The sequence below is a fragment of the Elephas maximus genome, chromosome 8, assembly GCF_024166365.1.
Source record: "Elephas maximus indicus isolate mEleMax1 chromosome 8, mEleMax1 primary haplotype, whole genome shotgun sequence".
NCBI classification, from domain to species: domain Eukaryota; kingdom Metazoa; phylum Chordata; class Mammalia; order Proboscidea; family Elephantidae; genus Elephas; species Elephas maximus.
This window is the reverse complement of record NC_064826.1, coordinates 18,827,601-19,931,522: the sequence shown is the minus strand read 5'-3', so window position 1 is coordinate 19,931,522 and position 1,103,922 is coordinate 18,827,601. Positions and strand designations below refer to the sequence as shown.

General features: G+C 44.8%; 7 protein-coding genes and 1 long non-coding RNA gene across 11 annotated transcripts; 3 read left to right on the top strand and 5 right to left on the bottom strand.

The window, feature by feature from the left end:
- Positions 1–26,421: 26,421 nt before the first annotated feature.
- Positions 26,422–48,487, top strand: CPA5 (carboxypeptidase A5). Its single transcript, XM_049894624.1, has 11 exons — positions 26,422–26,513; positions 27,636–27,717; positions 28,719–28,853; positions 39,468–39,566; positions 40,776–40,877; positions 42,035–42,136; positions 42,512–42,622; positions 43,000–43,090; positions 46,831–47,030; positions 47,650–47,734; positions 48,215–48,487. The coding sequence occupies exons 1-11, from the start codon at positions 26,422–26,424 to the stop codon at positions 48,400–48,402; spliced, it is 1,287 nt and encodes a 428-aa protein (XP_049750581.1). The 3' UTR covers positions 48,403–48,487.
- Positions 48,488–72,950: 24,463 nt separating this feature from the next.
- On the top strand, positions 72,951–80,462 carry CPA1 (carboxypeptidase A1). The gene is made up of 10 exons (XM_049893766.1): positions 72,951–73,026; positions 73,464–73,545; positions 73,929–74,162; positions 74,417–74,518; positions 75,830–75,931; positions 76,124–76,234; positions 76,923–77,013; positions 77,475–77,674; positions 77,993–78,077; positions 80,202–80,462. Exons 1-10 carry the CDS (start codon positions 72,962–72,964, stop codon positions 80,387–80,389), a joined length of 1,260 nt encoding a protein of 419 aa, XP_049749723.1. The 5' UTR covers positions 72,951–72,961; the 3' UTR covers positions 80,390–80,462.
- Positions 80,463–88,279: 7,817 nt separating this feature from the next.
- CEP41 (centrosomal protein 41) lies at positions 88,280–149,675 on the bottom strand. 3 transcript variants are annotated; one of them, XM_049893988.1, is made up of 11 exons: positions 149,576–149,675; positions 135,677–135,740; positions 110,621–110,668; positions 104,584–104,645; positions 103,581–103,650; positions 96,800–96,944; positions 94,383–94,534; positions 93,897–93,964; positions 92,706–92,820; positions 92,031–92,246; positions 88,280–91,191 (listed from the first exon to the last, which is right to left on the bottom strand). In XM_049893988.1, exons 1-11 carry the CDS (start codon positions 149,606–149,608, stop codon positions 91,064–91,066), a joined length of 1,101 nt encoding a protein of 366 aa, XP_049749945.1. In that variant the 5' UTR covers positions 149,609–149,675; the 3' UTR covers positions 88,280–91,063. The 3 variants fall into 3 exon arrangements, with proteins under 3 accessions (XP_049749945.1, XP_049749946.1, XP_049749947.1); XM_049893989.1 differs by lacking the exons at positions 135,677–135,740; positions 149,576–149,675 and adding an exon at positions 134,395–134,472; XM_049893990.1 differs by lacking the exons at positions 103,581–103,650; positions 104,584–104,645.
- Positions 149,676–198,600: 48,925 nt separating this feature from the next.
- MEST (mesoderm specific transcript) lies at positions 198,601–212,528 on the top strand. Of its 2 annotated transcripts, XM_049894311.1 has the most exons (13): positions 198,601–198,874; positions 201,229–201,261; positions 201,681–201,835; positions 204,278–204,357; positions 204,753–204,830; positions 204,952–205,088; positions 205,264–205,322; positions 206,836–206,876; positions 207,394–207,464; positions 207,704–207,805; positions 209,230–209,306; positions 210,259–210,322; positions 211,280–212,528. In XM_049894311.1, the coding sequence occupies exons 1-13, from the start codon at positions 198,849–198,851 to the stop codon at positions 211,395–211,397; spliced, it is 1,041 nt and encodes a 346-aa protein (XP_049750268.1). In that variant the 5' UTR covers positions 198,601–198,848; the 3' UTR covers positions 211,398–212,528. The 2 variants fall into 2 exon arrangements, with proteins under 2 accessions (XP_049750268.1, XP_049750269.1); XM_049894312.1 differs by lacking the exon at positions 201,229–201,261 and having other exon boundaries at positions 198,602–198,874.
- A 188-nt stretch (positions 212,529–212,716) lies between these two features.
- Positions 212,717–785,340, bottom strand: COPG2 (COPI coat complex subunit gamma 2). The gene is made up of 24 exons (XM_049894309.1): positions 785,207–785,340; positions 784,024–784,076; positions 783,386–783,466; positions 780,816–780,887; positions 709,527–709,606; positions 689,652–689,727; positions 684,953–685,045; positions 683,819–683,905; positions 682,123–682,280; positions 655,737–655,870; positions 655,108–655,175; positions 641,770–641,958; positions 637,428–637,523; positions 636,862–637,105; positions 635,587–635,662; positions 634,600–634,703; positions 633,894–634,019; positions 632,730–632,792; positions 632,038–632,177; positions 631,250–631,421; positions 214,899–214,996; positions 214,037–214,175; positions 213,670–213,768; positions 212,717–213,153 (listed from the first exon to the last, which is right to left on the bottom strand). Exons 1-24 carry the CDS (start codon positions 785,280–785,282, stop codon positions 213,023–213,025), a joined length of 2,655 nt encoding a protein of 884 aa, XP_049750266.1. The 5' UTR covers positions 785,283–785,340; the 3' UTR covers positions 212,717–213,022.
- Positions 785,341–785,659: 319 nt separating this feature from the next.
- Positions 785,660–796,022, bottom strand: TSGA13 (testis specific 13). Its single transcript, XM_049894623.1, has 6 exons — positions 795,960–796,022; positions 793,601–793,672; positions 792,341–792,547; positions 789,352–789,488; positions 788,709–788,836; positions 785,660–785,829 (listed from the first exon to the last, which is right to left on the bottom strand). The coding sequence occupies exons 1-6, from the start codon at positions 796,020–796,022 to the stop codon at positions 785,660–785,662; spliced, it is 777 nt and encodes a 258-aa protein (XP_049750580.1).
- Positions 796,023–844,185: 48,163 nt separating this feature from the next.
- KLF14 (KLF transcription factor 14) lies at positions 844,186–845,118 on the bottom strand. Its single transcript, XM_049894622.1, has one exon. The coding sequence runs from the start codon at positions 845,116–845,118 to the stop codon at positions 844,186–844,188; it is 933 nt and encodes a 310-aa protein (XP_049750579.1).
- An 80,775-nt stretch (positions 845,119–925,893) lies between these two features.
- Positions 925,894–1,103,235, bottom strand: LOC126081414 (uncharacterized). The gene is made up of 7 exons (XR_007518389.1): positions 1,087,622–1,103,235; positions 1,086,708–1,086,869; positions 1,018,443–1,038,704; positions 1,013,244–1,013,289; positions 965,030–985,950; positions 928,646–933,006; positions 925,894–928,352 (listed from the first exon to the last, which is right to left on the bottom strand). It is a non-coding gene; the product is annotated as an uncharacterized LOC126081414 (long non-coding RNA).
- Between the last annotated feature and the right edge of the window lie 687 nt (positions 1,103,236–1,103,922).

Sequence of the window (1,103,922 nt, the reverse complement as noted above, 5' to 3'; positions counted from 1 at the left end):
GACGGCACACAAATTAGGATAAAACTAATTTTTATAGAAGAGTATGTGTTAGCTAGAATTATTATTCTCACCGAGGAGTAGAAATTTATTTCTGAGTCAGGTCGTTGGCATTTTCCCTAAGTGTGACCCTTATTTGCTTTAGACTTTTAATGAAACTTAATGACAAAAATCTCAAAAGCTCCCAGAAAAGCGCTATTTGGTTGTTATCCTTTTTAGTATTATTTAGTCATATTTAATATTTTAAAAAATTCCTAGTATTATTTAGTGTTTGAAATATTGGCGTCCTTTCTCTTGGGGCTTTTCTGTATCAAATAGATATCGATGCCCTGGATGAGTATGAAGTACCATCTGCAGCCAATCCTGGGGACACGTGCAGGGCTGGGCAGCATGTCATCTCGTTGTACCTGTGGTTTCCATGAGTTGGGGCCCGACTTGATGGCAGCTAACACCATCGCCGACACAACCATTGCCTGAAATCTTCCCAGGTCCAGCCCGAGACCAAACACCACTGTGCCAAGCCTTTGGTCACCTCTGTTTTTTCCCAGGTCTGGGTAGGCCGTGCTGTAAATCTCTTTGGGGTGAAGTTGAGAGTATGTTCTAGCTTTGGAATTGTCTGTGCGGGCTGCACATCTTTTATGTTATTATATGAAGACCAACTATGTAGGACCATTTTTATCATCAGCAGCAGCCTTATCTTTCTGGAATTCTACCAAATCAGGCAGCTTGGAAATAAATTCCGTTATTTGCACTGAGTCTTAAGTCACAAGGACCAGCTGCGTCTTATATTTGAAGTAAAGCCCCAGGTGTATTGGGGTATCCAGAGAGCACAGGCAGTTTTTTTCTCCTCTAGAATATATGGGTGCTGTGGTGCAGCTAGGCGATTTACTCCCTTAAATTAACGCAGAGTGAATCTCATGTTCTTTTGTATCTCATACAAGGCCAAGCTCAGCAGCTAGTAAATATTTGTTGATTTGATTTGCTGCAGGGCAGCAGTTTAACATTTGAGTAAGCCATACTCCCAACAAGTTAGGGCAGCAGGAAAAGAGTGCTTTTCCCAACAAAAATTATCAGTGGGATTCTGGAAAAGAGTTTGGAATGTATGTCCCTGAGTTCTAAGAGAGAACATAAATTAAACTTTCAGAGATAAGGAAGACTTGATAGTGGTTCGGTTGCTTGCATTTTTGTAATGATTTACAATTTAAAAACACTTTCATAGATATTGGAGAGTTAAATTATTACAACCATCTGGTGATAGGTGCACTTAAATTATACTCATTTAACTGACGAGGAGTCAGAGTGTTAAAGTAACATGGTGGAGTCAGGGAACAGATTCTCAAGTCCAGCCCTACAGACGTGTGGCTGAGAAAGGAAAGAAGGGTGTATCCTTGACTTTTGTTTTGAATCTGAATGCCTTTAAAATGCACATAGTCCCGCCAGTCTCTCTGGTCTCACACCCCAGCATTATCTCCCTGGCCCCTGAAGGCTCTTGCCTTTTCACCTTTGCAGTCATGAGAGGGATTTTAGGGAGGAATGGGTGCCAGCTCTCCCTCCCTGGCTGCCATGGCTGGCTGCTGACTACACAGATAGAGGGCTTCGTGTTGTTCCCGTGGGTCCTCCCACTGTGGGTCTGTGCTCGGGTGGTCATTCAAGGAGAATCTGGGGTAATATTTTAATGATCATGAAACAGCTGGAATGGGTTAAAAACACTTATTTCCATCCACCAAGGACTTGATGCCCTTTCGTGGGGATTGGGCACAACCCACAGAACCATGTACCCCTACCCTTAACTATTGACTTCTCTTACCTTGGATTACAAAAACAGCCATTCTCTCAAAAGGCTAATAGATATTTTCTGTTCGAACATTTAAATGATTTGGCCTGACTTTGGAAAACCATTAACTCAGGTTTTGGACTTAGAAGCCCTTCAAGGGCAAAGATAAGGACGAATTTATTTTTGAATCTTAGCCCCTAATTAGGCATCTAATGGTGCATCACAAAGTTGCATTGAATGAATACCTTCAGATTCAATCTTGACTTCACATCTGATCCAAAGGAGCCCATTGTCTTCTTTCCACTGAGCTAGATGGCTGAGGCAGGCTCCCTTCCTCAGCTCTCAGTTACTTGCCATGGCATTGCTCTTTTCTGATGGAAGTGAGAAACAAGACGTCAGGATAAGCAAAGACCTGCTGTTTCAATCCCAGCAAATCTGTATTAGAAAACTCAGAGAGGCCAGGCCCACTGGGAATGGGAGAAAGACCTGCCTCATCATTGTGAAGTGATATTTCTAAAACACTTCCAGAGGCAGCTGGTGGGTGGACAGGCTTTAACCTGGTTAAGGAGGCACATCAAAGAAAAAGGCATTAGAGATCTCTGCCCACCTCCTTCCCCAGGGCCATCAGTAGGATCTGTATTCAACAGACATGTCTCTGCATGTCCTCTGGGCTACCTGGAACCTGGTAGGAGGTCCAAAAATCTTCAGTTTATTCTAGAAAACAAATGAAGACTCGTGTGGCCAGAAAGCATATTTGCTCAAGCTGAAAAGTGGACCCATTGCTAGGCTGGGGGGAGGCCCATCCATGAGTAGCACCCGCCTTGGAAGTGAGTGTTTCCTTCCCACTTCCTGCCAGAGCCATGGAGAGGTAGAAAGCATGCAGGTGCCAGCTCTGTGGTCTCGGAGGCCGGCGGTATGGTGACCTTTAACAATTAAACCAGGAGATTGGAAGGAAGCAGTCCAGAGATGACTTCCCCTATTCACAATAGAAGGAGAAACAGTAACAAGCTGATCAGTGTTTTTCTGGGTTGCTCATACCTGATGGAGATTTTACTCCAGCAACACCAGGATTTTGCTATTTCTCTGACACTTGGATCTAAATTTGTGGACCCCTCAACTGCTACCATTAATACTTGAGCCGTGTAAGACTCATAGTGATATTGTGCGGGTTGTAATGGCCAGGTATCCTAAGTGTCTGGTTTTCAGCATCCTGAAGTATCGCTCACATTCCTCATGATTGCAACACCCAGGCCTTTTCTGTGGTCCTGGGAAACGGTAGGTGTTTGCTCTCGTTGCGAGAGCCACTCCAGAGCCAGGCTACCTTCTTTCACATGTGATAAATTCCTGTGAAGATATGTAGAAAGTCCATAGGTAGAAACGGGTTATAATGAAAAATCTATTCCCAATGAGCCAAACCTTGCTACTCAAACGTACACATCAGGTAACAACAGGGAGCTGGTCCAAAACAGAATCTCAGGCCCCATTCTGGGCCTATTGACTCAGAGTCTGCATTAAACAAGATTCCCAGTTAACTCACATGCCCAGCAAAGTTCGAGAAGCACTGACCTCAATTAAACCTCACCTTTCCACTTTTTTATCATCTTTTGAGTCCCTGGGTGGTGCAAACAGTTAACTCGTTTGGCTGTTAACCAAAAGGTTGGTGGTTTGAATCCACTCAGAGGTGCCTCAGAAGAGGGACCTGGTGATCTATGTCCCCAAACCATGAAAACCCTGTGGAGCACAGTTCTACGCTGGCACACGGGAGATCGCCAGGAGTCGGGAGAGCCACCTCCGCAGCAACTCCTCAGTCAGTCAGACATCTTTTAGACAGGTGGTCTCCATCAGGCCTACCCATTAAAGTCACCTGGGGGCTTTTCTAAGCTACTGATGCTTGGACTCCGTTTCAGACCAATTAAAACAGAATCTCTGGACGTTGTTTGTTTTTTTTTTAAACTGCCCAGGTGGTGCTAACCAACAGCCAAGGTTGAGAGCTGTTATTTCAAACCACTTTTCAGTTGCCTTTTCCCACTGTTTTCCACATCAGTTGGGAGACAATTCTCCATGAATCTTACTGTTCTGCACAGTCAGATTATTCCAGATTATCTTTTAAATGTTAATAAAAAGGAAATCGAGGCCCAAATTGACAGATTCATCTGAGCCGTAGGAAATTCCGCAAAGGTCACTGACAGTTGTGGAATGTACCCAGGAACAGATAAACAGGAACAAAGGAGACACAGTGGTCATAAAATCATGCAAACCCCTTTTTGTGACAAGCCATCTGTTAACCAAGAATTCGTTTAAAGTTTATCTAATGCAAAGAATTTAACTTTAGGTAAGTCCCTTGCTTCCTGAGAGATAATGCTAAAACTTTAGGATTTCCTGAGCAGTTGAGGTGCCGTTATTGTTTAAAAATCTTAGACCACACCCTAGGATTTGTGCAAATGGTGGGGGGGGGCGGGGGAGGGCGCTGGCCAGGCCACAGTGACTACCTAGTAACCTGATGTCAGCTGATCTCAGAAGGGGAGCATGACTCAGTCAACCAAGTTATTAGCCAATGGGTAATTTTCTACTCTATTTCATCCTTAAAACCTCATTGTAACTAGCTGACGAGGGCCCCTCCTATTCTTTCTTCTGAGCAGGCGAGGTTTCTCTGTGTGCATAGAGATTAACTGCTCAAATAAACCCTATATACTTTCTTTTTTCTTAAATTATTTTCAACACAAAGATGTTAGCACAACAAACAGCCTTGGAAGATAATGTTTCCCTTTGGAGTGAAGGGCAGATTTGTTTACTGTCCAGTACAATGAAGATATAGTCTCCCTCCACAGCAAAGGGCAGGTAGGCTGGCTGCCCATTCCGAAGGACTAAGGATTTCCATAATCTTTCAGCTCTGACACTTGAAGAACTTGGAAACTTATCATGTTTAGCTGAGCAACAAGAAAAAAGTTGAGCAAGTTGGAAATCAGTGACTTCTTTTGGATTCACCAGAGAACTGAGGTCACAAGGGAAACTGCCAACCCGAAATCAGGAGAGACAGGCAAATTGAGTCGCAAACGAGCCTGCTTACCTGCAGTTAAGGCTGCTGGGGCCATAAACACTTAAATAGTAATTTGGATGCCACACGTGCATGGGTTTTACTTCTGGGAACCTCATCAGGTTCTCAGGGTGAAGAGCCAAGAAAAATATCCTGGTGTTTCTGGCAGGGGAGGGGAAATGCAACCATTTTTAAATACTGTCCACAGTGTTCTCCATAACAAAGGCCTACTCTGCTAGGGGGAAAGACTTTACCAGAGCCTTCTCTGACTTGGGGGAAGGGCATTTCCCTGACTCCAGCCATCCTGTCTCAACCTAAGGGGGAAAAAAAAGAAAAAATCTAAGAAGTCATTGTGCAGGTCACGGCCCAGAGACTCACTGAGTGACTGAGATTTCATCCTAAGATTATAGAATGCTTCCCTTCCCTCACACCAACAGGGCTCTGGTATAACAATATAACAATGGTGGATTACAGCTGAAAGAAATGCAAGTTGCAGACTCTCTCCAAAGACGAGTACTTGAAAAAAAAAAAAAAAAAACCCTTGCTGTCGAGTCAATTTTGACTCATAGCAACCCTATAAGACAGAGCGGAACTGACCCATAGGGTTTCCAAGGAGTGCCTGGTGCATTTGAGCTACGGACCTTTGGGTTAGCAGCTGTAGCTCTTAACCGCTACCCTACCAGGGTCTCCAAGGAAGAGTACTTAAGTCCAAAGACAAAAGGGGAAACAAAGACAAGAAAATTGGGACTCAGGAAATTGGCACAAATGCTGACATTGCTGAGAGTAATAAAGTCCTTTGTCTCTGACCCAGGAGTCTTGTGCCTTGTGTCACTATCCATGAAACTGTGGCAGGCTAGCTTGTTAGCTTGCAAGTAGGGGAAAAATCTCAGACCCTTCACAGTTCTTGACATCTTTTATAGGTTTATTCTTTTCATGTCCAAATCAATACCCTGCTACCAGGATTAATCCAATGTGTGTCCAAGTGAGGCTAAAGACTTGCATCCAGCATGTTTGTTTCCATTTGTATCTCAGTTGCATCAAGTGTTACCTCAATTATTTCATCATTGGCACTAGTAATTTCAGTTTTATTTTCCACTTATTTTTACAAAATGGGCAAAATGTACAAACGCTGCTGTTCAGACAAAGTTAAGCAAGAAGCCCAAAACCAAACCCCCTGCCGTTGAATCGGTTCCGACTCATAGCGACCCTATAGGACAGAGTAGAGCTGCCCCACAGAGTTTCCAAGAAGCACCTGGTGGATTTGAACTGCCAACCTCTTGGTTAGCTGCCGTAGCACTTAACCACTACGCCACCAGGGTTTCCAGTTAAGCAAGACGAGGAGCTAAATTGGCAGGCAGCACTCCCATACACACACACTTGCTATCCATCCTCTGTTGCACAAAAGTCTGCCATTATACAGGAGACTGAATTCTGCATACACAGGTATGTTAGTATTTAATTTATGAAAGTTCAAAAAGAGCCTGAAGTCAGCATGGGCCCAGCAGTAGTTAAAAATTTTTTAAACAATTTTTTTTTATTGTGGTGAAAACATACATAATAAAGCATAGTCCATCTCAACTTCTACACGTACAACTCAGTGACACTGATTACATTCTTTAAATTGTGTATCCATTATTGCTATCCATTTCCAAATCATTCCACCACCATTAATATAACCTCAATGCCCCCTAAGCAAAAATGGCCCCCTTTCCCCTCCCTCTCACCCTTGGTAACCACTAATAATCTTTGGTTTCTATATATTTGCTTATTTCATATAAGTGAGATACAGTACTTGCCCTTTCACGGCTTATTTCTCTCAACCATGGTGTTTTCAAGGTTCAACCATGTGGCATGCATCATGACTTCATTTTTCATTATAGCTGAGTAGTACTCTATTGCAGGTATATGTCACATTTTGTTCACCCATTCATCTGTTGATAGACATTTGGGTTGTTCCATGTTTTCGCTATTGTGAAAAATGCTGACTGAACATCGGTTAAGTTATCTAGTGTTGCTATAACAGAAATACCACAAGTGGATGTCTTTAACAAAGAGAAATCTATTCTCTCACAGCTTAGGAGGCTAGAAGTCCGAATTCAGGGTGCCAGCTCCAGGGGAAGGCTTTCTCTCTCTGTTGGCTCTGGGGGATGGTCTTTGTCATCAGTCTTCCCTGGTCAAGAAGCTCCTCAGTGGCAGGGATCCTGGTCCAAAGGACACGCTATTCTCCTGGCTCTTGTTTCTTGGTATAAGGTCCCTTGTCTCTGTTCACTCTTCTCTTTTATATCTCACAAAACATTGATTTAAGACACAACCTAATCTTGTAGATTAGGCCAAAGTTGAAGAAAATTGAAGATTTTTTTACTAACTTCTGCAGTCTGAAACTGATTGAACATGTAATCAGGATCCATTGATAGTTACTGGTGATTGGAATGTGAAAGCTGGAAACAAACAAGAAGGATTGGTAGTTGGAAAATATGGCCTTGTGATAGAAACAATGCCAGAGATCGTATGATAGAATTTTGCAAGATCAACAACTTTTTCCATTGCAAATGCCTTTTTCACCAACATAAATGGCAACTATACATGTGGATCTTGTGAGACAGAATAGACAGGAATCAAATCAACTACATCTGTGGAAACGGTGGAAAAGCTCAATGTCATCAGAATAAAACACAGGTAAACATCTTTCTGGTATACTCTGCTTTCAGCCAGGATCTATCTGATATCAGCTATGATATCCCTGGTTCCACATCCTCTTCTGACTCTGGCTTGAATTTCTGGTGGTTCCCTGTTGATATACTGCTGAAAGCAGAGGATACCAGAAAGATGTTTACTTGTGTTTTATTGACTATGCAGAGGCATTCGACTGTGTGGATCGTAACAAATAATGGATAACGTTGTGAGGAATGGGAAGTTCGGAACACTTAATTGTGCTCATGAGGAATCAAGAGGCAGTTGTTTGGACAGAACAAGGGGATACTGCATGGTTTAAAGTCAGGAAAGGTGTGCGTCAGGGTTGTACCCTTTTACCATACCTATGCAATCTGTATGCTGAGCAAATAATCTGAGAAGCTGGATACTATGAAGAATGGGGCATCAAGACTGGAGAAAAGCTCACTAACAACCTGCGTTATTCAGATAACACAATCTTACTTGCTTAAAGTGAAGAGAACTTGAAATACTGGTGAAGATGAAAGACTACAGCTTTCAGTGTGGATTACACCTCAACATAAAGAACACAAAAATCCTCACAACTGGACCAATAAGCAGCATCATGATAAATGGAGAAAAGATTGAAGTTCTCAAGGATTTCCTTTTACTTGCACCCACAGTCAACACCCATGGAAGCAGCAGTCGAGAAATCAAAAGACGCGTTGTGTTGGGCAAATCTGCTGCAAAAGACCTCTTTAAAGTGTTGGAAAGCAAAGATGTCACCTTGAGGACTAAGGTGTGCCTGACCCAAGCCATGGTGTTTTCAGTGGCCTCACATGTGTGCAAAGCTAGATGATGAATAAGGAAGACAAAGAAGAACTGATGCCTTTTAATTGTGGTGTTGGAGAAAATATTGCATATACCATGGACTCTTAGAAGAATGAACAAATCTGTCTTGGAAGAAGTACAACTACAGTGCCCCTTAGAAGCAAGGATGGCGAGACTTCGTCTCACATACTTTGGACATGTTATCAGGAGGAATCAGTCCCTGGAGAAGGACATCATGCTTGGTGGAGTAGAGGGTCATCGAAAAAGAGGAAGACCCTCAACAAGATGGATTGACACAGTGGCTGCAACAATGGGCTTAAGGAAAACAATGATTGTGAGGATGGCTCAGGACTGGGCAGTGTTTTGTTCTGTTGTACATAGGGTTGCTGTGAGTTGGAACCAGCTTGACAGCACCTAACAACAACATACTGTTGCAGCCACTTTTGAATTATCTTCAGCAACATTTTGCTTGCGTGTGATATTAATGATATTGTTCAATAATTTCCTCATTTGGTTAGATCATCTTTCTTGGGAATAAGCATAAATATAGATCTTTTCCAGTCAATTGGCCAGGTAGCTGTCGTCCAAATTTCTTGGCACAGACAAAGGAATACTTCTAGCACCACATCCATTTGTTGAAACATCTCAGCTGGTATTCTGTGAAATCCTGGAGCCTTGTTTTTCACCAGTGCCTTCAGTGCAGCTTGGACTTCTTCCTTCAGTACCATTGGTTCCTGATCATATGCTACCTCCTGAAATGGTTGAATGTTGACCAATTCTTTTTGTTATTGTGACCCTGTGCATTACTTCCATCTTCTTTTGATGCTTCCTGCATCACTTAATATTTTCCCCATAGAATCCTAATAACGACTCACTGCTTGAATTTTTTCTTCAGTTCTTTCAGCTTGAGAAATACTGAGTGTGTTCTTCCCTTTTGGTTTTTTATCTCCAGGTCTTTCCACATGACATTATAATACTTTACTCGAGCTGCCGTTTGAAATCTTCTGTTCAGCTCTGTTACTTCATCATTTCTTCCATTTGCTTTAGCTACTTGACGTTCAACAGCAAGTTTCAGGGTATCTCCTGACATCCATTTTGGTCTTTTCTTTCTTTCCTGTCTTTTTAATGACCTCTTGGTTTCTTCATGTATGATGTCCTTGGTGTCATTCCACAATTCGTCTAGTCTTTGGTCATTAATGTTCAACGTGTCAAATCTGTTCTTGAGATGGTCTCTAAATTCAGGTGGGATATTCTCAAGGTCATACTTTGGCTCTTGTGGACTTGTTCTAATTTTCTTCAGTTTCAACTTGAACTTGCATATGAGCAATTGGTGGTCTGTTCTGCAGTCGGCACCTGGCCTTGTTCTAACTGATGATATTGAGCTTTTCCATTGTCTCTTTCCACAGATGTAATCGATTTGATTCCTGTGTATTCCATCTGGTGCGGTCCATGTGTATTGTCGCCATTCATGTTGGTGAAAAAAGTATTTGCAATGAAGAAGTCATTGGTCTTGCAAAATTCTATCACGTGATCTCTGGCATCAGTTTTTTATCACCAAGACCATATTTTCTAACTACTAACCCTTCTTCTTTTTTTCTAACTTTCACATTCCAATCACCAGTAATTATCAATGCATCCTGATTGCATGTTCAATGAGTTTCAGACTGCAGAAATTAGTACAAATCTTCAATTTCTTGGCCTTAGTGGTTGGTGAGTAAATTTGAATAATGGTAGTACTAACTGATCTTCCTCGAAGGCATATGGATATTATCCTATCAGTGACAGCGTTGTACTTCAGGATAGATCTTGAAATGTTTTTTTTGACCATGAGTGCAACGCCATTCCTCTTCAAGTTGTCATTTCCAGCATAGTAGACTACATGATTGTCTGATTCAAGATGGCCAATACCAGTCCATTTCAGCTTGCTAATGCCTAGGATATCAATCTTTATGTGTTCCCTTTCATTTTTTATGATTTCCAATTTTCCTAGATTCATACTTTGTACATTCGAGGTTCCGATTACTAATGGATTCTTGCAGCTGTTTCTTCTCATTTTGAGTCATGCTACACCAGCAAATGAAGGTCTCGAAATCTTGACTCCATCCACATCATTAAGGATGACTCTACTTTTTTTTTAATAATTTTTATTGTGCTTTAAGTGAAAGTTTACAAATCAAGTCAGTCTCTCACACAAAAACCCATATACACCTTGCTACACACTCCCAATTACTCTCCCCCTAATGAGGCAGTCTGCTCTCCCCCTCCACTCTCTCTTTTCATGTCCTTTTCGCCAGCTTCTAACCCCCTCCACCCTCTTTTCTCTCCTCCAGGCAGGAGATGCCAACATAGTCTCAAGAAGCTGATCTTCTCTGATCCAAGAAGCTCACTCGTCACCAGCATCCCTCTCCAACCCATTGTCCAGTCCAATCCATGTCTGAAAAGTTGGCTTCGGGAATGGTTCCTGTCCTGGGGCAACAGAAGGTCTGGGGGCCATGACCACTGGGGTCCTTCCCGAAGGATGACTCTACTTTGAGGAGGCAGCTCTTCCCCAGTCATCTTTTGAGTGCCTTCCAACCTGAGGGGCTCATCTTCTGGCATTATATTATATCATACCATGTTCCACTGCTATTCATAAGGTTTTAACTGGCTAATTCTTTTCAGAAGTAGACTGCCAGATCCTTCTTACTAGTCTGTCTCAGTCTGGAAGCTCAGCTGAAACCTGTCCACTGTGGGTGACCCTGCTGATATTTGAATACCAGTGGCATAACTTCCAGCATCACAGCAACACTCAAGCCCCCACAATACAACAAACTGACAGACACGTGGGGGTAAAGTAGAGGGTCAGCAAAAAGAGGAAGACCCTAACGAGAAGGATTGATGCAGTGGCTGCAGCAATGGTTTCAAGCATAACCATGATTTGAGCATGGCACAGGACTGGGCAGTATTTCGTTCTGTTGTATATAGGGTTGCTATGAGTCCGAACCTACTCAAGGGGACCTAACAGCAACAGCAACAATTTTGCAGATTGAATCCTGCCTCATTAACATAACTACTGCCAGTCCCACCTGGTTAACATTACAACACATAGGAAAATCACATCAGATGACAAAATGGTGAACAATCACATAATACTGGGAATCATGGCCTAGCCCAGTTGACACATATTTTGGGTGGACATAATTCAATCCATGACGTTCCACCCTTTGGCCCCCCACAATTCATGTCCTTGCCACATGTAAATCGCATCCACCCCTTCATATCATAGCAAAAGTCTTAAATCAACTTCAAGTGCAAAATCCAAAAATTCCTCTTCATCTGTGAAATCTAGAGTACAAGTTATCTGCTTCCAAAGTACGATGGTGGAACAGGCACAAGTCAGACATTTCCATTGCAGGGAGAAATTGGAGGGCAAGAAGGGATATCAGGCACCAAACAGGGCAGCAGAACAGATTACATTAGCCCTCCAGGCTTGAAAATAATCCTCTGTTCTCTGAGACTATTTACCCAATGTTCCTGCCTGCAGACTCTAGGTGTTGGCCACATTCTCCAAATTGTGAGTAAAGGACCCTAGGCCCTGGGCTTCAGCTCTACCTTCCATGCCCCACCGGAACACCAACTGTGCTCTCTAAAATTTGGGTGGGTCCATTCTTCTAGTCCCTCTGCCTGGCTACTCCACCCTTTGAGACCCCAGAGGTCATGGCCCTATACTTTGAGACTGAGGCAGCTCTGCTTCCTGTGTTGCTTGTCTTTTCATCTTCTGCTTCCCGGTTTCTTGATGTCTCATTGCCTCTGTCCTGCTCACACAGGTGTTCCAAATCTCTTTAGCGCCACCGATAAGTGCCTGGAGGTACCTCACTCCACTAGTAAATTCCACCGAAATGCATTTAGCTTTCTTGCTCTGTGGGTCAGCAAGCCTAGCTCCACCAATAAGTGCTCTTAGGCACCTGCTCCACCAGAAAGCCTCCTTTACAAAGACACTCAGCCCTCTTGCTCTGTGGGTCAGGATAGAGGTTCTTCCTGATTCATATAGCCGCAGGGACTAGAGAACCCAAAATCAGCAGGTCAGAGAGTAGGTTTCTTGCTCATAGGTTGAGAGGATCAAGGGATCCCAAGATCAGCAGGCAAGGTGCTAGCTGAAGTCCCAAGAGCTGGAGGTCGGATGAACAGGAGTCAGCTGTAGGATCCAGAGCAAGCAAAAAAGCCCACAAGCCTTGCCAGAATGGCCAGTTATATTTGATGCAGGCAAGGCAACACCCACGAGGAAACTCTTTCAACTAATTGGCTTCTCACAGCAGATCCCATCATGGAGGTGATCACATTATATCAAATCTCATCACGGAAGTGATCACACACAACTTTAACCATCACATTGATATATAGGTTCCTGTTTGCATTTTTGCCCTAAAATTCTTGGTCCCAAAGGCTTTCCATGGAAGAAGTTGGTTCTGACTCTGTGTGACAAAAAAGAGCAGTAAAGATTCAAAATCTCAATCAGAGAGCAGGTTCCAGAGGCAGAACTGTGTTCATAGCCGTGCTCAATAAATAGGCTTTTTTCAAATTGAATAATACCTTGATTTCAAATACAGCGAAATTCTCCAATATCTATCGACATTGATTTAAATAATTTTTACTTGGGGAAAAAAAAAAAAAAAAACAGATTTTGCAACCCAACACTATTTGAGAGAAGGGGTACTTGTAAAAACAAAGGGATGATGGTGCTAAGCTTCTCAAAATAAATCGGTGCCGTTTCCTTAGACCAGCATTCTTCAATTTTTTTCTTTCTGCACCCCTATAATTAAAACATTTTAGCATGTCATACCCTAGATATGTAATTACATATTTATAAATTCCATACAAATACCATTATGTTCATATTATGTATAAGACACAGCAAACATTGAAATAAAAAAAGGGTGAGATAAAAATGTACAGTAGAAGTTTTAATAGTTTCTCCCTTGACCACCCCCCCCCCATAGAAATGAATGCCCTCTTTGGAGATCATTGGATTTGATTGAAGAATGCTTCTGACTCTTATCTATGATTTACCTTGAACTTGCTATTAGTTTCTAATAGTCTCATAAATGACCTCTGTTTCTTCAACTTAACAGTCCTTTCATGCACAAAAGTTTTTAATTTTGATGAAGTCCAATTTGTCTATTTTGTCATTTGTTGCGTGTTCTTTGGTGTCATATCTAAGAATCCATTGTCAAAAACCAAGTTCTAAAGCGTTACCCTATGTTTTCTTCCGAGAGTTTTATGGTTTTAATCCTTACGTTTAGGTCCTTGATGCCTTTTATGGTAATTTTTGTATTTAGTTTGAGGCAGGGGTCTAGCTTCATTCTTTTGGATGTGAAAATCCAAGCACCGCTTATTAAAGAGGCTGTTCTTTTCCTCATTGAACAAACTTAGCATTCGTGTTGAAAAGCAATTGACTATGAATGTATGGGGTTTTTACATTTTTAAATGTAAAAAGGACTATTACTATTTTTAGTGAGCATAGCTGCTCTATTCTCACTAAAAAGATAATAGTCCTTAGTTGCTCTATGGTATTTCTAAGCTGAAAGAACTCTATGGTATTTCTAAGCTGAAAGAACTGAAGAAAAAATTCAAGCCTCGAGTCCCGATAGTGAAGGGTTCTGTGGGGAAAATATTAAATGACACAGAAAGCATCAAAAGAAGATGGAAGGAATATACAGAATCATTATACCAAAAAGAATTGGTCGACATTCAGTTATTTCAAGAGGTAGCATATGTTCAGGAACTGATGGTACTGAAGGAAGAAGTCCCAGCTACACTGAAGGCATTGATGAAAAACAAAGCTTCAGGAAATGACGGAATATCAACTGAGATGTTTCAACAAATGGATTCAGCGCTGGAAGTGCTCATTTGTCTATGCTAAGAAATTCGGAAGACAGCTACCTGGCCAACCAACTAGAAGAGATCTATATTTATGCCTATTCCCAAGAAAGGTGATCCAACCAAATGCAGAAATTATCAAACAATTATCGTTAATATCACACGCAAGTAAAATTTTGGTGAAGCTCATTTAACAGCAGCTGCAGCAGTATATTGACAGGGAACTGCCAGAATTTCAGGCTGGTTTCAGAAGAGGATGTGGAACCAGGGATATCATTGCTGATGTCAAATGGATCCTGGCTGAAAGCAGAGAATACCAGAAAGATGTTTACTTGTGTTTTATTGACTATGCAAAGCCATTTGACTGTGTGGATCATAACAAATTATGGATAACATTGGAAAGTATGGGAATTCCAGAACACTTAATTGTGCTCATGAGGAACCTGTATGTACATAGATCAAAAGGCAGTTCTTCAAACAGAACAAGGGGATACTGAGTGGTTTAAAGTTATGAAAGGTGTGTGCCAGGGTTGTATCCTTTTATCATACCTATTCAATCTGTATGTTGAGCAAATAATCTGAGAAGCTGGGCTGTAGGAAGAAGAATGGGGCATCAGAATTGGAGGAAAACTCATTAACAACCTGTCTTATACAGATGACACAAGCTTGAAGCACTTACTGATGAAGATCAAAGATCAGCCTTCAGTATGGATTATACCTGAACATAAAACAAAAATCCTCACAACTGGGCCAGTAAGCCACATCATGATAAACAGAAAAGATTGAGGTTGTCAAGGATTTCATTTTACTTGAATCCACTATCAAAACCCATGGAAGCAGGGGTCAAGAAATCAAAAGACGCATTGCATTGGGCAAATCTGCTGCAAAGGACCTCTTTAAAGTGTTGAAAAGCAAAGATGTCACCTCGAAGACTAAGGTGTGCCTGACCCAAGCCATGATATTCTCAATCGCATCATGTGCATGCCAAAGCTGTATGAGGATAAAATGGTACAACCACTTTGGAAATCCATCTGGCGTTATCTTAAACAGTTAGAAATAGAACTACCATACAACCCAGAAATCCCACTCCTCGGAATATACCCTAGAGATACAAGAGTCTTCACACAAACAGATATATGCACACCCATGTTTATTGCAGCTCTGTTTACAATAGCAAAAAGTTGGAAGCAACCAAGGTGTCCATCAACGGATGAATGGGTAAATAAATTGTGGTATATTCACACAATGGAATACTACGCATCGATAAAGAACAGTGACAGATCTCTGAAACATTTCATAACATGGAGGAATCTGGAAGGCATTATGCTGAGCGAAATGAGTCAGTTGCAAAAGGACAAATATTGTATAAGACCACTATTATAAGATCTTGAGAAATAGAAAAAACGGAGAAGAACACATACTTTATGTGGTTACAAAGGGGGGAGGGAGGGAGGGAGGGAGAGGGCTTTTTATTGATCAATCTGTAGATAAGAACTGCTTTGGGTGAAGGGAAAGACAACACTCAATACAAGGAAGGTCAGCCTAATTGGACTGGATTAAAAGCAAAGAGGTTTCCGGGGTAAAATGAAAGCTTCAAAGGTCAGCGGAGCAGGGGCTGGGGTCTGGGGAACTTGGTTTGAGGGGACTTCTAAGTCAATGGGCAAAATAATTCTATTATGAAAACACTCTGCATCCCACTTTGAATTGTGGCGCCTGGGGTCCTAAATGCCAACAAGCGGCCATCTAAGATACATCAATTGGTCTCAACCCACCTGGAGCAAAGGCAAAGGAAGAACACCAAGGTCACACGACAACTAAGAACCCAAGAGACAGAAAGGGCCACATGAACCAGAGACCTACATTATCCTGAGACCAGAAGAACTAGTTGGTGCCCGGGCACAATCAATGTCTGCCCTGTCAGGGAGCACAACAGACAACTCCTGAGGGAGCAGGAGACCAATGGGATACAGACCCCAAATTCTCATGAAAAGACCATACCTAATGGTATGATTGCGACTAGAGGAATCCCAGAGACAATGCTCCCCAGAACTTCTGATGGCACAGGACAGGAACCATCCCCGAAGACAAATCATCAGGCATGAAAAGGACTGGTCAGTGGGGGGGAGAGAGATGCTGGTGAAGAGTGAGCTAATTAAATCAGGTGGACACTGGAGAGTGTGTTGGCAACTCTTGACTGGAGAGGGGATGGGAAGATAGAGAGAGAGGGAAGATGGCAAAATTGGCATGAAACAAGAGACTGTAAGGGCTGACTCAATAGGGGGAGAGCAAGTGGGAGAAGGGAGTAAGATGTATGTAAACCTACATGTGACAGACTGATTGGAATGGTAAATGTTCACTTGAAGCTTAATTAAAAAAAAAAAAAAAAGCTGTATGAGGAGTAAGGAAGACTGCAGAATGGACGCCTTTGAATTGTGGTGTTGGCAAAGAATATTGAATATTCCATGGACTGCCAAAAGAATGAACAAATCTGTCTTGGAAGAAATACAACCAGAATGCTCCTTAGAAGCAAGGATGGCGAGACTACATCTTACGTACTTTGGAAATGTTGTCAGGAGGGATCAGTCCCTGGAGAAGGACACCATGCTTGGTAGAGTACAGGGTCAGCAAAGAAGAGAAAGACCCTCAATGAGATGGATTGACACAGTGGCTGCAACAATGGGCTCAAACATAACAATTGTGAGGATGGCTCAGGACCAGACAGTGTTCTGTTCTGTGGTACATAGGGCCACTATGAGTCGGAACTGACTCGACAGCACCTAACAACAACAACAGTTGCTCTATTTTACCTTGTAGTCCCCAAAACCTAAAATATTTATTCTTTGGCCTTCAACAGAAAAAGTTTGGCAGCCCCTGGAACTAGGTGGTGACTCCCTTAGGCAGGTAAAGTGTCTCATTAGCCTTGCCTTCCCCCGTCAGTCCCCAAGGCAGGGCCTAGGGTGGCACTGGGCACACAGTGGGGGCTTCCTCAACTCTTCACAGGGCTGTAGAGTGGCTGTTACCCCCAGGCGCTGGCTCAGGCTATAGCCGCACCCCATGCCAGTGCCTTCCTTCCTCAAAACAGGAAGCAGCCTCTCAATGGTAGTTGCCAAAGTCCTGCCTTGCTTCGAGCAGACTCTTGGCCTATGATCTTGGGCACTGCACTGTGGTCGTTAGCTGGATCCTAAGTGGCCAGGCCCCCAGCCACAGGGTGCTGAAGAAATATGGGATCGAGGACCAGGATGGTTGTCTCAGTCATCTAGTGCTGCTATAACGGAAATACCACAAGTGGTTGACTTTAAAGCAAAGAGAAATTTATTCTCTCATGGCCTAGGAGGCTAGAAGCCCAAATTCAGGGCACGAGCCCAGAGGAAGTCATTCTGTCTCTGTTGGCTCTGGGGAAAGGTCGTTGTCATCAATCTTCCCCTGGTTTAGGAGCTTCTCAGTGCAGAGACACTGAGTCCAAAGAACATGCTCCCTTCCTGGTTCTTCCTTCTTGGTGGCATGAGGTCCCCTGTCTCTCTGCTTGCTTCTCTCTTTTATATCTCAAAAGAGATTGATTCAAGATACAACTTAATCCTGTAGGTTGAGTCCTGCTTCATTAACATAACTGCCTCTAATCCTGCCTCATTAACATCATAGAGGTAGGATTTATAACACATTGGAAAATCACATCAGATGACAAAATGGTGGACAATCCATAATACTGGGAACCATGGCCTAGCCAAATGGATACACATTTTGGAGGAACATAATTCAATCCATAACAGTGGTTAGCTGGACAAACTTCCTTCCCCTAAGACTGGGTGGAGGCAGGCTGGATGGAGCTGGGGACTCCCTTGGTGGGTGGCTAAACTATCAGGTAAGGGGGCGGGTGTAGTATCTGGGGGGAGGTGACCATGTGGAGGCTGGCCTGAAAGCTGGTCATCAACTGCAGGGCTGGATTGGGAAGGGACTCCAGTCTTAAGGAGAGGAAGCACCAGGATTAGAAGGGCTGCACTTAAGGCTACTACCAGGTGAGGCCTCTGGCTTGTGGGGGATGAGATTGGGCCCCAATACAGGCTGCAGGCCAGGGCAGAAATTTAGGAGCCCTGGGCTGAGGGCTGCAGAGTGAGTGGTTCAGGCAAGGGCAAAGGCCTAGGATGTAGTGATGTCACTAAAGTTGGTGTCACCCAGAGCAGTAGCTCATGGTGTTATTCCCCACCTTTGCGCTAATTATCACAATATTGTAGCTAAAACTCAAAACACCGAACATTTGACAAAATCAGTGACTTTAAAAACCCCGGCAGCAACAAAAACAACAGCGCATGTTTGTAGTGTGTGCAGACAAAACCACACAATTTAAAGTCTCACTGTAATTGGGTAATAATGACAGCACTGACCAGAATGCGTGAGAAGGTTCAAAAAATAAATTAGCACGGAATTTTATTCTCGTAGGTATACTGGTATATATAACCTGGGCTTAGGGAAAAAAATTTTATTATAACTAACTACAAGGATATTTTTATAAAAAGTAGTAAATTTCTGCTGAAATATTGCAGAAAAATTTTATAGACAGTCATTTTGGTGCCACCCTCTCTGACAGTGTCACCCAGTGCAGTCCGTACCCGTCCCCCCGCCCTCGCACGGCCTTAGTGATGCCTCTGCTAGGATTCGAAGGTTTGTTCATCTGAGCTTGGAGGGTTAATTCATATATTTGTTCAACAAAGGTCCTATGGATGAACCTTGAAAACATTACACTAAGTAAAAAAGGCAGACACAAAAGGCCACTTAGTGTATGATTCCATTTATATGAAATAGGCAAATGCATGGAGACAGAAAGTAGAGTAGTGGTTACTAGGGACGGCAGGGAGCGAAAAAGGGAGTGACTGCTAATAAGCATGGGCTTTTTTGTTTTGTTTTTTTTTTTAGGAGGGTAATGGAAAATTGTGGAGTTAGACAGTGGTGATGGTTTTACAGAAGTCCTTGTTGAGCAGTGGGTAAGAGCTCCGCTGCTAACCAAAAGGTCAGCAGTTCGAATCCACCAGCTACTCCTTGGAAATCCTATGGGGCAGTTCTACTCTGTCCTATTGGGTCGCTATGAGTTGGAATCGACTCAATGGCAACGGGTTTGGTTTTGGTGGATGGCTGTAAAACCTAGCGAATATACTAAAAACCACTGAAGTGTCCACTCTGAAGTGGTAAAATTTGTGTTCGGTAAACTGTATCTCAATAAAATATAATTACAAACAACAACAAAAAATTATTGGTGCTGGGTAAATTACAGATAACATTGCGAAGAATGGGAATTCCAGAACATTTAATTGAGCTTGTGAGGAACCTGTACATAGATCAAGAGGCAGTTGTCTGGACAGAACAAGCGGATACTAAGTGGTTTAAAGTCAGGAAAGGTGTGCGTCAGGGTTGTACCCTTTCACCACACTTATTCAGCCTGTATGCTGAGCAAACAATCTGAGAAGCTGGACTATATGAGAAAGAACGGGGCATCAGGATTGGAGGAAGACTCATTAACAACCTGTGTTATGCAGATGACACAACCTTGCTTGCTGAAAGTGAAGAGGACTGGAAGCACTTGCTGATGAAGATCAAAGACCATAGCCTTCAGTATGGTTTGCACCTCAACATAAAGAAAACAAAAATCCTCACAACTGGACCAATGAGCAACATCATGATAAATGGAGAAAAGATTGAAGTTGTCAAGGATTTCATTTGACTTGAATCCACAATCAGCACCCATGGAGGCTGCAGTCAAGAAATCAAAAGACGCATTGCATTGGGTAAATCTGCTGCAAAGGACCTCTTTAAAGTGTTGAAAGCAAAGATGTCACCTTGAAGACTAAGGTGAGCCTGACCCAAGCTGTGGCATTTTCATTTGTATCACATGTATGTGAAAGCTGGACAGTGAATAAGGAAGACCAAAGAAGAGTTGATGCCTTTGAATTGTGGTGTTGGCAAAGAATGTTGTATATGACATGGACTGCCAAAAGAACGAACAAATCTGTCTCGGAAGAAGTACAACCAGAATGCACCTTAGAAGCAAGGATGGAGAGACTACGTCTTACATACTTTGGACATGTTGTCAGAAGGGATCAGTCCCTGGAGAAGGACATCATGCTTGGGAAAGTACAGGGTCAGTGGAAAAGAGGAAGACCCTCAACGAGGTGGATTGACACAGCGGCTGCAACAATGAGCTCAAGCATAGCAACGATTGTAAGGATGTTGCAGGACTGGGCAGTGTTTCCTTCTGTTGTGCATGGGGTCTCTAAGAATCGATGGCACCTAACAACAACAATAACAGTGGCCTGGGCCCTGGGCAGAGTCTTGGGTTGGATAGATGATTATGTCCCAGCCCCTGCCTGCAAGGAGTTTGTTGGGTGCTGGACAGTTTCCTGGAAAGAATTAGAATCTATGGATCTGTGATAGTAGAGAGCTGGATAAGATATAGTGAGCTAGGTGGGAAGGTAGGTCAGTCAGCCTCGGCTTCCCTAGGGGTGGCCCCGTGTGAGGTTTTAAAGGATGCAGTGGGTCTAGAACCCCGAGTCTAGAGGAGCATTAACCCCCCTTTTGGTGGGTCATTGCTTTCTTAGATTTTCAATACTCAGTTTCTTCTGAAAGCAGCTGTTTGGCATATTTCTGGAAAGTGGGATAAGCCTTTTTTTCTTTTTTTTTGCTAATTAAACCACATTTTGAGTGTACTAGGGCGTTGACTATTTTAAGAAACCGTGTGATAAATCCTCTTGTTAACCAAAGAATCCTTCCGTAATGTGAATGACGTCTCTCCTTCTTTTCTGTGTTTTAAAATTGCATTTGATAGGCTTATTTTCCTGAAGCACCTGAAGGCGCTTTGTTGGGGTAGGGTGGAGAGGAAGCGCGTAATTAATTTGAGAATTTTTTTTGCAAAAGTTTTCTTTGGAGTGCCTCAGGCAATCTCTGAAGACCCTCTGGGTGGTCCCCAGCCAGAATGGGGCCTTAATACCGTTAATGGGGAAGGAGCTCAGGGCAAGGATCAGCTTTCCTGCTGCTTCCCCACCTGCTTTGGCTCGTTAATTCCCACACATCTCACCTACCTAGTTCAAAGGCCACTTTTTAAATTTGCCTTTTATTTTTAACCAATTGTATGGCACATTGTTTAAAGAGTGAAATAGTTCTACAAGACTTGTTATAAAAAGCAACAGAGAGCCCTCCTTCTTCTTTGTATATTTTGCTCTCGGCAGCAACCACTTGGGACTTTCTTAGTTCGGGCATTCATCCCCATAAACCTAGATAAGGTACCTGTATTGGTACTTCTCGATTTTTCAGTTTTAAATGTTTCTACGGATTTTCCACGATGAAAAATAAGAATTTAGCTTTCCCATGTTTTCTTTAAAATGTTTTATTGTTAAGTATATCATACTCGGAGTCTGGGTGGTACAAATGGTGAACATGCTTGGCTGCAAACTGAAAGCTTGGAGTTCTAGAAGCACTGTGGAAGAAGCACTTTGGAAGAAAGGCCTGGTGATCGGCTTTTAAAAAATCAGGCACTGAAAACCCTGTGGAGCACAGTTCTACTCTGACACGCGCACAAACTCTAATTACCTGCTTCTTTAAAGTTTTAAAAAGCAAAGATGTTACTTTAAAGACTTAGGTGCACCTGACCCAAGCTATAGTTTCTTCAATCACCTTATATGCATGCAAAAGACAGAAGAAGAAATGATACCTTTGAACTGTGGTGTTGGTGAAGAACATTGAATATACCATGGACTGCCAAAAGAACGAACAAATCTGTCTTGGAAGAAGTACACCCAGAATGCTCCTTAGAAGCAAGAATGGCGAGATTTGTCTCATATACTTTGCACATGTTATCAGGAGAGATCAGTCCCTGGAGAAGGACATCATGCTTGGTAGAGTAGAGGGTCAGTGAAAAAGAGGAATACTCTCAAGGAGATGGATTGACACAGTGGCTACAACAATGGGCTCAAGCATAACAACAATCATGAGGACGGCAAAGGACTGGGCAGTGTTTCATTCTGTTGTACATAGGGCCCCTGTGAATTGCATCCCACTTGACGACACCTAACAACAACAAATAATATGCTGTATTGTCCAGGATTTAAAATCTAGCCTGTCTTCCCCCTTAGACATTATATTAATTATTATTGTTTTATAGAGTCAACATTTCTTTAACTTTAAATACAAATTTTCATCATTTCTTCTTAGACCTTGTATCTGGGATCATTTTCTTTCTGCATGAAGTGTATCTTTAAAATTTTTCCTTTAGTGAAGGTCTGTGCTTTTGTTTGAAAATTCTTTATTTTGCTCTTATTTTTAAAAGAGAGTTTTACCGAGCATAAAATTCTAGGTCGGTTATTATTTTTCTCTCAGCACATTGAAAATATTATCCCACAGTCTTCTGGCTTCCATTTTTTGCAGTTGAAAGGTAATCAATCTATTTGCTGTTCTTTATTAGGTGATTTTTTTTTTTTTTTTTATCTCCAGCTGCTTTGAAGGCTTCTTTTGATGTTCTACAGTTTTATCATGTACTGTTTCAGTATACCAAATGTGTCAAAGTATAGATTTCTTTTGGTTTATTCTGCTTGAGATTCATTTGAATTCCTGTATCTGGGAATTGCTCTCTTTCCACTATTTTCAAAATTTCTCAGTCATTATCTTTTTAAATATTGCCTCTTTTCCGTTCTATTTTCTTCTTCTAAAGCTTTAATTAGGTATGCGTTAGGCCTTCTCATTCTATCCTCCAAGATTCTTACCCGTTCTATTTTCCATTTCATTGTCTCTTATGGCTACAATCTGGATAATTTCTTTGTATCAATTATTTGTTTCTTTATTGCAGTTAATGAACTCTTATCAGATTAGTTTAACCTGCTATTTAATCAACCTGATAAGTTTTAAATTTCAATTTCTACAGTTCATTGACTCTGAAGCAATTTTTTTTTTTTCAGATTTAATACATCTGAAATGAGGGTGCGTCTTACAACCAGAAGCATCTTGCGATCATAATTGGCAGTGTTTTTGATGGTACATAAAATTATGGCACCTCTTATAATCAATGGTGTTTTATAGTCAACAAAACACGGTATTCATTTTCCATTTTTAGTTCTGTTTGATTCTTTTTCAAGCCCAAAATGACTTGAATTTCTCACTTTAGAACTGCTCGTTTGTTTCTTTATACTTGTAAAACATATTATTTAATACTCCATGTCAGATAATTATAATATCTGAAGACTTTGTACGTCTATTTCTGCCGCTTATTGTTTCTGCTGGTTCTCATTATGCGGTGTTTCCTTGTGCCATTTGACTGTAAGCCAATCATTTCCCTTGGAACTTTATCTGTGGAAATCCTCTGAGCCTGGGCTAGAGATGAATTTCTCCAGAGAGCGTTGGTATTTAACTTCTGCGCGGTACCTTGAGAACACTACCAACCTGAGACCACTGTAAATTAAATATCCATTTGAGTTCTTTTTTTTTTTTTTAACTTTACAGATAGTGTTAATTTAGACCAAAAACTCCTGTGGGGACTTACTTGTGGTTATGAATTCTCAGGAGATATTTTTCCCTGCATCACCTAACACCAAAATTGAAATAGTTAAGGTTCCTTCCTGCTTCCTTTTGCACATGGCTTTCTTTGTTTACTTAACACTGAGGTTATATTCCATTAGGATTTCATCTTTAAGCAGGAGTTGCCCAGGAAATTCTCCTCCTTGGATGAGTTCCAGGCTTTATTTCTTGTTCCCTGGGCCCTTCAGGGCTCTCTAGGAGGAAGCTCAAGAGCTCCAAGGTGCAGAGAAATCCCAAGGGGGAAAATTTTTGCTTACCTCTCAGGTATTTTGCTTTTATTTCTCTTTGGGCTCTGTGGATTCTTACTTTCATGCCAACCCAGTGACACATTTAAAAAGTTACTTAAATATTTCATCCAGCATTTTAATTGTTTCACTGAGGCAGGATTGTTTAGGTATCTAACTACTTGTCCACCCACGGGAAATAAAAGTCCTCTAACAAAATTTCTTCAGGGAAGCCCTCCTTGTCCCTTCAGTCCACAGAGTATAGTCTACACGTATCTCTTGTGGTACAGTGTGATTCCCAGTAGCACATACGCCAGCTCCATTTTCACACTTACTTGTATGCTCTTTAAATTGTCTACTTACCCCATTAGAAGTGTGAGGGCCAGATCTGTATTGCTCATTATTTTATTCCCAGACCTTACTTTCTTGACACATAGTAGGTGTTCAATAGACATTTATTGCATAAGTGATTAGATGAATATTTTGAGTGAGAAGCCAGTATCAGGTATCAAGTCAAACATAGCTGTGCGTTTCTACTTCAAACATAGCCACTCGAGGCAGTGCTTTTGGGGTTAATGAATTCCCATAAAACCTTGCTGTCCAGTCCGGTAGCCCTCAGCCACGTGTGGCTATTTCAGTTATTTAACTTAATTAGAATTAAACAAAATTAAAAATTCACATTGTCAGTGGCATTAGCCACATTTCAAGCGGCTGGTGGCTGCCCTATTGGGCAACTCAGACAGAACATTTCCATTATCACAGAAGGTTCTATTGGAAGTGCTGCCATAGAATTCTCAAGAATTCCTGACTGCTCCTCTCTCTTTTGCTCCTGCCTCACTCTTGCCCTTTCTCTCCCTCTCTCTTCCCGCTCCTAAACCAAGTACAGGGATAGTTTTCTCATTCTTAGTGACATTCTTAGTGACATGCTTTTGAACAAGAAGATGCTGGGTACTTTGGGTGACTTAGCACCATCCCTACTTTTTTTCTTTTAAACTCCTGAGCTCCTGTTAACCAGTACATTCTTCTATTCCCATTGCCACTAAAGCTGGATGTTACTTGGGTGGAAAGCATAATTGCTTTCTTTTCTAGATCCTTAAACCTTTTGCTAATGTTACTGCCTGAGAGTCCCCAAAGCCAGGGTTCTAGAAGAGCCTGGCCTGTCTGAGAGCTGAACCATAAAATAATGGAGTAGGGCTGGTGGTGGGGGCAGGGGAGAGAAGGGCATTCTCTCCGTAGGAAAGCTCCCCTCTCTGCACTCAGGCCACTTAATTGGCCTTTCTGGGAAAAAACGGATGGGGAGGGGGGCTTCTGAGAAATGCTGGTGACAGTTAAGTGGCCTTTTGTTGACGTCCTTTGCTGAACCAGGACTTTGTTGGAGTTCATCTTTGCCTCTCCCCCACCTCCTGTGGGCCTTCTGTTAGATTCATAGTCTGCCATTCAGGCATCGTCTTTCACATTACCCCTCCAGTATGACTGCATTGTGTGCTGTCCTTGGCTTCATTCTTTCTATTCCCAGACCATAAATGGGCTGTGTGGGGTTGCAGCAGGACCAAGAAACCAACTCTGCTCTATTGAAGCCACTAAGAACTATAATAATGACAGCAGTGACCTTCATGTCTAGCAGAAAATATGCTTCCTGCCTCAGCATAATGGCGACCACCTGAAGATAGAGAAAAGGGAATCTGTGCTGAATTCCTTCTCACACAATATAGAAATTTCTTTTCCTCTGCTCCCCTCTCCATTCTTTTCTCCTCCTTGTTGCAATCAGCATCCTGACCTAAAATGCAGCTGTGACTAAGAGTTAATGCCTTGGAAATAATAATATATTCCATTTGCGGGCTTGTGCAATTTGCTAAGCCCATTCACCCAAGTTGTCTCATCTAATACCCCCCAAACCCCTGTGAGATAGGGAGGGGAGGTATTATTAACCCCATTTTACTGATGAGTAAACTGAGATTTAGAGAGATTAGGGGAATTACCCCAGATCTTGTAGACAGGAGGTGAGCACCCTGGTTTTCTATCTCTCAGTGCCGTCCGCACCCTTATGTGTAAGGAGGATATGGCCCAGAGAAAGTGCGAGTGGACTGGGAGGGAAAAGGAGAGCCAAAGACAAGACTTGATAGAGGAGAAAGGCCAAGAGCATTTTCCTAGAACCCTGGCAACTCTCACCTTTCTCTGGAGACAGAGGGCTCGATGGTCACAAGAGATGGCCCAGCAAACTTCCAGGAGGAAAGAGGAACAAAGAGTCTTGTCTTCCTCTCCTTCTCCTTCCTCTCCCCTTCTCAAGAGGTTTGCCTAGAGGTGGGGAGGGGCAGCCCTAGCTCTCCCAAGGACCTTGTATGTGGGCCTGTCCCTGGACCCCAGAGAGACCCTAACACCCCCTTTCAGGCCGGGCTGCCGGCCTTTAGGTGCTGCATTGTCCTGAGGCTTGGGCCATGATGCCTGTGCTCGCAGAAGGCTCGTGCCGCTCCTGAGCAGGAAGCACGCAGGGCACCCCCAGAGGAGGGATGGGCCCCAGGCGGCCCCCTATGGACAGGCGGATGCTCCTGGTCTGCAGCTGTATCCTGGCAGCAGCTTTAGGCCAAATGAATTTCACAGGGTGAGTGGCTGCCTCGCTGCGGGAGGGAGGACTGGCGGGTCTCACGGGGAGCTGGTTGTCCTGCTGTGATCCGGTCAAGGCAGAGGGAGTCAGGTCTTCAGTGCCCATCCTGAGCCCACCTCCGACTCCACAACCTCCCACACTGAGGCTCTGCTGTTGTCTTCTCCCTCTGTTCCAGGGTCCTTGGGGAAGCTTCCGGGGCTCCAGGAATCCTTTGAAATCACGTGTGAAATTTTGTGTGCATGTACCTTTTCTGGGGGAAGGGTCCATAGCTTTCCCCCGATTCTTAAAGACGCTGGTTACTCCCCTGTCCCAAAGACTAGGTACCACAAATGGATGTGGCATTTTCTCCCTTTAAATAACAAAAACCAGGTGCTGTTGAGTCGACTCGTATTCATGGCACCCCCATGTGTGTTGGAGTATGTTCCACAGGGTTTTTAATGGCTAAGTTTTCAGAAGTAATTAAGTACTATTAAGTACAGGCCCTCTGAGGAGGTGCTTTCTCAGGTTCCAAAAGATTCCAAGAGGTGGTTTCCATAGAAGAGAAGACAAGACAGAGCTAAGAGAAAGCGTCATCACTTGAGGTCGCAGATCCAAAAGGTTCCAACTTCTGACACCCACTGGGCACAAAGGAGCTCAGCTTCCCTCATAAGGTGGGGCCAGAGCACCTCATCTTCCCTTCAATGTCCTCAAGCTCTTGGGAGAAGGCAGAAGGGTTTAGACAGACCATGGCCTTGGGGACTTGTGTGAAGGGCACTGCTGTCACTGTTGGTCCCCAGACCCTCCAGCGTCTACTCCTCTTTCCTCTTCATTCCTTTTGCTCCTCCACATTCATCTCACACCCTTCTTTCTCTGTCCTGGCTTTAGGCTTGTCAGTAGCATGGATAGGTTTTGCTTAGCTCCCTCAGTGGTCTGCCGTAGGGGCTGGGGAGACACTGGCCCCAGACTGATGGACTTGTGTGCTTCCTATATGCCAGTCCTTCCTGCTCAGGGCTCCTTCCGCCTCCTGGCCACAGGGTTCCCTCAGCCTAAGCTCTTGTCCACTCTGCCTTTCCCAAGCGACACAGCCTTCCAGGAATTCCTTCCTCAGCAGCTTCCTTTGACCTCCCCGTGTCTTTCCAGAGACCAGGTCCTTCGAATTCTGGCCAAAGACGAGGAGCAGCTTTCACTTCTCAGGAAGCTGGAGGGCATGAAGCCCCAGAAGGTGAAGATCCCCAGGGCCTGGGGACATGCCTTCCTACCTCCGCCCCAAACCTGCTCCCCCCACGGCAAACCTGCCCTCCTGATGTCCTCCCAAAGATTACTTACAGCCCTGTGGAAAGATCACATGGGGTCCCTCCTCAGGAGAATGTTGGGAACAGTGGTGCAGAAGGCTGGGCTGTGGTCAGGCTTCGGTCCCTATGCTTTTCCCTTCTGTCTTGGAGGCTGCGCCATCGACGACTGGAATTTCCTCAAGCCACACAGGAGGTGCACGTGTCTGTGGTGGGAAGCCATGGTGCACACTGACTGGACACATCTGTTTCCCAGTTGCACTGGCTTGTTGGCCAACCGGTGTTTTATTTGGGTTTGTCTCTGTCAGCCTGAACACTTGTTTCCACCAAGGACATTTGTCCTTTCCAAGTTTTCACAACAGGAAACATTTTCTTCAACTATTATAATAGAAAGGTTTTGTTTGAGGGCTGTTGAAACGACCAGAGACTTCTGGACAGGGCCCAAAACCTTCACCCCTATTTGTACAAATTTTCTTCTTGACGAGGATTCGTCACCCCTTATGATAATTCCATTTTCCAAATTGAAAAATAGATGTAGCATTAAGATGACATGGGGACCTAGATCAGGCTTCTCCCTCTCCAGGGCCTGGGGACAAGGAAGTCTCCCTCTCTGACCAGGGATCTTACCCATTCTCATGTCCTAGGGGATGTGAGGGCCCAGCTTTAGGAACTGCTCAGGGCTCTCTGGATCCTAGGGATGTTGCAGTGTGTTAGCACAGCTGGGAGACGAAGGGCCTTGAAAGTAGGGAAAGAAACTCAAGGATGTGGGGATTGTTTTTTGGTCTCGATCTTTCTGCTCGGCCTTAGAGTTTCTATATGGAGCTGGGCCCTCTAACTGGGTAAGAGAAGGGGACCCACCTGGCTCTTACGGGGCCTCTAGGATTGTGGTGAGGACATGCAATAAATGCACCCATTTTCTTTTTTTGTGACCAAGGTGGATTTCTGGCGTGGCCCGGCCAGGCCCAGCCTCCCCGTGGACATGAGGGTTCCTTTCTCTGAACTGAAAAACGTCAAGTCGTATCTGGACTCTCACGGCCTCGATTACAGCGTCATGATCAAGGACATCCAGGTAGGGCCTCCTGGTGCTGAGGCCAGCCACTCCCCCTCCACCTTCCTGTCTGGTTTGGGCCCAACATGGAGGAATCTTCCAGGGCTAGTGGGGTGGACATCCCTGTCCTGGAGCTTCATCTGCGTCTGTGCGGGCAGGCCGTGGAAGGAACTCAGAGAACCTCAGACACAGGGCAGAGCTCACAGGTGGTAATGCATTTGTAGCTAATAACAAAGGAGGAGATGGGAGAAATGGGAGAGGAGAAGGAATAAATAATAGTTCAGGCATTTCCTGGCAAAAAAGATGCCTGGTGGTACAGTGGTTAAGCCCTCGGCTGCTAACCAAAAGGTCAGCGGTTCAAACCCACCAATTGCTCCACAGGAGAAGGATGTGGCAGTCTGCTTCTGTAAGAATTTATTAGCCTTAGAAACCCTATGGGGCAGTTCTACTCTGTCCTATGGGGTTGCTATGAGTTGGAGTCTATTCAACAGCAGTGGGTTGGTTTTGGTTTCCTGGCACTGTGGAAATGCAGCTCTCGGTGGCTTCCTTGCTTTCCTGAGTGCTCCCTCCTGTCCCCCTTTGTGCCTCTGCCCTACAGCGCCAGGCAGCGTTCCCCCAGAGGAGCTGGGAGAGTGAACTGAGCCTGGTGTGGGTTCCTCCCCCCGTTCCAGGGCTCTCTTTCCCAGGAGTGGTGACCCCCCCCAACCCAGGACCAGCCTGGGGACAAGTGGCTACAGAGTCCCCTTGCGTAGGACACAGGAAGCTGTCATCCTGGCAGCCCCAGCCTCCTCGCCCCCATGTTACTCCTCTTTCCTGAGCGTCGTTATGTTCTATTTCAATGATTCTGTCTCCGAGGACATGCCTAGAGCCTGTGGAAGATGCTGGTTGCACAGCCTGTTCCCTACAGCAGTCACTGGAACCCCATCCCTGGCTGGGGCCTCCCTCCCTGGGGCCCCACACCCCTCCGTGGACGCTGTTGACAGCTGCGTACCTATGGAGTTGTATCTGCATAGATTCACTCCCAAACATGTTGTGCAGGAGCTAATCTCCTCCAGGGCCCCGACTGTGGGAACACAGAGGCCTCAGAGCTTGTACACTTGACACCACATGCCAAGGGGATCAACGCATTAGATGGCTTTCCTTCCTTTCCCAGGCCAGTGCCACCACCCCCTCGGCAGACACATCTGGTTCCCGCTCAACATGTGGGGCTGGGCTGTTTCTCTAACTCAATCCCCACACTCAGAAATGGGGAAACTCCCACAGACAAGAGAGGCCACCACATCAAAAGCCACAGGACTTCGTTCTCATTTGTAGCCCAGGCCTGCATTTTGAAGTTGGCACTTCCCTACTTCAGCCCCATCTTGGAAATGCACAGCATTTGGCAAACAGATACGATACATCTCTAGGACATTTTCTGTTGATTTCTGGACCTCAGGAATGGCCCCAAAGTCGCCTCCCCAGCCTCCCTTTTGGCTTCTCTGGAGCTGGTGGCCTTCGTTTTCCTCAGCCAGTCTTCCTTGCCTCTCCCCCACCCCCCAAGTCCCTCACTGTGGCCTTGCCCTCCCTTACTCTGTCAAATGCCCTGAGCTCTTGGCCCAAAGCAGCTGGGTAAGATTTTCACCAACCACTTGCTCTGTCTCCATGAGATCAAGCACCAAGCGCACGTTGTCATATTTGAGATCAGATTTTGGCTTAGTGGGAACCTGGCTGGGAGGCTGCTGCATCGAGCTGATTTGTTGGGAAGGATGGGAAAGGCATCCAGGAGGAGGAAGGTTTGAAGGTACTAACAGAGGGAGCTGGGAGCTGGCGTCCGGGCTGACATAGTGGTTACCAGTGTATGTACACAATTTCTGAGACTTCCTAGCACCAGTACCTGCCACAGTGTCACCTGTGTGGTGGGCCCTCAACACATGTCTGCTGGATGGATTCATCTGCCGCCAGGTTCAGGATAGGGGTCCAGAGAAAGGCTTGTGAATACGTGGGTCTTTGCCTTCTGATCTTCTCCCTCACCCCTCAAGGTCAGGATTATGCCCCTAACCCATCTTTAGAGCCCAGCACCTACTCTAGACCTGCCACTTGTTGTTGTTAGTTGCTACAGAGTTGGGTCTGACTCGTGGTGATCCCACAGACAGCAGAATGAAACGCTGCCTGGTCATGAGCCATCTTCATGATTGTTGGTGTGCTCCAGTTCTCTGTGTATTTCGAGTGCCTTCCAACCTAAGGGGCTCACCTTCCAGCATATTGGACAATGTTCTGTTGTGATCCATAGGGTTTTCACTGGCTAATTTTTGGAAGTTGATCTCCAGCCCTTTCTTCCTAATCTGTCTTAGCGTGGAGGCTCCACTGAAATCTGTCCACCATGAGTGATCCTGCTGGTATTTGAAATACCAGTGACTAATTAGCTCCCAGCATTATAGTAACACGCAAGATACCACAGGACCACAAACTGACAGGTAGTGGACTTGCCACTTAGTCAGAGCTGAATAAACATCCCTGAATTAATGGATACGAGAAGCAAAGGAAGGAGAGGAGATGTTTGTCCCCCAGGCCAGGCTGAGCATGACAAACCTGATGGCCAGTTTTCTCGCTGCTCAGGGGCAGAGGAGATTTTTAAGGAAGGGAAGGGCTCCCTCACTGGGATCAGAGGGGGACCTGAGAAAGATGAAATTCCTTACTCCCACGAACAGACACAAGGACACCTACTGTGTACTAGGGATTGGGCCAACAAAACAAAAACCCGTTGCTGTCGAGTCAACTCTGACTCATAGGAACCCTATAGGAGTGAGTTAAATGGCCCCATAGGGTTTCCAAGGCTGTAAATCTTTAGGGAAGCAGAGAGTCACATCTTTCCCCTGCAGAGCTGCTGCGGTTTTGAACAGCGAAGCGCTTCAACACTGCGCCACCAGGGTCCACTTAGGGATTGAGCCAGGTGCTGGAAACACAAAGCTAGCAACCCTGGCCCTGTAATACGGGGTCTCTATCCAGGGCGGTTGGAGTGTTGAGGGGGTGGGGGAGCAGAGGAGCCAATCCGAGATGACAATGGTGAGGCCGGGAGCTGGATGCGGAGCAGGCAGGTTGCTATGGGAGCGGATGCAAGAGGCCCTGTATGTCCATCTGCTTGCTGCTTGCTGCTAGCTTGTTGGAGAAGGCTGTAATTATGGTGCAGCGGGCCAGGGGGGGGCACACCAAGGCCTCATCGGATCACAGGGGGCGTTTTCTGCCCTGCGAAGGGGCTTGGGTTTTACCCTGAGAACCGTGGGGAGCCGTCGAGGGGTTTTGACACGATTAGATTTGCATTTAGGAAAGGTCCCTCTGACGGCTGGTGCGCGGGGTCGTGACAGTGTGGAGGTGGGGACAGGGCCACGCAGAGACTGACAGGCAGAAGGGTGGGGAGGAAATTGCAGTGGGCCAGGCAAGAAATTATCTGATTCCAAGAGAGTGCTATTTGCATTTAATTTTTTTCACCTCCTCGTTCTTTACAGCCCTTCAGTTTGTTCCCCCTCACTCCTCACCCCGGGATGAGTCACCATGGCGAAGCTTCACTTGAGCAATCAGCTCTGTGGATTTTAATGGCTTTTTTCTGATTACAAATTTAATAAATATTCATGCTAGATAATTTGGAAAACAGGGAAAAGCTCAGAGAAGGAAAGAAAAATCACCCATGCTCTGACCATCTAGAGAGAAACACGATTCAGTGTGAATATTGCTCCACCAATTTCCCCCTCGTTACGCGATCTTCCCCAACAGCATACAAATATATGGTTCTTTCCCCCATCTTAAAAAGTCTGCTCTGGAGCCCTTACCCCCCTCCAGCTACCACCCTGTTTCTCTGCTCCCCTGTGTAGCAGAACTCCCGGGAGTACTGAGCTACCCTTGCCACTTCCAGCCCCTCTTCTCCTCCAGTGGAGGTTCTGCCTCCTTTCACCAAAACTGCCCTTGGTAATGTCAAAAATGGCTTCCGCACGGCCACATTCAAAGGACCCATCTTTCTGGTAAGCTACAACCAGCCATTCTCTCCTCCCTGGAACGAAAGCATCTCTTGGCTTGGCTCCCAGGATGTTTCACCCTCCTGGGTTTTCCTACCTCTTTGGCTGCTCCTTTGCATGTTGTCTTTCTGTTTCCTAGCTCATCCTTGGATGTCTCCTCCAAACCTTCAATCAGGATCATGGTGTTAAATACCTTCTATCTCCTGGTGATTAGGCATTGGTGGTTTGGTGGTAGAATTCTCACCTTCCATGTGGAAGACCTAGGTTCAATTCCCAACCAATGTACCTCATGTGCGTGTGGCTACCACTTATCTGTCAGTGGAGGCTTGCATGTTGCTATGATGTTAAACAGGTTTCAGCGAAGCTTCCAGGCTAAGACAGACTTGGGAAGAAAGGCCTGGCAACCTACTTCCAAAAAAATCAACCATTGAAAACCCTGTAGAGCACAGTTCTACTTTGACGCACATGGGGTCACCATGAGTTGGAGTCAACGCCGCGGCAACTGGTATTGGTATGCCTGGATGCTCTTTCTGCAGACGTCTGCATAGCTTAAATTGTACCCTCTTCTCCCTACTCCCATAACTCCATTTTGCCTTCTAATATACCATATAATTGACTAATCTATTGTCTGTCTCCCCCACTAGAGTGTAAGCCCCATGAGGCAGGAGGTTTTGGTGTGTGGGCTGCCATATCTTAGTGCCCAGCACATAGTAGGTGCTCAACAAATACTTGTTTGGCAAGTAGAAGAGTTTTAGAAGTGGAAACGCCATTGCCTGAGGTGGGGGTGGGTACAGCCCAAAAGAGGAGAAGCCGGTAGTTTGGGAGAGTGCTGGAGAAGGCAAGGGAAGGCAGGAGCTGTTGTGGCTGCACCAAGGGGCAGGGACAGAGGAAAGATCAGGCCCCTCTGGCTGGCCTGGCGAGGGGCGGGTGCTGGCTCACTCACCCAAGTGATCATTAATAGGGGGCAGTCTGCCGCCTGAGCACTATGGATGCCATATTCCCCCTGGAACAACAACAACAAAAAAACCAAACCCACTGCCATCGAGTCAATTCCAACCCATAGCAACCCTATAGGACAGAGTAGAGCTGCCCCATAGGGTTTCCAAGGCTGTAATCTTTATGGAAGCAGACTGCCACGTCTTTGTCCCACGGAGAGGCTGGTGGGTTTGAACCTCTGACCTTTCAGTTAGCAGCTGATTGCTTAACCATTGTGCCACCGAGGCTGCATATTCCCTCTGGAGGAACCCAGATCCCCTGGCCATGCCTTGTAATGATTGCTGCATCACAGAGCCCCAGAGTCATGTCAAGATTACTGTTGTCATCCTCACCATCATCATCATCATCATCATCACATCATCATCACTGCCTGCATTTACTATCTGCCTGCAGGGTCTAAGCACTTTACATGTGGGAACCCTGCTAAGCCTCAGAAAGAACCCTTTAAATTAGCATGTGCTAACATGATCCCCATTTTATGATGGGGAAACTGAGGCACAAAGATGTCAGTAATTTGCCTGAGTAAGTGAGAGTCAGGAGTTAATCTAAGACAGTCCTGCTCCAAGACCCCCATTCTTGGCTATTGTTCCATCTGCCTTCGCTGTGGGCATTCTTGTTGCGTGTGTGGTGTTTTAACTTGACCTTTTGGGCAGTGAGACCATGGTTCAGCCTTGACTTGTGTGTGTGGGTGTCCATTCTAACAGCATGGGATCTACATGTAGCTACCCCCATGCAGGCATGGCCTGTAGTGACCACTAGCCAGGTAGTTGCTTCTGTGAAAGTTAGTTCTGGAAAGAGGAGGCCAGGGATGTATCAGCAGAGGTGTCTGCTGTTGTCACAGAGCTGATGCCCCAGCTCTCCATCCATTTCACAGCTGTGGTTGTTCAGCTGCTGAGAGGACCTGCTCCTTCAGGCCTTTCCAGGGTCTTGTGTCCCTCCCTTCCCCCACCCTGGAGTACTCTTCTCCACTTAGCGCCCCATCTGGCCCTTACCCCTGCCATAAATTAATTCACACCCAGATATGACTTTCCTTGTCAGGTTCTGGCTTCCAGGAAGGCAAATGGCTTACTTTGGAGTTTTTTTTCCCCCTGGGAAGCCTGACAGGGCTGTAATTAGGCATTCCGGAGGGAACCAGTGGCAAGGCCGCATTCCTTAGCTCTCCCATCCCCTTCCCTCGGCCCTGTGAAGGGAGCAGGCATCTGTGCAGTTTTCAGGTCTGGAATTGAGGGGGCTGTGAGGGTTGAGCAGTAGTTTGTGCGAGGGCATTACAGCGACTCACACGGCTGTGACGGTGTTTGGGAAGTTGTTTGCAGTTTGGTGCCCACTTCCCATTTGCCTTCAGGCTGTTGTGTGGAACATAGCTTGGCTTCCTGGGGGCCGCCCTCCTGTGAGAGTCCCGGGCTGTGTGGGAAGAACTGGCTCCTCTGGTCCTTGCTCTCCAATTTCTCCTCTCTGTTCTCCACCTTCACCTACCACCTCGGACCCTCCACATAAAACTAACTGCCGTCAAGTTGACTCCGACTCACGGTGACCCCATGTATGTCAGAGTAGAACTGTACTCAGTAGGGTTTTTAAAAAATAATTTTTGTTGTTGAGAATATACACAAGCAGAACATACACCAATTCAGCAGTTTCTACGAGTGCAATTCAGCGACACCAATTACATTTTTAGAGTTGTGCAACCATTCTCACTCTCCTTTTCTGAGTTGTTCCTTCTTCATTAACATAAACTTATTGCCTAAGGTTCCTATCTAATGAGTTGCTGTTACTTTGATCCCGTGTAGATAGATCTTAAAAGAACATAATGCTTAAGGCAGACATTCTTTACTAGTTACGCTCAATTCTTTAAAGAGACGGAAAAACTAATCATTAACTTTATATGAAAAGGGATGGAAAGGGAAGAGGCCTGGATAAGTAAAGCACTATTGAAGAAGAATAAAGTAGGAAGACTCACACTACCTGACCTCAGAACCTACTATACAGTTATGGTAGTCAAAACAGCCTGGTACTGCTACAATGACAGATGCATTGTCCAATAGAAAAGAATTGAGAACCCAGATATAAATCCATCCACCAACGGTCACCTGATCTTTGACAAAGCCCATCAAATGGGGAAAAGACAGTCTTTCTAACAAATGGTGCTGGCAAAACTGGACTTCCATCTGCAAAAAAATGAAACAGGACCCATACCTCACACCATACACAAAAGCTAATTCAAAATGGATCAAATACCTAAATATAAAACCAAAAACTATAAAGATGATAGAAGAAAAAATAGGGTCAATGCTAGAGCCCGAATACAGGGCATTAACAGGATACAAACCATAACTAACAATATACACAAACACCAGAAGATAAGCTAGATAACTGGGATCTTCTAAAAATTAAACACTTACGCTCATCAAAAGTCTTCACCAAAAGAGTAAAAAGACAACCTACAGACCGAGAAAAAATATTTGGCTATGACAAATCCGACAAAGATCTAATCACTAAGCTAAACTACTGTTTGGTTTTAAGAAGACTTCAGGGGGTATTTTCAATTTAAGTTTTAAAGATTATGCTCCATAGGGTTTTCAATGGCTAATTTTTCGGAAGTAGCCCAACAAGCCTTTCTTCCAACATGCCTCTGGGTGAATTTGAATCTCCAGCCTTTGCATTAACAGTCTAAGGTGCTAATCATTTGCAACACCTATCAGTCCCTTGAAGTCTAAGGTGAGCCTGACCCAAGCCATGGTGTTTTCAGTTGCCTCATACGCATGCGAAAGCTGAACAGTGAATAAGAAAGACTGAAGAATCGATGCCTTTTTTGAATTATAGTGTTGGCGAAGAATATCGCTTATAGCGTGGACTGCCAAAAAACAAACAAACAGATCTGTCTTGGGAGAAGTACACCCAGAATGCTCCTTAGAAGCAAGGATGGCGAGACTTCATCTAACATACTTTGGACATGTCATCAGGAGGGATCAGTCCTTGGAGAAGGACATCATGCTTGGTAAAGTAGAGGGTCAGTGAAAAAGAGGAAGACCCTCCATGAGATAGATTGACACAGTGGCTGCAACAATGGGCTCCAGCATAACAATGATTGTGAGGATGGCTCAGGACCGGGCAGTGTTTAGTTCTGTTGTGCATAAGGCCGCTATGAGTCGGAAACAACTCTAGTGCACCTAATAACAACACAGCACCAGTCCCTAGGAAGTTAGATGCCCAGCCTCTTCAACCTCACTGCAGTGGGGCTGTAGCCTGGGACCAGGCCTGCCAACTCCATGTGCACACCCGCCCAGCCTGCTTCAGGCTTGGCAGCTGCTCACCACAGCTGGTAGCACCCAGCTGTCCCACAGTGACGGGCACACATTGGTCATGGTGGACTGTGGAGATTTTGTCTGATTTCCTGGGAAGAAGACAAATTCCTTTTGTTAGAAATCTGGTGGTGCTTGTGCCAGGGTGGTGCTTGTGCCAGCGAGAACCAGGGCTCTGCAGCCATATCCAACTGGATGGATGGACAGGCCTGGCTTTGCCCAAGTATGAATGTCCCCAGCCTAGCCAGCTCAGCTAGAACACACTGCAGTTAGAATGGCCTAGGGCATAGCTGGTGCTCAAAAATAAAAATGAGCCCCAAACATCTATTTCCAGTCCCATTTTTAAGTCTGTGAACTTGAAGGTGGAGAGCAAGCGACTACATCATCAGAAAAGAGCACATCCCTGGTTGTAGCCTCATCTGGAGCAAGTGGGTGGGACCTCTCTTCTGGCTCTGGTATTTGAGGACTCCATGTGCAGCTTCATTTTAGCCATGAGGGCTTTTTTTTTTTCTTTGTATTAATTTTTAAAGCTCTTACTTAATGAAGTAGTATAAGCACACTATGAAAAATGTAAAAATAAAGAAAAAATTTCTAAAAATCTCAATCCTTCTATCCTAACAGGCATTGTTGCATTTTATTTTATTTTTTTTTGGGGGGGGGTGTCATAGTGTCTTTTGTTTCCTGTGCTCAACAGCATTTGCTTTTTCATCATTTTTTAAAGTTTTTTTATTCCAAGAATAGTGTGATGGAGTTTTTAGCTATTGTTAGTATTTGGTACATTTGCTTTCTCTCTCTCTGTGTGCATACCTAGACATGTTGTTGTTAGTTAATTGCCACTGGGCGAGCTCCAATTCACGGTGACCTCGTGTATAACAGAATGAAACATTGCCCTGTCCTGTACCATCCTCCTGATTGTTGGTATATTTGAGTCCATTGTTATGGCTATTGTGCCAATCCATCTCATGGAGGGTTTCCCTCATTTTTGCTGACCTTCTGCTTTACCGAACAGGATGTTCTTTTCTAGTGACTGGTCTTTCCTGAAGATGTGTCCAAAGTAAGCAAGACAAAAACGTAGACATAGATACAGACATAGATATGGTTATTGTTGTTAGCCTTTAGTTTTGATAGCTAGCCTTAAGGAACCCAAGGCTAGGAACTACCCATCGGGGTTCTTATCTCACGTCTGTCACTTGTTAGCTTTGATCTGTCAAATCTCTAAAAGGAACTGTTATCACCTCTCTGATCTGCCAAATCTCTCAAATGGGAAGGGTTCATTCCTGCCCTGTAGTCTGGTCATCTGACCAGATCAAACGAGACAATGAGGATAAAGTACAACTGAAAGGCTCTGGCCAAAAGTAAGACATGGTCAGGACTTACTTGTGACCCAGAGCTGCAAACAAGGGGCAACTTTGGGTTGGGATCCCCACTTTCCCAGCATCCTCTGTGGCGGAGGGGCCCCTCCCCACATTGGGCAGTCAGTGCTGCATCCTGGCTGCCTGGGGCCCTGGGTGCAAGTGTGAAGGTATGAGCTTGAGTGAAGGACGTCTGCCCACCTCACTGTGACCCGAGATGGGAGAAATGAACCAGGACAATGTGGGAGGTCCAAGCAGTGGGCAACTAACCTAGCCCAGCCACAATAGTGTCTTCTCTATGGCCAACGGGAAGTACCATGTGAGGGCTGACTGCCACCTCCTAATTGACCCCCAGGACTGTGTTCAGCTCACCCAGACTTGTGTTTAGGAGGCAGTTAACATGGTGAGTCAAAGACTCTTGGTATGTTGATAATAATTTGGACTGGCTTTGTCCATACCTGGCTTTCCAAATGGCTTGGGTACCAGTTGTCTAGGCTACTTCTTGGGAGTAAAGTCAACGTTGGGGACAAGGAAGCTTTCTGCTCACCCCAGTTTCTGTCAGTGTACATGAGTCAGCTTAGGCCCTGATTCAATGGAGTGTTTATAGAGAACAAAAGCAATGTTAGCAGTAGGCCAAGAGTACCTTTTTCAAAACATTCATATCCATTACTACATTTTATTCTATGAGGATGGGCAAGGCAAGTATTGTTGTCCCAATTTTCAAGCTGAGGAGACTAAAGCCAAGGTCACACATAAGTGGCAGAGGGAGACTTAGAACCCAGCTCTCCAAACTCCTTGCCCTTTGCTCATGTGGGAAATGGCAGCATTGATTCTGCCAAGCAGAAGAATCCCCAGCAATCTGGCAGCTCCTTCTGTTGCAGAGCTCACACTCATGGTGGCTGATTCTCCCATGCTGATCCTGTCTTTGTGTACGGGCAGGGCTCAGAAGAGGCAAGACCTGCCCAGCCTTCCCCTTCTCTTCCAATATGTGCTCCTGTCTCCCAGGTGCTGTTGGATGAGGAGAGAGAAGCCATGGCGAAATCCCGCCGGCTGGAGCGTAGCACCAGTAGCTTCAGTTACTCCTCTTACCACACCCTGGAGGAGGTAGGTCTACCTGGTCAAGCTCTGGGCTCTGTTATCCCTTGGGGTCTCCAGGCTCAGGCAGAAATTAGTGGAGGACTCGGGGGGTCTACAGGAGACAGTGAACTGACACTTGGGGGATCCAGAGCAGGCAGTAGGTAGATATCTGTTAGGTAGCCAGTCAGCCTTAAAGAGTTCCAGAGCCCAGGCTTCACACAGAGAGACTGCAGTTCAAACTATACTCAGAGGGAGGCATGGAAGCAAGGCAGGGCTCAGGACCAGAGTAAGGGGTCTATGGCAGAACGCTCAGGCAGGGACCTGCTACTGGCCAGAACAGGGCAGGCAGGAGGCTGCCTTCAGGCCCACCCCTCTAGCCAAGGATCCAGGGGTCCTGTTCTCTCCATAATCAGCCCGGTGTTAAGTGGCCCCTTGCTGTAGGGGCAGGAAGCCAGGCACATTGGAGAGCCATGTTTGTAGAATAAAACAAAGCTGACTTCACATGGAGAAAATTCATGATCTCCATTACAGCCAGCTGGGGCAGACAGGACTGATTGTGACTTATTTACCAAGGAGAATATGCAAGGTGGGCACAGGGATGGCCACTCCAGAGAGAGATCCAGGCTCAGGCCCTATTTCACACGTAAAGGACATAACAGTACTGATCTTGTTTACTCGGTCATTATCACCATCACTTCACCAGATCTGTCGTAGAGGATCCATTTTCTTTCATATATTTGCAATTCAAAGAATAAGAGAATGAACAAATACAGTCATTATTTATTGATGCCAAAGATAAATAAAAACTTGGGCCCTGCCTTCAAGGGGTTAAAATCGAAAAGGGGCAGTAAGACCAAAAACAGCACTACCAGGTCTCTGAGATCTGTCAGATGGATTGAATGGTCCAAGGGAACCAAGGCAAGAGGAAAAGGTCCAACGAGAAAGTCATACAGGCAGACCTGGGGATTGGAGTGGATTCAGGTTATGCTGTTTGCCCAGCAAAGGCTTAACTCTGCACAGGGGTGAGAAACCTGGACTCCAGGCAGGTCACCACTCATTGTCCTTAGCCTGGAGGGCTTCTCCGGTGTTTCTATTCTTGATCTGAGTTTTTTATGTCCTTGAGGGAGGTGGGAAAGCAATGGGGAGGGAGGGATGGGGGGAGAACATTCTGAGAAGTCCTGGGGCTCACCCCTCTCCCTGTTTAACTGATAGTGTGATAACTTTCACTCCTTTCAGATATATAACTGGATCGATAGTTTTGTAACAGAACATTCAGATATTGTCTCAAAAATCCAGATTGGCCAGAGCTTTGAAAACCGGTCCATTCTTGTCCTGAAGGTAAAAGTGCAGTGTGAACCAGTAGACACTCCCATGAGAACCTCTGGTGTAAGACTGAGCTCATGGGACTAATGGCAGGCTGGGAGTTCTGGGGAGAGGGAGGATTGTGTACACCTGTCCTAAGGTGACCTGTAGACTTTGGGACTGCGGTGTGCAGGGGTCCACCCACCCTCGTAGGTGTGGACAGGTGACCTGGCATGTCCTGGGTCAGGAAGTAGGTGGGAAGGTGGCTAAGGAGAGGGAACTGTAGAGTGGCAGTCATCACCCTGGATGTGCGGTGTGAGTGTGGGTCAATCAAACTTCTTCCTGTCGCCTCGGTTGTTTCACTTGTTAAATGAGAAGAGTGATACTTGCAGGCCTCATTTCCAAGTGACTGAGGTCATCCAGTTCAGGCAGCCTCACAGATAGGCCTGAGTCTATGGGCAGACTGCCCAGCCCTTCCCCAGAACCACAGGGAGCAGACTTTGAGCAAACTCGGCTACTGCAGTGCCCTTGGTCATGAGGACGTAGGACAGGCAAGTGTGGGACCCCATGTACTCACCACCTGAAACCAATTCTCAGCCATGCCCTAAAGAGCACTCTGGAGTATGGCCAGGCTGGCATTTGACACTGGCTTCCAGGAAAGACAGACCCTCTGTCCTCTGGAACGCCCTGGAGATGCTTCCCAATGGCCAAGTGGTCTCACCTAACTTGGGACTTGCATCCCCTGCTCCTGCCTCTATTTCCCCCAGCGGCTGTCCGTCTTCTCTCAAACATCCAAGGCCTGGCTACTCAAAGTGTGGTCCACGGACTGCATCACCTGGGAGCTTGTTAGAGATGCAGAGACTCAGGCCCCTCTCCAGACCTCTTGCATTTAGTAGGACCCCAGGTGACTTGTGTGCACACTAAGTCTGGGATGCATTAGTCTAAGATGCTTTCCAACCTGGGAGATACCGTGCTTCTGGCTGGATCACTTTGCTTTCCAAGAACACCACCATCTCCCCAGGACCCCCACATGTGCAGCTTTGTGGCACACACAGACACCTGCACACACACCCCCTCTCTTGGCAAAGCCCACCTGGCAAATGGAGGCGCCCAGGCAGGGAGGATGTGTCTGGAGCCTTCTTCCAGGGACCGTCTCAGTGACTTACTGTTTGGTGCCCGGTTCTTTTTCCCAGTTTAGCACTGGAGGTTCTCAGCGTCCAGCCATCTGGATCGACACTGGGATTCACTCCCGGGAGTGGATCACCCATGCCACCGGCATCTGGATTGCCAAGAAGGTCAGCAGGGATCTGCGGCCGAGGGGCTGCCGTGATGGGGGCTGGAGCCAGGGTGGAGGGTGGGGCTGTTCAGCCACTTAAGGGCACTTCCACTTGAAAAATGGTACTTGCTGTGTTCAAAGTCTGGTTGCTGTATGCCTTCCTGCCCTTTGGAATACAACCATGTGCTCTGGCCTTTCACCGCCCAGAGCCCATGCATCTCCCTGGCTTTCCTGATGTTGAAAATCTGTCTTCAGTTCTGTATGAAGGATGTCCTTGATGGCTTGGTGACAGCCCTTCCTGCAGCCGCTGGCTGTGCAGCTGTCCTGCTGTATCTTGAAGGAGACAGCAGGACCCCCCATCCCTCATCCTGCACCCACCCCTCCTTTCACGCAGATTGTCACTAAATATGGCAAAGACCCTGTCTTGACAAACATACTGAACGCCATGGACATCTTCATGGAGATTGTCACCAACCCTGATGGGTTTGCTTTTACCCACAGCATGGTGAGGGCACTGAGGGACTCGGGGGCACACTTGGGGGAGGGAGGAAAGGTCCCTGAGGCCAGGTCCTTCAGGGGCTCCCTGCTGAGAACATCCCCAGGGCCAGAAATACAGCTCAGGGGCTGTGGCTTCTTGCCCGCTGACCTCCTTCCTGCTGCCAGGGAAGCCAGTGTGGCAGCCTCAGCTCAGGCTTCTTCCCAGACTCTGACCTGACCTGAAAGTATCTGATCTGCAGCCTTGGCCCAGTCCCCACCTAGGGTTCTCATCCCGTCCTAGTGCTTCCTGCCACACCAGTCCCCTTCATAGGCCAGGATGTCAGGGAGAGGTGCCTTCCTGGGGTGGGCCCAGGTAATGAGGCCTTCTGACCTGGGCTTTCTTAGAACCGCCTGTGGCGGAAGAACAAGTCTACCAGACCTGGCATCTTCTGCATCGGTGTGGATCTCAACAGGAACTGGAAGACGGGTTTTGGAGGTATGGCAACCGCTGACCCCAGGGGCACGGCTGGCAGGGAACTGTTGGTCCTTGGCAGGTTCTCCCACATGGTCAGATTATATTGATTCATAACTTTGGAGGCACAGGGCAGTGCAGTGAGCTAAGATGAGTGAGTAATGGCCAGGGACAGGTCAGCACGTGGCTAGGAGTGGCTGTGGCATGTGGGAAGAGGTCACAGACGTGTAATCAATGTGTGCATATGCTACAAATTCATGCAAAGCCCGTAAGGGAGCCCCCAGCTCTTGAAATGGGGGCTAACTGCAAGGGTCAAACTCTAACTACGGCAGGAAAGGCTTAAAGAGGTGCAAGGCAGCCTTGCTGGCTGATCAATAGCCGACGTTTATGGTACCTCCCAAATGTCCCTAGCCCTTCCTTTTAGGGAGCACGCCACAAGAAAAGGTCTCTGGACTCATTCTTCGAGAACTGGGACCTGCGATTTGCCCTTTGGGAAACCACAGGAATACTTCAAATATAGAAGGAGCCACTTCCTTATCATCAAGGCTGACTTGCCCAGCCTGGTTTATGTTTTTGGCCCAATTACTATGTAACCATGGGCTACTGGGCTGGTGCATATCTGCATGGCTGTGTGATCCCAGGGGGACAGGTGGGGGCACCTTTCTCCTGGGTTTCTTGGTAGTCTTCCTTGGCTGTGTCCCTCACCATGCCAGGGACACTGGGACGAGATGGGGAAGCTGAGTCCTCCAGAAATCTTGGAGTCTGGGACATGGGCCCCAGGAATGCAGCAGTTTGATGGGTGGTATGCTGGGTCTACCCAGGACAGAGGCCCCAGAGCCAGGGGTGGCACAGACACAGCCCTTGGCCCACAAAAGTCAACACTACACTGGGGGATCGGGGTCTGGCTCCACAGGGAACAGTGCCATTGCTGTTGAAAATCAGATCCACAGCCTGGTGGCCAAACCAAGGAGATAGAACATTCTAGATCTGGATGCCCATTACTTTGACTGTCTGGCTTATTTGGATCTGTTCTCATTGGAAAAATAAGATGGCTCTGAACCACCCAGAGCAAGAACTCAACCCACATTGTTGGGGTTAGGTTACCTGAGGGTCTGGGGCTGTATATGTGACAGCTTGGATAAGGCAACATGACCACACAGAAATAGTGTTTCCACCTCCAGATGATGGTACGCTTGCCCTGGGGGGGCTTCCATGTGAACCCCAGAACTGACTAAAGTCAACACCCAGGGACCCCGAGGTAGGCTGCCTAGTAGAAAGACAAATTGACTCGTCAAAGAAAATAACTTTTGTGGTTTCTCCACGGGAAAAAATATCAGTCTAATGTAACTATATATATGAGTGTAATATAAAAAATATATACAAGGAAAAAAAAAAAAACAAACCCAGAGAAAGGATAAAGCTCCCCAAATCCCATTACCCTAAGATTACTGCTTTTAATAATTTACCATCTCCTCCCAAAGATTTCCCCTTGCTCCAAATTACTTTTTAGAAAAGGAAAAATAAATAGCCAATGAATCCATTAGCAGGTACTTGTGAAACAGACAGGCTCGGAGCACCTTGACTGGGAACAGCAGAGAGAGGCAGGCAGCTAATTCCCATTTGGTCGGGGGAAGATTAGTTTATTCTGCTTAGCTCAAACCAGAACTAATGGCCTGAAGTGTTTCTCCATATATGGGCAAAGCCACCTGGCCGTTGGCAAGGGAACCGCTCTCCAAGCGTGGGCTGCAAACGCAGACAAAGCTTTCAGCCTCCCCTCTCAGCTCATCTGCTGTTATTTGTCATTCATCAAGTGTGGCAGGTGCAGAGCTCACCGCAGACACAACAAACAGAGGCGCTGTGAGCTGGGCCCACTCCACCCAGTGGGCCTGCTCCGAAGCCCCTTGTTCCTCGCAGGCACAGCCCCTTCCAACCAGGGTGCCCGCCCGAGGTGGGGACCAGCAGACCAAGAGGGGGTGTGCTCCCCAGTGACAGAGCTGCCTCCGTGCCTGCCCACGGCCAGGAATAGTGTGTGTCTGGGCTGGTGACTCAGGCAGGAAGATTTTGTTTATGGTTTTATTATCACTTTAATTGAATTGCTGTGTGATGAGTAATCTGTACACCATCCCGCCCACCAACGTGCGCCATCACCTGCCCTCTTGGGGAGGACCGGTTTGATGCAGTCCCAGAACATCACCTGAGCCAGTCCCTCAGCCAGCCCGGCAGCTTTTTGGCCAGCTGCTGTCCCTGGAGATGAGTAGGGTGCTTTTGGGTCTTCAGGAGGTTTCTGGAGTTGGGATGATCCCTGGCCTCTGGGCTAGGCTTGGGTTCTGTTGTTTCAAGGAGCAAGAGGAGAAATGGGAATGACTTTTTCCAAATATGCCCCTAACCCACAAATCTTGACCCGTCTTTTTTTCTAGCCCAGCCCAGCCCTCTAGGACATGGCCCTTGGGCAGGGAGAAAAGCGAAAAGGAGGGGAAGAAGAAGAATAGAGATAGGGAGCAAAGAACCTAGGAGGAGATTACAACAAATGAAACTCGTAAATAGAAAAATAGTCCCAACTCAGGGCCCCCAAGAAGAATTTCCAAAGACTCCCGGCATCTGTGGTCCCAGACCAGCCTTGTGCAACTGTAGGGATCGGTTCTCTCTTAGCCTGGTCCCCAAGTCCATTGGAGCTCTTGGAGCCACAGTGGTGGCCAAGCTTGAGCAAACAGCGAGTCAGGGCTCTCAGCTGACAGTGAACCCAAGCCTTGTCCGTGGCAGTTGAGGGTCAGCCCAAGGGGTCCGTGTGCAGTAGGAGAAGCTAGGGTTGGGTTAGGAAGACCTAATTTCCCTTGTATGCAACTTCTGAGGCAGGTCTACCCTTCTAATGGAGCCATGGCCAGAATTTAACCAAAGGAGAAGCTGAGGGAGCTCCAGGCAGGGGCAGGCTGCGGCGTTGCTGAGTCATGGTGTGGCTATACTTCTCTGGTGTATTAGACTAGGGATGCTGCAGTAACAAAAAAACAGTTGTTGCCAAGTCAGTTCCAACTCATGGCAAGCCCATGTGTGTCAGAGTAGAACTGCGCTCTGTAGGATTTTCCATGGCTGGTTTTTCAGAAGTAGATCATCATGCCTTTCTTCCCAGGTGCATCTGGGTGGACTTGAACCTCCAAACTTTTGGTTAGCAGCTGAACATATTAACTATGGGTACCTCCAGGAACTCCTGCAGTAACACTCACCAAAATTGGCTTAACAATAAAAGTTTCTTTTTCCTGCACATTTTTTTTTTAAGCCCAATGCAGGTGGGTGACCCCTTAGCATCTCTGATGGTGACAGAGGGATTCAGGACGCTTCCATCATTTAACTCCTCCATCTAGAGTTTGTTGCATCAAGCCATGCAGACCAAAGAGAATGTAGAGAATGTGCTTGGCTGCTAACTGAAAGGTTGGCAGTTCAAATCCACTCAGAGGCACCTTGGAAGAAAGGCCTGGCAATCTACTTCTGAAAAATTAGCCACTGAAAATCCTATGGAGCACAGTTATATTCTGATGCACATGGAAACTGAGTCCTTGGCAACTGGTTTGGTTTTTCTTAACATCCGCAGGCTGGAAGTGATAAATCATTTCTGCTAACATTCTCATTGGTCAGAACTAGCCACATGGCCTCAAACAAGCTGCAAGGGAGGTTGGGAGATGTAGGGGAACACATGGATATTTTGTGAGCATTAAGCATCTCTGCCGCACCTGGGAACTCTAACTCTTGGGGTGGTTTTATTTTACTTCTAGGAAATGGTTCTAACAAAAACCCCTGCTCAGAGACTTACCACGGACCCTTTCCTCAGTCAGAGCCAGAGGTGGCTGCCATTGTGAAGTTCATCACAGCCCATGGGAAGATCAAGGCCCTCATCTCCATCCACAGCTACTCTCAGATGCTCATGTACCCTTATGGGCACACACTGGAGCCTGTTTCAAATCAAAGGGAGTTGGTGAGATTGGCTGCTCAGCATTTTGGGGAGGGGAAGGGAGGCCCCTCCCCAGGAAAATCTACATCTGGCCCCCTCCCAAAGAGTTTAGGTCACTCTGAAGACAAGGTGTGGACCAATAGACCCCAGGGGGTCCCTAGTGGTGCAGATGGTTAAGTGCTCAACTATTAACTGAAAGGCTGGTGGTTCAAACCCACCCAGAGGCACCTCAGAAGACAGGCCTGGCAATCTGCTTCCAAAAGGTCACAGCCATGAAAGCCCTATGGAGCAGTTCTATTCTGTACACATGGGGTTGCCATGAGTTGGAATCAACTCAACGGCAACTTGTTGGGTAGACCATGATAAATTCAAGAAAAGAAACTTGCTCTGTCAGGAAATCGAGAGTATAGAAAACACAAATGTCCCTGCCAAGTTAATGTAGACTCCAGGGCAGGGCAGAAGGGGGCTCACTGTCTCACGTGTGGTCAAGTTCAAAGTCAGAGATTCTCTGCTCCCATCTTTTGAGAGCTACCTGCAAGTCTGACTTTCAGGACTCCTAAGTGCATGCCTCTCACCAGCTGGTGAGGGAGGGTGGGAGCTGTTTTGGGCCCCACCCTTTGACCTTCTGGGTGTAATTTTGCAGTACTATCTGGCCAGGGAGGCAGTGAAGGCCCTGTATGAGGCCCATGGGGTCGAGTACATCTACGGGAGCATCAGCACCACCCTTTGTGAGTGACCTTTGCCCTGGGGCTGCTCAAACCCCTTGTCCACCAGGGTCAGACAGGTGCAGGCTCTAAGATGCCTACAAACCTGGTGGCTGTGGGGAAACACCAGACACCCAGTTGGGCTGGGCTCAAATGGACTGCCATGCCTGGGTAGCTGGGTGAATGGCGGGGGGCGACCCAGGGAGCTGTTTCTTTGAAGCTTTAGTGCACAGCTCCTAATGCTTGTCTTACGCTAAGTTCCTTGAGGGAAAGGATCCTAAGTCTGATACCCTCAAGGAACTTCTTTCTGCAGGGGTGGCGAATGGGCTGTGTGGGTGGGGTCCAGGTTGGGGAGGGCAGGTGGACCTGGGCCAGGAAGCTTGGTGCGGCCTGAGGTGGGTGAGGGTTTGGTTCCAGAACCCACTGCCCACTCAGGATGCCTCTGTTCCTTGTGGCCATGCCCCATTCTTCTTTTGGGGCATTTCTTGGCCTGCTTGTTTCCAGACGTGGCCAGTGGAATCACCGTTGACTGGGCCTACGACAACGGCATCAAGTACGCCTTCAGCTTTGAGCTCCGGGACACCGGGCGCTATGGCTTCCTGCTGCCGGCCACACAGATCGTCCCTACCGCCCAGGAGACATGGATGGCCATTCGTACCATCATGGAGCACACCCTGAAACACCCCTACTAGGGGCTAGACCCAGGGCACCCCCCGAGGCCTGGGGCTCCTCCTGAAACCCAAGTTATGCATCGCCCTCCCCGTACCCATGCCCGGACCCCCTAGAAAATAAAAACAAGTTTGAACAGGCTTTGCCACCTCTGGGCTGGCTGCCACCACCTCTTGGGCTCTGGATGGGTGGGGGTGTGGGGGCGGCGCAGAGGTCTGCTGCTCTTCCGGGGGGCTGAGGGCTGGGGGTCACTGGCAATGCCAGAGGAAGCATCTGCACTCCCAGGTCTGCCTTCAGGACAGCAACGGGGGTTCCAAGGCCTTTTCTCCTCTTGAGGTGTTCTCGGGGGCCCTGCACAGATAAATGTACCCCGTGGGAGCTACCAATTTGTTATTGTTGTTAGGTGCTGTCGAGTTGGCTCTGACTCACAGCCACCCTAAGTACACCAGAACAAACACGGCCTGGTCCTGCACCACCCTTGCAATCGTTGCTGCGTTTGGGTCCATCCATCTCCTTTGTGTTGTTCCATCTCGTTCAGGGGGCTTCCTCTTTTTCTCTGACCCTGAGAGCTACCAATAGACACACTGTTACTGGGGTATTTACATTGCAGGATGACATTGGAGGGGACAATGCTCAATATGAAGGCATGGCTCTCTGGTGGTAGCATTTCTGGCCCCATGGGGGAGAGGGGGGCACATGTAGGCAGCCTCCATCTCTCCTGCAGCCTTCCCCAGGCTGGGCAGGAAGCAGGGCCCATTGCAGGGGTCCCACTTACCACAGAGCCGAAAGCAGGCAAGTCACTGGTTTGTGACCCTCTCCTTCTGGGTGTCCTCCCAGGCTCTCTTGGTCTTGCAGCCAGTCAGAGTGAAGATGGCAAAGCCTCACCAAACCAAACCCACTGCCGTCGAGTCGATTCTGACTCATAGCAACCCTAAACTGCCCCGTAGAGATTCCAAAGAGCACCTGGTGGATTCGAACTGCCAACCTCTTGGTTAGCAGCCATAGCACTTAACCACTACACCACCAGGGTTTCCACAAAGCCTTACATCTGGGGAGAATAAGGCTTCCTCTTCCTCGTCACAACCATCTCAGCTATTTTTATTGAGCAATTACTCTAGGCCAGGCATGCGCTAAGCAAGTACTTTAAGAGAGGTGGTACGCTGTTGGTTGCTGTAAGTTGGCTCCGACTCATGGTGACCCTAGGTACAACAGAAGGAAACGTCGCCTGGTCCTGCGGCACGCCCATGTTGGCACACTCAAGTCCACTCTTGCGGCCACTGTGTTATTTTGAGTTTTTCCACTCTAAAAGGTTCATCTTTCAGCAGTATATGGGCCAGTGTTCTGTTGCGATCCATAAGGTTAACTTTTTATTTTGTTGTTATGGTTGAGAATATACATAGCAAAACACACCAATTCAGCAGTTTCTACATGTATAGTTCAATGACATTGATTACATTCTTTGACTTGTACAACCATTCTCACCCTTGTTTATAGGGTTTTCATTGGCTAATTTTTGGAAGTAGCTCACAAGGCCTTTCTTTTTTGTCTTAATGTGGAAGCTCCACTGTAACCTGTTCACCGTGGGTGACTGTGTTGGTATTTGAAGTGCTTGTGGCCTACCTTGCAGCATCATAGCAGCACAAGCCACCACTGTATGACAAACTGACAGATGGATGATAGCTGAAATACAGGGGTAATATTTTGAGATGCCTTCCCCCACCACCCCAGCTTCTTTGTACCTATCGCTTTCCCCTGCCATTGGGGAGCAGGGGTAGTGGGCCTATTTGCCCTGTCCTCAGGGAAGGGCAGATGTACACTACGAGCAAGAATTAACTGAGGTGCTGAATGGGTTTGTGTAAGTCTCATGCAGAAGCACTCATCAGAAAGCCAGGCTTTTGTTTACAAGAACCAGGCTTTGTTGAGAGGGAATAGGATCATGGATACCAACCAGTGAGCTTGCCCTTGGAGGGCACAGAGCACAGGGTTTTCCTACAAATCAGAGAGAGGGCAGAAAGCAGGGTGAAGTGAGAACAGAACCCTCCTTCCATCCAACTGGTAAAAGGAGATAGAGGTTGGGCCAGTTAGTGGAAGAGTGGAGTAGCAGTGATCAAACCCAAGTAAGACCTATATTCGATATGGCACCTAAGCAGCTCATCAACCACGGCTGGGGAAGGGGCCTGGCTAGATGATTCGGTGCAGCCACATGGGCTGGGAATGCCTCAGAGGTGCAGCTGTTGAGAGTTCTGAGCAAAGAAACAAGAGGGCAGGCAGGTGAGGAGGCCTAGGGGAGAGGTCAGAAGGCCAAGCCTAGTGACCACAGTGGCACCACAGGCATCAGCTGGGGATGCCAGTGTCAGGACCAGTCATGCTGTGTGGAAGCACCAGGAGAGGAGTCAGCATAATTAGCCCCTGAAGAACCCGATTGTCTTCATGGGAAGAGCCAGCAAAGGAGGAGGACAGGACCCCGGCTTTGGCCAAGCAGAGTGTCCAGTGATGATTTTTTTTCAGATTGAGTTTTTTTTTTTTTTTTTTTAATAAAAATAAACCTCTATGCATTTATTAGGATATCTTACAGGTGCTTTCGTTTGAAATTACATTTTTTAATTTCTTTCATCAGGTATGAACAGGTTTAAAATACCTTTGCTATATTTAGAGTTTTGTTAAATATAGTTTCTATAACTTTATTGGAGGTATTGACAACAGAATTCATTTCATTCTGAAGGAAATTTACATATACATATATACACACACACACACACATATATTATTTAGAAGCTATGATAAAGTGTTTTATTTTTCCCCATTAAAAAACTGCTTAGCTTTGTACAGAAATAGGTTTTTTTTAATAATCAATGTTTCCACTCAGCATAGAAGAGAAAGACTGCTCATCATAAGCCAATACTGGCCTTTTTAGGTACCTATTCCTATTTTTTTTTTTTTTTTATTCCTATAATTTATTTTCATACTCACTGTGCTAGCTCACACAGTAACTATACATTAATCCTGGTACAATATGCTTTCATGAATCCAGATTGACTAGAAGTGATTTTCAAACATGGTCACAGGTAAAAAAAAAAAAAAAAAAGCCAAGCTTCTTAATTTAGAACCTTCTGGAAGGGCGAGGGTTTCAATACACAACCTGATCAGATCAAAACCCTGCTGATTCATATTTTTAAAACAGTAAAATAAGAAGAAACAGATAAATAAGAAGGGTAGCAATTTTTTTTAAGTATCCCAGATAGCACCCAATTCCACATCAGAAGATGTTGAGATTCTTCTTTCCAAAGGCTTAGTACTAATGGAACTCCTCTGTCTTACTTTCTTCTTCTGTTAAAATCGTGCTAATAATAATAGTACCCACTTCCAGTGGAGTGTGGATTAAAAAAGATGATACATATTAAAGGCTTAGCTCTATATTCATTACATAGTAGGTGCTCCATAGTTTAGCTGCTTTATTATTATTATTATTGCAGTCACAGAATGGATTCTCCAATCTGTGGGCTTATTAAAGACCTGTATTATTTATATTTTTATTGGAAAAAACCTACTCACTTAAATTAAAAAATAAAACAAGGTAGATTCCATCTAATTTTTTTGTTTGTGTTTTAGGCTTTTGTTCATAGATGTATGACCATCACAAAAACAAGCACACTTATTTTATTTGCTTTGACCTCCTCACTAATAGATGCTGAATTAATATTAAACAATACTATTTGTAATATAAAAATAACATTTTAGTTAGTGGTGGTTTTAAATACTACCAAAATAAGTATTTTAAGCATTCTATAATAATGTACACTTACTAGAAATTAATATAGCATTTAGAATTCATGAATATGTTAAGGGTAATTCCAGTTACCCAGATCAATGTCTACGATAAGCATTGAGGCGTTGCCAAACATAATCCTAAAGTGTTTGACTCAAACCCTAGCCAACAGACAGGACATCATTTCTTATAATGACACCTTGGTGTAGTCACAGAGTATAAAATGTGGGATATACAAGTCTAGCTAAGCAAAATTATAACTGGGCTTTTCCAGTGTCTAGGCCAGTTCTAAGTGAGGATATCTATAGGCACGGAAGTGTGGAAAGGTCAGGTGGAGACAGGAGAGGAAGAGGAGGACATATCTACTTTCAAAATGCTCTCCTGGTGATTCTGATGTGCAAACTCAAACCCTCAAACTCATTCTTCCTCTGCTCATATAAGAATGATTAGATTGTAAAGAAGTCTAATAATAACACCCCCTTCTCCACCTAGCTTTGAACTAACTGGGAAATACAGCCAACAGGTAAGGCAGATGGGAAACCAAAAATCACCTTTACTATTGATAAAGCTCAAATGATATCTATGAACAAATGGGCTTCGTAATACTGGCCCAAAACTGGAATAGCTAACCGTCCAGCCACTGACAGCACCAGAACAATCTGAGTCTGTCCTCTTTTTTTTTTTCCTGGTTTATTTATTTATTTATTATTTTTTTAATAACTTTTATTAAGCTTCAAGTGAACGTTTACAAATCCAATCAGTCTGTCACATATAAGTTTACATACATCTCACTCCCTACTCCCACTTACTCTCCCCCTCTTGAGTCAGCCCTTTCAGTCTCTCCTTTCTTGACAATTTTGCCTGCTTCCCTCTCTCTCTATCCTCCCATCCCCCCTCCAGACAAGAGTTGCCAACACAATCTCAAGTGTCCACCTGATATAATTAGCTCACTCTTCATCAGCGTCTCTCTCCCACCCGCTGACCAGTCCCTTTCATTTCTGATGAGTTGTCTTCGGGGATGGTTCCTGTCCTGTGTCAACAGAAGGTCTGGGTAGCATGGCCGCCGGGATTCCTCCAGTCTCAGTCAGACCATTAAGTTTGGTCTTTTTATGAGAATTTGGGGTCTCCATCCCACTGATCTCCTGCTCCCTCAGGGGTCCTCTGTTGTGCTCCCTGTGAGGGCAGTCATCGATTGTGGCCGGGCACCAACTAGTTCTTCTGGTCTCAGGATGATGTAGGTCTCTGGTTCATGTGGCCCTTTCTGTCTCTTGGGCTCTTAGTTGTCGTGTGGCCTTGGTGTTCTTCATTTTCCTTTGCTCCAGGTGGGTTGAGACCAATTGATGCATCTTAGATGGCCGCTTGTTAGCATTTAAGACCCCAGACGCCACATTTCAAAGTGGGATGCAGAATGATTTCATAATAGAATTATTTTGCCAATTGACTTAGAAGTCCCCGCAAACCATGTTCCCCAGACCCCCGTGCTTGCTCCGCTGACCTTTGAAGCCTTCATTTTATCCCGGAAACTTCTTTGCTTTTGGTCCAGTCCAACTGAGCTGACCTTCCATGTATTGAGTGTTGTCTTTCCCTTCACCTAAAGCAGTTCTTATCTACTGATTAATCAATAAAAAACCCTCTCCCACCCTCCCTCCCTCCCCCCCTCGTAACCACAAAAGTATGTGTTCTTCTCAGGTTTACTATTTCTCAAGATCTTATAATAGTGGTCTTATACAATATTTGTCCTTTTGCCTCTGACTAATTTCGCTCAGCATAATGCCTTCCAGGTTCCTCCATGTTATGAAATGTTTCAGAGATTCGTCACTGTTCTTTATCGATGCATAGTATTCCATTGTGTGAATATACCACAATTTATTTACCCATTCATCCGTTGATGGACACCTTGGTTGCTTCCAACTTTTTGCTATTGTAAACAGAGCTGCAATAAACATGGGTGTGCATATATCTGTTTGTATGAAGGCTCTTGTATCTCTAGGGTATATTCCTAGGAGTGGGATTTCTGGGTTGTATGGTAGTTCTATTTCTAACTGTTTAAGATAACGCCAGATAGATTTCCAAAGTGGTTGTACCATTTTACATTCCCACCAGCAGTGTATAAGAGTTCGAATCTCTCCGCAGCCTCTCCAACATTTATTATTTTGTGTTTTTTGGATTAATGCCAGCCTTGCTGGAGTGAGATGGAATCTCATCGTAGTTTTAACTTGCATTTCTCTAATGGCTAATGATCGAGAGCATTTTCTCATGTATCTGTTGGCTGCCTGAATATCTTCTTTAGTGAAGTGTGTGTTCATATCCTTTGCCCCCTTCTTGATTGGGTTGTTTGTCTTTTTGTGGTTGAGTTTTGACAGAATCATGTAGATTTTAGAGATCAGGCGCTGGTCGGAGATGTCATAGCTGAAAATTCTTTCCCAATCTGTAGGTGGTCTTTTTACTCTTTTGGTGAAGTCTTTAGATGAGCATAGGTGTTTGATTTTTAGGAGCTCCCAGTTATCGGGTTTCTCTTCATCATTTTTGGTAATGTTTTGTATTCTGTTTATGCCTTGTATTAGGGCTTCTAGGGTTGTCCCAATTTTTTCTTCCATGATCTTTATCGTTTTAGTCTTTATGTTTAGGTCTTTGATCCACTTGGAGTTAGTTTTTGTGCATGGTGTGAGGTATGGGTCCTGTTTCATTTTTTTGCAAATGGATATCCAGTTATGCCAGCACCATTTGTTAAAAAGGCTATCTTTTCCCCAGTTAATTGACACTGGTCCTTTGTCAAATATCAGCTGCTCATACGTGGATGGATCTATGTCTGGGTTCTCAATTCTGTTCCATTGGTCTGTGTGTCTGTTGTTGTACCAATACCAGGCTGTTTGACTACTGTGGCTGTATAATAGGTTCTGAAGTCAGGTAAGGTGAGGCCTCCCACTTTCTTCTTCTTTTTCAGTAATGCTTTGCTTATCCGGGGCTTCTTTCCCTTCCATATGAAATTGGTGATTTGTTTCTCTATCCCCTTAAAATATGACATTGGAATTTGGATCGGAAGTGCGTTAAATGTATAGATGGCTTTTGGTAGAATAGACATTTTTACTATGTTAAGTCTTCCTATCCATGAGCAAGGTATGTTTTTCCACTTAAGTATGTCCTTTTGAATTTCTTGTAGTAGAGCTTTGTAGTTTTCTTTGTATAGGCCTTTTACATCCTTGGTAAGATTTATTCTAAGTATCTTATCTTCTTGGGGGCTACTGTGAATGGTATTGATTTGGTTATTTCCTCTTCGGTGTTCTTTTTGTTGATGTAGAGGAATCCAAGTGATTTTTGTATGTTTATTTTATAACCTGAGACTCTGCCAAACTCTTCTATTAGTTTCAGTAGTTTTCTGGAGGATTCCTTAGGGTTTTCTGTGTATATAATCATGTCATCTGCAAATAGTGATAACTTTACTTCTTCCTTGCCAATCCGGATACCTTTTATTTCTTTGTCTAGCCTAATTGCCCTGGCTAAGACTTCCAACACGATGTTGAATAAGAGCGGTGATAAAGGGCATCCTTGTCTGGTTCCCGTTCTCAAGGGAAATGCTTTCAGGTTCTCTCCATTTAGAGTGATATTGGCTGTTGGCTTTGCATAGATGCCCTTTATTATGTTGAGGAATTTTCCTTCAATTCCTATTTTGGTAAGAGTTTTTATCATGAATGGGTGTTGGACTTTGTCAAATGCCTTTTCTGCATCAATTGATAAGATCATGTGGTTTTTGTCTTTTGTTTTATTTATGTGATGGATTACATTAATGGTTTTTCTGATATTAAACCAGCCTTGCATACCTGGTATAAATCCCATTTGATCAGGGTGAATTATTTTTTTGATGTGTTGTTGGATTCTATTGGCTAGAATTTTGTTGAGGATTTTTGCATCTATGTTCATGAGGGATATAGGTCTATAATTTTCTTTTTTTGTAATGTCTTTACCTGGTTTTGGTATCAGGGAGATGGTGGCTTCATAGAATGAGTTGGGTAGTATTCCGTCATTTTCTATGCTTTGGAATACCTTTAGTAGTAGTGGTGTTAACTCTTCTCTGAAAGTTTGGTAGAACTCTGCAGTGAAGCCGTCCGGGCCAGGGCTTTTTTTTGTTGGGAGTTTTTTGATTACCGTTTCAATCTCTTTTTTTGTTATGGGTCTATTTAGTTGTTCTACTTCTGAATGTGTTAGTTTAGGTAGGTAGTGTTTTTCCAGGAATTCATCCATTTCTTCTATGTTTTCAAATTTGTTAGAGTACAATTTTTCATAATAATCTGAAATGATTCTTTTAATTTCATTTGGTTCTGTTGTGATGTGGTCCTTCTCATTTCTTATTCGGGTTATTTGTTTCCTTTCCTGTATTTCTTTAGTCAGTCTAGCCAATGGTTTATCAATTTTGTTAATTTTTTCAAAGAACCAGCTTTTGGCTTTGTTAATTCTTTCGATTGTTTTTCTGTTCTCTAATTCATTTAGTTCAGCTCTAATTTTTATTATTTGTTTTCTTCTGGTGCCTGATGGATTCTTTTGTTGCTCACTTTCTATTTGTTCAAGTTGTAGGGACAGTTCTCTGATTTTGGCTCTTTCTTCTTTTTGTATGTGTGCATTTATTGATATAAATTGGCCTATGAGCACTGCTTTTGCTGTGTCCCAGAGGTTTTGATAGGAAGTATTTTCATTCTCGTTGCTTTCTATGAATTTCCTTATTCCCTCCTTGATGTCTTCTATAACCCAGTCTTTTTTTAGGAGGGTATTGTTCATTTTCCAAGTATTTGATTTCTTTTCCCTAGTTTTTCTGTTATTGATCTCTAGTTTTATTGCCTTGTGGTCTGAGAAGATGCTTTGTAATATTTCGATGTTTTGGACTCTGCAAAGGTTTGTTTTATGACCTAATATGTGGTCTATTCTAGAGAATGTTCCATGTGCGCTAGAAAAAAAAGTATATTTTGCAGCAGTTGGGTGGAGAGTTCTGTATAAGTCAATGAGGTCAAGTTGGTTGATTGTTGTAATTAGATCTTTCGTGTCTCTGTTGAGCTTCTTACTGGATGTCCTGTCCTTCTCCGAAAGTGGTGTGTTGAAGTCTCCTACTATAATTGTGGAGGTATCTATGTCGCTTTTCAATTCTGTTAAAATTTGATTTATGTATCTTGCAGCCCTGTCATTGGGTGTGTAAATATTTAATATGGTTATGTCTTCCTCATCAATTGTCCCTTTTATGATTATATAGTGTCCTTCTTTATCCTTTGTGGTGGATTTAAGTCTAAAGTCTATTTTGTCAGAAATTAATATTGCTACTCCTCTTCTTTTTTGCTTATTGTTTGCTTGATATACTTTTTTCCATCCTTTGAGTTTTAGTTTGTTTGTGTCTCTAAGTCTAAGGTGTGTCTCTTGTAGGCAGCATATAGATGGATCGTGTTTCTTTATCCAGTGTGTGACTCTCTGTCTCTTTATTGGTGCATTTAGTCCATTTACATTCAGGGTAATTATAGATAAATAAGTTTTTAGTGCTGTCATTTTGATGCCTTTTTATGTGTGTTGTTGACAATTTCATTTTTCCACATACTTTTTTGTGCTGAGGCGTTTTTCTTAGTAAATTGTGAGATCCTCATTTTCATAGTGCTTGACTTTATGTTAGTTGAGTCGTTACGTTTTTCTTGGTTTTTATCTTGAGTTATAGAGTTGTTATACCTTTTTGTGGTTACCTTATTATTTACCCCTATTTTTCTAAGTAAAAACCTAACTTGTATTGTTCTATATCGCCTTGTATCACTCTCCATATGGCAGTTCAATGCCTCCTGTATTTAGTCCCTCTTTTTGATTATTGTGATCTTTTACCTATTGACTTCCATGATTCCCTGTTATGTGTATTTTTTTTTTTAATTAATCTTAATTTGTTTGTTTTTGTGATTTCCCTATTTGAGTTGATATCAGGATGTTCTGTTTTGTGACCTTGTGTTGTGCTGATATCTGATATTATTGGTTCTCTGACCAAACAATATCCTTTAGTATTTCTTGTAGCTTTGGTTTGGTTTTTGCAAATTCTCTAAACTTGTGTTTGTCTGTAAATATCTTAATTTCGCCTTCATATTTCAGAGAGAGTTTTGCTGGATATATGATCCTTGGCTGGCAGTTTTTCTCCTTCAGTGTTCTGTATATGTCGTCCCATTCCCTTCTTGCCTGCATGGTTTCTGCTGAGTAGTCAGAACATATTCTTATTGATTCTCCCTTGAAGGAAACCTTTCTTTTCTCCCTGTCTGCTTTTAAAATTTTCTGTTTATCTTTGGTTTTGGTGAGTTTGATGATAATATGTCTTGGTGTTTTTCTTTTTGTATCAATCTTAAATGGGGTTCGATGAGCATCTTGGATAGCTATCCTTTCGTCTTTCATGATGTCAGGGAAGTTTTCTGTCAGGAGTTCTTCAACTATTTTCTCTGTGTTTTCTGTCCCCCCTCCCTGTTCTGGGACTCCAATCACCCGCAGGTTATCCTTCTTGATAGAGTTCCACATAATTCTTAGGGTTTCTTCATTTTTTTAAATTCTTTTATCTGATTTTTTTTCAGCTATGTTGGTGTTGATTCCCTGGTCCTCCAGATGTCCCAGTCTGCATTCTAATTGCTCGAGTCTGCTCCTCTGACTTCCTAGTGCGTTGTCTAATTCTGTTATTTTATTGTTAATCTTTTGGATTTCTACATGTTGTCTCTCTATGGATTCTTGCAACTTATTAATTTTTCCAGTATGTCCTTGAATAATCTTTTTAAGCTCTTCAACAGTTTTATCAGTGTGTTCCTTGGCTTTTTCTGCAGTTATCCTAATTTCATTTGTGATATCATTAAGCATTCTGTAAATTAGTTTTTTATATTCTGTATCTGATAATTCCAAGATTGTATCTTCATTTGGGAAAGGTTTTGATTCTTTTGTTTGGGGGGTTGGAGAAGCTGTCACGGTCTGCTTCTTTAAGTGGTTTGATATGGATTGTTGTCTCCGAGCCATCACTGGGAAACTAGTTTTTCCAGAAAATCTGCTGCGTCCAGTCCAAATCCCTGTGGGACGGTTCCCCGGCTCGGATGCTGCTCTTTCTGCTCCAAGACCAGTCACTGCCTCCCGGGGACTTCTCCTACCGGCTGAGTCCCACGCCGCCCGTGGAACCGGCTGGTCCCCCTCCCGGGGTTAGTTCAGGGGGGTGGAGCAGGTCTCTGTGCTTGTGCCGTACCTGACTGGTACGCTGGCTCCAGGCTCTGGAAACAATCGCTGCTTCCCCGTATTAGTTCGTTCTCCGTCTCTAAATCTGTGTTTGTTGTTCAGGGTTCGTAGATTGTTATGTATGTGATTGATTCACTTGTTTTTCCGTGTCTTTGTTGTAAGAGGGATCCCAGGTAGCGTCTGCCTAGTCCGCCATCTTGGCTCCGCCCCCCCCTTTTTTTTTTTTAACTGATGTGGTCTCAGCAATAGAATTTCCAAACTAACATTTTCTGCTATTAGCAGAAATAAGAGGTCATGGGCGAAGTTAAAAAAAAAAAAAAAAATAGATAAACAAAGAGAGTTATACCTTTGCACACTGGCATCAGTGATGGTAATTTTTTTTAAATAATTTTTATTGTGCTTTAAGTGAAAGTTTACAAATCAAGTCAGTCTGTCACATATAAGCTTATATACACCTTATTCCATACTCCCACTTACTCTCCCCCTAATGAGTCAGCCCGCTCCCTCCTTCCAGTCTCTCCTTTCATGACGGTTTTGCCAGTTTCTAACCCTCTCTACCCTCCCATCTCCCCTCCAGACAGGAGATGCCAACACAGTCTCAAGTGTCCACCTGATACAAGTAGCTCACTCTTCATCAGCATCTCTCTCCAACCCATTGTCCAGTCCCTTCCACGTCTGATGAGTAGTCTTTGGGAATGGTTCCTGTCCTGGGCCAACAGAAGGTTTGGGGACCATGACCGCCGGGATTCTTCCAGTCTCAGTCAGACCATTAAGTCTGGTCTTTTTATGAGAATTTGGGGTCTGCATCCCACTGATCTCCTGCTCCCTTAGGGGTTCTCTGTTGTGCTCCCTGTCAGGGCAGTCATCTGTTGTGGCCAGGCACCATCTAGTTCTTCTGGTCTCAGGATGATGTAAGTCTCTGGTTCATGTGGCCCTTTCTGTCTCTTGGGCTCATAGTTATCGTGTGACCTGGGTATTCTTCATTCTCCTTTGATCAGTGATGGTAATTTTTATGGTCTCTACACAAATATTGTTATTTCTTCCTCATGGGGAGGGTATTACTGGTGTTAAGCAGCTCATTTTTCAGATAAGGAAGCAAGATTTGGAGAGGTTTTCAAGGCCACACAGAGAGAAGATTGTTCAGGGAGATATGAACTTAAGTTTATCTAACTCTAAAACCTCTATGTCCCCATTTGTCCAAGGGTGGCCCATGAACCACCTGCAGCAGAATCATGTGCGGAGTTGATAACATGAAGGTACTTGAGTCCCATCCCCAGATGGAAGCACAATCTGTGGGAGTGGACCCCCAAAATCTGCATTTTTACCATCTGCTCAAGGAGCTCTGGGCATCCTAAAGGTTGAGATCCACTGAGCCTTACTCTTCTGCCTACAAGAATGAATACTTGGAATTTTCCAGGGAACACTGGGGCTTTCATTTCCTTCCCTCTGCCACTGCTCATTAAGCTAGAGGTGGCTGCCACAGTGAGAGGCCAGCCATCATTGTCCAAAATATTTCCGAGGGGCTGTGCCAGCCCTTGCCTGAAGCTGCTTGGTCTGCAGACCTCAGGGGTTAGCACCACCTGGGAGCTGGTTTGAAATGCAAATTCTCAGGCCATTCCAGACGGATCTACTGAATCGGGATCTCCAGGGGTAGGACTGGGTGATTCTGATGCCAAGTTTGAGACGCACTGGCCTAGAGGCAGCAGTATTTGGACTCTGATAAGCTTTTCGGTAACAGCAAAAATAAAAAAAAACTTTTATGGCACTTGCTATGTGCCAGACACGGCTCCAAGCGCACATAAGTCAACACACTACCTCTTCCCAGCTCAGAGGTAGGTACCATAGACTATCCTTATTTCCAGACGAGGAAGCTCAAGCTCAGAGAGAATGGCAACTAAAGAGCACCCAGCTACTGAGGGACAGAGCTGGACTGGTATTTCTGCCATCTTCCTCCAGAACTGGAACCCATCACCGAAGTCCCTTGGACCAGGAGGAGGAATTTGTTCTCACAGCGAAGTTGGCAAGATCTATATACAGCCAACAGGCAGGCCCACAAAGGCAGAGATGGAACTGCTTTCCAACGAGGTCTTTTTTTTTTTTTTTTAATAGACAGCAAAACATACACCAATTCCGTAATTTCTGCATGTACAAGTGAGTGACATTGATTATATTCTTCAAGTTGTGCAGCCATTCTCACCCTCCTTTTCTGAGTTATTCCTCCCCCATTAACAGAAACTCCCTGCCCCATGTTTCCTATATAATCTTCAAGCTGCTATTGTCAGTTTGATATCATATAGATAGTTCTTAAAAGAGCACAATGCTCATGGCGGACCTCCTTTACTATTTAAACTAAACTTTTTCTACACAGTTAAAAAAGGCTCCAGGTTTTTTTTTATATATATATAAATAATTTTTATTGTGCTTTAAGTGAAAGTTTACAAATCAAGTCAGTCTCTCACATAAAAACTTATATGCACCTTGCTACATACTCCCAATTACTCTCCCCCTAATGAGACAGCCCGCTCTCTCCCTCCATTCTCTCTTTTCATGTCCATTTCGCCAGCTTCTAACTCCCTCCACCCTCTCATCTCCCCTCCAGGCAGGAGATGCCAACATAGTCTCAAGGGTCCACCTGATGCAAGAAGCTCACTCCTCACCAGCATCCCTCTCCAACCCATTGTCCAGCCCAATCCATGTCTGAAGAGTTGGCTTCAGGAATGGTTCCTGTCCTGGACCAACAAAAGGTCTGGGGGCCATGACCACCAGGGTCCTTCCAGTCTCAGTCAGACCATTCAGTCTGGTCTTTTTATGAGAATTTGGGATCTGCATCCCACTGTTCTCCTGCTCCCTCAGGGGTTCTCTGTTGTGGTCCCTGTCAGGGCAGTCATCGGTTGGAGCCGGGCACCATCTAGTTCTTCTGGTCTCAGGATGATGTAGTCTCTGGTTCATGTGGCCCTTTCTGTCTCTTGGGCTCGTAATTACCTTGTGTCCTTGCTGTTCTTCATTCTCCTTTGATCCAGGTGGGCTGAGACCAATTGATGCATCTTAGATGTCTGCTTGCTAGTGTTTAAGACCCCAGACACCAGTCTTCAAAGTGGGATGCAGAATGTTTTCTCAATAGATTTTATTATGCCAATTGACTTAGATGTCTCCTGAAGTCATGGTCCCCAAACCCCTGTCCCTGCTACACTGGCCTTTGAAGCACTCAGTTTATTCAGGAAACTTCTTTGCTTTTGGTTTAGTCCAGTTGTGCTGACCTCTCCAGGGGTTGTTTTTGGTTTAAGGTTTAAAGACTATCTCAGGGCAATAATTTCAGGAGTTCATCCAGACTTAGTGGCTCCAGAAAATCTGGATTCCATGTGTGATGGTTAAAGTTATGTGTCAACTTGGCTAGGCCATTATTCTCAGTAGTTTGGCAGACATTATGTAATCATCCTCCATTTTGTCATCTGATGTGAGCAGCCAACCAGTTGGAAGGACAGTCTCCTTGGGCGTGTGGCCTGCATCCAGTATATGTGTGGATGTTCTGGCAAAACTCTCTCCATCTTTCTAATCTTGTATTCATCTATCTCATCATCCTCTGACTTCTGGTTTTTGTGACTTGAGAAGCCTTCAGCCTGCTGCCCGACCTGTAGATTTTGGATTCACCAGCTCCTGCAATCACATGAGTGAGCAGCCTGCTGCTTGACCTGCAGATTTTGGGTTTGTCAGCCTCCGCAACCACATGAGTCAGGAGAAGCCTTCAGCTTGCCACTTGACCCATGGATTTGGGACTTGCCAGCCTCCACAGCTGCATGCGCCATTGCCTTGAAATAAATCTCTATGTATTTATATACATGCTTCACTGGTTTTTTTCCTCTAGAGAACCCAGCCTAAGACACCATGAGGATTTGAAATTCTGTTCTACGTTTCCCTCCTTTTGATCAGGAGTCTTCTATAGAATCTGTGATCAAAATGTTCGGTAATAGTAGCCAGGCATCATCCAGTTCTTCTGGTCTCGTGGCAAAGGAGGCAGCTTTTCCTAGAGGGAATTAGCCATGCATCCCATTTCCTCTTTCTATTCCTGATTCTCCTTCTTCTGTTGCTTTAGGTTAATAGAGCCCAAGTGTTGCACTTTGGATGGCTGCTTGCAAGCTTTTAGGACCTAGATGGGGTCTTCCTAAAAGGTAACATTCTTCTTAAAATTCTTCAATGACTTCCCCTTGTACTCAAAATAAAATCCCACCTAAGGCACCTCCCAACCCACCTAAGACCTTCTTTGCCTACCTCTCCAATTTGTTTTATAATTCAACCCCCCTTGTTCACCAGCTCCAGCCTCACCAGCTTCCTCTCAGTTTCTTGAACACTACATCTCCTTCTCACCTAGAGGCCTTCTAGTTGTTCCTCCTGTCAGCAACATTTCTTCCTCCCACTCATCCTTCAAATGGCCCACTCCTTTAATTTTCTCTGTAGTCCTTCTAGGAGGAGTCCCTGGGTTAAGTGCTGAACTACTAGCTGAAAAGTTGGTGGTTCAAACCCACCCAGAAGCGCCTCGGAAGACGGGCCTGGCAATCTGCTTCTGAAAGGTCACAGACTTGAAAACCCTATGGGGCAGTTCTACTTTGCACACATGGGGCTGCCATGAGTTAGAATTGACTTCACAGCACCTAACAGCAACGCTAAGTCCTTCTAGGACCACCCGCTGAAAGTAGATCTTCTCCTGGATTCTCCTTCCTTATTTCCTTCATAGCAGTGATAATTTATAATTAACTGGCTACTTGTTGCTGTTCGTTTCCCCGGCTAGTTTGTGAGTTGTAGGAGGGCAAGGACCAAGTCTGGGCTGTTTGCCCTCACTCAGTTCCTGGTGACATCAGGCACACAGTAGGTACTCAATATTTGTTGGAGGAATGTTCTTCCTTCTCAGCCTCAGTACCAATTAAAACCAGGTGTAGCTGGATATAACAGAAACTCACCTTATGGTAGGGGGTGTTTGTTATGTAACAAGAAATTCTGAGGTAGGCCAGTGTAGGGTAACGCTATTCAGCTATATGTATCCCTTCCCTAATGGAATCAGCTTTGGTCTTCCTGAAGCATGCTGGGGATGAAATCAGGTTGGACTCGGGCTAAGGTACAAGGCCGGGAGGGTCATGACTGGGCCAGTGGCCAAGGCCAAAGAATGCCTTAGCAACAAGAAGGAAAACTTCTGGGCCAGGATGTGAAGTCCCTGGGAACACTGACTACCCAAGGGCGTGGAAGAAAAACAATGAGCCTTGGTCCCAACTGGAGTGGTATATAAGCTTGGGTCCCTTGCTAGGTGGTTGTGGAAAACACTCTAGCCGGCCGCCACTGGAGAGCAGCTGCTTGCCCGTGTCGGTAATTTTCCTTGAACGTATGAATCTGGAAAGGGCTATGTGTCAGTTCTTCGGATTATCTGCCAGGACACACAGTGAGGGGCTTCCTTGCTGGGCGACAGCCAGTATAGGGATAGCTCAGTGACTTGATGCGTTGGGAACCCAGACCCCTCTGGCCTGTTCTGTTTTGCCACTCAGGCATCATTTTGACCTCCAGTGACAAGATGGCTGTTCCACCTCTGTCATATAACTGAATTCTAGGCAGGACAGGCAAGGGGCAAATACTGTGAGCCAGCTGAGTGGGCCCCACTTAAAGAGCCTTTCCAGAAGCCCCATCCATTGACTTCAACCTACATCTCATTGGTTGGAACTGTGTCACATGGCCACACCTAGCTGCAAGGGAGGCTATGAAATCGCTTTATAGCTGGCATATTGCTGACCCAACAATAAAGATAAATTTCTGTTGGTAAGGATGAAGGGGAGAATGGATACTGGGAAGGCAGTCAGCAGTTCCTCTGAGGGGGAGGGAGGGTCTAAAGGGGCCTCAGAATCAGTTTCTTTACGCTAGTTCATCAAGTGACTGACTTAATCATGAAGCCAAAGAACTTTCCAGATGAAAGGGCCCTTTAAAAGCCTCTAGTCCAATGCCTCGTTTTCCAGTTAAAAAGACTGAGGGTTTCTGGGTCATGTGAGCTGTGCAAGGCCTCACATGGCCTTAATAGCTGAGAGAAAGCTAAAGCCCCCCAACCCCAGAACTGAGGGGTACCCAGTCAGTCACTTTAGTAAGCCCAGGGAGATGGCTGGGGATTCAAGTTGATCAAATGAAAACTCAGTGAAGAATGTAGAAATGACAAATGGTCTGTGGCCTATATACTTATCACAATAATAATAATAAATAAAGCTGAAGACTTAGATATGCAAGTAATATGCATATGACAGAATAATCTCTTTTTTGTAAAACTGGAAACTTCCCCCCATTTTCTTAGGTATAAAAAGCTCCATAGGAGTTCAGTTGATGTTTTTTTTTTTTTTTTTTTTGCATTCTGCTTGAGTTTGTTTCCCTTCCCCCCGCCAACAAAGTGCTTTTTTTAGGTATATTTTTTTATCCTTTTCACCAGTAAAATTTATGAGCGTTTATTTAAAAGAAAAAAACGTTGGAAAAACCGAAGAGAGAAGTAGTTATACATATGGAAAGCTATAAAGAACCACAGTGAGTGTGTTGCAGTTAGTGCTTTCTTAAAAAAACAAACCAGTGGGTATCGTGGAACGTGAAAGACGTCGGTGTGAGCACAGGGCCGAGGCCAAGGGTCAGGGACCACGTGCTCAACATTTTGGCCCCGGGCTGATGAAACCGCTGGGATCCAGGGAGAACAGCGAGGTGCCATTAACTCCTTTCACCCTCCTCCAAAGACAGACAGGGCCAGAGAGAAAAACAGCTTTACAAAAAAAAAAAAAAAAAACCCCTTAGAAAAACAAGTAGGTCCGGGAGCCACATAGTAAGGGCTGTGAAAGTCCAGCGAGCAGCAAGCCAGTCAGCGCTTCGCAGACTGGTCAGTGGCATCCCACCATGCTGCTGCTGTTCTCCCTCTGTTAATGTCCGAGGACTGAGCCTGGCCACTGCTGCCTCCCGACTGGGGAATGGTCGGTCCTGGTGTGTGCTGAGGCGGGCTCCTTGGAGTGCTCCTGGTAAGAAGACTATCCTGGGGTTTCCTGGGATGTGTTCTTGGGCTCTGCCAACTGTCCCAGTTGCTGTGGGCCCTGGGATGCAGCACTGCACTGCCAGGCTCCTTCGGCCCTGTCCCCAGCATGGCTGATCATGCCTGGAGCTTGGGGACAGGAATGTTCTTCTGGAGGGTCTCCTGAAGGACAGCTCCAGGCCCATTCAGGCTTCCTCCCAGAGTATTTCTGGCAATCTTTGGGAATGGTAACCTGTTCCATGTGGCTTGTCCCTCTCTAGCCACTTGCCCCAGAGTCTGCAGTTGGCTGCTTGCTCCTAACCAGCTTCACCCAGTTCTGTGGCCCCCTCACCCCACCTCTCTCAATCCCCCAAACATAGCTAAGACCAGGGGGTAACAGTTCACAAAATTTTACTGGAGATTTGGGAATACAGGAAGGAAATACAGTGTAGAAAATTAAAACAAGCTGGATGGTGGATGTCATTGCTACCAGAGTTGGTGGCTCGTGTTCCTTCATGGCGTAGCCCCATAGGCCTTCTCCTGCTTGGTCCCCTGCTTGTCCCCATGTTGCTGGGGTCAGCCTGTTCCCCCAGGTGGAGGAGTGCCCTTCCAAGTGCTCCCCAACTCCTCCCTCAGGCTCACCAAGAAGCACCCCGCCCCCCATTTTCCCATTTGCATTGTGGTACATTCCTGCTTGGTTCCTCTCTCTTCCAAATGCTTCCTTTTGGGATTTGGGCTCCGACTTGACATTTCCTAAAGACTCACTAGAATGCTTCTCTCTACAGGTGTCTCTTCCTCCAAGGAAAAATTTTGCCTCCACTTTTGGAGGCAAACACCACTAGCCTCTTTAAATGGACAGGTCTGCAGTGTCAAAGCAAAGCAAGCAAACATGCAGAATCTCCTGGGCACTCAGTACAAAAGCCCACCTGGAAGAGGCTGCTGGCTGGACCTCCTCTCCCAGGCTCAGGGACACCCCAGTCCTGCAGCCTCCCCAGAGTGTGGCCCCTCTCAGCTGACGCTGTCCATCGGGCACCTGGTCCCTCCAGGGCTCTATTCTGATTTCCCCGCAGAGCTTGTGAGCCGCTGCCTGCCCTGGGAGCTGTCGTCACAACTGTGACTTGTTTGGGGGCAAAAAATCCAGATGTCCTAGAATCGTAAAATGTCACAGCTGAATGGACCCAGAGAGCATTCTGTCCAACTCCCCCATTTTATAGACGAGGAACCTGAGGCCCAGAGATGTGATGTGACCTGCCCAAAATCACAGAACAGGTTTGTGACGGTCTGCCTACTCCTTGAAGGCAGTCCCTGTCTCATTTTGCTCTTGTCTGAAGTTAGGGAATATCTTGTATTGCTGTCATGGCTTTTAGTCCCATGTGACAGAAAGCCAACTTGAAAAAGCTCAAGAAAGAAAATGAACTTGTCGGTCCATCCCTAGGAGCTGGGGTAAGAGTAGGGTGACTAGCCTCACTTGAATCACGCAGCCTCAGAGTGGGGAAAGGGTGGCCCCTGAGGGAAAATGGAGGTGCTGTCATCAGAAGGGAGCTCTCGTGGTACAGTGGTTAAGAGTGCGGCTGCTAACCAAAAAGTCGGCAGTTCGAATTCACCAGCTGCTCTTTGGAAACCCTATGGGGCAGTTCAACTCTGTCCTATAGGGTCACTATGAGTCAGAATTGACTCAACGGCAACAGCTATGAGTTATCAGAAGGAGAAGGCTACTGGGCAGGGAAAATGAGAGATGTCCACTACAACTCACCACTTGGTTGCTCGTAATTCTCACAGACTCTCTCCAAACACACAACTGTACTGCTTATGGCCCCAAACACACTTGCCAAGGGAGACAGCTGATGTCTTGTCCAGCTACTGCATCCAGCCATCCTGACTGCCCCCGTTCATGCTCTCTGCCAGGATCTCCCTTGTCCATTGTCCCCCTTCACCCCTAGAATGGACACTGGGGTCTCGTTGTCCTTCTGCCTCTTTAACAACCCATTTTGTAGGTTGGTTTGAGGGTCTCTGAGGATTGTCTTAGAGCCTTTGTTTAGCATGCTTGGGGCTTCTCTGGAGTAAGGCTGCCATGGATGGTTGTCCAGTTAGTGCATTCAGTGTGGCTACTGCAGGCCTCCCCAATATTTGCTTTCAGGTGCTTACGGGTGGCTAGTCCCTGAAGCTAGACCCTAGCCCAGTGGTTTCCTTTGTGTGGAAACAGGTTTTGGAGCTCCTCCCACTCCCCAGCTTTCAGCCTAATGGCCTCCATCTTGGCTCTTGCCAAGGAAGTGATCGCCTGGGGTGGGAAGCTAGAGCAGCAGCACTCTGCCTCAGGTTAACCCATTGCTGTCGAGTCGATTCCCACTCATAGCGGCCCTACAGGACAATGTACAACTGCCCCACAGGGTTTCCAAGGCTGTAAATCTTCACGGAAGCAGACTGCCATATCTTTCTCCCATGGAGTGGCTGGCAGATTTGAACTGCTGACCTTTCAGTTAGCAGCTGAGCGCTTAACCACTGTGCCCCCACCCCAGGTTATCTTCTAGAAAATGGCTCTTTTACAAAGAGGTAATTTTCATCTTCCTGAGGTGCTTTGGAAGGGTCCAGAGGATTAGGCTCAGCATACTTCTGAGGCCCCAATTCCTTTACCACTATGCTTCCTGCCTGGCCCTAATTTCAGCTTGCAACATTGAGTTCATCTGTTCCAACTTTGTGAGAAAATGGATAAACTGACTCTTGGACATCTTAGATTGCTGGCTGGAGGCAGAAAGAAGCTCCCTCAGCGAGGCTGTTTGCCTCCCCCACGCCTCCCCCTTTTCAGCTGGGCTTGTCTTTTCTTGAAGGAATCTTAGAAGGCTCAGGCACTCTCCCCCAATGTGTGTGTTGTGAGCAAAACATATTCAAAATTATAGGACAGCTTGATATTCAGAAATAGAAAAAGAAATGTTGTTTTCATAATGCAAACTAAAGAAAGTAAAGCTTTACAAAATCTTCTTTCCTGGTGGGGGGCAGATTAAAAAAGCTGGAACACTGCAGGGCGTGAGGGCTTGAGGAGGGATACCAGGAATGTGTAGGACACGGCTCCTGATGGAGGAAATTTATGGTCTCATTGAGGAGACAGAAATCACACTCCAGGAACAATGAAGGAGGAACAAACGGAAGTTTGTGTTCCAGCACTAAATAGTGTGATAGACGGCCCTGTCCTTTTCTTTCTGGCACAATCCTGTCTTTAAGATCCAGGACAAATGTCACTTTCTCAGTTTCCCTGAAATGTCGTTTATGTGCCCAGATAGCTGTGTCCATGGCCCTGGTGGCACTTTTCACACCACAGTGTAGAAAACATGTTGTTCAGACCTCCAGCAGCATAAGCATGGCTGACCCACGGACTGGTCACCATGTTTATGACGATACCACGCTTCCCATGGGCTACTCCCAGCTAGTGCTGAAGCATGGCTGTCCTGGGGGATGCAGAGCTCCTCTGACTTGAAGCTTGGGCTTGGAGGTGCCACATTAGCCTAGCTGGAACTTTCTCAGAACTGCGCTGCAGTGTGGGGTTGTCTTGCCCCATCCTGCTTCCTTCCTGTCTTTCTTCACAGGTGTCAGACCTGCACCACGGTTTGAAGGCACTCCTGCCATCTCGTGCTGTCTCACCTTCAGCCTACACAGGCATTTCTTCCCATCAATCCCTGTACATTATGATGGATAGAATTGTGTCCCCCAAAATATGTGTTGGAATCCTAACCCCTATACCTGTGGATGTCATCCTGTTTGGAAATAGAGTTTTCTTTGTTATGTTATTTAGATCATATCCCGGTAGGGTGGGTTCTAAATCTAATCACTTCTGAGTTAGAAAAAGGGCAAACTTTACACAAACAGATGTATGCACACCCATGTTCACTGCAGCACTGTTTACAATAGCAAAAAGATGGAAGCAACCAAGGTGCCCATCAATGGATGAATGGATAAATAAATTATGGTATATTCACACAATGGAATACTACACATCAACAAAGAACAGTGATGAATCTGTGAAACATTTCATAACATGGAGGAATCTGGAAGGCATTATGCTGAGTGAAATTAGTCAGCTGCAAAAGGACAAATATCATATAAGACCATTATTATAAGAACTTGAGAAATAGTTTAAACAGAGAAGAAAATATTCTTTGATGGTTACGAGGGGGGAGGGAGGGAAGAAGTGAGAGGGGTATTCGCTAATTAGATAGTAGATAAGAACTATTTTAGGTGAAGGGAAAGACAGCACACAGTACAGGAGAGGGCAGCACAACTAGACTAAACCAAAAGCAAAGAAGTTTCCTGAATAAACTGAACACTTCAAAGGCCAACATAGCAGAGGTGGGGCTTTGGGGACCACGGTTTTGGGGGACATCTAAGTCAACTGGCATAATAAAATCTATTAAGAAAACATTCTGCATCCCACTTTGAAGAGTGGCGTCTGGGGTCTTAAATACTAGCAAGCCTCCATCTAAGATGCATCAATTGGTCTCAACCCACCTGGATCAAAGGAGAATGAAGAATACCAAGGACACAAGGTAATTACGAGCCCGAGAGACAGAAAGGGGTACATGAACCAGAGACTACATCATCCTGAGACCAGAAGAACTAGATGGTGCCTGGCTACAACCGATGACTGCCCTGACAGGGAACATAGCAGAGAATCCCTGAGAGAGCAGGAGAGCAGTGGGGTGTGGACCCCAAATTCTCATAAAAAGATCAGACTTAATGGTCTGACTGAGACTAGAAGGACCCCGGTGGTCATGGTCCCCAGACCTTCTGTTAGCCCAAGACAGGAAACATTCCCAAGGCCAACTCTTCAGACAGGGATTGGATTAGACAATGGGATAGAAAATGATTCTGGTAAAGAATGAGCTTCTTGGATCAAGTAGACACATGATTACTATGTTGGCACCTCCTGTCTGGAGGGGAGATGAGAGGGCAGAGGGAGTCAGAAGCTGGCCTAATGGACACAGAAAGAGAGAGTGGAGGGAAGGAGTGTGCTGTCTCATTAGGGGGAGAGCAATTAGGAGTATATAGCAAGGTGTATATAAATTTTTGTATGAGAGACTGACTTGATTTGTAAACTTTCACTTAAAGCCCAATAAAAATAAAAAAAGAAAAAGGGCAAAATAGGTTCTAAGGTGTGCACACTTAGGGGGAAATCAGATATCATGTGAGGTCTGTCTATCAGCCAGCAACCAAGGACCGCCTGGGGCTCTCCCAAGGAAGAAATCAACACAGCTGAGACCCTGATGTGGACTTTAGCCTTCAGGACTGTGAGAAAATACATTTCTGTTCTTTAAAGCCACCTACTTGTGGCATTTCTGCTACAGCAGCACCAGAAGACTAAGACAGATGTCTACTCCTGTCTGGGTGACAGCATCTTGGATGACCTAGAGGAACACAAGTTAGCTGATTGCTTCTGTCTTTCCCATGAGACTGTGAGCTCTCACCAATAGGAATGAGTCTGTCTGCAGCATCATCCCCGTGTGGAGCGAAGTTCCTGGCCCAGATGAATGAACAATGGTTGAACTAATGAGCAAACCTGAGTGGAGGGGAGGAGCCTTCACAGAGGTTCAGCATCCGCTGAAGACTGTGGAAACTTGTATAAGAGTTAGACTCAGGAGAGAGTTGTGGGTAAATATCATGGGTGTCTCTGTCCTGCACAGGAGCACTGACCAGATAGTTAGGAGGCAGGGTAGGGAGGCAGAGAGAACAGATAAGAACAAGAAAGCACCGCCTGGCCTGCCGTGGTTGCCCAAGCCCAAGCCCACAGCTCTGACACAGTGCGGCCCCTCGGTGCTGGGAAGCCTGGGGCCCTGTGGATTCCTGTTAGATACCTCTGCAATGAGGTCAGCGTCCAGAGCCACAGCGAATTCCCCTCTGGGAGTTCCGGTTTCTCCTCTATAATGTGCATTCCCAACAGGGGTCTGGTTCCCACCACCACACTTCCCATGCAGATGAAATCTGGTTACAATTCCTGTCAAGGACAACCCTGATCCCGGAGGAGATCTACGGCATAAACAACTGGCCGCCGGCCATGGGAGTGGAAGGAGATCTGAGGAGACACTGGGGGCTCCCACAGCCACTGTGGCCAGGTGGGAGGGGGCTGAGAAGGCCTTTTCAGTGCACAGAGCAGGACCTGTGGTGTGTAGCGCAGGTTCCTGAATGGGGGTAGAGGGCCCAGAAACGAAGGGCTGGCACTCAGGGACATGGAGAAAGGGAATGCCTCGCACGTGGCCTCAGCTAGGGCCCCAGCTGGTGTGGCTGCTTCCTGTCCTGGCCCTTCAGCATTGCCTGGTCAGCAAACAACAGAGCTCAGCTGCAGCCACCAGCCTGGGGCTGTAGGTTACAGGATCACAGCTGGGTAGCCTCATACCCCAGCTTCCCCCCTGGCTAGCTTATCTCCCAGCTGCCCTGTTCCCTGCAGCGTTATCAGGGGCAATGAGAAGGTATCAGAGCTCAAACTTCCACCCCGTGGGACAGGGTGCAGGTGTAAGAAGACCAACAGGCCTTGGGCCCAGAGGTGACTTCAGCTCTGGAGGGTTTAAAAGGCCTGGGACCTTCGCCCAGCCTCAGTCTGACCTCTGCCAGTTGCAGCATGCGGGGGCTGCTTGTGTTAAGTGTGCTGTTGGTGGCGGTCTTTGCCAAAGAGGACTTTGCGGGGTAGGGATGCAGAGAGGAGGGGACACGCGGATAGGAGATGGGAGGACTCAGCCAGCAGGGAGTCTGGGGAGACAAACGGACAGACAGATGTGTAGGAACGCAGCCAGGGAGGTGTGGACAAGCACTACACTGGGGCAGGCTGACCAGATCCCTCCAGGGCAGTGTCCTGAGTCCTGGAGAAATCTGACGCTCTGAGGGGGAAGTTTCAGGAGCCATGGAGGAAGGAGGCCTGGGTTGGCTTTGGAGTGAGAAAGAGAGTCTAAACTGGCATGGGGATGGCAGTGCCCTAGGGGTTCCCCGGAGGAGAGAGAAGAGGTGAGGGACCCCAGGCCGGATACTCAGCTTGGTTTCTAGGTTGCCTGCCCCCCGTCCTCCACAGTGGAGGGTGTGGCTGGGCAGGGGCCGCCCAAAGCTCAGTCCCCACCCGCCCTTCCCAGGCACCAGGTGCTCCGAATCTCTGCAGTCAATGAGGCCCAGGTGCAGAAGGTGAGGGAGCTGGAGGAGCTGGAGCACTTGCAGGTAAAGGAAGTGGAGAAGGCCTCTGAGGCCAGGGGTCCCTCCCAGGCCCCACCTTTCCCTGGAAGGAGACAAGGAGCTGGTCCCCATTAGGGCATGACTTAAACTCCCAGTTCCAGAATCTTGCTGCCCTGGGGCATCTGAGCAAAGTGCCAGGACCTGTTCTGGCACCTCCCTCTCCCTTGCCGTCCCATAGCCCTGCACTCTGCTTCCTGGCCATTTCTCTGACCACACAGGACTCTGTCCCATCCACAAGTGTCCCTTCCCCTCTCTGCCCCTGATGCCATACCCCACCCCGACCCCAGTTATATGGGACGTTCTGGCATCATCCTCTCCGAGCTGGCCCCTCCCCCTGCTCCCCTGTGACAGTGGCCCTGTCTTCACAGCTGGACTTTTGGCGAGGCCCGGCGCAGCCTGCCTCCCCCATTGACGTCCGCGTGCCCTTCCCCAGCCTGCAGTCAGTCAAGGTCTTCCTGGAGAGCCATGGGATCCAGTACTTCGCCATGATCGAGGATGTGCAGTCCCTGCTAGACAATGAGCAGGAGGAGCTGCTTGCCTTCCAGGGCCGGGCACTCTCCACTGACTCCTTTAACTATGCCACCTACCACACCCTGGAGGAGGTGAGGCACCCAGGTCGTGCTCCCAGGCATCAGGCTCCTCCTCACGGCCAGCAGAACCCCGGCAAGAGCAGGGCCGGCAGAACCCCGGCAAGAGCAGGGCCGGCAGAACCCCGGCAAGAGCAGGGCCGGCAGAACCCCGGCAAGAGCAGGTCATGGCACCTCTGCCTCACGGGGCCCACAGCAGGCTGGGATGATGGGGGACATCTGCATCTCCAGAGCCATTAAGGCTGTCTTGCCCCCCTCTCCTGTCTCAGATCTACAACTTCATAGACCTCTTGGTGGCTGAGAACCCACAGCTGGTCAGCAAGATCCAGATTGGCAACTCCTACGAAGGTCGTCCCATTTATGTGCTGAAGGTAACCTGGGAACATGCGAACACCCACCTGTGCACCCACATAAGGGTGTAGGCTCCCATGGGTAAGCCCAAATCATAGAGACACAGCACTGTATGGACTGCTGGTGCAGACATTTGGGAAGGTCTGAATTTCCATGCTGGTCTAGGTGTCTGCACGCACGCACACATGCACACACACACAATGTAAACTTTTAGGCAACCCAGATATTTCCCATCGAGTGTCACATTATGGACGGTATTGTGGGGTTGTCCAGGTAAAATGTTGTATTGGTGACTGTCATAGTAATCCAGTGCTGCTATAACAAAAATACCACAAGTGGGTGGCTTTAACAAATTTATTTTCCCACAGTTTAGGAGGTTAGATGTCTGAGTTCAGGGCACTGGCTCTAGGGGACTGCTTTCTGTCTATGTTGGCTCTGGAGGAAGGTCCTTGTCTCCTTTCAGCTTCTGTTTCTTGGTTCCTTGGAGACCTCATGTGGATTAGCATCTATCTTTCCCCATCTCTGCTTGCTTGCTCTGTTGCTTGCTCAGTCACCTCTTTTTATATCTCAGAAGAGGTTGACTTAAGACACACCCTACACTAATACTGCCTCATTAACATAACAAAGAAAACCCACTCCATTTATGAGTGGGATTATAAACACGAATGGGATCATAAACACAGGCATACCAAAAACCCCCAAATTTGCTGCTGTTGAGTCGATTCCAACTCACTGACCCTATAGGACACGGTAGAACTGCCCCACAGGGTTTCCAAAGCTGTAATTTTTACAGAAGCAGACTGTCACATCTTTCTCCCACGGAGCAGCTGGTGGGTTCAAACCATCGATCTTTTGGTTAGCAGCTGAGCACTTAACCACTGCATCACCAGGGCTCCCTAAAGAAGCATAGGAGTTAGTATTTATAATACATATTTTTGGGGGCCAAAATTCAATCCCTAACAGTGACCTGCCACAGAGAACTCTGTATGGGCAGTGGGGTAGGGTGGGGCCTGAAAGTCAGGTGGAGCTATATTTGTCTCAAGTTAGGCTGAGGGCAGGCAGCCAAGTTCTGCAGGACCTGTCCAGACCCAGCCCCATGTCCCACGTCCCCCCTAGTGATGGTCCCCACCTGTAGTCTCTGCCTGAGATCCACAGAGAGCAAGTGCCCCTGCCTGAGGTTGGGTTCCCTTTGGGGAGGCGAGGCACTGGCTGTGGAGGCAGGACTGATCCCTGTTAGGAAATCACTTAACACCCTCAGTGTCAGAATCTTGCTGCCTTTGGTCATCAGAGCAAAGCCCTTGCTGACCGTTGCCCTGCCTCTTCCCCTCCAGTTCAGCACTGGTGGAAGCAACCGTCCCTCTGTCTGGATCGACACAGGCATCCATTCCCGGGAGTGGGTCACCCAGGCGAGCGGGGTCTGGTTTGCAAAGAAGGTAAGTCTGGAGAGGTGAGGAGTATGCTGGCCTAGGCGGCATTGGTGTTGAAGGCCCACAGAAGCCCTGGCCTCTCCTTTCCCACCCAGAAGCAGTGATCACAGAGAGGGGCCGCAGGGTGGTGTCCATTGCCCTAGCTTGGCAGATACCCCGCCTAGCCCACCCTGATCCTCTGTCCCTCGGACCCCTCAGATCACACAGGACTATGGCCAGGATGAAGCATTCACAGCCTTTCTTAACAACGTGGACATCTTCCTGGAGATCGTCACGAACCCTGATGGTTTTGCCTTCACCCACACCCAGGTGCAGGCCTTTTCCTGTTCTCAGAGTCCCACAAACAACCCACCCCCAATCCCAACTCCCAGAGGTCAAGGGGATGACAAATAGACCTGTCCCCTCGACCAGGGCTTCTCAACCTCCCATCTCTGGCATTTGGGACTGTACAATTCCATGTCGTGGGGGCTATCCTGTGCATTGTAGGATTTTTAGCAGCATCCTGACCTCTACCCACTAGATGACAGTAGCACCCCCAGGTGACAATCAAAAATGTCTTTAGACATTGCCAGATGTCCCTGGGAGAGGGGCAAAATTGTCCCTGGTAGAGAATCACTGTCCTAGACCTTGCCTTCCTGGGACTACTTATATTTTGACAGTAAATATACCACCGTACCATTCAAATTGGGGGGCACTTCATGCCCTTTTCACTTCACTGGGTGGACCCTCTGGCCCAATGCCATCCCACTGTCTTCTCTCCCCTCCTAAGTCTGAGAGCCCCCTCTGGGAATCCTCCTCCCCCACCACCAGTTGACAGTGGTTTCTGATCCCATGCTGTGAGCCTCCAAGCTCCAGATCTGGGCACTTAGCGTTGATTGCGGCCTCCTGTAAGGTGCCTCCTGACCTCTCCTAGCCCACACTGTGCTCTGCAGACCCAAGCCCCAGGCTAGCACAGTGCTGGAAGCGTACCTGACACTCATTATTTTTCCTTCTGCAGAATCGCTTGTGGCGCAAGACTCGATCCCGCACTTCAGGCTCCTTCTGTGTGGGGGTGGACCCCAATAGGAACTGGGATGCTGGTTTCGGGTGTAAGGCCCCATGTGATCTGGGGAGCAGATATGGGACAACCCAGAATAGCTTCTTACCCCAGCCCCTTCCTGGCCCAGCAGTGAGGGTGAGATGTCGGGTCCACCTCTAAGGGCTCTGGGGGATGGAAGCTGCCCTCTGAGAGGCAGTGGTTCCTTGTCTGAAAGCCTAGCTTAGGGTTTTTCTAGCTTAATGTCAACTCCCTCCTCCTCTGCCCCTTCACTGCAAGAACCTTTTGGTTGAGGAGCTGACCCCACCTCTCTGGGCATGGCCATCCACTATGCCCAAGCCCTGCAGAGAGGAAGGCAGGCCCCCAGGTTACAAGAGGCCTCTGGCCTTCTTAATTCAGAGGGGGAGCCCCCCCCACCCCAAATCTCACCCATCCAAACCCCACAGCAGGAACTGGAAACATGGATGTTGCCGTAGGGTGTGGGGAACGCTGACAGCCCTCTCCCTCCCACAGTGGCCGGGGCCAGCAGCAACCCCTGCTCAGAGACCTACCGTGGCAAGTCTGCTAATTCCGAAGTGGAGGTCAAGTCCATCGTGGACTTCGTGAAGGCCCACGGGAACATCAAGGCCTTCATTTCCATCCATAGCTACTCCCAACTGCTCCTCTACCCCTATGGCTACAAGACAGAGCCAGCTCCTGACCAGAGCGAGCTGGTAGGTATTGCCCCGCTGATCGCTGGCACCTACAACACAAGTGCCTAGAGAGTGCAGAGCACCCCTCTTCTCTCCTGTGATTTGGGAAACTGAGGCACAAAGTGGTTGAGTCAACGCTGTCACATTGAAAAGCAAGAGGCTGGGCTAGACTGCCCTTGGAGCAGGGAAGTGCTGGCCAGACACATGCAGGGAGAGAAGGCCCTGTGCTCCCTGCTGGGGCTTGCTGTCTGCAGGGTTCACGCTCTGGGTCCCTCTGCCAGTGACCAGACCCCAGTATCCCTGGTCCTGACAAGTGGCCTTGCTTGGCATTTTCTCCAGGATCATCTGGCCAAGTCTGCGGTGACTGCCCTGACTTCTCTGTATGGGACCGAGTACGAGTATGGCAGCATTATCCAAACCATTTGTAAGTGGCTGTGTGGTCTATCCTGGTGGCCCGGGGAGGAACCTCAGCTGGCTTTGCCTGCCCAAGGGGAGTGTCCCTCCTGGGAGGAAGTAGCCAAGGGTGCCCAGATCTGTGAGTGTGGGCAAGGAAAACGGGACTCTGGCAGTGGCTTAGCAGTTTGGAAGGCTAGGCAGTGGCTCTTCCTGACGTGGGCTCAGCCTTCCTTGGTACTTTCACTCCGACAAATACATGAGTTCTCTGAGAATTCCTCTCCCTTGTTTTGGGATTAAGTCTAGCTTCATGCAAGGATGGAGTGGATAGTTCTGCTGGGATCTGTATACCATCAGGAAATTCCACTTAAAAATACTCCTCCTCTAATGCCCTTCAAAACTCTACGGGGCGGTTCAACTCGACGGCAATGGGTTTGATGCCTTTCAATTAAAGAATGTTGTTAGCTGCCTCAAGTCAATCCCAACTCATGGTGATCCCATATGTGCAGAGCAGAACTGTGCTTTATAGGGTTTTCAAGGCTGTGACCTTTTGGACGCAGATCCCCAGGCCTGCTTCCAGGGTGCCTCTGGATGAGTTCGAATGGCCAATCTTTGGGCCGATCTTTTGGCTAGTAATCCGGCGCTTAACGACTTGTACCACCCAGCCACCGTAATTAAAGAATATACCCTATCATTTCCCAGCTTACTTAGAAATGCAGTGTCCTGGGAGGCGTACTACGTCAGAGTGGAATTAACTCAACAACTGTCTATTGAGCACCTCCTCTGCAGCAGGCCCCGTTTTGCATACTTGGGACAGAGCTGTGCGTGAAATAGCAAAGATCATGAAACTTAACTTTCTAGCCAGGGAGGCTGACGTTATTACAAGGAAGTAAAGGATAGGTTAGGTGATGAGTGCTAGGAGAAAAGAAGAACGAGAGTTGGGTGAGGGGATCAGAAATACAGGGGTGGGGGTGCCGGGCCGGCCGCAGGTAAGGCCTCATTGGTAAGCAAAGTCTGGGTACATGTTGAGGGAATGAGAGTGGGATGGGCTGCCCAGGCAGAGCACCAGCTAGTGCAAAGGCCTTACTGTGTGAGTGGATCGAGTGCTGCGGCAGCAAGGAGCCCAGTTGGTCTGCAGGGAGTGAGGGCAGGGGTCGTGGTAGGAGATGGGGAAGTGGGGGCATATTCTGCAGGCCGTGAGGGGTAGGAGCAAGTATGTCATCTGACAGGAGGCGAGAGGACCGGAAGGTAGAAGTGGGGTTCCAGGGACATGGGGCTGGCTGCACACACCCCTCACATACCTCCTGACCCCAGTGCCCTGGTGTGGTAGGGGTACAGTGCCACCTTACCTCAGGATGGCCTCACTTCTGGGCCCCAGGCCTTCTTTGGAAACAGCTTTCTACACTGAGTCCAAAGATGTTGCTGCATACAATGTTTCAAGTTAAACCCTGGCTCACATCCACCGTCTCTCTCACCTGCCCAATTCAACTGCAAACCTGGGCAGTTTCTGTCTAAAGAAAGAGAAAGGGCTTTTTCTCCCCGTTCTCTCTTCCCCCAGGCCCTGGCAATCATTAATCCACTTTCTGTCTCTATGCATTTGCCTTTTCTAGATATTTCATATAAGTGAGATCATAGAATATCTGTCCTTTTGTGTCTAGCTTCTTTCACTCAGCATAATATTTTCAAGGTTCATCTGTGTCGTAGCATTCGTCAGGACTTCATTTCCCTTTATGGTTGAGTAATATTCCATTGTATGGATAGGCCACATTTTGTATATCCATTCATCTGTTGACAGGCATTTGGGTTGCTCCCACCTTTTGGCTATTGAAGGGGATTTTGCTTTGACTCTGGCCCTTTGCACTTTGCCCTGAAGACCCAAGCCACAGAGGAACAAACCATGGTTTGATTTAGAGGCTTAACTGAAGTGGTGTTGGATGGAGGCAGAAACCTTCTTGCATCCCATAATGAGTAGGAGACCATTGCTGGTCAGCCTTTTTGGACCTCTTGGGCTTAGACCCTTCAGCAGGAGTTTCTTGGGAGGTCAACAGCAGACACCTAGCAGACACGAGCTCCATGGTTTTCAGCATTAACCAGCTCACGTAAATGTTTCCAAAGCGGCTGATTCTTGCTCCTCCTATTCTCGTCCTTGCCCCAGATCAAGCCAGTGGAAGCACTGTTGACTGGACCTATGACCAGGGTATCAAGTACTCCTTCACCTTTGAGCTCCGGGACACTGGGCGCTATGGCTTCCTGCTGCCAGCCTCACAGATCATCCCCACCGCCCAGGAGACCTGGCTGGCGCTTCGGGTCATCATGGATTACACCCAGAGCCACCCATACTGAGCTGATCCTTAATCCGCCTCTCTTCTTCCTCTCTGGCCCCACCCAGGAAACCAAATAAATTCTGAACATTCATGCAACAGAATCTTGGGTTTGCATGTGGGACGCGTGTGGTGTGTCTGCCTTTTCAAGCTGGGGCAGGAGTGACTGAGCTCTTGCAGCCTCGCTGGAAATGTGTGGGTGGTTGGACGAGATGACCCCTAAATTTCCCTGCATTTCAAGGTCCTGTGAAGTTGTATCCAAGTAGTGTGTGTCATAATTAGACCACCCTGAGCACAGCTCCTCAGTGGGGTGATTTGTTCATACCTTAGTAGCAAGTAGCAGCAACAGCTGCTAACCAAATGGCAGGCACCCCGTGGTGGCGAAGAATTCAGCTCGCACAATAGTCTAGCTAGTCGCGTTCATTCACCTATAAAGGCAATATGCTAGAGTATGAAATATAATAAGGCTGGTGGCCACTGCTGTCCAAAAGAGATGTTTCAACTAAGTAAAGCAAATGTCTATAAAAACAAAATATGGTCTCCCACTCCAGAACAAAATTAGAAGAAAACAATTGAGTTTAAGTCATTCACTGAAGATTAAGAACAAATGCCAATCCCAGGACACTATTAATTGTAGTAGATCACGAAGGCTTTGCCTCTAGGGGTGGAAGTCATTGACTTTCCATCTGTCACATCTCTTCCTGCACCTTCTGTACTACCATCTCTGCTGCCTCTCCTGTTTCAACCTACCACCACTCCTTCCCATTCCCAGAATTTCTCAGGTGTAAGGGCCTCCTCTCATCAACGCCCCCCACAGCTCCTAGAATCTGGCTTCCCTCCTTTGGCTTGGTGATACGACACTTGGTGGCTAGTGTCACAGTACGTAGGGAATCCCAACTTTCTGCAACACAGTATTATTCTTTTGTTCCAAATCTCCTAAGCTGTGCCTGTGGGGCAGAGTTATTTCCAAAGGAGTCACAGGGCAAGTGGGTGGGGCGGATTGGTAGCTGCCCAAACAGGGACACTAGGAGTGAGGATGGCCGCCTCTCCCTGTACCAGCCAGGCCAGGTTTCCCGACGTTTTTGGACTGACGCAAGAATCTTGTCTTTCCCACATAAAATGGCCCTCCGGTCAAAATGCTTTATTTTTTAAGGGGCCCTGGGGAATTTCCATCTTGAAGTTTTATTTCAATATTGTTTTTGTTACAAGGCATTTCAAGAAAAAGAATGAGGCAAACCATACATATAACTAGATATGTAAGCTGTGTGAGATAAGATAAGACGGTGTTTTAATCTCTAACTACAGAAGGATGTTCTAAAGATTTAAAACACTCCCTTCAAGTTATTTTTTTGAAAAACATGAAACAAAATCTATGTAACAAGGGATGACAGAATAAATCCAATTTAACGGCTCTGTTTGGGCCAGTAGGGAGCTGATCATCTGATCTTTTGTTTAATAAAGACCGATAAGAGAAAAATATTTAGCAAGACAACATATAATTTTACAAAATTGGATTACCTAGACCTCGGCAGTAGAATTGCTTAATTGAAAATAAACTGTGCTCCCTGATCACAGGGCCCACTCTGTTTGGCATTCAGTCTCTAAAACCATCTACTCTACCTGACAGATGTTGTTGTTGGGTGCTGTTGATTCCAACTCGTAGCGACCCCATGTGATATGGGCAGAACTGCCCCACAGGGTTTTCGTCACTGCAGCAGATCACCAGGTCTTCCTCCCACGGAGTTTCTGGGTGGCTCAAACCGCCAACCTTTCAGTTAGCAGCCAAGAGCTTAATCATTTGTGCCACCAGGGCTCCTTGAGATATAAAAACTCAACCCAGTGCCGTCGAGTCGATTCCGACTCATAGCGACCCTACAGGACAGAGTAGAACTGCCCCATAGAGTTTCCGAGGAGCACCTGGCGGATTCAAACTGCCCACCCTTTGGTTAGCAGCTGTAGCACTTAACCACTACGCCACCACGGTTTCCCCTTGACATAAAGAGGTCCAACAAATATTTGTTGAATGAATACTCTCTACTTTTCCTAATGAATTTATAAGTTTTATAATCTGTATACTGCAGGCTTGCTGGAAATACCCATGCAAGTTATTTTGAACTCCTGGAGATGACGTTCAGAAAATAAGGCTCTGAGCAAGTAACAGTTTTAAGAAAGCTGAAGACAAGGCGTGAAGCACCAGAATGCACATTCTATGAAGGCTGGGATTATGTTGTTTTGTTCAATTAATCCCCACTTCTTGGTCAAATGCTTGGCACGTAGTAGGTATTTATTAAATGATTGCTAAATGGATACATGGAAGTTGTTAATAATTTTATTATTATCTTGACATTTTCAAGTGTGGGAAGGGCTTTCCGTTTTGTTTGCAGTTATATATTTTACATATTTATGGGCAAAAATTTTTAATTTATAAATAAAAACAGAACACTAAAAGACAAACAATAATTTTGGATAATACTGCAACATATATGAAAAAGTATTAGTAACCTTGAGGGGAAAAGAGCTCTTATACATAAACGGGGTTTTAAAAAGGCCTAGTATTTCAAATGGCCTTCAGTATGGATTACACCTCAACATAAAGAACAGAAAAATCCTATAATTAGACCAATAAGCAACATCATGATATACAGAGAAAAGACTGAAGCTGTCAAGGATTTCATTTTACATGAATACACAATCAACGCCCATGAAAGCAGCAGTCTAGAAATCAAAGGGCACATTGTATTGGGCAAGTCTGCTGCAAAAGGCCTCTTTAAAGTGTTAAAAAGCAAAGATGTCACTTTAAGGACTAAGGTGCACCTGATCCAAGCCATGGTGTTTTCAGTCGCCTCATATGCATGCAAAAAAAAAAAAAAAAAATGAAAAGGAAAACTGAAGAATTGATGCCTTTGAATTACGGTGTTGGCAGAGTGTTGAAGATACCATGGACTACCAGAAGAACTAACAAATCTGTCTTGGAAGAAGTACAGCCAGAATGCTCCTTAGAAACGAGGATGGCGAGACTTCATCTCACATGCTTTGGACACGTTATCAGAAGGGACCAGTCCCTGCTTTGTAAAGTAGAGGGTCAGCAAAAAAGAGGAAGACTCTCAATGAGATGGATTGGCATAATGGCTGCAACAGTGCACTCAAGCGTAACCACAATCCTGAGGAGGGCACGGGACTGGGCAGTGTTTTGTTCTGTCGTACGTAGGGTTACTATGAGTCGGAACCAATTCAGTGGTACCTAACAACAACAGTTCAAAAGAAAAACAGGCAATTGCCAAAAGAAGAAACACAGAAAGTCAACAAATGTATGAAAAGTGATTTCATGTGCATTAAAGAAAAACAAATATATCATTTTTCTCCCATCAGACTGGCAAAGAATAAAAAGACTGGTGAGTCGGTGTTATCGAGGGTGTGAATAAATAAACGCTGTCATACACTGCTGGTGGGAACAGAAATTTTCACCACCTTTCTGGAGGGCGATTTGGCAAAATAAATCGTTTTAAACGTATTGCTTCTCTGACCCAGAAAATCCACTTGCAAGATTTTATAGAAATATTTTGACAAGTTCAAAAATACCTATGTACAAGACTGTAATAGTAAAACGGAAAATACCTAAATATCAGTATAAAAACCAAACCAAACCAAATCAAACCCAGTGCAGTCAATTCCGACTCATAGTGACCCTACAGGACAGGGTAGAACTGCCCCATAGTGTTTCCAAGGAGCACATTGTGGATTCGAACTGCCGACCTTTTGGTTAACGGCCATAACTCTTAACTACTACGCCACCAGGGTTTCCGAATATCAGTCTAGAAGTGGTTAAATTATGACACATTCACACAATGGAATATCATGAAGCTATTAAGGTCTGTGTTAACATGAAAAAATGTTCACAATATACTAAGTGAAAGAAGCTGGCTGCATGATGGAAATGTTCTAAAATTGGATTGTGGTGACGCTTACACAACTGTAAATTTACTAAAAGTCACTAAATTGTATGTTTACAACGGGTGAATTCTATGGTACGTGACATACCTCAATACAGCTGTTTAAAAAAAAAAAAAAACTGGCCACAAAATAGTATGCTGAGTATGAATTTCATTTTTGTTTTAAAACACACAAACACACAGCCTAGAAGGATATATCCCCAAATGATAATTATGATTACCTTGGCTAGTGGTAGTTTTTCTCTTTATACTTTCCTGAATTTCTTATAATAAGCCTACATTACTTTTATAATCAGAAAAAACAATAAAGCTATTTCAAACACACCAGATAGCCCATGTGGAAAGTTACTTAAAATCAACTTACTATCAATGTCAGACATCTAAATGGCCATCTTAATTTTTGCCCAGATTCTTTTTTATAACGTGTCTAAACTCATGTATTCTATCATGGCATCGTATCTCACCATCTCCTCCAGAAGAACGCAGTTTGCTTTACCTTCAGAAAAACTAACACTCCAGAGAGAGCTGGAAGCAGCAGCGTTACCGCCAAGGACAGGGGTTACTCTTGTCCCCATCTGGGGGCCCCTCCCCTGTGAGCACGCTGCTATAATTCAGATGAAAACCTCAAGAATCCTTTCCACTCTCATTCGTTTCATAGCCACCTTGGAAACTGACCATGCTATTGCCAACTCTCTGGGGCCTTTAGAAAAATCTTTATTTTTAAAAAAGAACTCCTTTTATTTTTTTTTCCTTAAACCATCCTACATCATTCTCAAAGTGACCTGTGGGCCATCGGTGGTCCATGAGAGCCCTGTGGGTGGTCTCTTGAGTTAACATTCAGATATGCGTGTCTAGCTGTTTGGTGTTGGCCTGAAGTTAAAACTGAAATGTCACTGAATCCAATCCAGATATGACCTCACTGGCAGTGATCCAGTGCAGAGCTGTTTGTCATCGTGGCAATTGTTTTACACGGGCAAGTGGGCCCAGGTGGGCTGGAAGCTGCACAGGGCCTCTTTCTCCAAGGACTACAGAAACAGCACTCAGCGAACATACCATGACCTAGATGCTACTTAGCGGAAGCTGACATGACCAACCATAACATTCAAATTGGCCAGATCAAGAAGGAGCTCTGGAAAAAGCACAGAGCACTCGTCAGATCCGAAAACCTGTCAAAGGGCAACGAATTCTTCCAAAGCTCTCAGGGTCTGCATTGATTTGGCAGCCAAACTGTGAGCATCATTTAACAGCCCCAGGGACTGAGACTGCCAAATGTTTACTGCCAAACTAAAAGGAGAAAATTAAAAGTCTTCTGCTTAGCCACAGTTAAGGGTGTTCAGCTACATTTCTAAAAGACTGTGATGGGATTTGGGCACCACTAACGTGGACTGAAGCACAGAGGTTTGCCTGTTTCCTTCCATGAAACGCGGGCCTGTGGCCACAGCCAATTCACACAATTTATGTTTCAGCATAAATCAGAAACATCACCACAGAGGAAATAAGAGATCAGGCACGAATCATATCAATATGGTTTATTGAATGAATAGGTCAGCCTTTTTTTTCCCTACACTCTAATTAAAAGTTTATAACTCTCATTCCTTAAATTATACCTCATTGGGTGTCCATTAACAAACAGAACGGATCTCAGAAACCCTGGAGCACCTTCAAGACTGGACACTGGACAGAGACAACGGAAATGTGGAAATACATGTTCCCACGAACAGATGTTTCAATCAGTGAGTTTACATCGCCTTTTGTGCTGGCCAAGGAGGAAAGCTTTAAGTGGAATCCCAGGTGCCGAGGAGGGAAGGGGAGCCAACCGCCATGGGAGAGTTACATTTCTGTTCATCAACTGGAGGCATTGCCAAGGTAGAACATGGCTGGGGCCGCCCCAAGTGGGGAGCAAAGGGCAGAGCGGCTGAAAGAGCACGGGCTGCAGCCACAATTCTGCGCTGCACCAGCTCAGCGACTCAGGGCGAGTTACCTCATTTCTACCTGAACCTCAGTTTCCCCACCTAAAACTGGGGGGTGCCTACCTCACAGAATTGAGAGTACGTTGATACATGTAATAAAGCCTCTACAAACACCGCCCAGCACACAATAAAACAAAAACCAAACCCACTGCTGTCAAGTTGATTCCGACTCATAGTGACCTTAAAGGACAGGGTAGAACTGACCCGTAAGGTTTCCAAGGAGGGACTGGTGGGTTTGAACTGCCGACCTTCTGGTCAGCGGCCGTAGCCCACCACAGCTCTTAACCACTGTGCCACCAGGACTCCACACAGTAAACACTGCTCCATAAATGTTCGATAGTATTATTGTCTGGAAAGCTTCAAGATTTGAAACAGAAAAATAATCCAGTCTCAGGTTGCAATGGTGTGCAGCCTGTATCTGTTGAATTCTGAAGGCTACTTCAAGCCTGAGGGCACTGTGAAAATAGGCCTGGTGGACTGTAGACAAGCCAGGCTGCTAACAATGCCCCCACAGCTCTCTGGGTACCTCCTGCAGAGGGTGACCTTAAGCTCTCAGGACTATGAATGCCCCTGCTACAGAAGCAGGGGACAAAAGATAACACGCTTTCCCAACCCCCAGAGAAGCTGGCCAGTGTGAAACGGAGACCACAGTGGGCCTCCCAGGCTGGACTTCAATCTCAGTGAATGAGTAAGAGAGTCCCAGGCTCAACTCACTTCCTCACAGACACTCGCCAAGCGCCACTGTAACAGGGTCGGCAATTTCCACCCCTGGGAGCTCGCAGTGAAAATGATTCCAAATGGGAGACACATTTACATCCTCTAAGAAATGTAGCCCACCAGCCAACAGCATTTAATAAATGGCTTCTGTTGGCCGTGCCCTTTACCAGGTACTGCAGGGCATCACACAGGTGAAGCGAATTTGCTTCTGCATTCGGAACAAAGAGAATCAGCATGGGGAGAGAGGCATAAAGGGATCGTGGGGTGACAAGCAGAGTTTTGTAAAGGCACGTAACACCGTGCACTGTATCTTGTTCTGTTAAAATTCAAGGCTGACAAATTCCCCCCCCCCAGTACATATTTAATGCGATAACTGACCTCTGCACCAATTTAAGGACACCGTAATAACAATTTCAATAATGACTACAATTCCAGAAAAGCATTACTACTCAAATGTATTCTGAATATTGGAAGCACAGCATGTCTTATTTACTGCCTTTGTAGGAAAAATAAATTGGCTTATTAAAAAATTAATTGAACTGGATAGATGCACTCGACATGCCCACATAATCAAACTGATGAATTACAACCCACGTTTCTGATGGTTCTTGGGGAAAAAAAAAATGTATTATGGGAGTTAGATCTTTAAAAGAATTGTGAAAAAAATAAAATAAAATAAACTCATATTAAAGACACTGAGAATATTCTGGAACTGGGGAAAAGAAAGGTTAATGACTGCCTCCAGTGTGGAGTGAGTAGGGAGTCGTGGATGTAAGCCCACATGGACAGAAATTACTTACCCCCTAAGAAAGTCAGATAACGTAAAAGACAGAATCTACAACCAAGATATAACACAACAGAAAAACAACACAAGAAAAATCACCTACGTGTTTCTTCCCAGCCTAGGACTCTGATTTCACTTATATTCCAAGAGGGAACTAGAGAAAAGAAGGTTTTTGTTTTGTTCTGTTTTTTTTGGTGAGTAGCCTAAAATCTTGATAATTTTTGTATAATCTAAGGAGCAGCACGGGAAGAATCCCTGAGCAACTAATGGACGTTATTTGTTCTCTTTTAATCCTGATTTATACCAAGTCCAATACGATTCTGTTGGTTCTGTGCTTTGTTTGTTTTAAACTACAGGTAAAAAGTAAAATCACTTTTAGGCCATTTGAATCATTTTATGCCTTTCAGTAGATTAAATCTGGCATTATGACAGCCCAGAATGTTCTTTTTGATTTTGAATGAGTAATATTCTTCTTCCTCCTTCCCCTCTTCATTCCTTTTTTTTCTCTTTCCCTTCCTCCCTCCCTCCCTTTCCATACATACCCCTTTAAAGCATTTAACTTGTTAGTCAAAACCCTGGCCATCACTGTTGAGCAGGTAGCACTGGAACTGTGCCTCGACAAAGCCCCTTCTATCCAGGGGGGTCACAAGTTCCCAGTCAGGGGCTACTTGTTAACCCCAGAAACACTGACCAGAAAGCCACGGTACAATCTGTTTAAGGTGGCAACGGTCCCTGCCTGAGCAGGAAAAGAACCTCAGGTCTTCTGGCTGGAGAGCAGAGGTCCCTCTCCCTAACTGGCATTATTGCCCGGTCCACTTAGATCCGGATGCATATTCCTTCCTGGGAGTTGCAGCAATAAGAGGTGCGTTCTCAAATCACATCAGGCTCACCTGGCTCCCCCAAATCATCTCAACAGAGAGGAAGAGAGAAATTGGTAGATTTCAGCACATCGAAGGCAAACAACACATTAATTACAGGGTACTTTAATCGTCGACATTCATAACTGCACAAAATATCACTGATCGTTTAAATAATACATGTCAATTAATCTAATGAAGAAACTAGTGAAGTCGAACATTAAAAGCAATACCTCGAGCATGTAGAAAACATCTGCTAGCAACATTTAACACGCAAAGTGCAGAGTCGAAACAGGTCTCTTGTGGAGTGGTTCTTTAAAATCCTTGCCAACACGGCAAAGTACTGCAGAGCAATACACATAAATATCTTCAGCTTGCCCGTTCAGGGGTTAATATGAGGCAGTGCTAACAGGGTTGGCTAAACTGCCTTTCTACACACACACAGTCGTTGCTACCGTCCTGGTGGTGTTTGCAGACGGAACACAGCACAGGGCCAGAGAGGAGCCACCATTTTACTTTCGCACTAGAACTGGGTGGGGAAGTCTAAAGCCCTGACCGGACAACTTTAAAATGGCGTAACCAGAATTTTGTTACAGAGGAAAGTATGTTTTTCTTAAAGACGTGTATGTGTCCAAAATGACTGAAAATCTTGTCTCTGCTGGGGGAAGGCTGAGTGTGGAAACGCTTGCATTTTTCTATCTACACTATAAAGAAAATAAAACGCCAGAGCATTCTGGCATCAGTGAAAGGCTGAACTAAGTTCTCAGGCAATAAATTTATGGGGAAACATGACAGGCTGCTCATTAAAGCTATGTGTACGTTGGCTAAATTCTCGACAAGATTCTTGAATCTTGCGGAAAATTGGGCACGGCTTGACATCTGAACAATGTCCCTGGTTTGTGTGATTTCTAAAGCATCGGAAAATGTTGCACTTTGGAAATCAAGTAGAAGAGAAGAATAAACATATCCTAAAAGAGAACCGGGCTGAATCTGAGTGTTATTTTTCCATATGTCTCTACGAGATCTTTATTGCCTTTATTTCTCTAACAAACACAGCCCTCCTCCCCCCATGTTAGAAATACTGTGCCATGTTTTTTCCCCCGGTGGCGAGAAAATAGTACCATTAAGGCAAATCTTATCCAGCAGCAGTAACCACCTAAGGACAGGCAATTTTCAGTTGGCTTTTCAGAAGTTGGTTGCCATGACAAAGAGCACAATTTACTCCTTAGTCCTTTATCGCAGCTACAGATCACAGACCATAAAAATTAACAAGGCTCTGTTCCTTATGATTTCAGAGCTCCTCATCCTTACCTGCAGTCTTTTGTTCCCCCAATTAAATGAAATGAACGTCAGTCATCCAGCAATTCAATTAACGCTGATTCAAAATTCCGGCCCAAATCAGAATCTATAATCACAACCTCCTAATCATAGCTCAGTCGTGAGAATGAAAAGTAGGCAGAAAATTGCACTAATTACTCAATTAGACTAATACTGTATTTTTAAGCAAGGGTTTAAGGGGTTGTCTGCTCTGACAAAGAGCTGTGGAGCCCTCCTCACCTAGTGTGCCCACAATTGCCCCACTGAGGCTGATGTTTTCAAGTGGGTGCGGTTTCCACAGCTAACAGGGATGAGCCCGAGCTGGGCAACCCCCGGCAGTGAGGGACGCTAAGTGGGTTTAGCCCTGATACAAAGGACTGGCTTCTCCTGGAGGGTCCCTCCTCAACTGTGTTAGGGCAGCTAAGCATATCATCACCTTGACTGGATCCAGGAAAACATGTAGTGAGGTGGAAGGTTCAGGAAGGGTGAGAGTTACTCTACAGAATCTTAAAATCAAGCCATGCTCACAGCCACCGACAAAGCCTTCAGTGTGTGCTGGAAGAGATCTCCTGAGCAAGGGCCCACACCTGGTGTGGGGCCTACGGGCTGCCTAGACCTCAGAATGTCCACAGCGCTGGCACAGCTTCCAAGGTCATTGTCATGAAAGCCTGCTTGGGGAGCCCTTTGTCAAACCAGAGCAATGAGAGAAAAAGAGAGTTGGGAAGAACAAACCAGCAGACGTACATATTTACAAAACAACATCGGGTAGCGACCAGAGACGCTGGACCGTATTAAACCAAATAAAAGCCTAAAAAAATTACACCTTTTTTTTTTTTTCCTACTCGGTTTCAAAGATGTAAATATTCTGTAAACAACAGGGACGGTACTGGAGCCTGGCAGGCCTCTGGGTTTGGTGGTTACTTGCCAAGATCCTTCCCGAGTGGATGTGGGGAGAAGGTGGAGGTGGGGAGACGACGGGGCCTAGCGTACCCGTAGGTCGTGGTCTTTCCTCTGAGCAGTTTCTCAAAATGACCAACCTGGGAAGTGCTCAGGGCTTCCGAAAGGAGGGAAACATTTATTTGACTAAGAGAGACGGAGTCTTTACTTCCAGGGCTTGCCTCGTGGGGGGCCGCTGCCGAGGGAGCGGGTGTTCGGGGGGCCAGCAGGAACCTTGGAGTCTCTTCCACCCCTGGAGTCTCTTGCAGAGGAGTTAGCTTGGTTCAGCCAGCCTGTGGGGGCAAGAAAGCAGGGGGCAGAGCTGCAGGAACGTTCCAGACACCATCTGCCAAGTATACTTTTAAGCTAATGAAGTCTTATTCTACAGCCACTTTCAGGCTAATGATGACTTAGTCCTCATCCTTCAGATCAGCTTGAAGGTGGGGAGGGCAGAGATAGAAGGAAACCCAAAACCAAACCAAGCCCGTTGCCATCAAGTCCATTCTGACTCATGGTGACCCTATGGGACAGAGTAGAATTGCCCCATAGGGTTTCCAAGGAGCAGGTGGTGGATTCCAACTGCTGACCCTTTTGGTTAGCAGTCGAGCTCTTAACCACTGCACCACCAGGGCTCCTGAAGTAACCCAGATAGTTTATTTTTCCTTCTTCGTTATCTCCAACCAGCCTGTCTGTCTTTCCTCCCTTTGTTCCCTGGTGGAGACGATAATGGTAAAGGGAGATTAAAGGAAAGAGAAGAGTCAGGTGGGAAGACAAACCACAAGGGCATTTCACAGTGGCTGACAAGTGCTCAGAAGTAGCAGAGGGAAATGACAACATTTCAAGAAGGAACCGGGGTGCCATGCTTAACTTCTCACCCGTGCCTGAGATACACACTGTATTTGACCGATGAACTCTCTTCTCTATGTCTGTGCTCAATGCCTAAAACTTGCCACTATTGGGGATCGCCTCCACCCCCACAGCACCTACACCCGCCCCCGACACACACGTGCCCCAAGAATCTGAATATATTATAAGAGATCAAACTTTTCATGTGATGTGCTGAGGTGGTGTTCAAAGTCGAAAATCTCAAGCTCCGAAGAAAACATTCTCTCTGAAGGTCACAATATCTTACTAGGATTTTCTGCAGGACCCTGAGCCTCTTCCAGGTAATATTCTATCTTTTTTAAGTCTTCTGGGGTCAATCTCCATTTGTTCTCAGCTGGTAGGGGCGGCACTTTGGGGCTGGATCTTTTCCGGGCAGAACCAGGAGGAAAGGCCTGTTGGCAGGATGCTGGCAGGGAACCAGTGATCAGTCCTTCTGGAAATTTCTGAGCTAACACTTTTAGACCTAGGTGCAGATCATCAGAAAAAGGCACATTAGCATGGTAGGGCCGAGCCAAAATCTGGAAAGAATCCTGACTTTCTTCTAATCTCTGGTCACCAAGTAGAGGTCAACATTACGAGGACCTGACATTTTCTCGACTGCTTCACTATTAAGTAAATTGCACCAGAAAATGTCAGTTGTGTGGGAGTCTGAGAATGCCACAAAATCCTTTTGCTCAAGTCTTTCATGCTAAGGCTTTCTTATGGAACCCGAAAGCGACATCCTTATTTTAGGAATTAAATAATGTGCTGATGGACCTAACGGACGTCTCGCCTGACATCCTGATTCTTTCAGGCTGTGTGGTTTTCTCTCTTTCCAGAACACTAAATGCTGAGCACAAAAAGGAAAAAGGAGGTGGGATCAGAGGATCAGGAGTCCAAACATCTGTCGGTTATGTCCCAAGAAGAATCAAACCCGGCTTACCTCCGGAAAGCATGAAGAGGTTCTCGAAGCCCCGCTCACACATGGTGGTGGCCGCCTGGCTGGCCAGTCTCTCGTCATCATCGTATAGAATGATGATCTTGCCGTGGGCGTTTTTCTAAGGGTCAGATCAGTTAAGGTTCGACAGCACCGAGCTAGTGCTCCTAGACTCTAAGAAACCCCCTAGGAACAATGGCTGAGTTCACGGGACGTCGGATGACCCTGCTCTCCGCCATCATACCAGCAGCTATTGGGTTGCTTCCTATCTTGGAAACCATACACAAGCTGGTATTCTTTTCTTTTTTAAACTAGTATTACTATGGTCCAAGACAGCACTAGTTAAGATGTTTTATACCCTTTAGCTCTTTTATCCTTATAATCTTGGAAAGTACCTATTATAGTTCCCATTTTACAGATGAGGAAATAGAAAAACTCCAACGTCCAGTGTGTCCACTGCAGCCTTATTTATAATAGTTAAAAAAAAAAAAAAGGAACCACCAAAAAATTTAATATAGAGGAATGGTTTAGCAAATTGTAGTAAATCCGAAGATGAGATATTACACGGCTTCAAAAATGCAGTTTACAAAGATGTTGTTGTTAGGTTAGCATGGGGAAATATGAAGTAGAAATATGAAGTAGAAAAAAGCAAGATACTAAATTATATATAAGTATGGTCTCAAGTTCGTTAAGAAAACACACGGAAGGCGGACTGGAACAAAATATACCGAAAATCTAATCGGAGTTGTCCAACTGTGAGGTTATAGGAGATTCCAATTTCCTTTTTTATGTTTTTTAGTATTTAAATTATTTTCTACTTGTGTAATTTTCACGAGCAGGAAAAAAAAATAGAATTTTAAGAAAGAAACAATTTTAAATAAAAGAAAAAAAAAAGATTTACTTTTTAAGTTTTACTCGAGACAGCTTTCTAGGAAGGAAAGTCTTGGGACTAGCTCTCAACAGATCACAGTCTTTAATGGAATGTCCTTTCGCCTAATGCAATATTGGTTTGGAAGTGTCTGCCTTAATAGAGTCAGAATTCTCAGCCACAGCCAAGGATCCAAATTCTGAAATATGTGAAGCTGATTAATATCAAAGGCCCTTCACAGAGTTTTCTTACCAGGAGTATGATTCCTGGTAAGTCTGATTCTCACGGTCCTCACACCACCCAACTCCTTAGAATACAACAAAGGATACATATTCGAGAATATCATTTGAGTAAGGGTTCATTGTTCTTGACAGAGTTGCAATTGGGTAACTGTAAGCTGCAAAGAAAAGAAAAAGCTTAGGAAGTCTGTAGCACCCTTAGTACAACCTGGCCGCAATTTCCAGCTAATTGAAGGTCTAACTAGGAGTTAAAAAGGTCCAAGCAGAACTAAACGAACACATTTTCAAAACCATCAAGCCATAAACCAAACTACTTTTCTGAAACAAAAGGACACTACGAACAAAACAGGCAGCTTACATTACTGTTCTTATCTTTAGCAGGGTACTGTTCCAATCTTTAGCATAGAGCCCCTGAGCCATCCATGAACCTCACCAGCCTCTCTCAGAGCAGGACCATACAACCAACTCTATAGCCCCCATAATGGGTCCAGCTAACACATGGTTTCCTGAACTGTTGGACTCAGGAACAGGCTCTGCTCTTGGGAATGAAACACTAGCCGATCTTCTCTCTCTTACCTCCAACAATGTGGCACTGCTGGTAAGAGTCTCTATCTCGCACATCTAGCAGCAGGAAGGGACAGTCGGGATAAGGTTTGTCTTTGGTGTTGGGCTCTGCTTTCTTCACAAGCCCTTTGTCTACATCCAGCTCCCCAACACCACTGATGACGCTGCGAATAAAAAAGTAGGTCAGCAGAAACCAGTCAGGGGTTGGCAGCTTATAGGTCAAACACATTCCATCAGAGCAGTGAGACAAGTCCTCCGAAGAAAAACGGAAAATGGATATGGTGTCTGAGTTCTGCCTGATTCCTATTCTATCACACTGGGTCCCAAATTCCCCTTTGGGGAATGTGTGTCAGGCCATTAGCATGGCAGAGGGGACAGAAACTGTAGGGGACATGCTGCCTCCAGCAACAAGGGCAGCACTCAGAGAAAGAAAGAGGTGAGCTGTTAATCCAAGGGAACTCTGATGAGTGTAAGGAAGCACAGCAAAAGGAGAGAGACTGAGGTTGATAAAAACCCCATTGCTGTTGAGTCGATTCTGACTCATAGCATACCTATAGGACAGAGTAGAACTGCCTCATAGGGTTTCCTAGGCTATAATCATTAAGAGGAAACCCTGGTGGCATAGTGGTTAAGAGCTATGGCTGCCAACCAAAAGATCGGCAGTTCGAATCCATCAGGTGCTTCTTGGAAACTCTACGGCACAGTTCTACTCTGTCCTATAGGGTTGCTACGGGTGGGAATCAACTTGACGGCAACAGGTTGGTTTGTTTGTTTGTTTTTGGTAATCTTTATGGGAGCAGATCGCCAGGTCTTTCTCCCACAAAGTGGCTGGTGGGTTTGAACCACCAATCTTTTGGTTAGCAGTTGAGTGCTTAACCATTGTACCACCAGGGCTCCTTAATAAAACTGATAAGACAGGAAAAAGGCGTTTACAGGTGCGTTATATGTAATATAAAGGAACAGAAACATTTTAATATATTTCATATACTTATACAATGGTCGTAGAGGGTCAGCGAAAAAGAAGAAGACCCTTAATGAGATGGATTGACACAGTGCCTATAACGATGGGCTCAAACATAGCAACGATTATGAGGATGGAGCAGGACTAGGCAGTGTTTCATTCTGTTGTATGTAGGGTTGCTATGAGTTGGAAGTGGCTTGACAGCACCTAACAACAACAACAACAACAACATACGACCGTCTATCCAATATGGATAGTGAACCTTAATGTTTTCAAAAGTTATCTGTACTCACTTCCATGGTACAAGTTAAGATGCTGAGGCTGGAGAGAATTTTTGATTTGGCGGCACTCATGTACCGAGAGAGGGAGAGCTGGGATTAAGACGTGGGGCTGAAAATCCCTCCAGTTCTGTTTCTAAGGTCATTCAATCACTAACACTGGTCGCCACATTGACATGATACATAAAATGTGGTGAAAACATGAATGAAAGGAATAAGACGACTAGGTGTCATGAACGAAATGCCGCGTAGAAAGGTACCTAAATTAGAATGGGATGATGTTTTCTCTTGTCGGCAAATATTAAGACACATATGCCAAACCACAGACTAACAGGCAGTTCAGTTCCTTCCCCCATCACGGCAAATCAGATTCTGCATTCAAATCTGATAAACACTATAACTATATGCTATACAAGTGCATATTTGGTTGAGCCAAGGGAGAAGCAACTCCCTTTGATATAAAACTGTGTCCTCAGTGGAGGTCTATCCTTTATTGAATGCAACTTTAAAAAAGTTCTTTCACAAAAGTAGCTATAAAAATAACAACAGTGGTATGGATAATAGCAATTCTTTCTCTAGCAGAACCTAGGCTGTGTTTTATCAGTAGAAGGCAAGGGTGGTGCTGAAAATCCACACTGTCTTATAATCCACAGTTACTGTTTGTGAAAAGGTGCTACATCTCAGTTCATGGAATAAGAAGGACCAGCCCGTGTGCAGTGTCGTTGTTACCGCCAACGGCAGAAGCAGCTGGCTGCTTTCGCTCTCCTTTGCACCCACTGTTCAGTATCAGAGTACTATGTATGGCTCTGGAACTATTTTTTTGATTCTAGACAGGGTAGTTGTAGTTATAACAGACAGAAAGGAGAAAAAAAAACACACCCTTTGAATCAGAAGATAGTAGTTGTAAAGCTAAGTCCTAATAGCAAAGTTACGCGTAGGAAGGCTGAGAAGAGTGGAAGTGAGGAGTGAAAATTAATAATCTCCTATTAATATTCTTCCATTAACTACTAAGAATGCTGTGAGGGAACTCAGGGGGTGGCATTCATATAAAGAAAAAGTAGAGAGGCTGGGATTAAAATGGGGGCTTTGCTACTGCTAGTTCTATTTCTGAGGTAACAAAGTCACTGAAATTGTGCTCTAGATTAACACAGAGGTAAAATGCAGTGAAAACACAAATCAGGTTAGAGTACCTCTGAAGCGTTGAGCGACTGGAGTCCCCGGCTCCGGAGTTGTTTATGAACTGGACGGGACTAGGCGATTGCTCACCAGGACTCCCTTTCCCATTGGTCCTGGCAGTGCTTTCCGCGTCAGGGTCTGAAGTCCCAGAATCGTTGTCTAACGTTTGCAAATAAATTAATAATTAAATGTAACCTCAGGACCTTCATTCACTTATCAGGCCATTCCAGGAGTCCCTGGGTGGTACAAATGGTTAAGCGCTCAACTACCAACTGTAAGGTTGGTAGTTCAAACCCACTTAGAGGCGCCTCGGAATAGAGGCCTTAGCAATCTGCTTCCGAAAGATCACAACCTTGAAAACACTACGGAACACAGTTCTACTCCGCATCGTATGGGGTTGCCATGAGTCTCATTCGATGGGAACTGGTTTGGTTTTGGTTATTGGGCATTTTCACTGAAATTAGGTCAAGAGAAAAAAATCCTATCACCATTATAAAACTGTCCTAGACATTCTCAGAAAGTAGTTTGTGAACCCTGGGAATCCTCCTAGACCCGTTCAGGGGGTCTGCAAGGTGAAAGCTATTTTTTGTAGAAATACTATGATGCTATCTGTCTTGTTTACTATGTTAATATTTGCATTGATGATGCAAAAGAAATGGTGGATAAAACTGCTAGCCCCATAGCAAGAATCAGGGCAGTGTCACCAAACTGCATTAGTATGCAATGTATTTTCCCCCATCACCCATGTACTCACAGCAAACAAATATGCTGGTCTCACTAAAACGGTCCCTAATGAAGCAGTAAAAATTAATCATTTATTAAATCTCACCCTCAAGTACACACCTTTTTAATATTTTGTGTGATAAAATGGGGAGCACCACACAGAAAGTGTTTGCTGTAGACCACAGTATCATGGTTGTCTCAGGGAAAAACTAGTGTTGTGAGTTGCAAGCCAAACTGGCCATTTTTTTGTGACCACTGTTTTTACTTGGAAGAAAAACGGACAGAAAAACTATGATTATTTAGACTTAGGTATCTGGCAGACGTTTTCTCAAAAATGAACTGAATGAACCTATCATTTCAAGGAAAACATGGTGGTATTTGCTGCCGGTGATAAAATTTCCAGCAAGAATCAGAAGTTTGGGAAATTGATTTTCCAGTAGGAGAGTGACCGCTTCCCAGTACTTAAAAGGCTTTTCTGATGAGCAAGATGGTGAGATTAATGAATGTGCTTTTTATTAGATAATGAAATCCATCATCATTTGTAAGATCTGCACAACTCAGTGAACCAATGTTTTCTGAATGCATGGTGTTACAAATCATGGAAGGATAAAAGATCCACTCGAAGTACATGGCAGACCAATGGATGTTCATGTAACCGAGAACGGAAAGTTCACTGATATGGTTTCAGATTCCAAATGGCAAGTGACTTTTAAGAAATTAGCAGCTGAGTTTTGGTGTAGTATCAAAGAAAAATATCCACAACTATCTGAAAGAGCTATTAAAATACTCCACCCTTGTCCAACTACAGGTCTGTGTGAGGCCGGGTTTTCTTCATATACTTCAACCAAAACAGCATATTGCAAGAGACTGAATACAGAAGCAAGTAAGAATCCAGCTGTCTCCTATTAAGACAGACATTAAAGAGATTTGCAAAAATGTAAAACAATGGATTTTTCAGAGTAAATTTTATGCTTTGGAAAATACACTGATTTTCCATAAAAATATTTATGTTTGTTAATGGGTTTAATAGTGCTATTTTTAAGTGAAATAGTAAATAAACATCTTTGAGTTCTCAGTTAAAAATTTTAATATAATAGTAAATATTAATAGATACAATCCACACATAAACCAAAGCTCTTTGGGGTCCTCAGTAATTTTTAAGAGTGTGGAGGGATCCTAAGACCAAACAGTTTGAGAACTGATGTTCTAGTCAATACAATGAGAGAAGAAACAGAAGTAAGAGGCCTAGTTATTAAAAGAAGGGTGCCATGGTGGTACAGCGGTTAAGGTGCTCGGCTGACAACTAAAGCGTTGGCAGTTTGAGCCCACTCCATGGGAGAAAGATGTGGCACTCTGCTTCCGTAAAGATCACAGCCTTGGAAACCCTATGGAGCAGTTTTACTCTGTCCTGTAGGGTCGCTACGACCTGGAACTGCCTTGATGGAAATGGGTTTGGTTTTGAACTATTAAAGAGGATATTAAAATTTAATTTGCAGATGTAATGGTAATATAGCTAGAAACCTAAAGAGAACACTGCTTTTAGAATATGGAAAATGAATATAAGGTTAGATAAAAAAAATAAATACTAACAAACTTCCTATATGACAATTAGAAAATAACATGAAGCGAATCTCATTTACAGTGACAACTGTAGATATAAAATACACTCTCCTAGAAACAACGTAATGAGAAATGCAAAGGACCTATAAAACCTGGTAAAGTCCTTTACGTGATTTATAACAACTTTACCTGGGAGCATTAAAGAACACCCAAAGAGGGCAACTGTATTCGCATGTTAATCCTTTTAAATTTAATTTTTAATCCCAATCGAATTAAAAAAAAAAAACCTTAAAGGAATTTTAAAGATGAGAAGAGACAAAAATACATGTGTGTGTGCGTGTGTGTGTAACTATATAAAATTTTTGGAGAATCTGGTTTATCAAAGGATAACATACATGGAAAAGGTGAATGATGTAGAATGATGCAATACAATAGAAAGCATTAAAAAAAAAAAAACCCTGGAGTACAGTACACTACAACATACCGTGCATTTTAAACATGGTATCACAAATCGGTGGGTAAAGGAAAAACTATCCAATGAATGGTATGGGGAAAATTTAATTATCTGGAAAAATCTAATTTAGACAATCACCTCACATCATACACCAAAAGGTATACAGATGGATTAAATGTAGTGAAAATAAAGCAAACCAAGAGGAAAAAAAAAAAAACCACAGGTGAATAATCATCTTATTTTGGATTTTCTGAGTCTAAAGCAATAGAAGAAAATACAACAGTAAAGGCTGATAGATTTTACTACGTAAAAATGCAAACCATATATATACACAGTGAGAGAGAGCAGCCAACACGAAGAAAATTAAAAGGTGAACAACAAATTAGGGAAAATACCTGTAACATATATAAATGAGAAAATCTTAATATACTTAGTTTACAAAGAGTTTTTTTTTTTTTTTTAATGAACTAGCTCTTTAATTAAAAAAGGATCATGTGCACAAGGTAAAAACAGAAACAGGATAAAATTGCTCATATGGCAGGGAAGTCTTCTTCCTACTTCACACCCAAGGCTCTCAGGCCTTTTCCCCCGAGGGAACCACGCTCACACACTGGTATCTCCACCCAGAAATAAAACGACTACATATTTCTGTGTGTATTTTACTTCCTCCCTTTTTTACGTATACAGGAGCGTGGCATTCACACTTTCTTTTGTTTTTTTTTTTTATTTTTACTTAAGAACATAAGTAGCTTAGAAATTATTCCAAATTAGCAAGTAAAGATTTCTCTCATTCCTTTTCGAGGCTGTATTCATTTCCACTGTATGAAAGTGTCATAACTTTACAGGGCTTCCACAAATCAGTAAGAACAAGATGAATATCCCATTACTAAAAAATGGGAAAGGACATGCAGACTACTCAAAAGACAAAAAATGCTGGCACAGTGGTTAAGAGCTACGGCCGTTAACCAAGAAGTGGGGAGTTGGAATCCACCAGCTGCTTCCTGGTAGCCCTATGCGGCAGGTCTACTCTGTCCTATAGGGTCACTATGAGTCGGAATCGACTAGAAGGCAATGGGTCTGGCTTTTGGTTATATGACCAACAAACACACACAACACAAGGCTCAACCTCACTATCAAAGAAATGCAAATAAAAATGGTTGGATAGCATGTTTCATCTATCAAATTCTCAAATATTTACAGAAAAGATCATTGTTCACGGCTGGCTGTAAGAGAGAGGAACAGGTATTCTCACACACTCTTGGTGGAGTATAAACAGGTACAACCATGCTGGAGGGCAGCGTAGAACAAGCAATCAGGCCCTTAAAATGGTTATACCTTTTGACCATCTGCAGCAATTTATCTTCAGGGACTAATCAGAATCAAACAAAAATTGATGTACATACATTGCAGTGTTATTTGATAAATGAGAAAAAACTATAACGCTCAAAAATCAGTGCATCATTGGCTAAATTATTATCTATCCAAAGGACAGACACCACGACAAGGCACGCTTTACAACCATGCTTTTAAAGTCTATTTAACGGCACAGGAAAATAGGCAGGATAAAAATGTTAACTGAAAGAAGCACGATGCAAACTATATTCAAAAGGATGGATTTGATTGGGTTGGGGAATGGACCACATGTTAACAGTAATTATTAGTTATTTTAATTTTCTTTTTCCATATTTTTTGCATTTTTCTAATTTTCTATCGATATACTTTTTAAGCTTTTTTTGTGGTGAAAATAGACATAACAAAACATATGCCAATTCACCAATTTAAACATGCTTTTGAATCAGGAAAAAACAATGATTACAAAAAGAGATGTTTTACTCTTTCAAACATAGCCAGCATGCACACAGAGCCAATCTGTCCGAGCAGCATTCCTGAGTGAGTTATCATTCTGTACAGAGCACTAGAAAGACACTAATATTACTCACACATTATGGCGTCCTACTTTCTAAATGCCCACTTTGCTGCGCACATTTATCTCGGAAGAGAAAATTCCATGTGCCCGTATGTTCCAATGCTGCAATCTGAACAATGAATTAAAGGAGCAAGCGCAGGTGCTTATGCAACCAGGTTAAAGCTAGGAGTGCTTGTACGAGGACTCCATTATCTCTGTTAAACAGAGCCCTCCTCTCTCGCCGGTGAGAGGCATCTGTCAAAGAGAAATTCCCGGCTTTTCAGATTCTCTTTATCCTCTCTGACAAAAACAAGCCCAGGGAAACGACAGGCGAGTTGCACAAACCCACTGTTCAAACGTCCTGAGAAACTTGTCTTGAAATCAGAAGTCAAACTCCTGGCCTACATCGGCCTGGACAAAACACATTTGCTGCCAATAAACAGCCCCGCATTGATTGCTGGGCGCTTCAGGTAAGATAGAGCTTAATTCCGTGTCGTCTTTTCAAGAGAGTACAAGTAAGGGGTTTTATTTTCGACTTGGTATTTAAGAAAGGAAATCTGAAGCCTGCCAGTCTTTCTAGCCTTATCTCCTACCCAATCCCTACTTCTTCCTTAGGCCACAGATGGCCAGGTTGGGTTACAGGATTCCCCAATAGGTTTGAAGCCTTTTCACCTCTGCCCGCAATGGCCACACCTTGTACTCGCACCTGTTTCTACCCGCCTTCAAGGCCCAGCTCAAAAGCACTGTCCTCCAGGAAGCCTACCTCGGCTTTCTAACTAGGACATTCCTTTCCTTCCTCTGGACTCCCAGGGAACCCTGCATCTCCCTGAGGGCATGTTCCAGAATCCCTGAAGGACACAGGACCAGCAGTGGAAGGACACTGGGCTTTGTTACTGGAGACGCTTTGGGTCTGTAGCCAGGCCCAGCCCTTCAGCTGCATCTCCTTTAGCGAGGAATTAACTCTGAAACTTAGGCTTCTCATCTGTAAAGTGCAGACATTAACACCTTCCTTCTGCCGTTTTTGAGATTAAATAAGAAAATCTATGTGCGGTATCTAGCAATGTATTCAACAAATGACAGTTTCCTTCCATACCTCCCTGCTTAAATTCTACCACATTAGAAATTTTGTGTTCCTGTCATCATTCTCCCCATCCAACACACACACACACACAGACTACAAACACCATAAGAACAGAGCTGTGTTTTACTCATCTTTGTAGTCTCATAGCACCGAATACTGTGAACATATGTTGTTGTTGTGTGCCTTCAAATAAATTCCAACTCAGAGCGACCCTACAGGACAGAGTAGAACTGCCCCATAGGGTTTCCTAGGCTGTAATCTTTACAGAAGCAGATTTCCAGGTCTTTTCTCCCACAGAGCCGCTAGTGGGTTTGAACCGCTGACCTTTCAGTGCTGGCCGAGTGCTTAGCCATTGTGCCACAAGAGCTCCTTTGTATACACATAAAATCAAACCAAACCTGTTGCTGTTGAGTCAATTCCAACTCACAGCGACCCTAAAGGATGCAGTAGAGCTGCCCCATCGGGTTTCCAAGGCTATAAATCTTTACAGAAGTAGGCTACCATATCTTTCTCCCATGGAGCAGCTGATGGGTTTGAACTGCCAGCCTTTCCGTTAGCTGCCGAGCACTTAACCACTGTGCGACCTGGGCTCCTCGTATACATATAACCAAAAAACCTGTTACCATCGAGTTGATTACTACTCATAGCGACCCTATAAGACAGGGTAGAACTGCCCCACAGGGTTTCCAAGGAATGGCTGGTGGATTCAAACTGCCAACCTTTTGGTTAGCAGCTGGGCTCTTAATCAATGTGCCACCAGGGCTCCTGTACACATATAAAAAAAATAGAAGGCATTAAAAAATACTTGTTGAAAAAAGTAATTAGTAAATGCAACACGTCTAAAACATTCCAAACTACAAATGCTAGAGCCAAAAAGCCAGATGGCTTTTTCAGAGAATAAGAGCGAACAATTAAAGCGGCAGTGAGCATTTCTCTGAGAGCAACAACTTAATTACAAGTAGGCACATCAAAGTCCCACGTTCTGGCGAACACAACAAATGTGTACTGGTGAATCCTTCAGTCAAATGGCCACTCTATTTTCCCCACACCCTCAATAACCATTCTTATTACCTTCTAGCCTTTGAATCCCCTCAGCTGTCACTTCCAGTGTTTGATCAGACAGGGAAGCAACTTGGATGACCTGATAGAAAAAACAGTGAAATGTGTAGATGTGTGTGTGTGCGTTTAAGCAGAGGCAATTCTGCCTTTTATAAAAGACGAAGAAACATCAAAGATCTCTTGTTTGAAAAAGCTGCCGGTGTCTTTAACTGGAGACTGAATCTTAGGTCCCCTCACACTGCAGATAATCATTTCAAAAGGAAAGATTAATTTAAAAGATTATACAATTAACTTAAAAGTCCAAAAGAACAATTTAGGAGAAGAAGTATGAGTAAGAGTTTAAATCTACATTTGTATGTATTCTGGTCCACGTTTAACATGCTATTTCTTGAAAATGCAATTCTGACCTACAATAATAACACAGAATTACATCAACAATTCTTCATGTAATAAAGAAATAAGTGTAATTATGAATATACTGACGACAGCATTACTTATATCTATACACAGTTTTCCTTTTTAAAGCTCTTTTCATAACTTAGCTCACAAGACCCAGGATCCAAATTGAGTTACACCAATGTAAGGGGCCAGACACCCTTGTCCACAATTTTAAATAAAAAAAAAGGGACCTGCCCAAAGTAACAAAACAGCCCATGGTGGAATGACTTGGAAAGGAGCTCAGTCGTAGGAGGGAGATCATTTGGTTTCCACAGAGAAAAAAGGCCCAACAATGCAGACCCTGAATTCTAGATTCTCAATATTAAATTAACTACACGAGGAAAAATAAAACCGAAGCCATAAATTTGATTAATTAAAAGTAGGATACCCTTTCACTTTACACAAAAGTTTCATACCACCCTTGTGTGAACACACACACCACACATCTTCCCACGGATGAAATACAAGATCAGAAGAAAGGCCCCAGCAAACATCCTCTAGAGTGGAATTCAAAACACTCACATAAAGCAGCACAAATGAGACATTCTCTCCTCCGATGGAAGCTCATTAAACTTACCAGCTGGGCCAAAGTTGTAACTTTCAGTCTCTTGAAAAGCTCATCTTTTTTGTATCTATAATCTGAAAAACAGGACGGGACAAATATTTTTCTAGGCTTATTTTGTTTTCTTAGAGCTAGTAATTAATTAATTCTTTCTAGTCATCAAGTTATATACTATATTTTTCAGGTTATTTATTTGCTTTTACATATACTATCTTGTTTTATCTTCCGGGCAACCTCAGAAGTTAGGTGTGGCAGGTTTTATTATCATACCTTCATTTTTCCCTTTGCTTTGGCCATCAAGAAGCTTAAGGTTGAATTTACAAGCCACCTTTTTGTGTCTAGTGACTTGACCCCTGGCCTTCACTTTATTAGTCTACCATTTTCCTTTTCCTTTGCTGTCTCTACTTTTACCATATTGCATTGTATGCATTTTTGTAAGCTGCCTCGAATACTTTTTCGGAACAAAACAGGGAATACACGCCTGCGTTTTGCAAATGCGAAGAGACCAGAGAAGCTGAGAGGCCCCAGGTCATACTGCTGGCAGGACGTTTATACCAGCACCATTCTGATTCCAGCCTGAAAAGGGCAATACTCTTCCTGAGGTTACATACTATGCTAGAGACGAAGAATAAGAGTATCCCTCCTTCCCTCCCCCCCACCCCACCAGGGTACAAAGCTGGGCACAAAGTTATGATTGATCTCGATAATCTCCTGCTATCGGCTTCTCTCCAACTCCAATAAAAATCAACCTAAAACATCACTATTTATTCAGTGCTACCTTGACTGTGTGGATCATAACAAACTATGGATAACTGCGAAGAATGGGAATTCCAGAACACTTAATTGTGCTCATGAGGAACCTTTACGTAGGTCAAGATGCGGTTGTTCTGTTCGGACAGAACAAGGGGATACTGACTGGTTTAAAGTCAGGAAAGGTGTGCGTCAGGGTTGTATTCTTTCACCATACCTATTTAATCTGTATGCTGAACAAATAATACGAGAAGCTGGACTATATGAAGAAGAATGGGGCATCAGGATTGGAGGAAGACTCATTAACAATCTGAGTTATGCAGATAACACAACCTTGCTTGCTGAAAGTGAAGAGGACTTGAAGCACTTACTAATGAAGATCAAAGACCACAGCCTTCAGTATGGATTACACCTCAACATAAAGAAAACAAAAATCCTCACAACTGGACCAATGAGCAACATCATGATAAACGGAGAATAGACTGAAGTTGCCAAGGATTTCATTTTACTTGGGTCCACAATCAACAGCCATGGAAGCAGCAGTCGAGAAATCAAAAGACGCATTGCATTGGGCAAATCTACTGCAAAGGACCTCTCTTCGAAGTCTTGAAGAGCAAAGATGTTACCCTGAAGACTAAGGTGCGCCTGACCCAAGCCATGGTATTTTCAATCGCCTCATATGCATGTCAAAGCTGGACAATGAATAACGAAGACCGAAGAAGAGTTGACGCCTTTGAATTGTGGTGTTGGCGAAGAATATTGAATATACCATGGGCTGCCAAAAGAACGAACAATCTGTCTTGGAAGAAGTACAGCCAGAATGCTCCTTAGAGGCAAGGGTGGTGACACTGCGTCTTACATACTTTGGATGTGTTGTCAGGAGGGATCAGTCCCTGGAGAAGTACATCATGCTTGGCAGAGTGCAGGGTCAGCGGAAAAGAGGAAGACCCTCAACGAGGTGGATTGACACAGTGGCTGCAACAATGAGCTCAAGCATAACGATTGTAAGGATGGCGCAGGACCAGGCAGTGTTTCATTCTGTTGTGCATGGGGTCGCTATGAGTCGGAACCGACTCGACAGCACCTAACAACAACAATAACCTTTACACGTGAGGGCACCATAAATAGGATGGATTCGAGGCCAACAGGTTTTTACCTTTACAGTTCTGAGACAGAAGGCCAATGGGGGTACTTCTGCACTTGTGTTATAAATCTTCATATCACATTAAACAGGTTTTTGAAATTGAGCCAATCCCACTTTATCTAGTAACTGCCCCACAGCTGCATGTTAGCTGCCTCAGAACTTTCTGAAGATGGCTGCCCACTGAAGAGTCTCCAGCCTGGAACCCCTGCCTACTCTCACCTCTGACTCCTCTTTTCTAAGTTTTCACACTGGCAACCATGACTCATTAAATATTGCCTCATGATTTCAAAATTACTAAAGGTTGGCTAGACAACTGCTATGGCCTTTAGACCACAAATAGCTCATAAACCAAGACTCCTAGCAACAAAGGAAAGGATTAAAGGCATTTAAGATTATTTACCTGGGATTAGTAATCATTTCCCTGAATTTTCTAAAAAAAAAAACAAAAAACACCACAGACCGACTAGTTACTTCGTAGGGTAATGGGAGCTTGGTTTACCAAACACCTGAAGACTCAAAGTCGGGAAATTCTATTACTTTAAAAGCTAGCCTTCTGTAAATATATCAAGACCCTTCTTACAGTGAATTAAAGTTTCTGTGTTCTAAAATGTCTTAGAGCAATTTAGCTAGTAACTGACCATTACTACCAGAAAATTCTTAGAGCCACTTCTTCTGAAAACAACAAGGTAACAAACTTGTATATAAAGGAGCTTCTAAAACACTGGATGCAGTTCCAACTAGACCTAGCAAAGGCTTTAGAAAGAGTAACTAAATAACTATAGTATTCCACCTAACCACATCAACTTGCCCACCCAAAGTTACTGATGCAAGTAAAAGGCAGTAAGTCAGCCTATGAAAACAATCAACAGCTTTCAAGTCCTTTGCACCAGGACATTTATCCATTGATATCCTTCTGGTATGTTTACATAGTTTGAAACACATTGTCTCCAACTCTCTGCCTTCTAAGTACAAATTATACATGTTAAAACCCCCTCTAAGTTAGAGACCACCTTAAACCAGAAACAGGCTTTGCTATTTTCTCGTGATTGCCATTTTTAATATTCTCTGCCCAAGTGCTAGAAACCCCATTGCACATTTAAGCCGGAACCCCACGTACCTGGTTCTGGTTTGGAAGGACAGCCATCATTAGGACTTTCTGACATTATTACTCAGAGATAAACAATCAAACTAAACGTTTTACAGTAAGTTTGAAATTTTATAAAAAGGATGACTTGGAAAGCTGTTAGTCTGTCCTCGCAAAAGCGAACAGAGCTTTAAGAATGGAGCTTCTGCTTCTGTGGCTGCTCCCAAGCTCCGTGGTGAAGACAAATACTCCTCACTTCAGTTACGTTATCAAATTTTGCTTCTCCAGTAAGTCTGGGGTCTAAGTCTATCTCTCTCAAGTTACTGGAAGGACAGAGACCTGACTATCCAGGATGTTTCACGCTCGGTCCAACTAGTGTCATCTAACCACCAGGAACCAAGAATGGGCTTTGTGAGCTGTCAAAAGACACAGAGCATCTATTTTCCCCAGGCAAAGTTCAAAGAATATTCAGATTACAAAGTTTCTCTGGGCTTTCAGAGTTCTGTTGAAACACCTTATTAGCAAAGGGAAGTTGGGCTCACAGTGGAAGACAAATCAAAGGAAGTCACAGAACGAGGCTTGTGATTTCACAGAAAGACATGGCATCTCAGGTAACCCGAGTCAAGGGATGGATCTAGAGTGTCCTGAAAACAAGGCAATATTCTCCTCCCTTTCGACCCAAAAGAACACCTACAACAGAAGATGGGAAAAGAGAGGGAAACATCTTCCAAAATGTAGATCGCAAACTAGAATCTGAAGTAATGATAGTCAGGGACTCAACACAAAGTGTCTGAAACGAGGTGACACGCACCTCCTGTCTGACTAAAAAGGAAGCCACGGCTTCTAAAGAGGGAGATGGAATGAGCATTTCCAAGAACTCTATCCCATAGGTGTTGCTTTGGCGAAAAAAATCTCCACTTAAAGTTTAGATATTAAAGTAACCACGTTGCAATTTTAAGAAACATCTCCAACAGGGTTTTGGCAACATAAGCAGAACAGGACATTTTTATGGGACAAGTTTCTGGTGTGGACGTGTGCGCCCACCTCAGCTACAAAAGGATGGGAGATGTAAGATGACAGACCAAGACAGAAGTGGGCCAGCTGAATGTGCCTGCCTTGAATGATGACCACAATGAAACATAGGTGAGTAAACAAGATTATCTTCACAGTATAAAAATGTAATATATATATTATGTAAGAGTCCCTGGGAGTACATGTTTGTACATAATATAAAATGTATAAGAAGAAAAGTGGGTACTGTGATATTATACATTAAAAAAAGTCTTTAGCATTACTTCTCATAGCTTAAAAATGACCAAAATAACAGATTCGACGTAAAGCTCCTTCTGAATCCACATCTACTGTCAAGGGTTTCCCAACTGGGTAGCGATTCAAAAGGGACAGAAACGTTATCCTTTTAAATTAAAAGGTCTATTGTGTTTAAAAAAAAAAAAAGAAAGTTCTAGCATATTCTACATTTGTAATATTCTCTTGCAAGAAAGTGTCATCAGAGCTGAGTCCTAACTGCTACCAGACGGTGTACCTCTTTTCTACCATTAGCTAAATACTCTCCTAACACCAGGTTCTCCTACTTAAGCTATGAGCAGATCCATCTCAGAAAGAGATGGTCCTCCTCCTTTAATTCTGTTCTCCATGGGGTAGTGTTTACATCCGTTTTGGACACAGAACAATTACGATATTGTGCAAGGGCCATGCACTCAATGACTAGGAGCATATTTTTGCATATGATTAGTCTAAAAAAAGGATGGGCATAAAATATGATTTTTAATTAAAAGAAAATCAGACTGCAGTGAGTTGATAATCCATACCACTTTAAGAATAAGCACTTTCTCATACTTCAAAGTCTTTCATGAATACTCTCTAATTTATACTCAAAGGGATGCTATGAAGATATTAGAACCCTATCTCAGGTATACAGAAAATAAGATTGAGAACCTTGAAAAAGGCCATGAAGACTACAGTGCAATCCGACGAGAAGCTTGTGGTTTGGCTGCTTAGCTAGAGCTCTGTTATGGATTGAATTGTGCCCCTCAAAATATCTGGTAACTTGGCCAGGCCATGATTCCCAGTGTTGTGTGACTGTCCACCATTTTGTCATCTGATATGATTTTCCTGTGTTATAAATCCTAAAATGTTAATGAGGCAGGATTAGAGACAGTCATGTTAATGAGGCAGGACTCAATCTACAAGATTAGGTTGTGTCTTAAATCAATCTCTTTTGAGATAGAAAAGGGAAAAACAAGCAGAGAGACAGGGGGACCTCACACCACCAAGAAACAAGAGCCAGAGAATAGCTCATCCTTTGGACCCGGGGTCCCTGTGCTGAGAAGCTCCTAGACAAGGGGGAATATTGATGACAAGAATGTTACCTCAGAGCTGACAGAGACAGAGAGCCTTCTCCTGCAGATGACACCCTGAATTTTCACCTCTAGCCTCCTAGACTGTGAAAGAATAAATTTCTCTTTGTTAAAGCCATCCACTTGTGGTATTTCTATTCTAGCAGCACTAAATAACTAAGACAGGCTCCATTCCACCGCACCTCACTCTATATTCCAACATTAACATCTATGCGACGTGGGGTAGGTCCCTGGGTGGTGCAAATGGTTTGCATTCGATCAACTACTACCCTAAAGGTTGGCGGTTCAAACTTACCTAGAGGCACTGCAAAAGAAATGCCTGGAGATCTGCTTCTGTAAAGATTACAGCCAAGAAAACCTTCTGGAACAGTTCTACTCTATCACACATAGGGTCGCCATGAGTTTCAATTGACTCAAAGGCAACAAGGTTTTTTTTTTTTCGTGGACAGAATGCAGACCCACAGGCCAGAATCTTAGCAGCTGGTAAGGATGGTACACAGTATTTCCACCTCGTTCTGGGCACCTGCCAGGCTCCTCTATCTCCCATGGCTCCCACCACAGTGTCAGGTAGGTCTCAGGCTCTGCACCTAGTGTGTGTGTTAGCCCCAGAGCATAATTAGAGTTATTAATAAATATCCAACTTACAGAACAGCCACAGAGTTCCATTTTTCCCAAAACATCAATAGTGTTACTCACTTTTTTTTATCTCTTCTAGCTTCTCAGTATATTTAGTCATACTGTTACCTACAAAGAGAATAAGAAACAGATACGGTGATGATGGTCGCACAACCCGATGGACCTGTCGTGGAATTGTACATGCAAAAAATGCTGAAATGACAAATGTTTTTACCATAATTTTTTAAAAAGGTAAACTAAAAACAATATTTATGGGCAAAATATTGCAATATACAAAGGAGAAGAACCAGATTTTTCTTGAGTTATTTATTTCTGATGATTTGACCTTGGTTTCAAACTCTCACCATTAAATCACTTATAGAAAAACTGTTACATAAAAGAATGGTTACAACACAACAGGCACTCAATAAACACTTGAATTCTTTTTTTTTTTTGAAGAGAGAGAATAGGGATTTTTAGATTTGTTTTTAATGGAAGAAAATAAATAACCCTGTGAAAACAGACAAGTATTCCCCAAGCCTTCCTATCTTGTTCTGGGATAGAGATTATGGACATGAAACAAATGGGCCACGTAAACAGTCTCTTGGGTTATACAGCGTCATTGACAGACGAGGAGACAAGGGAAATGTTTTGGTCAAATATATATAAGCTGGGTGCACACCACATAAACATCTAGAAGTTCTAAGAGGTGCAGCTGGTTGTTTTATGTTAATTTATTTATTTATTTTTTCCTTTTGAGTCAAAGTTTCCCTCTCTTTTCATGCCCCTGTAATCTCTTTGTGGGAAACATATGCAATAGAGGAGAAAGAAAGAAAGAAGCAATGTCCTTTGAATGTCCACAATGTGCCTTTGTGGCTACTCAAGGAAGCCTTTCCTCTCCCTTTGTCCTTGTGGGTTCCTGCTCTTTCCTGAACTCGGTCCTTTCCATTCGTGCTGATGCTGATGCTGATGCTGCCGCCTGAACTAGACCACACAGTCTGTAGACTTGTATCCACCGTGGGTTTGACTTCCTGAGAAATTAACAGCAGAGTCCCACCACGTGGAGAGTCCCCAGCCCTCATGCTTTATGGTCTGATTCTACAACACTAGGTTCTGGCCAAGGTGGTTTGGAGAGTTTTCCTACATTAAAACCGGGCCAGGATTATTCTGGTTTCCAAATGAACTGAATTCTAGCTCTCAAGCCAGGGGCTATTATTTTTTACTGGGCATGCTTCAATATGATTCAATTCAACCCAGCAAGCTCTATCTGGCACCTAAGAGGTATATAGGAAAAATAAAAGAAAAACGTTCAAAATTTCTCATTTGTGAAATTGTGCTCATAATTGTTTAAGCCTTGAAAAGATCTAGTCAAATTCAGCCCCAACTTCAGATAAAAGAAATGCTTACAATTCATGGTCTGGACTGATGTGTTCAAGGACTGTTCCGAGCTTTTAGGTCAGAAGCAGAAAAAGAAAATCCTTGCTCAGAAATTTAAAATACATTTTCAAAGAACAGCTTAATTCCTGTTACTATTAAATCTTTACCACGAATACATCATGGAATAAAATTCCACTGAGGTTTTTTTTTTGTTTTTTTAAAATTCCTCTTAAGACTTATGCTCTCTATATCAGGACCCGAAAGAAGGATTCGCTGCAGTCCTAGATCCAGATCATACCATACCCGAAAGCTCAGACATCGATGAAGGCAGCCCAGGCTGCTCCCAAGGCCCAGTATTCTGACACATCAAGTATATATGAGAAGAGACCCAAATATCACTTAAGAACAGGATTAGAACCAAATATGATCTTTTCTAGGTTCTTCAGACTGGAATTGATCCGAGATGTGACCAGATCTCCAGAGAGGAAACCACAAGTTCTTCCTGAACTGGGGCTTGAACTTGCCTGGTCAGTACAATGGGGGAGGAAGACAGGGCAAAGCTGTATGCTGTTCACCTTCCCACAATCCTATTAAAATATTTCCCATGGTAGCTTTTGGTTATATGTTACTGAGTCTCCCACAGCAGCATGTTATAAAATGCTGCAGTTACTTTCTTTTGGCTAGGTAAGCTTTAGGCAGGAGCCCTGGTGGTACAATGGTTAAGCATTTAACTGCTAATCAAAAAGCTGGGAGTTCAAATCCACCCAGCCGCTCCGAAGGAGAAAAGACCTGGTGATCTCCTCCCATGAAGATTATAGTGTAGGAAACCCCATGGGGCAGTTCTACTCTGTCACATGGGTCACTATGAGTCAGAATTGACTCAATGGTACCTAACAACAACAACAATCAGGAAACAAAAAGGATTACTGACTTGACTTGTTCAATGACAAAACAAGTTAGTAACTAAGCCAAGACTAGTATCCCTAACTTCCCAGAAGGCTTCTCTAGTTGTGCTGTCTTAAAAAAATGACTTAACTGTGAGATAAATATGTAGGGAGTATTACTTCCTTAATAGTAGCAAGTGGGAAACATTTTATGCTCTAAATTCCCTAGAGTTTACTACGAATGGAAAACAAGAGCCAACCTTATTATATAGTCTTTATTATTAAAAAATTGCATTTCCAGCTTACAGCAGTTTCTACTAACAAAGTGTTTAAAATCCATTTCTCTATCTGTTACCAACATTTTCAGAGTATTTACAGAGCATTTTATATTGTACTGGATCCCTGGTGGCACAGTGGTTAAGAGCTATGGCTGCTAACCAAAAAGGTGGCAGTTCGAATCCACCAGCTACTCCTTAGAAACCCTGTGTGGGGCAGTTCTACTCTATCCTGTATGGTTGCTATGAGTTGGAATCGACTTGACGGCAACTGGTTTGGCTTTGGTTTTTATATTGTATCAGCAGACTGTCACAACGACCCTGTGAGGTGGGCTGTGTACTTCTACTGGTTTTTTTTCCACGACAGGAGAGGGCAAAGAAACGGTCTTTGGCAAAGTGATACAAATATTTGGCAAAATTAAAAACGAAATCTAAGAGGGCTATGGATGGAAAGCTCTTTCCATTACAGTCATTCCTTCTATCCAAGCAGGGAGTAAGAAGAAAGTAGGAGATTTCTGCATTGTTTCAGAGAGGTGAGACATGACATGGCTGACTAATCAACACGGAAGTTCCTAAAAGCGATTCTAGAAAGCCTGCAAAGTGGCATTTTGTCCCACTTCATATACTGCTTGCATCTTAATTAAGCAGCTTCTATTACTAGATCTCATTTCATCTGAAGAGTTTTAGACCCCTTTTAAAAAGACTAGAAATGAATCAATTTTATAACTCATTTTATAGTTTTATAATCCGTGGCCAGATCTGAAAAATCTCTGCTATCTCAAAAGAGAATTACAAACGTTATTGAGTATCTGACATATGAAGCTTTTATATATTTGGCCAGACGCCTCTATGAAAACCACAAATTCCTCTCTATGGTGCTCATGATATTGAAGATCGATCTTCAGAGAGGGACCTCATACCACCAAGAAAGTAGTACCAGCAGCAGAGTGTGTCCTTTAGACCTGGGGTGCCTGCACTGAGAAGCTCCTAGACCTGAGGAAGATTGAGGACAAGGACCTTCCTCCAGAGCCGACAGAGAGAGAAGGGCTTCCCCTAGAGCTGGAGCCCTGAATTCAGACTTCTAGACTGTGAGAGAATCAACTTCTGTTTGTTGAAGCCATCCATTTGTGGTATCTCTGTTATAGCAACATTAGGTAACTAAGACATACATCTTCGTTTTATACATAAGCAAGATGTCTAAAAGACTATCAGCAAATTAATTTAAAAAAAATTGAAGTGACACACTAGTGCCAGAAAAATTTTCCCAGATAAGCCTTTGATAAAAAATGTCAGCGGCTCCCTAGTGCTTATGGAATAAATTTTAAACTCCTTGCTCTGGCACTGAAGGCCCGACAATTTACTTACGTCTTCAGTCTTGTCTTAATTACTAAGCTTGACAGATTATTAGTCTTTTCAGCTCTCTAACGTGTCACCTTGTCCACGTATTTGTGACATTTCCCTCCTCCCAACTCCTACAGACCTCCGCTTACCACTCACGAGGCATTCAGAGTGTACTGCCTTATTTGTGTGCCAGTTGTATTATCTACCTCGTTATACTGAAAGCCCAAAACCATTTACACACATACACATATCTTTATCCCTTCCACTGCCCAGCACAGGTTGTTGTTGTGTGCCATTAAGTTGATTCTGACTTATAGCAACCCCATGTGACAGCAGAACTGCCCCACAGGGTTTCCTGAACTGTCATTTTTTTACAGGGACAGATTACCAGTCTTTCCTCCCAGAGAGTGGCTGGTGGGTTTGAACCGTTGACCTTTTGGTTAGCAGCCTGCCGAGCTCTTACTCATTGTGCCACCAGGGCTCCTGTCCAGCATCTCAGGTACTCAAAAATATTTGCTAACTGAAACATACTATGAAGATCTACTATTTGACGAATCCTTATTATGGATTCCTTTGTAATGCAAATCAACACGCCCCAATTTGCTTTGAGCTTTCGTATGCTTGATTTTCTTTAAACTATGCATAGCTTGATTTATACACTACTTGTATGATCCATATTTTTTCAGGACTCAAGTAACCTAGAAATGTATAAGATGGTGTTTAGCTTCCACTTTGTCTACAATTTAAGTTGTAACAAAAGATGTAACAGAAGTTTCACAACTAGTATCAAGGGTGAAAAATGACACATCTACACCCACAGTACCACGCAAAGATAAAGCACAATTGATTAACTGAGTGACTCACTTATTAGAGCTCTTCCATTGTTTCCCTATAATTTAATAACATTATTTGTACTAAACCAGTAAGAAAAACAAGTGGTTTGAGTGGCAGTAATCTAAAGTGAGTAGGATTTATAAGGCACGAACTCAGTTGCTAAGAGACAACTCCATGGCTTTATTTTTCTTCAATATTTCCCTCCTCTGCAGAGAAGTGCTTTTGGCTCAGAAGCAGCAGAGAGCATGAAAAGAAGCACAGTGGCTCTTTGTTAATCTCAATAAGTTATATGTGTATATAATGCTCTCTGGCTCACGAAAGGCTCTCACCTACATTTCTTCATTTCATGTAAGGAACGGAATTAAATACCAAAGAAAAATGAACAGAGTAATTGGTCTGGGATGAGTTTGAGTGCATAACATCAAGGCTATTAACAAATATTCAGGAAAAGTAACGACTAAAGAAGAAAAAAGGAAAGGATCAGTTCATATGGAGATAAGAAGAGGAAGGAAATTAAAATAATAATAATAATAAGGCTAGGAAAGACTGAGTGGAGAAAGCCTAAGGAATTGGGACAGAATTAGAAAGTTGATTGAAATGCAAAAATAATGGCAGCAAGGCAAGACTGTGGGGGGCTAAAAAAGGGAGGGCCTGTGGCTGGGAAAGTGTCCCTAATCAGTCTGCAGGGCCTCAGAGCAGGAGCCCAGAGTGGGTGCTTGGGAAATAGTCAAGACGCCTGCGGTGATGCCCGAGCAAAATGCTGTCAGGGGCTTCATCAGGGCAGAATCCACTCATGGCACAGGCTGGCAAGGCTGGGGAGTGAGGAAAAAACTCTCAGGCACCTAGGGAACAAGAGAGATATTTGAAGCTCAAGATAATTCTAAGATTTCCAGCCATGGCTGTACATCAAAGTTTGACTTTATCAGAAAAGTCAAGCCAGAAGTATAGAAATAAAAAAATAATCTTTACCCAGGAAAAAGATACCAGTCTTTGAGGAACTCAATAGGAGGCGATTTTCATGAAGACAGATGATATCATGACATCACGGGAATTCTTGATTTCTTGTGATTAACTCTGAATTGCTCACTGTTTGGTAAGAAAAGATTAAAGACCCATCTATTCAGCCTAGAAAAGCTCATGCATTCCTGTGCTGTCTCCACTCCTCTGACTGCAGAGCTTAAACGCATACCACAGATGGGAGCGCCTTCCGCTCACTGGGGCGGTAAGGTCACTCTTGTGCTTTCTTAACCAGGACTCCTCAGCCCTTTGCACTTCATGGCACACATATAAATGACAAAACGCTCTGGTTTGGGCTGCCCCAGGCCCTGATGACCACCCAGAGGGCTGAAGGGGTCTGTATCTTGGCACATAACGGGTGGGGCTCCTGCTCACCAAGTGGAAGGTTCTCCCCACACACAATAAGGTAAGTCAGAAAAATGCACAGAAAAACAACAGTAAAAAAAAATCTCTCAATTGACTTTAAAATAATTTTCAAATTTGAAACAACAACAAAAATCAAACACCATAATAGGATTTCTCTCCCATACCGACTTTAAAATACTTTGAATTTTAAGCAATATAGAAAGCCTTGGCCCCTGCAACAGCTATTATAAAACTAGCTAGGGGGACTTCGCTTCCAGGAAGATGCGGTAGATGTATTTGCTCTATTCCTTCAGCTAAGAACAATAAAGAGCCTCAACAACCCACAGGATGGGAAAAAAATATTTGCAAATCATATTTCTGAGAAGCATCTAGTGTCCAGATTATATAAAAGAGCCCTTGTAACTCAACAATAAAAAGACAGCCCAATTAAAAAAAAAAAAAAAAAGGCAAATGATTTGAATACACATTTCCAAGAAGATATACAAATGATGATAAACACATGAAAAGGTACACTCAATCAACATCAGTAGTCATCAGGGACATGCAAATTAAAACCACAATGAGACACCACTTCACACCCACTAAGCTGGCTATAATCAAAAAAATGGACAGTAAATATTGGTAAGGACGTGTAGGAAACACAGCCCGCCTACATTGTTGGTGAGAATGCAAAATGGTGCAGCTGCTTTGGAAAACAGTCTGGCAGGTCCTCAAAAAATTAAACGTAGAGTTACCATGTAATTGTTGTTAGGAGCCATGGAGTATATTCTGACTCATCCTGACCCTACAGGGCAGAGTAGAACTGCCCCATGGAGTTTCCAAGGAGCAGCTGGTAGATTCAACTGCCGTTCTTTTGGTTAGCAGCCCAGCTCTCAACCATTGTGCCCCCAGGTCTCCAGAGTTACCCTATGAACCAGCAGTTCTAATCCTAGGTATATACATAAGAGAATTAAAAGCACATTTCGCACTAAAACTTGCCTACAAATGCCCACAGCCACATTATTCCCAACAGCTAAAGAGCAGAAACAACCCAAATATCCATCAAGTGATGAACCGATAAACAAAATGTAGAGTATCTATATAACAGAATATAACTTGGCAATAAAAAGAAATGAAGTACTGATACATGCTACAACATGGATGAACCTCGAAAAGATTACGCTAAGTCAAAGAACTCAGACACAAAAGGCCACATAGTACATGATTCCATTTATATGAAACATCCCGAACGGGCAAATCCATAGATACAGAAAAGTAGATTAGTGGCTGCCAGGTATTGAGAATGGGTCCGGGTTTTCTTTTCGGGGTGATAAAAATGTTCTCGAATTAGATAGTGGTGGTGGTTGCACAGCCTGTGACTATACTAAAAAACCTCTAAACTGTGTTCTTTAAGAGAGCAAATTTTATGGTATATGAATTATGTTTCAATTCTTAAAAGTAACAGACTAATTAGAAAAAAGACTGCAATAAAACAAAACAAAAACCCTGGACGTTATATATATATAAAACAAACATAACAAGGCTCTGATAGGTGGAGAGAAAAAGACAGACCAGCTAGGAATGACTTGATGGTTGAGCTCCCTGGGTTTTCTTTTGGCCTCACATATCCCAGACGTGGAACTGAAAAAGCCAGCAACCTGGAAACATCAACAGATGCAGACAAAAAGATCCCTAGCAAAAGCCTCTTCTCTCTAGCCAAAGGACCAGGAAAGGGGCAGTTTAGTAAAACAGAAAACTTCTAGATTGTAACCACAATACTCTAGCCAAATACCACAGAAAAATATGTGGCCCTACTCCCAACCACGCCAGCAAAAGCCAAGAGGAGAGCCTAGACTTTTACCCTTACCACTGGGATGAGGTGCCCCAACAGAGGTGGTATCAGAGACGGCCAAGTAGGGAACCAGAACTCTGGCTGGTTGGTGACAAGAGCCCCCCACCTGGTGTCAGCGGAGATTTTTTGTGGGGTCAGAACTCCCACCTCAGCACAGCAGTAAGGAGGAACTCCCAATTTAGGTGTCAACAGAGGCCAAATGGGTATCATGGACTTCTACCTCCATCTGGCAGTAATGAGGTGATGTTCCCCCTTCCCCTGCCAAAGCAGTGTCAGAAGGAACCAGCTAAAGCAGGACATTCAAATAAGATCTAGAGTCTCACAGCATAACACAAAAATTGCCCAGGTTTCAACAAAAAATAATTCGTCATATCAAGAACCAGAAGGATTTCAAACTGAATGAAAAAAGACAATCAACAGATAGCAACACCAAGATGACAGAGATGTTAGAATTATCTGACAAAGATTTTAAAGCAGATATAAAAATGCTTTGCTGAGCAATTACAAATACACTGGAAACAAATTAAAAAAATAGCTTTAGTAAAGAAACAGGAGATATAAAGAGGAACTAAATGGAAATTTTAGAACTGAAAAATATAACTGATATAAAAAGCTCAGCGGATGTATTCAATAACAGAATGGAAGGGACAGAGGAAAGAATCAGGGAACTGGAAGATAAAATAATAGTAATTACCCAATCTGAAAAACAGAGAGAAAAAAAGAGTAGGAAAAAAACAAAACAGCCTCGGAGACCTGTGAGACTGAACAAAAGATCTTTATTTGTGCCACCAAAGTCCCAGAAAGAGAGAAGAAAGAAGTGGGGCTGAAAAAAAGTACTCAAAGAATTAATGGTTGCATACTTCCCAAATTTGGCAAGAGACATAAACCAATAAAGAATGAACTCCAGACAGGCTAAACCCAAAGAGATCCACACCAAGACACATCATAATTACACTTCTGAAAACTACAGACAAAACTAAATGATACCTTACCAAAAAGGGAATAAGGGAAACACAGTTTGAATGATAGTGGATTTATCATCACAAATCATGGAGGCCAGGAGGAAGCAGCACAATATTTTTCAAGTACTGAAAGAAAAGAACTGTCAACTCAGAATCCTATAACCAGAGAAAAATAACCTTCAGGAATGAAGAGAAAACGAGACATTCTCAGATGAAGATAGTTTGTTGCCAGCAGATCTACCCTAAAAGAATGGCTAGAGGAAGTTCTCCAATTAGAAAGGAAATGATAAAAGAAAGAACCCTGGAATGTCAGGAAAGGAGAAAGAATATAGTAGGCAAAAATATGGGCAAATTCAATGTTTTCCTTCTCCTCTTGAGTTTTTAAAATAATGTTTGACAGTTGAAGGAAAAATTATAAAGCTGTCCAGTGTGGTTCTAAGTGATGTGGAGGAAATATTTAAGACAATTATATTATTAATGGAAAAGGGTAAAAGGACATGAAAGGAGGTAAAGTTTCTATACTTCACTCAGACTAATGTAAATGATGACACCAGTAGACTATGATAAGTTATGCATATAAAATGCAATACCTAGGGCAATCACCAGAGACACTATACAGAGAGATACACTAAAAAGCACTATAGATAAATCAAAACGGATTCTAAAAAAGAGTTCATGTAACCCACAGAAAGGCAGGAAAAAGAAAAACAAAAAACAGAAAGAGCAAACAAAACAAAAAATAAAATGATAGACTTAAGACCTAACATATCAATAATGATATTAAATGTAAATAGTCTACACACCAATTGAAAGACAGAGATCAGCACACACACACAAAAAACCAAACCTGTTGCTGTCAAGTCAATTCTGACTCACAGTGACCCTACAGGAAAAAGTAGAACTGCCTCAAAGGGTTTCCAAGGAGCAGCTGGTGGATTTGAACTGTCAATCTTTTGGTTAGCAACTGAGCTCTTTACCACTGTGCCACAGGGGATTAAAAACATGACCCAGCTGAATGCCATCTACAAGAACCTCACTTCAAATATAATAGTATCCCCCATATAACAGTATAGGGAGACTGAAAATAACGATATGGAAAAAAGATATATCATGCAAGCATTAATCAAAGGAAAGCAAGTGTAGCTATATTAACATCAGATAAAATTCTGAGCAAAAAAAATTACCGGAGGCAGAAAGGGACATTATATAATGATAAAAGGATCAATTCACCAAGAGGACATAGCAATCCTAAATGCTTTGTGTCTTAGTCATCTAGTGCTGTTATAACAGAAATGCCACAAGTGGATAGTTTTAACTAAGAGAAATTAATTTTCTCACAGTCTAGTAGGCTAGAAGTTTACATTTAGGGCATCAGCTCCAGGGAAAGGCTTTCTCTCTCTGTCGGCTCTAGAGAAAGGCCCTTCTCGTCAGGACTAGGAGCTTCTCCGTGTAGGAACCCTGGGTCTAAAGGATGCGCTCTGTGCCCAGTGCATCTTTCTTGGTGGTATGAAGTCCTCTCTCTCTGTTTGCTTCCCTTTCCTTTTATCTCTCTTGAGAGATAAAAGGTGGTGCAGGCCACACCCCAGGGAAATTCCCCTTACATTGGATCAGGGACATGACCTGCATAAGGGTGTTATAATCCCACCCTAATCCTCTTTAACATAAAATTACAGTCACAAAATGGAGGACAACCATACAATACTGGGAATCATGGCCTAACCAAGTTGACACATATTTCTGGGGGACACAATTCAATCCATGACACTCTGCTATGCACCAAATTCTATGCACTTACATGCACCAAAGAACAGAGCTGTAAAATATGTGAAGCAGAAACTGACAGAACTAGAAGGAAAAATAGACAAATCCATAATTAGAGTCGGAGATTTCATTTCCCTATCAAGAGCTGATACAAAGACTAGACAGAAAATTTAGCAAGGATTTAGAGGAAATCAACACCACCATCAACCAACAGGATCTCATCAATATTTAAAGAACAGTCTACTCAACAAAAATAGAATATACATTCTTTTCAAATGCTCACGGGACATATATCAAGATAGACCATATTCTGGGCAGTGAAATGAACATCAACAAATTTTTTAAAAACTGAAATCATATAGAGTGTGTTCTTCAACCACAACGGAATCAAACTAAAAACCAATAACGAAAAGATAACAGTAAAATCTGCAAACACCTGTATACTAAACACACTTGTAAATAATTCTTAGGTTAAACAGGAAGTCTCAGGGGAAATAAAAAATGCATTGAACTGAATCGAAATGAAAATACAGCACATCAAAATTTGTGGGACACAGCTAAAGTAGTGCTGAAAAAGAAATTTATAGCACTAACTGCATAAATTAAAAATGAGACAAAGCTTCAAATCAATAATCCAAGCTCCCACTTCAAAAAACTAGAATAAGAAAAGCAAAATAAACCCAAAGCAAGCAGAAGAAAGGAAATAATAAAAATAGGAGCAGAAATCGATAAAATTAAAAAGAGAAAAACAGTAGAGAAAATTGATAAAACCAAAAGCTGGTACCCTGAAAAGATCAATAAAATAGGCAAATCTCTAGCAAAAGAGACAAAAAAAAAAAAGAGAGGATACAAATTACCAATATCACAAATGACGTAGGAGATATCACTACAGACCCTGCAGACATCAGAAGCATTATGAGGGAACATCACTAACAACTCTACACACATAAACTTGACATTTTAAATGCAATGGACCAATGTCTCAAAAAACACTAACTACCGAGAGGCGGAGCCAAGATGGCGGAATAGACAGATGCTTCCCGCGAGCCCTCTTTACAACAAAGACCCGAAAAAACAAGTGAAACGAGTATATTTGTGACAAGCTGGGAGCCCTGAGCTTCAAAGGCAAGCTTAGAAAACGAGCTGAGGGGCAGGGGGAGGAAGAGACCATTCAGGAGCGGAGACGAGTTACTGGACCTGAATCGCGGGGAGCCCTCAGGCACCATTCCCGGAACGGGGGCGGTGGGCTGGTACTAGCGTTCAGCCGCAGTTTCCTCAGGGAGAAGCAGCCAGCCACACAGCCCACTCACACCTCTGGAACCTGAGGAGAATGGCGCTCTGGGCAAAAGCTAAGTACTTGCGTATATTTCAGCGTGCACCCTCACCTGCAAACTGGCTTCAGCAACTGAATTCCCTGGGCCTGAGATAGGCACTGTTGAGCAAGCTAGCTCACTCAAGCAACCCATAGGGGTGTACCAAAACAAAACAAAGCAAGCAGCTACAACACACTAAGCAAGCATAAACTAATACAATAACTTATACGTGGCTTGGAGACAACAGTTGGTATCAAGTCACATAAAGAAACAGACCATGATCACCTCAACAGGCTCTCAAAACAAAGAATCCAGGGATCTTCTAGATGAAAGTGCATTCCTGGAATTAACACATGTGGAATACAAAACTTTAATATACAGAACCCTTCAAGACATCAGGAAGGAAATGAGACAATATGCAAAACGAGCCAAGGAACACACAGATAAAGCAATTGAAGAAATTAGAAAGATTATTCAGGAACATAATGAAAAGTTTAATAAGCTGGAAAAATCTATAGATGGGTAGCAATGAGAAATTCAGAAGATTAACAATAAAATTACAGAAGTAGACAACTCAATAGAAAGTCAGAGGAACAGAATTGAGCAAGTAGAAGCTAGAATTTCTAAACTCGAAGATAAATCACTTGGCACTAATATATTTGAAGGAAAATCAGATAAAAGAATTAAAAAAAATGAAGAAGCCTTAAGAATCATGTGGGACTCTATCAAGAGAAAAAACCTACGAGTGATTGGAGTACCAGAACAGGGATGGGTAACAGAAAATACAAAGAGAGAATTGTTGAAGATTTATTGGCAGAAAACTTCCCTAATATCGTGAAAGATGAAAAGATATCTATCCAAGATGCTCATCGAACTCCACATAAGGTAGATGCTAAAAGAAAGTCACCAAGACATATTATAATCAAAATTGCCAAAACCAATGTTAAAGAGAGAATTATAAGAGCAGCGAGGGATAAATGAAAAGTCACCTACAAAGGGGAGCCAATAAGAATAAGCTCAGACTACTCGGCAGAAACCATGGAGGCAAGAAGGCAATGGGATGATATATTTAAAAAATTGAAGGAAAAAAATTGCCTTCCAGGAATCATATATCCAGCAAAACTGTCTCTTAGATATGAAGGTGAAATTAAGACATTTCCAGATAAACACAAGTTTAGGGAATTCGTAAAAACTAAACCAAAACTACAAGAAGTACTAAAGGGAGTTCTTTGGTTAGAAAATCAGTAATATCAGGTATCAACCCAAGACTAGAACACTGGGCAGAGCAACCAGAACTCAACCCAGACAGGGAAATCCAAAAAAAAAAAAAAAAGCAAGATTATTTTTTAAAAAAAAGCTCAAAACAGGCTAATAGCAATGTTATTATATAAAAGAAGACAACGTTAGAATAATGAAGAGGAACTAAGAAATGTAATCATACTCCTTCCATATGGAGAGGAAGATACAGCGATACAAAGGAATAAAAGTTAGGTTTAAATTTAGAAAAATAGGGGTAGATAATAAGGTAACCACAAAGGAGATAAACTATCCTACTCATCAAAATAAAATACAAGACAAAAATAGAGACTCAGCAGAAACAAAATGAACAACAAATATGAGGAAAGGACAATATATAAAGCAAAGCTACTCAGCACTTAAAATTAAGTGGGAAAAAGAAACTGTCAAAAACACACAAAACAAGACAACAAAATGATAGCACTAAATTCATACCTATCCATAATTACCCTGAATGTAAATGGACTAAATGAGCCAATAAAGAGAGAGTGGCAGAATGGATTAAAAAACAAGATCCATCTATATGCTGCCTACAAGAGACACACCTGAGACTTGGAGACAAAAACAAACTAAAACTCAAAGGATGGAAAAAAATATATCAAACAAACAACAATCAAAAAAGAGCAGGAGTGGCAATATTAATTTCTGACAAAATAGACTTTAAAGTTAAATCCATGGGAAAGGATAAGGAAGGACACTATATAATGATTAAAGAGACAATACATCGAGACGATATAACCATATTAAAAATTTATGCACCCAATGACAGGGCTGCAAGATACATAAAACAAACTCTATCAGCACTGAAAAGGGAGCTAGACGAGTGCCACACTAATAGTAGGAGACTTCAACACACCACTTTCGGTGAAGGACAGGACATCCAGAAAGAAGCTCAATAAAGACATGGAAGATGTAAATGCCAAAATTAACCAACTTGACCTCATACACATATATAGAACATTCCACCCAAAAGCAACCAAGTATACTTTCTTTTCTAGTGCACATGGAACATTCTCTAGAATACACCACGTATTAGGTCATCAAGCAAGCCTTAGCAGAATCCAAAACACTGAAATATTACAAAGCATCTTCTCTGACCATAAGGCCATAAAAGTGGAAATCAGTAACAGGAAAAGCAGGGAAAAGACATCAAACACTTGGAAACTGAACAATACCCTGCTCAAAAAAGACTGGATTATAGAAGACATTAAAGATGGAAAAAGAAATTCAGAGAATCCAATGAGAATGAAAACACTTCCTATCAGAACCTTTGGGGCAGAGCAACAGGGGTGCTCAGAACCCAATTTATATCAATAAATGCATACATACAAAAAGAAGAAAGGGCCAAAAATCAAAGAATTATCCCTACAACTTGAACAAATAGAAAGAGAGCAACAAAAGAAACCCACAGGCACCAGAAGAAAACAAATAAAAATTAGAGCTGAACTAAATGAAATAGAAAACAGAAAAACAATTGAAAGAATTAACAAGACCAAAAGCTGGTTTTTGGAAAAACTCAACAAAATTCATAAACCACTGGCCAAACTGACAAAAGAAAAAGAGGAGAGGAAGCAAATAACCCAAATAAGAAATGAGAGGGGCGATATTACAACAGGCCCAACTGAAATTAAAAGAAACATATCAGATTACTATGAAAAATTGTACTCTAACAAATTAGAAAACCTAGAAGAAATGGATGAATTCCTAGAAACACACTACCTACCTAAACTAACACAAACAGAGGGAGAACAACTAAACAGACCCATAACAAAAGAAGAGATTGAAAAGGTAATCAAAAAACTCCCAACAAAAAATAGCCCTGGTCTGGAAGGCTTCACTGCAGAGTTCTACCAAACTTTCAAAGAAGAGTTAACACCACTACTACTAAAGGTATTTCAGAGCATAGAAAAGGACGGAATACTACCAAACTCATTCTATGAAGCCACCATATCCCTGATACCAAAACCAGGTAAAGACACCACAAGAAAAGAAAATTATAAACCTATATCCTTCATGAACGTTGAAGCAAAAATCCTCAACAAAATTCTAGCCAATAGAATTCAACAACATATCAAAAAAATAATTCACCATGACCAAGTGGGATTCATACCAGGGATGCAGGGATGGTTCAACATTAGAAAAACAATTAATGTAATCCACCACATAAATAAAACAAAAGATAAGAATCGTATGATTTTATCAATTGATGCAAAAGGCATTTGACAAAGTTCAACACCCACTCATGATAAAAACTCTCAGCGAAAAAGGAACACAAGGGAAATTCCTCAACATAATAAAGGGCATTTATACAAAGCCAATAGCCAATATCACCGTAAATGGAGAGAGCCTGAAAGCATTCCCATTGAGACTGGGAACCAGACAAGGATGCCCTTTATCACCGCTCTTATTCAACATTGTGCTGGAAGTCCCAGCCAGAGCAATTAGGCTAGATAAGGAAATAAAGGGCATCCAGACTGGCAAGGAAGTAAAAGTATCCCTGTTTGCAGATGACACGATCTTATACACAGAAAACCCTATGGAATCCTCCAAAAAACTACTGAAACTAATAGAAGAGTTCAGCAGAGTATCAGGACACAAGATAAACATACAAAAATCAGTTGAAAGGAGAAACTGGAAGAGCTGACTCATTAGGGGGAGAGAAAGTGGGAGTATGGAGTAAGGTGTATATAAACTTATATGTGACAGACTGACTTGATTTGTAAACGTTCACTTGAAGCTCAATAAAAATTAAAAAAAAAAAAAAAAATCAGTTGGATTCCTCTACACCAACAAAAAGAACATCGAAGAGGAAATCACCAAATCAATGCCATTTACAGTAGCCCCCAGGAAGAAGATAAAATACTTAGGAATAAATCTTACCAAAGATGTAAAAGACTTATACAGAGAAAACTACACTGCACTTCTGCAAGAAACCAAAAGACACTTACATAAGTGGAAAAACATACCTTGCTCATGGATAGGAAGACTTAACATTACAAAAATGTCTATTCTACCAAAAGCGATCTATACATTTAATGCAATTCCGATCCAAATCCGAAGGACATTCTTTAATGAGATGGAGAAACAAATCACCAACTTCATATGGAAGGGAAAGAGGCCCCGGATAAATAAGGCATTACTGAAAAAGAAGAACAAAGTGGGAGGCCTTACTTCACCTGATTTTAGAACCCATTATACCACCACAGTAGTCAAAACAGCCTGGTACTGGTAGAACAACAGATACATAGACCAATGGAACAGAATTGAGAATCCAGACATAAATCCATCCACATATGAGCAGCTGATATTTGACAAAGGCCCCAAAACAGTTAAGTGGGGAAAAGACAGTCTTTTTAACAAATGGTGCTGGCATAACTGGATATACATCTGCAAAAAAATGACACAAGACCCATACCTCACTCCATGCACAAAAACGAGCTCAAAATGGATCAAAGACCTAAATATAAAATCTAAAACGATGAAGATCATGGAAGAAAAAATAGGGACAACGTTAGGAGCCCTAATACATGGCATAAACAGCATACAAAACGTTATTAAGAATGCAGAAGAGAAATTAGATAACTGGGAGCTCCTAAAAATCAAACACTTATGCTCATCCAAAGACTTCACCAAAAGAGTAAAAAGACTACCTACAGACTGGGAAAAAGTTTTTAGCTATGACATTTCCGATCAGCGCCTGATCTCTAAAATCTACATGATACTGCAAAAACTAAACTGCAAAAAGACTAATAACCCAATTAAAAAATGGGCAAAAGATATGAATAGACATTTCACTAAAGAAGACATTCAGGTAGCTAACATATATATGAGGAAATATTCACGTTCATTAGCCATTAGAGAAATGCAGATCAAAACTACAATGAGATTTCATCTCACTCCAACAAGACTGGCATTAATGCAAAAAACACAAAATAATAAATGTTGGAGAGGCTGTGGGAGAGACTGGAACACTTATACACTGCTGGTGGGCATGTCCAATGGTACTACCACTTTGGAAGTCGATTTGGCGCTTCCTTAAAAAGCTAGAAATAGAACTACCATACGATCCAGCAATCCCACTCCTTGGAATATATCCTAGAGAAATAAGAGCCTTTACATGAACAGATACATGCACACCCATGTTTATTGCAGCACTGTTTACAATAGCAAAAAGATGGACGCAACCAAGGTGCCCATCAACGGATGAATGGGTAAATAAATTATGGTGTATTACACAATGGAATACTATGCATTGATAAAGAACAGTGAGGAATCTGTGAAACATTTCATAACTTGGAGGAACCTGGAAGGCATTATGCTCAGTGAAATTAGTCAGTTGCAAAAGGACAAATATTGTATAAGACCACTATTATAAGAACTTGAGAAACAGTTTAAACTGAGAAGAAAACATTCTTTTGTGGTTACGAGAGGGGGGAGGGTGGGAGGGTGGGAGAGGGGTATTCACTAATTAGTTGGTAGATAAGAACTACTTAAGGTGAAGGGAAAGACGGCACACAATACAGGGGAGGTCAGCACAATTGGACTCAACCAGAAGCAAAGAAGTTTCCTGAATAAACTGAATGCTTTGAAGGCCAGTGTAGCAGGGGCAGGGGCTTGGGGACCATGATTTCAGGGGACATCTAAGTCAATTGGCATAATAAAATCTATTAAGAAAACATTCTGCATCCCACTTTGAAGAGTGGCGTCTGGGGTCTTAAACGCTAGCAAGCAGCCATCTGAGGCGCATTAATTGGTCTCAACCTACCTGGATCAAAGCAGAATGAAGAACACCAAGGACGCAAGGTAATTACGAGCCCAAGAGACAGAAAGGGGTACATGAAACAGAGACTACATCATCCTGAGACCAGAAGAACTAGATGGTGCCCGGCTACAACCGATGACTGCCCTGACAGGGAACACAACAGCGAACCCCTGAGGGAGCAGGACAGCAGTGGGATGCAGACCCCAAATTCTCACAAAAAGACCAGACTGAATGGTCTGACTGAGACTGGAAGGACCCTGGTGGTCATGGCTCCCAGACCTTTTGTTGGCCCAGGACAGAAACCATTCCCAAAGCCAACTCTTCAGACATGGATTGGAGTGGACAATGGGTTGGAGAGGGACGCTGGTGAGGAGTGAGCTTCTTGGATCAGGTGGACGCTTGAGACTATGTTGGCATCTCCTGTCTGGAGGGGAGATGAGAGGGTAGAGGGGGTTAGAAGCTGGTGAAATGGACACGAAAAGAGAGAGTGGAGGGAGAGAGCGGGCTCTCTCATTGGGGGAGAGTAACTGGGAGTATGTAGCAAGGTGTATATAAATTTTTATGTTAGAGACTGACTTGTAAACTTTCACTTAAAGCACAAGTATAAAAAAAAAAAAAAAAACAACTACCACAACACACCCAGTATGAAACAGATAATTTGAACAGCCCTGTTGTGGTTGTTGTTGTTAGGCACCATCAAGTCAGTTCCGACTCATGGCGACCCTATGAACAACAGAATGAAACACTGCCCAGTCCTGTGCCATCCTCAAAATCGTTGTTAAGGTTGACCCCATTATTGCAGCCACTGTCTGCCACTGTCTCTTTCAGTGACCCTCTACAAAGCATGATGTCCTTCTCCAGAAACTAATCCCTCCTGAAAACATGTCCAACGTATGTGAGACAAAGTCTTGCCATCCTTGCTTCTAAGGAACATTCTGATTGTACTTCTGAGACAGATTTGTTTGTTCTTTTGGCAATCCGTGTTGTTGTTAGGTGCCGTCGAGTCGGTTCTGACTCACAGCAACCCTATGCACGACAGAACGAAACACTGCCCAGTCCTGCACCATCCTCACGATCATTGTTATGCTTGAGCTCATTGTTGCAGCCACTGTGTCAATCCACCTTGTTGAGGGTCTTCCTCTTTTTCACTGACCCTGTACTTTCCCAAGCATGATGTCCCTCTACAGGGACTGATCTCTCCTGATAACATGTCCAAAGTATGTAAGATGCAGTCTCACCATCCTTGCTTCTAAGGAGCATTCTGGTTGTACTTCTTCCAAGACAGATTTGTTCATTCTTTTAGTAGTCCATGGTATAATGCAAAGGCGTCAGTTCTTCTTGGGTCTTCCTTATTCATTGTCCAGCTTTCACATGCATATGAGGTGACTGAAAATACCATGGCTTGAGTCAGGGGCACCTTAGTTTTCAAGGTAACAACTTTATTTTTCAACACTTTAAAGAGGCCCTTTGCAGCAGATTTGCCCAGTGCAATGCGTACTTTGATTTCTTGACTGCTGCTTCCGTGGGTGTTGATTGTGGATCCAAGTAAAATGAAATCCTTGACAACTTCAATCTATTCTCCGTTTATCATGATGTTGCTCATTGGTCCAGTTGTGAGGATTTTTGTTTTCTTTATGTTGAGGTGCAATCCATACTGAAGGCTGTGGTCTTTGATCTTCATTAGTAAGTGCTTCAAGTCCTTTTCACTTTCAGCCATCAAGCCTGTCTCATCTGCATACATAATGCAAGTTGTTATTGAGTTTTCCTCCAATCCTGATGCCCTGTTCTTCTTCATACAGTCCAGCTTCTTGTATTATTTGCTCAACATACAGATTGAATAGGTATGGTGAAAGGATACAACCCTGACGCACACCTTTTATGACTTTAAACCACTCAGTATGCCCTTGTTCTGTCCGAACAATTGCCTCTTCATCTATGTAAAGGTTCCTCATGAGCACAATTAAGTGTTCTGGAATTCCCATTCTTTGCAATGTTATCCATAATTTATTATGATCCACATAGACGAATGCCTTTGCATAGTCAATGAAACACAGGTAAACATCTTTCTGGTATTCTCTGCTTTCAGCCAGGATCCATCTGACATCAGCAATGACATCCCTGGTTCCACATCCTCTTCTGAAACCAGCCTGAATTTCTGGCAGTTCCCTGTCGATATACTGCTGCAGCCGTTTTTGAATGATCTTCAGCAAAATTTTGCTTGTGTGTGATACTAATGATACTGTTCTATAATTTCGGCATTCGGTTAGATGACCTTTCTTTCAAATAGGCATAAATATGGATCTTTTCCAACTGGTTGGCCAGGTAGCTGTCTTCCAAATTTCTTGGTATAGCCGTATAACTATTAAAAAATTGAATTCAAAATTAAAAACTTTCAAAAAAGAAATTCCGGGCCCAGATGGCTTCACTGAAGAATTCTACCAAACATTTAAAAAAGAATTAACAAGTCTAATCTCTTCCAGAAAACAGAAGGCGAAGAAATACTTCCCAACCCATTATACAACGCAAATATTACCCTGATACTAAAGATAGTGCCAAAAAACAAATCTATAGACCAATATTCCTCATGAATACAGGCACAAAAATCTTTAACAAACTATTTGAAAGTAGAATTCCGCTATATATATACATATATACATATGTGTAAATGTTATAAAGAGAGTTATATACCAAAACCAAACCTGTTGCTGTTGAGTCTATTCCAACTCATAATGACCCTACAGGACACAGCAGAACTGCCCCATAGATTTCCAAATGGCATTTGGTGGATTCAAACCACAACCACTGCACCACCAGGGCTCCAAGAGGAGTTTATTCCAAGGATGTAAACTGGTATGATATTTAAAGATCAATTAATGCAATCTGCCATATTAACAGGCTAAAGAAAAAAAATCACACGAGTATATTAATTGATTTAGAAAAAGCATTTGATAAAATTCAACAGTCATTCATAACAGAAGTGCCCAGGAAAAAAAAGGAATAGAGGGAACCTTCCTCAACCTGACAATAAGTATCTATAAAAAACAACCCTACAGCTAACATTATACTCAATGGTGAAAGACTGAAGCTTTCCCCCTGAGATCAGGAACAAGACAAGGATGCCTGCTCTCACCACTCTTATTCAGCACAGTCTGGAAGTTCTAACCAGTGCAATAAGCAAAAGGGAAATAAAAGGCATACAGATTGGAAAGAAAAATTTAAACTATTCCTATTTGTGGATGACATGATTAGCTACATAGAAAATTCCAAGAAATTCACAAAAAACGGTCCTACCTCATACGTGAGTTTCAAGGTCATCGAGTACAAGATAAACATACAAAAATAAACTGCTTTTTGTAATACATAGCAGATAATACATATAATACTTTCCATTATACCATGGACTACTAAATTTCTATATACTAGCAATGAACATTTGGACACTGAAGTGAAAAATACAACACCATTTATAATGGCTAAAAAAATCAAATACTTAGGTATAAATCTAACAAAACACGTATAGGACTTGTATGCCTAAAATGACACAAATAAATGGAGAGAAGTGCTGTGCTCATGAACTGGACGATTCAACATGGTAAAGATGTCCATTTTCCCCAAGCAGATATACATCCAGGTTTAACGCAACTCCTGTAAACCTGAGCGATATTTTTTTGTAAATGTAAACAAGGCTATTCTAAAATTTATACAGGCAGGAAGGCAAAGGAATTAGAAGAGCTAGAACAATTCTGAAAAAGAAAAATAAAGTGGGCAGAGTCAGTCTACCTGATTTCAAGTACCCAATTTACTACACAGCTACAGTAAGCAAGACTGGTATTGGAGGAGGGATAGACATGCAGATCAATGGAACAGAATAGAGAACCCAGAAACAGACCCACACAAACATGTCCGACTTATTTTTGACAAAGGTGCACAAGTGGTTCAGTGGAGGAAAGACAACCCTTTTAACAAATGATGCTCGAACGATCAGACATCCATAGGCAAAAAAATCAATCTGACCTAAGTCTCAAACCTTATACAGAAATTACCTCAAAACGTATCATGAATTTCAATGTAAAAAGCAAAACTACAAAAGGTCTAGAAAAAAGCATGATAGACAATCTTAGGGATGTAGAGCTAGGCAAAGAGTTCTTAGACTTGACAACAAAACCATTATCTATAGAGGAAAAACTGATAAATTGGACTTCATCAAAACTAAAAACTTTTGCTCTTCAAAAGACCCTGTAAAGAGAGTGGAAAGACAAGCTACAGACTGGGATAAAATATTTGCAAACCACATAACTGAGAAAAGGACTAGCATCTGGAATAAAGAACTCTCAACTCAACAGTAAAAAGGCACACAATCCTGTTTGAACATAGGCAACAGACATGAACAGATACTTTACTGAAGAAGATACGCAGATGGCAAATAAGCACATGAAAGGATGTTCCAACACCATTAGCCACTATGGAAATGCAAATTAAAACTACAATGATATACTACTACACACTTATAAGAATGATTAAAATAAAAAACGGTGACAACATCAAATGCTGGCGAGGGAGTGCATACATTGCTGGTAGGAATATAAGATGGTACAGCAACTCTGGAAAACTATTTGGAGCAGCTTCTTTCAAAAACTACCATGCAACTACCGTATGTCCCAACAATTGTACTCTTGGGCAATTATTCCCGATAAACGAAGACTTACGTTTGCACAAAAATCTGTACATGAATGTGTACAGCACTTGTGTTTGTGATAGCTCAAAACTAGAAATAACCTCGATGTCCCAGCAGGTAAATGGTTAAACCGTGGTACATCCATACCATAGAATACTACTCAGCAATGAAAAGGAACAAACTACTGATAGATGCAACAACCTGGATGAATCTCCGGAGAATTATGCTAGTGGAAAAAAAGCCAATAGAAAAGGATTCCATTTATATAGCATTTGTGATATAACAAATTATAGAAATGGAGAACAGATTAGTGGCTACAAGGGGCGAAAGCGGGGTTAGGCTGGGAAGTGAGGGGGCTATAAAGGGCAACATAGGGATCCTTGTGGTGATAGAAATGTTCTGCATCTTGACAGTAGTGACCAATGTCAATATCCTGGTTGTGACACTGCACTACAGTTTTGTAAGATGTTACAGTTGTAGGCTGGGTGAGAGATACACGGAATCTATTATTTCTTCCAATTGCATATGAATCTACAATTACCTTAAAATAAAAAGTTTAGTTAACAGCAAAAAAAAAATTAGTTTAAAAATCCCAGGCTATAAGAGGATATAGGTATTTGCTATGTATTACAAAAAGCAGATGTAAGTATCTTAACTTCACAAAAACTGAAATTAACTTCAGTTAATTTTGGGTACAAACTAAGGAACTAAAAAGAAGGTGGTTTCCACTCACAAATCCCAGTTCAATTTCCTAGAGGGAAGAAAAAAGAAACAAACCTATGAAGGTATAGACAAAACTGTACATGGGAAATAAACCTCGGTTCTTAAAATATTTGACTTTAAGAAGGTATAAAGGTTCCAAAAGAAATTCATTTCTCCCCACCTGCTGCTGTGGAGTTGACACTGACTCGTGGCAACTCCAGGTGTGTCACAGTAGAACTGTGCTCCACAGGGTTTTCAATGGCTGATTTTTTGGATGTAGATTGCTAGGCCTTTCTCCCTAGGTGCCTCTGGGTGGACTTGAACCAACAACACTTTGGTTAGCAATCAAGTGCATAAACCATTTGTGCCACACTGGGACTCCCATTCCTCTCTAATAGTCTTTAAAGGGATAGCTAGGATCCTCAGAGAAAATATGGCATTTTTAATCCAGGTGCTTACCTCACAGGAGAGCTTATTCTGGAAAGGTGGGTCACAGTTGCAATTCAACGGGGGACAGGTAGAGATGAAGAACTGAAGGTACCGGTGGTAGAAGAAACAGGCTAGGGGGAAAGACAGGGCAGTGTGGCCTGAGACAGACAGTACACTGGACTCAGCACCAGACCACCAGCACTAACGCCCTCGCCCTGCACACAAGTCCTACTTCTAGCTCCTTTGTTGGACTTCAAGTAAATCACATCATTTCTGTGCCGCAATTTCCTCCTCCTCTAAAGCAGAGAGAATATTTTTCACCTACCCATCCGACAGGATGTTTGTGAGGATAAGTGTCTGCACAGCAGGGAAACGTTTGAAAGAAAGGGACCCAGAAGCAGTATCTGCAGATGTGACTCATTTCAAGTGTTTTAAGCCCATTTTATGTGAGGAAATACGTATAATGGAAGATAATGATTCTGAAGGAGACTGGAGAAAACAAAAGACAAAATGAATGAGATTTCAAGAGTCAACACCCCAGTTTTTACTTTCTCAGTTGTCTCATAATGAGGCTACTGAGGGAAAATTCTGTATGGCTAAAGGTTACAGTCCTGCACTCCACTTGAAAAGAACTAAACAAATAAACAGCCAAGACCTCACAAGGCATCATCCACTAGGACCTGGGGAGCTGTCTTTATTACAAGACACTGAAAAATGTTAAGAACATGGAAATAAACAGTAGCGCACTCTTAAATGTCATGGATTGCAGCGCAGATTTAATTTTGTCTGGCATTTGGCTTATGTGTGCCTGCCTGCACTTGAATCAAAGCTCTCTGATTGCAAGAATCACGATTCACATTCATCTTTATACCTGCCATCATCCATAACACTGCACATAGTCGACACTCCGTAAATACCAAATTGAACTAATGTGCGTATGTATCATCTATTCCTGCCAGCTGAAAGAAATATACTGAATGTGTTCCAAAATAGAGGTGGACCTCCTAATATTTATACAGCCGCAGCCGTATAACTTACTGAACAATGTTTCCAATTAAATGTCTTAATTTATATTATTTCTTACCCTTCATCTCCCATCATCTTTGTGGTAAGGAATAATAAGCTAAATTATGTGAATGCAATTTTTTACAAGCTTTCAAAGAAAAGTCCTGAGACCTGAAGGGTATCAGCAAGATACTGAGACACTTTTAGCTGTGACTTATACCAGGTATAATGGGCTACCTTCTGTCAATAATGAGCTCTCAGACTTAAAAAAAAAAAAAAAAGTTCTTTTTTTCTAATCTTTACTCACCAGTGTCCAGTCTTGACTTGACATGTTGATACTTGGGGTTTTGTGGTATCCTTTTTGTCAGATACTAAAAAATAAGAAGATTCACAATGAATTGGGAATGAATTGTATCATATTATTGCAAATACCTGGTTCCTCAGAAGAGAACATCAAACATACAAAAACTGTATCACTTGCCCTTCAAAACATAATTAACCATAGCATGCTCTCTTGGAAGAATTGAAAGATAAATAATTTACACATTAAAAACCTTTTAAAATGACCCACAAAGCATAAAAACAATATAAAGAATTTCAAAGTCTTTTAAAATGTTTGTTGGCCAGTTGTGGATTTCGATAACCAGGAAGAATTTTTAAAAACTGGGGGCGCCTACAGAGAATTATCAACTTTTAATTTTACCAGGTAAAGGCATAAAAAACAAAAACAGAAACAAAATCTCACCACTATCATCTACTATTTTCGTACTAAAAAGTAAGAAAGAAAAATAAATTCCAGAATAAAAAGGCCAGTCCTTTGCATTGAATACACTGCATGCTGTAAAGACTCGGGACATCTTCTCTATTCTTCTCATGGATGTTTAGCCTTGGTCTTCAGATGTATGCTTGGCACCACCGCACTAGTTTATCCTTAGAGGGGGTTGGGAAGCCTTTCTCCATCTATCAATAACCCACTGTCTGTAAGAAAAAGTAACTGTAGCTCCAATTCCAACTCTTTCCCTGGAAGAAGATGAAGACTCTTAAGTGAGAGAAGGAAAATATTCGAAGATTGAAAAGGGGTGCTTTAGGCTTTAGGACAGAGAGAGACAGTATAATGGCAAAAGAAAACAAAAAAGCAAACAAAAAACCAGGGGGCAACATGTGCCTGGTAAATTGAGTCAAATAAAGCTAATACCAGACTTAAGTCTTAGGTTAAGGGACTTCTTTTTTTTCGCACTCTGTCTTTTTATCATTTCTATACTCTTATTCCCTGTTTTTACTTTTGTTTTGTTTTTCCTACTAGTTTCCTAGCAAAGCTCCTTTTGAAAAATTCCAGGCTTGTCTCTGCTGACCCAAGGGGATTTGTCCATACCTAAGCCAAAATAGCTGAGACGTGAGGGTGTCGCTGGAGACCAGGTGTGGTGGCAGCAGGACAAGGAGGGGAGCCAGTGTGGACGGCTGCATTCACAGCGCCTTCCCGCCCCCGATTTTCCCTCACACGGACTAATGAGAAATCCATACGCTGCCCGAGAAAAATGCCTTGTTTCTTCCCCACGTTCCCATTTCTAGTACCCACCACCATGTAAAACAATGTGTGATCTGCTGCAACCGGTAAGCCATAGGTTTTATGAACGGCCATACTTTTTTCTTTAAAACTCTTGCTTTGGGGGGACTGTTCTTGACCTACTGACCAACTGGCTTTGTTTCAATTACATAAACAGGATGGAATGGTGGAAAGTGAAAGAGCTGGGAAAAGAAGCTGTTTCAAGGAGAATTATTCATTCATTCCACAAAGACTTATTGAGCACCAGGCACCCATTCAGCGGACATTTCCAAAGTGCCTACTAGGAGCCAGACACACAGCTGGGGACATAGTGGGACAAAACCCAGGCTGTGCCACCCAGTCCTCACTGACTGCTGGGAAGAAAGACAAGGGAATAAACAGATGCTGCACTGCACGATGAACAAGGAGAGGGAAGTGGGGTGTGCAGCCGGAGCATGTAAGACTGGCACCTGGTGTTGGCTCATGGCGACCCCATGCACAACGGAACAAAACGCTGCCCGGTCCTGCGCCATCCCCACAATTGGCTAGGCTTGGACCATTGGTACCTAATCCATACCGAAAGAGTTAAGGACTGTTTCCTGAGGGGTTACTCTGAGCTGAATTCTGAGGGGTGAGGAAGTTGGTCAAGTGAAAAGAGTGTGGGTGGAAGCTACGGGGCTCCTGGCAGAGGGGAAGGTATGGGCAAAGCCTGGAGACTAGGAGAGCATGGGCAGTTTCAAGAGACCAGAAAGAAACTGTAAGCCTGGAGCAGAAGGCGCAACATGGGGCCAAGGGAGTGAAGACGATGCTGAAGAGGTGGGCAGGGGTAGATCACAAACGGCCTTGTATCCACACTAAGAAAGTTGGATTTTATCCTATCAATCAATGATTCTCAAATAGGGGTGATTTTATCCCTTCCTTGCTCCCAGGGGACATTTGGCAATGTCTGGAGACATTTTTGGCTGTCACAACTAGACCGTTTTTGGCTGTCACAACTACAAGCATTTAGTGGATAGGGGCCAGGGATGCTGCTAAACATCCTAAAATGATAGGCCCCTCGTACCCCAACAAAGAATTAGCTGGTCTAGAATGTCAATAGTGCTGAAGTTGAGAAACCCTGCAACAGACAATGAGGAGTCAATGAAGAAGGCTTAAGGCGGAACGACAGGTTATTTCCATTTTAGACGGACCACTCTGGCAGCAATATGGAGAACTAATAGGATTGTATTGGAGCCCTGGTGGTGCCGTGGTTAAGTGCTCAGCTGCTAACCAAAAGGTCAGCGGTTTGTACCCACCACCCATGGGAGAAAGATGTGGTAGTTTGCTTCTGTAAAGACTACAGCCTTGGAAACCCAATGAGGCAGTTCTACTTTATCCTATAGGGTTGCTATGAGTTGGAATCAACTTGATGAAAACTGTTTTTTGTTTTTAAATAGGATTGCACTCAAGAATGGAAGCAGGAATATCAGTTAGGAGGCTATTGTGGTTAAGGTGATTTATGGTACTAAAGAAGTGGCACAGAGAGGAAGAGAACGAGGCAATTTCAAGAAATCTTTTAAGCCGTAAAGTCAGTATGATTTCAAATTGACTGGTGTAACATGGCGAAGAACCCAGTGCCGTCACGGGGAAGAAGGTGATGCCAATCCAAAGAAAGGGACTCCAGGAAGAAGCATATATTGGAAAACATGGTAAGTTCAATTTTGGACATGCTGAGTATGAGATAGCTGTGGGTTATCCAAAATGGAAGCATTCAGCTGGCTCTTGGGGTCAGGAGATCAGGAGCATGATCTGGGCTAGAAAAAAGCAAGATTGGAGAATTGTCAGCATACAGGCAGTAGGTGAAACCCTGAGAGAGTGTATAGGCTGGAAGAAAACCCCCAGCGTTTAAGGTCAGGTATAGGAGGGGAGCCTGAGGATGAGACTCAAAAGAATGCAAAAGAAAGTAGGTCATCAAATGGGGACCATGGTCTTGGGGAACATCTAGCTCAATTGGTATAACATAGTTTATAAAGAAAATGTTCTACATTCTACTTTGGTGAGTAGCATCTGGGGTCTTAAAAGCCTATGAGCGGCCATCTAAGACACTCTACTAGTCTCACCCCTTCGGGAGCAAGGCAGAACGAAGAAAACTAAAGACACAAGGGAAAGATTAGTCCAAAGGACTAATGGACCACATCCACCATGGCCTCCACCAGACTGAGTTCGGTACAACTAGATAGTACCCAGCTATCACCACTGACTGCTCTGACAGGGATCACAATACAGGGTCCTGGACAGAGCTGGAGAAAAATGTAGAACAAAATTCTAACAAAAAAAGACCAGACTTACTGGCCTGACAGAGACTGGAGAAACCCAGAGAGTATGGCCGCCAGACACACTTTTAGCTCAGTACTGAAGTCATTCCTGAGGCTCACCCTTTATCCAAAGATTAGACAGGCCCATAAAGCAAAACGAGACTAAAGGGGCACACCAGCCCAAGGCCAAGGACTAGAAGGCAGGAGGGAACAGGAAAGCTGGTAATAGGAAACCCAAGGTTGAGAAGGGACAGTGTTGACGTGTTGTAGAGTTGTTAAATAATGTCATAAAACAATATGTACTACCTGTTCATTGAGAAGCTAGTTTGTTCCATAAACCTTCATCTAAAGTACAATAAAAAAAAAAAAAAAAGGACAGGAAAAAAACAAAAGAAAGTGGGTCATGAAAATTAGAGAATTTCAAGAGGAAAGGAGTGGTCAGCAGTGACCAATGCTGCCAACAGTCAAGTTATGACAACAGCAGAAAAGTGAATTTGGATTTAGCAAACCAAGACACTGTTGACACCACTGCTAAAAGTGGTTATAGTGAATCGATGAGCTGAAGCAACAAACAACAGGTTGAGTTTCTGGGGGATGTTTTTCTTTCCATAAGCACATTGCTAAGGGATCAATCTGCTGTTGGTGTTGTTTTGTTTTAAAGAAAGGAGAAACTTGAGTATGTTTATAGACTAGTAGGCAAGATGAAAACGGGGCAGGAGGGTGTAGAAAGGAGGACACGGAAGAGGATGAAGCCCAGGGCCCAGGCGGAAGATACAGCTTTGAATATATATTTAAGATAAAGAGATGAGATAGATGGACATAATGAAGTTCATCATGAGGACACAGGAAGCTGACACAGTTCATGTTTGTGGTATTAGTACAGGCTCTCTGGCAGCAACAAAAAATGTCAAAGAGAGGGCTCAACACTCCAGAGAGAGTCAAAAAATAATGCCTTCCCACTATACCCACTCTATTCCAGTCCTATCTATTTGGCTTTAAAGACCCAGCACAAACATATCTTCTAAGACTTCCCTGAAGACCCCAAAAACCAAAACAACCAAACCCATAGCCGTCAAGTCAATTCTGACTTATAGCAACCCTAGAGAAGAACTGCCCCGTAAGGTTTCCAAGGCTGTAATCTTTACAGAAGCAGACTGTCACATCTTTCTCCCGTGGAGCGGCTGGTGGGTTTAAACCACCAACCTTTTGGTGAAAAGCCAAGCACTTAACCACTGCGCCACCAGGGCTCCTTCTGAAGACCCCAAACCAAACCAAACTCGTTGCTGTAGAGTCGATTCCAACTCATAGTGATCCTATAGGACCCAGTAGAACTGCCCCATAGGCTTTCCAAGGAGCAGCTGGTAGGTTCGAACTGCCAACCTTTTGATTAACAGTTGAGTTCTTAACCACTGTGTCATCAGGGCTCCTTGAAGACCCCAGTCAAATGGAAATCTCTTCTCTGCCTAAGGTGTATTTTTCAAGATGGCCACAATAAGATTTCCCATCCCACTTTCACTGTGATGTTGACATTCCTCCCATTGAAAGTTCCCTCCCATTGAATCTGGGGGTGTCTGTGACAGAAGTGATGCTATATGACTTCTGAGGCTATATCATTGTAGTAGGTTGAAATTTTGTCCCCCCAAAAGATAAGTTGAAATCCTAACTCCCCAGTACCTGTGACTGTGACCTTATTTGGAAATACGATCTTTGGAGATGTAATCAAACTAAGATGAGGTTATAAAGGATTAGTTGTTAAGGACCGTCGAGTCAGTTCTGACTCAAAGCGACCTTATGTACAACAGAATGAAACACTGCCTAGTCCTGTGCCATCCTCGCAATTCATTGTTATGTTTGAGCCCATTGTTGCAGCCACTGTGTCAATCCATCTCCTTGAGGATCTTCCTGTTTTTCAATGCCCCTCCACTTTACCAAGCATGATGTCCTTTGCCAGGGACTGGTCCCTCCTGATAACATGTCCAAAGCATATGAGAAGAAGTCTCGTCATCCTTGCTTCTAATGAGCATTCTGGCTGTACTTCTTTCAAGACAGATTTGTTCGTTCTTTGGGCAGTCCATGGTATATTCAATATTCTTCACCAACACCATAATTCAAAGGCATCAATTCTTCTTCAATCTTCCTTATTCATTGTCCAGCTTTCACATGCATGAGACGACTGTAAACACCACGGGTTGGGTCAGGTGCACCTTAGTCCTAAAGAACCATCATTGCTTTTTAACACTTCAAAGAGATCTTTTGCAGCAGATTTGCCCAATGCAATGTGTCATTTGATTTCCTAACTGCTGCTTCCATGGGCATTGATTATGGATCCAAGCAAAATGAAATCCTTGACAACTTCAGTCTTTTCTCTGTTTATCATGATGTTGCTCATTGGTCCAGTTGTGAGAATTTTTGTTTTCTTTATGTTGAGGTGCAATCCGTGCTGAAGGCTGTGGTCTTTGATCTTCATCAGTAAATGCCTCAAGTCTTCTTCACTTTCAGCAAACAAGGTTGTGTTATCCGCATAATGCAGGTTGTTAAAGAGTCTTCCTCTAATCTTGATGATCCATTCTTCTTTACATAGTCCAGCTTCTCGGATTATTTGGTCACATACAGATTGAATAGGTATGGTGAAAGGATACAACCCTGATGAACACCTTTCTTGATTTTAAACCTCACAGTATCCTCTTGTTCTATTGGAACAACTCCTTCTTGGTCTACGTACAGGTTCGTGAGAACAATTAAGTGTTCTGGAATTCCCATTCTTCACAATGCTATCCATAAATTTATGATCCACGCAGTCGAATGCCTTTGCATAGTCAATAAAACACAAGTAAACATCTTTCTGGTATTCTCCACTTTCAGCCAAGACTCATCTGACATCAGCAATGATATCCTCTGTTCCATGTCCTCTTCTGAATCTGGCTTGAATATCTGGGAGTTGCCTGTCGATGTACTGCTGCAACTGCTTTTGAATAATCTTCAGCAAAATTTTACTTGTGTGTCATATTAATGATATTGTTTGATAATTTTCACACTCTGTTAGTTCACCTTTCTTTGGAATGGGCACAAATATGGATTTCTTCCAGCTGGTTGGCCAGGTAACTCTTCCAAATTTCTTGGCATAGACAAGCACTTCCAGCATTGCATCCATTTGTTGAAACATCTTAATTGGTATTTCGTCAATTTCCGGAGCCTTGTTTTTCACCAATATCTTCAGTGCAGCTTGGACCTACCACCGGTTCTTGATCATATGCTACCTCCTAAAATGGTTGAACATTGACCAATTCTTTTGGTTACAGTGACTCTGTGTATCCCTTCTATCTTCTGTTGATGCTTCCTGCGTCGTTTGGTATTTTCCCCCATAGAATCCCTCAATATTGCAATGCCAGGCTTAAATTTTCTTCTTCTTTCAGGCTGAGAAATGCCAAACGTGTTCTTTCTTTTGGTTTTCTATCTCCAGGTCTTTGCATATTTCATTATAATACTTTGTCTTCTCAAGCCACCCTTTGAAATCTTCTGTTCAGCTCTTTTACTTCATCATTTCTTCTGTTCACTTAAGCTACTCTACATTCAAGAACAACTTTCAGAATCTATTCTGACACCCGTTTTTTTTTTTTTTTTCTTCTTCTTTCCTGTCTTTTTAATGACCTCTTGCTTTCTTTATGTATGATGTCCTTGATGTCATTCCACAAAACCTCTGGTCTTCAGTCATGGTGTTCAATGCATCAAATCTATTCTCGAGATGGTCTCTAAATTCAGGTGGAATCCAGCAACTATGTGTGAGGAGGACCAAGCCACAAGGAAAAGACCAGGAGTAGGTGGTATGGCTGATAGGCCCAGCTGAAGTCCCAGCCAATAGACATCATCGATGGCCAGACATGCAAATGAGGAAACCTTCAAGATAAATTTAGTCTCAGTAACTACCTGTCTACAAAACCATACGAGAGGTCCCCAGGTAGAACCTCTGAGCTTAGCCCAATCAACCTCCAGAACCATGAGAGATAATAAAACCACTATTGTTTTAAGCCACTAAATTTGGGGGTGATTTATTACAAACCAATATATAATTGGAATACCATCCCATCCTTTTTCCTTTTTATCTAAGCTTCTAAAAAAGAAAAAAAAAAAAATCTACACTGGGAATCTGCACCTTACTCCTCAATCTGTTGCAGTATGGCTGCTGCCCCCACCATTCTAACTACAGTTCTTATGGCAGCTAAGGACATCAGAGATCCTCCTAATTGCCAAATATAAGGAACACTTTTCAGTCCATAGCTTACATGACCTTTCTGTACCATCTGACACTGTTTTATATAGCCTCGCTTTTTCAATTTCTACTCTCTTGGTTTCTGTCTCCCTGATTCTCCAATGACACTCAGATCACTCTTCCATCAGCCACTTAAACACTGAGTTCCTCAGGATTCTATCCTCTCCATCTACAGGCTCCCTATGAGCCAAACAAGGAGCCCTGGTGGAGCAACAGTTAAGAGCTCAGGTGCTAACCAAAAGGCTGGAGGTTTGAATCCACCCAGCAGCTGCACGGGAGAAAGATCTGGCAATCTGCTTCTGTAATCTGCAAGGATAACAGCCTAGAAAACCCTATGGGACAGTTCTACTCTGTCACATGGGGTTGCTATGAGTCGGAATCATCTGTACGCCACCTAACAACAACAGTGGACCAAACACTTTGGTTTAATTCCATTTGTACCCATCTGATTTCCAGATAGTGAGTTCTAGCCTTGACTTCTCCACAGTTCAGATAGAAAGTTCATTTTCTCATTTAACATATTTATGGATTTTTTTTTTTTTTTATGGAACAACTATCAGGCAGTGGGACAATGCAGACAATGTCAGGGGATCTCTAAATCCTTTTTCCTACTGTGCCATGGGGTGGTTACCCTTCTCCACCATGGCAGAAACCTAGAGATAGATTCCCTGGAACAGGTTTCTGGACTGGGAGGTCTTCATAGGCAGCAGAAAGGAGGGTATCATTACTGAAAATAAAGGTATTAAGTGAATGATGCAAAATAATGCTGAGACTAGCTCCCAGCCCTTGTTCCTCTATGAATTCAACTATGTTTTTACTCTCGAGAGACTGGGGAAGTTCTCTGGGGAAAATGTTCAGACTGAGAGGAAAGCGTTGGAGGTACAGATAAGGGAAACAGGGCCCCCCAATCACGGTCCAGTGAGATCATCCTATAATGAAGCCCACCATCAGCAAATCCCTCCCAAATATACAAAATCTTAATTATCTTTTTAAGTTTCTCACATGAAGACATAGTGAACAACCGAAAATTAAAAGAAGTTTCAGAACATCACCAATAAAACAAAAAGAAAAGCAGCAATTTGGAGGAAACTGAGACTATTCAGGGAGAAAGGCCATTTTAAAAAACAATCAGAGAAATAAAAACATATGTCCACATAAAAACGTGTACATAAATATGCATATAAGCAGTATTCATAATAGCCAACAACTGGAAACAACCCAAATGTCCACCAACTAATGAATGGATAAATAAAATGTGGTACATCCATACAATGGAATATTATTCACCAATAAAAAGGAATGAAGTACTGACACATAACACAACAAAGATGAACCTTGAAAACATTATGCTGAGTGAAAGGAGCCAGACTCAAAAGACCACATATAATGCATGATTCTGCTGAAATGAACTGTACAGAATAGGCAAGTGTATAGAGATGTAAAGTAGATTAGTGGTTGCCAGGGCTGGGGTGGCTTTGAGGGTGACAGCTAAGGAGTATGGGATTTCCTTCTGGGGTGACGAAAATGTTTAAAAATTGATTGTAGTGATAGTTGCAACCCCATGAATATACTAAAATTCATTGAATTATATACTTTAAATGGGTGATTTGTGGTATACGAATTATTTTCTCAATATTACAAAAACAAAAACCTTTTGCTCTGTAAAAGACACTGTTGAGACAATGTAAAAGACTGGGAGAAAACATTTGCAAAACCACAGATGTGACAAAGGATTCATAATCTAAAATATATAAAGAGCTCTCAAAATTCAACAGTAAAAATACCAAACAGGCCAATTAGAAAACCGGCAGAAGAGGATACACAGACGGCAAATAAACACGTGGAAAGATGTTTAGCATCACGATCTATTAGGGAAATACAAATTAAGGCCATGATGAAATATCACCATGTACCTATTAGAACAACTAAAATAAAAAATATCGAAAATACCAAATGCTGCCAAGGATGTGCCAAAACTGGGTCACTCATCCACTGCAGATGCGATCGAGTTAAGACGAGGCTATACTGGTTGGGGTATGAAATGGTGCAGCCATTCTGGAAAACGGCGCAGCAGATTCTAAGAAAACTAAACACATGCTTACCATACAACCCAGCAATTGCACTCTTGGACATCTATCCCAGAGAAATGAAAATTCACATCTATGCAAAGACCTGTACACAAATGTTCATACTTTTATTGGAACAGCCCCAAAATGTCCTTCAGAGAGTGACTGGTTAAGCAAACTGTAGTATATTCATACCATAGACTACTACTCAGCAATAAAAAGGAATGAACTATTGATACATACAACAACTTGGATGCATCTCAAGGGCATTATACTGAGCGAAAAGAAACAATCTCAAAAGGTCACATACTGTATGAGTTATGCAATATTCTTGAAATGACAAAATTATGCAGATGGAGAACACATTAGTGATTCCCAGGATTGGGGATGGTGAAGAAAGGGAAGTGGGTGTGACTAGAAAGGGTAGCACGGAGATCTTTGTAGTGATGGACCGGTTCTGTATCTTGATTGTAGTGGTGGTTACACACATCTACACTTGTGAAAAAGTAGTATAAAACTATACACACACCTTGTACAAATGGCAATTTTCTGGTTTTGATTTTGCACTATAGTAACATAAAATATAATTATTGGGTGAAGGGTACACAGGACCTCTCTGTACTATTTTTGCAAATTCTAGTGAATCTATAATTATTTCAAAATGCAAATTTTTAAAAAAGACATACAAGTACAAAACACAGCTCTTAAAAAATCAAAAAACATGATAGCAGAAATTAAAAATTCAGTAGAATTGAAAGCTAAAAGTTGAAGATATTTCTCAGAAGACAGAGCAAAAAGACAAAGATGTGGAAAACAGGAGATAAAAGTTGAGGAATTTGGAGGACCAGTCATATAGGTACAATACCAGAATAATGAGTTCAAGAAAGACACCAAACCTACTGCCGTCGAGTCGATCCCGACTCATACTACTGTATAGGACAGAGTAGAACTGCCCCATAGAGTTTCCAAGGAGCGCCAGGCAAATTTGAACTACCAACCTCTTAGTTAGCAGCCGTAGCACTTAACCACTACGCCACCAGGGTTTTTAGGATGGAGAAAATCAACAAGTCAAGAAATTTTTCCAAAATGAAAATACTTGAGTTTCTGGGGCCCACCAAGTGCCTAGCACATGAGTGAAAATGGACCCACAGCAAGGCATATCTTTGTGAAACGTCACACCAATGGAGAGACAGAGATTCTACACGAAGCTTTGGAAAGGTTGTAAGGAAGGCAGTCGCGTGGTCACATTTGCATCGTGGGCAGATGGCTGTAGCCACATTGTGGAGGGTGGATTTGTGGAAACAAATTCTGGAGGAAAGAAAACCAAAGGAACAGGATGGTTTGGACTTCTCCACAGCGACACTGGGTGTGCCATTTTACACTGGATGTTGCTGTGTCAACGAAGTCAACGAAGCAATGTTTTCAATATGCTCATGATTTCCTGCCAAGAATTCTATACTTAGCCAAACTCTAAGGCAAATAAGTGGGTAGAATAAAAACATTTTTATACAAGTCTAACATTTTAGATATATTTATTTCCTATGTACTCCTTCTCAAGAAGTTACTGGAAGTTATGTTCCACCAAAACAAGAAGTGAGCTGGGCATCTTTGTCCAGGGCATAAACTTAGAACCACACAGGGCATCCCTGCTCCTCTCCCCCTACACTCCTAACACCTTCTCTTTCTCTCGTGTTGCAGATCTCAGTGGCACCAGCACCAATGAACAGCCCAAGTCAGAAACCTAAGTCATCCATCGCATTCTCATCTCTCAAATCCAGTCGTCAAGTCTTAATGATTCTGTTGTTGTTGTTAGGTGCCATCGAGTCGATTTTGCCCTATAGCAACCCCATGTGACAGAGTAGAATTGCCCGATAGGGTTTTCTAGTCTGTAATCTTTATGGGAGCAGATCTCCAGGTCTTCTTCTCACAGAACCACTGAGTAGATTTGAACCACTGACCTTAACCAGTGCACTTAACCAATGTGCCACCAGGGCTCCTTTTGATGATTTTACCCCAAAATATTTCTCCTTGATTCAGTCTCTAGTCACAGCCTTAGTTTAGGTCTGTATCATAATAACCACTTAACCAACCTCCCGGTCTCCACAAACCCACCCTCCACAATGTGGCTGCAGACATCAGCCCACAATGCAAATCTGACCGTGACACTCCTTTACTTAAAACCCTTCAAACTTCTCAATTTCTGACCAGCAGACAACATAAACATCTGCCCGTCAAAACTGTCACCCTCCACACTTAACCCCCCTCATGTTTTGTTGTTGTTAGCTACCTCTGAGTTGCCCCCCCGACTCATGGCAAGCCTACGTAAAATGGAATAAAAGCACCCAAGTCCTGTTCCATCCCCATGATCACTTGTGGATCAGACAGTTATGATAGATAGGGTTTTCACTGGCTGACTTTGAGAAGTAGAGTGCCAGGCCTTTCCTCCTAATCTGTTTTAGTCTGGGAGTTCCACTGAAACCTGTTCAGCATCACAGCAATACACAAGCTCCACTAACAAACAGGTGGTGGCTATGCGTGAGATGCATTGGCCAAAAAATTAAACCTTGGTCTCCCACATTGAAGGTGGGAATTCTACCACCCAACCACCAGTCCCCCACCCCACAGAAGACATTACTAATTGATCATGGCACTATCCCCCACAGCCTACACTCAGCCTCACAAACTTTCGACACAGCACTCAAGGCATCACCATGAGATGAAACACAATTTGTAAGTCATGTTCAATATAAAGGCTAAGAACTTTAGTAAGGTACAGAGAAGCTTCTAGACTTTACTAATGCCTTTCTAGACTCATACAGGGAACTGAAGGAACCCTGGTGGTGCAATGACTTCTTAGGCTGCTAACCAAATGTTGGTGGTTCAAACCCACCCAGTAGCTCCCCAAGAGAAAGACCTGGTGATCTGCTCCTGTAAAGATTACAACTTAGGACGCCCTATGTGGCCGTTCAACTCTGTTCTATGGGGTCACTATGTGTCAGAATCTAGCCGATGGCACACAACTCCCCCCCACCCCGCGCCAAAAAACCCTGCCATTGAGTCGATTCTGACTCATAGCAACCCTATAGGACAGAGAACTGCCTCAAAGGGTTTCCAAGGATCGGCTGGCAGATTCCAGGTGCTGACCTTTGTGGTTAGCAGCCTGAGCTCGTAACCACTGCACCACCAGGGACCCTGGCACACAACCCAGGGAACTATTTGGATTTCACCTCTCTCAATGTTTCACACCTCCTTCCCTTTGTTCAGGCTGTTCTCTCTACCTAGGATGCTTCTTCCCTTTGCTTATGGCCTTGCCATTTCCTGCCACCTCCAGGAGCCTTCTCTCACCCCTCAGTTGAGCCTATCTCTTCTCTGTGCTGTCATACCTCTAGCTCCCAATCACATGGTCCTCAAATTCTGTTTACAAGTCTCTCTCACTGGACTAAACTTATTAAAGGGCAGAGGCCTTGTCTTATGCTCTTTGTATTTCCAGAACCTACTGCATGGCAGAAGTTCAATAAAATTTGTTGAGATTAAATTGCCACAAATGCCTATGGGCACAAGGGGTGAAATACAAGAAGGGTAAAAGGCCCTGGAGGGAACTAATTAGCTTACCAATTAGCAAAACTATTTTTAATGTCATATCATGTCTCACTGTCGAATGTCTTGGTCCTACATGCCCACAATCAGAACCATGGCTGCCCTTCATTTTGCTCTACTGTGTTCTGCGCTTCATTTGCATTTCAGTTTTGTGACGGGCACTGCTAGACTGTAAGCTCTCTGAGGGAAGGGCCGGTGTCTTCGAGCTTCGCCCCAAGAGGCGGCAATTCCTGCGCGCGGTACTTGGTGCGGAGTGGACGCCTGCCCCCGAGCCCAGGGCCCCAGCCCTGTCCGGCCGCCCCGCCTCCGCCCGCCTGCCCCCTCCTCACGCCCGGCTTCCCGCCTTCCCGGAAGTCGCCGGCGGCTCTGCCCCCCCCACGTGGCGCCTTTTCCGGTCCGCCCGCCCCCGCCGGCGCTCCGGTCCGGAGCTGGCCCTCACCTCAGGATTGCCAATGTGCCTCCGAACAGACATATTTTCTCCAACCGACCACGCTCGGGGTTCTAGCCTTACCGGCTCCCTCTAACCCTAGCTTCCTACCCCCACCACCTCGCTCAGCCGCCTCCCTAGAACCTCGCCTCCGATTGGCCTGACCTCGCCGGCAGGCCAATGGCGGCCCCGTTTACTATCTGATTGCAGGGTCGAGGAAGAGTGAGCCTCGGCTCAATGGTTGCCTAGGGCAACGCGGGACGCCTGCGGCCCTGGCCTTCTGTGCTCCGGGCCCCGCCCGCAGCCACCACAGCCTTTGCGCGGGAAGAGGGGCGCGGGGAGGGGGAGGGGCGGCTGGCGCCTGCGCGGGGGCGGCTGCGCGTAGCTCGAGCAGGGGGCGGTGGGGGGGATGGGGAGAGCAAAAACTGAACGGTCACAGGTAATACGCAGCGCAGGTACGGCGCAGTGTACCCCTTGCCCCCTTCAAAGCCTTGTAAACCAAACATCTGGGCTACTTCTTCCACAATAGGGACTACGATGTGGGACAGGGTTATTAGCAGGAATGGAAGTGTGTAGCTAATTTTCAGGTTAATATGCAAGTTATGCAAAATAAAAAAATTTTTTTTTTTGCACCTGTAAATACAGCAATTATTGTTGCTTTAAAAGCTTTTAGGCAAGCCAAAGAACGGCAGTTTTAATTGTAAAGCACATACACACCATTCTGTGATTCATCATTCATTTGATAAATTTTAATAAGCACGTTATGAGAAAAGCTGCAGTAGGTTTTGTGGAGGATGGGAGGATGACTAAGACCCAATCCTGTCGTCATGGAAACCATTGTGACTTCTGCCACCAGCCACCACCTGTTCTTATTCCAGATCTGAAAATTAAGTCCTAGCACCTTTACAAAACAATTACGCACACAGTTTGACTTGGCTCCTAAATGTCCCACCAAACCTGTCAAAATTATTATTATTTTTTACATGGGAGGAACAACACAATAACCCTTTGTCCTTTGCTCTAAGTTGTTTTTTCAGGAACGGAAAAAGGTTACCCTGAGCTGTTCATATTCTCTGGCTCTCGTAAATGGTAGCACACATGGGAGCTGCTTCAGGGTCTATGCAGATGACCCATTCAGCATTCTGACCCCACAAGTCTTCCACCTCTCAGACACTTCAGAAACCCACCCTTAAGGCCACACCTTGAATCCAGTTGTCACTCAGAGCTGCTTGACCTCCAGGATCTTGAATTCTGGCCACCACTGTTTCTTGCACTTCGTGCATTCTCTTGTGCCTCCTGATCCTTGTCCTAACTTCCCTAGTGATCCTTAGTCTTTTAACTCACGGAAAATTCCTAGTCTCTCACCCGTCCACCAGAATTTCAATAAGAAAAGGTTTACCAAAAAAAAAAAAAAAGCCCAAACCCATTGCCATGGACTTAATTCAAACTCATAGTGACCCTATAGGACAGAGCAGAGCTGCTCCATAGGGTTTCCAAAGCTGTAATCTTTTCTCCTGTGGAGTGGCTGGTGGGTTTGAACTGACCTTTTGGTTAGCAGTAGAGCACTCAACCATTGCATGACCCCTCAGAAAACTTTTAGGGGATGCAAAAAATTGGAAGGAGAGTGGTGGGGAGGTGATTACTCTAGAAGCTTTTGCACAGCAAACAGAAGCCTGTATAGATACTTATTACTTAGACTGTATGCTTACTTGGTATAGCTTGAGGGTGAGGTGAGGAGATACCATAAGCAGGAGAAAGGAGAGAAGAATAAGTAGGAGAATAAAAAGAAGAGAGGGAGATAATAAGTGACTGAACTAAGAGATGGTAAGAATAGAGGAAAGGAAAGATTTAAAACATTTTGTAGATAAAATTAAGTTATTACATACATGAGAGGGAGTAAGGAATAGGAAGGCATTAAAGATAGCTATAATTTTTCTAACTTGAGGGACTGAATAGATGGATGATAATGCATTAATCTAGTTAAAGCACAATGGAGGTCAAGAAATCAAAAGAATAGTAACAAGAAAACCCAACAGCCCATTCAACATCCATTCTTCAATGTTTGACTCACTTCTTTGTATTGTTGTCTTCCTTTCATTCCAGAAGGTATAGGAATATCAGGTTTGTTGGCCTAAATAGTTACTGTATGCTATGGATTGAATTATGTCCTTTCAAAATATGTGTTGTAAACCCTAACCCCTATACCTGTGGTTAAAATCCCATTTGAGAATGGGATTTCTTATGTTAATGAGGTAGTACTAGTGTAGGGTTGTCTTAAAACAATCTCTTTTGAGATATAAAAGAGCAGATTAAGCAAGCATAGATGAGGGAAGATAGTTGCCCAGCCACATGAAGATCACCAAGGGACCAAGGAACAGAGGCTAAAAAGAAACAAGGACTTTCCTCCAGAGGCAACAGAGGGAGAAAGCCTTCCCTTAGAGCTGGCGCCCTAAACTCGGTCCTTTAGCCTCTTAACAAATTATGGATAACATTGCAAAGAATGAGAATTCCAGAATGCTTAACTGTGCTCATGAGAAACCTATACATAGATCAAGAGGAAGTTGTCCAGACAGAACAAGGGGATACTGCGTGGTTTAAAGGCAGGAAGGGTGTGCGTCAGGGTTGTATCCTTTCACCATACCTGTGCAATCTGTATACTGAGCAAATAATCTGAGAAACAGGACTATATGAAGAAGAACAGGGCATCAGGGTTGGAGCAAAACTCATTAACAACCTGTGTTACGCAGATAACACAACCTTGCTTGCTGAAAGTGAAGAGGACTTGAAGCACTTGCTGATGAAGGTCAAAGACCACAGCCTTCAGTATTGATTGCACCTCAACATAAAGAAAACAAAAATCCTCACAGCTGGACCAATAAGCCACGTATGATAAATGGAGAAAAGACTGAAGTTGTCAAGGATTTCATTTTACTCGGATCCACAATCAACACCCACGGAAGCAGCAGTCAAGAAATCAAAAGATGCTTTGCATTGGATAATCTACTGCAAAGGCCCTCTGTAAAGTGTTGAAAAGCAAAGACGTCACCTTGAAGACTAAGGTGCACCTGACCAAAGCCATGGTATTTTCAATCACATCATATGCTCTTGAAAGCTGGACAATGAATAAGGAAGACCGAAGAAGAATCGATGCCTTTGAATTGTGGTGCTGGAGAAGAATGTTGACTATGCCATGGACTGCCAAAAGGACGAACAACTCTGTCTTGGAAGAAGTACAACCAGAATGCTCCTTAGAAGCAAGGATGACGAGACTGCATCTTACATACTTTGGACATGTTGTCAGGAGGGATCAGTCCCTGGAGAAGGACATCATGCTTGGTAAAGTACAGGGTCAGCGGAAAGAGGAAGACCCTCAACGAGATGGATTGACATAGTGGCTACAACCACAGGCTCAAGCATAACAATGATTGTAAGGATGGCGCAGGACTGGGCAGTGTTTCATTCTGTGGTACATGAGTCAGAACCAACTCAATGGCACCTAACAACAACAACAGCCTCTTAACCTGTGGGAAAATAAATTTCTGTTTGTTAAAGGCACCCACTTGTGGTATTTCTGTTATAGAAGCACTAGATAACTAAGACACTGTGGTTGTCAAATTTGGGCTGCGTATGAAGCGTGTAGAGGGATTGTTAGAAATTGGAGTTCTTGGATCCAATGGTCAGAGATGTCAATTCTGTGTGTCTGGGGTTGGGGTTTAGGAATCTGTAATTTAAATACATACCCCTCTCCTTGATTCCGATACTGTCTAAGGGCAGCACTTTGACAGGCTCTGCTCTAGAAAAACCGTCACCCCTTTCCTTCACGTTTTGCCTTAAGCGAATCCTTTTAACATCATGAATTCCTCTTTAGGATTCCTTTTCGGGCTAGCCATCTCAGAACTGGATCAAAATTAAAGCAAGGTGTTTGTCCCTAATATGAGAAATTAGTAAATGGCACAAAATGATAATTCATGAAAGAAAAATTTGATAAACATATGAAGAAATGTCTAATAAATACAAAATGAAACAGCTAGATCCCATGTTTTGGCTAATAAATGGGCAAATATTTTTTTCTTCCTGTTGTTTCTATTTTTCATAATGCTCAGTGTGCCTAATGATTCAGGAAACACACGTGCTCATACGCTGTTGTTGTTGAATACAAACCGTTTGGAGAGTAAGTTGAGAGTGAGTGTCAAGAAGCCCTCAGATCTTAATTTTTGAAAAATTCTTCCTAAGGAAATAATCAGAGAGATGCACGAAGATTATATCCACAGATGTTTACTGGAATCCTATTTGTAATAAGAAAATATTGAAACATCCTAAGTGATTATGAATAAACAAATGATTAAAATAAATTATGTCAGTCCTATAGAAAGGATATTACAGAACCATTACAGTTTCAAGGAATAATCAAGGCAAGGAAGAACTATTCATGATAGAGTAAATTAAAGGGGCAGGAAACAACTTTGTATACAATATAACCCTGATTTTCAGGGAGAAAAATATAGGAGTCTATTCATATGAAAAACTGGAAAAAAATTTTTTTAATTTAAACTGTCTTTGAATAATGGGAGATGGGTATTTGCTTTATTCTCTATACTTTCGTGTATTTTGCGGATTTTCTTCAATGGATATGAATTAAACTTATACTTTGAAAATTAAAATTTTTCTTCCAGATACAGAAGACCTGATGCCAAATTCAGCCTGAAAACTGTCTGTGGCCTTTGTCTGGGCCGGTTTAGACCGGCGCTAAATTCCCTGTAATTCCTCCATCTGAAGTGCCGCTACTCCCCCGTTCCTTGGCAGTAAAAGACTCTCCAGGCACTTGAGTAAAATCTTTGCAATCAGGGTCGTGATTGCTAAGAGCTTTAAGCTTTGTTTGTAAAAGAAGAAGTTCTGATTCTTCTCTTTAAAAGTTCCTACTTCCACTGATTAATCTTATTTTTCGTGAACTTAGAAGTGCTCTTATGAACTTCCATTTGTTTGAGGTCTTCTTTTTAACTCTGTATGTGTTCAAAAAAGCTTTTAGTTTCTGCAGCGTGGGTGGGAGCCCCGCACAGGTAAGTGTGGCTTGGTTTAAGGAATCTTGTTTTTTAGATACTCATGTTCATGGTCAATCCTTGTCAGACAAGGGTGGCCCTCCTTTGACCTAAAACTTTTCAAACCCTCCACATCCTGAACCCCTTTTCTTGTCCTGCCTTACACCCTCCAATAAGGTCTCAATCCTCTCACCCTGAGGCCTCAAGCCAGTTTCCCGGTCAGAGCCCAACTTCCTATCCTCAGACCTGCCTCACGACGTTGCCTCTCAGATAAGGGCCTTGGCTCCCTTCTTTGGCTGCATTTGCCCTCATTTCTTGAGGTACATATGCTTCCAGATGCTTAAGGAAACAATTTAGCCCAATCCAGCCCAGTCCGAGGTCCTTCTTCTGGCCCCCAGAAATGGAACAGCACCCAGAAGCAGTGAACCCACCGATGGGCAGGCTGCACCTAGTGGTAGAGTCCCTGCATTCAGGTAACAATTTGGTGTCATCCTACCTCCTGGCAGGGGCCTAGCCAGGGAAACAGCACCCAAGGTCAGCCTCTAAATTGCAACCCTCCAGCAATTTCAAGATGAATAGATGTTGATAGCAGTGACATGTCAGCAGAAACGCCTTCCCCCCTCTTGTCTGGCTGTCTCAGTCAGTCGCCTTTCATATTTATGGTGCCTTGGAATGTCATTCCAGGCCTTGTCTGGTGCCCCCTTGGACTTGCGTCTGGGGGCAAGTGTCCTCCCCTGGCGCCTCCCTAAGCCTCTGTCTCCGCGTGGAATGAGGCTGGGGGGAGGAGCCTTTGAGTGGAAACCTGACCCTTGCCCTCTTCTGGCTTAGGCCAGAGGACCCAACCGTTATTGCTCAACCACCCCTGCAATCCCTCCCAGGGAAGAAATACATGCCTCCCAGGGTTTCTTTGGAGCCCTGGTGGCACAGTGGTTAAGAGCTATGGCTGCTAACCAAAGGGCCAGCAGTTTGAACCCACTAGCCACTGCTTGGAAACCCTATGGGGCAGTTCTACTCTGTCCTCTAGGGTCGCTATGAGTTAAAATCCTCGGCAACGGGTTTCAGGGTTTCTTTGGGACCACCACAGGCTACCCTGCTTTTTGGTAAACCTAAGAAATTGGCATCCTGGTTACTTAGCTGAGGGCAAAGTTCTGCAGCCCCTTCTGAGAACCACATGGGACTCCTAGCTGTGGTACAAGGGAGGTATGATGTGCTCTCCCCACCCCCCTACCCCCCACCTCCACCCTGGACCAGAATTCCAAGCTTCCTATATCACCTGTGATGGAGCCTGGAGCAATCAGCTCACACAGGCCACATTGTGGCTTCTGGCTTGGGATTTGCATTGAACAATGCTTTGCCACTTCTGGGTCTCAGAATGGTCTGCCCCAAGAAGATGGAGAAGGAGTCAGTGTTGGGAGGTGCCTGGGTAATTCTGGGCACAGGGGACAGCTGGAGAGTTCAATGCCCCCATGAAAAGGCTGGTAAATGTGGGCCAAGTATGTCAGATGTTCGCATTTCCCCAAATAACCTAGAAACCTAGGTATACCTGTGAATTCTATGGGCCACTAATTCACGACCCCTGCCCTAGACTCTGTAAGTATAACTTCTGCCCTTCATAGGTTTTAAATAGTCAAGATCATGCCCATGCTAAAAATTAAAAAATTACCAACCTTTCTCCTTCTGCTTAGGATGTGGAAAGCTGAGAGGAAACATCATTCCTGGCCTGCCAAAAAGGAAATGTCAGAGTAATTTAGAAAACTCTAAGGTTTCTTGAGTTTTTCAGAGAGCTGAGGTCACAAGGCAACAGAACAACCTGAATTTCAAAAGTGACACAGGATACACAAACAGTGTCACTTTTGGCAGAGCACTGTATGAAAAGGGAGCTACCACAGAAGTGGGCGAGAAGAAATCAGCTAAAATTTTAGTAATGCCTAAAGGTTGAGTGTGGGCTAGTGTATCAGTTTAGGATAACTGGGAGCTCCAGACACAAGGGGAGTTTGCACTGACTTGAGAGGTCTCCTCCATGGACCTCCACTGGGTGCTTAAAAGTAAGATTGGGGATAGGAGAGGAAACCATGGAGACTCCCCCGTAGTGTAGGTTTGCAGGAGGTGATCAGCTGCTGCTGGGGAACATGCACAAAACACCACCTGCATTCTCTGACCCTTCCTTATTAAAGCAAAATGCTCCCAGGGTGGTACAAATGAACGTAAAGGTTGGTGGTTTGAACCCACCCAGTGGCACCTTGGAAGAAAGGCCTAGTGATCCGCTTCTGTAAAGATTATAGCCAAGAAAACCATATTGTCGTGGACTGAATTGTGTCCCCCAAAATATGTGTCAACTTGCCTAGGCCATGATTCCCAGTATTGTGTAATTGTCCACCTTCTCCCAAATCGATAGGGGAGAAGCAGCAAACCTCTTGCCCCCAGGGTCACTGGGGAAGGGGTAGAAGCAAAATCTGTCAGCATCTGGGGGAGGGTAGAAAAATATCCTTCCTCCACCCAGGGACCTGGCAAAAACCCACTGTTTCAAGGGAAAGGGTAGAAGCAAAAGTTGTTTGCTCCTAGGGGAGGGAGGATATGAAAACCTCTTGGGCCCAAGAACCTACACCATTATAAACAGAAGTACACTACCACTAGGAGAGAGGCAGGTAACTCTCTCCTGACCAATGCCCACCAAACACACAAGGCAGAGTGTGGATAACACTGAAAGAGGCGAGGAGAGTAGGAATGCTGAGAAGTTTCCGTCTCGAGGCCCAGGTACACAAACCCTGCCTAAGATTAAGGCTGGACTAGGAGAACCAAGAACCACACCCTGTGCCCAGTACAGCCTAGCAGCAAGTAGCAAGCACAAAAATCTGTTGCTGGGGGGGTGGTAAGACTGGAGAAAAGCCTTGCTCAGTGGTGCAGGTATGCAGGCACTGCAGAAACCTGATGGTAGAGCAGGAATATTGAGAACCCCCCCTGGCAATCCATTCCTCACACTAGGCATACTATTGGGGGAAGAATTTGAAGACTCTGATGCACTGAGGATATTAATAGCAACAACAAAACTCAAACCCTCTCAACTACTAACTAGACTGACTCAGTTCCCACAGTAACAGCCTAACTGAATAAGAGCTGTGCCCATTTCTAGGTATAAATATGATTTATCTCAGTCTCTAGTAGTATCTATACATAATATCCATAAAAATTATAACAACAAAAGAAAGAAGAAAGAAACTTATTGTCAAGGGATAAACTAATCAACAGAACCAGATCTGAGCAATGGGGATTTATCAGGTAGAGACTTTTAAATAACTATGGTTAACATATAAAAAGATCTAGTGGAAAAGGCAGAACACATGCAAGGATATATGGGGGAATTTCAGCAAATAAAACTGTTTTAAAAAGGCAATGTGAGAAGTAAAAAGCAATATTAGAGATGAAGAATTCCTGCAATAGATTCATGAGCTGACTGGGCACTGCTGATGAAAGAATCCACAAATTTGATGTTAGTGCAATAGAAATTATCCAAAATAAAACACAGAGAACGGAACAGAGCACTGAAAAACTATGTGATGCTATCAAGAAGAAGATAGAGAATGGGCAGAAGAAATATATAAAGACATACTGGTCAAGAATTTTACAAAATTAATGAAAGACAACAAGCTGCGGATCCAAGACGCCCAAAGTGGGTAAATACAACCACAGTAAACCAAAGCAAATTAAAAATAAAAAATACCTAGACTCATCACAGTCAAACTGCTGAATACCAAAGATAAAATCTCAAAGGCAGCCAGGGAAAGAAGAAACATTACATACAGAATAATGAAGATAAGATTATGTCAAACCTCATAATAGCTATACAAGACAGAAGACAATGGAGGGATATTTTTCAAGTGCTGAAAGACAGAAAAAAAGTCAGCCTAGAATTCTATATCCAGTTTAAGTGTCCTCTAAAAACATAGACGAAATAGACTTTTTCAGACAAACAAAAACTAAAGGAATTCATTGTCAACAGACCTGTATTACAAGAAATGTTACAGGAAGCCCTTAAGCAGAACGAGCTCCAGGGGAAATGTAGAACTAGCCAAAGAAATGAAGAGCACCAGAAATGGTAAAAATGAGAGTAAATGTAAAAGACATTTCTCCCTTTATTTTTATTCTCTTTAAAAGATAATCGACTACCTAAGGAGCCCTGGTAGCGCAATGGTTAAGTGCTTGACTGTTAACCAAAAGTTCGACAGTTAAGAAGTCACCCAGCAGCTCCGCTGGAGAAAGACCCCACTGGGGGCAGTTCTCCTGTGTCACATGAGGTCTCCATGAGACGAAAATCGGCCTGAAGGCACCTAACAACAACAACAACAACAAGGTAACGAATAGTAACATGTATCATGGGGTTTATAACATATGTACAATTAAATTGAGTGACAGCAAAGGAGCAAGGTTCGCCCTTCAGCCAAAGATTAGATGGGCCCATAAAACAACACAAGACTAAAGGGGAACACCAGCCCAGGGGCAAGGACTAGAAGGCAGGAGGGGACAAAAAAGCTGGTTTAATAGGGAACCCAAGGTCGAGAAGGGGAGAGTTTTGACATGTCATGGAGTTGGTAACCAATGTCACAAAACAATATGTGTACCAATTGTTTAATGAGAAGCTAGTTTGTTCTGTAAACCTTCATCTAAAGTACAATTAAAAAAAAATAGTGCAAAAGATAGGAAGGAAATGGAAGTGGAGACTCTCAGCTCCTTGAAGGCAGGGACACCATATCTCATTCTTTGAATTCCTAGTGCCTGATATGTTGCCTGGCATATGGCAGAAACTTGATAAATATTTGTCAAATGAATGAAATTCTCTGACAGTCCTAATGAAGGCACTCGGGAGACCAAAACATGAGAAGTTTTATAACTGGTCATTTTCATCATTTTTTTCAGCTGTCCAGTGTGTCAGTACATAGAGCACGATGAACTCTCTCTCAAAGTGATATCTAACATCAGCCTTTGATTGTTAAACTAGTGAAATCCACACACAATGGACGTGAATAAATGTCTGCAAATGTCATCCTGAGAAACAGGATGTAGTTGCGCCTGGAAATCTAATCAAGGCATGACGGAATGTGAAAGAAAGCTGTAACCTAATCAATGGCCATAACAGCTGAAGAAAGATTATGTGAGCAGAAGGGGGGTGGTCTGCAGGGAGTGCTGAAAAGTGGAGCCAAAGAACAAACATTTGTCATTTTTGCATCCAGCCCTGACAAGGGAAAGAGTTGTTTTTTGACCATTCGACACAAATATGCCGTCCGCACTATATCCCTATGGATGTCACCGAGCTCATCCAATTCACTCCCTGTGCTCTGATTTCATGCTCACAAACAATCTCTTGATTATAATTTGGCTTTCCACGTAGATTTTCCACCAGGAGAGAATGCGCTGACCAGTCAACAAGAACATCTGGTCTATTTGGCAAACAGCGTTCTCTTTGCATATGAATGCATCGGGTTCTGGTTTATACATCAGTCAGTTTATACACACCAGGGCCTGCAGAAGTGCTTGTTCTCCCAGCTCTCACTAGGACTTCCAGCAATGTCATGTTCCCCTTTGTTTGCACCCTCCATTTAGCATGGGCTGAGGACAAAGTACCATGAGTCTACTACAGCCACTGCAGGCTCAAGCCCACCTTGCTTCTGTCCCAACTCTTCCCTGTGGAAGAAAAGGGCTGTGAACCCATAATTAGCACTGCTATGCAAAGTCTTTCCTTAGGCTTTTCCTTTTCTCAGATATCTGGCTTCCACTCATGATACAATTCTCATCTTCCCATACCATGGTTCTTTGCCTATATGTTTATGCCCTTAGTAATTATTTTCAAAGGTTAGGGGTTAAGGAAAACACTTACAGAGAACATGTTTAGAACTGGATGAGTCTGGTGAAGACTCATCCTGACAAAGGCTTAGGCACAGCTGGAATGGAAGAAGGAGACCAGCCTCCATTTGGTTGAGTTAGTCTTGTTGGAGTGGATGCTTGGACAATTTCTGTAGGGCCTAAGGCCTCAACTAATGATTTAGGTAGTTGTATAGGTGTTCACAGGTGTTCTGGAAACCCTAGTGGCGTAGTGGTTAAGTGCTACGGCTCTAACCAAAGGGTTGGCAGTTCGAATCCGCCAGGTGCTCCTTGGAAACTGTGTGTGTGTTGGGGGGGGGGGGGTTCTACTCTGTCCTGTAGGATTTCTATGAGTTGGAATTGACTCGATAGCACTGGGTTTGGTTTTATAGGTGTTCTGGAGCCCCAGTGGCTCCCAGGTGTTCTGGGGAGAGCTTTGTCCCAATGGGCTGCTATGAGTTCTAGGAAAAGTTTAGGAGCTAAGTTAGCTATGAGGAGATGCCAAAAATGGATCAATGCTGGGCTGAACCGAGGCTTTGAATACATTTCAGGCTACAAGCAAGATCCACAGAAAGCAACGGGAAGGAAGATGGAGTTGGTGAAACCTACTCTCAGGGGGGAAAAAAAATCTGAAAATTTGTAATTAAATGAATGGAATTAATCATCTATCCTCCTTTTCTAATAGGCACTGTATTTTGTAATTCAGGGTCAGCAAATTGTCCAAGTTGATAAAGAAAAGCTCTGACAGAAGAATGCCAGAAAGTAAATGTAAAAGAAATTATACAATAAGAAAAAAAAATATTTTGGAAACCCTAATTAAATCACTGATTCAGGCAAGGAGTTTCAACTGGTTTTTAAAAACCATTAGGTGAATGGCTGTCGGGAAGCTGGATAGCTTTCTAGTGGCAAGGAGGAAAACAAAATGGTACAATGAAGATGTCAAGCTGTCATGAACTTCAGATGCAGGAGTCCTTCTTCCTGTTATTAATGGACAGTCAGCCAGATATGTATCCTCCAACGTGATTCAATGTGGAGTGTGCCATATAACCTATGTTCTAGTCAAATATGGAGGTCCCTGAGTGGTACAAACAGCTAATGAGCTCGGCTGCTAACCAAAAGGTTGGAAGTTTGAGTCTACCCAGAGATGCCTTGGGAGAAAGTCCTGGCTATCTACTTCTGAAAAATCAACAATTGAAAATTCTGCGGAGCAGAGTTCTGCTCTGACACACATGGAATTGCCATGAGTTGGAGCAGGCTGGTTTAGCAAAATACATTTAACTAGAATGTACCATTGAGATACAACTTTTATTTTATCTGAGAACAGAACACGGAGGAACGAGCTGGACAATACTATGAGGAAGCAACTAGACTAATCCAGAGGATAGGATATTTGGCAGGATGACTGGCCTGGCCTCTTCACCAAGTAGCGTCATAGGAAAGGGACTATGCTAGCTTCAAAGAGACTTAAGGGACGTAAAAGCAAGACATAATGTATGGTCCTAGATTGGATGTTGATTTGGGCAAACCAGCTGTAAAGAACATTTTTGAAACAAGGGGGTAGATTTGAATATGGATTGAGTATTAAATTAACTATTTCTCAATCCATATTCAAATTTTTCAAATGCATATTCAAATTTCGATTCAAATTTCACAAATCCAAACTATTTCTCAGTCCATATTCAATTTTCTCAAATTCGTATTCAAATTTCTCCAAAGATATATAAAATGCCCAATAAGCGTGTTTCTACAATACACATACGATGTCTACAACGATGTGACCTTTTATATAAGAAAGAGAAATAAAATCTTAAACTAAAGCCCATGAGGCTTTTAGTTGCCGTCTTAACTGGATTTTGCCTACTCAGAACCAGGGACCACATGCTAGGAACATTCTATTTTTTTTAATTTCCCTGACTGGTTATTTCAGTTATCGCTATCAATTTACCTGTAATGACTAGAAATAGGAGTTTTAACATAAGAAGCCTGTCTGCATTTTTGCGGAAATGGCAAGGAAAGGCAGTGGTGAAGTGTCTGTGACTCTCTAATTAGGTTTGAGAGACAGAACTCTCTGGGATGAAGGGCTAAGTGATAGCGTGAACCATAGGTTCTGATTTTCCTGGGACAACCCTGGTTTATACCTGTCGTTGAAGTATAACAATCAATAGCACCCACTTTTCACTCTCAGAAGTGCCCGAGTTTGGAAGATAAATTATGTGGCCACCCTACTATTGGTACCCGTTTATCAGTGGAGGCTTGTGTGTTGTTATGATGCTGAACAGGTTTCAGCAGAGCTTCCAGACTAAGAAAGAGTAGGAAGAAAGGCCTGGCAATCTACTTACGAAAATCAGTGGAAACCCTATGGATCACAATGATCCCTATCCGCAACGGATCATGGGAATGGCACAGGACTGGGCAGTGTTTTGCTCTGTTGTGCGTGGGGCTGCCATAAGTCAGGGGCTAGCTGGATGGCCGCAAACAACAACAACAAATTGGCAGCAGCAGGAGATGAGGAAGTCAGTATATGCCTCAGGGGCTGCTGCAAAAACAGAAGACATGGGAGCCAGTCTGCTGCCAAGAACAGAGTTGGGATGAGCAGTTGAAAAGCCACAGTCTCTTGGACATCCACCTTGGGTGACTTCTTGGTTTAAGCTGACTCCTCCTGAGTTAGTTACAAGCAATCACTGGAGCCTTTTCTCACCTGCTTTGGCTAGCAGGGCATTCAGGCCCACCTCCAAGCTCTTGCAAACGTTTCCCATTGATCACCATGAGAGCAGCCTCTTAAAAGCCCCTCTCTGGCCTCCTTTGGCCAAGTTATGGCTTGAGTTGTGGGGCTGAGTTCTCTGGTTGAAGGAAATCCTGCTATCGTGGCCTTCCTGGCGTTAGCAGCTCTGATGAAGCTTCTTAGGATGTGCAGGGAAACAGATTCCCTTCGCCTTTGAGGACCTAGGTAAGTGAACAGGTTTGGAGGCAGGGGAGCCGAGTTCTGCTGCTTAGAGATTGGTGAGAATGGCTTCCGGGATTCAGGGCGACTGTTCAATGCAGAATCTGGCTGTGGTGAAGAGCTGTCTTTGGACTTCTCTGGTGTGAGGTGAAGCAGCACTTTTAACCCTTCATGCCCGGCTGTACACATGGCAACCATGACCTTTTTCAGCCTTTGGGGTTTGTAGGGAAGCTGCTGTAACGCTGAGGGTGGTACTGCCACAAGGCAGGGGCCTTTATGACAGTTTGAAACCAAACAAATGGGCGTGTGCTGCAAATGACTGTTTTTATAGGGTATTGTATGAGGTGTCTGAATTTTTGGTAGGAAAAACAGAAAGTTTGAAAAATTTTATTTGGTACACATATGTACCAATAGACCCCGATGGGGACCCTGGGATATAATTAATGGTACTTCATACGTACCACTGAACACTCAGGGTAAGCTTACAGGAGGGGGCAACAAAAAATAATCCATACTACCTACCAAAAAGTCAGACACAATGATTCAGCATGCTTGCATTAATGAAAACACAGGGTGTCAACAAAAAATTTAAAGCAGAAAATAATTGGGTCACGAAAGGGTTAAGCAGCTTCTTAAGATTTTGGAGGAGAGGAACACCCAGAGGGGAATTCTCCTTGTCTGGGGCAAACACCGGGATGTTGCTCACAGAAAATAAAACAACTGAATCCCAGAAGCCGGTGTGGTTACCACAGAAATGAAAACACTTTTCTACCAGGAGTTTTTGAACGAACTAGTCAGGAGGCAAGGATGATGCCGCCCGCCCCCTGAGAGCCTGTTCCGGTGCTCAGGTGCAATGAAGTAGATATGGGCTTAGATGCTGATGATACAAAGCTGTTTCAGAAAAGAGCTGGCGATCGAACCCCTGACGTAACATTAGCGCATCTTGAATTAGATTTAGCTGGAGGGAGACTTATTTAAAAGGTGTTCTCAGAATGCCTGCAGAAGTGTCTGCCTTGTGCGTCATTTTTCTCTTCAGCAAATGTATTGAATTACGTCAACTGATTTTTTTTTTTTTTTAACGTTAAGCCAATCTTCCGTTTCTGAGATAAACCCACTCGGTCATAATGTATTATAATTTTTATATATTGCTGCATCGAATTTATTCAGATTTTGTCTATGTTTATGTACCTGTGTTCCCAAGGGATATTAGCCTGTAGTTTTATTGTAATGTGTTTGGTTTTGGTATCCAGGTGTTACTGACCTCGTAAAATGAACTGGAAAGTGTTCCTCCCCTATATTCTGAAAGAGTTTATGTAAGATTGGTATTATTTCTTCCTTGATAAAAATCACCAGTGAAATCATCTGGTCCTGAAGTTTTCTTTGTGCGTAGATTTTTTTATACTCAAGTTTATTAAGGTATAATTTACATACAATAAAATTCACCCATTTCAAGCATAGAGTGCAATGAATTTTGACAAATATATATAACCGTGTAACCACACTAGCAATCAACTTCACCAGCCTTGAAAGTTCCCCTGGGCACCATTGCAGGCAATACTATTTACCCTGGTCCCAGGCTACCCCTGATCTGCTTTCTGTTACTACAGGTTAGATTTGCATTTATATGGACTCATGTGCTATGGTTCTTCTTGTTCATCATGTATGTAGATTTATCCATGTTGTTGTAGGTATCAGTATGTAGTTCCTTTTTATTGCTGAGTGTGGGTATGCCACAATTTGTGTACCATTCACCTTTAAATTGACATTTGAGCTGTTTTTAGATTTCAGCTATTATGAATTAAGCTGCTATGGACATTCTTGTACAAACCTTTGTGTAGACATTTATTTTTATTTATCATGGGTAAACAGGAATAGAACTGACAAGTGGTATGATAAATGTATGTTTAACTTTATAAGGAATTGCCTGTTTTCTAAAGTGGTTGTACCGTTTTATATTCCCATCCAAAAGAAAAAGAGTTCAATTTTTTCCCATTTCTCCAACATTTAACATTGTCAGTCTTTTAAATTGTAGTCATTCTAATGGGTATATAGAAGTAAATTATTGTGGTTTCAGTTTGCATTTTCCTAATGACTAACAATGTTGTGTATATTTTCATGTGCTTATTGGCTAATTGTGTGTCTTGTGAAGCTCTCTTTAAATGCTTTGCCCATTTTTAAATTGACAGTTTGTTTTCTTATTACTGAGTTTTAAGATTTCTTTATATATCCTGGATACAAGTTCTTTTTCTGATCTATGTGTTATGAGTATTTGCATTTTTATTATTTTGCTATCAATTATTGTAAGTTGCATTTTTCAATAAACTTATTTCACCTAGGTTGTTAAATTTGTGGGTGAAAATTCTTCTTAATATTATTTTATTATCCTTTAAGTCTCTGTAGGATCTGTGGTAGTTACCCTTTTCACTTCTGATACAGCAGATCTGTGTTCTCTTTCTTGATCAGTCTAGGCAGGGATTGGTCAATTTTGTTGATCCTTTCAAAGAAGCACCTTTTGCTTTAATTTTCTCCTTTATGTATCTGTTTTCTAGTTTGTTAATTTCTGCTCTTATTTTTATCCTTTCCTTTTATGTATTCTGGCTTTTTTTTTTTTTATTGTGCTTTAAGTGAAAGTTTAAAATTCAAGTCAGTTTCTCATACAAAAACTTATACATACATTGTTATGTGACCCCATTTGCTCTCCCCGTGGTATAACAGCACACTTCTCCTCTCCATCCTGTATTTCCCGTGTCCATTCGACCAGCTCCTGTCCTCCTCCACTTTCCCATCTCACCTCCAGACAGGAGCTGCCCCCACTTCGTCTCATGTGTCTAGTTGAGCTAAGACTCACACCCCTCGCCAGCATCATTTTATGTCTTATAGTCTAGCCTAATCTTTGTCTGAAAAGTTGTCTTCGAGAATGGTTATAGTTTTGGGCTAACTGAGAGCGCAGGGGCCATGACTTCTGGGGTCCTCCAGTCTCAGTGAGACTTAAGTTTTAATAGAATTTGTGTTCTGCACCCCACATTTCTCCTGCTCCATCAGGTATTCTCTGTTGTGTTCCCTGTCAGAGCAGTCATCTGATGGTAGTCAGGCACCATCTAGCTCTTCTGGTCTCAGGCTGACGGAGTTTCTGGTTTATGTGGCCCTTTCTTTTTCTTGGGCTCATTTTCCTTATGTCTTTGGTGTTCTTCATTCTCCTTTGCTCCACGTGGGTTAAGACCAATTAACGTATTTTAGGTGGCTGTTTGCTAGCTTTTAAGACCCCAGATGCCACTCACCAAAGTGGAATGCAGTCAGTTTTCTTAATACACTTTGTTATGCCAGTTGACTTAGATGTCCCCTGAAACCATGGTCCCCAGGCCCCTGCCCCTGCTATTCTGTCTCTCAAAGTGTTTGGCTGTATTCAGGAAACTTCTTAGCTTTTGGATTAGTTCAGTTGTGCTGACTTCCTCCTGTGCTTATTATGCTCTTCTCTTTTTAGTTTCTTAAGGTAGAAGCTTAGATCATTGATTTCAGATCTTTCTCATTTTCTGTGAGGTATCAGTTTCCCGAGAAGCAATGGTTTAGCTGCATCCTGGAAATTTTAATATATTGTATTTCCATTATCATCCAGTTCAAAACATTTTCTCACTTCTCTTGTGATTTTTTCTTTGATCCATGAGTTATTTATAAGTTTGTTGTTTCATGCGTTTGGGGTTGTGAAGCCCACTAAATCTCGTTGACATACGTAAACCTGTGTTTGTTAACTCCTGCAGCATCCTGATAAAGTTCAGTCTTGCCCACTTCCAAGCCCCCAAGCACATGAGTCATTTTGCTGCCTCTTTGAAATTTCCTGTTGGATGGAACATCCTTCAGATTTTGTGCTGGCAGGACTTTCTCTTAAAACATTGCATATTTGCTATGTACTTTTTCTCTGTTCTGGACTTTCTCTCATGTTCTGGACTTTCTCCCAGAGAGAGCCATGGCCCCACACACACCATGGGATTTCTGCACCTGTGTGAGCAGTACAACTTTATTTGATCATACCAAAGAATTACTGTCATGTTGACATTTGAACATAAACTTTGAGGGTCTCCAGCATGTCACAGTGGAGTTGCTGTAATGGGTTTTATTGAGTTCTAATTTAAGGACTTTCTGGTCAGAGAATACACTATGATTTCCATTCTTTCTTCAATATTTATTGAAACTTGTTTTATGGCTCAACAGATGGTTTATTGTGGTGAATGTACCATGTGAGCTTGAAAAGAATGAGCATTCTGAAGTCATTGGGAGTTGTTGTTGGGTGCCATTAAGCTGATTCTGACTCTTAGTGACCCCATGTGACACAGTAGAACTGCTCCATAGCATTTTCTTGGCTATAATCTTTATGCAAGCAGATCACCAGGTCTTTCTCCCCCAGGGCCACTGGGTGGGTTTGAACGGCCAACCTTTCAGAGTGCTCTACAAATGTCAATTAGTTAATAGTGTTGTTCATGTCCTCTATATTGTAACTAAATTTTTCCATTTGACCTATCAATTACTGAGAAAGTAAAGCCGAAATCTAACTATAATTATGAATTTGTCTATTTCTCTTTAGTTCCATTGGTTTTCTTTTTTCTAATTGTAAATATGTCTATAACAAAACATTTACCATTTCAACATTTTCCGTATGTACAATTCAGTGACATTAATTCTATTTGTTCCATTAGCTTTTGCTTCATGTTTTTGGAGCTTTGCTATTAGGTACATACACATTTAGGTTTGTTATGTCTAGATGAATTTATTTTATCATTATTAAGTGCCCTGTAGAGGGAAGAATCCTAAGATGGTTCACAAGATTTCCTGCACTCTTGGTGTACATGCCCTATAGACCATGATCTCCAGAAGTGTGAATATGACGGATTTTACTCCCAGGATTATATGACATTATTGACCTTAAGGTGGGAACAGATTCATTCTAGCCTCCCTTTCTTGCTTCTCTGTCACTTCATTCTCCAACAGTGAGAAACCTTGGCTCCCACCGTCTACCAACCATGGATTTAATTGTTCAACCCCACAATACATGTAAAGCAATTTCAGAACTGTTATTTTGTACTCTCATGAGAAGCAAATTTACCAACTAAAATACAGTGTTTATGTACAGCTTCTTTTGTCTTTAGTTTTACAGATTCCAGTCATTTAGTCAAATCATAATTCTATTTTCCCTCACCCCCTTAAGTGTGACTATGTCATATATTTATGTTGTGTGTTAGGTGCCATAAAGTTGGATCCAACTTATAGTGATGCTATGTACAACAGAACACTGCCTGGTCCTGCACCATCCTCACAATTGTTGCTATGTTTGAGCCCATTGTTGCAGCCACTGTGTCAATCCATCTTGTTGAGGGTCTGCCTCTTTTTTGCTGACCCTGTACTTTACCAAGCATGATTTCCTTCTCCAGGGACTAGTCCCTCCTGATAACATGCCCAAAGTATGTAAGACAGCTTTTTGCCATCCTTGCTTCTAAGGAGCATTCTCGCTGTTCTTCCAAGACAGGTCGTTCTGGCAGTCCATGATATAGTCAATATTTTTTGCCAACACCCTAATTCAAAGGCATCAATTCTTCTTCACTCTTCCTTATTCATTGTACAGCTTTTGCATGCATATAAGGCAAATGAAAATACCATAGCTTGGGTCAGACACACCTTAGTCCTCAAAGTGACATCTTTGTTTAACATTTTAATGGGGTCTTTTATTTATTTATTTTTTGCAGCAGCAGCTACATTCATAATACAGTCAAATTTTCCCCTAGTAGCACAGTGGTTAAACACCCATCTGATGACCGAAAGGTTGGCAGTTCAAACCTACCAGCCGCTCTGCAGAAGAAAGATGTGGCAGTCTACTTCTGTAAAGATTGTAGCCTTGAAAACTCTATGGGGCAGTTCCACCTTGTCCTACAGGGTCTCTATGAGTTGAAATTGACTTGATGGCAATGGGTTTGGTTTTTGAATTTGTTTGTCATGGTTTACATTCCATCCTGGAACTCCGCAACATCCTGGTTGATCTCTATCTGTAATCACTGTCACGATTACTGTAGTGTTGTAGTAATAGTGAGTTGACTCAACAACTGGTTACTGGTTATAGAACAGTAAGTTTTGAAGTCAGGTAATGTGTTCTTTTTCAGAATTATTTGGCTGTTCTAATTCCTTTGCCTATCCATATGAATTTTAGAACAAGCTTGTCAAAACCTACAAAAAGTTTGACTGGGATTTTCTGAATCTATACATCATATTTGGTAGAACTGACATCTTAACAATATTGAATCTTCAATCCATGAACTTGGTATATCTCTCCATTAATTTAGTTCTTTTATTTCTTTCATCACTGCTTTTTAGTTTTCCACATAGAGATCATGCACATATTTTGTTAGATATATACCTAAGTATGTTTTTGGTAATGCTATTGTAAATGGGAGCCCTGGTGGCACAGTGGTTAAGAGCTGGGCTGTTAACCAAAAGGTTGACAGTTTGAATCTGCCAGCTGCTCCTTGGAAACCCTATGGGGAAGTTCTGCTCCATCCTATAGGGTTGCTATGAGTCGGAATCAACTTGACAGCAATTTTTTTTTAATTTAATTTTATATCCTCATTGTTCATTGCTGGTATAAAAGAATACAACTGACTTTCGTGTCTTACAAAGTTGCTAAACTCACTTATTAGTTCCAGGAGGTTTTTCTTTCTTTCTTTCTTTCTTAAGATCCTGTGGAATTTTCTACATACACAATCATTGTGTGTGTGTGTGGGGGGGGGGGGGGTGGTGTCTACAAATTCAATTTATGTAATAGATACAGGGCTATCAGGCCTATTCTTATCTATTCCTTCTGTAGTGAGGGTTGGTAATTTGTATATTTCAAGGAATTAGTCTATTTTATCCAAGTTTTTGAACTTTTGGGTATAGTTTTTTGTAACATTCCCTTATTATCCTTTTAGTATCTGTGGAATTGCAATGATATCTCTTCTTCTATTCGTAATATCAGCATTTGTGTCTTGGTTAGCCCTGGTAACCTTTGGTTCTTAACAGGGAGGGGGCCCTTTAGGGAGTTCCAGCATTCCCAGAGAATTGTGTAGTATGCGAGCTCAAACACTGGTCGAAGAACAACTGAAGATTTTTTTTTTTTTTTCACTTTAAATGAAAAATTCGTTTCTTGGTATTAGGAAGGCCAGCCCTATTGATCCTACTGGGGCCCCATGTATCCAGATGGATGGGGAATTTATGTTCAAGTTAATTCCTTGACAACCTGAATTACGTTAGTTGCATCAATGGCTGAGACTCACTGAGTCCTATTAGACATGGTCTGGAATGTTTTTGTGATAAGGGAAATATTCTGCTGAGCATCATCCTAGTTGTAAATGTCTACTTCTGGCTACCAATCTTGAACTGTTAGTATCTCCCTACTTCAGACTTAAATTGTGACAGTAATTGAGGCCCTTTGAAGACAGATATACCAGAGAGCACCCTTAACCAGTGTATAATTGAAAACAGAAAATTTTGCAGTGGTTACCTCTGCAAATTCATTCGTTTGACCCTGTAGGATTAATTAATGGTTCAAGGTCCTGGAAATAAGCTTAAGAGCTAGTTCTTAGTGAACATCAATACAAATGATAAAACTTCTACCTATACTGACCAGAGAGAGAAGAGAGAAGACATGAAATATCAGAAATGAGTGAGGGGATATCACTATAGATCCTACAGACGTTAAAAGGGTATTTATCATTTATGCCAACGCCAATAGACTTGATAATGATACAAACTACCAAATCTCACTCAGGAAGAAATAGGTAACCTGAATAGTTCTATATCTATTAAAGAAATTGAATTTTGTAGATTCACCCCCCACCCCAGCCAAAACAACCAAAAATAATCTCTCTAACCCAAGATAGTTTTACTGATAAATTCTACCAAACATTTAAGGGAGAAATAATACCAATTCTAAGCAAACATTTCCAGAAAATGGGAGAGGAAAAAATATCTCCCAAGTCATCTTGTTAAGCCAGCATTACCTAGATAACAGAACCGGACAAAGACATTAAAAGAAAAGAAAACCAGACACCAATATCTTTCATGAGTGTAGACACAAAAAGTCTTAACAAAGTTTTAGCAAATCAAACCCCAATCAAATACATCATCAGTATTTACCTAAGACAAATATGTCCACACAAAGCTTTGCACACGAATTTCATGACAGCTTTATTTATAGTAGCCAGAGATTGGGAGCAATACAAATGCCCATCAACACATAAATAGGTAAACGAATAAATGAATACATACAGAGTTGATGCCACATAGTTGATTCCACATGATGCAATACTACTCAGCAATAAAAGGAACAAATTATCGATACATACAACAGCACGACTGAATCTCAAAATCGCTATGTTGGGTTAAAAAGGCCAATCATGACAGAGTACATACTGGTTTTTTTTTTTTTTTTACTGTATATTTATATAAAATTCTAGAAAAGGCAAACTAACTAGTGACAGAAATTGGATCATGTGATTGCCTAGGATTTGGAGTGGGATGAAGCATAGAAGATGGGGGGAAGAGAAGAAAGATGGATTACCAAAGGAGCACGAGAAAACTTTTAGGGGTGGGTGAATATGTTCATTATCTTGATTATGAAGATTTCAGGGGTATATACATATATCAACATTCATCAAATGATACAGTACTTTAAATATTTGTGGTTTATTGTACATCAGTTTTGTTTCAATAAGGCTGTTAAAAACAAGCCTCTCTCTCTTCACCCCCCACACCCCCAAGGAAGAGGGAGAGAGAGAAAGCACTGAAAACAGGTTTTAGCTGGACTTGGCCTCTGGCTGTCCTCCATCTCTGGCTCGCCCACTCACCTAATCTTCATACTTGGATTTCCTAGTGCCTTCATCTGCCCTCCTTTGGGCTCCTTCCCTATCTTAGCTTTTATTTCCTACTGCTCTATCAGCAACTTATGGGGTTAGGACTTGAAGGGGGGATTGAGTCTTTCCAGCCTTCCCTTAAAAAAAAAATTTAAGCCCCTGCTATTTCCCTAGTTTGCCTTCTGTCATTTCCAAAGCAAGACTGTTTCCAGAGCCACAGTGTTTGTCCCCTCTTTCATCCTGTGTATGGTTGCTACCTCCACAGGCCAGGGTCCTTCTATTGCCTCTGTGCAAAACCAAAAGCTTAGTGTAGCAACAGTTGCAGGGTTGTTTTCAGTGCTTTTGAGTTTTTAGTGGCCAAAACTCCATCTTGGAAAGTGGAAGCATGGAAGTCCCACCTCTGAAGATGGTCCAGGCCCTGATACCCAGGGCTGTGGGCCCCACCTCTTAGGATGGGTGGCAGAAGACCTCTTATCCTTCATGGACAATTTTCTTTCTTTTTCCAGGAATCATTGTAACCAATTCCACAGCCTCCATCTGCTTAACCTTGAGAGCTGAGAGTGCTACACTAATAGCAGGCAGCCCTCCCAGCTCAATTTATGGCTTCACAGCTCTGAAAATTACAGTCATTTACAGTCCCCTCCATTAGTGCCCTGACCTCATTCAGTGATTGTCTGCATGTTTTTTGGTTCCTGATGTCTGAATCTTCCTGTTGCTTTACTCCCCGATCTCTGCAAACTGAAAGTGTTCCTTTCCGATTTCCTGGGGCCCTCTGATCTGTATGGAGCCCTGCTCAATATGAAAATCATGGGGTCCTTTCTGTGCTTGTTTTTTGTGATTGGGTTTATTAATTCCTCTATTCCAAGCCTGTAGTTTTCCAGGCTTAGTTCTCCTATAGGGAGAGAGTATCAGTGATTCTTCCCAAAGTCTTTTTGTTTAAACCAGTCCTGTCTCTCTTCTCTCAGCTGGGTAATTTTCTTTAAAATCTCTACCATCATCAGCCTAACACCTGTGTCAGACCTGAACTGGACTTCTTATGGCTCCCCTTGGATGAATCTTTTTATCCACCTGTCCAGAATGTCCTGGGTTTTAAGGGATCCCTGAAGCCCTGGTGGCACAGTGGTTAAGAGCTATGCCAGCTAACCAAAAAAGTGGGCAGTTCCAACCTACCAGCCACTCCTTGGAAACCCTATGAGCCAGTTCCACTCTGTTCTGTAGGGTCCCTATGAGTTGTACAGCAACGGGTTTGGTTTTGGGTTGCTACCAAGCAACTCTGTGCTCAGTAGCCATCAAAGGCAAGTCGGGGGTGCTTCAGTGGGGTGGTTCTCAAACTTCAAGGAGCGTCAGAATCACTTTGAGAGCTTTGAAACACAGGTTCCTGGGCTCTATCTTCAGACCTCCAAGTTATTTTCCTTTGACCCAGGGCTTCGAACTGAAGAGCTCCAGTTGATTCTTATATATCCCCAGATGATTCTTATATGTACATAACAATGTGGGGCTCTTGTTAAAATGTATATACTGGTTCAGTGTAGCTGAGATTGAAATGCAAATTCTCGGGGGGGTGGGGATCGAGCCAGACCAAACTGGTTGGAATCCTACTTTGACCAAATCCCCAGGAGATGCCAATGCTGCTGGCCAGGGGATTACACATTGAGAACCTCCAATTTAGTCCACTCTTAGCAACTGGCGGAGGCCCTTCCTGATAGATTATTCATTTGCTCCTACTCCTCATTCCCTTATTATTGGCTACTGTGTATGGCTCCACACCTGTCCTTTCTACCCACCCCAGTCTTGGTTTTCCTGGCTCTCTCTTATCTCTAAGCCCTCTGACTTACCTCACTGGCCCTTTCTGTTCCAGGCTATCCAGGTAGGAACCCCTTCTCAACTTCTGGCCTCTCAGGGTTCCAAACTCTACACTAAAGCCCTCAGCCACTTTTCGGGGAGTGTCCAGATCAACTCTTACCAAGTCCGAACCCAGAAACCTCTTGGCCAAGGTTTCCCACGTCATTTCTGCCTCCATCCCTGCCTTATCTTCAAGCTGGCCAATTTATATCTGCAGATTTTGGCTAATAGCCCTGGACTTCCCTCTCTCAAATCTATTACCTCAGGTTGTTATTATGGCCACCAAGGAGGGGGTGCCCTCCATTTATTTTTATTATTATTTCTCTCTGTGCCTTTCCAAGGGCAGAGTTCCGTAGTACTCCCTGGTGCAGAGGTAAGGGTACCCCAGCTTCTGCTTCCTGCCAATTTCCCTCTCTGCCTCTGTTAAATCTCACGAGTATCTCCTGCCAGGTGGTCACTCATTCTGATGTGGGAACCACTAAAATCTGTTCCTTTTATCTTCATTTTTTCACAGCAGTTAAATCTCTGTGTCCCTTTAAGTACATTTCTTTCCTGTATGTCTAGTCTGGTTTCTAAGATTTCAACCATCCTAAGTGGTGCCTTTTTTTCTCTCTCTCTCTTCTCTCCTTTCTACCCTAAGCCCCTGCTATTTTTCTATTTGCCATTTCCAAGCTAAGACTGTTTCCAGGGCAACAGGCCTCTGCTTGCTAGCGAGGCCTCAGCCCCTGCCCCCTCCACTAAGGCCCCTCCACTCAATGTGCAAATTGGATTTCCAGAACCTAACGCTCCAGGTGCAGGCTGATTGTCTTTTTTTCTTTTCTTTTTTGTTCCCCCCCGCCACCCCCCGCTTCTTCTTTCAGCCTTCAGGTCTATAATGATTTAATTTGTTTTCCTCCACCTTAGCCCAAGAAGCTATATTGCAATTTAATGCTCCCATTCCCCTCCAACCTTCTTTGTTCCCTGACCTCTAAAATCACCATGATAATCAAGACTTACTGATTAAAAGTTTCCCGAGGGCCCCCAATCAGGGGAGACGGACACAGCAGTGTCCCTGGACTTCTTGTGGTCAGGCTGCCAATGTTCTGCTGCTGGTCACCAGCTGGTCTTTCCCCTTGACTTTTTTTTTTTTTAATAATTTATTTTCTTTTTGTTGTTGAGAATATGTACAGCAGAACATACAACATTTCAACAATTTCTACACGTACAATTAATTTGGTGAACTTGATTACATTCTTTGAGTTGTGCAACCATTCTCACCCTGCTTTTCTGAGTTGTTCCTCCTCCGTTAACATAAATTCACTGCCCCCTAAGGTTCCTATCTGCCTTCGAGTTGCTGTCATCAATTTGATCCCATATAGATAGGGCTTGAAAGAGCACAATGTCCAAGGCAGACTTAGTTAAGCTAAACTATGGTTTAGTTTTAAGACTTCGGGGGATATTTTTGGTTTAGTGTTTAAAGATTAAACCAGAACTACTTAAGTAGTAGTTTTGGGACCCTTTGACTTTTAATAATGTCCTCCTGGGGTCATTTTCCTGTTGTCCCAGAAGACTGACCTATCTTCTTTTTCAGTCTATTCTGTTCCTCGGAACAATGTGGTCTGTGAAAACGATTTTTATGGCTGGTGATGAAAAAGGAAAATATAAGCCAGGGTTCCATCTCATCATGGTGGCCCAGGGGGTCGCCATGAGCAGGAATCGACTTTGATGGGACAGGTTTGGGGTTTTTTGTTTTCTAGGTAAGGGCAATCATCCCTATTTTGTTCTTTTTACTTGTTTGGTGTTCATTGTCTCTTTTTTTTTTTAATGACCCTTGTTGATCTATATTTTACTAGACCTATGAACTCCAAACCTTGGGATCCATCTCTCTCCTCCACCAATTAATTTTAAAGCTAAAAGCCAGCTGACTAGAGCTCCTTGTTTTGAGATGAACTCCCCCTGACCCCAGGAATGAATCTGCCTCTCCAAGAACTCAGATTCTTCCTCCCAAGAGACGCAAATCAGACCCCGAGCCAGGGCAGGATCCCATACTTCCACATGAGATGTTGCCCAGGAATCCAGCTGCACCTAGGGTTTGCATGAGCAACCCTTAAGTCTCAGCCCCTACCTCAGGTCTGCCAACCCCGCCAGATGTTAGTCCCGTCCTCAAAATCCCAGACCTTCGCATTCTGAATCCTTGCCTAGTTTCCTCTTCTGGCAAAGGGATCTGGACATTGTGAAAACCCCGAGAACATCCCTTATCCCCAGCCCTCATCTCTTAAAGAGGTACCTCTCAAAAGTTTTCCACCAACATTTTTCTAATGGCAGAGGAGGCTGAATTGGCATGAAGGGGAGAATGGAGAGCCAGCGTGAAGGGGTGATTGCAGGCAAGAAATTATTATCTTACTTTAAAAAATAAAAGTCATGCAATTTTTGCATTCTACTTCATAATATGTACCTATTTACATTTATATAAAAGTATTTAAAATTATTCACCATCAAGCAATACCGCCTGGACACTTCAGTCACTATCGCTTGATACCCTGGAGCTCTGAGTGCAGGCAACATGTGGGATGACCCACCAGTGTTCCAGCCATTCCTGCACCCATACATGTCATCTGACTCACCCTCAGCTTGGTGCAGAAATCCTTTATTCATTCCGAGTCAACTTCCTATGCCACTTCCCTCAAGTGGCTACACCAGTCCTCTCAAAGCCCCGCCTGGCCTCTACCTCATTCTAGAAAATACCTTCTGTTGGGTGTTGGATGGCATTTTCCTCAGCTCTTCTCCCACCCATCTCAGAGAATTCGGGTCAAGGAATGCCTCTCTCTCCTTTCAGTTCTGCTGCATTAGAAGAGCACTAAAGGGTATTGCGGATGTCCCTGAGTGGCTCAAATTGTTCCTGCCCTCGTCTGCTAAACAAAAGGTTGGTGGTTCAAGTTCACACAGAGGCATCTGGAAAGAAAGGCCCCGTGATCTACTTCTGAAAAGTCAGCCATTGAAAACCCTGTGGAGCACAGTTCTACGCTGACACATGTGGGTTGCCACAAGTCAGAATTGACTGGACAACTGGTTTTAAGGCTACTTCCTTGCAGTCAGTTATTCTAAAGAATAAACACAAAATAACTTTTTTTGATTACATTGTAGGACATTATAGCAGCCATCTGCTGCTTTTGCCTGCCAAGCTGCCTGTACTCTGATAGCAGAATTGCTTTTTTATTTTCTCTTTTTGGGAAATGCTCTTCAGTGTGGTGTGGATACCACCCTGACTGCCCTGCCCTCCTCAGCTCCTTGGGTGGTGCTGTGATCCAGGCCTGGCCATCAGAGACACAGTGCCAGAGATGGGTGTGTGTCCCAAGTAGACCAGGACTTCAACTAGGCTGTCTTTTCCTCTAGGCTGCTTTGTCATCTCAGGGAGAGCAGCAGCCTGAGAGCAAAGCCAACACAGAGGAAAGAAGAGCCAAGAGATGGGGACAATCTTATTCCCCAAAATTCACTGGAGCACCTGTATTCAGATGTCTGAAGCCACCCCCAGACTATTCAGGCACATGAATGAATAAATTCTTCCTTTTCTTTTTTAAAATGTTATTTTATTTTTCTTGTTGTTGAGAATATACACAGCAAAAACATATACCAATTCAAGTTTCTACATGCACAGTTCAGTGACATTGATTGCATTCTTCAGGTTGTGCAACCATTCTTATCCTCCTTTTCTGAGTTGTTCCTCCCCGATTAACATAAACTCACTGTCCCCTAAGGTTCCTATTTAATCTTTTGAGTTGCTATTGTCAATAAGATCTTAAAAGAACACACTGTTGAAAGCTCACTTTCTTTACTAGTTAAGTTAAACTGTTTGGTTTTAAGAAGGCTTCAGGTGATATTTTTCATTTAAGGTTTAAAGATTATCTTAGGGTAATAGTTTAGGGCTTTCATCTAGCTTCCATTGCTCCAGAAAATCTGGATTCGTGAAAATTTTAAATTCTGTTCTACTATTGCCCCTTTTTGAAAAGGATTCTTCTATAGAATCTTTGATCAAAATGTTTAGCAATAGTAGCCAGGCACCATCCAGTTCTTCTGGTCTCATGGCTTAGAAGGCAGTTGTCCAAGGAGACGATTAGCCACACATTTCCATTTTGTCTCTTCCTCCTTTTCTTCAATAAATCTAAGTTGGGTTTATGCTATTAGCTAATAATAGAGAAGTCTCTTTGTAAAAAAAAAATACACACACACACACATAATAGAAAGTGTTTTATGATCTCTTCCCCATTATTAAGAGTTTAATGTGCATTCTTCCAGATGTTTTGTAAACCTGTACTGAATCTATTATTTTTTATAACTTTTTAAAAATCAGCTTTATTGAGGTATAATGTACATGCAATAAAATTTACTAAATTTAAGTGTACATTGTATATAGTTGTTTCCATCACCACCGCAGTTGTGGTATAGAATATTTCTACAACCCCAGAATGTTCCCTGTGGCATCTTTGCAATTAATTCCCTGCCCACACTCCTGGCCCTGGCCACCATTGATCTGCTTTCTATCTATAGATGCTAGAATCGCATGCGGTTTGGAATTTCACATTAATGGGATCACACAGTTTGTAGTCTTTTGTGTCTGGCTTCTTTCACTTAGCATAATGCTTTGAAGAACCATCCACACTGTTGCATGCATCCGTAGTTTGTTTCTTTTTATTACTGAGTAGCATTCAGTTGAACTGATAATTCCATAATTTATCCATTCCCCAGTTGATCAACATTTGGATTCATTCTAGATTTGGCTGTTATGAATAAAACTGATACGGACATTCATGTTCATTTCTCTTGGATCAGAATTATTGAGTCCTGTGATAAACATGTTTCACTTTATAACAAACAGCCAAACAGTTTATAAGAACCTGTTCTCTCACCAGCCTTGTATGAGAATTTCAGTTGCCCCACATCTGTGTTTGTTTGCCAGCCATGCCCTCCCCTACCCCGTGAGGTATTTTTATAAGCACCTATGCCAGATTTTCTTTTTTTTTTTTTTTTACGTGTTGCTGTAAAAAAAAATTACCATAGCATGTTTACAAAAAATACCTCAGGGAGGGGAAGTGTGTGGTTAACAAACAAATGTAGAAGGTGCGCGTTATTTGTGTGAAAATACAGTAGTAGATCTCGAAATAAGATTGTGGAAGTTCTTTAAATTTTCTTTCCATTTTCAGAATTGTTTTGGCTGTTCTAAGTCTTTTGAATTTCTGCATAAACTTTAAAATCACTTGACATTTACTACAAAAAAAAAGCTTGTTGGGGTTTTTGTTGTGATTGTGTTAATCTATACATAAATTTGGGGAAAATTCATTAATAATAGCAAATCCTGTAATTCTCCATTTATTTAGATCTTCCTTACCTTTTTTTTTTTTAGTAATGTTTTCAGTGTATAGGTCTCGTGGTATTTTATTTAACTTACCCCTAAGCATTTCGTATTTTTGGATGTTATTATCAACGGTGTTTTTTTTAAAAAAAATGCATTTGTTCATTTCTAGCGCATAACATACAATTGTTTTTTGTATGTTAACCTTGTATTCTACGACCTTAGTAAACTCGTGTATTAGTTCCGGTAGCTTTTTTGTAGCTTCTTTAGGGTTCCCAACATAGACAATTTTGTTGTATGTAAAGAGAGACAGTTTGACTTCTTCCTTTCCAATCTTCATGCCTTTCCTTTATCTTTTTTGATTATCCCCCTGGCCCTTAAAGCCTGTCACACTGCTGAAATGAAGTGTGAACGGCAGACATTCTTGCCTTACTCTTTATATTGCGGGGGGTGTTGGGCATCAAGAATGATGTTAGCTGCAGGTTTTGTTTTTTTTTTTAATTGTTACTGTTGTTGTTGAGAATATACATAGCAAAACATACACCAATTCAACAGTTTCGACTTGTACAGTTCAGTGACATTGATTACATTCGAGTTGTGCAACCATTCTCACCCTCCTTTTCTGAGTTTTTCCTCCCCAATTAACAAATACTCACTACCCCCTAAGTTTCCTATTTACCCTTAGAGTTGCTCTTGTCAATTTGATCCCAGATGGATGGATTTGAAAGAACACAATACTCAAGGCAGTTGAGTTATTGTTTGGTTTTCAGAAGACTTCAGGGGAGATTAGCTGTAGGTTTTTCCATAAGTGTCCTTTGTGGGGTCAAGGAAATTCTTTTCAATTCTAGTTTGCTGAGAGTTTTTTTTTAAATCAGGAATGAGGTTTGACAAAAATATTCTCTGAAGTCTTCTTAGAACTAAACAATAGTTTAGCTTAACTAGTAAAGAATGTCTGCCTTGAGCATTGTGCTCTGTTAAGAACTATCTATCTGGGATCAAAGGGACAACAGCAACTCAAAAGATGAGAGCGGAAACTTAAGGGGCAGTGAGTTTCTGTGAATGGGGGAGGAACAACTCAGAAAAACGGGGTGAGAATGGTTGCACAACTCGAAGAATGTAATCCGTGTCACTGAATTGTATATGTAGAAATGGTTGAAGTGGTGTTATGTTTTGCTGTGTATATTCTCAACAAAAATAACAAAATAAAATTAAAATAAAAAAAGAATTGGGTTTGACTTTTGTCAAAGGCTTTTTCTTTATTAGATCATACGGATTTTCTTTTTCAGTCTGTTAGATGCGGTGAATTATATTGACTAGGGTTTTTTTTTTTTTTTTTTTTAAGGTAAAAACAATTTTACGTTCCTGGGATAAATCACTTTTAGTCATGATATGTCATCCATTTTGTCAAAAATCTTATTGAGTTCTGGATCTACGTTCGTGAAGATAGTGGTATGGAATGCCTTTCTGGTAGTTGTCTGGTTTTTGCATCTGAGAAATGCTGGTCTTATGAGTTGAAAAGTGTCCTCTCCTCTTCTATTTTCTAGATGACTTAGTGTAAAAATAGCATTATTTCTTGCAGTGTTTGGAAGTATTCACCAGTGAAGTTACCTAGGCTGTTAGTTTTCTTTGTGGGAAGGTTTTAAATTATGAATCCAATTTATTTGATAGGTACAGTGCTATTCAGTTTATCTATTCTTCTTGAGTGAATTTTGGTAGTTTGTGTTCTTCCAGAAATTTTTCTATTTCAATGACATTGTTGGATTTATTGGCATGGAGTTTTCCATAATATTCCCTTTTATCTTTTTAATACAGGGCTTCAGGCGGTTCAATCTGGCTTGAACCCCAGATGTGAATTTGCATTTCTGCCAGAGATATACTGAATCAGAATCTATGTTTTAACAAGATCTCCAGGTAATTCTTATGTATGATAAATTTTGAGAGCCACTGCTTTACTGGTGGTTCTCAGAATTGGTCCCTAACCAGCAGCATTAACATGGCCTGGGAACTTGTTAGAAATGCAAATTCTCAACAGGGGTTAAAACCAGAACAAATCAGTTCAAAGCCCTGTTTTAACATCTGCGGATTTGCAGCGTCCTCTCCCCTTTTGTTACCGATATTGGATTTTTTTTTTCATTGTGCTGTAAGTGAAAGTTTACAATTCAAGTCAGTTTCTCAAACAAAAACTTATACACACATTGTTACGTGACCCCAGCTGCTCTCCCTACAATATGACAGCACACTCCTTCTATTCACCCTGTATTTCCCCTGCCCATTCAACCAGCTCCCGTCCCCTTCTGCCTTCTCATCTTGCCTCTGGACAGGAGCTGTCCACGTAGTCTCATGTGTCCATTTGAGCTAAGAAGCATACTCTTCACCAGTATCATTTTATGTCTTATAGTCAGTCTAGTCTATGTCTGAAGAGTTGGCTTCGGGAATGGTTTTAGTTTGGGGTTACTAGAGAGTCCAGGGGCCATGACCTTTGGGGTCCCTCCAGTCTCAGTCAGACTTTTAAGTCTGGTCTTTTAATGAGAACTTGAGGTCTGTATTCCACCTTTCTCCTGCTCTATCAGAGATTCTCTGTTGTGTTCCCTGTCAGGGCAGTCATTGGTGGTAGCCAGGTAAAAAAAAAAAAATTTTTTTTTTTTCCCTGGTCTCAGGCTGACGGAGTCTCTGGTTTATGTGGCCCTTTCTTTTTCTTGGGCTCATATTTCCTTGTGTCTTTGGTGTTCTTCATTCTCCTTTGGTCCAGGTGGATTGAGACCAACTGATGAATTTTAGATAGCCTCTTGCTAGCTTTTAAGACCCCAGACACAATATTGGCACTTTTTGTCTTCTCTTCCTTTTTCCTAATTAGTCTACCTGGAGACTTATCAATTTTATTGATCTTTTCAAAGAAATATCTTTTATTTTCATTGATCTTCTCTATTGTTTTTCTTTTTTTTTTTATTGCATCAATTGTGCCCCTTATTATTTTCTTCCTTCTACTTATCTTTTTAGTTTCTTAATGTGGAAGATTATCTTTTTGAGACATTTCTTCTTGTTGAATACAGTTATTTGTTGCTATAAACTTCCCCCTTAGCACAGCTTCAGCTGCATCTCACAAATTTTGATATGCTGTGTTTTCATTTACATCCAGTTCAAAATATTTAGTAATGTCTCTTGTGATTTATAATTTGTCCCATGGATTATTTAGAAATGTGTTGCTTAATACCCAGACATTGGAGATTTCATATATATATATATATATGTTATTGATTTATAATTTAATTTCATTGTGGTCAAAGAACATATATCATGAGTTCAATTGTTTCAAATGTTTTATTTTGTTGTTGTTGAGAATATACACAGCAAAATATACACCAATTCAACCATTTCTACATGTACAATTCAGTGACTTTGCTTATATCCTTCAAATTGTGCAAACATTTTCACTCCTGTTTGCTGAGTTCCTCCCCCATTAACATAAACTCGTTGCCCCATAGGTTTCCTACCTAATCTTTCAAGTTGCTGTTTTCAGTTCATCCCTTATAAAAAATAGATAGTTCTTAAAAGAGCAGAGTGCTCAAGGCAGACATTCTTTACTAGTTAAGCTAAACTGTGGTTTGATTCTAAAAAGACTTCAGGGAATACTGTAAAGTTTCAAGATTATCTCAGGAAAATAGTTTCAGGGGTTTATCCAGCTTCTGTGGCTCCAGAAAGTCTGAGTTCCATGAGAATTTAAAGTTTTATTCTACATTTTTCCTCTTTTAATTAGGATTCTTCTGTAGAATCTTTGACCAAAATGTTCAATAATGGTAGCTGAGCACCATCCGGTTCTTCTGGTCACATGGCAAAGGAGGCAGTTGTTCACAGAGTCAATTAGCCACATACGGTCAGCCCTCCGGATCCATTGGTTCCACATCCACAGATTCAACCAACCTTGAATCAAAAATATCGGGGAGGAAAGAAGTTTCAAAAAGCAAAACTTGAATTTGTCGCATGCTAAGTTCTCTACTGAATCCACACAGGCGAAATGGTGCGTAGGCATCCCCTGCTGTAGCCTCCACACAGGCGAAATGATGTGTAGGCATCCCCTGCTGTAGCCTCCACACAGGCGAAATGATGTGTAGGCATCCCCTGCTGTAGCCTCCCGCTATTTCACAGACCCTCAGTCTCTCTCCAGCACTCATTGTTTGAGCATTTGTTTGCCTCAGGTCTTGTCGTTATTCCCTCAACAATACAGTCCTATATAACAACTCTTTACATAGCATTTACATTGTATTAGATATTATAAGTAATCTAGAGATGATTTAAAGTATACGGGAGGATGTGCACAGTTTATATACAAATACTACGCTATTTTATATGAGGGACTTGAGCACCAGTGGATTTTGGTATCCCAACGGGGGTCCTGGAACCAATCCCCCTCAGATGTTAGGCAAAACTGTATTCCATATCCACCTCTTATTCCTGACTGTCCTTCTTCCTCTTGCTCCAGGCAAATAGAGACTAATTGTGCATTGGATGGCTGCCTACAACGACCATTTTATATTTATTGAGACTGGTTTTTTGGTTCAGAATATGACCTATCTTGGTGACTATTCCACGTGCAGTTGAAAAAGTGTGTTTTACTTTTATTGTGTATAGTTTTCTGTCAATCACAATTAGTTCAAGTTGATTTATAGTGTTGTTCAAATGTTCCATATTCTGATTTTCTGTCTACTTCTTTTTAAATTATCGAGAAAGGAGTGTTAAAACCTCAAATTACAATTATGGATTTGTGTATTTCTCCTTTAAGCTCCAACAGTTTTTGCTTCAGTTATTTTGAAGCTCTATGCATAGACAGGATTGTTATTATTTTTTGATGAATTAATCTTTTTTTCATTCTTTCTTCATGGTAATATTCCTTGGTCTGAAATCTGTTTTTTTTCTCATACTAATATAGGCATTTTAGCTTTTTAAATTAATGTTTTCTTGATATATATTTTTCCTTTTTATTTTTTAATAAGTTTTGTTGTGATATAATTGACGTACCAAGTAATTCACCCTATTTAAAATATAAAAATCAATGGCTTTTAGTTTAATTCACAGAATTGTTCAGCCATCATCACTATCAATTCTACAACATTTTCACCATCTGCAAAAAAAACTGTGTAGCCATTAGCAGTCATTCTCATCTTTCCCGGTCCTGTTTTCCAATGTCTGAAAACCATTGTTCTATATAATATTTTACTTGGTTTTATAGTTGTTTAAAGTGGGGAGGTAGACCCAGTCCCTGTTAGCCCATAAGGACCAGAAGTAGACATTCCTGTATCATTGTTAAAACAAAAACAAAACCACACAATAATTGTTTTGTAACTTGATTCACCCTTATGCTCATATACTTCTGTATATCTTTTTTAAAATTATTTATTTTTATTGTACTTTATGTGAACATTTACAGAGCAAATTAGTTTCTTATTAAATAGCTAATACACAGATTGTTTTGTGACATTGGTTGCCAACCCCAGGATGTGTCAACACTCTCCCTTGTCTACCCCAGATTTTCTGTTTCCATTCGTCCTGTTTTCCTGTCCCTTCCTGGCTTCTTGTATTTGTTTTTGGGCTGGTGCCCCATTAGTGTCATATAGATGATTGAACTACGAAGCACGTTCCTCACGTGTGTTATTACTGGGCCTGTTTAAAAACAAAGACAAAAAACCTTTTGCCCTCAAGTCGATTCCAACTCATAGTGGCCCTATAGGACAAAGTAGAACTACCCCATAGGATTCCAAGGAGTGGCTGGTGAATTTGAACTGCCGACCTTTTGTTTAGCAACCATACAGACCTGTCTAATCTTTAGCTGAAGGGTGAACCTCAGGAGTGACTTCAGTACTGAGTTAAAACGGGGTCTGGCAGTCGTACTCTCAGGGTTTCTCCAGTTTCTGTCAGACCAGCAAGCCTGATTTTTTTTTGGTGAGTTTGAATCTCGTTCTGCATTTTTTCTCCCACTCTGTCCAGGACCCTCTTTTGTGATCTCTGCCTGAGCAGTCAGTGTGTACCAGTATCTTTTTAATGGTCCTTAGAGTTTCAATAAAAATGGTTACTTCCTTTTTCTTTTTCTTTTTTTAACCAAAGCCCGCTCTCTCATGGATTTTAGAGATGAGTTCACAGCAAGAAACCTAAGTGCCTGACACTAGGCTGATTATAGAATTGCCTCTGTCCTTTGCAGGCTAAGGACTCATTACTTGCCAGGCTTGTCTGATGAACTCCTCTCTCTTAGGATGAATTCTGCTCCGGAAGTTTTTTGGACTCCTGTTGCCTATGGACTCCTGGCAGGCTTACTCTCCAGTTTGATAAAAATGAGTAGGAACTTCTGAATCTTAGCTGTGGACATGGATTAGAGTCAAGATGAAACGCTATCACCTCTCTACCGTAGAGAATTAGAATACCGATAGGTGGAATTGAAGTGTTAGCACAATGCTGTGTGGTCAAAGAGAGGCAGCAGCCTGTTCCCTGGAGTGGAGGGCAGAGAGGAGGGTAGGGAACCCTCTAATGGGATTAAACTTTATTCTTCTAAAACACAGATCTGGTCATAACACTCCCTTGTTCAAAAATCTTCAATTTCCTATCACCTGTGGAACGAAGTCTAATTTTAAAAACATGGCTCTCTACGACCTGTTTTTCAGTCTCATGGGCTATACTTTCCTCTGGGCATGCCATTCATGTTCTCACTTCCATTCTTTGCTTCTACTCTTCCTTTAACTTTGAACGTTCTTTCAGACCTTCTTGACATGACAAAATTCTACTCATCCACACAAATGCCTCTTTCTCTAGGCACTCTTTCCCTGAGCTCTCTAGTAGGTCACGAAGACTTCCCTCACTTATTTTTGGTCTGATAATTCCCTCCAAACCAAGAACCAAATCCACTGCCATTGAGTCAATTCCGACTCACAGCAACCCTGTAGGAGCCTTGGTGGTGCAGTGGTTAAAGCGCTCGGCTGCTAACCAGAAGGTTGGTGGTTCCAACCTACCAGCTGCCCCGTGGGAGAAAGATGTGGCAGTCTGCTTCCATAAAGATTTACAGCATTAGACACCCTATGAGGTAGTTTGACCCTGTCCTTTAGGGTCGCTATGAAAATTCCCACAGCATCTGTTATTTGACTGTGGTATGCATCACCCTCCATCAAGTATTTAGCTATGTATGCCTCTGTCTCGTCCACTAGACTATAAGCTCGTTAGAGCCGGTGGCCTCCAACTGAAATGACCATGGATGCTTGTGCAAACTCAATGGATTTTTGTGGAAAGACTTTAACATCTCCGACAGGCATAACGCTGTGGGACAGAGATAGTTGAATCGAGGGTAAGGAAACTGTTTGCCCCCTCACCCCTTTTCTTGAGAAATGAATCAGCCAAGAAGATGAGTAAATCATGGATCTGACTTTACTCATGGCCAAGTCTCCTCAATTTAGTACCATGTTACATTCCTCACTGTTCCAACCACATAACTGAAAGTCTCTGAAATACCAGCCTAAATTCAATGAAGCCTTTTCAAATAAATCATTTCATTCAACGGAAGAATTTCCAGTAGCTGAAACAGTGCACTAGGGAATCCAGGACTTTCATACCAGCCTGTCTTTTAGCTGCTGCCAAAAAACAAGAGAATGTTTCCTTTGGAAGTGTTGCTTGTTCAGATTTTAAGGTAAATCTTTACTCTTGTTTGCAGATGGTCAGATTTCTAACATTTCCAAGTTAACTGTTGAAACCTCTGATCCTACATGGTGGACAACAAGGGCCGGGACAGGACTATCTAGTAGACCTTGGGTCTAGACGTTGGATTTGATTTCCACTGTACCTTTGGCGAAAATCCTGATGGAGTAGCGGTTAAGAGCTATGGCTGCTAACCAAAAGGTTGGCAGTTCAAATCCACCTGGTGCTTCTTGGAAATCCTATGCGGCAGTTCTAGTCTGTCTGATAGGTTTGCTATGAGTCAAAGTCAACTCGATGGCAACAGATTTGGTTTGGGTTTCGGTACCTTTACTGATCGGGCCCTGGTGGTGCGGTGGTTAAGAGCTATGTCTGCAAACCAAAAGGTCAGCAGTTCCAATCGGCAGCCACTTCTTGGAAATCCTATGGGACAGTTCTGCTCTGTCCTATAAGGTCACTATGAGTTGGAATCAACTCAACAGCAACAGGTTTTTCTTTTTTTGGTGCCTTTGGTGCTGATGAATTCTGCTTCCTGTACAGCTGGAATTGCCACAGTGAGGAAACAGAATTAACTCGCAGGCACGGGAGAATGAGACTCTCTGGGAGAACTACGAACAGAGCTGGATTCCCACAGAGTAAAACAGAGCTCTGCCCAGTGGCCCATGGGATAAACCACAGGCTGCAATTTTTCCTGGTGAGGAAAAAAGGAACAGGGAGCCCGGGTATTCTTTTTTTTATTTTGTTGTTGTTGAGAATATACACAGCATAACATATACCAGTTGAACAGTTTCTACATGTGCAATTCAGTGACATTGATTATATTCTTGGCGTTGTGTAACCATTCTCTCCTTCCTTTTCTTAGTTGTTCCTCTCCCATTAACATACACTCCCTGCCCCCTACAGTTCCTATCTTTCTGGTTGCTGTGGTCACTTTGATCCCATATAGGTAGATCTTGAAAGAGCACAATGCTTAACTGGGTATTTTTTGAACTGTGGTAGCCTATCAAGGATTTAAAAAGCAGGTCCAATGTGGGTTTCACAATGCATGCTTGCTGTCACTGACAAGTCTGCTCTTGTTGCTCCTTATCTGGACCAAACTGGTGCCTCTTCTTTTAGGACCCTTATTTTTCTCCAGTCTTCCTTCTCTCTGACCTAGAAAGAGCCCAGTTCCTACCCCAGCCTCCCTTAAGTCAGAAAAGTAATATTTTCTCCTAGTATAGGAATGGGAAGTAAAAACAAAGAGCACCCCTCCAGCTGCACCCCCACCCCATTCCCACTTGCAGGTTGGAGAAGGGCCCATAATAACTGAAGGAGGCAAAGGATGTCAGATAATAGGGAGTCATGGGGGAATGTATGGAAGCCCCTGCCAAAGGCATTGAAATGTAAATTTAAAACAAAGAAGCCAAATAAACAAATGTCCCTGCAGACCAAATTTGTCCCTGAGTTGCAAATTTGTCACATGTGAGTCTTTCTAGTCATTTCTAAAATATGTATGTCAATATCGTAAACATAGATATTTAGATATCTGATAATCTTATTACACAAGTAGGATTATAACATGCTGACTGTTCTAAGCCTCATTTTTTTGCGTATAACATTGGAAAGTTTTACATGTTAGACTACCTCATAACTAGTACTCTATAGAGGGACATTTAGGTTGTTTTCAGGTTTCTTGTTTTTTGAGTTTTCTCAAATAATGCGGTGTTGTTCATCCTTGGACACGTATCTAGGAGTATACATGTAGGATAAATTTGACAGAGTGGAATTGCTGGGTCAATTTTAAGAGCTCTTGCCATACTGCCTTCCAAAAAGTTGTATCTATTTAATGCCTACCAACAGTGTCCCTCTGTTTAATTTTCAACTTCGTTTTTCTTTATGTGTCTTGCGAGTTATTCCATCAGAATAGCTGCCCTTATTTTACTGGCCCAGAGTGAACTATCCACGGAAAGTTTCTTTACTCTGTTTATTGAAGAACTGGAGAAACATAAATACATTTTGCCTACATAAAGTTAATGGTCTGTGGTAAAGAATGTAGACTTTTAAGCAGCCTTCCATGTTGTTTGGCTTGGGAAACACTGGGTTAGTGTGCTAGACACCTGGCAAGGGTTTGGAGGAAAGAGGTGGGCCTTCTCCGGCCGGGCAGCCAAGTTGGACCTCGGCCTCCTCCGCCTACCCCTTTCCTCTTGCTCAGTGCATACATCACCAAGTCTGTGCTCAACAGCTTCTTCTCTGCTGGGAGAGGGAGTGGAGCCTGGGGGATGGTGAATGTGCTTTGGCCTTCTGGAGTCTGATTACCCCAGGTAGACGTCCTGGTAGGGATAGGAAGGAAAGCAACTTCCTTTGAGAACTGGGCCACACCATCATCAGTTCCAGTCATGTCTCCCTCCTCTTCCATATTCTCATGTCATTGTAGTAGAGGCCTTATTCTTTTCCCCTTTGGCCACAGCTCCATCTCTGTGCCAGAGGCAAAGCAAGGCTTAGAACAGTGTAGAAATTGTAAATATTATGGGTTCTAAGAAACAGAGCCTTCAGTAATAAAAGACTTGCCAACAAATAAAATGTTTCTGTAGACCAAAAGTTAGATGGTGTTGCTCTGGTTCTAGGTGGACAGTTGAGGCATCCTAGTGACGCATTGCATTGGGAAAATCTGCAGCAAAAGACCCCTTTAAAGTGTTAAAAAGCAAAGATGTCACTTTACAGACTAAAGGTGCACCTGACCCAAGCCATGGTGTTTTCAATCGCCTCATATGCACGTGAAAGCTATACAAGGAATAAGGAAGACCGAAGAAGAATTGATGCCTTTGAGTTATGGTGTTGGCAAAGAATATTGAATGTACCGTGGACTGACAAAAGAATGAACAAATCTGTCTTGTAAGTACAGACAGAATGCTTCTTACAGGCATACTTTGGACATGTTACCAGGAGGGATCATTGCCTGGAGAAGGATATCATGCTTGGTAAATTAGAGGGTCAGCAAAAGAGGGGAAGACCCTCAATGAGATGGGTTGACACAGTGGCTGCAACAATGGGCTCAAGCATAACAAGGATTGTGAGGATGATGCAGTACTGGGCAGGGTTTTGTTCTGTTGTACATAGGGCTGCTATGAGTCGGAACTGACTTAACGGTACCTAAGAACAACAACAACAGTTACTTGCTAGTTTCTCAGCCATGTGGTCTCTTGGTGCCATCTTGAGTCCCTGCCCCTCTGTACTCTGGCAGACTTTCACCCCTTGGAACTGCTATAGAACTTTGTTCACAGCTGTATATTTCTTTTATCACATTGCTTGTTATCAGCTCATATGAGTAGCTCTACCACTGGATTGAGGGCTACTGGAAGATCTTAATGTCATCAACAACATAACAATAACAGTAATGGCAAATATGGTGGCGTAGTTGTTAAGAGCTACAGCTGCTAACCAAAAGGTCGGCAGTTCGAATCCACCAGGTGCTGCTTGGAAACCTTATGAGGCAGTTCTACTCTGTCCTACAGGGTTGCTATGAGTCGGAATCGACTCAACACCGGTGAGTCCTATATTATAGGCAATCTCTAAGTGCTTTATACTTGTTGACTCATTTAGACCTTACATCACAACCCTCATAATATCTTGGTATCTCCATCTCTGTCCACGTCTTGAACATTCTATGGTGACTCTTTCAATTTAGATTTTTCTTCCCACCCACTTACCCAGAAGGGGTTTTGAAAAAAAACTTAGTCGTTATTGGCTTACAGTTTGTAAATTCCTTAGCAAATGTAATCATAACATCCCTATAACAACAGATTATAGAAAATAACAACAAGATTGTTTTCTCATTAAGCCTGACTTCAAGAGTATTTATTTGGACTTCTTTGCAAAAAGAAGATCAACTCTGGATATTAGTTTAAATTAGAACACTCAATTGTCATCCACAGTGGATAAGAGCTATGGCTGCTAACCAAAAGGTCAGCAGTTCAAATCTACCAGCAGCTACTTGGAAACCCTATGGGGCAGTTCTACTCTGTCCTATTGGTCGTTATGAGTTGTAATTGCTTTTTTTTTGGTTCAGAGTAGAAAAGCTATGTATTTTTCCTTTAAAGAAAAACTTAGCAAGCAGTAATAGTTTTAAAAATTGACTCATAATTTTCAAATATTTTAATTCAAGGCTTTGAACTAATCTGTTCTAGTTCGAACAACCCCTGCTGAGAATTTGCATTTCTACCTCAGACATACTGAATTAAAATTGACATCTTAACAAGATCCTCAAGTGATTCTTATGTATAGCTTCCTGGGAATTTGTTAAAAATTCAAATTCTCAGCAGGGGTTCAAACCGGACCGAACTGACTCACAGTCCTGGTTGAATTCTATAAACCCTTCTAATGAAAGGTTTCCAGTGATCAGACAGATATGGGTTCGAGTTCTAGCTCCACAACTTACCAGCTCTGCAATAAATAACAGCAAACGTTTTAATTTTTTTATGGGCCAGTGGTGTCTGTCCAGGACATAGTATTCCATAAATGTTTGCTATTTTTCACTTTTACGATCATTATTATAAAATGAGGGTTGGCAGAAGGGACACAGAAATGACATGCTGTCCCTGTTTTCAAGGATCAGAGCAATGTGGTAGGAGGGGCACGACAGCTCTGAAAACATCATCACGACACAGTGATGTTGAAGTACGGACAAGGGACAGGGTTAGCACAGAGGAGGGAGTGACTGTTTCTGTGAGAGGGATTCAGGGAAGGTTTATCAGAGGGTGACAACTAAGTTGAGTTTCAAAGAATGAATAGGAATTTTATTTTAGGTAGCCGAAGTGGCAAGAAACCAAACTGAACCCACTGCCATCAAATTGATTCCGACTCATAGTGACCCTATAGGACAGAGTAGAACTGCCCCATAGTGTTTCCAAGGAGCAACGGGTGGGTTTGAACCGCCAGACTTTCGGTTAGCAGCCAAGCTGACTAACCACTGTGCAACCAGGGCTCCTAATAGACAAAGTGGAGAAGGACATATTTGTCAGGGAGGAAGAACACCTGTAAAGACATGAGGAAAGGAAACTGCACAGTGTTTTGGAACCATAATTAGCAATGTTCCCATAGGGGCATGAGGCTTTGGGGGTGGGAGAGGTGGAGTGAAGGGATAGGAGAGCAGATTGTAGAGGATGTCAAGGGCTCATGTTTGAAGTATTTTGCTACCAAGCTAGGAGCTTGACTTCAGCATTGGCAACAGAGTGTCATTAAAGAGTTTTAGGAAGAAAAGAGATGTGATCCGATTTGCATTTCAGAAAGATCACTTTGGCAGGTATGTGAATGATGGATTGGGAAGTGACAATGATGGAGGCCTGGAACCCAATTAGGAGGTCATCCAGGTGAGGAAACCCTGGTGGTGTAGTGGTTAAGAGCTACAGCTGCTAACCAAAAGTTTCACAGTTTAAATCCACTAGGCGCTCCTTGGAAACACTATGGGGCAGTTCCACTCAGCCCTATAGGGTCCCTCTGAGTTGGAATCGACTGGATGGCAGAGGGTTTGGCTTTCTTTAGTCCAGGTGAGGAAACCCTGGTGGCACAGAGGTTAAGAGTTATAGCTGCTAACCAAAAGGTCTGCAGTTCAAATTCACCAGGCACTCCTTGGAAACCCTACGGGGCGGTTCTAATTTGCCCTACAGGGTCGTTATGAGTCGGAATTGACTGACAGCAACAGGTTTGGGTGTGTGTTTTTTTTTTTTTTTATGAAGGAAAAGTGCTTAGGTCTTCTAAAATTTTATTCTCATCCATCCAGTTCCTTAAATGATGTTCAAAGGCAGGATCATAGCCGTCCATTACATGCCCTTTGCAATAGGTGGCGCTGACGCCTGCCAGGGAGAAGGCGGCAGCTCACGCTGGCTCCAGGCAAAGGGCTCACGCAGAGGCAGCAACGCTCTGGCCCAGAGCTGGATGTTCAGTGGCTCGGCTGGTCCCCTCTGGTAACCGGGTTAAGACCAAGAACTTCTGGCCCCGGGAAGCACATGCACAACTGGCTCCCCCAAACATGGAGTCTTGTAGCCCAAGTTTTACCTGAGGAGACCGGCAGGGAGGAGTAGATCCCCCACGCTCCCCCTCCCAGCCCACCCTAAGAGTGGGTTCGGCCATACTTGGGGCAGGTGGCTCCTGTGCGTGGGCCACACCTACCAGCTGACAAAGCTTTGAGAGGTGGCAGCCCAGGCGGGTGTGAGGACACGATGGGGCTGTGGTACTGCCTGGGGCTCTCGGTGGCCGCACGAGGTGTGCCGCGCCCGCTCGAGGGCCACGTGGGTGACGCAGTGCCGCACTTGATCACCATCTCCCGGAACCCCGAGGTGGGACAGAAGCACTGAAGCCCCTACCCCTCCCTTATCACTGTTCGTTCCTTCTGCTCTACCAGGGCATTGGGATGCAATATCTCCGGAGGCCGCTCCTTCCCACCGTGGCCCTGCCGCCGTGGTGGTTAGTGAGTTGGCGTGCACCCCTGTGCGCACGAACGGCGAGGGGCGCGGGGTGGCAGCCAGGGACGAGGGGTGCGACCGCAGTGCAGAGCGTGGAGGTGTTCTGTCCGAGCAGGGGCACCAGCGGGTGCTGTATTCCTGCCCCCGCCCCGGCGCTGTGACCGCTGGGATAGCTCGGTAGCAGTAGGGGCAGAAGACCAGGGCACGCTGGGTGGGGAGGACAGCTGGAGAAGGTGTGAGGCGAGGATTGCAATCGAGAAAAAGTGGAACACCTGTTTGTGGGGTGACTCATCCAGGCTGGGGGGATCCTGTAACATGGAAAGTTGGTGTGGGGGGGGGGGGGGGAAGAGCGCGTTGTGTGCTGTAGCCTTTTCTTCCGCCGGCAACTAGGAAATTTCTGGGGGGCGGGGGATGCAGATCTGAAAGAAAGTAGCTGTTTCCTTCGAGAACTCTAGTAAGCTTCAGACAGGATGGTATGCATGAAACGGTAATTATAAAAATGCAAGATACTGTTAATTAGTCAGAATCCTGCAAACCATTTATCTGGGTGCATGGATAAGATACTCTAGGCACGTGGTACCAGGTATGGGATTATCGGATGTGTGTGGGAATGCACAGGGTGTGTAAAGATACTGTAGGGTGCCCAGTATCACTGTATGGAAGCCATTGTCATTTAGGTTCATCCTATCTGGTGAATGGAAGAGCCAGCTCTTTTGATTCTCTTGTCTGCCATTCATCTTTTGAGCTTTTCAGCCAAGGAATTTTTATTTAAAAGGGCCTGAAGAGGGAGGAAGATGCCAGTCATTTCTGGGATATATTGGTTATACATGGTTGAGAGGGAGGTTGGCATGATCACATTTGTAATTTCTTCCATTTATCTTGCCCTCAGCATGTTGGGCAAAGAGCTCTAGGCTGCCGAGGGAGACTTAGTGGATTTGTTCCTCAGGAAGCGGGATCACCTTGGCCAAGCTCTGAGATCTCTCTGAGCCTTGGTTTCTGTCACATGGGACCACACTTCATAGATCATTCATTCAGCCATGTATCTAGAGCTTGCATGCTGCCACAGGGTTATCCAGCCCTTAGAAACAGGGAACTTATACTGGCCCAAGGTAGCTGAGTTGCCTGGTGCCTCTAAACAGCCCCGACTGTTGAAGAATTCTTTATGTTGAATCGACATCTGTTTCTCTATAATTTGCACTCATCGGAGACATACAGAATGAAATGTCCAATACTGCTTCCACAAATATTTGAGGACTGCTAACACATTTCCTTCCTCCACTGCCTCCACAAGGCTTCTTTTCTTCACACTAAGCCTGCCCAGTTATTTCAGACAGGGAGGCAGTGTAGTGTAGTGGAAAGAACGCTACCTTTGGAGCCAGAGCCCATGCATCCAGCTCTTAGTCCCTCACACACCAGCACTTCATGCTCCGAGCAGCTGTATCTTTCTCTGCAAAATATGAATGAACATACTAATCTAGCTGGGCTATTGTGAGGATGGGGGATAAGTTAGGTAAAGAGCTATGCTCATAGTAAAAACCCATTGCGACTGAGTCAGTTTCGACTCAGTGAACCCATGTGACGGAGTAGAACTGCCCCATAGGGCTTCCTAGGCTGTAATCTTCAGGGAAGCAGAGTGCCATGTCTTTCTGCTGTGGAGTGGCTGGTGGGTTCAACCGCTGACCTTGCAGTTAGCAGGCGAGTGCTTTACCACAGTGCCACCAGGGCTCCTCATGCCCATAGTAGGAGCCTAAAAGTTGAGAGCTCTTGTACCTTCAACCACCTGACATGATTTGCAGTGCAGTTTAGTTTTCTCTGAACAAATTCCTGTTTGTTTGTGTGTCTCTTAGTAGCTGCTTTGCAGAACAGAATAAAATACTTTCTGTGAGGTCTGACTAGTGGAATAGGGTTGGGTTAGCTAATTCTCGTTACTTCTCTAATTATAGTGTACAATGGCTTTGGCTTTTTTGGAGCCATAGCACATTAACTCGCTGAGTTTGTCAACTCAAATGCTACGTCTCTTTCACACGTGCCGCTGTTCAGCCAAGTTTCTCCCATCTGGAACTTTTCGAGTTTATTTGAATTGATAATTATGGCTCTTGAAAGTGGCAGTCCCAATTCTGCCTTATTGTCTCCATAGATACCCTTGTGTTTGTCATATTATGGCTCTCCAGTTGGAGTTAGGAAAAAGTATGATCGTTAGACCCACGGTACCAACCCTGCTGATCTCATATGTATCAGTGAGATGATAAATGCAGAGATTCTCACACTCATTTTTGTACAAATCCGAGGACTTCTCCCGTGGAACTGTGTTGGCAGTGGAATGCGATAGGAATGTGTGACAGGCTGCTGGGTGGAGGAATCGTGCTGCCTGGGCTGTGGATAAAGTGGGTGTCTGTGAATCCAAGACCTCAGGGGGCACCACAAAGAGCCAGGGACAGAACTGGAATTTATGGATGGTTATGCGCTGTCTCTGTGCTCCAAGGGGCCCATCCGCTGTACCAGATTTCTCCCCTGTGGAAGAAGCTCCTTCTGGAAGTCTGCAGGCACAATTAGAAGATTCATTAACTCTTTGGCTCCTGGGGCATTACTGCCAGCATTTTCTCCCTCGGCTTCTGAGAGCAAATTCCCAGCTTTTTAGCCAAGCTGGTCTTTTCTCAGTCTCCTCTGTGGTTTTCTAAGCCCTTGCTTTGCACTGGAGCATCTTCCAGACGGGAATGCTTTCTCTACCGAACCAAATTCTGGGTTCCAGGCCCACCCCGATCCAGTTCCTCCTTCCCCAAGGAAGTTATCCCTGGTCATTCTGCCCAGGAGGGTTCCTCTTGAGCGACAGCCTGAAAATTCCACTGGCCTTCAAGATCCATCCCTGGTCCCTCCACCGCCCCCAGGTTCCCTTGTCCACCCCCCCGTCTCCCCACTTTTTCCACGTGAGTAGACCTGTCCACGGCCTTCAGAATAAGACCGTTTATGCGGCACTCAGTCCATTAAATAGAAAATTGTCTTCACTTTGAATGCTGAAAGCGTGGAATTGTCTGTGGGACTCATAGGTTCCATTGACAATAAATCTGAAAAATACACAATGCAAAGGCTGTTATTATCCTGTTGTTAGAACAGGCAGTTCTCTGTTGAAAATACGGATTTAAATTTTAAGTAATTCAGTTCTTAAAAGTGGTGGCCCTTAGTTAAAATAGGTAATCCTTGACTTGTAAGGGGACTATTTTAAATTTTGTTAAGTAACCAATTAAGGCCATAAAGGGCTTAACTCCATCTGTGGCTTTTTGTTTTCTTCAGGACAAATTCCAAACTCCTTAGGATGTAATCGGTTTTTCTAGCATAATTTTTTGCCCGTCCGCACTCCAGTCCAAAGGACTGGCCATTTTCCCCAAAGGTCGCTGGGTTCTGCGCTCCGGGACTTTGAGAGGCCATCCCCTCTGGCTGGAATGTTCTTTGTCCCTCTGGTAAATGTCTATTCATCATTCAAGACAACCCTTCCCCCTCCCCTTAATTACTTCCTCCCCTGTGTGCCCTCAAATTCTTGTACTTATTCATGCAGGATTTATTAGGGGCCTGCTTTGTGTCCGGCACTGTGGCGGGCTCCGCCATACAAAGGTGGAGAGGACTTGGGCTCAGCCTTTGAGGGCCTTACCCGTTGGGGGAGGAGGCCAGCCTGTCACAAAATGGTGCCAGGAAAAAAGCATCAGTTCTTGTGCTCCCCGTCCCTTCATGGCATGCACCGGGCTCTAGGACAGGGGCCATTTCTCTTTCCTCTTTGTATCCCCGGCTTTGGGCGCTCTGTAGATGCTAAGTGAGCATTGGGGTTAATGGCCCTCTTAATAGGACACCAGGAGAATTCTATCCTGTATTCGGCCACACTGATGGCATGTTTATCTGTGGTGGTTTCTCTAGTGTTCTGGCGGTGGCCTTCATGTCCCCAGCCCACGGTTCGATGCCCCCACAGGCTCAGCCCCGGCCTGGGCCACAGGGTGCTCGCCTGCACTGGAGTCGCAGCCTGCGCGCTGCTGCCGCGGTGGAAGCGAGGCCTGCAGCGCCCTCGTTGGTGGGAGCTGGGCCTGCGCCTCCATGTGGATTTCAGTTTAAAGCCATAAACCAAACACAGGCACGAAGCGATTATACTCCACTTTTCTTTTTAAAGGCGTAGTAGATGCATTTTAAATGATCACAGATTAAAAAAAAAAATCCTTTCCTCTTTCCTGTACCACTTTGGCCCTTGCGTTTTGATTCAACTTAAAATAAAGGAGAGCTTCGGTATAGGGTCGCTCTGAGTCAGAATTGACTTGACGCAGTGGGTTTTTTTTTTGGTTCGGTGTAAATAATTGGGACGATCACCCTCTTTATGGCACCGCGCAGTGCCGCGAGGGCTGTGGCTGGGTGCCTGGCATGCGGCCCACTTTGAGCTGCTGCAAAGAAAAGGTGCGTGGCGCTGAGGCGGCCACACCAGAGTCCCGCCAGAAATCAGACTTTCTCCAAGCTTCGCCCTTGTTGATAGGCAGCGGCCACCCCATGAATTTGCCCCTGTGGGCTGGTGGTAGGGCTAATAGAACTTGTTCCCTAGATGTGGTTGTGTTATGCCTTTGGTCCTTACGGGTTTTTAGATATTTAAGGAAGTGTCGGGCACTCGGGAATAACTGCTTTGGAAACAGGGACTTGCACATTTTGGAACCCCCACAGTGCGCGGGACTAGAGCAGGTGCCACAGCGGTATACCTGAGCCCAGGGTCCCCCTGAGCCCCGGTACCCTGAGCACGGCGCACCTCTGAGTCGGTCTGCACCTTAAGTACAGTGGCAATTCCTCTGGGCAGGGCAGCCTGCAGGTGGTCTAAGCGGCAGGGTGGGGGGAGATTGGATTCTGCTGGGAGGCAACCAGGGGTCTCATGGGTCTATCGTCTTTTTCTCGGCCCTAACTAGCCAGAGGAGCGTTTCTGCCGCAGACCTTGCTGCTCAGGGCTGGGGGGCGGGAGGACGCAGGGCGGACCTGGCCGTGGAGAAGCTGGTGGGCGGGCGGTAGGCGGGCCCGGGGCGGGGCGCCGGTGGGCTCTAAAAGCGGGCGCCCACTCGCTCTGCAGCTGCCGCGGCAACCAGCACCTCACAGTGCAGTAGCGCGGGCAGAGCCTAGGCGCCTCCTCTGCGGCAGTCGCGCCTCGCGCAGTGCCGCAGCGGACATCCATCCGAGTGAGTGGCCGGGCCACCGGGCCCCGGCGCCGCCCTTCCGCGCTGTTGGCCGCCGCAGTGCCCGCCCGGCCGTGTGCCGGCGCCCTTGCAGCCTGGGCCCGGCGCGGGCGGCATGGGCTAAGGGCAGCCATGGTGCGCCGAGATCGCCTGCGCAGGTGGGTGCGTGCCCCTCTGAGGCGCCGGGGGGTGTGGCTGCTTGCGCGGCCACCGGGACCAAGGACCGGCTCGTGGGGGCCATTGTGTCGGGGTGGGCAACCTCGCTGTAGGGGTCCCATGGGGTAGGCGGCAGGCAGGAACTGGGGGCGCATTCCCGTCCGCTGACGGTCTCTGCCTCCTGGGGCAGCCACTCCTGCGCACGTTAGGAGGGTCAGAACTCAGCATTGCCCCACCAGATTTAGGATTTCTAGACCCCGGTATCGCCTAGGCGCGACTTAGAATTTTTAGACCCCCGCGTCGCCCTGATGCGACTTAGGGTTTCTAGACCCCGGGTTCGCCCTGGCGCGACTTAGGGTTTTTAGACCCCGGCGTCGCCGTGGAGCGACTTAGGGTTTCTAGACCCCGGTGTTGCCCGGATGCGATTTAGGATTTTTAGACCCCAATATCGCCCTGGCGCGATTTAGGATTTCTAGACGCCGGTGTGAGTTATCGCGTGGGTGTGATAAGAATTTTCAAAACCTTACCACCAAGGTGTAAGAATTTTTCGGATTTCAGTAACGGGAAGCGCCGGTGAGGATGGCGATGTGACCAAAGTGTCGTAACGTTACCCTGAGTTGCGGTGCGCCGGGAGTTGCGTGGGTGTGCAAAGTAGCTTAGAGCCTCGCAGTAGCGCCCGCTGGGGGGTCGCAGGCTTGGTGGTCTCTGATGAGTGTATTTTTCGCGTTTACAAGGTGAAGCGATCGAGGCTCAGAGAGGTTGATTAATTTCCAGACGGTTTGTTGCAGGGGGTTGCTGAATTTATGCTCTTGACTCTTGGCTCACCAGATCAAGGAGATTTTCGTCCAAATAATGTTTAATCCATTTTGCTTACTGACTGCCAGATTGCGTCTTTGCTAAAAATCCTAAAAATGTCGTTAGGAGCATTTTTACGGATGTAATTAAGACCGCAGACAGCTACCTGCGGGGCTGCTCTTTGCTTGGAGGAGAGAGGGAGGGCGCGGAGGGCAGAGTGGCCCAGCCGAGTGTGCGCGGCTTCCTGGGCTGGTTTCCCCAGCACCAGCCAAGCCTCCTGCGGCTTGTCTCCGAGCCCCTCCCGGCTCTCTGCTGAGTCACTGCAGATCCTCGGCTGCAGGAACGGTGAATGAATGGGATGGGAAGCATAGGGGCCAAGGAGTGGCGAGATGCAAACATACAAACTGCAGTAGAGCAGAGATGTAGCTGAGAAAATGAAATCCTGAACCTAATGCTTTTTGTCATTACGCCTTTCAAAGAACTGGCGTGGGGTGAAATCATGTGCCATGCACTTTGACACGGGCTTTGAAATGTTCTGATCATTTCTAGTATTACCTTGAAAAGTAGGATCAAACTCATTGGGTCTGTTCTATGGACAGATACCTTCGAGAAGAACAAACAGAAAAACCCTAGGGATGCCTAAAAAAATAGGCAGAAGCGCTGTGAATTACAGGTTTATTTATTTAGAGTTAAAAAAAAATACCGTGAGCAGGATTGTCTGTGATGGGTGGGGATTGCCGCCAGATCACAGGTAATGTGGTCAAAGAGTGTGTGTAGAAGGTCACAGAGTGGCATCTGCCAGGGCTTTGACAATTAACTTCTCTTACGTATATCTTTTGTTTCTTGACAACTCTGATTTTAGTTTTGGAGGGTATTGTTTCCATTCTGGCGGTTTTGAGACAACGTCCATCCAACTAATTCTTTCTTTGGTGACCCCCAGGAAGGGCAGGGTTCGTAATTCCTGTTTAGGGCTCCTGCTCATTGTGGATGAGCTGACCGGACCTTTGGAGGCCTGGGCGTGGGTTGATGTGGTATACAGACCAGCATTCTCCTTTCATGTAACCTCCAAGGACAGAGCCAGCCCCTGGGGCTGCATATGAGCTCTGCCTTATTATGTACTTATTTCTGTGTGTGTGTGGGGGGGGGGGGGGTAAATCCTATGAAAAAAATGGGAACTTTTTTTTTTTTTTTTTGCGGGGGGTGGGGGTGGTGATCCTAAGAAATTAAACAAATGGGAACTTCTTCAGGAACCTGCTAAGAAAAGCAGAAGTATAATCTACGGCCCTGACCTCTCAAGAGATTAGAGATTCAGTGTTTTGACAAAGCTGCTTACCTGGGACTGTCCAGTGCAGCCGCCTTGTCACATTTACAGAGCCTTTACCCTGAGGAGTTTCTCAGCACAAATCTAGTACAGTACCAAATGGGGCTGCATTTGGGCCAGGGAGGAGTTGATAGATAGGAAAAATGAGAAGTCCTCTGTTTAAGGACCTGTGATGTTTAGTACATACACATGCACATAAAACATACATTTAATTTTTTTTTTTTTTTAACATTTTACCAGTGGGGGCCAGTGGGGAGAAGAGAGAACCATTAGGTAAGTATGAGGGAAATTATTTTTTCTATGGGCAGCCTTCATAAAAGCCAGTGAAAAGGTACTCAGTGCTAAGTATGTAATTTTTAAATTAGTCTTCTTTTACCTGACACAAAAACTTCTTCAGCGGGCATCGGGGCGCGAGGGGAGAGGCTGAGAGGCTAAAGGGGAGAAGAGGGGGAGAACTACGCATCAAATCATGTATGTTTTTTTCTTAAAATTGGAAGGGTGAGCAAATACGGTGATTGTTGTAGCGGGCAGAGTGGCACTTACGTTGCTCTTAGCAAACTCTGCTTGGTTCAGCCGGAGGGCAAGGTGGTGCTTGCCTGGGTCAGAACTTTCCCACCCTGCTGCGCCAGCGTGGCCTTGTAGAGTGGACAGCATCCCCCGCCTGCTGACCCCAGTCTCTGCTTCTCCCACAGGATGAGGGAGTGGTGGGTCCAGGTGGGGCTGCTGGCTGTGCCCCTGCTGGCAGCCTACCTGCACATCCCGCCCCCTCAGCTTTCCCCTGCTCTTCACTCGTGGAAGTCCTCAGGCAAATTTTTCACCTACAAGGGACTGCACATCTTCTACCAAGGTGAGAACAGAACTGTTGGCACACTATATATATAGGCACGTAGGTCCCAGCTGAGGTGCTTACTTCAAGTTCATTGGTCTCTGTGGCCCATCAGTGATGGAGGGGATCAAGCCCTTTTTCTGTGTAGTGTGCTCGAGGGAATGGGCTGATTCCTCCTGGACTTGGTAACAGGAAAACTCAACGAGAATTACAGGGGGTGGGGGTAGGGGAGGCGGAATTGAGATTCCAATCTCTGTAGACCTTACATTTTATATGATTTTTCTTTGTAATCTATATAGGAGCCCTGGTGGCATAGTGGTTAAGAGCTTGGCTGCTAACCAAAAGGTCGGCAGTTCAAATCTACCATCCACTCCCTGGAAACCATATGGGGCAGTTCTACTCTATCCTGTAGGGTCACTATGGGTCAGAGTCAACTCGATGGCAATGGGTTTGGTTTTTGGTTTTGACTTATATTGATATATACTAGTTTTCTATTTGGAAACCCTGGTGGTGTAGTGGTTAAGTGCTATGGCTGCTAACCAAAAGGTCGGCAATTAGAATCCACTAGGCGTTCCTTGGAAACTATGGGGCAGTTCTACTCTGTCTTAAAGGGTCGCTATGAGTCAGAATTGACCTGATGGCAATGGGTTTGGGCTTTTTTTTTTTTCTATTTAGAGAGCCCCTAGTGGTCACTATGAGTTGGAATTGACTCCAAGGCAAAGAGTTTGGTTTGGTTTTTTAGTATCAGGTAATATATACTACATTCAGAAGCTAAAGCTATCATTGGTTGTCCCCCCCACCCCCGTCAAAAAAAATCCCTGATTTCATTTTATTAAATTGTTTTCCACAGATGACATAACTAAACGTGATTTAAGTTTTATGCTTTTGTATAAATGAATTTGCTGATAATTATTATGATGACTTATCAAGTAGTTGCCACATGCCAGGCGTTGAGTTGTTTCCAACCTTCATTATTTCATTGAATCTTTGCAACAGCGCTTGGAGATAGGTGCCATTAACCTCATTTTATAGGTGAAGAAACTAAAAAAACAGGGACTGGAAAAGACTTCTTTTGGGCGGGGGTCAAGAGCAATAACGGAAAATGTCTGTGATGAACCATTTTTCATTATTGCTCCTGACCTCCTCTCATTTGCTCCCCGCAGCTGCGTGAGTATGTAATTTTTTTTAAAATGTTGGTCGTATAGGTTTTTCAGTGTTTTAAGTAGTTAACATTCAGGGAAATCTTCATGTAGGTAGTTTGTTTTTCCCTTATATTTTCATAGTTATAAATGGAATGAAATTCTTTACATGGATTCTCAAGAATAAGACTCCTAGGTTAAAGTAGATAAACATTTTAATTGCTTCTAACTAAATTATTTTTGAAACCTTATTACCAGATTTTCATGTTGGTGGCAGCATATGATAATTTTAATCCAGTCAGCACAGTATCTTACTGTTTAAATGTTTGGATAATTTAAAAAAGATGCTTAATGATCCTATATTGTCATGTGTATTGAAAAAAAAGTTCATGTCTATATTAATTAACCCTTTTGTAGTTGATAGAATTTGCAATACCTTGAGTGTTATATGTTGATACTGGATTGGGGCTTCTCTGCTGGAAATAAAAATGTTGGACAAACAGCATAAATTAAGGTGCTCACCCGGTTGGGAGAGAATTCCTTATCTTAGAAAATTGTTCTGAAGCCATTAATGATAAAGTACAAAGAGCCTGTAAACATGTTGTGATTGTATACTGTGGTGACGTTTACTTTTAACTTTGAAAAACAATTTGAATATTAATGTTGTTAATAATACAGAATACAGGGAGAGATGGCGGAAGTGAGCTTTTTAAAAAATCTAGATGAAAGCAAATGGCTTCAAGTATGTTTACATAACATGTGCTATTTGCAGATTTTTTACATAGGCAGTCTCTGGATTCCGGATGAGCTCTGGTCCTAAATCTGTCTTTAAGTTGAATTTGTATGTAAATCCGAAGTTAGGTACGGTTGGTATCTAACGTCAGTTAGTATATAGTGTATGTTCTATGTGTAAAAGAATTAAAGAATCACTCCCAGATACATTAAAACGTCTTTAACATAATACAGTAATACTAATAATGTTTTGATGTGCATTACAAAGTAGCGCCCGTTTGTTATTACGAACCAGTTTATGGTTTAATATAATAGGCTTTCCGGGGTTGGCTGGTAACTATGGGTTGTAGGTTGGACATTCGTAACCCAGGGACTGCCTGTATACACATTAAAAGAGAAAACAGAGAATCAAACGCCTGTTCTTACCTAAAGCAATAAACTTGCATTTTAAAAAGAAACCTATCATGTGAATTTCATTAATTTGGTCAGGTTGTTTTTTGTTTTTGGTCCTTTATACCAGATTTATTAATTTTACTGTTTTCCTGGTGATTTTGAGAGGTTCAGCCTAATGAATCCCTCTCCTTCCTCCCAGACTCCATGGGTGTGGTCGGAAGTCCGGAGATAGTTGTGCTCCTCCATGGCTTTCCCACCTCCAGCTACGACTGGTACAAGGTAATCAACTCGTGCTTCTAGGTCCTACTATGTCTTAAAAAAATCCCAAACCAAGTGTTTTGTTGTCAGCAATAGAAGCTCTTGCAAATGTGAACTGCTTAATAAAATGAGATTAAATGTAGAGCTGTTTCTCATTTACTAAGGGAATAAAAACTCTTTGGCAATCTGGAAAGAATCATTGCCAAGTTAAAAATGCTGGCGTTCCTCCATCAATAGAGATTAATTACGAAGAACAAAGCACCTTCCAAGAGGATCATCTGTGGGCCTGTGGAAGTTCCACGGCATTCTTCCTTGTTGAAGGCTGCGAGATAAAGATGATGCTCCTGTCCACCTGCAGGTCGGGGAAGGGGACATGCAGGAGCAGAAAGTTCAGATCCTTCATTTTCTTCTTATAGATTTGGGAAGGTCTGACCCTGAGGTTTCATCGAGTAATTGCCCTTGATTTCTTAGGCTTTGGCTTCAGTGACAAACCGGTAAGCTGCATCTATGTGGGCCCACTGTCGGGTTGGGAGTGGGCGTGGACCAAGGGGGCAGGGCCGGCAACGATCTGCACTCAGGACTTCATCCCGCGTCTCCTGGCTTTCCTCTTCTTAGCGACCACACCACTACTCCATATTTGAGCAGGCCAGCATTGTGGAGGCGCTTCTGCGGCACCTGGGGCTCCAGAACCGTAGGATCAACCTCCTGTCTCATGACTACGGAGACACGGTGGCTCAGGAGCTGCTGTATAGGTCAGTGAAACTCTGGACTTCGTACGACTCACAGGTTGCATTAGCTTGAAATGCTGAGGAAAGAAAACTGTTCCTGGGGTCTTTGTAGCCGTTTCTCTTTTGGGAGGTGGTTTTCTGCCACTGTGCTGGTGTGAGTCCTCTGAGTTACACGTGTCTCTCCCCATCCCATTTCCAGGTACAAGCAAAATCGATCTGGGCGGCTTACCATAAAGAGTCTCTGCCTGTCAAATGGAGGTAATTGCCTGGGCGGTAGGTGGAAAGTGGGGTGTAGCCTAGAAGGGACACCTTTAGATGCCACTCATTAAACCCACTGCTGTCAAGTTGATTCTGACTCATAACTCACTGCCATCGAGTCAATTCTGATTCGTAGTGACCCTGTAGGACAGAGTAGAGCTGCCCTATAGGGCTTCAGAGGCTGTAAATCTTTATGGAAGCAGACTGCCACATCTTTCTCCCTCGGAGTGGCTGATGAGTTTGAACTGCCAACCTTTCGGTTAGCAGATGAGCACTTAACCATTACGCCACCCGGGCTCCTCTTTCGGACTCATAGTGACCTTACATGACAGAGTAGAAATGCCCTGTAGAGTTTCAAGGCTGTAGATTTTTATGAGAGCAGACTGCTACATCTCTCTCCTGCAGAGTGGCTGGTGGGTCCTAACCGCCGATCTTTCGGTTAGCAGCCGACTGCTTAACCATTGAGCCACCAGGGCTCCTTATTTAGATGCCACAGTGACAACTAAATGGTAATCTGATGACATTGCAAACAGAGCAATTAAACAAGGGATCTTCACCTTTTTTGTGCCATGAACTGCTTTGGGCGTCTGGTGCCGTTTATAGACCTTTTCTCAGAATAATGTTCTTAAATATAGAAAATAAAATAGGATCACGAAGGAAATTGATTATTGATGTACGATTAATAAAAAATTTGTTATAGTAATATGTGCTTTTTTTTTTTTTTAAATGCATTACATAGCAAGCTCTGGTGGCGGGGCTATAACGACTATGATAGAGCAGCGAGGAACGTAGATGATGTTTGGTGATACCTGCAACAGCCACGACGGGTTATGAAAATAGTTGAGACGAAGCCGCAGGTGCTTCTAATACTACTGTGGCTTGTTTCCTGAACTCTTCTTACCTGACAGTAATGCCAAATGTCAGCCAGAAATGAATCAGCCCCTGATTAGATTTTCTGGAAGTGTTTCTTTTTCTTTGCGTGCCATCGAGCCTCATTTGTAAATCCATAGATAATGACTCCTGGATACCCTAAGGGTAGATCACCTTCTGCCCGGGAGAGGAGTCTGTCTGTCCCTGTATCAGCAATGCTCATGCCTTTCCCCTGTTGACTCTGAGAGAAACAGGAAAAGGAAAACTCTAGATCTTTTTTAGGACCTATACTTCCTGAAAACCTTCTCTCTGGTTTCCTTTTCACCCCAGATCATTAACACTGTGTGTTCTGAGGCATGGAACGGCATGCTAAGGGGAGCCGAGCCTGGTCATCGGTGTTATGGACGACCATGCAAATTTCTTCCCGCATTTCCCTACCTCTAAAATGAGAACAGAATCCCAGTGTGCTGTAACTCTTAAACACAGTTCCCTGCAAAAGTAATTAGATAACTATACTGTTTTTATTTGTAATTCTCTTTTTGGCAACAAAGGTCCCAGGGTGACACTGAATAGGATAATGGGCTTGAGTCTGACCTAAAGCTGTTGGTAAATAACAAGTCTCTTCTTCTCTTCTTCCCTGCAGGTATTTTTCCTGAGACTCACCGTCCTCTCCTTCTCCAGAAGGTTGGCTCCTCCACTGACTAGATGTTTAGTTTTAAGATTTGTGCAGACGTGAGCAATGCTGCAACCTAAAATCCTTTCCCCCCTTTACATCAGTGAAGTTAGTTTTTTCCTTCTTATGCAAATAAAGCAGGTAGAAATGGCCCCCTACATAAAGCCTATGGCAATTTCTGAGAATAAAAGATCAACAGATATTTGAAGAAGTACAGCTATGTAAAGATTTGTGCAATGAGCATGATATTCAAATAAATTGGAATCCTAGTCTATAACTCGAATAAAACTTAGGGATTTAGGGAGGTATAGAAACGGAATCCTAAAGGGAATCAGGAATAGGTTTGCCTTCCCTAAGAGAAGAATGTGGGTAGGCAAAATAAAAACTAAAACGCCAACAATCAAACCTTTCAGTAGAGGGAGATTTGGCTGAAGCCCCTTTTTAGTTTCCAGTATAAAAGGATTTGTCTTGGTGAGTTGTCTTCTTTTGCTGGACCCTTGATTTTGACTTTGACTTATTTACCTGCAGCTTCTTAAAGATGGAGGCGTGCTGTCACCCATCCTCACACGTTTGATGAACTTCTTTGTATTCTCTCGAGGGTAAGTTGTTGTCGGAGATTGCGCTTATACTTGGCAACAACATAGTGAAAAGCTGCTGCCATTAAAGTTCTGGACCAAATCCCAGGGTTTGATATTTTCAAGCAAAGGCATTGGCCACTTGCCAGGGAAGTAGCAGGAATTATTAATCAGTTAAGGGTTGGACTACATGACCCTCTGATGTTCCAGGCATGTTTGACGTTCTGAGTTCTACTCACACTTATCTTTTTGGACTCTTTCAGTCTCACCCCGGTCTTTGGGCCCTACACTCGGCCCTCTGAGAGTGAGCTGTGGGACATGTGGGCAGGAATACGCAACAATGACGGGAACTTAGTCATTGACAGGTAAGAAATACCCCTTGGCTTTGGTTTTGGTATCGCGTGTGAGACAAATGAAAACAAAGAAAGAAACTGAGAATATAGTGAGCCCTGAGCCTAAGCTGTATGGCACAAAAAGTCTGGATAAACAGCTGTAAACTCTAATGCTACGTCAGTTTGTTACTAACCATTGAGTTTGATAAATCCTCCTTTGGACATTATGCTGGTATTAAATGCTTCAAAATGTTTAATCGTAGTTGTGGAAGGAGCCTAGAGACTCTCTCAAAGCACAAGCCCCTTCCTTTTGTATATCTTTTCTGTAGCAACAGGGACTGGGAAGGAGAGACTTCTCTGTCTTGTACAAAGAGTTTCCATTCCTTGGTTCAAAGACGAGCAGCTTTCACAGAGAGGCAGAGGGATCTAGAGATGGTGATATCCAATGTCTTTGACTGATGGCTTTGTTGGGAATTATGTGTTAGTGGGAGCCATTCCTTCCTCCTCCTTTTGTCCCTGTATGAGATCCCTGAAAATTCATTTTAATATAAACAGTTGGAAAACAAAAATCCCTTTTAAAATTTCACTGTACTCCTTTTCAAGAGAGTCTCTGGGTGGTGCAAATGGCTAAGATGTTCAGCTGCTAACTGAAAGGTTGGTGGTTTGAGTCTACCCAGAGGTACCTTGGAAGAAAGGCCTGGTGATCTACTTCCAAGAAATCAGCCATTGAAAACCTTTTGGAGCACAGTTCTACTTCTAGACACATGGGGTTGCCATGAGTTGGAAATGACTTGACGGCAAGTGCTTTTTTTTTTTCCTGATTTCTCTTTAGAAAGTAAAATACCAACACTAAGAGGTGATATTGGAGGTTCACAAAAATAAGTGTTCTGGAGTTGGCCAGGTAGAGTAATCAGAACACATGAGTTTGAATGCTAAAATGTTACGATATCTTGAATTGTAGAAATGAAGAAACGTGGTTAGATGCAGTACAGAGAATGAAGCTTAAGGTCATAAACTTCTCCACCTAGAATTTCAGAAGTAGAGGTCATTTAGTTCAGGCCTCTCATTTTAAGGATGAGGAAACTGAGGTCGACAGATAAGTGTTACATCTCTGAGTCACAGAGTAAGTTAGTAATTGAGCCAATATCAGAGCTTTAGACCCAGGCATTATTCACATATTGTTCAGACACACTTCAGCCTTCCTGGACCTCATCCTCTGCTTAAGCAGCACACAAAACCATTACTTCTTAACGCTGATGATCACTGCCATAGCCACAGGAAGGTGACCTCCAGATGTTAATAGAAACGGATACATTAAGTGGCAGCTCCCAGGGATGCTAAGTCCTTCTGGCTTAGGAAAACAGATATTGCGGTCTTTGTGGTTCATGCAAGCTTTTGAATCCCTATAACCATAAAGGTTTCTTGCTTCTACTCCTCTTGACTTATTTCTTTTACAGTCTCCTACAGTACATCAATCAGAGGAAGAAGTTTAGAAGACGCTGGGTGGGAGCCCTTGCCTCTGTATCTATTCCCAGTGAGTATTTCTACTCAATCTCCTGATAGGAAAACTATGGGGTCAAAATCATTGCAACTCCTACCACCCCCAATTAGGTTTGTTAGATTTAGCAAATGAGAGTATAGGACACCCAGTTATATTTGAATTTCAGATAAATAACAAATAATTCTTTAGTGTAAGTATGTCCTGTGCAATAACTGGCACATACGTATACCATGGGACATACTTATACTTAAAAAAAATCATTTGTTATTTATTTAAAATACAAATTTAACTGGGTATCCTTTATTTCATCTGACGACATCTGGGACACCAGCGTCGTAGTTGTAAAGTGAGGTGTATAAACACTGCGATACTATTGCGAAGGGCAGCTGGGCTCCCTGTCAGGAGCGGGAGTTAGACTGGCTTCGGTGGTGTGTGTTGTCAACGACTGCCACAGGAAATGCCAAGTCGCTGGGACAGAAGGCGGTTGAGATGTCTGATCAAGAGGCTATAGGTAGTTTCTACTCATTTGTCTCTTTGTTTTTACAGATTTAAAAGAAAAAGGAAATCAGTGTGGTGTCTTGCACATAGTAGCTGGTGCTCAGGAAATTATCGGTTGATTTCAAATCCAAGGGTCAAATATAGCTGAGGAGCTAGAGAGACAGTTAGAGAATAATGGTACCTTGGATTTACAGAAAGAGAATGTTGAAAGTGGAGCTTATTCCTTTTGCTCCAGGGCACGGAAGAGCTGGTGGAAGGACTGAGCGGCTGTATATAGCAAAGAAAGTGCCAACTGGACTAACTGGCTTATTCTCAGCAGTTCCTTGTAGCCTACTTGATAAAAGCAGCTAGGTTTTCTACCATACATTTTTGTATCATTTAAAAAAAAAAAAAAAAAAAGGAAATCTTTTTTGGAGGAGTTCATTTTGGGTGGCTAGGAGAATGGATGTGCTGGCTGTCTGTAATTCATTCTTCTTCTCTTTCCCAGTTCATTTTATCTATGGGCCATTGGATCCCGTAAATCCCTACCCGGAGTTTTTGGAGCTGTACAGGTGAGTCTTCCTCAGAGATCTTTGTTTTGCTAGTAACCTTATCCTGACAGTGGACGAAAGAATGATCTGCTGAGGGCCGCTGCTTTAGCCACCGTCTCCGACCTCACTGGTTGTTCATTCAGGAAACATATCATAAAAGATTGAGTTGGGAAATCTTATTTGCACATAAATGTAAAGATCAAGAAATTCAGTTATACATTCTCTTGACTTATGCAGCCTGTTTCCGCTGTCATGGCTACTACATATACATACCACATACGTATGGGTAAGAAAAAGCTATCACGTAAGCCAAAGAATGAAAGTGGGTGTATTTTAAGAAGTGTTTGCTTTGGTCTGACTGTAAAGCCAACTCATTGGCCTAAGTTTAGCTGACCCCAAGGAGAGGCTGAGAAGAGCTTCCTGTGGAGAGGTGCCTTCTTGTTGGTTGTTACTCTCTCTAGGTACTTACTTGGAAGGTGTCGGAATATGAAATCTTGATTATGTCACACAAGAACATTCCATACCTTCATATGCCCTAGTGGAAACAACCCAGAAGTAAATAGCTTCCATCTGATTTTAAACAAAATACCCTCTTTCATCTCCTGGGGGGTATGGAAGATCCTTTGTTATCTTTACTCTTGGGCAGCGAGTTGCCTTGTGGTCCGTTTGTTTGATACCTCATGCTTCTCTAAGGAGCTGAAAATTATCCTGCTTTGGCATTTGTTGCAAATGTGCTATATTTTCAAGTTGTTGTCTGTTGGTTCCTGAACATTTAAAAACTAGTCTTTATACGTCATAAATGGAATTGGCAGGTCTATCTGCCTAAGACACATTCAAGAGTAGAAGGTGACTAAGCCCTTTGCTGGTTCCTTCCAGTGTGGTATGTCTGCAGTGGCATTTACTGGGGCTTCCCACTGGCTTACATCTCTCCCCTCCCTCCAGCCTCAAGTTCACCTACATGCTGTTCTCTTCCACTAGGAAAACGCTGCCGCGGTCCACAGTGTCGATTCTGGATGACCACATTAGCCACTACCCACAGCTAGAGGATCCCATGGGCTTCTTGAATGCATATATGGGCTTCATCAACTCCTTCTGAGCTGGAAAGAGTAGCTTCCCTGTATTACCTTCCCTAATCCCTATCTGTTGTGTATATTCCACTTAGAAGCGATGCCCAAAAGAGGTCCTGGCCACTAAACACTTTTCTCTCACAAAAGTCCACTTTACTCACATTGGTGAACAGAGTATAGCAAAAAGCCAGCAGACGCTCCGACTAAGGGTTGACCTGACATTCCGTCTCCCCATTCCCTTGACATCTGATCAAGTGTATGGATTTGACTTTGTCTTTTGTGTTATTAGGAAATTCTGATGGGTACAACTATTCCCTGACGCAGTCAGTAGGAGAGGCAGACATTCCTTTTCATGAAAGATTTTTTTAACAGTCTATGAGCTTTTCTGAAATATTTAGAGATGCTGACTTCTGGTCCCGCCCTAATTGGAATCATAAAGAATGAGGAGGGGCCTTACCTCTCCCTGAGCGGCTTTAGGGGCGCGCGCTTTTAGCGTCTCTGAGCCCCACCGCTTCAGCACGACTCTCCCTTAGCATGACTTCGAATTTAGTTTCCTTAGCTGCTTCTAATCACAGACATTTTGTTACGATGGATTTTAGTTTAAATAATATAGCATTCAGCATATGCTTTAAGACTATGATTTATCCACATGTATGTTTTTTATACACATATTTTATAAGGGTACTAAACCAGCAGATACTTACTGTGGTAGAATAGTGAACCTTAGTAAACATGTTTAAATTCTAAATAAATTGAACGAAATCTGAACTAAACCCAAACTATTTTCAGAATTTCCTAAAATCACAAGACATGACTGACTAATAGCATCTGTGCCAGAGATTTACTGTTATTCGCTGGAAAGCCCAATTCTAACAGCATGGAACAGCCCAACTATTCCTGCCTAAGTGCTCCTGAGCCTCAGTGGAGGGGAGGGGATCATGGTGTGTCCCAGTCACCACGCTGAATGTACATTGACTCCTTTGATGATGATTGTTTAACTTCTCATTGGTTGTCCCAGAGAGGCTTTCTCATGTAGCTCAGCAATTCCTGTGCTTTACAGACAGGAAAGTTCCAGAAATTTTTAAGAACAAATTCTGAAATACTTTTGAGCAAATGGTGCTGGATACTTTTTTTTTTTAAGGCACAGTTTCATTGTCTTAGTCAAAACAAGATTAAGTGATTATTTTAAATTCTTTTTTTTTTTTTTATTAGCAGCTTCAATATAACAATGAAAGTGGAATCAGTGTTTATTTTCTATTAATAAAAATGAATTTTGACAAAAGCGGACTCTGGCTTCCCCTCCCCCACCACCCCTCTGAGATAAAAATTTTCAGGAGCTTTCAGAAGCACATTAAATTAAACAATATAATGAAGTCAAGCAGCTGGGGTATAGAACAGTACTTAATTTTCAAGAGCACCCAAAGCTGCACTACCATACCAAAGTTGACCACGTGTAATAAAAAGGGAAAGAAAGAACAAGAAAAAGCCACCATGCACAAGACAGGCATTTGCTTGATCTGCTGGCTTAGGGCTAAACATTGAATTTGCTGCTTCAAAAGCATCAATCTTTACAGGGGTGATTCTGGGAAACTCACGCCACTAGCTTAAGCCTGCTGACAGCGTGTACACCAGCTTCATCGTGCCCAGTAGAAACTTATCCAACAGAAGCCAAGATAACATCTACAGGTGTTCTTTCTTTGCTTCTGACAGTCACCTGCATGGTCACTCCATCTGCTAAGGCCAGCCTGGACCTTACCAGTAAATCATAGCCACCTCTGAACACACCTGAGAGAAAACAGTGAGGAAAAGCAGATTAAGAATGCCAAACAAGCTCTGAGTACTGAAATCTACCATGGTCTGCCTGCATCTCCTTCCTATTATCTTTTAGGTTGCCTTTTCTGGAGATTTGTGTTTATGGTGGGAACTGAATCCTACAAACAAATTCTAAATTTTTATATTCCCATGATACCAGGTGCATAGAAGGTATTCAGTAATACTGATTTGTAGTACGCAATCGGGGCCAGGGGAGGGGGTGGGGGCTGGGTGGCATCGGTATCTGTGGGAGAGATTTAAGTAAGTGTTTTAGGCCAAATAACATCTTAAAGGAATAACCTAAGAATCGTATGCAAATTAATTAAGCTGCTAAAACAGATTACTCATTTTGACTGGGCTTCAAATCCTAACTCATGTAGTGAGATGATGGCACAATAGCAGGACAGGAGATGCCCCCCCGGGCCCCCACATCCCTTCCTATTAAATTTTACAACAAAATGTAGGGGCGGTCTGATGGAAGATTCTTACCTGCCAGGTAGAGGGAATGGGAGTTCTTGTTCTCAGGTACTTTGTCTGACCTCTCACACGGCTGCATGCCCAGAAATGCGATGATGTTGTTGACAGCTTCTGTGTTGAGAAGATTTATGCGACAGCATTAGAAAAGCTCAGAGTAGGGATCTGCCTCCGCTCTAGTGTGTGCTGAGAGCTGGTGGTGTGTGCAGGGAGGCTGCTGGGATAGAAACTGGTCAATTCAATTAGACGATGGAGATAAGTCCTGGTCTATCAAGTGAAATGATTTATGAAGTATTTAAAGAAAAAGGGAGTCCTCCTGGAGTAACAAATACGCTGATTAAGTTTGATACAGGCAATACACTGAGAGCAAAACTGTTCTCACCTTCAAGGGTTTTGGTAGAACTGAGGGCAAAGGTCTCCTCTTTCTCAAAGGTATCTCCCACCTCTTCCCAGGCAGCGGCAAAGCTAGGCTTCAGCACCTTCTGAATGTGGTCAGACACTGTCACTTCAAGGTCTTCCAGCTGGGAGGTAACGAGTAGGGGTCAGTAAACAAGGCCCTTTTAGTAGAGAACAAAGATGGAAGGAACTAGCTGATATGGTTTTATTATTCTGTGTTACATCCTTTGTAGGGGCCTAGGAAAATTCTACTACCAAAATAGTTTAAGTTCTGTAGTCTGGAGAAACCTAACGCTGTAGGCCTCGGCAAAGGAAAGTAAGAAAATAAGGTATCTGGCAAGAGCCACGTTCAGATCAATAGCTGAAGCCCCAAGGTCCAAAGGCGTCACATCACCACACCTAACCTCTGTTCAGGCCATATGGTACCTTTTGAACGTTCACTAACAGGTCGATTTTTTTTTTTTTTTTTTTTTTAACATTTTCCCTCTAGTATGTGATGGCTTTTCAGTCCACAATCTGGCTATCTTAAAGCAGACTAAAAGTTGCTGAGCCAGAAACACACTTTAAATAAAACTGATCTCAATGAAAATTATGCAGATATTTTCATTTCTTAATTATCCCTATTACAAAGAAAAAAGGGGTGAATTTGCTTTTAATTAGTCACAAAGCAGTAAATCTCAACTCTTTAGCATGATGCAGTCCCATTACAGAGGAGGATTAGAACCAGGTCCTCAGCTGTAATCTGTGTGAGAAGGATCCAAATCCCACATGTTCATGTCGAGAGTCCTAGAAAGATGTCTTCTGAAGGCAGGAGTCACTCGGCACGCCCAGGGTCAGGAGCCACTCACCACATACTCGTCGTCATAGCCATCTTCCTCTGGAACGCCAGTGCGAGGGTCACAGTCCCGGACGGTAAACTTCATGGTGCAGCTGAAGGTGCATGCAACTGGCAGAAAGAGATAGGGAGCCTGTGTCACTGCGTATCGCGGACGCACAGGTTCCGTCAGTAGCCCAGGCGGCACCACCTGCCCCTGGCGTTGTGCTCTACATTATCGAGTTAAACAGACACAGGCCCTGTTTTCTGGGTTAGCACTTGCTTAAAAGCAGCACGCAGACTGGTCAAAAAGGCAATTTCACCAAGTACGATTTTCAAATCTTTTCACTACTATGGGTTAGAATGGTATGGGCCAAACTCGGTTTTTGTATTTTTTGTATTGGTATAAAGAAAACAGTAGGGGAGATACTTCTTGGGTTTTCTGCATGCCGGTCAAAAGGACTGGCATTGAAAAATTTGAGAATCGCTGCTCTAGGAGCTGACAGACAAGCAAAAAAACCTGATGGTAAAAAGCACCCTGATCATCAAATTAAATTTAGACTGTGGACTGACAGGGGGTCCACAGATCTCCTGAATGAACTTGTTTTATGTCAAATTTCAACCTACAGTAAGTAGATTAATAATGAGGTTCTAATATAAATAAACTTAGTGTCTTAAAATGGAAAAGCAAGTGAGCAATTGTATGCTTTAAGATGACTGGTAGAAGTAATCAGGAATGAGAATGGGGCATATTTCTAGAAAGTGAAGTCTTCATGAAAGAGACAGCATTTTCTGAAGTGTCTCAAGGAGGGAATTATTTAGCAGGCATGGATGAAGAAAACACATTTAAGTCTAGAAATGGTCTAGAAAAGGCTTGTAGGTACAATAATTACTAGAAATTAAGTTGGAAAATTACTGGGGGATAGCAAGGAGAGGAAAGAATAGACTCGAATGTAAAGACCATGAATGACAAGGTTTGGTAGTGAGATGTTCATCTGCTGAGCCTTGACTTTAAACTCCATCCATCTACCCTTCCATCCATCTACCCAAACATGTAGCAGATGCCGATACATGTTGACACTACTACATGTAAAGGTGTAAGAGAACGTGCCAGACACTTAGATAAAAAGGTGACTGAGACATGACCTCTGTCTCTAAAAGCTGATTGTCTGGGAGTTAAATAAGTGTGCATGTGTGAGATCTGTGGTATTATAACTCAGGGCCATAGGTTCATTAAAGTGTTAACAGAGTGCTGGGTAGGGGGCAGGATCACCCTTGATCAGTTTGGGAAAATCATAAAAAATCTGAAAGGATATAATAGTTTGATTAGATCTCAAAAGATGAGAAAGAGGTGTGCAAACAGAGGAAGGTACAAGAGGCAAGGGAAAGAGGCCAGATAGGCCATGAGGTAGTCCGGCAACAGTAAGAGGTATGCTAATCCATAAGTGCTGAGAAGAGAATTTGTTTAGGAACGACTTGTACAATACCTGGTATTGCAAATGAAGGTGACTAGACAATTTTTAACAGGCTTTGGCAGTCAAGAGATTGTGAAAGGTTAGAGATAAGCTAAATAAGATGATGACTAATTCAAGCCGCTGGTAGGAATCCTATGAAGAGCAGATCTAATACAGACAGCAAGTGGATTCTGTAGAGTATGTCAGAAACAGATGATAGCAGCAGGGTGATCAGGGAGTGCCTTATAGGAAAGAGTATACCTATCAAGACTACAGAATCTATCTCAATGCTGTAAAGGGATTGATGGCTTTCTGCAGGGTGAAGGTAGAATGAAGAAGAAGTTAACACAGACCCAGAATAAGTCAGATGAAGTATTAAAAAAAAAAAAAAAAAATGAAGGGAGAGATACAGAATTATGGTGGGGACAAAGGTCATGATCAAGTAAGAATGAAGAGGCAGGATAGACATTCACTGATAGAAAATTATGTGAATCCCAGATTGGTTCAGATTAAGCAGGGAGGCTACAGGTAAGGAGGAAGAGGAATAAGGAGAGAAAAATCAAGAACAATGGTGGATCATGCACTGGGGCAAACTGGTTGAATTTTATGTAGAAGTAAAGGCAGAAGACACTTACGAAGTAAGTGATACAGAGAAAAGGATTAAGGAAGTAAATAGGAATGATATTAGCAGAGAAAATGTTTCCTGAAACTTTGTGGTAAATTTTTAATTAAATGGTTTGACTGATATGAGAGGTTACAGGAATCTAAGATGAACTCTGATAAAAACCATTGGTAGCAATCTATCGATGTTGTAGCTTAGAGAGAATTACTGACATTGGGTGATGAGAAGAGACTCTTTCCATGGCAAGACAACAATACTGAATCCATTACCATAATATAAAGATGAGAGCTTCATGAAGAAAGCAAGGCAAACAACCAAAGGGAATAGGAATGCATACCCTGAATATCTATCTATACATTAAGTTTCTCAAAAAATGAGGCCTGTCTTGTGAGGACTGACTGAAAAGGGGAGAACTACTGAGAAGGCTTACGTGTAAAGAACACAGAATTAGAGAAAAGATGGCTCCTGGAAGCTCAGTAGAGAGGGACAGGTGAATTGGGCTGGAGTGCTGGATGTGCGGTGTGGCCAAGTGGGGAATTCGGTGGGGAGCTGCCAGGTCTCAACCACTGGAGGGCAGACTGTGACTAAAGAAGAAATGGGGCTATGAGGTAATTCCAGAAAGCTTTATTGAAATAATAACTAAAGAAAAGGATGTGGCCAACAGGGTGAAAGGTTAGAAAGAGGGTGAAAGGGATGGATCAGAATCTTGGGCTAACTGCAGCAGTCTAGGCAGGTCAGAACTGAACTGAAGGAATGCATGCAGTGTAGAGGGGTGGAAATCAAGGAAGACGGAAGCAGGGTGAGCAGTGAGTGCCAAGAAACAAGGCATATACCTACCCGGAGTGTGTTGAATCCATGGGAACTATATACAAATGGCAGGAGACAGGTTGAAGATAAGGTTTTTCTCTAAGGCAGGTACAGGGGGAAAAGGAGGTAAGGCACAGAAAAGCACTATAAATGCTGGCCCTCTATGAGAGGAGTCATTAAGGAATGACAGACATTAAGTCATGATGGAATAAGAAAGAAAAAAGGTTGGAAGCAAAAAGAAATTGGAAGCTAAGAAAAGGGAGTACTATGGTAGAGGACCTACAAGGTAGACCAGGTGGGGAATAAAGATCCAGAATGGAGAATCCTGTGAGAGCTCAAGACAGGCCAAATTGGTCATATTTGGGGTGTACAGGCCATATTGCAATGGGAGGTATTACAGACAGGGTGAGGAACAAGGAGGACTTGAAGAGGAAGCAGCAGTAGACTAGCTCTTGGAGAGGAATTGTTAAAGGACTTGGTTGATCGGAATGATTATAAGGAAGCTAAATTTTTTATCTAATTAAGATGAATGCCAACAAAAAGCTGTTGCTGGCAACTTTACAGATATTAGGGTTGACTTATTAGAGGGCGTGGCTGGGTAGTTTGTCCAGAGAATGAGTTATTGCTACTAGATTGGAAATGGGTGAAGATTGTGAGGGAAGTGCATCTGCAGAGAATTCTGTACCCCTTCCTTCTCCAGAGAGATGGTTAAGTGAAAGGATGACAGATAGTTAAGATACTGTATTGTGTGGTGTGCCATTAAAGTTGCTCTTATGAGTTACCCTGCCATGTAAGCACTGGCCAAAAGCGACAGGCATTTCCTAGGGAGACTTGTATGAAAAGACCACAGAGGAGGAGAGAGGAGAGAAGATGGAAGCTGGAAATTGAAAAAGGAGTGAGGATGTAGGATTTAGGCTTGGGTGCAGAATATAAGGTATGGCTAGGGAAGGGCATTAAAGAGGGCCAGAATGAGGGACAATGGAAAACGGTAGTGTATTCAGTAGAGAGATACAGTTAAGATAGACTGCAACCAAAGAAGGGGAGAGAATGTGAAGAGAAACTGGCTAAATAAAAATTGGTGTTGTGAGGGAATGCTATCGGGAATCTTTGAATGATATTTGAACCAATGAGTGTTATCAGTAGAGTGGAAAGTTAAAGAGTCTAAATGGGAAGGATCTGAGCCCTGGACCAATGGCAGGAATCCTATGAAGGTCTGAATTGAATAGAAGTGCAAATGTATTTAGAAAAGTATGGAAGAAATAGGAAGATGGAAGAAAAGAGTACTGATTCCATGGGAATGATACAAAGCTGAAAAAATAAGACGTTGTGTAGGTAAACTAGAATGAACCCTGGTGGCGTGATGATTAAGGGCTCAGTTGCTAACCAAAAGGTTGGCAGTTCCAACCTACCAGCAGCTCCGTGGGAGAAGAGACCTGGCGATCTGCTCCTGTAAAGATTTCAGCCTAGGAAACCCTATGGAGCAGTTGTCTTCTGCCATATAGGGTTGCTATGAGTCCGAATTGACTCGATGGCAAATATCAAAGGGTAACGTAGGAGTTTCTCTAGGATTAACTGAGGAAAAGAGTGGAAGAACCTGCAGAAGAGATAGGGTCATTTGAAGATTGGCAGGTAGTAATAGGAGTGATATGGCACTATACTTGTACCAAAGATCACGACTGAATAAGAAAGAGGAGAGAGACAAAACTAAGTAAAGGGAGCACTGTACAAAGAGTAGCTAAGAGTAGGTGGAGTGGCACCAGGGCAGATAACAGGAACAGAGACCCAGAATGGAAAATCCTGTAAGATCTGAGAATGGGTCTATTTGGTCAAATGTTGGGTCTTAATGCCAGGCTTTGAAAAGCAGTATATGTAATGGGAGAACACCGGCCTGAAACGTAACAGAAAGCTTTGGTGAGAGTTTTAATTAGAAGGATTAGAGGAGATGGGTTAAGATGAACCCTGATACAACCCAGGGTAGCAATCTTAAAGATACCAGGATAGATCTTTGAGTAATATGTCTGTAGAATGGATGCCTAATATTGGGAGATGAGTGGCTGGAGATCATGTTGGGAACCCAACTCGAGTAAAATCTCATTTGTTATTTCCAGGTACAGGTGGCAGATGAAAGTACTATATATAATTAAGAGGGCACACTGCCAAAGGGAGCTACAAATGAGTATCATTTCAGTGCCACATTAAAGTTACTCTCACAAGTTACTCTGTCACACGAAGATTTCCTGAAAGTTACAGACAGCTACTGGGGATAGAACCTGGTGAGGGAGTGCTATCCAGGACAAGACAGCCCACTGAAAGGAAATATAGATGGTACCTAAAAGAAGACGGGAGGTTAAAGATAAGGTAGCATATTTCTTTAGGGCTAGATAGGTAACAATGAGAAAAGGAATGGGAGAGCCATTAAAGTTGTCCCCAGATGAAAAGGGCTTATTTGAAGAATGGAAAATATTGATTGGAGGGAGAAGGCCCTGTACTTGGGCCAAAAGGCATGGAAGAAGAGAGGGACCGAAGTTATGAGAAGCACTGTATAAATCAGAAGATGATCTGAGTAGGCTGCATGGTAGTAAGACCACATGTACCACAAAGATCCCCAGAATGGGTCTAGTTTTTGAAATGTGTTGGGTATAAGGCCCAGGTACAATGACTAGTACATATAATGGGAGAGAAGAAAAGTTCTGAATAGGAATGAGAGTTAGAAGTGGACTCACTCTTGATGCCTTGGTGGGGAATTTTTAATTAAAGGGCTTGGCTGGGGGGAAAGTTTGGAGCAGTACTTAAAATGTGCTCCATCAGCACTACCTAGGAATTTGTTAGAAGCATAAATTCTTGGGCCCCACCCCAGATCTACTGAAACAGAAACTTGGGGTGAGGCCCAGCAGTTCATGTTGTAACAAGCTACAGTTTGAGAACCACTGTTTTAGATGAAGCAGATTAAAAGTAATTATGATTAAAACAAACAAACAAAAAATTTCGCTAGGAACTTGTCATGTTAGGATTAGCTGAAAATTAGAGGATCAACTGAGGAGACTTGAATGAAAGGATGGAGGTTAAAAAAGGGAAAGGGGACCAAGGAATTAGGGTAGGGTATGAAAAATAGAACTGGTAAAATGGCCAGTGGGTGGTAAGGGCATCAGAGTGCTGGAATGAGGAATCCTGGGAAGTGGGAGAGTAGGAAATTTGGTGGAGTGATTTTATGTTAATCTAGGTCACTATCAAAAAAGAGAGAGGAGAGAATGTGGCTAAATAAGAACTGAGGTTATAAGGGCGATCTGTTAAGGAAGCTTTGTGAAGAGGAAGGGGTAAGAGAGGTGAAAGGGGATGGCTCTAAATGCATCCGTCTGCAGAATCTGAACAGCAAGGGCAGAATATAAGGTGTTTGTCTACCCAGAGGAGACAGCTGAATCCATGGGAATGGTCATTCCTGAGCCAAGGAATGATCTGAATGAAGGAGGGATGTTGAAGATAGAGTTTTTATAAGGCAAAACAAAGAAAAAAAGAGTAGAACAGTGAAGTTAAAATTGCCAAAAGATGAAAAGGTATCACTCACTTAATATTGACAAGAATTGTCACTGATACTGACTGGAGGAATATGGCAGCATATGTGGGCCCAAGGTCATGATGCAGAAGGAAGAAGAGAGGTGAGAAACTAAGGGAAGACTTGTCTAAAGAGTCGAGGATTGGTTTTGCATGAGGAAAGAGAGTAGACATCATGAGGGAAGGAAACTTCAAAAAGAATATACGTCCATCACTGTGAAAGATTAAGATAAACAGAGCAAATCTCCAAAGGGAAACTGGGAAGAATGTCCTATAAGAGAGATGTTAAAGATGTACTCAGAAATTAAGGAAACATATTAGGATTTGCTGAAAGTGGAAGAAGCAACTGAGGATTTGTTCTTGGGTGCCATCGAGTCGATACTGACTCAAGCAACACTATAGGGCAAAGTAGAACTGTCCCATAGGGTTTCTAAGGCAGTAATCTTTACAGGAGCAGATCACTGAGCCTTCAAACTGCTGACCTTTTGGTTAGCAGCCAAGCATTTAACCATTGTGCCACCAGGGCTCCTTAACTGAGGATACTTGTATGAAAAATAGCAAAGAAAGAGGGAGCTGAAGATGAAGTTGGAAGCTAAATAAGGAGAAGGGGATGTATGGATCAGGCCAGGATGCAGAATAAGCAGTGTAGAAAACAACAAATAATGCAAAGGCATTAAAAGGGCCAAGGAGGAACACCAGGAAATGAGGGTTGGACACTTGTCAGAGCTGTGTATTAACAAGGAGAGAGAGAGTGAGGAAAGAATGTGGCAGAGTAATAATAGGGATTCGAGGTTTTGCTGTCCAGGAAGCTTTGCTGGAAAAACATCTGAGGTTATGGGTATGTTGTCAATAGAGTAAGAGATGAGAAAGTCTAAATGGGATGGACCGAAGAGGCAGGCCACTGGCAGGAATCCTATGAAAGTTTAGGTTGAACTACAGTACAAATGAATGCAGTAAAGAGTGCAGGACATGAGGGGAGATGGAGTGGGTTGAGCAGCAAGTGCCTAACACAAGGGGAGTATTTATCCAGAAGACAAAATGGAATCTGTAAGAATGACACATAGGTTGGTGGTTGAAAGATGGAGGGACACAGAAGATAAGGCAGTGCGCTTCTCTAGGGCAAAATAAGGAACAAAGAGGAAATGAATGGAAAAGCAAAGTGAAGATGCCTGCAGTTGTGAAGGGGTCATGTGAAGAACGGCAGAGAAGAGAGAATTTGTTAACTCAGTGAGGAACACTAAATGAATTAAGAAGAGTTAAGAATAGATAGAGTGGCAACAGGTAGGTCAGGTATATAATAATAAAGAAACCCAGAATGGAGAAACCTGTAAGATCTCAGACTGGATCTAGGTGGTCAAATGGATGAGAAGGCTCAATGACAATGAGTGGTGTGTATCTAATAGGAGACTTTCAGGGGCCTGGATAGGAATAGGAATTAGGGAGTAGGCTAGTTCTTGAAACCTTCATTAGAATTTTTTAATTAAAAATTTCGTTAATAGGACATTTTAAGGGAGTTTTATTAAGATGAATTCTCCTAAAAAGGCTTCACTAGTAACCTTAAAAGACGCTAGGACTGACCAGTTGGGGAGCATAGGTGAGTGGTTTGTCTGTGGAGATGATTGTGTATATTTCTTGAGGAGGGGCTAGGAATCACAGGGGAAGTAAATCTCAGGGAAAGAGTACTGTAGCATTGCTATGATAGTGACTGAAGCTGAAATGGATAGTTAATACATAGTAGGGCATGATAGAAGAAGAAGAGAGGGACTTTAATCTTAAGTGATGGGGGCATTGCATGAATTAGAGGGGGGTTCTGAGTAGTCAGAGTGGCAAAAAGGCAGGTAAGGTTTCTGGATTAAAGAGACCCAGGCTGGAGAAATCTGTCAAATCTCAGAGCTGGTCTAACTGGTTAAATGTTTATATTTAGATTGCTTAAGTGTTTACAGTGAGTAGGGTATATAATGAGAGAGAAGCAAAGGCCTAAATATGAACAGGAATCAGAAAGTAGACAAGCTTTTGAAGTCTTGGTGGAAAAAAATTTTAAAGAATATAATTTACATTTAAAAACTCTCAAAGATAGCATTATATATTTATGGATATATAAAAATTTAATGAAATTATAAAAACATGTATGAGGATAAGTATCAAATTCATGTAGCGTTTCTCTCTTGGAAGTGAGAAAAGTAAATAATTCTGGGGATTGGTACCAAGGGACTCTCAACTGTATGTGCAATATTTTATTTCTTTAAAAGAAGAACTGAAGCAAATACAGCATGAAGTTAAGATATGAAGAAGTACAGTAATGGGTATATGAATTGTTTTGGGGAGGGTGGGAATGTTTCTATTAAAAGGCTTGGTTGATATGAAAGGTTAGAGGGAGAAAATTAGGATGAATCTTAAAAAAAAGCCATTGCTAGCAACCTGAAAGACCTGGTTTGACCAGCTAGAGGGTATGGGTGAGCAGTTTATCTGTATTTGGTGGGAAATTGTTGGGTATCATAAATAAGTACACCTCAGGAGAAGAATAGTGTCCATTATATGATGAGAGATGGAAGCTGAAAATATTATAGATGTTTAATATACATGGCAATGTGAATTATCAAAGGAAATCAGGAAGAACTTGCTATAAGTGTGATATTAAAGTTTGCTCAAAATGAAAGTGTCATGTTAGAACTGGCTGTAAGAGAAGCCAGTATGATGAGATTTGTATTAAAAAAAAAAAAAAAGCAAAGAGTAGAGAAAAACTGAGGCTGGAATCTAAATAAGGAAAGGTGATACAGGATTCAGGTTGGGGTGCAGAGCATGTAGTTTTGCCAAAAGTTAAACAAGGAAGGGCATTAAAGAGGGCCAGAAGGAGGAATACTGAGATATTAGAATTGGAAGTTTAGTGAAGAGTTGTATGTTTAGCCAGATATCAGCCAAGGGAGGAAACAGAGAGGTAAGAATGTGGGTAAATAAGAATTGGGGTATGAAGCATTGCTGTCTAGAAAGTTTTGCTGGAAGAATACTTGAAGCAGTGGGTACAGTCAATAGAATGAGGGGTTAGAGAAAGATTAAACGCAACGGACTTAAACTGGGCCAGAGCAGGAGTCTTAGGAAAGTCCAGAATGGATGGAGGGTATAAACAGATTCAGTACAGAGTGTAGAAAATAAGTAAGATGGAAGAGGTTTGAATAGTGAGTGCTGGATACCAAGAGCATACATACCCAGAAGAGATGATTACATCCATGAGGATAATGTAAGCTGAAGGAAACACAGGGAGTCTGCAGCGAAACGAAAGAAATAAAGGAGTAGGGACGCAATGATCTAGTTGCTTGCAGATGGAAAGGGATTATTTGAATAATCACTGATAATGAAGGCAGAAATCACCATTGCTCCATCCTTGGGCCAAAGGTCATGATGGAAGAAAAAGAACACATAGGTGGCAATGAAAGGGGCACTGTATTAACTAGTGAGCCCTTCTGAGTAGGTGGAGTGACGACACAGCAAATCAGGTGTGAATTAAACACAGAATGGGAAAAGGGTCAGGAGTCAGAAGTACTGTGTATAGAACAGAAGAGGATCAGGTTTGCAAAAGACAGGAGCTGGGGTAGGCTGGCTCTTGAAGTTTTAGTGGAAAATTTATGACTGAGGTGACTGGTTGATAGGAAAGGTTAGAAGGAGATGGATGAAGATAACCCTTGATAAGAAGCCATTGGTGGAAACCTTAAAAACAGCGGGATTGGTCTTTTAGAAGGTATGGGTGGGTGCTGCTTCTGTAGAATGAATGACTGTTATTGGTTGGGGAATCATGATGAGGTCAGCCTTAAGGGAGTAATCCCTTATTCAATGATTTATCATAGAGTCAGGGAATTAGGGAAGACCTGCCTATAAGTGTGATGTTAAATGTGTGCTGAGAAGGTAAGGAATCATTAGGAAGAGCTGACAGTGAGAGAAGCAACTGAGAAGACTTGTATGAAGAAGTGGAAGGGAGAAGGGAGAAAGATACTGGATAGAGAAGAGCTGTACAAAGTAGGCTGGGTTTGGAATATGCAAAGTACAAAATGGCAAGTATTACAGAGGCCCAGAATGAGGAATGTAGGTATCACCAGCTATCTACTCACACTATCCAAATCCTTGTTATGTCCATGTGAAAAGTTTTATCCTTGTATCACTGTGTGCTTGGGACACCTGGTACGGTAAATCGTCATTCTTGTGCTAGCAAAAACTTTTAGTTTTCACAAAACTCTGTTTGAGATGGAATATTTTTACTGCGGTCGTATCTCAGCTCTTCTACCAGTAGCCTCACTGCCTATGCTCAAGGTTTTTAATCGTGTTGTACATAACTCCTATCATCTTCCCCACAAAATGAAGGGGACAACTGAAGCAACTCGCCAATGGTAAGTAACCACTTCCAAAAATTTTATTTGTTTACTTCATTTAAAAGTGTATATGTGTAAGTTATTTATCTTGAAAATTTTTCATTGCTCCCTGGAGTGTAAAAGAAAAGGTAATTATAGCCTTATGTTGTAGTATGGTATCATTTTGTACTGCACAAACCTGTCCACTAATGAATGAATTATGTGTTCAATAATTAGGTAACTTCTTTAAAATGTCTGATATTTATAATAGTAAGTTTTTATAATAGTATTTGAGTGATGGTTGAGAAAATCTGTTGGGCTTTCTAAAGGGAGATGGCTGAAGGTTTTTTATCTTCCCCAAATTTAATAACAATGTAAGCTTTTAATACCAAAAACTTAATCAACATACATTAAACGAAGGATAATGAAAATTGCTTGGACTTTTCAAGGAGCTGAGTCAGGAAGGTGTGGAGAAAACTGTGTGGGAAGGCAATTCTTAAAGGAAGATAGAAAGGGAGGAGATAATGTGAAAACAAAAAATTGGACATAAGAGGGATGGTGACCAGGAAAGTACCTTTGCATTAAAAGTACAGTCAATAGAAAGATTACAGTTTCAGTGACAAGAACTTGAAACAAGGAAAGATGAATAGAGAGTCTAAAGCAATTGGGCACATCATATAGGGAAGAAGAAATATAAAAATGGATTGAGATATGAATGTAGAACTAAAAGAGGCACCTAACAGGAAGATACTTGGGAATGCATAGGAATTTTACATAGTATATAGCTGGCTAATAAAGATATTCATCCAGGGCAGAACAGGAGAAACAAGAAAATGAGTGGAAAAGCAACTTTAAATTTACCTTTAAATGGGAAAGATCATGGGAAGAATGACACTGAAAAACAAGATTGGGCAGCATGACTTTGGCAAATATAATGGAATAAGGAAGAAGATAGATGATGGAGGCCAAATAGGAAGAGCCCTGTATGGATTAGACAACAATTCAGAGAAACTAAAGTAAATATAGGAGAAGTCAGCTTCAAAATAAGGAGAATCCAAAGCAATGAGGTCAGCAGAAGGAACACATAAAGAAAGGGATATAGGATTAAAATGGGCCAAAGATATGGATAGAAAAATGAGGGAAGGCAAGATGGAAGGAAGTCAGAAGAGAACTATATACATTAGAGTGGAATATTAGAGAAAGAAAAGTGGAAAAGACAGGTTGAGTTATATGTTTAAACCTGATCCCAAAATGTAGCACAGAAAAAAAGAAAGTTTGGAAATTGGTAAAGAGGGATAGAGTTGAGATGGAGAAAGAGCACAATGAAAAGAAACTGAAAATGCACATCCATATCTAGAACGGACGACTTAATATGTCAGAGAGATGGTACTGAAAAAAATATGGCAGAAGTGGGGAAATGAGGCAGGGACTCTCTTCAAGACAAGAAGAGAATAAGAGGAATAGAATAATAATGGGAAAAAAAAAGTTGCAAACAAGAGTAAAGGGGTCCCTCAGAAAATACATAAATAAGCTAATAAAATCCAGGATGATAATGGTGACAAAATAGAGGAAACTTGCATAATTAGAGTATGGATGGAGACACTAAAAAAAACTAAAGTGTGGTAAGAGGAATGCACGATGGAGCTAGTTAAACGAATGGGTAAAATAAGGACGGCTTAAATGGAAAATTTTGCCACGCTTGTCAGAGTGTGTAAATGTAAAAGGTATGGGATGACAATGCTAGAAGAGAAAAACTGGGTGCAAATAGAAGGGAAATGTAGCTAGGGAATTCAGAGAGTTTGCTTGTAAATACCTGATTTTATAGAAAAAGTGAAAGTTTTCAAACAAGCTTTTGATGAGAAATAGTTTAGAAAAGTGAGAATGGGGGGGTGGAGTAGACAAACAGTGGTGTGACAAACACACTTGAGGAAGGTCATACAGAAAAAGGAAATACGGACAACAACAAATATTTCCAGGACAAGACAGTCAAACTTACCTCAGGGAAAACACCTGGATCTTTGACTAGAATGTGTAAATTGCCACCAAGAAAATGCTAGAGGTATACAATGGGAAAGTGAAGCGTAGCGAGTAAAGGAGGCCAACTATTCACAGCAGTGATTCTTACCGAGGATTGGGGGGGTGAATTTTACCCGACGGGGGCTGCGGGCATGAACCCCTAAGGCAGGCCTATCAAAACATCTGGGGGCTGAGCGGGGTTCCGTTCAAAAACAACCCTGACAGATGAAGCTGATGGGTCACCTTGGGGCTCATGCGTCCTCGGGTGAGAATCACTGGTGGAAGGGGGACAGTGGAGAGCTGGGGAAGATGGGAAGTATGAGTAGATGATGCTTCTGAGTTGGGGAGATGGAAGCATCAAACTCAAGACTGCCAGGGGTGGGAGAGAAGTACGGAGGACGAGGAGGAGTTTGACAGCGAGCAAATGGATGTAGCCCTGAAGGCACTTAAAATGATGACTGTTGGGTTGAGACTCATGGTCAAGGGTAGTGAGGGCAAAGCAAGGTGGTGGTTAGGGGACAGAGAAGGATTGAGAAGTAAGGCTGAGAGAGAAGGGAGTGTAGACTACAGGGCAGACGGGTTGTGTGGATGTTAGGAAACAGCACAGGATGGGGTGTCCATGCTGAAGAAAAGGATAAAAGGGAGGGAAGAGAACATTGGAAGATAGCATTTTAAAAAGAAGAATGCTAAGCAGGGGAAGAAGGAAAGAGGGTTCATCAATTGTACCCAACAAGAGAGTTCTCTGCAGAGCAGGAGGGAAGGCTGAGCGTGGTTGAGTTTGGGTATGGGGTCAACCATCTGGGCAGAAGGCAAAAATGCTCTGGGGAGAGGAAAACCGTAGGAGACAATAACCTCCCTGAGAGCTCTGTCTGAACATTTTGAAATAAGGGGTCTGAAGGCAAAAATGAAAGATTATAGACAGCAAAATTTGTCAGGACCTAAATAAAACCTTAGACTGTGTCCTTAGGTACCTGAGCGTGGACTCATGGACAGAGGGTGCGGACTCAGTAGAGTCATGTTTGAAGCAAGCAGTACTCACTTGGGTTGAGCAGGATGGGGGGCGGGGCTCAAAAGGGAGCAGAAAGCAGAGAAGTCTAATGAATCCAGCCCAAAGATTCACAGGTGATAGCTGAGAAAATGTTACAGAGTTAAGGTTATGAGAGTAATTTGCTGTGCAGTAGAGTGGGAATGCAGGAGAAATGGTAACATTGGCCCCAGGAGCTAGAGGTTAGCTGAGGAGTTTGGAAAACATGGGAGAGTTTAAAGCCAAGAGGCAGTCCAAGGATGAGAAAGAGAAGGAAAAGCAGAGTATGGCGGCCTCAGGTAAGAGAGGAGAGGCTTGTTCAGAGGGTCGAAGAAAGTACTGCACCAGGAGAGACATGGCCAAGAAAGGAGAGAGGGAGTGAAAATGGAGAATAAAGAGCTCTGACCCCAAATGGGGGCAAAGTGGGTGAAAAAGACAAAGGAGGAGAAAGAGTATTACCAGAGTAAGAAGTGTGAAAGAAAGGAGAAGTGGGATGAGGTCAAAGCAGAATGGGATTGTTGAGGGTATGGCATCTTGGAAACGTTGGAGACAAGCCTGGAAATGAAAGGGGAAGCATGTCAAGGGGATTAAAGGCGGAGAAATGGTGAAAGAGAAAATGTTGCCAAAATGGCAGAAGGGAAAAGGTAGGATGGCTAGAGGTGAATTCAGACAGCCAGCGGATTTAGTAAAGCAAGTTGGAGACCAGTAAGCTGGAAATGGTGGGAGCAGTGAGGGTATGTCAACTAGGGTGTGGATATCCGTGAAAAGACTACCGAGTCCATTTACAGGCTTCGAAATTGGTAGGGGGCCTATGGGTGGATGTTTATGATGAAGCTAGTATCACTTGGAGACAAAAGGTGGCTGAAATGCCCAGGAGGATTATGCATCATTTAAGCTGCACCCAGTGTGTACAGAGCCAGCTGCAGGTAGCCAGGCATGACAGGGTGCTGGGTGGGATACAAGTAGTTCAGTGGAAGAACTGATGGAAAAGAAAGAGCACAGAAGGCATGAAAGAAGGGAGAGAATCTTCTGAATTAGCAAGCGTTTCCTAATCATCAAGGGGCCATCAAGAAAGGGAGAAAGTGGAATAGGCTATTCCCAAACTGGAACATCAGCAGATCTCAGGGGGCCACTCAGTGGCATGTATGGTATTAAGGTCTGGTTGTGGGCTATAGGAAGAGGAGACAAGGGAAAAGAAGCCCCAGGCATTCGAAGATTCAGGGCTCTTAAGGGAAAGTGGAACAAAGGGCCATAATGACCTGGGTTGAACAGAGGAAAAGAGAGAATTGCACATGACGATGCAACCTGAACAAAAACTAATAGTAGGTACGCTGAGGGATTCAGGATGGACTCTGTGGACTGAGTCCAGTATCTGGGTAGCAGAGATGTTTGCAAATCGTGGTGTGTGGCTGGAAATCAATGTTGAGGTGACATGTCATAAAGATTACCGAATCTTTGTTTCTGCTGTTCAATGGTGGTTAAAAGGATGGAGGTTTAGTGTTAAGCGGAAAAACTGTAGAACCTACTAGGGCCAGAGGGGAATCCTGGCAAACCCGAAGTGGTGAGAGAAGTACAGTTCACAAAGTTAATGTCCCTAGCAAATTGACACAGGGGGAGCAAGGAAGGTAAAAAGGGAAGTTTGTTATTGATAGTTTTCATGTAGAGGATAGCAGAGGAGGAAAAAGAGAAGAGGATGGAACGTGTTACACAAGAAAGAAGATGCTATTACAATTGGAAGGTGGTGTTTTGAGCAGGGAAGGAAGAACAAGGGGGTAACTGCAGGGTCTCATTTGGGAGAGGGTGGAAAAGTAGGATTGGCAGAGATGTGCCATGATGCACCATCAAGTTGAAATGGAGGCGAGAAGAGGCAGAGGGGGTGAAGTGAGGAAGTGGCCTGTAAAGGACTGTGTGAAAGCACCTGTGTAAACAGAAGAGCAAAGAGGAAAGAAGTACTAGAGTGGGAGAGTCCTAAGGAAAGGGCTCTAAAATGGAAGGTAGAGGGGTCAGAATCAAGGGAACATCAGAAGTTGTGAAAGGTAATGGATTCCAAAAGGGTCCTGGTGGAGCAAGAGGACAGAAAGAGTGAGTGGTGAGTGCAGGTCAAAGAAGGGAGCACAAGCCTAAGGAGGGAAGATAACTGAAGCCATTCAAACGGCAGGCAGTTAGTAGTTTAGAGGCATACGGGCCATATAGGAGAAGCAGGGTGTTAGTCCAGAGCCAAGGGGTCAAACAGAAGACACGTGTCCCTTGATGTAAGGCAGAAAGGGAGACTGAAATAATGAGAAGGTGATGGTGTCGAGAAACAGGAGCGTCACAAACTAAGGAGGAGCTACCGAGGAAGGAGCGAAATTACAGTGCTGTCAAAGTGAGGCAGGCTGGACACCCACAGGGGGAGGAAGGAGATGAGGGAGCATACCAACGGAGGAATGCTTGCAGATCTCAGATATACCCAATTTAAGGAACTCAGGTGTGCAGGCCAGCCAGCAAGGAGCAGGACTGGAAAGGAAAAGAGCAAACATCATGGAAAACAATGGGCAGGAAGGGATGGCTGCTTTTACAGCCTTGACTGGTGTTGAAAGGGTGAAAATTTCAGCCAGGCTCTTTATTACTATGGATCCGGAGGGGAAAGGTGGCTGGCAGGGACAAGGATTGGGACCAGGTTTGAGTGAGAAGGGAGGAGGGACAGGGTAGGAAAAAATCGTGCTGGGGCTGCGGGAAGAGGGGAGAGATGGGCATAACTCCAGGCACTGAGTCAAAATCTTATTTAATTAAGCTTATGAACTGATTACATGTCAAAGGTTAAGGAAGATTAATGCAGGATGAGGGAAGGCTAGGGAGGACTACTGAACCCACGAAGAGGAAAAGGAGCGCAGCTCCGGGAAAGTGGAAAGTCCTTGTCTGGTTGGCAAAATATATAGAGAAACTTGAGGACCAAAGGCGGAAGGCTCTGCAATGCCACCTTGCCATTTACACTCAAAAAAGGCAGGTTCAGGATGGACAATAATAAGTACTGGGTAGCACCAACTGGTGCCAGAGATACTGACAGAATGCCTAAGAGTAATAATGGTTGGGAGGTGGAGATTGAAAGCAACAATTCTTTAATGAAGAGTGTGGTTCAGAACACATGGTGTGTCCACAAGTCAATATGGAAGGGAATAAGGTGATTCCAAAAGGAGATGGGCAGTCTCATAGCAGAGTGGGGAAAATGCTGAGATCTTTGAATGGGACCTGTAAATTGCAACCACAAGAAACAAAGGGTAAGTGAAGCACAGGGAATAAAGGTGGCCCTCCTCCACAGCAGTGATTCTTACCGGGGATGGGGGGTGTGAATTTCACCTGAGGGGGGCTGTGGGCATGGACCCCTAAGGCAGGCCTATCAAAACATCTGGGGGCCGAGCAGGGTTCCGCTCAAAAACAACCCTGACAGATGAAGCTGATGGGCCACCTTGGGGGGTCATGCGTCCTTGGGTGAGAATCACTGGTGGAAGGGGGACAGTGGAGAGCTGGTTGATTCTGAGCTGGGGAGAGATGGAGGCATCAGACTCAAGACAGTCAGGGGTGGGAGTGAAGTACTGAGGGTGAGAAGGAGTTTGACAGCGAGCAAATGGATGTAGCCGTGAAGGCACTTAAAATGATGACTGTTGGGTTGGGACTCATGGTCAAGTGTAGGGAGGGTAAATGAAGGTGGTGGTCAGACGATAGAGAAGGACTGAGAAGTAAGGCTGAGACAGAAGAGAGCTGCAACTACAGGGCAGATGGGTTATATGGATGTTAGGAAACAACACTGGATGGGGCATCCATGCTGAAGGAAGGGGTAAAAGAGAGGGAAGACAACATTGAAAGAGAGGATTTTGAAAAGAGGAGTGTTAGGTAGAGGAAGAAGAAAGAGGGTTGGTCCACTGTACCCAGCCTGAGAGCTCTCTGCAGAGCAGGAAGGAGGGCCGAAAGTGTTTCAGTTTAGTAAGGGGTTAAGCACCTGGGCAGGAGGCAAAAATGCTCTGGGGAAAGGAAAAGGTAGGAGATCCACAGGAAGAACTTCCCTGAGAGCGTTGCCTGAATATTTTGAAAGAAGAGGTCTGACTGCAAAAATGAACGAGTATACACAGTAAAAATTCTAGGGACCTGAATAAAACCAGAGACTATTCACGAGGGACTTGAGCATGGGTTCAGGGGCAGAGCATGTGGTTTCAGCACAGTATGTCTGAAGCAAGGTGTACTGAATTGTGCTGAGCAGCGTATGGGGGGTTCAAGAAGGGATGAGAGAGCAGAGAGTTCTAATGAATCCAGCTCAGCTCAATGATTCAGAGATGGTAGCTGAGAAAATAACACAGGGTTAAGGTTTGAAACTAATTTGTTGTGCGATAGAGCGGGAATGCAGGAGAGATGGTAACATTGCCCCCAGGAGTTAGAGATCAGGTGAAGAGTTTGGAAACATGGGAGAGAGTGTGATAGCTGAGAGCTGGTCCACGGATGAGAAGGAGAAGGAAGAGTAGACGTGGCATATCAGGTAAGAGAGGAAAGACTCATTCAGATGTTCCAGGAATGTACTGCATCAGGAGATGCATTACCAAGAAAGCAGAGAGGGAGTGAAAATGCAGAATCCAAGAACTTTCCCCCCAAAAGGGACAAAGTGAGTAAGAAGGACCAAGGAGGAGAAAGAATATTATGGTGAGTAAGAAGTGTGAAAGTAACGAGAAGTGGGATGAGGTCAAAGTAGAATGGGGTTGTTGAGGATGTGGCACCTTGGAGACGCTGTAGACAAACATGGAAATGAAAGCGGAAGCATGTCAAGGGGATGAAAGTTGGGAGAGATGGTGTAAGAGAAAATGACTGTTCTAAAATGGCAGAAGGGGGAATGCAGGATGGCTAGGGGTGAATTCAGACAGCCAGTAGATTCAGTACAGCAGGCAGGGAACCAAGAAGCTGGAAATAGTGGGAACAGTGAGTGTATATCAACAACGGTGTAGATATCCATCAAAAGACTACTGAATCCATCCACGGGCTATGAAACGGTAGGGAGCCTATGGATGAATATTAGATAAAGCTAGTATCCCTTGAAGACAAAAGCAGGCCAAAAGGCCCAGGAAAGCTGTGTATCCTTTAAGCTGTACCTAGTGCGTATGGAGGCAGATGCAGGTAGTGGGACAAAACAGGGCACTGGGTGGAATGCAAATTCAGTGAGAATAACTGATGGAAAAGAAAGAAGGCATAGAAAAAGGGAGAGAATCTTTTGAATTGGCAAGGATTTCCAATCAGCAAGGGGGGCAGTAAGGAAAGTAAGAAAGTTGAACAGGCTATTCCCAAACTAAGAACACTGGCAGATCTCAGGGGGGCCACTCAATGGCATGTGTGGTATTAAGGTCAGGCTGTGGGCTGTAGAAGTGGAGATAAGGGAGAAGAAGACCCAGGCATTTGAAGAATCAGGGCTCTCACAGGAAGATGGAACAAAGGGCCATAATGACTTGGGTTGAACAGAGGAAAAGGGACAGGGTTGCACATGAAGATGCAACTTGAACGAAAACCACTGGCAAGTAAGCTGAGGGTCTTCAGGATGGACTCTGTGAACTGTGTGCAGTATTTGCGTAGCAAAGATGTTTGCAAATGGTAGAGTGTGGGTGGAAATCAATGTTGACATATGTTGTAAAGATTACTGAATCCATGTTTCTGCTATCAATGCTGGTTAAAAGGATGGAGGTTTAGTGATAGGTAGGAAAACTATAGAGGCTAGCAGGGGCAGAGGGGAATCCTGGCAAAACTGAAGTGGTGGGAGAAGTAGAGTCCACAAAGTTAATATCCTCAGCAAATTGGCACAGAGGTAGCAAGGAAGGTACAGAGAGGGAAGTGTGCTGTTGATAGTTTCCATGCAGAAGATGGTAGGGCATGAAAAAGAGAAGAGGATAGAGCATGGAACACAGGAAATAAGATGGTCTTACAATTGGAAGATGGTGTTTCAGAAGGTAGTGTGGCAAGCAGGGAAAGAGAAGCAAGGGGGTACCACAGGAGAGAATCACTGGTGGAAGGCAGACAGTGGAGAGCTAGGGAAGATAGAAAGTATGACTAGATGATGCTTCTGAGTTGGGGGGATGGAGGCATCCGACTCAAGACTGTCGGGTGGGAGAGAAGTATGGAGGAGTAGGATGAGATTTACAGTGAGTAAATGGGTGTAGCCATGAAGGCACTTAAAACGGTAACTGTTGGGTTGGGACTCCTGGTCAAGGGTAGGGAGGGTAAATACAAAGTGGTGGTTAGGGGAGAGAGAAAGACTGAGAAGTAAGGCTGAGAGAGAAGGGAATGCCGACTACAGGGCAGAGAGGTTATGTGGATGTTAGGAAACAGCACAGGATGGGGTGTACATGCTGAAGGAAGGGGCAAAAGAGGGAGGGAAGAGAACATTGGAACAGAGCATTTTAAAAAGAAGAGTGCTAAGCAGGGGAAGAAGGAAGGAAGGTTCATCCATTGTAAACAACCAGCAAGTTCTCTGCAGAAGAGGAGTGAAGGCTGAGCATGGTTGAGTTGGGGTTTGCAGTCAAGTGTCTGGGCAGAAGGCAGAAATGCTCTGGGGAAGGGGAAAGGTAGCAGACAACAGAAAGAACCTCCCTGAGAGCTCTGTCTGAACATTTTGAAATAAGGGGTCCGATTGCTATAAGTGAGTATTACAGACAGCAAAATTTGTCAGGGCCTGAACAAAACCAGAGACTGTGTCCTTACGGACCTGACCGTGAAGTCACTTGCAGAGGGTGTGGATTCAGTACAGTACATATGAACCAAGAAGTGCTGACTTGGGTTGAGCAGAATGTGGGGGGCTCAAAAGAGAACAGAGAAGTCTAATGAATCCAGCCCAAAGATTCACAGATGGTAGCTGAGAAAATTTTACAGGATTAGGGTTATAAGAGTAATTTGCTGTGAAGTAGAGTGGGAATGTAGGAGAAATGGTAACATTGGCCCCAGAGATTAGGTGAGGGGTTTGGAAAACATGGGAGAGTTTATAGCCAAGAGGTGGTCCGAGGATGAGAAAGAGAAGGAAAGGGAGAGTATGGTGGCCTCAGGTAAGAGAGGAGAGGCTGGTTCAGAGGGGCAAAGAGTGTACTGCACTTGGAGAGACATGGCCAAGAAAGGAGAGAGGGAGTGAAAATGGAGAATCAAGGAACTCTGACTTGAAAGGGGGCCAAAGTGGGTGAAAAAGACAAAGGAGGAGAAAGAGTATTATGGGAGTAAGAAGTGTGAAAGAAAGGAGAAGTGGGATGAGGTCAAAGCAGAATGGGATTGTTTAGGGTATACCACCTAAACAATGTCAAGGGGATGAAAGGTGGAGACACGGTAAAAGAGAAAATGTTGCCGGCAAGGCAGAAGGGAAAAGGTAGGATGGCTAGGGGTGAATTCAGACAGCCAGTGGATTCCGTGCAGCAAGTTGGGGACCAAGAAGCTGGAAATGGTGGGAGCAGTGAGGGTATGTCAACTAGGGTGCAGATATCCATGAAAAGATCACTGAATCCATTCACAGGCTTTGAAATGGTAGGGGACCTATGGGTAGATGTATACGATGAAGCTAGTATCACTTGGAGACAAAAGTTGGCCGAAATGCCCAGGAGATTGTGCACTGTTTTAGCTGTACCCAGTGTGTACAAAGGCAGCTGCAGGTAGCCAGACATGACAGGGTGCTGGGTGGGATGAAAGTAGTTCAGTGGAAGAACTGATGGAAAAGAAAGCACAGAAGGCATGAAAGAAGGGAGAGAATCTTCTGAATTAGCCAGGGTTTCCTAATCAGCAAGGGGCCATCAAAAAAGTGAGAAAGTGGAATAGGCTATTCCCAAACTGGAACATCAGCAGATCTCAGGGGGCCACTCAATGGCATGTATGGTATTAAGGTCTGGTTGTGGGCTGTAGGAAGAGGAGACAAGGGAGAAGAAGGCCCAGGCATGTGAACAATCAGGGCTCTTAAGGGAAAGTGGAACAAAGGGCCATAATGACTTGGGTTGAACAGAGGAAAAGGGATAGGGTTGCACCTGAACATGTAACCTGAATGAAAACCACTGGCAGGTAAGCTAGGGACTTCAGGATGGACTCTGTGGACTGAGTCCAGTATGTGGGTCGCAAAGATGTTTGCAAATGGTAGAGTGTGGGCGGAAATCAATCTTGAGGTGACATGTTGTAAAGGTTACTGAATCTGTGTTTCTGCTCTTCAGTGATGGTTAAAAGGATGGAGGTTCAGTGTTAAGTGGAAAAACTACAGAGGCTACCAGGGACAGAGGGGAATCTTGGTAAAAGTGAAGTGGTGAGAGAAGAACGGTCCACAAAGTTAATGTCCCTAGCAAATTTGCACAGAGGGAGCAAGGAAGGTACAAAGGGAAGTTAGTTGTTGATAGTTTTTACGTAGAGGATAGCAGAAAAGGAAAAAGAGAAGAGGATGGTGCATGGTACAAAAGAAAGAAGATACCCTTACCATTGGAAGATGGTGTTTTGAGAAGGTAGTGTGTTGAGCAGGGAAGGAAGAACACAGGGGTAACCTCAGGGTCTCACTAGGGAGATGGCGGGCAAGTACGATTGGCAGAGTGTGCCATGATGCACCATCAGGTCAAAATGGAAGCAAGAAGAGGAAGAGGGGATGAAGTGAGGAAACAGCCTGTAAAGGATTGTGTGAAAGCATCTGCGTAAATGAAAGAGAGAAGAGGAAAAAGTTCCAGCGTGGGAGAGGCCTAAGGAAAGGGCTCCAAAATGGAAGGCGGAGGTTGGAATCAAGAGAACATCAGAAGTTGTGAAAGTAATGGATTCCAAAAGGATCCTGGCGGAGCAAGAGGACAGAAGGTGTGTCAGCAGTGAGAGCAGGTCAAAGAAGGGAGCACGAGCCTATGGAGGAAAGATGACTGAAGCCATTCAAATGGCAGGCAGTTGGTAGTTTAGAGGCCCATGCACAATACAGGAGAGGCAGGGTGTTAATCCAGAGCCAAGGGGTCAAACAGAAGACACGTGTCACTTGATGAAAGGCAGAAAGGGAGAATGAAATAACGGGAAGGTGATGGCATAGAGAAACAGGAGCGTCAAAAAGGAAAGACAAAGTAAGGAGGCACTGAATTGGTTAAGGGTTAAGGGGGATGAATTCAGGTTGAGGAAAGGCTAGGGAGGACTACTGAACTTACCCAAAAGGAAAAGAAGCGTAGCTTCCAGTAAGATGGAATATCCATGCCTGTTTGGTAAAGTATCTAGAGAAACTTAAGGGCCAAAGAGTGAAGGTTCAGCAGTGCCACCTTATCATTTCCACTCAACAAAGGTAGGTTAAAGAAGGAAAATACTAAGATACAAGTAGGACCAGACTGGGACCAAAGATACTGACAGAAAGGAGACTGGCAGTCTTATATCAGAGTAGAGAAAATGCCTAGATCTCTGAATAAAAAAAAAAAAAAAGATCTCTGAATAGGATCTGTAAATTGCAACCACAAGAAGCAAAGGGAAAGTGAAGCCCAGGGAATAAACGTGGCCCTCCCTACAAAACAGTGATTCTTACAGAGGATAGGTAGACTAGTTTCACCTGAGGGGGGCTGTGAGCACGAACCCCTAAGGCAGGCCTACCAAAACATCTGGGGGCTGAGGGAGGTTCTGTTCAAAAACAACCCTGACAGATAAAGCTGATGGGACACCTTGGGGGTCATACGTGCTCAGGTGAGAATCACTGGTGGAAGAGGGACAGTGGAGAGCTAGGTAAGATGGAAAGGATGAGTAGATGATACTTCCAAGTTGGGGAGATGGAGGCATCGGACTCAAGACTGTCGGGTGGGAGAGAAGTACGGAGGACGAGGACGAGGTTGACAGCGAACAAATGGATGTAGCCATGAAAGCACTTAAAATGGTGATTGTTGGGTTGAGACTCATGGTCAAGGCTAGGGAGGGCAAATGTAAGGTGGTGGTTAGGGGATAGAGAAGGATTGAGAAGTAAGGCTGAGAGAAAAGGGAGTGCTAACTACAGGGCAGACGGGTTGTGTGGATGTTAGGAAACAGCACAGGATGGGGTGTTCATGCTGAAGGAAAGAGCAAAAGGGAGGGAAGAGAACATTGGAGGAGAGCATTTTAAAAAGAGTACTAAGCAGGGGAGGAAGGAAAGAGGGTTCATCCATTGTACCCAACCAGAGAGCTCTCTGCAGAGCAGGAGGAAAGGCTTAGTGTAGGTGAGTTGGGGTATTCGGTCAAGTGTCTGGGCAGAAGGCAAAAATGCTCTGGGGATAGGAAAAAGGTAGAAGACGACAGGAAGAACCTCCCTGAGAGCTCTGTCTGAACATTTTGAAATAAGGGGTCTGAAAGCAAAAATGAAAGATTACAGACAGAACATTTGTCAGGACCTGAATAAAACCTGAGACTGTGTCCTTAGGGACCTGAGCGTGGACTGAAGGGTAGAGGGTGTGGATTCAGTACAGTATGTATGAACCAAGCAGTACTGACCTGGGTTGAGCAGAATGTGGGGGGCTCAAAAGGGAGCAGAGAAGTCTAATGAATCCAGCCCAAAGATTCACAGATGGTAGCTGAGAAAATTTTACAGGGTTAAGGTTATGAGAATAATTTGCTGTGAAGTAGAGTGGGAATGCAGGAGAAATGGTAACACTGGCCCCAGGAGCTAGAGATTAGGTGAGGAGTTTGGAAAACACTGGACAGTTTGTAGCCAAGAGGTGGTCCAAGGATGAGAAAGAGAAGGAAAAGCAGAGTATGGGGGCCTCAGGTAAGAGAGGAGAGGCTTGTTCAGAGGGTCAAAGAAAGTACTGCACCTGGAGAGGCAAGGCCAAGAAACGAGAGAGGGAGTGAAAATGGAGAATCAAAGAACTCTTTGACTCAAAAGGGGGGCAAAGTGGGTGAAAAAGACAAAGGAGGAGAAAGAGTATTACAGGGAGTAAGAAGTGTGAAAGAAAGGAGAAGTGGGATGAGGTCAAAGCAGGATGGGATTGTTGAGGGTTTGGCACCTTGGAAACAGAGACAAGCATGGAAATGAAAGGGGAAGCATATCAAGAGGATGAAAGGTAGAGAGATGGTGAAACAGAAAATGACTGTTGTCAACATGGCAGAAGGGGAAAGATAGGATGGCTAGAGGTGAATTCAGACAGCCAGCGGATTTAGTAAAGCAAGTTGGGGACCAGTAAGCTGGAAATGGTGGGAGCAGTGAGGGTATGTCAACTAGGGTGTAGATACCCATGAAAAGACTACTGAATTCACCCATAGGGTCTGAAATGGAAGGGGGCCTATGGGTGGATGTTTACAATGAAGCTAGTATCACTTGAAGGCAAAAGTTGGCCGAAATGCCCAGGAGGGCTGTGTATCGTTTAAGCTGTACCCAGTGTGCACAGAGGCAGTTGGACGTAGCCAGACATGACTGGGTGCTGGGTGGGATGTAAGTAGTTCAGTGGAAGAATTGATAGAAAAAAAAATAGCATAGAAGGCATGAAAGAAGGTAGAGAATCTTTTGAATTAACAAGGGTGTCCTAATCAGCAAGGGGGCCATCAGGGAAGTGAAAAAGTGGAATAGGCTATTCCCAAACTAGAAACATTGGCTGATCTCAGGGAGGCCCACTCAATGGTATGTGTGGTAATAAGATCAGGCTGTGGGCTGTAGTAGTGGAGACAAGGGATAAGAAAGTCCAGACATTCAAAGAATCAGGGCTCTTAAGGGAATGTGGAACAAAGGGCCATAATGACTTGGGTTGAACAGAGGAAAAGGAACAGGGTTGCACATGAAGATGCAACCTGAATGAAAACTACTGGCATGTAAACTGAGGGATTCAGGATGGACTCTGTGGACTGAGTCCAGTATGTGGGTAGCAAAGATGTTTCCAAATGGTGGGGTTTGGGTAGAAATCAATATTGAGGTGACATGTCATAAAGATTACTGAATCTGTTTTTCTGCTTTTCAATGATGGTTAAAAGGGTACAGGTTTAGTGTTATGCAGAACCTACCAGGGCCAGAGGGGAATCCTGGCAAAACTGGTCTGGTAAAAGAAGTACAGTCCACAAAGTTAATGTCCCTAGCAAATTGGCATAGAGGTATTAAGGAAGGTACAAAGAGAAGTTTGTTGTTGATAGTTTTCACATAGAGGATAGGGGAGCAGGAAAAAGAGAAGTGGATGGAGCATGGTACAGAAGAAAGAAGATGCCTTTACCATTGGCAGATTGTGTTTTGAGAAGACAGTGTGGTGAACAGGGAAGGAAGAGCAAGGGGGTAACTACAGGGTCTCATTAGGGAGAGGGTAGAAAAGTACCACTGACGGAGATGTGCCATGATGCACCATCAAGTTGAAATGGAGGTGAGAAGTGGAAAAGGGGTTAGGCAATGGCCTGTAAAGGACTGTGTGAAAGCACCTGTGGAAATGGAAAAGAGGAAGAAGTACTAATGTGGGAGTGGCCTAAGGAAAGGGCTCTAAAATGGAATGTTGGAATCAAGAGAACATCAGAAGTTGTAAAAGCTAAGGGATTTCCAAAGGATTGTGGCAGAGCAAGAGGATGGAAAGAATTGCAGCAGTGAGATCAGGTCTGGAGGAAAGGATAACTGAATCCATTCAAATGACAGGCAGTTGGTTGTTTAGAGGCATATGGGCCATATAGGAGAGGCAGGGTGTTAGTCCATAGCCAAGGTGCCAATCAGAAGACACCTGTCACTTGAGGAAAGGCAGAAAGGGAGAATGAAATAATGAAGTGATGGTGTAGAGAAACAGGAGTGTCAAAAAGGAAAGAACAAAGGAAGGAGGCGTTCCCAAGGAAGGAGTGCAATTACAGTGCTGTGAAACTGAGGCAGGCTGGAGACCAACAGGGGGAGGAATGAGATGAGGTGGCACACCAACAGAAGAATGCTGGTAGACCTCAGATGTACCCACTTTAAGGAACTTATGATGTGGAGGTCAGCTTGCAAGGAGCAGGATTGGGAAGGAAAAGAGCAAACATGATGGAGAGCAATGGGCAGGAAGGGATGGGTGCTTTTAGAGCCCTGACTAGTGTTGAAAGGGTGAAAATTTCAGCCAGACTCTTTACTACTATGGATCCGGAGGGGACAGGTGACTGGTGGGGACCAGGTTCAGGACCAGGTTTGAGTGGGATGGTAGGGGGGACAGGATAGGAAGTGGGGGCAGATGGGCATAACTCCGGGTATTGAGTCAAAATCTTATTTAATTCAGCTTACGAACCGATTACATGTCAAAGGGTTAAGGAGGATGAATACACGTTGAGGAAAGGCTTGAGAGGACAACTGAATCCACCCAGGAGGGCAAGGAGTGTATCTCTGGTAAAGTGGAAAGTCCATGTCTGGTTGGCAAAATATCTAGAGACTTGAAGGCCAAAGGGGGAATCTTCTGCAGTGTCACCTCGATATTTGCACTCAAAAATGGCAGGTTAAGGAAAGACAAAAATAAACACCAGGTAAGACCAACTGGTGCCAAAGATACTGAGAGAATGCCTAAGAGTGATTATAATTAGGAGGTGGAGATTGAAAGCAACAATTCTTTAATGCAGAGTGTGGTTTAGAGTGCATGGTGTGCCCACGAGTCAATACAGAAGGGAATAAGGTGCTTCCAAAAGGAGACTGGAAGTCTTAGAGTGGGGAAAATGCCAAGATCTTTGAGTAGGATCTGCAAATTGCAATGACAAGAAGCAAAGGGAAAGTGAAGCACAGGGAGTAAAGGTGGCCCTCCCTCCACAGCAGTGATTCTTACTGAGGATGGGGGGTGTGAATTTCACCCGAGGGGGGCTGTGGGCATGAACCCCTAAGGCAGGCCTATCAAAACATCTGGGGGCTGAGTGGGGTTCCGCTCAAAAACAACCCTGACAGATGAAGCTGATGGGCCACCTTGGGGGGTCATGCGTCCTTGGGTGAGAATCACTGGTGGAAGGGGGACAGTGGAGAGCTGGGTAAGATGGACATTATGAGTAGATGATGCTTCCGAGTTGGGGAGGTGGGGGCATCAGAGTCAAGATAGTCAGGGGTGGGAGTGAAGTACCGAGGGCGAGGAGGAGTTTGACAGCGAGCAAATGGATGTAGCTGTGAAGGCAGTTAAAATGATGACTGTCGGGTTGGGACTCATGGTCAAGCGTAGGGAGGGCAATTGAAGGTGGTGGTTAGGGGATAGAGAAGGATTGAGAAGTAGGGCTTAGAGAAAAGGGAGTGGTGACTACAGGGCAGATGGGTTGTATGAATGTTAGGAAACACCACTGGATGGGATGTCCCTGCTGAAGGAGCGGGCAAAAGAGAGGGAAGACAACATTGAAAGAGAGCATTTTGGGGAAAAAAAAAAAGAGTATTAGGCAGGGGTCTATTGTAACCAGCCTGAGAGCTCTCTGCAGGAGGAGGGCCAAGAGTGTTTCAGTTGGGTACAGGGTCAAGCATCTGGGCAAGAGGCAAAAATGCTCTGGGGAAAGGAATAGGTAGGAGAGCGACAAGAAGAACCTCCCTGAGAGCTTTGCCTGAATATTTTGAAAGAAGAGTTCTGATTGCAAAAATGAAAGAGTATACACTGCAAAAATTCTTGGGCCCTGAATAAAACCAGACACTGCATCCTTAGGGACATGAGGATGGGTTCATGGGCAGAGGGTGTGGATTCAGTACAGTCTATCTGAAGTAAGTACAGTCTATCTGAAGTAAGGAGTACTTAATTGGTTTGAGCAGCATATGGGGAGTTCAAGAAGGGAGGAGAGAGCAGACAAGTCGAATGAATCCAGCTCAGTGATTCAGAGACGGTAGCCGAGAAAATATCACAGGGTTAAGGTTTGAAGTAATTTGCTGTGCAACAGAGTGGGAATGTAGGAGAGAAGTAACATTGGCCCCAGGAGCTAAAGATCAGATAGGAGTTTGGAAAACATGGGAGAGTGTGATAGCTGAGAGCTGGTCCATAGATGAGAAGGAGAAGGAAGAGCAGACATGGCATATCAATTAAGAGAGGAGAGGCTTGTTCAGGTGTTCAGAGAATGTACTGCACCATGAGATCCATGAACAAGATACTGGAGGGGGAGTGAAAACGGAGAATCCAGGAACTATCCTCCAAAAATTGGCAAAGTGGTTGAAGAAGACAAAGGAGGAGAAAGAGTATTATGTGAGTAAGAAGTGTCAAAGTAATGAGAAGTGGGATGAGGTAAAAATAGAATGGGGTTGTTGAGGGTGTGGTACCTTGAAGACACTGGAAACAGGCATGGAAATTAAAGTGGAAGCATGTCAAGGGGATGGAAGGTAGAGAGATGGTGAAAGAGATATTGACTGTTGCAGAATGGCAGAAGGGGAAATGTAGGATGGCTAGGGGTGAATTCAGACAGTCAATGGATTCAGTACAGAAGGTTGGGGATTAAGAAGCTGGAAATAGTAGGAGCAGTGAGGGTAGGTCAACCTGGGTGTAGATATCCATGAAAAGACTACTGAATCCATCCACAGGTTTCAAATAGTAGGGGGCCTATGGATGAATAGTTGGATGAAGCTAGTATCCCTTGAAAACAAGAGCAGGCTGAAAAGCCCAAGGCAGCTGTGTATCCTTTAAGCTGTACCTAGTATGTATGGAGGCAGCTGCAGGTAGTGAGATGTGACAGGGTGCTGGGTGGAATGTGAGTTCAGTGGGAAGAGCTGATGAAAAGAAAGAAGGCATGAAAAAAGGGGGAGAATCTTTTTGAATTGGCAAGGGTTTCTGAATCAGCAAGGGGGCCAATAACTAAAGTAAGAAAGTGGAATAGGAACATCAGCAGATCTCAGGGGGTCTACTCAATGGCATGTGTGGAATTAAGGTAAGATTGTAGGCTGTAGCAGTAGAAAAGAGGGAAGAGAATAGATGGCCCAGGCATGCAAAGAGCCCTGGCTGTTAAAGGAAAGTGGGGTAAAGGGCCATAATGACTTGGGTTGAACAGAGGAAAGTGGAGAGGGTTGCACATGAAGATGCAACCTCAATGAAAATCACTGGCAGGGAAGGTGAGGGATTCCCGGATGGTCTCACATGAACTGAGTGCAGTATGTGGATAGCACAGATGTTTGCAAATGGTGGAGTGTGGGGGGGAATCAATGCTGACATGTGTTGTAAAGATTACTGAATCAGTGTTTCTGCTATCAATACTGGTTAAAAGGATGGAAGTTTAGTGTTAGGTGGAAAAACTGTAGAGGCTACCAGGGCCAGAGGGGAATCCTGGAAAAACCGAAGTGGTGTGAGAAGTACAGTCCATAAAGTTAATATCCTCAACAAATTGAAACAGAGGTAGCAAGGAAGGTACAGAGGGAAGTTTGTTGTTGATAGTTTCCATGTAGAGATAGTAAAGCATGCAAAAGAGAAGAGGATGGAGCATGGTACACAGGAAAGAAAATGGTCTTACAATTGCAAGATGGTGTTATGAGAAGGAAGTGTGGTGAACAGGGAAGGAGAAGCAAGGGGGTAGCCGCAGTGGCTTACCAGGGAGAGTGCAGAAAAGTGTGATTAGCAGAGATATGGCATGATGCACCATCAAAGCGAAATGGAAGGGGGATGAAGTGAGAAAATAGTCTGTGAAGGACTGAGTGAAAGCACCTGTGTCAGTGGAAGAGAGAAGAGGAAGAAATATTAGAGCGGGAGAGGCCTTAGGGTTCTGAAAGGGAAGGTAGAGGTTGGAAATGAAGGGAACATCAGGAGCAGTGAAAGGTAATGGATTCCATAATGATCGTGGCAGAGCAAGAGGACAGAAAGTTTGAATGGTGAGAGGAGGTCAAAGAAGGATGCACAGGCCTGTGCAGGAAAGATGACTGAAGCCATTCGAATGGCAGACAGTTGGTAGTTTAGAGGCATACCGGCCATATAGAAGACGCAGGGTATTAGTCCAGAGCCAAGGGGACAAACAGAAGACAAGTGTTACTTGAGGAACGGTGGAAAGAGAAAATGAAAAATGGGAAAGTGATGATGTGGAGAAACAGGAGTGTCACAAAGAAAGAAGGACAAAAGTAATGGAAGACCCAAGGAATGAGTAAAATTATAGTGTTGTTCAAGTGGATCAGGCTGGAGTCTGACTTGGGGAACATGAAGAGCAATAGTGGAATGCTGGCAGGTTTCATATGGTCCCAACTGATGGAACTCAGGGTGTGGAAGCCAGCCTGCAAGGAGCTGGACGGGGAAGAAAATGAGCAAAAAGCGATAGAGAACAATGGGTAGGAAGGAATGACTGCTCTTAGAGCCTTGACTAGTGTTGAAAGGGTGAAAATTGCTGCCAGGCTCTTTACTACTATGTATCTAGCAGGGAAGGGTAGCTGTTGGGGTTCAGGATTGGCACTGGGTTTGAGTGGATTGGATGGGTGCAGAGGGTGGGGAGAAACTGGGTTGGGCCTGTGGGAAGTGGGGAGAGATGGGCATAACTCTAGGCATTGAGATAAAATCTTACTGAATTGAGCTCATGAAGTAAGCTCCATTGGTTAAGGGTTAAGGGGACTGAATCATTAAGGGGGATGAATACAGGTTGAGGAAAGGCTGGGGAGGGCTACTGACCTCACAGAGAAGAAAAGAAACATAGGTTCTGGTAAGGCGGAATGTCCATGTCCAGTTGGCAAAATACCTAGGAAGACTTCAGGGCCAAAGAGGGAAGGCTCAGCGGTACCACCTTGTCATTTACACTCAAAAAGGGCTATTTAAGGAAGGACAATAATAAGCACCAGATAGGACCAGACTGGGGCCAAAGATACTGACAGAATTCCTAAGAGTAATAATGGTTTGTAGCCGGTGGGAGGTTGAAAGCAACAACTTTTTAATGCAGGGTGTGGTTTAGAGTGCATGGTGTGCTCAAGAGTCAATATGGAAGAGAATAAGGCGATTCCAAAAGGAGATTCAGGCAGTCTTATAGCAGAGTGGGGAAAATGCCGAGATCTTTGAGTAGGACCTGTAAATTTCAACCACAAGAAGCAAAGGGAAAGTGAAGCACAGGGAGTACAGGTGGCCTCCCTCCACAGCAGTGATTCTTACCGAGGATGGGGGGTGTGAATTTCACCTGAGGGGGGCTGTGGGCATGAACCCCTAAGGCAGGCCTATCAAAACATCTGGGGGCTGAGCGGGGTTCCGCTCAAAAACAACCCTGACAGATTAAGCTGATAGGCCACCTTGGGGGTCATGTGTCCTTGGGTGAGAATCACTGCTGGAAGGGGGACAGTAGAGAGCTGAGGAGAGCTGGGAAGCATGAGTAGATGACACTTCTGAGTTGGGGAGATGGAGGCATCATACTCAAGACAGTCAGGGGTGGGAGAGCAGTACAGAGGACAAGGACAAATTTGACAGCAAGCAAATGGATGTAGCTGTTAAGGCACTTAAAACAATGACTGTCGGGTTGGGACTCATGGTCAAGAGTAGGGAGGACAGATGCAAGGTGGTGGTTAGGGGACAGAGAAGGACTGAGAAGTAAGGCTGAGAGAGAAGGGAGTGGTGACTACAGAGCAGATGGGTTGTGTGGATGTTTGGAAACAGCATAGGATAGGGTGTGCATGCTGAAGGGAGGGGCGAAAGGAGGGAAGAGAACATTGGAACAGCATTTTAAAAAGAGGAGTGCTAAGCAGGAGAAGAAAGAAAGAAGGTTCATCCATTGTATCCAGCCAGGGAGCTCTCTGCAGAGCAGGAGTGAAGGCTAAGTGTAGTTGAGTTGCGGTATGCGGTCAAGTGTCTGAGCAGAAGGCAAAAATGTTCTGGGGATAGGAAAAAGGTAGGAGACCACAGGAAGAACCTCTCTGAGAGCTCTGTCTAAACATTTTGAAGTAAGGGGTCTGAATGCTAAAATGAAAGATTATAGACAGCAAAATTTCTCAGCACCTGAATAAAACCTGAGAGTGTGTCCTTAGGAACCTGGGCGTGGACTCACGGGCAGAGTGTGTGGATTCAGTATAGGACATGTGATCCAAGCAGTACTGATGTGGGTTGAGCAGAATGTGGGGGCTCAAAAGGGAGCAGAGAAGTCTAATGAATCCAGTCTAATGAACCAGGTTATATGGGCTGTAAAAGTGGAGACAAGGGAGAAGAATGCCTAGGCATTTGAAGAATCAGGGCTCTTAAGGGAAAGTGGAACAAAGGGCTGTAATGACTTGGGTTGAATAGAGGAAAACGGATAAGGTTGCACATGAAGATGCAACCTGAATGAAAACCACTGGCGGGTAAGCTGAGGGACTTCAGGATGGACTCTGCGGACTGAGTCTCGTATGTGGGTAGCAAAGATGTTTGAACATGGTTGAATGTGGGTGGAAATCAATATTGAGGTGACATCTGCTATTCAGTAGTGGTTAAAAAGATGGAGGTTTAGCGTTAGGTGGGAAAACTGTAGAACCTACCAGGGCCAGAGGGGAATCCTGGCAAACCCGAAGTGGTGAGAGAAGTACAGTCCACAAAGTTAATGTCCCTAGGAAACTGGCAAAGAGGGATTACGGAAGGTACAAAGGCAAGTTTGTGGTTGATAGTTTTCATGTAGAGGATATCGGAGCAGGAAGAAGAGAAGAGGGTGGAGCATCGTACACAAGAGAGAAGATGCCCTTACCAGTGGAAGATGGTGTTTTGTGAAGGCAGTGTGGTGAATAGGGAAGGAGGAACAAGGGGGTAACTGCAGGGTCTCACTAGGGAGATGCTGGACAAGTACGATTGGTAGAGATGTGCCATGATGTACCATCAATTTCAAGTGGAGGCGAGAAGAGGAAGAGGGGATGAAGTGAGGAAATGGCCTGTAAAGGACTGTGCGAAAGCACCTGTGGAAATGGAAGAGACAATAGGAAGAAGTATTAGAGTGGAAGTGGCATAAGGAGAGGGCTCTGAAATGGAAGGTCGGAATCAAGCGAACATCAGAAGTTGTGAAAAGTAAGGGATTCCCAAAGGATTGTGGTAGAGCAAGAGGATGGGAAGAGTTTCAGAAGTGAGATCAGGTCTCAAAAGGGAGCATATGCCTATGGAGGAAAGATGATTGAATCCATTCGAATGACAGGCAGTTGGTTGTTTAGAGGCATGTGGGCCATGTAGAAGAGGCAGGGTGTTAGTCCATAGCCAAGGTGCCAATCAGAAGACACGTGTCACTTGAGGAAAGGCAGAAAGGGTGACTGAAATAATGAGGTGATGGTGTAGAGAAACAGGAGTGTCACAAAGGAAAGAAGGACAGAGTAAGGAGGAGCTCCCAAGGAAGGAGTGCAATTACAGTGCTGTCAATGTAAGGCAGGCTGGACACCTACAGGGGGAGGCAGGTGATGAGGGGGCATACCAACAGAGGAATGCTGGTAGACCTCAGATGTACCCACTTTAAGGAACCTATGTTGTGGAGGCCAGCCTGCAAGGAGCAGGACTGGGAAGGAAAAGAGCAAACATGATGGAGAGCAATGGGCAGGTAGGAATGGGTGCTTTTAAAGCCTTGACTAGTGTTGAAAGGGTGAATATTTCTGCCAGGCTCTTTACTACTATGGATCCAGAGGGGACAGGTGACTGGCAGGGACCAGGTTCAGGATCAGGTTTGAATGGGATGGTAGGGGGGACAGGGTAGGAAGATGTCCTGTTGGGGTTGTGGGAAATGGGGACAGATGGGCATAACTCCAGGTATTGAGTCAAAATCTTATTTAATTCAGCTTATGAACTGATTACATGTCAAAGGGTTAAGGAGGATGAATACAGGTTGAGGAAGGGCTTGGGAGTAGAACTGAATCCACCCAGGAGGAAAAGGAGTGTAGCTCTGGTAAAGTGGAAAGTCATGTCTGGTTGGCAAAGTACCTAGAGAGACTTGCGGACCAAAGGGGGAAGGCTGTGCAGTGCCACCTAGCCATTTACACTTAAAAAAGGCAGGTTCAGGAAGGACAATAATAACCACCAGGTAGGACCAACTGGTGCCAAAGATACTGACAGAATGCCTAAGAGTAATAATGGTTGGGAACCAGTGGGAGGTTGAAGGCAGCAATTCTTGAATGCAGAGTGTGGTTCAGAACACACGGTGTGTCCACAAGTCAATATGGAAGGGAATAAGGTGATTCCAAAGGAGACTGGCAGTCTTATATCAGAGTGGAGAAAATGCTAGATCTAGGACCTGTAAAATAGCAATCACAAGAAGCAAAGGGAAAGTGAAGTACAGGGAATAAAGGTGGCCTTCCCTCCACAGCAGTGATTCTTACTGAGGATGGGGGGTATGAATTTCACCTGAGGGGGGCTGTGGGCATGAACCCCTAAGGCAGTCCTATCAATCTGGGGGCTGAGCTCGGTTCCGCAAAAAACAACCCTGACAGATGAAGCTGATGGGCTACCTTCGGGGTCATGTGTCCTCGGGTGAGAATTACTGGTGAAGGAAGACTGTAGAGAGCAGGTGAAGATGGACGGTATGAGTAGATGATGTTTCTGAGTTGGGAGATAGAGGCATCAGACTCAAGACAGTCAGGTGGGAGTGAAGTACCGAGGGTGAGGAGGAGTTTGACAGCGAGCAAATGGATGTAGCCGTGAAGGCACTTAAAATGATGACTGTTGGGTTGGGACTCATGGTCAAGTGCAGGGAGGGCAAATGAAAGTGGTGGTTAGACGATAGAGAAGGACTGAGAAGTAAGGATGAGAAAGAAGAGAGTTGCAAGTACAGGGCAGATGGGTTGTGTGGAAGTTGGGAAACAGCACTGGATGGGGCGTCCATGCTGAAGGAAGGGGTAAAAGAGAGGGAAGAAGTTGAAAGAGAGGATTTTGAAGAGGAGTGTTAGGTAGAGGAAGAAGAAAGAGGGTTGGTCCGTTGTACCCAGCCTGAGAGCTCTCTACAGAGCAGGAGAGGAGGGCCGAAAGTGTTTCAGTTGAGTAAGGGGTTAAGCATCTGGGCAGGAGGTAAAAATGCTCTGGGGAAAGGAAAAGGTAGGAGATCCACAGGAAGAACCTCCCTGAGAGCTTTGCCTGAATATTTTGAAAGAGGTCTGATTGCAAAAATGAAAAAATAGAGCAAAAATTCATGGGATCTGAATAAAACTGCATACTGCGTCCTTAGCGACATGAGCATGGGTTCGTGGGCAAAGCATGTGGATTCAGTACAGTATGTCTGAAGCAAGGAGTACTGAATTGGGTTGAGTAGCATATGGGGGGTTCAAGAAGAGAGGAGAGAGCAGAGAAGTCTAGCGAATCCAGCCCAAAGATTCACAGACGGTAGCTAAGAAGATATCAAAGGGGTAAGGTTTGAGAGTAGTTTGCTGTGCAATAGAGTGGGAATGTAAGAAACACAGTAACATTCGCCCCAGGAGCTTAGAGATCAGGTGAGGAGTTTGAAAAACATGGGAGGATGCGATAGCTGAGAGTTGGTCCACAGATGAGGAGAAAGGAGAGTAGACATAGCATATCAGGTTAGAGAGGAGAGGCTGTTCTTGTGTTCGGGGAATGTACTGCACCAGGAGATGCGTTACCAAGAAAGCAGAGAGGGAGTAAAAATGCAGAATCCAGGAACTTTCCCCCCAAAAGCGGCAAAGTGGTTGAGGAAGATCATGGAGGAGAAAGAGTATTAAGGTGAGTAAGAAGCGTGAAAGTAACGAGAAGTGGGATGAGGTCAAAGTAGAATGGGGTTGTTGAAGGTGTGGCACCTTGGATACGCTGGAGACAAACACGGAAATGAAAGGGGAAGCATGTCAAGGGGATGAAAGTTGGGAGAGATGGCGTAAGAGAAAATGACTGTTGCCAAAATGGCAGAAGTGGGAACGTAGGATGGCTAGGGATGAAATCAGACAGCAGGTTGGGGACCAAGAAGCTGGAAATTGTGGGAGCAGTTGAGGGTATGTCAATAAGGGTGTAGATGTCCTTGAAAAGACTGCTGAATCCATCCATAGGCTTTGAAATGGTAGGGGGCCTATGGATGAATAGTTAGATGAAGCTAGTATCCCTTGAAGACAAAAGGAGCCCAAAATGCCCAGGAGAGCTGTGCTTCCTCTAAGCTGTACCCAGTGTGTACGGAGGCAGCTGCAGGTAGGCAGACATGACGGGCACTGAGTGGGATGGGAGTACAGTGGAAAAACTGATGGAGAAGAAAGAAGGCATGAAAAAAGGGATAGAACCTTTTAAATTGGCAGGGGTTTCTGAATCAGCAAGGCAGCCAATAAGCAAAGTAGGAAAGTGGAATAGGCTATTCTCAAACTAGGAACATTGGCAGATTTCAGGGGTCTGCTTGGTGGCATGTGTGGTATTAAAGTTAGGTTGTACGTATAGCAGTAGAGAAGAGAGAAGGGAGGAGAAGGACCAGGCATGTGAAGAACCATGGCTGTCAAGGGTAAAAGGCCATGATGACTTGGGTTGAACAGAGGAAAAGGAACAAGGTTGCACATGAAGATGCAAGCTGAATGAAAATCACTGGCAGATAAGATGAGGATCTTTGGGATGGACTAACGTGGACTGAGTCCAGTATGTGGGTAGCAAAGATCTTCGCAAATGGTCGAGTGTGGGTGGCAATCAATGTTGACATATTTTTTGTAAAGATTACTGAATCGGTGTTTCTGCTATCAATGCTGGTTAAAAGGATGGAGGTTTAGCAATAGGTGGAAAACTATAGAGGCTATGAGGGCCAGAGGGGATTCCTGGCAAAACTGAAGTGGTGTGAGAAATACAGTCCACAAAGTTAATATCCCTATCAAATTGGTACAGAGGGAGCAAAGAAAGTACAGAGGGAAGTTTGTTGCTAATAGTTTCCATGTAGAGGATAACACAGCATGAAAAAGAGAAGAGGATGGATCATGGTACACAGGAAAGAAGATGGTCTTACAACTGGAAGATGGTGTTTTGAGAAGGCAGTGTGGCGAGCAAGGAAAGAGAAGCAAGGGGGCAACTGCAGGGTCTCACTACAGGGAGTGTGGAAAAGTGCGATTAACAGAGATATGCCACGATGCACCATCAAGGTGAAATGGAAGCAACGGAGGGGAGAAGAAGAAAAGGCAATGAAGTGAGGAAATGGCCTGTAAAGCATTGAGTGGAAGCACCTGTGTAAATGGGAGAAAGAAGAGGAAGAAATATAGAGTGGGAAAGGCCTAAGGAAAGTGTTCCGAAAGGGAAGGTGGAGGTTGGAAACCAAGGGAACGTCAGGAGTTGTGAAAGATAATGGATTCCGTAAGGATTGTGGGAGAGCAAGAGGATGGAAAGAGTTTGAGCGCTGAGAGCAGGTCAAAGAAGGGAGCACACGCCTTTGGAGGAATGATGACCGAAGCCATTCAAATGGCAGGCAGTTGGTAGTTTAGAGGCATATGGGTCATACAGAAGAGCCAAGGGGACAAACAGAAGACACGTGTCACTTAAGGAAAGGTAGAAAGAATGAAAAATGGGAAAGTGATGATGCAGAGAAACAGGAGTGTCACAAAGGAAAGAAGGACAAAGTAATGGAAGTACCCAAGGAATGAGCAAAATTATAGTGCTGTCAGAGTGAGTCAGGGTGGACTCTGACTTGGGGAGCATGGAGAAGAGCAACAGAGGAATGCTGGTAGGTCTCACATGGTCCCAGGTGATAGAACTTAGAGTGTGGAAGCCAGCCTGCAAGGAGCTGGCCAGGGAAAGAAATGAGCAAAACCGGTGGAGAGCAAGGGGTAGGAAGGAATGACTGCTCTTACAGCCTTGACCGGTGTTGAAAGGGTGAAAATTTCTGCCAGGCTCTAACTACTATGTATCTAGTGGGGAAGGGTAGCTGTTGGGGATGAGGATTTGCACCGGGTTTGAGAGGGCTGGATGGGTGGAGACATTGGGAAGAAATTGGGTTGGGCTTGTGGGAAGTGGGGAGAGATGGGCATAACTTCAGGCATTGAGACAAAATCTTACTGAAATAAGCTCATGAAGTGAGCTCAGTTGATTAAGGGTTAAGGGGGTTGAATCATTAAGGGGGATGAATACAGGTTGAGGAAAGGCTGGGGAGGACTACTGAACTCACTGAGAGGAAAAGAAGCATAGCTTCCGGTAAGATGGAATGTCCATATCTGGTTGGCATAATATCTAGAGAGACTTGAGGGCCAAAGAGGGAAGGCTCAGCAGTGCCAGCCTGTAGTTTACACTCAAAAAAGGCAGGTTAAGGAAGAACAATAATAAGCGCCAAGTAGTACCAGACTGGGGCTAAAGATACTGACAGAATGCCTAAGAGTAATAATGGTTTGTAGCTGGTGGGAGGTTGAAAGCAACAACTTTTTAATGCAGAGTGTGGTTTAGAGTGCATGGTGTGCCCACGAGTCAATACAGAAGGGAATAAGGTGCTTCCAAAAGGAGACTGGAAGTCTTAGAGTGGGGAAAATGCCAAGATCTTTGAGTAGGATCTGCAAATTGCAATGACAAGAAGCAAAGGGAAAGTGAAGCACAGGGAGTAAAGGTGGCCCTCCCTCCACAGCAGTGATTCTTACTGAGGATGGGGGGTGTGAATTTCACCCAAGGGGAGGTGTGGGCATGAACCCCTAAGGCAGGCCTATCCAAACATCTGGGGGCTGAGCAGGGTTCCGCTCAAAAACAACCCTGACAGATGAAGCTGATGGGCCACCTTGGGGGTCATGCGTCCTCGGGTGAGATTCACTGGTGGAAGGGGGAGAGTGGAGAGCTTGGGATAGCTGGGAAGCATGAGTAGATGACATTTCTGCACTGGGCAGATGGAGGCATCACACTCAAGACAGTTAGGGGTGTGAGAGAAGTACCGAGGTCAAGGACGAATTTGGCAGTGACCAAATGGATGTAGATGTGAAGTCACCTAAAATCAGGACTGTTGGGACATGGCAAATGGAAGGTGGTGGTTAGGGTGTAGAGAAGGTTTGAGAAGTAAGGCCGAGAGAGAAGGGCGTGGCAACTACAGGGTAGACGGGTTGTGTGGATGTTAGGAACAGCACTGGATGGGGTGTCCATGCTGATGAAAGGGGCAAAAGGAGGAAAGAGAGCATTGAAAGAGAGCATTTTGAAAAGAGGAGTGGTACACAGGGAAGAAGGAAAGAGGGCTGGTCCCTTGTACCCAACCACAGAGCTCTCTGCAGAGCAGAAGAATAAGGCTGACTATGTTTGAGTTGGGTATGGGGTCAATCATCTGGGCAGAAGACAAAAAAGCTCTGAGGAAAGGAAAAAGGTAGCATAATCTCAGGAGGAACCTTCCTGTGGGCTTTGTCTGAACATTTTGAAATGCCTCTGAAAGCAAAAATGAAAGATTATAGTCAACAAAGTTTGTCAGGACCCAAAAAAAAAAACTGGAGACTGTGTCCTCAGGGACATGAGCGTGGATTCATGGGCAGAGCGTGTGGATTCTATACAGTATGTCTGAAGCAAGGAATACTGAGTTGGGTTGAGCAGTGCATGGTGGGGTTCAGGAAGCTGCAGAGAATAGAAGCCTAATGAATCCAGCCCAAAGATTCACAGATGGTAGGTGAGAAAATGTCACAGAGTTAAGGTTTGAGAGTAATCTGCTGTGTGACAGAGTGGGAATGCATGAGATATGGTAACTTTGGCCCCAGCAGTTAAAATCAGGGGAGGAGTTTGGAAAAAATGGGAGGGTGTGATAGTCAAGAGTTGGTCTGCGGATGAGAAGAAGAGCAGACGACGGCACATCTGGAAGAGAGGACAGGCTTGTTCAGATGTCTGAGGAATATACTGTATGAGGCACAGCCAAGAAATTTTAAAGGGGGAGTGAAAATGGAGAATCCAGGAGCTCTCCCCAAAGGGGGCAAAGTGGTTAGGAAAGACAAAGGAGGAAAGAGAGTATTACATAAGTAAGAAGTGTGAAAGAAACAAGAAGCAGAATGAAGTCAAGGCAGAATGGGGTTGTTGAGGGTATGGCACCTTGGAAACATTAGAGACATGCATGGAAATGAAAGGGGAAGCATTTTGAGGGGCTGAAAGTTCAAGGAGATGGCGAAAAAGCAAATGACTGTTGCAGAATGCCAGAAGGGAAAAGGCAGGATGGTTGGGGTGAATTCAGATAGCCAATGGATTCAGTACAGCAGGTTGGGGACCAAGAAGCTGGAAATGGTGAGAGCAGTTGAGGGTACGTCAACAAGGGTGCAGATGTCCATGAAAAGACTACTGAATCCATCCATGGGCTTTGAAATGGTAGAGGGCCTATGGATGAATAGTTAGATGAAGCTAGTATCCTTTGACAAAAGCAGGCCGAAAGGCCCAGGAGGGTTGTGCATCCTTTAAGCTATACCCAGTGTTTTCAGAGACAGTTGCAAGTAGCCAGACATGACAGGATGCTGGGTGGGATGCAAGCTCACTGGGAAGAACTGATGGAAAAGAAAGGACAGAAGGCATGCAAGTGGGGAGAGAATATTTTGAACTGGCATGGGTTTCCGAATCAGCAATGAGGCCCAATAAGGAAGGTGAGAATGTGGAATAAGCTATTCCCAGACTGGGAATATTGGCAGGTCTCAAGGGAGTCACTCGATGGCACGTGTCGTATTAAGGTCAGGTTGTAGGGTGTAGAAGTGGAGAGAGGGAAGGGAGGAGAAGGCCCAGGCATGCAAAGAAGCATGGCTCTTAAGGGAAAGTGGAGCAAAAGGCCATAATTACAGCTTGAACAGAAGAAAAGGGACAAGGTAGCATGTGAAGATGCAACCTGAACAAAAACTATTGGCAGGTAAGCTGAGGGTCTTCAGTATGGACTCATGTGGACGGAGTCCAGTATGTGGATACCAAAGATGCTTGCAAATGGTGGGGTGTGGGTGGAAATCAATGCTGAGGTGACATGTCATAAAGATTACTGAATCTGTTTCTGCTGTTCAATGCTGGCTGAAAGGATGGAGGAGGTTTAGTGTGAGGTAGAGAAATGGCCTACAGGCTCCCAGGGCCAGAAGGAAAATCTGGCAAAACCAGTGTGGTGTGTGAATTACAATCCACAAAGTTAATGTCCCTAGAAAACTGGTACAGAGGGAAGTTTGTTGTTGATAGTTTTCACACAGAGGACAGCAGAGGAGGAAAAAGAGACGAGGATGGGGCATGGTACACAAGAAAGAAGACAGTGTGGTGTGCAGGGAAGAAGCAGCAAGGGGATAACTACAAGGCCTCACTAGGGAGAGGGCAGGAAAGTGCAATTGGCAGAGATGTGGCATGATGCACCATCAAGGCATAATGGAAGCAATGGGAGTGAAAGGAAGAAGGTGATGAAGTGAGGAAAAGGACTGTGTGAAAGCACCTGTGTAAATGGAAGATAGAAGAGGAAGAAGTATTAGAGTGGGAGAAGCTAAAGGAAAGTTTCTGAAATGGAAGGCGAATATTGGAAATCAAGGGAACATCAGGAGTTGTGAAAGGTAATGGATTCCATAAGGATCGTGGCAGAGCAAGACGAAGGAAAGATTTTGAGTGGTGAGAGCAGGTCAAAAAAGGGAGCACATGCCTATGGAGAAAGATAACTGAAGCCATTCAAATGGCAGGCAGTTGGTAGTTTAGAGGCATATGGGCTATATATAATAGGCAGGATGTTAGCCCTGAGCCAAGGTGCCAAACAGAAGACCCTGTCACTTGAGAAAAGACAGAAAGACAGAATGAAATTATGCGAAGGTGATGATGCAGAGAATCAGAAGTTTCACAAAGGAAAGAAGGACAAAGTAATGGGACGCACCCAAGGAAGAAGCCAAATTATAGTGCTGCCCAAAGTGAGGCAGGCTGACCAATGACAGGGCGAGCAAGGAGAAGAGTGAGTGTACCAACGGAGGAATGCTGGTAGATCTCAGATGCCGCCATAGGAAGGAACTTAGGGTGTGGAGCCTAGTCTGCAAGCAGTGGGACAGGGAAGGAAAAGAGCAAATGTGATGGAGAGCAATGGGCAGGAAGGAATGGCTGCTCTTAGAGCCTTGACTGGTGTTCAAAGGCTGAATATTTCTGCCAGGCTCTTTGCTACTACGGATCCAGAGGGTAATGGTGGCTAACGGGGGTCAGTATCAGGACTGGGTTTGAATGGTTGGACGGATGGACAGGGTGGGAAGAAATTGGGTTGGGGCTGTGGAAGATGGGGAGAGATAGGCATAACTTCACGCATTGAGGCAAAATCTTATTGAATTGAGCCCATGAACTGATTACATGTCATGGTTAATGGGATGAATACAGGTTGACGAAAGGCTGGGGAGGACTACTGAATCCACCCAAGAGGAAAAGGAACGTAGCTCTGGTAAAGTGGCAAATCCATTTCTGGTTGGTAAAATAGAGAGACTTGAGGACCAAAGTGGGAAGGCTCTGGAGTACCTTGGACACTCAAAAAAGGCAAGTTAAGGAAGGACGATTATAAGCGCCAAGTAAGATCAGACCAAGGCCAAAGATACTGAGAAAATGCCTAAGAGTAATAATGGTTGGGAGCTGGTAGAGGGTTGAAGGCAACAATTCTTTAATGCAGAATGAGGTTTAGGGCACAAGGTATGCCCACGATTCAGTGTGGAAGGGAATAAAATGATTGTAAAAAGAGACTGGCACTCTTATATCGGAGTGGGGAAAATGCCAAGATCTTTGAGTAGGACCTGTAAATTGCAACCACAAGAAGCAAAGGGAAAGTGAAGCGCAGGGAATAAAGGTGGCCCTCCCTCCACAGCAGTGATTCTTACCGAGGATGGGGGATGTGAATTTCACCCGAGGGGGGCTGTGGGCATGAACCCCTAAGGCAGGCCTATCAAAACATCTGAGGGGTGAGCAGGGTTCTGCTCAAAAACAACCCGACAGATGAAGCTGATAGGCCACCTTGGGGGTCATGAGTCCTCGGGTGAGAATCACTGGTGGAAGGGGGACAGTGGACAGCTGGGGAAATTGGGAAGTATGAGCAGATGATGCTTCTGAGTTGGGGAGATGGAGGCATCAGACTCAAGACAGTCAGGGGTAGGAGTGAAGTACCGAGGACAAGGAGGAGTTTGACAGTGAGCAAATGGATGTAGCCATGAAGGCACCTAAAATGATAACTGTAAGGTTGTGACTCATGGTCAAGTGTAGGAAGGTGGTGTTTAGGGGGTAGAGAAGGATTGAGAAGTAAGGCTGAGAGAGAAGGGAGTGGCAACTACAGGGCAGAAACAGCACTAGATGGGGTGTCCATGCTGAAGGAAGGGGCAAAAGGAAGAGAACACTGGAAGAGAGCATTTTGAAAAGAGGAGTTGGTAAGCAGGGAAGAAGGAAAGAGGTTTGGTCCATTGTACTCAACCAGAGACATCTCTTCAGGGCAGGAGAATAAGGCTGAGTGTGTTTGAGTTGAGTATGGGGTCACGCATCTGGGCAGAAGACAAAAATGCTCTGGGGAAAGGAAAAGGTAGGAGAAACAGGAAGAACCTCCCTGAGGGCTCTGTCTGAAATTTTGAAATAAGTTCCTGAGTGCAAAACTGAAAGATTACAGACAGCAAAAAAAGGTGGGAGAATAACTGGAAATGGTAGGAGCAGTGAGTGCAGGTCAGCAAAAGATTATATATCCGTGAAGAGACTACTGAAACCCACCCTACCTGTGACAGGAAATGGTGGGGACCTACGGATGAATGTTGAGGATGAAGTACCTTTCTAATACAAAAGCAGGACAAAATGCACAAGAGTGCCTGTGAAATGTTTGTAAGTTGCAACCAGTGTGAAAAAAGTCAGTTGGATATGGACACTCACCCAAGGCAATGGGTGGGATGCAAGTTGGGTATGAAGAACTGATGGGAAAAGAAAAAGGACAGCAGGCATGCAACCGAGCAGAGAATCTTTCAATTTGCTGAGGAGTCCAGTGAGGAAAAGGGGAAAGCAAATAAGTAGTTGGGAGCTTCATAAGCAGCTCCCATACTGGGAGCTTCAGCAGATCTCGGGCCTCTTGGCGGCAGGTATGGTATTAAGGTCAGACTGTGAGCTGTAGGAGGAGAGGAGAGAAGAGGGAAGAAGAGTGAAGAGGAGGGGAAGGGAGGAGACTGAAGGGCAAGGAAGGGGAGGAGAGGAGAGAAGGTCCACATGTGTGAAGAAGTAAGGCCCTTATGGGAAAGTGGGGAAAGGGCCATAATGACTATGTTGCTTAGAGGAAAAACAACACGGTTGGACTTGAAGACATAAACTGAATAAACACTATTGGCAGGGAAGCTGAAGGACTTCTGGATGAACTCACGTGGACTGAGTACAGTATGTGCGTAGCAAAGATGCTTGCAGATGGTGGAGAAGTGGGTGCGAATCAATGCAGCAGTGACACGTCACAAAGATTATTTAGATGTGTGCTTCTGCTATTCTATGGTGCCTGAAAGGAAGGAGGTTTAGTGTGTGGTGTAGAGACTGCACAGAGGTGACCGGGGGAAGGAGGGGAAACCCTGCAAAACCAGTGTGGTGTGACAGGTGCAGTCCATGAAGTTAATGACCCTAGCAAATTGGCACAGAGGGAGCCAGGAAGGTATGACGGGAGGTTTGCTGTTGAGGAGGATTGATACAGAGGAGTAGGAAAAAAGGAAGAGAGTGAAAGGTACACAGGGAAGATGCTCTTACAAAGTGAGTTACTGAGTTATTGAAAAGGTGGAGTGGCCTGCGGTGAATGAGGAAAAAGAATGGAAACAGTGTCTCAGTGGGGAGTAGGTGGGAAATGTGATCGGCAGAGATGCACCATAGTGCTATATCAAGGCGAAATGGAAGAAATGGAGGCAAGAAAGGAAGAAGGGGAGAAAGTGAGGACACAGCCAGTAGAGGATTGTGGGAAAGCGTCTGTGTAAATGGAAAGAGAGAAGAGGAAAAAAGCTTAGAGTGATAGAGGGCAAGGGAAAGGGGTCTCAAAGGGGAGTTAGTGGCCAAAATCTGGGAATGTCAGGATTTGAGAAAGGGAAAGGATTGGTAGGGATAGTGGGACCACAAGAGGACAGAAAGTGTTTAAGCAATGAGAGTAGGTCAAAGAAGGGAGTAGAAGCTGTACATAGGAAAGGTGAATGAAGCCATCTAAATGGCAGGTGTTGGTAGCTAGAGAATTCCACATAGGAGAGGCAGGGTGCTATTCCAGGGCCAAGTGGCAAAACAAAAAAAAAAAAAACAATCACTTGAGGAAAGGCAGCAAGCAAGAATGAGATTATCTGAAGACGATGATGCACAGAAATGAGAGGGTCACAGATGAAAGAAAGATAAGGTGATAAGAAGCACTAGGGAATGAACAAAGGTAGAGTGCAGTTGAAGGGAGGCAGGCTAGACACTGACAGAAAGAGGAAGGTTAAGAGGGGATGTCCCAACACAGGAATGCTGGTGGATCTCAGATGTGGCCATTGGAAGGAACTTAGGGTGTGGAGGACAGTCTGCAAAGAGCGGTGTGGGGAAGGAAAAGAGCAAAAGTGGTGCAAAGCAAGGAATGGCTGCTCTTAGAGCCTTATCTTGTCTTGTGGGTAGGATGGGTTGGCAGGGTGTGGGAGGAATTGGGTTGAAGCTGCGGAAAGTGGGGGGAGATGGGCATAACTCTAGGCATTGAGTCAAAATCTTATTTAATTGAACTTGTAGACTGATTATATGTTGAGGGCTAAGGGGGATGAACACAGGTTGAGGAAAGTCTGGGGAAAGCACTGAATTCACCCAAAGAGTAGCTTCTGGTAAGGTGGAAGGTCCATGTCTGGTTGTTAAAATATCTACAGGAACTTAAGGACCAATGGGGAAGGACTAAGGGGGAAGGCTCACTGTCACCTTGTCACAGACCCTCACGGGTTTACGAGGGACAATAATTAGCACCAAGAAGGACCACACTGTGGCCAAAGATATTGACAGAATGCCTAAGAGTAACAACAGTGGAGATGTTGAGGGGATGAAGGCAACAATTCTCTAAAGCAGAGTATGGTTTGGTATACGTGGTATGCTCGCATGTCACTATAGAAGAGATGAGGTGGTTCTAAGAGGAGATTGCCGGGCTTATATCAGAGTGAGTAAAATGCTGAGATCTTTGAGTAAAAAAAGTAGGTATTAATTTAAAGTAAGTAGACATGGGAAAGTGAAGGGGAGGAAGTAAAGGTGGTCCTCCCTCCAGAGCAGTGATTCTTAATGGGGATGGGGGGTGGCAGTGAATTTCACAAAAGGGGTGCTGTGGGCATGGACCCCTAAGGCAGGCCTATCAAAACATCTGGGGGCTGAGTGGGGCTCTGCTCAAAAACATCCCTAATGGATGAAGCTGATGGCCCACCCTGGAGGTCATGCATCCTTGGGTGAGAATCACTGGTGGAAGGGGGCCAGTGGAGAGCTAGGGAAGATGGGAAACATGAGATAACACAGCTGCGTTGGGGGAGATGGAGGCATCAGACTCAAGCAGTCATGGGTAGGAGAGAAATACTGAGGATGAGGTTGACAGTGAGTAAACGGATGTAGCTGAGAAAGCACCTGGAACAATGACTATTGGGTTGGGACTCATGGTCACATGTAGGGAGTACAAATGTAAGGTGCTAGTTTCAGGACAGAGAATGTTGAGGAGTAAAACTGTGAGAAACAAAGGAGGGGCAACTACAGGAAGATCAGCTGTGTGGATGTTAGGAGACAGCATTGAATGGGGTGTCCATGCTTAAGGAAGGGGCAAGTGGGAGGAAAGACAACACGGAAGAGAGCATCTTGAAAAGAGATGAATGCTATGTTGGAGAACAAAGAGTGTGATAAATTGGAGAGAGACACATGTCAGCAGAACAGGTGAGTAAAGCTGAGTGTGTTCGAGTTGGGCCTAGGGTCAAGTGTGTGGGCAGAAGACAAAAATGCTCTGAGGAAAGGGAAAAGGTAAGAGAATCACAGGAAGAACCTCCCTGAGAGATTTGTCCAAAGATTAATAAAGGTCTGAAGGTAAAAATGAAAGATTATAGGCAGCACAATTTATTCAAACCTAGAATGAAACCAAGGTATCGTCTTTAGGGACATGAGCACGGTTTCAAGTGCAGAGTGTGTGGATTCGGTACAGTATGTCTGAGGCAAGGAGGACTGTATTTGGTTGAGCAGTGCACGGGGCATCTAAAAGGAATCACATAGCAGAGAAGAGTACTGAATCCAGCTGAATGATTCACAGATGGTAGCTGAGGCAATGTCTCAGGGTTAAAGTATGAGAATAATCTGCTGTGCAGCAGAGTCAAAAATGCAGGACAAACAGTAACACTGGCCCCAGGAGCTAGATCAGACAGAGTGTGATAGATGAGAGGTGGTCTGAAGGATAAGAACAAGGGAGAACAGACAAAGCTTGTTCAGAGGCTCAGGGAATGTGCCGTGCCAGGGGAAGCATGAGGAAAGGAGTTAAAATGGAAAATCCAGGAACTTTCCCCCCCAAATTAGGCCAAGTGCATGATTAAGAGAATGGTGGGTAAGACGGGTAGGGGAACAAACAAGAAGTTGGTTGAGGCCAAAGCAGAATGAAATTGTTGAGGATGTGACTCCTTGAAAGCATAGGAGATAAGTATGGGAATGAACGAGCACATCAAGGGGATAAAAGTTAGGAGAGATCTTGAATGAAAAAATAATTGATGCCAAAATGGCAGAACAGAAAAGGTAGGATAGCTAGGGGTGAATTCAGACAGCTGATGGGTTCAGTACAGCAGGCTGGGGACAAAGAAGCTGGCAATGGTGGAAGCACTGATGGTCAGTCAAGGAGGGAATAGATATCCATGAAAAAACTACTGAACCCACTGAGTGGCATGGAGGTGGTAGGGGACCTATGGATGGATGATTGAGATGAAGCAAGTATCTCTTGAAGACAAAAGTGGACCAAATGCCCAAGTGTCTGTGCACCCTTCAACCTGCACCCAGTGTGTACCGAGTCAACTGGATGCAGGTAGACATCACAGGTGATGGGTGGGATATGAGTTGGGTGGGAAGAGGAAGAGGACAGGAGGCATTCAAGTGGGGAGAGAATCTTTTGAATTGTTGAGGGGTTCTGACTCAGCAAGGGGGACAAGAAGGAAAAGGAGAAAGCAGAATAACTATTCCCAACTGGGACTGCTGGCAGATCTCAGGGGGCCACTCGATTACATGTGTGATATTCAGGTCATGCTGTGGAACCAGGAAGAGAAGAGAGGCTCAGGCATGTGAAGAAGCAGTGCCCTTAGGGGGAAAGAGGGGGGGAAAGGCCACAATGACTTTGGTTGTACAGAGGAAAAGGGAAAGGACTGAACACGAAGACACAACCCGAATGAAAACCATTGCAAGGCAAGCTGAGGGACTGCTGGAGGAATGCTGGTAGATCTCAGATGTGCCCACTGGAAGGCACTTAAGGTGTGGAAGCCAGCGTTCAAGGAGTGGGACAGCAAAGGAAATGAGCAAAAGCAGTGGAAAGCAATGGGCAGGAAGGAATGGCTGCTCTTAGGGCCTTGACTGGTGTTGAAAGGGTGCAAATTTTGGTCAGGTTCTTTTATTAGTACGGATCTGGCAGGGAAGAGTGGGTGGCAGAGACTGGGGACAGGACTGGGTTTTAGTGGACTAGATGAGTGGGCAGGATGGGGGGTACTGAGTTAGGGCTGTGAGTGTGGGGAATGGGCATAACTTTAGACACAGACAAAATCTTACTTGAGTCTGTGAACTGAATATATGTTGAAGGTTAGGGGAAATGAACCTAGGTTGAGGAAAGGCTGGTGAAGACTACTGAACCTACCCAAAGAAGAAAGAGAAGATAGCTTCTGGTAAGGTGGAAGGCCCATGTCTAATTGGCAAAATGCTTAGAGGGATGTGAAGACCAAAGAGGGAAGGCTCCGCAGGGCACCTTTTTATGGATACTCAAAACAGGCGGGTTAAGGAAGGACAATAATAAGTGCCAAGGGGGACTAGATGGGGACCAGAGATAATGACAGAATGCCTAACAGCAGTAACTGCTGGGGGGCCGGTGAGGAGGACGAAGGGAATAATTCTTCAATGCAAAAGTGTGCTTTGGGATAAATGGTGTGTTCATGAGTCAATATGGAAGGGAATGAGGTGGTTCCAAGAGGGGACTGCCAGGCTTATATTGGAGTGGGTAAAATGGCGAGATATTTCGGATTTTTTGTTGTTGTTGTCGTTAGGTGATGTCCAGATGATTTTCAATTTACAGCAACCCCATGTAACAGAGAACTGCACCATAGGGTTTTCTAGGTTGTAATCTTTATGGGAACAGTTCTCCAAGTCTTTCTTAAGTGGAGCTGATGGGTGGGTCTGAACCACCAACCTTTCTGTTAGCAGCTGAGCGATTAACTGTTGAGCCACCATGGCTCCTTTTGAAATCTTTGAGTAGTATGTGTAAATAGGAACCATTGGAAGCTAGAGTTGTGCTGTGGGAAGGGGAATATGGGAAGTATGAGGAGATGATGAATGCGAATCGGGAGATGGAGGCATAGACTCAAGACTATCAGGGATAGGAGAGAAGTACTAAGGACAAGGCTGACAGCAAGCCGATGGATATAGCTGAGAAGGTAGCTGGAACAATGACTGTTGGGTTGGGACACATGGTCAAGTATAGGGCATGCAAAAACAGGGTACTAGTTCCGGGACAGAGACGTTTGAGGAGTAAGGCTGAGAGAGAAGGGATTGTGTACTACAGGGTAGATGGGTTATGTGGATGTTAGAAGACTGGGTTGGGTGCCCATGCTGAAGAAAGGGGCAAATGGGAGGGAAGATAATATTGGAAGACAGCATCCTGAGATGAATGCTAAGTAGAGGAAGAAGGAAAAAGGGAGGGATGGACCAGAGTATCCAGCCAGAGAGAGCTCTCTGCAGAGCTAATAAGGCTGAGCATGTTTCTGTCAAGTGTATAGATAAAAGACAAAAATGCTACAGGGGAAAAAACAAGTAGGAGGATTACAGGAGGAACTTCCTCGAGAGCTTTGTCTGAAGAATTTAATAAAGGTTGGCATGCAAAAATGAAATATTACAGGGATTGCAATTTGTAGGCACCCAAAAGAAAATCAAGACTGCTTCCTTAGGGTTATGAGCATGGGTTCATGGGCAGAGCATATGGATTCAGTATGTCTGAAGCAAAGAGGACTGTATTTGGTTGAGCAGTGTGTGGGGGGGATCAAGAAGGGATCAAACAGCAGAGAAGACTACTGAATCCAGATGAACAAATCACAGATGGTAGCTAACAGAATGTCATAAGGTTAAGGTATAAGAGTAATTTGCTGTGCAGTAGAGTGGGAATGCAAGAGAAATGGTAACATTGGCCCCAGGAGCTAGACGATCAGGTAAGAAGTTTGGAAATTGTGGGAGAGTATGACATCTGAGAGGCAGTATGAAAGATAAGAACAAGGAGAGCAGACTAGGGAGCTATGGATGGATGACTGAGATAAAGCAAGTATCTCTCTCAAAGACAAAAGAGGGCCAAAAGGCCCAGGAGTGGCCAAGTTGTACCCCATATGTACAGTCAGTTGGAAGTGGGCTGATAACACAAGTGGAATGTGAGTTGGATGGTAAGAGTTGATGAAAAAGAAAGAGGACAGGAGGCATGCAAGAGGGAGAGAATGTTTTGAATTGGTAAGGGGTTCCAGGTGAGAGAGTGGGCCAATGAAGAGGAGAAAGCAGAATATGGTGGTCCCAAACTGAGAATCTCAGGAGATCTAAGGGGGCCCCTTGATGGCATATGTGGTATTAAGGTCATACTGGGGATAGTAGGAGCTAATAAGGGAGGAGAAGACCTAGGCATGGGAAGAAGCAGGACTCTTAAAGGAATGTAGGAGAAAGAACCATAATGACTTGGGTTGAATGAAGGAAAAGGGACAGTTTTGCCCACGAAGATGCAACCTGAATGAAAATCAGGTAGATAAGCTGAGGGACTTCAGGATGGACTCATGTACACTGAGTCTAGTATGCAGTTAGCACAGATGCTTGCAAATGGTGAAGAGGTGAAATTTTGCAGAGTACTGAATCGATGCTTCTGCTATTCAGTGGTGGCTGAGAGGATGGAGGCTTAGCGTGGGTGGAAAGACTGAGCAGAGACAACCAGAAGGGGAGGGGAAATCTCGCAAAACTTGTATGGTGTGAGAGGTGCAGTCCATGGAGTTAATGTCCTTAGCAAAATGGCACACAGGGAGTGAGGAAGACATGGAGGGAGGTTTGTTGTTGAGGTGACCTGATGCAGAGGATAATTGAGGAGTAGGAAAAGAAGAAGAGTAGGAAAAAAAGGGAAGAAGATGAGTCTTACAAACTGAAACTGGGCTTCTGATATGGTAGTGAGGCCAGTAGGGAAGGAGGAAAAAGGGACTCACTGTGGAGTAGGTGGGAAATGTCATTGGCAGAGATTTCCATGGTTCTCCATTCCATCAAGGCGAGAGGAAGCAATGGCAGTGAAGAGAGGAAGAAGGGGGTGGAAGTGGGGGAACAGCAAGTAAAGGATTGTGGGAGAGCACCTGTTTAAGTGGAAAGAGCAAAGAGGAAGAAAGGTTAGAATGGTAGAGATTAAGAGAATTCGGGGCAGGGGGGTCATCTCAAAGGGGAGCAGTGACAGAAATTAAGGTAATGTCAGGACTAGAGAAAGGTAATGGATTCTGTAGGGACCATGGGAGAGCAAAAGGACGTAAAGAGTTTGAGCAGCGAGAGGAAGTCAAAAAAGGGAGTACAAGTTGATGGAGGAAAGATGACTGAAGCCATTCAAATGACAGTAATTTAGAGACATATCGGCCATAAAGAAGAGGCAGGATGTTTTTCCAGGGCAAAGGTGCTAAAAAGAAGAAATGTATCACTTGAGGAAAGGCAACAAGAAAGAATGAAATGACGAGATGATGGTGATGCAGAGAAATGAGAGGGTCACACAGGAAAGACAGACAAGGTGATAGGAAGCACCAGGAAACGAGCCAAGTTAGTGTGGTTGAAGTGAGACAGGCTAGATACCGACAGGGGGAGCAAGGAGAAGAGTGGGTGTACCAATGGGGGAATGCTGGTAGACCTCAGATGTGCCCACTGGAGGGAACTTAGGGTGTGGAGGCCAGCCTGCAAGGAGCGGGACAGGAAAGGAAAAGAGCAACAGCGGCAGAGAGCAGTGGGCAGGAAGGAATGGCTGCTCTTAGAGCCTTGACTGTTGTTGAAAGAGTACAAGTTTCAGCCAGGCTCTTTACTACTATGGATCCGGTGGGGAAGGGTGGGTGGTGGGGACTGGGGTTGGGACAAGGTTTGAGTGGGTTGGATGGGTGGGTGGGGTGGGGAGCAATTGGGTTGGGACTATGGCGGGGGGAGGGAAATGGACATAATTCTAGGCTCTGAGACAAAACCTTATTTAATTGAGATCGTGACTGATTACTCGTTGAGGGTTAAGGCAGCTGAACACAGATTAAAGGCTGAGAAAGACTACTGAGTCTACCCAAAGAAGAAAAAGAAAACGTGGTAAATTTCTGCCAGGCTCTTTAATATTACGGATCCGGTGGGGAAGGGTGGCGGGGGGGAAGGGTGGGTAGGGGGGACTGGGGTTGGGGTGGGGTCTGAGTGGGTTGGATGGGTGGGTAGGGTGGGGAGGAATTGGGTTGGGATTATGGGGGGTGGGGAGGGAAATGGGCATAATTCTAGGCACTGAGACAAAACTTTACTTAACTGAGATCATGACTGATTACTTGTTGAGGGTTAAGGCAGATGAAAACAGGTTAAAGGCTGGCAAAGACAACTGAATCTACCCAAAGAAGAAAAAGAGAGTAGCTTCTGGTAAGGTAGAAAGACTGTGTCTGGTTGGCAAAATATAAGGACGTGAGGATCAAGGGGGGAGGCACTGTAGTGGCACTTGTCATGGACACTCAAAACAGGTAGGTTGACAAAGAACAATAATAAGTGCCAAGAAGGACCAGATGGGAACCAAAGATATTGAGAGAATGCCTAAGAGTAATAAGTGTTGGGGGGCTGTCAACGGAGGCAATAAGGGAAAAATTCTCTAATACAAAGTGTTATTTGGGGCACGTGTTGTGTCAACAGATCAATATGGGGAGGAATGAGGTGGTTCCAAAAGGAGATTGCCGGGCTTATATCTGAATGGGTAAAATGCCAAGATCTTTGTGTAGGGCACAGGGAGTAAAGGAGGCCCTCCCCTCCACAGTAGTTATTGTTAAAGGGCATGGGGGGATAGATTTCACCGAAGGTAGGCAGCGGGCATGGAGTCTAAGTTAGGCCTGTCAAAACAGCTGGGGGGTGAGCAGGGTTCAACTCAAAAATAACCCTAACAGATAAATCTGAAGGGCCACCTTGGGGGTCATGTGTCCTCAGGTAAGATGAGAATCACTGGTGGAAGGGCGACAATGGAGAGATGGAAAGCATGAGTAGATGATACTTCAGAGCAGTGGGAGATGGGGAGGTATCAGACTCAAGATCGTTGGGGCTGAGAGAGAAGTACTGAGGATGAGGCTGACAGTGAGCAAATGGATGTAGCCGTGAAGGCACCAAGAATGATGAATGTTGAGTTGGGACTCATGGTCACATGTAGGTAGTGCATAGCCAAGGTGCTAGTTCCAGGATGGAGAAGGTTTGAGGGGTAAGGCTGAGAGAAGGAGTGGTAACAACAAGGAAGATGGGTTGAGTGATGTTAGGAGAGAACACTAGATGTTGTGTCCATGCTGATGGAAGGAGGAAATGAGAGGGAAGACAACTTTGGAAGACAGCATCTTGAAAAGGGATGAATGCTAAGTAAGGGAAGAGGAAAAAACGGTGGGCCAGACCAGTGTACCTAGCCAGAGAGAGCTGTCTAGAAAGCAGGAGAGTAAGGTTGAGTGGGTCATAGGGTCAAACATGTAGGTAGAAGACAAAAATGCTCTGTGGAAAGGAAAAAGGTAGGGGAATCAACAACAAGAAACTCCCTGTGAGCTTTGTCCGAAGAGTCTGAAATAATAGGTCTGAATGTAAAAATGAAAGATTACAGGCAGTGCAGTTTATCAGAACCCATAATAACAGAGATTGTGTCAGTGGGGACATTAATGTGGGTCCGTGGGCAGAGTGTGTGGATTCAGTACAGTACGCCTGAAGCAATGAGAATTGTATTTGGTTGAGCAGCACAGGGGTGGGTCAATAAGGTAGCACACAGCAGAGAAGTCTACTGAATTCAGCTGAACGATTCACAGATGGTAGCTGAAAGAATGTCACAGGGTTAAGGTATGAGAGTAATTTGCTGTCCAGTAGAGTGCAAATGCATGGTAAGGGTAACACTGGGCCCAGTAGCTACGAGACCACGTGAGAAGTTTGGAAAACATGGAATAAATATGATAGCCGAGAGGTAGTCTGAGGCTGAGAAGAACGAGGAGCAGATAATGGAGCCCAGCATCTACGAGAGGAGAGGCTTGTTCAGAGGTTTGGGGAATGCACTGCACTAGGAAAGGCATGGCCAAGAAATGAGAGAGGGAGTGAAAATAGAGAACCCGTGAACTTTGCCCTCCAAATTGGGTTCAGTGCATGACTAAGACAATGGAGGAGAAAGAGTATTGCTTTATTAAGACAAGTTGGGGAAAAAAGAGGTGGGATGAGGACAAAGCAGGATGGGATTGTTGAAGGTGTGGCATTTTGGAATTGCTGGAGATAGGGAATGAACTGGCATGTCAAGGGAATGAAAGGCTGGAGAGATGGTGACAGAAAAAAATGACTGTCACCAAAATGGTGGAATGGAAAAGGTAGGATGGCTAGGGGTAAATTCAGACAGCCGATGGGCTCAGTACAGCAGGTTGGAGACGAGTAAGCTAGAAATGGTGGGAACAGTGAAGGAAGATCAGGAAGGAAAAGACTACTGAGATGGTAGGGGGCCTCTGGATGGATGTTTCAGATGAAGCATCTGTTGAAGACAAAATTTGGCTGAATCACCTATGAGCAGCCATGTACTGAGTGCATACAGAGTCAGTTGGAGGTAGACAGACATCACAGGATTGCATCCGAGATAGAGGTAAAGAACTGATGGGAAGACAAAGGCAACAGGAGGCATGCAGGAGGGGAAAGAATCTTTTGAAATGGTGAGGGTTCTGTGTCAGAAAGAGGGCCAACGAGGAAAAGGAGGATACAGAATAAACAGCTTTAAAACTGGCAACGTCGGCAGATCTCAGGGGCACATTGGTGGTATGGGCAGTATAAAGGCCAGACTGTGACCTGTAGGAGCAGAGAAGAGAAGAAAAGGGAAAGAAGGTCTAGATGTGTGAAGAAGCAGGGCCCTTAGGTCAAAGTGGGGGAAAGTGTCATAATCACTTGGGTTGAACAGAGGTAAAGGGACAGGTTTGAACATGAAGACCCATCCCAAACAACAACCGCTGGCAGGGTAAACCGAGATGCTTCAGGATGGACTCATGGGAATTAAGCCTAATATGTGGGTTGCAGAGATGCTTGCAAATGGTGGAGCGTGAATGGAAATCAATGTGGAGGTGACATTTTGAAAGATTACTGAATCTGTGCTTCTGCTATTCAATGGTAGTTGAAAAGATGGAGGTTTAACATAAGGTAGAGAGACTGGGCAGAGGCAACTGAGGAAGGAAGAGAAACTTGGCAAAACTGGTGTAGTGTGAGAGGTGCAGTCCACAAAGTTAATATCCCTAGGATACTGGCACTAAGGGAGTGGGAAAGATACAGAAGGAGGTTTGCTGTTGAGAAGTCATCATACAGAGGATAGCAGAGGAGGAAAAAGAGGAGGATGGAGCATGGTACACAAGGTAAAAGATGGTCTTACAATCCGAACATGAGTAACTGAGAAGGTGGTAGAGTTGCCTGCAGGGAAGGAGGAAAAGGGTGGAAATGCACGGGCTCACTGGAGAGTAGGTGGGGAGGTGCAAATGGCAAACGTAAGCCCTGATGCTCCATCAAGGTAAAATGAAAGCAATGGAGGCAAGGAGAGGAAGAAGGAGAGGAAGTGAGGAAATGGACTGTTAAGTATTCTGTGTAAAAGGAAGAGAGAAAAGGAAGAAATACCAAAGCGGGAGAGGCTAAAGGAAAAGGCTCTGAAAGGGGAGATAGTGGTTGGAATTAAGGGAACATCAGGAGTTCCAAAATGTAATGGATTCCATAGGGACTGTGGCAGAGCAAATGGACAGAGAATTTGAGCAGGTCAAAGAAGTGAATACACAAGGAGGAAAGACGACTGAAGCCATTTGAATGGCAGGGAGTTGGTAGTTTAGAAGCATATGGGCCATATAGGAGAGGCATGATATTAGTACGAGGCCAAGGGATCAAAAAGAAGAAATGTGTCACTTGAGGAAAGGCACCAAGAAAGAAATTATGGGATGACGATGCACTACATGGGAGGGTCACATAGGAAAGCAAGACAAGGGGACAGGAAACACCAGGAAATGTGCGAAGTTAAAAGTGCTGCCGAATGAAGCCAGGGTGAACACTGACATGGGGAGCAGGGAGAAGAGGGGGCACCCCAAGGGAGGAATGCTGGTAGGCCTCAGATGTGCCCATTTGAAGGAACTTAGTGTGTGGAGGCCAGCTTGCAAGGGGCAGGATGGGGAAGGAAATGAGCAAAAGCAGTAGAGAGCAAGGGGCAGGAAGAGATGGTGGCTACTAGGGCCTTGACTGATGTTGAAGGGGTACAAGTTTCAGCCAGGCTCTTTACTACTATGGATCTGGCAGGGAATGGTGGGTGGCAGGGACCAGGATGGGGTCTGAGTGGGGTGGGCAGGTGGGCGGTTGGGAGGAATTGTCTTGGGGCTGCGGGTGGAAGATGGGCATAACTCTATGCGTTGAGGTAAAAATCATATTTAATAGAGCTTTTGGGTGTGAGCCGATTACATGTTTAGGGTTAAGACACGTGAACACAAGTTGAGGAAGACTACTGAATTCACCCAGAGAAGAAAAGGAAAGTAGCCTCCGGTAAGGTGAAAGGTCCATGGCTGCTTGGCAAAATATCTATAGGGAAGTCAGGACCAAAGGAGAAGGCACTGCAGTGCCACTATGTCACATAGACTCAAAACACCTGGGTTAATGAACAATAAGCGCTGAGGAGGACCAGACAGGGACCAAAGATATTGACAAAATGCCTACCAGTAATAAAGTTAGGGACCAGTGGGAGGGGAATGAAAAAAACAATCTCTAATTCACAGTGTTGTTTGTCCATTAGTCAATATGGGAGGGAATGAGGTGGTTCCCAGAAGAGATTCCCTGGCTTATATCAGAGTGGGTAAAATGCCAAGATATTTGAGGGCCTTGGTTGGTACATGACTTGTGTAGAAGAACTGATGGGAAGGCAAAGAGGACAGGAGGCATGCAAGAGAAGGAGAGAATCTTCTGAACCGCTGAGGGGTGGCAATTTACACTCAAAGGATGGAGAAGGTTTGAAAAGTAAGATTGAGAGAGAAGGGAGTGGCAACTGACTACAGGGAAGATGGGTTCTGTGGATGTTAGGAGACAGCATTGAACTGGGTGACCATGTGAAGAAAGGGGCAAAGAGGAGGGAAGATAACATTGGAAGAGAACATCTTGAAAAGAGATGAATGCTAATAGGAGAAGGAAAGAGGGTAGATGGACCAGAGTACCCAACCAGAGAGAGTTCTCTGCAGAGCTAAGCATGTGTGAATCAGGTGTGGGGTTAAGTGTGTGGGCTGAAGACAGAGTGCTCTGTGGAAAGCAAAAATGTAGCAGAATCACAGGAAGAACCTTCCTGAGAGCTTTAACAAAGTCTGAAATAATAGGTCTTAATGCAAAAAATGAAAGATTACAGGCATTGAGAATGTTGGGACTTAGAGTAAAACCAGACACTGCATCCATGGGGACATGAGGGTGTGGATTAAGTACATTATGTCTGAAGCAAAAAGGACTGTAATTTGGTTGAGCAGCACATGGGGGGATCAAGAAGGGAGCAGACACCAGACAAGACTATTGAATCCATCTGAACGATTTACAGATGGTAGCTGAAAGAATGTCACAGGGTTAAATTAAGGTATGAGAGTAATTTCCTGTGGGAATGCATGAGAAAGGGTTACATTAGCCTCAGGAGCTAGGAGATCATGTGAGAAGTTTAGAAAACAGGACACAATATGACAGCCAAAAGGGGGTCCAAGGGTGAGAAAGAGAAGGAGCAGCAGACAATGGAGCTCAGTGGCTAAGAGAAGAGAGGCTTGTTACAGAGGTTTGGGGAACATGCTGGCCAGGATAGCCATGGCAAAGAATACAAAGGAGGGAGTTAAAATGGAGAATATAAGAACTTTGCTCTCCAAACTGGGCAAATGTGAGTACAACAATGGAAGAAGAGTATTACATGAATAAGACGTGTGGAACGAACAAGAGGTGGGATGAGGTCAAAGCAGAACAGGGTTGTTCAGGGGGTGGCATCTTGGAAATGTTGGAGACAGCATGGGAATGAATGGTCATGTCAAGGAGATGAAAGGAAGGAGAGATGGCGAAAAAAAAAATGACTTGCCAAAACGGCCAAATGAAAAAAATAAAGCTGGGGTGAATTCAGACAGCTGATGTGTTCAGTACAGCAAGCCGGGGATAAATAAGCTGGAAATGATGGGAAGAGCAAGGGCAGGTCAAGAAGGGAGTATATATATATCCATGAAAATACTGAATCCATCTTATGGTTTAGAGATGGTAGGGGACTTGTGGATGGATGTGTAAGATGAATGAGCATCTCCTGAAGACAAAAATGGGCCAAGGCACTGGACCAACCATGCAATGTTCCACCTACACCCAATATGTACAGTCAGCTGGAGGCTGGCGGAGGGCAGACACCAAAGGGCCTTGGTTGGTATGTGACTTGTGTGGAAGAATTGATGAGAAAGCAAAGAGGACAGGAGGCATGCAAGAGAGTCTTCTGAACTGGTGAGGGGTTCTGGGTAGGCTAGGGGATCAATGAGCAAAAGGAGAAAGCAAAATAAGCAGTTTCCAAATTGGGAATGTTGGTAGATCTCAGGGGCCAAATTGATGGCATTGTGGTATTCAGGTCAGATTGGGGGCTGTAGGAGCAGAGAAGAAAAGGGAAGAAGAAGCCCAGCATGTGAAGGAATGTGAAGGAGTAGCGCCCTTAGGGGAAAGAGGGGAAAAGGGCCATAATGACTTAGATTGAACAGAGGAAAAGGGACAGGGTTGCAGATGAATATGAAACCTGAATAACAGCCATTGGCAGGAAAGCTGAGGGACTTCAGGATGGACTCATGTGGACTGAGTCCACTATGTGAGTAGCAAAGATGCTTGCAGATGGTGGCAAAGTGGGTGGGAATCAATGCAGAGGTGACATGTTGCAAAGATTATTGAAATGTGTGTTTCTGTTATTCTGTGGTGCCTGAAAGGAGGAAGGAGGTTTAGTGTGTGGTATGGAGTCTGCACAGAGGCAGCCAGGGAAGGAGGGGAAACCCTGTGAAACCAGTATGATGTGACATGTGCAGTCCATGAAGTTAATGTCCGTAGCAAATTTAGCATAGAGGAGCGAAGAAGGTACAGGTATGGAGTGAGGTTTGTTGTTGAGTAGTCTTCATGTAGATGATAGTAGAGGAGGAAAAAGAAGAGGTTGGGCTGTGGTACACAAGGAAGAAATAGTCTTACAATCTGAACACGAGTTTTTGAGAGGGTAGTGTCGCTAGCAGGAGAGGAAAAATGGTGGACCTGTAAGGTCCTAGAGGGGAGTAGGTGGGGAAGTGTGAATGGTAGAGATGCACCATGGTGCTGCATCAATGTGAAATGGAAGCAACGGAGGCAAGAAGATAAGAAGGGAAAGAAGTGGGAAGATGGCTTAAAAAGGGTTGTGGGAAAGCATCTTTTTAAATGTAAGAGAGAAAAGGAAGAAAGGTTACGGTGGAAGAGACTAAGGGAAATGGGTCTCAAAGGGGAAGAGGTGAATGTAATCAAGAGGAACATTAGGAGTTGTGAAAAGGAATGGATTCTGTACGGACTGCGAGAGAGCAAGAGGACAGAGAGTTTGAGTGGTGAGAGCAAGTCAAAGAAGGGACCACAAGCCTACGGTGGAAAGATGACTGAAGCCATCCAAATCGCAGGCAGTTAATAGTTTAGAGGCATATGGGCCATATAATAGAGGCAGGGTTTTGTTCAAGGGCCAAGGAGCAAGAAAAAAGGAAAGAAAAAAATGAAATGTGTCACCTGAGAAAAGGCAGCGAGAAAGAATGAATTTACGTGGTGATAAAGCAGAGAAACAAGAGGGTCATATAGGAAAGACAGACAAAGTGATAGGAAGTAATAGGGAATGAATGAAGTTAGAGTGCTGTTGAAAGGAGGCAGACTGGACACCGACAGGGCAAGTAAGGAGAAGAGCAATGGAGCAATACTGGTAGACCTCAGATGTGCCCACTGGAGGGAACTTAGGGTGTGGAGGCCAGGCTGCAAGGAGCAGAATGGGGAAGGAAATGAGCAAAAGTGGTGGAGAGCAATGGGCAGGACGGAATGGCTGCTCTTAGAGCCTTGATTGTGTTAAAAGTGTGCAAATTTCTGCCAGGCTCTTTACTACTGCGGATCTAGTGGGGAAGAGTGGGTGGCAGGGACCACAGTCAGAATGGGGCTTGAGTGGGTTGGACAGATGGGCAGGGAGGAATTGAGTTAGGGTTGTGGAGGTGGCGGGGGAGGGGGGAGGTCATAACTCTAGGCATCGAGACAGACTCTTATTTAATTGAGCCCATGGACTGATTACAGGTTAAGGGGGAAGAACGCAGGTTCAGGGAAGGCTGGAGACTAGTGAATCCACCAAAAGAAGAACAGAGTGGCTTCCAGGAAGGTAGTTAGCAAAATATCTGTAGGGACGTAAGGACCAAAGGGGAAGACACTGCAGTACCACCTTGTCATGGACGCTGAAAACAGGCAGGTAAATGAAGAACAATAGTAAGCTCCGAAACGTTATCAGACTAGGGCCAAAGATATTGAAACAGTGCTTAACAGTAATAAGAGTTAAAAGCCCATGGGGTGGATGAAGGCAACAATTGTCTAATGCAGACCGTGGTTTGGGACACAAGGTATGTCCATGAGGCAGTATGGAAAGGAATAAGGTGGTTCCAAGAAGAGATTCCTGGGCTTATATCAGAGTGGGTAAAATGAGATCTTTGAATAGGACGTGTAAGTAGCCATCACAAGAATGCTACTGGCATGAAATGGGAAAGTGAAGGGCAGGAAGTAAAGGTGGCCCTCCCTCCACAGCAGTGATTCTTACTGAGGATGGGGGGAGTGGATTTCACCCGAGGGGGGCTGTGGGCATGAACCCCTAAGGCAGGCAGGCCTATCAAAACATCTGGAGACTGAGTGGATTCTGCTCAAAAACGACTCTGACATATGAAGCTGATGGGCCACCTTGGGTGGGGGGGGGTCATGCATCCTCAGGTGAGAACCACTGGTAGAAGGGGGACAGTGAAGAGTTGGGGAGAGCTGGGAAGCATGAGTAGATGATGTTTCTGAGTCAGGGGAGATGGAGGCATTAGATTCGAGACGCTCAGAGGTGGGAGAGAAGTGCTGATGACAAGGTTGACAGTGAGCAAATGGATGTAGCTGAGAAGGCACCTGGCACAATGACTGTTGGGTTGAGAGTCATGGTCTAGTGTAGAGAGTGCAAATGCAAGGTACTAATTCTGGGATGGAGAAGGTTTGAGGAAGATTGAATAAGAAGGGAGCAGTAACTAAAGGGAAGATGCGTCTTATGACTGTTAGGCGAGAGTGCTGGATGGGGTGTCCATGCTGAAGGAAGGGCAAACAGGAAGGAAGACAACATTGGAAGACAACATCTTGAAAAGGAAAGAGGGTGGGAAGGACCAGTGTACCAAGCCAGAGAGAGCTCCCTGCGGAGCAGCTGAGTAAGGCTGAGCATGGTTTCACTGGACATGGGGTCAGTGTGCGGGCAGAAGACAAAAATGCCCTGGGGAAAGGAAATAGGTAGGAGAATCACACGAAAGAACCTCCCTGAGAACTCTGTTAAAAGAGCAGGATTAAGGCCTTAATGCAAGAATGAAAGATTACGGGTAGCACAATTTGTTGGCACATGGGCTAAAACTGGAGACTGCATCCTTAGGGTCATGAACGTGGGTTCATAGGCAGAGCGTGTGGATTCAGTACACTATGTCTGAAGCAAAGAGGACTGAATTTGTTTGAGCAGCACATGGAAGAATCAAAAAGGTAGCACATGGCAGAGAAGACTACTGCATCCGTCTTAACGATTCACAGATGGTAGCTGAGAAAATGTCACTGAATGTCACAGGGTTAAGATATGACAGTAATTTGCTGTGCAGTGAAGAAACAGGGAATGCATGAGAAATGGTTTTATCATTGGTCCCAGGATCAGGTGGGGAGTTTGGAAAACATGGGAGAGTATGAAAGCCGAGACGTGGCTATGCCCGGGAAAGCACGGAAAAGAAATGAGGGAGGAAGTGAAAAACAGAGAATCTAGGAACTCTGCCCGAAAAGGGGCAGAGTAGGTGAGAAAGACAAAAAAAGGTAGGATGGATGGGGTGAATTCACACAGCCCATGGGCTCAGTACAGCAGGTTGGGGAAAAAGAAGCTGGAAATGGTAGGAGCAGTGAGGGCAGGTCAAGAAGGGTAAAAATATCCATGAAAAGGCTACTGAATCCATCAATTGGCTTGGAGATGGCAGGTTCCCAATGAATGGATAATAGACATGAAGCAATTATCTCTCAAACAAAAGCATGCCAAAAAGCCCAGGAGCACTTGTGCACAATTAAAGCCGTGCTCAGTGCATACAGAGTCATTTGGAGGTGGGCAGTCATCAGTAGGTTATGGGTGGGAAGAATTGATGGGAAAAGAAAAGAGGACAGGAAGCATGCAATAGGTGAGAGAATCTTTTGAATTGTTAAACGGTTCTTGGTAGTCAAGGAGGCCAGCAAGGAAAAGGGGAAAGCAAAATAAGGTGTTCCCTAACTGGGTACATCAGCACATTTCAGGGGGCAACTTAGTGGCATGTGTGGTATTAATGTTAGACTGGGCTATACGAGTGTAGAAGAAGAGAAGGCCCCGGGCAGGTGAAGAACCAACATTGTTAAGGGAAGGTGGGGGAAACAGGCATAATGACTTCAGTTGAACAGAGGAAAGGGACAGGGTTGTACGTGAAGATGTAACCTGAATGAAAACTGGGAGGGTAAGCTGAGGGACTTCAGGATAGACGCATGTGGACTGAGTCCAGTATCTGGGGAGGAGAGATGCTTGCAAATGGTGGAGGAGTGGGAGGTGACATTCCTCAAAGATTACTGATTGTGTACTTCTGCTATTCAATGGTGGCTGGAGGGATGGACGTTTAGAATGAGGCAGAGAAACTGTGCAGAGGCAACCATGGAAGGAGGGGAAACCCGGTGACACCTGGCAAAACTGGTGTGGTGTGTTAAGTACAGTTCACAAATTTAACGTCCCTAGCACATGGACACACATGGAGTAAGGAAGGTACAGAGGCAAGTTTGTTGTTGGTTAGTTTTCATGTAGAGAATAGCAGAGGAGGAAAAATAGAGGAGGATGGAGCATGGTACACAAGGCAGAGTTAGTCTTCTAATTGAAATATGAGTTTTTGAGAAGATAGTGTGGCCTGAAGAGAAGGAGGAACAAGGGTAGAACCACAGGGTCTCACTGGGGAGCAGGCAGGTGGTAAGACTGGCACAAATGCACCATTGAAGCAACAGAGGCAGGGGAAGGAAGAGTGGGAGGAAGTGGGGGAGCTGCTTGTGCAGGATGGATAGGCTGAGGGAAATGGGTCCCAAACGAGAGCAGTGTCCAGAATCAAGCGGACCTCAGAGCCTGTAAAAACTAATGGATTCCATAGGGACTGTGGAAGAGCAAGAGGAGGGAAAGAGTTTGAGCTGTGAGAGCAGATAAAGGCAGCACACACCTAAGGAGGAAAGATGACTGAAGCCATCCAAATGACAGGCAGTTGGGAATTTAGAGATGAATGGGCTATATAGGAGAGGCAAGGTGTTGTGCCACTGAAAAGGAGCAAAAAAAAAAAAAGTGTCACCTGAGGAAAGGCAGCAAGAAGGAATGAACTTAGAGGAGCATGACGATGATGCAGGGAAATGAGTGGGTCACAGAAAAAAGACAGCCAAGGGGACTGGAGGCACTGGGAAATGAGTGAAGTCAGAGTACAGTCAAAAGGCAGCAGGCTGGACATGGACAGGGGCAGCAAGAAGAGGGGCACCCAAATGAAGGAATGCTGGTATATCTGAGATGTGGCAACTGGACTGAACTTAGGGTGTGGAGGCCAGCCTGGAAGGAGCAGGTGGGGAAGGAAAAGAACAAAAGTGGTGGACAGCAATGGTCAGGAAGGAGGGCTACTCTTAGAGCCTTGACTGGTGTTGAAAGGGTACAAATTTCAGCCAGGCTCTTTACTACTAAGGATCCGGTGGGGAAGGGTGGGTGGTGCGGACTGGGATCAGGACAGGGTTAGAGTGGGTTGGATGGGTGGGTAGGGTGTGGGGGAACTGGTTTGGGACTACGGAGTGTGTGTTGGGGTAGGGGACATGGGCATAACTCTAGGCACTGACACAAAATCTTACTATGGTGCTCATGGATGATTACATGTTTAGGGTTAACTGAGAAGAATGTAAGTTAAAAAAGGGCTGGGAAAACTACTGAATCCGCCCAAAGAAGAAAAGGGGAATAATTTCCGGAAAGGTGGAAGGCCCATATCTAGTTGGCAAAATAGCTACAGGGACATGAGGACAAAAGTGGGAAGGCTCTACAGGGACACCCTGTCACGGACACTCAAAAGAGTGGGTTAACAAAGGACAATAATAAGCACAAAGAAAGAGCAGGTCGGGTTGAAAGATATTGACAAAATGCCTAAGAATGATAATGGTTGGGAAACTGTTGGAGGGGTCGAAAGAAATAACACTCTAATGCAGAGTATGGTTTGGGGCACTTGGTTTGTCCATGGATCAACATGAAGGGAAAGGATACGTTTCCAAGAGGAGACTGCTGGGGCTGTATCGGAGTGTGTAAAATGCCAAGATCTTTCTGTAGGGTGTGTAAACTGCCACCACGAGAATGCTGGAGGTGTGAAATGGGAAAGTCAAGCACAAGGAGTAAAGGAGGCCCTCCCTCCAGAGCAGTGATTCTTAATGGGAATGGAGGCGTGGATTTCACTTGAGGGAGGCTATGGGCATGGACACCAAGGTAGGCCTATCAAAACATCTAGGAGTGAGTTGAGTTCCGCTCAAAAACAACTCTGACAGATGAAGCTGATGGGCCACCCTGGGGGTCATGCGTCCTTGGGTGAGAATCACTGGTGGAAGGGGGAACAATGGAGAGCTGGAGTGAGATGGAAAGCATGAGTAGATGACGTTTCTGAGTCAGGGGAGTGGAGGCATCAGACTCAAGATGGTCAGGGCTAGGAAAGAAGTACTGAGGACAAAGTTGACAGCATACCAATAAATGTAGCTGTGAAGGCACCTAAAATGATGAATATTGGGTTGGGACTCATGATTAAGTGTAGGTAGTACAAAGCTAAGGTGTGGGTTCCAGGATGGAGAAGGACTGAGGGATAAGGCTGAGAGAGGAGGGAGTGGTGATGACAGGGCAGATGTGTTACGTGAATGTTAGGAGACAGCACTAGACAACATGTCGATGTGAAGGAAGGGGCTTAGAGATGGTAGGGGACCTCTAGATGGATATTTAAGATGAACTATCTCTTGATGACAAAAACAGTGCAAAAATACTGAAGCCGTTGTGCGGCGTTCAACTGGATCCAGTGCGAACAGTCAGTTGGATGAGGAAAGACATGGAAAGTTGGATGTGAGTTGGGTGGGAAAAGAAAGAAGACAAGAGGTATACAAGACGGGAGAGAAAATTTTGAATTGGTGAGGGGTTTTGGGCAGGCAAGGGGGCCAAAAAGGAAAAGGAGAAAGCAGAATAAGCAGTTACCAAACTGGGTATGTTGGCAGATCTCAAGAGAGCAAATCAACAGCATGTATGATATTAAGGTCAGACTATGGGTGGCCCCATAGGAATGGTGAAGAGAAGGGAACAGAAGGCCCAGAGTGTAAAGAAGCAGTGCTCTTAGGGGGCAATGAGGGAAACGGCCAGAATGAGTTTGGCTGGACAGAGGAAAGGGGGACAGAATTGCACATAAATATGCAGCCCGAACAACAAGCCTCAGCAGGTAATCTCAGGGACTTCAGGATGGACTCATGTGGACTAAGCATGTGGGTAGCAAAGGTGCTTGCAAATGGGGACGTGTGGGTGTGACTGAATGTAGAGGTGGCAGTTTTCAAAGATTACAGAATCGGTGTGTGTGCTGTTCAGTGGTAGCTGAAGGGATGTAAGTTTAGCTTGAGGCAGACAGACTGATAGGAAAGGAGGGGAAACCCTATAAAACCAGTGTGGAGCGAGAGGCGCAGTCCACGGAGTTAATGTCACTAGGAAATTGGCAAAGCTGTGCAAGGAAGGTATGGATAACCTTTGTTTTTTGAGTGGCTTTCATGAGGAAGATAAAAGAGGAGGAAAGAGAAGAGGATGAAGCATGCTACAGGAGGCAAAAGTCATCTTACAGTTTGAACATGGGATTTTGAGATGGTAGTGAGGCATGCAGGGAAGGAGGAAAAAGGGTGGAAACGCAGGGTATCACCTAGGAGTAGGTGGAGCAGCGCAAATGGCAGAGAGGCTACGTGACAATCCATCAAGGCAAAACGGAAGTAACGGAGGTGAGAAGAAGCAGGAAGAAGTGGGGGAATGGCATGTAAGGATGGTGGTAAAGCATGTGTTTAAATGGGAAGCAAAAACACAAAGAAAGCTCAGAGTGGGAGAGGCTAAAAGAGAGGGATTTTCAAGGGGGAGGCAGTAGCCAGAATCAAGGGTACATCAGTACTTTTGAAAGTGAATGCATTCCCTAGGGATTCTGGGTGAGCCAGAGGAAAGAAAGAAAGCAAGTCAGAGAAGAAGCACACGATAGAGGAAAGATGACTGAAGCCATTCAAATCACAGGAGGTTGGTAGTACAGAGGAATAAGGGCCATGTAGAAGAGGCAGGTGTTGTTCCAGGGCCGAAAAACGAAAAAGAACAAATGTATCACTTGAGGAAAGGCAGCAAGAATAAAATGACAGGATGACGATGACGAAGATGTGGAGAAAGGGGAGGGACACACAGGACAGAGAAGATGATAGGAAGCACCAGGGAATCACCAAACTTAAAGTTGGGTTGGAGAGAGGAAGGCTGAACAGTGACAGAGGAGGAAAGGACAAGAGCAATGTAGGAATGCTGGTAGAACTCTGATGTGCCCACTGGAAGGAACTTAGGGTATGTAGGCCAGCCTGCAAGGAGAGGAACAGGGAGGAAAAGAGCAAAAGGGGTGGAGAGCAACGGGCAGGAAGGAATGGCTGCGCTTAGAGCCTTGACTGGTATTGAAAGAGCGCAAATAATCAGCCAGGCTCTTTACTAGTACACATCTGACGGTGAAGGGTCAGTGGTTGCGGACTGGGGTTGGGACTATGAGGTGCAGGTGCGGGGACACAGGCATAGCTTTAGGTGTTGAGACAGTATCTTCCTAAATTGAGCTGGTGGATGATTACATGTCAATGGTTAAGGGATCAACATAGATTGAGAAAAGGCTGGGGAAGACCACTGAAACCACAAAGAAAAAAAAGTAGAGTAGCTTGCAGTAAGGTGTAAGGTCAGTGTCTGGTTGAGAAAATATGTAAGGGGACGAGAGGACTAATGGGAGAAGCCTCTGCCTGCCCACCTTATTATGGACACTTAAAGCAGGCGGGTTAACGAAGGACAATAATAAACACCGGAAGGACTGGATCGGCGTCAAGGATACTGACGAAAGGCTTAATAATACTAGTGGTTGGCAGACTGAGGAAGGGGTTGAGAGAAATAAACACTCTAATGCAGAGTGTGGTTTGGGGCACTTGGTTTGTCTACGGATCCGTATGAAAGGGAATGAATTGTTTCCGAAAGGAGACTGCGGGGACTCTATCAGAGTGGGTGAAATGCCAAGGTCTTTGTGTAGGGTGTGTAAACTACCAGTACGAGAATGCTAGAGGTATGAAACGGGAAAGTGAAGCACAGGGAGTGAAGAAGGCCCCTCTTTCACAGCAGTGATTCTTAACGGGGATGGGGGGGTGGATTCCACCCGAGGGGGGGGGGCTGTGGGCATGGACCCCAAGGTAGGCCTATCAAAACATCTGGGAGTCAGTGGGGTTCCACTCAAAAACAACTCTGACAGATGAAGCTGATGGGCCACCCTGGGGGTCATGCATCCTCGGGTGAGAATCACTGGTGGAAGCGGGGACAATGGAGAGCTGGGGTGAGAGGGAAAGCATGAGTAGATGATGGTTCTGAGTCAGGGGAGATGGAAGCATCAGACTCAAGGCAGTTGGGGCTAGGAGAAAAGTATCGAGGATGAAGTTGACGGCATAGCAAAGGAAGTAGGCGTGAAGGCACCTAAAGTGATGAGTGTTGAGTTGGGAGTCATGACGAAGGGTGAGTAGTGCAGATCTAAAGTGTGGGTTTCAGGACGGAGCAGGATTAAAGGATAATGTGAGAGAGAAGGGAGCGGCCATGACAGGGTAAATGTGTGTTGTGTGGACGGTAGGAGACAGCACTAGACAGGGTGTCCGTGTGAAAGATGGGGCAGAGGAGGGAAGGCAACACTGGAAGACAGCAACTGAGCAGAGATGAATGCTAAGTAGAAGAAGGAGGAAAGAGGGTGGTATAGACCAGCGTAGCCATCCAGACAGAGCTCACTGCAGAGAAGTAAGGTAAGTTTAAGTGCGCTTGTGTTTGGCGTTGGCTTGGTAGGCGTGGGGTCCAGCACGGTAGCAGAAGACAAGATGCCCTGTGGAAAGCAAGGGGAGAATTACAGGAAGAACCTTCCTGGTCTCTGTCTGAAGACTGTAACATAAAGATTCTTAAGGCAAGAATGAAAGATTACAGGTAACAAAATTTGCTGGGATCTGAAATAAAGGAAGAGATCGGGTACTTGGGACATGAGGAGGGCTTCAGAGGCGGTGCATGTGGATTTAGCACAGTACCTGTATAGCAAGGAGGACTGAATTTGGTTGAACAGCCTGTGGGAAGAAGAAGATGGGAGCACACATCAAGAGACTACTGAATCCAGCTGAATGATTCACAGATGGTAGCTGAGAGAACGTCACAGGGTTGAGGTATGAGAGTAATTTGCTGTGCAGTAGAGTGCGAATCCATGAGAAAGGGTAGCACTGGCCCCAAGAGCTAGAGATCAGGTGAGAAGTTTGGAAAACACGAGAGAATGTGACAGACGACAGGTCGTCCAAGGATGGGGAAGATCAAACGATGGAGCCCAGTGGCTAGGAGGAGAAAGGGTATCGCATGAGTAAGACACATGTGGAAGAAAGGAGAGGTGGGATGAGGCAGAAGCAGAATGAGGTTGTTGAAGCTGCAGCAACTTGGAAATGGCGGAGACACACGTGGGAGGGAACGGGCATTTCAGGGGACGAAAGGTTGGAGAGATCAAGAAAGAAAAAATGACTGTTGCCAGCGTGAGGGAATGAAAATGGTAGATGGATAGGTGTGAATTCAGACAGCGATGGGTTCGGGAAATCAGGCTGGGGGTAAAGGAGCTGGAAATGGTGGGAGCATTGAGGGTAGATCAAGGCGGGGTGTAGGTATCCATTAAAAAAGACTACTGAGTCAATCAGTGGGCTTGGAGACGGTAGGGGACCTGTAGATGGATACTTAAGACGAAGCGAGTATCTCTTGAGGAGAAAGGCTGGCCAAAAACAGTGGGGGAGTTCTGCCAGCGTGAACCGTCATTTGGAGGAGGGCAAATATCGAACGCCGATGGGCCGGATGTGAGTTGGGTGGGAAAATTGGTGGAAAAAGAAAGAAGACAAGAACCCCGGTGGTCACGGCCCCCAGACCTTCTGTTGGCCCAGGCCAGGAGCCATTCCCAAAGGCAGCACTTCAGACAGGGATTGGACTGGACAATGGCATGGAGAGGGATGCTGGTGAGGAGTGAGCTTCTTGGATCAGGTGGACACTTGAGACTACCTTGGCATCTCCTGCCTGGAGGGCAGATGAGAGGGGGTTAGAAGCTGGCGAAATGCACATGAAAAGAGAGAGTGGAGGGAGGGAGGGAGCGGGCTGTCTCATTAGGGGGAGAGCAATTGAGAGTATGTAGCAAGGTGTATACAAGTTTGCGTGGGGGAGACTGACTTGATTCGTAAACTTTCACTTAGAGGGCAACTGGAAAAAAAGGAAAGAAGACGACAGGCATACAAGAGGGGAGAGAAAATTCTGAATTGGTGAAGGGTTTTGCATAGGCAAAGGGGCCGAGAAGGGAAAGGAGAAAGCAGAATGAGCAGTTACCGAACTGGGTATATTGGCAGATCTCAGGGGGGCAGATCAATGGCATGGACCGTATTAAGGTCAGACTGTGGGTGGTGCATAGCAGTGGTGAGGAGAGGGGAAGAGAACACCCGGAGACGGGAAGAAGCAGGCCTCTTGGATAAATTAGGGAAAAGGCCAGAATGAGTTTGGTTGGATAGAGGAAAGGAATAGGATTGCACATGAATACACAGCCTGAACAGAAGGCTTGGCAGGTAGCCTCAGGGACTTCAGGATGGAGTCTTGTGGACTGAGTACAGCATGTGGGTAGCAAAGGTGCTTGCAAATGGGGAGGAGTGGGTATGATTGAACGTAGAGGTGGTGATTTTCAAAGATTACTGAATTGGTATTCAGTGGTGGCTCAAAGGATACGAGTTTAGGATGAGGCAGAGAGAATGAGGAGGGACAACCACAGAAGGAGGGGAAACTGTGCAAAACGGGTATGGGGTGAGAGGTGCAGTCCACGGATTTAATATCACTCACTATCCAGTTGCCACAGAGGGAGACAGGAAGGTTTGGAGAAGGTTCGTTTTTGAGTAGTCTTCACGCAGAAGGTAATAGAGCAGAAAAGAGAAGAGGATGGAGCACGGTACACAAGGCAAAAACGGTGTTAGAAACTGAAAATGGGTGTTTGAGAAGGTAGTGAGGCCTGCAGGGCAAGAGGACAAAGTGTGGAAACACAGGGCGTCACCTAGGAGTAGGTAGAGCCGTTTGAATGGCAGAGAGGCTACATGGCGCTGCATCAGGGCTACATGGAAGTAATGGAGGTGAGAAGAGGACGCAAGAACGAAGCAGCGAATCGGCACGTAAAGATGGTGGGAAAGCGTGTGTTTAAACGGGAGAGGGAAGAAGAAAGCCCCAGGTAGGAGAGGCTAAAGAAGAGTGGTTTCCAAGGGCGGGCAGTAGCCAGAATGGAGGGAGGGTCAGGTCTTGTGAAAGTGAATGCATTCTGTGAGGAACCTGGGGGAGCCAGAGGAAAGAGAGAGTTTCAGTGGTGACCGGAAGCCAGAGAAGGGAGCACACGATGGACGAAAGATGACGGAAGCCATTCAAATCACAGGAGGTTGGCCGTACAGAGGAATACGGGCCATGTAGAAGACGGTGTTGTACTGCGGCCGTAGAGCGGGGCAAGGAAGAAATGCGTCACGTGAGGAAAGGCAGCAAGAAAGAATGAGATGCCGAGAAGGATGAGGATTGCTGATGCAGAGACATGGGAGGGTCACACGGGAAAGACAGAAAAGACGACACGAAGCACCAGGGAATGAGTAAAGTTAGAGTGTGGTCAAAGGGAGCAAGGCTGGACACCAAACGGGGAAGTAAGGAGAAGAGCAATGGAGGAATGCTGGTAGACCTCCGATGTGCCCACTGGAAGGAACTTTGGGTATGGAGGCTAGCCTGCAAGGAGAGGGACAGGGAAGGAAAAGAGCAAAAGGGGTGGAGAGCAACGGGCAGGAAGGAACGGCGGCTCGTAGAGCCTTGACTGGTATTCAAAGAGTGCAAATCGTCAGCCAGGCTCTTTACTACTACACATCTGACGGTGAAGGGTCGGTGGTGGGGACTGGGGTTGGGACGATGAGGTGCAGGTGGGGGGACACAGGCATAGCTTTAGGTGTTGAGACGGTATCTTACTTAATTGAGCTGGTGGACGATTACATGTGGATGGTTCAAGGATCAACATAGATTGAGAAAAGGCTGGGGAAGACCACTGAAACCACAAAGAAAAAAAAGTAGAGTAGCTTGCAGTAAGGTGTAAGGTCAGTGTCTGGTTGAGAAAATATGTAAGGGGACGAGAGGACTAATGGGAGAAGCCTCTGCCTGCCCACCTTATTATGGACACTTAAAGCAGGCGGGTTAACGAAGGACAATAATAAACACCGGAAGGACTGGATCGGCGTCAAGGATACTGACGAAAGGCTTAATAATACTAGTGGTTGGCAGACTGAGGAAGGGGTTGAGAGAAATAAACACTCTAATGCAGAGTGTGGTTTGGGGCACTTGGTTTGTCTACGGATCCGTATGAAAGGGAATGAATTGTTTCCGAAAGGAGACTGCGGGGACTCTATCAGAGTGGGTGAAATGCCAAGGTCTTTGTGTAGGGTGTGTAAACTACCAGTACGAGAATGCTAGAGGTATGAAACGGGAAAGTGAAGCACAGGGAGTGAAGAAGGCCCTTCTTTCACAGCAGTGATTCTTAACGGGGATGGGGGGGTGGATTCCACCCGAGGGGGGGGGGCTGTGGGCATGGACCCCAAGGTAGGCCTATCAAAACATCTGGGAGTCAGTGGGGTTCCACTCAAAAACAACTCTGACAGATGAAGCTGATGCGCCACCCTGGGGGTCATGCATCCTCGGGTGAGAATCACTGGTGGAAGCGGGGACAATGGAGAGCTGGGGTGAGAGGGAAAGCATGAGTAGATGATGGTTCTGAGTCAGGGGAGATGGAAGCATCAGACTCAAGGCAGTTGGGGCTAGGAGAGAAGTATCGAGGATGAAGTTGACGGCATAGCAAAGGAAGTAGGCGTGAAGGCACCTAAAGTGATGAGTGTTGAGTTGGGAGTCATGACGAAGGGTGAGTAGTGCAGATCTAAAGTGTGGGTTTCAGGACGGAGCAGGATTAAAGGATAATGTGAGAGAGAAGGGAGCGGCCATGACAGGGTAAATGTGTGTTGTGTGGACGGTAGGAGACAGCACTAGACAGGGTGTCCGTGTGAAAGATGGGGCAGAGGAGGGAAGGCAACACTGGAAGACAGCAACTGAGCAGAGATGAATGCTAAGTAGAAGAAGGAGGAAAGAGGGTGGTATAGACCAGCGTAGCCATCCAGACAGAGCTCACTGCAGAGAAGTAAGGTAAGTTTAAGTGCGCTTGTGTTTGGCGTTGGCTTGGTAGGCGTGGGGTCCAGCACGGTAGCAGAAGACAAGATGCCCTGTGGAAAGCAAGGGGAGAATTACAGGAAGAACCTTCCTGGTCTCTGTCTGAAGACTGTAACATAAAGATTCTTAAGGCAAGAATGAAAGATTACAGGTAAGAAAATTTGCTGGGATCTGAAATAAAGGAAGAGATCGGGTACTTGGGACATGAGGAGGGCTTCAGAGGCGGTGCATGTGGATTTAGCACAGTACCTGTATAGCAAGGAGGACTGAATTTGGTTGAACAGCCTGTGGGAAGAAGAAGATGGGAGCACACATCAAGAGACTACTGAATCCAGCTGAATGATTCACAGATGGTAGCTGAGAGAACGTCACAGGGTTGAGGTATGAGAGTAATTTGCTGTGCAGTAGAGTGCGAATCCATGAGAAAGGGTAGCACTGGCCCCAAGAGCTAGAGATCAGGTGAGAAGTTTGGAAAACACGAGAGAATGTGACAGACGACAGGTCGTCCAAGGATGGGGAAGATCAAACGATGGAGCCCAGTGGCTAGGAGGAGAAAGGGTATCGCATGAGTAAGACACATGTGGAAGAAAGGAGAGGTGGGATGAGGCAGAAGCAGAATGAGGTTGTTGAAGCTGCAGCAACTTGGAAATGGCGGAGACACACGTGGGAGGGAACGGGCATTTCAGGGGACGAAAGGTTGGAGAGATCAAGAAAGAAAAAATGACTGTTGCCAGCGTGAGGGAATGAAAATGGTAGATGGATAGGTGTGAATTCAGACAGCGATGGGTTCGGGAAATCAGGCTGGGGGTAAAGGAGCTGGAAATGGTGGGAGCATTGAGGGTAGATCAAGGCGGGGTGTAGGTATCCATTAAAAAAGACTACTGAGTCAATCAGTGGGCTTGGAGACGGTAGGGGACCTGTAGATGGATACTTAAGACGAAGCGAGTATCTCTTGAGGAGAAAGGCTGGCCAAAAACAGTGGGGGAGTTCTGCCAGCGTGAACCGTCATTTGGAGGAGGGCAAATATCGAACGCCGATGGGCCAGATGTGAGTTGGGTGGGAAAATTGGTGGAAAAAGAAAGAAGACAAGAACCCCGGTGGTCACGGCCCCCAGACCTTCTGTTGGCCCAGGCCAGGAGCCATTCCCAAAGGCAGCACTTCAGACAGGGATTGGACTGGACAATGGCATGGAGAGGGATGCTGGTGAGGAGTGAGCTTCTTGGATCAGGTGGACACTTGAGACTACCTTGGCATCTCCTGCCTGGAGGGGAGATGAGAGGGGGTTAGAAGCTGGCGAAATGCACATGAAAAGAGAGAGTGGAGGGAGGGAGGGAGCGGGCTGTCTCATTAGGGGGAGAGCAACTGAGAGTATGTAGCAAGGTGTATACAAGTTTGCGTGGGGGAGACTGACTTGATTCGTAAACTTTCACTTAGAGGGCAACTGGAAAAAAAGGAAAGAAGACGACAGGCATACAAGAGGGGAGAGAAAATTCTGAATTGGTGAAGGGTTTTGCATAGGCAAAGGGGCCGAGAAGGGAAAGGAGAAAGCAGAATGAGCAGTTACCGAACTGGGTATATTGGCAGATCTCAGGGGGGCAGATCAATGGCATGGACCGTATTAAGGTCAGACTGTGGGTGGTGCATAGCAGTGGTGAGGAGAGGGGAAGAGAACACCCGGAGACGGGAAGAAGCAGGCCTCTTGGATAAATTAGGGAAAAGGCCAGAATGAGTTTGGTTGGATAGAGGAAAGGAATAGGATTGCACATGAATACACAGCCTGAACAGAAGGCTTGGCAGGTAGCCTCAGGGACTTCAAGATGGAGTCTTGTGGACTGAGTACAGCATGTGGGTAGCAAAGGTGCTTGCAAATGGGGAGGAGTGGGTATGATTGAACGTAGAGGTGGTAATTTTCAAAGATTACTGAATTGGTATTCAGTGGTGGCTGAAAGGATACGAGTTTAGGATGAGGCAGAGAGAATGAGGAGGGACAACCACAGAAGGAGGGGAAACTGTGCAAAACGGGTATGGGGTGAGAGGTGCAGTCCACGGATTTAATATCACTCACTATCCAGTTGCCACAGAGGGAGACAGGAAGGTTTGGAGAAGGTTCGTTTTTGAGTAGTCTTCACGCAGAAGGTAATAGAGCAGAAAAGAGAAGAGGATGGAGCACGGTACACAAGGCAAAAACGGTGTTACAAACTGAAAATGGGTGTTTGAGAAGGTAGTGAGGCCTGCAGGGAAAGAGGACAAAGTGTGGAAACACAGGGCGTCACCTAGGAGTAGGTAGAGCCGTTTGAATGGCAGAGAGGCTACATGGCGCTGCATCAGGGCTACATGGAAGTAATGGAGGTGAGAAGAGGACGCAAGAACGAAGCAGCGAATCGGCACGTAAAGATGGTGGGAAAGCGTGTGTTTAAACGGGAGAGGGAAGAAGAAAGCCCCAGGTAGGAGAGGCTAAAGAAGAGTGGTTTCCAAGGGCGGGCAGTAGCCAGAATGGAGGGAGGGTCAGGTCTTGTGAAAGTGAATGCATTCTGTGAGGAACCTGGGGGAGCCAGAGGAAAGAGAGAGTTTCAGTGGTGACCGGAAGCCAGAGAAGGGAGCACACGATGGACGAAAGATGACGGAAGCCATTCAAATCACAGGAGGTTGGCCGTACAGAGGAATACGGGCCATGTAGAAGACGGTGTTGTACTGCGGCCGTAGAGCGGGGCAAGGAAGAAATGCGTCACGTGAGGAAAGGCAGCAAGAAAGAATGAGATGCCGAGAAGGATGAGGATTGCTGATGCAGAGACATGGGAGGGTCACACGGGAAAGACAGAAAAGACGACACGAAGCACCAGGGAATGAGTAAAGTTAGAGTGTGGTCAAAGGGAGCAAGGCTGGACACCAAACGGGGAAGTAAGGAGAAGAGCAATGGAGGAATGCTGGTAGACCTCCGATGTGCCCACTGGAAGGAACTTTGGGTATGGAGGCTAGCCTGCAAGGAGAGGGACAGGGAAGGAAAAGAGCAAAAGGGGTGGAGAGCAACGGGCAGGAAGGAACGGCGGCTCGTAGAGCCTTGACTGGTATTGAAAGAGTGCAAATCGTCAGCCAGGCTCTTTACTACTACACATCTGACGGTGAAGGGTCTGTGGTGGGGACTGGGGTTGGGACGATGAGGTGCAGGTGGGGGGACACAGGCATAGCTTTAGGTGTTGAGACGGTATCTTACTTAATTGAGCTGGTGGACGATTACATGTGGATGGTTCAAGGATCAACATAGATTGAGAAAAGGCTGGGGAAAACCATTGAATCCACAAAGAAAAAAAAGTAGAGTAGCTTGCAGTAAGGTGTAAGGTCAGTGTCTGGTTGAGAAAATATGTAAGGGGACGAGAGGACTAATGGGAGAAGCCTCTGCCTGCCCACCTTATCATGGACACTTAAAGCAGGCGGGTTAACGAAGGACAATAATAAACACCGGAAGGACTGGATCGGCGTCAAGGATACTGACGAAAGGCTTAATAATACTAGTGGTTGGCAGACTGAGGAAGGGGTTGAGAGAAATAAACACTCTAATGCAGAGTGTGGTTTGGGGCACTTGGTTTGTCTACGGATCCGTATGAAAGGGAATGAATTGTTTCCGAAAGGAGACTGCGGGGACTCTATCAGAGTGGGTGAAATGCCAAGGTCTTTGTGTAGGGTGTGTAAACTACCAGTACGAGAATGCTAGAGGTATGAAACGGGCAAGTGAAGCACAGGGAGTGAAGAAGGCCCTTCTTTCACAGCAGTGATTCTTAACGGGGATGGGGGGGTGGATTCCACCCGAGGGGGGGGGCTGTGGGCATGGACCCCAAGGTAGGCCTATCAAAACATCTGGGAGTCAGTGGGGTTCCACTCAAAAACAACTCTGACAGATGAAGCTGATGGGCCACCCTGGGGGTCATGCATCCTCGGGTGAGAATCACTGGTGGAAGCGGGGACAATGGAGAGCTGGGGTGAGAGGGAAAGCATGAGTAGATGATGGTTCTGAGTCAGGGGAGATGGAAGCATCAGACTCAAGGCAGTTGGGGCTAGGAGAGAAGTATCGAGGATGAAGTTGACGGCATAGCAAAGGAAGTAGGCGTGAAGGCACCTAAAGTGATGAGTGTTGAGTTGGGAGTCATGACGAAGGGTGAGTAGTGCAGATCTAAAGTGTGGGTTTCAGGACGGAGCAGGATTAAAGGATAATGTGAGAGAGAAGGGAGCGGCCATGACAGGGTAAATGTGTGTTGTGTGGACGGTAGGAGACAGCACTAGACAGGGTGTCCGTGTGAAAGATGGGGCAGAGGAGGGAAGGCAACACTGGAAGACAGCAACTGAGCAGAGATGAATGCTAAGTAGAAGAAGGAGGAAAGAGGGTGGTATAGACCAGCGTAGCCATCCAGACAGAGCTCACTGCAGAGAAGTAAGGTAAGTTTAAGTGCGCTTGTGTTTGGCGTTGGCTTGGTAGGCGTGGGGTCCAGCACGGGAGCAGAAGACAAGATGCCCTGTGGAAAGCAAGGGGAGAATTACAGGAAGAACCTTCCTGGTCTCTGTCTGAAGACTGTAACATAAAGATTCTTAAGGCAAGAATGAAAGATTACAGGTAAGAAAATTTGCTGGGATCTGAAATAAAGGAAGAGATCGGGTACTTGGGACATGAGGAGGGCTTCAGAGGCGGTGCATGTGGATTTAGCACAGTACCTGTATAGCAAGGAGGACTGAATTTGGTTGAACAGCCTGTGGGAAGAAGAAGATGGGAGCACACATCAAGAGACTACTGAATCCAGCTGAATGATTCACAGATGGTAGCTGAGAGAACGTCACAGGGTTGAGGTATGAGAGTAATTTGCTGTGCAGTAGAGTGCGAATCCATGAGAAAGGGTAGCACTGGCCCCAAGAGCTAGAGATCAGGTGAGAAGTTTGGAAAACACGAGAGAATGTGACAGACGACAGGTCGTCCAAGGATGGGGAAGATCAAATGATGGAGCCCAGTGGCTAGGAGGAGAAAGGGTATCGCATGAGTAAGACACATGTGGAAGAAAGGAGAGGTGGGATGAGGCAGAAGCAGAATGAGGTTGTTGAAGCTGCAGCAACTTGGAAATGGCGGAGACACACGTGGGAGGGAACGGGCATTTCAGGGGACGAAAGGTTGGAGAGATCAAGAAAGAAAAAATGACTGTTGCCAGCGTGAGGGAATGAAAATGGTAGATGGATAGGTGTGAATTCAGACAGCGATGGGTTCGGGAAATCAGGCTGGGGGTAAAGGAGCTGGAAATGGTGGGAGCATTGAGGGTAGATCAAGGCGGGGTGTAGGTATCCATTAAAAAAGACTACTGAGTCAATCAGTGGGCTTGGAGACGGTAGGGGACCTGTAGATGGATACTTAAGACGAAGCGAGTATCTCTTGAGGAGAAAGGCTGGCCAAAAACAGTGGGGGAGTTCTGCCAGCGTGAACCGTCATTTGGAGGAGGGCAAATATCGAACGCCGATGGGCCGGATGTGAGTTGGGTGGGAAAATTGGTGGAAAAAGAAAGAAGACAAGAACCGCGGTGGTCACGGCCCCCAGACCTTCTGTTGGCCCAGGCCAGGAGCCATTCCCAAAGGCAGCACTTCAGACAGGGATTGGACTGGACAATGGCATGGAGAGGGATGCTGGTGAGGAGTGAGCTTCTTGGATCAGGTGGACACTTGAGACTACCTTGGCATCTCCTGCCTGGAGGGGAGATGAGAGGGGGTTAGAATCTGGCGAAATGCACATGAAAAGAGAGAGTGGAGGGAGGGAGGGAGCGGGCTGTCTCATTAGGGGGAGAGCAATTGAGAGTATGTAGCAAGGTGTATACAAGTTTGCGTGGGGGAGACTGACTTGATTCGTAGACTTTCACTTAGAGGGCAACTGGAAAAAAAGGAAAGAAGACGACAGGCATACAAGAGGGGAGAGAAAATTCTGAATTGGTGAAGGGTTTTGCATAGGCAAAGGGGCCGAGAAGGGAGAGGAGAAAGCAGAATGAGCAGTTACCGAACTGGGTATATTGGCAGATCTCAGGGGGGCAGATCAATGGCATGGACCGTATTAAGGTCAGACTGTGGGTGGTGCATAGCAGTGGTGAGGAGAGGGGAAGAGAACACCCGGAGACGGGAAGAAGCAGGCCTCTTGGATAAATTAGGGAAAAGGCCAGAATGAGTTTGGTTGGATAGAGGAAAGGAATAGGATTGCACATGAATACACAGCCTGAACAGAAGGCTTGGCAGGTAGCCTCAGGGACTTCAGGATGGAGTCTTGTGGACTGAGTACAGCATGTGGGTAGCAAAGGTGCTTGCAAATGGGGAGGAGTGGGTATGATTGAACGTAGAGGTGGTGATTTTCAAAGATTACTGAATTGGTATTCAGTGGTGGCTGAAAGGATACGAGTTTAGGATGAGGCAGAGAGAATGAGGAGGGACAACCACAGAAGGAGGGGAAACTGTGCAAAACGGGTATGGGGTGAGAGGTGCAGTCCACGGATTTAATATCACTCACTATCTAGTTGCCACAGAGGGAGACAGGAAGGTTTGGAGAAGGTTCGTTTTTGAGTAGTCTTCACGCAGAAGGTAATAGAGCAGAAAAGAGAAGAGGATGGAGCACGGTACACAAGGCAAAAACGGTGTTACAAACTGAAAATGGGTGTTTGAGAAGGTAGTGAGGCCTGCAGGGAAAGAGGACAAAGTGTGGAAACACAGGGCGTCACCTAGGAGTAGGTAGAGCCGTTTGAATGGCAGAGAGGCTACATGGCGCTGCATCAGGGCTACATGGAAGTAATGGAGGTGAGAAGAGGACGCAAGAACGAAGCAGCGAATCGGCACGTAAAGATGGTGGGAAAGCGTGTGTTTAAACGGGAGAGGGAAGAAGCAAGCCCCAGGTAGGAGAGGCTAAAGAAGAGTGGTTTCCAAGGGCGGGCAGTAGCCAGAATGGAGGGAGGGTCAGGTCTTGTGAAAGTGAATGCATTCTGTGAGGAACCTGGGGGAGCCAGAGGAAAGAGAGAGTTTCAGTGGTGACCGGAAGCCAGAGAAGGGAGCACACGATGGACGAAAGATGACGGAAGCCATTCAAATCACAGGAGGTTGGCCGTACAGAGGAATACGGGCCATGTAGAAGACGGTGTTGTACTGCGGCCGTAGAGCGGGGCAAGGAAGAAATGCGTCACGTGAGGAAAGGCAGCAAGAAAGAATGAGATGCCGAGAAGGATGAGGATTGCTGATGCAGAGACATGGGAGGGTCACACGGGAAAGACAGAAAAGACGACACGAAGCACCAGGGAATGAGTAAAGTTAGAGTGTGGTCAAAGGGAGCAAGGCTGGACACCAAACGGGGAAGTAAGGAGAAGAGCAATGGAGGAATGCTGGTAGACCTCCGATGTGCCCACTGGAAGGAACTTTGGGTATGGAGGCTAGCCTGCAAGGAGAGGGACAGGGAAGGAAAAGAGCAAAAGGGGTGGAGAGCAACGGGCAGGAAGGAACGGCGGCTCGTAGAGCCTTGACTGGTATTGAAAGAGTGCAAATCGTCAGCCAGGCTCTTTACTACTACACATCTGACGGTGAAGGGTCGGTGGTGGGGACTGGGGTTGGGACGATGAGGTGCAGGTGGGGGGACACAGGCATAGCTTTAGGTGTTGAGACGGTATCTTACTTAATTGAGCTGGTGGACGATTACATGTGGATGGTTCAAGGATCAACATAGATTGAGAAAAGGCTGGGGAAAACCATTGAATCCACAAAGAAAAAAAAGTAGAGTAGCTTGCAGTAAGGTGTAAGGTCAGTGTCTGGTTGAGAAAATATGTAAGGGGACGAGAGGACTAATGGGAGAAGCCTCTGCCTGCCCACCTTATCATGGACACTTAAAGCAGGCGGGTTAACGAAGGACAATAATAAACACCGGAAGGACTGGATCGGCGTCAAGGATACTGACGAAAGGCTTAATAATACTAGTGGTTGGCAGACTGAGGAAGGGGTTGAGAGAAATAAACACTCTAATGCAGAGTGTGGTTTGGGGCACTTGGTTTGTCTACGGATCCGTATGAAAGGGAATGAATTGTTTCCGAAAGGAGACTGCGGGGACTCTATCAGAGTGGGTGAAATGCCAAGGTCTTTGTGTAGGGTGTGTAAACTACCAGTACGAGAATGCTAGAGGTATGAAACGGGCAAGTGAAGCACAGGGAGTGAAGAAGGCCCTTCTTTCACAGCAGTGATTCTTAACGGGGATGGGGGGGTGGATTCCACCCGAGGCGGGGGGCTGTGGGCATGGACCCCAAGGTAGGCCTATCAAAACATCTGGGAGTCAGTGGGGTTCCACTCAAAAACAACTCTGACAGATGAAGCTGATGGGCCACCCTGGGGGTCATGCATCCTCGGGTGAGAATCACTGGTGGAAGCGGGGACAATGGAGAGCTGGGGTGAGAGGGAAAGCATGAGTAGATGATGGTTCTGAGTCAGGGGAGATGGAAGCATCAGACTCAAGGCAGTTGGGGCTAGGAGAGAAGTATCGAGGATGAAGTTGACGGCATAGCAAAGGAAGTAGGCGTGAAGGCACCTAAAGTGATGAGTGTTGAGTTGGGAGTCATGACGAAGGGTGAGTAGTGCAGATCTAAAGTGTGGGTTTCAGGACGGAGCAGGATTAAAGGATAATGTGAGAGAGAAGGGAGCGGCCATGACAGGGTAAATGTGTGTTGTGTGGACGGTAGGAGACAGCACTAGACAGGGTGTCCGTGTGAAAGATGGGGCAGAGGAGGGAAGGCAACACTGGAAGACAGCAACTGAGCAGAGATGAATGCTAAGTAGAAGAAGGAGGAAAGAGGGTGGTATAGACCAGCGTAGCCATCCAGACAGAGCTCACTGCAGAGAAGTAAGGTAAGTTTAAGTGCGCTTGTGTTTGGCGTTGGCTTGGTAGGCGTGGGGTCCAGCACGGGAGCAGAAGACAAGATGCCCTGTGGAAAGCAAGGGGAGAATTACAGGAAGAACCTTCCTGGTCTCTGTCTGAAGACTGTAACATAAAGATTCTTAAGGCAAGAATGAAAGATTACAGGTAAGAAAATTTGCTGGGATCTGAAATAAAGGAAGAGATCGGGTACTTGGGACATGAGGAGGGCTTCAGAGGCGGTGCATGTGGATTTAGCACAGTACCTGTATAGCAAGGAGGACTGAATTTGGTTGAACAGCCTGTGGGAAGAAGAAGATGGGAGCACACATCAAGAGACTACTGAATCCAGCTGAATGATTCACAGATGGTAGCTGAGAGAACGTCACAGGGTTGAGGTATGAGAGTAATTTGCTGTGCAGTAGAGTGCGAATCCATGAGAAAGGGTAGCACTGGCCCCAAGAGCTAGAGATCAGGTGAGAAGTTTGGAAAACACGAGAGAATGTGACAGACGACAGGTCGTCCAAGGATGGGGAAGATCAAATGATGGAGCCCAGTGGCTAGGAGGAGAAAGGGTATCGCATGAGTAAGACACATGTGGAAGAAAGGAGAGGTGGGATGAGGCAGAAGCAGAATGAGGTTGTTGAAGCTGCAGCAACTTGGAAATGGCGGAGACACACGTGGGAGGGAACGGGCATTTCAGGGGACGAAAGGTTGGAGAGATCAAGAAAGAAAAAATGACTGTTGCCAGCGTGAGGGAATGAAAATGGTAGATGGATAGGTGTGAATTCAGACAGCGATGGGTTCGGGAAATCAGGCTGGGGGTAAAGGAGCTGGAAATGGTGGGAGCATTGAGGGTAGATCAAGGCGGGGTGTAGGTATCCATTAAAAAAGACTACTGAGTCAATCAGTGGGCTTGGAGACGGTAGGGGACCTGTAGATGGATACTTAAGACGAAGCGAGTATCTCTTGAGGAGAAAGGCTGGCCAAAAACAGTGGGGGAGTTCTGCCAGCGTGAACCGTCATTTGGAGGAGGGCAAATATCGAACGCCGATGGGCCGGATGTGAGTTGGGTGGGAAAATTGGTGGAAAAAGAAAGAAGACAAGAACCGCGGTGGTCACGGCCCCCAGACCTTCTGTTGGCCCAGGCCAGGAGCCATTCCCAAAGGCAGCACTTCAGACAGGGATTGGACTGGACAATGGCATGGAGAGGGATGCTGGTGAGGAGTGAGCTTCTTGGATCAGGTGGACACTTGAGACTACCTTGGCATCTCCTGCCTGGAGGGGAGATGAGAGGGGGTTAGAATCTGGCGAAATGCACATGAAAAGAGAGAGTGGAGGGAGGGAGGGAGCGGGCTGTCTCATTAGGGGGAGAGCAATTGAGAGTATGTAGCAAGGTGTATACAAGTTTGCGTGGGGGAGACTGACTTGATTCGTAGACTTTCACTTAGAGGGCAACTGGAAAAAAAGGAAAGAAGACGACAGGCATACAAGAGGGGAGAGAAAATTCTGAATTGGTGAAGGGTTTTGCATAGGCAAAGGGGCCGAGAAGGGAGAGGAGAAAGCAGAATGAGCAGTTACCGAACTGGGTATATTGGCAGATCTCAGGGGGGCAGATCAATGGCATGGACCGTATTAAGGTCAGACTGTGGGTGGTGCATAGCAGTGGTGAGGAGAGGGGAAGAGAACACCCGGAGACGGGAAGAAGCAGGCCTCTTGGATAAATTAGGGAAAAGGCCAGAATGAGTTTGGTTGGATAGAGGAAAGGAATAGGATTGCACATGAATACACAGCCTGAACAGAAGGCTTGGCAGGTAGCCTCAGGGACTTCAGGATGGAGTCTTGTGGACTGAGTACAGCATGTGGGTAGCAAAGGTGCTTGCAAATGGGGAGGAGTGGGTATGATTGAACGTAGAGGTGGTGATTTTCAAAGATTACTGAATTGGTATTCAGTGGTGGCTGAAAGGATACGAGTTTAGGATGAGGCAGAGAGAATGAGGAGGGACAACCACAGAAGGAGGGGAAACTGTGCAAAACGGGTATGGGGTGAGAGGTGCAGTCCACGGATTTAATATCACTCACTATCTAGTTGCCACAGAGGGAGACAGGAAGGTTTGGAGAAGGTTCGTTTTTGAGTAGTCTTCACGCAGAAGGTAATAGAGCAGAAAAGAGAAGAGGATGGAGCACGGTACACAAGGCAAAAACGGTGTTACAAACTGAAAATGGGTGTTTGAGAAGGTAGTGAGGCCTGCAGGGAAAGAGGACAAAGTGTGGAAACACAGGGCGTCACCTAGGAGTAGGTAGAGCCGTTTGAATGGCAGAGAGGCTACATGGCGCTGCATCAGGGCTACATGGAAGTAATGGAGGTGAGAAGAGGACGCAAGAACGAAGCAGCGAATCGGCACGTAAAGATGGTGGGAAAGCGTGTGTTTAAACGGGAGAGGGAAGAAGCAAGCCCCAGGTAGGAGAGGCTAAAGAAGAGTGGTTTCCAAGGGCGGGCAGTAGCCAGAATGGAGGGAGGGTCAGGTCTTGTGAAAGTGAATGCATTCTGTGAGGAACCTGGGGGAGCCAGAGGAAAGAGAGAGTTTCAGTGGTGACCGGAAGCCAGAGAAGGGAGCACACGATGGACGAAAGATGACGGAAGCCATTCAAATCACAGGAGGTTGGCCGTACAGAGGAATACGGGCCATGTAGAAGACGGTGTTGTACTGCGGCCGTAGAGCGGGGCAAGGAAGAAATGCGTCACGTGAGGAAAGGCAGCAAGAAAGAATGAGATGCCGAGAAGGATGAGGATTGCTGATGCAGAGACATGGGAGGGTCACACGGGAAAGACAGAAAAGACGACACGAAGCACCAGGGAATGAGTAAAGTTAGAGTGTGGTCAAAGGGAGCAAGGCTGGACACCAAACGGGGAAGTAAGGAGAAGAGCAATGGAGGAATGCTGGTAGACCTCCGATGTGCCCACTGGAAGGAACTTTGGGTATGGAGGCTAGCCTGCAAGGAGAGGGACAGGGAAGGAAAAGAGCAAAAGGGGTGGAGAGCAACGGGCAGGAAGGAACGGCGGCTCGTAGAGCCTTGACTGGTATTGAAAGAGTGCAAATCGTCAGCCAGGCTCTTTACTACTACACATCTGACGGTGAAGGGTCGGTGGTGGGGACTGGGGTTGGGACGATGAGGTGCAGGTGGGGGGACACAGGCATAGCTTTAGGTGTTGAGACGGTATCTTACTTAATTGAGCTGGTGGACGATTACATGTGGATGGTTCAAGGATCAACATAGATTGAGAAAAGGCTGGGGAAAACCATTGAATCCACAAAGAAAAAAAAGTAGAGTAGCTTGCAGTAAGGTGTAAGGTCAGTGTCTGGTTGAGAAAATATGTAAGGGGACGAGAGGACTAATGGGAGAAGCCTCTGCCTGCCCACCTTATCATGGACACTTAAAGCAGGCGGGTTAACGAAGGACAATAATAAACACCGGAAGGACTGGATCGGCGTCAAGGATACTGACGAAAGGCTTAATAATACTAGTGGTTGGCAGACTGAGGAAGGGGTTGAGAGAAATAAACACTCTAATGCAGAGTGTGGTTTGGGGCACTTGGTTTGTCTACGGATCCGTATGAAAGGGAATGAATTGTTTCCGAAAGGAGACTGCGGGGACTCTATCAGAGTGGGTGAAATGCCAAGGTCTTTGTGTAGGGTGTGTAAACTACCAGTACGAGAATGCTAGAGGTATGAAACGGGCAAGTGAAGCACAGGGAGTGAAGAAGGCCCTTCTTTCACAGCAGTGATTCTTAACGGGGATGGGGGGGTGGATTCCACCCGAGGCGGGGGGCTGTGGGCATGGACCCCAAGGTAGGCCTATCAAAACATCTGGGAGTCAGTGGGGTTCCACTCAAAAACAACTCTGACAGATGAAGCTGATGGGCCACCCTGGGGGTCATGCATCCTCGGGTGAGAATCACTGGTGGAAGCGGGGACAATGGAGAGCTGGGGTGAGAGGGAAAGCATGAGTAGATGATGGTTCTGAGTCAGGGGAGATGGAAGCATCAGACTCAAGGCAGTTGGGGCTAGGAGAGAAGTATCGAGGATGAAGTTGACGGCATAGCAAAGGAAGTAGGCGTGAAGGCACCTAAAGTGATGAGTGTTGAGTTGGGAGTCATGACGAAGGGTGAGTAGTGCAGATCTAAAGTGTGGGTTTCAGGACGGAGCAGGATTAAAGGATAATGTGAGAGAGAAGGGAGCGGCCATGACAGGGTAAATGTGTGTTGTGTGGACGGTAGGAGACAGCACTAGACAGGGTGTCCGTGTGAAAGATGGGGCAGAGGAGGGAAGGCAACACTGGAAGACAGCAACTGAGCAGAGATGAATGCTAAGTAGAAGAAGGAGGAAAGAGGGTGGTATAGACCAGCGTAGCCATCCAGACAGAGCTCACTGCAGAGAAGTAAGGTAAGTTTAAGTGCGCTTGTGTTTGGCGTTGGCTTGGTAGGCGTGGGGTCCAGCACGGGAGCAGAAGACAAGATGCCCTGTGGAAAGCAAGGGGAGAATTACAGGAAGAACCTTCCTGGTCTCTGTCTGAAGACTGTAACATAAAGATTCTTAAGGCAAGAATGAAAGATTACAGGTAAGAAAATTTGCTGGGATCTGAAATAAAGGAAGAGATCGGGTACTTGGGACATGAGGAGGGCTTCAGAGGCGGTGCATGTGGATTTAGCACAGTACCTGTATAGCAAGGAGGACTGAATTTGGTTGAACAGCCTGTGGGAAGAAGAAGATGGGAGCACACATCAAGAGACTACTGAATCCAGCTGAATGATTCACAGATGGTAGCTGAGAGAACGTCACAGGGTTGAGGTATGAGAGTAATTTGCTGTGCAGTAGAGTGCGAATCCATGAGAAAGGGTAGCACTGGCCCCAAGAGCTAGAGATCAGGTGAGAAGTTTGGAAAACACGAGAGAATGTGACAGACGACAGGTCGTCCAAGGATGGGGAAGATCAAACGATGGAGCCCAGTGGCTAGGAGGAGAAAGGGTATCGCATGAGTAAGACACATGTGGAAGAAAGGAGAGGTGGGATGAGGCAGAAGCAGAATGAGGTTGTTGAAGCTGCAGCAACTTGGAAATGGCGGAGACACACGTGGGAGGGAACGGGCATTTCAGGGGACGAAAGGTTGGAGAGATCAAGAAAGAAAAAATGACTGTTGCCAGCGTGAGGGAATGAAAATGGTAGATGGATAGGTGTGAATTCAGACAGCGATGGGTTCGGGAAATCAGGCTGGGGGTAAAGGAGCTGGAAATGGTGGGAGCATTGAGGGTAGATCAAGGCGGGGTGTAGGTATCCATTAAAAAAGACTACTGAGTCAATCAGTGGGCTTGGAGACGGTAGGGGACCTGTAGATGGATACTTAAGACGAAGCGAGTATCTCTTGAGGAGAAAGGCTGGCCAAAAACAGTGGGGGAGTTCTGCCAGCGTGAACCGTCATTTGGAGGAGGGCAAATATCGAACGCCGATGGGCCGGATGTGAGTTGGGTGGGAAAATTGATGGAAAAAGAAAGAAGACAAGAACTGCGGTGGTCACGGCCCCCAGACCTTCTGTTGGCCCAGGCCAGGAGCCATTCCCAAAGGCAGCACTTCAGACAGGGATTGGACTGGACAATGGCATGGAGAGGGATGCTGGTGAGGAGTGAGCTTCTTGGATCAGGTGGACACTTGAGACTACCTTGGCATCTCCTGCCTGGAGGGCAGATGAGAGGGGGTTAGAAGCTGGCGAAATGGACATGAAAAGAGAGAGGGGAGGGAGGGAGGGAGCGGGCTGTCTCATTAGGGGGAGAGCAATTGAGAGTATGTAGCAAGGTGTATACAAGTTTGCGTGGCGGAGACTGACTTGATTCGTAAACTTTCACTTAGATGGCAACTGGGAAAAAAGGAAAGAAGACGACAGGCATACAAGAGGGGAGAGAAAATTCTGAATTGGTGAAGGGTTTTGCATAGGCAAAGGGGCCGAGAAGGGAAAGGAGAAAGCAGAATGAGCAGTTACCGAACTGGGTATATTGGCAGATCTCAGGGGGGCAGATCAATGGCATGGACCGTATTAAGGTCAGACTGTGGGTGGTGCATAGCAGTGGTGAGGAGAGGGGAAGAGAACACCCAGAGACGGGAAGAAGCAGGCCTCTTGGATAAATTAGGGAAAAGGCCAGAATGAGTTTGGTTGGATAGAGGAAAGGAATAGGATTGCACATGAATACACAGCCTGAACAGAAGGCTTGGCAGGTAGCCTCAGGGACTTCAGGATGGAGTCTTGTGGACTGAGTACAGCATGTGGGTAGCAAAGGTGCTTGCAAATGGGGAGGAGTGGGTATGATTGAACGTAGAGGTGGTGATTTTCAAAGATTACTGAATTGGTATTCAGTGGTGGCTGAAAGGATACGAGTTTAGGATGAGGCAGAGAGAATGAGGAGGGACAACCACAGAAGGAGGGGAAACTGTGCAAAACGGGTATGGGGTGAGAGGTGCAGTCCACGGATTTAATATCACTCACTATCCAGTTGCCACAGAGGGAGACAGGAAGGTTTGGAGAAGGTTCGTTTTTGAGTAGTCTTCACGCAGAAGGTAATAGAGCAGAAAAGAGAAGAGGATGGAGCACGGTACACAAGGCAAAAACGGTGTTACAAACTGAAAATGGGTGTTTGAGAAGGTAGTGAGGCCTGCAGGGAAAGAGGACAAAGTGTGGAAACACAGGGCGTCACCTAGGAGTAGGTAGAGCCGTTTGAATGGCAGAGAGGCTACATGGTGCTGCATCAGGGCTACATGGAAGTAATGGAGGTGAGAAGAGGACGCAAGAACGAAGCAGCGAATCGGCACGTAAAGATGGTGGGAAAGCGTGTGTTTAAACGGGAGAGGGAAGAAGAAAGCCCCAGGTAGGAGAGGCTAAAGAAGAGTGGTTTCCAAGGGCGGGCAGTAGCCAGAATGGAGGGAGGGTCAGGTCTTGTGAAAGTGAATGCATTCTGTGAGGAACCTGGGGGAGCCAGAGGAAAGAGAGAGTTTCAGTGGTGACCGGAAGCCAGAGAAGGGAGCACACGATGGACGGAAGATGACGGAAGCCATTCAAATCACAGGAGGTTGGCCGTACAGAGGAATACGGGCCATGTAGAAGACGGTGTTGTACTGCGGCCGTAGAGCGGGGAAAGGAAGAAATGCGTCACGTGAGGAAAGGCAGCAAGAAAGAATGAGATGCCGAGAAGGATGAGGATTGCTGATGCAGAGACATGGGAGGGTCACACGGGAAAGACAGAAAAGACGACACGAAGCACCAGGGAATGAGTAAAGTTAGAGTGTGGTCAAAGGGAGCAAGGCTGGACACCAAACGGGGAAGTAAGGAGAAGAGCAACGGAGGAATGCTGGTAGACCTGCGATGTGCCCACTGGAAGGAACTTTGGGTATGGAGGCTAGCCTGCAAGGAGAGGGACAGGGAAGGAAAAGAGCAAAAGGGGTGGAGAGCAACGGGCAGGAAGGAACGGCGGCTCGTAGAGCCTTGACTGGTATTGAAAGAGTGCAAATCGTCAGCCAGGCTCTTTACTACTACACATCTGACGGTGAAGGGTCAGTGGTGGGGACTGGGGTTGGGACGATGAGGTGCAGGTGGGGGGACACAGGCATAGCTTTAGGTGTTGAGACGGTATCTTACTTAATTGAGCTGGTGGACGATTACATGTGGATGGTTCAAGGATCAACATAGATTGAGAAAAGGCTGGGGAAAACCATTGAATCCACAAAGAAAAAAAAGTAGAGTAGCTTGCAGTAAGGTGTAAGGTCAGTGTCTGGTTGAGAAAATATGTAAGGGGACGAGAGGACTAATGGGAGAAGCCTCTGCCTGCCCACCTTATTATGGACACTTAAAGCAGGCGGGTTAACGAAGGACAATAATAAACACCGGAAGGACTGGATCGGCGTCAAGGATACTGACGAAAGGCTTAATAATACTAGTGGTTGGCAGACTGAGGAAGGGGTTGAGAGAAATAAACACTCTAATGCAGAGTGTGGTTTGGGGCACTTGGTTTGTCTACGGATCCGTATGAAAGGGAATGAATTGTTTCCGAAAGGAGACTGCGGGGACTCTATCAGAGTGGGTGAAATGCCAAGGTCTTTGTGTAGGGTGTGTAAACTACCAGTACGAGAATGCTAGAGGTATGAAACGGGCAAGTGAAGCACAGGGAGTGAAGAAGGCCCTTCTTTCACAGCAGTGATTCTTAACGGGGATGGGGGGGTGGATTCCACCCGAGGGGGGGGGCTGTGGGCATGGACCCCAAGGTAGGCCTATCAAAACATCTGGGAGTCAGTGGGGTTCCACTCAAAAACAACTCTGACAGATGAAGCTGATGGGCCACCCTGGGGGTCATGCATCCTCGGGTGAGAATCACTGGTGGAAGCGGGGACAATGGAGAGCTGGGGTGAGAGGGAAAGCATGAGTAGATGATGGTTCTGAGTCAGGGGAGATGGAAGCATCAGACTCAAGGCAGTTGGGGCTAGGAGAGAAGTATCGAGGATGAAGTTGACGGCATAGCAAAGGAAGTAGGCGTGAAGGCACCTAAAGTGATGAGTGTTGAGTTGGGAGTCATGACGAAGGGTGAGTAGTGCAGATCTAAAGTGTGGGTTTCAGGACGGAGCAGGATTAAAGGATAATGTGAGAGAGAAGGGAGCGGCCATGACAGGGTAAATGTGTGTTGTGTGGACGGTAGGAGACAGCACTAGACAGGGTGTCCGTGTGAAAGATGGGGCAGAGGAGGGAAGGCAACACTGGAAGACAGCAACTGAGCAGAGATGAATGCTAAGTAGAAGAAGGAGGAAAGAGGGTGGTATAGACCAGCGTAGCCATCCAGACAGAGCTCACTGCAGAGAAGTAAGGTAAGTTTAAGTGCGCTTGTGTTTGGCGTTGGCTTGGTAGGCGTGGGGTCCAGCACGGTAGCAGAAGACAAGATGCCCTGTGGAAAGCAAGGGGAGAATTACAGGAAGAACCTTCCTGGTCTCTGTCTGAAGACTGTAACATAAAGATTCTTAAGGCAAGAATGAAAGATTACAGGTAAGAAAATTTGCTGGGATCTGAAATAAAGGAAGAGATCGGGTACTTGGGACATGAGGGGGGCTTCAGAGGCGGTGCATGTGGATTTAGCACAGTACCTGTATAGCAAGGAGGACTGAATTTGGTTGAACAGCCTGTGGGAAGAAGAAGATGGGAGCACACATCAAGAGACTACTGAATCCAGCTGAATGATTCACAGATGGTAGCTGAGAGAACGTCACAGGGTTGAGGTATGAGAGTAATTTGCTGTGCAGTAGAGTGCGAATCCATGAGAAAGCGTAGCACTGGCCCCAAGAGCTAGAGATCAGGTGAGAAGTTTGGAAAACACGAGAGAATGTGACAGACGACAGGTCGTCCAAGGATGGGGAAGATCAAACGATGGAGCCCAGTGGCTAGGAGGAGAAAGGGTATCGCATGAGTAAGACACATGTGGAAGAAAGGAGAGGTGGGATGAGGCAGAAGCAGAATGAGGTTGTTGAAGCTGCAGCAACTTGGAAATGGCGGAGACACACGTGGGAGGGAACGGGCATTTCAGGGGACGAAAGGTTGGAGAGATCAAGAAAGAAAAAATGACTGTTGCCAGCGTGAGGGAATGAAAATGGTAGATGGATAGGTGTGAATTCAGACAGCGATGGGTTCGGGAAATCAGGCTGGGGGTAAAGGAGCTGGAAATGGTGGGAGCATTGAGGGTAGATCAAGGCGGGGTGTAGGTATCCATTAAAAAAGACTACTGAGTCAATCAGTGGGCTTGGAGACGGTAGGGGACCTGTAGATGGATACTTAAGACGAAGCGAGTATCTCTTGAGGAGAAAGGCTGGCCAAAAACAGTGGGGGAGTTCTGCCAGCGTGAACCGTCATTTGGAGGAGGGCAAATATCGAACGCCGATGGGCCGGATGTGAGTTGGGTGGGAAAATTGATGGAAAAAGAAAGAAGACAAGAACCGCGGTGGTCACGGCCCCCAGACCTTCTGTTGGCCCAGGCCAGGAGCCATTCCCAAAGGCAGCACTTCAGACAGGGATTGGACAGGACAATGGCATGGAGAGGGATGCTGGTGAGGAGTGAGCTTCTTGGATCAGGTGGACACTTGAGACTACCTTGGCATCTCCTGCCTGGAGGGCAGATGAGAGGGGGTTAGAAGCTGGCGAAATGGACATGAAAAGAGAGAGGGGAGGGAGGGAGGGAGCGGGCTGTCTCATTAGGGGGAGAGCAATTGAGAGTATGTAGCAAGGTGTATACAAGTTTGCGTGGCGGAGACTGACTTGATTCGTAAACTTTCACTTAGATGGCAACTGGGAAAAAAGGAAAGAAGACGACAGGCATACAAGAGGGGAGAGAAAATTCTGAATTGGTGAAGGGTTTTGCATAGGCAAAGGGGCCGAGAAGGGAAAGGAGAAAGCAGAATGAGCAGTTACCGAACTGGGTATATTGGCAGATCTCAGGGGGGCAAATCAATGGCATGGACCGTATTAAGGTCAGACTGTGGGTGGTGCATAGCAGTGGTGAGGAGAGGGGAAGAGAACACCCAGAGACGGGAAGAAGCAGGCCTCTTGGATAAATTAGGGAAAAGGCCAGAATGAGTTTGGTTGGATAGAGGAAAGGAATAGGATTGCACATGAATACACAGCCTGAACAGAAGGCTTGGCAGGTAGCCTCAGGGACTTCAGGATGGAGTCTTGTGGACTGAGTACAGCATGTGGGTAGCAAAGGTGCTTGCAAATGGGGAGGAATGGGTATGATTGAACGTAGAGGTGGTGATTTTCAAAGATTACTGAATTGGTATTCAGTGGTGGCTGAAAGGATACGAGTTTAGGATGAGGCAGAGAGAATGAGGAGGGACAACCACAGAAGGAGGGGAAACTGTGCAAAACGGGTATGGGGTGAGAGGTGCAGTCCACGGATTTAATATCACTCACTATCCAGTTGCCACAGAGGGAGACAGGAAGGTTTGGAGAAGGTTCGTTTTTGAGTAGTCTTCACGCAGAAGGTAATAGAGCAGAAAAGAGAAGAGGATGGAGCACGGTACACAAGGCAAAAACGGTGTTACAAACTGAAAATGGGTGTTTGAGAAGGTAGTGAGGCCTGCAGGGAAAGAGGACAAAGTGTGGAAACACAGGGCGTCACCTAGGAGTAGGTAGAGCCGTTTGAATGGCAGAGAGGCTACATGGCGCTGCATCAGGGCTACATGGAAGTAATGGAGGTGAGAAGAGGACGCAAGAACGAAGCAGCGAATCGGCACGTAAAGATGGTGGGAAAGCGTGTGTTTAAACGGGAGAGGGAAGAAGCAAGCCCCAGGTAGGAGAGGCTAAAGAAGAGTGGTTTCCAAGGGCGGGCAGTAGCCAGAATGGAGGGAGGGTCAGGTCTTGTGAAAGTGAATGCATTCTGTGAGGAACCTGGGGGAGCCAGAGGAAAGAGAGAGTTTCAGTGGTGACCGGAAGCCAGAGAAGGGAGCACACGATGGACGGAAGATGACGGAAGCCATTCAAATCACAGGAGGTTGGCCGTACAGAGGAATACGGGCCATGTAGAAGACGGTGTTGTACTGCGGCCGTAGAGCGGGGAAAGGAAGAAATGCGTCACGTGAGGAAAGGCAGCAAGAAAGAATGAGATGCCGAGAAGGATGAGGATTGCTGATGCAGAGACATGGGAGGGTCACACGGGAAAGACAGAAAAGACGACACGAAGCACCAGGGAATGAGTAAAGTTAGAGTGTGGTCAAAGGGAGCAAGGCTGGACACCAAACGGGGAAGTAAGGAGAAGAGCAATGGAGGAATGCTGGTAGACCTCCGATGTGCCCACTGGAAGGAACTTTGGGTATGGAGGCTAGCCTGCAAGGAGAGGGACAGGGAAGGAAAAGAGCAAAAGGGGTGGAGAGCAACGGGCAGGAAGGAACGGCGGCTCGTAGAGCCTTGACTGGTATTGAAAGAGTGCAAATCGTCAGCCAGGCTCTTTACTACTACACATCTGACGGTGAAGGGTCAGTGGTGGGGACTGGGGTTGGGACGATGAGGTGCAGGTGGGGGGACACAGGCATAGCTTTAGGTGTTGAGACGGTATCTTACTTAATTGAGCTGGTGGACGATTACATGTGGATGGTTCAAGGATCAACATAGATTGAGAAAAGGCTGGGGAAAACCATTGAATCCACAAAGAAAAAAAAGTAGAGTAGCTTGCAGTAAGGTGTAAGGTCAGTGTCTGGTTGAGAAAATATGTAAGGGGACGAGAGGACTAATGGGAGAAGCCTCTGCCTGCCCACCTTATTATGGACACTTAAAGCAGGCGGGTTAACGAAGGACAATAATAAACACCGGAAGGACTGGATCGGCGTCAAGGATACTGACGAAAGGCTTAATAATACTAGTGGTTGGCAGACTGAGGAAGGGGTTGAGAGAAATAAACACTCTAATGCAGAGTGTGGTTTGGGGCACTTGGTTTGTCTACGGATCCGTATGAAAGGGAATGAATTGTTTCCGAAAGGAGACTGCGGGGACTCTATCAGAGTGGGTGAAATGCCAAGGTCTTTGTGTAGGGTGTGTAAACTACCAGTACGAGAATGCTAGAGGTATGAAACGGGAAAGTGAAGCACAGGGAGTGAAGAAGGCCCTTCTTTCACAGCAGTGATTCTTAACGGGGATGGGGGGGTGGATTCCACCCGAGGGGGGGGGGCTGTGGGCATGGACCCCAAGGTAGGCCTATCAAAACATCTGGGAGTCAGTGGGGTTCCACTCAAAAACAACTCTGACAGATGAAGCTGATGGGCCACCCTGGGGGTCATGCATCCTCGGGTGAGAATCACTGGTGGAAGCGGGGACAATGGAGAGCTGGGGTGAGAGGGAAAGCATGAGTAGATGATGGTTCTGAGTCAGGGGAGATGGAAGCATCAGACTCAAGGCAGTTGGGGCTAGGAGAGAAGTATCGAGGATGAAGTTGATGGCATAGCAAAGGAAGTAGGCGTGAAGGCACCTAAAGTGATGAGTGTTGAGTTGGGAGTCATGACGAAGGGTGAGTAGTGCAGATCTAAAGTGTGGGTTTCAGGACGGAGCAGGATTAAAGGATAATGTGAGAGAGAAGGGAGCGGCCATGACAGGGTAAATGTGTGTTGTGTGGACGGTAGGAGACAGCACTAGACAGGGTGTCCGTGTGAAAGATGGGGCAGAGGAGGGAAGGCAACACTGGAAGACAGCAACTGAGCAGAGATGAATGCTAAGTAGAAGAAGGAGGAAAGAGGGTGGTATAGACCAGCGTAGCCATCCAGACAGAGCTCACTGCAGAGAAGTAAGGTAAGTTTAAGTGCGCTTGTGTTTGGCGTTGGCTTGGTAGGCGTGGGGTCCAGCACGGTAGCAGAAGACAAGATGCCCTGTGGAAAGCAAGGGGAGAATTACAGGAAGAACCTTCCTGGTCTCTGTCTGAAGACTGTAACATAAAGATTCTTAAGGCAAGAATGAAAGATTACAGGTAAGAAAATTTGCTGGGATCTGAAATAAAGGAAGAGATCGGGTACTTGGGACATGAGGAGGGCTTCAGAGGCGGTGCATGTGGATTTAGCACAGTACCTGTATAGCAAGGAGGACTGAATTTGGTTGAACAGCCTGTGGGAAGAAGAAGATGGGAGCACACATCAAGAGACTACTGAATCCAGCTGAATGATTCACAGATGGTAGCTGAGAGAACGTCACAGGGTTGAGGTATGAGAGTAATTTGCTGTGCAGTAGAGTGCGAATCCATGAGAAAGGGTAGCACTGGCCCCAAGAGCTAGAGATCAGGTGAGAAGTTTGGAAAACACGAGAGAATGTGACAGACGACAGGTCGTCCAAGGATGGGGAAGATCAAACGATGGAGCCCAGTGGCTAGGAGGAGAAAGGGTATCGCATGAGTAAGACACATGTGGAAGAAAGGAGAGGTGGGATGAGGCAGAAGCAGAATGAGGTTGTTGAAGCTGCAGCAACTTGGAAATGGCGGAGACACACGTGGGAGGGAACGGGCATTTCAGGGGACGAAAGGTTGGAGAGATCAAGAAAGAAAAAATGACTGTTGCCAGCGTGAGGGAATGAAAATGGTAGATGGATAGGTGTGAATTCAGACAGCGATGGGTTCGGGAAATCAGGCTGGGGGTAAAGGAGCTGGAAATGGTGGGAGCATTGAGGGTAGATCAAGGCGGGGTGTAGGTATCCATTAAAAAAGACTACTGAGTCAATCAGTGGGCTTGGAGACGGTAGGGGACCTGTAGATGGATACTTAAGACGAAGCGAGTATCTCTTGAGGAGAAAGGCTGGCCAAAAACAGTGGGGGAGTTCTTCCAGCGTGAACCGTCATTTGGAGGAGGGCAAATATCGAACGCCGATGGGCCGGATGTGAGTTGGGTGGGAAAATTGATGGAAAAAGAAAGAAGACAAGAACCGCGGTGGTCACGGCCCCCAGACCTTCTGTTGGCCCAGGACAGGAGCCATTCCCAAAGGCAGCACTTCAGACAGGGATTGGACTGGACAATGGCATGGAGAGGGATGCTGGTGAGGAGTGAGCTTCTTGGATCAGGTGGACACTTGAGACTACCTTGGCATCTCCTGCCTGGAGGGCAGATGAGAGGGGGTTAGAAGCTGGCGAAATGGACATGAAAAGAGAGAGGGGAGGGAGGGAGGGAGCGGGCTGTCTCATTAGGGGGAGAGCAATTGAGAGTATGTAGCAAGGTGTATACAAGTTTGCGTGGGGGAGACTGACTTGATTCGTAAACTTTCACTTAGAGGGCAACTGGAAAAAAAGGAAAGAAGACGACAGGCATACAAGAGGGGAGAGAAAATTCTGAATTGGTGAAGGGTTTTGCATAGGCAAAGGGGCCGAGAAGGGAAAGGAGAAAGCAGAATGAGCAGTTACCGAACTGGGTATATTGGCAGATCTCAGGGGGGCAGATCAATGGCATGGACCGTATTAAGGTCAGACTGTGGGTGGTGCATAGCAGTGGTGAGGAGAGGGGAAGAGAACACCCGGAGACGGGAAGAAGCAGGCCTCTTGGATAAATTAGGGAAAAGGCCAGAATGAGTTTGGTTGGATAGAGGAAAGGAATAGGATTGCACATGAATACACAGCCTGAACAGAAGGCTTGGCAGGTAGCCTCAGGGACTTCAGGATGGAGTCTTGTGGACTGAGTACAGCATGTGGGTAGCAAAGGTGCTTGCAAATGGGGAGGAGTGGGTATGATTGAACGTAGAGGTGGTGATTTTCAAAGATTACTGAATTGGTATTCAGTGGTGGCTGAAAGGATACGAGTTTAGGATGAGGCAGAGAGAATGAGGAGGGACAACCACAGAAGGAGGGGAAACTGTGCAAAACGGGTATGGGGTGAGAGGTGCAGTCCACGGATTTAATATCACTCACTATCCAGTTGCCACAGAGGGAGACAGGAAGGTTTGGAGAAGGTTCGTTTTTGAGTAGTCTTCACGCAGAAGGTAATAGAGCAGAAAAGAGAAGAGGATGGAGCACGGTACACAAGGCAAAAACGGTGTTACAAACTGAAAATGGGTGTTTGAGAAGGTAGTGAGGCCTGCAGGGAAAGAGGACAAAGTGTGGAAACACAGGGCGTCACCTAGGAGTAGGTAGAGCCGTTTGAATGGCAGAGAGGCTACATGGCGCTGCATCAGGGCTACATGGAAGTAATGGAGGTGAGAAGAGGACGCAAGAACGAAGCAGCGAATCGGCACGTAAAGATGGTGGGAAAGCGTGTGTTTAAACGGGAGAGGGAAGAAGAAAGCCCCAGGTAGGAGAGGCTAAAGAAGAGTGGTTTCCAAGGGCGGGCAGTAGCCAGAATGGAGGGAGGGTCAGGTCTTGTGAAAGTGAATGCATTCTGTGAGGAACCTGGGGGAGCCAGAGGAAAGAGAGAGTTTCAGTGGTGACCGGAAGCCAGAGAAGGGAGCACACGATGGACGGAAGATGACGGAAGCCATTCAAATCACAGGAGGTTGGCCGTACAGAGGAATACGGGCCATGTAGAAGACGGTGTTGTACTGCGGCCGTAGAGCGGGGCAAGGAAGAAATGCGTCACGTGAGGAAAGGCAGCAAGAAAGAATGAGATGCCGAGAAGGATGAGGATTGCTGATGCAGAGACATGGGAGGGTCACACGGGAAAGACAGAAAAGACGACACGAAGCACCAGGGAATGAGTAAAGTTAGAGTGTGGTCAAAGGGAGCAAGGCTGGACACCAAACGGGGAAGTAAGGAGAAGAGCAACGGAGGAATGCTGGTAGACCTGCGATGTGCCCACTGGAAGGAACTTTGGGTATGGAGGCTAGCCTGCAAGGAGAGGGACAGGGAAGGAAAAGAGCAAAAGGGGTGGAGAGCAACGGGCAGGAAGGAACGGCGGCTCGTAGAGCCTTGACTGGTATTGAAAGAGTGCAAATCGTCAGCCAGGCTCTTTACTACTACACATCTGACGGTGAAGGGTCAGTGGTGGGGACTGGGGTTTGGACGATGAGGTGCAGGTGGGGGGACACAGGCATAGCTTTAGGTGTTGAGACGGTATCTTACTTAATTGAGCTGGTGGACGATTACATGTGGATGGTTCAAGGATCAACATAGATTGAGAAAAGGCTGGGGAAAACCATTGAATCCACAAAGAAAAAAAAGTAGAGTAGCTTGCAGTAAGGTGTAAGGTCAGTGTCTGGTTGAGAAAATATGTAAGGGGACGAGAGGACTAATGGGAGAAGCCTCTGCCTGCCCACCTTATTATGGACACTTAAAGCAGGCGGGTTAACGAAGGACAATAATAAACACCGGAAGGACTGGATCGGCGTCAAGGATACTGACGAAAGGCTTAATAATACTAGTGGTTGGCAGAGTGAGGAAGGGGTTGAGAGAAATAAACACTCTAATGCAGAGTGTGGTTTGGGGCACTTGGTTTGTCTACGGATCCGTATGAAAGGGAATGAATTGTTTCCGAAAGGAGACTGCGGGGACTCTATCAGAGTGGGTGAAATGCCAAGGTCTTTGTGTAGGGTGTGTAAACTACCAGTACGAGAATGCTAGAGGTATGAAACGGGCAAGTGAAGCACAGGGAGTGAAGAAGGCCCTTCTTTCACAGCAGTGATTCTTAACGGGGATGGGGGGGTGGATTCCACCCGAGGGGGGGGGCTGTGGGCATGGACCCCAAGGTAGGCCTATCAAAACATCTGGGAGTCAGTGGGGTTCCACTCAAAAACAACTCTGACAGATGAAGCTGATGGGCCACCCTGGGGGTCATGCATCCTCGGGTGAGAATCACTGGTGGAAGCGGGGACAATGGAGAGCTGGGGTGAGAGGGAAAGCATGAGTAGATGATGGTTCTGAGTCAGGGGAGATGGAAGCATCAGACTCAAGGCAGTTGGGGCTAGGAGAGAAGTATCGAGGATGAAGTTGACGGCATAGCAAAGGAAGTAGGCGTGAAGGCACCTAAAGTGATGAGTGTTGAGTTGGGAGTCATGACGAAGGGTGAGTAGTGCAGATCTAAAGTGTGGGTTTCAGGACGGAGCAGGATTAAAGGATAATGTGAGAGAGAAGGGAGCGGCCATGACAGGGTAAATGTGTGTTGTGTGGACGGTAGGAGACAGCACTAGACAGGGTGTCCGTGTGAAAGATGGGGCAGAGGAGGGAAGGCAACACTGGAAGACAGCAACTGAGCAGAGATGAATGCTAAGTAGAAGAAGGAGGAAAGAGGGTGGTATAGACCAGCGTAGCCATCCAGACAGAGCTCACTGCAGAGAAGTAAGGTAAGTTTAAGTGCGCTTGTGTTTGGCGTTGGCTTGGTAGGCGTGGGGTCCAGCACGGTAGCAGAAGACAAGATGCCCTGTGGAAAGCAAGGGGAGAATTACAGGAAGAACCTTCCTGGTCTCTGTCTGAAGACTGTAACATAAAGATTCTTAAGGCAAGAATGAAAGATTACAGGTAAGAAAATTTGCTGGGATCTGAAATAAAGGAAGAGATCGGGTACTTGGGACATGAGGAGGGCTTCAGAGGCGGTGCATGTGGATTTAGCACAGTACCTGTATAGCAAGGAGGACTGAATTTGGTTGAACAGCCTGTGGGAAGAAGAAGATGGGAGCACACATCAAGAGACTACTGAATCCAGCTGAATGATTCACAGATGGTAGCTGAGAGAACGTCACAGGGTTGAGGTATGAGAGTAATTTGCTGTGCAGTAGAGTGCGAATCCATGAGAAAGGGTAGCACTGGCCCCAAGAGCTAGAGATCAGGTGAGAAGTTTGGAAAACACGAGAGAATGTGACAGACGACAGGTCGTCCAAGGATGGGGAAGATCAAACGATGGAGCCCAGTGGCTAGGAGGAGAAAGGGTATCGCATGAGTAAGACACATGTGGAAGAAAGGAGAGGTGGGATGAGGCAGAAGCAGAATGAGGTTGTTGAAGCTGCAGCAACTTGGAAATGGCGGAGACACACGTGGGAGGGAACGGGCATTTCAGGGGACGAAAGGTTGGAGAGATCAAGAAAGAAAAAATGACTGTTGCCAGCGTGAGGGAATGAAAATGGTAGATGGATAGGTGTGAATTCAGACAGCGATGGGTTCGGGAAATCAGGCTGGGGGTAAAGGAGCTGGAAATGGTGGGAGCATTGAGGGTAGATCAAGGCGGGGTGTAGGTATCCATTAAAAAAGACTACTGAGTCAATCAGTGGGCTTGGAGACGGTAGGGGACCTGTAGATGGATACTTAAGACGAAGCGAGTATCTCTTGAGGAGAAAGGCTGGCCAAAAACAGTGGGGGAGTTCTTCCAGCGTGAACCGTCATTTGGAGGAGGGCAAATATCGAACGCCGATGGGCCGGATGTGAGTTGGGTGGGAAAATTGATGGAAAAAGAAAGAAGACAAGAACCGCGGTGGTCACGGCCCCCAGACCTTCTGTTGGCCCAGGCCAGGAGCCATTCCCAAAGGCAGCACTTCAGACAGGGATTGGACTGGACAATGGCATGGAGAGGGATGCTGGTGAGGAGTGAGCTTCTTGGATCAGGTGGACACTTGAGACTACCTTGGCATCTCCTGCCTGGAGGGCAGATGAGAGGGGGTTAGAAGCTGGCGAAATGGACATGAAAAGAGAGAGGGGAGGGAGGGAGGGAGCGGGCTGTCTCATTAGGGGGAGAGCAATTGAGAGTATGTAGCAAGGTGTATACAAGTTTGCGTGGCGGAGACTGACTTGATTCGTAAACTTTCACTTAGAGGGCAACTGGAAAAAAAGGAAAGAAGACGACAGGCATACAAGAGGGGAGAGAAAATTCTGAATTGGTGAAGGGTTTTGCATAGGCAAAGGGGCCGAGAAGGGAAAGGAGAAAGCAGAATGAGCAGTTACCGAACTGGGTATATTGGCAGATCTCAGGGGGGCAGATCAATGGCATGGACCGTATTAAGGTCAGACTGTGGGTGGTGCATAGCAGTGGTGAGGAGAGGGGAAGAGAACACCCGGAGACGGGAAGAAGCAGGCCTCTTGGATAAATTAGGGAAAAGGCCAGAATGAGTTTGGTTGGATAGAGGAAAGGAATAGGATTGCACATGAATACACAGCCTGAACAGAAGGCTTGGCAGGTAGCCTCAGGGACTTCAGGATGGAGTCTTGTGGACTGAGTACAGCATGTGGGTAGCAAAGGTGCTTGCAAATGGGGAGGAGTGGGTATGATTGAACGTAGAGGTGGTGATTTTCAAAGATTACTGAATTGGTATTCAGTGGTGGCTGAAAGGATACGAGTTTAGGATGAGGCAGAGAGAATGAGGAGGGACAACCACAGAAGGAGGGGAAACTGTGCAAAACGGGTATGGGGTGAGAGGTGCAGTCCACGGATTTAATATCACTCACTATCCAGTTGCCACAGAGGGAGACAGGAAGGTTTGGAGAAGGTTCGTTTTTGAGTAGTCTTCACGCAGAAGGTAATAGAGCAGAAAAGAGAAGAGGATGGAGCACGGTACACAAGGCAAAAACGGTGTTACAAACTGAAAATGGGTGTTTGAGAAGGTAGTGAGGCCTGCAGGGAAAGAGGACAAAGTGTGGAAACACAGGGCGTCACCTAGGAGTAGGTAGAGCCGTTTGAATGGCAGAGAGGCTACATGGCGCTGCATCAGGGCTACATGGAAGTAATGGAGGTGAGAAGAGGACGCAAGAACGAAGCAGCGAATCGGCACGTAAAGATGGTGGGAAAGCGTGTGTTTAAACGGGAGAGGGAAGAAGCAAGCCCCAGGTAGGAGAGGCTAAAGAAGAGTGGTTTCCAAGGGTGGGCAGTAGCCAGAATGGAGGGAGGGTCAGGTCTTGTGAAAGTGAATGCATTCTGTGAGGAACCTGGGGGAGCCAGAGGAAAGAGAGAGTTTCAGTGGTGACCGGAAGCCAGAGAAGGGAGCACACGATGGACGGAAGATGACGGAAGCCATTCAAATCACAGGAGGTTGGCCGTACAGAGGAATACGGGCCATGTAGAAGACGGTGTTGTACTGCGGCCGTAGAGCGGGGAAAGGAAGAAATGCGTCACGTGAGGAAAGGCAGCAAGAAAGAATGAGATGCCGAGAAGGATGAGGATTGCTGATGCAGAGACATGGGAGGGTCACACGGGAAAGAGAGAAAAGACGACACGAAGCACCAGGGAATGAGTAAAGTTAGAGTGTGGTCAAAGGGAGCAAGGCTGGACACCAAACGGGGAAGTAAGGAGAAGAGCAACGGAGGAATGCTGGTAGACCTGCGATGTGCCCACTGGAAGGAACTTTGGGTATGGAGGCTAGCCTGCAAGGAGAGGGACAGGGAAGGAAAAGAGCAAAAGGGGTGGAGAGCAACGGGCAGGAAGGAACGGCGGCTCGTAGAGCCTTGACTGGTATTGAAAGAGTGCAAATCGTCAGCCAGGCTCTTTACTACTACACATCTGACGGTGAAGGGTCAGTGGTGGGGACTGGGGTTTGGACGATGAGGTGCAGGTGGGGGGACACAGGCATAGCTTTAGGTGTTGAGACGGTATCTTACTTAATTGAGCTGGTGGACGATTACATGTGGATGGTTCAAGGATCAACATAGATTGAGAAAAGGCTGGGGAAAACCATTGAATCCACAAAGAAAAAAAAGTAGAGTAGCTTGCAGTAAGGTGTAAGGTCAGTGTCTGGTTGAGAAAATATGTAAGGGGACGAGAGGACTAATGGGAGAAGCCTCTGCCTGCCCACCTTATTATGGACACTTAAAGCAGGCGGGTTAACGAAGGACAATAATAAACACCGGAAGGACTGGATCGGCGTCAAGGATACTGACGAAAGGCTTAATAATACTAGTGGTTGGCAGACTGAGGAAGGGGTTGAGAGAAATAAACACTCTAATGCAGAGTGTGGTTTGGGGCACTTGGTTTGTCTACGGATCCGTATGAAAGGGAATGAATTGTTTGCGAAAGGAGACTGCGGGGACTCTATCAGAGTGGGTGAAATGCCAAGGTCTTTGTGTAGGGTGTGTAAACTACCAGTACGAGAATGCTAGAGGTATGAAACGGGAAAGTGAAGCACAGGGAGTGAAGAAGGCCCTTCTTTCACAGCAGTGATTCTTAACGGGGATGGGGGGGTGGATTCCACCCGAGGGGGGGGGCTGTGGGCATGGACCCCAAGGTAGGCCTATCAAAACATCTGGGAGTCAGTGGGGTTCCACTCAAAAACAACTCTGACAGATGAAGCTGATGGGCCACCCTGGGGGTCATGCATCCTCGGGTGAGAATCACTGGTGGAAGCGGGGACAATGGAGAGCTGGGGTGAGAGGGAAAGCATGAGTAGATGATGGTTCTGAGTCAGGGGAGATGGAAGCATCAGACTCAAGGCAGTTGGGGCTAGGAGAGAAGTATCGAGGATGAAGTTGACGGCATAGCAAAGGAAGTAGGCGTGAAGGCACCTAAAGTGATGAGTGTTGAGTTGGGAGTCATGACGAAGGGTGAGTAGTGCAGATCTAAAGTGTGGGTTTCAGGACGGAGCAGGATTAAAGGATAATGTGAGAGAGAAGGGAGCGGCCATGACAGGGTAAATGTGTGTTGTGTGGACGGTAGGAGACAGCACTAGACAGGGTGTCCGTGTGAAAGATGGGGCAGAGGAGGGAAGGCAACACTGGAAGACAGCAACTGAGCAGAGATGAATGCTAAGTAGAAGAAGGAGGAAAGAGGGTGGTATAGACCAGCGTAGCCATCCAGACAGAGCTCACTGCAGAGAAGTAAGGTAAGTTTAAGTGCGCTTGTGTTTGGCGTTGGCTTGGTAGGCGTGGGGTCCAGCACGGTAGCAGAAGACAAGATGCCCCGTGGAAAGCAAGGGGAGAATTACAGGAAGAACCTTCCTGGTCTCTGTCTGAAGACTGTAACATAAAGATTCTTAAGGCAAGAATGAAAGATTACAGGTAAGAAAATTTGCTGGGATCTGAAATAAAGGAAGAGATCGGGTACTTGGGACATGAGGGGGGCTTCAGAGGCGGTGCATGTGGATTTAGCACAGTACCTGTATAGCAAGGAGGACTGAATTTGGTTGAACAGCCTGTGGGAAGAAGAAGATGGGAGCACACATCAAGAGACTACTGAATCCAGCTGAATGATTCACAGATGGTAGCTGAGAGAACGTCACAGGGTTGAGGTATGAGAGTAATTTGCTGTGCAGTAGAGTGCGAATCCATGAGAAAGGGTAGCACTGGCCCCAAGAGCTAGAGATCAGGTGAGAAGTTTGGAAAACACGAGAGAATGTGACAGACGACAGGTCGTCCAAGGATGGGGAAGATCAAACGATGGAGCCCAGTGGCTAGGAGGAGAAAGGGTATCGCATGAGTAAGACACATGTGGAAGAAAGGAGAGGTGGGATGAGGCAGAAGCAGAATGAGGTTGTTGAAGCTGCAGCAACTTGGAAATGGCGGAGACACACGTGGGAGGGAACGGGCATTTCAGGGGACGAAAGGTTGGAGAGATCAAGAAAGAAAAAATGACTGTTGCCAGCGTGAGGGAATGAAAATGGTAGATGGATAGGTGTGAATTCAGACAGCGATGGGTTCGGGAAATCAGGCTGGGGGTAAAGGAGCTGGAAATGGTGGGAGCATTGAGGGTAGATCAAGGCGGGGTGTAGGTATCCATTAAAAAAGACTACTGAGTCAATCAGTGGGCTTGGAGACGGTAGGGGACCTGTAGATGGATACTTAAGACGAAGCGAGTATCTCTTGAGGAGAAAGGCTGGCCAAAAACAGTGGGGGAGTTCTGCCAGCGTGAACCGTCATTTGGAGGAGGGCAAATATCGAACGCCGATGGGCCGGATGTGAGTTGGGTGGGAAAATTGGTGGAAAAAGAAAGAAGACAAGAACCCCGGTGGTCACGGCCCCCAGACCTTCTGTTGGCCCAGGCCAGGAGCCATTCCCAAAGGCAGCACTTCAGACAGGGATTGGACTGGACAATGGCATGGAGAGGGATGCTGGTGAGGAGTGAGCTTCTTGGATCAGGTGGACACTTGAGACTACCTTGGCATCTCCTGCCTGGAGGGCAGATGAGAGGGGGTTAGAAGCTGGCGAAATGGACATGAAAAGAGAGAGGGGAGGGAGGGAGGGAGCGGGCTGTCTCATTAGGGGGAGAGCAATTGAGAGTATGTAGCAAGGTGTATACAAGTTTGCGTGGCGGAGACTGACTTGATTCGTAAACTTTCACTTAGAGGGCAACTGGAAAAAAAGGAAAGAAGACGACAGGCATACAAGAGGGGAGAGAAAATTCTGAATTGGTGAAGGGTTTTGCATAGGCAAAGGGGCCGAGAAGGGAAAGGAGAAAGCAGAATGAGCAGTTACCGAACTGGGTATATTGGCAGATCTCAGGGGGGCAGATCAATGGCATGGACCGTATTAAGGTCAGACTGTGGGTGGTGCATAGCAGTGGTGAGGAGAGGGGAAGAGAACACCCGGAGACGGGAAGAAGCAGGCCTCTTGGATAAATTAGGGAAAAGGCCAGAATGAGTTTGGTTGGATAGAGGAAAGGAATAGGATTGCACATGAATACACAGCCTGAACAGAAGGCTTGGCAGGTAGCCTCAGGGACTTCAGGATGGAGTCTTGTGGACTGAGTACAGCATGTGGGTAGCAAAGGTGCTTGCAAATGGGGAGGAGTGGGTATGATTGAACGTAGAGGTGGTGATTTTCAAAGATTACTGAATTGGTATTCAGTGGTGGCTGAAAGGATACGAGTTTAGGATGAGGCAGAGAGAATGAGGAGGGACAACCACAGAAGGAGGGGAAACTGTGCAAAACGGGTATGGGGTGAGAGGTGCAGTCCACGGATTTAATATCACTCACTATCCAGTTGCCACAGAGGGAGACAGGAAGGTTTGGAGAAGGTTCGTTTTTGAGTAGTCTTCACGCAGAAGGTAATAGAGCAGAAAAGAGAAGAGGATGGAGCACGGTACACAAGGCAAAAACGGTGTTACAAACTGAAAATGGGTGTTTGAGAAGGTAGTGAGGCCTGCAGGGAAAGAGGACAAAGTGTGGAAACACAGGGCGTCACCTAGGAGTAGGTAGAGCCGTTTGAATGGCAGAGAGGCTACATGGCGCTGCATCAGGGCTACATGGAAGTAATGGAGGTGAGAAGAGGACGCAAGAACGAAGCAGCGAATCGGCACGTAAAGATGGTGGGAAAGCGTGTGTTTAAACGGGAGAGGGAAGAAGCAAGCCCCAGGTAGGAGAGGCTAAAGAAGAGTGGTTTCCAAGGGTGGGCAGTAGCCAGAATGGAGGGAGGGTCAGGTCTTGTGAAAGTGAATGCATTCTGTGAGGAACCTGGGGGAGCCAGAGGAAAGAGAGAGTTTCAGTGGTGACCGGAAGCCAGAGAAGGGAGCACACGATGGACGGAAGATGACGGAAGCCATTCAAATCACAGGAGGTTGGCCGTACAGAGGAATACGGGCCATGTAGAAGACGGTGTTGTACTGCGGCCGTAGAGCGGGGAAAGGAAGAAATGCGTCACGTGAGGAAAGGCAGCAAGAAAGAATGAGATGCCGAGAAGGATGAGGATTGCTGATGCAGAGACATGGGAGGGTCACACGGGAAAGACAGAAAAGACGACACGAAGCACCAGGGAATGAGTAAAGTTAGAGTGTGGTCAAAGGGAGCAAGGCTGGACACCAAACGGGGAAGTAAGGAGAAGAGCAACGGAGGAATGCTGGTAGACCTGCGATGTGCCCACTGGAAGGAACTTTGGGTATGGAGGCTAGCCTGCAAGGAGAGGGACAGGGAAGGAAAAGAGCAAAAGGGGTGGAGAGCAACGGGCAGGAAGGAACGGCGGCTCGTAGAGCCTTGACTGGTATTGAAAGAGTGCAAATCGTCAGCCAGGCTCTTTACTACTACACATCTGACGGTGAAGGGTCAGTGGTGGGGACTGGGGTTTGGACGATGAGGTGCAGGTGGGGGGACACAGGCATAGCTTTAGGTGTTGAGACGGTATCTTACTTAATTGAGCTGGTGGACGATTACATGTGGATGGTTCAAGGATCAACATAGATTGAGAAAAGGCTGGGGAAAACCATTGAATCCACAAAGAAAAAAAAGTAGAGTAGCTTGCAGTAAGGTGTAAGGTCAGTGTCTGGTTGAGAAAATATGTAAGGGGACGAGAGGACTAATGGGAGAAGCCTCTGCCTGCCCACCTTATTATGGACACTTAAAGCAGGCGGGTTAACGAAGGACAATAATAAACACCGGAAGGACTGGATCGGCGTCAAGGATACTGACGAAAGGCTTAATAATACTAGTGGTTGGCAGACTGAGGAAGGGGTTGAGAGAAATAAACACTCTAATGCAGAGTGTGGTTTGGGGCACTTGGTTTGTCTACGGATCCGTATGAAAGGGAATGAATTGTTTCCGAAAGGAGACTGCGGGGACTCTATCAGAGTGGGTGAAATGCCAAGGTCTTTGTGTAGGGTGTGTAAACTACCAGTACGAGAATGCTAGAGGTATGAAACGGGCAAGTGAAGCACAGGGAGTGAAGAAGGCCCTTCTTTCACAGCAGTGATTCTTAACGGGGATGGGGGGGTGGATTCCACCCGAGGGGGGGGGCTGTGGGCATGGACCCCAAGGTAGGCCTATCAAAACATCTGGGAGTCAGTGGGGTTCCACTCAAAAACAACTCTGACAGATGAAGCTGATGGGCCACCCTGGGGGTCATGCATCCTCGGGTGAGAATCACTGGTGGAAGCGGGGACAATGGAGAGCTGGGGTGAGAGGGAAAGCATGAGTAGATGATGGTTCTGAGTCAGGGGAGATGGAAGCATCAGACTCAAGGCAGTTGGGGCTAGGAGAGAAGTATCGAGGATGAAGTTGACGGCATAGCAAAGGAAGTAGGCGTGAAGGCACCTAAAGTGATGAGTGTTGAGTTGGGAGTCATGACGAAGGGTGAGTAGTGCAGATCTAAAGTGTGGGTTTCAGGACGGAGCAGGATTAAAGGATAATGTGAGAGAGAAGGGAGCGGCCATGACAGGGTAAATGTGTGTTGTGTGGACGGTAGGAGACAGCACTAGACAGGGTGTCCGTGTGAAAGATGGGGCAGAGGAGGGAAGGCAACACTGGAAGACAGCAACTGAGCAGAGATGAATGCTAAGTAGAAGAAGGAGGAAAGAGGGTGGTATAGACCAGCGTAGCCATCCAGACAGAGCTCACTGCAGAGAAGTAAGGTAAGTTTAAGTGCGCTTGTGTTTGGCGTTGGCTTGGTAGGCGTGGGGTCCAGCACGGTAGCAGAAGACAAGATGCCCTGTGGAAAGCAAGGGGAGAATTACAGGAAGAACCTTCCTGGTCTCTGTCTGAAGACTGTAACATAAAGATTCTTAAGGCAAGAATGAAAGATTACAGGTAAGAAAATTTGCTGGGATCTGAAATAAAGGAAGAGATCGGGTACTTGGGACATGAGGAGGGCTTCAGAGGCGGTGCATGTGGATTTAGCACAGTACCTGTATAGCAAGGAGGACTGAATTTGGTTGAACAGCCTGTGGGAAGAAGAAGATGGGAGCACACATCAAGAGACTACTGAATCCAGCTGAATGATTCACAGATGGTAGCTGAGAGAACGTCACAGGGTTGAGGTATGAGAGTAATTTGCTGTGCAGTAGAGTGCGAATCCATGAGAAAGGGTAGCACTGGCCCCAAGAGCTAGAGATCAGGTGAGAAGTTTGGAAAACACGAGAGAATGTGACAGACGACAGGTCGTCCAAGGATGGGGAAGATCAAACGATGGAGCCCAGTGGCTAGGAGGAGAAAGGGTATCGCATGAGTAAGACACATGTGGAAGAAAGGAGAGGTGGGATGAGGCAGAAGCAGAATGAGGTTGTTGAAGCTGCAGCAACTTGGAAATGGCGGAGACACACGTGGGAGGGAACGGGCATTTCAGGGGACGAAAGGTTGGAGAGATCAAGAAAGAAAAAATGACTGTTGCCAGCGTGAGGGAATGAAAATGGTAGATGGATAGGTGTGAATTCAGACAGCGATGGGTTCGGGAAATCAGGCTGGGGGTAAAGGAGCTGGAAATGGTGGGAGCATTGAGGGTAGATCAAGGCGGGGTGTAGGTATCCATTAAAAAAGACTACTGAGTCAATCAGTGGGCTTGGAGACGGTAGGGGACCTGTAGATGGATACTTAAGACGAAGCGAGTATCTCTTGAGGAGAAAGGCTGGCCAAAAACAGTGGGGGAGTTCTGCCAGCGTGAACCGTCATTTGGAGGAGGGCAAATATCGAACGCCGATGGGCCGGATGTGAGTTGGGTGGGAAAATTGATGGAAAAAGAAAGAAGACAAGAACCGCGGTGGTCACGGCCCCCAGACCTTCTGTTGGCCCAGGCCAGGAGCCATTCCCAAAGGCAGCACTTCAGACAGGGATTGGACTGGACAATGGCATGGAGAGGGATGCTGGTGAGGAGTGAGCTTCTTGGATCAGGTGGACACTTGAGACTACCTTGGCATCTCCTGCCTGGAGGGCAGATGAGAGGGGGTTAGAAGCTGGCGAAATGGACATGAAAAGAGAGAGGGGAGGGAGGGAGGGAGCGGGCTGTCTCATTAGGGGGAGAGCAATTGAGAGTATGTAGCAAGGTGTATACAAGTTTGCGTGGCGGAGACTGACTTGATTCGTAAACTTTCACTTAGAGGGCAACTGGAAAAAAAGGAAAGAAGACGACAGGCATACAAGAGGGGAGAGAAAATTCTGAATTGGTGAAGGGTTTTGCATAGGCAAAGGGGCCGAGAAGGGAAAGGAGAAAGCAGAATGAGCAGTTACCGAACTGGGTATATTGGCAGATCTCAGGGGGGCAGATCAATGGCATGGACCGTATTAAGGTCAGACTGTGGGTGGTGCATAGCAGTGGTGAGGAGAGGGGAAGAGAACACCCGGAGACGGGAAGAAGCAGGCCTCTTGGATAAATTAGGGAAAAGGCCAGAATGAGTTTGGTTGGATAGAGGAAAGGAATAGGATTGCACATGAATACACAGCCTGAACAGAAGGCTTGGCAGGTAGCCTCAGGGACTTCAGGATGGAGTCTTGTGGACTGAGTACAGCATGTGGGTAGCAAAGGTGCTTGCAAATGGGGAGGAGTGGGTATGATTGAACGTAGAGGTGGTGATTTTCAAAGATTACTGAATTGGTATTCAGTGGTGGCTGAAAGGATACGAGTTTAGGATGAGGCAGAGAGAATGAGGAGGGACAACCACAGAAGGAGGGGAAACTGTGCAAAACGGGTATGGGGTGAGAGGTGCAGTCCACGGATTTAATATCACTCACTATCCAGTTGCCACAGAGGGAGACAGGAAGGTTTGGAGAAGGTTCGTTTTTGAGTAGTCTTCACGCAGAAGGTAATAGAGCAGAAAAGAGAAGAGGATGGAGCACGGTACACAAGGCAAAAACGGTGTTACAAACTGAAAATGGGTGTTTGAGAAGGTAGTGAGGCCTGCAGGGAAAGAGGACAAAGTGTGGAAACACAGGGCGTCACCTAGGAGTAGGTAGAGCCGTTTGAATGGCAGAGAGGCTACATGGCGCTGCATCAGGGCTACATGGAAGTAATGGAGGTGAGAAGAGGACGCAAGAACGAAGCAGCGAATCGGCACGTAAAGATGGTGGGAAAGCGTGTGTTTAAACGGGAGAGGGAAGAAGCAAGCCCCAGGTAGGAGAGGCTAAAGAAGAGTGGTTTCCAAGGGTGGGCAGTAGCCAGAATGGAGGGAGGGTCAGGTCTTGTGAAAGTGAATGCATTCTGTGAGGAACCTGGGGGAGCCAGAGGAAAGAGAGAGTTTCAGTGGTGACCGGAAGCCAGAGAAGGGAGCACACGATGGACGGAAGATGACGGAAGCCATTCAAATCACAGGAGGTTGGCCGTACAGAGGAATACGGGCCATGTAGAAGACGGTGTTGTACTGCGGCCGTAGAGCGGGGAAAGGAAGAAATGCGTCACGTGAGGAAAGGCAGCAAGAAAGAATGAGATGCCGAGAAGGATGAGGATTGCTGATGCAGAGACATGGGAGGGTCACACGGGAAAGAGAGAAAAGACGACACGAAGCACCAGGGAATGAGTAAAGTTAGAGTGTGGTCAAAGGGAGCAAGGCTGGACACCAAACGGGGAAGTAAGGAGAAGAGCAACGGAGGAATGCTGGTAGACCTGCGATGTGCCCACTGGAAGGAACTTTGGGTATGGAGGCTAGCCTGCAAGGAGAGGGACAGGGAAGGAAAAGAGCAAAAGGGGTGGAGAGCAACGGGCAGGAAGGAACGGCGGCTCGTAGAGCCTTGACTGGTATTGAAAGAGTGCAAATCGTCAGCCAGGCTCTTTACTACTACACATCTGACGGTGAAGGGTCAGTGGTGGGGACTGGGGTTTGGACGATGAGGTGCAGGTGGGGGGACACAGGCATAGCTTTAGGTGTTGAGACGGTATCTTACTTAATTGAGCTGGTGGACGATTACATGTGGATGGTTCAAGGATCAACATAGATTGAGAAAAGGCTGGGGAAAACCATTGAATCCACAAAGAAAAAAAAGTAGAGTAGCTTGCAGTAAGGTGTAAGGTCAGTGTCTGGTTGAGAAAATATGTAAGGGGACGAGAGGACTAATGGGAGAAGCCTCTGCCTGCCCACCTTATTATGGACACTTAAAGCAGGCGGGTTAACGAAGGACAATAATAAACACCGGAAGGACTGGATCGGCGTCAAGGATACTGACGAAAGGCTTAATAATACTAGTGGTTGGCAGACTGAGGAAGGGGTTGAGAGAAATAAACACTCTAATGCAGAGTGTGGTTTGGGGCACTTGGTTTGTCTACGGATCCGTATGAAAGGGAATGAATTGTTTGCGAAAGGAGACTGCGGGGACTCTATCAGAGTGGGTGAAATGCCAAGGTCTTTGTGTAGGGTGTGTAAACTACCAGTACGAGAATGCTAGAGGTATGAAACGGGAAAGTGAAGCACAGGGAGTGAAGAAGGCCCTTCTTTCACAGCAGTGATTCTTAACGGGGATGGGGGGGTGGATTCCACCCGAGGGGGGGGGCTGTGGGCATGGACCCCAAGGTAGGCCTATCAAAACATCTGGGAGTCAGTGGGGTTCCACTCAAAAACAACTCTGACAGATGAAGCTGATGGGCCACCCTGGGGGTCATGCATCCTCGGGTGAGAATCACTGGTGGAAGCGGGGACAATGGAGAGCTGGGGTGAGAGGGAAAGCATGAGTAGATGATGGTTCTGAGTCAGGGGAGATGGAAGCATCAGACTCAAGGCAGTTGGGGCTAGGAGAGAAGTATCGAGGATGAAGTTGACGGCATAGCAAAGGAAGTAGGCGTGAAGGCACCTAAAGTGATGAGTGTTGAGTTGGGAGTCATGACGAAGGGTGAGTAGTGCAGATCTAAAGTGTGGGTTTCAGGACGGAGCAGGATTAAAGGATAATGTGAGAGAGAAGGGAGCGGCCATGACAGGGTAAATGTGTGTTGTGTGGACGGTAGGAGACAGCACTAGACAGGGTGTCCGTGTGAAAGATGGGGCAGAGGAGGGAAGGCAACACTGGAAGACAGCAACTGAGCAGAGATGAATGCTAAGTAGAAGAAGGAGGAAAGAGGGTGGTATAGACCAGCGTAGCCATCCAGACAGAGCTCACTGCAGAGAAGTAAGGTAAGTTTAAGTGCGCTTGTGTTTGGCGTTGGCTTGGTAGGCGTGGGGTCCAGCACGGTAGCAGAAGACAAGATGCCCCGTGGAAAGCAAGGGGAGAATTACAGGAAGAACCTTCCTGGTCTCTGTCTGAAGACTGTAACATAAAGATTCTTAAGGCAAGAATGAAAGATTACAGGTAAGAAAATTTGCTGGGATCTGAAATAAAGGAAGAGATCGGGTACTTGGGACATGAGGGGGGCTTCAGAGGCGGTGCATGTGGATTTAGCACAGTACCTGTATAGCAAGGAGGACTGAATTTGGTTGAACAGCCTGTGGGAAGAAGAAGATGGGAGCACACATCAAGAGACTACTGAATCCAGCTGAATGATTCACAGATGGTAGCTGAGAGAACGTCACAGGGTTGAGGTATGAGAGTAATTTGCTGTGCAGTAGAGTGCGAATCCATGAGAAAGGGTAGCACTGGCCCCAAGAGCTAGAGATCAGGTGAGAAGTTTGGAAAACACGAGAGAATGTGACAGACGACAGGTCGTCCAAGGATGGGGAAGATCAAACGATGGAGCCCAGTGGCTAGGAGGAGAAAGGGTATCGCATGAGTAAGACACATGTGGAAGAAAGGAGAGGTGGGATGAGGCAGAAGCAGAATGAGGTTGTTGAAGCTGCAGCAACTTGGAAATGGCGGAGACACACGTGGGAGGGAACGGGCATTTCAGGGGACGAAAGGTTGGAGAGATCAAGAAAGAAAAAATGACTGTTGCCAGCGTGAGGGAATGAAAATGGTAGATGGATAGGTGTGAATTCAGACAGCGATGGGTTCGGGAAATCAGGCTGGGGGTAAAGGAGCTGGAAATGGTGGGAGCATTGAGGGTAGATCAAGGCGGGGTGTAGGTATCCATTAAAAAAGACTACTGAGTCAATCAGTGGGCTTGGAGACGGTAGGGGACCTGTAGATGGATACTTAAGACGAAGCGAGTATCTCTTGAGGAGAAAGGCTGGCCAAAAACAGTGGGGGAGTTCTGCCAGCGTGAACCGTCATTTGGAGGAGGGCAAATATCGAACGCCGATGGGCCGGATGTGAGTTGGGTGGGAAAATTGGTGGAAAAAGAAAGAAGACAAGAACCCCGGTGGTCACGGCCCCCAGACCTTCTGTTGGCCCAGGCCAGGAGCCATTCCCAAAGGCAGCACTTCAGACAGGGATTGGACTGGACAATGGCATGGAGAGGGATGCTGGTGAGGAGTGAGCTTCTTGGATCAGGTGGACACTTGAGACTACCTTGGCATCTCCTGCCTGGAGGGCAGATGAGAGGGGGTTAGAAGCTGGCGAAATGGACATGAAAAGAGAGAGGGGAGGGAGGGAGGGAGCGGGCTGTCTCATTAGGGGGAGAGCAATTGAGAGTATGTAGCAAGGTGTATACAAGTTTGCGTGGCGGAGACTGACTTGATTCGTAAACTTTCACTTAGAGGGCAACTGGAAAAAAAGGAAAGAAGACGACAGGCATACAAGAGGGGAGAGAAAATTCTGAATTGGTGAAGGGTTTTGCATAGGCAAAGGGGCCGAGAAGGGAAAGGAGAAAGCAGAATGAGCAGTTACCGAACTGGGTATATTGGCAGATCTCAGGGGGGCAGATCAATGGCATGGACCGTATTAAGGTCAGACTGTGGGTGGTGCATAGCAGTGGTGAGGAGAGGGGAAGAGAACACCCGGAGACGGGAAGAAGCAGGCCTCTTGGATAAATTAGGGAAAAGGCCAGAATGAGTTTGGTTGGATAGAGGAAAGGAATAGGATTGCACATGAATACACAGCCTGAACAGAAGGCTTGGCAGGTAGCCTCAGGGACTTCAGGATGGAGTCTTGTGGACTGAGTACAGCATGTGGGTAGCAAAGGTGCTTGCAAATGGGGAGGAGTGGGTATGATTGAACGTAGAGGTGGTGATTTTCAAAGATTACTGAATTGGTATTCAGTGGTGGCTGAAAGGATACGAGTTTAGGATGAGGCAGAGAGAATGAGGAGGGACAACCACAGAAGGAGGGGAAACTGTGCAAAACGGGTATGGGGTGAGAGGTGCAGTCCACGGATTTAATATCACTCACTATCCAGTTGCCACAGAGGGAGACAGGAAGGTTTGGAGAAGGTTCGTTTTTGAGTAGTCTTCACGCAGAAGGTAATAGAGCAGAAAAGAGAAGAGGATGGAGCACGGTACACAAGGCAAAAACGGTGTTACAAACTGAAAATGGGTGTTTGAGAAGGTAGTGAGGCCTGCAGGGAAAGAGGACAAAGTGTGGAAACACAGGGCGTCACCTAGGAGTAGGTAGAGCCGTTTGAATGGCAGAGAGGCTACATGGCGCTGCATCAGGGCTACATGGAAGTAATGGAGGTGAGAAGAGGACGCAAGAACGAAGCAGCGAATCGGCACGTAAAGATGGTGGGAAAGCGTGTGTTTAAACGGGAGAGGGAAGAAGCAAGCCCCAGGTAGGAGAGGCTAAAGAAGAGTGGTTTCCAAGGGTGGGCAGTAGCCAGAATGGAGGGAGGGTCAGGTCTTGTGAAAGTGAATGCATTCTGTGAGGAACCTGGGGGAGCCAGAGGAAAGAGAGAGTTTCAGTGGTGACCGGAAGCCAGAGAAGGGAGCACACGATGGACGGAAGATGACGGAAGCCATTCAAATCACAGGAGGTTGGCCGTACAGAGGAATACGGGCCATGTAGAAGACGGTGTTGTACTGCGGCCGTAGAGCGGGGAAAGGAAGAAATGCGTCACGTGAGGAAAGGCAGCAAGAAAGAATGAGATGCCGAGAAGGATGAGGATTGCTGATGCAGAGACATGGGAGGGTCACACGGGAAAGACAGAAAAGACGACACGAAGCACCAGGGAATGAGTAAAGTTAGAGTGTGGTCAAAGGGAGCAAGGCTGGACACCAAACGGGGAAGTAAGGAGAAGAGCAACGGAGGAATGCTGGTAGACCTGCGATGTGCCCACTGGAAGGAACTTTGGGTATGGAGGCTAGCCTGCAAGGAGAGGGACAGGGAAGGAAAAGAGCAAAAGGGGTGGAGAGCAACGGGCAGGAAGGAACGGCGGCTCGTAGAGCCTTGACTGGTATTGAAAGAGTGCAAATCGTCAGCCAGGCTCTTTACTACTACACATCTGACGGTGAAGGGTCAGTGGTGGGGACTGGGGTTTGGACGATGAGGTGCAGGTGGGGGGACACAGGCATAGCTTTAGGTGTTGAGACGGTATCTTACTTAATTGAGCTGGTGGACGATTACATGTGGATGGTTCAAGGATCAACATAGATTGAGAAAAGGCTGGGGAAAACCATTGAATCCACAAAGAAAAAAAAGTAGAGTAGCTTGCAGTAAGGTGTAAGGTCAGTGTCTGGTTGAGAAAATATGTAAGGGGACGAGAGGACTAATGGGAGAAGCCTCTGCCTGCCCACCTTATTATGGACACTTAAAGCAGGCGGGTTAACGAAGGACAATAATAAACACCGGAAGGACTGGATCGGCGTCAAGGATACTGACGAAAGGCTTAATAATACTAGTGGTTGGCAGACTGAGGAAGGGGTTGAGAGAAATAAACACTCTAATGCAGAGTGTGGTTTGGGGCACTTGGTTTGTCTACGGATCCGTATGAAAGGGAATGAATTGTTTCCGAAAGGAGACTGCGGGGACTCTATCAGAGTGGGTGAAATGCCAAGGTCTTTGTGTAGGGTGTGTAAACTACCAGTACGAGAATGCTAGAGGTATGAAACGGGCAAGTGAAGCACAGGGAGTGAAGAAGGCCCTTCTTTCACAGCAGTGATTCTTAACGGGGATGGGGGGGTGGATTCCACCCGAGGGGGGGGGCTGTGGGCATGGACCCCAAGGTAGGCCTATCAAAACATCTGGGAGTCAGTGGGGTTCCACTCAAAAACAACTCTGACAGATGAAGCTGATGGGCCACCCTGGGGGTCATGCATCCTCGGGTGAGAATCACTGGTGGAAGCGGGGACAATGGAGAGCTGGGGTGAGAGGGAAAGCATGAGTAGATGATGGTTCTGAGTCAGGGGAGATGGAAGCATCAGACTCAAGGCAGTTGGGGCTAGGAGAGAAGTATCGAGGATGAAGTTGACGGCATAGCAAAGGAAGTAGGCGTGAAGGCACCTAAAGTGATGAGTGTTGAGTTGGGAGTCATGACGAAGGGTGAGTAGTGCAGATCTAAAGTGTGGGTTTCAGGACGGAGCAGGATTAAAGGATAATGTGAGAGAGAAGGGAGCGGCCATGACAGGGTAAATGTGTGTTGTGTGGACGGTAGGAGACAGCACTAGACAGGGTGTCCGTGTGAAAGATGGGGCAGAGGAGGGAAGGCAACACTGGAAGACAGCAACTGAGCAGAGATGAATGCTAAGTAGAAGAAGGAGGAAAGAGGGTGGTATAGACCAGCGTAGCCATCCAGACAGAGCTCACTGCAGAGAAGTAAGGTAAGTTTAAGTGCGCTTGTGTTTGGCGTTGGCTTGGTAGGCGTGGGGTCCAGCACGGTAGCAGAAGACAAGATGCCCTGTGGAAAGCAAGGGGAGAATTACAGGAAGAACCTTCCTGGTCTCTGTCTGAAGACTGTAACATAAAGATTCTTAAGGCAAGAATGAAAGATTACAGGTAACAAAATTTGCTGGGATCTGAAATAAAGGAAGAGATCGGGTACTTGGGACATGAGGAGGGCTTCAGAGGCGGTGCATGTGGATTTAGCACAGTACCTGTATAGCAAGGAGGACTGAATTTGGTTGAACAGCCTGTGGGAAGAAGAAGATGGGAGCACACATCAAGAGACTACTGAATCCAGCTGAATGATTCACAGATGGTAGCTGAGAGAACGTCACAGGGTTGAGGTATGAGAGTAATTTGCTGTGCAGTAGAGTGCGAATCCATGAGAAAGGGTAGCACTGGCCCCAAGAGCTAGAGATCAGGTGAGAAGTTTGGAAAACACGAGAGAATGTGACAGACGACAGGTCGTCCAAGGATGGGGAAGATCAAACGATGGAGCCCAGTGGCTAGGAGGAGAAAGGGTATCGCATGAGTAAGACACATGTGGAAGAAAGGAGAGGTGGGATGAGGCAGAAGCAGAATGAGGTTGTTGAAGCTGCAGCAACTTGGAAATGGCGGAGACACACGTGGGAGGGAACGGGCATTTCAGGGGACGAAAGGTTGGAGAGATCAAGAAAGAAAAAATGACTGTTGCCAGCGTGAGGGAATGAAAATGGTAGATGGATAGGTGTGAATTCAGACAGCGATGGGTTCGGGAAATCAGGCTGGGGGTAAAGGAGCTGGAAATGGTGGGAGCATTGAGGGTAGATCAAGGCGGGGTGTAGGTATCCATTAAAAAAGACTACTGAGTCAATCAGTGGGCTTGGAGACGGTAGGGGACCTGTAGATGGATACTTAAGACGAAGCGAGTATCTCTTGAGGAGAAAGGCTGGCCAAAAACAGTGGGGGAGTTCTGCCAGCGTGAACCGTCATTTGGAGGAGGGCAAATATCGAACGCCGATGGGCCGGATGTGAGTTGGGTGGGAAAATTGGTGGAAAAAGAAAGAAGACAAGAACCCCGGTGGTCACGGCCCCCAGACCTTCTGTTGGCCCAGGCCAGGAGCCATTCCCAAAGGCAGCACTTCAGACAGGGATTGGACTGGACAATGGCATGGAGAGGGATGCTGGTGAGGAGTGAGCTTCTTGGATCAGGTGGACACTTGAGACTACCTTGGCATCTCCTGCCTGGAGGGCAGATGAGAGGGGGTTAGAAGCTGGCGAAATGGACATGAAAAGAGAGAGGGGAGGGAGGGAGGGAGCGGGCTGTCTCATTAGGGGGAGAGCAATTGAGAGTATGTAGCAAGGTGTATACAAGTTTGCGTGGCGGAGACTGACTTGATTCGTAAACTTTCACTTAGAGGGCAACTGGAAAAAAAGGAAAGAAGACGACAGGCATACAAGAGGGGAGAGAAAATTCTGAATTGGTGAAGGGTTTTGCATAGGCAAAGGGGCCGAGAAGGGAAAGGAGAAAGCAGAATGAGCAGTTACCGAACTGGGTATATTGGCAGATCTCAGGGGGGCAGATCAATGGCATGGACCGTATTAAGGTCAGACTGTGGGTGGTGCATAGCAGTGGTGAGGAGAGGGGAAGAGAACACCCGGAGACGGGAAGAAGCAGGCCTCTTGGATAAATTAGGGAAAAGGCCAGAATGAGTTTGGTTGGATAGAGGAAAGGAATAGGATTGCACATGAATACACAGCCTGAACAGAAGGCTTGGCAGGTAGCCTCAGGGACTTCAGGATGGAGTCTTGTGGACTGAGTACAGCATGTGGGTAGCAAAGGTGCTTGCAAATGGGGAGGAGTGGGTATGATTGAACGTAGAGGTGGTGATTTTCAAAGATTACTGAATTGGTATTCAGTGGTGGCTGAAAGGATACGAGTTTAGGATGAGGCAGAGAGAATGAGGAGGGACAACCACAGAAGGAGGGGAAACTGTGCAAAACGGGTATGGGGTGAGAGGTGCAGTCCACGGATTTAATATCACTCACTATCCAGTTGCCACAGAGGGAGACAGGAAGGTTTGGAGAAGGTTCGTTTTTGAGTAGTCTTCACGCAGAAGGTAATAGAGCAGAAAAGAGAAGAGGATGGAGCACGGTACACAAGGCAAAAACGGTGTTAGAAACTGAAAATGGGTGTTTGAGAAGGTAGTGAGGCCTGCAGGGAAAGAGGACAAAGTGTGGAAACACAGGGCGTCACCTAGGAGTAGGTAGAGCCGTTTGAATGGCAGAGAGGCTACATGGCGCTGCATCAGGGCTACATGGAAGTAATGGAGGTGAGAAGAGGACGCAAGAACGAAGCAGCGAATCGGCACGTAAAGATGGTGGGAAAGCGTGTGTTTAAACGGGAGAGGGAAGAAGCAAGCCCCAGGTAGGAGAGGCTAAAGAAGAGTGGTTTCCAAGGGTGGGCAGTAGCCAGAATGGAGGGAGGGTCAGGTCTTGTGAAAGTGAATGCATTCTGTGAGGAACCTGGGGGAGCCAGAGGAAAGAGAGAGTTTCAGTGGTGACCGGAAGCCAGAGAAGGGAGCACACGATGGACGGAAGATGACGGAAGCCATTCAAATCACAGGAGGTTGGCCGTACAGAGGAATACGGGCCATGTAGAAGACGGTGTTGTACTGCGGCCGTAGAGCGGGGAAAGGAAGAAATGCGTCACGTGAGGAAAGGCAGCAAGAAAGAATGAGATGCCGAGAAGGATGAGGATTGCTGATGCAGAGACATGGGAGGGTCACACGGGAAAGACAGAAAAGACGACACGAAGCACCAGGGAATGAGTAAAGTTAGAGTGTGGTCAAAGGGAGCAAGGCTGGACACCAAACGGGGAAGTAAGGAGAAGAGCAACGGAGGAATGCTGGTAGACCTGCGATGTGCCCACTGGAAGGAACTTTGGGTATGGAGGCTAGCCTGCAAGGAGAGGGACAGGGAAGGAAAAGAGCAAAAGGGGTGGAGAGCAACGGGCAGGAAGGAACGGCGGCTCGTAGAGCCTTGACTGGTATTGAAAGAGTGCAAATCGTCAGCCAGGCTCTTTACTACTACACATCTGACGGTGAAGGGTCAGTGGTGGGGACTGGGGTTTGGACGATGAGGTGCAGGTGGGGGGACACAGGCATAGCTTTAGGTGTTGAGACGGTATCTTACTTAATTGAGCTGGTGGACGATTACATGTGGATGGTTCAAGGATCAACATAGATTGAGAAAAGGCTGGGGAAAACCATTGAATCCACAAAGAAAAAAAAGTAGAGTAGCTTGCAGTAAGGTGTAAGGTCAGTGTCTGGTTGAGAAAATATGTAAGGGGACGAGAGGACTAATGGGAGAAGCCTCTGCCTGCCCACCTTATTATGGACACTTAAAGCAGGCGGGTTAACGAAGGACAATAATAAACACCGGAAGGACTGGATCGGCGTCAAGGATACTGACGAAAGGCTTAATAATACTAGTGGTTGGCAGACTGAGGAAGGGGTTGAGAGAAATAAACACTCTAATGCAGAGTGTGGTTTGGGGCACTTGGTTTGTCTACGGATCCGTATGAAAGGGAATGAATTGTTTCCGAAAGGAGACTGCGGGGACTCTATCAGAGTGGGTGAAATGCCAAGGTCTTTGTGTAGGGTGTGTAAACTACCAGTACGAGAATGCTAGAGGTATGAAACGGGCAAGTGAAGCACAGGGAGTGAAGAAGGCCCTTCTTTCACAGCAGTGATTCTTAACGGGGATGGGGGGGTGGATTCCACCCGAGGGGGGGGGCTGTGGGCATGGACCCCAAGGTAGGCCTATCAAAACATCTGGGAGTCAGTGGGGTTCCACTCAAAAACAACTCTGACAGATGAAGCTGATGGGCCACCCTGGGGGTCATGCATCCTCGGGTGAGAATCACTGGTGGAAGCGGGGACAATGGAGAGCTGGGGTGAGAGGGAAAGCATGAGTAGATGATGGTTCTGAGTCAGGGGAGATGGAAGCATCAGACTCAAGGCAGTTGGGGCTAGGAGAGAAGTATCGAGGATGAAGTTGACGGCATAGCAAAGGAAGTAGGCGTGAAGGCACCTAAAGTGATGAGTGTTGAGTTGGGAGTCATGACGAAGGGTGAGTAGTGCAGATCTAAAGTGTGGGTTTCAGGACGGAGCAGGATTAAAGGATAATGTGAGAGAGAAGGGAGCGGCCATGACAGGGTAAATGTGTGTTGTGTGGACGGTAGGAGACAGCACTAGACAGGGTGTCCGTGTGAAAGATGGGGCAGAGGAGGGAAGGCAACACTGGAAGACAGCAACTGAGCAGAGATGAATGCTAAGTAGAAGAAGGAGGAAAGAGGGTGGTATAGACCAGCGTAGCCATCCAGACAGAGCTCACTGCAGAGAAGTAAGGTAAGTTTAAGTGCGCTTGTGTTTGGCGTTGGCTTGGTAGGCGTGGGGTCCAGCACGGTAGCAGAAGACAAGATGCCCTGTGGAAAGCAAGGGGAGAATTACAGGAAGAACCTTCCTGGTCTCTGTCTGAAGACTGTAACATAAAGATTCTTAAGGCAAGAATGAAAGATTACAGGTAAGAAAATTTGCTGGGATCTGAAATAAAGGAAGAGATCGGGTACTTGGGACATGAGGAGGGCTTCAGAGGCGGTGCATGTGGATTTAGCACAGTAGCTGTATAGCAAGGAGGACTGAATTTGGTTGAACAGCCTGTGGGAAGAAGAAGATGGGAGCACACATCAAGAGACTACTGAATCCAGCTGAATGATTCACAGATGGTAGCTGAGAGAACGTCACAGGGTTGAGGTATGAGAGTAATTTGCTGTGCAGTAGAGTGCGAATCCATGAGAAAGGGTAGCACTGGCCCCAAGAGCTAGAGATCAGGTGAGAAGTTTGGAAAACACGAGAGAATGTGACAGACGACAGGTCGTCCAAGGATGGGGAAGATCAAACGATGGAGCCCAGTGGCTAGGAGGAGAAAGGGTATCGCATGAGTAAGACACATGTGGAAGAAAGGAGAGGTGGGATGAGGCAGAAGCAGAATGAGGTTGTTGAAGCTGCAGCAACTTGGAAATGGCGGAGACACACGTGGGAGGGAACGGGCATTTCAGGGGACGAAAGGTTGGAGAGATCAAGAAAGAAAAAATGACTGTTGCCAGCGTGAGGGAATGAAAATGGTAGATGGATAGGTGTGAATTCAGACAGCGATGGGTTCGGGAAATCAGGCTGGGGGTAAAGGAGCTGGAAATGGTGGGAGCATTGAGGGTAGATCAAGGCGGGGTGTAGGTATCCATTAAAAAAGACTACTGAGTCAATCAGTGGGCTTGGAGACGGTAGGGGACCTGTAGATGGATACTTAAGACGAAGCGAGTATCTCTTGAGGAGAAAGGCTGGCCAAAAACAGTGGGGGAGTTCTGCCAGCGTGAACCGTCATTTGGAGGAGGGCAAATATCGAACGCCGATGGGCCGGATGTGAGTTGGGTGGGAAAATTGGTGGAAAAAGAAAGAAGACAAGAACCCCGGTGGTCACGGCCCCCAGACCTTCTGTTGGCCCAGGCCAGGAGCCATTCCCAAAGGCAGCACTTCAGACAGGGATTGGACTGGACAATGGCATGGAGAGGGATGCTGGTGAGGAGTGAGCTTCTTGGATCAGGTGGACACTTGAGACTACCTTGGCATCTCCTGCCTGGAGGGCAGATGAGAGGGGGTTAGAAGCTGGCGAAATGGACATGAAAAGAGAGAGGGGAGGGAGGGAGGGAGCGGGCTGTCTCATTAGGGGGAGAGCAATTGAGAGTATGTAGCAAGGTGTATACAAGTTTGCGTGGCGGAGACTGACTTGATTCGTAAACTTTCACTTAGAGGGCAACTGGAAAAAAAGGAAAGAAGACGACAGGCATACAAGAGGGGAGAGAAAATTCTGAATTGGTGAAGGGTTTTGCATAGGCAAAGGGGCCGAGAAGGGAAAGGAGAAAGCAGAATGAGCAGTTACCGAACTGGGTATATTGGCAGATCTCAGGGGGGCAGATCAATGGCATGGACCGTATTAAGGTCAGACTGTGGGTGGTGCATAGCAGTGGTGAGGAGAGGGGAAGAGAACACCCGGAGACGGGAAGAAGCAGGCCTCTTGGATAAATTAGGGAAAAGGCCAGAATGAGTTTGGTTGGATAGAGGAAAGGAATAGGATTGCACATGAATACACAGCCTGAACAGAAGGCTTGGCAGGTAGCCTCAGGGACTTCAGGATGGAGTCTTGTGGACTGAGTACAGCATGTGGGTAGCAAAGGTGCTTGCAAATGGGGAGGAGTGGGTATGATTGAACGTAGAGGTGGTGATTTTCAAAGATTACTGAATTGGTATTCAGTGGTGGCTGAAAGGATACGAGTTTAGGATGAGGCAGAGAGAATGAGGAGGGACAACCACAGAAGGAGGGGAAACTGTGCAAAACGGGTATGGGGTGAGAGGTGCAGTCCACGGATTTAATATCACTCACTATCCAGTTGCCACAGAGGGAGACAGGAAGGTTTGGAGAAGGTTCGTTTTTGAGTAGTCTTCACGCAGAAGGTAATAGAGCAGAAAAGAGAAGAGGATGGAGCACGGTACACAAGGCAAAAACGGTGTTAGAAACTGAAAATGGGTGTTTGAGAAGGTAGTGAGGCCTGCAGGGAAAGAGGACAAAGTGTGGAAACACAGGGCGTCACCTAGGAGTAGGTAGAGCCGTTTGAATGGCAGAGAGGCTACATGGCGCTGCATCAGGGCTACATGGAAGTAATGGAGGTGAGAAGAGGACGCAAGAACGAAGCAGCGAATCGGCACGTAAAGATGGTGGGAAAGCGTGTGTTTAAACGGGAGAGGGAAGAAGCAAGCCCCAGGTAGGAGAGGCTAAAGAAGAGTGGTTTCCAAGGGTGGGCAGTAGCCAGAATGGAGGGAGGGTCAGGTCTTGTGAAAGTGAATGCATTCTGTGAGGAACCTGGGGGAGCCAGAGGAAAGAGAGAGTTTCAGTGGTGACCGGAAGCCAGAGAAGGGAGCACACGATGGACGGAAGATGACGGAAGCCATTCAAATCACAGGAGGTTGGCCGTACAGAGGAATACGGGCCATGTAGAAGACGGTGTTGTACTGCGGCCGTAGAGCGGGGAAAGGAAGAAATGCGTCACGTGAGGAAAGGCAGCAAGAAAGAATGAGATGCCGAGAAGGATGAGGATTGCTGATGCAGAGACATGGGAGGGTCACACGGGAAAGACAGAAAAGACGACACGAAGCACCAGGGAATGAGTAAAGTTAGAGTGTGGTCAAAGGGAGCAAGGCTGGACACCAAACGGGGAAGTAAGGAGAAGAGCAACGGAGGAATGCTGGTAGACCTGCGATGTGCCCACTGGAAGGAACTTTGGGTATGGAGGCTAGCCTGCAAGGAGAGGGACAGGGAAGGAAAAGAGCAAAAGGGGTGGAGAGCAACGGGCAGGAAGGAACGGCGGCTCGTAGAGCCTTGACTGGTATTGAAAGAGTGCAAATCGTCAGCCAGGCTCTTTACTACTACACATCTGACGGTGAAGGGTCAGTGGTGGGGACTGGGGTTTGGACGATGAGGTGCAGGTGGGGGGACACAGGCATAGCTTTAGGTGTTGAGACGGTATCTTACTTAATTGAGCTGGTGGACGATTACATGTGGATGGTTCAAGGATCAACATAGATTGAGAAAAGGCTGGGGAAAACCATTGAATCCACAAAGAAAAAAAAGTAGAGTAGCTTGCAGTAAGGTGTAAGGTCAGTGTCTGGTTGAGAAAATATGTAAGGGGACGAGAGGACTAATGGGAGAAGCCTCTGCCTGCCCACCTTATTATGGACACTTAAAGCAGGCGGGTTAACGAAGGACAATAATAAACACCGGAAGGACTGGATCGGCGTCAAGGATACTGACGAAAGGCTTAATAATACTAGTGGTTGGCAGAGTGAGGAAGGGGTTGAGAGAAATAAACACTCTAATGCAGAGTGTGGTTTGGGGCACTTGGTTTGTCTACGGATCCGTATGAAAGGGAATGAATTGTTTCCGAAAGGAGACTGCGGGGACTCTATCAGAGTGGGTGAAATGCCAAGGTCTTTGTGTAGGGTGTGTAAACTACCAGTACGAGAATGCTAGAGGTATGAAACGGGCAAGTGAAGCACAGGGAGTGAAGAAGGCCCTTCTTTCACAGCAGTGATTCTTAACGGGGATGGGGGGGTGGATTCCACCCGAGGGGGGGGGCTGTGGGCATGGACCCCAAGGTAGGCCTATCAAAACATCTGGGAGTCAGTGGGGTTCCACTCAAAAACAACTCTGACAGATGAAGCTGATGGGCCACCCTGGGGGTCATGCATCCTCGGGTGAGAATCACTGGTGGAAGCGGGGACAATGGAGAGCTGGGGTGAGAGGGAAAGCATGAGTAGATGATGGTTCTGAGTCAGGGGAGATGGAAGCATCAGACTCAAGGCAGTTGGGGCTAGGAGAGAAGTATCGAGGATGAAGTTGACGGCATAGCAAAGGAAGTAGGCGTGAAGGCACCTAAAGTGATGAGTGTTGAGTTGGGAGTCATGACGAAGGGTGAGTAGTGCAGATCTAAAGTGTGGGTTTCAGGACGGAGCAGGATTAAAGGATAATGTGAGAGAGAAGGGAGCGGCCATGACAGGGTAAATGTGTGTTGTGTGGACGGTAGGAGACAGCACTAGACAGGGTGTCCGTGTGAAAGATGGGGCAGAGGAGGGAAGGCAACACTGGAAGACAGCAACTGAGCAGAGATGAATGCTAAGTAGAAGAAGGAGGAAAGAGGGTGGTATAGACCAGCGTAGCCATCCAGACAGAGCTCACTGCAGAGAAGTAAGGTAAGTTTAAGTGCGCTTGTGTTTGGCGTTGGCTTGGTAGGCGTGGGGTCCAGCACGGTAGCAGAAGACAAGATGCCCTGTGGAAAGCAAGGGGAGAATTACAGGAAGAACCTTCCTGGTCTCTGTCTGAAGACTGTAACATAAAGATTCTTAAGGCAAGAATGAAAGATTACAGGTAAGAAAATTTGCTGGGATCTGAAATAAAGGAAGAGATCGGGTACTTGGGACATGAGGAGGGCTTCAGAGGCGGTGCATGTGGATTTAGCACAGTAGCTGTATAGCAAGGAGGACTGAATTTGGTTGAACAGCCTGTGGGAAGAAGAAGATGGGAGCACACATCAAGAGACTACTGAATCCAGCTGAATGATTCACAGATGGTAGCTGAGAGAACGTCACAGGGTTGAGGTATGAGAGTAATTTGCTGTGCAGTAGAGTGCGAATCCATGAGAAAGGGTAGCACTGGCCCCAAGAGCTAGAGATCAGGTGAGAAGTTTGGAAAACACGAGAGAATGTGACAGACGACAGGTCGTCCAAGGATGGGGAAGATCAAACGATGGAGCCCAGTGGCTAGGAGGAGAAAGGGTATCGCATGAGTAAGACACATGTGGAAGAAAGGAGAGGTGGGATGAGGCAGAAGCAGAATGAGGTTGTTGAAGCTGCAGCAACTTGGAAATGGCGGAGACACACGTGGGAGGGAACGGGCATTTCAGGGGACGAAAGGTTGGAGAGATCAAGAAAGAAAAAATGACTGTTGCCAGCGTGAGGGAATGAAAATGGTAGATGGATAGGTGTGAATTCAGACAGCGATGGGTTCGGGAAATCAGGCTGGGGGTAAAGGAGCTGGAAATGGTGGGAGCATTGAGGGTAGATCAAGGCGGGGTGTAGGTATCCATTAAAAAAGACTACTGAGTCAATCAGTGGGCTTGGAGACGGTAGGGGACCTGTAGATGGATACTTAAGACGAAGCGAGTATCTCTTGAGGAGAAAGGCTGGCCAAAAACAGTGGGGGAGTTCTGCCAGCGTGAACCGTCATTTGGAGGAGGGCAAATATCGAACGCCGATGGGCCGGATGTGAGTTGGGTGGGAAAATTGGTGGAAAAAGAAAGAAGACAAGAACCCCGGTGGTCACGGCCCCCAGACCTTCTGTTGGCCCAGGCCAGGAGCCATTCCCAAAGGCAGCACTTCAGACAGGGATTGGACTGGACAATGGCATGGAGAGGGATGCTGGTGAGGAGTGAGCTTCTTGGATCAGGTGGACACTTGAGACTACCTTGGCATCTCCTGCCTGGAGGGCAGATGAGAGGGGGTTAGAAGCTGGCGAAATGGACATGAAAAGAGAGAGGGGAGGGAGGGAGGGAGCGGGCTGTCTCATTAGGGGGAGAGCAATTGAGAGTATGTAGCAAGGTGTATACAAGTTTGCGTGGCGGAGACTGACTTGATTCGTAAACTTTCACTTAGAGGGCAACTGGAAAAAAAGGAAAGAAGACGACAGGCATACAAGAGGGGAGAGAAAATTCTGAATTGGTGAAGGGTTTTGCATAGGCAAAGGGGCCGAGAAGGGAAAGGAGAAAGCAGAATGAGCAGTTACCGAACTGGGTATATTGGCAGATCTCAGGGGGGCAGATCAATGGCATGGACCGTATTAAGGTCAGACTGTGGGTGGTGCATAGCAGTGGTGAGGAGAGGGGAAGAGAACACCCGGAGACGGGAAGAAGCAGGCCTCTTGGATAAATTAGGGAAAAGGCCAGAATGAGTTTGGTTGGATAGAGGAAAGGAATAGGATTGCACATGAATACACAGCCTGAACAGAAGGCTTGGCAGGTAGCCTCAGGGACTTCAGGATGGAGTCTTGTGGACTGAGTACAGCATGTGGGTAGCAAAGGTGCTTGCAAATGGGGAGGAGTGGGTATGATTGAACGTAGAGGTGGTGATTTTCAAAGATTACTGAATTGGTATTCAGTGGTGGCTGAAAGGATACGAGTTTAGGATGAGGCAGAGAGAATGAGGAGGGACAACCACAGAAGGAGGGGAAACTGTGCAAAACGGGTATGGGGTGAGAGGTGCAGTCCACGGATTTAATATCACTCACTATCCAGTTGCCACAGAGGGAGACAGGAAGGTTTGGAGAAGGTTCGTTTTTGAGTAGTCTTCACGCAGAAGGTAATAGAGCAGAAAAGAGAAGAGGATGGAGCACGGTACACAAGGCAAAAACGGTGTTAGAAACTGAAAATGGGTGTTTGAGAAGGTAGTGAGGCCTGCAGGGAAAGAGGACAAAGTGTGGAAACACAGGGCGTCACCTAGGAGTAGGTAGAGCCGTTTGAATGGCAGAGAGGCTACATGGCGCTGCATCAGGGCTACATGGAAGTAATGGAGGTGAGAAGAGGACGCAAGAACGAAGCAGCGAATCGGCACGTAAAGATGGTGGGAAAGCGTGTGTTTAAACGGGAGAGGGAAGAAGCAAGCCCCAGGTAGGAGAGGCTAAAGAAGAGTGGTTTCCAAGGGTGGGCAGTAGCCAGAATGGAGGGAGGGTCAGGTCTTGTGAAAGTGAATGCATTCTGTGAGGAACCTGGGGGAGCCAGAGGAAAGAGAGAGTTTCAGTGGTGACCGGAAGCCAGAGAAGGGAGCACACGATGGACGGAAGATGACGGAAGCCATTCAAATCACAGGAGGTTGGCCGTACAGAGGAATACGGGCCATGTAGAAGACGGTGTTGTACTGCGGCCGTAGAGCGGGGAAAGGAAGAAATGCGTCACGTGAGGAAAGGCAGCAAGAAAGAATGAGATGCCGAGAAGGATGAGGATTGCTGATGCAGAGACATGGGAGGGTCACACGGGAAAGACAGAAAAGACGACACGAAGCACCAGGGAATGAGTAAAGTTAGAGTGTGGTCAAAGGGAGCAAGGCTGGACACCAAACGGGGAAGTAAGGAGAAGAGCAACGGAGGAATGCTGGTAGACCTGCGATGTGCCCACTGGAAGGAACTTTGGGTATGGAGGCTAGCCTGCAAGGAGAGGGACAGGGAAGGAAAAGAGCAAAAGGGGTGGAGAGCAACGGGCAGGAAGGAACGGCGGCTCGTAGAGCCTTGACTGGTATTGAAAGAGTGCAAATCGTCAGCCAGGCTCTTTACTACTACACATCTGACGGTGAAGGGTCAGTGGTGGGGACTGGGGTTTGGACGATGAGGTGCAGGTGGGGGGACACAGGCATAGCTTTAGGTGTTGAGACGGTATCTTACTTAATTGAGCTGGTGGACGATTACATGTGGATGGTTCAAGGATCAACATAGATTGAGAAAAGGCTGGGGAAAACCATTGAATCCACAAAGAAAAAAAAGTAGAGTAGCTTGCAGTAAGGTGTAAGGTCAGTGTCTGGTTGAGAAAATATGTAAGGGGACGAGAGGACTAATGGGAGAAGCCTCTGCCTGCCCACCTTATTATGGACACTTAAAGCAGGCGGGTTAACGAAGGACAATAATAAACACCGGAAGGACTGGATCGGCGTCAAGGATACTGACGAAAGGCTTAATAATACTAGTGGTTGGCAGACTGAGGAAGGGGTTGAGAGAAATAAACACTCTAATGCAGAGTGTGGTTTGGGGCACTTGGTTTGTCTACGGATCCGTATGAAAGGGAATGAATTGTTTCCGAAAGGAGACTGCGGGGACTCTATCAGAGTGGGTGAAATGCCAAGGTCTTTGTGTAGGGTGTGTAAACTACCAGTACGAGAATGCTAGAGGTATGAAACGGGAAAGTGAAGCACAGGGAGTGAAGAAGGCCCTTCTTTCACAGCAGTGATTCTTAACGGGGATGGGGGGGTGGATTCCACCCGAGGCGGGGGGCTGTGGGCATGGACCCCAAGGTAGGCCTATCAAAACATCTGGGAGTCAGTGGGGTTCCACTCAAAAACAACTCTGACAGATGAAGCTGATGGGCCACCCTGGGGGTCATGCATCCTCGGGTGAGAATCACTGGTGGAAGCGGGGACAATGGAGAGCTGGGGTGAGAGGGAAAGCATGAGTAGATGATGGTTCTGAGTCAGGGGAGATGGAAGCATCAGACTCAAGGCAGTTGGGGCTAGGAGAGAAGTATCGAGGATGAAGTTGACGGCATAGCAAAGGAAGTAGGCGTGAAGGCACCTAAAGTGATGAGTGTTGAGTTGGGAGTCATGACGAAGGGTGAGTAGTGCAGATCTAAAGTGTGGGTTTCAGGACGGAGCAGGATTAAAGGATAATGTGAGAGAGAAGGGAGCGGCCATGACAGGGTAAATGTGTGTTGTGTGGACGGTAGGAGACAGCACTAGACAGGGTGTCCGTGTGAAAGATGGGGCAGAGGAGGGAAGGCAACACTGGAAGACAGCAACTGAGCAGAGATGAATGCTAAGTAGAAGAAGGAGGAAAGAGGGTGGTATAGACCAGCGTAGCCATCCAGACAGAGCTCACTGCAGAGAAGTAAGGTAAGTTTAAGTGCGCTTGTGTTTGGCGTTGGCTTGGTAGGCGTGGGGTCCAGCACGGTAGCAGAAGACAAGATGCCCTGTGGAAAGCAAGGGGAGAATTACAGGAAGAACCTTCCTGGTCTCTGTCTGAAGACTGTAACATAAAGATTCTTAAGGCAAGAATGAAAGATTACAGGTAAGAAAATTTGCTGGGATCTGAAATAAAGGAAGAGATCGGGTACTTGGGACATGAGGAGGGCTTCAGAGGCGGTGCATGTGGATTTAGCACAGTAGCTGTATAGCAAGGAGGACTGAATTTGGTTGAACAGCCTGTGGGAAGAAGAAGATGGGAGCACACATCAAGAGACTACTGAATCCAGCTGAATGATTCACAGATGGTAGCTGAGAGAACGTCACAGGGTTGAGGTATGAGAGTAATTTGCTGTGCAGTAGAGTGCGAATCCATGAGAAAGGGTAGCACTGGCCCCAAGAGCTAGAGATCAGGTGAGAAGTTTGGAAAACACGAGAGAATGTGACAGACGACAGGTCGTCCAAGGATGGGGAAGATCAAACGATGGAGCCCAGTGGCTAGGAGGAGAAAGGGTATCGCATGAGTAAGACACATGTGGAAGAAAGGAGAGGTGGGATGAGGCAGAAGCAGAATGAGGTTGTTGAAGCTGCAGCAACTTGGAAATGGCGGAGACACACGTGGGAGGGAACGGGCATTTCAGGGGACGAAAGGTTGGAGAGATCAAGAAAGAAAAAATGACTGTTGCCAGCGTGAGGGAATGAAAATGGTAGATGGATAGGTGTGAATTCAGACAGCGATGGGTTCGGGAAATCAGGCTGGGGGTAAAGGAGCTGGAAATGGTGGGAGCATTGAGGGTAGATCAAGGCGGGGTGTAGGTATCCATTAAAAAAGACTACTGAGTCAATCAGTGGGCTTGGAGACGGTAGGGGACCTGTAGATGGATACTTAAGACGAAGCGAGTATCTCTTGAGGAGAAAGGCTGGCCAAAAACAGTGGGGGAGTTCTGCCAGCGTGAACCGTCATTTGGAGGAGGGCAAATATCGAACGCCGATGGGCCGGATGTGAGTTGGGTGGGAAAATTGGTGGAAAAAGAAAGAAGACAAGAACCCCGGTGGTCACGGCCCCCAGACCTTCTGTTGGCCCAGGCCAGGAGCCATTCCCAAAGGCAGCACTTCAGACAGGGATTGGACTGGACAATGGCATGGAGAGGGATGCTGGTGAGGAGTGAGCTTCTTGGATCAGGTGGACACTTGAGACTACCTTGGCATCTCCTGCCTGGAGGGCAGATGAGAGGGGGTTAGAAGCTGGCGAAATGGACATGAAAAGAGAGAGGGGAGGGAGGGAGGGAGCGGGCTGTCTCATTAGGGGGAGAGCAATTGAGAGTATGTAGCAAGGTGTATACAAGTTTGCGTGGCGGAGACTGACTTGATTCGTAAACTTTCACTTAGAGGGCAACTGGAAAAAAAGGAAAGAAGACGACAGGCATACAAGAGGGGAGAGAAAATTCTGAATTGGTGAAGGGTTTTGCATAGGCAAAGGGGCCGAGAAGGGAAAGGAGAAAGCAGAATGAGCAGTTACCGAACTGGGTATATTGGCAGATCTCAGGGGGGCAGATCAATGGCATGGACCGTATTAAGGTCAGACTGTGGGTGGTGCATAGCAGTGGTGAGGAGAGGGGAAGAGAACACCCGGAGACGGGAAGAAGCAGGCCTCTTGGATAAATTAGGGAAAAGGCCAGAATGAGTTTGGTTGGATAGAGGAAAGGAATAGGATTGCACATGAATACACAGCCTGAACAGAAGGCTTGGCAGGTAGCCTCAGGGACTTCAGGATGGAGTCTTGTGGACTGAGTACAGCATGTGGGTAGCAAAGGTGCTTGCAAATGGGGAGGAGTGGGTATGATTGAACGTAGAGGTGGTGATTTTCAAAGATTACTGAATTGGTATTCAGTGGTGGCTGAAAGGATACGAGTTTAGGATGAGGCAGAGAGAATGAGGAGGGACAACCACAGAAGGAGGGGAAACTGTGCAAAACGGGTATGGGGTGAGAGGTGCAGTCCACGGATTTAATATCACTCACTATCCAGTTGCCACAGAGGGAGACAGGAAGGTTTGGAGAAGGTTCGTTTTTGAGTAGTCTTCACGCAGAAGGTAATAGAGCAGAAAAGAGAAGAGGATGGAGCACGGTACACAAGGCAAAAACGGTGTTACAAACTGAAAATGGGTGTTTGAGAAGGTAGTGAGGCCTGCAGGGAAAGAGGACAAAGTGTGGAAACACAGGGCGTCACCTAGGAGTAGGTAGAGCCGTTTGAATGGCAGAGAGGCTACATGGCGCTGCATCAGGGCTACATGGAAGTAATGGAGGTGAGAAGAGGACGCAAGAACGAAGCAGCGAATCGGCACGTAAAGATGGTGGGAAAGCGTGTGTTTAAACGGGAGAGGGAAGAAGAAAGCCCCAGGTAGGAGAGGCTAAAGAAGAGTGGTTTCCAAGGGCGGGCAGTAGCCAGAATGGAGGGAGGGTCAGGTCTTGTGAAAGTGAATGCATTCTGTGAGGAACCTGGGGGAGCCAGAGGAAAGAGAGAGTTTCAGTGGTGACCGGAAGCCAGAGAAGGGAGCACACGATGGACGGAAGATGACGGAAGCCATTCAAATCACAGGAGGTTGGCCGTACAGAGGAATACGGGCCATGTAGAAGACGGTGTTGTACTGCGGCCGTAGAGCGGGGAAAGGAAGAAATGCGTCACGTGAGGAAAGGCAGCAAGAAAGAATGAGATGCCGAGAAGGATGAGGATTGCTGATGCAGAGACATGGGAGGGTCACACGGGAAAGACAGAAAAGACGACACGAAGCACCAGGGAATGAGTAAAGTTAGAGTGTGGTCAAAGGGAGCAAGGCTGGACACCAAACGGGGAAGTAAGGAGAAGAGCAACGGAGGAATGCTGGTAGACCTGCGATGTGCCCACTGGAAGGAACTTTGGGTATGGAGGCTAGCCTGCAAGGAGAGGGACAGGGAAGGAAAAGAGCAAAAGGGGTGGAGAGCAACGGGCAGGAAGGAACGGCGGCTCGTAGAGCCTTGACTGGTATTGAAAGAGTGCAAATCGTCAGCCAGGCTCTTTACTACTACACATCTGACGGTGAAGGGTCAGTGGTGGGGACTGGGGTTGGGACGATGAGGTGCAGGTGGGGGGACACAGGCATAGCTTTAGGTGTTGAGACGGTATCTTACTTAATTGAGCTGGTGGACGATTACATGTGGATGGTTCAAGGATCAACATAGATTGAGAAAAGGCTGGGGAAAACCATTGAATCCACAAAGAAAAAAAAGTAGAGTAGCTTGCAGTAAGGTGTAAGGTCAGTGTCTGGTTGAGAAAATATGTAAGGGGACGAGAGGACTAATGGGAGAAGCCTCTGCCTGCCCACCTTATTATGGACACTTAAAGCAGGCGGGTTAACGAAGGACAATAATAAACACCGGAAGGACTGGATCGGCGTCAAGGATACTGACGAAAGGCTTAATAATACTAGTGGTTGGCAGACTGAGGAAGGGGTTGAGAGAAATAAACACTCTAATGCAGAGTGTGGTTTGGGGCACTTGGTTTGTCTACGGATCCGTATGAAAGGGAATGAATTGTTTCCGAAAGGAGACTGCGGGGACTCTATCAGAGTGGGTGAAATGCCAAGGTCTTTGTGTAGGGTGTGTAAACTACCAGTACGAGAATGCTAGAGGTATGAAACGGGCAAGTGAAGCACAGGGAGTGAAGAAGGCCCTTCTTTCACAGCAGTGATTCTTAACGGGGATGGGGGGGTGGATTCCACCCGAGGGGGGGGGGCTGTGGGCATGGACCCCAAGGTAGGCCTATCAAAACATCTGGGAGTCAGTGGGGTTCCACTCAAAAACAACTCTGACAGATGAAGCTGATGGGCCACCCTGGGGGTCATGCATCCTCGGGTGAGAATCACTGGTGGAAGCGGGGACAATGGAGAGCTGGGGTGAGAGGGAAAGCATGAGTAGATGATGGTTCTGAGTCAGGGGAGATGGAAGCATCAGACTCAAGGCAGTTGGGGCTAGGAGAGAAGTATCGAGGATGAAGTTGACGGCATAGCAAAGGAAGTAGGCGTGAAGGCACCTAAAGTGATGAGTGTTGAGTTGGGAGTCATGACGAAGGGTGAGTAGTGCAGATCTAAAGTGTGGGTTTCAGGACGGAGCAGGATTAAAGGATAATGTGAGAGAGAAGGGAGCGGCCATGACAGGGTAAATGTGTGTTGTGTGGACGGTAGGAGACAGCACTAGACAGGGTGTCCGTGTGAAAGATGGGGCAGAGGAGGGAAGGCAACACTGGAAGACAGCAACTGAGCAGAGATGAATGCTAAGTAGAAGAAGGAGGAAAGAGGGTGGTATAGACCAGCGTAGCCATCCAGACAGAGCTCACTGCAGAGAAGTAAGGTAAGTTTAAGTGCGCTTGTGTTTGGCGTTGGCTTGGTAGGCGTGGGGTCCAGCACGGTAGCAGAAGACAAGATGCCCTGTGGAAAGCAAGGGGAGAATTACAGGAAGAACCTTCCTGGTCTCTGTCTGAAGACTGTAACATAAAGATTCTTAAGGCAAGAATGAAAGATTACAGGTAAGAAAATTTGCTGGGATCTGAAATAAAGGAAGAGATCGGGTACTTGGGACATGAGGAGGGCTTCAGAGGCGGTGCATGTGGATTTAGCACAGTAGCTGTATAGCAAGGAGGACTGAATTTGGTTGAACAGCCTGTGGGAAGAAGAAGATGGGAGCACACATCAAGAGACTACTGAATCCAGCTGAATGATTCACAGATGGTAGCTGAGAGAACGTCACAGGGTTGAGGTATGAGAGTAATTTGCTGTGCAGTAGAGTGCGAATCCATGAGAAAGGGTAGCACTGGCCCCAAGAGCTAGAGATCAGGTGAGAAGTTTGGAAAACACGAGAGAATGTGACAGACGACAGGTCGTCCAAGGATGGGGAAGATCAAACGATGGAGCCCAGTGGCTAGGAGGAGAAAGGGTATCGCATGAGTAAGACACATGTGGAAGAAAGGAGAGGTGGGATGAGGCAGAAGCAGAATGAGGTTGTTGAAGCTGCAGCAACTTGGAAATGGCGGAGACACACGTGGGAGGGAACGGGCATTTCAGGGGACGAAAGGTTGGAGAGATCAAGAAAGAAAAAATGACTGTTGCCAGCGTGAGGGAATGAAAATGGTAGATGGATAGGTGTGAATTCAGACAGCGATGGGTTCGGGAAATCAGGCTGGGGGTAAAGGAGCTGGAAATGGTGGGAGCATTGAGGGTAGATCAAGGCGGGGTGTAGGTATCCATTAAAAAAGACTACTGAGTCAATCAGTGGGCTTGGAGACGGTAGGGGACCTGTAGATGGATACTTAAGACGAAGCGAGTATCTCTTGAGGAGAAAGGCTGGCCAAAAACAGTGGGGGAGTTCTTCCAGCGTGAACCGTCATTTCGAGGAGGGCAAATATCGAACGCCGATGGGCCGGATGTGAGTTGGGTGGGAAAATTGATGGAAAAAGAAAGAAGACAAGAACCCCGGTGGTCACGGCCCCCAGACCTTCTGTTGGCCCAGGCCAGGAGCCATTCCCAAAGGCAGCACTTCAGACAGGGATTGGACTGGACAATGGCATGGAGAGGGATGCTGGTGAGGAGTGAGCTTCTTGGATCAGGTGGACACTTGAGACTACCTTGGCATCTCCTGCCTGGAGGGCAGATGAGAGGGGGTTAGAAGCTGGCGAAATGGACATGAAAAGAGAGAGGGGAGGGAGGGAGGGAGCGGGCTGTCTCATTAGGGGGAGAGCAATTGAGAGTATGTAGCAAGGTGTATACAAGTTTGCGTGGCGGAGACTGACTTGATTCGTAAACTTTCACTTAGAGGGCAACTGGAAAAAAAGGAAAGAAGACGACAGGCATACAAGAGGGGAGAGAAAATTCTGAATTGGTGAAGGGTTTTGCATAGGCAAAGGGGCCGAGAAGGGAAAGGAGAAAGCAGAATGAGCAGTTACCGAACTGGGTATATTGGCAGATCTCAGGGGGGCAGATCAATGGCATGGACCGTATTAAGGTCAGACTGTGGGTGGTGCATAGCAGTGGTGAGGAGAGGGGAAGAGAACACCCGGAGACGGGAAGAAGCAGGCCTCTTGGATAAATTAGGGAAAAGGCCAGAATGAGTTTGGTTGGATAGAGGAAAGGAATAGGATTGCACATGAATACACAGCCTGAACAGAAGGCTTGGCAGGTAGCCTCAGGGACTTCAGGATGGAGTCTTGTGGACTGAGTACAGCATGTGGGTAGCAAAGGTGCTTGCAAATGGGGAGGAGTGGGTATGATTGAACGTAGAGGTGGTGATTTTCAAAGATTACTGAATTGGTATTCAGTGGTGGCTGAAAGGATACGAGTTTAGGATGAGGCAGAGAGAATGAGGAGGGACAACCACAGAAGGAGGGGAAACTGTGCAAAACGGGTATGGGGTGAGAGGTGCAGTCCACGGATTTAATATCACTCACTATCCAGTTGCCACAGAGGGAGACAGGAAGGTTTGGAGAAGGTTCGTTTTTGAGTAGTCTTCACGCAGAAGGTAATAGAGCAGAAAAGAGAAGAGGATGGAGCACGGTACACAAGGCAAAAACGGTGTTACAAACTGAAAATGGGTGTTTGAGAAGGTAGTGAGGCCTGCAGGGAAAGAGGACAAAGTGTGGAAACACAGGGCGTCACCTAGGAGTAGGTAGAGCCGTTTGAATGGCAGAGAGGCTACATGGCGCTGCATCAGGGCTACATGGAAGTAATGGAGGTGAGAAGAGGACGCAAGAACGAAGCAGCGAATCGGCACGTAAAGATGGTGGGAAAGCGTGTGTTTAAACGGGAGAGGGAAGAAGCAAGCCCCAGGTAGGAGAGGCTAAAGAAGAGTGGTTTCCAAGGGTGGGCAGTAGCCAGAATGGAGGGAGGGTCAGGTCTTGTGAAAGTGAATGCATTCTGTGAGGAACCTGGGGGAGCCAGAGGAAAGAGAGAGTTTCAGTGGTGACCGGAAGCCAGAGAAGGGAGCACACGATGGACGGAAGATGACGGAAGCCATTCAAATCACAGGAGGTTGGCCGTACAGAGGAATACGGGCCATGTAGAAGACGGTGTTGTACTGCGGCCGTAGAGCGGGGAAAGGAAGAAATGCGTCACGTGAGGAAAGGCAGCAAGAAAGAATGAGATGCCGAGAAGGATGAGGATTGCTGATGCAGAGACATGGGAGGGTCACACGGGAAAGACAGAAAAGACGACACGAAGCACCAGGGAATGAGTAAAGTTAGAGTGTGGTCAAAGGGAGCAAGGCTGGACACCAAACGGGGAAGTAAGGAGAAGAGCAACGGAGGAATGCTGGTAGACCTGCGATGTGCCCACTGGAAGGAACTTTGGGTATGGAGGCTAGCCTGCAAGGAGAGGGACAGGGAAGGAAAAGAGCAAAAGGGGTGGAGGGCAACGGGCAGGAAGGAACGGCGGCTCGTAGAGCCTTGACTGGTATTGAAAGAGTGCAAATCGTCAGCCAGGCTCTTTACTACTACACATCTGACGGTGAAGGGTCAGTGGTGGGGACTGGGGTTTGGACGATGAGGTGCAGGTGGGGGGACACAGGCATAGCTTTAGGTGTTGAGACGGTATCTTACTTAATTGAGCTGGTGGACGATTACATGTGGATGGTTCAAGGATCAACATAGATTGAGAAAAGGCTGGGGAAAACCATTGAATCCACAAAGAAAAAAAAGTAGAGTAGCTTGCAGTAAGGTGTAAGGTCAGTGTCTGGTTGAGAAAATATGTAAGGGGACGAGAGGACTAATGGGAGAAGCCTCTGCCTGCCCACCTTATTATGGACACTTAAAGCAGGCGGGTTAACGAAGGACAATAATAAACACCGGAAGGACTGGATCGGCGTCAAGGATACTGACGAAAGGCTTAATAATACTAGTGGTTGGCAGACTGAGGAAGGGGTTGAGAGAAATAAACACTCTAATGCAGAGTGTGGTTTGGGGCACTTGGTTTGTCTACGGATCCGTATGAAAGGGAATGAATTGTTTCCGAAAGGAGACTGCGGGGACTCTATCAGAGTGGGTGAAATGCCAAGGTCTTTGTGTAGGGTGTGTAAACTACCAGTACGAGAATGCTAGAGGTATGAAACGGGCAAGTGAAGCACAGGGAGTGAAGAAGGCCCTTCTTTCACAGCAGTGATTCTTAACGGGGATGGGGGGGTGGATTCCACCCGAGGGGGGGGGCTGTGGGCATGGACCCCAAGGTAGGCCTATCAAAACATCTGGGAGTCAGTGGGGTTCCACTCAAAAACAACTCTGACAGATGAAGCTGATGGGCCACCCTGGGGGTCATGCATCCTCGGGTGAGAATCACTGGTGGAAGCGGGGACAATGGAGAGCTGGGGTGAGAGGGAAAGCATGAGTAGATGATGGTTCTGAGTCAGGGGAGATGGAAGCATCAGACTCAAGGCAGCTGGGGCTAGGAGAGAAGTATCGAGGATGAAGTTGACGGCATAGCAAAGGAAGTAGGCGTGAAGGCACCTAAAGTGATGAGTGTTGAGTTGGGAGTCATGACGAAGGGTGAGTAGTGCAGATCTAAAGTGTGGGTTTCAGGACGGAGCAGGATTAAAGGATAATGTGAGAGAGAAGGGAGCGGCCATGACAGGGTAAATGTGTGTTGTGTGGACGGTAGGAGACAGCACTAGACAGGGTGTCCGTGTGAAAGATGGGGCAGAGGAGGGAAGGCAACACTGGAAGACAGCAACTGAGCAGAGATGAATGCTAAGTAGAAGAAGGAGGAAAGAGGGTGGTATAGACCAGCGTAGCCATCCAGACAGAGCTCACTGCAGAGAAGTAAGGTAAGTTTAAGTGCGCTTGTGTTTGGCGTTGGCTTGGTAGGCGTGGGGTCCAGCACGGTAGCAGAAGACAAGATGCCCTGTGGAAAGCAAGGGGAGAATTACAGGAAGAACCTTCCTGGTCTCTGTCTGAAGACTGTAACATAAAGATTCTTAAGGCAAGAATGAAAGATTACAGGTAAGAAAATTTGCTGGGATCTGAAATAAAGGAAGAGATCGGGTACTTGGGACATGAGGAGGGCTTCAGAGGCGGTGCATGTGGATTTAGCACAGTAGCTGTATAGCAAGGAGGACTGAATTTGGTTGAACAGCCTGTGGGAAGAAGAAGATGGGAGCACACATCAAGAGACTACTGAATCCAGCTGAATGATTCACAGATGGTAGCTGAGAGAACGTCACAGGGTTGAGGTATGAGAGTAATTTGCTGTGCAGTAGAGTGCGAATCCATGAGAAAGGGTAGCACTGGCCCCAAGAGCTAGAGATCAGGTGAGAAGTTTGGAAAACACGAGAGAATGTGACAGACGACAGGTCGTCCAAGGATGGGGAAGATCAAACGATGGAGCCCAGTGGCTAGGAGGAGAAAGGGTATCGCATGAGTAAGACACATGTGGAAGAAAGGAGAGGTGGGATGAGGCAGAAGCAGAATGAGGTTGTTGAAGCTGCAGCAACTTGGAAATGGCGGAGACACACGTGGGAGGGAACGGGCATTTCAGGGGACGAAAGGTTGGAGAGATCAAGAAAGAAAAAATGACTGTTGCCAGCGTGAGGGAATGAAAATGGTAGATGGATAGGTGTGAATTCAGACAGCGATGGGTTCGGGAAATCAGGCTGGGGGTAAAGGAGCTGGAAATGGTGGGAGCATTGAGGGTAGATCAAGGCGGGGTGTAGGTATCCATTAAAAAAGACTACTGAGTCAATCAGTGGGCTTGGAGACGGTAGGGGACCTGTAGATGGATACTTAAGACGAAGCGAGTATCTCTTGAGGAGAAAGGCTGGCCAAAAACAGTGGGGGAGTTCTTCCAGCGTGAACCGTCATTTCGAGGAGGGCAAATATCGAACGCCGATGGGCCGGATGTGAGTTGGGTGGGAAAATTGATGGAAAAAGAAAGAAGACAAGAACCCCGGTGGTCACGGCCCCCAGACCTTCTGTTGGCCCAGGCCAGGAGCCATTCCCAAAGGCAGCACTTCAGACAGGGATTGGACTGGACAATGGCATGGAGAGGGATGCTGGTGAGGAGTGAGCTTCTTGGATCAGGTGGACACTTGAGACTACCTTGGCATCTCCTGCCTGGAGGGCAGATGAGAGGGGGTTAGAAGCTGGCGAAATGGACATGAAAAGAGAGAGGGGAGGGAGGGAGGGAGCGGGCTGTCTCATTAGGGGGAGAGCAATTGAGAGTATGTAGCAAGGTGTATACAAGTTTGCGTGGCGGAGACTGACTTGATTCGTAAACTTTCACTTAGAGGGCAACTGGAAAAAAAGGAAAGAAGACGACAGGCATACAAGAGGGGAGAGAAAATTCTGAATTGGTGAAGGGTTTTGCATAGGCAAAGGGGCCGAGAAGGGAAAGGAGAAAGCAGAATGAGCAGTTACCGAACTGGGTATATTGGCAGATCTCAGGGGGGCAGATCAATGGCATGGACCGTATTAAGGTCAGACTGTGGGTGGTGCATAGCAGTGGTGAGGAGAGGGGAAGAGAACACCCGGAGACGGGAAGAAGCAGGCCTCTTGGATAAATTAGGGAAAAGGCCAGAATGAGTTTGGTTGGATAGAGGAAAGGAATAGGATTGCACATGAATACACAGCCTGAACAGAAGGCTTGGCAGGTAGCCTCAGGGACTTCAGGATGGAGTCTTGTGGACTGAGTACAGCATGTGGGTAGCAAAGGTGCTTGCAAATGGGGAGGAGTGGGTATGATTGAACGTAGAGGTGGTGATTTTCAAAGATTACTGAATTGGTATTCAGTGGTGGCTGAAAGGATACGAGTTTAGGATGAGGCAGAGAGAATGAGGAGGGACAACCACAGAAGGAGGGGAAACTGTGCAAAACGGGTATGGGGTGAGAGGTGCAGTCCACGGATTTAATATCACTCACTATCCAGTTGCCACAGAGGGAGACAGGAAGGTTTGGAGAAGGTTCGTTTTTGAGTAGTCTTCACGCAGAAGGTAATAGAGCAGAAAAGAGAAGAGGATGGAGCACGGTACACAAGGCAAAAACGGTGTTACAAACTGAAAATGGGTGTTTGAGAAGGTAGTGAGGCCTGCAGGGAAAGAGGACAAAGTGTGGAAACACAGGGCGTCACCTAGGAGTAGGTAGAGCCGTTTGAATGGCAGAGAGGCTACATGGCGCTGCATCAGGGCTACATGGAAGTAATGGAGGTGAGAAGAGGACGCAAGAACGAAGCAGCGAATCGGCACGTAAAGATGGTGGGAAAGCGTGTGTTTAAACGGGAGAGGGAAGAAGCAAGCCCCAGGTAGGAGAGGCTAAAGAAGAGTGGTTTCCAAGGGTGGGCAGTAGCCAGAATGGAGGGAGGGTCAGGTCTTGTGAAAGTGAATGCATTCTGTGAGGAACCTGGGGGAGCCAGAGGAAAGAGAGAGTTTCAGTGGTGACCGGAAGCCAGAGAAGGGAGCACACGATGGACGGAAGATGACGGAAGCCATTCAAATCACAGGAGGTTGGCCGTACAGAGGAATACGGGCCATGTAGAAGACGGTGTTGTACTGCGGCCGTAGAGCGGGGAAAGGAAGAAATGCGTCACGTGAGGAAAGGCAGCAAGAAAGAATGAGATGCCGAGAAGGATGAGGATTGCTGATGCAGAGACATGGGAGGGTCACACGGGAAAGACAGAAAAGACGACACGAAGCACCAGGGAATGAGTAAAGTTAGAGTGTGGTCAAAGGGAGCAAGGCTGGACACCAAACGGGGAAGTAAGGAGAAGAGCAACGGAGGAATGCTGGTAGACCTGCGATGTGCCCACTGGAAGGAACTTTGGGTATGGAGGCTAGCCTGCAAGGAGAGGAACAGGGAAGGAAAAGAGCAAAAGGGGTGGAGGGCAACGGGCAGGAAGGAACGGCGGCTCGTAGAGCCTTGACTGGTATTGAAAGAGTGCAAATCGTCAGCCAGGCTCTTTACTACTACACATCTGACGGTGAAGGGTCAGTGGTGGGGACTGGGGTTTGGACGATGAGGTGCAGGTGGGGGGACACAGGCATAGCTTTAGGTGTTGAGACGGTATCTTACTTAATTGAGCTGGTGGACGATTACATGTGGATGGTTCAAGGATCAACATAGATTGAGAAAAGGCTGGGGAAAACCATTGAATCCACAAAGAAAAAAAAGTAGAGTAGCTTGCAGTAAGGTGTAAGGTCAGTGTCTGGTTGAGAAAATATGTAAGGGGACGAGAGGACTAATGGGAGAAGCCTCTGCCTGCCCACCTTATTATGGACACTTAAAGCAGGCGGGTTAACGAAGGACAATAATAAACACCGGAAGGACTGGATCGGCGTCAAGGATACTGACGAAAGGCTTAATAATACTAGTGGTTGGCAGACTGAGGAAGGGGTTGAGAGAAATAAACACTCTAATGCAGAGTGTGGTTTGGGGCACTTGGTTTGTCTACGGATCCGTATGAAAGGGAATGAATTGTTTCCGAAAGGAGACTGCGGGGACTCTATCAGAGTGGGTGAAATGCCAAGGTCTTTGTGTAGGGTGTGTAAACTACCAGTACGAGAATGCTAGAGGTATGAAACGGGCAAGTGAAGCACAGGGAGTGAAGAAGGCCCTTCTTTCACAGCAGTGATTCTTAACGGGGATGGGGGGGTGGATTCCACCCGAGGGGGGGGGCTGTGGGCATGGACCCCAAGGTAGGCCTATCAAAACATCTGGGAGTCAGTGGGGTTCCACTCAAAAACAACTCTGACAGATGAAGCTGATGGGCCACCCTGGGGGTCATGCATCCTCGGGTGAGAATCACTGGTGGAAGCGGGGACAATGGAGAGCTGGGGTGAGAGGGAAAGCATGAGTAGATGATGGTTCTGAGTCAGGGGAGATGGAAGCATCAGACTCAAGGCAGTTGGGGCTAGGAGAGAAGTATCGAGGATGAAGTTGACGGCATAGCAAAGGAAGTAGGCGTGAAGGCACCTAAAGTGATGAGTGTTGAGTTGGGAGTCATGACGAAGGGTGAGTAGTGCAGATCTAAAGTGTGGGTTTCAGGACGGAGCAGGATTAAAGGATAATGTGAGAGAGAAGGGAGCGGCCATGACAGGGTAAATGTGTGTTGTGTGGACGGTAGGAGACAGCACTAGACAGGGTGTCCGTGTGAAAGATGGGGCAGAGGAGGGAAGGCAACACTGGAAGACAGCAACTGAGCAGAGATGAATGCTAAGTAGAAGAAGGAGGAAAGAGGGTGGTATAGACCAGCGTAGCCATCCAGACAGAGCTCACTGCAGAGAAGTAAGGTAAGTTTAAGTGCGCTTGTGTTTGGCGTTGGCTTGGTAGGCGTGGGGTCCAGCACGGTAGCAGAAGACAAGATGCCCTGTGGAAAGCAAGGGGAGAATTACAGGAAGAACCTTCCTGGTCTCTGTCTGAAGACTGTAACATAAAGATTCTTAAGGCAAGAATGAAAGATTACAGGTAAGAAAATTTGCTGGGATCTGAAATAAAGGAAGAGATCGGGTACTTGGGACATGAGGAGGGCTTCAGAGGCGGTGCATGTGGATTTAGCACAGTACCTGTATAGCAAGGAGGACTGAATTTGGTTGAACAGCCTGTGGGAAGAAGAAGATGGGAGCACACATCAAGAGACTACTGAATCCAGCTGAATGATTCACAGATGGTAGCTGAGAGAACGTCACAGGGTTGAGGTATGAGAGTAATTTGCTGTGCAGTAGAGTGCGAATCCATGAGAAAGGGTAGCACTGGCCCCAAGAGCTAGAGATCAGGTGAGAAGTTTGGAAAACACGAGAGAATGTGACAGACGACAGGTCGTCCAAGGATGGGGAAGATCAAACGATGGAGCCCAGTGGCTAGGAGGAGAAAGGGTATCGCATGAGTAAGACACATGTGGAAGAAAGGAGAGGTGGGATGAGGCAGAAGCAGAATGAGGTTGTTGAAGCTGCAGCAACTTGGAAATGGCGGAGACACCCGTGGGAGGGAACGGGCATTTCAGGGGACGAAAGGTTGGAGAGATCAAGAAAGAAAAAATGACTGTTGCCAGCGTGAGGGAATGAAAATGGTAGATGGATAGGTGTGAATTCAGACAGCGATGGGTTCGGGAAATCAGGCTGGGGGTAAAGGAGCTGGAAATGGTGGGAGCATTGAGGGTAGATCAAGGCGGGGTGTAGGTATCCATTAAAAAAGACTACTGAGTCAATCAGTGGGCTTGGAGACGGTAGGGGACCTGTAGATGGATACTTAAGACGAAGCGAGTATCTCTTGAGGAGAAAGGCTGGCCAAAAACAGTGGGGGAGTTCTTCCAGCGTGAACCGTCATTTCGAGGAGGGCAAATATCGAACGCCGATGGGCCGGATGTGAGTTGGGTGGGAAAATTGATGGAAAAAGAAAGAAGACAAGAACCCCGGTGGTCACGGCCCCCAGACCTTCTGTTGGCCCAGGCCAGGAGCCATTCCCAAAGGCAGCACTTCAGACAGGGATTGGACTGGACAATGGCATGGAGAGGGATGCTGGTGAGGAGTGAGCTTCTTGGATCAGGTGGACACTTGAGACTACCTTGGCATCTCCTGCCTGGAGGGCAGATGAGAGGGGGTTAGAAGCTGGCGAAATGGACATGAAAAGAGAGAGGGGAGGGAGGGAGGGAGCGGGCTGTCTCATTAGGGGGAGAGCAATTGAGAGTATGTAGCAAGGTGTATACAAGTTTGCGTGGGGGAGACTGACTTGATTCGTAAACTTTCACTTAGAGGGCAACTGGAAAAAAAGGAAAGAAGACGACAGGCATACAAGAGGGGAGAGAAAATTCTGAATTGGTGAAGGGTTTTGCATAGGCAAAGGGGCCGAGAAGGGAAAGGAGAAAGCAGAATGAGCAGTTACCGAACTGGGTATATTGGCAGATCTCAGGGGGGCAGATCAATGGCATGGACCGTATTAAGGTCAGACTGTGGGTGGTGCATAGCAGTGGTGAGGAGAGGGGAAGAGAACACCCGGAGACGGGAAGAAGCAGGCCTCTTGGATAAATTAGGGAAAAGGCCAGAATGAGTTTGGTTGGATAGAGGAAAGGAATAGGATTGCACATGAATACACAGCCTGAACAGAAGGCTTGGCAGGTAGCCTCAGGGACTTCAGGATGGAGTCTTGTGGACTGAGTACAGCATGTGGGTAGCAAAGGTGCTTGCAAATGGGGAGGAGTGGGTATGATTGAACGTAGAGGTGGTGATTTTCAAAGATTACTGAATTGGTATTCAGTGGTGGCTGAAAGGATACGAGTTTAGGATGAGGCAGAGAGAATGAGGAGGGACAACCACAGAAGGAGGGGAAACTGTGCAAAACGGGTATGGGGTGAGAGGTGCAGTCCACGGATTTAATATCACTCACTATCCAGTTGCCACAGAGGGAGACAGGAAGGTTTGGAGAAGGTTCGTTTTTGAGTAGTCTTCACGCAGAAGGTAATAGAGCAGAAAAGAGAAGAGGATGGAGCACGGTACACAAGGCAAAAACGGTGTTACAAACTGAAAATGGGTGTTTGAGAAGGTAGTGAGGCCTGCAGGGAAAGAGGACAAAGTGTGGAAACACAGGGCGTCACCTAGGAGTAGGTAGAGCCGTTTGAATGGCAGAGAGGCTACATGGCGCTGCATCAGGGCTACATGGAAGTAATGGAGGTGAGAAGAGGACGCAAGAACGAAGCAGCGAATCGGCACGTAAAGATGGTGGGAAAGCGTGTGTTTAAACGGGAGAGGGAAGAAGCAAGCCCCAGGTAGGAGAGGCTAAAGAAGAGTGGTTTCCAAGGGTGGGCAGTAGCCAGAATGGAGGGAGGGTCAGGTCTTGTGAAAGTGAATGCATTCTGTGAGGAACCTGGGGGAGCCAGAGGAAAGAGAGAGTTTCAGTGGTGACCGGAAGCCAGAGAAGGGAGCACACGATGGACGGAAGATGACGGAAGCCATTCAAATCACAGGAGGTTGGCCGTACAGAGGAATACGGGCCATGTAGAAGACGGTGTTGTACTGCGGCCGTAGAGCGGGGAAAGGAAGAAATGCGTCACGTGAGGAAAGGCAGCAAGAAAGAATGAGATGCCGAGAAGGATGAGGATTGCTGATGCAGAGACATGGGAGGGTCACACGGGAAAGACAGAAAAGACGACACGAAGCACCAGGGAATGAGTAAAGTTAGAGTGTGGTCAAAGGGAGCAAGGCTGGACACCAAACGGGGAAGTAAGGAGAAGAGCAACGGAGGAATGCTGGTAGACCTGCGATGTGCCCACTGGAAGGAACTTTGGGTATGGAGGCTAGCCTGCAAGGAGAGGAACAGGGAAGGAAAAGAGCAAAAGGGGTGGAGGGCAACGGGCAGGAAGGAACGGCGGCTCGTAGAGCCTTGACTGGTATTGAAAGAGTGCAAATCGTCAGCCAGGCTCTTTACTACTACACATCTGACGGTGAAGGGTCAGTGGTGGGGACTGGGGTTTGGACGATGAGGTGCAGGTGGGGGGACACAGGCATAGCTTTAGGTGTTGAGACGGTATCTTACTTAATTGAGCTGGTGGACGATTACATGTGGATGGTTCAAGGATCAACATAGATTGAGAAAAGGCTGGGGAAAACCATTGAATCCACAAAGAAAAAAAAGTAGAGTAGCTTGCAGTAAGGTGTAAGGTCAGTGTCTGGTTGAGAAAATATGTAAGGGGACGAGAGGACTAATGGGAGAAGCCTCTGCCTGCCCACCTTATTATGGACACTTAAAGCAGGCGGGTTAACGAAGGACAATAATAAACACCGGAAGGACTGGATCGGCGTCAAGGATACTGACGAAAGGCTTAATAATACTAGTGGTTGGCAGACTGAGGAAGGGGTTGAGAGAAATAAACACTCTAATGCAGAGTGTGGTTTGGGGCACTTGGTTTGTCTACGGATCCGTATGAAAGGGAATGAATTGTTTCCGAAAGGAGACTGCGGGGACTCTATCAGAGTGGGTGAAATGCCAAGGTCTTTGTGTAGGGTGTGTAAACTACCAGTACGAGAATGCTAGAGGTATGAAACGGGCAAGTGAAGCACAGGGAGTGAAAAAGGCCCTTCTTTCACAGCAGTGATTCTTAACGGGGATGGGGGGGGTGGATTCCACCCGAGGGGGGGGGCTGTGGGCATGGACCCCAAGGTAGGCCTATCAAAACATCTGGGAGTCAGTGGGGTTCCACTCAAAAACAACTCTGACAGATGAAGCTGATGGGCCACCCTGGGGGTCATGCATCCTCGGGTGAGAATCACTGGTGGAAGCGGGGACAATGGAGAGCTGGGGTGAGAGGGAAAGCATGAGTAGATGATGGTTCTGAGTCAGGGGAGATGGAAGCATCAGACTCAAGGCAGTTGGGGCTAGGAGAGAAGTATCGAGGATGAAGTTGACGGCATAGCAAAGGAAGTAGGCGTGAAGGCACCTAAAGTGATGAGTGTTGAGTTGGGAGTCATGACGAAGGGTGAGTAGTGCAGATCTAAAGTGTGGGTTTCAGGACGGAGCAGGATTAAAGGATAATGTGAGAGAGAAGGGAGCGGCCATGACAGGGTAAATGTGTGTTGTGTGGACGGTAGGAGACAGCACTAGACAGGGTGTCCGTGTGAAAGATGGGGCAGAGGAGGGAAGGCAACACTGGAAGACAGCAACTGAGCAGAGATGAATGCTAAGTAGAAGAAGGAGGAAAGAGGGTGGTATAGACCAGCGTAGCCATCCAGACAGAGCTCACTGCAGAGAAGTAAGGTAAGTTTAAGTGCGCTTGTGTTTGGCGTTGGCTTGGTAGGCGTGGGGTCCAGCACGGTAGCAGAAGACAAGATGCCCTGTGGAAAGCAAGGGGAGAATTACAGGAAGAACCTTCCTGGTCTCTGTCTGAAGACTGTAACATAAAGATTCTTAAGGCAAGAATGAAAGATTACAGGTAAGAAAATTTGCTGGGATCTGAAATAAAGGAAGAGATCGGGTACTTGGGACATGAGGAGGGCTTCAGAGGCGGTGCATGTGGATTTAGCACAGTACCTGTATAGCAAGGAGGACTGAATTTGGTTGAACAGCCTGTGGGAAGAAGAAGATGGGAGCACACATCAAGAGACTACTGAATCCAGCTGAATGATTCACAGATGGTAGCTGAGAGAACGTCACAGGGTTGAGGTATGAGAGTAATTTGCTGTGCAGTAGAGTGCGAATCCATGAGAAAGGGTAGCACTGGCCCCAAGAGCTAGAGATCAGGTGAGAAGTTTGGAAAACACGAGAGAATGTGACAGACGACAGGTCGTCCAAGGATGGGGAAGATCAAACGATGGAGCCCAGTGGCTAGGAGGAGAAAGGGTATCGCATGAGTAAGACACATGTGGAAGAAAGGAGAGGTGGGATGAGGCAGAAGCAGAATGAGGTTGTTGAAGCTGCAGCAACTTGGAAATGGCGGAGACACACGTGGGAGGGAACGGGCATTTCAGGGGACGAAAGGTTGGAGAGATCAAGAAAGAAAAAATGACTGTTGCCAGCGTGAGGGAATGAAAATGGTAGATGGATAGGTGTGAATTCAGACAGCGATGGGTTCGGGAAATCAGGCTGGGGGTAAAGGAGCTGGAAATGGTGGGAGCATTGAGGGTAGATCAAGGCGGGGTGTAGGTATCCATTAAAAAAGACTACTGAGTCAATCAGTGGGCTTGGAGACGGTAGGGGACCTGTAGATGGATACTTAAGACGAAGCGAGTATCTCTTGAGGAGAAAGGCTGGCCAAAAACAGTGGGGGAGTTCTTCCAGCGTGAACCGTCATTTCGAGGAGGGCAAATATCGAACGCCGATGGGCCGGATGTGAGTTGGGTGGGAAAATTGATGGAAAAAGAAAGAAGACAAGAACCCCGGTGGTCACGGCCCCCAGACCTTCTGTTGGCCCAGGCCAGGAGCCATTCCCAAAGGCAGCACTTCAGACAGGGATTGGACTGGACAATGGCATGGAGAGGGATGCTGGTGAGGAGTGAGCTTCTTGGATCAGGTGGACACTTGAGACTACCTTGGCATCTCCTGCCTGGAGGGCAGATGAGAGGGGGTTAGAAGCTGGCGAAATGGACATGAAAAGAGAGAGGGGAGGGAGGGAGGGAGCGGGCTGTCTCATTAGGGGGAGAGCAATTGAGAGTATGTAGCAAGGTGTATACAAGTTTGCGTGGCGGAGACTGACTTGATTCGTAAACTTTCACTTAGAGGGCAACTGGAAAAAAAGGAAAGAAGACGACAGGCATACAAGAGGGGAGAGAAAATTCTGAATTGGTGAAGGGTTTTGCATAGGCAAAGGGGCCGAGAAGGGAAAGGAGAAAGCAGAATGAGCAGTTACCGAACTGGGTATATTGGCAGATCTCAGGGGGGCAGATCAATGGCATGGACCGTATTAAGGTCAGACTGTGGGTGGTGCATAGCAGTGGTGAGGAGAGGGGAAGAGAACACCCGGAGACGGGAAGAAGCAGGCCTCTTGGATAAATTAGGGAAAAGGCCAGAATGAGTTTGGTTGGATAGAGGAAAGGAATAGGATTGCACATGAATACACAGCCTGAACAGAAGGCTTGGCAGGTAGCCTCAGGGACTTCAGGATGGAGTCTTGTGGACTGAGTACAGCATGTGGGTAGCAAAGGTGCTTGCAAATGGGGAGGAGTGGGTATGATTGAACGTAGAGGTGGTGATTTTCAAAGATTACTGAATTGGTATTCAGTGGTGGCTGAAAGGATACGAGTTTAGGATGAGGCAGAGAGAATGAGGAGGGACAACCACAGAAGGAGGGGAAACTGTGCAAAACGGGTATGGGGTGAGAGGTGCAGTCCACGGATTTAATATCACTCACTATCCAGTTGCCACAGAGGGAGACAGGAAGGTTTGGAGAAGGTTCGTTTTTGAGTAGTCTTCACGCAGAAGGTAATAGAGCAGAAAAGAGAAGAGGATGGAGCACGGTACACAAGGCAAAAACAGTGTTACAAACTGAAAATGGGTGTTTGAGAAGGTAGTGAGGCCTGCAGGGAAAGAGGACAAAGTGTGGAAACACAGGGCGTCACCTAGGAGTAGGTAGAGCCGTTTGAATGGCAGAGAGGCTACATGGCGCTGCATCAGGGCTACATGGAAGTAATGGAGGTGAGAAGAGGACGCAAGAACGAAGCAGCGAATCGGCACGTAAAGATGGTGGGAAAGCGTGTGTTTAAACGGGAGAGGGAAGAAGCAAGCCCCAGGTAGGAGAGGCTAAAGAAGAGTGGTTTCCAAGGGTGGGCAGTAGCCAGAATGGAGGGAGGGTCAGGTCTTGTGAAAGTGAATGCATTCTGTGAGGAACCTGGGGGAGCCAGAGGAAAGAGAGAGTTTCAGTGGTGACCGGAAGCCAGAGAAGGGAGCACACGATGGACGGAAGATGACGGAAGCCATTCAAATCACAGGAGGTTGGCCGTACAGAGGAATACGGGCCATGTAGAAGACGGTGTTGTACTGCGGCCGTAGAGCGGGGAAAGGAAGAAATGCGTCACGTGAGGAAAGGCAGCAAGAAAGAATGAGATGCCGAGAAGGATGAGGATTGCTGATGCAGAGACATGGGAGGGTCACACGGGAAAGACAGAAAAGACGACACGAAGCACCAGGGAATGAGTAAAGTTAGAGTGTGGTCAAAGGGAGCAAGGCTGGACACCAAACGGGGAAGTAAGGAGAAGAGCAACGGAGGAATGCTGGTAGACCTGCGATGTGCCCACTGGAAGGAACTTTGGGTATGGAGGCTAGCCTGCAAGGAGAGGAACAGGGAAGGAAAAGAGCAAAAGGGGTGGAGGGCAACGGGCAGGAAGGAACGGCGGCTCGTAGAGCCTTGACTGGTATTGAAAGAGTGCAAATCGTCAGCCAGGCTCTTTACTACTACACATCTGACGGTGAAGGGTCAGTGGTGGGGACTGGGGTTTGGACGATGAGGTGCAGGTGGGGGGACACAGGCATAGCTTTAGGTGTTGAGACGGTATCTTACTTAATTGAGCTGGTGGACGATTACATGTGGATGGTTCAAGGATCAACATAGATTGAGAAAAGGCTGGGGAAAACCATTGAATCCACAAAGAAAAAAAAGTAGAGTAGCTTGCAGTAAGGTGTAAGGTCAGTGTCTGGTTGAGAAAATATGTAAGGGGACGAGAGGACTAATGGGAGAAGCCTCTGCCTGCCCACCTTATTATGGACACTTAAAGCAGGCGGGTTAACGAAGGACAATAATAAACACCGGAAGGACTGGATCGGCGTCAAGGATACTGACGAAAGGCTTAATAATACTAGTGGTTGGCAGACTGAGGAAGGGGTTGAGAGAAATAAACACTCTAATGCAGAGTGTGGTTTGGGGCACTTGGTTTGTCTACGGATCCGTATGAAAGGGAATGAATTGTTTCCGAAAGGAGACTGCGGGGACTCTATCAGAGTGGGTGAAATGCCAAGGTCTTTGTGTAGGGTGTGTAAACTACCAGTACGAGAATGCTAGAGGTATGAAACGGGCAAGTGAAGCACAGGGAGTGAAGAAGGCCCTTCTTTCACAGCAGTGATTCTTAACGGGGATGGGGGGGGTGGATTCCCCCGAGGGGGGGGGCTGTGGGCATGGACCCCAAGGTAGGCCTATCAAAACATCTGGGAGTCAGTGGGGTTCCACTCAAAAACAACTCTGACAGATGAAGCTGATGGGCCACCCTGGGGGTCATGCATCCTCGGGTGAGAATCACTGGTGGAAGCGGGGACAATGGAGAGCTGGGGTGAGAGGGAAAGCATGAGTAGATGATGGTTCTGAGTCAGGGGAGATGGAAGCATCAGACTCAAGGCAGTTGGGGCTAGGAGAGAAGTATCGAGGATGAAGTTGACGGCATAGCAAAGGAAGTAGGCGTGAAGGCACCTAAAGTGATGAGTGTTGAGTTGGGAGTCATGACGAAGGGTGAGTAGTGCAGATCTAAAGTGTGGGTTTCAGGACGGAGCAGGATTAAAGGATAATGTGAGAGAGAAGGGAGCGGCCATGACAGGGTAAATGTGTGTTGTGTGGACGGTAGGAGACAGCACTAGACAGGGTGTCCGTGTGAAAGATGGGGCAGAGGAGGGAAGGCAACACTGGAAGACAGCAACTGAGCAGAGATGAATGCTAAGTAGAAGAAGGAGGAAAGAGGGTGGTATAGACCAGCGTAGCCATCCAGACAGAGCTCACTGCAGAGAAGTAAGGTAAGTTTAAGTGCGCTTGTGTTTGGCGTTGGCTTGGTAGGCGTGGGGTCCAGCACGGTAGCAGAAGACAAGATGCCCTGTGGAAAGCAAGGGGAGAATTACAGGAAGAACCTTCCTGGTCTCTGTCTGAAGACTGTAACATAAAGATTCTTAAGGCAAGAATGAAAGATTACAGGTAAGAAAATTTGCTGGGATCTGAAATAAAGGAAGAGATCGGGTACTTGGGACATGAGGAGGGCTTCAGAGGCGGTGCATGTGGATTTAGCACAGTACCTGTATAGCAAGGAGGACTGAATTTGGTTGAACAGCCTGTGGGAAGAAGAAGATGGGAGCACACATCAAGAGACTACTGAATCCAGCTGAATGATTCACAGATGGTAGCTGAGAGAACGTCACAGGGTTGAGGTATGAGAGTAATTTGCTGTGCAGTAGAGTGCGAATCCATGAGAAAGGGTAGCACTGGCCCCAAGAGCTAGAGATCAGGTGAGAAGTTTGGAAAACACGAGAGAATGTGACAGACGACAGGTCGTCCAAGGATGGGGAAGATCAAACGATGGAGCCCAGTGGCTAGGAGGAGAAAGGGTATCGCATGAGTAAGACACATGTGGAAGAAAGGAGAGGTGGGATGAGGCAGAAGCAGAATGAGGTTGTTGAAGCTGCAGCAACTTGGAAATGGCGGAGACACACGTGGGAGGGAACGGGCATTTCAGGGGACGAAAGGTTGGAGAGATCAAGAAAGAAAAAATGACTGTTGCCAGCGTGAGGGAATGAAAATGGTAGATGGATAGGTGTGAATTCAGACAGCGATGGGTTCGGGAAATCAGGCTGGGGGTAAAGGAGCTGGAAATGGTGGGAGCATTGAGGGTAGATCAAGGCGGGGTGTAGGTATCCATTAAAAAAGACTACTGAGTCAATCAGTGGGCTTGGAGACGGTAGGGGACCTGTAGATGGATACTTAAGACGAAGCGAGTATCTCTTGAGGAGAAAGCCTGGCCAAAAACAGTGGGGGAGTTCTTCCAGCGTGAACCGTCATTTGGAGGAGGGCAAATATCGAACGCCGATGGGCCGGATGTGAGTTGGGTGGGAAAATTGATGGAAAAAGAAAGAAGACAAGAACCGCGGTGGTCACGGCCCCCAGACCTTCTGTTGGCCCAGGACAGGAGCCATTCCCAAAGGCAGCACTTCAGACAGGGATTGGACTGGACAATGGCATGGAGAGGGATGCTGGTGAGGAGTGAGCTTCTTGGATCAGGTGGACACTTGAGACTACCTTGGCATCTCCTGCCTGGAGGGCAGATGAGAGGGGGTTAGAAGCTGGCGAAATGGACATGAAAAGAGAGAGGGGAGGGAGGGAGGGAGCGGGCTGTCTCATTAGGGGGAGAGCAATTGAGAGTATGTAGCAAGGTGTATACAAGTTTGCGTGGGGGAGACTGACTTGATTCGTAAACTTTCACTTAGAGGGCAACTGGAAAAAAAGGAAAGAAGACGACAGGCATACAAGAGGGGAGAGAAAATTCTGAATTGGTGAAGGGTTTTGCATAGGCAAAGGGGCCGAGAAGGGAAAGGAGAAAGCAGAATGAGCAGTTACCGAACTGGGTATATTGGCAGATCTCAGGGGGGCAGATCAATGGCATGGACCGTATTAAGGTCAGACTGTGGGTGGTGCATAGCAGTGGTGAGGAGAGGGGAAGAGAACACCCGGAGACGGGAAGAAGCAGGCCTCTTGGATAAATTAGGGAAAAGGCCAGAATGAGTTTGGTTGGATAGAGGAAAGGAATAGGATTGCACATGAATACACAGCCTGAACAGAAGGCTTGGCAGGTAGCCTCAGGGACTTCAGGATGGAGTCTTGTGGACTGAGTACAGCATGTGGGTAGCAAAGGTGCTTGCAAATGGGGAGGAGTGGGTATGATTGAACGTAGAGGTGGTGATTTTCAAAGATTACTGAATTGGTATTCAGTGGTGGCTGAAAGGATACGAGTTTAGGATGAGGCAGAGAGAATGAGGAGGGACAACCACAGAAGGAGGGGAAACTGTGCAAAACGGGTATGGGGTGAGAGGTGCAGTCCACGGATTTAATATCACTCACTATCCAGTTGCCACAGAGGGAGACAGGAAGGTTTGGAGAAGGTTCGTTTTTGAGTAGTCTTCACGCAGAAGGTAATAGAGCAGAAAAGAGAAGAGGATGGAGCACGGTACACAAGGCAAAAACGGTGTTACAAACTGAAAATGGGTGTTTGAGAAGGTAGTGAGGCCTGCAGGGAAAGAGGACAAAGTGTGGAAACACAGGGCGTCACCTAGGAGTAGGTAGAGCCGTTTGAATGGCAGAGAGGCTACATGGCGCTGCATCAGGGCTACATGGAAGTAATGGAGGTGAGAAGAGGACGCAAGAACGAAGCAGCGAATCGGCACGTAAAGATGGTGGGAAAGCGTGTGTTTAAACGGGAGAGGGAAGAAGCAAGCCCCAGGTAGGAGAGGCTAAAGAAGAGTGGTTTCCAAGGGTGGGCAGTAGCCAGAATGGAGGGAGGGTCAGGTCTTGTGAAAGTGAATGCATTCTGTGAGGAACCTGGGGGAGCCAGAGGAAAGAGAGAGTTTCAGTGGTGACCGGAAGCCAGAGAAGGGAGCACACGATGGACGGAAGATGACGGAAGCCATTCAAATCACAGGAGGTTGGCCGTACAGAGGAATACGGGCCATGTAGAAGACGGTGTTGTACTGCGGCCGTAGAGCGGGGAAAGGAAGAAATGCGTCACGTGAGGAAAGGCAGCAAGAAAGAATGAGATGCCGAGAAGGATGAGGATTGCTGATGCAGAGACATGGGAGGGTCACACGGGAAAGACAGAAAAGACGACACGAAGCACCAGGGAATGAGTAAAGTTAGAGTGTGGTCAAAGGGAGCAAGGCTGGACACCAAACGGGGAAGTAAGGAGAAGAGCAACGGAGGAATGCTGGTAGACCTGCGATGTGCCCACTGGAAGGAACTTTGGGTATGGAGGCTAGCCTGCAAGGAGAGGAACAGGGAAGGAAAAGAGCAAAAGGGGTGGAGGGCAACGGGCAGGAAGGAACGGCGGCTCGTAGAGCCTTGACTGGTATTGAAAGAGTGCAAATCGTCAGCCAGGCTCTTTACTACTACACATCTGACGGTGAAGGGTCAGTGGTGGGGACTGGGGTTTGGACGATGAGGTGCAGGTGGGGGGACACAGGCATAGCTTTAGGTGTTGAGACGGTATCTTACTTAATTGAGCTGGTGGACGATTACATGTGGATGGTTCAAGGATCAACATAGATTGAGAAAAGGCTGGGGAAAACCATTGAATCCACAAAGAAAAAAAAGTAGAGTAGCTTGCAGTAAGGTGTAAGGTCAGTGTCTGGTTGAGAAAATATGTAAGGGGACGAGAGGACTAATGGGAGAAGCCTCTGCCTGCCCACCTTATTATGGACACTTAAAGCAGGCGGGTTAACGAAGGACAATAATAAACACCGGAAGGACTGGATCGGCGTCAAGGATACTGACGAAAGGCTTAATAATACTAGTGGTTGGCAGACTGAGGAAGGGGTTGAGAGAAATAAACACTCTAATGCAGAGTGTGGTTTGGGGCACTTGGTTTGTCTACGGATCCGTATGAAAGGGAATGAATTGTTTCCGAAAGGAGACTGCGGGGACTCTATCAGAGTGGGTGAAATGCCAAGGTCTTTGTGTAGGGTGTGTAAACTACCAGTACGAGAATGCTAGAGGTATGAAACGGGCAAGTGAAGCACAGGGAGTGAAGAAGGCCCTTCTTTCACAGCAGTGATTCTTAACGGGGATGGGGGGGGTGGATTCCCCCGAGGGGGGGGGCTGTGGGCATGGACCCCAAGGTAGGCCTATCAAAACATCTGGGAGTCAGTGGGGTTCCACTCAAAAACAACTCTGACAGATGAAGCTGATGGGCCACCCTGGGGGTCATGCATCCTCGGGTGAGAATCACTGGTGGAAGCGGGGACAATGGAGAGCTGGGGTGAGAGGGAAAGCATGAGTAGATGATGGTTCTGAGTCAGGGGAGATGGAAGCATCAGACTCAAGGCAGTTGGGGCTAGGAGAGAAGTATCGAGGATGAAGTTGACGGCATAGCAAAGGAAGTAGGCGTGAAGGCACCTAAAGTGATGAGTGTTGAGTTGGGAGTCATGACGAAGGGTGAGTAGTGCAGATCTAAAGTGTGGGTTTCAGGACGGAGCAGGATTAAAGGATAATGTGAGAGAGAAGGGAGCGGCCATGACAGGGTAAATGTGTGTTGTGTGGACGGTAGGAGACAGCACTAGACAGGGTGTCCGTGTGAAAGATGGGGCAGAGGAGGGAAGGCAACACTGGAAGACAGCAACTGAGCAGAGATGAATGCTAAGTAGAAGAAGGAGGAAAGAGGGTGGTATAGACCAGCGTAGCCATCCAGACAGAGCTCACTGCAGAGAAGTAAGGTAAGTTTAAGTGCGCTTGTGTTTGGCGTTGGCTTGGTAGGCGTGGGGTCCAGCACGGTAGCAGAAGACAAGATGCCCTGTGGAAAGCAAGGGGAGAATTACAGGAAGAACCTTCCTGGTCTCTGTCTGAAGACTGTAACATAAAGATTCTTAAGGCAAGAATGAAAGATTACAGGTAAGAAAATTTGCTGGGATCTGAAATAAAGGAAGAGATCGGGTACTTGGGACATGAGGAGGGCTTCAGAGGCGGTGCATGTGGATTTAGCACAGTACCTGTATAGCAAGGAGGACTGAATTTGGTTGAACAGCCTGTGGGAAGAAGAAGATGGGAGCACACATCAAGAGACTACTGAATCCAGCTGAATGATTCACAGATGGTAGCTGAGAGAACGTCACAGGGTTGAGGTATGAGAGTAATTTGCTGTGCAGTAGAGTGCGAATCCATGAGAAAGGGTAGCACTGGCCCCAAGAGCTAGAGATCAGGTGAGAAGTTTGGAAAACACGAGAGAATGTGACAGACGACAGGTCGTCCAAGGATGGGGAAGATCAAACGATGGAGCCCAGTGGCTAGGAGGAGAAAGGGTATCGCATGAGTAAGACACATGTGGAAGAAAGGAGAGGTGGGATGAGGCAGAAGCAGAATGAGGTTGTTGAAGCTGCAGCAACTTGGAAATGGCGGAGACACACGTGGGAGGGAACGGGCATTTCAGGGGACGAAAGGTTGGAGAGATCAAGAAAGAAAAAATGACTGTTGCCAGCGTGAGGGAATGAAAATGGTAGATGGATAGGTGTGAATTCAGACAGCGATGGGTTCGGGAAATCAGGCTGGGGGTAAAGGAGCTGGAAATGGTGGGAGCATTGAGGGTAGATCAAGGCGGGGTGTAGGTATCCATTAAAAAAGACTACTGAGTCAATCAGTGGGCTTGGAGACGGTAGGGGACCTGTAGATGGATACTTAAGACGAAGCGAGTATCTCTTGAGGAGAAAGCCTGGCCAAAAACAGTGGGGGAGTTCTTCCAGCGTGAACCGTCATTTGGAGGAGGGCAAATATCGAACGCCGATGGGCCGGATGTGAGTTGGGTGGGAAAATTGATGGAAAAAGAAAGAAGACAAGAACCGCGGTGGTCACGGCCCCCAGACCTTCTGTTGGCCCAGGACAGGAGCCATTCCCAAAGGCAGCACTTCAGACAGGGATTGGACTGGACAATGGCATGGAGAGGGATGCTGGTGAGGAGTGAGCTTCTTGGATCAGGTGGACACTTGAGACTACCTTGGCATCTCCTGCCTGGAGGGCAGATGAGAGGGGGTTAGAAGCTGGCGAAATGGACATGAAAAGAGAGAGGGGAGGGAGGGAGGGAGCGGGCTGTCTCATTAGGGGGAGAGCAATTGAGAGTATGTAGCAAGGTGTATACAAGTTTGCGTGGGGGAGACTGACTTGATTCGTAAACTTTCACTTAGAGGGCAACTGGAAAAAAAGGAAAGAAGACGACAGGCATACAAGAGGGGAGAGAAAATTCTGAATTGGTGAAGGGTTTTGCATAGGCAAAGGGGCCGAGAAGGGAAAGGAGAAAGCAGAATGAGCAGTTACCGAACTGGGTATATTGGCAGATCTCAGGGGGGCAGATCAATGGCATGGACCGTATTAAGGTCAGACTGTGGGTGGTGCATAGCAGTGGTGAGGAGAGGGGAAGAGAACACCCGGAGACGGGAAGAAGCAGGCCTCTTGGATAAATTAGGGAAAAGGCCAGAATGAGTTTGGTTGGATAGAGGAAAGGAATAGGATTGCACATGAATACACAGCCTGAACAGAAGGCTTGGCAGGTAGCCTCAGGGACTTCAGGATGGAGTCTTGTGGACTGAGTACAGCATGTGGGTAGCAAAGGTGCTTGCAAATGGGGAGGAGTGGGTATGATTGAACGTAGAGGTGGTGATTTTCAAAGATTACTGAATTGGTATTCAGTGGTGGCTGAAAGGATACGAGTTTAGGATGAGGCAGAGAGAATGAGGAGGGACAACCACAGAAGGAGGGGAAACTGTGCAAAACGGGTATGGGGTGAGAGGTGCAGTCCACGGATTTAATATCACTCACTATCCAGTTGCCACAGAGGGAGACAGGAAGGTTTGGAGAAGGTTCGTTTTTGAGTAGTCTTCACGCAGAAGGTAATAGAGCAGAAAAGAGAAGAGGATGGAGCACGGTACACAAGGCAAAAACGGTGTTACAAACTGAAAATGGGTGTTTGAGAAGGTAGTGAGGCCTGCAGGGAAAGAGGACAAAGTGTGGAAACACAGGGCGTCACCTAGGAGTAGGTAGAGCCGTTTGAATGGCAGAGAGGCTACATGGCGCTGCATCAGGGCTACATGGAAGTAATGGAGGTGAGAAGAGGACGCAAGAACGAAGCAGCGAATCGGCACGTAAAGATGGTGGGAAAGCGTGTGTTTAAACGGGAGAGGGAAGAAGCAAGCCCCAGGTAGGAGAGGCTAAAGAAGAGTGGTTTCCAAGGGTGGGCAGTAGCCAGAATGGAGGGAGGGTCAGGTCTTGTGAAAGTGAATGCATTCTGTGAGGAACCTGGGGGAGCCAGAGGAAAGAGAGAGTTTCAGTGGTGACCGGAAGCCAGAGAAGGGAGCACACGATGGACGGAAGATGACGGAAGCCATTCAAATCACAGGAGGTTGGCCGTACAGAGGAATACGGGCCATGTAGAAGACGGTGTTGTACTGCGGCCGTAGAGCGGGGAAAGGAAGAAATGCGTCACGTGAGGAAAGGCAGCAAGAAAGAATGAGATGCCGAGAAGGATGAGGATTGCTGATGCAGAGACATGGGAGGGTCACACGGGAAAGACAGAAAAGACGACACGAAGCACCAGGGAATGAGTAAAGTTAGAGTGTGGTCAAAGGGAGCAAGGCTGGACACCAAACGGGGAAGTAAGGAGAAGAGCAACGGAGGAATGCTGGTAGACCTGCGATGTGCCCACTGGAAGGAACTTTGGGTATGGAGGCTAGCCTGCAAGGAGAGGGACAGGGAAGGAAAAGAGCAAAAGGGGTGGAGGGCAACGGGCAGGAAGGAACGGCGGCTCGTAGAGCCTTGACTGGTATTGAAAGAGTGCAAATCGTCAGCCAGGCTCTTTACTACTACACATCTGACGGTGAAGGGTCAGTGGTGGGGACTGGGGTTTGGACGATGAGGTGCAGGTGGGGGGACACAGGCATAGCTTTAGGTGTTGAGACGGTATCTTACTTAATTGAGCTGGTGGACGATTACATGTGGATGGTTCAAGGATCAACATAGATTGAGAAAAGGCTGGGGAAAACCATTGAATCCACAAAGAAAAAAAAGTAGAGTAGCTTGCAGTAAGGTGTAAGGTCAGTGTCTGGTTGAGAAAATATGTAAGGGGACGAGAGGACTAATGGGAGAAGCCTCTGCCTGCCCACCTTATTATGGACACTTAAAGCAGGCGGGTTAACGAAGGACAATAATAAACACCGGAAGGACTGGATCGGCGTCAAGGATACTGACGAAAGGCTTAATAATACTAGTGGTTGGCAGACTGAGGAAGGGGTTGAGAGAAATAAACACTCTAATGCAGAGTGTGGTTTGGGGCACTTGGTTTGTCTACGGATCCGTATGAAAGGGAATGAATTGTTTCCGAAAGGAGACTGCGGGGACTCTATCAGAGTGGGTGAAATGCCAAGGTCTTTGTGTAGGGTGTGTAAACTACCAGTACGAGAATGCTAGAGGTATGAAACGGGCAAGTGAAGCACAGGGAGTGAAGAAGGCCCTTCTTTCACAGCAGTGATTCTTAACGGGGATGGGGGGGTGGATTCCACCCGAGGGGGGGGGCTGTGGGCATGGACCCCAAGGTAGGCCTATCAAAACATCTGGGAGTCAGTGGGGTTCCACTCAAAAACAACTCTGACAGATGAAGCTGATGGGCCACCCTGGGGGTCATGCATCCTCGGGTGAGAATCACTGGTGGAAGCGGGGACAATGGAGAGCTGGGGTGAGAGGGAAAGCATGAGTAGATGATGGTTCTGAGTCAGGGGAGATGGAAGCATCAGACTCAAGGCAGTTGGGGCTAGGAGAGAAGTATCGAGGATGAAGTTGACGGCATAGCAAAGGAAGTAGGCGTGAAGGCACCTAAAGTGATGAGTGTTGAGTTGGGAGTCATGACGAAGGGTGAGTAGTGCAGATCTAAAGTGTGGGTTTCAGGACGGAGCAGGATTAAAGGATAATGTGAGAGAGAAGGGAGCGGCCATGACAGGGTAAATGTGTGTTGTGTGGACGGTAGGAGACAGCACTAGACAGGGTGTCCGTGTGAAAGATGGGGCAGAGGAGGGAAGGCAACACTGGAAGACAGCAACTGAGCAGAGATGAATGCTAAGTAGAAGAAGGAGGAAAGAGGGTGGTATAGACCAGCGTAGCCATCCAGACAGAGCTCACTGCAGAGAAGTAAGGTAAGTTTAAGTGCGCTTGTGTTTGGCGTTGGCTTGGTAGGCGTGGGGTCCAGCACGGTAGCAGAAGACAAGATGCCCTGTGGAAAGCAAGGGGAGAATTACAGGAAGAACCTTCCTGGTCTCTGTCTGAAGACTGTAACATAAAGATTCTTAAGGCAAGAATGAAAGATTACAGGTAAGAAAATTTGCTGGGATCTGAAATAAAGGAAGAGATCGGGTACTTGGGACATGAGGAGGGCTTCAGAGGCGGTGCATGTGGATTTAGCACAGTACCTGTATAGCAAGGAGGACTGAATTTGGTTGAACAGCCTGTGGGAAGAAGAAGATGGGAGCACACATCAAGAGACTACTGAATCCAGCTGAATGATTCACAGATGGTAGCTGAGAGAACGTCACAGGGTTGAGGTATGAGAGTAATTTGCTGTGCAGTAGAGTGCGAATCCATGAGAAAGGGTAGCACTGGCCCCAAGAGCTAGAGATCAGGTGAGAAGTTTGGAAAACACGAGAGAATGTGACAGACGACAGGTCGTCCAAGGATGGGGAAGATCAAACGATGGAGCCCAGTGGCTAGGAGGAGAAAGGGTATCGCATGAGTAAGACACATGTGGAAGAAAGGAGAGGTGGGATGAGGCAGAAGCAGAATGAGGTTGTTGAAGCTGCAGCAACTTGGAAATGGCGGAGACACACGTGGGAGGGAACGGGCATTTCAGGGGACGAAAGGTTGGAGAGATCAAGAAAGAAAAAATGACTGTTGCCAGCGTGAGGGAATGAAAATGGTAGATGGATAGGTGTGAATTCAGACAGCGATGGGTTCGGGAAATCAGGCTGGGGGTAAAGGAGCTGGAAATGGTGGGAGCATTGAGGGTAGATCAAGGCGGGGTGTAGGTATCCATTAAAAAAGACTACTGAGTCAATCAGTGGGCTTGGAGACGGTAGGGGACCTGTAGATGGATACTTAAGACGAAGCGAGTATCTCTTGAGGAGAAAGCCTGGCCAAAAACAGTGGGGGAGTTCTTCCAGCGTGAACCGTCATTTGGAGGAGGGCAAATATCGAACGCCGATGGGCCGGATGTGAGTTGGGTGGGAAAATTGATGGAAAAAGAAAGAAGACAAGAACCGCGGTGGTCACGGCCCCCAGACCTTCTGTTGGCCCAGGACAGGAGCCATTCCCAAAGGCAGCACTTCAGACAGGGATTGGACTGGACAATGGCATGGAGAGGGATGCTGGTGAGGAGTGAGCTTCTTGGATCAGGTGGACACTTGAGACTACCTTGGCATCTCCTGCCTGGAGGGCAGATGAGAGGGGGTTAGAAGCTGGCGAAATGGACATGAAAAGAGAGAGGGGAGGGAGGGAGGGAGCGGGCTGTCTCATTAGGGGGAGAGCAATTGAGAGTATGTAGCAAGGTGTATACAAGTTTGCGTGGGGGAGACTGACTTGATTCGTAAACTTTCACTTAGAGGGCAACTGGAAAAAAAGGAAAGAAGACGACAGGCATACAAGAGGGGAGAGAAAATTCTGAATTGGTGAAGGGTTTTGCATAGGCAAAGGGGCCGAGAAGGGAAAGGAGAAAGCAGAATGAGCAGTTACCGAACTGGGTATATTGGCAGATCTCAGGGGGGCAGATCAATGGCATGGACCGTATTAAGGTCAGACTGTGGGTGGTGCATAGCAGTGGTGAGGAGAGGGGAAGAGAACACCCGGAGACGGGAAGAAGCAGGCCTCTTGGATAAATTAGGGAAAAGGCCAGAATGAGTTTGGTTGGATAGAGGAAAGGAATAGGATTGCACATGAATACACAGCCTGAACAGAAGGCTTGGCAGGTAGCCTCAGGGACTTCAGGATGGAGTCTTGTGGACTGAGTACAGCATGTGGGTAGCAAAGGTGCTTGCAAATGGGGAGGAGTGGGTATGATTGAACGTAGAGGTGGTGATTTTCAAAGATTACTGAATTGGTATTCAGTGGTGGCTGAAAGGATACGAGTTTAGGATGAGGCAGAGAGAATGAGGAGGGACAACCACAGAAGGAGGGGAAACTGTGCAAAACGGGTATGGGGTGAGAGGTGCAGTCCACGGATTTAATATCACTCACTATCCAGTTGCCACAGAGGGAGACAGGAAGGTTTGGAGAAGGTTCGTTTTTGAGTAGTCTTCACGCAGAAGGTAATAGAGCAGAAAAGAGAAGAGGATGGAGCACGGTACACAAGGCAAAAACGGTGTTACAAACTGAAAATGGGTGTTTGAGAAGGTAGTGAGGCCTGCAGGGAAAGAGGACAAAGTGTGGAAACACAGGGCGTCACCTAGGAGTAGGTAGAGCCGTTTGAATGGCAGAGAGGCTACATGGCGCTGCATCAGGGCTACATGGAAGTAATGGAGGTGAGAAGAGGACGCAAGAACGAAGCAGCGAATCGGCACGTAAAGATGGTGGGAAAGCGTGTGTTTAAACGGGAGAGGGAAGAAGCAAGCCCCAGGTAGGAGAGGCTAAAGAAGAGTGGTTTCCAAGGGTGGGCAGTAGCCAGAATGGAGGGAGGGTCAGGTCTTGTGAAAGTGAATGCATTCTGTGAGGAACCTGGGGGAGCCAGAGGAAAGAGAGAGTTTCAGTGGTGACCGGAAGCCAGAGAAGGGAGCACACGATGGACGAAAGATGACGGAAGCCATTCAAATCACAGGAGGTTGGCCGTACAGAGGAATACGGGCCATGTAGAAGACGGTGTTGTACTGCGGCCGTAGAGCGGGGAAAGGAAGAAATGCGTCACGTGAGGAAAGGCAGCAAGAAAGAATGAGATGCCGAGAAGGATGAGGATTGCTGATGCAGAGACATGGGAGGGTCACACGGGAAAGACAGAAAAGACGACACGAAGCACCAGGGAATGAGTAAAGTTAGAGTGTGGTCAAAGGGAGCAAGGCTGGACACCAAACGGGGAAGTAAGGAGAAGAGCAACGGAGGAATGCTGGTAGACCTGCGATGTGCCCACTGGAAGGAACTTTGGGTACGGAGGCTAGCCTGCAAGGAGAGGGACAGGGAAGGAAAAGAGCAAAAGGGGTAGAGAGCAACGGGCAGGAAGGAACGGCGGCTCGTAGAGCCTTGACTGGTATTGAAAGAGTGCAAATCGTCAGCCAGGCTCTTTACTACTACACATCTGACGGTGAAGGGTCAGTGGTGGGGACTGGGGTTTGGACGATGAGGTGCAGGTGGGGGGACACAGGCATAGCTTTAGGTGTTGAGACGGTATCTTACTTAATTGAGCTGGTGGACGATTACATGTGGATGGTTCAAGGATCAACATAGATTGAGAAAAGGCTGGGGAAAACCATTGAATCCACAAAGAAAAAAAAGTAGAGTAGCTTGCAGTAAGGTGTAAGGTCAGTGTCTGGTTGAGAAAATATGTAAGGGGACGAGAGGACTAATGGGAGAAGCCTCTGCCTGCCCACCTTATTATGGACACTTAAAGCAGGCGGGTTAACGAAGGACAATAATAAACACCGGAAGGACTGGATCGGCGTCAAGGATACTGACGAAAGGCTTAATAATACTAGTGGTTGGCAGACTGAGGAAGGGGTTGAGAGAAATAAACACTCTAATGCAGAGTGTGGTTTGGGGCACTTGGTTTGTCTACAGATCCGTATGAAAGGGAATGAATTGTTTCCGAAAGGAGACTGCGGGGACTCTATCAGAGTGGGTGAAATGCCAAGGTCTTTGTGTAGGGTGTGTAAACTACCAGTACGAGAATGCTAGAGGTATGAAACGGGCAAGTGAAGCACAGGGAGTGAAGAAGGCCCTTCTTTCACAGCAGTGATTCTTAACGGGGATGGGGGGGTGGATTCCACCCGAGGGGGGGGGGCTGTGGGCATGGACCCCAAGGTAGGCCTATCAAAACATCTGGGAGTCAGTGGGGTTCCACTCAAAAACAACTCTGACAGATGAAGCTGATGGGCCACCCTGGGGGTCATGCATCCTCGGGTGAGAATCACTGGTGGAAGCGGGGACAATGGAGAGCTGGGGTGAGAGGGAAAGCATGAGTAGATGATGGTTCTGAGTCAGGGGAGATGGAAGCATCAGACTCAAGGCAGTTGGGGCTAGGAGAGAAGTATCGAGGATGAAGTTGACGGCATAGCAAAGGAAGTAGGCGTGAAGGCACCTAAAGTGATGAGTGTTGAGTTGGGAGTCATGACGAAGGGTGAGTAGTGCAGATCTAAAGTGTGGGTTTCAGGACGGAGCAGGATTAAAGGATAATGTGAGAGAGAAGGGAGCGGCCATGACAGGGTAAATGTGTGTTGTGTGGACGGTAGGAGACAGCACTAGACAGGGTGTCCGTGTGAAAGATGGGGCAGAGGAGGGAAGGCAACACTGGAAGACAGCAACTGAGCAGAGATGAATGCTAAGTAGAAGAAGGAGGAAAGAGGGTGGTATAGACCAGCGTAGCCATCCAGACAGAGCTCACTGCAGAGAAGTAAGGTAAGTTTAAGTGCGCTTGTGTTTGGCGTTGGCTTGGTAGGCGTGGGGTCCAGCACGGTAGCAGAAGACAAGATGCCCTGTGGAAAGCAAGGGGAGAATTACAGGAAGAACCTTCCTGGTCTCTGTCTGAAGACTGTAACATAAAGATTCTTAAGGCAAGAATGAAAGATTACAGGTAACAAAATTTGCTGGGATCTGAAATACAGGAAGAGATCGGGTACTTGGGACATGAGGAGGGCTTCAGAGGCGGTGCATGTGGATTTAGCACAGTACCTGTATAGCAAGGAGGACTGAATTTGGTTGAACAGCCTGTGGGAAGAAGAAGATGGGAGCACACATCAAGAGACTACTGAATCCAGCTGAATGATTCACAGATGGTAGCTGAGAGAACGTCACAGGGTTGAGGTATGAGAGTAATTTGCTGTGCAGTAGAGTGCGAATCCATGAGAAAGGGTAGCACTGGCCCCAAGAGCTAGAGATCAGGTGAGAAGTTTGGAAAACACGAGAGAATGTGACAGACGACAGGTCGTCCAAGGATGGGGAAGATCAAACGATGGAGCCCAGTGGCTAGGAGGAGAAAGGGTATCGCATGAGTAAGACACATGTGGAAGAAAGGAGAGGTGGGATGAGGCAGAAGCAGAATGAGGTTGTTGAAGCTGCAGCAACTTGGAAATGGCGGAGACACACGTGGGAGGGAACGGGCATTTCAGGGGACGAAAGGTTGGAGAGATCAAGAAAGAAAAAATGACTGTTGCCAGCGTGAGGGAATGAAAATGGTAGATGGATAGGTGTGAATTCAGACAGCGATGGGTTCGGGAAATCAGGCTGGGGGTAAAGGAGCTGGAAATGGTGGGAGCATTGAGGGTAGATCAAGGCGGGGTGTAGGTATCCATTAAAAAAGACTACTGAGTCAATCAGTGGGCTTGGAGACGGTAGGGGACCTGTAGATGGATACTTAAGACGAAGCGAGTATCTCTTGAGGAGAAAGGCTGGCCAAAAACAGTGGGGGAGTTCTTCCAGCGTGAACCGTCATTTGGAGGAGGGCAAATATCGAACGCCGATGGGCCGGATGTGAGTTGGGTGGGAAAATTGATGGAAAAAGAAAGAAGACAAGAACCGCGGTGGTCACGGCCCCCAGACCTTCTGTTGGCCCAGGACAGGAGCCATTCCCAAAGGCAGCACTTCAGACAGGGATTGGACTGGACAATGGCATGGAGAGGGATGCTGGTGAGGAGTGAGCTTCTTGGATCAGGTGGACACTTGAGACTACCTTGGCATCTCCTGCCTGGAGGGCAGATGAGAGGGGGTTAGAAGCTGGCGAAATGGACATGAAAAGAGAGAGGGGAGGGAGGGAGGGAGCGGGCTGTCTCATTAGGGGGAGAGCAATTGAGAGTATGTAGCAAGGTGTATACAAGTTTGCGTGGCGGAGACTGACTTGATTCGTAAACTTTCACTTAGAGGGCAACTGGAAAAAAAGGAAAGAAGACGACAGGCATACAAGAGGGGAGAGAAAATTCTGAATTGGTGAAGGGTTTTGCATAGGCAAAGGGGCCGAGAAGGGAAAGGAGAAAGCAGAATGAGCAGTTACCGAACTGGGTATATTGGCAGATCTCAGGGGGGCAGATCAATGGCATGGACCGTATTAAGGTCAGACTGTGGGTGGTGCATAGCAGTGGTGAGGAGAGGGGAAGAGAACACCCGGAGACGGGAAGAAGCAGGCCTCTTGGATAAATTAGGGAAAAGGCCAGAATGAGTTTGGTTGGATAGAGGAAAGGAATAGGATTGCACATGAATACACAGCCTGAACAGAAGGCTTGGCAGGTAGCCTCAGGGACTTCAGGATGGAGTCTTGTGGACTGAGTACAGCATGTGGGTAGCAAAGGTGCTTGCAAATGGGGAGGAGTGGGTATGATTGAACGTAGAGGTGGTGATTTTCAAAGATTACTGAATTGGTATTCAGTGGTGGCTGAAAGGATACGAGTTTAGGATGAGGCAGAGAGAATGAGGAGGGACAACCACAGAAGGAGGGGAAACTGTGCAAAACGGGTATGGGGTGAGAGGTGCAGTCCACGGATTTAATATCACTCACTATCCAGTTGCCACAGAGGGAGACAGGAAGGTTTGGAGAAGGTTCGTTTTTGAGTAGTCTTCACGCAGAAGGTAATAGAGCAGAAAAGAGAAGAGGATGGAGCACGGTACACAAGGCAAAAACGGTGTTACAAACTGAAAATGGGTGTTTGAGAAGGTAGTGAGGCCTGCAGGGAAAGAGGACAAAGTGTGGAAACACAGGGCGTCACCTAGGAGTAGGTAGAGCCGTTTGAATGGCAGAGAGGCTACATGGCGCTGCATCAGGGCTACATGGAAGTAATGGAGGTGAGAAGAGGACGCAAGAACGAAGCAGCGAATCGGCACGTAAAGATGGTGGGAAAGCGTGTGTTTAAACGGGAGAGGGAAGAAGAAAGCCCCAGGTAGGAGAGGCTAAAGAAGAGTGGTTTCCAAGGGCGGGCAGTAGCCAGAATGGAGGGAGGGTCAGGTCTTGTGAAAGTGAATGCATTCTGTGAGGAACCTGGGGGAGCCAGAGGAAAGAGAGAGTTTCAGTGGTGACCGGAAGCCAGAGAAGGGAGCACACGATGGACGGAAGATGACGGAAGCCATTCAAATCACAGGAGGTTGGCCGTACAGAGGAATACGGGCCATGTAGAAGACGGTGTTGTACTGCGGCCGTAGAGCGGGGCAAGGAAGAAATGCGTCACGTGAGGAAAGGCAGCAAGAAAGAATGAGATGCCGAGAAGGATGAGGATTGCTGATGCAGAGACATGGGAGGGTCACACGGGAAAGACAGAAAAGACGACACGAAGCACCAGGGAATGAGTAAAGTTAGAGTGTGGTCAAAGGGAGCAAGGCTGGACACCAAACGGGGAAGTAAGGAGAAGAGCAACGGAGGAATGCTGGTAGACCTCCGATGTGCCCACTGGAAGGAACTTTGGGTATGGAGGCTAGCCTGCAAGGAGAGGGACAGGGAAGGAAAAGAGCAAAAGGGGTGGAGAGCAACGGGCAGGAAGGAACGGCGGCTCGTAGAGCCTTGACTGGTATTGAAAGAGTGCAAATCGTCAGCCAGGCTCTTTACTACTACACATCTGACGGTGAAGGGTCGGTGGTGGGGACTGGGGTTGGGACGATGAGGTGCAGGTGGGGGGACACAGGCATAGCTTTAGGTGTTGAGACGGTATCTTACTTAATTGAGCTGGTGGACGATTACATGTGGATGGTTCAAGGATCAACATAGATTGAGAAAAGGCTGGGGAAAACCATTGAATCCACAAAGAAAAAAAAGTAGAGTAGCTTGCAGTAAGGTGTAAGGTCAGTGTCTGGTTGAGAAAATATGTAAGGGGACGAGAGGACTAATGGGAGAAGCCTCTGCCTGCCCACCTTATCATGGACACTTAAAGCAGGCGGGTTAACGAAGGACAATAATAAACACCGGAAGGACTGGATCGGCGTCAAGGATACTGACGAAAGGCTTAATAATACTAGTGGTTGGCAGACTGAGGAAGGGGTTGAGAGAAATAAACACTCTAATGCAGAGTGTGGTTTGGGGCACTTGGTTTGTCTACGGATCCGTATGAAAGGGAATGAATTGTTTCCGAAAGGAGACTGCGGGGACTCTATCAGAGTGGGTGAAATGCCAAGGTCTTTGTGTAGGGTGTGTAAACTACCAGTACGAGAATGCTAGAGGTATGAAACGGGCAAGTGAAGCACAGGGAGTGAAGAAGGCCCTTCTTTCACAGCAGTGATTCTTAACGGGGATGGGGGGGTGGATTCCACCCGAGGGGGGGGGCTGTGGGCATGGACCCCAAGGTAGGCCTATCAAAACATCTGGGAGTCAGTGGGGTTCCACTCAAAAACAACTCTGACAGATGAAGCTGATGGGCCACCCTGGGGGTCATGCATCCTCGGGTGAGAATCACTGGTGGAAGCGGGGACAATGGAGAGCTGGGGTGAGAGGGAAAGCATGAGTAGATGATGGTTCTGAGTCAGGGGAGATGGAAGCATCAGACTCAAGGCAGTTGGGGCTAGGAGAGAAGTATCGAGGATGAAGTTGACGGCATAGCAAAGGAAGTAGGCGTGAAGGCACCTAAAGTGATGAGTGTTGAGTTGGGAGTCATGACGAAGGGTGAGTAGTGCAGATCTAAAGTGTGGGTTTCAGGACGGAGCAGGATTAAAGGATAATGTGAGAGAGAAGGGAGCGGCCATGACAGGGTAAATGTGTGTTGTGTGGACGGTAGGAGACAGCACTAGACAGGGTGTCCGTGTGAAAGATGGGGCAGAGGAGGGAAGGCAACACTGGAAGACAGCAACTGAGCAGAGATGAATGCTAAGTAGAAGAAGGAGGAAAGAGGGTGGTATAGACCAGCGTAGCCATCCAGACAGAGCTCACTGCAGAGAAGTAAGGTAAGTTTAAGTGCGCTTGTGTTTGGCGTTGGCTTGGTAGGCGTGGGGTCCAGCACGGTAGCAGAAGACAAGATGCCCTGTGGAAAGCAAGGGGAGAATTACAGGAAGAACCTTCCTGGTCTCTGTCTGAAGACTGTAACATAAAGATTCTTAAGGCAAGAATGAAAGATTACAGGTAACAAAATTTGCTGGGATCTGAAATAAAGGAAGAGATCGGGTACTTGGGACATGAGGAGGGCTTCAGAGGCGGTGCATGTGGATTTAGCACAGTACCTGTATAGCAAGGAGGACTGAATTTGGTTGAACAGCCTGTGGGAAGAAGAAGATGGGAGCACACATCAAGAGACTACTGAATCCAGCTGAATGATTCACAGATGGTAGCTGAGAGAACGTCACAGGGTTGAGGTATGAGAGTAATTTGCTGTGCAGTAGAGTGCGAATCCATGAGAAAGGGTAGCACTGGCCCCAAGAGCTAGAGATCAGGTGAGAAGTTTGGAAAACACGAGAGAATGTGACAGACGACAGGTCGTCCAAGGATGGGGAAGATCAAACGATGGAGCCCAGTGGCTAGGAGGAGAAAGGGTATCGCATGAGTAAGACACATGTGGAAGAAAGGAGAGGTGGGATGAGGCAGAAGCAGAATGAGGTTGTTGAAGCTGCAGCAACTTGGAAATGGCGGAGACACACGTGGGAGGGAACGGGCATTTCAGGGGACGAAAGGTTGGAGAGATCAAGAAAGAAAAAATGACTGTTGCCAGCGTGAGGGAATGAAAATGGTAGATGGATAGGTGTGAATTCAGACAGCGATGGGTTCGGGAAATCAGGCTGGGGGTAAAGGAGCTGGAAATGGTGGGAGCATTGAGGGTAGATCAAGGCGGGGTGTAGGTATCCATTAAAAAAGACTACTGAGTCAATCAGTGGGCTTGGAGACCGTAGGGGACCTGTAGATGGATACTTAAGACGAAGCGAGTATCTCTTGAGGAGAAAGCCTGGCCAAAAACAGTGGGGGAGTTCTTCCAGCGTGAACCGTCATTTGGAGGAGGGCAAATATCGAACGCCGATGGGCCGGATGTGAGTTGGGTGGGAAAATTGATGGAAAAAGAAAGAAGACAAGAACCGCGGTGGTCACGGCCCCCAGACCTTCTGTTGGCCCAGGCCAGGAGCCATTCCCAAAGGCAGCACTTCAGACAGGGATTGGACTGGACAATGGCATGGAGAGGGATGCTGGTGAGGAGTGAGCTTCTTGGATCAGGTGGACACTTGAGACTACCTTGGCATCTCCTGCCTGGAGGGCAGATGAGAGGGGGTTAGAAGCTGGCGAAATGGACATGAAAAGAGAGAGGGGAGGGAGGGAGGGAGCGGGCTGTCTCATTAGGGGGAGAGCAATTGAGAGTATGTAGCAAGGTGTATACAAGTTTGCGTGGCGGAGACTGACTTGATTCGTAAACTTTCACTTAGAGGGCAACTGGAAAAAAAGGAAAGAAGACGACAGGCATACAAGAGGGGAGAGAAAATTCTGAATTGGTGAAGGGTTTTGCATAGGCAAAGGGGCCGAGAAGGGAAAGGAGAAAGCAGAATGAGCAGTTACCGAACTGGGTATATTGGCAGATCTCAGGGGGGCAGATCAATGGCATGGACCGTATTAAGGTCAGACTGTGGGTGGTGCATAGCAGTGGTGAGGAGAGGGGAAGAGAACACCCGGAGACGGGAAGAAGCAGGCCTCTTGGATAAATTAGGGAAAAGGCCAGAATGAGTTTGGTTGGATAGAGGAAAGGAATAGGATTGCACATGAATACACAGCCTGAACAGAAGGCTTGGCAGGTAGCCTCAGGGACTTCAGGATGGAGTCTTGTGGACTGAGTACAGCATGTGGGTAGCAAAGGTGCTTGCAAATGGGGAGGAGTGGGTATGATTGAACGTAGAGGTGGTGATTTTCAAAGATTACTGAATTGGTATTCAGTGGTGGCTGAAAGGATACGAGTTTAGGATGAGGCAGAGAGAATGAGGAGGGACAACCACAGAAGGAGGGGAAACTGTGCAAAACGGGTATGGGGTGAGAGGTGCAGTCCACGGATTTAATATCACTCACTATCCAGTTGCCACAGAGGGAGACAGGAAGGTTTGGAGAAGGTTCGTTTTTGAGTAGTCTTCACGCAGAAGGTAATAGAGCAGAAAAGAGAAGAGGATGGAGCACGGTACACAAGGCAAAAACGGTGTTACAAACTGAAAATGGGTGTTTGAGAAGGTAGTGAGGCCTGCAGGGAAAGAGGACAAAGTGTGGAAACACAGGGCGTCACCTAGGAGTAGGTAGAGCCGTTTGAATGGCAGAGAGGCTACATGGCGCTGCATCAGGGCTACATGGAAGTAATGGAGGTGAGAAGAGGACGCAAGAACGAAGCAGCGAATCGGCACGTAAAGATGGTGGGAAAGCGTGTGTTTAAACGGGAGAGGGAAGAAGCAAGCCCCAGGTAGGAGAGGCTAAAGAAGAGTGGTTTCCAAGGGTGGGCAGTAGCCAGAATGGAGGGAGGGTCAGGTCTTGTGAAAGTGAATGCATTCTGTGAGGAACCTGGGGGAGCCAGAGGAAAGAGAGAGTTTCAGTGGTGACCGGAAGCCAGAGAAGGGAGCACACGATGGACGAAAGATGACGGAAGCCATTCAAATCACAGGAGGTTGGCCGTACAGAGGAATACGGGCCATGTAGAAGACGGTGTTGTACTGCGGCCGTAGAGCGGGGAAAGGAAGAAATGCGTCACGTGAGGAAAGGCAGCAAGAAAGAATGAGATGCCGAGAAGGATGAGGATTGCTGATGCAGAGACATGGGAGGGTCACACGGGAAAGACAGAAAAGACGACACGAAGCACCAGGGAATGAGTAAAGTTAGAGTGTGGTCAAAGGGAGCAAGGCTGGACACCAAACGGGGAAGTAAGGAGAAGAGCAACGGAGGAATGCTGGTAGACCTGCGATGTGCCCACTGGAAGGAACTTTGGGTACGGAGGCTAGCCTGCAAGGAGAGGGACAGGGAAGGAAAAGAGCAAAAGGGGTAGAGAGCAACGGGCAGGAAGGAACGGCGGCTCGTAGAGCCTTGACTGGTATTGAAAGAGTGCAAATCGTCAGCCAGGCTCTTTACTACTACACATCTGACGGTGAAGGGTCAGTGGTGGGGACTGGGGTTTGGACGATGAGGTGCAGGTGGGGGGACACAGGCATAGCTTTAGGTGTTGAGACGGTATCTTACTTAATTGAGCTGGTGGACGATTACATGTGGATGGTTCAAGGATCAACATAGATTGAGAAAAGGCTGGGGAAAACCATTGAATCCACAAAGAAAAAAAAGTAGAGTAGCTTGCAGTAAGGTGTAAGGTCAGTGTCTGGTTGAGAAAATATGTAAGGGGACGAGAGGACTAATGGGAGAAGCCTCTGCCTGCCCACCTTATTATGGACACTTAAAGCAGGCGGGTTAACGAAGGACAATAATAAACACCGGAAGGACTGGATCGGCGTCAAGGATACTGACGAAAGGCTTAATAATACTAGTGGTTGGCAGACTGAGGAAGGGGTTGAGAGAAATAAACACTCTAATGCAGAGTGTGGTTTGGGGCACTTGGTTTGTCTACAGATCCGTATGAAAGGGAATGAATTGTTTCCGAAAGGAGACTGCGGGGACTCTATCAGAGTGGGTGAAATGCCAAGGTCTTTGTGTAGGGTGTGTAAACTACCAGTACGAGAATGCTAGAGGTATGAAACGGGCAAGTGAAGCACAGGGAGTGAAGAAGGCCCTTCTTTCACAGCAGTGATTCTTAACGGGGATGGGGGGGTGGATTCCACCCGAGGGGGGGGGCTGTGGGCATGGACCCCAAGGTAGGCCTATCAAAACATCTGGGAGTCAGTGGGGTTCCACTCAAAAACAACTCTGACAGATGAAGCTGATGGGCCACCCTGGGGGTCATGCATCCTCGGGTGAGAATCACTGGTGGAAGCGGGGACAATGGAGAGCTGGGGTGAGAGGGAAAGCATGAGTAGATGATGGTTCTGAGTCAGGGGAGATGGAAGCATCAGACTCAAGGCAGTTGGGGCTAGGAGAGAAGTATCGAGGATGAAGTTGACGGCATAGCAAAGGAAGTAGGCGTGAAGGCACCTAAAGTGATGAGTGTTGAGTTGGGAGTCATGACGAAGGGTGAGTAGTGCAGATCTAAAGTGTGGGTTTCAGGACGGAGCAGGATTAAAGGATAATGTGAGAGAGAAGGGAGCGGCCATGACAGGGTAAATGTGTGTTGTGTGGACGGTAGGAGACAGCACTAGACAGGGTGTCCGTGTGAAAGATGGGGCAGAGGAGGGAAGGCAACACTGGAAGACAGCAACTGAGCAGAGATGAATGCTAAGTAGAAGAAGGAGGAAAGAGGGTGGTATAGACCAGCGTAGCCATCCAGACAGAGCTCACTGCAGAGAAGTAAGGTAAGTTTAAGTGCGCTTGTGTTTGGCGTTGGCTTGGTAGGCGTGGGGTCCAGCACGGTAGCAGAAGACAAGATGCCCTGTGGAAAGCAAGGGGAGAATTACAGGAAGAACCTTCCTGGTCTCTGTCTGAAGACTGTAACATAAAGATTCTTAAGGCAAGAATGAAAGATTACAGGTAACAAAATTTGCTGGGATCTGAAATACAGGAAGAGATCGGGTACTTGGGACATGAGGAGGGCTTCAGAGGCGGTGCATGTGGATTTAGCACAGTACCTGTATAGCAAGGAGGACTGAATTTGGTTGAACAGCCTGTGGGAAGAAGAAGATGGGAGCACACATCAAGAGACTACTGAATCCAGCTGAATGATTCACAGATGGTAGCTGAGAGAACGTCACAGGGTTGAGGTATGAGAGTAATTTGCTGTGCAGTAGAGTGCGAATCCATGAGAAAGGGTAGCACTGGCCCCAAGAGCTAGAGATCAGGTGAGAAGTTTGGAAAACACGAGAGAATGTGACAGACGACAGGTCGTCCAAGGATGGGGAAGATCAAACGATGGAGCCCAGTGGCTAGGAGGAGAAAGGGTATCGCATGAGTAAGACACATGTGGAAGAAAGGAGAGGTGGGATGAGGCAGAAGCAGAATGAGGTTGTTGAAGCTGCAGCAACTTGGAAATGGCGGAGACACACGTGGGAGGGAACGGGCATTTCAGGGGACGAAAGGTTGGAGAGATCAAGAAAGAAAAAATGACTGTTGCCAGCGTGAGGGAATGAAAATGGTAGATGGATAGGTGTGAATTCAGACAGCGATGGGTTCGGGAAATCAGGCTGGGGGTAAAGGAGCTGGAAATGGTGGGAGCATTGAGGGTAGATCAAGGCGGGGTGTAGGTATCCATTAAAAAAGACTACTGAGTCAATCAGTGGGCTTGGAGACGGTAGGGGACCTGTAGATGGATACTTAAGACGAAGCGAGTATCTCTTGAGGAGAAAGGCTGGCCAAAAACAGTGGGGGAGTTCTTCCAGCGTGAACCGTCATTTGGAGGAGGGCAAATATCGAACGCCGATGGGCCGGATGTGAGTTGGGTGGGAAAATTGATGGAAAAAGAAAGAAGACAAGAACCGCGGTGGTCACGGCCCCCAGACCTTCTGTTGGCCCAGGACAGGAGCCATTCCCAAAGGCAGCACTTCAGACAGGGATTGGACTGGACAATGGCATGGAGAGGGATGCTGGTGAGGAGTGAGCTTCTTGGATCAGGTGGACACTTGAGACTACCTTGGCATCTCCTGCCTGGAGGGCAGATGAGAGGGGGTTAGAAGCTGGCGAAATGGACATGAAAAGAGAGAGGGGAGGGAGGGAGGGAGCGGGCTGTCTCATTAGGGGGAGAGCAATTGAGAGTATGTAGCAAGGTGTATACAAGTTTGCGTGGCGGAGACTGACTTGATTCGTAAACTTTCACTTAGAGGGCAACTGGAAAAAAAGGAAAGAAGACGACAGGCATACAAGAGGGGAGAGAAAATTCTGAATTGGTGAAGGGTTTTGCATAGGCAAAGGGGCCGAGAAGGGAAAGGAGAAAGCAGAATGAGCAGTTACCGAACTGGGTATATTGGCAGATCTCAGGGGGGCAGATCAATGGCATGGACCGTATTAAGGTCAGACTGTGGGTGGTGCATAGCAGTGGTGAGGAGAGGGGAAGAGAACACCCGGAGACGGGAAGAAGCAGGCCTCTTGGATAAATTAGGGAAAAGGCCAGAATGAGTTTGGTTGGATAGAGGAAAGGAATAGGATTGCACATGAATACACAGCCTGAACAGAAGGCTTGGCAGGTAGCCTCAGGGACTTCAGGATGGAGTCTTGTGGACTGAGTACAGCATGTGGGTAGCAAAGGTGCTTGCAAATGGGGAGGAGTGGGTATGATTGAACGTAGAGGTGGTGATTTTCAAAGATTACTGAATTGGTATTCAGTGGTGGCTGAAAGGATACGAGTTTAGGATGAGGCAGAGAGAATGAGGAGGGACAACCACAGAAGGAGGGGAAACTGTGCAAAACGGGTATGGGGTGAGAGGTGCAGTCCACGGATTTAATATCACTCACTATCCAGTTGCCACAGAGGGAGACAGGAAGGTTTGGAGAAGGTTCGTTTTTGAGTAGTCTTCACGCAGAAGGTAATAGAGCAGAAAAGAGAAGAGGATGGAGCACGGTACACAAGGCAAAAACGGTGTTACAAACTGAAAATGGGTGTTTGAGAAGGTAGTGAGGCCTGCAGGGAAAGAGGACAAAGTGTGGAAACACAGGGCGTCACCTAGGAGTAGGTAGAGCCGTTTGAATGGCAGAGAGGCTACATGGCGCTGCATCAGGGCTACATGGAAGTAATGGAGGTGAGAAGAGGACGCAAGAACGAAGCAGCGAATCGGCACGTAAAGATGGTGGGAAAGCGTGTGTTTAAACGGGAGAGGGAAGAAGAAAGCCCCAGGTAGGAGAGGCTAAAGAAGAGTGGTTTCCAAGGGCGGGCAGTAGCCAGAATGGAGGGAGGGTCAGGTCTTGTGAAAGTGAATGCATTCTGTGAGGAACCTGGGGGAGCCAGAGGAAAGAGAGAGTTTCAGTGGTGACCGGAAGCCAGAGAAGGGAGCACACGATGGACGGAAGATGACGGAAGCCATTCAAATCACAGGAGGTTGGCCGTACAGAGGAATACGGGCCATGTAGAAGACGGTGTTGTACTGCGGCCGTAGAGCGGGGAAAGGAAGAAATGCATCACGTGAGGAAAGGCAGCAAGAAAGAATGAGATGCCGAGAAGGATGAGGATTGCTGATGCAGAGACATGGGAGGGTCACACGGGAAAGACAGAAAAGACGACACGAAGCACCAGGGAATGAGTAAAGTTAGAGTGTGGTCAAAGGGAGCAAGGCTGGACACCAAACGGGGAAGTAAGGAGAAGAGCAACGGAGGAATGCTGGTAGACCTCCGATGTGCCCACTGGAAGGAACTTTGGGTATGGAGGCTAGCCTGCAAGGAGAGGGACAGGGAAGGAAAAGAGCAAAAGGGGTGGAGAGCAACGGGCAGGAAGGAACGGCGGCTCGTAGAGCCTTGACTGGTATTGAAAGAGTGCAAATCGTCAGCCAGGCTCTTTACTACTACACATCTGACGGTGAAGGGTCGGTGGTGGGGACTGGGGTTGGGACGATGAGGTGCAGGTGGGGGGACACAGGCATAGCTTTAGGTGTTGAGACGGTATCTTACTTAATTGAGCTGGTGGACGATTACATGTGGATGGTTCAAGGATCAACATAGATTGAGAAAAGGCTGGGGAAAACCATTGAATCCACAAAGAAAAAAAAGTAGAGTAGCTTGCAGTAAGGTGTAAGGTCAGTGTCTGGTTGAGAAAATATGTAAGGGGACGAGAGGACTAATGGGAGAAGCCTCTGCCTGCCCACCTTATCATGGACACTTAAAGCAGGCGGGTTAACGAAGGACAATAATAAACACCGGAAGGACTGGATCGGCGTCAAGGATACTGACGAAAGGCTTAATAATACTAGTGGTTGGCAGACTGAGGAAGGGGTTGAGAGAAATAAACACTCTAATGCAGAGTGTGGTTTGGGGCACTTGGTTTGTCTACGGATCCGTATGAAAGGGAATGAATTGTTTCCGAAAGGAGACTGCGGGGACTCTATCAGAGTGGGTGAAATGCCAAGGTCTTTGTGTAGGGTGTGTAAACTACCAGTACGAGAATGCTAGAGGTATGAAACGGGCAAGTGAAGCACAGGGAGTGAAGAAGGCCCTTCTTTCACAGCAGTGATTCTTAACGGGGATGGGGGGGTGGATTCCACCCGAGGGGGGGGGCTGTGGGCATGGACCCCAAGGTAGGCCTATCAAAACATCTGGGAGTCAGTGGGGTTCCACTCAAAAACAACTCTGACAGATGAAGCTGATGGGCCACCCTGGGGGTCATGCATCCTCGGGTGAGAATCACTGGTGGAAGCGGGGACAATGGAGAGCTGGGGTGAGAGGGAAAGCATGAGTAGATGATGGTTCTGAGTCAGGGGAGATGGAAGCATCAGACTCAAGGCAGTTGGGGCTAGGAGAGAAGTATCGAGGATGAAGTTGACGGCATAGCAAAGGAAGTAGGCGTGAAGGCACCTAAAGTGATGAGTGTTGAGTTGGGAGTCATGACGAAGGGTGAGTAGTGCAGATCTAAAGTGTGGGTTTCAGGACGGAGCAGGATTAAAGGATAATGTGAGAGAGAAGGGAGCGGCCATGACAGGGTAAATGTGTGTTGTGTGGACGGTAGGAGACAGCACTAGACAGGGTGTCCGTGTGAAAGATGGGGCAGAGGAGGGAAGGCAACACTGGAAGACAGCAACTGAGCAGAGATGAATGCTAAGTAGAAGAAGGAGGAAAGAGGGTGGTATAGACCAGCGTAGCCATCCAGACAGAGCTCACTGCAGAGAAGTAAGGTAAGTTTAAGTGCGCTTGTGTTTGGCGTTGGCTTGGTAGGCGTGGGGTCCAGCACGGTAGCAGAAGACAAGATGCCCTGTGGAAAGCAAGGGGAGAATTACAGGAAGAACCTTCCTGGTCTCTGTCTGAAGACTGTAACATAAAGATTCTTAAGGCAAGAATGAAAGATTACAGGTAAGAAAATTTGCTGGGATCTGAAATAAAGGAAGAGATCGGGTACTTGGGACATGAGGAGGGCTTCAGAGGCGGTGCATGTGGATTTAGCACAGTACCTGTATAGCAAGGAGGACTGAATTTGGTTGAACAGCCTGTGGGAAGAAGAAGATGGGAGCACACATCAAGAGACTACTGAATCCAGCTGAATGATTCACAGATGGTAGCTGAGAGAACGTCACAGGGTTGAGGTATGAGAGTAATTTGCTGTGCAGTAGAGTGCGAATCCATGAGAAAGGGTAGCACTGGCCCCAAGAGCTAGAGATCAGGTGAGAAGTTTGGAAAACACGAGAGAATGTGACAGACGACAGGTCGTCCAAGGATGGGGAAGATCAAACGATGGAGCCCAGTGGCTAGGAGGAGAAAGGGTATCGCATGAGTAAGACACATGTGGAAGAAAGGAGAGGTGGGATGAGGCAGAAGCAGAATGAGGTTGTTGAAGCTGCAGCAACTTGGAAATGGCGGAGACACACGTGGGAGGGAACGGGCATTTCAGGGGACGAAAGGTTGGAGAGATCAAGAAAGAAAAAATGACTGTTGCCAGCGTGAGGGAATGAAAATGGTAGATGGATAGGTGTGAATTCAGACAGCGATGGGTTCGGGAAATCAGGCTGGGGGTAAAGGAGCTGGAAATGGTGGGAGCATTGAGGGTAGATCAAGGCGGGGTGTAGGTATCCATTAAAAAAGACTACTGAGTCAATCAGTGGGCTTGGAGACGGTAGGGGACCTGTAGATGGATACTTAAGACGAAGCGAGTATCTCTTGAGGAGAAAGGCTGGCCAAAAACAGTGGGGGAGTTCTTCCAGCGTGAACCGTCATTTGGAGGAGGGCAAATATCGAACGCCGATGGGCCGGATGTGAGTTGGGTGGGAAAATTGATGGAAAAAGAAAGAAGACAAGAACCGCGGTGGTCACGGCCCCCAGACCTTCTGTTGGCCCAGGCCAGGAGCCATTCCCAAAGGCAGCACTTCAGACAGGGATTGGACTGGACAATGGCATGGAGAGGGATGCTGGTGAGGAGTGAGCTTCTTGGATCAGGTGGACACTTGAGACTACCTTGGCATCTCCTGCCTGGAGGGCAGATGAGAGGGGGTTAGAAGCTGGCGAAATGGACATGAAAAGAGAGAGGGGAGGGAGGGAGGGAGCGGGCTGTCTCATTAGGGGGAGAGCAATTGAGAGTATGTAGCAAGGTGTATACAAGTTTGCGTGGCGGAGACTGACTTGATTCGTAAACTTTCACTTAGAGGGCAACTGGAAAAAAAGGAAAGAAGACGACAGGCATACAAGAGGGGAGAGAAAATTCTGAATTGGTGAAGGGTTTTGCATAGGCAAAGGGGCCGAGAAGGGAAAGGAGAAAGCAGAATGAGCAGTTACCGAACTGGGTATATTGGCAGATCTCAGGGGGGCAGATCAATGGCATGGACCGTATTAAGGTCAGACTGTGGGTGGTGCATAGCAGTGGTGAGGAGAGGGGAAGAGAACACCCGGAGACGGGAAGAAGCAGGCCTCTTGGATAAATTAGGGAAAAGGCCAGAATGAGTTTGGTTGGATAGAGGAAAGGAATAGGATTGCACATGAATACACAGCCTGAACAGAAGGCTTGGCAGGTAGCCTCAGGGACTTCAGGATGGAGTCTTGTGGACTGAGTACAGCATGTGGGTAGCAAAGGTGCTTGCAAATGGGGAGGAGTGGGTATGATTGAACGTAGAGGTGGTGATTTTCAAAGATTACTGAATTGGTATTCAGTGGTGGCTGAAAGGATACGAGTTTAGGATGAGGCAGAGAGAATGAGGAGGGACAACCACAGAAGGAGGGGAAACTGTGCAAAACGGGTATGGGGTGAGAGGTGCAGTCCACGGATTTAATATCACTCACTATCCAGTTGCCACAGAGGGAGACAGGAAGGTTTGGAGAAGGTTCGTTTTTGAGTAGTCTTCACGCAGAAGGTAATAGAGCAGAAAAGAGAAGAGGATGGAGCACGGTACACAAGGCAAAAACGGTGTTACAAACTGAAAATGGGTGTTTGAGAAGGTAGTGAGGCCTGCAGGGAAAGAGGACAAAGTGTGGAAACACAGGGCGTCACCTAGGAGTAGGTAGAGCCGTTTGAATGGCAGAGAGGCTACATGGCGCTGCATCAGGGCTACATGGAAGTAATGGAGGTGAGAAGAGGACGCAAGAACGAAGCAGCGAATCGGCACGTAAAGATGGTGGGAAAGCGTGTGTTTAAACGGGAGAGGGAAGAAGAAAGCCCCAGGTAGGAGAGGCTAAAGAAGAGTGGTTTCCAAGGGCGGGCAGTAGCCAGAATGGAGGGAGGGTCAGGTCTTGTGAAAGTGAATGCATTCTGTGAGGAACCTGGGGGAGCCAGAGGAAAGAGAGAGTTTCAGTGGTGACCGGAAGCCAGAGAAGGGAGCACACGATGGACGGAAGATGACGGAAGCCATTCAAATCACAGGAGGTTGGCCGTACAGAGGAATACGGGCCATGTAGAAGACGGTGTTGTACTGCGGCCGTAGAGCGGGGCAAGGAAGAAATGCGTCACGTGAGGAAAGGCAGCAAGAAAGAATGAGATGCCGAGAAGGATGAGGATTGCTGATGCAGAGACATGGGAGGGTCACACGGGAAAGACAGAAAAGACGACACGAAGCACCAGGGAATGAGTAAAGTTAGAGTGTGGTCAAAGGGAGCAAGGCTGGACACCAAACGGGGAAGTAAGGAGAAGAGCAACGGAGGAATGCTGGTAGACCTCCGATGTGCCCACTGGAAGGAACTTTGGGTATGGAGGCTAGCCTGCAAGGAGAGGGACAGGGAAGGAAAAGAGCAAAAGGGGTGGAGAGCAACGGGCAGGAAGGAACGGCGGCTCGTAGAGCCTTGACTGGTATTGAAAGAGTGCAAATCGTCAGCCAGGCTCTTTACTACTACACATCTGACGGTGAAGGGTCGGTGGTGGGGACTGGGGTTGGGACGATGAGGTGCAGGTGGGGGGACACAGGCATAGCTTTAGGTGTTGAGACGGTATCTTACTTAATTGAGCTGGTGGACGATTACATGTGGATGGTTCAAGGATCAACATAGATTGAGAAAAGGCTGGGGAAAACCATTGAATCCACAAAGAAAAAAAAGTAGAGTAGCTTGCAGTAAGGTGTAAGGTCAGTGTCTGGTTGAGAAAATATGTAAGGGGACGAGAGGACTAATGGGAGAAGCCTCTGCCTGCCCACCTTATCATGGACACTTAAAGCAGGCGGGTTAACGAAGGACAATAATAAACACCGGAAGGACTGGATCGGCGTCAAGGATACTGACGAAAGGCTTAATAATACTAGTGGTTGGCAGACTGAGGAAGGGGTTGAGAGAAATAAACACTCTAATGCAGAGTGTGGTTTGGGGCACTTGGTTTGTCTACGGATCCGTATGAAAGGGAATGAATTGTTTCCGAAAGGAGACTGCGGGGACTCTATCAGAGTGGGTGAAATGCCAAGGTCTTTGTGTAGGGTGTGTAAACTACCAGTACGAGAATGCTAGAGGTATGAAACGGGCAAGTGAAGCACAGGGAGTGAAGAAGGCCCTTCTTTCACAGCAGTGATTCTTAACGGGGATGGGGGGGTGGATTCCACCCGAGGGGGGGGGCTGTGGGCATGGACCCCAAGGTAGGCCTATCAAAACATCTGGGAGTCAGTGGGGTTCCACTCAAAAACAACTCTGACAGATGAAGCTGATGGGCCACCCTGGGGGTCATGCATCCTCGGGTGAGAATCACTGGTGGAAGCGGGGACAATGGAGAGCTGGGGTGAGAGGGAAAGCATGAGTAGATGATGGTTCTGAGTCAGGGGAGATGGAAGCATCAGACTCAAGGCAGTTGGGGCTAGGAGAGAAGTATCGAGGATGAAGTTGACGGCATAGCAAAGGAAGTAGGCGTGAAGGCACCTAAAGTGATGAGTGTTGAGTTGGGAGTCATGACGAAGGGTGAGTAGTGCAGATCTAAAGTGTGGGTTTCAGGACGGAGCAGGATTAAAGGATAATGTGAGAGAGAAGGGAGCGGCCATGACAGGGTAAATGTGTGTTGTGTGGACGGTAGGAGACAGCACTAGACAGGGTGTCCGTGTGAAAGATGGGGCAGAGGAGGGAAGGCAACACTGGAAGACAGCAACTGAGCAGAGATGAATGCTAAGTAGAAGAAGGAGGAAAGAGGGTGGTATAGACCAGCGTAGCCATCCAGACAGAGCTCACTGCAGAGAAGTAAGGTAAGTTTAAGTGCGCTTGTGTTTGGCGTTGGCTTGGTAGGCGTGGGGTCCAGCACGGTAGCAGAAGACAAGATGCCCTGTGGAAAGCAAGGGGAGAATTACAGGAAGAACCTTCCTGGTCTCTGTCTGAAGACTGTAACATAAAGATTCTTAAGGCAAGAATGAAAGATTACAGGTAACAAAATTTGCTGGGATCTGAAATAGAGGAGGAGATCGGGTACTTGGGACATGAGGAGGGCTTCAGAGGCGGTGCATGTGGATTTAGCACAGTAGCTGTATAGCAAGGAGGACTGAATTTGGTTGAACAGCCTGTGGGAAGAAGAAGATGGGAGCACACATCAAGAGACTACTGAATCCAGCTGAATGATTCACAGATGGTAGCTGAGAGAACGTCACAGGGTTGAGGTATGAGAGTAATTTGCTGTGCAGTAGAGTGCGAATCCATGAGAAAGGGTAGCACTGGCCCCAAGAGCTAGAGATCAGGTGAGAAGTTTGGAAAACACGAGAGAATGTGACAGACGACAGGTCGTCCAAGGATGGGGAAGATCAAACGATGGAGCCCAGTGGCTAGGAAGAGAAAGGGTATCGCATGAGTAAGACACATGTGGAAGAAAGGAGAGGTGGGATGAGGCAGAAGCAGAATGAGGTTGTTGAAGCTGCAGCAACTTGGAAATGGCGGAGACACACGTGGGAGGGAACGGGCATTTCAGGGGACGAAAGGTTGGAGAGATCAAGAAAGAAAAAATGACTGTTGCCAGCGTGAGGGAATGAAAATGGTAGATGGATAGGTGTGAATTCAGACAGCGATGGGTTCGGGAAATCAGGCTGGGGGTAAAGGAGCTGGAAATGGTGGGAGCATTGAGGGTAGATCAAGGCGGGGTGTAGGTATCCATTAAAAAAGACTACTGAGTCAATCAGTGGGCTTGGAGACGGTAGGGGACCTGTAGATGGATACTTAAGACGAAGCGAGTATCTCTTGAGGAGAAAGGCTGGCCAAAAACAGTGGGGGAGTTCTGCCAGCGTGAACCGTCATTTGGAGGAGGGCAAATATCGAACGCCGATGGGCCGGATGTGAGTTGGGTGGGAAAATTGATGGAAAAAGAAAGAAGACAAGAACCGCGGTGGTCACGGCCCCCAGACCTTCTGTTGGCCCAGGACAGGAGCCATTCCCAAAGGCAGCACTTCAGACAGGGATTGGACTGGACAATGGCATGGAGAGGGATGCTGGTGAGGAGTGAGCTTCTTGGATCAGGTGGACACTTGAGACTACCTTGGCATCTCCTGCCTGGAGGGCAGATGAGAGGGGGTTAGAAGCTGGCGAAATGGACATGAAAAGAGAGAGGGGAGGGAGGGAGGGAGCGGGCTGTCTCATTAGGGGGAGAGCAATTGAGAGTATGTAGCAAGGTGTATACAAGTTTGCGTGGCGGAGACTGACTTGATTCATAAACTTTCACTTAGAGGGCAACTGGAAAAAAAGGAAAGAAGACGACAGGCATACAAGAGGGGAGAGAAAATTCTGAATTGGTGAAGGGTTTTGCATAGGCAAAGGGGCCGAGAAGGGAAAGGAGAAAGCAGAATGAGCAGTTACCGAACTGGGTATATTGGCAGATCTCAGGGGGGCAGATCAATGGCATGGACCGTATTAAGGTCAGACTGTGGGTGGTGCATAGCAGTGGTGAGGAGAGGGGAAGAGAACACCCGGAGACGGGAAGAAGCAGGCCTCTTGGATAAATTAGGGAAAAGGCCAGAATGAGTTTGGTTGGATAGAGGAAAGGAATAGGATTGCACATGAATACACAGCCTGAACAGAAGGCTTGGCAGGTAGCCTCAGGGACTTCAGGATGGAGTCTTGTGGACTGAGTACAGCATGTGGGTAGCAAAGGTGCTTGCAAATGGGGAGGAGTGGGTATGATTGAACGTAGAGGTGGTGATTTTCAAAGATTACTGAATTGGTATTCAGTGGTGGCTGAAAGGATACGAGTTTAGGATGAGGCAGAGAGAATGAGGAGGGACAACCACAGAAGGAGGGGAAACTGTGCAAAACGGGTATGGGGTGAGAGGTGCAGTCCACGGATTTAATATCACTCACTATCCAGTTGCCACAGAGGGAGACAGGAAGGTTTGGAGAAGGTTCGTTTTTGAGTAGTCTTCACGCAGAAGGTAATAGAGCAGAAAAGAGAAGAGGATGGAGCACGGTACACAAGGCAAAAACGGTGTTACAAACTGAAAATGGGTGTTTGAGAAGGTAGTGAGGCCTGCAGGGAAAGAGGACAAAGTGTGGAAACACAGGGCGTCACCTAGGAGTAGGTAGAGCCGTTTGAATGGCAGAGAGGCTACATGGCGCTGCATCAGGGCTACATGGAAGTAATGGAGGTGAGAAGAGGACGCAAGAACGAAGCAGCGAATCGGCACGTAAAGATGGTGGGAAAGCGTGTGTTTAAACGGGAGAGGGAAGAAGAAAGCCCCAGGTAGGAGAGGCTAAAGAAGAGTGGTTTCCAAGGGCGGGCAGTAGCCAGAATGGAGGGAGGGTCAGGTCTTGTGAAAGTGAATGCATTCTGTGAGGAACCTGGGGGAGCCAGAGGAAAGAGAGAGTTTCAGTGGTGACCGGAAGCCAGAGAAGGGAGCACACGATGGACGGAAGATGACGGAAGCCATTCAAATCACAGGAGGTTGGCCGTACAGAGGAATACGGGCCATGTAGAAGACGGTGTTGTACTGCGGCCGTAGAGCGGGGAAAGGAAGAAATGCGTCACGTGAGGAAAGGCAGCAAGAAAGAATGAGATGCCGAGAAGGATGAGGATTGCTGATGCAGAGACATGGGAGGGTCACACGGGAAAGACAGAAAAGACGACACGAAGCACCAGGGAATGAGTAAAGTTAGAGTGTGGTCAAAGGGAGCAAGGCTGGACACCAAACGGGGAAGTAAGGAGAAGAGCAACGGAGGAATGCTGGTAGACCTCCGATGTGCCCACTGGAAGGAACTTTGGGTATGGAGGCTAGCCTGCAAGGAGAGGGACAGGGAAGGAAAAGAGCAAAAGGGGTGGAGAGCAACGGGCAGGAAGGAACGGCGGCTCGTAGAGCCTTGACTGGTATTGAAAGAGTGCAAATCGTCAGCCAGGCTCTTTACTACTACACATCTGACGGTGAAGGGTCGGTGGTGGGGACTGGGGTTGGGACGATGAGGTGCAGGTGGGGGGACACAGGCATAGCTTTAGGTGTTGAGACGGTATCTTACTTAATTGAGCTGGTGGACGATTACATGTGGATGGTTCAAGGATCAACATAGATTGAGAAAAGGCTGGGGAAAACCATTGAATCCACAAAGAAAAAAAAGTAGAGTAGCTTGCAGTAAGGTGTAAGGTCAGTGTCTGGTTGAGAAAATATGTAAGGGGACGAGAGGACTAATGGGAGAAGCCTCTGCCTGCCCACCTTATCATGGACACTTAAAGCAGGCGGGTTAACGAAGGACAATAATAAACACCGGAAGGACTGGATCGGCGTCAAGGATACTGACGAAAGGCTTAATAATACTAGTGGTTGGCAGACTGAGGAAGGGGTTGAGAGAAATAAACACTCTAATGCAGAGTGTGGTTTGGGGCACTTGGTTTGTCTACGGATCCGTATGAAAGGGAATGAATTGTTTCCGAAAGGAGACTGCGGGGACTCTATCAGAGTGGGTGAAATGCCAAGGTCTTTGTGTAGGGTGTGTAAACTACCAGTACGAGAATGCTAGAGGTATGAAACGGGCAAGTGAAGCACAGGGAGTGAAGAAGGCCCTTCTTTCACAGCAGTGATTCTTAACGGGGATGGGGGGGTGGATTCCACCCGAGGGGGGGGGCTGTGGGCATGGACCCCAAGGTAGGCCTATCAAAACATCTGGGAGTCAGTGGGGTTCCACTCAAAAACAACTCTGACAGATGAAGCTGATGGGCCACCCTGGGGGTCATGCATCCTCGGGTGAGAATCACTGGTGGAAGCGGGGACAATGGAGAGCTGGGGTGAGAGGGAAAGCATGAGTAGATGATGGTTCTGAGTCAGGGGAGATGGAAGCATCAGACTCAAGGCAGTTGGGGCTAGGAGAGAAGTATCGAGGATGAAGTTGACGGCATAGCAAAGGAAGTAGGCGTGAAGGCACCTAAAGTGATGAGTGTTGAGTTGGGAGTCATGACGAAGGGTGAGTAGTGCAGATCTAAAGTGTGGGTTTCAGGACGGAGCAGGATTAAAGGATAATGTGAGAGAGAAGGGAGCGGCCATGACAGGGTAAATGTGTGTTGTGTGGACGGTAGGAGACAGCACTAGACAGGGTGTCCGTGTGAAAGATGGGGCAGAGGAGGGAAGGCAACACTGGAAGACAGCAACTGAGCAGAGATGAATGCTAAGTAGAAGAAGGAGGAAAGAGGGTGGTATAGACCAGCGTAGCCATCCAGACAGAGCTCACTGCAGAGAAGTAAGGTAAGTTTAAGTGCGCTTGTGTTTGGCGTTGGCTTGGTAGGCGTGGGGTCCAGCACGGTAGCAGAAGACAAGATGCCCTGTGGAAAGCAAGGGGAGAATTACAGGAAGAACCTTCCTGGTCTCTGTCTGAAGACTGTAACATAAAGATTCTTAAGGCAAGAATGAAAGATTACAGGTAACAAAATTTGCTGGGATCTGAAATAGAGGAGGAGATCGGGTACTTGGGACATGAGGAGGGCTTCAGAGGCGGTGCATGTGGATTTAGCACAGTAGCTGTATAGCAAGGAGGACTGAATTTGGTTGAACAGCCTGTGGGAAGAAGAAGATGGGAGCACACATCAAGAGACTACTGAATCCAGCTGAATGATTCACAGATGGTAGCTGAGAGAACGTCACAGGGTTGAGGTATGAGAGTAATTTGCTGTGCAGTAGAGTGCGAATCCATGAGAAAGGGTAGCACTGGCCCCAAGAGCTAGAGATCAGGTGAGAAGTTTGGAAAACACGAGAGAATGTGACAGACGACAGGTCGTCCAAGGATGGGGAAGATCAAACGATGGAGCCCAGTGGCTAGGAAGAGAAAGGGTATCGCATGAGTAAGACACATGTGGAAGAAAGGAGAGGTGGGATGAGGCAGAAGCAGAATGAGGTTGTTGAAGCTGCAGCAACTTGGAAATGGCGGAGACACACGTGGGAGGGAACGGGCATTTCAGGGGACGAAAGGTTGGAGAGATCAAGAAAGAAAAAATGACTGTTGCCAGCGTGAGGGAATGAAAATGGTAGATGGATAGGTGTGAATTCAGACAGCGATGGGTTCGGGAAATCAGGCTGGGGGTAAAGGAGCTGGAAATGGTGGGAGCATTGAGGGTAGATCAAGGCGGGGTGTAGGTATCCATTAAAAAAGACTACTGAGTCAATCAGTGGGCTTGGAGACGGTAGGGGACCTGTAGATGGATACTTAAGACGAAGCGAGTATCTCTTGAGGAGAAAGGCTGGCCAAAAACAGTGGGGGAGTTCTGCCAGCGTGAACCGTCATTTGGAGGAGGGCAAATATCGAACGCCGATGGGCCGGATGTGAGTTGGGTGGGAAAATTGATGGAAAAAGAAAGAAGACAAGAACCGCGGTGGTCACGGCCCCCAGACCTTCTGTTGGCCCAGGACAGGAGCCATTCCCAAAGGCAGCACTTCAGACAGGGATTGGACTGGACAATGGCATGGAGAGGGATGCTGGTGAGGAGTGAGCTTCTTGGATCAGGTGGACACTTGAGACTACCTTGGCATCTCCTGCCTGGAGGGCAGATGAGAGGGGGTTAGAAGCTGGCGAAATGGACATGAAAAGAGAGAGGGGAGGGAGGGAGGGAGCGGGCTGTCTCATTAGGGGGAGAGCAATTGAGAGTATGTAGCAAGGTGTATACAAGTTTGCGTGGCGGAGACTGACTTGATTCGTAAACTTTCACTTAGAGGGCAACTGGAAAAAAAGGAAAGAAGACGACAGGCATACAAGAGGGGAGAGAAAATTCTGAATTGGTGAAGGGTTTTGCATAGGCAAAGGGGCCGAGAAGGGAAAGGAGAAAGCAGAATGAGCAGTTACCGAACTGGGTATATTGGCAGATCTCAGGGGGGCAGATCAATGGCATGGACCGTATTAAGGTCAGACTGTGGGTGGTGCATAGCAGTGGTGAGGAGAGGGGAAGAGAACACCCGGAGACGGGAAGAAGCAGGCCTCTTGGATAAATTAGGGAAAAGGCCAGAATGAGTTTGGTTGGATAGAGGAAAGGAATAGGATTGCACATGAATACACAGCCTGAACAGAAGGCTTGGCAGGTAGCCTCAGGGACTTCAGGATGGAGTCTTGTGGACTGAGTACAGCATGTGGGTAGCAAAGGTGCTTGCAAATGGGGAGGAGTGGGTATGATTGAACGTAGAGGTGGTGATTTTCAAAGATTACTGAATTGGTATTCAGTGGTGGCTGAAAGGATACGAGTTTAGGATGAGGCAGAGAGAATGAGGAGGGACAACCACAGAAGGAGGGGAAACTGTGCAAAACGGGTATGGGGTGAGAGGTGCAGTCCACGGATTTAATATCACTCACTATCCAGTTGCCACAGAGGGAGACAGGAAGGTTTGGAGAAGGTTCGTTTTTGAGTAGTCTACACGCAGAAGGTAATAGAGCAGAAAAGAGAAGAGGATGGAGCACGGTACACAAGGCAAAAACGGTGTTACAAACTGAAAATGGGTGTTTGAGAAGGTAGTGAGGCCTGCAGGGAAAGAGGACAAAGTGTGGAAACACAGGGCGTCACCTAGGAGTAGGTAGAGCCGTTTGAATGGCAGAGAGGCTACATGGCGCTGCATCAGGGCTACATGGAAGTAATGGAGGTGAGAAGAGGACGCAAGAACGAAGCAGCGAATCGGCACGTAAAGATGGTGGGAAAGCGTGTGTTTAAACGGGAGAGGGAAGAAGAAAGCCCCAGGTAGGAGAGGCTAAAGAAGAGTGGTTTCCAAGGGCGGGCAGTAGCCAGAATGGAGGGAGGGTCAGGTCTTGTGAAAGTGAATGCATTCTGTGAGGAACCTGGGGGAGCCAGAGGAAAGAGAGAGTTTCAGTGGTGACCGGAAGCCAGAGAAGGGAGCACACGATGGACGAAAGATGACGGAAGCCATTCAAATCACAGGAGGTTGGCCGTACAGAGGAATACGGGCCATGTAGAAGACGGTGTTGTACTGCGGCCGTAGAGCGGGGCAAGGAAGAAATGCGTCACGTGAGGAAAGGCAGCAAGAAAGAATGAGATGCCGAGAAGGATGAGGATTGCTGATGCAGAGACATGGGAGGGTCACACGGGAAAGACAGAAAAGACGACACGAAGCACCAGGGAATGAGTAAAGTTAGAGTGTGGTCAAAGGGAGCAAGGCTGGACACCAAACGGGGAAGTAAGGAGAAGAGCAATGGAGGAATGCTGGTAGACCTCCGATGTGCCCACTGGAAGGAACTTTGGGTATGGAGGCTAGCCTGCAAGGAGAGGGACAGGGAAGGAAAAGAGCAAAAGGGGTGGAGAGCAACGGGCAGGAAGGAACGGCGGCTCGTAGAGCCTTGACTGGTATTGAAAGAGTGCAAATCGTCAGCCAGGCTCTTTACTACTACACATCTGACGGTGAAGGGTCTGTGGTGGGGACTGGGGTTGGGACGATGAGGTGCAGGTGGGGGGACACAGGCATAGCTTTAGGTGTTGAGACGGTATCTTACTTAATTGAGCTGGTGGACGATTACATGTGGATGGTTCAAGGATCAACATAGATTGAGAAAAGGCTGGGGAAAACCATTGAATCCACAAAGAAAAAAAAGTAGAGTAGCTTGCAGTAAGGTGTAAGGTCAGTGTCTGGTTGAGAAAATATGTAAGGGGACGAGAGGACTAATGGGAGAAGCCTCTGCCTGCCCACCTTATCATGGACACTTAAAGCAGGCGGGTTAACGAAGGACAATAATAAACACCGGAAGGACTGGATCGGCGTCAAGGATACTGACGAAAGGCTTAATAATACTAGTGGTTGGCAGACTGAGGAAGGGGTTGAGAGAAATAAACACTCTAATGCAGAGTGTGGTTTGGGGCACTTGGTTTGTCTACGGATCCGTATGAAAGGGAATGAATTGTTTCCGAAAGGAGACTGCGGGGACTCTATCAGAGTGGGTGAAATGCCAAGGTCTTTGTGTAGGGTGTGTAAACTACCAGTACGAGAATGCTAGAGGTATGAAACGGGCAAGTGAAGCACAGGGAGTGAAGAAGGCCCTTCTTTCACAGCAGTGATTCTTAACGGGGATGGGGGGGTGGATTCCACCCGAGGGGGGGGGCTGTGGGCATGGACCCCAAGGTAGGCCTATCAAAACATCTGGGAGTCAGTGGGGTTCCACTCAAAAACAACTCTGACAGATGAAGCTGATGGGCCACCCTGGGGGTCATGCATCCTCGGGTGAGAATCACTGGTGGAAGCGGGGACAATGGAGAGCTGGGGTGAGAGGGAAAGCATGAGTAGATGATGGTTCTGAGTCAGGGGAGATGGAAGCATCAGACTCAAGGCAGTTGGGGCTAGGAGAGAAGTATCGAGGATGAAGTTGACGGCATAGCAAAGGAAGTAGGCGTGAAGGCACCTAAAGTGATGAGTGTTGAGTTGGGAGTCATGACGAAGGGTGAGTAGTGCAGATCTAAAGTGTGGGTTTCAGGACGGAGCAGGATTAAAGGATAATGTGAGAGAGAAGGGAGCGGCCATGACAGGGTAAATGTGTGTTGTGTGGACGGTAGGAGACAGCACTAGACAGGGTGTCCGTGTGAAAGATGGGGCAGAGGAGGGAAGGCAACACTGGAAGACAGCAACTGAGCAGAGATGAATGCTAAGTAGAAGAAGGAGGAAAGAGGGTGGTATAGACCAGCGTAGCCATCCAGACAGAGCTCACTGCAGAGAAGTAAGGTAAGTTTAAGTGCGCTTGTGTTTGGCGTTGGCTTGGTAGGCGTGGGGTCCAGCACGGGAGCAGAAGACAAGATGCCCTGTGGAAAGCAAGGGGAGAATTACAGGAAGAACCTTCCTGGTCTCTGTCTGAAGACTGTAACATAAAGATTCTTAAGGCAAGAATGAAAGATTACAGGTAAGAAAATTTGCTGGGATCTGAAATAAAGGAAGAGATCGGGTACTTGGGACATGAGGAGGGCTTCAGAGGCGGTGCATGTGGATTTAGCACAGTACCTGTATAGCAAGGAGGACTGAATTTGGTTGAACAGCCTGTGGGAAGAAGAAGATGGGAGCACACATCAAGAGACTACTGAATCCAGCTGAATGATTCACAGATGGTAGCTGAGAGAACGTCACAGGGTTGAGGTATGAGAGTAATTTGCTGTGCAGTAGAGTGCGAATCCATGAGAAAGGGTAGCACTGGCCCCAAGAGCTAGAGATCAGGTGAGAAGTTTGGAAAACACGAGAGAATGTGACAGACGACAGGTCGTCCAAGGATGGGGAAGATCAAATGATGGAGCCCAGTGGCTAGGAGGAGAAAGGGTATCGCATGAGTAAGACACATGTGGAAGAAAGGAGAGGTGGGATGAGGCAGAAGCAGAATGAGGTTGTTGAAGCTGCAGCAACTTGGAAATGGCGGAGACACACGTGGGAGGGAACGGGCATTTCAGGGGACGAAAGGTTGGAGAGATCAAGAAAGAAAAAATGACTGTTGCCAGCGTGAGGGAATGAAAATGGTAGATGGATAGGTGTGAATTCAGACAGCGATGGGTTCGGGAAATCAGGCTGGGGGTAAAGGAGCTGGAAATGGTGGGAGCATTGAGGGTAGATCAAGGCGGGGTGTAGGTATCCATTAAAAAAGACTACTGAGTCAATCAGTGGGCTTGGAGACGGTAGGGGACCTGTAGATGGATACTTAAGACGAAGCGAGTATCTCTTGAGGAGAAAGGCTGGCCAAAAACAGTGGGGGAGTTCTGCCAGCGTGAACCGTCATTTGGAGGAGGGCAAATATCGAACGCCGATGGGCCGGATGTGAGTTGGGTGGGAAAATTGGTGGAAAAAGAAAGAAGACAAGAACCGCGGTGGTCACGGCCCCCAGACCTTCTGTTGGCCCAGGCCAGGAGCCATTCCCAAAGGCAGCACTTCAGACAGGGATTGGACTGGACAATGGCATGGAGAGGGATGCTGGTGAGGAGTGAGCTTCTTGGATCAGGTGGACACTTGAGACTACCTTGGCATCTCCTGCCTGGAGGGCAGATGAGAGGGGGTTAGAAGCTGGCGAAATGGACATGAAAAGAGAGAGGGGAGGGAGGGAGGGAGCGGGCTGTCTCATTAGGGGGAGAGCAATTGAGAGTATGTAGCAAGGTGTATACAAGTTTGCGTGGCGGAGACTGACTTGATTCGTAAACTTTCACTTAGAGGGCAACTGGAAAAAAAGGAAAGAAGACGACAGGCATACAAGAGGGGAGAGAAAATTCTGAATTGGTGAAGGGTTTTGCATAGGCAAAGGGGCCGAGAAGGGAAAGGAGAAAGCAGAATGAGCAGTTACCGAACTGGGTATATTGGCAGATCTCAGGGGGGCAGATCAATGGCATGGACCGTATTAAGGTCAGACTGTGGGTGGTGCATAGCAGTGGTGAGGAGAGGGGAAGAGAACACCCGGAGACGGGAAGAAGCAGGCCTCTTGGATAAATTAGGGAAAAGGCCAGAATGAGTTTGGTTGGATAGAGGAAAGGAATAGGATTGCACATGAATACACAGCCTGAACAGAAGGCTTGGCAGGTAGCCTCAGGGACTTCAGGATGGAGTCTTGTGGACTGAGTACAGCATGTGGGTAGCAAAGGTGCTTGCAAATGGGGAGGAGTGGGTATGATTGAACGTAGAGGTGGTGATTTTCAAAGATTACTGAATTGGTATTCAGTGGTGGCTGAAAGGATACGAGTTTAGGATGAGGCAGAGAGAATGAGGAGGGACAACCACAGAAGGAGGGGAAACTGTGCAAAACGGGTATGGGGTGAGAGGTGCAGTCCACGGATTTAATATCACTCACTATCCAGTTGCCACAGAGGGAGACAGGAAGGTTTGGAGAAGGTTCGTTTTTGAGTAGTCTTCACGCAGAAGGTAATAGAGCAGAAAAGAGAAGAGGATGGAGCACGGTACACAAGGCAAAAACGGTGTTACAAACTGAAAATGGGTGTTTGAGAAGGTAGTGAGGCCTGCAGGGAAAGAGGACAAAGTGTGGAAACACAGGGCGTCACCTAGGAGTAGGTAGAGCCGTTTGAATGGCAGAGAGGCTACATGGCGCTGCATCAGGGCTACATGGAAGTAATGGAGGTGAGAAGAGGACGCAAGAACGAAGCAGCGAATCGGCACGTAAAGATGGTGGGAAAGCGTGTGTTTAAACGGGAGAGGGAAGAAGAAAGCCCCAGGTAGGAGAGGCTAAAGAAGAGTGGTTTCCAAGGGCGGGCAGTAGCCAGAATGGAGGGAGGGTCAGGTCTTGTGAAAGTGAATGCATTCTGTGAGGAACCTGGGGGAGCCAGAGGAAAGAGAGAGTTTCAGTGGTGACCGGAAGCCAGAGAAGGGAGCACACGATGGACGGAAGATGACGGAAGCCATTCAAATCACAGGAGGTTGGCCGTACAGAGGAATACGGGCCATGTAGAAGACGGTGTTGTACTGCGGCCGTAGAGCGGGGAAAGGAAGAAATGCGTCACGTGAGGAAAGGCAGCAAGAAAGAATGAGATGCCGAGAAGGATGAGGATTGCTGATGCAGAGACATGGGAGGGTCACACGGGAAAGACAGAAAAGACGACACGAAGCACCAGGGAATGAGTAAAGTTAGAGTGTGGTCAAAGGGAGCAAGGCTGGACACCAAACGGGGAAGTAAGGAGAAGAGCAACGGAGGAATGCTGGTAGACCTGCGATGTGCCCACTGGAAGGAACTTTGGGTATGGAGGCTAGCCTGCAAGGAGAGGGACAGGGAAGGAAAAGAGCAAAAGGGGTGGAGAGCAACGGGCAGGAAGGAACGGCGGCTCGTAGAGCCTTGACTGGTATTGAAAGAGTGCAAATCGTCAGCCAGGCTCTTTACTACTACACATCTGACGGTGAAGGGTCGGTGGTGGGGACTGGGGTTGGGACGATGAGGTGCAGGTGGGGGGACACAGGCATAGCTTTAGGTGTTGAGACGGTATCTTACTTAATTGAGCTGGTGGACGATTACATGTGGATGGTTCAAGGATCAACATAGATTGAGAAAAGGCTGGGGAAAACCATTGAATCCACAAAGAAAAAAAAGTAGAGTAGCTTGCAGTAAGGTGTAAGGTCAGTGTCTGGTTGAGAAAATATGTAAGGGGACGAGAGGACTAATGGGAGAAGCCTCTGCCTGCCCACCTTATCATGGACACTTAAAGCAGGCGGGTTAACGAAGGACAATAATAAACACCGGAAGGACTGGATCGGCGTCAAGGATACTGACGAAAGGCTTAATAATACTAGTGGTTGGCAGACTGAGGAAGGGGTTGAGAGAAATAAACACTCTAATGCAGAGTGTGGTTTGGGGCACTTGGTTTGTCTACGGATCCGTATGAAAGGGAATGAATTGTTTCCGAAAGGAGACTGCGGGGACTCTATCAGAGTGGGTGAAATGCCAAGGTCTTTGTGTAGGGTGTGTAAACTACCAGTACGAGAATGCTAGAGGTATGAAACGGGCAAGTGAAGCACAGGGAGTGAAGAAGGCCCTTCTTTCACAGCAGTGATTCTTAACGGGGATGGGGGGGTGGATTCCACCCGAGGCGGGGGGCTGTGGGCATGGACCCCAAGGTAGGCCTATCAAAACATCTGGGAGTCAGTGGGGTTCCACTCAAAAACAACTCTGACAGATGAAGCTGATGGGCCACCCTGGGGGTCATGCATCCTCGGGTGAGAATCACTGGTGGAAGCGGGGACAATGGAGAGCTGGGGTGAGAGGGAAAGCATGAGTAGATGATGGTTCTGAGTCAGGGGAGATGGAAGCATCAGACTCAAGGCAGTTGGGGCTAGGAGAGAAGTATCGAGGATGAAGTTGACGGCATAGCAAAGGAAGTAGGCGTGAAGGCACCTAAAGTGATGAGTGTTGAGTTGGGAGTCATGACGAAGGGTGAGTAGTGCAGATCTAAAGTGTGGGTTTCAGGACGGAGCAGGATTAAAGGATAATGTGAGAGAGAAGGGAGCGGCCATGACAGGGTAAATGTGTGTTGTGTGGACGGTAGGAGACAGCACTAGACAGGGTGTCCGTGTGAAAGATGGGGCAGAGGAGGGAAGGCAACACTGGAAGACAGCAACTGAGCAGAGATGAATGCTAAGTAGAAGAAGGAGGAAAGAGGGTGGTATAGACCAGCGTAGCCATCCAGACAGAGCTCACTGCAGAGAAGTAAGGTAAGTTTAAGTGCGCTTGTGTTTGGCGTTGGCTTGGTAGGCGTGGGGTCCAGCACGGTAGCAGAAGACAAGATGCCCTGTGGAAAGCAAGGGGAGAATTACAGGAAGAACCTTCCTGGTCTCTGTCTGAAGACTGTAACATAAAGATTCTTAAGGCAAGAATGAAAGATTACAGGTAAGAAAATTTGCTGGGATCTGAAATAGAGGAGGAGATCGGGTACTTGGGACATGAGGAGGGCTTCAGAGGCGGTGCATGTGGATTTAGCACAGTAGCTGTATAGCAAGGAGGACTGAATTTGGTTGAACAGCCTGTGGGAAGAAGAAGATGGGAGCACACATCAAGAGACTACTGAATCCAGCTGAATGATTCACAGATGGTAGCTGAGAGAACGTCACAGGGTTGAGGTATGAGAGTAATTTGCTGTGCAGTAGAGTGCGAATCCATGAGAAAGGGTAGCACTGGCCCCAAGAGCTAGAGATCAGGTGAGAAGTTTGGAAAACACGAGAGAATGTGACAGACGACAGGTCGTCCAAGGATGGGGAAGATCAAACGATGGAGCCCAGTGGCTAGGAGGAGAAAGGGTATCGCATGAGTAAGACACATGTGGAAGAAAGGAGAGGTGGGATGAGGCAGAAGCAGAATGAGGTTGTTGAAGCTGCAGCAACTTGGAAATGGCGGAGACACACGTGGGAGGGAACGGGCATTTCAGGGGACGAAAGGTTGGAGAGATCAAGAAAGAAAAAATGACTGTTGCCAGCGTGAGGGAATGAAAATGGTAGATGGATAGGTGTGAATTCAGACAGCGATGGGTTCGGGAAATCAGGCTGGGGGTAAAGGAGCTGGAAATGGTGGGAGCATTGAGGGTAGATCAAGGCGGGGTGTAGGTATCCATTAAAAAAGACTACTGAGTCAATCAGTGGGCTTGGAGACGGTAGGGGACCTGTAGATGGATACTTAAGACGAAGCGAGTATCTCTTGAGGAGAAAGGCTGGCCAAAAACAGTGGGGGAGTTCTGCCAGCGTGAACCGTCATTTGGAGGAGGGCAAATATCGAACGCCGATGGGCCGGATGTGAGTTGGGTGGGAAAATTGATGGAAAAAGAAAGAAGACAAGAACCGCGGTGGTCACGGCCCCCAGACCTTCTGTTGGCCCAGGACAGGAGCCATTCCCAAAGGCAGCACTTCAGACAGGGATTGGACTGGACAATGGCATGGAGAGGGATGCTGGTGAGGAGTGAGCTTCTTGGATCAGGTGGACACTTGAGACTACCTTGGCATCTCCTGCCTGGAGGGCAGATGAGAGGGGGTTAGAAGCTGGCGAAATGGACATGAAAAGAGAGAGGGGAGGGAGGGAGGGAGCGGGCTGTCTCATTAGGGGGAGAGCAATTGAGAGTATGTAGCAAGGTGTATACAAGTTTGCGTGGGGGAGACTGACTTGATTCGTAAACTTTCACTTAGAGGGCAACTGGAAAAAAAGGAAAGAAGACGACAGGCATACAAGAGGGGAGAGAAAATTCTGAATTGGTGAAGGGTTTTGCATAGGCAAAGGGGCCGAGAAGGGAAAGGAGAAAGCAGAATGAGCAGTTACCGAACTGGGTATATTGGCAGATCTCAGGGGGGCAGATCAATGGCATGGACCGTATTAAGGTCAGACTGTGGGTGGTGCATAGCAGTGGTGAGGAGAGGGGAAGAGAACACCCGGAGACGGGAAGAAGCAGGCCTCTTGGATAAATTAGGGAAAAGGCCAGAATGAGTTTGGTTGGATAGAGGAAAGGAATAGGATTGCACATGAATACACAGCCTGAACAGAAGGCTTGGCAGGTAGCCTCAGGGACTTCAGGATGGAGTCTTGTGGACTGAGTACAGCATGTGGGTAGCAAAGGTGCTTGCAAATGGGGAGGAGTGGGTATGATTGAACGTAGAGGTGGTGATTTTCAAAGATTACTGAATTGGTATTCAGTGGTGGCTGAAAGGATACGAGTTTAGGATGAGGCAGAGAGAATGAGGAGCGACAACCACAGAAGGAGGGGAAACTGTGCAAAACGGGTATGGGGTGAGAGGTGCAGTCCACGGATTTAATATCACTCACTATCCAGTTGCCACAGAGGGAGACAGGAAGGTTTGGAGAAGGTTCGTTTTTGAGTAGTCTTCACGCAGAAGGTAATAGAGCAGAAAAGAGAAGAGGATGGAGCACGGTACACAAGGCAAAAACGGTGTTACAAACTGAAAATGGGTGTTTGAGAAGGTAGTGAGGCCTGCAGGGAAAGAGGACAAAGTGTGGAAACACAGGGCGTCACCTAGGAGTAGGTAGAGCCGTTTGAATGGCAGAGAGGCTACATGGCGCTGCATCAGGGCTACATGGAAGTAATGGAGGTGAGAAGAGGACGCAAGAACGAAGCAGCGAATCGGCACGTAAAGATGGTGGGAAAGCGTGTGTTTAAACGGGAGAGGGAAGAAGAAAGCCCCAGGTAGGAGAGGCTAAAGAAGAGTGGTTTCCAAGGGCGGGCAGTAGCCAGAATGGAGGGAGGGTCAGGTCTTGTGAAAGTGAATGCATTCTGTGAGGAACCTGGGGGAGCCAGAGGAAAGAGAGAGTTTCAGTGGTGACCGGAAGCCAGAGAAGGGAGCACACGATGGACGGAAGATGACGGAAGCCATTCAAATCACAGGAGGTTGGCCGTACAGAGGAATACGGGCCATGTAGAAGACGGTGTTGTACTGCGGCCCTAGAGCGGGGCAAGGAAGAAATGCGTCACGTGAGGAAAGGCAGCAAGAAAGAATGAGATGCCGAGAAGGATGAGGATTGCTGATGCAGAGACATGGGAGGGTCACACGGGAAAGACAGAAAAGACGACACGAAGCACCAGGGAATGAGTAAAGTTAGAGTGTGGTCAAAGGGAGCAAGGCTGGACACCAAACGGGGAAGTAAGGAGAAGAGCAACGGAGGAATGCTGGTAGACCTCCGATGTGCCCACTGGAAGGAACTTTGGGTATGGAGGCTAGCCTGCAAGGAGAGGGACAGGGAAGGAAAAGAGCAAAAGGGGTGGAGAGCAACGGGCAGGAAGGAACGGCGGCTCGTAGAGCCTTGACTGGTATTGAAAGAGTGCAAATCGTCAGCCAGGCTCTTTACTACTACACATCTGACGGTGAAGGGTCAGTGGTGGGGACTGGGGTTGGGACGATGAGGTGCAGGTGGGGGGACACAGGCATAGCTTTAGGTGTTGAGACGGTATCTTACTTAATTGAGCTGGTGGACGATTACATGTGGATGGTTCAAGGATCAACATAGATTGAGAAAAGGCTGGGGAAAACCATTGAATCCACAAAGAAAAAAAAGTAGAGTAGCTTGCAGTAAGGTGTAAGGTCAGTGTCTGGTTGAGAAAATATGTAAGGGGACGAGAGGACTAATGGGAGAAGCCTCTGCCTGCCCACCTTATCATGGACACTTAAAGCAGGCGGGTTAACGAAGGACAATAATAAACACCGGAAGGACTGGATCGGCGTCAAGGATACTGACGAAAGGCTTAATAATACTAGTGGTTGGCAGACTGAGGAAGGGGTTGAGAGAAATAAACACTCTAATGCAGAGTGTGGTTTGGGGCACTTGGTTTGTCTACGGATCCGTATGAAAGGGAATGAATTGTTTCCGAAAGGAGACTGCGGGGACTCTATCAGAGTGGGTGAAATGCCAAGGTCTTTGTGTAGGGTGTGTAAACTACCAGTACGAGAATGCTAGAGGTATGAAACGGGCAAGTGAAGCACAGGGAGTGAAGAAGGCCCTTCTTTCACAGCAGTGATTCTTAACGGGGATGGGGGGGTGGATTCCACCCGAGGGGGGGGGCTGTGGGCATGGACCCCAAGGTAGGCCTATCAAAACATCTGGGAGTCAGTGGGGTTCCACTCAAAAACAACTCTGACAGATGAAGCTGATGGGCCACCCTGGGGGTCATGCATCCTCGGGTGAGAATCACTGGTGGAAGCGGGGACAATGGAGAGCTGGGGTGAGAGGGAAAGCATGAGTAGATGATGGTTCTGAGTCAGGGGAGATGGAAGCATCAGACTCAAGGCAGTTGGGGCTAGGAGAGAAGTATCGAGGATGAAGTTGACGGCATAGCAAAGGAAGTAGGCGTGAAGGCACCTAAAGTGATGAGTGTTGAGTTGGGAGTCATGACGAAGGGTGAGTAGTGCAGATCTAAAGTGTGGGTTTCAGGACGGAGCAGGATTAAAGGATAATGTGAGAGAGAAGGGAGCGGCCATGACAGGGTAAATGTGTGTTGTGTGGACGGTAGGAGACAGCACTAGACAGGGTGTCCGTGTGAAAGATGGGGCAGAGGAGGGAAGGCAACACTGGAAGACAGCAACTGAGCAGAGATGAATGCTAAGTAGAAGAAGGAGGAAAGAGGGTGGTATAGACCAGCGTAGCCATCCAGACAGAGCTCACTGCAGAGAAGTAAGGTAAGTTTAAGTGCGCTTGTGTTTGGCGTTGGCTTGGTAGGCGTGGGGTCCAGCACGGTAGCAGAAGACAAGATGCCCTGTGGAAAGCAAGGGGAGAATTACAGGAAGAACCTTCCTGGTCTCTGTCTGAAGACTGTAACATAAAGATTCTTAAGGCAAGAATGAAAGATTACAGGTAACAAAATTTGCTGGGATCTGAAATAAAGGAGGAGATCGGGTACTTGGGACATGAGGAGGGCTTCAGAGGCGGTGCATGTGGATTTAGCACAGTAGCTGTATAGCAAGGAGGACTGAATTTGGTTGAACAGCCTGTGGGAAGAAGAAGATGGGAGCACACATCAAGAGACTACTGAATCCAGCTGAATGATTCACAGATGGTAGCTGAGAGAACGTCACAGGGTTGAGGTATGAGAGTAATTTGCTGTGCAGTAGAGTGCGAATCCATGAGAAAGGGTAGCACTGGCCCCAAGAGCTAGAGATCAGGTGAGAAGTTTGGAAAACACGAGAGAATGTGACAGACGACAGGTCGTCCAAGGATGGGGAAGATCAAACGATGGAGCCCAGTGGCTAGGAAGAGAAAGGGTATCGCATGAGTAAGACACATGTGGAAGAAAGGAGAGGTGGGATGAGGCAGAAGCAGAATGAGGTTGTTGAAGCTGCAGCAACTTGGAAATGGCGGAGACACACGTGGGAGGGAACGGGCATTTCAGGGGACGAAAGGTTGGAGAGATCAAGAAAGAAAAAATGACTGTTGCCAGCATGAGGGAATGAAAATGGTAGATGGATAGGTGTGAATTCAGACAGCGATGGGTTCGGGAAATCAGGCTGGGGGTAAAGGAGCTGGAAATGGTGGGAGCATTGAGGGTAGATCAAGGCGGGGTGTAGGTATCCATTAAAAAAGACTACTGAGTCAATCAGTGGGCTTGGAGACGGTAGGGGACCTGTAGATGGATACTTAAGACGAAGCGAGTATCTCTTGAGGAGAAAGGCTGGCCAAAAACAGTGGGGGAGTTCTGCCAGCGTGAACCGTCATTTGGAGGAGGGCAAATATCGAACGCCGATGGGCCGGATGTGAGTTGGGTGGGAAAATTGATGGAAAAAGAAAGAAGACAAGAACCGCGGTGGTCACGGCCCCCAGACCTTCTGTTGGCCCAGGACAGGAGCCATTCCCAAAGGCAGCACTTCAGACAGGGATTGGACTGGACAATGGCATGGAGAGGGATGCTGGTGAGGAGTGAGCTTCTTGGATCAGGTGGACACTTGAGACTACCTTGGCATCTCCTGCCTGGAGGGCAGATGAGAGGGGGTTAGAAGCTGGCGAAATGGACATGAAAAGAGAGAGGGGAGGGAGGGAGGGAGCGGGCTGTCTCATTAGGGGGAGAGCAATTGAGAGTATGTAGCAAGGTGTATACAAGTTTGCGTGGCGGAGACTGACTTGATTCGTAAACTTTCACTTAGAGGGCAACTGGAAAAAAAGGAAAGAAGACGACAGGCATACAAGAGGGGAGAGAAAATTCTGAATTGGTGAAGGGTTTTGCATAGGCAAAGGGGCCGAGAAGGGAAAGGAGAAAGCAGAATGAGCAGTTACCGAACTGGGTATATTGGCAGATCTCAGGGGGGCAGATCAATGGCATGGACCGTATTAAGGTCAGACTGTGGGTGGTGCATAGCAGTGGTGAGGAGAGGGGAAGAGAACACCCGGAGACGGGAAGAAGCAGGCCTCTTGGATAAATTAGGGAAAAGGCCAGAATGAGTTTGGTTGGATAGAGGAAAGGAATAGGATTGCACATGAATACACAGCCTGAACAGAAGGCTTGGCAGGTAGCCTCAGGGACTTCAGGATGGAGTCTTGTGGACTGAGTACAGCATGTGGGTAGCAAAGGTGCTTGCAAATGGGGAGGAGTGGGTATGATTGAACGTAGAGGTGGTGATTTTCAAAGATTACTGAATTGGTATTCAGTGGTGGCTGAAAGGATACGAGTTTAGGATGAGGCAGAGAGAATGAGGAGGGACAACCACAGAAGGAGGGGAAACTGTGCAAAACGGGTATGGGGTGAGAGGTGCAGTCCACGGATTTAATATCACTCACTATCCAGTTGCCACAGAGGGAGACAGGAAGGTTTGGAGAAGGTTCGTTTTTGAGTAGTCTTCACGCAGAAGGTAATAGAGCAGAAAAGAGAAGAGGATGGAGCACGGTACACAAGGCAAAAACGGTGTTACAAACTGAAAATGGGTGTTTGAGAAGGTAGTGAGGCCTGCAGGGAAAGAGGACAAAGTGTGGAAACACAGGGCGTCACCTAGGAGTAGGTAGAGCCGTTTGAATGGCAGAGAGGCTACATGGCGCTGCATCAGGGCTACATGGAAGTAATGGAGGTGAGAAGAGGACGCAAGAACGAAGCAGCGAATCGGCACGTAAAGATGGTGGGAAAGCGTGTGTTTAAACGGGAGAGGGAAGAAGCAAGCCCCAGGTAGGAGAGGCTAAAGAAGAGTGGTTTCCAAGGGCGGGCAGTAGCCAGAATGGAGGGAGGGTCAGGTCTTGTGAAAGTGAATGCATTCTGTGAGGAACCTGGGGGAGCCAGAGGAAAGAGAGAGTTTCAGTGGTGACCGGAAGCCAGAGAAGGGAGCACACGATGGACGGAAGATGACGGAAGCCATTCAAATCACAGGAGGTTGGCCGTACAGAGGAATACGGGCCATGTAGAAGACGGTGTTGTACTGCGGCCGTAGAGCGGGGAAAGGAAGAAATGCGTCACGTGAGGAAAGGCAGCAAGAAAGAATGAGATGCCGAGAAGGATGAGGATTGCTGATGCAGAGACATGGGAGGGTCACACGGGAAAGACAGAAAAGACGACACGAAGCACCAGGGAATGAGTAAAGTTAGAGTGTGGTCAAAGGGAGCAAGGCTGGACACCAAACGGGGAAGTAAGGAGAAGAGCAACGGAGGAATGCTGGTAGACCTGCGATGTGCCCACTGGAAGGAACTTTGGGTATGGAGGCTAGCCTGCAAGGAGAGGGACAGGGAAGGAAAAGAGCAAAAGGGGTGGAGAGCAACGGGCAGGAAGGAACGGCGGCTCGTAGAGCCTTGACTGGTATTGAAAGAGTGCAAATCGTCAGCCAGGCTCTTTACTACTACACATCTGACGGTGAAGGGTCGGTGGTGGGGACTGGGGTTGGGACGATGAGGTGCAGGTGGGGGGACACAGGCATAGCTTTAGGTGTTGAGACGGTATCTTACTTAATTGAGCTGGTGGACGATTACATGTGGATGGTTCAAGGATCAACATAGATTGAGAAAAGGCTGGGGAAAACCATTGAATCCACAAAGAAAAAAAAGTAGAGTAGCTTGCAGTAAGGTGTAAGGTCAGTGTCTGGTTGAGAAAATATGTAAGGGGACGAGAGGACTAATGGGAGAAGCCTCTGCCTGCCCACCTTATCATGGACACTTAAAGCAGGCGGGTTAACGAAGGACAATAATAAACACCGGAAGGACTGGATCGGCGTCAAGGATACTGACGAAAGGCTTAATAATACTAGTGGTTGGCAGACTGAGGAAGGGGTTGAGAGAAATAAACACTCTAATGCAGAGTGTGGTTTGGGGCACTTGGTTTGTCTACGGATCCGTATGAAAGGGAATGAATTGTTTCCGAAAGGAGACTGCGGGGACTCTATCAGAGTGGGTGAAATGCCAAGGTCTTTGTGTAGGGTGTGTAAACTACCAGTACGAGAATGCTAGAGGTATGAAACGGGCAAGTGAAGCACAGGGAGTGAAGAAGGCCCTTCTTTCACAGCAGTGATTCATAACGGGGATGGGGGGGTGGATTCCACCCGAGGGGGGGGGCTGTGGGCATGGACCCCAAGGTAGGCCTATCAAAACATCTGGGAGTCAGTGGGGTTCCACTCAAAAACAACTCTGACAGATGAAGCTGATGGGCCACCCTGGGGGTCATGCATCCTCGGGTGAGAATCACTGGTGGAAGCGGGGACAATGGAGAGCTGGGGTGAGAGGGAAAGCATGAGTAGATGATGGTTCTGAGTCAGGGGAGATGGAAGCATCAGACTCAAGGCAGTTGGGGCTAGGAGAGAAGTATCGAGGATGAAGTTGACGGCATAGCAAAGGAAGTAGGCGTGAAGGCACCTAAAGTGATGAGTGTTGAGTTGGGAGTCATGACGAAGGGTGAGTAGTGCAGATCTAAAGTGTGGGTTTCAGGACGGAGCAGGATTAAAGGATAATGTGAGAGAGAAGGGAGCGGCCATGACAGGGTAAATGTGTGTTGTGTGGACGGTAGGAGACAGCACTAGACAGGGTGTCCGTGTGAAAGATGGGGCAGAGGAGGGAAGGCAACACTGGAAGACAGCAACTGAGCAGAGATGAATGCTAAGTAGAAGAAGGAGGAAAGAGGGTGGTATAGACCAGCGTAGCCATCCAGACAGAGCTCACTGCAGAGAAGTAAGGTAAGTTTAAGTGCGCTTGTGTTTGGCGTTGGCTTGGTAGGCGTGGGGTCCAGCACGGTAGCAGAAGACAAGATGCCCTGTGGAAAGCAAGGGGAGAATTACAGGAAGAACCTTCCTGGTCTCTGTCTGAAGACTGTAACATAAAGATTCTTAAGGCAAGAATGAAAGATTACAGGTAACAAAATTTGCTGGGATCTGAAATAAAGGAGGAGATCGGGTACTTGGGACATGAGGAGGGCTTCAGAGGCGGTGCATGTGGATTTAGCACAGTAGCTGTATAGCAAGGAGGACTGAATTTGGTTGAACAGCCTGTGGGAAGAAGAAGATGGGAGCACACATCAAGAGACTACTGAATCCAGCTGAATGATTCACAGATGGTAGCTGAGAGAACGTCACAGGGTTGAGGTATGAGAGTAATTTGCTGTGCAGTAGAGTGCGAATCCATGAGAAAGGGTAGCACTGGCCCCAAGAGCTAGAGATCAGGTGAGAAGTTTGGAAAACACGAGAGAATGTGACAGACGACAGGTCGTCCAAGGATGGGGAAGATCAAACGATGGAGCCCAGTGGCTAGGAAGAGAAAGGGTATCGCATGAGTAAGACACATGTGGAAGAAAGGAGAGGTGGGATGAGGCAGAAGCAGAATGAGGTTGTTGAAGCTGCAGCAACTTGGAAATGGCGGAGACACACGTGGGAGGGAACGGGCATTTCAGGGGACGAAAGGTTGGAGAGATCAAGAAAGAAAAAATGACTGTTGCCAGCGTGAGGGAATGAAAATGGTAGATGGATAGGTGTGAATTCAGACAGCGATGGGTTCGGGAAATCAGGCTGGGGGTAAAGGAGCTGGAAATGGTGGGAGCATTGAGGGTAGATCAAGGCGGGGTGTAGGTATCCATTAAAAAAGACTACTGAGTCAATCAGTGGGCTTGGAGACGGTAGGGGACCTGTAGATGGATACTTAAGACGAAGCGAGTATCTCTTGAGGAGAAAGGCTGGCCAAAAACAGTGGGGGAGTTCTTCCAGCGTGAACCGTCATTTGGAGGAGGGCAAATATCGAACGCCGATGGGCCGGATGTGAGTTGGGTGGGAAAATTGATGGAAAAAGAAAGAAGACAAGAACCGCGGTGGTCACGGCCCCCAGACCTTCTGTTGGCCCAGGACAGGAGCCATTCCCAAAGGCAGCACTTCAGACAGGGATTGGACTGGACAATGGCATGGAGAGGGATGCTGGTGAGGAGTGAGCTTCTTGGATCAGGTGGACACTTGAGACTACCTTGGCATCTCCTGCCTGGAGGGCAGATGAGAGGGGGTTAGAAGCTGGCGAAATGGACATGAAAAGAGAGAGGGGAGGGAGGGAGGGAGCGGGCTGTCTCATTAGGGGGAGAGCAATTGAGAGTATGTAGCAAGGTGTATACAAGTTTGCGTGGCGGAGACTGACTTGATTCGTAAACTTTCACTTAGAGGGCAACTGGAAAAAAAGGAAAGAAGACGACAGGCATACAAGAGGGGAGAGAAAATTCTGAATTGGTGAAGGGTTTTGCATAGGCAAAGGGGCCGAGAAGGGAAAGGAGAAAGCAGAATGAGCAGTTACCGAACTGGGTATATTGGCAGATCTCAGGGGGGCAGATCAATGGCATGGACCGTATTAAGGTCAGACTGTGGGTGGTGCATAGCAGTGGTGAGGAGAGGGGAAGAGAACACCCGGAGACGGGAAGAAGCAGGCCTCTTGGATAAATTAGGGAAAAGGCCAGAATGAGTTTGGTTGGATAGAGGAAAGGAATAGGATTGCACATGAATACACAGCCTGAACAGAAGGCTTGGCAGGTAGCCTCAGGGACTTCAGGATGGAGTCTTGTGGACTGAGTACAGCATGTGGGTAGCAAAGGTGCTTGCAAATGGGGAGGAGTGGGTATGATTGAACGTAGAGGTGGTGATTTTCAAAGATTACTGAATTGGTATTCAGTGGTGGCTGAAAGGATACGAGTTTAGGATGAGGCAGAGAGAATGAGGAGGGACAACCACAGAAGGAGGGGAAACTGTGCAAAACGGGTATGGGGTGAGAGGTGCAGTCCACGGATTTAATATCACTCACTATCCAGTTGCCACAGAGGGAGACAGGAAGGTTTGGAGAAGGTTCGTTTTTGAGTAGTCTTCACGCAGAAGGTAATAGAGCAGAAAAGAGAAGAGGATGGAGCACGGTACACAAGGCAAAAACGGTGTTACAAACTGAAAATGGGTGTTTGAGAAGGTAGTGAGGCCTGCAGGGAAAGAGGACAAAGTGTGGAAACACAGGGCGTCACCTAGGAGTAGGTAGAGCCGTTTGAATGGCAGAGAGGCTACATGGCGCTGCATCAGGGCTACATGGAAGTAATGGAGGTGAGAAGAGGACGCAAGAACGAAGCAGCGAATCGGCACGTAAAGATGGTGGGAAAGCGTGTGTTTAAACGGGAGAGGGAAGAAGAAAGCCCCAGGTAGGAGAGGCTAAAGAAGAGTGGTTTCCAAGGGCGGGCAGTAGCCAGAATGGAGGGAGGGTCAGGTCTTGTGAAAGTGAATGCATTCTGTGAGGAACCTGGGGGAGCCAGAGGAAAGAGAGAGTTTCAGTGGTGACCGGAAGCCAGAGAAGGGAGCACACGATGGACGGAAGATGACGGAAGCCATTCAAATCACAGGAGGTTGGCCGTACAGAGGAATACGGGCCATGTAGAAGACGGTGTTGTACTGCGGCCGTAGAGCGGGGCAAGGAAGAAATGCGTCACGTGAGGAAAGGCAGCAAGAAAGAATGAGATGCCGAGAAGGATGAGGATTGCTGATGCAGAGACATGGGAGGGTCACACGGGAAAGACAGAAAAGACGACACGAAGCACCAGGGAATGAGTAAAGTTAGAGTGTGGTCAAAGGGAGCAAGGCTGGACACCAAACGGGGAAGTAAGGAGAAGAGCAACGGAGGAATGCTGGTAGACCTCCGATGTGCCCACTGGAAGGAACTTTGGGTATGGAGGCTAGCCTGCAAGGAGAGGGACAGGGAAGGAAAAGAGCAAAAGGGGTGGAGAGCAACGGGCAGGAAGGAACGGCGGCTCGTAGAGCCTTGACTGGTATTGAAAGAGTGCAAATCGTCAGCCAGGCTCTTTACTACTACACATCTGACGGTGAAGGGTCGGTGGTGGGGACTGGGGTTGGGACGATGAGGTGCAGGTGGGGGGACACAGGCATAGCTTTAGGTGTTGAGACGGTATCTTACTTAATTGAGCTGGTGGACGATTACATGTGGATGGTTCAAGGATCAACATAGATTGAGAAAAGGCTGGGGAAAACCATTGAATCCACAAAGAAAAAAAAGTAGAGTAGCTTGCAGTAAGGTGTAAGGTCAGTGTCTGGTTGAGAAAATATGTAAGGGGACGAGAGGACTAATGGGAGAAGCCTCTGCCTGCCCACCTTATCATGGACACTTAAAGCAGGCGGGTTAACGAAGGACAATAATAAACACCGGAAGGACTGGATCGGCGTCAAGGATACTGACGAAAGGCTTAATAATACTAGTGGTTGGCAGACTGAGGAAGGGGTTGAGAGAAATAAACACTCTAATGCAGAGTGTGGTTTGGGGCACTTGGTTTGTCTACGGATCCGTATGAAAGGGAATGAATTGTTTCCGAAAGGAGACTGCGGGGACTCTATCAGAGTGGGTGAAATGCCAAGGTCTTTGTGTAGGGTGTGTAAACTACCAGTACGAGAATGCTAGAGGTATGAAACGGGCAAGTGAAGCACAGGGAGTGAAGAAGGCCCTTCTTTCACAGCAGTGATTCTTAACGGGGATGGGGGGGTGGATTCCACCCGAGGGGGGGGGCTGTGGGCATGGACCCCAAGGTAGGCCTATCAAAACATCTGGGAGTCAGTGGGGTTCCACTCAAAAACAACTCTGACAGATGAAGCTGATGGGCCACCCTGGGGGTCATGCATCCTCGGGTGAGAATCACTGGTGGAAGCGGGGACAATGGAGAGCTGGGGTGAGAGGGAAAGCATGAGTAGATGATGGTTCTGAGTCAGGGGAGATGGAAGCATCAGACTCAAGGCAGTTGGGGCTAGGAGAGAAGTATCGAGGATGAAGTTGACGGCATAGCAAAGGAAGTAGGCGTGAAGGCACCTAAAGTGATGAGTGTTGAGTTGGGAGTCATGACGAAGGGTGAGTAGTGCAGATCTAAAGTGTGGGTTTCAGGACGGAGCAGGATTAAAGGATAATGTGAGAGAGAAGGGAGCGGCCATGACAGGGTAAATGTGTGTTGTGTGGACGGTAGGAGACAGCACTAGACAGGGTGTCCGTGTGAAAGATGGGGCAGAGGAGGGAAGGCAACACTGGAAGACAGCAACTGAGCAGAGATGAATGCTAAGTAGAAGAAGGAGGAAAGAGGGTGGTATAGACCAGCGTAGCCATCCAGACAGAGCTCACTGCAGAGAAGTAAGGTAAGTTTAAGTGCGCTTGTGTTTGGCGTTGGCTTGGTAGGCGTGGGGTCCAGCACGGTAGCAGAAGACAAGATGCCCTGTGGAAAGCAAGGGGAGAATTACAGGAAGAACCTTCCTGGTCTCTGTCTGAAGACTGTAACATAAAGATTCTTAAGGCAAGAATGAAAGATTACAGGTAACAAAATTTGCTGGGATCTGAAATAAAGGAGGAGATCGGGTACTTGGGACATGAGGAGGGCTTCAGAGGCGGTGCATGTGGATTTAGCACAGTACCTGTATAGCAAGGAGGACTGAATTTGGTTGAACAGCCTGTGGGAAGAAGAAGATGGGAGCACACATCAAGAGACTACTGAATCCAGCTGAATGATTCACAGATGGTAGCTGAGAGAACGTCACAGGGTTGAGGTATGAGAGTAATTTGCTGTGCAGTAGAGTGCGAATCCATGAGAAAGGGTAGCACTGGCCCCAAGAGCTAGAGATCAGGTGAGAAGTTTGGAAAACACGAGAGAATGTGACAGACGACAGGTCGTCCAAGGATGGGGAAGATCAAACGATGGAGCCCAGTGGCTAGGAAGAGAAAGGGTATCGCATGAGTAAGACACATGTGGAAGAAAGGAGAGGTGGGATGAGGCAGAAGCAGAATGAGGTTGTTGAAGCTGCAGCAACTTGGAAATGGCGGAGACACACGTGGGAGGGAACGGGCATTTCAGGGGACGAAAGGTTGGAGAGATCAAGAAAGAAAAAATGACTGTTGCCAGCGTGAGGGAATGAAAATGGTAGATGGATAGGTGTGAATTCAGACAGCGATGGGTTCGGGAAATCAGGCTGGGGGTAAAGGAGCTGGAAATGGTGGGAGCATTGAGGGTAGATCAAGGCGGGGTGTAGGTATCCATTAAAAAAGACTACTGAGTCAATCAGTGGGCTTGGAGACGGTAGGGGACCTGTAGATGGATACTTAAGACGAAGCGAGTATCTCTTGAGGAGAAAGGCTGGCCAAAAACAGTGGGGGAGTTCTGCCAGCGTGAACCGTCATTTGGAGGAGGGCAAATATCGAACGCCGATGGGCCGGATGTGAGTTGGGTGGGAAAATTGATGGAAAAAGAAAGAAGACAAGAACCGCGGTGGTCACGGCCCCCAGACCTTCTGTTGGCCCAGGACAGGAGCCATTCCCAAAGGCAGCACTTCAGACAGGGATTGGACTGGACAATGGCATGGAGAGGGATGCTGGTGAGGAGTGAGCTTCTTGGATCAGGTGGACACTTGAGACTACCTTGGCATCTCCTGCCTGGAGGGCAGATGAGAGGGGGTTAGAAGCTGGCGAAATGGACATGAAAAGAGAGAGGGGAGGGAGGGAGGGAGCGGGCTGTCTCATTAGGGGGAGAGCAATTGAGAGTATGTAGCAAGGTGTATACAAGTTTGCGTGGGGGAGACTGACTTGATTCGTAAACTTTCACTTAGAGGGCAACTGGAAAAAAAGGAAAGAAGACGACAGGCATACAAGAGGGGAGAGAAAATTCTGAATTGGTGAAGGGTTTTGCATAGGCAAAGGGGCCGAGAAGGGAAAGGAGAAAGCAGAATGAGCAGTTACCGAACTGGGTATATTGGCAGATCTCAGGGGGGCAGATCAATGGCATGGACCGTATTAAGGTCAGACTGTGGGTGGTGCATAGCAGTGGTGAGGAGAGGGGAAGAGAACACCCGGAGACGGGAAGAAGCAGGCCTCTTGGATAAATTAGGGAAAAGGCCAGAATGAGTTTGGTTGGATAGAGGAAAGGAATAGGATTGCACATGAATACACAGCCTGAACAGAAGGCTTGGCAGGTAGCCTCAGGGACTTCAGGATGGAGTCTTGTGGACTGAGTACAGCATGTGGGTAGCAAAGGTGCTTGCAAATGGGGAGGAGTGGGTATGATTGAACGTAGAGGTGGTGATTTTCAAAGATTACTGAATTGGTATTCAGTGGTGGCTGAAAGGATACGAGTTTAGGATGAGGCAGAGAGAATGAGGAGGGACAACCACAGAAGGAGGGGAAACTGTGCAAAACGGGTATGGGGTGAGAGGTGCAGTCCACGGATTTAATATCACTCACTATCCAGTTGCCACAGAGGGAGACAGGAAGGTTTGGAGAAGGTTCGTTTTTGAGTAGTCTTCACGCAGAAGGTAATAGAGCAGAAAAGAGAAGAGGATGGAGCACGGTACACAAGGCAAAAACGGTGTTACAAACTGAAAATGGGTGTTTGAGAAGGTAGTGAGGCCTGCAGGGAAAGAGGACAAAGTGTGGAAACACAGGGCGTCACCTAGGAGTAGGTAGAGCCGTTTGAATGGCAGAGAGGCTACATGGCGCTGCATCAGGGCTACATGGAAGTAATGGAGGTGAGAAGAGGACGCAAGAACGAAGCAGCGAATCGGCACGTAAAGATGGTGGGAAAGCGTGTGTTTAAACGGGAGAGGGAAGAAGAAAGCCCCAGGTAGGAGAGGCTAAAGAAGAGTGGTTTCCAAGGGCGGGCAGTAGCCAGAATGGAGGGAGGGTCAGGTCTTGTGAAAGTGAATGCATTCTGTGAGGAACCTGGGGGAGCCAGAGGAAAGAGAGAGTTTCAGTGGTGACCGGAAGCCAGAGAAGGGAGCACACGATGGACGGAAGATGACGGAAGCCATTCAAATCACAGGAGGTTGGCCGTACAGAGGAATACGGGCCATGTAGAAGACGGTGTTGTACTGCGGCCGTAGAGCGGGGAAAGGAAGAAATGCATCACGTGAGGAAAGGCAGCAAGAAAGAATGAGATGCCGAGAAGGATGAGGATTGCTGATGCAGAGACATGGGAGGGTCACACGGGAAAGACAGAAAAGACGACACGAAGCACCAGGGAATGAGTAAAGTTAGAGTGTGGTCAAAGGGAGCAAGGCTGGACACCAAACGGGGAAGTAAGGAGAAGAGCAACGGAGGAATGCTGGTAGACCTCCGATGTGCCCACTGGAAGGAACTTTGGGTATGGAGGCTAGCCTGCAAGGAGAGGGACAGGGAAGGAAAAGAGCAAAAGGGGTGGAGAGCAACGGGCAGGAAGGAACGGCGGCTCGTAGAGCCTTGACTGGTATTGAAAGAGTGCAAATCGTCAGCCAGGCTCTTTACTACTACACATCTGACGGTGAAGGGTCGGTGGTGGGGACTGGGGTTGGGACGATGAGGTGCAGGTGGGGGGACACAGGCATAGCTTTAGGTGTTGAGACGGTATCTTACTTAATTGAGCTGGTGGACGATTACATGTGGATGGTTCAAGGATCAACATAGATTGAGAAAAGGCTGGGGAAAACCATTGAATCCACAAAGAAAAAAAAGTAGAGTAGCTTGCAGTAAGGTGTAAGGTCAGTGTCTGGTTGAGAAAATATGTAAGGGGACGAGAGGACTAATGGGAGAAGCCTCTGCCTGCCCACCTTATCATGGACACTTAAAGCAGGCGGGTTAACGAAGGACAATAATAAACACCGGAAGGACTGGATCGGCGTCAAGGATACTGACGAAAGGCTTAATAATACTAGTGGTTGGCAGACTGAGGAAGGGGTTGAGAGAAATAAACACTCTAATGCAGAGTGTGGTTTGGGGCACTTGGTTTGTCTACGGATCCGTATGAAAGGGAATGAATTGTTTCCGAAAGGAGACTGCGGGGACTCTATCAGAGTGGGTGAAATGCCAAGGTCTTTGTGTAGGGTGTGTAAACTACCAGTACGAGAATGCTAGAGGTATGAAACGGGCAAGTGAAGCACAGGGAGTGAAGAAGGCCCTTCTTTCACAGCAGTGATTCTTAACGGGGATGGGGGGGGTGGATTCCACCCGAGGGGGGGGGCTGTGGGCATGGACCCCAAGGTAGGCCTATCAAAACATCTGGGAGTCAGTGGGGTTCCACTCAAAAACAACTCTGACAGATGAAGCTGATGGGCCACCCTGGGGGTCATGCATCCTCGGGTGAGAATCACTGGTGGAAGCGGGGACAATGGAGAGCTGGGGTGAGAGGGAAAGCATGAGTAGATGATGGTTCTGAGTCAGGGGAGATGGAAGCATCAGACTCAAGGCAGTTGGGGCTAGGAGAGAAGTATCGAGGATGAAGTTGACGGCATAGCAAAGGAAGTAGGCGTGAAGGCACCTAAAGTGATGAGTGTTGAGTTGGGAGTCATGACGAAGGGTGAGTAGTGCAGATCTAAAGTGTGGGTTTCAGGACGGAGCAGGATTAAAGGATAATGTGAGAGAGAAGGGAGCGGCCATGACAGGGTAAATGTGTGTTGTGTGGACGGTAGGAGACAGCACTAGACAGGGTGTCCGTGTGAAAGATGGGGCAGAGGAGGGAAGGCAACACTGGAAGACAGCAACTGAGCAGAGATGAATGCTAAGTAGAAGAAGGAGGAAAGAGGGTGGTATAGACCAGCGTAGCCATCCAGACAGAGCTCACTGCAGAGAAGTAAGGTAAGTTTAAGTGCGCTTGTGTTTGGCGTTGGCTTGGTAGGCGTGGGGTCCAGCACGGTAGCAGAAGACAAGATGCCCTGTGGAAAGCAAGGGGAGAATTACAGGAAGAACCTTCCTGGTCTCTGTCTGAAGACTGTAACATAAAGATTCTTAAGGCAAGAATGAAAGATTACAGGTAAGAAAATTTGCTGGGATCTGAAATAAAGGAGGAGATCGGGTACTTGGGACATGAGGAGGGCTTCAGAGGCGGTGCATGTGGATTTAGCACAGTACCTGTATAGCAAGGAGGACTGAATTTGGTTGAACAGCCTGTGGGAAGAAGAAGATGGGAGCACACATCAAGAGACTACTGAATCCAGCTGAATGATTCACAGATGGTAGCTGAGAGAACGTCACAGGGTTGAGGTATGAGAGTAATTTGCTGTGCAGTAGAGTGCGAATCCATGAGAAAGGGTAGCACTGGCCCCAAGAGCTAGAGATCAGGTGAGAAGTTTGGAAAACACGAGAGAATGTGACAGACGACAGGTCGTCCAAGGATGGGGAAGATCAAACGATGGAGCCCAGTGGCTAGGAGGAGAAAGGGTATCGCATGAGTAAGACACATGTGGAAGAAAGGAGAGGTGGGATGAGGCAGAAGCAGAATGAGGTTGTTGAAGCTGCAGCAACTTGGAAATGGCGGAGACACACGTGGGAGGGAACGGGCATTTCAGGGGACGAAAGGTTGGAGAGATCAAGAAAGAAAAAATGACTGTTGCCAGCGTGAGGGAATGAAAATGGTAGATGGATAGGTGTGAATTCAGACAGCGATGGGTTCGGGAAATCAGGCTGGGGGTAAAGGAGCTGGAAATGGTGGGAGCATTGAGGGTAGATCAAGGCGGGGTGTAGGTATCCATTAAAAAAGACTACTGAGTCAATCAGTGGGCTTGGAGACGGTAGGGGACCTGTAGATGGATACTTAAGACGAAGCGAGTATCTCTTGAGGAGAAAGGCTGGCCAAAAACAGTGGGGGAGTTCTGCCAGCGTGAACCGTCATTTGGAGGAGGGCAAATATCGAACGCCGATGGGCCGGATGTGAGTTGGGTGGGAAAATTGATGGAAAAAGAAAGAAGACAAGAACTGCGGTGGTCACGGCCCCCAGACCTTCTGTTGGCCCAGGCCAGGAGCCATTCCCAAAGGCAGCACTTCAGACAGGGATTGGACTGGACAATGGCATGGAGAGGGATGCTGGTGAGGAGTGAGCTTCTTGGATCAGGTGGACACTTGAGACTACCTTGGCATCTCCTGCCTGGAGGGCAGATGAGAGGGGGTTAGAAGCTGGCGAAATGGACATGAAAAGAGAGAGGGGAGGGAGGGAGGGAGCGGGCTGTCTCATTAGGGGGAGAGCAATTGAGAGTATGTAGCAAGGTGTATACAAGTTTGCGTGGCGGAGACTGACTTGATTCGTAAACTTTCACTTAGAGGGCAACTGGAAAAAAAGGAAAGAAGACGACAGGCATACAAGAGGGGAGAGAAAATTCTGAATTGGTGAAGGGTTTTGCATAGGCAAAGGGGCCGAGAAGGGAAAGGAGAAAGCAGAATGAGCAGTTACCGAACTGGGTATATTGGCAGATCTCAGGGGGGCAGATCAATGGCATGGACCGTATTAAGGTCAGACTGTGGGTGGTGCATAGCAGTGGTGAGGAGAGGGGAAGAGAACACCCGGAGACGGGAAGAAGCAGGCCTCTTGGATAAATTAGGGAAAAGGCCAGAATGAGTTTGGTTGGATAGAGGAAAGGAATAGGATTGCACATGAATACACAGCCTGAACAGAAGGCTTGGCAGGTAGCCTCAGGGACTTCAGGATGGAGTCTTGTGGACTGAGTACAGCATGTGGGTAGCAAAGGTGCTTGCAAATGGGGAGGAGTGGGTATGATTGAACGTAGAGGTGGTGATTTTCAAAGATTACTGAATTGGTATTCAGTGGTGGCTGAAAGGATACGAGTTTAGGATGAGGCAGAGAGAATGAGGAGGGACAACCACAGAAGGAGGGGAAACTGTGCAAAACGGGTATGGGGTGAGAGGTGCAGTCCACGGATTTAATATCACTCACTATCCAGTTGCCACAGAGGGAGACAGGAAGGTTTGGAGAAGGTTCGTTTTTGAGTAGTCTTCACGCAGAAGGTAATAGAGCAGAAAAGAGAAGAGGATGGAGCACGGTACACAAGGCAAAAACGGTGTTACAAACTGAAAATGGGTGTTTGAGAAGGTAGTGAGGCCTGCAGGGAAAGAGGACAAAGTGTGGAAACACAGGGCGTCACCTAGGAGTAGGTAGAGCCGTTTGAATGGCAGAGAGGCTACATGGCGCTGCATCAGGGCTACATGGAAGTAATGGAGGTGAGAAGAGGACGCAAGAACGAAGCAGCGAATCGGCACGTAAAGATGGTGGGAAAGCGTGTGTTTAAACGGGAGAGGGAAGAAGAAAGCCCCAGGTAGGAGAGGCTAAAGAAGAGTGGTTTCCAAGGGCGGGCAGTAGCCAGAATGGAGGGAGGGTCAGGTCTTGTGAAAGTGAATGCATTCTGTGAGGAACCTGGGGGAGCCAGAGGAAAGAGAGAGTTTCAGTGGTGACCGGAAGCCAGAGAAGGGAGCACACGATGGACGGAAGATGACGGAAGCCATTCAAATCACAGGAGGTTGGCCGTACAGAGGAATACGGGCCATGTAGAAGACGGTGTTGTACTGCGGCCGTAGAGCGGGGAAAGGAAGAAATGCATCACGTGAGGAAAGGCAGCAAGAAAGAATGAGATGCCGAGAAGGATGAGGATTGCTGATGCAGAGACATGGGAGGGTCACACGGGAAAGACAGAAAAGACGACACGAAGCACCAGGGAATGAGTAAAGTTAGAGTGTGGTCAAAGGGAGCAAGGCTGGACACCAAACGGGGAAGTAAGGAGAAGAGCAACGGAGGAATGCTGGTAGACCTGCGATGTGCCCACTGGAAGGAACTTTGGGTATGGAGGCTAGCCTGCAAGGAGAGGGACAGGGAAGGAAAAGAGCAAAAGGGGTGGAGAGCAACGGGCAGGAAGGAACGGCGGCTCGTAGAGCCTTGACTGGTATTGAAAGAGTGCAAATCGTCAGCCAGGCTCTTTACTACTACACATCTGACGGTGAAGGGTCGGTGGTGGGGACTGGGGTTGGGACGATGAGGTGCAGGTGGGGGGACACAGGCATAGCTTTAGGTGTTGAGACGGTATCTTACTTAATTGAGCTGGTGGACGATTACATGTGGATGGTTCAAGGATCAACATAGATTGAGAAAAGGCTGGGGAAAACCATTGAATCCACAAAGAAAAAAAAGTAGAGTAGCTTGCAGTAAGGTGTAAGGTCAGTGTCTGGTTGAGAAAATATGTAAGGGGACGAGAGGACTAATGGGAGAAGCCTCTGCCTGCCCACCTTATCATGGACACTTAAAGCAGGCGGGTTAACGAAGGACAATAATAAACACCGGAAGGACTGGATCGGCGTCAAGGATACTGACGAAAGGCTTAATAATACTAGTGGTTGGCAGACTGAGGAAGGGGTTGAGAGAAATAAACACTCTAATGCAGAGTGTGGTTTGGGGCACTTGGTTTGTCTACGGATCCGTATGAAAGGGAATGAATTGTTTCCGAAAGGAGACTGCGGGGACTCTATCAGAGTGGGTGAAATGCCAAGGTCTTTGTGTAGGGTGTGTAAACTACCAGTACGAGAATGCTAGAGGTATGAAACGGGCAAGTGAAGCACAGGGAGTGAAGAAGGCCCTTCTTTCACAGCAGTGATTCTTAACGGGGATGGGGGGGGTGGATTCCACCCGAGGGGGGGGGCTGTGGGCATGGACCCCAAGGTAGGCCTATCAAAACATCTGGGAGTCAGTGGGGTTCCACTCAAAAACAACTCTGACAGATGAAGCTGATGGGCCACCCTGGGGGTCATGCATCCTCGGGTGAGAATCACTGGTGGAAGCGGGGACAATGGAGAGCTGGGGTGAGAGGGAAAGCATGAGTAGATGATGGTTCTGAGTCAGGGGAGATGGAAGCATCAGACTCAAGGCAGTTGGGGCTAGGAGAGAAGTATCGAGGATGAAGTTGACGGCATAGCAAAGGAAGTAGGCGTGAAGGCACCTAAAGTGATGAGTGTTGAGTTGGGAGTCATGACGAAGGGTGAGTAGTGCAGATCTAAAGTGTGGGTTTCAGGACGGAGCAGGATTAAAGGATAATGTGAGAGAGAAGGGAGCGGCCATGACAGGGTAAATGTGTGTTGTGTGGACGGTAGGAGACAGCACTAGACAGGGTGTCCGTGTGAAAGATGGGGCAGAGGAGGGAAGGCAACACTGGAAGACAGCAACTGAGCAGAGATGAATGCTAAGTAGAAGAAGGAGGAAAGAGGGTGGTATAGACCAGCGTAGCCATCCAGACAGAGCTCACTGCAGAGAAGTAAGGTAAGTTTAAGTGCGCTTGTGTTTGGCGTTGGCTTGGTAGGCGTGGGGTCCAGCACGGTAGCAGAAGACAAGATGCCCTGTGGAAAGCAAGGGGAGAATTACAGGAAGAACCTTCCTGGTCTCTGTCTGAAGACTGTAACATAAAGATTCTTAAGGCAAGAATGAAAGATTACAGGTAAGAAAATTTGCTGGGATCTGAAATAAAGGAGGAGATCGGGTACTTGGGACATGAGGAGGGCTTCAGAGGCGGTGCATGTGGATTTAGCACAGTACCTGTATAGCAAGGAGGACTGAATTTGGTTGAACAGCCTGTGGGAAGAAGAAGATGGGAGCACACATCAAGAGACTACTGAATCCAGCTGAATGATTCACAGATGGTAGCTGAGAGAACGTCACAGGGTTGAGGTATGAGAGTAATTTGCTGTGCAGTAGAGTGCGAATCCATGAGAAAGGGTAGCACTGGCCCCAAGAGCTAGAGATCAGGTGAGAAGTTTGGAAAACACGAGAGAATGTGACAGACGACAGGTCGTCCAAGGATGGGGAAGATCAAACGATGGAGCCCAGTGGCTAGGAGGAGAAAGGGTATCGCATGAGTAAGACACATGTGGAAGAAAGGAGAGGTGGGATGAGGCAGAAGCAGAATGAGGTTGTTGAAGCTGCAGCAACTTGGAAATGGCGGAGACACACGTGGGAGGGAACGGGCATTTCAGGGGACGAAAGGTTGGAGAGATCAAGAAAGAAAAAATGACTGTTGCCAGCGTGAGGGAATGAAAATGGTAGATGGATAGGTGTGAATTCAGACAGCGATGGGTTCGGGAAATCAGGCTGGGGGTAAAGGAGCTGGAAATGGTGGGAGCATTGAGGGTAGATCAAGGCGGGGTGTAGGTATCCATTAAAAAAGACTACTGAGTCAATCAGTGGGCTTGGAGACGGTAGGGGACCTGTAGATGGATACTTAAGACGAAGCGAGTATCTCTTGAGGAGAAAGGCTGGCCAAAAACAGTGGGGGAGTTCTGCCAGCGTGAACCGTCATTTGGAGGAGGGCAAATATCGAACGCCGATGGGCCGGATGTGAGTTGGGTGGGAAAATTGATGGAAAAAGAAAGAAGACAAGAACTGCGGTGGTCACGGCCCCCAGACCTTCTGTTGGCCCAGGCCAGGAGCCATTCCCAAAGGCAGCACTTCAGACAGGGATTGGACTGGACAATGGCATGGAGAGGGATGCTGGTGAGGAGTGAGCTTCTTGGATCAGGTGGACACTTGAGACTACCTTGGCATCTCCTGCCTGGAGGGCAGATGAGAGGGGGTTAGAAGCTGGCGAAATGGACATGAAAAGAGAGAGGGGAGGGAGGGAGGGAGCGGGCTGTCTCATTAGGGGGAGAGCAATTGAGAGTATGTAGCAAGGTGTATACAAGTTTGCGTGGCGGAGACTGACTTGATTCGTAAACTTTCACTTAGAGGGCAACTGGAAAAAAAGGAAAGAAGACGACAGGCATACAAGAGGGGAGAGAAAATTCTGAATTGGTGAAGGGTTTTGCATAGGCAAAGGGGCCGAGAAGGGAAAGGAGAAAGCAGAATGAGCAGTTACCGAACTGGGTATATTGGCAGATCTCAGGGGGGCAGATCAATGGCATGGACCGTATTAAGGTCAGACTGTGGGTGGTGCATAGCAGTGGTGAGGAGAGGGGAAGAGAACACCCGGAGACGGGAAGAAGCAGGCCTCTTGGATAAATTAGGGAAAAGGCCAGAATGAGTTTGGTTGGATAGAGGAAAGGAATAGGATTGCACATGAATACACAGCCTGAACAGAAGGCTTGGCAGGTAGCCTCAGGGACTTCAGGATGGAGTCTTGTGGACTGAGTACAGCATGTGGGTAGCAAAGGTGCTTGCAAATGGGGAGGAGTGGGTATGATTGAACGTAGAGGTGGTGATTTTCAAAGATTACTGAATTGGTATTCAGTGGTGGCTGAAAGGATACGAGTTTAGGATGAGGCAGAGAGAATGAGGAGGGACAACCACAGAAGGAGGGGAAACTGTGCAAAACGGGTATGGGGTGAGAGGTGCAGTCCACGGATTTAATATCACTCACTATCCAGTTGCCACAGAGGGAGACAGGAAGGTTTGGAGAAGGTTCGTTTTTGAGTAGTCTTCACGCAGAAGGTAATAGAGCAGAAAAGAGAAGAGGATGGAGCACGGTACACAAGGCAAAAACGGTGTTACAAACTGAAAATGGGTGTTTGAGAAGGTAGTGAGGCCTGCAGGGAAAGAGGACAAAGTGTGGAAACACAGGGCGTCACCTAGGAGTAGGTAGAGCCGTTTGAATGGCAGAGAGGCTACATGGCGCTGCATCAGGGCTACATGGAAGTAATGGAGGTGAGAAGAGGACGCAAGAACGAAGCAGCGAATCGGCACGTAAAGATGGTGGGAAAGCGTGTGTTTAAACGGGAGAGGGAAGAAGAAAGCCCCAGGTAGGAGAGGCTAAAGAAGAGTGGTTTCCAAGGGCGGGCAGTAGCCAGAATGGAGGGAGGGTCAGGTCTTGTGAAAGTGAATGCATTCTGTGAGGAACCTGGGGGAGCCAGAGGAAAGAGAGAGTTTCAGTGGTGACCGGAAGCCAGAGAAGGGAGCACACGATGGACGGAAGATGACGGAAGCCATTCAAATCACAGGAGGTTGGCCGTACAGAGGAATACGGGCCATGTAGAAGACGGTGTTGTACTGCGGCCGTAGAGCGGGGAAAGGAAGAAATGCGTCACGTGAGGAAAGGCAGCAAGAAAGAATGAGATGCCGAGAAGGATGAGGATTGCTGATGCAGAGACATGGGAGGGTCACACGGGAAAGACAGAAAAGACGACACGAAGCACCAGGGAATGAGTAAAGTTAGAGTGTGGTCAAAGGGAGCAAGGCTGGACACCAAACGGGGAAGTAAGGAGAAGAGCAACGGAGGAATGCTGGTAGACCTCCGATGTGCCCACTGGAAGGAACTTTGGGTATGGAGGCTAGCCTGCAAGGAGAGGGACAGGGAAGGAAAAGAGCAAAAGGGGTGGAGAGCAACGGGCAGGAAGGAACGGCGGCTCGTAGAGCCTTGACTGGTATTGAAAGAGTGCAAATCGTCAGCCAGGCTCTTTACTACTACACATCTGACGGTGAAGGGTCGGTGGTGGGGACTGGGGTTGGGACGATGAGGTGCAGGTGGGGGGACACAGGCATAGCTTTAGGTGTTGAGACGGTATCTTACTTAATTGAGCTGGTGGACGATTACATGTGGATGGTTCAAGGATCAACATAGATTGAGAAAAGGCTGGGGAAAACCATTGAATCCACAAAGAAAAAAAAGTAGAGTAGCTTGCAGTAAGGTGTAAGGTCAGTGTCTGGTTGAGAAAATATGTAAGGGGACGAGAGGACTAATGGGAGAAGCCTCTGCCTGCCCACCTTATCATGGACACTTAAAGCAGGCGGGTTAACGAAGGACAATAATAAACACCGGAAGGACTGGATCGGCGTCAAGGATACTGACGAAAGGCTTAATAATACTAGTGGTTGGCAGACTGAGGAAGGGGTTGAGAGAAATAAACACTCTAATGCAGAGTGTGGTTTGGGGCACTTGGTTTGTCTACGGATCCGTATGAAAGGGAATGAATTGTTTCCGAAAGGAGACTGCGGGGACTCTATCAGAGTGGGTGAAATGCCAAGGTCTTTGTGTAGGGTGTGTAAACTACCAGTACGAGAATGCTAGAGGTATGAAACGGGCAAGTGAAGCACAGGGAGTGAAGAAGGCCCTTCTTTCACAGCAGTGATTCTTAACGGGGATGGGGGGGGTGGATTCCACCCGAGGGGGGGGGCTGTGGGCATGGACCCCAAGGTAGGCCTATCAAAACATCTGGGAGTCAGTGGGGTTCCACTCAAAAACAACTCTGACAGATGAAGCTGATGGGCCACCCTGGGGGTCATGCATCCTCGGGTGAGAATCACTGGTGGAAGCGGGGACAATGGAGAGCTGGGGTGAGAGGGAAAGCATGAGTAGATGATGGTTCTGAGTCAGGGGAGATGGAAGCATCAGACTCAAGGCAGTTGGGGCTAGGAGAGAAGTATCGAGGATGAAGTTGACGGCATAGCAAAGGAAGTAGGCGTGAAGGCACCTAAAGTGATGAGTGTTGAGTTGGGAGTCATGACGAAGGGTGAGTAGTGCAGATCTAAAGTGTGGGTTTCAGGACGGAGCAGGATTAAAGGATAATGTGAGAGAGAAGGGAGCGGCCATGACAGGGTAAATGTGTGTTGTGTGGACGGTAGGAGACAGCACTAGACAGGGTGTCCGTGTGAAAGATGGGGCAGAGGAGGGAAGGCAACACTGGAAGACAGCAACTGAGCAGAGATGAATGCTAAGTAGAAGAAGGAGGAAAGAGGGTGGTATAGACCAGCGTAGCCATCCAGACAGAGCTCACTGCAGAGAAGTAAGGTAAGTTTAAGTGCGCTTGTGTTTGGCGTTGGCTTGGTAGGCGTGGGGTCCAGCACGGTAGCAGAAGACAAGATGCCCTGTGGAAAGCAAGGGGAGAATTACAGGAAGAACCTTCCTGGTCTCTGTCTGAAGACTGTAACATAAAGATTCTTAAGGCAAGAATGAAAGATTACAGGTAAGAAAATTTGCTGGGATCTGAAATAAAGGAGGAGATCGGGTACTTGGGACATGAGGAGGGCTTCAGAGGCGGTGCATGTGGATTTAGCACAGTACCTGTATAGCAAGGAGGACTGAATTTGGTTGAACAGCCTGTGGGAAGAAGAAGATGGGAGCACACATCAAGAGACTACTGAATCCAGCTGAATGATTCACAGATGGTAGCTGAGAGAACGTCACAGGGTTGAGGTATGAGAGTAATTTGCTGTGCAGTAGAGTGCGAATCCATGAGAAAGGGTAGCACTGGCCCCAAGAGCTAGAGATCAGGTGAGAAGTTTGGAAAACACGAGAGAATGTGACAGACGACAGGTCGTCCAAGGATGGGGAAGATCAAACGATGGAGCCCAGTGGCTAGGAGGAGAAAGGGTATCGCATGAGTAAGACACATGTGGAAGAAAGGAGAGGTGGGATGAGGCAGAAGCAGAATGAGGTTGTTGAAGCTGCAGCAACTTGGAAATGGCGGAGACACCCGTGGGAGGGAACGGGCATTTCAGGGGACGAAAGGTTGGAGAGATCAAGAAAGAAAAAATGACTGTTGCCAGCGTGAGGGAATGAAAATGGTAGATGGATAGGTGTGAATTCAGACAGCGATGGGTTCGGGAAATCAGGCTGGGGGTAAAGGAGCTGGAAATGGTGGGAGCATTGAGGGTAGATCAAGGCGGGGTGTAGGTATCCATTAAAAAAGACTACTGAGTCAATCAGTGGGCTTGGAGACGGTAGGGGACCTGTAGATGGATACTTAAGACGAAGCGAGTATCTCTTGAGGAGAAAGGCTGGCCAAAAACAGTGGGGGAGTTCTTCCAGCGTGAACCGTCATTTGGAGGAGGGCAAATATCGAACGCCGATGGGCCGGATGTGAGTTGGGTGGGAAAATTGATGGAAAAAGAAAGAAGACAAGAACCGCGGTGGTCACGGCCCCCAGACCTTCTGTTGGCCCAGGACAGGAGCCATTCCCAAAGGCAGCACTTCAGACAGGGATTGGACTGGACAATGGCATGGAGAGGGATGCTGGTGAGGAGTGAGCTTCTTGGATCAGGTGGACACTTGAGACTACCTTGGCATCTCCTGCCTGGAGGGCAGATGAGAGGGGGTTAGAAGCTGGCGAAATGGACATGAAAAGAGAGAGGGGAGGGAGGGAGGGAGCGGGCTGTCTCATTAGGGGGAGAGCAATTGAGAGTATGTAGCAAGGTGTATACAAGTTTGCGTGGCGGAGACTGACTTGATTCGTAAACTTTCACTTAGAGGGCAACTGGAAAAAAAGGAAAGAAGACGACAGGCATACAAGAGGGGAGAGAAAATTCTGAATTGGTGAAGGGTTTTGCATAGGCAAAGGGGCCGAGAAGGGAAAGGAGAAAGCAGAATGAGCAGTTACCGAACTGGGTATATTGGCAGATCTCAGGGGGGCAGATCAATGGCATGGACCGTATTAAGGTCAGACTGTGGGTGGTGCATAGCAGTGGTGAGGAGAGGGGAAGAGAACACCCGGAGACGGGAAGAAGCAGGCCTCTTGGATAAATTAGGGAAAAGGCCAGAATGAGTTTGGTTGGATAGAGGAAAGGAATAGGATTGCACATGAATACACAGCCTGAACAGAAGGCTTGGCAGGTAGCCTCAGGGACTTCAGGATGGAGTCTTGTGGACTGAGTACAGCATGTGGGTAGCAAAGGTGCTTGCAAATGGGGAGGAGTGGGTATGATTGAACGTAGAGGTGGTGATTTTCAAAGATTACTGAATTGGTATTCAGTGGTGGCTGAAAGGATACGAGTTTAGGATGAGGCAGAGAGAATGAGGAGGGACAACCACAGAAGGAGGGGAAACTGTGCAAAACGGGTATGGGGTGAGAGGTGCAGTCCACGGATTTAATATCACTCACTATCCAGTTGCCACAGAGGGAGACAGGAAGGTTTGGAGAAGGTTCGTTTTTGAGTAGTCTTCACGCAGAAGGTAATAGAGCAGAAAAGAGAAGAGGATGGAGCACGGTACACAAGGCAAAAACGGTGTTACAAACTGAAAATGGGTGTTTGAGAAGGTAGTGAGGCCTGCAGGGAAAGAGGACAAAGTGTGGAAACACAGGGCGTCACCTAGGAGTAGGTAGAGCCGTTTGAATGGCAGAGAGGCTACATGGCGCTGCATCAGGGCTACATGGAAGTAATGGAGGTGAGAAGAGGACGCAAGAACGAAGCAGCGAATCGGCACGTAAAGATGGTGGGAAAGCGTGTGTTTAAACGGGAGAGGGAAGAAGAAAGCCCCAGGTAGGAGAGGCTAAAGAAGAGTGGTTTCCAAGGGCGGGCAGTAGCCAGAATGGAGGGAGGGTCAGGTCTTGTGAAAGTGAATGCATTCTGTGAGGAACCTGGGGGAGCCAGAGGAAAGAGAGAGTTTCAGTGGTGACCGGAAGCCAGAGAAGGGAGCACACGATGGACGGAAGATGACGGAAGCCATTCAAATCACAGGAGGTTGGCCGTACAGAGGAATACGGGCCATGTAGAAGACGGTGTTGTACTGCGGCCGTAGAGCGGGGAAAGGAAGAAATGCGTCACGTGAGGAAAGGCAGCAAGAAAGAATGAGATGCCGAGAAGGATGAGGATTGCTGATGCAGAGACATGGGAGGGTCACACGGGAAAGACAGAAAAGACGACACGAAGCACCAGGGAATGAGTAAAGTTAGAGTGTGGTCAAAGGGAGCAAGGCTGGACACCAAACGGGGAAGTAAGGAGAAGAGCAACGGAGGAATGCTGGTAGACCTCCGATGTGCCCACTGGAAGGAACTTTGGGTATGGAGGCTAGCCTGCAAGGAGAGGGACAGGGAAGGAAAAGAGCAAAAGGGGTGGAGAGCAACGGGCAGGAAGGAACGGCGGCTCGTAGAGCCTTGACTGGTATTGAAAGAGTGCAAATCGTCAGCCAGGCTCTTTACTACTACACATCTGACGGTGAAGGGTCGGTGGTGGGGACTGGGGTTGGGACGATGAGGTGCAGGTGGGGGGACACAGGCATAGCTTTAGGTGTTGAGACGGTATCTTACTTAATTGAGCTGGTGGACGATTACATGTGGATGGTTCAAGGATCAACATAGATTGAGAAAAGGCTGGGGAAAACCATTGAATCCACAAAGAAAAAAAAGTAGAGTAGCTTGCAGTAAGGTGTAAGGTCAGTGTCTGGTTGAGAAAATATGTAAGGGGACGAGAGGACTAATGGGAGAAGCCTCTGCCTGCCCACCTTATCATGGACACTTAAAGCAGGCGGGTTAACGAAGGACAATAATAAACACCGGAAGGACTGGATCGGCGTCAAGGATACTGACGAAAGGCTTAATAATACTAGTGGTTGGCAGACTGAGGAAGGGGTTGAGAGAAATAAACACTCTAATGCAGAGTGTGGTTTGGGGCACTTGGTTTGTCTACGGATCCGTATGAAAGGGAATGAATTGTTTCCGAAAGGAGACTGCGGGGACTCTATCAGAGTGGGTGAAATGCCAAGGTCTTTGTGTAGGGTGTGTAAACTACCAGTACGAGAATGCTAGAGGTATGAAACGGGCAAGTGAAGCACAGGGAGTGAAGAAGGCCCTTCTTTCACAGCAGTGATTCTTAACGGGGATGGGGGGGGTGGATTCCACCCGAGGGGGGGGGCTGTGGGCATGGACCCCAAGGTAGGCCTATCAAAACATCTGGGAGTCAGTGGGGTTCCACTCAAAAACAACTCTGACAGATGAAGCTGATGGGCCACCCTGGGGGTCATGCATCCTCGGGTGAGAATCACTGGTGGAAGCGGGGACAATGGAGAGCTGGGGTGAGAGGGAAAGCATGAGTAGATGATGGTTCTGAGTCAGGGGAGATGGAAGCATCAGACTCAAGGCAGTTGGGGCTAGGAGAGAAGTATCGAGGATGAAGTTGACGGCATAGCAAAGGAAGTAGGCGTGAAGGCACCTAAAGTGATGAGTGTTGAGTTGGGAGTCATGACGAAGGGTGAGTAGTGCAGATCTAAAGTGTGGGTTTCAGGACGGAGCAGGATTAAAGGATAATGTGAGAGAGAAGGGAGCGGCCATGACAGGGTAAATGTGTGTTGTGTGGACGGTAGGAGACAGCACTAGACAGGGTGTCCGTGTGAAAGATGGGGCAGAGGAGGGAAGGCAACACTGGAAGACAGCAACTGAGCAGAGATGAATGCTAAGTAGAAGAAGGAGGAAAGAGGGTGGTATAGACCAGCGTAGCCATCCAGACAGAGCTCACTGCAGAGAAGTAAGGTAAGTTTAAGTGCGCTTGTGTTTGGCGTTGGCTTGGTAGGCGTGGGGTCCAGCACGGGAGCAGAAGACAAGATGCCCTGTGGAAAGCAAGGGGAGAATTACAGGAAGAACCTTCCTGGTCTCTGTCTGAAGACTGTAACATAAAGATTCTTAAGGCAAGAATGAAAGATTACAGGTAAGAAAATTTGCTGGGATCTGAAATAAAGGAGGAGATCGGGTACTTGGGACATGAGGAGGGCTTCAGAGGCGGTGCATGTGGATTTAGCACAGTACCTGTATAGCAAGGAGGACTGAATTTGGTTGAACAGCCTGTGGGAAGAAGAAGATGGGAGCACACATCAAGAGACTACTGAATCCAGCTGAATGATTCACAGATGGTAGCTGAGAGAACGTCACAGGGTTGAGGTATGAGAGTAATTTGCTGTGCAGTAGAGTGCGAATCCATGAGAAAGGGTAGCACTGGCCCCAAGAGCTAGAGATCAGGTGAGAAGTTTGGAAAACACGAGAGAATGTGACAGACGACAGGTCGTCCAAGGATGGGGAAGATCAAACGATGGAGCCCAGTGGCTAGGAGGAGAAAGGGTATCGCATGAGTAAGACACATGTGGAAGAAAGGAGAGGTGGGATGAGGCAGAAGCAGAATGAGGTTGTTGAAGCTGCAGCAACTTGGAAATGGCGGAGACACCCGTGGGAGGGAACGGGCATTTCAGGGGACGAAAGGTTGGAGAGATCAAGAAAGAAAAAATGACTGTTGCCAGCGTGAGGGAATGAAAATGGTAGATGGATAGGTGTGAATTCAGACAGCGATGGGTTCGGGAAATCAGGCTGGGGGTAAAGGAGCTGGAAATGGTGGGAGCATTGAGGGTAGATCAAGGCGGGGTGTAGGTATCCATTAAAAAAGACTACTGAGTCAATCAGTGGGCTTGGAGACGGTAGGGGACCTGTAGATGGATACTTAAGACGAAGCGAGTATCTCTTGAGGAGAAAGGCTGGCCAAAAACAGTGGGGGAGTTCTTCCAGCGTGAACCGTCATTTGGAGGAGGGCAAATATCGAACGCCGATGGGCCGGATGTGAGTTGGGTGGGAAAATTGATGGAAAAAGAAAGAAGACAAGAACCGCGGTGGTCACGGCCCCCAGACCTTCTGTTGGCCCAGGACAGGAGCCATTCCCAAAGGCAGCACTTCAGACAGGGATTGGACTGGACAATGGCATGGAGAGGGATGCTGGTGAGGAGTGAGCTTCTTGGATCAGGTGGACACTTGAGACTACCTTGGCATCTCCTGCCTGGAGGGCAGATGAGAGGGGGTTAGAAGCTGGCGAAATGGACATGAAAAGAGAGAGGGGAGGGAGGGAGGGAGCGGGCTGTCTCATTAGGGGGAGAGCAATTGAGAGTATGTAGCAAGGTGTATACAAGTTTGCGTGGCGGAGACTGACTTGATTCGTAAACTTTCACTTAGAGGGCAACTGGAAAAAAAGGAAAGAAGACGACAGGCATACAAGAGGGGAGAGAAAATTCTGAATTGGTGAAGGGTTTTGCATAGGCAAAGGGGCCGAGAAGGGAAAGGAGAAAGCAGAATGAGCAGTTACCGAACTGGGTATATTGGCAGATCTCAGGGGGGCAGATCAATGGCATGGACCGTATTAAGGTCAGACTGTGGGTGGTGCATAGCAGTGGTGAGGAGAGGGGAAGAGAACACCCGGAGACGGGAAGAAGCAGGCCTCTTGGATAAATTAGGGAAAAGGCCAGAATGAGTTTGGTTGGATAGAGGAAAGGAATAGGATTGCACATGAATACACAGCCTGAACAGAAGGCTTGGCAGGTAGCCTCAGGGACTTCAGGATGGAGTCTTGTGGACTGAGTACAGCATGTGGGTAGCAAAGGTGCTTGCAAATGGGGAGGAGTGGGTATGATTGAACGTAGAGGTGGTGATTTTCAAAGATTACTGAATTGGTATTCAGTGGTGGCTGAAAGGATACGAGTTTAGGATGAGGCAGAGAGAATGAGGAGGGACAACCACAGAAGGAGGGGAAACTGTGCAAAACGGGTATGGGGTGAGAGGTGCAGTCCACGGATTTAATATCACTCACTATCCAGTTGCCACAGAGGGAGACAGGAAGGTTTGGAGAAGGTTCGTTTTTGAGTAGTCTTCACGCAGAAGGTAATAGAGCAGAAAAGAGAAGAGGATGGAGCACGGTACACAAGGCAAAAACGGTGTTACAAACTGAAAATGGGTGTTTGAGAAGGTAGTGAGGCCTGCAGGGAAAGAGGACAAAGTGTGGAAACACAGGGCGTCACCTAGGAGTAGGTAGAGCCGTTTGAATGGCAGAGAGGCTACATGGCGCTGCATCAGGGCTACATGGAAGTAATGGAGGTGAGAAGAGGACGCAAGAACGAAGCAGCGAATCGGCACGTAAAGATGGTGGGAAAGCGTGTGTTTAAACGGGAGAGGGAAGAAGCAAGCCCCAGGTAGGAGAGGCTAAAGAAGAGTGGTTTCCAAGGGCGGGCAGTAGCCAGAATGGAGGGAGGGTCAGGTCTTGTGAAAGCGAATGCATTCTGTGAGGAACCTGGGGGAGCCAGAGGAAAGAGAGAGTTTCAGTGGTGACCGGAAGCCAGAGAAGGGAGCACACGATGGACGGAAGATGACGGAAGCCATTCAAATCACAGGAGGTTGGCCGTACAGAGGAATACGGGCCATGTAGAAGACGGTGTTGTACTGCGGCCGTAGAGCGGGGCAAGGAAGAAATGCGTCACGTGAGGAAAGGCAGCAAGAAAGAATGAGATGCCGAGAAGGATGAGGATTGCTGATGCAGAGACATGGGAGGGTCACACGGGAAAGACAGAAAAGACGACACGAAGCACCAGGGAATGAGTAAAGTTAGAGTGTGGTCAAAGGGAGCAAGGCTGGACACCAAACGGGGAAGTAAGGAGAAGAGCAACGGAGGAATGCTGGTAGACCTCCGATGTGCCCACTGGAAGGAACTTTGGGTATGGAGGCTAGCCTGCAAGGAGAGGGACAGGGAAGGAAAAGAGCAAAAGGGGTGGAGAGCAACGGGCAGGAAGGAACGGCGGCTCGTAGAGCCTTGACTGGTATTGAAAGAGTGCAAATCGTCAGCCAGGCTCTTTACTACTACACATCTGACGGTGAAGGGTCGGTGGTGGGGACTGGGGTTGGGACGATGAGGTGCAGGTGGGGGGACACAGGCATAGCTTTAGGTGTTGAGACGGTATCTTACTTAATTGAGCTGGTGGACGATTACATGTGGATGGTTCAAGGATCAACATAGATTGAGAAAAGGCTGGGGAAAACCATTGAATCCACAAAGAAAAAAAAGTAGAGTAGCTTGCAGTAAGGTGTAAGGTCAGTGTCTGGTTGAGAAAATATGTAAGGGGACGAGAGGACTAATGGGAGAAGCCTCTGCCTGCCCACCTTATCATGGACACTTAAAGCAGGCGGGTTAACGAAGGACAATAATAAACACCGGAAGGACTGGATCGGCGTCAAGGATACTGACGAAAGGCTTAATAATACTAGTGGTTGGCAGACTGAGGAAGGGGTTGAGAGAAATAAACACTCTAATGCAGAGTGTGGTTTGGGGCACTTGGTTTGTCTACGGATCCGTATGAAAGGGAATGAATTGTTTCCGAAAGGAGACTGCGGGGACTCTATCAGAGTGGGTGAAATGCCAAGGTCTTTGTGTAGGGTGTGTAAACTACCAGTACGAGAATGCTAGAGGTATGAAACGGGCAAGTGAAGCACAGGGAGTGAAGAAGGCCCTTCTTTCACAGCAGTGATTCTTAACGGGGATGGGGGGGGTGGATTCCACCCGAGGGGGGGGGCTGTGGGCATGGACCCCAAGGTAGGCCTATCAAAACATCTGGGAGTCAGTGGGGTTCCACTCAAAAACAACTCTGACAGATGAAGCTGATGGGCCACCCTGGGGGTCATGCATCCTCGGGTGAGAATCACTGGTGGAAGCGGGGACAATGGAGAGCTGGGGTGAGAGGGAAAGCATGAGTAGATGATGGTTCTGAGTCAGGGGAGATGGAAGCATCAGACTCAAGGCAGTTGGGGCTAGGAGAGAAGTATCGAGGATGAAGTTGACGGCATAGCAAAGGAAGTAGGCGTGAAGGCACCTAAAGTGATGAGTGTTGAGTTGGGAGTCATGACGAAGGGTGAGTAGTGCAGATCTAAAGTGTGGGTTTCAGGACGGAGCAGGATTAAAGGATAATGTGAGAGAGAAGGGAGCGGCCATGACAGGGTAAATGTGTGTTGTGTGGACGGTAGGAGACAGCACTAGACAGGGTGTCCGTGTGAAAGATGGGGCAGAGGAGGGAAGGCAACACTGGAAGACAGCAACTGAGCAGAGATGAATGCTAAGTAGAAGAAGGAGGAAAGAGGGTGGTATAGACCAGCGTAGCCATCCAGACAGAGCTCACTGCAGAGAAGTAAGGTAAGTTTAAGTGCGCTTGTGTTTGGCGTTGGCTTGGTAGGCGTGGGGTCCAGCACGGTAGCAGAAGACAAGATGCCCTGTGGAAAGCAAGGGGAGAATTACAGGAAGAACCTTCCTGGTCTCTGTCTGAAGACTGTAACATAAAGATTCTTAAGGCAAGAATGAAAGATTACAGGTAAGAAAATTTGCTGGGATCTGAAATAGAGGAGGAGATCGGGTACTTGGGACATGAGGAGGGCTTCAGAGGCGGTGCATGTGGATTTAGCACAGTAGCTGTATAGCAAGGAGGACTGAATTTGGTTGAACAGCCTGTGGGAAGAAGAAGATGGGAGCACACATCAAGAGACTACTGAATCCAGCTGAATGATTCACAGATGGTAGCTGAGAGAACGTCACAGGGTTGAGGTATGAGAGTAATTTGCTGTGCAGTAGAGTGCGAATCCATGAGAAAGGGTAGCACTGGCCCCAAGAGCTAGAGATCAGGTGAGAAGTTTGGAAAACACGAGAGAATGTGACAGACGACAGGTCGTCCAAGGATGGGGAAGATCAAACGATGGAGCCCAGTGGCTAGGAGGAGAAAGGGTATCGCATGAGTAAGACACATGTGGAAGAAAGGAGAGGTGGGATGAGGCAGAAGCAGAATGAGGTTGTTGAAGCTGCAGCAACTTGGAAATGGCGGAGACACACGTGGGAGGGAACGGGCATTTCAGGGGACGAAAGGTTGGAGAGATCAAGAAAGAAAAAATGACTGTTGCCAGCGTGAGGGAATGAAAATGGTAGATGGATAGGTGTGAATTCAGACAGCGATGGGTTCGGGAAATCAGGCTGGGGGTAAAGGAGCTGGAAATGGTGGGAGCATTGAGGGTAGATCAAGGCGGGGTGTAGGTATCCATTAAAAAAGACTACTGAGTCAATCAGTGGGCTTGGAGACGGTAGGGGACCTGTAGATGGATACTTAAGACGAAGCGAGTATCTCTTGAGGAGAAAGGCTGGCCAAAAACAGTGGGGGAGTTCTGCCAGCGTGAACCGTCATTTGGAGGAGGGCAAATATCGAACGCCGATGGGCCGGATGTGAGTTGGGTGGGAAAATTGATGGAAAAAGAAAGAAGACAAGAACCGCGGTGGTCACGGCCCCCAGACCTTCTGTTGGCCCAGGACAGGAGCCATTCCCAAAGGCAGCACTTCAGACAGGGATTGGACTGGACAATGGCATGGAGAGGGATGCTGGTGAGGAGTGAGCTTCTTGGATCAGGTGGACACTTGAGACTACCTTGGCATCTCCTGCCTGGAGGGCAGATGAGAGGGGGTTAGAAGCTGGCGAAATGGACATGAAAAGAGAGAGGGGAGGGAGGGAGGGAGCGGGCTGTCTCATTAGGGGGAGAGCAATTGAGAGTATGTAGCAAGGTGTATACAAGTTTGCGTGGCGGAGACTGACTTGATTCGTAAACTTTCACTTAGAGGGCAACTGGAAAAAAAGGAAAGAAGACGACAGGCATACAAGAGGGGAGAGAAAATTCTGAATTGGTGAAGGGTTTTGCATAGGCAAAGGGGCCGAGAAGGGAAAGGAGAAAGCAGAATGAGCAGTTACCGAACTGGGTATATTGGCAGATCTCAGGGGGGCAGATCAATGGCATGGACCGTATTAAGGTCAGACTGTGGGTGGTGCATAGCAGTGGTGAGGAGAGGGGAAGAGAACACCCGGAGACGGGAAGAAGCAGGCCTCTTGGATAAATTAGGGAAAAGGCCAGAATGAGTTTGGTTGGATAGAGGAAAGGAATAGGATTGCACATGAATACACAGCCTGAACAGAAGGCTTGGCAGGTAGCCTCAGGGACTTCAGGATGGAGTCTTGTGGACTGAGTACAGCATGTGGGTAGCAAAGGTGCTTGCAAATGGGGAGGAGTGGGTATGATTGAACGTAGAGGTGGTGATTTTCAAAGATTACTGAATTGGTATTCAGTGGTGGCTGAAAGGATACGAGTTTAGGATGAGGCAGAGAGAATGAGGAGGGACAACCACAGAAGGAGGGGAAACTGTGCAAAACGGGTATGGGGTGAGAGGTGCAGTCCACGGATTTAATATCACTCACTATCCAGTTGCCACAGAGGGAGACAGGAAGGTTTGGAGAAGGTTCGTTTTTGAGTAGTCTTCACGCAGAAGGTAATAGAGCAGAAAAGAGAAGAGGATGGAGCACGGTACACAAGGCAAAAACGGTGTTACAAACTGAAAATGGGTGTTTGAGAAGGTAGTGAGGCCTGCAGGGAAAGAGGACAAAGTGTGGAAACACAGGGCGTCACCTAGGAGTAGGTAGAGCCGTTTGAATGGCAGAGAGGCTACATGGCGCTGCATCAGGGCTACATGGAAGTAATGGAGGTGAGAAGAGGACGCAAGAACGAAGCAGCGAATCGGCACGTAAAGATGGTGGGAAAGCGTGTGTTTAAACGGGAGAGGGAAGAAGAAAGCCCCAGGTAGGAGAGGCTAAAGAAGAGTGGTTTCCAAGGGCGGGCAGTAGCCAGAATGGAGGGAGGGTCAGGTCTTGTGAAAGTGAATGCATTCTGTGAGGAACCTGGGGGAGCCAGAGGAAAGAGAGAGTTTCAGTGGTGACCGGAAGCCAGAGAAGGGAGCACACGATGGACGGAAGATGACGGAAGCCATTCAAATCACAGGAGGTTGGCCGTACAGAGGAATACGGGCCATGTAGAAGACGGTGTTGTACTGCGGCCGTAGAGCGGGGAAAGGAAGAAATGCGTCACGTGAGGAAAGGCAGCAAGAAAGAATGAGATGCCGAGAAGGATGAGGATTGCTGATGCAGAGACATGGGAGGGTCACACGGGAAAGACAGAAAAGACGACACGAAGCACCAGGGAATGAGTAAAGTTAGAGTGTGGTCAAAGGGAGCAAGGCTGGACACCAAACGGGGAAGTAAGGAGAAGAGCAACGGAGGAATGCTGGTAGACCTCCGATGTGCCCACTGGAAGGAACTTTGGGTATGGAGGCTAGCCTGCAAGGAGAGGGACAGGGAAGGAAAAGAGCAAAAGGGGTGGAGAGCAACGGGCAGGAAGGAACGGCGGCTCGTAGAGCCTTGACTGGTATTGAAAGAGTGCAAATCGTCAGCCAGGCTCTTTACTACTACACATCTGACGGTGAAGGGTCGGTGGTGGGGACTGGGGTTGGGACGATGAGGTGCAGGTGGGGGGACACAGGCATAGCTTTAGGTGTTGAGACGGTATCTTACTTAATTGAGCTGGTGGACGATTACATGTGGATGGTTCAAGGATCAACATAGATTGAGAAAAGGCTGGGGAAAACCATTGAATCCACAAAGAAAAAAAAGTAGAGTAGCTTGCAGTAAGGTGTAAGGTCAGTGTCTGGTTGAGAAAATATGTAAGGGGACGAGAGGACTAATGGGAGAAGCCTCTGCCTGCCCACCTTATCATGGACACTTAAAGCAGGCGGGTTAACGAAGGACAATAATAAACACCGGAAGGACTGGATCGGCGTCAAAGATACTGACGAAAGGCTTAATAATACTAGTGGTTGGCAGACTGAGGAAGGGGTTGAGAGAAATAAACACTCTAATGCAGAGTGTGGTTTGGGGCACTTGGTTTGTCTACGGATCCGTATGAAAGGGAATGAATTGTTTCCGAAAGGAGACTGCGGGGACTCTATCAGAGTGGGTGAAATGCCAAGGTCTTTGTGTAGGGTGTGTAAACTACCAGTACGAGAATGCTAGAGGTATGAAACGGGCAAGTGAAGCACAGGGAGTGAAGAAGGCCCTTCTTTCACAGCAGTGATTCTTAACGGGGATGGGGGGGTGGATTCCACCCGAGGGGGGGGGCTGTGGGCATGGACCCCAAGGTAGGCCTATCAAAACATCTGGGAGTCAGTGGGGTTCCACTCAAAAACAACTCTGACAGATGAAGCTGATGGGCCACCCTGGGGGTCATGCATCCTCGGGTGAGAATCACTGGTGGAAGCGGGGACAATGGAGAGCTGGGGTGAGAGGGAAAGCATGAGTAGATGATGGTTCTGAGTCAGGGGAGATGGAAGCATCAGACTCAAGGCAGTTGGGGCTAGGAGAGAAGTATCGAGGATGAAGTTGACGGCATAGCAAAGGAAGTAGGCGTGAAGGCACCTAAAGTGATGAGTGTTGAGTTGGGAGTCATGACGAAGGGTGAGTAGTGCAGATCTAAAGTGTGGGTTTCAGGACGGAGCAGGATTAAAGGATAATGTGAGAGAGAAGGGAGCGGCCATGACAGGGTAAATGTGTGTTGTGTGGACGGTAGGAGACAGCACTAGACAGGGTGTCCGTGTGAAAGATGGGGCAGAGGAGGGAAGGCAACACTGGAAGACAGCAACTGAGCAGAGATGAATGCTAAGTAGAAGAAGGAGGAAAGAGGGTGGTATAGACCAGCGTAGCCATCCAGACAGAGCTCACTGCAGAGAAGTAAGGTAAGTTTAAGTGCGCTTGTGTTTGGCGTTGGCTTGGTAGGCGTGGGGTCCAGCACGGTAGCAGAAGACAAGATGCCCTGTGGAAAGCAAGGGGAGAATTACAGGAAGAACCTTCCTGGTCTCTGTCTGAAGACTGTAACATAAAGATTCTTAAGGCAAGAATGAAAGATTACAGGTAAGAAAATTTGCTGGGATCTGAAATAAAGGAGGAGATCGGGTACTTGGGACATGAGGAGGGCTTCAGAGGCGGTGCATGTGGATTTAGCACAGTACCTGTATAGCAAGGAGGACTGAATTTGGTTGAACAGCCTGTGGGAAGAAGAAGATGGGAGCACACATCAAGAGACTACTGAATCCAGCTGAATGATTCACAGATGGTAGCTGAGAGAACGTCACAGGGTTGAGGTATGAGAGTAATTTGCTGTGCAGTAGAGTGCGAATCCATGAGAAAGGGTAGCACTGGCCCCAAGAGCTAGAGATCAGGTGAGAAGTTTGGAAAACACGAGAGAATGTGACAGACGACAGGTCGTCCAAGGATGGGGAAGATCAAACGATGGAGCCCAGTGGCTAGGAGGAGAAAGGGTATCGCATGAGTAAGACACATGTGGAAGAAAGGAGAGGTGGGATGAGGCAGAAGCAGAATGAGGTTGTTGAAGCTGCAGCAACTTGGAAATGGCGGAGACACCCGTGGGAGGGAACGGGCATTTCAGGGGACGAAAGGTTGGAGAGATCAAGAAAGAAAAAATGACTGTTGCCAGCGTGAGGGAATGAAAATGGTAGATGGATAGGTGTGAATTCAGACAGCGATGGGTTCGGGAAATCAGGCTGGGGGTAAAGGAGCTGGAAATGGTGGGAGCATTGAGGGTAGATCAAGGCGGGGTGTAGGTATCCATTAAAAAAGACTACTGAGTCAATCAGTGGGCTTGGAGACGGTAGGGGACCTGTAGATGGATACTTAAGACGAAGCGAGTATCTCTTGAGGAGAAAGGCTGGCCAAAAACAGTGGGGGAGTTCTTCCAGCGTGAACCGTCATTTGGAGGAGGGCAAATATCGAACGCCGATGGGCCGGATGTGAGTTGGGTGGGAAAATTGATGGAAAAAGAAAGAAGACAAGAACCGCGGTGGTCACGGCCCCCAGACCTTCTGTTGGCCCAGGACAGGAGCCATTCCCAAAGGCAGCACTTCAGACAGGGATTGGACTGGACAATGGCATGGAGAGGGATGCTGGTGAGGAGTGAGCTTCTTGGATCAGGTGGACACTTGAGACTACCTTGGCATCTCCTGCCTGGAGGGCAGATGAGAGGGGGTTAGAAGCTGGCGAAATGGACATGAAAAGAGAGAGGGGAGGGAGGGAGGGAGCGGGCTGTCTCATTAGGGGGAGAGCAATTGAGAGTATGTAGCAAGGTGTATACAAGTTTGCGTGGCGGAGACTGACTTGATTCGTAAACTTTCACTTAGAGGGCAACTGGAAAAAAAGGAAAGAAGACGACAGGCATACAAGAGGGGAGAGAAAATTCTGAATTGGTGAAGGGTTTTGCATAGGCAAAGGGGCCGAGAAGGGAAAGGAGAAAGCAGAATGAGCAGTTACCGAACTGGGTATATTGGCAGATCTCAGGGGGGCAGATCAATGGCATGGACCGTATTAAGGTCAGACTGTGGGTGGTGCATAGCAGTGGTGAGGAGAGGGGAAGAGAACACCCGGAGACGGGAAGAAGCAGGCCTCTTGGATAAATTAGGGAAAAGGCCAGAATGAGTTTGGTTGGATAGAGGAAAGGAATAGGATTGCACATGAATACACAGCCTGAACAGAAGGCTTGGCAGGTAGCCTCAGGGACTTCAGGATGGAGTCTTGTGGACTGAGTACAGCATGTGGGTAGCAAAGGTGCTTGCAAATGGGGAGGAGTGGGTATGATTGAACGTAGAGGTGGTGATTTTCAAAGATTACTGAATTGGTATTCAGTGGTGGCTGAAAGGATACGAGTTTAGGATGAGGCAGAGAGAATGAGGAGGGACAACCACAGAAGGAGGGGAAACTGTGCAAAACGGGTATGGGGTGAGAGGTGCAGTCCACGGATTTAATATCACTCACTATCCAGTTGCCACAGAGGGAGACAGGAAGGTTTGGAGAAGGTTCGTTTTTGAGTAGTCTTCACGCAGAAGGTAATAGAGCAGAAAAGAGAAGAGGATGGAGCACGGTACACAAGGCAAAAACGGTGTTACAAACTGAAAATGGGTGTTTGAGAAGGTAGTGAGGCCTGCAGGGAAAGAGGACAAAGTGTGGAAACACAGGGCGTCACCTAGGAGTAGGTAGAGCCGTTTGAATGGCAGAGAGGCTACATGGCGCTGCATCAGGGCTACATGGAAGTAATGGAGGTGAGAAGAGGACGCAAGAACGAAGCAGCGAATCGGCACGTAAAGATGGTGGGAAAGCGTGTGTTTAAACGGGAGAGGGAAGAAGCAAGCCCCAGGTAGGAGAGGCTAAAGAAGAGTGGTTTCCAAGGGCGGGCAGTAGCCAGAATGGAGGGAGGGTCAGGTCTTGTGAAAGCGAATGCATTCTGTGAGGAACCTGGGGGAGCCAGAGGAAAGAGAGAGTTTCAGTGGTGACCGGAAGCCAGAGAAGGGAGCACACGATGGACGGAAGATGACGGAAGCCATTCAAATCACAGGAGGTTGGCCGTACAGAGGAATACGGGCCATGTAGAAGACGGTGTTGTACTGCGGCCGTAGAGCGGGGCAAGGAAGAAATGCGTCACGTGAGGAAAGGCAGCAAGAAAGAATGAGATGCCGAGAAGGATGAGGATTGCTGATGCAGAGACATGGGAGGGTCACACGGGAAAGACAGAAAAGACGACACGAAGCACCAGGGAATGAGTAAAGTTAGAGTGTGGTCAAAGGGAGCAAGGCTGGACACCAAACGGGGAAGTAAGGAGAAGAGCAACGGAGGAATGCTGGTAGACCTCCGATGTGCCCACTGGAAGGAACTTTGGGTATGGAGGCTAGCCTGCAAGGAGAGGGACAGGGAAGGAAAAGAGCAAAAGGGGTGGAGAGCAACGGGCAGGAAGGAACGGCGGCTCGTAGAGCCTTGACTGGTATTGAAAGAGTGCAAATCGTCAGCCAGGCTCTTTACTACTACACATCTGACGGTGAAGGGTCGGTGGTGGGGACTGGGGTTGGGACGATGAGGTGCAGGTGGGGGGACACAGGCATAGCTTTAGGTGTTGAGACGGTATCTTACTTAATTGAGCTGGTGGACGATTACATGTGGATGGTTCAAGGATCAACATAGATTGAGAAAAGGCTGGGGAAAACCATTGAATCCACAAAGAAAAAAAAGTAGAGTAGCTTGCAGTAAGGTGTAAGGTCAGTGTCTGGTTGAGAAAATATGTAAGGGGACGAGAGGACTAATGGGAGAAGCCTCTGCCTGCCCACCTTATCATGGACACTTAAAGCAGGCGGGTTAACGAAGGACAATAATAAACACCGGAAGGACTGGATCGGCGTCAAGGATACTGACGAAAGGCTTAATAATACTAGTGGTTGGCAGACTGAGGAAGGGGTTGAGAGAAATAAACACTCTAATGCAGAGTGTGGTTTGGGGCACTTGGTTTGTCTACGGATCCGTATGAAAGGGAATGAATTGTTTCCGAAAGGAGACTGCGGGGACTCTATCAGAGTGGGTGAAATGCCAAGGTCTTTGTGTAGGGTGTGTAAACTACCAGTACGAGAATGCTAGAGGTATGAAACGGGCAAGTGAAGCACAGGGAGTGAAGAAGGCCCTTCTTTCACAGCAGTGATTCTTAACGGGGATGGGGGGGGTGGATTCCACCCGAGGGGGGGGGCTGTGGGCATGGACCCCAAGGTAGGCCTATCAAAACATCTGGGAGTCAGTGGGGTTCCACTCAAAAACAACTCTGACAGATGAAGCTGATGGGCCACCCTGGGGGTCATGCATCCTCGGGTGAGAATCACTGGTGGAAGCGGGGACAATGGAGAGCTGGGGTGAGAGGGAAAGCATGAGTAGATGATGGTTCTGAGTCAGGGGAGATGGAAGCATCAGACTCAAGGCAGTTGGGGCTAGGAGAGAAGTATCGAGGATGAAGTTGACGGCATAGCAAAGGAAGTAGGCGTGAAGGCACCTAAAGTGATGAGTGTTGAGTTGGGAGTCATGACGAAGGGTGAGTAGTGCAGATCTAAAGTGTGGGTTTCAGGACGGAGCAGGATTAAAGGATAATGTGAGAGAGAAGGGAGCGGCCATGACAGGGTAAATGTGTGTTGTGTGGACGGTAGGAGACAGCACTAGACAGGGTGTCCGTGTGAAAGATGGGGCAGAGGAGGGAAGGCAACACTGGAAGACAGCAACTGAGCAGAGATGAATGCTAAGTAGAAGAAGGAGGAAAGAGGGTGGTATAGACCAGCGTAGCCATCCAGACAGAGCTCACTGCAGAGAAGTAAGGTAAGTTTAAGTGCGCTTGTGTTTGGCGTTGGCTTGGTAGGCGTGGGGTCCAGCACGGTAGCAGAAGACAAGATGCCCTGTGGAAAGCAAGGGGAGAATTACAGGAAGAACCTTCCTGGTCTCTGTCTGAAGACTGTAACATAAAGATTCTTAAGGCAAGAATGAAAGATTACAGGTAAGAAAATTTGCTGGGATCTGAAATAAAGGAGGAGATCGGGTACTTGGGACATGAGGAGGGCTTCAGAGGCGGTGCATGTGGATTTAGCACAGTACCTGTATAGCAAGGAGGACTGAATTTGGTTGAACAGCCTGTGGGAAGAAGAAGATGGGAGCACACATCAAGAGACTACTGAATCCAGCTGAATGATTCACAGATGGTAGCTGAGAGAACGTCACAGGGTTGAGGTATGAGAGTAATTTGCTGTGCAGTAGAGTGCGAATCCATGAGAAAGGGTAGCACTGGCCCCAAGAGCTAGAGATCAGGTGAGAAGTTTGGAAAACACGAGAGAATGTGACAGACGACAGGTCGTCCAAGGATGGGGAAGATCAAACGATGGAGCCCAGTGGCTAGGAGGAGAAAGGGTATCGCATGAGTAAGACACATGTGGAAGAAAGGAGAGGTGGGATGAGGCAGAAGCAGAATGAGGTTGTTGAAGCTGCAGCAACTTGGAAATGGCGGAGACACACGTGGGAGGGAACGGGCATTTCAGGGGACGAAAGGTTGGAGAGATCAAGAAAGAAAAAATGACTGTTGCCAGCGTGAGGGAATGAAAATGGTAGATGGATAGGTGTGAATTCAGACAGCGATGGGTTCGGGAAATCAGGCTGGGGGTAAAGGAGCTGGAAATGGTGGGAGCATTGAGGGTAGATCAAGGCGGGGTGTAGGTATCCATTAAAAAAGACTACTGAGTCAATCAGTGGGCTTGGAGACGGTAGGGGACCTGTAGATGGATACTTAAGACGAAGCGAGTATCTCTTGAGGAGAAAGGCTGGCCAAAAACAGTGGGGGAGTTCTTCCAGCGTGAACCGTCATTTGGAGGAGGGCAAATATCGAACGCCGATGGGCCGGATGTGAGTTGGGTGGGAAAATTGATGGAAAAAGAAAGAAGACAAGAACCGCGGTGGTCACGGCCCCCAGACCTTCTGTTGGCCCAGGACAGGAGCCATTCCCAAAGGCAGCACTTCAGACAGGGATTGGACTGGACAATGGCATGGAGAGGGATGCTGGTGAGGAGTGAGCTTCTTGGATCAGGTGGACACTTGAGACTACCTTGGCATCTCCTGCCTGGAGGGCAGATGAGAGGGGGTTAGAAGCTGGCGAAATGGACATGAAAAGAGAGAGGGGAGGGAGGGAGGGAGCGGGCTGTCTCATTAGGGGGAGAGCAATTGAGAGTATGTAGCAAGGTGTATACAAGTTTGCGTGGGGGAGACTGACTTGATTCGTAAACTTTCACTTAGAGGGCAACTGGAAAAAAAGGAAAGAAGACGACAGGCATACAAGAGGGGAGAGAAAATTCTGAATTGGTGAAGGGTTTTGCATAGGCAAAGGGGCCGAGAAGGGAAAGGAGAAAGCAGAATGAGCAGTTACCGAACTGGGTATATTGGCAGATCTCAGGGGGGCAGATCAATGGCATGGACCGTATTAAGGTCAGACTGTGGGTGGTGCATAGCAGTGGTGAGGAGAGGGGAAGAGAACACCCGGAGACGGGAAGAAGCAGGCCTCTTGGATAAATTAGGGAAAAGGCCAGAATGAGTTTGGTTGGATAGAGGAAAGGAATAGGATTGCACATGAATACACAGCCTGAACAGAAGGCTTGGCAGGTAGCCTCAGGGACTTCAGGATGGAGTCTTGTGGACTGAGTACAGCATGTGGGTAGCAAAGGTGCTTGCAAATGGGGAGGAGTGGGTATGATTGAACGTAGAGGTGGTGATTTTCAAAGATTACTGAATTGGTATTCAGTGGTGGCTGAAAGGATACGAGTTTAGGATGAGGCAGAGAGAATGAGGAGGGACAACCACAGAAGGAGGGGAAACTGTGCAAAACGGGTATGGGGTGAGAGGTGCAGTCCACGGATTTAATATCACTCACTATCCAGTTGCCACAGAGGGAGACAGGAAGGTTTGGAGAAGGTTCGTTTTTGAGTAGTCTTCACGCAGAAGGTAATAGAGCAGAAAAGAGAAGAGGATGGAGCACGGTACACAAGGCAAAAACGGTGTTACAAACTGAAAATGGGTGTTTGAGAAGGTAGTGAGGCCTGCAGGGAAAGAGGACAAAGTGTGGAAACACAGGGCGTCACCTAGGAGTAGGTAGAGCCGTTTGAATGGCAGAGAGGCTACATGGCGCTGCATCAGGGCTACATGGAAGTAATGGAGGTGAGAAGAGGACGCAAGAACGAAGCAGCGAATCGGCACGTAAAGATGGTGGGAAAGCGTGTGTTTAAACGGGAGAGGGAAGAAGCAAGCCCCAGGTAGGAGAGGCTAAAGAAGAGTGGTTTCCAAGGGCGGGCAGTAGCCAGAATGGAGGGAGGGTCAGGTCTTGTGAAAGCGAATGCATTCTGTGAGGAACCTGGGGGAGCCAGAGGAAAGAGAGAGTTTCAGTGGTGACCGGAAGCCAGAGAAGGGAGCACACGATGGACGGAAGATGACGGAAGCCATTCAAATCACAGGAGGTTGGCCGTACAGAGGAATACGGGCCATGTAGAAGACGGTGTTGTACTGCGGCCGTAGAGCGGGGCAAGGAAGAAATGCGTCACGTGAGGAAAGGCAGCAAGAAAGAATGAGATGCCGAGAAGGATGAGGATTGCTGATGCAGAGACATGGGAGGGTCACACGGGAAAGACAGAAAAGACGACACGAAGCACCAGGGAATGAGTAAAGTTAGAGTGTGGTCAAAGGGAGCAAGGCTGGACACCAAACGGGGAAGTAAGGAGAAGAGCAACGGAGGAATGCTGGTAGACCTCCGATGTGCCCACTGGAAGGAACTTTGGGTATGGAGGCTAGCCTGCAAGGAGAGGGACAGGGAAGGAAAAGAGCAAAAGGGGTGGAGAGCAACGGGCAGGAAGGAACGGCGGCTCGTAGAGCCTTGACTGGTATTGAAAGAGTGCAAATCGTCAGCCAGGCTCTTTACTACTACACATCTGACGGTGAAGGGTCGGTGGTGGGGACTGGGGTTGGGACGATGAGGTGCAGGTGGGGGGACACAGGCATAGCTTTAGGTGTTGAGACGGTATCTTACTTAATTGAGCTGGTGGACGATTACATGTGGATGGTTCAAGGATCAACATAGATTGAGAAAAGGCTGGGGAAAACCATTGAATCCACAAAGAAAAAAAAGTAGAGTAGCTTGCAGTAAGGTGTAAGGTCAGTGTCTGGTTGAGAAAATATGTAAGGGGACGAGAGGACTAATGGGAGAAGCCTCTGCCTGCCCACCTTATCATGGACACTTAAAGCAGGCGGGTTAACGAAGGACAATAATAAACACCGGAAGGACTGGATCGGCGTCAAGGATACTGACGAAAGGCTTAATAATACTAGTGGTTGGCAGACTGAGGAAGGGGTTGAGAGAAATAAACACTCTAATGCAGAGTGTGGTTTGGGGCACTTGGTTTGTCTACGGATCCGTATGAAAGGGAATGAATTGTTTCCGAAAGGAGACTGCGGGGACTCTATCAGAGTGGGTGAAATGCCAAGGTCTTTGTGTAGGGTGTGTAAACTACCAGTACGAGAATGCTAGAGGTATGAAACGGGCAAGTGAAGCACAGGGAGTGAAGAAGGCCCTTCTTTCACAGCAGTGATTCTTAACGGGGATGGGGGGGGTGGATTCCACCCGAGGGGGGGGGCTGTGGGCATGGACCCCAAGGTAGGCCTATCAAAACATCTGGGAGTCAGTGGGGTTCCACTCAAAAACAACTCTGACAGATGAAGCTGATGGGCCACCCTGGGGGTCATGCATCCTCGGGTGAGAATCACTGGTGGAAGCGGGGACAATGGAGAGCTGGGGTGAGAGGGAAAGCATGAGTAGATGATGGTTCTGAGTCAGGGGAGATGGAAGCATCAGACTCAAGGCAGTTGGGGCTAGGAGAGAAGTATCGAGGATGAAGTTGACGGCATAGCAAAGGAAGTAGGCGTGAAGGCACCTAAAGTGATGAGTGTTGAGTTGGGAGTCATGACGAAGGGTGAGTAGTGCAGATCTAAAGTGTGGTTTCAGGACGGAGCAGGATTAAAGGATAATGTGAGAGAGAAGGGAGCGGCCATGACAGGGTAAATGTGTGTTGTGTGGACGGTAGGAGACAGCACTAGACAGGGTGTCCGTGTGAAAGATGGGGCAGAGGAGGGAAGGCAACACTGGAAGACAGCAACTGAGCAGAGATGAATGCTAAGTAGAAGAAGGAGGAAAGAGGGTGGTATAGACCAGCGTAGCCATCCAGACAGAGCTCACTGCAGAGAAGTAAGGTAAGTTTAAGTGCGCTTGTGTTTGGCGTTGGCTTGGTAGGCGTGGGGTCCAGCACGGTAGCAGAAGACAAGATGCCCTGTGGAAAGCAAGGGGAGAATTACAGGAAGAACCTTCCTGGTCTCTGTCTGAAGACTGTAACATAAAGATTCTTAAGGCAAGAATGAAAGATTACAGGTAAGAAAATTTGCTGGGATCTGAAATAAAGGAGGAGATCGGGTACTTGGGACATGAGGAGGGCTTCAGAGGCGGTGCATGTGGATTTAGCACAGTACCTGTATAGCAAGGAGGACTGAATTTGGTTGAACAGCCTGTGGGAAGAAGAAGATGGGAGCACACATCAAGAGACTACTGAATCCAGCTGAATGATTCACAGATGGTAGCTGAGAGAACGTCACAGGGTTGAGGTATGAGAGTAATTTGCTGTGCAGTAGAGTGCGAATCCATGAGAAAGGGTAGCACTGGCCCCAAGAGCTAGAGATCAGGTGAGAAGTTTGGAAAACACGAGAGAATGTGACAGACGACAGGTCGTCCAAGGATGGGGAAGATCAAACGATGGAGCCCAGTGGCTAGGAGGAGAAAGGGTATCGCATGAGTAAGACACATGTGGAAGAAAGGAGAGGTGGGATGAGGCAGAAGCAGAATGAGGTTGTTGAAGCTGCAGCAACTTGGAAATGGCGGAGACACACGTGGGAGGGAACGGGCATTTCAGGGGACGAAAGGTTGGAGAGATCAAGAAAGAAAAAATGACTGTTGCCAGCGTGAGGGAATGAAAATGGTAGATGGATAGGTGTGAATTCAGACAGCGATGGGTTCGGGAAATCAGGCTGGGGGTAAAGGAGCTGGAAATGGTGGGAGCATTGAGGGTAGATCAAGGCGGGGTGTAGGTATCCATTAAAAAAGACTACTGAGTCAATCAGTGGGCTTGGAGACGGTAGGGGACCTGTAGATGGATACTTAAGACGAAGCGAGTATCTCTTGAGGAGAAAGGCTGGCCAAAAACAGTGGGGGAGTTCTTCCAGCGTGAACCGTCATTTGGAGGAGGGCAAATATCGAACGCCGATGGGCCGGATGTGAGTTGGGTGGGAAAATTGATGGAAAAAGAAAGAAGACAAGAACCGCGGTGGTCACGGCCCCCAGACCTTCTGTTGGCCCAGGACAGGAGCCATTCCCAAAGGCAGCACTTCAGACAGGGATTGGACTGGACAATGGCATGGAGAGGGATGCTGGTGAGGAGTGAGCTTCTTGGATCAGGTGGACACTTGAGACTTCCTTGGCATCTCCTGCCTGGAGGGCAGATGAGAGGGGGTTAGAAGCTGGCGAAATGGACATGAAAAGAGAGAGGGGAGGGAGGGAGGGAGCGGGCTGTCTCATTAGGGGGAGAGCAATTGAGAGTATGTAGCAAGGTGTATACAAGTTTGCGTGGGGGAGACTGACTTGATTCGTAAACTTTCACTTAGAGGGCAACTGGAAAAAAAGGAAAGAAGACGACAGGCATACAAGAGGGGAGAGAAAATTCTGAATTGGTGAAGGGTTTTGCATAGGCAAAGGGGCCGAGAAGGGAAAGGAGAAAGCAGAATGAGCAGTTACCGAACTGGGTATATTGGCAGATCTCAGGGGGGCAGATCAATGGCATGGACCGTATTAAGGTCAGACTGTGGGTGGTGCATAGCAGTGGTGAGGAGAGGGGAAGAGAACACCCGGAGACGGGAAGAAGCAGGCCTCTTGGATAAATTAGGGAAAAGGCCAGAATGAGTTTGGTTGGATAGAGGAAAGGAATAGGATTGCACATGAATACACAGCCTGAACAGAAGGCTTGGCAGGTAGCCTCAGGGACTTCAGGATGGAGTCTTGTGGACTGAGTACAGCATGTGGGTAGCAAAGGTGCTTGCAAATGGGGAGGAGTGGGTATGATTGAACGTAGAGGTGGTGATTTTCAAAGATTACTGAATTGGTATTCAGTGGTGGCTGAAAGGATACGAGTTTAGGATGAGGCAGAGAGAATGAGGAGGGACAACCACAGAAGGAGGGGAAACTGTGCAAAACGGGTATGGGGTGAGAGGTGCAGTCCACGGATTTAATATCACTCACTATCCAGTTGCCACAGAGGGAGACAGGAAGGTTTGGAGAAGGTTCGTTTTTGAGTAGTCTTCACGCAGAAGGTAATAGAGCAGAAAAGAGAAGAGGATGGAGCACGGTACACAAGGCAAAAACGGTGTTACAAACTGAAAATGGGTGTTTGAGAAGGTAGTGAGGCCTGCAGGGAAAGAGGACAAAGTGTGGAAACACAGGGCGTCACCTAGGAGTAGGTAGAGCCGTTTGAATGGCAGAGAGGCTACATGGCGCTGCATCAGGGCTACATGGAAGTAATGGAGGTGAGAAGAGGACGCAAGAACGAAGCAGCGAATCGGCACGTAAAGATGGTGGGAAAGCGTGTGTTTAAACGGGAGAGGGAAGAAGCAAGCCCCAGGTAGGAGAGGCTAAAGAAGAGTGGTTTCCAAGGGCGGGCAGTAGCCAGAATGGAGGGAGGGTCAGGTCTTGTGAAAGCGAATGCATTCTGTGAGGAACCTGGGGGAGCCAGAGGAAAGAGAGAGTTTCAGTGGTGACCGGAAGCCAGAGAAGGGAGCACACGATGGACGGAAGATGACGGAAGCCATTCAAATCACAGGAGGTTGGCCGTACAGAGGAATACGGGCCATGTAGAAGACGGTGTTGTACTGCGGCCGTAGAGCGGGGCAAGGAAGAAATGCGTCACGTGAGGAAAGGCAGCAAGAAAGAATGAGATGCCGAGAAGGATGAGGATTGCTGATGCAGAGACATGGGAGGGTCACACGGGAAAGACAGAAAAGACGACACGAAGCACCAGGGAATGAGTAAAGTTAGAGTGTGGTCAAAGGGAGCAAGGCTGGACACCAAACGGGGAAGTAAGGAGAAGAGCAACGGAGGAATGCTGGTAGACCTCCGATGTGCCCACTGGAAGGAACTTTGGGTATGGAGGCTAGCCTGCAAGGAGAGGGACAGGGAAGGAAAAGAGCAAAAGGGGTGGAGAGCAACGGGCAGGAAGGAACGGCGGCTCGTAGAGCCTTGACTGGTATTGAAAGAGTGCAAATCGTCAGCCAGGCTCTTTACTACTACACATCTGACGGTGAAGGGTCGGTGGTGGGGACTGGGGTTGGGACGATGAGGTGCAGGTGGGGGGACACAGGCATAGCTTTAGGTGTTGAGACGGTATCTTACTTAATTGAGCTGGTGGACGATTACATGTGGATGGTTCAAGGATCAACATAGATTGAGAAAAGGCTGGGGAAAACCATTGAATCCACAAAGAAAAAAAAGTAGAGTAGCTTGCAGTAAGGTGTAAGGTCAGTGTCTGGTTGAGAAAATATGTAAGGGGACGAGAGGACTAATGGGAGAAGCCTCTGCCTGCCCACCTTATCATGGACACTTAAAGCAGGCGGGTTAACGAAGGACAATAATAAACACCGGAAGGACTGGATCGGCGTCAAGGATACTGACGAAAGGCTTAATAATACTAGTGGTTGGCAGACTGAGGAAGGGGTTGAGAGAAATAAACACTCTAATGCAGAGTGTGGTTTGGGGCACTTGGTTTGTCTACGGATCCGTATGAAAGGGAATGAATTGTTTCCGAAAGGAGACTGCGGGGACTCTATCAGAGTGGGTGAAATGCCAAGGTCTTTGTGTAGGGTGTGTAAACTACCAGTACGAGAATGCTAGAGGTATGAAACGGGCAAGTGAAGCACAGGGAGTGAAGAAGGCCCTTCTTTCACAGCAGTGATTCTTAACGGGGATGGGGGGGGTGGATTCCACCCGAGGGGGGGGCTGTGGGCATGGACCCCAAGGTAGGCCTATCAAAACATCTGGGAGTCAGTGGGGTTCCACTCAAAAACAACTCTGACAGATGAAGCTGATGGGCCACCCTGGGGGTCATGCATCCTCGGGTGAGAATCACTGGTGGAAGCGGGGACAATGGAGAGCTGGGGTGAGAGGGAAAGCATGAGTAGATGATGGTTCTGAGTCAGGGGAGATGGAAGCATCAGACTCAAGGCAGTTGGGGCTAGGAGAGAAGTATCGAGGATGAAGTTGACGGCATAGCAAAGGAAGTAGGCGTGAAGGCACCTAAAGTGATGAGTGTTGAGTTGGGAGTCATGACGAAGGGTGAGTAGTGCAGATCTAAAGTGTGGTTTCAGGACGGAGCAGGATTAAAGGATAATGTGAGAGAGAAGGGAGCGGCCATGACAGGGTAAATGTGTGTTGTGTGGACGGTAGGAGACAGCACTAGACAGGGTGTCCGTGTGAAAGATGGGGCAGAGGAGGGAAGGCAACGCTGGAAGACAGCAACTGAGCAGAGATGAATGCTAAGTAGAAGAAGGAGGAAAGAGGGTGGTATAGACCAGCGTAGCCATCCAGACAGAGCTCACTGCAGAGAAGTAAGGTAAGTTTAAGTGCGCTTGTGTTTGGCGTTGGCTTGGTAGGCGTGGGGTCCAGCACGGTAGCAGAAGACAAGATGCCCTGTGGAAAGCAAGGGGAGAATTACAGGAAGAACCTTCCTGGTCTCTGTCTGAAGACTGTAACATAAAGATTCTTAAGGCAAGAATGAAAGATTACAGGTAAGAAAATTTGCTGGGATCTGAAATAAAGGAGGAGATCGGGTACTTGGGACATGAGGAGGGCTTCAGAGGCGGTGCATGTGGATTTAGCACAGTACCTGTATAGCAAGGAGGACTGAATTTGGTTGAACAGCCTGTGGGAAGAAGAAGATGGGAGCACACATCAAGAGACTACTGAATCCAGCTGAATGATTCACAGATGGTAGCTGAGAGAACGTCACAGGGTTGAGGTATGAGAGTAATTTGCTGTGCAGTAGAGTGCGAATCCATGAGAAAGGGTAGCACTGGCCCCAAGAGCTAGAGATCAGGTGAGAAGTTTGGAAAACACGAGAGAATGTGACAGACGACAGGTCGTCCAAGGATGGGGAAGATCAAACGATGGAGCCCAGTGGCTAGGAGGAGAAAGGGTATCGCATGAGTAAGACACATGTGGAAGAAAGGAGAGGTGGGATGAGGCAGAAGCAGAATGAGGTTGTTGAAGCTGCAGCAACTTGGAAATGGCGGAGACACACGTGGGAGGGAACGGGCATTTCAGGGGACGAAAGGTTGGAGAGATCAAGAAAGAAAAAATGACTGTTGCCAGCGTGAGGGAATGAAAATGGTAGATGGATAGGTGTGAATTCAGACAGCGATGGGTTCGGGAAATCAGGCTGGGGGTAAAGGAGCTGGAAATGGTGGGAGCATTGAGGGTAGATCAAGGCGGGGTGTAGGTATCCATTAAAAAAGACTACTGAGTCAATCAGTGGGCTTGGAGACGGTAGGGGACCTGTAGATGGATACTTAAGACGAAGCGAGTATCTCTTGAGGAGAAAGGCTGGCCAAAAACAGTGGGGGAGTTCTTCCAGCGTGAACCGTCATTTGGAGGAGGGCAAATATCGAACGCCGATGGGCCGGATGTGAGTTGGGTGGGAAAATTGATGGAAAAAGAAAGAAGACAAGAACCGCGGTGGTCACGGCCCCCAGACCTTCTGTTGGCCCAGGACAGGAGCCATTCCCAAAGGCAGCACTTCAGACAGGGATTGGACTGGACAATGGCATGGAGAGGGATGCTGGTGAGGAGTGAGCTTCTTGGATCAGGTGGACACTTGAGACTTCCTTGGCATCTCCTGCCTGGAGGGCAGATGAGAGGGGGTTAGAAGCTGGCGAAATGGACATGAAAAGAGAGAGGGGAGGGAGGGAGGGAGCGGGCTGTCTCATTAGGGGGAGAGCAATTGAGAGTATGTAGCAAGGTGTATACAAGTTTGCGTGGGGGAGACTGACTTGATTCGTAAACTTTCACTTAGAGGGCAACTGGAAAAAAAGGAAAGAAGACGACAGGCATACAAGAGGGGAGAGAAAATTCTGAATTGGTGAAGGGTTTTGCATAGGCAAAGGGGCCGAGAAGGGAAAGGAGAAAGCAGAATGAGCAGTTACCGAACTGGGTATATTGGCAGATCTCAGGGGGGCAGATCAATGGCATGGACCGTATTAAGGTCAGACTGTGGGTGGTGCATAGCAGTGGTGAGGAGAGGGGAAGAGAACACCCGGAGACGGGAAGAAGCAGGCCTCTTGGATAAATTAGGGAAAAGGCCAGAATGAGTTTGGTTGGATAGAGGAAAGGAATAGGATTGCACATGAATACACAGCCTGAACAGAAGGCTTGGCAGGTAGCCTCAGGGACTTCAGGATGGAGTCTTGTGGACTGAGTACAGCATGTGGGTAGCAAAGGTGCTTGCAAATGGGGAGGAGTGGGTATGATTGAACGTAGAGGTGGTGATTTTCAAAGCTTACTGAATTGGTATTCAGTGGTGGCTGAAAGGATACGAGTTTAGGATGAGGCAGAGAGAATGAGGAGGGACAACCACAGAAGGAGGGGAAACTGTGCAAAACGGGTATGGGGTGAGAGGTGCAGTCCACGGATTTAATATCACTCACTATCCAGTTGCCACAGAGGGAGACAGGAAGGTTTGGAGAAGGTTCGTTTTTGAGTAGTCTTCACGCAGAAGGTAATAGAGCAGAAAAGAGAAGAGGATGGAGCACGGTACACAAGGCAAAAACGGTGTTACAAACTGAAAATGGGTGTTTGAGAAGGTAGTGAGGCCTGCAGGGAAAGAGGACAAAGTGTGGAAACACAGGGCGTCACCTAGGAGTAGGTAGAGCCGTTTGAATGGCAGAGAGGCTACATGGCGCTGCATCAGGGCTACATGGAAGTAATGGAGGTGAGAAGAGGACGCAAGAACGAAGCAGCGAATCGGCACGTAAAGATGGTGGGAAAGCGTGTGTTTAAACGGGAGAGGGAAGAAGCAAGCCCCAGGTAGGAGAGGCTAAAGAAGAGTGGTTTCCAAGGGCGGGCAGTAGCCAGAATGGAGGGAGGGTCAGGTCTTGTGAAAGCGAATGCATTCTGTGAGGAACCTGGGGGAGCCAGAGGAAAGAGAGAGTTTCAGTGGTGACCGGAAGCCAGAGAAGGGAGCACACGATGGACGGAAGATGACGGAAGCCATTCAAATCACAGGAGGTTGGCCGTACAGAGGAATACGGGCCATGTAGAAGACGGTGTTGTACTGCGGCCGTAGAGCGGGGCAAGGAAGAAATGCGTCACGTGAGGAAAGGCAGCAAGAAAGAATGAGATGCCGAGAAGGATGAGGATTGCTGATGCAGAGACATGGGAGGGTCACACGGGAAAGACAGAAAAGACGACACGAAGCACCAGGGAATGAGTAAAGTTAGAGTGTGGTCAAAGGGAGCAAGGCTGGACACCAAACGGGGAAGTAAGGAGAAGAGCAACGGAGGAATGCTGGTAGACCTCCGATGTGCCCACTGGAAGGAACTTTGGGTATGGAGGCTAGCCTGCAAGGAGAGGGACAGGGAAGGAAAAGAGCAAAAGGGGTGGAGAGCAACGGGCAGGAAGGAACGGCGGCTCGTAGAGCCTTGACTGGTATTGAAAGAGTGCAAATCGTCAGCCAGGCTCTTTACTACTACACATCTGACGGTGAAGGGTCGGTGGTGGGGACTGGGGTTGGGACGATGAGGTGCAGGTGGGGGGACACAGGCATAGCTTTAGGTGTTGAGACGGTATCTTACTTAATTGAGCTGGTGGACGATTACATGTGGATGGTTCAAGGATCAACATAGATTGAGAAAAGGCTGGGGAAAACCATTGAATCCACAAAGAAAAAAAAGTAGAGTAGCTTGCAGTAAGGTGTAAGGTCAGTGTCTGGTTGAGAAAATATGTAAGGGGACGAGAGGACTAATGGGAGAAGCCTCTGCCTGCCCACCTTATCATGGACACTTAAAGCAGGCGGGTTAACGAAGGACAATAATAAACACCGGAAGGACTGGATCGGCGTCAAGGATACTGACGAAAGGCTTAATAATACTAGTGGTTGGCAGACTGAGGAAGGGGTTGAGAGAAATAAACACTCTAATGCAGAGTGTGGTTTGGGGCACTTGGTTTGTCTACGGATCCGTATGAAAGGGAATGAATTGTTTCCGAAAGGAGACTGCGGGGACTCTATCAGAGTGGGTGAAATGCCAAGGTCTTTGTGTAGGGTGTGTAAACTACCAGTACGAGAATGCTAGAGGTATGAAACGGGCAAGTGAAGCACAGGGAGTGAAGAAGGCCCTTCTTTCACAGCAGTGATTCTTAACGGGGATGGGGGGGGTGGATTCCACCCGAGGGGGGGGGCTGTGGGCATGGACCCCAAGGTAGGCCTATCAAAACATCTGGGAGTCAGTGGGGTTCCACTCAAAAACAACTCTGACAGATGAAGCTGATGGGCCACCCTGGGGGTCATGCATCCTCGGGTGAGAATCACTGGTGGAAGCGGGGACAATGGAGAGCTGGGGTGAGAGGGAAAGCATGAGTAGATGATGGTTCTGAGTCAGGGGAGATGGAAGCATCAGACTCAAGGCAGTTGGGGCTAGGAGAGAAGTATCGAGGATGAAGTTGACGGCATAGCAAAGGAAGTAGGCGTGAAGGCACCTAAAGTGATGAGTGTTGAGTTGGGAGTCATGACGAAGGGTGAGTAGTGCAGATCTAAAGTGTGGTTTCAGGACGGAGCAGGATTAAAGGATAATGTGAGAGAGAAGGGAGCGGCCATGACAGGGTAAATGTGTGTTGTGTGGACGGTAGGAGACAGCACTAGACAGGGTGTCCGTGTGAAAGATGGGGCAGAGGAGGGAAGGCAACACTGGAAGACAGCAACTGAGCAGAGATGAATGCTAAGTAGAAGAAGGAGGAAAGAGGGTGGTATAGACCAGCGTAGCCATCCAGACAGAGCTCACTGCAGAGAAGTAAGGTAAGTTTAAGTGCGCTTGTGTTTGGCGTTGGCTTGGTAGGCGTGGGGTCCAGCACGGTAGCAGAAGACAAGATGCCCTGTGGAAAGCAAGGGGAGAATTACAGGAAGAACCTTCCTGGTCTCTGTCTGAAGACTGTAACATAAAGATTCTTAAGGCAAGAATGAAAGATTACAGGTAAGAAAATTTGCTGGGATCTGAAATAAAGGAGGAGATCGGGTACTTGGGACATGAGGAGGGCTTCAGAGGCGGTGCATGTGGATTTAGCACAGTACCTGTATAGCAAGGAGGACTGAATTTGGTTGAACAGCCTGTGGGAAGAAGAAGATGGGAGCACACATCAAGAGACTACTGAATCCAGCTGAATGATTCACAGATGGTAGCTGAGAGAACGTCACAGGGTTGAGGTATGAGAGTAATTTGCTGTGCAGTAGAGTGCGAATCCATGAGAAAGGGTAGCACTGGCCCCAAGAGCTAGAGATCAGGTGAGAAGTTTGGAAAACACGAGAGAATGTGACAGACGACAGGTCGTCCAAGGATGGGGAAGATCAAACGATGGAGCCCAGTGGCTAGGAGGAGAAAGGGTATCGCATGAGTAAGACACATGTGGAAGAAAGGAGAGGTGGGATGAGGCAGAAGCAGAATGAGGTTGTTGAAGCTGCAGCAACTTGGAAATGGCGGAGACACACGTGGGAGGGAACGGGCATTTCAGGGGACGAAAGGTTGGAGAGATCAAGAAAGAAAAAATGACTGTTGCCAGCGTGAAGGAATGAAAATGGTAGATGGATAGGTGTGAATTCAGACAGCGATGGGTTCGGGAAATCAGGCTGGGGGTAAAGGAGCTGGAAATGGTGGGAGCATTGAGGGTAGATCAAGGCGGGGTGTAGGTATCCATTAAAAAAGACTACTGAGTCAATCAGTGGGCTTGGAGACGGTAGGGGACCTGTAGATGGATACTTAAGACGAAGCGAGTATCTCTTGAGGAGAAAGGCTGGCCAAAAACAGTGGGGGAGTTCTTCCAGCGTGAACCGTCATTTGGAGGAGGGCAAATATCGAACGCCGATGGGCCGGATGTGAGTTGGGTGGGAAAATTGATGGAAAAAGAAAGAAGACAAGAACCGCGGTGGTCACGGCCCCCAGACCTTCTGTTGGCCCAGGACAGGAGCCATTCCCAAAGGCAGCACTTCAGACAGGGATTGGACTGGACAATGGCATGGAGAGGGATGCTGGTGAGGAGTGAGCTTCTTGGATCAGGTGGACACTTGAGACTTCCTTGGCATCTCCTGCCTGGAGGGCAGATGAGAGGGGGTTAGAAGCTGGCGAAATGGACATGAAAAGAGAGAGGGGAGGGAGGGAGGGAGCGGGCTGTCTCATTAGGGGGAGAGCAATTGAGAGTATGTAGCAAGGTGTATACAAGTTTGCGTGGGGGAGACTGACTTGATTCGTAAACTTTCACTTAGAGGGCAACTGGAAAAAAAGGAAAGAAGACGACAGGCATACAAGAGGGGAGAGAAAATTCTGAATTGGTGAAGGGTTTTGCATAGGCAAAGGGGCCGAGAAGGGAAAGGAGAAAGCAGAATGAGCAGTTACCGAACTGGGTATATTGGCAGATCTCAGGGGGGCAGATCAATGGCATGGACCGTATTAAGGTCAGACTGTGGGTGGTGCATAGCAGTGGTGAGGAGAGGGGAAGAGAACACCCGGAGACGGGAAGAAGCAGGCCTCTTGGATAAATTAGGGAAAAGGCCAGAATGAGTTTGGTTGGATAGAGGAAAGGAATAGGATTGCACATGAATACACAGCCTGAACAGAAGGCTTGGCAGGTAGCCTCAGGGACTTCAGGATGGAGTCTTGTGGACTGAGTACAGCATGTGGGTAGCAAAGGTGCTTGCAAATGGGGAGGAGTGGGTATGATTGAACGTAGAGGTGGTGATTTTCAAAGATTACTGAATTGGTATTCAGTGGTGGCTGAAAGGATACGAGTTTAGGATGAGGCAGAGAGAATGAGGAGGGACAACCACAGAAGGAGGGGAAACTGTGCAAAACGGGTATGGGGTGAGAGGTGCAGTCCACGGATTTAATATCACTCACTATCCAGTTGCCACAGAGGGAGACAGGAAGGTTTGGAGAAGGTTCGTTTTTGAGTAGTCTTCACGCAGAAGGTAATAGAGCAGAAAAGAGAAGAGGATGGAGCACGGTACACAAGGCAAAAACGGTGTTACAAACTGAAAATGGGTGTTTGAGAAGGTAGTGAGGCCTGCAGGGAAAGAGGACAAAGTGTGGAAACACAGGGCGTCACCTAGGAGTAGGTAGAGCCGTTTGAATGGCAGAGAGGCTACATGGCGCTGCATCAGGGCTACATGGAAGTAATGGAGGTGAGAAGAGGACGCAAGAACGAAGCAGCGAATCGGCACGTAAAGATGGTGGGAAAGCGTGTGTTTAAACGGGAGAGGGAAGAAGCAAGCCCCAGGTAGGAGAGGCTAAAGAAGAGTGGTTTCCAAGGGCGGGCAGTAGCCAGAATGGAGGGAGGGTCAGGTCTTGTGAAAGCGAATGCATTCTGTGAGGAACCTGGGGGAGCCAGAGGAAAGAGAGAGTTTCAGTGGTGACCGGAAGCCAGAGAAGGGAGCACACGATGGACGGAAGATGACGGAAGCCATTCAAATCACAGGAGGTTGGCCGTACAGAGGAATACGGGCCATGTAGAAGACGGTGTTGTACTGCGGCCGTAGAGCGGGGCAAGGAAGAAATGCGTCACGTGAGGAAAGGCAGCAAGAAAGAATGAGATGCCGAGAAGGATGAGGATTGCTGATGCAGAGACATGGGAGGGTCACACGGGAAAGACAGAAAAGACGACACGAAGCACCAGGGAATGAGTAAAGTTAGAGTGTGGTCAAAGGGAGCAAGGCTGGACACCAAACGGGGAAGTAAGGAGAAGAGCAACGGAGGAATGCTGGTAGACCTCCGATGTGCCCACTGGAAGGAACTTTGGGTATGGAGGCTAGCCTGCAAGGAGAGGGACAGGGAAGGAAAAGAGCAAAAGGGGTGGAGAGCAACGGGCAGGAAGGAACGGCGGCTCGTAGAGCCTTGACTGGTATTGAAAGAGTGCAAATCGTCAGCCAGGCTCTTTACTACTACACATCTGACGGTGAAGGGTCGGTGGTGGGGACTGGGGTTGGGACGATGAGGTGCAGGTGGGGGGACACAGGCATAGCTTTAGGTGTTGAGACGGTATCTTACTTAATTGAGCTGGTGGACGATTACATGTGGATGGTTCAAGGATCAACATAGATTGAGAAAAGGCTGGGGAAAACCATTGAATCCACAAAGAAAAAAAAGTAGAGTAGCTTGCAGTAAGGTGTAAGGTCAGTGTCTGGTTGAGAAAATATGTAAGGGGACGAGAGGACTAATGGGAGAAGCCTCTGCCTGCCCACCTTATCATGGACACTTAAAGCAGGCGGGTTAACGAAGGACAATAATAAACACCGGAAGGACTGGATCGGCGTCAAGGATACTGACGAAAGGCTTAATAATACTAGTGGTTGGCAGACTGAGGAAGGGGTTGAGAGAAATAAACACTCTAATGCAGAGTGTGGTTTGGGGCACTTGGTTTGTCTACGGATCCGTATGAAAGGGAATGAATTGTTTCCGAAAGGAGACTGCGGGGACTCTATCAGAGTGGGTGAAATGCCAAGGTCTTTGTGTAGGGTGTGTAAACTACCAGTACGAGAATGCTAGAGGTATGAAACGGGCAAGTGAAGCACAGGGAGTGAAGAAGGCCCTTCTTTCACAGCAGTGATTCTTAACGGGGATGGGGGGGGTGGATTCCACCCGAGGGGGGGGGCTGTGGGCATGGACCCCAAGGTAGGCCTATCAAAACATCTGGGAGTCAGTGGGGTTCCACTCAAAAACAACTCTGACAGATGAAGCTGATGGGCCACCCTGGGGGTCATGCATCCTCGGGTGAGAATCACTGGTGGAAGCGGGGACAATGGAGAGCTGGGGTGAGAGGGAAAGCATGAGTAGATGATGGTTCTGAGTCAGGGGAGATGGAAGCATCAGACTCAAGGCAGTTGGGGCTAGGAGAGAAGTATCGAGGATGAAGTTGACGGCATAGCAAAGGAAGTAGGCGTGAAGGCACCTAAAGTGATGAGTGTTGAGTTGGGAGTCATGACGAAGGGTGAGTAGTGCAGATCTAAAGTGTGGTTTCAGGACGGAGCAGGATTAAAGGATAATGTGAGAGAGAAGGGAGCGGCCATGACAGGGTAAATGTGTGTTGTGTGGACGGTAGGAGACAGCACTAGACAGGGTGTCCGTGTGAAAGATGGGGCAGAGGAGGGAAGGCAACACTGGAAGACAGCAACTGAGCAGAGATGAATGCTAAGTAGAAGAAGGAGGAAAGAGGGTGGTATAGACCAGCGTAGCCATCCAGACAGAGCTCACTGCAGAGAAGTAAGGTAAGTTTAAGTGCGCTTGTGTTTGGCGTTGGCTTGGTAGGCGTGGGGTCCAGCACGGTAGCAGAAGACAAGATGCCCTGTGGAAAGCAAGGGGAGAATTACAGGAAGAACCTTCCTGGTCTCTGTCTGAAGACTGTAACATAAAGATTCTTAAGGCAAGAATGAAAGATTACAGGTAAGAAAATTTGCTGGGATCTGAAATAAAGGAGGAGATCGGGTACTTGGGACATGAGGAGGGCTTCAGAGGCGGTGCATGTGGATTTAGCACAGTACCTGTATAGCAAGGAGGACTGAATTTGGTTGAACAGCCTGTGGGAAGAAGAAGATGGGAGCACACATCAAGAGACTACTGAATCCAGCTGAATGATTCACAGATGGTAGCTGAGAGAACGTCACAGGGTTGAGGTATGAGAGTAATTTGCTGTGCAGTAGAGTGCGAATCCATGAGAAAGGGTAGCACTGGCCCCAAGAGCTAGAGATCAGGTGAGAAGTTTGGAAAACACGAGAGAATGTGACAGACGACAGGTCGTCCAAGGATGGGGAAGATCAAACGATGGAGCCCAGTGGCTAGGAGGAGAAAGGGTATCGCATGAGTAAGACACATGTGGAAGAAAGGAGAGGTGGGATGAGGCAGAAGCAGAATGAGGTTGTTGAAGCTGCAGCAACTTGGAAATGGCGGAGACACACGTGGGAGGGAACGGGCATTTCAGGGGACGAAAGGTTGGAGAGATCAAGAAAGAAAAAATGACTGTTGCCAGCGTGAGGGAATGAAAATGGTAGATGGATAGGTGTGAATTCAGACAGCGATGGGTTCGGGAAATCAGGCTGGGGGTAAAGGAGCTGGAAATGGTGGGAGCATTGAGGGTAGATCAAGGCGGGGTGTAGGTATCCATTAAAAAAGACTACTGAGTCAATCAGTGGGCTTGGAGACGGTAGGGGACCTGTAGATGGATACTTAAGACGAAGCGAGTATCTCTTGAGGAGAAAGGCTGGCCAAAAACAGTGGGGGAGTTCTTCCAGCGTGAACCGTCATTTGGAGGAGGGCAAATATCGAACGCCGATGGGCCGGATGTGAGTTGGGTGGGAAAATTGATGGAAAAAGAAAGAAGACAAGAACCGCGGTGGTCACGGCCCCCAGACCTTCTGTTGGCCCAGGACAGGAGCCATTCCCAAAGGCAGCACTTCAGACAGGGATTGGACTGGACAATGGCATGGAGAGGGATGCTGGTGAGGAGTGAGCTTCTTGGATCAGGTGGACACTTGAGACTTCCTTGGCATCTCCTGCCTGGAGGGCAGATGAGAGGGGGTTAGAAGCTGGCGAAATGGACATGAAAAGAGAGAGGGGAGGGAGGGAGGGAGCGGGCTGTCTCATTAGGGGGAGAGCAATTGAGAGTATGTAGCAAGGTGTATACAAGTTTGCGTGGGGGAGACTGACTTGATTCGTAAACTTTCACTTAGAGGGCAACTGGAAAAAAAGGAAAGAAGACGACAGGCATACAAGAGGGGAGAGAAAATTCTGAATTGGTGAAGGGTTTTGCATAGGCAAAGGGGCCGAGAAGGGAAAGGAGAAAGCAGAATGAGCAGTTACCGAACTGGGTATATTGGCAGATCTCAGGGGGGCAGATCAATGGCATGGACCGTATTAAGGTCAGACTGTGGGTGGTGCATAGCAGTGGTGAGGAGAGGGGAAGAGAACACCCGGAGACGGGAAGAAGCAGGCCTCTTGGATAAATTAGGGAAAAGGCCAGAATGAGTTTGGTTGGATAGAGGAAAGGAATAGGATTGCACATGAATACACAGCCTGAACAGAAGGCTTGGCAGGTAGCCTCAGGGACTTCAGGATGGAGTCTTGTGGACTGAGTACAGCATGTGGGTAGCAAAGGTGCTTGCAAATGGGGAGGAGTGGGTATGATTGAACGTAGAGGTGGTGATTTTCAAAGATTACTGAATTGGTATTCAGTGGTGGCTGAAAGGATACGAGTTTAGGATGAGGCAGAGAGAATGAGGAGGGACAACCACAGAAGGAGGGGAAACTGTGCAAAACGGGTATGGGGTGAGAGGTGCAGTCCACGGATTTAATATCACTCACTATCCAGTTGCCACAGAGGGAGACAGGAAGGTTTGGAGAAGGTTCGTTTTTGAGTAGTCTTCACGCAGAAGGTAATAGAGCAGAAAAGAGAAGAGGATGGAGCACGGTACACAAGGCAAAAACGGTGTTACAAACTGAAAATGGGTGTTTGAGAAGGTAGTGAGGCCTGCAGGGAAAGAGGACAAAGTGTGGAAACACAGGGCGTCACCTAGGAGTAGGTAGAGCCGTTTGAATGGCAGAGAGGCTACATGGCGCTGCATCAGGGCTACATGGAAGTAATGGAGGTGAGAAGAGGACGCAAGAACGAAGCAGCGAATCGGCACGTAAAGATGGTGGGAAAGCGTGTGTTTAAACGGGAGAGGGAAGAAGCAAGCCCCAGGTAGGAGAGGCTAAAGAAGAGTGGTTTCCAAGGGCGGGCAGTAGCCAGAATGGAGGGAGGGTCAGGTCTTGTGAAAGCGAATGCATTCTGTGAGGAACCTGGGGGAGCCAGAGGAAAGAGAGAGTTTCAGTGGTGACCGGAAGCCAGAGAAGGGAGCACACGATGGACGGAAGATGACGGAAGCCATTCAAATCACAGGAGGTTGGCCGTACAGAGGAATACGGGCCATGTAGAAGACGGTGTTGTACTGCGGCCGTAGAGCGGGGCAAGGAAGAAATGCGTCACGTGAGGAAAGGCAGCAAGAAAGAATGAGATGCCGAGAAGGATGAGGATTGCTGATGCAGAGACATGGGAGGGTCACACGGGAAAGACAGAAAAGACGACACGAAGCACCAGGGAATGAGTAAAGTTAGAGTGTGGTCAAAGGGAGCAAGGCTGGACACCAAACGGGGAAGTAAGGAGAAGAGCAACGGAGGAATGCTGGTAGACCTCCGATGTGCCCACTGGAAGGAACTTTGGGTATGGAGGCTAGCCTGCAAGGAGAGGGACAGGGAAGGAAAAGAGCAAAAGGGGTGGAGAGCAACGGGCAGGAAGGAACGGCGGCTCGTAGAGCCTTGACTGGTATTGAAAGAGTGCAAATCGTCAGCCAGGCTCTTTACTACTACACATCTGACGGTGAAGGGTCGGTGGTGGGGACTGGGGTTGGGACGATGAGGTGCAGGTGGGGGGACACAGGCATAGCTTTAGGTGTTGAGACGGTATCTTACTTAATTGAGCTGGTGGACGATTACATGTGGATGGTTCAAGGATCAACATAGATTGAGAAAAGGCTGGGGAAAACCATTGAATCCACAAAGAAAAAAAAGTAGAGTAGCTTGCAGTAAGGTGTAAGGTCAGTGTCTGGTTGAGAAAATATGTAAGGGGACGAGAGGACTAATGGGAGAAGCCTCTGCCTGCCCACCTTATCATGGACACTTAAAGCAGGCGGGTTAACGAAGGACAATAATAAACACCGGAAGGACTGGATCGGCGTCAAGGATACTGACGAAAGGCTTAATAATACTAGTGGTTGGCAGACTGAGGAAGGGGTTGAGAGAAATAAACACTCTCATGCAGAGTGTGGTTTGGGGCACTTGGTTTGTCTACGGATCCGTATGAAAGGGAATGAATTGTTTCCGAAAGGAGACTGCGGGGACTCTATCAGAGTGGGTGAAATGCCAAGGTCTTTGTGTAGGGTGTGTAAACTACCAGTACGAGAATGCTAGAGGTATGAAACGGGCAAGTGAAGCACAGGGAGTGAAGAAGGCCCTTCTTTCACAGCAGTGATTCTTAACGGGGATGGGGGGGGTGGATTCCACCCGAGGGGGGGGGCTGTGGGCATGGACCCCAAGGTAGGCCTATCAAAACATCTGGGAGTCAGTGGGGTTCCACTCAAAAACAACTCTGACAGATGAAGCTGATGGGCCACCCTGGGGGTCATGCATCCTCGGGTGAGAATCACTGGTGGAAGCGGGGACAATGGAGAGCTGGGGTGAGAGGGAAAGCATGAGTAGATGATGGTTCTGAGTCAGGGGAGATGGAAGCATCAGACTCAAGGCAGTTGGGGCTAGGAGAGAAGTATCGAGGATGAAGTTGACGGCATAGCAAAGGAAGTAGGCGTGAAGGCACCTAAAGTGATGAGTGTTGAGTTGGGAGTCATGACGAAGGGTGAGTAGTGCAGATCTAAAGTGTGGTTTCAGGACGGAGCAGGATTAAAGGATAATGTGAGAGAGAAGGGAGCGGCCATGACAGGGTAAATGTGTGTTGTGTGGACGGTAGGAGACAGCACTAGACAGGGTGTCCGTGTGAAAGATGGGGCAGAGGAGGGAAGGCAACACTGGAAGACAGCAACTGAGCAGAGATGAATGCTAAGTAGAAGAAGGAGGAAAGAGGGTGGTATAGACCAGCGTAGCCATCCAGACAGAGCTCACTGCAGAGAAGTAAGGTAAGTTTAAGTGCGCTTGTGTTTGGCGTTGGCTTGGTAGGCGTGGGGTCCAGCACGGTAGCAGAAGACAAGATGCCCTGTGGAAAGCAAGGGGAGAATTACAGGAAGAACCTTCCTGGTCTCTGTCTGAAGACTGTAACATAAAGATTCTTAAGGCAAGAATGAAAGATTACAGGTAAGAAAATTTGCTGGGATCTGAAATAAAGGAGGAGATCGGGTACTTGGGACATGAGGAGGGCTTCAGAGGCGGTGCATGTGGATTTAGCACAGTACCTGTATAGCAAGGAGGACTGAATTTGGTTGAACAGCCTGTGGGAAGAAGAAGATGGGAGCACACATCAAGAGACTACTGAATCCAGCTGAATGATTCACAGATGGTAGCTGAGAGAACGTCACAGGGTTGAGGTATGAGAGTAATTTGCTGTGCAGTAGAGTGCGAATCCATGAGAAAGGGTAGCACTGGCCCCAAGAGCTAGAGATCAGGTGAGAAGTTTGGAAAACACGAGAGAATGTGACAGACGACAGGTCGTCCAAGGATGGGGAAGATCAAACGATGGAGCCCAGTGGCTAGGAGGAGAAAGGGTATCGCATGAGTAAGACACATGTGGAAGAAAGGAGAGGTGGGATGAGGCAGAAGCAGAATGAGGTTGTTGAAGCTGCAGCAACTTGGAAATGGCGGAGACACACGTGGGAGGGAACGGGCATTTCAGGGGACGAAAGGTTGGAGAGATCAAGAAAGAAAAAATGACTGTTGCCAGCGTGAGGGAATGAAAATGGTAGATGGATAGGTGTGAATTCAGACAGCGATGGGTTCGGGAAATCAGGCTGGGGGTAAAGGAGCTGGAAATGGTGGGAGCATTGAGGGTAGATCAAGGCGGGGTGTAGGTATCCATTAAAAAAGACTACTGAGTCAATCAGTGGGCTTGGAGACGGTAGGGGACCTGTAGATGGATACTTAAGACGAAGCGAGTATCTCTTGAGGAGAAAGGCTGGCCAAAAACAGTGGGGGAGTTCTTCCAGCGTGAACTGTCATTTGGAGGAGGGCAACTATCGAACGCCGATGGGCCGGATGTGAGTTGGGTGGGAAAATTGATGGAAAAAGAAAGAAGACAAGAACCGCGGTGGTCACGGCCCCCAGACCTTCTGTTGGCCCAGGACAGGAGCCATTCCCAAAGGCAGCACTTCAGACAGGGATTGGACTGGACAATGGCATGGAGAGGGATGCTGGTGAGGAGTGAGCTTCTTGGATCAGGTGGACACTTGAGACTTCCTTGGCATCTCCTGCCTGGAGGGCAGATGAGAGGGGGTTAGAAGCTGGCGAAATGGACATGAAAAGAGAGAGGGGAGGGAGGGAGGGAGCGGGCTGTCTCATTAGGGGGAGAGCAATTGAGAGTATGTAGCAAGGTGTATACAAGTTTGCGTGGGGGAGACTGACTTGATTCGTAAACTTTCACTTAGAGGGCAACTGGAAAAAAAGGAAAGAAGACGACAGGCATACAAGAGGGGAGAGAAAATTCTGAATTGGTGAAGGGTTTTGCATAGGCAAAGGGGCCGAGAAGGGAAAGGAGAAAGCAGAATGAGCAGTTACCGAACTGGGTATATTGGCAGATCTCAGGGGGGCAGATCAATGGCATGGACCGTATTAAGGTCAGACTGTGGGTGGTGCATAGCAGTGGTGAGGAGAGGGGAAGAGAACACCCGGAGACGGGAAGAAGCAGGCCTCTTGGATAAATTAGGGAAAAGGCCAGAATGAGTTTGGTTGGATAGAGGAAAGGAATAGGATTGCACATGAATACACAGCCTGAACAGAAGGCTTGGCAGGTAGCCTCAGGGACTTCAGGATGGAGTCTTGTGGACTGAGTACAGCATGTGGGTAGCAAAGGTGCTTGCAAATGGGGAGGAGTGGGTATGATTGAACGTAGAGGTGGTGATTTTCAAAGATTACTGAATTGGTATTCAGTGGTGGCTGAAAGGATACGAGTTTAGGATGAGGCAGAGAGAATGAGGAGGGACAACCACAGAAGGAGGGGAAACTGTGCAAAACGGGTATGGGGTGAGAGGTGCAGTCCACAGATTTAATATCACTCACTATCCAGTTGCCACAGAGGGAGACAGGAAGGTTTGGAGAAGGTTCGTTTTTGAGTAGTCTTCACGCAGAAGGTAATAGAGCAGAAAAGAGAAGAGGATGGAGCACGGTACACAAGGCAAAAACGGTGTTACAAACTGAAAATGGGTGTTTGAGAAGGTAGTGAGGCCTGCAGGGAAAGAGGACAAAGTGTGGAAACACAGGGCGTCACCTAGGAGTAGGTAGAGCCGTTTGAATGGCAGAGAGGCTACATGGCGCTGCATCAGGGCTACATGGAAGTAATGGAGGTGAGAAGAGGACGCAAGAACGAAGCAGCGAATCGGCACGTAAAGATGGTGGGAAAGCGTGTGTTTAAACGGGAGAGGGAAGAAGAAAGCCCCAGGTAGGAGAGGCTAAAGAAGAGTGGTTTCCAAGGGCGGGCAGTAGCCAGAATGGAGGGAGGGTCAGGTCTTGTGAAAGTGAATGCATTCTGTGAGGAACCTGGGGGAGCCAGAGGAAAGAGAGAGTTTCAGTGGTGACCGGAAGCCAGAGAAGGGAGCACACGATGGACGGAAGATGACGGAAGCCATTCAAATCACAGGAGGTTGGCCGTACAGAGGAATACGGGCCATGTAGAAGACGGTGTTGTACTGCGGCCGTAGAGCGGGGAAAGGAAGAAATGCGTCACGTGAGGAAAGGCAGCAAGAAAGAATGAGATGCCGAGAAGGATGAGGATTGCTGATGCAGAGACATGGGAGGGTCACACGGGAAAGACAGAAAAGACGACACGAAGCACCAGGGAATGAGTAAAGTTAGAGTGTGGTCAAAGGGAGCAAGGCTGGACACCAAACGGGGAAGTAAGGAGAAGAGCCAACGGAGGAATGCTGGTAGACCTCCGATGTGCCCACTGGAAGGAACTTTGGGTATGGAGGCTAGCCTGCAAGGAGAGGGACAGGGAAGGAAAAGAGCAAAAGGGGTGGAGAGCAACGGGCAGGAAGGAACGGCGGCTCGTAGAGCCTTGACTGGTATTGAAAGAGTGCAAATCGTCAGCCAGGCTCTTTACTACTACACATCTGACGGTGAAGGGTCGGTGGTGGGGACTGGGGTTGGGACGATGAGGTGCAGGTGGGGGGACACAGGCATAGCTTTAGGTGTTGAGACGGTATCTTACTTAATTGAGCTGGTGGACGATTACATGTGGATGGTTCAAGGATCAACATAGATTGAGAAAAGGCTGGGGAAAACCATTGAATCCACAAAGAAAAAAAAGTAGAGTAGCTTGCAGTAAGGTGTAAGGTCAGTGTCTGGTTGAGAAAATATGTAAGGGGACGAGAGGACTAATGGGAGAAGCCTCTGCCTGCCCACCTTATCATGGACACTTAAAGCAGGCGGGTTAACGAAGGACAATAATAAACACCGGAAGGACTGGATCGGCGTCAAGGATACTGACGAAAGGCTTAATAATACTAGTGGTTGGCAGACTGAGGAAGGGGTTGAGAGAAATAAACACTCTAATGCAGAGTGTGGTTTGGGGCACTTGGTTTGTCTACGGATCCGTATGAAAGGGAATGAATTGTTTCCGAAAGGAGACTGCGGGGACTCTATCAGAGTGGGTGAAATGCCAAGGTCTTTGTGTAGGGTGTGTAAACTACCAGTACGAGAATGCTAGAGGTATGAAACGGGCAAGTGAAGCACAGGGAGTGAAGAAGGCCCTTCTTTCACAGCAGTGATTCTTAACGGGGATGGGGGGGTGGATTCCACCCGAGGGGGGGGGCTGTGGGCATGGACCCCAAGGTAGGCCTATCAAAACATCTGGGAGTCAGTGGGGTTCCACTCAAAAACAACTCTGACAGATGAAGCTGATGGGCCACCCTGGGGGTCATGCATCCTCGGGTGAGAATCACTGGTGGAAGCGGGGACAATGGAGAGCTGGGGTGAGAGGGAAAGCATGAGTAGATGATGGTTCTGAGTCAGGGGAGATGGAAGCATCAGACTCAAGGCAGTTGGGGCTAGGAGAGAAGTATCGAGGATGAAGTTGACGGCATAGCAAAGGAAGTAGGCGTGAAGGCACCTAAAGTGATGAGTGTTGAGTTGGGAGTCATGACGAAGGGTGAGTAGTGCAGATCTAAAGTGTGGGTTTCAGGACGGAGCAGGATTAAAGGACAATGTGAGAGAGAAGGGAGCGGCCATGACAGGGTAAATGTGTGTTGTGTGGACGGTAGGAGACAGCACTAGACAGGGTGTCCGTGTGAAAGATGGGGCAGAGGAGGGAAGGCAACACTGGAAGACAGCAACTGAGCAGAGATGAATGCTAAGTAGAAGAAGGAGGAAAGAGGGTGGTATAGACCAGCGTAGCCATCCAGACAGAGCTCACTGCAGAGAAGTAAGGTAAGTTTAAGTGCGCTTGTGTTTGGCGTTGGCTTGGTAGGCGTGGGGTCCAGCACGGTAGCAGAAGACAAGATGCCCTGTGGAAAGCAAGGGGAGAATTACAGGAAGAACCTTCCTGGTCTCTGTCTGAAGACTGTAACATAAAGATTCTTAAGGCAAGAATGAAAGATTACAGGTAACAAAATTTGCTGGGATCTGAAATAAAGGAGGAGATCGGGTACTTGGGACATGAGGAGGGCTTCAGAGGCGGTGCATGTGGATTTAGCACAGTAGCTGTATAGCAAGGAGGACTGAATTTGGTTGAACAGCCTGTGGGAAGAAGAAGATGGGAGCACACATCAAGAGACTACTGAATCCAGCTGAATGATTCACAGATGGTAGCTGAGAGAACGTCACAGGGTTGAGGTATGAGAGTAATTTGCTGTGCAGTAGAGTGCGAATCCATGAGAAAGGGTAGCACTGGCCCCAAGAGCTAGAGATCAGGTGAGAAGTTTGGAAAACACGAGAGAATGTGACAGACGACAGGTCGTCCAAGGATGGGGAAGATCAAACGATGGAGCCCAGTGGCTAGGAGGAGAAAGGGTATCGCATGAGTAAGACACATGTGGAAGAAAGGAGAGGTGGGATGAGGCAGAAGCAGAATGAGGTTGTTGAAGCTGCAGCAACTTGGAAATGGCGGAGACACCCGTGGGAGGGAACGGGCATTTCAGGGGACGAAAGGTTGGAGAGATCAAGAAAGAAAAAATGACTGTTGCCAGCGTGAGGGAATGAAAATGGTAGATGGATAGGTGTGAATTCAGACAGCGATGGGTTCGGGAAATCAGGCTGGGGGTAAAGGAGCTGGAAATGGTGGGAGCATTGAGGGTAGATCAAGGCGGGGTGTAGGTATCCATTAAAAAAGACTACTGAGTCAATCAGTGGGCTTGGAGACGGTAGGGGACCTGTAGATGGATACTTAAGACGAAGCGAGTATCTCTTGAGGAGAAAGGCTGGCCAAAAACAGTGGGGGAGTTCTGCCAGCGTGAACCGTCATTTGGAGGAGGGCAAATATCGAACGCCGATGGGCCGGATGTGAGTTGGGTGGGAAAATTGATGGAAAAAGAAAGAAGACAAGAACCGCGGTGGTCACGGCCCCCAGACCTTCTGTTGGCCCAGGACAGGAGCCATTCCCAAAGGCAGCACTTCAGACAGGGATTGGACTGGACAATGGCATGGAGAGGGATGCTGGTGAGGAGTGAGCTTCTTGGATCACGTGGACACTTGAGACTACCTTGGCATCTCCTGCCTGGAGGGCAGATGAGAGGGGGTTAGAAGCTGGCGAAATGGACATGAAAAGAGAGAGGGGAGGGAGGGAGGGAGCGGGCTGTCTCATTAGGGGGAGAGCAATTGAGAGTATGTAGCAAGGTGTATACAAGTTTGCGTGGCGGAGACTGACTTGATTCGTAAACTTTCACTTAGAGGGCAACTGGAAAAAAAGGAAAGAAGACGACAGGCATACAAGAGGGGAGAGAAAATTCTGAATTGGTGAAGGGTTTTGCATAGGCAAAGGGGCCGAGAAGGGAAAGGAGAAAGCAGAATGAGCAGTTACCGAACTGGGTATATTGGCAGATCTCAGGGGGGCAGATCAATGGCATGGACCGTATTAAGGTCAGACTGTGGGTGGTGCATAGCAGTGGTGAGGAGAGGGGAAGAGAACACCCGGAGACGGGAAGAAGCAGGCCTCTTGGATAAATTAGGGAAAAGGCCAGAATGAGTTTGGTTGGATAGAGGAAAGGAATAGGATTGCACATGAATACACAGCCTGAACAGAAGGCTTGGCAGGTAGCCTCAGGGACTTCAGGATGGAGTCTTGTGGACTGAGTACAGCATGTGGGTAGCAAAGGTGCTTGCAAATGGGGAGGAGTGGGTATGATTGAACGTAGAGGTGGTGATTTTCAAAGATTACTGAATTGGTATTCAGTGGTGGCTGAAAGGATACGAGTTTAGGATGAGGCAGAGAGAATGAGGAGGGACAACCACAGAAGGAGGGGAAACTGTGCAAAACGGGTATGGGGTGAGAGGTGCAGTCCACGGATTTAATATCACTCACTATCCAGTTGCCACAGAGGGAGACAGGAAGGTTTGGAGAAGGTTCGTTTTTGAGTAGTCTTCACGCAGAAGGTAATAGAGCAGAAAAGAGAAGAGGATGGAGCACGGTACACAAGGCAAAAACGGTGTTACAAACTGAAAATGGGTGTTTGAGAAGGTAGTGAGGCCTGCAGGGAAAGAGGACAAAGTGTGGAAACACAGGGCGTCACCTAGGAGTAGGTAGAGCCGTTTGAATGGCAGAGAGGCTACATGGCGCTGCATCAGGGCTACATGGAAGTAATGGAGGTGAGAAGAGGACGCAAGAACGAAGCAGCGAATCGGCACGTAAAGATGGTGGGAAAGCGTGTGTTTAAACGGGAGAGGGAAGAAGAAAGCCCCAGGTAGGAGAGGCTAAAGAAGAGTGGTTTCCAAGGGCGGGCAGTAGCCAGAATGGAGGGAGGGTCAGGTCTTGTGAAAGTGAATGCATTCTGTGAGGAACCTGGGGGAGCCAGAGGAAAGAGAGAGTTTCAGTGGTGACCGGAAGCCAGAGAAGGGAGCACACGATGGACGGAAGATGACGGAAGCCATTCAAATCACAGGAGGTTGGCCGTACAGAGGAATACGGGCCATGTAGAAGACGGTGTTGTACTGCGGCCGTAGAGCGGGGAAAGGAAGAAATGCGTCACGTGAGGAAAGGCAGCAAGAAAGAATGAGATGCCGAGAAGGATGAGGATTGCTGATGCAGAGACATGGGAGGGTCACACGGGAAAGACAGAAAAGACGACACGAAGCACCAGGGAATGAGTAAAGTTAGAGTGTGGTCAAAGGGAGCAAGGCTGGACACCAAACGGGGAAGTAAGGAGAAGAGCAACGGAGGAATGCTGGTAGACCTCCGATGTGCCCACTGGAAGGAACTTTGGGTATGGAGGCTAGCCTGCAAGGAGAGGGACAGGGAAGGAAAAGAGCAAAAGGGGTGGAGAGCAACGGGCAGGAAGGAACGGCGGCTCGTAGAGCCTTGACTGGTATTGAAAGAGTGCAAATCGTCAGCCAGGCTCTTTACTACTACACATCTGACGGTGAAGGGTCAGTGGTGGGGACTGGGGTTGGGACGATGAGGTGCAGGTGGGGGGACACAGGCATAGCTTTAGGTGTTGAGACGGTATCTTACTTAATTGAGCTGGTGGACGATTACATGTGGATGGTTCAAGGATCAACATAGATTGAGAAAAGGCTGGGGAAAACCATTGAATCCACAAAGAAAAAAAAGTAGAGTAGCTTGCAGTAAGGTGTAAGGTCAGTGTCTGGTTGAGAAAATATGTAAGGGGACGAGAGGACTAATGGGAGAAGCCTCTGCCTGCCCACCTTATCATGGACACTTAAAGCAGGCGGGTTAACGAAGGACAATAATAAACACCGGAAGGACTGGATCGGCGTCAAGGATACTGACGAAAGGCTTAATAATACTAGTGGTTGGCAGACTGAGGAAGGGGTTGAGAGAAATAAACACTCTAATGCAGAGTGTGGTTTGGGGCACTTGGTTTGTCTACGGATCCGTATGAAAGGGAATGAATTGTTTCCGAAAGGAGACTGCGGGGACTCTATCAGAGTGGGTGAAATGCCAAGGTCTTTGTGTAGGGTGTGTAAACTACCAGTACGAGAATGCTAGAGGTATGAAACGGGCAAGTGAAGCACAGGGAGTGAAGAAGGCCCTTCTTTCACAGCAGTGATTCTTAACGGGGATGGGGGGGGTGGATTCCACCCGAGGAGGGGGGCTGTGGGCATGGACCCCAAGGTAGGCCTATCAAAACATCTGGGAGTCAGTGGGGTTCCACTCAAAAACAACTCTGACAGATGAAGCTGATGGGCCACCCTGGGGGTCATGCATCCTCGGGTGAGAATCACTGGTGGAAGCGGGGACAATGGAGAGCTGGGGTGAGAGGGAAAGCATGAGTAGATGATGGTTCTGAGTCAGGGGAGATGGAAGCATCAGACTCAAGGCAGTTGGGGCTAGGAGAGAAGTATCGAGGATGAAGTTGACGGCATAGCAAAGGAAGTAGGCGTGAAGGCACCTAAAGTGATGAGTGTTGAGTTGGGAGTCATGACGAAGGGTGAGTAGTGCAGATCTAAAGTGTGGGTTTCAGGACGGAGCAGGATTAAAGGATAATGTGAGAGAGAAGGGAGCGGCCATGACAGGGTAAATGTGTGTTGTGTGGACGGTAGGAGACAGCACTAGACAGGGTGTCCGTGTGAAAGATGGGGCAGAGGAGGGAAGGCAACACTGGAAGACAGCAACTGAGCAGAGATGAATGCTAAGTAGAAGAAGGAGGAAAGAGGGTGGTATAGACCAGCGTAGCCATCCAGACAGAGCTCACTGCAGAGAAGTAAGGTAAGTTTAAGTGCGCTTGTGTTTGGCGTTGGCTTGGTAGGCGTGGGGTCCAGCACGGTAGCAGAAGACAAGATGCCCTGTGGAAAGCAAGGGGAGAATTACAGGAAGAACCTTCCTGGTCTCTGTCTGAAGACTGTAACATAAAGATTCTTAAGGCAAGAATGAAAGATTACAGGTAAGAAAATTTGCTGGGATCTGAAATAAAGGAGGAGATCGGGTACTTGGGACATGAGGAGGGCTTCAGAGGCGGTGCATGTGGATTTAGCACAGTACCTGTATAGCAAGGAGGACTGAATTTGGTTGAACAGCCTGTGGGAAGAAGAAGATGGGAGCACACATCAAGAGACTACTGAATCCAGCTGAATGATTCACAGATGGTAGCTGAGAGAACGTCACAGGGTTGAGGTATGAGAGTAATTTGCTGTGCAGTAGAGTGCTAATCCATGAGAAAGGGTAGCACTGGCCCCAAGAGCTAGAGATCAGGTGAGAAGTTTGGAAAACACGAGAGAATGTGACAGACGACAGGTCGTCCAAGGATGGGGAAGATCAAACGATGGAGCCCAGTGGCTAGGAGGAGAAAGGGTATCGCATGAGTAAGACACATGTGGAAGAAAGGAGAGGTGGGATGAGGCAGAAGCAGAATGAGGTTGTTGAAGCTGCAGCAACTTGGAAATGGCGGAGACACACGTGGGAGGGAACGGGCATTTCAGGGGACGAAAGGTTGGAGAGATCAAGAAAGAAAAAATGACTGTTGCCAGCGTGAGGGAATGAAAATGGTAGATGGATAGGTGTGAATTCAGACAGCGATGGGTTCGGGAAATCAGGCTGGGGGTAAAGGAGCTGGAAATGGTGGGAGCATTGAGGGTAGATCAAGGCGGGGTGTAGGTATCCATTAAAAAAGACTACTGAGTCAATCAGTGGGCTTGGAGACGGTAGGGGACCTGTAGATGGATACTTAAGACGAAGCGAGTATCTCTTGAGGAGAAAGGCTGGCCAAAAACAGTGGGGGAGTTCTTCCAGCGTGAACCGTCATTTGGAGGAGGGCAAATATCGAACGCCGATGGGCCGGATGTGAGTTGGGTGGGAAAATTGATGGAAAAAGAAAGAAGACAAGAACCGCGGTGGTCACGGCCCCCAGACCTTCTGTTGGCCCAGGACAGGAGCCATTCCCAAAGGCAGCACTTCAGACAGGGATTGGACTGGACAATGGCATGGAGAGGGATGCTGGTGAGGAGTGAGCTTCTTGGATCAGGTGGACACTTGAGACTACCTTGGCATCTCCTGCCTGGAGGGCAGATGAGAGGGGGTTAGAAGCTGGCGAAATGGACATGAAAAGAGAGAGGGGAGGGAGGGAGGGAGCGGGCTGTCTCATTAGGGGGAGAGCAATTGAGAGTATGTAGCAAGGTGTATACAAGTTTGCGTGGCGGAGACTGACTTGATTCGTAAACTTTCACTTAGAGGGCAACTGGAAAAAAAGGAAAGAAGACGACAGGCATACAAGAGGGGAGAGAAAATTCTGAATTGGTGAAGGGTTTTGCATAGGCAAAGGGGCCGAGAAGGGAAAGGAGAAAGCAGAATGAGCAGTTACCGAACTGGGTATATTGGCAGATCTCAGGGGGGCAGATCAATGGCATGGACCGTATTAAGGTCAGACTGTGGGTGGTGCATAGCAGTGGTGAGGAGAGGGGAAGAGAACACCCGGAGACGGGAAGAAGCAGGCCTCTTGGATAAATTAGGGAAAAGGCCAGAATGAGTTTGGTTGGATAGAGGAAAGGAATAGGATTGCACATGAATACACAGCCTGAACAGAAGGCTTGGCAGGTAGCCTCAGGGACTTCAGGATGGAGTCTTGTGGACTGAGTACAGCATGTGGGTAGCAAAGGTGCTTGCAAATGGGGAGGAGTGGGTATGATTGAACGTAGAGGTGGTGATTTTCAAAGATTACTGAATTGGTATTCAGTGGTGGCTGAAAGGATACGAGTTTAGGATGAGGCAGAGAGAATGAGGAGGGACAACCACAGAAGGAGGGGAAACTGTGCAAAACGGGTATGGGGTGAGAGGTGCAGTCCACGGATTTAATATCACTCACTATCCAGTTGCCACAGAGGGAGACAGGAAGGTTTGGAGAAGGTTCGTTTTTGAGTAGTCTTCACGCAGAAGGTAATAGAGCAGAAAAGAGAAGAGGATGGAGCACGGTACACAAGGCAAAAACGGTGTTACAAACTGAAAATGGGTGTTTGAGAAGGTAGTGAGGCCTGCAGGGAAAGAGGACAAAGTGTGGAAACACAGGGCGTCACCTAGGAGTAGGTAGAGCCGTTTGAATGGCAGAGAGGCTACATGGCGCTGCATCAGGGCTACATGGAAGTAATGGAGGTGAGAAGAGGACGCAAGAACGAAGCAGCGAATCGGCACGTAAAGATGGTGGGAAAGCGTGTGTTTAAACGGGAGAGGGAAGAAGCAAGCCCCAGGTAGGAGAGGCTAAAGAAGAGTGGTTTCCAAGGGCGGGCAGTAGCCAGAATGGAGGGAGGGTCAGGTCTTGTGAAAGCGAATGCATTCTGTGAGGAACCTGGGGGAGCCAGAGGAAAGAGAGAGTTTCAGTGGTGACCGGAAGCCAGAGAAGGGAGCACACGATGGACGGAAGATGACGGAAGCCATTCAAATCACAGGAGGTTGGCCGTACAGAGGAATACGGGCCATGTAGAAGACGGTGTTGTACTGCGGCCGTAGAGCGGGGAAAGGAAGAAATGCGTCACGTGAGGAAAGGCAGCAAGAAAGAATGAGATGCCGAGAAGGATGAGGATTGCTGATGCAGAGACATGGGAGGGTCACACGGGAAAGACAGAAAAGACGACACGAAGCACCAGGGAATGAGTAAAGTTAGAGTGTGGTCAAAGGGAGCAAGGCTGGACACCAAACGGGGAAGTAAGGAGAAGAGCAACAGAGGAATGCTGGTAGACCTCCGATGTGCCCACTGGAAGGAACTTTGGGTATGGAGGCTAGCCTGCAAGGAGAGGGACAGGGAAGGAAAAGAGCAAAAGGGGTGGAGAGCAACGGGCAGGAAGGAACGGCGGCTCGTAGAGCCTTGACTGGTATTGAAAGAGTGCAAATCGTCAGCCAGGCTCTTTACTACTACACATCTGACGGTGAAGGGTCAGTGGTGGGGACTGGGGTTGGGACGATGAGGTGCAGGTGGGGGGACACAGGCATAGCTTTAGGTGTTGAGACGGTATCTTACTTAATTGAGCTGGTGGACGATTACATGTGGATGGTTCAAGGATCAACATAGATTGAGAAAAGGCTGGGGAAAACCATTGAATCCACAAAGAAAAAAAAGTAGAGTAGCTTGCAGTAAGGTGTAAGGTCAGTGTCTGGTTGAGAAAATATGTAAGGGGACGAGAGGACTAATGGGAGAAGCCTCTGCCTGCCCACCTTATCATGGACACTTAAAGCAGGCGGGTTAACGAAGGACAATAATAAACACCGGAAGGACTGGATCGGCGTCAAGGATACTGACGAAAGGCTTAATAATACTAGTGGTTGGCAGACTGAGGAAGGGGTTGAGAGAAATAAACACTCTAATGCAGAGTGTGGTTTGGGGCACTTGGTTTGTCTACGGATCCGTATGAAAGGGAATGAATTGTTTCCGAAAGGAGACTGCGGGGACTCTATCAGAGTGGGTGAAATGCCAAGGTCTTTGTGTAGGGTGTGTAAACTACCAGTACGAGAATGCTAGAGGTATGAAACGGGCAAGTGAAGCACAGGGAGTGAAGAAGGCCCTTCTTTCACAGCAGTGATTCTTAACGGGGATGGGGGGGTGGATTCCACCCGAGGGGGGGGGCTGTGGGCATGGACCCCAAGGTAGGCCTATCAAAACATCTGGGAGTCAGTGGGGTTCCACTCAAAAACAACTCTGACAGATGAAGCTGATGGGCCACCCTGGGGGTCATGCATCCTCGGGTGAGAATCACTGGTGGAAGCGGGGACAATGGAGAGCTGGGGTGAGAGGGAAAGCATGAGTAGATGATGGTTCTGAGTCAGGGGAGATGGAAGCATCAGACTCAAGGCAGTTGGGGCTAGGAGAGAAGTATCGAGGATGAAGTTGACGGCATAGCAAAGGAAGTAGGCGTGAAGGCACCTAAAGTGATGAGTGTTGAGTTGGGAGTCATGACGAAGGGTGAGTAGTGCAGATCTAAAGTGTGGGTTTCAGGACGGAGCAGGATTAAAGGATAATGTGAGAGAGAAGGGAGCGGCCATGACAGGGTAAATGTGTGTTGTGTGGACGGTAGGAGACAGCACTAGACAGGGTGTCCGTGTGAAAGATGGGGCAGAGGAGGGAAGGCAACACTGGAAGACAGCAACTGAGCAGAGATGAATGCTAAGTAGAAGAAGGAGGAAAGAGGGTGGTATAGACCAGCGTAGCCATCCAGACAGAGCTCACTGCAGAGAAGTAAGGTAAGTTTAAGTGCGCTTGTGTTTGGCGTTGGCTTGGTAGGCGTGGGGTCCAGCACGGTAGCAGAAGACAAGATGCCCTGTGGAAAGCAAGGGGAGAATTACAGGAAGAACCTTCCTGGTCTCTGTCTGAAGACTGTAACATAAAGATTCTTAAGGCAAGAATGAAAGATTACAGGTAACAAAATTTGCTGGGATCTGAAATAAAGGAGGAGATCGGGTACTTGGGACATGAGGAGGGCTTCAGAGGCGGTGCATGTGGATTTAGCACAGTAGCTGTATAGCAAGGAGGACTGAATTTGGTTGAACAGCCTGTGGGAAGAAGAAGATGGGAGCACACATCAAGAGACTACTGAATCCAGCTGAATGATTCACAGATGGTAGCTGAGAGAACGTCACAGGGTTGAGGTATGAGAGTAATTTGCTGTGCAGTAGAGTGCGAATCCATGAGAAAGGGTAGCACTGGCCCCAAGAGCTAGAGATCAGGTGAGAAGTTTGGAAAACACGAGAGAATGTGACAGACGACAGGTCGTCCAAGGATGGGGAAGATCAAACGATGGAGCCCAGTGGCTAGGAGGAGAAAGGGTATCGCATGAGTAAGACACATGTGGAAGAAAGGAGAGGTGGGATGAGGCAGAAGCAGAATGAGGTTGTTGAAGCTGCAGCAACTTGGAAATGGCGGAGACACACGTGGGAGGGAACGGGCATTTCAGGGGACGAAAGGTTGGAGAGATCAAGAAAGAAAAAATGACTGTTGCCAGCGTGAGGGAATGAAAATGGTAGATGGATAGGTGTGAATTCAGACAGCGATGGGTTCGGGAAATCAGGCTGGGGGTAAAGGAGCTGGAAATGGTGGGAGCATTGAGGGTAGATCAAGGCGGGGTGTAGGTATCCATTAAAAAAGACTACTGAGTCAATCAGTGGGCTTGGAGACGGTAGGGGACCTGTAGATGGATACTTAAGACGAAGCGAGTATCTCTTGAGGAGAAAGGCTGGCCAAAAACAGTGGGGGAGTTCTGCCAGCGTGAACCGTCATTTGGAGGAGGGCAAATATCGAACGCCGATGGGCCGGATGTGAGTTGGGTGGGAAAATTGATGGAAAAAGAAAGAAGACAAGAACCGCGGTGGTCACGGCCCCCAGACCTTCTGTTGGCCCAGGACAGGAGCCATTCCCAAAGGCAGCACTTCAGACAGGGATTGGACTGGACAATGGCATGGAGAGGGATGCTGGTGAGGAGTGAGCTTCTTGGATCAGGTGGACACTTGAGACTACCTTGGCATCTCCTGCCTGGAGGGCAGATGAGAGGGGGTTAGAAGCTGGCGAAATGGACATGAAAAGAGAGAGGGGAGGGAGGGAGGGAGCGGGCTGTCTCATTAGGGGGAGAGCAATTGAGAGTATGTAGCAAGGTGTATACAAGTTTGCGTGGCGGAGACTGACTTGATTCGTAAACTTTCACTTAGAGGGCAACTGGAAAAAAAGGAAAGAAGACGACAGGCATACAAGAGGGGAGAGAAAATTCTGAATTGGTGAAGGGTTTTGCATAGGCAAAGGGGCCGAGAAGGGAAAGGAGAAAGCAGAATGAGCAGTTACCGAACTGGGTATATTGGCAGATCTCAGGGGGGCAGATCAATGGCATGGACCGTATTAAGGTCAGACTGTGGGTGGTGCATAGCAGTGGTGAGGAGAGGGGAAGAGAACACCCGGAGACGGGAAGAAGCAGGCCTCTTGGATAAATTAGGGAAAAGGCCAGAATGAGTTTGGTTGGATAGAGGAAAGGAATAGGATTGCACATGAATACACAGCCTGAACAGAAGGCTTGGCAGGTAGCCTCAGGGACTTCAGGATGGAGTCTTGTGGACTGAGTACAGCATGTGGGTAGCAAAGGTGCTTGCAAATGGGGAGGAGTGGGTATGATTGAACGTAGAGGTGGTGATTTTCAAAGATTACTGAATTGGTATTCAGTGGTGGCTGAAAGGATACGAGTTTAGGATGAGGCAGAGAGAATGAGGAGGGACAACCACAGAAGGAGGGGAAACTGTGCAAAACGGGTATGGGGTGAGAGGTGCAGTCCACGGATTTAATATCACTCACTATCCAGTTGCCACAGAGGGAGACAGGAAGGTTTGGAGAAGGTTCGTTTTTGAGTAGTCTTCACGCAGAAGGTAATAGAGCAGAAAAGAGAAGAGGATGGAGCACGGTACACAAGGCAAAAACGGTGTTACAAACTGAAAATGGGTGTTTGAGAAGCTAGTGAGGCCTGCAGGGAAAGAGGACAAAGTGTGGAAACACAGGGCGTCACCTAGGAGTAGGTAGAGCCGTTTGAATGGCAGAGAGGCTACATGGCGCTGCATCAGGGCTACATGGAAGTAATGGAGGTGAGAAGAGGACGCAAGAACGAAGCAGCGAATCGGCACGTAAAGATGGTGGGAAAGCGTGTGTTTAAACGGGAGAGGGAAGAAGCAAGCCCCAGGTAGGAGAGGCTAAAGAAGAGTGGTTTCCAAGGGCGGGCAGTAGCCAGAATGGAGGGAGGGTCAGGTCTTGTGAAAGCGAATGCATTCTGTGAGGAACCTGGGGGAGCCAGAGGAAAGAGAGAGTTTCAGTGGTGACCGGAAGCCAGAGAAGGGAGCACACGATGGACGGAAGATGACGGAAGCCATTCAAATCACAGGAGGTTGGCCGTACAGAGGAATACGGGCCATGTAGAAGACGGTGTTGTACTGCGGCCGTAGAGCGGGGCAAGGAAGAAATGCGTCACGTGAGGAAAGGCAGCAAGAAAGAATGAGATGCCGAGAAGGATGAGGATTGCTGATGCAGAGACATGGGAGGGTCACACGGGAAAGACAGAAAAGACGACACGAAGCACCAGGGAATGAGTAAAGTTAGAGTGTGGTCAAAGGGAGCAAGGCTGGACACCAAACGGGGAAGTAAGGAGAAGAGCAACAGAGGAATGCTGGTAGACCTCCGATGTGCCCACTGGAAGGAACTTTGGGTATGGAGGCTAGCCTGCAAGGAGAGGGACAGGGAAGGAAAAGAGCAAAAGGGGTGGAGAGCAACGGGCAGGAAGGAACGGCGGCTCGTAGAGCCTTGACTGGTATTGAAAGAGTGCAAATCGTCAGCCAGGCTCTTTACTACTACACATCTGACGGTGAAGGGTCAGTGGTGGGGACTGGGGTTGGGACGATGAGGTGCAGGTGGGGGGACACAGGCATAGCTTTAGGTGTTGAGACGGTATCTTACTTAATTGAGCTGGTGGACGATTACATGTGGATGGTTCAAGGATCAACATAGATTGAGAAAAGGCTGGGGAAAACCATTGAATCCACAAAGAAAAAAAAGTAGAGTAGCTTGCAGTAAGGTGTAAGGTCAGTGTCTGGTTGAGAAAATATGTAAGGGGACGAGAGGACTAATGGGAGAAGCCTCTGCCTGCCCACCTTATCATGGACACTTAAAGCAGGCGGGTTAACGAAGGACAATAATAAACACCGGAAGGACTGGATCGGCGTCAAGGATACTGACGAAAGGCTTAATAATACTAGTGGTTGGCAGACTGAGGAAGGGGTTGAGAGAAATAAACACTCTAATGCAGAGTGTGGTTTGGGGCACTTGGTTTGTCTACGGATCCGTATGAAAGGGAATGAATTGTTTCCGAAAGGAGACTGCGGGGACTCTATCAGAGTGGGTGAAATGCCAAGGTCTTTGTGTAGGGTGTGTAAACTACCAGTACGAGAATGCTAGAGGTATGAAACGGGCAAGTGAAGCACAGGGAGTGAAGAAGGCCCTTCTTTCACAGCAGTGATTCTTAACGGGGATGGGGGGGTGGATTCCACCCGAGGGGGGGGGCTGTGGGCATGGACCCCAAGGTAGGCCTATCAAAACATCTGGGAGTCAGTGGGGTTCCACTCAAAAACAACTCTGACAGATGAAGCTGATGGGCCACCCTGGGGGTCATGCATCCTCGGGTGAGAATCACTGGTGGAAGCGGGGACAATGGAGAGCTGGGGTGAGAGGGAAAGCATGAGTAGATGATGGTTCTGAGTCAGGGGAGATGGAAGCATCAGACTCAAGGCAGTTGGGGCTAGGAGAGAAGTATCGAGGATGAAGTTGACGGCATAGCAAAGGAAGTAGGCGTGAAGGCACCTAAAGTGATGAGTGTTGAGTTGGGAGTCATGACGAAGGGTGAGTAGTGCAGATCTAAAGTGTGGGTTTCAGGACGGAGCAGGATTAAAGGATAATGTGAGAGAGAAGGGAGCGGCCATGACAGGGTAAATGTGTGTTGTGTGGACGGTAGGAGACAGCACTAGACAGGGTGTCCGTGTGAAAGATGGGGCAGAGGAGGGAAGGCAACACTGGAAGACAGCAACTGAGCAGAGATGAATGCTAAGTAGAAGAAGGAGGAAAGAGGGTGGTATAGACCAGCGTAGCCATCCAGACAGAGCTCACTGCAGAGAAGTAAGGTAAGTTTAAGTGCGCTTGTGTTTGGCGTTGGCTTGGTAGGCGTGGGGTCCAGCACGGTAGCAGAAGACAAGATGCCCTGTGGAAAGCAAGGGGAGAATTACAGGAAGAACCTTCCTGGTCTCTGTCTGAAGACTGTAACATAAAGATTCTTAAGGCAAGAATGAAAGATTACAGGTAAGAAAATTTGCTGGGATCTGAAATAAAGGAGGAGATCGGGTACTTGGGACATGAGGAGGGCTTCAGAGGCGGTGCATGTGGATTTAGCACAGTAGCTGTATAGCAAGGAGGACTGAATTTGGTTGAACAGCCTGTGGGAAGAAGAAGATGGGAGCACACATCAAGAGACTACTGAATCCAGCTGAATGATTCACAGATGGTAGCTGAGAGAACGTCACAGGGTTGAGGTATGAGAGTAATTTGCTGTGCAGTAGAGTGCGAATCCATGAGAAAGGGTAGCACTGGCCCCAAGAGCTAGAGATCAGGTGAGAAGTTTGGAAAACACGAGAGAATGTGACAGACGACAGGTCGTCCAAGGATGGGGAAGATCAAACGATGGAGCCCAGTGGCTAGGAGGAGAAAGGGTATCGCATGAGTAAGACACATGTGGAAGAAAGGAGAGGTGGGATGAGGCAGAAGCAGAATGAGGTTGTTGAAGCTGCAGCAACTTGGAAATGGCGGAGACACACGTGGGAGGGAACGGGCATTTCAGGGGACGAAAGGTTGGAGAGATCAAGAAAGAAAAAATGACTGTTGCCAGCGTGAGGGAATGAAAATGGTAGATGGATAGGTGTGAATTCAGACAGCGATGGGTTCGGGAAATCAGGCTGGGGGTAAAGGAGCTGGAAATGGTGGGAGCATTGAGGGTAGATCAAGGCGGGGTGTAGGTATCCATTAAAAAAGACTACTGAGTCAATCAGTGGGCTTGGAGACGGTAGGGGACCTGTAGTTGGATACTTAAGACGAAGCGAGTATCTCTTGAGGAGAAAGGCTGGCCAAAAACAGTGGGGGAGTTCTTCCAGCGTGAACCGTCATTTGGAGGAGGGCAAATATCGAACGCCGATGGGCCGGATGTGAGTTGGGTTGGAAAATTGGTGGAAAAAGAAAGAAGACAAGAACCCCGGTGGTCACGGCCCCCAGACCTTCTGTTGGCCCAGGACAGGAGCCATTCCCAAAGGCAGCACTTCAGACAGGGATTGGACTGGACAATGGCATGGAGAGGGATGCCGGTGAGGAGTGAGCTTCTTGGATCAGGTGGACACTTGAGACTACCTTGGCATCTCCTGCCTGGAGGGGAGATGAGAGGGGGTTAGAAGCTGGCGAAATGCACATGAAAAGAGAGAGGGGAGGGAGGGAGGGAGCAGGCTGTCTCATTAGGGGGAGAGCAATTGAGAGTATGTAGCAAGGTGTATACAAGTTTGCGTGGGGGAGACTGACTTGATTCGTAAACTTTCACTTAGAGGGCAACTGGAAAAAAAGGAAAGAAGACGACAGGCATACAAGAGGGGAGAGAAAATTCTGAATTGGTGAAGGGTTTTGCATAGGCAAAGGGGCCGAGAAGGGAAAGGAGAAAGCAGAATGAGCAGTTACCGAACTGGGTATATTGGCAGATCTCAGGGGGGCAGATCAATGGCATGGACCGTATTAAGGTTAGACTGTGGGTGGTAGATAGCAGTGGTGAGGAGAGGGGAAGAGAACACCCGGAGACGGGAAGAAGCAGGCCTCTTGGATAAATTAGGGAAAAGGCCAGAATGAGTTTGGTTGGATAGAGGAAAGGAATAGGATTGCACATGAATACACAGCCTGAACAGAAGGCTTGGCAGGTAGCCTCAGGGACTTCAGGATGGAGTCTTGTGGACTGAGTACAGCATGTGGGTAGCAAAGGTGCTTGCAAATGGGGAGGAGTGGGTATGATTGAACGTAGAGGTGGTGATTTTCAAAGATTACTGAATTGGTATTCAGTGGTGGCTGAAAGGATACGAGTTTAGGATGAGGCAGAGAGAATGAGGAGGGACAACCACAGAAGGAGGGGAAACTGTGCAAAACGGGTATGGGGTGAGAGGTGCAGTCCACGGATTTAATATCACTCACTATCCAGTTGCCACAGAGGGAGACAGGAAGGTTTGGAGAAGGTTCGTTTTTGAGTAGTCTTCACGCAGAAGGTAATAGAGCAGAAAAGAGAAGAGGATGGAGCACGGTACACAAGGCAAAAACGGTGTTACAAAATGAAAATGGGTGTTTGAGAAGGTAGTGAGGCCTGCAGGGAAAGAGGACAAAGTGTGGAAACACAGGGCGTCACCTAGGAGTAGGTAGAGACGTTTGAATGGCAGAGAGGCTACATGGCGCTGCATCAGGGCTACATGGAAGTAATGGAGGTGAGAAGAGGACGCAAGAACGAAGCAGCGAATCGGCACGTAAAGATGGTGGGAAAGCGTGTGTTTAAACGGGAGAGGGAAGAAGCAAGCCCCAGGTAGGAGAGGCTAAAGAAGAGTGGGTTCCAAGGGTGGGCAGTAGCCAGAATGGAGGGAGGGTCAGGTCTTGTGAAAGTGAATGCATTCTGTGAGGAACCTGGGGGAGCCAGAGGAAAGAGAGAGTTTCAGTGGTGACCGGAAGCCAGAGAAGGGAGCACACGATGGACGAAAGATGACGGAAGCCATTCAAATCACAGGAGGTTGGCCGTACAGAGGAATACGGGCCATGTAGAAGACGGTGTTGTACTGCGGCCGTAGAGCGGGGAAAGGAAGAAATGCGTCACGTGAGGAAAGGCAGCAAGAAAGAATGAGATGCCGAGAAGGATGAGGATTGCTGATGCAGAGACATGGGAGGGTCACACGGGAAAGAGAGAAAAGACGACACGAAGCACCAGGGAATGAGTAAAGTTAGAGTGTGGTCAAAGTGAGCAAGGCTGGACACCAAACGGGGAAGTAAGGAGAAGAGCAACGGAGGAATGCTGGTAGACCTGCGATGTGCCCACTGGAAGGAACTTTGGGTATGGAGGCTAGCCTGCAAGGAGAGGGACAGGGACGGAAAAGAGCAAAAGGGGTGGAGAGCAACGGGCAGGAAGGAACGGCGGCTCGTAGAGCCTTGACTGGTATTGAAAGAGTGCAAATCGTCAGCCAGGCTCTTTACTACTACACATCTGACGGTGAAGGGTCAGTGGTGGGGACTGGGGTTTGGACGATGAGGTGCAGGTGGGGGGACACAGGCATAGCTTTAGGTGTTGAGACGGTATCTTACTTAATTGAGCTGGTGGACGATTACATGTGGATGGTTCAAGGATCAACATAGATTGAGAAAAGGCTGGGGAAAACCATTGAATCCACAAAGAAAAAAAAGTAGAGTAGCTTGCAGTAAGGTGTAAGGTCAGTGTCTGGTTGAGAAAATATGTAAGGGGACGAGAGGACTAATGGGAGAAGCCTCTGCCTGCCCACCTTATTATGGACACTTAAAGCAGGCGGGTTAACGAAGGACAATAATAAACACCGGAAGGACTGGATCGGCGTCAAGGATACTGACGAAAGGCTTAATAATACTAGTGGTTGGCAGACTGAGGAAGGGGTTGAGAGAAATAAACACTCTAATGCAGAGTGTGGTTTGGGGCACTTGGTTTGTCTACGGATCCGTATGAAAGGGAATGAATTGTTTCCGAAAGGAGACTGCGGGGACTCTATCAGAGTGGGTGAAATGCCAAGGTCTTTGTGTAGGGTGTGTAAACTACCAGTACGAGAATGCTAGAGGTATGAAACGGGAAAGTGAAGCACAGGGAGTGAAGAAGGCCCTTCTTTCACAGCAGTGATTCTTAACGGGGATGGGGGGGTGGATTCCACCCGAGGAGGGGGGGCTGTGGGCATGGACCCCAAGGTAGGCCTATCAAAACATCTGGGAGTCAGTGGGGTTCCACTCAAAAACAACTCTGACAGATGAAGCTGATGGGCCACCCTGGGGGTCATGCATCCTCGGGTGAGAATCACTGGTGGAAGCGGGGACAATGGAGAGCTGGGGTGAGAGGGAAAGCATGAGTAGATGATGGTTCTGAGTCAGGGGAGATGGAAGCATCAGACTCAAGGCAGTTGGGGCTAGGAGAGAAGTATCGAGGATGAAGTTGACGGCATAGCAAAGGAAGTAGGCGTGAAGGCACCTAAAGTGATGAGTGTTGAGTTGGGAGTCATGACGAAGGGTGAGTAGTGCAGATCTTAAGTGTGGGTTTCAGGACGGAGCAGGATTAAAGGATACTGTGAGAGAGAAGGGAGCGGCCATGACAGGGTAAATGTGTGTTGTGTGGACGGTAGGAGACAGCACTAGACAGGGTGTCCGTGTGAAAGATGGGGCAGAGGAGGGAAGGCAACACTGGAAGACAGCAACTGAGCAGAGATGAATGCTAAGTAGAAGAAGGAGGAAAGAGGGTGGTATAGACCAGCGTAGCCATCCAGACAGAGCTCACTGCAGAGAAGTAAGGTAAGTTTAAGTGCGCTTGTGTTTGGCGTTGGCTTGGTAGGCGTGGGGTCCAGCACGGTAGCAGAAGACAAAATGCCCTGTGGAAAGCAAGGGGAGAATTACAGGAAGAACCTTCCTGGTCTCTGTCTGAAGACTGTAACATAAAGATTCTTAAGGCAAGAATGAAAGATTACAGGTAAGAAAATTTGCTGGGATCTGAAATAAAGGAAGAGATCGGGTACTTGGGACATGAGGAGGGCTTCAGAGGCGGTGCATGTGGATTTAGCACAGTACCTGTATAGCAAGGAGGACTGAATTTGGTTGAACAGCCTGTGGGAAGAAGAAGATGGGAGCACACATCAATAGACTACTGAATCCAGCTGAATGATTCACAGATGGTAGCTGAGAGAACGTCACAGGGTTGAGGTATGAGAGTAATTTGCTGTGCAGTAGAGTGCGAATCCATGAGAAAGGGTAGCACTGGCCCCAAGAGCTAGAGATCAGGTGAGAAGTTTGGAAAACATGAGAGAATGTGACAGACGACAGGTCGTCCAAGGCTGGGGAAGATCGAACGATGGAGCCCAGTGGCTAGGAGGAGAAAGGGTATCGCATGAGTAAGACACATGTGGAAGAAAGGAGAGGTGGGATGAGGCAGAAGCAGAATGAGGTTGTTGAAGCTGCAGCAACTTGGAAATGGCGGAGACACCCGTGGGAGGGAACGGGCATTTCAGGGGACGAAAGGTTGGAGAGATCAAGAAAGAAAAAATGACTGTTGCCAGCGTGAGGGAATGAAAATGGTAGATGGATAGGTGTGAATTCAGACAGCGATGGGTTCGGGAAATCAGGCTGGGGGTAAAGGAGCTGGAAATGGTGGGAGCATTGAGGGTAGATCAAGGCGGGGTGTAGGTATCCATTAAAAAAGACTACTGAGTCAATCAGTGGGCTTGGAGACGGTAGGGGACCTGTAGATGGATACTTAAGACGAAGCGAGTATCTCTTGAGGAGAAAGGCTGGCCAAAAACAGTGGGGGAGTTCTTCCAGCGTGAACCGTCATTTGGAGGAGGGCAAATATCGAACGCCGATGGGCCGGATGTGAGTTGGGTGGGAAAATTGATGGAAAAAGAAAGAAGACAAGAACCGCGGTGGTCACGGCCCCCAGACCTTCTGTTGGCCCAGGACAGGAGCCATTCCCAAAGGCAGCACTTCAGACAGGGATTGGACTGGACAATGGCATGGAGAGGGATGCTGGTGAGGAGTGAGCTTCTTGGATCAGGTGGACACTTGAGACTACCTTGGCATCTCCTGCTTGGAGGGCAGATGAGAGGGGGTTAGAAGCTGGCGAAATGGACATGAAAAGAGAGAGGGGAGGGAGGGAGGGAGCGGGCTGTCTCATTAGGGGGAGAGCAATTGAGAGTATGTAGCAAGGTGTATACAAGTTTGCGTGGCGGAGACTGACTTGATTCGTAAACTTTCACTTAGAGGGCAACTGGAAAAATAGGAAAGAAGACGACAGGCATACAAGAGGGGAGAGAAAATTCTGAATTGGTGAAGGGTTTTGCATAGGCAAAGGGGCCGAGAAGGGAAAGGAGAAAGCAGAATGAGCAGTTACCGAACTGGGTATATTGGCAGATCTCAGGGGGGCAGATCAATGGCATGGACCGTATTAAGGTCAGACTGTGGGTGGTGCATAGCAGTGGTGAGGAGAGGGGAAGAGAACACCCGGAGACGGGAAGAAGCAGGCCTCTTGGATAAATTAGGGAAAAGGCCAGAATGAGTTTGGTTGGATAGAGGAAAGGAATAGGATTGCACATGAATACACAGCCTGAACAGAAGGCTTGGCAGGTAGCCTCAGGGACTTCAGGATGGAGTCTTGTGGACTGAGTACAGCATGTGGGTAGCAAAGGTGCTTGCAAATGGGGAGGAGTGGGTATGATTGAACGTAGAGGTGGTGATTTTCAAAGATTACTGAATTGGTATTCAGTGGTGGCTGAAAGGATACGAGTTTAGGATGAGGCAGAGAGAATGAGGAGGGACAACCACAGAAGGAGGGGAAACTGTGCAAAACAGGTATGGGGTGAGAGGTGCAGTCCACGGATTTAATATCACTCACTATCCAGTTGCCACAGAGGGAGACAGGAAGGTTTGGAGAAGGTTCGTTTTTGAGTAGTCTTCACGCAGAAGGTAATAGAGCAGAAAAGAGAAGAGGATGGAGCACGGTACACAAGGCAAAAACGGTGTTACAAACTGAAAATGGGTGTTTGAGAAGGTAGTGAGGCCTGCAGGGAAAGAGGACAAAGTGTGGAAACACAGGGCGTCACCTAGGAGTAGGTAGAGCCGTTTGAATGGCAGAGAGGCTACATGGCGCTGCATCAGGGCTACATGGAAGTAATGGAGGTGAGAAGAGGACGCAAGAACGAAGCAGCGAATCGGCACGTAAAGATGGTGGGAAAGCGTGTGTTTAAACGGGAGAGGGAAGAAGCAAGCCCCAGGTAGGAGAGGCTAAAGAAGAGTGGTTTCCAAGGGTGGGCAGTAGCCAGAATGGAGGGAGGGTCAGGTCTTGTGAAAGTGAATGCATTCTGTGAGGAACCTGGGGGAGCCAGAGGAAAGAGAGAGTTTCAGTGGTGACCGGAAGCCAGAGAAGGGAGCACACGATGGACGGAAGATGACGGAAGCCATTCAAATCACAGGAGGTTGGCCGTACAGAGGAATACGGGCCATGTAGAAGACGGTGTTGTACTGCGGCCGTAGAGCGGGGAAAGGAAGAAATGCGTCACGTGAGGAAAGGCAGCAAGAAAGAATGAGATGCCGAGAAGGATGAGGATTGCTGATGCAGAGACATGGGAGGGTCACACGGGAAAGACAGAAAAGACGACACGAAGCACCAGGGAATGAGTAAAGTTAGAGTGTGGTCAAAGGGAGCAAGGCTGGACACCAAACGGGGAAGTAAGGAGAAGAGCAACGGAGGAATGCTGGTAGACCTGCGATGTGCCCACTGGAAGGAACTTTGGGTATGGAGGCTAGCCTGCAAGGAGAGGGACAGGGACGGAAAAGAGCAAAAGGGGTGGAGAGCAACGGGCAGGAAGGAACGGCGGCTCGTAGAGCCTTGACTGGTATTGAAAGAGTGCAAATCGTCAGCCAGGCTCTTTACTACTACACATCTGACGGTGAAGGGTCAGTGGTGGGGACTGGGGTTTGGACGATGAGGTGCAGGTGGGGGGACACAGGCATAGCTTTAGGTGTTGAGACGGTATCTTACTTAATTGAGCTGGTGGACGATTACATGTGGATGGTTCAAGGATCAACATAGATTGAGAAAAGGCTGGGGAAAACCATTGAATCCACAAAGAAAAAAAAGTAGAGTAGCTTGCAGTAAGGTGTAAGGTCAGTGTCTGGTTGAGAAAATATGTAAGGGGACGAGAGGACTAATGGGAGAAGCCTCTGCCTGCCCACCTTATTATGGACACTTAAAGCAGGCGGGTTAACGAAGGACAATAATAAACACCGGAAGGACTGGATCGGCGTCAAGGATACTGACGAAAGGCTTAATAATACTAGTGGTTGGCAGACTGAGGAAGGGGTTGAGAGAAATAAACACTCTAATGCAGAGTGTGGTTTGGGGCACTTGGTTTGTCTACGGATCCGTATGAAAGGGAATGAATTGTTTCCGAAAGGAGACTGCGGGGACTCTATCAGAGTGGGTGAAATGCCAAGGTCTTTGTGTAGGGTGTGTAAACTACCAGTACGAGAATGCTAGAGGTATGAAACGGGAAAGTGAAGCACAGGGAGTGAAGAAGGCCCTTCTTTCACAGCAGTGATTCTTAACGGGGATGGGGGGGTGGATTCCACCCGAGGAGGGGGGGCTGTGGGCATGGACCCCAAGGTAGGCCTATCAAAACATCTGGGAGTCAGTGGGGTTCCACTCAAAAACAACTCTGACAGATGAAGCTGATGGGCCACCCTGGGGGTCATGCATCCTCGGGTGAGAATCACTGGTGGAAGCGGGGACAATGGAGAGCTGGGGTGAGAGGGAAAGCATGAGTAGATGATGGTTCTGAGTCAGGGGAGATGGAAGCATCAGACTCAAGGCAGTTGGGGCTAGGAGAGAAGTATCGAGGATGAAGTTGACGGCATAGCAAAGGAAGTAGGCGTGAAGGCACCTAAAGTGATGAGTGTTGAGTTGGGAGTCATGACGAAGGGTGAGTAGTGCAGATCTTAAGTGTGGGTTTCAGGACGGAGCAGGATTAAAGGATACTGTGAGAGAGAAGGGAGCGGCCATGACAGGGTAAATGTGTGTTGTGTGGACGGTAGGAGACAGCACTAGACAGGGTGTCCGTGTGAAAGATGGGGCAGAGGAGGGAAGGCAACACTGGAAGACAGCAACTGAGCAGAGATGAATGCTAAGTAGAAGAAGGAGGAAAGAGGGTGGTATAGACCAGCGTAGCCATCCAGACAGAGCTCACTGCAGAGAAGTAAGGTAAGTTTAAGTGCGCTTGTGTTTGGCGTTGGCTTGGTAGGCGTGGGGTCCAGCACGGTAGCAGAAGACAAAATGCCCTGTGGAAAGCAAGGGGAGAATTACAGGAAGAACCTTCCTGGTCTCTGTCTGAAGACTGTAACATAAAGATTCTTAAGGCAAGAATGAAAGATTACAGGTAAGAAAATTTGCTGGGATCTGAAATAAAGGAAGAGATCGGGTACTTGGGACATGAGGAGGGCTTCAGAGGCGGTGCATGTGGATTTAGCACAGTACCTGTATAGCAAGGAGGACTGAATTTGGTTGAACAGCCTGTGGGAAGAAGAAGATGGGAGCACACATCAATAGACTACTGAATCCAGCTGAATGATTCACAGATGGTAGCTGAGAGAACGTCACAGGGTTGAGGTATGAGAGTAATTTGCTGTGCAGTAGAGTGCGAATCCATGAGAAAGGGTAGCACTGGCCCCAAGAGCTAGAGATCAGGTGAGAAGTTTGGAAAACATGAGAGAATGTGACAGACGACAGGTCGTCCAAGGCTGGGGAAGATCGAACGATGGAGCCCAGTGGCTAGGAGGAGAAAGGGTATCGCATGAGTAAGACACATGTGGAAGAAAGGAGAGGTGGGATGAGGCAGAAGCAGAATGAGGTTGTTGAAGCTGCAGCAACTTGGAAATGGCGGAGACACCCGTGGGAGGGAACGGGCATTTCAGGGGACGAAAGGTTGGAGAGATCAAGAAAGAAAAAATGACTGTTGCCAGCGTGAGGGAATGAAAATGGTAGATGGATAGGTGTGAATTCAGACAGCGATGGGTTCGGGAAATCAGGCTGGGGGTAAAGGAGCTGGAAATGGTGGGAGCATTGAGGGTAGATCAAGGCGGGGTGTAGGTATCCATTAAAAAAGACTACTGAGTCAATCAGTGGGCTTGGAGACGGTAGGGGACCTGTAGATGGATACTTAAGACGAAGCGAGTATCTCTTGAGGAGAAAGGCTGGCCAAAAACAGTGGGGGAGTTCTTCCAGCGTGAACCGTCATTTGGAGGAGGGCAAATATCGAACGCCGATGGGCCGGATGTGAGTTGGGTGGGAAAATTGATGGAAAAAGAAAGAAGACAAGAACCGCGGTGGTCACGGCCCCCAGACCTTCTGTTGGCCCAGGACAGGAGCCATTCCCAAAGGCAGCACTTCAGACAGGGATTGGACTGGACAATGGCATGGAGAGGGATGCTGGTGAGGAGTGAGCTTCTTGGATCAGGTGGACACTTGAGACTACCTTGGCATCTCCTGCTTGGAGGGCAGATGAGAGGGGGTTAGAAGCTGGCGAAATGGACATGAAAAGAGAGAGGGGAGGGAGGGAGGGAGCGGGCTGTCTCATTAGGGGGAGAGCAATTGAGAGTATGTAGCAAGGTGTATACAAGTTTGCGTGGCGGAGACTGACTTGATTCGTAAACTTTCACTTAGAGGGCAACTGGAAAAATAGGAAAGAAGACGACAGGCATACAAGAGGGGAGAGAAAATTCTGAATTGGTGAAGGGTTTTGCATAGGCAAAGGGGCCGAGAAGGGAAAGGAGAAAGCAGAATGAGCAGTTACCGAACTGGGTATATTGGCAGATCTCAGGGGGGCAGATCAATGGCATGGACCGTATTAAGGTCAGACTGTGGGTGGTGCATAGCAGTGGTGAGGAGAGGGGAAGAGAACACCCGGAGACGGGAAGAAGCAGGCCTCTTGGATAAATTAGGGAAAAGGCCAGAATGAGTTTGGTTGGATAGAGGAAAGGAATAGGATTGCACATGAATACACAGCCTGAACAGAAGGCTTGGCAGGTAGCCTCAGGGACTTCAGGATGGAGTCTTGTGGACTGAGTACAGCATGTGGGTAGCAAAGGTGCTTGCAAATGGGGAGGAGTGGGTATGATTGAACGTAGAGGTGGTGATTTTCAAAGATTACTGAATTGGTATTCAGTGGTGGCTGAAAGGATACGAGTTTAGGATGAGGCAGAGAGAATGAGGAGGGACAACCACAGAAGGAGGGGAAACTGTGCAAAACGGGTATGGGGTGAGAGGTGCAGTCCACGGATTTAATATCACTCACTATCCAGTTGCCACAGAGGGAGACAGGAAGGTTTGGAGAAGGTTCGTTTTTGAGTAGTCTTCACGCAGAAGGTAATAGAGCAGAAAAGAGAAGAGGATGGAGCACGGTACACAAGGCAAAAACGGTGTTACAAACTGAAAATGGGTGTTTGAGAAGGTAGTGAGGCCTGCAGGGAAAGAGGACAAAGTGTGGAAACACAGGGCGTCACCTAGGAGTAGGTAGAGCCGTTTGAATGGCAGAGAGGCTACATGGCGCTGCATCAGGGCTACATGGAAGTAATGGAGGTGAGAAGAGGACGCAAGAACGAAGCAGCGAATCGGCACGTAAAGATGGTGGGAAAGCGTGTGTTTAAACGGGAGAGGGAAGAAGAAAGCCCCAGGTAGGAGAGGCTAAAGAAGAGTGGTTTCCAAGGGCGGGCAGTAGCCAGAATGGAGGGAGGGTCAGGTCTTGTGAAAGCGAATGCATTCTGTGAGGAACCTGGGGGAGCCAGAGGAAAGAGAGAGTTTCAGTGGTGACCGGAAGCCAGAGAAGGGAGCACACGATGGACGGAAGATGACGGAAGCCATTCAAATCACAGGAGGTTGGCCGTACAGAGGAATACGGGCCATGTAGAAGACGGTGTTGTACTGCGGCCGTAGAGCGGGGAAAGGAAGAAATGCGTCACGTGAGGAAAGGCAGCAAGAAAGAATGAGATGCCGAGAAGGATGAGGATTGCTGATGCAGAGACATGGGAGGGTCACACGGGAAAGACAGAAAAGACGACACGAAGCACCAGGGAATGAGTAAAGTTAGAGTGTGGTCAAAGGGAGCAAGGCTGGACACCAAACGGGGAAGTAAGGAGAAGAGCAACGGAGGAATGCTGGTAGACCTCCGATGTGCCCACTGGAAGGAACTTTGGGTATGGAGGCTAGCCTGCAAGGAGAGGGACAGGGAAGGAAAAGAGCAAAAGGGGTGGAGAGCAACGGGCAGGAAGGAACGGCGGCTCGTAGAGCCTTGACTGGTATTGAAAGAGTGCAAATCGTCAGCCAGGCTCTTTACTACTACACATCTGACGGTGAAGGGTCAGTGGTGGGGACTGGGGTTGGGACGATGAGGTGCAGGTGGGGGGACACAGGCATAGCTTTAGGTGTTGAGACGGTATCTTACTTAATTGAGCTGGTGGACGATTACATGTGGATGGTTCAAGGATCAACATAGATTGAGAAAAGGCTGGGGAAAACCATTGAATCCACAAAGAAAAAAAAGTAGAGTAGCTTGCAGTAAGGTGTAAGGTCAGTGTCTGGTTGAGAAAATATGTAAGGGGACGAGAGGACTAATGGGAGAAGCCTCTGCCTGCCCACCTTATCATGGACACTTAAAGCAGGCGGGTTAACGAAGGACAATAATAAACACCGGAAGGACTGGATCGGCGTCAAGGATACTGACGAAAGGCTTAATAATACTAGTGGTTGGCAGACTGAGGAAGGGGTTGAGAGAAATAAACACTCTAATGCAGAGTGTGGTTTGGGGCACTTGGTTTGTCTACGGATCCGTATGAAAGGGAATGAATTGTTTCCGAAAGGAGACTGCGGGGACTCTATCAGAGTGGGTGAAATGCCAAGGTCTTTGTGTAGGGTGTGTAAACTACCAGTACGAGAATGCTAGAGGTATGAAACGGGAAAGTGAAGCACAGGGAGTGAAGAAGGCCCTTCTTTCACAGCAGTGATTCTTAACGGGGATGGGGGGGTGGATTCCACCCGAGGGGGGGGGCTGTGGGCATGGACCCCAAGGTAGGCCTATCAAAACATCTGGGAGTCAGTGGGGTTCCACTCAAAAACAACTCTGACAGATGAAGCTGATGGGCCACCCTGGGGGTCATGCATCCTCGGGTGAGAATCACTGGTGGAAGCGGGGACAATGGAGAGCTGGGGTGAGAGGGAAAGCATGAGTAGATGATGGTTCTGAGTCAGGGGAGATGGAAGCATCAGACTCAAGGCAGTTGGGGCTAGGAGAGAAGTATCGAGGATGAAGTTGACGGCATAGCAAAGGAAGTAGGCGTGAAGGCACCTAAAGTGATGAGTGTTGAGTTGGGAGTCATGACGAAGGGTGAGTAGTGCAGATCTAAAGTGTGGGTTTCAGGACGGAGCAGGATTAAAGGATAACGTGAGAGAGAAGGGAGCGGCCATGACAGGGTAAATGTGTGTTGTGTGGACGGTAGGAGACAGCACTAGACAGGATGTCCGTGTGAAAGATGGGGCAGAGGAGGGAAGGCAACACTGGAAGACAGCAACTGAGCAGAGATGAATGCTAAGTAGAAGAAGGAGGAAAGAGGGTGGTATAGACCAGCGTAGCCATCCAGACAGAGCTCACTGCAGAGAAGTAAGGTAAGTTTAAGTGCGCTTGTGTTTGGCGTTGGCTTGGTAGGCGTGGGGTCCAGCACGGTAGCAGAAGACAAGATGCCCTGTGGAAAGCAAGGGGAGAATTACAGGAAGAACCTTCCTGGTCTCTGTCTGAAGACTGTAACATAAAGATTCTTAAGGCAAGAATGAAAGATTACAGGTAACAAAATTTGCTGGGATCTGAAATAAAGGAGGAGATCGGGTACTTGGGACATGAGGAGGGCTTCAGAGGCGGTGCATGTGGATTTAGCACAGTAGCTGTATAGCAAGGAGGACTGAATTTGGTTGAACAGCCTGTGGGAAGAAGAAGATGGGAGCACACATCAAGAGACTACTGAATCCAGCTGAATGATTCACAGATGGTAGCTGAGAGAACGTCACAGGGTTGAGGTATGAGAGTAATTTGCTGTGCAGTAGAGTGCGAATCCATGAGAAAGGGTAGCACTGGCCCCAAGAGCTAGAGATCAGGTGAGAAGTTTGGAAAACACGAGAGAATGTGACAGACGACAGGTCGTCCAAGGATGGGGAAGATCGAACGATGGAGCCCAGTGGCTAGGAGGAGAAAGGGTATCGCATGAGTAAGACACATGTGGAAGAAAGGAGAGGTGGGATGAGGCAGAAGCAGAATGAAGTTGTTGAAGCTGCAGCAACTTGGAAATGGCGGAGACACACGTGGGAGGGAACGGGCATTTCAGGGGACGAAAGGTTGGAGAGATCAAGAAAGAAAAAATGACTGTTGCCAGCGTGAGGGAATGAAAATGGTAGATGGATAGGTGTGAATTCAGACAGCGATGGGTTCGGGAAATCAGGCTGGGGGTAAAGGAGCTGGAAATGGTGGGAGCATTGAGGGTAGATCAAGGCGGGGTGTAGGTATCCATTAAAAAAGACTACTGAGTCAATCAGTGGGCTTGGAGACGGTAGGGGACCTGTAGATGGATACTTAAGACGAAGCGAGTATCTCTTGAGGAGAAAGGCTGGCCAAAAACAGTGGGGGAGTTCTTCCAGCGTGAACCGTCATTTGGAGGAGGGCAAATATCGAACGCCGATGGGCCGGATGTGAGTTGGGTGGGAAAATTGATGGAAAAAGAAAGAAGACAAGAACCGCAGTGGTCACGGCCCCCAGACCTTCTGTTGGCCCAGGACAGGAGCCATTCCCAAAGGCAGCACTTCAGACAGGGATTGGACTGGACAATGGCATGGAGAGGGATGCTGGTGAGGAGTGAGCTTCTTGGATCAGGTGGACACTTGAGACTACCTTGGCATCTCCTGCCTGGAGGGCAGATGAGAGGGGGTTAGAAGCTGGCGAAATGGACATGAAAAGAGAGAGGGGAGGGAGGGAGGGAGCGGGCTGTCTCATTAGGGGGAGAGCAATTGAGAGTATGTAGCAAGGTGTATACAAGTTTGCGTGGGGGAGACTGACTTGATTCGTAAACTTTCACTTAGAGGGCAACTGGAAAAAAAGGAAAGAAGACGACAGGCATACAAGAGGGGAGAGAAAATTCTGAATTGGTGAAGGGTTTTGCATAGGCAAAGGGGCCGAGAAGGGAAAGGAGAAAGCAGAATGAGCAGTTACCGAACTGGGTATATTGGCAGATTTCAGGGGGGCAGATCAGTGGCATGGACCGTATTAAGGTCAGACTGTGGGTGGTGCATAGCAGTGGTGAGGAGAGGGGAAGAGAACACCCGGAGACGGGAAGAAGCAGGCCTCTTGGATAAATTAGGGAAAAGGCCAGAATGAGTTTGGTTGGATAGAGGAAAGGAATAGGATTGCACATGAATACACAGCCTGAACAGAAGGCTTGGCAGGTAGCCTCAGGGACTTCAGGATGGAGTCTTGTGGACTGAGTACAGCATGTGGGTAGCAAAGGTGCTTGCAAATGGGGAGGAGTGGGTATGATTGAACGTAGAGGTGGTGATTTTCAAAGATTACTGAATTGGTATTCAGTGGTGGCTGAAAGGATACGAGTTTAGGATGAGGCAGAGAGAATGAGGAGGGACAACCACAGAAGGAGGGGAAACTGTGCAAAACGGGTATGGGGTGAGAGGTGCAGTCCACGGATTTAATATCACTCACTATCCAGTTGCCACAGAGGGAGACAGGAAGGTTTGGAGAAGGTTCGTTTTTGAGTAGTCTTCACGCAGAAGGTAATAGAGCAGAAAAGAGAAGAGGATGGAGCACGGTACACAAGGCAAAAACGGTGTTACAAACTGAAAATGGGTGTTTGAGAAGGTAGTGAGGCCTGCAGGGAAAGAGGACAAAGTGTGGAAACACAGGGCGTCACCTAGGAGTAGGTAGAGCCGTTTGAATGGCAGAGAGGCTACATGGCGCTGCATCAGGGCTACATGGAAGTAATGGAGGTGAGAAGAGGACGCAAGAACGAAGCAGCGAATCGGCACGTAAAGATGGTGGGAAAGCGTGTGTTTAAACGGGAGAGGGAAGAAGAAAGCCCCAGGTAGGAGAGGCTAAAGAAGAGTGGTTTCCAAGGGCGGGCAGTAGCCAGAATGGAGGGAGGGTCAGGTCTTGTGAAAGCGAATGCATTCTGTGAGGAACCTGGGGGAGCCAGAGGAAAGAGAGAGTTTCAGTGGTGACCGGAAGCCAGAGAAGGGAGCACACGATGGACGGAAGATGACGGAAGCCATTCAAATCACAGGAGGTTGGCCGTACAGAGGAATACGGGCCATGTAGAAGACGGTGTTGTACTGCGGCCGTAGAGCGGGGAAAGGAAGAAATGCGTCACGTGAGGAAAGGCAGCAAGAAAGAATGAGATGCCGAGAAGGATGAGGATTGCTGATGCAGAGACATGGGAGGGTCACACGGGAAAGACAGAAAAGACGACACGAAGCACCAGGGAATGAGTAAAGTTAGAGTGTGGTCAAAGGGAGCAAGGCTGGACACCAAACGGGGAAGTAAGGAGAAGAGCAACGGAGGAATGCTGGTAGACCTGCGATGTGCCCACTGGAAGGAACTTTGGGTATGGAGGCTAGCCTGCAAGGAGAGGGACAGGGAAGGAAAAGAGCAAAAGGGGTGGAGAGCAACGGGCAGGAAGGAACGGCGGCTCGTAGAGCCTTGACTGGTATTGAAAGAGTGCAAATCGTCAGCCAGGCTCTTTACTACTACACATCTGACGGTGAAGGGTCAGTGGTGGGGACTGGGGTTGGGACGATGAGGTGCAGGTGGGGGGACACAGGCATAGCTTTAGGTGTTGAGACGGTATCTTACTTAATTGAGCTGGTGGACGATTACATGTGGATGGTTCAAGGATCAACATAGATTGAGAAAAGGCTGGGGAAAACCATTGAATCCACAAAGAAAAAAAAGTAGAGTAGCTTGCAGTAAGGTGTAAGGTCAGTGTCTGGTTGAGAAAATATGTAAGGGGACGAGAGGACTAATGGGAGAAGCCTCTGCCTGCCCACCTTATCATGGACACTTAAAGCAGGCGGGTTAACGAAGGACAATAATAAACACCGGAAGGACTGGATCGGCGTCAAGGATACTGACGAAAGGCTTAATAATACTAGTGGTTGGCAGACTGAGGAAGGGGTTGAGAGAAATAAACACTCTAATGCAGAGTGTGGTTTGGGGCACTTGGTTTGTCTACGGATCCGTATGAAAGGGAATGAATTGTTTCCGAAAGGAGACTGCGGGGACTCTATCAGAGTGGGTGAAATGCCAAGGTCTTTGTGTAGGGTGTGTAAACTACCAGTACGAGAATGCTAGAGGTATGAAACGGGCAAGTGAAGCACAGGGAGTGAAGAAGGCCCTTCTTTCACAGCAGTGATTCTTAACGGGGATGGGGGGGGTGGATTCCACCCGAGGGGGGGGGCTGTGGGCATGGACCCCAAGGTAGGCCTATCAAAACATCTGGGAGTCAGTGGGGTTCCACTCAAAAACAACTCTGACAGATGAAGCTGATGGGCCACCCTGGGGGTCATGCATCCTCGGGTGAGAATCACTGGTGGAAGCGGGGACAATGGAGAGCTGGGGTGAGAGGGAAAGCATGAGTAGATGATGGTTCTGAGTCAGGGGAGATGGAAGCATCAGACTCAAGGCAGTTGGGGCTAGGAGAGAAGTATCGAGGATGAAGTTGACGGCATAGCAAAGGAAGTAGGCGTGAAGGCACCTAAAGTGATGAGTGTTGAGTTGGGAGTCATGACGAAGGGTGAGTAGTGCAGATCTAAAGTGTGGGTTTCAGGACGGAGCAGGATTAAAGGATAACGTGAGAGAGAAGGGAGCGGCCATGACAGGGTAAATGTGTGTTGTGTGGACGGTAGGAGACAGCACTAGACAGGATGTCCGTGTGAAAGATGGGGCAGAGGAGGGAAGGCAACACTGGAAGACAGCAACTGAGCAGAGATGAATGCTAAGTAGAAGAAGGAGGAAAGAGGGTGGTATAGACCAGCGTAGCCATCCAGACAGAGCTCACTGCAGAGAAGTAAGGTAAGTTTAAGTGCGCTTGTGTTTGGCGTTGGCTTGGTAGGCGTGGGGTCCAGCACGGTAGCAGAAGACAAGATGCCCTGTGGAAAGCAAGGGGAGAATTACAGGAAGAACCTTCCTGGTCTCTGTCTGAAGACTGTAACATAAAGATTCTTAAGGCAAGAATGAAAGATTACAGGTAACAAAATTTGCTGGGATCTGAAATAAAGGAGGAGATCGGGTACTTGGGACATGAGGAGGGCTTCAGAGGCGGTGCATGTGGATTTAGCACAGTAGCTGTATAGCAAGGAGGACTGAATTTGGTTGAACAGCCTGTGGGAAGAAGAAGATGGGAGCACACATCAAGAGACTACTGAATCCAGCTGAATGATTCACAGATGGTAGCTGAGAGAACGTCACAGGGTTGAGGTATGAGAGTAATTTGCTGTGCAGTAGAGTGCGAATCCATGAGAAAGGGTAGCACTGGCCCCAAGAGCTAGAGATCAGGTGAGAAGTTTGGAAAACACGAGAGAATGTGACAGACGACAGGTCGTCCAAGGATGGGGAAGATCGAACGATGGAGCCCAGTGGCTAGGAGGAGAAAGGGTATCGCATGAGTAAGACACATGTGGAAGAAAGGAGAGGTGGGATGAGGCAGAAGCAGAATGAAGTTGTTGAAGCTGCAGCAACTTGGAAATGGCGGAGACACACGTGGGAGGGAACGGGCATTTCAGGGGACGAAAGGTTGGAGAGATCAAGAAAGAAAAAATGACTGTTGCCAGCGTGAGGGAATGAAAATGGTAGATGGATAGGTGTGAATTCAGACAGCGATGGGTTCGGGAAATCAGGCTGGGGGTAAAGGAGCTGGAAATGGTGGGAGCATTGAGGGTAGATCAAGGCGGGGTGTAGGTATCCATTAAAAAAGACTACTGAGTCAATCAGTGGGCTTGGAGACGGTAGGGGACCTGTAGATGGATACTTAAGACGAAGCGAGTATCTCTTGAGGAGAAAGGCTGGCCAAAAACAGTGGGGGAGTTCTTCCAGCGTGAACCGTCATTTGGAGGAGGGCAAATATCGAACGCCGATGGGCCGGATGTGAGTTGGGTGGGAAAATTGATGGAAAAAGAAAGAAGACAAGAACCGCAGTGGTCACGGCCCCCAGACCTTCTGTTGGCCCAGGACAGGAGCCATTCCCAAAGGCAGCACTTCAGACAGGGATTGGACTGGACAATGGCATGGAGAGGGATGCTGGTGAGGAGTGAGCTTCTTGGATCAGGTGGACACTTGAGACTACCTTGGCATCTCCTGCCTGGAGGGCAGATGAGAGGGGGTTAGAAGCTGGCGAAATGGACATGAAAAGAGAGAGGGGAGGGAGGGAGGGAGCGGGCTGTCTCATTAGGGGGAGAGCAATTGAGAGTATGTAGCAAGGTGTATACAAGTTTGCGTGGGGGAGACTGACTTGATTCGTAAACTTTCACTTAGAGGGCAACTGGAAAAAAAGGAAAGAAGACGACAGGCATACAAGAGGGGAGAGAAAATTCTGAATTGGTGAAGGGTTTTGCATAGGCAAAGGGGCCGAGAAGGGAAAGGAGAAAGCAGAATGAGCAGTTACCGAACTGGGTATATTGGCAGATTTCAGGGGGGCAGATCAGTGGCATGGACCGTATTAAGGTCAGACTGTGGGTGGTGCATAGCAGTGGTGAGGAGAGGGGAAGAGAACACCCGGAGACGGGAAGAAGCAGGCCTCTTGGATAAATTAGGGAAAAGGCCAGAATGAGTTTGGTTGGATAGAGGAAAGGAATAGGATTGCACATGAATACACAGCCTGAACAGAAGGCTTGGCAGGTAGCCTCAGGGACTTCAGGATGGAGTCTTGTGGACTGAGTACAGCATGTGGGTAGCAAAGGTGCTTGCAAATGGGGAGGAGTGGGTATGATTGAACGTAGAGGTGGTGATTTTCAAAGATTACTGAATTGGTATTCAGTGGTGGCTGAAAGGATACGAGTTTAGGATGAGGCAGAGAGAATGAGGAGGGACAACCACAGAAGGAGGGGAAACTGTGCAAAACGGGTATGGGGTGAGAGGTGCAGTCCACGGATTTAATATCACTCACTATCCAGTTGCCACAGAGGGAGACAGGAAGGTTTGGAGAAGGTTCGTTTTTGAGTAGTCTTCACGCAGAAGGTAATAGAGCAGAAAAGAGAAGAGGATGGAGCACGGTACACAAGGCAAAAACGGTGTTACAAACTGAAAATGGGTGTTTGAGAAGGTAGTGAGGCCTGCAGGGAAAGAGGACAAAGTGTGGAAACACAGGGCGTCACCTAGGAGTAGGTAGAGCCGTTTGAATGGCAGAGAGGCTACATGGCGCTGCATCAGGGCTACATGGAAGTAATGGAGGTGAGAAGAGGACGCAAGAACGAAGCAGCGAATCGGCACGTAAAGATGGTGGGAAAGCGTGTGTTTAAACGGGAGAGGGAAGAAGAAAGCCCCAGGTAGGAGAGGCTAAAGAAGAGTGGTTTCCAAGGGCGGGCAGTAGCCAGAATGGAGGGAGGGTCAGGTCTTGTGAAAGCGAATGCATTCTGTGAGGAACCTGGGGGAGCCAGAGGAAAGAGAGAGTTTCAGTGGTGACCGGAAGCCAGAGAAGGGAGCACACGATGGACGGAAGATGACGGAAGCCATTCAAATCACAGGAGGTTGGCCGTACAGAGGAATACGGGCCATGTAGAAGACGGTGTTGTACTGCGGCCGTAGAGCGGGGAAAGGAAGAAATGCGTCACGTGAGGAAAGGCAGCAAGAAAGAATGAGATGCCGAGAAGGATGAGGATTGCTGATGCAGAGACATGGGAGGGTCACACGGGAAAGACAGAAAAGACGACACGAAGCACCAGGGAATGAGTAAAGTTAGAGTGTGGTCAAAGGGAGCAAGGCTGGACACCAAACGGGGAAGTAAGGAGAAGAGCAACGGAGGAATGCTGGTAGACCTGCGATGTGCCCACTGGAAGGAACTTTGGGTATGGAGGCTAGCCTGCAAGGAGAGGGACAGGGAAGGAAAAGAGCAAAAGGGGTGGAGAGCAACGGGCAGGAAGGAACGGCGGCTCGTAGAGCCTTGACTGGTATTGAAAGAGTGCAAATCGTCAGCCAGGCTCTTTACTACTACACATCTGACGGTGAAGGGTCAGTGGTGGGGACTGGGGTTGGGACGATGAGGTGCAGGTGGGGGGACACAGGCATAGCTTTAGGTGTTGAGACGGTATCTTACTTAATTGAGCTGGTGGACGATTACATGTGGATGGTTCAAGGATCAACATAGATTGAGAAAAGGCTGGGGAAAACCATTGAATCCACAAAGAAAAAAAAGTAGAGTAGCTTGCAGTAAGGTGTAAGGTCAGTGTCTGGTTGAGAAAATATGTAAGGGGACGAGAGGACTAATGGGAGAAGCCTCTGCCTGCCCACCTTATCATGGACACTTAAAGCAGGCGGGTTAACGAAGGACAATAATAAACACCGGAAGGACTGGATCGGCGTCAAGGATACTGACGAAAGGCTTAATAATACTAGTGGTTGGCAGACTGAGGAAGGGGTTGAGAGAAATAAACACTCTAATGCAGAGTGTGGTTTGGGGCACTTGGTTTGTCTACGGATCCGTATGAAAGGGAATGAATTGTTTCCGAAAGGAGACTGTGGGGACTCTATCAGAGTGGGTGAAATGCCAAGGTCTTTGTGTAGGGTGTGTAAACTACCAGTACGAGAATGCTAGAGGTATGAAACGGGCAAGTGAAGCACAGGGAGTGAAGAAGGCCCTTCTTTCACAGCAGTGATTCTTAACGGGGATGGGGGGGTGGATTCCACCCGGGGGGGGGCTGTGGGCATGGACCCCAAGGTAGGCCTATCAAAACATCTGGGAGTCAGTGGGGTTCCACTCAAAAACAACTCTGACAGATGAAGCTGATGGGCCACCCTGGGGGTCATGCATCCTCGGGTGAGAATCACTGGTGGAAGCGGGGACAATGGAGAGCTGGGGTGAGAGGGAAAGCATGAGTAGATGATGGTTCTGAGTCAGGGGAGATGGAAGCATCAGACTCAAGGCAGTTGGGGCTAGGAGAGAAGTATCGAGGATGAAGTTGACGGCATAGCAAAGGAAGTAGGCGTGAAGGCACCTAAAGTGATGAGTGTTGAGTTGGGAGTCATGACGAAGGGTGAGTAGTGCAGATCTAAAGTGTGGGTTTCAGGACGGAGCAGGATTAAAGGATAATGTGAGAGAGAAGGGAGCGGCCATGACAGGGTAAATGTGTGTTGTGTGGACGGTAGGAGACAGCACTAGACAGGGTGTCCGTGTGAAAGATGGGGCAGAGGAGGGAAGGCAACACTGGAAGACAGCAACTGAGCAGAGATGAATGCTAAGTAGAAGAAGGAGGAAAGAGGGTGGTATAGACCAGCGTAGCCATCCAGACAGAGCTCACTGCAGAGAAGTAAGGTAAGTTTAAGTGCGCTTGTGTTTGGCGTTGGCTTGGTAGGCGTGGGGTCCAGCACGGTAGCAGAAGACAAGATGCCCTGTGGAAAGCAAGGGGAGAATTACAGGAAGAACCTTCCTGGTCTCTGTCTGAAGACTGTAACATAAAGATTCTTAAGGCAAGAATGAAAGATTACAGGTAACAAAATTTGCTGGGATCTGAAATAAAGGAAGAGATCGGGTACTTGGGACATGAGGGGGGCTTCAGAGGCGGTGCATGTGGATTTAGCCCAGTACCTGTATAGCAAGGAGGACTGAATTTGGTTGAACAGCCTGTGGGAAGAAGAAGATGGGAGCACACATCAAGAGACTACTGAATCCAGCTGAATGATTCACAGATGGTAGCTGAGAGAACGTCACAGGGTTGAGGTATGAGAGTAATTTGCTGTGCAGTAGAGTGCGAATCCATGAGAAAGGGTAGCACTGGCCCCAAGAGCTAGAGATCAGGTGAGAAGTTTGGAAAACATGAGAGAATGTGACAGACGACAGGTCGTCCAAGGATGGGGAAGATCAAACGATGGAGCCCAGTGGCTAGGAGGAGAAAGGGTATCGCATGAGTAAGACACATGTGGAAGAAAGGAGAGGTGGGATGAGGCAGAAGCAGAATGAGGTTGTTGAAGCTGCAGCAACTTGGAAATGGCGGAGACACCCGTGGGAGGGAACGGGCATTTCAGGGGACGAAAGGTTGGAGAGATCAAGAAAGAAAAAATGACTGTTGCCAGCGTGAGGGAATGAAAATGGTAGATGGATAGGTGTGAATTCAGACAGCGATGGGTTCGGGAAATCAGGCTGGGGGTAAAGGAGCTGGAAATGGTGGGAGCATTGAGGGTAGATCAAGGCGGGGTGTAGGTATCCATTAAAAAAGACTACTGAGTCAATCTGTGGGCTTGGAGACGGTAGGGGACCTGTAGATGGATACTTAAGACGAAGCGAGTATCTCTTGAGGAGAAAGGCTGGCCAAAAACAGTGGGGGAGTTCTTCCAGCGTGAACCGTCATTTGGAGGAGGGCAAATATCGAACGCCGATGGGCCGGATGTGAGTTGGGTGGGAAAATTGGTGGAAAAAGAAAGAAGACAAGAACCCCGGTGGTCACGGCCCCCAGACCTTCTGTTGGCCCAGGACAGGAGCCATTCCCAAAGGCAGCACTTTAGACAGGGATTGGACTGGACAATGGGATGGAGAGGGATGCTGGTGAGGAGTGAGCTTCTTGGATCAGGTGGACACTTGAGACTACCTTGGCATCTCCTGCCTGGAGGGCAGATGAGAGGGGGTTAGAAGCTGGCGAAATGGACATGAAAAGAGAGAGGGGAGGGAGGGAGGGAGCGGGCTGTCTCATTAGGGGGAGAGCAATTGAGAGTATGTAGCAAGGTGTATACAAGTTTGCGTGGGGGAGACTGACTTGATTCGTAAACTTTCACTTAGAGGGCAACTGGAAAAAAAGGAAAGAAGACGACAGGCATACAAGAGGGGAGAGAAAATTCTGAACTGGTGAAGGGTTTTGCATAGGCAGAGGGGCCGAGAAGGGAAAGGAGAAAGCAGAATGAGCAGTTACCGAACTGGGTATATTGGCAGATCTCAGGGGGGCAGATCAATGGCATGGACCGTATTAAGGTCAGACTGTGGGTGGTGCATAGCAGTGGTGAGGAGAGGGGAAGAGAACACCCGGAGACGGGAAGAAGCAGGCCTCTTGGATAAATTAGGGAAAAGGCCAGAATGAGTTTGGTTGGATAGAGGAAAGGAATAGGATTGCACATGAATACACAGCCTGAACAGAAGGCTTGGCAGGTAGCCTCAGGGACTTCAGGATGGAGACTTGTGGACTGAGTACAGCATGTGGGTAGCAAAGGTGCTTGCAAATGGGGAGGAGTGGGTATGATTGAACGTAGAGGTGGTAATTTTCAAAGATTACTGAATTGGTATTCAGTGGTGGCTGAAAGGATACGAGTTTAGGATGAGGCAGAGAGAATGAGGAGGGACAACCACAGAAGGAGGGGAAACTGTGCAAAACGGGTATGGGGTGAGAGGTGCAGTCCACGGATTTAATATCACTCACTATCCAGTTGCCACAGAGGGAGACAGGAAGGTTTGGAGAAGGTTCGTTTTTGAGTAGTCTTCACGCAGAAGGTAATAGAGCAGAAAAGAGAAGAGGATGGAGCACGGTACACAAGGCAAAAACGATGTTACAAACTGAAAATGGGTGTTTGAGAAGGTAGTGAGGCCTGCAGGGAAAGAGGACAAAGTGTGGAAACACAGGGCGTCACCTAGGAGTAGGTAGAGCCGTTTGAATGGCAGAGAGGCTACATGGCGCTGCATCAGGGCTACATGGAAGTAATGGAGGTGAGAAGAGGACGTAAGAACGAAGCAGCGAATCGGCACGTAAAGATGGTGGGAAAGCGTGTGTTTAAACGGGAGAGGGAAGAAGAAAGCCCCAGGTAGGAGAGGCTAAAGAAGAGTGGTTTCCAAGGGCGGGCAGTAGCCAGAATGGAGGGAGGGTCAGGTCTTGTGAAAGTGAATGCATTCTGTGAGGAACCTGGGGGAGCCAGAGGAAAGAGAGAGTTTCAGTGGTGACCGGAAGCCAGAGAAGGGAGCACACGATGGACGAAAGATGACGGAAGCCATTCAAATCACAGGAGGTTGGCAGTACAGAGGAATACGGGCCATGTAGAAGACGGTGTTGTACTGCGGCCGTAGAGCGGGGAAAGGAAGAAATGCGTCACGTGAGGAGAGGCAGCAAGAAAGAATGAGATGCCGAGAAGGATGAGGATTAATGATGCAGAGACATGGGAGGGTCACACGGGAAAGAGAGAAAAGACGACACGAAGCACCAGGGAATGAGTAAAGTTAGAGTGTGGTCAAAGGGAGCAAGGCTGGACACCAAACGGGGAAGTAAGGAGAAGAGCAACGGAGGAATGCTGGTAGACCTGCGATGTGCCCACTGGAAGGAACTTTGGGTATGGAGGCTAGCCTGCAAGGAGAGGGACAGGGAAGGAAAAGAGCAAAAGGGGTGGAGAGCAACGGGCAGGAAGGAACGGCGGCTCGTAGAGCCTTGACTGGTATTGAAAGAGTGCAAATCGTCAGCCAGGCTCTTTACTACTACACATCTGACGGTGAAGGGTCAGTGGTGGGGACTGGGGTTTGGACGATGAGGTGCAGGTGGGGGGACACAGGCATAGCTTTAGGTGTTGAGACGGTATCTTACTTAATTGAGCTGGTGGACGATTACATGTGGATGGTTCAAGGATCAACATAGATTGAGAAAAGGCTGGGGAAAACCATTGAATCCACAAAGAAAAAAAAGTAGAGTAGCTTGCAGTAAGGTGTAAGGTCAGTGTCTGGTTGAGAAAATATGTAAGGGGACGAGAGGACTAATGGGAGAAGCCTCTTCCTGCCCACCTTATTATGGACACTTAAAGCAGGCGGGTTAACGAAGGACAATAATAAACACCGGAAGGACTGGATCGGCGTCAAGGATACTGACGAAAGGCTTAATAATACTAGTGGTTGGCAGACTGAGGAAGGGGTTGAGAGAAATAAACACTCTAATGCAGAGTGTGGTTTGGGGCACTTGGTTTGTCTACGGATCCGTATGAAAGGGAATGAATTGTTTCCGAAAGGAGACTGCGGGGACTCTATCAGAGTGGGTGAAATGCCAAGGTCTTTGTGTAGGGTGTGTAAACTACCAGTACGAGAATGCTAGAGGTATGAAATGGGAAAGTGAAGCACAGGGAGTGAAGAAGGCCCTTCTTTCACAGCAGTGATTCTTAACGGGGATGGGGGGGTGGATTCCACCCGAGGGGGGGGGGCTGTGGGCATGGACCCCAAGGTAGGCCTATCAAAACATCTGGGAGTCAGTGGGGTTCCACTCAAAAACAACTCTGACAGATGAAGCTGATGGGCCACCCTGGGGGTCATGCATCCTCGGGTGAGAATCACTGGTGGAAGCGGGGACAATGGAGAGCTGGGGTGAGAGGGAAAGCATGAGTAGATGATGGTTCTGAGTCAGGGGAGATGGAAGCATCAGACTCAAGGCAGTTGGGGCTAGGAGAGAAGTATCGAGGATGAAGTTGACGGCATAGCAAAGGAAGTAGGCGTGAAGGCACCTAAAGTGATGAGTGTTGAGTTGGGAGTCATGACGAAGGGTGAGTAGTGCAGATCTTAAGTGTGGGTTTCAGGACGGAGCAGGATTAAAGGATAACGTGAGAGAGAAGGGAGCGGCCATGACAGGGTAAATGTGTGTTGTGTGGACGGTAGGAGACAGCACTAGACAGGGTGTCCGTGTGAAAGATGGGGCAGAGGAGGGAAGGCAACACTGGAAGACAGCAGCTGAACAGAGATGAATGCTAAGTAGAAGAAGGAGGAAAGAGGGTGGTATAGACCAGCGTAGCCATCCAGACAGAGCTCACTGCAGAGAAGTAAGGTAAGTTTAAGTGCGCTTGTGTTTGGCGTTGGCTTGGTAGGCGTGGGGTCCAGCACGGTAGCAGAAGACAAAATGCCCTGTGGAAAGCAAGGGGAGAATTACAGGAAGAACCTTCCTGGTCTCTGTCTGAAGACTGTAACATAAAGATTCTTAAGGCAAGAATGAAAGATTACAGGTAACAAAATTTGCTGGGATCTGAAATAAAGGAAGAGATCGGGTACTTGGGACATGAGGGGGGCTTCAGAGGCGGTGCATGTGGATTTAGCACAGTACCTGTATAGCAAGGAGGACTGAATTTGGTTGAACAGCCTGTGGGAAGAAGAAGATGGGAGCACACATCAAGAGACTACTGAATCCAGCTGAATGATTCACAGATGGTAGCTGAGAGAACGTCACAGGGTTGAGGTATGAGAGTAATTTGCTGTGCAGTAGAGTGCGAATCCATGAGAAAGGGTAGCACTGGCCCCAAGAGCTAGAGATCAGGTGAGAAGTTTGGAAAACATGAGAGAATGTGACAGACGACAGGTCGTCCAAGGATGGGGAAGATCAAACGATGGAGCCCAGTGGCTAGGAGGAGAAAGGGTATCGCATGAGTAAGACACATGTGGAAGAAAGGAGAGGTGGGATGAGGCAGAAGCAGAATGAGGTTGTTGAAGCTGCAGCAACTTGGAAATGGCGGAGACACCCGTGGGAGGGAACGGGCATTTCAGGGGACGAAAGGTTGGAGAGATCAAGAAAGAAAAAATGACTGTTGCCAGCGTGAGGGAATGAAAATGGTAGATGGATAGGTGTGAATTCAGACAGCGATGGGTTCGGGAAATCAGGCTGGGGGTAAAGGAGCTGGAAATGGTGGGAGCATTGAGGGTAGATCAAGGCGGGGTGTAGGTATCCATTAAAAAAGACTACTGAGTCAATCAGTGGGCTTGGAGACGGTAGGGGACCTGTAGATGGATACTTAAGACGAAGCGAGTATCTCTTGAGGAGAAAGGCTGGCCAAAAACAGTGGGGGAGTTCTTCCAGCGTGAACCGTCATTTGGAGGAGGGCAAATATCGAACGCCGATGGGCCGGATGTGAGTTGGGTGGGAAAATTGGTGGAAAAAGAAAGAAGACAAGAACCCCGGTGGTCACGGCCCCCAGACCTTCTGTTGGCCCAGGACAGGAGCCATTCCCAAAGGCAGCACTTCAGACAGGGATTGGACTGGACAATGGGATGGAGAGGGATGCTGGTGAGGAGTGAGCTTCTTGGATCAGGTGGACACTTGAGACTACCTTGGCATCTCCTGCCTGGAGGGGAGATGAGAGGGGGTTAGAAGCTGGCGAAATGCACATGAAAAGAGAGAGGGGAGGGAGGGAGGGAGCGGGCTGTCTCATTAGGGGGAGAGCAATTGAGAGTATGTAGCAAGGTGTATACAAGTTTGCGTGGGGGAGACTGACTTGATTCGTAAACTTTCACTTAGAGGGCAACTGGAAAAAAAGGAAAGAAGACGACAGGCATACAAGAGGGGAGAGAAAATTCTGAATTGGTGAAGGGTTTTGCATAGGCAAAGGGGCCGAGAAGGGAAAGGAGAAAGCAGAATGAGCAGTTACCGAACTGGGTATACTGGCAGATCTCAGGGGGGCAGATCAATGGCATGGACCGTATTAAGGTCAGACTGTGGGTGGTGCATAGCAGTGGTGAGGAGAGGGGAAGAGAACACCCGGAGACGGGAAGAAGCAGGCCTCTTGGATAAATTAGGGAAAAGGCCAGAATGAGTTTGGTTGGATAGAGGAAAGGAATAGGATTGCACATGAATACATAGCCTGAACAGAAGGCTTGGCAGGTAGCCTCAGGGACTTCAGGATGGAGACTTGTGGACTGAGTACAGCATGTGGGTAGCAAAGGTGCTTGCAAATGGGGAGGAGTGGGTATGATTGAACGGAGAGGTGGTAATTTTCAAAGATTACTGAATTGGTATTCAGTGGTGGCTGAAAGGACACGAGTTTAGGATGAGGCAGAGAGAATGAGGAGGGACAACCACAGAAGGAGGGGAAACTGTGCAAAACGGGTATGGGGTGAGAGGTGCAGTCCACGGATTTAATATCACTCACTATCCAGTTGCCACAGAGGGAGACAGGAAGGTTTGGAGAAGGTTCGTTTTTGAGTAGTCTTCACGCAGAAGGTAATAGAGCAGAAAAGAGAAGAGGATGGAGCACGGTACACAAGGCAAAAACGGTGTTACAAACTGAAAATGGGTGTTTGAGAAGGTAGTGAGGCCTGCAGGGAAAGAGGACAAAGTGTGGAAACACAGGGCGTCACCTAGGAGTAGGTAGAGCCGTTTGAATGGCAGAGAGGCTACATGGCGCTGCATCAGGGCTACATGGAAGTAATGGAGGTGAGAAGAGGACGCAAGAACGAAGCAGCGAATCGGCACGTAAAGATGGTGGGAAAGCGTGTGTTTAAACGGGAGAGGGAAGAAGCCCCAGGTAGGAGAGGCTAAAGAAGAGTGGTTTCCAAGGGCGGGCAGTAGCCAGAATGGAGGGAGGGTCAGGTCTTGTGAAAGTGAATGCATTCTGTGAGGAACCTGGGGGAGCCAGAGGAAAGAGAGAGTTTCAGTGGTGACCGGAAGCCAGAGAAGGGAGCACACGATGGACGAAAGATGACGGAAGCCATTCAAATCACAGGAGGTTGGCCGTACAGAGGAATACGGGCCATGTAGAAGACGGTGTTGTACTGCGGCCGTAGAGCGGGGAAAGGAAGAAATGCGTCACGTGAGGAAAGGCAGCAAGAAAGAATGAGATGCCGAGAAGGATGAGGATTGCTGATGCAGAGACATGGGAGGGTCACACGGGAAAGACAGAAAAGACGACACGAAGCACCAGGGAATGAGTAAAGTTAGAGTGTGGTCAAAGGGAGCAAGGCTGGACACCAAACGGGGAAGTAAGGAGAAGAGCAACGGAGGAATGCTGGTAGACCTGCGATGTGCCCACTGGAAGGAACTTTGGGTATGGAGGCTAGCCTGCAAGGAGAGGGACAGGGAAGGAAAAGAGCAAAAGGGGTGGAGAGCAACGGGCAGGAAGGAACGGCGGCTCGTAGAGCCTTGACTGGTATTGAAAGAGTGCAAATCGTCAGCCAGGCTCTTTACTACTACACATCTGACGGTGAAGGGTCAGTGGTGGGGACTGGGGTTTGGACGATGAGGTGCAGGTGGGGGGACACAGGCATAGCTTTAGGTGTTGAGACGGTATCTTACTTAATTGAGCTGGTGGACGATTACATGTGGATGGTTCAAGGATCAACATAGATTGAGAAAAGGCTGGGGAAAACCATTGAATCCACAAAGAAAAAAAAGTAGAGTAGCTTGCAGTAAGGTGTAAGGTCAGTGTCTGGTTGAGAAAATATGTAAGGGGACAAGAGGACTAATGGGAGAAGCCTCTGCCTGCCCACCTTATCATGGACACTTAAAGCAGGCGGGTTAACGAAGGACAATAATAAACACCGGAAGGACTGGATCGGCGTCAAGGATACTGACGAAAGGCTTAATAATACTAGTGGTTGGCAGACTGAGGAAGGGGTTGAGAGAAATAAACACTCTCATGCAGAGTGTGGTTTGGGGCACTTGGTTTGTCTACGGATCCGTATGAAAGGGAATGAATTGTTTCCGAAAGGAGACTGCGGGGACTCTATCAGAGTGGGTGAAATGCCAAGGTCTTTGTGTAGGGTGTGTAAACTACCAGTACGAGAATGCTAGAGGTATGAAACGGGAAAGTGAAGCACAGGGAGTGAAGAAGGCCCTTCTTTCACAGCAGTGATTCTTAACGGGGATGGGGGGGTGGATTCCACCCGAGGGGGGGGGGCTGTGGGCATGGACCCCAAGGTAGGCCTATCAAAACATCTGGGAGTCAGTGGGGTTCCACTCAAAAACAACTCTGACAGATGAAGCTGATGGGCCACCCTGGGGGTCATGCATCCTCGGGTGAGAATCACTGGTGGAAGCGGGGACAATGGAGAGCTGGGGTGAGAGGGAAAGCATGAGTAGATGATGGTTCTGAGTCAGGGGAGATGGAAGCATCAGACTCAAGGCAGTTGGGGCTAGGAGAGAAGTATCGAGGATGAAGTTGACGGCATAGCAAAGGAAGTAGGCGTGAAGGCACCTAAAGTGATGAGTGTTGAGTTGGGAGTCATGACGAAGGGTGAGTAGTGCAGATCTTAAGTGTGGGTTTCAGGACGGAGCAGGATTAAAGGATAACGTGAGAGAGAAGGGAGCGGCCATGACAGGGTAAATGTGTGTTGTGTGGACGGTAGGAGACAGCACTAGACAGGGTGTCCGTGTGAAAGATGGGGCAGAGGAGGGAAGGCAACACTGGAAGACAGCAACTGAACAGAGATGAATGCTAAGTAGAAGAAGGAGGAAAGAGGGTGGTATAGACCAGCGTAGCCATCCAGACAGAGCTCACTGCAGAGAAGTAAGGTAAGTTTAAGTGCGCTTGTGTTTGGCGTTGGCTTGGTAGGCGTGGGGTCCAGCACGGTAGCAGAAGACAAAATGCCCTGTGGAAAGCAAGGGGAGAATTACAGGAAGAACCTTCCTGGTCTCTGTCTGAAGACTGTAACATAAAGATTCTTAAGGCAAGAATGAAAGATTACAGGTAAGAAAATTTGCTGGGATCTGAAATAAAGGAAGAGATCGGGTACTTGGGACATGAGGAGGGCTTCAGAGGCAGTGCATGTGGATTTAGCACAGTACCTGTATAGCAAGGAGGACTGAATTTGGTTGAACAGCCTGTGGGAAGAAGAAGATGGGAGCACACATCAAGAGACTACTGAATCCAGCTGAATGATTCACAGATGGTAGCTGAGAGAACGTCACAGGGTTGAGGTATGAGAGTAATTTGCTGTGCAGTAGAGTGCGAATCCATGAGAAAGGGTAGCACTGGCCCCAAGAGCTAGAGATCAGGTGAGAAGTTTGGAAAACACGAGAGAATGTGACAGACGACAGGTCGTCCAAGGATGGGGAAGATCAAACGATGGAGCCCAGTGGCTAGGAGGAGAAAGGGTATCGCATGAGTAAGACACATGTGGAAGAAAGGAGAGGTGGGATGAGGCAGAAGCAGAATGAGGTTGTTGAAGCTGCAGCAACTTGGAAATGGCGGAGACACCCGTGGGAGGGAACGGGCATTTCAGGGGACGAAAGGTTGGAGAGATCAAGAAAGAAAAAATGACTGTTGCCAGCGTGAGGGAATGAAAATGGTAGATGGATAGGTGTGAATTCAGACAGCGATGGGTTCGGGAAATCAGGCTGGGGGTAAAGGAGCTGGAAATGGTGGGAGCATTGAGGGTAGATCAAGGCGGGGTGTAGGTATCCATTAAAAAAGACTACTGAGTCAATCAGTGGGCTTGGAGACGGTAGGGGACCTGTAGATGGATACTTAAGACGAAGCGAGTATCTCTTGAGGAGAAAGGCTGGCCAAAAACAGTGGGGGAGTTCTTCCAGCGTGAACCGTCATTTGGAGGAGGGCAAATATCGAACGCCGATGGGCCGGATGTGAGTTGGGTGGGAAAATTGGTGGAAAAAGAAAGAAGACAAGAACCCCGGTGGTCACGGCCCCCAGACCTTCTGTTGGCCCAGGACAGGAGCCATTCCCAAAGGCAGCACTTCAGACAGGGATTGGACTGGACAATGGCATGGAGAGGGATGCTGGTGAGGAGTGAGCTTCTTGGATCAGGTGGACACTTGAGACTACCTTGGCATCTCCTGCCTGGAGGGGAGATGAGAGGGGGTTAGAAGCTGGCGAAATGCACATGAAAAGAGAGAGTGGAGGGAGGGAGGGAGCGGGCTGTCTCATTAGGGGGAGAGCAATTGAGAGTATGTAGCAAGGTGTATACAAGTTTGCGTGGGGGAGACTGACTTGATTCGTAAACTTTCACTTAGAGGGCAACTGGAAAAAAAGGAAAGAAGACGACAGGCATACAAGAGGGGAGAGAAAATTCTGAATTGGTGAAGGGTTTTGCATAGGCAAAGGGGCCGAGAAGGGAAAGGAGAAAGCAGAATGAGCAGTTACCGAACTGGGTATATTGGCAGATCTCAGGGGGGCAGATCAATGGCATGGACCGTATTAAGGTCAGACTGTGGGTGGTGCATAGCAGTGGTGAGGAGAGGGGAAGAGAACACCCGGAGACGTGAAGAAGCAGGCCTCTTGATAAATTAGGGAAAAGGCCAGAATGAGTTTGGTTGGATAGAGGAAAGGAATAGGATTGCACATGAATACACAGCCTGAACAGAAGGCTTGGCAGGTAGCCTCAGGGACTTCAGGATGGAGACTTGTGGACTGAGTACAGCATGTGGGTAGCAAAGGTGCTTGCAAATGGGGAGGAGTGGGTATGATTGAACGTAGAGGTGGTAATTTTCAAAGATTACTGAATTGGTATTCAGTGGGGGCTGAAAGGATACGAGTTTAGGATGAGGCAGAGAGAATGAGGAGGGACAACCACAGAAGGAGGGGAAACTGTGCAAAACGGGTATGGGGTGAGAGGTGCAGTCCACGGATTTAATATCACTCACTATCCAGTTGCCACAGAGGGAGACAGGAAGGTTTGGAGAAGGTTCGTTTTTGAGTAGTCTTCACGCAGAAGGTAATAGAGCAGAAAAGAGAAGAGGATGGAGCACGGTACACAAGGCAAAAACGGTGTTACAAACTGAAAATGGGTGTTTGAGAAGGTAGTGAGGCCTGCAGGGAAAGAGGACAAAGTGTGGAAACACAGGGCGTCACCTAGGAGTAGGTAGAGCCGTTTGAATGGCAGAGAGGCTACATGGCGCTGCATCAGGGCTACATGGAAGTAATGGAGGTGAGAAGAGGACGCAAGAACGAAGCAGCGAATCGGCACGTAAAGATGGTGGGAAAGCGTGTGTTTAAACGGGAGAGGGAAGAAGAAAGCCCCAGGTAGGAGAGGCTAAAGAAGTGTTGTTTCCAAGGGCGGGCAGTAGCCAGAATGGAGGGAGGGTCAGGTCTTGTGAAAGTGAATGCATTCTGTGAGGAACCTGGGGGAGCCAGAGGAAAGAGAGAGTTTCAGTGGTGACCGTAAGCCAGAGAAGGGAGCACACGATGGACGAAAGATGACGGAAGCCATTCAAATCACAGGAGGTTGGCAGTACAGAGGAATACGGGCCATGTAGAAGACGGTGTTGTACTGCGGCCGTAGAGCGGGGAAAGGAAGAAATGCGTCACGTGAGGAAAGGCAGCAAGAAAGAATGAGATGCCGAGAAGGATGAGGATTGCTGATGCAGAGACATGGGAGGGTCACACGGGAAAGACAGAAAAGACGACACGAAGCACCAGGGAATGAGTAAAGTTAGAGTGTGGTCAAAGGGAGCAAGGCTGGACACCAAACGGGGAAGTAAGGAGAAGAGCAACGGAGGAATGCTGGTAGACCTGCGATGTGCCCACTGGAAGGAACTTTGAGTATGGAGGCTAGCCTGTAAGGAGAGGGACAGGGAAGGAAAAGAGCAAAAGGGGTGGAGAGCAACGGGCAGGAAGGAACGGCGGCTCGTAGAGCCTTGACTGGTATTGAAAGAGTGCAAATCGTCAGCCAGGCTCTTTACTACTACACATCTGACGGTGAAGGGTCAGTGGTGGGGACTGGGGTTTGGACGATGAGGTGCAGGTGGGGGGACACAGGCATAGCTTTAGGTGTTGAGACGGTATCTTACTTAATTGAGCTGGTGGACGATTACATGTGGATGGTTCAAGGATCAACATAAATTGAGAAAAGGCTGGGGAAAACCATTGAATCCACAAAGAAAAAAAAGTAGAGTAGCTTGCAGTAAGGTGTAAGGTCAGTGTCTGGTTGAGAAAATATGTAAGGGGACGAGAGGACTAATGGGAGAAGCCTCTGCCTGCCCACCTTATCATGGACACTTAAAGCAGGCGGGTTAACGAAGGACAATAATAAACACCGGAAGGACTGGATCGGCGTCAAGGATACTGACGAAAGGCTTAATAATACTAGTGGTTGGCAGACTGAGGAAGGGGTTGAGAGAAATAAACACTCTCATGCAGAGTGTGGTTTGGGGCACTTGGTTTGTCTACGGATCCGTATGAAAGGGAATGAATTGTTTCCGAAAGGAGACTGCGGGGACTCTATCAGAGTGGGTGAAATGCCAAGGTCTTTGTGTAGGGTGTGTAAACTACCAGTACGAGAATGCTAGAGGTATGAAACGGGAAAGTGAAGCACAGGGAGTGAAGAAGGCCCTTCTTTCACAGCAGTGATTCTTAACGGGGATGGGGGGGTGGATTCCACCCGAGGGGGGGGGCTGTGGGCATGGACCCCAAGGTAGGCCTATCAAAACATCTGGGAGTCAGTGGGGTTCCACTCAAAAACAACTCTGACAGATGAAGCTGATGGGCCACCCTGGGGGTCATGCATCCTCGGGTGAGAATCACTGGTGGAAGCGGGGACAATGGAGAGCTGGGGTGAGAGGGAAAGCATGAGTAGATGATGGTTCTGAGTCAGGGGAGATGGAAGCATCAGACTCAAGGCAGTTGGGGCTAGGAGAGAAGTATCGAGGATGAAGTTGACGGCATAGCAAAGGAAGTAGGCGTGAAGGCACCTAAAGTGATGAGTGTTGAGTTGGGAGTCATGACGAAGGGTGAGTAGTGCAGATCTTAAGTGTGGGTTTCAGGACGGAGCAGGATTAAAGGATAACGTGAGAGAGAAGGGAGCGGCCATGACAGGGTAAATGTGTGTTGTGTGGACGGTAGGAGACAGCACTAGACAGGGTGTCCGTGTGAAAGATGGGGCAGAGGAGGGAAGGCAACACTGGAAGACAGCAACTGAACAGAGATGAATGCTAAGTAGAAGAAGGAGGAAAGAGGGTGGTATAGACCAGCGTAGCCATCCAGACAGAGCTCACTGCAGAGAAGTAAGGTAAGTTTAAGTGCGCTTGTGTTTGGCGTTGGCTTGGTAGGCGTGGGGTCCAGCACGGTAGCAGAAGACAAAATGCCCTGTGGAAAGCAAGGGGAGAATTACAGGAAGAACCTTCCTGGTCTCTGTCTGAAGACTGTAACATAAAGATTCTTAAGGCAAGAATGAAAGATTACAGGTAAGAAAATTTGCTGGGATCTGAAATAAAGGAAGAGATCGGGTACTTGGGACATGAGGAGGGCTTCAGAGGCGGTGCATGTGGATTTAGCACAGTACCTGTATAGCAAGGAGGACTGAATTTGGTTGAACAGCCTGTGGGAAGAAGAAGATGGGAGCACACATCAAGAGACTACTGAATCCAGCTGAATGATTCACAGATGGTAGCTGAGAGAACGTCACAGGGTTGAGGTATGAGAGTAATTTGCTGTGCAGTAGAGTGCGAATCCATGAGAAAGGGTAGCACTGGCCCCAAGAGCTAGAGATCAGGTGAGAAGTTTGGAAAACACGAGAGAATGTGACAGACGACAGGTCGTCCAAGGATGGGGAAGATCAAACGATGGAGCCCAGTGGCTAGGAGGAGAAAGGGTATCGCATGAGTAAGACACATGTGGAAGAAAAGAGAGGTGGGATGAGGCAGAAGCAGAATGAGGTTGTTGAAGCTGCAGCAACTTGGAAATGGCGGAGACACCCGTGGGAGGGAACGGGCATTTCAGGGGACGAAAGGTTGGAGAGATCAAGAAAGAAAAAATGACTGTTGCCAGTGTGAGGGAATGAAAATGGTAGATGGATAGGTGTGAATTCAGACAGCGATGGGTTCGGGAAATCAGGCTGGGGGTAAAGGAGCTGGAAATGGTGGGAGCATTGAGGGTAGATCAAGGCGGGGTGTAGGTATCCATTAAAAAAGACTACTGAGTCAATCTGTGGGCTTGGAGACGGTAGGGGACCTGTAGATGGATACTTAAGACGAAGCGAGTATCTCTTGAGGAGAAAGGCTGGCCAAAAACAGTGGGGGAGTTCTTCCAGCGTGAACCGTCATTTGGAGGAGGGCAAATATCGAACGCCGATGGGCCGGATGTGAGTTGGGTGGGAAAATTGGTGGAAAAAGAAAGAAGACAAGAACCCCGGTGGTCACGGCCCCCAGACCTTCTGTTGGCCCAGGACAGGAGCCATTCCCAAAGGCAGCACTTCAGACAGGGATTGGACTGGACAATGGGATGGAGAGGGATGCTGGTGAGGAGTGAGCTTCTTGGATCAGGTGGACACTTGAGACTATGTTGGCATCTCCTGCCTGGAGGGGAGATGAGAGGGGGTTAGAAGCTGGCGAAATGCACATGAAAAGAGAGAGTGGAGGGAGGGAGGGAGCGGGCTGTCTCATTAGGGGGAGAGCAATTGAGAGTATGTAGCAAGGTGTATACAAGTTTGCGTGGGGGAGACTGACTTGATTCGTAAACTTTCACTTAGAGGGCAACTGGAAAAAAAGGAAAGAAGACAACAGGCATACAAGACGGGAGAGAAAATTCTGAATTGGTGAAGGGTTTTGCACAGGCAGAGGGGCCGAGAAGGGAAAGGAGAAAGCAGAATGAGCAGTTACCGGACTGGGTATGTTGGCAGATCTCAGGGGGGCAAATCAACGGCATGTACCGTATTAAGATCAGACTGTGGGTGGTGCATAGGAGTGGTGCGGAGAGGGGGACAGAACACCCGGAGACGTGAAGAAGCAGGCCTCTTGGATAAATTAGGGAAAAGGCCACAATGAGTTTGGTTGGATAGAGGAAAGGAATAGGATGGCACATGAATACACAGCCTGAACACAAGGCTTGGCAGGTAGCCTCAGGGACTTCAGGATGGAGTCATGTGGACTGAGTACAGCATGTGGGTAGCGAAGGTGCCTGCCAATGGGGAGGAGTGGGTATGACCCAACGTAGAGGTGGTAATTTTCAAAGATTACTGAATTGGTATTCAGTGGTGGCTGAAAGGATACGAGTTTAGTATGAGGCAGAGAGACTGAGCAGAGACAACCACAGAAGGAGGGGAAACTCTGCAAAACTGCTATGGGGTGAGAGGTGCAGTCCACGGATTTAATATCACTATCCAGTTGCCACAGAGGGAGACAGGAAGGTTTGGAGAAGGTTCGTTTTTGAGTAGTCTTCACGCAGAAGGTAATAGAGCAGAAAAGAGAAGAGGATGGAGCATGGTACACAAGGCAAAAACGGTGTTACAAACTGAAAATGGGTGTTTGAGAAGGAAGTGAGGCCTGCAGAGAAAGAGGACAAAGTGTGGAAACACAGGGCGTCACCTAGGAGTAGGCAGGGCCGTTTGAATGGCAGAGAGGCTACATGGCGCTGCATCGAGGCAAAATGGAAGTAATGGAGGTGAGAAGAGGACGCAAGAACGAAGCAGTGAATCGGCACGTAAAGATGGTGGGAAAGCATGTGTTTAAACGGAAGAGAGAAGAAGAAAGCCCCAGGTAGGAGAGGCTAAAGAAGAGTGGTTTCCAAGGGCGGGCAGTAGCCAGAATCGAGGGAAGGTCAGGTCTGGTGAACGTGAATGCATTCTGTGAGGAACCTGGGGGAGCCAGAGGAAAGAGAGAGTTTCAGTGGTGACCGGAAGCCAGAGAAGGGAGCACACGATGGACGAAAGATGACGGAAGCCATTCAAATCACAGGAGGTTGGTAGTACAGAGGAATACGGGCCATGTAGAAGACGGTGTTGTTCTGGGGCCGTAGAGCGGGAAGGGAGAAATGTGTCCCCTGAGGAAAGGCAGCAAGAAAGAATGAGATGCCGAGAAGGATGAGGATGATGATGCAGAGAAATGGGAGGGTCACATGGAAAAGACAGAAAAGATGATACGAAGCACCAGGGAATGAGTAAAGTTAGAGTGTGGTCAAAGGGAGGAAGGCTGGACAAGCAAACAGGGAAGTAAGGAGAAGAGCAATGAAGGAATGCTGGTAGACCTCCGATGTGCCCACTGGAAGGAACTTTGGGTATGGAGTCTAGCCTGCAAGGAGAGGGACAGGGAAGGAAAAGAGCAAAAGTGGTGGAGAGCAACGGGCAGGAAGGAATGGCGGCTCGTAGAGCCTTGACTGGTATTGAAAGAGCGCAAATAATCAGCCAGGCTCTTTACGACTACACGTCTGACGGTGAAGGGTCAGTGGTGGGGACTGGGGTTGGGACTATGAGGTGCAGGTGGGGGGGACACAGGCATAGCTTTAGGTGTTGAGACGGTATCTTACTTAATTGAGCTGGTGGATGATTACATGTGGATGGTTAAGGGATCAACATAGACTGAGAAAAAGGCTGGGGAAAACCATTGAATCCAGGAAGAAAAACAAGTAGAGTAGCTTGCAGTAAGGCGTAAGGTCAATGTCTGGTTGAGAAAACATGTAAGGGGACGAGAGGACTAACGGGAGAAGCCTCTGCCTGCCCACCTTACTATGGACACTTAAAGCAGGCGGGTTAACGAAGGACAATAATAAACACCAGAAGGACTGGATCGGGGTCAAGGATACCGACCAAACGCTTAATAATACTAACGGTTGGCAGACCGAGGAAGGGGTTGAAAGAAATAACACTCTAATGCAGAGTGTGGTTTGGGGCACTTGGTTTGTCTACGGATCAGTATGAAAAGGAATGAATTATTTCCGAAAGGAGACTGCTGGGACTCTATCAGAGTGGGTAGAATGCCAAGGTCTTTGTGTAGGGTGTGGAAACTACCAGTACGAGAACGCTAGAGGTATGAAACGGGCAAGTGAAGCACGGGGAGTGAAGGAGGCCCTTCCTTCACAGCAGTGATTCTTAACGGGGATGGGGGGGGGTGGATTTCACCCAAGGGGGGGGCTGTGGGCATGGACCCCAAGGTAAGCCTATCAAAACATCTGGCAGTGAGTGGGGTTCCACTCAAAAACAACTCTGACAGATGAAGCTGATGGGCCACCCTGGGGGTCATGCGTCCCCGGGTGAGAATCACTGGTGGAAGTGGGGACAGTGGAGAGCTGGGGTGAGAGGGAAAGCATGAGTAGATGATAGTTCTGAGTCAGGGGAGATGGAAGCATCAGACTCAAGGCAGATGGGCTAGGAGAGAAGTATCGAGGATGAAGTTGACGGCATACCAACAGAAGTAGCCGTGAAGGCACCTGAAGTGATGAATGTTGAGTTGGGACTCATGAGGAAGGGTAAGTAGTGCAGAGCTAAAGTGTGGGTTTCAGGACGGAGAATGATCAAAGGATAATGTGAGAGAGAAGGGAGCGGCCGTGACAGGGTAAATGAGTGCTGTGTGGACGGTAGGAGACAGCACTAGACAGGGTGTCCGTGTGAAGGATGGGGCAGAGGAGGGAAGGCAACACTGGAAGACAGCAGCTGAACAGAGATGAATGCTAAGTAGAAGAAGGAGGAAAGAGGGTGGTATAGACCAGCGTAGCCATCCAGACAGAGCTTACTGCAGAGAGGTAAGGTAAGTTTAAGTACGCTTGTGTTTGGCGTTGGCTTGGTAGGCGTGGGGTCCAGCACGTTAGCAGAAGACAAAATGCCCTGTGGAAAGCAAGGGGAGAATTACAGGAAGAACCTTCCTGGTCTCTGTCTGAAGACTGTAACATAAAGATTCTAAAGGCAAGAATGAAAGATTACAGGCAACAAAATTTGCTGGGATCTGAAAGAAAGAAAGAGATCGGGTACTTAGGACATGAGGAGGGGTTCGTAGGCAGAGCACGTGGATTTAGCCCAGTACCTGTATAGCAAGGAGGACTGAATTTGGTTGAACAGCATGTGGGAAGAAGAAGATGGGGGCACACATCAAGAGACTACTGAATCCAGCTGAAAGATTCACAGACGGTAGCTGAGAGAACGTCACAGGGTTGAGGTATGAGAGTAATCTGCTGCGCGGTAGAGTGCGAATCCATGAGAAAGGGTAGCACTGGCCCCAAGAGCTAGAGATCAGGTGAGAAGTTTGGAAAACACGAGAGAATGTGACAGACGATAGGTCGTCCAAGGATGAGGAAGCTCAAACGATGGAGCCCAGTGGCTAGGAGGAGAAAGGGTATCGCATGAGTAAGACACATGTGGAAGAAAGGAGAGGTGGGATGAGGCAGAAGCAGAATGAGGTTGCTGAAGCTGCAGCACCTTAGAAATTGCGGAGACACTCATGGGAGTGAACGGGCATTTCAGGGGACGAAAGGTTGGAGAGATCACAGAAGAAAAATTGACTGTTGCCAGCGTGAAGGAATGAAAATGGTAGATGCATAGGTATGAATTCAGACAGCGGTGGGTTCAGGAAATCAGGTTGGGGGTAAAGGAGATGGAAATGGCAGGAGCATTGAGGGTAGATCAAGGGAGGGGGTAGGTATCTATGAAAAAAGCTGCTGAGGCAATCAGTTGGCTTGGAGATGGTAGGGGACCTGTAGATGGACCCTTAAGATGAAGCGAGTATCTCTTGAGGACAAAGCCTGGCCAAAAACACTGGACAGCTGTTCCAGTGTGAACAGTCATTTGGAGGAGGGCAATTATCGAAAGCCGATGGGCCGCATGTGAGTTGGGTGGGAAAACTGATGGAAAAAGAAAGAAGACCAGAACCCCGGTGGTCACGGCCCCCAGACCTTCTGTTGGCCCAGGACAGGAACCATTCCCAAAGGCAGCTCTTCAGACAGGGATTAGACTGGACAAGGGGTTGGAGAGGGATGCTGGTGAGGAGTGAGCTTCTTGGATCAGGTGGACACTTGAGACTATGTTGGCATCTCCTGCCTGGAGGGGAGATGAGAGGGGGTTAGAAGCTGGCGAAATGCACATGAAAAGAGAGAGTGGAGGGAGGGAGGGAGCGGGCTGTCTCATTACGGGGAGAGCAATTGAGAGCATGCAGTCAGGTCTATGTAAGTTTGGGTGGGAGAGACTGACTTGATTCGTAAACTTCCACTTAAAGCGCAATTGCAAAAGAAGGAAAGAAGACGAGAGGCATACAAGAGGGGAGAGAAAATTCTGAATTGGTGAAGGGTTTTGCACAGGCAGAGGGGCCGAGAAGGGAAAGGAGAAAGCAGAATGAGCAGTTACCGGACTGGGTATGTTGGCAGATCTCAGGGGGGCAAATCAACGGCATGTACCGTATTAAGATCAGACTGTGGGTGGTGCATAGGAGTGGTGCGGAGAGGGGGACAGAACACCCGGAGACGTGAAGAAGCAGGCCTCTTGGATAAATTAGGGAAAAGGCCACAATGAGTTTGGTTGGATAGAGGAAAGGAATAGGATGGCACATGAATACACAGCCTGAACACAAGGCTTGGCAGGTAGCCTCAGGGACTTCAGGATGGAGTCATGTGGACTGAGTACAGCATGTGGATAGCGAAGGTGCCTGCCAATGGGGAGGAGTGGGTATGACCCAACGTAGAGGTGGTAATTTTCAAAGATTACTGAATTGGTATTCAGTGGTGGCTGAAAGGATACGAGTTTAGTATGAGGCAGAGAGACTGAGCAGAGACAACCACAGAAGGAGGGGAAACTCTGCAAAACTGCAATGGGGTGAGAGGTGCAGTCCACGGATTTAATATCACTATCCAGTTGCCACAGAGGGAGACAGGAAGGTTTGGAGAAGGTTCGTTTTTGAGTCGTCTTCACGCAGAAGGTAATAGAGGAGAAAAGAGAAGAGGATGGAGCATGGTACACAAGGCAAAAACGGTGTTACAAACTGAAAATGGGTGTTTGAGAAGGAAGTGAGGCCTGCAGAGAAAGAGGACAAAGTGTGGAAACACAGGGCGTCACCTAGGAGTAGGCAGGGCCGTTTGAATGGCAGAGAGGCTACATGGCGCTGCATCGAGGCAAAATGGAAGTAATGGAGGTGAGAAGAGGACGCAAGAACGAAGCAGTGAATCGGCACGTAAAGATGGTGGGAAAGCATGTGTTTAAACGGAAGAGAGAAGAAGAAAGCCCCAGGTAGGAGAGGCTAAAGAAGAGTGGTTTCCAAGGGCGGGCAGTAGCCAGAATCGAGGGAAGGTCAGGTCTGGTGAACGTGAATGTATTCTGTGAGGAACCTGGGGGAGCCAGAGGAAAGAGAGAGTTTCAGTGGTGACCGGAAGCCAGAGAAGGGAGCACACGATGGACGAAAGACGACGGAAGCCATTCAAATCACAGGAGGTTGGTAGTACAGAGGAGTACGGGCCATGTAGAAGACGGTGTTGTTCTGGGGCCGTAGAGCGGGAAGGGAGAAATGTGTCCCCTGAGGAAAGGCAGCAAGAAAGAATGAGATGCCGAGAAGGATGAGGATGATGATGCAGAGAAATGGGAGGGTCACATGGAAAAGACAGAAAAGATGACACGAAGCACCAGGGAATGAGTAAAGTTAGAGTGTGGTCAAAGGGAGGAAGGCTGGACAAGCAAACAGGGAAGTAAGGAGAAGAGCAATGAAGGAATGCTGGTAGACCTCCGATGTGCCCACTGGAAGGAACTTTGGGTATGGAGTCTAGCCTGCAAGGAGAGGGACAGGGAAGGAAAAGAGCAAAAGCGGTGGAGAGCAACGGGCAGGAAGGAATGGCGGCTCGTAGAGCCTTGACTGGTATTGAAAGAGCGCAAATAATCAGCCAGGCTCTTTACGACTACACGTCTGACGGTGAAGGGTCAGTGGTGGGGACTGGGGTTGGGACTATGAGGTGCAGGTGGGGGGGACACAGGCATAGCTTTAGGTGTTGAGACGGTATCTTACTTAATTGAGCTGGTGGATGATTACATGTGGATGGTTAAGGGATCAACATAGACTGAGAAAAAGGCTGGGGAAAACCACTGAATCCAGGAAGAAAAACAAGTAGAGTAGCTTGCAGTAAGGCGTAAGGTCAATGTCTGGTTGAGAAAACATGTAAGGGGACGAGAGGACTAACGGGAGAAGCCTCTGCCTGCCCACCTTACTATGGACACTTAAAGCAGGCGGGTTAACGAAGGACAATAATAAACACCAGAAGGACTGGATCGGGGTCAAGGATACCGACCAAACGCTTAATAATACTAACGGTTGGCAGACCGAGGAAGGGGTTGAAAGAAATAACACTCTAATGCAGAGTGTGGTTTGGGGCACTTGGTTTGTCTACGGATCAGTATGAAAGGGAATGAATTATTTCCGAAAGGAGACTGCTGGGACTCTATCAGAGTGGGTAGAATGCCAAGGTCTTTGTGTAGGGTGTGTAAACTACCAGTACGAGAACGCTAGAGGTATGAAACGGGCAAGTGAAGCACGGGGAGTGAAGGAGGCCCTTCCTTCACAGCAGTGATTCTTAACGGGGATGGGGGGGGTGGATTTCACCCGAGGGGGGGGCTGTGGGCATGGACCCCAAGGTAGGCCTATCAAAACATCTGGCAGTGAGTGGGGTTCCACTCAAAAACAACTCTGACAGATGAAGCTGATGGGCCACCCTGGGGGTCATGCGTCCCCGGGTGAGAATCACTGGTGGAAGTGGGGACAGTGGAGAGCTGGGGTGAGAGGGAAAGCATGAGTAGATGATAGTTCTGAGTCAGGGGAGATGGAAGCATCAGACTCAAGGCAGATGGGCTAGGAGAGAAGTATCGAGGATGAAGTTGACGGCATACCAACGGAAGTAGCCGTGAAGGCACCTGAAGTGATGAATGTTGAGTTGGGACTCATGAGGAAGGGTAAGTAGTGCAGAGCTAAAGTGTGGGTTTCAGGACGGAGAATGATCAAAGGATAATGTGAGAGAGAAGGGAGCGGCCGTGACAGGGTAAATGAGTGCTGTGTGGACGGTAGGAGACAGCACTAGACAGGGTGTCCGTGTGAAGGATGGGGCAGAGGAGGGAAGGCAACACTGGAAGACAGCAGCTGAACAGAGATGAATGCTAAGTAGAAGAAGGAGGAAAGAGGGTGGTATAGACCAGCGTAGCCATCCAGACAGAGCTTACTGCAGAGAGGTAAGGTAAGTTTAAGTACGCTTGTGTTTGGCGTTGGCTTGGTAGGCGTGGGGTCCAGCACGTTAGCAGAAGACAAAATGCCCTGTGGAAAGCAAGGGGAGAATTACAGGAAGAACCTTCCTGGTCTCTGTCTGAAGACTGTAACATAAAGATTCTAAAGGCAAGAATGAAAGATTACAGGCAACAAAATTTGCTGGGATCTGAAAGAAAGAAAGAGATCGGGTACTTAGGACATGAGGAGGGGTTCGTAGGCAGAGCACGTGGATTTAGCCCAGTACCTGTATAGCAAGGAGGACTGAATTTGGTTGAACAGCATGCGGGAAGAAGAAGATGGGGGCACACATCAAGAGACTACTGAATCCAGCTGAAAGATTCACAGATAGTAGCTGAGAGAACGTCACAGGGTTGAGGTATGAGAGTAATCTGTTGTGCGGTAGAGTGCGAATCCATGAGAAAGGGTAGCACTGGCCCCAAGAGCTAGAGATCAGGTGAGAAGTTTGGAAAACACGAGAGAATGTGATGGATGATACGTCGTCCAAGGATGAGGAAGCTCAAACGATGGAGCCCAGTGGCTAGGAGGAGAAAGGGTATCGCATGAGTAAGACACATGTGGAAGAAAGGAGAGGTGGGATGAGGCAGAAGCAGAATGAGGTTGCTGAAGCTGCAGCACCTTAGAAATTGCGGAGACACTCATGGGAGTGAACGGGCATTTCAGGGGACGAAAGGTTGGAGAGATCACAGAAGAAAAATTGACTGTTGCCAGCGTGAAGGAATGAAAATGGTAGATGCATAGGTGTGAATTCAGACAGCCGTGGGTTCGGGAAATCAGGTTGGGGGTAAAAGAGCTGGAAATGGTGGGAGCATTGAGGGTGGATCAAGGGAGGGGGTAGGTATCTATGAAAAAAGCTACTGAGGCAATCAGTTGGCTTGGAGATGGTAGGGGACCTGTAGATGGACCCTTAAGATGAAGCGAGTATCTCTTGAGGACAAAGGCTGGCCAAAAACACTGGAACAGCTGTTCCAGTGTGAACAGTCATTTGGAGGAGGGCAATTATCGAAAGCCGATGGGCCGCATGTGAGTTGGGTGGGAAAACTGATGGAAAAAGAAAGAAGACCAGAACCGCGGTGGTCACGGCCCCCAGACCTTCTGTTGGCCCAGGACAGGAACCATTCCCAAAGGCAGCTCTTCAGACAGGGATTAGACTGGACAATGGGTTGGAGAGGGATGCTGGTGAGGAGTGAGCTTCTTGGATCAGGTGGACACTTGAGACTATGCTGGCATCTCCTGCCTGGAGGGGAGATGAGAGGGGGTTAGAAGCTGGCGAAATGCACATGAAAAGAGAGAGTGGAGGGAGGGAGGGAGCGGGCTGTCTCATTACGGGGAGAGCAATTGAGAGCATGCAGTCAGGTCTATGTAAGTTTGGGTGGGAGAGACTGACTTGATTCGTAAACTTCCACTTAAAGCGCAATTGCAAAAGAAGGAAAGAAGACGAGAGGCATACAAGAGGGGAGAGAAAATTCTGAATTGGTGAAGGGTTTTGCACAGGCAGAGGGGCCGAGAAGGGAAAGGAGAAAGCAGAATGAGCAGTTACCGGACTGGGTATGTTGGCAGATCTCAGGGGGGCAAATCAACGGCATGTACCGTATTAAGATCAGACTGTGGGTGGTGCATAGGAGTGGTGAGGAGAGGGGGACAGAACACCCGGAGACGTGAAGAAGCAGGCCTCTTGGATAAATTAGGGAAAAGGCCACAATGAGTTTGGTTGGATAGAGGAAAGGAATAGGATGGCACATGAATACACAGCCTGAACACAAGGCTTGGCAGGTAGCCTCAGGGACTTCAGGATGGAGTCATGTGGACTGAGTACAGCATGTGGGTAGCGAAGGTGCCTGCCAATGGGGAGGAGTGGGTATGACCCAACGTAGAGGTGGTAATTTTCAAAGATTACTGAATTGGTATTCAGTGGTGGCTGAAAGGATACGAGTTTAGTATGAGGCAGAGAGACTGAGGAGAGACAACCACAGAAGGAGGGGAAACTCTGCAAAACTGCTATGGGGTGAGAGGTGCAGTCCACGGATTTAATATCACTATCCAGTTGCCACAGAGGGAGACAGGAAGGTTTGGAGAAGGTTCGTTTTTGAGTCGTCTTCACGCAGAAGGTAATAGAGGAGAAAAGAGAAGAGGATGGAGCATGGTACACAAGGCAAAAACGGTGTTACAAACTGAAAATGGGTGTTTGAGAAGGAAGTGAGGCCTGCAGAGAAAGAGGACAAAGTGTGGAAACACAGGGCATCACCTAGGAGTAGGCAGGGCCGTTTGAATGGCAGAGAGGCTACATGGCGCTGCATCGAGGCAAAATGGAAGTAACGAAGGTGAGAAGAGGACGCAAGAACGAAGCAGTGAATCGGCACGTAAAGATGGTGGGAAAGCATGTGTTTAAACGGAAGAGAGAAGAAGAAAGCCCCAGGTAGGAGAGGCTAAAGAAGAGTGGTTTCCAAGGGCGGGCAGTAGCCAGAATCGAGGGAAGGTCAGGTCTGGTGAACGTGAATGCATTCTGTAAGGAACCTGGGGGAGCCAGAGGAAAGAGAGAGTTTCAGTGGTGACCGGAAGCCAGAGAAGGGAGCACACGATGGACGAAAGACGACGGAAGCCATTCAAATCACAGGAGGTTGGTAGTACAGAGGAGTACGGGCCATGTAGAAGACGGTGTTGTTCTGGGGCCGTAGAGCGGGAAGGGAGAAATGTGTCCCCTGAGGAAAGGCAGCAAGAAAGAATGAGATGCCGAGAAGGATGAGGATGATGATGCAGAGAAATGGGAGGGTCACATGGAAAAGACAGAAAAGATGACACGAAGCACCAGGGAATGAGTAAAGTTAGAGTGTGGTCAAAGGGAGGAAGGCTGGACAAGCAAACAGGGAAGTAAGGAGAAGAGCAATGAAGGAATGCTGGTAGACCTCCGATGTGCCCACTGGAAGGAACTTTGGGTATGGAGTCTAGCCTGCAAGGAGAGGGACAGGGAAGGAAAAGAGCAAAAGCGGTGGAGAGCAACGGGCAGGAAGGAATGGCGGCTCGTAGAGCCTTGACTGGTATTGAAAGAGCGCAAATAATCAGCCAGGCTCTTTACGACTACACGTCTGACGGTGAAGGGTCAGTGGTGGGGACTGGGGTTGGGACTATGAGGTGCAGGTGGGGGGGACACAGGCATAGCTTTAGGTGTTGAGACGGTATCTTACTTAATTGAGCTGGTGGATGATTACATGTGGATGGTTAAGGGATCAACATAGACTGAGAAAAAGGCTGGGGAAAACCACTGAATCCAGGAAGAAAAACAAGTAGAGTAGCTTGCAGTAAGGCGTAAGGTCAATGTCTGGTTGAGAAAACATGTAAGGGGACGAGAGGACTAACGGGAGAAGCCTCTGCCTGCCCACCTTACTATGGACACTTAAAGCAGGTGGGTTAACGAAGGACAATAATAAACACCAGAAGGACTGGATCGGGGTCAAGGATACCGACCAAACGCTTAATAATACTAACGGTTGGCAGACCGAGGAAGGGGTTGAAAGAAATAACACTCTAATGCAGAGTGTGGTTTGGGGCACTTGGTTTGTCTACGGATCAGTATGAAAGGGAATGAATTATTTCCGAAAGGAGACTGCTGGGACTCTATCAGAGTGGGTAGAATGCCAAGGTCTTTGTGTAGGGTGTGTAAACTACCAGTACGAGAACGCTAGAGGTATGAAACGGGCAAGTGAAGCACGGGGAGTGAAGGAGGCCCTTCCTTCACAGCAGTGATTCTTAACGGGGATGGGGGGGGTGGATTTCACCCGAGGGGGGGGCTGTGGGCATGGACCCCAAGGTAGGCCTATCAAAACATCTGGCAGTGAGTGGGGTTCCACTCAAAAACAACTCTGACAGATGAAGCTGATGGGCCACCCTGGGGGTCATGCGTCCCCGGGTGAGAATCACTGGTGGAAGTGGGGACAGTGGAGAGCTGGGGTGAGAGGGAAAGCATGAGTAGATGATAGTTCTGAGTCAGGGGAGATGGAAGCATCAGACTCAAGGCAGATGGGCTAGGAGAGAAGTATCGAGGATGAAGTTGACGGCATACCAACGGAAGTAGCCGTGAAGGCACCTGAAGTGATGAATGTTGAGTTGGGACTCATGAGGAAGGGTAAGTAGTGCAGAGCTAAAGTGTGGGTTTCAGGACGGAGAATGATCAAAGGATAATGTGAGAGAGAAGGGAGCGGCCGTGACAGGGTAAATGAGTGCTGTGTGGACGGTAGGAGACAGCACTAGACAGGGTGTCCGTGTGAAGGATGGGGCAGAGGAGGGAAGGCAACACTGGAAGACAGCAGCTGAACAGAGATGAATGCTAAGTAGAAGAAGGAGGAAAGAGGGTGGTATAGACCAGCGTAGCCATCCAGACAGAGCTTACTGCAGAGAGGTAAGGTAAGTTTAAGTACGCTTGTGTTTGGCGTTGGCTTGGTAGGCGTGGGGTCCAGCACGTTAGCAGAAGACAAAATGCCCTGTGGAAAGCAAGGGGAGAATTACAGGAAGAACCTTCCTGGTCTCTGTCTGAAGACTGTAACATAAAGATTCTAAAGGCAAGAATGAAAGATTACAGGCAACAAAATTTGCTGGGATCTGAAAGAAAGAAAGAGATCGGGTACTTAGGACATGAGGAGGGGTTCGTAGGCAGAGCACGTGGATTTAGCCCAGTACCTGTATAGCAAGGAGGACTGAATTTGGTTGAACAGCATGCGGGAAGAAGAAGATGGGGGCACACATCAAGAGACTACTGAATCCAGCTGAAAGATTCACAGATAGTAGCTGAGAGAACGTCACAGGGTTGAGGTATGAGAGTAATCTGTTGTGCGGTAGAGTGCGAATCCATGAGAAAGGGTAGCACTGGCCCCAAGAGCTAGAGATCAGGTGAGAAGTTTGGAAAACACGAGAGAATGTGATGGATGATACGTCGTCCAAGGATGAGGAAGCTCAAACGATGGAGCCCAGTGGCTAGGAGGAGAAAGGGTATCGCATGAGTAAGACACATGTGGAAGAAAGGAGAGGTGGGATGAGGCAGAAGCAGAATGAGGTTGCTGAAGCTGCAGCACCTTAGAAATTGCGGAGACACTCATGGGAGTGAACGGGCATTTCAGGGGACGAAAGGTTGGAGAGATCACAGAAGAAAAATTGACTGTTGCCAGCGTGAAGGAATGAAAATGGTAGATGCATAGGTGTGAATTCAGACAGCCGTGGGTTCGGGAAATCAGGTTGGGGGTAAAAGAGCTGGAAATGGTGGGAGCATTGAGGGTGGATCAAGGGAGGGGGTAGGTATCTATGAAAAAAGCTACTGAGGCAATCAGTTGGCTTGGAGATGGTAGGGGACCTGTAGATGGACCCTTAAGATGAAGCGAGTATCTCTTGAGGACAAAGGCTGGCCAAAAACACTGGAACAGCTGTTCCAGTGTGAACAGTCATTTGGAGGAGGGCAATTATCGAAAGCCGATGGGCCGCATGTGAGTTGGGTGGGAAAACTGATGGAAAAAGAAAGAAGACCAGAACCGCGGTGGTCACGGCCCCCAGACCTTCTGTTGGCCCAGGACAGGAACCATTCCCAAAGGCAGCTCTTCAGACAGGGATTAGACTGGACAATGGGTTGGAGAGGGATGCTGGTGAGGAGTGAGCTTCTTGGATCAGGTGGACACTTGAGACTATGCTGGCATCTCCTGCCTGGAGGGGAGATGAGAGGGGGTTAGAAGCTGGCGAAATGCACATGAAAAGAGAGAGTGGAGGGAGGGAGGGAGCGGGCTGTCTCATTACGGGGAGAGCAATTGAGAGCATGCAGTCAGGTCTATGTAAGTTTGGGTGGGAGAGACTGACTTGATTCGTAAACTTCCACTTAAAGCGCAATTGCAAAAGAAGGAAAGAAGACGAGAGGCATACAAGAGGGGAGAGAAAATTCTGAATTGGTGAAGGGTTTTTGCACAGGCAGAGGGGCCGAGAAGGGAAAGGAGAAAGCAGAATGAGCAGTTACCGGACTGGGTATGTTGGCAGATCTCAGGGGGGCAAATCAACGGCATGTACCGTATTAAGATCAGACTGTGGGTGGTGCATAGGAGTGGTGAGGAGAGGGGGACAGAACACCCGGAGACGTGAAGAAGCAGGCCTCTTGGATAAATTAGGGAAAAGGCCACAATGAGTTTGGTTGGATAGAGGAAAGGAATAGGATGGCACATGAATACACAGCCTGAACACAAGGCTTGGCAGGTAGCCTCAGGGACTTCAGGATGGAGTCATGTGGACTGAGTACAGCATGTGGGTAGCGAAGGTGCCTGCCAATGGGGAGGAGTGGGTATGACCCAACGTAGAGGTGGTAATTTTCAAAGATTACTGAATTGGTATTCAGTGGTGGCTGAAAGGATACGAGTTTAGTATGAGGCAGAGAGACTGAGGAGAGACAACCACAGAAGGAGGGGAAACTCTGCAAAACTGCTATGGGGTGAGAGGTGCAGTCCACGGATTTAATATCACTATCCAGTTGCCACAGAGGGAGACAGGAAGGTTTGGAGAAGGTTCGTTTTTGAGTCGTCTTCACGCAGAAGGTAATAGAGGAGAAAAGAGAAGAGGATGGAGCATGGTACACAAGGCAAAAACGGTGTTACAAACTGAAAATGGGTGTTTGAGAAGGAAGTGAGGCCTGCAGAGAAAGAGGACAAAGTGTGGAAACACAGGGCATCACCTAGGAGTAGGCAGGGCCGTTTGAATGGCAGAGAGGCTACATGGCGCTGCATCGAGGCAAAATGGAAGTAACGAAGGTGAGAAGAGGACGCAAGAACGAAGCAGTGAATCGGCACGTAAAGATGGTGGGAAAGCATGTGTTTAAACGGAAGAGAGAAGAAGAAAGCCCCAGGTAGGAGAGGCTAAAGAAGAGTGGTTTCCAAGGGCGGGCAGTAGCCAGAATCGAGGGAAGGTCAGGTCTGGTGAACGTGAATGCATTCTGTAAGGAACCTGGGGGAGCCAGAGGAAAGAGAGAGTTTCAGTGGTGACCGGAAGCCAGAGAAGGGAGCACACGATGGACGAAAGACGACGGAAGCCATTCAAATCACAGGAGGTTGGTAGTACAGAGGGATACGGGCCATGTAGAAGACGGTGTTGTTCTGGGGCCGTAGAGCGGGAAGGGAGAAATGTGTCCCTTGAGGAAAGGCATCAAGAAAGAATGAGATGCCGAGAAGGATGAGGATGATGATGCAGAGAAATGGGAGGGTCACATGGAAAAGACAGAAAAGATGACACGAAGCACCAGGGAATGAATAAAGTTAGAGTGTGGTCAAAGGGAGGAAGGCTGGACAAGCAAACAGGGAAGTAAGGAGAAGAGCAATGAAGGAATGCTGGTAGACCTCCGATGTGCCCACTGGAAGGAACTTTGGGTATGGAGTCTAGCCTGCAAGGAGAGGGACAGGGAAGGAAAAGAGCAAAAGCGGTGGAGAGCAACGGGCAGGAAGGAATGGCGGCTCGTAGAGCCTTGACTGGTATTGAAAGAGCGCAAATAATCAGCCAGGCTCTTTACGACTACACGTCTGACGGTGAAGGGTCAGTGGTGGGGACTGGGGTTGGGACTATGAGGTGCAGGTGGGGGGACACAGGCATAGCTTTAGGTGTTGAGACGGTATCTTACTTAATTGAGCTGGTGGATGATTACATGTGGATGGTTAAGGGATCAACATAGACTGAGAAAAAGGCTGGGGAGAACCACTGAATCCAGGAAGAAAAACAAGTAGAGTAGCTTGCAGTAAGGCGTAAGGTCAATGTCTGGTTGAGAAAACATGTAAGGGGACGAGAGGACTAACGGGAGAAGCCTCTGCCTGCCCACCTTACTATGGACACTTAAAGCAGGCGGGTTAACGAAGGACAATAATAAACACCAGAAGGACTGGATCGGGGTCAAGGATACCGACCAAACGCTTAATAATACTAACGGTTGGCAGACCGAGGAAGGGGTTGAAAGAAATAACACTCTAATGCCGAGTGTGGTTTGGGGCACTTGGTTTGTCTACGGATCAGTATGAAAGGGAATGAATTGTTTCCGAAAGGAGACTGCTGGGACTCTATCAGAGTGGGTAAAATGCCAAGGTCTTTGTGTAGGGTGTGTAAACTACCAGTACGAGAACGCTAGAGGTATGAAACGGGCAAGTGAAGCACGGGGAGTGAAGGAGGCCCTTCCTTCACAGCAGTGATTCTTAACGGGGATGGGGGGGGGTGGATTTCACCCGAGGTGGGGGCTGTGGGCATGGACCCCAAGGTAGGCCTATCAAAACATCTGGCAGTGAGTGGGGTTCCACTCAAAAACAACTCTGACAGATGAAGCTGATGGGCCACCCTGGGGGTCATGCGTCCCCGGGTGAGAATCACTGGTGGAAGTGGGGACAGTGGAGAGCTGGGGTGAGAGGGAAAGCATGAGTAGATGATAGTTCTGAGTCAGGGGAGATGGAAGCATCAGACTCAAGGCAGATGGGCTAGGAGAGAAGTATCGAGGATGAAGTTGACGGCATACCAACGGAAGTAGCCGTGAAGGCACCTGAAGTGATGAATGTTGAGTTGGGACTCATGAGGAAGGGTAAGTAGTGCAGAGCTAAAGTGTGGGTTTCAGGACGGAGAATGATCAAAGGATAATGTGAGAGAGAAGGGAGCGGCCATGACAGGGTAAATGAGTGCTGTGTGGACGGTAGGAGACAGCACTAGACAGGGTGTCCGTGTGAAGGATGGGGCAGAGGAGGGAAGGCAACACTGGAAGACAGCAGCTGAACAGAGATGAATGCTAAGTAGAAGAAGGAGGAAAGAGGGTGGTATAGACCAGCGTAGCCATCCAGACAGAGCTTACTGCAGAGAGGTAAGGTAAGTTTAAGTACGCTTGTGTTTGGCGTTGGCTTGGTAGGCGTGGGGTCCAGCACGTTAGCAGAAGACAAAATGCCCTGTGGAAAGCAAGGGGAGAATTACAGGAAGAACCTTCCTGGTCTCTGTCTGAAGACTGTAACATAAAGATTCTAAAGGCAAGAATGAAAGATTACAGGCAACAAAATTTGCTGGGATCTGAAAGAAAGAAAGAGATCGGGTACTTAGGACATGAGGAGGGGTTCGTAGGCAGAGCACGTGGATTTAGCCCAGTACCTGTATAGCAAGGAGGACTGAATTTGGTTGAACAGCATGCGGGAAGAAGAAGATGGGGGGCACACATCAAGAGACTACTGAATCCAGCTGAAAGATTCACAGATAGTAGCTGAGAGAACGTCACAGGGTTGAGGTATGAGAGTAATCTGTTGTGCGGTAGAGTGCGAATCCATGAGAAAGGGTAGCACTGGCCCCAAGAGCTAGAGATCAGGTGAGAAGTTTGGAAAACACGAGAGAATGTGATGGATGATACGTCGTCCAAGGATGAGGAAGCTCAAACGATGGAGCCCAGTGGCTAGGAGGAGAAAGGGTATCGCATGAGTAAGACACATGTGGAAGAAAGGAGAGGTGGGATGAGGCAGAAGCAGAATGAGGTTGCTGAAGCTGCAGCACCTTAGAAATTGCGGAGACACTCATGGGAGTGAACGGGCATTTCAGGGGACGAAAGGTTGGAGAGATCACAGAAGAAAAATTGACTGTTGCCAGCGTGAAGGAATGAAAATGGTAGATGCATAGGTGTGAATTCAGACAGCCGTGGGTTCGGGAAATCAGGTTGGGGGTAAAAGAGCTGGAAATGGTGGGAGCATTGAGGGTGGATCAAGGGAGGGGGTAGGTATCTATGAAAAAAGCTACTGAGGCAATCAGTTGGCTTGGAGATGGTAGGGGACCTGTAGATGGACCCTTAAGATGAAGCGAGTATCTCTTGAGGACAAAGGCTGGCCAAAAACACTGGAACAGCTGTTCCAGTGTGAACAGTCATTTGGAGGAGGGCAATTATCGAAAGCCGATGGGCCGCATGTGAGTTGGGTGGGAAAACTGATGGAAAAAGAAAGAAGACCAGAACCGCGGTGGTCACGGCCCCCAGACCTTCTGTTGGCCCAGGACAGGAACCATTCCCAAAGGCAGCTCTTCAGACAGGGATTAGACTGGACAATGGGTTGGAGAGGGATGCTGGTGAGGAGTGAGCTTCTTGGATCAGGTGGACACTTGAGACTATGCTGGCATCTCCTGCCTGGAGGGGAGATGAGAGGGGGTTAGAAGCTGGCGAAATGCACATGAAAAGAGAGAGTGGAGGGAGGGAGGGAGCGGGCTGTCTCATTACGGGGAGAGCAATTGAGAGCATGCAGTCAGGTCTATGTAAGTTTGGGTGGGAGAGACTGACTTGATTCGTAAACTTCCACTTAAAGCGCAATTGCAAAAGAAGGAAAGAAGACGAGAGGCATACAAGAGGGGAGAGAAAATTCTGAATTGGTGAAGGGTTTTGCACAGGCAGAGGGGCCGAGAAGGGAAAGGAGAAAGCAGAATGAGCAGTTACCGGACTGGGTATGTTGGCAGATCTCAGGGGGGCAAATCAACGGCATGTACCGTATTAAGATCAGACTGTGGGTGGTGCATAGGAGTGGTGAGGAGAGGGGGACAGAACACCCGGAGACGTGAAGAAGCAGGCCTCTTGGATAAATTAGGGAAAAGGCCACAATGAGTTTGGTTGGATAGAGGAAAGGAATAGGATGGCACATGAATACACAGCCTGAACACAAGGCTTGGCAGGTAGCCTCAGGGACTTCAGGATGGAGTCATGTGGACTGAGTACAGCATGTGGGTAGCGAAGGTGCCTGCCAATGGGGAGGAGTGGGTATGACCCAACGTAGAGGTGGTAATTTTCAAAGATTACTGAATTGGTATTCAGTGGTGGCTGAAAGGATACGAGTTTAGTATGAGGCAGAGAGACTGAGGAGAGACAACCACAGAAGGAGGGGAAACTCTGCAAAACTGCTATGGGGTGAGAGGTGCAGTCCACGGATTTAATATCACTATCCAGTTGCCACAGAGGGAGACAGGAAGGTTTGGAGAAGGTTCGTTTTTGAGTCGTCTTCACGCAGAAGGTAATAGAGGAGAAAAGAGAAGAGGATGGAGCATGGTACACAAGGCAAAAACGGTGTTACAAACTGAAAATGGGTGTTTGAGAAGGAAGTGAGGCCTGCAGAGAAAGAGGACAAAGTGTGGAAACACAGGGCATCACCTAGGAGTAGGCAGGGCCGTTTGAATGGCAGAGAGGCTACATGGCGCTGCATCGAGGCAAAATGGAAGTAACGAAGGTGAGAAGAGGACGCAAGAACGAAGCAGTGAATCGGCACGTAAAGATGGTGGGAAAGCATGTGTTTAAACGGAAGAGAGAAGAAGAAAGCCCCAGGTAGGAGAGGCTAAAGAAGAGTGGTTTCCAAGGGCGGGCAGTAGCCAGAATCGAGGGAAGGTCAGGTCTGGTGAACGTGAATGCATTCTGTAAGGAACCTGGGGGAGCCAGAGGAAAGAGAGAGTTTCAGTGGTGACCGGAAGCCAGAGAAGGGAGCACACGATGGACGAAAGACGACGGAAGCCATTCAAATCACAGGAGGTTGGTAGTACAGAGGGATACGGGCCATGTAGAAGACGGTGTTGTTCTGGGGCCGTAGAGCGGGAAGGGAGAAATGTGTCCCTTGAGGAAAGGCATCAAGAAAGAATGAGATGCCGAGAAGGATGAGGATGATGATGCAGAGAAATGGGAGGGTCACATGGAAAAGACAGAAAAGATGACACGAAGCACCAGGGAATGAATAAAGTTAGAGTGTGGTCAAAGGGAGGAAGGCTGGACAAGCAAACAGGGAAGTAAGGAGAAGAGCAATGAAGGAATGCTGGTAGACCTCCGATGTGCCCACTGGAAGGAACTTTGGGTATGGAGTCTAGCCTGCAAGGAGAGGGACAGGGAAGGAAAAGAGCAAAAGCGGTGGAGAGCAACGGGCAGGAAGGAATGGCGGCTCGTAGAGCCTTGACTGGTATTGAAAGAGCGCAAATAATCAGCCAGGCTCTTTACGACTACACGTCTGACGGTGAAGGGTCAGTGGTGGGGACTGGGGTTGGGACTATGAGGTGCAGGTGGGGGGACACAGGCATAGCTTTAGGTGTTGAGACGGTATCTTACTTAATTGAGCTGGTGGATGATTACATGTGGATGGTTAAGGGATCAACATAGACTGAGAAAAAGGCTGGGGAAAACCACTGAATCCAGGAAGAAAAACAAGTAGAGTAGCTTGCAGTAAGGCGTAAGGTCAATGTCTGGTTGAGAAAACATGTAAGGGGACGAGAGGACTAACGGGAGAAGCCTCTGCCTGCCCACCTTACTATGGACACTTAAAGCAGGCGGGTTAACGAAGGACAATAATAAACACCAGAAGGACTGGATCGGGGTCAAGGATACCGACCAAACGCTTAATAATACTAACGGTTGGCAGACCGAGGAAGGGGTTGAAAGAAATAACACTCTAATGCCGAGTGTGGTTTGGGGCACTTGGTTTGTCTACGGATCAGTATGAAAGGGAATGAATTGTTTCCGAAAGGAGACTGCTGGGACTCTATCAGAGTGGGTAAAATGCCAAGGTCTTTGTGTAGGGTGTGTAAACTACCAGTACGAGAACGCTAGAGGTATGAAACGGGCAAGTGAAGCACGGGGAGTGAAGGAGGCCCTTCCTTCACAGCAGTGATTCTTAACGGGGATGGGGGGGGGTGGATTTCACCCGAGGTGGGGGCTGTGGGCATGGACCCCAAGGTAGGCCTATCAAAACATCTGGCAGTGAGTGGGGTTCCACTCAAAAACAACTCTGACAGATGAAGCTGATGGGCCACCCTGGGGGTCATGCGTCCCCGGGTGAGAATCACTGGTGGAAGTGGGGACAGTGGAGAGCTGGGGTGAGAGGGAAAGCATGAGTAGATGATAGTTCTGAGTCAGGGGAGATGGAAGCATCAGACTCAAGGCAGATGGGCTAGGAGAGAAGTATCGAGGATGAAGTTGACGGCATACCAACGGAAGTAGCCGTGAAGGCACCTGAAGTGATGAATGTTGAGTTGGGACTCATGAGGAAGGGTAAGTAGTGCAGAGCTAAAGTGTGGGTTTCAGGACGGAGAATGATCAAAGGATAATGTGAGAGAGAAGGGAGCGGCCATGACAGGGTAAATGAGTGCTGTGTGGACGGTAGGAGACAGCACTAGACAGGGTGTCCGTGTGAAGGATGGGGCAGAGGAGGGAAGGCAACACTGGAAGACAGCAGCTGAACAGAGATGAATGCTAAGTAGAAGAAGGAGGAAAGAGGGTGGTATAGACCAGCGTAGCCATCCAGACAGAGCTTACTGCAGAGAGGTAAGGTAAGTTTAAGTACGCTTGTGTTTGGCGTTGGCTTGGTAGGCGTGGGGTCCAGCACGTTAGCAGAAGACAAAATGCCCTGTGGAAAGCAAGGGGAGAATTACAGGAAGAACCTTCCTGGTCTCTGTCTGAAGACTGTAACATAAAGATTCTAAAGGCAAGAATGAAAGATTACAGGCAACAAAATTTGCTGGGATCTGAAAGAAAGAAAGAGATCGGGTACTTAGGACATGAGGAGGGGTTCGTAGGCAGAGCACGTGGATTTAGCCCAGTACCTGTATAGCAAGGAGGACTGAATTTGGTTGAACAGCATGCGGGAAGAAGAAGATGGGGGGCACACATCAAGAGACTACTGAATCCAGCTGAAAGATTCACAGATAGTAGCTGAGAGAACGTCACAGGGTTGAGGTATGAGAGTAATCTGTTGTGCGGTAGAGTGCGAATCCATGAGAAAGGGTAGCACTGGCCCCAAGAGCTAGAGATCAGGTGAGAAGTTTGGAAAACACGAGAGAATGTGATGGATGATACGTCGTCCAAGGATGAGGAAGCTCAAACGATGGAGCCCAGTGGCTAGGAGGAGAAAGGGTATCGCATGAGTAAGACACATGTGGAAGAAAGGAGAGGTGGGATGAGGCAGAAGCAGAATGAGGTTGCTGAAGCTGCAGCACCTTAGAAATTGCGGAGACACTCATGGGAGTGAACGGGCATTTCAGGGGACGAAAGGTTGGAGAGATCACAGAAGAAAAATTGACTGTTGCCAGCGTGAAGGAATGAAAATGGTAGATGCATAGGTGTGAATTCAGACAGCCGTGGGTTCGGGAAATCAGGTTGGGGGTAAAAGAGCTGGAAATGGTGGGAGCATTGAGGGTGGATCAAGGGAGGGGGTAGGTATCTATGAAAAAAGCTACTGAGGCAATCAGTTGGCTTGGAGATGGTAGGGGACCTGTAGATGGACCCTTAAGATGAAGCGAGTATCTCTTGAGGACAAAGGCTGGCCAAAAACACTGGAACAGCTGTTCCAGTGTGAACAGTCATTTGGAGGAGGGCAATTATCGAAAGCCGATGGGCCGCATGTGAGTTGGGTGGGAAAACTGATGGAAAAAGAAAGAAGACCAGAACCGCGGTGGTCACGGCCCCCAGACCTTCTGTTGGCCCAGGACAGGAACCATTCCCAAAGGCAGCTCTTCAGACAGGGATTAGACTGGACAATGGGTTGGAGAGGGATGCTGGTGAGGAGTGAGCTTCTTGGATCAGGTGGACACTTGAGACTATGCTGGCATCTCCTGCCTGGAGGGGAGATGAGAGGGGGTTAGAAGCTGGCGAAATGCACATGAAAAGAGAGAGTGGAGGGAGGGAGGGAGCGGGCTGTCTCATTACGGGGAGAGCAATTGAGAGCATGCAGTCAGGTCTATGTAAGTTTGGGTGGGAGAGACTGACTTGATTCGTAAACTTCCACTTAAAGCGCAATTGCAAAAGAAGGAAAGAAGACGAGAGGCATACAAGAGGGGAGAGAAAATTCTGAATTGGTGAAGGGTTTTGCACAGGCAGAGGGGCCGAGAAGGGAAAGGAGAAAGCAGAATGAGCAGTTACCGGACTGGGTATGTTGGCAGATCTCAGGGGGGCAAATCAACGGCATGTACCGTATTAAGATCAGACTGTGGGTGGTGCATAGGAGTGGTGAGGAGAGGGGGACAGAACACCCGGAGACGTGAAGAAGCAGGCCTCTTGGATAAATTAGGGAAAAGGCCACAATGAGTTTGGTTGGATAGAGGAAAGGAATAGGATGGCACATGAATACACAGCCTGAACACAAGGCTTGGCAGGTAGCCTCAGGGACTTCAGGATGGAGTCATGTGGACTGAGTACAGCATGTGGGTAGCGAAGGTGCCTGCCAATGGGGAGGAGTGGGTATGACCCAACGTAGAGGTGGTAATTTTCAAAGATTACTGAATTGGTATTCAGTGGTGGCTGAAAGGATACGAGTTTAGTATGAGGCAGAGAGACTGAGGAGAGACAACCACAGAAGGAGGGGAAACTCTGCAAAACTGCTATGGGGTGAGAGGTGCAGTCCACGGATTTAATATCACTATCCAGTTGCCACAGAGGGAGACAGGAAGGTTTGGAGAAGGTTCGTTTTTGAGTCGTCTTCACGCAGAAGGTAATAGAGGAGAAAAGAGAAGAGGATGGAGCATGGTACACAAGGCAAAAACGGTGTTACAAACTGAAAATGGGTGTTTGAGAAGGAAGTGAGGCCTGCAGAGAAAGAGGACAAAGTGTGGAAACACAGGGCATCACCTAGGAGTAGGCAGGGCCGTTTGAATGGCAGAGAGGCTACATGGCGCTGCATCGAGGCAAAATGGAAGTAACGAAGGTGAGAAGAGGACGCAAGAACGAAGCAGTGAATCGGCACGTAAAGATGGTGGGAAAGCATGTGTTTAAACGGAAGAGAGAAGAAGAAAGCCCCAGGTAGGAGAGGCTAAAGAAGAGTGGTTTCCAAGGGCGGGCAGTAGCCAGAATCGAGGGAAGGTCAGGTCTGGTGAACGTGAATGCATTCTGTAAGGAACCTGGGGGAGCCAGAGGAAAGAGAGAGTTTCAGTGGTGACCGGAAGCCAGAGAAGGGAGCACACGATGGACGAAAGACGACGGAAGCCATTCAAATCACAGGAGGTTGGTAGTACAGAGGAATACGGGCCATGTAGAAGACGGTGTTGTTCTGGGGCCGTAGAGCGGGAAGGGAGAAATGTGTCCCTTGAGGAAAGGCATCAAGAAAGAATGAGATGCCGAGAAGGATGAGGATGATGATGCAGAGAAATGGGAGGGTCACATGGAAAAGACAGAAAAGATGACACGAAGCACCAGGGAATGAATAAAGTTAGAGTGTGGTCAAAGGGAGGAAGGCTGGACAAGCAAACAGGGAAGTAAGGAGAAGAGCAATGAAGGAATGCTGGTAGACCTCCGATGTGCCCACTGGAAGGAACTTTGGGTATGGAGTCTAGCCTGCAAGGAGAGGGACAGGGAAGGAAAAGAGCAAAAGCGGTGGAGAGCAACGGGCAGGAAGGAATGGCGGCTCGTAGAGCCTTGACTGGTATTGAAAGAGCGCAAATAATCAGCCAGGCTCTTTACGACTACACGTCTGACGGTGAAGGGTCAGTGGTGGGGACTGGGGTTGGGACTATGAGGTGCAGGTGGGGGGACACAGGCATAGCTTTAGGTGTTGAGACGGTATCTTACTTAATTGAGCTGGTGGATGATTACATGTGGATGGTTAAGGGATCAACATAGACTGAGAAAAAGGCTGGGGAAAACCACTGAATCCAGGAAGAAAAACAAGTAGAGTAGCTTGCAGTAAGGCGTAAGGTCAATGTCTGGTTGAGAAAACATGTAAGGGGACGAGAGGACTAACGGGAGAAGCCTCTGCCTGCCCACCTTACTATGGACACTTAAAGCAGGCGGGTTAACGAAGGACAATAATAAACACCAGAAGGACTGGATCGGGGTCAAGGATACCGACCAAACGCTTAATAATACTAACGGTTGGCAGACCGAGGAAGGGGTTGAAAGAAATAACACTCTAATGCCGAGTGTGGTTTGGGGCACTTGGTTTGTCTACGGATCAGTATGAAAGGGAATGAATTGTTTCCGAAAGGAGACTGCTGGGACTCTATCAGAGTGGGTAAAATGCCAAGGTCTTTGTGTAGGGTGTGTAAACTACCAGTACGAGAACGCTAGAGGTATGAAACGGGCAAGTGAAGCACGGGGAGTGAAGGAGGCCCTTCCTTCACAGCAGTGATTCTTAACGGGGATGGGGGGGGGTGGATTTCACCCGAGGTGGGGGCTGTGGGCATGGACCCCAAGGTAGGCCTATCAAAACATCTGGCAGTGAGTGGGGTTCCACTCAAAAACAACTCTGACAGATGAAGCTGATGGGCCACCCTGGGGGTCATGCGTCCCCGGGTGAGAATCACTGGTGGAAGTGGGGACAGTGGAGAGCTGGGGTGAGAGGGAAAGCATGAGTAGATGATAGTTCTGAGTCAGGGGAGATGGAAGCATCAGACTCAAGGCAGATGGGCTAGGAGAGAAGTATCGAGGATGAAGTTGACGGCATACCAACGGAAGTAGCCGTGAAGGCACCTGAAGTGATGAATGTTGAGTTGGGACTCATGAGGAAGGGTAAGTAGTGCAGAGCTAAAGTGTGGGTTTCAGGACGGAGAATGATCAAAGGATAATGTGAGAGAGAAGGGAGCGGCCATGACAGGGTAAATGAGTGCTGTGTGGACGGTAGGAGACAGCACTAGACAGGGTGTCCGTGTGAAGGATGGGGCAGAGGAGGGAAGGCAACACTGGAAGACAGCAGCTGAACAGAGATGAATGCTAAGTAGAAGAAGGAGGAAAGAGGGTGGTATAGACCAGCGTAGCCATCCAGACAGAGCTTACTGCAGAGAGGTAAGGTAAGTTTAAGTACGCTTGTGTTTGGCGTTGGCTTGGTAGGCGTGGGGTCCAGCACGTTAGCAGAAGACAAAATGCCCTGTGGAAAGCAAGGGGAGAATTACAGGAAGAACCTTCCTGGTCTCTGTCTGAAGACTGTAACATAAAGATTCTAAAGGCAAGAATGAAAGATTACAGGCAACAAAATTTGCTGGGATCTGAAAGAAAGAAAGAGATCGGGTACTTAGGACATGAGGAGGGGTTCGTAGGCAGAGCACGTGGATTTAGCCCAGTACCTGTATAGCAAGGAGGACTGAATTTGGTTGAACAGCATGCGGGAAGAAGAAGATGGGGGGCACACATCAAGAGACTACTGAATCCAGCTGAAAGATTCACAGATAGTAGCTGAGAGAACGTCACAGGGTTGAGGTATGAGAGTAATCTGTTGTGCGGTAGAGTGCGAATCCATGAGAAAGGGTAGCACTGGCCCCAAGAGCTAGAGATCAGGTGAGAAGTTTGGAAAACACGAGAGAATGTGATGGATGATACGTCGTCCAAGGATGAGGAAGCTCAAACGATGGAGCCCAGTGGCTAGGAGGAGAAAGGGTATCGCATGAGTAAGACACATGTGGAAGAAAGGAGAGGTGGGATGAGGCAGAAGCAGAATGAGGTTGCTGAAGCTGCAGCACCTTAGAAATTGCGGAGACACTCATGGGAGTGAACGGGCATTTCAGGGGACGAAAGGTTGGAGAGATCACAGAAGAAAAATTGACTGTTGCCAGCGTGAAGGAATGAAAATGGTAGATGCATAGGTGTGAATTCAGACAGCCGTGGGTTCGGGAAATCAGGTTGGGGGTAAAAGAGCTGGAAATGGTGGGAGCATTGAGGGTGGATCAAGGGAGGGGGTAGGTATCTATGAAAAAAGCTACTGAGGCAATCAGTTGGCTTGGAGATGGTAGGGGACCTGTAGATGGACCCTTAAGATGAAGCGAGTATCTCTTGAGGACAAAGGCTGGCCAAAAACACTGGAACAGCTGTTCCAGTGTGAACAGTCATTTGGAGGAGGGCAATTATCGAAAGCCGATGGGCCGCATGTGAGTTGGGTGGGAAAACTGATGGAAAAAGAAAGAAGACCAGAACCGCGGTGGTCACGGCCCCCAGACCTTCTGTTGGCCCAGGACAGGAACCATTCCCAAAGGCAGCTCTTCAGACAGGGATTAGACTGGACAATGGGTTGGAGAGGGATGCTGGTGAGGAGTGAGCTTCTTGGATCAGGTGGACACTTGAGACTATGCTGGCATCTCCTGCCTGGAGGGGAGATGAGAGGGGGTTAGAAGCTGGCGAAATGCACATGAAAAGAGAGAGTGGAGGGAGGGAGGGAGCGGGCTGTCTCATTACGGGGAGAGCAATTGAGAGCATGCAGTCAGGTCTATGTAAGTTTGGGTGGGAGAGACTGACTTGATTCGTAAACTTCCACTTAAAGCGCAATTGCAAAAGAAGGAAAGAAGACGAGAGGCATACAAGAGGGGAGAGAAAATTCTGAATTGGTGAAGGGTTTTGCACAGGCAGAGGGGCCGAGAAGGGAAAGGAGAAAGCAGAATGAGCAGTTACCGGACTGGGTATGTTGGCAGATCTCAGGGGGGCAAATCAACGGCATGTACCGTATTAAGATCAGACTGTGGGTGGTGCATAGGAGTGGTGAGGAGAGGGGGACAGAACACCCGGAGACGTGAAGAAGCAGGCCTCTTGGATAAATTAGGGAAAAGGCCACAATGAGTTTGGTTGGATAGAGGAAAGGAATAGGATGGCACATGAATACACAGCCTGAACACAAGGCTTGGCAGGTAGCCTCAGGGACTTCAGGATGGAGTCATGTGGACTGAGTACAGCATGTGGGTAGCGAAGGTGCCTGCCAATGGGGAGGAGTGGGTATGACCCAACGTAGAGGTGGTAATTTTCAAAGATTACTGAATTGGTATTCAGTGGTGGCTGAAAGGATACGAGTTTAGTATGAGGCAGAGAGACTGAGGAGAGACAACCACAGAAGGAGGGGAAACTCTGCAAAACTGCTATGGGGTGAGAGGTGCAGTCCACGGATTTAATATCACTATCCAGTTGCCACAGAGGGAGACAGGAAGGTTTGGAGAAGGTTCGTTTTTGAGTCGTCTTCACGCAGAAGGTAATAGAGGAGAAAAGAGAAGAGGATGGAGCATGGTACACAAGGCAAAAACGGTGTTACAAACTGAAAATGGGTGTTTGAGAAGGAAGTGAGGCCTGCAGAGAAAGAGGACAAAGTGTGGAAACACAGGGCATCACCTAGGAGTAGGCAGGGCCGTTTGAATGGCAGAGAGGCTACATGGCGCTGCATCGAGGCAAAATGGAAGTAACGAAGGTGAGAAGAGGACGCAAGAACGAAGCAGTGAATCGGCACGTAAAGATGGTGGGAAAGCATGTGTTTAAACGGAAGAGAGAAGAAGAAAGCCCCAGGTAGGAGAGGCTAAAGAAGAGTGGTTTCCAAGGGCGGGCAGTAGCCAGAATCGAGGGAAGGTCAGGTCTGGTGAACGTGAATGCATTCTGTAAGGAACCTGGGGGAGCCAGAGGAAAGAGAGAGTTTCAGTGGTGACCGGAAGCCAGAGAAGGGAGCACACGATGGACGAAAGACGACGGAAGCCATTCAAATCACAGGAGGTTGGTAGTACAGAGGAATACGGGCCATGTAGAAGACGGTGTTGTTCTGGGGCCGTAGAGCGGGAAGGGAGAAATGTGTCCCTTGAGGAAAGGCATCAAGAAAGAATGAGATGCCGAGAAGGATGAGGATGATGATGCAGAGAAATGGGAGGGTCACATGGAAAAGACAGAAAAGATGACACGAAGCACCAGGGAATGAATAAAGTTAGAGTGTGGTCAAAGGGAGGAAGGCTGGACAAGCAAACAGGGAAGTAAGGAGAAGAGCAATGAAGGAATGCTGGTAGACCTCCGATGTGCCCACTGGAAGGAACTTTGGGTATGGAGTCTAGCCTGCAAGGAGAGGGACAGGGAAGGAAAAGAGCAAAAGCGGTGGAGAGCAACGGGCAGGAAGGAATGGCGGCTCGTAGAGCCTTGACTGGTATTGAAAGAGCGCAAATAATCAGCCAGGCTCTTTACGACTACACGTCTGACGGTGAAGGGTCAGTGGTGGGGACTGGGGTTGGGACTATGAGGTGCAGGTGGGGGGACACAGGCATAGCTTTAGGTGTTGAGACGGTATCTTACTTAATTGAGCTGGTGGATGATTACATGTGGATGGTTAAGGGATCAACATAGACTGAGAAAAAGGCTGGGGAAAACCACTGAATCCAGGAAGAAAAACAAGTAGAGTAGCTTGCAGTAAGGCGTAAGGTCAATGTCTGGTTGAGAAAACATGTAAGGGGACGAGAGGACTAACGGGAGAAGCCTCTGCCTGCCCACCTTACTATGGACACTTAAAGCAGGCGGGTTAACGAAGGACAATAATAAACACCAGAAGGACTGGATCGGGGTCAAGGATACCGACCAAACGCTTAATAATACTAACGGTTGGCAGACCGAGGAAGGGGTTGAAAGAAATAACACTCTAATGCCGAGTGTGGTTTGGGGCACTTGGTTTGTCTACGGATCAGTATGAAAGGGAATGAATTGTTTCCGAAAGGAGACTGCTGGGACTCTATCAGAGTGGGTAAAATGCCAAGGTCTTTGTGTAGGGTGTGTAAACTACCAGTACGAGAACGCTAGAGGTATGAAACGGGCAAGTGAAGCACGGGGAGTGAAGGAGGCCCTTCCTTCACAGCAGTGATTCTTAACGGGGATGGGGGGGGGTGGATTTCACCCGAGGTGGGGGCTGTGGGCATGGACCCCAAGGTAGGCCTATCAAAACATCTGGCAGTGAGTGGGGTTCCACTCAAAAACAACTCTGACAGATGAAGCTGATGGGCCACCCTGGGGGTCATGCGTCCCCGGGTGAGAATCACTGGTGGAAGTGGGGACAGTGGAGAGCTGGGGTGAGAGGGAAAGCATGAGTAGATGATAGTTCTGAGTCAGGGGAGATGGAAGCATCAGACTCAAGGCAGATGGGCTAGGAGAGAAGTATCGAGGATGAAGTTGACGGCATACCAACGGAAGTAGCCGTGAAGGCACCTGAAGTGATGAATGTTGAGTTGGGACTCATGAGGAAGGGTAAGTAGTGCAGAGCTAAAGTGTGGATTTCAGGACGGAGAATGATCAAAGGATAATGTGAGAGAGAAGGGAGCGGCCATGACAGGGTAAATGAGTGCTGTGTGGACGGTAGGAGACAGCACTAGACAGGGTGTCCGTGTGAAGGATGGGGCAGAGGAGGGAAGGCAACACTGGAAGACAGCAGCTGAACAGAGATGAATGCTAAGTAGAAGAAGGAGGAAAGAGGGTGGTATAGACCAGCGTAGCCATCCAGACAGAGCTTACTGCAGAGAGGTAAGGTAAGTTTAAGTACGCTTGTGTATGGCGTTGGCTTGGTAGGCGTGGGGTCCAGCACGTTAGCAGAAGACAAAATGCCCTGTGGAAAGCAAGGGGAGAATTACAGGAAGAACCTTCCTGGTCTCTGTCTGAAGACTGTAACATAAAGATTCTAAAGGCAAGAATGAAAGATTACAGGCAACAAAATTTGCTGGGATCTGAAAGAAAGAAAGAGATCGGGTACTTAGGACATGAGGAGGGGTTCGTAGGCAGAGCACGTGGATTTAGCCCAGTACCTGTATAGCAAGGAGGACTGAATTTGGTTGAACAGCATGCGGGAAGAAGAAGATGGGGGCACACATCAAGAGACTACTGAATCCAGCTGAAAGATTCACAGATAGTAGCTGAGAGAACGTCACAGGGTTGAGGTATGAGAGTAATCTGTTGTGCGGTAGAGTGCGAATCCATGAGAAAGGGTAGCACTGGCCCCAAGAGCTAGAGATCAGGTGAGAAGTTTGGAAAACACGAGAGAATGTGATGGATGATACGTCGTCCAAGGATGAGGAAGCTCAAACGATGGAGCCCAGTGGCTAGGAGGAGAAAGGGTATCGCATGAGTAAGACACATGTGGAAGAAAGGAGAGGTGGGATGAGGCAGAAGCAGAATGAGGTTGCTGAAGCTGCAGCACCTTAGAAATTGCGGAGACACTCATGGGAGTGAACGGGCATTTCAGGGGACGAAAGGTTGGAGAGATCACAGAAGAAAAATTGACTGTTGCCAGCGTGAAGGAATGAAAATGGTAGATGCATAGGTGTGAATTCAGACAGCCGTGGGTTCGGGAAATCAGGTTGGGGGTAAAAGAGCTGGAAATGGTGGGAGCATTGAGGGTGGATCAAGGGAGGGGGTAGGTATCTATGAAAAAAGCTACTGAGGCAATCAGTTGGCTTGGAGATGGTAGGGGACCTCTAGATGGACCCTTAAGATGAAGCGAGTATCTCTTGAGGACAAAGGCTGGCCAAAAACACTGGAACAGCTGTTCCAGTGTGAACAGTCATTTGGAGGAGGGCAATTATCGAAAGCCGATGGGCCGCATGTGAGTTGGGTGGGAAAACTGATGGAAAAAGAAAGAAGACCAGAACCGCGGTGGTCACGGCCCCCAGACCTTCTGTTGGCCCAGGACAGGAACCATTCCCAAAGGCAGCTCTTCAGACAGGGATTAGACTGGACAATGGGTTGGAGAGGGATGCTGGTGAGGAGTGAGCTTCTTGGATCAGGTGGACACTTGAGACTATGCTGGCATCTCCTGCCTGGAGGGGAGATGAGAGGGGGTTAGAAGCTGGCGAAATGCACATGAAAAGAGAGAGTGGAGGGAGGGAGGGAGCGGGCTGTCTCATTACGGGGAGAGCAATTGAGAGCATGCAGTCAGGTCTATGTAAGTTTGGGTGGGAGAGACTGACTTGATTCGTAAACTTCCACTTAAAGCGCAATTGCAAAAGAAGGAAAGAAGACGAGAGGCATACAAGAGGGGAGAGAAAATTCTGAATTGGTGAAGGGTTTTGCACAGGCAGAGGGGCCGAGAAGGGAAAGGAGAAAGCAGAATGAGCAGTTACCGGACTGGGTATGTTGGCAGATCTCAGGGGGGCAAATCAACGGCATGTACCGTATTAAGATCAGACTGTGGGTGGTGCATAGGAGTGGTGAGGAGAGGGGGACAGAACACCCGGAGACGTGAAGAAGCAGGCCTCTTGGATAAATTAGGGAAAAGGCCACAATGAGTTTGGTTGGATAGAGGAAAGGAATAGGATGGCACATGAATACACAGCCTGAACACAAGGCTTGGCAGGTAGCCTCAGGGACTTCAGGATGGAGTCATGTGGACTGAGTACAGCATGTGGGTAGCGAAGGTGCCTGCCAATGGGGAGGAGTGGGTATGACCCAACGTAGAGGTGGTAATTTTCAAAGATTACTGAATTGGTATTCAGTGGTGGCTGAAAGGATACGAGTTTAGTATGAGGCAGAGAGACTGAGGAGAGACAACCACAGAAGGAGGGGAAACTCTGCAAAACTGCTATGGGGTGAGAGGTGCAGTCCACGGATTTAATATCACTATCCAGTTGCCACAGAGGGAGACAGGAAGGTTTGGAGAAGGTTCGTTTTTGAGTCGTCTTCACGCAGAAGGTAATAGAGGAGAAAAGAGAAGAGGATGGAGCATGGTACACAAGGCAAAAACGGTGTTACAAACTGAAAATGGGTGTTTGAGAAGGAAGTGAGGCCTGCAGAGAAAGAGGACAAAGTGTGGAAACACAGGGCATCACCTAGGAGTAGGCAGGGCCGTTTGAATGGCAGAGAGGCTACATGGCGCTGCATCGAGGCAAAATGGAAGTAACGAAGGTGAGAAGAGGACGCAAGAACGAAGCAGTGAATCGGCACGTAAAGATGGTGGGAAAGCATGTGTTTAAACGGAAGAGAGAAGAAGAAAGCCCCAGGTAGGAGAGGCTAAAGAAGAGTGGTTTCCAAGGGCGGGCAGTAGCCAGAATCGAGGGAAGGTCAGGTCTGGTGAACGTGAATGCATTCTGTAAGGAACCTGGGGGAGCCAGAGGAAAGAGAGAGTTTCAGTGGTGACCGGAAGCCAGAGAAGGGAGCACACGATGGACGAAAGACGACGGAAGCCATTCAAATCACAGGAGGTTGGTAGTACAGAGGGATACGGGCCATGTAGAAGACGGTGTTGTTCTGGGGCCGTAGAGCGGGAAGGGAGAAATGTGTCCCTTGAGGAAAGGCATCAAGAAAGAATGAGATGCCGAGAAGGATGAGGATGATGATGCAGAGAAATGGGAGGGTCACATGGAAAAGACAGAAAAGATGACACGAAGCACCAGGGAATGAATAAAGTTAGAGTGTGGTCAAAGGGAGGAAGGCTGGACAAGCAAACAGGGAAGTAAGGAGAAGAGCAATGAAGGAATGCTGGTAGACCTCCGATGTGCCCACTGGAAGGAACTTTGGGTATGGAGTCTAGCCTGCAAGGAGAGGGACAGGGAAGGAAAAGAGCAAAAGCGGTGGAGAGCAACGGGCAGGAAGGAATGGCGGCTCGTAGAGCCTTGACTGGTATTGAAAGAGCGCAAATAATCAGCCAGGCTCTTTACGACTACACGTCTGACGGTGAAGGGTCAGTGGTGGGGACTGGGGTTGGGACTATGAGGTGCAGGTGGGGGGACACAGGCATAGCTTTAGGTGTTGAGACGGTATCTTACTTAATTGAGCTGGTGGATGATTACATGTGGATGGTTAAGGGATCAACATAGACTGAGAAAAAGGCTGGGGAAAACCACTGAATCCAGGAAGAAAAACAAGTAGAGTAGCTTGCAGTAAGGCGTAAGGTCAATGTCTGGTTGAGAAAACATGTAAGGGGACGAGAGGACTAACGGGAGAAGCCTCTGCCTGCCCACCTTACTATGGACACTTAAAGCAGGCGGGTTAACGAAGGACAATAATAAACACCAGAAGGACTGGATCGGGGTCAAGGATACCGACCAAACGCTTAATAATACTAACGGTTGGCAGACCGAGGAAGGGGTTGAAAGAAATAACACTCTAATGCCGAGTGTGGTTTGGGGCACTTGGTTTGTCTACGGATCAGTATGAAAGGGAATGAATTGTTTCCGAAAGGAGACTGCTGGGACTCTATCAGAGTGGGTAAAATGCCAAGGTCTTTGTGTAGGGTGTGTAAACTACCAGTACGAGAACGCTAGAGGTATGAAACGGGCAAGTGAAGCACGGGGAGTGAAGGAGGCCCTTCCTTCACAGCAGTGATTCTTAACGGGGATGGGGGGGGGTGGATTTCACCCGAGGTGGGGGCTGTGGGCATGGACCCCAAGGTAGGCCTATCAAAACATCTGGCAGTGAGTGGGGTTCCACTCAAAAACAACTCTGACAGATGAAGCTGATGGGCCACCCTGGGGGTCATGCGTCCCCGGGTGAGAATCACTGGTGGAAGTGGGGACAGTGGAGAGCTGGGGTGAGAGGGAAAGCATGAGTAGATGATAGTTCTGAGTCAGGGGAGATGGAAGCATCAGACTCAAGGCAGATGGGCTAGGAGAGAAGTATCGAGGATGAAGTTGACGGCATACCAACGGAAGTAGCCGTGAAGGCACCTGAAGTGATGAATGTTGAGTTGGGACTCATGAGGAAGGGTAAGTAGTGCAGAGCTAAAGTGTGGGTTTCAGGACGGAGAATGATCAAAGGATAATGTGAGAGAGAAGGGAGCGGCCATGACAGGGTAAATGAGTGCTGTGTGGACGGTAGGAGACAGCACTAGACAGGGTGTCCGTGTGAAGGATGGGGCAGAGGAGGGAAGGCAACACTGGAAGACAGCAGCTGAACAGAGATGAATGCTAAGTAGAAGAAGGAGGAAAGAGGGTGGTATAGACCAGCGTAGCCATCCAGACAGAGCTTACTGCAGAGAGGTAAGGTAAGTTTAAGTACGCTTGTGTATGGCGTTGGCTTGGTAGGCGTGGGGTCCAGCACGTTAGCAGAAGACAAAATGCCCTGTGGAAAGCAAGGGGAGAATTACAGGAAGAACCTTCCTGGTCTCTGTCTGAAGACTGTAACATAAAGATTCTAAAGGCAAGAATGAAAGATTACAGGCAACAAAATTTGCTGGGATCTGAAAGAAAGAAAGAGATCGGGTACTTAGGACATGAGGAGGGGTTCGTAGGCAGAGCACGTGGATTTAGCCCAGTACCTGTATAGCAAGGAGGACTGAATTTGGTTGAACAGCATGCGGGAAGAAGAAGATGGGGGCACACATCAAGAGACTACTGAATCCAGCTGAAAGATTCACAGATAGTAGCTGAGAGAACGTCACAGGGTTGAGGTATGAGAGTAATCTGTTGTGCGGTAGAGTGCGAATCCATGAGAAAGGGTAGCACTGGCCCCAAGAGCTAGAGATCAGGTGAGAAGTTTGGAAAACACGAGAGAATGTGATGGATGATACGTCGTCCAAGGATGAGGAAGCTCAAACGATGGAGCCCAGTGGCTAGGAGGAGAAAGGGTATCGCATGAGTAAGACACATGTGGAAGAAAGGAGAGGTGGGATGAGGCAGAAGCAGAATGAGGTTGCTGAAGCTGCAGCACCTTAGAAATTGCGGAGACACTCATGGGAGTGAACGGGCATTTCAGGGGACGAAAGGTTGGAGAGATCACAGAAGAAAAATTGACTGTTGCCAGCGTGAAGGAATGAAAATGGTAGATGCATAGGTGTGAATTCAGACAGCCGTGGGTTCGGGAAATCAGGTTGGGGGTAAAAGAGCTGGAAATGGTGGGAGCATTGAGGGTGGATCAAGGGAGGGGGTAGGTATCTATGAAAAAAGCTACTGAGGCAATCAGTTGGCTTGGAGATGGTAGGGGACCTCTAGATGGACCCTTAAGATGAAGCGAGTATCTCTTGAGGACAAAGGCTGGCCAAAAACACTGGAACAGCTGTTCCAGTGTGAACAGTCATTTGGAGGAGGGCAATTATCGAAAGCCGATGGGCCGCATGTGAGTTGGGTGGGAAAACTGATGGAAAAAGAAAGAAGACCAGAACCGCGGTGGTCACGGCCCCCAGACCTTCTGTTGGCCCAGGACAGGAACCATTCCCAAAGGCAGCTCTTCAGACAGGGATTAGACTGGACAATGGGTTGGAGAGGGATGCTGGTGAGGAGTGAGCTTCTTGGATCAGGTGGACACTTGAGACTATGCTGGCATCTCCTGCCTGGAGGGGAGATGAGAGGGGGTTAGAAGCTGGCGAAATGCACATGAAAAGAGAGAGTGGAGGGAGGGAGGGAGCGGGCTGTCTCATTACGGGGAGAGCAATTGAGAGCATGCAGTCAGGTCTATGTAAGTTTGGGTGGGAGAGACTGACTTGATTCGTAAACTTCCACTTAAAGCGCAATTGCAAAAGAAGGAAAGAAGACGAGAGGCATACAAGAGGGGAGAGAAAATTCTGAATTGGTGAAGGGTTTTGCACAGGCAGAGGGGCCGAGAAGGGAAAGGAGAAAGCAGAATGAGCAGTTACCGGACTGGGTATGTTGGCAGATCTCAGGGGGGCAAATCAACGGCATGTACCGTATTAAGATCAGACTGTGGGTGGTGCATAGGAGTGGTGAGGAGAGGGGGACAGAACACCCGGAGACGTGAAGAAGCAGGCCTCTTGGATAAATTAGGGAAAAGGCCACAATGAGTTTGGTTGGATAGAGGAAAGGAATAGGATGGCACATGAATACACAGCCTGAACACAAGGCTTGGCAGGTAGCCTCAGGGACTTCAGGATGGAGTCATGTGGACTGAGTACAGCATGTGGGTAGCGAAGGTGCCTGCCAATGGGGAGGAGTGGGTATGACCCAACGTAGAGGTGGTAATTTTCAAAGATTACTGAATTGGTATTCAGTGGTGGCTGAAAGGATACGAGTTTAGTATGAGGCAGAGAGACTGAGGAGAGACAACCACAGAAGGAGGGGAAACTCTGCAAAACTGCTATGGGGTGAGAGGTGCAGTCCACGGATTTAATATCACTATCCAGTTGCCACAGAGGGAGACAGGAAGGTTTGGAGAAGGTTCGTTTTTGAGTCGTCTTCACGCAGAAGGTAATAGAGGAGAAAAGAGAAGAGGATGGAGCATGGTACACAAGGCAAAAACGGTGTTACAAACTGAAAATGGGTGTTTGAGAAGGAAGTGAGGCCTGCAGAGAAAGAGGACAAAGTGTGGAAACACAGGGCATCACCTAGGAGTAGGCAGGGCCGTTTGAATGGCAGAGAGGCTACATGGCGCTGCATCGAGGCAAAATGGAAGTAACGAAGGTGAGAAGAGGACGCAAGAACGAAGCAGTGAATCGGCACGTAAAGATGGTGGGAAAGCATGTGTTTAAACGGAAGAGAGAAGAAGAAAGCCCCAGGTAGGAGAGGCTAAAGAAGAGTGGTTTCCAAGGGCGGGCAGTAGCCAGAATCGAGGGAAGGTCAGGTCTGGTGAACGTGAATGCATTCTGTAAGGAACCTGGGGGAGCCAGAGGAAAGAGAGAGTTTCAGTGGTGACCGGAAGCCAGAGAAGGGAGCACACGATGGACGAAAGACGACGGAAGCCATTCAAATCACAGGAGGTTGGTAGTACAGAGGGATACGGGCCATGTAGAAGACGGTGTTGTTCTGGGGCCGTAGAGCGGGAAGGGAGAAATGTGTCCCTTGAGGAAAGGCATCAAGAAAGAATGAGATGCCGAGAAGGATGAGGATGATGATGCAGAGAAATGGGAGGGTCACATGGAAAAGACAGAAAAGATGACACGAAGCACCAGGGAATGAATAAAGTTAGAGTGTGGTCAAAGGGAGGAAGGCTGGACAAGCAAACAGGGAAGTAAGGAGAAGAGCAATGAAGGAATGCTGGTAGACCTCCGATGTGCCCACTGGAAGGAACTTTGGGTATGGAGTCTAGCCTGCAAGGAGAGGGACAGGGAAGGAAAAGAGCAAAAGCGGTGGAGAGCAACGGGCAGGAAGGAATGGCGGCTCGTAGAGCCTTGACTGGTATTGAAAGAGCGCAAATAATCAGCCAGGCTCTTTACGACTACACGTCTGACGGTGAAGGGTCAGTGGTGGGGACTGGGGTTGGGACTATGAGGTGCAGGTGGGGGGACACAGGCATAGCTTTAGGTGTTGAGACGGTATCTTACTTAATTGAGCTGGTGGATGATTACATGTGGATGGTTAAGGGATCAACATAGACTGAGAAAAAGGCTGGGGAAAACCACTGAATCCAGGAAGAAAAACAAGTAGAGTAGCTTGCAGTAAGGCGTAAGGTCAATGTCTGGTTGAGAAAACATGTAAGGGGACGAGAGGACTAACGGGAGAAGCCTCTGCCTGCCCACCTTACTATGGACACTTAAAGCAGGCGGGTTAACGAAGGACAATAATAAACACCAGAAGGACTGGATCGGGGTCAAGGATACCGACCAAACGCTTAATAATACTAACGGTTGGCAGACCGAGGAAGGGGTTGAAAGAAATAACACTCTAATGCCGAGTGTGGTTTGGGGCACTTGGTTTGTCTACGGATCAGTATGAAAGGGAATGAATTGTTTCCGAAAGGAGACTGCTGGGACTCTATCAGAGTGGGTAAAATGCCAAGGTCTTTGTGTAGGGTGTGTAAACTACCAGTACGAGAACGCTAGAGGTATGAAACGGGCAAGTGAAGCACGGGGAGTGAAGGAGGCCCTTCCTTCACAGCAGTGATTCTTAACGGGGATGGGGGGGGGTGGATTTCACCCGAGGTGGGGGCTGTGGGCATGGACCCCAAGGTAGGCCTATCAAAACATCTGGCAGTGAGTGGGGTTCCACTCAAAAACAACTCTGACAGATGAAGCTGATGGGCCACCCTGGGGGTCATGCGTCCCCGGGTGAGAATCACTGGTGGAAGTGGGGACAGTGGAGAGCTGGGGTGAGAGGGAAAGCATGAGTAGATGATAGTTCTGAGTCAGGGGAGATGGAAGCATCAGACTCAAGGCAGATGGGCTAGGAGAGAAGTATCGAGGATGAAGTTGACGGCATACCAACGGAAGTAGCCGTGAAGGCACCTGAAGTGATGAATGTTGAGTTGGGACTCATGAGGAAGGGTAAGTAGTGCAGAGCTAAAGTGTGGGTTTCAGGACGGAGAATGATCAAAGGATAATGTGAGAGAGAAGGGAGCGGCCATGACAGGGTAAATGAGTGCTGTGTGGACGGTAGGAGACAGCACTAGACAGGGTGTCCGTGTGAAGGATGGGGCAGAGGAGGGAAGGCAACACTGGAAGACAGCAGCTGAACAGAGATGAATGCTAAGTAGAAGAAGGAGGAAAGAGGGTGGTATAGACCAGCGTAGCCATCCAGACAGAGCTTACTGCAGAGAGGTAAGGTAAGTTTAAGTACGCTTGTGTTTGGCGTTGGCTTGGTAGGCGTGGGGTCCAGCACGTTAGCAGAAGACAAAATGCCCTGTGGAAAGCAAGGGGAGAATTACAGGAAGAACCTTCCTGGTCTCTGTCTGAAGACTGTAACATAAAGATTCTAAAGGCAAGAATGAAAGATTACAGGCAACAAAATTTGCTGGGATCTGAAAGAAAGAAAGAGATCGGGTACTTAGGACATGAGGAGGGGTTCGTAGGCAGAGCACGTGGATTTAGCCCAGTACCTGTATAGCAAGGAGGACTGAATTTGGTTGAACAGCATGCGGGAAGAAGAAGATGGGGGCACACATCAAGAGACTACTGAATCCAGCTGAAAGATTCACAGATAGTAGCTGAGAGAACGTCACAGGGTTGAGGTATGAGAGTAATCTGTTGTGCGGTAGAGTGCGAATCCATGAGAAAGGGTAGCACTGGCCCCAAGAGCTAGAGATCAGGTGAGAAGTTTGGAAAACACGAGAGAATGTGATGGATGATACGTCGTCCAAGGATGAGGAAGCTCAAACGATGGAGCCCAGTGGCTAGGAGGAGAAAGGGTATCGCATGAGTAAGACACATGTGGAAGAAAGGAGAGGTGGGATGAGGCAGAAGCAGAATGAGGTTGCTGAAGCTGCAGCACCTTAGAAATTGCGGAGACACTCATGGGAGTGAACGGGCATTTCAGGGGACGAAAGGTTGGAGAGATCACAGAAGAAAAATTGACTGTTGTCAGCGTGAAGGAATGAAAATGGTAGATGCATAGGTGTGAATTCAGACAGCCGTGGGTTCAGGAAATCAGGTTGGGGGTAAAAGAGCTGGAAATGGTGGGAGCATTGAGGGTGGATCAAGGGAGGGGGTAGGTATCTATGAAAAAAGCTACTGAGGCAATCAGTTGGCTTGGAGATGGTAGGGGACCTGTAGATGGACCCTTAAGATGAAGCGAGTATCTCTTGAGGACAAAGGCTGGCCAAAAACACTGGAACAGCTGTTCCAGTGTGAACAGTCATTTGGAGGAGGGCAATTATCGAAAGCCGATGGGCCGCATGTGAGTTGGGTGGGAAAACTGATGGAAAAAGAAAGAAGACCAGAACCGCGGTGGTCACGGCCCCCAGACCTTCTGTTGGCCCAGGACAGGAACCATTCCCAAAGGCAGCTCTTCAGACAGGGATTAGACTGGACAATGGGTTGGAGAGGGATGCTGGTGAGGAGTGAGCTTCTTGGATCAGGTGGACACTTGAGACTATGCTGGCATCTCCTGCCTGGAGGGGAGATGAGAGGGGGTTAGAAGCTGGCGAAATGCACATGAAAAGAGAGAGTGGAGGGAGGGAGGGAGCGGGCTGTCTCATTACGGGGAGAGCAATTGAGAGCATGCAGTCAGGTCTATGTAAGTTTGGGTGGGAGAGACTGACTTGATTCGTAAACTTCCACTTAAAGCGCAATTGCAAAAGAAGGAAAGAAGACGAGAGGCATACAAGAGGGGAGAGAAAATTCTGAATTGGTGAAGGGTTTTGCACAGGCAGAGGGGCCGAGAAGGGAAAGGAGAAAGCAGAATGAGCAGTTACCGGACTGGGTATGTTGGCAGATCTCAGGGGGGCAAATCAACGGCATGTACCGTATTAAGATCAGACTGTGGGTGGTGCATAGGAGTGGTGAGGAGAGGGGGACAGAACACCCGGAGACGTGAAGAAGCAGGCCTCTTGGATAAATTAGGGAAAAGGCCACAATGAGTTTGGTTGGATAGAGGAAAGGAATAGGATGGCACATGAATACACAGCCTGAACACAAGGCTTGGCAGGTAGCCTCAGGGACTTCAGGATGGAGTCATGTGGACTGAGTACAGCATGTGGGTAGCGAAGGTGCCTGCCAATGGGGAGGAGTGGGTATGACCCAACGTAGAGGTGGTAATTTTCAAAGATTACTGAATTGGTATTCAGTGGTGGCTGAAAGGATACGAGTTTAGTATGAGGCAGAGAGACTGAGGAGAGACAACCACAGAAGGAGGGGAAACTCTGCAAAACGGGTATGGGGTGAGAGGTGCAGTCCACGGATTTAATATCACTATCCAGTTGCCACAGAGGGAGACAGGAAGGTTTGGAGAAGGTTCGTTTTTGAGTCGTCTTCACGCAGAAGGTAATAGAGGAGAAAAGAGAAGAGGATGGAGCATGGTACACAAGGCAAAAACGGTGTTACAAACTGAAAATGGGTGTCTGAGAAGGAAGTGAGGCCTGCAGAGAAAGAGGACAAAGTGTGGAAACACAGGGCGTCACCTAGGAGTAGGCAGGGCCGTTTGAATGGCAGAGAGGCTACATGGCGCTGCATCGAGGCAAAATGGAAGTAATGGAGGTGAGAAGAGGACGCAAGAACGAAGCAGTGAATCGGCACGTAAAGATGGTGGGAAAGCATGTGTTTAAACGGAAGAGAGAACAAGAAAGCCCCAGGTAGGAGAGGCTAAAGAAGAGTGGTTTCCAAGGGCGGGCAGTAGCCAGAATCGAGGGAAGGTCAGGTCTGGTGAACGTGAATGCATTCTGTGAGGAACCTGGGGGAGCCAGAGGAAAGAGAGAGTTTCAGTGGTGACCGGAAGCCAGAGAAGGGAGCACACGATGGACGAAAGACGACGGAAGCCATTCAAATCACAGGAGGTTGGTAGTACAGAGGAATACGGGCCATGTAGAAGACGGTGTTGTTCTGGGGCCGTAGAGCGGGAAGGGAGAAATGTGTCCCCTGAGGAAAGGCAGCAAGAAAGAATGAGATGCCGAGAAGGATGAGGATGATGATGCAGAGAAATGGGAGGGTCACATGGAAAAGACAGAAAAGATGACACGAAGCACCAGGGAATGAGTAAAGTTAGAGTGTGGTCAAAGGGAGGAAGGCTGGACAAGCAAACAGGGAAGTAAGGAGAAGAGCAATGAAGGAATGCTGGTAGACCTCCGATGTGCCCACTGGAAGGAACTTTGGGTATGGAGTCTAGCCTGCAAGGAGAGGGACAGGGAAGGAAAAGAGCAAAAGCGGTGGAGAGCAACGGGCAGGAAGGAATGGCGGCTCGTAGAGCCTTGACTGGTATTGAAAGAGCGCAAATAATCAGCCAGGCTCTTTACGACTACACGTCTGACGGTGAAGGGTCAGTGGTGGGGACTGGGGTTGGGACTATGAGGTGCAGGTGGGGGGGACACAGGCATAGCTTTAGGTGTTGAGACGGTATCTTACTTAATTGAGCTGGTGGATGATTACATGTGGATGGTTAAGGGATCAACACAGACTGAGAAAAAGGCTGGGGAAAACCATTGAATCCAGGAAGAAAAACAAGTAGAGTAGCTTGCAGTAAGGCGTAAGGTCAATGTCTGGTTGAGAAAACATGTAAGGGGACGAGAGGACTAACGGGAGAAGCCTCTGCCTGCCCACCTTACTATGGACACTTAAAGCAGGCGGGTTAACGAAGGATAATAATATACACCAGAAGGACTGGATCGGGGTCAAGGATACCGACCAAACGCTTAATAATACTAACGGTTGGCAGACCGAGGAAGGGGTTGAAAGAAATAACACTCTAATGCAGAGTGTGGTTTGGGGCACTTGGTTTGTCTACGGATCAGTATGAAAGGGAATGAATTGTTTCCGAAAGGAGACTGCTGGGACTCTATCAGAGTGGGTAAAATGCCAAGGTCTTTGTGTAGGGTGTGTAAACTACCAGTACGAGAACGCTAGAGGTATGAAACGGGCAAGTGAAGCACAGGGAGTGAAGGAGGCCCTTCCTTCACAGCAGTGATTCTTAACGGGGATGGGGGGGTGGATTTCACCCGAGGGGGGGGCTGTGGGCATGGACCCCAAGGTAGGCCTATCAAAACATCTGGCAGTGAGTGGGGTTCCACTCAAAAACAACTCTGACAGATGAAGCTGATGAGCCACCCTGGGGGTCATGCGTCCCCGGGTGAGAATCACTGGTGGAAGTGGGGACAGTGGAGAGCTGGGGTGAGAGGGAAAGCATGAGTAGATGATAGTTCTGAGTCAGGGGAGATGGAAGCATCAGACTCAAGGCAGATGGGCTAGGAGAGAAGTATCGAGGATGAAGTTGACGGCATACCAACGGAAGTAGCCGTGAAGGCACCTGAAGTGATGAATGTTGAGTTGGGACTCATGAGGAAGGGTAAGTAGTGCAGAGCTAAAGTGTGGGTTTCAGGACGGAGAATGATCAAAGGATAATGTGAGAGAGAAGGGAGCGGCCATGACAGGGTAAATGAGTGCTGTGTGGACGGTAGGAGACAGCACTAGACAGGGTGTCCGTGTGAAGGATGGGGCAGAGGAGGGAAGGCAACACTGGAAGACAGCAGCTGAACAGAGATGAATGCTAAGTAGAAGAAGGAGGAAAGAGGGTGGTATAGACCAGCGTAGCCATCCAGACAGAGCTTACTGCAGAGAAGTAAGGTAAGTTTAAGTACGCTTGTGTTTGGCGTTGGCTTGGTAGGCGTGGGGTCCAGCATGTTAGCAGAAGACAAAATGCCCTGTGGAAAGCAGGGGGAGAATTACAGGAAGAACCTTCCTGGTCTCTGTCTGAAGACTGTAACATAAAGATTCTAAAGGCAAGAATGAAAGATTACAGGCATCAAAATTTGCTAGGATCTGAAAGAAAGAAAGAGATCGGGTACTTAGGACATGAGGAGGGGTTCGTAGGCAGAGCACGTGGATTTAGCCCAGTACCTGTATAGCAAGGAGGACTGAATTTGGTTGAACAGCATGTGGGAAGAAGAAGATGGGGGCACACATCAAGAGACTACTGAATCCAGCTGAAAGATTCACAGACGGTAGCTGAGAGGACGTCACAGGGTTGAGGTAGGAGAGTAATCTGCTGCGCGGTAGAGTGCGAATCCATGAGAAAGGGTAGCACTGGCCCCAAGAGCTAGAGATCAGGTGAGAAGTTTGGACAACACGAGAGAATGTGACAGACGACAGGTCGTCCAAGGATGAGGAAGCTCAAACGATGGAGCCCAGTTGCTAGGAGGAGAAAGGGTATTGCATGAGTAAGACACATGTGGAAGAAAGGAGAGGTGGGATGAGGCAGAAGCAGAATGAGGTTGCTGAAGCTGCAGCACCTTAGAAATTGCGGAGACACTCATGGGAGTGAACGGGCATTTCAGGGGACGAAAGGTTGGAGAGATCACAGAAGAAAAATTGACTGTTGCCAGCGTGAAGGAATGAAAATGGTAGATGCATAGGTGTGAATTCAGACAGCCGTGGGTTCGGGAAATCAGGTTGGGGGTAAAGGAGCTGGAAATGGCGGGAGCATTGAGGGTGGATCAAGGGAGGGGGTAGGTATCTATGAAAAAAGCTACTGAGGCAATCAGTTGGCTTGGAGATGGTAGGGGACCTGTAGATGGACCCTTAAGATGAAGCGAGTATCTCTTGAGGACAAAGGCTGGCCAAAAACACTGGAACAGCTGTTCCAGTGTGAACAGTCATTTGGAGGAGGGCAATTATCGAAAGCCGATGGGCCGCATGTGAGTTGGGTGGGAAAACTGATGGAAAAAGAAAGAAGACCAGAACCGCGGTGGTCACGGTCCCCAGACCTTCTGTTGGCCCAGGACAGGAACCATTCCCAAAGGCAGCTCTTCAGACAGGGATTAGACTGGACAATGGGTTGGAGAGGGATGCTGGTGAGGAGTGAGCTTCTTGGATCAGGTGGGCACTTGAGACTATGTCGGCATCTCCTCCCTGGAGGGGAGATGAGAGGGGGTTAGAAGCTGGCGAAATGCACATGAAAAGAGAGAGTGGAGGGAGGGAGGGAGCGGGCTGTCTCATTACGGGGAGAGCAATTGAGAGCATGCAGTCAGGTCTATGTAAGTTTGGGTGGGAGAGACTGACTTGATTCGTAAACTTCCACTTAAAGCGCAATTGCAAAAGAAGGAAAGAAGACGAGAGGCATACAAGAGGGGAGAGAAAATTCTGAATTGGTGAAGGGTTTTGCACAGGCAGAGGGGCCGAGAAGGGAAAGGAGAAAGCAGAATGAGCAGTTACCGGACTGGTTATGTTGGCAGATCTCAGGGGGGCAAATCAACGGCATGTACCGTATTAAGATCAGACTGTGGGTGGTGCATAGGAGTGGTGAGGAGAGGGGGACAGAACACCCGGAGACGTGAAGAAGCAGGCCTCTTGGATAAATTAGGGAAAAGGCCACAATGAGTTTGGTTGGATAGAGGAAAGGAATAGGATGGCACATGAATACACAGCCTGAACACAAGGCTTGGCAGGTAGCCTCAGGGACTTCAGGATGGAGTCATGTGGACTGAGTACAGCATGTGGGTAGCGAAGGTGCCTGCCAATGGGGAGGAGTGGGTATGACCCAACGTAGAGGTGGTAATTTTCAAAGATTACTGAATTGGTATTCAGTGGTGGCTGAAAGGATACGAGTTTAGTATGAGGCAGAGAGACTGAGCAGAGACAACCACAGAAGGAGGGGAAACTCTGCAAAACTGCTATGGGGTGAGAGGTGCAGTCCACGGATTTAATATCACTATCCAGTTGCCACAGAGGGAGACAGGAAGGTTTGGAGAAGGTTCGTTTTTGAGTCGTCTTCACGCAGAAGGTAATAAAGGAGAAAAGAGAAGAGGATGGAGCATGGTACACAAGGCAAAAACGGTGTTACAAACTGAAAATGGGTGTCTGAGAAGGAAGTGAGGCCTGCAGAGAAAGAGGACAAAGTGTGGAAACACAGGGCGTCACCTAGGAGTAGGCAGGGCCGTTCGAATGGCAGAGAGGCTACATGGCGCTGCATCGAGGCAAAATGGAAGTAATGGAGGTGAGAAGAGGACGCAAGAACGAAGCAGTGAATCGGCACGTAAAGATGGTGGGAAAGCATGTGTTTAAACGCAAGAGAGAAGAAGAAAGCCCCAGGTAGGAGAGGCTAAAGAAGAGTGGTTTCCAAGGGCGGGCAGTAGCCAGAATCGAGGGAAGGTCAGGTCTGGTGAACGTGAATGCATTCTGTGAGGAACCTGGGGGAGCCAGAGGAAAGAGAGAGTTTCAGTGGTGACCGGAAGCCAGAGAAGGGAGCACACGATGGACGGAAGACGATGGAAGCCATTCAAATCACAGGAGGTTGGTAGTACAGAGGAATACGGGCCATGTAGAAGACGGTGTTGTTCTGGGGCCGTAGAGCGGGAAGGGAGAAATGTGTCCCCTGAGGAAAGGCAGCAAGAAAGAATGAGATGCCGAGAAGGATGAGGATGATGATGCAGAGAAATGGGAGGGTCACATGGAAAAGACAGAAAAGATGACACGAAGCACCAGGGAATGAGTAAAGTTAGAGTGTGGTCAAAGGGAGGAAGGCTGGACAAGCAAACAGGGAAGTAAGGAGAAGAGCAATGAAGGAATGCTGGTAGACCTCCGATGTGCCCACTGGAAGGAACTTTGGGTATGGAGTCTAGCCTGCAAGGAGAGGGACAGGGAAGGAAAAGAGTAAAAGCGGTGGAGAGCAAAGGGCAGGAAGGAATGGCGGCTCGTAGAGCCTTGACTGGTATTGAAAGAGCGCAAATAATCAGCCAGGCTCTTTACGACTACACGTCTGACGGTGAAGGGTCAGTGGTGGGGACTGGGGTTGGGACTATGAGGTGCAGGTGGGGGGGACACAGGCATAGCTTTAGGTGTTGAGACGGTATCTTACTTAATTGAGCTGGTGGATGATTACATGTGGATGGTTAAGGGATCAACACAGACTGAGAAAAAGGCTGGGGAAAACCATTGAATCCAGGAAGAAAAACAAGTAGAGTAGCTTGCAGTAAGGCATAAGGTCAATGTCTGGTTGAGAAAACATGTAAGGGGACGAGAGGACTAACGGGAGAAGCCTCTGCCTGCCCACCTTACTATGGACACTTAAAGCAGGCGGGTTAACGAAGGACAATAATATACACCAGAAGGACTGGATCGGGGTCAAGGATACCGACCAAACGCTTAATAATACTAACGGTTGGCAGACCGAGGAAGGGGTTGAAAGAAATAACACTCTAATGCAGAGTGTGGTTTGGGGCACTTGGTTTGTCTACGGATCAGTATGAAAGGGAATGAATTGTTTCCGAAAGGAGACTGCTGGGACTCTATCAGAGTGGGTAAAATGCCAAGGTCTTTGTGTAGGGTGTGTAAACTACCAGTACGAGAACGCTAGAGGTATGAAACGGGCAAGTGAAGCACAGGGAGTGAAGGAGGCCCTTCCTTCACAGCAGTGATTCTTAACGGGGATGGGGGGGTGGATTTCACCCGAGGGGGGGGCTGTGGGCATGGACCCCAAGGTAGGCCTATCAAAACATCTGGCAGTGAGTGGGGTTCCACTCAAAAACAACTCTGACAGATGAAGCTGATGGGCCACCCTGGGGGTCATGCGTCCCCGGGTGAGAATCACTGGTGGAAGTGGGGACAGTGGAGAGCTGGGGTGAGAGGGAAAGCATGAGTAGATGATAGTTCTGAGTCAGGGGAGATGGAAGCATCAGACTCAAGGCAGATGGGCTAGGAGAGAAGTATCGAGGATGAAGTTGACGGCATACCAACGGAAGTAGCCGTGAAGGCACCTGAAGTGATGAATGTTGAGTTGGGACTCATGAGGAAGGGTAAGTAGTGCAGAGCTAAAGTGTGGGTTTCAGGACGGAGAATGATCAAAGGATAATGTGAGAGAGAAGGGAGCGGCCATGACAGGGTAAATGAGTGCTGTGTGGACGGTAGGAGACAGCACTAGACAGGGTGTCCGTGTGAAGGATGGGGCAGAGGAGGGAAGGCAACACTGGAAGACAGCAGCTGAACAGAGATGAATGCTAAGTAGAAGAAGGAGGAAAGAGGGTGGTATAGACCAGCGTAGCCATCCAGACAGAGCTTACTGCAGAGAGGTAAGGTAAGTTTAAGTACGCTTGTGTTTGGCGTTGGCTTGGTAGGCGTGGGGTCCAGCACGTTAGCAGAAGACAAAATGCCCTGTGGAAAGCAAGGGGAGAATTACAGGAAGAACCTTCCTGGTCTCTGTCTGAAGACTGTAACATAAAGATTCTAAAGGCAAGAATGAAAGATTACAGGCAACAAAATTTGCTGGGATCTGAAAGAAAGAAAGAGATCGGGTACTTAGGACATGAGGAGGGGTTCGTAGGCAGAGCACGTGGATTTAGCCCAGTACCTGTATAGCAAGGAGGACTGAATTTGGTTCAACAGCATGTGGGAAGAAGAAGATGGGGGCACACATCAAGAGACTACTGAATCCAGCTGAAAGATTCACAGATAGTAGCTGAGAGAACGTCACAGGGTTGAGGTATGAGAGTAATCTGCTGTGCGGTAGAGTGCGAATCCATGAGAAAGGGTAGCACTGGCCCCAAGAGCTAGAGATCAGGTGAGAAGTTTGGAAAACACGAGAGAATGTGACAGACGATAGGTCGTCCAAGGATGAGGAAGCTCAAACGATGGAGCCCAGTGGCTAGGAGGAGAAAGGGTATCGCATGAGTAAGACACATGTGGAAGAAAGGAGAGGTGGGATGAGGCAGAAGCAGAGTGATGTTGCTGAAGCTGCAGCACCTTAGAAATTGCGGAGACACTCATGGGAGTGAACGGGCATTTCAGGGGACGAAAGGTTGGAGAGATCACAGAAGAAAAATTGACTGTTGCCAGCGTGAAGGAATGAAAATGGTAGATGCATAGGTGTGAAATCAGACAGCCGTGGGTTCGGGAAATCAGGTTGGGGGTAAAGGAGCTGGAAATGGTGGGAGCATTGAGGGTGGATCAAGGGAGGGGGTAGGTATCTATGAAAAAAGCTACTGAGGCAATCAGTTGGCTTGGAGATGGTAGGGGACCTGTAGATGGACCCTTAAGATGAAGCGAGTATCTCTTGAGGACAAAGGCTGGCCAAAAACACTGGAACAGCTGTTCCAGTGTGAACAGTCATTTGGAGGAGGGCAATTATCGAAAGCCGATGGGCCGCATGTGAGTTGGGTGGGAAAACTGATGGAAAAAGAAAGAAGACCAGAACCGCGGTGGTCTCGGCCCCCAGACCTTCTGGTGGCCCAGGACAGGAACCATTCCCAAAGGCAGCTCTTCAGACAGGGATTAGACTGGACAATGGGTTGGAGAGGGATGCTGGTGAGGAGTGAGCTTCTTGGATCAGGTGGGCACTTGAGACTATGTTGGCATCTCCTGCCTGGAGGGGAGATGAGAGGGGGTTAGAAGCTGGCGAAATGCACATGAAAAGAGAGAGTGGAGGGAGGGAGGGAGCGGGCTGTCTCATTACGGGGAGAGCAATTGAGAGCATGCAGTCAGGTCTATGTAAGTTTGGGTGGGAGAGACTGACTTGATTCGTAAACTTCCACTTAAAGCGCAATTGCAAAAGAAGGAAAGAAGACGAGAGGCATACAAGAGGGGAGAGAAAATTCTGAATTGGTGAAGGGTTTTGCACAGGCAGAGGGGCCGAGAAGGGAAAGGAGAAAGCAGAATGAGCAGTTACCGGACTGGGTATGTTGGCAGATCTCAGGGGGGCAAATCAACGGCATGTACCGTATTAAGATCAGACTGTGGGTGGTGCATAGGAGTGGTGAGGAGAGGGGGACAGAACACCCGGAGATGTGAAGAAGCAGGCCTCTTGGATAAATTAGGGAAAAGGCCACAATGAGTTTGGTTGGATAGAGGAAAGGAATAGGATGGCACATGAATACACAGCCTGAACACAAGGCTTGGCAGGTAGCCTCAGGGACTTCAGGATGGAGTCATGTGGACTGAGTACAGCATGTGGGTAGCGAAGGTGCCTGCCAATGGGGAGGAGTGGGTATGACCCAACGTAGAGGTGGTAATTTTCAAAGATTACTGAATTGGTATTCAGTGGTGGCTGAAAGGATACGAGTTTAGTATGAGGCAGAGAGACTGAGCAGAGACAACCACAGAAGGAGGGGAAACTCTGCAAAACTGCTATGGGGTGAGAGGTGCAGTCCACGGATTTAATATCACTATCCAGTTGCCACAGAGGGAGACAGGAAGGTTTGGAGAAGGTTCGTTTTTGAGTCGTCTTCACGCAGAAGGTAATAGAGGAGAAAAGAGAAGAGGATGGAGCATGGTACACAAGGCAAAAACGGTGTTACAAACTGAAAATGGGTGTCTGAGAAGGAAGTGAGGCCTGCAGAGAAAGAGGACAAAGTGCGGAAACACAGGGCATCACCTAGGAGTAGGCAGGGCCGTTTGAATGGCAGAGAGGCTACATGGCGCTGCATCGAGGCAAAATGGAAGTAATGGAGGTGAGAAGAGGACGCAAGAAAGAAGCAGTGAATCGGCACGTAAAGATGGTGGGAAAGCATGTGTTTAAACGGAAGAGAGAAGAAGAAAGCCCCAGGTAGGAGAGGCTAAAGAAGAGTGGTTTCCAAGGGCGGGCAGTAGCCAGAATCGAGGGAAGGTCAGGTCTGGTGAACGTGAATGCATTCTGTGAGGAACCTGGGGGAGCCAGAGGAAAGAGAGAGTTTCAGTGGTGACCGGAAGCCAGAGAAGGGAGCACACGATGGACGAAAGACGACGGAAGCCATTCAAATCACAGGAGGTTGGTAGTACAGAGGAATACGGGCCATGTAGAAGACGGTGTTGTTCTGGGGCCGTAGAGCGGGAAGGGAGAAATGTGTCCCCTGAGGAAAGGCAGCAAGAAAGAATGAGATGCCGAGAAGGATGAGGATGATGATGCAGAGAAATGGGAGGGTCACATGGAAAAGACAGAAAAGATGACACGAAGCACCAGGGAATGAGTAAAGTTAGAGTGTGGTCAAAGGGAGGAAGGCTGGACAAGCAAACAGGGAAGTAAGGAGAAGAGCAATGAAGGAATGCTGGTAGACCTCCGATGTGCCCACTGGAAGGAACTTTGGGTATGGAGTCTAGCCTGCAAGGAGAGGGACAGGGAAGGAAAAGAGCAAAAGCGGTGGAGAGCAACGGGCAGGAAGGAATGGCGGCTCGTAGAGCCTTGACTGGTATTGAAAGAGCGCAAATAATCAGCCAGGCTCTTTACGACTACACGTCTGACGGTGAAGGGTCAGTGGTGGGGACTGGGGTTGGGACTATGAGGTGCAGGTGGGGGGGACACAGGCATAGCTTTAGGTGTTGAGACGGTATCTTACTTAATTGAGCTGGTGGATGATTACATGTGGATGGTTAAGGGATCAACACAGACTGAGAAAAAGGCTGGGGAAAACCATTGAATCCAGGAAGAAAAACAAGTAGAGTAGCTTGCAGTAAGGCATAAGGTCAATGTCTGGTTGAGAAAACATGTAAGGGGACGAGAGGACTAACGGGAGAAGCCTCTGCCTGCCCACCTTACTATGGACACTTAAAGCAGGCGGGTTAACGAAGGACAATAATATACACCAGAAGGACTGGATCGGGGTCAAGGATACCGACCAAACGCTTAATAATACTAACGGTTGGCAGACCGAGGAAGGGGTTGAAAGAAATAACACTCTAATGCAGAGTGTGGTTTGGGGCACTTGGTTTGTCTACGGATCAGTATGAAAGGGAATGAATTGTTTCCGAAAGGAGACTGCTGGGACTCTATCAGAGTGGGTAAAATGCCAAGGTCTTTGTGTAGGGTGTGTAAACTACCAGTACGAGAACGCTAGAGGTATGAAACGGGCAAGTGAAGCACAGGGAGTGAAGGAGGCCCTTCCTTCACAGCAGTGATTCTTAACGGGGATGGGGGGGTGGATTTCACCCGAGGGGGGGGCTGTGGGCATGGACCCCAAGGTAGGCCTATCAAAACATCTGGCAGTGAGTGGGGTTCCACTCAAAAACAACTCTGACAGATGAAGCTGATGGGCCACCCTGGGGGTCATGCGTCCCCGGGTGAGAATCACTGGTGGAAGTGGGGACAGTGGAGAGCTGGGGTGAGAGGGAAAGCATGAGTAGATGATAGTTCTGAGTCAGGGGAGATGGAAGCATCAGACTCAAGGCAGATGGGCTAGGAGAGAAGTATCGAGGATGAAGTTGACGGCATACCAACGGAAGTAGCCGTGAAGGCACCTGAAGTGATGAATGTTGAGTTGGGACTCATGAGGAAGGGTAAGTAGTGCAGAGCTAAAGTGTGGGTTTCAGGACGGAGAATGATCAAAGGATAATGTGAGAGAGAAGGGAGCGGCCATGACAGGGTAAATGAGTGCTGTGTGGACGGTAGGAGACAGCACTAGACAGGGTGTCTGTGTGAAGGATGGGGCAGAGGAGGGAAGGCAACACTGGAAGACAGCAGCTGAACAGAGATGAATGCTAAGTAGAAGAAGGAGGAAAGAGGGTGGTATAGACCAGCGTAGCCATCCAGACAGAGCTTACTGCAGAGAGGTAAGGTAAGTTTAAGTACGCTTGTGTTTGGCGTTGGCTTGGTAGGCGTGGGGTCCAGCACGTTAGCAGAAGACAAAATGCCCTGTGGAAAGCAAGGGGAGAATTACAGGAAGAACCTTCCTGGTCTCTGTCTGAAGACTGTAACATAAAGATTCTAAAGGCAAGAATGAAAGATTACAGGCAACAAAATTTGCTGGGATCTGAAAGAAAGAAAGAGATCGGGTACTTAGGACATGAGGAGGGGTTCGTAGGCAGAGCACGTGGATTTAGCCCAGTACCTGTATAGCAAGGAGGACTGAATTTGGTTGAACAGCATGTGGGAAGAAGAAGATGGGGGCACAAATCAAGAGACTACTGAATCCAGCTGAAAGATTCACAGATAGTAGCTGAGAGAACGTCACAGGGTTGAGGTATGAGAGTAATCTGCTGTGCGGTAGAGTGCGAATCCATGAGAAAGGGTAGCACTGGCCCCAAGAGCTAGAGATCAGGTGAGAAGTTTGGAAAACACGAGAGAATGTGACAGACGATAGGTCGTCCAAGGATGAGGAAGCTCAAACGATGGAGCCCAGTGGCTAGGAGGAGAAAGGGTATCGCATGAGTAAGACACATGTGGAAGAAAGGAGAGGTGGGATGAGGCAGAAGCAGAGTGATGTTGCTGAAGCTGCAGCACCTTAGAAATTGCGGAGACACTCATGGGAGTGAACGGGCATTTCAGGGGACGAAAGGTTGGAGAGATCACAGAAGAAAAATTGACTGTTGCCAGCGTGAAGGAATGAAAATGGTAGATGCATAGGTGTGAAATCAGACAGCCGTGGGTTCGGGAAATCAGGTTGGGGGTAAAGGAGCTGGAAATGGTGGGAGCATTGAGGGTGGATCAAGGGAGGGGGTAGGTATCTATGAAAAAAGCTACTGAGGCAATCAGTTGGCTTGGAGATGGTAGGGGACCTGTAGATGGACCCTTAAGATGAAGCGAGTATCTCTTGAGGACAAAGGCTGGCCAAAAACACTGGAACAGCTGTTCCAGTGTGAACAGTCATTTGGAGGAGGGCAATTATCGAAAGCCGATGGGCCGCATGTGAGTTGGGTGGGAAAACTGATGGAAAAAGAAAGAAGACCAGAACCGCGGTGGTCTCGGCCCCCAGACCTTCTGGTGGCCCAGGACAGGAACCATTCCCAAAGGCAGCTCTTCAGACAGGGATTAGACTGGACAATGGGTTGGAGAGGGATGCTGGTGAGGAGTGAGCTTCTTGGATCAGGTGGGCACTTGAGACTATGTTGGCATCTCCTGCCTGGAGGGGAGATGAGAGGGGGTTAGAAGCTGGCGAAATGCACATGAAAAGAGAGAGTGGAGGGAGGGAGGGAGCGGGCTGTCTCATTACGGGGAGAGCAATTGAGAGCATGCAGTCAGGTCTATGTAAGTTTGGGTGGGAGAGACTGACTTGATTCGTAAACTTCCACTTAAAGCGCAATTGCAAAAGAAGGAAAGAAGACGAGAGGCATACAAGAGGGGAGAGAAAATTCTGAATTGGTGAAGGGTTTTGCACAGGCAGAGGGGCCGAGAAGGGAAAGGAGAAAGCAGAATGAGCAGTTACCGGACTGGGTATGTTGGCAGATCTCAGGGGGGCAAATCAACGGCATGTACCGTATTAAGATCAGACTGTGGGTGGTGCATAGGAGTGGTGAGGAGAGGGGGACAGAACACCCGGAGATGTGAAGAAGCAGGCCTCTTGGATAAATTAGGGAAAAGGCCACAATGAGTTTGGTTGGATAGAGGAAAGGAATAGGATGGCACATGAATACACAGCCTGAACACAAGGCTTGGCAGGTAGCCTCAGGGACTTCAGGATGGAGTCATGTGGACTGAGTACAGCATGTGGGTAGCGAAGGTGCCTGCCAATGGGGAGGAGTGGGTATGACCCAACGTAGAGGTGGTAATTTTCAAAGATTACTGAATTGGTATTCAGTGGTGGCTGAAAGGATACGAGTTTAGTATGAGGCAGAGAGACTGAGCAGAGACAACCACAGAAGGAGGGGAAACTCTGCAAAACTGCTATGGGGTGAGAGGTGCAGTCCACGGATTTAATATCACTATCCAGTTGCCACAGAGGGAGACAGGAAGGTTTGGAGAAGGTTCGTTTTTGAGTCGTCTTCACGCAGAAGGTAATAGAGGAGAAAAGAGAAGAGGATGGAGCATGGTACACAAGGCAAAAACGGTGTTACAAACTGAAAATGGGTGTCTGAGAAGGAAGTGAGGCCTGCAGAGAAAGAGGACAAAGTGCGGAAACACAGGGCATCACCTAGGAGTAGGCAGGGCCGTTTGAATGGCAGAGAGGCTACATGGCGCTGCATCGAGGCAAAATGGAAGTAATGGAGGTGAGAAGAGGACGCAAGAAAGAAGCAGTGAATCGGCACGTAAAGATGGTGGGAAAGCATGTGTTTAAACGGAAGAGAGAAGAAGAAAGCCCCAGGTAGGAGAGGCTAAAGAAGAGTGGTTTCCAAGGGCGGGCAGTAGCCAGAATCGAGGGAAGGTCAGGTCTGGTGAACGTGAATGCATTCTGTGAGGAACCTGGGGGAGCCAGAGGAAAGAGAGAGTTTCAGTGGTGACCGGAAGCCAGAGAAGGGAGCACACGATGGACGAAAGACGACGGAAGCCATTCAAATCACAGGAGGTTGGTAGTACAGAGGAATACGGGCCATGTAGAAGACGGTGTTGTTCTGGGGCCGTAGAGCGGGAAGGGAGAAATGTGTCCCCTGAGGAAAGGCAGCAAGAAAGAATGAGATGCCGAGAAGGATGAGGATGATGATGCAGAGAAATGGGAGGGTCACATGGAAAAGACAGAAAAGATGACACGAAGCACCAGGGAATGAGTAAAGTTAGAGTGTGGTCAAAGGGAGGAAGGCTGGACAAGCAAACAGGGAAGTAAGGAGAAGAGCAATGAAGGAATGCTGGTAGACCTCCGATGTGCCCACTGGAAGGAACTTTGGGTATGGAGTCTAGCCTGCAAGGAGAGGGACAGGGAAGGAAAAGAGCAAAAGCGGTGGAGAGCAACGGGCAGGAAGGAATGGCGGCTCGTAGAGCCTTGACTGGTATTGAAAGAGCGCAAATAATCAGCCAGGCTCTTTACGACTACACGTCTGACGGTGAAGGGTCAGTGGTGGGGACTGGGGTTGGGACTATGAGGTGCAGGTGGGGGGGACACAGGCATAGCTTTAGGTGTTGAGACGGTATCTTACTTAATTGAGCTGGTGGATGATTACATGTGCATGGTTAAGGGATCAACATAGACTGAGAAAAAGGCTGGGGAAAACCATTGAATCCAGGAAGAAAAACAAGTAGAGTAGCTTGCAGTAAGGCGTAAGGTCAATGTCTGGTTGAGAAAACATGTAAGGGGACGAGAGGACTAACGGGAGAAGCCTCTGCCTGCCCACCTTACTATGGACACTTAAAGCAGGCGGGTTAACGAAGGACAATAATATACACCAGAAGGACTGGATCGGGGTCAAGGATACCGACCAAACGCTTAATAATACTAACGGTTGGCAGACCGAGGAAGGGGTTGAAAGAAATAACACTCTAATGCAGAGTGTGGTTTGGGGCACTTGGTTTGTCTACGGATCAGTATGAAAGGGAATGAATTGTTTCCGAAAGGAGACTGCTGGGACTCTATCAGAGTGGGTAAAATGCCAAGGTCTTTGTGTAGGGTGTGTAAACTACCAGTACGAGAACGCTAGAGGTATGAAACGGGCAAGTGAAGCACAGGGAGTGAAGGAGGCCCTTCCTTCACAGCAGTGATTCTTAACGGGGATGGGGGGGGTGGATTTCACCCGAGGGGGGGGCTGTGGGCATGGACCCCAAGGTAGGCCTATCAAAACATCTGGCAGTGAGTGGGGTTCCACTCAAAAACAACTCTGACAGATGAAGCTGATGGGCCACCCTGGGGGTCATGCGTCCCCGGGTGAGAATCACTGGTGGAAGTGGGGACAGTGGAGAGCTGGGGTGAGAGGGAAAGCATGAGTAGATGATAGTTCTGAGTCAGGGGAGATGGAAGCATCAGACTCAAGGCAGATGGGCTAGGAGAGAAGTATCGAGGATGAAGTTGACGGCATACCAACGGAGGTAGCCGTGAAGGCACCTGAAGTGATGAATGTTGAGTTGGGACTCATGAGGAAGGGTAAGTAGTGCAGAGCTAAAGTGTGGGTTTCAGGATGGAGATTGATCAAAGGATAATGTGAGAGAGAAGGGAGCGGCCATGACAGGGTAAATGAGTGCTGTGTGGACGGTAGGAGACAGCACTAGACAGGGTGTCCGTGTGAAGGATGGGGCAGAGGAGGGAAGGCAACACGGGAAGACAGCAGCTGAAGAGAGATGAATGCTAAGTAGAAGAAGGAGGAAAGAGGGTGGTATAGACCAGCGTAGCCATCCAGACAGAGCTTACTGCAGAGAAGTAAGGTAAGTTTAAGTACGCTTGTGTTTGGCGTTGGCTTGGTAGGCGTGGGGTCCAGCACGTTAGCAGAAGACAAAATGCCCTGTGGAAAGCAGGGGGAGAATTACAGGAAGAACCTTCCTGGTCTCTGTCTGAAGACTGTAACATAAAGATTCTAAAGGCAAGAATGAAGATTACAAGCAACAAAATTTGCTAGGATCTGAAAGAAAGAAAGAGATCGGGTACTTAGGACATGAGGAGGGGTTCGTAGGCAGAGCACGTGGATTTAGCCCAGTACCTGTATAGCAAGGAGGACTGAATTTGGTTGAACAGCATGTGGGAAGAAGAAGATGGGGGCACACAACAAGAGACTACTGAATCCAGCTGAAAGATTCACAGACGGTAGCTGAGAGGACGTCACAGGGTTGAGGTAGGAGAGTAATCTGCTGCGCGGTAGAGTGCGAATCCATGAGAAAGGGTAGCACTGGCCCCAAGAGCTAGAGATCAGGTGAGAAGTTTGGACAACACGAGAGAATGTGACAGACGATAGGTCGTCCAAGGATGAGGAAGCTCAAACGATGGAGCCCAGTTGCTAGGAGGAGAAAGGGTATTGCATGAGTAAGACACATGTGGAAGAAAGGAGAGGTGGGATGAGGCAGAAGCAGAATGAGGTTGCTGAAGCTGCAGCACCTTAGAAATTGCGGAGACACTCATGGGAGTGAACGGGCATTTCAGGGGACGAAAGGTTGGAGAGATCACAGAAGAAAAATTGACTGTTGTCAGCGTGAAGGAATGAAAATGGTAGATGCATAGGTGTGAATTCAGACAGCCGTGGGTTCGGGAAATCAGGTTGGGGGTAAAGGAGCTGGAAATGGCGGGAGCATTGAGGGTGGATCAAGGGAGGGGGTAGGTATCTATGAAAAAAGCTACTGAGGCAATCAGTTGGCTTGGAGATGGTAGGGGACCTGTAGATGGACCCTTAAGATGAAGCGAGTATCTCTTGAGGACAAAGGCTGGCCAAAAACACTGGAACAGCTGTTCCAGTGTGAACAGTCATTTGGAGGAGGGCAATTATCGAAAGCCGATGGGCCGCATGTGAGTTGGGTGGGAAAACTGATGGAAAAAGAAAGAAGACCAGAACCGCGGTGGTCACGGCCCCCAGACCTTCTGTTGGCCCAGGACAGGAACCATTCCCAAAGGCAGCTCTTCAGACAGGGATTAGACTGGACAATGGGTTGGAGAGGGATGCTGGTGAGGAGTGAGCTTCTTGGATCAGGTGGGCACTTGAGACTATGTCGGCATCTCCTGCCTGGAGGGGAGATGAGAGGGGGTTAGAAGCTGGCGAAATGCACATGAAAAGAGAGAGTGGAGGGAGGGAGGGAGCGGGCTGTCTCATTACGGGGAGAGCAATTGAGAGCATGCAGTCAGGTCTATGTAAGTTTGGGTGGGAGAGACTGACTTGATTCGTAAACTTCCACTTAAAGCGCAATTGCAAAAGAAGGAAAGAAGCCGAGAGGCATACAAGAGGGGAGAGAAAATTCTGAATTGGTGAAGGGTTTTGCACAGGCAGAGGGGCCGAGAAGGGAAAGGAGAAAGCAGAATGAGCAGTTACCGGACTGGGTATGTTGGCAGATCTCAGGGGGGCAAATCAACGGCATGTACCGTATTAAGATCAGACTGTGGGTGGTGCATAGGAGTGGTGAGGAGAGGGGGACAGAACACCCGGAGACGTGAAGAAGCAGGCCTCTTGGATAAATTAGGGAAAAGGCCACAATGAGTTTGGTTGGATAGAGGAAAGGAATAGGATGGCACATGAATACACAGCCTGAACACAAGGCTTGGCAGGTAGCCTCAGGGACTTCAGGATGGAGTCATGTGGACTGAGTACAGCATGTGGGTAGCGAAGGTGCCTGCCAATGGGGAGGAGTGGGTATGACCCAACGTAGAGGTGGTAATTTTCAAAGATTACTGAATTGGTATTCAGTGGTGGCTGAAAGGATACGAGTTTAGTATGAGGCAGAGAGACTGAGCAGAGACAACCACAGAAGGAGGGGAAACTCTGCAAAACTGCTATGGGGTGAGAGGTGCAGTCCACGGATTTAATATCACTATCCAGTTGCCACAGAGGGAGACAGGAAGGTTTGGAGAAGGTTCGTTTTTGAGTCGTCTTCACGCAGAAGGTAATAGAGGAGAAAAGAGAAGAGGATGGAGCATGGTACACAAGGCAAAAACGGTGTTACAAACTGAAAATGGGTGTCTGAGAAGGAAGTGAGGCCTGCAGAGAAAGAGGACAAAGTGTGGAAACACAGGGCGTCACCTAGGAGTAGGCAGGGCCGTTTGAATGGCAGAGAGGCTACATGGCGCTGCATCGAGGCAAAATGGAAGTAATGGAGGTGAGAAGAGGACGCAAGAACGAAGCAGTGAATCGGCACGTAAAGATGGTGGGAAAGCATGTGTTTAAACGGAAGAGAGAAGAAGAAAGCCCCAGGTAGGAGAGGCTAAAGAAGAGTGGTTTCCAAGGGCGGGCAGTAGCCAGAATCGAGGGAAGGTCAGGTCTGGTGAACGTGAATGCATTCTGTGAGGAACCTGGGGGAGCCAGAGGAAAGAGAGAGTTTCAGTGGTGACCGGAAGCCAGAGAAGGGAGCACACGATGGACGAAAGACGACGGAAGCCATTCAAATCACAGGAGATTGGTAGTACAGAGGAATACGGGCCATGTAGAAGACGGTGTTGTTCTGGGGCCGTAGAGCGGGAAGGGAGAAATGTGTCCCCTGAGGAAAGGCAGCAAAAAAGAATGAGATGCCGAGAAGGATGAGGATGATGATGCAGAGAAATGGGAGGGTCACATGGAAAAGACAGAAAAGATGACACGAAGCACCAGGGAATGAGTAAAGTTAGAGTGTGGTCAAAGGGAGGAAGGCTGGACAAGCAAACAGGGAAGTAAGGAGAAGAGCAATGAAGGAATGCTGGTAGACCTCCGATGTGCCCACTGGAAGGAACTTTGGGTATGGAGTCTAGCCTGCAAGGAGAGGGACAGGGAAGGAAAAGAGCAAAAGCGGTGGAGAGCAACGGGCAGGAAGGAATGGCGGCTCGTAGAGCCTTGACTGGTATTGAAAGAGCGCAAATAATCAGCCAGGCTCTTTACGACTACACGTCTGACGGTGAAGGGTCAGTGGTGGGGACTGGGGTTGGGACTATGAGGTGCAGGTGGGGGGGACACAGGCATAGCTTTAGGTGTTGAGACGGTATCTTACTTAATTGAGCTGGTGGATGATTACATGTGGATGGTTAAGGGATCAACACAGACTGAGAAAAAGGCTGGGGAAAACCATTGAATCCAGGAAGAAAAACAAGTAGAGTAGCTTGCAGTAAGGCGTAAGGTCAATGTCTGGTTGAGAAAACATGTAAGGGGACGAGAGGACTAACGGGAGAAGCCTCTGCCTGCCCACCTTACTATGGACACTTAAAGCAGGCGGGTTAACGAAGGACAATAATATACACCAGAAGGACTGGATCGGGGTCAAGGATACCGACCAAACGCTTAATAATACTAACGGTTGGCAGACCGAGGAAGGGGTTGAAAGAAATAACACTCTAATGCAGAGTGTGGTTTGGGGCACTTGGTTTGTCTACGGATCAGTATGAAAGGGAATGAATTGTTTCCGAAAGGAGACTGCTGGGACTCTATCAGAGTGGGTAAAATGCCAAGGTCTTTGTGTAGGGTGTGTAAACTACCAGTACGAGAACGCTAGAGGTATGAAACGGGCAAGTGAAGCACAGGGAGTGAAGGAGGCCCTTCCTTCACAGCAGTGATTCTTAACGGGGATGGGGGGGGTGGATTTCACCCGAGGGGGGGGCTGTGGGCATGGACCCCAAGGTAGGCCTATCAAAACATCTGGCAGTGAGTGGGGTTCCACTCAAAAACAACTCTGACAGATGAAGCTGATGGGCCACCCTGGGGGTCATGCGTCCCCGGGTGAGAATCACTGGTGGAAGTGGGGACAGTGGAGAGCTGGGGTGAGAGGGAAAGCATGAGTAGATGATAGTTCTGAGTCAGGGGAGATGGAAGCATCAGACTCAAGGCAGATGGGCTAGGAGAGAAGTATCGAGGATGAAGTTGACGGCATACCAACGGAGGTAGCCGTGAAGGCACCTGAAGTGATGAATGTTGAGTTGGGACTCATGAGGAAGGGTAAGTAGTGCAGAGCTAAAGTGTGGGTTTCAGGACGGAGATTGATCAAAGGATAATGTGAGAGAGAAGGGAGCGGCCATGACAGGGTAAATGAGTGCTGTGTGGACGGTAGGAGACAGCACTAGACAGGGTGTCCGTGTGAAGGATGGGGCAGAGGAGGGAAGGCAACACGGGAAGACAGCAGCTGAAGAGAGATGAATGCTAAGTAGAAGAAGGAGGAAAGAGGGTGGTATAGACCAGCGTAGCCATCCAGACAGAGCTTACTGCAGAGAGGTAAGGTAAGTTTAAGTACGCTTGTGTTTGGCGTTGGCTTGGTAGGCGTGGGGTCCAGCACGTTAGCAGAAGACAAAATGCCCTGTGGAAAGCAAGGGGAGAATTACAGGAAGAACCTTCCTGGTCTCTGTCTGAAGACTGTAACATAAAGATTCTAAAGGCAAGAATGAAAGATTACAGGCAACAAAATTTGCTGGGATCTGAAAGAAAGAAAGAGATCGGGTACTTAGGACATGAGGAGGGGTTCGTAGGCAGAGCACGTGGATTTAGCCCAGTACCTGTATAGCAAGGAGGACTGAATTTGGTTCAACAGCATGTGGGAAGAAGAAGATGGGGGCACACATCAAGAGACTACTGAATCCAGCTGAAAGATTCACAGATAGTAGCTGAGAGAACGTCACAGGGTTGAGGTATGAGAGTAATCTGCTGTGCGGTAGAGTGCGAATCCATGAGAAAGGGTAGCACTGGCCCCAAGAGCTAGAGATCAGGTGAGAAGTTTGGAAAACACGAGAGAATGTGACAGACGATAGGTCGTCCAAGGATGAGGAAGCTCAAACGATGGAGCCCAGTGGCTAGGAGGAGAAAGGGTATCGCATGAGTAAGACACATGTGGAAGAAAGGAGAGGTGGGATGAGGCAGAAGCAGAGTGATGTTGCTGAAGCTGCAGCACCTTAGAAATTGCGGAGACACTCATGGGAGTGAACGGGCATTTCAGGGGACGAAAGGTTGGAGAGATCACAGAAGAAAAATTGACTGTTGCCAGCGTGAAGGAATGAAAATGGTAGATGCATAGGTGTGAATTCAGACAGCCGTGGGTTCGGGAAATCAGGTTGGGGGTAAAGGAGCTGGAAATGGTGGGAGCATTGAGGGTGGATCAAGGGAGGGGGTAGGTATCTATGAAAAAAGCTACTGAGGCAATCAGTTGGCTTGGAGATGGTAGGGGACCTGTAGATGGACCCTTAAGATGAAGCGAGTATCTCTTGAGGACAAAGGCTGGCCAAAAACACTGGAACAGCTGTTCCAGTGTGAACAGTCATTTGGAGGAGGGCAATTATCGAAAGCCGATGGGCCGCATGTGAGTTGGGTGGGAAAACTGATGGAAAAAGAAAGAAGACCAGAACCGCGGTGGTCTCGGCCCCCAGACCTTCTGTTGGCCCAGGACAGGAACCATTCCCAAAGGCAGCTCTTCAGACAGGGATTAGACTGGACAATGGGTTGGAGAGGGATGCTGGTGAGGAGTGAGCTTCTTGGATCAGGTGGGCACTTGAGACTATGTTGGCATCTCCTGCCTGGAGGGGAGATGAGAGGGGGTTAGAAGCTGGCGAAATGCACATGAAAAGAGAGAGTGGAGGGAGGGAGGGAGCGGGCTGTCTCATTACGGGGAGAGCAATTGAGAGCATGCAGTCAGGTCTATGTAAGTTTGGGTGGGAGAGACTGACTTGATTCGTAAACTTCCACTTAAAGCGCAATTGCAAAAGAAGGAAAGAAGACGAGAGGCATACAAGAGGGGAGAGAAAATTCTGAACTGGTGAAGGGTTTTGCACAGGCAGAGGGGCCGAGAAGGGAAAGGAGAAAGCAGAATGAGCAGTTACCGGACTGGGTATGTTGGCAGATCTCAGGGGGGCAAATCAACGGCATGTACCGTATTAAGATCAGACTGTGGGTGGTGCATAGGAGTGGTGAGGAGAGGGGGACAGAACACCCGGAGACGTGAAGAAGCAGGCCTCTTGGATAAATTAGGGAAAAGGCCACAATGAGTTTGGTTGGATAGAGGAAAGGAATAGGATGGCACATGAATACACAGCCTGAACACAAGGCTTGGCAGGTAGCCTCAGGGACTTCAGGATGGAGTCATGTGGACTGAGTACAGCATGTGGGTAGCGAAGGTGCCTGCCAATGGGGAGGAGTGGGTATGACCCAACGTAGAGGTGGTAATTTTCAAAGATTACTGAATTGGTATTCAGTGGTGGCTGAAAGGATACGAGTTTAGTATGAGGCAGAGAGACTGAGCAGAGACAACCACAGAAGGAGGGGAAACTCTGCAAAACTGCTATGGGGTGAGAGGTGCAGTCCACGGATTTAATATCACTATCCAGTTGCCACAGAGGGAGACAGGAAGGTTTGGAGAAGGTTCGTTTTTGAGTCGTCTTCACGCAGAAGGTAATAGAGGAGAAAAGAGAAGAGGATGGAGCATGGTACACAAGGCAAAAACGGTGTTACAAACTGAAAATGGGTGTCTGAGAAGGAAGTGAGGCCTGCAGAGAAAGAGGACAAAGTGTGGAAACACAGGGCGTCACCTAGGAGTAGGCAGGGCCGTTTGAATGGCAGAGAGGCTACATGGCGCTGCATCGAGGCAAAATGGAAGTAATGGAGGTGAGAAGAGGACGCAAGAAAGAAGCAGTGAATCGGCACGTAAAGATGGTGGGAAAGCATGTGTTTAAACGGAAGAGAGAAGAAGAAAGCCCCAGGTAGGAGAGGCTAAAGAAGAGTGGTTTCCAAGGGCGGGCAGTAGCCAGAATCGAGGGAAGGTCAGGTCTGGTGAACGTGAATGCATTCTGTGAGGAACCTGGGGGAGCCAGAGGAAAGAGAGAGTTTCAGTGGTGACCGGAAGCCAGAGAAGGGAGCACACGATGGACGAAAGACGACGGAAGCCATTCAAATCACAGGAGGTTGGTAGTACAGAGGAATACGGGCCATGTAGAAGACGGTGTTGTTCTGGGGCCGTAGAGCGGGAAGGGAGAAATGTGTCCCCTGAGGAAAGGCAGCAAGAAAGAATGAGATGCCGAGAAGGATGAGGATGATGATGCAGAGAAATGGGAGGGTCACATGGAAAAGACAGAAAAGATGACACGAAGCACCAGGGAATGAGTAAAGTTAGAGTGTGGTCAAAGGGAGGAAGGCTGGACAAGCAAACAGGGAAGTAAGGAGAAGAGCAATGAAGGAATGCTGGTAGACCTCCGATGTGCCCACTGGAAGGAACTTTGGGTATGGAGTCTAGCCTGCAAGGAGAGGGACAGGGAAGGAAAAGAGCAAAAGCGGTGGAGAGCAACGGGCAGGAAGGAATGGCGGCTCGTAGAGCCTTGACTGGTATTGAAAGAGCGCAAATAATCAGCCAGGCTCTTTACGACTACACGTCTGACGGTGAAGGGTCAGTGGTGGGGACTGGGGTTGGGACTATGAGGTGCAGGTGGGGGGGACACAGGCATAGCTTTAGGTGTTGAGACGGTATCTTACTTAATTGAGCTGGTGGATGATTACATGTGCATGGTTAAGGGATCAACATAGACTGAGAAAAAGGCTGGGGAAAACCATTGAATCCAGGAAGAAAAACAAGTAGAGTAGCTTGCAGTAAGGCGTAAGGTCAATGTCTGGTTGAGAAAACATGTAAGGGGACGAGAGGACTAACGGGAGAAGCCTCTGCCTGCCCACCTTACTATGGACACTTAAAGCAGGCGGGTTAACGAAGGACAATAATATACACCAGAAGGACTGGATCGGGGTCAAGGATACCGACCAAACGCTTAATAATACTAACGGTTGGCAGACCGAGGAAGGGGTTGAAAGAAATAACACTCTAATGCAGAGTGTGGTTTGGGGCACTTGGTTTGTCTACGGATCAGTATGAAAGGGAATGAATTGTTTCCGAAAGGAGACTGCTGGGACTCTATCAGAGTGGGTAAAATGCCAAGGTCTTTGTGTAGGGTGTGTAAACTACCAGTACGAGAACGCTAGAGGTATGAAACGGGCAAGTGAAGCACAGGGAGTGAAGGAGGCCCTTCCTTCACAGCAGTGATTCTTAACGGGGATGGGGGGGGTGGATTTCACCCGAGGGGGGGGCTGTGGGCATGGACCCCAAGGTAGGCCTATCAAAACATCTGGCAGTGAGTGGGGTTCCACTCAAAAACAACTCTGACAGATGAAGCTGATGGGCCACCCTGGGGGTCATGCGTCCCCGGGTGAGAATCACTGGTGGAAGTGGGGACAGTGGAGAGCTGGGGTGAGAGGGAAAGCATGAGTAGATGATAGTTCTGAGTCAGGGGAGATGGAAGCATCAGACTCAAGGCAGATGGGCTAGGAGAGAAGTATCGAGGATGAAGTTGACGGCATACCAACGGAGGTAGCCGTGAAGGCACCTGAAGTGATGAATGTTGAGTTGGGACTCATGAGGAAGGGTAAGTAGTGCAGAGCTAAAGTGTGGGTTTCAGGATGGAGATCGATCAAAGGATAATGTGAGAGAGAAGGGAGCGGCCATGACAGGGTAAATGAGTGCTGTGTGGACGGTAGGAGACAGCACTAGACAGGGGGTCCGTGTGAAGGATGGGGCAGAGGAGGGAAGGCAACACTGGAAGACAGCAGCTGAACAGAGATGAATGCTAAGTAGAAGAAGGAGGAAAGAGGGTGGTATAGACCAGCGTAGCCATCCAGACAGAGCTTACTGCAGAGAGGTAAGGTAAGTTTAAGTACGCTTGTGTTTGGCGTTGGCTTGGTAGGCGTGGGGTCCAGCACGTTAGCAGAAGACAAAATGCCCTGTGGAAAGCAAGGGAAGAATTACAGGAAGAACCTTCCTGGTCTCTGTCTGAAGACTGTAACATAAAGATTCTAAAGGCAAGAATGAAAGATTACAGGCAAGAAAATTTGCTGGGATCTGAAAGAAAGAAAGAGATCGGGTACTTAGGAGATGAGGAGGGGTTCGTAGGCAGAGCACGTGGATTTAGCCCAGTACCTGTATAGCAAGGAGGACTGAATTTGGTTGAACAGCATGTGGGAAGAAGAAGATGGGGGCACACATCAAGAGACTACTGAATCCAGCTGAAAGATTCACAGATAGTAGCTGAGAGAACGTCACAGGGTTGAGGTATGAGAGTAATCTGCTGTGCGGTAGAGTGCGAATCCATGAGAAAGGGTAGCACTGGCCCCAAGAGCTAGAGATCAGGTGAGAAGTTTGGACAACACGAGAGAATGTGACAGACGACAGGTCGTCCAAGGATGAGGAAGCTCAAACGATGGACCCCAGTGGCTAGGAGGAGAAAGGGTATTGCATGAGTAAGACACATGTGGAAGAAAGGAGAGGTGGGATGAGGCAGAAGCAGAATGAGGTTGCTGAAGCTGCAGCACCTTAGAAATTGCGGAGACACTCATGGGAGTGAACGGGCATTTCAGGGGACGAAAGGTTGGAGAGATCACAGAAGAAAAATTGACTGTTGCCAGCGTGAAGGAATGAAAATGGTAGATGCATAGGTGTGAATTCAGACAGCCGTGGGTTCGGGAAATCAGGTTGGGGGTAAAGGAGCTGGAAATGGCGGGAGCATTGAGGGTGGATCAAGGGAGGGGGTAGGTATCTATGAAAAAAGCTACTGAGGCAATCAGTTGGCTTGGAGATGGTAGGGGACCTGTAGATGGACCCTTAAGATGAAGCGAGTATCTCTTGAGGACAAAGGCTGGCCAAAAACACTGGAACAGCTGTTCCAGTGTGAACAGTCATTTGGAGGAGGGCAATTATCGAAAGCCGATGGGCCGCATGTGAGTTGGGTGGGAAAACTGATGGAAAAAGAAAGAAGACCAGAACCGCGGTGGTCACGGCCCCCAGACCTTCTGTTGGCCCAGGACAGGAACCATTCCCAAAGGCAGCTCTTCAGACAGGGATTAGACTGGACAATGGGTTGGAGAGGGACGCTGGTTAGGAGTGAGCTTCTTGGATCAGGTGGACACTTGAGACTATGTTGGCATCTCCTGCCTGGAGGGGAGATGAGAGGGGGTTAGAAGCTGGCGAAATGCACATGAAAAGAGAGAGTGGAGGGAGGGAGGGAGCGGGCTGTCTCATTACGGGGAGAGCAATTGAGAGCATGCAGTCAGGTCTATGTAAGTTTGGGTGGGAGAGACTGACTTGATTCGTAAACTTCCACTTAAAGCGCAATTGCAAAAGAAGGAAAGAAGACGAGAGGCATACAAGAGGGGAGAGAAAATTCTGAATTGGTGAAGGGTTTTGCACAGGCAGAGGGGCCGAGAAGGGAAAGGAGAAAGCAGAGTGAGCAGTTACCGGACTGGGTATGTTGGCAGATCTCAGGGGGGCAAATCAACGGCATGTACCGTATTAAGATCAGACTGTGGGTGGTGCATAGGAGTGGTGAGGAGAGGGGGACAGAACACCCGGAGACGTGAAGAAGCAGGCCTCTTGGATAAATTAGGGAAAAGGCCACAATGAGTTTGGTTGGATAGAGGAAAGGAATAGGATGGCACATGAATACACAGCCTGAACACAAGGCTTGGCAGGTAGCCTCAGGGACTTCAGGATGGAGTCATGTGGACTGAGTACAGCATGTGGGTAGCGAAGGTGCCTGCCAATGGGGAGGAGTGGGTATGACCCAACGTAGAGGTGGTAATTTTCAAAGATTACTGAATTGGTATTCAGTGGTGGCTGAAAGGATACGAGTTTAGTATGAGGCAGAGAGACTGAGCAGAGACAACCACAGAAGGAGGGGAAACTCTGCAAAACTGCTATGGGGTGAGAGGTGCAGTCCACGGATTTAATATCACTATCCAGTTGCCACAGAGGGAGACAGGAAGGTTTGGAGAAGGTTCGTTTTTGAGTCGTCTTCACGCAGAAGGTAATAGAGGAGAAAAGAGAAGAGGATGGAGCATGGTACACAAGGCAAAAACGGTGTTACAAACTGAAAATGGGTGTTTGAGAAGGAAGTGAGGCCTGCAGAGAAAGAGGACAAAGTGTGGAAACACAGGGCGTCACCTAGGAGTAGGCAGGGCCGTTTGAATGGCAGAGAGGCTACATGGCGCTGCATCGAGGCAAAATGGAAGTAATGGAGGTGAGAAGAGGACGCAAGAACGAAGCAGTGAATCGGCACGTAAAGATGGTGGGAAAGCATGTGTTTAAACGGAAGAGAGAAGAAGAAAGCCCCAGGTAGGAGAGGCTAAAGAAGAGTGGTTTCCAAGGGCGGGCAGTAGCCAGAATCGAGGGAAGGTCAGGTCTGGTGAACGTGAATGCATTCTGTGAGGAACCTGGGGGAGCCAGAGGAGAGAGAGAGTTTCAGTGGTGACCGGAAGCCAGAGAAGGGAGCACACGATGGACGAAAGACGACGGAAGGCATTCAAATCACAGGAGGTTGGTAGTATAGAGGAATACGGGCCATGTAGAAGACGGTGTTGTTCTGGGGCCGTAGAGCGGGAAGGGAGAAATGTGTCCCCTGAGGAAAGGCAGCAAGAAAGAATGAGATGCCGAGAAGGATGAGGATGATGATGCAGAGAAATGGGAGGGTCACATGGAAAAGACAGAAAAGATGACACGAAGCACCAGGGAATGAGTAAAGTTAGAGTGTGGTCAAAGGGAGGAAGGCTGGACAAGCAAACAGGGAAGTAAGGAGAAGAGCAATGAAGGAATGCTGGTAGACCTCCGATGTGCCCACTGGAAGGAACTTTGGGTATGGAGTCTAGCCTGCAAGGAGAGGGACAGGGAAGGAAAAGAGCAAAAGCGGTGGAGAGCAACGGGCAGGAAGGAATGGCGGCTCGTAGAGCCTTGACTGGTATTGAAAGAGCGCAAATAATCAGCCAGGCTCTTTACGACTACACGTCTGACGGTGAAGGGTCAGTGGTGGGGACTGGGGTTGGGACTATGAGGTGCAGGTGGGGGGACACAGGCATAGCTTTAGGTGTTGAGACGGTATCTTACTTAATTGAGCTGGTGGATGATTACATGTGGATGGTTAAGGGATCAACACAGACTGAGAAAAAGGCTGGGGAAAACCATTGAATCCAGGAAGAAAAACAAGTAGAGTAGCTTGCAGTAAGGCGTAAGGTCAATGTCTGGTTGAGAAAACATGTAAGGGGACGAGAGGACTAACGGGAGAAGCCTCTGCCTGCCCACCTTACTATGGACACTTAAAGCAGGCGGGTTAACGAAGGACAATAATAAACACCAGAAGGACTGGATGGGGGTCAAGGATACCGACCAAACGCTTAATAATACTAACGGTTGGCAGACCGAGGAAGGGGTTGAAAGAAATAACACTCTAATGCAGAGTGTGGTTTGGGGCACTTGGTTTGTGTACGGATCAGTATGAAAGGGAATGAATTGTTTCCGAAAGGAGACTGCTGGGACTCTATCAGAGTGGGTAAAATGCCAAGGTCTTTGTGTAGGGTGTGTAAACTACCAGTACGAGAACGCTAGAGGTATGAAACGGGCAAGTGAAGCACGGGGAGTGAAGGAGGCCCTTCCTTCACAGCAGTGATTCTTAACGGGGATGGGTGGGGTGGATTTCACCCGAGGGGGGGGCTGTGGGCATGGACCCCAAGGTAGGCCTATCAAAACATCTGGCAGTGAGTGGGGTTCCACTCAAAAACAACTCTGACAGATGAAGCTGATGGGCCACCCTGGGGGTCATGCGTCCCCGGGTGAGAATCACTGGTGGAAGTGGGGACAGTGGAGAGCTGGGGTGAGAGGGAAAGCATGAGTAGATGATAGTTCTGAGTCAGGGGAGATGGAAGCATCAGACTCAAGGCAGATGGGCTAGGAGAGAAGTATCGAGGATGAAGTTGACGGCATACCAACGGAAGTAGCCATGAAGGCACCTAAAGTGATGAATGTTCAGTTGGGACTCATGAGGGAGGGTAAGTAGTGCAGAGCTAAAGTGTGGGTTTCAGGACGGAGAATGATCAAAGGATAATGTGAGAGAGAAGGGAGCGGCCATGACAGGGTAAATGAGTGCTGTGTGGACGGTAGGAGACAGCACTAGACAGGGTGTCCGTGTGAAGGATGGGGCAGAGGAGGGAAGGCAACACTGGAAGACAGCAGCTGAACAGAGATGAATGCTAAGTAGAAGAAGGAGGAAAGAGGGTGGTATAGACCAGCGTAGCCATCCAGACAGAGCTTACTGCAGAGAGGTAAGGTAAGTTTAAGTACGCTTGTGTTTGGCGTTGGCTTGGTAGGCGTGGGGTCCAGCATGTTAGCAGAAGACAAAATGCCCTGTGGAAAGCAAGGGGAGAATTACAGGAAGAACCTTCCTGGTCTCTGTCTGAAGACTGTAACATAAAGATTCTAAAGGCAAGAATGAAAGATTACAGGCAACAAAATTTGCTGGGATCTGAAAGAAAGAAAGAGATCGGGTACTTAGGACATGAGGAGGGGTTCGCAGGCAGAGCACGTGGATTTAGCCCAGTACCTGTATAGCAAGGAGGACTGAATTTGGTTGAACAGCATGTGGGAAGAAGAAGATGGGGGCACACATCAAGAGACTACTGAATCCAGCTGAAAGATTCACAGATAGTAGCTGAGAGAACGTCACAGGGTTGAGGTATGAGAGTAATCTGCTGTGAGGTAGAGTGCGAATCCATGAGAAAGGGTAGCACTGGCCCCAAGAGCTAGAGATCAGGTGAGAAGTTTGGAAAACACGAGAGAATGTGACAGACGATAGGTCGTCCAAGGATAAGAAAGCTCAAACGATGGAGCCCAGTGGCTAGGAGGAGAAAGGGTATCGCATGAGTAAGACACATGTGGAAGAAAGGAGAGGTGGGATGAGGCAGAAGCAGAGTGATGTTGCTGAAGCTGCAGCACCTTAGAAATTGCGGAGACACTCATGGGAGTGAACGGGCATTTCAGGGGACGAAAGGTTGGAGAGATCACAGAAGAAAAATTGACTGTTGCCAGCGTGAAGGAATGAAAATGGTAGATGTATAGGTATGAATTCAGACAGCGGTGGGTTCAGGAAATCAGGTTGGGGGTAAAGGAGATGGAAATGGCGGGAGCATTGAGGGTAGATCAAGGGAGGGGGTAGGTATCTATGAAAAAAGCTGCTGAGGCAATCAGTTGGCTTGGAGATGGTAGGGGACCTGTAGATGGACCCTTAAGATGAAGCGAGTATCTCTTGAGGACAAAGGCTGGCCAAAAACACTGGAACAGCTGTTCCAGTGTGAACAGTCATTTGGAGGAGGGCAATTATCGGAAGCCGATGGGCCGCATATGAGTTGGGTGGGAAAACTGATGGAAAAAGAAAGAAGACCAGAACCCCGGTGGTCACGGCCCCCAGACCTTCTGTTGGCCCAGGACAGGAACCATTCCCAAAGGCAGCTCTTCAGACAGGGATTAGACTGGACAATGGGTTGGAGAGGGATGCTGGTGAGGAGTGAGCTTCTTGGATGAGGTGGACACTTGAGACTATGTTGGCATCTCCTGCCTGGAGGGGAGATGAGAGGGGGTTAGAAGCTGGCGAAATGCACATGAAAAGAGAGAGTGGAGGGAGGGAGGGAGCGGGCTGTCTCATTACGGGGAGAGCAATTGAGAGCATGCAGTCAGGTCTATGTAAGTTTGGGTGGGAGAGACTGACTTGATTCGTAAACTTCCACTTAAAGCGCAATTGCAAAAGAAGGAAAGAAGCCGAGAGGCATACAAGAGGGGAGAGAAAATTCTGAATTGGTGAAGGGTTTTGCACAGGCAGAGGGGCCGAGAAGGGAAAGGAGAAAGCAGAATGAGCAGTTACCGGACTGGGTATGTTGGCAGATCTCAGGGGGGCAAATCAACGGCATGTACCATGTACCGTATTAAGATCAGACTGTGGGTGGTGCATAGGAGTGGTGCGGAGAGGGGGACAGAACACCCGGAGACGTGAAGAAGCAGGCCTCTTGGATAAATTAGGGAAAAGGCCACAATGAGTTTGGTTGGATAGAGGAAAGGAATAGGATGGCACATGAATACACAGCCTGAACACAAGGCTTGGCAGGTAGCCTCAGGGACTTCAGGATGGAGTCATGTGGACTGAGTACAGCATGTGGGTAGCGAAGGTGCCTGCCAATGGGGAGGAGTGGGTATGACCCAACGTAGAGGTGGTAATTTTCAAAGATTACTGAATTGGTATTCAGTGGTGGCTGAAAGGATACGAGTTTAGTATGAGGCAGAGAGACTGAGCAGAGACAACCACAGAAGGAGGGGAAACTCTGCAAAACTGCTATGGGGTGAGAGGTGCAGTCCACGGATTTAATATCACTATCCAGTTGCCACAGAGGGAGACAGGAAGGTTTGGAGAAGGTTCGTTTTTGAGTCGTCTTCACGCAGAAGGTAATAGAGGAGAAAAGAGAAGAGGATGGAGCATGGTACACAAGGCAAAAACGGTGTTACAAACTGAAAATGGGTGTTTGAGAAGGAAGTGAGGCCTGCAGAGAAAGAGGACAAAGTGTGGAAACACAGGGCGTCACCTAGGAGTAGGCAGGGCCGTTTGAACGGCAGAGAGGCTACATGGCGCTGCATCGAGGCAAAATGGAAGTAATGGAGGTGAGAAGAGGACGCAAGAACGAAGCAGTGAATCGGCACGTAAAGGTGGTGGGAAAGCATGTGTTTAAACGGAAGAGAGAAGAAGAAAGCCCCAGGTAGCAGAGGCTAAAGAAGAGTGGTTTCCAAGGGCGGGCAGTAGCCAGAATCGAGGGAAGGTCAGGTCTGGTGAACGTGAATGCATTCTGTGAGGAACCTGGGGGAGCCAGAGGAAAGAGAGAGTTTCGGTGGTGACCGGAAGCCAGAGAAGGGAGCACACGATGGACGAAAGACGACGGAAGCCATGCAAATCACAGGAGGTTGGTAGTACAGAGGAATACGGGCCATGTAGAAGACGGTGTTGTTCTGGGGCCGTAGAGCGGGAAGGGAGAAACGTGTCCCTTGAGGAAAGGCAGCAAGAAAGAATGAGATGCCGAGAAGGATGAGGATGATGATGCAGAGAAATGGGAGGGTCACGTGGAAAAGAGAGAAAAGATGACACGAAGCACCAGGGAATGAGTAAAGTTAGAGTGTGGTCAAAGGGAGGAAGGCTGGACAGCAAACAGGGAAGTAAGGAGAAGAGCAATGAAGGAATGCTGGTAGACCTCCGATGTGCCCACTGGAAGGAACTTTGGGTGTGGAGTCTAGCCTGCAAGGAGAGGGACAGGGAAGGAAAAGAGCAAAAGCGGTGGAGAGCAACGGGCAGGAAGGAACGGCGGCTCGTAGAGCCTTGACTGGTATTGAAAGAGCGCAAATAATCAGCCAGGCTCTTTACGACTACACGTCTGACGGTGAAGGGTCAGTGGTGGGGACTGGGGTTGGGACTATGAGGTGCAGGTGGGGGGACACAGGCATAGCTTTAGGTGTTGAGACGGTATCTTACTTAATTGAGCTGGTGGATGATTACATGTGGATGGTTAAGGGATCAACATAGACTGAGAAAAAGGCTGGGGAAAACCACTGAATCCAGGAAGAAAAACAAGTAGAGTAGCTTGCAGTAAGGCGTAAGGTCAATGTCTGGTTGAGAAAACGTGTAAGGGGACGAGAGGACTAACGGGAGAAGCCTCTGCCTGCCCACCTTATTATGGACACTTAAAGCAGGCGGGTTAACGAAGGACAATAATAAACACCAGAAGGACTGGATCGGGGTCAAGGATACCGACCAAACGCTTAATAATACTAACGGTTGGCAGACCGAGGAAGGGGTTGAAAGAAATAACACTCTAATGCAGAGTGTGGTTTGGGGCACTTGGTTTGTCTACGGATCAGTATGAAAGGGAATGAATTGTTTCCGAAAGGAGACTGCTGGGACTCTATCAGAGTGGGTAAAATGCCAAGGTCTTTGTGTAGGGTGTGTAAACTACCAGTACGAGAACGCTAGAGGTATGAAACGGGAAAGTGAAGCACAGGGAGTGAAGGAGGCCCTTCCTTCACAGCAGTGATTCTTAACGGGGATGGGGGGGGTGGATTTCACCCGAGGGGGGGGGCTGTGGGCATGGACCCCAAGGTAGGCCTATCAAAACATCTGGCAGTGAGTGGGGTTCCACTCAAAAACAACTCTGACAGATGAAGCTGATGGGCCACCCTGGGGGTCATGCGTCCCCGGGTGAGAATCACTGGTGGAAGGGGGGACAGTGGAGAGCTGGGGTGAGAGGGAAAGCATGAGTAGATGATAGTTCTGAGTCAGGGGAGATGGAAGCATCAGACTCAAGGCAGATGGGCTAGGAGAGAAGTATCGAGGATGAAGTTGACGGCATACCAACGGAAGTAGCCGTGAAGGCACCTAAAGTGATGAATGTTGAGTTGGGACTCATGAGGAAGGGTAAGTAGTGCAGAGCTAAAGTGTGGGTTTCAGGACGGAGAATGATCAAAGGATAATGTGAGAGAGAAGGGAGCGGCCATGACAGGGTAAATGAGTGCTGTGTGGAAGGTAGGAGACAGCACTAGACAGGGGGTCCGTGTGAAGGATGGGGCAGAGGAGGGAAGGCAACACTGGAAGACAGCAGCTGAAGAGAGATGAATGCTAAGTAGAAGAAGGAGGAAAGAGGGTGGTATAGACCAGCGTAGCCATCCAGACAGAGCTTACTGCAGAGAGGTAAGGTAAGTTTAAGTACGCTTGTGTTTGGCGTTGGCTTGGTAGGCGTGGGGTCCAGCACGGTAGCAGAAGACAAAATGCCCTGTGGAAAGCAAGGGGTGAATTACAGGAAGAACCTTCCTGGTCTCTGTCTGCAGACTGTAACATAAAGATTGTTAAGGCAAGAATGAAAGAGTACAGGGAACAAAATTTGTTGGGATCTGAAATAAAGGAAGAGATCGGGTACTTGGGACATGAGGAGGGGTTCAGAGGCGGTGCATGTGGATTTAGCCCAGTACCTGTATAGCAAGGAGGACTGAATTTGGTTGAACAGCCTGTGGGAAGAAGAAGATGGGAGCACACATCAAGAGACTACTGAATCCAGCTGAATGATTCACAGATAGTAGCTGAAAGAATGTCACAGGGTTGAGGTATGAGAGTAATTTGCTGTGCAGTAGAGTGCGAATCCATGAGAAAGGGTAGCACTGGCCCCAAGAGCTAGAGATCAGGTGAGAAGTTTGGAAAACACGAGAGAATGTGATGGATGATACGTTGTCCAAGCGTGAAGAAGAGCAAATGAAGCCCAGTCGCTAAGAGGAGAAAGGGTATTGATTGCATGAGTAAGACACAGGTGGAAGGAAGTAAAGGTGGGATGAGGCAGAAGCAGAATGAGGTTGGTGAAGTTGTGGCACCTTGGAAATGGTGGAGACAAACATGGAAATGATGGGCATTTCAGGGGATGAAAGGTTGGAGAGATTACAAAAGAAAAATGACTGCTGGCAGCATGGAAGAGTGAGAAAGATAGATGGATAAGTGTGAATTCAGAGAGCAAATGGGTTCAGTAAATCAGGTTGGGGGCAAAGAAGCTGGAAATGGTGGGAGCATTGAGGGTAGATCAAGGAGGGTGTAAATATCCATGAAAAAAACTACTGAGTCCATCGATTGGCTTGGAGATGGAAGGGGACCTGTAGATGTATACTTAAGATGAAGTGACTATCTCTTTATGACAAAAACGGGCCAAAAACACTGTAGCAATTGTTCCGGTGTGAACAGAGTTGGAGGAGGGCAGGCATTAAAAGCTGATGTGCTGGATGTGAGTTGGGTGGGAAAATTAATGGGAAAAGAAAGAAGACGAAAGGCATACAAGAGGGGATGGAAAATTCTGAATTGGTGAGGGGTTTTGGGTAGGCAAGGGGGCTCACAAGGAAAAGGAGAAAGCAGAATAAGCAGTTACGGAACTGGGTATGTTGGCAGATCTCAGGGGGGCAAATCAATGGCACGTATGGTATTAAGGTCAGGCTGTGGGTGGTACATAGGAGTGGTGAAGAGAAGGAAACCGAAGTACTGGATATGTCAAGACGCAGGGCTCTTAGGGGGAAACGAGGGAACAGGCCAGAATGAGTTTGGTTGGACAGAAGAAAGGGACAGGATTGTACACAAATATGTAGCCCAAACAGGAATCCTTGGCAGATAATCTCAGGGACTTCAGGATGGACACATGTGGACTGAGTACAGCATGTGGGTAGCAAAGGTGCTTACAAATTGGGAGGAGTGGGTGTGACCGAATGTAGAGGTGGCAGTTTTCAGAGATTACTGAATTGGTGTCTGCTGTTCAGTGGTGGCTGAAAGGATACAAGTGTAGCATGATTTAGAGAGACTGAGGAGAGACAACCAGGGAAGGAGGAGAAACCCTGTGAAACCAGTGTAGGGTAAGAGGTGCAGTCCATGGTTTTAATGTCATTATCAAATTGGCACAGAGGGAGCCAGGAAAGTTTGGAGAAGGTTCGTTTTTGAGCAGTCTTTTTGCAGAAGATAACAGAGGAGAAAAGAGAAAAAAGCATGGTACTCAAGCAAAAGCGGTCTCACAATCTGTTTGGGAAGGTAGTGAGGCCTGCAGAAAGGAGGAAAAAGGGTGGAAACGCATGGCATCACCAGGGAGTAGGCAGGGAAGTGCGAATAGCAGAAAGGCTCCATGATGCTCCAACAAGGCAAAATGTGGAAGTACTGGAGGTGAGAAGAAGCAGCAGGAGAGAAGTGGGGAAACGGCATATAAGGATGATGGGAAAAGCATGTGTTTAAATGGAAAGAGAAAAGATGACGAAAGCTGAGTGGGAAAGGCTAAACAAGAGGGGTTTTGGGAAAGGCTAAACAAGAGGGGTTTTCAAGGGGGAGGCAGTAGCCAGATTCAAGGGTAAGTCAGGACTTTTGAAAGTGAATGTATTCTGTAGGGATTCTGGGTAATCCAGAGGAAAGAGTTTGAGTGGTGAGAACAAGTCAGACAAGGGAGCACGTGATGGAGTAAAGATGACTGAAGCCATTCAAATGGCGGGAAGTTGGTAATGTAGAGGTATATGGGCCATGTAGAAGGGGCAGGTGTTGTTCCAGGGCCAAAGAACAAAAAAGAAGAAATGTGTCACTTGAGGAAAGGGAGCAAGAAAGCATGAAATGACAGGATAATGATGATGATCCATTGAAACGGGAGGGTCACATAGGACAGACGGGCAGACAAGGTGATAGGAAGCACCAGGGAATGAACAAAGTTAGAGTGGGGTCGAAGGGAGGAAGGCTGGACAGCGACAGAGGAAGCAAGGAGAAGAGCAATGGAGGAATGCTGGTAGACCTCAGATGTGCCCCCTGGCGGGAACTTGGGTTGTGGAAGCCAGCCTGCAAGGAGCGGGACAGGGAAGGAAAAGAGCAAAAGTGGTGGGGAGCAATGGGCAGGAAGGAATGGCTGCTCTTAGAGCCTTGACTGGTATTGAAAGGGTGGAAATTTTCAGCTAGCCTTTTACTACTACAGATCTGGCAGGGAAGGGTGGGTGGTAGGGACTGGGGTTGGGATGGGGTTTGAATGGGTTGTACAGGTGGGCAGTGTGTGAGGGAGAATTGGGTCGGAACTATGAGGTATAGGTAGAGGGACACGGGTATACCGCCAGGCATTGAGACATAATCTTACTTAATTGAGGTGGTGGATGATTACATGTGAGCATTAAGGGATGAACACAGGCTGAGAAAATGCTGGGGAAAACTACTGAATCCACCAAAGAAGAAAAGCAGGGTAGCTTGCAGTAAGGTGAAAGATCCATGTCTGATTGACAAAATGTATACAGGGATGAGAAGACTTATGGGGGAAGTCTCTGCTCAGCCACCTTATTATGGACACTCAAAACAGGCGGGTTAACGAAGGACGACAATAAACATTAAGAAGAACCAGACCGGGGCCAAAGATATTGACAGAATGCCTAACAGTAGTAACAGTAGGGGGCTGTTGGGAAGACAGAGGAACCAGCTCTTAAATGCCCAGTATTTTGGTACACATGCTATGTCCATGAGTCAATATGGAAAGGAATGAGGTGGTCCTAAGAGGAGATTGTTTGTTCTGTATCTGAGTGGGTAAAATTCCAAGATCTTTGAGGAGGTCGTAAAAATTCCAAGTCAAGAAGCTAGAGGTGTGAAGCGGGAAAGTAAAGCAGGGAGTAAAGGAGGGCCTCTCTCCACAGCAGTGATTCTTACCAAGGATTGGGGGGGGGGGGATTTCACCCGAGGCGGGCTATGGGCATGGACCCCTAAGGCAGGCCTATCAATACATCTAGCGGCTGAGCAGGGTTCTGCTCAGAAACAACCCTGATAGATGAAGCTGATGGGCCACCTTGGGGGGTCATGCATCCTCAGGTGAGAATCACTGGTGGAAAGGGGATGGTGGAAAGTTGGGGAGAGCTGGGAAGCATGAGTAGATGATGTTTATGAGTCAGGGGAGATGGGGGCATCAGACTTAAGACAGGCAGGGGTGGGAGAGAATTATTGAGGATGAAGTTGACAGTGTACAAATGGATGTAGCCTTGAAGGTAGGTAGAACGATGACTGTTGGGTTGGGAGTCATGGTCAAGGGTAGGGAGTGTGAAAAAAAAGGTGCACGTTCTAGGATGGAGAAGGTTTGAGGGCTAAGGCTGAGAGAGAAGGGAGTGGTGACTACAGGCAAGGTGGGTTGTGCGGATATTAGGAGAATACTGAATATGATGTCCATGCTGACTGAAGACAACATCGAAAGAGCATTTTGAAAAGAGATGAATGTTAAGTAGGGGAAGAAGGAAAGAAGATAGGATGTACTAGAGTACCCAGTCAGAGAGAGCTCTCTAAAGAACAGGCTAGTAAGGCTGAGCATGTTTGCATCAGGCGTCTGCTTGGTGGGCATTTGATCTAGTGTGCAGGAAGACAAAAATCCTCTGGGGAAAGCAAAAAGCTAGCAGAATCACAGGAAGAACTTCCCCAGAGCTTTGTCCAAAGATTTCAAAATAAAAGATCTGAATTCAAAAATAAAGGACACAGGCAGCAAAATTTGTCAGGACCCGTAATAAAAGCATAGACTGCATCCTTAGTAACATGAGCATTAGTTCATGGGCAGAGCGTGTATATTCGGTACAGTATGTATGAAGCAAAGATGAACGGATTTGTTTGAGCAGCATGTGGAGGTAACAAGAAGGGAGGACATACCAGAGAAGACTACTGAATCCAGCCAAACAAGTCACAAGTGGTAGCCCAGAGAATGTTGCAGGGTTAAGGTATGAGTAATTTGCTGTGCAGTAGAGAGGGAATGCAGAAGCTAGGTGATCAGGTGAGAAGTTTGGAAAACACAGGAGAGTGGGATAGCCAAGAAAAGGTTAGAAAAAGGAAGAGCAGACGACAGAACCCCAGCAGGTAATAGAGAAGAGGCTTATTTACAGATTTGGGGAATGCGCTACGCTAGGAGAACCATGACAAATAACATGAAAGAGAGATTGAATATTGACATTCTAAAAAATTTATCTCCAAGTTGGGCAAAGTGTGTAAGTAATAGAAGGCTAGGGAAGAGTAAGACATGTGAATAAACAATAGATGGAATGAAGTCAAACAGAATGGGGTTTATGAGGATATGGCACCTTGGAAACTTTGGAGACAAGCATGGGAATGAAATGGAGAAGCATGTCAAGGGGATAAAAGGCAGAGAGATGGTGAAAGAGAAAATGACTGTCACCAAAATGGCAGAATGGAAAAGGTAGGATGATGAGGGGTGAATTCAGACAACCGATGAGTTCAGTACAGCAGGCTGGGGACAAAGAAGCTGGAAATAGTAGGAGCTGTTCATGAAAGAATACTGAGCCCATCGATGGGCTTGGAAATGGTAAGGGACTCTGGATGATTGCTGAAAATGAAGTGAGTATCTCCTGAAGATACAAACGGGCTGAAGAGCCCAGGAGTAGCTGTGCACCATTCAACCTGCACCTGGTGTGTACAAAGTCAGTTGCAGGAGAGTAGACACTAAAGGGCGATGGATGGGATTAGGAGTTAGATGGGAAGAATTAATGTGAAAAGAAAGAGGACAGGATGCATGCAGGAGGAGAGAGAATCTTTTGAATTGGTAAGGGGTTCCGGGTAGGCAAGGGGGCCAGCAGGAAAAGGAGAAAGCCGGATAAGCAGTTATAGAGCAGGGATCACTGGAAGATGTCAGGGGGCAAATTGATGGCTTGATGGCATGCGTGACATTAAGGTCAGACTGTGGGCTGTCGGAGAAGAGAAGGCAAGAAAAGGCCTGGGAGTGTGAGAAAGGAAAGCCTTAGGGCAAAATGGGAGAGAAGGCCAGAATGACTTGGGTTGAACAGAGGAAAAGGGATAGGCTTGACCCATCCAGAATGACACCATTGGCAGGAAGCTTGGGGACTTCAGGAGGGACTCACGGGAATTGAGTCCAGCATGTGGGCAGCAAAGATGCTTATAAATGGTGGAGTGTGGGTGGAAAGCAATGCAGAGGTGCCATGTCACAAAGCTTACTGAATCTGTGCTTCAGCTTTTCAATGGTGGCTGAAAGGACAGAGGTTTAGTATGAGGCAGAAAGACTGAACGGAGACAACCAGGGCCGGAGGGGAAAACTTGCAAAGCCGGTGTGGTGTGAGAAGTGCCATCCATGGAGTTAATATCCCTAGCAAACTGGCACAGAGGAAGTGAGGAAGGTTTGGAGGGAGGTTTGTTGCAGAGGCTTGATTCAGAGGACAGCAGAGGAGGAACAGAGAGGAAGATGGAGTGTGGTACACAAGGAGAAGACTGTCCTACAATCTGAACATGGGTTTGTGACATGGCAGTGTGCCTGTCAAAGACCACAGCCTTCAGTATGGATTACACCTCAACATAAAGAAAACAATTATCCTCACAGCTGGACCAATAAGTAACACCATGATAAACAGGGAAAAAACTGAAGTTTTCAAGGATTTCATTTTACTTGGATCCATAATCAACACCCATGGAAGCAGCAGTCAAGAAATCAAAAGACACACTGCGCTGGGCAAATCTGCTGTGAAAGACCTCTTTAAAGTGTTGAAAAGCAAAGATGTCACCTTGAAGACTAAGGTGTGCCTGATCCAAGGCATGGTATTTTCAATCACCTTATATGCATGTGAAAGCTGGACAGTGAATAAGGAAGACCGAAGAGGAACTGACGCCTTTGAATTGTGGTGTTGGTGAAGAATATTGAATATACCATGGACTGCCAAAAGGATGAACAAATCTGTCTTGGAAGAAGTACAACTAGAATGCTCCTTAGAAGCAACGATGGCGAGACTGGGTCTTACATACTTTGGACATGTTGTCAGGAAGGATCAGTCCCTGGAAAAGGATATTATGCTTGGAAAAGCAGAGGGTCAGCAAACAAGAGGAAGACCTTCAACGAGATGGGTTGATACAGTGGCTGCAACAATGAGCTAAGCATAACAACGACTGTGAGCATGGTACAGGACTGGGCAGTGTTTCATTCTGTGGTACATAGGGTCACTATGAGTTGGAACTGACTCGATCGGACCTAGCAACAGTGTGCCCATAGAGAAGGAGGAAAAAGGGTGAAACTGCAAGATCTCCTGGGGAGTAGGCAGGAAATGCGGTTGGCAGAGATGATCCATGGTTCTCCATCAAAGTGAAATGGAAGCAATAGCGGGAAGAGGAGAAAAATGAACAGGAATTGGTGAAATGGTCTGTAAAAGATTGTGGGAAAGCAATTTTTTAAATAGAGAAATAGAAGTTAGACTGGAGAGGCCAAGAAAAAAAGGTTTCAAAGGGAAGAAGGTGGCCAGAACCAAGGATTTGTGAAGGTTAATAGATTCCATATGGACCATGGCAGAACAAGAGGAGGCAAAATGTTTGAACGGTGACAGCATGTCAAAGAAGGGAGCACAAAGAGGAGGAAAGCTGACTGAGCTACTGAAGTGACAGGTAGTTGCTAGTTTGTAGACATACAGGCCATGTAGAAAAGGCAGAGTTAGGTTCCAGATACAATGGGAAAGAAAAAATGAAAGTACAGAATAATAATGGGGAGAAATGGGAGAGTCACATAAGGAAGACAGACAAGTACCAAGGAATGAGCAAAGGTAGAGTGTGATCGAAGGAAGACAGGCTGGACACCAATGGGGGACCAAGAAGAAAAGCGGGTGCCCCAACAGAAGAATGATAGACCTCAGATGTGCCCAGTGGAAAAAACTTGACTGGTGTCGTCGAAAGGGTGAAAATTTCTGCCAGGCTCTTTACTACTATGGATCTGATGGGGAAGGGTGGGTGATAGGAACTGAGGTGGAAGGGGTGTGAGTGGGTTGGATGGGTGGGCAGAATGGGGAGGAACTGGGCTGGGACTAATTAGTAAGGGCATTAGGGGACAAAGGCATAACTCTAGGCATTAAAACAAAACCTTATTTAATTGAAATGGTGGATAATTATATGCCGATTGGGAGGAACATAGGTTGACGAAGGCTGGGGGCCGGGACGGGGGAATAATGAATCCACCCAAAGAAGAAAAAGAACGTAACTTCCAGTAAGGTAGAAGATCCATGTCTGGTTGGCAAAATATCTAGAAGGATGTAAGGACCATGGGGGGAAGCACTGTAGTGCTACCTTGTCATGGACACCCAGAACAGGCAGGCTAATGAAAAATAAGCACCGAGAAGGACCAGATGGGGACCAAAGATACTGACAGAATGCCTAAGAGTAATAATGGTTAAGGGCCAGTGGGGAAGATGAAGGAAACAATTATTTAATGCTAGAGTGTGGTTTAGGCCATGAGGTATGTCCAAGAGACAATATAGGAAGAAATGAGGTGGTTCCAAGAGGATATTGCCAGGCTTTTATCAGAGTGGGTAAAATGCCAAGATCTTTGATTAGGACATAAAAATTGCAACCACAAAAACCAACAGGAAAGTGAAGTGCAAGGAGTAAAGGAGGCCCTCTCTCCATAGCAGTGATTCTTAATGGGGATGGGGGTGGGTGAATTTCACCTGAGGGGGGCTGTGGGCATGTACCCCAAGGTAGGCCCATCATAACATCTGAGGTTTCGCTCAAAAGCAACCATGACAGATGAAGCTGATGGGCTGCCTTGGAGGACATGCATCCTCGGTTGGAATCACTGGTGGAAGGGGGACAGTGGAGAGCTGGGAAGCATGAGTAGATGATGCTTCTGAGTTGGGGGAGATGGAGGCATCAGACTCAAGATAGTTGGGTGGGAGAGAAGTATCAAGGACAAAGCTGACAGCGAGCAAATGGATGTAGCCGAGAAGGCACCTGAACGATGACTGTTGGGCTGGGACTCATGATCAAGTGTAGGAAGTTCAAAGCCAAGGTGCAGATGCCGGGATGGAGAACACTGAGGAGTGAGAATTGTGGACTACAGGGTAGATGGGTTGTGTGCATGTTATCACAGATTACTGCATAGGGTATCCATGCTTAAGGAAGGGTAAATGGGAGAGAAGCCATCACTGGAAGAGAGCATATTGAAAAGAGATGAATGCTAAGTAGGGGAAGAAAGAAAGAGGGATGAATGGATCAGAGTACCCAGCCAGAGAGAGCTCTCTGCAGAGCAGGAGAGTAAGGCTGAACATGTTTACACTGGGTGTCAACTTGGTAAGTGCTGGGTCAAGTGTGCAAGCAGAAGATAAAACTGCTGTGGGAGAATCTAAAAGATAGAATCACCTGAGGAACCTTCCAGAGAACTTTGTCCAAAGAGTTTGAAATAAAGGTCTGAAAGCAAAAATGAGATATTACAGGCAGCATAATTTGGCTGGTCCTGGATTAAAACAAGAGACTGCATCCTTAGGATCATGAGCATGGGTTCATAGAGCAAGTGGATTCAGTATGGTATGTCTGAAGCAAGGAGGACTGAGTTTAGTTGAGAGCAGCATGTGGGGGGATCAAAAAGGGAACACACAGCAGAGAAGACTACTGAATCCAGCTGAACGATTCCCAAGAGGTAGCTTAAATGACACAAGATTAAGGTCTGAGAATAATTTACTGTAGAGAGGGAATGCAGGAGAAATGGTATAACTGGCTTCAGGAACCTGGCAATCACATGGTAAGTTTGTAAATCATGGGAGAGTATGTAGTTGAGAGATGGCCTGAAGGATAAGAACAAGGAAGAGCAGACGATGGAGCCCAGTGGATAAGAGAGGAGAGGCTTGTTCAGAGGTTTGGGGAATATGCTGCACCAGGAAAGGCATGACAAAGAACACTAAGGTGGGAGCGAAAATGGAGAATCCAGGAAATTTGCTTCCCAAATTGGGCAAAGTGTATGACTAAGACAATGGAGGAGAAAGAGTGTGGAGTGAGTAAGGCACATGTGTAACGAATGAGAGCAACCCCAAGCAAAATGGAGTTGTTGAGAGGTGGCACCTTGGAAACGCTAGAAACAAGCACGGGAAAGAATGGGCACGTCAAGGGGATAGAAGTTCAGAGAGATCGGAAAAGAAAAAATGACTGTTGCCAAAATGACAGAACAGAAAAAAACAGGAAGGCTATTTTAGCCCTGTTGGCACAGTGGTTAACAGCTCAGCTGGTAACTGAAAGGTTGGCAGTTCAAATCCACCAGCTGCTCCTTGGAAACCCGATGGAGAAGTTCTACTGTGTCCCATAGGGTCACTACGAGTCGGAATCAACACAACCGCAGTGGGTTTAGTTTTGGTTTGGTTTATGGGTGAATTCAGACAGCTAATGAGTTCAATATACCAGGTGAGGTTAAAGAAGCTGGAAATGATGGAGGCATGGAGGGGCAGATCAAGGACGCAGTAGATATCCATGAAAAGACCACTGAGTCCATCGATGGGCTTGGAGATCCTAGGGAACCTCTGGATGGATGTTTAAAATGAAGTGAGCATCTCTTAGAGGCAAAAGTGGGCTGAAACACTCTGGACAGACCATGCAATGTTAAAGCTGCATCCAGTGTGTACCGAGTCAACTGGAGGTGGACAGACATCAAAGGCTGATGGGTTAGATGTGAGCTGGGTTCGAAAAATTGATGGGAAAATAAGGAGGATAGGAGGTATGCAAGAGGGGATAGAATCTTTTAAATTGTTGAGGGATTCTGGGTAGGCAAAGACGCCAACAAGAAAAGGATAAAGTGGGATAAGCAGTTACCAAAGCGGGAATGTTGGTAGATCTCAGGGAGCAAGCCGATATCATGTGTGGTATTAAGGTAAGATTGTGGACTGTAAGAGCCGAGCAGAGAAGAGAAACAGAAAGAAAGAGAAAGAAGAGAAGGCCTGGACATGTGAAGACGCAGGGCCCTTCGGGGAAGGTGGGGGAAAAGGCCAAAATGACTTACGCTGAACAAAGGAAAAGCACATGAAGACCCAGCACAGATGACAACCTTTGGCAGGTAAGCTCAGGGACTTCAGGATGGACTCATGTGGATTGAGTCCAGTATGTGGGTTGCAAAGATGCTTGCAGATGGTAGAGGAGTGGGTGGGAATCAATGCAGAGGTGATGTGTTACAAAGACTACTGAATGTGTGCTTCTACTATTCAATGGTGGCTGAAAGGATAGAGGTTTAGCATGAGATAGAGAGACAGAGCAGGGAAAACCCGGCAGGAGGGGTAACCCTGCAAAACCAGTGTAGTGTGAGAGCTGCAGCCCATGTAGTTAATGACCCTAGCAAATTGGCACAGAGGGAGCAAGGAAGGTACCAAGGGAGGCTTGTTGTTGAAGAGGCTTGATTCAGAAAACAGCAGAGGCAGAAACAAAAGGATGGAGAGCAGTACACAAGAAAGAAGATGGTCTTACAATTTGAATCTTGGTTTTTGAGAAGGTAGTGTGGCCAGCAGTTTAATGATGAAAGACGGTAGAACCTCAGGTCTCCTTGGGGAGTAAACAGGGTGATACGATTAGGAGCCATGATGCTCTGTCAAGGTGAAATGGACTAATGGAAGTGAAAAAAGAAGAAGGGAAGGAAGTGGAGGAATGGCTTGTAAGAGATTGTAAAAAAGCACCTGTTTAGAAAGGGGTCTCCAAAAGGAGGCTGTGGCATGAATCAAAGGAATGTAAGGACTGGCAAAAGGTAATGGATTCTGTAGGGAATGTGGAGAGCATGAGGACAGAATGAGTTTGAGCAGTGAGAGGAGGTCAAAGAAGGGAATCTATGCTGATGGAAGAAAGATGACTGAAGCCATTCAAGTGACAGGCAATTGGTAGTTTAGAGACATATTGGCCATACTGAAGAGACAGGTGTTGTTCCATGGCAAAGGGGCCAAAAAGATCAAATGTGTCACTTGAGAAAGGCAACAAGAGAGAATGAAATGACGGGATGATGGTGATACAGAGAAATGGGAGGGTCATGTAGGAAAGGTAGACAAGGTGATAGGAAGCATGAGGGAATGAGCGAAGAGTGTGGTCGAAGGGAGGCAGGCTGGATACCAACAGGGGGAGCAAGGAGAAAATGGAGCACCCGGTGGAGAAATGTTGGCAGATCTCATATGTGCCCGGTGTGGGCGCCAGCCTGCAAGAAGCAGGTCAGGAAAGGAAAAGAGCAAAATCAATGCAGAGCAATGGGGCAGGAAGGAATGGCTGCTCTTACAGTCTTGACTGGTATTGAAAGGGTATAAATTTTTGGCCAGGCTCTTTACTACTACAGATCCAGCAGAGAAGCGTGGGTGGCAGAGATCGGGGTCAGGATTGGGTTTGAGTGGGTTGGATGGGTGGGCAGGGTGGGGAGAAACAGGATTGGGGTGGCAGGGATGGGAGTGGGGAGATGGGCTTAGCTCTAGGCATTGGGACAAAATCTTATTTAATTGAACTTGTGGACAATTACATGTCAAGAGTAAAGGAGGATGAATACAGGTTTAGATAAGGCTGGGGAAGACTACTGAAGAAAAGGAGAATAATTCTGGTAAGGTGGAAGGTCCATGTCTGGTTGGCAAAATATCTGTAGGGATGTGAGGACCAAACGTGAAAACACTGCAGTGCTACCTTGTCATGACACTCAAAACAGGCAGGTTAAAGAATAATAATAATAAACACCAAAAAGGACCAGACTGGAACCAAAGATATTGACAGAATGCCTAAGAGTAATAACTGTTGGGGGGCTGTGGAAAGAGGGAATAAGAGAGCAATTCTCTAATGCAGAGTGTTGCTTGGGGCACATAGTGTGTCAAGTCAATATTGGAAGGAGTAAGGTGGTTCCAAGAGGAGATTGCCAGGCTTATATCTGAGTGGATAAAATTCCAAGATCTCTGTGTAGGACATGTAAATTGCAACCACGAGAATGCAAGAGATATGCAATGGGAAAGTGAAGCACAGGGAGTAAAGGAAGCCCTCCCGCCACAGCAGTTATTGTTAAAGGACATGGGGGCGGGGGAGTAGATTTCATAGAAGGCATACGGGCATGGACTCCAAGGTAGGCCTATCAAAACATCTGGGGTCTGAGCAGGGTTTCACTCAGAAACAACCCTGATGGATGAAGCTGATGGGCCACCTTGGGGTCGTACATCCTCGGGCAATAAGGGGAACAGTGGAGAGTAAGCCAGGGAGACATGCGGAGCATGAGTAGATGATGCTTCTGAGTCAGGGGAGATGGAGGCATCAGACTCATGACAGTCAGGTGGGACAGACGTACCCAGGACAAGGCTGACAGCAAGCAAATGGATGTAGCCAAGAAGGCAACTGGAATGATGACTGGTGGGTTGGGACTCATGGTCAAGTGTAGGGCGTTCAAATGCACTGTGAGGGTTAGGGGATGGAGAAGGTTTGAGGAGTAAGGCTGAGAGAGAAGGGGGTGGGGGCTAAGAGGATGATGGGTGGTGTGGGTGTTAGCAGATGGTGCGGAAATAGCATGTCCATGCTGAAGGAAAGGACGAGAGAAAAAAAGACAATGCTGGATGACAGCATCCTGAAAAGAGATGAATGCCAAGCAGGAGAAGAAGAAAAGGGGGCGGGATGAACTGGAGTACCCAGCCACAAAGAGCTCTCTGGGAAGCAGGAAAGAGGAAGGTTGAGCGAGTTTGTAACACCCATCAGTTTACTGGGTCAAGTGTGCAGGCCGAGGACAAAAATCCCCTGCAGTAAACAAAAAGCTAGGAGAATCACCTGAAGAACCCCCTGGAGGGTTTTGTGTGAAGAGCTTGAAATAAAGGTCTGAATGTAAGAATGAAAGGTACAGGCAGCACAGTCTGTCAGGACCTGAATAAGACCAGAGACTCTGTCCTTAGGGACATGAGGGTAGTTTCAAGGGCAGAGTGTGTGGATTCAGTACAGTATGTCTGAAGGAAGAGCTGTATGTGGTTGAGCAGCACATGGGGCAATAAAAAGGGAGCACGCAGAGAAGACTACTGAATCCATCCAAACAGTTCACAGGTGGTAGCGGAGACAACGTCGCAGGGTTAAGGTATGACAGTAATTTGCTGTGTGATAGAGTGGGAACATATGAGAAAGGGTAACATTGGCTGCAGAAGCTAAGGGATCAGTAAGAAGTCCGGAAAACACGGGAGAGTGTGATAACTGAGAGGTGGTCTGAGCATGAGAAAGACAAGGGAGAGCAGACGATAGAGCCCAGTGGCTAAGAGAGGAAAGGCTTTTTCAGAGGTTCAGGCACTGACCGGGAGGGCCAAGGCAAAGGACATGAAGGAGGGAGTGTAACTGGGTCAAGTGCATGACTAATAGATGAAAAAGGGCATTGTCTGAGTAAGGCAAGGTGGAATGAAGGAGAGGTGGGATGAGGCCAAAACAGTGCAGCAGGTTGTTGAAGCTGTGGCACCTGGAAATGCTGAAGACAAGCATGGCAGGAACGGGCATTTGAGGGAGATGAAAGCTCAGGCAGATAGCAAAGGAAAAATGACTGTTGCCAAAACGGCAGAACAGAAAAGGCAGGATGGCTGGCATGAATTCTGAGAGCAGATGGGTTGAGTACAGCAAAAACTCGTTGCAATCGGGTCCATTCTGACTCATAGCAACCCGACAGGACAGAGCAGAGATGCCCACAGGGTTTCCAAGGCTGTAATCTTTATGGAAGCAGGCTGCCACATCTTTCTCCCATGGAGTGGCTGATGGGTTCAAACCACAGACATTTCAGTTAGCAGCTGAGCACTTTAACCACTGTGTCACCAGGCAGGTTGGGGACAGAGAAGCTGGAAATGGTGTGCACAGTGAGAGTAAGCCAAGGAGGGAGTAGATCTCTGTGACAGAGTACTGAGTCCATTCATGGGCTTGGAGATGGTAGGGGCCTCTGGGTAGATGTTTCAGGCGAAGCAAGTATGTCTCAAAGACAAAAGTGGATGGAAAGCTCTGGTGTAGCTGTGCAATGTTTAATCCGTACCCAGTGCATACAAAGTCAGTTGGAGGTGGGCAGACATCAGGGGGTGATGGGTGGGATGGGAGTTGAGTGGAAAAACTGATGGGAAGAGAGGACAGGAAGCACACAAGAAGGGTGAGAAACTTTAAAATTACATAAAAAGCAGGCGAGAGAACCTTTTGATTTGGTGAGGAGTTCCAAGTCAGCAAGGAGGCCAACAAGGAAAAAGAGAAAGCTAAATAAACAGTTCCCAAACTGGGAAGCAGCAGTCAAGAAATCAAAGATGCACTGCACTGGGCAAGTCTGCTACAAAGGACCTCTTTAAAGTGTTGAAAAGCAAAGATGGTACCTTGAAGACTAAGGTGCGCCTGACCCAAGCCATGGTATTTTCAATCCCATCATATGCATGTGAAAACTGGACAATGTATAAGGAAGACCGAAGAAGAGTCGATGCCTTTGAATTGTGGTGCTGGCGAAGAATATTGAATATACCATGGACCGCCAAAAGAATGAACAAATCTGACTTGGAAGAAGTACAACCAGAATGCTCCTTAGAAGCAAGGAAGGGCGAGACTGCCATACTTTGGACATGTTGTCGGGAGGGATCAGTCCCTGGAGAAGGACATCATGCTTGGTAAAGTACAGGGTAAGCAGAAAAGAGGAAGACCGTCAATGAGATGGATTGACAGAGCGGCTGCAACAATGGGCTCAAGCATAACAATGATTGTAAGGGTGGCACAGGACTGGGAAGTGTTTCATTCTGTGGCACATGGGGTCGTTATGAGTTGGAACTGACTCAACGGCACCTAACAACAACAACAAAACTGGGAACGCTGGTAGATCTCAGGGGGCAGATCAATGGCATTGTAGTATTCAGCTCAGATTATGTGAAGTAGGAGCAGAGAAGGGAAAGAAACAAAAGGACCAGGATCCTTAGGGGAAAGTGAGGAAAAGGGTCACAATGACTTGGGTTGAACAGAGGAAACGGAACAGAGGAAACGGGACAGAGATGCACATGAAGATGCAACCCAAATGACAACTGCCGAAGGTAACCTCAGGGATTTCAGGATGGGCACATGTGGACTGAGTGTAGTCTGTTGGTACGAAAAAGGCGCTTGCAAATGGTAAAGTGTGGGTGGGAATAAACCTTGATGGGCTTTTTGCAAAGATTACTGAATCATGGATTACTGAAAGCATGGATTCAGTATGGAGGTTTGGCATTAGGTGGAAAGACTATACAGAGCCAACGGGGGAAGGAGGGGGAAACCTGACAAAACTGGTATGTGAGAGGTACAGTCCATGAAATTACTGTCCCTAGCAAACTGGCACAGAGGGAGCAAGGAAAGTATGGAGAGAGGTTTGCTGTTGAGGAAGCTTAATGCAGAGGCTAACCCATGGGGAAAAAAAGAGAAGAGAATGGAGCATGGTACACAAGAAAGAAGATGGTCCTACAATCTGAATATGGTGTTTTGAGAAGGTAGTGTGGCCTACAAGAAAGGAGGAACAAGGGGGGAACTGCACGGTCTCACTAGGGAGTAGTCGGGAAAGTTCAAATGGCAGGGATGTGCCATGGTGCTCCACTAAGATGAAATGGAAGTAAAGGTGGTGAGAAGAGGACAAAGGCGAGGAAATGGGTGAATGGTTTGTAAAGGACTGAGTGAAAGCACTTGTTTAAATGGAGAGAAGATGAAGAAAAGTTGGCGTGGGAAAGCCTAAAGGAAACGAGTCTCAAAGGGAGTCACCAGGATCAAGGGAATGATGTTGTATTGGGACTCATGGTCAAGTGTAGGGAGTGTCAAGCCATGTTGCCGATTCTGTGACTGAGAAGGCTTGAGGAGGAAAGCTGAGGGAGAAGGGAGTGGTGATTTAAGGCAGATGGGTTGTGTGGATGTTAGGAGACAGCACTGGATGGGGTGTCCACGCTTAAAAAAAGGGGGGCAAAAGAGAGGGAAGACAACATTGGAAGAGAGCATCTTGAAAAGAGATGAATGCTATGTAGGTGAAGAAGGAAAGAAGGTAGGGGAACCAGAGTACCCATCCAGAGAGAGCTCTCTGCAAAGCAGGAACATAAGTACATCTGAGGGTGTTTGCATTAGGCTTGGGATCAAGCGTCTGTGGAAAACAACAATGTTCTGTGGAAAGGAAAAAGGCAGGAGGACCATGGGAAGAACCTCCCTAAGAACTTTGTCTGAAGAGTTTGAAATAAAAAGTTTGCATGCAAAAATAAAAAGAACACAGGCAACACAATTTGTTGGGACCTTTTCTAAATAAAACTGGAGACTGTATCCTTAGGGACATGAGTATAGTTTCATGGGCAAAGTGTGTGGATTCAGCAGCCACAGCTCTTAACTACGCCACCAGGATTTCCATGTCTAAACCAAGGAGGACCAATTGGGTTGAGCAGCACATGGGGGCACCAAGAAGGAAGCACACAGCAGAGAAAACTACTGAATCCAGCCAAATGATTCACAGATGGTGTCTGAGAGAATGCTGCAGCCTTGAGGTATGAGAGTAATTTGCCATGCAGCAAAGTGACAACCCAGGAGAAACAGTAACATTGGCCCCAAAAGCTATGAGAAATTTGGAAAACATGGAAGTGTATGATAGTCAAGAAGTGGTCTGGAGGATTAGAAGAACGAGGAAGAGCAGAACAAGGAAGACAAATGACGGAGCCCAGTGGCTAAAAGAGGCTTGTTTAGAGGTTTGGGGAACATGCTCACCAGTAGAGGCATGGCCAAGAAATGAGGGAGGGAATGAAAATGGAGGAACCTTACTCCTCAAATTGGGTAAAGTGCATGATGAAGACAATGGAGAAAAAGGGTACTACATGAGTAAGACACGTGGAGTCAACGAGAGGTGGGATGAGACCAAAGCAGATTGGAGTTATTGAAGTTGTGGCACCTTGGAAATGTTGAAGACAAGTATGGGACTGAATGGGCATTTCAGGTGATGAAAGGTCAGAGAGATGGCAAAAGAGAAAATGACTGTTGCCAAAATGGCAGAATGGAAAATTAGGATGGCTAGGGGTAAATTCAGACAGCCAAAGGGTTCAGTACAGTAGGCTGGGGACAAAGAAGCTGGAAATGGTGGCAGCAGTGAGGGCAGGTCAAGAAGGAATTATATATCCATGAAAAGATACTGAATCCATTGATTGGCACGGAGATGACAGGGGCTGTATGGATGGATGTGTCAGATGAAGCAGAGTCTCTCTCCAACCTAAAAATGGGACGAAATGCCCAGGGGTGGCTGTGCACCATTCATGTTACCTCTAGCATGCACAGAGTCAGTTGGAGGCAGGCAGACATCAGAGGGCAGTAGGTGGGATCTGAGTTGGGAGGGAACCTTACGAATTTGTGATGGATTTACAGTTGGTAATGGGGCTAATGAGGAAAAGGTGAAAGCAGAATAAAAGTTCCAAATTGGGTACATCTGTAGATGTTAGAAAGTCAAGACTTCTGAAAGCAAGTATTTCTGTACGCAATATAGAATGTGTTGGAAATGAAGAGGATGGCAATGTTTTCAGCATTGAGAGCTGGTCAAGGAGGGAGCACGCACATACTCACAAACGACTACTGCGTCCACCTGAACGACAGCGAGATGATGGTGAAAGAAGCATGGGCAGTACACACAAGGCAGGATTTTCTCCAAGCCAAAAGTGGGAAAAAGAGGAAATGAATGAATATGAAGCATCTATTTTGGATTGGCAGCAATAAAGATTACTGATATCGATGACGATGGGCCTAAAAGGGAACAACAAAAAGGACAGAATGGTGGGTCACAAGTACACACATAGGGAATGACAGACATTTGAGTGTGGTTGACGGGAAGGCAGAAGGGGTTCAAGGTGAATGAGGAGGTGAATAAGGAGGTCTCAGACTTGGAACCCTGGCAGTTCTCACAGTGGGTCAAATTGGAGAAATACTGATTTTTCTAAGGCCTGCTTAAACAAACGCTAGTAAGTACTTTTCTATCAATCCTGCTTCTTTTTTTCCTCACATTTGAGTAAAAATTCAGATGGAATGGCTTGGCTTGGAAGAATGCAAAGTTTTATCAAAGGTATCAATATGGATCCCAGTGAGTGTATGGAAGTAAGCCAAAGTTAAAGAGTCTTAATTGAAGTTGTGGACCCAGTACAGAATGTTGGGAGCAAATATGGTTAACATTCAAGAAAACATGGATGGGGGAGTACAGATTCAGAGAAGAGTTCTGAACCTGTTAGACTGCTAAGGGACTTTGGTTAAGATGGAGATTTAAAGACTTGTAGGCAGAAAATTGAGAACTGAATTGTGTATGAAAGAATGATGAATTATGATACGGGAAATGGTATCCTTAATGAAAAACAGGGGAAAAAACTCACATACATGTACTGTTAAACTGGATCCTGGTAGGGATATTTTCTGTTCAAGGCTGTCTTAAAATGAGTTATTTTAATTTGTTAAAATGGTTCCAGATGATGAAAAATATGATGAAGCCCGATAAGACAATAATAACAGGAATATAGGTATTAGAACGCTCTGACTACATAGTAGAACAAAACATTAAATAAATGGTAGGGGCATTACAGAGGTCCAAAGTGGGGAAAAACGGTAGAATGTTGCATATATAAGACATACTGTTTCCAGTGCAATACATATTTAGAGGAGAGAAGGTTGCTCAGTGAAAATGTATGCTAAGAAGAAGTACAGCCCTGAACATTTTTCTAAAATTTTTGAGTAAAGGAGTAATTCTGGGAGGACAAAAGATAATAAATAGGACCAATTAGATTGAGACCTTGGATATCAACTCTTTCAAGATGTTCCCATGATTTGAGGGAAGGAGATATGGTACTATCTTGATAGGCTAAAGCAAGTTTTTTCTAATGGGGTAAATTTTTGTTCATTTATAAAAGGGGAAAGCAAGAGAAATGGGAAAATTTAAAAATACAGGAAAGAAAAGAGTAATTGATAGAACTTTTTGAAGAAGACTGGAGGGTATGTTTCTTTTGAACCTGTGAGAGACTTGGTTTTAGAGAGAATAAAGGGAGAAAGTAGATAGTTTCAGAAATGAAAAAATACTAGCTTCCAATTATTGGGGTAAAGTTTACTATGTGTCTGGTGGATAAAGGGAGAAAGTAGATAGTTTCAGAAATGAAAAATACTAGCTTCCATTTATTGAGGTAAAGTTTACTATGTGTCTGGCACTGTAGTTAATACATGCACCTTACTTCATTTCATTTCATTTCATTTCATTTCATTTCATTTCATTTCATTGTTACAACAGTCTGAAGAAGCTTAACAGGTCAAGTGTGTAACACCCAAGATCTCACAGGATGTAGCAGAGTCAGAATTCAAATCCAGATCTGTCTGCTCACAAAATCTATATTCTTTTCTGTTAGGCCATTTAGGGTTTTCAAGTTCAACTTCAGATCACAACTAATTATTTATATTTTTTTCCCCATGATTTAAGGAAAAATTTTCTTTTTTTCCTGAGATGAGACAAGTAGAGGTGATGTCTAGATCTTAGGTGATTGGTAAAACGTGGAATGTCTGCGATGGGAAATTACAAAAAAGAAAATGGGTAAAGGACTGCTTTTTTACCATCTATGCCCTGGTATTTCATGTCTTTTCATTATATAGCAAAGACTGGATTGGCCATAGATTAAAAATTTTAGAATTTCTGACAAAGACTAAAGAGTAGGAAGGAGTTCATTTTTAAGCAGGTATATGATGGACCAAATATAAACAGACCACTAACAAAATTTTAAAAGTTCAAGCATTGAGACAAAATTCCATTTCATTTCTCCAAGATCCAATGACAAGAGTTTGTAACTAAATTTTAGCACTGACCAGGAAACCCTATGAGTTTAACAAAAAAGAAAATGCTCCAAATGTCACATTTTTATCAACAAAAAACGAACAAACAAAAGAGTCCATAGCTAGCAGACCAAAGGTTGAAACCTCTGGGCTAATCTGTGAAATCTGTGTTTTAAAAAGAAATGTACTCTGTAGTAAACAGGCAAGAAAACCTTCCCTCTTTTCCTTTCTCGGTGGAAATGTTTTCTGTTTGTTTTTTTTCCCTGTATTGTATGTAATTTCTGTAATTTCAATATTGTTGTTTTATGTATTCTGACATTGTAAAATTGTATTTATTGGATTTTGTTAAGACGACACCCTGGGATGTGGGGCACCTGAGTTATCTATCAGTTATCGAACTGAACCTGGAGAAATGGGAGGAATTGTATTCTCAGTGGGAGGAGCTTGATTATTCAATGGGTTCAGCATGTCCCTTCCTTCGGAAATTAAGTGGTGAAATAATGGCATCCCTTAAAAAACAGAGACTTAGTGAGAAATAACTAGGGGGCAGAATTCTGAAACAAGGAGACATGGCTACTGGAAAAAACTGATCAAGTACACAATCTCCCAGGATGACAGAAAAAGCCACAGGGCTGCATTAAGACTAGGCCCAGATACTAGCTTGGAACAACGGTCAATCAAACTAGCTTTACTCAAGAGTACGGCCAGCTTAACTACTGGCTAGTGGACATACTTCAGACAAAGCTAACCAAAGAGAAAAACAGACCAGGAGAGAAAGTGAAACTATAAGGAAATAGAACTAGAGAAACCTCATAAAGGGACCAGGGAGGTAATTAAAGGTAACACAGCATGGCCTAAAGCTCAAAGGAGAATTATTGGAGGCCTGACAGGAAAGTGCCTTCCTACCCAGGGTGTTATGGATCCAGGGTGGCTGCAGAGGAGAAGTGCAGTTCAGCCCAGGGCCAGAGGGAACAACCTGGGATTCAGACCCAGCAGTGGTGCCAACTTGAATCTACCTCGTGCTAGAGTCTGAGTAGCCTGGTCTATCATCCAACACAGCCAAGACTGGGCAGGGACTCCCAGGAAGCAACACCAAAGGAGGGAGTTGGGAGAGGGGCAAAAAGAAAGCAGGTTAAGCCCCGGTTGTAACTGAATGATGACCAGAGATAACTATTTGCTAGTACTTTTATGGTTTCTTGTAACTCTGTAACTTCCCTAATATTTGTTAATTTTGTTAACCTCTATCTTTTTCCTGTACTTACTAGTAGTAAAAATTGTTGAAAATATAAATGTGATGTGTGTGCTTATTTCCGTGAAAATCGGGTAACGGCTGTGACTACCGGTGCTCTGCAGGGAATATGGGGAGAGAAGCATGCAGGTGGAAAATGGGGAAAAGAAATCAAGTTCAGCAGATACTGTTATTGGCATTACCACTGGCCCTCTTTCAGGGCCATTTCTCTTTCACCACAAAGCAACGGTTTCAATCACCTCACTGGAATTACTGCATGCAGGTCAAGTAGAAATTACAAAGCCTTTCTCAAATGTGGATACACAATGATTGGCTAAGACACTCATTAGGGTGAGAGTTGCTTACAGACACCAGCCACAGATAAGCAGACCCTCAAACATGGTATATTCTAAAATGCCAAGAATCTACCAGATAGCCAAATCTTTAGGATGCCCTGGAAAGAAACATCAGGTAGAAGTAGGCCATGACCCCATGTAGGAGACGCTGGGTATATGAACCCTCACTAGTGGCTACATTGTTCCAACAGAAAGCCTGAGTTCTTTTTTTGGGCTACCACCATATGCATGCAGTTTCTCTTTTCAAATTAAAGATGCAGCAAATTTTACTCAGAGGCTTAGTTTCAAAATTAACATTTCTGCAGCATAACCAATTTTATACCTGGTTGTATATAATCATATCATTAAATTCTGGAAAAGAACCACATTCTTCAACCCTGACAAATATTTTTTATGAGCTCAAGTGGTAATGCGTTCTTAATCATATGAGTATTTCTACCCGTCTGTGGGTCAGTACCTGCTGTAGGGTCATCATCAGGCAAATGAACAAGAGTGTAACATATTCCTGGTTGGTTGTAAGGGAGGCTGGGGGCTGGGATATGACCGAGCACTTCGTAGGAATCTGATGGTTCCATCTGCACTGTCACTTTCTCCAGCAGCTGGTCATTGAGAGTGTTGGTACAGTCAAACTGAAAAGTCAGCAAAAGGAAAAGCTGTGAAGGCCAAGGACTGTTTTCAAGCAAGTTGTTCCTTCCAGTCCATTACTCACGACTCAATTCTGGCACCCGCTATACCTTCCTTTTCTACACAGCATAGCAGGTCTCCCAAGATTTTTCTTTGAGCAACAGAGATAGTCTTATTTTTAAGGTTTTTTTTGTATGTGTGTGTGGTTTGTTTATTCATCCATCAGTTTTCTCTCTTTCCTAAGACTCAACTCTACCAAACAAGATGGTAGGCATTTGATGGCAGTCTGCGAATCAATGTGAAACCTGAGTGCTTGGAACAACTCACTTAATTTACCCTGATGTTAAAAAATGATTATTTATTAATAGGTTATACTTTATGTTGTACAGCTTCTTTATACATTTCAGTTTTATGTACTTTTAGATTTTAACCATTAAAAATTACCCATTATATGAAATGATCTCTATAACTATAGAGTTAGGAAAGGAAACAGAAATTCTGCCAAGTTACTTCTCTATAAAAGGAATTAGAATCATAAACTCAATGAGAATTAATCTTTGTCTCCAAGCATACCAGTGTACACTAAATCCCTATAGGAGTCAATTATGGCATTTATCTCACCTGGAACACGACATGATTGGTAAACATGTGTTTGATACAACGAACAAAATATTCTGTCTCTGCTTCTGTAAGTTGAACAGGCTCAGAAGACTTGAACAAGGGTCCTAGATTCATAAACTCAGGAATGGCAGCCAATTGTTCTAGTGAAAAAAAGGAAAGAAGGAAGAAAATAAGGTACTAAGAAAACAGGGAAAGATAATACTCTGGACCCTGAAAATATTAGTTTCCATAGTCTTACTACTAGTTGACTACTAACTACTGTTCAACTATTATCAACAATCAACTAGTATGTCCCCAGACTTTAGTGTCATAATCTTTTAAGAAGGCGAGTTTATATACTGAATTACCAAAAACAAGAAAAAAAGAAACTAAATTCCTAACTTCTTAAAATTTGAGTTCCCTGTGAACAAGCAAAATAGAGTCAAAACAACATTCCCAGGTAGCAAGCTAACAAATTGGAAAGTCCCATGGACTCTGAGTAGCCCCAACAACTGTAAACTAAAATAAGAACTGAAAGCTCTCTACCCAATCCTATAAAGGTTTCTTTAGTGATAATTAATCAAACTGAATAAAAGTAGTAGACTTCACTATATTTATAATGCCTAGAATGCAAGACTATTACTTTGACCCATCAAATCATATATAATGCCTAGAATGCAAGACTATTACTTCAACCCATCAAATCATCATACCTTGGAAAATGTCTTGCCTGGAAGGAGCCAACTTCTCTGGCTTATTAGCCACAAGTGTGATTTCTACAAAGATAGATATGAGGAACCAAGTGAGCTTCTACCCCACTATAAAACTAAAAAATGCAGACACAAAGAGTTGAGGGCAGAAATTTCTAGCAGATATATATTGAGCTATTGCTAAATCATACCAATAGGTTCTCTGTCACCTTTCTTTCAGGATGCATGTATTTAATGATCATATTTTGTGAAATAATAAAGTAAAATCAAAACACTCATTGCCATCAAGTTGATTCCAAGTGATAGCCACCCTATAGGACAGAGCAGAACTGCCCCACTGAGTTTCCAAGGCTGTAATCTTTACAGAAGCAGACTGCTGCATCTTTCTCTTGTGGAGCAGCTGGTGAGTTCAATTTGCTAACTTTTCAGTTAGCAGCTGAGGACTTAAACCACTGCACCACCAGGGCTCCATTAATGATCATAATTTGTGAATAAAGTAAGCCCTAAAAATATACAATCTGCTTTAAATGGATTAGGATGTACAAAAAAATTACTCATAAAAGGAGAAACAATATGTAAAGCAAATCTTCTCATGCTGCAAATAGGGAAAAATCACTTGTAGAGTGTCAACAGATAAAGTGTGAAAAATGATGAAAATGAAGCTTAAGATCCTTCATTCTCAGTCCGGTGTTCTAACTTTTTTTTTTTTTATTATTATTATGAAGTTAGATATTCTTTGAGAATATTTTTTATGAGCTTGTCCTATACATTCATTCAAGATGAATTTCCAATCACAAAATTCATTAAGAGATTGCCAGCTTCAAGAAAAAAATCTACGAGGTGACAGACAGTATAACTACTGTTCTGAGGTACAAAACGGCAGCTAACTGCAGACACTGCAATGCTTACGTAAACAGCATTAAAACAAAACAACTCTTATCCCGGGTCACATTTCACATTTTTGCTTTTATACAAACACCAGGAACTTTTTAAAAACCCCTAATTAAAAAAAAAAAAAAAAAATCTTAGATCTGAAAGATTCAGAAGGAGTGACAGAATTAAAACCAAGTATTAGAAAAAAAATAAGCTAATAGTCATTGTCACCATCTGACTGGTGTAAAACTACTTATACTCAGAAAAACTAACAGAGTTAACAGTTCTCACTACCTGCTTTCTGTTCAAACACAGGAGCCATAGCAAGAGGAATAGATTTCATGTCAAAGGGCTTTTCTGAAGGCTCCAGTGTGTACTGGTGTAAAGCTTTTTCCATCCCTGGTACCGAGACTGTCAGACCTGTGACACACAGAGAAATCAGAGCATTATAAAATCTTGCCAACGTAGGATCCAGACAGGCTCAGATTTGTAATACACCTAAGCTTTCTGAAGGAAAAACAATATATAACCACAGACTTTATAACCTAAATAATTATAAATAAAGGCTATTATATAAAACTCTCCTATTAATTTCATTCAGGGCGACATAGGAGAAAATAAAACTTTTCAAGAAAACATGAGCACCTCCCAGGAAGAAAGCAACTTAGGCATGGGGAACAATGACAGCATAAGAAAAGGGAAAAACGGTAAACCCATTCAAGAGGAAGGGCAAGGAGAACCAGGAACAAGCGACGTTCTTTGGATCCTTACATAATTTAAGAAACATATTCTTGTAGATTATTTAATATAAATTACCAATACCCAATTAGAAAATATCTTTGTGAAGATAGGTTTCCCCTAGAAATTCAAATACATTCAAATATAAAAACCAAGCATTTTGCCTAGTAAAGGCAGCTCATATGCAAATCAGAAGATAAGCTTCCAAGACAACATTTGGGGAACAAAAGTACATTTGTCTACATCCTTCGCTCCCACTGACCATTGAAAATGTATGCTGCATTCAGTGCCATCTGCCTTTGCTGCAGCACGTTCAGGTAGAAGGTAGCTCTGTCCCGTACCTCGTCATCTGTATCCATCATACACCTGTCCAGGGGAATCAGAAGGGCATGTCATAGCACCCCAAAGGTTTCAATTAGCTTTACCACCATACCCAAAGGATACAAGCCATGCCATATGATACTACCTTTATTAAAGACTCAACAATAGCCAACAGTGGATCCTAACGCGACCACAAATCTTGTGTAGCGTTCTGAATTACTAAAGAACTAGTGTCATTATGTCAGAAGCTCTAGTTAGTAGCCATTAAAATAAGAACACAATAACAAGAAACAGTAGTTTGGAATCTATTCTTGGATCTGCAACCACTTGGTCCAGGTAAAGATTTAGACTTCTCTATAATTTTTTTTTTTTTTATAATTATGAAATGGGAATAATATACTTTCCAAGAATACTAAAAAGACAAATAGCATTCAAATTCCAGGTGTTGTTACTACTCAAATGATCATCTCTTTATTTAAACCAGCCAGCCTTTGGCTTGAAATTTATCTGCTTCAATTACAAGATGCAGTCACAGAGTGTGTGTGTGATTAAAGCACCTGGAGGCCATGGAAAGCTGCTATTTTCCACTCTGAATAGTAAATCACCTGGGCAGCCCCAGCAGATGGGCTCCAAGATCTCTTTGGAGTTAGCTCCTATTGTATAAATGAGGCATATGTATTTAGGTCACTTTCTCAAAATTATACAAAATAAATTCAAAGACAAATTTTATATATACCTAGTATATGAATACCATACATAATTACTAGAAGGAGAAAAAAGATGCCATTTGCCCATGACTTACCAAACCAACTCTTCTCTTAGGCCCTGCAATGCGTTGTGATATAGTACGATGAAGAATTCTCTGTTCAGCCATACAGAACTCTTATTTATTTAAAAACACAACAACAAAACACATTCTTTTACTTACCTTTGTAAGAGTACAAGGATGCTTGGAAGAAGATTCTCATTCTGAGCCCCAAATTTAGCTAAAGCACTCACAGCAGCTGTAATGAAGCATAAAATAAAGAAGCATAAATGTAGGTTTCTCAGAAATTAAACAATAATCATAAAAAGTAAACAGAAAAGCTCCCCCGCATTCAGTATGGGTAAACTCTCATTGTTGATCTTATTTCTTTGATACATTTATGCATAAACAGAATTTTGCAGGCCCAAGAGGGCTCTGAATTGGAAAGTCCTCCATGCAGTCAGGAAAAAGAATCATATATATTTCCTTTATGAGCTATCCTCCACCCTCAAATCTCTTACACTGGAGGTACTTAAGCCCTAATCTCAAACAACCAACCCAAGCATAAAAAGAAGCTATTATTAAAATTCACCTCATTCAACAAAATTTATTGTTCACCTACCTTTTGTCAGGAATTGCGCTTGGTGCTAGGGGTAGAGAGAGAAAAGACAGAGTCCCTGACCTTAAGAAGCTGTACTCTAATGGGGGAGACAGGTAAGTAAAGAGATCGTTACCATAGAGCATAGGAAGTCCATGGTAGAACTATACCCAGGACGCTGTGTGAGTACAGAGAAGGAAAGGAACTTAAAATAGAACTGGTAGACAAGAAGTAAGACAAGGAGTTGACCTTAGTGCCTGAACTAAATTTTGAAGAACAAGAAGAGTTGGCCAGAGGAGGAAGCCAGGAAAAGAGTGCTGGAGGCAGAAAGAATAAAAAGTACAAACGCCCTAAATCCAGAGAAGAAAGCCTGGTACAGTAAAGGTTGCTTCAAGTTTATCTGAGAGGTGAAGAAAAGATCGAAAGAGGGATTCTGTTTTCAATGGGAGAGACTTAGTTTGTAAGCTAAGGGAAGGAACCATTAAAGAGAAAGTGAAAAAAAAAAAATCCTAAAACCAGTTTAGAAAGTCACTTAAAAATACACACATTTAGGGCTATAACTCCGAAAAAAATGTGTGATGCCATCATAGTATTCCTATGATACGGAAAGGCAAGAGTTCTTTGTGTCTAAGGCAGAAATTAGGATGGTAATTGGAGAGCAGAGAAGAGCTATGTATCTGGGACCTAAGTATGCTCCATGATCCCACCAACAAATAGACCTTGCAGCTTCATTTTCCACTTCCATTACCACCCCCCTGAGTCGACTGCAACGGGTTTGGTTTTTTGTTTTTTGGGTTTTTTTGAGGTAAGCATTTCAAAAGATCAGCAATTAGATCATCATGAGTGTTCCAATGACTCACCAGCTCTGATAGCCTCGTTCTCCAGGACAACCCTGTTAAAAATAAAGCGGATGTACTTGGAGGGGACAGGAGTTCTGGGGCCCTCTTTGCCCAACAAGTGAAGAATCTTAGTCGCCAGAACAGTGTGTTCACAGTCTTCGATGAATTCACAAAGGTGGGCTAGCCCTGATTCTTTACTCTCTGGGTTTTCCTCCACAATGCTGATTATGCAGTCCACAATGGCCCGCTTGTATTCAAAGCCTCCCTGGCAAAAAAGTAGATAAAATTACCATTCATTCTAAGTATACTTTTTTGGAGAAATGCTTACACTCTAAGTTTTATGTTTACAGTGTTCAAACTTCATTTCTACCCTTTATGAAAGAAGCAATAGTATTTTTTTCTCAAAGTGGGAAAGCCAAAGCAATAGCATGTTTAGTGATGATAAGAGAGCAACCAGAATTAAGCACAGCACTTGAGAGACACACTAAGATCATAAAGAAATCTGCTTAAAATACTATGGTATTTAATGGGAGTCCTGAGAATTTCTGAGCGCAACTCCCTATGACTAAGAAGTATAGTCCACCTACATCATCTCTGAGCATGTTGGAGAGGAAAGTCATCATGACACCGTGCTTCCGAGGGTATTTCTGACAGAGAGCACTAATTGCCTGTACAACCACCACCTGTAGAGAAAGAAACAGAAAAAAATTCATCTTTACAATTTTAGCTAACTAAGCATACCTTCCCTCTTATTTACCACAAGACGGCACTGCGGTTACCTAAAGTGACAAAAGTGGTTCTTCATGAAAGAAGAGCAAAGCGACTGCAAAGGAAAACAAAAAAGGCAATGTAAAAATAAAGCTCAGTCAGGAGACCCCATCCCTCTACCCCAAAGAAATAGCATAAAATTATTAAAGTGAACAGTAAATATAAAAAGATTAAACAGACTGATTTTCACAGAAGAAACAGAGAAAGTTATCGAGGAACTATTTCACAAAAGAACACTAGGCTAAATGGTTTCTAGGAGAATTTGACCAAAATTTTAGGGACCAGTGTCAAGAACTTTTACCCTACTTGCAAGCTAACAATTTCATGGCCTAACGACTGCCTACCACAATTTCATGGATGCTAGCAGAAAACATAGGAGTCTGGGTCAGATATGAAACACCATTAATTATTCACAGCAATAGCGGCAGCCAGAGTATCAGCATTTGGGGGCCTGTTCCCTGAGCCCAAAGGCACTCTGGTGGTGCAGCAGTTAAGTGCTCGGCTACTAACAAAAAGGTCAGCAGTTCAAACCCACCAATCATTCCATGGGAGAAAGATGTGGCAGTCTGCTTCCATAAAGATTATAGCCTTGGAAACCCTATGGGACAGTTCCACTCTGTCCTATAGGGTTGCTGAGTTGGAACTGACTTGATGGCAACAGATTTTTTTATTAGTGGGTTCCCTGAACCCCAATTCCCACAGTGTAATATAACGAGGGCCAGATAATAGCTGCACCCATAGTAGGCTGCTTTACAGGAGAAGAACCCTGAGCTGTGGAGCCTGAGTGTTTTATAATGGGCAGTAAGTATGCCAGCCCTTTGGTCTGAAGGGAAGCATTCTCTTTATTACACTGCAGAGTGAGCATGTGTACCCTTCATTCCAGAGGAAGCACTATCTCTATCTTCCAGGGCTGTAAGGAAACCTGGCCTTTCCTATAGAGGGAGACACTATATCTATCTTCCAGGGCTGGAAGATATCTTTCACTACACAGATGGAGCAAAGCTGGGATAGTTGGGAACAGAGGGCAGTTAGTGCCTAACGGGCAAGATGTGCAGAAATGCAAAAGATTCATTGAGAATTGTCTCCCAACAACCAGGTGGTCCCAAATCTATATACATTGTTTCAGAGCATAGAAAATGAAGGGAAAAAATTCAAAGTCTTTTTTATGAAAAACTCTTTTTACAATCCTTAAACCTAATAAAGATGGGATATACTCACCCCCCCAAAAAAAATTACAAACCAAACTCACTTACGAATATTGATGCAAAAATTCTAAGTAGAATATTCAAAACAGACTCCAATACTATATCAAGAAAATGATACACCATGCTGAAATGGGATTTATACCAAGAATGCAAGGATGGTTCAATATTAGAAAATTAATTAATGTAATTCACCATATTAATGAGCCTAAGAAAAAAAATCCATACACTTATATCCACAGATGTTGAAAAGTCTTTGATAAAATCCAATACAGAGTCCTAATAAAAATTTTTGAGAAAACAGGAATGGATGGATACTTCACTAACATAATAAAATATATATACTTCAGTTCTAATGCCAGCATCTTATTTAATGAAAAACTCCAGAGGCATTCCTATTAGGGTCAGAAACAAAGCAAGAATGCCCACTATCTCCATTATCATTTAACAATACTATGGAGATATTAGCCAATGCATTTAGATAAGAAAAAAAAAAATTAGAGGAATAAGAACTGGAAAACGCCATTTACAGATGACATTGATAGTATACCTGGAAACCCTTAGAGAATCAATGATAAAACTAACTCAATAAAATAATTCAACAAGGTAGTGGGATATAAAATTAACATACAAGAACAAAAATATTCATATACATCAATAACAACCAGTTAGAAGATGTAACAGATGAGAAAATCCCATTTATAACACCAACAATAAAAAGATAAAATACTTAGGAATAAGCATTTAAAAAACTGCATATTCAAAACTGATATAGAAATATTATAAAGCATACCTGAAAGACACAAAGACTTGAACAAATAAAACGACATCCCTACTTCTTGGTTAGAATGTCTCAACATAATCAAGGTGTCTGTTCTCCCCTAACTTATAAATCTAATGTGATCCCAATAAAAATGCCAATGTAATGCTTTATGAAGCAGAAATAGACCCAAGTTTAGGATATGACAAAGATGATATCTCAAATCACTGGGAACAAAATGGTCTTTTAAATAAAAATTTTTGGACCACTGGATAGCCATTGGAAAAGATAAAATTAGAGTCATTTCTCACACCACATACAATAATAAACTCCAAAGGATCGGAGACTTAAATGTAAAAAATGAAGCTACATGAACTAGAAGAGAACATGAGTAAATTCCTTCATAATTTAAAGGGAAAGTCTTTCTTCTTATGGCTCAAAAGTCAAATGCAATAAAATAAAAGTGATAAATTTGACTACATGAAAATTAGTGTATATGATTGAAATTTCATCCTGGTTCCAAAAGTGAATCACTGGGTTGAAAGACTGTACATCTCTCAATTTACTAGATGATGCCACATTATTTTCAGAAATAGTTGTATACAGGTATATAAGGGTTTCCACTGCTCAACATCTTCACTAACAATTCTTTGGTATGCTACATATTTTTTAATGTTCTAAAACTGAAATCAGTTTTAAAAACCGAAGGCCTATTTTTACACAGCGTGAGAGCTAAGATGGTTTCTACATTTTTGAAGAGCTGTAAAAACAACATATAAGAATATGCAACAGACAGATATTACTGGCCCACAAAGCCTAAAATGTTTACTATGTGGCCCTTTACAGAAAAAGTTTGCCAAGTCTTGTTCTAAAACATTATCCTTATCAAAACCATTCTCCCTATCATTCCAGTTTATTTTATAAACAGCAGGAAAAATGACCTTTATAACCTGCCAAAGTTCTGCAAAGATTCAAACTGTCCACGGCTAAGTTTGTTTTTTAAAAGTCTAGATATATACTAGGGCCAGTCATACTTCTTGAATATTCTACAATTAAATAAGTACGAAACAATAATATCTTTCTCCTTTCATTCTTCTAACTGAATTTATTGTTCTTTTGATGATCTCTGACACACTCTCACCAGTTCTATTCAACACTGTATTGGAAGTTCTAGCCATTGCAATAAGGCAAGAAAAACAAAGAAAAGGCACTTAACTGGAAATGAAGAAGTAAAACTGTTCCTATTCGCAGATGACATGATTGTTTAAATAGACAATCCTAAGGTATGTATATAACAACTAGAACCAATAAGGTCAAAAAAACCAAATTAATATAGAAAAAAAAAACTAAGTATAGCACCAAATAAATCAAAATTCTAAAAAAAGAATAAAAAAGCATAAAATACCTACATATAAATTTAACAAAAGGTATGCAAGACCTCTAGAGTAAAAGCTACAAAACATTGCTCAGGGAAACTAAAGAAAACCTAAACAAAGTGAGTGATATACCATATTCATGAATCAGAAGAATTAATATCATTAAGATGTCAGTTCTCCCCGAATTGGTTTACAGATTCAACATGATCCCAATCATAATCCTAGCAGGCTTTGTTTTATAGAAATCGATAAGCTGGTTCAAAATTTTATATGAAAATGCAAAGGAACTAGAATATTGAAAAAGAAAAAGAAAGTTGGAAAACTCACACTACTTGATGATTAAGTAGTACCATACAGTTATATTAATCAACACAGTGTAGTACTATCATAAGGACTGACAAATAGATCAAAGGAACATGAAAAAGAGGCTAGAAATACACCTACAATTATATGGTTCTCTGCTTTTCAGACAAAGATGCCAAAGCACTCCAATGAGGAAAGGGAAGTCTTTTCAACAAATACGCTGGAATAACTGGATATGGAAAAAACTGAACTTATCACACATAATATACAAATATTAATTCAAGTTGTATCACTGACCTCAGTGTAAAACCTAAAACCATAAAGCACTTAGGAAAAAAACATGACAGAATATCTTTGTGACTTGGTGATAGACAAAGGACAGAAAGCAATAACGGTAAAAGAAAAAAATGATATATTAGACTTCATAAAAATTAACTTCTGCTCATCAAAAAACACTGTTAAGAAAATAAATAGGCAAGACATACACTGGGAGAAAGCACGATCATATTTATACTCTTACCTTGAACTCATCTGAGATTTCAGATACAAAAGAAGATATCTGCTTCATGAGCCTGTCCACACTGCTCTCACTTCCTGTTTTGAGGAGTGTAGTAATGGCCAGGGTAGCAATGCTTCGGTTTGAGTCTGTGATCAAGTTCTCTAAGTCCAGATTGCAGGCAGTAACAGCAGAGGGATGCTTCATTGCCACCTTGTGGAAGGGCAAGAAAAAAAAGTTAAGCAAACTGCTGTTGATAAAGGCCAGATTTTAAAAAATAAACAAAAACAAAAATACTCATTAAGGTAAGTGGTTTTTTTTTTTAATCTCTATGAGACAATACAGACTTAAAGTAATTGTTTCAAGTAAAATGTATGCCATTTGATAAATGATTAACTGCCACTATATAGCACAGCACTCTCTCTTAGGTTCCTACAACTTTTATAACAATATTACAGTCTGCCTTTTACTATAATTACCTTGTTTTTCATTATAGTTAGTAGTGTCCTTGTGTTGACTCCACTAAACATCAGGATCCCTGAAAAAGGGAGCTAGTGTGGTAAACACTGCTCAGCAAACATTGTTAATTATCACTTGGAAAACACTTCCGTTTTTAACAAGCCAACTCCAGCCAAACTGGCTTACTTATGGTCACCAAAACATGTCATGCTCCTGCTTCCTTGCTTTTGTTCATGTTCCACCTCTTTGCCTATTCCAATATTGGTACAGGATCCCTCACCCACAATTGTGAAATCCAGCACACTCTGTAAACTAAAGTATTGGCATCAAAATTCATTTAACAGCATAACGTGACCTAAACTGATGTAAAACTATTTAAGTCCTAATTTATCCCGCTTAATGAAGGCAGTCATATGTTTTGTGCAGCAATATGGATATGTCTTTATTTCACAACATAGAAAAGGATGGAATACTCCCAAACTCATTCTATGAAGCTGGCATAGCCCTGATACCAAAACCACTACTAAAAAAGAAAATTACAGACCAATATCCCTCATTAAGATAAACGTAAAAATTCTCGATAAAATCCTAGCCAAAAGAATTCAAAACCATTTCAAAAAAATAATTCACCATGACCAAGTGGGATTCATACCAGGTATGCAGGGATGATTCAATATTAGAAAAACAATCAATGTAATCAATCACATAAATAAAACAAAATACAAGAATGACATGATCTTATCAACTGATGCAGAAAAGGCATTTGACAAAGTCCAACACCCATTCGTGATAAAAACTCTCAACAAAAATAGGAATAGAAGGAAAATTCCACAACATAATAAAGGGCATTTATACAAAGCCCATAGCCAACAGCCAACATCATCCTAAATGGAGAGAGCCTGAAAGCATTTCCCCTAAGAACGGGAACCAGACAAGGATGCCCTTTATCACCACTCTTACTCAAAATTGTGCTGGAGGTCCTAGCCAGAGCAATTAGGCTAGAAAAAGAAATAAAGGGCATCCAAATCAGTAAGGAAGAAGTAAAAGTATCTCTATTTGCAGATGATATGATCTTATACACAGAAAACCCCCAAAGAATCCACGAGAAAGCTATTGGAACTAACAGAAAATTTCAGCAAAGTATCACGATATGAGGTAAATATACAAAAATCAGTTGAATTCCTTTACACCCACAAAGAGAACATCAAAAAGGAAGTCACCAAATCAACACCATTTACCATAGCCCCCAAAGAAGATAAAATACTTAGGAATAAATCTAACCAGAGACGTAAAAGACCTATACAACAAAAACTACAAGACGCTGCTGCAAGAAACCAAGAGAGACCTACATAAGTGAAAAAACATACCTCACTCATGGATAGGAAGACTCACCATTAGGAAAATGTCTATTCTACCCAAAGTGATCTACAGATACAACGCAACCACGATCCAAATTCCAATGGCATTTTTTAATGAGATGGAGAAACAAATCATCAACTTCATATGGAAAGTGATGAAGCACCAGATAAGTAAAGCATTACTGAAAAAGAACAACACTGTGGGAGGCCTCACACTACCTGATTTTAGAATCTATTATAGCAGCACACTAGTCAAAACAACCTCGTACTGGTACAACAACAGATACATAGACCAATAAACAGAATTGAGAATCCAGACATATATTCATCCACCTATGAGCAGCTGATATTTGACAAAGGCCCAAAGTCCATTAAATGGGCAAAAGACAGTCTCTTTAACAAATGGTGCTGGCATACCTGGATATCCATCTGTAACAAAATGAAACAATACCCATACCTCACACCATGCACAAAAACTAACACAAAATTGATCAAACACCTAAATATAAACTCTAAAATGATAAACATCATAGGAGAAAAAAATAGGGACAACACTAGGAGACCCTAATACATGGCATAAACAGAATACCAAACATTACTAACAATGCACAAATACCAGAAGAGAAACAAGATAACTGGGAGCTCCTAAAAATCAAACACCTATGGTCATCCAAAGACTTCAAAAAAAGACTCAAAAGACAACACACAGACTGGGAAAAATTTTTGGCTATGACAAATCCGATCAGCATCTAATCTCTAAAATCACAGATGCTTCAAAACCTAAACAACAAAAAGTCAAATAACCTAATTAAAAAATGGGCAAAGGGGAGGTGGGGCCAAGATGGCAGAATACACATATGCTTCCGACGAGCCCTCTTTTACAACAAAGACCCCCAAAAAGCAAGTGAAACGAGTATATTTATGACAAGCTAGGAGCCCTGAGCATCAAAGGCAAGCTAAGAAAATGAACAGAGGGGCAGGGGGAGGAAGAGACCATTCAGAAGCAGAGAAGAGTTACCGGACCTGAATCACGGGGAGCCCTCAGGCACCATTCCTGGAGTGGTGGCGGTGGGCTGGTACTAGTGTTCACCTGCAGATTCCTCAGGGAGAAGCAGCCAGCCACACATCATACTCACACTTCCGGAACCAGAAAAGAATGGTGCTTTCGGCAAAAGCTAAGTACTTGCACATATTTTACCATGCCCCCTCCCCCACCCCCAAGCCAGCTTCAGCAACTGAATTCCCTGGGCCTGAGATACGCACTATTGAGCACCTAGAGCCATCCTCCCAGCCTTGGAGAAGGAAAAAATTTGCAATTGGGGGAAAAGATAATTTGCCAGCTCCACTAACCAGGGGAACTCAGGACAGAAGTGGCTCCTGTCCAGGCATAAACGATCTGTGAACTTTGAGCATCTTTCCCCTCTGCATGGAAATGAGTGGGCCTATTTCAGGAGAACAGACCCTTGATGGCAGACTCCAACTGTTTCACCTGCGTGGTAGAGAGGTGGGTGTTTGATGTTTGACATTGCTTTGCCTATTAAACAGGGTCCTCACCTATCCACATCAGGGGCCTAAGGACTGGTAGCTCTACTCAGGTCACCTAGCCACCTGCGATAGGGATCCAGGGACAACTGGTACTTCCCAGTCCTTATAACCAAAAACATTAGGTGCCCATGGTCCATCTGCAGAACCCACCCACCTGCACGCTCTAGGGAACAGGGGCGCACTTTTCTCAGAGACACTCGGGGGTTCGTACTCAGCCCCCTGCCTTGTTCAGAGTGTGACCCCCTGCTGCAACCAGATACCGGTACATACACCAATCACCCTTGCCCCTCTAAGACTGTAGGACAGAGCCTATACCACATACTTGATGATCAGATAACCTGTAAACCTGAGCTGAATTCATAAAGAAAAGTGAATGGACTCCTAGACTGATATACCTGATAACAGCTCTAGCCAGCTGGGGACAGGACACCAGAGCTCAAAAGGCAAAAATAATCAAGCTAGCTCATTCAAGCAACGCATTTGTGTATATCAAAACAAAACAAAGCAAGAAGCTACAACACAGTAAGCAAGCATAAGCTAATACAATAAGTTACAGATGGCTCAAAGACAACAGTCAATATTAAGTCACATAAAGAAACAGACCGTGATCACCTCAACAAGCTCTCAAAACAAAGAATCAAGGGATCTTCTAGATGAAAGTACATTCCTGGAATTACCAGAGGCAGAATACAAAAGATTAATATATAGAACCCTTCAAGACATCAGGAAGGAAATGAGGCAACAGAACAAGCCAAGGAACGCAAAGACAAAGCAACTGAAGAAATTAGAAAGATTATTCAGGAACATAATGAAAAATTTAATAAGCTGGAAAAATCCATACAAAGCAATCAGAAATTCAGAAGATTAACAATAAAATTACAGAAGTAGATGACTCTACAGAAGGTCAGAGGAGCAGAACTGAGCAAGTAGAAACCAGAATTTCTGAACTTGAAGATAAATGACTTGGCACTAATACATTTGAAGAAAAATCAGATAAAAGAATTTTAAAAAATGAAGAAATCTTAAGGGTCATGTGGGACTCTATCAAGAGAAATAACCTATGAGTGATTGGAGTACCAGAACAGGGAGGGAAAACAAAATACAGAGAGGATTCTTGAAGATTTGTTGGCAGAAAACTTCCCTGATATCCTGAAAGATGAGAAGATATCTATGTAAGATGCTCATCAAACTCCACATAAGGTAGACGTTAAAAAAGAAAGCCACCAATACATATTATAATCAAACTTGCCAAAACCAAAGATAGAGAATTTTAAGAGCAGCTAGGGATAAACGGGAAACCCTGGTGGTGCAGTGGTTAAGTGCTACGGCTGCTAACCAAAGGGTCAGCACTTCGATAAATGGGAAACCCTGGTGGTGCAGTGGTTAAGTGCTACGGCTGCTAACCAAAGGGTCAGCACTTCGAATCTGCCAGGAGCCCCTTGGAAACTCTACGGGGCAGTTCTACTCTGTCCTATAGGGTTCGTATGAGTCGGAATAAACTTGACAGCACTGGGTTTGGGTTTTTTTTTTTTTTTTTTTGCTTTTAGGGATAAACAAAAAGTCACCTACAAAGGAGGGCCAATAAGAATAAGCTAGGTCAATTCGGTAGAAACCTTGCACCCAAGAAGGCAATGGGATGACTTATTTAAAGAACTGAAGGAAAAAAATCGCCAGCCAGGAATCACATATCCAGCAAAACTGTCTCTTAAATATGAAGGTGAAATTAGGTCATTTCCAGAAAAAGAGAAGTTTAGGGAATTTGTGAAAACCAAACCAAAACTACAAGAAATACTAAAGGGTGATCTTTGGTTAGAAAATCAATAATATCAGGTATCAACCCAAGACTAGTTCACTGGGCAGAGCAATCAAAAGTCAACCCACACAGGGAAATCAAAAGACAAAGCAAGATTTTAAAAAAAGAAAAGTTCCAAACAGGGCAACAGCGATGCTATATAAAAGAAGACAACATTAAAACAACAAGGAGGGGCTGAGAAATGTAATCATAGATCTTCCATATGGAGAGGAAGATAGGCAGTACAAAGAAATAATAGTTAGGTTTAAATTTAGAAAAATAATAAGGCAACCACAAAGGAGACAAACTATCCTACTCATCAAAATGAAATAAAAGAAAAAAATAGAGACTCAGCAGAAACAAAATCAACAACAACAAATACGAGAAAGGACAAGATATAAAGATAATCTACTCAGCACATAAAATTAAGTAGGAAAAAGAAACTGTCAATAACACACAAAAACAGACATCAAAGTGACAGCAGTAAATTCATACCTATCCATAATTACACTGAATGTAAATGGACTAAATGAACCAATAAAGTGACAGAACGGATTAAAAAATATGATCCTTCTATATGATGCTACAAGAGACACACCTTAGACTTAGAGACACAAACAAACAAAAACTCAAGCGATGGAAAAAATATATATATGAAGCAAACAACAATCAAAAAAGAGCAGGAGTAGCAATATTAATTTCTGACAAAATAGACTTTAAAGTTAAATCCATCATAAAGGATACGGAAGGATACTATACAATGATTAAAGGGACAATATACCAAGAAGATATAACCATATTAAATATTTATGTACCCAAAGACAGGGCTGCATAAAACATACATAAAACAAACTCTATCAGCGTTGTAAAGTGAGATAGACAGCGCCACCATATTAGTAGGAGACTTCAACATACCACTTTCAGTGAAGGACAGGACATCCAGAATGAAGCTCAATAAAGACACGGAAGATCTAAATGCCACAATCAACCAACCTGACCTCATAGATATATACAGAACACTCTACCCAACAGCAACCAAGCATACTTTCTTTTCTAGTGCACATGGAACATTCTCTAGAATAGACCACATATTAGGTCATCAAGCAAGCCTTAGCAGAATCCAAAACACTGAAATATTACAAAGCATCTTCTCTGACCATAAGGCCATAAAAGTGGAAATCAATAACAGAAAAAGAAGGGAAAAGAAATCAAACACTTGGAAACTGAACAATACCCTGCTCAAAAAAGACTGGGTTATAGATGACATTAAGGATGGAATAAAGAAATTCATAGAATCCAATGAGAATGAAAACACTTCCTATCAGAACCTTTGGGACACAGCAAAAGCAGTGCTCAGAGATCAATTTATATCAATAAATACACACACACAAAAAGAAGGGCCAAAATCAAATAACAACCCCTACAACTTGAACAAAAAGAGAGCAAAAAAAGAAACCCTCAGGAACCAGACAAAAACAAATGATAAAAATTAGAGCTTAACTAAATGAAATAGAAAACAGAAAAACAATTGAAAGAATTAACAAGACCAAAAGCTGGTTCTTAAAAAAAAATCAACAAAATTGATAAACCACTGGCCAAACTGACAAAAGAAAAACAGGAGAGGAGGCAAACAACCCGAATAAGAAATGAGATGGGCGATATTACAACAGACCCAACTGAAATTAAAAGAATCATATCAGATTACTACGAAAAATTGTACTCTAACAAATTTGAAAACCTAAAGAAATGGATGAATTCCTAGAAACACACTACCTACCTAAACTAACACAAACAGAGGTAGAACAACTAAATAAACCCATAACAAAAGAAGAGATTGAAAAGGTAATCAAAAAACTCCCAATAAAAAAAAGCCCCGGTCCAGACGGCTTCACTGCAGATTCCTACCAGACTTCCAGAGAAGAGTTACCACCACTACTACTAAAGGTATTTCAGAGTACAGAAAAGGATGGAATACTACCAAACTCATTCCACGAAGCCACCATATCCCTGATACCAAAACCAGGTAAAGACACCACAAAAATAGAAAATTATAGACCTATATCCCTCATGAACATAGACGCAAAAATCCTCAATAAAATTCAACAACATATCAAAACAATAATTCACCATGACCAAGTGGGATTCATATCAGGTACACAGGGATGGTTCAACATTAGGAAAACAATTAATGTAATCCATCACATAAATAAAACAAAAGATAAGAATCACATGATTTTATCAATTCACGCAGAAAGGCATTTGACAAAGTTCAACATCCATTCGTGATAAAAACTTTCAGCAAAATAGGAATAGAAGGAAAATTCCTCAACATAACAAAGGGCATTTATACAAAGCCAACAGCCAACATCACCCTAAATTGAGAGAGCCTGAAAACATTCCCCTTGAAATCGGGAACCAGACAAGGATGCCCTTTATCACTGCTCTTATTGAACCTTATGCTGGAGGTCCTGGCCAAAGCAATTAGGCTAGATAAAAAAAATAAAGGGCATCCAGATTGGCAAGCAAAAAGTAAAATTATTTGCAGACGACATGATCTTATACACAGAAAACCCTAAGGAATCATCCAGAAAATTAATGAAATTAATAGAAGAGTTAGCAGAGTATCGGGATGCAAGATAACCATACAAAAATCAGTTGGATTCCTCTACACTAAAAAAAAGAACAGCAAAGAGGAAATCACCAAAACGATGCCATTTACAGTAGCCCCCAAGAAGATAAAATACTTAGGAATAAATCTTACCAGAGATGTAAAAGACTTATACAAAGAAAACTACAGTACACTTCTGCAAGAAACCAAAAGAGACCTACGTAAGTGGAAAAACATACCTTGCTCATGGATAGGAAGACTTAACATTATAAAAATGTCTATTCTACCAAAAGTGATCTACACATTTAATGTAATTCCTATCCAAATTCCAACGACATTCTTTACTGAGATGGAGAAACAAATCACCAACTTCCTATGGAAGGGAGAGAGGCCCCAGGTAAGTAAAGCATTACTGAAAAAGAACAAAGTGGGTGGCCTCACTCTACCTGATTTTAGAACCTATTATACTGCCACCATAGTCAAAATAGCCTGGTACTGGTACAAAAACAGATACATAGACCAATGGAACAGAATTGAGAATCCAGACATAAATCCATTCACATATGAGCAGCTGATATTTGACAAAGGCCCCAAAACAGTTAAATGGGGAAAAGACAGTCTTTTTAACAAATGGTCCTGGCATAACTGGATATCCATCTGCAAAAAAATGAAACAAGACCCATACCTCACTCCCTGCACAAAAACGAGCTCAAAATGGACCAAAGACCTAGATATAAAATCTAAAATGATAAAGATCATGGAAGAAAAAATAGGGACAACATTTGGAGCCCTAATACATGGCATGAACAATATACAAAACATTACTAACAATGCAGAAGAAAAACTAGATACCTGGGAGCTCCTAAAAATCAAACACCTATGCTCATCCAAAGACTTCAGCAAAAGAGTAAAAAGACCACCTACAGATTGGGAAAAAGTTTTTAGCTATAACGTTTCCAATCAGCGCCTCATCTCTAAAATCTACATGATACTGCAAAAACTCAACTACAAAAAGACAAATAACCCAATTAAAAAAAGGGCAAAAGATACGAACAGACACTTCACTAAAGAAGACATTCAGGTAGCTAACAGATACATGAGGATATGTTCACCGCCATCAGCCATTAGAGAAATGCAGATTAAAACTACAATGAGATTTCATCTCACTCCCACGAGGCTGGTATTAATCCAAAAAATACAAAACAATAAGTGTTGGAGAGGCTGTGGAGAGATTGGAACACTTATGCACTGCTGGTGGGAATGTAAAATGGTACAACCACTTTGGAAATCGATTTGGCGCTTCCTTAAAAAGCTAGAAACAGAAATACCATACGATACAGCAATCCCACTCCTTGGAAAATATCCTAGAGAAGTAAGAGCCTTTACATGAATAGATATATGCACACCCACGTTCACTACAGCACTGTTTACAGTAGCAAAAGATGGAAGCAACCAAGGTGCCCATTAACAGATGAATGGATAAATAAATTATGCTATATTCACACAATGGAATACTACACAATGATAAAGAAGAGTGATGAATCTGTGAAACATTTCATAACATGGAGAAACCTGGAAGGCATTATGCTGAGTGAAATTAGTTGCAAAAGGACAAATATTGATAAGACTACTATTATAAGAACTTGAGAAACAGTTTAAACTGAGAAGAAAACATTCTTTTGTGGTTAGGACAGGGAGGAGGGAGGGAGAGGGGTATGTACTAGTTACATAAAAAAGAGAAAGTAGATAAGAACTACTTTACGTGACAGGAAAGATAACACACAATACAGGTGAGGTCAGCACACTTGGACTAAACGAAAAGCAAAGAAGTTTCCTTAATAAACTTAAGGCTTCGAAGGCCAGCGTAGCAGGGGTGGGGTTTTGGGGACCATCGTTTCAGGGAACATCTAAGTCAATTGGCATAATAAAATTTATTAAGAAAATATTCTGCATCCCACCTTGGAGAGAGGTGCCTGGGGCCTTAAACGCTAGTAAGCAGCCATCTAAAATTCATCAATTAGTCTCAACCCACCTGGAGTAAAGGAGAATGAAGAACACCAAGGACACAAGGTAATTACGAGCCCAAGAGACAGAAAGGGCCACACGAACCAGAGACTACATCAGCCTGAGTCCAGAAGAACTAGATGGTGCCCAGCTAAAACCGATGACTGCCCTGACAGGGAACACAGCAGAGAACCCCTGAGGGAGCAGGAGAGCAGTGGGATGCAGACCCAAATTCTCATAAAAAGACCAGACCTAATGATCTGACTGAGACTAGAAGGACTCCGGTGGTCATGTCCCCCAGACCTTCTGTTGGCCCAGGACAGGAATCATTCCTGAAGCCAACTCTTCAGACAGGGATTGGTCTGGACAATGGGATGGAGAGGGATGCTGGTGAGGAGTGAGCTTCCTGGATCAGGTGGACACTTGAGACTATGTTGGCATCTCCTGCCTGGAGGGGAGATGAGAGGGTAGAGGGGGTTAGAAGCTGGTGAAATGGACAGGAAACGAGAGAGCGGAGGGAGGGAGCGGATTGTCTCATTAGGGGGAGAGCAATTGGGAGTATGTAGCAAGGTGTGTATGAAAGTTTTTGTGTGAGAGACTGACTTGATTTGTAAACTTTCACTTAAAGCACAATAAAAAATTTTTTTTAAATGGGCAAAGGATATGAACAGTCACTTCATCAAATTAGACATTTAAGAGGCTAACAGACAGATGAGGAAATGCTCAGTATAATCAGCCATTAGAGAAATGCAAATCAAAACTACAATGAGATACCATCTCATCCCAACAAGGCTAGCATTAGCCCAAGAACACAAAATAATAAATCTTGGAGAGGTTGTAGAGAGACTGGAACACTTACACACTGATGGTGGAAATGTAAAGTAGTACAACCACTTTGCAAACTTATTGGTGCTTCTTTAAAAAGCTGGAAATAGAGATACCATATGATCCAGCAATCCTACTCCTTGGAATAATATACCCTAGAGAAAGAAGAGCCGTCACACGAATAGATATATGCACACCCATGTTTACTGCAGCACTGTTCACAATAGCAAAAAGATAGAAACAACCTAGGTGCCCATCAACGGATGAATGGATAAACAAATTATGGTATATTCAGATAATGGAATACTACACAATGATAAAGAACAACGATGAATCTGTGAAACATCTCATAACATGGATGAATTTGGAAGGCATTATTCTGAGTGAAATTAGCTGCAAAAGGACAAATATTGTATGGTTATCCTGAGTGAAATTAGTTACAAAAGGACAAATATTGTATGGGACCAGTATCATAAGAACTCAAGAAAAGGTTTAAACACAGAAGAAAACATTCTTTGATGGTTATGAGGGTGGGGAGTGAGGGAGAGGGGTAGGGGTAGTCACCAACCAGATAGTAGGTAAGAATTATCTTAGGTGAAGGGAAGGACAACACATAATACAGGGGAAGTCAGCACAACTGGAATAAATCAAAAGCTAAAATGTTTCCTGAATAGAACCAAATACTTCAAGGGACAGAGTAGCAGTGGCAAAGGTCTAAGAACCACGGTTTCAAGGGACATCTAGGTCAACCGGTAAAACAAAGTTTTTTAAGAAAATGTTCTGCATCCCACTTTGGAGAGTGGTGTCTAGGGTCTTAAAAGCTAGTGAGTGGTCATCTAAGATACATCAATTGGTCCCAATTTACTGGGAGCAAAGAAGAATGAAGAACACAAAAGACACAAGGAAAATATTAGCCCAAGAGACAGAAAGGGCCACATAAACTAGAGATTTCATCAGCCTGAGACCAGAAGAACTAGATGGTACCTGGCTACCACCAATGCCCACCCTGACGGGAAACACAACAGAGAGTCCCTGACAGAGCAGGAGAAAAGTGGGATGCAGACCTCAAATGCTAGTAAAAAGACCAGGCTTAATGGTCTGACTGAGACTAGAGGGACCCTGGAAGACATGGCCCCCAGACTCTCTGTTAGCCCAGAACTGAAACCATTCCTGAAGCCAACTCTTCAGACAAAGATTAGACTGGATTATAAGACATAAAATGATACTCGTGAAGACAGTGCTTCTTTGCTCAAGTAGATACATGAAACTAAATGGGCAGCTCCTGTCCGGAGGAAAGATGAGAAGGCAAAAAGGTACAGGAACTGACTGAATGGACATGGGAAATCCAGGGTGGAAAGGAGTGTGCTGTCACATTACAGGGAGAGCAACTAGGGTCACATAACAATATGTGCATAAATTGCTGCATGAGAAACTAACTTGAACTGTAAACTTTCACTTAAAGCACAATAAAAATTAAAAAGAAAAAATCACCTATATAAGACCAAACGGTCAACAATTACTTTAAAACAAACGTGAGAATGTAAGGGGACAGGGGAACTAGATTAATGGAAACAGAACAACCAGAACGGAAATCATGAGAATGTTCACACATTGTGAAGAATGTAACCAGTGTCACTGAACAACTTGTATAGAAATTGAAATTGTTGAATGGGAACCTAAACTGTCATGTAAGCCTTCGCCAAAAACACAATAAAATGTTATTTAAAAAAGAAAAACAGAAAGAAATATGAACGTGTCAGTGGTGCAGTGCTACCTGAAGTCCACAGGGCTAGTATGTAGTATAAACACAGTACCATATTGCCTTCCCAAAATTCATAAAAAAATGAATTCTGAGACATACCTGGCTCCAAGGTTAGAGATGAGGGATTATGGACCTATATCAACCCTTTAAGATAAAATTCAACTCGGTCTATAAAGGCTTCTTCCATGGCTACTTCAAACTTTTCTCTCTTCTACTTGTTATAAAATTCTATTTATAACTGATATTATGCTGCCTATGACAGGTCTTCTGTTACATTAAGCTTTTATTTAAAATTTTTCATGGTTATTTAATTTATTCTGTGGTTCTGTGTTGCATTATTTAGACTTATGTTGTTGATACAATAGCCAATAGCTATATGTGACTAATGAACATCTGAAATGTGGCTAGTCCAAATTGAGATATGCTGTAAGTATAAAATACACACTGGATGTCAAAGGCATGGTACAAAAAAACAAAATAAAAAATCTCCAATAATTTTTATACTGATTACGTGTTGAAATGACATTTTAGATATATTACATCAAATAAAATACATTGTTAGAACTAATTTCACCTTTAAAACATTTTTTAATGTGGCTACTACAAAATTTAAAATTTCATGTGTGACTTGCGTTATGTTTCTACTGGACAGTGCCGTGGCAGACCAGCATTGTTCAATCTGAGAGCCACTAACTAACCACATGTGGCTAATGAGCACATGAAATGTGGCTACTGTTACTGAGGAACTGAGTTTTTAATTTTATTTAATTTAAATAGAAATAGCCATGTGTGGCTCTTGAGTACAAAGTGCTCAGAAGTCAGAAATAAATGATAATCTTCAGTTAATTAATAGTTAAAATGGCCACAGCGAAGGCCATGAATACAAGTGGGGTATTGTAGAAGTGAGACCTATAAATCACATCTATTAACCTTGGAGAGAAAGCAAAATGCTTTATTATTTTGCAATCAGTCACTGATATATGTCAGTAGTTAGGAAAGAGACACCTACCTTGTTCAAGGTCCTCACAGCTGCATATCTCAAGGCTGGCTTAGGAGAGCTGCAGAAAAGTTGAAGAACTAAAAACAAAAACATTCCACATTGTAAATGTAGCTCATTTCATCACATATCATATAGTTGAAAATACAGTACATAAAGAATCATATTCAGAATATGCATAAGATTGGATCACAGCATCAAAAATTCAGACGAAAAACATGTCATGAAAAAGAGAAAAGGCACTTTTTGTTTAGTTATAAAAAGTTCAAATTAACAGAAAACTAAATTTGTTCTTTTTTCTAAAAAAAAAAACAAAAAAAGACCCATTGATACTTTAAATATCTAGAGCTATGAGAGCAAATAGCCTTTTGAAACATTAAAGAAAATTTAGGGCATGAAAGTTACTTGTTTTCTAAGCGAAAATTTTTCCACAAGTTTTATATGGGAAAATAGTAACGAGAAAAGGAAGTAATAAAAGTAAAGAACAACTAAAACAAACTACCTACAGATAAACTATCAGAATGCAAAGATTATACATACAGCACTAAGGTTCAAAAACGAGTCTTAACACCTATCCTGCAAACCTACAGAACTTAAACACAGCAACATAAAGAAATCTAGCTATCAGATACTCAACTAACCTGAAACAGCAGGTGCCAACTCCCTTGCAGTACAGTTAGGAAGGTGGATGATAGCTGAAGCAGCTTCATAAATAACCATCTCATGTTTATTTCGCAGGCAGCTCTCAATGAAATCAAAGAGTGGACTTTCATGGCTGCCAATAAATATATACAGGCCATTACTAGATATCAAATAGAGCAGGAGTGGTATACTCAGTGGTCAAAAACACAGACACTTCCAAAATCATGGAGCAAAGACCTCTGAAAACCCACTCTTCCACAAAACAATGAGAAGGCTGGCATGTGGAGGGCTGTGCACATGCCCAAAAGACCTGCCAGAATCCTGGTCTCTCATCTCTGCTTGACTTTGAGGCTCTGCACAGGTAGGAAGTGAAGGACTAGTCTCTAATAATTTTGAAACTGGTTATATGTCAAAATGACATTTTAGATATATTAGGTTAAATAAAATATATTGTTAGAATTAATTTCACCTTTAAAACATTTTTTAATGTGGCTACTACAAATTTAAAATTATATATGTGGCTCACATTATGTTTCTATCGGACAGTGCTGTTGTAGACCAGCATTGTTCAAGAGAACTTTCAGAGTTATAAACTGCTCAAGGATGGAAAGTGTGCACCAACATACACAGAGCCCTTTGGCAAAACGTAGGAGACTGACTGGTTTAAAGCATTTAAGGAAATACGTCTAAGCATTTTCTGACCACTTGGCTAACCAGAGACTCCAGTGGCAACACACAACAAAGAATACAGACTTTACAGAAGTTCCCATATTATATTATTTAAAATGTCCAGTTTTTGACAAAACAATTATGAGACATGCAGTGAAATACAAAAGAATGGCCCATATACAGGAAACCCAGATGTTGAAATTATTAGACAAACATTTTAAATGAGCTATTTATAAAAATGTTCAAAGAACAAAAGGAAGCTAGAAAATTAAATAAATGTATGACAATGACGTATCACCAAAAAAGAGAATATCAATAAAGTGGCAGAAATGATTTTTTGTTTTTTTAAGGAACCAAATAGAGATTTGGGAGTTGGAAAGTGTGATCAACAACTGAAATGAAAAATTCACTAAAGGAATTCAGTAGCAGATTTGAGCTCAGATAAGAAAGAACAGCAAACCTGTACAAAGGTTAACTGAGATATCCAGCTGAGAAATAAAAAAAGGACAAATAAAAATGAACAGAGCCTGAGAGACCTTTGAGATACCATCAAGTGTATCAACATTTGCATAGCTGAAGTCCCAGAAGGAAAAGAGAGGGACAATGGAGCAAAAAGTCAATTTGAAGAAATAATGGCCAAACCCTCCCAAATTTGATGAAAAACATTAATCTAGACATGCAGTAAGTTCGACAAATCTGAAGAAAAATAAATAAAAAGAAATCCACACATAGACGTATCATACTCAAACTGGTAAAAGCATAAGACAAAAAGAAAATCTCAAAAGCAACAAGAGGCAAACTATTCATCACACTGTACAGGACAGCATCAATACAATTTATGGGTGATGTGTCACATGAAACAATGGAGGCCAGATGGCAGTAGAATGCCATATTCAAAATGCTGAAAGAAAAAGACTGTCAGCCAAGAATTCTATATCCAGCAAAAGGATCCTTCAAAAATGAAGGTTAAATATATTCCCAGACAAGCAAAGACTGAATTGCCAAGAGATATGCCTTAACAAAAAATACTAAAGGAAGTCATTTAGATTGAAACGTTGACTCCATATGGTGACATGAATCCATAGGGCATAAAGAGCAACAGAAACGGTAAATATGTGAGTTAATATTAGACTCTATAGGTATCTTTTTCATTTCTCAACTACTTTAAAGGGCATAAGATTGAAAAAAATAATAATAATTATATTGTTGGGTTTATAACATATAAAGATGTAATATATTGACAATAATAGCACAAAGGGGGGGAAGAAATGGAACTATACTGAAACAAAGATTCTATATTTTGTTGAAATTAAGTTAGTATTAATCTGAGGTATATTTTGATAAGCAAAATACATATTCTGATCCTAGGGCAACAACTAAGAAAAAAAACAGTTCAAGTATCAACACAGGAATTAAAAGGATACACTAAAAATATGCATTTAACACAAATAGGTACAAAAAAGACAGGAGACACACAGAAAACAAAAATCAACATAGCAAAGGGAAATTCAACCAAATCAATAATTGTATGTGAATGTTCTAAACACGCTAACCAAAAGACAGAGATTTCAAGATTCAACCACATGTTGTCTACAAGAGACACACCTTGAATTTAATGAACAAAGAGGATGAAAGTAAAAACATGGAAAAAGATATGACATACAAACAATAAGAGATCAGGAGTGGCTATATTAATATCAAACAAAATGGAATTTAAGAAAAAATATCACTAACTAGAAACAAAGATATTTCATAATGATAAAGGGGTCAATCTCTCAGGAAAATATAATAATTATAAATATATACACACTTAATAACAGAGCCTCAAAATACATAAAGTAAAACCTGACAGAATGGACAGGAAAAATAGATCACTTAACAAAAATAGCTGGAGATGTCTATACCCATCCAATAACTGATAGAACAAGACAAAATCATTAAAGATATAAAGGACTTGAAAAACATGATCAACCAACTTGATTAGCTGATTATACAGAACATTTAATTCCATGATTGTAAAACATATATTCTTTTTAAGTGCATAAGAAACTAAAGGATAAACCAAGTGCCAGGTCATAAAACAAGGACCAATATATTTTTAAAAATGGGAAAAGAGGAAATCATACAAAGTATGATCTCCAGCCACAACCAGATATGAATCAACAACAGAAGAGAAATCAAGGAAATCTCACAAATATTTGGAAATTAAGCAGAACACTTGTAAATAATCCATGGATCAAAGAAGAAATCAGATAGGAAATGAGAAAATAGGTGAAACTAAATAAAAACAAAAATACAACAAATCAAAATTCATGGGATGCAGGTAAAGCAATGCTTGGGGTGAGATTCATAGCTGTAAACACTTATTACAGAAAAGAACAAAAGTCTCTAATTGGGAACTGAAGCTTCCACATTATGAAACTAGAAAAAGAAGCAAAGTCCACAGCAAGCAAAAGAAAGAAAATAATAAAGATTAGTGCAGAGATCAGTGGACTAGAATACATTAAAAAAAAAAAAAAATTCTTTGGTTCTTTGAAAAGATCAACAAAAATTGACAAATTTTTACCAAGATAAAAAAATTTTAAAAAGACATAAATTACAAAAAACAGAAATGAGAGGACATCGCTACTGACCCTAAAGAAATTAAAAGGATTATAAGGGAACATAATGAACTATATACCAACAGATTTAAAAAATGAGATGAAATGGATAAACTCCTAGGTTACCACAAGTACTAAAATTGAAGAAGAAATAAAAGGCAGGGCCAAGATGGTAAAGTAGTCAGGCTCTTCCTGTGGTCCCTCTTACAACAAAGACCCCCAAAACACAACAGGTGAATCGATCATATGTGACAACCTAGGAGCCCTGAACATCAAAGCCAAAGCTGAGGAACTGGACTGAGTGGCAGGGGGAGGGAGAGATGGTTCAGAGGTAGCAAGGAGTTGCCAGATCTGACCCGGTGGGAATCGGAACCCTGCAGGCCGGATTCGCTGGCACTAGTGTGGTGAGGCAAGCAGTGGCATTTGGACGCATTTTCCACATCAGGAGAGACTGATGGCAGAGAGTCCACTCAAACCTCCAGAATCAGTAAAAAGTAGCGCTCAATTGGCAAAAGATAAGTACGTGTGTTTAATCTACCGTGTGGATCAAAAAGCCCTCCTTTGGGAAAAAACTCTCTCCCATTTACCTCACCCCTCCCCACTCTGCACTGGGTCCTGAGCGGCTTCAGTGACAGCAACTTTCCCTGGGCCAGAAGTAGGATCTGTCATGTGCTCTGAGCCATTTTCGCAGCCTTGGAGAAGGAACAAATTAAAATACAGGGAAAAAATAATCTGCCAGTTCCCCTGAGCCAAGAACTCAGGGCTGAAACAGCTCCTTTGCCTAGGCACAGGCATAAGGGCTCCACAGGCTTTGCGTGCCTTTCACCCCTGCACAGACCTGCGTGAGCCCATTTCAACACTGTAGGCCTTCATTAGCATAGTACAATGGGGTATATACCTGAAATCTAACTTCGACAGTTTTAGCTATATGGTGGAGAGGTAGGTTTGTGATGTTTGACATTGCTCTGCCTATTAAGCAGGGTCCTCACCTACCCACATCAAGGACTGAGAACTGGTGGCTCCACCCATGCCCCCTAGGCACCCACAACAGGGGTCCAAGGATAAGCAGTGCCTCTCAGCCTCATAGCCAACCACATTGGGTGTCCACAGTCCAGCTGTAAAATCCACCCACCTACATGCTCTAGGGAACAGGGACATGCTTTCCTCACACACACTCAGGGGCGGTTGTCAGCCAACTGCCTCGCTCAGCGCGTGATCCCCTACTGCAGCCATATACCTGTGCCAACACCAATCACCCCTGATCATCTAAGACTGTAGGTGAGAGCCTGCATCACACACTCGGTGACTGACTACCTAGATACCTGGGTGAATTCATACAAGTAAATGGACTCCTGGGCTCACACACCTAGTAACAGCTCTAACCACCTGGTGCCAGGACATTAGAGCTTCAAAGGCACCAATAATCAAACTAGCTCACTCGAGCAGCCTATCTGGGCATATCAAAACAAAACAAGAAACTAGGACACAGTAAGTAAACATAAAATAAATACAATAACTTATTGATGGCTCAGAGACAATAGTCGATATCAAATCACATAAAGAGGCAGGCCCTGATGGCTTCAGCAAGCTCCCAAAACAAAGAATCAAGAAGCCTTCCAGATGAAGAGAACCTCGTGGAATTACCTCAGGTAGAAAATAAAAGATTAATATACAGAACCCTCAAGAGATCAGGCAAAACACAGAACAATCCAAGCAGCACACAGACAAAGCATTAGAGGAACTTAAGCAGTTTAGACAAGAGCATAATGACAAATTTAATAGGCTGCAACAATCCATAGAGACAGCAAACAGAAATCCAGAAGATGAACAATAAAATTTCAGAATTACACAACTCAACAGAAAGTCACAGGAGCAGAACTGAGGAAATGGAAGTCAGAATTAGTGAGACTGAAGATAAAGCACTTGATACCAACATATCTGAGGAAAAATCAGATAAAGTAATTAAAAAAAATGAAGAAACCCTAAGAATTTTATAAGACTCTATCAAGAGGAATAATCTATGAGAGATTGGAGCACCAGAAGAGGGATAATAACAGAAAATACAAAGAGAGTTTTTGAAGCCTTGTTGGCAGAAAACTTCCCTGTTATCGTGAAAGAAAATATCTATCCAAGATGCTCATCGAACCCACACAAGGTATATCCCAAAAGAAAGTCATCAAGACATATCATAATCAAACTTGCCAAAACCAAAGATAAAGAGGGAATTTTAACAGCAGCTGGGGATAAACAAAAAGTCACCTATAAAGGAGAGTCAATAAGACTAAGCTCGGACTACTCAACAGAAACCATACAGGCCAGAAGGCAACGGGATGACATATATAAAGCCTCGAAGGAAAAAAGTTGCCAGCAAAGAATTATATATCCAGCAAAACTGTCTCAAATATGAAAGTGAAATTAGGACATTTCGAGATAAATAGAACTTTAGGGAATTTGCAAAAACCAAACCAAAATGAAAAGAAATTGAAAATCAATAACATAAGAAAACAACCCAAGAGTAGAACACAGGACAGGGCAACCAAATATCAACCCAGATAGGGAAATCATAAAAATAAAGCTAAAACACTCAAAAAAGGGAAACAGAGAGGTCATTATGTAAAAGATGACAACATCAAAACAAAAAAGGTGGACGAAAAAACGTAGTCATAGAACTTTCATATGGAGAGGAAGTCAAGACAATACAAAGAAATAATGAATCGGTTTAAACTTAGAAAAATAGAGGTAAATGTTAAGGTAACCACAAAGGAAACTAAGAATCCAGCACATCAAAATAAAAAACAAGAAAACATAAAAACTCAGCAAATACAAAAGCAACAGCAATGAAAAAGAAAATATATAAAGAAAGATGACTCAGCACAGAAAATTAAGTGTAAAAATGAAACTGTCAACAACACACAAGAAAAGACATCAAAACGACAGCATACCAATAAACTCATACCAATAAATCGTTACACTCAATGTAAATGGACTAAATGCACCAATAAAGAGACAGAGAGTGGCAGACTGAATAAAAAAACACAATCCATCTATACACTGCCTACAAGAGACACCACCTTAAAGATACAAACAAAAACTCAAAGGATGGAAAAAAATATATCAAGCAAACAACAATCAAAAAAAAAAAAAAAAGCAGGAGTGGCAATATCAATTTCAGAAAAAATGGACTTTAAAGTTAAATCCACCATGAAGGATAAGGAAGGACACTATATGATGATTAATGGGACAATATGCCAGGAGGATATAACCATAATAAATATTAACACCCCCAAAGACAGGGCTCCAAAGCATATAAAACAAACTTGAACAGTACTGAAAAGAGAGTTAGACAGTTCCATAATAATAGTAGGAGACTTCAACACACCACTTTCAGTGCAGGACAGAACTTCCAGAAAGAAGCTCAATTAAAAAATGGAAGATCTAAATACCACAATCAACCGACTTGACCTCATAGGCGTATACAGAACACTCCACCCAACAGCAACCAAGTATACTTTCTTTTCCAATACACATGAAACATTCTCCAGAATAGCCACATATTAGGCCATAAAGCAAGCTTACAGAATCCAAAACATCAAAATATTAACAAAGTATCTTTTCTGACCATAAAGCCATCACAGCAGAAATCAATAAAAGAAAAAGCAAGGAAAAACAAATCAAACACATAGAAATCGAACATCACCTTGCTCAAAAACTACTGGGTTATAGAAGAAATTAAGGACAGAATAAAGAAATTCATACAATCAAATAAGAATGAAAACAAGTCCTACCAGAACCTTTGGGACACAGCAAAAGCAGTGGTCAGAGGTCAATTTATAGCAACAGATGCACACATCCAAAAAGACAAAAGGGCCAAAATCAAATAATTATCCCTACAACTCAAACAAATAGAAAGAGAGCAGCAAAAGAAGCCCTCAGGCACCAGAAGAAAGCAAATAATAAAAATCAGAATTCAATGAAATAGAGAAGAGAAAACAACTGAAAGAATTAACCAGACCAAAAGCTGGTTCTTTGAAAAGCTTGATAAAATCGATAAACCCCATTGGCCAAACTGGCAAAAGAACAACAGGAGAGGAAGCAAATAAGCTGAATAAGAAATGAGATGGGTGATATCACAACAGACACAACTGAAGTTAAAAGAATCATAACAGAATACCATGAAAAATCATACTCTAACAAATTTGAAAACCTAGAGGAAATGGACAGATTTCTAGAAACACACTACATACCTAAACTAACACAAAATGATGTTGAAAATCTGAACAGACCCGTAACAAGAGAAGAGACTGAAAAGGTAAAAAAAAAAAAAAAAAAAAAAAAACCCAAAACAAAACAAAACAAAAAAAAAACTTCAAACAAAAAAAAGCCCTGGTGCAGATGGCTTCACTGGAGAATTCTACCAAACTTTCAGAGAAGCGTTAACACCACTACTACTAAAGGTATTTTAGAACATAGAAAAGGATGGAATACTCCCAAACTCATTCTATGAAGCCAGCATAACCCTGATACCAAAACCAGGGAAAAACACCACGAAAAAAGAAAATTACAAACTGATATTCCTTATGAACATGGATATAAAAATCCTCAACAAAATTCTAGCCGATAGAATTCAACAACATACCAAAAAAAAAAAAAAAACAGTTCGCCATGACCAAGTGGGATTCCTATCAGGTATGCAGGGATGTTTTAATATTAGAAAAACAGTCAATGTAATCCATCACATAAATAAAAGACAAGAACCATATGATGTCATCAATTAATGAAGAAAAGGCATCTAACAAAGTCCAACACCCATTCTTGATAAAAACTCTCAGCAAAACAGGAATAGAAGGGAAATTCCTCTGCATAATAAAAGGCATTTATAAAAACCCAACAGCCAACATCATCCTAAATGGAGAGTCTGAAAGCATTCCCCTTGAGAATGGGAACCAGACATGGATGCCCTTTATCACCACTTTTATTCAACATTCTGCTGGAGGTCCTTGCCACAGCAATTAGGCTAGAAAAAGAAATAAAAGGTATCCAAATTGGTAAGGAAGATGTAAAAATATCCTATGTGCAGATGCCATGATCTGATACACAGAAAACCCTAAAGAATCCACAAGAAAACTACTGGAACTAAAGAAGAGTTCAGCAAAGTTTCAGGATACGAGATAAACATATAAAAATCATTTGGATTACTCTATATGAACAAAGAGGAAATCACCAAATCAATACCATTTACAATACCATTTGCAAGAAACCAAAAAATAGTGTGTTTCTAGAAATTTCTCTATTTCCTCTAGGCTTTCAAATTTGTTAGAGTACAATTTTTCGTAATACTGTTATGATCCATTTTATTTCAGTTGGTTCTACTGTAACGTCCCCCATTTCATTTCTTATTTGGGTTATCTGCATCCTCTCCAGTTTTTCTTTTGTCACCTTGGCCAGTGGTTTGTCGATTTCGTTGATCCTTTCAAAGAAACAACTTTTAGTTTTGTTGATTCTTTCTATTATTTTTCTTTTCTCTATTTCTGCTCTGATCTTTATTATTTCCTTTCTTCTGCTGGCTCTGGGCTTCTTCTGCTGTTCTCTTTCTATCCATTCAAGTTGTGTAGCTAATGTTTTCATTTTGTCCCTTCTTTTTTGATCTGTGCATCTACTGCTATAAACTGAGCACTGCCCTTCCTGTGTCCCAAACGTTTTGGTATGATGTGTTTATATTCTCATTTGATTCTAGGAATTTTTTTTATTCCATTTCTGATTTCTTCTATTACCCAGTAGTTTTTAAGCAGGGTGTTATTCAGTTTCCACGGAACTCATTTTTTTTCCTTGGCTCTTCTCGTTGTTAATTTCTACTTTGATGGTGTTGCGGTCAAAGAAGATACTTTGTATTATCTCAATGTTTTGGATTTTGTTGAGAGTTACTCTGTGGCCTAAGATGTGGTCTATTCTGGAGAATGTTCCATGTGCATTCAAAAAGAATGTGCACTTTGCAGCTGTTGGGCAGAGTATTCTAGATGTCTGTGCGGTCATGTTGGCTGCCCTTTAGCTCTTCTGTACCTTTGCTGAGTTTCTTTCCAGATGTTCTGTCCTTTACCGAGAGTGGTATATTGAAGTCTCCTACTACTATTATTGTGGAACTGTCAAATTCCTCTTTTCAGTGCTGTTTGCATTTGTTTTATGTATTTTGGAGACCTGTCATTGGGTGTGTAGATGTTTATTATGGTTATGTCTTCACGACAGATCATCCGTTTAATCGTTATATAGCATCCTTGTCTTTTATGGTGGATTTTGTTTTAAGGTCTAGCACTGGGGTTATCTGAGATTAGTATTGCCACTCCTGCTCTTTTTTGAAAGTTATTTGCTTGATATGTTTTCTTCCATCCTTTGATTTTTAATAAATTTGTACTTTGTTTCTAATGTGTGTCTCTTGTAGACAGCATATTGATGGATCCTTTTTTTCTTATCCACTCTATCACTCTCTTGACTCTTTATGGGTGAATTTAGGCCGTTTACATTCAGTACAATTATTGATAATTAACAAAAAATGATGTTGAAAATCTGAACAGACCCATAACAACAGAAGAGACCGAAAAGGTAATTAAAAAAAAAAAAAAAGTCCCAATAAAAAACAGCCCTGGCCCAGATGGCTTTACTGGAGAATGCTATGAAACATTCAGAGAAGAACGTACACCAGTACTACTCAAACTATTTCAGAACACAGAAAAGGGAGCGTTACTTCCATATTCACTCTATGAAGTCAGCATAACCTTGATGCCAAAACCAGGCAAAGACACCACAGAGAAAAGAAAATTACAGATCAATATCTCTCATGAATACAGATGCAAAAATTCTCAACAAAATTCTAGCCAATAGAATTCAGCATCATATCAAAAAAATAATACATCACAACCAAATAGGATTCATACCACATATTCAGGGATGCTTCAACATTAGAAAATCAATCAACGTAATACACCACATAAATAAAAAATAAAATAAGAACCACATGATCATCTCTATCAATGCAGAAAAGGCATTCGACAAAGTTCAACACCCATTTCTGATAAAAACTCCCAATAACATAAGTATAGAAGGTAAAATTCTCAACATAATGAAGGGCATCTATGCAAAACCAACAGCCAACATCGTTCTTAATGGACAGGGGCTGAAAACATTCACCTTGAGAACAGGAACAAGACAAGGATGCCTTTTACCACCACTCCTATTTAACATTGTGCTGGAAGTTCTAGCTAGAGCAATAAGGCAAGAAAAAGAAATAAAGGGCATCCATATTGGTAATGAAGAAGTTAAACTGCCCCTATTTGCAGATGATACAATACAATACATAGAAAACACAAAAGACTCTATGAAAAAACTATTGGAACTAATAGAAAGATTCAGCAGAGTAACAGGAAACAAGATAAACATACAAAAATCAGTTGGATTCCTATACACCAATAAAGAGAACAATGACAATAAAAATAAAAATATCATTTATAATAGCCCCTAAAAAAATAAATACTTAGGAATAAATCTAACGAGGGACATAAAAGACCTATACAAAGAAAACTACAAAACACTCCTGCAAGAAACCAAAAGAGATCTACATAAATGGAAAAACATACCATGCTCATGGATAGGTAGACTCAACATTATGAAAATGACAATTCTACCCAAAGCGATTTATAAATACGATGCAATCCTGATTCAAATACCAACAACATTCTTTAAAGAGATGAAAAAACATAGCATTAACTTTATATGGAAAGGGAAGAAGCCCCAGATAAGTAAAGCACTACTGAAGAAGAAGAATAAAGTACGAAGACCTGCACTATCTGACCTCAGAACCTACTATACAGCTACAGTGGTCAAAACAGCCTGGTACTGGTACAATGACAGATACACTGACCAATGGAACAGAGCTGAGAACCCAGATGCAAATCCAACCACCTATGGTCACCTGATCTTCAACAAGGGTCCAAAATCCATCAAATGGAGAAAAGACAGTCTTTTTAACAAATGGTGATAACAAAACTGGATGTCCATCTGCAAAAAAATGAAATGGGGCCATACCTGACACCATATACAAAAACTAACTCAAAATGGATCAAAGACCTAAATATAAAACCAAAAACTACGAAGTTCATAAAAGAAAAAATAGGATCGACGCTAGAGGCCCTAAAACATGGCATTAACAGGATACAAACCAACAACACACAAACTCCAGGAGATAAGCTGGATAACTGGGATCTTCTAAAAATTAAACACTTATGCTCATCCAAATACTTCACCAAAAGAGTAAAAAGAGAACCGACAGACTTGGAAAAATTTTTTTGCTAGTACAAATCAGACAAAGTTTTAGCCTCTATAATCTACAAGAAAACCCAATACATCTACAACAACAAAAATAATCCAATTAAAAAATGGGCAAAGGATATGAACAAACAGTTCACCAAAGAAGACATTCAGGTGGCTAACAGACACATGAGGAAATGCTCACTATCATAAAGCATTAGAGAAATGCAAATTGGTGCTACAATGAGATACCATCTCACCCCAACAAAACAAAACAATATGTGTATTAACTGTTTAATGAGAAGCTAGTTTGTTCTGTAAATCTTCATCCGAGGGACAACCAAAACAAAACAAAACAAAAACAAAAAAAGAGAGAGAGAGAAAGGATGGTCATCTACACATTTGCCAGGCTGTAAAGTACATGTTGTCATTCAACAAGGCTAGCATTAATCCAAAAAACACAAAATAACAAATGTTGGAGACGTTGTGGGGAGATTGGAACTCTTTTGCATTGCTGGTGGGAATGTAAAATAGTACAACCGCTTTTGAAAATGATATACTGCTTCCTTAGAAAGCTAGAAATAGAAATACCATATGATCCAACAATCTCACTCCTAGGAATACACCCAAGAGAAATAAGAGCGATCACACAAATAGACATATGCACACCCATGTTCATTTTAGCACTATTCATAATAGCAAAAAGATGGAAATAACCTAAACACCCATCAACAGATGAATGGATAAACAAACTATGGTACATACACACAATGGAATAGTGTGCAACAATAAAGAACAATGATGAATCCATGAAACATCTTACAACATGGAGGAATCTGGAGGGCATTATGCTGAGTGAAATAAGTCAGGAACAAAAGTATAAATATTGCATGAGACCACTATTATAAGAACTCAAGAAAAGGTTTAAGCAAAGAAAAATAAAGCATTCTTTGATAATTACAAGTACAGGGAGAGAGGAGGAAGAGAAATCACAGACTACATAATAGACAAGGGTCGACACTTCAGTGAAGGGAAGGACAACACACAGTACAAGGGACGTCAGCACAACTGGACCAAAGCAGTTTCCTAGACACATCCAAACACTTTGAGAGACACAGTAGCTGAGGCTGGGGCCTGGGGACCATAGTTTTGGGGGAGTCAATTGGCATAAAAATTTATAATGAAAATGTTCTACATCCCACTTTGGTGAGTAGCATTTCAGGTCTTAAAAGCTTGTGAGCAGCCATCCAAGATACATCTATTGGTCTCATCCTACTTGGAGCAAAGGAGAATGAAGAAAACCAAAGACACAAGGAAAATACTAGCCAAAAGGACCAAATGAACCAGAGACTCCACCAGCCTGAGAGTAAAAGAACTAGATGGTGCCCGGCTACCACCAATGATCGCCCTGACAGGGAAACAAGAGAGAGCCCCGGGACAGAGCATAAGAAAAATGTAGAACAGAATTCAAATTCATTTAAAAAGACCATACTCAATGGTCTGACAGAAACAGGAGGAACCCTTAAAACTAAGGCCCCCCACACTCCATAAACCCAGAACTGAAACCATTCCTGAAGCCCACTCTTCAAACAAAGATTAGATGGGAGTATAAAACAAAAAATAATACATGTGACGAACATGCATCTTAGCTCAATCAGATATATGAGACCACTTGGGCAGCTCCTGGCCAAAAGCAGGATGAGTAGGCAGGAAGGATCAGGAACTGGTCAAATGGACATAGGGAACGTGGGTGCGGTGGAGGGGGCAGGGGAGCATGTTGTCACATTGTGGGGACTGCAACCAATGTCACAAAACATATAAATTTTTGGATGAGAAATTAACTTGAGCTGTAAACATTCATTTAAAGCACAACTAAAAAAAAAAAAGCAGCAAATAGTCCCTGGGTGGTGCAAACAGTTAATTCGCTAGGTGCTAACTGAAAGGTTAGAAGTTCCAGTGTACCCAGAGACACCTTGGAAGAAAGACCTGGAAATATACTTCTCAAAAAAATCAGTCACCGAAAACCCTGTGGAGCACAGTTCTACTCTGACACATATGGGATTGCCATGAGTCAGAATTCATTCGACAGCAACCGGTATCTAACTCTCAGAGAAGCTAATAGGAGGCCCTACTCTCAATAGTCCCAACATGCTTTCCAATACCGTTGGATATTATGCTATAAAAATCACTAACATTAAATGAGAAAGAGAATACTTGTTTATAAATGAAAATTTTAATTGTACAATAAATATATTTACCTTTGAAAATTTAGAAACTAGAGATGATCTTTGACAATCATCCTCCACCTAGCCCCTCTTTCCTACTCTTCTTAATAATCACTGTAATACGTTTGTTATTTTATCTTTCCTGATCTTTTAAAAAATATCTGAACACTCACACACCTATACACACAGTAATAAAATGTATTTGATATGTAGTTATTTGCTGTATAGTTTGTAGAAATGGTGTTATATCTGTACATTTACTTCACCTTATCTTTTCATACAGCAATATGTTTTTGAGATAGAAGCATATGGATACATATAACTAATTTCTGCTAAATGTTTTATAGTATCTCATAATATAACTAAGCTTTGTGTTCAATCTTTTGTTGGATGAATGTTTAAGATATCTCTCAATATTTTGATGTTATAGATATTGCTGTAACTGACATCTTTGTAAAAGTTGGGAAAAACTCAAGCAGCCATTTCAATAGAGAGGATATCTAAACGGCTAATAAACAGAGAAAGGTTTTCAAACTCATTAGTGATTGGAAAATCACAAATTAAACCCACGATGATTCAGCAAGTGTGACAAAATAAGTGGAGAAAAATAGCCTTTTCATCAAATGGTACTCAGACAACTTGATATTCACATACAAAATAATGAAGTTGGACCCCCCCAGCTCACATTGTACATGAAAATGATATCAAAATGGATTGAAAATCAAATACAAGAGCTAAAACTATAAAACTCTTAGAAGCAAATATAGATGTAAATCTTCATGACCTTGGATTATGCAGATTTCTCGGGCATAACACCAAAAACATAAGCAACCAAAGAAAACAGACAAATCAGTCTTAATCAAAATTAAAAGATTTCTGTGCTTCCAAAGACACTACCAAGAAAGTGAAAAGACGACCCACAGAATGGAAGAGAAAATCTGCAAATCACGTGTCTCATAAAGGTCTACTATCCAAAATATATAAAGAACTCTTACAATTCAACAATAAAAAAATCTAATCTACAAAATGAACAAAAGATTCCAATAGGTATTTCTCCAAAGAAGATATACAAATGGCGAATAAGTACATGAAAAGAGGCTCAGTTTCATTAGTCATTAGGGACCTGTAAGTCAAAATCATAATGAGATACTTCTTCACAACCACTACAAAAAAAAAACCCAAACCCATTGCCATCGAGTCAATTCTGACTCACAGAAACCCTACAGGACAGAGTAGAACTGCCCCATAGGGTTTCCAAGGAGCACCTGGTGGATTCAAACTGCTGACCTTTTAGTTAGCAGCTGTAGCACTTAACCACTACGCTACCAGCGTTTCCTCACAACCACTAGGATGGCTATAATAAAAAGGAGATGGGGGGCAGCACCAAGATGGAGAAGTAGTTAGAAGCTTCCTGTGGTCCCTCTTACAACAAAGACCAAAAAAAACAAGTGAATCGATTATACATGACAAGCTTGGAGCCCTGAACATCAAAGGCAAAGTTGAGGACTCGGACTGAGTAGCAGGGGGAGAAAGAAACAGTTCAGAAGCAGCAAGGAGCTGCCAGACCTGACCTGGTGGGAACAGGCACCCCCCAGGCTGATTCCACTGCCATGAGCACAGTCAGGCAAGCAGAAGCATTCAAGACACCTTTTCCACACTGGGAGAAGTCAAACGGTGGAGAGTCTGCTCAACTCTCCAGAACAAGCGAGAAGCGGCCTTCAATCGGCAAACAATAAGTACCTGCATTTAACCTACCATGATACAAAAATACCCTTCAGGAAAGACCTCTCTTCCACTAACCTGCTCCCTGCCCATTCTGCAATGGGTCACAGCTGGCTGCATCCCCTGGGCCAGAAGAAGGACCCTGCAATTGATCTGAGCCATTCTCCTGGCCTTAGAAGGGAGCAAATTAACAAACAGGAAAAAAATAATCACCCAGGTCCCCTAAGCAGGGAGCTCAGGGCAGAAACAGCTCCTTTGCCTAGACACAGGAATAAGAAGGGGTCTGTGGGCTTTGAATGCCTTTCACCCTGGCATAGATCTTTGTGGGCCCATTTCAAAACTGCAGGCCCTCATTAGCACAGTACAACAGGGTCTATACTGGAACCCTAACTTCAACTGTTTCAGCTATATGGTGGAGAGGTAGGTTCATGAAATTTGACACCACTCTGCCTATTAAGCAGGGTCCAAACATACCCACATCAGGGGCCTGAGGGCTGGTGGCTCCACCCCCAATACCTAGCCACCCACAACAGGGGTCCAAGAATATGTGGTGCCTCTGAGTCCTTACAACTAGCAGCACTGGGTGCCCATAGTACAGATGCAAAACCCACCCACCTATGTGCTCTAGGGAACAGAGATATGCTATCCTCACAGACACTCAGGGATGGCTGTCAGCCCCTGCCTTGCTCAGTGCGTGACCCCCTACTGCAGCCAGATACCTGTGCCTAAACCAAGCAGCCCGACTCATCTAAAACTACGTGAAAGCCTGCACCAAATGCTTGGTGACTGACTACCTGGAATACCTGAGCTGAATCCATACAAGAAAAGTGAATGGACTCCTGGGCTCATATACCTAGTAACTGCTCTAACCACCTGATGACAGGATGTTAGAGCCTCAAAGGCACCAGTAACCAAACTAGCTCACTCAAGCAGCCTATTTGGGCATATCAAAACAAAACAACAACAAGAAGCTAGGACACAGTAAGGAAACAAAATTAATAAATACAATAATTTATTGACGCCTCACAGACAATAGTCGACATCAAATCACAGAAAGAAGCATACCATGATGGCTTCAGCAAGCTCCCAAAACAAAGAATCAAGGAATCTTCCAGATGAAGAGAATTTCCTGGAATTATCGGAGGTAGAATACAAAAGATTAACATACAGAACTCTTCAAGAGATCAGAAAGGAGATCAGGCAAAATGCAGAACAAATCAAGTGGCAACAGACAAAGCATTAGAGGAACCTAAACATACTAGACAAGGGCATAATGACAAATTTAATGTGCTGCAAGAATCCATAGAGAGACACCAAACAGAATTTCAGAAGATTAACAATAAAATTTCAGAATTAGACAATTCAGTAGAAAGTCATAAAAGGAGAATTGAGGAATTGCAAGTCAGAATTACTGAGATTGAAGATAACGCACTTGGCACCAACACATTTGAGGAAAAATCAGATACAGGAGTTTAAAAAAAATTAAGAACCCCTAAGGATTATGTGGGACTCTATCAAGAGGAATAACCTACGAGTAATTGGAATACAAGAAAGGGGTGGATAACAGAAAATACAGAGAGAATTGGTGAAGATTTCTTGGCAGAAAACTTCCCTGATATTGTGAAAGATGAGATGATATCTTTCTAAGATGCTCATGGAACTCCACACAAGGCAGATCCCGAAAGAAAGTCACGAAGACATATTATAATCAAAGTTGCCAAAACCAAAGATAAAGACAGAATTTTAAAAGCAGCAAAGGATAAACAAAAAGGCACCTACAAAGGAGGGTCAATAAGACTAAGCTCAGACTACTCAGCAGAAGCCATACAGGCAAGAGGGCAATGGGATAACATATACAAAGCCTTGATGGAAAAAAATTACCAACGAAGAATAATGTATCCAGCAAAACCATCTCTCAATTATGATGGAAAAATTATGACATTTCCAGACAAACAGAAGTTTAGGGAATTTATAAAAACCAAACTAAAATTACAAGAAATACTAAAGGGAGTCCTCCTGTTAGAAAGTCAGTAACATCAGATAACAATCCCAAAACTAGAATGCAGGACATATCAACCGAGATAGGGAAAGCTCAAAAATAAATCAAAGCTAAAATGCTCAAAACAGGGAAACAGAGACCTCATTATGTAAAAAATGACAACATCAAAACAAAAAAGATGGACTAAAAAAATGTAGCCACAGACCTTTCATACAAAGAGGAAGTCAAGGCGATACAAAGAAATAAAAGATTGGTTTAAACTTAGAAAAACAGGGGTAAATATTAAGGTAACCACAAACGAAACTAACAATCCTACACATCAAAATAAAAAACAAGAAAAACTTAAAGACTCAGCAAATACAAAAGCAACAACAATGAAAAAGATGAAAAGAAAATATATAAAGAAAAACAACTCAGCACAGAAGATTAAGTGGAACAAAGGAACTGTCAACAAGACCAAAAAAAGACATCAAAATGACGGCACTGAACTCATAAAAAAAAAAAAAAAATACTTATCAATAATTACACTTAATGTAAATGAACTAAATGCACCAGTGGAGACACAGGGACTGGCAGAATGGATAAAAAACACAATCCATCTATACGCTGCCTACAAGAGATACACCTTAGACTTAAAGACACAAACTAAAACTCAAAGGATGGAAAAAAATATGTCAAGCAAACAACAATCAAAAAAGAGCAGGAGTGGCAATATTAATTTTGGACAAAATAGACTTTAAAGTAAAATCCACCACAAAGGATAAGGAAGGACACTACATAATGATTAAAGGGTCAATACACCAGGAGAACATAATCATAATAAACATTTAGGCACTCAATGACAGGGCTCCAAAATGTGTAAAACAAACTCTAACGGAATTGAAAAGGGAGATAGACAGCTCCACAATAATAGTAGAAGACTTCAGCACACCACTTTCAGTGAAGGACAGAACATCCAGAAGGAAGCTCAATAAAAACACGGAAGGTCTAAATGCCACAATCAACAAACTTGACCTCACAGACATATACAGAACATTCCACCCAAAAGCAGCCAAGTATACTTTCTTTTCCAATGCACGTGGAACTTTCTCCAGGGTAGACCACATATTAGGCCATAAAGCAAGCCTTAAAAGAACCCAAAGCACTGAAATATTATAAAGCATCTTTTCTGACCATAAAGCCATAAAAGTAGAAATCAGTAACAGAATAAGCAAGGGAAAAAAAAAAAAAAATCAAGCATATGGAAGCTGAACAACACCTTACTCAAAAAGTATTGGATTATAGAAGAAATTAAGGATGGAATAAAGAAATTCATAGAATGAAATGAGAAAGAAAACACAAACTACCAGAAGCTTTGAGATGCAGCAAAAGCAGTGCTCAGAGGTCAATTTATACCAATAAATGCACACAGCCAAAAAGAAGAAAGGGACAAAAACAAAGAATTAACCCTACAACTCGAATAAATGGAAAGAGAACCGCAAAAGAAGCCTTCAGGCACCAGCAGAAAGCAAATAATAAAAATTAGAGCATAATTAAATGAAACAGATAATAGAAAACCATTCAAAAGAGTTAACAAGACCAAAGCTGGTATCAGGAAAATCGATAAACCACTGGCCAAACTGACAAAAGAAACACAGGACAGGAAGCAAATAACCCGAATAAGAAATGAGATGGGCGATATGACAAAAGATCCAACCAAAATTAAAAGAATCACAACAGAATACTATAAAAATTACAGACCAATATCCCTCATGAACTTTGACCCAAAAATCCTCAACAAAATTCTAGCCAATAGAATTCAACAATGTATCGAAAAAATAATTCATCATGACCAAGTGGGATTCATACCAGATATACAGGGATGGTTTAACATTAGAAAAACATTCAATGTAATCCGTCACATAAATAAAACAAAAGACAAGAACCACATGACCTTATCAATTGATGCAGAAAACACATTTTTCAAAGTCCAACACCCATTCATGATAAAAACTTTCGGCAAAATAGGAATAGAAGTAAAATTCCTCTACATAATAAAGAGCATTTATACAAAGCCAACAGCCAACATCATCCTAAATGGAGAGAGTCTGAAAACATTCTCCTTGGGAACAAGAACCAGGCATGGATGCCCTTTATCACCACTCTTATTCAGCGTAGTGCTGGAGGTCCTAGCCAGAGCAATTAGGCTAGAAAAAGAAATAAAGGGCATCCAAATCAGTAAGGAAGAGGTGAAAGTACCTCTATTTGCAGATGATATGACCTTATACACAGAAAACCCTAAAGAATACACAAGAAAACTACTGGAACTTATAGACAATTTCAGTAAAGCATCAGGATACAAGATAAACATACAAAAATCAGGTGGATTCCTCTACATCAACAAAAAGAATGTCAAAGAAGAAATCACCAAATCAATGCCACTTACAATAGCCCCAAGAAGATAAAATACTAAGGAATAAATCTAACCAGAGACGTAAAAGACCTATACGAAGAAAACTACAAGACACTACTGCAAGAAACCAAAAGAGACCTACGGAAGTGGAAAAATAACACCTTGCTCATGGATAGGAAGACTCAACATTGTGAAAATATCTGTTCTACCCAAAGCGATCTACAGATACAATGCAATCCCAATCCAAATTCCAATGGCAGTTTTTAATGAGATGGAGAAACAAATCACCAAATTCATATGGAGAGGGAAGAGGGCCTGCATGAGTAAAGCATTAGTGAAAAAGAAGAACAAAGTGGGAGGCCTCATACTACCTGATTTTAGAACATATTATACTGCAACGGTAGTCAAAACAGCCTGGTACTGGTACGACAGATACATACACCAATGGAACACCACTGAGAATCCAGATGAAAATTCACCCACTTATGAGGAGCTGATATTCGACAAAGACTCAAAGTCTGTTAACTGGGGCAAAGAAGACAGTCTCTTTAACAAATGGTGCTGGTATAACTGAACATCCATCTGTAAAAAAATGAAACGAGACCCATACCTCATACCATGTACAAAAACTAACTCAAAATGGATCAAAGATCTAAATATAAAACCTAAAAAGAGAAAGATCATAGAAGAAAAAGTAAGGACAATGCTAGGAGCCCTAATACATGGCATAAACAGTATACAAAACATGACTAACAATGCACAAACGCCAGAAGAGAAACTAGATAACTGGGAGCTCCTAAAAATCAAACTCCTATGCTCATCCAAAGACTTCACCAAAAAGATTACTTATGGATTGGGAAAAAGTTTTTAGCTATGACATTGCCGCTCAGTGTCTGATCTCTAAAATTTACATGATGCTGCAAAAACTCAACCACAGTAAAACAAATAACTCAATTAAAAAATGGGCAAAGGATATGAAGAGGCACTTCACCAAAGAGGACATTCAGGCAACTAAGAGATACATGAGGAAATGCTCAGGATCGTTAGCCATTAGAAAAATGCAAATCAAAACTACCATGAGATTCCATCTCACCCCAACAAGGCTGGCATTAATCCAAAAAACACAAAATAATAAATGTTGGAGAGGTTGTGGAGACACTGGAACACTTATACACTGAGGTTGGGAATGTAAAATGGTATAACCACTTTGGAAATTGATTTGGGGCTTCCTTAAAAAGCTAGAAATAGAAATACCATATGATCCAGCAATTCCACTCCTTGGAATATATCTTAGAGAAATAAGAGCCCTCACACAAACAGATATATGCACGCTCATGTTCACTGCAGCACTGTATACAACAGGAAAAGGTGGAAGCAACCAATGTGCCCATCAACAGAAGAATGGATAAATAAATTCTGGTATATTCCCACAGAATACTACACAATGATTAAGAACAACAATAAATTCATGAAACATAACATGGAGGAATCTGGAAGGCATCATGCTGAGTGAAATTAGTCAGTTGCAAAAGGACAAATATTGTATGAGACTAAAACGAAAAAAAAAATGCACTGCCTCGAGTCAATTCTGACTCATAGTGACCCTGTATGAGACCACTGTTATAAAAACTCTAAAGTTTAAACACAGAAGAAAATATTCTTTGATGGTTATGAGGGTGGAGAGGAAGGGAGAGGGATATTCACTAACTAGATAGTAGACAAGAATTACTTTAGGTGAAGGGAAGGGCAACACACAACACAGGGAAAGTCAACACAACTGGACTAAACCAAAAGCAAAGACGTTTCCTGAAAACAACCAAATGCTTCGAAAGCCAGAGTAGCACGGATGGGGGTCTGGGGACCACGGTTTCAGGGGACATCTAAGTCAATAGGCATAACAAAATGTACTAAGAAAACGTTCTGCATCCCACTTTGGTGAGAGGCATCTGGGGTCTTAAACACTAGCAAGCAGCCATCTAAGATGCATCAATTGGTCTCACCCTACCTGGAGCACAGAAGAATAAAGAACCCCAAAGACATATGGTAAAGGTGATCCCAAGAGACAGAAAGGGCCACAGAAACCAGAGACCCCATCAGCCTGAGACCAGAAGAACTAGATGGTGCCTGGCTACCACCGATCACTGTCCTGACAGGGAACACAACAGAGAATCTCTGATAGAGCAGGAGAACAGTGGGATGCAGAGCTCAAATTCTCATAAAAAGACTAGGCTTAAGGGCCTGACTGAGACTGGAGGGACCCTGAAGGTCATGATCCCCAGACCTTTTGTTAGCCCAAGATTGGAACCATTCCCAAAGCCAACTCTCCAGACAGGGACTGGACTGGGCTACAAGATAGACAATGATACTAGTGAGGGGAGAACTTCTTGGCTCAAGTAGACACATGAGATTAAGTGGGCAACTCCTATCTGGTGGTGAAATGAGAAGGAACAGGGGGACAGAAGCTGCTTGAATGGACACAGGGAATACAGGGTGTAGAGGAGGAATGTACTGTCTCATTAGGAGGAGAACAGCTAGGAGTATACAGCAAGGTGTGTGTAAGTTTTTGTATGAGAGACTGACTTATTTGTAAACTTTTACCTAAAGCACAATCAGTCAATGAAATAAGACCTATAACTCACACCATGCACAAAAACTAACTCAAAACAGATCAAAGACCTAAATATAAAATCTAAAAATGGCATACACAGTATACAAAACATTACTAACAATGCACAAACACTAGAAGAGAAACTAGATAATGGGAGCTCCTAAAAAGCAAACAATTATGCTCACTCAAAGAGTTCACCTAAAGAGTAAAAAGGCAACCTAGAGGCTAGGAAAAAAATTTTGGCTACGGCAAATCCGATCAGCATCTAAACTCTAAAATCTACGTGATACTGCAAAAACTCAACAATAAAAAAACAAATAATTCAATTAAAAAATGGGCAAAGGATATGAACAGGCACTTCACCAATGAAGACATTCAGGTGGCTAGGAGATACATGAGGAAATGCTCATGATTGTTAGCCATTAAAAAAAAAAAATTTTTTTAGAGAAATGCAAATCAAAACTACAATGAGATAGCATCTGACCCCAACAAGGCCGGCATTAATGCAAAACACACAAAACAATAAATGTTGGAGAGGCTGTGGAGAGACTGGAACACATACACTGTTGGTGGGAATGTAAAAGGGTACAACGGCTTTGGAAATCGATTTGGCACCTCCTTAAAAAGCTAGAAATAGAAGTACCATATAACGTAGCAATTCCACTCCTTGAAATATGTCCTAGAAAAATAAGAGCCTTCACACTAATAGATATATGCACATCCATGTTCACTGCAGCAGTGTTTAAAATAGCAAAAAAGATGGTAGCAACCAAGATGCTCATCAGTGGATGAATGGAAAATCAAATTATGGTATACTGACACAATGGAATGCTCAAAACAATAAAGAACAACGATGAATCTGTGAAACATCCCATAACATGGGTGAATCTTTTAGGCACTATGTTGAGTGAAATTAGTCAGTCGCAAAAAGACAAATATTGTATGAGACCATTATCATAAGAACTCAAGAAAAGGTTTAAACACAGAAGAAAACATTCTTTGATTGTTACGAGTGTGGGAGGGAGGGAGAGGGGTATTTACTAATTAAAGAGTGAAAAAAAAAATTAAACAGTAGACAAGAATTATTTTAGGTGAAGGGAAGGATAACACACAATACAGGGGAAATCAGCACAACTGGACTAATCCAAAAGCTAAGAAGTTTTCCGAATACAACCAAGGACTTTGAGAGACAGAGTAGCAGGGGTGGCCGTATGGGGACCATGGTTTCAGGGGACATCTAGGTCAACTGGCATAACAAAGTGTATTAAGAAAATATTCTGCATCTCACTTTGGTGAGTGGCATCTGTGGTCTTAAAAGCTAGCAAACAGCCAACTGAGATGCATCAATTGGTCTCAACCCACCTGGAGCAAAGGAGAATGAAGAATACTAAAGACACAAGGAAAATTCGACCCCAAGAGACAGAAAGGACCACATAAATCAGAGACTCCATCAGTCCAAGACTGGAAGAACTAGATGGTGCCCAGCTACCAACAATGACTGCCCTGACAGGGAACATAAGAGAAAATCCCTGATGGGCCAGGAGAAAAGTGGGATGCAGGCCTCAAATTCTATTGAAAAAACCAGACTAAATGGTCTAAGAGTAGAGGGACCCCAGAGGTCATGGCCCCCAGACTCTCTGTTAGTCCAAAACTAAAACCATTCTCGAAGCCAACTCTTCAGATAAAGATTATTCTGAACTGGAAGATAAAAAATGATACTGGTGAAAAGCGTGCTTCTTAAGTCAAGTAGACACATGAGACTGTGTGCGCAGCTCCTGTCTGGAGGCGAGATGAGAAGGCAGAGGGGACAGGAGCTGGTTGAATGGACACGGGAAATACAGGGTATAGAGAAGGAGTGTACTGTCACATTGCAGAGAGAGCAACTAGTGTCACCTAACAATGTGTGTATAAGTTTTTGTATGAGAAACTGACGTGAACTGTAAACTTTAACTTAAAGCACGATTAAAAAAAAAAAAGAGAGAAAAAAGTATTAGCGAGGATGTGGAGAGTTTGGAAGCCTCATACATTGCTGGTTGTTGTCATTATTTGCCATTGAATTGATTCTAACTCATATGCAACCCCACGTCGCTGGTAGGAATGTAAAATGGACAGCCACTACGGAAAACAGTTTGGCAGCTCCACAAAAGGTTAAACATAGAGTTACCATATGAGCCAGCAATTCCCCTCCTAAGCATATACCCATAAGAACTGAAAGTATATGTTAACATAAAACTTATACATTACTTTGTTCATCAAAGGACTTTATCAACAAAGTGAAGACACAACCTACAGACTGGGGGAAAATCCAGGAACCATATATCCAATAAGGACCTAACATCCAAAATAAATAAAAAACTTCTACAACTTAACAACAAAAAGACAAACAACCCAATGAAAAAATGGGCAAAAGACTTGAACAGACAATTCACAAAAGAGGATATCCAAATGGCGAACAAGCACACGAGAAGATGCTGTGTGTCATTAGCCATTAACTCGTTGCCGATTCTGACTCATAATAGACCTACAGGACAGAGTAGAACTGCCCCATAGGGTTTCCAAGGCTGTAATCTTTATAGAAGCAGACTCTCACATCTTTCTCTAGAAGAGCAGCTGGTGGGTTTGAACCCTTGACCTTTCCATGCCACCAGGGCTCCTTCATTAACCATTAATGGTGATGCAAATCAAAACCACAACAAGATACCACCTTACCCCTCATTAGAATGGTAATGATCAAAAACAAACAAACAAAAAACGAAGACAACAGGTGTTGGCAATACTACCCATGCTGTGCCAATAATGAGATTAATGTGTATACAATAATTAGATTAAAATGTATACTTGCTCCACCACTTGCCACCTATGTGACAATTTACTTAGCTCCACGGAAACCTCGGTTTCCTCATCTACAAGAAGAAAATCTTTTAATATTATCTACCACTTATGAGTGTTCTGAGGACGAAATGAAAATAATGTTTGTATATTGCTAAGCACAGTGCCTGGCATAAAACACATACTCCGTAAATGTCAGATATTACTATTATGCGTTATGATGACAAAGATTCAAAAAAATTTACAGAGATGTACAGTGACATCTCTGAGAGCCGGAACTCGACGGGACTGCCTTGTTTTTCCAGGTTGTGCAAGTTCTCTGCGAGGTGCAGTCTTGTCACTTTTCTATCGCCTGTTTCAGTGGAAAATATTTGAGTTTTCCTTCTCTGACAGGTTTCTGCCTTACACAGGTTCTGGCTTTCACAGGTTTTACTGTATATATAATCAAATTTTTTTTACCTTTTTCTGTAAAGCTAATTAAACTCATATTTTTTGATTAATTCTGCATTATTTTACAGGCAAAGGGAAAGACAAGGAAAATCAAACTTCAGTCCTAGAGCCCTGTCAAAACCTGCAAAGAATAACGTACTCAGTTAAGAACATTCATGGTTAGAAGTCAGATGGCTGAGCTCTGGGCAGCAGATCTGCAAACAAGCAGCAGAATGATCCTGGGCAAATGATTAAACAAAGGACTTTAACATAAATAAAAGGGAAAGATTAGATGATTCCTCATATCCCTTCCAGCTTTCACATTTAATTATCTGAATATCACATCATCTACAGGTATTTTTTTTTTGCTTAAAAATTCAGTTCATAAGTTACTGCATTATTAGCAAATATAACCCATAAATATATACACCAGAGCATATATTAAGGTTAAAAAAAAAAAAAGTTACTTAAAACTCTGTAATCTTTTTATCTGAAAAACATCGAACTCATCTGTAAAATCAGCACTGCCCAAAATATATTCATGAAAGAAATAAACTCTGAGGTGTGTTGGCTTGCACTGAAAAATAATTCATGTTTAAGTGAGGACAGACACTTACCCCTCCTCAGTCTCTTTTAGTAAGCGACTAGCAATTCGGATCAGCATGCAGTAAGCAAACTGTGACTTTAGTCCAGATTTGGTAAACTTATTCAACATCTTAGAAACAGCGAGACGATCGCTCCTCCTAAGGTGATACAAGACCCCCAGTGCATGGTACTGAGGAACAAGAGAAGGAATAAAACACAGAAAGGTTACCAGAAACAGGACAAAACACATCTATGTGGAACTAGAGAAAAGATTTTTAATAAAAGAAAGCTAATTTTTAAGTCAAATGTACACAGAGTACCTTTTTCATATTGAACTAATAAGCATATGAAAGGCCAAAGTGCAGAGATGGGGATAAGTGTTTCTTATTTACCCCCAGAAACTGCAAATTCAGCCTGAACAAATGTTGAAGAGGTGGTATACAGCCAGAAGACAGCTCCAGTAAGCTGGACATTGCCCCATGCATGCTTAGTACAAAGGATCTCAGGCCCAAGGTTTTCGAAAAAAAAAAAAAAATTTTTTTTTTTTTTTTTTAAGGGGTAGTGGATAAGTGTCACGCCTGCTAACCAAAAGGACGGCAGTTCAAAGTTCGAATCCGCCAGGTGCTCCTTGGAAACTCTATGGGGCAGTTCTACTCTGTCCTATGGGGTCGCTATGAGTTGGAATGGACTCAACGGCACTGGGTTTTTACAGATCTCTTTTGGTGGCTTTAAATCACCTGTGGCCACCATAGTAGTTAAAGGATTAATCTCCTAAAGTAGGCTTAAGAAGGGTCATTATCATGGCACTTTGTGTAAAAACACAATGATTAGAGTTAGAAGATGAGAACGTCTTCCAAGGGAAAAATGAGTTGTAAGTTGGTTCTGACGTAAGTCGAAGACCCCAATTTTTTTTTTTTTTTAGTTTTCATTATTATTGGTTTTTATTATCAGTATCTTTATAAATCCAATCTTTATTTGTCTTTGGTGGTTGGAAACTTTACATACAGACTTACAGATATGATGACACCAGTGAAGTGTGCACTGCACCATTGTAAGCAGTACATATTACTAACGATAAAACACATAAAAAAAGGGTCAAAAGTGCAGTTCATCCTCACTTGAATACTCATACGTCAGGGACTACCTGTGCTCTGTTTCTAAACTGAATATGCTAGCATGAGATGTTGTAAATACTGCAAGAGGACAAAAATGCTCTCAAAGACAAATGGGGAAAGTTCCATAAACTTGCCAGTTAAGAATTTAATCTGGTTTCTTTTACTAAGGGACAGCCCAATGAATATAAAAAGATCTTTCTGAAAAATGGTTTCAAACTTTCACAAAGTAAAAAATGGCTCTTCACAGTGTTTATAATGTCTGTAATCAAGGCCTGAGAAGCTTGGAGTTAAACAACCCTTTACACAAATTGTTTTTCAAATAGAGGACTGAAATGTATTGTGAATGATCTTTGGAATGAACATCTAAACCTTCCCCTGAACATAAGAATTTTTCCTGCACATTCCCAAAGGGGGACATCTAGCTTCAGGAGCTATGGCAGTAATCATAATTAGTGGAATACCTACTTGAACATACGCACAGATAGGCTACTTACCACGACAAAGAATTTGCTTTTAGTTAATGCTCATCTGGGGAATCCAAAATTGATTTGAAAATACAGGCTTAAAGAAAGCTGATCCTGAGACATAAGGTAATGTGATTCAATGACAGTACCTGGACCATGATGTTATCACTTGAAGCAGCTTCCTGAGCTTCATTGATCCAACGCTTAACTATATCATAGCTTATCTTCATCATGTGCTAAGCACAGAAACAAAAAAACAAGAGAATATAATGCCTGGTCACCAGAAGTTTGGGAACATGAGTTAGTTTTCATTTCTAACTTTCAAAAGGAACAACTTTGTAGCTTTACAAGTCTATTTCACATCTCTACTCCTGGGGTAACTAATGAACCAGAAACACTCCAAGACCCCTTTGCAAAGGTGAATATATGTTTGTGGCCTGGGAAAGGTGTGTAAAAGGAAGTAAAGAGAGAGAACAAGAAGGGAATGGATAGTCGATAAAATGGTGCTTAATTATTGTTAATGTTATAGGTTTTACTTCCAGGGAACTTACCTGGAAGAAGGGAAGTCAGCACCAATATATTCCCCACTGTAAAACTACCAAATGTACTGCAGAATCAGGAACTCTTTTGTGAATGCAAATGCCCTACTGCATTCATTAATGCTACATTAATTTGTTGTCCTGCAGTAAATTCTGACTCATAGCGACCCTAGAGGAAACCGATAGGGTTTCCAAAGAGCAGCTTGTGGATTTGAACTGCTGACCTCTTCGGTTAGCAGTCAAGCTCCAATTTTAATCAAATACGGTATGACACATTTGAAGGATTAAATTTTGTTTTAGTGAAAAAGAGAAAAAAAGGGTATTACTAAAACGAAGATTGCTTCCAGGGAAGAAATTCAGAGGTAAGATAAAAGACTGCATAGAAGGGTACATGCAGACACAGGCACCAGGGAAAGCAGAGGGCAAAGAGGCAGGAGGTACAAGGGCGGGTCACAGAAGATTTAAGAAAACCAGATCCACCTTCATTTTCTTCCCTACCCCCTATCCTTGCCCTACCCTCTTTATCATGTGTACAATATAATTTTATGGTTCTCACAAAACATTTCAAACATGCGAATGCTTTTAACTGCCCGTTTCAATTGTTCAATGCTCTTCTGGGTAAAGAAACAGGGATGTATACATATTTTTTAAATGTTTCACTCGTGAAAGAACCATAGTGATACTCTGTTTTAGTAACTAAAAACTGTACCATGCATAAGAACCAGAAAGTTACCGCTCACTTACTAAGGAAGATACCAGGGCTGAACTGGATACGCTGGAGACTTTATCCACAATGGCCTGCTTCATGTATCTTTCAATGGCCTGCAACATTGATCCCTAATAACATTCACAAAGACAAAAGTGTTGAGGTAAAACATTTTCATGCAAAATTAATTCAAAATACAAAAACCAGTCATATATTTGTTTCTCTGAATATTTAGAATGCATTAAAAGGATTATCACTTAATGGAGTAATGACATTCCAGAGGGCTGAACAAAGACAAGAGTAGAAATTTCAACTGGGAACATTTCAGATTATATGTAAAGAAGAAAAACAACTGTTACAACAATGAAATAAACAGTCTCAAAGTGGAGAGGTCCAGTTTTCAGGAAATATACAAGTAGAAGCTGAATCTATCAGGGATGTTATAAAAGAAATTCCTAAATTTCATTAGTGGTTTCTTTTGATGTGAAGGACATATAATTTATATGGATCCCAAAGGGTCCTAGAATTCAAATTTAATCATCTTACATACATGAGAAATCAAATGTGTAATAAAATACTATAATGAGACCACAACATGAAATCCTAGAGGAATAAAGTCATTTTTCACTTTAAATGGGGGAAAAATTAGCACTGGGAAGGCAGTGGCAGATAAAGATGCATAAACAGAACAAAATCAACACTGAGGTGAAGAAAGAGTTGTACTGCTAGTACTGGCATGGTCAAGTCTTCTGCTACCACTTTAATGCTAACAACAATGGCAAAAACAACAGAGCAGCAAAAAATATTAAACCACTTCTACTACTCCTTCCAGAATCCAGACTTACCAAAAAACATTTCTATTTCATTTGATCCTGCTCAACCTTTGTTGTTGTTGTTAGCTGCTGTCGAGTCGGTTCCAACTCATAGCAACCCTGTGCACAACACAATGAAACACTGCCCCGTCCTCCGTCATCCTCACAATCGTTGTTATGCTTGAGCCCATTGTTGCAGCCACTGTGTCAATCCACCTTGTTGAGGGTCTTACTCTCTTCTGCTGACCCTGTACTCTGCCAAGCATGATGTCCTTCTCCAGGGACTGATCCCTCCTGACAACATGTCCAAAGTATGTAAGATGCAGTCTCGCCATCCTTGCCTCTAAGGAGCATTCTGGTTGTACTCCTCCTAAGACTGATTTGTTCGTTCTTTTGGCAGTCCATGGCATAGTCAATATTCTTCGCCAACAGCACAATTCAAAGGCATCAACTCTTCTTCGGTCTTCCTTATTCATTGTCCAGCTTTCACATGCACATAATGAGATTGAAAATACCATGGCTTGGGTCAGGCGCACCTTAGTTTTCAGGGTGACATCTTTGCCTTTCAACACTTTGAAGAGGTCCTTTGCAGCAGATTTGCCCAATGCAATGCGTCTTTTGATTTCTTGACTGCTGCTTCCATGGCTATTGATTGTGGATCCAAGTAAAATGAAATCCTTGACAACTTCAATCTTTTCTCTGTATGTCATGATGTTGCTCATTGGTCCAGTTGTGAGGATTTTTGTTTTCTTTATGTTGAGGTACAATCCATACTGAAGGCTGTGGTCTTTGATCTTCATCAGTAAGTACTTCAAGTCCTCTTCAGTTTCAGCAAGCAAGGTTGCATCATCTGCATAACACAGGTTGTTAATGAGTCTTCCTCCAGTCCTGATGCCCCGTTCTTCTTCATACAGTCCAGCTTCTCGCATTACTTGTTCAGCATACAGATTAAATAGGTATGGTGAAAGAATACAACTCTGACGCACACCTTTCCTGACTTGAAACCAATCAGCATCCCCTTGTTCTGTCCGAACAACTGCCTCCTGATCTGTGTAAAGGTTCCTCATGAGCACAATTAAGTGTCCTGGAATTCCCATTCTTTGCAGTGTTATCCAGAGTTTGTTATGATCCACACAAATGCCTTTGCATAATCAATAAAACACAGGTAAACATCCTTCTGGTATTCTCTGCTTTCAGCCAGGATCCATCTGGCATCAGCAATGATATCCCTGGTTCCATGTCCTCTTCTGAAACTGGCCTGAATTTCTGGCAGTTCCCTGTCGATATACTGCTGCGGCCATTTCTGAATGATCTTCAGCAGAATTTTGCTTGCGTGTGATATTAATGATATTGTTCTATAATTTCCACATTCAGTTGGATCACCTTTCTTGGGAATAGGCATAAATATGGACCTCTTCCAGTCACTTGGCCAGGAAGCTCTTTTCCGTATTTCTTGGCATAGACGAGTGAGCACCTCCAGCACTGCATCTGTTTGCTGAAACATCTCAATTGATATTCCATCAATTCCTGAAGCCTTGTCTTTCGCCAATGCCTTCAGAGCAGCTTGGACTTCGTGATCATATGCCACCTCTTGAAACGGTTGAATATCGACTAATTCTTTTTCATATAATGACTTTGTGTATTCTTTCCATCTTCTTTTGATGATTCCTGCATCATTTAATATTTTCGCCATGGAATCCTTCACTATTGCAACTCAAGGCTTGAATTTTTTCTTCAGTTCTTTCAGCTTGAGAAATGCCGAGCGTGTTCTTCCCTTTTGGTTTTCCATCTCCAGCTCTTTGCACATGTCATTATAATACTTTATTTCATCTTCTTGAGAGGCCCTTTGAAATCTTCTGTTCAGTTCTTTTACCTCATGAATTCTTCCTTTTGTTTTAGCTGCTCAACGCTCAAGAGCAAGTTTCAGAGTCTCCTCTGACATCCACCTTGGTCTTTTCTTTCTTCCCTGTCTTTTCAGTGACCTCTTGCTTTCTTCATGGATGATGTCCTTGATGTCATTCCACAACTCGTCTGGTCTTTGGTCACTTGTGTTCATTGCATCAAATCTATTCTTGAGATGGTCTCTAAATTCAGGTGGCATATATTCAAGGTCATATTTTGGCTCTTGTGGACTTGCTCTGATTTTCTTCAGTTTCAGCTTGAACTTGCGTATGAGCAATTGATGGTCTGTTCCACAGTCGGCCCCTGGCCTTGTTCTGACTGATGATATTGAGCTTTTCCATAGTCTCTTTCCACAGATGTAGTCAATTTGATTTCTGTGTCTTCCATCTGGTGAGGTCCATGTGCACAGTAGCCATTTATGTTGGTAAAAGAAGGCATTTGGCATGAAGAAGTCATTGGTCTTGCAAAATTCTATCATTTGATTGCTGGCATTGTTTCTATCACCAAGGCCATATTTTCCAACTATTGATGCTTCTTTGTTTCCAACTTTCGTGTTCCAATCACCAGTAATTATCAATGCATCTTGATTGCATGTTCAATCAATTTCAGACTGCAGCAGCTGATAAAAAATCTTCTATTTTTTCATCTTTGGCCCTAGTGGTTGGTGCGTAAATTTGAAAAACAGTCATATTAACTGGTCTTCCTTGTAGGCGTATGGATATTATCCTATCACTTACAGTGTTGTACTTCAGGATAGATCTTGAAACCTTCTTTTTGACAATGAATGCAACACCATTCCTCTTCAAGTTGTCATTCCCAGCATAGTAGACTATATGATTGTCTGATTCAAAATGGCCAATACCAGTCCATTTCAGCTCACTAATGCCTAGGATATCGATGTTTATGTGTTCCATTTCATTTTTGATGATTTCCAATTTTCCTAGATTCATACCTCGTACGTTCCAGGTTCCGATTATTAATGGATGTTTGCAGCTGTTTCTTCTCATTTAGAGTCATGCCACATCAGCAAATGAAGGTCCTGAAAGCTTTACTCCATCCACGTCATTAAGGTCGACTCTACTTTGGGTGCCTTCCAACCTGGGGGGCTCATCTTCCAGCACTATATCAGACAATGTTCCGCTGCTATTCATAAGGTTTTCACTGGCTAATGCTTTTCAGAAGTAGACTGCCGGGTCCTTCTTCCTAGTCTGTTTTAGTCTGGAAGCTCAGCTGAAACCTGGCCTCCATGGGTGACCCTGCTGGTATCTGAATACCGGTGGCATAGCTTCCAGCATCACAGCAACACACAAGCCCCCACAGTACGAGAAACTGACATACACGTGGGGGCTCAACCTTTAAAACTTGAGAAAACTGAAAACATACACATAAGATATATCCAAGCATGAATATAGGTGAGATATTCAATCTGTTCGGCCATGCCTAGTCTGCCCTTCCACTTCAACTTTTCTCACTCATAGCTCCTGGAGAGGGACTGCCTACCATGCTACATGGCCTCATCGCTCCTGAAACCAAAGCCTGGGGCCAGGTTAAACACCTGACTTGGACCGGGCTGGAAGGTGGCTAATCAGATTCCCTCTCTTACAAACTGGAACTAGAGGACCTGAGGCTGGTAAAGGCTAGATCACAACACTAACCATCTAAGAAATCTTGAGGTGGCATTCCTTAAGAGCTGTCCCACAACCTGCTCTGGTGTCTGGTTGTAAACTTTATCTCAAATTCTGAGAGATTTGTGTTCAATAATAAACTTTTTTTTAAGCTAAATTTGAATGAGTTTTTGTTTCCCACAAGCAATGAGTCACGACTATGACAACAGTCCATGAGGGCTAATGGAAATGGAGGAATGAGAATCTGGAAAAAATTTTTACAAAGCCAGAAGCCACGATGCCTTCCTGGAGGTCACATTTCTCACGTGCTGAAGATTCACATAGGCAGACTATGGCATCCTACTAAACCTACGAAAACACAGTATTCCCCTTCAACACCTCAGAAAACCAAAACTCACATCAGTGATCCTGCAGAGAGCCCGGATGGCTGGGCCTCGGTACACATCTTCCTTTCCAGTCATGTCCTTAGTCAGACTAAGAAAAATAAAATCAGTTAACGTTAAATCAATTAAAGTCTTCTCTTCCTCTGAGTTCACTCTTAGCTAAGTCCCAATTGTCCCCATAATTATCATAATGCAGCAATTCAACAGATACTTACTGAGCATCTTGTACAAGGCACAGTTCTAAACCTTAAGGAATGTAATGGTGAACAAAACAAAGTCCCCTGCCTTCATGGAACTTATATTCTAGTGGGAGGAGAGTGATAACAATTACATTAAAAATGTATATATGTATATGGACATACACATAATATATATATAGTTATTTTTTAGGTGCTGTCAAGTTGATTTTCAGCTCATAGCAACCCCATGTAACAGCAGAACTGCCCCACAGGGTTTTTAAGGGTGTAATCTTTATGGGAGCAGATAGCCAGGTCTTTTTTTTTGTAGGGCCACTGGGTGGGTTTGAATCACTGACCTTTTGGTTAGCAGCTGAGTACATAACCACTGTACCACCATATATGTAGTGTTAGATACGGATAACTGGCATGAAAAAATAAAATCGCTCAAGAGTATAGAGATCCCTAGGATGAAATCCCCCTCCTCCTCCAAAAAAAGGAAAGAAAATCCCTAAACTTCAATCAGACCAGACCTAATTCTTTTTTAAAAATTCAACTAATGTGATTAACTCATGGAGTATCTCCATCTCTCAGGCATGGCTTTCTAAAATGAGAATCATCAATGGCTTCAAAATATTCAGAAAGGTGTAAAATGAAAAGTATAAGCCTTGCCTCACCTACCTACCCTTTAGTGCCACTCAACTAGTGATAACCATTGTGAACAGCTTCTTATGATTTCTTAAGGCGTTTATAAAAATATATACAACCAGGCAGGGCCAAGATGGAAGACTTGCCAGACGCTTCCTGTGCTCCCTCTTACAATAAAGACCCGAAAAAATAAGTGAATCGATTATATATGACAATCTAGAAGCCCTGAACATCAAAGGCAAAGCTGAGGAATCAAACCGAGCAGCATGAGGAGGGAGAGAGGGTTCAGAAGCAGCGAAGAGTTGCCAGGCCTGACCTGGTGGGAACCGGCACCCTACAGGCCAGATTTGATGGCACAAGCATGGTAAGGCAAGCAGGGGCATTTGGGACATGTTTTCCACGTTGGGAGAGACCGAGCAGCTGAGAGTTCACTGACGTCTCCAGAACCAGCGAAAAGTGGTGCACAAAAGATATGTACTTGCACCTCATCAACAGTGTGGAGCAAAAAACACCCCTTTGGGAAAAAAATCTCTCCCATTTACCTGACTCCTCCCCACTCTGGACCGGTCCAGAGTCAGCTTCAGTGACAGCCACTTTCCCTGGGCCAGAAGTAGGACCTGTCACATGCCCTGAGCCATTCTCCCAGCTTTGGAGGAGGAACAAATTAACAAACAGGGAAAAAATAATTTGCCAGGTCCTATGAACCAGGAACTCATGGCAGAAACCGGTCCTTTGCCTAGGCACAGGCATAAGGGGTACCAGGACTTTGAATGCTTTTCAACCCTGCATAGAACTGTGGGGGCCCATTTCAACAGTGTAGGCCCTCATTAGTACAGTACGACAGAGTATATACCTGAAATCTAACCTCAACTGTTTCAGCTGTATTGTGGAAAGGTAGGTTCGTGACATTTGACAATACTCGGCCTATTAAGAAGGATCCCCACCTACCCACATCAGGGGCCTCAGGGCTGGTGGCTCCACCTATGCCACCTAGCCACCCACAATGGGGGGCCAGAGACAAGTGGTGCCTCCCAGTCCTTACAGCCAACATCATTGGGTGCCCATAATCTGACCGCAAAACCCACCTACTCATGCACTCTAGGGAACAGGAACATGCTTTCCTCACATACTCTCAGGGGAGATTGTCAGCCCTCTGCCTTGTTCAGTGCATGATCCACTACTGCAGTGAGGTACCTGTGCCAACACCAATGACCCCCAGTTGTTTAAGACTCTAGGTGAGAGCATGCACCACACACCTGGTGACCAACTACCTGGACACCTCAGCTGAATCCATACAAGAAAAGTAAATGGACTCCTGGGATCATATACTTAGTGACAGCTCTAACCACCTGATGCCAAGATGTTACAGCTTCAAAGGCACCAACAACAAACTAGCTTACTCAAGCAGCCTATTTGGGCATATCAAAACAAAATGCTAGGACACAGTAAGTAAACATAAAATAAGTAAATACGATGACTTATTCATGGCTCAGAGACAACAGTCAATATCAAATCACATAAAGAGGCAGAACATAACAGCTTCAGCAAGTTCCCAAAACAAAAAATCTTCCAGACCAAGAGAATTTCCTGGAATCACCGAAGGTAGAACACAAAATATTAACATACAGAACTCTTCAAGAGATCAGGAAGATCTGGCAAAACACAGAACAAGATAAGCACCACACAGACAAAGCATTAGAGGAACTTAAGCAAATTAAACAAGAGCATAATGACAAATTTAATAGGCTGCAACAATCCATAGAGACAGCAAACAGAAATCCAGAATATTAACAATAAAATTTCAGAATTAGACAACTCAAAAGAAAGTCAAAGGAGCAGAATTGAGGAAATGGAAACCAGAATTAGTGAGACTGAAAATAAGCACTTCACACCAACGTATCGGAGGAAAAATCAGATTAAAAAAATTTTGAATGTGAAGAAATCCTAAGAATTATGTGGGAATCTATCAAGAGAAATAACCTACGAGTGATGCAAGTACCAGAAAAGGGGGAAAACAGAAAATACAGAGAGAACTGTTGAAGACTTCTTGGCAGAAAACTTCCCTGATATTGTGAAAAATGAGAAGATATCTATCCAAGATGCTCATTGAACCCCACACAAGATGGACTGCAAAAGAAAGTCACCAAGACATATTATAAACAGACTTGCCAAAACCAAAGATAAACAGAAATTTTTAAGAGCAGGTAGGGGAAAACAAAACATCACCAACAAAGGAGAGTCGATAAGACTAAGCTTAGACTACACATCAGAAACCATGCAGGTAAGAAAGCAATGTGATGTCATATATAAAGCTTTGAAGGAAAAAAATTGGCAGCTAAGAATTATATATCCAGCAAAGCAGTCTCTCAAATACGAAGGCAAAATTGGGACACTTCCAAATAAACAGAAGTTTAGGGAATTTGCTAAAACCAAACCAAAATTACAAGAAATATTAAAGGGAATCCTCCGGTAAGAAAATCAATAACATCAGATAACAGCCCAAGACTAGAACACAGAACAGAGCAAACAGATATCAGCCCAGGTAGGGAAATCACAGAAATAAATCAAACCTAAAATGCTAAAAACAAGGAAACAGAGATGTCATTCTTAAAACAAAAAAGAGGAACTAAAAAATGTAGTCATAGATCTTTCATACACAGAGGAAATCAAGGCAATATAAAGAAATAAAAGATTGGTTTAAACTTAGAAAAGTAGGGGTACATATCAAGGTTACCAAAAAGGAAACTACCAATCCTACACATCAAAATAAAACACAAGAAAAACATAAAGACTCAGCAAATACAAAAGCAACAACAATGAAAAAGAGAAAAAGAAAACATATAAAGAAAAATGACTCAGCACAGAAAATTAACCAGAAAAAAGAAACTGTCAATAACACACACAAAAAGACATCAAAATGACAGCACTAAACACACGTAATCAAAAATTACTCTGAATGTAAATTGACTAAAAGCATCAATAAAAATAATAAAGAGAGTAAAAAAAACACGATCTGTCTACATGCTACCTACAAGAGACACATCTTAAAGACACAAACAAACTAAAACTCAAAGGATGGAAAAAACACATCAAGCAAACAACAATCAAAAAAGAGCAGGAGTAGCAGTATTAACTTTATACAATACAGACTTTAAAATAAAATCCACCACAAACGATGAGGAAGGACACGATATAATGATTAAAGGGTCAACACACCAGGAGGATATAACCATAATAAATATTTACGCACCCTACAACAGGGCTCCAAAATACATAAACTCTAACAGCATTGAAAAGACAGACAGCTCCACAGTAATAGTAGGAGACTTCAACACACCACTTTCAGTGAAGGACAGAACATCCAGAAAGATGTTCAATAAAGACACAGAAGATCTAAATGCCACAATCAACACACTTGACCTCAAAGACATATACAGAATACTCCACTCAACAGCAGCCAACGAACACAGAACATTCTCCAGAATAGATCACATGTTAGGCCATAAACAAGCCTTAAAAGAATCTACAACATCAAAGTGTTACAAAGCATCTTTCCTGAAGTAAAGCCATAAAAGCAGAAATCAATAACAGAAAAAGGAAAAAAAAAAAAAAAACTCTAACACGTGGAAACTGAACAACATCTTGCTCAAAAACTATTGGGTTACAGGAGAAATTAAGGACAAGATAAAGAAATTCATAGAATCAAATGAAAATGAAAACACATCCTACCAGAACCTTTGGGACACAGCAAAAACAGTGCTCAGAGGATAGCAATAAATAAACACATCCAAAAAGAAGAAAGAGCCAAAATCAAAGAATTATCTCTACAACTTGAACAAATAGAAAGAGAGCAGGAAAAGAAGCCCACGGTAACCAGAAGAGGGAAATAATAAAAAAATAGAGCAGAATTACATGATATAGAGAACACAAAAATAACTGAAAGAATTAACAAGACAAAAAGCTGATTCTTTGAAGAGATCAACAAAATCAATAAACCACTGGCCAAACTGACAATAAAAAAAAAAAAACAGGAGAGGAAGCAAATAACCCAATTAAGAAATTAGATAGGCAATATCACAACAGACCCAACTGAAATTAAAAGAATCATTACAGAATACTATGACATACTGTACTCTAACAAGTTTGAAAACCTAGAGGAAATGGACAAATTTCTAAAAACACACTACCTACCTAAACTAACACAAACAGAGGTAGAACCACTAAATAAACCTATAACAGAGAAGAGATTGAAAAGGTAATTAAAAAGCTCCCCACCCAAAAAGCCCTAGCCCTGACAGCTTCAATGGGGAATTCTACCCAATGTTCAGAGAAGAGTTAACACCACTACTACAAAAGGTATTTCAGAGCATAGTAAGGGATGGAATACTCCAAACTCATTCTATGAAGCCAGTATAACCCTGAAACAAACACCACGTAAAAACACAACAAAAAAAAAAGAAAATTACAGACCCATATTCCTCATGAACTTAGATACAAAAATTCTCAAGATTCCAGCCAACAGAATTCAAGAACATATAAAAAAATAATAATAATTCACCATGACCAGCGGGATTCATACCACATATGCAGGGATGGGTTAACATCAGAAAAACAATCAATGCAATACATCACATAAATAAAAGACAAGAGCCAAATGCTCTTAACAATTGATACAGAAAAGGCATTTCACTAAGTCCAGCACCCATTCATGATTAAAAAAAAAAAAACTCTCAGCAAAATAGGAATAGAAGGAAAATTCCTCAACATAATAAAAGGCATTTGTACAAAGCCAACAGCCAACATCATCCTAAATGGAGAGAGTTTGAAAGCATTCTCCTTGAGAATGGGAATCAGACAAGGATGCCCTTCATCACCACTCTTATTCAACATTATGCTGGAGGTCCTAGCCAGAGCAATTGGGCTAGAAAAAGAAATAAAGGGCATCCAAATTGGTAAGGAAGAAGAAAAAGTATCTCAATGTGCAAAAGATATGACCTGATATGCAGAAAACCCTGAAGAATCCTCAAGAAAACTACTGGAACTAACAGAAGAGTTCAGCAAAGCATCAGGATACCAGATAAACATACAAAAATCAGTTGGATTCCTCTACACCAACAAAGAGAATGTCAGAGGAAATCGCCAAATCAATAGCATTTACAATAGCCCTCAGAAGGTAAAATACTTAGAAATGAATCTAACCAGAGACATACAAGAACTAGACAAAGAAAACTACAGGACACTACTATAAGAAACCAAAAGAGACCTACATAAGTGGAAAAACATACCGTGCCGATGGATAGACTCAAAATTGTGAAAATTTCTATTTTACCCAAAGTGATCTATAGATACAATGCAATCCCATGCAAATTCCAATGACATTTTTTAATGAGACGGAAAAAGAAATCACCAACTTCTTGTGGAAGAGAAAGAGGCCCCAGCTAAGTAAAGCACTCTGAAAAAGAAGAACAAAGTTAGAGGCCTCACACTACCTGATTTTAGAACCTATTATACCACCACAGTAGTCAAGACACCCTGGTACTGGTACAAAAACAGATACATACACCAATGGAACAGAATTGAGAATCCAGATGTAATTTCATCCACTTATGAGCAGGTGATATTCGAAAAAGGCCCAAAGTTCGTTAGCTGGGGAAAAGATAAGTTTCTTTAGCTGGCATAACACACACAAAAAAACAGATATTCTCCTGCAAAAAAATGAAACAAGACCCAAACCTCACACCATGCACAAAAACTAACTCAAATGGATCAAAGACATAAATATAAAATCTAAAATGATAAAGATCATGGAAGAAAAAATAGGACAATGCTAGGAGCCCTAATACATGGCATTAAACAGTATACAAAACATTACTAACAATGTACAAACACCAGAAGAGAAACTAGATAACTGGGAGCTCCTAAAAATCAAACACTTATGGTCATCCAAAGACTTCACCAAAAGAGTAAATAGATTACCTACAGACTGGGAAAAAGTTTTTGGCTATGACAAATCTGATTAGTGTCTAATCTCTAAAATCTACAAGGTACTGCAAACCCTCAACAACAAAAACACAAATAATTCAATTAAGAAGTGGGCAAAGGATATGAACAGACACTTCACCAAAGAAGACATTCAGGTGGCTACCAGATACATGAGGAAATGCTCACAATCATTAGCCATTAGAGAAGTGCAAATCGAAAGTACAATGAGATACTATCTCACTGCAACAAGGTTAGCATTAGTACAAAAAACACAAAATAATAAATACTGGAGAGGCTGTGGGGAGACTGTAATACTTATACACTTCTGGTGGGAATGTAAAATGGTACAACCACTTTGGAAATTGATTTGGCACTTTCTTAGAAAGCTAGAAATACAAGTACCATTCTATCCAGAAATCTGACTCCTTGGAATATATCCTAGAGAAGTAAGAGCCATCACATGAATAGGTACACGCATACCCATGTTCACTGCAGCACTGTTCAAAATAGCAAAAAGATGGAAACAATCTAGGTGCCCATCAGCAGGCAAATGGATAAACGAAGTATGGTATACTCATACAATGGAATATTATACAACAATAAAGAACAATGATAAATCCACGAAACATGTCATAACATGAATAAATCTGGAAGGCATTCTACTGAGTGAAATTGGTCAGTAGCAAAAGGACAAATATTATATGAGACCACTATTATAAGAACTCAAGAAAAGGTTTAAACACAGAAGAAAACATTCTTTGATGGATAGGAGTATGGGGAGGGAAGGAGACAGGCATTCACTCATTACATAGTAGACAATTATTTTAGGAAGTGGGGTCAAGAGGGCAGAGTAGTCAGATGATTCCAGTGATCCCTCTTACGACAAAGACCAAAAAAACAAGTCAATTAATTATATATATGACAAGCTAGGAGCCCTGAACATCAAAGGCAAAGTTAGGAAATCAAACTGAGTGGCAGGGGGAAGGAGAGATGGCTCAGCAGCGGCAAGGAGTTGCCAGACCTGACTTGGTGGAAACCGGCACCACTCTGGTACTATCCCCTGGCACAAGGGCCACCACAGCTGGCAACAGCATTTGGGATGTGGTTTCCTCAAGGAGACAGAGTCCACCTAGGCCTCTGGAATCAGTGAAGGGCAACGCTCTCAGCAAAAGGTAAGTGCTTGTGTCTAATTTATCATGCGGATAAAACAGTACACCTTGTGAAATAATTCTCCCATTTATCTGATCCATCCCGGCTCTGCCCAAGCCGCCAAGCTGGCTTCAGTGGCTGTTGATTTCCCCAGGCCTGAGATAGGTCTTACTGCATGTCCTGAGCCATTCTCCTGATCTTGGAGAAGGAACAAATTAACAAACGGGAGGGAAAATAATCTTCCAGCTCCCCTAAGCCAGGAACTCAGGGCAGAAGTGGATCCTGTTCAGGCACAGTCCATGGACTCTGAATGCCCTTCACCCCTGCACAGACCTGTGTGGGCCCACTTCAGCAGCTTAGACCCTGGTCAGCAGACTGCAACTGTGTATGTGCCTGAGATCTGACTTTAACTGTTTCAGCTGTGTGGTGAAGAGGCGGGTTTTTGGCCTTTGACACCTCTCTGCCGGTTAAACAGGGTCCTCACGTACCCACAATCAGGGGCCTGAGGACTGGTGGCTCCACCCACACCACCTATCTACCCACAACAGGGGTCCAAGGATAAGTGGCACCTCCCAGTCCTTACAGCCAAAAGCATTGGGTGTCCATGGTCCAGCTGCAGAACCAACCCACCTGTGCACTCTAGGAAACAGGGACATGCTTTCCTCACAGACACTCAGGGGATGGTTGTCAGCCCCTTGCCTTGCTCAGAGCATGACACATTGCTGCAACCAGATACCTGTGCCTACATCAATCACCCCTGCTCCTCTAACACTGTAGGAGAGAACCTGCAACACACTCTTGGTGACTGACTACCTGGACACCTGAGCTGAATCAATACAAGTGAATGGACACCTAGGCTCATATACCTAGTAACAGTTCCACCCATCTGGTGACAGGATGAGAGCTTCAAAGGTATATATAAGGAAGCTAGCCCATTCAAGCAGCCTATTTGGGCATATCAAAACAAAACAAGGCAAGAACCTAGGACACAGTAAGCAAACATAAATTAGATAAATTAGATGGCTAAGGGACAAGAGTCAGTATCAAATCACATAAACAAGCAGACCATGATAGCTTCAACAAGCTCCCAAAACAAAGAATCAAGGAATCTTCCAGACAAAGAGATATTCCTGGAATTACCAGAGGTAGAATACAAAAGAAAAATACACAGAACTCCTAAAGAGATCAGGAAAGATATCAGGCAAAACATAGAACAAGCCAGGGAACACACAGATAAAGCAGTTGAGGAAATTAAGAAGGTCACTGAAGACCATAATGATGAATTTCATAGGCTAGAAGAATCCACAGAGAGACAGCAATCAGAATTTCAGAAGATTAACAATAAAATTTCAGAATTAGCTCAACAGAAAGTCAGAGGAGCAGAACTGAGGAAATGCAAGTCAGAATTAGTGAGATGAAGTTAAAACACTTTGCGCCAATATAGTCGAAGAAAAATCAGATTAAAAAAATTTTAAAAATGAAGAAATCCTAAGAATCATGTGGGACTCTATGAAGAAATAACCTACAAGTGATTGGAGTACCACAACAGGGAGGGAGAACAGAAAATACGGGGAGAATTGTTGAAGATTTGTTGGCAGAAAACTTCCTCGATGTCATGAAAGATAAGCAAATGTCTATCCAAGATGCTCATTGAACCCTATGCAATGTAGATCACAAAAAAAGTCACCGAGACATATTATAATCAAACTTGCCAAAATCAAAGATAAGAAGAGAATTTTAAGAGCCCCTAGGGATAAACCAAAAAATCACCTACAAAGGAGAGTCGATAGGAATAAGCTCAGACTACACAGCACAAACCATGCAGGCAAGAAGGCAATGGGATGACACACATAAAGCACTGAAAAGAAAAAAACCTGCTAACAAAGAATATATCCAGCAAAACTGTCTCTCAAATATGAAGGTGAACTTAGGACATTTCCAGATAAACAGAAGTTTAGGGAATTTTCAAAAACCAAACCAAAACTACAAGAAATACTAAACGGAGTTCCCTGTTTAGAAAATCAATGACATGAGATAACAACCCAAGACTAGAACAAAGAACAGAGCAACGAGATATCAACCCAGGTAGGGAAATCAAAAAAATAAACCAAGATTAAAAAAACGCTTAAAATAGGGAAGCAGCGATGTAACTATGTAAAAGATGACAACATTAAATCAATAAAGGGGGACTAAAAAATGTAGTCATAGATCGTTCACATGAAGAGGAAGTCAAGACAATATAAAGACATAAAAGTTTGGTTTAAACTTAGAAAAATAGGGGTAGACATTAAGATAACCACAAAGGAGACTAACAATTCTACACATCAAAATTAAACACAAGAAAAACACAAAGACCCAGCAACTACAAAATCAACAACAATGAAAAAAAGGAAAAGACAATATATGGGGAAAACCTACTCATCACAAAAAATTAAGTAGAAAAAAGAAACTGTCAACAACACACAAAAAAAGACATCAAAATGATAGAACTAAACTCATACCTATCCACAATTACACTGAACGTAAATGGAATAAATGCACCAATAAAGAGACAGAGACTGGCAGAATGGATTAAAAAAAACATGGTCCGTCAATATGCTGCCTATAAGAAACACACCTGAGATTTAAATACTCAAATTAAAACTCAAAAGAGGAAAAAAATATATACCAAGCAAACAACAATCAAAAAAGAGCAGGAGTGGAAATATTAACCTCTGCCAAAATAGACTATAAAGTAAAATCCATCACAAAACATAAGGAAGGACACTATATAATGATTAATGGGACAATATACCAAAAGGACATAACCATATTAAATATTTACACACCCAATCACAGGGCTTCAAGATACATGAAACAAACTCTAACTGCATTGAAAACAGATAGACGGCTCCATACTAACAGTAGGAGACTTCAACATATCACTTTCAATGAAGGACAGAACACCCAGAAAGAAGCTCAATAAAGACACGAAGATCTAAATGCCACAATCACCCAAACTGACCTCAAAGACATATACAGAACACTCCACCCAACGGCAGCCAAGTATACTTCCTTTTCCAATGCACATGGAACATTCTCTAAAATAGACCACATATCAGGTCATAAAGCAAGCCCTGGCAGAATCCAAAACATCAGAATATTACAAATCATCTTTTCTGACCATAAAGCCATAAAGTAGAAATCATTTAACAGAAAAACGAAAAAAAAAATCACACACATGGAAACTGAACAACACCTTCCTCAAAAACTACTGGGTCACAGAATAAAGTAAGGACAGAATAAAGAAATTCATAGAGTCCAATGAGAATGAAAACACTTCCTATCAGGACCTTTGGGACAGAGGTCAAGTTATGACAATAAATGCACACATCCAAAAAGAAGAAAGGGTCAAAATCAAAGAATTATCCCTACAACTTGAACAAGTAGAGAGTAACAAAACGAACCCTCAGTCACCAGAAGAAAGCAAATAATAAAAATTAGAGCAGAATTAAATGAAATGGACAGCAGAAAAACAATTGAATTAACAAGACCAAAAACTGGTTCTTTGAAAAAATTAACAAAATCGATAAACCAGTGGCCAAACTGACAAAAGAAAAACAGGAGAGGAAGCATATATCCTGAATAAGAAATGAGATGGGCAATATCACAACAGACCCAACTGAAATTAAAAGAATCATGTCAGATTACTATGAAAAATTATACTCTAACAAATTTGAAAACCTAGAAGAAATGGACAAATTTATATAAACACGCTACCTAACTAAATTAACACTAACAGACGTAAAACAACTAAATGAACCCATAGCCAAAGATGAGACTGAAAAGGTAATTTAAAAATTCCCAACAAAAAAAAAGTCCTGGCCCTGACGATTTCACTGGAGAATTCTACCAAACTTTCAGAGAAGCATTAACACCAGTACTACTAAAGGTATTTCATAGTATAGAAAAGGATGGAATACTCCAAACTCATTCTATGAAGCCAGCATAATCCTAATACCAAAACCAGGTAAAGACACCACAAAAAAAAGAAAATTGCAGACCTATATCCCTTTTTATTTATATGTATTTTTATATCCCTTATGAACATAGATACAAAAATCTTCGACACAATTCTAGCCAATAAAATTCAACAACACATTAAAAAAAAAAAAATTCACCATGACCAAGTGAGATTCATACCAGGTATGCAAAGACGGTTCAACATTAGAGAAACAATCAATGTAATAAATAAAACAAAAGACAAGAACCACATGATCTTATCAACTGATGCAGAAAAAGCATTTGACAAAGTCCAACACCAATTTATGATAAAACCTCTTGGCAAAATAGGAATAAAAGGAAAATTCCTCAACATAATAAAGGGCATTTATACAAAGCCAACAGCCAGCATCATCCTAAATGGAGAGAGTTTGAAAGCATTCCCTTTGTGAAAGGGAACCAGACAAAGGTGTTCTTTATCACCACTCTTATGCAACATTGTGTTGGAGGTCCTAGCCAGAGCAATTAGGCTACATAAAGAAATAAAGGACATCCAAATTGGTAAGGAAGTAAAAGTATCTCTATTTGCAGATGACATGATCTTACACAAAGAAAACCCTAAAACATCCTCAAGGAAACTACTAAAACTAATAGGAGATTTTAGCAAAATATCAGGATACAAGATAAACATACAAAAATCAGTTGGATTCCTCTACACCAACAAAGACAACTTCAAAAAGGAAATCACCAAATCAATACCATTTACAACAACAACCAAAAAAAAAAGCCAAATCCATTGCCGTGGAGTTGATTCCGACTCATAGCGACCCTATAGGAGAGAGTAGAACTGCCCCACAGAGTTTCCAAGGAGCGCCTGGTAGATTCAAACAGCTCATCTTTTGGTTAGCAGCTGTAGCACTTAACTACACTGCCAGAGTTTCCCCATTTACAATAGCCCCCAAGAAGATAAAATACTTAAGAATAAACCTAAACAGAGACGTAAAAGACCTACATAAAGAAAACTACAAGACACTGCTGCAAGAAACCAAAAGATACCTACATAAACGGAAAAACATACCTTGCTCATGGATAGGAAGAATCGTCATTGGGAAAATGTCTATTCTACCCAAAGCAATCTATAGATACAATGGAATCCTGATGCAAATTGCAATGACATTTTTCAATGAGATGGAAAAACAAATCGCCAACTTCATATGGAAGAGAAAGAGGCTCCAGATAAGTAAAGCATTACTGAAAAAGAAGAACAAAGTGGGAGGCCTCACTCTACCTGATTTTATACCACCACAGTAGTCAAAACATCCTGGTACTGGTACTACAACGGATACATAGACCAATGAACACATCCACATATGAGCAGCTGATATTTGACAAAGGCCCAAAGTCTGTTAAATGGAGAAAAGACAGTTTCTTTAACAAATGGTGCAGACATAACTGGATATCCATCTGTAAAAAAATGAAACAAGACCCATACCTCACACCATGCACAAAAACTAACTCAAAATGGCTCAAGGACCTAAATATAAAATCTAAAACGATAGAAATCATGGAAGAAAAAATAAGGGCAATGTTAGGAGCCCTAACACATGGCATAAACAGTATACAAAACATTACTAACGATGTACAAACACCAGAAGAGAAACTAGATAACCAGGAGCTCCTAAAAATCAAACACTTATGGTCATCCAAAGACTTCGCCAAAAATGTGAAAAGATTACCTACAGACTGGAAAAAAGTTTTTCACTCCAAAAAATCCGATCAGCGTCAGGTCTCTAAAATCTACATGATACTGCAAAAACACAACAGCAAAAAGACAAATAACCCAATTAAAAAGTGGGCATAGTATATGAACAGGCACTTTACCAAAGAAGACATTCAGGTGGCTACGAAATACATGAGGAAATGCTCACAAGCATTAGCCATTAAAGAAATGCAAATTAAAACTACAATGAGACACCATCTCACCCCAGCAAGGCTAGAATCAATCCAAAAAACACAAAATAATAAATGTTGGAGAGGTTGTGGAGAGACTGGAACACTTATACACAGCTGGTGGGAATGTGAAATGGTATAAACACTTTGGAAATTGATTTGGCTCTTCCTTAAGAAGCTAGAGACAGGACTACCATACGATCAAGCAGTCCCACTCCTTGGAATATATCCTAGAGAAATAAGAGCCTTCACACGAACAGATATGCACACCCATGTTCACTGCAGCACTGTTTACCAAAGATGGAAGCAACCAAGGTGCCTATCAACAGATGAATGGATAAATTATGGCATATTCACATAATGGAATAATGTGCAATGATTAAGTACAATGATGAATCTGTGAAACACCTCATAACATGGAGAAATCTGGAAGGCATTATGCTGAGAGAAATTAGACAGTTGCGAAAGGACAAATATTGAGACCACTACAATAAGAACTCAACAAACAGTTTAAACACAGAAGAAAATGTTCTTTAATGGTTACAAGGGTGGGGAGGGAGGGAAAGGGGTATTCACTAATGAGACAGTAGACAAGAACTATTTTAAGTAAAGAGAAAGACAACACACAATATAGGAGAGGTCAGCACAACTGGACTAAACCAAAAGCAAAGAAGTTTCCTGAATACTGTTGAACACTTCAAAGGCTAGAGTAGCAGGGACAGGGGCTTGGGAACCATGGTTTCAGGGGACATTTAGGTCAACTGGCATAACAAAATGTACTAAGAAAACATTCTGCATCCCACTTTGGTGAGTGGCATCTGGAGTCTTAACCGCTAGCAAGCAGTCATCTAAGATGCATCAATTGGTCTCAATTCACGTGGAGCAAAGAAGAATGAAGAACACCAAAGACACAAGGTAAATATGAGCCCAAGAGACAGAAAGGGCCATATATCCAGAGACTACAACAGCCTGTGACCGGAAGAACTAGATGGGGCCCAGCTACCACCGATGACTGCCCTGACAGGAAACACAACAGAGAATTCCTAATAGAGCAGGAGAACAGTGGGATGCAGAACTCAAATTCTAGTAGAAAGACCAGACTTAATAGTCTGACTGAAACTAGAGGGACCCCAGAGGTCATGGTCCCTAGACCTTCTGTTAGCCCAAGACTGGAACCATCCGGAAGCCAACTCTTCAAATAGGGATTGAACTGGACTATAATACAGAAAATGATAATGGTAAGGAGTGAGTTTCTTGGCTCAAGTAGACACATGAGACTATGTGGGCAGCTCCTGTCTGGAGGCAAGATGAGAAGGCAGAGGGAGACAGGACCTGGCTGAATGGACACGGAGAACACAGGGTGGAGAGTAGGAGTGTGCTGTCTAACTACGAAGAGAGCAGCTAGGAGTACACAGCAAGCTGTATATAAGCTTTTGTATGAGAGACTGACTTGTTTTGTAAACTTTCACTTAAAGCACAATAAATTTTTTTTTTTTTTTTAAAAAAAAGAATTAGGTGAATGAAAGGTCAACACACAATACAGGGGAAGTCAGTACAACTGGAATAAACCAAAAGCAAAGAAGTTCCCTGAATACAATGAAACACTTTTGAGGGACAGAGTAGCATGGGCGGGGGCCTAGGGACCATGGTTTCAGGGGACATCTAGGTCAACTGGCATAACAAAGAGTTATTAAGAAAACATTCTGCATCCCACTTTGATGAGTGGCATCTGGGCTCTTAAATGCTAGCAAGTGGCCATCTAAGATGCATCAATTGGTCTCAACCCACCTGGAGCAAAGGAGAATGAAGAACACCCAATACACAAGGAAAATACAAGCCCAAGAGACAGAAAGGGCCACATAAACCAGAGACTCCATCAGCCTGAGACTGGAGGAACTAAATGGTGCCCAGCTACCAGCAATGACTGCCCCAACAAGGACCACAACAGAGAATCCCTGATGGAGCAGGAGAAAAGTGGGATGCAGAACACAAATTCTATTGAAAAGACCAGACTTAATGGTGTGACTGAGACCGGAGGAACCCCAGAGGACATGGTCCCCGGATTCTCTGTTAGCTTCAGACTAAAACCATTCCTGAGGTCAACTCTTCAGACAGAGATTAGACTTGACTGTAAGTCATAAAATGATACTGGTAAGAGTATGCTTCTTAGCTCAATTAGACACATGAGACCATGTGGGCAGCTCCTGTCCAGAGGTGATATGAGAAGGCAGAGGGGGACGGGAGCTGGCTGAATGGACACAGGAAACACAGGGTAGAGAGGAGGAGTGTGCTGTCAGATTATAGGCATAGCAACTAGGGTCACATAACAATGTGTGTTTAAGTTTTTGTACAAGAAACTGACTTGAACTGTAAACTTTCACTTAAAAAAAAAAGCACAATATAAATAAATAAATACATAAATGAAAATTCTGTGTGTGTGTGTGTATATATATATATATACATATATATATATATATGTATATATATATATATATATATATACAACCACCAAAGCCAGTTGCTGTTGAGCAGATTCTGACTCATGTCAATCCCGTGTGTGTCAAAGCAGAGCTGAGCTCCACAGGGTTTTCAATGGCTGATCCTTTGGCAGTCCATCACCAGGCCTTTCTCTCAGGAGACCGCTGCACACTTTAGCCGTCAACCTTTCAGCACGTCAACTGTCTGCACCACCTAGGGCTGTATCAGTTTTCCTGTCTCCATCTTCCACTTTTAATGACCCTTGTCCTTACACTAAAGCAGCCCTGGTGGCAAAGTAGGTAAGTGCTTGGCTCCTAACTTAAAGGTTGGCAGTTCAAACCCACCAGCCATTCCACAGGAGAAAAATGCGGCAGTCTGCATCTGTAGAGATTACAGCCTTTGAACCCTTATGGGGCCATTTGGTTTTTGGTTTGGTCCTTATATCAGTCCCACACGTATAATCCAGGAAAATCTCCCTATCTGCCAATTAGCAGCTTTAATTTCCCTCTGCCTTGTATTTTTTTTTTTTTTTGTAATGTAACATATTCACAGAACCTGGGGAATTGTACATGGACATCTTGGTGGTGGGAAGGCAATATTCTGCCTACCACATCTATTACTCGCTGAAAATGAACTAGAAGCAAACCGTAACACAAACCTGGTTTAACAAGACTCAGAGGAGAGCATGAACAGCCATATAAAGGAAAAAAAAAAAAAAAGCCCTCAATCAAGAGTTGATGAATCTACTGTTGATTTTCTCCAATATTTAATGACTCTAGCAATCTAACTGAAGATTTTCTGCTTCTTTCTTGTGGCAGACACTGTTAACTAATTCATTACCCATTTTCATCCCTTTCACTGTTGCTTACCTCTAACACTGAATTATAAACACTGAACACTCACTTTCCTGGCCTCCTGTGCAGCTCCAGATAGTCATGTAACACAGTTTTCCCAAATGAAATTTTAAAATTGCCTGTGGAAAGCTACTACATTCCTGATAAAAGAGGCCCCCCAGTGATACCACCCCTGTTGCTGTTGAACTACTGAACCAACACCACCACCTCTCTGCCTCCGAACTTCTGGTTATACAGGAAAAATCAACTCCCATTTTGCATCAGTCACTGTTTACATCTAGTTTTCTGTTATTTTCAGCTGAAAGCTTTCCTAATTGAAACTACATTCAACACAACTGCTTGTTAAACATAAGCCCCCTCCTCCAAAAATGTATTTTATTGTACAAAAACCAGGTACACCTAAACAAGTCATAACTGATCATCAAGAAGGCAACTATTTCTTAAAATAACATGTATCAGATAGTTTAGAACTATAAATTATACTTACTCATTCTAGGACAATTGGAAATTATCAAAAAGCTTAAATAAATATTAGCCACACTCTGAAACATCTAGCTATAACCTATCAGTAATGTATCCGTATATTTCCACCATTCAGATTTAGCAAGCATTCATATTTTAAAAAGTGAGATTATATGGAATACAGTCTAGAATCCAACTCTGAGTCAGCACTTTAATGGCTTTTCCATGTCATTAAAGATACTTCAAAAACATTTCAAAAGCTTAAAATACTTCATGATTAATTTAATAATTTTAAATGATTACAACACAGTGAATTTAATAATTTTGAACAATGGGACACGCTTGTTATTTTATCCTTTTTGCTAGTGAAAACAGTATTGCAACAAAGATCACTAAACATAAGTCCTCTGTGTCATCTCTGATTCCTTTCTTTTATTTTCTTTTTTATAAAGCAGTTTATTGGTTTTTCAGATTTTTTAAAAGTTTCATTTATTTTGTTGTTACTGTTGAAGATATATACACAGCAAAACATACATCAATTCAACAGTTTCTACATATACCATTTAGTGATACTGATTATACTCTTCAAGCTGTGCAACCATTCTCACCCTCCTTTTTGAGTTGTTCCTCCCCCGTTAATATAAATTCACTGCCCTGTAAGGTTCCTATCTAATCTTTCGAGTTGCTGTTGTCAATTTTATCCCATATAGATAGTTCTTAAAAGAACATAATGCTCAAGGCAGACATTTTTAACTAGTGAAGCTAAACTGTGGTTTGGTTTTAAGAAGACTGCAGGGGATATTTTTCTTTTAAGGTTTAAAGATTATCTCAGTGGTTCACCCTTCAGCCAAAGATTGAACAGGCCCATAGAATAAAACAAGACTAAAGGGATGCACCAGCCCTGAGGCAGGGACTGGAAGGCAGGAGGGAACAAGAAAGCTGGTAATAGGGAACCCAGGTTTGAGAAGGGAGAGTGTTGACATGTCATGGGGTTGTTAACCAACGTCATACAACAATGTGTGACCTAACTGTTTGATGAGAAACTAGTTTGTTCTTTAAACTTTCATCTAAAGTACAATAAAAAATAAAAATTAGGAAAAAAAAATAAAGATTATCTCAGTGCAATAGTTTTGGGGGTTCATCCAGTCTCAATGGCTCCAGAAAATCTGGATTCCTTGAGAATTTGAAGTTCTGCTCTGCATTTTCACCCTTTAGATCAGGATTTATCTACATAATCTTTGATCAAAACGTTCAGTAATGGTAGCCAGGCACCATCCAGTTCTTCTGGTCTCATGGCAAAGGACGCAGCTGTTCATGGAGGCAATTAGCTACACATTCCATATTCTCCTCCAATTCCTGACTCTTCTTCTTCCTCTGTTGTTCTAAGCAAATAGACACCAACTGTTGTAACTTGCATGGCCACCTGCAAGCTTTTAAGACCCCAGGCACCATGCTCTGAACTAGGAGGTAGAGCAGAAGCACTAAGCATGGTAGTAGGCCAATTAACTGGCATGTCCTATTATTTTCTGAGGCTAGTTCCACAGAAGTGTTATTACTGGGTCAAAGGGATAGACCCATTTAAAACATTCAACAAATCTGCTGAACTGCTTTCCAGAAAAACTGAATCAACTTACAAACCTACCTTTTGTGAATAAGAATATTAGTCTCCACACACTCTTAAAAGTACTGAATTTTGTCTTTTTTTTTCTTTGACAATTTGATAGGTCAAAATATTGTAACTCATTCTTACATTTTAAATTTACTTCTCTTTGATTACTAGTGAGAATAACTATTTGAAAATATTTAGGATTCTTTATGTCGAATTTTTTATGAATTACCACTTTATTAAAGTATAAGAGTTCTTTATATGTTACGGATGCCACTCTTTTGATGTTATTTGTTGCAGATACTTTGCTTAAGTGTATCGTTTTCTTTTTAGTTTTGTTTATGTATTTTTATAATTTTTTTTATTTTAATGTAATCAAATCTATAATCCTTATCCCTGTGACATTTTTCCTTGCTTTATACAACAGGGATGGTTTCATATGATGACAGCCATATTTTAGAAAAGAATACTTTAAGAAATTATATATTTTTTAATTCTTACTATCTTCCTTACAGTCAAAAAGGGAAATCATAGGAAAAAAAAAAAAAACAGCAAATATTCCACTATGTAAATCTCCCATCCTCAGCTTTGACCATTCACATACCTGCTCGTGACAATGATCACATCCTCAGAGATGTTTGCCATTTCCTTGATGGTAAGGTAGCACATTCTTCTCAATGTTTGCTGAAAAATTATTAATAAAAGCAACAGATTATTCATAATTAAATGGCTTTTTAAACTGTTTGAAGTAAGGACCCCAAGTGTGTATATATCTATTTAGAAAGTAATTCTTCAAAAAAAATTTCATCCACACAAAAAATCTGTTTAAAAATATCCACATGAGAAAATATTAAGAATACTACTACTTCCTAAACACGAACAAGTGATGCACTGACACACGGGAAACAACTAGGTGAAAACTTAAAAATTCAAATAACCATATAGGGTCTTTCTACAGAGATTCTGATAGCATTCGCAATATACTGAGTCTAAAAATACACATTTTTCAGAGCATTAAAGGCTTGTCCTGGAAACCATATTTTAAAAATTCCTTGAAAATATGCATGGAGAGATGTGCAGATTGCACGTTCCTCAGTTCAGTGAATACAGATACTCCTCCTGAATCCTAAATAATTTATGGTTAGAAAAACAATTTCATTTTCAATGACCATTTCCACTACCCATTTCTAAATGGATACCTGTAGTAAGTGCTAAATAAATAATAATAAAGCTTCGCCTACCCATCTCTGAGTCACCTGGCTGACTTATTCATACACTACGGGCAGCAGTGAAACACCAGCTTCCACTGGCTTGTCTAGCCTCATTCCCTACCCAGTGACTTCAAATTTCTGGTAAATAAGGAAACCCAAATATATCAGAACCAGCTCCAGAGCCCAAACTGTGGAGAGACTCTGGTGGAAACTACCAAGTCTATCAAGGAAAAAAGAAGAAGGGAATGAGGATCCTATGTGATTAAACACAGATAAAATCACCCCCAAAAAGAGAGAGCCCCACCCTGAGTGGGAAAACACTGAGAAAAGATGTGAGATCTAGTAGATCAAAGCACTGACTTCTGGGAAACAAAAAAGGAAAAGACTTGAAAATATGTAGGAGGCAAGTAATCTCAGGAAGACAGTGCTTATGAGGAAAAGGGGTGACTTGGAAGGGGAGACTTCCCAACTCATCTTGTTAAAGCCAGGATTTTCCAAATACATAACCCAGCAAAAAACATGATAAGAAAAAAAAACCAAAACTACAGATCAATATGTTTCATAATTTTAACAAACAGAAACCAAATGTCCCTGAGTGGAGCAATGATTAAGTGCTTGACTACTAGTTGAAAGGTTGGCAGTTCGAACTCACCCCAGGGTGCCTTGGAAGACAGGCCTGGCTGTTTCCGTAAGGTCACAGCCTTGAAAACCCTGTGGAGGAGTTCTACTCTGCACACATGGGGTTGCCATGAGTTGGAGTTGACTCGACGGCAACTAATAACAATATAAAATACAAGTTCTTCCCAAGAATGTAAGACTATTTAACGTTTGAAAACAAATAATGCATTTCCCCATATTACTACATGTCTTAGTCATCTAGTGCTGCCAGAACAGAAATACCACAAGTGAATGGCTTTAACAAAGAGAAATTTATTTCCTCAAGGTAAAGTAGGCTAAAAGTCCAAATTCAAGGCGTCCGGTCCAAGGGAAGGCTTCCTCTCTCTGTCGGCTCTGGAAGAAGGTCTGCGTCCTCAATCTTCCCATGGTCGAGGAGCTTCTCAGGTGCAGGGACGCCGGGTCTAAAGGATGCTCTCTGCCCCTGCTGCTTCTTTCTTGGTGGTATGAGGTCCTCAACTCTCTGCTTGCTTCCCTTTCTTTATATCTCTTGAGAGATAAAAGGTGATGCAGGCCACACCCCAGGGAAGCTCCCTTTGCCTTGGATCAGGCAGGTGACCTGTGTAAGGGTGGTGTTGCAATCCCAACCTAATCCTTTTAACCACAGGCAAAGATTATGATTTACATCACACAGGAAAATCACAAAATGGAGGACAACCACACATGGCCTAACCAAGCTGATACATTTTGGGGGGATATAATTCAATCCATGACATTCCACCCTTTGGCCCCCCAAAAAAGTACATCCTTGCAACATGCAAAAATATTCATCCCATCACAGCATAGCAAAAGTCTTAAATCAAGTCCAAGACGAAAATTCAAAAAATCCTCTTCATCTGTGAAACCTAGAACACAAGTTATCTGCTTACAAAGGTACAATGTCAGAAAAAGCACAAGCTAGACATTTCCATTACAAATGGGAAAAACTAGAGGGAAAGAAGGCCTAATAGGCACCAAGCAAGATAGCAGAACACATTACATTAGCCCTCAAAGCTTTGAAAACTACCTTTGTTCTCTGAGACAATTTACACAAAACCCTGTTCTCCAGCCTCTAGGTACTGGCCATACTCTCTGGATTCTAAGCGGAGGCCCCTTGGCCCTGGGCTTCAGCTCCGTCTTCCAGGCTCACTGGGACCACAACTCTGCTCCCTCCACTCTTCTCCCTCTGCTTTAGGCGCACAATTCTCCTAGTCCACCTGAGTGGCAACTCCACCCTTAGAAACACCAGAGGCCATAGCTCCACCCTTTGAAATCCCTGAGATCATGGCCATACCTTTTGAGACTGAGGCAGCCTCTTAGTTGTCTCTTCAGCTTCTGCTTCCTGGTTTCTTGGTCTCTCAGCTCCTCAGGCCCCACACCCACATGTGCCCTGCTGGGGCAAGCATTCCAAAGCTGAGTACCTCCACGGATAAGTGCCCGGAGGCACCCCACTCAGCCAGGAAGCCTCCTGCACACAGGCACTCAGCTCCCTCACTCCATGGGTTGGCTCCAGCGCCATTTCTCGCTAGTCTCCTGGTTTTGCTTCTGATATAGTTCTCTGCTGTTGCCGCTTCTCTGTCGCTCCACGTTCTCTGCTCCACTTGTCCTCGGCCGCTGTCGCAACTCTATCCATTCAGTTTAAAAACTGCTTCCACATTTAGGTATTTGTTAGAGTAGCACCCCATTCTCTCAGTACCAAATTCTGTCTTAGTTATCTAGGGCTGCTATAACAGAAATACCACAAGTGGATGCCTTTAACAAAGAGAAGTTTATTTCCTCACATTAAAGTTATCTAGTGCTGCTATAACAGAAATACCACAAGTGCACGGCTTTAACAAAGAGAAGTTTATTTCCTCACATTAAAGTAGACTATAAGTCGAAATTCAGGGCATCAGCTCAAGCGGAAGACATTCTCTCTCTGTTGGCCTACGCATCAATCTTTCCTAGACTAGGAACTTAGTGCAGGGAGCCCAGATCCAAAGGATAAGCTCTGCTCCTGGCACTACTTTCTTGGTGGTATGAGGTACCCCTCTCTGCAGACTTCCTTTTCATCTCTTGAGAAACAAATGGTGGTAGAAGCAACACCCCAGGGAAACCCCCTTAATATTGGATCAGGGATGTGACCTCAGTAAGGGCATTACGATCCCACCTTAATCCTTTTTTTTTTTTTAATAATTTTTATTGTGCTTTAAGTGAAAGTTTACAAATCAAGTCAGTCTGTCACATATAAACTTATGTACACCTTACTATATACTCCCATTTACTCTCCCCCTAATGAGTCAGCCCACTCCCTCCTTCCAGTCTCTCCTTTCGTGACCGTTTTGCCAGTTTCTAACCCTCCCTATTTACCCTCCCATCTCCCATCCAGACAGAATATGCCAACACAGTCTCAAGTGACCACCTGATACAAGTAGCTCATTCTTCATCAGCATCTCTCTCCTACCCATTGTCCAGTCCCTTCCATGTTTGATGAGTTGTCTTCGGGAATGGTTCCTGTCCTGGGCCAACAGAAGGTTTGGGAACCATGATCACCGGGATTCTTCTACTCTCAGTCAGAACATTAAGTCTGGTCTTTTTATGAGAATTTGGGGTCTGCATCCCACTGTTCTCCTGATCCCTCAGGGGTTCTCTGTTGTGTTCCCTGTCAGGGAAGTCATCGGTTGTGGCCGGGCACCATCTACTTCTTCGGGTCTCAGGATGATGTAAGTCTCTAGTTCATGTGGCCCTTTCTGTCTCTTGGGCTCGTAATTGCCTTGTGTCCTTGGTGTTCTCCATTCTCCTTTGATCCAGGTGGGTTGAGACCAATTGATGCATCTCAGATGGCCACTTGTTAGCATTTAAGATCCCAGATGCCATACTTCAAAGTGGGATGTAGAATGTTTTCCTAATAGAATTTATTTTACCAATTGACTTAGAAGTCCACTTGAGCCATAGTCCCCAAACCCCCACCCTTGCTCCGCTGACCTTCGATGCATTCAGTTTATCCTGGAAACTTCTTTGCATTTGGTCCAGTCCAGTTGAGCTGACCTTCCATGTATTGAGTATTATCCTTCCCTTCACCTAAAGTAGTTCCTATCTACTATCTAATCAGTAAATAACCCTCTCCCACCCTCCCTCTCTCCCCTCTTCGTAACCACAAAAGAATGTGTTCTTCTCAATTTATACTATTTCTCAAGATCTTATACTAGTGGTCTTACACGATATTTGTCCTTTTGCCTCTGACTAATTTCACTCAGCATAATGCCTTCCAGGTTCCTCCATGTTATGAAATGTTTCACAGATTCGTCACTGTTCTTTATCGATGCGTAGTATTCCATTGTGTGAATATACCACAATTTATTTAACCATTCATCCTTTGACGGACACCTTGGTTGCTTCCAGTTTTTTGCTATTGTAAACAGAGATGCAATAAACATGGGTGTGCATATATCTGTTTGTGTAAAGGCTCTTATTTCTCTAGAGTATATTCCGAGGAGTGGGATTTCTGGGTTGTATGGTCATTCTATTTCTAACTTTTTAAGAAAACGCCAGATAGATTTCCAAAGTGGTTGTACCATTTTACATTCCCACCAGCAGTGTATAAGAGTTCCAATCTCTCTGCAGCCTCTCCAACATTTATTATTTTGTGATTTTTGGATTAATGCCAGCCTTGTTGGAGTGAGATGGAATCTCATCGTAGTTTTAATTTGCATTTCTCTAACGGCTAATGATCGAGAGCATTTTCTCATGTATCTGTTAGCTGCCTGAATATCTTCTTTAGTGAAGTGGGTGTTCATATCCTTTGCCCACTTCTTGATTGGGTTGTTTGTCTTTTTGTGGTTGAGTTTAAACAGAATCATATAGATTTTAGAGATCAGGCGCTGGTTGGAGATGTCATAGCTGAAAATTCTTTCCCAGTCTGTAGGTGGTCTTTTTACTCTTTTGGTGAAATCTTTAGATGAGCATAGGTGTTGGATTTTTAGGAGCTCCCAGTTATCTGGTTTCTCTTCGTCATTTTTGGTAATGTTTTGTATTCTGTTTATGCCTTGTATTGGGGCTCCTAACGTTGTCCCTATTTTTTTTTCCATGATCTTTATTGTTTTAGTCTTTATGTTTAGGTCTTTGATCCACTTGGAGTTAGTTTTTGTGCATGGTGTGAGGTAGGGGTCCTGTTTCATTTTTTTGCAAATGGATATCCAGTTATGCCAGCACCATTTGTTAAAAAGACTATCTTTTCCCCAATTAACTGACACTGGGCCTTTGTCAAATATCAGCTGCTCATATGTGGATGGATTTATATCTGGGTTCTCAATTCTGTTCCATTGGTCTATGTGCCTGTTGGTGTGCCAGTACCAGGCTGTTTTGACTACTGTGACTGTATAATATGTTCTAAAATCAGGTAGAGTGAGGCCTCCCACTTTCTTCTTCTTTTTCAGTAATGCTTTACTTATCCGGGGCTTCTTTCCCTTCCATATGAAGTTGGTGATTTGTTTCTCCATCACATTAAAAAATGTCATTGCAATTTGGATCGGAAGTGCATTGTATGTATAGATGGCTTTTGGTAGAATAGACATTTTTACTATGTTAGTCTTCCTATCCATGAACAAGGTATGTTTTTCCACTTATGTAGGTCCCTTTTTGTTTCTTGCAGTAGTACTTTGTAGTTTTCTTTGTATAGGTCTTCTACGTCTTTGGTAAGATTTATTCCTAAGTATTTTATCTTCTTGGGGGCTACTGTGAATGGTATTGATTTGGTGATTTCCTCTTCGATGTTCTTTTTGTTGACGTAGAGGAATCCAAGTGATTTTTGTATGTTTATCTTATAACCTGAGACTCTGCTGAACTCTTCTATTAGTTTCAGTAGTTTTCTGGAAGATTCCTTAGGGTTTTCTGTGTATAAGATCATGTCATCTGGAAATAGAGATAATTTTACTTCTTCCTTGCCAATCTGGATGCCCTTTATTTCTTTGTCTAGCCTAACTGCTCTGGCTAGGACCTCTAGCACAATGTTGAATAAGAGCGGTGATAAAGGGCATCCACGTTAATCCTTTTTAACATAAAATTATAGTCACAAAGTGGAGGACAGCCACACAATACTGGGAATCATGGCTGTCAAGGACTGAATTATGTCCCCTGAAAAATGTGTCTATCGACTTGGTTATCAAGAGATAAAAGGAAAGGGGAGCAAGCAGAGCTTTGGGAACCTCATGCCACCAAGAAAGCAGCACCAGGAGCAGAATGCCTCCTTTGGACACAGGTCCCTGCACCTGAGAAGCTCCTTGACCATGTAAAGATTGAGGACAAGGCCTTCCTCCAGAGCTGACAGAGAGAGAAAGCCATCCCCTGGAGCTGATGGCCTGAATTTGGACTTGTAGCCTATTAGACTATAAGAAAATTAATTTCTCTTTGTTAAAGCCATCCACTTGTGGTATTTCTGTTATGGCAGCACTAGATGACTAAGACAACAGCCTAAAAAAGTTGACACACGTTTGGGGGGGACACAATTCAATCTATGACAAACAATAATGATCAAAGGCCGGGTGAGTTGTGCAATGACATCAAGGACATGATACACGAAGAAAGCAAGAGGACATTAAAAAGACAGGGAAGAAGGAAAAGATAAAAAATGGATGTCAGATGAGACTCTGAAACTTGCGTTTCAACCTCGAGTAGCTAAAGCAAAAGGAAGAAATAATGAAGTAAAAAGAGTTGAACAGAAGATTTCAAAGGGCAGCTCAAGAAAACAAAGTATTACAGTGATATGTGCAAAGACCTGGAGATAGAAAACCAAAAGGGAAGAACATTCTCAGCATTTCTCACGCTGAAAGAACTGAAGAAAAAATTCAAGCCTCAAGTTGCAATTTTGAAGGAGACTATGGGAAAAACATTAAACAACACAGGAAGCATCAAAAGAAGACAGAAGAAATACACACAGTCACTAAACCAAAATGAACTGGTCACTGTTCAACCATTTCAGCAGGGAGCATATGACCAGGAAACAACAGCACTGAAGGAAGAAGTCTAAGTTGAACTGAAGGCACTGGCGAAAACAAGGCTCCAGGAATTGATGGAATAGCAATAGAGATGTTTCAACAAACGAATGCAGCGCTGAAAATGTTCACTAGTCTACACCAAGAAATTTGGAAGACAGATACCTGGCCAACCAACTGGAAGATATTCATATTTATGCCTATTCCCAAGAAAGGTGAAACAACTGAATGTGGAAACTATCAAACAATATCATTAATATCACACACATGTTAAATTTTGCTGAAGATCATTCAAAAGCAGCTGCAGCAGTACATCAACAGGGAACTGTGAGAAATTCAAGCAGAATTCAGAAGAGGACTTGGAACCATGGATATCACTGCTGATGTCAGACGGATCCTGGCTGAAGGCACAGAATACCAGAAAGATGTATACATGTGTTTTATTGATTATGCAAAGGCATTTGACTGTGTGGATCATAACAAATTATGCACAATATCGCAAAGAATGAGAATTTCAGAACACTTAACTGTGCTCATGAGGAACCTGTACATACATCAAAAGACAAACACTTAAACAGAACAAGGGGATACTGTGTGGTTTACAGACAAGAAAGTGTGTGTCAAGGTTGTATCCTTTCACCCATACTTATTCAATCAGTCTGCTCAGTAAATAATACAAGAAGCTGGACTACATGAGGAAGAACAAGGCATCAGGATTGGAGGAGGACTCATTAACAACCTGTATCATGCAGATGACACAACCCTGCCTGCTGAAAGTGAAGAGGACTTGAAGCACTTAGTGAAGATCAAAGACCACAGCCTTTAGTATAGATTATACCTCAACATAAACAAAACAAAAGGGAGGCTGAGTGAAGATGGCGGAATAGACAGACACTTCTGGTGAGCTCTCTTTACGACAAAGACCCAAAAAAAAAAACAAGTGAAACAAGTATATTTGTGACAAGCTGGGAGCCCGGAGCTTCAAAGGCAAGCCTGGAAAACGAACTGAGGGGCAGAGGGAGGAACGGACCGTTCAGAAGCGGAGACGAGTTACCAGACCTGAATCGTGGGGAGCCCTCGGGCACCGTTACTGGAGCAGCAGCCACAGCGGGCTGAAACTAGAGTTTCGCCGCAGTTTCTTCAAGGAGAAGCAGCCAGCCACACAGCCTACTCACACCTCCAGAACCTAAGTAGAATGGCGTTCTCGCCAAAAGCTAAGTGCTTGCGTATGTCTTAACGTACCCCAGGACTCACAAACCGGCATCAGTGGCTTAATTCCCTGGGCCTGAGATAGGCACTGTTGTGCACCAGGAGCAGCCTTGAGGAAGGAAAAAAATTGCATTTGGGGGAAAAGATAATTTGCTAGCTCCACTAACCAGGGGAGCTCAGTACAGATGCGGCTCCTGTCCAGGCATAAATTGTCCATGGATTTTGACCACCTTTCCCTTCTACACGGACATATGTGGGCCTATTTCGGGAGGACAGGCCCTTGTTGGCAGACTTCAACCATTTCAGATGTGTAGTGGAGAGGTGGGTGTTTGATGTTTGATGTTGCTTTGCCTATTATACAAAGTCCCCACATACCCACATCAAGGACCTCAGGACTGGTAGCTCCATTCAGGTCACCCAGCCACCCATGACAGGGGTCCAAAGATAACGGGAACCTCCCAGTCCTTACAACAAAAACTATCAGTGCCCATGGTCCCTCTACAGAACTCACCGACCTGCACGCTCTAGGGAACAGGGATGCATGGGGGTCGGTACTCAGCCCCCTGCCTTGTTCAGAGTGTGAACCCTACTGCAATCAAACACTGGTATACATGCCAATCACCCCTGCCCCTCTAAGACTGTAGGACAGAGCCTGTGCCACACACTTGGTATCAGCTACCTGGAAACCTGAGCTGAATTCATACAAGAAAACTGAATGGTCCTCTGGATTGATATACCGGATAACACCTCTAGCCATCTGGGAACAGGACGCCTGAGCTCCAATGGCGAAAATAAGCAAGCTAGCTCACTCAAGCAACCCATAGGGGTGTACCAAAACAAAGCAAGCAGTTACAACACACTAAGCAAGCATAAACTAATACAAAAACTTACACGTGGCTCGGAGACAACAGTCAATATCAAGTCACATAAAGAAACAGACCATGATCACCTCAACAGGCTCTCAAAACAAAGAATCCAGGGATCTTCTAGATGAAAGTGCATTCCTGGAATTACCAGATGCAGAATACAAAGTTAAATATACAGAACCCTTCAAGACATCAGGAAGGAAATGAGACAATACACAGAACAAGCCAAGGAACACACAGATAAAGCAATTGAAGAAATTAGAAAGATTATTCAGAAACATAATGAAAAGTTTAAGAAGCTGGAAAAATCCACAGACAGCAATCAAAAATTCAGAACATTAACATTCAAATTACAGAAGTAGACAACTCAACAGTCAGAAGAGCAGAATTGAGCAAGTAGAAGCTAGAATTTCTGAGCTCGAAGATAAATCACATGGCACTAATATATTTGAAGGAAAATCAAATAAAAGAATTTTAAAACATGAAGAAACCTTAAGAATCATGTGGGACTCTATCAAGAGAAATAACCTACGAGTGATCGGAGTACCAGAACAGGGAAGGATAACAGAAAATGCAGAGAGAATTGTTGAACAATGGTTGGCGGAACACTTCCCTGATATTGTGAAAGATAAGAAGATATCTATCCAAGATGCTCATTGAACTCCAAATAAGGTAGATTTTAAAAGAAAGTCACCAAGACATATTATAATCAAACTTACCAAAACCAAAGATAAAGAGAATTATAAGAGCAGCGAGGGATAAACAAAAAGTCACCTACAAAGGAGAGCCAATAAGAATAAGCTCGAACTACTCGGCAGAAACCATGCAGGCAAGAAAGCAATGGGGTAACATATTTAAAAAATTGAAGGAAAAAAATTGCTTGCCAAGAATCATATACCCAGCAAAACTGTCTCTTAGATATGAACGTGAAATTAAGACATTTCCAGATAAACACAAGTTTAGGGAATTCGTACAAACCAAACCAAAACTACAAGAAATACTAAAGGGAGTTCTTTGCTTAGAAAATCAGTGATATTAGGTATCAACACAAGACTAGAACACTGGGCAGAGCAACCATAAGTCAACCCGGAAAGGGAAATGCGAAAAAACAAAGCAAGATTATAAAAAAAAAAAAAAAGCCTAAAACAGGGTAACAACGTTATTATATAAAAGAAGCCAACATTAGAATAATAAAGAGGCACTAAAAAATGTAATCATATACCTTCCATACGGAGGGGAAGATACGGTGATACAAAGAAATAAAAGTTAGGTTTAAAGTTAGAAAAATAGGGGTAAATAATCAAGTAAAGACAAAGGAGACAAACTATCCTACTCATCAAAATAAAACGGAAGAAAAAAATAGAGGCTCAAAAGAAACAAAATCAACAATAACAAATATGAGGAAAAGACAATATATAAAGAAAATCTACTCAGCACATAAAATTAAGTGGGAAAAGAGACTGTCAATGACACACAAAAAAAGATATCAAAATGAAAGGACTAAACTCATACCTATCCATAATTACCCTGAATGTAAATGGACTAAATGCACCAATAAAGAGACACAGAGTGGCAGAATTGATTAAAAAAACAAGATCTGTCTATATGCTGCCTACAAGAGACACACCTTAGACTTAGAGAAACAAACTAAAACTCAAATGATGGAAAAAATATATCAAGCAAACAACAATCAAAAAAGAGCAGGAGTGGCAATATTAATTTCTTACAAAATAGGCTTTAAAGTTAAATCCATCAGAAAGGATAAGGAAGGACACTATATAATCATTAAAGGGACAATACACCAAGAACATATAATTGTATTAAATATTTATGCACCCAATGACAGAACTGCAAGATACATAAAACAAACTCTATCGGCATTGAAAAGTGAGATAGACAGCCCCACAATAATAGTAGGAGACTTCAACACACTACTTTTGCTGAAGGACACCACATCCAGAAAGATGCTCATTAAAGACACATAAGACCTAAATGCCACAATCAACCAACTTCACCTCATAGACATATACAAAACACTCCACCCAACAGCAACCAACTATACTTTCTTTTCCAGTGCACATGGAACATTCTCTAGAATAGACCACATATTAGGTCATCAAGCAAGCCTTAGCAGAATCCACAACATTGAAATATTACAAAGCATCTTCTCTGACCATAAGGCCATAAAAGTGGAAATCAATAACGGGAAAAGAAATCAAACACTTGGAAACTGAACAATACCCTGCTCAAAAAACACTGGATTATAGAAGACATTCAGGGTGGAATAAAGAAATTCATACAATCCAATGAGAATGAAAACACTTCCTATTAGAACGTTTGGGACACAGTAAAAGCGGTGCTCAGATACCAATTTATATCAATAAATGCACACATACAAAAAGAAGAAAGGGCCAAAATCAAAGAATTATCCCTACAACTTGAACAAATAAAAAGAGAGCAACAAAAGAAACCCACAGGCACCAGAAGAAAACAAATAATAAAAATTAGAGCCGAACTAAATGAAACACAAAACAGAAAAACAATTGAAGGAATTAACAAGACCAAAAGCTGGTTTTTTTGAAAAACTCAACAAAATTGATAAACCATTGGCCAAAAGGACAAAAAAAAAAAAAAAACAGGAGAGGAAGTAAATAACCCAAATAAGAAATGAGATGGGCGATATTACAACAGGCCCAACTGAAATTAAAAGAATCTTATCAGATTACTATGAAAAACGGAAACGAATTTGAAAACCTAGAAGAAATGGATGAATTCCTAGAAACACACTACCTACCTAAACTAACACAAACAGAGGTAGAACAACTAAATAGACCCAAAACAAAAGAAGAGATTGAAAAGGTAATCAAAAAACTCCCAACAAAAAAAAACACCCTGGTCTGGAAGGCTTCACTGCAGAGTTCTACCAAACTTTCAGAGAAGAGTTAACACCACTACTACTAAAAGTATTTCAGAGCATAGAAAGGATGGAATACTACCAAACTCATTCTATGAAGCCACCATACCCCTGATGCCAAAACCAGGTAAAGACACCACAAGAAAAGAAAATTATAGACCTATATCCTTCATGAATGTAGATGCAAAAATCCTCAACAAAATTCTAGCCAACAGAATTCAACAACATATCAAAATAATAATTCACCATGACCAAGTGGGATTCACACCCAGGGATGCAGGGATGGTTCAACATTAGAAAAACAATTAATGTAATCCACCACATAAATAAAAGACTTTTTTTTTTACCACATAAATAAGACAAGAATCACATGATTTTACCAATTGATGCAGAAAAGGGATTTGACAAAGTTCAACACTCATTCATGATAAAACCTCTCAGCAAAATAGGAATAGAAGGGAAATTCCTCAACATAATAAAGGGCATTTATACAAAGCCAACAGCCAACATCACCCTAAAATGGAGAGAGCCAGAAAACATTCCCATTGAGATCGGGAACCAGACAAGGATGCCCTTTATCACCACTCTTATTCAACACTGTGCTGGAAGTCCTAGCCAGAGCAATTAGGCTAGATAAAGAAATAAAGGGCATCCAGATTGGCAAGGAAGAAGTCAAAGTATCTCTATTTCCAGATGACATGATCTTATACACAGAAAACCCTAAGGAATCCTCCAGAAAACTACTGAAACTAATAGAAGAGTTAAGCAGAGTACCGGGAGACAAGATACACATACCAAAATCAGATGGATTCCGCTACACCAACAGAAAGAACATCGAAGAAGAAATCACCAAATCAATGCCATTTACAGTAGCCCCCAAGAAGATAAAATACTTAAGAATAAATCTTACCAGAGATGTAAAAGACTTAAAAATACACACACTTCTGCTAGAAACCAAAAGAAACTTACACAAGTGGAAGAAAATACCTTGCTCATGGATAGGTAAGACTTAACATTACAAAAATGTCTATTCTACCAATAGCGATCTATACATTTAATGCAATTCCTATCCAAAACCCAAGGACATTCTTTAATGAGATGGAGAAACAAATCACCAACTTCATATGGAAGGGAAAGAGGCCCCAGATAAATAAGGCATTACTGAAAAAGAAGAACAAAGTGGGAGGTCTTACTTTACCTGATTGTAGAACCTATTATATACCACTACAGTAGTCAAAACAGCCTGGTACTGGTACAAAAGCAGATACGTGGACTAGTGGAACAGAATTGAGAATCCAGACATAAATCCACCCACATATGAGTAGTTGATATTTGACAAAGGCCCCAAAACAGTTAAGTGGGGAAAAGACAGAGTTTTTAACAAACGGTGCTGGCATAACTGGATATCCATTTGCAAAAAAATGACACAAGACCCATACCTCACTCCATGCACAAAAACTAATTCAAAATGGATCAAAGACTAAAATATAAAATCTAAAACGATAAAGATCATGGAAGAAAAAATAGGGACAACGTTAGGAGCGCTAATACATGGTATAAACAGTATACAAAACATTATAACGAATGTAGAAGAAAAACTAGGTAACTGGGAGCTCCTAAAAATCAAACACCTATGCTCATCCAAAGACTTCACCAAAAAAGTAAAAAGACTACCTACAGACTGGGAAAAAGTTTTTAGCTATGACATTTCCGATCAGCACCTGATCTCTAAAAGCTACATGATACTGCAAAAACTCAACTGCAAAAAGACAAATAACCCAATTTAAAAATGGGCAAAAGATATGAATAGACACTTCACTAAAGAAGACATTCAGGTAGCTAACAGATATATGAGAAAAAAGTTCACGATCATTAGCCATTAGAGAAATGGAGATCAAAACTACAATGAGATTTCATCTCACTCCAACAAGTCTGGCATTAATCCAAAAAACACAAAAGAATAAATGTTGAAGAGGCTGTGGAGAGACTGGAACACATATACACTGCTGGTGGGAATGTAAAATGGTACAACCACTTTGGAAAACGATTTGGCGCTTCCTTAAAAAGCTAGGAATAGAATTACCACACGATCCAGCAATCCCATTCCTTGGAATATATCCTAGAGAAATAAGAGCCTTTACAGGAACAGATATATGCACGCCCATGTTCATTGTAGCACTATTTACAATAGCAAAAAGATGGAAGCAACCAAGGTGCCCATCAATGGATGAATGGATAAATTATGGTATATTCACAAAATGGAATACTATGCATCGATATAGAACAGTGAGGAATCTGTGAAACATTTTGTAACACAGAGGAACCTGGAAGGCATTACGCTGAGTGAAATCAGTCAGTTGCAAAAGGACAAATATTGTGTAAGACCACTATTATAAGGACTTGAGAAATAGTTTCAACTGAGAAGAAAACATTCTTTCGTGGTTATGAGAGGGGGAGGGAGGGAGAGTGGGAGAGGGGTATTCACTAATTAGTAGATAATAACTACTTTAGGTGAAGGGAAAGACAGCACACAATACAGGGGAGGTCAGTATAATTGGACTAAACCAAAAGCAGTTTCCTGAATAAACTGAATGCTTCGAAGGCCAGCGTATTAGGGGCAGGGGTCTGGGGACCATGGTTTCAGGGGACATCTAAATCAGTTGGCATAATAAATCCTATTAAGAAAACATTCTGCATCCCACTTTGAAGAGTGGCATCTGGGGTCTTAAACGTTAGCAAGCAGCCATCTAAGATGCATCGATTGGTCTCAACCCACCTGGATCAAAGGAGAATGAAGAACACCGACGACGCAAGGCAATTACGAGCCCAAGAGACCAAAAGGGTCACATGAACCAGAGACTACATCAGCCTGAGTCCAGAAGAACTAGATGGTGCCCGGCTACAACCGATGACTGCCCCGACTGGGAACACAACAGAGAACCCCTGAGGGAGCAGGAGAGCAGTGGGAAACAGACCCCAAATTCTCATAAGACCAGGCTTAATGGTCTGTCTGAGACTAGAAGGACCCTGGGGGTCATGGCCCCCAGACCTTTTGTTGGCCCAGGACAGGAATCATTCCCGAAGCCAACTCTTCAGACATGGATTGGACTGGACGATGGGTTGGAGAGGGATACTGGTGAGGAGTGAGCTTCTTGGATCAGGTGGACCCTTGAGACTATGTTGGCATCTCCTGCCTGGAGGGGAGATGAGAGGGTGGAGGGGTTTAGAAGCTGGCGAAATGGACACAAAAAGAGAGAGTGGAGGGAGAGAGCGGGCTGTCTCATGAGGGGGAGAGTAATTGGGAGTGTGTAGCAGGGTTTATATGGGTTTTTGTATGAGAGACTGACTTGATTTGTAAACTTTCACTTAAAGCACAATAAAAAGTATTAAAAAAAAATGAAGAACCCCTAAGAATTATGGGGGACTCTATCATCAAGAGGAATAACCTACAAATGATTGGAGTACCAGAACGGGGGCGGGGGGGGGAATAACAGATTAGCAGACAGGTTAGGAGAAAACTTCCTTGTTATCATGAAAGAGGAGAAGATATCTATCTAAGATGCTCATTGAACCCCACAGAAGGTAGATCTCAAAAGAAAGCCACCAAGACATATTATAATCAAAGTTGCCAAACCAAAGATAAAGAGAATTTTAAGAGGAGCTAGGGATAAACCAAAAATCACCTACAAAGGAGAGACAAAAAGACTAAGCTTGGACTACTCAGCAGAAAGCATGCAAGCAAGAAGGCAATGGGATAACATACATAAAGCCTTGAAGGAAAAAAACTACCAGCCAAGAATTATATACCCAGCAAAGCTCTCTCTCAAATATGAAGGCAAAATTAGGACATTTCCAGATAAACAGAACTTTAGGGAATTTGCAAAAACCAAACCAAAATTTAAGAAATACTAAAGGGAGTCCTCCCGTTACAAAACCAATAACATCAGATAACAACCCAAGACTAGAAAACAGGACAAAGCAACCAAATTGCAACCCAGATAGGGAAATCGCAAAAATAAATGAAAGCTAAGACACTCTAAACAGGGAAACAGAGACATCATTATGTAAAAGATGACAGCATTAAAAGAAAAATCAGGGACTAAAAAATGTAGTCATAGATCTTTCATAATGATAGGAAGTCAAGGTGATACAAAGAAATAAAAAATTGGTTTAAACTTAGAAAAATAAGGGTAAATACCAAGGTTACCACAAAGGAAACTAACAACCCTACACATCAAAATTAAAAAAAACAAAAACAAAAATAAGCACTCAGCAAATACAAAAGCACAATAATGAAAAAGAGGAAAGGAAAATATATATACAAGAAATTAGCACAAAAATTAAGTGGAAAAAAGAAACTGTCAACAACACATACAAAAAGCCTCAAAATGACATCACTAAACTAAAAAAAAAAAAAAAACTAATACCTATCAATAATTACAATGAACATAAATGGACTAAATGCACCAATAAATAGACAGACAGGGGCAGAATAGATTTAAAAAAAAAAAAAACATGATCCATCTATATGCTGCCTACAAGAGACACATCTCAGACACAAACTTAAAGGATGGAAAAAAACACACATCAAGCAAACAACAACCAAAAAAGAGCAGAAGTGGCAATATCAATCTGACAAAATAGACTTTAAAGCAAAATCCACCACAAAGGATAAGGAAGGACGCCACATAATGATTAAAGGGTCAATACACCAAGAGGATAAAACCATAATAAAAATTTACGCACTCAACAACAGGGCTTCAAGATACGTAAAACAAGCTCTAACAGCATTGAAAAGACAGATAGACAGCTCCACAATAATAGTAGGAGACTTTAACACACCACTTTCGGTGAAGGACACCACATCCAGAAAGAAGCTCAATAAAGACACAGGAGATCTAAATGCCACAATCAATCAACTTGACCTCACAGACATATACAGAACACTCCACCCAAGACCAGCCAAGTATACGTTCTTTCCCAATGCACATGGAACATTCTCCAGAACAGACCACATATTATGCCATAAAGTAAGCTTTAATAGAATCTAAAAAGTCAAAATATTACAAAGCATCTTTTCTGACCATAGAGCTATAAATGCAGAAATCAATAACAGAAAAAGCAAGGAAAAAAAAACAAACATGGAAACTGAACAACACCTTGCTTGAAAACTACTGGGTTATAGAACAAACTAAGGACGGAATAAAGAAATTCAAAGAATCAAATAAGAATGAAAGCAAATAGTGTTTGTCCTTTTGTGATTGACTTATTTCATTCAGCATAATGTCCTCCAGATTCACCCATGTTATGTTTCGAGCACTCACCATTATTCTTTACCATCATTTAGTATCCCACTGTATGTATGTACCACAATTTGCTTATCCATTCATCCGTTAATGGACACTTAGGTTGTTCCCATCTCAATCTCTGCCTTTTAATTGGGGTGTTTAGTCAATTTACAGCTAATATATTTATAGATATGGTTGGGTTTAATTTGACCATTCTTCTACTTGTTTTCTATTTATTTCCTATGTTCTTTGATTCTTTGTTCTTACTTTTCCATACATTCTTTTGGGTTAATCACGTACTTCTAGTACTCTATTTTATCTCCTTTATTGGCTTAAAAAAACAGCTTGATTGAGGAATAATTCACATCACATAATTCACCTATTTATAGTATATATTTCAATATTTTTAGTATATTTACAGAGTTGTACAAAGATCACCATAATCAGTTTAGAACACTTTTATCACCTCCTCCCTAATCTCCCCCAGTCATTCCTCCAAGCTTCCCCCAGTCCTAGGCAACTACTTATCTATTTTCTTTCTCTGTAGATTTGCCTATTATGGACATGTCATATAAATAAAATCACAGAATATCTGGGGAAAAAAAAAAGACAGTGTGGTACTAGGATACGAATAGACATAGAGAGATCAATGAAACAAGACAGAATGTTCCAATCTGCAAATGTAACTCTATCTTCTTCCATATGTGTCAATATGGTAACTCTCTTCTTTGCTTATTGATCTAGAGGCATGAGGAGCTCAAAGTGCCCAGGTGGCGTTCTTAACTTCCAGTTCAATGGAATCTGTGTTGTGTCTCCAGGTGGGAGCATTCTTCCCTTCAGAACTAAGACCTCTAGACTGGCAGAGCATGGGGTTATGGGGACAGAAAGCAAAAATTTTGTGAGTGGGTTACGAGGGGTAATAGTGACTGGTGCTTCTCCTATCTCCATCCTTTGATTCCTGGAACCATGAATCCTGACCATGGGAGAAGCCACATCAAATATTGGATGCTGGTTTAGAGCATATACAGCCTCCCGGAGAACATTGTCCCAACCCAGCAAAGTGTTGCCAACTTGCTGGTACTGTAACAGTGTCTCTGGGAGGCCACTCCATTGTTCTATCAAGCCAGCTGTTTCTCGATGATGGGGAACATGGTAAGACCAATGAATTCCATGAACATGGGACTATTACCATACTTCATTTGCTGTAAAGTGAGTCCCTTGATCCGAGATGATACTGTGTGGGATACCATGATGGTGACTAAGGCATTTTGTGAGTCCACGGATGGTAGTTTTGGCAGAGGCATTGCATACAGGGAAGACAAATCCGTATCCAGTGTTAAGTGTTCCCAGTAAGAGCAAAATGCAGCCTTTACGTGATGGAAGCGGTCCAGTGTAATCAACCTGCCACCCAGGTTGCTGGTGATTGCCTCAAGGAATGGTGCCATATCAGGGACTCAGTGTTAGTCTCTGCTGCTGGCATTCATCAGTGGCATTCATCAGTGGCTACAGCAATCATCAGAGGCTACAGCCTAGTTGGCCTAGGTAAGTGGAAGTCTATGTTGCTAAGCCCAAGCATAACCTCCTCCCTGCCACCATGGCCACTTTGTTCATGAGCCTATTGGTCCGTGATGGTAGTGACTGGTGAAAGATGACTGGTTTCAACAGAACATGTCATCCTATCTACTCGATTGTTAAAATCGTCCTCTGCCAAGGTCACCCTTTGGTGAGCATTCCCACGAGACACAAACATCTTCACTTCTTTGGACCATTCAGAGAGGTCTATCCACATACCTCTTCCCCATACCTCCCTGTCACCAATATTCCAATCATGTTCCTTCCAGTTCCCTGACCATCCACTGGCCACAGCCTGATCAGTATACAATCACATATCTGGCCATTTCTCCTTCCAAGCAAAGTAAACAACCAGGTGCACTGCTCAAACTTCTGGCCATTAGGAGGATTTCCCTTCACCATTGTTCTTCAGGGAGGTCCCAGAAAGGGGCTATAGTGCTGTCACTGTCCACTTTCGAATGCTGCTTACATATCACATCTGAAAACGAGGCACAAGTTTTCTCTTCATCATTCAACTGATCATAATGAACTCCCCAGGAGGCCATAGATACAGACTGGGAGAGGGCAGGTAATATGGCAGGAATGGAGACCATGGGTATTTGGGCCACTTCCTCACACAACTTACTTGTGCCTTCAGGTCCTCCTTAAGCCCAATTTTGTATATACCACTTCCATTTAGTGATGGAGTGCTGCTGTGTATGTCCATCTTTATGGCTCTGTGAATCAGACAATGCTCAGCTCATGATGGGTAGCTCAGGCCACGTGGTGACATGGTGGCCCATGTTTAAGCATTTGATCTCTACTAAGACCCAGTAACAAGCCAAAAGCTGTTTCTCAAAAGGAGAGTATCTACAGAGGATGGCAGGGCTTTACTCCAAAATCCTTAAGGTCTGTGCTGTGATTCACCAATAGGGGCCTACCAAAGACTCCAAACAGCATTTCTATCTTCTACTGACACTTCAACAACCATTGAGTCAGTCACATCATATGGCCCAAGTGGCAGACCAGCTTGCATGGCAGCCTGAACCTTTTGCACAGCCTTCTCTTGTTCTCGGCCCCACTCAAAACTAAAAGTTTTTTGAGTCACTTGATCAAGAGGCCAGAGTAGCACACCCAAATAAGGGATATGTTGGCTCCAAAATCCAAAGAGGCCTACCAGGCATTATGCCTCCTTTTTAGTTGTAGGAGGGGCCAACTGTAAAAACTCACTCTTCATTCTAGAAGGAGTATCTGGAATCCTGGAAATTTCAGAGGTAGAAGGTACCCGAATGTTTGTGGGATTAATTTCCCACACTCTAGCACACAAACGTTTTACCAATAAGTTCTAAGTCATTGACACTTCTTCTTTACTAAGTCCAATCAGCACAACGTCATCAATGTAATGGACCAGTGTGATGTCCTGTGGAAGAGAAAGGCGATCAAGGTCCCTGCAGACTAAATTATGACATAGGGCTGGAAAGCTGATATAATGCTGAGGTAGGACAGTAAATATGTATTGCTGGCCTTGCCAGCTGAAGGCAAACTGCTTCTGGTATTCCTTTGAAACCAGAATCAAGAAAAGGGCATTGGCCAGATCAATAATGGTGTACCAGGTACCAGGAGATGTATTAATTTGCTCAAGCAATGAAATCTCATCTGGAACAGTAGCTGCAATTGGAGTTACCACCTGGCTAAGTTTTTGAGAATCCACTGTCATTCTCCAAGGTCCATCTGTTTTTGCACAGGCCAAAGAGGCAAGCTGAATGGGGATGTGATGAGAATCACCACCCCTGCATCCTTCAAGTCCTTGATAATGGCAGTGATCTCTGCAATCCCTTCAGAAACGCGGCATTGCTTTTGGTTTACTATTTTCCTAGGCAAGGGCAGTTCTAATGGCTTTTGCTTGGTTTTTCCTACCATAATAGCCCTTACTCCACTTGTCAGAGACCCAGTATGGGGGTTCTGCCAGTTGCTGAGTATATCTACTCCAATTATGCATTCTAGAACTGGAGAAATCACTACAGGATAGGTTCAGGGGCCCACTGGACCCACCGTGAGATGAACCTGAGCTAAGACTCCATTAATAACATGATCTCCATATACCCTCACTCTGACTGGTGGGCCACAGTGATATTTTGGACCTCCTGGAATTAGTTCAGAGCCAGCATCCAGAAATCCCCAAAAAGTCTGATTTTTTCCTTTTCCCCAGTGAACAGTCACTCTCGTAAAAGACCATAAATCCCTTTGGGGAAAGCTGGGATAAAGATTAACAGTATAAATTTTGGCAGTGTAGTGGTGCCCTTCCTCAAAGGGATCTGGCCTCCCCTTCATTCAAGGGGTTGCGGGTCTGTAAACTGCTTAAGTCTGGGAATTGATTGAGGGGCCATGACTCTCTATTCTGGCAATTTGATTTAGACTGCCATCCACTTGACCTAGAATTCTTGTATAGATCAAGTAAATATTTAGCAAATTTCCCCTATTTCACTCCTACAGACAACATGACTAAGTAGCCAACACCATAAATCCATACGAGTCAGGCTATTCTGATTACTGCTTTGACTCTGCTGTCCATTACAGTAACCACACATACTTTGTCTTTGTTGACTGAGTGTCACCACTTGGTTCTTACCACCATGATGTCCAATCAACCCCACTGTAGTTAGGTGTCTTAATTCAGTTAGGGCAGTTCCCACTATCAAATCTGACTTACATAAAATAGCAATCACAGCAGTCTTCAAGAATGCTGGGACTCCCTTCACAAATTTGTTCCTCACCATTGTGGTAAAATGTATGCCCTCTGGGCACTTCATGTGTGGTTCTGTGGATCTAACCTGATAAATCCATTCTAACATGCCAATTTCCCTAAACCTCTGGATACCTTCTACAGTATACCAAGGCAGGTATGGTACTTCAACTTGATTTAGTGTAGGCCACCATGTAATCCATGCTTCAGTGAACCAACCAAATAAACTATTAGATCCTTTCCTAACCTCTCATGCTAAAATACTGAATGAAGAATCTGTGCTTAGTGGGCCCACATCAATAAGTTCCAACTGACCCAACTTTGTTTCTTACACCATTATCCCACACCCTTAATAGCCATTCCCACATGTATTCCACAGGTTTCTGTTTGTACACATTAGAAAAGTCTAATAGTTCTTTTGGAGTGTAGAGTACCTCCTCCTGGGTCACACTTTGTACTTCATCTTTTGGGACTTGCTGGGACTTAAGCCTAGTTATAGGCCTCGAAGCAAAATGAATGATGGGGTGGGTCCTGGAAACATCAGCAATGTCTTGTAAGGCATCTACCCCAGGCGACGCCTCAGACAATGACTTAGATGCCACCCCAGGTGATGACTCCAACTCTGCCCCAGGCGATATCTCAGACAAAGGCTCTTCAGACACAGCTGGTTAATCTCATCAGATGGAGGAGATTATAGTGAGAGTAGTTTAGCAGACAAAGATGGAGGAATCTCTTCAGATGGGAATGAGAGGGCTGGTTCTGTTGGCAGGAGTTATTCAACGGAATTTAGGGGCTCAGTATTCCCAGCTTCAGGATCCTGTTTCTTCCCAATCAATGCCCTCTTTTTAACTTCAGACACTATTCAAGGTTAGGAATTCAGCTGGCATTGTAATTCAGCTACTCTTAAAATAAGGCTCCAGGTTTAGATTTTGGCAATATCAGCTTTGTTACTGTAAGAAATAAAGCTTTCTTTCAGGACACAAGTGGCAACTTTGAGGTCTTTTATGCAGCACTTGAGCTGTGACTCTGAAGCCCTGAGCTCATCTCTTTCTTTCACCACTTTGTCAAGTGAAAGTAGAACCAACCAACCAGCTCCCTATACTTCTCATTCTGACAAAATTGTAGAAAAGTACCAAACATGAAATCATCCAGAGCCTCGCTTCTCACCAAGACATGCGCTGGCATTTTGCACATTAATATTGCCACGGCTTGCCATGGATCAACAGCGCCCTCTTTATTACTGGAAGAAGAGTCATGAGCACCTCTGAGACTAATCATACTTGAGAACCAATTTAGAAAACTCATTCTTAAGATTTTGTTTATCTAGAACCACTCTCGGTACCAAATGTCTTAGGCTGGGTTCTCTAGAGAAGCAAAACCAGAGAAGCATATACATGGGGCAGGGGGGAAGATTTATCTGAAGGTTCATGTGACTGTAGAGGCTGGCAAGTTCCAAGTCTGTGGGTCAGGCATCAGGATGGAGGCTTCTCCTGACTCATGTAGCTGCAGGGGATGATGAACCCAAAATTGGCAGGCAAGGTGGCAGGCTACTGGCTCAAAGGCTGTGGAGGCTGACAAATTCCAAGATCAGCAGATAATATAGCAAGCCACTGGCTCACAAGCTATGGAGGCTGACGAATCCCAAGATAGGCAGGCAATATAGCAGACAGCTGGCTCAAGTCCCAAGAACTGGACATCAGATGATGATGAGCCAGATTCAGGATCCAGAGCAAGCAAGCTTCGCCAGAACATTCATATATATATTGCATGCAGTCCATACCCTTGAGGAAACTCCCCTTACAACTGATTGGTTGATCACATCAGATTATATTGTGGAGGATAACTACATCATTACCTAACTGCCAAACTACATCATTACCTAACTGCCCAACTACTGAGAACCACGGCCCTACCAAGCTGACACACAACCTTAACCATCACAATATGCACATTCGATTTTTCCAGAACCATTTGCTGAGGAAAAGGAAAAAAGAGAAGGGGGGGAGGAGGAGGAAGGAGAAGAAAACAAACCCTTACATTATACCATACACAAAAATTAATTCAAAATGAATCCTAAAGTAATCGTAAGATACAAAACTACAAAACCAGCAAAAGGCATAGGAGAAAATCTTTGCGGTCTTTGGTAAGTTAGGCAAAGATTTCTATGACAATGCATCAAAAGCACAATCGGTAACAGAAAAAAATGATAAATTGGACTTGACCAAAATTAAAAACTTCTGTTCTCCAAAAGTCTATTAAGAAAATGAGAGGACAAGCCACAAACTAGACTACTTGCAAAACATATTTGATAAAGGACTTGTAACCAGATCATGTAAAGACCTTTCAGAACCCAGTAATGAGAAACCAAACAACCCAATTTTTTAAAAATGGTCAAAGATTTGAAGAGATCCTTCACCATGGAAGATATATGGAAAGCAAACAAGCACATGAAAGATGTTCAAAATCATTAGTCATTAAAAGAAACCCAAATCTGTTGCTGTCGAGTGGACTCCAACTCACAGTGACCCTCTAGGACAGAGCAGAACTGCCCCACAGGGTTTCCAAGGAACAGCTGGTGGATTCAAGCTGCTCATCTTTTGGTTAGCAGCTGAGCTCTTAACCACTGCACCATCAGGGATCCATTAAAAAATGCAAATTAAAATCACACCGAGACACCACTACATACCTACTAGGATGGGATAGAAGATAAAGGAAAAAAAGAACAAAAGCCACTGACAATACCATGTGTTGGCTAGTATACACAGGATGCAGAACAACTGCAGCTCTCAGTGCCGGTGGCAACATAAAATGAGACATCCACTTCAGAACACAGGCTGGCAATTTCTTATAAACACGCACCTACCACATAATGCAGCAATTTAACTCCTAGATATCTGCCCAGGAAAATAAAATCTTATGTTTATACAAAAGCCTGTACAAGAATGTTGACAGCAACTTTATTCAAAACCATCAAAAACAGGTAACAACCCAAATATCCTTGGTAAAGGGATAAACTGAGATACATTCATATAGTGGAATACTATAATGAATACTATAAAAAAAATTATAAAGAATAAACTACTGGATAAACTAACATGGATGAATCTCAAATCCATTATGCTAAGTGACTGAAAACAAAACTCAAAAGGCTTCATAGAATATGACACCCTTCATATGACATCTTGGATAAAGCAAACTTCTAAAGAAAGAAAAGAGGTCACTGGATACCAGGAGCTAACCATGGGGGGAAGAGATGATACAAAGAAGCACGGCAACTTTCTGAGGTGATACAAACGTTCTAAATCTTGGGTGTGGTGGTGATTACACTACTCTATGCATTTGTCAAAACTCATAGAACTGTCCCCTAAAAGAGTAAATTTTGTTGTATGTAAATTTTATTCCCCATCCCCCCAAAACAGTGGTAAGTGAATGAAAAGGAAAGCTACAGACTGAGGAGAAATGTTTGCAAAACACATATCTCATAATGGACCTGTATCCAGGATATACAAAGAACACTTACAACTCGATAAGAAGATAATCTAATTCAAAAAAAAAAAAAAAGTAAAAGATTTGGACACACACTTCACCGAAGAAGACATATTGATGGCAAAAACGCACAGGAAAAACTGCTAAACATCATTCTTTACCGGGGAAATGCAAACCCAACAATCCCATTCCTAGAAATTAACCAAAAAGAAATGAAAACCTAGATCCACACAAAGACTTGGACTTGAATATTCTTAGCAGCTTTATTCATAATACCCATAAACTGGAAATAATCTCAATATCCATCAGCTTGTGAACTGACAAATAAACGAGACTATATCCATACAATGGAAAACAACTCAGCAATAAAAAAGAATGAACTACAGATACACATAAAAAGTTTAATCAATCTCAAAAGCTATAACCTAAGTGAATGAAGCAAGACATAAATCATAAAAGATTATACAATATCCTATATGATTAAACAGAGTTTCAGAAAATGCAAAATTATATTGTCAGAAATTACACCAGTGGTTGCCAGGTGCTGGGGGCCAGGGAGGGTGTTGACAACTAAAGTATATAAGGGAATGTTCTGTGGTGTGGAAAAGTTTCTATCTCATGACTATGGTTGGGGTTACATGACTCTATACACTTGTCAAAACTGACTGAATTGTAAAGCTGATTTTTGAAAACAATAAATTTTTAAATCTATAAATAATCAACAGGAAAAATAAACTAGCAAATAATATGAACAGGCAATTCGCAGAAAAGTAAAATTGTTACTAAATGTATGAAGTTTTGACCTCAGCAGTAATAATCTAAATGCAAATTAAAACCACAATGAGATGCCATTACACATTCTTCCAAATGGAAAATATTCAGGCTTCAGAATAAGAAATGGTGAGAATTCGGAGCAATGTCTGTGCAAATTACTACAACTCCTTTAAAGACTGATTTGACAAAATTGAGGAACTAGCATTACCTAGAAATTCGAGTTGTATGTACCAACCTCAGAAAAAAACTAAGTGCAGGAAGCAGGGCCAACGTGGCACAGTAGTCAGATGCTTCGTGTCTCTCTCTTACAACAAAGACCCAAAAAAATAAGTGAATCGATTATATATGACAATCTAGGAGCCCTGAACATCAAAGGCAAAGTTGAGGAATCGGACTGAGCGGCCGGTGGAAGGGGAGACAGTTCAGAAGCAGCAAGGAGTTGGTGGACATCACCTGGCGAGAACCAACACCCCACAGGCCGGATCCACTGGCGCAAGTGTGGTGAGGCAAACGGTGGCGTTTGGGATGCGTTTTCTGCACTGGGAGGGTCCAAGGGGAGGAGAGTCTGCTCGCGACTCGAGAATCAGCAAAAAGCAGTGCACAATCAGCAAAAGATAAGTACTCGCATCTAATCTACTGCAGGAAGCAAACAACAACAACTTTGTGAAAAACTCTCTGCCATTTACCTGACCCATCCCGCTCTGCACTGGGTCCCAAGTTGGCTTCAGCGATAGCCACTTTCCCGGAGCTGGATGTAGCGACCTCTGCATACCCTGAGCTATTCTCCCAGCCTTGGAGAAGGAACAAATTAAGAAATGGGAAAATAATAATCTAAGCCAGGAACTCAGGGCAGAAACAGCTGCTTTGCCCAGGCACAGGCAATAAGGGGTCCATGGACTTTGAATGTCCTTCACCCCTGCATAGACCTGTGTGGGCCCATTTCAACAACACAGGCCCTCATTAGCACAGTACAACAGGGTATATACCTGAAGCCTAACTTCATCTATTTCAGCTCTGTGGTGGAGAGGCAGGTTTGTGGTGACTGACACTCTTCTGCCTATTAAGCAGGGTCCTCATTTACCCATATCGGGGCCTGAGGATTGGTGGTTCAAGCCATACCACCTAGCCACCCACAACAGCAGTCCAAGGATAAGTGGTGCGTCCCAGTCCTTACAGCCAACAGCATTGAGTGCCCATAGTCCGGATGAAAAACCCACCCACCTACACGCTCTACGGAACACAAACATGCTTTCCTCACACACTCTCAGGGGTGGCTGTCAGCCCCCTGCTCGTCTAAGACTGTAGGTGAGAGCCTACACCACACACTTGGTAACCAACTACCTGGACACCTCAGTTGAATCCATACAAGAAGAGTAAATGAACTCCTGGGCTCATATACCTAGTAGCAGCTCTAACCACCTGGTGACAGGACGACAGAGCTTCAAAGATGCTAATTATCAAACTAGGTCACTTGAGCAGTCTATTTGGATATATAAAAACAAAATAAGAAGCTAGGACACAGTAAGCAAACATAAAATATATAAATACAATAACTTATTGATGGCTCAGAGACAACAGTCAATATCAAATCACATAAAGGGGCAGACAATCATGGCTTCAGCAAAATCCCAAAACAAAGAATAAAGAAATCTTCCAGATGAAGAGAATTTCCTGGAATTATCAGAGGAAGAACACAAAAGATTAATATACAGAACTTCTCAGGAGATCAGGTAAAACACAGAACAAGCCAAGCAGCACACAAAGCAATAGAAGAACTTAAGACAGAAAAGCATAATGACAAACTTCATCGGCTGCAAGAATCCATACAGAGACAGCAAACATAAATTCAGAAGATTAACAATAAAATTTCAGAGTTAGACATCTCAACAGAAAGCCATAGAAGCAGAATTGAGGCCATGGAAGTCAGAATCAGTGAGATTGAAGATACAGAACTTGACACCAACATATCTGAGGAAAAATCAGGTTAAAGAATTCAAAAAAATGAAGAAACCCTAAGAATTTTGTGGGACTCTATCAAGAGAAATAACCTACAAGTGCTAGGAGTACCAGAATACAATGGGATACCAGAAAATACAGAGAGAACTGTGTGAAGATGTATTGGCAGAAAACTTCCCTGATATCATGAAAGATGAGAAGACAGCTATCCGAGATGCTCATCAAACCCCGCACAAGGTAGACCACAAAAAGGTCACCAAGATATATTATAATCAAAGTTGCCAAAACCAAACATAAAGAGAGAATTTTTATAGCACCAAGAGATAAACCAAAAGTCACCTAGAAAGGAGAGTCGATAAGACTAAGCTTGGATTACTCAGCAGAAACCGTGTAGGCAAGGAGGCAATAGGATGACATATATAAAACCTTGAAAGAAAAAAACTGCCAGCCAAGAATTATATACCCAGCAAAATTGTCTCTTAAACATGAAGGCAAAATTAGGACATTTCCAGATAAACAGAACTTTAGGGAATTTGCAAAAACCAAACCAAAATTTAAGAAATACTAACGGGAGTCCTCCTGTTAGAAAATCAATAACATCAGATAACAACCAAAGACTAGAAAACAGAACAGAGCAACCAGAAATTAACCCAGACAGAGAAATCACAAAAATAAATCAAAGCTAAAACAGAGAAACAGAGACCTCATTATGTAAAAAATGACAACATTAAAACAAAAAACAGGGCTAAAAAATGTTGTCATAGATCTTTCATATGGAGAGGAAGTCAAGGCGATATAAAGAAATAAAAGATTGGTTTAATCTTAGAAAAATAGGGGCAAATATTAAGGTAATCACAAAGGAAACTAACTACCCTACACATCAAAATAAAAAAAAAAGTAAAGACTCAGCAAATTAAAAAGCAACAACAGTGGAAAAGAGAATATGTAAACAAAAATGAATCAGCACAGAAAACTAAGTGGAAGAAAAATGAAACTATCAACAACACACCAAAAAAAGGATTCAAAATGACAGCACTAAACTCATAAAAAAAAAAAAAAAAAAAAAAAAAAAACCCTCATACCTATCAATAATTACACTGAATGTAAGTGGACTAAATACACCAATAAAGACACACAGAGTGGATGAACGGATCAAAAAAACATGATCCATCTATATGCTGCCTACAAGAGACACATCTCAGACACAAAGACACAAACAAACTAAAACTCAAAAGATGGAAAAAACATATCAAGCAAACAACAATCAAAAAAGAGCAGGAGTGGCAATATTAATCTCTGACAAAACAGACTTTAAAGTAAAATCTACCACAAAGGATAAGGAGAATAAAGCCATAATAAATATTTACACATCCTACAACACGGTTCCAAAATATATAAATGAAACAACATCTAACAGCACTGAAAAGAGAGATAGACAGCTCCACAATAATAGTAGCAGACTTCAATACACCACTTTCGGTGAAGGACACCACATCCAGAAAGAAGTTCAATAAAGACACAGAAGATCTACACACCACAATCAACAAACTTGACCTCACAGATATATGCAGTGCACTCCACCCAACAGCAGCCAAGTATATGTCCTTTTCCAACGTACATGGAACATTCTCCAGAAAAGACCACATATTAGGCCATAGAAAAAAAAGCAAGCCTTAATAGACCCAAAACATCAAAATACTACAAATCATCTTTTCTGACCATAAACCCATAAAAGTAAAAATCAATAACAGAAAAAGCAAGAAAGGAAAATCAAACACATGGAAACTGAACAACACCTTGATAAAAAAAACTACTGGATTACAGAAGAAATTAAGGATGGGATATTCAGAGAATCAAATGAGAATGAAAACACTTCCTACCAGAATCTTTGGGACACAGCAAAAGCAGTTCTCAGAGGTGAATTTATAGCAATAAATGCACACATACAAAAAGAAGAAAGCTCCAAAATCAAACAACTTGATCTCTACAACTTGAACAAAAAGAGAGCACCAAAAGAAGCCCCTGGGTGCCAGAAGAATAAAAATAATAAAAATTAGGGCAGAATTAAACAAAATAGACAACAAAAATAAGACCAAAAGCTAGTTCTTTGAAAAGATCAATAAAATCAATAAACCATTAGCCAAACTGACAAAAGAAAAACAGGACTGGAAGCAAATAACCTGAATAAGAAATGAGATGGGTGATATCACAACAGACCCACCTGAAATTAAAAGAATCACAACAGAATACTACGAAACACTGTACTCTCACAAATTTAAAACCTAGAGGAAATGGGTAAATTTCTAGAAACTCACTACCCACCTAAACTAACACAAACAGGTAGAATAATTAAATAAACCTTTATAAAAAAGAAGAGATTGAAAAAGCAATTTTAAAACTCCCAACAACAACAAAAAAGCCCTGGCCCTGACGGCTTCACTGGAGAATTCTATCAAACTTTCAGAGAAGAGTTAACATCACTACTACTAAAGATTTCAGAGCATAGAAAAGAATGGAATACTCTCAAACTCATTCTATGACGCCAGGTTAAGCCTTACACCAAAGCCAGGTAAAAAAAAAAAAAAAAACACAAAAAAATTACAGACCTATATCCCTCGTGAACTTTGACGCAAAAATCCTCAATAAAAATCTAGCCAATAAAATTCAACATCAAAAAAAAAAAAATTTAGAACTACCATACAACCCAGAAATCCCACTCCTCGGAATATACTCTAGAGATACAAGAGTCTTCACACAAACAGATATATGCACACCCATGTTTATTGCAGCTCTGTTTACAATAGCAAAAAACTGGAAGCAACCAAGGTGTCCGTCAACGGATGAATGGGTAAATAAATTGTGGTATATTCACACAATGGAATACTATGCATCGATAAAGAACAGTGACGAATCTGTGAAACATTTCATAACATGGAGGAACCTGGAAGGCATTATGCTGAGCGAAATTAGTCAGAGGCAAAAAGACAAATATTGTATAAGACCACTATTACAAGATCTTGAGAAATAGTAAAAACTGAGAAGAACACATACTTTTGTGGTTACGAGGCGGGGAGGGAGGGAGAGGGTTTCTTATTGATTAATCAGTAGATAAGAACTGCTTTGGGTGAAGGGAAAGACAACACTCAATACATGGAAGGTCAGCTCAATTGGACTGGACCAAAAGCAAAGAAGTTTCCGGGATAAAATGAATGCTTCAAAGGTCAGCGGAGCAGGGGCGGGGGTCTGGGGAACATGGTTTGAGGGGACTTCTAAGTCAATTGGCAAAATAATTCTAGTATGAAAACATTCTGCATCCCACTTTGAAATGTGGCATCTGGGGTCTTAAATGCTAACAAACGGCCATCTAAGATGCATCAATTGGTCTCAACCCACCTGGATCAAAGGAAAATGAAGAACACCAAGGTCACACGACAACTAAGCGCCCAAGAGACAGAAAGGGCCACATGAACCAGAGACCTACATCATCCTGAGACCAGAAGAACTAGTTGGGGCCCGGCCACAATCGATGACTGCGCTGACAGGAACCACAACAGAGAATTCCTGAGGGAGCAGGATATCAGTGGGATGCAGACCCCAAATTCTCATAAAAAGACCATACTTAATGGTCTGACTGAGACTAGAGGAATCCCGGCGGCAATGCTCCCCAGACCTTCTGTTGGCACAGGACAGGAACCATCCCCGAAGACAACTCATCAGACATGAAAGGGACTGGTCAGCGGGGGGTAGAGAGATGCTGATGAATCAGGTGGACACTTGAGAGTGTGTTGGCAACTCTTGTCTGGAGGGGGGATGGGAGGATAGAGAGAGAGGGAAGCTGGCAAAATTGTCACGAAAGGAGAGACTGAAAGGGCTGACTCAATAGGGGGAGAGCAAGTGGGAGTAGGGAGTAAGATGTATGTAAACTTATATGTGACAGACTGATTGGATTTGTAAACGTTCACTTGAAGCTTAATAAAAGTTAATTAAAAAAAAAATTGATTTGAACTCATGAAAAAAAAAAATTTACCATGACCAAGTGGGGTTCGTATCGGGTATGCAGGGATGGCTTAACATTAGAAAAACAACCAATGTAATCCATCACATAAATAAAATAAAAGACAAGAACCCCGTGATCTTATCAATTGATGCAGAAAAGGCATCTGACAAAGTCCAACACCCATTCATGATAAACACTCTCAGCAAAATAGGAATAGAAGGGAAATTCCTCAACAAAATAAAGGGCATTTATACAAAGTTAACAGCCAACATCATCCTAAATGGAAAGAGTTTCAAAGCATTTCCCTTGAGAACTGGAACCAGATAAGGATGCCCTTTATCACCACTCTTATTCAACATTCTGCTGGAGGTCCTAGTCAGAGCAATTAGGCTAGAAAAAGAAATAAAGGGCATCTAAATTGGAACGGAAGAAGTAGAAGTATCTCCATTTGCAGATGATATTATACACAGAAAACCCTAAGAAATCCACAAGAAAACTACTGGAACTAATAGAAGAGTTCAGCAGAGTATTAGGATACAAGATAAACATATAAAAATCAGTTGGATTCCTCTACACAAACAAAAGGAGCATTGAAGAAGAAATCAATAAATCAACACCATTTACAATAGCCCCCAAAAAGATAAAATACTTAGGAATAAATCTAACTGAAGACTTAAAAGATCTATTCAAAGAAAACTACAAGACAGTACTGCAAGAAACCAAAAGAGACCTACGTAAGTGGAAAAACATACCTTCCTCATGGATAGGAAGACTCAACATTGTAAAAATGTCTATTCTGCCCAAAGAGAATCTATACATACAATGCAAACCCCATTCAAATTCCACTGGCATTTTTTTTAATACTTTTTATTGTGCTTTAAGTGAAAGTTTACAAATCAAGTCAGTCTCTCATACAAAAACCCATATACACCCTGCTACATACTCCCAATTACTCTCCCCCTAATGAGAGAGCCCGCTCTCTCCCTCCACTCTCTCTTTTCGTGTCCATTTCGCCAGCCTTTAACCCCTTCCACCCTCTCATCTCCTCTCCAGGCAGGAGATGCCAACATAGTCTCAAGGGTCCACCTGATCCAAGAAGCTCACTCCTCACCAGCATCCCTCTCCAACCCATTGTCCAGTCCAATCCATGTCTGAAGAGTTGGCTTTGGGAATGGTTCCTGTCCTGTGCCAACTAAAAGGTCTGGGGGCTATGACCACCAGGGTCCTTCTAGTCTCAGACAGACCATTAAGTCTGGTCTTATGAGAATTTGGGGTCTGCATCCCACTGCTCTCCTGCTCCCTCAGGGGTCCTCTGCTGTGTATCCTGTCAGGGCAGTCATTGGTTGTAGCCGGGCACCATCTAGTTCTTCTGGACTCAGGCTGATGTAGTCTCTGGTTCATGTGGCCCTTTTGGTCTCTTGAGCTCGTAATTGCCTTGTGTCCTTGGTGTTCTTCATTCTCCTTTGATCCAGGTGGGTTGAGACCAGTTGATGCATCTTAGATGGCTGCTTGCTAACGTTTAAGACCCCAGATGCCACTCTTCAAAGTGGGATGCTGAATGTTTTCTTAATAGATTTTATTATGCCAATTGACTTAGATGTCCCCTGAAACCATGGTCCCCAGACCCCTGCCCCCACTATGCTGGCCTTCAAAGCATTCAGTTTATTCAGGAAACTTCTTTGCTTTTGGTTTAGTCCAATTATGCTGACCTCCCCTGTATTGTGTGCTGTTTTCCCTTCACCTAAACTAGTTCTTATCTACTATCTAATTAGTGAATGCCCCTCTCCCACCCTCCCTCCCTCCCCTACCTCATAACCACAAAAGAATGTTTTCTTCTCAGTTGAAACTATTTCTCAAGTTCTTATAATAGTAGTCTTACACAGTATTTGTCCTTTTGCAACTGACTGATTTCACTCAGCATAATGCCTTCCAGGTTCCTCCGTGTTATGAAATGTTTCACAGATTCATCACTGTTCTTTATCAATGCGTAGTATTTCATTGTGTGAATATACCATAATTTATTTATCCATTCATCCATTGATGGGCACCTTGGTTGCTTCCATCTTTTTGCTATTGTAAACAGTGCTGCAATAAACATGGGTGTGCATATATCTGTTCCTGTAAAGGCTCTTACTTCTCTAGGATATATTCCAAGGAATGGGATTGTTGGATCGTACGGTAATTCTATTTCTAGTTTTTTAAGGAAGTGCCAAATCAATTTCCAAAGTGGTTGTACCATTTGACATTCCCACCAGCAGTGTGTAAGTGTTCCAATCTCTCCACAGCCTCTCCAACATTTATTCTTTTGTGTTTTTTGGATTAATGCCAGCCTTGTTGGAGTGAGATGAAATCTCATTGTAGTTTTGATCTCCATTTCTCTAATGGCTAGTGATCATGAACATTTCCTCATATATCTGTTAGCTACCTGAATGTCTTTTGTAGTGAAGTGTCTATTCATATCTTTTGCCCATTTTTTAATTGGGTTATTTGTCTTTTTGCAGTTGAGTTTTTGCAGTATCATGTAGATTTTAGAGATCAGGCACTGATCGGAAATGTCATAGCTAAAAACTTTTTCCCAGTCTGTAGGTAGTCTTTTTACTCTTTTGGTGAAGTCTTTGGATGAGCATAGGTGTTTGATTTTTAGGAGCTCCCAGTTATCTAGTTTTTCTTCTACATTCTTTATAACGTTTGGTATACTGTTTATGCCATGTATTAGGGCTCCTAATGTTGTCCCTATTTTTTCTTCCATGATCTTTATCGTTTTAGATTTTATATTTAGGTCTTTGATCCATTTTGAGTTAGTTTTTGTGCATGGAGTGAGGTATGGGTCTTGTGTCATTTTTTTGCAGATGGATATCCAGTTATGTCCAACGGCATTTTCTTTAATGAGATAGAGAAACAAATCACCAACTTCATCTGGAAAGGGAAGAGACCATGGATAACTAAAGCAATGCTGGAAAAAAAAGAATAAAGTCAGAGGCCTCACACTACCTGATTTTAGAACCTATTATACTGCTATGGTAGTCAAAACAGCCTGGTACTAGTACAACAACAGATACATACACCAGTGGAACAGAATTGAGAATCCAGATGTAATTTCATCCACTTATGATAAAGGCCCAAAGTCCGTTAGCTGCAGAAAAGACAGTCTCTTTAACAAATGGTGTTGGCATAACTGGATATCCACCTGCAAAAAAAAGAAATAAGACCCATACCTCACACCATGCACAAAAACTAATTCAAAATGGATCAAAGACCTAAATATAAAATCTAAAACAATAAAGATCATGGAAGAAAAAATAGGGACAATGCTAGGAGCCCTAATACATGGCATAAACAGTATACAGAACGTTACTAACAATGCACAAACCCAGAAGAGAAACTAGATAACCGAGAGCTCCTAAATATCAAACATTTGTGCTCATCCAAAGGCTTCACCAAAAGAGTAAAAAAGACAACCTACAGACTGGGCAAGAAATTTTGGCTACGATGAATCCGATCAGTATCTAATCTCTAAAACCTATAGGATATGGCAAAATTTCAACAACAAAAAGACAAATAACCCGATTAAAAAATGGGCAAAGCATATGAACAGACACTTTACCAAAGAAGACATTCAGCTCGACTAACAGGTACATGAGGAAATGCTCACAATCATTATCCATTAGAGAAATGCAAACTGAAACTACAATGAGATGCCATCTCACCCCAACAAGGCTAGCATTAATACAAAAAAACACAAAATAATAAATATTGGAGAGGTTGGAACACTTATACACTGCTGGTGGGAATATAAAATGGTACAACCACTTTGGAAACAGATTGGGTGCTTCCTTAAAAAGCTAGAACTAAAACTTCCATATGATCCAGCAATCCCACTCCTTGGAATATATCCTAGAGAAATAAGAGCCCTCAAACGAATAGATATGTGCACACCTTTGTTCACTGTAGCACTGTTTACAATAGCAAAATGATGGGAACAACTAAGGTGCCCATCAACGGATGAATAGACAAATTATGGTATATTCACACAATGTAATACTACGCAATGATAAAGAACAATGAATCCATGAAACATCTCATAACATGGATGAATCTGGAAGGCACTATGCTGAGTGAAATCAGTAAGCTGCAAAAGGACAAATATTGTATGAGACCACTATTTTAAGAACTCAAGAAAACGTTTAAACACAGAAGAAAACATTCTTTGATGGTTACGAGGGTGGGGAGAGAGGGAGGGGGTATTCACTAATTAGATAGTAGGCAAGAATTATTTTAGGTGAAGAGAAGGACAACACACAACACATAGAAAGTCAACACAACTGAACTACACCAAAAGCTAAGAAGTTTTCTGAATACAACCAAACACAGAACAGCAGGGGCAGGGGTCTAGGGACCATGGTTTTAGGGGACATTTAGGTCAATTGGCATAAGAAAGTGTATTACGGAAACGTTCTGCATCCCACTTCGGTGAGTAGCGTCTGGGGTCTTAAAACCTAGCAAGCGGCCATCTAAGATGTATCGATTGGTCTCAACCCACCTGGAGCAAAGGAGAATGAAGAGCACCCAAGATACAAGGAAAATAGGAGCCCAACAGACAGAAAGGGCCACATAAACCAGTGACTCCATCAGCCTGAGACTGGAAGAACTAGACGGTGCCTGGTTACCACCAATGACTGCCCTGACAGGGAACACAACAGATAATCCCTGATGGAGCAGGAGAAAAGTGGGATGCAGAACTCAAACTCCAGTAAAAACACCAGACTCAATAGTCTGACTGAGACTAGAGGGACCCCAGAGGACATGGCCCCCAGACTCTCTGTTAGCCTAGAACTAAAACCATTCCCAAAGCCAACTATTCAGACAAAGATTAGACTGGACTATAAGACATAAAATGACACTGGTGAGGAGTGTGCTTCTGAGCTCAAGTAGGCACACGAGACTATGTGGGCGGCTCTTGTCCAGAGGAGAGATGAGAAGGCAGAGGAATACAGGACATGGCTGAATGGACATGGGAAATACAAGGTGGAGAGGAAGAGTGTGCTATCACATTATAAGGAGAGCAACTAGAGTCACATAACAATGTGTGTATAAGTTTTTGTATGAGAAACTGACTTGAATTGTAAACTTCCACTTAAAGCACAATAAGAAAAAAAGATATGTATGATATGTATGAACTCCCTAAAAAAGAAAAATTCTCAGTGCACAAGAAAACACGTACATAAACATATGTGTAATATCATTTGTAGTAGCAAAAAAACTGGAAGCATCTTAAACGTCCATCATTGGGAGACTGAATAAACAAAGAGGAGTACTGTATGGTCACATACTGGAATTCCAATGAAACTGAATAAAGTAGAAGTACATGAAACAAGTGGATAAATTTTAAAAAGCCATATTAATTTTTAAATTGCAAAGTAATATGATGATAGTATCGTTTATATTTTAATACACACAAAAATACTTAATATTGTTTAGGGACACAAACACATAATTAAAACCAAAAAAAAAAAAAAACCCACTTGCTGTCGAGTGGATTCTGACTCATAGCGACCCTATAAGACAGGGCAGAACCGCCCCATAGAGTTTCCAAGGAGTGCCCGGTGGATTCAAACTGCCAACCTTTTGGTTAGCAGCCAAATGCTTAACCACTACACCACCATGCTTTCCTAACATGTAATACATGGATAAAAACATGGATAGGAGACTCCCAACATCAATATAGAGCTCCTCTCTGGTAAAGGAGGCTGGAAAACAAATGAGCTCTACATGCTACTGTTAAGATCCTTGCGTCTCCATCCTCCCCAGAAAATCACCATAATCTACCACATCTGCACCCATATACACTGCCTTTATCCTACTCCTCTGAATGAACTATCGATGCTACTCACTAAAGCCAACCCCTCTACTAGTACACTGTACTCCATCCCCTCTTGTCTATTTATGGGCATAGTTCCAGCAATTACCACCTCCCCCCTTGCATCATCAATGTTCCTCCTTCTTCTGGATCATTCACATTAGCATGCAAACATGCTGTAACATCTCTTCTGGTGGTTTAATATTTTGTCAATTTGCCTAAACTGGAACTACATTTCCTAGAATCCTCTTCCCTGTACGGTTCCAAATTAATTAGGCAGAAGAGAAATTCGCATAGTCATTGGGAGATGCAAATGAAGTACACTACTGGTATTTTGAGACAGATAATTCTTTGTTGTGGGGAGCTATTCTGTGCATTACGAGATGTTTAGCAGCATCCCCTGCCTCTACCCACTAGATGCCAGTATCATCGCCCCACCCTCCTCAGTTGTAATAACCAAAAATGTCTCCAGACATTTGCCAAATGTCCCCAGTTGAGAACCAGAGGCTTCCACTCTGCTAGAGGCTTCCACTCTGCCCTCGCTGTTTCCTCCCTTCTCTGTTCCACATGGAGCTCTTCTTCCCAACTGCCAGCCCTCTGACCAACAGTAACCTTGCACCCACCACCAGATACTTGGGAAGCAAAATCACAGAGCTACAAAGAGGAAAAAGCCTTCCTTGACTGTCGTCCGGGCCTCCCTTCATGGCCCCAGTCTAGCAGCTGGAAATATCTAGCTTTCTAGTTTAATCTCTGTAATAAATACCTTATTCCATAATACTCATAATGGTTCTGCTTTTCTGATTGAACCCCGAATTATCGGTACGAGAAGTGATTAAAATCAAACAGAGCCTTAAGGATGGAATCTGAAACTGGTTCTCTGGTTTGATTAGTGGCATTAATGACCCTGTTTCCAGTGGTAATGGGGACATTGGTAGTTCATGGTATGTAATGGTACAATAGTTACTTAAGTTATTCCCTATAGATAAGGACTTATAGAATCAAGGACTTAAAGAAGACAAGGCTTTGGGTAACCAAGTAGTTGCTGCCATAGAACATTTCAGTGAAAAAAGTTTCATAATAATTAGTTACTTTTAAGTGAGCTGGCTCATGGGGTCACCATGAGTCAGAATCAACTAGACGGCAATTGGCTTGGGGAAAGAAAATGATGAGCTCAGAGTTTTAAATTCTCAGCTCTTGGTCTGAGAAAGGGACAGGGGATATTCTGAGGTAACAGTCCTATCGAATGTGGCCACAGGGCCAATATTTCTGAAAAGCATATCCTGCAGGTGGCTGAATTACAATGCAAATTCAATTTACAACCTTGCAGGGAATGTTTATGTTGAAGTCAGGACTTTGATAACGGTGCACTATGCAAAGATTCTGGATTCTATGTGTTAGTATGAGCAGCTGGAAATGGATCTAACTATTTGGCTGATTGATTAAAACCTGGACCCAAAGGTGGCCTTCACTGAATGAAGTTGAAATGCCAGAACTTCCTTGGAATATAGTAGAGGGAAGGCATTTAAAGGATTAAGGCAACAAGAATACTAACATGAGTTTATCATGTAAGACAAGTTTACCCACTCCCTATGTTTGCCAAGGCTCCAGAGAACACTGCCCTCCCCGAGGCTTTCAGAAATACTTCGAAGGGGTGAGCCCCAGCATCCTTGAAGACTTCTGAGGTGGCTATTCTCTACAGGAAATAAATGACGTGGAAGGGCTGCAATTAAACTGATCACCCCCAATTCAAAGATGATGATGACATCCTGGTGTGGTGGGGGCCAAATGGTAGCGCTTAACTGCCAGAGCCACAGTTGGTGTAGCTAGTGTAATGGGCACCAAATGAGCCAAAGCAGTAATCAAAATGCTTAACTCAGAGATCTTTGGCACTGGCTAACTGACTATGGTGTCCTCGGACTGGAATAGAAGGGCAGCTTTCTAAAGTCTCAACTCTTGGTCTGGAAAATGAAGTTTGACTTGAATCACCACAATAGAGAGTCACAGCCCATCAATCAATTCCCAAAAATGAGTCAGTTCACAGATGAAGAACTTGAATACAAGAGAGGAGGAATTCCCTTAAAGAAAGACACTGACAAAAATTGACACCATAAATCTTCTCACAACCTCCCCCAAGTGACTCATCAGGGTGACTATGCACTGTGAAGGGAAAATAACCAGATTTTTCAGAAATCACAGAAAGCTGGCTCTTAACTAACCTTAATTTTGGTTGACCCAAAATGCCACTGCAGTCCACCAATTAGAACAGAGGCTAATGGAGTTCAAGTGACTAATGGAGTTTTGGTTCAGATTCATCTCACAGTGAACCCCGTATGTTCTTGAAGCTACTCTGTGGTTACTTCCCCAATTCTGGAAGGCATGATTAGAACAGACATACTCAGTAACTGACAGAATCCCCACACTGGTTCCCCGACCCAGGGAATAAGGATTACTATGGTAGCAAAGGCCAAACGGAAGCCAGTAGATCTGCCTCTACCTACCAAGAGTGTAAACTGAAAGCAGTACTGAATCTCCTGCAAAGATTGCAGAAATCTGTGCTACCACCAAGGACTTGAAAGATATATAAGTGGTGATTCATAAAATGTTTACATTCAACTGGAATATCTGGCTCTTTTTTATAGAAGACAGATTTTAGAAAATACCATTGGATTACTGCAACCTTAACTAGATGGTGACTGCTGTTGGCTGCTATTCCAAATGTAAGTTCACTGCTAGAACAATTAAACACATGCCCTGGCACCTGATATGCAACTATATCTACTATATCTAATAGATATAGACCCTTCTATATTTATTAGGAAAGACCACCAGAGGCAGTTCGCTTTTAGTAGGCAGGGCCAGCAATATACCTTCACTGTAATACCTCAGGGGCTAAATCAACTCCCCGGCTTTCTGTCACAATCTAGGTTTCAGGGATTTGATCATCTCTCTCTATTCCAAAGGATATCACACTAGTCCATTGCATCAATGACATCAGGCTGATCTGACTTGGTAAGCAGAGAGTAACAGCTATCTTAGACACCCTGATAAGACACATGTATTGGAGTGGGAAAAAAATCAAGGGGCCTCTCAATTTGGTGAAATTTCTAGAGGTCCAGTGCATGCAAAGATATTCTTTTCAATGTAAACAATAAATTTCTGTATCTGATATTTCCTATCATTAGAAAAGAGGCACAATACCTTGTGAGGCCTTGATTTTAGAGGTAATATATACATCATTTGGGTATGCTACTCCAACACATTTACTCATAAAACTGCCAGTTTTTAGTTGGGCCCAGAACAAGAGTAGGCTCTGCAACAGGACAAGACAGCCATGTAAGCTACTCTGCCACTAAGGCCATATATCCCAGTGGATGGATGGTTTTTGAAGTGTTCGTAGCACATAGAACCTTTAATAGATTCCTACAGGTGAATCACAGTGTAGACCTTTAGGACTCTGGAGCAAAGCTGTGTTATTCTCTGAAATAACAATCTTCCTTTTTAGAAACCGCCTCTGGCATGGCACTGGACCACAGTGAAGACTGAATGCTTGACCATGGCCTCTAAGTTGCCATGTGACCTAAACTGCCCATCATGTACTAGATGTTGTTTTAGCCATTAGGTCACAAAGGTGGGTATGCGCAGCAGCTCTCCATCATCAAGTGGAGGCAGTATATGAGATCAGGCTAAGGTAACTCTTGAAGGCATAAGTAAGCCACATGAACAAGTGAGTATTACTGCTACACTGCCCCCTCTATCAGCCTACACCTATGACCAGTTGACTGAAGAAGAAAAAAAAAATCAGGTCTGTTTTACAGGTGGCTCTGTAATACACAAAAAAAGCAGACTATAGCTCCATACTCTAGGATGGCCCTGAAAGGCAGTGGTTAACAGAAAACTTCCCCATGGGCAGAATTTTGAGCAGAGTGGCTGGCTGGTAATTTTGTTGAGAAGGTGAGATGGAAAGTAGTATAGATCTACATTAATTCGTGGGTAGAAGTCATCATGAGTCAGAATCAACTTGATGGAAACTAAAAACAAAGAACAACTAATAGTTTGGTTAGCGTTATAGATTGAACTGTGTACCCCCATAAAATGTGTTGTAAATTTTAACCTCTATGCCTGTGGTTATAATCCCATTTGGGTATGGATTCTATTGTTATATTAACGAGATAGGATTAGCATAGGGTATGCCTTGAGTCAGTTTCTTTTGAGATATAAAATAAATTAAACAAGCAAGCAAAAGAAACAGAGATGGGGGAAAAGAGGATGCCAAGCCACATGAAGAATGCCCAGGAGCAGAAGCTCAGAAGAGATAAGAACCTTCCTCCAGAGTCGACAGAAAGAAAGCCTTCCCCTAGAGCCAGTACCCTGAATTCGGACTTCTAGCCTCCTAAACTGTGGGAAAATAAATTTGTTTGTTAAAGCCGCACACTTACGGTATTCCTGTTATAGCAGCACTAGATAACTAAGACAGAATTTGGTACCAAGAAGTGAGTGAGGGTGCTGCTCTAATAAATACCTAAAACGTGGCAGTGGTTTTGGAATTGGGTAATGGATAGAGGCTGGACAAGTTTTAAAGCGACTACCAGTAAAAGCAGCTTAAAATAGAAGGAATACACAGAGTCACTCTACCAAAAAGAATTAGTCAACTTTCAACCATTTCAGGAAGCAGCATATTATCAAAACCAGTGATACTGAAGGAAGAAGTCCAAGCTGCACTGAAGGCACTGGCAAAAAACAAGACTCCAGGAACTGATGAAATACCGATTGAGATGTTTCAACAAAGGGATGCACCGCTGGAAGCACTCACTCATCTATGCCAAGAAATATGGAAGACCTGGCCAATCGACTGGAAGAGATGACTACTTGTGCCCATTCCAAAAAGAATGTGGAAATTATCGAACAGTATCATTAATATCACACACACACACAAACACACACACAGTATCATTAATATCACACACAAGTTAAATTTTGCTGAAGATCATTCAAAAGCAGTTGGAGCACTACATTGATAGGGAACTGCCAGAAATTCAGGCTGGGTTCAGAAGAGGATGTGGAATAAGGAATATCACTGCTGATGTCAGATGGATCCTGGCTGAAAGCAGAGAATACCAGAAAGATGTTTACCTGCATTTTATTGACTATGCAAAGGCATTTGACTGTGTGGATCATAACAAACTGTGGATAACACTGCAAAGAACAGGAATTCCAGAACACTTAATTGTGCTCATGAGGAACCTGTACATAGACCAAGAGGTAGTTGTTCGAACAGAACAAGAGGATACTCAGTGGTTTAAAATCAGGAAAGGTGTGTGTCAGGGTTGTATCCTCTCACCATACTTATTCAATCTGTACGCTGAGCAAATAATCACAGAAACTGGACTATATGAACAAGAACACAGCATCAAGATTGGTGGAAGACTTATTAACAACCTGCGATATGCAAATAACACAACCTTGCTTGCTGAAAGTGGAGAAGACTTGAAGCACTTACTGATGATCAGAGACTACAGCCTTCAGTATGGATTATACCTCAACATAAGAAAATAAAAATCCTCACAGCTGGACCAATAAGCAACATCATGATAAACGGAGAAAAGATTGAGGTTGTCAAGGATTTCATTCTACTTGGATCCACAATCAACACCCATGGAAGCAGCTGTCAAGAAATCAAACGACACACCGCATTGGGCAAATGTGCTGCAAAAGACCTCTCTGAAGTGTTAAAAGAGCAAAGAAATCACTTTAAGGACTAAGGTGTACCTGACCTAAGCCACGGTGTTTTCAATTACCTCATATACATGCGAAAGCTGGACAATGAATAAGGAAGACTACAGAAGAATTGATGCCTTTGAATTATGGTGTTGGTGAAGGATACAGAACATACCTGCCACAAGAACAAACACATCTGCCTAGGAAAAAGTACAGCCAGAAAGATCCTTAGAACCAAGGATGACGAGACTTCATCTCATGTACTTGGGTCATGTTATCAGGTACAATCAGTCCCTGGAGAAGGACATTATGTTTGGTAAAGTAAAGGGTCAGCGAAAAAGAAGAAGGCTCTCAACAAGATGGATTGACATAGGGGCTACAATGGGCTCAAGCAGAGCAACGATCGTGGTGATGGCCTAGGGCCTGGCAGTGTTTTGTTCTGTTGTACATAGGGTTGCTATGAGTTGGAACCAACTCAATGGCACCTAACAACAAAAATAGTAAAAGCCTAGATTGTTTGAAGAGACCGTTGGTACAATTATGGATGTCAAAGGCAAATCCGGTGAGGGTTCAGAAAGAAGTGAGGAGAACTATAGAGAAAGTATCATCTTAGAGAATACATATGGTGCCAGCAACAAAATGTTGCTAGAGGATCTTTGGCCAACATGGCGCCACAGACAGAAGCACCACGCCATCCCACAGCAAAGACTCAAAAAACTAAGTAAAACAGAGAAAAACATCATTCTTGGAACCCAAAGTGTCAAATGAAGAGATAAAGAACTCAGCCAAACACCAAATGGAATAAGACACTGACAGAAAAGAGACCAAGGAGAGATATGTGCTGAGGTCCCCTACAAGCTAACACAGCACGGATATGCCATCTGGATGCCTGTCGGAGATCGGCAGACAGGAAGCACTGGGACAGCAGCTTCGCAGACTTCCAGCAGGAGACAAAGCACCCAGTAACCAGCAATACATGCTTTCCCACCCCACATCATCTCCCTGCTGCTCTACCTCTGTGCCCCCTGGCTGAGGGCAGTGGCTCAGACGGCTGGGGAATGCAGCGTCCGTGCCACCTGGATTCACTCCGTCCACATCAAATATCAGAAGACAGGGAGTACGGGAAAGCAGCTTCACAAAGGTCCCAGCAGGAGACAGAGCACCCAGTAACAAGCGATATATGCTTTCCCACTACCCACTGTCCCTCCCTCCCTCCAGCACTGGCCTCCTTTGGTTCCCGCCAGTTACAGTCTCTTGGCCAGAAGACATCTGTTTTGGCCCCCAGACCACTTGCATTCATCTCTTCCACACGGGCTGGCTTCCTGAGTGCCATTTGTCAGTTGCTGATGTTGCTTTTTTCTGTTTCTAGAGGTTTCTTCCATGCCTCCGACCACCTCCCCATCCTTTCTATTGAACACCTGACTTCCATGTGCCATCTTTGCTTCTCCTTGAAAGGCTGTGAAGCACCACTCGACTGGGTAACCACTCCCCCAGCCTGCAACACCACACTGGTGGGATACCCAGGGCTTTCTTTTTTGTTTTGCTTTGTTCTGTTTATTTCTTTTTCTTTTTGTGGCTTCACAGCCCCTTCTAGCTGGGCTGCACTGCATGGCTTAGAAGCCAGTTTCCCAGTCTGCGCACCCCTGGGGGGCATTTTTTTCTTTGTTTGTTTTTATTCTCTCTTTTTTCCTTTCTGTCTGTCTCCATTTCTTAGTTCTCATCTCTCTATACATACTTCCTTTTCCTGACTCCTGAATACCTGGTGCAGTATGACATCTATACCACCTCTAGCCAGGCTATACTGCACAGCCTGGGAGCAACTTCCCCAGTCTTTACAGCCACACCAGTGGGACCCTGGGGGCTTTGCTTTTTTACCGAATTTTCATCTAGATTTTCTTCCTTTTTTTTCCTCTTTTTTGTTTTTCTCCATTTCTTGGTTTTCCATCTCTCCACTCCAACGGCAAGCTCCCTTAGCACATTTTTTCTGTTTGTTTTTGGCTCCTGTTTCTCTCTCCTCTCCCTCCTCTTTCCCATACCCATATTAGCCCCACACATCACAACCTGCCCCCTCCTTCCTGCCTGCCTGCACTGTGCACTGAACATCATACCCTTGAGCAGCACAGGCACGACCTATCAGAATCTGCCCAGCACTGATTTCTGGCCCTCCCTATTGGCCCTAGTGCGTGCCACAAACAACCCATCCCAGCCCCTCCCCCTCAGCTGGACTTGCCCTGCTGCACCATTGCTAAGCAACTCGCCCTGCCCATTGGACAAGGAGGTGAAAGGCATTGTGACCACAGATGAGCAATGGCAAAGAATGCACAGCCCACCTGCTCAGAAATAACCAAATAAAACAAAACACCAGGATGAAACAAACAGATGTACAATGAATAAATAAAGAAAATAACTACCAAATGTCCCAAAGACAACAGACAATATCAAAACATACAAAAAAAAAAAAAGGACAGGATGTTTCCAGTAGCAGTCTAAAATAAAACACCAGATGACTTTCCAGTAGAAGAAAAGGCACTAGAACTACCTGACGGGGAATTCAAATCTCTAATATTCAGAACAATCCAACAGCTGAAGCAAAAAGCAGACAAAAATGAGGAAAAAATAGACAAATTTATGGAAAAAGCAGACAAATTCATAGAAAATACAGACAAAAAATGGAAGAGTTCAGGAAAATAACACAGGAACAAAATGCCAAAATAAATTTGCAACTAGAAATCATGCAAACACAATAATTAGAAACCAAAAGATAAGCAACAAAATTCCAGAAATGGGCAGTGTCACAGAAGGGCTGAGGAGCAGGTGTGAAATGATGAAGACATGATCAGCGAAATTGAAGACAAAACACTTGGATACAACTCTGTCTGAGGAAAAATCAGAAAAAAAAAGAACAAAGAAAAATGAAGAAACCATGAGAATTATGTGGGGTACGATCAAAACCAAAAATTTGCACATGATCAGAGTTCCACAAAAGGGGGAGAAAACTGAAAATAGAGAGGATCATTGAAGAACTGCTGACAGAAAACTTCCCTAATATCATGAAAGATGAAAAGGTGACCATCTAAGAAGCTCAACGAACTCCATATAGGAGAGACCCCAAAAGAAAATCACCAAAGTGTATCATAATCACCCTCGCTAAAACCAAAGACAAAGAAAAAATCCTGAGAGCAGCTCAAGAAAAAGGAAAAGTCACATACAGAGGAGAAACAAGAAGACTCCATTATTCAACAGAAACTGGGCAGGAAACACAATGGTGGGATGACATATATAAAACCTTGAAAGGAAAAAATTGTCAACCAAGAATAATATATCCTGCAAAACTCTCATTCAAATATAATGGTGAAACTAGGACATTTCCAGAGAAATAGAAATTAAGAGAATATGTAAAACCAAACCAAACTTAGAAGAATTATTAACAGGAGTCCTGCAATCTGAGAACAAACATCAAACCACAGCCTGAATCTAGGACATAAGATTGTACAAGCCAGATACCAACCCAGGAAATAAACTCTCAAGGACTAGCCAAAACCAAAAGAAATACAACAGGGATCTAGAGAGGTTAATCTGTAAATAAAAACAATGTCAGAACAATAAAAGAGAGACTAAATGGTATTGGTACAGAACGTTCTAACAGAGAGGTAGGCAAAGTGATACCAAGTAATAATAGACTGGTTCAAACCTAAGAAGATACGTGTAAACTTCAAGGTAACCACAAAGAAAGTTAACAGAACTACTCATCAAAATAAAGAAGAAAAACATAAAGTCTCAATAAAAACAAAATCTACAAAAACGAAATCCACCAACAAAAAGGAATTCAGCACAGGAGAGTAAGAGGAACAAAGAAAACATCAGCACCACCAAAAAAAGCACTACAAAATGACAGCAATCAACTCACACCTATCAATAATTACACTGAATGTAAATGGCCTAAATGCACCCATAAAAAGACAGAGATGGGCAGAATGAATTTTAAAAAACAGAGTGCATCAATATGCTGTCTACAAGAGACACACCTCAGAAGGAAAGATGTAAAGTTATTAAAAATCAAGGATGGAAAAAAATGTATCAAGCAAACAGCTACCAAAAAAGAGCAAGAGTACCTCAAATACTCATAAAAAGACAAGACTTAATGGTCTGACTGAGACTGGAAGGACCCCAGAGGTCAAGACCCCAGACCTTCTGTTAGCCCAAGACTGGAATCATTCCCAAAGCCAACTCTTCAGACAGGGGTTGGACTGGACTGTAAGACAGAAAATGATACTGGTGAGGAGTGAGCTTCTTAGCTCAAGCATACACATGAGACTATGCGGGCAGCTCCTGTCTGGAGGGGGATGAGAAGGCAGAGGGGTACAGAAGCTGGCTGAATGGACATGGGGAATATAGGGTGGAGAGAAGGAGTATGCTATCTCATTCGGGGGAGAGCAGTTAGGAGTGCATAGCAAGGTGTACATAAATTTTTATATGAGAGACTGATTTGATTTGTAAACTTTCACTTAAAGCACAATATAAAAAAAATTTTTTTAATGAAAAAAGAACATTAAAAAAGGGAGAAAAAAAAAGAGCAGGAGTGGCCATATAAATCTCAGATGAAATAGATTTTCAAAAACAAAATCCACCATAAAAGACAAAGAAGGGCACTATGTAGTGATTAAAGGGATGCTCCATCATGAAGACTTAACCATAATAAACATCTACATATCCAATGACAGGGCTCCGAAATACATAAAACAAACTCTAACAGCAGTGAAAAGAGAAATTGACAGTTACACAATTATATTAGGAGACAGCAACACAAGTAAAGGACAGAACATTTAGAAAGAAACTCAGCAAAGATACGGGAGAGCTAAAGGGCACAATCACGCAACTTGACCTCATAGAAATATATAGGACAATCCACCCAACAACTGCAAAGTACACATTCTTTTCCAATGCATACAGAACATTCTCCAGACTAGACCATATCATAAGCAATAGGGCAAACCTCAGCAAGATCCAAAACACTGAAATAGAAAAAAGTGTCTTGTCTGAACACAATGACATCGAAGCATAAATTGACAACAGGAAAAGTAAGGGAAAAAAAATCAATTATACGGAAACTGAATAATACCCTGCTAAAAAACTACTGGGTAATAGAAGAGATCAGATATGGAATAAAAAAAAAATCCTAGAATCAAACAATAATGAAAACACATCATATCAAAACCTCTGAGATACAGCAAAGACAGTCCTCAAAAAAGAAGGGACAAAACCAAAGTTTAGCTAAACCTTGAACAAACAGAAAGAGAACAGCAAAAGAAGCCCACAGCCACCAGAAGAAAAGAAATAATAAAGATCAGTGCAGAAATACATGAAGTAGAGCAGAGAAAAACAATAGAATCAATAAAACCAAAAGTTGATTCTTTGAAAGAATCAACAAAATCGACCAATCACTAGCCAAAGTGACAAAACAAAAACAGGAAAGGATGCAAATAATCCAAATAAGAAATGAAACAGGGGACATTACAACAGACTCAGCTGAAACAAAAAGGATCATAACAGAGTATTATGAAAAACTACACTCCAACAGGAAACCCTGGCGGCATAGCAGTTAAGTGTTAAGGCTTGTAATCAAAGGGTCCACAGTTCGAATCCACCAGGTGCTCCTTGGAAACTCTATGGGGCAGTTCTGCTCTGTACTGTAGGGTCACTTTGAGTTGGAATGGAATCGGTTTGGTTATGGTTTTGGTATACTCCAACAAATTTGAAAACCTAGAATGGACAAATTTCTAGAAACACACTACGTACCCAAACTAAAAATGATGTCGAAAATCTGAACAGACCAATAACAAGAGGAGAGATTGAAAAGGTAATTTAAGAAAAAAAAAAAAATGCCAACAAAAAAAGGCCCTGGGAGGCGCAGCCAAGATGGTGGAAGAGACAGATGCTTCCGTCGAGCCCTCTTTACAACAAAGTCCTGAAAAAACAAGTGAAACGAGTATATTTGTGACAAGCTGGGAGCTCTGAGCATCAAAGGCAAGCTTAGACAACGAACTGAGGGGCAGGGGTAGGAAGAGGCCGTTCAGAACTGGAGAGAAGTTACCGGACCCGAATCACAGGGAACCCTTAGGTACCATTTCCAGCGTGGTGGATGCGGTGGCGGTGGCGGGCTGGTCCTAGCGTTTGGCCACAGTCTCCTCAGGGAGAAGCAGCCAGCCACCCAGCCCACTCACACCTCCGGAACCTGAGGGGAACAGCGTGCTCTAGCAAAAGCTGAGTACTTCCGTATATTTTACCGCATCCTCCCCCACCCCCAAGCCAACTTCAGCAGCTGAATCCCTGGGACTGAGATAGACTGTGGTGAGCACCTAGAGCCGTACTCCCGGCCTTGAGGAAGGAAAAAATTTGCAACTGAGGGAAAAGATAATTTGCCAGCTCCATTAACCGGGGCAGCTCAGGACAGAAGCAGCTCCTGTCCGGGCATAAACTGCCCGTGGACCTTGAGCACCTTTCCCTTCTGTGTGGGCCCATTTCGGGAGAATAGGCCTTGCTGGCAAACTCCAACCATTTCAGCTGTGCAGTGGAGCGGTGGCTGTTTGACGTTTGACATTGACTATTAAACAAGGTCCTCACCTACCCACAATAGGTACCTAAGGACTGATAGCTCCACTCAGGTCACCCAGCCACCCACGACAGGGGTCCAAAGATAACTGGTACCTCCCAGTCCTTACAACAAAAACATTGGCTGCCCATGGTCCCTCTGCAGAACCCACCCACCAGCTCTACGGAGCAGAGACACGTTTTCCTCAGAGACATTCGGGGGTCGGTTCTCAGCCACCTGCCTTGTTCAGAGCATGACCCCCTGCTGCAATCAGATACTGGTATATACGGCAATCACCCCTGCCCCTCTAACACTGTAGGACAGAGCCTGTGCCACACACTTGATATCAGCTACCTGGACACCCGAGCTGAATTCATACAAGAAAACTGAATGCACTCCTAGAATAATATACCTGATAACAGCTCTAGCCAGCTGGGGACAGGACACCAGAGCTCCAAAGGCGAAAATAAACAAGCCAGCTCACTCAAGCAACCCATAGGGGTGTACCAAAACAAAACAAAGCAAGCTGCTACAAGACAGTAAGCAAGCATAAACTCATAAAATAACTTATAAATGGTTCTGAGACAACAGTCAATATCAAGTCACATAAAGAAACAGGCCATGATCACCTCAACAGGCTCTCAAAACAAAGAATCCAGAGATCTTTTAGATGAAAGTGCATTCCTGGAATTACCACATGCAGAATACAAAAGTTAAATATACAGAACCCTCCAAGACATCGGGAAGGAAATGAGGCAATACGTAGAACAAGCCAAGGAACACACAGATAGAGCAACTAAAGAAATTAGAAAGATTATTCAGGAACATAATGAAAAATTTAATAAGCTGGAAAATCCATAGACAGCAATCAGAAATTCAGAAGATTAACAATAAAATTACAGAATTAGATAACTCAATAGAAAGTCAGAGAAGCAGAATGGAGCAAGTAGAAGCTACAATTTCTAAACTCAAAGATAAATCACTTGGCACTAATAGATTTGAAGAAAAATCACATAAAAGAATTTAAAAACATGAAGAAACCTTAAGAATCATGTGGGACTCTATCAAGAGAAATAACCTACGAGTGATTGGAGTACCAGAAAAGGGAAGGATAACAGAAAATGCAGAGAGAATTGTTGAGGATTTGTTGGCAGAACACTTCCCCGATATTGTGAAAGATGAGAAGATATCTGTCCAAGATGCTCATCGAACTCCACATAAGGTAGATCTTAAAAGAAAGTCACCAAGACGTATTATAATCAAACTTGCCAAAACCAAAGATAAAGAGACAATTATAAGAGGAGCAAGGGATAAAAGAAAAGTCAGCTACAAAGGAGAGCCAATAAGAATAACCTCGGACTACTCGGCAGAAACCATGCAGGTAAGAAGGCAATGGAATGACATATTTAAAAAACTGAAGGAAAAAAATTGCCTGCCAAGAATCACATATCCAGCAAAACTTTCTCTTAAATATGAGGGTGAAATTAAGACATTTCCAGATAAACACAAGCTAAGGGAATTCATAAAAACCAAACCAAAACTACAAGAAATACTAAAGGGAGTTCTTTGGTTAGAAAATCATAATATCAGGTATCAACCCAAGACTAGAACACTGGGCAGAGCAACCAAAAGTCAAGCAAGACAGGGAAATCCAAAAAAAACAAAGCAAGTTGAAAAAAAAAAAAACCCCAAGACAGGGTAATGGCGATATTATTATATAAAAGAAGTTAACATTAAAATAATAAAGAGGGACTATGAAATGTAATCATACACCTTCCACACGGAGAGGAAGATACGGCGATACAAAGAAATAAAAGTTAGTTTTAAATTTAGAAAAATGGGGGTAAATAAGTTAACCACAAAAGAGAAAAACTATCCTACTCATCAAAATAAAATACAAGGGAAAAATACAGACTCAGCAGAAACAAAATCAACAACAACAAATATAAGGAAAGGACACTATATAAAGAAAATCTACTCAGCACATAAAATCGAGTGGGAAAAAGAAACTGTCAACACACAAAAAAAGACATCAAAATGATAGCACTAAATTCATACCTATCCATAATTACTCTGAATGTAAATGGACTAAATGCACCAATAAAGAGACAGAGAGTGGCAGAATGGATTAAAAAACAAGATCCGTCTATATGCTGCCTATAAGAGACACACCTTAGACTTAGAGACACAAACAAACTGCAACTCAAAGGATGGAAGAAAATGTATCAAGCAAACAACAAGCAAAAAAGAGGAGTGGCAATATTAATTTCTGACAAAATAGACTTTAAAGTTAAATCAATCAGAAAGGATAAGGAAGGACACTACATAATGACTAAACGGACAATATACCAAGAATATATGACCACATTAAATATTTATGCACCCAATGACAGGGCTGCAAGATACATAAAACAAACTGTATCAGCATTGAAAAGTGAGACAGACAGCTCCACAATAATGGCGGGAGACTTCAACACACCACTTTCGCTGAAGGACAGGACATCCAGAAAGAAGCTCAGTAAAGACACGGAAGATCTAAATGCCACAATCAACCAACTTCACCTCGTAGACATATACAGAACATTCCACCCAACAGCAACCAACTATACCTTCCTTTCTAGTTCACATGGAACATTCTCTAGAATAGACCACATATTAGGTCATCAAGCAAGCCTTAGCAGAATCTACAACATTGAAATATTACAAAGCATCTTCCCTGACCATAAGGCGATAAAAGTGGAAATTGGTAACAGGAAAAGAAATCGAACACTTGGAAACTGAACAATACCCTGCTCAAAAAACACTGGCTTATAAAAGACATTAAGGATGGAATAAAGAAATTCATAGAATCCAATGAGAATGAAAACACTTCCTATCAGAACCTTTGGGACACAGCAAAAGCTGTGCTCAGACGCCAATTTATATCAATAAATGCACACATCCAAAAAAAAAAAAAAAAAAGGCCAAAATCAAAGAATTATCCCTACAACTTGAACAAATAGAAAGAGAGCAACAAAAGAAACCCACAGGCACCAGAAGAAAACAAATAATAAAAATTAGAGCCGAACTAAATGAAACACAAAACAGAAAAACAAATGAAAGAATTAACAAGACCAAAAGCTGGTTTTTTAAAAACTCAACAAAATTGATAAACCACTGGCCAAACGGACAAAAGAAAAACAGGAGAGGAAGCAAATAACCTGAATAAGAAATGAGATGGGCGACATTACAACAGGCCCAACTGAAATTAAAAGAATCATATCAGATTACTATGAAAAACGGAAACGAATTTGAAAACCTAGAAGAAACGGATGAATTCCTAGAAACACACTACCTACCTAAACTAACACAAACAGAGGTATAACAACTAAATAGACCCATAACAAAAGAAGAGATTGAAAAGGTAATCAAAAGACTCCCAACAAAAAAAAAAGCCCTAGTCCGGAAGGCTTCACTGCAGAGTTCTACCAAACTTTCAGAGAAGAGTTAACACCACTACTACTAAAAGTATTTCAGAGCATAGAAAGGATGGAATACTACCAAACTCATTCTATGAAGCCACCATACCCCTGATACCAAAACCAGGTAAAGACACCACAAGAAAAGAAAATTGTAGACCTATATCCCTCATGAATGTAGATGCAAAAATCCTCAACAAAATTCTAGCCTATAGAATTCAACAACATATCAAAACAATAATTCACCATGACCAAGTGGGATTCACACCAGGGATGCAGGGATGGTTCAACATTAGAAAAACAATTAATGTAATCCACCACATAAATAAAACAAAAGACAAGAATCACATGATTTTATCAATTGAAGCAGAAAAGGCACTTGACAAAGTTCAACACTCATTCATGATAAAAACTCTCAGCAAAATAGGAATAGAAGGGAAATTCCTCAACATAATAAAGGGCATTTATACAAAGCCAACAGCCAACATCACCCTAAAATGGAGAGAGCCCGAAAACATTCCCATTGAGATCGGGAACCAGACAAGGATGCCCTTTATCACCACTCTTATTCAATATTGTGCTGGAAGTCCTAGCCAGAGCAATTAGGCTAGATAAAGAAATAAAGGGCATCCAGATTGGCAAGGAAGAAGTCAAAGTATCTCTATTTGCAGATGACATGATCTTATACACAGAAAACCCTAAGGAATCCTCCAGAAAACTACTGAAACTAATAGAAGAATTCAGCAGAGTATCAGGATACAAGATACACATACGAAAATCAGTTGGATTCCTCTACACCAACAAAAAGAACATCGAAGAGGAAATCACCAAATCAACGCCATTTACAGTAGCCCCCAAGAAGATAAAATACTTAGGAATAAATCTTATCAGAGATGTAAAAGACGTATACAAAGAAAACTACAGTACACTTCTGCAAGAAACCAAGAGAGACTTACATAAGTGGAAGAACATACCTTTCTCGTGGACAGGAAGACTTAACATCATAAAAATGTCCATTCTACCAAAAGCGATCTATACATTTAATGCAATTCCGATCCAAATCCCAAGGACATTCTTTAATGAGATGGAGAAACAAATCACCAATTTCATATGGAAGGGAAAGAGGCCCTGGATAAATAAGGCATTACTGAAAAAGAAGAACAAAGTGGGAGGCCTTACTTTACCTGATTTTAGAACCTATTATACCACCACAGTAGTCAAAACAGCCTGGTACTGGTACAACAGATACATGGACCAATGGAACAGAATTGAGAATCCAGACATAAATCCATCCACATATGAGAAGGTGATATTTGACAAAGGCCCCAAAACAGTTAAATGGGGAAAAGACAGTCTTTTTAACAAATGGTGCTGGCATAACTGGATATTCATCTGCAAAAAAATAACACAAGACGCATACCTCACTCCATGCACAAAAACTAACTCAAAATGGATCAAACGCCTAAACATAAAATCTAAAATGATAAAGATCATGGAAGAAAAAATAGAGCCCTAATACATGGCATAAACAGTAGAAAAAACTTTATAAAGAATGTAGAAGAAAAACTAGATAACTGGGAGCTCCTAAAAATCAAGCACTTACGCTCATCCAAAGACTTCACCAAAAGAGTAAAAAGATTACTTATGAGACTGGGAAAAAGTTTTTAGCTATGACATTTCTGATCAGCGCCTGATCTCTAAAACCTACATCATACTGCTAAAACTCAACCGCAAAAAGACAAATAACCCTATAAAAAATGGGCAAAAGATATGAATAGACGCTTCACTACAGAAGACATTCAGGAAGCTAACAGATATATGAGGAAATGTTCACGATCATTAGCCATTAGAGAAATGGAGATCAAAACTACAATGAGATTTCATCTCACTCCAACAAGGCTGGCATTAATCCAAAAACACAAAAGAATAAAGGCTGGAGAGGCTGTGGGAGAGACTGGAACACATATACACTGCTGGTGGGAATGTCAAATGGTTCAACCACCTTGGAAAACGATTTGGCGCTTCCTTAAAAAGCTAGAAATAGAATTACCATACGATCCAGCAATCCCGCTCCTTGGAATATATCCTAGAGAAATAAGAGCCTTTACACAAACAACTACATGCACAACTGTGTTTATTGCAGCACTGTTTACAACAGCAAAAAGATGGAAGCAACCAAGGTGCCCATCAACAGATGAATGGATAAATTATGGTATATTCACACAATGGAATATTACATATCGATAAAGAACAGCGAGGAATCTGTGAAACGTTTCATAACACGGAGGAACCTGGGAGGCATTATGCTGAGTGAAATCAGTCAGTTGCAAAAGGACAAATATTGTATAAGACCACTATTATAAGAACTTGAAAAATAGTTTCAACTGAGAAGAAAACATTCTTTTGTGGTTAGGAGAAAGGGGAGGGAGGAGGGGTGGGAGAGGGGCATCCACTAGTTAGATAGTAGATAAGAACTGCTTTAGGTGAAGGGAGAGACAGCACACAATACAGGGGAGGTCAGCACAACTGTACTAAACCAAAAGCAAAGAAGTTTCCTGAATAAACTGAATGCTTCGAAGGCCAGAGTAGTAGGGGTAGGGGTCTGGGGGCCATCGTTTCAGGGGACATCTAAGTCATTTGGCATAATAAAATCTATTAAGAAAACATTCTGCATCCCACTTTGAAGAGTTGCATCTGTGGTCTTAAACGCTAGCAAGCAGCCATCTAAGATGCATCAACTAGTCTCAACCCATCTGGATCAAAGGAGAATGAAGAACACCAAGGACACAAGGTGATTACGATCCCAAGAGACAGAAAGGGCCACATGAACCAGAGACCTACATCATCTTGAGACCAGAAGAACTAGATGGTGCCCGGCTACAACCAATGACTGCCCTGACAGGGAACACAACAGAGAACCCCTGAGGGAGCAGGAGAGCAGTGGGATGCAGACCCCAAATTCTCATAAGACCAGACTTAATGGTCTGACTGAGACCAGAAGGACCCTGGTGGTCATGGCCTCCAGACCTTTTGTTGGCCCAGGACAGGAACCATTCCCGAAGCCAACTCTTCAGACATTGATTGGACTGGACAATGGGTTGGAGAGGGAGGCTGGTGAGGAGTGAGCTTCTTGGATCAGGTGGACCCTTGAGACTATGTTGGCATCTCCTGCCTGGAGGGGAGGTGAGAGGGTGGAGGGGGTTGGAAGCTGGCAAAATGGACACGAAAAGAGAGAGTGGAGGGAGAGAGCAGGCTGTCTTATTAGGCGGAGAGTAATTGGGAGTACGTAGCAAGGTGTATACGGGCTTCTGTGTGGAAGACTGACTTGTATTGTAAACTTTCACTTAAAGCACAATAAAAATTATTAAAAAAAAAAAAAAAGGCCCTGGCCTAGATGTCTTTACTGGAGAATTCTACCTAACGTTCAGGGAAGAGCTTACACCAATGCTACCCGAACTATTTCAGAGCATAGAGAAAGAAGCAATACTTCCGAATTCATTCTATGAAGCCTACTTAACCCTGATACCAAAACCAGGCAAACACACCACAAAAAAAGAAAATTACAGACCAATATCTCTCATGAATACAGATGTAAAAATTCTCAACAAAATTCTGGCCAACAGAATTCGGCAGCATATCAAAAAAATAATACACCACGACCAATTAGGATTTATACCAGGTATGCAAAGATGGTTTGACATTAGAAAATCAATCAACATAATCCAACACATAAATAAAAGGAAAAAGTCACACGATCATCTCTATCGATGTGGAAAAGGCATTTGACAAAGTCCAACACCCATTTCTTATTTAAAAAAAAAACTCTTAATAAAATAGGTATAGAAGGGAAATTTCTCAACATAATAAAGGGCATCTATGCAAAACCAACAGCCAACATCATTCTTAAGGGAGAGAGGCTAAAAATATTTCCCTTAAGAACAGGAACAAGACAAGGATTCCCTTTATCAGCATTCCTATTTAACACTGTGCTGGAAGTCCTAACTGGAGCAATAAGGCAAGAAAAGAAGTAAAGGGCATCCAAATTGGTAATGAAAAAGTTAAACTGTCCCTATTTGCAGATATGCTACTATATACAGAAAACCCAAAAGACTCCACGAGAAAACTACTGAAACTAATAGAAAGATTCAGCAGGGTTCCAGGATACAAGATAAACATACAAAAATCAGTTGGGGCGAGGCCAAGATGGCGGACTAGGTGAATGCTACCGCGGATCCCTCTTGCAACAAAGACTCGGAAAAACAAGTGAATCGATCACATACATAACAATCTACGAACCCTGAACAACAAACACAGATTTAGACACGGAGAACGAAGAAATACGGGGAGGCAGCGATTGTTTTCAGAGCCTGGAGCCACCGTACCAGTCAGGTGACCTTCGGCTCCCGATTTGGGGCAGAGCCCAGGGGGGCAGACGGCACAAACAAGGGGCCCAGCCCTGACCCCCGAACTCATTCCAGGAGGGGGCCCAGCTATTTCGCGCAGGCGGCGTGGCGGCGCAGCCGGTGGGAGAAGTCCCCGGGAGGCAGTGACTGGTCTTGGAGCGGGGAGAGCAGCGTCCCAGCCGGGGAACCGTCCCGCCGGGATTTTGGCGGGCCGCGGGCACAGCATAAGCGCGGGGAGCAGCTCCACCCACCTGAACTGACCCCGGTGGGGGGCCCAGCCGGTTGGCGCGGGCGGCGTGGCAATGTAGCTGGTGGGAGAAGCCCCCGGGAGACAGTGACGGGTCTTGGAGCGGGGAGAACGGCGTCCCAGCCGGGGAACCGTCCCGCCGGAATTTTGACTGAGCGCAGGCGTGGAGAGCTGCTTCACCCCCCTGCACTACCCCCGGGGGGGCCCAGCGGGTTCGCGCGGACGGCATGGCGACGCGGCCGGTGGGGGAGGTCCCCGCGGGGCAGTGACTGGTCGTGGAGCGGGGAGAGCGGCGTCCCAGCCTAGATGCGCAGTCGCGGTGCAGGCTCGGGGAGCTGCTCCGCTCGCCTGAGCTGACCGGGGGTGGGGGGCCCAGCTGGTTCGCGGAGGCGGAGCAGCGACGTGGCTGGCGGGACAGGGAGTCCCCGGGAGGCAGCGACTGATACTGGAGTTGGGAGGGCACCGTCCCAGTAGGGCAACCTTGACATTGGGCGTGGAGCTGCCGGGGAGGATCTGACCGTGACTCCAGTGGGCCAGACCCCCCGGGGGCAATCTCCACACAGCCAGCACACACAGGCGACGTGCCCCGTGGAAATCTCAGATATAATAGTCATTCCAAGCAAGACAAGCAACTCTGGCTATATTCTGAGGTGCTACTCTCCTATCTCTCTGATCCCTCCCCCACCCTCCCCAGGCGGCTTCATTAACATCCGAATAGCCTGAGCCAGAGGGAGAACTCTGATAGGGATCTGACTGCATTTTTTTTTTAGCGGATTTTCTGGAAAAACTAGTTTCCCAGTGATGGCTCGGAGACAGCAGTCCATATCAAACCACATAAAGAAGCAGACCATGACAGCTTCTCCAACCTCCCAAACAAAAGAATCAAAATCTTTCCCAAATGAAGATACAATCCTGGAATTATCAGATACAGAATATAAAAAACTAATTTACAGAATGCTTCAAGACATCACAAACGAAATAAGGCAAACTGCAGAAAAAGCCAAGGAACACACTGATAAAACTGCTGAAGAACTCAAAAAGATTATTCAAGAACATAGTGGAAAAATTAATAAGTTGCAAGAATCCATAGAGAGACAGCATGTAGAAATCCAAAAGATTAACAATAAAATTACAGAATTAGACAACACAATAGGAAGTCGGAGGTGCAGACTCGAGCAATTAGAATGCAGACTGGGACATCTGGAGGACCAGGGAATCAACACCAACATAGCTGAAAAAAAATCAGATAAAAGGATTTAAAAAAATGAAGAAACCCTAAGAATCATGTGGGACTCTATCAAGAAGGATAACCTGCGGGTGATTAGAGTCCCAGAACAGGGAGGGAGACAGAAAACACAGAGAAAATAGTTGAAGAACTCCTGACACAAAACTTCCCTGACATCATGAAAGACGAAAGGATATCTATCCAAGATGATCATCGAACCCCATTTAAGATTGATCCAAAAAGAAAAACACCAAGACATATTACCATCAAACTCGCCAAAACCAAAGATAAACAGAAAATTTTAAAAGCAGACAGGGAGAAAAGAAAGGTTTCCTTCAAGGGAGAATCAATAAGAATAAGTTCAGACTACTCAGCAGAAACCACGCAGGCAAGAAAGGAATGGGACGAAATATACAGAGCACTGAAGGAGAAAAACTGCCAGCCAAGGATCATATATCCAGCAAAACTCTCTCTGAAATATGAAGGCGAAATTAAGATATTTACAGATAAACACAAGCTTAGAGAATTTGCAAAAACCAAACCAAACCTACAAGAAATACTAAAGGACATTGTTTGGTCAGAAAACCAATAATATCAGATACCAGCACAATACAAGATCACAAAACAGAACGTCCTGATATCAACTCAAACAGGGAAATCACAAAAACAAATTAAGATTAATTAAAAAATAATAATAATAATAATACACATAACAGGGAATCATGGAAGTCAATAGGTAAAAGATCACAATAATCAAAAAGAGGGACTAAATACAGGAGGCATTGAACTGCCAGATGGAGAGTGATACAAGGCGATATAGAATGATACAAGTTAGGTTTTTACTTAGAAAAATAGGGGTAAATAATAAGGTAACCACAAAAAGGTAGAACAACTCCATAACTCAAGATAAAAGCCAAGAAAAACGTAACGACTCAACTAGCATAAAGTCAAACACTATGAAAATGAGGATCTCACAAGCTACTAAGAAAAACGTCTCAGTACAAAAAAGTATGTGGAAAAACGAAATTGCCAACAACACACATGAAAAGGCATCAAAACGACAGCACTAAAAACTTCTTTATCCATAATTACGCTGAATGTAAATGGACTAAATGCACCAATAAAGAGACAGACAGTCACAGACTGGATAAAGAAACATGATCCATCTATATGCTGCCTACAAGAGACACACCTTAGACTTAGAGACACAAACAAACTAAAACTCAAAGGATGGAAAAAAATATATCAAGCAAACAATAAGCAAAAAAGAAGAGTAACAATATTAATTTCTGACAAAATAGACTTTAGACTTAAATCCACCACAAAGGATAAAGAAGGACACTATATAATGATAAAAGGGACAATTGATCAGGAAGACATAACCATATTAAATATTTACACACCAAATGACAGGGCTGCAAGATACATAAATCAAATTTTAACAGAATTGAAAAGTGAGATAGACACCTCCACAATTACAGTAGGAGACTTCAACACACCACTTTCAGAGAAGGACAGGACACGCAGTAAGAAGCTCAATAGAGACACGGAAGACCTAATTACAACAATCAACCAACTTGACCTCAGTGACTTATACAGAACTCTCCACCCAACTGCTGCAAAGTATACTTTTTTTTCTAGCGCACATGGAACATTCTCTAGAATAGACCACATATTAGGTCATAAAACAAACCTTTGCAGAGTCCAAAACATCGAAATATTACAAAGCATCTTCTCAGACCACAAGGCAATAAAACTAGAGATCAATAACAGAAAAACTAGGGAAAAGAAATCAAATACTTGGAAAATGAACAATACCCTCCTGAAAAAAGACTGGGTTATAGAAGACATCAAGGAGGGAATAAGGAAATTCATAGAATGCAACGAGAATGAAAATACTTCCTATCAAAACCTCTGGGACACAGCAAAAGCAGTGCTCATAGGCCAATTTATATCAATAAATGCACACATACAAAAAGAAGAAAGAGCCAAAAGCAGAGAACTGTTCCTACAACTCGAACAAATAGAAAGTGAGCAACAAAAGAACCCATCAGGCACCAGAAGAAAACAAATAATAAAAATTAGTGCTGAACTAAATGAATTAGAGAACAGAAAAACAATTGAAAGAATTAACAAAGCCAAAAGCTGGTTCTTTGAAAAAATTAACAAAATTGATAAACCATTGGCTAGACTGACTAAAGAAATACAGGAAACAAATAACCCGAATAAGAAACGAGAAGGACCACATCACAACAGAACCAAATGAAATTAAAAGCATCATTTCAGATTATTATGAAAAATTGTACTCTAACAAATTTGAAAACCTAGAAGAAATGGATGAATTCTTGGAAAAACACTACCTACCTAAACTAACACATTCAGAAGTAGAACAACTAAATAGACCCATAACAAAAAAAGAGATTGAAACGGTAATCAAAAAACTTCCAACAAAAAAAAGCCCTGGCCCGGACGGCTTCACTGCAGAGTTCTACCAAACTTTCAGAGAAGCGTTAACACCACTACTACTGAAGGTATTTCAAAGCATAGAAAATGACGGAATACTACCCAACTCATTCTATGAAGCCACTATCTCCCTGATACCAAAACCAGGTAAAGACATTACAAAAAAAGAAAATTATAGACCTATATCCCTCATGAACATTGATGCAAAAATCCTCAACAAAATTCTAGCCAATAGAATCCAACAACACATCAAAAAAATAATTGACCATGATCAAGTGGGATTTATACCAGGTATGCAAGGCTGGTTTAATATTAGAAAAACCATTAACGTAACCTATCACATAAATAAAACAAAAGATAAAAACCACATGATCTTATCAATTGATGCAGAAAAGGCATTTGACAAAGTCCAACACCCATTTATGATAAAAACTCTTACCAAAATAGGAATTGAAGGAAAATTCCTCAACATAATAAAGGGCATCTATGCAAAGCCAACAGCCAATATCACTCTAAATGGAGAGAACCTGAAAGCATTTCCCTTGAGAACGGGAACCAGACAAGGATGCCCTTTATCACCGCTCTTATTCAACATCGTACTTGAAGTCCTAGCCAGGGCAATTAGGCTAGACAAAGAAATAAAGGGCATCCGGATTGGCAAGGAAGAAGTAAAGTTACCACTATTTGCAGATGACACGATCTTATACACAGAAAACCCTAAGAAATCCTCCAGAAAACTACTGAAACTAATAGAAGAGTTTGGCAGAGTCTCAGGTTATAAAATAAACATACAAAAATCACTTGGATTCCTCTACATCAACAAAAAGAACACCAAAGAGGAAATAACCAAATCAATACCATTCACAGTAGCCCCCAAGAAGATAAAATACTTAGGAATAAATCTTACCAAGGATGTAAAAGACCTATACAAAGAAAACTACAAAGCTCTACTACAAGAAATTCAAAAGGACATACTTAAGTGGAAAAACATACCTTGCTCATGGATAGGAAGACTTAACATAGTAAAAATGTCTATTCTACCAAAAGCCATCTATACATATAATGCACTTCCGATCCAAATTCCAATGTCATATTTTAAAGGGATAGAGAAACAAATCACCAATTTCATATGCAAGGGAAAGAAGCCCCGGATAAGCAAAGCATTACTGAAAAAGAAGAAGAAAGTGGGAGGCCTCACTCTACCTGATTTCAGAACCCATTATACAGCCACAGTAGTCAAAACAGCCTGGTACTGGTACAACAACAGGTACATAGACCAATGGAACAGAATTGAGAACCCAGATATAAATCCATCCACGTATGAGCAGCTGATATTTGACAAAGGACCAGTGTCAATTAATTGGGGAAAAGATAGCCTTTTTAACAAATGGTGCTGGCATAACTGGATATCCATTTGCAAAAGAATGAAACAGGACCCATACCTCACACCATGCACAAAAACTAACTCCAAGTGGATCAAAGACCTAAACATAAAGACTAAAAAGATAAAGGTCATGGAAGAAAAAATAGGGACACCCCTAGGAGCCCTAATACAAGGCATAAACAGAATACAAAACATTACCAAAAATGATGAACAGAAACCCGATAACTGGGAGCTCCTAAAAATCAAACACCTATGCTCATCTAAAGACTTCACCAAAAGAGTAAAAAGACCACCTACAGACTGGGAAAGAATTTTCAGCTATGACATCTCCAACCAGCGCCTGATCTCTAAAATCTATATGATTCTGTTAAAACTCAACCACAAAAAGGCAAACAACCCAATCAAGAAGTGGGCAAAGGATATGAACACGCACTTCACTAAAGAAGATATTCAGGCAGCTAACAGATACGTGAGAAAATGCTCTCGATCATTAGCCGTTAGAGAAATGCAAATTAAAACTACGATGAGATTCCATCTCACTCCAACAAGGCTGGCATTAATCCAAAAAACACAAAATAATAAATGTTGGAGAGGCTGCGGAGAGATTAGAACTCTTATACACTGCTGGTGGGAATGTAAAATGGTACAACCACTTTGGAAATCTATCTGGCGTTATCTTAAACAGTTAGAACTACCATACAACCCAGAAATCCCACTCCTCGGAATATACCCTAGAGATACAAGAGCCTTCACACAAACAGATATATGCACACCCATGTTTATTGCAGCTCTGCTTACAATAGCAAAAAGCTGGAAGCAACCAAGGTGTCCATCGGCGGATGAACGGGTAAATAAATTGTGGTATATTCACACAATGGAATACTACGCATCGATAAAGAACAGTGACGAATCTCTGAAACATCTCATAACATGGAGGAACCTGGAAGGTATTATGCTGAGCGAAATTAGTCAGAGGCAAAAGGACAAATATTGCATAAGACCACTATTATAAGATCTTGAGAAATAGTAAAAACTGAGAACACATACTTTTGTGGTTATGAAGGGGGAAGAGAGGGAGGGAGGGAGAGGGTTTTTTATTGATTAATCAGTAGATAAGAACTGCTTTAGGTGAAGGGAAAGACAACACTCAATACATGGAAGGTCAGCTCAATTGGACTGGACCAAAAGCAAAGAAGTTTCTGGGATAAAATGAATGCTTCAAAGGTCAGCGGAGCAGGGGCGGGGGTCTGGGGAACATGGTTTGAGGGGACTTCTAAATCAATTGGCAAAATAATTCTAGTATGAAAACATTCTGCACTCCACTTTGAAATGTGGCATCTGGGGTCTTAAATGCTAACAAGCGGCCATCTAAGATGCATCAATTGGTCTCAACCCACCTGGAGCAAAGGAAAATGAAGAACACCAAGGTCACACGATAACTAAGAGCCCAAGAGACAGAAAGGGCCACATGAACCAGAGACCTACATCATTCTGAGACCAGAAGAACTAGTTGGGGCCCGGCCACAATAGATGACTGCCCTGACAGGGACCACAACAGAGAACTCCTGAGGGAGCGGGAGATCAGTGGGATGCAGACCCCAAATTCTCATAAAAAGACCATACTTAATGGTCTGACTGAGACTAGAGGAATCCCGGTGGTCACGGTCCCCAGACCTTCTGTTGACACAGGACGGGAACCATCCCCGAAGACAACTCATCAGACATGAAAGGGACTGGTCAGCGGGTGGGAGAGAGATGCTGATGAAGAGTGAGCTAATTATATCAGGTGGTCACTTGAGAGTGTGTTGGCAACTCTTGTCTGGAGGGGGGATGGGAGGATAGAGAGAGAGGGAAGCTGGCAAAATTGTCACAAAAGGAGAGACTGAAAGGGCTGACTCAATAGGGGGAGAGCAAGTGGGAGTACGGAGTAAGATGTATGTAAACTTATATGTGACAGACTGATTGGATTTGTAAATGTTCACTTGAAGCTTAATAAAAGTTAATAAAAAAAAAAATCAGTTGGATTCCTATACACCAATAAAGACAACGATGAAAAGGAAATCAGGAAAATAATACCATTTATCATAGTCTCTAAAAAAAATTAAGTACTTAGGAATAAATCTAATCAGGGACATAAAAGACCTATACAGAGAAAGCTACAATACTGCAAGAAACCAAAAGAGGTCTACATAAATGGAAAAATATACCATGCTCATGGACAAGTAGATGCAACACTGTGAAAGTGACAATTCTACCCAACACAATTCATAAATACAATGCAATCCTGATCCAAATATCAACAACACTCTATAAAGACATGGAAAAAATTATCATTAACTTTATATGGGACGAGAAGAAGTCCTGGATAAGTAGAGCACTACTGAAGAAGTAGAATAAAGTAGGAGGACTCACACTACCTGACATCAGAACCTGCTATACAGCTTTGGTAGTCAGAACAGCCTGGTACTGGTACGACCACAGATACATTGACCAATGGAACAGAATTGAGAACCCAGATGTAAATCCAACCACCTTTGGAAACCCTGGTGTCATAGTTTTTAAGTGCTACAGCTGCTAACCAAGAGATCGGCAGTTCGAATCTGCCATGCACTCCCTGGAAACTCTATCAGGCAGTTCTACTCTGTCCTATAGGGTCACTATGAGTTGGAATCGACTCGACGGTAGCGGGTTTGGTTTTTTGGTTTTGGATGGTCACCTGATCTTCAACAAAGGCCCAAAGTCCATCACATGGGGAAAAGACAGTCTTTTTGACAAATGGTGCTGGCAAAATTGGATGTCCAACTCCAAAAAAGGAAACAGGATCCATACCTCACACCCTATACAAAAACTAATTCACAGAGTAGAACTGCCCGATAGAGTTTCCAAGAAGCACCTGGCGGATTTGAACTGCCGACCTCTTGGTTAGCAGCCATAGCACTTAACCACTACACCACCAGGGTTTCCCAAAATGGAATAAAGGACCTAAATATAAAGCCAAAAACTATGAAGTTCATAGGAGAAAAAATAAGATCACCGGGATCTTCTAAAAATTAAACACGCTTATCAAAAGACTTTACCAAAAGAATAAAAAGACAACCTACAAACTGGGAAAAAAATTTTTGGCTATTACAAATCAGATAAAAGTCTAATCTCTAAAATCTACAGGAAAATCCAACACTTCTACATCAAAAATAATCCAATTAAAAAATGGGCAAAGGAAATGAACAGACGCTTTACCATATAAGACATTTAAGTGGCCAAAAGACACATGAGGAAATGCTCTGGATCACTGGCCATTAGAGAAATGCAAATCAAAACCACAATGAGATACCATCTCACCCCCACATTACTGGCACAAATCAACAAAACAGGCAATAACAAATGTTGGAGAGGCTGTGGGGAGATTGGAACTCTTATGCACTGCTGGTGGGAATGCAAAATGATACAACCATTTTGGAAGACGATACAGCACTTCCTTAGAAATCTAAGAACAGAAATACAATCCAGGAATCCCACTGCTAAGAATATGTCTTAGATAAATAAGAGTCATCACACGAATAGACATATGCACACCCATGTTCACTGGAACATTGTTCACAATAGCAAAAAGACAGAAACAACCTAGATGCCCAACAACAGATGAATAGATAAACAAACTGTGGTACATACACACAGTGGAGTATTACGTAACAATAAAGAACAACGATGAATCCATGAAGCATCTCCTAACACAGATGAATCTGGAGGGCATTACGCTGAGTGAAATAAGTCAATCACAAAAGGACGAATATTGTACGAGATCACTACTGTAAAAACTCGTGTAAAGGTTTACACACAAAAAGAAACAACCTTTGATGGTTATGAGGGTGGGGAGGAATAAGGATAAAAAAACACTAAATAGATGATAGATAATTGGTAACTCTGGTGAAGGACAAGCAGTACACAACTCTGAGGAAGCCAGCACAACTTTTACAAGGCAAGGTCACAGAAGCTCCACAGATACATCCAAACTCCCTGAGGGACCGAATTGTTGGGCTGAGGGCTGTGGGGACCATGGTCTCAGGGAACATCTTGGCTCCATTGGCATAACATAGTTTATAAAGAATATGTTCTACGTTCTACTTTGGTGAGTAGCGTCTGGGGTCTTAAAAGGCTGTCAGCAGCCATCTAGGATACTCCATTGGTCACACCCCTTCAGGAGCAAGAAGAATGAAGAAAAGTAAAGATACAAGGGAAAGATTAGTCCAAAGGACTAATGGACCACATCTACCACCACCTCCACGAGATTGAGTCCAGTACAACTAGATGGTGCCCCGCTACCACCAATGACTGCTCTGACAGTGATCACAATTGAGGGTTCCGGACAGAGCTGGGGAAAAATGTAGAGCAAAATTCCAACTCAGAAAGAAAGACCAGACTTGCTGGCCTGACAAAGACTGGAGAAACCCTGAGAGTATGGCCCTCAGACACCCTTTCATCTCAGTAATGATGTCCACTCCTGAGGTTCACCCTTCAGTCAAAGATTAACCAAAAACCAAAGCCATTGTCCTTAAGTTAATGGCAACTCATAGCGACCCTACAGCCAAAGATTGGAGAGTCCCATAGCACAAAACAAGACTAAAGGGGCACACCAGCCCTGGGGCAAGGACTGGAAGGGAGGAGGGGACAGGAAAGCCGGTTAAAGGAAGCCCAAGGTTGAGGAGACAGAGTGTTGACATGTGGCAGGGTTGTTAACCACTGTCATAAAACAATACGTGTACTCTTTAATAAGAAACTAGTTCGTTCTGCAATGATGAATGTGTGATTGGACAATGCAAGGGTAAATGCTTTTTATGCAGTGGCAAAGAACTTGTCTGAATTATGTTCAATGTTTGGAAGGAGGTAGAACTTGTAAGTGACAGACTTGGATATCTGGCTGAGGAGATTTCTAAGCACAATCTTAAAGGGGTGAGGTGGTTTCTCCTTGTCGCTTGCAGTAAATATGAGAGGAAAGAGATGAACTTAAAAATGAACTGTACAAAAGGAAAACAAAACTTAAAGATTTAGAAAATTCTACTGTATAAACTAAGAACATGTGTCTTAGAAGTTTACCAAGGAGGTGGCTACACATTCTTCTGTTAAAGAGATTAAGCCCATGACTGATGGCTGTAACCACCTACCAAGGCAGAAAAACCATCAGCTTAGTCTGATGGGGACAGAGAAAGGATGAAAGGAAAGAAAGCTGTCTGCTTCTTGGAATCCTACAGGCAGGAAACAAACAGCCCAAAGGAGCTGTATCTATTGTCCTCCAAGAAAAGAACCATCCCTGGAGCAGCTCTGAGATCAGCAGAACTATTAAAAGGAGCCCAGGAAGCAGGGCTGCATCAGTTTCAAAGGGATAGAGTCACAGTTTCCTAGGTTTAAGAGTCAGATCTTCACCAACTCAATTCTGGAGTATGGCACTGCCCCTCATGAGTGCTGGGGGACGGTGCTGCTGCTCAAAGCTGAGGGGGCAGAGCTGCTATGCCCAGGGGGCAGAAGAACCAGGCTTGCTGGTCTGAGTGGATGGGGTTGCCACTCAGATGGAATAGAAGAATGGGGCTGCCCAAAACCAAGCGAGCAGAGCTGCCTTCCCAGTGGGCCTGGAAGGTGGAGCTGAAGCCCAGGGCTGAGGGGCCACCACCCAGAATCCAGAGCGCACATGAACAGACCTTTCTGAATGGGCACAGGTATTAATGTCGCATGTGAATTCTCACCAAAGAGCAGGTGGACAAGATGACCTAGTCTATGTATGCCAGTCAGCTGGTTTCCCCAACCACTCCTGTCTGTGTCCAAATGAGCTCATAAACAAAGTGGCTACAGTAGAAGAGATGGAGGTTATATACGGACTCAGCAACATGGACTTCCACTCACTGAGGCTGATCTAGCTATAGTCACTGCTGAATGCCTAACTTGTCAGCAGCAAAAAAAAAAAAAAAAACACAACAATACTAAGCCTCCAACATAGACAATTTCTGAGAGGATCAGCCAGCCACCTGGTAGCAGGATGATTATATTGGACCAGACTACTTTTATGATGGAGGGGACAACACTTTGGTCTCACCAGAATACTTAGTCTGAATACAGATTTGCCTTCTCTGCCCTAAATATTCCTGCCAAAACTGCTATCCACGGAATTACAAAATGCTTTTTTCACCAGCATGGTATTCCACATTGTATTCTTCTAACCAAGGAACGCACTTTACGGCAAGTGAATTACAACAATAAACTCACGATTCCCATGACTCTTAAAAAAGGTAGCCTGTTAGAACAGTGGAATCACCTTTTAAAAACTCAGTTACAGTAAATGCCAGCTGGGTGACAATACTTTGCAGAGTTGAGGGTAGTAGTGCATATATTCTAAATCAGCAACCAACATACGGTGCTGTTTCTCCCAACACCAGAATTCACGGGTCCAGGAATCGAGGGTCGCAACAGGAGCGGCTCCTCTCACTACTATACCTAATGATAGACCAGCAGTGTCCCTTCTCTGCTAATGGTCTTGGCTCCTGAGGTAGGAATGCCCATATGTCCACAAGGGGACAGGGCAGTATTTTCACTAAACTGGAAACTGAGGCTCCCACTTTGGGCTCCTCATACCAGTGAGCCAAGAGGCAGAGAAGGGGACTGTTGTTTTGGCTGGGATGGCTGATCTGATTAACAAAGGCAAACTTGGATGTTATTATACAACAGGGGTAAGGAAGAGTATTCTGGAATACAGGAGACCCTCTGGAACACCACTTTGTCTTCCCATTTCCTACAAAAATAATTAATGGAAAACTATAATTGAGTAGTGGAAAACCTAAAACAGGCAGGCCTGCTAATGGCCCAGACCACTCAAAAATAAAAGTTTGGGTTGCCTTACCAGGCAAGGAACTTGCTGAGATGCTTGCTGACAGAAAGGGGAATATGGAATAGGTAGTGAACAAAGGAATTTATAAATACCATCGATGACCAAATGATCATTACAGAAATGATAGATAGTTCAGTATTTCTACCTAAGTTGACACAATTATATTTGTATGTTCAACAATTATTTTCCTTTCTTTCTCTTCTTCTTCTGTTGACCTACAACCTAATATGTGTCAATAGTAGTTAACCTTACACATCGGTACTTAAGGGATAAGAAAGAGAGAAATGTGGCTCAGCTAGAAGAATGAACATCATCTAAAAATGGATAAAACTTTGTATCCTCTTTGGGGGAAGAGGGTTTGCATGGTTTTGGTTTGACAAGGAGAGTGGCATCATGACACGGGGAAGCGTGATTTTGCTACTGTCTTTATTTGGAAGTTAAATGTGGTTAAAAGCAATGTCCATGGATGTCAAGTGGATAAATGGACTGGAATAGTTTTGAACTATTTCACTTTGGCTAAGCTGAAACAATGTTTTCCAGAATCCCCTTCCTTGTATGATTCTGAGTTAGAGTTGGCCAAAAGAGAGATCTGTGTGACATTTAGAAGACAGAGGTAAAGCAGCAGCCATTATGTTCTAAAAGCCAGGGTGGCTAATGATTATGAGAGACAGCGCAAGGTGCTGGCAGGTTTCAGTTTATCCTCACTCTTCTTCCTCCCCATTCCATGTCCTCTTCCCCAGTCCCCACCCAGCTCTTCTCAACTGCCAGCCCCACAGGCCAACTGCAACCCCAGGCCCACCAGAAACTTGACTAAGAACTTACAGATACCACAGCCACGCCCACCTCTGCAGTCTCACACCAGAAACTAGATATTATCAGTTTCTGTGACCAGATGGTAGATCTATGGGTGAAGAGCTTTATCCTTTCATTTTCACATGTCCTCTAATGAGCATTTTTAAGCTTTATGAAGATAAACAACTTTTAAGCAACTTTTGAGCATTTCAAGATACCTTTCCCAAAAACAAAAGAGCTTTTTCAGCCTAAAAGAATAAAAAACACTTACATCATTAGATTGAAATAATCGAGTCATTGCAAAGAAGGCTTCTGTGGCCTCAGTAGTTCCAAAATGTTCACCCTAAAATTCAAAACAAGTTTTAAAACTTAAAGCATTTTGAGGGTTTTCTCTTCAATCTATCTCTGCAAACATTTTTTAAAACTCAAGAAAAATGCTCTTTGTAAACATTCTGCCTCTTCAATATTTTTCTGACTTTCAATTTATAAACTCACATGGACATTTATCCACTCTTTATTTAAAATAATTCAATATCGCACAACATGCTATAAAAGCTCTTTAGCAAGAACTGTTCTAGTTTCCCTAAATAACTGATTTACCAGGAGGTAGAAAATGACAGTGAATAGAGTTTGTAATTAGAAAGGACGTTACTGTTACACTGCGTAAGAGCAGAAATCGGACTTTACACATTTCTATGCTCCATTCCTCAGCACGAGGCCTGACATATCATGGGAGCATAATAAATATCAAACTGAAAAGAATTATATTTTAGGAATCCCAGCAAACGTGGCAAAGGGGACCAATGAAAGCCAACTTAGTCACATACAGAGTAAGGATTAAAGAGCTGTTAATAGATCTCAAACTACTGGCTAGAGGCCCTAATAGCATGCCTTGGATGAGAGTTTCACAAACGTTAATGTGTATAACGAATCATTGACAAAACGCAGACTCTGATTCAGCAGCCCTGCGGTGAAGTCTGACACTCTGCATTTCTAACAGGCTCCCAGTGATGCAGATGCTGCTCGTCTGGGAACCACACTGTCCGAGCAGCAAGGTCATGGATAACCGATTCCACTAATGTTCGAAACATTGTGGATCACAGGCTCCTTGAAATATTACCCTTTCGTTATGTAATTTCTTCATTAAAAGCAATCATGTATGATACGCTGGCTCAAGAACTTTTCAGAGCCTCAGATTGCACAAAAAATTTAACTAGTCCTCAGTCTCTCTGTCATGGGTATAAGATTAAATTTTGATGAAAAACCTGAAGAGTTTTGGATGAAAGGCAGTTTATGATTTCTTAAATGAGAGTATCCAACTTGTTCACCAGCAAGAGGTCTTCCTCTCTCTTTTCCATCAATATTTACTGAACACCTACAAGCCCATGTACTTCTCAGCCATATTGCTAACCCATAAGTCCCTATGTTCTGACCTAAAACTCAGAGAACATATGCATATGTCACCTCTGGTAAAAATGCAAAAGTATTATTCTGTCAGGATCTATGCCAAGAACTAGGCAAAGAGATAAAACTAAGGTTCCCAAACCTGTTTATGTCGTTAACTGTATTTACAGTTCAGACTGTGCTTGTTAATGTCCTAATCACGATAACTAAAAGTTTCAACATAAGTTGCCCCATTAAAGAAACAAGGCCCAATTAAAAGTATATGCTGCTCTGAACCCACTTCAACTATCCAAAACTCTGCTTATGTAAGAGATCCAGCCATCTTGGACACAATGTGTACTATAAAAAGTTACATAAAACTGCCTTTGCTGTGAATACCCTGACATACAGACTAAAATGTTAGTGAACAGATACATTTTATTTAAAAAGTGTGTGCTTACTGCTCAACCTCCATTTGCAAACAACAAAAACTATTAAATCTATGGATAAGGTTCTCAGTCAAGAAACAGAGTAATGATAAAATATTCACATGGAATTCAAATTGGAAACCAGTCTTCTTACTCAGCACCAAATGGAAACGGGGGGGGGGGGTGTATATACATACAAAAAATAAGTAAATAAATCAAACCCATTGTCATCGATGTCAATGGGTTTGTTTTGTTTTGTTTTGATGATCTATCCTACCCGTCCACCTTCCCAAAACCCATTGCCATAGTGTCGATTCTGACTCACAGCGACCCTGTAGGACACAATAGAACTGCCCCATAGGGTTTCCAAGGAGTGCCTGGTGGCTTCGAATGGCCGACCTCTTGGTTAGCAGCCATAGCTCTTAACCACTGTGCCTCCAGGGTTTGCCCGCCTTCCCCAAGAAAGGTAAAATATCTACCTGGAATTTGCCTGAGATTTTGCATTGTATTTTTGGAGAGATATAAAGATCTCTGAACGAATGTAAACATTTATACTAACATTAACTAGTACCTGTTAAACTCAAAGTGGCATACTGGTTAAGCATTTAGCTGCTAGCTGAAAGGCTGGCAGGTTGAATCCACAAGCCACTCCATGGGAGAAAGATGTGATAGTCTGCTTCTGTAAAGATTACAACCTTAAAAACCCCATGAGGTAGTTCTACTCTGTCCTATAGGGTTGCTATGAGTCAGAATTGACTCGACAGGAACGGGTTTGGTTTTTTGCTGTTGCTGTTGTTGTTAAACTCAAATCAATAGGTATTTATTGAGAATCTACCATGTGGTCAGCTGGTTTAGTATCTCATGAACACAAAATAACTATATGTTATAATTCCTGTCCTCAAGAAGTTTTACATGTTATTATGTTAAATATTTTAGAGAAATAGATAAGTACTTTCCAGAAAGTACTTCACTCCATGCTATGTATTTCTACTCCAGGACACAAACCTGAGAAAAACTAAAAATAATTTACCTGGTTCAGTAAGTAAAGAATCTTGGTAAGAATATGCAAACATCTTCTTGGATTGATGGGAGTTTCATTGAATATACGAGCCTATAAAAAAAAAAAAAATATAGTATATTTTCTACATTTTCTATCACAGATGACAGCAAACCAACTTTTAATCACAATATCCAAAAACATTAGTCTTCAATGTATCATAGAATACAAGAAATTATTAGACGTAGCCTTGATCTTCCATTCTGTACTTTGCAACCCATTCCATTAAATCTAATACTTCAACTTTCTGAACTTTATCTGGTAAATAAGAATCACAATATTTACCACAAATCACAATATTTACTGCATCATATAAACACAGGGAGCTTAATATCTATAACTTCCTTCAATAACCTCACACCAAACACGTCTTCTGACATTTAAAATTCCCAGCATGTAGCAGAGTCTGTGTGTCTTTACATTTCTAAAAGCTCTAAACTCTCCCATGGCAAGTAACCCCTCTTCCTTTCCTCTCAAGTCTACATTCTCTGAACTCAGTTACATTCATGTCTCATTTTGGATGCCCCAATTGTAGCATCCCAGGGGTTCTCTGCCCGCCATTCTAAAACAAAATAGAAAAGAAAGGAGCACGATGTACTTGCAAGCCATACCTCCTGTAAGACAGCACTCTTCTCCAGATGCTGAAAAGGGTTGGAGCCACTCCCTATATGATAAAACAAAAGACATCTGTAATAGCTGTTCTGCATAAGCGTATTTACTTCCACCAGAAGGGCACTGAATGCTTGGGAAATCTCACTAAAGTGAGGTGACCACTTGGATATCACAGTGATAATCATTACTAATATGCATGTAAATGGAATGAAAGTATTTTCATTCTGGCACTATCTCTGTCGTTGCTATCCTGGAAGATCTCGGACTTCTCTTTGGCTGGAACCCTGCCTGAAATGAGAATGTCTTCTTTGCTTGCCCTCTTTGTACAAGAATATTATGACTATCTGCCATTTCCACTGCAATTAAAATGAATGAGATGATGGTGGGGCACTCTAATTTCTCTAAAGGCGAGCACTATTTTTTATTTGCTTATAACACGTACTGAGAGGCAGAAACGAAGAATTCAGCACAGAACCATAGCAACTTAAAAGCGGGAAGGGCCCATGGAGGTGAACGGACCCCACCCTCTCCCATGCTTTGTGAGGGCAGCTGAGAATGTGGAGGTGGCTTGGCCTCTTCGCCCTTTCCACTGGATTAAAGATGGGCAACAAGACGAAAGTCACTTCTGCATGCTAGAGCACTGACTTATGTTCCATGGGGCAGGCAGGTCCCAAGAAAGACTGTAAGGTAGAAGGCACCTCAACTTTGGACACGGACACACATGCTGTTCCCGTCGACCCCAGGCCCAAAAGAGGGTGCTCCCACTAGGGGCCCAGCACCCCCAGCACCCCCGCCTCTCATACATGCGCACGCACTCCTTCCACCTGTCGTGAGCCCGCCTCCACTCCTGACGGCCCCACCAGGAGGGGCTCGGAGGGGCTAAGCCGGAGAGGGGGGCCGCTGGGGGGCGGGGGGGCCGCTGGGGGGCGGGGGGCCGCTGGGGGGCGGGGCGCAGGGGCGGGGCGCGGGCGGGGCCGCCAGGAAGGGGCGCAGGCGGGGCCGCTGGGGGAGGGGCCAGGGGAAGCTCGCTCCCCGGCGGGAGCGAGGGGAGGGGTCGCGCGCACACCGGTGCCCACGCCCCCGGTGCCCACGCCCCCGGGGCCGCCGTGCCCGGAGCACATGAGGGCGGCGCAAAAAGGGGTCCCCACAGCCAAGGGTGTGCGTGAGCGGCCCAGCGCGTACCAGACTCCTCGTCCTTCTTGTCGAATTTTTTAAACATCTTGGCCCACTTCCCAGCGCCCAGACCCACCGCAACCATCCCAGACGCAGCAGCCGGCAAGCGGAAGAGGCTGCAGGAAGGCAGGCCCCGAGCGCTCCCGCCGGTTGGGCGGCCGGCCCGTCACTCCGGGAGAAGGCCCGCCCCCGGCCGCGGGCCGTCGCTCTCGCCCGGGGAGGGCCGCAGCCACGCCCTCTCTTCGCCCTCAGCCGGGCGTGGGCGGGGCCATGGGCGGGGCGGGGCCTGGGCGGTGACAGGTCGGAGCGAGGGGCTCTCCTGCCCACTTGGCCAGCGACCCGGCAGCCCACGCCTGGAGCAAGCAGGAATGTGATTTTATTTGGATGGCACGCCGCAGATGGCGACGTCTGCAGACCCCTGTCTGGAGACCGAGGCGGGAGGGGGGCCTGGAGGGTTTGTGTTCACTTAATGAGAGTGGCGTTATTTATGATCCACTGCTGGGCTCTTCCGTTGCGGAACGCGCTCTCCCCCGGCACAGTTCTGGTGGGCTTCTCTTCCAGGAGCGATGACAGGGTGAGTGGTTCCCAGATCGCCTGGGAAGTCGGCACTGCACTCGCTGACTTCTTGGAAGCTGCAACAAAGCACAGGGCACCTTGAGGTGAATGTGGATTCTACAAGGGCGCTTAATGCAAAGCGTGACCGACCAGAAAGCTGGTCTTTACTTTAACCAAGAGGGTAGATTGTGGACCGCGGACTACCCTTCCAGCCTTCGTTGTCAAACGTTTTCGTCGCTTCTTCAAAAACCAGTTTAAAACACACCGCTGGTTTACAGTCCCCTCATTTAATCCACCTCTTCTGAGTTTTTCCATCTTCAACCACACTCTTACATAACTCTTTAGGCTAACTTGCACGCACGTGTATATTCATGTTTCTCAGTCTTTTTCTAACCCGTTTGTTGTCGGTTCTTTGTCAGACAGTGTAAGTAAGAAACTTTTTCTACTTTTGGCTTCAGTTAAAACATTTTATCCAGATTCTCCTTCAATCTCTGTTCTGTTCTTTCAAGCTTCCATTGTGGGATCTTCTTCCTTCAATCCCTCCCCACTTTTTTGATGCATTATACCTTGTAAAACCTCCCTGGGTGGTGCAAGCGCTTTAGCGCTCAACTGCCAACCCAAAGGTTGCAGGTTCCAGTCTATGCAGAAGTGTCTTGGAAGAAAGACCTGGCGATCTACTTCCAAAAAATCAGCCATTGAAAACCCTGTGGAGCACAGTTCTACTAGGACACACGTGGAGTCAGAATTGACTCAACAACAGCTGGTGTGGTTTCTGGGTATACCTGGTAGATGACCCTTGAATCTGTTCCTTATCTCTACTGCTGACTCCTTAGCTCAAGTCTTCATCAGCTGTTTCTTGGACAGCCGCCTTCCTGGCCCTGCCTCAAACCATTCTCTATGATCTTTATTTCTTTGGATGCCTGGTAAACATGGAACACTACTGCGGGGAGGGAGACTGCTAGCCTTCTCTTTTGCCACGAGTGGAGACACTGATTCAACTTCACATAAGTAAAACAAGTATCCACTCATTTGTCTTGATGGAAAATATGAAGTCATAACTCTAATAGATGCTGCAGATCAAGATATTAAGCATTCTGTTTAGAAATGTAAATTGGGTGTATCCTGAACAAGGACCATGCCCTTGCAAAATTAGAGAAATTCTGCCTTTAAATATGAATTTAAGCTGCACTGTTGATATCCTTACATATGGTATCATTTAAGATTTAACTCTAACTTTACTAAATGGATTCTCAACTATTACGTTTGCCTTATCTGGCTTATAAAGTTCAAACCATACTTCCCAGGAAGAATTTCCCTTGCAGGAAATAGATGGTCTCATTGTCATTTTTACTGGGACTGAAACGAAACAGGTTTGGGGGAAGGAAGGAGAACCTCTTCCTTTTCTTGGGCCAAGGGTATTAGGAGCCTTGGCAGAAACAGGTAGATAGGCCAGGAGATTCCCAAGAACAAGTAACGTACTAGAGGCCCACTGGGAAGCTTAGAGGAACTGAGGCTGGGTTTGAGGCTAAGCTGAGAGTAAGTAGCCTCTTTTAAAGCAATATAACTCTCTCTGCTGTCCTTTAGCTTTCCTCCACACCCATGAAGTTTTGTTTACCACTACAGCTTTGCTTTAGCTGTATATATGGGAGTTAAGACAGGCAGTGGGTAAGGTGGGGTGGGTTGGTAACTAGGAGCAGAGAGGCCTGAAGAAACCAGTTAAGGGATGGTATGGTGTAACCTGGGACCTCTGGGACTGTTGCCCTGAAGATGGTTGGCAAAGGTGTTAGGTAATCAATCACTAGGATAACTGTAAAACAGTAAACTTACCTTAAAAAAAAAAAAAAATCTGTTGCTGGTGGACTTGAACTGCCAACCTTTCTGGTTAGCAGCCAAACACTTAATCACTGCACTATCAGGCCTCCTAAATAGACCTTAATAAAACCAAAAACCAAAACCATGGCTGTCAAGTCAATTCTGACTCATAGTGACCCTATAGGACAGATTAGAACCGCCTCATATGGTTTCCAATGAGTGGCTGGTGGAGTCGAATTCCCAACCTTTTGGTTAGCAGCTGAGCTCTTAGGAAGCCTCAAAAATCGCTTGAGGAGAGAAACCTAGTAGGAGGAATGGACTTTATCTTGAAGCCATCAGCTGGTGAAGTCTGGGAACTCATTAATTATATTTATAATATACAAATGTGTGTTCAGTGACCTAATATAGGTCCCAATAGCCTACTGGATAAAACCCAAGTTCTTATTTATTTACTATAAAAGGACTTCATGGTCGGGTTCATCTGTCTCACGTATTTAAAGTGCTATTATCGGTGCTTGGTAAGTGTTCAACGTTAAGTAGGCACCCCACAAATATGAAGAGCATTCTCATTGCACCCTCTTCGATGCAGCCTTATCCCAAGCCCCTTCTGTCCAATGCCCTACCCCAACCCCAAAGAGACTTGAGGACTTCTGAGATTTGCTTATCCTTTGGCCCTTCTAGACCAGTTTTCCCCAAAGTGTGTTATGCATACCGTGGATGGTTTTAGCTGCTACCTAAATACACATTTTAAAATTTAATTGTTATGAGTTTGATTTAATGTGTATCAGAAAAATATATAATTAGTATATCAAACCCATGATGTCAAAGATATAGTATTGATTAAGACAAGAGTGAAAAAAATCTTTTAAGAGAAAAATACTAAACTGACATGGCAAAAACTATTAAAGTGGTAGGTGGTGGTATTTGGGAATACTGTTCTAGAGCTTTCTTGACATGTAAGGCTATAAGCAGGGACCAAAACCTAGCACCTTGATCAGTTCCTAGCTTCTATGCTACAAGGAAAAATATTCTTTAGGACCACCATGAGAAATACTGATTTGCCCATATCTCCAGTCCCCAGAGGTTCTACCTCCAGCCGATATCTCAGTCCAATAAACCATTGCTTTGAAAGAAAGGAGCTTACCGTCTTTCCTCATATCTCTTTTACCGATTGGAGAAAAGGCAAGCTGAGGGTACATTTTTTTCTGTTTCCTCAAGGCATAGACCTTTGAATACTCCCCTTCACTCTTGAAATCATTGTCAGTGGAAAACCTTAACAAAGAAAGCTCACTTAGTAGACCCTAGGGCAGGGGGTTAAAGAAACCAGTCATTTGACAGTAAACTACATTCTCAGAGACTCTGAGAGAAGAAGGGACAATGATTAAAGGGTGTTGATTGGGACTGGGTGGGAGTATTGTTCAGTGGCAAGGGATGCTTCTAAAACCTTCTACTGTAAAACCTCTGGAGAACTCCAGAATCTCCCCTCTCCTCTCCAAGCTAGATATAGGCTGCTCTATCATTTAGTTTCAAATAAAATCTCGTTATCTTTGTGTTCTCATGACATATTGTTGTTAACCATAGCTCTGAACATGCTCTGCCTTCATTACTGTCTCTCTTTCATCACAGTATAAATGAGATTGGGGGTCATGTAAGGTAGCTGTGTCTTATGCAGTTGTACATACAACGTGCAATCAAAAAGAGTTTGTCAAATTGTATTGAAAAGAGACAGTACAATGAATGAGGAAAAATAGGAAAGACAGGGAGTACAAGAAGAGCCAGAGCTTCACCTGAACCATTGCTCTTGCTTGGATGCAGGATCATCCAACTGGGTCACGGGGAAGACTGGTTTCAGCTGAGGTCTGGGCTTTTTTTTCTGAGGCATCGCGGGCAGGTAGAAGCTTTCAGAGGGTTTGTGCTGACTTTCCTGCAACAGACAGAAGAAGTGAGGGTAAACTGAGTTCCCTGGGGCATAAAGCATGCCCTAAATGCCTGGGCTAAGTTCCAGTTCTAAAATGATGCAACAAAACCTGTCAGATAAGGAAATGGGAACTCAGAAACCAGAACAAGAGGAGGCGTTTCCCTGAGTGGGGTAATACCTATCTGTCTTATTGCATGATGACTTGTCCAAAGCTTGGTCAGTTTCCTAAGTAGTTGACTGAGCTTGTCCACTGGCCCTTTGAAGTGAATGGCAGAGAAAGGTACCCATTTTTAGAAAGATTCAATAAGTGAACTGCTTGGGAAGCTCAAACTTTGGTAAATTAGGAAATGGACCCACAGGGCACTACCTTCTTTTCTCAGAGATGGCTGCCTCAGCCACATGCCACCCTGCCTGAAGTGGAAGGCTATAGAATGGGATGTTCTGTAAAGTAATAATTTCATCATTATTAAAGTCATAGAACCAAAGACTTCCAGAAAGGATCTGAAACATCAAGTCTGACCTTCGCTATAACAAACACTGACAGACATGTCTGACACGTTCCACAACTTGCCTGCTAGTACTGGCTCTCTTATACACATCTATGTGTAGGCATATGTGTAAGGAAGTTTTCTTGTACACGATCCTAGGCTCATGAGAGATTGTCACATTTGCCCAACAAGGGAAGAAGGGGTTACAGTACAACTATTAAAGAGGCATCACAGACATTAGACATTTCTCTTCTTGGGCTCGATCTTATTCCAGATAGCCCCATAATTGTCTTTGACAATCACAGCCTTATCTCTGTCCATTAATAAAATTATTTGGCTGATAGCGCGGTTTTGCTGATGAAAATGATCAGGTCCTGCCTCCTGTCTGGAGGATTCTCCAAACGCCAGCAGTTGGAAGAAAGGTCTTCCTGCATCAAGGTTACATGATTGCTTTGTATTTCCTTCTCTACCTTGAGCAGGGCAATCCTGGCCTGGCATCTGTCCCTTTCTCAGTGTATATTGCCCATGACCATGAGAAGCAACCCCTGAGCCCCATTGTTCTTGTATTCCTCATCCCATTAAAATTACTCAATGGCAGTATCCTGAAAGCTTACCTTCAAAGGCTCAACTTATGAGACCCAAGAGACAACAGGCACTTAATTAATTAATTCTATTGTCAGCATAAGGGTCCCTGGTGGCACAGTGGTTAAGAACTTGGCTGTTCACCAAAAGGTCAGTGCTTCAAACCCACTAGCTGTTCCTCAGGAGAAAGATGTGGCAGTCTGCTTCTGTGATGATTACAGCCTTGGAAATCCTTTGAGGCGATTCCACTCTGTCCTATAGGGTTGCCATGAGTCGGAATTGACTTGACAGCAATGAATTTTTTGGTTCTTTATTGTCAGCATATACCATTGGACATTAGCATTTTATTTTCAATTTGGAAAGGAATCTCTCACTGCCCTCCATCTAGAAACGAAGCAAAAGCTGGTCCCAGCATCAAATTTCTATTACAATTAGATTCTTTTTGTTTGCACTTTCACTTATCTAATCTCCTTACTTGATTAAGCCCTTTCTCAAGGCTGTCAAGATCTTTTGATGATCCTGATTCCTAAATATCTCTTAAATAACATTTCTTCATTTCCTCTGCAACTTGATTTAGTATCACTCACCTTAACTATTGTATTAACATCATAACTAATCTTTCTGATTTTTGCCTTTTTTGCAATGAATGTGCCTTCCACCCACCCTCCAAAATGGTCTTTCTAAAATGCAACTTGGATAACATCCTTTTGCTCTCTTCCATCTCCCTGAACTAACCTCATTTTCTCATGTCTGCATCCCATTGTGTTTCCCTCAGATTCGAATACTTTCCTATTCTTCATCAGTTGTCACCTTCTCTGAAAAGTCTTCTCTGATTACCCCTTTTCTACCAACGGAAACACTGCTCTCTGTTGCTTCTGTATCTCATAGGTTCTTCTATTATTCGTATAGCCCAGTAGTATCATAACTACTTTTATATATCTAATTTATACATGCCTCTCCTATTAGGCTCCTGTTGTATATGTTTTCTCGACTTTGAGCAGGGTAATGCTAGCCTCATAGCAATGCTGTAAGAACAGAATAGAACTGTCCCATAGGGTTTCCAAGACTAAGTCCTTACGGAAGTAGACTGCCACATCTTTCTCCCACAGAGTGGCTGGTAGGTTCAAGCCATCGACCTTTTGGTTAGCAGTCAAGCACTTTAACCACTGCACCACCAGGGCTCCTTCTGGCAATAGGTTTTTTTGTTTTGTTTTGTTTTGGAATGCTGACATTTGTCCTTTCAAAACAGAAACTGTCCCATAATCTTTATATTTTGGTTCCTAGCTTAGTGTATGCTCAGTAATCGTTTACTGAATGGAATTTGAACTCCTTTAGTCTAGAACAGAGTCCCGAATGTCCAGCTATTAGGATAGTAAATTCCCAGCTCTGCTCTTCTTCCCCTCCCCTGATACCCCTGACCAATTTGCATTCTTACTCCTTTTCCATTTAGATACTCATTTTGGTTCCTGATTTCTTATTTCCTGATTCATCTTTTACTACTTCATTCTCAACTAGAAATCAGTTTACTCTTTGTCCATTAAAAACTGAATGTCTTCACCCAAAGAGGAACAGTTTCCAATTAAGACTTGCAATAAAGCTTCATGACCTCAGATTTATAGAACTCTGATTCTGGGTCCTTCCCAGCTGTCTAGATTCTGTTTTGTGGAGCATATGGCTGAGAACTAAAATAGTGAATACCATTTTCTGTATTAAGTTCGCTCTCTTCCCCAACCTAACTCTACGGGGTGTGTATTTAGGGTGCCAGGGAACCTCTCCAGGTGTCTTTACCTTGCTCAGGAGCTCCTCGGAAAAGTATTTTGGGGCAATGTCCTTTCCTTGCAGGTTGATTGAGGAGGGAGGCGGGTTGTTGGTCATGATCAATAAGGTCTTATCCTGATCATACTCTGTTACTTTTAACATGAAGCTCCTGATTCTTTTGTTTCGTTCCAGGAATTTGTGCAGGGCCGTAGGCTTTGAAGGCTCATAAAACTGGGCCTAAACAGACAGATTTCCAGAGAGATAAAGAATTCGCTCAAGACAAGAAGGCTAACACATTAGTTGGCTACTCTTTGGCCTCTGCGGGATAGGGGCAGAGGACAGGCTGGACAAACCTGCTCTGAGATTTATTTATCAAAAAAAAATCTGAAGCTCTCTTCCCTTAAAGACAAAACCCCACACCAAATCTGTTGCCATCAAGTCAATTCCAACTCATAGCGACCCTGTAGGACACAGTACAGCTGCCCCACAGGGCTTCCAAGGAGCACCAAGTAGATACATACTGCTGACCTTTTGGTTAGCAGCCTGAGCTCTTAACCACTGCACCACCAGGGCTCTTCCCTCAAAGCATTCCTTGCAAATAGACTAAGGGGTTGGGGAAGTGAGATGGAAGGGTTTCTGGAATAAAAGGAACAAGACTTAATTCTTCTAAAAAAGTAACATAGCCCCCAACATAGCAAGGCAAACAGAAGTGTCAGAAGTTTCTACATGGCCTAAATGGAGCCTTCTCTACAACTCTCTCTGAGGCAGGGGGAAAACTACCAGGGACCAAATTTTCTTACTCAGGGAGTTCTCTGGGGCCAATGCAACCCTAACCTACAGCCTCCCACCCACCAAGATGCCTACACAACCACATTAACATGCATAACAAGCACAACCTTAAAAAGGCAAAGCAGTCACAAAGGACAGCATGCCACTTCAGGCAGGGGTGCAGAAAGGGTAGTCCCACTGAATTTTGTGTTTCTGTCAATATGAGGAAGGCAGAGGGTTAGGAAGGGAGAGAGTGGAATAGCTCCCAATTATAAAAAAAAATTATAGATAAGTTTTTCTCAACTTTTATTTTTTTCAATATCAGCTGCAGGGACCACCTTCCTCCCAGTTCCCCCTCCCACCTTACCACCACTATTCCCAGCACTGCCTCTGGGATAGTGGCCTAGCAGCAGCTGTGCCTCCCGTTCTTGGAGTAGGCACAGTCACAGAAGCTTGGGGACACCTCTGCACCGCTGCTGAAGCTTGCTCTTAGAGATCTTGGGGAAACGCTTTTCCACCTACCAAATTTGGATGGACAGTGTAATGCCAAAGGTTCTGTAGAACAAATATTGATGGCCCGGCTTCATCAGAAATCTAGAGACAGTAATCAAAATTAGAGGTTTCAAGTCCACCTATCCTAAACAGTATTCTGTTTCTTATCTCACCTTATCTCACCAAAAACTAGTCTCTAGCTTAAGTTAAGTGAGGAAAACCCTGGGCTTCATGTTTTACACTCTGGGTTTCTGGGACAAGGGCCACAGCAAGGGGACTGGGCTCTGAGGCACCCTCCCAGGGAAGTGTGTGAACTGAAACACAGAGCAGCCTAGTGAAATGTCAGGTAGAGGGTGAAATACACCAGGGCAGCACTGAAGTTCAGACTGGGATAGATTACTGCATGAGATCACACTCCTTTCTTCTTCCTTTTCTACTTCAATAGCAGTGACTTCGGGCTAAAATCTAACATGGAAGACATCCCTTAAGGAGAAAGCAAGTTAGGAAAGGGCAATAGCCTAAGGGTTGTGAATGGAAGGTTGTCGTCAGGACAACTTGTCTAGCTGACCTGGGAGCAAAATACAACAGTGCATTTTGCATGTTTGAACAGCTCTGCAGTATATGGTTTTTCCAGAAATGTTGCAAAAATGAAATTTTGGTAGCACTTTGTCTGCCATTTTGCATTTTGGTTACTGGTGGATTGTTGGAAGGTCATGTCTGGTGTCAGAGGCACTGAGGCTCTTCCATCTCCCTCCTGCTGCCCCCCAGTGTTGTTGCCTGCCCTCTTGATTGGCCCTAAGTTATCTAGCGATGAATCAAAAGGGTACGAACACAGGGAGATCAAAGTTCGGAATCACCTTCTTTGGCCTTGGTATAGTCAGAAATCAGAACAGAGTTGGGGAGCAGGCCCTACCTGAGGATCATCACTTCTAAAGGTCGCCCTGCCTCCAAGGAGCAGGTATGGTGATATTCACTCCAAGGTGAGGTGCAGACACCAGGGAACATGCAGTGAAAGGGGGAATAAAGCAAGGTGAATGGGGAAGAGCGAAGTGGTAAGAATGGGACAGAATGATGGAGTGGGGTGGGGAGTGTTAGCTCCAGAAGAAAAATCTCATGAATTGGCAGTCCTTGGGGCTTGGGAGAGGAAAGGAGGTAAAATAGCAGAGCCCCTCCATACGTTCCTGCAGGGAGGATGGGGTGAAATGTGGGACCAATCCAAAGATGCAATCATTTGAATTTTAGCACCTTCTAGTGCCTGAGGTCTATTTGTTAGACACAAAAATATCTGATGAAAAACCTGCTTCACAGATATGACATGTGTGATACATTTAGAATCATAGAAGTCTAGGAAAAATTTCCTTGGGGAAAAGGTATAAAGCATTTTCCTTTTATAGATTTTTCTTTAAAAAAATATTTTTAGGGGGGAAAGATCTTGAGGAAAATGCTTTTACTCCTGAATTTTCTTGGGGTATTGCACCCCTGTTCCAAATTATTCTCCCACCAGACTGGCCAAATTGGAATATGTTTTCAGTTTGGTATGTTGAATTATATTATCTCCGGCTGATAAAATAGAAGTTGGTCCGGAAAAGCCACGTGAATGTGATAAACCAAGGAAAGCAACCAGGATACCCAGTGGAGTTTTGCTGCAAGAGGTGGCAGCAAAGTCTAGGTGAGTTGAGGCTTAACACTCTGTTAAGCCCTAAGATAGGTTTCTGGTCCCTGTGTTTTGTGCCATGATTTGTTGCTGGTATGTCGCTGTCTTTTCTTTTCTATATGCCTCTGTTTCTGTTTCATAAAATTAGATAAATTAACCTTGTTTTCTATATAAACCTTGACCCCACCTTTTTGCTTTCCAATAGGAAATTTGTGAGATCCAGCTTATGAAATACTCCAAGCATCTCTAAAGAACTACAAACAAGCATTTGCTAATGTTCTGCCTGACCTCTTCATCGTCGACAATTATCTCTTTCACCAATTTAACTGGTTTGACTTCTGAAGTCTTTGATTTGCTACCAGCAAACCTGAAAAAGAGGTAGATCAGTCAGTGCATCCACGGGCAATTAGTAGGCAGGGTAAGCACAGGCTTAATTGTGCTTACTTGCCAATCTATAGTGACCAGTTTCACAGGGGTTTGATTGATGTGGTGAAACCCATGTGAAATTGGTCACTACAGTTTAGTAAGTAAGCCTGTGCTTACCTTGCTTACTGGGTAATCCGTCCCCTTCAGGGATTGTAAATTTGAAAAGATGCTTTGATTTTGTAGGAACGTGCTGTGGGGTTGGGAGAGAGAGATGCCAACCATACCTAGAAGCAGAATCTTTGATGTGGTGAAAAACATGAAATTGTTCACTACAGATGATCTGGTAAGCAAAGTAAGCACTATGCTTACCTTGCCTATTGGATAACCTGCCCCTGGTTGCATCTTCTGACTAAGAGACCTAGCCTTCTGCATGTTCTCAAACCACTCTTATCCCCCCAATAAAGTTTGGAAGCTTGGTTTAGAAGATCCCAATTTAGGTGATCACTAATTGAATAGATATGAGTAGCAAAGACCAGGACTCACACAACCTGCATGCTAGAGGAAAACCTCAGTTGAACACATGGGGCCATTTGGAGACATGAGGGTATTTGATGAATTGATTTCTTCTAAAATAGGGCTTTTAGGTCACTCAAGGAAGTGCTTCAGTAGACTGCTTAAGGAAATCCTTTTGGGCAACTAGACCCTCATAAGATCCTTAAAGAAAGACCACTTTCTGTTTTGAACGCTTATCTGCCTACTCTTCTCACACATAAAAATGGTCCTACCTTCAACAATCATTAGCCCTAGCTCTCAGCCCAGCAGTGCCCATCTTGGGCCACCTGATGCTTTCCTCTTGCCAAAGCTACCCTAGTGGCATAAAACACAGTCCAAGGTCTGGCTCCTGATTTGGGGATTGTCAGTCAATCAAAGTGTATTTAGTGAGGTTCTAGTTTGTGACTGGCACTGTCCGAAGTGCCATGGGCTACAAAATAAGTGAGTACAAGATGGTATTTATAACTCAGTTGGGCAAACAAGATTACACACGTGGCATGTCTCTTTTGGCCCATTGCTGTTCACCGTTAAGTGGTCCAACTCGAGGCTGGTATTCGCCCAGAGGCCAAACTCAGTGCCCCTCAAGAGTCCATGCTCTGTAGGGGTTCAGTTCAATCCAAATATCCTTTTCTTAGCTCACAGCGTGTGCCCAGCCCTGGTATCGATCCTGTATGGAAAACAAGAGGAGACTGGTAGGTGCTGCTGTGGATGCAGAAATGCACAAGACATGATAACCCTCACCCTTGAGGAATTAACAGTTTAGTTGGTAAGGGGGGAGGGGAAGGAGGTGATTATTAAATGAAAATCACTAATGACCAAAAATGTTAATATATTAGGTCAGCTACTTCATCTCTTGGGGCCTCAGCTTCCTCATCTGTAAAATGGGAAGAATTAAACAAATGATTTAAAAGTGACTTTCTAATTCTATGATCTAAGATATGCCTGCAAAATGTCCTGACATAAAATTAATATACATGGGTAGGGATGAGCCAAAACCCCTCTTCGTAAGTAAAGAAAGTTGTGGAACAAAGATACTAATTGGGAAGGGTACCATATCCAGCTGTTCCAAATGTCTTAGAGCTATTCTCAGCAAATATGACGGCCATTTTAATAAAAGCTAATTCAGAAAGAACTCATATCCGCTATGGCTATTATTATGTAGTGACTATAGTCATGCTTGGTAAAGTAGAGGGTTGGCAAAAAAGAAGGAGACCCTCAGTGAGATGGATTGACACAGTGGCTGCAGCAATGGACTCAAACATAGTAACGATTGTGAGGATGGTGCAGGACTCGGCAGTGTTTCATCCTGTTGTGGGTGGGGTCAGAACCAACTCAATGACACCTAACAACAACAATAGTCAAAGTCATGGTAATAGGAGAAATATGTTTTTCTAATGTAAAACTAGACTAATTTTCTTTCGAAAAAAGTAGTAGTCACTGTGTTGAGCTCAATTTGCTCACAGGTAATTTGAAAAGAGATTGGCTGCAGCAGCACCTGTCCTCACCTTAACTCAGTGACCCCATGCCCTTCTTCTTCACTCTGGCTAGCTGATCCTGGTAGGAAGAAAACTTTCATTGTCACCTTACCAAAGATGGTGGACCAAGAACAGCTGGTGGACCCTTTCACATGCGAATGGGTGGGTGGGTAGAAGGGAGGGAGATTGAGTTTCCCAAGAGAAGGATTACTTGAAGAATGGCAGTACTAAACTGTGAAGCCCTCTTTCCACGCCCTTGCCCCAGTACACACACACAAATTCTCTCTCTCTCACACACACACACACACACACATCTACACACAAAAAATTCGGTGAGATCACAATTCCCAGTTCCACTCAATTCTGCTTTGGAATATTTACCCAACTCTTTAATGAGAGAACAAAGTACTATTTGAAGCTCCACCAGAGTTTAATACATATTCCATCTGGCAAAGAGGTTTGGCAGCACTCAGAAGAAAGCTGAACCCCTACTCCCTGATTATTTTCAAGCTTGTGTTGGGGCTGTATTTAAGATAGGCTGAGGGGCCCCATCCCTCCACATCGTGAACTACTCAGTGGAGAGGCCTACAGACTAGTATATAAATCTCCCCCAAATAAGACATTTTAATGCCCTCCTAGGGTAGCAATGTCCCCTCCTGCCCATACTACGAGAGGCTGAAGAAATAAACCCTGCCACATTCCTAGATTACATTTCAGAGGAAAATCAAATTTAGATTTTCCAAGGCCTGTAACCAAAAAGTTAAGATATAGGTGGTTCTTAAAGTAAACACAGGGGAAAAGAGTGGTGGTAGGGTAAAGAGGGAATTGGATAGAAGGAAAAGTAGGTATGGGGCTGTGGAAGTGGCAGCAGGAGAAACTTGAAGGAGCCTGGCTTTTTTTTTTTTTTTTCACCTTCCCTCTCAATACAACCATGATCATTCATAGATTAGGCCTGAGAAGCTGGGAGGAGTGAGTACATATTCTAGGGGATGGAGTAGAGCCACAACACTCTTTGATGTAGACAACTAAAAAATGGTAGATGAAAGTTTATGATGTGGGACCACCATTTAAAGAAAAGAGAGTCCCATGAAGGTTGGGGAAGATGATTCTCCCTAAAGGATGCATAACTTGAGCTGGATCTTGTAGGATGATGCGTGACATAGCCAGACTGGACGAAGGCTATATGTTGTTGTTTTAAGCAGTACGAAATAAAAGTGGGAAAGTAGAATGGGAAGGAGCCCTGATGGCACACTGGTTAAGTGCTTGGCTGCTAACCGAAAGGTCAGCAGTTCAAATCCACCAACTGCTCTGTGGGAGAAAGGTGAGTCAATCTGCTTCCATAAAGATTACAGCCTTGGAAACACTATGGGGAAGTTCTACTCTATCTTACAGGGTCTCTATGAGTCAGAATCAACTGGATGGCAAAAGGTTTGGTTTTTGGTTAGAAGTACAATGGGGCCGGATTATGGGGGCCTCCACAATTAAGTAGAGCTTAGATAAGGCATATCAGCCCCAGCTTCTATAAAATCCACTGACTTAACTGTTAGTTCTGCGTTAGTGTTGATAGATGACCATTTCAGGTTTAGACCTAGTTTGATTGTCTACACATAAACCCTAAAGATGATTATCTAGAGCTTGTGACTATACTGAGCCAAACCCTGTAAGTTCCATCCCAGGGAAATAGACAAATGAGCTTTTCCCCCTTTTCTCACCTTTGTTATTTCTGGAATTGTGAGTCCAGTTCATGTATATATTGAAACCTAAATTAAAAAAAAAAGAAACCATCAAATTGGGAGGTACAGGTCTCGTGGTATTGTTTGTCTGCAGCCCAGGCTGGAAAAAAAAAAAAAAAAATCAATAGAAAACACAAAAACTACACTCAAAATAAGAATGGACAGATCTGGTGTTCAATACCTTTAGAGACATGAGGAAATCAACCATAGTTCAAGGAGGAAGGGGAAACTCTTCAGCCTGGAAACTTTCCATTTTGAAAATATCTTAATTGTTCTTTTCTTGACTCTGGAGGAGACACAGGGGATTTGTGATGGCCAGGCAATCTAGAATGTTGAGGTGTTCTGTGTTGGAAACAGAGGTCAAAGAGGACAAAGACAAAGCACAAAGACTTAAACTGATATTCGGTGGCACACTGCATTCTGGGAGATATCACCTCAGCACCAAAGAGTAGTAGGAGAGAGCACAGGCAGGAAGAACACTTTGTGGTACCATTTTCTTCCCCCTGCTTATGAAATAGAAACATCCAGCCTTTTAGTCCATTTTGGTGGCATGTTGACCATTAAAAAGGTCCCTAGGTGGTAAAAATGGTTTGTGCTAAGCTGCTAACCTAAAGGTGGGAGGTTTGACTCACTCAGCTGTACCAAACAAGAAAAGGCTTGGTGATCTGCTTCCATTAAGATTACAGCCAAGATAATCTTATGGAGCAGTTGTACTCTGTAGCGTGGGATTGCCATGAGTTGGAATGAACTTGAAGACGACTAATACCAAGAACCACCCTTTTAGAAGTATAGGTACGATAGCATCCACCCTTCCTTCCTTATGCAATGAAATGTAGTGGCTTATTATGCTGAGCAAGAGTAGCTCATTGCATTTTTGGCTATTCCTTTCTCAAACCACTTGCTAACAACATGTGCTAAGTTATGCAGGCGAGGCTCTTTCTTTGTTGGGGAGAGGCCTGTAGTTTATGTGTGACTAGATATGTAGTAGGGGTCCCTGGGTGGTGTGAACAACTAAGCACTTTACTACTAACCAAAAGGTTTGAACCCACCCAGAGGTACCTCTGAAGAAAGGCCTGACAATATGCTTTCAAAAGGTCATAGCCTTGAAAACCGTACGGAGCAGTTCTACTCTGTGACATATAGGGTCACCATTAGACAGAATAGACTTGATTGCAACTGGTTTGTTTTTAGGTACACACTTCCAGTTCAGAAGGATATACTAGGAAGCCCAATTTAGGTTCAGGGCCCAGTCTCTATCTCCAACACCTTCTAGCAAAATCTAATATTTCGATCTTACCTGATTCTTACACATTCTTATTAATTGCTTCAGAACCTGTAGGGGGAAAAGATACAATTGGCACTTCAAATACTTCAACATCCTGTTTGCAGTGAGAAGAGCCCTGGTGGTACAGTGATTAAGTGCTCAGCTGCTAATTGAAAGGTTGGTGGTTTGAACCCACCAGCCACTCCTCTGTAAAGATTACAGCCTTGGAATCCCTGTAGGGCAGTTCTACTCTGTCATATAGGGTTACTATTAGCTGTAATCAAGTCAATAGTAACAATTTTGGTTACAGTGAATGCTACAGCTATACTTTTAATGTTCTACATTGGTTCAGATACAAGAGAACCAGGAAGTAGGGATTTCAGAAAGCCTGCTAGACATGGGGACCTGGGCAGGGAGCTTTGCCTAGCAACCTGCACTCTATCAGTGGGTGGGCAGTGGAACCAGGATTTACAAATTCACTCACCTCAAGTCTGAACACAGCTAGCATTATTCAGAGATGAATGAATGGAAAATGATTTGCAGATTGATTGAATTGTATGAGGAAGAGAAGGTAGCGGCAATACTAGCCACTCTGGCATAAATAGGCAGCTAAGGAAGACTGCCAGGAATGGAGAAATGCAAAGAAAAGAGCAAGAGATCAGGAACCTAGGAAATTCAAGGCCATGAGCTTTCTATACCTGTCTATCAAAAATGCAGGTTGAGGACTTCTGGCCAACATGGCACCATAGACAGAAGCACCACGCCATCCCTCCACAGCAAAAACCCAAAAAACTAAGTAAGACAGAGACAAACATCATTTCTGGAACCTGAAGTGTCAAATGAAGATATAAAGAACTCAGCCAAACACTGAATGGAATAAGAAACTGACAGAGGACAGAGAGCAAGGAGAGATACTTGCAGAGGGCCCCTATCAGCTAAAGCAGCACGGATCCACCATCTTGGACTCCTGTTGGGGATCGGCAGACACAGAGCACAGGAAATCAGCTTCACAGAGCTCCCAGCAGGAGACAGAGCATCCGGTAACCAGCGATACACGCGTTCCCACCCCCCATCCTGTCCCCACTGCTCTACCTCTGAGCATCCTGACTGGCTGTGGTAGCTCAGCCATCAGGGAAACGCAGTGTCCATGCCACTTGGATTTGCCCCATTCTTATCGGAGATAAGTGGACAGGGAGTACAGGAAAGCAGTTTCACGAAGTTCTCCCAGCAGGCAACAGAGCACCCAGTCCAAGCAAGGTATGCTTTCCTAACCCCCACTCTTCTTCCCCACCCCCCTTCTGGCTCCTCTGCTTCCCACCAGCAACAGTCTCTTGGCAGGAGACAACTGCTTTGGCCTCAGGCCACTTGGATTCACCCTGCCCACACTGGCTGGCCCCCTGAGCTGGTGTTGCTTTTTTCTGTTTCTTTTGGTTTCTTCTGTGCTGCGCATCACCTCCACCTCCTTTATCTCAAACACCTGACTCCATGTGCCATCTTTGTTTCTTCTTGAAAGGCTGTGAAGCCCCACTCGACTGGAGAACCACTCTGCCAGCCCATGACACCATGCTGGTGGGATTCCTGGGGCTTTTTATTTTTTTTGTTCATTTTCTTTTATTTTGTATTGTTTGTTTTCTTTTTCTTTTCTTGGCTTGGGAACCCCTTCTAGCTGGGCCGCACTGCACAGCTTAGGAGCCACTCCCCCGACCGGCGCAGCTGTGTAGGTGGAATACCGGGAGCATTTCTTTTTTCTTTTTCTCTTGCTTTTCCCTTCCTGTCTTTCTTCATTTCTCAGTTCTTGTCTCTCTATCCTTACCTTCTTTTCTTGTCTCCCGAATACCTGGTGCTGTGTGACATCTATAACTCCTCTAGCCAGGCTAAACTGTACAGCCGGGAAGGCATTTCCCTGGTATTCATGGCCCCACCAGCGGGACTCCTGGGGGCTTTTCTTTTTTTCCCCAAATTTTTATCTAGTTATTTTTTTTCCTTTTTTCTTTCTTTCTTTTTGCTTTTCTTCATTTCCCGGTTTCTCATCTCTCAACTCCAACAGCAAGCTCCCTTGGCACTCTTTTTTTCCCCTTTGTTTGTTTGTTTTTGGCTCCTGTTTTTCTTCCCTCTCTCTCCTCTTTTCCATGCTCCTATTTGCTCCACACATGACAACCTCTTGCCTCTTTCCTGCCTACATGCACTGTGCGCCAAACATCACACCTCCGAACAGCACAGGCACGGCCTACAGAACCTGCCCAGCACTGATTCCTCACCACCCTGTCAGCCTTAGTAAGTGCCACAAACAACTCATCCCAGCCATTACCCTTCAGCTGGACCTGCCCTGCTGCACCATAGCTAAGTGACTTGTCCTGCCCATTGGACAAGGAGATGAAAATATCATGACCACAGACAAGAAAACAAACAAACAAAAAACACACGCACAGCCCACCTGCTCAAACATAACCAAGTAAAACAAAACACCAGGATGAAACAACAAATCTACAATCAAGAGATGAAGAAAATAAATACTGAGTGCCCTAAAGAAAGCAGACAATATCAAAACATATTTTAAAACAGGACAGGATGGTTCCAGTAGGCAGCCAAAATAAAACACCAGATGACTTTTCAGTAGAAGAAAAGGCACTAGAACTACCTGACAGGGATTTCAAATCTCTCATATTCAGAGCAATTCAAGAGTTGAAGCAAAAAGCAGACAAAAGTGAGGAAAAATAGACAAATTTATGGAAAAGGCAGACAAATTCATGGAAAATACAGACCAAAAAATGGAACAATTCAGGAAAATAATACAAGAACAAAATGCCAAAATAAACGCACAACTAGAAATCATTCAAAAACAACATTAGAAATCCAAAAGATAAACAACAAGATTTCAGAAATGGACAATGTCATAGACGGGCTGAGGAGCAGGTTTGAAATGATGGAAGACAAGATCAGCGAAATTGAAGACAAACACTTGGATACAACTCTGTTTGAGGAAATATCAGAAAAAAGAACAAAGAAAAATGAAGAAACCCTGAGAATTATGTGGGATACAATCAAAAGCAAAAATTTGTAAGTGATCAGAGTTCCAGAACAGGGGGAGAAAACAGAAAACATAGAAAGGATCATTGAAGAAGTGCTGACAGAAAACTTCCCTAATATCATGAAAGATGAAAAAGTGACCACCCAAGAAGCTCAATGGACCCCATATAAGATAGACTGCAAAACAAAATCACCCAGGTGTATCATAATCACACTCACTAAAACTAAAGACAAAGAAAAAATCCTGAGAGCAGCTCAAGAAAAACAAAAAGTCACATAAAGAGGAGAAACAATAAGACTAAGCTCTGATTATTCAGCAGAAACCATGCGGGCAAGAAGGCAATGGGATGACATATATAAAACCCTGAAAGAAAAAAATCGTCAATCAAGAATAATATATCCTGAAAAACACTCATTCAAATATGATGGTGAAATTAGAACATTTCCAGATAAACAGAAATTAAGGGAATATGTAAAACCAAACCAAACTTACAAGAATTATTAAACGGTATTCTTCAGTCTGAGAACAAACAACATCAGACCACTGCCTGAATCTAGGATGCAAGATTGTACAAGCCAGATACCAAAGTAGGAAATGAACTCTCAAACACTATTCCAAACCAAAAGAAATACAACAGGGAACCAGGGGAGTTAATCTGTAAATGACAACAACATCAGAACAATAAAAGAAGGAATAAATGGTGTAGGTATAGAACTTTCTAATGGAGATGAAGGCAAGGCAATATCAAGTAATGATAGACTGGTTCAAACCTAGGATGATAAGGTAAATTTCAATGTAACCACAAAGAAAGTTAACAAACCTACTCATCAAAATAAAGAAGAAAATCATAAAGTCTCAATAAAAACAAAATCTACAAAAACAAAAGAAATCCACAAATGAAAGGAACTCAGCACAGGAGAGAAAGAAGAACAAAGAAAATGATAGCACAACAACAACAACAAAATCATTACAAAATGACAGCAATAAGCTCACACCTATCAATAATTACACTGAATGTAAATGGCCTAAATGCACCCATAAAGAGACTCAGAGTGACAAGAGACACACCTTAGAAACAAACACATGAATTTATTGAAGATTAAAGTATGGAAAAAATATATCAAGCAAATAACTACCAAAAAAGATCAGAAGCAGAGGCGGGGCCAAGATGGCTGACTAGGTAGACGTTACCTCGGATCCCTCTTGCAACAAAGACTCGGAAAAACAAGTGAATCGATCACATACATGACAATCTACGAACCCTGACCATCAAACACAGATCTAAAGAGATGACGTGAGTGACAGAGACTGAGAACGAACAACCACGGGGAAGCAGCGACTGTTTTCGGAGCCTGAAGCCAGCGTCCCAGTCAGGAAACCTTGGCGCTGGGCTTTGGACTAGGTGCAGGGGAGATGAGCACGGCATCCTGAGACGGCGCAAACACGGGATGCAGCCCTAGCCCCCAGAGGTGACCTTGGGGGAAGCCCAGCCAGTGCACGCAGGCAGCGCAGTGACACGGCTGACAGGAGGAGAAGTCACCGGGAGGCAGTGACTGGTTTTGGAGCCTGGAGTGCAGCGTCCCAGCTGGGGAACCTTGGCACTGGACTTTGGACTGGGAGCAGAGGAACTGACCACGGCTTCTGAGACAGCGCAAGCACGGGACGCGGGCCTGACCCTTGGGGGCAATCTATACCCAGCCAGCGCACACAGTCGATGCACCACTCAGTAATCTCAGATAAAACAGTCATTCCAAGCAAGATAAGTAACATTGTCTATATTCCGGGGTGCTACTCTCTCCTATTTATCTGAACCCTCCCCTCCCCTTCCCAGGCGGCTTCATTAACATTGGAATTTCCTGAGCCAGAGAGTGAAGTGCGCTGCAGTTTTTCTTTCCTTTTTTTTTTTTTTGGTCTTTTCCTAACCCATTCTCCTGGCCTGAGAGAAGCAGCTACAAAAACCCAGGGACTAAAAATCCTTCCCTAATTGGACTAAAAACATAGAACCAGCTCCAGCCAAACATATGTGATCCACAGTCTTGGGCTTTCATCCCTACAGGGAACAAGGTGGCTATTATAATGCAAAGGCAATTCTGATAGGGATCTGACTGTAATTGTTTTAGCGGATTACTGGAAAGACAAGTTTCCCAGGTCTGATATCTCTGCGTATTCAACAGAGCCCTCACTGACCCACAACAGGGAACTGAGGGCTGAAGCTCCCCCCAGACCACCTAGCCTCCTGCCTTAGGGGTCTAAGGAGGGTGACACCTACCAATCTGTAGAGGTACTTGCATTGAGGGCCTAAGGTACAGCTGCAGAGCCCACCCACCAAAGTGCTTTAGGAATAGAGACACACCTACCTCACTGGCACTTGGGGGCAGCCTGTCAGCATCCTGCCCCCCCTGGAGTGTGAAACCCTGCTGCTACTAGAATCTGGTGCACACAACTATCACCATTACTTCTCTAGGTGGATAGGTGACAGTCTGCACCACACACTTGATGACCCAATATCAGATTCTACTCAAGAATAGTGAATGGGCTTTTAGGCTTATATATCTGGTAACAGCCCAAACCAGCTGGTAATAGGACATAAGTGATTCAAGGGCTACAACAATCAAGACAGCGCGATCTAGTAGCCCATCTACGTATATTGAAAGAAAACAAAACAAGATAAGACTCAGTGAGCAAATACAGAATAAATCACTCCAATATCTTAGAGATGGTTCGGAGACAGCAGTTGATATCAAACCACATAAAGAAGCAGACCATGATTGCTTCTACAACTCCCCAAACTAAAGAATCAAAATCTTTCCCAAATGAAGATACAATCCTGGAATTGCCAGACGCGGAATATAAAAAATGAATTTACAGAATGCTTCAAGACATCAGGGATGACTTCAGAAATGAAATAAGGCAATCTACAGAAAAAGCCAAGGAACACACTGATAAAGGAGTTGAAGAACTCAAAAAGATTATTCAAGAACATAGTGGAAAAATTAATAAGCTGCAAGAATCCATAGAGAGACAGCATTCAGAAATCCAAAAGATTAACAATAAAATTACAGAATTAGACAACAATGGGAAGTCAGAGGAACAGACTCAAGCAATGGGAATGCAGGGTGGGGGATCTGGAGGACCAGGGAATTGACACCAATATAGCTGGAAAAAAATCAGTTAAAAGAATTAAAAAAAATGAAGAAACCCTAAGAATCATGAGGGACTCTATCAAGAAGAATAATTGCATGTGATTGGAGTCCCAGAACAGGGAGGGATAACAGAAAATACAGAAAGAATAGTTGAAGATCTGTTGGCAGAAAACTTCGCTGACATCATGAAAGACGAAAGGATATTTATCCAAGATGCTCATCGAACCCCATTTAAGATTGATCCAAAAAGAAAATCACCAAGACATATTCTCATCAAACTTGCCAAAATCAAAGATAAAGAGAAAATTTTAAAAGCAGCCAGGGATAAAAGAAAGGTCTCCTACAAAGGAGAATCAATAAGAATAAGTTCAGACTACTCAGCAGAAACCATGCAGGCAAGAAGGCAATGGGATGACATATATAGAGCACTGAAGGAGAAAAACTGCCAGCCAAGGATCATATATCCAGGAAAACTCTCTCTAAATTATGAAGGCGAAATTAAAACATTTACAGATAAACAGAAGCTTAGAGAATTTGCAAAAACCAAACCAAACCTACAAGAAATACTAAAGGAAATTGGTCAGAAAACCAATAATATCAGATACCAGCACAACACAAGGTCACAGAACAGAACATCCTGATATCAACTCAAATAGGGAAATCACAAAAACAAATTGATTAATTTTAGAAAGAAAAAAACGCTCAAAACGGAATCATTGAAGTCAATATGTAAAAGATCACAGTAATCAAAAAGAGGGACTAAATACAGATAGCATAGAACTGCCATATGGAGAGGGATACAAGGTGATATAGGACAATACAAGTTAGGTTTTTACTTAGAAAAATAGGGGTAAATATTAAGGTAACCACAAAGAGGTATAACAACTCCATAACTCAAAATAAAAACCAAGAAAAACATAATGACTCAGCAAACATAAAGTCAAATACTATGAAAGTGAGGAACACACAATTTACAAAGAAAAACGTCTCAGCACAAAAAAGTATGTGGAAAAATGAAATTGTCAACAACACACATAAAAAGGCATCAAAATGACAGCACTAAACACATACTTATCTATAATTAGACTGAATGTAAGTGGAATAAACGCACCAATAAAGAGACAGAGAGTCTCGGACTGGATAAAGAAACACGATCCATCTATATGCTGCCTAGAAGAGACACTCCTTAGACTTAGAGACACAAACAAACTAAAACTCAAAGGGTGGAAAAAAAATATATCAAGCAAACAATAAGCAAAAAAGAGCAGGAGTAGCAATATTAATTTCTGACAAAATAGACTTTAGACTTAAATCCACCACAAAGGATAAAGAAGGACACTACATAATGATTAAAGGGACAATTGACCAGGAAGATATAACCATATTAACTATTTATGCACCGAATGATAGGGCTGCAAGATACATAAAACAAACTTTAACAGAACTGAAAAGTGAGATAGACACCTCCACAATTACAGTAGGAGACTTCAACACACCACTTTCGGAGGACAGGACATCCAGTAAGAAGCTCAATAGAGACACAGAAGACCTAATTACTACAATCAACCAACTTGACCTCATTGACTTATACAGAACACTCCACCCAACTGCTGCAAAGTATACATTTTTTTCTAGCACACGTGGAACGTTCTCTGGAATAGACCACATTATTAGGTCATTAAACAAACCTTTGCAGAATCCAAAACATCGAAATATTACAAAGCATCTTCTCAGACCATAAGGCCATAAACGTGGAAATCAATAACAGAAAAATTAGGGAAAAGAAATCAAATACTTGGAAACTGAATAATACTCTGCTGAAAAAAGACTGGGTTATAGAAGACATTAAGGAGGGAATAAAGAAATTCATAGAACGCAACAAGAATGAAAACACTTCCTATCAAAACCTCTTGGACACAGCAAAAGCAATGCTCAGAGGTCAATTTATATCAATAAATGCACAAATACAAAAAGAAGAAAGAGCCAAAATCAGAGAACTGTCCCTTCAACTTGAACAAATAAAAACTGAGCAACAAAAGAATCCATCAGGTACCAAAAGAAAACAAATAATAAAAATTAGAGCTGAACTAAATGAATTAGAGAACAGAAAAACAATTGAAAGAATTAACAAAGCCAAAAGCTGGTTCTCTGAAAAAATTAACAAAACTGATAAACCATTGGCCAGACTGACTAAAGAAATACAGGAAAGGAAACAAATAACCCGAATAAAAAACGAGATGGGCCACATCACAACAGACCCAACTGAAATTAAAAGAATCATATCAGATTATTACAAAAAATTGTACTCTAAATATATGCAAACCTAGAAGAAATGAAAGAATTCCTAGAAAAACACTACCTACCTAAACTAACACAACCAGAAGTAGAACAACTAAATAGACCCATAACAAAAAAAGAGATTGAAACGGTAATCAAAAAACTCCCAACAAAAAAATGCCCTGGCCGGGACGACTTTACCACAGACTTCTACCAAACTTTCAGGGAAGAGTTAACACCACTACTACTAAAGGTATTTCAAAGCACAGAAAATGACGGAATACTACCTAACTCATTCTATGAAGCTACCATATCTCTGATACCAAAACCAGGTAAAGACATTAAAAAAAAAAGAAAATTACAGACCTATATCCCCCATGAACATAGATGCAAAAATCCTCAACAAAATTCTAGCCAATAGAATTCAACAACATATCAAAAAAATAATCCACCACGACCAAGTGGGATTTATACCAGGTATGCAAGGCTGGTTTAATATTTGAAAAACCATTAATGTAATCCACGATATAAATAAAACAAAAGACAAAAACCACATGATCTTATCAATTGATGCAGAAAAGGCGTTTGACAAAGTCGAACACCCGTTTATGATAAAAACTCTCAGCAAAATAGGAATTGAAGGGAAATTCCTCAACATAATAAAGGGCATTTATACAAAGCCAACAGCCAACATCACTCTAAATGGAGAGAGCCTGAAAGCATTTCCCTTGAGAACGGGAACCAGACAAGGATGCCATTTATCACCACTCTTATTCAACATTGTGCTAGAAGTCCTAGCCAGAGCAATTAGGCTAGACAAAGAAATAAAGGGCATCCGGATTGGCAAGGAAGAAGTAAAAGTATCTCTATTTGCAGATGACATGACCTTATACACAGAAAACCCTAAGGAATCCTCCAGAAAACTACTGAAACTAATAGAAGAGTTTGGCAGAGTCTCAGGTTATAAAATAAACATACAAAAATCACTTGGATTCCTCTACATCAACAAAAAGAACATCGAAGAGGAAATCACCAAATCAATACCATTCACAGTAGCCCCCAAGAAGATAAAATACTTAGGAATAAATCTTACCAAAGATGTAAAAGACCTATACAAAGACAACTACGAAGTACTGCTGCAAGAAACTAAAAAGGACCTACTTAAGTGGAAAAACATACCTTGCTCATGGATAGGAAGACTTAACACAGTAAAAATGTCTATTCTACCCAAAGCCATCTATACATACAATGCACTTCCGATCCAAATTGCAATGACATTTTTTAATGTGTTGGAGAAACAAATCACCAACTTCATATGGAAGGGAAAGAAGCCCCGGATAAGTAAAGCATTACTGAAACAGAAGAAGAAAGTGGGAGGCCTCACTCTACCTGATTTTAGAATATATTATACAGTCACAGTAGTCAAAACAGCCTGGTACTGGTACAACAACAGGCACATAGACCAATGGAACAGAATTGAGAACCCAGATATAAATCCATCCACGTATGAGCAGCTGATATTTCACAAAGGCCCAGTGTCAGTTAATTGGGGAAAAGATAGTCTTTTTAACAAATGGTGCTGGCATAACTGGATATCCATTTGCAAAAAAGTGAAACAGGACCCCTACCTCACACCATGCACAAAAACTAACTCCAAGTGGATCAAAGACCTAAACATAAAGACTAAAACGATAAAGGTCATGGAAGAAAAAATAGGGACAATGTTAGGAGCCCCAATACAAGGCATAAACAGAATACAAAACATTACCAAAAATGAGGAAGAGAAACCAGGTAACTGGGAGCTCCTAAAAATGAAACACCTATGCTCATCTAAAGACTTCACCAAAAGAGTAAAAAGACCACCTACAGATTGAGAAAGAATTTTCAGCTATGACATCTCTGACCAGCGCCTGATCTCTAAAATCTATATGATTCTGTTTAAACTCAACCACAAAAAGGCAAACAACCCAATCAAGAAGTGGGCAAAGGATATGAACACCCACTTCACTAAAGAAGATATTCAGGCAGCTAACAGATACATGAGAAAATGCTCTCGATCATTAGCCGTTAGAGAAATGCAAATTAAAACTACGATGAGATTCCATCTCACTCCAACAAGGCTGGCATTAATCCAAAAAACACAAAAGAATAAACGTTGGAGAGGCTGCGGAGAGATTGGAACTCTTATACACTGCTGGTGGGAATGTAAAATGGTACAACCACTTTGGAAATCTATCTGGCGTTTTCTTAAAAAGTTAGAAATAGAATGACCATACAACCCAGAAATCCCACTCCTCGGAATATACCCTAGAGAGATAAGAGCCTTCACACAAACAGATATATGCACACCCATGTTTATTGCAGCTCTGTTTACAATAGCAAAAAGCTGGAAGCAACCAAGGTGTCCATCGACGGATGAATGGTTAAATAAGTTGTGGTATATTCACACAATGGAATACTACGCATCGATAAAGAACAGTGACGAATCTGTGAAACATTTCATAACATGGAGGAACCTGGAAGACATTATGCTGAGCGAAATTAGTCAGAGGCAAAAGGACAAATATTGTATAAGACCACTATTATAAGATCTTGAGAAATAGTATAAACTGAGAAGAACACATACTTTTGTGGTTACGATGGGGGGAGAGAGGTAGGGTGGGAGAGGGTTATTTACTGATTAGTTAGTAGATAAGAACTACTTTAGGTGAAGGAACGGACAATACTCAATACACGGAAGGTCAGCTCAACTGGACTGGACCAAAAGCAAAGAAGTTTACGGGATAAACTGAATGCTTCAAAGGTCAGCGGAGCAAGGACAGGCGTTTGGGGACCATTTCTTAAGTGGACTTCTAAGTGAATTGGCAAAATAATTCTATTATGAAAACATTCTGCATCCCACTTTGAAAAGTGGCGTCTGGGGTCTTAAATGCTAACAAGCGGCCATCTAAGATGCATCAATTGGTCTCAACCCACCTGGATCAAAGGAGAATGAAGAACACCAAGGTCACATGATAACTATGAGCCCAAGAGAAAGAAAGGGCAACAGGAACCAGAGACTTACATCATCCTGAGACCCAAAGAACTAGATGGTGCCCGGCCACAACCGATGACTGCCCTGACAGGGAGCACAACAGAGAACCCCTGAGGGAGCAGGAGATCAGTGGGATGCAGACCCCAAATTCTCATAAAAAGACCAGACTTAATGGTCTGACTGAGACTAGAGGAATCCCGGCGGTCATGGTCCCCAAACCTTCTGTTGGCCCAGGACAGGAAACATGCCCAAAGACAACTCATCAGACATGGAAGGGACTGGACAATGGGTTGGAGAGAGATGCTGACGAAGACTGAGCTACTTGTATCAGGTGGACACTTGAGACCGTGTTGGCATCTCCTGTCTGGAGGGGAGATAGGAGGGTAGAGAGGGTTAGAAACTGACAAAACCGTCACAAAAGGAGAGACTGGAAGGAGGGAGCGGGCTGACTCATTAGGGGGAGAATAAGTGGGAGTTTTTTTATGGAGTAAGGCATATATAAGCTTATATGTGACAGACTGACTTGATTTGTAAACTTTCACTTAAAGCTCAATAAAAATTATTTAAAAAAAATCAGAAGTGGCAATACTAATCTGAGATAAAATAGACTTTAAAACAAAATCCACCAAAAAAGACAAAGAAGGTCACTATAAAATGATTAAAAGGATAACATGTCATGAAGACTTAACCATAATAAACATCTACACACTCTATGACAGGGCTTCCAAATACATAAAACAAACCCTAACAGCACTGAAAAGAGAAAATGACAGTTCTGCATTAATAATAGGAGACTTCAACACACCACTCTTGGTAAAGGACAGAGCATCTAGAAAGAAACTCAACACAGATACAGAAGAATTAAAGAGCACAATCAGCCAACTTGACCTCATAGACGTATATAGAACAATCCACCCAACAGCTGCAAAGTACACATTGTTTTCCAACATACATGGAACGTTCTCCAGAACAGACCACATCTTAGGCCACAGAGCAATCCTTAACAAAATCCAAAACATTAAGATAACACAAAGTGTCTTCCCTGACCACGAGGTCATGTAAGTAGACATTAACAACAGGAAGAGTAAGGAAAAAACTCCATCATATGGAAACTGAATAACACCCTGCTTAAAAACCAATGGGTAATAGAAGAAATCAGAGATGGAATAAAAAAAATTCCTAGAATCAAACAAGAATGAGAACACATCACACCAAATCTTTGGAACACAGCAAAAGCAGTCCTCAGAGGTCAATTTATAGCAATAGGTGCACACACCAAAAAAGAAGAAAGGAACAAAATCAAAACATCAGCTATACAACCTGAACAAGTAGAAAGAGAACAGCAAAAGGAGCCCACAGCCACCAGAAGAAAGGAAATAATAAAGATCAGAGCAGAAATAAATGAAACGAATAGAAAAACGATAGAAAGATTCAACAAAACCAAAAGTTGGTTCTTTGATTGGATCAACAAAATCGACAAACCACTGGCCAGATTGATAGAAAAACAGGAGAGGATGCAAATAATCCAGATAAGAAATGAAATGGGGGACATTACAATAGACCCAATGGAAATAAAAGGATCATAACAGAGTATTATGAGGAACTATATTCCAACAAATTTGAAAACCTAGAGGAAATGGATAAATTTCAAAAGACACACTACCTCCCCAAACTAACACAAAATGATGTTGGAAATCGAAAAAGACCCATAACAAAAGAAGAAATTGAAAAGGTAAAAAAAAAAAAACTCCCCCCTCCCAAAAGCCCTGGCCTAGATGGCTTTACTAGAGAATTCTACCAAACATTCTGAGAAGAGCTTACACCAGTACGACTCAAACTATTTCAGATCATAGAAAAGGAAGCGATACTTCTGAATTCATTCTATGAAGACAGCATAACCCTGACACCAAAACCAGGCAAAGACACCACAGAGAAAAGACAATTACAGATCAATATCTCTCATGAATATAGATGCAAAATTCTCAAAAAAATTCTAGCCAATAGTATTCAGCATCACATCAAAAAAAAAAAAAAATACACTGCAACCAAGTGGGATTCATACCAGGTATGCAAGGATGGCTCAACATTAGAAAATCAATCAACATAATCCACCACATAAATAAAAAGAAAGAAAAGAATCACAAGATATCTCAAATGATGCAGAAGAGGCATTCAACAAAGCCCAACACCCATTCCTGACAAAAACTCTCAATAAGATAGGTATAGAAGGGAAATTTCTCAGTATAATAAAGGGCATCTATGCAAAATCAATGGCCAACATCATTCTCAATGGAGAGAGGCTGAAAACATTTCCCTTGAGAAGAGGAAGAAGGCAAACATGCCCTTTATCACCACTCCTATTTAACATTGCATTGGAAGTCCTAGCTAGAGCAATAAGGCAAGAAACGGAAATAAAGGGCATCCAAATTGGTAATGAAGAAGTTAAACTGTCCCTATTTGTGAACGATGTGATACTATACAGAGAAAACCCAAAAGACTCCACAAGAAACCTAATGGAACTAATAGATTCAGCAGATTAGCAGGATACAAGATAAATATACAAAAATCAGTTGAATTCCTATACACCAACAAAGAGAACAATGAAAAGGAAAATAACACCATTTATAACAGCCCCTAAAAAGATAAAATACTTGGGAATAAATCTAACAAGGAATGTAAAAAACCTATACAAAGAAAACTACAAAACACTCCTGCAAGAAACCAAAAGAGATCTACATAAATGGAAAAACATACCATGCTCATGGATAGGTAGACTCAACATTGTGAAAATGACAATTCTACCCAAAGTGATTTACAAATACAATGCAATCCCAATCCAAATACCAACAACATTCTTTAAAGAGATGGAAAAATTTATCATTAACTTTATAAGAAAAGGGAAGAAGCCCCGGATACGTAAAGCACTATTGAAGAAGGAGAATAAACTAGGAGGACTCACACTACCTGACTTCAGAACCTAGTATACAGCTACGGTAGTCAAACAGCCTAGGACTTGTACAATGACAGATACATTGATCAATGGAACAAAATTGAGAACCCATATGTAAATCCATCCACCTATGGTGACCTGATCTTCAACAAGGGCCCAAAGTCCATCAAATTGGAAAAAGACAGTCTTTTTAACAAATGGTGCTGGCAAAGCTGGATGTCCATTTGTAAAAAATGAAACAGGACCCACACCTCACGCCATATACAAAAACTAACTGAAAATGGATCGAAGACCTAAATATAAAGCCAAAAACTATGAAGTTCATAGAAGAAAAAATAGAATCAATGCTAGAGGCCCTAATACATGACATTAACGGGATACAAACAACAACCAACAACACACAAGCTCCAGAGGGTAAGCTAGATAACTGGGATCTTCTAAAAATTAAACATTTACGCTGATCTACAGAGTAAAAAGAGAATCTACAGAACGGGAAATATTTTTTTGGCTATTACAATCAGACAAAGGTCTAATCTCTAAAATCTACAAGAAAATCCAACGCCTCTACAACAAAAAGACAAATAATCCAATTAAAAAATGGACAAAGGATATGAACAGACACTTCACCAAAGAAGACATTCAAGCCGCCAACAGACACATGAGGAAATGCTCACGACCTCTAGCCATCAGAGAAATGCAAATCAAAACCACAGTGAGATACCATCTCACATTGGCATTACTGACATGAATCAATAAAACAGGAAATAACAAATGTTGGAAAGGCTGTGGGGAGATTGGAACTCTTATGTACTGCTGGTGGGAATGCAAAATGGTACAATCATTTTGAAAGATGATATGGCGCTTTCTTAGAAATCTAGAAATGGAAATATGATCCAGCAATCCCACTCCTAGGAATATATCCTAGAAAAAGAAGAGTCATCACACGAATAGACATATGCACACCCATGTTCATTGCAGCATTGTTTATATAGCAAAAAGAAAGAAACAACCTAGATGCCCATCAGCAGAGGAATGGATAAACAAACTGTGGTACATACACACAATGGAGTATTACGCAACGATAAAGAACAAGGATGAATCTGTGAAGCATCTCAGAACATGGGTGAATCTGGAGGGCATTACGCAGAGTGAAATAAGTCAATCACAAAAGGACAAATATTGTATGAGACCACTATTGTAAAAACTCATGAAAAGGTCTGCATACAAAAAGAAACAATCTTTGATGGTTATGAGGGAGGGGAGGGGTGGGGATGGAAAAACATTTAATAGACAATAGGTAAGTGGTAACTTTGGTGAAGGGTAAGACAGTACACAATACGGGGGAAGCCAGCACAACCTGTACAAGGCAAGGCCATGGTAGCTCCATAGACACATCCATACTACCTAAGGGACCGAATTGCTGGGCTGAGGGCTGTGGGGACCATGGTCTCAGGGAACATCTAGCTCAATTGGCATAACATAGTTTACAAAGAAAATATTCTACATTCTACTTTGGTGAGTAGTGTCTGGGGTCTTAAAAGCCTGTGAGTGGCCATCTAGTATAGTCTACTGGTCTCACCCCTTTTGAGTGCCAGGAAGAATGAAGAAAATTAAAGATACAAGGGAAAGATTAGTCCAAAGGACTAATGGACCACATCTACCACCGCCTCTACCAGACTGAGTCCAGTATAACTAGATGGTGTCTGGCTGCCACCACTGAATGTTCTGACAAGGATCACAATAGAGGGTCCTGGACAGAGTAGGAGAAAAATGTAGAACAAAATTCTAATTCAAAAGGAAAGACTGGACTTACTGGTCTGACAGAGACTGGAGAAACCCTGAGAGTAGGGCTACCAGTCACCCTTTTAGCTCAGTAATGAGGTCACCCCTGAGGTTCACTCTTCACCCAATGATTGAATAGGCCCATGGAAGAAAACAAGACTAAAGTGGCACACCAGCCCTGGGGCGGGGACTGGAAGGTAGGAGGGAACAGGAAAGCTGGTAACAGGGAACCCAGGGTTGAGAAGGGAAGAGTGCTGACATGTCATGGGGTTGTTAACCAATTTCATGTAACAATGTGTATACTAACTGTTTGATGAGAAACTAATTTGTTCTGTAAACCTTCATCTAAAGTTCAAAACAGAAAGAAAGAAAACTGAGTAAGATCTGTAGTCTACTTAATGGCACTGTACCAATGTCAATTTCCTGGTCTTGATATTGTACTACAGTTATACAAGTTGCCACCATTGGGGAAGCTGGGGGAAGAGTACATGGGGACTCCATACACTATCTTTGCAAGTTCCTATGAGTCTGTAATTACTTCAAAATAAAGAGTTTTTCAGTTAAAAAAGAAAAAAAGGCCAGTTAATCTACTCATAAGAAAGGGTGGAATTTGTCTCTCTACACAGATCTCTCATTCACTTTAGCACTGGAGTGCCAGAAATATGGGGTCCAAAAGAGAAACAAAAAAGAACAAAAAAAAAAATGAGGGTTTAAATATACAAGATAAACAGTGAGGGGTAGACCGGGCGGGGGAGGGGGGGGCCCAGAAAACACCTTGGGCCTGGAGATGGCCGCACCGCCAGTTTCTAAATGTTTCAAGCTTGGTGGGACGATGCAAGAAGCAGGAGTAGATGTCCCTTTCCATTCAGGGACTTCCCCATGCCCACGAGGCAGGTTTCTTGTCTCCTGAGACTTTTCTCCCCGTTTATCTGGTAGAACCCTGGAAAAACATGGTGGAGTCTCAGCTTTAAGTCCAGGCATCAAGAACTCAAGTGTAAGCAGAAAGAGTTAGGAAGTAAAATGATCGCTTCAGATACCTGTCTCCAAGAAAGGAGGCATTTGTTAATGCTACAGGTTTCTGCCCCAATTCTGGAGACATAATGTCACAACTGAGTCACAATTGAGTGTCATAACTGAGTCCACCTGCCAAAGGTGGACTCTAGGTAACTAGCACCAGTGTATTGGCATTTTCATGAGGCTCAAACCAAGAAGCTCCCCCTGCCCCCTGCCCCCTGCCCTATCCCCTACTCTTTTATTTTCTCTATCCTTCCAGTTTCTCCAAATCACACTGGACTCTGCATGGTCTAGTAGCTAGCAGCAGCAGTGTAGGATAGTGCATAAACATACCAAACTGTATATCTTTCCATACATTACATTTTCATACCAAACTATAGGTTGAATTTTAATGCTGGCAAAAGCTTTAAAAACATCAATGTCAGTAGGCGTAGGGTGGTGGAGAGGGAGAATGGGGAAGGAGAATCTCTCGGGGAAGGATCTTCTTTCACATTGATTACCCTCAAGAAGGAAATTCACATTGCCATTTGATCAGCCATCCTGGGATGCAAAGTACATCTCCCACATTCCTTGCCAGTGGGCTTCCTGCTTAAAAAAAAAAAAAGCCTAAACCCATTGCTGTAAGTCGATTCCAACTTATAGCGACCGTATAGGACAGAGTAGAACTGCCCCGTAGAGTTTCCAAGGTTGTAGTCTTTACAGAGGCAGACTGCCACCTCTTTCTGCCACGGAGTGGCTAGTGGGTCCTAGGGTTCGGGCTGCCAACATTTTAGTGGCTGCTGAGTGCTTAACCACTGTAACACCAGGGTTCCTTCTTGGGCTTCCTACTAGGTTCTGCCAAAAGGAGGAACTAGAGGGAGATTGGAAGATGAGGGGGGGAGAAAAGGTCCCTCCTGGTTTCCAGTCAGCATCCCTCTAGCAGAAGCAACTGGCCCCACCTGTGCTATCTCCCAGCTCGCACAGAACCCGCTTAGCTGTCTAAGCACCGGCTCTGGTAACCCTACCTCTGTCCTCTGCTCCCCTAGTCCAAAGGGGGCAGCTGCTTCCTGCAGTTACCATTTTTGTGCTACTTCACTGTCATCTTTTTCCCACTCTTTCAACCTTCCAACTCCTGCGTAATCAGTTTTCTGAATTAAATCCCTTGTATTTGAAATACCTAGTGGGGTTGCTATATTTTGCTGATTGGATTTTAATGCAAAGAGAGCACATTCATGATAAGGCCAGGGAAGGTTTCCTTGGAACCAGGAGAACTTTGGTGTGTGGGTATTTGGAGCACGGAAAAATAGTCTTGTGTTTGTTGCCATAGCTTGTTTTTTTATTATCCTCTGCTCAGCCAGGGCTACAGGCCAGGATTGCAAATCACAAGAGTCTCAGACTTATATTTATTAATGTATGTGTTCATTCAACAAATATCTATTGAATACCTACTATGTACCAGGAATCCCTGCGTAGTGCAAATAGTTAACACACTCAGCTGCTAACTCAAATGTTTGGCAGTTTGAGGTCCACCTGGAAGTGACTTGGAAGAAATGCCTGGCGATTAAAAACAAACCAAACCCGTTGCCGCTGAGTCTATTCTAACTCGTAGTGACCATATAGGACAGAGTAGAACTGCCCCATAGGGTTTCCAAAGAGTGGCTGGTGAATTCAAACTGCCGGCCTTTTGGTTGGCAGCCAAACGCTTATTATTTCTAAAACATCAGCCACAGAAAACCCTGTAAGGTACAGTTCTACTCTGACACATGTGGGATCACTATGGGCTGGAATTGACTCAATGGTAACTGGCTTTTGATTTTGATTTAATGTTGGGGAGTGGACAATATATCAGGCAGAGATTAGACAGCATGTTGACAGTTCTTATCAGTTCCGTTTTCCTTAAGAAATGGTAGACCTAAGAACTAGTTTTGAATGGTCTTTACCAGCCCTCAGGAGAAGGTACGAATGGTGGCCAAAGTATGCCACTCCCTGAGCATGCAAGCAGGCCTACTTCATGTAGGCTTTTACTAACACCTAGTCAAGTCAAGAGACAGTAGAAAAGGCACATGAAACAAACCTGGTGCCCTCAAGTCGATTCCGACTCATAGTGATCCTATAGGACAGAGTAGAACAGCCCCACAGGGTTTCCAAGGAGTGGCTGGTGGATTCGAACTGCTGACCTTTTGGTTAGCAGCTGAGCTCTTAACCATTGCGCCAGCGGAGTTCCAGAAAAGGCACATAGGAGAAAGGAAAGGAGCAAATGTAGCTCTGTAGAGAGATCCTTTTTTTGTTTTCCCCCAACATAAAACGATTTTATTTCTTTAAGTATTCATGATCTTGATATAATACAACAAAACTCAACTCACATTTAATCATTCTCATCTCCCTTATGTGCAGATAGTTTTCATCACATCACAGGAGAGTTTTGTCCAGGGATTATACGAAGATCATCTGAACTGCTTTATAGCTAAGAGACACCCTAGAAATTGACTATAGAACATTCTGTTATAGACAGATTTTTTTAATGCAAAAAAGATCACAATATTTTCCTGTTCGAAGGTGTCAATACCTTCCTATCCCATTGAGAATAAAATTCAAGCTCCTCACCATATTAGACAAGGTCCTGTGTGACTTTCCCCTGTCCCCTCCCCACCTTCATCTCCCACTCGTCTCTCCACCCTGTTGGTGACTCTAGCCATCTTGAACTTCTTGCTCTCTTCCTTGAAAGTTCTAAACTCATTCCCATTTCAGCGCTCCTGTTTATTGTATTCTTTTCACCTGGAGCAGTCTTCTTCAGGGACTTCCTGTGGCTTGCTTCTTCACATCATTCATTTTTCTGCTCATATGTCACCTTATAAGAAAGGTCTTCCTTAGTTGCCCCAAATACGCACTCAAACCCATCTAACTCTTTGTTATACTTTACTCTTCATAGGCCTAAAGGAGCCCTAGTGGTGCAAATGGTTAAGTGATTGGCTGCAACCAAAGTGTTGGTGGTTGGAACTCCCTCCACCGCACCCCCCCCACCCAGTGCCTCTGCAGGAGAAAGACCTGGTAAACTGCTTCTGTACAGATTACAGTCAAGAAAATACTATTGGGCAGTTCTACTCTGTCACATGGGGTCGCTATGAGTCAGAATCAACTCAACGGCATCCAGTAACAACATCAACGACATTCTTCACAGCCCTTAAACCCCCTAAAAACACAAACCTCCTGCCATCGAGTTGATTCTGACTCATAGTGACCCTATAGCTCTACCTAAATTTATATATTTGTTAATTTATTTTCCATCTCCCTCACTACAACGTACACTACAATGTGGCAAGGACTTTGCTATGCTTGGATTCCTACTCTACTCCCAGTTCCTAGAACAATAGTACTTGACACACTATCAATAAATATTTGTTTAAGGCAAGGTCGGAGCTCCATAGACACATCCAAACTCCCTGAGAGGCCAAATTACTGGGCCGAGAGCTGTGGGGACCAGGGTCTTGGGGAACATCTAGAACAGTTGGCATAACATAGTTTATAAAGAAAATGTTCTACATTCTACTTTAGTGAGTAGCATCCGGGGTCTTAAAAACCTGTGAGCACAAAAATGAGCTCAAAATGGATCAAAGACCTAAATATAAAATCTAAAATGATGAAGATCATGGAATTAAAAATAGGGACAATGTTAGGAGCCCTAATACATGGCATAAACAGTGTACAAAACATTACTAACAATGCAGAAGAAGAGCTAGATAACTGGAAGCTCCTAAAAATCAAACACCTATGCTCATCCAAAGACTTCAGCAAAAGAGTAAAAAGATTACCTAGAGACTGGGAAAAAGTTTTTAGCTATGGCATTTCTGATCAGCGCCTGATCTCTAAAATCTACATGATACTGCAAAAACTCAACTACAAAAGGTCAAATAACCCAATAAAAAAATGGTCAAAAGATATGAACAGACAGTTCATTGAAGAAGACATTCAGGTAGCTAACAGGTACATGAGGAAATGCTCACGGTCATTAGCCATTAGAGAAATGCAAATCAAAACTACAATGAGATTTCATCTCACTCCAACAAGGCTGGCATTAATCCAAAAAACACAAAAGAATAAATGTTGGAGAGGCTGTGGAGAGATTGGAACAATTATACACTGCTGGTTGGAATGTCAAATGGTACAACCACTTTGGAAATCGATTTGGCGCTTCTGTAAAAACTAGAAATAGAACTACCTTACGATCCAGTAATCCCACTCCTTGGAATATATCCTAGGGAAGTAAGAGCCTTTACACAAACAGATATATGCACCCCCATGTTCATTGTAGCACTGTCTACAATAGCAAAAAATGGAAGCAACCAAGGTGCCCATCAACGGATGAATGGATACATAAATTGTGGTATATTCACACAATGGAATACTACACATCCATAATGGACAGTGATGAATCTGTGAAACATTTCATAACATGGAGGAATCTGGAAGGCATTATGCTGAGTGAAATTAGTCAGTTGCAAAAGGACAAATATTGTATAAGACCACTATTTTAAGAATTCGAGAAATAAACAGAGAAGAAAATATTCTTTGATGGTTACGAGAGGGGGGAGGGAGGATGGGAAAGGGGTATTCACTAATTAGATAGTAGATAAGAACTACTTTAGGTGATGAGAAAGACAACACACAATACAGGCGAGGTCAGCACAACTGGACTAAACCAAAAGCAAAGAAGTTTCCTGAATAAACTGAATGCTTCGAAGGCCAGCGTGGCAGGGGCGGGGATTTGGGGACCATGGTTTCAGGGGATATCTAAGTCAACTGGCATAATGAAATCTATTAATAAAACATTCTGCATCCCACTTTGGAGAGTGGCGTCTGGGTCTTAAACGCTGGCAAGTGGCCATCTAAGATGCATCAATTGATCTCGACCCACCTGGATCAAAGGAGAAGGAAGAACACCAAGGACACAAGGTAATTATGAGCCCAAGAGACAGAAAAGGCTACATAAACCAGAGACTACATCAGCATGAGACCAGAAGAACTAGATGGTGCCTGGCTACAACTGATGACTGCCCTGACAGGGAGCACAACAGAGAACCCCTGAGGGAGCAGGAGATCAGTGGGATGCAGACCCCAAATTCTCATAAAAAGACCAGACTTAATGGTTTGACTGAGACTAGAAGGACCCCAGTGGTCATGGCCTCCAGACCTTCTGTTGGCCCAGGACAGGAACCATTCACAAAGCCAACTCTTCAGACAGGCATTGGACTGGACAATGGGTTGAAGACGGATATTAGTAAGGAGTGAGCTTCTTGGATCAGGTGGACCCTTGAGACTATGTTGGCATCTCCTGCCTGGAGGGGAGATGAGAGGGTAGAGGTTAGAAGCCGGCGAAGTGGACATGAAAAGAGAGAGAGGAGAGGGAGCAGGCTGTCTCACTAGGGGGAGGGCAATTGGGAGTATGTAGCAAGGTGTTTTTTTTTTTTTTTTGTATGTAAGTTTTTGTGTAAGAGACTGACTTGGTTTGTAAACTTTCATTAAAGCCCAATAAAAATTAAATATATGTATATAACTACAGTAGTAAAGTCAAAAACAAAACAAAAGAAAAAAAACCCTGTGAGCAGCCATGTAATACACTCCACTGATCTCACCCCGTCAGAAGCAAGGGAGAATGAAGAAAACTAAAGACCCAAGCGAAAGGTTAGTCCAAAGGCCTAATGGACCACAACTAGCACAGCCTCCACAGACTGAGTCTAGTATTAGATGGTGTCCGGCTACCACCACTGACTGCTCCGACAGGGATCACAATAGAGGGTCACAGGCAGGGCTGGAGAAAAATGTAGAGCAAAATTCTAACTCACAAAAAAAAGACCAGACTCACCGGCCTGACAGAGACTGGAGAAACCCTGATAGTATGGCCCCTGGACACTCTTTTAGCTCAGTAATGAAGTCATTCCTGAGGTTTGCCCTTCAGCCAAAGATTAGACAGGCCCATACCAGACCAGGGGCAAGGACTAGAAGGCAGGAGGCGACAGGAAAGCTGGTAAATAGGGAACCCAAGGTTGAGAAGGGAGAGTGTTGACATGTCATGGGGTTGGTAACTAATGTCACAAAACAATATGTGTACTAAGGGTTTAATGAGAAGCTAGTTTGTTCTGTAAACCTTCATCTAAAGTACAATAATAAAAATAAAATAAATATTTGTTGATTGAGTGACTGAAAACTCAACTGACAAAAAGTAAGTTTCCATGAAGCATCTGTGAGATTTTTTATTTTTTAGTGCTAAGCATTATCGGTGGTACTAGATAGCCATCTCAAATTTCCCTCCTTTTTATCTTGTTCTTAAAGAAGAAATACTAGGTCCAAGAAGAAATCAGGGTGGAACCACTATCAAAGGATTTATATGGTTTATCTGTATAGCTTCTGTGCTCTCAGTTTGGCCCTGGCATGAATACCACAGCAATATAGCAAATGCCTATAAAGATAAAGAGAGATAAAGAGAAAGAGAAAGAAGACCTCTTCTCACAAGGAGAATAAAAGAGTACCAATCTAAAGGCTGAAAAATCACTATGGCAAGCTTAAGTCTGGAATGTTTTACTTAAGGAATCACACTGGCCCAGAATCAGGCGGGAGGGCCTTGGTCAGCACACAAGATCAATCTAATGGGAGTTTCAAGTGAACAAAGAACTATGACTGGGGAATATTAGCTTTAGAAATGACGGAAGGCAAACTAGGGATATATCAGCCGATGAATGAAGACAGACTGCCACTCAGGGGAAGACATGAGATATGAAATGTCAAAAATAATCTTAAACAAAAGAAAAACAAGTGTCCGTCCATTTTATACCTGGACCTAACTGCTTTTACATTTGAGGACAAGGGTTGTGGGAGTGTTTTTGATGATAGTAAGTCTGGGAAAATAACTTTGTCCCAAAGACATTTAATTGCAGAGGAAAGGAATGATATTAGGGAGCAATTTGGAATCATACCCCAAGCAGGAGCCTAGATCCAGGAAATTATTGAAAGTCGCCCTCTGATGGTGACAGATAGAAAGTCCTTCATTAGAACAATTGGGGGACTTTCTCTAGATGGCTACTCAAGATGGTTACAGAAAATTTAGACAGGCTAATAAGAGAAGAAGGTCAGAAAAATTATCAGAGATCCTTTCGGCATTATTCTGTGAGTTCCAAGTTGACATAGGTCTTGTAGTTGAAGCATGGCTAGCACATGCCATGAGGAATGGGTCCAGGTCATGTATGGAGATAGGACTCGAAGGAAACGAGATCCACCAAAAGGCGGCCAGGCAGCAGTACAACAGAATGAGTCTAGGACATTATGGGGGAACTCATCTGTATCTTTTTTTCCTGAAATGATATGGCTTCTCCCTGAAGTATATGAAGGCAAATATGATTTACCATTATAATATTTTTTTTCCAAAAAAAACTCAGTGTATTCCAGGTGAGAACCAGATTCTTATTACCTTGACTTCGACTCTGCTTATTGACAAGCAGTGTTTTGTTCTGTTACACAAAAGGTCACCATGAGTTGAAGCCGATTAACACCACCAACAGGGTGACTTCTGGAGTGGTGTTTTCATATCACATCTAATGGTCCGCTCGTTGATTTGTGTTTCCCCTCCCCACCACTCCGGGCTTTGCATGGTTAAAGCTCTTAATACCAAAGGAAGCGATGCTTCCGTATCTACAATGGTTCCACTGCGCCGGGAGCTAAGACTACATCCTGGCCATTTTGGGCTCCTCATACCAGTCTTCACTCTCAGGCAGCTCTCCACCTGGCTAATTCCAGCTGGGGACCTCTCGTCACATTCCTTTTATGTGTGTGAATCTTCTCCCACTGTGGAAGTCCCACCAAGATGGTAGTCCCCAGTCTCATCCATCTCTGCAGCTGACACTTGAGCCCATAGGTATTTGAAGTATCAATATGCTGTTCCTCCCAGGAACTGGACTCTTGGAGAGGAGGCAGTGGTCCTGGCTTCCTCTCTTCCTTGTTAGCCCCCACCATGCCATCCCTCCTCCATTATTTTCTCCTGCTCTCAGGAAGCATAGAGCGGACATCAAGTCCTGTGGTGAAGAAGACATTCACCTGGAGTACCAAGTGCCAGGATTCCTTGTAGGAATTTATAAGAATCCTCAGGAAACTCATTTCCCGAGGAATTACTATATTAAAATGAGCCTTTTTCTTTGTGTAAAACAATCTCTTTTTTTTTTTTTAATAATTTTTATTGCACTTTAAGTGAAAGTTTACAAATCAGGTCAGCCTCTCACACAAAAACCCACATACACCCTGCTACACGCTCCCAATTACTCTCCCCCTAATGAGACACCCTACTCTCTTTTTTTGTGTCCATTTCGCCAGCTTCTAACCCCCTCCACCCTCTCATCTCCCCTCCAGGCAGGAGATGCCAACATAGTCTCAAGTGAAAACAATCTCTTAAATTAGTTGAAACTGGGAAGTCTCAGTTTAAACGGAAAATAATGCAATTTCTTTTTTAAAACAGGGCCAAGTTGGCATCAGGTGGGGCACGGCCCTTCTTCGTGGTGAGCCTGGGCTGGTATTGCTTGGCTCAGTGTCTACTGAGACCCAGCTCGATGTCGTTCTTGTAGCACTTTGACCCTGTTGCTAAGCCCCTTGCCTTTGGCTTTTAAAGTATGGACAATCTGATAACCTCAACTGCACACCTCGGGGACAGACCCAACTCTGGAAAACCATCAATCTGGCTTCATTTTGTGCTGAGGCTCCAGGTGATGTGCTACCTCTGAAAAAATTATCTAACCCAGTCCCAACACAATATTCTGCTTAAATCAGTACCGATAGGTAACAGAAGGCCTTGCTTTTCACTTGATTCCATGTGGGGAGGTTGTTTATACTCTGACTAGAATGACTAGTTTCAAAACTGCTCCCTCTATCTTCTATGCCAAACACTTACAATTGGACGCCCGGAATTAGCTTCTCTGAAACCGTATTTCCAATTAATGCTGAGTTGATTTTGACTCATGATGACCCCACGTGTTGCAGAGTAGAACCATGCTCCATTGAGTTTTCAACGGATGATTTTTCAGAAGTAGATTGCCAGGCCTTTCTTCCGAGGTGCTTCTGGGTACACTGGTTAGTAGCTGAGCAAGTTAACCATTTGCACCACCCAGGGACTCCCCAAAATGATACGCTATGCTGTAAATTAGATTCAATGCCAAGCAACAAGATCTTTGAAATGGTGCGTCACTTGCCTGGCTATCCACGGGCTGTCTTAGCATCTCCAGGCAGCCTCTCCCAAGTGACTTTCTGAGGTCTCTGAGCCCTCTGGTGACATCTGGCATCTTTCAGGCTAGCCCAGTTTAGACAGTCTCACCCCATAAATATGAGTGTGGCTGAGTATTTGTCACACAGGACCTTTCGTGGTCTGTCTCAGGATTGCAATCAGGCCCCAGGCCATTTACAAAGGTCTGAGGGTCTCCATTTTCTAGCTAAGTCTATTCTGAGCTGATGGAAATGTCTTGATAAAGATTCTGTCATCACTATTATTCTCTCTTATTTCTTATTTTAAGGATTGCCTGTTATAGTTAGAGATATTGAATGGTTCAGAGGTTATTGGCGTAACTCACCTCTGTTAAATTTTAAAAGCTGCTTACTCTCAAATGGTTCAGGAAAAAACACTGATACGTATGTGTGTATGTGTGTGCATGTGTGTGTATAATGTGCGAGTGATACGTACAATAAATAAAGCAAATGTGATAAATGGTTAACATTTGAAGAATCATTGTGAAGGATATAGGGAAAATTTTTGTACTTTTCTTGCAACTTTTCTGTCAGTCTAAATTTATATCAAAATAAAATGTTTAGGAAATATAAACACACACATAAGGTATGATTAAGAAACTTTAAAAAACACAGTGATTGTCACTAGAGTGTGAGATTACAAGAGCTTTAGTTTCTCCGTTTGGTTTGTCTACATTTCTAAATGTTCTACCAAGAAAACGTATTGCTTTGTGCTTTGTAATAAGGATAAAAGAGCATTAAAATGATTAAATTGGAAAAATCCAGTGTTTTTCAAGGACAAGCCTGTTGTTGTCCATCTCAACCACCTGATAGTTATTGCTTTTCTTAGGAAATATAACTTAGATTTCCTTAATATGTGGTCTAGAGCTCCTATTTTGAGTGTAGGGGCGATCTTTTGTTCTATGATCAAAGCAAGTCAAAAAAGTAGGACCACTGGCATTCCTCCTGTCCCCCAATATTAGTGATATTTTGCTGAATATTTTCTGATGTTCCTCCATAACCACTCCCAACTTTCTCTGTCCTTCTTCATCCCCAAAAGTCTGACTTAGTCAAAAGACTCTCTTGTTCTCTGGCTTCCAGTTGGTTTTGGCCAGTCGTAAGCAAGTAACAAGAGATCTTCAGAGGGAGGTGAGTGAGATGTTGGTATTTTTCTTTCCTGGCTCCCTCCCGGAAGGCTTACCATGAACTGGCTGGCTTCATTCCTTAGTTGAAGGACATCACACCTGTCAGTGACCTTCTCTACAAAACCCTCTCTCTTCAGGCTCTGGTAACCTGCTGCCAAGCACCTTCCCCTGCTCCTTCAAGTCTAGAAGTGGTAATGGTGCCCCAAGTTACTGGCTCCGGGATGCGGAACTATCCCTTGACTAACATATACTCACACATTTGAAAATAGTTACTTTATTAAACTCTCCTCTATTTACCCAATTTGAGTGTGCTGTATGGTTCTTGCTGGGACCCAAAATGACAAGGCAATGTCTAGTGCCTTGCGGTTTTAAAGGAAAATTCAGCAACTGGTCGGATAGTCATAGAAGACCCCAGCAAGGGCCATTTTCTTACCACTGATTCCTTTAATTCTCCCATATGGCTTCTTAAAAAGATTGGCCAAAGGTGGCTCACAGAGACAGTTGTGCAGGTCTTCAACTTAGCTCAAATACAACATTTATTGCAATTATTTGCTGCCATCGAAGTGGCCAATGCTTTCTTTTGGATCTATCTCCACTGGACTCATCAGCGTCACCTCCCAAATTTTTTGCTTTATTTGTATAAAAAAAAACCACTGCCGTTATTTGTATAGTTACACAAATACCTGAGATAATGGGAAAGTAGGTCTATTTTCTGCAACTGTAAAACTAATAATAACACCTCTATCCATAGGAACTACATTGGAATGGGCCTTAGGGGCCAGACTGAATACAATCACAGTGAACCTCTGACTAGGGTTGAATACGTGTTGGAGGTTCTCCCGGGCAACAAGGCAAAACTGCCTGTTGCAAGGACATTACTATAGCTACTTTAATGGCCAGTATACTACCAAAATGGACGAGACAGTCTGTCTCAGTCGCTTCAATTACAAAGTAAGTCGATGACTTTGCTTTCTACTTTAATAAGAAAATTTAAATAATCAAGAAAGACTTCCACAGACTCCCACCACCACTTCCATCCACCTACCAGTGTCTGCCTCCACATATTCTGCCTTTTTAACTGCTTCCCAGCTAAGATATCCGAGCTCCTGTCTAAAGTCAATCCCTCCATGTGTACACTAGATCCCACCACCCTTGCCTCCCCCATAGAGTTTCCAAGGAGTGCTTGGTGGATTTCAGCTGCCAACCTTTTGGTTAGCAGCCATAGCTCTTAATCACTACACCACCGGGGTTTCCAAACCCACTGCCATCAAGTGGATTCCGACTCATAGCAACCCTTTAGGATGGAGTAGAACTACTCCATAGGGTTTCCAAGGAGCGCTGGTGTTAAGGATATCACTCCTGAAATTCTCCCAGCTCTCTGTCTTACATAAACAACTTTTTACTACCTCTTGGATCATTTTCATCAGCACATAAGCAGACTGTTTTTGGCTCATCTTAAAAAAAAAAAAAATGCACACACACAAAAAAATCACTTCTCTTGACCCCATTTTCCTGCAAACTCCCACCATATTTCTTTGCTCCCTTTTGCAACAAAATGTCTCAAACTAATGGCCTATACTCATGGTCTTTAGTTCCTTTTCTCTCGTTCTTTCTTAAATCCACTGCAATCAGGCATTTGCTTTTACCACTCCACTCTAACTGCTCTTGTCGAGGTTTCCAATGACTTTGGAGTGGCTAGAGCCAATGTCAGGTTCCAAGCCTTCATCCTACTTGACTTTGCACGAACATCTGGCAGAGTGGACCACTCCCTTTTTGGATACATTTTCCCTTCTAGGCTTCTAGGACATCACACTCTTTTCTTTCTTCCTATCTCAGTGGTCAACCCCTCTCTATCTTCTTTGCTCGTTCCTCCTCCTCTCCCTCAGCCCTTCATGGTGTAGTGCCCAGGGATCAGTCCCTAGCCTTTCTTCTCTTTTTTCTCTACATTCACTCTCATGGTGATGTCTCAGACTTTAAATAAATCTTTGTGTTGATAGTTCCCAAGTTTTTATCTCCAGCCCAGATCTCCCTCCTCCCCCACCCTCTGTACTTATTTATTCCACTGTTTACTCAAATTTTCAACTGGTATGTCTAATATACATCTCAAACTCAACATATCTAAAACTGAACTTTTGTTCTTCCCCTAAAAGTCCGTCCCACTTCTAGCCTTCCCCATCCTCCCAGCTGCTCAGGCCAAAAAGCTTAGAGTCAGCCTTGACTCTTCTCATTCTCTCACTCGCCATATTCAATCTGTTAGAAAGCTTGTTGGCTCTTCCTTTAAAATACATCAGAAGCTGACAATTTCTCACCATGTCCTCTACCATCTCTCTGGTCCCAGCCACCATCATCTCTTACCTAGATTAGTGAAACAGTTTTCTAACAGATCTCCTCATTTAAACCTCTCTAATACGGAGCACTGGTGGGTCAATGGTTAAGAGATCAACTGCTAACCAAAAGATCTGCAGTTCAAATCCACCAGCTGCTCCTCGGAAACCCTATGGGGCAGTTATACTCTGTCCTAGAGGGTCGCTATAGGGTTGCTATGAGTCAGAATCGATTCAACAGCAATGGGTTTAATTTTTTTTTTGTATTAATACAGAACTAGAATGTTCCTTTTAAACATAAGGCAGACCATATCATGATTATGCTCAAAATCGTTAGTGGCTCTCCATTTTGCTCAGAGAAAAGTTTGAAGTCGTTTCAATGGCCTAGAAGGCCATAGTAGTCTGGCACCCCTCTTTCCTCCTGACCATAACTCTGCTGTGGTCATACTGGTCTCCTTCCTGTTCCTTGACCTCTCCACCTAGGGTTGTTTCTTTAGCTGTTCCTTCTATCTGGCACACTTTCCACCCAGATATCTCCTGGCTGACTTCCTCAGATCCTACAAGTCTTTATGCATATTTCATTTGCACAATGAAACCTATCCAGATCACCCTAGTTATTACCCAGCCTAACCCCTCACCCCACACCAACAGTCCTACTCCCATTTAGCCTGCTCCATTTTTTATTCATTCCCTATTCTTTATTATCTAACATACGATATTATTTACTTATTGTTATTGTCTATATGGAGTCTTGGGTGCTGCAAACTGTTAATACTCAAACTGCTAACCAAAAGTTGGTTCAAGTCACCCAGAGGCACCTTGGAAGAAAGGCCTGGTGATCTACTTCCAAAAACCAGCCACAGAAAACCCTATGGATCACAATTCTACTCTGATTGTTAGAAGAGAAACTCACTTTCTAGGCACAGGGGTCACCATGAGTTGGAATCAATTTAACAAAACTGGTTTGGTTTTTACTGTCTATATTCCTTCTGCAGGAATATAAAATCATGAGGGCAGGGATCTTTGTTTTATTCACTGATACATCCCAAGTGCTTATAAATACTACTATTCATACACCTTGGTTCCCAGTGCCTGACACATTGTAAGTGCTCAATAAGTGTCTGCTGAATTGTCTGACCCAGCCCATGACAGCCCGGTGATTTTACACAAAAGCCCTGACCACACACAGCCAGGAGGAAAAAGCCCCTGGTACTGCCTCTGGGGCTGCTAGATGCACTCCAGCCCAATCCACCGCTGACACCTGCTGGACCCCACCCACCGAGTTGCTGCCATCTCTCTTGACTGGATGAGTGGACCCAGACCTCCTTGGGGACCAGCTGGGTGACAGGATGCTGATGGACCCCTCCCCACCAACTACTGTGCCATAGCCTGATTGGAGCAATAATAGCTATAATCCTTCCTCCCCCAGCGGATTTTCCTGAGGCCAGGGGTCTACAGGAGACAGTTTAGAGCTTGCTTTTGTTTTATTTACATTCATTAAGTCTGTTTTCTTGTAAGGATCCAATTTGTTAGAGAGAAAAAGATATTTGCTTAGTTAGAACTCAGGATTAACCTTTATCCAGACTAAAACCCAGGTGTGAGGGAGAAAATAAGTTTTGAAAAATATTAGTGTGATTTTTATTTTTCCTTTGTTTTCATCCCTGTGGCTGTTCCCTTTTCAGCCAGTGGCATCTATTTCCCCCAGGAGCACGAGGATTGTCACAGCAGGCATGCAAATGTAGATAATGACCATAATTTAGCTTTTGATTTTCAAAATCGGCTCCGAAGCCTGTTTGGCTTGTTGTTTTTAGGTGCCATGGAGTTGGTTCTGACTCACAGTGACCCTGTGTCCAACGGAACGAAACACTCCCCCATCCTACGCTATCCTCAGTGTCATCGTTATGCTTCAGCCCATTGTTGCAGCCACTGTGTCAGTCCATCTAGCTGAAGGTCTTCTTTTTTGCCGACCCTCTACTTTACCAATTGTGATGTCCTTCTTCAGGGACTTGTCCCCCCGATAATATGTCCAAAGTATGTGAGACGAAGTCTCTCCATCCTTGTTTCTAAGGAGCATTCTGGCTGTACTTCTTCCCAAGACAGAATTGCTCGTTCTCCTGGCAGTCCATGGTATATTCGATATTCTTCACCAGCACCATAACCCAAAGGCATCAATTCTTCAGCCTTCTTTATTCATTGCCTAACTTTCACATGCATATGAGGCGATTGAAAACACCATGTTTTGGGTCAGGCATACCTTAGACCTTAAAGTAACATACCTGCTTTTTGAACACTTTAAAGAGATCTTTTGCAGTAGATTTGCCCAACACAATGCATTGTTCGATTTCTTGACTGCTGCTTCCATGAGCATTGATTGTGGATCCAAGGAAAATGAAATCCTTGACAACTTCAGTCTTCAACTGTGACAGACCCCCCAAGTGTCTGTCAGTTTGTCCTACCGTGAGGGCTTGTGTGTTGCTGTGATGCTGGAGGCTATGCCACCGGTATTCAAATACCAGCAGGGTCACCCATAGCAGACAGGTTTCAGCTGAGCTTACAGATTAAGAGAGACTAGGAAGAAGGACCTGGTGGACTACTTCTGAAAAAAATTAGCAAGTGGAAGCCTTATGAATAGCAGCGGAACATAACTAAGTAACAATCTCAAAGGTTTTATTGCAAAAGCGAAGGAAGTTCCGAATTCCAAAACCTCCAGCCAAACCTGCAGTCTGGATGTAACTTTTTATTATAATTAACAGAGCAAATTTCGGGTATGACAGTAGGAAGTTGCCTCCTACTGATGGAGGAAGCCAAGGAGAGGGGAGTGGTCAGAGGGGTTGAGACTAGACTTACTTGGTGCCTGGATCCCTGAGAAGGGACCCACCATCCCCATCTTTCCTTTGGCCTTGGCCCAGAATGGGGAAGATGGTCATGACATCAGCAACAGTGGATGAGTTGAGGTAGAATCTGAAGCTTATGGGCTGTTTGTCCACTTCCACTACATATTTAGCGCGGTGCTGGAGAAACGTGGTGCCACTCAAGAGGCAATTCTGAAATGGCTGAGAGGTGTCTAGCAGATAGACCTGTGTTTGCACCCCAGTTCCCTGTGGCATGGGCGTGGTATGGAGGGTGTCATGGATTGAATTGTGTCTCACAAAAAAAATACAGGTATCCCCCTCTTTTGAAAAGTTCGCTTTATGCCACTCTGCTGTTATGAAAGACCTACATTAATACCAAAAAAGGCAAGAAGCAGAAACAGCATTCAGTGTTTGTTTTGCAGCGAGCAGTTGAAGAAGCAGCGCACAAGGTGAACGTCATTTTGCCAAGCTTGTTCCCCAGGAACTACACCTAGCATCTTCTTTAAATAGGCTGTGTATTTATCATATCATTCCTGTTTTTACTATATTTTAGTGTCATTTTAGGTTTTATGTGTTATTTGGTATGATTTGGTAGGTTATTTTTTGAGTCTGGGAATGCTCAAAAAATTTTCCTGTATAAATGGATGGTAATTGCTTCTTCACTTGATGTCATCTCGGCTTATGAAAGGGTTCACAGGAACGCTCTACTTTCGGATGGGGGTGGGGAGCCTGGATGTTGAAATTCTAACCCCTGTAATTGTGAATGTCACTGTGTTTGGGGAAATAGGGTTTTTCTTTGAAGATGATATCAGTTAGGTTAATACTGGAGTAGGGTGGGTCCTAAACCCTTCTGAGTGGTATCTTATAAAAACGGAGATCAGACAGAGTCACACAAGAGGAAGAATGGCCATGTGACAGACACAACTGCAAGCCAAGGAATGCCAAGAAATGCCCAGGGCTACCAGAAGCTAGAAGACACAAGGAAGGATTTTCTAGAGCAGACAGAGCATGGCCCAGCTTCCAAAACTGTGAGGCAATACATTTCTGTTATTTAAAGCCACCTACTTTGTGGGGTTTTGTTATGGCAGCCGAAAGAAACTAAGGCAGAGGGGATCCAGAATATTTTTCATGCCTTGGTGAGAGAGTGCACAACTGAGAGAACCCAAGAGCCAGAAGAGATCTGCATTTGGGATGAGAAAGTCACTCCCAGCAGAGACCTCACAACTAGAGGCTATAGTAGGATCACAGACTTCAGCAGTGAGTGCCAGATAGGCACCCCAAAGCCAGACGGGATTCGTTGTAATTTGTTGGATACTAGCACTGTATCCCAGAGACCCCCAGAACAGTCACAGGGCTGGAAAATGAGTGAGGCCCCAGACCACGGCACACAGCCCTGGGACTGCCTTCCTTCCTGCCTTAGTGAGAAAATGTAAACTCCCCACGTTCAGAAACCTTGGTGGGAAGGAGGGGGAGACCCTTGGGAGAAGGCAGCCCTGAACGTGAATTTGAACTTTGAATTGATTGAATATTTATCTCAAAGAGACTGAATTAGACTGAAAGGGAATATTTTAAGCTGAAAGTGACTAAGTTACATTTAACTGACAAGTTTAAGCTTTCCTCCATCATTAACAGGTGTGGGGCGTGTTAATAAGATGTGATTAGTGGTTAAGAGCTTGGCTGCATACCAAAAGGTTAGCGGTTTGAATCTACGGGTCACTCCTTGGAAACCCTATGGGACGGTTCTACTCTATCCTATAGGGTCTCTATGAGTCAGAATCGACTCAGTGGCAATGGGTTTGGTTTTGTCTTTTTTAGAGCTAGATGATAAAAAAAATACTATGATTTTTTTGTTGTTTGCAAATTGTAAATGTATGTATGTTTGAGCTGATTTTCTTCAGCTTTACTAAACTAGAAGAGTTTGAAAGGGGAGCTGGCTTTTGGTGATTTGTGTGCTGGGTCTAATGGCTCTTCAACTATCATTAGGCAGAAATGAGAGAAGCAAAGAGCATTGGGGAGGAGGTGAAAGGAAGCAAGTGCCCTAAGAAAAGAAAGATTTCCTGAGGGAAATTGGGTTCAGTTCATGTCTTGTTTAACATGTGTTCACACACCACCCCCACCTTACACCCTGCAATGAAGCTTCAGAAAATGGGGGTGGGTCCTTGAATTCCAAGTTAGGGAAGGGGACAGCACTCCCCCGACCCAGCTCTGGAATAGGCTCCAGAGCTCCTGAGCTGAAAAAATGGCCCATGATGCCTCTAATATATGTGCAAAAAGGTTTTTGAGTGTTTTAGGCTCTTAGTGTACTTCACGTTTTGTCCACACAAACAATGATCTTTGTCCTCCCCATACTGTGCCCTTAGCATTGTATTTTGACTCTGGTGTTAATCTTGTCACACCTGTTCTCTTTTATTAACATTTGCCTCATATATCATTTCCCACCCTACCATCTGCTTTTGTTTTTTTGACAAACAGTATTTTGTTTTCCTCCTTTAAAATATTATATTAATTTTTTTTTTTTTTTTTACTTAGCAAGCAATCCATGAAAATAATTCTTTTTTTTTAAGAGTGAAAGCATTATATAGAAGGTTAAAGACCCCTGGGTCTCTCAATCCAGCTTCTTTCTTTAAATTGCCTGTTAGTATCCTTTGATCATTTTGTTGTTGTTGTTCTTCTTATCTCTTGAGTTTTTGGTTCTTTATATACTCTGGATATTAATCTTAAACATTTTCTCTCAGAGTGTAGCTTGATATTTAATTTTACTTATGTTTTTACAGGCAAAATTTTAATTTTATTTTGCTGTTGCTTCTGAGAACATACATAGCAAGTCAAATATCAATTCAACAGTTTCTACATGTACAGTTCAGTGACATTGATTATATTCTTTGAGTTGTACAACCATTCTCACCCTCCTTTTCTGAGTTGTTCCTCCCCCATTAACATAAGCTCACTGGCCCCTAAGGTTCCTATCTAATCTTTTAAGTTGCTATTGTCAATTTGATCCCACATAGTTCTTAAAAGAGCACAATGCTCAAGGCAGATATTTTTTACTAGTTAAGCTAAACTATTGTTTGGTTTTAAGAAGGCTTCAGGGGATATTTCTGGTTTAAGGTTTAAATATTATCTCAGGACAGTAGTTTCAGGGGTTCATCCATAGACACAAAATTTTGATGCAGGCAAATATATCTGTCCCCTCCTTCTCTGAATTTTTGTTCTTTTTAAATCTTTGTAACCTAAACAAGAAGACTTTCCTTATCCATTGATGATACAGAGATTTTCCTGTATTTCCTACTAATACTTATTAAGCTTAAAAATGTTTAGGTCTTGACCATCTGCAATTTGTTTTTGTGTATGGTTTGAGATAGAATGTCATGATGCATTTTATCCTGTTTTTTTCTTTCTTTTTTTTTTCTCCTTCTCATGAAGAGACGATTATCCCAGTAGCATTTATTGGCTAGCCTGTCTTTTTTTCCAGGTCTACTTCTGAGCTCTTTACGTGGTTCCATTTTTCTATGCCTCCACCATATCACACTATCACACTGTCGTAATTATTGTAGCTTCATAATATTTTGATAAAGCAATTCTCCATCACCCTCCTCCCCCTCTGTTCTTCTGTAATATTTACTCAAAACATTTCATGAAAAAATAATTTGGGGGGTTTGAATTGGAATTGTGTTTAATATATAGATTAATTTGAGGAAAGAACTGATAGCTCTATAATATTGAGTTTTACCATCAATGGACACATGGTCAATCTCTACTTAGTTAGATCTTCTATATCAGTCAGTAAAAGTTTTATAGTTTTCTCCATAATGGTTCTTTGTATTGTTGCTACTGTTACTGTATATGGGATCACTTAGTCTATTACATTTTCTGACTGATGATTGCCGACACATAAGAAAGTTGTTGATATTCTCCTTTATTCTATTAATGTAGTGAATTACATTGATAGAGCTCTATTATTGAATTAATCTTGCATTCCTGAGGTAACTTCACATGATCGTGATGTGTGATTCTTTCATTCACTGCTGAATTAGACTTTCTAGCATACATATTTACAGCAGTGTTTCTTTCATGTCTTTTACTTGTCTTGTTTTCGTATCAGGGTTGTCTTAACTATATAAAAAAAGTTGGATAATTTTCTATAAATCAGAGTTTCTATAAATGGGATGATTTTCTGTCTTTTTCTATCCTCCCTTTCTTGAAGGTTCAGGAGAAATTGCCCATACAACTGCCTGGAACTAGTGCCTTTTTATGGGGTAGATCTTTGACTACCATTTCAGTTTCAGAGTTTCTACGTTATCTTGGACTGTTGTGAAATTTTGTATTTTCCTATAAAATTATCCTTATAATTTTTTCAACCCATGGTTTTTTTTTTTTTTGGATTTATATAAAGTTACATTATACTTTTATAACTTAAAAAATTTGCTCCTGTGTTATGCTTTTATGCCCTTTTTAAAAATTCCTGATCGTGTTTTTGTGCCTTTTCTCTTTTTTCTTTATCATATTTGTCAAAGAAATCTATTTTTATTAGTTTTTTTAAAAAAGTTTTGCTCAGTTCTACCTGTTTTTTCTTCTGATTCACTAATTTCTGCTTTTATTTGGTAGTGCATTTTTTACCTTTTTTTTTTTTTTCATTATAACCCCCCTAAGGAGCCTTTTTTTTTTTTTTTTTTTTAAGGAGCCTTTTTAGATATTTTTTTCCTAGTTGTCCTCTCTCCTAAAATTTACATATACTGCTTATTTGTTTATGTAGCATGACCCTTTGGAGGGCCATACCCACTGTAATATCTAAGATTTTTTCACCTCCCTCCCCCGACCCCCCGCCACCAAGAACCAATTTTTACTCCCTCAAAGGCCATACCTTCCCTGTTGAGAATGCCTGGTCTATGGTAGTGTCTTTTTCTATTTTTGGAGGGTTGGTTTTTCTTTTCTTCTCTAGTTGAAAGTTTTGTTCATTTACTTTCAATTTTTTGAATTAAAAATAGTTAAGGCTATAAACTGTACCCCCTCTCCCAGTACTGTTTGTTTCATCACGTAAGCTTTCCTGCGTAGTGTATTTTGTTTTCATTTGGTTCTAAAGTTTGGTAATTTTTCCCTTTCACCTGAGTTCTGTAGAGATTTGTTAAATTTCCCAACATATAGATTTTTAGTTTTATGATCACTAACCTGCAGTTTGTTGAGACTTTCTATCTCATCATCTGGTCAACAGAACACTTGCAATCTTTCAACACTAAACCTGATTTTCACTGCAAGTTTTTGGTGGGCACCCTTTATCATTTTAAGAAATTATGTTTTGTTACCAGTTTGCTAAGGTGTTTTTAAATCGAATCACAAGTTAGTGTTGTTTTAACAAATGCTTATTAGAAGAGTTGATGCCTTTGAATCATGGTGTTGGTGGAGAATATTTACTATACCATGGACTGCTAAAGGAACGAACAAATCTGTCTTGGAAGAAGTGCAACCAGAATGTTCCTTAGAAGCAAGGATGGTGAGACTGTGTCTCACACACTTTGGACATGTTATCAGGAGGGATCGGTCCATGGAGAAGGACATCATGATTGGTAAAGCAGAGGGTCATCGAAAAAGGGGAAGACCCTCAGTGAGATGGATTGATACAGTGGCTGTAACCATGGGCTCAGGCATTAACAACAATTGTGAGGATGGTGCAGGATCAGACAGTGTTTCGTTCTATTGTATGTGGAGGCACTATGAGTCGGAACCAACTCGATGGCACCTAAGAACATTGAGGTGATCATGCTTTTATCTTCCTAAGTCATATCAATTAATTACTTTGATGTATTTCGTGTGTCTCGTTTTCCCTTAGAGACTTAATTCTGCACATTTCCCAAGCCATATTTGTAGTCCCACTTACAACAGTAATATCACTGCAGCTCAGCTAAAAATGTTGGAAGTAATAGCTACATGTTCTGTAGCCATCTAGTATACCTGTCTCGGTGTTGAAGGGATGATCTCCCTATGCTCTTAGTATATTGTCTCTTCACAGATTCAGGTAGGTACTTGTCAAAATTTCTTGGCTCTAAGAGCCCCGGTGGAGGTGGGCATTCCTGTTTTCTCTGTGAGAACTTGCTTCCATTCTTCTGGTAGGTCTCTTTGGGTCCCAATCACCTTCTCTAACTTAGTAATTGGAAACTCTGGTGGCATAGTGGTTAAGTGCTACGGCTGCTGGGTCAACAGTTCGAATCTGCCAGGCACTCCTTGGAAACTCTATGGGGTAGTTTCACTCTGTCCTATAGGGTCGCTATGAGTCAGAATCGACTCGATGGCACTGGGTTAACTTAGTAATGACTAAATATTACCCTCTGTTATAATTCCATCTTTAACATTAGTTGGGTCCTAGTCTTTTCCCTTTTTGTACCAACAACTCTGTCCTCTAAAAACACTTTTCTACTCAAGATATCCTTCTTTTCTTTTAGCTTAATCAGCCTGTTTTCCTTTATGCCTTTTTCATCCTCCCCCTGCTTCTGTTTTAAAGATCTAAATACATTTTGAAACAAATATGGTTCCTACTTGATTTCCTGAATAGATCTGATTCCTAGGGAGAGAAGAGTCCAAGCATAACACTTTTAAATATTCTTCCTAGCTTTTGAGATCTTTAATGCATTGTTTCTCTCTACCTCAGTTTGCCTATATAATACACACTTCCATTTGTCTTTATGTATTTATTATAAAACCCACCATTCCTTTGAGGTGGGTCACACAGCCTGGGTCCCAGAAATTCCACTATTAGGGCTTATATATTCAGCAAATCTGGTACTACCTTGAGACATGAGTAGGTGACTCTGGATACCCACCATGAATTAAAGAACTTGGCTCCTCCCATAGGTGTCACCCTGGCTCTATAATGAGTGCAATTCAAATCAAGATAAAGGGAAATCCAATTGGGTGAAACTGAGCTAATGCCACACACTAATCCCCAGCACAATTTAAAGGCTAGAATTTCCCATATGTGCTCTGAAATACACATGAAAATTATGCCATTGCAGCTTAAGGTCCTCTCCTGCAATACTGGCTGAGAATACAGGCAGCACAATTTGTTCCATTCAATAGTGCCTTCCCTTCTGCAGCAAGCCTGTTTTGGTTACATCTATGTGAATCAACATCAGCAGCAGTGGCCTGTGTATTCCACTGTTGCTAAGGCCTATGCCTGGTACCTCTAAAACCCAGTGGCCTGCCTATGGACACTAGCCACCATTAGCTGCTATGACTTGAAAAAGGTCAAAGAACTGAAAGGCCCCAGATCACTAAAACACGATAACCCCAGCCCCTGCACCAGAAGTCCTAATCTCCACACGTATTATTTTGCCCCTTAATGCCAATTGGGGGACATATTTCTCAAAATTTAACAGCCAGTGAATAGTCGGTTGTGTTTGGCAGTAAGGGAGAAAATTAATTGTACACATTTCCTCTCCAAGTTCTCAACCAATTGAGAAATAGATGCAGGAGTCTGACAAATGTGGATCAAAACCTCAGCTTTTTCCTGATGAAGCTCTATCTATGGCCAGAATTGGACTTTCTAATACCATCCCTCCACTGCCTCCTCCCCACAACCCCATCATCCCTCACCCCATCCCCCAATTCCTGGCCTTGGGATGATCCACCCAAAGGAGAACATGCAAAGGAGACACTTACCTGGACAGCTGCCAGGCCATGGCTGCCCCAAAAGTGGGGACGCGGAGATGCTCTTCAGACCTGCATCCCAAAGGCAGGCCTGGGCCTGCACAGGTGTGCTTACCATATGAAAGCGGGAACTGAGTTGAGTGCATACATATTGCAGGCGGGGAGAGGCAAAGACAGGATGGAGAGAACCTATGTGGACAATGACCTCTCTCTCTGTCTCCATTAGAGAAGACAATCTTTTTCCTTTAGGGAGAAGTGAGTAAGAGAGACAGGAGCCAAGAATGGTATTCCAGTATGGTTCCTTGCTTGGAGCAGAACAGGGAAATACAGATGGCAGACTCTTTCTCCACGAGTAGGGGCAAGGCTTGTACTGTTCCCGTTTCCATCAAGGTCAGGGGATCCAACTCCCCCAGAACCAAGGTCTGACCTGGAATTCATTCCCAGCTTCCAACCCAGATTTCAGGAAGAGTTTTACTAATAGAGCCTGGTACTGGGTCATTATCAGAACTCATGATGGCAGGGTTGGCGGAAGGGCCCAAAGGTTCGGGATGACCCCAGCCCCCAGACAGATTCACTTGCTGAGCTTCACTGGTTAACATGAAGAAGCAAAAGAAATACCAATAAAACTAGGAAGCCCCTTCCAAGGCATTTCACTAATAATTGCTCCGGAAGAGCTATGTGGCCGCTGGAGTAAAAAGGGTAACAATACCAAAACTAAGAAAGACCTGTCTACAAATCTTGCCTCCATTATCAGGTTGCCCTGTTGTCCCAGGTGTCTCCTTCCCACCACCCCAAGACCTAGGAGGAGTCAATTCTCTGTCAGTAAAAGATAAAAGACATATCACATTTAATCAGACAAGGGTCTCCAAGGTAGAAGAACCCAAGTAAGGACACTATTTGGGAAGTTGAGGATCAACAGCGATTTATCAACGGGTGGTTGGAAAAGCCAAGCTTTGCTGAGACCAGTTTCAGAATGGCTGGTGGGAGTCCCTCTCCTGTTGGTTTCATTGGTCCACTGACCCAATGCTGGATCTTCTGTTGAATATCTGAGACAAAGGGGCCCTTAGCGAGGAGACAAATGGAGCAAAGGGAGAACTTTTCCTACCACCAAAAATCATCTCTACAACTGGGGCCGTCATTTTCCATCTGTACTCAAAGAGAGGCCCACATGCTCTGCTTATTCCACATCAAGAAATTCTTCAGCGTCCTTTCCAAGGACTCTGCCTCACTTAGTTGGGGGCACTTAGTAGAGTCTCAACACCAGATTCACATCATTCACTCTCTCAAGGATACTGGAATGTCCAAGGCCACAAAAAGAATAGAACTGGCAGAAAACATTAATCTATCGGGTGAAAAGATAAAGACTCCCAGGATGCCAAAGACTCTTTCTCACTTTAAGTCCACATGGTATGGAGGGAGAGAATGGACTCAATTTGTTAAGAAAAAGGGCTTTTGGGTTAAACACAGCAGGCTAAGGGCTCAGTAGAGACCAGAAGCTTGAAGGTACATAGAAGTGATAGGAAATAGGGAGGGAGGGGGGAAAGGGGTCCAGGCGGCAGGAAGGTCGAGTGGTATCCTTTAACTAGGTGCCCAGAAGAGAGGGGGTGGGGTGACCAAGTGTGAAGGAAGGAACCACTTTGGAGACCAGGCACCTGAGTTCTAGTCATGGCTCTTGTGAGCAACTCAGTATGTGACTTTGAATTTATCTAGGCTTCAGTGTCTTCATCTGAAAAAACAGGGAAAAGCAGTCTGTTTAACCAGATGCCTGGTATGGTCCTGTGAGATTAGGGCATTCTTCAAAAGTGTGACTGATGGACTATCAAGGTTATTCAGGAGGGGGCCAAAGGGAGTTTCACCAGAGCAGGAAATGTCTTTTAACCTCATCCCTAACAAAAGGTTCACAGGTATTCACACTCACACATACACACAGTGGTACACATCATCCAGAGGAGCAGAGATATACATAGAAAAAACCAATACTGTTGATGCTCAATTCCTGCAGGAAGGGGAGGGACTTCAGGATCAGAGGTGAAGGGTCTTCCTATTTGACAACAGTTATCACCTTGCTGCTCCTTCCCCAAATCCGGGTCAGCCTGCTCTTTGGAAGAAGCTGGTGTCTCACATTCACTTTCCCCATCCATCAACTTATCTATCTCATAAACAAAAATGCACAAACCCAAAGGGAAATAAATAAATCCCTAGTTAGTCGCTAAGAAATTAATAGAATCTATCATCCTTGATGATTACTTGGGGCGGGGCAGCTGGAACCACTGTTCCCCTGAATGTTGTCTTGGACCCATCTCACCCCAAAGTCATCCCACTCCAAAATCGCTTGGGTATACCCTCTGGGTGAAGGGGAGGCTAGTCAGGACCACCCTTTTCTTTCTGGTACTTTTATGGTTGTTTCCAAATTGTTGAACCAATCTCATTGTGTGAGTGAGCAGGAGGTTACCACCCCCAAGTAGGGAGAAGGGCTACGACGCAAGTGCAGGGGCCCATCCTACACAACATGACCTGCAAACAGACTCACACAGCTCCCAGCCACCAAGAAGCATCTCCCAGCCATACATCCACAGGGACAATTACATGGCTTCTCCTAGCAGAGGAAGCTGGGTGAATAGGGAGTGGAGGAGATCAGCCTCCCATTTCAACCTGGGATCACTGTTTAAATGTAACTAAAAAGAAATTAGTAAACATTGCTGTTTACAGAAATAGAAATCATTTCTGTTTCCAAAGGCCTCTCACCATCCCAGTCCTGGACATTTCCAAGACTGCCACCCTTGACACCCTCTCCAAGGTCCACCCTGGCGGGTGGGTGAGCCAACAGAGTCCTTTGAGACTGGGAGATCCCCAGGCACCTGAGAATTCCAGTTTCACATCTTCAAGACTCTGGAGAGCACAGGGTTCAACTCTTAGGCACCAGTTCCAGGGGGCTGTCTTGAGGCACCCCCCCCCTTTTAGGATGAGATATATGTGCAAGAATTCCCGCTGTTTTCTCGCCCCCAGTCCCTCCCCAGAGTCCAAAGTGCCTGCCATGACCCACCCTCAGAGCGGAGGAACCAGTCTGTGCCTTGGTCTAGTGACGATGGGAAAGAGGGTCGCGCAGTGAGAAAGCAGGGGCAATAGCGGGGACGAATAGCAGCAATGACAGTCCTACAGGCTGGTAGTGAAGCTGGACACCTGGGAGCGGCTGGGGTCGGAGCTGTCCTCTAGGCTTGCGGGTTGAGGGTCGACGACGCGGGGTGTACGACGGCGCCCCCGGTACTCAATCATGTCAGGATGATAGGCTGGGTGGCGGCGGGCATGTTTGGTCAGGTGGTCGCTGCGAGAGAACTGCTTGGGGCAGAGCGGGCAGGAGAAGCGCTTCTCGCCCGTGTGCGTCCTGTAGTGGCGGGCCAGCTCGTCGGAGCGCGTAAACTTCTTGTCGCAGTCGAGCCAGTCGCAGCAGAAAGGGCGCTCACCTGTGTGGGTGCGCAGGTGGGACTTGAGGTGCGACGACTTGTAGTAGGCTTTGGTGCAGCCAGGGAAGGGGCAGCGGTGGCGCTTGACAGCAGGTGTGACTGGTCGCCGGCGGGGCCCGGGGCCCACGGCTGGGGCAGGGCCGGCGCCCGGGGCCCCAGCCGTCCCGGGACACACGTCGGAGCTGGAATCTGGGCCAGAACCCACGGCTGAGGAACGCGGGGGGCCGGAGAGTGAGGCCGCACTAGTGGCCGGGGCCGGGCAGGCGGCGGTGGGCAGGCCGCGGGCGTCGGCCGGGGCCGGGAGGGCGGCCCCCGAGGTCTCCCCGGAGCCCACCTCGGAGGCGCCGCGCCACCCGGCCAGGACGCTGGCAGCCAGCAGGTGGGGCGCGGAGGCGGCGGCCGCGCCGGGGCTGGGCGCGCGAGCCCAGGGGAACAGGGGCGGCACGGCGGACCCCGGGGGTCCCGGTCCGGCGCGCTCGGGCCCCGCCGCTCCCTCATCCGCACCCGCAGTGGTGGCAGCCGCGCCCTCGGGGTCCGGCGGGCGGCGGTGCACCACGGCGCCCGCGGCGATGGCCACCAGGCACTCGGCGGCGAAGTAGTCCAGGCACGCGCTGGCTGCCCACATGCCGGCCCCGCCGGGGCGCCCGCCGGCGCCGTCAGAGCGCGGCCGGCCGCGGGCGCGCGAGTCCTCGGGCGCGTCCGTCCCGCCGCCTGGCAGAGCCGCGCAGGAGCCGAGCGCCGCCCGCCGCTGCTGCCGCCGCCGCCGCCGCCGCCGCCGCCGCGGAGCCGCTGCCTGACGCGCCCTGACGCACCGGAGCCGCTGAGGCGCGGACCCGCCCGGCCAAGACCCCCGCGCGCCGCCCCGCTAAGCTATTGGTCGCCGCTCCGAAATTATCTAGTCCTCGAGATCTGGGGTCCGCTGGCGAGCCAGGTAATGTTCCTAAAGCGCGAACTCCCCGGTCGGAACTTCTGGGCAGCCTGCCGGGCGCACCCCTAGCGCTGGGCCCCCGCCAGCCGAGTGTCCGGCCCAGTCTGAGCAACTTTTTTCTTTAAGGAAAAAAAAATTGCTAATACCTGACTGTCTTTCGATTCATCATTGCGATCGCTCGTGAAGCGGTCTGGAATGGCATTTACTCCTGTCCTTCGCTCTAAGCCCCAATGCCAAAAATCCCGAACTCGGCATCCAAAAGTTTTCTCGTTGAACACTTCAGCTGTGAATCCAGGGTCGCCGGCAGTGCCCTAAATAGATTCTCTACGTAGATGTTAATTAATAACGTTGAGAACCAGAAGCGTTTTTAACCTTGAAAACGCGGAGAATCCTCTCATGGTTGAAATTGAAACTTAAAATCCTTTGAGTAAAGATTTAACTATTCAACGAACGGAAGAAAAACGCATGTTGAAACTGCATTAACCTGTCACAGGCATGCAAACAAATTTCCACGCTGAAACATAAATTATAGACTAGCAGCAAGATAAACACGTTAAAATGGACTCCCACAATATTAATAATAGAAAGTCACGTTTCCAATTAGGCAACATCTTCTATTTTTCTTTAGACAAAATTTACAAATAAGAAAATGCAGAAAATGATATAGAATGTTATTATGGTGCTTTGTGATTATGGAAGTTTTTATATTATCAAACGTATGTATAATTTCTCTCTGAGTTCTTCATTTCATTTGTTTCTCCTTTTTATTTTTAAAAACTTAAAAACATATAGAAAAGTAAACAGAATGATTTCTAAAAATAGTCATATCTTGGTTTTTGATGTAAACAAGATTTTCTTGTATGTTACTGACTTATGTGCCTTTTATTTGCAATTCTTCAGCATCTTTCTTTTTTATTTTGAAAATTAAAAAATACATATACACCAAAAGTAATATTCATTCTTGTACATGCTATTTAGGATAATCCAATGTGAATGTTTATCGTATATGTTTCAGATTTTTTTTATCTTTAAGAATTAAACATTGACAGAATTGAATGTCACTTTATTTCCCTCCCAGGTTCACTCACCTTTTTCCTTCCTTGGTTCCCTAAGTAATCAGTATTGTGAAGTGTGTATTCTTCCAGCATTAGTTATTATATCTTTATTACATATATGTGTGTGAGTATATATAAATATCCACGATAACATATTTAAAATTTTCATTCTAAATTATACAAGAGTGAACATACCACTTTGCAGCTTGCTTTTTCCCCCTCAATATGATTTTGAGAACTATTGGTGTTGATACCTATAGAAATTTGTTCAGTCATTTTAGCAGTTTTAAAATATTGTCAGCTTTATTTTTAAGAAGGTTCCATTAAAAAAAAAAGACATTTATTATAAAGTATCTTGTCTCAAAACTTTAGAGAACCAACTCACAATTAATCTATACATGTCCAAAAAAATCTCAGAGGTAGAATTCTTTACTAGCTGCTTTTCTTTTAATTTTATTATTTAGAAAAATGTAAAGATGTGACAAATATGAAGAAAATATTACCGGTGTTTACGTACTTATCTCATGTAATAAGTGTTAACAGTTTGTCATGTTTGCTTCAGATCTATTTTTAACAATTCAGCTATTCAATGTTTCCTATAAAATTGAAGTTCCTTTTGCTCTACTTCCCAATATCATTCTCCACCCTTTCCCCAAAGGTAAACAGTCTCATGAACTTGGTATGTAACTCTCAAATCTAGGTTTTATACCTTTACAATGTCTGGACCCACGTATTGCTTTGTATGATTTTTTAAATGTATATATGTGGTGTTAGAAGATACATATAATTCTGCAGCTTGTTTTTATTTTCCTTGACAGTATGTTTTTATTTTTCTCTCCATGTTGGTAAATCTAGATGCAGTTCATACATTTTGTATCATAGATTCATGCATATGATTGTGCCGTGTTGATCCATTCCCCTGATGGCAAACAGTTCAGCTGCTGCCAGTTTTTTGGGAATTACAGGCAATGCTAATATGAACCCATGTAGCTCTACTCTCCTTGCATGGATGCGAAACTTTCCTGCATGTACCTGCATAGGGCATTGCTACGCTGCACACACATTTTCAGTTTAACTAGAGACTGTCAGATTGTTCTCAAGTTTGCAAACCCATTAGCAGTGAATGAGGGTTCTTATCTGTCTCCCACGACCTTCAATACTGTGGAGAGTCAGACTCCTCATATTCTGTCAATTTGATTTTTTAAAAACCCAGGATCTGGTGGTTTTATTTGAATTTCCGTCACTGTCAGTGAGGTTGAGCACTTCTTCATAGATTTATTGACTATTGAAACTTCTTAGGCTGTGATTTCTTTTTTTCATAACCTTTGCCCATTTTTCGAGTGGGCTGTGTATCTTTTTTTTTCTTCTTGGTTTGTACGTGCTCCATGCATATAAACATTAAATATATTTTCTCAGCCTGTGCTTCATTTTGCTTTTGATGTCTTTTGTACTATAGAAAATTGTAGCCGTATTCATACTCATTCTTTATAGTTGATGTCATTTGTATCTTATTAAAGAAACCTTTCCATATCTGATACTATGAAGATAATCTCCTCTGTGTGTGTATGTCCCTTAATGTGTTAAAATTTTGCTTTCCACACTTATGAAAATTAACCTGAGATTTAGTTTTCTTTTAGTGTAAAATAGGAATTTAATTGCACTCCCCCCTCCCCTTTTGGAAAGGCTGTTGTTCTGATCCGATGTACTGAACTGTCCTTCATTCCCTTATTGATGTAGATACCACCATAACTGAAAATTAAATTTCCATATATTCATGGATGTGTTTCTAGTTTGTCCTTTCCCACTGATCAAACCAGTTCTGAGCCCATACCACACTGTTTTAATTCCTATGGCTTTCTCCGGTGGCACAGTGGCTAAGAGCTGTCTATGGGTGCTAACCAAAAGGTCGGCAGTTGGAATCCACCAGCCACTTCCTGGAAACCCTATGGGGCAGTTCTACTCTGTCCTATAGGGTCACTATGAGTCGAAATAGACCTGATGGCATTGGGTTTGTTTTTTTGGTTTTATGAAAAGTCTTGATGTCTGGAAGAGCACGTCTCCGCTTTGTTCAGCTTTAAAATTGTACTGGCTATTTTTGGCTTCAACTCTTCCATACTAACTTTAGCATCAGTTTGTCACATCCGGTTAAAAGACTTTGTGGGACTTTTTTTTGAGTTAGATTTGTAGGATAAATTTTGGGAGATATGACATCTTTCCGGAGGCCTGATGGTGCAATGGTTAAGTGCTTGGCTGTTAACCAAAAGTTTGGCAGTTCAAACTCACCCACTTTCTCTGTAGGAGAAAGACCTGGTGATCCGCTTCCATAAAGATTACAGCTAAGTAAACCCTATGGAGCAGTTCTATTCTGTCCTACGGGGTTGCTAAGAGTGGGAATCAGCTTGATGGCATCCAACAACAATAACATGGCATCTTTATGAAATTGAGTCATCCGATACATTAATATTATTCTGATTTTAAAATAATCTTTCAATACTTTTTATCATTTTGTTTATAAAACTCTTAGACCTCTTTTTGTTAGATTTATTCCTAGATACCTTATAGCTTTTATGCTATTATATTGTGGTACTTTATCTATTAAAATATTTAATTGGTTATTCCTGCTGTTTGGAAATGCTGTTGGTTTTGGAATACCGATTTTGTTTTGGCAAACATGCTGAACTTACTTAATAGTCTATTTGCAGATTCTTTTGTATTTTCATGTGGATAATCATATTATCTGTAAATAACAATCCTGATACCTTTTCCACATTTTTACTTCCACTGGATTGGCTAGCACTTCCCATAGAGCAGCAAACAGTAAGGGTGAGAACAAGCAATGTTTTCCCATTTCTAACTAATTTAAAGGCTTCTAATGTGTCATCTTTATTGATAGTATTTGTTGTAAGTTTTCAGTAGAAACCACATATCAGGTTAAGGTAGTTCCCTTCTATCCCAGTCATGCTTAATAGGGGAATATTTTAAAACTGTACAATGAATATTAATTTTTATTAAATGCTTTTGCTACAACTGTTGAGATCATGATATGGTTTTGTCTTTGATATGTTAATATAGTGGGTGATGTTGGTCAGTTTTTCTAATGTGGTCCTATTCTTGCATTTCTACTTGGCCATAATGCACTAGTATTTTTTTAATACGCTGCCACATGCAATTTGTGAATGCTTTTTTTTTTTTTCCAACTTTGGCATCTGTGTTCATAAGTGATATTGGCCGATAATTTTCTTTCCTTGCACTGTCTTTGTTGAGGCTTGGTATCAGGATTATAACCTATTGCTGTAGAGTCGATTCTGACTCATAGAGAAGCTGTAGGACAGTGTAGAGCTGCCCCATAGGCTTTCCAAGGAGCAGCTGATGGATTCGAACTGCCAGCCTTTTGATTAGCAAGTGTAGCTCCTAACCATTGCACCACCAGGGCTCCATCAGGGTTATATGTCCTCATAAAACGCATTTGGAAATTTCCCTCTTCTTCTATTTTCTGTAGCAGTTAGTGTGAGATAGATTTTATCTGTTCCTTGAATGTTCGGTAAAACTCATCTGTGAAGCCGTGATATTTAGAAAATTCAGTGTAGTTTAATTCAATGGGTTTTCCATTTCTTTTTGAGTCGATTTTGGTAATTCATATTTTTCTAAAAATTTAGACATTACACTTAAGCCTTCAAAAATTTTGGTATATAGTATCTTACTATTTTTTAAATATCTCTACAGTACCTGTAGTTATATTCCACTTTTCATTCCTGATAGTGTTTATTTGTGAATTCTGTTTTTCTTTTTTGTCTTAACAGAAGTTTGTGTATATCATTAGCCTTTTCCAATAGATTTTGTTGATCATATTTGCTCCTTTTAAAATATATATATTTGTTTATTTTCTGTATTTATTTTTATTACCCATTGCTATTAAAAAAAAAAAATCCTTTAGTGTCGAGTTGATTCTGACTCATAGCTACCCTATAGGACAGAGTAGAACTGCCCCATAGGATTTCCAAGGAGCAGCTGGTAGATTTGAACTGCTGACCTTTTGGTTAACCCACTGCCATCGAATTGATTAATCCCTCATTTTATTTTCAGTGAGTTTAATGTACTATTCCTTTTTAAAAAGCCTTTCTAGTTATATTTTTGACTCATTAATATCCAATCATTTTTATTTTCTAATTTAATGTATAATTTAGGGCCACAAGTTTTCCTGGGTGGGAAATTTCTCTTGCTTTATCAGTATCCCAGAAGCCTTCAAAGCAGTGCTTTTATTGTCATTCATTTCTAAATCCTTCCTAATTTAACTGTGACTTCTTAAACTGCTAAATTTTCAGAATTTTCCCTGCTTTTCTCTGGATAATGGGAGCCTTCCTACCAACGGTGCAGGACCGGTGATATGTACTGTCACGTAGGTGATAAGCTTATCGAAGCTCTTTCTGCAAAAGCAGATACATCTGTCTTTAAGGCTAGTGGTCCCAGAAACAGAAGACATTTGTCAGGATATTAGAATCTGGAAACATAATTTTGCTAAGAGAATCTTCTGCCATGGTGTTGGCAAGTGGTTCTGCATATTTCATTCTTTCAACAAATTCGCACTGATGACCTTCTGTGTATTAGGTATTCTCCTAGGCAGTGGGAGTTACACATGTGATTAAAACAAAGCAAATCTTCCTGGCCTCATGGAGTTGACATTCTAGTGTAGGTATTTGCTTCTGTTTTCTTAATTTGTGGATGTGAGCTGATACTGCAAATTGTCTTGGTGATCCTCTTGAATTTTGGAAAAGGAGTGGGTCTGAGGGACTTGGGGTTGGAACACAAATACAGGTTTGGGGGTGCTGAAGGAGCGCTCCTCTAGTTTCAGTGGAAGACACCCAGGCCCCAGCTGCTGGGAACAACCTCAGATTCTACTCCCGTGAGGCTTCTGTGCCTGAGAGTCAGCAGAATGGGGGGAAATGCAGAGAGGAGATGGCTTTGCACATGGGTAATTTCTCTGGGAAAGGGGGAAGAGTTTTCTTGTTGTCTCTTGGGATCAAGGAATTTACCTGATTATGGGGAGGTAGTCAGTTGTTCAAGTTGGTGACAAGACATTTTTTTTTTTTTTTATACTGCTGCTGTTATATCACTGAGCTTTTCTGTAAATGGGGCACATTATCCAATATTCTCTCATGAGATGATTGAGAATATGACTGAGGATTATTTGAAAGGGGAAATAGAATAGGGGTAACTTCTGAGCCTAGTGTATACTGTGGCATTGAAGTAAATGTTACTGAATAATAATCTCCCAGGCCCATTCAGAAGCTTCCAGGAGCAACATCAAAGAGAAATTCATGAAGGCTGGACTGCCTCTTTTTTTAAAAAAAATTATTTATTGTGCTTTAAGTGAAAGTTTACAAATCAAGTCAGTCTCTCATACAAAAAGTTATACACACCTTGCTCTGTACTCCTAGCAGCTCACCCTCTAATGAGACAGCACACTCCTCCTCTCCTCCCTGTATTCCCCGTGTCCATTCGACCAGCTGCTGCCTCCATCTTCCTTCTCATCTCCCCTCCAGACAGGAGCTGCCCACATAGTCTCATGTGTCTACTTGAGCCAAGAAGCTCACTCCTCACCAGTATCATTATCTATCTTATAGTCCAGGCCAGTCTCTGTCTGAAGAGTTGGCTTCAGGAATGGTTTCAGTCTTGGGCTAACAAAGGGTCTGGGGACCATGAACTCCAGGGTCCCTCTAGTCTCAGGGAGACCATTAAGCCTGGTCTTTTTACAAGAATTTGAGATCTGCATCCCACTGTTCTACTACATCAGGAATTCCGAACTATCTTTTGGTCATCGCAGTTCAGGACAGGCACATAGGAGGCAGTCTATAAAGGTACATAGACTGGATGAATAGGAATGTATAGACTGACAGGTTAGTATCACTATTCACCCATGATTACCAATCTCAAATAGATATTCAACATTTTCAGAAATATTGCAACCCTGCTTGTATCTCTGCCAGTCTCCCCACCTCTTGGCAAAGGCCAGTCCGTTCTCATGAGTTCTAGCCCCATTACCTCTTGTTTTCTCAGTGTATACATCCACACCATATCTCCTCTCTCCAGAGTCATCTGTCTACCCTTCCCTTCAAAATAAGTTGAATCGGTGTTCAATAATAGGGTAATACCTCTGATTAAAAAACAAGCTCTCAATTCTGCCTTGACTCTCCATTCTCTTCTAGCTACTGTCACATAACTATATTCCCTTTCAACATCAAGTTTATCAAGAGCTGAATGTATTCCTTATTAGCACTTCCTTAGCCCCATGTGTTATTAAACTCGCTCCAATAGTTAACCTTCACCTTGCTACAGAAATTCTTCTTGTTAAGGTTGACGTTGACTTCCATGTTGGTAAATCCCATCTTCAAATCACTAGAATGTTGGGAGCAGTGAAACTCTCTGTGAAGCACACTTTTCTTTCGGCTTCCATCATAGCACATTCTTTTGGGCTTCCCTGGTTTTTTTCTAAGGGCTCCTTTTCAGTCTTAATTATTCATTTCTCCCCTTTAGCCAACCTCTAAAATGTAAAGTTCTGCAGAATATCCTAGGCTATTTTCTCCCAATTCTATCCACTTGCTCTAGGTAATTTTAACAGTTTTCATAACTTAAATACACCTATAAACAAACAACTTAAAAAGAATTATAATTGTTAGCCCAGTTCTCTCTCCCAAGGATATCAGGTAGTAGTATATCCATCTGACTACTTGAGAGCTGCCCACCCCCCCTGGAATGTCACAGATCTCGCCAACTTAATATATTCAAAAGCTGTTACCCCCAAAATCTCCTCTTCCATTCTTCCTTGTCTCAGTAAATAGATCTTCCATCCATTCTGTTCCTCAAGCTAGAAAATTGGGGGCTGTTCTTGACACCTCCCTCTCCATCAGTCCTTCCATATAATTCTTCTAATTTGGTTAATTCTACCTTCGAAAGATATCTTGACCATTCACTTTTTTCTTTCTCCTTGCCAGTCTAATCCAACCACCATCATATTTTGGTCAGACTACTGTAATAATAACAATAAGCAGTTATTGAGTTGATTCCAACTCATGGAGAGCCCATGTGTGGCAGAGTAGAACTGGTGGATTCGAACCTCCAGTCTTTCAGTTAGCAACTGAGCATGTTACTTGTTTGCTCCACCCAGGGAAGCCAATGTAATAATGGACTCTGTTAAATGGCTTCTCTGCTTTCTTTCTTGCCCCGTACCGTCTCTCCCCATTTAGCTGCTAGGTGGTAAAAGTCATCAAAATCTTCCCATCCCAATGAAGATAAGATCCCAAACAAAAGCTTCCTATCACGGTTAAGATCCAAAATGGTCAACAGTGATCTTGCTGCTGCCTGCTCCTTTGCCTCATCCCCCACCTCACTCACCATGTTCCAACTACACTGCTCTTTGAAAACGCCAGCTCCTCAGATGCTCAGATTCAAAACCTTAGCACGTGCTGTTACTTCAATCTAGACTGCTCTTTCCTTTACTCCTGACCCAAATAACTCCTATACAGCTTTCATTCTAAGCTTTAACATAGCTTTCTCAGAGAGGCCTAATGCCTCCAGTATAAATTGTGTCCTTTCTGTTACACAATCATTCATTCATTTAACAAATATTTATCAGGTGCCTGTTCTCTGCCTGACATGGTCCGAGGCAGTGGAAATAAAGCAACGAACAAAACAGCCTCTGCCGCCATAGGGCTCATGTTCTGGGAGAACTGACCATAAGCTAATAAGTAAGTAAACGTATAATATTCAGATAGTGATAGATGCTATGGAGGACAGTAGAACAGGATAAGTGAGTTGGTGAGTTACGAAAGGGGATATTTTGTGTAGGGTGGTCAAGCAAGACCATTTGATGAGGAGAACTCGAGGGACTGAGTCTTGGAGGAATCTGAGAGAGAAAAGAACAGACAGTGTGAAAGTCTTGAGGCAGGAGTGTGGTTGGCATGTTTTAAGGTTATGCAGCTTAGAGGCTATGTTATCCTTCTATAGCTGTTCTAACAAATTACCACAAACTTAGTGCCTCAAAATAACTAAGATGTTTATTCTCACAGTTCTGGAGGTCAGAAGTCTAAATTAGGTCTCACTGGGCTAAAATCAAGGTGTTGGCAGGGCTATGTTCCTTTTTGGAGACTCTAGGAGCCTATTTCCTTGACTTTTTCCAGCTTCTAGAACCCATCTCCCTTCCTTGGCCCTTGGACCCCTTTCTCCATCTTCAAAGCCAGCAATGATGGGTCAAGTCCTTCTCTGAGTGGCATCACCCTGATCTCCTCTTGTGCCTCCCTCTTCCCCTTTTAAGGACCATTCTGATTACACTGGAAACTCTGGTGGCATAGTGGTTAAGTGCTACGGCTGCTAACCAAAAGGTTGGCTGTTCAAATCTACCGGGTGCTCTTTGAAAACCCTATGGGGCAGTTCTACTCTGTCCTATAGGGTCGCTATGAGTCAGAGTTGACTCGATGGCAGTGGGTTTGGTTTGGTTCTTTGGTGATTACATTGGGCCCACCCAGATAACCCAGACTTAATCCCTATCTTAAAGTCAGCAGATTTGCAACCTAATTCCATCTGCAACCTTACTTAATCCCCCTTTGCCATGTAAAGTAACATGTTCACAGGTTCTGGGGTTAGGAAGTAGACATCTTTGGGGACCCATTTTTCTGCCAACCACAAGGCTGAAGCAAAGTAGCAGAGGGAAGCGTGGTCAAAAATGAATGAGTTCAGAGATACTGGTGTTGGTGGGGTGGGCTCCAGGTCACGTAGGGCCTTGAGCCATTGTACGGAGTGACATGGGAAGTCTTCAGGAGGATTTTGAGCCGGGGAGTGACGTGATCTGAATGAGTTACTTTTTAGAAGTTCCCTCTGGTTACTACTGTGTGGCGAACAGATGATAGTGGTGGCAGGAGTGGAAGCAGGAGACCAGTCAGGAGGCTATTACAGAAATCCAAGCAAACCATGGTTGGTTTAGACCAGGGTGGTAGGAGTGGAAGAGGTGAGATGTGGTCAGGTTCTGGATGTCTTTTGGAGTTGAAGTGAGGACTATTTCCTGATGTATTGGATGTAGGTAATAAGAGAAGGAGAGGACTGAAGCATGACGCCAAGGATTTCAGCCCAGGGACTGAAGCCTCCTTTCTATTCTGAGATGGGAAGACTTGAGAAGAAGCAGGAATTAAGAGACTGGTTTTGGATACTTAGAGATACCTCTTAGACACCCAAGCAGGGCTGCTGAGCAGGCAATTGAATAGATGAATCTGTTGCTCTTGCAGTTGGAGGTCTGGCCTGCATCCTTGGCTGAGCAACAGGATAAAGGAATTTTTAAAAACTGATTTATTTTTATATGTATAATCCTGGAGGACAGGAATTATAACTCTTGGCAGAGTTTCTCAAAATGCCGTATATAATTATTAGTTTAATAATTTTTTAGTATGATGATAAGACATCTGCACACTGTTAAAACTAGTAGTTTAGTTTTAAAACATAAGAATAGAATTTTTTTCTATTTTATAAAGTATAATAATTCAATATTTTAGATCCAATTTCAATTTTTGGTAAAACCCTTATGTTTCTAGCTGTCTGATTTATTTTAGGTCCAGCTGAACCATACATGGGGGCCCTGATGGTGCAGTGGTTAAGTGTTTGGCTGCTAACTAAAAGGTCAGCAGTTCAAATCTACCAGGCACTTCTTGGAAACCCTATGGGGGCAGTTCTACTCTGTCCTATGAGGTTCACTATGAGTTGGAATTGACTTGTCTGTTTTTTTTTTTTTAAACAATACATGACCCTATGAAAAACAGGTAAGCCTTTATTTGACTCATTTCAGAGACTTTTCGCTGCTTACAGTGTTGTGAACTTTGAGAAGATAAGCAGCAACAGTAAGAGAGGGCACATAATAAATAATCAGTAAACACTTTTACATAAGGAGACTGAAAGCAAAGGCCACACTGAGGTATCTATATTAGGAAGGAAAAAAAAGTGGGTAATGTAAGGGTCGACAGTATAATAAATAGCCCCATAGCTCAGCAAGATTTTAGCTGGAATCCAAATGCCAGCAACACAAAACATAGGACCCTCTGCTTTCCCACGGTGGGAATGTAAATTGATGCAGCGATCTGACAATAACTTGTGAAGATGACGATTTGCATGCCCTAGAACTTGGACATTTCATGCGTTGGCATATACCTTAAAGGAACTCTTGTACTTGAGCCCCAGGAGACGTCTATACAGCATTCGCTGCAAATTTTTTAAGCAATCTAAGTATTCATTTAAAATCCAAGGCAACACTATAGCATAATAAAAATGAACAAACCAGAACTAGCTAGATCATGGATAAATATTTTCTGCTTAGTGATAGAGCAGAATAAAAAACAAGATTTTAGAAGAATGTGTTCCATATGATACCATTTATACAAAGTTTGAATACATGGGAGTTGTTACTATATTATCCAACGTTTAAATACATGGGACTTATTACTGTATTACTTGTGTTGTTAATAGCACATACTCTGTTGCTGGGTCTGGCCCCATTACGAGCTGTGACCTTGATTAAGTTACTTTGCTCATTTATAAAAAGTGTACAATAATAGTCCCTACTTCCCTGGGATGTAGTGAGAACTCCATTAGTTCACGTATGTCATGTACTAAGCACTATATGGATATATTAAAAATACATTAGTGGGAGTGATAAACATCAAATTTAGGATAGTGGTTAAGAAAGGATTGAGGTTTTAATGGATTCTGTAGTGTTTCATTTATGGCAAAATAATAAGATTTGTCAATATGGATGGTGGGTACATTGCTATTTGTTATATTATTCTCTGTACCTTTCTGAGTGCATGAAATACTTGATTAAAAAAAATTGCACTTGAGATCCTAGAGCATTAGCTGCTCAAAATATCTTTGTTGAATGAATGAGTGGTTAAAAAGTGCCCTGGACTGTGGAAGCAGGCTAGGAACAGACTGTTGGGCTTCTCTGAAAGGCTGCTGTCCAGCGCCTGAGAAGGGGCACAATGGCCACTTTGGCTATTGGAGCGAAGCTGCTCTCCAGCAACCGTTGAATCAGACAACGCAATAAGGCTTTCAAGCTCCTGAGGGAGAATTATTTTGAACTTAAAATTCTATACTCAGGTGAGCCCATCATTCACGTATGAAAGAAGCTTTCAGAAATGTCAGGGCTCAGAAAATATACCACTCAAGTACCCTCTCCGAAAAGATAAGTAAACAATATATCCCAGGAAAATGAAAAACGAATCAGAGAGGAAGACATGAGTGATAGGAAATTCTGGTGTCAAAACCCAGTGAAAAGTGTCGTGAAATTTAATTATTGACTGAGGAGAGAGACACACACACGAGAGGGAAAGGAATAACAGTGCTGTGGAATGAAAATCCCTAGTGATCTTTACATGGGAGGTGTCGTGCCGAAGGAGAAAAATAAAAGCAGGAAAGGTCTTGACTTGTTCAGAGAGAAGCTAGTTATATGTTGAATAACTGAAGATGTTGATTTTATAAAGTAAGTTTAAATATGTGCTTAAGAATTAAAAAGACTTAACCACTGGAAAAATTGAAATAGGGTATACCGTAAAACCTGCAAAACCTGGAACCTGTGTAAGGGCAGGAACCTGTCAGAGAAGGAAAACTAAAATATTTGCCGTGTTTAAATAGAGAGTGATAGAAAAGTGGTGACTGTACCCTGCAAAGGTGGTAAACTTACAAGACCTGGAAAAACAAGGCAGTCCCATTGAGTTGCAGCTCTCACATATTTCACTGTATAAAACCTTCATAACCATTTATAACTAACTACCTAATCATTAAAGGGTAAGAAATAAAATAGGGAAAATATCAGTTCAACAAAAGGGAAAAGGAGGGAAAAAGAGAAGCAATAAAAAAGTATGGTAAATAGAAAACAAAATAAGATCCAAGAATTAGTCCAGAGTATTAATCATCTTAATAAATGTGAATGGATTTACTAACCCCTATGAAAAGACAGAACCCCTCAGACTGGAGTTAAAAAAAAAAAAAGACCCAGGAATTTAAAATTAAGTAATAAAAACAAATATATTCTGCAAATGTTTACAAAGAAAACCAAATTAATATTTTAAGTAAGACAGAAAAGCACATGGAAGGTTCAGTTAACGTTAATGAGAAGCTTTGTACTCAAGACATAATAGATCTGTTCTTTTTAAACAGACATGGAATACTCACAGAGAACGTTTCAATAGATTCTAAAAGGTGGAAATTATGCAATCTACATTCACTGACCACATGCATAAAATTACCATTAGACAACAAAAAGGTAGCAAAAAGTAACAAAAACCAGACCCTCTCCCCCCAAAAAAAACCCAAAAAACTAGACTCTCGAAAATGAGAATGCACACTTCTAATTAACTTAGATTAAAGTGGAATTAAAATAGAAATTATAGACTACTTAGAAATGAACACACTACATTTCAAAATCTGTGAGTGCTGCCAGAGAGGTATAAGTGGGAAGATTTACATACAATCTTGAGTGCTGGCACAGAAGACAAATTGTGAAAATAAACAAACTAAGCATTTGACTCCAGAGCTAGAAAAAGAACAGGAAAAATCAAAGGAAGAAAAGAAGAAGAAATATAGAAATGAACAGGCTTCATTAGTAAAACTGAATACTAATTCTTTAGCAAAACCAAAAAATTTGTAAATGCTCGGTGAGTCTGATTTTAGAAAGAGAGAAAGAAGATCTACATAAGGAACAAGAAATGTGGGAAAAGCTGAGTTATTACTATGCAATTTAAAAATAAGATGAAATGTTTGATCTGTAACAATGCAAATCACCAAAGTTTGTGCAATAAGAAGGGGGAAATCTCCATGAATTATCACCTAAAAATAAATGGAAAAATAATCTAAGATCTATTCAAACAAACAAACAAGTCCCACTAGATGCAAGCAGTTTTGCAAACTAGAGGGAGGTATTAAAACTGAGGAACAGGTATTTCGAATGTTACTTAAGTGATTCTAGCCCATAAAACAGATTGAAAACCTTCCAAAACATCACAAGATATTAACCTGGCTCTGAAATCAGATGAGAGTAGGACTGAAAAAAACATAACAGTAATAATCGTGCTTATTATTGTAAGTGTAAAATTGCTAAATAAACTATTAGCATATGAAGTATACAAAAAAAATAGCAATGTTTTAATAGAATTCTGTATCATGCTCAAGTTTGAAAAAGGGTATCTGCCAAAAATCTGTAACAAACATGTTTAATCATGAAATACTTGAAGCATTCTAGTTAAAATTAGAAATAATACAGGGATATCCTTATCTCTAGCATTTAGTATTAAACAATATATCCCATTCAAGGCAATAATACAAAAAAAAAATGTAAAGAAGTAAGATATATAAATACTGGAGAGAAAGATACAAAACTGTCATTTTTTTTTTTTTTTTTTGCAGTTGACTGTATAAAGACCTTCATAAAGTAAGGTATAAAACTGAAGTTTACAAATGAAGATATGAATAAATGGAGAAATACAGTCTCTGAACAGAAACACTCAGTGTTATAACAGTTCTTTCCACAAATAATTTATAAATTTAATGCTATCCCAATTAAAATATCTGTATGGAATTTGACAAGCTGATTGAAGTTCATCTGGAAGAGGAAAATGGCAGGAATAACATTTTTCTAGCAAATTAAAACATTTCATAAAGATTTAGTAAACTGATTTAGTGTGGTGCTGGCATAGCAATAGACCAATAAATTGAAGGAGCAAAAGAGAGGGTCCAGAAACTGAGTCCCTTATATATGAGACTACAGGATATGATAAAAGTGATATTTCAAGTGAAATAGTTTATTAAAGGATAACAAACAATTACTCATTTCATTAAAGAAAAAAAAAGTCACTTACTGGGGAATGTTTTTCCCCTAAGATTGGAAACAAACCAAGGATGTCTGCTCTCTCATTTCTATTCAACATTGTACTGGAGGTTTTAGCCAGTGCATTAAGGCAAGAAAATGAACGTAAGGCATACAGATTGGAAAGGAAGATGTAAAACTCTATTTTAGACATGATTATCTATTTAGAAAATCCAAAAAAATATACCAAAAAGTTACTAGAACTAATCAGTAATTTTAGAAAGGTTGCAGGGATTTCAAATCAATGGTATTCAAATCTATTCAAATCAATAGTATTTCAAAAAGATTTGAATAGACGCTTCATCAAAGAAGGTATGCGGATAGCAAATAAATACACGAAAAGACGTTCAACATTATTAGTTGTCAGGGAAATGCAAATTAAAAACACAATCAGATACCACCATACACCTACTAGAACGGTTGGAAAAAATAAAACTGACAATGCTAAGTGCAGAGCAACCGGAACTCTCATACAAAACGACAGCCACTTTGGAAGATAAAGTTGAACACGTACTCACCAGATGATCCAGCAATCCCTCTCCTAGGTATTTAAAAATTAGTCAAGAGAAACGAAAACTTACATTTGTTCAAAAGACTATGTATGAATGGTCAGAGTGGCTTTATTCATAATAACCAAAAACCAGAAACAACCCAATGTGCCTTAGCTGGCAAACGGATAAACACACTGCGGTACTTCCATACAGTGGGATACTAGTCAGCAATAAAAGAACAAACTGCTGATACACACAGCAACATGGATGAATCTCAGATGTCTTATGCTAAGTGAAAGGAATCAGACTCAAAAGCCTACATACTTAGCAACAGAGGAAGAAGGAGAGTCAGGAATAGGAGGAGGAAATGGAATATGTTGCTAACTGCCTTCATGAACAACTAATTGCTTCCTTTGCCATGAGACCAGAAGAGTTGGATGGTGCTTGGCTATCAATACTGAACATTTTAATAAAAGATTCTATAGACTAATCCTGATCAAAAGGGGCCGGGGGTGCGGTGCAGAAAAGAATTTAAAATTGTCATGGAATCCAGTCTTTCTGGGACCATGGAGGTTGGGTGAACGCCCAAAACAAGTGCCCTGAGTTAATCTTTAAACCTTGAGCCAAAAATATCCCTTAAGTCTTCTTTAAATCTGACAACAGTTTAGCTTAACTAATAAAGAATGTCTGCCTTGAGCATTATGCCGTTTTCAGCTCTATCTACATGGGATCAAATTGACAACAGCAACTCAAAAAATTGGATGGGAACCTTAGGGGGCAGTGAGTTTAAGTTGATGGGGGGGGGACAGCTCAGAAAAGGAGGATGAGAGTGATTGCACAACTAGAGAATATAATCAATGCCACTGAATAAAACATGCAGAAACTATTTGAATTGGTGTATGTTCTGCTATGGATATTTTCAGCAAGAACAACCAACAAATAAAATAAATTAAAAAATTCCATTCACTTCGGTTGCCCTACATTCAAGAGCAGAGTCTCTCTGACAACCATCTTGGTTTTTTTTTTTTCCTTCCTGTCTTTTCAATGACCTTTGTTTCTTCATGTGTGATGTCCTTGATATCATCACACAACTTGTCTGGTCTTTCTTTGATCATTAATGTTCAATGTGTCATATCTATTCTTGAGATGGTCTCTAAACTCAGGCGGCTTGAGAAAGCAAAGCATTATAATGAAATATACAAGCTGAAAAGAACTGAAGAAAAAACTTAAGCCTCAAGTTGCAATATTGAAGGATTCTGTGGGCAAAATATTGAATGACACAGGAAGCATCAAAAGAAGATGGAAGGAATACACGGAATCACTGTACCAAAAAGAATTGGTTGATGTTCGGCCATTTCAGGAGGCAGTATATGATCAAGAACCGATGGTACTGAAGGAAGAAATCTAAGATGTACTGAAGGCATTGTCACAAAACAAGGCTCTAGTGATCGATGGAATACCAACTGAGGTATTTCAACAAAGGGATGTAACGCTGGAGGTTCTCACTCATCTATGCCAAGAAATCTGGAAGACAGCTACCTGGGCAACTGACTGGAAGAGATCCATATTGTGCCCGTTTCAAAGAAAGGTGATCCGACAGAACTCGGAATTATCGACAATATCATTAATATCACACACAAGTAAAATTTTGCTGAAGATAATTCAAAAACAGTTGCAGCAGTACATTGACAGAGAACTGCCAGAAATTTGAGCTGGGTTCAGAAGGGGATGTAGGGCGAGGAATATCATTGCTGATGTCAGATGGATCATGGCTGAAATCAGAGAATACCAGGAAGATGTTTACCCATGTTTTGTTGACTATGCTAAAGCATTTGACTATGTGGATCATAACAAACTATGGATAACATTGCAAAAAATGGGAATTCCAGAATGCTTAATTGTGCTCATGAGGAACCTGTACATAGACCTAGAGGCAGTCGTTTGAACAGAACAAGGGGATACCTCATGGTTTAAAATCAGGAAAGATGTGTGTCAGGGTTGTATCCTTTTACCATACTTACTCAGTCTGTATGCTGAGCAAATAATCCGAGAAGCTGGATTATATGGAGAAGAATGTGGCATCAGGATTGGAGGACTCATTAACAAGCTGCAATACGCAGATGATAGAACCTTGCTAGGTGAAAGGGAAGAGAAGTTGAAGCGTTTACTGATGAAAGTCTACAGCCTTCAGTATGGATTAATCCTCAACATAAAGAAAATCAAAATCCTCACAATTGGACCAGTCAGCAACATCATGATAAACGAAGAAAAGATCAAAGTTGTCAAGGATTTCCTTTTACTCGCATCCACAGTCAACGTTCATGGAAGTAGCTGTCAAGAAATCAAATATCTGGAGGGGAGATGAGAAGGCAGAGGGGAACAGAAGCTGGCTGAATGGAAACGGAAATACAGGGTGGAGAGAAGGAGTGTGCTGTCTCATTAGGGGAAGAGCAACTAGGAGTATATAGCAAGTATATATATGAATTTTTGTATGAGAAACTGACTTGATTTGTAGACTTTCACTTAAAGCACAATAAAAATTAAAAGAAAAAAAAGCAATGAAACAATGCCATCCTGTATTATCTTGCTCATCGTGTATTCTTTAATGACAACTTGTTTGTCCCATGTAAATTTTTCTATACCTTCTGTTTTCTTCAGACAAACTGTGTGCTTCTTATGGATATGTGTTTTTATGTGGCAGATCCAACTATACTAATTTAGATGATCCCTTTCCAACTGACGGAATTTATGCGGGCAATCTCTTCTTTAGACTCCTGACAAATGGGTGGGCAGTGCACTTTGGGAATCTTAGGATTACCTTTAGATGTTCATAGTAATGGTGCTAGTAAATACTGGAAAGGTAATGTTAATTTGTTACACATTGTAAAATGAAAGTCAGAAGAAAACTCATTGGTCCAACACTCAGGGTATGGTTGGTAGATTTAATTACCACTTATGATATAATTGAATTGGAAAAATCTTTAAGAAATTTATCAGTCACTCTGGGACAAATAACAGACGAAGTTGCTAACGGAATGGAAACACTACAGCAATCTCTGACCTCATTAAGCCAAGGTGACATAAAGTAACAAAACAGCCTTAGATTTTTTATTAGTCCAAGAAAGCATAGTCTGTGCTGTAGCAAATACCTCCTGTTGCATTTGAGTAAATAACACAGGAGAAGTAGAACAAGGTATACGTAGAGTTAGACAGCAAGCTACCTGGTTACTCACCCTTACAACACCCTTACAAACACCAGATTTATTTGGTTGGATGCCATCAGGAATATGTACATGGGCTAATCACTACTGCAAGGGATAGCAGTATTCTTACTCTGTATCCCGATAGTATTAGGCATAGTAAAATTTATCTTCTATCGTCTTACACACTTAAGAGGCCTCGGGCTAAAATATTGATGCTTGTTGAGTCCACTCACCCCGGCAATGTGATTGATGAGAACATTGCTCTTACTTAAGATCCTGGTGAAGAACCAAATGGTATCTGGTGGAAAACCAGCACTGTGAGTTTAAAGGGCCTGCAGTGGCCACCATCTAGGAGCTTCACTAAGTCCAGGTATTGATCTTTGATGTGTTATCTCCAATCTCCGATCAAAAGGAGGGAATGATTTAGGAAGTAATATTAGAATCATTATTCCCTGTTCATAAGCATAGAGAATGTGACCCAGCTGGAGCTGGGCCCACAAGGGCTCACAAGGACATGTCAATTGGGCCCTGAGGTATAAAGACAATAGAATAATCTTGGAAAATATCTTTTAGGAAACCTTTCACATAAGCCAATCAAACAGAACACAAAAGACATTCAACTCTTTTTCTATTAGCATTTAGTGAATAGAAAATCTGTTGGACCAATGAAGACCCTCCTGACTGTCATTACTGAAACCTGCACCAATGGTTGTTAAGAAAGGCGATGCAAAATGTAGGGATCACAGTTTCTAGCCAATCTGTGCAAAGGTGAAGCTTTCAATGGTTATGCCCATTTTGTAATGTTAATATACACTGATGACTCTAACTTTCTCTGGACTCAGACAGACATGGCTGTGGCAGCATGCTTGTCTGTTTTCCCATTCTTGCCTATTCTGTAATATTCTCTGAACTTGGGCAGACGTGGCTGTGGCAGCTTGCTTGTCTGTTTTCCCATTCTTGCCTATTCTGTAATATTCTCTGAACTTGGGCAGACATGGCTGTGGTAGCATGCTTGTCTGTTTTCTAACCTTTGTCTGTTATGTGTTATCTCCTCGGATTTGGGCAGACATTAGCTCTGGCAGCATGCTTGTCCATTTTCCTACTTTTGCCGTTTTGAATATATATATGCCAAATAAAACTTGCTTTTTGCTTAAAAAAAAAATAGGAATCAATGTATTGCATGGGCAAATCTGCTGCCTTCTTTAAAGTGCTAAAAAGCAAAGATGTCACTCTGAGGACTAAGGTGTGCCAGACCCAAGCCATGGTATTTCCAATCGTCTCATATGCATGTGAAAGCTGGACAATGAATAAGGAAGACAGAAGAAGAATTGATGCCTTTGAATTATCACGTTGGTGAAGAATATTGAATATACTATGGACTGCCAGAAGAACGAACAAATCTGTCTTGGAAGTAGTACATCCAGAATGCTCCTTAGAAACAAAGTTGGTGAGACTATGTCTCACTTACTTTGGACATGTTATCAGTAGAGACTAATCCCTGGAGAAGGACATCATGCTTGGTAAAGTAGAGGGTCAGAGAAAAAGAGGAAAAGTCTCAACAAGATCAGTCGACACAGTGGCTGCAACAATGGGCTTAAACATAGCAACGATTGTGAGGATGGCGCAGGACCGGGCAGTGTTTTGTTCTGTTGTACATAGAGTCACTATGAGTCAGAACTGACTCAACGGCACCTAAAAATAACAAATTTTAAAAAGGCTACATAGTTTATGATTTCATTTATAAGCCTTCTGGAAAATGCAAAACTATAGAAATGCCTTGAAAACAGATGCGTGGTTGCCATGGGCTGGGCTGATGGAGAGAAGGGCATGAAGGAAGTTTGGAGGTGTTACAACCATCCTGTATCTTGTTTGTGGTGGTGGTTACGTGGTCGTGTACATTTGTTAAAACTCAAGAGTGACATACCACCAAGAGTGAGATTTTAAATGTGAATTTTAAAAGTGTTGTGAAAAAAAGTAGGCTATCTTTATAATTGTGCAGTAGGAAAGGAAGACGTGAAACCCAGGATCCATGAAGGAAAAGACTCACAGATTTGACTACTACAAAACAGAAAATTTTGCTATGACAAACGTCACCACAAACAAGCTTAAAAATCAGGCCACAGATTGTGTGCATATGTATTCAGCGTATGTAACAAACAGTTAAGATCCATAAAACAGGGAGTGTCTACAAATCAATAAGAAAAAGATAAATAATTAATAGACAAATGGAAAGAGGATATGAACAGGGAGTTCACAGAAAGAAATCGTATGTTCAATAAACATATGAAAAGATTCACAACCTCACTATCAATCAATGAGCTACTAATTAGAAACAATATATTTTCAGCTGTCTGGTAGATGAAACTTTTAAGGACTGTTAAAACTCAAAATTAGTAAAGGTACGAGAAAACAGATACCCCTGTGGTTTTGAAAATGTGTACATTGGTATAACTGAGAGAGAATTTGGCAGTAGCTCTCAAAAACTTAAATGTACGTAGCTTTTGACTCAGTAATATTGTTTCTTTAAAGAGGTCCTTTGCAGCAGATTTGCCCAGTGCAATACATCGTTTGACGTCTTGACTGCTGCTTCCGTGGGTGTTGATTTGTGGATGTAAGTAAAACGAAATCCTTGACAACTTCAGTCTTTTCTCCGTTTATCATGATGTTGCTCATTGGTCCAGTTGTGAGGATTTTTGTTTTCTTTCTGTTGAGGTGTAATCCATACTGAAGGCCGTGGTCTTTGATTTTCATCAGTAAGTGCTTCAGGTCCTCTTCACTTTCAGCAAGCAAGGTGGTGTCATCTGCTACCTCAGATTGTTAATGAGATGCACAAAGATGTCTACAAAAGAGTTTTTATTAATGTATCGTTTGTGGTAGTGAAAAATAAGGACCAAGTTAAATATCAGCAGAGGAGTAGTTCAATAAATTAGGTAAACGCTTGTCAGGGACCAGTACAAATGACACATGTAAATACCAAGACTTTTATCAGTATAATACTGTATTTATGTATTTACAGGAGTCTCTGGGTGGTGCAAATATTTGACATGCTTAGATCCTAGCCCAAAGGTTGGAGGTTCAAGTCCACTCAGATATGCCTTGGAAGAAAGGCCTGGCAATCTATTTCTGAAAAATCAGCCATTGAAAACTCTATGGAGCGCAGTTCTACTCTGACATACACGGGGTCGCCAAGAGTCAAAATCAACTTGACAGCAACTGATTTTTTTTTACTATTTACAATGAAAATGTATTATTAAATTTAAATAGCAAGTAGCAGGAAAATATGCATATTGATTCTATTTATGATTTTTTTTAATTCTCTAAATCTGTAAACCCAAAACCAAACGTGTTACTGCTGAGTCAACTCCAACTCATAGTGACCCTGTAGGATAGAGTACAACTGTCCCGTAGGGTTTCCAAGGAGCTGCTGGTGAATTCGAACTGCCAACCTTTTGGTTAGCAGCCGAGCACTTAACCACTGCACCACCAGGGCTGCTCTAAATCTGTACACATGCAGAAATGTGTAGAAAGAGGTCTGGATAAGTACATATCAAGCTTTGGGGAGGGCAATGAGATTGGGGGACCCTAGTGGGGAATTTTCACTTTCACTCTACTTTAGTCTTAGTCGAACTTTCAAAATGAAAATGTATTTATATTTTACTTGTATAATTTTAAAAGTTAGTGAAATAAAGAGGTATATTTCACCAGCCTGGGGCAAGGACTAGAAGGCAGGAGGGAACAGGAAAGCTGGTAATAGGAACCCAAGGTTGAGGAGGGAGAGTGTTGACATGTCATGGGGTTGTTAATCAGTGTCATAAAACAATGTGTACTGTTTAATGAGAAACTTGTTTATTCTGTAAACCTTCATCTAAAGTACAGTTTAAAAAAAGAGGTGTATTTCAGATATATTTATAGATTTTAAATTAAGTAAGCCCTAGTAGGAAAAAAAAAGGTGTATAACTTCTAAGTCATGGTTTTAAAAAAGTGAGCTGGATTGCTACAGTAAGAAAAAAGAAGAAAAAAAAAAAAAGGAGAGAATTACAAATAGAAGTCATAAAATAAATTTGATAGAACAAAAACCATGTCATATTAAATGTGAATTACAAGGTTTTTTTTTTTTAATATTCTATCAAAAAACAAGATTATCGGATTTAATTGAAAAAATGAGATTTTTATAAGCCACTTACAAAAAGTATGTGTGTATGTGTGCATGTATGTGTGTTTGTATGTGTTTTTATATACATGTCACTAAATGACAGAGAAATTGAAAGGTAATAGGATGGATAAAAATATAAAGGCAAATGCAGTCATACAAAGTAGAATTCAATACCAAAATATTAAATGGAACAAGTGTAATTATTTTTATATTAACAAATTATGTATTTATTAAAAATTTGTATTAATAAATTACAAAATGTACTTGGAACCCTGGTGGTGCAGTGGTTAAGCCTTTGGCTGCTAACCAAAATGTCGACAGTTTGAATCCACCTCGGAACCCTATGGGGTAGTTCTAATCTGTCTTAGAGGGTCACTGTGAGTCGGAATTGACTCGATGGCAATGGCTTTTATTTTTTTTATGAAGGCAGTAAAGTCCAGAACATAAATGCCTCCAAATAGAGGGCTAGTTAGTTATATTATGGTGGCTATTTATTTACAATGAAATTCTATATAGGCATTACTGGTATAGAAAAATATACAATAACATGAAAATAAGTTGTCGATAAATTGTGAAATGAAAAAACTGATTCAAAAGCCCGTTGCCATCGAGTTGATTCCGACTCATAGTGACCCTATAGGACAGAGTAGAACTGCCCCTATAGGGTTTCCAAGGAGCAGCTGGTGGATTTGAACTGCCAACCTTTTGGTTAGCAGCTGAGCTCTTAACCACCGTGCCACCAGCCAGAGCCAGTGCCAGTGCCGTTGAGTCGATTCCGACTCATAGCGACCCTATAGGACTGTGCCACCAGGGCTTCAAAAATACTGATTACGTACTGTAAATATAGTATGATCCCAATTTTGTTTTAAAAATGTATTTAAAAGGGGGAAAAGGACAGAAGGATCCCTAGTGTCCTGCTATCCCTTGTGGGTGTAGAGAGAGGACAAACACACTGAGGCAGTCCTAACAAATCCCTGAGTCCCAGGTAAGGAAGGAATACTGGGCCTTCAGCGTGAGCATTGGACAGCCCTGCCTTTAAACCTGCTTTGGCTAGTGTTTCTCTTCCCTTTGTTTTCCAGCCTTCCAACAGCCTGCATTTTGGGATTCCCTCACCAGGGCTCCCCGGTAAGAACTTGCCTGAGACTACCATCTTCCATAGTGAATGCCAGTCTTCCCCAAATTGTTATGTAGGACTTATGTGATTTTGATATTTGATTCCATTATCAAAGTGATGCTGTAGGATATCCCATGAGGGGAGCCCAGATATTAGGAGGGCCAGATTGGGGAGCACTGAGGTAGTCAGGGAAAAGTGCTGTATGTTACCAGGTGGCCAATCCAATGAGAGGAACAAGATGGCTGGATTTCTCTGAGAACAAATACCTGTGTTGGTCTTGGGAGGCCACACTGGAAGACTTACTCTTTCATAACATCTTCATATCTTCTCACAGCATTGGGTTGTTATGGTGCTTAGAGGGACATAAACTAGGGGAACGTTGAGAAAATGGCACAGTGGAAGAAGCGGCTCTTGATTTATATGAGCTGTGGCCAGTGTAGACTCCTTTGGACTGTGCTTGAAGTTATGCATTGCCTCTTCAGTGATGCTGGTGACCATCATGAGGCCAGAAAACGTCCCTAGGTTTTGTGAGCCAAATTAGCCTCCACCCTTCTCTGAATTAGGTACACTGTTACTGGCACCCGCGGGGCAGGGAATTGAAGTCACTGACAGGAGAGGGGTTGGAGAAGAGGTTGGACAGACTGGCCCTCCCTCATCGTCTCAGGGGAAGACCAGTGCCTAAACTATAGTCTGGACTGGCTTCGTGGAAAGAAGGAAAACAAATCTTTGCAATGGTGGCATAATTGTAGGAGCAGTCTAGGAATCTACTAGTTGGGGGCACAGAGTCTGGGTTAACTGGAATGAAATAGTACTACTTAGAGCATGTTATTGTTGTTAGGTGCTGTTGAGTTCATTCCGACTGATAGCGACCCTGTAGGACAGAGTAGAACTGCCCCATAGGGTTTCCTAGGCTGTAATTTTTAAGGAAGCAGATAGCCAGGTCTTTCTCCCACGAAGTGGCTGGTAGGTTCAAACCAACCGCCTTTCGGTTAGCAGGTGAGCTGAATGAGACCTGGAAGATGCCTGAACGGGAAACTTCTCTAGAGTATTTACTAGTCACCTGTGGCTTTGGGCAAATCCCTGTGAACAGCGATTCTCAGTTTAGGCTGTGTCAGAAGTGCCTGGAGGACTTGTTTGATACTGATTACTTGGCCTCCTCACCCATTCCTCTTCCCAAAATGTGGCTCAGTAAGTCTGAGGTGAATTGTGAGGCTAGTACAGGACCAGGCAATGTTCCGTTCCGTTATATGTAAGGTTGCCATGAGTCAGAGCTGACTCGAGGGCAATTTACAGCAACAAGAAGGTCTGGAGTGGGCTTTAGAAGGAGTGTCAGGTGATGCAGGTGGTTGCTGGTCTGGGGGCCACACTTTGAGAACTACCGGCTTAGAGCCCATGTGGGCAGGTAAATGAAGGGAGTGAAGAGAGACTCTCAGAAGAACTCCCTCCTTAATTTCAGAATCCTAGGATCCATGTTTTTATCCATAACATTTTCATTGGCTAAGTTTTGGGCGAAGGTTGCCAGGACTTTCTTCCTAGTCTTAGTCTGGAAGCTCTACTGAAACTTGCTTACCATGGGTGACCCTGCTGGTATTTGAAATACTGGTGTCATAGCTTCCAACATCATAGCAACATGCAAGCTACCACAGCATGACAAATTGACACCTAACAACAACAACAGGATCCATGTATTGGTGTCTTCCTGATATGGTTATTATACAGCAGACCCCTTGTTTAAATGTGAGGGGCTGCTCAGGCACAGACCTTGGGGTGCTGCGCAGTTTGTCGGACCTGACTCTTAATCGTCCAGGTTCAGCAGAGCTACAGGGTATTAAGTTAAGCAATGGGGTGAGAGAAATCAAATGTAACCTAGAATTTTTAAAAAATTGGTTCAAGCCTCTTCCAGCATCCTGGGGAAGTCCCAACGGCCTCTGGAGGATTTATGTAAACTTCTAGGCTCGTGTTCTCAGTTACCTTTGGCTCTGTGTCCCTGTCTCTATTGAGCGCTCACCTTCCATGGCTGTTCCCTCCTCTCTACTGCGCATGATCAGAATGTTTCCTGATTTCCTAAATTGCACTCACAGGAGCTGCTGGTGTGCAGTGGAGGGAGTGGACATCTGTTGTTTGGCTTGTCCAGTGTGCCCACCTTTCCAGATCATTGTACCCCGGTCTGCACTGGGGAACACCTTCCTCTAACGGACATGGACCCAGCAGGGCTGCCAAGGTGTCCTCCCAACTCTAGGCCAAGGAATCGGCCCATGGCCAAGCCAGGCCAACCAGAGGCTGACTTCCTGGACTGTGAATCTCAAGCAGAGTTGCTGCCTGTTGACCTTGACCAACTGGCTCTATTGACAGTGCCACTTTTCTGAGGCTAGCTCTTCAATACTCATGGCTGAGAGTCGATTCTGACTCACAGCTACCCTATAGGACAGGGTAGGACTGCACCGTGGGGTTTCCTAGGCTGTAATCTTTACGGAAGCTGACTGCCACATCTTTCTCCTGCGGAGCACCTGGTGGGTTCAAACCACCGACCTTTTGGTTAGCATCTGAGTGCTTAACCACTGTGCCACCAGGGCTCCTTAATTCTTCAACATTTCTTCTAATTCTTTGATCTTCTCCATATCTTTAATAAGTCCTATTGTTTTTGGTTTTTTTGTTTTGTTTTAAAGTTAGGCACAGACTTGCTTGTGAAGAAAAAAAAAAAAAAAAAAGGAAAAGCCCAAAGTGGAGGTTTAGGATCTGGGAAACACCTGTTGTGAAGTAGACTCCAAGTCATGGTGACCCAATGTGTCAGCGTAGAACCGTGCTCCACAGGGTCTTCAACAGCTGATTTTTTGGAGCCTCTGGATGGACTCAAACTGCTAACCTTTCGGTTATCAGCGGAGCGCGTTAACCATTTGTACCACCCAGGGACATCCTTGGGATCTGATCCCTGCTATTGAAATAATACATTGTTTTTCTCCCTGCCGCAGATTGAGCGGCTGCTGAGTGCCAGGTCTCCGAAGGTCACTTTACATACATTATGTGAAGCAGCGTAGGAACAAGGGGCTGATTGGTAAACCACAAAAACAACTTATTAATATATGTAGGGTACAAATGGATTGACGACAGGTTGTTGTCACACTCTGCCCATGGCCTGTCCTTGTACAACCATGAGTTAAGAACCTTTTTTTACATTTTTAATGGGTTGTAAAAAAACAAACAAGAGGGGGAGGAGGAAGAGGAGCAACAGAAATCTATGGGGCCCATGAACCTAAAGTATTCACTACCTGACCCTTTACAGAAAAGGTTTGCTGACCCCTGGGCCAGAATACTCTTAGGACCAGGTACCTGGCTGAGATGGAATACTCCAGACCTCAGGAGATAGGTCAGTGTTGGACTGTTTCATTTGAGAATGGCCTGTTTGGGCCCTGAAGACCTTTCTGCATGTCATCTTCAGGGATGACTAGTTCTGTGGTTGAAAATGGGAGGGGGACGGTGTTCTGTCTTGGCTGGCCCACCCAGAGGCGTGGAGAGGCCTGAGAGGCTCTGGGAGGTCAGGGGAGTGAGCTTCTCCATCTCTGTGAAGGGACCTGGACCGGGGCCCTGGGCTCCAGTGTCTCTGACAGAGGCCATAGTAGCGGCGGAGGCCAGGGATGTGATTTAGAGAATGGATCTGTGCTGGAGAGCGGAGGCCCTGGGCGGAGGGGAGGTAGCTGGATGCTGCTGAGTTCAGCAGGAGAGGCTGTCTGGGGTGGAGACTGACCCAGAGTGGGGAACGTTTGAATCCCTGCCCTCTCCCCTTCCCCACCCCACAACAAGCCACAGCAGATGGGCCAGGTTAACTGTCTCAGACCAATACTTGTGAGTGCATCTCCTCTAGGCGTTGACTTCCCTGGCTTCTCCACCTGAAACTGCTTTACCCACACCCCAACCCACCCACCCCCCACCCACCCACTCCTCCCCACCCCCCCCACCTCCTGCTGTCCCCTCCCCCTTCCTGCCTCTTTCTCCTTAGCCGTTAGCCCTGTCCAGCTCCCATGTTACTTAACTCACACCTTAATTCTCGTATGTTTTCTCCACTAGAATGTAAGCTCTATCAGGGCAGGGATTTGGGGGGTATTTTGTTCAGTGCTTTAGCGCCAATGCCTAGTACAGTGCCTGGCACACCGTAGGTGCTCAATAAATACTTGTTGATTGAATGACATGAATCCTGCTTCCTTAAGCTTATGGGGAAAAACACCTGGGAGGTTTTAATTCCCTCTAATTTGGTCAAGAATGGGCTTAAATCCCCTCCAAATTGAACATTAAAGGACATACAAACTTATTTTGTATCCTAAACTAATCAAGTGTGGCAGATTGGACATTATTAGTGTCAGCTTGCCAGTAAATTTTCTCCTTAGGAAAATGTCTGCGTAGAATGCTAACTTACTGTCAGAAGGTCACTTATAGAACATGCAATCAAAATAGGAACTGACATAATCATGATAGCTGGCATTTTTGAGCTATGGGGTAGTCTTTTGACCACATGCATGTGATGGGAACGCACCTTCTAGGGTGTGTTCAAAAAGGGGACCGAAAACCTTACAGGATGTCCAGGGCCTTTCTTTCATATAAATAACAGCCTATAGCTTTTTTAGCTTATATACTACTTACTCTGTGCTTTTTTTTTTCTGTGCTAGGCTAATGTGCTCTGCTGCTAAGGAAAAGGTTGGCAATTCGAGTCTACCCAGACGTGCCTCAGAAGAAAGGCCTGGTGACCTACTTCTGAAAAATCAGCCACTGAAAACCCTGTGGAGCCCAATTCTACTCTGACCTGTGTGGGGTCACCATGAGCTGGAGTCTACTTGCTGGCAACTGGTTTTTCTGTGCCAGGCACAATTCGGTAATTTTGTGTGTGTGTCATTTGTTGAATGCATTTATGGAACACAGCAAACATTTTGAGCATTTACTGTGTACCAGGTACTATTTCAAGCAGTTTTCATGTTTTATCTCATTTAGTCTTCATACGAATCCTATGAAGGAGGTTCTAATTGTCACCCCCGTTTTGCATGTGAGACAGCAGAGGCCTGGAGAAGTGGGTAACTTGGCCGAGGCCACTCACTTCATTTACCTGCTCACGTGAGCTCTAAGCCAGGAGGTCTCAAAGTGTTGTCCCCAGACCAGCAGCCACCAGCAGCACCTGGGAACGTGCTGAAATTGCTCACTCTAAGTCCCCACCCCAGACTTTCTTCTTGTTGTCAGTTGCCACGGAGCCAACTCCGACATAACAGAACAAAACACTGCCCCATCCTGTGCCATCCTCACAATCCACCCTAGACCTAGCAAGCCAGATTTTGGGGAGGGCAGTGGGTCAAGAGGCCAGGCAGTCTGTACTTGAACACATCCTCCAGGTGCTTCTGATGCAGGCTACATTTTTTTTTTTTTTGTGCTTTAGATAAAGGTTTTACAGAACAAATTAGTTTCTCATTAAACAAGTAATACACGTATTGTTTTGTGACCTTGGTTGCCAACCCCACAGTGTGTCAACACTCCCCGCTTCTCGACCTTGGGTTCCCTGTTTCCATTCCAGCTTTCCTGTCACCTCCTGCCTTCTTGTCCTTGCCCCTGGGCTAGCGTGCCCATTGTTTTCGTATACTTGGTTGAGCTACGTGTGTTATTGTTTGATTTATGGGTGCAGGCTTAACTTTGAGAATCAAATTAGCAAATGGTGGGGCTGGGACTTGAGCTCCGGCAGCCACCATGCCTCTTGGGGTAGGCTGGAGACCTACTGAAATGCTGCTGCCCATCAGAGACTTTCTTTCTAGACTCTGTACATATTTTGTTAAACATCAAACACATTCCAGTCGTGTCTCCCGCTGGAGACACTTCTATCCTTGAACAAACTTGTCTGCCCCTCAAGTCTCATCAGCAATGGCCTGTCACCTTTACATGGTGACTGTCTATACCTCATCAAGTGATTAAAAAAATTCTAATTGTTTCCTGTGAAAGAGTGTATCACTTTCATTCTAAAAACCAAGTCATAGATTTTGTGCGATGGGGGAGGCTGTCTGTTTTAACTTTGTGTTACAACTGTCTGTCACCCTGAGAGTATTCTTATCATCACATAATTCTTTCATCTTGAAAGTTTGGGGTTTTGCATATTAGGTGTTCTTAGCGTGGCGTACATCTGCAGTGACTCAGGGGAGAACCTTTTGATTCAATTAAATACACGTTTTTGAAGCTCTCTTCTGATTAGAACTGAGCTCGATAATGAGAACGAAATGAGCTTTAAAAATGAGCTTAGTCCTTTGCTGTGGAAGCAAGATAGACACAGAATATAATTTAATAACCAATAAACCTGCTTTTGATAAGTGCTAAAATGAATGGTGCTGATATTAAGTACAGTAAGAATTTGGATAAGGCAGAATATTTTGAGACTATCTAATCTTAGAATAGACATGCCACTGTTAGGAATGGTTTACATTTAGTCCCCCCTGGTGGGTTGGATAATGCCTTCCTGAAGGTTTCTCAGGTTTGAACAGCCTTGTTTAAAAAAAAAAAAAAAAAATCCGTAAGCTCCTAGAGCTATCTTGGTGGGGAGGTGCTTCCCTCCCGTGGTAGAAGGAGGAGTTGCAAAGTGACTTGTTTTTGTTCTTTTTTTCTTATTTATTCATTCAGTCGACAAATATTTATTGAGGACCTGCTATATAGTAGGCTCTGTATTGGAAATACAGAGATAAAAGACATAACTCTCTTTATAAAAAGCTTACAGTTAGCATGCTTGGCTGCTAACTGAAAGGTTGGAGGTTCAAGTCTGCCCAGAGATGCTGCAGAAGAAAGACATGGCAACTTGCTTCTGAAAAATCAGCCATTGAAAACCCTGTGGAGCACAGCTGTACTCCTTTCTTTTTCTTAGGTATTGTAAAGTTTCCTGTAATACCACTACAATCAAGATGCAGAACTATCCCTTCACTACAAAAATCCCCCTCCTATTATTCCTTTCTCGTCCACTCACCCACCCCACCATCCCTAACCCCTGGCCACCACTAAATTGTTCTCCCACTCTATAAATTGGTCACTTGGAGAAAGTGGTACAAATGTACACGGTATATGACCTTTTGAGATTGCCTTTTTTTCATTCCATGTGATGCCCTTGAGCTCCATCCAAGTTGTTGTGTGTACCAACGTGAGTTCACCCCTTTTGATTGCTGGGTAGAACCCCACGGTGTGGATTAGCACAGTCCTTTTGACCGTTCACCTATTAAAGAATATTTGGAGTGTTTTCAGGTTTTGGCTATCAGAAAGAAAGCTGCTATGAACGTTCGTGTGCAGGTTTTTGTGTGAATTTTTCATTTTTCTAGGATATATGCCAGGAATGTGATTGCTGGGGAGCCCTGGTGAGGCAGTGGTTAAGCATTTGGCTGCTAACCAAAAGGTTGACAGTTCAAATCCACCAGCCACTCCTTGGAAACCCTATGGGCAGTTCTCTGTCTTAGAGGGTCGCTATGAGTTGGAATCGACTCGATGGCAACAGGTTTTTTTTTTTTGTTGTTGTGTAGTAAGTGTAGGTATAGTTTTGTTTTTTAAAGAAAACTGCCAAACTGTTTTCCAGAGTGGCTGTACCATTTTGCATTCACCCCGGCCATGTATGAGAGGCATGAGGGGTCCGGTTTTTCTGCATCCTCACCAGCATTTGGTCATATCACCGTTGGTATTTTGCTGTTCTGATAAGAGTGCAGTGAGAACGCATCACGGCCTTGCCTTGCCTTTCCCTGATAGCGATGGGGAACCTCCTTGACCGTACTTGTCACCCACATACGCTCTTCAATGAAATATCTCCCTGTCCTTTATCCATTTTCTAATTGGGTCTCTTTGGTTTTTTATCATGGAGTTTTGAGAATTTCAGTGCGAATTTAAGTTTTTAAGTCTTGAAATTTAAAATTGAAGTCTTTAAATTATCTCAGATACCATCCCTTGATCATATATGTGACTTGCAAGTATTTTCTCTTAGTCTGTAACTGGTCTTTGCATCCTTTTAACAGGGTCTTTCAGAGAGCCATAGTTATTTTATGAAGTCCACTTTATCAGTTTTTTCTTCTCTGGATCATGCTTTTGGTGTCATGTCTAAGGACTTTTCATCAAGTCCTAGATCCTGCAGTTTTTTTCCCCATGTTTCCTTCCAAAAGTCTTATACTTTGACATTTTATATTTAATCTGTCATTCGAGTTAATTTATTTTTATTGTGTTTTAGGTGAGTTTACAGTGCAAATTACTTTCTCTTTCAAAAATTCATTCACAAATTGTCTGGTGAATTTGTTTGCAATCCCCCACTATGTCAGCACTCTCCCCCTTTCCCTTTATACGCTGGCTTCCCTGTGTCCATTCGTCCAGGTTTCCTGTCCCTTCCTGTCTGCTCACCTTTGCTTTTGGGGGGGGTGTTGCCCATTTGGTCTTCTTGACTAAACTCAGGACTTTTCTCATGCGTGTTATTGTTTGTTTTATGCGCCTGTGTAATCTTTGGCTGAAAGGTGGACTTAGGAAGCAGCTTCAGTTTTAAGTTAGCAGGGTATCTGGGGGCCATAGTCTCAGGGGTTCCCCTAGTCTCTGTCAGACCAGTAAGTCTGGTCTTTTTTTTTGTAAACTTGAATTTTGTTCTACATTTTTCCCCACTCTGTCTGGAGCCCTATATTGCGATCCGTGTCAGAGCAGTCGGCATCACTTTGAGTTAATTTTTGTATCAGGCGTGGGGTTTAGGTTGAAGTTTTTTTTTTTGCCTGTGGATGTCCAATTGCGGCATCACTATTTGTTGAAAAGACTATACGTTTTCCCTTTTGTGCCTTGGCAAAAATAAGTTGTCTGTACTTGGGTGAAACCCTTTAAATAGAATGATATTGCACGTATTAGATTTCTCCGTTATTGCACATAGCTGAAGTTAATTCATTTTCATTGCGGTACAGTATGAACGTGCAACAATGCATCTAACCTGTTACTGTTGACGGACCTGTGCAGTATTTCCACTTTTGGGTCGTTTATGAAGAATGTTACTATGCCATTTCTGTACATGTATCCATTGCCCATGTACATGGATGTCACGGGGGCTGTGCTGTCCAATATGGTAGCCACTAGCTATGTGTGGCTATTAAAATTAAATAAATGAAAAAGTCAGTTCCTCGGTGGCACTGGTCACATTTCAATGCACAGTAGCCACGTGCAGCTACTGGTGACTGTACTGGACAGTGCAGGTGTTGAATGAACATTTCCGTTGTCGCAGATAAGTTCTACTGGGCAGCCCTGCTCCAGGGTATATACCTGGGAACGGACTCACTGGGTGACAGGGTGTGCGTACATTCTAATGTATTAAGTAATGCCAGAGTGTTTTCCAAAGTGATTTAACAGTTTACACTCTTAGCAGGAAACTATGAGATTTCCATTTGTGTCTTATTTAAGCAGTACCTTCCTGTGCTTGGGTTAGTCAGAATATGTCCTCAGTATTACTTTTCCAATGCCATTACTGTTGTCCTTTTCATATCTAGATTTGCAATCCACCTGAAGTTGATTTTTGTGCTCAGTGTGAGGTAGCAATCCAATTTTATTTTTTATATACAGACACCCAGATTTCCAAGCATCTTTTATTGAAAAATCCATCCTTTCTCCCTATTTTGCAGTGCCAGCTTAGTCCTGAATCAGTCTTCATGGTCCCCCTCCTCTACCCCTGATTCTACTCTGTTTCAGTTTGGTCAGTTTTGCTTATTCTTGTGACAGTACCAAATTTCCTTATTAGCTTTATAATTCATCTTCATATCTGGTAGAGCAAGTTTCTTTGTTCTTGTTCAGAGTGTTTTTGTAATTCTTGGTTCTTTGCTTGTCCATATAAATTTTAGAACCAGTTTATCAAGTTACTTAAAAAAAAGAAAACCCTATTGGAATTATATTAACTCTATAAGCCAATTCAGGGAGAACCTAGATCATCAAGTTGAATCCTCCAAAACATTTATTTATGTCTTCTTTGAGTTCTTTTATTTAAAACTTTTTATTTTGAAATAATTATAGCTCCATGGGAAGTTACAAGAATTACAGAGGGTGATCCTATGCACCCTTCACCCAGCTTCCCCCAATGGCAACAACTTACAGAACTATTGTGCAAAATCAAAACCAGAAAATTGACATTGATACAATTTCCAGACCTTATTTAGCTTTCACCAGTTTTGCATGTAATCATTTTTTATGTGTGTAGAGTTCTATGTGATTTCTGTGACTTTGTCACATGTGTAAAACAAACAAACAAACAAAAAAAAAAACCAAACCCATTGCCATCAAGTCGATTCTGACTCATAGTGACCCTGTAGAACGGAGTAGAACGGCCCCATGGGGCTTCTAAGGAGCGGCTGATGGATTCGAACTTCCTACCTTTTGGGTAGCAGCCGAGCTCTTAACCACTATGTCACCAGGGCTTCAATAGTTCTATGTGATTTCTGTCATTTTGTCCTGTGTGTAGATTTGTGCAGTGCCATCACAATCAAGATACAGAACTATTCCATCACCATAAAAATTCCTAATGCTTTATAGTTACAGCCATTCTTTGACTTCTTGATAAAAATTTGAATTTTATCCACTCAACCACGTGTCTTGGGGATCCACCCGTGCTGCCACGTATACCTAATTATTTTTAAATACTGAACAGCACATAATATAAATACAGCCCGGTGGACGGAGCCATTCTCCTCCTGATGGACTTTGAAGTCATTTCCGAGTTTTCACTATTTTAGCGCTGCTGTGACGAGCATCCTAATTCATGCCTTCTCTTGCACGTAGGACAGACACCAAAAACCTGTTGCCACTGAGCACACTGTGACGCATGGTGACCCCTGGTGTGTTGGACTAGAACTGGGCCCCATAGGGTTTTCATGGCTGTGACCTTTTGGAAGTAGATCACCAGGCCTTTGCTCTGAGGTACCTCTGGGTGGATTTGAACTGCCAAACTTTTGGTTAGCAGCAAGCATTTATATTTGCCTAGTTGGTATTTCTTTACCTAGGATAATTCTGAATTACAATTCCCCTTACCTGGATCATTAGCTTCGGGTGAATTTGTTTATAGCTGAAGGGCTTAGGAAGCACAGTCTTCAATTTCTCTGCATTTGAAAGCATTCCTTCCAGTCAAGCTATAGATGAACTAGTATTCCTTGTCTCAGCTATAAAACAGAAGAAGGCCTAAAATGATTAAGAATCCTAATCTGGCAAGTGAAATTGGAGGAGCACCAAGTTTTAGATCTGGGAAGGTGAGCAATCAGGTGAGAAACTCTCTGGGCTGCCACAGATACAAATCTCCCTCTTGGAGTAAAACGATAAAGACACGTCGCAGGCAAGCTGATTCTGACCCATAGCAACTCTATAGAACCGAGTAGAATTGCCCCATAGGGTTGCCAGGGCTCTCATCTTTATGGGAGCACGTCATCAGGTCTTTTCTCCCACAGAGCCACTGGGTGGGTTTGACCTGCGGACCTTTCAGTTATTCATCAAGTACTTAACCACTGCACCACCAAAAAAAAAAAAAAAAAAACCTGTTGCCTTCCAGTCGATTCCGACTGGACAGAGTAGAGCTGCCCCCATAGGAGTTCCAAGGAGTGGCTGGATTCAAACTGCCGACCTTCTGGCTAGCAGCCAAGCGCTTAACCACTCTGCCACCAGGGCTCCTTAAAATGATAAAGAAAATTTAAACCGTGGCTTTAACACTTTTATAATTATTTTGTTGTTCTCTTTATTTTTCAAGGGCTTTAAAACATTTACAAGACTCATTAGATGTGTGAAAAATTAAGTTACAATCAGTTGTTTAAGCATCTAGAGAACTCTTGTCTGTTATGTTCATATTTTTTTTTATTGTTTATTGAATAAATATCTAGAGGAATTTTCAATGTTCGCAGCAGAATACATTAGAGTTTGCAGGGTAATAGAATGACTATTAGACTGAAAACTAATAATGTAGTGTGTTTCTCGGTTAGAGAAACTTCCCTCCTTCTCAGACTCTTCAGATTCTGCTTTAAGAGTTCTCTCGGATTACACCAAACCCTTTACATGATTTTGCTGTAAGAAAAGGAGAGAATTCAACAGAAAGAGAGAGTGGGCAAGAGCAAGGCCAGAGACAGAGTGATCTCATTATAAAATCCTTCTCAGGGCTCCATTTCTATTGCACCTTAAACCCACTCTTCTGCCCAGTCCCTCAAATGGCAATTTCTTCAATACATTTGGAACCAAACTCTACCTGGAAAAGCAGAAGGGACTGTGTCCAAAAACAACTTAATATTCATGCTAGCTCCTCACCGAAGAGCAATACGAAAAGAAAATTAACTTTTAATAAATTATGTTGGAAAGTTAAAAAAAAAATTCTCAGTAGAAAAATGAAAAGAGTTAGAAATGAGCTCTATTTTGAACTCAGATTCTATGTGCTATAAGTGACTTAAAATTGAGATGAAAGGAGATGTAGGGACTTCTGCACCAGTGACGATAAGGACGATGGTGACCGACAGACGATTGCTCCATGGATGCCCTGTTTGGAATCTTAGATTAGCCTGGGTCGGAGCGGGGGACATTATGGTCCCCATTGTGCAAATTGGAAACTAACTTGCATTTGCTCCTATTTACACAGACATAGCCCTTATACTTGTCAAATGAACGTGAAAGTCATTTCTTCTTCCAATGTCCACTTGGATGTTATCCGAATTGGAAATTCAATGTAAAAAGTTGATAAATAGAAATGTCATCATTATCACGGTGCCCCCGTTACTCCTAAGGATATTAAATTATAATGGTATGAAGAAAATGTGGCTGAAGAGTTCAAAAGGTGACGTTTTTGTTTTCAGCATCATTTTGTTTAGATAATGGTGGCCTTCATAGCCTGTAGTAGAAAGCACCTGGCGTTATGCCCAGAATGGGCCAAGGTTTCAAATATAGGGAGAAAAATGATAGCTTAGGTTAATTTGTGATCTTAACCGGTGGCCACAGCTTACGTGGCTTGGAACTGGGACAGTGGGGCAGGGGTCAGCTTCGCACAACTGGTTTTTCGTTTTTTGTGTTCCTCGTCTACATTCTCCTCAGAATCCAACACTGGAGCTCAGCATGTTTTAGATCGTGCAAAACTGGGGATTTTTTTACAAAAACATTCTATAAACATTGCTGAAATGTTCTATAAACATTGCTAAAATGTTCTATAAACGTTGCTAAATTCTTTGTTGTTTTACCTCAAGTAAAACTCTCTGGGGAAGGATCCTGACGTGCTGAAAATTACTTGTCAAGCCGTTGGGAGGATAACAAAATGTAATTTAAATGTAATATTGCTAGCAAAATGTGTTAATTAAAATATGCTAGTATCTTTTATGAGCTGCTCTGCTGGGATATAAACAATGTTTTAAAACCATTTACCTCTATAAATTGTTCAGTGACATTTCTGAATCAAAAATTCGAAAAGCCTCTGATAAAACTCTGGTTATTCATTTCATCACAGCTGCTAATGTCTTTAGAGTTACTATATCATTGAGACAATGAATATTTATTTAAAGACCTTGTAAAAATTAGAGTTCAGCATTAAAGCTAAGCACCCCCACCAAAAAAAACTGTTGCCATAAAGTCGACTGTGACAGCCACCCATGTGTGTAAAATAGAACTGTGCTCCACAGGGTTTTCAATGGCTGATTTTTCAGAAATAGATTGCCAGGCCTTTCTTCCAAGGTACCTCTGGATGAACCTGAACTCCCAGGCTTTCAGTTAGCAGCAGAGGGCATGAACCATCTGCACGACCCAGGGGCTCCCAGCATTAAATAATAACACACCAATCCCATTAAATACAGATTGCAAAGAGAGGCAAATCCTTGAAGACCGAATTCATGTGTTATTGCCCTGGTTCTCCATTCCCCCACCACACCCTGTTCTTTCTCGCCTGTCTCTGCTTTGCTCCATGACCTGGGATTAGATCCCTGTGGGTTGTATCACCTGAGCTCCTTTGCCTCTGGCTGGTTGAGTTTGGCAAAAGCAGGGCTTCCAACCAGTTCCTTCTGGTTAGAGCCCCTGCTGAAAATTTGCATTTCTTACAAGTTCCCAGTGACACTAATGTTGCTGGTTAGGGACCAATTCTGAGAACCACTAGTAGAGTAGTGGTTCTCAAAATTTAGTATACATAATAAAGTCACCTGGGGTTCTTGTAAAAATGTAGATTCCGATTCAGTATATCTGGGGTGGAAATGCAAATTCTTAGCAGGGGTTCGAACTGGAATAAACTGGAACAAACCGGTTCGAAGCCCTGGTCACAAAAGAGAGGTAGGAGGGCAGGAGAGAGAGGTCAGGATAGATCTTCCCCACTCCTTCCATGCTTCCAAGTCTCATCTTGGGCAGTAACTGGATCCCTCCATGAAAGCAATTCCCACTGGGCGACCTTCTCAGTAACACTGTTTTCCCCCTTTGTCTCTTCCTGCCTGGGAATGGTAGTGGCTCCCCACTGCTGCTTGTCTCTGGGACCCTGGCCCTATGTTTGTGCCCTTAACTCTGCCCATACCTCTAAAATCTTGCCTTTATTCAAGTCTCTTTATTTGAACCATCAGGAGTGAATTCTTTCTGTTGTGATCCTGCCCTGATACATTATATTGTATCTTTCATTTGAATTTTCTACTAATTGTAAATAAATTCTAAGATTTAGTGGTTCTGTGTGTTTGCATTCTCTACCATCCTCCTTAGGGGAGAGATGTGTAAAGCTTTCTATAGCCTGGGCACCACCCAGTCAGACCAGATGCTGGCTTGTGTGTTGTTCTAGTGCATTATGGGTGAATATTAGCCATTTTCACAGAATGAAACCTAATTCCAAGATATTGGGATTGAAAGGAAAGGAAAAAAGAAGGGGGAAAAAGAAAACTGAAGAGGTCTAAAAATAACCTGCACTGGCTGATTGTGCTGCCAAGGCACTGGCCTCCAATTCCATTTCTTCTCTTATTTCCTCCGTTTGAAACGGTTTTCTTATCGAAACTGACATTCCCACAGCTTTCTTTTTGAGACGTGGGAAATTTTCAAAACCAGGCCCCAGAATAAAGGAGACCCTAGTGCAGTGGTGTCCAAACTTGAGCGTGCATCAGAATTACCTGGAAGGGCTTGTTAGGGCAGGGCTGCCGGGCCCTCCCTCAGAGTGGGATTCACAGGTCTGCGGTGGGACCTGAGAATTTGCGTTTCTATAAGTTTCCAGGTGATGCTGGTGCTGCTGGTGCAGGGACCCCCACTTTGAGAAGCACTTCAGTAAATCATCTGGATCATAAACCAGATGGCTGTCTGGTGGCCCTTCAGGTTCTTCCGCTCCATTTTATGTTTTACATTTGCTGCTTGTAAGAAAAGGAAAGATTGTAAGGTCAGCCGAGAAGCATTTGTCCGTTCTAAATGTTATGCACCTTTCTCAAGACGATTATGTCTCATGCTTTAATCCTGGGTAGACAGTTAGGAAAATGTGTTGGGTCCTTTCCTAAACTGTCTAATGGATTTCATTCAATTTCCCAAGGTACAGACTGTATATTTTCCTGAAATACAGATGCAAGTTCTTAGAAAAGCCTAACTCATTTGCAGTTAAAAGACAGATTTGAGTGGCTGAATTCCTCATTGGAGATGGCCTGTTTCCACTGTCAGACAGTGTGGGTCAGGCAATAAATCAGGTAAGTAAATGTCAATGTTTAACAACTTTTATACTTCCTTACCACCCTTAAAGTATAGATGCTACTCAGAAAAGAGTAGCATTTCAAAGAAAAAAAAGCAAGATCCATTTGAACTTTTTAAAAAATCATGTACCTGTTTTGAATTTCAAGCAATGTTGGTAGATTCTTCTGGTAGTTTCTGGTAAAAAGAAAAAAGAAGTTCTATTACACTAGATGGACTTAGGTCAAAGTAAGACACCCACAAACCTGGAGATTTCTTTTTTTGGGAAAAGAACCTATCATTCTAATATAATTGTGTGGAGTTAACCACATTATGGTTATTCTTAAACATACTAGGAAATCTAAAGGGGAAAAAAAAACCAAGACAAATAACTCATAAACTTTAACTAAGTCATAGTTTATGACTTATTTCTTTGTCTCAGTTTTCACGTTCTCTTTCTCACCTCACAGTCCAATGGGATTAGGGAGGTAACCAGGTTTTTAACCTGACCCAAATCACCGCCATCTTGGAAAATGGATTGAGTCACTAGATCTGGGTTCACGGCCCAGCCTGGATGGTTCAGGACATGCTTCTTGGTGGTGTTCCACTCCAACCGCCTGGGACTAGATTCATTTGACTTACTTAAAACAGATTGCTTAAGGAGAATGAAGAACGCCAAACACCCAGGGTAATTATGAGTCCAGGAGACAGAAAAGGCCACATAAACCAGAGACTACATCAGCCTGAGACCAGAAGAACTAGATGTGGCCTGGCTACAACTGATGTCTGCCCTGACAGGGAACACAACAGAGAGCCCCTGAGGGAGCAGGAGAGCAGTGGGATGCAGGCCCCAAATTCTCGTAAAAAGAGCAGACTTAAAGGTCTGACTAAGACCAGAAGGACCCCAGTGGTCATGGCCCGCAGACCTTCTGTTAGCCCAAGACAGGTACCATTTCCAAAGCCAACTCTTCAGACAGGGATTGGAGTGGACAATGGGATAGAAAAAATGCTGGTGAAGAATGAGCTTCTTGAATCAAGTAGACACTTGAGACTAGATTGGCATCTCCTATCTGGAGGGGAGATGAGAGGGCAGAGGGGATCAGAAGCAGGCTGAATGGACACAAAAAGAGAGTGGAGGGGAGGAGCGGGCTATCTCATTATGAGGAGAGCAATTAGGAGTGTGCCGTCGAGTCGATTCTGACTCATAGCGACCCAATAGGACAGAGTAGAACTGCCCCATAGAGTTTCCAAGGAGCGCCTTGCAGATTGGAACTGCCGACCCTTTGGTTAGCAGCTATAGCAATTAACCACTACGCCACCAGGGTTTCCAAAGAGTATATGGCAAGGTGTATATAAATTTTTGTGTGAGAGACTGACCGGATTTGTAAACTTTCCCTTAGAGCACAATAAAAATTAAAAAACAAAAAAACATTGCTTTAAATTGTTGTTCCCTCCTAAACAACCTAGGATGGCACTGGCAGACAGAAAGGGAGCCCTAGAGTTGATCTAAAATTGAAGTCTTGTAAATTATGGGCCTGGCACATGAAAGGCAGGTATGACAAGCAACCTCAGTGCTATTGGGTCTTCCGGCAGGTAACTAGGGTATTTTTTAACTGGGAACAGTGCTTTCCAAATTCCACCCCTCACATCTTGACTGAGATAGTGTGATTTTCTTCCTACCTGATAAGAACCTTCAAACCTTCGGTGCAGCCGCTACTTTCACGGTGAGACCATATCTATAACAATTCCCCTCCGTGGTGTAATTATTAGCTACTTCCCTTTCTACGGAGCCCTGGTGGCACAGTGGTTAAGAGCTCGGCTGCTAACCAAAAGGTTGGCAGTTTGAATCCACCAGCTGCTCTTTGGAAACCCTATGGGGCAGTTCTACTCTGTCCCATAGGGTCACTATGAGTCAGAATCTACTTGATGGCAATGGGTGGGCTCCCCTTGTATACATTAAAAAAAAAAATCTCGCATGTCAAAATAAACTCACTGTAATAGTGTGAGTGTTCCCTGCTAAGCAAAACACTTAGGACTGTGTGCCTGTAGAAAAAAAAAGTTTCTCGCTGTACATGGAAAAAAAGAGGAAAATGGCGTGGAAACTTTTCTGCTGCCCGGTGTTCTGTTTATATTCAGGTAAGGCAAGCTCATGAAATGAGAGAGCTGGATTCAAGGTTGAGTTTGGATTGGCCCGGTCTGAATGGAGGTGCTTTGCTGGGGTCTAGAAGTGAAATCTCTATCATCTAGCTCTGATATCTGGAAATTGCTTACATGAAGTTTTGACCCTTAAAGTACATTGGCCTTACATTGCTGATGTCAATATCCATTGATATCCATTGCCGTCGAGTCAATTCCGACTCATAGCAACCTTACAGGACAGTAGAACTGCCCCATAGAGTTTCCAAGGAGTTCCTAGTGATTCGAACTGCTGACCTTGTGGTTAGCAGTTGTAGCACTTAACCACTATACCACCAGGATGTCAATAGTCAGAAAAAACAGGGTTATGTATAAAACGTGTCTTTGGGATCTTCTCACTAGAGGAGGTCATCCCCCAGCCATTTAAACTAAACCTTAAATAGCGTATTTGCAAATCCAAGGGCTGTCAGGCTTCTGTTATAATTGGTGCCAGGCCAAGTCCTCTAAAACCCCTCAGTTCTGGATTAAGGAGAAGTTCCGCACCACACATTTCTGTCAGCAATATCAAGATAAAAATATACCTTTTTGGAAGGGTCTATTTGAGTGTCTGGTAGAAGGACTTGCTTGCAGCAAGACTCATTTGAACCAGGGCTTCTTGGACCAGTTTGTTCTGGTTCAGACCCTGCTGAGAATTTGCATTTCCGCCCCAGATGTGCTGAATCAGAATCTACCGTTTAATGAGATCCCCAGGTGATTCTTATGTATACTAAATTTTGAGACCCACTGCTCTACTAGTGCTTCTCAGACTTGGTCCCTAACCAGCAGTATTAGCATCGCCTGGGAACTTGTTACAAATGCAAATTCTCAGCAGGGGTTCCAACTAGATCCAACTGTTCTGGTTCGAACCCTTGATTTGAACTACAAGATTTTTTAAAATCACACACTTGTTTTTTGTTCAAGTAGTGTGGTAAATTCTGGTAATTTCTGGCAAGCATGCTTGTTTCATTGGAGTACTGGATATGATGAAGTGGTACATTGTAAGTGGTACTAAACCCCAAAACCAAACCTGTTGCCGTTGAGTCAATTCTGACTCACAGGAATCCTATGGTACAGAGTAGAACTTGCCCCATGGGGTTTCCAAGGAGCAGCTGGTGGATTTGAACCGCTGACCTTTTGGTTAGCAGCTGAGCTCTTACCCACTGCGCCACCAGAGCTTGAAGTGCTACATGGGTATTAGGAATTATTGTCTCGCTCCAGAAACCTTTATTTTAAAAATTTGTCACTTTAACATATAGCTGTGGCTTTCAGAGATTACCCTTGTGCAATTATTTAATGATTGCCATATACTCTCAATGTAGTGTTAAAGTGAGCCATCTGAGGACTAAGTTTAAAGACAAATGACGTTAGAAAAGTTTAAGTGGGACTTGAAAGCAGGTATTTACTGTGAACTTCTGAAGGGCAAAGCTCATGTCTTTTTTACATTTGTTCACCCCTAGCACCTAGCATGGAAACCCTGGTAGCCTAGTGGTTAAGTGTTAGGCTGCTAACCAAAAGGTCAGCAGTTTGAATCCACCAGGCGCTCCTTGGAAACTCTGTGGGGCAGTTCTATTCTGTTTTATAGGGTTGCTATGAGTCGGAATTGACTCAGCGGCAACCGGTTTGGTTTGGTTTTTCTTTAGCAGCTGGTACAAGGATGAGTACTTTGTAGAAATTCAAGCAATGTTTGCTGATCGAAGACATAATACAAAAATAAAACAATAAGAACTTCCTATTCAGGAGGCCTCTTTTCTCCCTGAAGTAAAATGTATCTCCAGCTAACCGGGGAAACGCCTATTACTTCAAACCACAATTCATAAGGAAGGGCAGCGGAGGGCTGAGGAAATTAAAGTGGGGGAGGGGCTGCCCTGCTGTGACCCTCCCACAGAGCCAGCGGGGCACTGAGGCCTAGAAGTAGCTGACACCCAGGACAAACCATATGGCATTTTTTGAAATGACAAGATAGAGGTATACTGGCTAGCTTCAGGGACTTCCTGATCACTGTTCAACATCAAGAAGTGGCTGTGGTGAGAATAGAAAAGGAAATGAGCAGACCTGCCCTGCTGTTGTTGGGTGTCATCGAGTCGATTCTGACTCACAGCGACCCCATGCGACAGAGTAGAGCTGCCCCATGGGGTTTTCTTGACTGTAGTGTTTATAGGACAGATCGACAGGTCTTTCTCCTGTGGAGTTGCTAGGTGGGTTCAAACCACCAACCTTTTGGTTAGCAGCTGAGCGCTCAACCCTTTGTACCACCAGAGCTGCCATATTAGTGAGAATCGGTGTGGCAGGGTAGAAGAGGACCTGTGGATTGGAAATGCCAGTTTCTCTCTCTCTCACACAGGTGCACACACACCACCCGGAGACCTGCTGAGACTGCCTGCCAGCCTGGGGCAGAACTATCCACAGGGCAGGAACCTGTTGAGAAAATGTCCATACAGAACAGGATACAGCTCAAGCTGCCGTGTTTTTTCAGGGCGTGACTCCTGGTGATAGCAGAGCCAAGAGTTAGGTAAATCTTCCCAGAGAACAATGTTAAAATGGAACAGAATTAAGACAGACAGGCAAAAAAACCCAACCATTTCAAGACTCTGGATCAACTAAAGCAAGCAACACGTTGAGAACTATCATTTATGGAAAACGGCTAGAATTTGGGTAGGGGAGTGAGAGTCTGTGTCATTCTAGCTTGAGGTGGCTCTTGTCACCTCTCCCTCCCCGAGCCTGGTCGGTGTGGTAGGGCTACCAGGGTATGCTCGCCCATGAGAACCAGCTGATTCACTGTCAGAAGGTGAAGACCCCATGGCTAGCAAAGGTGCCATTAAAAATAACGAACTCAATAGGAACCAGACAGGGCAAACCCACAGCCTTACTAGCCTGAGATTATGGTCCCAGTGGGGTAAGTGGCAGACCCAGGATTCAGCCAGAAAATTAACAGAGATTCTGGAACTGAGAGCACCATGGAGACACTAGATAGGCTCTTCACACATCCCTGTCTAACTGGGATGCTACCGTGTGCGCAGCTGAAATGTGTTGATTTTAACTGTATATTCTCTTCACGTAGTTTTTTTTTTTTTTTTTTTTTTTTCGGTAATGTCTGCCAAATTCCATTCATGTGGAAGTGTCCTGCTTTTTTCTGGATAAGGATTTTAGGTGGCTTACTGTTTTTACTGTATTTCACAGTCCAAGAGCGCCCTCTTCTGTTGATTTGGAGAATTTTGGTCTCTTTAATCAACTGCGGAAACCCTAATGGTGTAAGTGGTTGAGAGCTATGGCTGTGACCAAAAGGTCGGCAGTTCGAATCCACCAGGTGCTCCCTGGAAACTCTATGGGGCATTTCTACTCTGTCCTATGTGCTGCTATGAGTTGGAATCCACTCGACAGCAGTGGGGTTTTTTTTTTTTTTAGTTCTTAATCAATTGCACCTTTTTTGGTGGGTTGATGTCTTTTTTACTTTGTTCTACTAGTTGTAAATTTAAGGAGCCCTGGTGGTGCAATTGTTAAGAGCTCAGTGGCTAACCAAAAGGCTGGTGGTTCACACCCGCCAGCTGCTGTGCAGGAGAAAGACCGGGTGATCTGCTCCTGTAAAGATTACAGCCTAGGAAACTCTGTAGGGCAGTTCTCCTCTGTCCTGTGGGATCAACTATGAGTTGGAATCCACTTGACAGCCCACAAGAAGTTACAAATTTTAATTTTAAAAAATATACTTTTTTGGGTGCTAAAGTGTTCTATTTCTTGATCTTGATAGTTGCAGGAGTATGTTCACTTCATGAAAATTCAGTGAGCTGAACGCTTATGCATGTTTCTGTGTGTATATAGTTCAATAAAAAATACACTTCAGTCTATAATTATCTAGTGACTAATGTCAGGAATGAAACTGCTTTATGTCTGAGAAAATTACCTTCTACATTTCAACTTTGTTACAACCTATTATTTTTGTCCATTTGCTATTACAAAAATTATACCTTGTGTATGCCCAAAAGTATATCTTATAAGGACATCTAAAATTATTTTACAGTTATTGCTGTTTTCAAATAACTCAATACTTACTTTCAGTCTTTTTAAACCATGTCTTTCTCATCCAGGAATTCTGTATTTTGCTTCATCTTGCCAGGGGCTGGGGTACAACATCAAATAAATTTACTGGAAATAACCACATTCAAGGAGCCCTCCCTCAAAATTCCACTACTGACACCAGGGTCAACCTTGTATATCTAAGGATGTTTCCTGTTACTTTCCTAGAAGAAGAAAAGTCGTCAGATTGCAAATATTTCCCTTCAAAATTTGTTAGATGCTGTTCTCTGATTTTTTGACATCATATATTGTGGCAGAATATGAATGAAAATCAGCCTGGTTTTTGAAAATTCTATTATCTAATGTTTGTTGCTGGAGCCCTGGTGGCACAGTGGTTAAGAGCTCGGCTGCTAACCAAAAGGTCAGCAGTTGGAATCCACCAGCCACTCCTTGGAAACCCTATGGGGCAGTTCTACTCTGGCCTGTAGGGAATCGACTCAACGGCAACAGGTAATGTCTGTTGCCAGTGTCTAAAAATTGACTTTAAAACGTTGCTCTTGTATCCAGCAACCTTGCTAATTCATTTATTACTTCTAATTGTTCGTCTACTGATTCTTTTGAATTTCCTATACACACAGTTGTATCATTTCTAAATTATCGAAGTTTTATTTCTTCCTTTCCAATCTTTATACCTTTTTATTTTTCTTGCCTTGCCACACTGGCTACACCGCCAATATAATGCTGAATAGAAGTGATGGTAGTGGATATTCTTGTCTTGGTCTTACACTCAGAGTAAAATACTCATTATTTCAGCAGCATGTATGGTGTTTGCTATAGGTTTTTTGTATGACCCTTTGCCAAATTATGGAAGTTCTCTTTTGTTCTTAGGTTTCTAAGACTCTTTTTTTTTTCGTCCTTAATCAAGAATATTATTGTTGTTGTTGTTAGGTGCCATTGAAGTTGATTTTTGACTCATAGCGAAGCAGATTTACAGGCCTTTTTTTCCTGGGGAGCTGCTGGGTGGGTTCACAGCTTAACCATTGTGCCTCCAGGGTTCCTGAAATCAAGACTAGGTACCAAATTTTACTAAATGCTTTTATCTGAGTATACCGAGATAATACAACTTTTCTCCTTTTTCTGTCAAGGTGCTGGTTACATTAATTTTCGAATGTTGAAATTTTGCCTTGCTGATGTATTATCCTTTTTATGCACTGCTAGGGGTTTTAGATTCAATTTGCTATCACTTTGTTTACGCTTTTCCAGTTTATGTGCATGTAAGAAATGGGCCTATGGACGGCCTTTCCTTTCTGGTTCTTGTCAGGTTTTGTTTCTGCTTCTTCTTAAACTAGGTTGCAAAGCAGTTCCTGTTGTTCTGTTCACTAGGAGAGCTCGCATAGAATTGTTATTATTTCTTCCTTCAGTTTTGAAAGAATTAACCAACATAGTCTTAAAGGGCCTAGAATTTTCTTTATGGAAAAGTTCTTTTTTTTTTTAATTATAAATTCAACTTCTTTGATATAGGACTATTCAGATTCCAATTTTTCTTGTACGAGTTTTGGTAAGTTGTGATTTGCAAGGAATTTATCATTTCATCTGCATCATAGCATTTATTGGCAGTTCTTTAGCACTCTTGTTTTCTGCTTCCCCCTGCAGCCTTCCCTCTAAATGTTGGCAGGAAGGCCCACCCCAGGTTCTTCTTCTCCTTTTTTTTTTTTTTAAATAACATTTTATTGTGTTTTTGATGAAAGTTTACACAGCAAGTTAAGTTCGCATTTGACAATTTCCAAACAAGTTTTTTGGTGACGTTAGTTACATTTTTCACAATGGGTCGACATTTTCTTTAATTGTGTTCTGCTTCTTCTGTTTCCAGGACTCTAGTTTCCCTCCCCCCTTATCTTCTCATCTTTGCTTTTAGAGTAAATGTTGACCTTTTGATCTTGTACAGATGGTTTTTTAGTAGAGTGCCATTTTTAAGGGTAATATCTTTTACTTTGTGTACCACTCTGCTGTTTCGCTAAAAGGTGACCTCAGGGGATAGTTTCAGTTCAAGGTTTAAAGTGTGTTTTAGGGTGATAGTCTCAGGGAACCTCTAGTCTCAACTGGTCCGGTTAGTCTGGCCTTTTTTAAGAATTCGAATTTTGTTCTACATTTTTCTCCTATTCTTTCCGGGACCACTTATTGTTCTCCTGGTCAAAATGGTAGTGGTGGTAGCCAGGCACCATCTAGTTCTTCTGGTCTCAGGGTAGATGTGGCCGTGGCTCGAGGAGGCTAACAGCCCTGTAGGTTTGTTTCTGCTGAGATTTCGGTTACCTTCTTACTCGTTTGCACCCTTTGAGTAGAGACCAATACTTGTATCTTAGATGGCCGCTCAAAAGCTTTCAAGACCCCAGAATCTACTCACTTCAGTGGGATGCAGCACATGAACTTTGTTTACTATATTATGACAATTGACTGAGCAGTCCCATCAGACTACGGTCCTACACCTTCAAACCCAGAAAACTGATCTTGGAAGGCATTCAGTTAAGTCTGAGGAGTATCTGTAGTTGTGTCTTCAATGAGTGTTTGTGTCTGCACACACATATTGTATTTTCACGTACAGGTAGATACTTCTGTCTGTTCTCACAAATGTATGCACCTGTACCTACCCATACACCTATATGCCTATACACGTTCATATGTGATCTTACACTCGTTTTTTGGTCTTTGTTGGGGTGATTGCCATCTGAAATATGTCAGCTTCTTTAGTACTGCCATTCTTTTATCTTGAGTGCGTACCCTAGGTCCTCTTCACTTCTCAGTTCCATCTGTTCTTTCTACTAGGACTCTGTTCTCCTGCTTTCCTGTGAAACAGCACATGCCTCAGGGAAAAGCCAGGATAAATGTGAGAAGCTCACCTCCTTGTGCTTCCCTTGACTCAGGGAGCATAGCCCCTGCAATCCTGCCCAAGTTGCACGTTCTCCAAAGATTTAAACAGTTTTTAAAATGTAGGTTGTGCATCTTTTATCATTGTGTTTAGTTGTATCTAACCCAGGCTCCTCCGTCATGCTGAGCCAGAAATGCAGCCTGATTTCCGCCCTTTGTTTGTAAAATTTATTTTCCACTTATCTGCTTATAGGATTTATTCTTTACCTTTAAAATGTAATAGGAGCAACAAGGAATATATAAGATTTGGTTGCTTTTTACTCATTTGTTTTTTTGTGGGAGTCCTTTCGTTATTTTGCTCCAGGTTTTTATTCAGTACCGTCAAACAGTATTCCCTTTGTTTTGTTCATAAGTCATTGAAAGAATGCCCGCAATTGAGGAGACACCCCATAGGCCCACCATTAAGCCCAGCACCTGCCCATGCTTGCCACCATTGGAGAAAACCTCTCTCTTATTATTATTCTTTTTTATAATTTTTATTGAGTTTTAAGTGGAAGTTTACAAATCAAGTCAGTCTCTCACACAAAAACATACGCCTTGCTACATACTCCCGATTACTCTTCCCCAAACGAGACAGCCCACTCCCTCCCTCCACTTTCTCTTTTCGTGTCCATTTCACCAGCTTCTAACCCCTTCTACACCCTCATCTCCCCTCCAGGCAGGAGATGCCAGCATAGTCTCAAGTGTCCACCTGATCCAAGAAGCTTACTCCTCACCAGCATCCCTCTGCAACCCACTGTCCAGTCCAATCCATGTCTGAAGAGTTGGCTTTGGGAATGGTTTCTGTCCTGGGTCAATAGAGGGTCAGGGGGCCATGACCACCGGGGTCCTTCTAGTCTCAGTCAGACCATTAAATCTGGTCTTTTTATGAGAATTTGGGGTCTGCACCCCACTGCTCTCCGGCTCCCTCAGGGGTTTCTCTGTGTGGTCCCTGTCAGGGCAGTCATTGGTTGTAGCTGGGCACCATCTAGTTCTTCTGGTCTCAGGATGATGTAGTTGCTGGTTCATGTGGCCTCTCATTAAAGATCAGCCCCTCCTTTGTGTTCAGGATCCCCCCCCGCCACTTCCCTTGTGCATAGTTGTTGTTAGTTGCCACTGAGTAGGCTCCATCCCTTTCATGGCCACCCCATATACAATAGAAGGAAACGTTGTCCGGTTCTGTGCCATACTCATGATCGTTGATATACTCAAGTCCATTGTTGTGGCCACTGTGTATTTTGAGAGCCTCCCAACCTAGGGGGCTCGTCTTCCAGCACTACATCGGACAATATTCTGTCGTCCATAAGGTTTTCACTGATTTTTGCAAGTAGATCGCCAAGCCTTTCTTCCTAGTCTGTCTTAGTCTGGAAGCCCCACTGAAACCTGTCCACCATGGGTGACCGTGCTGGTATTTGAAATACTGGTGTCATAGCTTCCAGCATCACAACAACACACAAAACACCATAGTATGACAAACTGACAGATGAGTGATGGCCCTGGTGAATTAACCCCTCGATATCCTGCGTCATCCATTTCTTCTCCACTTTTTTTTTTTTTACTGGGTCACCGTAAGCATATAAATATTCTCTAAGATCTCCCATCTTAAATAAAATCTTCCTTTACCACGTCTCCTCCAAGCTCCGTCCCATTTTTGTTCCCCTTTAGAGTGAAAATTATCCTCAGGATTCTATTCTCTTTCTTCATTTTCCTCCATTCCCTCCTCAACCCCCTCAACCTACCTTTTACCCCAGACCTCCATCAAAGCTCCCAGTGTCCCAGCTGCCAATAACTCCATTTGCTGACACCGCCATCACTTCTGTGTCTCACTCAGCTTCTTAATATACTCAAAACAATGGATCATTCCTACCTTGAAATGCCTTTTTTTTTTTTTACTCCTGTGACCATACGCTCATCTGATTTTTCTGCTTTACTTTTTTTTTTTAATCTATATTCTTTCTCTAGATGATCCAGTCTAGTTCCTTGACTTAAATACCGTACATGCTGGTGACTGCACAATATATATAAAATCTTCAACTCAGTGTGCTCCCCTGCAAGGAGCTATTGTCTGTCTAGTGTTTATTTAATATGTGCAAATGGTGTCTAATAAGAGATCTGAAACAAATACAGGGAGACGGGGTTCCAGGCCCCCTCTCTTCAAACCTGTTTGCCTTTTGTTTGTTTCCATTTCAGTAAATGGCCCTGCCATATACCCAGTTGCTCAGACCAAAAACACGAGGATCATCTCTGACACCTCCTTTTCCTTCAACCCCTATTTTCTATCCATCTGCAAGTCCTGTTAGATGCACCAGCAAAACACATCTCAAAAAAAATCCCACTTCTATCCATTTTCCCTGGTACCACAGGAGTCACTGCCCTCTCTCACCTGTGTACCAGCTTTCTGAGGAGGCTCTGTGGTTCCATGCTTGCCCGGGACAATACATTCGCCACACAGAGGCAAGAACTATCCCTTTAAATGTGATCCTGGTCATGTCATCCTCCTACCTGAACCCACCAGCAGCTTCCTATGGCTAAACTTCAAGTTCTTTACCATTGTCTACAATTTGTGCATGCTCTGGCCCTGTCTACTCTCTGACTACATGTCTTCTCGCTCTCACCCCTTCTTCCCCACCGGCATTCTTTCTGTTCCTCAAACTTCATTCCCGCTGCAGGGCTTTGCCGTTTGCTATTCCCTCTGTTGGAAATGCTCTTTCCTTTAATTCTGTTCATGACTGGCTCCTTTCCATTAGTCAGGTCTCATCTTAAATGCTGTCTGCCTTCCCTGAACCTCCACTCCCCATCCCTTTCTGTATCAGGAAAGGCTACGTTATGCTACAGTAGCCAGTTGCAGTGGCTTCAAACAACAAAGGCTTGTTTCTTGCTCATTCGACGTGTCACAGGTTGGCCGAGGAGTCTGGTCCAGGCTGTTCTCAGCCCAGGACTCAGGCTGATGGGCAGCCACTCCCTGGCACACCACCGGTCACCATGTCAGAGGGAGACAGGGCTCTGGAGGGTCTTGCGGTAGCTTGGCCTGGGGATGACACAGAATGTGATGATCAGAACCGATCACACGGCCCCACCCAACCACAGAGAGAACACTCGTGGTAAGCCAGAAGGCGAGCAGCTCTAGTGATGACCATGTTATTTTGTTTGCACAGTGTTTCTCTAGTTGTGAAATATATCTTAACGAATCGACAGTACATACACGCAAAGTTTGAGGGATAATAACGATAGATCTTTGTGCACTCATCACCCTGATTAAGAAACAGAATAATTCCAGGACTTTAGAACCCCCACTTGAATGAGTCCTTCCCTCCCCGTGGAGCTAGCCACCATCCTAGCTTTTGGGTGAATACCCATGCCTTTATGTACAAATTTATCACCTAAGCATGCGTTATTGCTTAGTTTCGGCTATTTTGGACTTATATAAATGACTGTATCGATTTTGATTTGGTTCTTTAAATAGATAATGCATATGCTATATATATATATATACATATAAATATAGCCCTATATACATAGCTGTATTTCATGTATATGTAAAACTGCATTTCCATCATTTTTCATTGATGTATAATATTCCATTGTTTGACTATACCACAAAGTATTTGTCCACCTTAATGTGGAGGTGTATTTGTATCCTTTTCAGTGGTAGGCTTTTATGAACAATGTTTCTGTGAATATTCCAGTACACATTTTGTAGGAGTGAGATTGCTGAATTATAGCGTATGTGGAGGTTCGTCTTTTCTAGGTAATGTCAAATTGTTTTCAAAAGTGGTTGTAAAATGGACTCCCAACAGGCTAAGTGGTGTAGTTGCTCCAAGTTCCTACCAATACTTGGTGTCCTTTTAAATTATTTTGTGGTAATCCAGTGGGTGCATGATGGATCTCCGTTTTGCTTTGAGTACTAATGATATTGACCACCTTCCCATATGTTTTTTGTTTATTTCTTTTTTTTAATAATTTTTATTGTGCTTTAAGTGAAAGTTTACAAATCAAGTCAGTCTCTCACACAAAAACCCATATACACCTTGCTACACACTCCCAATTACTCTCCCCCTAATGAGACAGCCCGCTCTCTCCCTCCACTCTCTCTTTTTGTGTCCATTTCACCAGCTTCTAACCCTCTCCACCCTCTCATCTCCAGGCAGGAGATGCCAGCATAGTCTTAAGTGTCCACCTGATCCAAGAAGCTCACTCCTTACCAGCATCCCTCTCCAATCCATTGTCCAGTCCAATCCACGTTTGAAGAGTTGGCTTCGGGAATGGTTCCTGTTCTGGGCCAACAGAAGGTCTGGGGGCCATGACCACCGGGGTCCTTCTAGTCTCAGTCAGACCATTAAATCTGGTCTTTTTATGAGAATTTGGGGTCTGTATCCCACTGCTCTCCTGCTCCCTCAGGGGTTCTCTGTTGTGTTCCCTGTCAGGGCAGTCATCGGTTGTAGCCAGGCACCATCTAGTTCTTCTGGTCTCAGGATGATGTAGTCTCTGGTTCATGTGGCCCTTTCTATCTCTTGGGCTCGTAATCGCCTAATATTCTTGGTATTCTTAATTCTCCTTTGATCCACGTGGGTTGAGACCAAGTGATGCATCTTAGATGGCTGCTTGCTAGTGTTTAAGACCCCAGACGCCACTCTTCAAAGTGGGATGCAGAATGTTTTCTTAATAGATTTTATTATGCCAATTGACTTAGATGTCCTCTGAAATCCTGGTCCCCAGACCCCTGCCCCTGCTACGCTGGCCTTCGAAGCATTCAGTGTATTCAGGAAACTTCTTTGCTGTTGGTTTAGTCCAAGTGTGCTGACCTCCCCAGTATTGTGTGCTGCCTTTCCCTTCACCTAAAGTAGTTCTTATCTACTGTCTAATTAGTGAATGCCCCTCTCCCACCCTCTTTAGTTAGGGTGAGCACCCAGGATAGTACCCATTTATACTTGTCACTCCAGCATCACAATTAAAAGATTCCCATTTCATCCTCTAAAGCGTCTCAGTTTGGACAATAAATTATGTGGTCACCCTATTCTTAGCAGAGGTTCCTCTACTAAAAAGGAAATTCCTTCCTGTTCTTTAGGATGAAGGCCAATGGGCTCCAGCAGCTCTGAGGAAAACATCTGTGTGGATACAGAGGAAGGAGTGAAAAACAAGTGACAGGGAAACCAAAATGATGAACTATGATTTCCAAGTGTGACTCAGGGTGACCATTGCCAAAATAACGTGAGATGGCGCCTTCTCATGGGTCTGAGCAGACGGATTTAATCAATAAGCCAGCAGCCAGAGGCAAGGAATTTGTTTGCTTATTTCTCTGAAATGACTCAAATCACAATTGTTACTTGAAAACTAGTTCCAGTACCCACTGCAGCTGCTCTATCTGTAATAATTCTCTTTAAAAATGGCATGTGAAACCAAACAGTGCTTTTCTTCCCTGAAGCCTATTTTATGAAGCTCCTTACTCTTTTAAAGTCTCAATGGTGCTATTGGACCATTCCCATATTATGCACATTAAAGCCTCATTTCCCCCTCAAAAGGGAAATCCAGTAAGTCACGTCTTTGTTGTAATGTATTCTGAGGGGGTCTCCCATTTGCTAAAATGCTTTATAATGATTCTGATCTTTTTCCTTAATGAAACCCTGAGCGAGCATTTTCTCCCCAGCTGTATAGGAGAAACAGGTGAGGCCATGGAGGCTGACCCTCACTGGGAGGGAGTAGAGCTGGTGTCCAGAAGTGCCCAGTTCACTGCTAAACCCAGTAAAGCACACTTCCTTCCTAATAGGAGCTAAGGGGGTCATGAGTCCACACTCCTGCTGAAGCCCAAATGCCGAATGATTTCTTGTGGCATCTCCTTCCTCTGCCATCGCTTCCAACATGGGATATTTGTGTTTCCCGAGGTCATCTCACTTCTAATCATTTGGACCCAATTTCTTCCAAGGCTACAGACATGAAAATGGTGATGTTTCTCCTCTCTATTGATGAAGCTCCCCAACAGCTGGAGGGGTTTTCTCCTACATCTGCCCAAAATGGAAGTACATAAAGACAACATGTCCCACCTTTGGAAAGAGGCTGAAGCGTGGAGTTTTAGCTTTATGTTGCTAGAGTTACAAGCAACTGCCAGGAAAGGGGTTTATATTTATGCACACCTGGCTACCACACACAATAACAGCATTTCCCACAAAAGATGTCCCAATTCACTGCTTACCAGACTGTATCCTGCTGGGTGGGGGGCCCCCGCCACTGGTGTTTAGGGCCTTTTGGAGGTGCAGTCATTCTCACTGACCCAATCCAACTCTTCAGATTGCTAATGAATCAAACCTGGAGCACTCAGTAGCAGAGGATCAGGGAGTTCATTTGTCTGGGGCACTCCCTCCCCAAAGTGCATATGGGGAGACACCTGAGTGTGTTATGAACACCCCACAGCTGTGCTGTCCAATATGGTTGCCACTAGCCACATGTGGCTATTTAAATTTAAGTTAAATATATTTTATAATTCAGTTCCTCAGTCACAGCAGCATCATCTCAAATGCTCAGCAGCCACATCCAGCTAAAAAACACCAGTTGCCGTCGAGTCAGTTCTGGCTCATGGCAACCCCTTCTGTGTCAGAGTAGAACTGTGCTCCATAGGGATTTCAATGGTGGATTTTTTCAGAAGCAGATCACCAGGCCTTTATTCTGAGGAGCCTCAGGTGGACTTGAACAACCAACCTTTCGGTTAACAGCCAAGTACTTAACCATTTGCGCCATCCAGAGACATCGCATATAGCTAGAGGCTACCATATTGAATAGTGCAGATACAGAACATGTCCATCACCACAGAGAGTTCAACTGGACAGCATCACCTCTTGGTATGTTATGGTGAGCAAGACTTCCCAAATAATTCTGGTATTTTCCCCTGCGCTGCCTCACATCCCGCTCTATGTCAAAGGCCAGCCCCTCGCTGGCTCCACCTAGGTACATCGCTCTTCATCAGCAGCAAAGTGGCCCTTACCTCCACAGGAAGCCTCTTCAGACTTAGAAATTCACAGGGCAGAAAAGACATTTGTGCAGAAAAACATTTGGGAGCAAGGTGACAAGAAAGCATGCTCCTGAGTGCAACCTGTGTAGTTCTGTTAGCCTCATTGAGTTCTTGGTCCCCAGTGTTCTCACTTGGTTACAGGTGACAGCAAGGAGCATTCCTCCTCTGCCCACCCTCCAGGTAGGGACGGATAACCCAATAAGGTATGCACCAGCTTACTTGTGCTTACAAAGATGTGGGGAAACCCATGTGAAATTGTGCACTATAGATTAGTGAGTAAACACGATCAAGCCCATGTGTACCTTGCTTACTGGTTAATCCACCCCCCTGCCTCCAGTGCCACTCTCCTTGCCTTTCCTCAGACACACAAGGCCCTCCCTGGCTCCCATCTGTGTTTCTCCTCCTGGCCAAACCCTCCGCATCTGTAGCAGAGTTCTCTCTGGATTAGAAGCTCAGTTGATATACTTAACAGAGCAGAAAGGAGACTTGCCATTTCTGAAGAAATAAGGCCGTAAGCGTGCAGGGCAGAAGACGACTAGGCGGGAGCAGAAGGCCAGAGCAGGATGCTCATAGCAGAGATGGTTTTAGAATTACGGCCATTAATTGTGCATTCTGTCGGAATTCATCGGCTGTCAGCACTTCATGGGTGTAAATTCCAAGGCCTCTGGGTGAATGGTCTCCTCTCTCCCTTCCTCCCGGCGCTTGCCTGATGACATCTCTACAAAGCTCAATGTCATCTCTAAAACATAGGAAAGATCAGCGCGCTTGTAAATTAATTTGCTTGGATGCAAGTATACGGCCAGCTCTGCCACCCACAAATCTGGAAAGAAGTAAGACTGTATTTTACGTCAAACAAGATCAAGAGCACGGAGTTGGAAACACGGGCTACCAGGCCTGAGTCCGCAAACACCTGATTACTGTGATGGGTGGGAAAATGCAGGAGGAGGCAGGCTGGGGCTGGGGGTGGGGGTGGGGTGATACATTTCATCACCTGGAAATCATCTGGGGGCGGGTCTGGATGGAGATAGCTGCTCTGCTTTGACAGAGGGCTGGCTCTCCCCGTGGTAAGGTTTTCAGATTTAAAGTGTTTCTATGTCCAACCACAAGGTAGGAAAATTTTGCTATCCAAGATGTCAGGCTAGGCACGGGTCTGTACGGGCATCATCTGCAGATTTACCTGGTAGAATAGTCAATGGGTTGTAAATCATAAGACAGGGCTCTTGGATAAGGGTAGCTTTAAAGCAGGATTGCTGGGCTTTCTGTACCGTGTGTGTGGCTATTGGTCACTCCTTTTGATTTATAGGCTCATTACCTGGCTTTAATGGAAACCCTGGTGGCATAGTGGTTAAGAGCTACGGCTGCTAACAAAAAGATTGGCAGTTCAAATCCACCAGGTGCCCCTTGGAAACTCTATGGAGCAGTTCTACTCTGTCCTTTAGGGTCGCTATGTGTCGGAATCAACTTGATGGCAATGGGTTTGGTTTTTGTTTTTTTTAACCTGGCTTTAATAGTGAGACCAAAGTTGATTTTCAAGCTTACTAATTTGTTTTGTAATTGGAATACACACACAGATGCACACACACACATATATATTTTTTGCAGAAATTTGGACAATATATAAAAGTATGAAAGCATTATTAAAAATCAGAGCAATTTCACCATATATTTGTAATACTACTTAATAGATTAGTATATTCCTTTCCAATCATTTTTCTAGGCACAGATATACTTTTTCAATAAAATTGAGATTATGCTAAATGTAGTTGAAAATTCTACTGTCACAGGATAACAGCCATTTCCCTTTTTATTGGTTTTGAAAACATTGAAATGGTTGTATTCTGCAAGTATCCGTATCCACATTCCTGAGTGCCTGCAAAGGCTGGGCCTGGTGTTAGGTCCTGTGGGAGCAGTGAGAAGCAAACAGGGCCCTGCCTTCACAGAGCTCTCCCACTTCATCATGTATGAGCATTTAACTATACCTCTATTCTTGACTTATAATTTTGGCTATTTTATATATATTAACTGTTATCCTATACTATGCTGCCATGAACATCTTTGCACACATTTCTTTTTTTTTTACCTCACTGTTGATATGTTCTATAGGACAGGTTCCTAGAAGTGAGACTATTGGATTTAAAGTTATAAACACTTTAAACCATTTTAATATTATTGCCAATTTTCTCTCCAGAGAGTGCCAAAAAGATATGTGTAAAAACAAAAAAATGGTGTGTAGGGGACAATTTGTAGCCCTTGCTAATTTCCATGTTGTAAATACTCAAGCTACAAATGTAATATTAACCAGTTTGCAAAATTCCCGCAATTTCAACAATTGGTTCTCGCGAGCTGACTGCAGCAGACCACTGAATAGACTCGCACTGATGTGTAGAGCTGGGATTTGTTTTGGGTGCTTGCTTGGATATCTTGTGGCCATGCCACAATTTTTTCATCCAGTTTCCTATTGACAGGCGCCTAGGCTGTCCCCAGTTTTCATCGTGATAAAACAATGCTGCAGTAAACACCCTTCTCCATATCTCCTATGCACGTGGGCAAGGCCTTCTGGGTCACAGGGTATGTGTATCACCAGCGTTCTGAGAGAAGCACAACTGCTATCCAAAGCAGCTGAGTCCATCCACCCCTCACCAGCGGGAGTTCGAGATCCCATTTCCTCACAACCTGGGCAGTGCTTGGTGCTGTCAGACTCGATGATTTTTGTTGTCCCTCATCCTGAGATCCATAACTCTTCATCTGTAATTACGTATAAATTTATGGTTTCATTTTTTTACATTTAATTCTGGAATTCATCTGGCTCTCTCTAGTTGATTGTAATGAATGCTACAGGTTATTGGGGAGTCTCAAAGTCCAGACCCAAAAGTAGGGGAACATGGATACCAATTTAAGAGAAATGAGTAACTTCAATTTGGGGATTTAGAAACAGAAGCTAAGATGTGTGCAAGGTTGTATTGGTTTCTATTGCATTAGCTGCAAGCAATAAAGAACCACATTAACGGTGACTTAAGTCAGTGCAGTGGATATTTATTTCAAGCAGAAAGAAGTCCAGGGCTATAAAGAAGGCACTGATGCCATCCTGACCCAGGTTCCTTCCATCTTTCTCTGCCATCCTTAGCCCACAGGCCTTTATTCTCATGCTCATCACCTCATGGTTGCAAGATGGCTGCTGAAACTCTGGACTTCACGCCAACACTTGAGGCAAGAAGGAGCTGTGCCCAAATCAGGAAAACAAGACCTTTCACATAAATCCCTAGATGCCTTTTGTTAGCATCTCATTACTCAGTCCTGTGTCACAAGTCAACTCTGTGTGGGGCAAATATTTTCATTAGGAAATGTGAACAAAATTGGCATTCTGTTAGGATGGAAAAGGGCTAGAAGGCAGATAGGTATCTGCCAAAGAATTATTTGGACATTTCTGGCCAACATGGCACCATAGGCAGAAACACCACACCTTTCCCTCCACAGCAAAGACCCAAAAAACAGTAAAACAGAGACAAACATCATTCCTGGATCCTGAAGTGCCAAATGAAGAGACAGAGAACTCAGCCAAGCACTGAATGGAATAAGAAACTGACAGAGGACAGAGAGAGAGGAGAGGTATGTGTGGAGGGCCCCATCAGCTAACACAGCACAGATCTGCCATCTTGGACTCCAGTCAGGGATCGGCAGACAGGCAGCATGGGAAAGCAGCTTTGGGGACCTCCCAGCAGGAGACAGAGCACCTGGTAATTCCACATTTCACAACCCTCCCCCCTTTCCTGCCTGCCTGCACCGTGCACTGAACATCACACCCCTGAGCAGCACAGGCACGGCCTACTGGAACCTGCCCAGCACTGACTCCTGGCCCACCCTGTTGGCCCTAGTACATGCCACAAACAGCCCATCCCAGCCCCTCCCCTTCAGCTGGACCTGCCCTGCTGCAACATAGCTGAATGACTGGCCCAGCCCATTGGGCAAGGAGGTGAAAAGTATCATGACTACAGATGAGCAGACAACAAAAAATGCACAGTCCATCTGCTCAGACATAACCAAATAAAACAAAAAAGCAGGACAAAACAAACATCTACAATTAAGAAACAAAGAAAATACTACTGAATGTCCCAAAGACAGCAGACAATATCAAAACATATATATATATATAAAAGGACAGGATGGGCCCAGTAGGTGTCCAAAATAAAACACCAGATGATTTTCCAATAGAAGAAAAGTCACTAGAACTACCTGACAGGGAATTCAAATCTCTTAATATTCAGAGCAATCCAAGAGTTAAAGCAAAAAGCAGATAAAAATGAGGAAAAAATAGACAAATTTTTGGAAAAGGCAGACAAATTCATGGAAAATACAGACCAGAAAATGGAACAATTCAAGAAAGTAATACAGGGACAAAATGCCAAAATAAATTCACAACTAGAAATCATCCAAAAACAACAATTAGAAATCCAAAAGATAAACAAGATTTCAGAAATGACAGTGTCATAGAAGGGCTGAGGAGCAGGTTTGAAACAATGGAAGACAGAATCGGTGAAATTGAAGACAAACACTTGGATACAACTCTGAAGAAAAATCAGAAAAAAGAATGAAGAAAAAATGAAGAAACCCTGATAATTATGTGGGATACAGTCCAAAGCAAAAATTTCCAAGTGATCGAAGTTCCAGAACAGGGAGAAAAAGCAGAAAACACGGAGAGGATCATTGAAGAATTGCTGTCAGAAAATTTCCCTAATATCATGAATATGAAAAGCTGACCATCCAAGACACTCAGTGAACCCCATATAGGATAGACCCCAAAAGAAAAACACCAAGGCATATCATGATCACACTCACTAAAACCAAAAACAAAGAAAAAATCCTGAGAGCAGCTTGAGAAAAACAAAAAGTCACATACAGAGCAGAAACAATAAGACTAAGGTCTGGTTATTCGGCAGAAACCATGCAGGCAAGAAGGCAATGGAATGACACATATAAAACCTTGAAAGAAAAAATTGCCAACCAAGAATAATTTATCCTGCAAAACTTTGGTTCAAATATGATGGTGAAATTAGGACATTTCCAGATAAACAGAAATTAAGGGAATATGTAAAAAAAACAAACCAAACTTACAAAAATTATTAAATATAGTCCTTTGGTCTGAGAACAAACAACATCAGACCACAGCCTGAATCTAGGACGCAAGATTGTACCAGCCAGATACCAACCTAGGAAATGAACTCTCAAGGACTATCCAAAACCAAAAGAATTGCAACAGGGAACCAGAGAGGTTAATCTGTAAATGACAACAACATCAGAACAATAAAAGAGGGAATAAATGGTATAGGTATACAAATTTCTAATGGGGAAGAAGACAGGCGATACCAAATAGTAATAGACTGGTTCAAATCTAGGAAGATAAGGGTAAATTTCAAGGTAACCCACAAAGAAAGTTAACAAACCTACTCATCAAAATGAAGAAGAAAACCAAAGTCTCAATAAAAACAAAAGAAATCTGCAAAAAAAAGAAACTCAGCACAGGACACTATGCTGGGTGAAATAAGTCAATCACAAAGGGACAAATATTGTATGAGACCACTACTGTAAAAACTCATGAAAAGGTTTACATACAAAAAGAAACAATATTTGATGGTTACAAGGGAGGGGAGGGGTGGGAATGGAAAAACACTTAATAGACAAAAGATAAGCAGTAACTTTGGTGAAGGGTAAGACAGTACACAATACTGGGGAAGCCAGAACAACCTGTACAAGGCAAGGCCATGGTAGCTCCAAAGTCACAGCCAAACTCCCTGAGGGACCAAATTGCTGGGCTGAGGGCTGTGGGGACCATGGTCTCAGGGAATATCTAGCTCAACTGGCATAAGAGTTTATAAAGAAAATGTTCTGCATTCTACTTTGGTGAGTAGCACCTGGGGTCTTAAAAGCCTATGAGCAGCCATCTAGGATAATCCACTGGTCTCACCCCTTCGGGAGCAAGAAGAATGAAGAAAACTAAAGACCCAAGGGAAAGATTAGTCCAAAGGACTAATGGGTCACATCTACCATGGCCTCCACCAGACTGAGTCCAGTACAACGAGATGGTGCCCAGCTACCACCACTGACTGCTCTGACAGGGGTCACAATAGAGGGTCCCAGACAGAGCTGGAGAAAAATATAGAACAAAATTCAAAAAGACCAGACTTGCTGGCCTGACAGATACTGGAGAAACCCTGAGAGTATGGCCCCCGGATGCCCTTTCAGCTCACTAATGAGGCCCCTCCTGAGGTTCACCCTTCAGCCAAAGCTTGAAGAGGCCGATGGAACAAAACAAGATTGAAGGGGCTCACCAGCCCTGGGGCAGGGACTGGAAGGCAAGAGGGAACAGGAAAGCTGGTAAGAGGGAACCCAAGGTTGAGAAGGGAGAGTGTCGACATGTCGTGGGGTTGTCAACCAATGTTATACAACAATGTGTGTATTAATTGATGAGAAACTAGTTCTGTAAACCTTCATCTAACATTCAGTTAAAAAAATATTTGGTCTGTGGATTTTATGTATGCTATTTTTTTTTTAATAATTGTATCAAACGGGGCGAATGTTCTGAACTCATTCAGAAATTTCTACCACTCAAAAAAAAAAAACCCTCAGAACACACAAGTTTCCACTTTTCATTATAGCTATTTTGTTTATTTAACATTGCCCATTAATCTAGGATTCATTTCTCTTATCCCTTTTTAGTCATTCAAAAAGAATTTTAAAAGTTAGAGCCGACACATATTTAACTAGGCACATGCTATGTTATGAGTTTTCCAGGCATGCCTCACGCCAAAAAAATGCAGAAAATTTCCTAAGTACAGGCTGCCGGGTATGGGAGAAAACCACATGGGCTTGAAAAAATTCTCACTTATCATTTTTTGTTTTGTATTTCTAAGACAAGTCTCTCTCAATGGCTCATGTAATTAACCTTATTCATGAATGCTTTTTTTCAAAAGTTGAAGACACTGAGCGATATGAGCAGTTGGGGCTGAGCAAGGTGTGGTGCCTTCGAGACCATAACCTAAAGGTGAGTCATGGGGCTGCAGTAAATTAAACAGGAAGGAGGACATTCGAACATGAAAATAAGACATATGTCAGATTCCACAGCAATTAGACTTCTCCATTAAAGAAGCATCTGGTTTTGGAGCTTGCAAGTAGAGAATTTGAAGGGGGGTTTGAAGAAAGCATGCAGACCCTCAATGAATAGTTTAGTGATTCAGAAGTCCTGTGGAGCAAGCCTGCAATGTGCAATGCAACCACAGATCAGCTTCCCGGGAACACCCTGTAAATGGAGGCAGATTGCAGAGTCAACATCAGACACAGAGAGGGCGGTGAGCATCTGTGTGCCATTGTCACCTTGTAAAAAAAAAAAAAATAGTGCCCATTTATTGCTGTTCCAACTTCATACATTCTACTGGTGTAGAATTAGTTGTCTACTACCAGGTGTTTCACTTAGCATCTATATTACCTGGTGGAAGGATTCCACTTCTAACTTTGCTAGATTCTCAGCTTGAAATAAGAATACAACTTTTAAGGTGTGCTGTCTGATCTATTATGTAAGACTTTTAATAAGAAGATAACACTGTTGTGATGTGGCAGTGGAGATCAAGGAACTAAACCCAAAGCTGACTTTCCCTCTTCTTCCCACTGCTTCCCTACCTTACAGAGGACATAGAAATTGTGAAGGGATGTTCTACTATAGTAGTTCTGCCTTCTTTTATTTTTATTAAAACATATTTTCCTCCTGATATGTAATTGAATTGTTTTCTACATTGTGATTTTCCTTATGCCTTAGGACACAGGGACCTGTGTAAATCAGACTGATCTGAGTTCAAATCTTGAGTCTGCCACTTACCAGCCCTGAGTGAATTCCTTAGCCTCTCTGAATCTCCATTTCTTAACCTGCCAAATGGGGACCATGATACACTGGCTTCACCGAGACTGTGGTGAAGATGAAGTGAGATTATGGAAGAGTGTTTATTAGCACCATGTGTGGTGCTAGGGAAAGATGGAAGGAATACACAGAGTCACTGTACCAAAAAGAATTGGTTGATGTTCAACTATTTCAGGAGGTAGAATATGGTCAAGAAGTGAAGGTACTGAAGAAATCCAAGCTGTCCTGAAGGCACTGGTGAAAAATACGTCTCCAGGAATTGATGGAATACCAATTGAGATGTTTCAACAAATACATGCAACACTGAAAGCATTCACTTGTATTTATCAAGAAATTTGGAAGACAGCTACCTGGTCAACCAACTGGAAGAGATCCATGTTCGTGCCCATTTCAAAGAAAGGTGATCCAACAGAATGTGGAAATTATTGAATAATATTAATATCACACACAAGTAAAATTTTGCTAAAGATAATTCAAAACTGGTTGCAGCAGTACATAGACAGGGAACTGCCAGAAATTCAAGCCAAATTTAGAAGAGGATGTGGGACAAGGAATATCACTGCTGATGTCAGATGGATCTTGGCTGAAAGCAGAAAATACCAGAGAGATGTGTTTTATTGACTATGCAAAGGCATTTGACTGGGTGGGTCATAACAAATTATGGATAACATTTCGAATTCCAGAACGCTTAATTGTGCTCATGAGGAACCTGTACATAGACTAAGAGGCAGTCATCTGAACAGAACAAGAGGATACTGCATGGTTTAAAATCAGGAAAGGTGTGCGACAGTGTTGTATCCTTTCACCATATTTATTCAATCTGTATGCTGAGCAGATAATCCGAGAAGCTGGACTATATAAAGAAGAACGGGGCATCAGGATTGGAGGAAGACTCATTAACAACCATGCTACACAGATGATACAACTTTGCTTGCTGAAAGTGAAGAGGACTTGAAGCACGTACTGATGAAGATCAAAAACCACAGCCTTCAGTATGGATTACACCTGAACATAAAGAAAATAAAAATCCTCACAACTGGATGAATAAACAACATGATCAACAGAGAAAATACTGAAGTTGTCAAGAATTTCATTTTACTTAGCAGTCAAAAAATCAAAAGATGCATTGGGCAAATATGCTGCAAAAGAGCTCTTTAAAGTGTTAAAAAACAAAGATGTCACTTTAAGGACTAAGGTGCTCCTAACCCAAGCCATGGTATTTTCAGTTGCTTCATATGCATGCAAAAGCTGGACAATGAATGAGAAAGACTGGAGAAGAATTGATGCCTTTGAATTATAGTGTTGGTGAAAATATAGAATATACCATGGACTGCCCAAAGAAAGAATAAATCTGTCTTGGAAGAAGTACAGCCAGAATGCTGTTTAGAAGCAAAGATGGCGAGACTTTGTCTCATGTACTTTGGACATATTATCAGAAAGGTCCAGTCCCTGGAGAAGGACATCATGCTTGGTAAAGTACAGGGTCAGTGAAAGAGAGGAAGACTCTCAATGAGATGGACTGACACAGTGGCTTCAACAATGGGCTCGAACATCGTAACAACTGTGAGGATGGCACAGGACTAGGCAGTGTTTTGTTCTATTGTACATAGGGTCTGTATGAGTTGGAACCGACTCAATGGCACCTAACAACAACTGGTACTAGTGATGACCCAAAAGACGGATGGTATAATTGCTGGTTTTTTCCCATCAGACTGCAAGTCCAAAGTTAAAATGCAATTTAATAGGATTTGATCTGTAGCTTAACCTCATGTATACCTTCGAGGATGCATGCATTATGTAATTTGAGGGCATAAAGTGTTAACAAGAATAGTTTCCTCCCTGAGGCTGTGCACTGCAGCCATGTCTGTGAGTGTGGACTTAGCGGGCCGGAATGACTCTCACCTCATAGGATTGCTGTGAAGATAGAACGTGGTGGTTTAACACCTGGCACTAGGGGATTCTCAGTAGATGTCAGTTCCTTTCCATTGTGTCCCTCCAGGGCCATTTGCATTTATCTCTCGTTATACATTTATCTCTAATTGTGGAGGTCTAGCTTTTCACTGGGTAGCTTTTCCCTAGAAACCCTGGTGGCACAATGGTTAAACACTTGGTTGCTAGATGAAATGTCGGTGGGTTGAACCAACCAGCTGCTCTGAGGGAGAAAAGACCTGGCAATCTGCTCTGGTAAAGATCTACAGCCTAGGAAACCCTATGGGGCAAATCTATTCTGTCCTATAGGGTCGCTACAAGTTGGAATTGACTCAACAGCACACAACAACAGCTCTTCCCTTAGGACAGCCACAGGAGCAGCAGAGGACTGGGTCTGGGGATCAGGAGATCTTCCTCTAGGGCCCTGGGGTCAGGCACTGACCTTCTCTGGCTTGGTGGATCTCTGAAATATTCATATTAACACAGTAAAGAGATGGTGGCTCTCTTCATTTCACAGACTAGCAGATACAGAAAATCTCCAGTTGGAGAAAGACACAGTGGATAAATTCATATGGAGACCTGTGGTCCTGGGTTTGGGTCTCGATCCAAGTAACACCTGAAGACAGAGCAGGGCCTGTCATAGCATGGAGCTGAGATCCTAGGGCCTTTCCTTTGGTGACCTGAGCATTGGCTTGAAGGCCGTTATTAGAGGAAGGAAAAGCGAGAATTCTTCAGGTGAAGGTTCCCTTTATCCTCCACAGAGCATCTACTGCCAGCCCCTTTGTTATGTTTGGCTCTGACCATGGTGCTGAATCCTCTAATCTTGAAAATTCTTCTGTAATCTTGAAAATTCTTCTGTAATGGTAGTAGATTCAAACTCTCCATAGTTGTGGGATGTACTGGAAGTGATATGGGGAAGAGCATATGCCTCTCTGTGATTCTACTAGCCACGTATTTATATAAGCATATAGGGCTGACCCACCCCTTGAGCTCCACTTGAGGTGTAAGTTTGGGGAGAATTTCTGACTAACAGTCATAGATTAGGATGCTCCTGGTTCCTGAACCCCATCTGAACATGAGATCTGAGGCCTCAGGAGAAGGGTTTCGAATGATCAGAAAACAAACTGGTTCCAAAGTAAAGTGAATTCAGGCCAAGCAGGGTAATTTTTCCTCCACTTTTGGGGTTGAATGCTAGGCGTGTCCTGAGACTGTGACCACAGGGGCTTCGGCTTCTCTGGGAGTGGTCGTGACCTCAGTGCAGGCTGCTTCACTGCTGACACCCAGCAAATTTGTGTTCACATAAAGCTTTGTGATAGGCTTGTTCTCCAGCCTGTACAGACAGAATTTGTGGGAAATGCTACTTTTCACACCGATTCACATGGACTGCCTCATTGTTCTAGGCATATGCTGGGAGTATGGACCCTGGCATTGGAAGCTTACAGTCTATCAGGTGAGAGAAATGTGAATATGAGGCTCTAATGCAAAGCAGCACAAGCTATGAGATTTAACAGAGATATCATGTGGTAGAAGAAGAGACAAGCCAGAGATCCATTCTGATCTGGAACCTATCTGAGAGCTCCCAGGAGTCCCACACCCTGTTCCCAACCTTGTACTCACCTCCTTTTCTAGGCTAAAAACCTGTTGCCGTGGAGTTGATTCCAACTCATGGCGACCCTATAGGACAGAGTAGAACTCTCCATAGGGTTTCCAATGCTGTAAATCTTCATGGAAGCAGGCTGCCACATCTTTCTCCCAGAGTGGCTGGTGGTTTTGAACCACCAACCATTTGGTTAGCAACTAAGTGTTTAATCACTGGGCTACAGGGCTCCTTTCATTCTGGGCTATGGGCACACATATCTGAATTGATGAAGTCTGCTCAACCGTAAGCCTGTTTTTAGAGATGAATTCCATTTTGCTGAGATCCTAGTCAGGAATTTTGGGGCTCCTGCTTGCTGAGAGTTTGAGTGGCTTGTGTTTGTGCCTCCAACCAGTGCAAAGCAATGAGAGGCTAGTCACAGACAGGTTGGGGCAGATAATGTGTAGTGTGTTGCACGGACATGAACTGCAGCTCCAACTCCACCAGCTGTGAGCAAGCACAAAGAGGTGTGCATACAAGGGGGTAGGAAGGCATTTGTGTAGGAGGGACCAGCCATGCACTCGTTTTTTTCCTCCGGCTGACCTGGGGATCACTAGTAAGCAACAGGATCAGAGGGCCTTTTATCTAATTAAACGTTATGTTTTTTCCTCCACCAGATTCGTCTTGGTCTAGGAGAAGAGCATGGTTTTTCATAGCATGAATTGATGGTGCATGCAATCATGTCAACCCCTTTAACCAGTATCTTGAGGTGGGAATGGCCCGAGGAACACAGCTCTGGGCATGCTATGGAGGACCCCCCTCAGTGCCTCGATGGTGCCTGGAACATTGTAGGTGCTTAATACATCTTTCTCCAACTGCATTATTGCTGAGATGCTAAAGGAATGAGGGATGGCTGCTTCCTTGGGCCAATATTGTGCTCTAGAAGGTAAAGTGGAACTCACTAATTGTGTGTTCTGGTCCTCTGGGACATTCTTACAGCTTGGCAGACCACAATCCTCACATTACATGGTGCTGCTGTGAGGAGACGTGTGAGCCCAGAGAGAGCTCACTTAGGGACCCAGAACCCAGCCATCTTCATTGACCTCATCATACTCAGATTAAAAAGGCCAACATACATGTCCACAGTCCTTCTTTTTATAGACACTGCTGCTTGCACATTCAAGACATCTCAAAGAAGTACTGCTATTCACCTTACCTCCTAGATAGGAAAAACGAGGCTAGTGGTTTCTCATGCCTAGTTAGTGTGGAAGCAGAATCCTTTCCAAGGTCATTTCAAAGTCATTCACAGGTAGGGTCCACCCAAGAACCTCATCTCTGTTGATTGTTTTGTTACTGAAGCTCTATTCACTTAAGTTTTTCCCAGCTTCTCTCACCCAATTTCCTAATATATTTTTTGGCATATGCAGGATGCCCATAAGTGAGCTGGGGTTAGAATGTGGGTCTATGTACAATCCACACCTCATGCCTTTGTCCTTGTTCCCCTCCCTGTCCTTGACCTTCTCCTCTGGACTGTTCAATCACAGGAAGGAAGCCCGAAGGGAGAGGCAGCTGTTTGCATAGAGTAAAAATGCCTCTCACAGGAGTATACCCAAGGGCTGTGCTTTTCTCCAGGACCAGTTCTGACAACTAAGAAGGCTGGCACCCAACTGGCACATTCCAATACCTTTGTCCTGTCACCTCCTGTCACATCAAGCCTTTGGCACAGGATTGGTTACTCAATCCCTGCCAGGCCTGCCCCATCTCCTGCCCAACCCATGGCGGGTGGTGTCCAACGTGTTCAGGATTGATGCTGATTGGTACAGGGCCATAATTTCACAGACACCTTTTTTCCCATGGAGGCAGAATTTGTAGCAGCAGAAGCGCCGCTGTCCTTTCAGTCTTCCTCCTCCTCAACATTTTCCTATGACTTTGATGATCAAGCTCCCTGTCCACCTACAGACCCCTTTCACCTCCCAGGAGGAAGAGTTATCTACCTCCAGTGCTATTTTCTTCTCTGGCTTTAGAAAGTGCTAATCCCCAGCCAGCAAGTCTGTACAGTTTGGCCCCCAGCTTCTCGACCGCACCCACATTCCAAGCAGTGCCCGTTACTCCCTCCTCAGGCAGTAATCCATTGTTTCCCGCAGTGGGCAGGGCTGCCCACTGGGTACCAGGGCCACCTGGGTGGAACGAGCCTCTGCATAGCAGAGAGGCTGTAAAAGAGTTGGCAAGTCTGTTCCTTGGCCCTTAAAGAGAAGGGTTAGGAGTTGTGTGGAGCTCAGAACTTCTCTAGATGATCATGGGAATTAAAAATCAATGCCATGAAACCCTTTAGCCAGCTAACAAAGTATGATTTCATAGGGGTTCTAAGCCCTGTTCTAGGAATGGCCAAAGCCTATTGTGATTATGGCCATCATACCCGGATGGAATAGAATAGATAAGATTCTGGAGCCTCTTCCCAGCGCTCATCGACCCACTGTCTGAGTCCTGAGAAAACAGTTCTCCCTTCTGATCCCTCTTGGTGTGGTCAGCCCCCACTTACTAGCCTCACGTGTCGGTATGGCTAGACAGAACCGAGAACAAAGGAACAAACTGCTTTCTGCAAGGTGATTCCACATTTTGCAGGAAGATACATCAAAATCAAACGTAAAGTTTTGGAAAGGGTTATATGCTCCTTGAAGCAGATTTACTTTATTCTTTTTAATTTAGGCCATCATTAGGGGTAGTTTCCATGCCCCAAGCACACAGCAAATGGAAATGGAGAGAAACCATGAGCTGACTGAAAAGTGGAGTGGCAGCCTAGAAGGAAAATTTGCCACAGACGTTGGCACAGAGAACATTTCATACGTGAAGTGTGTGGATAAGAACTGACAGTACATATTATGTATGGTCCTTACCTGTTTCCTTCTTAAATCCAAGGATCTTGTAGCCTAGCTGAGAAGACTGGTAAGTAAGTGATGACAGAACAACGTGGGAAGAGTCCTTGGTTCTAAAGACCCACAGGGAGGAAATCCACTAGCAGAGCTTCAAGCTTCCCAGACGAGCAAACATTTGAGCCAAGGGTTGAAGAATCAGGTGGAATTCCCAGGCCAAAGAGGAAGAGGAAAGGGGAATTCTGGGCAGAGGAAACAGTACCTACACAGGCTTGGAGACAAGAAAGCATGTGGAGTGTTCAACAGCAGCAGGCACCTGGCTGAGCTCAGGGAGGAGGGAGGCTACAAGAGTGGCGTGGCTGGAGAAGAGGGTCATGATAGAGGCAGGCAGGAATCACAAAGGGTCCTGTACACACCGTAGAAGCAGGGTTCACCCAAAGGCATGGAGGGCCTTTGAAGGAACAAGGTCCAATGTGTGCTTTAAAAGGTAATTGGTAGCAACAGAGAGGCTGAAGGGAAGGTGAGCATTGGGGCAGGAAAGCCACCGTAGGGTCCAATGAAGATACAGAGAAAGGGCTGGATCTGAAAGAGATGGTTAAAAGACAAGAGTGGCGAGACTCAGCGAGGGTGGACGCAGCAAGGGTCAGGGAGGAGGACGAATCACACACGTCCACAGGGTAGAGCAGGAAAAACTGGTTTTGGGGGAAAGATGATAGGTATAGCTTTTGGCATATTAAATCGAGACAGTTTTAGGATATCAGGTATAATTAGTTAAAAACAAGTTGCCGTCAGCGACCCCATGTGTGACAGTCAGAGTAGAACTGTGCTTCATAGGGTTTTCTATGGCTGATTTTCTGCAGATCACCAAGCCTTTCTTCTGAGGCATCTCTGGGAGGACTCATACCTCCAACCTTTCAGTTAGCAGCTGAGCATGTTACCGCTTGCACCACCCAGGGGCTCCAACTATCTAGGAGCCACTGAAAATATGGAAATAAAGAGTTCTGGAAAAATATTGAAGGCTGGAGTTCTAGTTTGGGGGAAGAAGTACATAGAAGGTGTATTTGGAGCCAAAGGAGTAGATGAGATTACTCAAGGAAAACAGAGAGCAGGTAAAAAAGTCCAAGTCAGAATTTTAGGGGAAAAATAACCATGGGACAGAAAAATTGTCATGTGATTTGTGTGGTGGATAGAATGTTTTGGCTACAAGTTCCAAGCCTTAGCCCTGAGCTGAAAAGCACTTTCCCAGTCAAATTACAAAGAAGAAGGTCAAATGGCAAGAAGTGGGCTGTGAGGAAGGTAGAAAAGGTAGAGGACCTGAGTGTGCTTAAACAGGGTAGACGTTACCTCTTGATCGTTAGGCTATGGGGCTCTTCCAGAACAGAAAGAAAACAGGAAGGGCGAGGCCTGGTATCCCAGCAAATACCCCTTCTGTTCCCAGGATCCCACTTCTGGTGCAAAGGCATGGTGGCAGGCTGACCTTCTAGCTAAATCAGTCTCTGTGGACAGAGGTAGCATTTGTGACCCTGGGAGGCTAACTGGCTGAGGTAGCTCATTCATTTTTTTTTATTTGTGCTTTAGGTGAAAGTTTACAGCTCAAGTTAGTTTCTCATACAAAAATTTATACACACATTGTTATGTGACCCTAGTTGTTATTCCTATAATGTGACCACACATTCCTCTTCTTCACCCTGGATTTCCTGTGTCCATTCAACCAGCTCGTATCCTTTTCTATCTTCTCATCTCACCTCCTGACAGGAGCTGTCCATTTAGTCTTGTGTATCTACTTGAACTAAGAAGCACACCCTTCACGAGTATCATTTTATCTCTTATAGTCCAGTCTAATCTTTTTTTTTTTGAGAGTGACTCTTTAAAATAATTTTTATTGTGCTTTAAGTGAAAGTTTACAAATCAAGTCAGTCTCTCACACAAAAACCCATACACTCCTTGCTACACACTACCAATTACTCTCCCCCTAATGAGACAGCCCACTCTCTCCCTCCACTCTCTCTTTGTGTCCTTTTCACCAGCTTCTAACCCCCTCCCACCCTCTCATCTCCCCTCCAGGCAGGAGATGCCAACATATTCTCAAGTGTCCACCTGATCCAAGAAGCTCACTCCTCCCCAGCATCCTTTTCCAACCCATTGTCCAGTCCGATCCATGTCTGAAGAGTTGGCTTTGGGAATGGTTCCTGTCCTGCACCAACAGAAGGTCTGGGGGTCATGACCACCGGGGTCCTTCTAGTCTCAAGTCAGACCATCAAATCTGGTCTTTTTATGAGAATTTGGGGTCCGCACCCCACTGCTCTCCTGCCCCCTCGGGTTCTCTGTTGTGTTCCCTGTCAGGGTAGTCATCAGTTGTAGTCGGGCAGCATCTAGTTCTTCTGGTCTCAGGATGATGTAGTCACTGGTTCATGTGGCCCTTTCTGTCTCTTGGGCTCATAATCGCCTTGTGTCCTTGGTGTTCTTCATTCTCCTTTGATCCAGGTGGGTTGAGGCCAATTAATGCATCTTAGATGGCTGCTTCCTAGTGTTTAAGACCCCAGATGCCACTTTTCAAAGTGGGATGCAGAATGTTTTCTTAATAGATTTTATCATGCCAATTGACTTAGATGTCCCCCGAAACCATGGTTCCCAGACCCCTGCCCCTGCTATGCTGGCCTTTGAAGCATTCAGTTTATTCAGGAAACTGCTTTTGGTTTAGTCCAATTGTGCTGACCTCCCCTGTATTGTGTGCTCTTTCCCTTCACCTAAAGTAGTTATCTACCATCTAATTAGTGAATGCCCCCTCTCCCACCCTTCCTCCCTCCCTCCCTGCTCTCGTAACCACAAAAGAATGTTTTCTTCTCAGTTGAAACTATTTCTCAAGTTCTTAAAATAGTGGTCTTATACAATATTTGTCCTTTTGCAACTGACTGATTTCACTCAGCATAATGCCTTCCAGGTTCCTCCATGTTATGAAATGTTTCACAGATTCCTCACTGTACTTCATCCATGCGTAGTATTCCATTTTGTGAATATACCGTAATTTATTTATCCATTCATCTGTTGATGGGCACCTTGGTTGCTTCCATCTTTTTGCTATTGTGAACAGTGCTGCAATAAACATGGGTGTGCATATACCTGTTTGTGTAAAGGCTCTTATTTCTCTAGGATATATTCCAAGGAGTGGGATTCCTGGATCGTATGGTAGTTCTATTTCTAGCTTTTTAAGGAAGCGCCAAATCGATTTCCAAAGTGGTTGTACCATTTGACATTCCCACCAGCAATGTATAAAGTGTTCCAGTCTCTCCACAGCCTCTCCAACATTTATTCTTTTGTGTTTTTTGGATTAATGCCAGCCTTGTTGGAGTGAGATGAAATCTCATTGTAATTTTGATCTGCGTTTCTCTAATGGCTAATGATCATGAACATTTCCTCATATATCTGTTAGCTACCTGAATGTCTTCTTTAGTGAAATGTCTATTCATATCTTTTGCCCATTTTTTAGTTGGGTTATTTGTCTTTTTACAGTTGGGTTTTTGCAGTATCATGTAGATTTTAGAGATCAGGCGCTGATGAGAAATGTCATGGCTAAAAACTCTTTTTTCCCAGTCTGTAGGTAGTCTTTTTACTCTTTTCGTGAAGTCTTTGGATGAGCATAGGTGTTTGATTTTTAGGAGCTCCCAGTTATCTAGTTTTTCTTCTACATTCTTTAAAATGTTTTGTATACTGTTTATGCCATGTATTAGGGCTCCAAATGTCCCTATTCTTTCTTCCATGATCTTTATCGTTTTAGATTTTATATTTAGGTCTTTGATCCATTTTGAGTTAGTTTTTGTGCATCGAGTGAGGTATGGGTCTTGTTTCATTTTTTTGCAGATGGATATCCAGTTATGCCAGCACCATTTGTTAAAAAGACTGTCTTTTCCCCATTTAACTGTTTTGGGGCCTTTGTCAAATATCAACTGCTCATATGTGGATGGATTTATGTCTGGATTCTCAATTCTGTTCCACTGGTCCATGTATCTGTTGTTGTACCAGTACCAGGCTGTTTTGACTACTGTGGCTGTATAATATGTTCTAAATCAGGTAAAGTAAGGCCTCCCACTTTGTTCTTTTTCAGTAATGCCTTATTTATCTGGGGCCTCTTTCCCTTCCATATGAAGTTGGTGATTTGTTTCTCCATCTCATTAAAGAACGTCGTTGGGATTTGGATCGGAATTGCATTAAATGTATAGATTGCTTTTGGCAGAATAGACATTTTTATAATGCTAAGTCTTCCTATCCACGAGAAAGTTATGTTCTTCCACTTATGTAAGTCTCTCTTGGTTTCTTGCAGAAGTGTACTGTAGTTTTCTTTGTATACGTCTTTTACATCTCTGGTAAGATTTATTCCTAAGTATTTTATCATCTTGGGGGCTACTGTAAATGGCATTGATTTGGTGATTTCCTCTTCGATGTTCTTTTTGTTGGTGTAGAGGAATCCAACTGATTTTGTGTTTATCTTGTATCCCGATACTCTGCTGAACTCTTCTATTAGTTTCAGTAGTTTTCTGGAGGATTCCTTAGGGTTTTCTGTGTATAAGATCATGTCATCTGCAAATAGAGGTACTTTGACTTCTTCCTTCCCAATCTGGATGCGCTTTATTTCCTTTTCTAGCCTAATTGCTCTGGCTAGGGCTTCCAGCACAACGTTGAATAAGAGCGGTGATAAAGGGCATCCTTGTCTGGTTCCCGATCTCAGTGGGAATGTTTTCGGGCTCTCTCCATTTTAGGGTGATGTTGGCTGTTGGCTTTGTATAAATGCCCTTTATTATGTTGAGGAATTTCCCTTCTATTCCTATTTTGCTGAGAGTTTTTATCATGAATGAGTGTTGAACTTTGTCAAATGCCTTTTCTGCATCAATTGATAAAATCATGTGATTCTTGTCTTTTGTTTTATTTATGTGGTGGATTACAGTAATTGTTTTTCTAATGTTGAACCATCCCTGCATCCCTGGTATGAATCCCACTTGGTCATGGTGAATTATTTTTTTGATATGTTGTTGAATTCTATTGGCTAGAATTTTGTTGAGGATTTTTGCATCTACATTCATGAGGGATCCAAACCAAACCAAACCCAGTGCTGTTGAGTCGATTCCGATTCATAGCGGCCCTATAGGACAGGGTAGAACTGCCCCACAGAGTTTCCAAGGAGCGCCTGCCGGATTCGAACTGCCAACCCTTTGGTTAGCAGCCGTAGCACTTAACCACTATGCCACCAGGGCTTCCTCATGAGGGATATAGATCTATAATTTTCTTTTCTTCTTGTGTCTGTACCTGGTTTTGGTATCAGGGATATGGTGGCTTCATAGAATAAGTTTGGTAGTATTCTGTCCTTTTCTATGCTCTGAAATAACTTTAGTAGTAGTGGTGTTAACTCTTCTCTGAAAGTTTGGTAGAACTCTGCAGTGAAGCCGTCCGGACCAGGGCTTTTTTTTTGTTGGGAGTTTTTTTGATTACCTTTTCAACCTCTTCTTTTGTTATGGGTCTATTTAGTTGTTCTACCTCTGTTTGTGTTAGTTTAGGTAGGTAGTATGTTTCTAGGAATTCATCCATTTCTTCTAACCCAGACCCAGTGCCGTCGAGTAGCTAGGTTTTCAAATTTGTTTGAGTATAGTTTTTCATAGTAATCTGATATGATTCTTTTAATTTCAATTGGGTCTGCTGTAATATCGCCCCTCTCATTTCTTATTCGGGTTATTTGCTTCGTCTCCTGTTTTTCTTTTGTCAGTTTGGCCAGTGGTTTATCAATTTTGTTGATTTTTTCAAAAAACCAGCTTTTGGTCTTGTTCATTCTTTCAATTGTTTTTGTTTTCTATTTCATTTAGTTCAGCTTTAATTTTTTTTTTATTTGTTTTCTTCTGGTGCCTGTGGGTTTCTTTTGTTGCTCTCTATTTGTTCAAGTTGTAGGGATAATTCTTTGATTTTGGCCCTTTCTTCTTTTTGGATGTGTGCATTTATTGTAAATTGGCCTCTGAGCACTGCTTTTACTGTGTCCCAAAGGTTCTGATAGGAAGTGTTTCCATTCTCATTGGATTCTATGAATTTCTTTATTCCATCCTTAATGTCTTCTATAATCCAGTCTTTTTTGAGCAGGGTATTGTTCAGCTTCCAAGTGTTTGATTTCTTTTCCCTGCTTTTCCTGTTACTGATTTCCACTTTTATGGCCTTATGGTCAGAGAAGATGCTTTGTAATATTTCAGTGTTTTGGATTCTGCTAAGGCTTGCTTTATGACCTAATATGTGATCTATTCTAGAGAATGTTCCATGTGCGCTAGAAAAGAAAGTATGCTTGGTTGCTGTCGGGTGGAGTGCTCTGTGTATGTCTACGAGGTCAAGTTGGTTGACTGTGGCATTTAGATCTTCCATGTCTTTATTGAGCTTCTTTCTGGATGTCCTGTCCTTCACCAAAAGTGGTGTGTTGAAGTCTCCTACTATTATTGTGGAGCTGTCTATCTCACTTTTCAATGCTGATAGAGTTTGTTCTATGTATCTTGCAGCCCTGTCACTGGGTGCGTAAATATTTAATATGGTTATATCTTCTTGGTGTATTGTCCCTTTAATCATTATGTAGTGTCCTTCCTTATACTTTCTGATGGATTTAACTTTAAAGTCTACTTTCTCAGAAATTAATATTGCCACTCCTCTTTTTTGCTTGTTGTTTGCTTGATATATTTTTTTCCATCCTTTGAGTTTTAGTTTGTTTGTGTCTCTAAGTCTAAGGTGTTTGAGTTTTAGTTTGTTTGTGTCTCTAAGTCTAAGGTGTGTCTCTTGTAGGCAGCATATAGACGGATCTTGTTTTTTAATCCATTCTGCCACTCTCTGTTTCTTTATTGGTGCATTTAGTCCATTTACATTCAGGGTAATTATGGATAGGTATGAATTTAGTGCTATCATTTTGATGTCTTTTTTTGTGTGTTGACACTTTCTTTTTCCCAGTTGATTTTATGTGCTGAGTAGATTTTCTTTATATATTGTCCTTTCCTCATATTTGTTGTTGTTGATTTTGTTTCTGCTGAGTCTGTATTTTTCCCTTTCATTTTATTTTGATGAGTAGTAGAGTTTGTCTCCTTTGTGGTTACCTTATTATTTACCCCTATTTTTCTAAATTTAAAACTATTTCTTTGTATCACTGTATCTTCCTCTCCATATGGAAGGTGTATGATTACATTTCTTAGTCCCTCTTTATTATTCTAATGTTGTCTTCTTTTATGTAATAACATCGCTGTTACCCTGTTTTGGGCTTTTTTTTTTTTTTTAATAATCTGGCTTTGTTTTTTTGTGGATTTTGTTGGTTGACTTCTGGTTGCTCTGCCCAGTGTTCTTGGGTTGATACCTAATATTATTGATTTTCTAACCAAAGAACTTCCCTTTAGTATTTCTTGTAGTTTTGGTTTGGTTTTTATGAATTCCCTTAGCTTGTGTTTATCTGGAAATGTCTTAATTTCACCCTCATATTTAAGAGACAGTTTTGCTGGATATATGATTCTTGGCAGGCAATTTTTTTCCTTCAGTTTTTAAATATGTCATCCCATTGCCTTCTTGCCTACATGGTTTCTGCCGAGTAGTCCAAGCTTACTCTTATTGCCTCTCCTTTGTAGGTGACTTTTTGTTTATCCCTTGCTTCTCTTATAATTGTCTCTTTATCTTTGGTTTTGGCAAGTTTGATTACAATATGTCTTGGTGACTTTCTTTTAACATCTACCTTATGTGGAGTTCGATGAGTGTCTTGGATAGATATCGTCTCATCTTTCACAATATCAGGGAAGTGTTCTGCCAACAAATCCTCAACGATTTTCTCTGTATTTTCTGTTATCCCTCCCTGTTCTGGTACTCCAATCACTCGTACGTTATTCCTCTTGATAGAGTCCCACATGATTCTTAAGGTTTCTTCATTTTTTAAAATTCTTTTATCTGATTTTTCTTCAAGTATATTAGTGCCAAGTGATTTATCTTCAAGTTCAGAAATTCTAGCTTCTACTTGCTCGATTCTGCTCCTCTTTATGTTGAGTTGTCTAATTCTGTAATTTTATTGTTAATCTTCTGAATTTCTGATTGCTGTCTATGGATTTTTCCAGCTTATTAAATTTTTCATTATGTTCCTGAATAATCTAATTTCTTCAGTTGCTTTATCTGTGTGTTCCTTGGCTTGTTCTTCGTATTGCCTCATTTCCTTCCTGATGTCTTGAAGGGTTCTGCATATTAAACTTTTGTATTCTGCATCTGGTAATTCCAGGAATGCACTTTCATCTAGAAGATCCCTAGGTTCTTTGTTTTGAGAGCCTGTTGAGGTAATCATGGTCTGTTTCTCTATGTGACTTGATATTGACTGTTATCTCCAAGCCATCTATAAGTTATTGTATTAGTTTATGCTTTCTTACTGTGTCGCAGCTGCTCACTTTGTTTTGTTTTGGTACACCCCTGTGCATTGCTTGAGTGAGCTAGCTTGATTATTTTCATCTCTGGAGCTCTGGTGTCCTGTCCCCAGCTGACTAGAGCTGTTATCACGTGTATCAGTCTAGGAGTGCATTCAGTTTTCTTGTATGAATTCAGCTCAGGTTTCCAGGGAGCTGATCATCAAGTGTGTGGTACAGGCTCTGTCCTACAGTCTTAGAGGGGCAGGGGTGATTGGTATATATATGGGTATCTGATTGCAGCAGGGGGTCACACTTTGAACAAGGCAGGGGGCTTAGAACCGACCCCCAAGTGTCTCTGAGGAAAACGTGTCTCTGTTCCCTAGAGCGTGCTGGTGGATGGGTTCTGCAGAGGGACCATGGACACCCAAAGTTTTTGATTGCAAGGATTGCGGAGGTACCAGTTATCTTGGGACCCCTGTCACGGGTGGCTGGGTGACCTGAGTGGAGCTACCAGTCCTTAGGTCCCTGATGTGGGTAGGTGAGGACTTTGTTTAATAGGCAAAGCAATGTCAAACATCAAACACCCACCTCTCCACCGCACAGCTGAAATGGTTGGTGTTTGCCAACAAGGGCCTATTCTCCTGAAATAGGCCCACACAGGTCCATGCAGAAGGGAAAGGTGCTCAAGGTCCATGGATGGTTTATGCCTGGACAGGAGCCGCTTCTGTCCTGAGCTGCCCTGGTTAATGGAGCTAGCAAATTATCTTTTTCCCCCAAATGCAAATTTTTTTCTTCCCCAAGGCCAGGAGGACAGCTCTAGGTGCTCACCAGGGTCTATCTCAGGCCCAGGGATTCAGCCGCTGCAGCCCGCTTGGGGTTGGGGGGGGGTGCGGTAAAATATACGCAAGTACTTAGCTTTTGCCGAGAGTGCCCTTCTGCTCAGGTTCCGGAGGTGTGAGTGGGCTGTGTGGCTGCTGCTTCTCCCTGAGGAAACTGCGGCCAAACGCTAGGACCAGCCCACCGCCACCGCCGCTCCGGGAATGGTGTTTGAGGGCTCCCTGCGATTCAGGTCCGGTAACTCCTCTCCACTTCTGAACGGTCTCTTCCTCCCCTTGCCCCTTAGTTCGTTGTCTAAGCTTGCCTTTGATGCTCAGGGCTCCCAGCCTGTCACAAATATACTTGTTTCACTTGTTTTTTCCGGTCTTTGTTGTAAAGAGGGCTTGCCGAAACCATCTGTCTATTCCGCCATCTTGGCTCTGCCTCCCCAGTCTAATCTTTGTCTGAAGAGTTGGCTTCAGGAATGGTTTTAATTCTGAGTGAGCAGAGAATCTGGGAGCCAAGTCTTCTGGGGTTCCTCTAGTCTCAGACCATTAAGTCTGGTCTTTTTACTAGAATTTGAGTTCTGCACCCCACTTTTCGCCTATGCCATCAGGGACTCTGTGTTGTTTTCCCTGTCAGGGCAGTCATTGGTTGTAGCTGGGCACCATCTAGTTCTTCTGCTCTCAGGATAGCTCATTCTTAAACTGCATTTTTTTTCCCCTTGCTTAGACCTAGAAAACTCAGCATTGTTTTCAATAGAACACCTTAATCACTTCTACAGAAAGAAGTGTGATTTAGGACAATAGTGGCAGTATAACCTCTTGCTTCCTTCACCTTGCTTCCTAAACAGAAGTGTATTACCTCAATTCTGTGTAGACACAGACTACCTAGGCGCTCTGTGCCATTTGGGAACCCTGGTGGCGTAGTGGTTAAGAGCTATGGCTGCTAATCAAATGGTTGGCAGTTTGAATCCACCAGGTGGCTCTGTGGAAACTCTATGGGCAGTTCTATTCTGTCCTGTAGGATCACTATGAGTTGGAATCGACTCAACAGCAAAGGGTCTGTGCTATTTCTCCTGATGTGCCTCATTGGATTTGACTTCTAGCCCACTTGAGCCTGCTACTTGCCTTTTAAGAAAATGGTCTGGTTAACCACAGCATGAGCTCCCTGACCAGGTGGGAGTGTGTCCACAGATGAGGTTACACATGCTTCTCATTGTGAATAAACTGCTGCTCCTGCTCCTTTCAAATCATCTGAGGTCGTCATCGTTTTTAGCCATTTTCTTCTAGGCGTCTATCACCCAAACAAAAATCCCCACAAATTCTGTGGAATTTCTCTAAAATACAACCATTAGCAATATGCTAGAAATATTATACATATATTTCAAGGTAATAAATTAAAAAACTGAGAGAACAAAAATCAGCATGGTAATTCTGCTTTGTATTTCTGTTTTTCATGACCTATTCATGGCCCCAAAGATTGCCAATATATTTTCTCTCGTCAGTCGGCTGCATGGTGCGCTTCCCCAATCATTATAACCGATTTCAGATGGTGCTAGAAAATTATATTGACTCTGAACACCAAAAGAAATCAGTCATCCTCTAAGGGGTCACAGGAAGACGTGACGATGGGGAGGGGCCAAACATGAATAAATCCATCATACATGTGACCATTTAACCCAGGCACAAACAAGTGTGAAGTTCTAAGAATGAAACATCCCCCATACTCCATGGGTTCTAGGTAACACCACTGTTGGCAGGGGCAGGAATGGCCCAGCTACCATGAAAGGCGGGTTCTCCTAGCTGTCTTGTCTTTGCTTTCAAATAGTTCAGGACTGGCCCATTCATTTCTCTTGCCGTTGGAAGTGCAAGTGGTCTCCCCCAAGAACACTGATTTCAAATGGTGCTAGACAATCACTATTTAAATCTAAACCACCATATGAAACCAGCTTCCTGAAGAAGCTTTATGATCTGTTTTTTTTTTTTTTTCTTCAGAATTCTCTCTTACAATAGACTCATGACAACCTAGAAAGGAAAAAGCCAACACCTGGTTGTGAGTTATTTACTTCGTGGTTTAAACAGAGCTTAAGCAAATTTCTCTGTCCTATAGGGTCACTATGAGTCAGAAGTGACTTGACGGCACTGGGTTAGCAAATTTCATATATTCACCAAATCTGATATCACCAAATTCAGGGGTGGAGTGGGGTGACTAAGACCTTTTTCTTGAGTTGCCCAGACAAAGGCTCAGTTATATCATTTTGAGGCCATGCATGTGCCAACCCGTATACTCCTGGTGGGCAGTCAAGGAGAATCCTTTGTTTGAGTAAGGAAGCAAGGGCAGGAGAAGCCAGAGCTCAACCACGGTGAAAGCATCCAGGTGAAGGATAATTAGAGAGTGGTGTGCGGAGCCTTACTACGTGAGATCTATGGTACACAGCCAGTGGGGGTCTGGGGCCAAGGCAGAACAAAACTACAGAGTAGAAGGAAAAGAAAATGCTTTCTTAAACCCCATACTTTTCCTTTTTAGATAATTTTGTTTGATTTCAAGGGATAACTGTGTTTTGGGTCCAAGGAAGACAATGGATAGCTCAGAGGTAAAGTAACATACTGATATTCTTAAGATCTTGATTTTTTTTCCCCCCAGAGTGGAATTCCCTAGATGGCATCTCTGAGTTGGGGATTTTTGTTATCTTTATATTTAATTTTCTCCTCCCCGTCACTGTGAAGTTAAAGGCTTCGTGCCTCTTCATTTTCCTTGGCAAATTATTTTTAGTCACGGTTCTTCTTTCCCTCCCATTACAGTTCTTGACATCATTGAACTAGGCAGCCTGCTGTCATTTCCTTTAACCTTCTAGGAATCCCAGAAGATAACGCACCAGCCTGCCTAACTAGAGAGATTTGCATTCCTTTTTTTAAAACTGTTATTACAAATATTTCAGACATACACAGAAGCTGAACAATAAAACAAACACCTAAACTCACACCACCTAAATTCAACCATTGTTCAGTTTTGCATCATCTATGTTACGTATAGGGTCGCTAGGAGTCGGAATCGACTCGCAGACAATGGGTTTCGTTTGGTTTGTATGTTACCTGTATGTAATATGTAGGTATTTTTTTTTGCTAAATCACTTGAAAGGCACTCTGCTGCTGATTACTTAAGCATGTATGGTCTAAAAATGAGGCCATTCTTCCATATAAACACAATACCGTACATGCCCAAGGAAATTAACAACTGTTCCTTTGCATCACCTAATATTCAGTCCACATTCACCTTTTCCTGCTGTCTCCAAAAAACATCTTCTATAGTTTTCTTGTTTGTGTTTCAAACCCAGATCCCATCAAGGTTCATGCACTAAGACTCTTTGGCCTGTTTTCATCTAAAACCACCACCCCTCGCACCCCCAACTCTTCTTGTTTTGTCACAATACTACTTGGTGAACCGTGGATTCTGATCCTGTCGCTGGCATTCGCTTACTCTGGATTCTTGCTTAAATAAAGGAACAGCACTTTAGTTTCTCCTTTTGCCTTTCCTCACACATCACTGTCCTTGTGCAATCTCGCTGTGCCTATGGCTGGAGGAGCCTGTTACAAGGTGCCCGTGGTCGACGATCTCCAGTGGTTTTGGCAGGCTGCTAACATGTCAGGAAGTGCAGGCCGCTCAGCTTGGGTCTGATCGACATTCTTACCCCTCATGGTGTGGCCAGCAGCCGCTTCCTACGCAGATCCCAACAGAAACTCACGGGCAATGATGCGAATGAGTCCAAACCCACGCCTCCTGCTGCTGGGTGAGTTCTTTCACCTGTGAGGTGTGCTGTGACCATTCCATCAGGGGTGCAGTAGCTCACTGGCTGCAAAGAAAGGCACATACTGGGTGTGAATAGACAGGGAGTTAAAACCAAACCCACTGCTGACTCCGACTCAGATTGACCCTAGAGGACAGAGTAGAACTGCCCTAGAGGGTTTCCAAGGCCGTAAATCCTTATGGAAGCAGACTGCCACATCTTTCTCCCATGAAGCTGCTGGTGGTTTTGGACCGCTGAACTTTCGGTTAGCAGCTGAGTGCTTTAACCACTGCACCACCAGGGCTCCTTTAAAGATACCAATTGGTTAGTGAGTGTAAGCATATAAGCCTAGTACCAACCCTCTGAAAAAGTGCCAGATGGAAGAATTACTTGAGCTCTCATAACGATTTCACCAACGTTGTGGCTGACCAATTGCTCCACTGTATCCTTCTGCTTATGCTGGTGTGACTCAAGGATGCAAGGAGCTTCCAGGTTATTCTCATCAGTTAAAAGATCCCAAATCCAGCACAAGGAGGTGTGCTTAGTATTTTTTTTTTACAAATGAAAAGACACAGATTTTGCCTACTGCTACTTGGAAATGCTTTCAAGTCACTGCCACTTCAGTTACAAGGAAAAAAAAAAAAGAATAAATGCCCTTCAGTTATGCCTGATAAGATCATATTTATCTCAGACATCATAAATGTACATACATGTATCACACACATAGATGTACATACACGGATACACATAAAAACCGAGTGCCGCTGAACTGAATCAGACTCACAGCGACCGTACAGGACAGAGTAGAACTGCCTCGTAGGGTTTCCAAGGCTGTGATATTTATGGAAGCAGACTGCCACATCTTTCTCCCAGGGAGCAGCTGGTGGGTTCGAGCCACTGATCTTTTGGTTAGGAGCTGAGCACTTAATCACTGCTCTACCAGAGCTCCATATACATACACATATATACACACATACATACACACACATATATAAACACATACACACACACGTATATACACACAATATACTATTTGCTTCCTTTGCGAACAAATATGGCAAGTTTTCCATGTAATCCTGGAACTGTGCTTCTCAAAAACTCAGCAGAATAAAGGTGGGCGTATTCCCATCCATCTCTGTCTCTCTGTGTGAGCCTGGTTCCACAAGGCATTTTCAGCAGACAAAGCCTAAATACCGAGATTGGTCACTTAACCTTCTTGCCTTTTTAAGCCCTGGGTGGGGGAAGGGGGAGGGAGACTCTGCTGCCGAGTTGATTTGTGGCTGTGAACGACTTGACCAGAACACACTGAGGTAGAGATTGTGACCTTGGACCTCTGTTTTCACATAAAGTAGTCTTCTAAAGCAAGAGATCAGTTTCCTGAAAGTAAGTCTGCCTGGGGAGACTGCTACCAAAAGGACATAGAAAACAACTGCCTGCTCCACCACTAGGGAAAGGAAAAACCCAGCAGGTAAATTAATAGGGCTGTGTTCATCCCCTTTCCAGGGTATGCCCACGGAGAGTGACAGCAAATGGGATCTGCTGGCTTGTTGAGTCCCCAATGACATGACAACTGCAGGGACAGCTCTACTTACAAAGAGAGACTTTTTCTCACTAAACATTAGTGTGCTCCCATTCCTCCATATATTCCTGGTCCAACAATCAATCGATCCTTCTGTATCTTTAGGCCAGGAGACAGTAGGGCCGCAGTTTTGTAACTTAGGGTGTTTCTATTTGAAGACTAATTTTAACCATCCATGACTTTAAGGTTCTGCAACATTTGAGAGGAAAGTTATTTTTAAACAACTCTTTCTTAAACACAGAATACATGCAATTGTCAAACTCTCCATCTCTGGCATTAAAAAAATGACCTTTCCGGAAACAAACAAAAAACCCTTCTTTTATGTCTCTCAAAACAAAACAAAAAAAAACCCCACTGCCATTGAGTCGATTCCGACTCGTAACAACCCTATAGGACAGAGTAGAACTGCGCCATAGAGTTTCCAAGGAGCGCCTGGTGGATCCAAACTTCCAATCTCTTGGTTAGCTGCTGTAGTACTTAACCACTAGGCCACCAGGGTTTCCATTTATGTCTCTCAGCCCACATTTAATAGAGCGCGTCTCCACTGAAGCCCGGTCTACACTGCCATGTTTTATGCTGTTATTGAGCAAGTTGCTCTTCTTTGTATTTTTTCTTCCAAATCTGATAGTAAGGTTGGAGCCTGCTCAATAAACCGCATCAGTAACTCCTGTGTGGCAGAAGGTTGAACACTGGAAGTACACTGTTTCCATTTAAGTGAGAAGCCAGTCTGTTCTTGCAGGAGAAAACTGGATTAAGATACTTTCCCTGGGGGCTGGAGGATTTCACAAGGAGAACGGTACCTGATCAAGACACTTCTTTAAGACTAGCTTCAAGACAGGGACACCGGCCCACTGGAGTCCTCAGTGTATTTACCCCAGACTGAACTGCTGCTGTCCGTGGCTCTCTGCTGACCTGTGTGTGTCTTTAGTGGGTGTTTTCTTACAAGAAGCCGATGAACAAGTCAGGCAGGGTCTGGAGCTGAAGTCCTGGCTGTGCCGCTTACTAGCACGGCGATCCTGGGCAACTCATTTGATTTCTCGTAGCCTTTATTACTACCCCCAGCTACAGAATGGGGATAAAAACCCCTGTACTGTAGTGGCTGTTGTAACCATTTGTAATTAGCCTGTGGAAACAATAGGTAAATCTTATGCACCACACAAGTGTTCACAGTTTTATTGGATGGATCCGACTTCCAGAGTGTCTCTTCAGGGTGGAGGTTGGCATAACCTTGGAAGTGGGTGGAACGGCAACCTACAGAACAATGGTAACAAAAACCAAAAACCTGTTGCCATCCAGGGGATTCTTACTCACAGCAACCCTTTAGGACAACGTTGAACTGCCCCGTAGGGTTTCCAAGGCTGTAATCTTTATGGAAGCAGGCTGCCACATCTCTCTCCTGTGGAGCAGCTGGTGGGTTCGAACCACCAAACTTTTGGCTAGCTGCTTAGTGCTTAACCACTGCACTACCGGGGCTCCTGAGAACGACAGTGTCTGCTTCTGGAACTCCTACTCTGTGCCAGACACTATGCTATGTTATGGGCTTTACACACATTTTCTCAGGGCTCAAACCACCTAACAGGTAGGTGGTGCTATCTCAATGTTCCCAGTGAAGGAAGAGAGACCTAAGAAAATGTGCCTGGTCACAAAGCTTGGGAATGGCAGGGCCAGGATTCAAATCCTGTGTGCCTCATTCTAAGCTCAGGCTCCTAGGCCTTGCCCTTCACTGACTGGTGCTTTCTATGTACTGTACTGGCTCATCTTCACGCAGCCATACGGAGCTCTGTACACAAGGAGGCTCCAGGCTTCAGTTTCATCAATGTGCACCTGGGCAAACCATTAAAGCCAGCTCTGGTCCTGCTTAGCAGAAGCAATACGAGAGTGAACCCACCAAGAAACCCACTGCTGTCAAGTCGATTCCAACTCAGTGACCCTATAAGACAGAGTAGAACTGCCTCATAGGGTTTCTGAGGCTGTAATCTTTACAGAAGCAGACTGCCACATCTTTCTCCCGAACCCACCCCGAGGAGATGAAAACTTGTGAGTGAGCAGTGACCTGTCAGAAGACCTGGCCCCTCAACCACATTACTGAGCCATGTCTTCTCTCAAGCCTGATTTCCCACTATCTCAAGGAGGCTAAAGACAAAAGAGCAGAGTGACCAGTCCAACATGTCAGGCTTCACTTATTCACGGGCTGTCACATGCAGCTGGGGAGCTACAATCAACTGGGTACGGCAGCATTAGAATACAGTCTTGAAACACAGCCAGCAGTCTGAGCCTCGAAGCGTCCCGTTTCTATGAGGCAGTGAAGAGAGTCCGTCACGGGGAGACTTTCCAGCTCCGTCACCAGCTCCCTGCGCAGGCTTGACTTCAAATCTCAGTGCTTCAGTCTCATCAGTAAAATAAGGATAATAATAGTACCTACCTTGTAAGGTTGTCTGTGAGCATTAAATAAGGTATGACATATACAGCAATTAGAAGAAGTGATAGCACAATATACAAATTCAATAAGGGATAGCTGTGATGATGATAAAATAATAAATCATTCTTCCTGTAGGAGAGATGGGGCTGAAAGACCTGCCTAAGTGGAAGGTGGCTCCTAGCTCCTGCTTTAGAACATGTCCCCAGACCCTGGCACCTTCCAGAAGAACCAAATGTAGAGGTCCCTGATCTGTAAATCTTTATGCCACCTCTTTCTCCCGAGGAGCAACTGGTGGGTTTGAACCACCAACCTTTTGGTTAGCAGCCAAGCTCTTAACCACTGCACCACCAGGGCTCCTTTGATCAATACTAGAATCTTAGGAAGACACCCTTGGATTTGACAAATGGCCTTTCCATCTGAACTGACTGCAACGACCATCTTTAATGTCTGCTGCAGTCTTTGTCTTTTTTTCCCACTCTGTGTTCTGAAGGCTCATAATTTTTTTTTTTTTTTTCTGATAATAAGTTGGGAGTTGGATGTTTCAGAGACAAAAAGTAGAGGTCAATGCTGATAACAGTTTTTCAATTTCCTGGGGAATCATCCAGGAACAACATAAAACTCCCTTGAGGTTGATTTGTGAGCACAAGCCTGTACTTACATGGGGTGTAAGAGTGATCTGTTGACAGTTTTTCCAGGCACAGAAATCCTCAGAAGACTGGCACCTGGAATGAAAATGACAGATGAACCCCCAGAAGTCTCCAAGAGCAACAGCAGAAGTAAAAGCCAGTTGTCTTCTCTTAAGCATGTCACTCCACCAATATCATCACAGAGGCATTTTTAAAAACGAGAAATGAAAAGCTCCCTCTCCTTCCGGCTTCAGACACACAGGCTGGGAAAGTTCCTGTTCGCTGAGCAACACCTGCCTCCCCCACCCAGCTGCTGTTCTCTCTGAACCGGGAGGTGCGAGGTGTAGCCGTTGCTAAGGAAACTGTCCACTGACACCAGGCCGTGCATTTCACACATGGCACTTCCCAGATCACAGAGATCTGCTCAGCAAGTTGTCTTATGAAAGAAAGCATGGTATAAACCTATAGATCCAGCTGCAGAAGAATGGCCCGGAAGCAGCCTACTCAGAACACACGCTTCTGTTTTCGAAGTTGGTTTTGCAGCCTCATGGTAGCAAAGACTCCAGAGGAGGGACAAGAGTCTGTCGGCGCCATCTTCTTTGCTCCAGAGTCAGGAGGAGGGAGACTAGGAGAATGGAAACCACACCACGTTATCTCCTCCTGGTCTCAGTTCAAGTTGGGAAGTATCTCTCACCACAACACTGGGGAGGGAGCCAGTGTCGCAGAGGTCCTCATTATTTCTGGAAACAGATCACTTGAGGTCTTCGGTCTTCCTCACAACATGACCCATCACAGCAGCTGGGGACGATGTCACGATGGCTCCAATGGGGATTCCTTCCAAGGGCTTGAATCTCGAAAACCCACACTTCTCTCAGAGAGAGGCCACTGAGTGACTCAGTAGTCGGATGAAGGCAAGGCCACCCCATCAAGTTACCAGGACTGCAATGTCTACGTTAATGATTACAGCTTCACCGAGGGCCTTAAACGTGGCCGCGCCAGAGGGCAGGCCAGGCTTATCAGCAAGCGGGGATGACGTGGTCTAGACAGACGAGTCAGATCTGATGGGTGCAGAAAACAGTTTTTGATTCACAGGTATAATCCTTAAGCCAAGTGCCAAATAACATGGAGCCCTGGTGGTGCAGTGGTTAAGAAGCTATGGCTACTAATCAAAACAATGGCAGTTTGAGTCCACCAACTGCTCCTTGGAAATCCTATAGGACAGTTCTGCTCTGTCCTATACGGCTGCTATGAGTTGGAATTGACTTGATGGCACGGGTTTTGGGTTTTAGTGACAAGGAAACACATACATTTCAAGAAGATATCAGAACAGGAACATAATGCATTGGGAAGAGTCTTTAGGGTTGGGATTAACATTCAAGAGGATCTCAACCAGTGAAAGAAAAAGCCGTAATTATAGCCAATACTGTCTTAAGATGGAAAAATAAGTCCAAAAAAAAGTTCGAGCTGTGATGTACGGATGATGGAAAGGGAGGTATTTAAAGGGTTAACATAAAATTCAAACCAATGTGGAGCCATGAAGTCATACACGATTATGGAATATTTAAATACAATTATAAAATAACAATACGTTTCCGAAACCATCTGCTCGTACATACGAGGACAGCAACCAAAGTCAGGGCAGGAGTTTTTTCACTTTTTGACAGCGACTGGGGTCTGAGTCAGATTTAGAGGCGCACCAGTCTGTTTTCTGGAAGCTTGTAGTATTTAGTATGTGCAGAAGCAGTTAGTTCACTGACGGTGCTTCTTCTCTTGATGAATCTTGTCCTTAGTGTTGTTGTTAGGTGCTGTCGAGTTGATTCTGACTCATAGCGACCCTATGGACGACAGAACAAAACACTGCCCGGTCTTGCGCCATCCTCACAACCGTTGCTAATAAACACATACTAAAGCTAATTATGTAGCATGCTTCCTTCATCCTCTCGGTCACCGTGCTCTCTAACCCTTGTACCTGTGGCCTCCTGGGATTCCGAGGTATGCGTATCATTTACAGATGGGAAAGTGAGAACACGGAAAGGTCTGGCCAAGACAGCTGTAGAATTAAGGACAAGGTTTTTCAGCTCTCAGGATTATGAGTTTGACAAATGTATGATTAGCTTCCCACTCCCACCCCTCTCCCCCCATGTGGGTGCTGGAAATCTGTGCTGGCTACAGCAACTCTTGGGAGCCCTAATCTAAATCCATAGTGAGACTGAGGCTTACACCGAACCTATCACCAAAGAGGAGAGCAATGAATGGCAGCCCAACCAGTGAGCATGCTCCATGCTGGTATCCCTCCACCCTTTAGGGAAGGGCTCACAGGCCCATTCACCCTCTCAACGGGATGGTACTTTGTCACAGGGACTCCCCCACAACAAAGGAGGTCTTCTTAAGTGCTCACAGCCATATTCTTGACGTTTCCAAGGTCTCAGAAGCTGACCTCCGTCAATCTCGACTTAGAATCCAAAGTGCCAACAAATATCCTCTCCTTACCTTCGCCTTTCCTCATAAGCACCAGCTTATCTAAATTCACGTACTTATTTATTGCCCTTTAAATGTCAAATGCTATGAATTGGCCTCCCATTTAATGGCACATTTAAATTGGGAATAGAAGACAACAAGCACAGGCTTTGGGATCAGACAGACCTGCATTCATATGTTGCCTCTGTCACTTGCTGCAGGGCCTTGGGTCAGTTATTTGACCCTCCTTGAGCTTTAGCTGCTTCCTTTATAAGGTGGAAATAATACAGGCAGTCCCTGGGTTATGAATGTCCAACTTACGTATAACCCATAGTTATGAATCAACCCCCATAAAGCCTATTATATTAAAAACTCAAGGCACATACAATGGTTTGTAATAAACAAACAGGTATTACTTTGTGACGCACAACAAAACACTATTGTTATTACTGTATTATTATGTTAAAGACATTCTAGTGTATCTGGAAGTGGTTCTTTAATGTCTCTATGTGTAGAAAGGTATACAATATACTATATACTAAGACAAACATCTAACTGATGTTAGGTATGAACTGTACTAAGTGTTCCAAATTACATACAAATTAGACTTAAAGGCAGACTTAGGAAAGGAACCTGTCTGTAACCCAGGGACTGTCTGTAATGCTAACTTGAAGAGTTGTTGGAAAGATATGACTAACATAAATAAAACATACGGCACACAGTAGCTGTTCAATAAATGTTAACCCCCCTCCCCCATATTCCTCCCTGAGGGGATGGCACATCTCTCATTTTGGATAACATTTCCAGACGTCTAGACAATCAATATGTTAAAATTGGTGTGAAAGACTAACACAAGGTCAGGCATTAGTAAATCAAGGCTGTGGGTGGGTCTGGGGATTTTCTGGAGGGAAAGGATTGGCCAGGGGATGTTAAAACAAGAAGTCAAGAGTCTACTGATGGGCCACAGCTACCACAGGCCCCATCAGACTGAGGCCAGCACAACTAGATGGTGCCTGGCTACCATCACTGATTGTTCTGACAAGGATCACAAGAGAGGGTCCTGGACAGAGCTGGAGATAAATGTAGAATAAAATATTAACTCACACACACACAAAAGACCAGACTTGCTGGTCTGACAGAGACTGAAGAAGCCCCCAGAGAATGGCCCCTGGAAACCCTTTAACTGAGTACTGAAGTCACTCCTGAGGTTCACTCTTCAGCCAAAGATTAGGCAGGCCCATAAAACAAAACTAAATGGACACACCAGAACAGGGATAAGGACTAGAAGGCAGGAGGGGACAGGAAAGCTGGACAAATGGAAATGGGGAACCCAAGGTGGAGAAGGGCCGAGTGCTGACACACTGTGGGGTTAGCAACCAATGTTAGAAAACAATATGTGTATTGTTTAATGAGAAATTAATTTGCTCTGTAACCTTCATCTACAGCACAATAAAAAAAAAAAAAAAGTCTGGGAAGACATGCAGGGTCTGACACTGAGAACAGGATCTTTCAGCCATTTCCACCGATCTGACCACTCCCCACTGTCTCACCGAGTTCACAGTATGCCAGAAGCTGTACGAGGTGCAGAGGACAGACAGCAAAGATACTGTAAGTAAACACCTCCACAGACAACACCGAAGTGTAACACAGGCTCCAGGGGAAAACCTAGGTGTAATGGGGGCAGAGAGAGGAAGTGCCAGGACCTGTGAGTCACGTGCAGGGACTGACCGCACGTTGGGACAGTCACATTTCATGGGGGAACTAACCAATAGCAGTACTGCCAAGTAAATACCTATCGATTGATTTTAAGAGGTTTGTCTTTGCCAAGGGGCCCTGGTGGCACAGTGGTTAAGAGCTTGGCTGCTAACCAAGAGGGTGGCAGTTGGAATCCACCAGCTGCTCCTTGGAAACCCTATGGGGCAGTTCTACTCTGTCTCACAGGGTCGTTATGAGTCAGAATCGACTCAACAGCAAGGGGCTTGGATTCTTTTTGGTCTTTACCAATAGTGCTGAGAAGTGGTTTGGGGCTTGGCAGTACTGCTATTGGTGCCTATGAGTCCAGCACTGTGCGAGGTCCTGCTAGAAAAACCTAGAAGTGGATGCGTCTGCCTGTGATTTTACCATCTGACTGTGGAAGGAGGCCTAGTAAAAAAATAGTACACAGGTACAAATCAAGTGCTAAGGTGTGCCGCGCAGACAGACAGTGTGCCATGCGGACAGACAGCACAGCAGGCCTTTAGGATTAGATAAGCCTGGGGCAGACTGAGGCAGTCAGGGAAGGCTGCACAGGGGAAGGAAGGGGCAGAGCTGGGCTCAGCAGGGTTGACCTGAACAGGTGGAAGCAAAGGCAGAATTCTAAGGAGGGGACAGGAAAACTGTTAAATGTGGCAAGGAGGTGAAGAAAAATGAGCAAGGGGAAAAAGCCTCTGGGAAGTTTGACTGCATGGGATTTGAGATGACAGAGGATTCCAGAAGGGGATGGCAGAGTGTGAGAGAGAGAGTGTTTGTGTTTGTGTGTATGTGTGTTCCCCCCACAGCGTGAAAGTTAACTGGGATCAGGATGGCAGGAGATGAGAAGAAGCGTGAGTGTTACAAAGGGTTAGAAGCAGCAGCAGCTTGCCTGGAGCTCAGCTGTGGGAAACACGGTCTCCGGGAGCTCACAGCCCAGCACAGATACAGACAATCCAGCAGACCACCTGTACCAGTGCACCAGCACAGGGGAAGCTCCAGGGGCAGGGGGCCGCGGGCAGGTTGCCTGACTTTGGGGTCAGGATGAGATTCTCCCAAGGGCCCCCTGCTCTCCATTTCCACAGAGGTTTGAGCAAGAAAAAATGGGGGTAGGTCAGTGGCTTTCAAGAGGACCAGAAAGGCTGGAGAGCCCCTTTCTCGGGGTGCCTTTTGGAATGGGGTGCAGAGATAGCCATCTGTCTGGAACATGGTTGTGGCTGAAGACCGAGAGAATGGACTGAATGAGGGCTGGCAAATGCCACCCAGGCCATCAGGCGTCCCCTTCCCCTGACCCCAACTCCTTAGAAAGCAGAGGGGGCAACCACAGGATCCTGTACGACACTCACAGGAAGTGAGATGCAGGAGTGACTTCGGTGTGTGGCAAAGAGAAGGACATTCCCATGGAACTGCGAGCGCACACGCCACAAAGCAGGACCACGCCCCGTCCCAGAAAGCAGCCGCCCAGGGAGGTGGGCGGCATTCATACTCCAACACAAATATAAAACCTCCAGAAGCAAACAACACACATTGTTCTCTCTTCCACTTTTCCAGCTTACTGTGTAATTTTCTATTAGGAAAATTTTACCCCTGGCTTAAATTTGATACATTTGCTGGATTGTAATTTTTTAAGTACACAAATATACATGAAAGAAGGGGGGAAAAACACAAAAACCAACCAAGTTAGATTTAAATGAAACCACCATTCTCTGTCTGCTTGGGAGAGGGAAGGTGCATCTACTGCCATGTGGCCCTGGAAATGAGTCCTCTCCTGTGGAGTCGGGACTCCCCAAGCCCCTGACCAGCTTGGTCAGGTGCCCATCCTAAGCTCATGTCTTCTGTCAGTTCAGCTTTTCTCTCCAGTTCCTCCCCTATTGTCCTTCTTTTAGTCTATTCCCCAGTGGTACAGTGGTTAAGAGCTATGGCTGCTAATCAAAAGGTCAGCAGTTCAAATCCACCAGGTGCTCCTTGGAAACCCTCTGGGGCAGTTCTACTCTGTCCTATAGAGTCATTATGAATTGGAATTGACCCGATGGCAATGGGGTTTATTTTGGAGGGGGACTCTTATTTCCTAGAGGTACTTCCAAGCTTCTAGAACATCTTCTAAATGTTACATTCACTTGGTGCCCAAAAGAGTACAACATGTTCTTAGAACATTGCTCAATTCTTTCCCCTGTGGGAAGGATGGAAAGTTTGTTTTATTAAGAACTAGCATGGCATAAGCTAACTCTCATCAAGGGGAAAGAAAAAAAAAAAAAACCCCACATCTTTTCTTTCTGCACATGGATGGCAACTATTCTTGCGTCTCTCCAAAAGCTAACAAACTGACACTTAACTGTTTTGTTTCCGTCTGTAAAGAGGAGGATCTCTTTTCCGACCTGAGTACTTTCCTTAACATTCCTCAAAGGCTGTCTCTCCATCGGAGCCTCCCTCCACTGTGTGAAAAGGAGCCCAGTGAGCAGAGGAGCGAGCCCTGGACTCCAGGCCCAGGGAGGCCTGGCTACAGACCGCCTCTCTGTATCTGTGACCTCAACCCCACCGCCTCTCTGTATCTGTGACCTCAACCCCACCGCCTCTCTGGTCCTCTCTTCACGTCTGAAATCCAAAAGTTGTGTTTGCTAGTTTTCCTCTTGCTCTAAAGTAAGAGGATTCTGCAATATGACAGTAAGTGTAAGGCCAGCTTCTGCCTTGGCCCTTACCCAAGGGCTCACAGTCACGGCTCATGTGGGGAGAGTGACCCTGCCTTTTAAGGATTCAATTGTGTGCCCCCAAAATACGGGCTATAGATCCTAACCTCTATGCGTGTGCTTATCCTCCTAACAACATGCCTCTGGTTATAATCCCATTTGGATATGGGTTATCTTTGTTATGCTAATGAGGCAGGATTAGTATAGGATGTACCCTAAATCAATCTCTTGAGATACAAGAGATTAAACAAGCAAGCAGAGTTGTTGTTACTGTTAGGTGCCGTCGAGTCAGTTCTGACTCATAGCGACCCAATGCACAACAGAACAAAACACTGCCTGGTCCTGTGCCATCCTCCCAATCACGGCTATATAAGCCCATTGTTGCAGCCACTGTGTCAATCCATCCCTTGTGGGTCTCCCGCTTTTTTGTTAACCCTCTACCAAGCATGATGTCTTTCTCCAGGGACTGGTCCCTCCTGATAACATGGCCAAAGTATGTGAGACAAAGTCTCACCATCCTTGCTTCTAAGGAACATTCTGGCCGTACTTCTTCCAAGATAGATTTGGTCATTCTTCTGGAAGAGCAGAGATGGGGTAAGACAGACATCAAGACACATGGAGATCTCCAAGGAACCAGGAAGCAGAAACTAAAGAGACAACCTTTCTCCACAGCTGAAAGAGACAGAAACCCTTCCCCTAGAGTCGGCACCCTGAATTTGGACTTCCAGCCTCCTAAACTGTGAGAAAATAAATTTTTGTTTGTTAAAGCCATACATTTGTGGTATTTCTGTTACAGCAGCACTAGATAACTAAGACACTGCCAAAAAAGAAACATTCTGAATCACTCAAAACCATTAAGAATGTTGGCTCTGACTTCAAAAAGGCAGGGTAAACAAACCCATGCGTAGGTGGAAACTGGCTCACTGGATTCTCTGCCTCTTTTAACTCATCAGTTCCCGAGTGCCTCCCAAGCACCTCTTATGGCTTCCATGTTTAATACCATCACAGCTGTCAAGTCGACTCCAACCCATGGCGACCCCAGTGTATGAGAGTACAACTGTGCCCCACGGGGCTTTCAGTGTCTGACTTTTCTGAGGTAGACCACCAAGCCTTTCTTCTGAGGTGCCTCTGGTGGCCTTGAACCTCCAACCTTTAGGTTAGCAGCCAAGTAAATTAACTGTACAGCTGCACTATAACACAGCTTTTTTATAGGCCGTGATATTTAATTCATTCCTGAGTGGTCATTAATCTCTTCATATGGTCACCAGGACTGGCTTTTTCACAACTTCTATCCCCAGACATGGAGACCTGGTGACGTAGTGGTTAAGAGCTACAGCTGCTAACCAGACGTTCCTTGGGAACCCTATGGGGCAGTTCTACTCTGTCCTATAGGGTCACTATGAGTCAGAATCGGGTTGGTTTTTGGTTTTTATCCAAACACAGGTTGGTTCTCCAGTCCCACACAGAATATAAAGTAAAGAATACAACTTCCCTTCTTTTAGGAGCCACAGTGGCATAGTGGTTAAGTGCTTGGCTGCTAACTGAAAGATGAGTGGCTCAAACCTACCAGCCGCTCTTCAGGAGAAAGACGTGACAGTCTGCTTCCATAAAGATCACAGCCTTGGAAATCCTTTGGGGCAGTTCTACTCTGTCTTCAGGGTAGCTGTAAGTTGGAATCGACTCCATGGCAATGGGTTTCGGGTCCCTCCTTTCAGGATCCTCTCCGTCCCCAACCATACTTCTTTCAAGTCTAGTGGGTTCTAGGGATTCTTTGGACTGGATTGGATTCTAGAGTCAACTGACCTATAACTTCCCATGCTTTTTAATGTAGCTTTCATTGCTCTGACCTCATTAAGGTTGTAGGAATCCGGATGTGCTTCTGCCTTAGAGTAGAATTTGCCTGAATTCTTCTGCCTTCGAAAAGCTAGGAAACCTTTTTGACCATCGGTAATTTTGTGTGGCTAATTTTTTTTATTGGCAAAGAATACTGAATTTACCATGGACTGCGAGAAGAATGAACAAGTTTGTCTTGGAAGAAATACGGAGTGTTCCCTGAAGTGAGGATGGTGAAACTTTGTCTCATGTATTTTGGACATGTTATCAGAAGGGACCAGTCCCTGGAGAAGGACATCATGCTTGGAAAAGTAGAGGGTCAATGAGAAAGGGGAAGAGCCTCAACAAGATGGGCTGACAAAGTGGCTGCGCCAATGGGCTGAAGCATAACAACAGTTGTGAGGATGGCGCAGGACCGGGCAGTGTTTTGTTCTGTGTACACAGGGTTGCTATGAGTTGGAACAGACTGGATGGCACCTAACAACCACCACAACAATTTTTTTTATACACACAGTACTCCTGGGAAGTAAACAGAAAAATAAAGGAGTAAACTCCAGCCCTGGTCTCAGTTCACAGCCTAACAGCAACGAAGTCTTCAATCAAGTTCAATGGCTGCTGAAAACCGTGCCCTTACTGCCAGAGCTTTTATTTGCTCAAGAATACGACTGGGTTTTTGCCTTCACGGACACTTCGGCTGGGTAGAATTAAATGGGCAAGGGCATGTAAAGTTGAACAGTTAAAAAAAAAATTTTTTTTTAAGTAAAAATCCCGTACATGAAAAGCAACAATGTCATTTTCTCAAGGGCTCACGGTGGTGACAGCACGGTTAACCCCATATGCCATTTGCATCAGGCATGACTTTGTCACTGACTTCTTTATGCCTTTATGGGAACTGAGGAAGCTGTCAGTATTTCCTGAGAGCTAGATTATTCAGTTGAGAAAGTGCAGAGAGCTTTGTGTTTTGCTTTTTGGAAACTGCTGACCAGCTGACATGGTGGTCACACTTGCATTTCTTCTTTTGCTCCTTGATACGGGCTTGTTTTCCCAGGCCAGAAGGGACAGCACAGCTGACCTGTTTTGTAAAGCTCCATTCACTGGTGTAGTCAACAAGCCAGACATATGTATTTTTTAAATTTCCTTTCAAAAGCAACATTACATTTTTCTCTTCTTTGGGAAGGAACAAAAGGGATCATAATGTTTTAAACAACATCCATCAGAGTAAGCTATAAGTAACAAACTTGAAAAAAATAGCCCAACCTCACTTTGCTGGTTTCCTAGAATATTGACGACTTAGCTATTTCCCCATGTCATGTTACTCCACCAAAAAAAAAAAAAAAACCTGTTGCCGTGGAGTTGATTCTGACTCACAGTGATCGTATAGGACAGAGTAGAACCCCCTCCATAGGGTTCCTGAGGATGTAATCTTACAGAGGAGTGGCTGACGGGTTCGAACCACAGACCCTTCAATTAGCAGCCAAGTGCTTAGCGCCACTGTACCACCAGGGCTCCGAGCTCTCTTAACTCACAGTGAGGTCAATGGACTGGAATTGATTCTAAGAATCTTAAGGCATCATTTTAAAATCCCCTTTGTTTCCTTGTTTAAAACCTGCTGCTCCTGAGTCGATTCCAACTCATGACGACCCTATAGGACAGAAAAGAAGTGCCCCATAGGGTTTCCAAGGAGCAGCTGGTGGACTTGAACTGCTGACCTTTTGGTTAGCAGCCAAGCTCAACCACTGTGCCACCAGGGCTCCTTCCATGGGTTAAGGTAACTATAAATGTTTCATTCTGGTGACTTTAACCCTTTGGTGACCCAACCGTTTTCTGCTTTGAGTTTTTTGCTGATTCCATGCGTTTTCATTATAGGGAGCATGCTGAATCACTGAGCGTGTCTGAATTTTTGGTAGGTAATATGGACTTTTTTTTTCCCCTCCCTTAAGTCTACCCAAAGTGTTTAGTGGTACATATAAAGTACCACTAATTATACCCCAGAGTCCCCACTGGGGTCTATTGGTACGCATGTATAACAAATAAAACTTCAAGATTTCTATTTTTCCTACTAGAAATTCGGATACCTCATACAATACCCTGTAGAAACAGTCGTTTGCGGCACACGCCCGTTTCTTTGGTTTCCAACAGTCATAAAGGCCCCTGTCTGGCAGCAGCAGGCACTGTCAGCAGTACAGCAGCTTCCCTGCAAACCCCAGAGGCTGAAAAAGTTCATGGTCGTTGTATTTACTGCCGGGCACAAAACAAATGACTCAACCATGGGCCATAACCACACCTGTGCGAAAACTTTTTGTGCCTTGCCAAAGACACCAGCTAGAAACTACCATGAGGACAACTTCCCTTTTGGTCCTTTGAATGGCTTTACTTCATCTCTTATCAGCTCACTGAGACTCTATAGAGGCATAAACAACCCAAAGTTTTTTGTTTCTTTTCTTTGCTCCCTCTGTCCTACTGAAAGAGCCCTTATAAAGCTCAAGGGAAGAGGAAAGGTCCCCTGGCTACCCCCCGGCCCAGTCTGCACGAGGCAGCCGCCCAGGGCACTGTTCCCAGGGCGGTGACTCAGCACTGAGGACAATCTGCTGCGTGGGTGTCTTCCGGGTCATGACATTTACTAGGGCAGAGGGAAGGGACAGTACTGAAGGGACACAAAGGACTAGACAACAGCTCAGAGCCAGATCAAGGGCAGGGTCAGAAGGAAAGCCATACTTCACAAAAGGAAAATGCAGCCCTTAAAGGTGAGACATGGAACACAAAGTGTCTGCACACCTGGACCCTAAGCTTCTTGGTGGCCACGTATGAAGCAAGGAGGAAGCCGCGGTGAATGCCAAGATACAAAATGGAGGCAGGGCCACAGGGCACCTCCCATTTTCAAGAAGAAAGGATTATCCTGGAGAACCTTTCCAAAACACCACCTTGATCAAGTCATCGTGGTTTTCAAAAGTAACATGGGGACCAACTCGCTCTGTGATCCCCCAGTGCATCTGCAGCCTCCGACCATCTGAGGTGAAGAATACTGAATATACTGTGGGCTGCCAGGAGAACAACAAGTCTGTCCTGGAAGAAGTACAGCCGGAATGCTCCTTAAAAGAGAGGATGGCGAGACTCTGTGTCACGAAATTTGCACATGTTACCAGGAGGGACTAGTCCCTGGAAAAGGACATCATGCTTGGTAAAGTAGAGGGTCAGGGAAAAAAAGGAAGACCCTCAGCGACAGGAATTGATACAGTGGAAGCAGTCATGGGCTCAACCATAACAATGATTGTGAGGATAGCACAAGACCAGACGATGTTTCCTTCTGTGGTACATAGTGTCGCTATGAGTCGGAACCAACTCAAGGGCACCTAACAACCACCACCACCACCTTCAGGCATTCTCTCTAATTCCTTTAGATAAACTCTCTCTCCAACTAAAACAACAGCCTGGCCCTGCCCCTGCCCTTCAGGTGGTCCTCCTCTGGTCGACTTGGAGAGAATGGCTGAGCTGCCGGTAGTCACGGACACTGCGCTGTTCCACCTGGAATTCTTTTTACTGATTTATCCATTTTAAATGTACAAAACCTAAGGCCCAGTGCCACCATCCCACCTGCCCTCTGAAGCCCCCTGGACCGATTCCACACCCTCCCCCGGCCGCACTCACTGTCTGAGCAACTGCTGCCGAGGCCCTACAGTGCGTGTCAGGGCCTCTCAGCAGCAAACACGTGAGCATGGGCTACGTGTCGGACTCGTGTTAGGGGCCAGGAGTGGGAGATGTGAGCACTGCCATTCAGGACATGCAATACTCACGTGTCTGGCAAGGGAGGGTGGAGGCTCAGCAAACAGAGGTACTCCTTCTGTCTGGGTGTCAGAGGAGGCTTTACCCAGGAACACCAGGCTGAGCTAAAGGAAGAACAGGGCTTTCCAGGAAGTCCCTGCATGGCACAAACAGATACGTGCTCAACTACTCACCCAAAGGTCGGTGGTTTGAACCCACCAGTGGCTCCCAGGGAGGAAAGAATACAGCCTGGGAAGCCCTATGGGGCAGTTCTATGCTGTCACATGGGGTCACTAGGAGTCGGAATCAACAACAACAGAGCTTTCCACGGAGTCCCTGAGTGGCACAGTTAAGCACTTGAGTACTAACCGAAAGGCTGGTGCTCAACCCACTCAGAGGCACCTTGGAAGAAAGACCTGGCAATCTGCTTCCAAAAGGTCACAGCCTTGAAAACCATAGGGAACACAGTTCTACTCCACACACATGGGGTCGCCATGAGTCAGAATCAACTAGATGGCAAGGGGTTTAGAGTTTTCCAGGTGGCCAGGGAAACGGGGCAGAAAGAATGTTTAACGGGCGCGTGTGCTGACAACATGGCACCCTCTCTTCAGTATCTCTGCAGTTTGGGATTCGAGGGTGGGACACCTGAGGCTGGGGAGGGGGACCAGGGCCTCATCATGGGGGGTCTCGTAGGTCAGGCTGGGTTCATTTCAGGTCCGGGTACTTACAGTGCAGGAAATGTAACAAAAGGGCATGGCCTACGGAAGAGAGAGGCCGACCGCAGAACGCCCTGGAGCTGGGTGTTTATAGAGTAGAGGCACCATACACGCGTTATCTGGGTTAATCACCACCACATTCTTGCGCCACTTCTTTGGCAATCCATCACACGCTGCCTTGTGACATGTTCATTTCTGCTGTCTCCTTCCCTAACGTCTCTGGCATGCTTGTCTTCGCCTGCTGGCACAGAAAAATGCCTCCTTCCCTGACAGCTCCCAGTGACCGGCTCAGCGCTCCGTGCCCAGAGAAGTTCAACAAAACATGCTTTAGTCGAAATATGAAGGCGTGCTTCTGCCACACCACGTCTCAATCAAGGAATTAAATTCATCGGCAAATACTTATTGTCTGGGGAGACTATGGATGGTACTGTGGGTACATGTAAAAACCAAACCTGTTGCCGTCGAGTGTCCATTCTGACTCACAGAGACCCTACAGGACAGAGTAGAACTGCCCCACAGAGTTTCCGAGGAGTGCCTGGGGGATTCGAACAGCTGACTTTTCGGTTAGCACCTGTAGCTCTTAACCACTACACCACCAGGGTTTCCACATGTAAAAACGGGTGGGAAATAGAGCTGGGCTGGGGTCATACTGTGGAGGTCCTGGACGTCCAGGCTGAAGAATTTGGAGCTATTCTGGGGAAGAGTTTTGAGTAAGGAGATGATCTGATGGACGCCATGCTTTAAAAAGATTAAGCTGGCGGCAGGACAGGCTGGGTGGAGAGGAGGAAGCCCACCATCAGGAGAGGCTGATAAGTGCTGTTTATGCAGGAGAGGGGTTTCCCTGTACGGGTATGCTGTGCCTTTCTCCAGGGCTCTGAGCTTAACTTCCTTCTTCTCTGAGCTTCACCATACTTAAGAGGAACACCTGGTGACTGAGGCCTTTGCCTGCTTTTATTCTCCCTCCCTTTATTCCTTCTAATAATTAATGAGTCACAGTTACATGGTGGACACTGTGGTGCTTCACAAGGCATACAGAGGTAAAAGGGCAGGCCTCTACTCTCAGGTAGCCTGTGTCTTGTGAGAGAGAAGGAAAAGCCTTCCCGAATGTTTCCTCCCTCCCTCCTTCTTTTCCTTCCAGCCATCTAGTCTTCCACTTCTTTCTCCTTCTTCTTCCAAACACAGGATTTGAGGTGTAATGAAAGAAGTTCGCTAGGAATGTATAACAGGGAGCCCCTGGGAAGTACAACGGTTAACGTGCTTGGCTGCTAACTGTAAGGTTGGAGGTGCGAATCCACACAGAGGTGCCTAGGAAGAAAGGCCTGGCAAGCTACGTTACATGATTCCACTCTAACGCATATGAGTCACCATGAGTCAAAGCTGACTTGATGGCAATTGATACCATGTACTGTAACACGGAGGGGTTCCTGGAGGAGGCAACACCTGAGATGCGAGCCGGGTAGAACCGTCAAGGAAGAGAGAGCGGCTCCTGCAAAGATGCAGTCTAGAAGGAGGAGCGGGGCTCAGGGATCTGCTGAGTCTGAATAGGGAAAAGGAAGCGCCATTCAAGGGCTTTAAGTGGGGTAGAGGTGATGAGATTTATATCTCAGGAAGCTCAGTCTGGAAGGCAGTGACTCTAAAGTCAGAGAGGGTGGAGTACAGATTAGAAAGAAGACAAGGCAGAACTGCCGGGCCCTGCAGACAGAGTGAGATGTGTCATGAGCGAGTGACTGAGAAAGGTCTCTGTTAAAAGACCTTTAAATTTAACGTATTTACACAGAGGATTCACAACAGGTTGCCGGCGCACTGCCTGGTGCTGACCACAAGGTGGCAGCCGCACACAGCCATTCCAGCAGCCAGCTCCTCTGGAGTCACCCAAGTCCAAAGCAACTCTGTACAGGACAGAGTAGAACTGCCCCCCAGAGTGTCCAAGGCTGTAATCTTTACAGAAGCAGACTAGCACATCCTTCCCTGTCAGGGTGGCCGGTGGGTTCGAACCACCGACCTTTCGGTTAGCAACCCAGCGCTTAACCACTACGCCACCAGGGTTCCTTCTTAGGTCAAGGGCGAGAATGTTCACATTTGCAAAAAACTGGGACACTTGGCTTTGACCGCCAGAAGTGGCTGGCCTTTTCTAGGCTCTCTGGACTAACAATTTTAGGTGATAAAGAATACTTATAATTCTCACAGTTGATTGTGAAGTCAATTTAAAATATCATCTATTAAGGATGGTTCTCCCCTCATCCACATAAGATCTGATAAACAGCGATGCTTGAGACTTGCTAGGCAGTCAGCACAGCTTTCTCGGCCTTCCCCTTGGCTTCTAGGGGCACACTGCCCACGCTCTCAGATCCCTCAGATTCAGAGGAGCCCCTTCTGGTCCACAGGCCCACAGAGGGTAGCAGAATGGCCTTCTCCTGCCCAGAGGTGGCCCAGGAGGCCTTCTAATTCTAAATATGTAATTCTTTGTGGAACATTACATAGAAACATTTAAATTTAAGAGAATGGGGTTCACCACCACGTAGGGCAGAACCACTAAATAAATTCTGATGAGAAACAAGCTCCCGGAGCTAGCCCCATGCACACCTTTTCCTCCCACTCACAATCTCTACAGAAGCTTTTATACAAGCAGTGAAATGCCCTTCAGACTGGGGACAGCAGCATGAGACTAGCGTCCTTCTCATCCCTTGTGCTCCAAACCCTCGTGGAAGAGCCGAGGTTGAGAATGAAATGTCACAATGAAACAGTTCTCCCCAAAGGGCAACAGCCGTGAAGAGCCTGGTCACCATGACTGAGCCTGACTCTGACCCAGGAACGCTGCCTCCAGCTTGGCTATACCCACCTACCTGAGGCTCTTGTCCCCATTACGTGACAGAGTCATCTGAGGAGACGCTGGGCCATGAATTGTACACGAGGCTGGGAGTGGCAGGTGCTTCTGGTGAGGCAAAGGCTGTGTCTCTTCACCGAGGAGAAGGATGCAGGGCACACCCAAGGAGATGCCCACCTGACCCCTCCCCAGTTGAAAGGGCAACAGGAGCCACCCCGCCCCCTCTGGCTTCCTTGGTCCATCTACTTGCTCTGATTGGCTCTCTTATAAACACACTCTTGTATACTGTTGAGTCGATTCTGACTCAGAGTGACCCTACAAGGCAGAGCAGAATGGCCCCATAGGGTTTCCTAGGCTGTAATCTTTACGGGAGCAGATTACCAGGTCTCTTCTCCTGCAGAGCCGCTGATGGGTTCAAACTGCCATCCTTTCAGTAAGCAGCCAAGCACTTAACCACTGCGCCACCAGGGGTCCATTTGCTATTTCCACTCAGAGGCAAAGCAGCCTTAACAGGTAGGAGAAAAGAGTAAGAGACTGTCCCCTGGAATGGGGAGTATTCATCACAGGGACAACAAAACCACCTTGCAGGCACTGTTCTAAGAGCTCTGCGCAGAGTAAGCCGTTCAGTCCTGACAACAGCCCTATGAGGTGGGCACTATTATCACCCCCATTTTACAGACCAGGAAACTGAGGCACAAAGACATCAATAACGTTAACGTGCCCAAAAGGCACACAGCCAGTATGTGGCAGAGCTGGGTTTCAGGCTCTAGCATGTGGCTCCAGAGCGTCTGTGCTGTACACTGCCCCATCCTGCCAACAAGAGAGGCCCAGTAACCTGCCCAGAATCACACCCCAGGTGAGGGAACGAGAACCTGGCCTCCCACCCCACTCCAGAGCTTCCTCTCCAACACTATTGGGTTTCCTCTGTGCTCTCAGATGGCAAGGAGAGACAGACGAGTCCACCATCAAAGCCATGACCAGCTAAGCAAAGTTAAAAAGGAGGCCTGGTAAAAACCCTGTATGGAAATCAACCCACACTTTTCTTATTACACACAAAAGCCCTTCGGTCTTTAAAAGTGATTCCAGAGACTACCCCTGTATCCCAGGTGGGATTCCCTCCTTTTATCATTTCACTTAAATTATACATGATTTAGAACCCCTGGGAGGTTTTTAATTGATTTAACATTGCGGTGTTTAAAGTGGCGCACCACAAAGTTCTAGGAACCTAACTGTGCAAGTCTCACTGCCCTCCATGTCAGAACTTCAGCATGCGCCTCAAACACCTCAACAAAGGAAGGCAGCTGGGGCAGAGTCAGCTATGTCCTGGGAAGGCCACCTGTCTGAGGGCAGGGAGTGGTCCAGACACAGGATGACCCGGGGGGCCCTCTTGGTGGCCTTTTGCAGCAATGTCACCCTCTCAAGCTGGGTCAAGGACCCTAGAAACAAGCCCACAGACGTGGGTTTCAAAGCTACCCCTCACTCACCATTCCAAATGAATATTCTGAACTATAAGACAGAAGCAACATGGTTTCCACGCTGCGGTAGAGTAAACGTGCTTGTCCCTGAATTTATGAGGAATTATGAGGGCGTGGGGGGTTGGAGAAATCAAGGTTTCCAAGCCGCCCTGCTCTGCTAAAAATATCTTTCACTTCTCCTTTCATCTGTCTGGTCACTACTGTCCCAGACGCAAGCTCAGCACGGCCTGGTCGATACGACCTGTTAAATGTTGTTTACCTCTACTTCTTAACTGGATAAACAGAGAAGCTCGCGCTCTTTTTTTTTTCTTCCTCACAAACTTTAGTACAAGGGTGCAGACCGGGATTTAACAACATACTATTCAAAAACAGCTGTTGAAGATAACTGCTTCAGACTGGCACTTCAGGAAAACTTTGAAAGGAGAGCCTTACACACAAAACCCACGGCTGACTTCAACTACAGACCGGCGATCATGGCTCGCCCCAGAGATCCAGCTAGGTGTTGGCACAGAAATTCCCCACGATACCCAAGCAAATAAGACCTTGTAAAGGAAACTTCTGCGTAATATGCCTCGTGAACAACCGGCTCTGACCTCCTCCTGCAGCTTCAAAGATATTCTACTAGATTGCATAACCCACAGCCTTGAAAAAAATCTGCCTTTCCTGCCAGCGGCCCTCTGCATTCACCTGTCCCTACAGGTAGTAAAAGATTAGAGGGATCAGAGCCACAGTGTTTACACAATACTTTTGAGTGCTCTTTTCCTTCTAGCCCCTGCCTGCCCCACCCACCTAAGTTCAAAGTTCATTTCTTCTCAGATGGAGAGGTAGGCAGAAAGCCGAGAGAAGGCTAGTGAAGAAAGGCGGGATGAGGCACACTTGCTCCAATGCCTCCCCTCCCTGCCCTGGCACATGACACAGAGACCGCGGGGACATGGCCCTCAGACCCTCTAACAGGGCACTCTACATTAGGCCAGCCCCAGGTGCAGAGAGCCCCACCCAGCCTGAGGGGGTGGACATTAGACATGGGGCCTGCATGGCAGCCTGGAGAAAACAGTGGGACCAACCCCAGGGTCTGGGGTCCAACAATGCTGGCTCTACTTCACAATTAATAAGTGTTTCTGTCTTTGAGGTGAGGACCTTGTTATTTGGCCACCAGTTCTCTGAGAGAGCCACAGGGGAGGAGGCCAGGCTATCTATCTCAAAGCCAGCTCCATTTAAAGTCATTTTATAGGCCCTTGGTTATACTTTCAGGAGCCCTGGTGGCACAGTGATTAAAGCACCTGGCTCCTCACCAGAAGGTTGGCAGTTCAGACCCACCAGCCACTCCTCGGGGGAAAGATGTGGCAGTCTGCTTCTGTAAAGATTTATAGCCTCAGAAATCCTATGGGGCAGTTCTACTCTGTCCCACAGGGTCCCTATGAGTCAGAATCACCTCAGTGGTGGTGGATCTGGTTTGCTTAGGGATACTTTCACGCTTTTTAACACCTGAAATGACTCCTGGTATCAGATTCCCTGTGGTTTGCTTTCATTGTCTATTCATTCCCCTGCAGCAAGGAAGTAACATGAACAGAAGCGGAAAGGGGCAACCATCTTTGGGCAGAGGGTTCTCCTAAGAGCCAGGGTGCTCCGGGGGGGTGGGGGGGTGAATTCTCACAGTGGGTGTCCAGAGGTCCCATGAGACTCCCGAAACGGACCCCTGCATCACTCCCTTCCAGAGCAGGGACCATCAGCTGACGGCCCACCTGTTTGCCTTTCCCGCCCTCCCCCTGCCGGCAAGTTACCCCTTCCCCTGGATGAGGCTTGCAGGGGTGGGGTGGGGGGGCACAAACGTAGGGATTGCCCTGGACGCTCATTACCCTCCCTAGGCTTCTGGCCACACCTGCCTCCTTGCTGATTCTGGAGGCCAAACTCATTCCCCTCTCCAGGACCTTCCAAATGTGCTAGGGACTCACCCCCGAGTCTTCCAACACACTCCTTCTCATCTTTGAGTTCTCACCCCTCTGAGTACCCCTCTAAAGGAAGTACTCCATTTTATCTTAGTGCCTCATTCCTCTTAGCACGGTTTTTATTGGACTGTTCTGTGTGTTTGCTTAGATTTGGTGATGACGGAGAGCAGGCCTGCTTCTCCATCGCTGTGTCTGCAGCACTAGCCGGGGCCTGGCACACAGTAGGTGCTCCATAGATCTTTGTTGAATGAATGAGTGAACAACAGCCTTGGCCTACTTGGCTTTCCTGAGGTGCCTGCTCTCCGCATGTCCTGTAGGAGGCACCTCCCGCTGCTTCTCCATCTCTTCCTGACCTCGCCTTCCCACCCAATACAACCATCATAAATGCCGGTGTAGCCTCTTTTCTGCAAATAACCATGTATGAAAGTAGTCCACAACTGATGCTCCCAACAGTCCTGAAGGGCTTTGTCAACTTGGTATAATGACCTACTGTGATGGCAAAATTCATTTCTCTTTGAGATTACAAAGCCCTCTCTTCAACAGCATTGCCAGGGGGCCTAGCACAGAGCAAAGCTAAGCATTACATTTGGAATTTTCGAGGTTTAGGAAATGCTGCCTGGATCTGTTTCCCACCTCTGACTCTCCTCGGTTCCCTGCTCGTGACAGTGATGCGGGTCCTGCATTGCAGGCGAGTGGCTCATATAGAGCTTGGTGTGTCCCAAGGTGCTATCAACTCGTTGGCTTCCACCCCGCACCCCTAAAGGCCTGTGGGGGGACACCACCCCAGTTTGTCATTAACAACATGGCCTGACCCAACCAGGCAACCCCTCGGCCACCTCTCACTTGCCGACCCCCTGCCACCCGCTCATACCTTCTCACTCAGGTCTCACCACCTGGGATGCACACCTCCCATCCTGCTCACTGACTCCATGGTGGCCTTCCTTATCAATTACCGTACCTGAACCCCCACATGTCTCCACTTTTCCAAAAGTCCTCCCCAGGAGAAGGGAAGGGAAACAGTCAGCCTGGTCTGAATACGATGCTGTGCTGTCGACACCTTAAACCTGGTAAGTACCCATCACCTATGGGGTAAGGCCTTCCCTGGAAACACGTGGGGGTGGAGGGTGCTGGGGAGGCAGGAGGGAAGGGAGAGGAGAGGACAGGGATGACACACCCCTTCTGTTACGGCCTCTGTTCTAGCTCATCCGCCATTTACTGCAGCCGAGGCTCTGGAGTCCAGGGCCTGAGCTCGCGCCAGCCACACCATGTATGTGCACTGTGTCCAATCAGTAAGATGGGGATAAAGAAACCTGCTACCCAGAGCTTCTGTGAGCATTAAACGAGGCCACGTGTACGAAAGCACCTTATAAACTGTAAAGTACCAGACAAATTGTGTGTATCAGTTTCCATCATCACCAAGTATGTCATTTCCATCCATCTCTTGTTCAGACATGTACCGAGTGTCTGCTGTGTGCCAGGCACTGTCCTGTGTCAGGGTGAACACTCCAAAGTAAGTAACATCCAGGGCTGGCTCCCTGGGGCCACCACTATCAGGGAGGACAGGTTGGAACACAGGAAGTCGCGATGCAGGGTAGTGTGGGCACGCAAGGGAACACAGAGGGTGCTGGGGTGCCTGACCCAGAGCTCAGCAGTCGGGGGGTGACCTGGAGGTGTCGTCTAAGTGGAGGCGTGAAAGGACTGCAGTGGTAGTCCAGGAAGAGAGGAGAGGGAGGAGGCTCAGGCGAGGGAAGCATGGCCTGTTCCAACTGGCTGAACCAGAGACCATCATTTAGGGGCAGGACAGGGGCTGTGCCCAGGATGAGGCCAGACCAGAAAGGGCCTCTTGTTTGGTACCAGCAGGAAGCCAGCTTGTCTTGACTCCGGCATTGTGCCGTCAACCAGGAAACAATAACATCACAAGACAACAGATTTCTGGGGCCTGACGCAGTACTTAAATGGGGCCCGAACTTACTGGAAGGAACAACATTCATGATCTTCTGTTCATTTCCAACAATCAAGGGCCACATCAAGTTGTTTTGTTCATGGTTGGGGAGTTGCTTTATTAATTCCCTTTTTGGAACATATTCTGTTATAACCAACAGCATGTTAGCTGGAGTCACGTGAGCAGGCGGGCTGTGGCAATACGCATGATTAATAACAAGCTGCAACCAGGTAGTCTAACGAGGTAAGGCGCGAGCATGCCCAGTGTTGGGGATGCATTCATTCTTCCCTAATACGTTAACACCACCACAAAAGATAATTGACTAAATAAAACTGAGTGGTCTAAAAAAATAAAGCTATCTCCAAAATATGAGTCACTTGTGAAAACTGAATAGGATACAAATTAAAATCTCAGGCTTAGGAGCCAGACTGCTGGGATTTGAATCCTGGCTCTTCCTCGTTGTTGTTAGGTGCCGTCAAGTCCGTTCTGGCTAATAGCGACCCTACGTACCACAGAATGAAACACTGCCTGGTCCTGAGCCATCCTCACAATTCTTGCTACGTTTGAGCCTACTATAGTAGACACTGTGTCAATCCATCTCGTTGAGGGCCTTCCTTTTTGCCACTGACCCTCTACCTTACCAAGCATGATGTCCTTCTGCAGGGACTGGTCCCTTCTGATGACATGTTCAAAGTATGTAAGACAAAGTCTTTCCATCCTCGCTTCTAAGGAGCATTCTGGCTATACTTCTTCCAAGACAGATTTGTTCATTCTTTTGGCACTCTGTGGTATATTCATTATTCTTGCCAACACCATAAATCAAAGGCAGCAATTCTTCTCCAGTTTCCCTTATTCACTGTCCAGCTTTCGCATGCATAGGAGGTTGAAAATACCATGGCTTGGGTCAGGTGCACCTTAGTCCTTAAAGAGACAGCTTTGCTTTTTAACACTTCAAAGAGGTCTTCTGCAACAGATTTGCCCAGTGCGATACTTCATTTGATTTCTTGGCTGCTGCTTCCATGGATGTTGACTGTGAATCCAAGGACAGGTAGTCCTCGACTTAAAACGTACTCGAGTTATGGAAAACTGCACTTATGACTGCCTGTTTTTTTTCTGTACATCTCATTGTTAGTAATATGTACTACATACAATATTAAAATATATCCACAAGTTTATATGTAATGTTTCCAACCCCCCAAACCAAATAAAGATTAGATTTATAAAGATACTAATAATAAGATGCATCTTGATGGCACATTTGGTCAATTTCAAACCGCAGAAGGTGGTACAATCTTCGGTTTCTTCATCTCTGCAATCAGTGGTTGGTGGGTAAATTTGAACAATAGTCGTATTAACTGGTCTTCCTTGTAGGCGTGTGGATATGATCTTATCATCGACAGCGTTGTACTTGAGGATAGATGCTGAAATGTTCTTTTTGACAATGGACGTGACGCCTTTCCTTTTCAATTTGTCATTCCTGGCAGAGCAGACCATATGACTGTCTGATTCAAAATAGCCAATACCAGTATATTTTAACTCACAAACGCCTAGGATACCAATCTTTAAGCGTTCCATTTCATTTCTGACAACTTCCCATTCTTCTAAATTCATACTTTGTACGTTCCATGTTCTAAACTACTAGTGGGTGTCTGCAGCTGTTTCTTCTCGTTTTGAGTCATGCCACACCAGCAAATGAAGGCCCCCAAAGCTCTACTCCATCCCTGTCAGTAAGGTCAACTCTAGTTTGAGTCTGACAGAGGAGGGGCTCTTCCTCACTAGCTATGTAATCGTGGGTGAAGTGACTTAACTCCTCTGAGCCTCGGTTTTCTCATCTGTAAAATGGGTATAATAGTAGTACCTGCCACATAGAATTGTTTATTTAAAGAGATAATCAACGGGAAGTCCATGGCACAGCTCCTGGCACGTGGTGCTCTGCTCACACTGTTAGTTGCTGCTGCTGCAGTTATTACTTATCTCTTGCACCTTTGTTGGATTAGGTCTATCCTCACCTATAGTTTACATGAATGCAAACTTAGAGACTCAACACAGAAATTAATTATCCCTATTAACCCTAACCCCACAGCTCTGAGGGCACAGAAATGCACCTGTAGTGACCTGGAGTTCTGGGTTAGTCACACTTGTTTCATACGAGGTCACAGCCAACCAACACGTGGTCATTGCACTGACGTTACGTCAGTTTGCTAAGCAAGGGCTCTCGTTAAATATGGAGGTAAAATGCTCTCCTGAGAAACGTCCTCAATTTTTTTAACCCCTGGGAGTAAGGCCATAGTATAGTCCATTACTACATATATTTGTACATACTTTCCAGTATACTTTATCAGTGAAGTACTGGCGGTTTAGTGGTAGCATTCTCGCCTTCCCTGTGGGAGACCTGCTTTGATTCCTGGCCAATGCACCTTAGCACAGGCACCACCTGTCTTGTCAGTGGAAGCTTGTGTGTGGCTATGATGCTGTACAGGGTTTAGCAGAACTTCCAGACTAAAACAGACTAGGAAGAAAGGCCTGGCAATCTACTTCTGAAACTCAGCCACTGATAACCCTACGGATCACAATGGACCATTCTGTAGTGTCTCCATGAGTTGGGGGCTGACTTGACACTGGCTAACAACAACATACTTCATTAGAGCTTCCTCTTCAGGACAGCTACCTTGAAAAGTTATGGCTATATCTCAAGTATTCCTTATTTTCCTGACTCACCTGTGTATATAATCCTACTGTCTGTGAATATATTCAAACTTTGTTTTATGTTTTACCTAAACTCATTCGAAAACTATTTATGTTTTTGGTGTGGTTAATACCTCTGGAGATAAGGAGTCCCATGTGGGTACAATCCACCTTATAAAGCAGCACTCACGTCAACTCTCCTGATGACACATGCCTCAGGAGTCCCCGTGCTCACATTATGGAATCTAGTAAATAACTTCCCAATCTTGTTTCCTTCACATGTAGCCTGGAAGCTACATTTTACTAGTTGTGGGTTCAGAAGATGAAGAATAAACCCTGCGTAGTGACAATGGTTAAGTGCTCGGCTGCTAAGTAAAAGGTGGGCGGTTCGAACCATGGGAGGAGACTTGGCTATCTATTCCTGTAAAGATTAGAGCCAAGAGAACCCTATGCGGCAGCTCTACTCCGTCACGTGGGATCACTGTAAATCGGAACTGACTCCAAGGCATCCAACAATAGCACCATGATGATGGCTGGAGGAGTGACAGGTTTTTACTTCAATCTTCTTGATGCTTTAACAGGAAGGAAACTACCAGGTCAGAGGAGGTGCTCTGCAGCTGTCCTCCTTGTCCTGGCAAACTAATAAAACCCCCCAACTTTAGAATGTGCGGTATCTATATGGTATAGGCAGCACTCAGCTGGGAGAGATGAACATGGTGAGGCCCCTCGGGGCGGCCTCCCAGAGGAGTGCTGCTGCAGAATTCCCCCAGGATTGGAGAGGGGGACCAGGGGCCAGAGTGTCAGTCTGTGGGAAGGGAGCTGCATTGTCAAAGCAACAATGGGCAACAAGGAACAACTCCGAAGGTTTGCTAAGCCACAAGTTGGCTCTTGCTGGAGCATCAGAGTGTGAGGGGACAGGAACAATCTTTCGGCCAATCATTCACTCAGGGAGAACGTGTCTTCTGTATGCTGATGTCACTGTTGTTGTGTGTGACCCCGTGAGACAGAGTAGAAAGCCGTTTTCTAGGCTATAATCTTTATGCGAGCAGACTGCTAGGTCTTCTCTCCCTTGGAGCTGCTAGGTGAGTCTGAGCCACTGACCTTTTGAGCAGCTGAGTGCCTGTACATTGTGCCACCAGGGCTCTTTCTGATGTTACTAGAATATCAAATTAACTTACGTTAAATTTTTTCAGTATGGCCATCCTTAATTTCAAAGCACTTGTTGGGTAGACTTCTGAAATTCTATAGCAGGGTTCACTGTAAGCAGAGAATGTAGAGCCCAGCTGACGGGAGGCCACAGAGGGAGTCTCCCAAGAGTGCGGTGGAACGTGCTAAGTGGCTTGTCAGTGCATCAGCTTCCTCTGAGAGGTTTCAGGAGCCATAGCTAAGGGCTTTGCCATTCCAGCCCTGACCCGAGGAGTCTCTGGTGACCTGAAAGGAGTCTCCGGTGACCTGAGCTGAGGAGTCTCTGGCGAGCTTTGTGAATGTTCCTCACCCCCTGGAAAGCACCATTCAGACAGGCTGAAACAAACTGTCTTCCCAGATTTCTGAGAGGGAGGTGGATACTGACCTACATTCAAAGTTCTAGATTAAAATCACAGGCTTTGGCTGAAGAAAGACTCCTCTACAAAATCCCATCGAATCAACTCATTTTACAGATAGGAAGTTGAGGCTTGGATGGGAAAAGACTCCACAGAGAACTTAAACTAGAGTTAACTTCTGCTGTAACCCAGACGTGTCATTAGTGCGGGCAGTGACTTTCCCTCGGCTCACAGTCGGTATACTACCCCAGCACGCCGATGTTCCGGGGCAGTTTAGTAAGACACAGATGCAAACCCATCTCTACGCTGGGGTTCCGTCAGACCTCATGAACTTCCTGGGAATTTAGGACGCTCACCAGTTAGGCTGGATGGAGGTGATTCCGCTCCTTGGTCTAAGACCATGCACCATGAGAGGGACATTTGGCGTAGACATCAGCAGGGCTGGGCTGAGGTGACTGATGCCCTGGCTAAACGGCTCTGAGCTGAGGGGTCCCGTGGCAGAAAGCGGTGACGGCCACTTGGGAAAGTGGCCTGATTGTGGCCAAAGTCTTCTTCCAGAGCCAGCTCTAAGCCCTGTGGCCCAGGCAGCCCCCTGCTGCTCTGACAAGGCCCACCCAGCAGACTCCTATAGCATCTCAGAGCCCACATGGCCTTTCTATCCCTTTCCTAAATGTACTCTTCAGTTCTAGCCAAAAGAATGAAAAACAACTGTACTGTATTAGAATTGTTGTTGTTAGCTGCCACTGGGTCGACCCCAACTCATGGCAACCCCATGTGTTACAGAGTAGAACTGTTCCATTGGGTCTTCTTGGCTCTCATCTTTGCATAGCCCCAAGCCTTTCTTCCGAGGAGCTGCTGGGTGGGTTTGAACCTCCAACCTTTAAGTTAGCAGCCAACTGCAAACTGTTTGTGCCACCTGCGCTCCTTACTGTGACCCTCTAGGACAGAGTAGAACTGCCCCATAGAGTTTCCAAGGAGCACCTGGTAGATCTGAACTGCCGACCTTTTGGTTAGCAGCCACAGCACTTAACAACTAGGCCACCGGGGTTTCCCTGTATTAGAGTATGGAGCTCTTCACAGGGAATTATGTTTGAAAACAGATTCATCTTCTGTGAATAATAATCGTAACCCTTAGAGCTGAAACCATACTCACAAAAAGAAATGACCAAAGTATATTTTGGAAAGCAGCTTCCTTGCCGTCTATTATGTTGTTCACTATCTTACTGTACTATAAAATCTAACAACAACTAGCAAAACTTGCTTATTTCCTAGGAAAATGTAACACAGTTCTACTGCACATATTTGTTTTCAGCCAGAGAGACTGTGATTTCAGACGAGAACCCACAGTATCGACTCTTTTAAAAGAAGATAATTATCACAATCTAAAGATATTTTTACTTTTGATTTTCTCTTCCTAATCTCACCCCTCGGAAACCCTGGTGGCGTAGTGGTTAAGTGCTACGGCCGCTAACCGAAGGGTCAGCAGTTTGAATCTGCCAGGTGCTCCTTGGAAGCTCTATGGGGCAGTTCTACTCTGTCCTATAGGGTCACTATGAGTTGGAATCGACTCGACAGCACTGGGTTTTGGAATATTACCCCTCATTGTACAAAAAGACCCAAATATAATATAAATTGCTCTAAGTTTCCTGGAAATCAAATCTACAAAAAAGTAGGATTAAGAAAAATACTTTTGATATGCCACTTCTGAATTCAGATAATGACTCGAAGGTTTAAAAATGATGACATCAACTGAAATGTCTATCAACAGATGAATGGATAAACAGAATGTGGTATAAACAGACCGTGGAGTATTACACAGCCCTGAAGAGAGACAGAGGAGTCCTGCTGGTGCAGTGGGTGAGTTCTCAGCTGTTAACCGAAAGGCTGGCGTTTCGAACCCACCAGCCTATAAGTCAGAATCGACCCGATGGCACAGAACAAGAGAAATGAAGTTGTGATGCGTGCCACAACATAGATGAACCCTGAAAACACTACGCTGAGTGAAGTCAGTCAGTCACGAAAGTACAAACGCTGTATGAGCTTACTTATATGAAATAACCAACTATACAGAAACCGAAGATGATTGCTGTTTACCAAGGGTGGGAGGCAGGAGGTAAGGGGGAGTTTTCATCTGCAGGAGCACTGAGGTTATGTCAATGGTGCTGGAATGTTTTGGAAAAGGAAGGCAATAATGATGGCGCAGCTGAAAACTGCAGTCAGTGTCACTGAATTGTAAATGTGGGAGCCGCTGTATGGATAACGTTTTAGTGCATATATTTTACCACAGTTAAGAAAAAATCACATGAATAGATGCATGATAAAGAAAACGTGGTAAAATATTAATTCTAGAATCTAGCTGGAGGGTCACTGTAAAAGTCTTTCAACTTTGCTGTATGCTTGAAATTCTTCATAATGAAATGCAGGAAAAGGTATGATCACAACCTCCACCCAGGTCCTAATATCCCCAAACTCAAGAACTCTGACAGCTGCATGTACAGTAAGAGGTCATGAAATATAAAATCAAGAAGCACCCATATTAGCCGGGCGAAGACAGATGACTCAACACACAATGCTGGGGAATCGACTATGTGAAAAAAAAAAAAAAACCCATTTGAATCCTTGCCTCGCACCTTATGTAAAAATAAATTTCAGATAAATTTGGTGAGTTTAATGTAAAACATATAAGCTTCTGGGTGGGATGGAATTTTTACGCTCAAGGCTATAGAAGTAAAGAAAAAGACAAAAATAATTTATTCAACTAAATAAACTTAAAGTTTCTGTATCTCAAAAGGAAACCCTGAGGCATAGTGGTTAGGTGCTACAGCTGCTAACCAAAAGGATGGCAGTTCGAATCCACCAGGTGCTCCTTAGAAACTCTATGGAGCAGTTCCACTCTGTCCTACAGGGTTGCTATGAGTTGGAATCGACTGGATGGCAATGGGTTGGGTTTGGTTTTTGGGTACCTCAAAAAAAAAAAAAAAAAATCATAAGCAAAATTAAAAGTCAAAGAAGCTGGGAAAAATAATGGCTTCCAATATCATACGCAAGCCCAAAGGAGACCTTACAACCAAATTATAGACACAGTCACACCCAATAGAAAAGTTGATAATGGACATAAACAAAACATTAACAAAAGAAAACACAGGCTAATGATAAATACATGGAAAAAAAAATTCAACTTTACCAACAGCAATAAAAGAATGCTACATACCTGGCACAGAGTGGGTATTCATTAAATAGCTGTTTAATGAGTGAACCAAGAATAACGCAACATTTTAATCTAACAAATTGGTAAATATTTAAAAAAACAGATGATACTGCTGTTGAAAATATGGGGCGACAGGTATTTCCATACATGGGTAAAATGTGTGTAACTTGGCACAGCTTTTTGGGAAACAATTTGGCAAAGTGTCTCAAAAACCTTAGAGTCCCTGGGTGGTGCATACAGTGGTCGTCTGCTAACTGACAGGTTGGAGGTTCCAGTCCAACCAGAGGTGCCTCAGAACGGAAGCCTGATGGTCTGTTCTGAAAGATTACAGCACTGAAAACCCTGTGGAGCAGTTCTAGTCTGTGCACATGGAGTCACTATGAGTCAGAATTGACTCATCGACAACTGGTTAATCTCTCTTGAACCCATTACGGTCTGTGTCCTCTTAATTTCTTCAACAGATTACCAAAGAAGCTTCCCATCTGCTCTCCTTGCCTTGCCTGACCTGTCCCCTCCTTCCCTCCCCCACAGCTCATTCTCTTCACTGCAGCCTGGGTGATCTTGAAGTGTGTACCTGGCCACGTCACTCTCCCAGGTGGAACTCTTCAGGCAGATATGGCGGGGCACATTAGACGCAGTGTTATCAGTGACTCCTCCAGCTTATCTTCTCTCTGGCTTCCTTTTCCCACACCCTCTACCACATCTCCTACGACTGAGCCTCTGCATATGCCCTTCCTTCTCCCTGACCTGAACCCTCACCACGACGCTTGCCTCCTTCGTCTGGCTACCTCCTTGCAGACTGCCCTTTTAGATTCAGTTCTGACATCACCACCATCAGGAGCCTTGTGGGTGGGGGCTAAGGGTTACAAGCTCCACGGCACCTGTTTCTTCGGGATCACGGTGCTAATCAGACACTGTGATCCTGTTTTTGTTTCTCTGCCTCCTCTGTCAGACTGTGGACCCCTAGCAATGTGGGCCCCCAGCAAGTGTTTGCTGAATGAATTATAAACGGCTCCATCACCTAGAACAGAGTCACCAATTCTATCGTGAAAGAGATATCAACACAAGATTTCATAACTTTCCTCAGCTAGCCACTCAACTGCTTTATCATCCTGGCAATTGAGAGAGTCTTTCTCATCTATTAATCAGCCAACAGGTTTATTTATTATATCCCTTATGTTCTGATAATATCTCTTTGGTTTTATTTGAATCTCTTGACTCCCGCTGGGTGTATCACAGAAGCGTCACTAACATTCCTAAACACAACCATCATTTATAGCACTTCAATTTATTGAATGTAGGCAATGTGTTAGGCCCCAGGAATGCAAAGAGAGATCAGATTAGGAGCAAGAAATCCTCCACACTTTTTCAGAACTAGAACCCTCCATTACTTTATCCTTTCCTAGAAGGGCGTGTGATTCCTGCTGCTTGTGTGTGAGCCTTTCGCGAGTGCAAAATCTTTTTTCAAGCATGACTTAAAGTGGGCACAATAATGAGTCTGACTAATGCAAAGTCTTATTTTCACGCTTTTATGCTATTCTCTCTTTAACATACCCAAGGATTGTGTCTATTTTTTCCACGATAGTCTGTGGCATTGGCTTAAATTTAGTTTATGGACAATAAGGGCTACTTTTTTTTTCCCCAATGGTGTTTCTTTTGTACTCAACCAAACTATCTTGTGTCTGCTCTCACCAAATTTTTCAGCTAATGTAAGATCATTTTTCCAGTTTGTTAGAATTGTTATGAATCACATTCCTGGAGTTAGGAAATTCCAACCCAACTTATTTGGTAACATACAGAATAGAAAAAAAAAAAGTTATACAGACTGTAAAGACAGGCAAAACTATATATGAGGAAAACTCTATCCCACTGTCTAACTCTGAGTCTTGAACTCTCTACTTGAATTCATAATGTACCTTACATACATACGTGATTTACTATTTAGGGGTTCTGGGGTATCAGTTTGAAGATTCTGATACTATTAACCATTCTTTCAAAAATATTTTAAAATATGGGAGCCCTGGTGGCTCAGTGGTTAAAGCAATTCACTGCTAACCGTAAGGTCGGGGGTTCAAAACCACTAGCGACTCCATGGGAGAAAGATGTGGCAGTCTGCTTCCGTAAAGATTCACGGCCTTGGAAACACTATAGGGTTGCTATGAGTCAGAATCAACTCGATTGCAGTGGGTTTGGCTTTTTTTTTTTAAATATTAGTCACATATTCTCCCTACTCTTTCTCCTTTTCTCAGGGCTTTACACACCCACCTAGCAACCACGGACAGTGACTTCTTTCTGACCTGGAGGCGTCTTCTTTTTTTTTTTTTTAAAAACTTTTGAGGCATCCTCTTTCTAATAAACAAGTTTACTGGGAAGCTAAGCAATGGTGGGATCCTGGTCAAGTCTTCCTCTGAGGCCAGCATCCTTGACCTGGGTGCACGGATGAGCTTTCTTGGGTCTGTGAATACCCTGCAAACGCAGGTGAGTGTTTGTGCATGGGGTGTTTTTCAGAAAAAATGATTCATGGCTTCCATCGTAATCTCAAAGGGTCTAAAGCTTTGGAAGGTTGAGAACTCTAACTCTAAGGCATTCAGACACAGAACAGAAAACTGAATCAACAGCACCAGCCCCACAGATTCAACTCTCTACTCAGCCACCTCCAAAGAGAATGAGAAGTTCTGTAACAGCTATACATCAAGCATGTGTCGCGTTAATGAGGAACGCAACTTGAGGGTGTGATTTTTGGTAGGTCCAGCATATATGAAATTATACACAGACAATTATCTAACGCTTGAAAACCCAAGGCTCTCTTTTCTCTATTTCTGCTTTTATCCAAGTTCAATATACTTGCATTGTCCTCTTCTGGTACTTTTTGTTTACATGGTAAGATCAGTTCAAAACCAAAACATCACGAATCGCAAGTTCCTCTGCACATAAATATTACATTACTAGTCAAAAACACATGCCTCTTTCATTAACGATCAGAATTACACTATTTTTGCTAGAATATACTTGCATGTAAGATAACATTACAAAAAATTGTTGAATATAAAAATATGTCAAAGTCAAAATTTTCTTCATGTTAACAGGCTGCAAAAATCTATGAAAATCTATCTTAATCCTTAACTTTCATTGTTGTCTACGGGTTCTTATCTTGTATAATGATCACGCCCAGAGTTTTTTCTACAGGTAAATGTGAACAGAATTAAAGACGTACTAGAAAAAAAAAAAGTTCTTTAAAGCGTTTCTTTCACAAAATGCCATTTAGGAATCTAGACAACAGAGAACTAGTAAAAATGAGAAACTGTTGTTATACAAACTCACCACTGAACAGTTGGTCACACACAGGGCCCCAAGTGCAGGCTGGACTTACATCCTGGAAGCAAAGAATGGAATTCCATTAGGAGACCAGGCAAGGAGAAACACCAAGTGCCAACACCACCTTTCTCCAGCACATCTTATTTGCAGGCATACCGATTTTGGAATCCTCCAGGGCTAACAATGAAAAAACACACCAGGCTCTTTTCCTAATTCCTGTGAAATGAGTCAGTAGGTCAAATAACTTAGCCACTCTGGAAGGAGAACAATTCCTTCAGCTACACTCCCTGCTTCCAGTAATCCTGTTCCCTGTCCGTGCCCCTTGGATGAATGTGCTGTAGATAATCCGTGGAAAATTCACTGCATTTTGAATGAGACACATTGCAAGTATTGACAGAAGTTAGTCTTCTTTATTGGACAGTTTCACCACATGAATACCCAGGAGGAGAGAAGACCAGTTAGAAGCGTCACATGGATGAGATCTCTTCGTTTAAAAGGAGCTGGCATGACTTTCTCTGTTGAGACCGTCTATTCATTTCTTTCCCTCACATGAGAGGATTGAGTGATGCTTAAAACATAAAAAAACCCAGTAACTACACCTCTAAAAGTCCCCCACAAACCGCTTCCTTCTGTGAAACAGTCTTTTCTCCTCAAAAGGACAAATATACTCAAAGGATTCTATGATTATTCAGTTAATCCGTGCTCTTAAAAGCCCTTCCCAGGCGTCTGTGAATCCTACATTTCCACCCATTAATCATATAAAACAAAATTATTTAAGAGCTGCTCGAAGTCCTTTAAATTCATGACTCAAGATGCCGAACACTGGTTTAGTTAAGAATCTTCTGATACGACCACCTACTCACCGCAGAGAACATTTCTTGTAGTGAGCGATCTTCTGCAATGGGTATCACCAGCTACTGGCTGCGAATCCATGATTTCAAGAACTTCCACATCCAGGCAGACAGACGGACATGTGTCTCTAAATATAGGCATCTAAGGTCTGCCGTGACAGTTCTTCCTTAGGAGACTGGAGATACTTTTGCTTTCTATATCAATAAGACTTTTTTCCTTTTTAAAGAGAAGGTTTCATTTTGATCTTGAGAAATTGTCTGATAAAACCACCAACTGAAAACCTGCCATTAAAAGCGGAGGGATTTCACAATATTCATTCCAAAAAACTGTGGCTATTCATTTCTGGAAATGATTCACTGCAGAAGAATCGTTGCTGGGGGTGGAGGAGTACTCATTTTTGGAAGACAGCGTGTCCTCTGAGAAGCAGGCAGAAACCTCGGGGATGGCAGCCACGTGCCTTGCTGACCTTCACCGCAGCTCCCTGAATCACCGCACCACAGGATGACACGTAGTGACCCATTTCCTCTTACAGCTCCCTCAGTCTACAAAAACTATACACCCTGCACTTAATCCTTGGCTCCGGAGGAAATTTTCAAAGAAACCCGTGAGGGCTGCAGCAGCCGCCTTTTTCACCTGTCAACGCTCAGTTGCTGGTGAGTAACCAGCAGGAGGGGTGCTCACTTCCTGTGACTATTTCTAAAAGAGCTTATGATATTTCCTTAAAAAAAGGAGGGGGTTGGGGGAAGCCACTCAGGAAGGAGAAGTAACTCCAACAAGCAAGGCTCAAAGTATGCAACGTGATCACTGTTTACCAGCCATGCCTAATTTTAATTTGGTTTCTCAACCCCTGTGTAATTAACACAGCCAAGAGAGAACAGCATCAGGAGAGAGAGAGAGAAAAAAAAAAGAGACATTTCACAAATGCTTAGGCCTTCAGTGTGCGTGACCAGAAAAGTAATTTTAAGATTCAGGCGAACTGATCTGAGGCTGGCGAGAGCGTTAACCCTTCAGGGAAAGGGGAAAAAAAGTTACTTTCACTTGTCCCCAAATTTCAGATATGGACATCACTTTCCCTCCCAGGCACTGAGACACAGCCTCCGGCTGCTGTCTCTTTGTGTGTGAGAAGAAAGAGCCTTCTCAGATCTGTCTGAGTCAGGAGTAGAACAACACTGATTTACTAGAGCCAGTCACATTAATAAGGCGGCCCACGTGGCTTTCACACCAGAGAGCTCTTTCAAAGTGGCCAGTGAGGGCTTAAATATGACATTCTGTATTTCTCTTGGCTTTAGCCAAACCTGATCATGTATGTCACAGAGAAGGGTACGATTTCTTGACAACTGGGCAAGACGACTAAGAAAAACTGCTTTAGCCCCACCTTAGAGAGTATCAATGGTGACGGTGCCTATCTCCTGGAGGGACCAGCAGACATTTGGCTCAAAAAACAGCATTACAACAAACAAACAAGAAGCTGTCCTTTCTTTTCAGGCTGTTATCGTGCTTCCATCCTGGGAGGGAATGGTGGGGAGGTGGGGCTCATGAAGGTAGGGGGAGGAAAACACAAGTTTCTACTTAAATGGGAACCGAATGAAGAATAAAAATAAATAAAACACATGCAAAAGAACAGTTACTGCACAGTACCTTTAAGTCCTCAGCTCACACATGGTGACGCTGCTACTTTAACGTCAACGCCCGTGTTTCTCATTTTTGGATACTCAGGACAAACATGAGGAAAGTATTAAAAGAATTAATGAAACTATCTGTGTTTTATATTTTGGAAGAAAATTTTCACTAATGTGGTATGTTTTTATAATTTTTACCAAACTGATATTTAAAAAGGTAGATTATGGAAACCATTTGCATGATATGAATATAATGTTAGGCTGAGGATGAATAAAATAGCACCTATAAGGGTTAAGAATTTAACTCAAACCAACTACACCATATGACAGTTACCCTCTCTCTGTCACCCCTGAGACCTGATGTTGTCGTGTGCCAGTGAGTCGATTCTGACTCATAGTGACCCTACAGGACAGGGGAAAACTGCTCCAAAGGGTTTCTTAGGCTGTAATCTTTATGGGAGAAGATTTGCCAGGTCTTTCTCCCACGGAGCAGCTGGAGGGTTTGAACTGCCAACCTTTTGGTTTGTAGTCAAGTGCTTTAACTACTGTGCCATCAGGGCTCCCTTGAGACCTGACAGGCCTCCTCAAGAGAAGGAAGAGGAATCCTCTATTATGTCAACAGGACAGGAACCCTTTACGTGGAGTATAATCGTATATGTCTGCAATTGAAAAGAATCCTACCGGACACTGAGCTCGGTGAAAGACAAAGCAATGGTTGGAGGCCTGACAAGGACTCAAGCATTAGAACACCTCATCTCTCCCCTTACTGAGAAGGATGCGCCCCTCCCACTGGGCCAAGCACATAGGCGTGGGCGCCGCTTTCCCTGCTTCTGTGTATTTAGTTCCCGTTTCAGACTGGGCTTTACAGGAAAGTTCCTCTAAGTCCTGGGTGGCCAGTGCAGGGGCATTAAAAAGAGAAAGGAAAAGTAGAGTGCAACAAAAATTATGAGACCCATGTTGGGGGGAAGCAAGGAGAAGGACAACAAAAAAGCTCCTGCCCTTTAAAAGCTCCTCCTAATTTGGGGGCGGGAGGTGGCTGATTGCTCCAGCTGGGTCTTTACAATGCAGGTCTTGCTGTAATTGCCAACGCTGTGGACACGCAAGTGTTAGAGTCCAGGGTTACAGAGTCAGTTTTTGCTCTCCAGAGCTCTGGGCTCACCCTCCCCAAACAAAAGTAACCCTGAGACCAGTGTTCCTCACATTTAACCTTTACTCCAAGTTTTCCGTGAAACAACGAGGAGTGCTTGCTTCAGTGCCACTCTTACAGAAAGGAGGAGGAGTGGCATCACATGGGAAGCGGTGGATGGTCGGGAAGTCAGAAGGCCTGTGTTCGAGTCCTGACTCGTCCTTTTGCTGTGATTTGCTCTTGAGCAGATCATCCAACTTCTTTAACCCTTGGGTGACCCAATTACTTTCTGCTTTGGATTTTTTGTTGATACAATGTGTTTTCACTTTTGGGAGCATGCTGAATCATTGAGTGTGTCTGAATTTTTGGTAAGTAGTATGGATTTTTTTTTCTTGACCTCTCACACAAACCTACCCTAGGTGTTTAGTGGTACATGTGAACTACCACTAATTATACCCCGGAGTCCCCACTGGGGTCTGTTGGTACATATGCGTAACAAATAAAAGTTTTCACGGTTTATATTTTTCCTACCAAAAATTCACACACCTCATACAATACCCTATAAAAACAGTGATTCGCAGCAGCGCTCTTTTCTTCTCTTTCAGTCATAAAGGCCGCCGTCCCATGGCAGCACACACTGTCAGTGGTACAGCAGCTTCCCAATAAACCCCAGAGGCTGGAAAAGTTCAGGGTTGCTCTATGTACCACCAGGCACAAAAGGCTAGTAAGCTGGGTTAGTCATCAGTGATATTAACAGCAAACTGACACTACTTAGGCCACTACTAAGAGCCCTCCACGTGTCTACTCGTTTAATCTTCACAGCAACCCTACAAGGTAAGCTCTATTATTAACCTCATCCTACAGATAAGAAAACTGAGGCCCAAGGGACTTAAGGACTTGCCCAGGGTCACATGTAAAGAGGTGGCAGAGCCAGATTCAGAAGTCAGGGAGCTTGACCTTGACCACTCCGCTCCAGCTGTACCCAGGCTGAGGTGCATCTCGTGTGCAATAGTACTTAGGAAAAGATTACCCTGAAAACTACACAGCACTACAGGCCCAAAGAAGATTTGTAATCATGATGCTGCAAGTACGTTCTCTGCAGACTCTGAAGGAAATGAATGACAACTAAGCGGTGCAATGGTTAAATAAGTGCTCAGCTGCTAACCAAAAGGTTGGTGGTTCAAGCCCACCCAGAGGCCTCTTGGAATGGCCTGGCTTCTGAAAGGTCACAGCCATGAAAACTCTATGGGGCAGTTCTACTCTGAATACATGGGTTCGCCATGAGCAAGAGTCAACTTGATGGCAATGAGTTTTTGGTCCTCAAAGGAAACATAATTTCTCACTTAGGGTCTCCGAGTCTTTAGGGCCACCTGCTCTGCTCTGAAGTTTGGACTTGTCCTTTTCTCTTGGAATTTTTTTTAATGGTTCTGCATCAGGTTGTGGAACACCCAACTACTTAAAAATTTCTCTTCCTAAAACAGAGACATGTGTTGACAAGAAGAGTTAAGAAATAAGACCATTCCGGCTATAGTTCCACTTAAGACGGCAACGCAACTGTACGTGAAATGGTGGGAAATTTACGTTACATTTATAAGCTGGCACTTCTCTTCCCAAGGATTTATTTGGCGTGAAAAGTTATTTCCTGTACCATCATCATAAAATCAAATGTTATTTACTCCTGTTGCAACCATTCACATACTTCCTGTCATAAAAACTTGAACCTGGCCTAAGAGGCCTAGCATTCGGCCTATCTCAGCTTTCAACATACAAAAACCTATAGGTAGGAAGTGCCCGTATGTATACATATAAGTTCACATTACCGTCTAGGAAAGGGACAGACCACCCCTTCTTGGGAAAACAAGTATTGTTACATTTTATCATCTAGGCTGATTAACCCCAGTGATGGCACACGGTATTTCGGTGTAAAAAGAGCTTTCTTTGATGCTGGGCTGGATCAGTAGTTGGCTTCTGCGCTGGCTGTACAGACGTCTCCTGGGGTACTACGTGTAGCTGCCCGAGGTGCATGATCAGATGCCACGGCCCAGAGTTAAAGACTGTGAAGGTCCCAAGGCCTCTGCGGTGTGTATGTGCGCATCTTAACCACATGTGCACATTGTTCCTTCTGATGCCTGCCTTCTGAAAGAAAACAAAGCTTCTCAATTCCTAGCTTCCGTGTGTGTCGGGTGGGAACGGCAGACCAGTGCACGCACATGATGATAGAAGAAAGCGTGCACGAACAGCTTTGTTTACACAACAGAGTCTGTCTCTCCATGCCACCGCAGGATGCATCCAACAAAACAAACACACAAAAAACCACAGGGAGGAATCTATGGGCATAGTTCTTAGGAGGAAGGTATAACAGTCTGATTACAACTGGACGATCGGCTACCGTGTAACAACATGGCTCAGTCTTGAACTGAGAGTATGCCACCAACTCCAGTTTAGAATGCACACACGTATATAGACTTACATAATACAGTGGTTTCAATTCCTCTTCTTAGAGCCTTGAATTTCTTTCTTCAGCACTGGTCTCTTCTCCTACCCTTTAAACCCTGCATCTTCAAGAAAGTTCCACCTGCATAGGCCAGTCCTTTTAAATTCATCCAGAAAAAATTCCGATTATTTTGGTTGAATTAACTGTACAGCCAGCTGACCAGCTTGGAAGTTTGGATCCTGGATTCCTGTCCTCACCGAGCCAACCTAATCAGTCACTGAAATCAGTCCACACCTGTTTTCAATGTCTGCTTCCTTGGTGCTTTCCTTCCCATTCCTGCTTCCAATAAATATCCTGGGCCTTTATCACTTTGTTCCTGGACAAGTATGACAGCCTTTTTAATTGGCTCACTAGCTAGTGAGCAACTGTGTGGTGGAAAAACACAGTAGGAGATAGGAAAATTGGATTCCAGGGTGGCAGTGTGAACCGACTCAGAGGTGTCTTGGAAGACAGGCCTGGCAATCTGCTTCCTAAAGGTTACAGCCTTGAAAATCCTATGGAGCACAGTCCTACCCTGTAACACACTGGGTCGCTGTGAGTCGGAACTGACTCGATGGCAACTAACAACAACAGGTTCTAGGTGTACCTTACCACATACAAACTTGGAAATCCTGAAAAAATTACTTCATTTCCTTAGGTCTCAGTGTCTTATCTGCAGCATGAAAAAACGGCTACCAAATTATATGATGTAATCCCTTATGTAAGGTGCCCAGATGCCACAACTGTTAAATGCTCGGCTGCTAACCAAAAGGTTGTTGGTTTGAGCCTACCCAGTGGCTCCGAGAAAGAAAGGCCTGAAGATCTGCTCCCATAAACATTACAGCCTAGGAAACCGTATGGGGCAGTTCTACTGTCACATGGGGTCCCTATGAGTCACAGGCTGGCTTGATGGCACCTAACAACAACCACAACCCATTACATACACAGTCATCAAATAGACTCTTCTAAAATTTAGTTTCCTCATGTCACTGCACTCCCTGAAAATCTTCAGTGGCTCTGCCATGCCTAGAGGACATACTTTAAGCTCTTTAGCCTCTGGATTTTTATGAGGATTTAATAAAATGTGGGAATCTCACATAAAATGTAAGGTAGCACACAAGTGCAGTAATGACCATAAAAGGGACCATTTCTTGAGCTAAATGCACTGTGTCTAATGCCAGAAGTTTCACACAGACGGGCTCTGATCTCCGACCACTGTGTGAGGTTGGTTTTATCACTCCATATTACAGATCGAGAACCTGAGGCTTCACGACAATAACTCAACCAAGGTTACATAACCTAGTTCAGGGTCAGGTGTGGCACAGATATCTACATGTGGTTGATTACACAGCCCACTAAACCACACTGAGAGCCCTGGTGGCACAGTGGTTAAACATTCGGCTGCTAACCAAAAGGTCAGCAGTTAGAATCCACCAGCCACTCCTTGGAAAAACCCTATGGCGCAGTTCTACTCTGTTCTATAGGGTCTCTATGAGTTGGCATCGACCTGAGAGCAGTGAGTTTGGTTTGGTTTTTTAAATCACACTGAGTTCTTTAAATGTAATATAATATTGGGGGGGGGGGGTCCCCTGAGTAATCATTACCTGAATCCCTGTAGTTATCCGGTTGCATAAGGGTGCAAAGTTCATCATATATAAAAAAAAATTCACAAATGTTTAGTCCTTATTAATATCAGCATCCATTCCTGCTCACTTTCTTGGCCTGCAGTACCACAGGAGAAAATGCAAATACGACACAGCTCACTTGTAAAGTGAAAAGGCGGATTTTCACGCAGTGGATGAAAGTGATACTGGAGGACTGCCTGCGTCCCAGCCAGTCACTGCCACAGAGGGACCAAGAGAGTTGGAGCAGTTAGCAAACGGAGACAGTCAACAGGGGTAATTACAGTAGACAGACTGTTCAGAAGAGAACGATCTGTGCATCAAAAGACTGAGGGGGACACTTGGGAAAAGTCCCACGCTTATATAAAAATCACCCTCTTAATGGTTCTGCCACAGAAGTCAATATTCAATCTCTGTTTGAAGAAATAACAGGTTTTTCCATCATATGCCACAGTTTTGTTAAATAAGTAAAACAAACTTTGCTACTTTTTTTTTTTTAACTTTCAGACTTAGCCCCAATAAAGTCGTTTAAAAATTGCTGTTTTTTAAAAATGTTTGATTCAGTTTTAAGTTGATTTTCTTAAAGTAGTATTGCTTTTCTGGTACTAGTTATCTTCAGACAAAAACAACAAAATAAAACAAACGACAACAACAAAAAACCCAATGACTCATGGTGAACAAAAGGCCTCCTAAAATGGGAGTATTAGAAAATGCATGAATAAAAGGATTAACTGATACTCACAGAGTAGTCAACAAAATAAAGACCAATTCTCCAGTCCACAAATGGAAATAAATGTCCTTGATGTCTCTTTCATTTCAGGATGCTCAGGCTCACCAGGTCCAAAGCACGAACAAACGTCCCGCTCATGAACTCCACGTCCCATTCCCCCACTGTATCTACCCGTCAGTCAACAAACATACAGCACGGGGCAAACCTGACTGTCTAGGCAAAACTGGACTGCAGTCTAGTAAACCCTCAGTGTAAATCCCAGCTTTACGTCGACTCGCTCCATCCATTCCGTCTTTACCCAGCCATCCGAAGGGCTCCACCTTTTTTTCAAGACAATTTATAACCAGGGAGAATTTTGTCTTATAATCATCATCTGCTTTAAAAAGGTCATGCTGTATCAAGATCCCTTCCTGACAAAAATGTATACATGCACTGGCACACACATATCAAATGCCTTTGGTTCCTGCTAATAAATATCCTTCAAACCAAACGTTCAGAGAATGGCTGTTTTGAGATACAAAGATTTAATAGGGTTTGTGACATGAAACTTCAAATGCGTACTGCCTTAGCCAAGACAACTGTGGAATACAAAGGGCAGTTGTTATACCTTTGTTTTTTCTAGTGACCGTAGTGTCCATCCCCCAGAATCTAATAGTTGCCACCACACCAGAAAGAAACTTGAGACGGCAGGGCCTCAAGAGTCGTAGTTCTTAAAATCGGTGAATTCTGAAGCATTCACTGTGGGTTGAGTGATCAGAATGTTATTAGTGAGCTTCTGGTTTTGAGAGATTTGTTGGTTTCCTTGTTCCTGGAGAGAGGGCAGTGCTGTTCTACATATACACCTACACCACACAAAACCAAACCGAGGGCCGTCCAGTCGATCCCCACTCACAGCGACCCTACAGGACAGAGCGGAACTGCCCCACAGAGGTTCCCAGGAGCGCCTGGTGGGTCTGAACTGCCGACTTCTTGGTTAGCAGCTGTAGTACTTAACCACTGCGCCACCAGGGTTTCCACACATATATATGGTTTTTAAAATAATGTTTTATTGTGTTTGCAGTGAAGGTTTACACAGTGGTTTAGGTTTTACACAAGCTGTTCAGTGACACTGGTTAAATTCTTCACATGGCGTGAGCATTCTCATTATTTCCGTTCTGGTTGTTCTGTTTCCATTAACCTAGCTTCCCTGTTCCCTTACACTCTCATCTTTGTTGCAAGCAATTGTTGACGGTTTAGTCTCATATTTTTTAAAGGAGCACAGGACTTATGGGCGATATTCATTCTTTTTTGAGCCAATTTGTTATTTAGCTACAATGTGACCTCAGGGGTTAATTTTAGTTCAAAGTTTAAAGAGTATCTCAGGGGCAATAGTCTCAGAGAGTCCTCCAGTCTCAACCAGTCCAGTAGGCCTGCTTTTTTTTTTTTTTCCTTCAGAATTTGAGGTTCTGTTCCACATTTTCCTCCCATTCTATCTGGGTTCATCTATTGTGGCATTGATTAGAACAATTGGTAGTGGTAGCCAGGCACCATCTAGTTCTTCGGGTCTCAGGGAAGATGAGGCTGTGGTTCACACAGACTACTTGTCCTATAGACAGTTCTATGATATTTTGAAATAGCTCCTTTCCTCAAAAGCCAAAGTTGTTATTCCTCATTAAGAGTAACTCTGAGAGCAAGGGAAAATGAAGAAAACTAAAGATACAAGAGAAAGATTAGTCCAAAGGAATAACTGACCACAACTACCATGGCTTCCAACAGACTGAGTCCAGTACAACTAAATGGTGCCCAGCTACCACTACTGACTGCTCTGACACGGATCACAGTAGAGGGTCCCAGACACAGATGGAGAAAAACGTAGACGAAAATTCTAACTCAAAAAAAACACCAGACTTGCTGGCCTGAGAGAGACTGGAGAAACGCTGAAAGTACGGCCCCTGGACACCCTTTCAGCTCAGTAATGAAGTCACTCCTGAGGCTCACCCTTCAGCCAAACATCAGGCCCATAAAACAGAACAAGGTTAAAAGGGCACACCAGCCCAGGGGCAAGGACTACAGGCAGGAGGGACAGGAAAGCTGGTAACAGGGAACCCAAGGTCAAGAAGGGAGAGTGTTGACATGTTGTGGGGGTTGTTAACCAATGCCATAAAACAACATGTGTACTAACTGTTTAATAAGAAGCAGTCTGTTCTGGAAACCTTCATCTAAAGTTCAATTAAAAAAAAATTCTTAAAAAAAAAGGAATAACCCTGAACCTGCGATCTACTCCTTGGGTAGATGTGATTCGTTTGCACACAGGTACAAAGGACGTACACGTTCAGTAATGTGCAGTGCAAAATTAATATGCAAACATGCACAGAAGCCGTTCTAGAATCAGCCATCTGACCTTGGGGAATGGGATGAACAGAAGTAGGATGGAGGTGGGTAGCAGTTTGGGAGTTCTGAACTTCTATGATTCCAAAAGATTGCTAACGTTGTGCTGGTTTTCTACACTGGCCCCAAAGGCTGCATCGTGATGCTGCTGCACTTACATCAACCACACTCTCTCTTTCAAGATTCTGAACAGAGGCTGAGAGTCAAGCCGACAATGTAGAGCCATGCTGCTGTCTGCTCCCAGTCCTCGGGGCAGTGAAGCCTGTGCTGGGAAGCTGGGGCAGAATGCTTGTTTTGGAACGCGTTCAGGGGACAGCGGTCGGTTTCCCCCATTGAACCAGGTCACCCAGGCATGGAATGCACAGTTCTGCCAGACAGAGAGCATTCTGGATGCCTCAGAAACAACAGTCTGTCCGGGCTACTGATGCAAAGAGAGGCACCGTTTCCTTTTTCTCTGCTTTGAATGGCAGCCTTGACGTCACGGCAGCTAGGAACCACTGGAGGGACAAATAACAAGGGTTGAGCCAAAAATGCCGTGTCCTGTGGCAGTGGCTGGGGCTGTTTTAACCTGGTTTTGACATCCATGGCTGCAGAGGGCAGGGGTGAGCACAGGTGTGTGCCTGGAGCCTAAGAATAAAGGCCATCTCTGGGTGGATCAAACAGACCTTGGCCAGATCCTGACAGCCTTTAAGAAACTGGATAAGCTCTAGTTTCTGAGTAACACTGGGCTTGACAGGTGAGACTTCCCAGGGAACACCTGTGGGATTCTGCTGAAGGCTCAGACATCGCACTTTCCCTGAAGGGCTGTACTTCCCATATTTGAAAGCAGACCTCTCCCAAGAGGGGGCTGGCTCAGAAGTGTCCTGGGGAACGCAAGGAGCTCACGAAAGCAGGCAAGCCGTCTTGTCAAGAGACTCGTCCCATGTTGTTGGACAAAAACAACCTTTTAGGGATTTTATAATTTTAAGGCAATTAAACATGCGCATTAACACCCAACTGCAGGTGTTTGAACAAATGGGTAAAAAATGTTCCAATGCTGGCAGGCTTAATTTGCCATTGTCTGAAATGAGTTGTCTGGATAAGTCATCATCAGAGCTGTTTGGAAAGCGTGAGACCTATTGTGTTTCAACCTTACATCAAAATTATAAATTATATTTAGCTATGTGAGTGTGAGATCATTTATTTCCATTATAAATGCAATACTAATCAGAGGCCTGCTGGACAGTCTGCGGGCAGGATCTGCAGGCTTTACCCAGCACTTTCCTGGAACAGAAATGAGCTTTCTGTGGCCATGTATTTGCCTCTATCCAGTCCCCTGCCTTTGGGGCACTAAAAACTCACACCAAACCCAACCCCTAATGGGAACCCACAGCGCTCTGGGTCCTCTGGAACAGCCAAAGCTGGAGGGGCTGGGAGGGTCGTCCTTGAGGGGTGTGTGTGTGCAGAAGGCGTGTGTACATGTGCCTTCATGTGTGTGTGCTGGAGGTGTGTGTGTGCCTTGGAGGCATGTGTGCATGTGCGTGTTGGAGTGGCGTGCACGTGCTGGAGGTGTGTGTGTGTGAATGGGAGCATGTGCAAACATGCAGGCTTATGTGTGTGTACATGTGCACGATGTGTGTGTTTTGGAGCTGTGTGTGTGTTGGAGGATGCGTGTGTGTGTGTGCACTGGAGGTGCGCATTAGAGGGGTGGGGTGTGTGTGTGTGCACCTGTGCAGGTGTGTGTAGGAGGTTTGTGCACATGTGTGCGCATGTGTGTTGAAGGTGTGTGTGTGCCGGAGGTGTGTGTGTGTTGGAGGATGTATGTGTGTGTGTGCACTGGAGGTGTGCATTGGAGGGATGGGGTGTGTGCGCATGCACATGTGCAGGTATGTGTAGGTTTGTGTACATGTGTGCGCATGTGTGTTGGGGGTGTGTGTGTGCACGTGTGTGTGTGCTAGAGGTGTGTAGGCAGCGTGCAACATGTGGAAGAGCAACACCAGCTCCCAGGACTCTGTGGTCGTATCTGCAACAGTCCAGCAGCAGGAACAATACTTCTCACGCACTCAGCCTCTTCCATCAACTCTTTTTCTGACTGAAACAAGCATTCCCAAAGCATTCTTTCCCTGCTGTCATTGTGTCAATCTTGCTTCATCAGAATAATCTGCTATGGAGCCTTCGAAACAAACAAACAAACAAACAAACAAACAAACAAATTCATTGCAGTCTTATCAACTCCAACTCCTAGCGACCCTGTACGACAGAGTGGAACTGCCCCATAGGGTTTCTAAGGCTCTAACCTTTATAGAAGAAGATTGCCACATCTTTCTCTCATGGAACAGCTGGTGGGTTTGAACCACCAACCTTTTGGTTAGCAGCCCAGCTCTTAACCATTGTGCCGCCGTGGTGCCTTAGTTACTTCCAGAGGTAAGGGAGGATAAGAGTCTCATCGCAAATGCTCACGTGGGCCCTACAACAGAACACACTCTCTCACTTCCGGCTACCTGAACAGCACACTGCTCTGCAGTTACATGAGGCCTGTTTTGGAATCTGGCCTTTGGACTCAAATGATCTTTCCCCAGGTAGATGGCAAACTCTGCCTTGTTAACACAACCCCAAGTAAGTTCACTGATTAAACAATGGAGAAGATACAGCAAAAATGATTTTTTACTGCTTTTCTTTCAAATGGCTGTCATACTCAAGAGGTAAACTTATTCTAGCCCTACCCTTGCTTTTGGAGCCCTGGTGGTACAGTGGTTAAGAGCTATGGCTGCTAACCAAAAGGTCAGCATTTTGAATCCACCTACGGAAACCCACGAGGCAGTTCTACTCTGCCCTCTAGGGGCGCTATGAGTCAGAATCGACTTGACCGGCAATGGGGATCCTTGCTTTTATTTCATAAAAGCTTTTTAAAGCTTAAGAACTATAATTAAATATCCTATGAACTGGTTTAGTAAACTTAAAATTTCAGGAAGAGAATGATGGGATTTCTCAAACTTTTAAGTTTCCAAAGGGAGGTTAAGTTACTTGTATTGTTCTAAGGTAAGACGGCAATGGGTGTGTGTGGTATAAGGTAAGGGAACCCTGGTGGTGCAGTGCTTAAGCACTACAGCTGCTAACCAAGAGGACGGCAGTTTGAATCTGCCAGGCACTCCTTGGAAACTCTGTGGGGCAGTTCTACTTTGTCCTATAGGGTTGCTATGAGTCGGAATCGACTCGACGACAGTGGGTTTTTTGGTTTCAAGGTAAGGGATGCGGGGAGAAGACAGAATGAGACGGAATATTCTGTCTGTATCCTGAGTGAAATTTTTTAATATTCAATTTTCTGGTTTTAAACCACAGTAAACAACCAGTCATTCATTCAGAAGCAACGAATGAAAAGACTATATTTAAAAGAGAAAAAATAAAACATGATGTGATTAAAACTCTATACACGTCTTCACTTCAAGGCAAACGCTGTGGCCATCTGGGTATTTAGATGGTGCCAAATATCACTGAGATCTAGATTTAATTCACGTCCTAAAGAAAGCACCCTGTTCAATTTGCTCACAAAAGACCTAGAACCTCATGGAAATAATGGCGCTGATACTGGGAGTGAAGTGAACTTTTAACATTAAAATGAGATCTTTATTTTAAAATTAACACATGATCATTCACAAACCTGAACAAACTTTCAATGATAATATTCTATCCCTAAAAAGAAAAGGTGGAAAGATAGTTTTCAGCTTTAATATGTTTCTGCTGTAATTTTCTCCACTGCCTAGAAATCTTTAAATGTTGGCTTAAAGAGTGCTGGCTGCATTTAGTCAGACAGGCCAAAGAAGAAGAGACGAGATTTGTTCCCAGGAGATCCAAGGATAGACCCTGAGGATTGACCCTGCACATGCTACCTGAACTGAAGACACTCTTGTCTACTTTATGGGTGAGGACCAGGGGAGCCTCAGTCCTGTGGTCCGCTTCTCAAGCACTCCACACACAGGCAGAGGTATTCATGTTTAGGCGCTAAGGCTGGGTAGGGCCCCGTGCCACCCAGGCTCCTCAGCGGTAATGGCGGCCTCCTTACCTCATACGCCACCTCTTCTTGCCCACTGAGGTTTGCGTGGGCAGCCAACCGGGTTTCTGTTTTCAGTCTGAGGACACTGTTGGGATTTTTCTGTGCATTTTCTTTAGGAATAGACAGCTTATGTGTAAACACCACAGAAACAACGTCTCCCTTTTCTACTTCCTCTTCTGAAAACAATAAAGAATACACATACCCTAGCTCTAACTTTATCTGTAATAATAAAAAAGAGGTTTCTCCTCTGGTAAAATGTTCAACTCAACTCAACCACAGTCATCATCCAATCCTACAATGGGCATGTGGGGAACTGGTTTTCACATACCGTCACTGTGCTTGTTAGAAAAAATGTACCTGTACTCATATCTATACATCTACTCTTTCTCTCTATGGAAAAAAAAAAAAAAAACAACATAATACTAATCTCCAAGGGTGACCATGCACTAGCCAGCTTTACAACACCGAAGCCTTTATGCTTAGAAACATGTCCTCTAACAGGCAGTGAAAGAAGCGCTTGCCACCCTCCTGTTTCTGAGTGTGTACAGAGTTAGCACGTGCCAGCCTTTGTGTCAACGCTTTCCTGTACATGCTCCTCGGCTTCACAGCACACCCTAACCTGCAGCCGCCTCTGTGTGCCGGTCTGCTGCCTGTTTCTTCCAGCAGTCTGGAAATTCACTGAAGACAGGGTTAACATCTACCTTATCCTTATATATAAACATGGTGGATGGATGGAAGGAAGGAAGAGGAGGGAGGAAGAAGAACAGAAGACGAATGGAGAAGGGAGGGCAGGTGCGGAGGGGAAGAAAAGAGAACCGGAAAGGAGGAATGGTGGGAGGAAAAGAAAAGAAAGGTAGAAACAGCGGCTACCCTGGCTTTAGTAAAGAGATGGAGTACTTCTGCAGTTTCACCAGATTTTTCATTCACAGAGTTTGAAATTCTTTGTAACTATTACCTCATCAAATACAAAGTGACTTTTTAGCATTAAAATGAAATTTTTATTTATGACATAGAGGTAGAGAAATCAGAAACAATTCCTTTCTAGATCTTTACTGCTTTTTCTATGTAACATCCACTAAGGCGGCAGTTCTGCTGACCTGTGTCTTGGTTATCTAGTGCTGCTCTAACAGAAATGCCACAAGTGGATGGCTTTAACAAAGAGAAACTTATTTTCTCACAGTCTAGTAAACTCAAACCAAAAAAAGATCCAAGCCTGTTGCCATTGAGTCGATTCTGACTCATAGCAACCCTACAGGACAGAGTAGAACTGACCCATAGAGTTTCCAAGGAGTGCCTGGTGGATTCGAACTGCCAACCTTTTGGTTAGCAGTCGCAGCACTTAACCACTACGTCATCAGGGTCTCCTCTAGTAAGCTAGAAGTTCAAACACAGGGGGTCGGCTCCAGGGGAAGGTTTTCTCTCTCTGTCAGCTCTGGAGGAAGAGCCTTCTCATCACTCTTCCCCTGGGCTAGGAGCTTCTCTGCGCAGGGATCCTGCGTCCGAAGGATGCGCTCTTCTCCTGGCGCAGCTTTCTTGGTGGTATGAGGTCCCCTGGTCTCTCTGCTTGCTTCTCTTTTTTATATCTCAAAAGAGATTGGCTTAAGACACTACCTAATCTTGTAGATCTCATCAATTCAACAGCTGCTAATCCATCTCATTAACATCATAGTGATAGGATTTACAACACACAGGGAAATCACATCAGATGACAAAATGGTAGACAATCGTACAATACTGGGAATTGTGACCTAGCCAAGTTGAGATATTTTGGGGGGGTCACAATTCAATCCAGGACAACCAAGCTCTTGAGTTATGTGCATGTAAACACGGATCTGCCTTTCTCAAATGAAGCCGATCATTAAACACGCCTGGAAACACGAAGGCCAGCCTTTAACTTTGAATATATTTATGTAAAGAAAGAACTAGTTCACAAACAATTCTTCTCATTTTTGCCACCCAAGGAATACTACCTAAATGGGTCACTTCTGGAAAAAAAAAAAAAAGACAATCCATTTATTAATAACGAGCAGTGTCACTGAGGCAAAGGACCCTCAGAGGACTGCTGCACCCTGAAGAGGATTCTCATGAACCCCTGTGGGGGCTGCCCAGGGAGCACCCATGGTCCTCCTCATCATTTGACACAGCCTACACCTCCGATGCTAAGATGCCAGCGGTGGTAAAACATTGGGGTCACCTAGCCCAATGTCTGCACCATCCACATGAGGCATCCAAAACTCAGACTGTCAAGGCACCTACGCAAGTCTGACTTCCAGTCCCACACACGTCCACTTACTGCCATTGCTAACCCACAGAGGGACACTGTTTTCAGCACACTGCAGGCACGGAAGTTTGCTCACACCACTCATAGCTGACAGAGGTGAGAGGCAACCTAAGATCTCAAAGGCCCTAGGCCTCGGCTGCTCACAAAGTCTCAGCACCCAACACAGACTGCAGGAAACAGCAACAAAAATAAAGTGCGGACAAAGAATTCCTCTAACGGAAAGAAAACTCCAAAGAGGCATTATAATTCTGAAGTGTCTGGCACAGGGACAGTTACTGACAGGACATTTTACCTGCTGAGCTGAGCACAGCCAAATCTGGTCTATTTTTGCCACTATCACCAACACCTTTCTGTCAAACAGAGATGAAACATCAACTTCTACATCTGCGGGCTGCCCTGGGACCTGTGAGAGCTGAAAGAAAGAATGTGTGCCCTCATGAACCTGTGTATTGTGGGTCTCCTGTAACTCTTCCTTCTGAAAAACACACTCAAACCCAGTGCCAATCCGAACACAATTGGACCAAGCTTGGAAATTCACTTCTCATCTTGCTGAACCTTCCTATCTGATAAGTTCCTCAGTCAATTTCTCAAAATATATTATAAGCTGAAGGTCTACAGTAGATCTAAAATTCTTCTGAGGGAAAAGGAATAAATCACTACCTGCACTCAAGTAGTTGATTCAGGTCTTCTTCCACCTGCTCCTGAGCACCCACAGCATCTCCCTCTTGACTGACGTAGCTTTAGGAGGCACGGCACAGTCACAAGCCTATGAAGCAAACTTCGAGGCACCCATCACACAGGAAGGACAGAGAGGTGCCAGTCCTGGCAGCTGGGCAAATCCACCAGGGCCCTGACCTGTGTCACCACACTGTCCTGGAATGTGACCTTCCCCTCACACCCTCCTGGTGGTGGTCATTTGTGACCCTCTGCCCTCTGTGGGCAGGACATCATGCATTCCAGCTTCATTTGTAAGAGCATTTCCAGGTCAGAGGCCACAGCAGAGGGAGGTCTTAACCCCTTCAGCACGCCTAAGCATGAGACGGGATCAGGCCAACAACCCATGGTCTAGTCCCACTGCCACTGTGAGTCTGTCAAAGGCCCTCAGAGAAAACCATGTTTGTCCTGGCTGGGGGGAGGCTTCCTTGCTTTAAAAGGATTCTTAGTATTTACTGCAGTAAAATTAAGCACTTTCAAATGTCTGCCAGATCCCCTGGAGAAATACGGTTTATTAACATAAAACATAAGTGACACTTGAAAGGCAGGAGACTGGAGTTCTAGTCCCTGGCCCACTACTGACTCATTGGGAGGCTTCCAGTGAACAACTGGAGTCCAGCAGACATCATTCTCAACCGGCACAGTGTGGGCACTTGGTAGCTGGGCAGTGCCCTGTGGGGTCTGAGGTTGGGTCCAGCAGCAATACTAAGTCAGTATAGCCTGGAATGGTGCTTTGCAGCTAGATCAAGGTGGCTGTGCCGAAATGAGACTAAAGTTTTTGAACTCTTCAAGCCGAAGGAGCTAGGAGAAACCTACCATTTAAAAGAAGCAGTGCTGTATAGCAGCTAAGAGCACAATTTTTAGGAGCAGGTTCCATGGTGTAAATTCAGGGCCTACTATTTCTAAGCTTGAGTTTCCTCATCTGCAAAATGGGAATAAATAGCATCTACCTCTCACAGATGGTTGTGACGCTTAGACAAGTTAATGCATGCCGAGTAAGTACTCGGAGGACATTCGCTCTGAGCTAAAAGCTAAGATAAACCAAAACCAACCTAACCCTCTGATGTTGAGTCGATTCTGACTCATAGCGACCCTACAGGACAGAGTAGAACTGCCCTATAGAGTTTCCAAGGAGAGCCTGGTGGATGCGAACTGCCGACTTTTTGGTTAGCAACTGTAGCATTTACCAACTACGCCACCAGGGTTTCCAAAAGCTAAGATAGTCTAATCAAACATAATAATTAAGTATACGTGTTCAGTCTACAAAGTAGCAAATCTACATATGCAGTTTCACTTGGACCTCGAAAAACTCCCATGAGAGAGGTAATAATAATAATACCTAACCTTTATACCAAACCAAAAACCAAACCCACTGCTGTTGACTTGATTCCACCTTATAGTGACCTCATAGGACAGAGCAGAACAGCCCCACAGAGTTTCCAAGGAGCACCTGGTGGATTCAAACTGCCGACCTTTTGGTTAGCGAGCTACCCTGTAGAATTTCTGAAACACTTTCACCTATTTTTTTGAGGCTGACATTCTACTCATTATTTCCTTTCAAGGCACATTTCAGCAAAGTGACCAGGCAGATTTGGGAAAAAGAACCAAATATTAACTTTTAGAAACAGAAAATAATAATTGTTAAATAAAAATCTCTGTGGATGAGTTAAACAGTAATCCAGAAACTGCTGGAGAGGCGATGCTTTAATGCCACCCACATGCCGAAATCTCCATCTGAGACCTTCCCTGAATTACAGGCTTGAGTATCCACCAGTCGACTCAACATCTCCACTTGGGTTTCTAACACACATCTCAAACTCAACGTATCTAAAACAGAACTCCTTGTTAACGCCTCCTCGCAAACGAGACAACAGATAAATAAACTGTGCCATATCCACACACTGGAGTATTAGAGCAATAATGTGGAGCAACTACGGCTACACGGAACAATATGGATGAATTTTAGAAACGTAACACAGAGGAAAATATAAACTATAAAAAGTGTATTTATATGGCGCCATTTTTATACATCTCGAAATACCTCTAGCGATACACATTTATGTGGTTATACATATAAATACCACATAAATGTGCATTATAGATCGAATTTATTACATGATATAATATATAAATGTGTATATGTATATAATATAAAAACCCGTTGCCATCAAGTCGATTCCAACTCATAGTGACCCTATAGGACAGAGTAGAACTGCTCCACAGGGTTTCCAAGGAGCACCTGGTGGATTCGAACTGCTGACCTTTTGGTTAGCAGCTGTAGCTCTTAACCATATATATAAATACATACATGTATTTAAAAATAAGAGAATTATAAACACAAATTTTAGTATAGAGAACCAAGAGAATAAGAAAAGTGAAACACACAGAGAAAACCAAAAGTATTTGTAATGTTCTAATTCTTAAACTGGGTGGTGGGTCACCTGGACTGTGTTTCATTATTGTGTTTAAGAACTTAGTTATATGTTACATATAATCTTTTGTGTCTATCAAATAATCAAAAAATTAAAAGTCAGAAACACCACCTCTCAAAATGAATTGTATCGAAAGTGATTTGCACTTCAAAGCAACAAAAGAAGCAGTGAAGAAAAGTAAACTTTGCTAAAAAATATAAGGAAATTAATTTATACTAAGTTGGATATGGAATATAATTACTTTAACAAGGATAAATAAAACAGGTATGTAACAAACCAAAACCAAACTCGTTGCCATGGAGTCAATTCCAACTCATAGGGACCCTATAGGACAGATTAGAACTTCCCCACAGGGTTCCCAAGGAGCGGCTGGTGGATTTGAACTGCCGACATTTTGGTTAGCAGCCAAACGCTTAAACACTGTGCCAGGTATGTGATAAGCAGATCAAATGCAAAAGGAAAATGACCAGGTTTACAGATCAGAACAAATTTATTTATCAGGAATCTTTTTCTATTTTGCCAGCCTTTCATTCTGAAAAGCAAAATGAATTGATGTTACCTGTCCAGTGCCGTTTAATAGGTGGAAGGTCTGCAGCCACCCAGGATGAGGTGTCTCCTTCCCCTCCTAGGTCTCAGGCCTCTCTGGGCTGAAGCTCTCCTGGAGGGCTCTCTGAGTCACACCTGTTGAAGGACGATGATTTTACATTATGTTCCTTTTCTCTGTCAGCACCGAGAGCAGGCAGTGTGTTATACAGCTGGACTCAAAATGCATTTCCTTCTTTCTAGATAGTCTAAGTTGCGATTCTTACAATGAACGCAGCATCAGAGACTATTTCAGAAGGAAGTGGCTGAGCTCAAAGCAGCACTAGGCATGATCTGCCTTGTTTATGCATCTGTTTGAACAGGCACCAAATAAAAAGAGGCCTGTGTGCTTCTTGTCCTTTTTATATGAGCTGGATCCATGTGAATTACCAGAGAGAAGATACTTTTATGTAGATCTGGCATGGGTTTAGGGGAAGAAATGTCTTTGTAGCTGGTCCTAAATATTACAGTATCTTGGACTGAGTTAGCCTCCGAGGGAGAAGTCACCACACGTTATAACAGAAGCCACTGGGCTTGGCCAGGAAGGCAATGAAAGCAGCCCTCTCCTTCCCATCATGGAGGAGACGCGCTGGCCAGGACCTGCTTGGGACTGCCCTCCTTTTCCACGGCCCACTGAGGCATTCAATGCCTTTTGAATCAGTCTTCACCATATTCCAAAGAATTCCAAACGCTGAAATTTACTTAACCCTTTTGTGCCCGGCGGTACATACTGCACGAACATGAACTTTTTCAGCCTCGGGGTTTGTAGGGAAGCTGCTGTACCGTTGACAGAGTGTGCTGCCACAAGGCAGGGGCCTTTACGGCTGTTTGAAACCGAAGAAAAACGAGCGCGTGCCGCAAACGACTGTTTTTACAGAGTATTGTCTCAGCTGTCTGAGTTTTTGTAGGAAAAACAGACATTTTGAAAATTTTTATTTGTTACACATATGCACCAATAGACCCTGGTGGGGACTCTGGGCTATAATTAGTGGGACGTCCTATGTACCACTAAACACCTTATAGGAAGGGCAAGAAAAACAAATCCATACTACCCACTGAAAATTCAGACACACTCAATGATTCCGCATGCTTCTGTTAATGAAAACACATGGTAGAAACAAAAAATTCAAAGCAGGGAATAATTGGGTCACCCAAGGGATAAATTTCTAATGAATTCTTGAGGAGAACACTTTCTTCTTAAAAAAAAAAAAAAAATTGAGATTCAATAACAGGAATGTCAGCAACAATTCTGAACCCGAGAAAGGTGAGAGGATGTATTTTCAAACCCGTTTATTAATTTTCTAGTTCCAAGAAGCTAGATTTGGGCTCCATTCTGATGTACGCTTTCCCCGTTTAAATTTTTTAAAATTACAGTCTCGGTTCCATCGGTCTTTCCATTTTGACTGGTCGTTTCCCAACTGCCCTACTTTGAAGCTTTCCAAAGCCAAGCAGAGGTCCAGTCTGGACAAAGCAGACCATTAATGAATTTTTAATGGCTGAGTCTGCATTCTTGCATGACCTGGGTTTGGACATAAATCCTAAGGCTTCTCACTCTGACAATTACGGAGCTGCTAGCCATCAGATTTTTTTAAGTGAAAAAAATTATAAAAGAAGAATTGTATAATTTTTGCCTCACAGAATAAGTTATGTACATGGACCAAACTGAAAAACCAAACCCACTGCCATCAAGTTGATTCCAACTCATAGCGGCCCTAAAGGACAAAGTAGAACTGCCTCATAGGGTTCCCAAGGCTGAAAATCTTTACGGAAGCAGGCTGCCACATCTTTCTCCCAAAGAATGTCTGGTGGGTTTGACCCACTGACCTTTAGGTTGGCAACCGAGTGCTTTAACTACCGCACCACCCATGGTATTTTAGGAAACATACAAACCCAGAGGCTTCTCCTCTCCTAGACCATCCCATTTGTTTAACAGAGACCAAAAGAAAATTCACATCATTTACTACAAAAAAAACCCAAAAACCAAACCCACGGCCGTTGGGTCAATTCCGGCTCATAGCGACCCCATAGGACAGAGTAGAACTGCCCCATAGAGTTTCCAAGGAGTGCCTGGCAGATTTGAACTGCCAGCCTCACGGTTAGCAGCCATAGCTCTTAACCACCACGCCACCAGGGTTTCCATTATTTACTACAGGTCGCCAGAAGTCACCGTCATATACTTACTTGCACAATTAATAGCAAGTACTTAATAAGGCAGATAGAGGATATGTATTGAACGCTGCCTAGTTCTGATTTACATTTTTTTTTTAGTCAAACTCATTATAATTTACAATTTCTAAGAGGAAAAGTCAGCTTATATAATGGTACTGAATACTCTATCACTGGTTTTCAGTTATGAGAAGCAAATAAACTTTGAGAAAAAATGGGACAAAATACAAATAATACAGTTTCAGTTTACAAAGTAATGCATGAATTGCCACGCATTCCATTAAATAAGAAAGGAGACATGTTTAAGGGATAGGTAACAAACCAAAGAGTGTGTGTGTGTGTGTGTATGTATATATGTGTGTGAGAAGAGAGTGAGAGAGAGAGAGACAAAAAGAAAGAGAAAGAGACAGAGACAGAGAGAAGATTCTGGAGTAAGGAATGAAACAGAGAACTTCAGGAATGTTTTAAAAAATATATACTTTGAATCCTTGAAAGCCCCAGGATTTAGATGTTGTCCTACACCAGTGTGGAGTACACACTATGTAAGATCAGTCCTGAACACTGATGTCAAAGATAAACATTAAAATATCTAAGTTGTCTTCAGGAAGGACAGTTATTGGCAAAAGGCATGTATTACATGACTTAAGCCCAGGCTGATACGGTCATGTGGAAGCATGGATAGAGAAACTATCCTCGAATAGCTGCTTGAGGTCTAAATCAACACAAGACCATAATACCCTCATTCTCCCTGGCCCCACAGCCATTTATTTGGTGATGACCACAGAGAGCAGAATGAGTCAGTCACCCAACTTACATGCACTAAGTATCTACTGTGTGAAGAGGAATGGATGCCTTTGATTTATGGTGTTGATGAGGAATACCGAATACACCATGGACTGCCAGAAGAACAAACAAACCTGTCTTGGAAGAAGTACAGCCAGAATGCCCCTTAGAAGAGGGGACAGTGAGACTCCATCTCACATAATTTGGACATGTTATCTGGAGGGACCAGCCTCTGGAGAAGGATATCGTGCTCGGTAAAGCAGAGGGTCAGCAAAAAAGACCTTCAACAAAATGGATGGACACAGTGGCTTCAACAATGGGCTCAAATATAGGAACAATTGTTAAGGATGGCGCAGGATTGGGCAATGTTTTGTTCTGTTGTACACAGAGTTGCTATGAGGTGGAACCGTCTCGATGGCACCAAACAACAATAACAACAACATGTGACAGGTGGTGGGTCAGCGGTGGAATCCTCACCTTCCATGTGGGAGACCTGGGATCGGTTCCTAGCCAACGCACCTCATATGCAGCCACCACCCATCTGTCAGTGGAGGCTTGCATGTTGCTATGATGTCAAACAGGTTTCGGTGGAGCTTCTAGACTAAAAAGAACTAGGAAGAAAGGCCTGGCAATCTACGTCTGAAAACCAGCCAGTGAAAGCCCAATGGACCACAACAGTGGACCCACAACTGATTATAAGGATAGTGTAGCACTGGGCAGTGTTTCCTTCTGTTGTGCATGAAGTCACCATGATTCAGGGGTTGACTGCCAGGTACTGCATTTGGTAGATGCTGGGGTACAGCGGTGAACCCAACAGAAGAAAGTGTTTGCCCTCATGGAGCTTACAGTGTAGCAGGGGAAGAGTGGTGGGTAGCAGAGAGTGTCTCAGTATAGGTACAGCAGAGTGGCAAAGAGTACTGGCTTGGAGTCATTCAGATGACATTTAAATCTCTGCTCTGCTACTTACTTTGGAAAAGTTACTTAAGTCCCTAATCATTGCTTTCCTAATATGAAAAAATGGGCTGATAACACACGCCTCCTTGGGCTGTTGAGAAAACTCCTGAGATCAATGCTTGTAAACCACTTAAAACAGTACCTGGCACACAAAAGTCCCAATAAAAGGCAGTTATGATGGGTAGTCCCCTGAAGAGCCAGGGGATATATACAGAGAAATTTCTATCTTCTTCCCCAGAATACACCCTCATCTGTCATACAGGGAGCTAAACCAATCACCACTTCACCACATTACTGCATGACCTTGGGCAAACCAGAGGGCCACGGGGTCACTAGTCTTTAAAGGAAAGTCCAGTCACTAAAAATAGACCCCAACAGGAGGCCACAGTATTGCTGTCATGGGAACGTTTTCTGTTTTTCAAGGAGGTAACAAGCAAGTATTATTAGGTGGCATCTTGAAAAACAACTTCTCAGCATTTCCTCTTTTAAAACAAGCCCTGCCAAAAGCACCACTACCATTACGAATGTTCTGGATGACAGCTCCGAGGGGGAGATGAAGGCTATGTTCAGGACACAGTAAGGTGAGAAGTAGTTACATGGAGCGGTGAGGAGCACAACCTTTGGGGGCGGGCTGCCTGGGTCCCAAGTGTGGTTCTATCACTCACTGGCTGTGCAGAAATGGTCACACTGCTTGCTGGGACTCAGTGTTTAAAATCTGCAAAATGGGGATAATATTAGTCCCACCTCATCAGGTTGCTGTAAGGGCTGAAAATCACCAACACCAGTAAAGCACTTAGAAGAGTACCTGACACAAAGAAAATATTCCATGAAGTTAGCAATAATTACGCACGGGAAACCCAGTGTGATGGTTAGTATCACAGGCCAAGTTTGCCAGGCTACGGTGCCCAGCTGTTTGCTCCAACACTCGTCTAGTGTTGCTGTGAAGGTATTTCCTAGATAGGCTTATCAACACTTAGAATCAGTAGATCCTAAGGAAAGGAGATTACCCTTGATAACGTGGGTGGGCCTCATCTAAGCAACCTGCTCAAGGCCTTAAGAGCAAAAACAGGCTTCCTGCCTCACTTTCTAGCCCGCTGCCTGACCTATGGATTTTTTATAACCACAACTGTGTGAGCCAATTCCTTAAAATCAGTCAGCGTCGCTCTACACACACACACCCCCACGCATGCACGCATGCACACACACACACACCCATATTGGTTCTGGTTCTGTTTCTGTTTCTCTGGAGAACCCTGACTAATAAGCCTGGTAACTTTATTACTCTGCTAATAAAAGCTTTAAGGAGCCCTGGTGGTGCAATGGTTAAGTGCTCTGCTGCCAACTAAAAGGTTGGTGGTTCAAACCCACCCACTGCTCCATGGGAGAAAGACCTTGAGGTCTGTTCCTGTAGAGATTATAGCCTAGGAAACCCTATGGAGCACTTCTACTCTGTCCTGTATGGCTGCTGTAAGTTGGCTTCAACTCACCGGCACACAACAACAATAAAAGCTTTACAGCCAAATAGCAAGTAAGCAACTGAACTACACCACTACCGAGTTCTCCCCTTGGTAATCATAAACCTTCTGTATCATACTGGGCAAACCATGTCCCTCCTATAATCCATCTTCCTTGTCTGTACAATGAGTGATATTCAATATACACCAAGAATGTCCAGAAAGGCCTAAGGCAGCTTTTTTTTTTTTTCCCCTTTTTCTGTCTAATATCAACAACAGCTGAACAATTTAAATTTCTGTATCTTCCTATCCTTTCAAAAGAGGTGGTGCTTAGCTGGTTCTTCACAGGTGAACTCTAAGTCTGTAGAAAACTAAGGCTGTTACAGAAGATGGCATGTGGACAGCGAGATGGACCGGGAGAATGCATTCCAATCCACAGAAAGATATGCCTTTAGAACAAGGGTCTCAAACGCAGGGCCTCCAGGAGCCAGGCAGGTAACATCAATGAGTGGAGCAAACAGGATGAGGTTATATAAAGCGGAGAGTGCCTGCCTCATCTAGAAGAGCTGCTCCCAGATTTGCCTGCAGGGCTCCAAGCCCAGTGGTTTTCTGCTCATGGCACGCAGTATGGCTCCGTGAGGGCAGCATCAGCTTCAAGCCAGGCCCAAGGGGCCCCGCCTCCCGACTCCACCACTTGTTAGCAGCGTGGCCTGGAACCAGTTACTCACACTCTCCAGGCCTCTGTTTTGTTTGAAAACTTAGGTGCTACTGCTCACACTGCAGAATTATCCTGAGTACTGAAGGGAAAAGTGCCTGTACGGTGAGAGTTGTTAAATACGTGTTAGTTTCCTTCTTCGTTTTTATTAACGATCACCTATATAGGACTTATTATGTGCGAGGCACTGTTCTAAGAGCTTTATAACTCATTTATTCATCACAACAACCTATGATGGAGGTACTCATCTTACAGATGAAGAAACTGAAGCTGAAGCACCGGATGGGTAAGTAAGTTGTTCACGGACACAGGACAGAGAATACTAGAAGATTGCCAAAGAAATAGAAAACATCGAGACTCATTATTAGAGGCTACAATAGATTCATCTTCCTGAAGCTACCACAAGCCTCTTTTTCCATTCTTTCTACCTAGAACTTCTTGCCAGTGTAGGTTATGCTTGCTGCCTGTGTTTACTGACCATCCATCATTCCTCAGTTGCTTGCAAGCTCCGTTCCACCTCCATCACTCCGAGGAACTGCTTTCTTAGAGGCAATGAGTCTGGGCTTATGAAGCCCAAGGCCTTCTCAGCAGTCCTTACCCTCCTTCTTCTGCACTGACCTCCACTGGCCTTCCAGGACTCTGACCTTTCCTGTTCTTTTCCCATTTTCCTCTTTGAAAACTCCTCCTTGGTCTCCTCCCACCTTGGTCGTCTCAAAGGCTCAGTCCGAAGTGCCGTTCATTCCTTCCCCTGCCTCTCTTGCTCCTCCTATTCCCTCTCTTCTTTGTCCTCTCCCTAATACCACCCACACAGTCTTAGACATCACTCATCTTCAACGCATGTCTCAGCACCCACCCTCTGTACGTCCTCATCGACTGGTGGCCAACCCCTACACTATCTCTCTCTGCCTCAAGTCCTGCCAACAACCTTGGTGACTTCAACCTCCATACAGAAAATCCATCCAACGCCTGGTCTCTTGGTTCCTTAACCTCCTCACCCACAATAACCAGCCCCTCCTCTGTTTTTTTTTTTTTTTCCTCTGTACTCTCCTCAAACAGCCGGGTGACCCTGTTCTTCTACTGTCACTTGAACTGCTTCATTTCTGAAATAAATTATGACATCCCTCTCTCTTTGACCACAACCTCCAATCCTTCAGCTCCCTTAACCAATTACTTAGGATACCAGTTCTCTTACCCCAACATAACCAAACCTAATAATCCTAAACTTCAAATCTGATTCTCCTTCTACGTACCCTGGTTAAGTACCAACAACAACCCAGCAATCAGAAACCTGTATGTTAACTTTTATTCTTCCCTCCCTCTCATTTTCCATATCCAACATATCACCAAATTCTAACATGTTGACCATTCTTAAACATCAGCCATGCTTCGGTATTGTCCATCCAAATCACCATTATCTCTCACCCAGACTTTAAAAACGTTCTCCTAGCCAGTTTTCCTGCTTCCCTAAAATCTGTCTCCGACAGGCAGAATAATCTTTCTAAGACATAAGCCTGATCAGGTCACGCCACTGCCTATAATTCACTAGTACTTCCCTATGTTGTTGCTGGGCGCCATTGAGCTGATTTCAACTCAGCAGCCCCATGTAACACAGCAGAACTGCCCATATGATCTTCTTGGCTGTAATCTTTATGGAAACAGATTGCCAGGTCTTTCTCCTGCAGACGAGCTGGGTGGGTTCGAACTGTCAACCTTTGGGTTAGCATCCAAGCGCCTAACTGTTGCACCACCTACTTCTCTATAGCCTGAAGATAATGACCAAATTCTGAGGCAGCCTTTGATCTAGCTCTTGCCTACCGCTCTAGATCTCATCTGCCAGGGCCAGATTACCCAATAAGCAAGGTACGTACAGGCCCAATTGTGCCTTCCCACCAATCTGCAGTGAATAATTTCACCTGTCCCCACCGCATCAAAGGTGTGGTGAAACCCACCTTTGTGGTGAAATTACTCACCAGAGATTAGCAAGTAAACACAATTAAGCCTGTGAGTGCCTTGCTCAGTGCAAACCTGTGCATACCATGCTTACTGGTTAATCCGCCTGTGCGTCATCTCCTTGCAGTTTGTCCCTTCACCAATCCAGCCACACGGAATTTTCACTTTTCAGATGTACTGCGCTTCTCTCTTGCCTCTGGGCCGTAGCACAGTCTATTTTCCCCGCCTTGACCATGTCTCGTCTCACTTTTTACCTTGACTCTCATCACTGGGGTACCATGTCAGGACTACCACTCTTTCAAGGGTCTTTCCCTGGCCCCAGACCAGTAGGGTGCCCTGATAGGTGTTCCTTTAGCAAACCTGCACTTCCCCTGCCATCACACTCAATCTTTAGTATCAAGTCTCCCCCACTAGCTTGTAAGCTCTGTGAAGCAAGACCATGCCTCTCTCCTTCACCGCGGCACTCCCATGGCCTAGCACAGTGCTGCTCCATGAGGCCTCTCTGCAAACATTTGCCAAATGATGAATATGTAGATGGTTCTTAAAGCCCTATCTGTGATTCTCCTAACCTCGTCATTGAGGTTCAGTTCCACGTCCCCAGCCATCTGACTGATACCTGTATGTGGGAATCTAACACCTCAACTCCTGTTCCCACCGCTGTTGAGTAGATTCCAACTCATAGTGACCCTATGTGTATTGCTAAAGGTATTTTGAGATGTATAAAAATGGTGTCACTTTTTGCAGCTTATATTTTCCTCCATGTTATGTTTCTAAAATTCATCCATGTTGTCATATATAGGCTGTAATCTTTATGGGAGCAGACTGCCAGGTCTTTCTCCTGTGAAGCAGCTGGTGGATTTGAACTGCTGGCCTTTCAGTTAGCAACTGAGGGCTTAACCACTGGGTACAGAATGGATAGAGATCATCTTCTCTCTCCTATCTGCTGTTCTGCAAACTTAATACAGAGGAAAGAACATGAACTTTGTAGTCAGAGATGCCTGCACTGAAATTTCTGTTCTTCCTCCTACTAGCTGTGAAACTTCAGACAAATGACTTACCTTCTCTGAGCCTTAGTTTTCTCATCTTTGAAATAAGGACAAAGGTAAAATGAAATAATGTATGTGAAACGCCTGGCATACTGCATATAAGAAATGGTATCTGGGTTCAAAAATCTGGAGCTATTTTTGCCTCCATCTTCCTTCTCACCAGCCAATCCTATTATCCAGTTCGTTCTTACATCCCATAGAATCCACATCTCTTTAATCTGCTTAGTTCTCTCCATTCCAATTGTCTCCCCTGGTGCAGGCCCTCTCCACCGTCTTCCTGGACTATCACAACAGCTCCAGTGGGCTTCCTGGGCTCTTGTTTTTTTCACCTCCCGAGCCACCCTACACATTGAAACCAGACCCCCCTTCTTAGAGGAGAGATCTTACTGTCACTCTCCCAACAAAAATTCTTTAACTGCTCCCCGGGGACTTAGTATTACTGTGTTTTTTGCAAATAACACACCCACGTAAGTAACACACCCACACATATAAGGCATGACACAGCACACTTAGGAAAATAGTGCGGGGGTGTGTACACAGTTGACAAAAAATGTGCAACGCATGTTATGTGTGCAAAAATACAGTAAGTGTGAATCGGTCAGTCACATGACATTCTAGACCCTTCTAGATCTGCCCTCAACCCTCCTTTGCTCCCTAATCTTCTCATCAGTCACTTTTACACTCTGTTGTCCAGCTACTGCCCACGTGGTACACCGTACTTTCCACCCCATCTAGGCCTTGTTCACGTTTCCAGGGATGACTCACCCAATAAGCAAGGTATGCACGGGCTTACCTGTGTTTATTCACTAATCTGTAATGCACAATTTCACAATCTCTTTGATGTGGTGAAACCCACGTGAAATTGTGCACTACAGATTAGTAAGTAAACACAAGTAAGCTGGTGTGTACCTTGCTTACTGTAAGCCTGTGTCTACTTCGCTTACTGGTTAATCTGCCCCAGCAGGTTTCCTTGGCCTAGGACACTCTCTCTCCAGGTTCTCAAGTCCTTTCTTCCAGTGTCCAGCCCAAGCAATACTTAATCCATGAAGGATTTCTTGATCACTCCAGGCATCAACGATCTCTTTTTTCTACCAACTTCTGGTGTGTTTAATTTATTTATCTCTCTAGTATTTATACATTTTCCTCTGCATTTGTGCACTGCCCCTTAGCATCAGACCTTCCAAGGGGTGTACCATGTCCCAGCCACACTGTCATGCTTGGGAAAACACCAGCCCATGCCTGCTGGATCATGAAGAGTCCTACTGAGGACCACCAGCACTCGCTGCCTGCAGCCCACCAGCATACACTTCTGGTCAGCTCCTAAAACAGTGCCCAGCATTGAGTGACACTCGACGAATAATTGTTCAATGAAATTACCCACAAGGCCAATCAACTACTGGCTATACGAGAGAAACTCAGTGCCTGGGGAATACAGCCTGTCAGGTGGTATGATGACGCCTTCTCTCTCCCCTGCAGTTAAAGATTCATGGAAGTTTCAAGTTCATCGTTTCCCACAAGGTATACCACTGTTTTCAGCAATAAATACAAGATGGGATGCTTTGGTGTATTTCCTATGTCAAAATGACCACATTTTAACATGTGAATAACCATCAGCTTCAAAACAGTCTCCTCTGGAGGATACAGAATTATTCTAACAATGCCCAAAACCCTTTTTGGACCTCGTCTTTTGTATAGCCACAACTTCTTTTGGTTAACAACAACAACAACAAAAAAGCCTAGGACAGAATGAGGCTATTTTTCTCCTAAGACTTTCAAACTGGCTGAGAATTAAAGAATATCAGAGATAAAGCCCAGTCCAGTCTCCTCATCCTTCAGATGAGATCTTTTCAGGGGTTTCACTTCCACAATTCTATCATGTCAGCAGAGATTATCGCCTTGAAGACTAAGGTGCACCTGATCGAAGCCATGGTGATTTCAGTCGCCTCCTATGCATGCGAAAGCTAGACGATGAATAAAGAAGACGGAAAAAGGATTGACGCCTTTGAATCATGGTGTTGGCGAAGAATATTGAATATACCATGGACTGCCCACAGAATGAACAAATCTGTCTTGGAAGAAGTACAACCAGAATGCTTCTTAGAAGCAAAGATGATGAGCCTACGTCTCACATACTTTGGACATGTTATCAGGAAGGATTAGTCCCTGGAGAAGGACATCATGCTTGGTAAAGTAGAGGGTCAGTGAAAAAGAGGAAGACCCTTAATGGGATGGATTGACGCAGTGGCTGCAACAATGGCCTTAAGCATAACAAAGATTGTAAGGATGGCACAGGACCAGGCAGTGTTTCCTTCTGTTGCACACAGGGTCGCTGTGAGTCAGAACCAACTAAAAACAACAGCATCATGTCAGCCAGTTTATAAATCACATACGCAAAAATTCTCGTTTTTCCATCAAATTTCTATTTTAAAAATTTACTTTAGATCCCTGTGGGCTCTGGCAAAGGAGGCCTGATGGCTGCTAACTGAAAGGTCAGCGGTTTGAACCCACCAGCAGCTCCATGAGAGAAAGATCTGGAGACCTGCTCTTGTAGAGATTACAACCTTGGAAACCCTATGGAGAACTACTCTGTCTTATAGGGTTGCTATGAGTCGGAATTGACTGGAGGACAATGGGTTTGGAGTTTCTTTGTGTTTGGGCTCTAGCAACACCACGAGCACCTCTGTCGTAGTGCTTGTCAGTCTGCAGAGTCACCTCTTTGCACGTCACTGATCCACGTTAGTGTCTTTCTGGAAGGGCAGGACCCTGACTTATTGGCTTCTGAATCTGCAGCACTTGCTACTGGAATGCAGAAGGGGCTCAATAAATGTTTACGACATGAATCAATGACCCAGATCAGTGGTCTGATCATCCGCCTTATCCATCAGACCTGGCTCCCTCCTACCCTCTAAGGACAAAGGTTCCCACCACTGTGGATATTTTGCGAAAGGAAGACGTGAGGCTCGCAAAACAACGGCACACAAAATGTTCTCAATGCATGGCTGCACAACCCGAATGTAATCAATGTCAACGGACTGGACAGGTGAAAAGCATCAAGGTGCTGTATGTGCTGCTGCCTATATTCTCAACAGAAGTTTTTTAAAAGTTCTAAATGTGTCCTTGGCAAAGATGGCATCATCAAAGTAAAAGTTTAACTTCTTCCCAGGGAACACCGTACTTTATCAAGGCAGTGCTCATTGGTGCCTATGTCTTGTGATATGTGAGTTAAAACACTGACCACATTACTTCTGAGTCACACTTCATATGTATGCTCCATTTAATTCAGTTTTTTAGTCCCCATGAAATAAATACTGGTAGGGAAGCCTGAATTAATTTAAGTAATACTTTAGAAAGGATAGTTAGCTGAATGCCTAGTTGAGTATCTTAAGTTATTACAGCTGAAAAATAGAAAAGCCTAAAAGAGGCACCTCCTCGTCAGCACAGTGTACCCTGCAGTGGTCATAAAGTGACCCGCCTTCCAGGTGCCATCTAATCACACAAACCAGACGCCAGTATCTTCGGAAACTACATACCGCGTATCCAAGGTTCACAACATAAGCAGGTCTACGTTACCAAGAAAGCGCATTACAAGTTGATGACACATTTGAAACAAAGCTCCAAATACAATTACAGACATGACTCTCACATTTGGGCTTTCTCGATATAGATTTGTTATGGAAACACCACATTTCCAAGTCACAAAGAGAGTTCTAAAAACCAGCATGTTCCAGGAAGTCCGTATCTACCGGCTGGGGGCTAAATGCAATGTGTAAGGACCAAACGTTTTTAGATGACTGTTAAGACTTTGCTTAAGTGTGTAAGAATGGAAAATAAAAATAACCAAAGATTTTAGAACTGAAGAGTTTTTACCAAAGACAGAAAATGTCAATTATTTTGTATTCTCCTAAATACTTCTAAAAAACAGCACATACTTCTTGCATTTAAAGAGTTGGAAACTGAGGCAAGGGAGCTCAATTACTGTACTAGAATACTCTATATTTCAAAAGCCATTAAGCCATGACTCCAAACTAACTGATTTCCCCTATAAGCTGTTCTTGTGAGGAAGGGGCCAAGAGGGTATTGCTTAACCGAAGGACAAACAATGTGAACTATGACTGACTCAAGAAGCCGCAGCAGGCCACGGGGTAACTCAGGTATCTGCTGACATCCTGTTTATGTCTCCCTTGAGGTAACACTTCTGTACCATAATGAAACAGGTGCCCCTGATTTGAGAAGGATAAAATTCTTGAACATCCTCCTGGGAGGCCACATGCCGCCATCTTCTGATTATGCCCCAGTCGGGTGCACAATTTTGTTTATGAGAAAGCAAAACCAATAAAAGTGACCCCCTTCCCCATTTTTCCTGCCAGCGGTGCCCTCGGTGACAAAGGGGCAGAAACGCTAACACGAGATCACGATAACTCTCAGACATAATTCGAGCAGAATACTAAATGGGTAAATGTGTGTTACGAACTTTTCTTTCCAAGTGCTACACATGCTTATGTTACTATTCATTCTGAGAGAGACAGATCATCAATGACCTTCTGGGTCACTGACTAGAGAGAAAGCTGACTGTAAAAAAGAGTGGGAGAAAAATAAGGGGAGGGGTCTGCTTCCTTCCACCCCAGACCCCCCACTGCCTTGAATGAAAGGAGACAGATGGCAGCCACCTTCCCCTTTAATTAGGAGGGGCAGCTCGGAAGGGAACAGCCCAGCTCTCTTGGCACCATCTTTATCAAGATCGTTTCCACGATAATGCTCTGTTCACTCACCCCTGCTTCTTTCATTTACGAACGGAATCTCTGTAAATTTAATTGTGACAAATGACAGCTCCATGCTCAAGGCTATACATAAAGTAGGCTCTCATACGTGTCTGCAGAAGTAATCATCACAGACCGTTCACGTAAGGAGACTGCGTGTTCCAAATGTGACAGGCCACCCCAAATCCTATCAGCACCACTTTGAGATAAGATGTGAATTTCCATGGCCCAGAGCTCTAACGGAAATTCACACAGCACTCCATATGAGACCCAGAAGTAAGACCCCAGAGTTCTGCTTTCCGCCAGTCACGCTGCCTCCCTCTACCTTCAGTGTTACTGTTCAAGTTGAAAAAAAAGTCAAGAAAATTCTATGGTAAATCCAGGCCATTTTATAAGGATAATTTAATTACAAATCATGAACCATTCTGCATTTCTATTTGCTCTGTATTTCCAAAACCACAGAACTTTGTATTAAACATTAATTGAGTCACACAACATCTCCGGAGACAAGACCAACATAAAAAATAAACAAACAAAAAACGGTGTCTCAAACACATAACAAGACAGGGCCCAAGTGTCAGAACTAGCTGGTTCTGTATAGGCAACAAAGCCTCTTAACTGTTTTCCATAAATCTACAAGGCACGAAACTTTCCACTACCAAGGAAAAGTTCAGTTTCTGCTGACAAGGTCTTTATACATTTTATCCCATTTTTATTTGTAATCTGCATTCCCTCAACTCCTTCTCATTTGCTGACAGGTTTTTAAATTGCAGCTTCTTGTCGATGGCCCATTCCTGGCTTGCTTCTGGACAATTCCGACATAGGACACTCTGTCTTCGTACCTGCTTTCCATACACGCACCCTTCCGGCTGCCAAATGGAAACTAGGGCCGTGAACTCGGACTGTTTAGCTAGACGTGCTCCTGGCTACACAATCTAAAAAGCCTTGTCTGTGTCATTACTCAATGGCAAAGTTCTTGGACATTTTTTTAAAAGAACTTTTTGTTTTCCCATTGATAATAAATTTCAATCTCTTACCATCTCTAACAAGCACACCAGCAGGCTATGTATAGGAAGGGAGATAGGAAAGATAAAAGAAGCAATTAGCCATTTAACAAGCTCCATATCCTACTTCCCAACGAAGGGGAAAAAAAACTTGGCACCTGCCAGATGTTGTTGTTAGGTGCCTTTGAGTCGGTTCCGGCTCATAGCGACCCCAAGAACAACAGAACGATACACTGCCCAGTCTTGTGCCATTCTCATCTGCCACATAGTGAGTGTCTAATAATGTTAGCAAGAAAAAACACGTAGGAGAGACTGACTAACAAAGAAAAAAACAAACCTTACTTTGTCTTCCAGTCCAGTAAGCAGGTCGGGAAGGAGATGACGGAGATCCCCTCTTCCAGGCCCTTGCTTTCACTTTACAAGCTGTGTTTATGCTTACATTCAGGTTTGCTGAGGACTCCAAAATGCCTGCATGTCTAAAGACGCCCAAATTCACAGGCCATTTCAGAAACTTGATCGGGACAGACGGGCTCGACCTCCAGGCACTACGTGGCACCACTACTGTTGTGACTAAACACACAGCCATGACACCCACTTGTTACCTCCGGAACCAGGCGGCCAGCAGACAACCGCTCTGATTAACGTCCAGAGTTGAGCCTCTGGCACCCTGGTGCTCAAGGCTGGAAAATGTATTAAGAGGAGAACCAGGCATTCAGCAGTATCCTGAACCATTACCACACTTAATTAAACGCTAGTCTAAATAAGAGTCCAAGGTACTAAAATTAGAAGGAATATTTTAGCAGTGATTGTGACAGGCATCTGCCCTGTTTTTAAAGCACTGTCCCTACCTTGCTGTCTACAGCTGTGTTAAGAATCCTAGATCGGCTAGTAGTTTTCACAGAGGAAATGAAGTATTTTCATTTCCTCTGTGAAAATTATAGAAAACCAATGAGACAGGGAAAAAAAAAATTCTGCTTAAAGATATAATCCTTACTAAATCTCATCTGGCTAATTTTTTTTTAATTAAAGAAAACCATAAATTGGAAGTTTGTTTTGAAAGATTACTTCATCCATGTACTGTGGTGCTCATAAAAACAAGCCTCCCTCTGGCAAAACGGGACACTTTGACCTTGTTTACTGCAGGGTTTTGAAATCGAGGTCTCATAACTCCTGACATCACTGGCCGGGCGTTCGCACCTCTCGGCCGCGTGTGCAAGCCAGCGGCAGCCCTGACCGTCCTGATGGCCCGTCGCTGAACAAACAGTCCCCAGAGCAGCATGGAGATTGACATGAGTCCTAAATCCACAAAACTCAAACGATACCTTTTCTAAGTATCCCATCTCTCCGATTACTTTTACAAGAAAATACAAGGATCCCGCATCTGATCCTTCTCAAGCCCCGGCCCCCAGACCTAGAGCTGGCCATTCTTTCTTCCAAACCGAGAGAGGGGCTTCATTTCTCGCCAGTCGCCACATTAGCGAGACTTTCTGCCGCAGAGCTTTACCAGTAGACGGTCCCGACCTACTTTCCCCCAATAAAAAAATCTCATGAACTCTCCTAGAGGATCATTTATTTAGCAGAGTTTAGAGTTTCAAAATGCATGTCATTTTTCACCCTGATGAAGTCAAATTCATCAATTTTTTAAAAATTCATTTCATGGAGCATATTTTGGTGTTTATCTGAGCGTTGCATTTTTAAAGAAGTCATTTTCCCCTGCAAGTCTGACACGTTCCCACCGGTGTGCCCTGATTCTCCTTCTAAATATAGCAGAATCAAAGCAAAGGGCAGTTGTCAACACCGGAAGTGAGTCACAGTGAAATTTTGGGGAATATCTTCCATAGCCCGTCTTTTAAAATAAAACTAAATCCTCCTGTTCGTACAATGATACTGCAATTTTACAGAGCAGCAATGAAAAGCCCAAGTTTCACCTATCTGAAATCAATAACAATCTTGCTCCTTTACAAAAACCACATAGGAAACCAAGAACTAAAAAACACCAAATACATATCTGAGCAACTCTACCCTTTGTTTGCCAGAGACCAGTGAAGAGAAAAACACCCAGAGTTAATAAAATTAATCAACTCCAGCTAAAGTTACTAAAAAGACCCTCCAAACGTCATACGGTTACTATGACAACTACAAAATCGCTTTGAGAATATGTGCGGGATGATTTTAGGATCGCTGGCAAAACAAGTGTCATCTTGCCTGCTAGAAATTACTCTCATTTATATCAGGCTGCGGAAAGGCTACGTGGCCATGGGCAGTCCTGAACCATCGAATCCTCGTTACCTTTTGAGAGACGCTGCACTCTTGGTTTGGATCATGAAAGTCTAAGCGCATGGATCGCTCTCTCCATCATCGGAACCATTTTGATTTCAGTCCTGCGCCTCCACCACTCCCACGGTCTAGCTAGTTGGTGCATTATTTTTTATAATGAAAGCAAAGTCTGATTCACTCTGAAAGGCAAGGGACCAAGAAAAAAAAAAAAAAAAGGCCAAAAACCCAAGCAGACTCTCGTTTCTAAACACAAATAGGTCAGCGCACACTCACTCCGGTTTTTAGGAGTCAGTAATGAAACAGAAAAGGAAGACAGCATTTTCCCCTTAAAATTCCGGCTCGGAGGTATCAAGACTGATTTACATCTTACGTAATCTTGATGGCTCAATCAGGAAGTGAGAATTTAAAGTGCGTGTGTTCTGGACGGGGAATCACGTGACCCAGAGCTGAGAAAATGATGCAGCGAGCCAGTACATTAAGACAAGGCACTTCACAGAAGTTAATACACCATCTCTGGGACACGAGCTTTGGAAGGAAGCCCTGAGGGCCATTTTTTTAAATATTAAGAGATCAAATCAATGCACAGTGAGAAACGAAAGTTCACCAAAGAAATGCCTTCTCTGAAGATCACATCCATTCAAGGTTTATTTTAGGGGTTATTTTTCAGTATTACTGGAAGATCGGGCAATACCTAACGTAAGCAAACCAAACACCAGCTTTGGCTATGAATAAATACTTAAACATATTTAACAGGTAGTGCTGGGTATTCCTGGAGCACACAGAAGAAAACTGCTCAAACTGATTAAGACTCCATGCAAGTTCTAGAGATTGCAAGTGGTCACTGTATTTTATTTCAGCCAATGTATTCTCAGGTGGAAAACGGGAATGTCATCTGGATTATCTCAGCCTCTACTAGGCCGTCATTGAATAATACTTGAATTCTTCTTGTGTGTTATATAAGTTATGACACAGATACAAGACTATGCTTGCTCTTCTCTAGAAATCTAAAAGTGAGAGATGAATATTAAAACACTTTAATTATAAATACATTGGATTGACAAATAGATGATTTTTATTATAATAACTACTTACGATATAGTCTTCGTGCTGCTTTCTGAAAATAGAATTTATACTCATATAAACATATTTTAAATTTAAAAGGTTTGGCTGTGGCTGTTTTGTTCCCCAATATAATTTGTTATATGTTAATAAGTAATAATTTATTAATACTAATAACAAATTAACATGGTGCAGAATAGGTATCTGTAACTCATAGCCATGACTTTCATCACACTTTCCAAAGTGCGCTTAGTATTTCTATTTCACTCTTAAATTTTTTTTTTTTTTTTACTCTGGGCAGCCCTGGTGGTACAGTAGTTAACATCTTGGCTGCTAATCAAAAGGCTGGCAGTTGGAATACACCAGCCTCTCCTTGGAAACCCTATGGGGCAGTCCTACTTTGTCCTATAGGGTCACTATGAGTTGGAATCGACTCAATGGGCAACAGGCTTGGGTTTTTTTTTTTTTTTTTGGTATAGCTCTGGGCAAGTGGCAGAGCAAGGTCAGTGACAAGAGTGGAGTGGGTTCTGGGTATTTCTTACTTAATTACTATCTTATCTTTCTTCAATTCTTAAGCCCAAGAAGTAGCTGGGGGAAAGAAGAGATTATTAGGAAATAGACTGGAAAAGAATACATTTAAAAAGCTTATGGAGGGACAGAGAAATCAGGTTTTTGGTCTTTATTATCTTGAGATGGTCACCATTTCAAGATTATAAGAAACATATTATACATATTATTTTTGTAATTGCAAAAATATGATTTAAGCTAACGAACACCATTACACATATTTTTTAGTCACATAAAATCACTAGAATATTTACAAAGATTCCCCAATAAGGGAATACTTATGCTTTATTATGAAGTGCAAAAAGAGGGGACGAAACACTATGATGTTTAATACTTAAAAACTTAATGAAAAAGACCAAAGACGCTGCACTAAAATGCTAGTAATAGTTGCCTCTAGGTCGTTTTATTATGTGCAATAATTTTCTATACCTCACAAGTTTTCTACAACCATCACATACTGTCTTCGTAATGAGAAAAAAAGAGAACAATATCACAATTATAGGACTGGTAAATCAAGAAACAGCTACTATTAACAGTTAATTTCAAAATAAAGAGTGTCAATATATTGTCACAAACACATGCCCTGTTAATAAGGGATTTCAAATTTTTAAGTTTAGGAATCACTGGTATACTTTTAGGAAACAGTAGGAACTGGTGGGTGTGAGAGGTGGGAACAGATAATATGTCTTAATTGTCATGCCCTTTTCTGCACACAGCAGATCTGGGAGGGTCGTACAAGGCATAAGGATCTCAACAGCGGGGATACTATTAGGAAAACGACCCAAAATGATGATGGGGGAGGGGTGGTAAATGGCTATAACAGAAAGGTGGAGTCCATGAAAACAAGATAAGTATCAAGAGAGAATGAAAGCTCCAAAAAACATTTGAATCAGAAATCCTGAAGAAGGCCTTCTGATTTAGCATGAAAGAAAGTTAAAGGATGCTGAGGGTGCCGGCATCAAAACAGACCTTACTTCTGATACCAAATTCTTTAAATATAATTATAGAAGTCAGCTCAGAAACACAGTAGATCAAAAGTGAAAATAAGAAGGGATGTTGTGTTTAACTTGAAGAGAACATACCAGACCTCTTTGTGGTTTTTTGAGACCCTCTCATTATAGCCAGCTTGAAAATTCCCCACGACTAGGAAAGAACCTACAAGTCCAAGCAAATGATGGCATTTTCTCATCAGCTAAAAGAAAAGAACGTGACTATAAGGGAAACCCTGTGTGTCCTAAAAATGTACTCCACACCTATTCATCTGTCATCATAGAATTAAAGAGCTGTGAGCTGGACCATGCCCTTACAGCTGTATGGGGGCACAGAGGTTCAGAGAGGCCTGGTCAACATCACGCCACTAATGCTGGATGTAAGATAAATCCCTGGAGGATAATTATGTTTTAATTTTTTAAAGGGCAGCTTTTTTAAAGGCAAGAAGCATAGCATAACTGGAATGTTCTTTCTATAAGTCATTTGATTAATTCTTATCATCCAACAGACATTTCAGTGCATAACTATATGCCAGGCATTGGGCTAGGTGCTGGATGGTGAACGAGATGCCATGGTCCTTTTCTCTTCAAACTAGCAATTACAACGAAAAGGAAGCAAAGGGTGCTACTGGTATACGTAAGAGGGGGCTCTAATCTGGTCTAGTAGGCTGGAGGTAGCAATTATTCTTATGATAGCAGCAAGCTTTACTGACCACCACTCTGGGCCAAATAGTGTTAAGCCCTTTCTATGCATGAATTAGAAACTCTGCTGGCATAGTGGTTAAGGCTATGGCTGCTAACCAAAGGTCGGCAGTTCAAATCCACCAGGTGCTCCTCAGAAACTCTATGGGGCAATTTTACTGTGTCCTTTAGGGTCGCTATGAGTCAGAATTGACTCAATGGCAATGTGTTTGGGGTTTTTTTTTTTTTTTTTTTGGTTTATGCATAAATTAATTTAATCTTCATTATAGGCCTATAAAGTATGAAGATTAGGTTTGGGTTCTGAAGATGAGAAAAATAAGGCACAGCAAGGTCACACAGCTCTTACATAGTGAAGTCAGAGCGAACTGAATCCTTGTTCAGATCCGCTTCTAGGGGAACCCACACTAAGACAATACAGTGATGAAACTTAACAGTCAGAATATTCAGGGAAGAGCTGAGCTGCTCTGAATAAGACGACGGGGAGAGAAAGGGTAGGGGTACTGTAGGTGGGACTGGCTGAGGCTGAGAAGCATGGAAAGGTGAGTTGCGGAAGGGATGCAGGGGCTGTGAAGCCCCCGACTGGGAACTTCGGAGGGCGGAGTGGTTGATGTCTACTGGGTATTTCATTGAGTTCTGCTGTGTGGGCAGGAAAGCAACTCTCCTTTCCGTCTCCCCATAAACCCTTTAGTGCTCTGATGGCCTGCTTAGGCACAGGGTGAGAACACGTGCTCTGCAGAGGGCCCATCAGCTTAGATGCAGGACATTGTAGAAGTGGGTTAGAGTTAAGGAGAGAAATGACAAGATAAGGATACTTTTTAGAAGCATCCGTTCGATGTAGTCAGGAGAAGGGATTGGGGAAGAATGGTTACAATGGGGAGATAATAATTTAGGTAAAAGATAATGGTAACCAAAAAGGACACACTGCAGACAGAAAAGGTAGATTAATTTAGTAACTGCTGAGTATAGAATTTTGACCAGATTTGGCTTCTTAGTGGATTTGGAAGACGAGGAAAGATAAAGGTTGATATTAACTCATGGGTTTCAGGCTTGGGTAACTTGGATCAGTTGAAACCTATTGGATACGAGATGCCAGCAAGACATTGAAGTGGACATGTCCAACTGGCATGGAGCTTAAGAGACGGATATAAAAAACCTGCAAAAGACACCAAGGAGAAAAAGCCAGAGGGGCAAGGCAAGGTCTTGGAAGACCAGCGAGGAGGGCACATCAAGCACTGCTCACCACTGGGAGGTCATGGAAGATAAGAATCCAAACACCTGACGGATATGGCAATCAGAAGGATAAGAAGGTGACCCCAGCCTTGGCTAGAGCAGTATTGGTTTGGCCACAGGTGCAAAAGCCGGATGAGAGGGACTTAAGGAGTGGGCGGGCATGAGGACATGGAGGCAGCAAATACAGACAATGCTTTCCATAAGTCTGGTCCTGGCAGGAGAAGTGGACGGGGAGATAACTGAAAGGCAACGCAATGCTTAAGGCTGGTGTTTTTTTCCAATGGGAAAGACTTGAGTGGGTTTAAATGCTCAGAGGAAAAAGTCAATAGAGAATGAGAGGCGTGAGGTCAGGGAGGGAAAAGTGTCTGAGAAGGTGAGAGTAGTGGGGATGAGATCCAGAGCCCCGGATGTAAGGAAGGGCTCCTCTCTCTCTGACTCAGGAGGCCACGAAGAAAAGGTGGGTGCAAGCAGAATGTGGTGATTTATGGCAAAAGCTTCTATTTCCTCTGTGACATAAGAGGAGACAGCGAGCTCCTGAGGACAAAGAATGAGATGGAGGGTCAGAGGATGGGTAATGAAGAGCTGCTGGGGTTGGAGAGAGAGAATGGTGAGAAATCCCGCAGGGTCCAGGGCCCAGAGCGCCCATGGGGCACAGATCAGCCGCCAGATAGGAGAAAGTTACCTTGTCAAATGACATTCTCCTACACATCAAATCATGAGAGCCACGTACCACTGCATCTGTGGCATTCGCCAAACGACACTGAGCACATAAACCAAAACTCAACTACAGTCAGCCGCGCTCTCAAGGAGTCTCATCTTAAATACAGGACGATCGTGAAGGCGGTTGGAATAAACGATATCAATTTCCCCACACCTCAGCCACATCTGCAGAACAAAGATAAAGGCTTCACTAGAACACGATGCCTAACCTATGCTAAGTGCAGAAAGATCACCTCTCCTACTGGCTAACCTCGTTTGTATGTGCAACCAAAACACCATTATTTCAACTGAAATTACATCATTAATGGCTCATGAACAAGCCTTCATGTTTGGTGGAGCTGGATTTTGCCTTCTGGTACCGTTATGCCCATTTGAGTGTGAACATGTGATGACAGCGAAGGTCAGGCACTTCCTGCCTGCTACGTCGTGAGGCGAAGCATGAGTGGGGAGAAAGGCCCGTCACGGCCACTTCTCCTAGCGTCTGTTCTTGTTCCCGCTTTTGCCAGGAAATTGCCAGAGAAAGCAAAAAATGGGGCCAGAAGCTGGGCACAGCTATACAAGTCCAAACACAGGCTAGGGAAGGTGGTATTTCAAGTGAGCGGATGTTGTGTTGTACTTGAGCTAACTGAGCAGAGCAGGAGGAGAGGAAGACGAGAGCTTGACGAGTGTCTTTCCTTGTAAAGTCTTTTTGTAGAGAAGCAATTCTAGTAATTAATATGAAGCACCCCTTGTATTTTCAGAGCATGGGTCTTCCAAGGAGTTCAGAACAAAAACCCTAAGCAGGGTTCTCTTTATCGTTAGTGACCTTTCATGCAAATGTCCCAGGATATTTAAGTTAAAAATTGTGCCGGCCAACTGAGACTTGGGAAGGTTGACCTAAGGGAACTGTTATGTCCTAGACTTTGGTGCATGCCTCGTGTAGCATGAACATTCTTTAGGTTGCTTTGAACATCAAAAGACCCTAAGGACCAGTCCAAACAAGACTCTTCAGGATCAGGCCCTTTTATTTCTTCACGGAGTTTTCTGAAAAACCACAGGTCAGACCCAGCCACTAAAGCCTTGAAACTCAATCCAGTGTCATGGTCCTCTGGGCCCCAGGCTCTATAGGGAAAGGGATGGCACTGGTCCAGAAACAAAATGGACAACACTGTTTACAATGCATGGAGAGCAGAAGAGATGGTGTGGAAAGGAGCCGATGGTGATGTAGGAAGAAAATCTGCACTCCCTATTTTCTGTCCCAAAGATTTGGGTACGGTGGAGTGAAGTGGACATTCACATAGCATCAAGAAGGTGCCAGTCTCAGCCACTGAGGCTGGATGAACTCCCAAAACTACTGCCCTGAGATGATCTTTAAACCTTAAACCAAAAATATCCTTTAAAGTTTCCTTAAAACCAAACAATAGTTTACTTAAATACTAAACAACGTCTGCCTTGAGCATTGTGCTCTTTGCAAGAACTATCTATATGGGATCAAAGTGACAACAGCAGCTGAAAAGATTAGATAGGAAACAGGGGGCAATGAGTTTACATTATTGGGGGAGGAACAACTCAGAAAGGGATGGTAAGAATGGCTGCACAACTTCAAGAATGTAGTTAATGTCACTGAATTACACATGTAGAATTGCTGAACTGGTGTTATGTTCTGCTGTATATATTCTCAACAGTAACAAAACGTAGAATATATATATATATATGTATATGTGTGTGTATATATACATAAATAAAACAAAGAAAAAATGTGCCAGTCTAATTAACCAACCATAGGTACATCTCAGAAATGGCATGGATGCTCCTTGAAAAAGGCTTACCCACCCTGAGGCCAGAACAGACAAGGGCACTCTTGCTTTGGCCTCTTTTGGAAGACTCAAAACATTCCCGGGTGCCTCCCTCTCTACCTTCTGCTAGTTCCTCTTTTTCCGTCCTTTTGTCTCTGAAGCTGGGACATTTCCTTCTTGCCTTTGATGGCCTTGGAAGTCAGGGCAAGAGACCAATAGGAGAAGCAGCCTGTGTCCAGACCTGCACATTCCTCCACAAGCATCTCATTCTCACGAGGCTGCTACATCACCTTCCTAGGAATTCGCAGGTCAAAAAACAAAACAGGGTTTTCAAAGTGCTTTCAAACTTACTGTTTGCTGAAGCTAGCCACTGTTCAAGTGCTTCTGAGGCCCACTTGCAACACATGCAAACCCCCAAGGAACCCAGCTGGGGTTTTCACCTGTGCCCCTCTGAGATTCTCACTACTGGGGAATCCCACTATCACTGGCTGCTTGCTCTAGGTCACTGGTGGGTGACAGGCTGGCAGCAGGGGAAAATCTGGCATTATGGGTACTCAAAGACTTCAAGGCCCTATGGCCCCAACATATCCTCAGTGGGGGAAAAAAACTTTGCTGAGGGTAAAAGAGGGGAGCTGGAAAGTAGTTATATGAAATTTGGCACCAGTATGGATGGATATCCAAATAGCCTATTTGTTTGCAAAAGGAGTATTACATACAGATCACAACCTATGAAAATAAATTTTCTAACCACCACAACAAAAAACCTTGTACTGTAAAACCAAAAAGGTGCCGTACACATTGAAACATACTTGGTGAATGAAAATGTCTAAACCCAGATGGAAACTTATTTCTAGAACAATACTCATTTAAATGCAAATCTAAAGGGCAATTTTTTCCCTCCTGGATTTGGTTGTATTTATGCATGACGGGTAGGTGAATTCCTCTATTTCCATCCTCTCCTATTATTATACTTATTTCACTTACAGAATCTTTACTTATAAATGTAATATACCAGCAAGCATATGAGAGTAAAAACATAGTCTTTTTCCTTAATAATAAATGGCTATTATTTCGCTTCACATACTTTGGACACGTTATCAGGAGAGATCAGTCCCTGCAAAAGGGCATCATGCTTGGTAAAGTGTGGGGTCAGTGAAAAAGAGGAAGACCCTCGGTGAGATGGACTGACATGGTGGCTGCAACAATGGGCTTAAGCATAACAACAACTGTGAAGATGGTGCAAGAGTGGGCAGTGTTTCGTTCTGTGGTACATAGAGTCACTGTGAGTTGGAATCGACTCGACGGCACCTAACAACAACAACATTATATATTACACGGCTTATTTTTCTACTCTGGCATCTATATCGCAGCACATGGGATACCAGCACCAGTAGAAATAAATCTCAGGGAGCTAGGGCAATACCTTACGTCGTCTTCTCTCATTTAAGTGGTAAGTATTATTGGGTCTGTCTTTTGGAAGTAATCCTCCTAGCCATTTGGCACCTTACTCCTTAAAAAAAATGTGATGCTATTTTCATACCTTCAAATCTTTCTCCCTGGCACCTCTATTAATCCTTCTTTGATTTCAGGCCCCTGTTTCTTGTGTTTGAGACTAAGGGTGGTTTAGAAGGGTCACTCTGCACATCAGCTCCCTGACTGGGAGTTCATCCAAGTCACCATGGCACTTGGAAAGTGATGTCAGACTCCTCTGCTCATGATGGTCTAAGGCTCTCAGGCTTGACCACAGGGCTGCTCTGCTTCTACCAGAACCAGAAATGAAGAGAAAAAAACAAAGAGGAAAGTAAAGCAACTCCAGGCAGAAAGTAGGGTCATGCACTAGTCATAAGGATGGAAGTCAGGAGGCAAACAGGGGTAAAGAGGGGTCCATTCTTCTAATATTCGTTCCAATACCAATACTGAGTAAGCAGCTTCTTGTTCTTTCTGTCCGCTTTTTGAAGTGTGGTGACTACACAGAACAACAACAATAACAAAATGAACATTAGAGAATAAATCATGGTGGTATAACAACTTAAAGGGCAACAGGCTGGTGACTCAGAAGGGGCCATTCTAAGGATGGCTAGGGGAAAACCCTATCATCAAACGTGCAGAATGCTAAGAGGAAAAAAACCTTAGGAAGCAGATTCCGTATATAGGCCACAATCAATTAATCTTGTTGTCTAGTGGACACAAAGACGTGCAGGGAGGAAATCCCACTATTCTGAAGTGCACACAGACACTATATTCAGAACGTTTTGTGAAGGAAGCCTAAATCGCCGGCCTCAGTTCTCATCTTCATGATGCACAAATGGACTGAGTAACACCCTCGTCCTGCCCTGCCCTGCAAATTCAGACAAAAAGGAAAGCAGAGTCCAGTGAGGGTGGCAGGGAAGCAAGACCAACACTGTATCTTTAGCTCCACAAGTAGGTCATCCAAGTTACGAGTCACCAATCCCCACGCAGTCCCAGACAGAGCACACGGCAGTGTCGCCTACCCTTATCCTGCTGCCCTCCCCAGTGGGAAGGGTGCTGGGGGGTGGCAGCTGAGAGTGAACCTCTCCAAGCACCCCCGTGCCCCCATCCCACTGCTGGCCACAGTCTGGGTGTATTCTTTTTCTTACTATTTGAGTCTCTACCACACACACAGAAATGTTCTCAGATTGTATATGGACGGGATAAGGACATTCACTGCTGAGGAGGAAACTGGTTTTTACAGCAAACCTTGCATCACGGGACTGCTAGAAAGCCAATGTCACATCGTAACCTAGTCTATTCAGAAACATATTCAATCTTGCCAGAGTTAATAGAGACATCTTGTTGTTATTGTTAGGCACTGTCAAGTAGATTTTTGACTCACAGCAATCCCATGTGACAGAGTAGAACTGCCCCATGGGGTCTTTAGGCTGTAATCTTTATAGGAGCTGATCGCCAGGTCCTTCTCCCACAGAGCCACTGCGTGGGTTCCAGCTGCCAACCTTCTGGTTAGCAGCTGAGTGCTTAACGATTGTGTCACCAAGGCTCCTGAATAGAGACATAATGTAAATAAATACTTTAAGCTTCGACAAAGTTGAGGACAAAATGAGGAGAAGTCAAACAGGGCTGGTGAGACAAAATTCTATACCTCTCTTTGATAAGAATGCTCAGCATACTAGAATAAAATGGAATTTCTTCAATTTGACAAAAAGTATCTATGAAAAGCCTATACCTAAAATCACATTTAGTATTTAAATAAAACTGAGTATTTTACCCGAATATCAGGAACAAGGTAAGGATGTCCACTCTTGCTGTAGCTCCTAACAGGTGCAATAAGGCAAGAAAAAGAAATAGGGCATAAAGATTAGAAAGAACAAAGTAACACTATATTTTCAGATGCACATGTTTCCACACAAAATCCTACAGAATCTACTATAAAACTATCAGAACTAGTAACTGCATTTAGCAAGGTCACAGAACACAAAGATTAGTTGTATTTCTACTTAAAAAGGGCAAATGATTAAAAAATAAATTTAAAAAATAACCTTTAACAATGGCATCAAAAAAAAAAATTCTTAGGAATCTATTTAATGAAAGATGTGTAGGACCCCTGACACCCAAAATTGTTTGAGTTGTGAGTAAGTGAAGAGCACTTAAATAAATGGAGAAATGTGCCATGCCCATGAACTGGAAGGTTCAATATTAAGATGTCAATTCTCCCCAAAGAGGATCAATGTAGCCTCAGTCAAACTTCCAGGAGGCTTCTTTATGGACATCGAGAACATGATTTTAAAATTTATATGGCAACACAAAGAACCTAAAATGGTCGACATGGCCTTGAATAAGAACAAAGTCAGAGAACTTAAGCTCCCTGATTTTAAGACTTATTAAAAGGTACAGTAATCAAGGTAGTGGGTACTGGCATAAGGACAGACAAACCAATCAATGGAAAAGAACTGAGTCCAGGAGTAAATTCACACATACATGGACAACTGATTTTCAGCGAAGGCGCCAAAGCAATTCAAGGAGGAAAGAAAAGCATTTTCAACAAATCAAGAATCATGATGGAATAAATGGTAAAACGTATGTAAAAAAAAAAAAAAAAGGAACCTTGATCTCTACCTTATTTCATACACCAAAATTAATTTGAGATGGATCATCAGCCAAAACTTAAAAGCTAAAACTTATAAATCGTCTCAAAGAAAACACAGGCGAATATGTTCACAACCTTGGGGGAGGTGAAGGCTACTGAGGAAACAATGGAGTGCTGGTAATAGAGAAAAAGCCGATTAATTAAATTACTTCAAAATTAACACCCTCTTCTCATCAAAAGATAATTTTGAGAAAAATAAAAATAAGCCACAGACTGAAAGAATAGATTTGTATTATGTATTTCTAAGAATTTTATCCAGAATATATCCAACTCCTACCAATGAATATTAATAAGAAGACAAACAATCCAGTTAAAATGGGTCAAAGACGTGAACAGACACTTTGCAAAAGAAGATATACAGATGGCCAAAAAGTCCATGTTATTCATCAAGGAAATGAAAATTAAAAGCCATAATGAGTCTTTGATGGTTATGAAGGAGAGGAGTGGTGGGGAGGGAAAAACGCTAACTAGATAGTAGATAAGTGGTAACTTTGATGAAGGGTAACACAGTACTCAGTACTGGGGAAGTCAGCACAGCTTGACCAGGGCAAAGTCATAGAAGCTTCACAGGCACATCCAAGCACCCCGAGAGAATGAGCTGGGCTGAGGGCTGGGGACCGTGGTCTTGGGGGGCATATAGCTCAATTGGCAGAACACAGTCTATTAAAAAAAAACGTTCTACATCCCACTGTGGTGAATGGCAACTAGGGTCTTAAAAGCCTGTGAGTGGCCACCTAAGAAACATCTACTGGTCCCATCCTGGCTGGAGCAAAGGAGAGTGAAGAAAACCAAAGACACAAGGGAAAGATTAGTCCAAAGGACTAAAGGACCGTAACTACCACAACGTCTACCAGGCTGAGTCCAGAACAACTAGATGGTGCCTGGTTACCACCACTGAGTGCTCTGGCAGGGATCACAACAGAGGTTCCTGGACAGAGTGGGAAAAAAATGAGAACAAAATTCAAATTCAAACACACACACACACACACACACACAGAAGACCAGGCTTGCTGATCTGAGACTGGAGAAACCCCAAGAGTATGGCCCTGGATACCCTTTTAACTCAATACTAAAGTCACTCCTGTGGTCTACCATTCAGCCAAAGGTTAGACAGGTCTATAGGGCAAACAATAATACACGTGAGGGACGTGCTTCATAGTTCAATCATGTATACAAGACTAATGGGCACACCAGCCCAAAAGCAAAGACGAGAAGTCAGGAAGGGACAGGAAAACTGGATGAATGGAAACAGGGAACCTGGGCTGGAGAAGAGGAGAGTGTTGACACATCGTGAGGTTGGCAACCAACGTCACAAAACAATTTGTGTATTAACTGTTTAATGAGAAACTAATCTGCTCTGTGAACTTTCACCTAAATTACGATTAAAAAAAAAAAGGAAACATAATGGGATAGCATTTTATACCCAGTAGAATGGCTTAAATTAGAAAAATCAATAATATAAAGTGTTGAGAAGGAACTGCAGTATCTGGAATTCTCATACATTGTTGGTTGGACCTGAAAATGGTACAATAATTGCTTTGGAAAACTGGAAGTTTCTCGTAAAATTAAACATACACCTGCCCTACCCTATTACCCAGGAATTAAAGCTAAATATAAAAAAGACTGAGAATGAGAGAGAGAGAGAAAAAACTTTTATAGTACCTTAATATCCGCAACAGCCAAAATAGTGAAAACAATCCACAGGTTCATCAACAGAAGGCTGGATAAACAAACTGCATCTATTCATACAACGGACTACTACTCAGCAATAAAGGAAGAACGAACTACTGAAACATAACACCACAAAACTATGTTGGGCAAAAGAAGCCAGACACCAAAAAAAGTACATACACTATGATTCCATTTATATGAAGTTCTAAGAGCAGACAAAACTAATCTATATGGATAGAAATCAGAAAGTATTTGCCAGTGGGGGTGGATGATGGATTGGAAGGGGACATGAGGGAACTACCTGGGTCACAGGAATGTCCTTTATCTTGACTCGGTTTTGGTTATATGACAACACTTAACATCTATGTATTTCACATCATATACATTTTACATCAGCTAAAAAGGGGGAAGGGGCTGGTAAAAAAAAAAAACAAAAAAAAACACTGCTGTTGAGTCAATTCCAACTCATGATGACCCTGGAGGACAGAGCAGAATTGCTCCATAGGGTTTTCAAGGCTATAATCTTTACCGAAGCAGACTGGCACATTTTTCTTCTGCTGAGCAACTAGTAGATTGAAATTGCTGACCTTTTGGTTAGCAGCCTAGAGCTGAAACACTGTACCACTAAGGTTCCTGGGGCCCCCTAATTGTCTGGATATCCCCCAAGTACTCCTGAAGAATGTGATTTGATTTGCACTCTTTGACCCCACCAAACAGGGATTATTTCTGAATTACTTTGTTTGACAACTATCTTGGCTGTCTCATCTTTTCTGAACCATCCATACAAGGTATTTCCTCAAGAGAAGAAATCTGCTGCTCTTCTTTCATCCAGCAGATGCCATGCTCCAGAACCAGTATGGGAGTGTTCTAAATTCTTGCAGTTACGAAGTCCCCTTTTTAGGTCTGCTATTTTTCAGAAGATAGCTGATGACCTACACTAGGCAGTCCTCATCTCCAGGAGGTTAGTGAGGACAGGTAGGAGAAGGAATGCCTGGAACAGGCTGGTGATACTCATTCTGGCCAATATTAGAAATGGAATTACTTGCCTGGGAGTTCACGCTTAGGAGATTTTCAGTACTTTCCATATCTCTTTCCAGGGGCATGGTCTCAGAGGGCCTGTTCTTTGATCTAGAACTGTCTAGAAGGCTCTAAGCTGATCATCACTTACAGAGGTCAGATACCAGGGGACCCTTACTGTCTTTGATTGCCTCTAAGCCACTACATAAAGAATAGTTAATGTCTAACAGTAACCCTCTGTAGTTTCTAGGGGTAGGTTTGGGGCTCTAGTATTGGACTAGAGGTCAGGCTAGGACTGTGAAAATCTGGTTTAGGTTCATTCACATGAGAGCACTAGCTCTAATTGTGGAAGATCTTTGGGAGGATCTCCAGTGATTTTTCATGGGGACGTTGATTTTTTTTTCTTCCCCACGTAAAATGAAAGAAATATCAAATTGAAAATAACAATTCAGAGTTTCTTCTGAAACACAACTGCATACTGCTTGTGTCCAGGGAAATTAAATGACTAATTAGTTAACATCTCATTTTTCCTGTCTTCAACGGAATCTACTGAACACTTTCAGGAACTACAAGACAAATATGACAAAGGAATGGTTAATAAGAATTTGGAGGCTTTTTCTTACGAGATGCTCCTTAGATGAAAGGGGAGAAGAAGAGGGTCTATGCCCCAAGGAATAAAAGTTAACAAAGTGAAGGGATAGGAGATTCTCTCAGGAACTCCTAAGCAGAAGGGCAGGGAAGGGATTAAAAATCAAGCAATCCACATTTATATTTGTATTGAGATCAGGAACAGCTATCACTACTTTTATAGATTTTTTTAATGACTAAATTGGATGTTTTACAAGATGCAACTTTTCTTCTAGCAGCAAAGCTCTTAAGAGGCTTTCTGATTAATGACTGCAGGCTCCGCAGCTGGAAAGCCTATCTTTGTATAACAATGGAAACTCACTGTTTCACCCCAGTCAAGTAATTTTGAGGGTTAGTTTTCCCAAACCTCAAAACCCATTGCAGTTATTGTGCCCCATTTAATCTTTTTCCCAGTTAAACACCTGGTTAACAGCATTTCTGTTATCATTCCTCAGATATACTTTCTGACAAATTAACAAATGAAAGGACTTCCTATTTCAACATGGTAGTCAGAGCACATGCAAGAGCCACTCAAGTTATATAAAGGCATATACACCCACCACAACAAAAACAGTATCAGGAGCCCAAGAGATTTTCACAAATGTCTAGAAGTCAGGAAGATGGTGGAGGAGTCCTGAAGGGTGAAGTTTAGCAGAGAAAGCTATAGCCCAAGGTTCTCTGAGGAGGCTGCCCCTGAGGGCGTTGAAAATGGACTTACCCAGTGAAACCCCAGAAAAACTCCAGACTCAGAAGAAGCAAGTACAATACGGGACCAGAAGTGACAAACAGGGTAGGAAAAAAAAGACCAATTGAAAAGTCTGAATATGGAACAGTTAGTCATTCCCTTCTCTAAGGAGCCCTGGTGGTACGACAGTTAAGTGCTAGGCTGCCAACTGAAAGGCTGCTGTTCAAACCCAGCCAGTAGCTCTGTGGGAAAAAGACCTGGCAATCTGCCCCCATAAAGACTACAGCCAAGGGAATACTACGGGGGGCAGTTCTACTCACATGGGGTTGCTATGAGTTGAACATCAACGTCACAACAGCAGCATGTCCTTCTATACTCCATTCCTGTCTTTATAAGAACAAATCTTGTAGTCCCCCTAGCAAAAAATAAAAATAAAAAATGGAAGATGATTCTCTAAAGAAATGAAACAAAATGTGGTGAGAAGTAAACAGCTAGCGCAGTTAACGAAAACCCCAGAGTCAAGCCCTCTTCACCCTGACACTCAGCGGTTCCCCGACATGAGGGCTGGCTCTGTGTCACTGGGAGGGAAGCCTGCCATTGGTGAGACCCACCCACACATACAGAGCCTCTGTCAGTCTAATGCTGCTTCATTTTTAGTATGAATAAACAATTGAGGATAAATATACATTTAAAGAAAGCCTGAAAAATGGAAGAGAAAAGCCAAGACAAACAATAACAAAAAGACCTTGGAAAAAACAGAAAATTCAAGGGAGCAAAGATATTAAAAAACAAACAAAACCAAATTTTTATTAGTATCCTCAGAAATATTTGAGAAGAGATCATCACCTCCACACGACAAGAACAAAACAAGAAATAGCAAACGAAGACACAGGTCTAGTTAAAAACATGAATCCAAGGCAACAAGCATGGGTGGATACTTCTATGGGTGTAACTGGGCACTCTGACCTCACAGGTGATTCTTATTTGATTATTTAATTCTATGATGTAGACAACGCTTTACATAAGGTTTGTTATATTTTACACTGCAGTCAGCTAGGAATTTAAAATGGCACATGTAGAATACGTTCATGGTAAGGAGACAGTGGAAACCCTGGTGGCGTAGTGGTTAAGTGCTACAGCTGCTAACCAAAGGGTCGGCAGTTCAAATCTGCCAGGTGCTCCTTGGAAACTCTATGGGGCAGTTCTACTTTGTCCTATAGGGTCACTGTGAGTCAGAATCGACTCAACGACACTGGGTTTGGTTTTTGGTTTGGAAGGAGACAGTGACACAGTGTCCCTTTGCCCAAGAAAACCTGAGTCTGTTTTTACCTCCACAGCTAGCTGACAGTATGACCTGTCAACTTCTCTTAACACCTGGTTTGTCCTTTCTTATAGAAAGGAAGAAACCTAAGGTTGTAGTTTTAGAGTGACATGATGAAGTCTGTTGGAAAGTATCATAAAGAAGAACGAGCTTAATTAGAAGCCTTCAAGATACTAAAACATATTAATGAGGTGCACGTGAAATCTTTACAAAGCTGGAGAACTTCATAAAGGAGATGAACATTCCTCCCCTCTGAGTGGTTTGCATACTGTCCTTCCTGGAAGTTGAGGGGTGGGCTGCATCATTGGTTCAAACCCCTACTGGACCCAAAGTCCTCTTTTTATTACGAAGCAGTCTAAATGGCCCATTTACTATTCTGAAATAAAATTCATTGATAATGTTAATTAATGTACATAAAATTTTTAAAACAGCAAACATAACTCCCAACTATAATATAAACAAGAAACTAACAAAAGCAATTCATAATAAAACGAATACACATTTCAATATATACATCATTTTCACCATATATACACAATGAAATAGATGCTTATGACTTACTAACAAAGAATTAGGTTGGGTTTCGGAAAAGTCATATCAGAAGGCTTCCATATTAAAAGGCCAGGAACATACAAAAGGGGAGGCACAGGTAGACCTCAGCATAGTCTATGTATATTAAAAGTATGCAAAAGTTACTTTGTGCCATTATGTAAATATTAGGTCTAGGTTCAGATAATTACAAACAGATTTTTCACTGCATGAATATCCAGCAGGAAAGTTGAAAGTCAGGTAGGATGTAGACCAAATTATTCTGTCTTTTCCACTGAGGAACATCTAAAAATCTCTGACTCCCACTCATTAAATGCCAGTCATTGTGCAACCAAAACCCATTGTGGTCTAGTAGATTCAGACTCATAGCGACTCTACAAGACAGAGTAGAACTGGCCTGCAGGGTTTCCAAGGCTATAAATCTTTACAGAAGCGGACTGCCATGTTTTTTCTCCCACGGGGTGGCTGTTGGATTTGAACCCCCAGCCTTTTGCTTAGCAGCTGAGTGCTTAACCACTGCACCACCAGGGCTCCTTACAACCAAAAGCAAACCAAGAAACCAAACCCACTGCCATCAAGTTGATTCCGATTCATAGCAACCCAATAGGACACAGTAGAACTGCCCCATACAAGTTTCGAAGGAGCGCCTGGTGGATTCGAACTGCCGACCTTCTGGTTAGTAGCTGTCACATTTAACCACTACATCACCAGGGTTTCCTACAACCACAACACTCTCACAAATTTCCACTATGTCCCGTAGAAGGCAGTGCTGTTCCCATGGGAACCACTGGCTAGATGACCTCGCGGTGTTTCCTCCCAGCCATCATGTTCTGTCACACTGAGAATCAAATTTGGAAGGACAAATCACCATCTTAGGAAATCTATTAATTTAACATGGAAAACGACTATGAAGAAATTAATTTAGGCTTATGCCATTAACTGTAGCCATATTCAACGCTGTTTCGTCTTCCTAAATTCAAGATAATTGGTTCCTCCACAGATAATACGGATTGAAAAAGCTGTATCTTGGCGACATTCGTTTAGCTAGCACAAAGTGATTCTGATTTCAGAATTTTTAGCATTCAAATCTGGTTGATTAATGATAAAAAGGGAGTTTTTACACAGAACCCTACAACTCTCATTTCCTCAAAACAAGAATCAATGCATTCTTTCACATGTGGTCATTACAGGAAGGGGGGGAGCCATTTACTGTAAATGTCTTTCTGATGCAATTCTACCACCTCTTTCAAAGAGAGAATTCATCCAAGAAGCCTTAGTCACTTCTTCAAGAAAAATACCACCGCAGTGAATGTACACAGGCTAACCACATGCCTCAGGAGAGAAGCCGAGCTGATTCTACCATTAGAAAACAGATCAAGAGAGAAGTGGCAGAGAGAGAAACTCAAACCTTCTTCACTCAGAACAGATTAAACAGTATGTCTGAAAAACTGGCTTCTAACAGAGACAAAAGTCTGGCACATATTTAACAATCACTGTCTCATAACTCAAATGCAAACACAGACTCCCCTTGCTCCCGCTTTTATAGCACACTTCCTGAAAACCTAAGACCTCAGTTCTAAACCAGGAATCTACATGTAACTAGAATCTTAAACAACTATGGCTATTTCCTTTAAAATTTTTCATGCACAGAAAGAAAAATGGAATCCTCTACTTTAAATTTTGAAAATGAAACTGTGTCTGAAGAGGATGGAGTTTGTGTGGAAACGTAACGCTATAAAGCAATTCAGAGGGAAAAACTTAAGAGAAATATTTGAGTTCTTTTCAAAGAGAAGATTTATTTTGTCTAGAAATCCAAACCCACCCAAAGGGGGGGGGGCGGTTAAAAAAACCAGGAATGATGTCCCCAGTTTATCCTTACCTGGATTACCACCAATTCTTCTAGAAGTCAGATGCCCCTACTCGTTTTTATGGTGGAGTCAATGCAAAGTCCACGGCCCAGGAGTCACCCAAGATTCAAAGGCTGTTTGTTCTTGGAGCCTAAAATCCCCTGATGAATGAAACTCGCATCGTAATATACACATCCTGAGCAAGCTATTGGCTAGGTGTGGCAATGCGTGTGGAAGTCTGATTTGCCACTTTGGGGCAAGCCTCTAATATCCTATCTCAGAAAGACAGCAGACACACTACCCCTGAGTGAGTCAAAACCAGAGACGGTCCGTTGTTCTGCAGCCTCCTTCCCGCCACGACAGAAACCATGGGGAGAACAACCCACAGTGAGATCTGACTCCTCCACTAGGCAATGCCAGTGAAGAAAGAATGATTATATCGCCACTGGCAATTTACAAGTGAGTCTCACACCACTGCCAAAGCTTATTCCTGTTATACCACCACCTGAGAGTCAGGCATAGGTATAGGCATGGTCCATGCATTCTTAAGCCAAGAATCCTGAGCCAGGGTTCTGGGGCTCCCTGTGGGTGGCAAACTCTACCAGGCAGAGGTAAAAAATTCATCTTTGTGCTACAGTGGTAATCAATCAAGATACTAAAACCAAGAATAGGGCAATACTGTTCTAGAATTAGAGGTTTTCAAAATAGGGTCCTTGGTCCATCTGCAGTAGAATTATCTAAGGTTGGACTCAGAATCTCTGGGGTGGGGCCCAGTCACCTGCATTTTAATAGCCCTGGTGGCCTAGTGGTTAAGACCTACGGCTGCTAACCAAAAGGCTGGCACTTCAAATCCACCAGCTGCTCCTTGGCAACTCTATGGGGCAGTTCTACTTTGTCCTATAGAATCCTTATGAGTCGGAATCGACTCAACAGCAATGGGTAGGAAATTCTTAAATACTTTCAAGTTTGAGGACTACTGTTGCAGTCATGGAATTGAACAGCTGATCATAGCTGCTTCCATCTTCCTTAATGATTCAATTATTTTGTTAATGATTAATGCTGAAACCAGGAGCAACAAGAACACAAAAGCCTCATCTTTTTCTTAGAGTCGCAGAGGGACAGAACAGCCCGTGGCCCTAACTCCAGGGAAAGGGCGAGCCAGTCTAGATTTGCCTGGTCTCCCCCACCCACCCACTTCTTCATCACTCCACTAAGAGAGAAAAGTCCAAGCTGCAGAAACTGGAAAAAGGAAGTACTGGAGGTCAAATGTGAATACTCACTTAAAAGATGCTGTAACTGGGAAACCAAAAAAAAAAAAAAAGCGCACTGCTAAAAACAAGAGGAGAAAATGAGGAAGAAAGGAGACTAATGTTTACTGACTGCTTACTATGTTCCTGGCACAGCATCAAGGGCCTTAGGACAGTTTTCTTTGCCAATTTCAGAAGTACATAAATACACAAACTCAGGTGTCTACATCTAACGGCAATGCATTCTCCAAGGAAGACCTTGTGTGGCTTCATATGCCTGCCTTCACCACTTTATCCTAGGGACATGAAGGATTAAAAAAAAAAAAAGGAAACTGATACTGTCAGAAATACATTTAAAATGCCATCATCTTTCTATGTTTCTTATTCTCGTTCCTTCTTTATCCAGCCTAAGATTCTGTGAGTTCTCAGAAAATTTACGATAGTTTTCCATCATCTGTTCTCCATTTTAACCAGTTTACCAGCAGTTCAAAGTGCTGGGGGTCACCCCCTTATTATGATACAAATAGAAAAATGTTATTTGAACATCACTAATAAGTATGAAAATTGGTTTTTAGTTTGATTAAAAAAAAAAAAAGGTGTTATCATTTCCTCCAATACGCATGAAGTTCCTAAGGGAACTTTCTGGCTGAGGAAAGCTTAACTGAGCAGACAGCATGTTTACCAGCAAGTTCTTCCAAACACTCCCCTCTGCTTCAGGATGATTCCACACTGTGATAGCCTAACACCTGCAGGGCTCCGAGGAAGCAGACTTTACACCTTTAACTTTTTACTGTGAGCTGATCTAGTCTTCGGTCCTCCAAGTACTTTGCCTAATAGGTAAACTTTGGATCTGTGGTGAGGGAAGTGGTTCTTAAACCGGACGATAGCCCTGGAACCCCTTTATTGCCCCAAATGAAATCTTGGGTGAAAGTCCACTATACTTACTCCAAGATGAGAGCAGAGCAGCCTTGGTTGACGCGGTGGGCAAGAGGACGCACCCAACCCAACCCAACCCATTGCCGACTCATAGCGACCCTACAGGTCAAAGTAGAACTGTCCCATGGGTTTCCGAAGCTGTAAATCTTTACGGAAGCAGACTGCCACATCTTTCTCCCCAAAGAGGACACAAGTCCCTCCTTACCTGGACCTGCTTACTTATGTCCCGTGGTGGTTACAGAGGCAACACTGCCAAAACCCAAGGGCCCTATTTTACATTTTCTCAGCTCTTGATTTATTTTTTTATTTTTACTTTATCATTTTATTCTGTGTATGCCTTTGTGTCCCAAAGTGGGGCATCCATAAAATAAAGTCATGTCCAGTCATATCCCCGATGCTGCTTATTACACTAAACTTAGGAATTTTGCTACATATTTGGCTTGCGTGATCCCTAACATAAAAACTATAATCTCTACTTGTATCTCTTTGTAACAATACCCTTAGCATATTTGCAAGTTCCAGGTTATTTTAGTAACACATAATTTTATCAAGATATGCATTTTAAGTGAATGAGGTCATCTTGATTTTTAAGACCTCTTGCCATGATTTCACTTTTGCCAGTTGCCATTAGCTTGCTACATATACATAAGTTTCAGATGATATATTTAAACTAAAGCAAAATAAATAAAGATATTACCTTGAGATTTAAAATCGGAAATGAATTTAAAGTGCCGCTAGGTAATCCTAATAAAAAAATTATAATACCAGGTCAGCACAGAGAAAAAGAGATTTTAAATACCTTCATGAAGAGCTAATACTTCTAAAAACCTGCTTAACTGGAAAATTTAGTAGTTTTTTAATAAATATTTCCTGAGTGGTGTTTTCCAGTCCTTAAAAAATATAATGCTTCTCATCAGGCAAAGCCATTACATTTCAAGTATACGTGAGACAAAATGCTCGGAGTTTGAAAGTCAATGGTCTATTAGGAAAGATTAAAAAGCGTATTTGAAATGAGGTGGGTGGTGAGGGGATTTAATTTAATCAGTGCCATGCCTATTTGTTCTTATCCTGGAAACTAACCCACAAACTAAGATGCATTTACATTACTAATCAATCAACAATCTCCAAAGATACCATGCAAACCATTATTCACTCATTCACCCAGCTTAGTGTCTATTCTCCTCCTTAGGGTGCAAAGAGATGATGAAATCTGGAGTGAGAAAAAAAACCACTAAATAGGGTCACATAATAATAAACCAAACCCGTTGCTGCTGAGTCAATTCCGACTCACAGCATCCCTACAGGACAGAGTAGGACTGCCCCATAAGGCTTTTAAGCAGCGGCTGGTGGATTCCAACTGCCCATCTTTTGGTTAGCAGCGGAGCTCTTAACCACTGCACCACGAGGGCTCCATTTACTAAGTGCTTATTGTGTGCCTGAGGGTGTTCTATGCACCTTCCATGTCATTATCTCATTTGATCCTCACAATAATCCCATAAAGGCAGATGGTAACATCATCCCTGTTTCACAGATGAAGAACTTAAGGAATGAAGCCAGCTGCCTAGGAGCCAGTGCCTGAACCCAGGAACTGTGGACGCTGAGCCCACACCCTTGGCTGTTTAGTAGCCTTCACCAGTTAATGCCATAGTCATCTGCACTGGTGGTAAGACTGACACTGGGAAGAAAGAGGGAAGAAACATACAGGGCACTGGGCCCTAAAGGCTATTGATACTAACCCCATTGCTTTGCTGCCTCTCCTAATTCTCCTGCAGTAAGAGCTCAAACCATAGCCTGCTCCGGATATTCAGCCTCTTATCCACTTGATACCCTGGTGCATCCTGAACACACTTCCCAGCAGGTTATTTCCAACTCCACCCCCTTCTTCTGTCTCCAGAAAACATACAAGAATGCAACTGAGTGGAGGTTTACTCTTCTGTAAGGGTTTTTAACTCTTTATTTATTTAAAAGGAAGAAGGAATTCATTCTCAGGGCTGGCACTTAAACTTTTAGTAATAGCCAACCCTTTCTGACACATCTCCCATGTATTATCTCCACAAACCAGTGAATCCTGTTGCCATATTGATTTCTGGTAGTCTGGATGACACACAGCACCTTGGAGTACCTCTTTCTTTGCACACACTTGTGTTACTCTCCTGGTTTCAAACAAGATCCAAAGACATCTCAGACAAAAGGTACACTGTGCTAAGTGAAGTCCTATTATCTTCCTTCGAAAGGCTTTGTCTTATTTCAGAAAAATAATGAAAGAATTATATGCCAGAAGTTTCCTTTTTCCTCTAACCTACCCACTCTTATCTTCATGCTATATACCAAGCCCTACAAATAGGATCGGAGCCCTGGTTGCGCAGTGGTTAAGCACTCGACAAAGGTTGGCAGTTTGAACCCACCATCCATTCCACGGGAGAAAGACGTGGCAGCCCGCTTCTGTAATGATTTACAGGGTTGCTATGAGTCAGAAATGACCTGAAGGCAGTGGGTTTTTTTTTTTTTTTTTAATAGATAGGATCGACACACTCAGTGCCCATCAAATGCCCAAACGATGTATTGCCTTGTGCAAGTCTGTTGTAAGCACCTCTTTAAAGTGCTAAAAAGCAAAGATGTCACTTTGAGGACTAAGGTGTTCCTGACCCAAGCCAGGCTATTTTCAACCACCTTGTATGCATCTGAAAGCAGGATAACGAAAAAGGAAGACTGACAAAGAATTGATGCATTCAAACTGTGGTATTGGTGAAGAATGTTGAATATATTCTTTATATTCTGCAAGAAAAAAAAAAAGCAAGAAGAACAAACAAATATGTCTTGGAGCAAGTACGGCCAGAATGCTCCTTAGAAGCAAAGAGGGTGAGACTTCATCTCACTTACTTTGAACATGTTATCACAGGTGGGACCAATCAATGGAGAAGGACATCATCCTTGGTAAATTAAAAAAGAGGAAAACGTCAATCAACAAGATAGACTGACACAATGGGCTCAAGCATACTATTATGAAGATGGTGCAGGACCCTGTGATGTTTCGTTTTGTTATGCGCAGGATCACCATGGCACCTGACAACAACATCACAACGGGAAGAAGGGGTAACCTTGCAAGTAGATAATTGTTCGGTCTCTAACATTCACTCTTTAACATTCTTTTCTTCCTTCAATAAACCTGTGTCATTAATGACAACATGTAAGTCAACCAGAGGAGAAACAGCCTATTGGATGACGGGCTTAAGTGAATCTTGCTTTATGCCCTTATGGTCAACATATGGGCCTCTGTCAGCCTGGAGTGGCAGGCATTTCCAAAGACACAGGCCTAACCACAGAGACAGAGAGAGGGAGCACCCTTCCTCCAGGTCCCAGAGATGTGGGTCTGGGAACTATTAGTGAAAGCCCTCTGCTCCTCCTCTGCTGTCAGGAAGATGCATGTCGGTGGAGACAGAAATGTTTTTACACTGGGAACCTTGACTCCGTTATTAATTTTATAGCCCTGGGGATGGAATGCTCTCTTCTGAAGACTTTCCTCAGCATTGCCCCATCAAATGTGCATTTCATACCACACAGTCTGCGTTGTTGTCTTTTTGTTTTGTTATTCAACTTATTGGGTAATTTCTACTTGGCAGCATTGGAAGAGCGATGATGGTGAGCAGGTTGAATATTGTCAAGTAATGGGTATTTGGAACTGATGGACTTTATTCTTGCTAGTCAGCAACTACTCCAAGTTAACTGGTTATTTGACTGAAGTGAAGCGGGCTGTGTTGTGTGAGTGGATTAAGTTTACAGGTCTAGCCCACTATTTCCCAAAGCGTGGGCCCCTTCAAAGCCCTCCTAAATCAGAATCTTGGGGTGCTGCTCCTGAGACTCAGTATGCTTTTCAAACTCACGCACATCTAAGTTTAAAAACCAATGATTTAGGTAGTGTATGATTCCTGGTTTTCCCTATTATGTAAAAAGAAATCCAGGCAGAATTTCTTCTCTCTCTCTCTCTCTTTTTTTTTAAGAGTACCTGATTTCTTACAAATGAAAAAAAAAAAAAAAGTTCTTTATTTGAAGGATAAATGTCACCCAAAAAAGTCCCCCACCTTGGCTTGCCCAGTATTAGACACACGTTGCAGCCCTCTGTCTCCACGAACCCTCCTTTACTGTGTGAGTAAACACCATGAAATGATTTCAACCACCAAAGCCTTCACTGGAATTAGCTCAAAAGAGGTTACCAAGTCATCCTTCTAGTGAAGTCCGGGAATAAGGACCCTAGAACTGGTGAATTTTGATGAGAAGGATCCCATAAGGGTGAGTGAAGACCCCGGGGAATTTCTTGGTGAGGACAGACCTAGCTGAGGAAGGGAGATGGGAACGTTCGTTAAGCATCTATAAGAATCAGGTCCTGTGCTACACATCTCGTGTGCATTTTTCTGAATCTTTACAGCAATTACCTCCATTTAAAAAGGAGAAAACTGAGGCTCTCAAAAGTTATTTAACTTGCACAAGATTGTGTGGCCTCTAAATGGTAAACAAAAGAAAATAAACATTAAAAAAAAATAAGGCAAAAATCCTTTCTCACTATACCATTTAACCTCCTGAAATTTGGTGTGGTGGTGGTGGTGTGTGCACGTGTGTGTGTGCGTGTGTGCGCATGCGTATGCGTGTGTGTATTGGAGGGGGCCGGGTCCTGTGTAATAAAAAGGCAGTACAAGGACAAGGAAACTAATGGGCTTAGGACCCACGAAGAGATGGAGTGTTGAAAGTGATCAAAATCAAGCTTTACCTACGCTTAGCTGAGGGTGGCTTGAGGCCCCTTACAATTAGAAGTATTTCAAGTTTTCAAGAGGGTTACTGTCTTTGTTTCTGAAATATGGTAAGCTCAAAAACTGATTAAGGAAGACATTATCACAGCAACAACAACAAAAGACATTTTTCCCTGGTCTTCAGCTGAAGAAAGTGCGTGCTCTGAGGTTCAACTATAAATACTCCCTCACACAGCTCAGATGCGAAGAGTACACACACTGGGTTATGTGCGTCTGACATCTTGCGGGCCAAAATGGAGGCTAAAGCTTGGAAGCTGGGCTTTGTGGGATGGGTATTCTGGTGGGTCTGGGGTTACCCATTCTGGCTATTGCCCTCAGGCAACTAAAAGTCAAAGAAGCCCTTACGTTAGAGAACATCTCTAACTGAGGAACCACCCCTTCTCTCCAGAGACCAAGTCTGCACCTAATCACAGGCCACCCTCGCTGGTAATGATGTAAAAACCCTGACCTGGGCCACTCACCCTGATGTCTCCCCTCCCACTGTAGCAAACAAGCAAAGCTCCACTTTTTCTCCAGTCAAGTTCAAGAAACAAATGGGAGTTCAGTAGTTGTGGCCTGCTGAAAGCCCGACACCTGGCTGACAGCCGTGCATCTTCCTACAGAATCAAAGCCTTTTTTCAAATTTATGATCCCTGCCCCTGTCAGCAAGGTAAGCAAAGCACGGGCTTACTTGTGCTTACTTACTAATCTGTAGTGAACAATTTCACATGGGTTTCACCACATCATCTGGTGTGGTTCATATGTTTCCCCATATGATGTGGTGAGACCCATGTGAAATTGTTCACTATAGATAATCAGGTAAGTAACGTAAGGAAAGTACCTTGCCTACTGGAAAATCTGCCCCTGCTGCCACATCTTTCTCCCTCGGAGCAGCCGGTGGGTTCAAACCGCTGACCTTTCGGTTGGCAGCTGAGTGCTTAACCACGGCGCCACCAGGGCTCTCCTCTTACATATACTGAGTTAAAATGGCCCCTGGAAGTAAGTCCTTTCATCAAAGGAAAACAATACTAAGAACTTCATCTGACTACTACACTTTGGCGGCATAATTTGACACTTTACTCACAAAAGGATCTTTTAAAAATAACATCCAAACAAAAAGGATGTTTGTGCTCAGCATACTGAAAGGAGAGGGACGGACAAGAACAAACCAAAAGGCCAAACAGAGATAACAGCTTCCAAATTAAAAAAAAAGGAAAAACAAAAACAAATGATATATTGGGCATTGTAATGATGTAGAGAATTAAATTACTGGAACAACTCAGGATTCTTTCAAAATACAATGAAAGACTTAGATAACTAAGCCAAAATCTGAATTTTTCTGGCTTAAATAGACTGTGACGGTGTTTTAGCACACTTGGCTTATATCCACATTTTCTAAGTAGCCTATTAAAATTAAGATGATAGTTTCACATTCTCCCTTAAAAAATACATTAAGGTAGAGTGCTATCAAAATACAATTTCTCATTGGATGATACTGTCTGCAGATATGCCATTTAAGCTGTCCTATGAAAAAAAATAAATAAATAAATTTTTATTTTTTTTTTTTATGAGAAGCAGGGAACATGGTTTTACTTTTTAGTGCTATAGTGATTTTCAGGTTAATGCTATTTCTTTTTCAGGTCAGATTAAACTGCTTAAATTCTATCAAGTATTCATTACGTGTAAAACTAACACCACTGGCTGTAGATTGGGGTCCGTTTTGTGTTAAAAAAAAAATAGTTAAAAAAAAAATGATTCAAGTATCTCCCAGTCTAGCTAGTTAATGAGCTTCTCAGAAAGATACAGCTTTTGGATAAGCGAGTAGTGATGTCTGCACTTCACCAATATGACACTTTTCAGTAGTGGTATGTCAGAGGGGGACTTTCTGGGTGGTGATGTTCATTTTCCATGCCCCGTTTACCCTCCTGCATTAACTGCCCTTGGACTGAAGAGTATCCACTGTCAAGACAGTCACCTGGTAGAGTATCAGTATCTGGGTGGAAATTAGATTTTTTAAACTGAAAAAGTAAACGGCCTGGGGGTAAGAAGCAAATGTAAAACTGTCGCCTCTGCTAGCACACACACTAATATAAAAGTTAACGACCAACACTAAAACTGCATCTAAACCAGCAAAAAAAATAACGTGGTAATAACCTTCTAGACAGCAGCATGTTGCCTATTGAGGGAGTCTGGCTGAGACCTTAGAATATAGGAATCAGGGGAGAGGTTTTCTGAACTGAACAGGGGTACGCAGAGCTGAGAGACACGGAACTTCTCAGGGAGCCAACTATTGTTAGAGAAGGAAGTGAATCTAGGTTTTGAAATTATCCCATAAAATCTACATTGTCACTGGGCACAGATTGGGCGTCTCTCTTCTTTGCCCGTCGGTCCATGTCAGGCTGCCCTTGGTTCAGCAGAGTGGAAAAACCAGTGACCTGGGTATGAGGAGGCTTTATTTGCCAATACATTTTGCTACAAACACCTTCTAAGTCGTGTGTTTAAGAAAAAAAAAAAAAAAAAAGACTGAGGTCTAACATTTGTTTTTGAAAGTTATTAAAACTTCTGGCTGAATAAGGACTATCTACTTGTCTTTATGAGTTTTGCCCTTTAATAGTGCTGTGTGGACTTGTGAAAGGCCCATCACCTCTCTGAGACTCAGTTTCCTAATCTGGAAATTGAAACCCAAAACCAAACCAAACGCACTCGGTCGAGTTGATTCCGACTTACAGCAACCCTACAGGACAGAGTAGAACTGCCCCATAGGGTTTCCAAGGAGCTCCCGGTGGATTTGAACTGCTGACCTTTTGGTTAGCAGCCGTGGCTCTTAACCACTATACCACCAGGGTTTCCGGAAATGGAAAAGGTTAAGATAAATGCCCTTTAACCTTCCTTCCAACTCCTGGATTAAATGGTTAAATTAAATTATTTTGTGACTTATTTCCCCCTTCAAATATCCTTAATCTCATACCAATTTTACCAAAAATAATAACAATAGTGAAAGGATGGGAACAGTGGAGGAGGGAAGGCAAGAGGGCTTGCCAAGGTAAACTCAAGTATTAAGTGCCTGCTTTGCCCTGGACATTCAGAGTTTTTCTTAGAACAAGCAAATCAATGTGAATCTTTAATGGAGATGTAATAAACTCCCTAATGTCAATTCTACATTTGGGGCAGTATTTGCGCCCTATTTTAAATTATAGGGAGATTGGGCCACCTTCAAATCCACTGCCAGCTGCTGTGCACTCCAGAAAACAAAGAATCCAAAGCAAAAAACATTAAACCACTGTAAAAAGAAATCTTCTGATTACCCACCCTAATGATCCCTTTCACTAAGGTGGTAAATTGAAAATTGGTAGTCAATATACATTTATTTGCCCCCTCAACCAAAGGGGGCTAGGTTTATTTTTTCCAATAAATAATGTAGACATACCTGAAATACCGAAGTCCTTAGAATCTGTCTGCCTAAAAGGTCCATTTCCTACTGAAAGAGCAAGATGTACTGTGTACAATTGAGAAGGCAAATATTCAGGAAATATAAGAATCTGGCCGATTACGGATATTTTAAATTGGGAATTCTACTTTGAATGTGTGTGTTTTTTTTTTAAACACTTATTCTGCCCCTAAGGAATAAACAGTAGATAGTAAATTGCAAAAATTTACTTAAAAAAAAAATTAACATCAGATTATTAAAATAATGCTCCAAACTTAGGAAAACCCAAGTTATTGTTTAGTCCTTTAAGACTTCCCCTTTCAATGAGTTGTATTTTCCTCTGTGGCTATTACAGCTAATCAATAACGTAAAGCCAGAAGCTTTTTAAAGTTTTAAGTATTGCTGTGGCATTACTGGGAGCCAATTAGCATATGACCCTGATGAGACTACAATCCTAGTTCGAGTCCGGACTGGATATGTAATTGTTTCTTCATGCATTAACTGAACTCAGCTTGCTTACGTACATTCTGTAAAGCTGAGATAATGGTGCTACTAACCTCATGCTCTTCACTCAGTGCTTAGCACGTAAGAAACATGCAATAAATGTTACTGACGTTGTTTTGTCATATAAATTATCGTGAAAGAATACAGGATAGATAAAACAAATCTACCCCTAATAGTAAGACACACAATTCAAAGAATTTACTGAGTGTGCTGCCTATTACATCTTCAATTACATCTTCAATACACAGTAAAAATTATGGTGAAAAAAATAGTAGCTACTATTTATTAAGGACTTACAATGTACCAAATATTTTACTTACACAATTTCATGGCAACAACATAGATACTTAGACTTTAGTATTGTTAATCATCGAACTTCAAGCCTAGAAACCCACAACATACCTTTGGTTTCATATCTGTTTTTTTTAACTGTTTTTTCTCCTTTTATTCCCACTTTTAAAAGACGTGCCTGGCGACCTGATGTGACTTCTCACACCTTTCGTGATCACTCTAGGCGTCCTGAGGATGGGCACAGTTTTCTTTTCACTTTAGTTTCCCTCTCAGAAAATGCACAAAGAAAAATTACCAAAAATGATTCAAAAGGATAAAATATTTTTCAAAAATACATGCTGCTCTTGTTTGGGGGCTATTAAATTCAAATATAGTATTTTACGTTCTCCAATACTGATTATATTTCGGCTATAATTTGCTCCCTGGAATCATCAATAATATCCTTTTCAATTCTGCCGTTCTCTAAAGGTACTACAGTCTTGTCCTATGACACTAAGTCGGATGCTTATAAGGAGTCCCAGCAGGTTGCAAGGATTTAGCTCCCCCTGTATACTCTCAAAAGGAGCCCTGGTGGCGCAGTGGTTAAAGGCGCTTGGCTGCTAACTGAAAGGTCAGCAGTTCAAACCCGCTGGGAGAAAGATGTGGCAGTCTGCTTCCATAAAGATTTACAGTCTTGGAAACCCTGTGGGCAGTTCAACTCTGTCCTGCATGACCACTAGGAGTTGGAATGGACTTGACAGCACTGGGGGGGCATGCTCAAAAAGCTGTTGGCTAAAGGGGCTAACACACTCCTGGGTTTTCCACCCGTTTCCCGTCATGTACCATGCGCTAGGAGTAAACAAGAATAGGTTAGGAAACAGGGTGAAATTCATTTATAGAATTTCTTCCAAAAACCAATCTTTTAGTTAAAGGCTCTTTTCATGATTTCTTTTTCAAAATTAGGGATTCAAATGAAGTGGGCTTTGAAATACTTATTTGAAACCTAATACTACCGTTAAGCTCGTGACTGTGCCTATGTTGTGCTAATACCGTGAGTTCATCCAAGAATGGAATGGGACAAAAGAAAGACCCATGGCTCGTGGCCCAATGGCCAAACACTTGGCTGTTAACTGAAAGGTTGGCGGTTTGAACCCACCCAGTGGCTCCACAGGAGAAAAGACCTGGTGATCTGTCCCTGTACACATATAGCCTAAAAAAACAAAAACACAAAACCCTATAGGCCAGTTCTGTTCTGTCACATGGGGTTGCTACAATGGAATCGACTTGATGGTACCTAACAACAACAACGACATAAAGTTAGTTGGGAGAAGTCATCAGAGAGGTTTGAGAACAAACAGTAGGGTGTCTCAAGAGGCAAGAGAGAAGAGAATGAAAATAGAAGGTATTAACTGTAGTGGCAAATATAAGACCCAAGATGGAATGGTTTCAGTGGTGATGGTAATGTGGAAACCAAACCATGCCGCCATCTTGGGAGAAGTCAGAAAAGAACTATCTTCATGGCTCTGATACAGGAACCACTTGCTAAGATTTTCTCAGACAGGATTTTGTATAGGTCTATGACTATTCCCTTTTTTGTTTTTTTCTCAGTTTGTCTGGGGTTCTGGACCTGGATCTGGACCAGCCTAGCCTCTCTGGCATTTTCCTAGGACAGGAGTTCAACTGCCTTGAAATGACATGACTGCCAGACAAGCAGCCCTGAAGCACCCTGGACTTTTCTTCTCCATGCAGAGATGATGCACTAGTTGTGTCCTGGCCCCAGTGTTATAAATGCATGAGGCTTGTCATGGGTTGAATTGTGTTCCCCCAAAATTTATGTCAACCTGGCTAGGCCATGATTCCCAGTATTGTGTGACTGTCCACCATTTTGTCATGTGTTGTGCTTTTCTTAGGTGTTGTACCTCTATGATGTTAATGAGGGGGGATTAGCGGCAGTTATGTTAATGAGGCAGGATTCAATCTACAAGATTATGTTGTGTTTAAGTCAATCTCTTTTGAGATGTAAAAGGGAGCAGAGACACAGGGGGACCTCATACCACCAAGAAAGAAGCACCAGGAGCATACTGCATCCTTTGGACCCCAAATCCCTGCACTGAGAAGCTCCTCGGCCAGGGCCAACAGAGACAGAAAGCCTTCCCCTGGAGCTGGTGCCCTGACTTTGGACTTCTAGCCTCCTAGGCTGTGAGGGAATAAATTTCTCTTTGTTAAAGCCATCGGACTATGAGTCGGGATCGACTCCATAGCAACGAGTTTGGTTTTGTATTTAAAGCCATCCACTTGGGTGTTTCTGTTATAGCAGCACTAGATAACTATGACAAGGCTACAGAATACTGGAGTGATGCAACTTATCATCACAGTAATTACTGAGCAAAAGAAGGAAGAATACCTATATGAAACAGATGTCCAGGAAGGAGTTAATGTCCCTTAATTTAAGATTAAGATGAAAATATCAGAAAATTTTTTATTACTGTGTGTGTTCTATTTATTCGACAGGGAAAAAAAGCCCACTTTATCACCGATTTAAAAAATAGTTGTGGAAAGTAAAAAGGAGGAAAACAAAAACAGAATCCTAAAGATTCTTTTCAGAGAATTTTGATAGATACAACTCGACGTCTCCTAGCTATCAAAGTCTGCTTTATTCTCTTCTCACGATACTTTCAGAACCCAGATACAACACAAAATAACCCAAATGGTGCTATATGGCATTTAAAATAATTGTAAAATACAGCAACATGTTCGTCTGTAATATGAATACTGTATTTGGCTAAAATTTCAGCAAATCTGCTACATTCAGAACCATACAGGAAGGCTTCATTAGTCATGACTGAAATTAGAATATACTCAAAGACAACCAAATGAACAACTCTAGCTTGGCTTCAACCATTTAAAATATTCAGAAACTTCTATGACTACTTAATAAGATCTTTTAAAAACAGAAAATGGGGATATAGTCTGACTTTACTGCCTAGAAACCTAAGAAATATTCATGAAAGATAGATGAAGATAGCTTTAGTTCTGTTGAGAATCATTTTGCACATTACAATCTTTAAGACTGCTGCACACACTTACTAATCCTAGAAATATAAAATTACAATTCCTTTATAGATAAAATGTGCCTCTGAAACCAGTGAGAATTTTGCTAAAACAAGTATTGAAAAGAAGTTACTAGAATATTCTGACTAGGGCTTCAAAGTAAATAAGCAATAGATTTTATATTTTTGTAATTCCAGCACTAGATTTACAACTAGAGCCAAACGCGCCTCTCATATAACAAACCACACTGTAAACCTACACCATTTAAAAAAGAAGTTCTTAAGTGTCTTGGAAGAGTGAATTACCATGTCCAGAAGTTTTAAATGGATCCAGGCCGATGAGTATTTTATAAACCAATCATTTTGTAGGCCCCAAAAACAGACATGAAGGTAAGGAACTAGGTTTTACCAGGAATTCCTTTTCCCCTATTCGCTCTTAGTTCCTTGAATTTGGCAAAACGGTCTGAATATGTCTTAGTTCATTATGCGCTGAGCTGAAAATCCTAAGGTGATTCTGAATATTAGGCGGATGACTTCAGTACATTCCCACATCCAAGTTCAAGCATCTACTGTGAAAGTTTAAGGTCCTAAAAATGACGCTACGATAGGCTTCAGGAGAGAAAAACAATGCAATACCGATTAGGGCCAGCAGAGGTCTCTTTGCAGCCCATGGCATCAACCAAAAAGAGAGCAAGGTACAGAAGATCTCACCATTTCTATAACTGTGTTATCCCTGAGTCATTCAAGGGAATAAATTTTGTCAGATTAGATGCTCAGAATACTTATGCTTTGAGAAATAAATACGGGAATCCAAACAAGCCTAAGAGTTAACAAATGAAAAATAAGTGTGTTACTGATAGGGCCTTGCCTTTTGACAATCCTATTTAATATGAAAGATATAGCAATACAGAGGTATCTATTTCATTTAAATTAGTAAACAAAATGATTCTTGGCTATTGGTCAGGAGGAGAATGTCAAAGTTCAAACAAAAAGAAAGTAGTGAATGATACGTGAGAAAATAAACTGTAGCTGAGTTACAAAAAGCAGCAGAGAGTTTCACACACGAAGTAAAGGTGAGTGTGAGGGTCTTCGGGGTAAGAGGGACTTGTGCACATTAGTAGAGAATAAGGAGAAAAAGACAAGAAACAAGCACCCCTACCAAAAATACTGCAGGATTGTCAAGGTACGACGCACTAATAGATTATGAAATCTATTTTGTGGGTTATGACCAGCCTTAAAGAGGAGAGGAAGAAAAATGAGAGAAGAGAAAAGAAAAAAACAAAAAACAATAGATTGGAAAATTCTATCCCAATTCACACACAGCAAAGGTATTTCAGGAAACCATATACCAACATATGCAAACGTGTGCACTGAGTCATACTGTAACATGTATTTCCTACTGTGGGTTGCAATCAAAAGGTTTGAAAGCCACCCTATTGCGCGTACCACCAGAACACATCTCTCCCAAGTTAGTAATGTCAGCCGCAACACCTCCAAGTGGAAAAGTAACTTCCAAAGGCAATATCCCAAAATCCCAGAAGGGAAATATGGCAAAACATAAAACAACACGGTGTTCAAAGTAAGCTATGTAAATTGTGAAACAGATGTCGTGGTTGGGGCGGGGGAGAGAGGGAGGGAGAAGACACCTCATGAATGCCGTCTAGAGAAACGTGTAACTCTGCCCAGTCAGGCTGTGGGCCCCGTTCCCAGCATACTCCCCAGCGTGCTATGTTGAAGGAGACAGAAAAGCCGAAGAAGGAGGGAAGGTGGGATCTATATGTCAGCCTGGGCAGGGGGCCCATGTCTCTTCTTGGAGAGGTAGAAAGTACAAAAGAATTGGTACATATCCAGAGAGGTGAGGGTGCTGTGAAGAGAAAGGTAACACGCTCAACTGTACGATCTCAACACCAAGCAGAGTACCTGGCACATGGTAGGCACAAGTGTTTGCTGAATGTCTCAGTAGGTCTCAGTACCACGAACAGCTTCATCAACACAAAGCTAGTGCCCAGGTCCTTCCGGAGTTTGGAGCTTCTTACTCCAAGTTACCGCTGCCATTGTCAGAAAACAGGAACGCTGTTTATAACGACTCTTCTCTAACTTTTGTAACTATCCACAAGCCATTTCAATGGCTACCTATAAACTAAGCTGTGCTCCATCCTCCCAAATGACAAGGAACTATTTCTTCAAGAATTTCAAAGAAGCATATCTTGTTAAAAATTGTTTAAAAAGCTTATCTTGTTAAAATATGACACTTATACGGTCACCGTGAATGGCCTTGACTTAGGATGGTCATGGACAAAAGAAAGTAAGTTCCTTAAAATCTCTGTCCCGGACCAAGTGGAGGTCATGTCAGAGCTCACCAATGATGTTCACACTTGTTTTAGAAGCAAAGGTTTTGGTTTTGTTGGGTATTTTTTGTTTGTATGATTGGTTTGTCTTGGGCTCAGGTACTTTTAAAAAAAATTTACTATTAATAACAATAATACCAAACACGTATATAGCATTTACTATGTGCCAGGCACTGTTCTAAGCACTTTACAAATATTAACTCATTTAATAAATGTATTCTACAGCCCTTGCTCATTTCCATTACCTGTGCAGAGGTTTATGCTGTTCCATTAAAAATAGTTCCGTTTCCTCCATTTTTCTCCTGCAAAAGACGAGGAAAATACCATGAGTGGAGCAGTCACAAATGCACACATCTGACATCACTGTTCCGTATCTTCTAAACCCAAGAGTAGCAAAAGGGCTTCATTAAACTTTTCTAGTCAGTTATTTTAACTGTCAATATAAGTTCCTAGATAGAACCATTAAGCATCGGCTATACATATATACACATTAAGAGATTTGATAAACAAATACCCTGTATCTTCAAAAGAAATCAAAACGCCACAATAAAGTGTTAGATGCGATGGAAAACAACTTAGAATAAGATCCTCCTGAACTCTGAGTTCCTCCACATTTAATATGCCTTTTCCAACTACGCTCCCTCTGAAGTTCTTTTCTTAGGTGTTTAGTACCTTCTGCCCACTGGGTGAAATAATTGCTGTTCTAAAGATAGAAACAATTGATGGATGGCACTATTAGAGATTTACTTACATTTTTTAAAAAATTATGAAGGAAAAGCATTTGTCAAAAAAGAGAGCCACCTAGGAAAGGCAGTTGTTCAGAAAGTCCCCCCTAGGTGATATTTATCTTGGGGGGTCCAAACTAAATGCCTCCAAAAATCAATCTCATTAAATTTACAGGAATGATCTGATTTATCAATATTCATGCTAACAGAGCTCACGAGAAATTGATACATAAAGCATAATGCCTATGCATTCATCTTCTATGAACAATATAATGTCAGGCACCAGAACACATGTTCCAGCTTGGACAACGTATTCACATTTCTTTGGTCAACAAATATTTACTGAAAGCCAGTAAGTCCCAGGCACAGGTACTTTACAGTCAGGTTAAAGATCAACCTAAACTAGCAACCTAAGATTGTTGGGTGCATGTATCGGAGCAAGCTGATGGCTTCCATCACTATCTAGATGCCACTGGTCTACAAAATAATCTCTCCAGTCAAATGCCCTCCCATCTCCTCCACCATCACCACCATCCCAGCCCAAGCTGCCATCAGCCTTCTCCCGGACAAACTCAAAAACACCTGCAGCCATTTTCTGAGCTTCCACTCTTTCTCCCCTCCAATCTACTATCCACAGTGTGGCCAGAAAAAAAACCTTTTAAATTCAAAAGCAGAGGGTGGCTCAGCCCTACTGAAATCCCATTAATGCTCTGCATTGGTCTTACAGTAAACACCAGGGCTTGACTCTGGGCCCTGCCGCGGCCCACTGACCATTGCAGCCTCCTTGAAGCACCACTCTGTCATCCGCCCTCGTCAGCCTTTTACCCCTTTGACTCCTGCATGCTGAGATCCCTTAGCGCCTTAGATCTGCATGCCTTGTTTCCTCTTCATGGAAGTTAGTTGATACACGTACTGCCTCCCCTCCCCAAGCACATGCAAGCCTCATATCCTGCAGATCTTAGTCAAGTGCCACTTACATGACCCCCAAGATTAGGTCAGATCCCCCTACTTTAAGCTCCCATAGCACCTCCTGCATAGCTTATTAGTTTGGAATGACCCATTTATGTGATCATTTATGTTTATCTCTCTCATTCGGCCTTAAGCTCCAAGAGGGCCGATCCTGTACTCACTGTATTAACGCCGTCTACAATATTTGTACCAGGTGAACAGTCAACAGGTATTTTATTGACTGAATGGTGGCTCTGGGCTACTGGAACCTGCTGCATCAGTTGCCAAAACAGGATAATTCTGTTAGGCAGGTCACATGGCTTTTTGAAAGGCTCCCCCACTTGCCACGGTGCCCTCCTGGCCCCAGGGCATCAGGAATTAGGTGGGCACCGCCTACGTTGATTCCTATACTGGTGTGGTGAAATAAATCTTAAGATATTAAAAGAAAAATAGCACAAGGTTTAAGATACATCTGGGTAGCAACACTGTGGAGTGGACTTGTGGCGGCGGGTTACTAAGAAACACTATAAACAAAAAACAAAAACAGACACTGTGGCCAAAGGAAACCCTTGATGAGACAACACAGGCAAATGAACACACACACACACACACACACACATGCACATGTACACACATGCATACACACAGCGGTAGTCCTCAGAGGAAGAAGCATCAAGGACTTTGAGTTTGCTGCGTTGTGATGCTGCCTTAACAGCAGGGTCTACAGCAAGAAAGTGTGAAGATCCCTGAAGGAGACCCCTCACCCTGCCCCTCCTCCTGTCCCCAGGGCCTGACCATGTGTGTGGTTCACAGGAGACCTGGTGTGTACTGACTGCATCACTCTCCCATCTGCCCTACAAACCAACAGTTAGTTGACATTTCCACAATGCATTTGGCTCTAAATTCACATCTAGAGTGTGTACCTAGACAAAGCCAGGTGTTGTTCTAGGTGCTGTGGACCCAGCATGCAACAAGCCCCAAACCTGTTCTTAAGTAGGTAACATTCCAGGAGGAGACAGAGACAATAAATAAATGCTGAAGTACAATGTAAAATAACAGACAATGGTAAGTGTCATAGAGAAAAGCGAAGCCAGGGAGGGTGGTAGGGAATGTGCGTCGGGCGGGGGGGGGGGGGGGTGTTAAATTTTAAATAGGGTGGTGTGTTGAGAACAGACTGAAGAAGGGGCAAGGGTGGAAGCTGCCAGACCAGTTACTAGGCTACTGGAATGATCCAGGCTTGGACTAGAGTGCAGCAGTGGAAAAAAAAAAAACCCAAACCCGTTGCCGTCGAGTCAATTGCGACTCACAGTGACCTTACAGGACAGCGTAGAACTTTCCAAGGAGCGGCTGGTAAATTCCAACTGTTGACCTTCTGGTTAACGGCTGAGCTCTCAACCACTTCACCACCAGGGCTCCGTAGCAGCAAAGGTGCTTCTAAAAACGTTGTAGGAGCCTGCCAGTTTACACCAATATGAGTCATGGAACTTGAAGGAAATGCCCTGGGCCTAACTTTAACTGTTCAAGAACTAGCCTTCCTGGCCTTAATCCTTTTATAACTGAAGGTGGCTCTTGTTTTAAAATGACTACTTTTACAAAAGAAAACATAGTGAGTTTTTTAATTCACTGAAGAAGATATAATAGATGATCCTCAGGGCGGAAAAAATAAAACAGAAGGAGGAATTGAACAGAAAAGTGTATCCCTATCACACTACCACACCACCACCCAGTGCCGTCGAGTCGATTCCAACCGTAGCACTTAACCACTACGCCACCAGGGTTTCCGCCAGGCGCTCCTTGGAAACTCTATGGGGCAGTTCTTCTCTGTCCTACAGGGTCGCTATGAGTCGGAATTGACTCAACGGCACTGGGTTTGGTTTGATATCCCTATCAGTCACCACTAAATACTGGCATTTTTCATTTAGTCTGAAAATAACAGGTTTCTTTCCTACAAAAGGAGAAAGATCATTCTATACACGTGGCCACTGTAGCTAATTTATCCCTATTTATCAAAAGGTTTTCCACTTGAAGGTCTATAGATAAACAACAGGCTAAACTCCAAGCTGAGGTCAATACCATCTAGCCCTGACATTGCTCAGCTCTGCAGGGCCAGGTTCAGCCAGAAGAAGCTGGAAGCCACACTATCCTGTACAGACTTTTCCCCTGAGAAACCCATGATGATAACACGGCGTGAGGTAAAAAATGGATGTGATGAAATGCTGGAAGAACTAAATAAAGTATCCTTTTTGTTCTCTGCTCCAGGAAAAAAAAAAAAAAAGGTAGAGGAGATAACAGCACAGAACTGTCGTCATGGAAACTCTTCCACAGGGCAGTGAAGCAGTCTTACAGTTGGCATCACCCAGCCGTGCATGGAACACCTCATCTGTGCTGCGAACAAACCCGCATCCTCCCCCTAAACAGAATGCTGCTGTTTGGTCAAACACCATCAGCAGGCCTGGTCTCTAGCTGCCAACAAAATTAAACTCTGATTCTCAAAGTGTACCGCTTATAAATGGCCTGCCTTATTTGTTCAGCTTTTTTCCAAGTGTGGGAAGACAGGTAAATCACTCAGGGTCAGTCAAGTTTTGTCATTACCCACTAAAGCACTGCTTTTCAAACCTCAGTGTGCAAGAGAATTGCCTGGAGAGGCTTGTGAAAAGGCAAGTTCTGACTCAGAAGGTTGCGGGGCGGGGATGGGGGGCTGAGATTCTGCACTTCTAACCACCTCCCAGGTGATGCTGATGCTGCCAGTCTGTGGATCACAGCTTGAGTAGCACGTGTACAAACGCTACTGCTAGAGACAGCGACATCTGCATTTAAGACTAAATGCTTTACTCTTACACTGAAAATAAGAATTGGCTGTTCATGGTTTAGGAAAGTTAAACCCCGCTGCTTTGGGTTTGGAGCTGAGCGAGTACCTCAAAGTTTAACTTACAACAATGCTACCTTGACCAGAAATCATAATTCCAGATATTTAATACTATATGTGTGTGCATGGTTGGGGGATGGGGTGGGAGGGTGGTAGAATTCTAGCCTTTCATGCAGGAGACCTGGGTCAATTCCAGACCAATCCACCTCGTGCACAGTCACTACTCATCCATCAGTGGAGGCCTGTGTGTTGGTACGGCAGTGAACAGGTTTCAGTGGAGCTTTCAGACTGAGACAGACTAGGAAGAAAGGACTGGTGATCATGGGGATGGCGAAGGCCCAGGAAGCATTTCATTCTACTATACATAGGGTCCTCATGAGTTAGGGGCCAACCTGATGACAGCAAACAACAACCATACTATACGTGAAGTCCCTGAGTGGTGCAAACGCTTGAGTGCTCAGCTGCTAAACCAAAAGGTCTACCCAGAGGTGCCTTGGAAGAAAGGCCTGATGCTCTATTTGCAAAACTTAGCCATTGGTAACCCTACAGAGCACAATTCCACTCTGACACACAGGGGATCACCAAAAGTCGAAATCGACTGTACAGCACCTTGTACAGGTTATAATCTATTTATTGCTTTAGCTGACTATTTAGAAATAGTCCCAGTATTTTCCATTTTCACAGTTACTGGGAAGCCTGTAGAAATGTGTGCCTAGCATTTCCCAAAGTGTGAACTGAGCATGCTCATTAAAAGCAGGTGCAGTGGCTTTAATATACCCCAGCAATACCCTGTAAGCCTCGAGGTTAGAACTCTGCAAATCGGAAAGTCAACTGTGTCTTCAAACTTTCCCTAATTTGTGCAAGCCTCTACCCTGATGACTAATTCCTACCAATAAGGGAAATTTTATTTTTGCCATTTGTTCTATTTTTTTCTAAGAATTTAACATCCAAGTCAATCTGCTCTTTACCCCACCAATGGCAATTCTGAAAACATGGGAAGTATGGGCTCTGTGGTCACTTATGTGAAGGGCCATTCTGAGTAGGCTTTCTCCGGTGAGTGACAGGCAGGGGAATAAGTCTGGGAACTCCAGAACCACTGCTAAAAAAAATTTGCTTTTCTGAAGGATTTCCATACACCATACCAGCACCTGTCCCAAAGAACTGACGACCACACATGAAACCACACTGAAGACCAGCAGAGCCTGGCTCTGCGTCTGCACAGGGACACTCCCTTCAGCACTGGCCCCTCCATGTCCCCTATGCTCTCCTCTTCCACAAATTCCCACCCTTCCCTCCCCGTAAAAAAAGGCCCTGGTGGCACAATAGTTAAGTGACTGGCTGCTAACAGGTTTTGGCGGATCAAACCCATCCAGCAGCTCCTCAAGAGAAGCGACCTGACAATCTGCTTCTATAAAGATTACAGCCTAGGAAACCCTATGCGGCAGTTCTACTCTGTCACATGGGGTTGCTATGAGTCGGAATCGACTTGAGGGCACCCGACAACAACAACCTCTCCACAGCCTGGTTCCTTTAGTCCCACCTTCTTTTCTGTGCTCCTGCCCTGGGTGGCAGCAGGCAGCTTCAGAGCTCTGTGGATGCCAAGGCTGAGCCAGACTGCTGCAGGGGAGGCTGACATAGAGGCCTGCGATCTTAGAGGTGAGCGGCAGGGCCATATGCATGCGGACTGCAGCCCCTCTGGCTCTTAGAGGGAAAGCCCAGAGGCCCTGCCCCATACTGGGAGCCTCACAGTCTGGGTGGAGCTGATGAGGGTCTTTATTTTATGTCATGAGCTTTTTGTAAAAAAAGTTTTGAGACAGGCATTTCGGAAGCATTTGCAGAAACTTTCTGGCCTGACATCAAGTCATACGCACACTGAGACCTTAAACTTATTTTAGCATAACTTATAAAAAAAAAAAATACTAGATTCGGAAAACGTCCTAGGGCAGGATGGTGTGGCAAACTGGCCAAATGCTGCAGATTTTACTAATTTTGTTATTTTATTAATTTCTTTTTCTCTTGCAGGCTTTTAAGTGGCTGTAAGAGGTGGCCTGGGCTGAGTGACACAGAACGTGGATCCGCTTTGCGTTCAACCATACCTGTGTCTACCCTGAAAATGGCGCCGCCTGACCAGGTAGCTGAGGGGTACGGCCAGCAAACACACCGAGGACTGTGACGTCTGGTGGTTGCTCTGGCTTTGGGGCTGTTTGTATAAGTCTCAAAACAAAATCTTTTGAATTTTGTCAGTTCTTCTTAATATTTGAACAAACTAGAGGAGAAAGAAATTGGCCAATGCAAATGAGTTTTTGCCCCCCAAATTCCTCATTTGGTCTTGAGGGCGAAGGGTGCTCTTTCCTGAGAGACCCATCTGGAATCTGACCACAGGGCAACGGCCTCCAAATGCCACCCCCCACCCCCCCCCCCCACCATCTTGAAGCCTGGTAGCTCATCAGCGAGGATTCTCCAGGTACCTAATACCTCTGCCACTGCCTGGGCTCCGTCACCGAGGAGACAGACAGCCTACTGTGTGCCACCCCGCCCCCCTTCACATTCACCTTCACAGCACCCCGTAGCGGAGAGTTAAACTGGGGTGAGGGTCAGTAACGAGCAGGAGAGGGGTAATCTCTCATAAGCTTAGCCCTGCCCAAGCAGGCTTCCGGAGCCTGTGGAGCCCCCCACCTCCAAAGCAGAGGACCTCATCCCGCCTGTTCTCAAGCTCAGAAAAGGAACCCACCTGCTCCGATGGCCAACACAGTCAAATGTGAAATAGGCTACCACGAAAAACATTAAGCAAGCCAGGAACCAGTAACTAAATGTCAACAAGCCCACGTGTCCCTGCCCAGCACGGGAACAGGAACAGGAAAACATGCCCCTCTCCGAAGGCTGTACTGAAACACCGCCCTCACAAGTCTCTCAGGCTGCAGGCAAAAGATGCCGCGGTCACTCCCAGGCATGATGGAGGGGGAGAGGACAGATTTCTGGCCACAGCCGGTGTCTGTGATGAGCCCTGGCCAAGGCCATGGTCTCCACCCCTGACTACAAGAACAGGAACAGGAACTCCAGGGGCACTTCCACGGGGACTTGCCGCAGACCCTGTGTGGGGAACCACCCAGGGAGCCCTAGGTTTCCATCGACATACATCATACGCTGCCCTCCTGGGCTTGGGGGAAATTTGCACACGTGCAATGCCAAGGAGCAAATAAAGAGCTAAACTTTGGAAAACAAACAACAATGGGGTGGTGGCTGGGTGAGGGGGGGGTCCCTCAACTGGGGAAAGGAGAGAGAAAAAGCATTTTCAAAAAATGAAAACATAAGTTTCTCTAAAGCTGAGAACGAACAGAAAGAAACAGAGAGCCCTGGTGGGCCACCGAGAGGGAAGGTGACACCACGGTCTAAGCAAGAACAGAGAGTTCACAAAAGCCTGGGCGTGTGCTTGCTTCCATTCCCGCCCACCCACAGCTCTGGGGCAAACAAATTCTTGGCTGAGCAGGTACGTGTGGGAGGTCTGATTTATTTTCCAACCATTCCAGCTTTGCCTAGAACTACTTAATCAGAATTTGTCAAGGTCATACATTCAAGGATGATGTTACGGTCTTACAAAACAACTAACTCTGGGGTCTGGAGGGCAGAAGGGTGGGAGGTGAGAGGAGGGGAAAGAAGGAATTAGCAATCCTCATCTGACCTAGCTTCCCACCCACTCACACCTTATATCCACTACTATATTCTCAGAAAATCAGCAAACTGGAAAAACGCACAGCTGAAAGAAACAACAACTAATTTTAATAGTTGCCCGAGCGCATGCACAATTCTAAATACTCTGTGTATATGAACTTGTGTGATCCTCACAGTAACACTTTATCCCTGCCATCCCTATTTTACAGGGGCACAGAGAGGCTGAGTGATTTGTCTAATGACCAATGGCTAGAAGACATGGAGCTGGGTAGTGCACCCAGGTACCAAACCAAAGCCAAACCAGCTGCTGCTCAGTCAGTTTTGATTCACGATGACCCCATGTGTGTCAGAGTAGACCTGTGCTCCTTAGGGTTTTCAATGGCTGCTTTTTTGGAAATAGATTGCCAGGCCTCTCTCCTGTGGCACCTCTGGGTGGATTTGAACTGCCACCTTTGTTAACCGTGTGCACCACCCAGGGGCTTCTAGCGCATCCAGGCAGTCTTGCATTTAGCCCCTATGCTATTCTCCTTCTCTATGCTCTGCTATGTCATACCTGCAAAATGGCTAAATTGTATTAAGGGTGTTTTTCAGTTAAGGTTGTTGTTGTTATTGTGTGCTATTGACTCAATTCCAACTCGTAGTGACCTTATGGGACAGAGCAGAACTCCCCCATAGGATTTCCAAGGCCAAGGCTGTAATCTTTATTCTTTATGGAGCAGATCGCCAGCTCTTTTCTCCTGTGGAATCACAGCTGGGTTTGACCATCCCCCACTTTCAGTTAGCAGTGGAGTGGTTAACCATTGCGCCGCCAGGGCCCAGTGTGATAGCGTTTTCTTTAAGCTACTTTCCAGGGAGGGATATTACCAGGGCCAGTCCCTATCTTGAAATACAGATAGGAGAGGACCAACCTGGCTGCTCAAAAGCCATATAATTTTAGGAGGGCTGGAAAGGTCCCAAGACTCAAACCACAATTCCCCCTCAGGCACTGCCTGATTAAAAAGCAGCTCTGGGCAAGGCTTTGATCCTGTTAAAGTGTAAAAGTTGCTGGGAAGGGCACACAATGTACTGTTATCGGGCTTGGAGGGAAAGTTGCATTGTTATCTTTTCAAATATGGTTTAATGATAAGAACTTCAGGTGGTTTCCACATCCAATTCACCTGTCCAGGTCTGACGTGTTCACCGCTGGGTTCCTAGAACTCTGCAGGGCTTCACACATAATACCCACTGCTGGTCGAGTCGATTCCGACTCATAGCTACTGACATAATAGCTGCTCAGTCCTGCCAGTGTGGGTGAATGAACAAATCAAAGAATGGCTATCCACCTTGCAGGGTCTAGGTTTAAGGCAGAATTATGACACAAGTAGGAATCAAAGGGGCAGCTAAGTTGGGGTAAGGGTACCACTCAAAAAGTCTAAACCTAAACAAGTCCATCAGTAGCACACAGCATTAATTGCTGAAAGAAACTTCAGGGCATGTTTAAATAGTGTAACAGAGACAACAGCCCTGTTTTTTTTTAGTCTATTAATAACGGGTTATGCTATAATAATGGGTTAAAAGTGCATGCTGTTGCTGGGCGCCACTGAGTCGATCTGACTCACAGTGACCCCATGGGATGGAGAAGAAGTGCCCCCATAGGTTTCTTTTGGCTGTAATCTCTGCCGAAGCAGATCACCCGGTCTTTCTCCTGACGAGCCAGCGGGTAAGGTTGAGCCGTCAACCTTTCAGTTAGCAACCCAGCACTTAATCATCGTGCCACCAGGGCTCCTTATAAATATAAAAACTCATATATATTATATTAATGAAGATGGTAACACATTTAAGAAAGTAGTGACACCCATGTTTTTTTCCCTAAAATTATACCCTAAAGAGTAAGTCTGAACCGCCAGCCTTTAGGTTAGCAGTCAAGCACTTAACCACTGCACCACCAATTGCACCACCAGGACTCCTTAAATGTATTTTAGATATTTTTAAAACTATAATTTTAAGTCATGCTGAAATGATGTATAGGCAAACGTGTCACCCGCTGCTATTCATGACTCATGAACCTGTGCCCGTCCACTTGCCTGTGAGGCCAGTCCTTAAGGCAGGCTTCCTCTGCCATCCCTGTGCACGTATGACAGCTTCTTGTAAGCGCATCCTGGGTCAAGAAGGCTACAGCGCTGCCGCTGCCTTGTGAAAGGTCCGGGTGTACCCCATCTGCTCCCCCAGAGCTGTTCAAGCCAGCACCCGAATACAAAACCACTAAGTGCAGGTCTTGATGACTGCCAGGCGGGCACAGGGCATCTGGAGGGCCTTGTTTTCATCACAGTGTAACATCTCCTTCGTGATAACATCAGACTTGCAAGAGGGTAAATATTTACTCTAAGAATTAGATGTTTCCTGTGTGATTATAGATTTATGATAAGGAATGTGAACGACTGTTTCATAAGGCTAGTTACAGGCTTAGAGTTTTGAAATAAATATTCCCTACCCTAGCTTGGTTACGTGGAAAAAGTATCCTGCAATCGATCCCGAGACAAGCTATTTAAAAGAGAAATACCCTGTTACCATCTGCAACTAATGATCTTTAAGATCAGATTCTTAAAAATATTGTGCATTTAAAGCAAAGTATATAATTCTATTAACACAGAAGTGGATAATGTGAATAGAGCTATTATCCAGTTGTTATTAACAATACGTCATTGAACCCTTTCATATGCATTGGGACAGAATGTGCCCACAAACATTTTCAGGTTCTCAGGTTTTTTGGAAAGCTGTTTTCCCACTTACAGTGTGTGCTGCTGCAGGTGGCAGCCTTTATGACTGTTTGAAACTGAAAAAATGGGCTTGTGCCACCAATTACTGTTTTTACAGGTTATTATATAAGGTGTCTCCATTTTTAATAGGAAAAAAAGAAATTTTGAAAATTTTTATTTGGGACACATATGTCGCAGCAGACTCTGGGAAGACCTGGGTTGGGGAGGGGTATAATTAGTACGACAACATATGTCCCACTGGAGTCTGAGGGTAGACTAGTGGGAGGGGAGAAGGAAAAAAAAAAACAAAAAACCATACTACCTACCAAAAATTCGGACATACTCAATGATTCAGCATGCTTCCAATAATGAAAATATATGGTATCAAAAAAAAATTCAAAGAGGAAAATAATTGGGGTATGAAAGGTTTAAACATTTTTATTTTTTCCTTACAGCCTCACTGTCTTACTGACCTCATAGTAAACAAAAAATATAAATGTAAATTAAAAAAAATTTTTACTAATAAAAAGCCATTTTATCCAGTGTCATGGATTGAATTGTGTCCCCTAAAAATATGTGTATCAATTTGATTAGGCCATGATTCCCAGTATTGTGTGGCTGTCTACCATTCTGTCATCTGATGTGATTTTCCTATGTGTTGCAAATCCTATCTCTATGATGTTAACGAGATGGGATTAGGGGCAGTTATGCTAAAGAGGCAGGACTCAATCTACAAGATTAGATTGTGTCTTAAACCATCTCTTCTGACATATAAAGAGAGAAGGGAGCAGAGAGACATGGGGACCTCCTACTACCAAGACAGAAGCACTGGGAGCATAGTGCGTCCTTTGGACCCTGGGTCCCTGCACCGAGAAGCCCCTCAACTGGGGAAGATTGATGACAAGGACCTTCCTCCAGAGCTGACAGAGAAGAGAAAGACTTCCCCTGGAACTGATTCCTTGAATTTGGACTCGTAGCCTACTAGACTGTGAGAGAATAAATTTCTTTGTTGAAGACATCCGCTTGTGGTATTTCTGTTATGGCAGCAGTAGATAACTAAGACGTACAGTATATGGTGGAGTTTCATACTAGAATTCATGTGGTCTATGGAATGGCTGTAGAAGACCTGGCTGAGCTTGTTTAATGCATGGACTCCTCAGTAATCCCTTCCAAGAGGTGAAGAGTGGAGGTGAGGAACCCGGATTTACAGGGAAACAAAAACAAAGAAACAGAAACCAATGATCTAACCAACACAACACCATTTTCATGGAAATCTTAGTGAAATGCTTTGGCAAAATCAAGACAAAATATGTCAACACACCCCTCATATGTGAACTCTTTCACAAAAGGAAATCAAGTTAGTTTTCTACTGTTTGTTCTTTAGTGAACCCATGTTTGACCTACTAATACAATATACTTGTCTAGAAAGTCACAAATCATCTACTTAACTGTGTGTTTTAAGATTTTACTGGTGATCAATAGCCAGGGCATCCATGTGGTTTCCAAAATCTTTATTTAAAATCTGGACAAAAGTTGTTTTTCTTCTGTATGTGACCCCTTTTAAATTCTTCTTGACTCTTCAAAGACAGTCAACATTGGGGTCTTCCAAGATATTTGTAAGTTTCTTCAACATACCACAGAATTTAAGGACTGTCAATTTATAACCAATCCAAACCAAACTCATTGCTATTCAAGTTGATTCCGACTCATAACCAGGGCTGGATTATCCAGTAAGCAAAGGTATGCACAGGCTTACTTGTGCTTAATTACTAATCTGTAGTGAATACAACTAAGCCCGTGCATACCTTGCTTAACGTAAGCCAGTGCTACCAGACCCCTGCTCATACCGACCTCATGTGTAGTACCATAGAACTACATTCCATAGGGTTTTCAAGGCTGTGACCTTTCAGAAGTAGATCACCAGGCCTGTCTTCCGAGGCACCTCTGGGTAGGCTGAAACCCCCAAGCTTACAGTGGTCATTGAGCATCTCCCCCCCGCACTGAGCTACACTCCCAAGGATTGCTGCCATTTTGTACTCTTTAAAAATTTAAAACCATTTTCTTGCTTAAAAAGATGGAAGTAAAACAGTACTTAAATAGAATCACAGGCTTCCCCCCGCCAGCCCCCGCCCCAGGATACATTGAAATGCAACTCCTCCACACTACTGCTTTTTCAGATAGGGAAATATATTTAAGAAACATACTTAGTATGAAACAGTTACTGGCCAAGTAAGGACTCAGCATCCAGGTTTCCATGGTTTGCTGCCATCTTCCATATAAAGCAGATACAGAGCCTTCCAACCACTAGCACAAGGCTCTTGGTCAACTCTGTGAGCTACGATTTCCTTATATGTAAAAAGGGGACTAATACCATCCAGGGTTGTTACGTGAGCTAAACTGAAGTTTCTTAAGTCTTCCAGAATAGCATCCAAACTCCAAGTAGCACACAATAAATGTTAGCAGCAGCAGTCGTCAACAGAGTTTGTGGATGTCATTTTAGAACAAAAGTCCAGAGAGGAGGTGGACTAATCAGGGACCTTTGTGTTTTGAAGACGGAGACCAAAGGAATTAAGTGCTAGACTCTCCTGGAGCTGAGGGTATGAAGGTTGTAGGCATGTGGGGTTGAACAAGGGAGTTAAGAAGGGATTATCTACTATTTACTATAAAAAATACTTCCATAAAAAACAATGCAGGGTAGTTCTCAGTACTCCCAGAGATATGATTAAACTCAATGTGAGAAACAGAGTCCTGAGAAAAGAATTCACTAGAGGAAGTGTAGGATGGCCGTGCTGCTAGGTTCCTTGTTCAGATGAAGTCCTGGAGTGGACTCAGGTAGCCATTCAGGTATGCTCGCGAACATACCCTGGTTCCATTTCACCAACTAGCACCTGGCAAAAATTGGTGGCCTACAGTGTTTGGGTCTCTTTGTACCTTGATGTTGAATGAGAATCTGATATGAACGTAAGTTGTGTTGATACCCACTTTGGGGGTTTTGATAAGAAAATCTCTGGGTGATGAAATGATTTGAAATAAACCAAAGAACTTTTGTTGTTTTCACATTATGGTCATTATCAAAGGGTCAACTAACTAAACCCACTGTGGTTGAGTAGATTCCAACTCATAGCAATCCTACAGAACTGCCCCATAGGGTTTCCAAGGAGTGGCTGATGGATTTGAACTGCCAACCTTTTGGTTAGCAGATTTATAAATGACTTAATGCCACGTCCCAAAGGAAAATGGGTTTAAATTAGTATGCACTTCCTAGTTGTGAGATACATGGCTTGCACACGTGTGAGAAGATGGTAAAAGGATTTCTGTTTGTCCTGCTGGAGGTCAGTGACCAAAGTAGAAAGTCACACACCAATGTGTGTGGAGGAAAATAAAAAAAGGCTTGCCTCAGAGGCTTGGCTAGGACAGATACTTCAGAAAGGATAAGTATTCTAAAGCCTTGCTGGTGAGTCAGCAGCACCCACATCACCTGGGAGCTTATCAGACATGAAGACCCCTCGGCTCCAATTCTATTTACTTCACAGTATTTGGAAACCCTGGTGGTGTAGTGGTTAAGAGCTATGGATGCTAACCAAAACACGGGCAGTTCAAATTTCACCAGGACTCCTTGGAAACCACACAGGACAGTTCTAATCTGTCCTATAGGGTCACTATGAGTCGGAATTGACTTGACAGCAACGAGTTCACAGTATTTAGAAAAACTGTATACAGAAAGGACTAGAGACCTTTTCTCTATATTCTGTTTATTTCACCAATAAGTTGAAAAGCTTCCTGCTAAGGTATCTGGAGGGACCGTTAAGCTAATTTTCCCCTTCTCCATACACATGGGAAATATGTCCCAATACAGTGCTATAAACTTCTAATGCTAGAGTTCTGGTGAGGTTGTCACCAAGCTATTTTCTCATTTCCAATGACCCTGGTGGCAACTACAAATGTGGACCAAAAAGCGTGGGCCATCTGAGAACAAAGATGGTACCTGGAAGGTCTCTCTGTGAAGCCACTGGCAGGTCAGTAGAGGATCTCCACTTCCGGTCTCAGCCTTTGACCCGAAAGCACTATTGTGCAACTATAAAGCTGTTTTTTTATTTTTTTTAAAGACAAATTTTTTAAAATATGCATCTGTCTCTCTCGCCTCAATCTCTACCCATTCAAGCATCAACCATTCTACTTTTTGCACAATTGCTACCTTTTGCATTAAAGCTTCTCACAAACCATACCTTGCCTAAAAGTTATCTCTAGAAGAAAGAATTCAACTCCCATAACATACAGCACTCTGTCTCTCCTGCTCCAATAGAACTATCGTTCTCTTCGTTGCATGTATGGTTTTATTTCTTCTTTAAGCAGCAGGAGCATAGAACCTTATGGTCTTGTTTCTTCCAGTGCCCAGAATTTCGTACATACACCATGTATGTGTACATGTGTTTGTGTCCCGGGAGGTCTTGTGGGTGTACACCAAGATTTACTGAGCACATAGTACCCCCAGGCACTGTGTTTTACCTACATCCTTGCTTTTTATCTTCACAAAGTCTCTATCAAATAGTTATTATCATCCCCATTTTGCGGGTTAAAAAAAAAAACTCATTGCTACTGAGTTGATTCTGACTCACCTACAGGACAGAGTAGAACTGCCCCTAGGGTTTCCAAGGAGTGGCTGGTGGATTTGAACTGCCGACCTTTCTGGTCAGCAATTGAACTCTTAAGCACTGCGCCACTCAAATTCAGAGAAGTTAAGGCTTGGCCAATATCACAAAGGTATAAAGTGGCACAGCTGCAATTCAAACCCAGGTCTGTCTGATTCTTAGAGGTATTGCACTTAAAAAAAAAAATTTTTTTCACTTAAGAATAAGTGTAATGTCCATTCAGTAAGTCATTTAGTGAATAGTATTGTGTGTGTCATTGTGAATCAAGGTGTTTTAAGTCCAACAACTATAAACAACTACAATGTTGTTGTTGTTAGGTGCCTTCGAGACGGTTCTGACTCATAGCGACCCTATATACAGCAGAATGAAACACTGCCCAGTCCTGTGCCATCCTCACAATCGTTGTTATGCTTGAATCCACTGTTGCAGCCACTGTGTCAATCCATTTCACTGAGGGTCTTCCTCTTTTTCTCCGACCCTCTACTTCACCAAATATGTTGTCCTCCTCCAGGGACTGATGTCTCTTGATAATATGTCTAAAGTATGCAAGACATAGTCTCGCCATTTTTGCTTCCAAGGAGCGTTCTGGTTGTAGTTCTTCCAGGACAGATTTGTTTGTTCTTTTGGCAGTCCATGGTGTATTCAAAATTCTTCGCCAACACCACAATCAAAGGCATCATTTCTTCTTCAGTCTTCCTTATTCATCGTCCAGCTTTCACATCCATATAAGACGAATGAAACAGCATGGCTTGAGTCAGTAACTATAACACCAGGTATAAAGTAGCAAATCCAAGAAAAGGGTTTGTGTAAATGCTAAAGATGTTCAGAGGATGTAAGATTACTTTTGAGGTTTTTTTTGGGGGCGGGGGGTGGAAGCAGAATTAAAATAGTCATGAAAAAGATGGCATTGATTTGCAACTTGGATTTGAACAAGCACAGATGAGAGGTAATACTTTAAGATTAAATCGAACTCACACTAGTATTCTTCCTAAAGCAAGAAAGTAGACTAATAAGTTACCTTCAGTAAGTCTGTACTCTTAATAGAGAAAACAATTTCACTGACTCGTTTTTAACGTATTTTGGAAACATTTAACAAATATTTACTAACTGAGCAAGGAAAAAACCCTGGTGGTACAGTGGTCAAGCACTTGGCTGCTAACCAAAAGGTCAGTGGTTTGAACCTACCAGCAGCTCCATGGGAGAAAGATGTGGCAATCTGCTTTCATAAAGAACACACAGCCTTAGAAACCCTATGCGGCAGTTGTCTGTCTGTCCTGTAGGGTTGCTATCAGTTGGAATGGAACTCGATGGCAATGGGTTTTTGGGTTTGGTCTGAGCAAGGATGGAAAAGGAGGAAGGGAGGCAGGTCTAAGGTTCCTCAGGGTATTTAATTTGCCCAAACATACTGTTCTACATGCAGTCTGGCTTTACCATACGGGTTAATGAAACCCCCTTCCAGTCATTAACAATCTTTCATTGTGTTGTATGCATTCTCTGCCCAATCCTAAATCTTTATGTGCACTTCATATTCAAAAGACTAGCCGAATTGCTGCCAAAACCAAGTACAAGTCTATTTTTAATTTACTTACTTGTATGTACATCAAAGGATTTTTCTTTAAAAAAAATACTTTTGTATTTAAAAAAGGTAAAATTAACAAAAGATACTCATTTATTGAAAAGAGAAAAGAGGATCCATAAACATGTAAAACAGCATGAGTAAAATGTAAAGGTAACCTCGAGGGTTACAGTAGACTATCAGATCCACTTCTAAAGGAGGCCGAGGGTTCCCCTAATAAAAGTGTCAGCAGAGAAAAGCAGTCAGTCGCAGTACACCTGAGGCCATGAAAACCTGCTTCCCCCTTTCCTTCTTGTCTTTTTAAAAAGGCAACATGTCACATTGAGACTTTTTTTTTTTTTTTTAAATAATAGCATCCATTCTTGTGACGAATGTTTGCCAGGGATGTGAGGAAGAAAAGGGAAAGGAATAAAAAGGCAAAAAAAAAAAAAAAAAAAGAGAGAGAGAGAGAGAGACCGATAGGAAACAGTGAGACGCCATCTGCTGACAAAAGGGAGCAAAAAGATTTCTCCATATAGACTCAGTGAACGTTATGGACCAAGGGGCCGAGATAAACAGATTACGATTAGCAAGCTGCCATGAGAAATTCCTACCTATAGTTTGGTACATTTCCAGGCAAGGGGAGAAAAGTAGCAGGTGTTCATATGACAAGGAGTTAGCCAGGATGTGTCACCTAGTGACCTTGGAAATCATTTAGTCTCGAAAATTATTTAGACTCTCTAGCCTCTGTATCTTATTGCCTCATTTGTAACCCAAAAAAAATAAATAAATAAACCAAACCTGTTGCTGTCGACTCATTGCAACTCCATGAGCTACAGGGTAGAACTGTTCTGTAGGGTTTCCATGGTGGTAATCTTTAGGGAAGCAGATCACCCAGACCTTTCTTTCGTGGCACCGCTGGGTGGGTTCAAACTGCCAACTTTAGGTTAGTAGTTGAAAACAAACTATGCCATTCTTTGCTGGAGGGCTCTGCCATCTGCATGGGTGGGCAGCCCACACGGCAGAGTGTCGAAAATCAAGGCCAGAACCCTATTGTGACCCTCAATCAGTGACTGACTGGAGTTGCTGAGCAGATGCCCAGGTGCCCCATCCCTCCTGTGGGGTAACTGAGATGTTCTTTATGCTGACTCCCAGAGTTTCCCAGCAATGTTAAGCTCCAGTTGCCCATAACGGCAACTTGCTTGATGACAAATCCTTTATCAGCTGCCTTCCCTATGTCACTTCCTCACTTCCCCTATAGCGTTTCTTCCACCTTCTAAATAAACTATGTGTCTCAAAGGAGCCCAAGCTAAGAAAATGCCTCCTACCACGATAACCTAAAGACATGTTTACAAAGCATCAAAGACTACTGTCTTAGCTTCTTCTTAAATCTTCTACAGACAAATAAATAAGCCTGACATCCTCAGTACTGCCATAGAATTAGCAATACAAAATACAGAGGTATTTGTTAGAATAGAATAATAAGATAAATCCCAAGGGTATGGCCCTGGATACCCTTTTAACTCAGTAGTGAAGTCACTCCTGAGAGTCACCCTTCAGCCAAAGGTTAGAGAGGCCTATAAAACAAACAACAATACATGTAGCTCAACCATATATAGAAGACTACATAGGCACACGAGCCCAGGGGCAACGACAAGAAGGCAGAAGGGGGCAGGAAAGCTGGACAAATGGCAACGGGGAACTCAAGGTCGAGAAGGGGAGAATGTTGACATGTCACAGGGTTGGCAACCAATGTCACAAAACAATATGTGTATTGTTTAATGAGAAACTAATTTGCTCTGTAAACCTTCATCTAAAGCACAATAAAAAATACATTAAGATAAAATATCAGTGGCATTTTCATGAAGATTAAAGATTCCACTAGATTCATAAAAACAATAAAAAAGAATAGGTAATCCCATGAGTTTTTTCAATTCTGGTAGTAATTTACTTTTAAGTCAAAAACACTAAATCACTTTGGTGTAATGAAATCCTAAAAAACAAAAGAAAAACCCAAAGCATTTGCCACAGACTTGATTCCCAAACACAGTGACCCTGTAGGACAGAGTAAGACTACTCCATAGGTTTCCAAGTCTGTAAATCTTTATGGAAGCAGACTGTGGAGCGGATGGTGAGTTTGAACTGCTAACCTTTCAGTTAGCAAATAAGTGCTTTAACCACTGTACCATCAGGCTCCTTAAATACAGCAATAGTTGCTATACTGTCTGCTTAGTTGCTAGTTGGTTCATGGGTTAGGAGCCATCCAGAAATAACTTACTTTCTACGTTCTCTTGCAAAAAGGGTTTAAGTCATTCTTAGCCACAGAAATAAGGTTAACTTTTCCGAACAATGCTGCTGGTCTGGATCCTGGCTCTCCTCTGCAGTACTTCTTTTCTTAAGCACCATCTATCCCTCTCTTGGAGACCTCGTGGCTCAGTGGTTAAAGAGCTTGGCTGCTAACCAAAAGGTCAAAGGTTTGAACCCATCAATGGCCCTGCGGGAGAAAAGGTCTGGCGATCTGGTCCTGTAAACATTACAGCCTAAGAAACCCTATTGGGCCGTTCTACTCGGTCCTGTAGGGCTGCTATCAGTTGGAATCGACTCAACAGTACACAACAACAATTCCTCTTTTGCTCCCTTTACCTACCCCAAGCTTGGAAAGAAATCAAGCATTGACTCTTTTGCTCTTTTCCCACCCCAATCTAGAGATATCACTAAGAAGGTTTTTGAAGTAAGGAACCGTCTGTCTCAAGTAATTTCCACTGGGAGTTGACTAAAGGCACATTACAAGACCTTGGCCCCAGTGTCGCCACGTATTGGCCGCTTGGTCTTTGGCAAGCAACTTAACTTTTCTAGGTCTTAGTTTCTTCAACCAGCAAATGAGGAGGCAGCATTAGATGACCTCAAAGGGCTTTTCAAGTGTTTAAAGTTTTGTTTCTACCAAGCATACACAAAAATGCACTGAAGTGCTGAGAACAGGGTCTGACTAATAAGAGCAAACAGGGTACCAAGAAAGTTCTGCACTTTTAGGTTCAAATATCTTGCATTTTCTCAGAAACTCAACCCACTCAAACAGCAATGACCAAGACCAATATTACCTGCTAATTTAAAAAACCATGAATAGTTCCATGGGTTCTAAGATTTTTTAAAAAAAAGACCCATTTTCCATTTTCAAGTAAGTTTCAGAAACTGCGTTAAATAAAGTTAAATAGATCTCTTCACATCTTAGACTTTAAAAAAGCAAAGTGTGCACTGGGACTCCCTAGGAGAAGTGGCAGAAAATAGCAGTTTCCCAAACTTATGTGGCCACCCAAAAAAAACCAAACCCAGTGCCGTCGAGTCAATTCCAACTCATAGTGACCCTACAGGACAGAGTAGAACTGCCCCATAGAGCTTCCAAGGAGTGCCTGGCAGATTCGAACTGCTGACCTTTTGGTTAGCAGCTGTAACACTTAACCACTATGCCATCAGGGTTTCCCATGTGACCAAAGGATTCTTTTTTTACGCAGAAAATCTTGCAAATCCAGTGTTCCCAGGAACACACTTGGAAACGCTACGCTAACCAATAAAACATTCTGTTCTGAGAAAAAAAAAAAAAATTTTTTTTTTTTCTGAGAAGGCAAAAATGAATGGACTTCAAGCGTCACTCAAGGGACCACCAGGAAGAGCCTTGGCTGTAGATTAAGACTCTGTCTCTACTGCAGGTTCTGCTGCCAACTTGTTGCTTGTACTGGACCCAGTTTACCTGCCTCACCGGGCCCACTGGCCACCACCTGCCCCCCAGGTCTTGGCTGACGGCCTCGTGCGTGTTCCCCATCCCTTTATGTCCCCTCCCCCTACTCCATACACACACACACCACCACGGCATGCGGCCATCTTAGGTCTGTTCTCCTGTGTCTAGGTTTGGCAGAAATTCTGGCTGCAGAGGCTGCCCCTAAGTGACAATCGAAATGATTTCTAATCCTCATTCCACTCTCATCCTAATTTCTACGTTATCACATAATGGATACATGGATACGGAGAATGTTCTACAGTTGTTCCAGAGTAAGGACAAAACCAATTAAACCAAAACCACTGCCCTTGAGTCGATTCCAACTCATAGCGACCCTATAGGACAGAGTTGAACTGCCCCGTAGAGTTTCCGAGGAGCGCCTGGCGGATTCGAACTGCCGACCTTTTGGTTAGCAGCCGTAGAGCACTTAACCACTATGCCACCAGAATTTCCAAGTAAGGACAATTCTAGAAAATTCCAAATGTTCTTGAAATTTTCTTTGATGTGGATATAATTAAAGAAAATACGCCACAAAGTCTCTCATCTAACTGTTCTGTTGTCATAGAAATGTCCTAAATTTCGAATGACAATTAAGCGAACACTGGAGATTAGAGAAAACACAGGCTTCTGTGAAATTTAAAAAAAAAAAGAAAGAAAAAGTTTTTCTGTTAAGTATTATTGACTGAAAACCAGTTAACATGTTTGTCACTTTCAAAAAGCCACAAATGAATTTCTCTGAAAAACCCAATATCTTTTTTAAAAACTCCACAAAATTGGGGCTCTGCCAAAACATAAACGTTACAAAACCATGTGCTACATGCTCCGCTGTTTCCTAGTCATTATGAGAGCAAGGACCACACTTTTGGAGACTTGAAGTCAGAAAGATTGGACATGGATTCAAATGCTGGCTCCAGCTGAGCATATCTAAGTAAGCTGCTCAGTCTCCTCATCCGTTAACAGGAACGAGACTATCTAGCTCACAGGATTGCTAAGAGTTTTCAAGGAGACAAAGCTGAGTTTGCCCAGCAGCTTAGGAACCTGTATTAGTTAGGATTAGGTTTATCTCAGAGTGACAGGAAACCCCCAAATATCAGGTAAGAGTCCAGGAAGGCTGGTGGGGCACTCCATCTATTTGGTTGCTCCACCACATGAGACCAACTTCATGGTCCAAAATGGCAGCAACTACATTTGAGACAGCCAAATGGAAAAGGGACAAAGAAGGAAAGGCAATGGGGACACATGCTGTCCCTTAAGGTTCCTGGAAGCGATCATGTGAGAATTTGCCTCCCATTAACCAGATTTAGTCACATGGCCACAGAAGCTGCCAAGGGCCCCAGCTATGAAGCAGGGTTCCTAGTACTATATAAAGAGTAAGCTCTGCCACAAAATCCAGTAACAGCCCATTTCCTGTCTCAAATGGCTTTATCTTTATGCAGAGGTAACATGCAGTCTGCACACGCTAGTCCAGCCACACCAGGTCTTTAATGCTGACAACCATTCTGAATGGCTGGTCCCCATACTCCACTCGTTGTTAAATATTTTGAAAATGACTCTTGTCTTAAGAAGCCATGGTAGCTCAATGGTTAAAGCACCTGGCTTGGCTGTTAACTAAAAGGTTGGCCATTTGAACCCACCCAGTGGCCCTGTGGGAGAAAGACCTGGTGACCTGCTCCCATAAAGATTACAGCCCAGTAAACTTTATGGGTCAGTTCTACTCTGTCATATAGGGTTGCTATGAGTTGGACTTGACTCAACAACACCTAAAAACAACAACAAGCACTGTCTTAATGGAAGCCGTGCCTTAAAGCAAAGCTCCAAGGCAAACAAGATTTTCTTTATAAGGTATACAATTTAGGACAGCCTGTTCTCCAAACTAGTTAGTTTCCCCTTAGTTTTCTTTCCTGAAAAAGTACAGATCCTAGCAAGTTGATTTAATAGAAAAAAAAAAATTTTTTTTTTTTTTTGGCTGAATTACAGGGTTCCATTTTCAAGAATTAATACTTCATTTTTACTAGGTGTGCACTCCATTTCTGACGTCGTGTCTCCTGGAAGCTGAAATGCAGAGACTCAATGGTGAAGAAATCTCTTTGTCTCCCCTGCCCATGCTTCCACTCTGCTGGCCCCTCTCACCTCTTGGTCACTGAACACAGTTGTAAGCTAAAGGTTGGGGGGGAAGAGCAGGGGAGACCATCAAATCCGTATTCAGGGCACGTGTGACCTGTACCAGGGCAGTGTGTGCTGAATAAGTCACGGTGCATCACTGTCCAAATTAAATTCAATTAACTCCAGTATTTCATTTTCTCAGAAGACGAGCTGAGGCAGGGTGCCCGAGACCTACGACAGTTTCTTTTCAACCACATCTTTCTGGGCTAATTATTTCCAAGAGTTTAAATCAGCATTTCCTAAGCTGTGTTCCACAAGTGTTAAGAAAGGGTTGCATGAAAAAAAAAATAAATTTAGTTCCAGAAATATTTTTTCTTCTAAGGTGCATTAAATTATATGTAAGAAAAACGATTTTAAATAGCTTTAACTGTTGCACAAAAACTAGCTTATAAGAAATGGCGTGTCAACCCCGGACGGGAGGCCCCATGAGAGTTTCTCTTATGGTCACACCAAGCTTCTGCTCAACCCTCTATTATTACTCAACTGTACCATTCTTCCTGTCCCAAGTGACCCTAACTTTCTAAATATAGGCATAACCTTGGAGATATTGTGGGTTCAGTTCCAGATCGCTGCAATAAAGTGAGTCACAAGAATTTTTTATTCTCCCAGTGCATACGGAAGTTATGCTTACACTATACTGTAGTCTATTAAGTGTGTAATAGCATTATGTCTAAAAAAAAGTGTATATCTTGAAAAAATACCTTATTGCAAAAAAATGCAAACCATTATTTGCGCTTTCAGGGAGTCATCATCTTTTTGCTAGTGGAAGATCCTGCCTCGATGTTTATGGCTGCTGACCAGTCAGGGTGGTGGCTGCTGAAGGCTGAGGTGGCTGTGGCTATTTCTTAACGTAAGACAGCAATGAAGTTTGCTGCATCAACTGAAAGGTTTCTCTGAAGCCTGTGATGCTGCTTGATAGCATTTTACCTATAGAGAAACATCTTTCAAAATTGGAGTCAGTCCTCTCAAACTGTGCTGCTGCTTTATCAACTAAGTTTATGTCATATTCTCAATCCTTTGTCGTCATTTCAACAATGTTCACTGCACCTTCACCAGGAGCAAATTCCATCTCAAGAAACCACTTTCTCTGCTCATCCGTAAGAACTCCTCATCCATTAAAGTTTCATCATGAGATTACAGCAATTCAGTCACATGTTCAAGTTCCACTTCTAATTCTAGCTCTCTTGGTATTTCCACCACATCTGCAGTTACTTCCTTCACTGAAGGCTTGAACCCCTCAAAGTCATCCACGAGGGCTGGAATCAACTTCTTTCAAACTCCTGTTAATGTTGATATTTTAACCTCCTCCCATCAATCACGAATGTTCTTAACGACATTTAGAATGGTAAATCCTTTCCAGAAGGTTTTCAATTTACTTTGCCCAGATCCATCAGAGGAATCACTATCTATGGCAGCTATGGCCTCATGAAATGTATTTCTTAAATAATAACACCTGAAAGCAAACATTACTCCTTGATCCATGGGCTGCAGAATGGATGTTGTGTTAGCAGGCAGGAAAACAACATTAATCTCCTCGTACATCTCCATCAGAGCTCCAGGGTGACCGGTGCACTGTCAATGAGCAGTAATATTTTGAAAGGAATCTTTTTTTCTGAACAGTAGGTCTCAACAGGCTTTAAATAGTCAGTAAACCATGTTGTAAACAGACGTGCTGCCATCTAGACTTTGTTGTCCCATTTGCAGAGCACAGGCAGAGTAGGTTTAGCATAATTCTTAAGGGCCCTAGGATTTTCAGAATGGTAAATGAGCACTGGCTCCAACCTGAAGTCACCAGCTGCATTAGCCCCTAACGAGAGAGTCATCCTGCCCGTTGAAGCACTGAAGCCAGGCACTGCCTTCTCCGCAGCTATGGAAGCCCCAGAGGGCAGCTCCTTCCAGTGTAAGGCAGTTTTTTGTCTACACTGAAAATCTGTTGTTTAGATAATCCATCCATGATCTCAGCTGGATCTTCTGGACAACTTGTTCCAGCTTCTACGTCAGCACCTGCTGCCCCACCTTGCACTTCTATGTTGTAGAGACGGCTTCTTTCCTTAAACCTCAGGAACCAACCTCTGCTACCTTCAAACTTTTCTTCTCCAGCTTCCTCACCTCTCTCAGCCTTTAGAGAACTGAAGAGAGTGAGGGCCTGGATTAGGCTTTGGCTTAAGGGAATGTTGTGGCTGGTCTGATCTTCTATCCAGACCACTAAAACGTTCTCTGTATCAGCAATAAAGCTGTTTCGCTTTCTTACCATTCATGTGTTCACTGGAGTAGCACTTTCAATTTCCTTCAATAACTTTTCCTTTGCATTCACAACTTGGCTAACTACTTGGCACAGGAGGCCTAGCTCTTGGCCTGTCTCAGCTTTCAACATGCCTTCCTCACTAAGCTTAATTCTTCCTAGCTTTTGATTGAAAATGAGAGATGTGTGACGCTTCCTTTCACTTGAACACCTGGAGGCCACTGTAAGGTTATTAATTGGCCTAACTTCAATATCATAGTGTCTCAGGGAATAGGGAGGCCTGAGGAGAGGGACAGAGATAGGGGAACGGCCGGTCAGTGGAGCAGTCAGAATACCCAACATTAATGGATTCAGTTCACTGTCTTACACAGGCACGGCTCATGGCTCCAAAACAATTACAACAGTAACATCAAAAACCAGTGATCACAGATCACCAGGACAGACAGAATAATGGAAACATCTGAAATGTTGCAAGAAGACATGGAGACACGAAGTGAGCACGTGCTGCTGGAAAAATGGCACCGATAGGCTTGCTTGACACATGGTTGCCACAAACCTCCAACTTGTAAAAAAACGCATTATCTGTGAAGAGCGATAAAGAGCAAAGCACAATAAAACGAGGCGTGCCTGTAATCTATTCTGCATTTTATACATCTTAAAGATGTGTTTTATTTTCTCCTTCACTGTTTTATTGATTTTCCTTTTAACTAAATAATACAAGCACAAGGTACCAAATTTAAAAGGGCTCTATAGTGAAGCCAGCCTCTCTTCTACCGCTGCCTCCCTCTCAGTTTCTCTGTCCAGAGGGAACCACGCTTATTGTTTCTTGTGAATCCTTCCAGATGACGTATTTTCTAACAAATGGAGGCATAAACACAGCTTGTTTTGCACTCAAGAATGCATTTCCAATATTCTACGTTTTTGTCATTTTTAAAAGTTTAAATTCGCTTTTTTGTCAGCACCTGCGTAACTCATGTTACCGAACACTTTCTAAGTTGGACCATGGTATTTACATTGTATACAGATGCCATTCAACTGTGTATGTACGCCACGAATTATCACTTAAAGTAAGGCTGTAACCCCTGGAAAGCTATTGCTGTCAAGTTTCTTTCCTATAATTAATTACTAAGGAGCCCTGGTAGCACGGTGATTAAAGCGATTGACTGTTAACTGAAAGGTCATCGGTTTGAAACCACCAGCGGCTCCACAGGAGAAAGATGTGGCAGTCTGCTTCTGTAGAGATGTACAGTCTTGGAAACCCTATGGGGTCACTAAGAGTCGGAATCAACTTGATGGTAGTGAGTTTGGTTTCTGGAATTAATTACTAGGGAACACTAATTCTCAGCAGGGGGTTGGAGGACATGCACCAAACATGCAGAGGAAAGGATCCAAACCCTGAGAGGGAGAGGCGTGAGAGTGCAAGCCCTCCTCCTTCCCCAAAGGTCCTGGTGTGTCTTCTTGGGGGGAGTCATCACCTTCCTATCCCTCACCTGTGGAAAAACCACTGCCTTTGATGAGAAATGTGGTTGAAAGCATATCTAGGGCAGCGCTGACTGGCAGAACTATCTGTCCCACATGGCAGCCACCGGCCACATGTGGCTCCTGAACACTTGAAATCTGGCTAGTGTGACTGAGGAACTGAATTTTTTATTTAACTGAATTTAAATTTAAAATAGCCACATGTGGCCAATGGCTACCATGTTGGACGGTACAAGTCTCCCGAACAGCGGATAGACAGAAAAAGACAGCCTTTCCTGTCATAAAACAGAGAAGCAATAGGAAATGTGTGTGTCTGGGTGTGTACAGAAAGCACACAGATGCAGCTCGTTACCCACTCCTGAATATTCTTCTTCAACATATCCACTGCTGAGTGAACTATTTCCAAAAGTGATTTGTTTAGTCAAAGTTGGAGCAAGCATGAAATGTAACACGTTGCAATGAGCTCTAAAATCTGAAATTATAATGGTTTTAATTTACTGAAACTGTATGTTTGGATTATGCACTGTGTTTTTACATTTTTCCTGGCAAGCTGTTGCATGTGGATCACACTCAATTAACAGTTTCTTTGTTAGGTGGAAAAAAAAAAAAAAACCAAACCGCAGAACAGTATATACAATATTATGCCAATTGCCTATATATACACACATATATATATATATATATATATATATATATATATATATATATATATATATATATATATGCTTTGTGTATTAACAGAATTCATTTAGAACACGGCCGCTCAGTAGAATTCTCAGGGATGATGGGAATGTTCGATATTTATACTGTCCAACACGGTACCCACTAGTCATGTGTGGCTACTGAGCACTTGAAAGGTGGCTAGTATGACTGAGGAGCTAAGTTTTTAATTGTATTTATTGTTAATTAATTCAAATTTAAATGCCTTATAAGCCAGTGTAGGTCTAGAAGAATAAACCCCAAATTGTTCATTAAATGGCTACCTGGAGTGATTGTGATTAAAGGCGGGAAAAGAAAAAACTTTTACTTAAAACTTCATACACCACAGTGCTGTTTAGATGTATCTTTTTACAGCTGGCATGTACAGCACATTAAACAAATAAACAGGAAGGGGAGGAGCAAGGGAAGTATGGAAGGCAGGTCAGAATTAATGCCTTCTTCCTTTATGCATTTTTCCCTGCTCCATTCACTTTAGGAATGTTACTATTATGTTTCTGAAATCTGGTTCTTGAACAGCTCAGACAGTGGTATTTGCAACTGAGCAGATATGAGGCCAAGTGTCAAGACCTCAGGATATTACAAATTCCAGTTTGAAAGAACGCATTCATGATTCACTGTCCCTGACTCTTTATAAAATCCTGATACCTACAGCCAACAAATGAAGGTGCCAGACCCACGAAAGGCAAACCTGGAGATGACCTTCCACGTGCTACCTTTAACCATGGTCGCTCACCGCTGTGCTGCCTGAGCAGACCTGCCTTAAAGTGGTCCTGGAAGCTCCCTCTGGATTGCCTCAATTTACTAGCTCTTCCTAGCTAATCTGCTGGGAAGCCAAAGGCCCTCTTACCCCTGCTGCCTTCAAGATCAGCTTCCCACAAACCTAGTGGCTTCCTCCTCCTAGTCAGGAGGTATCTCAGCTTTCCCCAGTCCCAAGGTCTCCAGGTACAAGACAGCTGGCATCCTAAACAGTGCCCATAAACAGTGGACACCCCAAATCAGACTTCCTGGTCCTAAGCCGCCTGAGTACGAACCTGCTGACAAAGCTGCTTTCTTCACCACATAAACAAGGTAGAAAAAAGGGGGCAACATTCTACCCCTCAAATACAGGCCCACACTGAGGGCCCAGCAGCACCACGACCCTGTACACCTCTCTGTACACCTTTCTCTTCTCTTCTTGACCAAGCCTGGTCAGATTTTCCTTCTCTGACACAGCCTTTTCCTCTGCCCCTGCCAACTGATGTAAAATTTGTCCTGAACCCTGGGTCCCTGAGGGTAGGGACAAGGGGGGACCCATCCTGCAGGAGTCTAAGCCTGTCCTCTCCAACATTTTGATTTCCAATTCTATCTGTTCTTCTAGAGTTATTCTCTGTTAACCTAGGTCATCTTGTTCTGCTGTTTCCCACCCACATTCCCCAAGGAACCCCCACTCAGTATTCTATTGGAGCCTAGCACTGTGGATAAATGCCATGTTCCTTACACACAGTGGTAAGAAAATTGCTCAGGACACTTTGAATGCATCCTTGATTGCTCTGGCTTCAACCAAAGCAGTGGCTGATGCTATTTGGACGATCAGTGCCATCATTATGATTGTGGTCAATTAAAATGACAAAGCAGTTATTTGGCTAAATTGACAAATGATTGGACTAGGCTAACTTAGCTGATTTTCTCATGTATTTGCCATTGTACAGTAACGCTGGGTAGGAATATTGATAGTTAAGGAAGTAGGGGGATGAAGAGAAATGGTTTTCTCCAGTCCCTCCTCCTATTCCGTCACCTCCACTCCCGCCATCCTGATCATGCCCTAGAACCATCTTTCCAAAACACATTTGACCATAAAAAGCCCTTTTTGCATAAAACACTAGCCAACATCTCCACTATTAACCTCACTCACCACTCATTTTCCCATCTCAGGAAATCTCACCTCCCTTCACCTTGTTGCTCAGTCTAAAAATCTTGGAGTCATCCCTGACTCCTCTTTCTCTCATGCCCCACAATCAACCCACCAGCAAACTTCATCAGCTCCACCTTCTAAACATGCCCCCAGTCCAACCACCTTTTCCCAACCCCCATGGCTACCAACCCAGTCTCAGCTGCCACCACCTCTCACCTGGACTACCACCAAGTCCCTGAACTGGTATCCCTGCTTCCAAGACTGCGTCCCCCACTTCTCACACATACAGACTCTTTCCCATGCAGCATCCAAAGTGACCTTTTAAAATGAAAATCCTACCACATCTTCCCCCTGTTCAAAAAAGGCTTTCCATGCTGCTCAGAATCAAATCCAAACTGCCCACCATGGCCTGTAAGGCCCTATCTACATGTACCGGCCCCGGGTCCCTCTAAAACTTCATTTCCATGTGTTCTTCCTCTGCAGTCCACCGAGCTCTGGTGACTCAGGAGCCAGCCGAACTGTTCCTCTGACTCACCAAACACACCGTCATCTCCCGGCCTTTGACCTGGCAATTCCCTGTGCCTGGCACGTTCTTCCTCACTTCACTCAGGTCTTTGGTTAAACGTGCTCTCCTTAGAGGGACCTGATGACTCAGCTGAAACATCACCAGGCCCCTCAACTCTCCCAATCCTTTACTCAGCTTTATTTTCTTCACAGTACCCATCATCACCTGCTTTCCTTCCATCACTTACCTGCTTGTTGGTCGGGTGTCTCTCACCCCAGCACCCAAGATGAGTGTGGGCAGAGACGCCGCTGCGTGCCCCGCTGTATCCCCCCCCCCACACTCAGGGCAGTGCCTAGCTGGCAGTGACACTCCCTGTATTTTCACTGTATGAATTAACAAATAATTCTCATAGAACCATCTCTCAGAATAATTTGTGAATTGCTTGTCTAATAAAACCACCAGGCACCAAACAGGGAAGGAGGGTAGGAACAATTGGGGTCAGATCACAGGAAATTGAGGCCCTCCAGAAAGAACTGAGCCCTGTTCGCACCACCACTGCCAGGCAAGGCACGGGAGGTATGCAGCTTAGGTTGCCCAGAAGGATGCAGACACGCTGGTTTCTAGGGCAGCTGTGCCAAGCCTGGGCACCACCAATCTCACTTGGTTTTACCCGTAATGATAAAACTCATTCACCTAATTGAGTGATTCTTCCCAATTTTTAATCTGAAAGATGCTATTATGGATTGAATTGTGTCCCCCCCAAAATATGCGGTATAAATCCTAGTCTGCCTTGAGCACCGCGCTATTTTAAGAAGTATCCACAAGGAATCAAATTGACAACAGCAACTCCAAAGATTACATGAGAACCTTACGGGGGCAGTTGAGTTTGTTAACAGGAGAGGAACAACTCAGAAAAAGAGGGCAAGAATGGCTGCACACCTTGAAGAATGTAATCAATGTCACTGTATCGTACATGTAGAAACTGCTGAATTGGTGAATGTTTTGTGTGTGTATTCTCAACGATGACAAAAATAATTCCTAACCCCTATACCTGTGGAGAAGCCCTGGTGGCACAGTGGTTAAGAGCTTGGCCACTAGTTGAAAGGTTAGCAGTTTCAATCCACCAGGAGCACCTTGGAAACCCTATGGGGCAATTCTACTCTGTCCTATAGGGTTGCTATGAGTCGGAACAGACTCTACAGCAGTGGGTTTGGTTTGGTTGGTTCATACCTGTGGATGTACTCCCATTTAGGAATGGGTTTTGGTGGCTGTTGTTGTTATTTTAATGAGGTCGTATCAGTGTAGGATGTCTTCAGCCGATCTTTTCTATGATATAAAAAGGGCAGATTAGGCAAAGAAGCAGGAAGCAGAGATGGGGGAAGACAGATGCATGCCACACGAAGATCACCTGGTTACTAAAGAAAGAAGAGAGAAATTTGGCTCCTCTCAGTAGACTTGCTCAGGCCTTCTCTTCTCTGAAAATCTTCACTGACATCCACACCTCTCGTTCCCCATTCTTCCAGCGGATGTCCCGTTCTGCCTGAGCACTCCACGAGTAGCTGTTATTGCACTTAATACATTTAATTGTCAACCCAAATTAGTTTTATGACCTTGGGCAAGTGCTCAGTCTTTCTGGGCCTTAATTTACTCACGTGTAAAATGGAGAAAAAAATAGTAAGGACTGCATAGCGCTTTGTTTCGATTTATGAGTTAATGCATAAAAAGCACTTAGTGCCTGGCATACACTACGTGGTTAAGAACTTGGCTGCTAACCAAATGGTCGGCAGTTCAAATCTGCCTGCCGATCCTCGGAAACCCTACGGAGTGGCTCTACTCTGTCCTATGGGGGTGCTATGGGTCGGAACTGACTCAGTGGTAATGGGTTTGGCTTTTTATTTTTTTTAACCAAAGTGTGTGCTATTATCGCGACAAGGTTTATTAGCACATCTCCTTTTGGACTTATTAGAACCTTCAAAATAAGAACTAGGTCTTAATCTCTGAATCCCCAATGCCTAGAACAGTGACTGGCAAATAGGAGATACTCAGTGAATGAATAAATGAATGGATGTATCAATCAATCAATTTTTATCTACCAAAAAATGTGTAGCTAGGTATTCATTCGCTGAATATCTCCTATTTGCCAGTCACTGTTCTAGGCATTAAAATTTTAACCCCCAAAATGACCATATTTATAGCCAAATGTCATGGATGGAATTGTATCCCCCCAAAATATGTAAGAGCCTGGTTAGGCCGTGATACCCAGTATTGTGTGGTTGTCCTCCATTTTGTGATTTTTCTGCATTTTATAAATCATAATCTCTGCCTGTGGTTAAAGAGGATGCGGGTGGGATGTAACACCCTTGCTCAGGTCACATCCCTGATCCAATGTAAAGGGAGTTTCCCTGGGGTGTGGCCTGTACCGCTTTTATCTCACAGAAGATGAAAGGGAAGCAAGCAGAGAGTTGGGGACCTCATACCACCAAGAAAGCAGTGCCGGGAGCAGAGCTCGTCCTTTGGACCAGGGGTTCCTGCATGGAGAAGCTCCTAGTCCAGGTGAAGACTGATGACGAGGACCTTCCTCCAAAGCTGATAGAGAAAGCCTTCCCCCGGACCTGACACCCTGAATTTGGACTTTTAACCTACTTTACTGTGAAAAAATAAATTTCTCTTTGTTAAAGCCATACACTTGGAATATTTCTGTTGTACCAGCACTAGATAACTAAGATACTGACCTAGGTTGAAAAATATTTTCAGGCAATTCACAAAGTACAGACTAACAAAATACATTTCAAATAGGTAATTTAAGAGAAACAAGGTAAAATTAAGGATAGAACTGTATCATTAATACCACTAAAAAGTCAGTGTCAAAACATGAGCTTCTTAAGAATTAAGATTTTCTTTTTTTTAAAAAAAAAAACAAAAATTCTCACAACTGGACGAGTAAGCAACATCATGATAAATGGAGAAAAGATTCACATTGTCAAGAATTTCATTTTACTCAGATTCGCAATCAACGCCCATGGAAGCAGCAGTCAGGAAAATCAAACGACATACCCCATCAGGCAAATCTGCTGCAAAAGACCTCTTGAAAGTGTTAAAAAAAAAAAAAAAAGCAAAGATGTCACTTTGAGGACTAAGGTGTGCTTCATCCAAGCCATTGTATTTTCTATTGCCTCATATGCATGCAAAAGCTGGACAATGAATAAGGAAGACCAAAAAAGAACTGATGCCTCTGAATCATGGTGCTGAAGAATACTGCATATACAATGGACTGCCAGACAAACGAACAAATCGGCCTCAGAAAAGTACAGCCAGAGTGCTCCCTGGAAGCGAGGATGGTGAGACTTCGTCTCATGTACTTTGGACATGTTATCAGGGGGACCAGTCCCTGGAGAAGGATATCATGTTTGATAAAGTAGAGGGTCAATGAAAAAGAGGAAGACCCTCAGTGAGGTGGACTGACATGGTGGCTACTATGGGCTTAAACATAAGAACAGTTGAGAAGATGGTACAGGCCTGGGCAGTGTTTCCTTCTGTTGTACATACGGTTGCTGTGAGTCAGAACTGACTCAACAGCACCAAACAACATCAACAACACATACATTTTGAAGGAGCCCTGGTGCAACAATGATTAAGCACTCTGCTGTTAACCGAAAGGTTGGTGGCTTGAATCCACCCAGTGGCTTTCGATCCGTTTCCATAAAGATTACACTTTGGAAATCCTATGGGGCAGTTCTACTCTCTCATATGGGGTTGCTATGAGTCAGAATCTGCTCAACGGTCAACAACAACAACATACATTTTGACTCTAAGCATTAGAAAAATTTCACTTTTGGAATAGGAAAAGAAGTTCAGACCAGAATTTGCTGCCATAATTCCTTCCACAAATCTAGGTGTCTAAAAACCAAAAACCAAACCCATTACCTATGAGTCAATTCCAACTCATACTGACCCTACACAACAGAGCAGAACTGCCCCATAGGGTTTCCAAGGAGCACCTAGTGGATTTGAACTGCTGACCTCTTGGTTAACAGTCAAACTCTTAACCACTATGCCACCATGGTTTCCATCTAGGTATCCAGGAGGGGGAAAAACCATGATGACAAAGTTCACCTATTTAATCTGCCATATTTCTGCAGTAGGACAATCACAAAGTTTAGGTGATAGAAGGGAATCAACTGGGGTATCCAGAAGCATGTTTAAAATTATAGTGACTATAAGTGCAACACTTTCATAAAGCCCATAGGTTCTCACAGTAGGAAGGTGGCGCCTCACACTCTCCGGAGGAAATGGCCATTTTCTTTACCTCATCTCGTGTTTAATATTTCTATAGAACACCCGCCCTAGGATCATAACTTGTTGTTTAATGCCTCGAGTTGATTTTGACTCATAACAACCCTACAGGACAGAGTAGGACTGCTCCTTAGGGTTTTCTAGGCTGTAATCTTTATGGAAGCAGATCGCCAGGTTTCTCACCCACAGAGCACTGGGTGAATTGGAACTGCCAACCTTTCAGTCAGCGGCTGAACACTTAACCATTGTGCCACTAGGATGCCTTAGGATTATATCATGATAATTTAAAATTAACACTGCCAATCTCTTAATGTTCAGGTCCTTTTCAGATACTTATTATTTCTAGAACTGTTGAAATGAGTCTGTCACATAACTAATAGGGCTTTTACTGATACATGAAAAGGAGCCACTTGACTCAGTCAAATGGAATTTAATGACAGTCCATGTTAAATACAGCCTGGAAGTGTTAAGTGTTTCAGAGAGAAAGAGAAATGTTTATGAGATCCTTAAGGTCAACTGAGGAGGAACCTATGTAAAAAGGATGAGAGTGATGAGTTGGAGGATGATGTTAGCAAACTGAGGCTGTGTCTACTTGCTGGAACAGTCCGTCACTCCTGCCCATGAATGGCCCTTCACAGGGCAGTAGTATCAGTACTGCCCATGTGCAAAAGGTGAAACGTTAGATTACCAGTCAAAAGACTGGCAATTTAAACCCACCCAGAGGCATCTTGGGAGGCAGGCCTGGCAATCTGCTTCTGAAAAGTCAGCCTTGAAAACCCTATGGAGCAGTTGTACTTTGCACACTTGGGGTCACCATGAGTCAGAACTGACTCAACAGCCAACTAACAACAACATGGTAGACTGAAACAACTAAGGCATCAGTATAAATAGAAGTTTAAGCACGAACAATGAAAGAGGAAACACACAATAATAAATTTCTCCACATGCCGGAGATTCTACTGACGATAAGAAACTCCAACATAAGCGTATGAAAAAAGTGCCTGCTTCCTCAAATAACTTCACAGCTAAATGCAATCACTTCAAGCAATAACTTCACTTTTGCTTTCCCAAATAAGCCAAAAAAGAAGAAAAGCAAAAACGTCCTCTTTAGAAAAAGTGTTGAAAAGACAATGCACAATACACAAACACACACACACAACCTCAACAGTAACGCATGTATTCTATTAATAATTCAGTGTTGGGTTTTTTTTATTTATCTTGAATGAAAAAAATGCAAACTAAGATCTCAGTGTGACAAGGATTTTGCATTTCATACGAGGATTAAAATTTCCGAGCACACACCTCTTAGTTCCCTGTCTTTTAATTAGGCACAAGTGGTTGCCTAAGCAACCTCCTGGCTGAATGAAGAGGCTCAATGAGTCCTCACCTCCAGGCCTGCAGACATGACACACTACCTTTGTGCCACAGTCAGCGCTCCTGTGTTCTCAGAGCCAGGTATTTTTGCAACTTGAGTGACATGGGGTGGGGGGGGAGATCAATAATTACTTATCTGAATATAGGTTCCTAATAGGAATAAACGTTATAGAGGCCAAATCCCTAGTCGTATCAAATTTAAAAAGGAAATGCATAATCTCAAATATACCCTATAATATATTATCAGGTAATTGTAGAGTGTTGTATTTATGGCAATATGTTGCTATGACAGTGATTATACGTAATAATAAAAGATCACAGAGAAGACACTGGGTAAGTAAGGCCACAGAGGTACCAAAAGAGAATACAGTCAGAGGGGTGTGGCCCCCCAAATGCTGCAGACCCCACCTCCCTTTTCATCAAACTTTCTTCCTGTAACGAGCCTCTCCAAGACTGCCTCTCTGAGTACACCTACTGGGGGTTGTAAGGGTACAGGCAGAACTGTAACGAAACACTGGTGTGAGCTCATAATTACCCTGTGAGAGGTTTTCTTCAACAAACTCTAAACTAAAGCAGGTCCTGAGGGCCTGCAGCTCCCAGCGTGGTCCCTGCTCTGCGGGCACTGAACACACAGGACATCCCCATGGAGCACCCACCAGAGTCGGATGTTCTTATCCACTCTCTGTCCCTGCACCAAACTCATCTTCCCCCAGTGGACCTGTAACCACCCTCCAACACCCAGGCCATATGTTGGTTCCTCCCAGAGGACCCGCCTCCATGTCCGGCCTGCAGGTCCCTCTGTGGGCTTGTGTGTTGGAGCTGTGACCAGTCTGCCCAGGGTCGCTCTCGCTAGACTGGAAGCTTACTAAAGACAGCACTGGGCCCTTTATCCTGTATCCCCTGCCCCATCGCAGAGCATGAAATAAATGCTTGCTGAATGAATGGGTGCTCACAGCCTAGGGCAAGAGTCAACCTTCTGAGCAAAGGTCTTATTACATTCCCTTACACCACCCACTTCTGTTGCTGTTGTTAGGTGCCATGAAGTGTTTCGTTCGCTATAGCGACCCCTATGTACAACAGAACGAAACGCTGCCTGGTCCTTTGCCATCCTCATGATTGTTGTTATGCTTGAGCCCATTGTTGAAGCCACTGTGTCAATCCATCCCATCGAGGGTCTTCCTCTTTTTCACTGACCCCCCACTTTACCAAGCATGATGTCCTTCTCCAGGGACTGGTCCCTCCTGGTAACAAGTCTAAAACATGTGAGTCAAGTCTCATCATCCTCGCTTCTAAGGAGCGTTGTCATACTTCTTCCAAGACAGACTTGTTCGTTCTGCTAGTGGTCCATGGTATATTCTAAATTCTTTGCCAACACCATAACTCTAAGGCATAAATTTTTCTTTGGTCTTTCTTATTCACTGTCCAGCTTTCACATGCATATGAGGCGACTGAAATCACCATGGCTTGGGTCAAGTGCACTTTAGTCCTCAAGGTGACATCTTTGCTTTTTAAAAAACACTTTAAAGAGGTCTTTTACAGCCAGTTTGCCCAGTGCAATGCATCTTTCGATTTCTTGACTGCTCCACCTACTTTTTGATGCCCAGAATTTTGGACTGAGTCAAAATCAGCTGGGATAACCTGATAATAGATTGTTGTTTCTGCATCACAGTGCTAAGGAGAATGACAAAGCACAAAATAATTTACTGAAAGAGGTAGGACAGCTGTGTGGCTCAGGCTCTGAAATGGTCCCTGAGACACTGGCTGTGAAGACAGCCTCCGGGCTGAGGGGGACCTGGAATGGTACGGCAGCCCAAGCTCATGCTCCCAAATGCCCCTGCAGAGAGCAGGCACCAGGGAAGGTCTCATGCTCACTGAGAAACACATACAGGCTGCAGGCGGTGGTGCTGGTCTCAAGGAAGAAGCAATGTTTAGAATGTAAAATGTCCTGATATTTTAAAACCTGGGGAAAAATACAGCGGATTTTAGAGGAAAAGCAAAGGTAACAGGGAGGAAATAAAATAAGTATACCGATTTTAAAGCACCCTTACAGGTCTGAATCTTCCTGGCACAGGAACGTAACAATGTAGCTTGCTCATGAAAGTATGTTAGGTAAGTTTTTGAGATGTAAAGGCCTGAGGTAAAGCAGGGAAATTCAGGAAAAACTCTTTTATTGCTATTGTTTGTTGGCTTTTGGGTGGGAGTGAGGATAAGGGGGCTTTTAAATGCCTTAAAATGCTAGGAAGGAAGGAAAGGAGGGAGAGAGGAAGGGAGGGAGAGATGGGTGGAAGAAAGGCAGGGAGGGAGGAAGGGTGGGGAATGGAGGGAGGGTCAGTTTCCCAGCCCCCAGGGTTCCTTCATCCTTCACACCGCTCAGGGCACGCCCCCAAACAACAGACGTCCACTCAGGCCTGGACAGGGTGCAGGACAAGCCAGAGAATGTCCTGGGGCTTTGCTTTCTGTGCACCAGTTACGGGTTCTCTTCTCATTTAAGAAAACTTCCATTCAGTCTATTTTGCAAGCCTGCATGCAGAGGGGTAGACCTGGCAGCAGGCTCCTGTCTACTGCTGGCATTTTCACACACGATGCCACGGAGGCATGGAACAAACCTGTTTAAACATAACCAACCCCTGTCCCTACAGAAGCCACGGGATTCTCTTAGAGGGGCTCAGCAAAGTGTAGGGCACAGGGCACACAGCAGCTGGTCCACACAGAATTTTCTCACTGACTTCCTCATAGTATACTAATTACACGGAAGATAGTTATGGCTCTTCATCCTGGTATATTTTCCGAAAAAATTTTTTTTAATTACTCAACACCTACCATCTTTTGGGTGATCACTTAAAAAAACTTTAAAAAAAAACCAAGTCAACTTCAGTTTGGCAACCCCACGTGTTACGAAACAGAACTGCTTCACAGGGTTTTCTTGGCTGTGGTTTTTAAGGAAACAGATTGCCAGGCCTTTCTTCTGCGGCACCACTGGGCGGGTCTGAACCACCGACCTTTCAGCTGGTAGTGGAGAGCAAACCATTTGCGCCACTCAGGGACCTCTGATCACTTTAAGACCTCAGACACTGGCTGAAGCTGAAACTGTTGGAAGTACGTCTGCCAGAAGCCAGCAGTAGAAATACATCCTGACCCCTGAGCAGGGCGGACAGGAGAGCCCACAGGTCCCCAGAGGGCAGGTAAGTGGGTTACTGTGGTGAACACACACACGTGAATGAATACCTATTACCCATGGGGAGAAAGGGTGGGGGGGGGGTCCTGTGTCCAAAGCTCTGTAGAGTTTGCTTTACTTGCTGAGACAAAAGACCAGTATATATACAAAGATCTTATCATATTTAATAGGCCTTTAACCTACCTGAGAAAAATTTAGTCTTTTTATATGCATTTTCATAGCGCTCAGCTTTTCTCACTCTTGCACATGCATACTTAGAAACCAGAATGAGTAATATTAAAACAAAGTAACAGCACACTGGACTGAGACACAAAACGTAGGCAATTAATGTCCCACATTCCACACATATATGAAAACTTCAAATGAGACTTATTATAGAGCGTGTGGGAATCCCCCACGTGAATTTAAGAATCTTTTGACTGACTGAAAGCAGAATTGAGGGGCTGGGGAAGGATTTCCCCTGTGGTTGATTAAAAACATTATTCTGTTTTGAGTTATCATACACCAAGTGCCTGCGAAGTGAGAAAAAGACTTCTTCAAATGTGTTTTTTGAACTTTTTCTCCCAGTACTGGATTCTAAGAGGGAACACAAAGTTCTAGTCTTCGGAAAAGACGCTCTGACAGGCCGCCTTAATGAAACCAAATGCCTGCAAATGTGGATTTGCAAAAATGGTCATTTTTGACATTGCAGAATTTATCACGAGGTTTTCTGGAACAGGAAGTTCCCCAAAGAGCATATAAATGTTGATTAAATAAGCAAATAGTTATTTGTGTACATCTTTTCAAGAACAGTTCCTTTAGAGACTAAAACAATCATATATTATTCTCCTTTTCATTATTCTTGCTTAGAAATGGACTTGACACGAAAATGTAAATCAAGTCACTTGAGTGGAAAAAAGTTATCAGACCAAAAAAAGAAAAAACTCAAATTTATTCAGAATTCCACCTGAAAACAACATGACAACAGTGACCAATCTGTAATCTGAACTATAAGTAAGGGCTAAGCTACCTTACAGGTACTAGCGTTTCAAGGCAGGTTAAACCAGCCACTGCAACGTCAGAAGGAAACCCTGGTGGCATAGTGGTTAAGTGCTACGGCTGCTAACCAAGTGCTACGGCTGCTATTCAGCAGTTTGAATCCATCAAGTGCTGCCTGGAAACTCTATGAGGCGGTTCTACTCTGTCCTAGCGTGTTGCTATGAGTTGGAACTGACTTGATGGTCAAGGGTTTGCTTTTTTTTTTTGTGATGTCAGAGAGTATTAAAAAAAAAAACAAACTCATAAATCTTTAAAATAATTTTACACACAGAAGGATTTCTATCAAAATAATAAGAATAAGTGTATTTTGATGTTTACTAGATAAAATGCTCTAGTGTTAAAACGCCATCCCCTACTAGTAAAAGAAAAGCGAGGCTTTCTCAGGCTGAAGATGAGAAAAGCAAGCTGTGTGGCCACATGGGCAGAAGGTGCAGCCAATGCAGGCCAGGATGTAGTTCACAGAGCGTGAAGATTTTAAAATAAAACTAGTCAACCATGCACACGGGACCAGAAGAAAGACTCAACCTAGCAACTGCTTCACTTCCTTTTTAGGTTTAGGCAAGTTATATTTACACTTAAGGCTTTGAATACAAAATCTATTTATTTAGGATACAAACAATACATACAACGTACAGAGAGATGCTATCATCAGTAGTTGTCGATTCAGCCCCCAACTCATGGCGACCCCAATGCATAATGGCTGAAATGCTGCCCATCCTTGTGCCATCCCCATGGTCAGCTGCAGTTTGAACCTTTGTGATCCATAGGATTTTCCACTGGCTGATTTTTTAGAAGTAAATTGCCAGGCCTTTCTTCCTAGTCTGTCTTAGTCTGGAAGCTCTGCTAAAATCTGTTTAGCATCATTTGATGTTGTTGTTAGGTGTTGCCAAGTCATCTCTGAATCATAGTGATCCCATGTACAACAGAACAAACATTACCCTGTCCATCCTCATAACAAACAGTTGCTATTTTTGAGCCCACTGCTGCAGCCACTGTATCAATCCACCTTGTTGAGGGTCTTTTTCTGAATCACACAATCCATTACTGATAGATGGGTGGGGGGCTGCACATGAAGTGCACTGGCCAGGAATTAAATCCAGGTCTCCCACATAAAAGGTCAGAATTCTACCACCAAGCCACCAACGACCTCACTACAGATAGGTAAGACTACTAAAAACACTCTAAAATTGAGCCTACGCTGTGCTTAGTGACTTGCTTCCAAAGAGTAGAGTATGGAAAGGGGTAAGAACCTCCTAGTGGAGAGCCTGGCAAACGCTCCCCTGGCCAGGCAATCAAGGTCAACACCATCGGTGATGAGTCATGTTGATAGCACGCACCTTGATGCAATGTGATGAGGATGTCACGTCATATCTGTGGTCCTCTTCCCCAAAACCCGTAACCCCAGACCAGTAATGAGGAAAAAAAAAAATCAGAAAAATCCAAGCATTCTACACCATACCTGACCAGTACCCCTCAAAACTGACAAGGTTGTTGAACACAAGAAAAGTCTGAGACACAGTAACAGACCAGAAGAGCCTAAGGAGACATGATGATGAAATGTAACGTGGTATCCTGAGTGGGATCTTGAAGTAGAAAAAGGACATTGGGGAAAAACCAGTGAAACCTGAATAACTGTGGAATTCAAATTTTTTTTCAGCTGATAATAACAATGGTAACTTAAGAGTAAGCAAAAGGGGAAACTGGGTGAGAGGCATAAAGGAATTCCACAACCTTTGCAACTTTTCAGCAAATCCAAAACTATTCTAAAACAAAGAGTTTATTTAAAATAAAAATAGATACTGAACCCACAGCCACTGATGTGCCAGGTGTGGGCTGCAGCACTGGTTATGCCAACAGGGACCCACTCGGGCTGGGATCTGACAGACCCTGGTAATCATTCTGCATGCTGACCAACACAGACCTTGGCCAATTTGGGAACCTGTCTAAACTGCCTGAAGACCACAGATGGTGCGCATGTGACAAGAACAAACATCTCTGAAGCGCCTAACACCCGCATTTGAAGTGAAAAGTAGGCAATTTTATGCAAGAAAGAAGACAAAGGCTAAACGAGCTGGCCTGGAGCCACACTGCTCTCTGAAAACACTTTACAGACCAGCTTTCATACTTCGCTTAACAAATACCACAGCCAGCACTCAGCAGGTGTGAGCAAGAGCTCCACAGACTTCCCTCACATACCCAACAGGCTCTGTCATCCTACCTCCTTACCATTAAAAAAAAAAAAAAAACTGTAAATCAAAGAAGTAAGGCAAAGAATTCCTGTAAGGATTTGTGGGAGAAAGCAGTCCACTTAAAAAAAAAAAAAAAAAGACTTCTTCAACCAAACAGCAACCTATTATCTATTTTTGAGAATCTGTCCAGTCAGGGAACACGTGGTACCAGGCAAGCCGTGTTTTGTAAGAAAGAGGCAAAGCCTTTGAAGTGCTGCTCAATATAGAAAAACATTTTGTCTCGATAGGATAAGCATTTGGCATCGTTCTGTTTGCTGTAATGGATTTCTTTAATTGCCTTGAATTTTAATGCAAAAAGAAATCTGGTTTATCTGCTCTAGCCGAAAAGTTCTGGAATTTAGGAAATCGATGAATATGCAGCACTCATTAGGCCTGAAACAAAAACTAAACAAACACAATCTCAATGAAAATCCTAACAGTTTTAGTGCAGACTTGACCAAATTATTTTAAAATTCAACTGAAAGAAAAATGATGCAGAAATAGACCAGAAAATTCTGAAAGAGAATCCTAGTGACGATGATGGAGGGGGTCTTGCTCTACCATACATAAAAATTTATTATAAAGCTTTAATAATTACAACGGTGTGGTGGTAGCAGGGCTTCCAACTGGTTTGTTCTGGTTTGAGCCCCTGCTGAGAATCTGCATTACCATCCCAGAGATACTGAATCAGAATCTGCATTTTAACAAGATCCCAGGTGATTCTTACATGTAACAAATTTTCAGAACCACTGCTCTACTAGTGGTTCTCAGGAAATGGTCCCTAACCAGAAGCGTTAGCATCGCCTGGGAACTTGTTTGAAATGCAAATTCTCAGCAGGGGTTCGAACTGGAACAAAACAATTCAAAATCCTGGGTGGCAGACACAGAACAGACAGATATACCAATGGAAAAGAATAAAACATCTGAAAACAAAACAAATATTAAAAAGGGATTCATTTACTCAAATATTTACTGAGTGCCTGCTATGGATGGGAACTATGGAGTCATTTGGTAGTAAAACAAAGAAGACAAAGTAAATCAGACCAAAAGGAAAAAGTATGCAAAAATTGGTAAATTAAATGGGAAAAAATTGACTTAGATATTTTCTCATATTTTGCTAGCTGCTGTCGAGTCAGTTCTGACTAATGGTGACCCCAGGTGTGTAGAGCGGAACCGCTCCACGGGGTGTTCAAGGCTGTGTCCTTTGAAGCACAGATCAGCAAGCCTTACTTGTGAAGCACCTCTGGGTGGGTATGAATTGCCAACCTTTCAGTTAGTTGTCCAGCATTTAACCATTTGCCCTTCCAGGCACTCCTTTATATCTTAAACTTGATTAAATCCCAGAAAAATAATTAATATAAAATAACTTTACAGAAACAAAATATAGCTAAATATTTGTATCCCCCACATGTCTGTCAGTTTGTCGTACTGTGGGGGCTTGCATGTTGCTGTGATGTTGGAAGCCACCTCACTGGTATTCAAATACCAGCAGGGTCACCCATGGCAGACAGGGCTCAGCTGAGATTCCAGGCTAAAACAGACGAGGAAGAAAAAAATTGGCCAGTGAAAACCTTATGAATAGCAGTGGAACGTGATCTGATATACTGCTAGAAGATGAGTCCCTCAAGTTGGAGGACACTCAAAAGATGACTGGGCAAGAGCTGCCTCCTCAAAGTAGACTCGACCTTAACGATGCAGATTGAGTCAAGCTTTTGGGACATTCATTTGCTGATGTGGCATGGCTCAAAATGAGAAGAAACAGCTGCAAACATCCATTTATAATTGAAGTATGAATCTAGGAAAATTGAAGTCATCGAAAATGAAACAGAATGCATAAACATCGATATCCCAGACATTAGTGAGATGAAATGGACTGGTATTGGCCATTTCAAATCAAGACAATCATATGGTCTGTTATGCCAGGAATGACAAATTGGAGAGGAAAAGCATCTTGTTTCTCATCAAAAAGAATGTCTCAAGATCTATCCTGAAGTACAATGCTGTCAGTGATGGGATAATATCCACACACCTATAAGGAAGACCAGTTAATGTGACTATTATGCAAATTTACCTACCAACCACTAAGGCCAAAGATGAAGAAACTGATGATTTTTAAACTTCTGCAGTCTGAGGTTGATCAAACATGCAATCAAGATGCGCTGATAATTACTGGTGATTGGAATGCGAAAGTTGGAAACAAAGGAGATGAATTGGTAGCTGGAAAATATGGCCTTGGTGAGAGAAATGATGCAGGAGACCACATGACAGAATTTTGCAAGACCAACGACGTCTTCATTGCAATGTCTTTTTTCAACAACATAAATGGTAACTGTACACATAGACCACACCAGATGGAATACACAGGAGTCAAATCAACTACATCTGTGGAAAGAGATGATAGAAAATCTCAATATCATCAGTCAGAACAAGGCTAGGGGCTGACTGTGGAACAGACCACCAATTGCTCATAAGCAAGTTCAAGTTGAAACAGAAGAAAAACTAGAACAAGTCTATGAGAGCCAACGTATGACCCTGAGTGTATCCCACCTGAATTTAGAGACCATCTCAAGCACAGATTTGATGCGTTAGGTACTAATGACCAAAGGCCAGACAAGTTGTGCAAGGACATCATATATGAAGAAAGCAAGAGGTCACTGAAAAGAAAGAAAAGACCAAAATGGATGCCAGACGAGACTCTGAAACTTGCTCTTGAACGTAGGGAGCTGAGCAGAAGATTTCAAATGGTAGCTCAGGAAGACAAACAAAAGTATTACAATGAAATGTGCAAGAATCTGGAGATTGAAAACCAAAAGAAAACATGCTTAGCATTTCTCAAGCTGAGAGGACTGAAGAAAAAATTCAAGCTTTGAATTGCAATATTGATGCATTACATGGGGAGAATACTAAACAATGCAGGAAGCATCAAAAGAAGATGGAAGGAAGACACAGAATCACTGTACCAAAAAGAATTGGTTGACTTTCAGCCATTTCAGGAGGTAGCATATGATCAACGGCCAACGGTATGTAAGTAGTTTTGAAATGCAGTTTTGAATGATCTTGAGTGATCAAGTACATCAACAGGGAACTGCCAGAAATTCAAGCTGGATTCAGAAGAGGATGTGGAACCAGGGATATCATTGCTGATGTCAGATGCATCTTGGCTGAAATCAGAGAATACTAGAAAGATGTTTATCTGTGTTTTACTGACTATGCAAAGACATTCGACTGTGTGGATCATAACAAATTACGGATAATATTGGGAAGAATGGGAATTCCCTAAAAAAGGAGAGAAAAAAAAGAATGGAGATTCCAGAAAACTTAATTGTGCTCATGAGGAACGTGTACATAGACCAAGAGGCAGTAGTTCAAACAGAACAAGAGGATATTGCGTGGTTTAAAATCAGGAAAAGTATGCATCAGGGTTGTATCCTTCACCATACTTATTCAATCTGTATGCTAAGCAAATAATCTGAGAAGCTGGACTTCAAAAACGAGAACGCAGCATCAGGATTGGAGGAAGACTCATTAACAACCGGCATTATGCAGATGACACAACCTTGCTTGCTGCAAGTGAAGAGGATCTGAACCACTTACTGATGAAGATCAAAGACCACAGCCTTCGGTATGGATTACACCTCAACATAAAGAAAACAAAAATCCTCACAATTGGACCAATGAGCAACATCATGATAAACGGAGAAAAGACCGAAGTTGTCGGGGAATTCATTTTACTTGGATCCAGAGTCAATGACCACAGAAGCAGCAGTCAAGAAATCAAACAACACACTGCACTGGGCAAATCTGCTGCAAAAGACCTTTTTAAAATGTTAAAAGCAAAGATGTCACTTTAAGGACTAAGGTGAGCCTGACCCAAGCCATGTATTTTCAATTGTCTCGTATACGTGTAAATAAGGAAGACCAAAGGAGAATTGACACCTTTGAATTATGGTGTTGGCAAAGAATATTGAATATACTATGGACTGCCAGAAGAACACACAGATCTGTCTTGGAAGAAGTACGGCCAGGGTGCTCATGAGAAGTGAGGATAGTAAGACTTCTTTGCACATAATTTGGACATGTTATCAGGAAAGACCAGTCCCTGGAGAAAAGACACCATGCTTGGTAGGATAAAGGGTCAGCAAAAAAGAAGAAGACCCTCAATGAGATGGCCTGACACAGTGGCTGCAACAATGGGCTCAAGCATAACAGTGGTCGTGAGGATGGCACAGGCCTGGGCAGTGTCTTGTTCTGTTGTACATAGGGTGGCTATGAGTCAAAACAGACTGAAAGCACCTAACAACAACAAATATTTATATAAAATTTTGTAATGGGAAAGATGGGGGGTTCAAGAATCATCACTGTAAAGATATGTTATAAATATGAATAGGGCCATGGTTAAATAAATTACTGTGCAGTCAAGGAACAGATGTTATGAAGTCATTAAATTTTGATGAAGAAATATATTTATTAATATGCAATGGTGTCAATCAGTATTTAGTAAAAAAAAAAAAAAGAGTAAGTTATAACAAAGTCCAAAACCAAAACCAAACCCACTGTCGCTGAGCCAATTCCACCTCATAGCGATCCTATAGGACAGAGGAGAGCTGTCCCATGGGGTTTCCAAGGCTGTAATCTTTGTGGAAGCAGAGTGCCACATCTTTCTCCTACAGAGCGGCTGGTGGGTTTGTATCACCAACCTTTTGGTTAGCAGCCGAGCACTTTAACCACTGCACCATAAGGGCTCCCTACACAAAAGAAGACCTAAATATAGGTATTCAGGTCGACATAGACCAGAAGCTCCTATTCCACAAAGATGTTAATTCTTCTCAAATTAATCTATGCATTCGATGTGTGAACTCAATCAAAGGAAGGTTTTTCATGGAACATAATTCTACAAGGTACATGGAAGAGTCAAGGGCCAAGAGGAGGGACAATCGAAGAAGAACAAGAGGAGGATATTTAACCTACTAGACAGCAAGACATAATAAGGAAAGTGTGAAACTGGAGCTGGAAAAATGAGAGAGGGAGAACAAAATCAAGAAACCTAGAGAGACCTGCATAGATGGGAAGCTGATGACAAATGTGGTACTGCACTCAGTGGAGACAGGGCGAACTGACGAATAGCTGGTGCTGGGACAGCTGGTCAGCAGTGAGAAAAGTAAAAGCACACACACCCTAGACTCTACGTGAAAGTTCACTTTAGGCGGGGTGCAGAGTCACCTGTGAGAAGCACAGCTTTAGAACTTTTAGTAGAAAACTGAGGAGAACGCTTTCACTAGACCTCAGTCTATGGAAGCCTTTTTTAAACACACGTAAGCAATGCCCAAAGGAAATGACTGGTACATTTGGCTGTATTAAAGGGAAACTCCTGTTCAACAACAAGACAGTATTTAAAAAGTGAACAATCAAGCCCCAAACCAGAAGGAGGTATTTGTAACAGACATGAACAACCAAGAATTGTTTGTTATCCAGACTATGTAAAGATGGCTACAAACCAACACGGAAAAGAAACCAACAGGAAAAAGGGTGAATGGCTGGAATACGCACTTCACTGAAGAAACCCAAATCGCTAATTGACACATAAAAATTCTTCATCTTGCTGGCAATCAACAAGGTTCTAATTAAAACCACAATGAGATAGCATTTCACACCCATCAGATTGGCAACGTTAAAGTCTGACAATAACGTGTTTGTGAGAACATGGAGCAAGATACAGCCACTTTAGAGAGCAATTTCATTGTCATTATTAAATCTGAAGTTGAGTATATCTTAAGACCCAGCAATTTCCCTCTAGTTAGATGCCCTATATGAACTCTGGTACATACACCAAGAGATACAGAAAGTAGCACAGAGTGACATTTTTTTCAATAGTGAAAACCTGTAAAAAATGTCATTGCCCGTCAATAGGAAAATGTATTAAAAACTGCAGTGTATTTATAAAATTGGATAGTATGCAAAAATGATGAGTCAAGGCCCCTCTTGGGGTGCCTGCGTCCAATAACGGGTTGATGCGAAGCTACAAAGGGCTAGCCCCTCACCCCAGCTCTAGACAATTCTGTAGAGCTATCCCACCTTCAGGAAGTCCCCAGGGAATGCAAAAGGTTCATGTGTTTGGCTACTAACTGAAAGATTGGCTGTTGAAATCCACCCAGAGGTGCCTCAGAAGAAAGGCTTGGAGATCTAGGCCATAGCCGCTGAAAACCCTATGGAGCGGCCCTACTCTGAAACACAGGGTCGCCATGAGTTGGAACCCACACACCAGAAATGGTTCGTCCTACCTTCAGTACTCCCTCTGGGATCCTCTGAGGCCTTTGTTGTGGCCATACTAGAGGCCAATGTCTTCTTCTGTCCAATCCTGCTTCCTTCCCTTTACAGGGAAAATCTCCTTACGGAACTTCCTGTATTTTAATCTCCTGCTCAGAGCCTGCTTCCTGGGCAACCTGACTTGCAAAAGATATAATTTAAATCTTGTTTTAAAATGTATACAATACTACTCTACATTGTAAAATAATACTATTTACGTGTGGGAATAGGGATGCATTCGGTAAAAGTATAAAAACATGCATGAGTATAATAAACACCAAATTCAGAACAGGGGTTACCTCTGAAAGGTAGACACGTTTGTGGAAGACTATACTGATGTTTTCATAACTGCATTCAGCTTTAATCCTTACACTGGGTATTTTATACATATCTATTGATTACTTTACGGCAGCCCTTACGCGTCCTTTGCGTATCTGGAATATTCCATCATTTTAAACAACAGCTTTCGAGGACCAGCTTGCCCCTGTATCAGCCATTCTCTGCCTTCTTTCTGCCACAATAAACAAGATGAATGGCATTCACATGGAAAACAGATTATCATGGGTGATCCCACATTTTGAAACCAAACGAATTTTGTGGTGGAAGGAAAGAAAATGGGGCTGTGGACTTCTTTTCTTTCTTCTTAAATGTGGCAAGCTTGAAAGTATTTACAAGTCTGTAACTCCTTATGGTGTACCAGAAGGAGTCTGTTGGCACAGTGGCCAAGCACTCAGCTGCCTAACCGAAGGGTCAGAGGTTCGAACCCATCAGGGGCTCCACAGGAGACAGATGTGGCAGTCTGCTTTCATAAAGATTTATGGCCTTGAAAACTCTATGGGGGCAGTTCTACTCTGTCCTACAGGGTCGCTATGAGTCCGAAGTGACTCACCGGCAACGGTTTATGGTGTACCCGTAATGATCACTCTGCACAGCTGGCCACACTGATAAAATAGAATTCTGCATAATTTCCACAGCAGTTCCACTTCTCTCTTTTCTGCTCAAGAAATCATCAGAATTCAAGTGAGTGACAGTGAAATTATAGGGATAACTTGGATTTTGCCAAATCTCACACATAGTGGCACCATCATTGAAACCAGGGCAGTGTGACACTAGGAGCCCTGGTGATGCAGACAGTTAAGTGCTCAGTCAACAGTTCGAACCCACCAGCCGCTCTGCTGGTGAAAGATGTGGCAGTCTGCTCCTGTAAAGATCACAGCCTTGGAAACCCTGTGGGGCAGTTCAACTTTGCCCTATAGGGTCGCTATTTGACTTGACAAAATTCGACTTGATGGCAACAGGTTTGGCTTGGTTTTTTGGTAGTGTGACACTGAACTTGAACAGTGGTTAATCACCACAAACAAACCTCAGTGAAAGCGTCTGAAAGTAGAATTCAGAGTAAAAGGAGATGCCTAAATTGTTCTTTTTAAATTCAAAACATTTTCCTATACAAAACGTGCTAAAGTACAATTATAATTATATAAAACACAATGTGTTTATGATCTTTGTATCATAATACTTGCAAATAAAGGGACTGCATGGAAAACCTAAATCAAAGAACGTTCACATGGAATTTTTGTATAACTGAGATAAAGCTGAATGTTTCCCTAAATGTATTAGAATAATTCCACAGCTGCCAGCTTCACTCCGCTTAACTCTGATCTTGATTTCAAATTTTAAAAGTGCACTTATACTAACATTAGCTCTAGGTCCCTAGGGTTTCTGTCCACAGAAACAATGCTTTTCCTTGGCCCCGCCCAAACTTTTGAGCTAGGTATGACAGCAAATCACATAAAATGATCCCGAAGCTGAAAAGTGGGGTGGAGTGGGGTGGGGATGGAGGGGTGAGGAGTAGGGGGGACCTGTAGAGAGGAGACAGGATGAAAAGATTAAAACATTTCTAACTTACTCATTTGGGGCAAACAAGGTTTTGTACAAATCTAAGGCATCAAGCACAAACAGTCCAATTAATCTTTAACTAGAATTAATTATTCAGGACCACTACTGAGGAACTAAACTTCAGGTTCTGTACTTGATGCAAAAGATTTATAGACAAAGTCGCAAAAAAAGGGAAGAAAACAAAATAAATGAAAATCCTCAGATACAAGCAAAAAAGGGTGCTGACTGGAAATGAAATCTACAGCAATCTACGTCAGATGGCGTTCACATCCTAACTCAAAACCAAATGAAACCCACTGCCATCGAGTCGATTCCGTCTCACAGCAACCCTATAGGACAGAGTAGAACTGCCCCATAGAGTTTCCACGGAGTGCCTGGTGGATGTGAACTGCCGACTTTTATGGTTAGCAGCTGCAGCTCTTAACCACTATGCCACCAGGGTTTCCATTCACATCCTAGAGGCATTTTATTCATAGTCTCTTCCTTTTCACCACTGTTCCCAGTACCTCTTCTCCTTGACACTATCAAAATCTGTTTCCCTTTCAAATTTTTCCCAGTATCCACTCATTTCTCAGTTTTCAGCCATATCTTAGGAACTTAGACTTCAGCTTAGGGATAACAAAGGCACGCCCTCTTGTGGTACAAAAGGAAATTGCCTGTTTATGTCGGTATCCAAGCCCAAGAAGTCGTTTCTGTGTTTCACAGCACAAAAGGGAAAATAATAAGAGCTATCATTCACTGTGGTTATTTATGTCCATATCAGGCACTACAAACAGTATCTCCCTGAAACTCTCACAATAACTCTACGCAGCAGGTACTTTACTGTCTTCATTTTATACCTGAGGAAACAGCCTAAAAACCAAAACCTGTTGCCATGGAGTCGATTAGCACTCACAGTGACCTTAAGACACAGGAGAACTAGAATTGCCTCACAGAGCTTCCAAGGGGCGGCTGGTGGATTTGAACTGCTGACTTTTTGGTTAGCAGCCGCGCTCTTAAACAGCCTAAATGAGGTGAATCAACTTACTTCCTCCTCAAGGTATCTCAACTAGCAGAACTGAGATTCGAGCTCAGAGCAGTCATATTCCAACGCCGTGTCCCTTGTGACTAACGCCTCATCAATGACATGATCTGTTCATCCTGCTCTTTTTGTTGCCAGATTTCTAAGAATCCATGAAAGCAGCTACTGGCCACATATTACTAAAAGATTAAGTCTAAAGCAATAGGTATAGCCTAATGTTAGCTTCTGTAACTTTGACATAGTTTCAAAATAACTGTTTAGGTAGTATTTTCAGTTTATTATAATATGTTCATGGTCATTAACAAAACAGGAAAGCAAGTAACGGACAAATTTTCATAAGAAGGGAGTTATTTTCCAAATTATTTCTTTAATGTTCTCTGTAAGTATATAAACATAATTTTTATTTTTCATGGATCTAGTTGTTACCAAAAGTACTCCTTTCAAAAGAAGGGCAAAAGAGAAATAATTAGAATTTCTAAAGCATCAATTGTCACCCTCAGCTGATTTACATGGAAAATGGAAAAACAGAGAATTTACGCTTCATGTTAATGGCAGGTCATAAAACTTTAAAACCTGTTGATTTCCAAACACCTTTATTATGAATCTACATTATGAATTTATATGATTCAAAGTACCTCCTCACAGGGTTGTTTGAAAATTGAATGAGTTAATACAGAAAGGATTGATTAGTCTTCTTTGTATCAAAATCTTAGCTAGGCCATTTTTTAACTCTGTCTTTATAAATGGTAAAAGTATGGAGGCAAAAGATCAAGAGGAATGAAATAATAAAAAAGAACTACTGAATTCTTAAATGGAATAGATTTTCATGTACAAGAATTTTTCCACTTCTGTAAATGCCTGGAAGCATTCAACAGTGATCTCACCTGTCCAGGTGGGATAGACCATAGCCCTTGATGCTATGCAACCACAGACTGCTAGGACCATGTCAGCTATTACTTCCCTCCCTCGTGTTCCATATTCCTCCTTCCCAAATCTGAACAATATGTCAAAGAGAATCATCTTTCCATTCCAACCAAGTGTATGCAAATAGCTGTCACTACCCTGATAAAACATCCAAAATGAGCTCTTGGTTTCAAAAATCACCAGGCTAAACAGACAAAACCCCTGAGCATCTTGTATTCCCTGCCTCAATGAATGATACCACCACTTGTTGAGATGGACAAGGCAAAAACATGAACTACATCCTTGTTGCCCTTTTCTCCTATATTCTCCATATTCCACCAGTCACAAGGTCCAGACACTCCCACTTACTGAACCTCTTGACTCTATTCTCTCTTCTTTAAACCCAATACCATAGATTTAGATGAAGTCCCCACAGTTTTCTCCCAACCTGGATAACAGCCAAGTCCTAGTCAACTTTCAAAATTCAGCTCTCTTCCATCCCCCTCCTCCAAGGCATTCTCCAACCCCTCTCTGTATAAGCCCTTCCTTCCCGCTGAGGCAGGTTAGGTACCAGCCTTCCTCCCCACTCCCCACTCCCTACTCCCTAGCCCTTTATGGCTGAGTAATACTCAACTGTACCAATATACTACATTTTGGCTGAATAATACTCAACTGTACCAATATACCACATTTTGTTTATCCGTTGATGATGGATAGTACTGTGTTTAGTTTTTCTCTGCTATGAACATTTGTTTGGTTTTTGGTTGGGCACAATTTTGTTATAACTTTATTGAGGCACATATTTAAAGTATACAATTTGATGAATTTTGAGATATGTATACACCCAGGAAACCAACACACATAATCATATGTCACACCCTAAATTTTCACTGTGTCCTTCCTTTTGTAGTCCTTCCCCCGCCCCCATGCCATCCTTAGGCAACTACTGATCTGCCCTCTGTCATGACCTATTAGTTTGAGTAATTTAGAATTTCACATAATTTCACATACAGTTTGTACTCTTTTGTTGGGGGGTCTGGCTTCCTTCATTCAGCATTATTATTTTAAGATTCATATACACTGTTATGTATATCAATAGTCCATTCATTTTTCACTGCTGAGTAGCACTCCATTGTATGGATATACCATTAATTATACTGCAAATCACAAATAAACCTGCTATGAGCATTGTGTGAACAAAAGTCTGGATATATGCTGCCATTTCTCCTGACAGCATAAAATTGCTGGGTCATATGGTCAGTGTAAATTTAACTTTATAACAAACTGCCAAACTGTCTTCCAATGAGGTTGCACGATTTTAATCCTCTGTTGATTTTTTGTTTGTTTGTTTTTGCTATATTTTTGAGGGTTTCTTGTTTGTTTGGTTAGTTGTTGTTGTTTTGGTAGTTTCTCTAGAGGGATTATAATATGCATCTTTAACTTATCGCAACCTATTTCAGGTTGGTACTGACTTCATTGTGGTAAAAGCAGAAACTGTACACCAGTATAGCTCCATGTCCTCTCTTCCCCTCCATGCTACTTTCATATGTATTGTATCTGCATAAGTCATAAATCCAACAATACAGTGGTAAACTTGTTTTAAACAATCTTTTTTTTAACTGAAAGGAGAAAAGAGAAACAAAATATATCTAGCTCTTTATGTGCACTCATGTATTCACATGGAGTCCCTGGGTGGTGTAAAACAGCTCATGTGCTCGGCTGCTAATCAAAAGGCTGGAGGCTCAATGGGCTTTCCTGAGAATCCCCCAGACATGCAAACTTTAGCAGCCAGCCATGGATGTATGGAGAGCTGATCTCAGTCCTTGTATGGCTCTCTCGTTTCCAGGATCTCCCTGCTAAAATTCTGGCTGGTAGCCCCAAACTAGGACCACAACCTCAAGGTAGCAAGGCTATGGGCTTCCCCCTCTACTATGAATTGAGTATACCACTTTTAGTCAGCAAAGCTGTGGGTTTGCCACTCCCCAACTCCCCCCCAACCCCCCGCCACCTCAAATTCAGTCTACTACTACTTTGGTAAAACTACAAGCTGGTAAAACTATAGTTCTTACCATCTGAGATGGGGGATGGGAGGAATAGAAGAATTCCCAGAAAGAAGGCTGCAAACTCCCAGTCTTCTTACCAAAAGCTCTAGCTTCTCAAGAATGCCTTTCAATTTAGTGTCTGCCTTTTTTGGTTGATATTCAGTGCCCATAAATTACTGTATTTTATAATATTGTCAAGTTTTACACTCGTTTTATTGCAAATCACCATTAATTGCAGTGACCTTAGCTATCCATTTTCAATTTCTCAATGTCCTATAACAATTTCTTATGAAAATAAAGTATTACTATAAGTCCACTTCAGGTAGCAAATATAGAAATACTCTCCAAGTCCGATAAAAAATTTACCATCATAGTTTGAATATTTTCCATTAAGACAGTGGCTCTTCCACTCAGTGCCAACAAACCAATATTATGTTAAAGTACCAAAATGGAGAAGTTCAATATCATCAGTCAGAACAATGCCAAGAGCCGACTGTGGAACAGATTACCAATTGCTCCTATGTGAGCTCAAGTTGAAGATGAAGAAAATTAAAACAGGTCCATGAGAGCCAAAGTACAACCTTGAGTATATCACCTGAATTTAGAGACCACCTTAAGCATAGATTTGACGCACGGAACACTAATGACCGAAGACCAAAGAAGTTGTGGAATGACATCAAAGACCTCATACATGAAAAAAGCAAAAGGTCATTAAAAAGACAGGAAAGAAAAGATAAAAGACCAAAACAGATATCAGAAGAGACTCTGAAACTTGCTCTTGAACGGAGAGTAGCTAAAGTAAATGGAAAAAAATGATGAAGTAAAAGAGCTGAACAGAAGATTTCAAGACAAAGGAAAGTATTATAATGAAACGTGCAAAGGCCTGAAGTTGGAAAAGCAAAAGGGAAGAACACACTCGAAATTTCTCAAGCTGAAAAAACAGAAGAAAAAATTCAAGCCTTGAGTTGTAATACTAAATAATTTTATGGGCAAAATAATGAATGATGTAGGCATCAAAAGAAGATGAAAGAAATACACAAAGTCACTGTACCAAAAAGAATTGGTTAGTGTTCAACCATTTCGGGAGGTAGCATATGATCAGGAACCAATGGTACTGAAGGAAAAAGCCCAAGCTGCACTGAAGGCATTGGTGAAAAGCAAGGCTCCAGGCATTGACGGAATACCAATTGAGATATTTAACAAAGAGATGCAACACTGGACGTGCTCACTTGTCTATGCCAAGAAATTTGGAAGACAGTTACTTGGCCAGCTGACTGGAAGAGATCCATATTTGTGCCCATTCCAAAGAAAGGTGATCCAAGAGAAAGTGGAAATTACTGAACAATATCATTAATATTACACACAAGTAAAATTTTGCTGACTATAATTCAAAAATAGTTGCAGCAGTACATCGATTGGGAACTGCCAAAAATTCAAGCCAGATTCAACAGAGGATGTGGAACAAGGGATATCCATTGTTGATATCAGATGGATCTTGGCTGAAAGCAAATACCAGAAGCAAATACCAATACCAGAAAGATGTTTACCTGTGTTTTATTGACTATGCGAAGGCATTTGACTGTGTGGATCAGAACAAATTATGGATAACATTGCAAAGAATGGGAATTCCAGAACACTTAATTGTGCTCATGCAGAATCTGTATATACATCAAGAAGCAGTGATTGCAACAGAACAAGGGGATCCTGCATGGTTTAAAATCAGGAAAGGTGTGTGTCAGGGTTGTATCCTTTTGCCATATTTATTCAATCTGTATGCTGAGCAAATAATCTAAGAAGCTGGAGTATAAGGAGAAGAATGGGGCATCAGGGTTGGAGAAAGATTTATTAACAACCCGTGTTATGCAGATGATACAACCCTGCTTGCTAAAAGTGAAGAGGACTTGAAACACTTAATGATTAAGATCAAAGACTATAGTTTTCAGTATGTATTACACCTCAACATTAAAAAAAAAATTCTCATAACTGGACAATATGCAACATCATGATAAATGGAGAAAAGACTCAAGTTGTCAAGGGTTTCATTTCACTTGGATCTACAATCAGCGTCCATGGAAGCAGTTGTCAAGAAATCAAAAGATGTACTGCGTTGAGTAAAATCTGGTACAAAAGACCTCTTCAAAGTGTTGAAAAGCAAAGATGTCACCTTGAGGACCAAAGTGTGCCTGACCGAAGCCATTGTATTTTCAATTGTCTCATATACATGTGAAAGCTGGACAATGAATAAGGAAGACCGAAGAAGAATTGATGGTGTTGGTAAAGAATACTGAATATACCATGGACTGCCAGAAGAACAAACAAATCTGTCTTGGAAGAAGTACAGCAGAATGCTCCTTAGAAGCAAGGATGACAAGACTTGGTCTCATGTACTTTGGATGTATTATTAGGAGGGACCAGTCCCTGAAGAAGGACATCATGCTTGGTAAAGTAGAGGGTCAAAGAAAAAGAGGAAGACGCTCAACAAGATGTACTCACACAGAGGCTGCAACAATGGGCTCAAACATAGCAACTACTGTGAGGATGACGTACGACCGGGCAGTGTTTTGTCCCGTTGCACACAGGGTCACTACGAGTCAGAACCAACTTGAGGGCACCTAATGACAACAATCAAAATATCCAGATGTTTGGTAATTTTGAGGCTCCTAGGGGATAAACTGGCTCACTACTTGGACCTCAGTCATGGTTCCTGACTACAAATCTCTATGATGGTCCCAATATGACAGATTCTGTGGCATCATTAATAAAGCTTGACATGGGCAAAAAAGCAAATTCTTGCAGATTCTATTAGTACAATTATGTATTATGATTATTCTCAACCCAGATTTTGTCACATTTTACCTTTTCTCCAGTTATTCCAAATACTGCCACAAAATCCTCAAGCCTAACTTACTTTTAGCACCATTATTTCATATTTATAGAATGCTTTATAGTTGACTAATAAGCTCTTTCACCTCGTCTCTCGTGATCCTCACAAAAACCTCACATCGTAGGTAGAGCAAATACTATCCTCATTTTATACCTGTTGGAACTGAAATCAGAGGGATTAAGTGTTCCACATAGCTAGTAAGTAAATCAGACCCAAAGTCCAGTTACTCTGGTTATGTTTCATTTTGTGGCCTTGGGCATGTCTCTGCCTCAATTTCTTCAAATTCTTTGGTAACCTCCTTAAAAGTAAGGAAAATAAATTAGCCCCAAACACTAGCTTTATAGCTTTATCAACACTTTAAGGTAAATAGATCTATTTTTACATTTGTTGCCTTAAAAATAATAGTTATCTGAAGTGTGAATGCAGACACTGAGCAAGAAATGAAGCCAAATTTCATAACAGTTGCAAAAGAAACCTTTAATATAATCAATGTCAGCCTACACACACACACAAACTTCTCTCTTTATAAAACACAATTCTATGAAATCCCCTTAGGAGGGAATACTAACCCACACAAACACACACACACAAAGTGGTGGACTTAAATGTCACAAATTTGGTGGATGATTTCAGAAAAATAATAAGAAAATCTCCCTAATACATGCATTGGTAGAGACATGTTATAATTTCTCTCATCTTAAAAAAAATAAAATAAACTATAAATAAAAACTTCCTTGGTCCGTCTTGACTTCACAGTTCCTCAAAAGAGGGTCTATTCTCACTGTTTCTAATTCATTTCCTCCAGTTTTCCCATGACATTATTCCAACCTAGCTTTCTTCTCGCCATTTCACTGAAACTGCTCTTGTCAGGGTCACGCATGATCACCTCATTGTTAAATCCAATGATTCATTTCCAGCTCACTTCTTACCTAACCCATCAGCAGCATCTGGCAAGCCCACTATTCCCACTTTGCTGAAACACTTCATTCCCTTGCATCTAGAATACCACATCTTCCACCTGGTCATCTGTTTCTCAACCTCCCTTGTTGATGCCATCTCATCTACTGACCTCTAAATTATTAGCATAATCCAGAGCTCTGGTCCGAGACCTCTCCTCCTTTCCCTCAACTGTCACTCCCTTGGCAATTTCAACCCCTCTTATGGCTTTACAAAACAGTTAGATGGTAGTGACTTCAAATCTGCATCGGTAATTTGACCTCTCACTGAAGTCCAGACTCTGCCTACTGGACATTACCATGTAGATGTCCAAAGAGTCATTCAAACTTAATCAATGTGTCCCAGACTGAGCTCCTGGTTCTGCCCTAAATCTGCTTCTCCTACAGTCCTCCCCATCTCAGCAAAAGCCAACTCCATTCTTCAGTTGTTCGGGTAGAAAATTTTGGAGTCATCCTTGAGTCCTCTCACATCCCACAACTAATCTCACAACAATATATGACGGGGAGTCCATTACTTCTCACCGCCTCCCTCGTTTGTGGTCTAAGGCACCATCAGCTCTCTCCTGGTTCACTGCAATAAACTTGGATCAAATCAGGTCTCTCTGGTTCTACCCTGCACATCCCCCCACACAGAAAATTCTAACCACAGCAGCTTCAACAGAAGACTGTGTTGCTCCTGTCCTCAAAACCTGATTCCGTTTCATTTCTCTCAAAACCGAAATCCCATAGAAGCCTTAGGGGGCAGTGAGTTTATGTTAATGGAGGGGGGGAACGACTTGGAAAAAGAGGATGAGAATGGTGGTACAACTTGAAGTTACCAAATGTTACTAAATTGTACGTGGAGAAATGTTCTGCCGTGTATATTCACAACAACAAAACCAAAATAAATTATTAAAAAACAAAAACATCTGATAAAGTCCAATACCCATTCCTGATAAAAACTCTCAGTAACATAGGAATAGGAGGGAAATTCCTCAACATAATAAAGGGCATCTATGTAAAACCAATAGCCAACATCATTTTCAATGGAGAGAGGATAAAAAACATTCCCCCTGAGAATACAGACACAAGACAAGGATGACCTTTATCATCACTCCTATTTAACAATATGCTGGAAGTCCTAGCTAGAGCAATAAGGTAAGAAAAAAGAAATAAAGAGCATTTCAAATTGGTAAGGAAGAAGTGAAACTATCCCTAGTCTCAGATGATATGATACTATACATAAAGAACTCTAAAGACTCCACAAGAAAACTACTGGAACTAATAGAAAGATTCAGCAGAGTGGCAAGATAAAAGATAAAAAAAGATAAACATACAAAAATCAGTTGGATTCCTATACGCCAATAAAGAGAATGAAGAAAAGGAAATTAGAAAAATAATACCATTTATAATAAAAAAAAAAATAATAACTTAGGAATAAATCTAACCAGGGACAAAAACACCAATACAAAGAAAATTACAAAACACTACTGCAAGAAACCAAGACACTGACATAAATGGAAAAATATACCATGTTCATGGATAAGTAGACTCAACATTGTGAAAAAGTCAATCCTACCCAAATTGATCTACAGATATAATGCAATCCCTATCCAATAACCAACAACAATCTTTTATGAGACAGAAAAACTAATCGTTAACTCCATATGGAAAGGAAAGAGGCCCCAGGTAAGTGAAGCACTACTGAAGAAGAACAAAGTAGGAGGCCTTACCATATCTGACCTCAGAACCTAATATACAGCTACAGTAGTCAAAACAGCCTGGTACTGGTAGAATGACAGGCACATTGACCAATGGAACAGAATTGAGAACCCAGATGTAAACCCACCCACCTATGGTCACCTGGTCTTCAACAAAGGTCCAAAGTCCATTAAATGAGGGGAAAAAAAAAAAAAAAACATTGCTGTTGAGTCAATTCTGACTCATAGCGACCCTACAGGACAGAGCAGAATTGCCCCACAGGGTTTCCAAGGAGCCCTGGTGGATTTGAACTGCTGACCTTTTGGCTAGCAGCTGTAGCACTTAACCACTATGCCACCAGGGTTTCCATAATGAGGAAAAGACAGTCTTTTCAATAAATGGTGGTGGCAAAACTGGATGTCCATCTTAAAAAAAAATGGAACAGGACCTGTACCTCACACCATAAACAAAAGCTCATTCAAAATGGATCAACGACCTAAAGATCATGGAAGAAAAAATAGAGTCAATATTAGGGCATAAATAGAATACAAACCCTAACTATACAAAAACACCATAAATTCATTAACTGGGATCTTCAAGTCTTCCCCAAAAGAGCAGAAAGAGAACCTACAAAGTGGGAAAAATTTTTGCCTATGACATATCCAACAAAGGTCTGATCTCTAAAATCTGCAAGATATTCCAACACCTCAACAACAAAAAGACAAATAACCCAATTAAAAATGGAGAAAGGATATGGACAGACACTTCACCAAAGAAAACATTTAGGCAGCTAATAGACATATGAGGAAATGCTAGCTATCGTTAGCTATTACAGAATGAAAATCAAAACTACAATAAGATACCATCTCACCCCAACATTACTGGCACTAATCAAAAAACTAGAAAATAATAAATGTTGAAGAGGTTGCAGGGAAATTGGAACTTTTATGCACTGCTGGTAGGAATGTAAAACGGTACAACCACTATGGAAAACGATATGGTGCCTCCTTAAAAAGCTAGAAATAGAAATACCACATGATCCAGCAATTCTACCCTTAAGAATATATCCTGGAGAGATAAGAGCTGTCACGCAAATAGACATATATGCTCATCCATGTTCACTGCTGCATTATTCACAATAGCAAAAAGATGAAAACAACCTAAGTGCCCATTTACAGATGAATGGATAAACAAATTATGGTACATAAAGAACAACGATGAATCTGCAAAATATCTCACATCATGGATGAATCTGGAGGGCATTATGTTCGGTGAACTAAGTCAATCATGAAAGGACAAATACTGTATGAGACCACTATTATAAAAACTTAAGGAAAGGTTTACACAAAGAAAGAAACAATCTTTGATGGTTATGAGGTGGGGAGTGGGGAGGAAAAATTAGATAGAAAATAAGTGTTAACTCTGGAGAAGGGAAAGACAGTACATGATATAGGAAAAGTTAACACAACTTGGCCAAGGCAAAGTCCTAGAAGTTTCATATATACATATATACATCCACTTCCTAAGGGACTGAGTTACTGGACCGAGGGCTGGGGACCATGGTCTCAGGAGATATCTAGTTCAATTGGCATAACATAGTTTATAAAGAAAATGTTCCACATTCGACTTTGGTGAGTAGAGTCTTGGGTCTTAAAAGCCTGCAAGTGGCCATCTAATATACATCTACTGGTCCCATTCCATTCAGAGCAAAGAAGAATGAAGGAAACCAAAGACACAAGAGAAGTATTAGTCCAAAAGACTGATGGATCACAAGTACCACAGCCTCCACTAGCCTGAGCTCAGAAATACTAGAGGGATCACAATAGACAGTCCTGGACAGAGTGGGAGAAAAATGTAGAACAAAACTGAAATTGACACACACAAAAAAAGGACCAGACTTACTGGTCTGACAGAGACTTGAGAAACCCCGACAGTGTGGCCCCTGGATGCCCTTTAACTAATAACTGAAGTCACTCCCGAAGAAGTTCACCCTTCAGCCAAAGATTAAAAAAAAAAAAAAGATAAGACAGGTCTATAAAACAAACAGTGGAGCCCTGGTGGTGCAGTGATTAAGAGCTCGGCTGCTAACGAAAAGGTCAGCAGTTCAAATCCACCAGCACTCCTTGGAAACCCTATGGGGCAGTTCTACTCTGTCTTAAGGGGTTGCTATGAGTTGCAATCAACTCGATGGCAACAGGTTTGTTTTTGTTTTTGTTTTTTTTTAATAAAACAAACAATAACACTTCGTAATTCAGTCATGTATATGAGACTAAATGAGCACACTTGCCCAAAAACAAAGACGAGAAGGTAGGAAGGGACAGGAAAAATGGACGGATGGTGACAGGGAACCCAGAGTGGAGAAAGGGAGAGTGTTGACACATCGCAGGTGGGCAGCCAATGTCACAAAGCAATTTGTATATTAATTGTTTAACAAGAAACCAGTTTGTTCTGTAAACTTTCACCTAAAGCACAATTAAAAAACAAAAACCCTTCCAATCACTGCTGCTCACATGCTGTGACCCCCATTATCATTCACCTCCTCCTCTCTCTTCATTCATTCCAGTCACCTAGCCTCCTCCTGACCTTCAAACAAGTCAGGTGCTCCTGCCTCAGGGCCTTTGCATTTATTGTCCCCTCTGCCTAGAACGTTCTTCCCCCAGGCAGCTACAGGGCAGGGCTCTCTCCCTCACACCTCCTTCAAATCTTCACTCAAATATCATCTTCTCATTGAGGCCTTTCCTGACCACCCTATTTATAACTGAACTCTCCCTGGAGTCCCCTGTGGAGCGGTACTACTCCGTCCTATGAGACAGAATCGACTCAGTGGCAACGGGTTTGGTTTGCTTTGGTGTAGTCCTTTTGCCTGACTTGTACTTCTCCGCAGCACTTATTACCTCTTTATACACTATATATTTTACTTACTTATTTGTATTTAATTGTTTTTTCCCCACTAGAATGTTAACGCCATCCAGGCAGGGAGTTTTGTTCGTTTTGTTCACTGCTATGTCACTAGGGCCTACTGTCCGGTACATGGTAAGTACTCAATAAATATTTGATGAGTCAAAGGATCATATTCTTAAAACAATCTAGATCTATATTAATTTATCTACACATAGAAGGTTCTAGGCCTACAGAATGCTGAGTAATGGACGACCAAGAATGCTAATCGTGTACGATGACATAGACCAGCTCTGTCCAACAAAAATATAACGTAAGCCAAAGTGATTTAAAAAGTTTTAGCAGTCACATTAAAAAAGTTAAAGAAAATAGGTGAAAATCATTTTAGTAATAGTATGTTTTATTTAACATACCTATACTCAAAAAAATTATCAACATGTTAATTCATACAAAAATCATAAATAAAATATTTTATAGGTTTTTTTTTCATACTATTTTGAAATGTGGTAATCTCAAGTGCTAATAGCTACATGTGGCCAGCGGCTACCATACTGGACAGTACAGATAGAGACCAAAATCAAATAACCTCACTGTTGGCAAAGAATACCGAATATACCACAGACTGCCAGAAAGAACAAACAAATCTATCTCGGAAGAAATACAGCCAGAATGGTCATTAGAAGTGAGGGTGGCAAGACTTGGTCTCAAATATTTTGGACATGTTATCAGGAGGCAACAGTCCCTGAAAAAGGACATTATGCTTGGTAAAGAAGAGGGTCAGTAAAAAAGAGGAAGATTCTCAACGAGACGGACTGACACAGTGGCTGCAACAATAGGCTCAAGGATAACAAGGACTGTGAGGATGGCGCAAGACTGGGGAGGTTTTGTTCTGTGGTGCATAGGGTCGCTATGAGTCAGAACCAACTTCACAGCACCTAACAACAGCAACGCTGCGGTGGAGGAACGTCTTGTCGATTTACTCATTGGTTTTAACTTAATATTCCAAAACAAGGCCCTAGTACATCCTTTTGGCTTCCTAGTTTTGTCAAATCAGTTTCAATGGGTATTGCAAGAGGAATAATAGCTTTCATTTAGAGAAGTAATTTATACCAAGATAACTGACTCAACTTCTTTTTTTTTTTTTTAATGTACTTTAGATGAAGGTTTATAGAACAAATTAGTTTCTCATTAAACAGTACACATATTGTTTTATGACACTGGTTAATAATCTCATGACATGTCAACACTCACCCTTCCTGACCTTGGGTTCCCTATCACCAGCTTTCCTGTCCCCTCCTGCCCTCCAGTCCTGGGCCCTGGGCTGTTGTGCCCTTTAGTCTTCTTTTGTTTTATGGGCCTATCTATTCTTTGGCTGAAGTGTGAACCTGCACAGTAACTTCATTACTGAGCTAAAAGGGTGTCTGGGGGCCATACTCTCAGGGTTTCTCCAGTCTCCGTCAGGCCCATAAGTCTGGTCTTTTTTTGTGAGTTAGAATTTTGTTCTACGTTTTTCTCCAGCTCTGTCGGGGACCCTCTGTTGTGAACCCTGTCAGAGCAGTCGGTGGTGGTAGCCTGGCACCATCTAGTTGTACTGGACTCAGTCTGATGGAGGCTGTAGCTGACTCAACTCTAAATCTCATTCAGATGTTCTGACTAGAAAGAATAAATGCCTTTCTCTATTTTCTTTGATTAAAAAAAAAAGTTAAATCCCCAGAGATTCTGTGATCTTATCTACATCAGGGAGGGGGCCATTATTTTCAAATAGAACTATTAAAATTCCATTACTAAAAAATTCAGAATTTATTTCAAATTAACCAAAATGTGTCCTGCATTAAGACAATTTTTGTATAGATACAGTTGCATTTAAGAAATGCACAGTAATTGTCTTGTATTTTTCCACTTCAGCATATAAAAGAGAAATAAAGCACTGAAGATAACACTCCTAAAGTTTTAATATATGCATTGAAATTCTCTTTATGTTCCTACAATACTAAAGCATTATGCAAGGAAATGTTTTCATTAGCTTTTTTTTTTTTATCATCAGGGTATTCATTTCTTCCAGAATCCCATTATTTATAAACATTCACTTATGACAATTATCATAATAATTGCCACCATTATTCAATAGCAAAATTTAAAGAATCCAATTAAAATGCATAATATTTTGCAACTGCAAAGATATATATATATTTTTTTAAAACTGTAAAATGAAACATAGCAACATCTACTTACTCAGATGTCCCAGGGTCTTATCAATCATCTCTGTGAACTGGCAGGTCGGAGCTTAGATCAGCGAGGCAGAGACACTCCAGATGGCAAAATATTCCAATTCTTCTAACCCTGACAAGCTTTAATAAAATGCCTGTGTGAGAAAGAAAGCTGGAGTTACAAACCAAGAGAGAACTCTCTTGAGTGGATTGTCTAGATAGGGAATAACCTGTTTCCCTTTTTTTTTTAGTGAGGGCTCAGGCCAAGTTAATTCATAGCCTTGTAGTTGTGGGTGACCTGATATAGCAATACTTGGTATTACAACTGCCTTTCTGTTTTCAGAAATCTCTCTGGGGAGAAGCTTGAACGGGCATAATCAAATACACATCCTGTACTATAATGTGAGCACTTTTTTTACCAGTATGACCCTTCAACCAGTAGAGAGCCTCCATCTTTAATTAGATATTTTATCATCCAGACCAAGACACTCTCCCAAAGGCACTTCTCAGCTGATAGCTAAGTGTTCTTGACTTCTCTTTCACGAGCAACCTCGCCTTCCAAGAGTTCCATGATACTCACAGGCTGGAAACCAGCCCGCACACAGTTCTACTTCTAATCCCAGACTCCGAGTCTCTGCGTGGTTCTCAGTAGGCTCTGTTAAGAGTATTTGATCAATGCATATCTTTACGTGTACAAAACCAA

Bases quoted from the DNA above. Each gene is read 5' to 3' on its own strand.
- KLF14 (XM_049894622.1), bottom strand. From the start codon at position 845,118: ATGTGGGCAGCCAGCGCGTGCCTGGACTACTTCGCCGCCGAGTGCCTG.
- TSGA13 (XM_049894623.1), bottom strand. From the start codon at position 796,022: ATGCAGAAGGCTAGGTCTCTTAGTCAGAAGATGCAACCAGGGGCAGGT. The intron at 788,837-789,351 runs GTGAAGCTCTGG...TTCTTTGTTAAG, and splicing joins AAGCAAGAGCAATGGTTCAG to GTTTTCCACTGACAATGATT. The intron at 785,830-788,708 runs GTAAGCTCCTTT...GCTTTGTTGCAG, and splicing joins AAGAGATATGAGGAAAGACG to CTTCCAAGAAGTCAGCGAGT.
- CPA1 (XM_049893766.1), top strand. From the start codon at position 72,962: ATGCGGGGGCTGCTTGTGTTAAGTGTGCTGTTGGTGGCGGTCTTTGCC. The intron at 77,014-77,474 runs GTAAGGCCCCAT...TCCCTCCCACAG, and splicing joins CTGGGATGCTGGTTTCGGGT to TGGCCGGGGCCAGCAGCAAC. The intron at 78,078-80,201 runs GTAAGTGGCTGT...TCCTTGCCCCAG, and splicing joins CAGCATTATCCAAACCATTT to ATCAAGCCAGTGGAAGCACT.
- CEP41 (XM_049893988.1), bottom strand. From the start codon at position 149,608: ATGTCTGTTCGGAGGCACATTGGCAATCCTGAG. The intron at 92,247-92,705 runs GTAAGCCGGGTT...ATCTGCACCTAG, and splicing joins CCTCTTCATGCTTTCCGGAG to GTCTAAAAGTGTTAGCTCAG. The intron at 91,192-92,030 runs GTAAGATATTGT...TTGCCCCCACAG, and splicing joins GGGTCCTGCAGAAAATCCTA to GCTGGCTGAACCAAGCTAAC.
- COPG2 (XM_049894309.1), bottom strand. From the start codon at position 785,282: ATGGTTGCGGTGGGTCTGGGCGCTGGGAAGTGGGCCAAGATGTTTAAA. The intron at 783,467-784,023 runs GTATGGCTTGCA...TTTTTTTTATAG, and splicing joins AGAGTGCTGTCTTACAGGAG to GCTCGTATATTCAATGAAAC. The intron at 655,871-682,122 runs GTAAGTGTCTGT...ATTTATTGGCAG, and splicing joins CTAAAAGAGACTGAGGAGGG to CCATGAAAGTCCACTCTTTG.
- CPA5 (XM_049894624.1), top strand. From the start codon at position 26,422: ATGGGCCCCAGGCGGCCCCCTATGGACAGGCGGATGCTCCTGGTCTGC. The intron at 40,878-42,034 runs GTAAAAGTGCAG...TCTTTTTCCCAG, and splicing joins GGTCCATTCTTGTCCTGAAG to TTTAGCACTGGAGGTTCTCA. The intron at 47,031-47,649 runs GTGAGATTGGCT...GTAATTTTGCAG, and splicing joins TTTCAAATCAAAGGGAGTTG to TACTATCTGGCCAGGGAGGC.
- MEST (XM_049894311.1), top strand. From the start codon at position 198,849: ATGGTGCGCCGAGATCGCCTGCGCAG. The intron at 201,836-204,277 runs GTGAGAACAGAA...CCTTCCTCCCAG, and splicing joins ACTGCACATCTTCTACCAAG to ACTCCATGGGTGTGGTCGGA. The intron at 207,465-207,703 runs GTAAGTTGTTGT...GGACTCTTTCAG, and splicing joins TTCTTTGTATTCTCTCGAGG to TCTCACCCCGGTCTTTGGGC.